This window comes from Pleurodeles waltl, chromosome 3_1 (genome assembly GCF_031143425.1).
Source record: "Pleurodeles waltl isolate 20211129_DDA chromosome 3_1, aPleWal1.hap1.20221129, whole genome shotgun sequence".
Lineage (NCBI taxonomy): Eukaryota > Metazoa > Chordata > Amphibia > Caudata > Salamandridae > Pleurodeles > Pleurodeles waltl.
The window spans coordinates 1,942,886,958-1,944,040,390 of record NC_090440.1 but is presented as its reverse complement, the minus strand read 5'-3'; the positions used below and the strand labels follow the sequence as shown (position 1 = coordinate 1,944,040,390).

General features: G+C 45.2%; 4 protein-coding genes across 15 annotated transcripts; 3 read left to right on the top strand and 1 right to left on the bottom strand.

Moving 5' to 3' along the window:
* Positions 1 to 13,761: 13,761 nt before the first annotated feature.
* CRYBA1 (crystallin beta A1) lies at positions 13,762 to 36,170 on the bottom strand. Of its 2 annotated transcripts, none has more exons than XM_069226234.1 (6): positions 36,018 to 36,170; positions 31,608 to 31,672; positions 27,181 to 27,299; positions 25,936 to 26,077; positions 18,969 to 19,111; positions 13,762 to 14,102 (listed from the first exon to the last, which is right to left on the bottom strand). In XM_069226234.1, the coding sequence occupies exons 1-6, from the start codon at positions 36,142 to 36,144 to the stop codon at positions 13,955 to 13,957; spliced, it is 744 nt and encodes a 247-aa protein (XP_069082335.1). In that variant the 5' UTR covers positions 36,145 to 36,170; the 3' UTR covers positions 13,762 to 13,954. The 2 variants fall into 2 exon arrangements, with proteins under 2 accessions (XP_069082335.1, XP_069082334.1); XM_069226233.1 differs by having other exon boundaries at positions 13,762 to 14,086.
* A 42,158-nt stretch (positions 36,171 to 78,328) lies between these two features.
* Positions 78,329 to 90,605, top strand: LOC138285823 (beta-crystallin B1-like). The gene is made up of 6 exons (XM_069226232.1): positions 78,329 to 78,390; positions 79,988 to 80,061; positions 81,233 to 81,351; positions 83,525 to 83,657; positions 85,221 to 85,363; positions 89,533 to 90,605. Exons 2-6 carry the CDS (start codon positions 79,996 to 79,998, stop codon positions 89,699 to 89,701), a joined length of 630 nt encoding a protein of 209 aa, XP_069082333.1. The 5' UTR covers positions 78,329 to 78,390; positions 79,988 to 79,995; the 3' UTR covers positions 89,702 to 90,605.
* Positions 90,606 to 150,277: 59,672 nt separating this feature from the next.
* Positions 150,278 to 185,205, top strand: LOC138285822 (gap junction delta-2 protein-like). Its single transcript, XM_069226230.1, has 2 exons — positions 150,278 to 150,425; positions 183,836 to 185,205. Exon 2 carries the CDS (start codon positions 183,844 to 183,846, stop codon positions 184,915 to 184,917), a length of 1,074 nt encoding a protein of 357 aa, XP_069082331.1. The 5' UTR covers positions 150,278 to 150,425; positions 183,836 to 183,843; the 3' UTR covers positions 184,918 to 185,205.
* A 33,122-nt stretch (positions 185,206 to 218,327) lies between these two features.
* Positions 218,328 to 1,023,827, top strand: MYO18A (myosin XVIIIA). Of its 11 annotated transcripts, XM_069226224.1 has the most exons (48): positions 455,271 to 455,350; positions 477,437 to 477,502; positions 488,536 to 489,426; positions 497,107 to 497,193; positions 501,768 to 501,836; positions 513,747 to 513,788; positions 518,650 to 518,706; positions 520,789 to 520,876; positions 539,148 to 539,245; positions 540,479 to 540,655; positions 542,116 to 542,181; positions 545,563 to 545,773; positions 546,237 to 546,379; positions 557,980 to 558,080; positions 563,740 to 563,803; positions 570,504 to 570,648; positions 587,632 to 587,802; positions 588,256 to 588,346; positions 627,382 to 627,574; positions 631,197 to 631,283; positions 660,182 to 660,323; positions 660,874 to 661,033; positions 662,818 to 663,004; positions 672,466 to 672,703; positions 701,057 to 701,166; positions 704,316 to 704,381; positions 726,813 to 726,941; positions 740,169 to 740,312; positions 743,962 to 744,051; positions 753,471 to 753,590; positions 754,605 to 754,716; positions 755,505 to 755,632; positions 757,194 to 757,348; positions 808,515 to 808,638; positions 813,579 to 813,779; positions 824,240 to 824,350; positions 825,728 to 825,832; positions 828,292 to 828,438; positions 829,634 to 829,747; positions 851,514 to 851,630; positions 867,502 to 867,585; positions 874,990 to 875,127; positions 926,647 to 926,832; positions 940,083 to 940,222; positions 949,075 to 949,119; positions 979,854 to 979,976; positions 981,359 to 982,782; positions 1,023,695 to 1,023,827. In XM_069226224.1, exons 3-47 carry the CDS (start codon positions 488,866 to 488,868, stop codon positions 982,776 to 982,778), a joined length of 7,287 nt encoding a protein of 2,428 aa, XP_069082325.1. In that variant the 5' UTR covers positions 455,271 to 455,350; positions 477,437 to 477,502; positions 488,536 to 488,865; the 3' UTR covers positions 982,779 to 982,782; positions 1,023,695 to 1,023,827. The 11 variants fall into 11 exon arrangements, with proteins under 11 accessions (XP_069082321.1, XP_069082322.1, XP_069082323.1 ...); XM_069226226.1 differs by lacking the exon at positions 501,768 to 501,836; XM_069226225.1 differs by lacking the exon at positions 518,650 to 518,706.
* The last annotated feature ends 129,606 nt before the right edge of the window (positions 1,023,828 to 1,153,433 follow it).

Below are 1,153,433 nucleotides of genomic sequence, written 5' to 3'. Positions count from 1 at the left end.
CTGAAAGAATGTGTCCCATAATCCGTGGGACTCAAACTCAACCCATCCAAAACTCGCTGCAATCTTGAAATTATGTCAAAAACAACCAGTCCTTATGCACAAAAACCCAACTTACCGATCTCCTGAAAAAAACAAAAAAATGTAACCAGATGTTCACTGAGCAACAATATTATATAGAATGTTCAGTAATAACTACTTCCTGTCCCCTTCCCAACTGGTCTGTCACACTGCGTAACAGCCACATTCTTACCTTATCTTCTGAAGTCGTCAATTTTTTTCTTAAAAGACCCCCATGACAGTTCAGACCTAACAACTCAGAAATGCCAAAAGCCCTGTGAAAAAGCCAAATCATGCATAACGAGATCCATGCCGTTTCCCACTGAAAAAAACAACCCAAATTTACATTTTTAACTATCTCAAAAAGTACCTTACCAGAATTCAGTCTGTGTCTGTCACTAAGGGCCCGTCCCTCCCTGCCCCACCCAACCAAAATCCTCTGACATACCTCTCCTTCCAAAGAATCATATTGCCAGAAACACTTTCTATAAAATCATCCATCTTACCCAAAATGGTGACCGCAGGCAGGGCAGATCAATCTGCTTCATTATAAACTGGAGGCATCTGCTTGTCTCAAGAAAAGGTCCATTGGATCCAACCCTCTTCTGTATGCCCCAGAACTCAGAAACTACATCCATGCCTACTTGTAAGCCTTTTTGGTGAACATCACTACTGACTTTTCAATTTGTTCAAGCACTGTTATTTTCCCAGCTCCCAGCGGTCCTGCGACATCCTTGTCTTCACAGATTCTGCTCCCCACGCCAGCCCACTGAACCTCTGCCACTATGAATGAGAGAATGAATCCACTATATCGTTGTACACACCACATACATATTGCCCTTTTAATAGAATATTGAACTTCAAACAACTCAGCAAGAAAACCCTCAATAAACTGAGAACTTTCTCATCTTTGGCTTCTTGTGAATCCACCAAGGTGTTTTATTGTTCATGTTAAAAAACACTTTTCTGTTAGCTAGAAGCTCTCCCTACAATAACATTGCAAACACCAGAGTAAAAACCCCAAGAAAGCAATAATTCTCCTCTGATCAAGCCAATTCTGACACCAAGACTGAACTCTGTGATACGGTATCACAGCACCTGCCACTGAAAAACCCAGCCACCTACAAAAACTTCTTCCTGCACTCACCACACTGCATGGAGAATTCGAATGATCTAGAAGTTGCTGCACCTTCCTTAATTCCAATTTGCAGTGCTCTACTGCTTTCTCCAACAACTGAATTAACTTCTGCACTTTATCCTGTGGCAGTCTGATCTCCATACGCACCAAATTGAATCCAGTACTCAAAAGGTAGTAGTGGGGAGAGGACCTTCTGTTTTTCTGGTGCTAAAGACACCCCCATGCCCACACCTGCCATAGCCACTTCAAATTGAATAAGCTTTCTTGCAAATTCCAGAGTATCTTTTTCTGACCAGCAAATCATCCAAATAATGTGTTCCATAACGTATGCCACTTTTGAACTGAAAAACCCACTGCAGACAGAGCTAAACCTTTTGAAGAGAGAGCAAGAAACCGAACATGCCATGGGCATTAATCTGTCAATGTAAATACTCCCATTAAATTGTAGCCATAACAAGGATAAATCCTCTGGGTGAACAGGAAGAAGCCTAGGAGCAAACCTGATGTCTGACTTTGCCATTTCAGTACCCTCACTGCACGCCTAATCTGTGGATGAATAGTGCACCATTGAATCCTCGCTCGCTATAAAATCATTCACTAGCTTGCCTTGCCACCATGAAAGGGGTGGATCAACCTGTATTCACCTAGTTGGCTTTTTGGGACAGCTCCTATTGGACAAATAGTCAAATTCTCCAGTGGCTGTGGGAAAAAGGACCCACTCTTCTGCCTTCTTGCACTTCCTTGTTCAGTTTCTCCCTCACAACCTCAGGGTTGACTACACCTGATCTCAGGTTATTGGCCCATCTCTTCTACCAAGGACCTTGATAACAGAAATGAAAGCCCTCTGAAAGACCCCAAAAGAAACATTTTTCTTCTTGTTGCCTTGGATTAAACTGTAACCAATAGCTTAAATACTCAAGTCAATTGGAGTAGGCTCTCTTTTCCTACCACTTGCTGCCATCCTCTACATCTATCACTCCCCCTGTCCACTTTGCCTCCCAAAGGGGACGTGGCCAAAACACTGCAACAGTGGATGCCACCCCCCACAACTGGCACAATCGTGCCTAAAATTGCATTACGATCTTGAGGAGATTCCTCTGTTGAACGACCAGCATGTCCCCAAATTGTGATGGGGTCTCCCTGAAAGTGCCTGTACTGTAGAGGCAAACCACTTGCTGTGTGTGCCACCGGATCCATCTAGCTGATCTCATCCATTGCATCCATAACTCACTGTCAAGCTCCTTGTGCCTTTGTAATCTACCCTCCTCATCCTCTGCCTGTTTACCTGTTCTTAAGACATGCTGAACATCATTCTTCCTTCCCTTCACCCATTGTCAAGCTGATCCTCCTCTACTGTCTGCTTTATTTTGCCCCCAATCTGTAAAACACCAATCCTCGTTGTTTCAGGAGAGTCCTTCTGGACACCTCCCTCTCTTCGTGCCGGTGCCCACAAGTAACCCTGGACTTGACCTACATCTAAAAACCACAGCCGACTCCTGAATTCGGCATCAACACAGCCTTTCTGAGCAAGCTACCCAACTTGTTCGGCGCAACACACCCAGAGGCCTCTTCAGCCGCACTACACTATCCTGTACTTCCTTGTTCCTCCACCAACATCTGGCACTACTGTCTATATAACTTGCAATGCTAACCCTTTGTGTCCATAACACCCAACCTGTCCCTTCCTAACCATCTAGACCCTCTCCAAACCTGCCAAATTGGTTGGATGTAAGCTACCTTTTTTCTACCTCCCATTTCTGAGCCTTATTAATCATAGGGCTAAACTGTTGCACCACCAAGGTTGGTCCTGCATAGTTGTTCCCTAAAGCCAGCTCCATTTTCTGCCAAATCAAGATTCGTTTGAATACGGCTTGGTCCAAAGTGAGATGCCATGGTGGGCAAAAGAACATTGGGTTGGAAAGCTGCCTCTAGTAAATACCAGTGGTTAGACTTACTATAAGCATTCCTCCCGTCACTTTTTGTGTTTGATGTACCACCCTTTGTGGCCAAGGGTAGGCCCAGACATGGGTCCCATGCTCACTATGGCACTGGAACCAAGCTACACCCAACCGAAGAGCCCCAATCAAGGCAAAACGGTGTTGGGTTGCTTGTGTTCTGGTTCAGGGAGCACCTGGCCTTGCAAGTCAGGCTGGACTGTTCTTATTGGTGCAGGCTCAAGATTGACTTGCATATGGCTGGATTCAGACTGAGGAGGCATGGTGGGCAAAGAACAATGGGACAGAATGTTACCCCGAGCAAATTAAATGGCAGTGGTTAGGTTTATTGCAAACGTTCCTCCCACTTCTTTTATATGTTTGATGTAAGGCCATAAGAGGCCAAGGGTAAGCCCAGATGTGGGAACCTTTCTCTTTGAGCTACATCCAACTGAAGAGCCCTGAACAGAACAAAACTGGTCTGGGGTTGCTTATGTTACAGTTCATGGAGGACCTGGCCTGGCAGTTCGGGCAGGACTGTTCTTTTTGGAGCAGGGTCACAGTGATTTGCATATGCCTGGTTCCAAACTGAGGTGGCATGGTTTCCAAAAGAATGATGGGTTGGAATGCTAACCCAAGCGATTGACAGAGATTAGATTTATTACAAGTATCGCTCTCATCAACTTATGTGTCAGAAGAAGAGGGGTGTGGAAGCTCGCTGCCAATAATGATGTGACACTGTTGTGTAGTTTCAGGGAGACGTTTATTGTATGTCAACACCTAAGCAATACCAAGCGCCATCTGCCTCATTCCAACAATCATGCATTCCAACTTAAAACATGGAATGTCCATGAACATTCCTACACTTCAGAGCCCCAAGTAGATCACCACAACATCTTCCCCCTTACACAGTATGAGTAACTCATAAACATTCACTATTAACAAACTATGATATATCGAAACTGGTAATCACAAATTTCAGATACATCAAATCTGAAGGACAATCATGTTCTATAAAGGCTGCTGGTCACCAATATAACTTTATAACTCTTTGAAGAGAACTTTACTAATTACCTTTTAGCATTGCACATAACATAACAGTGTATTTTCTACAGCACGTCTGTCATTACATAAAACACGATACCACAAAAGTACACTCTGACTTTACACTGTGCAGTACCTCATAGGTTTCTTTATCATCCTCTTTTCTCTAATGAAATATTGACACCATCTTTCCCACTTGTTTTCTGGTTTGGGGGCCTCAAATTGTCTTGGATTATTTGAAACCGGTTGGTAGTACTGTCTGGATCTAAACCATCCTGTACAACTTTCACCACTCTGCTTAAATTCTATCATTCGTGTCCTTTCAATCTGATAACATTTCCTTTGACGACCTCTACTTTAACTGGATCTCTAAACTTACATGGCCCTTTGTATACGAGTTGGCTCCTTAATATGGATCCAATCCCCCACCTGAATTCTGGACCTTGCTTTACTGGTACAATGTTTGCTATCAAAATTCTCCTTCATTTTCATTTGAGATATTTCTACTTTTTGACAAATTTCAAAATCTGTGCGACGCTCATGTTTCGACTTGGCCTTCCACCCTTTGAACCATGATGGAGCCTTAGGACAAGAAGGTAGATGGCCCCTCATGATCTAGAAAGGAGTTTTCTCCACTATCCCTTTGTGAGTGGTTCAATGGGAAGTCAATATGCTAACCGCAGACTATGCATATAAAACCCATTTTTAACAGCCCACTGCACACACTCCACCAATCTTCGTTTTTTTCTCTCCACAAAGCCATTAGCCTGTGAGTGATATAACGCCACACATTTGTGAGTCACACGACATGCAGTCGAAAATTCTCTAATTTCACTGGAAACAAATTGTACCCCATTATCTGACACTAATTCCCTCGGATACCCTTCTTGATTGAAAATTCTATGTAAAAACGATGTTATGGCCTTACTATTGGGCTCTGACACAAACTCTACCTTCCACAATTTGCTTTATTACACAGCAACTACCATGGCGTACCTTAAATATTGAGGAAGAACCCTGAAAGGACAAATGAGATCTATGGCCAACTTTGACCATGGTCCTTCCGGTAACTCAACAGGATGCAGTAGAAGAGTACATAGCTTTAAAGACTTGTCACTGGTGGCACATATTACACAATTGCTGACCACTTGAACAATTTCACTATCCATACTGGGCCATCAGTAAACCTATCTACTTTTCCTTTTAGTCATTGTTTGGCCTAAATGACCCTCATGCCCAGCACAAATGATTTTTCATAATCGCCTTGTCACCTCTCATGACCAATGTCAACTCACCAGCCACTTTAAAATATGGTTGTAGATTTGTAGACCTCCCCTTAGGCCAGTGGTTCCCAAACTTTTTCGACCCGCGGCTCCCTTGACCTATTGGCAGTTAGTCGTGGCCACGCCGTTACGTTACTTTTTTGGGCAAGTGGGAGGATGTAAGCCCGGCATCGGGGGTACTTCCATTTTCCTCCCTGAAATTAATTGCTGTGAAGGTATTATAATCGTAGTTGTGATCTACTTTGTCACTGAACTGATGCTGTAATAAAGCACTTTATCAGCAACAAATACTCACTTTACCACCTCTCATTTTTACTCCAGGCCTTGAAGCCTAAACCACACGTTCCTGCCATGAAAGCATCTTCTTGAGTGGCAGCAGCTTGCATCATATTCTGCATGTCACAGAACTAAATAGAATACATATCTCTGACAATCCTTAGCAACAAATATGACACAACCACTAAGCAGCCAATTTAAACATTTATTTTCGTGGGAATTCTGGCATTAACATCAGCAATCTGAAAAGGGCAGTGTTGGCTACATTCGCAGAAGGACCTTCAATAGAAAAGTCTGTTGCAGATGGCGTCCGAATGCCATATATACAGTAGCTGAGCTATAACTGAAATGCAATGGGAGGAACTTCCTATTCAAACTATCTCAGTGCCAGTACTCTAAGAAGGTGATATCCCCTCAGATATGAACCTGATGCTGAGGAAGCCAACCTTCCTCCAGCAGCAGGCAGGTCACTGTTTTCCTTAAAGGAAATGAAGGGCAGCGCGAACCTCTGAGCACCCTTTAAGATGGCTATCCAAACCCTGCGCTCATCATTGAATTTCTCACCCATGCAAAACTGTAGCAGTTGAGGCACCCATCTCTCTCTTTGCTGAAATGCAGGTTAGAGCAGGAACCGCTGCTGCAGGTGGGAGGGACTCAGTAGGAGTAAGAATAGGAGTATTCAGAGTAAGAAGGAGGAAGTAGAGTTAGGAGTAGGAATATTTAGCAGAGTAACAGACAGCGAATAGGTGCAAGAGTAAGAAGGAATATTATTTGGAGTAAGCAGAAGCTTTGTTGCTAGTAAAGTGATGAAAGTAAGAATGACAGAATGAGATAAAGATGATAAAAGAACAAATCCTTTCATTTACTTCTAACAAAGAATCTGTGCTAGTAAAGCTGGATGTGCTTTCCGTTTCATGCACAGATTACATGGACTTTAAATAAGCACTATTGCAGCTTGCTTCAGTTGGTTAAGTACCACATACACGCAGCTGAAATAGGTAATATTTACACGTTTTAAGGTGATCAGACACTGCTGATATGCACTACCTGGCATTTATAAGCATGTTATTGCTGTTTCACTGGCTCACTAAGGTACAATGTCTATCTGTACAATAGTTTACAGCTATACCTGTCTCTGTAACATACCTTGTATGAAAGAAGAGTGCAGTGGAAGGTGGGCTGTGGTGCATTAGCAGGCATCCAGCCAAGGTCTGACTGCAGTCGCTAGGCTGAGTATCCTATGATCTTTGTCTTATAGACAAATGTTAGCTGTGTAATAAACTGCCTATCTGTAGGGCCCTGCTGACAAGAAAAACAAAGTGCACAAGACAATAAAGGTACCTACATACAGACAATGCATCTGTACTGCACACATTTTTCAAAAGTGTTTGTCTTAGGGTAGCTTATTCCGAGTAAAGTGTCTGTGACCTTCCCTGAAGGGACAGAGTTAGTTGTCTATGACAGCAGGTCTTCCATGAAGGCCTGAGTATGCATTATTTGCTGAGCAGAAGAAATGCCCTTTAAAGTGCTTTACTGCATATTTATTTACCGTTTATTCTATTTTTGGAGCTTGTGTATTAAATTAATGTTATTCACATTCACCCTTAATGACCTTTATAAGCAGTCTTCCTTGTCTCCTTACCTAGCTCGAGGTTATAAGAATTTGCATGTATATTTTAATTATACTGCACAAAAGGTTTTGTTAAATTGCATGAAGGGATTTCTAAAATTCACTGGAGCAACACTTCTGAACTGTTTAGCTCAGGGTCAGGACCTGTTAAATAACTCTGAGTTGAGAGATGGTTTTATGTTTCAGTGTCATCCATTAACACTGCAGTTAGCAGGAGGCCAGGGCAAGTAGTGACAGCAGATATTTATAGCTATTCCTCGTTTTGTTCCCAAACCGTGTGCTTGGTGCATGGCGCCCCTGGCTAGTTTAGATGGCGCACCTGGGTGCCACGGCGCACAGATTGGGAACCACTGCCTTAGGCTAACCCTCTGTCACATATTTCTGTACCAGTTTGATATCCTCATCCTCCTTCAAACACTCAAACCATGCATCTTAAATCCTCCTTCCCAACGTGCATTATTGGCAGCGATGAGGCATTCCTCATCATCCTCCTCATTCTGTGTTAAATGTGACACATCAAACACCTGTGATGCTCTTGAAAGATAATCTTACATTCTACCCACATAGTAAGTGTTGAATGTCAAATTGATACTGTAGCAACTTAGAGCTTAACCTGGCTATTCTTGGTGTCTGATCCTTGAGTACACTGCCCCTGAAAATGTTCACTAATGGTTTGTGATTCGTCATCTCCATATATAACTCCGAAATTGTTCAGCTGCCCAGCACCATGCCAGTAATTGCTTTTTGATATCGGAAAACATACTTTCGTTGTCCCTCAATGCTCTTGCAGCAAAACCAATAGTCTTTTCGCCCTTAGTGTGCACCTGTGACAATGTTGCACCTAGCCCACTGTTACTGGCATCCAACGTGATCAAACATTGACATTTGTGAGCAAAAGGTGCTAACATCTTGGGTGAACTGACCTCCTATTTCAGTGATTCAAATTCCTCTTTATAACTTCTATTGAAATACTTTTTTTTCTTGAGAAGTAACAGTACATTTTCTGTTTTTTCAGAAGAGCAAGATAAATTTAGAGTAAAACTCATACACCCCTAGAAATAAATAAACGTGCTCCTTGGACTCAGAAACAGGAGCCTCTCTTCACCACGTACACCTTGTCGATTATTGTTCCCCTTTAAACATTAAAGTGCACTCAAAATACCCTACCAGGTATTTTTTTCCCCTTCAAAGAATACCAGAATCATGTTAAGTGGTAATAACTTCATGGACCCCCACTTGTTGGTAAACAACTCCTCAGTAATTATTGTCATCTTTGCACTTGAATCTACAAACAGATTTAACCTCAAACGATCCACTACCACCTTGATATATGGATCAACGCACTTTGATTCACCCTTCTCGTGTACCATTAATACAATTTCTTTGGCATTTTCACATAACTCGGGCCACTCCTCTACATTTTCATTTTACGTTACAAAGCCTTCCCTGTTTTTGTCCCTTTGGCATACTTTTGCAAAGTGTCCCATTTTGCCACAGAAGCAACAACTCACACTTTTTGCTGGACACTGCCGACCTGCAGGTGTGTGATTAGGATACCCACATCAAAAACAAAATTTTCGGGTGTCTCTCTGTTTTTTGCACTCTTCTAGTTTTTTTTTCATTGCACCTTGTTTCTATGTAGTACTTTTATCAGCTACAGTATCTATACCAGAATTTTCATTCTTAACTAATTCCTTCGATGCTTTATGTGAAATCTCAATACTTTTCACAATGTCAATAGTCTCTGCTAATGACGAATTCTTTAAAGTGAGTAACTTCTCTTGGACTGTTTTGTCCCAACACCTTACAACAATCTGATCTTTGAGTAATTGAGATGTAACCTTCTTAAACTCACAGCCTGCTGTTAGAATGCGTAGCGCTGCCACACATGTATCTATTGACTCTTCCTGGTGCTGCTCCCTGGTGAAGAACTTGTGCTTATTTACAGTCAAAATTGGTTGTGTCAAATTGTTTTTCCAGCTTGAGCACAGCTTTTTGGTACTCTTCCAACTTGTTTTCATCGTCTGAACCATCATGTTCTTCTACAGGCAAATGTTCATAAATTGCTTGTCTCTCAAATCCCAGATAATGTTTTAAAAGAAACCTTTTCCTTTTCGGACAATACCTAATTTCCCCAACAACTCCTAGATATTTTGTAAACCCTTGAACCTGGTTTTCCATCTGATAGGTGGTTCACCTGGTGTCTTCAAAAACGGCAGTGGTGCCCTCTTCCCCTGTGTAGTGGCCACACTGCTTTCCCTTTGGAAACTGTACGCATAAACAAATGTCCTTTAATATACTAACCATGGGCCCGATTCACTAAGGTAAATTTAGACGCTCAGGCCAGATTTATGGAAAAGTGGAGCAGTGCGGTGCTGTGCCAAAATTGGCAACGCCGCGCTGCATCAGGGAAACACAGGGATGCGCCATATTTAAGTGAATACGGCGCACCCATGTTGTCCCCTGTGTTGGTGTTAAATTTAGCTGCCAGCACCAACGCAGGCATCCTTGCACCATCGTGCAAGGATGTCTGCATTGAGGGGGGGGTGATTGTTTATGTGCGGGAAGGTGTCCCTTCCCGCACATAAATAATCACCAATGGTGTTTGGCACTTTGAACAATGCAGCACACACAGAAGTGCCAAAGCATCATTTACAAATAATTGTTTATGTGCAGGAAGGGACACCCTCCCACACATAAACAATCATTGCTGGCATTTTGCTCTTTCTATGCGAAAGCATAGAAAAAGCTAAAACCGAGGAGGAATACCTGGGGGTGGTGTTAGATTATGGCACTGCCTCAGGTTTACGAAATTGCATAAATCTGAGGCAGCATCAAAATGCAATGGGTGTTGCTGTGGCACGCCCACAGCAACGCCCACTGCATGCCCCTTCCATGCACAGTGCTGCATGGGAAGAGGCTGTATTTACAAGGTGACGTTAAGCCACAAAAAGTGGCTTAAAGCCACCTTGTAAATACGCCGCAGTGCTTAGCGCCACAGGAGCATCACGAAAAGTGATGCTCCTGTGGCGCTAGGGGCCTATTAATACGCTCCTTGGTCTAAACTTAGACCAAACATCTAGGTTTATGACTTTGGGAATTAACAGATGGCATTTATGAGTAGTATCTTTAGGTCCTCACTTAGGGCGAGTTGCCAAAGTTAACAAAAATGATGGAGTTAGACTGCTTTAATTCTCAAATTGTAGAAAAACACATATGAAAAGAAGTACAATGAAAAGAAAGAGGTGCAGCTTCATAAAAGAGGAACATAGAGAATTGGCTTGAAGCAGTCAGGTTAATTCAGGCAGCGTCATGGAGAAGTTCCCACAGAAAGCTGCTGCACTCTGGCTGTACAAATGATGCATACATAAGACGTACAGGCTGTTCCAATTGGAGGCATGGCTGCTATATGGCAGGGTTTCCGACAGAAGATGCAGACATTCTCCATCATGGAATGGGATGACGAAGACCTTGAGGTATAAACACATAAAATTGTGGCAGCCAGGAAAGGAATCAGCCAGAGAGAGTAGCCTTTTTGGCAACCTACCTCCAAGTAGGATAGGCAACATGGAGGGAGCAAGACAAAGGACCAACAGTTTTACAAAGGTCTAAAATGATCAGAAGCCACATGATGGAGGGTTACTGAGGGGTGAGGGGGGAGCATGCAAGTTCAGACATGTCTGTAGCATATGCGGGGCAGATCATCCCTGCAGTGAATGCTGGAAAGCAAAAAACTGCAGGTGAAAAGGGGACACAGGCAAAAAGCAATGATTGGGGGGGGGGAGGCCTGGGAGCCAGGGCAAGAAGATGACACAGGTCAGGCTGGTCGCAAATGGGGGGCTCCACCGTGGGAGAGGATGCCCCATGCAGTGGACATCAATCCTGATAGAGAAATTGAGTGAGTTTCACAGTAGTTATCACTAGACAATGGAAGCACAGGAGCAATTGGCAGATTTCAAAGAGGGCTTTGTGATTTCATAACCAGGGAGGAGAGAGGCCTGAACCTGAAGCGAGTCACAAAACATCCTGTGGTGATGAGAAACAGGATTGCCAAAGAGTTGAGATTGCGTGGGATAACTGGCCGATTTAAGGGTGCCCCAATGCCCGATCTTATGGTATCCCCACTGGGGGTGGTACTAAAAGGAGCCAGATCTGTTCAGGTTGATTCACCACCTACCATAACCAATGCTCAGTAAATGATGGGATTAACTAGGAGCACTGTACAGTGGCTTATGTCACCTTGAATGATGCCCCTGTTAAGGGTGGCAAAAAGGAAGGCATTGATGACGGAGGCAAACCTCGAGTCTGCTTTTTGCCTATTACTGGTACACCCAGACAGACAGTATCTATACCAGAATTTTCTTTCTTAACTAATTCCTTTGATGCTTTCTGTGGGCTTTCTATTGTAGGGCCAAATGTACTGTGGAAGGTTCCTTCCAATGGGATGTGCCATCTCATGTACGTACTTTAAGATGTTCAGGACATTCGTAAAGCAAGTGGTCCAGGTGAGGCACCGGGGGAGAATGGGGTGGGGGGTGCTTACTACATAGACAATTTTTACTTTTTTGAAAGACCAAGTACGGGTCCATGCGAATTATTATTGGACACATTCATCAGGTTGGCAAAGGACTTAGTGGTGCCACTAGCACAGGACAAGATGAGAGGGCTAGAAGCCAGGCTGGCATTCCTAAGTAGAGAGCTGTATCCAGAGAGGGCTACATGCAGACTCCTTCAACACAACGTAGGAGACACGTGAGGCAGTACAGAAGGTAGGCAGCACGGCGAAATTGATTTTACGAGAGCTGGTGGGCAAGATTAACTTTGCAGGGAGGGTTATTCCAGCTAGCAGGGCATTTGAGAAGCACCTCGCCAAGATAACAACCACTAAGGGCCACCACCAAATGGACTCTGGAGTGTAAGTCCAAAGGAAGAGGACATATTCTAAGAAGGACTCACCGATTTAATGGAAGTGGATTTTGGTTGTGGTCCTAGGTTAGCAGGGGAGTGTGTTATTCCCTTGGATCTGTGACTGGTATCTCCCAGCAAAATGTGTTGAAGTAGAAGAGCCTTAGAATTATCGAGCAAATATGTATTCAGCTCTTTGGCAAAGCGGGGGCTGGACTTTTTGTTCTGACATTGATCCAGAGAGGGAGGGAAGCCTGTCTCGCTCCTGAGGTGCAGAATGACTCTGGAGATTAAACTCTTTGGAGTGTGCCTGGCGCACAGCTACTCAGCCGATGTGGGGCACACGCAGTTTTCTGGTAGATCCATCTCGCATTTTGGAGCAGTAGCGGCTTCTGGTGGTTGTTTTCAGTAATGCACATACACAACATTGACCTTGTTTTGACACTTTCCCCAACAGTTGGTTGGTATGTCCTGTTTCCCTCATGCATGTTGTTTTGATCTTGTTTCAATCGCTGAAGCCCTATTCTATCTACTGCATCGGTGTCTGAATGTTACTGATTATTTTCCTGCATTTGGTTGCATAGACTTTACTAGCATTTCTCTGAAGCAACGCCTGCTGCTCTGTACCATTTTTACCAGGTGAAATCCCACGTTTCCTCGCTGAAACTATTTACCTAGTAATGTAGGACTACTACTTGGTTGGAAGCCTTTTGCCAAGACACTAATCTGTTCTCTTACATGTTACTTCATAATTGTGTACTATATTTTGCCGGCTCATTAAAGTGTTCTGTTGCCCATCAGGACGTGTGCGCACTACATATAATAACATTTAAAATACATGAAAGTTCATGATTTTAAAATCTGTGTCATTTTGTGTTTTTGTTTATATTTTTCCTATTATTTGACATTATTTTGCAGACTAATAAACAGATTACCAATTGGTCTGTACCAAGTGTTGCCCGTCTCTTAGAAGGAATGTCTCTCGTTCCTCTGCCCTCTCTGTTCCTACCCCGATCCAAATGAGAGGTCCATGTACCAAAAGCAAGCCACAAGACACATATCCAGGTACCCTAATTCCAAAAGTACTTACCTAACTCGAACATAAAGTGGATGAGTAGCGAGATTCAGAGTAAGTTATGCTAAATGTCATTGAAGCTTAAATGCTCTTCGCATTTTTAAGAGAAACACATTTAGAGAGGTTGTTTATCTTAAACATTAATTATCCTTGGTAAATAGTTTAGAAAATGTAATTTATGGTATGATATGTTTTCTATACGTTTTTGATAGGCAGTTGTATGTTGCTTACCACCTCTGGGTGAGGAAGGGTATTTATTATTGCCTGCACAATCTCTGGTTAGGAGGATAGTTTAATGTTAAACTATAAACATTGATTTGGCGTCATCTTATAGTGTACACACCACACCATTAAGTAGATTATGTGAGTTATAAATGCCCTTAATTGAAAAATGAATGAAATGACACATTTGCGAAAGGTTGGGTCTTACAATGCTGTTTATTATTACTTCACAGGTGTTACCCATTTGAAGCGTTCACAGTAAGAGGATTGGGATCCACTGTGCTTCAGTCTTGTATTTCAGAGCCTGCTGGCACCTGAGCAGTCCATCTGGGGCCTGTATCTTTGGCCGGCGAGGGTGGTGGTTGTGTACAAGCGATGGATGCAGCACTCCTACTGATGGACGCGCCGAATAGATTGGATCTGGAAAGTCTGGGCGTGAGAGCCCCACTCCCTCCAGTGCTTGTACTCTCCAGCATGGTGGTCACTCTCCATGATGTACTGGTACCCGCGGTATCCAGGGTACTGGTAGCAAACCCAGCTGAAACATTAAGATTTGAAAATCCATTGTACATCACTTTAGAGGCATGTATAGTACACTTGGAAAACATACAAGATGCATTGAATTCAAGTTTCTCCCCAGTGACAAACTCCACAGACACATCACTCTCTTATAAATCCTTTTGCATCTGGCCAAGAGACAGATTTAGTTGTCTCACCAGTGCCACGCAGTCCAAAAAAAATCAGAAATAAAAAATACATAAATGCATACATAAATCTAGGGGCTTTGGTCCAGTCCCTTGCATCCCTTGGACTGTTCAATCATCTTTTGCATTTAGATTTCACTCGCCACTGCGTAGGGCAGTTGATCAGCCCATTTCAGCCACTGGCTCTCTTACGCTGTGAGTGACAGCATTTTGCCAGGTCACTTGTGTACATTAGGCTGAAAAGAAATGCACTTCAGTGCCAGGGCTGGAGGACCAATACCGCACTTTACCAATGCTTTTTTTTTCTACTTTTTTATCCATTTTCATTTTTAATCTTCCGTACTGTTCTATTGTGGTTAAATGTCCTGAGTTTTTTTGGATTTTTTTTTATTTTAACATTTTTATTTCAGGCTAATGGCTGGAGGCTTAGGCTGCATCATATTTCATTTTTCCTTTATTATTTCTGTAGTAGTACAAAATAGTACTGTATCCACCCTCTTGGGAGTGATGGAGAATTTAGACCAATTTGTGGGTCTTGTGGGGTGGGGTTGCGACCCTCATCCTTTTGGATTTGAGTGTAGCTTTCGGTACTCTCTCTCAACCTGTACTTCTGATGAGATTAGCTTAAAGCTGTATTCAGGACACTGCCTCTTATGGTTTCAGTCCTTTCTGCAAGACCATTTATCTCAAAACGTTGTGAGCCAAGCCCACAGTGCAACAGTTGCCTTATGGGGTCCCGCAAGGTTCCTCTTTGAGCCCCATGTTGGTTAATGTTTGTGTCTACCCAACAGCTGATGTAGTGGAGGCTTACAGTCTCACTGTGTTCTCTTTTGCTGATGATACACAGATTACTTTATTCGTTCGAAAGGCCATCTAATCTAAGATCATGCCTTGTTGGGGTGGTGCGTTGGGTGTCGAAAATTGGTTAAAACTTAATAGCAGTAAGGCTGAGGTTCTAGTGGTGGGAAATGGGCCTCACTTCGGGTGCCAACAAAGATGTCCAGTTGATCTTGGGCCTCTTCCTTTTCCTAGTCAGGTGGTTAAAGCCCTTGGATTGGGTGGATAGAAAGCTCACTATGGAGTATCAAATAAACAAGGTGTCTGAAAGCTGTTTTGGCCTCCTGAGATTCCTCAGAAAAATCTAAAATCATCTGCCAATTTTTACTCGAAGGATGATTGTTCAGGCCTTAATCATCTCTCACCTGGACTATTGGAATGTGCTAAATCTCGGGGCTGCTAAATCCTCTCTGAAAAGGCTTTAGATTATCAGAAGGCTGCAGCATGCCTTCTGTAACGCATCCCGAAGCATATCTCTGTTTCCTTTCAGCCTCATCAGCCACATAATCTCTAATTGCTTACTGTAGACAAACATTACAAGTTTAAAACTTTGTGCTATATGACTTAGTCTGGACCTAAGTTCCTAAAGTTGCTTGTTCATCCTTACTCTCGCAGTCAGAACCCAGCAGTGATTTATCGAATCAGCTTGGCCAGGCAAGGGAGGCTTGCTGTTGCATTTGTGGGGCCTAAAATGTGGAACTCACTTCCTCCTTTGTTGATACTTTTGAAAACCTGGTTATTTTAAGCTCTGTCACCATGCTAGCACCTTGGGGAAGCCATGAGCTCTACAAGTCAGATTAACATAACATAAAGGGGCCTAAAAACCAGTGACCAAAGACCTCAATGAATAGACAGCGGAAGGCTCATAACCTAATGTAAAATTGAGACCAGAGTAAGCATTTTTTCAATATTGCAATTGAAGCATCCTCTGGTACCATAAACATCATCTAGCAAGCTTGGGCCACATTGAGTACAGCACTAGGGCACTTTGGGTCCCCTTTTTGTTGCATAGTGCATGCAGCTTATAAACAGAGGCATAGAGTCCCTCGGCAGATTTGTCCATCAACATCACAGTAAGAGTTTGGGAGTACACTGGCGATGAAAGTTCCTAAACTACAGGCCATTAGTACTGGGCTGGCCTTCCCACTGTGGTAAAGCCAGATTAAAACTTAAATAATTCTGCACAATTTGCATCTTGCTTTGCTGAACATTTTTGTCATTAGGTGCAGGGTCCAAGTGAGATAAATGAGGGTGAAGAAGAAGACGCTAACAGCATGTGTGCTTATAAGATAAATGGAGGGAGAGCTGCGCCAGAACTTCCCGTGAGCTGTGCCTGTCACCCTGTAATTGACTACATCAGGCTTTTAAGTGATTTCTTTGGGTACAGCGATTCCTTGACCCTGTGGACCCTGCTGATATCTGCTCCTCTTGACTGCTTTAGCTGCTTATCTGCGAGGGGAAGAATGCTCTTACAGTGCCTCTTCTCTGCATACTTTCTTTGACTGTTGTATTTTTTACAACAAAACTAATTAGTCGAAGCTGAAGAAAAAAAAAAAAACTACAACCAGAGTGGGACCCAACTAGGTGCCCAGAAAATGACTGGCTGCATAAAGCCATATTTGCCTGCATAAAAGGGCACTGGTCCCTTATCTGTTAAGGGACCAAGACCATTATGCACCTGGATCCCTCAACACAACTGTGTGCTTCCAAGCTGCAATGTTCACTTTTTTCAGTGTTAGCATCTCCGAAGATGCAATACCTGAACAGCACCACAAGGACATGTCTCATATGTGCATGCAAGCAGTCGCGAGGTCCCTAACCCTGCGAGCAGGGCTCTCCGGCCAGCCCAGGCCCCAGTGCTGTGGCCCTGTCTGAATAACATCTTCACTTAAAGCCATGGGGTCTTTCCTCCTCCTACTCCCCATCTGAACAATTTCCAATGCAACTGTAAAAAAAAAAAATAATGGAAATTCCAGTTACAACTGGGTTGAAACTTAGGGGACCCTCAGAGTTCTGAGCACAGAGTTGGTTCAGCCCAACTCCTTTGGTGCCAACCTAAGATTAAAAGTCCCATGAAATAACCCAGCAACATGGTCATGGCTCTGCCAGACCCATTTCCCTGTGTCCGTGAGACTGGCACAGTAATAAACAGGAGGAGTGGAGGCTGGTGGCTGTCCTTAAGGCGGTACCAGGGTGTCAGGCGAATTTACTCAAACTTTAGAAATGTTAGCTAAGGAGTAAGTGTCCTTAGAGGTGGATACTGTTTCTTAGTAATTAAAGAATGTGTGATGAGGGAAGTAACAAGCATATACTAATCTCATTTTACATGTTATGGCAATGGATTCCTGACTTCCCAAATTCCTATTTGGTATTAATTATTACGATCTGATGGAATAAAGTCACATTACAAAGCTTGGGCTTCGGACCAACAGGAAGCAAAGGAAACACGTTTCATACATTCTGCTTTGATATAAATGGTGAGGACAGCAGGGCGAGTTCAAAATCATAAATAGGCATCAAAAGTAAAGTGCATTCGACAAGATTATTTACTTATTATCTGATCACACATGCACTGTTCACCTTGTTTGAGCTTTCTGTGACGCAGTTGGGATGTTTATAAAGTTCACCCGTGTAAGCCTTATCATTTGAAACGATGGGTAACTCAAAGCAAATCTACCTTTTCTTCTTTTTTCCTTCTCCCTTCTCCCTATCGTCAACATGCATATGAGTGAATCATCTCTTTATAAATTAACAAGTAAATATTTGCCCTTTCATCTGTTATGATTGTCCTATTTGCACATCCTGATTCTTCCATTCTAGATTGTTTCTATTCTACATTTATTCTTTTAATGTGGTCTCCAGAACTGGACATAGACAATGCCTCCAGAACTAGACACTGTACTCTATATGCACTTTAACATATAGACACTATGCAAGAACTTCAATGTGCACCCCCTGATGAAATGGACCTCCAACGTCATATCTACAAGCAAAAACTCCCTTCTTCCAATTCCTGAACATAATTAGAATCCTGTGACCCCTTTTGTGAATCAACCATATCTCCAATCAGCTCCACTGAACTAAATTATTCCAAAGGTTTTGGTCTCTTCCAATATGTGTTAATTCCAATAGATATTACCTTTGCTACAAACACACTGTTCACCTTGCCTCGCACCCCACAATTCAAGTCATACTATCGCCACCTTCTAGGCCGTTTCTCAGAAGAAAATTCTCTTCAAGTTCTTCAACTTGGTTGTGAAAGCAATTTCCAACTTACCACCTCCAAAAAACAATAGGTGGCATCAATCTACCTCTAATGCTCCTAGCATTCTTCGCCTCGCCAACCTGCACCTCCTAGCTACTCTAAATCTTAATACGCAATGACTCAGTTTAAAGCCGTCTCGCTCCTAGCCCGACTGCAAATTTACATGGCGTTGGGGATTCCTCTGCAAGGAACTCCTACCATCCAAATGGCCCTGAGCCAACCAATAGCCTGATCTTATCAAATTCACCCTTCCACTGACAGCATTTCTGATCAAAATAATTCATCCTTACAGATACATACACATCAATGCTCCAGAATTGGACACAATATTGTAGATGGGTCTTAAGAGCTCAAAACTATAATCCAGAAGAAGCCTCCTAAAATGGACACAATTCTTCAAATGATTTGCTGCAAAGATAGAATCAGTCCCTGCAGAGTTGGACCCAAGTGTTCTGGTCAGTAACTTCTCAGTTCACCTGTCCAGTCGAGGACAGGGTCTTAGCTGAAGGGATGTTAATGGGGCTGCTGTTTTCAGGCACAAATCATTTCCACAGATTTCCAGATATGACTGGAAGAAAGTAAGGAGGAGGTCACTTACGCCCCACACTGGACCTTCATTGATCCAACTTCATTGTTGCACCAGCCCATGGCTTGAAGAGAAGGGTAGTCATCGCACATCTCCCACTGGCGCCCAATAAAATTCTCCTTCTCGAAGACAACCAGTTTGGATTCCTTGTGGCTCTGTATGTGGAAACAAGAAGATAAAGCTTGTAGTAAACATCTGAGGAGAAAGGTCAAGAAGCAGAGCGAGTGTAATGATATGTGAATTTTGACCACTGACTCCACGTTGCACTTAGCCTCGCACTACACTGTCACATTAGTGGCCACCAGCTTAATTTTGTCTATTGACCTCATCTTAGCATTAGACGCTGCTATAGTAAAAGCTGCAGGTAGTTTTCCACATTGTACAATATGCACATGTTTTTATTCTTTGTGTTTTTTCCCTCCAAGGGCGAAGGCTGATAAGAATGTACTCAGACGGCAGGGAACTGACTTGTTTTGAATTGGCACCTTGGGATTGTGGCCGCACCCCGATGTGTTATTTTCAAAGCAGGCCTAAAGCAATCAGCATTTTTTAAATAAATAAACTTCTGCAGGGAGAGGGAAGTTCTAGACTTTTCCTTTCTTATTTGTTCAGAGTATAAGAGGCCGAGACCAGGTGGACCGGGGACAGAGAGTGTTTGCAGATCTCAGGCCCATCAGGACGCTGGAGTGTGCCATCCTTCCTGTGAGGATAATTGATCTCTCTCGCCTCAATCGATTCTGGGATCTGGCGATCTGATGCTGAATAGGAGGGAGTTGAAGCAGTGATGCCCTTTTCTCATGGTGATGCATATTTTTTTATTCATTATTTGCTTTGCATTATAATATAGATACATATATTTGCTGTGTATATTGCAGTGAAGAATCATTTGTACATTATTTAATTTCATTGCTGTGACCATTTTTAAATGTGTGCTTTCAGCAACCTAATCTCCTTTTAGGAACCTTGCATAATGAAATAATAAATGTCTTCTTTAGACTAAGAAGCGCATTCCAGAGATTTTTGTCAGTGCATGAGTGTTTCAGCTCAGTCATTAGTGAAGCAAAACAGTGAGTGTGGTGGACATTTGAGTAGATAATGTTCGTGAGATTTGTCAGTCTGCCAATGCTTCTGAAATCATAGAATTACTGAGGTAGAGCTATGTGAGAGATATGTGACTGGCTTTTCCTGTCCCTACTAAATTTGCAGCTGGCCAGTGAGGGAATTTCCTAAATGGTCAGTCTGCATCCTTGTCCCATAAGATGCCATTGATGAATGAGCCTATTTTAATTATTTACATATTAAGGATAACAGGCGGATTGGACGCTCAACATGACTGATTGAGATGACATGCAAATGTGCTGTTGTGTACCCCGTAACAGCACATACAAAACAACAGACATAAATGTGCTGACATGTAGAAATGTACATATTTACAATTTTATTACATCGAGGGTCATATGTTACATTTTTCTTTCTGATCACAGTACATGGCAATTTAAAGTAGTTTTATACTCAATGAGTGAGCGGGAAGCCCAGGTATCCGATGGCACTCATTTCCAGCAGAAGGGACCTAGAAGATAAAAAGCTCAGAATCTGGGTGCAGAACAAGGTGGTTTGAGAGAAACCAGAATTTTCTGATTGGCAGATTATTTATTCCTGTAGAGGATATAGTGAGTCAGAGTATCAGCAAGATAAGCATATGTCTTGGACTGCAACCAATAATAAGCACAACTTATTATTATGTGTTATCTTATAAACAGTAGGGCATATTCTAGTTTACAACTCTTTTTAAGTCAGCTATCAGCAGAAACTTAACACACCAACAAGTCAGACAGAAATAAAGCTCACTTCTTTTGAAATGGATGAACCCTGGGACAAGGTGCAACTAGCAGAACAGTGAAAAGCTCCTCTATGAATTCATGATACATTTGGAGATTGCTGCCAAATTGCCCCTCGTCCAAATGTTAGCTAAGCGTTATTGATTCATTTTGCCACACTCAGTGTCAATTGTAACTCAGTCACACAAAATATCCTACTGACTCTAACTGGCATGATAATGCTCTGTAAACCTGTATACACTTTATTTTTCTCAGCAGCACGATTCAGTATTTAGATTTCACCTCCTCCGTACTTCAACAGCGCAAACCGCTCTAACTCACTGGAGCCAGTTTTCTCCAAATGGATATGTTTAAGGAGGTGGTCTGTTTGTTGTCCTAAATTCCCACTGTGCCCTGGGTATTTAACTTATTATCAGTGGTGGGAGCTGCAGATCATTGGGGTGGGGAATAAAATAATATTTAAAAAAATTATATTAAAAAAAAGTACCTGCTACTGCCGCCGCCGCCACCCACCTCAAGCCTCTTCTTGAGATTGTGTGGGTGTCCCAGCATTCCCTGGGACACCAGCAAAGGCTCCCCAGCAATCCTGGTGCTGCTCTCATGCTAAACTTAACATGAAAGTAGTATCAGGATTGGACTGAGTGGTGTGTTCTGCCATTCAGACAGTGCACTGGGGTCTGTGCAGTTTCTCCAAATCAGCTGTGAAACCTAAGTGCCTAAGATGGCCGGCCAAACTGACATGCGCACTTAGTGCACATCAACTCCACTCCAAGCCCTCCGCTCTCCCATGGACCAGCCCGCCCCTTCCCCCTTCCCTGCACCTGCTGAAAAATAAAACAATATTAAAATATCTTTTAATTTTTTAGCTGCTGGCTCATCCAGTGGGGCGATGTTCCTTCCCCATTGTGAAGGAGCCACCCTTGCTCACTATAGAGACACTGCCTAGACACAGCTTCCAAGGCAGCTGCAGGCTCAGAAGGCAAGTAGAAAAGTCTGGGCTACCTAGGTAGGGGGAAAAGATTTAAAAAAACAAAAACTGGGACATTAGACAAATGACAGAATGACAAAATAAAGCGCTCACCAACATAGAAAACACAATCAATAAAACTCTAAGGGTAATTAAATGCAATTTTTACACATAGTATTAACTGTCTTAATTAATTCCTTTCTGATAGCGGCTGCCAATTAATCCTGCAATGAAACATATGTGAACTTGTCTTCTTCTTTCAACCCTCTCTGAAAACCGACACGTGCTTAATTTACCAGGACACATGGTGAAACACTAGAGCTGAGCCAGCAAATCTGGGATCCCTGGTCACCCTATATCTAGGTCATTACCAATGCTTTACATGGAAATATAGAGTGCAGATACTCGTTATTTAGAGTACCTGTTTTCTCCTGAGAAGTGCCAGTACTCTTCCGTTAAATGTAATTCAGCAGTGCTGAGAAGTGTGTGTACTCTCCTTTTCAAATTAAAGAAGTGCAGGTACTCAGTACCGACAGAACCTGCCCACTTACAGCACTGGCCTGAGGGATGACCAATTGCCCCTGCCCCACAGACCTCCCCATTAGACATTCAACAAAACCCTAGAGCTGGCAGGTACGAAGGGTCAGGGCTACGTATTCAAAAGATGCACATGGCGACCCGTCCTCATTACACAGTGTTTATAGCCCTGTTCATTTAAACCCTTTACAGAACTAATGAAGGGAAGGAATTCTACAGGCAGGGCCCCATTACCCTCTCTTTGGCACATCCAAAGCCCAACTAAGCACTGCTTCTGATGTCCATACAGGTATGTGCCAGGACCATGAGTAGGTATAGTGATTCAACTCAAGCTGCTTTTGTCAAAGCCTGATTCCAGCTTAGCCGGCAAGTATTAGAACAGGTCTAGGGTAGGGGAACTGCTTCTTTCTATCAATGAAAATGACATCATACCCTATATAAAGTGTATTTTTGCAGTTTACTTATTCCTAAATGCTCCCATGGGTGAGAAGGCTGAGGTACAGAACACTCTTTTCTCGACCTTCTATCATGTCCCCTCCCCTGCGGTGTCTTTAAGTGGTGTGATGCTAGCACTACACAAGCGCGTACCTGGCAAAATAGGAACCCAAACCAACTGCAGCCGACAGGTTGAATCTATACTCTAACTCAGTGTTGGCAACTGACCACAACACACTAGAAGCACCAGAACCTTGAGACCTCTATGATTTGTTATGCCTAAGAAAATAAAATAAACAGAACAATCTCACATACCCAACGCAACTCCTGCAAAACACAACTCATTCATCACACTCACAGAGGTTGGACAAAAAGGGCCAAGTCCTCCCTTCCTTAGAGGAATCCCTACAACTTACATTGTTTAGGCAGGTGGTGTCAAAACCTATCCCCCTGTATTCCCTATGCAACCTCTGCCTTGGGAACACCACAAACCAGAGATCCAAGAGGCCGACAAACTGCATAAAGCAAAAACGCACAAAATAAAATAGCATAGAGGATTTTATGGCAGTTTGATTACTCTATATATTGATGTGAATGGGCCTATGTGCTTATCATCATAAGCATGCAATATACATTCATATATGTGTTATTTGTATGACTGAATCCCACAACAGAATAGTGTTGTCCTACTTGAAACAGGTCTGGTCAACCACAGAAATTTCACGAAAAGGTTTTGGTGGATATTTTGACATACAAATCTTGCTATAAGTACAAGGGTAGTCTTTAGGATCTATCCACTGAAAAAATGAAGGAAAGCAGAAGCTGCAAATTTTTGTGAAGTGTCTATAGCCAACACTGGTTGACCTCCAGTTTTAGACCTTATTAGGCAAGTTGCTGACTTTTAAAGTATTGTCCTTCCTAAGCCATGATGCCAACCTATCATGGTGGTGCGATGCGTTTAAGCATGTTGATTATTTAACATCATTTATGCTAACACATTTGTGGATTATGATTTTAATATTCATACAACCCTATATGTGTGTATACAATTCCATATATCAACAGGTTGGTATTGCAGTAGACAATCTAGACTTTAGCCACACTTTGTAACATAACAGTCTTTTGCAGTCAGATGCATTATACCAGAGATGCAGAGCATCACGTAGATCGTTTCATAATTCACAGGCAACATTTTTAAACCATGAAAGGTTAGTAATGGCTTGTAGTTAAATGACCATATATAATTTGGAAGTAGTAAAGGGCTAAGGCATGAAATAAACCATTACGTCTTATAACTACTTTTAGGTATTTACCTCTAGAAATATTGCAGCCAGATTTTGTTGATGTACGAGGGTTCACTACTACTCTAGCATTATGTGCATTTTATGGAATTCTGAAAGATGTTATTGCAAAAGTCCTCTGTAGATTGAGTTCCTTTTTAGTGGATAGCCACGTATGGCATTCCCAAGATCCTTTTAGAGAATGTTATCTGCATCTGCCACCCTGCCACATACAATTCTTTCTGAACCTCATGATCTGAGCACACTCAGATGTAACGCATTGTAATGTATTCTCCGTGTAGGTTGAATTGAAATGGCCCGATGATCTCTACTGTGCTCTGGTACCCAGGTGTGGGTGTGCTCTATCCTACACCAAAGCTCCAAATAAGAGAAGATGGACATGCAGATCTATTACTGAGTAACTCTTCCCTTCGCTCTCATCTGCTTTCCACTTCTCTGAGGATTTGAGGCACAAACCAGAGTAACTATTGGATGTGGAAAGCAGATCTACAAATGAGCTCCGAATGGCCTTCAGGATTTTTCTCTTTTACTGCATGTGCTATGTGATGATATTTGTACTGCACAAACCTAACTGTATAGCAGAACAGTGCTGCACATGGGGCATGAACCCCAGGATATGATTCTTGATAGTTAACAAGGAGACACTGTAATATAGTTTTCTTATAGTGTAGGGGGTACTGCTTATAGAAGAAATGCGTTGCCAGCTTCTTTCTGAAATGCAGGTGGTTTCGATCCATTATAATGTTGATAGGGATGTTGTACCAAGATCCTGATCACACAGATGGAAAAGGCCTGCTTTTTGTGTTTTTTCCTTCAGGCATTACTTCATCTTCAGTCTAGTGATGCTCTTGCTCTGGCTCCTGGTTTATCATTTACCACGTGCAGTGGTTGATTTCTCTAATAGGTATATTGGGGTGCCCTTTCTGAAGGCCTTGAAATGATGCAGCCAATATTGGAAAACATATGGGCTTGGATAAGGAGTCAATATAGTTCCTCACGAGGCTGAACTTCTTCATGCATTGGATCAGACATGCTGTAGCATGTTGGATTCCTCTCGGGGTGCCAGAATGGGAAGGTTGTTGAGCAAAGCACTGCTTCCAGCTAGTGAGAATGGACTAAGGCTTGCAACTATTTTCCTGAAGTTGTTTTGGGGTATGTAGTTTCATTTTTTTCAGGAGGAATGACTGATACAATGGTTTTCTTGGTGAAATCCTCTTTGAAAAAAAGGTGGTCAAATGTGAATGACTTTGTGTTGGCTGTGAAGCCATCAAGGGCATGGCAGATAACCACTGTCGTATCTCAGGTTGTTTGATGCTGTTGGCAAGCAGGAGGAATTTAAGCTTTTTGCAGGAGACTGACATCTAGATATGAATTAGATCGAGGCAGGTTTTGAATGACTGAATGTCATAGGCAAGGAAATTCAGAGGTAGGGTTGTGGTTGTTAATGTATTAGTGGGTCTTAACATTATTGTGGGTGAGTAAGTCTCCACGTCTGCTAGCAGGGGTTTGGAAAATAGCGAATGGCAAAAATTATATCAACAACTCCAGAGAAAGGCGGGATGTTACACCTCAGTTAGGACACCAGCATACTACATGCAATTGATTCTTGCTTGCCACCAATTCATGTAATTTCGTGGTTCGCAACCTATGGAGTTAACTTACCAGTCTTAATAACAGAGCAAAAGAGGCTCGTAGCACATTACTGGTACATCTATGTCCATTAACAGCCCCATGCACCAAATAAAGATCCTTTTGCCCATATTGACTTTATAGTTCTTGGGGCACAGACGTGTAGCAACCTCAAATAATGTGAAACTACCGACCTTCCAGAATGGTTGTAAGCTCTATTCTGTGCTACCCACACTGTGCTTGTTTTTTTAGCAAAACTGTCTTCTACTTACAGCTGAGCAGGCAGGGCGGAAGGACATCAGGCGCTCAATGTGGTAGGCATTGCTGCCGCTCCAGGCATCCCATCGTGGGTACTCCCCTCGCTCAAGGATAAACTGCTGCCCACAGAAGCTTGTGTGCTCATAGCCGACCCAACTGCAACAAAGAGTAAGACATTGCTAATGACTGTGCACCTTGTACAGAAAACCTGATCACTAATTAGGTCAGCATACAGGGGCAGACTGGATACCACCAGTAGCTCAGACAGGATGCTGAAACCTACACCAGGCCGTCCTCTATAACTACCACCATAACACCAGAACCACCACATTGCCCACATGACAGGTGCACATAAGTAGCCTTTTAGTGGCATTATTTAAAAGGATGACAGCCTATGTCAAAAGGAGCCTAGCCCAAATGTGTTCCATAATGTTTTTGTTGTACTAGTAAAGTATTTGTTTAGTATATTGTCTTTGTTGATGAAATCTAGCGTGAGATATATACGTGATGGGGTGATCACAAGCCATAAATCAGCAGCGGCCGAGCCATCGAAGCTTGGATGCAGCTTACCAATTGGACATTTGCTGTAATAGATTTATAAGCAGTGTGTTCCTGTCTGCAGAATGGAAAAAGCTATGTGTATTAAATCTCTGGGCCCCAGGAATCTAGTGACTCTGGAAATGACGAAAAGTGTGAAGCTGTCTAAACAAAAATACCCTTTCTGTGTTTTTTTATCAGTGTATCCTAGCTTGTTCTTGGCCAGTAACTTGCAGCTTTCTCCCATTTGGAAGCAGCTGATTTTACCATGACCTTTGTCTGCAGTCACTTGGCCAATACCAATATTGACTCACTGGTGTTTGCACCATTAAACTGCTTAGAGTTTTTAGTCTTATACAATAAAGGCTTTTATAGTATTCAAGAATACATAAAAAATATTTTCTAAAACACCTTTTAGGCTTGTTGTTATTTTGCAGTTTTTCATCGATGTAATTTATCAGATAATTTTGTTGTTTCATTAATATTATGAACTGGCTTGGCAGTACTGTTCCTAGTGGAATAAGGGCAAGGCTGATTTGCGTATGGATGCTCCCTGTCTGAGGAACAGTGGAGCGGAGAGGGTAAAACAACGAAGGACTGGAACATGGCTCAGAGTCATTGCCAGAGACTGAGATTAATTCAAGAATTCCACCCATCAGGTTTGTTCTTTAACGCTGCTTAGTATCATGTTGGTGCTGAATGCCTAGCCACTGCCTACTTACGCTCCACACTCCACCTTCAGGGAACGGATGTTGTCGAAGCTGCACTCCATGATATTTGGGCACGCCGCTGTGAACTCCATCCTCTTGCCCTGAAAGTTTTCTTGGTCGTATACAGTGATCTGCAAGACAGAAACCAAAAGCAATCTAAGCATACATAGGGCAAGATTTACAAAAGCTTTGAGCTGTTGCAAAGTGGTGCAAAATGATGAAAAGCAACGCAAATTCTTGCAAGGGTATTTACTAAGCAAAATAACTGTTTTGCTTTGGAAAGATTTAGCACAAAATCCCCTTTGCTCTGCTTTGCATCATAGGGGACTTGCTGTGGTGTCACTGGGACAGATCAGTGCAAATACTCATAGCTTTAGACGCAAAGATCAATCTACTAACATAGTTTCGTCGAAAACGAATGTCGCCTTAAAGCAGGCATTGACATGGGGAAATGTGTTTTTTCTCTTAAAAACCTGTGCTGCATGTGTGCTGTAGTGCACAGCACAGATGTATCCAATGCGTAGGATCCTTCTGAGTTTGTCTAGGCATAGGAATTTATACTGGAAGGATAAGCTCCCATTACCTATCCGAGAATAGGCAATGCAAACGCACCTCTACTCCATGGTGTCCGGCTGTGCGTCATGCAAGGCAGTTTGCTTGTGTACAGGCCAGGCTTTGTAAGTATGAATCAGAATTTTGTATTTCCCTTGCACAAAGCAGCACCACAAATTTGGTTGCAGCGCTCTGTTTCATGAAAAATTAGTAAATCTGGCCCACAAATTAATACATTAATGTTTGATTGAAGGAAACTTTTGTAAAACAGAACAGTTACCCAGAAATAGAGTACATCTGAACGAAAAGTGATATGCTTGAAGTAGCTTTCAAAACTTAGTAAGATTTAGTTCAGATCTGATGTGGAGCAGCAATACATTCCTGACTTTAGCGGTTACCTTTGCAAACTAGCAGCTGCCCAGGCGAGCCATTTTATGTTCTGGGATGTACACCAATGAATCAGAGGTTGAGTAGAGAAGCCTGAAAGGAAAATAAGTCTTGCAAAGATAGGTGAAATAATGTTTAGTAGAATGATTGTGCAAAGCTTCCGTCAGAAACCCAAGGGTTTAAAAGGCAGCACTGCCTTATAGGATGTCTATGGAGATATTGGAGACGTCTTGAGATTTCAGATAGCTTGCTTGTGCCCAAAACAAGGCAGGCTGTGACATTTTGGATCCAATAAAGCATTGCAGTAGTCTACTTTAGATGTAACCAGGGCCGGTGTCAAAGTGTAACTACAAGAATTGGGAAGAAGGGGTGTGATTTTGTTTATGAGTTCCATCATGAGAGGTCAATCTGCTGATGTGATCCTCCAAAGAAAGATGGTCGTCAGTCAAGGCACCCAGATATTAGGCCGTCAAGGCTGGTGAGGGTCTGAAGTCTCATTTCAATAGCCACCAAGTAGATGGCCATGATGTGGAGTTGAAGAAAACTATAATTTGTCTGTTATGTCTCTGTTAAGTCAAAGATAGTTACCCTGCATCAAGCTGGCTGATAGCACATAGCCCACTTTTAGAATGAAATATATACATGAACTATTTGTGTTGCCATCTAGCCTCAGGATGAGCTGAGTACTATCGTAAGCACAGAATCTCAGATCCAATGAGTGGATTAGATAAACTAGAGGAGCCACTTAGATATTAAAAAATGTGGGACTTAAGGCAGATCCCTGTGGGAGGCGACATATTGTCTTCGAACTGTAACAATAAGGGACAAGTGACACCAGTTGCTGGGAGTAGCACATTAGTGATGGCAGGTTAGCTGTTCTAAGCCAGCAATGTGCCTTTCACATACCCTCTGGTGTATGTAAGTGTCAGCACCCTCCTGTGTTGTGTATGTGAGTGATAGCACCGTTCTGTGTAGTGTGCCGGAGGGATCTATAGAATCAATTTTCTCCTCTTCCAAGAGGAGCCTTCGGCGGTGCACTGACTGTGTGCCACCCCTATGTGACGCATAGTCAGTGCACCTCATAACAACCTCTTTGCCTCTATGTCTGCATCTGTAATACTGTGCAGGTGTCGAGACATTGAGTTTCCTCATTGCATGAGATTCCATGCCCATGCAAACCAGAGAATGCCCGTTTGAGGTCACGCTGGCCCACGTGTAGCACTAGGATGATTTGTACTACAGAAGGGGCTGCACACACATCTGTAGACCCTTCTGTAACACCAAAATGCCTTTGGGTGCAAAAGGCAGGCACATATAGCTGTTAAAACCTTAGGGCACTTTTCATAAAATAGCCCCTACAGTTTTGTGGCCCATCTCCAACCTCTAGGGTCCTCCTGCACCTAGTGGCCCTAATCTTGCTGTCTACATGTGCTGACCCAGCCTGTCCCTGTAATCTGGAACTTGGATATGACGTCACCTTTGGTAACCAGATTTGGATCTCCATATCCTTGAACTCTACAGGGAGTGCAGAATTATTAGGCAAATGAGTATTTTGACCACATCATCCTCTTTATGCATGTTGTCTTACTCCAAGCTGTATAGGCTCGAAAGCCTACTACCAATTAAGCATATTAGGTGATGTGCATCTCTGTAATGAGAAGGGGTGTGGTCTAATGACATCAACACCCTATATCAGGTGTGCATAATTATTAGGCAACTTCCTTTCCTTTGGCAAAATGGGTCAAAAGAAGGACTTGACAGGCTCAGAAAAGTCAAAAATAGTGAGATATCTTGCAGAGGGATGCAGCACTCTTAAAATTGCAAAGCTTCTGAAGCGTGATCATCGAACAATCAAGCGTTTCATTCAAAATAGTCAACAGGGTCTCAAGAAGCGTGTGGAAAAACCAAGGCGCAAAATAACTGCCCATGAACTGAGAAAAGTCAAGCGTGCAGCTGCCACGATGCCACTTGCCACCAGTTTGGCCATATTTCAGAGCTGCAACATCACTGGAGTGCCCAAAAGCACAAGGTGTGCAATACTCAGAGACATGGCCAAGGTAAGAAAGGCTGAAAGACGACCACCACTGAACAAGACACACAAGCTGAAACGTCAAGACTGGGCCAAGAAATATCTCAAGACTGATTTTTCTAAGGTTTTATGGACTGATGAAATGAGAGTGAGTCTTGATGGGCCAGATGGATGGGCCCGTGGCTGGATTGGTAAAGGGCAGAGAGCTCCAGTCCGACTCAGACGCCAGCAAGGTGGAGGTGGAGTACTGGTTTGGGCTGGTATCATCAAAGATGAGCTTGTGGGGCCTTTTCGGGTTGAGGATGGAGTCAAGCTCAACTCCCAGTCCTACTGCCAGTTCCTGGAAGACACATTCTTCAAGCAGTGGTACAGGAAGAAGTCTGCATCCTTCAAGAAAAACATGATTTTCATGCAGGACAATGCTCCATCACACGTGTCCAAGTACTCCACAGCGTGGCTGGCAAGAAAGGGTATAAAAGAAGGAAATCTAATGACATGGCCTCCTTGTTCACCTGATCTGAACCCCATTGAGAACCTGTGGTCCATCATCAAATGTGAGATTTACAAGGAGGGAAAACAGTACACCTCTCTGAACAGTGTCTGGGAGGCTGTGGTTGCTGCTGCACGCAATGTTGATGGTGAACAGATCAAAACACTGACAGAATCCATGGATGGCAGGCTTTTGAGTGTCCTTGCAAAGAAAGGTGGCTATATTGGTCACTGATTTGTTTTTGTTTTGTTTTTGAATGTCAGAAATGTATATTTGTGAATGTTGAGATGTTATATTGGTTTCACTGGTAATGATAAATAATTGAAATGGGTATATATTTTTTTTTGTTAAGTTGCCTAATAATTATGCACAGTGATAGTCACCTGCACACACAGATATCCCCCTAACATAGCTAAAACTAAAAACAAACTAAAAACTACTTCCAAAAATATTCAGTTTTGATATTAATGAGTTTTTTGGGTTCATTGAGAACATGGTTGTTGTTCAATAATAAAATTAATCCTCAAAAATACAACTTGCCTAATAATTCTGCACTCCCTGTAGATGTTGTTATCTGCCAAGCTTCTGCTCCTCAAACTCAGATGTCCACAGCGTAACCTACAAGTTCCCTCTTGTCACTGTCCTTAAAATATCCAAAAGTTGTATTACCTTAGACTTGGTGAGAGACGTTTCTCATTATTTGTTCCCATCTTTTTTAAATTTCCCCTGCCACTCTTATTTCTGAGCTGAGCAGATTCCGCAAACATCTGAAAATGTGTCTATTTAAGTTTGAATTAGTCTAATTTGGTTTGGGCTCTGGGATTCCAGTTCTCTTATGTTCCTGCACCAGGAAACTCTAGAAGCTGTATTTCCACTGAAACAGGTCACCAGATAATGTAACATCACTAAGAACATATAAACTCATCATGACTCAAGGATCATAAATATATAAATTATTTTTCCAAGAAGATCTGTTCATACCTTCCAGGGCCCCATGGGGAGTGGCAGTGGGTTTGTCTGTGCCATTTTCTCAGAGGTGGTTTTGTCTGTAAGTGGAAGAATAAAAGCACAAATGAAAATGAACACTTAAACTTTACTTTATTTAGTCACCAACTCATTCTTGGTCCCCCCGCTCCCAATCTTTGACAGTCTTTTTTTATCTTACTAATGGACTCAGTCGTTGAACATGAAAGATTTGAACACAGAGCAATGTGTTGAATGTGTTGAATTAGAGAGTGTTTTAAGGGTGTAGCCAGCAATGGTGCAGTGGCACTGTGCCCCATATTTTTACATTTATAGAAATAGGGTGCCCATTTACATGCTGATGTTAGGGCCCAGGGCACACTTGCTACACCACTTTTGGGTATGCAGGTTTGTACCTAGGGAGGCTAACATTGTGAACTAGCCACACAAAGGCGTGTGACATGCTTGTCTGGGGCTTAAGCATCTTTGTATATTTCTAACTGCATTAGCCTGTGTCAAATGATATGGTTTTACATGCAGATACAAGCCAAATACCTGCCCCCTCCTATTATGCCGCACACACCCACCATTCTGAGACAATTCTACGCAGCCGAAGGGCCCAAAGGTTTATCCAGCTTCTTATTATAATTTATTTTAGCATTCATGTACTTTTTCTATTTCTGTTTAGGTCCAATCACTTTTGTACATCAGCTTCCTGAGTGAGCTGCCGTTGAACCACTTCTCCCTGCAGTTTCTCTCCTGCACCTGTAGGTGATGATAGGGGGAGAGGATGCAACCAATTGAAGATAATACAACAAGCACTAAATAAAAAGTGAATGAAGGTGTATAGCCCGTTTGGACCTTCTTCAGCCTTCAGCTGGTTATGCTGTTAAAACTGCCCTGATTGGACTTCTTTTAAAAAATGTTTGCTATATCTCGTGGTGCAGAGAGATCTCCATTTGCTCCCAACTGAAGCCCAAATTAGTTTTAAATTGGATTGCATTATCTTCAAGGTGCTCTATCACAAACAACCTTCTCACTTCTCAGGGACTCCCAGGAGGGAACAAAATCTTACAAGCAAAGATTATCGAAGACTAGGATCTCTTGGAAATCCGATCGCCACTAGGTGCATCACAATCATTCTCAGGAACAGCTCGTAAGCTGCAGAGCTATCTCCCCGATGTAAAAAATTACATCCTTCTTGTTCAATCACTTTTTTTCAACCAGTGCTACCATTTAGCCATCATGCTGACATCTCTAATTTTCACCTAACATTCACTTGAGGCAATGGGTTCTATTTGTACCAGTAAATTTACACAGGCAGATTTACTTACATGTAAATAAACTCTAGATGTAAATCTACACCTGTTTAATAATCACCATTTTGATAGTCCCTATTTACAAGTGTAGATTTACACCTAAGTGAGGAATTACCTCGCCACTATGGGAAGCAGGGGATGGAGACATTTAAGGCAAAGGAGATCACCACCGGGGAAATGCTGTATAATGCAACTGCAATTCAATGGAATACCCTTCTGGCACACACTAGTGTTAATACCACTCAGTGGTCAGGCAGACATTTGTAACTCACATAGGTTGCATAATAATTCCTTCTACTGCTTGACCATCTTACACTTACATATGGCAAAATTGCTATTCGTCCTGTCCTTCACCCAGTAGTATACCAGTTCACAGCATGGACCACCCATCACCAACTGAAAAGGCATGGAATAACTGAAGAGATCTGCTAAATGCCGCTGGTCAGTTGAAGACTTTCATTTAGCCCACCACTGTCAGTTCCGACAAGTTCTGAGAAGGCACAGTGGCAATCATATATGCGATGATATGACCAAAGTCCATCCCAATAGATCTCCCCACCATTTCTCTCTCTAACCTATGCTTGCTCAGGTCCATAAACTTTAAACAAAATATGTCAGGATAGGCAGCATAGTGAAATAGCCAGCTAAGTGGATTATGATCCTGAGACATACTGTAAAGGAACCCGTAGAACTTCTAAAATCTGTCCACTTAACTGGAAATCATAAAACTGCGTGCCTTTCTTGCAAACCTCTTTATTCATCACACTGCTAAGCGCTGCATCGTATAACACGATAACCACACCTCGTGGTTGCCATGCACAAAATAGAAACACTTCCTACACAGGATCAAAACAAAGACAATGCACTTCCAACCACACACCCTATATAGGTCAGTGTGCTACCAGTGTAGGCAAGCACTTCAGTGCCCCACATAGGAGTAATAGGTGCTAACTAAATGTTGCAACACAATACAATATAATACAGAGATCTCCAACATTGTGGGGAGATCTCCACCACTAGAGTAGAGATCTCCCTATGGTAAAGTACTGGTTAAAGTGATAAAGTTTGTTATTTAGAAAGATATATGTGAAACATTTTAATATAAAATACAACCTAGACCTATTGATGTAAACGTTTACAGTACATTAACTCATCAAATTAAATGTTTATTAAATATTTGAAACAACTTAAATATATTAATTTAATTTATAAAAAATATTTTTCACCCAACATTTAAAAAACTCTCACCCTAACTAGCATTACTACTAGTATTTATGTGAAAGTTATGTATTTAATTAATTACAATTAATTTATAATTTTTCTTACAATGTTTTTTTAATTTAACTATCAATTTTTGAAGTGAAGTATTTGATTTGTAATTTAATATACCCTTTAACACCATAATACTTATATATTAGACTTTTAAATCATTTAATCTATTTTACATTATTCCATGTGCTGTGCTATCTTAACTTCATGCAGTCCATTATTTCTGTGTGAGGGTTTTGCAGTACCTGTGAGAAGCCATGTTGTGGTGCAAGACACATTTATGACTGTTTGTGCCCATTTGGGTTTTAGTAACTCTAAAAGTGTAGTTTGTGAATAGTAATGGCCTTACTCTTTTGTGGGTGGGTGTTTATATCAGCCTGTCCTTCCCTAAGCCCCTCCTTACCTTTTGCTAAACCCCTTTTATATTTGTAGCATGTATTCCTAATTTTCCAGCCCCTGGTCCTACACACACCTACTACTAATTTGTAAACATACATTTATGGAGATTTACTCATAGAAAAAATAATAATAGGTGGAGGTGGAAATTTTCACCAATAAGTGAATTGTTTTTTGTTGTAGTCCTGCTGTAGTACTACTTACATACTACAAAATGCAGCTTGTGAATAAGGTGCCATATGTCTATGTGACTTCTACAAACATTTTTCCTCCGATGTTATTCATTTGTTACCCTTTCCTAGTTCCTTTCACTTCACCTTCGGGTGCATCCAACATTCAGTTACAATATTGTTTCTAATTTTTGTACAAAGAGAAATCATTTCTGTGTGTTTGTTTTTATGTAAAGCACACTAACACCCAGCCTGGGTAAAGCAGTGCTGTAAAATATATATTTTAAAAAATAATAGAAAATAGATAAAATAAATCTTGCTACATTTTACCAGATCAGCTCTATGCAGCCTTTGCAACGCTAACATAAAATATACTCGATGATGGTTGCCAGAAATATGTACTTGCTAGCTAGGGTGACCACCTCCCTCCAGGTCATTACGGTCAATGTTTGCCTTACTGGACTCTTGTAGTGTGGCTCAATGGTTAGAGCGGCAGACCCTGATGCAGAAATCTGGCCTGGGACCAGGGTTCAATTCCTGCCTCAGCGGGTCTTGGGCTCAATTTCCTCAGACCTGATAATTCTTGCATCGGTGCCTGATCTAATTCATGGGTCCCACTCTGTAACTCTGGGCAATAGCTTGCTTAATCTCCACAACGGCCCCAACAGCGCTGGGATGCCTGGCTTCACCTTGGAGGTTGCCCAGGAGTGGGCACCTCACAGGGAAAAGCCAGGAGGGGTTCCACAGCGGTATGCGTACAGCGCCTTGAGACCCTAACGGGTGAGTAGTGCGCTATACAAGTACGAAGTTTACAGTTGTATTCCTATTGCATTAATCAGACTAGCTCACCTGAAAACACTGGTGAGTAGGTGAAAAGTTCAGGCCAGCATAGTTTTAGGTGTTCCTTGGAGAACTGGCGTCTTTCTGAGCGCTCTTGAAGGTACATACCTCTTAACTCAGCCTCTTTTGGATGGTGTAACCCACCTGGGCACATCTTCAGTAACCTAACACACAAAATGTCTCTCTGTGGCTGGAATGGGCTCACCCAATCTGAAAACCTTCCTCACTCGCCATCATATTTTAATTTCCGTTTAAGTAGGATCACCCTCAAAACTACTCAATCTCACCCTCCTCGAAGACTAAAAACATTGTTCTTTCAACGACTTTCACCTTGGAATGCCGTCTAATAAATCTGCTCTCTAGGTCAACACACGCATAGAGTGTATAGTTGGCTGGTCATGTCGTTGTCCCATCGGGGCAGCGGTCGGACTCACCTCGCTGGCTCTTCAGTGCTGGTCGGTCCATGGAGCGCCTGCCGATGCCGTCCCAGCCCAGGACGGACTTTATATAGAAGAGGCCTGGCGGGGCGGTGAAGCCGCCGTCAGCACTCTGCAGTCCCATCTTTTGTTCTGGGCTTATCGGCTGCTCTGTGCCTCGGCGCGCAGAGTGAGGCCTGGTGGGCGCGCGCGGCACGGGGGCACGAGTGACGCAATCCCTAGGCCTCCCCATTCGCACCCCCTGATAAGGAAGGGTTGGTTCTCTGTGCGGAGCCACTGAGCAAGGCCCGCCTTCTCCAACCAGTCTTCCACTCTTTCTTTAAACTATATGAAGCACTGGACATGAACATTTGTGTTTTGTTAAATTGTCTTTTTATTGTTACTACTTACTAGCATTTATATGACACAAAAATGCCATTTGCATGACTATCCTGTTAAGTTGGAAGTTTGGCGCAATAACATGGCACCGAGGAGTTCACACACCATGTCTGGCATCAGCGAGGCTGGAAGGGTGACAAGGCCCTTAAAATACAGGAAATAAGGTAGAAGGGACTACAGGAATATTTATTATTTTATAGGACTGTTGCAAAAAATGTAAAACAAGTGAAACTGCAAGCCACGGGTTCTACTTTCCACTCTCAGACATGTCAACATTTTAGAAGAGGAAAGTGGGAGATTCTAAAAACATAATAGGGAGAATGTATTTCCCCGTTGACTTGCATTGAAGCAGAGACGATTTCAGCCCGCTTGAATCAGATGTATTGGCATGTAGGCACTCTGCGCATGTCGTACACTGAATCGCTAATGGGTGCTTTAATTAAGGTGTGTTGGATCGAAGGCGCTTGAGGTTATTGTTGTTATCATGATAACTCCTATTTAACCCGAGCTCTCCTTCTGTCCATCAGACAGGAAGCCTCAGGTTGAATATGTGATTCCTGACAATATTTCATTTATATCAATTCATTTATTTTTGAATATGTCTCATTTCCTACTTCATGAGTGCCTGTGTTTGTGTATACTGATTTCAGAGACTTCTGCCATCAAAATCAACTATATGAAACTGAATACCATTCTCCAGACCGAAGACACCCTTCATAAAAGGAAGACTGGCGTTAGCATCACCACCCCTGCATGCATGTTTGTACACCCTTCCTCCAAGCTGCAGGTTTTTAGTAGATTTTAAATCACATTGTATTGTGATGGAGCCATACCAAGCAATCCTAATGTCATAATTAAACAATCACCAAATAAACCAATTTCTTCTCTATCTTTCCCCTGACATACTGAACCACAGCACCTCTTAGCCCAGCCTAGCATCACCACGCCCCACGCCTCACCCTAGGCCTATTAATATGAACAATCTCCAGGTTTAGAATCACTGAGGGGACGAGATCCTCACATCTCGGTCGTTTAAATCTATAAGGGATTATCATTTTTAAGAACATTATTAATTGCCAGGCTCTCCTTTGTTATCTGTGACTGCAGGTACACTTCCTTAACCAGCACTTCTTCACAAGCACTAGCACTTAAAAGTGATCAGAATTACCACCAGTGTACCAGGATCAGGACAGGGAGCCATATCAGCACACTTCTGTGCATGTACACACTCTCAAATACACACTCACACCTGCACACAGCCACCCGTAAGTTCTCTCACTGTCTCTCACAAACACACAGACAGCCTCTCTCTTCCTCACTCTTCCTGATGGAACGCGAATGTCCTCGGTGATGAACTGAAGGGTATCCCTGCCGTAAATGACGGACTGCGTCTGAAGTATCTTGACATATATTCTTCTGACCCTTTGTCCAAGAAGAAGAAAGGGGTATACCTTATGCCCAACTAACACTGCAGCACCTGGGCAACAAATACTGAGCCTAGGAGTGTTATTCTGCAGGGATAAACTCAATGTATTCTTACCTAGTGCAGTCATAAGGAGATGGTAAGAGGGCAGTCACCCCAAGACACCATTGACATGCCGACCATCTCCTGGGGGATTTAAATAATGGACTAATTACGCAACCACCACGTGTTTTAAACAATAAGGAAGCAAGGAGAAAATATGGACAATGAGCTTCCCCGTTTCTTACGGGCACTTGTATTATACAGAATATATTTGTGCTTTTTTTGTATAATGCAACTTGTTTTTGACAGTTTTTTGTAAATACGGAAACATTATGCATTGTAGACAGATGTACAGACAGGCTTATGCAATTAATTGATAAAAGTATTTATGATTGATTAAGTCAATAATCCCAGTGTACATTTATTTTTTCATTGTGGCGTGAGAGGTTTCTGTTGAATTTTTCCCTACAATATACCACTTTGTATGTTCATTATTTATGCTGGCCCTGGCATCACAGTAACCTTCAATGGGCGCAGAGGCCTAGTCTTTCCCTGACAATACGAGGTCGAGGACCAGTCCTGTGACCTGAAGGGGTGCACCAAGCCCGCCACAAAATAGGAAATGTACCACTTTCTCTGAACATCACATAACATGATGGTGGCAAAATGCTGTGTGTTGTGAATTTATAGTGTGACCAGATCTTTTTCTCTATGCGAGTGAGAATGCAGCCTACTGCCCTATCTCGTGTAAAGATCTGCAGTCATGTGGAACCCAAAACCTTACACTGGCATTCTGTCTGTATTTCAAGTGTGGGTGTGTGTGTATGAGAAATTTGTAATACATGTATGGTAACAGGACCCCGTGTGTTGTGTGAGTACTGAGGCGAATGGGATCCATTTTTGATGTTTCTGGGTTAGCATGTCACAAGATGGAGTGTCATCATTGTGTATACAAACAGTGGAATTGTATTGCCTTCATTCCTGTAGATGAAGTTTGGATCCCATCCACCGAAGTGAGGAGAATAGCGACAGGGCTACATTTGGAAACTCCATGGGGGCAAGCAGCTGCTGTTTAATTATTCCTGAGTACTGCCATTTGGTAGATGGTAAGGGTGAGGAGTGGGGCTGTAGTTTCTGTTGTTCAAGAGGTAGTATTTGTATTAAATGAAAACCCTGCATGAAGAAAATGGTTGTGACAAATTTATTTTGCCGAATTTATATTCACAAATTATTCTTTAAGAATCATTTTCACCTGGTTGACAAAACGAACCGAGTGAAAGCCATTATTTAAGAAATGTTTGTTGTGTCATGCTATTTCTTAATTTTTCTCTTTTAAGTGCGGGAGTGGTTAAGAGTTTTTCCCCTTCCCCTCGCTTCATCTCCCAGGTTGCTTCTTTTACCTCCTCACTGTGTTTAATACCGCTAGTGCTGCTCCCCCTTCCAGTTTTTCCCTATTCCTTCTTCGTATTTGTCCCACCCCCCTATATCACTCCCCATCCTCTATTCCATTCCCCATTTTGCTTTTCACCTTTGTCTCAGTTTCTGTCTTCCTGTGTCATCCTTTGTCCGTGGCCTTCTGCTACAGTGTCAAAGCGCAAGCATGTGAAGATGCCCACAACAACAGTCTGAGCCTGGGACTCACCAACATAACTGGGCAGGTACCACAATACTGGTTCTGCATGAACTGAGAGACTGTGCCTGAACACAAACCGAGAAAATAGTTTCAGCTAGCGCTACATTTTGTGTGGCGCTGACTTGTTAAACCAAAAGACAGCTGAACTGACATACTGACCAATCTTTGTGTTAATCTATGCCTGTACTCACATCTACGAGAAAGAGAAGAGGAGCAAAGCGGGACCATAGGATTATCTGCATTACATTAGGTAATGTAGGGAATATACAACCCTGTAACTGAACCACCTTTGGAATGTCTAGTATTTAGTAGCACTGTGTGATTAAAAGATTTTCTTATTGCGTATTTTGGTTGACTGTTGACTTCTGAGCCCTTGTCCTACCACAATACCTGGGACTACTTGCCTTCACTACCCATAGTCAAGAGCGGAAAAGGTTGTACATGACCTGGTTTACAGCGCGACAGTAGGATGGACCCTAGGACACCAGTGGCAAATGACCTCAACCATCATGGCTGGAGTACAGTAGCCCCTGTCTGTCCGGTGCGCCCAGAGCCTGACAGAGAAACAGACATGCACACACATACCCACACACTGTACTCCCGCATCATACTTCCACACCAAGGGAGAGATTAGTTGAATTAGTTTTCTTACCTTAAACCTTTAGCTGATTACATGCACAGTTGTTCGCACATCAAGCTTCCTCCTCCTCAAGATCTCAACCTGTTGACATTTCCCACTTTCATGCGCTACACGTATAGTGTGATTGGCAGCCAGCAATAGCGCCCTCCATTGTCAGTCACACTGTAAGTATGAAGCTGCCCCCTGCCATTGGTTGGAGTGCCTAAAGGTAGTATGCATTAGAGAATTATGAGACACTTTTGAAGACCCACCACCACTCAGACAGAACACTGACAGCCTGCACTTCAAATAAAGAACTGTACATGCCAGCCTGGTAGAGTTCCACTCATCGGCCAAGACATGCATAGTTTGTGTATGTTTTTGTCCTGTCAGTCTGAAATTCAGATGCTGTGGTCCACTGCTATCTATCAGCTTCACTTTAACTAGCTATATAACATATCCTTGAACTCTGCTTCTTCTTGTGATATGTCTATCAACTACTGTTTTTTCCTTCAACCTCACTTCCTCATCCTAGTCTGGCTTGTGGTTCGCCAGTCATTTCCCCTTTTATTTGTAGTTGTATACTAGCCTTCCCCGTTTCTCTTTGATTTAGCCATCCACCTCCTTCTTAAGTTCTGCTTTATCTAATTTTCTGTGAGGGTTATCCGTCAAACCCCACCCACCATCAGCCTCAATCTCTTTTTCATGTGTCCATCAGCCTGTGATTTGTCCTTCACCCCATCTTTGTGCATGACATATGTTCCTTAGTCTCACTTTTAGATCTGTATACAGGCAGCTTTAGCTGTCCGGAAAACTCTCATCATCAAATTTTGGAAAGGTACAATCAGAAGTACAGTACTCGAATGTGCTTTGTGTCCCCCCACCTTAAGGTATTGGCTTTAATGTGTTTTTCATGGTTTACTATTGCTTGGATGGGCTATCCAAGGTCATGACATTTTTCTGAAGATTATATGGTCCCATTTGATTTTACGTTAGCTTTTGTTGATGGACACAAAGTAGTTATTTTGTTACACTGCATTTGTGGGATGCTCTGTAGCTTGTCAATGTGTGTTCTTTAAGTATTTACTTTGCTGACACAATTACACTTTAGTTGGTAATAAGTTATATTTTGTTTGTGTAGGAAGTTCATTCTGTTTGGATGTCTTACATTGTCATGAAGACACAGTGTTATTGAGCACTTGCCCTTGCATGTTCATTTGTTTTGCTTAGCTTTCAGGATAACATGTTGGATTTACATTTTTTTCTCTTTACAGTGTAAGCACATGCATTGATGCTAATGTAAACAATGAAGAATTAGATGCAAACAGCATTGGTCGGGAACAGGGCAATTCTTCAATGACACTACCACTTTAGTGACTGTTGTGGTGTACCCTTCACTTCGTAAATACAAGGGTCTGCCTCTTGGGGTAGGAACTCAGTACAAGTCCCACACAGACAGGTGTGTCAGTGTACTTACTGGATAGCCATGTTTATTGACAACAGTTGGTACTATTTGATCTTATCAGCAATAACCATAAATTATTTTACTTGATTGGGTTATTAATTGCATCAGTATCTGCGCACAGGTGACAATGTCTAACCACCTGAATCTATTGTGGAGGCTTGGGTACTGGTAAAGGTACCCAAATGCAGCAGTTCTTGATTCTTAGAGTGCACAACACGGCACGCTATGATAGATTATATTGCTGTGGGGAGCAGGGACGCATTATAGACACACGATACCTATACATAAAATGACACAAAACATGGACATGGTAAAACTGATGACATGGAATGTGAGGGGCCTCAATAATTATGTAGAGTGGGCAAGGGTAGGCTCTTACATACACATGGCAAGAGACACTCTTGCTGGCTGCTGAGGTCAACAATATACCATCAAAATAGAAAGAGTGATTTTACCATACAAGTTACAGTACACATGCAGGGGCAGTGGGTATATGGTTATCCCATGGGCTGCCTTTTGTGATGACCAAGTTGCACCCGGATGACGCAGGGCAATACCACTACAGGGACAACTAAACGGGAGGGACATCACACTAGTACAGGACAAGCATCCCTACATAGTGACTACCGGCCACAGCCCTGCATGACGCAGTTTCAGACAGCCATGCGCAAAACAATAGCAGAATATTTGTACAAAACAAATACATGGCTAGCTCCAGAGATGTACAGTCAGGTGTACTGAAAGCAGTAATACGAGGGTTTGTAAGCTCCAGAGCCACGTTCATGACCAGAAACTGGAAAAAGAGGTAATAGAAAAAGACCAAGAACTAATAGGTCATTAAAACGCTGCTGATGGAATGCTTAGGCCAAACTGGAGGCCCTCCAGGCAGAAATAGTTGATAAAATAATAATAAGAAAGGAATTGTTACAGAATCGCTCATTTAGGCAGGTGCTACACCATGAGGGAGACCAAGCAAGAGGACGTCTGTCATGGCTGCTTAGAAGGAACCACACTCCAGCATGTACTATGGCTATAAAATACCCAGATTGTTCAATTAAAGACACACAAGACAGACTAAATAATACATTCTATACATATTGCATACAATTACACGCAAATTGAAGGCATGCATATACAACAACAACATACCCGATATTATTGGTTCCTAGTTTGTATTGATTGACACAGGAACAGAAGGAGCAACTGGAGACCCCGATCGCACAAGATGAACAAATGCACTCAATACTAATAAAACACCAAGCCTGTATGGACTCCTGGCAGAGTGGTATAGGGTATTCAAGGGACAACTAGCAGAGAGTCTATTGCAGGTCTATTAGGAGGCTCTGTGGTCAGGGACCCTCCTGTGCTCCGCCAGGGAGGCTGTCATAATCATCATATCCAAGCGGGGAAAGGACCCGCTAGGTCAGAAAGCGTATGGCCCACTCTCATTCTTGAATACTGATAATAAGATAGTGGGTAAAGTGCTAGCCCAACGGCTGACGCATATTATAGGTGGCTTGGTACAACCAGATAAATGTGGCTTTATCCGGGGATGTCGAATGGCAAAAAATACTAGGGTGCTACAACATGTTATAGTGGAAACAGGACCAAGCACTGAGGATATGGCTTTAGTGTTGCTAGACACAGAAAATGCATTTGACACGTTATTGCGGGACTATATATTCACGATGATGGCAGCCATGGGCTTTAACCCACATTTTCACGCAATGACCAAACTACTCTACACTCACCAGAGTACAAACAAATAGTCAAATTTCAGATAAATGGATGCTTGAGTGTGGAACACGACAGGGGCGCCCACTATCTCCATTTCTCAATGCACTGGTGACTGAATCGTTGGCCTGCCGAGCTTCACTGTCTGGCTGGGCAATAATGTTGTGAGATAAGAAACATCTGGTCTCATTGTACAGGGAAGATTTGCTAGTGTATCTGCGATGCCCAAAGGATGCACTTCCACTCCTTCTGCTACACAGAACAGTTTTGGGCAGCAATCTGGACTACAGATCAATCCCAAAAAGTTCCAGATAGCGGGCTTTTAAGTGGTAGTGAGAGCAGCTCTCTCCTTCTTGGGGATACCCTGGGAGATGAACCATTTAGATATTTGGATGTGATGGTAACAACCTCGGAGTGGCAATTGCATACACCAGTGTTTCCCAAACTGTGGTCTGGGGACTTCTGGAGGTCACGAAACCTCCTCAGGGGGTCCGCTACTGCTTAGAAAATTAAACAATATTAACAGATTAGGTCTCCAGCTTTCAGTAATGACTCCAATAATAATTCTTTGGGGGTACCCAGTTTCCATTAATGATAGAGTAGGGGTCCACAGAAGTCAAAATGTTGGGAATCACTGGCATACACTAAACACAGTAAGGGTAATTCAGAGTATACAACATTCTATGTAGTTCTGAACCTCTTTCCCCTTAGGAAGAATCAAAGAAACTAAAATGTTAGTACTTTCCAGATGCCTACACCTATTCCATGTAGTTTATCCGAGATACCGCAGACATACATAAAACAGATACAATCCCTTATTAGGGGGGGGGACTGGGAGGAGCAGAATTAAGATGGACACTTGTTTGTAATTACGAAGAGGGCAAGCTCAGAGTCCCAGACATGGAGGTCTAATATTTAGCAGCTCAATTGTAATTCGTAGCTGGCTGGTTTGCCACTGAACCCAGCTCTATTAAAAAGTCCTACACTGTTACTAGCGAAATGTTGTGTAGCAATCCATTGGATGAGCACTAGGGCTCTTGAGGTGCAGCAATAGATACATGACATAATGGAATGAACAATAGTGGAAGAAGTTAAGATGAAACTGACAAGAGCTGATGAGAAAATACAAGAGGACTTAGGGGGTTATTCTAACTTTGGAGGAGTGTTAATCCGTCCCAAAAGTGACGGTAAAGTGACGGATATACCACCAGCCGTATTACGAGTTCCATAGGATATAATGGACTCGTAATACGGCTGGTGGTAAATCCGTCACTTTTCCGTCACTTTTGGGACGGATTAACACCTCCTCCAAAGTTAGAATAACCCCCTTAGAGTTTTGGCGAAATTTACCATATGTATTGGTCCACTCCCTGGTAACAGACCCTTTGAAGGCCCTCCCACAAATATGCCTAGAAAAGCCATGTTCATCACTGAAAAGTTGTTGACTATATATATGCTTTGTGCCTTGCGGACAATTTATCACTGTGTATTTATGTCCTGCATGATGTATGAATTGTGTCACCTAAGCGCAGTGTGCACTCATCAGGTATATTTATGTTGTGATGCAAAACAAAATTTAAAAAAAGAGGGAAAAAAAGGAAAACAGGTCATGCATTGACATAATCCTTCTTAAAGATGCAGCAAAAATATTAGCCCCTTAAAAACATATCTAATTACAATATTTTGCCATGTATGGCTTTTAAGTTCACCGCATATAATGCAAACATCATCTTCTGACTCTTTTTTATAACACTCTTCCATGAGGAGCAGCATAACTCTTCTTGCAGCCTTTTCAGCAAAGGGTCTTTGCTCTCACCTTTCAAATTATTGTAGCCCAAAAGGCTGTTTAATTATGGGAGTTTCTTTCTAGGATAGCTGTAGCAACACACACAAGGGTGCCCAACTATTGCCAAACAGTTCCACTAACAAAAATCCAGGCTTTTTTGCGTTTGCCAATGACTGTTCTCTGGGGTTTGTCCAGTAGTCCGCTTCTCTCAAAACAGCCCCCTCTTTTTGGGTTGTTTAACCCTTATGCTTGGAACTGAGTTGATTGTTGCTCAGCCCCCATCTGTCTTTACTGTGTCTCTCAATTACTCTCCTTTCTCTATGGTTTGTCCATCAGCACTCCCACATTCTTCTTTTGATTTCCCTTCATTCCCCCTTTCTTTGTATGGTTTGCCCTTCAGCTCCACTTTCGCTCTGTGCTTTATCTATCAGTCACCCCATTCCTCTGATTTGTTCCTCTGCTCCCTCTGTGGCTTGCCCTTCCGCCCCCTTCTTCCTGATTTATGCATCGGCTGTATTCTCGCTGTGGTCTGTGTCTCATCCACCCATTGGCTCCTTGGCTTGTCCAAAGACCTTCCTCCACGTTGAAAATGACCCTTTTTGCAGGGTTATCCCCAAACTTTTTGCCTTCTTCCTCCTATTTTTTTAGGTCTGTTTTTGCTGGTTTATTGTCTCTGCGCACTTTACCACTGGTAATCAGTGCTAAAGTGCAAGTGCTCCCTATAGAAATTGTACTGTTGATTGGTTTGTCCATGATTGGCATATTTGATTTACTAATAAGTCCCTGGTAACGTGCCCTAGAGGTGCCCAGGGCCTGTGAATCAAATGCTACTAGTGGGCCTGCAGCACTGGTTGTGCCACCCACATTAGTAGCCCTGTAAACATGACTCAGACCTGCCATTGCAGTGCCTGTGTGTGCAGTTTTAAACTGTCAATTCGACTTGGCAAATGTACCCACTTGCCAGGCCTCAACCTTCCCTTTTACTACATCTAAGGCACCCCTAAGTTAGGCCCTAGGTAGCCCCAGGGGCAGGGTGCAGTATATGTTTAAGGTAGGACATATACTAGTGTGTTTTATATGTCATAACAGTGAAATACTGCCAAATTCGGTTTTCACTGTGCAAGGCCTATCTCTCTCATAGGTTAACATGGGGGCTGCATTTAAATATCCTTAAAGCGCAGATTCTCTTTGAGAGCCGATACAAATGTGGAGTTTAGGGCCTCCTAGCTCACAATTTAAAAATACGTCTTTTAGTGAAGTTGGTTTTTTGATTGTTAGTTTGAAAGTGCCACTTTTAGAAAGTAGGCATTTTCTTGCTTAATCCATTCTGTGAATCTGCCTGTTTGTGGATTCCCCGTCTGGGTCAGTTTGACAGTTGGGCTGTTCACACCTCTCTTTCAGACAGTGACACAAAAGGGGTTGGGGTGTAGCCTGCATATCTTGATTAGCCATCTGTGCTGGAAGGGAGGGGAGGAGTGGTCACTCACACCTGAAAGGACTGTGCCTGCCCTCACACCATGCCGTCTTCGACCCCCTGGTGAGTGTCTGGGGTCTGGCCTGGACAAGGAAGGATCTTGCAAACACTTTCTGGAATCAAGAGGAACCTCTGTCCAGGAGAAGAGCTGAAGAGCTGAAGGAGGAGTATTGTCCCTTTGCTGTGTTGCATTGCTGGACTGGCCTGCAGTTGCTACTTCTGCCTGAAAAGAGTGCAAAGGGTGAACTCTGCTGTGTGTCCTGCTTGAGAAAGTTCTCCGAGGTCTTGGAGTAGAGCTTGCCTCCTGTTGGAAGTATCAGGGACACCAAAGACTTCAGTTTCCTCGACCTGCAGCACTGGGAACTGTGTGTTTTGTGCTTCTCAAGAGGAGAAACCATTGCGACGCCACCAATGACACCGCTGGCCTGCACTGTGAGCTGCTGCCGCCGCACGGAGTCACTTTGCCCTGCTAGCACCGCGACCCTGGTCTCACCGACGCCGTTATCAGACGACTTCACCGAGCCGCTGCTCGCACCGTGACCTGTGGGCCCTGCACTCCGGCGTCACCTGCTCACACCGCAGCCTGGGCATCCCCGACGACGTTGCTCCTGCTGATACCGGCGCAGCTGCCTGCCACGTGGCCTGTGGACAACGCTCGTGAGGAGCATGAAGCACCGTCCCGTCCCGCACCGCAGCCCCGGTCCACCGACGCCAGCACCATCGGCTCCAGTGTCGTCACCAGGTATCCTTGCCTGCACTGTGGCCTGTGGACACCGCTCGTGAGGGTCACAAAGCACCGTCCCGTCCCGCACCGCTGGCTTGGGCCTACCGACGACAGCGCTTCCGCAACAACGATGCCGCTGCCTGCACCGTGACCTGTGGACACCGCACAATGCACCGCCCCGCTTCACACCGCAGCCCTGGTCCCACCGATGCTGCTGGACACCGTCACCAAGCCGCTGCTTGCACCGTGACCTGTGGGCACCGCACGTCGCATTGTCCCGCTTCGCATCGCAGCCCCGACGCCATCCACGCCAGCGCACCTGATTTCATCAGCCTGAAGTTCGATCCCCGAGGTGCGTGACTTCAAGAGCCTGACGACTCCTGCACCGACTCCGGAACCGACGTCAGCGACGCCGCTCTCCAGAGCTCACCGCGAGGATCACGACACCCTGCAAATCCAAGGTACTGTTTGCAGGTCTTTCCTTACACCGTAGCTGGCCTGCAATGCCGCGGCCGGCCTGAACTGTTGGTTTTGAGGATCACAACGCCGTGATAGCCCCAGGTGGAGCTATTGACTTCAAGGAACTGTAGTTTTGAGTAAACCTTGTATATTTCATATTTTTCGTACTGTATGTTGGATTCTTATTGTATTTGGTCTTGTTTTATATAGATAAATATTGGCTATTTTTCTTAAACTGGTTTGGTGTCCTTTTGTAGTGTTTTCACTTATTACTGTGTGTTATGTGCAAATGCTTTACACATTGCTTCTGAGATAAGTCTGACTGCTCGTGCCAAGCTACCAAGGGGGTGAGCAGGGGTTACCTGAACGGGTATCTGCCTTATCCTGAAGAGAGTGAGGGTCCCTACTTGGACAGGGTGCAAACCCACTGCCAACTAAAGACCCCATTTCTAAAACTCCACCTTCTCCATTCACCAACCCGGAGCCCCAACACACTGACAGTGTACAGGGTCACTATGAAAATTTACAAAGTGGAAAGCTGTTTGCTCTTCAGAGGCAAGCACTTTATAAGAAATAATAACATATAATCCCCCCTCTCTTTGCACTTTGTCAGCCTTTTAACCATCCTTCCTTGGATAGAATAATTCCATACCTGGACAGAGAAATTACTGTTCTGTTCTTTGGTCCACTGGAATCTTTCCCAGAATGAAAAAGCCATCGCTTGATTTCAGTTTTTTTGGGTGATTGTAAGCTTATGCCTATTTTCCCATTATCCCCAAGGTCTTGAAAAGGTAGCTACATTTCGTTTCTGCTGCTAAATGGTCTTCAGCCAGGAGTACGATCTTAGCAGGGGCTTGAGACACTTTTGGCATTCTAGAGCTTCAATGCTGGAGAAATTGTTCTTGCCATTGTTGCCTTTTATGTTTTTAATACTGCTAATGCATAGTGCTGTAGGGTGAGCTCACTTTTGCATATCTAAGACAACCAGGAAATACTATGGATTAATGTGACCCCAGATAACCAAAGTCAGTGACACACTTTATCTCATCCACCCAACAATTAATGGGCTCTTTATGGCCTTTGATGGAATAAGGATCGTACAATTTGTTTCATTGGAGTTAAATTGCATTCCTCTTTTGTTGCAAAAGCTAGCAAAGCGATCAAATATTGGAAGAGGCTCAGAAGGAGTTTCAGATATTAGGAATGTGTCATCAGCAACTAGTAGAGACTACACTCTTTGCTCTCCTATTTTGGGAGAGTCACCACCATCTATGTCTAGGTGTCACTCTACTTTGTTTATATATTATATATACAGAGAAAAAGATAGGGGCTAAAACACAGCCCTGCCCTACCCCCTTCTCAATTGGTATGTGGCTTGTTAGTTGACCATTATTTTCCCACCTCACCTGGGCATAATTTTTAGCATGCAGTTAGATTAGTATCGACAGCAGATTATGCGGAACACCCATCTTTACTAACAAGAGCCATAACTCAGTGCGTGGGATCAAATGAAATGCTGAACGGAGATCAGCAAAAGTCACTTATAAGTGACCCTTGTTTGTTATTACTGTTGTCCAATAGATCGTGCAGATGCAGAAGACTTGATCTATTGTAGTAATCCTAGACCGAAAGCCTGCCTGATAGTCAGGATATTGTCTTCCATGTATTGTGGCAATTCATTTAGAATTTGTCAACAGAAGACCTTCTGCAAGCTATCCATCAGACTGGGTTCTAACTGGCTAGGAGTGTCACGGTGGCCCTTTTTAGGTTGAGCATGCAAGCGCTCTGGCCTGTTGTAATCTATCTGTGGGCTTTTAACCACTCCCACCGCATGCCCATCACTATCACTCGTTCATAGGCTTGCCTTTCAAAAATCCTTTGTTATCATTGGTAAGAGTGTCACGGTTGTCCCTCCTTGAGGCAGTTTTGTTACCGCCTTAGACATCAACCTTGTTACATAGATAATTGCATGTTTGCCGATGAGTTTGACTGCAAGCTAACTTTTATTTCCTTTTGTGTCTCTCCTTTGTGCTCATGCTCATGGCAGCTGTGGCGCTTTGAAGCGGCTTGCTTATGTCAACTGTTTTACATTTCATTTTCAATTTATGTGGCAAGAAAAGTCCAGTTAGGAATGTACAACGCTGGTAACTCTAACTCGAGCAAACATGTGACCCATTGCATTGCAAATGCTTGTTATAAATCGGTATTATCTCGGTCCTGCTCTTTGTGGCCAGCATTTCAGACCCCACCAGGATCGAGTCTGTTAGATTATTAACGTGGGGTGCGAAAGATACAGGTCACACGGAACTTTGTCGGGCCCGGGGCCTTGCAAGCAACAATTCCTATAATTGCTAAGTGGGTTTCTTGCAAATATATCTTTAATAATTGAAGGGCTCGCCCCAGCGTTAATTCTAGTTCCAACGTCCCAGGTCTGCCTGATTCTTGTTATCTTTGGGAGTATAAGCTGTTAATATTATCCACCGAAACCTGTGGATGGATATGATATAATATTATTCACCCAACTATTCAACTTTGCTTGGATTATATCCCAGAATGTTTTATTATCGTCTTTTCGCTGCTGAGACTAATTCCTGCCAGTTAGTGTTTTACCACTCAGTACTGGCTTTTTGTGAGTATACTTTAAAGTTTCCTAGCAGACCTCATTCTTTCCCTGCATCTACTCTTTTTGGTTTTCATTGAACTACACTTTGCTGCATTACAAAGTTTGTTGAACCATTTTGGACAATCTTTTAATCAAATTAAAGTTTTTTTCCCTTCATAAATGAGGTCGCTCAGGGAATAGTATAACTTCCCATGTAAAGTCATCATTGAGAAATGGTTGCTGATACCGTCAGTTGTTAACAAAGACTGTAGCGTCTCAGCGACCCTACTGTATATTTGTGCTAGTAGTTAGGAATTTCTCCCCACCCACATCTATTTGTCAATACGCTTATTATTCGTGATGGCCAGTTTGCTGTATGGGAGTGCACATGGCCACTAAAGGGATTAATGAGCCACAAACCTTAAGGTGAAGGGCATTATAATTACTCTCCAGTCGCTCTATAGCAGCCACATCCCTCTATAGTGGGCAGAGGAAAAGCTCCAGGGTTACATAATCTATTCTGCTAGTCTGATTTGGGCTATTGAACAAATGTCTAGCCCCCACATTTGATGCAGTGCAGTCATTACTGGCTGTAAGGATGAGGGAGATGATTAAATGCAGTGATCTGAATGCCCATGCCGTCTATTTTTAGGTTGAGCACAGCAGCGCGCAAGCGCTGCCTTTTCAACGTGTTGGTATGTATCTGGACTTTTAACCTCGCCCACCGCACGCCCATCACTATCACTCGTTCATGGGCCTGCCTTTCAAAAATCCTTTGTTTTGGTTGGTAACTGCTTTACGTTTGTCCCTCCTTAGGGCGTTTTTTTTTACCCCGATGGCCATCGACCCTGTTACATGAATAATTGCTCTTTCGCCGATAACTTTGACTGCGACAAACTGCTTTTTTCTTTGTCTTACTCCTTCGCGCTCACAGCGGTGCTTTGAATCATCTCACTTATGTCAACAGTTTTACTTTTTATTTTCAGTTTGTGTGGCAAGAAAAGTCTAGTTAGGAATTTACAACACTTATAGCTCTAACTCGAGCAAACGCGAGACCCATTGCATTTCAAATGCTTGTTTAATCAGTGGTATATGATGTATGGATTGCCCTTTTCTCATCCTGTTCCGTAGCAAGACTGTGGGCTGATCTATCTAAAAGCTCAAATGTAACATTAAGGTCTCCTGCTACCAGTAGAGGGCCCTTTTCTGTACCTCGTTCTATGCATGACTCCTGTTGGCCTCTAGTACCAGACTCTTTATTCCTTGGAATACCTCTGTAGCACCTAAATTCCCAGTAAATCACTCAAGCCACAATTGTCGGAGTGGAAATGCTGCCATCAGCGTACATCGCTCAAATCACAGGGGTTGTTAAAAATGCAAGCCTCCCACAAAGAACAAGTGTAGCAGATGAGCTGTGTAAATTCAGCAGGAGAATAGTAAGGGTGTAGTATGTGTCTGGTGATGCATTTCGGAACACATTGACCCAACTATTTTACTAAATGATGTTATGGTAGTGCACTGTCATTTACAAACAGCTCATTTTCCATTAGAATGGCCACTAAATGTGAACGGACATGCAGTTTTACTGATAAAACTATTAATACATGGGATTCTGTAATTCCTGTATAAACCGTAGTATCTAATTTCTTTATAATCGGCGACTTGTGACGCACCCAGTTGCCGATTATAAAGAAAAGACATCAGAAATCAACTATTTTAAGTTATTATAGTCGAGTTCTGATGTCACAATGCCTGCTGCCAGAGTTAGCAGCTGAGGTTAAAGGCAGGTCAGGCACAGCGTATAATTGAAGCAACTCTTTAAAGCAATGAAAACAGAAGTTGCCTTTCTTTCTTCCACTCTGTTTTTTAGGTTACAATGACAAGCAGACAGTACATGTTTATTTTTCACATTTTCTAGACAGTTACAGAAAAGCTGTAAAAAATGTTTCTACACATTTCGAGCTAGTGCAGCTTTTTTTTTAAAGAACAAACTGACTTCTATTGAACTGTTTCTAAAAATCTGTTTACAGCAAATAACTAACAGGTTCTGATGTGTTTAGTTTTGCACTAGAGGTTTTATTTTTATTCTTCGTGTTTGCATGTTTTAAGTGCTTTGTCGGAAGGTGATGTCATGACCATGTATTATATGTGATAAGGTACCCCCTGGGATACATGATAAGGACATTGCAAATCACCTCCGAGTTCCACAACCTTATAAAAGAACTCAGCCTTCGGTCTCGTTCCTCTATGGTACTCCTCTGTGACTTGCAATATCCTTATCATGTACAGCAGGGGGTACTTTATCCCATATATAGCGCACAAACGACAATGTGTGGAAATTGGATTTCAGTAAATAATTATCACTTACACATCACTAAGTAAAGTGTCTTGAGTTGTTTTGATCCTATTAAAATGGCTGTTTCCACCTCACTCCAGAATTGCACAAAAATGCATCATTTATGCTTTTGTATCTGCTGATATGTTTTTTAATATTTGCTCAGTCCATTCACATGTATTTAAATTTTGTTGTGAGAACATTTTAATACCCTACATCCTTTCATTTCACATTCCCTGTACTCATAGTTCAGTTTGAAAAATCCTCCACAATGAAAAGTAAACACAAATCTCTATGTTAAAGGAATAAAGAATTTGGCAGAAGACATAGCCTGACATTTGACCTATGTTTTTGAACACACAGCAAATGAGACAAGATAAAGACAATGATTAAAGGCATATTTTTTTCTCTTTCACCTTCTAAATCCCAGCATGGCTATTTCTGGGTGTGCTGAAGCATCCACTGCACCCCTACATCCAGGGCCTGTGGCTTGAACCTGTAGGTACAGGCTCAATTCTAAAATTAATAGTCATCCTGGCCCTGATCATGAAGTCCTCTGATGGCCTCCCATTGCCCCTGCTTATTGCTTTCTCAAAATAACTTGTGTATCCAATGCAATGTACCGGGTTAATACACCAGGTCCCCTGCTGCGTAATGCAAATATCGAATTGGTCAATGATGGTACCCTGCTCTGGATCGGTCAGTTTTGGCCCTCACGTCTGTAACATTCCAGGAAATTATATTTAAGTAGTCAAGGCACTAATTATTATTACAATTATCAACATATCAAATTGTTCCTGAATTCACATGGTGTGATCCCCTTCATCTCCAATACAGCCTTTAAGTGGTTGTAGTATCCCTATTGCTTTGGCTTCCGCAGAATATGCATTGGGCTCACTGCAGCTGCTGGCTCTTCTGTAATCAGGGGATTCTACTAGCTTGGGGCTTCCTACCACCTCCTGGTGTCTCAGTCAATCAACTCTTTCTAGGGTTGAGAAGTAAGTTTCCCAGAAAGATGCTCTATCCTTCGCTGTATCTTTGGGTTGCTCAACATCTAACAGTGATAGAATATATTTGAACTTGATTGGAACTATAGATGAATGAATTGTATGTGCGTGAAGGGCCAGAATTCTACTAGACCAAGAGATGTTATTACTAGTTTGTACGAAATTGGGCTATAAGTTCAGGGGGTCGATGCCCTACTCAGGCAGCAACCTCAATCCTTGTCAGAGGAACCACAAAAGTCATTAAATTACCCTGTGCTTAAACTGCTGGTAGCTTGGCACACAGCAGCCAGGCTTAACTTAGAATCAATGTGTAAAGTAGTTATCCAGAACACAAACAGTAATAAACTGAAAAAAAACCCACAAGGGAAATCCCAAACCAGTTTAGAAGAATAAAGTATGTTTTTATAAATACAATGATACCAGAACAACACAAATCCGATGAGTAGAACCAGAGATATTCAATTTTAGAATTTTTAGTAAATGTAGTGCCTGAAAGCACAAAGTGCCACTCTTGGTCACCTGGTCATGATAAATCAAGGGAAAGCCACAGGTTCAGGCCGATCACAATGGAGTGCGAGTCAGATACAAGTACGAGGTTAGTCCTGCTGAAAGAGTTACCTTCTCAAAGTCTGGCATGAAGAGTTCTGTTTGCGGTGGAGGAGGCCCCTAAGTGCGGGGAGAATGTTGTGGATGGTAATCGCTATAGTGTGAAGAGCACGCCAGGCAGCATCGGCTGTCATTGTTGTAATGAGAAGAGCCGGTTGGGAATCGTGGCTGGTCAGTGTTGGAGCTTTGTGTTGGGGGTCATCACAGATTTTCGATTCTGTAGCACAAAGGGACAATCTCGCATTGCTGGTCATTGCTGGCAGTTGCTGTAGCACAAAGAGCAGGTCATCACTGAAGGTTCGTGTTGGCAATCTTCACGGGCGGCAAAGTCCTGGCACAAAGGGGCCAATTCTCAGTTGCGATGAGCCCAAACTGCAGGATTTCACCTTTTCTTCTTGGGAGGAGCTCGGACTGATGCCAGACAAGGGTCCAGGACCAGGTGCAGGTCCAGTGCAGCAAGCCAGCTGGGCTGTTTCCTGGAGGCCTCTGGAGCTTGTTCTGTTCCTGCAGCTCACACAGGAGGTCAACCAGCTGGCCCTTGGAGTCAATCAGGTTAGCCTGGGATGAAGTTAAGCAGGTCCAGTCTTCCTTCTCAGACAGCAAGGCAGTCCTCAGCAGCAGGGCAGTCCTCTTGCAGCAGGGCAGTCCTCAGCAGCAGGGCAGTCCTCTTGCAGCAGGGCAGTCCTTCTTCTGAATGTTCACAAGACTAGGAGGGTTTTCATGAGTGGCTCTGGAGGTCCAGTATTTATACTTGATACCAACCTTAGTGCAGGGGGGTTTCCTATACTACCCCCATATCTGTTTCTGCAAAGTTCTTCACCTTCCCCTGTCAAGGATCCAAGCTATCTGGGGTGATAAAAAGGCTGGCGTCAGGTTCCTTTGTGCCCTTTGAAGTGCAAGTGGGGCAGAACACAGCGCCCCCCCAGCCATTCTGCCAGGATAGCCCATCCTGCCCACACCTCGTCCCCGTCGTATCACTGTCTGGGAGGAATACACCAACCCCAACAACAGAGCCATTCATAGTTATGTGACAGAGGACATTGACAGAAGGAATAAATGGTTAAGACAAGAAAATTCCAACTTTCTAAAAGTGGAATTTTTGGAATAATGACTTAAAATCTAACCTTAGTATTAATGAGGGGTTTGAAGTGCAAATAATTTGAGTGTAAACAGCATACCTCTATTTGCTCCCATTCCAAAGTTATTACTTTTTAAATGTTACAAGGTAACCCAGTCTTAGTCAATGGAAGAGACGGGCCTTACAACAGTGAAAAAGCAACTTTAGGAGTTTTTCACTGATAGGACATGTAAAACTTAAACACACATGTCTTACTTTTTAAATGCAATGCACCCTGCCCTATGAGCCCCTAGGGCCTATTTTAGGGGTGACATATGTGTATTAGATAGAGAGGTGTAGCCTGGCAAAAGCTTTATTTTGATAGGTTGAAATGGCAAGTTAAAACTGCACTACAGGCTGCAGTGGCAGACCTGAGATGTTTTAAAAGACTACTTGAATGGGTGGGATAATGACTGGTGTAGGCCCACTAGTAGCATTTAATTTACAGGCCCTGAATATATGTAGTACCATTTACCAAGGACTTACTAGTAAAGTAAATGTATTGATGAGGTAAATGCCAATTGTATCGTGTTTTAGGGAGACAGCACAAGCACTTTACCACTGGTTAGCAGGGAAAACGTGCACATATTCCTAATGCAAACCAAAACAGGTTCAGCAGCAGAAGGCAGAATAATCTGGATTAGACCCCGAAAGAAGGTCCAAGTTCAACATAGTTCAGAAGAATAAAATGTATCAAGGCGGGTGTCAAATTATCGCCTGACATTGAAAAGTATGCCTAAACCTGTTCATTACCTTATTAGTTTTGGAGTCCATATCTTTTCTAGCACTTGTTGCTAGTTTAGCCTCATTAACCTTGTAAATCAATTCGCCCTCACCTAGAGGGGGGTCCCTTAAAATACTATCTTCCGTCTGTGTAGTCCTTTGTCCTCTTTTTGGCCTCTCAGACTGCCTGTGGGTGCTTATTCTTCAGCCCATTCAGTAAGATATATCTGTAATATACAATTGTGATTTAAGTGAGAATAGATAGCAGTTCGGATCAATGGACTTGCCCCGTCCGATCTTTCCCGTTCCCAAATAAAATTATCTCGCCAGACACTTGGGGCCAGATGTAGGTATATTCCAATTTGCGACTTGCAAATTGCGAGTCAGAGCGACTCGCAATTTGCAGGTCGCAAATTGGAATGTAGGATGGTGTCCCTGACACCATCTGCGACTCGCAAGGGTGTCGCAAAGCCCCACCTCATTAATATTAATGAGGTGGGTCGCAATTTGCGACCCCCTTGAGACTCGCAGCACTCACAGTGATGGTGGCCTGCTGGAGACAGCAGACCACCATGTCTGTGACTGCTTTTAAATAAAGCAGTTTTTTGTTGTTGTAATGCAGCCCGTTTTCCTTAAAGGAAAACGAGATGCATTACAACACTAAAAAATGAAACGTTTTTGTTTCATTTTTTCAGAGCAGGAGTGGTCCATAGGACCACTGCCTGCTCTGAAAAAATGTTTGCAGTTCCATTCACAAAGGGGAAGGGGTCCCCTGGGGAACCCTTCCCTTTTGCAAATTGGTTACCACCCATTTCAAATGGGTGCAAACTGCGATTGGTTTGCGACCGCGTTCGCGGTCACAAAGCAATCTAGCATTGCACTGCAACTCGCAGTTAGGAAGGGGACTCCCCTTCCTAATTGCGACTCGCAAACCCGTTTTGCGATTCGGTAACCAGGTTACTGAATTGCAAAATGGGTTTTGTGCATTGCAAAGTGCAGTTTGCACGTTGCAAACAGCGAAAATCGATGTTTGCGACGTGCAAACTGTTTCCTACATCTGGCCCTAGATCTCATATCCCGCAACTCTTTACTTATGTTTTGCCTAATTCTTTTTACATATTGTTTTATTATGACATCCCTTGTTCCTGCTAATCGAATTTAATTGGCTTGAATGGGATAGAATGGATTCTAGATCATCCACATATATATATGAATTAAAATTTCGTAGGTTGCAAAGAATTAACTCTATTCCATTGGGAGGTGACAAGGAGCTTACTCTTTGCCAGATGGAGGCAAGATGGTTAAGCAGATTGAGGACCCTAGAAAAGGTTTTCAATATAGAAAGTGAGTTGCATTACTTTCTGTAATCAATGTAACAGTATATCCCGGCAGACAGCTCACTCTTGAACTTAATGACAGAAGTTTGTGAATATGATGTGTTATATTGTGAGGACTAGTTTCAAGAAGTATATCTATCAACCAATCAATCAGGATTTATAAAGCACAGCTAATCACCCGATAGGGTATCCAGGAGCTTACAGTTGGTTGTACAATGTGTTTTTTATTGCCAAGGATACCTGAGATGGAACAATCATAGCTTTAGGTTACCGCAAGCTTCAAGATGACAAACACAGTCGCATACGATGTACACGTTATGGAATCATTCACATGGAAGTGGATTCCATGTAACGTGGTTAGGAGATGCCCTTCTTTGTACTTCTGGATGGGCCAGTGCAACTTAAAATTTACATCTAATGATATTTAATCTCTGATTAAAGGAGTTTTATGTATACTGGAATACTCTAGGTTGGCAGACTCTTCCATGGTGACAGTTGGCATGAGAAGAATGCTTTGGTGTTCTGTTGTGAACATCGTGGAGACTACCGCAATGGGGCATCAATGCAATGGTTTTTGTTGATAGCTATTTGATTTGGATATGATGTATTTTGGTTCTCAGTGGGGAAGTTACTTGAGGCCAATTGATTATATATGTATTGACCAACACAAGATGGGCAACAAGGGTACCAACATCAGAGTTGCAGTCCAAGGGTATTTACCAATGGAATCTGTGGTGACTCATTTTAAATATGTTTGAGTTTATAATGTTTGCTTCATTGCTGGCCACATTTCTGGTGAGTGTGGTGACTTGGTTATATAGGAGGTAAGACTCAGGGTTGATATGTTTATTTTGGTGAGCGAACAGTGAAGGGTCTGGTACATGGCCTGGAATGCAATTTGCATTGATTATTCTTCCCATACTAACCAATACAAGATGGCAGTGAGTGATACAGAAAATAGTCTTGGAGGTGTGGTTCCAAGGCATTGACCTATGGGATGCAGTGTGACTCATTTTCAATTCAGTTGAGTTCACAATGACAGCTTTTGTTGCTGGCCACTTCCTCCATGGGCGAGGTGATCCACATTAGTGGAGGTAAGGCTTGGGGGTATTAGATTATTTTGCAGTAAATGAATGGCCGAGCTTGTGAATGAGGGCCCAACTGGAATTGGGTTCCCCAGTGAACATGTTTTTTTCTTTTAAAACATGCATAGATTAAACGTGCTAATTGAAAATTTATGCTCAGATTTTGGTCATGTATAAAGAATGGTGGCATATGTGAACAGAGTTGAATTATGTCATGTGTTTCCCATTGATTGCATGAATGGGAAGTGACTGAATTGAATGCATAAACAGTGGAGTGTATTCTCGCTTTCGGTCATGCACACTGGATGTGATAGCTCATTTCAGTGTAATAGGTCTCTAATCCTATTGATTAACACTTCTATAGATAGTTCTTTTAATGGAACTTGTTTGCGATGTCTTGGAGATTTTGTTCTGTGCTTGGTAGTTTATTTGACATTCATAGAATGTGTAGGCATTGTTTCTATGGTAGAATATTGTTTAGTTGGTATATGAATTGGAACCTTGAATTTTAAGAATTAATTATATTTTGCATGGGTATATAAGATATGATTAAAGGTATTGTACTTGTTTATTTTTAGGTATGGAATACTAATGAAATGTGGATTATTCAAAACTGATGAAGTGGAGATTTTTAAGAGAATCATGAAGCTATGGATGTAAGTAAAATTAGGAATGCAACTTCATATTACAGCTTATGTGCATTCACCCTTTTGGAGGGGTTTTGATGGATGAATTGAATACATTTCATTCAAAGGGGTTTTTCCCATACATGAGTACGCATATATGTAGTTATCTTTACTTGTACATATATTTGTGATTTCTTTGTATAAAGGAAATGGGTTGGGTACACTTATAGAAGTTATGGTGTCTTTAAGAAATATTAATTTTAAATCTCTATTTTTCTATTGATTTATATGAATGTTTAATGAATCAAAGACTAAATATTTGATAGTTCAATCATTTGGGGAATGTGTGTTATTTAGCCTCATGATTGTATTTATTAGGATAATGTAACATGTATTAATGTTTTATTGCAATGGGTCCAACCTTTTGACTTCTGTGGACCCCCACTTTATCAGTACTGGAACCCGGGGATCCCATCTGAATCATTGTTTTAATCCGGAGACCCCCCATGAGTCAATACTGAAAGCTTGAGAACTAAACTGTTAATATTATTAATTTTCTAAGCAGTCATAGACCCCCTGAGGAGGCTTTACCGACCCCCAGGGGTCCCCGGCCCACAGGTTGGGAACCACTGTTTTATTCTATATAATACTTGTTTAAAATGTAAACAATCTGTGTGTATGTCTTTTTACAGCCCTGATGAAGTCTTATTGTAAGGTTGAAACATATTGGCTGGGCTAAGGATTTATTTTGGAAAGGCAAGAACAAAGTTGAATATATCATATACCAGCTTCCTTGAATCAATTGACTGAATGTGGAAGGGCCATACACGTGGACTTTGCAGATAATAGTTTCTATATTGCAGTCATGAACTGAATGATTTCTCTGATTACTTTTAGAGTGCTTACCTCATTGCTGTACGTATTTGGGTTCTAGATCATGTGTATGTGTGAACTTATCTGCCATTCTTGTGCCTCTCTGCCCACAAGCAGTATTGGGAATAACTTTGGACAATTTGGCTACAAGCTTTTTAACGAGTGCCTTCAGTTGTAAAATTTCAGCTTTCAGCAAAAAAATATCCGAAGATAGATCACTGCATGTGTTCGTATTTTAGACATTGTCGTTTTTTTCCTTCCAGAGCCTCCCTTTCTGCCAGCGAAACTAAAGGTTCGGGATTGGCTAATGGTGAGCACCTATTTTGGCATATCACAGTAGATGAGGACTGATAGGAGAGCTTGGAATTCACCTGTAATTCTGGCTCAAATTGCATCTCCACTCCAAGAATAGCTTTTACACTAAGATTTGCAATACTGCCCAATTTAGTGGGTGCTGTATTTTGAATTTGTTAGCTAATTTGTGGGGTTTGGTCCTAGGTTGTGGGGTGGAGACTTTTGTCAGATTCAACATTGTCTCCACCTCCTCATTAAGTACATCGATTTCATTCATGAAGACAGTGAGACCCGGGTGTTTGGCTATCCTTTTCCATAGTACAGCACCCTGAGGGTTTTCTACAACCTTCCGCTCCGCCATTATTTGTCCGAGGGAATTAACTTGCCTCTTACCCCCAGTGACAGAAAGCCCCAGCCCGCTCTCACCCGGAAATGAAATCACCCATCAACATATAGAGTTGGGTATAAAATATCAACAAAACAAACAGTTTCTTATGAGGTATTTACTCAACCTCCTATAGGGAGCTTGATTGAGAAGACCCAACAATGCAAGGAGCAGTCCCCACATCTCGCAACAGTCCTCTAACAATTACCTTCAGATAACTGAAGAGGCATCACTAGACAATAGCATTTTCTAAGTTCCATACATGAGCCGAAAGGGCATAACAAAGAAATCACAACTTACTTTCCAAAACAGCTGCGCATCAGTCCGCTGATTAAGTCGAGTAGCAACAGCCAAGAGGGGTGCTCTACCCCAGCCTCTTCCAGGGGATAACGGGTGAAGACGGGCCCTGTCCTTGGCCCAGGCTCTGCCCGGGTGAGTCCCACACAGGAGAGGTTTATAGAGCAAGTCTGTTGCCTCCTTCCCCACTGCAGTGTAGCCAGGTCCAGCAGTGGTGATTCCTGGGACCCGGCATCCCCAAAGATGGCAACTGCATCATGTGCAGCACTGTTCAATCAAGCATCACTTTATAGCATGAGCCTATTGGCTCCTCCCCAAGTGGCAGTGTCCGGTTATTGCAGTGGTGATTCCTGGGACCTGGAATCCCCAAAAATGACAAGTGCCTCCCACACAGTGGGATCCAAACGGTGCTTTGTAGTGCAATTCCTTTGTTTGCCTACCCACTGGCAGTGTGACCCGGTTGCAGTGATGATTCCTGGGATCTGGATTTCCCAAAGATGCCAGGCGCGTCTCATGTTACTTGATTTTTGTACAAGAGTGGCTCACTCTGTGACTTAATTTATGACCTGTGTTGAGGCCTTTTATAATCTATACTGTTAAAACTTTCTGTGAATTCCCTTTTCCTGCATGAGGTCTGAGTATGTAAGATTGGTGCTACCGGATCTGCTTTTGGATCCTATAAAATCCTCTGATAGTTGAACAGAAGCCCTTTTGCATGACCTTGTAAAATGTGTCTAGTTCTGCTAGATACACCATGGTATTATGAGATTTGCATAACTTTTAATAGCCTGTCACTCTCAAGTAGATTACTACTTATGACATATGACTGAGAAACAGATTGAAAGGAGTAGCTGGAAAGATGAAAGGAAGAAGAAGAAGGGTGAAGTGAGAAAAATGAAGTGCTTCTAACACCTTTAGCCATTTTTTAGAGACATTAAAAATATCACAATTCTATTAAAATTTTCTTGTAGAGGGTAAAACCCTAAACATCGCTGGGAGGGTGAGGTTTGACTGGCATCCCATAAACCTATTGGTATATTTAATCACTGCCCATTCAAAACATCTGAACGCTTATCCAGCTTATGTGAAAGTTATGCCATTAAATGCACCAGTAGGCCCACCAAGGAAGAAAGGAAGGTTTTCTCTCTTTGCACACTTCATGTTAATCTATATAGCCATTTACATACAACTGCTTTTAAAGTTCACCTGTTCAATGGTTTTCCCGTATTCCTTTTCTGTCCCTTCTGTATATTATTCATCCACTCTCCAATTTGTTATTTAGTCTCTCATTCCATCTCCTTTTCTGGTTCCTCCTGAATGCTCACATCTTCCCCTCTCCAGCGCCATTCTGATGTCTCCTTTTGTGGTCTTGTATTCTGTATCGCTTTTCAGTACTGAACTTAACTTTGTAATTCATCACCTCCTTCTCTTCTCTAGGCTCTATCTATGCAGGTTTTCAAAGTCTATGTTCTGGTTCACATATTAGCTGTATCTTTCTGACCCTTCCATATCTAATCCCACTCTTGATCCTTTTCTCTATTTAATCTCAGGCACTGAAATGCCTTTTCCACTGGATGCGTGCTCTACAACCACCCAGAGCAAGATAGAGCAGAGGCCAAAAGATGTAGAACAAAATTAGGCAGACATGGCTAGTTTATGAACATAAATATGCATAGTCAAGTAAGAATGGTGCCGGATGGCAGTACAATTATTGCTTTGCATACTGTGATTTGCGCAATGGGGCTGGCCAGGAGGGCCCCTGCACTGCCCATGCCAAGAGCACAGGCAGTGCAGGGGCCCCACTGGACCCCTGTCTCCGACAGCATTTACATGGCAGTGAAACCGCCATGTAAACGCCGGCGGAGAGAGGGGTCGTAATCCCCAGGGCAGCGCTGCTTGCCCTGGCGGATTGGGAACGCCAGCACCTCCGGGCCATCAGGCGGCTGAAAAGTGGCAGTGCTGGTGGTCCGACCGTGGAGTCGTAATGTCATAGTCAGACTGCTGCTTTGGTGGCAGTCTGACTGAGACCATGACCCTGGCGGTCTGGTGACCTCCAGGGTCATAATGAGGCCCTTAGTCTCATCTTCCTGCAAATATGGCTATGTAACACATGTCCTCTCTTCTTTATGGTGGCTCCCAACTGAAGAAAGATGCATCTATAACATAGTATGTTTCATTTTAAAGAATCGAAGTCCAGATACTCCTAAGTACCTCTCAAATAAGCTGGCCATCTCTTGGTGAATCCAAATGGTGAGAAGCAAAGGAAATTCTCACCTCAAGATCCACTGCTGCAAGAGAAGATCCTCTGCTTCTTTGACGTTTTCAGACCACGCATATAAGTTATGGAACGTATTGTCATTACCCTTGCAACAAATTTAACACTCCCAGGCATTATGAGCACTCTCTAAAATGCTGCCTTCTTGAAAAATACCTCAACCACACGTTTAATTATTCATGTGCTTTTAATATTACTTGAAAACCTGTTTATCTGAATCTGGTCCCTCAAATTATATTTGATCTGTCAGCTTACAAATCTTGTTAAGTTGCCTCAAGGTTTTAGTTTGTGTGAATGCATTCCAGCTCTCATCATGCAGTCTACATAAGATATATATGATCTATCAGAGCAATCATCCTGTAACGTAGTCTTAAAGTTACTTCTAGGGAAACCACTACAGCTCTTGTAATTTAGGTATCAATAATTTTTGCAATATGTTCTTTGGCTGAACGTATGTTAAAGCTGTCCTCTAGTAAATATTTCCTAATTATTATAGGTAATTCCCAGACATTACAAGCCTTTGTATCCATTATGCATGCAAACCATGAAACAATCTTCTGAGTTATGTTGACGTATTTTGGGACCTTTCATGCACCAAACGTAAAACTTTGTAAATACAAATTGAATAAGTAAAGCTACTTGAATCAGAAATTACTCAGCATGTTTGGGTGGTGCCTCTGCGTAGAACTGGGTTACTGAAATCCTACAGTGACAGCGGGATAAGCTGCCCTGGAGCTGCATCACTTGGAATCCTGGCCAGTGTTTGCTGCTAGGGCCAGAGCTAGTAGAAACAAGCTGCACTGACTAGGCAAATCAGTCATACACATGAAGTGATGAGCCATGCTATACTGTTCAAATTTGAGTTGACTCCTGTCCCAGGTTCTGGCACTAAGAACCTTGGTGGCTGAGGAAGGACCATAATAGGATTTTCCAACATGAGTGTCTCCTTATCCCCTGTAATTACTTGATAGTCTCAAAATTGATGATGCTGGAAGAGCAATTGGTGAAGGTTTGTGAGAACTGCACCCAGACTGCAAAGTAATGTGAGCCTTAATATGAAGAATGAGTGAACATCTCACACCTGACCTGAGATAACACCTGACATGCAGTCTTTTTCTGGGTATAAATCTATGAGAACATTCCCATCCATGTGAGATGACAGTCAGTCAGTCTAGGTCCGGCAGTACATGTAGTATGTAATGTAATAATAAGCTTTATTGCATGATTACTTAAAATCATTGCACAGACAAAACATTTAAAAAAGATTTTGTAAGTAATATAAGCGACCAAAAGTACATCCCCACATCAAAAATCATACATGCCTATATATAAAGCACTATATTGCACAAGTAGATGAAAATAAAATCAAAGTACATAAAGAAAATATGTGAAGAGAGATACATTCTCTCATCATAAATTATCGTTTACCTATGTATAAGCAATTAAGGATGCCCACTCTAGGTATAGCTCACCTACCAACAATTGTTGGAAAAAGTCGGGATGCCCACTCTAGGTATAGCTCACCTACCAATAATCGTTGGAAAAAGTCGGGATGCCCACTCTAGGTATAGTTCACCTATCAACAATTGTTGGAAAAAGTCAAGAAATGTGCTACTATCAAGAGTGAACATACTACAACGTTAGCAAGTGCCATATTTCGTTATAGTGAAATCAACTGCCTCCTTTAAAATGTATACCTCTTAGCAAACCCACCACCATGAGATGAGTAATAATAATCAATAAATCAATCCATACTTGTAAAGGAATTTGGGAAATCAATAGAAATATTCACAAAGTTGGGAAATTTAAGAAAAGTGCACTTTGTGCAGCCCCACTTTTCTTGCGCCCCTTAGCGTCCCCCCTAATGCCACCATGTGTGCGCCATATCTAAGATACGGGGCACCATGGTGGTAATTAGGGGAACTAGCGTCAAAATCTTTGACGCTAGTTCGGAGCTTTTCAGGATTAGCATAAAAAATGTTGATACTAGTCCTGCAAAGCCCATTGAGGCCCATTGTAAACAATGGTGTGCCTCCTTTTAATGGCTGCTCTGAGCAGGAGGTAAAAGTTGCAAAAAAATGATGCAAAGAAATCGCTTAGATTTCTTTGTGACATTTTTTCAGCCCTCCCCCCTATTGGGGGAATGCCCCCTTTGCATACATTATGCCTGGTGCAGGCAAAATGTAGTGTAAAGTGTTACAAAGTGGCACTTTCACCACTTTGTGAATCTGGTACAGCGATTTTGGCCTCATCGGGCCACATTAGCGTCAATAAAAATGACACTAATGTGGCACAAGGAGGCTCTAGGGGCTCTTAAATCAGCCCCATAATCATGTATTTGAATTGTGTTATATTCAAAATTTCTATGCTTTAGAGTATTATTATTTTTTCATATATGACCAAGAATATATCGATATTATATATTTAAATATGCATGTCGTTTCACATTGGTCTGAAACATCTGGTAAATTTGAGTATGCCTGCTAATTTTAATGGTTCAAATAGTCCCAGAAGCCCCAAAAGAGTTGTACATTTGCACATTTTCAAGAAGCACTTTCACACCTTCAACTGGAAGTGGGATTTTAGGAGAATTGAGGGGCATATTTATACTTTTTGATGCAAAACTGCACTAACGCAGTTTTGCAGCAAAAAGTTTAGCACCGGCTTGCGCCATTCCTGAGCACCAGCCGAGTGCCATATTTATGGACTGGCGCAAGCCGGTGCAAAGGGTGGGCTAGAGTAAAAAAAATTACGTTAGCCGGGTGGGGCTGGCAGTATGGGAGAAGAGGGTTTTGCACCAAAAAATGACGTTAGGCTGGTTAGAGGCAAAAAAATGCCTCTAACCAGCCTAGCATCATTTTCTGACACAAAACCATCCATACCACATGACTCCTGTCTTAGAATAGACAGGAGTCATGCCCACCACCCCAATGGCCAGCACAGTGGACCAGTGTCCCCTGGGTATGGTCATTGCACCCTGTGCCAAATTATTTACCTATTCTTACCCTACTTACCTGGAATGGGGTCACTCATCCTCCCGTGTCCCTATGGTGTGGTTGGGGGTGTCCATGGGGCTTGAGGAGGACCCATACCCTGATGTTTAACCATGGAAATGGGTCCACAGGTCCCCTAACGCCTGGTGTGACCCAGGCGTTAAATAACAGTGCAAAGCAAGCTTTGCACCATTATTTAGCCCCTCCTTCTACCCGTGCGTCATTTTAGGACAGGGGATAAATATGGGGCTATGGGGTTAGCACCATTTTCTAAATTGGAATGCCTACCTTGCATCTCATTGAGGCAAGGTAGGTTCATGCATCTAAAAAATGGTGCAAACTCCAATATTTTGATGTTAGACGGGTCTAATGTCAAAATATAAATATGGAGTTAGTTTTGTGCCGAAGTTGCATCAAAAAAATGACGCAAATTCAGAGCAAATGGGGTATAAATATGCCCCAAAGTGTCCAGTATTGTATTTAATAATGATATAGGGCCTTATTTATATTTCAGAGGACAGGTTACTCCGACACAACGGTGATGGATATCCTGTCCACCGAAATATAAATCCCATTATTTCATATCGGATTTATATTTTGGGTGGGTGGACGCATTAACCCGTCTACCAAAATATAAATCAGGCCCATAGTCTCTTTAAAGCCGACTTGAGCTTCCTCAGGGAGTAGACGCTGCCCCCTGCTCATTAGATTCTCTTTTGAGTAAAGTAACAAGTTACTGAGAGAGAATATATATATATATATATATATATATATATATATATATATATATATATATAACAATCCGGACCTTTCCTCTTAAAATTCAAAAACAAAACAGTTGGAGAAATAGAGACAACTGTAAAACTGCACTCCAGGAGAATAGTTTACTCTCTTCTTTATTTGCAGTCAAGGGTCACCAACCACCACCACCAACGCGTTTAGACCCACTGGTCTTGATTACAGTAACTGTGAGTAAACTATTCTCCTGGAGTGCAGTTTTACAGTTGTCTCTATTGCTCCAACTGTTTTGTTTTTGAAAAAAATAAAAAAAAAAAAAAATATATATATATATATATATATATATATATATATATATATATATATATATATCTTGGTCTAAATTGGATGTTTTGAGCATTATGCTCCAACTGACCTTTTTGAATATTTTGCTGTGCTGTTTGCTACTTTGAAAACCATGTCATTTTATGCATTCCCACCATCCGGTTTACAAGATTTTCCGGAACAATCAGCCCAAATATTCTGGAATCCACAGGTGGGTATAAGCAATGTGCATTAAGTATACTCTAAATTACTGATGTAGCTCAAATCTAGCAACCTTTTCAAATAAGCACACGACAGGCCCTCAAACCAAAACTCGGAGGTTGGATCCAAAATATCCCAAAACAACATGCTGCATAAATAAATGTAGAGCCAGACGTATCCAACAAAAAAGGTCGAATTTTAAATGCATAAATTAAGGTTTTATCCAAAAAAATGAAACTTAATATATCGTGCACACCACCATTTCAAATGAGGTCTGGTGTCTTTTTTCAGACACTTTATGTTTGTAACAACACCACATGCTTCTAAAAAACCCAAACTATGTTTACATAAAACCGAGGTAATTCCCCTTATACACACAATTTATTATAAGAATGTTGTGCCATATATTTCTACTAACACTATAATTGCTTACCACTTTTCCATCTGTCAAAATGTTTGGCCCTTCAATTAAATACACTCATTTTTTTGTTTCAGCATTTTCACTACATAACGACAAAACTATCCACCTTCTCACCACAATGATGGCCCAACATAAGAATTTCTTGCTAAGTTGAGAAACACACTGCAAAGATCTATTTGGGTAGTAACCGAATATGAGATTATGTTAGCAGAGATTTGTATATCGTTTTACTGCCCTTAGTCAGACATAATACTATGAACCGCCTTCCACTATTCTTCTATCAGACATTCAGAACATGGATGTTGGCACTCAGCTATTGTAATCGACCCATGTGTCTGAGATGGTGAGATCATTTCTAGGAAGTTTTCTTAGTTTAAGGTAAGCCTGGGAAAGCAATCTAAAATGAAGGATAGTGTGCTAGTATTACTAGGATAAACTCTTGGTCAACTTGCAAACCACAGTCCTCGAAGTGTTAGGAAGGATAGAGCCTAATTAGTCCTCCACCTCATTCATACCTTGAAGGAGACACTGGGACTCTCAGGGCCATATTTATGACCCAAACTTTAAGTGAGATTTATGACGCCACGCAAGGCCACCTTGCGGGCCATGCATGGTTTAAAAAATCTTGAGTAATGTAACACAGCGCAAATCTCTCAATTACATTACTCTGCGCCAGGGAGGCGTACCAATGGGTGTTGCGGGGGTATTGCCATGCAACATTCATGGATTTTGACGCATTCCCAGATCAACAAGAACTTGTAAACCTGGGAATGTGTCAAAAAGATACTCCTCCCCAGGAAAGGTGTAACGAGGAGAAATATGTTTATTTCTACTCATGTTTTCCTCTTTTTATATATGCTGCATTCTGTTAGAAAGAGGAAAACGTCTCTCATGGCTGTGTTATGCAGAAAGGGGGACTTTACTGCACAAAACAATCTTGCATGCAACAAAGGCACCCTTGCACTGTGGTGCAAAAGTGGTTGCATTGGTGCTAGGCTGCCTAAAGGGATAGTAGCGCAGGGAAAAGTACTGGAATGTGGAGTATTCTTTTAAATACCACACATTCTTGCCTTTTACTGTGACGCAGGGCAGTGCAGCAAGGTGACTTGCTGTGCAGCCCTGTGTCGCAAAGCCCATTCATATGGGCCTCAGTGTGATTAATCCCAAACATATGAGATACAACGTGCTTAGTGTTATCTGGCTTTATAGAAAACTCAGCTATTCTGGACAGCATAGCAGCATTGGGGAAGCCAGGAAATATACCAAAATGTAACTATCTAGGCCATTGGTTCCCAACCTGTGGTCCGGAGACCCCTGGGGGTCCGTGAAGCTTCCTTAGGGATCTGCGACTGCCTGCAAAATTAAATAATATTAATAGATTAGGTCCCCAGCTTTCAGTAATGACTCAGTAGGGAGTCCCGGGAGTCCAATAATGATTCAGTGGGGGTCCCCGTGTTCCAATAATGATAAAGTGGGGGTCCACAGATGTCAAAAGGTTGGGAACCACTGATCTAGGCAAAGATCAAATTGGGACAGACAGAGGGATAGCTGAGGTTTCCCTCTAAGTTGCCCCTAGGTCATGAAGGCAACATCAAAAGAGATCGCCAAAACTATCGAATCGCAGGGCATAAAATAATCTAATCTAATCCTGCCAGTCTGGTGACTGAAAATGTCAAACATCAGGACATTAATGAGTTTAATTAACCCATTACATGATATCAGGGTGTGGAAAATCTGCATCTCATCACAATATAATTCAAGTTCCATGTTAATAAGGTGTAAAAGGGGAGAGGATTGGAAAGCCAACCTCTCAAAACCAATATGCCTGGATTCTGCTGAAGGAGAGCGTCAACATGTAGTATACTGTACTCGTGCCACAATAGCCTTTGTAATCAGGGGCTGAGAAACCACCCATTTTATGTGGTGCTTGAAGAGCAATGTAAGCTACCCTAGCCAGAAGACCTGCTCTAAGCAATCGGATAACTATGGATCACATACAATTGAAATCTGCATATTATGGTAGGATCATGCTGAAATACAACATTTTAGATAGCAGCACTACATTGAGGAGTGAGAAGTGGCCAATCATCAGAAGAGGCAAATTGATCCAGTATTCAGCACTCAGCTCCAGGCTTTCAAGAGCCTTCAAATAACTGTATAAATAGATTGAGTTGCAAGAAACAATGGCTCCCAAGTATTGTGTATAATGTGGTGACCACCTCAGACGTAATTCGTTAAAGAATCTGTGTGCTGAGTCAGTTCAACAAAATGTCTAAGAAGTCTTAGTTTATGCACAAATGAGTATAGTCTTTAAAAGCACGTATATTAGACATAATTGCAGATAGCTTGACCAAAGATGGTTTAAATGCGGTATCCAGTCACTCATATTTAAACTGATTGTTGTGGAAATTTAATTTGCTTTATTTTGTTTTAGTGAACAAAAAGAAGAGAAGAGGGATCACATCCCTGGCTAGCCCCTCAGATGTGGGCAAATGGGATAGAACTAGTGTCCGTATTATACATTATAGTAGCTGGGTCAAGGTAGGGAATATTGACTGGAAATAGTCTCCTCCAATTCACTCAACTGTGGGGAATCTACAATAAATTTGGCCATTTGAAGTGAGTCAAAGGACTTTTTAGGATCAATTGGAGAAGCCACATCCAGGATCTGTGGGCCGATGGTGGGTCACTATATTGCATTCAATACATCGCATGCCAATAATATTACGTCCACTACGTTGATTCACCACTACTCTTTAAGTTAAGCACTTAATAACTATTCCTAATTCTCTTATACTTGTCTTCCATGGTAAGTAAAAGAGGTGTTAAGAATAGTAATTATATACTCACCTTCCTATCTATTGGTGAATCGATGTAGTTGATACAGTATTGTTAAAACCTAACATCGTTGATCTCAGTATATGACCCTATTGATCTACATTTATGGTACAGAAATAGAGTCATCTCAAATCACTTTAATACATGTTCTGGGAAACAAAGCCAGTAGGGTATAGTAGACGTAGACCAGCCATATATGGCAAAACTCTGAGAGCAATTCATTATTTAAGGTCAGTGTTAATGAGAAATAAGTATTTACATGATATACACCCACATGATGCTAGTGAGACTAATGTCAATGAGCGAAAGGTCATCACAGGTCGATGAGTACTCTGAGTAGAGTCTTACATTGGGGTTACAGACTCACCTCCGAACCATCGAGCCACAGTTACCATCAACCTCATCCAACTTCAAAACTGCATGGGAGAGACAGCAGGAGATGCACCTCACTAAAATGCAAGAACCATGTTAAAGTAATACTCATGCCATGTCCTACTCAAAGAATGTATGAATGTCTTTGCCCACCCCTTCACAAGGTCAAGGCCCCCAGCACTGATAATCAATCATTTGTCTGTCTCCATGATTATTACTGAAAACTATTTCCAGCACTATAATATATCATGCACCATGGATGTTTGAGAAACCTGCAATGTCTAGAGAGGGGACTACGAAACACACAAAGCTTATTAGGCAAAGCAGGAAGCAAACCACTTTCCGTTTAGTGTGAGACCTTCGGACCTTTCGCATGAAGAAAAGTTATGATCTCATCAGGTGGAGCCGAGGTTGTCATTCCATCCTGGAAGACGCTCCGTTTGGTTTTAATAGCATGGGGGTGTTGAAAACCTTTTTCCCTTATGGCTTTCTTCACCTGAGGCAGTCATTTCTGGTTGCCAAGAAACTGGGACATATGAAAAATGTCAAATACTTTAACTACAATTCGGCCTTCCCCCGATAGCTTGAATGGTGAGATTTCTATTACTGTAAAGAGATTTCTAATACTGTAATTACTTGCTAATTACTCGCTAGTGAGACAAAAGGCAAAGGCAGGTGGCATTGGTCAGTTCCTAAGCACGTGCATCACCTTTGAAAACACGAGATAAAGATATAAAGCTTAAGGGGTCCACAAGATATATGTCTGGGCACCTTGGGCTCAATTGGCTGACACAATGTAATGAACCCGAACTTTGTGGCTGAACTGTAATCAGGAGGGTAAGGGAATTGTATATCGGTATGTATATTGTGAATTATTATGCTAGAATTCAGTAGAGAGACTTACAAACTGATGGCACATGTTTTTCACTGTTCTGATATTTGGAAAAAGCACTAATAAAAATGTTATAAAACAAAATACACAGAAAAAGGAGGGTTGTCCAAAAGATTCTTGACAACTTTCTGCATGAGTTCCTCTATGTGGCCAGTTTAAGTAAATTCAGAAATGCTTGCAATTGTAATATCATTCCACTTGGCAGGGCTCTCACAGCCTTCAGCTTTAAGAAACGAGATCAGATTAAGCACCATCTCCATGTGGCCAACAGTTACATAAAACTAGGATTCATCATCCTTCCAACACCCAACACGTTCAAACTCTGACTCAGAGAAATATTGCTGCTCAGTCTTGTGCTGAGAGTCTCGAGTTTCTGTGCAAGTCTACTTTGAGGGATACTACCTTGATTGTGCCGATAATCATTAACCGACATGCAGAGTACTACCCTTACCATCCATGCCCTCAGCAAGACCCTCGATGCAGCAAGTCTGCACACACTACTTGGGATCATCTGGCAAATGTGTCCCTCTTGGAATGCTTTGTATCCCACTGATCTCTGTTTAATCCCTAAGCTACCAAGTGTAGGAGAGCACGGTAATGTAGTTAGCGAGTAAAACGGAAAAGGATCTGAAAGGGTTTATCTCCGCATAGGGATGCGAGGTTACATCTTATGAGAGGTGAGCAATTCATATGCCAATACTGTGGGTATGTACATTAACTGCTGTACTATGTCTAGAAAGAAAGAATTTCCAAATTGGGCCCCTTTTGTTCGCCATTGTTTGATGAGCTGGTGCAGTCCCCGAATTGAAGATGGCTGCTGGAAACAATGCCATCCCCCTGTAGCATATCCGAATGTAAAGGAAGCATAGACGGCTGGGTGGTCTGCACTGAAATGCAGCTCTCCCCTTCGTTGCTTCTCACAGACTCAGTGGAGTTCATTACTCTGATGCCGTAAAGAACAAAAGCCAACCACGAGTCTTGAATGGGAGCAGGGGTCAGCTGATACAGCAGCAACCACACCATGGTGCATCATTCTGAGGAAGAAGGAGTAGGTGCTGGCCAAGCTAGAAGCACTAGGAAAGTAACCCCCCAAGGAAGGTTGGTACCACCTGCCCACCAGAGCCAGCCCTCCGCCTAGTCACCAGCTGAAAGGGTCAGTATATATAAAAAGGCATGGATTCTTCAGAGATGGAGTTCTTCTAGGCAGATTGTAGTTAGCGCAGGAAGCATGACACTGGACTTACCTCAGCAAGTGTCAACTCGTTCAAAAAGAGCTTCCCGCATGCAGACGGTAGTAGTGTGGTCTGCCTTAGGACGACCTGGGCACAGGTAAGATTGGTACAACTCTTCAGAGCCAGATCGAGCATTACACTACGATGCATGGATGCTGGGCACACATATTAAAAGTTTATGGGTATGTATAGAAACGAGTGACTCCCTTTATCTATAAGGATGTATGAAAAGGTAGCTGAAACTTGATCATGCAAGGTAGTACTATGCCAGTGCTCGATATGGTGGACCTCTGGCATATTAACCTGCCTTCCGGCAACATGTTTAAAATGCAGAGGTTTACTTAGCCCTGGTTACAAAAGGTATATTTCCTCTGTGTGTCTCTATTGACTGACCCCTGTGGATCCCGATTAGAAGCTGCTACCCTGTACCAGTCATGTTTCAGGGCCACAATAGGGATCTTCTTATTTTGTTAAAGAACAAGTGTAACGGAGAGAAGACTGAGCGTCGTCTGTTTAGATCTGAGTACTTTGGACTGTGGTGCCTTTGCATAGTAGAATAATTACTGAGCTGATGTAGTTTTGGAGAATCTCGAAACCCTTACTTTTTCTGTGTAACGTTCCTCGTCCATCTGCGTTTTCATATGCTGCAGTCCATGGTTATTTTACATAGAGTCAATTTAGTGTGTTGTGTGCAGCAAATAAGTCATAGAAATATAGACCTGTGATAAATGTTATCGCAAGTAATCTATGCAATTGTGCAGATTGTGGAGCAGACTGGTCCTTGCAGGGGGCAGGCCCTAGTGTGGAATGCCCTGACACCAGATTTTGCACACTAGTTGTCTCAGTATTTGAAATCAGTGACAAATGTCCCTCGTCTAATAGATCTTCAGCATTACATTCAGACATCACACCACACTCCAACACCCATCTTTTCCATAGCAGCTGAGAACGGTACCAGGTGTGGGCCCTTATCGCTGTCTCAAACATGAATGTTGTCAGTGTGCATTGTTTACGCTGCACTGAAAGCAATCGGAAGATGCTGAAAGCCATTATGTCAATGCTATAAAAGCACAACAGATCATATGAATCCTGTGTTGGATGCTACACAGCACATTCATTTACTTCTCATCCAAGACAACAATGCAGGGGAAGGCGTTGGGACCAAGTTGTGGAAGTTTGTTCTGCATGAAAATAGAAGATCCCTGGCACCTCCTTGAAATAATCAGCACATCCTCAAGATCAAAGCTTAGTGAATTCTGCTTGCATGTGAGCCTCTCTAAAAACATTGGTCCTCTCCAGATTTTCTTTTATGTAAATAAGATGAAATATTTTTGTGCATATTTGGGATGCTCTTGACATCTATTAATTTACTTTCAGGGAAATCCAATCATAGGGTCTATGCACCTTCCCATATTCAGCAGGGTCTAAAGATCTGCATTATTTCTACTCAGTCATCTGTTCTGGTGTTTGGGAGTAAATACACTGTAAGTGGAGATGTTGACCTTTGAAATGCCTTGATTCGTCACTTTCGATGTCCAATAAACAGCCACTTTTGAAATTTGTCAGCCTGGTTACCACACCACGCTTGTGGTGGAGGTAGAGACGCTGGCATGCCACAACCTGTGGGCCGGGCCAGTTCTTGCTGATTGTAGCCATTGTGGAACTTTTTGTCTGTTGAGCCACATGTATCAAGCTCACTGATGGAGGGCAACAGAGCTGTGGCCAGCCTGGATTTCTTTATGTTACTGTCTGTAGGAGACTGGGCGTGGCAGTGTGGGTGGACTGTTCCTATTGGAGGAGGAGCAGTTCTCATTTCCATAAGGCTAGTGTCTATCTGAAGTAGCACAGTAGGCAATAAAATGATGATCTAGACTGCAGCCTGAGTGATCAACAGTAGCTGAGAGCTTGCATACATTCCATCAATCTTCTTTGTGTTTTGAAAAAGGGGTCAGAATTTGGTGATCTCAACTTATAGATAATTTAATAGATAGTCTGAACAATATTGAGAACCAAACAGGCCAAGATTGGGTAAGTACCAGCACTCCTCAGCATGACTTTAATTGTGGTAATAGGCACAACTGTGATAAAAGTAGCATGGTGCTTCTTTTGATAGTCAAAAGAGAGAAACAAAATTACAGTTCTGGCTGTTCTCCCGTTTCTGAGCAGGTTTGAGGCACACTAGTGGACCATGTGAGAAACTGGCACGAGCGTCAGGAAATATCCCAGGTTCTCATAACCCAGGTATACATTTCAGCTGGCTAGTTATGAATGGTTTCTATTGAATCCAATTATTTGTTTTGGAATATTGACAGTCTTATAAACTGAGAAGGAAAAAATAATTCCATTTGCATCTTAAAATTGAGAACTGGAGACTAATGGTGCTGTTGTTTTCACTTGGCGTATTTTTATATTTGTCCTTTCCTGTTTGACATGTGTGGAGAACTTTCAAAAACTCAAATGCCACAATGGATCTAGTAGAAAACAATTGTAATTGGGTAACTGGAACTTAATTAAGGAGATAAACACCTATTACAAGCACCAACATCACACCCTAAATTAGCTCAGCAGACTGAGGAAAAGTATAGACTTACTTATTTTTATAGCCTGAGAAGAGATGGGACACCGCTTATTGTAAATCACTACATATAAATACATAATTACCAAAGGATGGGGTGCTGTCCTTTTCATTCTTGATGGGCAACCTTCCAATCACCTCCACTTTGCAAGTCTCACACTAGCACACACTATCTGCGTACACAAAGCAGAGCGGGGAGTTGTGCCTTCTTGTACCTGGCCCCTTAACCCTGGAACACATCAGAGCCTCCGCCTCTCTTCTTGACTTTCGCAAGAAGCTGAAGACCTGGCTTTTCAAGTAAGCCCCCAGGAATGGCCTCACACACATGCTACAAAGTGCCTGGATACCCTCATGGGTGATTAGCATGCTATAAAAATACTGATAACAACATATCTTTCTTTTAAAGACTCTTTATTGAAACAAAGCTCAACGTACAATGCATGTAGTGGATTCTGCAGAATTTGCTTATTACAGCCATAATACTTATTTCATAACACATAGCACAGTATGAAACTACAGAATTGCATAAGACAGTTTGGACAGAATCCTGGCAGCTTGCTGACCCCACCTCCCCCTCTCACACCTCTTGGGTCCCCTCCACTCCTTTCTTCTTAATCTTCAGTCTTTAAACCCTGACCATCGTGACCATACTTTCTCATACTTTCTGGGACGATAACAACATATCTTAACACATCGGCCCAAGAAGGCTCAACCTAATGCTGTCATGCATAGCAATGGGAAGGAAAGAAACAGCATGGCGAGGGCAGTCCTTCACTGACATGATGCACATACTAATACACTAAAGCTGGCACAATATCTGCGTGCCAGAGTCTAGAAGTCTTCTGCCCTAGATATGGTACTAAAGCGTTTCCATATAATGCAATTAAGATGTATACCACAAGGTAAGGTTAAATAACTTTGTAATTCCCCAAGAGATCACCTGTCTGTATCCATGCCAGTATGGTAGAATCCATGCTAATATGGCAAAAGCCTATAGAGCAAAGTCTGGTGTTGATGTCCCTGTCTTTTGGTTTGAGCGTCACCCACAGATGTCCCCACCATCAACCTCCGCTGCAAGTACCTCTACCTGTGATGAACTGCAGTATTTTATGGTAGTATATCTGCAGGGTCCACCAAAGATTTGTGCTCCTTAACAACCTAAGGTGAATGGGGGGTCAGAATTATGGGCACATCACTACTGGTTTGGAAAAAGTATGGTCTCTGGTGAAAGCTCCTTAAGAAGGGAGACCCACTTCCCACATTGATTTTCATCATTTGCATAGGATCCCCTTTGGGTGGACTGACATGAAGAATTAATAAAAACATTGCAGATGAACGAGGCTGACTTCCAATGTGATGCGGTGGTCAATAGTGACATAACAAGGCAGCCATCATGCTTGTATTTTAGGGTTAGGTTGAGGGTCCACGTGTGGTGCTTCATTGCAATTGCATTACTTCTCCTTCCCCTGCCCTCGAATGCATTGCAGGTGGGCGATATTGACTTCCCATCTGAAGACCCTGACAAGAGTAAGATCACAAGATAACTTGCATGTTAGTCTTTGAGGTTAGGCTCGAGATTTGAGGCTTAGAGGATCCATGGACACACTGAAGATGAAAAAGGTTTAAGTCCCATCTGAAACCTCTGCAAACAGGGAGATCTGGAGGAGGCCAATGCTAAGTTCGTCTTCAAATATTGTACCCAGGCTTGAAGTGGCCTTTAACACTGGGGAACCAGGTTCCAGTCCTGGCATCAGCTCAATATTTTGTGATTCTGGGCAAATCATTTAATCTCTCTGTGCCTAAAAAACATGAATCTGACTTTGTGTAATGTAATCTGGTGCTAACCTAAAGCATTCTGATGCCCTTGCGCCAGCAAGAGTGCTCTCGCAGCAGAAGCCAGGTTTGTCTTTTCAGATTAGACTGGTGATGGATCAGGTCTAAGCTCTCAGTGGAGTGGCATGAGGTCACCTATGTATGTCGTAGGTGCACAAGGTGATCACGAGACTGCTGCCATGTTTGTCTTCAGGGTTCAGGTTCGGGCTGCGGGTGAGGTGTACCTGGCTCCCTGAACACATTGTATGTGAACCAGGTTCACTTGCCATTCGAACTCCTCTGTCAGCAAGTGAGGTCACGAGACAGCGGCCTCCAAGACCCCGCAGTCAGCACTCTTTCGTCGCATAACAAAGAGGCGGACATGGCACGTGTGGCTGAGTCTTTTGTGTTCCGCTACCAGGCCGAGTGAATACAAAGCAATCCTCGTTGTCAGCTCCGGACGCGGGTCTGCAGAGCCCGGGGCCTCTCGAACTAGCCTTTGTCCCGGCTGGACCCCTGAATCGGACCCCCTGCCGCCTCCTCCCCGAGAGGAACAAGCAAAGGTACCGTGTAAGCAGCTTTGGGAACTATAAAAGCGCTTGGCCGAAATTCTTTGGGTATAAGTTCCTACGTTCCATCCCTCTGGTCGGTCGTGTCGAGAGCCACGTTCACTGTAAGTGACATTTACAGTTTTTTTAATAGTGGAAACCTGGGCGGGTGAATGGGGGTTGTGTCTGAACATAATCTCAGGGCCCCTTTGGGAGGAACTAGGTGCATGGCTATCAATAGTGCAACAGGTGCAGTGGCACTGGGGGCCTTGAGCACGACGGGCCCACTCCACACCGGTTAGTGGGGGGAGTACTTTTACAAAACCAGGGAGGGGAGAGTGGCCCAGTTTCTCTGCTGGCATTGGGTCCCACTGAATCCCGCCAACACCATGGGATAGAAACGTCCTTTTGCTGTGGCGGAAAAATAATCTTGAGAAGGCAAATAATGCTAGTGTTTCGACCTTTCTAATGTAAACCGGGGACTCTGTTATTATGTGGCATTGGAGGACCACTTTAAGTGACACAGTTGACAAAGTCATGCAGCAAGAAATAGCACATTAAGTAGTTTATATTGACAGTGTTGTATCATTATTTTGGTTTTGTAACAATTTTTAATACTGTTTGGGAAAGTTGTACCTCGGTAGTACTAGTTAACACCTGAACAGAGCCATCTGCCACTCAATGGTGAGTAGTTAACCTTGGGAAAGAGCCTTCCAGTGTGCAGAACAAACAGGGGAGTTTAGTTTTAGTAATTTATGAACCATGTGAGCTAAGAACACATTTTGGGTGAAATATGCAAATCATGCAGGAACTGGGTGAATATGTGGCGAATGTGGCAGTTCCTTAGTTATGCAGAAAAGGCCCTGGCTTCAGAATTGTATTAGCTCAGTGCCTGACCTTAGCCATGAGATGTGGTGAGTAAGAGATGGAGAGAGAGGGGAGGCGAGTGCTTGAGGACAAGTCCAGCAATACTGCGATATATATGGGGGGAAATACACCATAATTAAAGAAGGGGAGGTACAGTTAGTGCGATATAGAAACGGATGCATTGATTGACGTAAGGGAGATACCCACTGATTCTCATGAAGGAGAAGATGCATGATTGTGATTTTAAAAAACATGTCCAGTAATTGGGGTAAAGGAGAATTTGCAGTTGTTGCGATCAAGAGAAAGGCACAGTGAAATCCATTGAGGAAAGATACAGCGATTTTCGTAGATATGAACATGCAGTGATTGTGGGCGGGAAAACACCACTATGGCTGTGAACACGGGGACTTTACAGTGACACTAATAATGGCGAAGGGAGGCGCGCGGTGTCTTTAACAAAGAAGCAGTGATGCTGACAAAGGACCGGGCTTTAATTGTGACAAAGGGAAGGAAATGCCGCTCTGATTGTATTGAAGAGAAGGGAAGGGTGCAGTGGTTTGTAGCAAAGGACGAGAGATCGCATTATTCCACTGCAGAGACCGATGAAAGGTTTGTGATACCTGTGCACATAGGCACAGTACTTGTGGTTCAGAGTATTGGTGATAGAATAATGTACTGAAAGCGATACACATGATTTGTGGTTATTTTAATTAGTTTATTCAGTGAAGTCATCAGGTAGGACACGATACACGACGTAGTGCCGCTATCACAGTATAGATTTCAACGTCAACCACAGCTACACTGCGCCGAGAGATCTTACATTTTTCTATAAATGTGCATGTTTTTCTTTGGCAGTTGCCGAAATGTCTCACAGTGGAGCTCAGGGCAGCGTTGGCAGCCACTCTACCCTCGCCAAGCACAACTTCAAGGTAAGTCCATGCCTGGTGCGAACCCCTGGTGCAGTAATGATGATTGCGTTGTCCCTTTAAACTGAACACAGCATTAGAAATGATAGAGTTATACATATTCAACTTTATAGAACTTCTTTACAAACCTTGGAAGTTTGGAGAAGGTGTTTTTCCATGTCGGAGGCTAGGCCTTTGACCTGTAATTTCTACACTGTCAAACCTCACCTCATTAAATCAGCAATATTCCTATGCTGTCATGGTTGTGGCACTTTCACAGCACTTTCTTCGAGCGCATACATAATGTGTGCCTAGAGTACGAAAGCACCGTGGGGCCACACAAATGATGGAAATGTGGCATGAAAATACATATATCCAAACATGTTGCTTCCCTGTGGTGGTGGGTTCTGCTATCCCCTTTCAGAAATTGATGTCTCCACCTTCCGCCCAACTACTTTCATTTATGAAACTATTCAAAAGCCTCGAGCTAAAAGTAGCAAATCCAACGTGGCTTCTGAGTCAAATATTCGATTCCTGGAATGCTTCCCGGTGACAGTGGGTATTTTATGCAGTATAGTGTGGAAAGAGAACAGCATGTTTAGATGTATGATGTTAAATGGTAGACTGACACCTTAGAGAGCTCTGCTTGCTTATCACTTTACTGCATCCCTCTTTGAACTCATCCATCTCGCTGACAGGGTCTCTGTGTCACCACCTCACTTTTTTCTGTCTCTCCCTGGCACTGTTCCTCCTTGATGTTGCCTTTCTCTTACTCCATCTTTTTCTGTTTCCAGCCCCCCAAGGACCTGTCGGCTTGCTTCCTGACCAACCCTCCCTGATCCCTTCTCCCCCTTATTTCTATTCCTCATTCACCATTTCTACTCGACTTCCTTGCTTTCCAACAGGCCTCTTCAATACCCCATCTCCAAATGTCCAAGATTCTGTATCTCCATAACCTTTCACTCTCCTGAAGTCTGTCTCTCTCTTACTAAATTGTTACTCAAACCCTGACTCATGCTAACAGGTTTATCCTTAACCTTTTTGTCCCTGACCCCATTTCTCATGGACCCTACCCTGACTCATTCTCAGTCTCTTCCAGACCCCATCTGTCTACCATTGAAATACTTTGATGTGAAAGACTATTGGGGATGTTGGGAGTAGAAGGAGTCCAGAGTAATCCAGTTTTCACTTCCAGGTCTTCTGCTATGAGTACGAGAACTTCCAGGGAAGGAAGACTGAGTTCACCACTGAGTGCCGGAACATGGGTGACCGAGGTCTTGATCAAGTGAAATCCATCCGCGTGGAGTGTGGCCCGTAAGTGTTTGTTTTCTGTAGGTAACACGCATCCTCACATGTCAGGCTATTTTATATCAATAATGGGATGGTCTATAAGAGGTTGAGCCATCACCCATGAAAGGACTAACAGGTGCCCAAAAGTAGTCTTGTCAGATAGAGAAGTGGTTTCTTACTTTGTATAGCTGTAAACGATCATTATAATGACAATAAGACCTTATTTTGAATTGAGGGTTGCCAATTCTGCTATTGCTCAAGTCTATATTTAATTATTTATGTATTTGTTAGTGGGCTCTCACTCGGCACCTTGCAGCCATTTTGTAGCTCTTAAATTTAAGGTATATTGGCTCAAATGCTACGTTTCTTCTCTCAGGTTTTTCTAGGTCAGCAAATGATTGTGGGTCTTGGGTTCAAAACTATCTCAATGTATTCTCAAACTTTATATGGGTAAGAAGCAAGCAGAGACATTGAACTGGGCATGTAATCCGAGTGCCTAGCAGGCCACCTTTGTTTGGCAGAACTGATGCTGCAGGTTGAACAGTGTGACAAGTTAATGTGCTAGATAGCTAGTAATCATTCAGGCTTGTAACTCTTTTAGTCTTCAGAGTGTGCATAAGACCCTGGGATGCCAGGGTTAAATTATAGGCCCTGATTTAAGAGGGCCTAGCGCCACTTTAGTGCCGCCTTAGCAGAATTTATTTTATGCTAAGGCGGCGCTAAGGTGGTGCTAAGGTGACCTTTTCACCACGCCATATTGCATGCATTGCATCACTTTGTAACCTCTTGCGCAACGTTATGCCTGTACTAGGCATAATGTATGTAAGGGGGGCATTCTCCCATTAGGGGTGTGTGAAAAAATGGCGCAAAGAAATCTAAGAGATTTCTTTGCAGTATTTTTTCGGCACTTTTAACGCAGGCATTAAAAGGGGGCACACCATTGTTTACAATGGGCCCCTATGTACTGTTCAGGGTTAGCGGCAAATTTTGGACCCTAACTCTGAACAGTACATCAACAGCGTCAGAAATTCTGACGCTATTGCCCCTTACCCTGCGCCATGGTGTGCTGTGTTTAAAATATGGCCACACATGGTGGCGGTAGGGGGGCTCAAGGGGCCGCAAGAAAAGTGAAGTTACATGTAATGTAGCACCACTTTTCATAAATCTGGCCCATAGTCTCTGAAGGAATCAGTTACCGCTTGTTAATCAGTTTCAGTCTCTGTGCATCCCAAACCCTCACCCCATATTGAGTTGTTGGTCACTCATTATTAAAGAAAGGGCAAACAGCAGTGTGAGACGACAACCCTGATTGGGAGCTGTATTTCCCATGATTGCAGCTGTTGCTCTCTACTGAGGGAATTCTTCAGTGAGATGCATGCCTTCCTACAGATAAAGAAATGGACGAAAAGTCACACCCAGTGCTTAGCTTGAGCCAGTGGTTGCTGGTGGGTCCCACACGCACTGATTTTATTTTCCCACATCAGACATTTCCAGAGTGCTAGAGAGGGAAAAACATACAGAGGGAAAAGAATGAAAAAAATAAAAACCATCACAGAAGGAGAAAGAAAGGACCTCTGAGAGTGGGATAGAAGGCAAGGAGTGCCTGGTAGTCAATTAAAGAAGCATGAGGTGAATTACAGATGGTATGCAGCCTTGGTATTCATGTAGTAGCACCTGCCATAGGCCTCTGGGCCGTTGTGGGCAGCGGCGCTCATTCTTTTACAAATTCTGCACTGGTCACACCTTTGTACTCGTATAAGGTTAAACTTTGCATTCTCCTTCTAGACATGTAAGAAGCACTACTGCTACTTATAAATACTGGCCAAAGTTGTAATTTTGAAATCTGAAATGCATCTATCTATAAAAAAGAGGTAGTAAGCTTATCAATTAATGGGTTTCATAAATGGGAATGAAAGGGAGTTTCCAGTTCCTGAGGCGAGATGCCCTTTTGTTTTCACAAGAAATACAAGCACGAAAAAAACAAAATGGATTCAATTTTGAAAGTCTAAAGAAGAGAAGAATACGAATTTAAAGAAGAGAAGAATACACATTGATTTTAATTGTAAAAAAGCATGTGGGGGATCATTGCGAAATGTAGTCAGGGTGCAGGGTTTAAGTGGCAAATTTAATTGGTTTCTGGTTTTCTGCCCCAAACTCATGGCTTTTTACTCAGTGTAATATGTTTTTTCTGTTACAGCTGGGTGGCTTTTGAACAGAAGGATTTTGGGGGTGAAATGTTTATCTTGGAGAAAGGAGAATATCCCCGTTGGGATTCCTGGTCCAACAGCTTTCGGGCTGACAGGATCATGTCTATCCGACCCATACGCATGGTAAGCTGCGTCTGTTACTCTTTATTCAGATCCTTCCAGTTTTAGTCACAGGTAGTAATGACCACAGACTCTTAGTTTCACATCCATAGGCATTATCTAAACAAAGAAGTAAGCTCATGTGGCTCTCTGATGCAATGTCCTCTCTTGGCTCCTGCCAAGGTTTGTGTCATTTTGAAGCTCCTCGCCACCCCCACAAAAATACCTAGTCACATTTAACAATGTGTCAAGGACAGGACAGCTTTCCAGCATACCAAAGCTAAAGTGCAGTCCAACTCCCAAAATCTCCAGTGGTTCCCCTATTTTTCCACCTCCACCACAGATGACCGGTAATTCTGCTATGTTTCTCCAGATACCTGGAACATACTGTATATGGAACTGTAAGAAAAACCCAACCAAATCCACCCAACCTAATCAGTCCAACCAAGACTAATCCAATATAATATCATCCAAATGTAGTCAACCCTACAAATCAACCATAAACAAGAAAATCCAAACCATTGTAACCAAACCCAATCCAGCCTACGCCAATCTAACCTATTTCAAACCAACACAAATCAATCCCCACTGACTCAAATCCAAATCAACCCTATCAAAGATATCCCAGCCCACTGTGATCCAACCTATTTCGCTCCATTCCATTCTAGGCCTTCAAGAAATACCTCAGACCCCACCTGTACCACCCAAACCAGAATAGATCAACAGGGACCATATTATGACATTGTGCCCAGGGAGCGCAATAGTCATGTGCACCCGCTTTGTGCACTCCCGGGGCACAATGGTGTTACAGAAGGGGCTGCAGAAGCTTTTGTATCCACTTCTGTAATATTGATAGTGCTGGAGAACATGTAGTGCCAGAGCCATCATGAAAGGGGGTTCACTCATCTGTATAGGGAATGGCCTGTGCAAATGACGGAATCACTATGCCTCTGCACCTGATTTTATTAGGGACGCGGGCGCAGAGGCAAACATGCCCATAGGAGGCACACAAAGTGCACCACAAAGAGGTGGCACACTTTCAGAGCACTTCCTGTAGACAGACCTCTGGTGGAGAGAAAAGCTGTCCCATGACCTCCCCTTGCAGACGGGTGCAGTGACTCACTGTAACTGCCTGCAAGGTGGTCTCTTCCCTCTTCAAAGTTTAGGTGGCATACTGCCTGCACTGTGAAACACAGAGCAACTATGAAGCAGCTGGTCTGTATTTCACTTGAATGCGCCAAGTTCATGGCTGCCCTGGGGGTAGCGCATTCTTTGTAATAGGGTGCACAGCCCATGTTTGTGCCTGGCACACCTTTTGAAAGCTGTACTCTGGCACAAACAGAGAAAGTGTGCCGGCATCCATAATACAGCCCCAGGAGTGTAGAATGCATTCACACACAAAGATCCCTTTTGCCCCAGCAGGGTTAAAGGAATGCGTATAACATCATCTGACTTCACAGGGAAGAAAACTGGTAAAATAGGGAATATTTTTACAAGTACATGAACAATGAAATGCATGTATGGTGGTGGAGCAGGTATCAATGCTGTTATTAATGTTCACACCTTTCCTTTTGCTCAATGCCACAGGACAGCAAGGATTACAAGATCTGCATGTTTGAAAGCCCCAACTTTGAAGGCAGGAAAATGGAGGTTTGCGATGAGGATATTCCCAGCCTATGGTCGTATGGATTCCAAGACCGAGTTGCTAGCCTCCAAGTTCTAGGGGGAACGTAAGTTCTATAAATTTTTCTGGGGATGAAGAATAGGGGTAAACTTAAGAAAACTCACAATGGTGGTGCTGATAAGATCTGGGAGGACATCAATGTAGTAATGTGAGGCATTTCTAAAATGAGCCAGTTGTGAGTAAAGAAATAGGGAAGCTGAGCAAGTGGTTGCAAGCCTGGGAGTAGGACTGAGTCACTGTTTGAAAAGCCCCTACAGCAGTATCCATTTTCAAGAGGCAATATCCTCTTAGGGATTTAAGAGAAAGTATAGAAGATGAGGGTGTTTCATATGGAAGTGCTACAGTATACTTACCAGGGACAGGTATGTATCTATTGCACACAGAGAACATGCATGATAGTGTTAATGAATGCACTTTTTAGGGACAGATTAAGCACCTTTTGAAAATTATGCACTCCGAAGGAGCACAATAAAGCCACAGGGACCACACTTACATTTTTGACAGGGGTTAGGTAAATACCTACTGTACACTGTGTATACCCAAAAGGACTTGAGCAGTGAGTCATTTAGAAAAAATGTATAGGGTCCCTCTCTAAAGGGCAAATATAGGGTCAAGAGTACGTAATTTCAGAGGAAAAGAAGTTCTGATACACAAAGTTTAGGGGTAGTAATGCTATGGACTGAAGGCTGCTCTTTCAAGTAGAAATACAAGAAAGTATTTATTTTATGCATGTTTCTCCTGTATAACATTTTAGATTTTTCTATATCAGGGTCATAAAACATAGGCCAGATGTCCTACGATACTAGTGACAAAAGTGGTCAGAAATTGCAAATCTACATTTTACGACCTGTATCTTTTTATGCAAATGATCTACGTACTAATCGGTTGGTTCACAAAATACCAAACATTAGCGGGTTGCAGACCTTCCTGCCTAATGAATATTGATTTGGCAGGTCACATTTTGTGACTTACTATAATTTGATACAGTCACTGACATGATGACCTGCAAGGATCAGAAAGCCACAATCCCTCCATTTGCTTTTCAAAATTGGAAAGTTTTTTTTAACATAGCCCGGTTTCTTTAGAGGAAACGGTGGTGCCTCTAAAAAAAAACAATTTTGAAAATGAGATTTGGCAGTGGTCGTATGGCTCACTGTCTAGTACCCCCAGAAACTGCCACCCTGTTTCACAAAGACATTATGGGCCTCATTACAAGTGTGAAGGTCTTCAGACCGCCACAATCACGGTGGCGGTTAGAACCGCTGCTGCTGAGGCGATCCGACCGCCACATTAAAACCCTGGCAGTCAGACTGCCAGGGAACTGCCAGCACCGACAGGATCCATGATCCTGGCTGCCTGGCGGTAGCAGAAATCGCAATCCACCAGGGCAGTGCTGCATGCAGCGCTGCTCTGTGGATTACGACCTTGTTCTCTGCTAGTCTCTTCTTGCGGTAACACTGCTATGAAAAGGCTGGCAGAGAACAGGTTCAGGGGCCACAGGAGGGCCCCAGCACTGGCATGGGTGGTGCAGGGGCCCCCCTGCCCAGCACCCTTGCGGTGTTCACTGTATGCTTTGCAGATTGTGAACATTGCGAGGGTGCTGGTGCACTCTGGGGGCTACAGCATTGCCACCGGCTCAATTACAAACCAGAGACAATGCTGTAGCTTGTTTCCTGCTAGGCCGGTGGAAGGAAACCGAGGTTTTCCCCCGCCGCCCTAGCAGGAAACTCTTGATTACTCCAGTGGAGTGGTCATCACTAGGGCTGTAGCCACCTTGTCGGAGTATGGTGGATGGGCTTTCCTGTCCACCAAACTCTTAATTAGGCCCTAAGGGTGTAAAGGGGACCCCTTCCCTTTTGCAAATGAGGTTTCACCCCAAATTGGGAGTCAGTAGCTCAACAGTGTTTGCAACCAGAATTCTGGTTGCAAACCAGTTGTACATAGGGTACCGAATGACAATTTGAAAGGGATGCCCAAAACACACCACTTCCAAATTGCGATTCAGTATACATTTCTAAACCAATTTTAGGAGTAGCAACACTTTGCCAACAGTGCTTAATTTGAAAAATAATAAGTACAAGTGTCTAATGCTTGTGTTTGAAGTCTGCGACCACCGGTGTGGGAAGTTGGTGTTACCCGGCTGTCTAGCCCTTTATTCCATTCTAGAAGGTTATTTTTCATCTGCTTTCTCCTTTGCCAGTTTTCACAACAGTGTCTTCCTTTTTGCAACTTTTTCTGACTTTCTTTTTTCTTGCTATAGTTCAGACTTTGATGTTTAAAAATAAGTGCAGTTCCCCAAAATGAGTGCCTGCAACAACCATCTCCAATTAAGCACTGTTTACGATTAGTAAAATGGGTCGGGCACATTCCAAATAGCTTCTTAGCAATTGTGAACCTTTTGATTTTTTACAAATCAGTGGGTATCAGGCAGCTAAAAAGTTTAGTACATCTGGATCATACTCCAGTTTACAGAGTAATTTACAGAGCAGCCCTAAGGGAATGGGAGGAGTACCAGTCTGGCTACATAAACGTTTAGAAAACGGATTTGAAAAGATTAGGAAATGACGGATGTGGTGTGCTGCCTGTAGGGAGTGCGGGATAAGGGATACAGCAGGGACCATGGGTCTTCTACAGTATAGCAGGTGGAGGCAGAAACCTAGGCCCATTATTATACTTTTTGACACACAACTGCGCCAACGCAGTTGTGCGTCAAAAGTTTTAACGCCGTCTAACGCCATTCCAAAGCGCCATGCGGGCGCCTTATTTATTGAATGACGTTAGCCGGCGCTGCGGACTGGTGTGCGTAAAAAAAAATGACTCACACCAGGCAGCGCCGGCGTAGGGGAAAATGGAGCTTGGGCGTCAAAAAATGGGGCAAGTCAGGTCTGAGGCAAAATTTTGGCCTCAACCCAATTTGCGCAATTTTGTTTGACGCCCAACCCCCATTGAAATGACTCCTGTCTTAGCAAAGACAGGAGTCATGCCCCCTTGCCCAATGGCCATGCCCAGGAGACTTATGTCCCCTGGGCATGGTCATTGGGCATAGTGGCATGTAGGGGGGCACAAATCAGGCCCCCCTATGCCACAAAAAAAATACGAAAGAAATACTTACCTGAACTTACCTCAACTTCCCTGGGATGGGTCCCTCCATCCTTGGGTGTCCTCCTGGGGTAGGCAGGGGTGGCAGGGGGTGTCCCTGGGGGCACGGGAGGGCACCTCTGGGCTCCTTCTGAGCCCACAGGTCCCATAACGCCTGCCCTGACCCAGGTGTTAAAAAACGGCGCCCTCAGGCTGGGCGCCGTTTTTTAAGGCCTGCCCCCTCCTGTGCATCAAAATGACGTCACAGTATAAATAAGGCGCACAGGCCTTAAAGTCATTTTTTGGAAGGGAACGCCTACCTTGCATATAATTAACGCAAGGCTGGTTCCCCCTTCTAAAAAATGACGCACATGGTGGAACTTTGGCGCCCGCTGCATCGGACGTCAAAGTATAAATATGGGGCAGTGTTTGTGCCGATTGTGCGTCAAAAATTTTGACGCACATTCGGCGCAAAGAGAGTATAAATATGCCCCTTAGATCTCGTATTTCATGCGAAAAAGAAAGGCAGAGAGGGTGCTTATCAACTTCTGGGTGGCAGTAAAATGTGAGAAAACACAGTACTATGTAATATCAGTATCTCTGCATAGAGCGAGTAAGAAGGGTAGACCTTGGAGCATTTGTAATCTGTCAGTAAGTAGAAGATGCAGTATACTTCATTTCAGATGATGTGGGTTCCCTTTGTGACTATAAGTATTTCTGTAAAGTTGTATATGACAATAACAACTTCAGAAATTTCATGCAACAGAGTATCAGAGCAAAAACATAAACAACCCATATATCGTGGAGGTAAATGTATATTAGTAAATACAGATTTACAATTTTTAACTCCACATATACATACAATGAAGATGTATATAGACAAGGTACATATATGTGGAGTTTAGTACAGTACACCTAAACTTAACTATATATACTTACCTTGCGGATATGTTGGTCATAGTTATTTTTTATATATTTTTTTAGTATGATATTTAAAACTCGATACTCCTGTACCATGCCTTCCGTAACCCTGCTTTTATGTACGCATGAGCATGGCACTGAGATATAAAATGGTGCTATTTTATTCTTCTGATGACAAGTGTTGCTTGTTTTCTAAGTTTCTCTTCTTTTATTCAGGTGGGTTGGTTATCAGTATCCTGGCTACAGAGGTTACCAGTACCTCATGGAGTGTGGACCTTACAAGCACTGGAACAATTGGGGTGCCACTCAGCCCCAGATGCAGTCTATTCGGCGGGTGAAAGACAGCCAGTGGTATAAACGAGGCAACTTTGAGGCCTTCAACTAGACCTGGTGCCTATGACAAAGGCTAAGCAGCAACAAAAGGGACCTGTTTCTTTTCTTTTTTAAGCTTCCTCATTTTGTCATGGTTCAAAAGCTGGAAATGAACTTAAACTTGGAAATAAGGGAATCACCCGGTGTACCCAGAGGAGAAATGAGGACATTATATCAAAGGTTTTGACATCACTGAATGACAACACTGAGGGCTTGGGCATTTAGCTGGATCGATTGAAACTTTGTGGCACAAGTCTGGAGACAAACCTTGGAACCTTCAAGCTAGGTTTCTGAGAGAGAGATAGACAAAGACACGTTTATCTTTTTGGAGCATATACGTGCATACCATTCTAGAAATATCCAGCATGCTTTTAGAAGGTACAACCAATGCTAACACAAGCATCGGAGAACAGATATCTCCCTGGTGTCTTCCAACTTATGTACAACATCCATCACCATTCCTTTTAGATGCCATAAACAAGACAGGCTTGTCCTTGCCCTGGATGAAGTGTCAGGAATTACAATTCTGAGTTATGTTTGCTGTTGCTGTCATTTTAACCATTCACTCCCACATTGGATGTGACTCAGCGTATGCATCCTTGAAAAGCAGGACTCCCTAGAATTAATCCGTACATTTTACAATTCAGATTCATTTGCCAATGAAAGGGCAGAAGGACAACCCAGGAACAGCGTTTTTATCAATTCATTTCTCTTTCAGGGCAGAGGACACACTTTTTTCTGTGTTGTTTTTCTCAGGGAACGTTTACAATTGAGACCTCAGTGGAGAAGCCATCAGTATCTGTGCTCCTGTTCCCTGCTTCCAAACATTGGATTTCTTTACACATCTCACACGTTTTGTATCCACCAAACCCATTCACCTTTTTACAGAAATCAGCATAATAAAAACATGTCTCTTACTCTTGGTGTGGTGTCTACTTTTATTGGTAACTTCATTCACAAGAGTGCTCTCTTCGATATGATGATCTGTAGTAAGTAAAGTGCTTTGTTGATGGCAGATCTAATATATAACGAAATACACTCCTCAGGTCTGTCATTCAGGGTCAGCCGTCCTTGTCTCCCTGAAGGCAACTGCAAACAAAATGACCTCTGCATCTACAGCTTAAACACAGTCCATTCTTTCTTCATCTTTCCTTCTCTTCTGAAAGCAAAGGTTTTCTAACTTTTCCAGTCTGCATTGGTTCTTCATGGAAACTGCCTCTGTTGGTGGAGTAAAAAGACGAAATAATCTCTACATCTGTACATTTAAACCTCAAAAGTCTATTTTACTTATGCTGTCTCTGCTGGGCCTCAATCTACAATATCAGATCAGTGAGCACTTTTGTAGTTGTAGAATAGTTCACTCCCTTGACAATGTATCCTTTATTTCTTTACAAATCTCCGGCTAAGAAGGACCACTGAAGCGTCATCAGTCCATGATGCTTCTGTGTGTAATTGCTGAAAAGCACTGATCTAAGACTCCTGATCACGGGATTCTTTACTGGTCAAAAGCCCTGCAAGTGAAGTTTGTGTAGTTTGCTTCTTTCCAGAGACAGTGGTTAATTATTTCATGAATTTATAGATTCAGTTTCAGAAACATAGGGTTATCCCCTAACATGGTCTCCTTCATGAAATATGTAGGGGTGAGCGAAATTCTCATAATTTGCTTACTCGTACTTATGCAAAATTATGAGTATATATGAAACGCAAAATTGTCATTTTCGCTATATTTATTGCAACGTAATTTAACAAATTTTACATAGAAAGAATAATGTACACGTCCCGAAATTATGCAAATTACGGCAGTGTAATTTAAATTTTTCCCAGGACTAGAAATATGATAGCATGAAAGAAATGTCGGCGCTATCTTTACATTTATCAGGTGTAGGTAATTGAAGTCATTGAGGACAAAAGATAGCCAAGTGATTTGTTGAGGTTCCAGCAGCAAGACCTCCTCTTGCCATTGTAGGTGTTTTTGGAGAAACTGAGGGCCGTATTTATAGGCCCCTAGCGCCATATTTACAAGGTGGTGTTAAGCAACTTTTATGTGGCTTAACGCCACCTTGTAAATACGGCCCCTTCCCACACAGCACTGTGCGTGAGAGGGGCGTGCAATGGGTTTTGCTGTGGGCATTCCACAGCAACACCCATTGCATTTTGATGCTGCCTCAGATTTATGAAATCTCATAAGCCTGAGGCAGCGCCAAAATCTAATGCCACCCTCAGGGGCGGCGTTACCAGGGCGCAACAAGGAGGACTACTTTTATTCCTCCTCGTTTTTTGCTTTTTCTATGCGTGCTGCATTCTGCCGCATGCATACAAAATGCATAATGCCAGTAATGATTGTTTATGTGCGGGAAGGTGTCCCTTCCTGCACGTAAACAATCATTTGAAAATGACACTTTGGCGCTTCTGTGTGTGCTGCACTGTGCAGCACACACAGAAGTGCCAAAGCGCCATTAGTGATTGTTTATGTGCGGGAAGGGACACCTTCCCACACATAAAAAGTCACACCCCTCAACACAGACATCCTTGTACGATGGTGCAAGGATGCCTGTGTTGGCGGTGGAAGCTAAATGTAGTGCCAGCGCAAGGGGAAAAGCAGGGATGCACCGTATTTAGACACAGCATGGCGCTGCCAATTTTGGTGCAGGACCGCGCTGCGCCACTTTTCTTTAAATCTGACCCTGAGATTTCTGCTTCCCTTTGTGGTTCAGCCAGTAATTGGTTAAGTTTAGGCAATAAACATTTGTGCTCACAGTGTATGGTTTCTAACTCACTCTCAATCTTTGCTTTACCACTAAACATGATTTATAAAGGGTTTACACTGGAATCCATCTGCCATTAAACAGTCAAGACTAGTCAGATAGCGTGAGTGAATTAACAGGCAGATTTGATGCAAAACCCACCCTTTCAATAGAGGCTGCCCCTGAAGCACTGAATAACTCTCTAGTGCAAGCTCAAGGGGAATGAGGGAATTAAATAATAGGAGAGAAAGAAAGCACAATGGCTGGTATATTTTTCTTCAAATACTCAAATGGTTATGGGTGGATGTGTGCTATATGTCTAACCACTAGAGTCTCTCTGGGTTGCATTCTAACCCACTGTTATTTTGCCCAGCATGCCACATCAGAGTATGCCATGATTAGAGCTCTTCAGTCAGGTGTAGCTTGGTTCCAGTGCCACAGTGAGCAAGGGACCTACGTCTGGGTTTACCCTTGGTCGCTAAGGGCACTACATCAAACAAACAAAATGTGACCAGAGGGTGCTTTCAATAAGTCTAACCACTGGCAATTGGTCAGGTAGCATTCCAACCCATTGTTCTTTTGCCCACCATGCCACCTCATATTAGACACAACCATATGCAAATTAGTCTTGAGCTTGCTTTAATAGGAATAATCCAGCCCGAGCTGCCAAGCTAAGTCCTCTCTGAACCAGAACTGACGCAACCCAAGGCCGGTTTAACCCTGATTAGGGCTCTTTGGTCAATTGCAGCTTGGTTCCAGTGGCACAGTGAGAAAGGGACCCATATCCGGGCATACACTTGTCCATTTAGGGTTTTACATCAAACACACAAAAGGTAATGGGAGGGTACTTGCAATAAGTTTAACTGGTGGCAATTTGCTCAGGGTAGCATTCCAATCCATCATTCTTTTCCCCACTATGCCACCTCAGATTAGACCCAACCATGTGAAAATCAGTCTTGACCGTGCTCCAGTAGGAACAGTCCAGCCCGAACTACAAAACCAGGACTTCTCTGAACTAGAACACACACAACCCAAGATCAGCTTTTGCCCTGATTGGGGCTCCTTAGTTGGGTGTAGCTTGGTTCCAGTGGCACAGGAAGCAAGGGATCCACATCTGGGCACACCCATTGCCACTTAAGGTGGTATATCAAACCGATGACAGTTGCTCAGGCCAGCGTTCCAACCCATCGTTCTTTTGCCCATCATACCACTTCATATTAGACCCAACCATATGCAAATTGGTCTTGACCGTGCTCCAGTAGGAATACTCACCCCAGCCCAAATTGCCAAGCCAGGTCCTCTCTGAACTGAAACGTAAACAACATATGACTGGGTTTGCCCTGGTTGGTGCTCCTCATTCGGGTGTAGCTTGGTCACAGTGGCACAGTGAGCAAGGTACCCACATCGGGGCATACCCTTGGCCACTGAGGGTGGTATATCGAAAACAAAAAGGGTGATGGGGGATGCTTGCAATAAGTCTAACAACTGACAATTGGTCATGGTAGCATCGCCACCCATCAATCTTTTGACCACCATACCACCTCATATTAAACCAAACCATGTGCAAATTGGTCTTGACCCAGCTGCAATAGGAACACTGACTCCAGCCCTGACTGCCAAGCCAGATCTACTCTGAAATAGAACACAAACAACCCAAGTCTGGGTTTACCCTGATTGGGGTTTCTTAGTCAGGTATAGCTTGGTTCATGTGGCACAGTGAGCAAGGTACCCGCATCCGGGCATACCATTGGCCACTTATGGCAGCATATCAAACACAAAAAAGGTGATGGGGGATGCTTGCTGCAAGTCTAACCACTGACAATCACTTATGATAGCATTCCAACCCATCGTTCTTTTTGCTCACCATACCACCTCATATTAGACCCAACCATATGCTAATTGGTCTTTACTCTTCTCCAATAGGAACACTCAGTCTAGCCCAAATTACCAAGCCAGACCCTCTCTGAACCTAAACACAAGCAACCCAAGACTGGTTTTCTATGATTGGGAACCTTCATTCGGGTGTAGCTTGGCTCCAGTGACACAGTGAGCAAAGGACCCACATCTGGGCATACCCTTGGCCATGTAGAGCAGTATATCAAACAAACAAATGTTATCAGAGGATGCTTGCAATAAGTCTAACCACTGGCAATAGTTTGGAGTAGCATTCCAACCCATTTTTGTTTTACTTACCATGCCACCTAAGGTTTGTCCCAACCATATGAAATCAGTCTTGACCCTGCTCTAGTAGGAACCGTCTAGCCCAAACTACCAAGCCTGATCCTCTTTGAACTGGAACACAAGCAACCTAAGACCAGTTGGACCCTGATTGGGACTCTTCTGTCTGTGTAGCTTGGTTCCAGTGGCACAGTGAGGAAGGGACTCACATCTGGACATACCTCTGGCCACTTAGGGTGGCACATGAAACAAACAAAAGGTGATGGGAGAATGCTTGCAATAAATCTCGCCACTAGCAATCACACAGGTTAGCATTTCAATCCATCATTTTTTGCCATTCTTTTGCCACCATGGCACCTCATGGCAGCCAAATGCAAATGCAAATCAGTCTTAACCCTGCTCCAATAGGAACAGTTCAGCTCAAACTGCCACGCCAGGTCCTCTCTGAATCGGAACATAAGCAATCTATGATTGGTTTCAATAGATGCTGCTGAAAAGTTAGAAAATGACGAAGCATTGTGTTATTTTTAAAGCAAAGTCTTTAAACAAGGATTAGCAAGTACCATCCATGTGGAGCTGAAAATTGATGAAAGACTTTTACAACTTTCACAGTATTACAACTTTGGATTGATAAAAATACCACCCAAGTCAACCTGGAACATATGTTTTGCTGTTCTTAGAGTTCATTCAGCTGTACATGGACACACAACCCCCCGCTGTGCACGCCCCCCTGCAGACACCTAAACCCTTTTTGTTTTTTTTTATTTGTTGGCATCACAGATCCACCACGATTCTCTGGGGGAACCATGCTGGGGCTCGTGGTGGATATGCAGATCCACAGAATTCCCCCAAAACATTTTTTTTTAAATTTGGCCTTGGTTAGGTCTCTCTTGGACCTTAGTCTATGAGTACCCCTAACCTGCCCCTGTATGTCTTATTTTACTTTATTTTGTAGGATTCAGGGTCCGGGTTCCTGAGTATTAAGATGGTAGTTGCAATTTTTAATTCAAGTTGCAGCTAGCCAATCACAGTGCACCCTTGAGCCTGTGGATAGGATTATTGGACCAGCTTTGGAACAGTGGTGTGAAAAATACATACATTTTAAGCCTTAATTTATCAGAAACCTCTGAATGAATTTACAACAAATCACAAAAGGTACACTTTTTGAATCAAGATCAAGCTTTCTGTTAAATTTACCCTGTCTAGGCTGATGAGCCTTTCCAGATGCAGCAAATTCAATACCTGTAAAACAGCACAACTATCTCTGACTTCTCCATTCCCAACAGCTAGAGATATTTGAGGCAGAAGAACATTTTGTCTTGCAACCCAATCTATTGTATTTATAGTCTCTGTTGCCCTTGTGAAAAACTTTAAATTGGAAGCTCCATCTACCCTGTAGAGAAACATATCTTGAAACATGTGAGGGCAATCAAAAAAGTGGATAAAAAATACCCAGTAACACAACATTTTTGACACACATTTCCAGAATAGTGACAACCTCCAAATCTTTGCTTTTGGTATAGTTGCACTCAATATGTCGGGAGGGAATAGAACTCAGGAATTAAAAAGGTTAGAGTCTGATACATAATCAACTTTGACACTTTGGCACCAGGGGGTCTTAATTATGGTGAGGAAATATCTGTCCATCTGGGGTAATCAATCATATATTCTTCTGATTCATCTTGCCCATTTACCATGATTTGTAATTTTAACAAGTTTTTATCTGTTTTTACTACAGGTTCATTAAGTACTTCCATGGTTTACAGGATATTGAGCAGCACTGTGATAGATAAGATTTTCTTTATATGTTATTGTTATTGGCATGTTGGTCAACGAAATTGATCACTATATGTGTGCTATGCATGCTTTTTATTGACAAGGGTTAATATATTAGAACAAATCTGTTCCTTCCTTTCCTTTCTTTTTCGCTTGTTATTTTCTTTTGAAGTTTATTTAGGTTTTGTAGATAATATTCCTAGTTTGAGTTGTTTTGTCCACAGTACATCTTCTTAGCCCACTAGGGCTTAACTAGAAGTACTTTATATCAGGTGTCAAAGATTGGGTTTAAATACAATAGGATTGTACCTATTCAGGTGATATCACAATAATACAAATTGAATGCAATAACACTTGCTGAATTCATCACAGTATTATTCCCTTTGTGCATCATTTATTTGTACATGGAAATGACGGTCTCACATTGAGCATTATGGTATGTGGGATGAGAGTATGCAATCATATATGTATTATCGTGTGTGGGACACCTAAAACCTTTATGTTTTTGTATTATGTGGACATCAATATGGATAAATAACATGTTGAGTCACAGGATTCAGTTTATATTTTCTTTGGTTTGTCATTATGGAAACTGAAACATGGCCCTATCAAACCAAACAGAACACTTCAAGATGCCCGCTGTTCTCAATTTTGAATTATGTCCCTCATTCCTTATGATCTTATGATTTAGCCCACTTGGATGATATTCATGATATCTTCAGACATGCAAGCATGGGCTGTAAACCTTTATATTATTTTTACCTTAGGGCATGAGTTGTTGTAACTTGAGATAACTCTAACTTTAACTGGTGGAATTTCTATGGTTTATTATGTTTAAAATGTGAGCTTAACTATTACTTCCCTATAACCTTTGTTTTTTTTCAGTGAATTTCTATGTTTTTTTAAACATACAGTAATTTTCATTACTATATGTTAAACCCACTACCTCTGTGCACAGCCTCTGGCCGTACGTGACTGGGTTGGATGCAGGGCCTGGCATGTAGCCAGTCCCTCTGGCCAACCCCTATAACAACCCAACCCAATGGTGCGCATGGCCTGGTGTGAGGGTAGGTGTAAAAGGGTGTCTCTGGGTGTGACAGTGGGTGTGAGAGTCTCTGTGAGTGGGTGTGTAAGTGTCTCTGTGAGTTTGTTGGTGTATGTGTGAGAGTCTAAGTGGGTCTGTGAGTTGATCCATGAATGTTTGAGTGGGCCTGTGAATGGGTGCATTAGTGTCTAAGTGGGTCTGTGAGTGAGTGTGTGAGTCTGAGTGGGTCTGTGAGTGGGTGCATGAGTGTCTGAGTGGGTCTGTGAGTGGGTGTGTGAGTGTCCAAGTGGGCATGTGAGTGAGTGTGTGTCTCTGAGTGGGTCTGTGAGTGAGTCTGTGAGTAGCTGTGTGAGCGACTCTGCCACAAAGGAACCTCACCTGCCCTTTTATCCAACAAGAGTCCACTGCTTTGAATGAAATATCTACCTAAGTGGAGTTCTTGCGGCCTCCTTGGGTAAATGTCCAGTATGTATTCAACACTACAGCTGCATAATGGAGCACAAGGAAATGTCACCAGTGACATTGTGTGCGGTTTGGCAACATGAGTGTTCCTGTTGCCTGTTTCTCTAGAATTCTGAGATAACATGAATCCTGTTATAGATAGGTCAGCGAGACTACAAAGATGTAAATCTCCACCAAACCAGGGTCCTTCCTCTTATCTATATGGAGTACGTGGTTCTTTGTTCAGTGGAGATGTCCTCATATTTTTCGCCATCAAAATCATCAGGAAACACTGGGGGGCCCTCTGTGGTATCTATGTAGTCTCCTTGGCCTCTCTATAGGAGGATTCAGAATTCTTGAGAAAGGCACACGAGGAACAATCACATTGCCAAACGCGCACAAGGTCGCTGAAGACAGTTACTCCTGGTCCATTAGGCAGCTGTAGTGTAGAATACACACTGGACATTTACCCAATGAGGTAGCACCTACTAACTAACCATTAGAAAGTACTCCAGTTGGGTAGACATTTTGTGCAAAATTGTGGACTCTTGTTGGATAAACGAGCAGGTGAGCTTCCGTTCTGGCCAAAAGGCCGATTTCACAGAAATTGAACCTCAACAGGAAGCCCTTACAAATATAAACAAAGCAGGTGCCCCAGTTGAAGCTCCAGTTCTGGAAAGGACAAATGATCCTAACTCCCAGGCTTGGCGTGGACAAAACAGGTGTGTTTACTCTGTGATTCCATATTAAAAAACAATCTGAAATCCTTTCTGGAGGTGAATCCATCTTTGATCTATTGGAGCGCAATCTGTATGTGACTGTGATGATTGGGTTCTTTCTTGTCCACTCCTGGGGGGTCACGTGTCCCTTCTCTCCCGGCTGATTTTGTCCCCAGCGACCCATCCCCTGGGGACCTGCCTTGACATATAGCATAGCCCCCCCCTCCCCAGCCATTCTCAGCCTTGTGGACCCCATCCCACACAGCATGACCTTCAAATATATTATCTTTTATAGGGGGAGGGCGGTCGCACAACCCCCCTCCCTGGGCGGATTGTAGCGATGAGGACCGCATACCCGGGCCACAGCCTTAGAATATATTATGTTTTATTGTTTATTGTTTTAAGCAGCTCCCTGTTGTGGGAGCAATTGTTTCCTCTGTTTCCCTGTCCACATCTCTGTGAGAAGGGAAATAGAGGAAACCTCTGCTCCCAGCAAGCAAGAGCTGTCTGACAGCTCTCCTTTCCTGGGAGCTGAGTTGTGTTTGCTCTGACTTGGCAGAAGCTGTCAAAGCTCCTGCCAAGTCAGAGCAAACAACTATGGTCCGAAGGTGGGCACCCCGGGACACAGCAGGAGCCGGCCCTAGGGGGTTATTGTCTTCATTTAGCACTTGGGAGGTGGTGGTCCCTGAGGCCAATTGTCCGCAACTGACCCCCTTCATCATTTTATATCAGCCCCAGGAAGGTGGTGGTCCCCAGAGCTTCCTTTATTGTAACAAGTTTCTCCAGGGAGATGGCAGTCCCTGGGGCTACGGGGAGGCCACCAGGCCCCCATATAAATTTCAGATTTAGCCCCGGGGAGGTGGCTGTTCCCGGGGCTGTGGGGGAGGCCTTGTGGGCCTTCCCCATTTTAAATAAAGCTTTTGCCCCAGGGAGGGTTTGGCCCGTGGGGTGCGGGGAAACATGCACCACCTCCTTCCCACATTTTTAAATCATAGCACTGGGGAGGTGCTGGTCTCGAGGGCTAATAGAAGCCCTAGGAGGGGAGCCCGTGCGCCTTTTCCTCTTTCAGTCCACCAATGCCCCCAGGACCTGGCCCACCTGGGGGCAAAATACAAATAAAGGAGGGGAAGTAAAAAAGGTCACGAGTTAAAAAAAAAAAAAAAGGGGTCAGAGTAGGATCACCCTGGGCCCTTTTCTTTTTTTATTTAAGCTTTTTTGTGGTACTCAGCAGAAGCTGAGTCCCAAGATGGCTGTCAACACTTCTGTGTTGAAGTGTTGGCAGCCAATCAGACATTATCACGGGGACAGGAGGATCCGCATCCCTAGATATCTATATTTTTTAATCTCTAATTACCCAAAACTACTAAACAGATTTACCACAAATCACAAATAGCACACTTTCTGAACCAAGAGTTATCTTTCAGACAAATTTGGTGTAATTCCACTCAGCGGTTATGGTGGTAGTCGTGTTCAAAATCCCAATGGGAAAATGCATAGGGAAAATACGTTTTGGGACCCGACCCTTTTTCTCGCCCTGCTTGATGGATCACCCTGAAAGTTTCAAGACAGCAGATGAACACACTGAAGTATATGTTTTGAAAATTTTGTGAAGATTCGTTAAGCGGCGCCAAAGTTATTGGCAAAACAAAATACTCTCTTCCTATGGAAATTAGGTCCTAACTATAACTACCTACTAGTGACCATCTACCTCATGGGTCAGTGCTGGGCCAGTGGGTACAAGACCCACTAATTATATAAACACCACCCTTCGACAGCAAAAGTAGACATTGTCAAAGGAAAATGCTTGCATTCTAGGACATTGCTCTCACCGTCTTTTATTGTATGTATATATATTCTGCTAGCGGTTGCCAGTAGGTAGTTATAGTTAGGTAGAAAAAATGTTTTTTGACTTGCCTATATCTTTGGTACCGTTTGATGACTCTTCACAAAATCTTCCAAAAAAAGTGGCCCAGTGATTCTTGTTGCGCATGGTAAGTTTCAGAGTGATCCATCAAGCTGGACCCGAGAAAAAGGGGAGCAAAAAAAACATTGCGTTTCCTATGTTAATTCCCATAGGACCTGTCAACACGTCTACAGCCTGAACCACTGGACGGAATTACACCAAATTTAGAAGAAAGCTAGTTGCTGGCACGCTGATTGTGCTTTTTGTTATTTGCTGTAAATCCTTTCAGTAGTTTAGGAGATATTTAAGGGCAAATATATTTGTATATCTCTGACCGCAAATAATTATCAAAATCCGTGAATTTTCGTGAATACGTGCATGAAAAGCAGCATTGTAATTGGCTGACTGCAACTTGACTAGAAAGTTGCTACTACCATTTTATTTCACGTGACACGGTCCGAGAGGGTGACAATTCAAATTAAAAGTGACTTAAGGGGTCAAGTTGAAGGTACCCTGACTCCAGGGGTGTGATATATTAGTGTTTTAGGGGTTTAACATAATTTTGCATCATGGTGCACAATATTCATGAAAATCCGTGGATTTTCACAAATTGCAGCAAATTATTCAGAAAATATTCACGAGTATTGAAACATTTGAAAGAAAAACCACAGACTCATTCATACACTAATTCATTCACTCATACATGCACTCAGAGGCTCAGGCGCCCACTCACACACCCACTCAGACACTCATGCACCCACTCAGACCCACTCATAGACTCACACACCCACTTCCTGATCCACTCAGACACTCATGCACCCACCCACACATCCACTGACAGAGACATGCCTTGTAGCCAACCTGCGCTGCGCATTGCCAAAGGCCATGCATGGAGTGGTATGGTTGTTTATAAGGGCTTGACTGCAAGGCCAGGCCTTGCGAGCAACTCCTGCACCGCATGGCCAAAGGCTGTACGTGGTGGGGGCTGGAATAATGTATAGTAATTAAAATTACTTCTTGTTATAAAACCATATACATTCACTGAAAAACCAAAGGTTACAGGGTCGTTCTAGATATTTGCTCGTTCAAAATCATAGAAATTCAGAGTTATAATTGGAGTTCTTTCATGTAACAATAACTTGCACCTTCGCCATGCACAACTAATTACTCCACATATTATGTCATTGATGAGATCTTGTACGGCATCTTTGATATCACTGCAACATTTGCAATAACATTATTGATAAGAAAACTGTGCATGGCAAGGGCGCGAGTTATAGTTAACTTAGGGCGCGAATAGATGAACACTATAAATCGGAGGTGGCGGGTATAGTTTTTAAGTGGGTGGGTTCAGGTATTTGTTGAGAAGTAACTTGAGTTTTTTTCTGAAGTGTAGGAATGATTGATTGTCGCGTAGGTCCTGTGGCAGAGCGTTCCAAATTCTATCCGCATTCCCAGAGCTTTTGATAGTTTCTTTGTGAGGCAGATAGGTTTTTCAGTGTAGAGAGCTTTGTGGGTTAGGAAGGCCATTTTGAATATGCTTCTCACTTTGAATGGTAGCCAGCTGAGTTTCTTGCGTGTGGGACTGATGTGATCACAGACAGAAGTCTGGCCACTAAACCTTTGAGGACATCTTGTGTGACTGATACAGTTGGTGAGGTGGAATTGTTTAGTTTGATTAGGTGAAATCGTTCGCTCAGGTAAGAGGCAAACCATTCAAGGAGAGTACCATTGATTCCTGCACGCTATGGGAGGGTGTTTAGGAGAATGTTGTTGACTGTATCAAAGGCTGCAGAAAGGTCCAGGAAAATTAGGAGGCAGGACTGACAATTTATGTAAGTCATCAGTGACCGTACCGCAGCCTTTCCTGAACCCATACTAAAAGGTGTCATGTAGATTCAATTTTTCGATGTTGTTATTGAGTTGTGACAGCACACATTTTTAATAATCTTGGCAAGCAAAGGGAGGTTAATTATAGGTCTGAGATTGTTGAGGTCATTCGAGTCGGCGTCTGGCTTTTTGATAAGGGGGTGACTTGGCCAAGTTTAAGGGAGACCGGTATAGAGCCGCTGGATAAGGCGGAGTTAATGATTTTTGTCCATGTAGGAGAGATGAGATGTCTGAGATTTTTGATAGGAGGAAAGAGAATTTGAGCGATGTGAAGTCAGCTTCATGCTTGGAAGTATGTTAATGATTTCTTCTTTAGTGATATTTTCAAACTTCGTCTAGGATGCTTTGTTTTCCAGTTGTGTGAGATTGTGGTTGATGTTCTGGCTCACTGCAGAGGTATGTTTTGGGGGGATTACCATTAATTGGTGTTGTAGCAGTGTGGGGATCATCTTTGGGAGAAGGGCCATCTTTGGTAAGGGGTGAGGAAGTGGTGTGGTCCAGAGAGACTTCAATGTTTGCTATTTTTTCTGAGAAGAATTTGGCGAACTCTTCGCAGCATCATCAGTGGAATGTTGAGGGAAAGAGGAGTTCTGCTGTTTGATGATGTTGAAAAGATCTTTAGGTCTGTTTCTAGAGTGGTCAAGTTTGTCTCAGAAGAAGGGGGATGTCTCTCTGTAGATATGTTTTTTGTGTTTTAGGCATTCAGCTCAGAGGAGACCAAGATGGATTAGCAAGGGTTGTCTCCTGTTTCTTTCAGCCAGCCTACGTTGTCGACTCTTCTTATAAAGGTCATGGTTGAACCAGGATCTGGAGGGATACTTCTTGATTTCTTAAGTTTTAGAGGGGTTACAGTGTCTAGAAATGTTGCCATTTTTGTGTTGTATTGGGACGGGAGGTCATCAGTGGCGGTAGGATTAGGGGGAGGCAGAATTTAAGAACTGATTAAGGATTTTAACTTAGACTGAGGGATTTGGTGTATATTCCTTGTCCAGTGCTTGGGACGATTAGTTTAGGTGTGGAGCTTAGGTAGGATGGCATTGAGATAGAATAGAATTAGGTGGTGGTTAGTCCAGTCGGTGGGAAGGATGGATTGGAAGGATACTCTATTATGGTTGGAAATTATTGCATCAAGGGTAGATCCTTTGTTGAGGGTTTGCTTATTGCAGTATTGAAGGAGGCCTTTAGTTCCAAGAAGGGTGAATTGGGCTTGTACTGTTCCATTTTCTGCATCATTCCGGTGTAGGTTTAAATTTCCAAGTATGTTGTCTGTGGTGTCTTTCAGGGAATTCTTTTTAACTAGGTCAGTTTAGTCCTCGAAAAATTATGTTTTTCACCTTACGTGGAATTTGATAGGCTTAGAGCGTTTGGAGGAGAGATCAACTCTTAGATATTCAAAGGTAGAGTACTCAGCTGTGTGGAGGGTTTAAGGAAAAGTCTGTTTTTGTGTATGATAGCTAGTCCACCATCAGTGCGGTCTTTACGATCGCAGCGAAAGATTGAGAAGCGCAGTGGGGTGAGGAGATCGATAATGGGGGCTGAGTGTTCATTAAACCAGGTTTCAGAAAACAGATGTCAATTTAATGTACAGATATAGTTTCCGCTATTATGGTGGCATGCTTGACAGCTGTCTGACAGTTTAATAGCATGCAGTTTAATGAGGGTGGCATTCTCGGTTAAGATTGGTTAAGCTGGATGACAGTTAATTGGGCAGGCTGGCAGGGATCCTACTATTGCCAAGAACACTCAAAATCTTGTGGTGGCGGGGGTGATTGTGAGCATTGTTGTAATTGTTGCTCAGCATTTTTGCTTCCTGCTGCTAAATTCCAGTGGGGGTTCGTCTATGTTGAGGTGGTAATGAGTGAAGGGAATAGCTGATCGGGGGTAGAGTGTGAGGAGTCAGAGTGCATGTTTTTGGCAAGAACAGTGTTTACCATAGTTCTGGGGTTAGAAAGAGAGTTGGAGCAGGCCTTTGTGTCATTTCATATTGAGGTGATTTCTTCTAGTATGATGTTGATTTTGAGTTCTAGCTGGGCGATTAAGGGGATCACTTGAGAGGCAGTAGGATCTGTGGCAAATGGTGGGGTAGAAAGGTGATCATTGTAAGAAGGAGTGAGGGCTATGGTTGAATCTAGGCTGGTGTGGTTCGAGGGCTGTGTAGATTCAGGTGTGGTTGATTGGTCGAATTCTGTAGAAGTGGGTCTTGAAGGAGGAGGTGATATTTCTTGCAGTATGCAGTAGCTCCACGGGATATAGGGATGGGGACCCGCGGCGCCACCTGCTCGGGCTGCGGCGGGGCGCGGTCCATTTTACAGGCTACGTGTCCAGCCGCGCCCCTTTCTTCAGGCCTCGCGTCGTCCTCTCTGCTGCGGGTGTTATGCGCAGTACAGATATTAGTTCTGGACGCTGTGGGCACCCCTTCGGCCTTCGACTCACCTGGTGCCCACCTTTTCCTCTTTTTTCTGGTAGCACTCACCTGGTGCTTCTCCTTTTCCTCTTTCTTTTGGTAGCCATTTTTTCCTGTCTCTCCCAGCATACCTTTCTCTTTTCTGGTTCCCGGCATGCATCTGCTTCCCTTCTTACTATGGTGCTTTTCCTATCTAGTCCTATAACCCCTTCCCAATCCAAGATGGCAGTTTTTCATCTTCCTGTTTGTCACTTCCTGTCTAGGGGTATGTAAGGGGATTGAATTTTCTTCCCTTTGGTTTGCAACACTTCTCCTGTGGTGGTCACGCTCCAGCTGGTCTTCTATTCGGAATCCAGTTTTTGCACCTGTTTTTTTCCTCTGTTCTTCCTAAGTTTTTCCTGGCATCTAGGTTCTGATTTTTCCTTGTGTCCTCTTTTTCTTCCAGGGAGTTCCTGTCTGGATGTTTTTTCCCTATGGGGTTTTTCCTCTGGAGGGCACGGACTGTAGTAGCGTACACACACATTTACAGACACAGACACATTGGACAATTTGAAATACACACACCTGATACACATACACACAACATACCCACACGCTCACACCACTATAAAACACACACCCACTGTAAGGAAATAGCTCCCTGTTGCAGTTACCCCCCCCACTTTTTGCCTGATACTGATGCTGACTTGACTGTGAAGTGTGCTGGGACCCTGCTATACCAGGCCCCAGCACCAGTGTTCTTTCACCTAAAATGTACCATTGCTTCCACAATTGGCACACCCCTGGCACACAGATAAGTCCCTTGTAAAAGGTACCAGTGGTACCAAGGGCCCTGTGACCAGGGAAGGTCCCTAAGGGCTGCAGCATATGTTGTGCCACCCTAAGGGACCCTCACCTAACACATGCACACTGCCATTGCAGATTGTGTGTGTTGGTGGGGAGAAAAAGGCAAAGTCTCATGGCATCCCCCGCAGGGTGCCATGCACACAAAATACTGCCTGTGGCATAGGTAAGTCACCCCTCTAGCAGGCCTGACAGCCCTAAGGCAGGGTGCACTATACCACAGGTGAGGGCATAGCTGCATGAGCAATATGCCCCTACAGTGTCTAAGTCTATTCTTAGACATTGTAAGTACAGTGTGGCCATATTAAGTATATGGTCTGGGAGTTTGTCAAAAACGAACTCCACAGCTCCATAATGGCTACACTGAATACTGGGAAGTTTGGTATCAAACTTCTCAGAATAATAAACCCACACTGATGCCAGTGTTGGATTTATTAAAACATGCACACAGAGGGCATCTTAGAGATGCCCCCTGTATTTTACCCAATTGTTCAGTGCAGGACTGACTGGTCTGTGCCAGCTTGCTGCTGAGAGACAAGTTTCTGACCCTATGTGGTGAGGGCCTTTGTGCCCTCTGAGGCCAGAAACAAAGCCTGTTCTGGGTGGAGGTGCTTCACACCTCCCCCCTGCAGGAATTGTAACACCTAGCAGTGAGCCTCAAAGGTTCAGGCTCCGTGTTACAATGCTGTTACAATGCCCCAGGGCACTTCAGCTAGTGGAGATGCCCGCCCCCTGGACACAGCCCCCACTTGTGGCGGCAAGTCCAGGGGAGATAATGAGAAAAACAAGGAGGAGTCACCCACCAGTCAGGACAGCCCCTAAGGTGTCCTGAGCTGAGGCGACCCCTGCCTTTAGAAACCCTCCATCTTGGTTTTGGAGGATTCCCCCAATAGGGATAGGGATGTGCCCTCCTCCCCTCAGGGAGGAGGCACTAAGAGGGTGTAGCCACCCTCAAGGACAGTAGCCATTGGCTACTGCCCTCCCAGACCTAAACACACCCCTAAATTCAGTATTTAGGGGGACCCCAGAACCTAAGAAACAAGATTCCTGCAACCCAAAGAAAAAGAAGGACTGCTGACCTGAAGCCCTGCAGTGAAGACAGAGACGACAACTGATTTGGCCCCAGCCCCACCAGCCTGTCTCCCTACTTCGATGAAAACTGCAACAGTTACGCATCCAACAGGGACCAGCGACCTCTGAAGCCTCAGAGGACTGCCCTGCATCCAAAGGACCAAGAAGCTTCCGAGAACAGCGGCCCTGTTCAACAAACTGCAACTTTCTGCAACAAAGAAGCAACTTTAAAGACCCCACGTTTCCTGCCGGAAGCGTGAGACTTTCCACTCTGCACCCGACGCCCCCGGCTCGACTTGCAGAAAACAAACACCTCAGGGAGGACTCCCCAGCGACTGCGAGCCCGTGAGTAACCAGAGATGACCCACCTGAGCCCCCCACAGCGATGCCTGCAGAGGAAATCCAGAGGCTCCCTCTGACCGCGACTGCCTGTAACAAGGGACCAAACGCCTGGAACCAACACTGCACCCGCAGCCGCCAGGACCTGAAGGAACCGAACTCCAGTGCAGGAGCGACCCCCAGGCGACCCTCTGCCTAGCCCAGGTGGTGGCTACCCAGAGGAGCCCCCCCTCTGCCTGCCTGCATCGTTGAAGAGACCCCCGGGTCTCCTCATTGCTTTCAATACAAAACCCGACGCTTGTTTGCACTCTGCCCCCGGCCGCCCCTGTGCCGCTTAGGGTGTACTTTCTGTGCCTGCTTGTGTCCCCCCAGTGCCCTACAAAACCCCCCTGGTCTGCCCTCCGAGGACGGGGGTACTTACCTGCTGGCAGACTGGAACCGGAACACCCCTTTTTCCATTGAAGCCTATGTGTTTTGGGCACCTCTTTGACCTCTGCACCTGACCGACCCTGAGCTGCTGGTGTGGTAACGTTGGGGTTGCCTTGAACACCCAATGGTGGGCTACCTTGGACCCAACTTTGAACCATGTAAGTGTTTTACTTACCTGTGAACTTAACATTTGCTTACCTCCCCCAGGAACTGTTGATTTTTGCGCTGTGTCCACTTTTAAAATAGCTTATTGCCATTTTTGTCACAACTGTACATGCTATTGTGAATATTCAAAGTTCCTAGAAAACCTGAGTGAAATACACTTCATTTGAAGTATTACTTGTAAACCTTGAACCTGTGGTTCTTAAAATAAACTAAGAAAATATATTTTTCTATCTAAAAGCCTATTGGCCTGGAGTAAGTCTTTGAGTGTGTGTTCCTCATTTATTGCCTGTGTGTACAACAAATGCTTACAAGCGGGTTGTTTGCCTGTCTTTTTTACAAAAGCCATCACGTATTAGTTCTCCTGTGTTAAACTATAATTCACTGATACTTCACACAGAGGATCCTTCGTATCTACACACCCAGTCATCGGTTAGAATCTTAGCGAACCGTTCCTGTCTCCCGTTTTTGACCTTTTGAGCCCACCTTACAAATCATACCTGATTATTTTGTCTATGGCCCACTCTTTCTTCTCTATCGTTAGACTTATCATGGTCTCTGGACGTGTTAAACTTTGCTCTACCTGACTAATTGCAGCATCCATCGGAACTTGACATTATGGCGGTCATTTTGACCGCGGCGGGCGGCGGTTGCCGCCCGCCATGCGCTCACCGCCAAATGGCCGCTCCGCGGTCAGGAGACCGCGGATGCCATTCTGGCTTTCCCGCTGGGCCGGCGGGCGACCGCCAAAAGGCTGCCCGCCGGCCCAGCGGGAAAGCCCCTGCAACATAGAAGCCGGCTCCGAATGGAGCCGGCGGGGTTGCAGGGGTGCAACGGGTGCAGTAGCACCCGTCGCGATTTTCACTGTCTGCAAAGCAGACAGTGAAAATCTTCATGGGGCCCTGTTAGGGGGCCCCTGCACTGCCCATGCCAGTGGCATGGGCAGTGCAGGGGCCCCCAGGGGCCCCACGACACCCGTTCCCGCCATCCTGGTGTAAACCGCCAGAAACAGGCTGGCGGGAAGGGGGTCGGAATCCCCATGGTGGCGCTGCAACCAGCGCCGCCGTGGAGGATTCCCTGGGCCAATGGCATGGGCACTGCAGGGGCCCCCGTAAGAGGGCCCCGCTTGTATTTCACTGTCTGCATAGCAGACAGTGAAATACGCGACGGGTGCAGTAGCACCTGTCGCACCTTCCCACTCCGCCGGCTCGATTACGAGCCGGCTTCATGGTGGGAAGGTCGTTTTCCCCTGGGCTGGCGGGCGGCCTTTTGAAGGCCGCCCGCCAGCCCAGGGGAAAACTCAAAATACCCGCCGCGGTCTTCCGACCGCGGTACGGTATTTTGACGGCTCCCGCCGGGCGCGCGGTGACCGCGCCCGGCGGGAGTCAGAATGACCCCCTATATGTCAATACTTCCAAAATGTTTGGAGGTATGTGTGATTCTCTTTTTTCACATGCGTATGTGTCCCGTGTTGGATTCCACAACCTTCTATCTCTTCACTTGACTTGATACTGGATGCCTTTGAGGCATCTAACACGTGGTATGTATCACTATTCACTTACCACATATATATTCTTTTAGAGCACATATCTACCACGTTTCCGTGTTTTTTACCACATACTATGCATGCGGGCACTGGCACATTAGTGCCAAGAATGTGTTTGCATTAATCAACTGAATGTTTTTTACATTCACTAAAATCGTGGATTTGGTATCCTTTTGTATATGGTCTGAATAGGGCACATCACTTACTTGTGGCATCGGGCCTCTGTTTCTTACTTACAATTCTCACTCTAGTTAACAACAGGCATTGCATTATCTGACTATACATGCAATATATGCAATACATATGATTGCTGTTTTCCATCTGTATGCCATTATGTTCACAGCCTTGAAAAAGTCATTTGTGACGAAACACTTATTCAACATCCACACACCTCATACAACACACACCAACACAACACATCACACAGCACAACAAACAGCACCTCACACATCACCCACACCACATTATGGCACCTCAAAGACACCTCAGGTTTTCTGAGGAGGAGCTCAGGGTCATGGTGGAGGAAATCATCTGGGTAGAGCCACAGTTTTTCGGATCACAGGTGCAGCAGACATCCATTGCAAGGAAGATGGAGCTATGGCGGAGGATCTTGGACAGGGTCAACACCGTGGGACAGCATCCAAGAACACGGGATGACATCAGGGAAGAGGTGGAACGACCTATGGGGGATGGTGCATTCCGTGGTATCCAGACACCAGGTAGCAGTACAGAGGACTGGCAGTGGACCCCCACCTCCTCCCCCACAACTAACAACATGGGAGGACTAAGTCTTGGCAATACTGCATCCTGAGAGCCTCGCAGCAGTAGCAGGAGGACTGGACTCTGGTAAGTCAAATCTTTACCATTATATCCCCCCCTACCTGCATGCTATCACAAACACCTAGCCCAGCCCTCACACCCACCACCCCAACACCCCACTGATAACCCACTATCACAATCCACACATCCCAATACTAAGGCCTGCATGTTACACCAATGCATGGACACCCATCACCAAAGCATGTCCAGAACAGATAGAGGGTAACTCACCCATTGCACAGGATGGCACACACAGATACAATAACTATGCATTTATACCCCAACAGGACCCCGACACAACGTCACTGGACAGGAGGTGGCAGACATATCCAGTCCCCCAACAGAAGAGGCCCACAGTGACGACAGAAGCTCTGCACACCTGGATCAAGATGACCAGCCCGGCCCATCTGGGACCTCGGGACAGTCGGTTCCCTTGCCACAGTCACAAACCACCACTGAACCTTCCCCCTCGGGAAACACCACCACAGCACCCACCCAGCGGGCTCATGTCACTGTCCCCAGGACACGTCAATCAGCAGTGTGTCCACCAGTACAGGGACCCCAGGCAAACCCATTAACCCAAGACAATCAGGGACCTGGGGTCAGTGGCAGTGGGCACACGGTTCAGGGGACAGAGGCACAGGACAACAGGAAAGCTGGGAAGACTGCTGTGCGACAGGGGGAGGACGGGCTCAGGGAACCCACTCTCCACGAGGCACTCTCCAACATTATGGGAGCATACCACCATTCCCAGGAGACCATGGGCACAGTACTGGCCAAGTTTCAGGAGACCCAGCGGCTGCAGGAGGAACACTACCTGGGGATCAGGGAGGACTTGAAGTCCAATAACACCACCCTGGTCACCATTGCAGGGGTGCTGGCAGACATGGCCAACACCAAGAGGGACACAGTGGCACAACAACGGGCCCCTGACACTAGCCTGAACGATGAACAGCCCTCCACCTCCGCCGGCGCTAGTGGACAGGAGGTCCAGCCACAGGACCAATAGGCCACCAGCACCCCACGCCCTGCAGAATGAGAACCACCACGCAAAAGGTCCCTGAGATCCAGGAACAAGAGAGAGAACATTGCCAAGACCCCTGCCACGAAATAAGACTCTCCTGAATGTCACCCTTCTGTCCCACTATGTTATCCTGTCCACCTTGAACTGCCATTACTCCACTTCCTATGCCCCCTTGGACAATGCACCTGTAATACCAAGAGACAGGACTCCACCTTGGACATTCCTCCACCATCACCCGAGCCCATTGCACAGCCCCCTCCACTTATTAGCACAGAAATAAACACCCTTGAATCACAAATCAATCTGGAGTCAGTCTGTACTTTCACAAATGTGTAATAGCAACCTCTCAGAAAAATAGCATTGTCAATGTTCATTTCCACATACCCATGTTCGACAGTTGTAGGGCATCAGTAAACATAGCAGAAGGCTGTGGTACCCAGATCTGTGAAATGGAAAGCCAAAGTGAACTGTCAGGGTTCATACACAGAGCTAAAAAGGGAAAATCATGCAATGTCCTACAGTAGTATGATATGAGAGGAGCAGTGCTAGTCTCTTACCTGTGTCTCACTGGAAGTATTGCATGATGATGTTGTTTCTGTTGTCTATATATTCTTCTTCTGCCTCATCTTCTTCACTGTCCACAGGCTCTACAGCTGCTACGAGACCGACATCATGCCCATCCTCCTGCAGCAAAGGCACCTGGCGTCGCAAAGCCAGGTTGTGCAACATACAGCATGCCACGATGATCTGGCACACCTTCTTCGGTGAGTAGTATAGGGAGCCACCTGTCAGAGGGAGGCACCGGAACCTGACCTCCAGGAGGCCGAAAGTACGCTCAATTATCCTCCTAGTTCGCTCATGTGCCTCATTGTAGCGTTCCTCTGCCCTTGTCCTGGGATTCCTCACTGGGGTCAGTAGCCATGACAGGTTGGGGTAACCAGAAACACCTGCAAATGTCGAGGGACAACTGTTAGATAGACACTAACCATTAGGGACAACCCCATACCCAGACACCTATGTTAACTGTGTTGGGACCTTGGGCTCACCTATTAGCCACACACAGTGCCTCTGGAGTTGCCCCATCACATAAGGGATGCTGTTATTCCTCAAAATGTAAGCGTCATGCACTGAGCCAGGATACTTGGCATTCACATGGGAGATGTACTGGTGTGCCAAACACACCATCTGCACATTCATCGAATGGTAGCTTTTGCGGTTTCTGTACACCTGTTCATTCCTGCGGGGTGACAAATGCCACATGTGTACCATCAATTGCACCAATGATGTTGGGGATATGTCCCAGGGCATAGAAGTCACCTTTCACTGTGGGCAAATCCTCCACCTGGGGGAATACAATGTAGCTGCACATGTATTTCAGCAGGGCAGACAACACTCTAGACAACACGTTAGAGAGCATTGGCTGTGATATCCCTGATGCCATGTCCACTGTAGTTTGGAAGGAACCACTGGCCAGGAAATGGAGTACTGACCGGACCTGCACTAGAGGGGGGATTCCGGTGGGATGGCGGATAGCTGACATCAGGTCAGGCTCCAACTGGGCACACAGTTCATGGATTGTGGCACGATCAAGTCTGTAGGTGATAATGATGTGTCTGTCTTCCATTGTCGACAGGTCCACCAGGGGTCTGAATACCTGAGGATGTCGCCATCTCATCATCATCTGCCCCAGCGGACGTGCCCTATGGAGGAGAAGGGTGAGCAGAGGGTCATACACCACATAGGTTTCACAAGGGTGTTTAGAACAAATGTGATGTAATTGGTGTTTTGCGCTGTATGTCCGTATTCCTGCCCAAAAGTGCTATGATGCAGTTAGTTGGCCTGCCATGTGGCCCCCTGAAATGGCGGCTGCCTGACCTGTAAGGAGGGACAAGGGGAAATGAGGTAACTGCGCTAGCGTTGTGCAGCGTTGCGGTAGGCGAACGAAAACTGTGGCGCAATTCAGCATTGGATATCATTGGGCCCTATGGGTTCCAAGAACCAATGACGATGTACGCCGGCGCTGACGGTCTGCACTGCCGCGGACATGACCGCCATTTTCTAACTGTTCAAACACTTGATACCTGACCTTCAACAGGAGAGGACATACACTGAAAGTGTTGCTGTGACCTGAGTCTGCAAGCGACAATGGCTACAGTGTCTGGGGAAAGGGCCCCTGCCTTCACCGCAGAGGAGTTGGACAACCTGGAGGCTGGGGTCCTCCCCCAGTACACGCTACTCTACGGTCCACCAGACAAACTGGTGAATACACTGTGAGTATGATGGAAGGGACATGAATGTATGAAGTGGCATCGATGGAAGATACAGTTGGGGGGGTAGAGGCCAGCATGTGAGGAAGGTCAGTGTATGTGTTTTTGGGCCAGGGTGGGAGGTTGTGGCCAATGAGTAAGATGAACCGGACGGGGGAGTAAAATCCATTCTCTCGTTACTTTTCCTCTAGGTCAGCACCCACCAGAAGAAGGGTATTTGGCGTGCCATCGCCAAGGAAGTGTGGACCCTGGGGGTCTACCATAGATGGAGCACCCACTGCCACAAAAGATGGGAGGACCTGCGCCGCTGGAGCAAGAAGACGGCGGAGGTCCAGCTGGGGATGGCCTCCCAATGTGGAAGGGGTGCCCGTCGCACCATAACCCCCCTGATGTACCGGATCCTGGCGGTGGCATATCCGGAGTTGGATGGGCGCTTGAGGGCATCACAGCAGCCACAAGGGGGTGAGTACAGTCTCATTCAGCTGACTCTGCGCGCTTTATAAGGTTTCTGGGTGGGGGAAGTGGGCTGTGGGTTCCCTGTGGCAAGGTAGATCCATTGTTCGGCAGGCTCAGTGGCAGTCCAAGCCCAAAAGTGGTAGAGGCCCCCTACACCTAGTCAGGCTCCTGTGGGTTCCAGGTGTGTATCAAATGGGTCTAGCCACAGTCCCCTTTGGGCATGTGATTTTCCCCTGAACTGTTAGTGCATGGCCTAGTGGATAGGGCTGCTCCCTGTGTGTTGTGTCTGCCAACGGTGGTGTTGTTGCTGGCATTGACCATGTGTCCCCTCTGTCTCACCCCCCTTTTTGTTTTGTCACCCTGTCCTTGTGTGCATTAGCATCGTCTGGCGGAGGAGCATTGGCACCGTAGCAGGAGTGGGATGGAGGGCCAGGGGAGCTCCACAACGGGGACAGGAGGAGACACCAGTGACTGTGACTCCTCCTCTGATGGGAGCTCCCTTGCGGTGGCGGGCACCTCTGTGCCCACCGCATCAACAGGTACAGCCGCCACCCCCCCACCAGTACCGCCCTCCCAGCAGCCACTCAGCAGGTTTCCCGTGCCCACTCACCCAGGAGGGTGGGCATCTCCTTCGCCCCAGGCACCTCAGGCCCTGCCCCAGTCAGCCCTGCTGCCCTCAGTGAGGGGGCTATTGACCTCCTGAGATCCCTCACTGTTGGGCAATCAACCATTTTGAATGCCATCCAGGGTGTCGAGAGGCATTTGCAGCAAACAAATGCATACCTGGAGGGCATTCATTCTGGCGTGGCACCCCAACAGAGAGCATTTCAGGCTCTGGCCTCAGCACTGATTGCATCCATTGTCCCTGTGTCCAGCCTCCCCCTCCCACTTCCCCCACCCATACCCAATCCCCTGTACCTCAGCGTATTCCAAGCACACCCTCAGACCAGCATGCACACTCATCAACACACAAGAGTGGACATGACAAACATAAGCACCACAGGCACTCACAAAAGCACCATCCCTATGCAGACACAGCAACATCCACTGCCTCCACTGTGTCCCCCTCCCCCACGTCCTCCTCCTCCCTCCCAGTCTCGTCTCCACTCACACCTGCATGCACTACATCCTCAGCCACTACCTCCATCACCAGCACTCCCATCACCACACACCGCTCACTTGCAATCACCACCCCCACTACACGTCCCATGTATCCTCTCCCAGTGTGTCTGTGAGCCCTCCTCCCAAATTACACAAACGCCGGCACACACCCACTCAACAGCCATCCACCTCACAACAGCCTCCAGTCAATGCACCTTCACCCAAATTCAGCAGACGCACACCTCCTACAACCACTACCTCTTCCTCCACTTCCAAACCCCCTCCATCTTCCCGTCCCAGTGTGTCTAAAAAATGTTTCATCACTAACATTGACCTGTTCCCTACACCTCCCCCCTCCATCCTTCCCCTAGGGACAGGATGTCCAGATCCCAGCCCAGCAACTCAGCCAACAAATCCTCGAGCACTGTGGTCCCTGCAAGTCCAGTAACATCGCAGGCCGACCCATCAGGGCTGCCAGTGTGCCACCTAGTGAGGCCAAGGATCACCCTATTCCGCCACCTGCAAAGGTGAAGAAGGGGACAACATGCCGTAGGGAAAAGCCGCACCAACCACCCAGCAAGGCCTCCTCCAAAACCAAAGGGGACAGTGCCAAGGTCCCAGCAGCGACTTCCAAGGTGGGGAAGAGACACAAGGCTAAAGGGAAGTCAGCTCAGGGCACTGAGCCTCAGGGTGAGGGACTGGTGACACCCCTTCTGCAGGACAGAACAGCAACCTGTACGGTGGTGGCCACTGCCACAACCACCGCCATCTGCACCGCCACCTGCACACCCACCTGCATGTCTGCTGCCTCTGCTACAGTCCCCAGCATCATCCCCAGTGGGCAGCCCTCCGAGGCTGCAGGAGGCCCTTGGGAAACGTCAGCTCCTGTCCTTTGTGAGAAGGGAGAGGATGGGATATTTTAAAATACCTTCCATCTGTTTGTCCAAAGAAGAAATAACAGCTCTTTTTCTTTTACCTATCACTTTACAATTAGCAGATGGCCGAGAATAAAAAGCTTTAGCCTTGTTGGACTGTGGGCCAGCGGGATCTACTTAGATGAAACATGGGCTCTGGTAAGGAAGATTCCTCGGGTACCCAAGGACATACCAGAGCAAGTTCATACAGTGGATGGTTCTCTGTTAGCTTCTGGTCCTGTTACTAATACCACTCCTACCTTGTGTTTACAATTCGGGAAACATCACGAATATGTTTCCTTTGATCTGATATCTTCACCTAATCACGTCATGATTCTAGGTATTCCATGGCTCACCCGGCACAATCCCTATATTAATTGGGAAACTCAAACCATTTCTCTGTCCTCCCAAATTTGTCAACAACACTGTTATCTAGCAGGAACATATTGGTCCCCGAAGAAAATGTTGTCAACTAAAGTGAACTGTTCCATCAACCTCCTTCAAGGAGTACCCAGTCATTATCTGGAATATGCTGACGTCTTTCAAAAACCTGATAAACCAGTTCTTCCGCCTCATAGAGAATATGATTGTGCCATTTCTTTAGAATCCAATGCTGTAGTCCCCTTTGGGAGAATGTATTCTCTTACTAAGCCTGAGAAGAAGATCCTCAAAGAATACCTACAAGAGAATATACAGGGCGGTCTGATTGCTCCTTCCTCTTCTTCCGCAGGGGCTCCCCTCTTTTTTGTACCGAAGAAGACGAAAGACTTGCGCCCTTGCATAGACTTTCACGGATTAAATAAGATTACTACTAAAGATCGCTAGCCACTGCCCCTCATTAAGGATATTCTAGAAGCCGTCAAAGGGGCCAAGAGATTTACCAAATTAGATCTTAGGTGAGCCTACCATCTTTTAAGGATAAAAAAGGGTTGTGAATGGAAGCCTTCCTTCAGAACCCCTTTTGGCCATTTTGAGTATCGGGTAATGCCCTTCGGGCTTACTAACGCTCCCTCTATATTTCAGAGATTCATGGACGCCATCTTTTCTGACCTTTCACACCAAACAGTGGTTGTCTATTTAGATGATATTCTTACCTTCTCCACCCGCCCTGAGCAACACACTAAACATGTACTCCAAGTCCTAGAGAGGCTTAGGCAACATAATCTATCCTGCAAACCAGAAAAATGTGAATTTGATCAGACTGAAGTGAGGTACTTGGGGTACCATATCAATCAAGTAGGAATTGCTATGGACTCAGACAAGGTTCAAGCCATTCTGAATTGGCCATCTCCCTCCTCCATCAAAGAAATCCAGTGTTTTCTAGGGCTGGCCAATTTCTACTGTCAATTCATGGCTGATTCCGCCCAGCAGAACAGTCATATAACTCAAACTCTTAAGAAAGAAAATCTACGGAAAGGTTTTCATTGGACCAAAGATGCGGAAGTAGCCTTCCAAACGCTAAAACATGCCTTCACTCAAGCTCCCATTTTACGGCATCCAGATACCACCAAACAATTAATTGTTGTCACGGATGCCTCGGAAAAGGCAATAGGGGCCGCTTTGCTCCAGAAACAAAGTGATGATGGGTTAGAACATCCCGTATTTTACCTTTCCCACATACTGTCCAACTCTGAACCTAATTAGTCAATGTTAGAACAAGAACTGCTCGCCTTAAAGATGGCTTGTACGGAATGGAGACAAGTTCTTATGGGATCCAAAGAACCTTTTGAGACGAGAACCAATCACCAGAATTTGCAGTGTCTAAGAAACTTTTAATGCCAAAATAGTCATCAAGCCCGATGGGCTTTCTTTTTCAGCCAATACAACTTTTATATCACGTATATCCCTGGCTCCCAAAACATTATGGCTGATGCCCTATCACAACGCTATCCAGAATGTAGTGATTCTCCTGCACAAAACCTAATTGAACCTGATAAAATCATCAGGGTTGTGCAATCCTTTTTTGACAAAGTTCAATCTGAGTATTCCAATCTAGGGGAGACTGAAATGAATAAATTACGTCCACAATTATGCAAGCATAAGGAATACTATTACCACAAGAAAGCTTTGTTTCTGCCTACTAAAACAGTCTAAACAGATGCCCTACAAATGTGCCACGACTCCCCAATTGCAGGTCATCATGGAATCAAGACCACCCAAGATCTCCTTCTTCACTCCTTTTGGTGGCCCACTCTTAAGGCTGACACTGAAAGTTATGTGACTTCTTGTCCTATCTGTGCACAATTGAAGACATCTCGTAAAAGACCAGTAGGATTGCTCCGTCCCTTACCGGTTCCATCGGCTCCGTGGCACACAGTATCCACTGACTTCATTTGTCCTCTGCCTCCCTCAACTGGGAATCGAGTCATAATGGTGACAGTAGACTCATTCACTAAAACTGCTGTGCCCTTTTCTTCCAGCCTTGCGCCGTCCTCTCTGCTGCGGCGGGAGCCCAGGATTGGGCTTCAGTTCTTGCCACGCGTTATGCACATCACGAATATTAGTTCTGTATGCCGCGGGTCCCCCTCTCGGCCTTCCACTCACCTGGTGCCCACTACTTGGCCTTCTCCTTTTCCTCTTTCTTCTGGTAGCCATTTTTTCCTGTTTCTCCCAGCATACCTTTCTCTTTTCTGGTTCCCTGCATGCATCTGCTTCCCTTCTTGCTATGGTGCTTTTCCTATCTAGTCCTATAACCCCTTCCCAATCCAAGATGGCCGTTTTTTCACCTTCCTGTTTATCATTTCCTGTCTAGGGGTATTTAAGGAGATTTAATTCTCTTCTCTTTGCGTTGCAACACTTCTCCTGTAGTGGTCACGCTCCAGCTGGTCTTCTATTCAGAATCCAGTTTTTGCTCCTGTTTTTTTCTCTGTTCTTCCTGAGTTTTTCCTGGCATCTAGGTTCTGATTTTTCTTGTGTCCTCCTTTTCTTCCAGGGAGTTCCTGTCTGGAGGTTTTTTCCCTATGGGGTTTTTCCTCTGGGACTCCTTCTGGAGGGCACGGACTGTAGTGGCGTATTACTGTCAGCAGCACCGTGGCTACCAGAAGGGGTCGCCCCTACCTCGGCCAGAGCCGTGCAAGAACCGTGCAAGAACCGAGGCCGCACGCCATCTCCCTCTGGCCTGGACGGTAAGCCAAAAACAAAACCTGACAGGATGAGAAAAGATGTGGGGGGCTGTAGGTGATGTTGGTGCAAGGGAAATGGGGAGTGGTAGGTTCAACTGGGACAGGAGAGAGTGTGTGGATACGTTCTGTGGGGGAGGAGGTAGAGTGGTGTTGAGAGCAGATGGCTTGGAGGAGAGAGCAGGTCAAAAATAGAGAGGTTCTGCTCTGAGGCTGGATAAGGATATTTCAATTTTTGCATATGATATGGACAGTTCTCCGCCAAATTTCTGTGATGGGGATATGGTGAGTTTGGATTCATATAGGATATTTACTGCGTTGGTTACAGACAGGTGCTCTAGGAGGTTCTCTCTCCATTTGGCAGGTTTTGTGATGCACAAAATGAAGTCTTATTAGTATAAGGCCTCTCTATGTAGTAAATGTCAGTTATTAGTGTTTCTGGGTGTTCTTTGAGGAGTTTGTGCTTGTAGTTTTTTGCTGCATATTTGGAGAGGTTTGCAGAAATTTGATACAGTAGGAATTAGAAACATGGGCCAGATGTATCAAAGGATTTTGCATTTGCAAAGGGTGTGAATTGGCAAATTCCACCCTTTGCAAATGTCAAATAGCCTTTCAAGATGTATGAAAGGCATCGCAGTCCCATTTTAGTGAATCACGATTTTTTGTGATTTCCTAAAATTGTGACTCCAGATAGGGAGCCGCAATTTGCGATTCCCCAAATAGAAAATCGCAAATAGGGAATTCCTATTTGCTATTCCCTATGCACATATATCAAGCATTTCGTAAATGCGAACTGGGCATTTATTAAATGCAATTACCCCCAACTCCAAGTTGGTGGTAACCATGTGCATTTTTAAAGTGCCATGTAACACACACATGCCCCTAGGGCATGTGTGCCCTTTACATGTGAACAGTGTTTTGGGGGGGTGCATCAAAGGGGGCCTTAGGCCCTCAGCACCCTTGGTTTTGTATTTCCTAATTTGCGAATTCCTAAAAGTAATTTGCAAATTAGTAAATGCTAAACCATTCGAACCTATGGGCCTTTAGGCCCATAGGAACAAATGTAGTCTCATTCCCTAATAGCGATTCCCTAAAAGCGATTGCGCTTTTTAAGTAATCGCTATTGGGGAATCGCTATTTTGTTACATTCCAATTGCATTACCTAAATAGCAATTACCTAAAATTCACTGTTTAGGTAAAGAAAAATGGAACCTTGATACATCTGGGCCCATATCTTTCCAGGATGGTGTCATGTGAGGCCATAGTTTAGTGCAAGTGGTGTGTTTTCGGGAAAGGGAGGGGAGAGTTAGTTGACTACGGGCAACAGAGAAAGATGTTGGTATTTATGTAAGTTAGAGGTTTCTTATTCAAGTATTAATGGGTAAGGGGGGTGTCTTCGACATCAGACTTGTGGGAGAGGAAAGGAGTTACTCTTAAGGAGCCAAGTTCTGTTCCATCGTTGCTCTGATAGTCTGGAGATGAGACAGAGTTTCAGGGTGAGGGGTGACTAGAAATTTATCTTAGAGAATGGCCAAACATAAATTGGAGGCTGGTCTCTCCAAAACAGAGCAGGCGGCGAGGTGGTATGTAGGCTGCAGTAGATATACTGGGGAGACGCTGGGTGTGTGTAGCGCTGCATGGAGTTGGGGTCTGTACTGTGATCATCTGCTCACAAGAAGCCAACACTGACTGCTGGGTTCCAGTGACTGTGGTAGTTTTAACTAGTTACACGCAGATAACTGAAAAAAGCAACAGTAGACTGCAGGTAGGACGCAGTACATAGGGAATGAGAGCACAGTTGAATATAGGCCCACATTTTGACATCAGCAGTGGTCTGCTGGCGGGCGCTGCTGGCAGTAGCAGCGCCCTGTCTCGTCTCCTGCCGGAGGACCCCCAAGATCCAGGTAAGTTGGGTCTCCAAAAGGGGAGAGGGGTGGGGCGTGTTGTGTGTCGGTGGGTGTGAATGTATGTGTGTGCGTGAATGCGGGTGTGTGTTGAGTGTTGATTGCGTGTGTGCATGTCTGGAAGTATGTGTTTGTGCATGTTTTGAAATCGTAATGCGTGTCTGTGTATGTTTGGAAGTGTGTCCGGATGTGTGTGTGATTGGATGTATGCATGCGTGTATGTATGTGTGAATGCCTGTGTGTGTGAAGGGGGCAGGGGATATTTGGAGAGGTGGGGGGTATTTAGAGTGGTGGGGGGGTAGGGGACCCCTATCAGTAACAGGGAAGGAATTCCCTGTCACTGATAGGGCCTACAGCCATGGTTTTTGTGGTGTTACGAACGCCACGGAAACCATGGCGGTAGGTGGGGACAAAAATTCCGCAGGTGGCAAAATGGTGGCCGCTGGGCTGGAGATGGTTATCTCCAACTCGGCGGCTGCTACCGCCATGGCGGTCAGAGTGGTACATTGGCGGGTTGACTTCAGCCAACCCGCCAATGTCATAATGTGGTGGTAAGTACCGCCAGCCTGTTGGCGGTACTACCACCACATTATCGCCGACCACCGGGATCAGAATGACCCCCAGAGATCTCTAGTTAGAGAACATGTGAAGTCTAGGATTGCCTTGAGAGCAAGGGCCCACCTCATATACGTTCTATACCGGGCACTTTTGACTCGTAATCTCACAGTGAATTTATTGAGATTATGTATGTATGTATGTATTTAATATTTATAAAGCGCATTCCGGCCGAGGTATCAAAGCGCTAGGAACAGGAATAAGAGGACTGAAGAACAGGCAAAAAGAAAAGCAAGTCCATATCTACTGTGGAAAGAGCCAGGTTTTTAGCTTATTTCTGAAAGCCAAAAGATCATATTCTCGCCTCAACCTAGGAGGTAACGTGTTCCAATATCTAGCCGTGGCTACTGTAAATGCCATCTGGTCTTCCTAGTCCGAGATACGTAGGCCAAATTAGAATTTGCAGATCTAAGCTGGCGGCTAGGGGCATACCAGCGGACCGAAATGTTCGGTGCTGCTGGTGTACAAGGCCTTATGTGTTAAATACATTGTCTTAAAGGCAAAGCGTTTCTTCACCGGTAGCCAGTGTGGTTGCTTCAGCATAGCACTGGCCGAAGTGGAACAGGGAAGATTGAGTATCAAACGGGCAGCAGTGTTCTGGATAAGTTGAAGCTTGTTGAGTGACAGCTTGTCAATATTGAGTAATAACGCGTTGCAATAGTCAATTTTTGAGATCACAAGGCGAGCAACACCATTATTCTAAGCTTCTCCTGTAAATAGGGGAATATTTTCCTCAGAGTTTTTAATATCCAGAAACAGGATTTGGTGATAGAGTTGATATAAGGCTTAAAGGATAAGGCAGCATAAAAAATGACTCCCAAGTTCTTAGTAGCGCCAGTCGGCACAGGGAGTTCCCCGCACACAGATGGCCACCAGCGGGTGCTCCATAAATTTTTACTGGAGCCAAATAAAAGAATTCATCCTGAGCCAGTTCCTGCCCATCCATTTTTTTGATCTCCCACATACCTTGGTGGAAATGGTCCACAACTTCTTCCTAGTTCCCATCAATGGGAATAATTAATTGGGTATCATCAGCATAAGATGAAGTCAGGAAGCCAAAAGAACGAATAAATCTGGCTAATGGAGCCATATATAGATTGAACAGGGTAGGACTAAGGGAGGAACCCTGTGGAACACCGCATGGTAAGTGCTATGCAGGGGCTTTGAAATCTCCACAGGTTACTGTGGTAGATCTATCTTCAAGAAAGGACTTCAGAATGTCAAGAGCAGTACCCCTGATGCCTGCCTGATACAGGTGGTGTATTATAGTAATTTAATGGGTTAACAGTGAGGTATTTTTTTCCGTCCTACCAAAACATCAGCTACTAGTGACATTTTCTGCAGTTTTAGCGGTAGTCTACCATTAAGATCCTATTTGGAGGGATTCTTTCGCAAGGAATGGATTTTTTGTAGGTTTTTGGATCCCCAAAACAAACTACTTGAAAGAATTAATCCACGCTGTAAAATCTTGCTCACCTCAGTGCATACCGAAGTGAGTGTGTAGCCCAAGATCGCAGCGCCTGGTCAGCGGGGCACGGCTTAGCAAGTCGAGCTGTGGGGAATGACAAGCACCCAAGCAGAGTGGCAAAATTGCGGCTGGGTCTTTAAATAAGAGGCAGTCTGTGGAAATGTCCTGACCAGCCCTGATAGTGCAAGATCGCAGCACCCATCCAGTGGTGTATGGGGCATCACAAACAGAGGGCCTGGGACCACGTCGATCCATCACTGGATGGGATGGAATCATTACCATCATTGGATGCCCTGACCAGGAAAACAAGGATCGGCAAGAGCCGTGCTCAGCACCCAACCAAAACACCAAGCGCAGCATGGCAGTGCTGCAAATTTCTAATTTATATTGTCAACCTGCCGCAAGCAAAGCATGTCAGGCCACAAGATGCTCACGGCCTTCCTGTTTGAATGGTCATTGTTTCCAAGATGGTAGACTCAGGCAACAATCAGCAATCCCCAGGGCTTTGGCCACTTGTCTGGATTGTAGTGGGGGTGTGGTGGCTACTGAAGCGCAGGCAATCAATTCAGGAGGCTGCATCTGCAGGACGGACAACCCCAGGAGACCGGAGGACAGCAGTCAGGACCCAGAGTCTCTCTTACCCAGTTTTCCTAGGATCCGGCTCGGACACCTTGACAGATGCCACAGTGAAATTGCCAGAATCATCAAAGAGCAGGTATTATTCTGTTAGTGGTGAGGTTGGTTTGTGATGGTGACAGGGTACAATGCCCTGCAAACCTCAATCTTTACCTAAAATCACACATTTTCCTTGCACTTCTGTAATGGTAACTTCCCAAATCTGTATGGATCCAGAAAATTCCTACCACCCGGCGTTCCACAACTTATCCTTATTAAAACACCACCCCACTTGTACAGCTGGGCCTAGAGCCCACAGCAGGAACAGGTAAAACTAAGGTCAATGGGAGACCCGGACGATACTTCTTTAGCTGATCTCTCCATGTACCTTTTTAGGGCAATTTCTGTGGTGGCCTCTTGGCCTACCCAAGCAACTAGAGTACAGTTGTTATCGGTAGTCATGTGGCAACACTTGTTGGTAGGAAATTTGTGAATCCCAACAGATTCCAGAACTTTCCTACACAGAAATTTGAGGAAAATGTGTGTTCTTAGCCAAAGTTTGAGGCTTGCAAGAGCTTGCAAGGGCTTCTGGATAAGAAAACCTGGTATCAGCCACACAAGTCACCCTCCCCACCCCCGGACTTCCATGGGTGTCTAGTTTTCATAAATGTATGGGTTTGCTAGGTTTCCCTGGGTGGCGGCCAAACTAGCGCACAACATCCGCAGCTTCCCACAATGAAAAAGAGGGTGGATTGTACTGAGTGAAATATGATGTCTTCAGTTCAGGTTTTGGTCCGTTTTGTGCTTCAGGGGCTAGGCCTAGCCATACAAGTGAGGTGCCATTTTTATTGGGGCACATGTAGGAACCCATAATAGCAGAACATTAATTATTACCGATTGGATTTCTCTGTATTTGTGGTTACCAAATGTAACCCAGTGTCCAAGAAGGAAGACATTTTGCAAAATGTCCCAACTATATCTTGGCTGTTTTCTCAGTCCCCTCCAGGAAGATCCGCAAACTCTGGGTACTCTTAGAAGTCCCAGGATACTGGGAAAAAAGGATTCAACTTTGTTGGGGCTATGTTGTGTGGAAAATATTTATGGGGCCTAAGCACAAAGACATAGCCTGACATTTAACCTCTGGCTTTGAAGCACAGCAAATGTGACACCATAAATCCAGAATTTAAAAACACCTTTGTTTATTGCTTTGACGTTCATAGCCACCAAATACCAGCTTGTGACCCACCAATGGGTTGCAACCAACAATTTGGGAAACAACAGTGTAGATATAAATCTTGCACTATGATGTTTCTGGTATTTTTTAATTTCCTTTCATACAATCCAGTGTCTTACAAATCGACATAACATAACACTCATAATTTATGTTAATCTGTGTTATATCATCCACACATACTGTAGAATAATTTACATAATTGTCTGTGTTCAGAACTGGAAAAAATGAACTGTGCCCTTTCTCTGAAAATCCAACATGCCCACATTATACTTTCCCTGTGCACAGTCCTTATGCCAACCCAGGGGTATGTGCATGGAAATTAGCTGAGCCAAATCTGATCACTGGAAACCAGTTAAAATAAATTGGTAGTACCAGGTGTTAAGTACATGTGTCTGTGACAGTATACACTGTATACAAGTCATTCTGTCAAGGGAAGGACAATACCACACAAAAAAACAAGTGACTCTTAGGTCTGTTCTAAACATTTTGTGTAGTGTCTAACTGTGACAGGCAGCCTACACACTGAAGGTCTGCAGTTGGACTTCCACTAAAACTGCTATGTGTGGCAAAATGTTTGCTGCACCCCACTAATTTCAGATAGTTTAGCAGCCATGTGCAAACTCTTGAGCTGAAACTATGTATTTACCAGTAAATAGAATAGGTCATTCAAGGTAAACTAATTTAATTTCCATTTAAAGAGTGACTACATGCATTTTACCAATGTTTATCAAGTGTGAAGTGCACAAAAGTGCACATTAGGGGTAATCTCAACAAATTCCAGCGTTGACAAACAACATACACTAGATTTACATTTGCAGCAAGTGAGTTTTTTAGGATTTTCAGAAAGTTCTGGAACTGAAGAAAGATATAGCAAATCATTTTGACTTTCAATGTGTCACATAGGTACATAATGTCTGAACTGCTTTAGATATACTCATATTAACATTCCCTCTAATTTGGATGTATTTAAATCAGCTGATGTTTTTATTTTTTAACTTTTGATTACGCACAAAGTACGTTGTTTACTCTAAATAATAACTGTTGTTCTAAAAATAATCAAGGACAATATTAGTTTTTTTAAAAATATTAATTCATTTTCTTTATTAGGTGCACAACCAAGAAATTAAACATCAACTCCTCAGGTGTCTACTCTGCTGGAACAACAACCTCTCAAAGCCTTCAGTGGAAAGATATTTAACAACAGCCAGGCCGACAGGGATCATTGAGACATCACCATTTCACAACCCAGAGCAACTCTACAACCAGCATCCCAAGTCCAGCCCCTCTGGTAAACTAGTGTGACAACCATCCTGCTCTGTGTCCCAACACCAACTGTGGGTACCCCTGACCTCCCACCATTTGGACTATATTGTCATCAACTGCGGTTCATCTAGTACAGATACCATCTGTAGCCAAACACAGAAGGGGCCAAGGAGCGATCACTGGGGCTGGTTAAGCTGTGGAGAGAGTGACCGAGGGAGTTCCAACCCTGTCTCATACAATGGGACAGACTCTGATGGGTACAGCTAGCCAGAATGAGGAACAATTGGGCCAGATAGTAAACCTACTAAGGACCCAGAATTAACTGTTCCGGGCCCAAAATTAAATCAATTGGGTCTAAAATAACTTACTGGAGCAGCATATGAGTATACATACATTACACACAAAGGGGGCGTGGGATGGGATTAAGACTGTAGTGACAGTAGTGTCTACTTTAGCTGAGTCATTCTGTGAGGGGCAAAGAACTGCCACTTCATTTGCACCCACTTATTCAGCCACCTCCTCCATGGGAAGGTGGACACTGTTGCTGATAAAGTATTTTAAATATTTCTATAAAGCATTTTAAATATTCATATTTGTGTGTATCATTAACAATGTTTTGAATGCCTTTTTACAAATAATTTTACATCTATATACTAATATAGTGTAATTGCCTGTGAAACTAATTTCTTATGATGTATAAAAATGAAGTTATTCATGTGTTTTAATCATGCCACATATCTGTCTAAATCTCCATTTTGAAGAAGGTGAATGACATCTATGTCACTCACTCGTGCTTTCCCTCCTGCTGACATGCACATAAACAATCATTAATTACGTTTTCCTCTTTTGATGTGTGTTGCAGAATGCAGCAATAATGGAAAGAGGAAAAACTGGGTAAAATCCTGTTATTTCTCCCCTTTGCACCACCTCTGAAATGGCATAGGAATCTGGCTCATTCCCAGCCTTGTAAATCTGGGAATGCATCAGAACCCATCAGGCTCCATGGGTGTTGTGTGGGAAAACCCACAGCAACACCGATGGAACGCCCCTTTCATGCTGAGTTATGTGTGAAAGGGGGCCATAATTACAAGGCCATGAAAAGCCACTCAAGGTGGCTTTGGGTAGCCTTGTAAATATGGGCCGGCCCACTGTGCCACCAGAGCATCCATAAAAATGATGCTCCGGTGAGTGTGCCTCTAGGCCTTTGTAAATGAGGCCCAAAGGTTAACATTAATGAAGACTTCTGTTATCTAGAAAATGTCCATATTTTATAGTTAGGGTTGGAAACCTATTCCAAATATGTTAAAGAGGGCCCAGAGATCATTTAAAAAACTTGCTTGTGCCAGCCATTAATGTGTTATCCGCAGGCATGCAGTTTAGCATATTCCTGGACCTGTGGAACAATTTAAAGAAGATTGAACATGCAGTCTGTGACTTGTGAAGACAAAGTATAAGACCTGTTCTCCTTGTATCCTGGACCAAAAAGCGACTCCAATGGTCAGTTGACTGACCTCTTTTTCCAAACTACAGGGATATTACAAGCTACAAGAGGCCTTTCCTTCAACTGCACAGCCAATGTGCTATCATTGGATCTTCCTGTGAGAAGTCAGTCTGTCAGGGGATTAAGCTAAGTGTTTACTTAATCAACTTAAAGAATACTCCAATTTCTTGGAGTTGCATTAAATAATACACATATTGATGATGCCAAGGTTCAAGTACAACTAATACATTGTATGTCTAATTATTTCTTGTCAGAGTGCATTGTCATCCTCACTATCACTCTGCTGATGTATGTCCACAACATCACTCTGTGGTTCTCCATTACAGTCATCATCACGTGTATATATAGAATTTGCCTATGCAGGTCAATGTTGTGCAACATACAATACAATATCACAATTTTACAGATCTTCTCGGGAGAGTAGAGGAAGGCTCCACCAGACTTATCAAGACAATGGATCCGTGTCTTCAGAAGCCGAAACATTTGCTCGTCTGGTCCTGATGTGTGCCTCATTGAAGTGAACTTTCCTTAGCATTGCTGGGTTCTGAAGAGGTGTTAGAAGCCATGCATTATTTGGATATGCAGAATTACCTGTAAAAGATTTATCCAAGAATGTCAAAGTTCATTTAAAAAAACAAAAACAATAAAAGCTTTCAATTACAATGTATTATATTTTAAATATTATGTTGCGGAAAGTCACCAACAAGCCATCTGCTGTGGTACGTAGAAATAGTTAACAATGGGTAGATCTTGGCAATCTAGCGCACACTCAATGTAAAGATATGGGTAGGCAAACAATTGGAACATAGATGGAATGTAACTTTTTTTCAGTTCCAATAATTCTGCTTTCCCTCATGAACTGGAACCAATGCTACGTGGGTTCCATCAATGGCACCAACTACATGTTGAATGCCTCCCAAAACATAGAAGCCTACCTTGCTGTTGCTCAATGTTGCATTGTCTGTTGGAAATTAGATGTTTTCATTCATATGTTGGAGCATGACATCCCAAACATGGCTGCAAACACTTGACCAAGTTGCATTAAAATGTAAGTCAAGCATTATCTTGACAATAGGAGGGATAGCTATTGGATTCCTGAGTATAGTGAGCAAATCACATTCCAGTTGTTGGCTTAGTGCTGTAATAAGTACTCCTTTTTAGCAAAACCTTTTCATAACATGTCGTTCCTGCATGGTGTCCTTATCAGGAAGAGCTTTGTAGACTCTTTCTATCTTTTTTCTATGTCTCCCTTCCAGTCCTCTATAGGCATGTCTGAAATTAAAATTAGACAATAATTTAGTTAGAATTAGTAAATCTTATCATTTTAAATAAACATATAAACAGATATTCAAAATCAATACACATAGCATTTAAATGTATATGTAAACATTTTACTATATATACTAGACTGAAGATTGGTAGTAGTGGAATAAACCCGGCACCTACTCATGCAAAAACATCCAATATTTCAGTGGGAGATTGCAACAGAAATGAAAACACTTTTACTTGGTACTGGTCAGGTAAACAAGCCTTACTACCCAGAGCTAGTATCTTATTAGTCCAAAAGACCAATACAAAATATTGAACGTCAAATACCCTCTGCACACATAAATGTCAGTAATTCAATAAGTCCAAAAATAATCCTATAACAGTCTGACTTTTCAACAGCCGACATGTGTTTCGTCACAAATGTGACTTTTTCAAGGCTATGCGTAGTGTTAAGATGGTCCAAAGAGCATAACCAACTAATGTAAACCACGTCTCCAGATAGTGGTCAAATAAAGGTGCCTATCTTATTGAGCTGGAAAAAGTAGTCATAAACACTAAGTAAAATCAGGTCATATGACTTTATCCTGGACAACGATCTATTGGTTGCTCAATGAGTGTTGCAAAAAGAGCAAGGAAAGGGATATAATATTCAATCGTGAAGTGATTATGGTTCTGTTACTAAGCAGAGCCCCAATGCTGCACCATGATAAGTCCGTCTGAAGTCTGGTGTGTGGTGGCATGATCTCACAGTAAGTTGAAATGCTCAAACATTTCAACGTTTTGTGACACCGCTAGTGGGTGTGCAGCACTTATCGTGCCATCCACTTAAGTTGCCTTTTTAAACATGTCCTAGGGCTGCTATTGAAGCTTGTATGCAGTTTTAATCTGCCAGTTTGACTTAGCAAAATAAAACTTTTGCCAAGCCTAAAACTCCCTTTGTAGTACATATAATGCACCCATAAGGAAGGCCTTAAACATCTCAAGGAGGCAGTGTGCATTGTATTTAAACATTTGGACATGTACTTTTATGTTTTACATGTCCTGGTAGTAAAAAACTCACAAATGTGTTTTTTTACTACTTTGCGGCCATCCTCTCCCATGGCATAACACGAGGTTACCTTATTACATTTAATAAGTGATAACTTTTGTTTAGGAGCAAGTAGGAATGTAATGCTGTTGTCTGAGTAATTGAAATTTAAGGCCCTCTTTAATGGTAAAGTTGGGTTTTAAAAAACAATTCTGAAAATGCCACTTTGAGAAAGTTGCAAATTTTTTGCCGTCATCATTTGGTGTCAGCAGCTTGCTCCAGGGTCACATAACTAGGTTTAGTTGGTATATTCCTCCCAGACAGCCTTCATCAGAATGAAAAATGTCTTGCAGGCCATTGGTAGAAAACTTAGACAGCAGGGTCCACAAGCTCTGCAGCCTGCATGGCAGGAAGAGGTATGAGGACTTTTGCCACTGGACTAGATTACCAGTTCTCCAAAAATAGGAAGGCCCTCCCAATAATTAAGCGCATGTGTTGATCACTGACCCCTCTGATGTTTCATGTTCTGGCAGTGGCCAACCCTGATGTGACAAGGGACCTGAGGGCAGTGGAGCTGCAACAAGGGTATGAATAATAATTTGGCAACATAAAGTATGTATTATGGCCATACTGTTGAATGCTAATATTCCATTTTTACTCCAGGAGGTATCTAATAATTATTTTTCTATTTAACTTTATGATAAAAACATTTTTGGTGCATGCTACTTTTACAAAATCTAACATTGATGTCCTTTCCATTTGTCTATAAAATGACATAAGTATTTCAACATGTTTACTAAGAAAGTTCAATTTATCAGAAAAATATTTTGGATATCAATTATATATTAGGTTTATGCTGCAGTCAGAGACAAACCTGGTGGCTATCCCACATCCCACATTTAAAACAGTTTTTACATAATGAAAATATTAATTTGAGTGAGGAGACCTTTGTATGTTCTGTGCTGGAGTAGTCCCAAAACCCATCTCAGACCAAAGCATAGATTTGTAAACAAATGTTTCTGAATTATGTTAAGAAATGTAGACATCTATGTCTTAGAAAACTATGTACTCACAGACGACTATTCTACATTATGTTCACAATGTTTTTATTTCCCACAGTACAATTACTAAACTTTCACACCGAGAGGTATGTATGGCTTAATGGCATGGCATATGCACAAAGTTCTTTGTTAATGTTGTCTAACAGGTCTAGCCACATCTTTAAACACATTATTTTAAGGATCCAAGAGCAGTGGACCTTCTGCAATAGTAATATGGAGAATTAGAAACACAAGAGGCCATATACTGTCTCAGTGAGGTACTTAAATATAGCACGTAAACTAAAACAGTTCTCATGTAAACAAATCAACTCTTTGAAATGTGATTAATGTTTGTGTGAAAATGCTACAATTTCATACTGGTCTGGGAGTTTTATGTCTCTAATTTGTATTTACATATTTATTATATGCCTGTTACCTGTAATACTTCAGGTAGCAATGTGAAATGTGTTTAAAAACATGGCAATATGAATTGTGTGACATTTATATGATTGTCTTAGGTAACTTGGATCAATGACAGATAATTATTTGCTTTGGTTTTATAACTCATGATTAAATGAGTGCCATATGAGGGTTATATTCAAAACTTTTGGACAAAATTTAGACGTTGTAGAACAGGGTAGTCGATCACTAACATGAGGGAATATAGCAACATGCATATTAAAATGTTATTCTGAAATGGGTAGCTTATCATACATTTACCTTTATTTCCATTCATTTAGTGATAGAGTAACAATTTCTACGAAAAGAACATTGTGCTCATACTTAGCGTGCAACTTGATGTACAGAGATTAAGGGAGAATTAGTAATTGTTTTGAAAAATTGTGAAAAGAAATGTAATCACCTGCAACACGTTTGGTATATTTTAACGTATTCTCCGACAAACTGCAGGCTGACTAAAAGATCATATTTGTTTTTAAAAAGGAGGCTGAAATGAAAGAATCACACAATGATTTTTGATGTACATAACTTAGAATATTCTGACAAGCTCAAGTGCCAAAAACTCACTATAGGACTTAATCAGATGTCAAAGGAAAATCTCTGAAATGTTTGAAATGTAAAATATATTTACTAACATGGTGGATTGTCCTTTTAGAGTACCAAAAAGAACTAAATAGTATGTAGAGTGTTACTACTGCATTTACAAGCCTGGTTTAAGCAAAGCTGTCTTAGGTAATACAAGATCCTCAATTTGGTAATATTATGTATATTTTTCTCACAATGCTTTATCATTTTTGACTTAAAAAGTTATTTGTGATATAGAATTCTAACAACATAAATAAATAAATAAATAAATAAATAAATAAATATGTTGGCTTTCAGCACCTTCATGAGCATGCAAAGGAGATGGTGTTCAACCACAGAGTTAGGATCAATACAGTTGCTTGGAATCTGAACACAGCATCACGGATACAGAAGGACCCAGTGGCACAGAGTGTGAAGGAGCTGGCAAAGAGGCCATCACTACAACAGACTAGAAAGCATCCAACATTGACCTGCCCCTTGTGGTGGCAGAACAGGAAAACAATGAGCACTCTCTGCCACCACCACCAGTACCACTTTCACCCTCAGTCTGGTATCCCCTTTAAACGACCCCAGCTCTTATTTTGCCTAGGGTCTCTGTTGCCCCAGGTACCTCTCCCCCTGTACACATGGCGGCAGCACTGGTGTCAGAAGAGGCACTTCGAATTTAAGAATCATCTCAGTTGGGCAGACTACAGTTGTGAATGTCACACAAGGTGTTGGTAGACAACATACTCAAGTAATGACCATCTTGGATGTCATTCACTCTACTATGTGTGTCCTACAAAGGGGATTTTGTCAAGCAGGTGCCTATTGTGACACCAATGCAACTCCCAGACCCTCTACCATTCCTGATTCCATCCTTAACACTTCACCTGCACTCATATTCGTTCCTAAGCCTATTCAACAACCCATTCCTCATATCTCCAGACTTACAGACACAGAGCAAACCACAGACATGACACCAAGCACAACACACACGTATTCCAAGTTCAACACACACATTCAACACCCAAAAGAAAATACAAACTACATGCACACAAGCACACACACATCCACCCAGACAATAACATTGAAACTAACAAGAACACATGATTCCAAAGTCATAAAAGCATAATTGTTGTCCAATAAAATGAAGGTCTTTACAAGGTAAAAAATGACAAGGACAACCTACCTATGTTTTGGGGTTGATTATCTTTCTTCTCCTCCACCATAGTGATGGACACTCTGACGACTTGCAGAACCCTTAACACATCCTTCCTGAATTGTAAGTTTTAAAAAAAGAGATATCTGGCCTTGTTATATTTTGTTTCCTCCACCTCAAGTGAGGAGGTGTGCAAGAAGCTGACTCTTTATATAGTGCACTAAAATTAAGTACACTGTGCAGAGAGTCCAGTGGATCCCCAATTGGTTTTGCAGAGGCAAAAGTAGATAGGACTAATGCTCTATTTTGTGGTCATGTGGGCAAGCAGTTAGGCTTATCAGAGGGTAGTGCTAAGCATTTGTTATACTCACAGAGGCAATAAATGAAACAAACACTCAAAAATAAATCTGAGACCAAATAAGAAATATAACAAATCTTTTTATATATGTTTCAAACCCAAGAACGTGTAATCAGGTAAGTAGACTTTTAAGCATAAATACTTTGTAGTTTCAGAAATCAACACAGTTCAATTTTCAGAGTTCCCTCAATATTATCCTAGGAAGGAAAACAATGTTCAGCAAACACAGGGTTAACAATGACTTAGGAGGCATAGCTTAGAAAGCAAAGATCAAGACCACACCAGCAGGTCACACCAGGCAGCACTGGGGCAGCCGGGTGAAGGAGTGCACTAAGGTGTCGGGTGCCCAATAGTTCTCTATGGGAGTTGGGCCTCGTGGCTAACAGGCTTCAGGTTCTGGCTTGGAAGCCAGTCAGGGATAACAAGCAGGTAGGTTGTAGACTTGGGATGCTCGGGGACACAGGTGCACCTTTGGTCCTCTTCTCTAGTGCGCAGGGGCAACAGAGCAGGGGTGTCTTTAGCCGTCGGGTTTTCTCACCCCGGAGCACTCTCGGTCAAGGGGTGAAGCTGCAGGTGTCATCGGGAAGTCTGGCAGGGGTGGAACCATGGTGGAATCTAGCTCTTAGGAGCCAGAGGACGTCATTGGCACCAGTGGCCCACCTCAGATTGGGTCAGAGGCAACGGTTGAAGTGTTTGCTGGAGATGTCAGGTTTGTTCTCACCACCAGGCTGTGGGAGAGGGGACCTGCATGCAGAGGCTGCAGCAGCCTCGGTTGAGTCCAAGATAGGTGAGACCACATTGGACTTGGTCTCTGTACTGCTGGGGAACCGCACTAGCACCAAAGGTTGGCTTCACATCCGGGTGTGGATGTCAGGTGCAGTGGTCACTTAAGGTGCTGGGTTTCTGGAGTTCCAGCAGCTGCAGAGTTCTTTCCTTGAAGTTTTTGTTGCAGAGCAGGTCCACTGCTCGCAGGAGACTTGAGTCTTTATGGAAGGTTGGACAAGTTGACTTTTTAGGCAAAATCCTTTGAGGTCAGCAGGCAGGCCAGCATAATCAGCTGTTCTTCTTTTCCTCTTTTACAGGTGCAGCTCTTCTTTGTCTGTGTCTTCTTAGGTCATCAGGATCTGAGTTCTAGGGCTCAGGGGTGTTACCTAAATACTCATTTTAGGGGCATTAGAGGAAGTGCCAGGTGGTAGCCAATGAGCTGCCCACCTTCAGGGTGACTACACCTCTTCTATGACCACTTCTAACCCTAGTGTCCTAATTAATTCCAAGCAAGATGGAGGAATTTGACAAGTGGTGTCCACTTCATCTTGTCCACCTTAGGGGTGGCACCGGCATGAAGTGGGCACACCTCATAATCTGCCTAATTTTCCCGCCCGTGCTGCCACCAACAGTGAGGTCAGGACAGGGTGCTGGTCATTGCCACCATTTGGAGAGACCTGGGTTGCATTACAAAGGCCGCCAGACCTTTAAGCTTCCTGCCCTGGAATGTCCATCCTGCCTTGGTGGAGGCAGAAACACATCTGTAGTGGCTGAACCGGTTAGGACCAGTCAGTCAACACTAGCAGGTAGTAAGTTTTCAGGGGGGCACCTCTGTGTGCATTTATTAATAAATCCATCACTGGAAAGAGTGAAGGTTTATTATTCTGAGATGTTTGATACCAAAAATCCCAGGATTCAGATAAACCATCATGTAGCCGGGGAACTCATAACGACCAGTGTCTAACATGTGCAGTTAAAATGGCTTCCCTGTTCACTTATTATGCCTCTGTATCAACAGAGAAATAGCAGGGGCATATCTGCTTGTGCATATATGCCCTCAAATGTGCCTTGATGCACCCTGCCTTAGGGGTGACCTACACCTGGCACATGCAGTCATAGGGGACCTGGCACAGGGGTGGGTGACAAGTTGTGTTTTCAATTTAGCCAGCACCAACACATGCAGGGGCAGATTTATGGAAAGTGACGCTGCACTAAGTGAAGCGCCACTTTCCCTGCTCCCCTTAGCATCCCCCTACTGCCACCATGTGTGTGCCGTATTTAAAAGACGGCGCACCATGGCACAAGGTAGGGGGGAATAGAGTCATTTTTAATGACTCTATTGATGTACTCTGCAGGAGTAGCCCCAAACTGTTGGTGCTATTCCTGTAGAGTACATAGGGACCCATTCTAAAGAATGGAAGTCCCCTTTTAACGCCTGCTCTTTCGCAAGCGTTAAAAGGGCCGTAATAAATGGCGCAAGGAAATCCCATAGTTTTCCTTGCACTATTTTACCGGCTCCCCTAATGGGGGAATGCCCCCTTTGCATACATTATGCCTGGTGCAGGCATAATGTAGCGCAAAGAGTTACAGGTGGCGCAATGCATGCATTGTGCCACCCTGTAAATACGGTGCAGGGATTTTGGCCTCGTTCGGCCACATTAACATCAAAATAAATGACGTTAATGTGGCACAAGGTGGCGCTGGTGGCCTATAAATAGGCCCCTCAGTCTGCAATGTCAGCACAGTGTGGGTTTGGTGAGGGGTCCCTGAGGGTGGCACAACTGGTGCTGCAACCCTCAGAGACTTTCCTTAGTACCCCCAAGCTCCAGGGATACCATTTACTAGGGACTTACAGTGGTAGCTAAAGAGTTTGCCAATTGTGCAGTTTTGGGGAAGGGATCTGGTACTGGGGACCTGGTTAGCAGGGACCGAGGGTACTAAAAGTCAAAGCCGCATCAGAAGCCAGACAAAAAGTGGGGGCTACCCATGTCAAAAAGGGTGCTTTCGTACAAGGTGGTATCACCACAGTTAGCGGAGTTATGGCTCATGTTACTCCATCAGGCCCATTTGCTTGATTACTCCATAGACAGACGAATACAAAACCGTAGGAGTCGGCGGATGTTTGATGGAGTTTCGTCGATCACACTGCCAAACTGTAGCAAGGGCGAACATACCTCCATGACGGAGGACTTCTTTAGAGACAATTTATGATGAAGCTACAGCATCCCTCAAACTCTATTAACCCCTAAGTGTTTGAAGTTCTTAATATTTTGTAGGTGGAATAATGCTGATTATGCATTGTTTTGGGTGTAATTGAAGGTTTGAATGCATTCTGAAACTGAAAGCGTGTATTCAAGAGGAAAATGTGTATTTTCAAAACTCATAAGTTAATGTTTGGGGAATTTTTTTTGAATGTCCAATATGCATTTAAAGCTGATATTTGAGTGGCTAAAAATTAATCTTTGTCGGGCATTACTTATTTCTAATGTTATTAACTTGGTACCAGTTGCATTGCAGCCATGGCTGTTATGTTACCATGTAGAGGCATTCTACATTGATCAAGCCTTTTTTATTTACTTTACTCCTGGCAACAATGCCTCATGCCCTGAGGTGATCACTGCTGGTAATCTTGCATATGGTGCCACAAATGTAACCTTATCGTATGTGGTATTATATCCTAAGGACCACTGCCTAAAAACATGTTTACAAAAGTATTAATTTATTTTTATTTTTATGAATCAATTTTCCTGATTTGGAAAACAGGCTGCATAAAAAAACTGCTTTGTTTAAAAGCAATCACAGACATGGTGGTCTGCTGCCCTTAGCAGACCACCGTGCCTGTGACTCTAACCAATTGTAGAGGGTCTCAATTTGTGACCTACCTCTTGCATATTAATGAGGTAGGTTGAATTGCAACCCACTACAAATTGGTGTTGTGTGAACCAACGTATTAATACATAGGTCGGTTCACAAAATGTTAATGCATTTGGCAGAAGTAGGTGTGCAAATTGCACACACGTTTACAAAATTAATTTTAGGAGGTTCACAATAGGAAATTGCAAATTGTTATATGATGCAATTTACGATTTTTTTATCGGAATCTTAGTACATCGGGTGCTCAGTCTCTACTCGTGAGAATTTCATAGTTCAGTTCAACAGTTCGTACTCACAATGGGGTTGTTTAAGCTACAGTTAATGTTCTCCTGTTGCAGCGCAAAGGTCTGCACAACTAGTTCAGTCTTTTGTCTGTGAGGTCCTTTTACCTGTTCAAGTTGCTGTGGTCGTGCAGTGCTGGTGGGCGTTTTCATAATTGCTACTTTTACTAACATCTCCACTGACATGGGATCTCAGTGACTATTGCATTTGGAATTTGGGCTGAGGCAGATGAGCAGCAGACCAGACCTGATTGGAGCGTGTTCAACTGGCAGATGCAGCTTCCAGGACGGATCCGACAGAAGCTCCATGCAGGCAATTGCAGACTCTGGGCCAGGATTGGACAGAGAGTTAGTCTGGCAGACGGGTCTCTGGGCTGGGATCATGCTTCTGCTTTGGCTGTAATGACAGCTCATGCACTGGATTCGCTTGGAGTCAGGCAACAAAAGCACCAGGCCATCTGGTGTACAGAGGTGTAAGACAGCATGTGGTTACTTGATTGTACCCAGTCCACTGTGGGGGCCGTGATGGAAGACCAAGAGATGCCTCACAACATAGGTCAGCGCCAGGTTCACTTCCAAAGGCAATCAGCGACTATTGGGTGTACTGTATGCCAAGGTCACAACTGACGTCTCCTGCAGGGCTAGAAACTCTCCTTCCTTGGCTCAGCAGACAGGCTCATAGGTGCTAGGCAGACTATCAGCTTCTCCAGTAAACTGTGCAGATTTCACCTCTGGAAGACCAGTTGTCATAAAAACACCAACTCTGATCACCCAACAGTCCATTGAGTACTCAGTGGAGCACTCCCTTTCTTGATCATGAAGAACTTGGAACTGGAACAAAGTGCAGTGGTTCCGATACCTTTTTAATGCACGTTTTCCAAACAGGGGATGTGGATCCACGGTCTAAGGTTTCAGAACTGGTTTCATGTGGTCCTTTTCAAAAATAATTTCTGGTGAATCCTCTGGCACTGCCTTTGTGCAAGGTGATGGCTCTCACAGCAATGAGGCTGGTTCCATGAGTATCCAAAACAAGGGCAGAATTAAGTGTGACTTCTCCACAACCAGCAGTCATCAGCCTTCCAGAAGCAGTAATCAGGGACAAGACATAAATGGCAGGCCCTGCCAGAGACGTCCTCATCTTGAATAACAGAAACTACAGTCAGACCCACACCCAGCACCCATGCCAGGAACCTCAGAGTATTCATTGGTTATAAATATGGCACAGTGTCTACTGCCCACTGGGAGCAAGAGGCATGTTCGTTGAAAATGTGACATATTGAAATTGGAGAAAATGAAAATGAAGAGTTAACTTAATTATTAAGGTAACGTTTCTTTTTAATGTTCTTCCATTCTGAAACATTTTGAAACATCATTTTGTGGTCTCGCTCCAATATTGAATTAACAAGAACTTATATTTAAGAGTTAAATACTTCAAATGCTTCAGTTCTTCTCCTCTGTGCCCCAGTGAGGGTCATAAATCTGACAGAGCACTGCTCATTATCAGGCCCTGCTACCTGCAGCCTGGTGATAATAATGTGAAATAAACACAGCCTTCTCTTAACTTTAAAAAGAAAATGTGACCCTGTGCTTAATTAAAAATGAACTCTTAGCTGCACGTTATTCTGAAGCTGTACTGGTAGCTCTTGATTGACTGGTTGGAGGCTCCTCCTCTTGATACATGCACTTGACATACACAGAGAATGTCAGCTCACGTTTCTTGGGTTCACACAACAACACACTTTACATAACAGGGGTCATTAGACTCCCATCACCCTGACGATGAGAAAAAGGTCTTCACTGAATACACTGATACACTGAATCTCTGCCATCACCACTTACATGATTCACCAAGAGCATGGATGGTAGTCCTGGGTCTATTTTGAGGGCTGGATTTTGACACCGCTCCAGATCACAAAACTGGTTCTGGACCTCACATTACCAGGGGCAGGCATAAGACTCTGCACACATGCTGATTACAAGGCCAAAATAAAAAGTCAGGATACCTGTTTCAAATAGAGTAGGGCACTCAGGACAGATAAACACACCTGTTTACCATACATGGGACATTCTCATCCCAAGAAAGAAAAATAAGGATGTCATAGACTGCCATTATTTTGAGAGAATGTAGGTTGTATCATTTTTAAATGTGAAGATATATTTACAGTGTGAACAACTATGCTGTGGAATACTCTCTTTCTGTATATGGCCCTTACAAATGAAATCAGGGTTTACAAAAGGTAGAATAGAGTTTTTTCACAGTCCACGATCTTGTCAAGTACCACCTCTTTGGCACTAATATTGGCTATTGTATTACAATAGAATATTTTATGCTCCAAACACTACACCTACGGGACTCTAATTTGTCCTGGATATAGGGAATTGTCAGCATTCATGCAATTGGTTCTGTACACATACATTGGCCTTAATGTGTCATTGGAATATCTGTTGCTTTCATTGCATTTATTTTCTATTGGATGAATAAAATCATCATGACATACTACACACCCATGTCATGCTTTGAGTGACCCAGCACATTAAGGATTGGACCTTTTGAACTATTGTGGTGTGCCCTGGTACATATCTTTTGATTGACATGTGCTGTTGTTTTTCAACTGACACAATTGCACCTGAAGTGGTTGGGTGCTGTACCAGTTGGGCACCCCGGGCAGGAATATCTGTGAAAAGTGGACATTATCTTTTTATGTATACATAGGAGGTGTGAACCATTAGCATAGCCACTGTTTATTTGCAATATATATATATATATATATATATATATGTATATATATATATATATATATATATATATATATTCATTGAAAAAAACAAAGGTTACAGGGACATTATAGTTAGGTTCTGAATTTCCTCGCACAAAACCATAGAAATTCAGCAGTTATAGTTAACTCAAGTAACTATATCTCGTGCCCTAAGGTAAATATAACTTGCGTCCCCACCATGCACAGTTTTCTCATCAAAAGTTTTATTGCAAATGTTGCAATAATAATATCAATAATGCCATAGAAGGTGTCATCAATGTTGTGATATGTGGAGTAATTAGCTGTGCATGCTGAAGATGCAAGACCCCACCCCCAGTTGGAATGCTGTGAAAGCAGGCATTGTGAGCAGTGGCGAGTGTGACCAGAGTGTTGAAGGATGCCTCGGGAGCATAGAAAGCCAGCTCGCTGCCACATCTTGTGTATTGGGGAGAGAGGAGAGTGTCATTGTTCCGCGTAGTGGGGCATCAACATCGAAGGTTGATTATTTTCCAGTCATGGCTGCACTATGGTTTAAGAATAGAAAGAGTGCCACAGAGAGGATGTTTAAAGATGATATTGAGTCTGAGGATGATGCTGTGGGTGGAGCACAGGCACACGGAGTTTCCTTGAGCAACGTCAAGGACATAGTCAAGCAACTAGAGAGATTGCATAAGAGGGAAATTTCAAAATGGTGGGAGAGCAAATCCCTGAGGTTATATGGATGTAGGGGTTGCGCATATTAATTGCACTGACTTATGAGAATCCTAACCCTAACATCTTAAAGGAATGGACAGAGAACAATTTAGAATCCTTGAAGAGGATGATGGCAATTCTCATTAAGTACGCTGACATTGACTGTGACACTCTCTTGGAGGAAATAGAGAATTTAAATCTAAATTGGATAAAAGTCAGGACAATTAGCTTGCGAGCAAATTAGAGACTGAGATAAAGTGTTGATTAGAGAAATATGAACAATCAAATGAGAACAGAAAGGCTCTGAAATTTAAAAGAGACAAGTTGAATTATCAGAGAGGCCAGAATTTCACCTTTTCATTATGTTTTGACAATCTAGGCAGACAGAGAATGACTGATAATGTATTCACTGGAGCCAGATGGACACAGAAAGAAACTAGTTCTGAGTTCAGCTGTGTGGTGGAAATGGACATAGAGGAAGGGTGGGTAACACAGAATGCACCGTCCGTTGAAGATGAACTGTGTTTTTTATACTCAGATCGGACTCAAAATCTCAGAACGTTACCCGGCAGAGCTAGAAACCCCAGAGGGGGAGGGACAACAACAGAAAAATAAGAAATCGAAGAACCAACAACATCAAAAATAATTTTCAAATCCAAAAACAAATCAATGAGGAAGTAAGTGGAGTGAACTCCCAGAGTATATTACATCTGTCAGACATTTCACTGAGTGAGAAGGAACAAAAGATTCTGGCATTGGGGCTAACGTGCTGTGCACCAGCCTAGTTTAACTATTGTCAAACACGGACTGATTTGTTTAAGTTTGTAAGGAAAATCAAGTTAAAGAAATTCCATGCAATGACGCCTGTACATGTGCAGAGTGTGCTGTGTCAGCTGCAGGGTCGAGCAGTCAACGTATTGATATCAGACATTCCTTTGATAAAGGAATTGGCAGATCTAGAAAGGATTAGTGAGGGAGAGGAGCCTATCTCAGATGAACTTTTATTGCAACAACAGGGTCTGGATGTCTTTGAAAGTCCAACTATTCAGTTCAAGCCGAGATCTACTTTTACTGCCTAAAGACTCCATTGGTGTGTTCTCAAAGGTGGTGTCACGAAAACTCAAATGTCTGCAAAGTCAAGGGGACAAGCGGTGTAGTGGAAGGTGATCACAGGATGTGTTTAAGTATAAGCAATTGATGACTAAATTGAAAAATAGGCAGGGTGTGGTAATTCCGCAGGAGGACAAGGGGGGAATGTGGTCCTCTGACCGCTTCAAATGTATGTTGAAGAAGCATTTAGACAGCTGATTGATGAAATTTGTTAATGTACAATAGATCATGGTGTGGTGAGGAGAGTCTACTCAGCTTATGTGTTGGAATTTGGGAGTTGGAAGGGGTCGGGTTTGATCACCAAAGATGAGTATCAATTTTTGAGAACTGACCACGCTATTTTGCCAATCTTCTATCTTATCCTGAAAGTCCATAAAAACTGAACTAATACCCCAGGGCATTCCATTATCTCTGCACAGGGTGGGATACTTCTAGGTTTATTGATTATTTTTTACAACCATATGTGAAGAACTTGCCTTCTTATATCCAAGATACAGGGGACTTTCTGAGGAGAGTGTATGACATCGGATGGGAGTATAACTTTGTGCTGATGACTCTAGATGTGACTTCCCTTTACACCAGTATTAAACATGGTGATGGGTTGAGGGTGTTGCAGCATTTTTCGAGCACAAGACACATCTCTTTATATAAGCATAACCAGATGTTAGAGATGGCACGTTGGTGCCTGGAAAATAACTTCTTTCTATTTGGGAAGAAGATCTGTAAACAGTTGAGAGGCACTGTGATGGGAACCTGCTTTGCCCCCAAGCTATGCTAATTTGCATATGGGCTGGTGGGAGGAGCAGGTGCTTGCGGTGGAGTATGAAAAGGAGAGTGCGGACTATATGTACACAAAAGGAGAGCAATGGGAGTGTTGCTAGCCCACACCGCCTCCCTACAGAAATTATTTCATCACTAATGGTGTGGGGTAGTAGGAACTGAAGATAAGACTAGGTCAGTCTTTTTTACAGTGGTGTTAATAAGGTCACTATAGATCCTCAGGTCGGGAAGTCATAGTTGGAAGAATGTCCAAGCTAGGGGGTGCTGTGTTGTCCTACAGGGGGGAGGGGGATTTCCCTTACGGACTAGGTGGTCTCACACACATAATAGTGTCTTGCTTCATCATATGACCACCTAGCCCCACCCAAGTAAGATGATACTACTTGGGCGGACTCGACCTCGTGGTTAAAAGAACCCGAGGGAGTGCTGAAATTAAACTAGCTGGATAGTTACATTGATCCAGAAGGGGTGAATAATAAAATTACCAAGCATGTCGCCAGTGGCTTCTGCTAATTTTAATAAAGGTGCATGCTGGTAAGGCTAAAACTAAGGGGGAAAGGCTCGTTGGAGAGTAATGTCTCTTGGAGTCTAAAAGAAAAAGTGGATGACCAACATGTTTCTGCCCTCACTCAGTGCTGGTAGGTCAGGGGCATTCGTCAGGGTCTGAGCACACACAGTAAGTGGGGTACTCAAAAAGTGAAAAAATGTGTATGGCCTACCTGAACGGGTAGTTCACGGTGGGGTAGGCCTGTAGTAGATAAAAATAAATGCATCAATAGATAAGCCACTGATAGTTCAGAAATATATGGGATGAAACAACCGTGGCAAACCACTGCAAAGCACACAGCAAAAATGTGAACAAATTGTGCCAAGCACTCACAAACACATGCAAGGGTGACTTACCCCAGAGTAAGGGGCAATCTGCCTCTGGTCTGGCTAGTGCCGGGGGGGGGGTTTCCCTTGTAGTCACACTCTGGGGAGATTAAAGGGATTAGGAAGGATAGAGGTGAAGGGTCATGAGATGAAAAGAGGAAGCACAAGACTTAAGGGAAAAAGTAGACAGAAGAGAACCAAGCTTAAACCAGAGGAAAAGCACATGGGAAAAAAGAGAGACAAGGAAGCAGGAAATGGGGAAAAGAGAAGGGGGTGGAGGGAGAGCGAAGGGTTGCAGAAGGGAGGGGAAACAGGGAATAAACAGAAAAAAAGAGAAAGAAAACAGGCCCCAAAGGGGCCTCACTTACCACTCCAAAGGGAATACCAAGGGGGGGTACCTACATGCCGGAGCCAGGCCGCTCTGGTGCTGACTGCATGGTAGGTCTGGAATATATGTGGATCAAGAGCCAATCAGCGGGGGGTGCCGGGCGCAATCTAATTAAGGATTGTCAGGTGGATCGGGCATCGTTACGGGACCACGCCCTGAATCCGGCCGCACCCTCTCGGGGGCTGTGCCGGTATGCAATGCTTGAATTAGCCTCCCGCTCGATAAATATGGCCGTCGGTATTAGACCCGCGGGGTCGTTGTGTTATAGAGGCCCGCGGGTTGGAGTGTGCCAAATAAAGAAGTGACAGGCTCGAGTCGAGCGCGGACAACATTGTTTTCCGGACGCGGTGCATCAACAACATTATTGTAATATGGAAGGGGACTGAACAGTCAGCCCACTGCTTCACAGAACGGATTAATCATAATAACCTGAATCCCCACTTCACTGCCCATATAAGCAAGGAAGTGGTATTTATTTTAGACCTCACAATATTTGTGTGGCAGGGCAGGATTCATACCAAAACATACCGCAAAGCCACAGCAGGTAATACTATACTACACGCAAGCAGTTTTTATCCGAATAAGTTGAAACATAGCATTCCATATGCCGAGAACCTGCGAATGCGCAGGAATTGTAGTAACAGGGAGTTACTTAAGATTGCCCAGGATGAGTTGGCTAGTAGATGTGTTGAGAGAGGCTATAGTGAAGCTGTGATTAAAAGAGCAAAAGGGAGGAACTTCTTTTTGGAAGAAGGGATGCTGAGCAGACAGAGAGCCAACCACTTCGGATGATCACGGGTTACAGTTTGCAACATGTTCAGTTGACAGCCATCCTGAATTGGTATTTGATTAAGAATGACCCTGTGATTGGTGACATGATACCAGATAGGTCGTTAGTTACTTTTCGTAAAGCCAAGTCCACGATGCAGGACCTTGTAGTTAGTATTCAAGAGTGCATAAGAGAGGTAACTTGGTTTTCTCACAACCCTGGATTTAAGAAATGTCACAAGTATAAGGTTTGTACTTTAGAGGGGGAATACATGTTATGTTCCATCATCATTATCGAGTACCCGATACGTATCAGCAAAGGTTTGCACTCTAAGACTGAATTTGCATTTTATATCCTCATTTGCTCCTGTCCTAAGCTATATGTAGTGAGTACGATGCTGAAAGTCCATCTTAGCATCCCACTGCATATTAGAGCCATCAAAAATAGGGATCAAAATTACCCAGTAGCCTGGCATTTTGAGGAATTCCATGATGGATGGGAGAGTGAACTAAGGTACTTTGTGCTCGATGTGGTGTCCAAAAGAGTGCAAGGAGGCAACAGAGAACAGCAATTGAGGAGATTTGAATCTAGGTACATCCTCATGCTGCATACTAGGGCGCAGAGGGGCCCTAAAATAGATGAAGATCTACGTGTTCATTTGTAGGTAGTGAACATGGTTTGAACATTCTCTGATACTGACTTAGGGTCAGGCATTTTTGTTTGCGTGTGGTCTTGTTTGTGTTTCACATTAGAAATTTACATATGGTTCACGGACTGGGGTTTTTGTATGTTTAATCTCATTTCATTGTTTGTTTAATTTTGGTTTTATTTTGTTTGTATTGTTACCTACGCCCTTGTATAGGAGGAGTATATACATAGAACTTTATCATTCGAGTAGCCCATTGACTTTATAGTAAAGGGGACCCCATCAGGCCAACCTTTTTATGATCACCTGTATCTCAGACATGGAATAAGGATGTCATTTTGATTTGCTCAGTGGGGTTGCCGGACACAGGGGGGTGCCACGGGCAAGGATACTGTGTTGTTTTATTTTGGAAAATGTTTATTTAATTTTGCATCGGAGGGTGGAGTTAAATATTATGTTTATTTTAGTGTTATATAGTTGCAATTACTTGATTCTCTTTTTGTGTGTAAATTGGAATTACTGGGTTACACCTGGATTATGATCTTTTCTATGTCTATTGACCAGGGGTGGGCCAGACAAGTCGTCATCATGATGAGACACAGCTGCCCAATAAAATTAACTGAGTGTGTGATTATGGTGTTTTTGAGAAAGGCTGCTTAGTTGGCCGAAACTCTTCAAGCCTATGAACTGGAAATAAAGCCATGCTTTGATGATCCTGGGTGTGCCGGGGCTTGTTTGTTATTTAGAATAGTGAGCGCTTTGAAGAATATATATATATATATATTGTTGTTAGAAATGGGGTCTTTGGTTGGCAGACAGGTTACCCCCTGTACAAGCAACGACCCTCACTCTAGTCAGGGTAAGTCACACACAATCCAAACTATCCTGTGCCCACCCTCTACTAGCTTGACACTGAGCAGTCAGGCTTAACTTAGAAGGCAATGTGTAAAGTACTTGTGCAATAACTCATGCAATAACACAGTATAACACCACAAAAATACACTACAAAGTGTTTAGAAAAATATATAATATTTATCTGGTTAAATGCAGGTCAAAACGATTAAGATTCAATAAGTACACATTGAAATATCACTTAGAAAATGATATAAAGAATCTTTAGTTCTTAAAAGGCAACAAATGTCTCTTGCAAGCACAAAGTACCTGGTTTGTGTTCAAATGCTCCGCCATGGACCACAGAGGAGTTGCGTGGAAAATGGGGAGGTGTGCGTCGATTTTTCCAGCGCACACAGATGATGAGTTGGTGAGTTTCCACACAGGGCAGGCTTTGCATCGATTTCTGGGTCATAGACTGGGATCCTCTTTGGGTTGCGGGGTTTCCGGATGCCCCGAGGACGATGCGTTGAAATCCTGGGCATGCAGGAAGAAGTCACAGGGGCTGCATTGATCCGTTGGGCGATGCCTGGAAATTTCTGCCGCACGGCAGGCACTGCATCGACTCTTCTCGCAGGAAGTCGGGCTGCATCATTCTGGTTCAGCTTTGCTTCGATCCAGGGGGCTGTGCGTCGAATTTCAGGTTGCAGTGATGCCGCTGCATCGTTCTCCTCTTTGGGAAGTCGAGCTGCGTCGATCCAGTTCGGTGTGCTGTGGTTTTCTCACCACAATGCAGGCTGTGCATCGTTTCTTGCAGGCTGTGCATCGATCTTTGCCGAACAAGGAGTCCTTTTGCAGAAAATAAGTCTTTTTGGTCCTGAGACTTCAGGGAACAGGAGGCAAGCTCTATCCAGGCCCTTGGAGAGCACTTCTCAGCAGAGCCAGAGAACAGTGAGGCAGCAGGGCAACAACAGGGCTGCAGTCCTTTGCAGAAAAGCAGTCAGGTGAGTCCTTTGGGCAGCCAGGCAGTTCCTCTTGGCATATTCTGGATCAGGGTTTCTTCTCCAGTGGTATCTTGTCCAGAAGTGTCTGAGTTGGTAGGGTCAGAGATCCTGCTTAAATACCCAAATGTTCCTTTGAAGTGGGGGAGACTTCAAAGAGTGGCTTAGAAGTGCAAAAGGTCCCCTTCCAGTTCCATCCTGTCTGGCAGGTTTCCAGTAGGGGGTGTGGCAGTCCTTTGTGTGAGGGCAGGCTACTGTCTTTTGACATGTAAGTGGCAGGCCCTCCACCATCCCAGGAAAAACCATTCAATATGCAGATGTATGCAAGTGTGACTGAGCATCCCGTGTTTGGGGTTTGTCTGAGTGGAATGCACAAGGGAGCTGTCAACTAACCCAGCCAGACGTGGATTGTAAGGCACAGAATGATTTAAGTGCAGGGAAATGCTCACTTCCTAAAAGTGGAATTTCTAAAATAGTAATATTAAATCCAACTTCACCAGTCAGCAGGATTTTGTATTACCATTCTGGCCATACTAAATATGACTTTGTTACTCCTTTCAGATCAGAATCTACCACTCAAACAGTATATAAGGGTAGCCCTAATGTTAGCCTATGAAGGGAGCAGGCCTCACAGGACATATAAACTGCACAGGTACATGTCCTGACTTTTGTCTACATAGCACCCTGCCCTATAGGGTATCCAGGGCCTACCTTAGGGTGACTTATATGTAGAAAAATTGGAGTATAAGGCTTGGCAAGTACTTTAAATACCAAGTCGAAGTGGCAGTGAAACTGCACACATAGACCTTGCAATGGCAGGCCTGAGGCATGTTTAAGAGGCTACTTACGTGGGTGGCACAATCAGTGCTGCAGGCCCACTAGTAGCATTTAATCTACAGGCCCTGGGCACACGTAGTGCACTTTACTGGGGTCTTACAAGTAGATTAAATAAGCCAATTGGGTATAAACCAATGTCAGCATGTTTTAAGGGAGAGAGCATATGCACTTTAGAACTGGTTAGCAGTGGTAAAGTGCACCGAGTCCTAAAACCAGCAAAAACAGTATCCCAAAAAAGTGGAGGGAAGCAGGCAAAACTTTAGGGGTGAACACCCTAAGGCTGTCAGGTCTAACATATATATATATATATATATATATATATATATATATATATATATATATATATGTAAAAAGTCCTTCACCAGCAATGCGACAGACAGACACGAAGTTGTGACCTTCTGTATTCAATTCAAAAATGTTATCTGGCCGGGCAAGACATCTTATCTCGCTACAGTTGTAAATAACGAGTCTCGGTCACAGATCATTGTTGAAGTGAAGATTTAATGAGCAAATACAAACCCAACGCGTTTTGGAAACAAAGTTTCCTTGCTCACAGGAAATTAACCCTTAGACTTTTTCATTTTTAAATGCTAAGTGCACAGACAAATTAATTAACACTGAAAACGGACTCTGAATTCGTAACCCTTCGGGTTTTAACAGAATAGTGTCGGCCATGTTTGAGCGGCTACTATACTCAAACAATGTAAAGAATACAACTTAATCTCCCCATAGCTAAAGCCCAAAACAAATGTGATCTTGTGCAATGTAACTGATGCCCATGTGAAGCACACCAATACCTTTGAGTCAAGTCTGTGCTATATTAAACTGCAAAACAATATGTGTTCCGCATACTTCTGTCATTGAGCTATACTTGGACTACATTTGGGTGATATTTGTACTACATTTGGGCTCTTTTTTCTCTGCTTGCCATCTTGGGAGACTCCTTTGTTATGAAGTTCTCTAATCTTCTCATTTACTGCAGTATCCTCAGTAGAAAATGCTTTCAGCTTTCCACTTCGATTCCGTCAAGGTGGCAGTCAGATGTGCCACACTTTTGGCATAAATTTAAAATGTTCATGTTTCAGACCACATGTCAGAAGTTTTTGATGAAATAGAAGAGGAAGATATTTGAAAACTCACATAAAACATGTCCTAATTTTTCTTTCTTCAGCACTAACCATAATTTCTGTCAAAATGAAACACACCATTTTGTTCCTTTTAAAGTAAATGTTTTAAGTTTTACCAGTTTGATTCAATCAAGATAGTTTCAGGTGTGCCGCACCTTTGTCATAAACAAGACTGTTAGCACTCTTTGTTCTTTAGAACACTCTTGGAGGCTGCTTTATAACACATGGGAATCAACCGACAGGCTGCTCCTGTTGGAAATACTTTCTTTACTGAAAATGTCATCCGACTTCATTCTCATAAGCTGAGAAAGATAGTGTGAATTTACAGGAAATATGCTCTCATTTTAGCTTATGGAGCACCTTCCATAACCTCTATAGGAAAACCATGTGAAAACATTTTTCCGTAAAACATGATTCAGGAAATCCCAGCAGAAGGCATTTTCACAGGGTAAAATCACCTTACAACACATTATTTATATTGTAACTAAAATCTGTTATCAGCCTTCTAATGTTCTCCTTTTTGTGACCCTCAAAATCTACAATTCACTACAATGCATTTCAATGGAGTGCTATCATGTATATTGGTCTCAAGATGGCTGTCATCACTTTCTGGTTGAAATTTTTACACATGATAATACTGTCTTGGCAAATATTTTACATCAGTAGTAGCAGTATAACAACCAAATACAGAAAAAAGCGGCTGAAAGATGACCAGTTAAACTTTGCAAACTACCTTCTACTACTCTCAAACACGTCCCAATGTTTTAGTATCTTTTGATCTCCTTGAAGTCGACTTTTTTTTAAATTAAAGTCTGCATATTATGCAGCAGATCGGACATTATGTGGCAACTGCGGGAGATAATTATGCAGCAGAATTGCGCAGTTCCAGTGGCCTTGTGGGCTGAGTTTGGCCTCCAGTCCAGCCCTCCTGGAGACTGAAGATGCTAGATGGACACTGGTCATCTCCCCTCTCTATCCCGCCTCGGACCTTCCTCCTGAGCGCGCGCACGCACCCGGTGGCTCCTTTCTGGCACATTCCCCCGCTCAGTCGCTGCGTCCTGCTCGCTGCCTCTGAATAGACGGCCCCTCGCCGCTGTCACTCTTTGTTCCTCACTGTAAATCGGCCCTTTTTGTGCCCTCGGTACAGTTTACAATGAATGTTTGAGATAAACACACTGAATATGTGCTGTCAGCCCATTCTTTGCGGCTCGGGGGACCGGGCATGTACAACCGCGCACACTCGGGCCTCCCCTAGACCACAAACATGTAAACCTTTTTGCCTTTTCAGATGTTTTTTTCTGGAATACCCTTTTGGAAAGGAGACAAATACCTGAACGGTAAGTAACGCGTCATTTTTCTTTGATTGTTGGGGAAGGCATCCTGAGTAGGGGATTAAGAAATGAGTTCAGTGGCAGAAGTTTTCTTTTTCTCGCAACGGCTGGTTGCATTTATCTACATATGTTCCTGGTGTGCGAGTTTAGAAAACCGAAAAAAACGTGCCCAGTGACATTTTTGGGGGGTGAGACTCAGACATTCGGAATTTAAGGGAGATGTCAAGTGACTAACTTTAGAGTCAGGAGCTCTACATTCTAATGTGTGAGCCTAAACAAATCTCTTCATGTCTGTGCCACGCACCCCATTTCCGCTTAAAAAGGGAACGTGTACAGACGTGTCAAATACCTAATGTTAAGCGCTGTTAAAGCGAATATTCAAATTGTGATATTTTAAATTGAAAGAAATTGCAGTGTATTTCAAACATTTGTAATGCCCCTCTTTTTTTGAGTGTGATAACGTGTTTTGAAGCTCTTCCATCTTAATTTTTATACCGTTTAAACACTTACTGACACTTACTGACTTACCTTTCAGACAGACTGTGAGATGCCATGCCCCTGTGTTTGATGAAGCAAGTGACAAAATGCCAGAAAGCTTGCGAATTCCACAATTCTAGTGCAAAACAGTACTATAAAGACTATTGTGTCAGGAAATTATTTTTTCATCAGTTGTATATTTTTGTTGGTGTAGCACACATTCCAAAATGTATGGCCTCTAAACACTTTGGTAAATGAGTACACTTGCAAAGTTCTGGATTGAAAGTTATTAAGACTCAGGTCCTCTATGGTAGTGCAAGCTCCTCACTCTGCCCACCCCTTCAACCACTGCCAGCTAATCATACTGCCCACCAGTGCCAGAATCACACACTACTAACCAGTGCTAGCTCTTAACAGCGTTTCCTCACACTGCTTACTACTGCAGGCCTCTGACACTGTTCACCAGTGTCAGCTGCTTGCACTTGCTATGTGTTCCTACCAGTGTCACCTTCTGACAGTGCCCGCCAGTGCCAAGTTTCCCACACTGCCCACGATGCTCAGCGATGTGGTTTCACATACGACTTACACATCAGTGGTATGAAGGGCTATACAAAGCTGTTATAGCAAAGAACACAGCACATTGCCCTTGGCCATCACTGAAAACTTCAACATTTCTCACCAGTGCCAGTTTCCTGCATTGCATTCTCGTGCCCTCAGTGCCATGCACTGCCTCCCACTGCTAGCTTCCTCCACTTCCCAGCAGTGCCAGCTTTCCACACTGACCACCCGCGTGTTTTCAAACACTGACCACTTGTGCCACCTTCACCCAAATGATGTTCACACCTGCTGAGGGTGTGGTGTTGTCACTGAATTCCTGTTATCTGTGTAAACACTGCCCATAGCAGTGCCAATCATAATGGGCCTTTGTTTGGAAAACGAGGTGGGTTACAGTTAGCGGAGAGACTGCAACAGGGAGAATGAGCTTGTTTGAAGGAGGAAGTTGAAATGTCTTCTTCATCAGTGTCTGTAGGGCTCCCTCAGTCTGGTGGATGAGGCCACTGCAATTTGGTTGTTCATCATTTCAAAAGTCATCTTAAGGGACATGTTGGCTTTTTGGAAAAAATTTAAGATGACTTGACATTTTTTGAGATTACATGCAGACGTAGTCCAATTCTAGATGACCAGCTATAAATGGTTACTACTTTATCCAGTTGCTAGCATGTGGAGTTTTGACACCTAATGAAGTACTACAGATACAATTTCAGTTTCTTCCAGTTTTGAGACTGGTTATTGGTGCCTAATGGAGCATATTAGCGGTGGACATGTCTGTCAGCGTCCATCATAACTCATACTGCCTGTTATCCTTTGCGCTTGGGAGTCAGCTGTTTTTATGGTCTGGCTTGAAAGTGCAGCTGTCGCCAGATAATTTTGTGAGAAGCACCAGGAGAGGGACTTTGGCTCAACCCACTTGTCTGGAGCCAGGAGTCCATCTTTCTATTGGGTCGAAGTTGTGTGCATCCGCAAAAAGGTGTTCGCCCTCCAAACAGCTGTGATCGTTTTATTTATCCACCTGTCTGGGCATGAACTTTCAGGGGCACATACATGCAGTTGTAATGCTATTAAAGTGTCTTAGATAACTAGATCATTTATGGCATTTTAGTCTGGCAGCAGCACAGATGGGAAGAGGCAGTCATTAACGTACATGAGTTTTTATGCCTGACTTGACAGTGCATTCATAAGCCAGACCTATTGGGATTGTCAGTGCTTGTTTTCCATGTGCCTTTGGCAAAATTATGCATTGAGTATGCTGTGACTGACTGTGTGTGCTGCATGCCATAACTGATGACCAATAGGGGTTTTCCTGGTTTGCCTTTGCTGAACAATAACTAACATTTAACTGTTTTTTTCAGTGATGTTTTTGTTTTTTTACAATGCACTTCATACACCTGCCATGTACCCATTCAGCCTTGCACACAGCCTTTTGTTGTACACAGTAGAATTGACCACAGGTCTTGACCATCAGCCATGCATGCAGCACTTGCCTGTGCATTCTACCAGGGCCTTTTATAAAGCATAGCTTTTTTAAAGAAAAATTGTGAATTTTCTGACAAATAATGCCCTTTTTAAAGATACAAAAAGTTGGGTACATGATTGTGATTTTTTGGAAGATCATATTTTTCAGTGAATCCCTGTTTTCATGTCTCTGAGACCCTTGCAGCATTCCTCTGGGGTGAGGAACCTCTTTAGTGCCCTTTCCTTGCCACAGCATGAAAATTAAATTTTTGTACAAAATTGTAATTTCCAAGATAGCAGACAAATTGTGATCCCCTTCATCAGCCAACCACACTTGTCGCAAAATTCAAATGTGATTGACTGAAGTCATGTTTTTGCAAACTGCCATTTTAAACAGCCAAGGTGTACAAAAAGAACAACTTTTTCCAAACACTAATATCTCAAAACCTACTGAATAGGTTTACCCTAAATTCGGAAAAGAACGCTTTCTGAGTAAAATTCTGTTCACATGCCTGTGGAAGCTTAAATACGAAAATGCTTCTTTTTTGACCACCCTCTTAACATTTGTCCTTGCACAGAACTGCATGAACACTGGCATGCTAGGCAATGGCTGCGTATGCTAATAGAGTGTCAAAGTTGGTACAACTTTGTCCATGGGTATGAAAGTTGTAGGAAAAACAAACAATTGTTTTTCAGTAGAATGTGTGATTGAACCATAACTGCACAATGGGAAGCCACTGTGCAATATCTATCTATCTATCCATCTATCTATCTATCTATCTATCTATCTATCTATCTATCTATCTATCTATCTATCTATCTATCTATTATTTGTAATTGTATTTATAAAGCGCTTACTACCCCTGATGGGGCATTAGAGCACTTCTCAGTGAGTGGCACACTACTTCGAAACCCAAAAAGGATTAGTGGTGGATTAGTATAGGGAAATGTGAGCTGGAGCGGCCCCTCCGTGAGAGCAGAGGAGCGTCGCCCCGCTGAGAAAATTTCCCAGAGCAGCTGAAAAATAAAATAGTAATAAAGTTTGTTTATTGCCATTTTATTTTTCAGTAACCGGTCCTGAACCGAGTGTCAGGGTATGGCAGGGCAATTGCTACCGAGTGGCAGCAAAGAGGTGTGCACTATGGTTAAAGTGTGCACGGCCCTTTGGCCAGCTCTCTTGCAACAGCCAGCCTGACATGCACACTTTAAATTTCTCTAACCCAGCTGTCTTGAAACAGCTGGGTTAGAGAAAGCACATGCCTCCATTGCTCTTAAGAGTGCAGAGAGAGGTCACTCCCTCCAATTCTGATGCATCTCTTCTGCTGTTTAACAGCCTGAGAGTAGCACCAGGATTGGGTACTGCAGTTTCGTGGACTTCACAGCTACAAGAGAAGGTAAGTGACTTTTTTGTGATTATGTTAATGCTGCACCACTACTTTAAATATATAGCAGCCAGCACTGAATGTGAGTTAATTTGAGTGGTGGACATGGAAGTCTGTTAGTTGGATTGAAAAGGATAATGGAGGGATGGAGGAGGGAAGAATCTAGAAAGTGTTATGTGGGAGATAATGTTAATAAGAAGGGTAGTGGGGTGAGTCAAAGGAGGGATACACAAGGGAAGAACTTTGAAAGGATTATTTGGGAGATTATGGTAGTAAAACGAGGTATGGGTGAGCCAAGGAGGGATAGAGGAGGAAAAAATCTAGCAAGTGTTATTTTGGAGATCATAGTAGTAAAATGAGGTTTGAGAAGAGTCAGAAATTGGAGGTAGAGGACACAACAAGAGAGGTATAGGATGAGACATAGAGTAGTGCATTGAAGAGAGTCAAAGGTTTTTTTCTTCTACAGTAGGAGTAAAGTATTATATATAATATATATATATATATATATATATATATATATATATATATATATATATATATATATATATTACTACATATAAAGGGTATACATGTATAAGGAAACTAATATATTGAGATATAAAGTTGTATTGTATAAACTCTGACTTTCAAGTGTTGCTGTACTTGAAGTTCGTTTATTAGTATATTTGTATTTTTTTATACTTTATCTGTATTTTATACTTTCCTCAATATTTCGATAGTGAAGTACTTGTAGATAAAATAGTTATGGTAATATTTACATATTGTGATAGATAAATAAAGCAGACCCCTAAGCATCTAATCAAATAATTATATGAAAACTATGCAGTGACCTATATACACGTTAAGCATTCAATAATATATCTATATTTAACCATAAGTAATATATGCATCTGCTAAGCAGACCTAAAGACTGTACATTAGTATTTGAGTATGGTGGTTATGTAGGAAGGAGCCAATTCTTGAGTACTCTTCTGAAGAGAAGATAGTTATCCGTGTATCTTATGTTTGGGAGTATCGAATTACATAGTTTGGCTAATGTATACATCAAATGTAACATCACTGGTGGGCAAAGTGCAACTTCAGAAGTTGCCACTTTAGTTGCTCAAGATTTCCAGTGCCCGTTTACTGTTGTACGCAGGGTCTGTCCTGCAGACAGCTTTCTGCCCCCCTGGGAAGACATGCCAGTGACTCCCAGGAAAGATAACAATAGCAGCCTGCATGGGGGAGAGGAGTTACTTCTCTCTTGCAGTAAGCCACAAGGAGGTTAGCCCAAAAGGCAAGCTTCAAAGGAGAAGCCACCTTTGAAGCACAAATGGCCAACACTTGGGAGAGGGGCTGCTCTATTAATTAGGTAGACAGGCTGTCATTAGGGACAGGTAAAGGAGAAACCATTTGTCAAACAGGTTTTCCAGGTGGGTGTAGCCCCCTTAGTAGCCACACATCTGGGCTAAGCTAGGGAGCATTGGCAGTGAGAGAGAGGTTCTGCCATGTTGAGAGTGGGCAAAATGGTGCCTCTTGGTATTCCATAGTTTTTTGCCCTGTGCAAAGATATATATATATATATATATATATATATATATATATACAGTGCTTAGCTCAGACTTGACTTTCCACTGAAAAGGCATTCTTTTACCTTGCAAATAACGGTGGCACCATTTGACAAATCCATAATAAATTTGCCCCCAAAAAGTTAATCTACTTTGGATTCCATGCTACAAGTTTTGTGGAGCTCTGTTGAGTGGCCCCAAACTTATAAAGGATTATTAACTCCACACAACAGAAAAAATGGCTGAATGGGATTGCTCCAAATTTGGCATGTAAGTAGAATTTACTCATGGAAGTGCCATTAATTGGTTTGGCACTGGCACAAAAAATGTATCTTTAAAAAAGTTTTTTATCAGGATTCAAAAATCCTACACCATCCCCAGGTTGCAGTGACCGTCCTAGGATCTCAAGATTTGCAAATCTGGCACAGAATTTGTGAATCATGAAAGAGGAAAAATTAAGAAAGGATTGGAAGCCTTTGGCTGTATACAGTACGGTATGGCTGCCTGTGGTGTGTTGGCCACCTACAGGGATAGGCCACAGATAAATTTAGGATGTTTTATATTATTAAAAACTCCAAACAATTAACTGAAAAAACAATGCTGATGTGACATTACGGTTAACCTTGGCCATAACACCTCTACATGTGTTTAAAAAAATCTCAGAAATTAACATAAATACAATAGTTAAAATGAAGTTAGGTCACTTACTTAAACAAAAAACACTGAAATTTGTAAGTTTGATCTGCAATCAATAGTTCGCAAAACCGACATGTAAACCATAACCCACACACAAAATGTAATCCTTAGGAGTTACCAATATTTTCCAACTAAATAACAATCCATGGAAGCAAAATATCATTAACAACAACATGTATTAAAACCAATAAATACTACTGTTGTCTCTTTCAAAGTGGTAAGGATAATGTAATGTAATCTGATCTTTAAAATGATTTACAATATTTCTAATCGCATTTGTCACATTTAGGGTGAGGTCAGGAGCACTGTATGTTGGTGTGCAAGTTATGGTTTGCATGGCTGTTGCATGAGTTATGGATTGTGATCGTACCCATATTTTGCACATTTCTGTGCCTTTTCGCTTTTAATTCTTAATCATAACTGCACTTTGTGTGGCGTTTAGGTGAATTTCTTTTTTTGTTTTACATATTGAGGTGTTAAGAATGTAGGTACACAGATACAGTATCAGGCGATTTTAGGTTAATATTTGTATTTAATTAACAGAGTTAATTCATTTAGCTAAAAAGAGAATTGAGCACAAATAATTAACCTTTGGTCCTAAATAGGAGATTGAATGACATATTAATACAGAGGCTGAATTGCATAATGTGCAACCAGTAATTTTGTGCACCTAAGCAAATCATTATATTTCGCAGTGTCCTTGAGCGACTAATTTGAGAGCACATTAAGTAATTCAGTTTAGGATGTATGCTTTAGTTTAGAAAAATGTAACTCCTATATCGTTTAGAAGGTAATGACTTTAATTCACATATAACATTGGCGATGCATATAGTACATGACAAACTAGTAGCTTTCTTGGTTGACTAATGACAACATTATCAGGAGAGGTATTCATGAATGTTTCTAGGTTTATGTCTAGAAATAACTATTCTCACTAAATGTCACTCAGCCTGCCGATATACAATGAAAAGACTGATAACAGCAGTGGTAATTGTAATGGTGCATTTGTGTTTTAACTGGAAAAACGAACAATGAACAAATAAACGTTTTAAAATATTTTTACCATGCTCCTACATGACGTTTGTGGCGTGATTTATATGCCGAATCTCGTGATGGCTCGGCTCCTGCTTTAGTTCATTAATCTAGATCCCTGATTCGGTTCTCTCCACGACTATGCTGGTTTGCCTGCATGTAGACTCTGTTGGGTTTTGTCAGTGAATGTCTTAGACAATGGAATTTGCCTTTGTTTTTTCTACTAGATTCATTCGCCCAAAGTAAAAAAAAACATGCTGCAACTGAATTTATTAGAAACTATTTTTAAATGGTCATCTGGTATTTCCACCTGCCGAAATACATACTTTCAAAAGATAATAAAACTGAAAATAGAGGTGGGTTTGTACAAGGGCAGGTGCTGCCTGTGACAACAGTTGGTGCCACCTGCTGGAAAAGGATCTTGTATCAGGATTCTCAGGCGCCTTTGGGGATGCTGTTGGCATACCCTGAGCCCGAAGTAGGTGGTGTCTCAGGTGGATTGCTGGCAGCCAGGGTGAATGAGTGAGGCCAATAGGAGGTTAATTAAAGTAATCACGGGTAGGGTTAACAACTTAGTTTAAAAAAAATCAGAACTTTAAACCCCTCTCTTGTGAAAAATTGCCACATGCTTTTTCACACTTTATACATATATAGATTCACATTCTCAGGGCCGGCTTTAGCGCTGGTGGCGCCCTGTGCGACAGTATTTTTTGGGGCCCCCCCACTCCATGACCACCTCCTCGGATTCACTCACTACCACTCGGCAAATGTGTCCCTCACTTTACCATAGCCTGTCACATACATTAATTTGTTTTAAAGCGCTTGTAAAGGCTGGCTTTTCTAATGCACTCAGCTTTCCACCTAAAATATAGGGCCAGATTTAATAGAGAATGACGGTGCGTGGCGCTGCACCAAATTTGGCAGTGTTGCGCACTGTCATTTTCAAAATGCAGAGATGCGCCACATTTACTAGAATGCGCCAGCGCAAAATTTGCTGCTGTGCACCAATGCAGCAACCCTTGCACCATAACGGAAGGATGGCTGGGTTGGGGGGGGATTGTTTTTGTGCAGGAAAGAACACCTCCTTGCACAAAAACAATCTTACATTGCGATTTGCTCTTTCTATGTGTGCTGCATTTTGCAGCACACATAGAAAGAGCAAAAACGAGGAGAAATGAAAGCATTTCACTTCATTGTGCCATGCTAACACCACCCCTGTGGGGGGCATGCCCACAGAAACACACATTGCACGCCCCTTCCACGCAAAGTGCTGCATGTGAAGGGGCCATATTTACAAGGTGGCGTTAAGCCACAAAAAGTGGCTTAACACCACCTTGTAAATGCGGCGCAGGGGATAGCGCCACTGGAGCGTCACAAAAAGTGATACTCAGGTGGCACTAGGGCCTCTTAAATATGCCCCATAGTTCTGTTCTTTGCAGCAGGCATATTAACACTGCTACTTCATGGCGAGTCAAAGCTGCCACTAGGCAAAACTCCCATCTCTCTCCCTAGCAGGAACATTAATCATAAAAGGTATCTTGACATTTTAATTGTTTCCTGAAGTCTGGACGCACAAGGAACATTTCAGCAGGTGCTTTTAAATTGCAAGTTCCGAGAGTCAATGCTAAACACAGCGCCCCGTCAATATTATGACTACCACTTTCTTGGTAGAAAATAGTTCATTTTATTAAGCAGTGACAGCCAGTTTTGATTGTGTAGTGTTATATAAATGCACTTTATTAGTATAATTATACACCCGGAGCGACATACATTACATGCATTGTGCATTGAACAGACACATTGCTTAACCTCAAGAAAGGGCGCAGCAGAGTTTGCAGGTATTCAAACTGTATGTTTGAAATCTAACACAGTGTTATATAGAGGTAGGGATAGAGGGGAGAGGTACTGAGGAAAGGGGAGAGGAGGGAATGTAGACCTGACAAGTGCGAATGGTAGGTGAATCCTATCATCAAAATAATTAAACCTCAGCTTGTTAGAGGGAATCAGTCGAGGTCTTTCAGGATGGGTGCAGTGTAGTCAGATTTCTTGAGACTCCTGAGTGGCTGGTTAGTGGCTTGAAGGATGCTCTTCAGGAGGCATCAGTTGTGACTCTGGTGAAAGTCACAACTAATGAGGACGGACTCTGGCTTTTACAGATGTTCTGAAGTCTGCTTCAGGGAGAAGTGCTATCACTAAGAGGGCATGATCAGTTGGTGCCAGGTAATTTGCGTCGTTCTTGAGATTTGTCCTGAAGCTGAGATTTGATGCTTATGTTGAATCTTAGGATTATGGTGCATTGACCATTTGTAGGATGAAGCCATACAACATCTTGTTTGCATGAAGGGGATGACGTGAAAATACTTTTTCTGAAGGTAAATCCCCATTTCCATCTGAATTTTAATGACATCTTAGAAGTCAAGTGGGTTACTGAATTTGCGTCTTGTTTCTTAAACTTCGAGTTCAGATATATATCTTTCTGGCCCAGCCCCAAAAGTATATTCTTGGAAGAATAATTTTAGAGATAGATTGTGTTGCATGGTGGGAAAAGGACTTCTGGTGTGGAGTCATGAGTCATCGATCTAGGACCTGGAGCATCAAGAAATGCAACGCATAGGTTCGAAGTGAGTCACGTTATGGGGACCAAAAGAAACAGGGCAAAAAGGAATACAGTGGCCTGGGCTTCGAATAAGTAGACATAGCTTCTAGTCCACGTTCGCCTACGTTGCATGATGCAGTCTCTGTCAGATCCATGTAAACCTCTGAAAAACAGAAATCAGAAAAAAACAATAGTTTGGTATTATCCTTATCGTCTGCATAGGTCATAGTTCAATTGCTCTAGTTGAGTTGTTTTATGTGGCAGTAATATACCAACTTAAGCCGATTATAATCATCCTTAATGCATGCAGAAATGGAAATCTAAAAGCAGGATTCAGGGTGTCACAGTAAATAAACAAGCATTTGCAAAGCAAATTGGTCACCGTTGCTTGCTATTTTTTGGCATTGCCAAAAAATATTTTGTTTGTGGATGCTTTTTGTTTGAAGAATACAAAAACATTCTTGGGTGACTTACGTTCCAATTTGGAGAGTACCTGGCTTGACAGGACTGGACTGTTCCTACTAGAACAGGGCCAGTGCTGATTTGCATGTGGCTGAGTCCTGGCTGAAGTAGCATAATGGGAAAAATGATGGACTGGAATATAGCTTGAGTAATTACTAGCTCCTGATAATAATTCAAGCATTCCATTCATCACTTTTTTGTACTCTTTACTATGACACCCTAAATGCAATTAGTATGCCCAGAAGTGGGTTCTTGGCTTACTGTTCCCCCAGAACCAAGCTGCCATCCAACTGAAGTTAAATAGGACAAGTATTCCAAAACCGGTCTTGGATTGATTGAAGACGATATAGCTTACAGGGAGTGCAGAATTATTAGGCAAGTTGTATTTTTGAGGATTAATTTTATTATTGAACAACAACCATGTTCTCAATGAACCCAAAAAACTCATTAATATCAAAGCTGAATATTTTTGGAAGTAGTTTTTAGTTTGTTTTTAGTTTTAGCTATGTTAGGGGGATATCTGTGTGTGCAGGTGACTATTACTGTGCATAATTATTAGGCAACTTAACAAAAAAAAATATATACCCATTTCAATTATTTATTATTACCAGTGAAACCAATATAACATCTCAACATTCACAAATATACATTTCTGACATTCAAAAACAAAACAAAAACAAATCAGTGACCAATATAGCCACCTTTCTTTGCAAGGACACTCAAAAGCCTGCCATCCATGGATTCTGTCAGTGTTTTGATCTGTTCACCATCAACATTGCGTGCAGCAGCAACCACAGCCTCCCAGACACTGTTCAGAGAGGTGTACTGTTTTCCCTCCTTGTAAATCTCACATTTGATGATGGACCACAGGTTCTCAATGGGGTTCAGATCAGGTGAACAAGGAGGCCATGTCATTAGATTTCCTTGTTTTATACCCTTTCTTGCCAGCCACGCTGTGGAGTACTTGGACGCGTGTGATGGAGCATTGTCCTGCATGAAAATCATGTTTTTCTTGAAGGATGCAGACTTCTTCCTGTACCACTGCTTGAAGAAGGTGTCTTCCAGGAACTGGCAGTAGGACTGGGAGTTGAGCTTGACTCCATCCTCAACCCGAAAAGGCCCCACAAGCTCATCTTTGATGATACCAGCCCAAACCAGTACTCCACCTCCACCTTGCTGGCGTCTGAGTCGGACTGGAGCTCTCTGCCCTTTACCAATCCAGCCACGGGCCCATCCATCTGGCCCATCAAGACTCACTCTCATTTCATCAGTCCATAAAACCTTAGAAAAATCAGTCTTGAGATATTTCTTGGCCCAGTCTTGATGTTTCAGCTTGTGTGTCTTGTTCAGTGGTGGTCGTCTTTCAGCCTTTCTTACCTTGGCCATGTCTCTGAGTATTGCACACCTTGTGCTTTTGGGCACTCCAGTGATGTTGCAGCTCTGAAATATGGCCAAACTGGTGGCAAGTGGCATCGTGGCAGCTGCACGCTTGACTTTTCTCAGTTCATGGGCAGTTATTTTGCGCCTTGGTTTTTCCACACGCTTCTTGCGACCCTGTTGACTATTTTGAATGAAACGCTTGATTGTTCGATGATCACGCTTCAGAAGCTTTGCAATTTTAAGAGTGCTGCATCCCTCTGCAAGATATCTCACTATTTTTGACTTTTCTGAGCCTGTCAAGTCCTTCTTTTGACCCATTTTGCCAAAGGAAAGGAAGTTGCCTAATAATTATGCACACCTGATATAGGGTGTTGATGTCATTAGACCACACCCCTTCTCATTACAGAGATGCACATCACCTAATATGCTTAATTGGTAGTAGGCTTTCGAGCCTATACAGCTTGGAGTAAGACAACATGCATAAAGAGGATGATGTGGTCAAAATACTCATTTGCCTAATAATTCTGCACTCCCTGTAGTAGTTCTGGCTGGATAACTTCTACTGGAGGAGGATAACAACTGAATTGTGTATGGCTGGGTCTAATTTGAGGTGGTATGGTGGGCAAGAAAACAATAGACTTGATGCAGCCCAGGTAATAACCAGTGTTTTGAGATTAATTCAAACATTCCATCCATCACTTTTTTGTATTCTTCATTGCAACACCCTAACTACAACAGGTATGCCCATACATGGGTTCCATTCTCATTGTGTCAATGGAACCACGCCTTGGGTTGCTTGTGTTTCATTTTAGAGAGGACCTAGCTTGGCATTTTGGACTGGACACTTTTATTGGAGTAGGACCAATGTTGATTTGCACATGGCTAGGTCTAATCTGAGGTGACATTGTGGGCATAAAAGATGGACTGGGTTGCGGCCCATGTAATTATGTATGGCTGATATTAATTCACATATTAACCCAACCACTTTTTTGTATTCGTTATGACGCCCTAAGTGTGATGGTTATGCCCAGATGTGGAGCCAGTGCTCATCGTGCCACTAGAACCAAGCTGCACCTGACGGAAGAGGTCCAAATAAGCTAAAACCAGTTTTTGCTAAGTTTCACTTCCATTTCAGGGAGGACCTTGCTTGGTAGTGTGGCTGGGCTGTTCCTAATCTAGCAGAACCAAGACTGATTTTCATATGGCAGGGTTTAATCTGAGATGGCATGGTGTCAAAAAACAATGGACTGGAAAGTGGCCCTGAGTACTTAATGGTGGCTGAAATTATTTCCAGCATTCCATCCATAACTTTTATAGGCTTCATTGTAGAATCCTATTGTGGTGGAATATTCAGACATGAGTCTCAGGTTTACTGTGCCACTGGTACAAAGCTGCACCTGACTGAAGAGACCTGAATAGACTGAAACCAGTCTTAGTTTGTTTCTTCCCTTTCTACAGGGTCACTCCCAAACCTTTTACCCTCACTCTCCTGTTTCTGAACCCACTATTGTTGGCTTTTAGGACTCTGTGCATGTTACCACTGCTAGCCAGTTCAAAAGTGCTTGCACTCTCTCTTTTAAACATGGCAAAATTGTCTCACACCAAATTGGCACAATATTTTATCTGTAACTCCCTAGTAAAGTGGAAGTACATGTACCCAGGTCCTGTAAATTAATTGCTACCAGTAGGACTGCAACACTTATTGTGTTCAGCACTTAAGTAACTATTTAAGGATGTCTCCAGCCTGCCATTGTAGCCTACGTGGGCAGTTTTAAACTGCCAGTTTGAAAATAAACATATTGCCAGATGTAAACCTTCCTTTTTAATACATATAGGCCCAACACATAGGACAGGGTGCAGTGTATTTTAAAATGTTGGATATGTACTTTAAACTTTTACATGTCCTGGTATTGAAAACTCTTACATTTGTTTGTCACTACTGCAAGGCCTACCTCTCTCATAGAATAACACTGGATTACCTTATTACATTTAATAAGTGATAACCTTCAATAGGGAGGTAGTAGGAATTTCGAGTTTGGTGTTTGAAGAATTGTAATTTAAAACCCTCTTTAATGGTAAAGTTCGACTGTAAGTCACACTTCTGAAAAAAACACTTTTAGTTATTTGGCATTTTCTACTCCCAGCCACCTGGTACCTTCAGCCTGTATCCTGGGTCACATGCCTAGGTGTAGCTGGCAGTTGGTCTTTGTGTTTTGCTCCCAGTCAGTGAGACAAAGGAGCAATAGGTGTTGGCAGGATGGGCCATTTCTGACTTATTGAGGGGAGGAGCTGTCACCCACTACACTTGCACATCACAAAGCCTTCACCTGAGCACACTCACAAAGGGTTTGGCACTAGTCTTTTGTGCCATCAGACAACCTGGGGCCATGGCAGAGAGGCAGGAAATTCCAAACGTCTCTTGGGGTGGAAACATTCAGAATGTTTCCTTACTTCGAAGCTGCACCAAGCATACATATTGGATCCTCGGACCCAACTCTTCAGTACACCTCTGGCCCTGTGGATACTACAAAAGAAGGACTACTTTGCTGCTGTGCTGCATGAAGGACTACTACTCTGCTGTCCTGCTGCCTGCTACCCTGCTTGCTGAAAAGAAGACTCGACCTGCACGTTTTATCCCAGGCTGAAGTGATTCCAAGGGTCAGGTGACTGACCTGCTCTGCTCTGAGCTATAGGGACATAACAAACTCCAGAGGCATCCCTGCATCTGCCCAGGTAACCTGCTGTCTGGACCTGCAACAGGACCTGCCAGAGCTCTAGTGGAGAGAGTTTATCATCCCCAAGAGGTGCCGCTCAAGTCCTGGACCCTTGATGTGGCATCAGTTGAGCTCCCTCTCCAAGAAAAGGAGAAATCCTGAAGTTTTGGGCTCTTTGTGACTGCAAATGGGCCTTTTCCCACCAAGATCGTGCTACCTGCACCATCCACAAATGCGAGCCTCCAATGATCCAGACTCTTTGTGTAACAGCAACTTTCAGCGATGAACAGCAAAGCACATTCTGCACTTCAGGCTACAGCCAATTCAAATCGCCAGCAACTACATGATCTTCGTGCTACAGCAATGACCCTCCTTGACACCTAGCCTGCTCTTCATGCTACAGCAATGACCATCCACAACACTCTCCCTGTTCCTCATGGCTCCCTCTACCCTAAAAGGAATTCTTTGCACTGGACTTTAGAAGGTACCCTTTCAGCAGGACTAACCTGGTCCCTGTATCCGACCCATACTCCATTGTGGTTAGCCTGAACTTGCTACTTTCACCCGGTCTCGCATGACCAGATAACTGCAAGTGGTGCTTTGTGCTTTTAGGCGCTTACATACTTAAATCTTTAAAACTGCACATCTCCAGTTCTACATATTGGACTTTATGTCTTTCTGGTGTTAGATGTAAATTTATTACATTTTACTATTTTTCTAAATTGGTGTGGTATTTTTCTTGTGTTTTTACTTTGTTACTGTTTAGAGTGTTGCAGAAATACTTTACACATTGTCTCTAAGTTAAGACTGACTGCTTTTGTGCCAGGCTATCAAAAGGTTAAGCACATGTTCATTTAAGGTTTGATTGGAGCACACTTAGGACCTATGGTGGCAGCTGTGGTAAGTCAAATTGGTTTTAAATGTAAGGTGTATGCATGCTTGTGGACAACAGTGTGTTTAAGTGAGAGACAGCATGAGTCTGTGTGAGAAAATGTTTCTGTATGTGTAAGCATGTGTGTGTGCGTGAAAAAGAGTGAGAGTCAAGGGACAGACAGTGAGTGAAATTGTGTGAGGCTGAGGCCTAGATTTACTATTCTTTGACACAAGGCAACACTGCACCAAAGTTGCTCCGCTGCCTTGCATCAAAGGTTCATTTTTTCTCTTCCCGTGCACTGGAATACTTTTGGAAGCCATGCGCCAATACATGTACCCTTTTGCCAGAGTGCAAAGTGTGTGCATTATCTGAAGAACAGGTTTTGTACTGAAAGGTGTCCCTTTCAGTATGAAAACGATGCTTTACGTATTTCCCCACTTTGTATGTGCGTACAATACAGCACACATGCAAAGTGGAAAAACAAGAAGAAATTAAAACATTCTCCTATTTACACCAGCCTCAAGAAGGCATAAGATTTTAGCTCAAATTTCTGCCCACCAATGTATGTAGATAGGGATCTACTTCAAAACCCATGGGTGCTTGCATGGGAATGCCCATACATCATCCTTGGGATGGCCCCTTGACCCAAAATAATGTAAAGCAGCAAATAGTGCAACTTTGCATTGCTTTGTGATACTATCCCACAAAATACTCACTTGTTATGGGCTATGTGGCTTTCCTTCCTGAAAAACAATCATATTCAGGGGTCATTTGATGCCAGTTCCTGCGATGTCATTAAGGTCAAAGGGTACCCCTGGTATTTTTAACCCCTTCGGTGCCCAGGACGTAATGGTAACGTCCTCGGCACCTGAGCGGTGCAGCCGAGGACGTAACCCTTACATCCTGCACCCGGCCCACGGGGGCGCTAGCGATCCCTCCGTGGACCTCCTTCCCCACTCCCCTACCCCTGACCCCGCCCAGTGACGTCTGATGACAGCAGCGCACGATCGTGCGCTGACCTCATCAGAAGTCACCCCCATCCAGCGCAATCGGAAGAGAAATGTTTGCATTTCTCTTCCGATCAGGGGTGGGGGAAGTCAGAGAGACATGAAAGGAAAGGAAAAGCTTTTCCTTTCCTTTCATGTCTTTCTGAGCATTCCTGCAGCCTGATCGGTATGCCCACTAGGCAGCAGGGATTTTGTTTACATTATGTAAACGGAGAAGGGGAGCATTTTTTTATTAGGCCTTTTCTGCCCCCCCCCCCTCCTATTTTTGGAAGGCCCATCTGCCCCCAAGGCAGAAAGCCCACCAGACACCATGGAAGAAGTTTTTTTTTTTTTTTTTTAAAGAGGGTGGGGTATGGCCATACCCCCATCCCAATTAAATGGGGACAAAGTTATTCTGCCCTTTGGTGGGCAGATGGGTTAATTACCCCCGATCCACTCCCCAGGGGAGAAGAAGACCTACTAGAGGCCAGGGAATTAAAAAAAAAATAGTGGGGTGGTGGCTACCAACCAGTATGGGCATGCTTATGCTCCCACCCCAACTGAAGGGGTAACAGTCTTTCAGCTCTCCCCCCGCACACTAACAGATCTTATCCCAACGGCAAGCAAGAGGACATTTGATTATTTTGGGTTTTGGTTTTACATTTGGGCCATGAGAGCTTGTCTTAAAATCATCCCACTTGAAATGGTGAGGGCTGCACTTTTTGGACTTTGGGACGCTGCCATGTAGAAAAATCTACGAGACCTAGACACATCTGAAAACTAAACATCTGGGTGAGTCTAGGGTGGTGTGCTTCACATGCACCGTGCACCATTTTCTTACCCACAATGCCCTGCAAACCTCCCACTTTGCTTGAAATCACTCATTTTCCCCACATTTTTGTGATGGAACCTTACGGAATCTGCAGGAATCATCAAAATTCCTACCACCCAGCATTATTGCACCTATACCAATAAAAATCTGCCCCACTTGTGAGTCTAACATTTTTTTTTTTCAAACTGCCCTTTTGGACCCACTTTGGCTCCCCCTCAATTTCGACATGTTTCTGGCTCTTCCTTGTCACAGGCTCTTGGCCCACCTACACAAGTGAGGTATCATTTTTATCGGAAGATGTTGGGTGGTAGGAAATTTGTGCCGGTGCGGTGATCCCACACAGAAATGTGGGGAAAAGTGATTTTTTTGTAGCTAAATTTGAGGTTTGCTGAGGATTCTGGGTAAGAAAATACTGGGTGATCCACGCAAGTCACACCTCCCTGGCCTCCCTCGGGTGTCTAGTTTTCAGAAATGTCTGGGTTTGGTAGCTTTCACTAGATGGCTGCAGAACCCAGGACCAGGAGATGTGGGGGAATGCTAGGTAGAAGGAAGTTTGTGGCTCCCTTCTAATTCCAGAACTTTGCAGCACCGAAATGTGAGGAAAAAGTGTTTTTTGCCAGATTTTGAGGTTTGCTAAGGGTTCTGGGTAACAGAACCTGGTGAGGGCGCCACAAGTTACCCCATCCTGGGTTCCCCTAGGTATCTAGTTTTCAGAAATGTACAGGTTTGTTAGGTTTTCCTAGGTGCCAGATGAGCTACAGGCTAAAATCCACAGCTAGGCACTTTCCAAAAAACAAGTCAGATTTCAATGTAGAAATGTGATGTGTCCATGTTGTGTTACGGTATATTGCTTTAAAAAATCTGCCATAGCTGGAAAACGTTATAGAAGAAAACGTGGACAGAAATGGCTCTTTTTCACCTCAATTTCAATATTTTGTTTATTTTAGCTGTTCATTCATTCATTAGCTTTATTTTGGTAAAACGCAAATACCATAAAAGCACATCACAAGAAATCACAGTTTTACAAAAATGAACTATAGATAAAAGTCCTTAAGTATAAAACATTTTTCCTTTAAGATCATACCATATAAAGATCATACCATATAAAATCGTGATAGAAAGTATATTACATTTTCCATAATAAATATCGTGACACAAATATCTTCCTAGTTAAAAACGACAGATAGGTTCAAATAAAGTACAAAACTTTCCCATTATAAAGTCCTACTAGTGTGGTAATTTTAACATTTTTGTTCTGACACACCAAATTTCATCTAGATAGCTAGCTAAGGCAAATGCCACCATGTCCTCGGTATTAAACCTAAAAATTCTAAGGGCAGTAAAACGGTTCTGAAAGCCCATAATTCTACAGAGAGGTACAATCCATTTAGTTTGTTGTTTATCATAAGCAGGACAATGGAATAATACATGTGCACTACATTCGGGAAGGCAGCAGCCCATCGGACAAAGATTGGCATAAGGATCATCTTTAGACCAAGTACAGGTGAAAGAACGTAGCGGTAGCGAGCCTATCCTGAATCTGATGTAAAGGGCACGGGCTCGTGGGAATGTCCATATATGATTCAAACTCGTAGTGACATTTGACTGATGTAAACTTGTCCGACAAACTACCTAGAGGGACCTCTGCTAGATTTCTCACTTTTAGCCACCGCCAGTATCCATCCTTTACAACTTGTGCCGCATTTTTGGGTAAATCGTTAGGGGCCATCCAGAAATGGACGAGCCCCAGTTTAGTCAGGGTGGCCCTAACATGCTTGCACCAGGGAATTTTTTCCATATAGTTTTCACTAATCAGAGCTTTCAACCATGTCCTATACAGACTAAATATATCCAAGGACCATATTCTAATCCAATATAATATTGGTTTCAACGCTGCTATATGAGCAATAGAATCAAGGTTCATGTCCATGCGTACAAGTAACGTAGGAGAGCTAGTGGGTATTCTTAGGATAGACTTTATAAAATAATTTTCGGCAATCTCCAAATCCTTTAGGTTACCATGTCCCCATAGTTCTGCTCCATAAAGAACACTCCCTCTTGCTTGTAGCTTGTATATTTCCATTGCTGGAGTGATTGCGAACCTAGGGGACCTGTTTGCAAATCTCAGTACGCCACCCAGGTTCTGCTTCAGTGACATATGTGCCCTTGCTATCTGAGCCTGCCATCTATGCGTATCCTCAAGTCTGACCCCCAAATACACAAAATCTGCAACTCTCTCCAGCTCTACCCCTTCCATAGAGATACTCTTTCTTACTTTATGTTTGTTGTCACCAAAGATCATGTACTTTGTTTTTGTAGAGTTCACTTCAAGACTGTGATCTCTACAGAAGGATGTGAATTTTTGTAGTAAGTTTCCTAGACCGGACGCAGTTTGGGATAGCAGTAATGTATCGTCCGCAAAGAGCAGGCATGGTGTCTTCACCCCCCCCCTAGTTTGGGTGCATTGTTGTCACAAGCAAATAGATAAGGAATACAAGCATTTATAAATATAAGGAAGAGGGTTGGGGCCAAAACACACCCTTGTCTCACTCCCCTTTTAATTTGGATCTCTCTTGTTATTTCCCCATTTGCTCCCCATCTAACTTTGGCAAAGGTCTTATTGTACAAGCTTTTGATTGTGTTTAATAGCGTACATGGGAGTCCTGCTCTATCCAGTATCTCCCATAGCTTTTGTCGTGGGACCAAGTCAAAAGCAGATCTGAGATCCACGAAGGCTACGAATAATTTCCCTCCTTCCAGGTCGACAGACTTCCATTTAATCGTGAGGAATCTAAATATCTGGTCGATTGTGCTAATTTTTTCCCTGAAACCGGCTTGGAAGTCACTCAGGATTTTAGCTGTTACTTTCTGTAGGAAAACCTTGAAGGATCTACACAAATGACCCCTCGACGACTTCAGAACTTTGTCTACTTTTCAGAAATGTTTAGCTGTCTGGGATTCAACATTGGTTTCACACCCATTTTTGTCACTAACTGGAAGGGGGCTGAAAGCACAAAAAATTATAAAAATGGGTTATGTCCCAGTAAAATGCCAAAATTGTGTTGAAAAATGTGTTTTTCTGATTCAAGTCTGCCTGTTCCTGAAAGCTGGTAAGATGGTGTTTTTAGCACCGCAACCCATTTGTTGATGCCATTTTCAGGGGAAAAATGCATGCTTTTTTCTGCAGCCCTTTTTTCCAATTTTTTTTTTTTAAACAAACTTTTAGTTGTATTTTGACTAATTTCTTGGTCTCTTCCAGGGGAACCCACAAACTAGGGTACCTCTAGAATCCCTATGATGTTAGAAAAAAGGACACAAATTTGGCGTGAGTAGCTTATGCGGGCAAAATGTTATGTGGGCCAAAAAAAGGCTCGGCACCTGAGGGGATAAAGCCTGGCAGCGAAGGGGTTAAAGCCCATGCTCATAGTAAGTCTTTGGCTCTGGAACCCACAAAGAACTATAGACATCATTCATAGTTGGGTGGGACCCCCAAATTTAGAGAATGCGTCCAGTTGGCAGCCTTTTCTCTTTGAAGCATCTCCCGCCTCCCAACTACAAAAATTCAAAAACAGTGATGGCAGGCCTGCTATGCCATGGCAGAAAAACAAAACCATTGTCCCCAATGTGTTGGTAGGTGTCTCCCAGTGTGAGGAGTACACTTAAGGATTGTTTTCTGTCAAGGACCTCTATGGTTTGCATTGTGGTTCCATACAGGAAACACCAGTGGGTACAGCTTTAGAGGGGCTGCCATACGTAGCATGGCCCCTGCCATGTCATTCTCTCAGCTGCAATGGTTTTCCTGACTGTAGAATTAGCACTTGGAAAGCTGCCATCTTTTGCACTTTAAATGAGGCCGGGTATGCAACAGGTGAGCGAATCAACCTGCTTCTGATTGTTTGCGACTCTTCAATTATCACTCAGCTCTAAATCAGGTCCGAGGATCTATAGGTAGGTTTGCTGAGTGTAACTGAGGAATGTGGATCCAATACTGTGTGCAATGTCCTCAACCTGGCTGTCTCGCTCTTGTGTGAGTCCTACTAACAGTTTCTACTGTGTGCATGTTTCGTTGTACAGATCAGAATGTATTGAGGCCATTGCTAAACTCTTCTGAAACCATTCTCATAGCCAGCCCTGTTCAGGTTATATACATAGGTTGCAATTGCATTCTTCTGGTAAACTAGGACAGCAGTGAGACTGCAGATTACACAACGGAAAAGGACATCAGAATACACAGGGACCTTCTGCTTCTTTACAACTACTTTGGTCTACAAGGGTACACAGCTGCTTGAGGGGAGATGATTCGAGGTCGAATCACGAAATTACTAAAATGTCCATCCCTAGGACTGACAAGAACTGAGAGTGTGTGAATGGGGAGGGAGGGTGAATGAGCAAGCCAGTGAAAATAATCTGTGATGTCATCTGGGTTACATTTCCATAATAAACAGAATAGGTGACAAGGGCTCATATTCATCCTCTGATGCCCCCTCTCCAAGTTCTTCTTTGGAAATGGTCTTGCAGACCACAGACACAAGCCAAAAGCCAATCAGGAAGATGTTTTTATTAACCATGTGCACAAGTGAGTATCTAATATTGGTTCTACCTTATTCACCTTGTGGGAACGAATGAAGCTTTAACGATCTTATAGGAAACCCCTGTTTTAACTGGATATGCTCTGTGCTACTCATACTCTATCTTCTCTGGCATCTGTAGCACTATCTTGCATGGATATAGGAATAAGGGCAACAACTCACTGATGTGCCGCATTGGACAACATTATAGAAAGAATAAGGTCCCTCAATTGCCTATCAATTACTGTAGACCTTTTATCAGAAATTACCAAGGTATGAATGTGCATCTTGTGTCAGATGTATTCATCATTTGGGTTATTTGTATATTTTACATACTTCCAATTACCTATATAATATGTACATTAACTCGGTAAACATTCAAATTAGTTGCATTCCATGTGTGGGCTCCCATCACCCAAGTGCCACCCATGTGTGTTTGTGACAATTCTTGGCACCATTACAAAATTATAAAGAAATGAAACACTGTAAAACAATTTTTTTACAAGAAACATACAAATGATATAAAGAAATGAGGAGCATATATGATAGGATTTATAGTTCTATTATCAAAATGACCTAGTGCAAAACAAGTATTTTTATCCTCACTGAGTATGCCACTGACAACAATAGATTCAGTCAATCCATTAGTTAGTGGTTCTTTGGGGTTCAATCCATTATTGTCTCAAGTCACTCCTGAGTCTTCTTAACACTGCACGTTTCGACCTCTCAAAGGTGGAGTGACTAATTAGCAAGGTCTTCATCTGGGCTTGGATATTCAAAGACTCTATGCTGAAGTATCCATTAGGACCTTTTGAAATGGGGTCTTCTATTTTCAAATTGTCTTGTGGATGGATGGGTGCCATTGTATGGATACCTGTTCAGTGGATCGCAGAGATGTAGTTAATTTTGAGTGTATGGGTGATGTTGGCCTACTGGAGCCTCTGTTTAGTGAAGCTTGGCTTGGGTGAACGAGTGCTGTCGCAATAAATCAGAATAAATCTGGACTCCATTACCAAAATCCGCAGGATTTGTGGGAGGGGTCATATTCATCCTCTGCTGCATCTCTCTTCAAGTTCTCTATTGTACATGGTCCAGCAGACCAAAACGCCAAAGACCAATTAAGGAGCTGTTCTTGATTATTCACAATGAGCCAAGGAGCACCTCATGTTCACCCTCTTCATCTTGTGGAAACGTGTAGCTCTATGGATCATTTAGGAATGCCCTGTGTTAAATGCATAAGCCCTGTGCCAGGTATATCTTTCTTCACTCGGGATGTGCATGGCAATGCAAGAAACTGCCCATTAAGTACCATCGAGTAAGGAGTGCACTAAACCACTGGCTCCCCAATTGACCAACAGTTGCTGCAGACCTTTAGTAAGAAATTACCAATGTATGTACATGCTTCTTGCATCAGTTGTATTCATCATTCAGATTATTTGTGTTTTTTAAACACATCCAATTATGTTCACTATAAGTATACACATATGATAAACATCCAAAACTTATTTTCCAAATTTGGTTGCCACCAGCCAAGTGCCACTCGTGTAATTGTGACAATTATCGGCACTGTTGCAAACAAACTGATGAGGAAATCAAACATTGTAAAAAACACTTTGTAAAGAAGCATAAAAATTGAATGCTGAAATGAGGATCAGATGTGATAGGCTATGCATCCTATTAGTAAAACAGTCTACAACAAAATAGTCATTTTATCCTCACTGAACGTGCTACTTACCGCGGTAAGTACAGTCAATCCATTAGTTAGTAGTCACTTTGAGGTTAATCGTGGCCTTTGTGGATCTTAAATCTGCGTTTGATCTGGTCCCGCGCTGCAAACTGTGGGAGGTATTGGACAGAGCCAGCTTCCTGAGTCCCCTTAAATTGAATTAAAAGTTTATACACTGAGAGTTTTGCAACAATTCGATGGGGATTAAATGGGGAGGTAACAAGCGAGATCCCGATTAAAAGAGGGGTGAGGCAGGGATGTGTGTTGGCCCCCACACTTTTTTAATGTTTATTAATGCATGTATCCCTTATTTATTAGACTGCGATAATGATGCACCAAAACTAGATGGGACAAACATTCCGTGTCTGCTATTTGCGGATGATACTTTGTTACTATGCCAAACTGCCCCCGGCCTTGCTAATTTACTAGTGAAGTTTATGTGCTTTTGCAAGGACCACGGCCTTAAAGTTAATACCTTAAAAAACAAATATATGATTTTTGGCGACAAAAAACATAAAATAAGGACGATCTTACTGGATGAGGAAGCATTAGTGAGAGTCACTGACTTTGATTATTTGGGAGTTAGACTAGGGGATACGCACAAATGGCAGGCCCATTTATCAAAGGCATATATGAGACTGAAACAGAACTCGGGGGCGTCTTGAGATTTGCTAACAGATCTCCCAGATTTGCAATCTCCCCTGCAATAGAAATATACAAAGTACAAACTAGAGGGAGGGTTCTGTATGGAGCAGAGCTGTGGGGGCATGGCAATCTGAGGGACTTAGAGCTTGCTGAAAATTCATTCATAAAAGTCTTGCTAAAAATACCTACTAGTTTCCCCACTTTGCCTATTCGGATGGACCTAAATCTAGATTCCATCGCCCACATAGCCGCTTTAAGACCATATTATATTGGATTAGGATTTGGTCCATGGATATCTTCAGCCCATTCAGAACATGGTTGAATGCCCTGCTGAATACACACATAAGAAGAAAAATCCCATGGTGTAATCATGTCGAAAACAGTTTGACCAAACTAGGGTTGGGCCTGTTTTGGACAGACCCTCATTGTCTCCCAAAAAATGCGGCACAAGTTGTTAAGGATGCATATTGGTTAAACTTAAAAATAGGAAAGCTAGTTGAGGTGCCTTCGTTCAGCTTGACAGATAGGTTTATATCAGTCAAATGTCATTATGAATTTGAAAATTACATGGACTTGATTTTATCCCCCAGAGCACGTGCACTTTATATCAGGTTTAGGTTGGAATAGTTACCACTATGCAGTTTTACTTGCAGGTGGCCCAAACAGGATAACCAACAAGATCTATGCCCAATGGTCTGTGGGTCATCTGAATGCATTGCTCATGTGTTACTCCAATGTCCCACATATGCCAAACAGCGGACTCAATGGATTATACCTCTTTGCAGATCCATGGGCATTAACAACCGGCTCCTAGCTCTTAGGATCTGCAAAACGAATACCCATGGCATTGTGGTATGTGCTTTGGCTAGATTTTTAGATGCAATTTGGCACATAAGAGCAAAACGGTTAGGGTCAGCTTGTAATGCATTACACTAAAGTAAGTCCAAGTCTGTAGATAAAATTGGATACGTTGCACTTATAGGGAATATTTGATTTTAATCCTAAAAAGATGCCATATTGTGCTTTTTATTCTGTATTTTAAGCTTGTTGGGTGAAGGTTTTTATATTACTGTCTTCTTATACTGGTGATCTTTTATAATTCCTGATTATGTTTGAGAATTTTGCATTTCGCATTTTAATCATTCATTTTCTAGTATTTTCCAGTTAGAGAGTTTTATATTATTGCTCTTTTTATACTTCCTTTGTGTGTTTCGTATGATGAGCTTTTATGGTATTTTTAGTACCTAAATAAAGCTTAATGAATGAGTTTAATCCATTGTCTCATTGCACACTCCAGTCCTATCAAAACTGCATATTTTGACCTCTCAAAAGAGGGGTGAATAACAAGGGATGTAGCTACCATTGGTGTAGCACTTTCAGCGGCACCAGGGCCCAGAACTCTGAGGGAACCATTGCACCCCGGTAAGGGCTGTATTTTACTACCGCAACATCAATAAAAGGAGACATTTTTCTTGCTTACACAGGCCCATTGTATCTTTGCTACGCTACTGTGACTAACTGGCAAGGTCTTCTAAGGATATGGATGAAAAATTACCCTAAGCAACCAATTTTCATGCCTGGAAAGCTAATCACAAATGTTTGCCACATTTCCACCTACCATGTCAAGTATACTGCCTCACGAGTAGCGTCTCTCACCTCTCCTGCAAATTCTGGTTTCTCTTCTTGCTTGACAGTTTATCCCTATGTATCACACACTCATCCTCAATTAAAAATTCCTGTTGAGATGCTGTAACAATAATGACAAATACTAGTTCTGTTCCTACTAAGTGATCCATATTTTTGGGCAGTTTTTGGTGCTGGTTTACAGTGAGATGAAGGGTTTTGTCCAGTATTCCTGAATTTGATTGAGTGTGGAAGTCTATTTTAGAATGCTGTTCTCAGACAATTTAGCTACTAGACAACATTTCCTTCCTTAACCCCTTCCCCGCCACGGACGTAATGGTTACGTCCATGGCAGCGCCCGTGTGGCGCCATGGACGTAACCATTACGTCCTGAATGCTTCCCTCGGGAGAAGCGCTAGCGCTCCTCCCGAGGGACGCCCCCCCACCCCCCCAGGTCAGGGCTGACCGGGGAATCCCTTCCCCTTCCACCCCCGACCCCCCCCACCCCCCCCTGTGACGTCAGCGCACGAGCGCGCGCTGATTTGTCACAGGGGCCTCCCTAGTCGCGCTGGAAGCTCTGCTTCCAGCGCGATTGAAAAAGAAATGCAAAAGCATTTCTTTTTCAATCACTTGGGAGGCCCGGAGGGGCTTCAAAGGGAAGGAAAAGTATTTCCTTCCCTTTGAAGTCCCTCCGAGGGTTTCAAAAGCCGGATTGCTTGCAATCCGGCTTTTGAAACCCCACTAGACACCAGGGATTTTTTTTTTTCTTCATTGAAATTGACAAAAGGGAGCGACCCCTTGGGCAAGGGTCGCTCCCAGGGGGGGCATATTTTCAGGAAGGCCTTTTCTGCCCCCCCTGGGGGCAGATCGGCCTACTATTAGGCCGATCTGCCCCCAGGGGGGGCAGAAACCTCTAGGCACCAGGGACCTTTTTTTTTTTTTTTGTTTCATTTTTTTTTTTTTTGGTGGGGAGCGACCCCTTAGGCAAGGGTCGCTCCCCTTGGGGGAAAATTATATTTTGGCCATTTCTGCCTCCCTTGGGGGCAGATTGGCCTATTTTGATGAGGCCAATCTGCCCCCAAGGGGGGTAGAAACCACTAGACACCAGGGAGTTTTTTCTTTGCGTGAATTTCACGCAAAGGGAGCGACCCCTTAGGCAAGGGTCGCTCCCTGGGGGGGAGGGCAATTTATTTTAGGCCATTTCTGCCCCCCCTGGGGGCAGATCGGCCTATTATTAGGCCGATCTGCCCCCAGGGGGGGAAGAAACCTCTAGGCGCCAGGGCAATTTTTTTTTTTGTGTTTTTTTTTTTTGTTCTTTCTTTTTTTTAGAGATGGGGAGCGACCCATCAGGCAAGGGTCGCTCCCCTGGGGGGCAAATTGTATTTAGACCATTTCTGCCCCCCTGGGGGCAGATTGGCCGATTTTAGGTCAATCTGCCCCCAAGGGGGCAGAAACCACTAGGCACCGGGGATTTGTTTTTTGGCGCCAATGTCACGCAGGGGGAGCGACCCCGTAGGCAAGGGTCGCTCCCGGGGGGCGGGGGGTGGGGGTTGGGGGGGCAAATTTAATTTAGGCCATTTCTGCCCCCCCGGGGGACAGATCGGCCTATTATTAGGCCGAACTGCCCCCGGGGGGGGGGGGGGCAGAACACTCTAGGCGCCAGGGCAATTTTTTTTTTGTGTGTTTTTTTTTTGTTGTTTCTTTTTTTAGAGATGGGGAGCGACCCATCAGGCAAGGGTCGCTCCCCTGGGGGGGCAAATTGTATTTAGACCATTTCTGCCCCCCTGGGGGCAGATTGGCCAATTTTAGGTCAATCTGCCCCCAAGGGGGCAGAAACCACTAGGCACCGGGGATTTGTTTTTTGGCACCAATGTCACGCAGGGGGAGCGACCCCGTAGGCAAGGGTCGCTCCCGGGGGGGGGGGTGGGGGTTGGGGGGGCAAATTTATTTTAGGCCATTTCTGCCCCCCCGGGGGACAGATCGGCCTATTATTAGGCCGAACTGCCCCCGGGGGGGGGGGGCAGAACACTCTAGGCGCCAGGGCAATTTTTTTTTTGTGTGTTTTTTTTTTGTTGTTTCTTTTTTTAGAGATGGGGAGTGACCCATCAGGCAAGGGTCGCTCCCCTGGGGGGGCAAATTGTATTTAGACCATTTCTGCCCCCCTGGGGGCAGATTGGCCAATTTTAGGTCAATCTGCCCCCAAGGGGGCAGAAACCACTAGGCACCGGGGATTTGTTTTTTGGCGCCAATGTCACGCAGGGGGAGCGACCCCGTAGGCAAGGGTCGCTCCCGGGGGGGGGGTGGGGGTTGGGGGGGCAAATTTATTTTATGCCATTTCTGCCCCCCCGGGGGACAGATCGGCCTATTATTAGGCCGAACTGCCCCCCGGGGGGGGGGGCAGAACACTCTAGGCGCCAGGGCAATTTTTTTTTTTGTGTTTTTTTTTTTTGTTGTTTCTTTTTTTAGAGATGGGGAGCGACCCATCAGGCAAGGGTCGCTCCCCTGGGGGGGCAAATTGTATTTAGACCATTTCTGCCCCCCTGGGGGCAGATTGGCCAATTTTAGGTCAATCTGCCCCCAAGGGGGCAGAAACCACTAGGCACCGGGGATTTGTTTTTTGGCGCCAATGTGACGCAGGGGGAGCGACCCCGTAGGCAAGGGTCGCTCCCGGGGGGGGGTGGGTGTTGGGGGGGCAAATTTATTTTAGGCCATTTCTGCCCCCCTGGGGGGCAGATCGGCCTATTATTAGGCCGATCTGCCCCCGGGGGGGGGGGGCAGAAACCTCTAGGCGCCAGGGGAATTTTTCTTTTTTTTCTTTGTTTTTTTTTTTTTAGAGATGGGGAGCGACCCATCAGGCAAAAGTCGCTCCCCTGGGGGACAAATTGTATTTAGGCCATTTCTGCCCCCCTTGGGGGCAGATTGGCTGAGTTTAGGTCAACCTGCCCCCAAGGGGGCAGAAACCACTAGGCACCGGGGATTTGTTTTTTGGTGCCAATGTCACGCAGGGGGAGCGACCCCGTAGGCAAGGGTCGCTCCCGGCGGGGGAGGGTGGGGGTTGGGGGGGCAAATTTATTTTAGGCCATTTCTGCCCCCCCCCCTGGGGCCGGCTGAGCTACAGGCCAAACACCACAGGTAGGCACCTTGCAAAAAACACCTCTGTTTTCTGTGAAAAAATATGTTGTGTCCACGTTGTGTTTTGGGCCATTTCCTTTTGTGGGCGCTAGGCCTACCCACAGAAGTGATGTACCATTTTTATCGAGAGACTTAGGGGAACGCTGGGTGGAAGGAAATTTGTGGCTCCTCTCAGATTCCAGAACTTTCTGTCACCGAAATGAGAGGAAAAAGTGTTTTTTGGGCCAAATTTTGATGTTTGCAAAGGGTTCTGGGTAACATAACCTGGTCTGAGCCCCGCAAGTCACCCCATCTTGGATTCCCCTGGGTTTCTAGTTTTCAAAAATGCACTGGTTTGCTAGGTTTCCTCAGGTGTCGGCTGAGCTACAGGCCAAAATCCACAGGTAGGCACTGCTTTTTATAAAAAAATGTGATGTGTCCACGTTGTGTTTTGGGCCCTTTCCTTTCGTGGGCGCTAGTCCTACCCACACAAGTGATGTATCATTTTTATCGGGAGACTTGGGGGAACGCTGGGTAGAAGGAAATTTGTGGCTCCTCTCAGATTCCAGAACTTTCTGCCACAGAAATGTGAGTAACATGTGTATTTTTAGCCAAATTTTGAGGTTTGCAAAGGATTCTGGGTAACAGAACCTGGTCCGAGCCCCGCAAGTCACCCCTCCTTGGATTCCCCTAGGTCTCTAGTTTTCAGAAATGCACAGGTTTGGTAGGTTTCCCTAGGTGCCGGCTGAGCTAGAGGCCAAAATCTACAGGTAGGCACTTCGCAAAAAACACCTCTGTTTTTTTCCAAAATTTAGGATGTGTCCACGTTGCGCTTTGGGGTGTTTCCTGTCGCCGGCGATAGGCCTACCCACGCAAGTGAGGTATCATTTTTATCGGGAGACTTGGGGGAACGCTGGGTGGAAGGAAATTTGTAGCTCCTCTCAGATTCCAGAACTTTCTGCCACAGAAATGTGAGTAACATGTGTATTTTTAGCCAAATTTTGAGGTTTGCAAAGGATTCTGGGTAACAGAACCTGGTCCGAGCCACACAAGTCACCCCTCCTTGGATTCCCCTAGGTCTCTAGTTTTCAGAAATGCATAGGTTTGGTAGGTTTCCCTAGGTGGCGGCTGAGCTAGAGGCCAAAATCTACAGGTAGTCACTTTGCTAAAAACAGCTCTGTTTTCTGTGATATGTCCACGTTGTGTTTTGGGGCATATCCTGTCGCGGGCGCTAGGCCTACCCACACAAGTGAGGTATCATTTTTATCGGGAGACGTGGGGGAACGCTGGGTGGAAGGAAATTTGTGGCTCCTCTCAGATTCCAGAACTTTCTGCCACAGAAATTTGAGGAACATGTGTTTTTTTAGCCAAATTTTGAGGTTTGCAAAGGATTCTGGGTAACAGAACCTGGTCCGAGCCCCGCAAGTCACCCCTCCTTGGATCCCCCTAGGTCTCTAGTTTTCAGAAATGCATAGGTTTGGTAGGTTTCCCTAGGTGGCGGCTGAGCTAGAGGCCAAAATCTACAGGTAGTCACTTTGCTAAAAACAGCTCTGTTTTCTGTGATATGTCCACGTTGTGTTTTGGGGCATATCCTGTCGCGGGCGCTAGGCCTACCCACACAAGTGAGGTATCATTTTTATCGGGAGACGTGGGGGAACGCTAGGTGGAAGGAAATTTGTGGCTCCTCTCAGATTCCAGAACTTTCTGCCACAGAAATGTGAGTAACATGTGTATTTTTAGCCAAATTTTGAGGTTTGCAAAGGATTCTGGGTAACAGAACCTGGTCCGAGCCCCGCAAGTCACCCCTCCTTGGATTCCCCTCGGTCTCTAGTTTTCAGAAATGCACAGGTTTGGTAGCTTTCCCTAGGTGCCGGCTGAGCTAGAGGCCAAAATCTACAGGTAGGCACTTCGCAAAAAACACCTCTGTTTTTTTCCAAAATTTATGATGTGTCCACGTTGCGCTTTGGGGTGTTTCCTGTCGCCGGCGCTAGGCCTACCCACGCAAGTGAGGTATCATTTTTATCGGGAGACTTGGGGGAACGCTGGGTGGAAGGAAATTTGTAGCTTCTCTCAGATTCCAGAACTTTCTGCCACAGAAATGTGAGGGACATGTGTTTTTTTAGCCACATTTTGAGGTTTGCAAAGGATTCTGGGTAACAGAACCTGGTCCGAGCCCCGCAAGTCACCCCTCCTTGGATTCCCCTAGGTCTCTCGTTTTCAGAAATGCACAGGTTTGGTAGGTTTCCCTAGGTGCCGGCTGTGCTAGAGGCCAAAATCTACAGGTAGGCACTTCGCAAAAAACACCTCTGTTTTTTTCCAAAATTTAGGATGTGTCCACGTTGCGCTTTGGGGTGTTTCCTGTCGCCGGCGCTAGGCCTACCCACGCAAGTGAGGTATCATTTTTATCGGGAGACTTGGGGGAATGCTGGGTGGAAAGAAATTTGTAGCTCCTCTCAGATTCCAGAACTTTCTGCCACAGAAATGTGAGGAACATGTGTTTTTTTAGCCAAATTTTGAGGTTTGCAAAGGATTCTGGGTAACAGAACCTGGTCCGAGCCCCGCAAGTCACCCCTCCTTGGATTCCCCTAGGTCTCTAGTTTTCAGAAATGCACAGGTTTGGTAGGTTTCCCTAGGTGGTGGCTGAGCTAGAGGCCAAAATCTACAGGTAGTCACTTTGCTAAAAACAGCTCTGTTTTCTGTGATATGTCCACGTTGTGTTTTGGGGCATATCCTGTCGCGGGCGCTAGGCCTACCCACACAAGTGAGGTATCATTTTTATCGGGAGACGTGGGGGAACGCTAGGTGGAAGGAAATTTGTGGCTCCTCTCAGATTCCAGAACTTTCTGCCACAGAAATGTGAGGAACATGTGTTTTTTTAGCCAAATTTTGAGGTTTGCAAAGGATTCTGGGTAACCGAACCTGGTCCGAGCCACACAAGTCACCCCTCCTTGGATTCCCCTAGGTCTCTAGTTTTCAGAAATGCACAGGTTTGGTAGGTTTCCCTAGGTGGCGGCTGAGCTAGAGGCCAAAATCTACAGGTAGTCACTTTGCTAAAAACAGCTCTGTTTTCTGTGATGTGTCCAGGTTGTGTTTTGGGGCATATCCTGTCGCGGGCGCTAGGCCTACCCACACAAGTGAGGTATCATTTTTATCGGGAGACGTGGGGGAATGCTGGGTGGAAGGAAATTTGTCGCTCCTCTCAGATTCCAGAACTTTCTGCCACAGAAATGTGAGGAACATGTGTTTTTTTAGCCAAATTTTGAGGTTTGCAAAGGATTCTGGGTAACAGAACCTGGTCCGAGCCACACAAGTCACCCCTCCTTGGATTCCCCTAGGTCTCTAGTTTTCAGAAATGCACAGGTTTGGTAGGTTTCCCTAGGTGGCGGCTGAGCTAGAGGCCAAAATCTACAGGTAGTCACTTTGCTAAAAACAGCTCTGTTTTCTGTGATGTGTCCACGTTGTGTTTTGGGGCATATCCTGTCGCGGGCGCTAGGCCTACCCAAACAAGTGAGGTATCATTTTTATCGGGAGACTTGGGGGAACATAGAATAGCAAAACAAGTGTTATTGCCCCTTGTCTTTCTCTACATTTATTCCTTCCAAATATAGGGGTGTGTGTAAAAAAGACATCTATTTGAGAAATTCCATGTAATTCACGTGCTACTATGGTCGCCCCGGAATTCAGAGATGTGCAAATAACCACTGCTCCTCAACACCTTATCTTGTGCCCTTTTTGGAAATGCAAAGGTTTTCTTGATAGCTATTTTTTACTCCTTATATTTCAGCAAATGAATTACTGTATACCCGGTATAGAATGAAAACGCACTGCAGGGTGCAGCTCATTTATTGGCTCTGGGTTCCTCGGGTTCTTGATGAACCTACAAACCCTATATATCCCCGCAACCAGAGGAGTCCAGCAGACGTAACGGTATATTGCTTTCGATAATCTGACATTGCAGGGAAAAGTTACAGAGTAAAAAGTAGAGAAAAATTGATGTTTTTTTCACCTCAATTTCAATATTTTTCTTTTTCAGCTGTTATTTTCTGTAGGAAACCCTTGTAGGATCTACACAAATGACCCCTTGCTGAATTCAGAATTTTGTCTACTTTTCAGAAATGTTTAGGTTTCTGGGATCCAGCATTGGTTTCATGACCATTCCTGTCACTGACTGGAAGGAGGCTGAAAGCACAAAAAATTGCACAAATGGGGTATGCCCCAGTAAAATGCCAAAATTGTGTTGAAAAATTGGGTTTTCGGATTCAAGTCTGCCTGTTCCTGAAAGCTGGGAAGCTGCTGAGTTTAGCACCGCAAACCCTTTGTTGATGCCATTTTTAGGGGAAAAACCACAAGCCTTCTTCTACAGCCACTTTTTCCAATTTTTTTGAAAAAAACAAAATTTTCCCTGTATTTTGGCCAATTTCTTGGCCTCTTTCAGGGGAACCCACAAAGTCTGGGTACCTCCAGAATCCCTAGGATGTTGGAAAAAAAGGACGCAAATTTGGCTTGGTTAGCTTATGTGGACAAAAAGTTATGCGGGCCTAAGCGCGAACTGCCCCAAATAGGCAAAAAAAGGCCTGGCACAGGAGGGGGAAAAGGCCTGGCAGCGAAGTGGTTAAAATGAAACATGTTGGTTCGAGCTGGCAGAAGATACTCCTAAGACAGAGGCAAACAGTCTTAGGCAATTATCACTTACTTAGATGTTGTTTTCAAGACAACTTCTTCAACAATCTCTTTCTCTTTTTTTCTTCTTAGGTTCATAGATGGGGGACTGGTCGATCCTTGGCCGTCTGCTGACGGAAGTCCAGAATCACTCGACAGTCATTGGGAAAATTTGGTTGACCATGCTTCTTATCTTCCGGATCCTTCTGGTGACCTTGGTGGGTGATGCTGTGTACGGTGATGAACAGTCCAAATTTACCTGCAACACTCTCCAGCCTGGCTGCAACAATGTCTGCTATGACAGCTTTGCTCCTGTCTCCCACCTACGCTTCTGGATTTTTCAAATTGTCCTGGTCTCAACCCCTTCCATCTTCTACATCGTTTATGTACTGCACAAGATCGCAAAAGATGAGAGGATGGAACTGGAACAGGCCTGTGTACTTGAACTCCTGCAGACACTAGCCACAAGGGAGCAACTGCAGGAGACTGCTAGCCTTAGCCAGAAGCCAGAGGACCACCTGGATGGCAAGTTTTCATCAAGGAGTGGGGAGAGGTTGAAGCAGACGCTGATCGGTGAAACGGTGAAAGATCCAATCCACCTCTCTGACAAAGTGTTGATCATCTACATTGTGCATGTGGTCCTGCGTTCATTTATGGAAATTGGCTTCTTGATTGGGCAGTATTATCTTTTTGGATTTGAGGTTTCCCACTTATATCATTGCGAAACATATCCATGTCCAACAAAAACAGATTGCTTTATCTCCCGAGCCACTGAGAAGACTATCTTTCTCAACTTTATGTTCGGGGTGGGCCTGGGGTGCTTTGTCATGAACCTTGCTGAACTGCATTACCTCGGCTGGGTATATGTCTTCCGTATCCTGCTGGCAGCCTTGTCCAGCTGCTGCGACTTTAAGCGCAAGGAGAGGAGTGCTATGGTTTTGTACCCTGAGCAAAATACTCTGCTGGCGCAGCTAAAGGACTCTATTCAGGAGAAGATGGTGCTCAAGAACTCTTGCAGTCTGTCTCAGGAAAAGATTGGCTATGCCTCCTCTCACCCAGCCACCATCTCTTTCACCAATGACTCCAGTGACCCCCCTCCAAAGAAGAGCCCGGACGTCAAATCTAAACATGGCAACATGCCAAAACTTGCCAAGAGCAAGAAATCATGGCTGTAGTTAAGATTGACGTGGAAAGATAACACGTCAACATACCTGGTAAATATCAGTATGGGTCTCCTTTCCATGCCAGAAACCTGGATGGTGCTTCCATACCTGCCTTGTACCAGGATGTTGTTTATTGATATCTACCAATAGATCGATGGTGACCTCAGACTTCGCTCTTTTGGGGTTATTTATAACCTGATTTGAAGGCATTCTTGGACTTGTAATCTTATTAATTTAAAGTTTGTCAAGCTACAAATGGCAGAATGCCTTTTCAAATACATTTTTAAACCAGTGTGGGTCTTTAGGTGTATCCTAAGAGGTTGGTGTGTATAAATGCCAAGGGAAAGGTGAACTGTCACAAGAGAGCATGCTACCATTCACGAAACAGCTTCTTGTTATCCCTACGAACTGTAATTTCAGAAAAACGGGTTGCCCTGCTTCATCATCTAAAAAAAAAAAAGTCAGCACGGTATCTCAAAATCTTTCTGTCTGGTATTATAATGGGAATGGAAATTGGATGACTGCACAGGAACTTGAAAGAAGACCCACTATCATGCAATAACTTAGCTTACATGTAACACTAGTCTTTTTTTTTTTTTACAACAGTAAAATTCACTTTGCAATTCACAAAAGGTGGTTTTGCACTCATAGAACGGGTTACTCATGCAAATATTTCATGTCAGTAAGTTTCTCCCGAAGTGGAAATTGGCCGGTCCAGTGCTGCAGTGCTTTGTGAGTTTTGACACACCTACAAACTTATACTTTTGTGTGTGTTCATCAACTCTTCTCAACCCCATTCCCATCCTGAAAACGGTTAGAAAATTACTTCTGACAAGAGCAGGAGTAAGGTTCTTTCCAGGATCTCAGGGGGAAGGGAAATTATTGACTTTTAGTGTACGGGGTTTCGCAACAGAAAGAAATATTATGTGAAGAAATTTGCACTTGCCCAGCAGATTTTCGTATGAGCAAATTTACACATCTTACTTATTCAACCCAAAAACTGTAACTTGTAAAAGGTTTACGGAAGAAACTCCTAGAACAAGCAACTGTTGCATGTTTCTAGGTGTACTTCTGGAAACGTTTGTGAATTCTTGAAAGTCACAAATCTTCAAGTCCTAGACGTGTGTCTGCAGATTTGTGACTTTCTTTGAGAATTGAGTTCACAGCTATTAGGGGGGCACAGTGACACATTGTATGCCATATTTCTCTAATATTTTTACAGAGAAGTGATTGTTTTAAGTAATTTCCCGTTAGGCATCCATGTTACAGGCTTGTTAGTGTGAAGGGATGTCAGGAGCTTTCTTGCTGGAAAACTCGTTTCACTGTTGGAGGTGTTTATAATAAATGAAGACCCCTATCTCACTTCCAACAACAGGTATTTTGCCAAATTGTATCTGGTGCCTGTGTGTAACGATTTTTGGAATAGTAGTGATGCAACTTGTAATTTCAGGCCATTCCTATGTTGAACACTTATCCACAGGTGTTCATTATTAGACTTGGGCTTCTTTGGGAGGTAACACAACTGATAAGTAGGGATGCCGCAGGTTGCGGTATATTACATTACTGCCCTATTCCAAGTTTTCCTGCTCATAATAAGGCATAACATGCATAATTGGGGGTTAGCCCACCAATGACTACATGCTTTGCTGCTTTCCAATAACTTTTCCCCTGTTCACATTTTACAGGTCTTCTGTAGCGAAATGTGAACCACTCCAATAATTTCATATTTTTTTTCCTCTGCAAAAGTTACAATCCTGATTCGGGTGCAGAATGACCCGCGGTCATTCTTAACTCGCTTATGGAATTCAGAGTGTGTCTGTTCTCCCAGTGGCGCTTCCATAGTTCAATGATTAAGGGGTAAGTGCATTCAAGGCACTACTAAAGCATCCAGTGTCCCTTCAGTTTCATAAGGGCTGTAGAAATCAGGTCAAAATCTGCTCTGTGCTGAATAGGTTCATCGAGTCACATTTCAATATTTTGGAAAGAATGGCTTCAATATTATGATTTTTTTTTTTCTTAAACATAGCACTAACATAATTTTGCTATCGCTACGAAGTGCTGTAAACATATGTTAGGTTTTTTTTCATCTCGAAGGTGCTCACTTTACTGACCTCAGAAGTATGAAAGGCGGAGCTAGCCTTTGCAGAAATGTAGATCTGCAAACCTCAGGGTACACAAATCCATCCTGTAGACCTCGCCACCTCTAGGCAGATGCATGCAGCAGGCACAATGACCCACATTCATGTATGTATCATGCGTGCTGCAAAGGTAGCCTGCTATAAAAGACTCTTATCTACTATGTGGCATTTTGCTTAGCATGTCTAGCTCTGTGGTTGCTATTTTTCCAGTTAGGATTCTGTGTCTTGCCTGTCAGCAGCTAATCTTCAATTTGCCTTTTGCACTGTTTTGCACATTTCCTTTGAAAGGTGCTCTGTTAAAAACGGCAACATCGGGTCAATATCTAGAGATAATTAATACATTTGGAAATCTATTAGGCCCATGGACATCGATTCACCAAAATCTCAGGGTGAGCGGACATTGATTCACCAAGATCACAGGGTTTGCAGATGTGACAATATGTACCTTTTGACTCCAGATAACAACTTGTGTCACATCATTAGTTCCTAAGGATCCTCCTGTTTGCTGCTGAGTTGCTATGGAAAGGTTAAGGAGGAGGAACTGCAGATACTAAACATGCCTCTTACATCACTGTTTGTAATGTGTCTCTGCCTGTTTTTTCTGATCCCCGAGATTAGGGTAAGCAAGGACATTGCCAGAGGGTACATCTACATAATTAGGCCAAACTACAAAAAAATCCAATTTCTTTGCAGTTAGGAGATTTTTCATAATGTAAAAGGAGGACTCTACCCACCTAATCTGCATTCCATTAACAATTTCTTTGGATAAATTATTCTTTGGTAAATTTTATACTCTACCTCCAAAAAGCAATCAATAAAACAGCAGTTGTAGGTGAGATGAATCTCTGCAATTGATTATTTTAAAAAGTTTGTGAAAAAGTACAAAAAACACTTTGTGTGTGCTAGTCACAAGAAACAAGCTGTATATAGTGCACTACATGCCCAAACACACATTGTCGACAGAAAGGAACAAGCAGACCTCCCCTACGTTGCCTATTTGTTAGCTACCCCTCTGCCCCGGGCTCTTCTTAGCCTCCAGACCATCTTTGCTTTTATACTACAAATGCAGTGGCTATCTTTGAAAACTGTTGTCATCTTTAGAACTGAAAACAGCCTACTGGCTCAGCTTTTTAGACACATGTTCCTCCGTTTCCCCTGTGTTGCACACACGGGGCCGGATTCACAAAGGCAAACTTAGACGTTTGGTTTAAACTTAGACCAAACCTCTAAGTTTAGGACTTTGGGAATTCACAAAGGGCATTTACGAGTAGTTTCTTCCCGACTGCGGATGTAAAGATACTACTCAGTAATGTCCTTTGTGAATTCCCAAAGTCGTAAACTTAGATGTTTGGTCTAAGTTTAGACCAAACGTCTAAGTTTACCCTGGTGAATTGTGGCCCATAAACCTATTACCAACACTGCGCACTGTAAGTAAACATACCCAAACATATAGAAACAATGTGCAAAACACCCAAAAGTGTTTCATAAATTTAAAAGGCAGATCTATCAGCTTTGTCAGTGCTTTTTTAACGTTCCACATGTGTATAAGTCAAGGCACTGCATGAATGGTTGCACAATGTCCAACATGCTTGCTAGACCCATATACCCCTGGCGTCATTTGTGCTAGTTGCCTGTTCATGTCATTGGAAATGCCAAGGAGCCGCCTAAAGCCCCAATGAAGGGCATTCAATATATCTTTTTAGAAGAATTAGCTCAGGGCCACGCAGAGTACAAACTATATCTGACTGAAAAATGTGTCATTATGTCAAGTTGCAGCTAATAAACCTATATTGAAAATAAAACTGAGTGTGTGTTTGTGAATGGAAAGGGATCTGGCTGTATTGTAGTACCTACCAATAGGCACTAAGTTTTTTGTGTTACGTGTAGGGAGTATACGTGGGTATCTGCATTTCTGCTGGGTCTACACCTGTCATTTCACCTGTGTGGCTTGTGCATTAGTGGTATGTCTGTAAGAATGCAGAGATGACTACCCAAAAGCAGACCACAGGCAATGAGTTTAACATCAGGGACTGATGAGTTATTAATTTGGGTGGGGGGTTAGGGCTGTTGTTTGTGAGTAAGGATGTGGGGCATGGAGGCTTAAGGGCAGCTCAGTGTCTGTCATCATGTATATCACTTTTGCTTTATCTTATCTAAACTAAGAGCCTATCAGTCATTTTCTGCACGTCACAACTCCAACAAAAAATACCACCAGGGTGGCCCCAAAACTACCAATAAGGTCCTGAAAGAAAGTTACACCTAGCACTCTATGCGATGGAAAGTGAGGCGTCTGCCTGGCCACCTCCCACATGTTAACTCTGTTTCCAGTATTTGAATCCAACACAGAATCCAGGTGATACCAAATAGCTTAGTGAAAATGCTAGACCTTAGCTTGGATTAAAAAAACAAGCCACAACCAACTTTGAATTCAGAAACTTGTAAGCTAAAGTGGTTGGAAACAGGGCCCTAATACTGAAATCAAATATTTGCACTCCCTACTAAAGACAGTAATATGAGGGTAACAGTGGTAGGATTGGTTCAAAGTAAACAAAGGCCCTCGCAGTGCACACGGTGCGGAAGGCCTCCAATCTCCAGCACAGTGCCCTGGCCTAAGAGTTCCTGAGTGAGTTTGAGTTCCGAGGGGGGCCCTCCATTTACTTTGCAGGGGGCCCCACCTCAAGTTTCGTTATACCACCGGATTGGTGGGACCTATGCTCCCACTAAGCTGATGCACCACCAAATCCCCTCTCTAGGTTGACCCACGGACCAAGATTTCCCACTGGAACTTGTTGTACTTTTATTAGAGATAGTATAATGTGCCCATGTGAATCGCTTTGCTGCTATCAGTTCATCCACTAAGGACCACTCCTATCGAACCTAGTTCCAACAAAGACCAGCTATTACCGAGCCATAGCTCATATGGAGGGCAATTCTTCGATCAAACAATAGGCCAGGTGGTCACATGAGAGGTGTGGTTGCCCGCCACTGGGGCTTGCATGATACAATGTCCATCACCGCCTTAAGAGAGTAGTTTGTTATGGACCGGGAGCATAGTGAAGGTAGAGGAGCAGCCTGGAACACACCTGTCCATTCCCTTCCTTTTGCCCATTTTACATAAAAACATGTAGACTCAAGGGGGCATATTTAAGAGCCCCTAGTGCCACTGAAGCGTCACTTTTAGTGAAGCTCCGGTGGCGCTATGAACTGCACCGTATTTACAAGGTGGCGTTAAGCTTAGCGCCATCTGGTAAATACAGCCCTTCACACGCAGCACTTTGCACGGAAGGGGCGTGCAATAGGTGTTGCTGTGGGCTTGCCACAGCAACACCCATTGAATTTTGACGCTGCTTCAGATTTACAAGTTTTCGTAAACCTGAGGCATCGCCAAAATCTAACACCACCCCAGGTGACTTTGGAGTGGCACAATGAGGAGAAATGCCTTCATTTTTCCTCATTTTTAGCTCTTTCGATGTGTGCTGCATTTTGCAGCACACATAGAAGGAGCAAATTGCCATTGAAGATTGTTTTTGTAGAGGAAGGTGTACCTTCCTGCACAAAAGCAACCCCCCCCCTCAACGCAGCCATCCTTGCAGTATGGTGCAACAGTGGTTGTGTTGGCGCGCGGCAGCAAAGTTTGCCCCGGTGCAGGGAGAAACACAGGGGTGCGCCATATGATTGTGAATACGGTGCATCCCTGCGTTTTGAAAATGACAGTGCGTGATGCTGCCAAATTTGGCACAGCGACACGCACCGATAGTTTCACTTAAATGTGGCCCAAAATATATTATTTGCTGAGACAATAAGGACAGCACATCTTCGGACGAATCTAAAGTGAGCCACCACTGAAAGTATTGCAGACCCCAGCAACACTAGGACCAATACGATTTATTCACCCAAAAATATCACTGCCACTGATTTCCAGTGCTAATCTGACCAGAGATTATCAGTGGTAGGCGTCTGCTAGAGCTGTGTGACAGTGTGAGGTGCATTGTTGCATTCTGACAGAGGGTCTTGTGCTTTCCATTAGTACGGAGACAGTTTTTCGTTGTTTTCTTTGATTCTGGGAAAACGATGGTGAATTCGGAGGGAGAGGACGTGGACAGCTGGAGGGCCCAGGAGGGCACAGATTGGGGAGGAGAGCCAGACCTGGCAAAAACACAGGCTGCACCGGGTCACAGTGGGACTTTTTCACAAGATTGCCTCGTATATTGTCCTTGTAAATGAACTTAAAAGGACAAATGGCAACCGTTTATCGAGGTCCCAGGACATTCAATGCTATTAAAACATTGACTGTTCACATTAGGAAGCACATAGAATATAAAAAAAAAAAAAAGAATGAACTCACGAATCCGTAAATAATTCATTCCACAACGGAACATTTTATTTATCATTTGAAAAACAACTTTGCAATACGTTTCCGATGTTTTCAAAATTTCCCCACGGTTAAATGATATTTAACCTGAATGCTACACGTCAGTTCATTAATAAGTTTCTGGGTCGTGTTTTTCTGGAATGTACAAACATTAATGAAACATTGCTTTCCCTTCATACTTTGAAAGTGGCAGTCAAATCAGGACATCGGCAGCCGCTGGCACTACAGTGTGCACAAGATACCCTTACCAGATTTCTCAAGATTATTTTGGCAGACCCATCTATTCCCCCCCCCACCCGGCCCCCCGTCAAAGACTTTCACAAGCAAAACCCTGGTAGCCAATGGAAGGATGGTCGGTGGAAATGGAATGAAGTTGTTAAACAACTATTTTCAATGCGTGTAAAATATTTAGATGTACAGTATGACAGCATTAATTATGTTTTATGTTAAGATGATAAAGAGGCGGATTAAGGACCAAGGGGGAGGAGGGCAGGAGACTTAGGAGGAAGATAATGGTGAGGATGTTATTAAAAAGTAGGAGGCCTTCAATCCAGTTAAATCAATCTGCACCTGAAACCTTTTCCCATCTGCTTTTAAAAAAATCTGTTTATTTAACTTATTTGTCCCTTCTGGCAGATCATACTTGTGTATCATATATGAACTAAACATATACATTCAATATAATGTCATCCTATCATTGTTACTTATATTTAAGGAGAGGAATTCAATTACATACAAGTGAACTACAGTGTATGCAAGCACGGTATTAAAAAGTGGGAGAAAACAATGATGTCATGATTAAAGGGTAAATATATTAACATTTAAGAAAACATTTTGAATATTTCTCTTCCCAATAGATCTCTGCCAAACAGGGGCAGCAATTTTCCAGCCCTATCATTCATTCTCACTGGACAGTTCTTCCTCTCGTCGCATCCCAGGATTGGTCAAAGGCATTAAAAATGTCATCCTAGAGAGAAGCTTTAGGTCATCTACGATGATTTTTCCATAAGATTCTCACATTTGTCCATTGGCTCAGAGAGTGATATCATTTAACCTTTTCTTATCTACTTAATAATGGACAAGAATAATCTTTATGAAAAATATGTTAACTGTTTGTTGTGTTCAATGTAAATGCGGCCTTTGCTGATGGCCAAATCTGCAAAAGCTAAGGTATATGATGCATACCAATATCACACAATTTGGGGGGTATGCTGAGGGTGGCATTCTCGGGGGCCCTCCTCTACCATCTGTTGTGCGGAAAACACGCCATCTGATTTCTCAAAATTACTAGGTAAGTCACTATTCTGTACGAGAACACCAGTTGAAAAGTTTCCAGAAGCAGCACCAAGGAATGCAAGTGGAGCATATGATACATCAGCAAAGGAGCATGGGGTAAATGTATGTTTTATGAATTAAAATAATTTAAACCATTATGTGTGCATGAACTATTGTTTGGGAAATCATTTACATGTACAAAACCTACCAAGTGTTGCTATCCAGGTAGAATTCCTTGTGGATAGTCTTTGTGATACAATCAACAATCTCCCAAGGGGTTATGGAAAATATTTGAAATGTTTGAGCTGCACAGGTTGTGGTAGTGAATAAAAGTAGGCAGAGAGGCCATAAAGTCTAAAGGGCATATTTACAAGAAGGTGGCGCATCAGCTAATGTGCACTACTTTTCTTGCACCCCCTGTGCGCCCCCCTAATGTCACCAAGGTAGCGCCGAATTTGCAATACAGCCCACCATGGAGAACGTTAGCACAATAGCATCAACATTTTTGACACTTGTGGCGCATTGGTCAACTAGCGCCAAAAATGATGGAGCTAGTCCAACAATGCCTGGGAGGCCCATTGGAAACAATGGGAGCGACAATTTAACGCCTGCCTTGCGCAGCCTTTAAAAATGACAGGAAAAATGGTATAGTGAAATCTTGTAAATTTCACTGTGCAATTTTTCAGAGCCTCCTAACGGGGGGAACGCCCCCCTTGCATACATCATGCCTGGCGCAGGCATAATGTGGCACAAGTGGTTATGAAGTGGCGCAATGCTTGCATTGCGCTACTTTGTAAATCTGGCATGGGGGAAAGGCCTCCTTGATGCTGCCTTAGCATTAAAAAAAAATGATGCTAGTTTGGCGCTAGGGGCTTGTAAATAAGCCCCTTAGTTCTCTCACAACAATTACTAAATTTCAGAAGAACCAGTCAAAAGACAGGTAATGCACCTGATGGTCTCCACAGAAGTCCAACTATAAATGAATTTTGGACTACTGTGCATACCTTGGTTATCACAGTTTTGAGTTCAGGGAGTGTCAAGCTACCAGAGGGTGGGCACAGGATAATTTGGATTGTGTGTAACTTACCCTGACTAGAGTGAGGGTCCTTGCTTGTACAGGGGGAAACCTGACTGCCAACCAAATATCCCATTTCTAACAGTGGGTTATTTCACTACGCTTCTTTGTAGCAATAAATATCTGGTTACCTGTACCTGTGAGTGTCCGTGGTTGTCCAGTAACAGTAAGGCTCCACAGTGTCCCATCTGTCCTTAATGGTACTGTACCAGGTCAGTACAATGTGACTTACAGACAACACTGCTGATGAGTTCCCTGCATCTCCCCCTTAAGGCAGAATAGTGGACTGACGCAATGCTCCTTCTAGCTGTCACATCTTTGGGGCCCTTTACACTCCCTTCAGTATTGCCCTTCTCTTGTTCTTTTCTTATCTGTGGGAGCACCTACTGGGCATGTAGAAGGCACCTTAGATTTGACACCACAGTCTGTTGAGCTGCTTTAGTTCAGTCTGGGGAGTGTCTGTCGCCATCCAGTGGCTAAGACCGCAGACGGGAGTCCTAATGGAGCATCTGTCTGTCGGAGCGGAAAGATGCTTGCATCATCATTTCAATGATGTGACTGCAGCTATAGGAGATCACAAGCAGCCTGACCCAGTCCAAGAATTATGTTTCGAAGAAGCATCCATTTTTATGTCAGGTCGGATTTTGTTGGACTACACAAGGTTACATAAATTTACCTCACCATGCTTCCATTCTGTGGTTTCCTTGTTGCTTGCCTATATTTCGTTCCTTAATTTTTTCTCTTTCGATACAGCATTCTATTCTTGAGCGTGTGTTTCCTTGTTTGGCTGTTGGTACTTTTCCTTGACTGATTGAACACCAAATGCCTGTATCTACATCTTTTCCGTCGTGAATGTTACACTTGTGGGTTTCATATCCCGGGCTGTTTTCCTCAGAAAGTGGTAGATTTCTGAAGACATTTTCTTTGTAACTCTTGTACACCACTTGGGCCTCAATTCAGGTGACTGCAGGAGTGGGCCACTCTTACCTCTACGTTTATTTCAGAGAAGTAAGGGAATTGACATTTCATCCACTTTCAGACAGGCGGAAGCCGAATGCCTGTATCATGCCGCTGTTTCTCTGGTGGTATAGGAAATACAGAAGAATGAATTCTGCGAAAAGCACTTTGGTGAAGACAGTGACAGAAATTATAGTGCAGACCAATGTAGACTATCAAGTAGCTTATGAAGTAGAATGGTTACAATACAGACACACAATACCAGAAGCCACCGGACCAGTTAAGAGGAGCTACTTAGTATTACAACAGAACACACCCTTCCTCCTTTCTATTGAATGTTCGCCTGGACCTTATTACAAGGTGAAGAAGAAGGAACATTGTAGTAGGAGACAGCACAGAGCTATAGACAGGCAGAAGGCAGCAGAGCGGGTTGTCTTTATGTGCTTAGGATGCTGTATACCTATCCATCTAGAGTGCCCGAGTTACGGGGCATCCCCATGTACAATTAGAGACAGTGTGGCCAAAAACAACCATCATCTTCCCACTCTCAACGAGAACCGTTCCTTGTTGCAGCACTGCTATATACGTATACGACGGCATGGGTATGCATGAAGCCTTCTTCTTCTGGTCTCTATCTCCTCAGAGCAGGTGAGGTGCTGGAACAGAAAAGAAATAAAGAAGGCACTTTACAAAACAAGAACTACAGTACAGTAAAAGACATGGTTATTGCTAACCTCTGAGATGGGCTTGTGGCAATGAACACTTTGCTGAGCCCCACCGATCCTTGAGGGCAACTCCAGGGACTTGTTTAAGAGGAAGGGACACAAGACAGATAACTGCAACATGTTTTTTGCTTTAAGTACCAGGTATGAAAACCAAAGCAGAGCTCCTTTTGTGTTTGACACTGTGGATGTTGATGATACTTAAACATTTAAAATGTATGTTGTAGATATCCCCTTTTACACTCTACATCATGTCTTCCCATTCCTTTTTCTTTAATCTGTCAGTGTGGAGAAGCAAATAAAATGGGTGCAGAAGGTATCGTGATACACACAAATAGCATTGAGAGTACTAGGAGTCTGTAACCTTTGTTTAAAATAATAATGCCTTCATCCCACATTAGAAAACCTTTTGATATGTATGGCTGTCACTAAGCGCCACTAGTTTGAATACCAGATTCTAAACCTGGCTATTCGTTTTTATGATATAGCAACTGTGAAAGTCGAATCCCAATAATTATCTGAACCCCAAAGATGTATCACCCCGATGTAAATACCAAATTATTTCGGCTCCAGAAATTCTCAATTGATTTTGCTGTTAGAGACTGCACTCCACTTCAGCTAAATAATATTTCAACAGGGTTAAATGGGATGAAATGTCTGACACAAAGGACTGAGTTGCAGATCAAAACATAGACACAAGAGTGTTTTATTACAACAAAAAAGGACGATACAATGGAGAATAAGCAGATACCACCATTAAATGGTTGAGGAGAGGTATAGGGAAATAATACAAAATCATAAAAAAATATATTCAACAAAAATTCTAAGGGCTCAGTTCACAAAGGTAAACTTGGACCTGAAGTCTAACTTTAGACTTCAGGTCTAAAGTTAAACCTCAGGTCTAAAGTTAAACCTCAGGTCTCAGTTTACCTTTGAGAATCAGGCCCAGTATGTCTAATCCAACAGAAAATGGCAAAGTATACCTGTCTATGACAGAAAGAGAATGAATGTCACAGAATCTCAAAGCAAACACATGGGCCACAATAATGCACATCTCCCCCTCCTCCCCCCCCCCCCCCCAAAATACAAGATTGCAGGAGATTTTATAGCAAAACCACACGCTCTATTATGCCCAGGGTCACCTTTTGACAAATCAGAAATATCAATGCAAGTATTAAAACTACACAATTATTGAATATTAGCTAATTTTTTAAAGGTATGAGAAATGTTCCATTGCTACCCCAGCAACTGCACACGAGAGATGAACATCACAAATTAAAACATTTTTTAGCAATAGCTCATAGAATTTGCACGTCTTCTGTGGAACTTACAGCGAAAGTCCTTGAAAATGATACTTTGGGTACATCATGCAAGGCTCCTTCACAATACACATTTTTTAACATGATGCTGTACAATACCAATTTATTTACGTCATCTGCTTGACTCTCTGCAGAACAAGAACAGAGATGGCTTTGCAGCTGTACACTGAGTGGGAGGGGGAGTGAGCAGGAGCAAGTTGAATAGAACGCAAAAAGACAGCATCTAGTTTAAAATTAATCATAGCATAATCTAGACTTCTACATGACCTAAATACCTTGTTTCAGGAGCAATCTGATCAATTCTTTAGTTACCACTCTATACATGGGTGAATCAGAACTATATCCAAAACAATTTTCTCGTAATATTTGCTCATTTCACATATTTTGAAAAATGCTACAAAACAACTGTGGTTAACATGAGTTGTTACCCACTGCTGCTGCTCCATAAAGGAATTATAGGCTGCTCTGACAACCTGTCAGCCCAGTGCTGGCTTTCTGCTCTGATCGAGGGCATAGCTTTATGAGGTAAGAGGGCGGAAAGGCACATAGAGTGGTGGCTGGCTGGCAGGAGGCCAAGTTTTTTTAGGTATATATTTGGGACAGGGAGGAGAAGCCATGTTATGTATGGCTCCCCTATTACTCCTCCGCCCGAGCAGCAGTTGGAGGCGGGGGCAGGTGATTTTCAGGACCAAAACTAGCGACGCATTATAGATGGGCAAAAAGTGAATAACAGGGATGTTTTTCACCTCGGTGTTCTGAGGGGTATCATAGGCAACTCGATTCTGCTAGTGTACTGCTGCAAAGCAATTCTCCGCTTATGCAGCTTGAATCTAATCAGCACCAGAACTGTGATGACTGCCAGACTTTTCCTCTGCCGAAAGGCACTCAGGGTGAACAGCTTCAAAGTACTGCTTCCCTGCACACAGACCACACTAAGCAGTAAGCAGTGCCTTCAGCTATGCTTCCTGGTACGCACTCTCGTCCCCACCTACTCTGGGGCAGATACCTTAGAGCCAAGCATGTTTGGCCCTTATTTCAACTCTTTTCACCACCATCCCACGAAAAACGATGGGTATCTTGCAATTGTCCTTGTTCTGTGTAAATTGTTGGTTGTAAGAGCGCCAGCAGTCCCCTGTATGTCTAAAATATATCTTCCTAATCTCAAGATCCATCATTATGCTGATGACACCCAACTATGTCACAATCTCCTCAACAAACTACAGAGAGACTCAAAGCCAGCCTCAATTATATCCAAACATGAATTTTAAAACAACTACCGGATGCCAAACCCCATATTTCTCCTATTTGACAACAACCCCAAACATTATCCGATTTAGTCATGTCTCTCCAACTTAAACCTAAAGAAGAAGAATTCCACAACTCAGACATCTCACACATCTCCAAGAGGACTGGAACAGTCTCGTTCCAACTCTCTCTCATGAGAGAAGTGTAACCTTTTCTCCCAGGAGAAGATTTCAGAATTATACTTCAATGCCTTGTCCTCTACCACCCACATAAAAGAAGTTATTCCTTGATCAACTACAACCCAAAGACCCCCCCTAACTCAATCGAAAGGTATCTTTCAAGCAGCAGCACAACCCAAGAAATATGTCCACATTCTAAAGTGTCTAGACTGCCTCCAGTGGCTCCCCCTAAAAGTACAGATAATCTTAATGATCAGTTGTATCACTTACCGGGGCCGCTACACCAAGGTCTTGCTTTACCCTGCTAAGTCAATGCTGAGACCTCCAGAGCAGTGACTAAACTATGCAGGAAGGAGAAAACAAGCCTTCTCAGCCAATGTTTAAAGGATCTGGAACAGCATCTTCTCCATCAGAATAGCACCCACCCTCCTACAACACAGGAAAAACTTAAAACTCAGGCCTTCCAGTAACACTACTTCAGATAAGATGACTGCTTAATCCTTTCACTTGCTCTTCCTTCTCCTCCATCCTTTTTCATGTATGCCCACTGGAGCTTTCCCTTTGTACGGCGTGTGCTCCTCTGTCTTTCTTGTTCCCCTCCCTTTGTCGAAGTCCCTTGCCATTCTGCTTCTGTTTAACCCTTTCCCTGCTTCAGTCAACATCTACCTGCCAGTCCTTCTTCCTGGGTTCCTTACCTGTGATCTTCGCCTCAGGTCGCTGACAGGTCAGCTTCTATGCTTTTTCCACTCATTCCCACCTGATCAATTTTACTCTAACCTCTCATGCCTCTTAGTTATATCCATCATGTATACTCCCTCTTCTTGGATACAAGTTTTCTTATCCAATGTTTCCTCAACCCTGCCTGGCTCGTCTCCTGCTCTTGCCTGCTTCCGTTTTGATACCGCTTCCTCCATGTCAGCTATCAGGTCTTTTCTGTAGGTCCTCAGGCAGATGGGGAGAACTGGACAGGGCTCTTAGGAACTGTATTTTCTTGTCACTGGCCCTGGATACTGTACCTTGCAATGGATAGTCAATGCTTCCATAATATCTTGGTGGTTGTGCAAGCAATATTTACTAAAGGAAGAAATTAGAGGTTTTGACACAAACATAGCATAACATAATAGTTAACAAAAGCAATAAAGAAAAATGCCTAGCTAGGTGTGCGCAATACATGTTAGGAATAATAAAGTACATTTCACTCTGGCCCAGCGGAAAAGTCACATCAACATTGCTGCCAGCTTGTAATAGAGCCGGCAGCAATACTGATGTGCAGCGGGTGCAGTAGCACCCGTCGCGCATTTCACTGCCTTAAATTCGGGCAGAGAAATGCGCGACGGGGCTATGCCTGGGGGCCCCTGCACTGCCCATGCCAAGTGCATGGGTAGTGCAGGGGCCCCCATGGTACCCCTTACCGCCAGCCTTTCCATGGTGGTGCTTACTGCCGTGGCTAGGCTTGCGGTCGGGGACTCATAATCCCCAGGGCAGCGGTGATTGCACCACTTCCCTGGGGATTATGACCGGCAGGCGAAAGCCTGGCGGCATAGTGTAGCGGCCGGCGGTATGGCCGTGGCTATTGTGCCACGGTCATAATAGCTGGCGGAATACCGCCAGCCTGTTGGCGGTGTTACCGCCAGCCGCCAGGGTCATAATGAGGCCCTAAATGTGTTACTGTTTTGCTATCGGAGCCAGTGAAAACTAGTTATTGTAAATATGAAGTGGGGAAATCAGGACTTTTAGAAAAAAAACAGCATGCCAATTTTCAGATGTTAGTCAATGAAGGGACATAGTAGTAAGCACAACAGGCTATGAAGACAAATCAACTCACCATCTCTGGTGGCCCTCGGCACACCCACAGCCAGGACACCATCAGACTGCAGACTAAGAAGTGTAAAAAAAAGATAACAAAAAACAGCAGACCTTTGCTCCCAGAAACTGGAGTAACATCTCTGTATCCATCTGGATGACCACAACGCAGTTTCAATTCAGGAAAATGTTGAAGACTCACATCTTTAGAAAAAACACTGCTTCACAATGCATGAACCATCCACAGCTAAGCTTCCACTCCTATTACCTGTTGACTTTATGCTTGTCTTTGACCATGTAAAGTGCTCTGTCGCCTTTAGGCTTAGCTCCTGCTATAGAAATACCATAAACATACATACATCGACATAGTGGGCTTACGCACCTACTATTGTGATCTGTGGGGAAAAATTGACTATGTCCCAGACTCTAGCCCCTGTGAAATGTGACAAAAGGTCTTTGTAGACCTTGGAGCAAATATTCCTTTAACGGATTTCCCGTCTCTGAAGTGCTCTTTCTTAATGATGTGGGGCTGCAGGGAAATCTCTGTGGTCAGTATCTTGATTTTAGGATTTTTTTATTTTTTTTATAACCAAATTTTATTGATTTCAGAGAATTATGGCAACAACAGTTTAGCACAGGTACAACCGACCAATTCAATTGTGGTACATTTACTATGTACATGTTTTTCTTTTCCTTTCGGGGGAAGGCATTGATAGTTCCTTGATCAAGTTCGGTGAGGAGGAGGAGGAGGGTGGTGGTTCGATCTAGTCTATGACAGTGTTTCGAGCCAGGGGCCCCATATTTGTTCATATTTCCGGGGACATCCTCTCGATTCATATATTTGTTTCTCTTGGATTGCGCACCAGTCTACTCCCTTTCTCCATTTCTGCAGGGATGGGCCGGTAGGCGAAGTCCACGCCGCGGCTATGTCTCTTTTGGCTACCAGCAGAGCCGTTCCGATGAACGCTCGATTGGTTTGTGATCTTAATCTCTCTTCTTTTGGGGCTTCTAAAGCTTCTGCCCATTCCGAGTCCTCTAAAGCTCAGGTCCAGGTCTCCCACCCCGTCCTCATCGAGCTCGCGTCTCCTGGTGTATTGTTAATCAACATTCTATATAGTTGTGATATCCCTTTCCCTCCCATGTTTCCCATTAAAGTTTTGGCTTCAAGGGGGTTAAATTCCGGTAGTGGGTTTTTGGGGAGCTGCGTTCCTATGGCATGTCTGAGTTGAAGGTATTTAAAAAATTGTGTTCGGGATAGTTGGAACTCTGTCTGTAGTTCCTGAAAGGATTTAAGTGTTTCTCCCTTCCATATGTCTCCCTCTAGTGAAATCCCTAGTTTATCCCATTCTGTAAATCCCTCCAGTGTGGCGGTGGCGTTCATCCATTTCCCTCTCCATAGCGGGGTCTGTAGGGTGATTACTGCATTCCATTGGGTGTGTCTTAGTGCAGCCCGCCATGCCAGGAGGGCGGCTCTGGTTGTCTCGCCCATACATTGGGGAAGAGGTGTACCGTACAGCGCATCCAAGATGCGCGGGAAGCTTAGGGTGTTTAATTCCATTTGGTATGCCGGGTCCGACCACCCTCCGTTGAACCAGTCCTGTATTGTTAAGATTTGTGTCGCCAAATAGTATAGGTATGGGTCAGACATCCCCAGGCCTCCCTCGTGCGTTCCCTTCTTGCAGTGTTTTGTGGCTACCCGGTGTCTGTTCCCGCCCCAAAGGAATTGTAGTGTCGCTGTTTCTAGAGTTCGAAACCATGAACGTGGGATGGGGAGGGGGAAGTTCTGAAAGGCATATGTTAGTCTGGGTAGAATCATCATTTTATATAAGGCTGTCCGCCCCATTATGTTTAATGGTAGTGTCTGCCATTTTTGTAGGTCTGTCTTGACTCGTGTTAGCAGCGAGTCTACGTTCTTTGCCCAGGTTAGTTCCGGTAGAAGGGTTACCCAGACACCCATGTATTTAAAGCTCAGTCTGCGGAGGGGAATTGTGTCCTGCCAGTCAAAGCAGTCTCGAGTATGTGCCAGAGGGACCAAAGCCGATTTGGCTGGGTTCATCTTCAGGCCTGAGGCTGTTGCAAAGCTCTTAAGGAGTTGGAGACTGCGTGGGCCAGATGTGCTTGGGGTACCCATATAAAGTAATACATCGTCTGCGTATAGAGCTATTTTGTCTTCTGTGGCGTGTTTCCATTTCCGGCCACAATATTCCGGGTCTGTTCGGAACATCTGGGCCAGGGGTTCTATAGTTAGGGCAAAGAGAAGGGGGGATAGCGGACATCCTTGTCTTGTTACCCTTCTGACTTCAAAGAGTGATGATAGGGTTCCATTGATTTGTACTCGGGCCGAGGGGTCCGCATAGAACGCTCGGGTTAGTTGACAGAATCTTGGTCCCAATCCCACCCTCTGTAACACCATGAATAGGAAGTTCCAGTGTACGGAGTCAAAAGCCTTCTCAAAGTCAATAAAGAGCAGCGCTAAGTCTCGGGGTAGTTTATGTCTTTCATCGAGGGCCACATGGAGGCGGCGAATACAGTGACGGGTGCAGCAGGCTGTCATAAACCCACATTGGTCTGCGTGGATCAGTTGCGGTAGTACTCTTTTGAGACGTGTTGCGAGTATGTTGGCTAGGATCTTGACCTCGCAGTTGATCATTGAGATCGGTCTATAGTCTGCACAGTGAGGTGATGGAGGGTTAGATTTGGGAATCACTACTATGGTGGCCTCATCTAGCCCTCTCGGGAAACGCCCCTGTTGTTAAACTTCTGTGAAAAGGGCCATTAGATGTGGCAACAGCTCCTTCTTGTATTTCTTGTAGTATTCTGCTGGGAAGCCATCAGGGCCTGGGTTTTTTCCAGCTCTCAGTCCTGAGATGGCATTGCTTATATCTTCTTCTTGCAAAGGTTCATCTAAGATCTGCATTTCTGGAGGGGGCAGACTGGGCAGGGGGATTGTGTCTAGTAGTCTACGGCCATGGGCTGGGTCGATGGAGTCTGAGGCCTTATACAATGTTTTGTAATATCGGGCAAAGGCCTCTGCTATATCTTGGCGTTTCTCGACTTTGCCCTTTTCTCCATCCCATATTTCGGAAATAATGGCTGAGGCTCTGTGATGGGAGATCAGCCAGTGTAGTAATTTCCCTGTTTTGTCCCCGCATCCATATATTCTGGCTGTGCTTGCTCGCCAGAGAGCTTTTGCTGCTTCTAGGGACAGATCTCTGATTTCCTCTCGTATCAGGGACAGCTGTCTTGCGCCCCTTCCGTTGGGGTTCTCTTCTTGCGTTAGTTCTAGCTCTGCTGCTTGTTTCTCTAATGACTCAATATTTTGAGTTTTTTGACGTTCTATCTTTCTTATCAGGCCTCTGGCTGACCCTCTCAGGACAGCCTTGCCTGCCGCCCACAAAATGCCAGGTGAGGACACCGATCCCTCGTTCAGGCCAAAATATTCATTTTGTGCCTCTTGTAGCTGTTCTACGAATTCTTCGACTTGTAGGTACCAAGCATTTAATCTCCACATGGGTCGGTTTGCCCGTCGGGCCTGACCCAGAGCTATGTGTATTGGTGCGTGGTCAGATATGCCTCTTACCAGTATTTCAATATGTGATGTGGCACCGCAGTCTGCACTGGGTAGTAGTATCAAGTCTATTCGGGATTGCGAGCCGTGCGCTGCTGAGGTGTGAGTGTATTGTCTGTGTCGTGGGTGTCTCAATCGCCAGATGTCACTGAGTCCCATTGCTGTCATCCAGTTCGTAAAGCCCGTCGCCATTTCCCATCTGTGAGCGGTTATTGGGTCTTCCACGTCTAATTTAGGGTTTGGGACTGCGTTAAAGTCGCCTCCCAAAACAGTCAGTCCTGAGGGTAGGTCTAGGAGGATTTGTGTTAGTTCCTCGTTGTAAGGTTGGGGGAATATATGTACTAATTATGTTGATTGTCATTCCCTCTATTGTCCCAGTAATGGCCACGAATCGGCCTTCTTTGTCCTTCCAGGTCTGTATCACCTTCAGGGGGAAGGAACGGTGTAAAAGGATCGCTACTCCTCTCGAACCCCTCATGAACCCGGCGTGATATACTCTATCAAATCCCCGTCTCGATAGGAAGGGGCAGTGTTCTCCGGCTAGGTGTGTTTCTTGCAAGAGAAGTATCTCAGGTTTGTGTCTATGTGCGAAAGTGAACACTGCTGTGCATTTAATCTTATCTAGCGGCCCGTTTACATTCCACGAGATGGCCTGTGTTGGGTGCATCAGGGTTTGATTGTGAGATTGTCTTGGCTCTGCCTTGCGGGCGTGGTTGTTTTAGATACAGGGTGCCTCCCTCCCCGGTCTCCCCACGTGTCTTCGAAAGCTGTTTTACCTTTTCCCCATTTGTTTGTTGGTTGTCCTGTGTTACTGCCATTTTTAAAATCAACAAGTTTGTCAACGTGACAATGAACAGTGTCTTACCCTTTGCTACTACGTGTAGCGTTGGAATCCCCCCAACTCCCTCCCCACCCCATACTTCCCCCCCAGAAGCATCTGTCGCCCTGACCCCTGACCATCGCGCCTTGAACCCAACGAGATGGTTTTTCAAACTAAACTAAACTAACTAGCTGGTTGAGCAGTGGTGGACCCCTCCATAGTGTCGGATCAGTGCATTGAAGGCGTTTGCTGGTGTTATTTGTCGGCAGTATTAGTATTTTGATTTGCTCGCCTTTCTCCCTCTCCTCTCTCTCCCCTTCTAAAGACCCCTCTCAGGCCCCTTGTTATATAGTCGGGCTGCAGGATAGGTCCGTGGTTCCCGGCGAGTCGGCCCCGGCCCAGGGCGGGCTCGGTTGTTTCGAGTCTCTTCCATCTTCTTTTCCATTAGCTGTCTGTGGTGATCTGTGGCCTCTCGGGCTAGTAGGCGTGGGAGCCGCCGTCGTCGACGGGGAGTGCGAGCGGGAACTCCGTCCCCCTCTGCGTCTTCTCGACCTTGTGCGGTGTCCCTTAGTGATTGTACGTTTTGGCCGATGGTTGAGTTTGTTTCCGTTCAGTGCCCAATCAGTTTGCTCTCCAGTCTGTCTGAGTGGCAACTCTTCTGTTAGCCATGTCCATGCTGCGGTTGGCTGTTCGAAGAAGTGTGTTCTGTTGCCATAGACTACCCTCAGTTTCGCAGGGAATAGTAGTCGGTATTGGATGTTCATTGTTCTTAGTTTTTGCTTGACTTCTAGAAAGGAGCGTCTCTTTTGTTGTACATCTCGTGTGTAGTCAGGGAAGAGGAGGAATTTATCTCCATTGCAGAGGATATCTCTTCTGGTGCGTGCTTCCTGTAGGATCATGTCTCTGTCTTTAAAATTGAAGAGGCGGAGAATTACCAGTCTTGGCGGGGATCCTGGTGGAGGTCTCATCTGAAGGGCTCTGTGTGCCTGCTCAATAGCGAACCACGGGGTAAGACGGTCCTTCGGAATCCAGGAGCGAAACCATTCCTCCAGATACTAGGTAAGAGACGCTGTGGCTGTGTCTTCTGGGAGCCCAACCAGTCTGAGGTTGTTCCGCCTTGATCTGTTTTCAGCATCTTCTGCCCTTCGGTGCAGCTCTGCCGTTCGAGATATGAGTGCGGACACTTGTGTTTTAAGGGTCTTTACCTCGTCCTCCACCGTGGATATTCTGGTCTCTGCCTCTGTGATGCGGGCTGTGGCATTGCGTAGGTCTTGGCGCACTAGAGTCACTTCTTCCCTGACCTCCCCGACTCTTGCCTCCACTGTGGCCTGGGATGTGTGGATGGCCTGAAGGATTGTTTCTAGGTCTCTGGAGGTTGGTGCTTGATTGTCTCTTTCGCCCGGGGTATGGGCCTCTGTTCGGGGCCCCGTTGCGTTTGTGGCATATTGTTCTATCTTTGTCTGGGCTGTCGATTGTCTTGATGTTTTATCTTTGCCCATGGTTTTGTTACGTTTTTGGCCAGGATCAGAAGCCGCCCTTGTTTAAGTTCTTGTTGCCTCTGTATATCTAGTTATGGCTGTTTTTAACTTTGATCTCCCTGGTTTCACACGCAGTGGGAGGTTGATCGATCTTTTATGACTGGTGGTTGGCTCTGTGTCCCTTCTTCCTCGTGGCCTCAGATTGTAGTGCATGAGCTGTAGATACAAGAGCCCGAGGGGCAACCCCGGTGTTGTGCGTTTTCTTCCCCTCTTCTTTCCGGGGGGAGAGGAAGATGAGGGCCCGATGATGGCAGAAGCAGTGAGGGGGCGAAGGATTATTTATTCAGAAGAGAGGGGGCTTTTCCGTCAGAGTGTCAGTACTCCTCCCCGGGTTTCAGACACAATGGAGACCCCCCCGGTCCAATACCTCTGCTTGTGGTCGTCTCGGTGATGGAACTCTTCCCTCCGATCCACCGCCGCGATCTGGGCCGATCTCCACGTCCCGGCCCTGGGCCTCGGCTTTCCGGCCGGGGAGGGGGGGATGCAGGAGAGAAGACGGGGGATACGCCCACCCCCCCCGAGGAGCTGCTGCAGCGGGTTCCGCTTTTTTCCGGGGCTTTCGCGCCTCCGGCACTCTCGGCTTTTCTTCGTGGCCGGACGCGGGTCGCAAACCCTCAGGTCCGCTCGGGCCCTCTTGCGCTCGCGGCCCGGGCCGTTCTCTCCCCCGCCGCGTGCGCCGACTCTGGGCCTCGTCCTCTGCGTTGGGGAGATGGGGGGAGACGCAGGAGAGCAGGTGAGAGGCAGTGGGCCAGAGGCGGCCTCGGCCCCTCTCCCCGGGTCTGTCCCGGTGGGTCTCGCCCCCGTCCGAGGCCTCCGATGTTCCCGGCCGCGACTCCGTGAGTCTGCCTGAGCCTCTGGATCGGACTCGGGCCTCGCTTTTTTCCTCCCGTCTCGGGGCAGGAGGTCTTTGTGTCTCCTCGACGGGAGGGAGACGTCCAGGGGAGGAGGATTCCGGGCGGATTCAAGGCGGATGACGGAGGGGTCCGGATCACTATGAAAGTGCGTCTGCCATCTTGACGCCTTGGCCACGCCCCCCGATTTTAGGATTTTTTAATGCCTTGTCTGTTTGTCCAGATCCATGTTCAACAACAGGCAAATCAATAATGGACTTGTTGACAATGGCAATACTACTGGGGAGCCTCTAAGCCCACCTTGAGACTCACTGGTTGCGTAAAAAAAATATTAATAATAATCTTACTCTGGTGGATCCCTTAATGCTGGGGACTACTTTAGGGAGGCTAAGCAAAAACTCTAGCTGTAGAGAAACGTAGGATAAGCAAAAAGGGGCAGGAACTATGAAATCTGAGGCAGTCATGAAAGACCATTTTGTCTATTTAGACACCTTTACATGCCCACTCGCAGAGCCACCAGGCCCATATGTAAGGAGGCCTATGTAATTTGATGCGATGTCGAACAAGGACCCCATTCTGAAGCAGAACATCAGGTTGTCCCAGGTGCCTTTGCTCGCTGGTTGTGTTGGGATATAAACATTTATCCACAAATTTATTACAAAAATATTATTTGTTTTATTATATACATTAGACGATACAGACAGTTCATATGCAAGTCAGGAATTCATTTTAGCATTCATAATTATAAGGACCTTTTTACTCTGGCCGCAATCTTATATTTTTTGTCACCAAAATGTTGCTTTTTCTTTTGACTATGATGTGTTTGCCATTAAGTTTTAGGTTCCCAGTTCGTGTAGCTAAGCCCCGATTGCAATTTGTTTTAGACATCTGTTTAAATCAGATAATTCTCATCTACACCCTGATTTATATCATGCATTTTGCTGGAACTCATTAGCTATCACTTTAATGCCCTTCACATTAAATGGGGCACTGGCTTTCACCTGCATAAAAGTGAAACAGGAGAGACCGAAAGAGGAGGCAGTTAGTGGAGCAAATAAGCACTGAGAGGAAAGTTAAGAGTGCAAACTGCTGTGGATCTCTGACAGGGATAGAGGAAACCGTAGAAATGTATGTGGCAAGGAAACCCTTTAAATGCAGTTGGCAAGGAAAGAATCGATCTAGCTAAGTGGTGGGTCACCCGGTCTGCAATTCTGTGGTCAGTACAGAAGGAGGCTGTGTTCAACAGTGCCTTAGTTTGTTGTAAAAATATTACACGTATGGTGGGTATAACTCAGTCAAGTAACCCAATTAAGGCCTTAACCAAACATCAGAAATTCCACAAGGTTCTTCAGGATGTGTTCTCCGGCAACCCAAACTGAGGAACAACAATCGTACCCTCCCTAACAACCAGAGTGGCCACCTGTACAGACTGACAACATTTGTATAGTGGATCTCAGCACCTTGTTCCAGTTTTTAGTCTGCCCCTTTGGATTTCAGGCAAGCTTTCTGCTGCAAAACAGACCAGTTAAAGAAAATAAATAATGGATTGCAACCTAGTCAGTCATTGCATTACTTGAAGACGAACAGTAATGCCTTTGTCAAAGTTTTTATGTGTTCAAAGTCAGGACGCCTAAAAACTGCCACACCTTGCATGGGAACGCAGTACATCATCACTGGAAATAAAAATAAACTATGCAGAACTCAGCTATGAAATAAATCAAGCTCTCTGAAAACTGACAAAAGGTTTTAAAGGATCATAAAAGGGAAAACATATGTGGTAATGCCAGAACTTGGAGAGCCAGGAAAAACTGACTGCTATAAGCGATGTATCAGCCTTTATCACTATAGACATTCCCACTGGATATATGCAGCAGGGGAGTGCCAAATTATGTGACAGGGTTGACTAAATTATACAGCAAGAAAAGGCAAATTATGTGGTGTAATGCAGCACATTTTGCCATAGTATTACTGCATTAGTTTGTCATTTTACACATGGTAATACTGTCTGAGCAAATATTTACCCTTAATAGTACCAGTTTAAGACCCGAACACTGCAATAAGCATTAGAAAGTAGATCTGTCTACCTTTTCAGAAGGGCTTTCCACTACTATGTGTCACCATGCTTTTAGTAACTTTAGAACCATTTGCACTAGAAACAAAAACAAAAAGTTAAAATATGCAGATTATGTAGCAAAGGATGGATGCAGCACATTTACAATTATGCAAAAAACGCCACAGCTGCAAAAGCTAATAATTCCAGGAGTCCTGACTATATATAAAGGAAATAACATGCCCAATCAATGCATTTTTCAAGTTACATAAATAAAGCAGGGCTGGAGATCTTATTCTTGTCACATTTGCTCCCTGTTCAGAGACAGAGGTCAAAAGTCAGTTTGTCTGCTTGCAGTGCAAATACTTTTCCTTGTGACTGCAGAGTTCCAGGATTTAGTAAGGCCAACTGTTTTACCTGTGTGAAATCAAAGGCTGTCAGTATCAGGTTTTTCCTAACACACAACATTTATATAACTAAGTCAACTTTACAAACATTTCAAAATATATTTTAGTAGCTGTGAAAGACCATTTTTTGTACTTGTGTGATGCGAAAAAAATCTTAATAGGAGGAAAAAAAAGTCAGAACACTTTACTTGATAATGTGAAAATAATAATTATGTTTTCTGAAACCCAATTTTCACAGATTGTGGTTAATACATGATATAGTTTTATCAGTAAAGCTGCAAATTAGTGACATGGTTTTTGGACATTTCTTGGAAATTTACTGTCTGTAAATGACAGTGTGCTACCACATCAAGCTTTAGCAATATACTTATTAAAAGTGAGTGTTTAAACTTAAACTGAGAAACACTCCTGCCCAGATGACAAAGCTAATAGTAAACTAAGAGGCAAGTTATGCATGGATCATGTCTACCCTATATGGGGTCTAGATTTATTATACATGGAGCAAACGTTTAGTGTATTTAATCAAACAAAAGAGGATTTTTTTTTTTTTACAGCAGAAAAGCTGAACCCACACATTTGAAGGTGCACTCTTATGTGATAATGAAGACAAAGGTGACTGTAAAATACAATATTTGCCTAGGATCACACAATTTGAGACCTGGTCAAGTACATTATATTACATTTAGGTTGAGTAGCTTATTCAAGCTACTCGACCTGCAGGTCTAGAAACATTTTTATGATTTTTCGAGGCCTGTAATGCTATTATATGTATGGGTGCACTTTTGTAGAACTATACTAATAGATGGGCTTAATGTGTGCCGGTGATTACAGGGTGGGTACCTGCACTAATGTCTTGGGACTTTGACCAAGAGCAAGAAAGACCAAGTTAGAAAAGCGAGAAAGGAGGAGGAGACAGATACATAGGTAGAAAGCAAAGATGAAAAAGAACCTGCAAGAGTGAGATAAAGAGAGAAATTGTAGGGTTGTGGATTAAGATACATGAAGCAGAATCAAGATTAAGCAGTCCACTGGTGTCCCACAACAACTGCCCCTAAGAAAACCTTTGAATGCTTGGACTTTTTTAAATAAATTAAGCAATCACCAATTATTACACTTCATATTAGCATACACTAAAACCCAAGTTGCTTCTAGCACTTGGTAAAGGGAACAGATTCCTACCCAACACAGTGCTGGTTTTAAAGGGCTTCAGTCATGGGCTTCACCAAAGGGACACCCCTCTCACCTCCCCTGCGCACCTTTCATCATGTGTCCAAGTCCGAGCTGTTGCAGCTTCCAGGAAAAACACGTCTTCAGCCGATGTGTGTGCTCGAAATGGGGGCCTCATTGGAAGCCTTATATGTGTAAGCTGGAGATGTTGCCTCATTGAAAACCTCATACAAAGTACTTCACAGGTCATCAAGAAAGTGTAGTGCCTAAATAAATTATGGCAAATGCAACCGTGGGTAGAATAAGACATAGACCAGAGAGGTAACTGAAGAAAGACAACACAGTCAGCAAATTGGAGATGTGGCCTAAGGGACAGAGCTGTTAATTTTGGAACTGAGGAACCTGATCTAGTTCTCATGCTGCTCTAATACCTTTGGGCCAAACTTGAGCTGCCTGTATGTGTGTGTATATATATATATATATATATATATATATATATATATACATACATACATACATACACACACACACACACACACACACACACACACACACCAAACAAAGCGGTCCAAAGAAAACAACGCGCTCAGTAGCTGGTGCGAGGCAGGGGGCTGGCCGAACCCTCGATAATCCTTTTACAACAAATACTGATGGCCACACACTCCGTTCAGACTACAAAGAGCAATTTAAAGTTTATTCAGTGCACAGGTGAACAACGCGTTTCGACTAAGCAGTCTTCTTCCCAGTTACATAGTCCTTCCTCTATCATCCCTATTTATACTACTTTGATTCAAATACCAATACAATACATTCTGGTCAAGATAGATCTTTGTATGTGATGTATAATGTACACTAAATTTTAAATTCAACATTATTCCAAGAATTCAAATTATACTGATAGATATTTCAATAAATTGAAACACATCTCCAATGACAGAAATCTAAATTAGAGGAGGACATAAGTCAAATGATAAGTAAGTTAAAAATGATCAGTATTTTCATTTGGAGATAGAAATTATTCTACATATTAACCACGACTAAATCTGTATGCTCCATACTGTTCAAAACACATTAATTTTCAAATTTTTTATAATTGTCATAGTTAAATCAAGGACTTGAAAACAATATAAAATTCTAAGTTGATTTGTTCCTCAATTATAGATGAACAAAAAGCTCCTCATCATTATTTAATCCAAGAGGACTCTTTGTCCTCATTGAAATGATATATCTGGACTCAAGTTGTCTCAGCTTTTTCACTCTATCCCCACCTCTTTCATGTTCAGGAATGTGGTCTATTCCAAAATATCTCAACATTTTCCAACTACCCATTTCATGCTGCTGAAAATGTTTGGCTATGGCATATGTAAGATCCTTATTTAGAATTGCTCTAATATGCTCTAAAATTATTTTCTTCAACATACAGATTGTGCTGCCTATATTTCAGGCCACAATGGCATTCAATTACATAGACTGTCAATCTAGTATTACAAGTTATTCGATGTTTAATATTAAATTCCATTCCATTATGTCACTACTTTTGTTGATTTGCCAATTTTACAGGCTTTGTAGCTATTACACTTTACAAAGTCACGTTGTTGTTCCGTTAGCCAATTCTGTTGATTTTTTTAATGGAAAAATGGCTTCTTACAATATAATCCTTTATTGACGGTGCTTTTCCATACGTAATCAGTGGCCCTGAGCCTATTTTAGGACCCAAGTCCGGATCTTTCCGTATGACATGCCAATGTTTACATAAAATTTTCCTTATTAGACCACTTTCTTTAGTGTATTCCATTACCATTCAAACATTTTTGTCATCTGATTTTTGCTGCGTTGTCTTTAATTGTTTAGGAAATAATGTCTCATCACGGGGAATCATTTTGATTCTTTCCAAATTCTTGTGCAAAATTTTATGATTATAGCCTCTTTGCTTAAACCTTTGTATAGTCTCCTCGTACTTCAACTGTACTTCCTTATCATTAGAACAGTTCCTGTGCATCCTAATTAACTCCCCTTATGGTATACTCGTTAAGAGAGGTTTAGGATGGAAACTCTTACCATGCAAAATACTATTCGTTGAGGTTTTCTTGCGAAAGACTGTCGTTTCTAATTTGTTGTCCTCAACATAAATGTTAAAATCCAAAAAGTTAATAGACGATCTGCTTGTTTCACACGTAAATTGCAATCCTATATCATTCCTATTTAGTCTATTAAAATACACTAAGGAATCATCATGTGACCCATGCCAAATTATAAATAGATCATCAATGAAACGTACCCATAGTGCAATTTTTTTCCATGAATAAATCATTGTCTTTACTCCAAGCTATTTCCCTCTCCCACCAACCCATTGTTAGGTTGGCATAATTTAGAGAGAGAGAAATGCCCATTGCTGTCCCACACATTTGTTGATAGATTTCAAGATTAAAAATGAAAATATTATTTTTAAGACACAATTCTATCATTTATAGTAACATTTTTGAGTGTTCGAATTCCGCAATACTCCTGTGTCTCAAAAAATATTCACAAGCTCTAAGTCCAATTTGATGATTGATAGACGTATATAAAGACACTACATCAATTGTAACTAATAAGTATTCATCAGACCAATTCATGTTTGATAAAATCCGCAATAAATCCCCTGAGTCTTTCATATATGAGCTTAAAGTCATCACAATAGGTGCCAAATAATAGTCCACATAGTCGGAAATTCTCTCATACAGTGAGTCACATGCTGAGACTATTGGCCTTCCTGGTGGTGCTGTTAATGATTTGTATATTTTTGGTAAAAGATAGATTGTAGGTATGGTCGGATTCTCTTTTTTCAGGAATTGATATTCATCTCTATTCAGAAGTGATTGTTGATACCAATCATCCAACTTTGTATGTAGTTGATAAATCATTCGATTAATGGGATTATGATCAAGTTTTTTATAATTAGATTCATCATTCAACTGTCTATATGCCTCAGCCATGTAACTCTGTGTCTTAAGAATCACGATATTTCCACCTTTGTCAGCTGGTTTAATTATAACATTGTTGTTATCTGTTAGCTTTTTTTAATGCCAGTCGTTCATCTTTAGTTAAGTTCTCCCGTTGCCCGTGGTGCCTAGTATTTTGTAGTCTTTTCAAATCCTCCAATATTAATTCCAAAAAAATATCAATTTTATTTCCGGGTGACAAAACTGGGCAGAACTTCGATTTTTCTTTAAAGTTACTAAATTGATGTTTATTAGTGTCTACTTCCAACTCACGAAGGACTTCCAATTCTGTGTACTCCTCATCCGGTAAATCATAATACAAATCAAATAAGGTTTTTAAATCTGCAATTTGATCAATACACAAGTCTGATTTTTTTAGAATTATCAATTATTCCTTAATCTTGATCCAAGACTGCTTAGTCGAAACGCGTTGTTCACCTGTGCACTGAATAAACTTGAAATTGCTCTTTGTAGTCTGAACGGAGTGCGTGGCTATCAGTATTTGTTGTAAAATATATATATATGTTGTTGGCCTTTCAAGTTTAGATAAATAGAAAAGATATAACACATTTAAAATAATCGTAATCAGTGGGAAATGCATTATTTTAGGTTACAATATCTCAACTGGTTAAATCATAGTTATAGTGCTTTGACGTCCCAGCCTGTGACCGAAAACACTGTGAATATGCAAGTTAATATTTTAAAACTGTATTGCACACAGTATAAGAATAGGCTGCTGCAAAATGTGCAGATGGATTTAAGGGACGATTTTAGGTTTCCATTCAATGCAGCAACTTTTGTTGCTGCACTGCTTTGAAGGAAAGGGAGAGAGCAGGTCTGCACCATATCTATGGCACTCTTGCAGTCTTCCTGAGCACAGGTGCATAAACTGGTTACCTAGCACCATAAACATATCTTGGCACCACAGTGCAAGCATGTGTGAGTGTCATCTACCATTGGTTAATCTTTAGTACAAAATACTATGTTAAGGCATAGTTTTAAAAAATTATCTTATTGTATGTGTGCTGTATAGTGCAGTACACAAGTAATGTTGGCAAAGTTTGGAGAAATAAAAATATTTCTCTTTTTTATTTTTATGACTGCCTTGAGTTATTGTTATTTTTTTGGCACATACCATTGTTATTAGATAGGGCATTAAGTCAAAGCCCTTGGGTGGTTGCAGTGGAACGCCCATGTATCACCATGGGTCACCAACTTGACAAGAAGCAGCAAAAGCACTGCTCTACATGACTTTATGGCTAGTTGCAAGTGGAAATAAAGTCCTGTGCTGGAAAGTAAATTCTATTTTTTACGTTTGTGCCACTTTACGCGCCACAGATGTTTAGTAAATCTGCCCCATTTCATGTTTAAGATAAAACAAGTGTGTTAAATATATATTTTTATCAATCTGCAACTAGTCTGTACCTAGTACAAACCTTTAAGTTTATATGTGGATAGACTACAGAACTCAGCTGCTAACACCCTTGCATTACCTTTAAAAAAGAATGAATTGTTGTCACCATGAAGACTCAAATCACTCCATGAATTAAAGACATATACTGGCTCCCAAGCAGGCTTTAAATGTGCTTATAACCCAATCATTAGGCATTATGTGGTGCCAACAGAGCCTATTGTAAATTAGGCCTCATGGCGATTATGGGTTTATTTCAAATCTAAGCCATCCCTGTATTTTGGCTATTCCCTCCTCTCCCAGATCTAGAAAAACCCAGTTTGGATTAGGGGCTGTAGTCAGGGATATTTCTTCGCTAGTGTTGTTTGCTTTGTTTGGAATGCAGTCCATATTGGCCTGTGCAAAACAGAGGACAAGTTAACATTGAGGAAGGCTTTTAAAATGATGTGGTTAATTCAGGACCAAGATGCCTTAGGACTTTTGTTGAACTACATAAGTAATAATTCAATTTAACTTATATCCCGGATGTTACGTTTTTCTGTATGTTTAGTGTGTGTCCTCAGCAATAAATGTAAGACTGGGGCAATTTTAGAACAAATTGGACAGGTTGTGCCTTTTGCCCTTTTGGGATGACGCACTGTCACCTGAAGAATCGCTCAGGTATTTGGTGACTTAACTTATAGGTAGATAGAGCTATGTGAAGCCTGAACATATAATTTATGGCTAACCAGAGGCATAACTCTTCTGTCTAAAGTAAATGCCTCTATGATCAAGTTCTCAAAGTGAATTGTAAGACAAATATAGAATTTAGAAGCCTTGTGTAGTTTCCTCCTGGATGGGGTCTATAAAAAGGCAGTACCCCTGCACTTCCGTTTTGTAGGCATTGCATCGCTATGTCCCGTTACTTCAAAAGAGTGTAGTTTGGCAACAAAATGATGTGAAACCTTATTCTGTGGCCAAACTAAGCCTGGGTCTGTCACAAGCAGCAAACTTCTGATATTGTGTATAAATGGTAACCATGTGAAATCATTGCCCCAAGAAATCACTACTTTGTGCAAAAGCTGTTCTAATGTTACTGTGACAAACCAGTAACCATTGTGATGCCCCTTTTGTGCCCCATTCGGGGTTGCCCCTTTCTCTACCCAGGCCAGGATAATTGCTATAATTAGTACAAAAATATGGTCATTCATCTCAAAGGAAGTTTGAAGAAATTCATAAGAAATGTTGCATTTTATAATGTGCATCGCCAATGAAGGATTTAAAAACAACATTGACATTTTAGTGGATATGACACTTTTTGTGTTGTGGGCCTCAGAACACAATTAAAAACACAGTTATTATTATTTCACATGCTATTAAGAGGCTCTATTTCTGTGGAAGTGACCTCTTTGCAGGACATTGCCCATAAAGTGACACATTATATGCCCTTTGGATCTTGAGGGAACATTTGTTTCCTTAGTATAGTAGAACACCAGTAATACTACCTATTTTGCCAGTTCTTTGGGTCTGGTACCTTGCTGTACCTCTATGGATGTGGCTCAGTCATTTCATATGAGAAATGCTCAATGTGCAGTGTTAACAATAATTATGTTATTTTCATTTAGAATGCCACAGATTTCTGGCAGAGTAAATAATAGGCTGCAGTATTGCCAAGTGACTGGCACTTACTTATTTAATCTCAGAAGAAATGGAAAATGCATTAGGAATCAAACCCAAGACTTACCAGTCACGCATCTGGAAATCAGGTGCTTTAGTAAACTAAATTGCATATTCTGAGACATATAGATGTGTGGCCTCAAACAAGTATATGTTGCAACAACCCAACGAGCAGAATGAAAATGTACCTTTGGTTACCAGTCATACTGTCTTCCTGAAGATGGAATTACAAATATTTCAAAAGATAATTTTAACTTCACAGAATTAGTTTTGGGAGAATTGGCAATAAGTGTTGTAGTCTTGAAACTTTGGGGAAATTGGTAATTAAATAATTTGTACTGAAATTTGTAGAAACTGCTTTTTAGTTGTCAAATCATACATTCCCCTTTTTAAAGATTTCTGTCTATAGCCTAAAAACACTGTCAAGCCACTAAAATATGTTTCTTGTTAATCGTATTGAGTTTGACCAATATGTTTAAAATGCACAATGTATTTATCTATTTTCTTGCATTGGCTCTAAGGATAGCTCCGCTCTATTGGTTGAAGTGTTTGCACCGCCTCCACTGCTAGACCTGTTAACTCACCCCGACGTTCAAGTCTAATTGCACCTCTGAATTTTATACGCCTCATAAATATTAAAGCTACGTATGCCCTTCAGTTTTACTCTATTTAGTTGCACACATCAAAGCATTTTGGCAAAAGGTTTGTGGCTCGTCCCTTAAACGCAGAAGGATGATGTAGGTGCACAACCTAGTGAACTACTTACCACGACAGCAACTTGTAGCCTGCATGGAACACAGCAGTATGTACAAAAAAGCTAGAATTCACTATGCTACCTTATTAAGGTTTGAACATGAGACGCGAAGGTTAAGCGCAGTGCTCTGTAAAAGGCATAACTTTCAAACGTATTTCATTATGATTCATGCCAGTGACCTGCTGATTATACTCATATTTTAGCAGCACATGCACCGACCACCTGAGCTCCCTCACCAATATTATACTATGCTAGTTGCTAGGCGCACAGACCACTGCAGCAGCCGCCTTTTACCTTCAAACCAATTTTACCACCAGACACAGCTCGTATTTATGATTCTCCTGCGGTAAAAGAAAGACAGGTTAAAATCGCGTGGGCCATCCTAACCTTTCATTCTTTTCTAGGATGACTAAAGTAACACCACGACCCACTGACTAAGGTAATAATTCAAAAAAGCATTCCCTCAACTGCAGAAATGCGATTACAAATATAAAGCAATTAATAATAAAAAAAATATCTAAGTGCGTGGCCAGTACTTGGAAAAAATGAAGACTACAAAAGCAAGCAGCACTTTCAAACTGGTGAGAGTCAAACTCCCTAGCTTAAATGTGGCAAACGGCAACCCATTGTTAGTCACAGGCCGCAATGCACTCCTAGACACCTAGGGTACTCAGAAAATTCAGCCAAAGAACAACGCACAGGGAGAATAAGTATGTTATCTAATTCGTACGATGGTTCGTTTTCCCCGCCAGCTACACGCATTACCCTCTCTAACCTGACACGGTAACTGAGCTGCATACAAGCTCGGTTTGTACTATAGGCTGGGTAATCCCTGCGGTCGGTCCAGGCAAACGCTCCCTTCCCAACAGGCGGCAGCACAGACCAAAGCAAGCGTGCAAATCCTTCTCAAACACTGCCTGGAGTAGCGATCCACTTGCTACTGGGGCGACAACTTCCGGACAACGTGGGCGGTCACTTCCAGGAGAGCAGGGCGAACACTTCCAGAGCCGTGTCATCTTTTCCAGGCCGGTCTTTCTCCTTTCTATCCAATGGGAGGTTTTAAGGGGAGGGTCTGTCACCCGGCCCCTCCTAGTACAGCCTTCCAGCGCGTCAGTCAGTATAAACTAGCATTGCCATTGGCTGGCCTTGCCTTCAGTTTTGAAGTACTGTGTGGTCAATAGCAAAGCAGAGGCAATCGGATTTTTATGACCGGGAGAAGGGAGGTAAGTCTTGGGTTCGGTAATCTATGATTGAGGAGGGCTGGCGTGTGTGCTGCGCTTGGCTGCAGCTGTGATTGCATTTTTTACTGAAAGGTCGCATACGGTGGGGAATTGTATGTACACACTGTCCGGTGTGCTCGGTTACGTTTCTTCTCTCCACTGTTAGCTTTTGTTTGTTCTGTCATATCTGCATGTTCTCCTTGCCGTTCAGTTCTCTTCATAATGCCCTTATTTTCCGTCGGCTCCACTATCATATACCACCTTCTTTACTAGCGCTTCTCACTTATTTATTTTCCCTTTGTTGCTTCATTTCTTCGCCAATGTGTTCTTGCTCTCTTCTGCTTTTTTTATTCTTCTGTTCCTTTTCTCTTCAGTCATACACTCTTTCCTTTTATTTCCTACTCTTTCTCATATCTTGTACATTGCTTCCTTTTCAAGCCCGATACATTGCCATTGGCCCCAGCCTAATCATGAGTTCCATCTACCTAAGTCTCACATGTGCACATCATTTACATGTCAACACTTTGACCACAGAGCTATGATGGCGTATGTCACTATGCTGCAAGAAGCCAACCCACAACTCAGACTCTTGAGAAAAAACACATTTGCACCCCTCAGATCTGAGGCTTATTATATTCGCCTCGACACCTCAGGAGCCTCTTCTGCACTTCACAGTTCACAAGAAGGCCCTTCTGGTGCTACCCCTCATTAGCATGAAGGACTACATTACATCCCTGCAGCTTTTAGTTCCGTGAACCTCTCCATACCGGGAGCTCGATTAGACTTTCTGGTGTAGCGCCCAGCATTTTGTGGAGAAACTGACTCAGTCTGAGCAGTCTCCTTGTTTAACTTTGACACAGTGCTGCTGAATAAGAAAGAAACATCTCATGTTTGTGCACTTCAGTCACTAGCAACGAAACTATTCCCAGCACCCCACCATATGCTTTAACCCAGTGGTTCCCAACCTTTGGTCCGGGGTCCCTTGGGGGTCCGCAGCTGCTTTGAAAATGTAATAATTTTAACAGATTATGTCCCCAGCTTTCAGTAATGAGTCAGTGTGAGGTCCCTGGATTCCAGTAACGATTCAGTGGGGGTCCCCGGGTCCACAGAGGCCAAAAGGTGGGGAATCGCTGCTTCAGCTGGTCAGTTAGAGGGTCTCCAATGCACAACTGCTTCTATCACCCTGAATTCACTTCCTGTGCTACTTCAGTGTCCCTTCTTAGAGATTGATGGCATTTATATGCCACTTCATACACCGAAGTGCAGCACTGCAGCGCCTTCCCAGACTAGCAGCAAGCTTGAACGTGCGTGAATGAGTGGTTGGAAAAATGTTAGCTTAGTTATGAGCCTGGGTGGGAAGCGTTTTACTGTCATGTGTGAGCGACCAGAGAGGAGCTCTTATCTTGTTGTGGGATGCACCGCTTAGCAATAATGTGGGTGACTGGTGTGAAAGCTAGACTTGCCTATGAACCTGGTTTGGTCAGCAGATCCATGGGAGTTACCAATTTTCCATCAGTCCCTTAAAGCTCTAGCTGCAGCAGATATGTGATGGCTCAAAGCGGTGGGTCGGATCCACCTGGATGACTCATGTTATGATCATCCTACATATGATTTATAGTACAGACAGGGAACATTTAGCATGATTGGGATCTTCATGGAAGGACTCTGTTAGACTTTTTCATTTCACCAGTTGATAACAATAGACTTAAGCTGCTGTCAGTACCCAGCCAACTAGTGTTATGTGGTTGTACTTATGTTAGCAGAAGAGATAGGAAATATTTACTCTAGATCCAGTTCTGCAGGGAATTAACTATGTTATAATCCTCCATTTTCCTGGTGACAGAGGCGTCTCTCAACTCCTAAGTACCAGTTTACTTATTATTGAGTGTTTTAGTGAGTGGGTGCATGAAGTGTTAGGATGATTGAAGCAGGTGTTATAGTTTCAAGAAGGTTCAGTTGGTTAGTTGCTCTTATATGTGGCGAAGTTCGTTAAGTGGCCTTGGTATGGAGTTCTGGCTGCTCAGTGAGTCCTAGATGCATGCTTGCATTTATCTTCATGGTGTGTGCATCTGGGCTTGGAGGTGTCGGACTGCCACCGACCATAGGTAGAGCGACAATAAACATTTGTCCCAAGCTATATATTGGCATTAATAAACTAGGACTTATTTCAGAAACGGCCACTTTTTCACCTTTCTTCTGAATTTCAAATGTTCCTGACTACTTCCTATTTTGACTGTCAGGGAGTGCCCAGGTTTTGCCACTTGGATTGAAAACGTGGATCCTCATATGGTTTACTTTTTGTAAGTGAGAACAGCGATCCGTGGTGTTAACCTGAAGTGTAGTGTCCAATTTAAAATATTGTCTGGTTTGTTAGCTGTGGGTATACTAGTCAATTTCCTTGAGTGGCTCCTGCTGCCTGGTATACCTGCAGGTCATAGCTTCTCTCTCATTTCTCTGCATACCTCTCTCTCTGTAGCTGCCCATCTCTTTGTTGTCACTGCCCTTCTCTCCCTGTTATCACTGCCCTTCTCTCCCTGTTATCACTGCCCTTCTCTCCCGTTGAGGCCCCATCTGATGATACTGTCTCCTTTCTTCTGCCACTGGCATTTTCTTTCCTGTCACTGCCTTTTACATTCCGTGCTCAACGCTCTCCTTTTCCTCACCTGTACTGATGTTTGCCCCTCTGTTTGACATCACTTCTCTCACCTGTCAGTGCCATCTTGTGTGATGTTGGTCCATTGTCCTAAAATAAACAATCACTACTCCTTTAGTAAAAAAAAAAAAAAAAGAAAGTGGGAATAACACCATATGGTTCAAACAGTTATAGAAATGTAGCACAGGTCCCAGTGGTTAGCACGTTAATAAAAACAATTTGTAACCAAATAATCGCAGGCACTCTGTATGAGCTAGGAGCACTACATAACTAGTGCCCTGGTTATCATCTCCCTCACATCTCAGAGATGGCACTCCTCGATGTTCCAGATAATATTTCAAAGTTCACCCACAGAGCAACATAGCCATGCTGATGTTATCAACCCTCTCAGTCGTTTTAACTACCATAGGTTACTCTTTTACAGGAGTCGCATTAGGCAGTCCAGTGTACTAAAGGTAAACCAGTAACTTTGTCTCTTGTTTGAGGTCCTGACCATGACAGTTTGTCTGGGTCCATTCCGTGCCTTTAAATCAGGGCGTGGCACAAAAGAAGCCGCTTCCCTCCCCCCCTCACTTTATTAAATACCTTTGTCACTGATAGAGAAAAGGGGTCCCATTTTTCAATTGCACAGGGATTGCTACCACATTCTAGACAATCCATATGGATCTCCTCATCAATCCGCTAATCTTTGTATTGGCTCTTTGGGGATCGAATCCCATATGTGCCTAAGCGGGATGCAGCTGAAAGGAGCCAAAACCAAAGTCATCCTGTTTTAGCAGCAGAAGCTGTCGCAACCATTTGCAGATTTATGGTCGAATACCTCATTTTGATTGCTAAAATGTCACACTGACACAGAAGAATTTTGAAGATTTTCTAGTCATGCATGTATCTATTGAGACAGAAATTGTATGTATTATTAAAAATATTCACTTCCATCTGTATAGATTATATAACCATTTGCCTTATCCAGCTAATCTCAAACAGATAGTGGCAGGGTTATTTACCAGTGCAGATTGTACTATTCTAACAGTCTTTAATTTGGGATATATATATATAGTTCAAAATCGAGGAGTTTATTATAGTTGTGACCATGTCTCCACCTCCAGATGCAGGCTGCACAGGCAGATAGATGGGGGCCAGGATTCCATTCAACATGTGTATTTACTCCGTAAAGCCACTCACACGCTAGCTCCCCAGCACTTCCAGGAATTTATCCTCTTTAATGAAATAGAATTTTATAATTTTTAGAAAAGGACCTTCTACAGGCTGTCATGTCTCAATATGGGGAAACTTGGAGGTCGAGCTTCTTTAACCTTTGCCTCTATATTGTGAAATCAGCTTCTGTTGTCATTGAAGTTGGAGCTTTCACATCAAGTGTCCCAGGACCTGCTCTAGACTGTGTTGTTTTCTGTATAATCTTGGTTATAATGTTGAAGGCAATTGTCATCCATTAACTAAGGTTGTCAACCTGTAGAAGTCACCACGAGTGTTTTTAGTTTCTTTATTTTCCATCTCTCCTTTCATTGGCCCTTAGACTGTTCCATCATCCACGTGATGTCACCACCTCTCTTGCTTTCATTCTGTGGACACTCATTCTTCTGCTGGGCCCTCTCTAACTATTGCCATCCCTATCTAGCTAACACGTGAAATGTGATACTGATTTTCTGACTTTAGAACCATGGAGAACTAGGTTCTAATCTAGGATTCGGCAGTTGATCAAAATTGTATGATCTTGAGCAGATCTCTTTATTTTTATGCCTAGCTTGTAAATATATGTAATATAAATCCATGCAATTGTGGGTATGTATGAATAACGTCCCTTTAAAACCAACCGTACTGTGTGTTGTCCAAACACCCACGATATGCATTTCCTGGTTTCTGTAATCTGGTGTCAGCCGTGTTCAGCAACTCTGTTTGAGCTACTCCTGCTGTCTTAATGTTCTCTGTAAAGCATCTGCCCATTTTAGCAAGGTCTGCACTGTATCATGTATTTTAAAGAAAGAATATGCAGTGAAACATCTGCTTCAAGACCACCACTTTTTTAATACTCCCTAAAGTTCTCGAGACTGACACTGAAAAAGATTGTTGATCCATGATGAATAACTGTTAGATAGTTTACTTCTGAATCTTACTCTTGACATATCACACCAAATTATAATTCAGGGAACTGGGAAGTCACAATTCCGCAATCTTTTGTATGTAGACTATTTTGCACTTGTCACATCGTCCATCTCATGCATAATTTACAGATTTTAACAAAAACATTTCTAACTGAAACAGATAAAAAGTTAATGTTCCACATGATGCTTTGAAAAAGTTAACCGGTCACCTTTTGCGTTTGATGTGGTGTTTGAACTTTTAAGTAGCGGCCTAAAATTTGCAAAGATTGTGTCAACTTCGACTAATGATAGGCTCCGGAGGGTTCTCTGTAGCAAATCTTCCATTGCTTAAATGTAACTCACACAATTTGGATAGAACGATTCCTTCTTTCCTATTGTTATTTTTACATTATTCAAACACATTCTTGTTAACTGCACATGCTCTGTTTGGAAGCAGCAGTTATTTCAAAAGGGCACGTAGAGTTTAGAAGAATTTCAAACATGTTCCATCTCTTTTTCACTTTCCAATAGCTTGAATCAAAAAGATCCCCCATGTGAGTCACATATCTACTAAAACATGAAGTGTTTTTCTTTTGGGCTTGTTGCACTGGAAAGGTCCTTTCAGAGGCTTTTTAATATAAACACAATGTAAATCTGATATTGAGGACAGACTCCACAGCTTCTCTGGGATGCACAGTATAAACAAGGAACACCGTTTGTTTCAAAAAGTGTATACGTTTATCCTTGTTTTCGGCAACATTGCAGATGTTTTAAACAATTTATAGTACATCGAGGTTTTAAGGACTGTGTTAATGAAACTTTGTATATGAGAATTTCATCTGCAGGTATATCGTCTGACATAAATTTTGTACCCCAGCTATCTTTTACAAATATATCATCCCTTAAGGTGTACATTTTCTAGTGTTAACTCCAGTGTGGTAATTTTTTGCAAACTGTTTTGGACATGGTGCTTATGCTTATGTCAGAAGTTATATTGACAATGATATTCTGGCACCATATGTTATAAAATTGTGCTTTTGTACTTCCCAAAAAAGATACAATTAGAAATAGTTGGTAAATATAATTAATTGGGTATGCTGAACGTGTGTACTTTTCTTTCTTAAAAATCTGCGTGATTTTATAGAATTGAGATCATTTTGTTTCAATGTGTGTTAAAAATGTAAAAATGGCGGGATCATACAGCCATAGCATGTGTCACAAAATTTGCTGTTAACTATATAATATGCTGTCTAATTTCCCCAGTATCTTCCGAAAACTGGTCAAAATATCCTTAAAAACTTTGGGCTCTTTTTGGGGAGTGTCACGAAGTAGGAAACCTTTACTAAAAGGAAGACCAATAATTTTTGGGTTCAGGGTTTAGTGGAGGTCACCGGCCTTGGATTGTTTACACTGTAAGTCTGTTATGGCACCTCATAATTATCTGGAGCCATTCGTAGCCCACCAGCTAGGATTGTGGCTCCAAGGCTCCACATCCAGTGGGAAAGGGGCAGGTGCAGGACTGTGGTTCAGGGTATGGGGATTCCAATGGAGGATACCTAAGATTATTGTGGTGGTGGTGGGGGTAGCAGGCCTCCATAGTGCATGTCTTTATTCATATTGGAAGTTCTGTCCGCACTCCTGGATCCATTGCTTCTTCCTTTTTATGGGCGAGCGCAAAGCGATCCGTCCATTCAGTAATCTCTCTTTGGGCTTCAAACCACGCCATGTCACTTACATTGGTTCGTGGGCTTGCCTTTTAAAATCCTCTTGCTTTCATTTGTGAAAGGCATGCATACGTCATGCCTTTTCCGGCGTTTACCTCACCTACACAGCACCGGCAAACTACTAAAAACATGCGAGGCTCGATGTTTTCAGCCTAGGGTCCGGACTACTTTATCTGTTTATTTTCCACGCAGCGCGATTGCGCTGCGTTTTTTTTCTTTACAGCGCTAATAGCTCCAACTCGAGCAAATGCGAGACCCATTGCATTGAAAATGCTTGTTAATACTGTGTCCACAGTATGAAGACAGATGGTCCTGGACTACAGACCGGTGCAGTGTTCTCTGTGTGCTTCAGTCTATCCAGACAGTTTTTTTTAGCAGCTCAGTCAGATCTTTTTCCCTGCTTTGCAGAAGCGGATGGAAAATTGACCACAGAGTTATTTCACTTCATGAGGAGTACCAGCACCCATGTTCCACAGAGCAGGTGAAGGCCATATTTTCTGTTGCACTGGGCAAGGGAATCCAGTATATAAGGTGTTCTGGTGGCAACCTGAGCACCTGCCAAGCTTCAATCGCAGATTGAGCTTTGTTTTAAAAGTTCTAGTATTAGCTAACTATGAACTCATCTGAATTCACTGCGTTTTCCTGAGCTGGCAGATGTTGCAGGATGTTGACTTCAGCTCCAACCCAGATTACCCATCAACCTCTTTCTAATGCATGATGCAGAGAAGTGACACAGGGTACAAAAACACAAGAAGCCCGCTTTGGATGTGAGCAGGTTCATGCTGACTAATAACCTTGACTGGGAACTATGGCAACTGAGTCATACCACGGACACACAAAGAGGAAGAACGGCCCTGCCATTTAGGTAACATTATTGTATCTCCTCCTGATAACAGGGATTTCAGATATACAGGTTCCTCTATTTTAGCACACACTCTTGCTGATGTGGTGTAGGGAAACTATCCATATGGGGGACCACAGTGCATTTGAACAGAACAGTTTGTAGACCTCATCCCCAATGTTAGATAAAAATGGCTCCTTTATACAATTCTGAATTATTCTGTCAATAACTAGTTACTCACCCAAAGTCTGCTATGTAGGCTACTCCCGACTGGGTAAAATGAGGACCATTATCCATGCCGGGGATGACACTGTCATTTGCTTCCTCAAATCCACTACGACAGAACCTGATGAAAAACATTACAAACCGATGAAAGGTCAAAAGTCACACGTTGCCAAAGCTCTTTCTGAGTGCATTGGATTTTCATCTTTATGCTCTGGTTCACATTCTCTAATTAAGCGTTGAAATCTTTGTCTCCTCCGCGATTTAACTAACTCATCAGTGCTCATACTCCTTCTTCTTTTTTTTTATTTTATTTTTTTAAACACTTTATTCCTGGAATTGGGGTATCGCTATCTCTTCTCGAGTAGCCTTGGCCTTGAGAGCGAATGAGTAGGTGACTAGCTGAGGTGAGAGAGCACCTGTTGGCTGACCCCAGCTCTGTGAGTAAAGGGTTGATGGATGAATGGATGTATAATAAGTAGGTGATGGCAGGGGAACCCCTACACAAGTTGAGGGTCTGCTTAGTGCCACAAACGCAGATGTGATGCTTGCCATTGCTGAATGTAGCACTTTAAATGGCATCATGTTTCTTCCAAATTCGATTCCACAGGTTTTGTAAGATGCTGGTCTGTCTGTTTCCTAAGCCTCGATGCTTACTAACAGCCATGGCTTGGAAACCAGAGGACAGTTTCTTAATTGTATTACTTGTTCTTTTGAACCAGTGGCGTGCTATTGTCTCCTAATTGTAATGAATTGCACTGTGTAAAGAAACATGAATTTCTTAAATGTATATCTACCCCAAAGTAGACCACACATTTTTGTGCTGCACTTATAAGTTACCATCACATGCAGTTCATAATCTTTTTTTGCCATTAGCACGTAAACCACCGTCCATCATTCTGTTGTTTTTTGGAAAGGTTTGGGGTGTACAATAGGATTCATCTACCTTCTTGCACCACCTTAATTGTGGTAGCAGCAGCGAGCCAAAACGTCACAAATCGGTAACAGCCCGCTGTGCTGTGATTCAGATTAAACACTGTTGATGGTCCTGGGGCAGTAGTCCGAGGAAAGGGTCCTGTCTCCACAAATGCACAGGTTGTAGAAGAACTGAAAGGAACCGCTCTTCTGCTGTTTGCACTGCAGGAAATGAGGACTGGGGTTTGTTGTCTTCATCAAATGGTAAATCTCAGGAACGAGCTTCAATCTTGTCCTTGCAAAAACTGACTCCGGAATCAGGCCTGTTCTCCTCGTCACAAGGCCTAACTCAGGAATGAGGTTAATTCTTGTTCCTGCAGATTCTGATGTAGGACTCAAGTTTGTTCTAGTAATTACAGGGTCTAATTTAAGAGTGAGGTTCGTTCTCATCATCATGGGATCTAATTCTGGAACGAGGTTTGTTCTCGTCAACGTGGGATCTGATTCAGGAATTAGGTTGTTCTCATCATTACAACATCTAACTCAGGAAAGAGGTTCTTTCTTGTCATCGTAGCATCGTCGCTCAGTAAAGAGAATGTTCTTGTCATTACAAGGTCGAGCTCAGGATTGAGGTTTGTTCTTGTGGTTGCGGAGCCTGACTCTGCAAAGAAGTTAAATCTGGTCATTGCAGGCAGGGCCTTGTGAAGGAGATCAGTTCTCATCATCGCAGGGTCTAACTCTGGAGTAGTGCTCGCATCATTGCAGAGAGGTAAAAGAGTAGCCGACTTAAAGGTGTTTAACCGTGCCCAAGAGGATCATTGTGGTACAACAACCCCACCATGTTTGTGGAACAAACCTATGATGTTCTAGAACCTTATGGACACCTCACTGGACGCTGATGTGGGGGGTTTATCTGCTTTTGAAAACCTAAACAACGGGTGACAGTGTTACATTCTCGTTAATTGAATAGAAGCTGTGCCACTTTAGTGGGGCATCGTGTTATGGTCATGCTGTGAGTAAATTACGCATCTAAACATGAAGCTTGAAACTTATAGGAGAGCTTCAACAACAAACTCATGCCTTAACTTACCTTGGGCGGATGCTGCAAAATCCATAATATGAAGGTTAGAGCGAGTCCTGCTTTTAACTGTAATCGTGTTCGTTCTTAAAAGCAATTTGACAAAGGAGCTTGGTTTTGAATTACAGGCCCGTGAACAAGTTTACTGTTTTCTTTTTGTATTGTTTTAAGCAGCAGGCGTCACATTGTATCCTTGTGTCAATGTTTGGCGCACACTTTGGTTTATTTTCTTTCCCTGCCACTTTGATTTTATTACTGTTTCTCTTGTGTTCTCCTCTTGCAGCCAGCCTCCTTTGCTTAGGGGAGAGTTAGCCTTGGATGTCCTTTGCTGCAGGTATTGTCTTGTCATAGGCAGGGTACGTTTTAATAGTGCCAACTTTTGTTAATGGCGGTTCCACCTAGGTGAGAGCAGGGTCAGACAAGCTTGTTAAGTGCCTTGGCATACAAACAGGGTCGGCAGACGTCTGCTGAGCCACCCCAGAGGCCATCCCCTCCAGACTGGTTTCAAGGCGGGTTCTGCTGTGTTTACTGCCTTGGCCTTTGTTGTGTGTTGCTGTTAACTCCCCGGAGCAGAAGTTTGCACCTTTGAAAGTGGAATTCCAGCTCTTGAAATGGTGCAAGTACTTCAAAGGGGTGAAGGGACTCTGGAAATGAGTGCCAGTAATTACCAGAAAACCCTGTTTGGTGCGTATCCCAGAGCCAGTGGCGTGGAGCTGTTCCGGGAGGGCTGCCATTGGCAATCCCTCCTGATGAGAAGAGAGGGAGGGTTCTGACCCCCTTCCTACTCCACTCGCCCTGTCTAGGGCCTCATGCTAGGATCTGACCGTGACCTCGTGGCCACAGGCTCGAATTTCCGGTTTGTCCTTTTAGCCTTTCTTCTTCCTGAAGGGTATTAAATGAGTACCACGAGTTAGTTGCATAGAAACCGGTTGGGGTGATGGGTGCTCTACATTACACACGTCATGTGATGTGTTACCCCCACCTCTGCGGGTTCAAGATAGAAGTACTGGATGGATTCCCTATCGCACCCTCTCGCTCTGCATTCTCTCTTTTTTGCAAGCACAGAGGAATGCCAAAGTGGAGCTGGTACATATCTTGCATAGCGCCTCTTCTTCCCAGAGCACCAATTATTTGGGCAAATATATCCGTCTAGAAGCTCTCAGATTCTCTATTGACCTTTTATGCATCGAGGAGAAGGAAGTGGGGTCAACCTGTTGCCCCACAGAGAATAAGAGGGTAATTGGGCTGGTTAAGATAAAACAGGATAAAATTCGAAACAGCATTTTCTTTCAAACGAGCACAGTATGTTTTACTCTCTGGGAAATGATATAAAACACTGTGTGGTCACCTGCTCCTGGGTTTTTCTTCTTAATGTGTTGTGCCCTTCTGCCTGGCTCCTCGGCTCCGTGGAAAGATCTTTCCCGCCTTTGTCGCATCTGAGTTTGGTGTTTGCCAGCACGCACGCGCATCTGCTGCCATTTATCGAGCAGGTAACGACGGTGAGTGAGGAATAGCCTCAGACGACTCAAAGTGGCACAGACGGCCTCCATCAGCAGTCGGGGAGTGGCAGGAAAGAGCCTGCTTTGTTCTGGGCGTATCAGAATACTTGTTTCTTTGTATATTAGCAGGACAAATTGTATTCAGAACGCTGTTATTTCAAATCTTGCAGTGCCTCACAATTCTATGGTGCATTGTCACGTTGAATGTTTCCAGTGGTACCAATAAGTGTTAATATTAGTGTTTATACAACTCTGCACTGAGGGTCTTGTCTGTGCTGTCAATGGTTCCTTCTTAATTCGCCTTTACTGAGGTCCTGCCTCAGGTGTCCCTGTTCTCTTCTTCATGTGCACCACCTGTTTCGTGGCCTCTTTGTGCTTCTCATTCCTGCCGCCTCTAGGCAGATGATTCTCTCTACTGTCTCCCATCTCCCCTCTCTTCTCTTTCCTCTCTTTTCTCTCTCTCTCCTCTTTCCTTTTTTTCCAATCTCACTTTTCCGCCTCTCTCGTCACAATATTGACTCTGCGCTTTCACTTGCTAAACTCCTTTAAATAAACAACTCCCTAATTTTTTTATCTTTAGGTCCTAAAATCTCCTGGTACTTTTCAGTTATGGTATATGGTTAGGATGGCTGCCACTGCAGCCAGGTTTTAGGTTCCTTAAAATTCAGAAAATACACCCGATCGCCCCCTTCATGGAGTCAAAGTTGTCATCAACGTAGCTATAATGAGCAAGGTGGACTTTTATGAGGTTTTCTGGTCAGTCTACCCTAGTAAATATTCTCTCCTCTAAAAATAGGCGTAAGCCTTTCTACTTTAAACTTTATGCCCCCCAAAAGCTGTATCTCAGAGATCTTGTCCGACATAAGTATAGTGTCCTAAATATTATTTATAAAACTGGTCGTCCCATTGGATACAGATTGCTTGGCAGAATACCTATGGCAAGTAATATTCTGACAATTATATTCTGGTTCCAGCACCCAGCAAACCCCCCCTTCACCACCCCACTGCAGGATATACCAAACACCACCTAATCATGATAAGCAGATTGGCTGTCTGCCAGGCATATGTCCCGGTGCAAATTACTAATACTGTTTTTAAAAAGTATGTAACATGCAGAAAAGTTCCTTTTCCCTTCCGTTGAGTCTGTTGAATATGATTTTCCCCATATATCCTAAAGTCGTCCCCATGCGATTTCTCAATTAAGATAGGTCAAGAAACACCAGTACCATTCTTCGTAGCACATGCATTCACTTCACTCCAGCGTGCTAGCACTGCCTTCTAATTAAGAAGTGGGTGTTGATAAACTTTCTGAAATTGAACATCAACGATTGTGCAGTATTCATTACTAATGGTAACCTCCAGCAATGCAAGACTCCTTATTGCCACACAACTAAAAGGTGAAAGGAGCATAAGACGTCCAATTGCGAGCCTTCACACTTAAAAGTGGTGCCTTCTACTACCATGACTATCTGTATCACTCCAAAGGGTGCACACAAGAGCACACGTACATTAGTAATTGTCACCAAAAGGTCTGACCACACAAATCTTTTCTTATATATACACCCTGGCTGGTTTCTCAATTTGTGTATGTTTGTGTTTCAAACTAGTGTGCACAGTGCTCGTATACATCTGTTCCATTCCTACACGCTTACTGCTCTACATTTGAGGCTGTGCATTGGTTTTACCCAGTGTGTAAAGTAAAGGTGGATTTTGTTTTTTTAGCTATGCTGTTTGTTAGTAATCTAACACAGAACTCATTTTTGTTCCCCACCTCCCAGGGAAGTGCACTTTGAACAAGTTGCATCCACCGTATTTTCCACTGTCTTGTGGCACAGTCAGAGGAAAGAACGGCACATAAAATAATTTTGAGGCATATGTGGAGACTTGTGGTTAAAAGATATTAATTTAGAAGGAGCTTTGTCATTCATCTCGTCAGCTGGCTTTTAGAGAGTGTACCATAACTCTTCTTTGATAAACCAGATCTTAAGAAGTAGCAGAGAAACTTTCAGAGTGACATTATATTCACTAGCCTCCCCAGGATTAAAGCTTGCATTTTAGTCATTTCCTTAAGAACTCAAAACACAACAGTTGGAGAGGAGGGGAGTGTAAACGAGCAGTCACAACACCCATGTTCTAGACATATCACACAAGAATATGACTGCTTCTATAGGGAAGGTACCTTCTCAGTTCCTTCACACCGGAACACCTACTGAGGTTAATTCCTAAAATCACACAGCCTCACTAAGGTCATTTCCATTTACAGAAGTAGAAGCCTCACACACATAATAGTGTCATGCTTCTATTCCCCCACTTGGGTAGGATCAATGCCACCAGGGCAGACTCAACCGTCTGTCTCCTTTTAATCAGATTGGAGTTCTTGATAAATATTTTCTGGATAAAAAGACCGGGATCCAGACACATAACAATACCTTGTGTTTACCCCTGGTATTTCCCTTTAATAATGGGGAACATAGGTATTGTTAAAAGCATACAGTTAACCTATGATGATAATTTTTTGTGTCACCTGTTCAAGCCAACTTGTTTCTGCCCATTTTTAAAGCCCCTAAGGGTCTTGGGCATTCATCAGGGCCAAGGATTCCTATTCACCTAACTATGAATCTCTAGTTCACCCTACAATATTGTACAGGGAACCAATACCATAAATTCCTTCCTGTCCGGTATCTGCACAGTGTTATCAGTCCTCAAATTATAGATGCGATTATAAAGAAGCCATACGAAAACTGGCAGCTTCCTGTAGAGAATTCTGCAGAGCTCCCTGAAAACACTGATACCTATTTCCGCAGAGCATCTAGGGCACTAAGAGAACAAATCATCAATACACCATAACTCTTATACTTCTGCTTTCTTTTCAGCTGTAGAGCCACAGTTGATTGAATCAATTAGGAAAAAACTTGCATGAGAGATGTTACTGTGACATTGTAATGAAGCAATAAGGAGGGTTATAAGCCTGACCTTGGGATCCCTGGAACAGGGACCTATGATTTTTAACTCTGTCAGGCATGTTTTCCTCTCAGCATCCCACCTTATCCTGATTTCTGCCTACTTTCCTCTGCTGTTCCCTCTTAATCCTTTCTTGCACCTGCAAGAACTCTCTTTTCTTCTATTCTTTCCCTTCCTGCTAGTTGCACACCTACAATGGCCTACCTGTGACCCACTGCATTCTTGGCTGGTGAGATGGTAGTAATTCTCGATATTTTGTTTTTTTGGACACCTTGTAAAGGTGCTGGTATGTGATAATTAAATAGCTTTGTGAAATACCGATCCATGATTGTTAAATATTTTAAAGGTGCCAATCTCTGATTGTGAAATCTATGTTAAAGTGTCAAATACAATTTGGCTGATTGGTGCTTCCCAACTCTACAACCCACTCCTCAAACACCCAACATTCATATATTTTAGGCGAGTCTTGCTGCAGCATCAGACTCTCAACCTGGCACCAAAGGTATATTGTTGCTAACTTAATGTTCCTCACACTTACCAGTGCACACAGATATAACAGAAAACATTGGGTTGTCCCCATGTTCCAACTTGGACACAACACCTTAGAAGAGCCACAAATATGGTCAGAGGATGTGCATTTAAAACCAAAATCAACCCAAGAAAACAGTGTTCAAAATAGTGTCACACTACAACTAAAATGTGGAGAAAGTGGTGGAATGGCCAGTCTGTCCTTGAACTCAACCCAAGCCATTAGGTTTTGGACAGCCATTTACTTTGTGGAGCAAGACAAATAACATAGCCCTATGGCTCGCTCGGCTAAAAGCACACACCACATTGGTTGTTCAAACTCGGGCATCTAAACACTGATACTCTATAGAGGGTACAGCTTGTAAATGATGTCACATTAACTCTCTGAAGCTAAGCATGCATCATCAACAAAGGGAACATTCTAGAATGCCTACTGCTGATGATTGTTATTGATTCAGGACTGGGTAAGAATAAGTGTTTTTCTCTTCACTGGATGGCCCTTCTAAACCTAAAGTAACTATCAATGAGCAATATACAGACCGAACAAAATGACTACTGACACTCCCATCATTGAGAAAGCCATAAAGTGTGCAAAGATAGACTATTGAACTCAAACCAATAAAAATGTCCCAATGTCCCTTTACCCCTGCTAAATAGTAGTAAGAGCCTGTGCTCCCTTTTTAAACATGGGCCAATTGGCATATTCCTAATTGGTTAATTTTATTTTTGCAAACGTCCCTAGTATATGGTACAGAATGTACCTGGGCACTTAAGTTAAATATCACTAACTGGCTACATTACCTGTTGTCCCATCCACTTCAGTGACAGTTTAAACCATGGCTTCAGGTTTACCATTGTAGCCTGATTGTAGCAGTGTAAAAATTACAATGTGACCTGTCAAAATATCACTTTTTGGCAGGTCAGAATCTCCCTTTTAAATATTAATAAGTTACTCCTGTGTAGACATTGTCACACCACAAGACCAGATGCATGATATTTAAAAGTAGGACATGTAGAAATTTAATGCTGACTTCTCCTTACAGTGACTAGCTCCCAAAAGGTATTTTCAGTGTGGCAGACCTAGCTTTTTTATGTAGAGAACCAGAGTACTGATTAAAATCCTAATACTGTATCTGGGGAATGGGGCTAGCTGTCTTTAACATTTATTAAAAACCCATGTCATTGGTGAAGTTGGATTTTTAACGAATCTTAAGGAAAAGTAACATTTAGAAAGATAACTTTTCCTTACCTGAAGTTCCTGGCGGTTAAATTTGCATTTGATCTCCAACTGTTGCCAGCTAGCAATAAGCATTTGAGTTGGTGTGAAAAAAGTTGTCCTAGGCTCAAACAGGCTGACCAGAATGGACGAAGATGATTTCCCCTAAACCTGTCAGAATATACAGGGTGGGGCTTTGAGCATCCTTTTTAGACTTTGCCTGTAGAGTGCTTACACTGTGGTGAAATATTTTGTATTAGGAAAACAATGGGCTCACAGTCCGCCCACAGCCTTCCAATTACTTACCATTGGTAGGCTTCCCTGGTCACTCTCCCTTTCTTGCTTCTCATTGGTCAGCAGCAACCTCACACATTATCTGGCTGCACTTTCTCTCTTCGTTCCTTGGCTTCATTGGCTTCGTCTGTTCCTTGGCGTTTTGACCAAGTACTCTTTCCGGTTGGTGTTGAGTGGCTGGAAACCAGTGTCCTTCCACTTGTGTCGTGCTTCTGAGGTGCTTTTTTCATTCCATGCCCGCTCTCCATACAAGGGAAGCTTATCACTATAGCCAGCTCAGTCCTATCGAATTGAGCATGACCTTTCCAGCAAGACAAAGAGTTATACAACCACTCTTTTTCAGTGGACACATCTTTGCCTAACAAAATGCTCCAATCAGGCGAATTATCATATTGGGTGAGCCAACTCCTCTCTCTAGCTATCCTGGTCAAGTCTTTTTTTCTGTTCAATACATAAACACTCCTTACACCGCTGTGTCAATTGAGACCTAAAAATGCTTTACGCCGGCCCTTTTTATGATAAATTGATTCTTTCTGGCTATGATTCTCTAGGATAGATTACTTTGCATGGGTATGGATTGAATCCTCTCTGGGGTGGATCGTACTGTCTTTCATGCTGTGCACTGCTCTGTTGGGTGCTGATTACTAAAGGCTGGCTCCCCTCACTCATGGATAGATTGCTTCAGCCTGGCTTTGGATGTTCCCAGATGTGCTAGTTCCACAGCACGGGCGGCCCGGCTTAGTGCTTGGGATGCAGGCTGTTCTCCAGGACAATGGACTGATGATGTCATCTCAGGAGAGGAGGCGGCGGAGAAGGCCAGCCACTTTCGGAAGAGGCAGCAAAGTGTTGGGATCCATTTCAGTCCAGCCCATGAGGTGAGTTCTTAGGAAGGGGGCACCAAGCGACACCCCAGAGTTGGGAAGGCTTACTAATATAACCTTCATCACCAGCAAGGGGCCCACTTTGCCCCTCCCATAAATTGGTGCTTTCACTGCAGAGGAGTGTCATCCCCAGTGGCGCTCTAACCAGGAGAACATCCTCCAAGGACACCCAGGACGTGCCTCAATAGGAGATCCTTGGGAATGCCTAGCACCCCACCTAAGATCCTCAGAGACCCTGCAGCTGTCCTAGAGAGCCCATTTAATGGACAGCGTGCTCCAGATATCCCAAATAAGACACCCTTTATGTAAAGCTTCCTCGTGTCTTCCCAGGGTGACCCTTAACCAGGAGATCTAATTCCCCAGCCCAGTTCCAGGTAGTGCTGACTAGGAGAGACTTTTCCAGTCCCTCCTATAGGGTGAGCCTAATTCAGGAATCACAAGGGGCAACAGCCTTTAAGTGAGCTTCTTTGGGGGAACTGCTGCCCATGCCCCTTGAAGCTTCTCCCGAGGCTGGGAAAAAAATGTGGAACGAGGCTGGTGGCTTCACGCCCTGCTCTCTGTGGGTGGACTGTGTCTGTTAGGCACCACTACACTTTCCGTCAGAAAAACACTTCATCAGTTTAGCACAGCTGGGAAATGCAAGTGCGTTGTACATACATGAGGAACCACCCACCTCTATCCCGCTGTCAAGGAGTGCACTGGCACTGGGGTTAAAAAGCTCTAAGTACTCACTAAATACAGATGATTGCTACAGTTTACTACTAAACAGGCAGACACAAATGCAGTTATCTAGCAGGCACTAGGGTCATGACTTCAATAGTGCAGCAGGTCCAATGGTGCCGGGACCAAAAGCTTGTCATCCCACTAAACACTGATCAGCGCTATATTTTACAACTAAACAGTCAGTCATGAGTGTACTTATCTTGCAGGCACTGGGGTCATGATTTGAATGGTGCAACAGGTGCAGTGGCACCAGACCCTAAAGTTGTCAGAACTCTTCTAAACTCCAAATATAGCTATGTTTTACTACTAAGTAGTTTCAGAACCCCTCTAAACACGGATTATTGCCAAATTGTACTACTAAACAGGCAGCCATATGTGCAGTTCTTGCAGGCTCTAGGGTCATGATTTGAATGGTGCAGCAGGTGCAGTGGCACCAGGCCCAAACGTTGTCATTGCACCTCTAAAACATCAAATATTACTACATTTTACTATTAAATAGGCAGTCACATGTGCAGTTACCTTGCAGGCAATAGGGTCATGTTTTGAATGGTATAGCAGGTGCAGTGGCACTTGGCCCAGAAGTTGTCAGAACTCCTCTAAACACCTAATATTGCTATATTACTATATTTTACTTCTAAACAGGCAGTCACAATTACGGTTACCTTCTTGCAGATAAAAGGGGCATGATTTGAATGGTGCAGCAGGTGCAGTGGCACTCTACTAACTACACATTACTATACTCTAATGCAATGCTGTATTAAATAAGGTACAAATTACGAGTTTGGAACCCTGGAATATTAATTCAACATGCATCACAACATAAACAACTATTAACTGTTTATCAACAAACATTACTACAACCTTTTTTCTAATATGTAGAATCCAGTTCGATAGTAAGATAGAATGCAAAACAAAAATAAAAAAGCAAGTCCTATTGGCTGTGTCAGTGCTTGTTGGCATTCCAGTGTCAAATCCTGCTTGACAGGTCTGCTGGGTTTTACATGTAACACTAGGGGCACACTGGAAAGGAGGGAGACAGGATGCCAAAACAATTCTTGTGAATCAATTGTCTATTTAATGGAAAACCATACTTTTGTTCTACCAGACTTTTGTCTCTGTGTTTATTGTGGGTACCATGACTGTCCGAAATTGGATTTTAGTTAGATGTGGGAGGGCACTAGAATTCCCATAGTGAACTTCCCACACACACCCCAGCCCAAGTTTACTGTGGTTGAACATTTTCACCACCTTGAAAGTGCCAAAAGTGTGGGTAGCATTGGCCGCAGGAGCTTTGTCCCCATTGGTTATGGTGTGCCCAAGTGACACTCCCACCCACTAACTCATGCAAGATATTAATAGGGCACCTCCAGGCACCTACTCCAGACCACTTGTTGACCTGAGGAAGATCAGAGTAAAGCTGAACATGTTGTCTGCGACCTGCAAAGAGCCCTGAAGAACTAGACCTACTTTCTCTTGGAGTAAGGACAAATAAGTGGACCTTTTCCTGCAGCTACCCAGCTGACCATTGGCAACTGGACCCGGGATGGTCACTACTGTTTGACCTCTGTCTGACACCCTGTGAGTCTCCAAGTGCCTCCCCTAAGATGCCGGTGGACTTTAGAAATGTACTCCTTGATGGATTGGGCCTTAATGGATAAAGTCGGAAAATGAATTTTTTGACGAGGATGAACCTGGTTGGTGTATCTGACCCACGCTCCATCACAGTCAATGTCAAATTGCGTGTAGGTCCTTGTTTACAGCAGCTATTGCCTATCATTAGTACTTTTGCTTCTTGTTACTATTCCTACTTAAAGCCTTAAAAATTCATACCTCAGATTCCCCGCATTGGATTGTTCTCATTTTGTTTATTAACTTTTATTATATTTTCATGATTTGGTTTGGGATTTTATTGTGTTGCATTTCAACTTTATAACTGTTTTGTTGCTGCATAAATACTTTACACAGTGCTCTAATTTGAGCCTGTCTGTTCTGTGCCATGGCTACCAGTAGGTTGAGCTCAGTTTAGTTTAGTGACTTTGGTGGTTCACTCTGACAAGGATTGTGATTTCTTTTTTCCTTGAGGTGGACTGTTGTCCAACTCCCACCCCCCTCCCTCCCCTCCGCCAAATTAAAAATCCAGGTCCTTACAAAGACACATGTAACTACCTCCTGGGTTGCTTCCATAAGCTGTTTGCTTCTGATGGCCTGGGGAAGTGAGAGGCCACCTATGCCAGTAAAAGAATTAACAGCTAACTTCTCTCTTTCTTTCCTTTAAAAAAAAAATCCTTCTTTCCTCTTCTACTCTACTTTACTGAGGCTTGCAAAGAAATAAAGGTTTTCCTCTACCTGACTGTTGGTGATGGACATTGTGCTGAGGGGTTTTTAAGATTCGATATGCAGCACAACCTTGAACTAGCATTTGCAATGCAATGGATCTCGCGTTTGCTCAAGTAAGAGCTATTAATGTTGTAAATTCCTAACTGGACTTTTCTTGTCACATAAATTGAAAATGAAATGTAAAACAGCTGATATAATCAACACAATTCAAAGTTGCACGGCTGCTATGAGCGTGAATTAGAGACACACAAGGAAAAAGAAGTTCACTCACAATCAAAAGTATTGGCAAACGTGCAATTATCATGTAACTGGGTCGATGTCCACGGCAGTAACAAAGCTGTCCCAAGGAGGGACAAACTTAAAGCATTTACCAATGATAACGAAGTACTTTTGAAAGGCAAGCCCATGAATGAGTGATAGTGATGGGCGTGGTTGAAAGCCCACAGATAGATTACAGCATGTCAGAGCGCTTGCACCCTCAACCTAAAAATGGGCAGCAGCACCATCGCCACCTCTTGCAACTGAACGCCAAATGACTACAGAATAGTCGGAAGCAGACAGTAGTGATAAAGTGCAGCACCAAACCAGTGCTATTGGACTGTTCTATATGTGCATTCCACTTTTTGCAGTATTTAATAGTCCATTCTGTACATTTCGACTGAAGCCCCGTGATCTCGAAAAGCAAGTTTTTCTGGGCTACCCAGAATCGCGTGCAATCTGCTGCACTAGGAGACCAGCATCACACATCCATGTAAACGTACAGTACCAGCCCTTGGTTGTTTCTGCGCCAAACTTTACAATTGAATGGAAAAGGCCAGATGCGAATAAGGCGTAACGCCAAAAAAATGTGACGGCTGCCACCCGCCCATGGCATCCACACCCAGATCCACTTAGTCAGGAGTATGCATTTGCCATTAGATGTACTGACTTGCGTAAGCCAAGCAGTCTTACTTCTTACATGTTCATGAGTAACGCCTTTTCATGACAGGTGATAACTTTATCTAATATTGCCACACACTGTAGTCTTATTTTTTCTAGCTACGTGCATAGTGCCCTTCTGCTGTTGGTAAGGCCCTCTGGTGCTGCGGGTTGTAATCAGTATGTAAGCATATCATGGCATTGTACTTACACTTTAATCAAGTTCTGGTTTTGTGTCGGGCGATGTGGGTAGGTTCAATAGGTAATGGTGAGGTTGGGTTGTGTGAGAGTAGTGGAAAGTAAGTGTGATTGTTGGGTAGTAGTTTGATTTAGTTGAGGTGGGGGAAAATGAAGGAGGCCAAACTAAGACTGACATTTTTGTAGGAAGGTTAGAGGTGGAGATGTGGAATGGGTTGGTTTTGGGAAGTTGTATTATCCTCTAGATTGGTGGCGTAGAGGTGACAGTACGCGAAGCGTGAAGCACTTGATCCATGTGTATTTTTGGTATTTAATCTGTAGTGTTTGTGTCAGGGTAGTAATGGTTGGAGGCAGGGATAGAGAACGGTTTTGTAGTTTAGGTGTGTGGATTACCTGATGCATGATAATGAGTGAAGAATGAGGGCAGTTTGTACCCAGATCCCACTTCCTTTCTGCTGCCTAGAAAAGGGCATGAAAATGCTGAGACAGCTCAGCTCTGGTTGGATTTTTAAAATGTACCTAAAGGTCCAAAGAAATGTTCAAACTGTTTTTTGTCTGCATTGTCAGCTGGTCCAACACAACGCTGGGTAAATTAGTATCAAATGTGTTGTATTAGGGTATGCCTGTAACTGACTAGGCGAGTAGGAAGGTGACGCAATCTGTTAACGTGATAAATGGGACAATTATACTAATGAAAGTTGATAGAAAATACATTATAAAGTATTTTAATAATACTGTATCCATGTACTTCTTGCTGGCGATGTGATATCCTTGGGGGAGAAGGATATCTATATTGCAATAAGCGGTTGGAATAAACCCGGGTTCAGGAAGAAGTGAACCATCCACGTCAAAATCCTAAGTGTGTGGGTTCTTCCGCTGCAATCAGTCTGCATTAGCAGAACTAAAAGTAGTGTGCAGTAGGCATCACTGAGAACGACTGCACTTCTCTATGAAGGGCACTTGGTAATCAGTCCATGGGCCATATTAAACTGGGATTTATGTCTATAAGTTAATACAGTACTTCTGTATTGGCAAATGGGGAATAAAAATCTTGAAAAGGGGAAAAAAAAACGTACATTTTATTTATTAAGTAAATATTTATCTTTTTCTAAGCTGGAATGATAACCAAGCCAATAAAGAGGTATTTAGTGTCTACCAGAATATATTTCATTCCCTCAGATACCCTCAAGCATCTCCTTAAAGAGGTGGCTGAGTCAACTGTAGCAGACCTGTTATGCATACATGGTGGTAGCGTATGCTGCAGCAGTATTAACCGCATTCTACTTAAGGAAGAGATCAAGTACAACCCTGGCCATCATATTAAGTTAGAGATCCAGTTTTAAAAACGTTTATTCTTTCACAAAAGAGGAAATTGGGGTAAAGTAATATACTTGATGATGAGATGTTTTGTTTCTCACTTTTTAATTTTATGAAATTTTAAGTAGTGCATCTCACACACTTCTGAAATGCTCCTGGGGTAACTGAAAAGGATCCAATCCTGTTGTTAATGCTGATCGTGCAACGTCATAACTTTTGTTCTAGTCTGTCATATTTGACAGTGTAAACATTTGTATGTTTTGAAACCAAAATGTATCTCCTTCAATCTCTTTTATTGCTTTGTGGTATTTATGGAGGGTCACATACCCTAACAAGATCGCAAAACTGTGTAGTCAAGCAAGAGACTTCTCTTATTGTTGTATGGGTTCCATGTGCAGATGAGTAGCTCCTTGGGCTAATGCTGTTGCCTATGAAATGTTATGGTGTGCCGTGGGTGATTTATGTGGCTAGGACGAGCAACCAGTGGAGTGGCACTGCTGTACTGAAGGGTGGCATTTATAAGACTGGTGTCTCTGTTTTGTACTAATTGTATTCAATGAATGATAGATGTATTACTGTTCAAATAGTCGATGCTAGGATGAACCGGGCAAAGACCAATTGCTGCAGAAATTGCATTGTGCAATTCCTCAAAGGTGAGATTGGGAGAATCTTTGTAGAGTCTGCATCTAGAAAGCACAGGAGATATATGCTGCTAAGGCCATGAGAGAGACATCTGAAACTTGGAGTTTAACTTGACTCATAAGCTTTTACAGTGTGTAGATGCCCAGGCAAGTGGTCACTTAAAGAGGGGGCATAGTATGTCTTTCCAGCAGTCTGCACTCTTGCTGTCAGCTCTTTGGCCTGCTCAGCATTTAGCATGGGACAATGGCTCCCAAATTTTGCTGACCGAAGCCCACAACCACCTGATCAAAAAGTGGATGAAAGAATGCAGATCCCTGAGAGGATTAAAATCAATCTGGCAAAATTAGGTTACAGAAGCAGCCAAGTGGTGACCCTAATGTATATTGAATAATGGATTGCTAATTTAGAGTGAGAAGTGGGCATGGTTTTAGTCAATCCAACTCTGAGCAGGTCCGCATTCCACCCAAAGTGGTTCAAGTGGCCATCCATCACAAAGTCTTTCATCTGTTGGTAGGTAGGGACTTGAAAGAGCTTTTTGTGGGATTTTACTACACAGGGAAAGCCTCATCTAGGTTGTAGATGACCCAATGTTTCAACGTAACGTGGGCTTCTCCATGGCAAAGTAAATGTAAGTTTGCTTTCCTTTATTACCACTCCTTCTGCACTATAGCACGCTTTTGACAGTTGTCCATTGTGCTTCATGTATTGTTTTCTTTCTGGGTTTTTAACTCCTTTCCCCCACTTTCTTCCATTCCTACGTGTACTTTGGCACTTTGGAAAATAGCTTTGCAACTGTTATACTGTCTGTCCTTGTTGAGTTTTTGGGATGCTTTGAGATTCAGGCCTCTTGCGGTTGGGTTTGAATGCATCCTGCCCAGAACGGGGCAGTACATAAAAATGCACCATTCTTGGGGGGCACTAGAGGGCGGCCGAGCAAGATGGCCGCACTAACGTGAGGCTCCTGCTGTTCGGAAGAACAATTCACTAATATCCTGCCGAGACTTGGGTGCCGGGCCCTGGGATTGCCGGAGGGGTGTGCGGGGATGTCAGTCCTTCGCTGTGCAGATATTAGCAGGACACCGCTGCACGGCGATGAGAGAGCGGAGTGCGTCAAGTGGGCCTGCTGACTCTGGGCGGTCTGCCTGGGCGCTGCTGCGCGGGGCTGCCAACTAGATTGTGGCGGCGGACCGCCCCGGTGCACAACAGTGGCTGAGGGAGAAGCAGACGCCCTGGGTGCAATGTATGCGGCGCTGTGGAGGTGAGGACGTCCGAGAAGCACACCAGACAAGCGGTGAGGCGCGGCCTGGGCTGTGGCACAAAGTCGCGCGGCCCTGGGCCAGGAGGAGAACGCGCGAAATAGGGCCGAGGCCTGGCAGGCCTGACGAGCCGGACGGGGGAGAATCAGAAGCGATGCTGGGGGTGAGAGACTCTTGACTGCACACAGGAGTACAGGAAAGCTGGACCGAACACGGAGCGAGGTGGGGCCTAGACTATTGTGAAGGAGAGAGCGCGTCGGGAGGACGGTGAACTATGGGACGTCGGGGCTTTTTGGGCCTGAGAGGGTGACTGGCCAAAACCGGATGGGACTTTGAAGGTGAGAAGCACCCTGGCCCGGAAAGGTAAAGGCACCACAGAGACATTTGATTGCGGCGCTGGGGGTGGTACGTGGTCTGGTGCCCCCCTCCCCTCGGGCCTTCTATTGCTCTATTTTCGCTGGTGCGACGCATAGTTTGCCTTATTGACTGAAATACGAGGGGGGGGGAACCGCTGGAGGGAGGCCAGCTGAGTTCCCCTATCGTGTACATAATGGGCAGAACTGATGCAAAGCAGCAGAAGCTGCACTTTGGAGCCAAAAGACACACCGTGGCCCCCCCAGACCAAGTGGAGGAGGACGCTTTGCCGCCCCTGCAGGATGCACAGTCTGGCCATGGTGAGATGAAGGCGCTTCTGCTTACTATGCACTCTAGTCTATCCTCCATTGATGGCAAAATGGACACTATGACCACAAGACTAGACCTACTCACCGCTGGGCTAGAGAAACAGTCAGGATGGATAACTGAAGCTGAACAACGAATTTCTAATGTAGAGGATGTAATGCAGAAAAGACAAGAACAACTCTCGCAAATGGATAAACTACTCAAAGTTATAGCGCTAAAGAACGAAGACTTAGAAGCTAGGTCTAGGCGGAACAACATACGCATAGTGGGTATACCAGAATCGACGAATACTGATGGAACAATTCGTGGAGCGATCACTCTTTACGCTGTTTGGAGAAGACGCTTTTTTGCGGCTGATAGTGGAGAGAGCACACAAAACTCTGTTGGCTAGACCCCCGCCCGGCGCCCCGCCTAGGCCGATCGTCGCTTGCCTCTTAAATTACAGAGACAGAGATACTACCTTGCAACTGAGCAGAGAAAAGCAACCCTTACAATTTGAGGGTAGTGTACTATTGATATATCCTGATTTTACGACAACTGTTCAGGAAGGTCAGAAAAAATTTACCATTGTAAAGCAAAAACTACGACAACTCAACATACAGTATGCTATGCTAAATCCAGCGAGGCTGAGGATTACACATAATGACAGAAGTATGACATTCACAGCACCCCAACAGGTACGCGACTACATAAAGCGGATTCGGAGAAAAGATGATTCGAGAACCCCTGAGGAGGGCCCGACAGACTCTCCCTCCACTCTATCGGACCCAGAATGAACCTGCCCCTTGAGCTACTGTGATTTTCTCTTTGAAGTTGGGACCTAAATACGCTCTCGGTGACGTCCACACGTAATAGTCATTCAGTGACTGGTCCTGATGTGCGCCCCTTTGGGGGACTGGTGGCTTCCGGCGCATCTGGGCTAATTTAACCTTCCGGGCACCCCCCTTGACAACAGGGGGAGTTTCAAGGCAGCCCTCTGGAGGCCTTCCAATGGGACATCCCCATCTAACCGTGTTTTTCGTGTATTTTTTTGTAATGTCAACCTGTTTTTGGTTGGATGTGTGTTTGGGAGTTAAAGGGAGGGACATTCCGGGCGGGATTGGGCCGCTAAGGTGGGAGGGAGGGTGGGTGGGGAAGTTTTTTACTCGATCCGAGCTGCACTGTTGCATATTTGTAAGGCACTGGGCACGCCACTGGCCCCCTTCTCTTAGATTATACACTCCTTTGAACATGGCTGCCTATACTAGTGACTGTAAATGATGAAGTCGGGGAGTAGAGTATAGAGCCTACAAGGAGGACACACACTGTGCTGCATGACATGGAATGTTAGGGGACTGGGAGATCCCCGCAAACAACGGCACATAATGGCATATTTGGAGCGGCACAAGATAAATATTGTACTCCTACAGGAGACACATTCCACACCTGGGAGACGGGCCATGTTTGGAGACCGATGGTCTGCGTACAGTCAACATTCTGCCTACTCCTCCTACTCTAGAGGCACATCTATCCTGATCCGTAGGGGTACCACCTATACACCGCTAGGATTTAAAAATGATACACAGGGTAGGTACACCATAATCTGGGGCCGAATGGCACAATACTCTGTGACCATAGTTAATTGTTATGGACCTAATACCGATGACCCCTCTTTCTTTGATGCTCTCTGGGGCAGTATCGCGGAAATAGGCTCGAGATATATACTGTGGGGTGGAGACTTCAATCTTATTCTAGATGCTCATAGGGACAGAGGGACTGAGGCTTCGACTCATAGACGTAGAGCGGCGGAGAGACTGGGGGCTGACATGGAGGCACAGGACGTGGCGGACGGGTGGCGCTGGCTACATCCTAGTGTTGAGGAGGGTACTTTTTACTCTGCAGTGCATGCAAGCTGGTCCAGACTAGACTACTGGCTTATATCACGCTTCATGATACCCTGAATTGTAGATGTTACACATATGGCGCATACATTTTCTGACCATTCCCCAGGGGTACTGGAGCTGATGGTCCCCCTTGTGTCCCCTCCCCTCTTGTCCTGGCGTCTGTCCCCTCGCAATTTGATAGATGACGTCTTCCGTGGCGAGTTACGTACTGAAATAGCAGAATTCTTGACTGAAGTAAGAATACAGTAGACAGCGTGGTCACGATCTGGGAGGAATTTAAGGTTACTCTTAGAGAGTATAGTCTGGCAAAAGGTGTAGGTATTCTACGAGAACTCCGAGCTACCTTGGCGGGCTTAGAGCTAGAGATTAAACGGCTGGAGATGGAGCAGGTGAGGGAGCCATCGGCAGACGTTGTATTCCGCCTGCGGGAAGCCCTCACTGAATATCAGGAAGTCTCGGAGCGGGAGGTACTATTCTAAGGCAAATATGCGAGGGCCCGCTCATATGGGGAGGGAGAAAGACCGGGCAAATCTCTGACACATACTCTACGTACGGCCAGACCCGAAAATTCTGTACCTGAGATACTAGATGTAACTGGCCACCTGGTGAGGGACACCTCTGACAAACTTAACACCTTCACAGATTATTACCAGGGTTTGTACTCCTCTACTAGATCGGATCCCCCAGATCTTGATGGGTACTTGGAGGGGGTGGCACTGGCCTGGCTTAGCGATGCGCAGTGTGCCTTCTTGGCAGCTGAACTTGAGCTGGACGTGATCCAGGAGGCTGTGATGCAGCTGCAATCGGGTAAAGCCCTGGGCCCTGACGGCATTCCAGCTGAGCGCTATAAAACTTATGTGGACATACTTGCCCCATGGCTGGGACTGGTCTATCAGGAGGCGGGACCGGAGGGAGTCCTCCCGCCCACTATGAGAGAGGCTCTGTTAACTACTATATTGAAACCGGGTAAACCTGCGACGAGTTGTGATTCATATCGCCTGTTGTTCCTTATTAATTGTGATGCCAAGATACTAGCGAAGGTACTGGCAAATCGGTTGAGTCTTTTGATGTTTTTCTTGGTTAGGCCAGATCAGTCTGGATTTATACCGGGTAGATCTACCTCACATAACCTGCACACCTTCTTTACTATACAGCAGAGTATAGATCCTGAGATCTCGGCAGTAGCTGCATTTTTAGATGCGCTAAGGCCTTTGACACCCTAGAATGGGATTATCTGCAGGCAATATTGAGGCGCATGGGCTTCCCCTGCATGTTTATGGAGTGGATTGCCCTTCTGTATACGGATCCGGTGGCCACGGTGCAGATTAATGGTCGCCGGTCCGCCCCAGTCCGCATTGAGAGAGGCACGAGGCAGGGGTGTCCGCTGTCGCCGTTGCTCTTCGCCCTGGCGATGGAGCCGCTGCCGGCGTTGCTGCATCAAAACCATGCCACTTCTGCAATTCGTACCCCCTCCCGGCACATCCTAATTTCGCTATATGCGGATGACGTCACATTATATTTAAGAAACCCGGAGGACAGCTTAAATCCTGTCCTGCGGGAAATTGTTAGATTTGGCCTTACATCTGGGATATGGGTAAACTGGGAGAAGTCCTTACTCTACCCGTTAACAGATCGCACGGTGCGGTGCTCCCCTGATTTCCCCCTCTGATGGGCAGACGGCTCCCTTAGATACCTGGGGATTGAGATCACCCGGGACAAGCATGAATTGATGCGCTTGAATTATGGAATGTTACTTAATAGCATACAAGAGATGGTCACACGTTGGACTGCTCTGCCCTTGTCTCTGGCAGGGTGCATATCATTGATGAAGATGATTGTGCTCCCTAAGCCTCTATTTGTTTCTCAACATACCGCACCCCCCGGCCCGTCCCTTTTTCAAGGCACTAAGAACACAGATGATCAGACTGGCTTGGGCTGGTAAACAGCTGCGCCTTAAGTGGGAAATCATGACGCAACCCTTTGAGCGTTGAGGCTTTGAAGCCCCGGATAATGAACTATATTATAACCGTGCACGGGCGCATTTTGCGTATTATTGGTACCATTCTCCCCAGCACATGGCACATCTTGCAGTGGAGCGGGGATATATGGAGCCGGTGCCCAGCACCGCCTACCTTAGACCTGACCTGGCGGTGGATGGCCCTCGCGATTCATCCGTGAGGTGTACACAGCTAGCCTGCAACAAACTGGCCACTAGAGTGGGTAGTGAATTACTATACTCGCCGCTGATGCCGCTTGCAGGCCAAAAAATTATCTTGATGACTTGTGAAGTGGCTGGGGTGCGACTACTTGCTGTGATGAAGGCTCACACTTGGGAGGACTTGTATGTAAACTCCCGCTTTAAAGAACAGGATGAAGCCGGCCCGGGGGGTCGCCTTACCCTCTTGGAGGTCTTTTTGTATATCCGTCTCCGACGCTCTATAAGCGCCCTGTCACCCTCCTTTTCTGGGGAGCCGCCATATATGCAAGCATTTCATAATCTGCTGCAATCAAATGCCCCGCGACACTTGGTGTCGACCCTGTATCGCTCGGTACAGCGAGACCAGCCTGGCATTGAGGGAGCGGCACGGACTAGATGAGGGGAGGAGCTGCAACTCCAGATTATGGAGGCCCAGTAGGCATATTGGTGCCAGCAAAACGGAAAGATTACCGCTAGCAGCAGGTTACGGATCATACACTATAAATACCTACACCGTTTCTACTACACCCCGGCGAAGCTCCACAGGCATAACCTCCGAGCTACTGACAATTGTGATAGATGCAGGGCTGGGGGGGCAGACTTCCTACACCTGGCCTGGACCTGTCCGAGGGTGCTGGAGTACTGGAGGGAGGTGGAGGGAGTGATGTCTATTATGGCTTCTGCACCACTGACACTTATGTCGCTCTTAGGATACACTGAGAAGATTGCCCCAGATTGCCGTAGATATGTTGATTTTGCACTCTTAATAGCTTTCTGACTTGGTATACGGTAGGATGCAACTTGAGACATATGCTGCGCTGCTGCCGCCCTCATCTCGCCCTAGGGATGTTTGGGCCCCATTGGACATATTTCTGCACTGGCAATCAGAATTGTATGATGATATTGCACCAGTGAGCTGCCCTTGAGAGATGCTAGACCACTAGGATATGGGGGCTTGGGCCCGAGGATGGGCCATCAACGATAGTCATGCAGGCGAGGGGTGGTGGAGTGTGGGACAAAGGGGCGAAACACTCATGCGACCAGTTCCCCATACACTTATATCATGTGAGATGGGCTAACGATGAATGGACCTTATCGTATCTGGAAGTCCTGATGCTGTATGACTGTTTAATTTTGACGGGGTGGGGCTCGGACGAGTTGTTGGATGTTAATTGTTTTAATTGTGTTGATTATTCCTATGAGTTTATTGCTCAACTTGTTATGAGAATATGTTGTATACATTATAAAATCAATAAACAAATAGTAAAAAATAAAAAAAAGCACCATTCTTGGTTAGAACTTTAGATTGTCCTGGGATTGCTTCAGTCTTTCGGTCCTCATGACAGAAAAATGTAAAGGTTGATATCTTAGGAGTGCTTGGTTGTAGTACAGTGTGTTTTTCAGTGGTTGGTTGCTACTATCCAGAGATCATCTCTGTATTTTGGTTACAGAGCTTCAAGGACCATGAGACCTTGAAGTTCAGGTAAGGCCCAGTTAAAATTAAATTACTGGTACACAAGCTACACAGTGATGGGCTTTGATACCACACCTTGGCTAAAAGGGACCCCTTGTGAATCTGGACATTCATGCAGCATAAAGGTGCAGTTGAGTGGTCTCTGACTTTTTTCAGACTCACATCCAAAGGGCATGAGCCGCGGCACAAAGGAGTTTCAAGGTGTACAAATTCATATGACTGCAGAGTTAGTATGTCTGCCAAGCACGGCCACTACTCAGAGCTACTCAACTGGACTTGAAAATATCAAACTGGACTGGATTGTTTGCTTATCCACCATGGCTTGCCAGTTCCTTTCATAGGCAGGTCTACAGTAATCTCTATTAGGGCAAGCAGGCTGGTCTTGGACTGGGGTCTGATGTAGTTTTTTTGGTTGAAAATGCTTCCAGACTGTTGACTAGTAGGCTGAAATGTGGACTAGGATGCCTACCAGTAGCTGAGATTCATTCAAGTGTTCCATTCAACACTTTTTTGCTGTCTAAGGAAATCTCCCTAAGTAGGAGAGTGATGCCCAGGAGTGGCCCCTGCTATGCCGAGGACTTGTGTCACGCCTCACAAGTGAGGACCAACTAACAGTCAGGAGTTTCTTCCCTTTCATTAGGTCTTGCCTACACAGCGCATGCACTTTGCTGTGAGACGTATTGTTTACAATTCAATGGGCTTACAAGCCACCCACAGCATATCATTAGTTGTTTTCGTTGTCACTCTCATTTGCAATCTTTCGAATGTTTAGCTCCCATAAGCTTCCCTTCATTTCTTGTGTTAGATCCTCCTTGGAGCATATATCAAGTACATGTGCGCTTCTTCGTCTGTTTTGCAATATGCTATTTAAATTTTATATGTGTTTTGGTATTATTCCGCGCAGCATGCTTTCACACTTTCAACACAGGCATACTGCCGTCTCTATTGATGCTTTAGCTACTTATACCAAAAACTATACTACTCTACACCACTCTGTACCACTTCGCTCTGTGCCACTGTACTCTACATCACTCCACTCTAGGCCACTCCACTCATCTCAGTGCCACTACACTTTTCGGCACTCTACGCTACTCTAGTCTGTGCCACTCCTCTCTACTCTGTGCCACTCCATGCTACTCTACGCCACTCTACTCCAAGCCACCTTACTGCACTTCACCCCACTCTCTCTATGCCACTTTCCTCTATGCCATTTTACACTACTCCACACTAAACCATTCTACAACACTCTACTCTACTGTATGTCATTTTAAGCCACTCTACTATGTGTCACGACACTCTACTCCATTCCACACAATGCCACTCTATGGCACTCCACTTTATGCCACTGTACACCACCATATTCTACGCCCTTCTACTCGATGCACCTATATTCTACACCAATCCACTCTACTTCACACACCTCTACTTAATGCCACTATGCCACTCCACTCTACTCCATTCTACCCCACTCTATGCCACTCCACTTTACACTGCACCACTCCATTCTACCCCACCCAATGTCTCTCTACGCCACTCCACCCCACGCAGTGCCACTCTACGGTACTCTATCACTCCACAACACTTTACTCTGTGCCACTCCACTCTACGCCACTCTACGCTTCTCCACTCTACCCTGTGCCACTCTACCCTATGTCAGTCTACCCTAAACCTCTCTACCCTACGCCACTCCATGCCTCTTTACTCTTCGCCAGTCCACACTGTCGCGCCACTTTATACCACGCCAATCTACCCTATGTTACTCCACTATATACCATGCTACTCTATGCCACTCTACACTACTCCATTTTACTCTATGCCACTCCACACTATTCTGCATCACTTATCTCCACACCACCTTACTTCACCCCACCCTCCGCCACTCTGTTCTTCTGTAAGCCTCTGTAAGCCACTCTACTCTGCGTGACTCTACTCAGTGCCATTCCACACAATGCCACTGTACAGCACTCCCCCCTGGTACTCTACACCACTCTACTGTGTGCCACTGCACTTCATTCAGTGCCCTTCTACTTTACGCCACTCTACTCTACCCTACTATACTCTGCGCCACTCTACTCTACACCACGCTTCTATAAGCCACTCTATGCCACTTTAAGCCAATCCACTCTACTCCACACCACTCTACTCCTCCACTCCATGCCACTGCATTCTACGCCACTCCACTCTACGCTTCCCCACTCCACCCCATACCACTTTACCCTAAGACTCTCTACCGTACGCCCCTCCACAATATGCCACTCTGTGCCACTCTACGCCACCCTGATCTCCACCCTGCGCCACTCCACTCTACACCCCTCCACTCTGTCATTCCACCTCACGCCACTCTACCTCATGCCACTACACTCTGTCACTCTATTCTATGCCATTTACTCCAAGCCACTCCACTCTATGCCACTGTCCTCTGTGCTATGGTTGTTTTTAGAGAGTTACTGGCCTGGGCGTTCAGTCTGGATTCTACTTTGTGTGGCAAGCCTTGAAACTTTTACATATTACTGGTCCCTCTTTGTAAAGAGAGACAAGCCCAAAAACAATTAACTGAAATGTGGCACAGAGTAATTACTGTTAGTTCACATGTTCAACCCATCATGTTTTGTGTTGTCTAAGCAAGCTGAGACTTGCCTGCAATTAAGGTCACAGTCGAGTCGCAGGACTTCCTCCCACCTCGGCCCCATGTGGAGTTGAATTGGTAGCACAGAGCTCCAACTTCCAGGGAGAATTCTTAATGTTGATATAGGTCTTCAAAGAAAGCATCCCTTATTCAATCCAAAAGAGCTGGACGTAGGACCTGCTCCCCATTAGCAATTAATTTTGTTTTGAGTTTCTTTGTTCCAGTCACTCGAAAGAGCATTTCTGCACTCCCTTTCCACGGACCCATAGTCCAAATGGGAACCAAGGTTGATTAGAAGGAGTATGTTTTGTAGCCTAAACCTAAAGTTGGTCTTGACATTAACACTAAGGCTTCAAAGGAAAGGAGGATCATGACCAAAGCCTGCTCTGTTAGTGGGGAACTAGCATGTTCCATACATGCAGGAATCTCAGCCATTCATTTTGTTACAGGCCCATGAGCGGTGCAGGCCAGTTTGAGGCCTGCGATTAATGCCTTCCCAGGGTGGGGCCTGTAAAAATTGGGTGTAGTGATTGGATGGCATTGTTCAAAGCCGCCAATCAGAGAACTGTGCGGCTGAGGCCAAGGAGGTCAAAAGAGGGTGCAGGGTGGCATTCCCGGCAAGGACTGACCCATGATCATCAGAGGCATGTTTGAGAAACGGCCGTGAGGGATTTGGCGGACTCTCGCACGTCTGGGAGGGGTTATATTATTCTTACTATTCACTTGGGTTAAAAGCAAAGAACCAGATATAGGGGACTGTGTTGCTTTTATTCGAGAGGCCATATCCTTCTTCACTGGGGAATGTTAAAAAGACGGTATCCCAATTCTTAAAGACTGCAACTAGCCATGCAGTCTCCCATAGGCTAGTAGTTGAAGTTACTTGCTAGAAATTAGAGTAGATGTCGTTTTGCCACTCAGCGCTCTGCTAGCAAGCACCTAGAACTGGCACCTAGGAGATCCTCAAAACCAGACAGGTCGGGTGAATGACTAACAGTGGAACCATTCAGGAGAAAATTGAAAAATGCCGGGAGGGACCGGTCTTCCGAGCAGATCTGGACTTTAGTGATTACCTGTTCCTTACTATAAAAGTGCAGGTCTCTCCACAACGTGGACTCTGCACAGTACAACGTGGACCCTGAACAGGCTGCCTGTGAGAGCTCATATACAAAGAATGATTACCCATCCAGCCTCCGGCTTTGCGTTGGGCAGAGTCAGAAGTGGCTGCCTCTGTGGGCTGCTGTGTCATGCATCGTGCTTGAAAGGAGCTTTGTCTGCGTGTTCCTTTGTGCAGGGTGGCATTGCATGACACGCTCTTCTACGTTGCATGGTCCCCCCATGTCAATGAGTTCTGGAAATCCTGACGTGACAAGCCATAGAGAGGTCGGGCATTGTGCTAAACTGTGCTGCTAGTTTCCCTTCCTAAATAATTGATCGGATGGCAAGTTGAAAAGCCTCATGTGCACTGGGGGTGCAGTGCCTGTTAATTGCGGAGTTGCTTCATTACACATGCAGAGGGGTGGCTTATGGTCCCCCTTCCTTCGCTCTGGTCAACCGACGACTTAATATGTTGAAAGAGCCCTGACTGACATGAAGGCTACTGGTGGTGTTTTCCCACTTTTAGTGTATAATATGACCCAACACTGCAACATAATGTATTACACATTTGGGGAAAATGTACGTCTTCAAAAAAATGTCTGCATCTCTCTATTTTCGAAGGAGCCTCTGTGTTCACAATGTAATAACATATTTTATATCTTCTGCATTAGCCTCTGTATCTTTGGATAACGTCTCTGGAGATTCAGAAACGAAGCCTCTACAGGCTTCAGAAAAAAAAGAGACCACCTTCTCAGTAACCCTTTGTGCCGTCACAGTAAGCCCCTATGACTTCAAGATAGGCCTCTGTGTTTTGGGGGTAGGCCTCTAATTATTGGAATAACCACTACCTCTTTTGAATAAGTATTTGTATCAGAAATTCATTTGTTTCTCCATATCAAGCCTTTGAACTGAATGACCAGAGAGATGTCACGTGCTAGTGAGCAGGCCCCACAGATTTCGCACCCACGCGCCAATTAGACCCTGTCTTTCCTCAATATTTGCTTGCCGGAAGCTGGCTGATGAAGAGACCGCTTTACTATTCTTTCTTTGTTTGGGGAGGTGACATTTGTCAGGGTGCCACCATGTCCACTGATCCACTCTTTATATGGTGAGTAATAGCGGCAACCACGTGCCCACAAAAGTCCGGCGTGTGGTCAGAGTTGCTTGTAATGCATGTGACTGGCATTAGTTGGAGCCCGGTCCTTCTGTCCCAAATATTGCAGAATTCATCTCTCTCTCCCTATTTTAATTACATTTCTGTAGCGCCTAACATTCTGTGCCGCACTAGTTTAACGAAGCTACTGCTTCCTTTTAAAGGCAGTCCACCCCACCCAATCACATCATTCTTTGAAAGATAAATATAGGGAAACATCTAGACTTGCTGCCCTAAAGCAGTGAATCACGTACACAGATAAAATATTGACACTGCACGCGTCGTGGCCCTTTTCTTTGTTTTCATCTGGGTCACTGCTGTTCCATCGGTTTCACGACCTGCTCTGTAGGTTTCTACATTTGGAGAATGAATAAAATACACACACCTCTTGTGTTCCAGTTTTATTGGTATGTTAAAGCCTTTCCACAGGTAAGAGTGCACAGTTTGTTCTTTACCCGACTCCATGGTTTAAAATCTCCCAGCAATGCATGTGCACCGTTTATACTTGACGCTTGCCCTCAAACAGGCATAGCTTTCATCCCCCAGCCATGTTTTTACTTTACCACCTTTAAATGTAAAGCTGTGCACCCTACATACACTTCATGACAGATCATTCTTTCCCCAACTCGTCCAGGGAGAGCTGCGCTTTACTCCTTATGGACTAATGAAATTCAAATACCAAAAACTAGCTTATTGGATATTTAATTTTAATCAAAGTGTGGAAAAAATGATTAGCCCACTTTTGGTCGTTCTGAAAATCCGACTGCATTTTCCTATTGAGTGTGTCGACGATCCCAGCCTTACTTCGCCTTATTTGGAGGTTGTCGCTGTGATGCATTTACCAGACAATACACAACCTGTGTTAAAGCTTTGAGTAGTGAATGGCACGCACTATACAGTGCAGTGGGAAATCTATATTTGCCAATGATACGGCCTACCCTTGGCCCTCCGCGCCCCCTCCCTTCTTGCCCGCCAGACTGCAGTCCTACGTCTATGGGTTACAACCCGGAAGCAGGGCTTTCAGTGAAAGAGGCGCGTGTCTGTACCAACCACATTAGTCCAGAGATTGAAGCTGGATTTCCCTGTTTCGGTTTCCGTGTGTCCCGTTTCCTCCTCCAGTTCATACACGAGGAATGACCCCTGTGACTTTGAGTATTTTCTGCAGTACTTAATGTTTGCTGTAAACAAACTCGTGCGCAGGGTCCACTTGGCCAAGCCCCGCCTGTTGACACTAACTAAATAGTTACAAATATGTACCTTCTGACCCCGACCAGTTTACAGCATCTTTGAAAAGAAAGAGATTTAGTATATAAAACTGCCAGTTCCCCCCTGTTGGGCGCTCCATATTTGGTGTCATTCTGGGCCTCTTCCAGTTTGTTTTAAAGCGTTTAATTTATTTGGTACATTCCAGGAATTCTTGGAACAAAATACCAGTGCCCTTTATTGTAGCTGTTTCCTACCCCTGTCCTTCAAGACAGGGTTGCAGTTGATCTTGGGGTACTGGCGGTGTGTTCAGTCTCTGGAGGATTATTTCAGATGCTTGTTGGCCTAGTCTTGCTGTAAGGCCCCTGGGTGCAGCCCCAAGTTGCCTCCAAGCTGTAGAGTTGAGAGCAGCCGTGTCATGTGTTTCTTATTGCAACTAGGAATAGAAATCAAGAGGGGTAGGAAGGTTTAAACTGCCGCAACCGTCTCCTTCAAATGTGCTTTTGGCGCCTCACCAGTGGTATAAAGCGCTACGTAAATGCAACTACAATACAGTAAGGGTTTCATTAAATCAGATATTATATCTGAGATTGATTATGTAGTTCAATAAAAAGTAACTACACCACAAAATGTGCAAAAAATAGAGATACAAGCGTCTGTTTTCTCCTTATTTACACAGGCTGCACAATCATTGATGGCCATTGCTGTGTGGGAATGGCGCCCTGGCGCCTCTAGGATGTTAGCAGTTCTGTTAGTTTGCTTGGCCAAACGCCTAAGTTCTTGATTGCACCCCAGTTTTATGCTCAGACTCCCTAGTCTGATTATCCAAATGAATATTGCTATGTAATGTTGATATGATATTAGAGTTCTGTAAAGCGCATGTTTGCTCAGGGCTTCATGGAGCTGTAGAGGATAATAGTACAGCCTATAACATTATTGGTTAAAAAGAAAAGTTAGAATTTTTCCAAATGAAAAAGGAGGAGGATTGGAACGTAATTCGAAAGGGAGTTTCTGCCATTCAGATGCTGCTGCCACGATAAAGCTCGATCCCCAAATATATCTGTTTTTCTTTTGAAATCAGAAATTGGTTGGAAGATCATAGAGTGCTCTAGTGATCTGAATATTTAATTTTGTAGCAAGAAAATGAGGGCTGAGGGCATTTATTTATTGAGAGTTTTATAGAGCATGTGCATGACCCGGGGGGATCAGAGCGCTGTACAATAAACAAAGTATTAATATGTTACAGTTTTGAGTACATGTCATAAGGAGTACATTTACAGTGGTTAGATGCAGGAAAGGTTTTGATTACAGTTACAACTAAGGAGCAGATTTACAATGGCTAGATATATGAGGGATAGTTTTGCATCTAAGTGTAATGTTAAGATAGGGAAAGATAGTCAGTTCATCATCTCGCAGGGGTTCACTTGATGGCAAATAGCCAATTAAGAAGATATCTTTCAAATAGAAGGGGTTTAACACTTTCCTTAAAGGAAGCATGAGAGGGATTAGTGCAGTTTTTCGGAGGCAGTGAGTTCCATATCCTTGGAGCATTTCCAGTAAATGAGTGTGAGTAGGGAACTCTCTTCGTTAGTCTAGGAGACTCAAGGAGTAATGTGTCTAAGCTTCCTAAGATGCAGCTGCCTCCGGAGCGGGTGAGTTTTCTGGGCAGATACTTGGGAGTCTTTAGGTAAAACCTTCTCAAGGCACTTTAGGTATGCATAGGACTTCAGTCAGTGGCCACCACAGCCTGATCAGCAAGTCTGGCTCCCAAGCCTAGCCTCGCAACTGGATTGATTGTGGCCTTTAGTGCAAGGTGAAGTATTAGTGTGCTGACTAGAGTCATGTTACCATAGTCCAGCCTAAATGATACAAGTACCTCTACAATATTTTGGAGATCATTTGTCCAGGGTTTAGCTTGAGGTGATTGATTGAAAGCCACCATTGAATGTTTTAGAGTGTTACTTAAGTGAAGCACATCCTCTGCTGATGACATTTTTAGATAGAGCTATGTGTCATTCATATATAGATGATACACAATATTGGCTTGTTGGAGTATTGGGGTAAGGGGCTTCACTTAGAGTTTGAGGAGAGCGGAGAGGGTGCAAGAAAGGAGCCCAGAGGAATCCCTTGGTTGAATAGAGTAGGGTTTGACACAGAATATTTTAGTTTGATTTATTGGCAGTGGTTATTGAGATATGAGGCGAACCATCACATGACTGTGCCATTGATCCCCATGCATAAGTTTGGTGTGTTGAGAGGAATGTTGTGCTTGACCATGTCAAATTCCGAGGAGAGCAAAGCAAAACACAAACGCTGTGGGATAGCGTAACTGGATGGACGGAATGCGGAACCAATCAAACATTCACCCCCAGTCACAGATCTGGGTTTAATCCATCCATTATTTTGCTCACCATGCCACCCCAGTTTGAACCCAGCCATATGCAAATCAGTCTTGACCCTGTTCCACATGGGAACAGTCCAGCCCGAACTGCCAGGCCAGGTTCTCCCTGGACCGGAAACAAGCATCCTAGGACTGGTTTCGGGGTTTCACCCCTCCTCAGCCAGGCTAGCTTGAATCCAGTGGCACAGTGAGCCCTGGACCCACGTCTGGGCATACCCGGCGCACTTAGGGCGGCAAAAGCAAAGCAAAACACAAACGCTGTGGGATAGCGTAACTGGATGGATGGAATGCGGAACCAATCAAACATTCACCCCCAGTCACAGATCTGGGTTTAATCCATCCATTATTTTGCTCACCATGCCACCCCAGTTTGAACCCAGCCATATGCAAATCAGTCTTGACCCTGTTCCACATGGGAACAGTCCAGCCCGAACTGCCAGGCCAGGTTCTCCCTGGACCGGAAACAAGCATCCTAGGACCGGTTTCGGGGTTTCACCCCTCCTCAGCCAGGCTAGCTTGAATCCAGTGGCACAGTGAGCCCGGGACCCACGTCTGGGCATACCCCGAAACCGGTCCCAGGAGGCTTGTTTCCAGTCCAGGGAAGACCTAGCCTAGCAGTTCGGGCTGGACTGTTCCCATGGGGAACAGGGTCAAGACTGATTTGCATATGGCTGGGTCCAAACTGGAATGGCATGGGCAGCAAAAAAACGATGGATTTAGGCCCAGATCACTGTACTGGGGGTGAATGTTTGACAATGTTCAGCATTCCGTCCATCACTTGTTGTGTTTTGCTTTGTCGCCCTAAGTGGGAAGGGTATGCCCAGACGTGGGTCCCGTGCTTCCCATGCCACTGGATTCAAGCTAGCCTGGCTGATGAGGGGTGAAACCCCGAAACCGGTCCCAGGATGCTTGTTTCCAGTCCAGGGAAGACCTAGCCTAGCAGTTCGGGCTGGACTGTTCCCATGGGGAACAGGGTCAAGACTGATTTGCATATGGCTGGGTCCAAACTGGAATGGCATGGGCAGCAAAAAAACGATGGATTTAGGCCCAGATCACTGTACTGGGGATGAATGTTTGACAATGTTCAGCATTCCGTCCATCACTTGTTGTGTTTTGCTTTGTCGCCCTAAGTGGGAAGGGTATGCCCAGACGTGGGTCCCGTGCTTCCCATGCCACTGGATTCAAGCTAGCCTGGCTGATGAGGGGTGAAACCCCGAAACCGGTCCCAGGATGCTTGTTTCCAGTCCAGGGAAGACCTAGCCTAGCAGTTCGGGCTGGACTGTTCCCATGGGGAACAGGGTCAAGACTGATTTGCACATGGCTGGGTCCAAACTGGAATGGCATGGGCAGCAAAAAAACGATGGATTTAGGCCCAGATCACTGTACTGGGGGTGAATGTTTGACAATGTTCAGCATTCCGTCCATCACTTGTTGTGTTTTGCTTTGTCGCCCTAAGTGGGAAGGGTATGCCCAGACGTGGGTCCCGTGCTTCCCATGCCACTGGATTCAAGCTAGCCTGGCTGATGAGGGGTGAAACCCCGAAACCGGTCCCAGGATGCTTGTTTCCAGTCCAGGGAAGACCTAGCCTAGCAGTTCGGGCTGGACTGTTCCCATGGGGAACAGGGTCAAGACTGATTTGCATATGGCTGGGTCCAAACTGGAATGGCATGGGCAGCAAAAAAACGATGGATTTAGGCCCAGATCACTGTACTGGGGGTGAATGTTTGACAATGTTCAGCATTCCGTCCATCACTTGTTGTGTTTTGCTTTGTCGCCCTAAGTGGGAAGGGTATGCCCAGACGTGGGTCCCGTGCTTCCCATGCCACTGGATTCAAGCTAGCCTGGCTGATGAGGGGTGAAACCCCGAAACCGGTCCCAGGATGCTTGTTTCCAGTCCAGGGAAGACCTAGCCTAGCAGTTCGGGCTGGACTGTTCCCATGGGGAACAGGGTCAAGACTGATTTGCATATGGCTGGGTCCAAACTGGAATGGCATGGGCAGCAAAAAAAACGATGGATTTAGGCCCAGATCACTGTACTGGGGATGAATGTTTGACAATGTTCAGCATTCCGTCCATCACTTGTTGTGTTTTGCTTTGTCGCCCTAAGTGGGAAGGGTATGCCCAGACGTGGGTCCCGTGCTTCCCATGCCACTGGATTCAAGCTAGCCTGGCTGATGAGGGGTGAAACCCCGAAACCGGTCCCAGGATGCTTGTTTCCAGTCCAGGGAAGACCTAGCCTAGCAGTTTGGGCTGGACTGTTCCCATGGGGAACAGGGTCAAGACTGATTTGCACATGGCTGGGTCCAAACTGGAATGGCATGGGCAGCAAAAAAACGATGGATTTAGGCCCAGATCACTGTACTGGGGGTGAATGTTTGACAATGTTCAGCATTCCGTCCATCACTTGTTGTGTTTTGCTTTGTCGCCCTAAGTGGGAAGGGTATGCCCAGACGTGGGTCCCGTGCTTCCCATGCCACTGGATTCAAGCTAGCCTGGCTGATGAGGGGTGAAACCCCGAAACCGGTCCCAGGATGCTTGTTTCCAGTCCAGGGAAGACCTAGCCTAGCAGTTCGGACTGGACTGTTCCCATGGGGAACAGGGTCAAGACTGATTTGCACATGGCTGGGTCCAAACTGGAATGGCATGGGCAGCAAAAAAACGATGGATTTGGGCCCAGATCACTGTACTGGGGGTGAATGTTTGACAATGTTCAGCATTCCGTCCATCACTTGTTGTGTTTTGCTTTGTCGCCCTAAGTGGGAAGGGTATGCCCAGACGTGGGTCCCGTGCTTCCCATGCCACTGGATTCAAGCTAGCCTGGCTGATGAGGGGTGAAACCCCGAAACCGGTCCCAGGATGCTTGTTTCCAGTCCAGGGAAGACCTAGCCTAGCAGTTCGGGCTGGACTGTTCCCATGGGGAACAGGGTCAAGACTGATTTGCATATGGCTGGGTCCAAACTGGAATGGCATGGGCAGCAAAAAAACGATGGATTTAGGCCCAGATCACTGTACTGGGGGTGAATGTTTGACAATGTTCAGCATTCCGTCCATCACTTGTTGTGTTTTGCAAATTCCGAGGAGAGATCTGGAAGGACAAGTGTTGTCTATTATTTTAAGAATTGCAGTGTCTGTACATCATCCAACTCTGAAGCCCGACTGGAAGTTATCCAGTAAGTCAAAGTCCTCATTGTTTCGATTGAGCTGTGCTAGTATTCATTTTTCTTGTGCTTTCCCCAAAAAGGGTAGGTTGGTTACCGGACTAAAGTTGTCTACTTCTGAGTCAGCTCCATTTTTGTGGAGGAGCAGAGTAACCTGACCTGGTTTCAGGCAGTCTGGAACTGCACCTCGTGACATGGAGGAGTTGATTATTGAGGACCAGATACATGAGATAAATGATGGTGTGATCTCTTTGATTAGGGAGGAAGGGGCAGATCCAACATGTGGGCAGTAGGCTTCCTTCTAGAGATGATTTTGGTGATCTCGACTGCATTACCTCCTATTAATTCATTACAGGTGGCATTGTTTTTTGGTTTCTGTGGTGATGGAGGACAGGGGTCCACTGAGCTGTGGAAGTAGCTCTTGTGATAGCTAGGTAGAGATGTTGAAAATGAGAGTATGTCCGTAGATTCATTAGATCAGCGACTGTTCTGTCTTCTTGATCTTATCTCTGAAGAAGTTAGAGACCTCCTCACTCTTCTCACATGAGGGGTTTGAAACAGTCTCATTTGAGGGTTGGTTTGTTGTCTGATAATGTTGAAGTGTTTACTTGGACTTTTTTTGCTTTGTCTGGTTCAGATCTGAGGAAGCAGGATTTAGCTTTTAAGATGAGTTTGTAGTATTTGTTTCATTCTTGTCGCAGGAGAGTTAAATGGTAGTTGAGAGGTTCGAGTCTCTGTCTTGTTGCCATCATTCTTAGCTGTCTCCTTTTTTTTTTTAGATCACTTTTGGGGCAGGCGGTTTGTTTCTTTGCCTCTTTAGTTTCATTTGTGCTGACTCGTGGAATGTATTGGACATGGCAGTGTTGTAAAAGGTGGTTAAGGCATCCACTATGTGCAGATCGATGGAGGTTTCAGGAATCGGCCTATGCCCAATGGATAAGCTTTAAATTGTACATTTTCAGAATCGGTATCCAATGGAGGCATTTAGGAATGAGTTGCGTGGGGACCTACGTTTGGCCTTGCGTATGAGGTGGGCAATGGCATTCTTCATTTACTGGTTTCTTCTGTAACATTGCTTAATGTTAAGTACAGCATTTAAATGCTAGGCGATGGATAATTGCTGCAGTGAGAATTATCACTGATGTATTGTTTTTTTCCCTCCAAGGTGTGAATACTTTTTTGCCAATACTAACTTACTTGTGTTATGTCTGAAGAAGGCACATTGGAGGCACCCGGGTGATAAATCCTTTACTTCTTCCTCCAACTTATTCAACAACATCATTAAAGTCCTGAAATGCCGTCAAGCCACCAAAAAGCAGCAATTGTGGAACCAGTTGGGCCTGTGCAGGGTCCTCTCTCATTGAAGTAAGGAGGGGCCGTAGCAGTGCTTTTTCTGAGGGTGGCTGCTTTTTGATATGGGGCCACTGCACCCCTAGTGTCTCCCTGCGCGGCTGATGGTGCTACAAAAGCACAAAGCAAATGTGACCAACTGAAGTGCTCTGTCATAGGGAACTATCCCCTTCACTCCCCCGGCAGGTGTCCTGCTTCATCATTGGCTCTGCCACATTCACCAGATACATTTCTAGTGGTAAATTGACTTCCTGCGGTTACAGAGATTACTTTTTCTTTTGGGGGGGGGGGGGGGTAGGGGGTGTCAAGTGGGAGTTCAGAAGAACCAGGACCCAGAATCGAAAAGATTCCTATGCCCTAAACCCAGGAATTTCACTTTCATATGAGTGAGCCTAAGGGACTGGTAAAAACTAAGGTGATGCACGAGACTGACCATTAAACCTGCATCATAATGGGTCGACATGTTTCACCTGTAGAGTGGAGCACTCGAGGACCCAAGCTTTCTTCAGGACCTAAATCCCTTCTTTCCTAACTCCTGTTTATGACGATGTACATTCATCCATCCGCAAGTGACCATTCTGTACCTATGAGTTCAGCCTTGCTGGGCCATGTTTGCTGATTCTGCGCATTATGATGGCCCCTTTCTTAAAATACAGAGGGCGCCGTGTAGGAGTTTCCGGGGAGACCCTTGTAGTCACACCTTCAGCAAAGGTGTTTCCCCCAGAATGACCCGCATGTTGCTGTTTTAAACCAGAGAGTGAGTGGGGCCACGCCTAACAGTCTTTTGTGAATCTGGTTGGGCCTTCACATACTGTGAGACGCGACACAGGGAATGAAGTGGCAATTCCCTATGCGAGAGCCCTTCAGCTGGTCACGTTTGCTTTGCGCTTTTGTTGTCCTTAGGAGGGAAGACGCAAACATTGAGAACTGCTTTCCCCTCTCCACCCTGGACCAACGTCTGCTTCTGGGAAATTAGACTAATTTGAGTGTGCAGCGGATAGCGCCGCGCCTGGAAGGCAGAAGTGCTTCCGCCTCCCACCCTCAGTGATGTGCATGGGTGCCATAGTGTACAAGTGAAAACGGGACTGACCTCGCCAGTTTCATTAGCAGAAACGGTCATAATTGAGGTGCAGTGACCCTCCCACATACCTGGGCTCTGGTGCACTGCGCCTGCTGCACTGCTGAAAGCTTCACCCCATGACTGCCATCCTTTATCGCCGTCCCAGTAGTGTTGCTGAGTAATCAGGAAGTCGAAGGAAACACAAAGGTTCTCTGCAAACGATATGTTCAGGAACACCCCGACCCCCTTGACCCGGGAACGTCTTCCTGTTGCATCTTTTCATCCTCTCTCCCGTGGCCTCTCTGGTCTCCTCTGGCCCTCGCCCCCGCATTTTGTGCACCATGCATCGTGTTTGAATATGTGCGCCTTTGAACCTCTCAGACACTATGAAGGCATCAGGCATCGGAAAGGACATATTCGCATGTTACGGTTTGCGGACGGATTAGACGTGGCTGCCGCATTTTGCGGGTGGGTGGGGCGCACTGACAGCTGGCTCCAGGGCCGGCGGCAGGTGAGGGGCCGGGGTGTGCTGCGCCTGTCCCCTCGCCGGCCGCTGGGCGGCAGCACCGGCGCCCAGGAGCCCTGCAGGAGGCCGCCGGCTAGCCAGGCTGGGACACACAGCAGCTGCACACGGAGCCGTGCCGCTGGAGCGAGAGAGCCACGCCGGGACCCAGTGACGGCGCCCCCCGCGCAGACGTGAACAGGTACCCCTCGCTGTGCGTGGAGGTGCAGGGCAGCCTGCGCCGCCTGCACCCCGGATCCTCACAGGCAGCGGGCTGCTGCACGCCCCTTCCCTCCCCACCCCGTATAGTGGCGGGGCTGCTCGCTGTGTGGCGTGATCGGGCCAGTGGGCAGTGACAGCAGGTCGATGTGCGGGATGCAGGCAGGTTTCATGCTCCGACGGGTCAGGACACCGCATGCATCTCCCAGGCTCCTCTCCATCTCTGCCCCGAGCAGCTCCCTTTGTGCGCAGAGCGTGCTGCTGTCCGGGCATCCCCAGACCGTGGGCAGTGCCCCGTCCCCCTCATCCAGGCTCTCTTCTCTAGCTTGCACCTTCCTCTGCCAGTTTCACGCAGCGTTTACCCTTGCTGGCATCACTCTTACCAAAAACAAACTGCACTCCTTGTGTTTTATATGAGAAGGTGGGGCAGCACCCTCGTAAAATACCGTGTTCTTTGTGTCTTTAAAACGGGTGTTTCTGGGCAGTCTCGGAGGCACTTTCTCTTCTAGTCTCCGCAGCTGTTAGGCATTTGTTTCTCACCCTCTGTGAAATTAAACTACTCGTAATGCACTGGTGCCACATGGGCTAAGACTCTTTCATTTAGGCTTTTATAAGGGGTACAAAAAGCAAGGGGCGTAGCTTGGTCAGTAAAATTGGGGGGGGGGGGGGGGGTGAAGGGTGAGCCTCAGATTTCCCAACAATCACACTGGCATATAATGTTAAAACACATTATTCAAGAGCTTCACATGTGTGCTTGCACTACTGTTTCATGTGCGGTGATAGATGCTTGCCTTGCCCACCTGCCCTTGCTGTGCCTGTTCAGTGTGTGTGTGACTGACCCTTGCACTGCTGCTGCCTGTGCTGTAACTACTTTGAGTTAGCAAACCTTTGACCGCTGTTGCATGTGTTGTGCCTGTGAACGAGGCCTGCTTTGCTACTGCATGTGCTCTGCCTGTTTGTGAGGGAATCTTCTTTTGCTTGTGCTCAGGCTCCTCGTGTTCTGTGGCTAGGGATTCATGTACTTCTGGTCTCTGTGCTGTAACTAGTTTCTTCAGTGAAGCTTGCACCACTGCTACATATGACCTATCTAGTGTGTGCTTGTGAGGGACATGTGTCTTGTTGTTGCCTGTACTCTACGTGTTCTTTGAGTAAGGAAGCCTGCACTGCAGCTGCCTGTACTGTACTATTTTGTCAGTGCCCGTTCTCTCTGGTTGCACTGTTTCGGCTGTTGTATCCTGCAGGGTTGACTACCTTCTGACGGATATTTCAGAAGCATCCTTCCATTGGACCGATCTTGGTAGGTTAAGCACTGCAAGCATAAGAGGACCCTCAGACTATCAGCTTTGAAAGAGACACTGAAGCACTTGCATGTTTCCTGGTATCCTGATATCTGGATCAGCTATACTTAAAAGCACAAAAGTTGCTTCAATTGTGAGATATATATGTTTGGGGTACTTGCTGATCCCTGCATCCTTTTTGAGTCCTGTTAACCCACCTGTTTCCTCCCAGCAGAGAAGACCCCATGCTGACACTTGGGGTTCTTTCTTGACAGCAAGCTATCACCAGAACTCCATATTAAGCTTGCACAGATGGCAACTGGAGGAAAACAAAATGCACACTTAATTTCCTACTATCAACTGAGGACAGCTGTTACGAGCACTAGGTATTTCCAGATTAGACACGGGCAATGTGATCCTAACTGGCCTTCCAGCGAGCGCCTTGCTACCCTTTAAAGTGGTCCTTCATTCCTCAGCAAGGTAAATCACTGCCAAAAGTATATTTCAACATATCACCCCAATCCTGAAGGACCGACGCTTGCTTCCACTGAAGGCTCAAATTAAGTCCAAGCTCTATTGCTTAACCTTCAAAGTCTCACACACTGACACCCCAAGTGCATGAAAATCTTTGGACGTGCAAGAGAATCCTGAAGCAAAAACTTCCTCACGTAAGAGCCCCCAAAATTGAAAACACCCCAGGGGTGTGGAATTTATTAAAATATCTACTTGTCCAGGGTACAGGTTGCTTCTCAAATCTACTTGTCCTGTATAAAGATCTACTTGTCCCTTTGGTGCCATGTAGTGTGGTGCCAAATTATGGCAGCAATCTCATTATGTAAGAGCTCTGATAATAGCCTCTCTGATTATGCCAGGGCTACTACCACAGTAGGGCTTGAATACTTGCAGTTTCAATCCCTACTGTAGCAATTTCCTTATTTTGCCACCTTTCTGCAGATCTGCATACTGGGGTTGGGGGAAGCAGTAAGCAATATTTCCAGGGCTGGAATGCCTTTGAGTCTGCAAACCTACTAACCTGCATATTTTAAAGATTTTCACCAGCTTCTCTCTAATATTTTCCCATAATAAGAAAGGTTGGACATTTACTCTTGACAATGGCAGAATTAGAACTTCTTCCAGGGTTGGGAAGAAAGTGGCTGGAGGGAAAATGAACTTGTAAATGCTCAATAGATTTTCACATGAGCAAATCTACACATGCGTATTTACCCATGCTAAAATACAGTTCACAAATATTTTATAGGGGTACGACATATACCATGGGTGCACTTTTGTGACTTTCTTTAAGAATTTGGGGCCACATGTAGGTAGGTTCAGATTTGCGACTCGCAATTTGCGAGTCGCAAGTCCGAATGTAGGAGGGTGTCCCTGACACCATCTGTGATTCGCAAGGGCTTCGCAAATGCCCACCTCATGAATAATCATGAGGTGGGTCGCAATTTGCGACCCCCTTGCGAATGGCGGCCCTCACAGCGATGGTGGCCTGCTGGAGACAGCAGACCACCATGTCTGTGACTGCTTTTCAATAAAGCAGTTTTTTTTTGTAATGCAGCCCCTTTTTCCTTAAAGGAAAACGAGATGCATTACAAAAAACGAAAAATGAAACGTTTTCGTTTAATTTTTTCAGAGCAGGCAGTGGTCCGCAGGACCACTGCCTGCTCTGAATTTTTTTTTACAGTGACATTCACAATGGGGAAGGGGTGCCATGGGGACCCCTTCCCTTTTGCGAAAGTGTTAGCACCCATTTGAAATGGGTGCAAATTGCGATTGGTTTGCGCCCGCGTTCGCAAAACAATCCTACATTGCACTGCAAGTCGCAATTAGGAAGGGAACATCCCTTCCTAATTGCGAGTCGCAAACCCGTTTTGCGATTCGGTAACCAGGTTACCGAATCGCAAAACTGGGTTTGTGCATCGCAATGTGCTTTTTGCACGTCGCAAACAGCGAAAGTCGCTGTTTGCGACATGCAAAAAGCTACCTACATGTGGGTCTTGGTCCCTAATTAGGTCTGGTGTTAACAAAGACATTTTGTTTTTATTAAACTTCTATTTCTCTCTCTTTCGGCTGGCTTTACTGTGAGTGATCGCATTCTGCTTTTCCACAAGGAGCATATTGGCACACAAAGTAGTTTTGTTCAGTGTCAGGAACTACAGTGGCAATCAGTGACGTAACGAAACTGGAGGGTGCCCCTTTGCAAAGAACATGGAGGAGCCCCCTCTCCAGACTCACTCAGGGCAGGTGCTGTGCTGAAGGGGCCCCCTGGAGGGCGGCTGCGGGGCCTTTGTTATGCCACTGGTGGCAACGTGTGCTTTTAGAGTTCAAAAACATTTTGGGTTTTTTTTGCCAGTGTTTGTTACAATGTTGAGGGCCTGGTAGCTCCCACAACAATAAAGTGTTACAAAAGCCATGTCAAAACAAGACACGCATTGATGAAACTAAAAGACTTATAAAAATATGTCAGATCAGTTGGCTTTGTCAGTGTTTGTTTACTTTCATGCTTCCCATAATCGTGTTCAAAATGGTTACACTGATTTTCCATTAGAAATATTTTGGGGAAATACTAGCATGCATCAAAACATTTTACTAAATGACACTTCATTTGCATCTAATCAGAAAGCATTCTGGGAGCATTACACTTAGCCTCATAGCCTAAACGTTTCAAACATGTGTATACACGTTTTTTTTTTTTGTACTGGAACCAACGTCAGTAGTGAAGTGTGACCTTAAAACATTTATTTACAGCACTCACCCTAATAATGAAGGCTTTCAAATAATGAACCATAAATACAAGTTCGAACAGAATTATCTTTTGGAAACACATTACCTCAACTGCAGAGAGTTCCACTCTCTGTAAACAGGCAGCCAGAGGGTTTGTGCTGCAGAGGGTTGGGCCTACTTGTCCCAAGGACAAAGTAAACATAAAAACTTGTTGCCCTTGACCCCAAACAAGATGTCCCGGGCGTCGTTGGGCTATAGGAATTTCACATCCCTGCACCCAATCTAAAAAAATTATTCTTTTCTGGATCTGCACCTCCAATCTGGAACAACCTCCCAATCTTGTTAAGCATGGCTCCTGACATGTTCTCCTTTTGGAGGAGACTGTTGACTTTTCTTTTTACAAGGTGCTTTGATTGAAGTTGCACTAACTCCATTTGCGCTCCCAGCCCCTTTTTCGTGGTTCATGGAATTACTTATTCAAACTCTCAATTACTCACCTCGCCTAATTATAAGCGCTCCGTGTATTTGGCTTGAGTCTCATGTACACACTTGTTCTGTAAAGTATCTAACCTCTCCCACCCCTCGCCCTGCACACTTAATTTCCATTTACATTCTGATCCTGTTGCAATTGATTTATGATTTATGTCAATTGTAAGCATATTTATATCATACATAGCTGATGTTTGAAGTACAGCACCCTAATACCACCTGGTGAAGTGGCGCTAGAAAACCCCCCCATAAATGATGCCTGTGTACTACCATCATATAACAGGGGTATGCACATCTCCATCTTTCTTTTTTGTCTATCGCTTTCGCTCTTTCTTTCCCCGTCCTTTTTACACCCCACTTGCACCCAGGAGTTAAATTTCTATTTTTCCCCTAATAGTTCGTCCCAGTTGGTGTCCTATGGTCGGCTCCTGCTTCCTGCTTGACTCCTAGTTTGAGCTGCGTGAGAGGTACATTGATGCACTCCCCAGTGCCTGTGTCTCAACCAGTCACCTTGGAGCTCGAGCCCAAGAATGGCTGTGTTACTCTCTCTCTCTATTGTTAATAACACTCTTTAAGTGTGCCTTTAGCTTTGATGGATTGACATACACTGCTCTGCTTTCGAGCAGTGTGATGCCATTTCAACTCCTAGCTCAGTAACAGAGCTTTAGAACACCTGCAGAGCATGGATCACAACATCTGTTTATTTCAGGGACTAAGCATTGGCCATCGGTCCATTATTTAAGTAGTGCTTTATTTCCCTGTTACTTGGAGCGTCCACATCTGTGCGGCATGTCTTCATGCTCTTAGAGTGATAGGGACAGCTTCAGGTAGGGCACCGCCCAAATGCAGTAGGTTGAGGTTCCCTTGGTATTGAAGGGAGTGGAGGATGGGGAAAGGGAGGGGGCTGTAAGCCTGAGAGAGATTGGTAGATCAGAATGCACACCTGTTGCGTACAATGTAGTCTTCTAGAGTATGAAATAGTTTTCCCTGATCCAAGATTCCCTAACTAGCTATTGTTCTGAATGCGAACTACCATTCGTCCCTGCTGCAAGAGGATAAGAAAAAATATAGACTTCTACATTCTATAGAAATAAAAAACAAAAACACACACTTCAAAAACAGTAGAAACATCAAAACTTCACAAAAAGGTTCCGCTCCTTCGTGAAAAGTTCTGGGGTGGTCCGACGAGCAGGGGCCAAAACGTGTTTTCACCATGTAATTTCCCCATAGCAAAACTGAACATCGCTGCAGCCAACATGGCTGAACTGAGATACACCAGATTTGTTAGAAAGATACATCCTTACTCAAAGCGTGCTTTATGTGATTTGGTGTACATCCGTTTCGCAATTTTTGAGGACTTAAGGTTGAAAGTTTATGTATGTAGAGTGTGAAAAATCATGAACTGGTTGCTCCCTCGGTAGTACCGCGAGCTGAAAACACACAATTTGATTGGCTGCCCGCAAAACGAGAAGGCTGCAGCTGCCATTTTATGACTGAGACTTGCAGCTGCCATTAAATGACTCGATGACTCAGTCCTTGTGTCATAGAAAAGAAATAAAAATAAGGAATAAGAGGGCAGGGTAGGGATAACCCAACCCTCCTTATGGAGGGGGCCTCTCAGAGGACACCCTGGGGATCAAATAAAAAAGAACCTTTTTTTTTTGGTGACACTACCGTACTACTGTGGGGCTCAGTGTTGACCACATATAATTTCATGGTAGAACAGTAGTCCGGGCACCGCAAAAAAACCAAGCATTTACAAAGCAACGGGTCTCGCGTTTGCTCATGTTAGAGCTGATCGCGTTGTAAACTCCTAACCCGACTTTTCACCTATCGGGCAAAAGTGCATTTATGTACGTAACCCGAAAAGTGAAATTAACTATGTAAAGCGCTCGACTTCTGCCAAACGAGATCGCACTCGTAAATTAGAGAAAAAGAAGTCCACGACCCTGATGGAAAACAGCGAGCCTCGCATGTTTTCTGTACTTGGTCGCTGCGCTCGAGGAGGGCTAGCCACCGGAAAAGGCATGACGTATTCGTGCCTTTGACTAATGAAAGCAAGCAGATTTTATTAGGCAAGCCCACAAACCAATAAAAAACACTCATGTGAAGTTGACAGGGCTCTGAGCCCTTTTCTAAATACTAAAGCGTCTCGCTGCGATACGCATGCACGAGCGCATGCAACGCATGCTCGACCCTAAAAAAGGGCAAGGCCTTGCAGCACTGCAAGACCTTTGGGTGACCAGGAACGGGTTCTTGACTGCCTATGGGGGTTGGGCACAGGGCCTGTGTGGTGGGGGCTTGGAAAACAATGGGGGCTGGAAGCAGGCTCCCCATCCAACCCCACGCTGCTCCCCTGCAGAGGGATGAAGGGTTAGGGGCAAGACCTGGCCACAGGACCAGACCCTGCGGCCAACCCCACGCTGAAGATGGTTGAGAGTCATGCGCGGCAGGGGGTTGGCTGGAGAGCCTGGCCTGTAACCAAACCCCCCTGCAGCCAGCCCTATGCTGCGCAAGCCTTTGGCTGTGCACGCTGCTGGGTAGTCCTAGTAGGTTTAGTAATAAAACATTACATAATGTTAACAAAAAAAAACTAGAAATTCACTGACAAAAACAAAGTTTATGTTGATGGTATAGTAAGGCAAAATGTCAGTTAAAACGTTCACATTTTATACTAATAAACACTGAAATTTACCAGTTATGGTTAGCTCAAGTAACCATAACTCACACCTTCACTATGAACTGCTTATTACCTCAAAACTACATCACTCCTAACATGTCCTGTGACATTTGTAACATCAATACAACGTCTGAAATTACATAATGGATTAGAACTCTGTGCACGGCAGGGCACTAGTTACTTGAGTTTCTCCTGCATTTTTAAATGTAAAGTAATATATTATAACCATACCCAAGTATAACATCACTATAACCTTTGTTTTTTCAGTATATAATTATTTGTGGGTAGATAGATAGATATCCCTGTATGCTTCCTTTTCTCATTCGTGGTTGACTTTTGTTCTTTTGTAGTTAAATGGTTTTCATCACGCTTTAATCTCAGATTTTTTTTCTTCCTTTCTGATCTTTTGTTTTCTCACCTTTTTTAGGTCTCATTGTCTCTCAAACATTCTATTTATTTTCTTGTTATTGTCATCTACTCAAAAAATAGAATAAAAAAGTTATGGCTACATAAAAGAAAAAATATATTATCTCTCAGTGGCAGAGCTAAGTGTACTGGTACGAGGGGCAAGGCAGTGCCTGTCTGCTGAAGCAGAGAGGAGCATTTACAGTAAGGCGGGGAAGGGGGCAGTGGACTAAATTTGTTTTCAGGATTCAGGGAAGGGTAGCATTAATGGGTAGTAAGGTTTTTTAGGGCTAATGGAACAGTAACATCAATGGGTAGTAAGAGGTTTTAGGGTTCAGGAACGAGTAGCGGTATGGGTTAGTAAGGAGTTTTTAGGGTTCAGGGAAGAATAGAGTAAATGGGTAGTAAGGAGGTTTCGGTGACCAGGGATGGGTAGCATTAAGGGGTAGACAGGAGTTTTTAGGGTGCGTTTAGATAAATTAAAGAATGTATGTAATAAATGAAACATTTCATATTCAACATTTTGGGAATTGTCATAGGGCACAACATTATTACTTCAACAATTTCAACTCCGCTTTAACGTAATCGATACAACTTTATTATATATATATATATATATATATATATATATATATATATATATATATATATATATATATATATAGGCACTTGCTCCTACAACACTCGAGGTACAGTTTAATTTAAAGCATTTCCAATATACTATAAGTGACAATGGACATGCCAAGTAGGAAATGTTTTTATTATGCAGCGATTGTCCCATTCTTCATGAAGTAACCAGGCATTTACCTGGAGTAGTAGCTGGGAAAAGTTACAGGTCACCTGGAAAGCAAAGATATCTAGAGTTCGACTCATTGTGTGCATTAAAACACGTTACGCCATCAGTAAACATGGGTAGTTGGCTGCTTGTGAAAGTCATGGTGCAGGAACCCTTATGAACCAGGGGCAGGAACCTGAGGCGGTTATCATAATCTAGTTTCCAATCAGCAATGATGCATGGTTCTTACAGGGTAAATGCCAATGTTATTTCCCAAGGGTACCAACGTTTCTGTGCCAACCAATAGTTGCCCATAGTTGCATGTCTTATGCTTGGGATCTACCTAAGTCTGCTTGCCAAGACTCGATCCACTGCAGAATACAATTATCACATTATTGGCTGTGTGGCTTTATGGCTTTAGACGTTTCAAACTGCGGCTGTCTGGCTGGCCTCGGTATTACAAAGGTTGAGACCCGTTCACCTAGCTAGAGGTCTGTAGCTGGGTCTGCTCCACTTTCCCTTTGAATGGCTGCAGACAATAAAGAATGCATTTGGCTGATTAGTCTTGGGTTCACAGAAGATGAGCATACATCAGCACCTTGGCAGTAACCCCTGGGTGTCACCAACGTCCCATTAGCATGACTCTTGTGCAGATGTAGTGGCTAGGTTGATCTTGGGTTTTCATAAGTTGATCTCCCATCTGTTGGGCTGTAACTCCTCACTGATAGCTGCTTGGGGCTCAACATCCTGCACCCCCATGTAGGACTACAAACAGTTCAGAAGGTAATCACAAGGTTAGTATTGTGTTGGAAGTAGTTGAATTCCATGTACTGGGCTGTAGCCTCTTGCCTTTGGCCTCCAGTTACATCTCCATTTACAATTGGAAACTTCTTCTGTCTTCCTATCTGTCTGAGTAGTCCCTTAAGCCTCTGTGCCCCCAGCACTAGGTCCAGTTTCTGTTTAGCTCATGTCCTAGCTCCTCCCACTGGTGCGTAGGCAATTCCTACTTCTTAAGGAAGACAATTCTCCTTTACAACTGGAAAACTACTGGCGGTGTGCTTCTTGGACTTATTCTCCATGTCACAAGTTTTTTTTTATTACTTTGTTTTTTTATTCGATTTGCAAAGTGTATCAGCTAGTATCAACATGGTACATTCCACCCACTGCAGTGTGCCTTTTCTCACTGTTTATGTACAAAAATATGACAATCAAGAGCTGGCTTCAGAAATTACAGAAAAAGTAGCAAACAGAGTGATGGCATAGTAAGTGGTGAGGCACAAACTAAGGCTATGCATTTGCGTCTAGTGTGTTCTACGTTCCATAATGTTGTAGCACCTAAAGACCTTGCTTAGTCACAGTTCAGCTTTTAGAGGCCATAGTGCCCTATCTAGAAGAACCCCTCAAAATATTTATCAATTATATTCTTCGTGCTCTGGGCACTATTTTTTCCACAACTCTTATGTTCCTTAGTGAGTTGCAGGCTCTAATTTCATAGTGCTTGCCACAAGGTGGATGTTCAGATCTCTGCTGCATTAACTGGGAGGATTTTTTATTCACTGGGTGGGTACATGCTCACAAGTTCGAAGGAGAGCAACTAGCAGAGAGTCCCCAACTTTGTGGCACCTAGTCACTCAGATTAAATATCTTTTTAGCCTCACATATCTGCCCCCTTAATCATCTCCCTACTCTCAAGAACACATTTGCATAATGCTGGCACACGGGTCGGAAGGGTGGATGAAGTCAAATAACTAAATGAAATAGAGTTGTTTAATTCCAATGAATTCTAGACTTAGTGCAAAAGGATTTGGTTCTCAGGACCCATGATGTTGGTAACATTGGTGCACACCACCTGTGGAGGGAAAAACATTAGTACACCTATTCATTGGTAGAGGAAAGAATATTACACTGGTCACTTCGTGATGGGAATCGTAGTGCTCAGGCACTTGCTGTTAGAAAAGTGTTGTAGAAGTCCACAGTGGAGAAAATATTGTTGCATGGGCCTCATGGTGGAGAAACGATTGTTGCTCAGAACTATTATACTAGGCTGATATTGGAGAAAGGTTTGTTGCATATTGTCCGTGATAAAGAAAATATTGTTGCACAGAGACCCCAATTGAGTAACAGTTGTTGAACAGGGCCCATCTTGGGTAATTTAGTGTTGCACAGAGCTATTGGTGGAGAAAAGGTTATTACATGTTGCATGATATAATCCTGGCCCCCGATATACCTCTATAAAAAAAATGGTTGTCTTTTCATTTTTGATTTGTGTTTTTGGATCATTAGAGACGTAATTTAGATTGGGTAGACATTGCTGATCCAGGCCGATTTTTTTTTTTTTTCTGGGCTACATTTTTAAAAATGATGGACGTGTTGCAGTGATGATTGTAATATTTCACGAACCATGAGACCTATGTGCTTCATTTTGGTGTCAAAACACAGGTTTTGGGGGTCAAGTAGTCTTATAGAGACAGAAAATAACTTCTCAGAACAACCCTTCCACCATTTGACATGGCTGCTATAATAAAGGAAAGAGATATATATAAATGAAACAAATAATAATGATTTTTAATCCTTTTATATGTACGCCAAATAATGTTTATGATCTGAATATGAAAAAAAATGTTTATCACTCCTGTTTTAGACATTTTCATAGTTCACTTTATTTGTTTCGGCAATAGCTCATAGTACATTAGCAGAATGTTGAATATTTGAGAGGAGCATATCGACAGGGACATCTTTTTGTAGCACATGTTTTGCAAGTATATGTACGTGTAAGTTCTGTGGGCACAGGCTTGAGAACTTTTGTAAGTTGTAGCACCCCATCAATATCTTCTCAACCAAATTCACACGATCAAGTAGAACACACACACAGAATATGACTTTGGAGGAAGGTCACTCAGCAGGACTGATCTCTTGAACTCACTGTACTGAAGATCATCAAATGTGCGATAGTCAGAACTTGTTTTCCACACATGCACAAGGTATTTCTCTATATCTTTAAAGTCACATTCTTCTCCTGTATCAGCAAATCTTTTTAGAAACTTCACAGGTTCAGCAGTTAAAGCTCCAAACTTAGTTCCAGTTTTGCTCATAGTATCATCACCTGTAAGAATATGTCTCTTGATAAGAACACTGAGCATCTCTGGGTCACGCTTCTTGTTTGCAGAATATGCAGTGGGATTAAGTCTCTTTTCTGGCCTGTTCCATAACGTATCCATAACTCTGACAATCCTTGACTTATGAACATTGCAACAAATATAAGTAGCACAATAATATCTGTGTCATGTGACATGCACAATGAATCAATTGGATCCATTTCAAACAGACTACTCAGCATGTGGCACAACACAAAGGTCAACTTCCTCCAATTTGCTGTTAAGTTCTTGAACCAGTTGCGAGGATATATAGGGCTTATAGGTTCATCAAGATCCCTAGGTACCCAGAGCCAATAAATGAGGTGCACCTTGCAGTGGGTTTTCATTCTATACCGGGTATACAGCAATTAATTTGCTGAAATATAAAGACTGAAAAATAGGTATCAAGAAAACCTTTGTATTTCCAAAATGGGCATAAGATAAGGTGTTGAGAAGCAGTGGTTATTTGCACATCTCTGAATTCCGGGGTACCCATACTAGCTTGTGAATTACAGGCCATTTCTCGAATAGACGTCTTTTTTACACACTGTCTTACATTTGGAAGGAAAAAATGTAGAGAAAGACAAGGGACAATAACACTTGTTTTGCTATTCTGTGTTCCCCCAAGTCTCCCGATAAAAATGGTACCTCACTTGCGTGGGTAGGCCTATTGCTCGCGACAGGAAACGCAACATGGACACATCACATTTTTACATTGAAATCTGATGTGTTTTTAGCAAAGTGCCTAGCTGTAGATTTTGGCCTCTAGCTCAGCCCGCACCTAGGGAAACCTAGCAAACCTTGGCATTTTTGAAAACTAGAGACCTAGGGGAATCCAAGATGGGGTTATTAAGCCCCTCCCTGGTGTCGGCCACTGGTCGTGACCCGAACCAGGGAGGTAGTGCGGGCGTTGGCCAGTTGCCGACGCCCGCACCCAAAGGGTTAAAAGTACTCCCAAGTCTTAAACTACCTTACTTTTACATATGTCACCTCTAAGGTGTGCCCTATGTGCCTCTAGGGTTGGATGCCATATAACTAAAAGCTGTGACCTTATAAAAATGGTTTCATAGGCCCTGGTGAGATAGAACAGCCAAATGTGTTTTTCCCCTCGCTCTAGTGAAAGGCCGCCATAGACTAACATGGTGAGACTTTATTTTAATCAACAAAGTCCCCATAAAAGACAGATAGATTGCGTTTGGTATCAAATTAATTGTTATAATAAATCCCAGAACTTGCCAGTGTTGGATTTAATATAACTAGTGCAGGTAAAGAGTTAAAAAAAAACTCTACCTAAAAGTTGCCAACTTCAGCTCTGTAGTGCCCTTCTCTGATTGGCCATACTCTGGCAGCCTGGCCATGTTGCCTTGACAAGGAGTGAAATGGCATGGGCTGAACACAAAGGATGTGCCTGGGGGAGGAGATCTGCCTCAGCAGATGGTGAAACAAGATGGGGGGGAATGCAGCCAAACTGGTCTTCAAAGGCAGAGAAGGACATTTGGAGCAGCTCAGGACCTCCCACATTTCCTGCAACCCCAGACAAATTAGGTGCCCTCTTGATTAGATTAGGAGAGGGCAGGAGAAGGGTGTGTTTAGGATTTTTTGCCACACCAGTGTGTGAGCTCAGCCAGATCCAACCTCCCAAAATCACTTTCAGCCATGTTGGATTTTTGAAGACTGTTGCTCCCTGGGATTGATTTTTGCCATGCTTCCCAGGAAGTGGTCATCAACGGGGGAAGGAGCCTGCTTGTAATTGGAAAACTAGGACCCCCTTGATTTCTACCCCAGGAGCAAGGATAAATATGGCAGAGCTGCACCCACAACTCAGATCTCTACAAGGAACTAGACAAAGAAGAAGAAGGACTGCCCTGCTGGACCACTGACCTGCATCTGGACATTTCACTCTGAAGGACTGTACCAGCTGCGCACACGGGCTTCACCACTGAAAGGACTTTGCCTGTTAACTCAGATCTTTTGGAACCTTGGATCAAGTTGTGGACACTTCAAGGACTGAAAAAGGACCTCTGGAAGAAGATCCAGAAGTTTGGATATGTTTGGAGCAACTCCATAAGTTGAAGAGGTGTATTGTGGGAGTCGTAGTCCCAGACCCCAAGAGGTAAACCAAAGCCTCTGAACTTTTGGCTGGTGCTGTGGACCACTTTCCTAAATCAAGAAACACTTCGGAAAGTAAGTGGAACAGTGTTACCTGAACTCTGGACTTTGTCCCTGTCCAGTGTGGCCTGAACTCTGGACTTTGTCCCTGTCCAGTGTGACTTTTTTTTTTTTTTTGTTTTTTTTTAACCCTTTGAGCGCTAGTTGCTTCTATGTGCTAGAAAACATGAATTCTTCAAAAATTCATATCTCCCTTTGCCCTTATCAGATTTTAATCATTTTGGTGTCATTTTAAAGATAAAGTATAATCTATTTTTATAAATTGGTGTTGGATTTTTATTGTGTTTTGTGTTTTTCTTATTTACTGTTTTGTGATTGTTAAATGCTTTACACACGTGTTTCCTAAGTTAAGCCTTGTCGCTCGTTGCCAAGCTACCAAGGGTTGAGCTGGGTTTAATTTATTGAGACCTAACTGGACGTAAGTGGAGGTTAGTGGCCTGTTGCTAAATGTAGGTACTTGCCTGCCCTTACCAATAATCCACTTTCCAACATACATACATCTCTCTGTGCGCATGCAAAAGTTGTAGTGGCTGGTTGGACGCAGCTCTTACTATGGCAAATAAAGTGTGGAAGTTTAGCTTTCGTGATTATGTCAAATACAAATCTCTCCTGCTTAAGTTCTGCGTATAGTTTCAATCCATGTTCCAGGACATCTAGTAGACTTGTCTTTATATAGTTATCCACATATTGTTTGATCACGAAGTTGTGTAGTCGCACAGGCTCAATCATTTCAAAGGGGTTTTCTTGCTGATGCATGAAATGAAGAAGGCTTGTCAACATGTTTACTCTTTCCCACAAGTTTGTGATGAGGAACAGTTTCACGATGATCCATCAATTTTAAATTTGTCACCTCTCTGAAAACATTACAATTAGAAAGGACTTTATGGTAAACTGCCATTGAGCAACATATACACTTTTACGTGTCTGACCAACAATTCCCTTAGAGCTTTTCTGTGATCTCTGGATCATCTGTTCCAGTTTCATATCTGGACCACAGTATAGAAACTTCCCTCTTGTGTCTTCCACCACAAAATGTCTTTGGATGAATTATCTGTAGAGGTATGGTTTTTCCACCTCTAGCTTATCACTCTTTCCAAATACTAGCACCCATATCTCAGGTAGTTTATGCAAAGAAATTCACGAAACACATAAATCAGTGACTCCACAGTCTTTATGTGCAGCTCCCAATCACCTTCCTGATCAGCATGTACCAAGTTTTTCACTAGAGCTATCATGTGTAAAACATTTCCCCAGTACTTGCAAAGTTCTGTTTTTTTTTTTCACATTCTTTGACAAACTCTACGTACTTGGTTTTCAGATTTTGAACTGAGTGTATTGAACATTGCCTGGCTTTGCATTATGTCTTTTGAATTAAGTGCACCCTGTACCTTATTCACTTCTGAGATAAGATATGCAAAACCTAATTTGTCATTCTTATTCCAGAAAGCAGTCCAACACAATGTTTCTATAACCTCAGATATGATGTGTATACCTTGTAGCAAACGAACATAATGAGTTCCGCTCAATACTGACCCGGACAGTTTTGCTTTCCTAGATTTCAGACACAATAGGTGCACCGTCTGTGCCACATCTACTGAGATAACTGCACACCGCAACACAACTTTTGGCATGTAGAAAACACCTATCTTGGATAAAGATCATCAAATTCTACTAGATTGCTCATAGAAATGTCAGCTACATTATAGAAAACACCTTCATCGCAGAAAATTGGCAGGATAGGCTGGTCTTGAAGCTTAGCACGCACATTTTGGAAATGTTTTAGAGCTGTGTCTACTGTTTCGTAGTTTGTGACTGGAGAAGGTATTACTGGTTAAAACCCAACCTTCTTGAGTGAGACAGTATTCTGGGAGATCAGAGCATGAATTCTGGCCCACGGAGGAACTGGCTTTTCTTCAGCCTCCAGTCCCCACAGAATAAGCAATATGATAAATTCAGTGAAATGAGCTTTGCAGACCACAGCATCAGGTAGAAGAAGATCCATGTCCTCAGCCACTGTGAAACTTTCTGGTAGACTGGGACATGTTGATGGGTTGTAGTGATTTTACACACACTGGCAAGGCAGTTGGGTTATAAGTTTGTAGCTTTGTTTGTTTATGCCTACGGCTGACACAGCATGTTTTCCAGCAGCTACTTCGTTGCTACAGTCTTGAAAAAGCACCATGGCAGTATCTGGTGTGCTGGATGTTCTGAACAAAGAAGAGCTGTCATCAAAATCAGAATTATCAAGAGCAGCAATTGTAAATCCTTTCCTGGTAAAGTGACTTGGAAGTGGTGTGATGTCAGATTCACAAGATTTTACAGCATGAGCTGCTAACAAGTTCTTTGTCATTATAACATATACCAATCTATTTCATTGAAGTGATTAGCTCCCTACTTTTGCACTTGTCATAGATTGCACGGGCAGTCATCATGTGTAGCAGAGTTTTCTTTTTGCTGTGATGTAATTCATAAAACATGATTTTATAGCATGAGCTGCTAACAAGTTCCTTGTCATTATAACATATACCAATCCTATTCATTGAAGTGATTAGCTCTCTACTTTTGCACTTGTCATAGATTGCATGGACAGTCATCATGTGTAGCGGAGTTTTCTTTTTTGCAGTGATGTAATTCATAAAACATGATTGGGAAAAGACAGTACATTTGCACAGTATAAACCTGTTGGTTCAACGTATTGTCTTCCACTTCTTCCCTTAAATCTTCAAAGCCATCATCAATGTTGTCGGCTTCTGTTCCGAACTCAAGAACTTTAGTTTGTAACAGTTTTGCTTTGCTGATATTAAACAATGATGTAAAAAATGTTAAGACAATAGCAGGCATTCTTGTTGACTCCCATGATTTGCTGAGCGCAAGGGCATAATAAAATGTGTCATTACGTCCAAAATCTAAATCTTTCAAGACATTTCTTAAAATGGTTCCTGCTGATTTTACTGCATCCTGTGATTTTATTTTGGCAGCAAGGACTTTAGGAGTCAAATCAGCTGAGAACACCATAAGTGGCTCATTCTTTTTGTTAAACTGACTAAAACGAATTATGTCATTGTACATTCTCACCAGAAAAATCTTAATTTCAATAATATGAATCAATACAATTTCATCAATGTTGACCATTGTTTGTCTGATCTCACTGAGTGTGAACACATAGCCAGCACGCAAGAGTGGCTTTAAAACTTAATTTGCTTTTTGAAAGAGTGCAAACATAAATGAAGCCTGGCGGTTACGTTACTACTGGGAGCACATTGTACATTCATATTTTGAAATGTATGCAGGCATGTAGTTCGGGTGTGCATGCAAATCCACTGCAAATACATTCATCTCGCTGTTTAGAGCAGCTACTCGGCTGAAAACTTTATCTTGGAAGAGACTAGCTGCAGATAAAAACATGTTTACCCTTCGAGACCCACATACTCTGTACTTTGTTCTTTCACCAATCGCTTTGGTCCTTGGTCTGGCTAGACCTCTGATAACACATTGAAGATCCTCTACTTTCTGGTCAGTTGTTGAAGGTAGACGAGGGGTAGCTACAGCTCTTCTAAGTGGATGGGCATTGGGTTTGGTTGTCATCGCTTTCTCAGAAGACTTGGATTCTTGTTTTGATTCACTAATTTTTGCTATTTTTATGACAAATGTTTTCCAGTCTTTTTTCCATTGTATATGACTTGTAGCACTTGTTGTTACAATGATAAAATATTTGGTCCTCTTCACCCATCAGTTTCAATCTTTTATGGACTTCGTCTTGCTGTATATCTGCAGCACCTCCAACTCTCTTTTCTCCAGCTGCAGTGGATGTTAGCTTTTCTTTCTGATTAGTTTGGCATATGACACATTTTTCTTTGTTGGAATGAGTCCTCAGATTTTATAGTTAGCAACACACTGTCAGGAGGTAAAGATCCTCTGCTACCACCTGCTTTGCTCATGTTTACTGTTGGAAATGGCCCTTTTTGCAGGGTTATCCCCAAACATTTTGCCTCCTTCCTCCTATTTTTTGAGGACTGTTTTTGCTGGTTTATTGTCTCTGCACACTTTACCACTGTTAATCAGTGCTAAAGTGCAAGTGCTCCCCATATAAATTGTACTGTGGATTGGTTTATCCATAATTGGCATATTTGATTTACTAATAAGTCCCTAGTAACGTGCCCTAGAGCTGCCCAGGGCCTGTGAATCAAAGGCTACTAGTGGGCCTGCAGCACTGGTTGTGCCACCCACATTAGTAGCCCTGTAAACATGACTCAGACCTGCCATTGCAGTGTCTGTGTGTGCAGTTTTAAACTGTCAGTTCGACTTGGCAAGTGTACCCACTTGCCAGGCCTCAACCTTCCCTTTTACTACATGTAAGGCACCCCTAAGTTAGGCCCTAGGTAGCCCAAAGGGCAGGGTGCAGTGTATGTTTAAGGTAGGACGTATACTAGTGTGTTTTATATGTCCTAACAGTGAAGTACTGCCAAATTCGGTTTTCACTGTGCAAGGCCTATCTCTCTCATAGGTTAACATGGGGGCTGCCTTTAAATATCCTTAAAGCACAGATTCTCTTTGAGAGCAGATAAAAATGTGGAGTTTAGGGCCTCTGAGCGCACAATTTAAAAATACATCTTTTAGTGAAGTTGGTTTTTAGATTGTTAGTTTGAAAATGCCCCTTTTAGAAAGTAGGCATTTTCTTGCTTAATCCATTCTGTGACTCTGCCTGTTTGTGGATTCCCCATCTGGGTCAGTTTGACAGTTGGGCTCTTCACACCTCTCCTCTAGACAGTGACACAAAGGGGGCTGGGGTGTAGCCTGCATATCTTGATTAGCCATCTGTGCTGGAGGGGAGGGGATGAGTGGTCACTCACACCTGAAGGGACTGTGCCTGCCCTCACACAATGCCGCCTCCGACCCCCTGGTGAGTGTCTGGGGCCTAGTCTGGGCAAGGCAGGATTTCACATTCAAAAGAGACTTTACTTTAAAGTTTGCCAACTTCAAAGGCAGAACTGGGTATAAGAAGAGGACCCAAAACCCCAGACTTTTAGAATCTTTCTGGAATCAAGAGGAACCTCTGCCCAGGAGAAGAGCTGAAGAGCTGAAAGAGGAGTACTGTCCCTTTGCTGTGTTGCTTTGCTGGACTGGCCTGCAGTTGCTGCTTCTGCCTGAAAAGAGTGCAAAGGGTGAACGTTGCTGTGTGTCCTGCTTGAGAAAATTCTCCAAGGGCTTGGAGTGGAGCTTGCCTCCTGTTGGAAGTCTCAGGGACACCAAAGACTTAAGTTTCCTCGACCTGCAGCACTGGGAACTGTGTGCTTTGTGCTGTTCAAGAGGAGAAACCCACTGCGACGCCACCAACGACGCCGCTGGCCTGCACCGTGACCTGCCGACGCCACACGGAGTTGCATTGCCCCGCTTCGCACCGCTGCCCTGGTCTCCCCGACGCCGTCATCGGACGACTTCACTGAGCCGCTGCTCGCACCGCGACCTGTGGGCCCTGCACTCCGGCATCGCCTGCTCACACCACAGCCTGGCCATACCTGACGCCGCCACACCTGCTGCCACTGGCACCGCTGCCTCCACCACCGCTGCCTCCACCGTGGCCTCCGCTCGTGAGGTACATGCAGCACCGCCCTGTCCTGGGTTACAGCCCCGGTCCACCGACGCCAGCACCATCGACTCTTGTGTCGTCACCAGGCATCCTGCCTGCACCGTGGCCTGTGGACATCGCTCGTGAGGCTCACGAAGCACCGTCCCGTCCTGCACCGCTGGCTTGGGCCTACCAACGACAGCGCTTCAGCAATGACGACGCTGCCCGCACCATGACCTGTGGACACCGCATGTCACACCGCAGCCCTGGTCTCACCGACGCCGTTACCGAGCTGCTGCCTGCACGTGACCTGTGGGCACCGCACGTCGCATCGTCCCACTTTGCACCGCAGCCCCGACGCCATCTACGCCGGCGCACCTGACTTAATCAGCCTGAAGTTCGATCTGCAACGCGTGTGACCTCAAGGGCCCGACGACTCCTGCACCGACTCCGGACCCGACACCGCGACGTCAGTGGCGCCGTGCTCCAGAGCTCACCGCGACGATCACACCGCCCTGCAAATCCAAGGTACTGTTTGCGGGTCTTCCCGACACTGTAGCTGGCCCGGAACGCCGCGGCCGGCCTGGACTGTTTTTTTTTTTTTTTTATCACAACGCCGTGATAGCCCCAAGTGGAGCTATCGACTTCAAGGAACTGTAGTTTTGAGTAAATCTTGCATAATTCATATTTTTCTTACTGTATGTTGGATTCTTATCGTATTTGGTCTTGTTTTATATAGATAAATATTGGCTCTTTTTCTAAAACTGGTGTGGTGTCCTTTTGTAGTGTTTTCATTTATTACTGTGTGTTATGTGCAAATGGTTTACACATTGCTTCTGAGATAAGCCTGACAGCTTGTGCCAAGCTACCAAGGGGGTGAGCAGGGGTTATCTGAGCGGGTATCTCCCTTATCCTGACTAGAGTGAGGGTCCCTACTTGGACAGGATGCAAACCGACTGCCATCTAGAGACCCCATTTCTAACATTTACGAATTTGAATAAATGGGAAACCTGAAACAAAAACAATATTAAAATAAGTTACCAGTATGATGGCTAAAACATCATTATAGGTCCATCATTTTGAAAAATGGGGGAAGAGTGGTTCTGATGAGTTATTTTCTGTCTCTATAAGACTACTTGACCCCCCCAAACCTATGTTTTGACACCAAAACTAAGTATATAGGTCTCATGGTTCCTCAAATATTACATTATCGCTGCACCACATCTGCCATTTTTAAAAATGTCATCCAGAAAAAACTTACCCGGATTAGCAATGTCTACCCAAGCTAAATTACTTTTCTAATGATACAAAAACACACATCAAAAATGAAAATCTCTGGACAACAATTTTTTTACAGAGGCATATCAAGGGACCAGGACTAATATAGAAAAAGGATGGTTTCACTGGACCAAATGTGTAAAAAAATAATGTTGTAGAGGGCGCATTACTACCTCACTGCGCCCGTACTGGATAAACAATTATTTCACATTGCTAGTAATAGATAAATATTTGTTGCAAAAAAGCCCACGTTGTAGAAAATATTTTTTCACACGATCCACATTGAAGAAAACTTAACTTGCACTGTGCAGAGAGTGGAGAAGATAGGTTGTAGCACAGTGCCCTTAGTGTAGAAAGACTGAGCCCACATTTAGAAAAGATTGCTGTACAACGCCAACATTGGAGAAAAGATTATTGCGCAATGCCCCGATTGATTGTTCCGCAAGGACCATACTGGAGACCAGATTGTTGCACGGTGTTCACATTGGAAAAAAGACTGTACACAGTGCTCACAGTTGAGAAAACATTGATGGAAGACATCATGGTTGAAAAACGATGGTTACACAGCCACTGCGGTTGAGAAACGCGTGTTGCACGGAGGCTGCACTGGAGAAAGGATTGTTGACACCATGTTGAGAAAGGATAGTTGCGCAGAGCCCATGCTGGAGAAAATATTGTATCACAAGCACCACTGTGAAGAATATTTTGTTACACAGCGCTTAAGGTTGAGAAAATATTGTTGCCTATTGCATGTGTTGGAGAAAACATTCTTGCACAGACATCATGGTGGAGAAAAGATTGGCGCACATGCACCACAGATGAGAAAATATTGTTGTCAGGCACCATAGTGGAGAAATTATTGTTGCACTGGAAAGAAGAAAATATTGTGCCACAGACAATATGGTGGAGAAAATATTGTTGCACTTTGCTTGCAGTGGAGAAAACATTGCTGTACCAGAGCTCGTACTGCAGAAAATATTATTGCACGGGGCCCATTGTACAGAAAATGTATTAATGCCCAGCGCATGTAATATCGAGGTTTTTGGTGCATGATTGCAAAGGTTTGTGAGCAGAGCAAGCGGGTGTGTGGTCGACCAATTACCAGGCTATGGTCACAGGGCCAATTAGCTGGTGCAAAGGGTTGACCACTGACGGTGAATGCACAGGCGTAGTACTGAAAAGCTTTTATGGCACGGGTGCATTGTTCATATGCAGGGCCGAGCATGACAAGGCTATAAGCATATTTTATTGTACCACTGGGACGCATTTTGTAAAGGTTTTGCTGCATGGGGCTGGCCTAGGACTCCATAAATATTGAGCCGGCTATTGAAAGCGTTGTACTCCGTCCCAATCAATATGATTATTTGCAGAGGGCTGACCTTTGAGGATGTTTTGTTACACGGGGCCGATCACCGACAATGTACATTTTTGGGGGGTGCTGGCAGATATCTCAGAGTGTGTTGCAACGCAGGGCAGTGTTTCAGAATGTTTTGTTGCACAGTGCCAATTAATGGGGATGTTTTGGTGCAGAAAGTTTAACACTGATAGCGTGCTGCACAGCGCTGTTCCCTATGCGTGTGAATGGGCAGACCGGAACATTCCGAGCGCTTAGATGCACCGGTGCAGCCGTGGGAGCGTTCGTACTTTGTGCACAAGGCTGGTCTTAAAAGGTGCACCAGTCCAGCACTGGATCGATCTTGGACACGGTTATGGTGCTCATTCGTGAAGATTCTTTACTTTTTGTAAAACTGAGTATGTACTGAAATCCTGCAGATTACTCCCTTCTTGGTTACTGACTGCATTAGGAAAGTCCTAGTGTAGTGTACTAATGTGTTCGTGGGACACTAAACTGCTTTGCAGCCATCCTCCTGTCTCTTTCACCCGAATCTCACACCTGACACCCTACACCCCATGGGGAGATGGCCATGAACACATGGGATCCCTCAAGAGACTGCTCCCTGCCCCTCATCAGAAGCAGGAATGCACAAGGCAGGTCACAGGGTCGAGCCCACTTATGACAACAAACAAACCATTAGTGTGGGAAGCTAAAGGCCTTGTCCTGTTAGCTTTCGGATGTTAACCCTTTGCGGAGGTGAGGGCAGAGGGGTGCAGCTAGACTCCATCCTTTTCTATTCCCCATCCTATTACTCATCCTCACCTCCTATAAACAAGCAGTGGCTACAAATTACACTTATCTTGTACGGATTCTGCATACCTTTTGTTAACATTATGCTGGAGCTCTCTTTAAAGAACTCAGCTCACAGATGAAAATAACTTTCTTTAGATTGGACAATTGGAGCCTCAGTGTGAAAGATCAGCAGGAGTCTATTATTTTCTCACCGAAATAACTTTATTAAAGGAGAGTTGGTGCTAACTACTCCTAAGACAAAGTTGGGAAAACAATTTAAAAAAGAGGGACATTCTCCTAAAAAGCATAATTTCAATTGACGTCATTATTACAACACAAAACCTGAAAAACACTGGAATGCAATTATGGGGCAGCGCAGACATAAGGTCTCCTCTGAAAGCGTCAAGAAACAGGGTCGACGCTATAGGGAACGATCTGCGAAAGGCTCAGTTTAAAACATGTTGTATTTTGACTTTAGCTGGATCTGCATCCTGCGTTGCTCCACGGTTTGAGGTATAGTCTGAGCTGCAGTGCTGTGGTCGCTTGAGTCTGCCTACCAATATCAGGGTGCAGAAGGCTGAGGGACTGGGCAGCGGGAACCACAGCCAGGGTAGGACCGGCACAGAGAATACCCAGAAAGTGGCCGCCATTACATAGCTAAAAAGATCACCACATTTGCAAAGCAGGGCATTTTAAGATAGTACGTGTTTTGCAATGTATGGAAGAATGCATGCATTTGTGCTTCCTGCAGGCAATGTTTGTGGTAACCAACAGTAAACATTGGCCACCATACCATAAAACAGGCCTACAACAGCTATACAACCAGCCCTTACGCTGGCAGCGCCCGAAGAGCTGTTCTCACATATCAGATTGTCCAATAGGCCAGTCTGACCCAGGGCAGAGCAGGCCCAGAGACACCTATTAACCCATTTACCCAGCAGTGACACCTAGGGGCTGGTTACCGCATGGAGTGAGCTAAGAAGACCTAGTGGCGGCATGTCTTGGAAGAGGGAGTCTTTAAATCTTGAGAAGTGCATTGAGTGTTTCATTTTAGTATCTTCGGCCATCAGACTTTGCTCCAGCTGGATTCTCGTTGTGCAGGGCCTGCCACAGTGCACTACTTTCTTTCAACGCATCAGTGTAATTGTAACCAAGTACATCCCTGCTAACGAAGGTGAAATGAGAGGAGGACTGCGCGGGGGTAAATATAGGTCAATGGACAGTTGAGTAAGTGTCCTCTTTCACACTGATAGAGCTGGATTCTTCTTAGTCTTAGGAGGTAATCTTCATCGCTTTAGCCCACAGCTGTATTATATATATATATATATATATATATATACATATATATATATATATATATATATGTATGTGTGTGTGTGGTGTGGTGTTACATTGCTTTAAAAGAAGCATGTAAGCGTCTGCTCCTGATTCCAGAATGCTTTATAGTTCTGAGATCAGCAGTTGTCACAGGTGTGTGTATGTATAAAATCTGTATATGTGCATAAATTTAAGAATTCATTAAACAGGACGGTGTATTGACATTATAAATTGGCTACGCACAAGTCTATGAACGCCAGGAGGATCATGCGGTGCACCAGCATTATAAGGAAGATTATTTGCTATCATTGACGTATTATCAGCACAGACTGTGAAATAAACTCAGAAGCAACAGGAAATTATAGATGCACTTGCTGATCGGTAAGTAGGAAGCTAAATGGAGGCATACAGTGTAATTTTGTAGTTGTGTGACAGTTGGAATTTGGCTGTCGACTTTCAAAGTTGCCGCGCGACTGCAGTGGCGGACATTCCAGAAGAGTGTTAAGATTCTGCTCGCATCTGTGTAGGAGGGCATTCTGACGCTTTACTGACGTGGGCAGGCTTTGACTGACTGAAACGTGTCAGAGAAGCAGTGGTCACGTAAACGCTGTGCGTGCCGCCATCTTTGACCTGAATGTAGATGATCAAAGTTTAAAGAGGAAAACACTTTACACTGTACCTTTGAGGGGTGTTGAAATTTAAATTTATGCAGGCTCAAGAGCCTGCTACACTATTATAGATGAAATAGGGTGGATTAGTATGTTTGCATCGGAAATAAGAAATAAATTAGATAGGCCAGACATAAAGCCACAAGGGTATTCTGGTGAAAGACTAGATTAATTAGGATGTATAGCTCTGATTTTTTAGTTTAAGAATCAAGAAACCACATGAATGTTATATATGGCAAAGAAAGGACCCTCATTTCTAGCATGGTATGGTCCAGGAAATCTTCAAATGACACTTAAACCAAACACCAAGAACCTATAATATTTATTTATTAGGGAGAGCTTATTGGAAAAAGCATGATGGAGAAATGTCCTGATGTATTCAGTGGAAGGTTTGGAAATGTAACAGATTTCAAACCGAGGATAATGTTAAAAAAAGATGTTTGTCCTAAGGTACATAAAACAAGAAATATTCCAATTCTCATCAGAGAGAAAGTTGAAAGAGAATTGCAAAAGTTGGTGCAGGCTGAGGTTATACATACTGTGAAATCCTCAGAATGGGTCTCCTATTGTGGTAGCAGGGTGAAGCAATGGGAAAATATGGTTATGAGTTGACTTACGTCATCTCAACAATAATATCCTCATTGACAGATTTCCATTACCTAAAATATCAGAAAGTCTAGCTTTTGTAGATGGTGCTAAATGTTTTTCTACCATTGCCCCAATAAGCGGCTTACCATCAGGTGTCGTTGCATGAGGATAGTAAAGCACTTACACCTATGGGTTGCTACCAGTATAGGAGAATTCCGTGCGTGTTGGCCTCTTCAGCAGCAGTTTTCAGTGGCTGATGCACCAACTGTTTGGAAATATGTCAAATATAAAATGTTTCAAAGATGATATCTTGGCAGATTTGGAGTTGAATCAGTAACATACCTAGGTCATGTTTTGAGTGAAAAGGATTTAACTCCTAAACATGAGTTGGTTGAGGCCTTTTCAGGGAGCTCCTGCACCAACTAACAAGAAAGAGGTGAGATCCTTTTAGTATTAGTAGAATACTATGCAAAGTATGTGGAGCATTTTGCAAGAGAAGTGTTCAATACTCATCAACTTTTAATTTTAAAAAAGATGTAAATTTTAATTAAAAGAGAAGTGGCAAAGATCATTTTAACTATTAAGGGAAACATTGTGAATACTCCTGCCTTAAGTAACTTTAATCCAGAGTTATTGAGTGTGATCACCATGGATGCAAGTTGCAATGGGTTGGGTGCAGTTCCATCCCAAGGGCCGGTGGAGGGTAAAGAAGTAACTATTGCATATGCTTCTCGTGCATTAACTCCAACTGAGGAAATTTTTTCAGTGATAGAGAAAGAGATTCTTGCGTGCGTTTATGGGTATTGAAACAGTTTAGGTCCTTTGTCTGGGCCCTTTGTTTGGGGAAAGTTGTGTATACTCAGGAGTGATCATGAACCATTAGTAAAATTACCACAGAGGGAATGGACAAGGCATTCGCGTGTGTTGCCAGGATGTCAATGCATTTGCAAGATTTTATCTATAAGATAATGTATGTGCTGGGAAAGAAAAATGTGAAATCAGATTTTCTTTGGAGAATGCCTCTACAGCTCAAAGAAGATATGAATGATGAATTGGAAGATTACCACATTGCCCTTATTCATGATGAGGGTAGCCAAGTTATTGAAAAAAAGACATGCAAGGAAGAGTATGAGAAAGAGGATATTTTGCAGGAGGTTAAGCAGCTGGTAATTAATGGTTGGCTAAAGAAGAGTATTCTTAATTCAGGATTGAGGAACTTTCCGGAATTAAGAAATAAACTATCATTGTCTAAAGGAAGCATTATGAGGGGGTAGAGTTATTCCTCCAGCTTCTTTAAGACAACCTATTACCACGAGAGTCATGGAGGTGTAGTCAGAACAAAGCAAGCTGTAAAGAAATGGTACCGGTGGCCTGGGGTAGATGTATTTGAGAGTGTAGTGAGAAGTTGTTTGAATTGTGCCAATGCAGATACATTTTTGAAGACCTAATATGTGTGAACTAGTAGTTCTAAAAAAATACATCATGGGACCGATTGGGATAAATCCTAAATATGTGATTGCAATGACTGATATATTTTCAAGATGCAGTGACCCGCAGCTCCCATCGGCTGGCACGGAGAAGGCGTGTGAGGCGGCCTGTGCCGGCGAAAGCGCAAAATGGCAGCCGCACAGCTGTGAGGATGCCGAGCGGGCCTCAGAAGAAGAGGTGGGTGAGCCCGTGGTGCATTGACCTCCCTGCTGGCGGCGGCCGAGGAGGGGGAAGGCCTGACTCCAGAGGACCCCCAGAAGGCACAACAGAGGAGCCGAGGAGAGAGGGGACTGGCACGGCCCAGCGCTCTGCCCCCCTCTTACTGAGGAGCCAGGAGGCACGGTAGCTCTGCATGCCGGGTCGGGGTGTGGGTGGGGCCTGGGGACCACGACCCCAGAAGGGTCTGAGGCGGTGACAACTTGGGCAGTAGAGGCCGCTGGGAGCCGCAACACTATCCTGCTGCGGATTAGAGAAGCTCCTGGAGGTTCCGGTGCCCTGGGCCGGATGAAGTGAGGAGGCCTGCGAGAGCAGCATGGGCGGTCGCGGGAGCGGAGGTGACTGAGGTCCTGGAGAGTCTGGCCAATGGGAGAGGGACTATCGAGTGTCGGCCCAGCTGCACAACATCTATAGGAGTCAAGGGGACCCCTGGATCCCGCCCAGGCACAAGCGGAGGTGGTGTGGGTCTGCGAACCTGTTGAGGAGAGGCGAGCTAGGCAGCCAACAGAGATGTGCTGGATCCAGAGAGGAGGGGCCCCATCTAGGGCATTCTGGCTGCACATAGATACACACGGTGGGGAGTGGCAGAGGCCCACCGGCAGAGGACGCCTGTGGCGGAAATGGGCATTGGGACCAGCGGAATACTGGGGGAGCCTGCCAGCTGAGGGGGGTGGGACATACGTTGGTGGCAAGGTTTCTTCTCCCCGGTCGCCTCCCACTGTGGCCAGCCAGACGAGTACGGGAACAACCACAGAGCCCCACCAATGTGGAAACAACACCTTTTCTCCCAGGTGCAGAGACCACTCAACCCTGACAGCGAACAGGGTGTGGGGGAGTCGCTCCTAGGATTGAATTGTCACAGACCGCTTTTACAGTAGAGAACAGCAGAGTCAACATGTTTCCCGATTACACAGCAGCGATGCAGGCGAAGCGGGCTTCATATCTAGCCGTGAAGATGGCACTAGATGATGAAGGGGTCCGCTATGCACTGCTCTTTCCCTCGAAGCTGACGATAATGTGGGAAGGCAAAACACACTTTTGCCAGACCCCAGAAGAAGCATGGGCCTGGCTTGAATCTTACAAAGGTGGAAAAGATGACTGTGCGGGGAATGAACCCAGTGCAGCTGGTCATCATAGGAATAGGCGCCGCTCTAAGGATCGAACTGTCACAGACCGCCTGGTGCGACCAACACAACTACAAGTAACTCTGGAGCAACGCGCAGCGATCCAGACTACAGCATCACTGACTGAGTTGCCTGCCTCTGATAGGGACAGAAACTACTCCTATAGATGTACACGAAACAGAGGACACATCTGACCTTGAATCTATTGCCGGTGTGATTGAGGAGCTCCCTCAGGTGACAGCCCAAACAGCAGAAGACATGATCTGACATTTAATGGAGGGCCTACCTTCGCTAACGGCTCCTGGCGGGAGAGGCGGCTTGCAGCTGGGAAGTGCCGGTCCGGGCAAGCTCGATTGTCTATTATAGGTTTACAGACATTTTACCCCCCAATCACCCTTAGACTGCTCCAGACGGGTGAGAATGAGAGACTGTAGAAGTTCAGTTTTGCCGGTTTGGGTGGTTGGCTGTTGCTGGACTGATTTTGGGTCGGGGAGTTGGGTTTTGAATACTGTTGTTCTTGTTGAAGCCCAGATATGCAATTGGCGTGTGGGGTTGGTGGTTTAGGGAGGGAACGGGGGGTGTGGGGGTAGCCGGGAAAAGGAGATAAGTGGACACTGCAAAAATATGTTGAATAACGGCACTGCAATTAAATTGATGTCCTGGAACGTGCGAGGGATGTGGACCACATTAAAACTGCATAATATACTGACCTACATGAAGAGGAGAGGGGTCCATATAGCATTCCTACAAGAATCCCACCTCACTAAGACAGAGGCTGATAGTCTTCATAGGCAATGGTGGGGGCAGCTCTTTGCCACTACATATTCAGCCTTTGTAAGAGGCGCACAGATATGGGTGCAGGAGGGATTCCCTTTGTGGCTATCGCACAAGATGCTGACAAAGAAGGGCAATATGTCTTGGTGGAGGGACGCCTTGGTGGCAGACCGATAGTCTTGCGGAGCGTGTATATCTCTAACCAAGACCAGAACCTCTTTTGGCAGGTTCTTTCAGCCCACCTGGCGCGATTCCTAGACTGGCCCTATTTGCTGGGGGAGGATTACAGCAGTATTGTTGACCCAGACTGGGATCGCTCCTCTCCCCCCCTGCGGGGAGCCACAACACTTAGAGTGGCGAAATGCCTGGCACAATAGATAGATCAATGGGGTATTGAAGATACATGGCAGACTCAACAACTTCACATTAAGAAACACTCACACTACTCTTCCCTCCACCAAGTGCACACACGGATCGATCACATGTTCTGCTCCATGACACTCATGGGTGATGTTCTACATTGCAAATACCTGGGTAAAACAGTCTTTGACCACAGCCCACTGCTGCCGACACTGCAGACACCGGGGAGGCACCCACTTATACCGACATGGCGACTGTACCCTAGGGCCATAGAGGACGAGGTCTTCCAAACTGCACTAGCCTCTAAACTGATGGACTATCTCTCTCTGAACAAGGTGACTGCCTCCTCTAGGGGGTTGGAGTGGGACGCCCTGAAAGTGGTTATTAGGGGGCACTGCCTTGGACAAACAGTAGGGATTAAGGAGGAACTAGAATTGGAACTAATCCGCCTAGAGCCAGAGCTGTGCAGGTGGGAGTCAAGGCTGGGGACGGACTTTAGGGGGGGAGGGTTGGGGGGGTGCGACAGCTAGCAGACACGCGAGAAGCCAACACCGAAGCCTTAGATGCCACAACTACAAGGCATACTTGGGCAGGATGCATGAAGAAGAGGGAAGGGCAGGGAGATTATTAGCCTGGCCGATCGAGCTGGCGTAGGGGCACGCCAGTTACCCGCTTGACGTCCAGAACCGTGACTCCGCTCTATTCAATGATGAGTTTAGGGCCTACTACACATATTTGTATAGTGCACCAAGGGGGGCTGACTTGGACTCTCTCCAAACTTACCTGGTGGGTCTATGGCTGGCGACGTTAACAGAGCCGGACGGCGTGGAATTGGGCGGACATATGTCCGCCCACGAGGTGGGAACTGCCAACAAAGCCCGGGTGACCGGGAAAACCCCAGGAACAGATGGCCTCCCACCAGAATTTTATCAGAGATTTACTGGAACTCTGGCGCCCCGACTGGTAGAGATGTATACAGAGGCCTATGAGACAGGCGAACTACCGCCACCCACTAGGGAGGCCTTGGTAATACCTCTCCCCAAGGGTAAACGGACTGACATGACGGTGGCTGATTACCGCCCATTATCAATGCTGAATACTGACATTAAGGTGCTTAGCAAGGTCCTCGCGAGCCGGGTACTAACACACATGACTCTCATTCATAAAGATCAGAATGGGTTTATACCTTTGCGTAGTACATCACACAACCTATGGAGACTGTATTCCCTACTTCACGATGGCCCACGTCCCCCTGAGATGGTGGCTGTGATAGTGCTGGTGGACTTGGAAAAGGCCTTCAACACTGTGCAGTGGGACTCTCTAGTAGCGGTAATGATGGGGCTGGGGCAGCGATGGGCACGATGGGTTAATCTACTCTACACCCGGCGAGAGTGAAGACCGGACACACAATCTTGAGTAGTTATGATATTTGCAGGGGAACCAAGCAGGGCTGCCTCTCTCGCCTTTATTGTTTGCCACTGCAATAGAGTCACTAGCAGAGAGCTTCCAGTCTGTGGCCAGAGAGTGGGGAGTGATCAGGCAGGGAACCCTGCACATTATCTCCCTATATGCTGACAACCTCCTTGTTTTCTTGCGGGATGGGGACGCGGTGCTGCGACAAGTATTGCAGATGCTGGAGGACTTTGGCTATCTCTCAGGCCTGCACCTCAGTAGACGTAAGACGTGTGTCTTCCCGATGATAGCAGGGATGCCACGCCCCCTCTCCTGCCCAGAGGATGTCCAGTGGGTCCCCGCACCTTTAAGTACCTGGGAATTCAAATTTATCATGACTTGAAAGACCTTTGCGAGGGTATTCTGGGTGGGATGGGTGTGGGGGGACTATACCAAGTACTGAAGGAAGTCTGCAGTAGCCTTTTGGCGTTCGTTAAAACTTCCCATGATTGCACGGATCGCCCCCTGTCCAAAATGGTGATGCTCCTCAGACTTCTTTATTACTTTGCCAACCTAACGTTGCTCACCCCGGTGTCCTGGTTTTGCACCTTGAACGGGCTCTTATGAGAGTTAATGAGGGACATGGGGTGCCAACGAGTAGTCCCTGACAACACTCCGCCTGCCACCTTGGGAGGGGGCTTGGAGTACCCAACTTTGAACTGTACCACTTGGCAGCTCAGCTTCAGTGGCTGGTGAGATGGCTCAATGGCCTGGACGAAGGCCCTACCCAAGGGGCGGGACTCCTGGCTTGCCTACTTCGGGGGGAAACGGCCCCTTCCTGGATCGAATATACTGGTGGGCGTGGCATTGGCAGCCTGGTGCAGGGCCCTCAGGAGAACACATACGGCAAACCCTGACCCCCCGCCTTCCCGCTGGTCGGCTTCCCACATGGTGAACCCTGCTCCTCATTTCCCGCACAACAGCTTCAACAGTGGACGGTGGCGGGGATTGCAACGGTGCAATCTGACAATCTGTGCTGACTCTTGGGGGTGGATCCCACCTGGTAACGTGGTTCTACAGAGCCCTGAATGGGATGATGGACCGATCATTGGAAGTACTGAGACGTAAGTGGGACACGGATCTTGGGAGACAGATGACGGACACTAAATGGACTTGAACCCTGGCATACCCATACAAAACCTCACGAAACACAGGCTTGAAGTATACCCAGTAGAACTATGTCCATAGGACCTATCTTACCCCGCATAGAATTATTCCTATATACTGCGCAACGTCAGGGATCTGCCCACAATGCCGGCTGACTTTGGCAGACTTCTGCCATATGACTTGGGAATGCCCGGTATTGCAGCACTTCTGGGGGGAGGTTAATACTAAACTTAACAGCACCTTGGACAGGCAGATGGATAATGGCCCGGCTGTCTGCTTACTGGGACTTTTTGATAGGTCCCCCCCCCAAAAAGGTGGGGAACAGAATTATTAACCTGGCATTGGGACTGGCGGGTAGGAGGGTAGCGATGGCCTGGAAGAATAGCAATGGACCTAGGTTGAGCACATGAGTGGCAGGCCTTACCTGCTGGACCAGGGAGGAAGAACGGGTCCTTCAGAGGGAAGAAATGAGAGGGATGAGGAACAGACCGATAGTCCCCCTTTGGACAGAGGTGGCGGGAACATGGGACACTCTTGAGGCGACTATGGATGACGCTGCAGAAGGGCTGCTTAATCAGCGGAGTTAGGACTACAACAGCTACAGACCTCTGGGACCTCCCTGAACGATCACACGCGATCCTCGCTTCTTACCTCCCCCAATCCCTTCCCCTCCGGTGGGACCCCATACAGTCGCAGGCACACCTGAAAGCCAAGTAGTTTGTTTCCGATCACTGGGCAAGTTGTATGTTTTGCTTGTTAGTTGTTATATTCAGAGTGGATGGGTACCTGAGAGCTCAGAGTTTAAAGTGGTGGTGCTGCTTCACGGATACACCGCACTGAACCGGGGAACCACCAGCAACCCCCACTGCAACTCTTTCACTTGTAAACAGAGCTCTACGAGGAACAAACCTCAGAGTGGGGATAATATAAAACAATAGCAGTGCTGGTTAACTGTTTCAAAGTTGTCATGGAAAAGTGACTTGTACGGCCATGTAAGCTGTTTTGATCCTGTGAATAAGATGATGTACCACCTGAAATACTAATAAATAAACATGTTAAAAACATAAAAAGGTGGTGTTGGAATTTATGGATAACGTTTTGTGAGTGAAGGTTTTCAGGGATATGTAATCATTGATAATGGAATTTGTTTCCAACAAGGCTAAGGCTTATTTTGATAGTGGGTATCCAACATCACACCACAACATTGTATAATCCCAGTGGGAATGGAATAATTGAGACATTTAACAGCGTTCTCAAGGGGTCAATCCAGCTTGCATCGAAAAACAATGAAGATTGGGTGTTACAAATTAATAAGACTATATGGGCATATAGTATCTCAGCTAATGAAATTACTGGTTGCTCTCCTTTTGAAATCATGAGAGGTAGAGAGCCAAGGACAAAATGTAATCTATAATGGCTGATTCATTCCTATTGTAGCAAAGTTGCTATTGAGGAATTGCAAAAAAGAATTATAGATACCAATAGGAGGTATAAGGAGACATATGATATTAAGAGGGTACTCTGAAGTAAAGATTGGAATGCTTGTTCAAGTTAAGAAACCGTGGAGGGTAAGGAAAGGTGCAAGTCAAATTTCAGAGCTGTTATAAGACAAGAAGAACCATGACAAGACACATTTTGTGGTGTTAATGAGGAGAATACTAATGGGAAAGAAGCGAAAGAGTTAATTGGCAAGGAGGGTTCTGAAAGGAGGAACAAGTTGGTAGTGGAAAAGGATAAACTTACTGACAGTGGGTTGAGTAGCTGTGGAAGGAGTGATGATGATTCAAGCAGTAATAAATATTTTGAGGAATCCATTAACCCCTTAGCTGCTGGGCCTTTCCCCCCCCAGTGCTGAGCCCTTTTTTGGCTATTTGGGGTAGTTCGCGCTTAGGGCTTCATAACTTTTTGTCCACATAAGCTAACCACGCCAAATTTGCGTCCTTTTTTTCCAACATCCTAGGGATTCTAATGGTACCCAGAGTTGGTGGTTTCCCCTGGAGGAGACCAAGAAAATAGCCAAAATACAGTGAAAATTTTGTTTTTTCCAAAAAAATGGGAAAAAAGGGCTGCCGAAGAAGGCTTGTGGTTTTTTCCCTGAAAATGCCATCAACCAAGGGTTTCTGGTGCTGAAATCACTATCTTCCCACCTTTCAGGAACGGGCAGACTTGAATCAGAAAACCGAATTTTTCAACACAAATTTGGCATTTTACTGGGACATACCCCATTTCTACTATATTTGGTGCTTTCAGCCTCCTTCCAGTTAGTGACAGGAATGGGTGTGAAACCAATGCTGGATCCCGGAATGCTAAACATTTCTGAAAACTAGACAAAATTCTGAATTCAGCAAGGGGTCATTTGTGTAGATCCTACAAGGTTTTCCTACAGAAAATAACAGCTGAAATAAAAAAATATTGAAATTGAGCTGAAAACAACAGCCATTTTTCTTTATGTTTTACTCTGTAACTTTTTCCTGCGATGTCAGATTTCTGAAAGCAATATACCGTTTTGTCTGCTGGACTCTTCTGGTTGCGGGGATATAAAGGGCTTGTAGGTTCATCAAGAACCCTAGGTACCCAGAGCCAATAAATAAGCTGCACCCTGCAGTTGGTTTTCATTCTATACTGGGTATACAGCAATTCATTTGCTGAAATATGAAGAGTGAAAAAGAGGTATCAAGAAAACCTTTGCATTTCCAAAATGGGATCAAGATAAGGTTTTGAGGAGCAGTGGTTATTTGCACATCGCTGAATTCCGAGGTGCCCATACTAGCATGTGAATTGCAGGGCATTTCTCAAATAGACGTCTTTTTTACACACTCTCTTATATTTGGAAGGAAAAAATGTAGAGAAAGATAAGGGGCAATAACACTTGTTTTGCTATTCTGTGTTCCCCCAAGTCTCCCGATAAAAATGATACCTCACTTGTGTGGGTAGGCCTAGTGCCCGCGACAGGAAATGCCCCAAAACACAACATGGACACATCCTATTTTTTTTATAGAAAACACAGCTGTTTTTTCCAAAGTGCCTACCTGTAGATTTTGGCCTCTAGCTCAGCCGGCACATAGGGAAACCTACCAAACCTGTGCATTTCTGAAAACTAGAGACCTAGGGGAATCCAAGGAGGGGTGACTTGCGGGGCTCGGACCAGGTTCTGTTACCCAGAATCCTTTGCAAACCTCAAAAAGTGGCTAAAAAAACAAGTTTTCCTCACATTTCGGTGACAGAAAGTTCTGGAATCTGAGAGGAGCCACAAATTTCCTTCCACCCGGCGTTCCCCCAAGTCTCCCGATAAAAATGATACCTCACTTGTGTGGGTAGGCCTAGCGCCCGCGACAGGAAACGCCCCAAAGCGCAACGTGGACACATCAAAATTTTTGGAAGAAAACAGAGGTGTTTTTTGAGAAGTGCCTACCTGTAGATTTTGGCCTCTAGCTCAGCCGGCACCTAGGGAAACCTACCAAACCTGTGCATTTCTGAAAACTAGAGACCTAGGGCAATCCAAGGAGGGGTGACTCGCGGGGCTCGGACCAGGTTCTGTTACCCAGAATCCTTTGCAAACCTCAAAAAGTGGCTAAAAAAACAAGTTTTCCTCAGATTTCGGTGACAGAAAGTTCTGGAATCTGAGAGGAGCCACAAATTTCCTTCCACCCGGCTTTCCCCCAAGTCTCCCGATAAAAATGATACCTCACTTGTGTGGGTAGGCCTAGCGCCCGCGACAGGAAACGCCCCAAAGCGCAACGTGGACACATCAAAATTTTTGGAAGAAAACAGAGGTGTTTTTTGAGAAGTGCCTACCTGTAGATTTTGGCCTCTAGCTCAGCCGGCACCTAGGGAAACCTACCAAACCTGTGCATTTCTGAAAACTAGAGACCTAGGGCAATCCAAGGAGGGGTGACTCGCGGGGCTCGGACCAGGTTCTGTTACCCAGAATCCTTTGCAAACCTCAAAAAGTGGCTAAAAAAACAAGTTTTCCTCAGATTTCGGTGACAGAAAGTTCTGGAATCTGAGAGGAGCCACAAATTTCCTTCCACCCGGCGTTCCCCCAAGTCTCCCGATAAAAATGATACCTCACTTGTGTGGGTAGGCCTAGCGCCCGCGACAGGAAACGCCCCAAAGCGCAACGTGGACACATCAAAATTTTTGGAAGAAAACAGAGGTGTTTTTTGAGAAGTGCCTACCTGTAGATTTTGGCCTCTAGCTCAGCCGGCACCTAGGGAAACCTACCAAACCTGTGCATTTCTGAAAACTAGAGACCTAGGGCAATACAAGGAGGGGTGACTCGCGGGGCTCGGACCAGGTTCTGTTACCCAGAATCCTTTGCAAACCTCAAAAAGTGGCTAAAAAAACAAGTTTTCCTCAGATTTCGGTGACAGAAAGTTCTGGAATCTGAGAGGAGCCACAAATTTCCTTCCACCCGGCGTTCCCCCAAGTCTCCCGATAAAAATGATACCTCACTTGTGTGGGTAGGCCTAGCGCCCGCGACAGGAAACGCCCCAAAGCGCAACGTGGACACATCAACATTTTTGGAAGAAAACAGAGGTGTTTTTTGAGAAGTGCCTACCTGTAGATTTTGGCCTCTAGCTCAGCCGGCACCTAGGGAAACCTACCAAACCTGTGCATTTCTGAAAACTAGAGACCTAGGGCAATACAAGGAGGGGTGACTCGCGGGGCTCGGACCAGGTTCTGTTACCCACAATCCTTTGCAAACCTCAAAAAGTGGCTAAAAAAACAAGTTTTCCTCACATTTCGGTGACAGAAAGTTCTGGAATCTGAGAGGAGCCACAAATTTCCTTCCACCCGGCGTTCCCCTAAGTCTCCCGATAAAAATGATACCTCACTTGTGTGGGTAGGCCTAGCGCCCGCGACAGGAAATGCCCCAAAACAGAACGTGGACACATCACATTTTTTCATAGAAAACAGTGCCTACCTGTGGATTTTGGCCTCTAGCTCAGCCGGCACCTGGGGAAACCTAGCAAACCAGCACATTTTTGTAAACTAGAAACCCAGGGGAATCCAAGATGAGGTGACTTGTGGGGCTCGGACCAGGTTCTGTTACCCAGAATCCTTTGCAAACCTCAAAATGTGGCTAAAATACCACGTTTTCCACACATTTCGGTGACAGAAAGTTCTGGAATCTGAGGGGAGCCACAAATTTCCTTCCACCCAGCGTTCCCCCAAGTCTCCCGATAAATATGATACCTCACTTGTGTGGTTAGGCCTGGTGCCTGCGACAGGAATAGATCACACAACGGTCAATGTTGGTCCTTACGTGAGGCAGCTGTTGACCCTGGGGTGATCCATTCCTGACACAGGCACTAGGTGTAGGCACTCAAGTGGGGTAGTGTTTTTATCAGGACAGGTGAGGAGTCACTGGGTGGTAGGAATGTTGTGGATCCCAGCATATTCCTGTAGTTTGTGTGACAGAAATGCGAGAAAAATAGAGTTTTTTCTCAACATTTCAGCTTTGCAGGGTATTCTGGGTAAGAAAACTTTGGGGAATCCACACAAGTCACACCTCTGTGGACTCCCCCGAATGTCTAGTTTCCAGAAATGTTTGGGTTTAGTGTGTTTCTCTATATGGCCGCCGAATCCAGGACCAAAAACACAGGTGCCTGCCTTACAAAACCAGTTTGTTTTGCCATAGACAATTTTGATGTCTCCACAATATGATTTGGGTGGTGGAATTTGGGGCTGAACTAAATTGGTGAGCTCCCAAGAGAGCACTCTCTCTCTGCTTGCCGCCGCATTCACCTGCTCTCTGGGTTGGCCTAACCCACTATTACCCAGTTGCACGAACAGCTTGCGAAGGGACAGCAGGACTGTCCTCATCACCTCCCTCATAATGTACTGGAAGAGGAGTTTTCGAATGGGACTCCTCTGACTGAAAAATCACTCCCAGAGTCTGCGCCATTGTCCTATCCCTCAGATGCTGCCTCAGTATCTGATGTCTCAGTCTCTGATCCTATGTCAGAGCGGTCCTCTATAACCCGAGTGCAGGCAGCAGTCATCCATCAAGATGCCATCTCTGCTATTGGCTAAACTGTTGCTCTAAAACACTAGCCTACGTAGACAGTCACAAAATCGATGGTGTGTGTGAGATACGTGCAACAGTAGAGGCCACCTTACCTGCGCTTCTTCCCTCAATCAGCACGTACTTTCAAGACACTCAAAAAACACCTTGTCACATACCATTCGTCACAGTCTTTAGCACCTCCTGCGCCCAGTCCAACAATCATTATTGGTGCTCCCACTCCCTCCTCCTCGGATTCCCTCATTACCACCCAGCAAAAGTGCCCTTCATCTCTCCATAGACTTTACTAATGTACTCAGCTATTTACATAAAATACCGATGTGCTCTTTGCAGTAGGCATATAAACCTTCTGCGCTTCTTTATGGCACTAAAACTGCCACTAGACAAGTCGGACCCTTTTCCCCCCAGGGAAACCACACACATATTGACAAAAGTGATGTATATATGACAGCCAACCACCTGAAACTCAACTCAAGCAAAACCGAAATAATCCTCTTTGGCCCTCACCAAAAAAACCTGGGACCCCCCATGGTGGCCCACCACGCTAGGCCCTGCACCCACCCCCGCCAACTACGCACGCAACCTCAGCATCATCCTAGACTCCTCCCTCTCTATGACCCAACAAATCAACGCTCTTACCTCCTCATGCTTCAACAAACTCCGTATACTGAAAAACATTAAAATGGATCCCCACAGAGACCAGAAAAACTGTCACTCACGCACTCATCAGCAGCAGGCTTGATTACAGAAACGCCCTCTACGCCGGCACCACTCTAAAACTCAAGTGCAAACTACACGCATCCAGAACTCAGCAGCACGACTCATCCTCGACCTCCACCGACACGAACACATCTCTCCACACCTCAAATCCCTCCACTGGCTCCCCATTGACAAAAGGATCACCTTCAAGATCCTCATCCTCACACACAAATCACTCCACAACACAGGCCCTGCCTACCTCAACGAGAGTCACCTTCCACACCCCCACACGAAACGTCCGTTCAGCTGACCTCTCTCTCGCCTCTGACCCCCGCATCAAACACACCACCACCGGGGGCAGATCCTTCTCCTACATTGCACCCAAAACATGGAACGCACTCACAACCCACATTCGCAAGACCCAAAACCTACTTCTTTTCAGGAAGGGCCTCAAAACCTGGCTTTTTGAACAGTGAACCTCCTAGCCCCTTTCCCTCCCTCCCGTCCCCCCCCCCAGCGCCTTGAGACCCTCACAGGTGAGTAGCGCGCTTTATAAATCTCTTTGATACAGATCTACCTATATATATATATATATATAAATATATATCTACATAGATATATCTATAGATATATCCATGTACCTAGATATATCTATCTACATAGATATATATATATAGATATATACATATATTTTTTTTAGTTGTTGTATGGTTTCCTTGGGGGCCAAAATGGCCCCCAGGGAAACCCTACAACATCTAAAAAAAAAATTGCCCCCACAGGGGGTCACCCTGCCCACGGGCGACCCCCTGTCATTTCATTTTTTTTTTTTTGAAAAAAAAAAAAATCCCCTGGGGGGGGGCGCGATCGCACCCCCCCCCCCTCCCCAGGGGGCACCTACCTTTTTATTTTTTTAGGAATATTATCCGGGGGGGGGGGCGGCCCGTTTTCCGGGGGGGGCTGCCCCCCAAAAGTGAAATCCCTGGTGTCTAGTGGGGTTTCCTGGCCCCCGATCGCAGCTGTGCTGCGATCGGGGGCCAGGAAACCGTTTCAGAAGGCCTCATAAGAAAGGGGAGACTCTCCCCTTTCTTACGAGGCCTTCTGAAACTGTTTCTGGCCCCCGATCGCAGCACAGCTGCGATCGGGGGCCAGAAACAGTTTCAGAAGGCTTCGTAAGAAAGGGGAGAGTCTCCCCTTTCTTACGAGGCCTTTTCAAAATGTTTCCTGACCCCCCCGATCGCAGCTGTGCTGCGATCGGGGGAGCCAGGAAACCTGAAAGTGTTTCCTGGCCCCCGATCGCAGCACAGCTGCGACCGGGGGCCAGGAAACACTTTCAGGAAGGCCTCGTAAGAAAGGGGAGTGTCTCCCCTTTCCTACGAGGCCTTCCTGAAAGTGTTTCCTGGCCCCCGATCGCAGCTGTGCTGCGATCGGGGGCCAGGAAACACTTTCAGGAAGGCCTCGTAAGAAAGGGGAGACTCTCCCCTTTCTTACGAGGCCTTCCCGAACGTGAAAAAGGCCGTTTTCCCCATGAAAGCAGGAAGCGGCCGCAAGGCTGCTTCCTGCTTTCATGGGGAAAACACCTTTGCAACGTCAGCGCGCCTCGCGGCGCGCTGACGTCACAAAGGGGCGGGTGGGAGGCGGGGGGAGACACGGTAGCTTCCGTGTCTCCCGGGGGGGGGGGAAAAAATAAAAAATTAATCCTCGGGTGCGACGCACCCGAGGATTTATTAATGCCCTTCCTGGTGTCGGCCACTGGTCGTGACCCGCACCAGGGAGGGTGTGTGGGCGTCGGCCAGTGGCCGACGCCCGCATTTAAGAGGTTAAAGATAATAATCTGGATCTAGGAGCTAGAGATTTAGAACTGAATGGAAATAGAAGAAGGAGGAGAAAACCTAAATGGTTGTCAGATTGTGTGTGTGAATGAGAGGATAATGGTGTAGGAGACTTATCAATAATGTGTGTGAAGGTGAGAATGGCGAAGGAAGATTAGATTAGTTTTATTTTCAAGTATAGGTTATTAAAGTTTATCTTTAATTCTCTTTTTTATTTATGTACATTTTTTTTTGTTAACAGGAGAAGATGTGTTGAAATATATTGCTTTAATAGAGGCAGGGGATAAATACAGGTCAGTGGAGAGTTGAGGAAGTGTCCTCTTTTGGACTGATAGAGCCGAATTCTTGTTAGACCCAGGAGGTCATCTCCATCTCTGTAGCCCACATCTGTATCATTTATATGTGTGTGTTGTGTTATATTGTTTTAATAGAGGCCTGTAAATGGCTGTGTCTGATTCTAGTATGCTTTATAGTTCTGTGTTCGGGAGTTGCTGCAGGAAATCAAAAGAGTTGGATGAAGGTCTCTGTACTACAGTTAAAATGCGTATCATACCTGCAAGTTCAGCAGTAGACTAGTGTGAGATAACCCAAAAAGTAAAACATAATCTAAGCATCTGCCTCTTGGTGCTTTGTGTGTCTCTTATATGTGCGGGCTCAGTTTATCCATTAAATAAAGATCGTAATATATAAGTTTAGGAGTAAAGAGGTATAACTTTTACACACATATTTATGCAAATATTGTGTTGCACCAAACTGTTGATGGTAATTTGACATTCATATTCGGACATTAAGAATTACAAAACTGAAATCTGATGTATTTTTAATCCAGTAATGTGCAGTTGTATGTGTGCATATATATATATATATATATATATATATCACCCAGCTGATGCTGATCGCTTCCACCTCACGAGGTTGGTGCAATACTGCGGGAAGCCGTAAACCTGCTAACATGAAAATACAAGTGCCGCAGTTTTCACACGGACACCAAGATAGCACTCCAGGACGGTGATTCACAAGAAAAGTTTATTTGGCAACGTGTTTCGATCTGATGATCTTTTTCACAGCAAAAACTAGAAAACAAGTGCCCAATCACCTTTAAAAACAAATTTCCAACATCCTCATGGGAAATCATGGACATAGAAAAATCACCACCATTAGTGATCTGTATAAGAACAGACTCATGCTATACCTTTCATATGGGCATACAACCTTATTTGGAGATTGACTATTATAATGGATAATTTATATAAATAAATTACAGAAAAAAATGAATAAATAAAATTAACTAAACTAAATAAATAATTCTGGCCCAGTGGTCTAACATAGACAACATGTATTACTTTGTCCACAAATATCACAGCATAATTCAATTTCATTTATCATCATCATCTGTTCATGGACAAATAATACTGATTTTTCCATCTTTTAAACAAATCATAATTTTTTAATAAAATCAAAATCATATCTGCAAAATCCCTTCCAATCACATTAATTATTCATTCTCCCTGACACAAACCCACATAAGATGAAGAACAATTTACATTGATGAAAACAACCAAAATAGCTATTAGTTAACATAATCTGTACAATTTCAAACCAAAGGTGAAAAAGAAGAAAAGCTTTAGCCAATATGCACAAAAAGCTCCTCATCTTTGTTCATACCTCCAGGTATACGGCTGTTCAACTGAATTTTATACTCTGATTCCATAATCCTAAATATCTTCTCCCTGTCTCCTCCTAGTTTGTTGAGGACGACCCTGTCAATACCATAAAAGGATAAATCATCAGCATTTTTTTTTATGCAACAGAGACCAATGTCTTGCCATAGGATAATCCGGATCAACATTCCTAATGGCTCTCGTGTTCCAATATTATTTTTTTAAACAGAAACTTTGTACTACCTACATATAGAAGACCACACGGGCAAACCAGCACATAAACACAGAAATCACTATTGCCTGTTATTAACTTGTTAACATATCTGTTTTGCCCTGTAGGCAATAGGTAAGCCTTAACATTCTTACTTGCTCGACATGCTTTGCAGTGACCACACTTATAAAATCCTTGCTGTTCCGTAAACCACCCCCCTTGGACCATCTGTGACGTCGTATAACTGTGTACGAACATATCTTTCAGAGAAGAGGATTTGCTATATGTGATCAAGGGACTTAGTGGTACCTCAGATCCAATCACTGAATCAGAGCTCACAAGATGCCAATGTTTACAAATCATTTTCTTAATGCTCTGGGAATCAGCATTATAAGTAGATCTCTGCCTGCATGAATAGCGGGCGACAGGACGGTGATTTATAAAGCAAGGTATGTGCTGGTATGCACGTGTGGTCTCCTATATGTAGGTAAAGTAAGATATTCTTATAATTCTTAACTATAGTGTCACTTTAAGCTCTCTATTTTCACTGAATACCCACACGGCTGCCTTTGATGATATATGATTGCATTAGTTGGTTGTGACCCATAGCCGCCCCCTTTGTGGTAGAAAGAGTACATTTTGTCACTCCACCAGGTATCCACGTCACCCTTTCATTGCCTCAGAGAAAACTCACACCTAGGATGATGCAATGTGGCAAAGAAGGAATGGTATAAGGAGCTGCATGATAATAATGGCCCATCACTGGCAGTCTTAAAACCTTGTGCATCTTAGATCTTCAACTGCATCCCATACTTATATCTCCAGACCCATTCCACTCGTCTTTGCTGAATAAGACTTGACTTGATTCATGTACTGTGTTACCTACTTAGACTTAATCTGCAGCCCTCAGTTGTAGCATTGAGAGGCAAACCACACATATTCACCGCATGTAGGACTCACTGACATTGGCTCACCCTCTTTCTTTGTCTTCTGGTGGTGTGAGAAGATAGAATCCGCCACCAGTTGCTTAGTGTGCACTGTAAAAGTGTTTCTGAAGTAGGGCATAGGAATGACAAGTGCCTAATGTGCTAGGCTTCTTGTGGTATAGCATGCCACAAGGTCATGGTTGTGTGCCAAACTGTAGCATTTTAGAGCGGGAGATTATTACACTGTATTGTGATTCATTTTATATGGTGCTTCCTACGACTGCTGAGGTGCCAAAGTACAATAGTGGGCGAGTAGCATACTACTCTATGGGGGAGTTCTTGATTTTAAGATGAGGAAGTTGGAGTTTTATATTCCCCAGAAGCGTATGTAGCAACCCATGAACTTTGGGAATGACAGGAAAGTCTTGGCCACCTGCAGGTCACTGGGCAAGGGGTACACTAGTTGTAACAATGGCAAATGATTCCATGTGAAAAGACAAGATATTCAGGTTCCAGCTGGGTGAGCGAGGAGGAAAAAAGGAAAAATGTAAAATGTGTTGTGTGTTGTTAAAATCGCTGGTAAAGGCTAATGGCCTTATCAGATCACTGAGAAACGTTATGTCAGACGTCATAGGTCATAGGTTGATCTGTTTGCTATGAAATGGTAAGAGAAATCCAGTAGGCCTCACTTTACATTTTTAAAGGTGAATGATTACGCTGTGCTAAGGCCTGTAGGCAAATATTTTGTTACCACTGAATTGTAGGGAAGGATCTTGGTGTTGGTTATCTTCTTTGTTCAACCCTCGGGGTAGAAGATGTGCATTGTAATAATTATTTCTAGAATCTCTTTGGAAGGCCTGACAGGCCTAGCTGTTTGCCAGGATCTTGTATTATGAACGTCGCTAAATAATAGATTCATCCATTTATATATAATTTATACATACATGTAGATACTCGGGGTCTTTGGACCAGCTCTGTCTGCCATTGGTCTTCGAGTCATTTACACTCTACTTCCATTCATCATAGCATTCTGGGTGGGTAATGGTTCAGCCCACTTCAGTCATTGGGCTCTGTTACTGTGAGAATGACGATAAACAAATGGAGTCAACTCCTGCGGAGTGTCTGGCTTCACTGACTTACTACACCCTGAAACATACTTCAAAATGTAATTAATGCCCTTTCAGAGCCTTGGGGTTTTGAGCAGATTTATGTAAAACGTGTGCAGATGTGCTCGGCCCCTCCTGTGGCTAAATATTTAGCTGATTGTTTCTTGACGTTTTTTGTTTATGGTATGTTTCAAGACACTGAATATTTTAGAAAACGAAAAACAGTCGCAGCCTAGGTCGCAGCAATTCTTAGACATCTGGCAGCAATGCCCTGTCCTAATTGGACTGCTCTGACCAAGAAAGTGATTTATTGAGATGTTTGTTAAGGAATTGCACCCCGGGACAGCTGCTTGCCTTTACATTAGTGTTTCCTTCACACACCACTGACAAGTGTTCGAGTCCAATAGCAGAAACTTGGGATGAGTACATATTTCTGGCTCATTGCAGCAAAAAAACATACCACCACCCTCTCAGTTCTGTATTAAATAATTTTCTTCAGAGCTAAATCACAGACGGGAGCTGTTTAACACACGTTTTGACTGTGGAAAGGGAACGTTTTAACTTCAGATATTTGGAGCAGAAGCGTACATCAATTTTAAGTTCCAAGGACAGTGTCACTTTAAGCAGGGCCTAGTTTAAGCATCTCCCGTTTGTGCTTAGGAATCTGCGGTCCAGTTAAAGACATGCGAGCTAATGTAATGCCATATTTCTTTACTGCTATCCTACTCAGTAACACAAGAAATCCTACAGCATGAGGTCACAAAGACAAGTGATGTAATAAAGCAAGCAGGAGATGAAATGAAAATTCATCCCATATTTTTTCAGGCTCCGGGACAACAGCAAGCACATCCACCAGCAAATAGGAAAACGCCAGCAAGGTAGACCACTGAACAGTGCCAATCGCAAAGGACCCTGTTCCCCTAAAATTGCGTAAATCTACTTATTATATACTTGATCTGCTTTTTTTGTATGTTCTGAAATGTAAGAAGGTCTTAGATTTCCAAGACGTTTCCTGTTTCCGGTGGTCACATTCTTGTTACCGTCGGTCTCTCTCTTGGGAATTGTCCACAGATGGACAGTCTGCAGGTTTAGGTTCGGGTAAAATGTGCACTTGCACCTGTTCTCTCCCTTTTCCTGTTGAAATTCTGTTCTCTTGACTCCATGGGTATGTGGTGTGCGTCACGTTACCACCCTAAGCCCATTCTTGCTGCAACCAATATTTACTACTAAAGCTTGATTTGCAGTTGGGGTGGTGGGTGTCATTGGGGTTGTTAGTGCATGTCTTCTCAGTACTGACTTTATAGGTGTTCCAACATTCCTACTGATCACTTCATGGCCCCTGCCTCCTTTGCAGCATGCATATTCTCACCCCTCACCTGAATTATCCATCCCCCCTGGTGTAATTTCCATAATCATAGGTTTTATTTGCACCCATAAACATCAGCCTGAACCAGAATTTGTGAATCAAGCAGGTGCACAATGATGTTGAACTGGAAGGTCTCCAGATGTCGCAAACTGTGTCACTTGGTCTGGACTGGGTTGGCTCTGCTGGCCGGGTGTCCAGTTCTAACAACATCGTACTTGCGTCCATATAGTCACTGTTCGCAGAACAAGCCACCTTCACAGTTTTTATTTTTATTTTTTTGTATCTGCTTCACCTGCCATCCACCTATTGGAAACAAGGAAGGGCCCTCAGCAAGTGTAACCACAAAAAGTAGGGATTTGAGTACAGCCTGTGGATGTTCTTAGTTTAATGGTTAGTCCTTCTTCCTGCTGATGCCAGACACTTGTTTTGGAACATAAACGCTCCAGGTGGGTATTCTAGGTTTAAAATGACTGCCCATAATGTCATGGAGCTGGACCAGTAGTTCCCAACATGTGTTCCAGGGACCCCTGGGGGTCCGCAACTGCTTAGAATATTAAATAATATTAGAAAATTGGGTCCCCAGCTTTCAGTAATGACTCAGTGGGGGGGTCTCCGGCTTCCAATAACGATCCAATGGGGGTCCCCGAGTTCCAGTAATGATAAAGTGGGGGTCCACAGAAGTCAAAAGGTTGACCACTGGGCTAGACAATTCTGCCTTTTGGCAAGGCTCATGCTAATACAAGTGCCATATTCATACAGAGACATACACACAAATAAACTTTGTCTCATGTTATAAAACGAATTAATTGCAAGTGAGTTTATTGCAGGTTGAGAGTTTAGCCATTGTATAATATTTTAGACTTTTGTTCTTGCTGTACCCCTCATTGTATTGTTTTGTTTCCACAGCCCGAAAACCTGAAAGAAGGCTGCTCCCCAAAGGGCTGCGGGTGATCTGAAACATTCCATCTCCTCCTAGATTTGAAAGAGACCCCTCATGTTGTAAGCAGCCCAAAATGTTCAACTTGATAAAAAAAGACAAGGATGGGTCGAGGAGAGAGAAAAAGAAAGAGAAAGAGAAAAAAGAGAGAATGTCAGCAGACGAGCTGAAAAGCTTGGAGGAGATAAGCATGCGGCGGGGGTTCTTTCACATCAATCGGTCCTCTAAGCGGGATTCCAAGACCAGACTGGAAATTTCTAACCCGATCCCCATCAAAGTGGCAAGCAGCTCTGAGCTTCACCTGACGGACATCGACTCAGATAGCATTAGCAACAGAGGGAGCATAATTTTGGACTCTGGTCATCTGAGTACGGCTAGCTCCAGTGACGACTTGAAGACAACCGAGGAGGTGACTTTCAGAGGTTCTGTGCTCCAGAGGGCAGCCAAGTTTGGCTCACTGGCCAAGCAGAACTCCCAGTCACAGATGGCTCAGATAGTGAAGAGGTTTTCCTTCTCCCAGAAGAGCAGAGATGAGAGCCTGTCTGAGACCTCCACCCCCTCTGAGCATTCGGCTGCGCCGTCCCCCCAGGTGGAAATCCGTGTCTTTGACAGCCAGGCCCGTGAACTCAATGCAACCAAAGCTCAGTCTCAACCACAACCGAGAGTCAAGGTGCCTGAGGTTGTGGGCAAAACGTTTCCTGCTGACTTGAAACTACCCCCTGTGTTGCCACCACAGCCCCCTGAGCCTAGGGAACTGGAGCTTCAAAGGAGAAAAACTGGTGACTTTGGCTTCTCTTTGCGCAGGACCACCATGTTAGACCGAGGAGCCGATGGGCAGGTCTACAGGAGGGTGGTCCACTTTGCCGAGCCTGGAGCCGGCACTAAGGACCTGGCCTTGGGACTAGTGCCGGGGGACCGGTTGGTGGAAATCAATGGCCGAAATGTTGAGAGCAAAGCCCGGGATGAGATTGTGGAAATGATCCGTCAATCTGGGGACACCGTGAGGCTGAAAGTGCAGCCAATTCTGGAGCTGGGCGAGTTGAGCCGTTGCTGGTTGAGGAGCAGAGAGGGGCTGCGGAAAGAGGCTTTTGATGTGAGTATTAATGCTGTGACAGATCTTGTTTTGACACAAAGGCATGTAACTATAAATAGACGTTTTTCATTCTTGCTTAAGTTGACTGTCTAGCCCCCTTTTAAAGGCATTATAGCAAAACTATATAGTTACAAACGTAGAGAATGTGGTTTGAGGGCAGTCATAATGATCTAACGAAGGGAAAGTTGTACACTCAAATACTTTGGAAGCACCAGTGTTTGACAAAGATAGATTATATTGCAGAAGACAGTCTGAAACTACTTAACCTTGAATTAGATAATTCATTAGTCTTTTCAAGCAGAAAGGCGTGTATATCTCCAGAAGTAGGTTTCATGTGTTTCATATACCACACATAGACTGCCTTTTTCTCATTGAATTAACAGACTGGGCAGAGTGATGTGGAACGTGGTGTGGGCCACCCTGCTTGTTGGATGAGGCACTAACACCTGCAAATTTGTATTGAACTGCTTAGAGTAAACATTTGGGGGTGGGGAGGGGCAAGCGGACGAATATGCTTGTGGCCTCTACCCAGATGGGGCATCTCAGGTTACAAAATCAGACTCTTTTTTTACCCAGAACTGCATTCCTAAAACGACTGCATAATGTTTTATTAAAAGATGACTAGTTTGTAAGAGCCTCGGGACATCATTCTCTAGAATATCTCTTCAATCAACATGTATTTGTGATAAACCTCAAAATCCAAAATCTAAAAGCATCTCTGTGTGTTAACCTTCTCGGTATAGTAGTAGCACAGTATTTCCCGGGATCAGCTGCTGTCCCTGGTGGTGCCAGGATTCTGTAGTCGGGCAACAGTGCTAGTACTGTTATGGTGCCATACATCACATGTGGGTGTTGGAACAACCCTCTTGCCGCACTCATTGTCCCTGCAACATCATGAGCAGATATCTGTTTCAGAGGAATCTATCTTGTTGGCATCTGTGTTTGCCGTTTCTCTTGGTGCTGTTGTGCGAGATATGATTGGCACATTTTTATCCAGATCTTAAGCTAGTGTATGCTTTCGGTCTTAAATTAAGATCAAGAGAAGGAGGGTGGTGCATCTCTGTTAGAGGAACTATCCTGAAGAGAGGGAGTTCCCTTCAGGGTCTACAGTAATATAGCTGGTGGGGGGGAAGCTCCTTGCGGGCCTCGCAGTGACATAAGGCATACAGCCACAGGAGGTGATAGGAAATTCACAGAAACACAAGTCATGCAGGAACAAGGGTGAATGAGACCCCCCACAGTGGAAAGTTGGCAAGCGGGGGGGTCCCTGCAGGGTCTACAGGAACTAAAGTGGCAGAGGAAGTCCTCTACAGGCCTCACAAAACATACATCTACAGGAGATGAGAGGGAGGTCTACATTGGAGAGCTCACAGTAACCATTCATGCAGGGCACAGGGGGTGAATGGGATCTCTACGATGAAAAGCTCATAGTAGCACGAGCCAATCAGCCACAGAGCGTGACAACAACACAACTCCTACATGCAGTAACTTTGGTGAGAGGGGGTTCTCTCCAGAGCTTACTGTGACATAAAGCATACCCTGTTGGGGAACAGTATCTCCCCGCAGTGCTTGCAGTATTGCATGTCCTGACAGTCTATGGCTGGGGTCTTCAACCTTCTCATTAATAACAGCTACTAATAGGCAATGAAATTCACCTGAAACTACTAATAGTATTAGTGTTGCAATAGTGACGCATTAATCATGAATATGTTGGTGGCCGCGATATGCAAGATTACCAGCAGTGATCGCATAAGTGCATCAGGCATGGTTGTAAGAAGTAATTTTAAAATAAACAAGCATTTGCAATGCAGCGGGTCTCGCATTACGTTGAGTTAGAGCTATTAGCGTTGTAAACTCCTAACCGGACTTTTCTTGCCATGTTAAATGAAAAAAAAAAAAAAAACGAGCACGATCGCGCTGCGAAATAAAGAGAAAAAGTAGTCCAGAAACCCTACGGAAAACATAGATCCTCGTATGTTTCCAGTAGTTTACCGGTGCTCTCGAGGAGGACTAAACACCGGAAAAGGCATGACGTTTGCATGCCTTTCACGAAAGAAAACAATCAGATTTATTTTAAAAGGCAATCCCACGAACCAATGAAATTGACTGACGTAGTATATACGTGGTTAAAATCCCTCTAAAGAGAGATTAGAAGAAGGACTAAGCACTTTGCACTCGCCCTAAAAAACCTTTATCACAGTTAAATGCCTCTCCATTGCAATGTCCCTCCTACCAAGTTACTAATATTAGTAATACGTCTCCCAAACGCTTATCACTCAAATATCAACTTTAGATATATCTTGGAAATGCAAGAACTTATCTCCAAACATCAGCTTATGACAGTTCCGTCTTGAGTAAACACTTTTTAAATTTTGGTATTCATATATTAATTAAAACAAGCGTGCATTTTTAATTTAGTTTTTACAAGAGAATGGAGAGCTCGTGGTAACTCACAAGTACTCCTTGGAGAAGCCTGCAGCAGCGACGGGGACTCCTAAAGATCTTACTTTAGTGCGTGTTCTAGAAGTACAGGGACGAGCAGAAACTTCTGTGTGCCACATAAAACTCCAATCTGACGTCAGGGTTGCCCTGAGGTGTTATGCAGGAACTATCGATGCTAAAAAAACGAAACTAGGTCATTGGAGCATTAGCGCGGCAGAAATCTGAAATAGGAATAGTTCTGCAATCAAATGACTGAGGATGCAATCCTAATTTGCACGTGTTCAGGTACATTTGTGAAAAACGACGCACAAGTCCTGTGCTAACTTCATTGCTCTCCAAGTCCAGGCGAGGGGATCTAGGGTGCATCAAGAGATGGGTACGAGTGGCAGGTTCTGAAAAACAGGCGCACAGGACAGGTCACTTGTCCACAAAGCTGCTGTTCTTTGGCGCCTCCGGCCTCACGGGCTGCATCACACGATGACGCAACGTGTGACGCAGGAGTGGTTTAACAAGATGCATTGCGTAGGCCCACATGCTGCACCGTTTAACACATGACGCACGTCTGTGGAGCATCCCGGTATATAGAGACTGGTTTCACCCACCTACCCTAGAGGTGGACACCTGGTGTCAATACTAGACCTTCAGGTCCACCCACGGGGCACAACAGGTGATGTGTATGTACTGGGACATAGAGCGCATCCTCCCATTCCATTAACAATGCCCCCAATCTGATTTTATTCCTATGACTGGATGAACCAAGAGACATTCTGTAACTCTTTGCAAGGTCCACCTTTTATGAGATATTGTGCCAGGCTATATGTCCTAATAAAGACTTCGAAACTTTGTTTTCTCTATAATAAAGTTCCCTTTTTTCTCTTATATTATCCTCTTTATATATTTAGACATAAATTTAGACATAAATGGTTTAAATGTTGGTGCTTATTGTGTTAATCCTCTTTTCATATGCCCTCTTTTACAAATGGCCTCCCCGTCCCTTTGACCCCATTCCAGTTTTAAGTGACACATTTTGGAATTGGATTAGCTGCACTTTGCCTCTCCAACCCTGAGCTGGAGTCCTTTTATTTCCTCCAATCCAACCTGTTAAAATGTTTCTGTGCATGGGCTGCTCTTGGTGATCTGTCATACTGTTGGTTTCTGTCCTGCTTGTGTCCTCCACTTCTGCCCCTGAAGGACTTCTGATGGTGGTGGAAGAAGTGTCTTTCTCTGAGGCACCAGAGATGGAAGGATTTCCCCTCCTTGCTCCCTAGCACCCCGATGTGTATCGCTGTATTAAGACAATATTGGAAGTACTGACTTCTGTTTGTGTCTGCAGATAAGTAGCTGTGTGTCGATGACCCGCAGCAGTAAGGTGTTACTACAGTACTCAGTTTCTCCATATTCTATATTGTGATCCATCTGTGCTTCTATCTGTTCAGTTGCACTTATTGTAAATGTGTTGCATGGAATTTAAATGGAAATATACACACAACTAAGAAAATGCCCATAATATATGCAAAATGTGCAGCATGAAATATATTTTACACCTAAACTTTAACAGTACTATGATTGTGCTAAATTGTCCTGAGAAATGTTCCTAAACGTTGCACCGTTGTCAGTAGTGAGCAATAGCAGGACGAGTCTGCACTGCAGCATGTATACTCGTGTCTGTAGGTGGTTTTCCAGTTTTAATGAATGTTTGTACCTGGATTTTGTGTTAAATATTACTCTTAGCCACTTAAGGGTGTACCAATAATCTTCGTCATGGCAAAGCAGGTCAGCATTACCAGGTGAATGACGCACACACTGGCTGGGAGATATAGGGAAGTCAGAGTGTAGAATCACTATCTAAAAAGAAAGACGGCTTCTTCCTGAAGCTAATAGCCTACACAGCCCCATAATGTCTTAACAACGCAAAGTCAGCTCACAGTTATAGTAAAAGAAATGGTGGAATTTAGTCCGGATATGTAATGTGTGAGTTCTACAAAGAATTATAGCAACCTTCTTAAGCGGAAGCAAGAGTGCATACTTAGGGAAATGCCCAAAATAAATTGTCCAATTCAGGTGCAAGCCTGCTTCTGCTTTAATAGCATTCTACTGTAGTCCAACATTCCTATTACAAGAGGAATACTGTAACTACGAAGAGCAGGAAAACACCAGCCCCTTGTTTTTAATTTGCTTTCAAGGGCAGAGATATTGCACTCGTTCACAAACCGCCTAATATTCTATGTGATTAGATTAGTTAGGTGAATAAATACACAATAAATTCGAGACAATTTGTGAAAAAACATTTTTAAGAAGCATTGTGAAATAAATTATCACATACTAGTATTACATTTGTCTAGGTTTTCTTTTTTTCTTCAAAGCAATAATTTATGGTGATTTTTCAAATAATTTTTGTTATCCACTGTTTAGGTTTTGAAGTGTTTATGGATCGCAGTTGGCGTCTCCTTTTTGAAGAAATGGAGTAGGATGAGCGGGTCAGGGTGGTGTTTCATGCAGTTTCTTACTGTTTTGGTGCAAATTTAAAAGTAAATATTTAGAGCAGCAATGATAGGTTTGTAGTGGACAAGGGGGAGTGGTATCCTTTTTTAAACAAAACACTCTACTCTTGTGAAACACAGGAGGCAGGTGTCAGATTGGGTTATGGTATTCGATCATTGAGGTTCCCCCTGTGTTAAATTGCTCTGGCAGACATTTACTTTTGTGTCTAGTGGGAATGTTACGTTTTAGGGTACTTATGGGGATCCTGTCCTATATTTCAAAATTGAGTTATGATTTGCAGTTAACAGGGTAGTGTGAGGTACATAGTGTTCTAGGAGGTTGAGTGGTCGGATGCCTTAAAAATTAGGTGTCAATTTCTGGATATTATGGCATGTTAGTAAACGTGGACGTCAATATTTACAGCTGCTGAGCTTGGGCACCACTGTGTCCTCTCCAAGGTAGCATGAAGGGCCATGGAGAGGTTGCGCACAGGAATCAAAGGCGTTGGATGTGAAGGTGCATTTTGGGTAGACCTGTGTTTGTCATGGTGGCAGCAGAAGTGTCCTGCTCTGAGGCACCAGAGATGGACACCCCCTTGCTCTCTAGCACTCTGACGTGCATTGCTGTGGTAAGGCAACATCGTAAGTACTGACTTTCATTTGTGTCTGCGGATAAGTAACCGTGTGTTGATGACCCACAGCAGTAGGGCTAACTGTGAAACTACATTACCCAGCTGTTCCATCTTCTATATTGTGGTCCACTTATGCTTCAATCTATTCAGTTGCACTTGTTGTAAATATGTGGTTGGAGCTTAAATGGAACGATACACAGAACTAAGGAAATGCTAATGTTATAGGCAAGATGTGAGCCAGCCGTGCCATTTTACTCCTAAACTTTAGCAATAATGCGAGGGTCATGAGAAATAATCCAAAAGACTGCACATTTGTTAGTAGTGAGCAACAGCAGGGGGAGTCTGCCCTGCAGCATAGATTCTCGTGGCTGAAGATGGTTTTACAGTTTTAATGATTGTAATTATCTGGGTGTTAACGTTAAATATTACTCGTAGCCGCTTAATGGTGTACCAATAATCTTCGCCATGACCAAGCAGGTCAGCATTAGCAGCTGAATGACACACAAACTGGCTGGGAGACATGGGGAAGTCAAGACAGTAGGATCCCCGTCTAAAAAGAAAGAAGGCCAGTTCCTGAAGCTGGTAGACTCGTTCAGCCCACACAGCCCCATACTGTTTTAACAAAGCCAAGCCAACTCAGAGTTTCTGATATCCATAGGATCAGTGCTTAATTTGTAAATAAAAACGTGCCGGTGCCCAAAGCCCTCTTAAACACGCGACTGCTGCAATTAAATGTGCGAACACGGAGTTCTGGGGCAGCGTAATCCTAAAGCCATCTCGGACCTCTTTAATTCCCTTACATGCACCACCCTGCTCCTTCAGCTCACTCTTGCAGCTTTGATTTCTCCCTTTGTGACGATGTTTCGTTTTTCTTTTCCTCCATCTTTCCCATATGGGTCTTTTGCTCGCAGTAAATGCTTGAGGCAGAAAAATAAGTGCCAGCCCTAAAAAATAAGTGCCTGTGCCCCGCACTGAAAACAAGCACAAATTAAGCACTGCATAGGACATCTCACAACTTTACCATAAGCTGTCCATTGCAGATGTCCAACACCGCTCTGCATAGCGATGTACGAACTTCTGTGCTAGTTTCTACAAGCATTGATCATCGCTAAGCAGGAAGGTTCAAATATGTGTTATGTTTGATCATAGACTATTGATTTAAATAATTTACATTTTGGTATTCAGTCGAGAATTTTATATAATTGACAGATAGAAACAACATTTCTAAGTCTTCACATAAAGAAAGGCTTTTACCCCCAAGCACATGTTATAAGATATATTGATAATTTTCTCTATTAACGTGCTCGGTGCCATCAATTTTTATGTTTTCTCTAAATCTAAAAGCTTCAACAATAAAGCGATTCTCACCTTCTCTCCTCCAAGAGTAGTGTTCTAAAATTGACTTAAATACTGGAGAACACCTATATAATGTATTCTTTATGTACAACTTGAGTTTTGAGATGAAACAAGATTTTTTTTTCCTCAATCTTTTTTTTCAGTTCTTAATTTGAGCTGGTGGGGCCCAAGGCACTTATTTTTTGGGGACTGGAACTTATTTTTTCTCATCAGACACATTCCGAGAGCAAGAGGGGGAAAAACACACAAACTGGATAGGAGGAGGAAGAGAAAAACTGAAAAACAGTCACCAAGGGAGACTGCTGGACCTGCAAGACTGAGCTAAAGGGGCAGGGAGTGTCTGGCAGTGGATTAAAGAGGCCTGAGGTGGATTGAAGATTATGCAGCATTAGTATTCGGACCTCTGAAATTTAATAGCACTGGCCGGGCTTCTGAGCAGTGCTTTGGGCACCGGCACTCATTATTTCACAAATTAAGCACTGTCTGTGACCCTACAAACTTTATCCAAGTGTAAGTATACATGTTTATGCTAAAAGAAATATAGATTCAGTGAATGTTGAATAAGAGGGTGTTTTCTGCTCATTAAGTTACATTTAAAATGTAGGAAATACCTTACTTTTGCATCTCTGTTCTCGATTTGGATGTAAGTCACACTCTGCTGCATGGCTTCCTGTTGGATAGCTTTCACCAGCAGACATGGCTCGGGAAGGTTTCCTCTTTGCTTCCTACTTTTGTCTAGCTGTAAATATGTGACATCTTCCCAGGAGGGCTCTTGCGTGCAGAAACAACTTCAGAACTTTAGGCTTTGGCAATAGTTCACATGCCTGCTGGGTCTGTTGTATGCTTCTGTGACTGAGGGAATGTATCCACCCCCTTTCTGAACATATCCAGGCCTACATGCAGATGAGCTGAGGATGGTGCCTGCAAAGAAGATTCACAGTAGGGAAACGGAGTCCGCGTGGAAGGACTTCCCCAGAATAATCTATGTATTCATTTTAGTTAAACCATCAAGTAACGTTATTACAGATTATGGGTGCAACAAAAGCAAGGGACTTGCAGATGAACCAAAATATAGTAGACATTGTCCGTGAAGTTGGTAGAACAAGCCTGAGGGCTTATGTCCCTGCTGCAGTGGCCTATGCAGACAAGGTATCAGAAATCCGATTCTGCAGGAAAAACTAAACTCATTTGTGGTTTGGTGGGCTGGTCGTGGTGTTGCTGTTGCGACCGACGCAGCACCTCGATCATCCTAGCTGTTATTGGCCAGCCTATTTAAAGGTTGTCCCTCAAAAGAGCAGCCTTGTACCTGGTGGGAGTTGCTTCAGGAGAAAAATTATCCATGGCAGCAGATCCAGCACAGTATATCTATTCAGGTTATTTCTGAAGGTAGACCCCTCCAAAGTGGGGGCCATTATTCAGAAATAACATACCTAATGCCCCTTACATGCTGGGATTTTCTTCCAGTGCAAGAGGGACCTTTCAGTTTTTTTTGTCGAGGATAACCATGGTTTAAATGACAGTCATAGACAGAAAAGATAGTGGTGAATAAAATATGGTTTAATAAGAATGTATAGCAATTTTTAAAAAGAAAATGTATTGGTTTTAGTGGTACAGCAGGTACACACATGCGTTTTCTAAGTACATCATACCTTAGTAGATTAGGATCTGTGGGTTCACTTACAGTGGTGATTGGAAATATTTGTGCTTCGGGCCTATGTAGTAGTGTGGCACTAGCGTGCAGCGCTCCCCTGGTTTCCGCACACAGGACAGGTCAGAGTTCAACGCCCTGGTCTGGCTGTTTCCATATCTCCTTTCAGATTTCTGCACCCATTGCTTTGGTCTGTAAGCAGCCAGTTCATCATCCTCATACCTCCTTGCAGATTGCACTGCGAAGTAGAGTTACAGAGGAGCCCATATATCTTGCCCCCTGCTGGTGGCCAGCATGACCAGTACTCCGTCAATTGCTTCTGGCAGTATGCAACATCTGCTATCAAGTCATTGACGTTGGGCACATCCTCCTGCCCAGTTCCAGATTACCCAGCGTTTCGCCTGCAGGAGCATCACTGCAACAAGGCATCGTGCCCCGGACGGGTATGTCCGTCACGTAGCCCAGGCAGAGCCACAAAAGGGGTGTCGGGCACTGCTTTGCCTGTGTTTTCTTCAATTTTCTTGTAGACGTTTTTCCAGTAATCCCCAAGTTGTGGACATCTCCATGCCAGTGTATGACAAATATAACTGACTTTTGATTGTTCAGCACAGTTATAATTGCAATTAAAACCATCTTTTTTTCATTTGGATACTCTCAATCTCTAGAAAAATCTTTACAGACTTTAATCTCAAGAAAGGGGAAATTCTTATATGGGGATTAATAGCCCCTAAAGCCAGCTGACTACAAAGTGGGTGTTTATGGGAGAAAATACAAATACAAAATAAAAATGTGTTTTTCAGGCATACAATTCCCCAAACCCTATGATATGAAATTTACATGAAAGGAATGGAAAAGTTGCACAGCTGTGTGACGCAAGATTTTTACAAAGGCCGTCAATTTGGGGAAAAGTTATTTACCTAGATAAGATTTATGAAATTTCTCTTTGGTGTTACCTTAGGGTTCACAGGTTTAAAATGCCATCCGGGACACTGGATCCCGACAGGGACCATTGGTGTGAACAACCTTTAAAGCCTGCACCATGGCACTTAATTTTATGTAGTAGCCTTTTTAAAGGGCTCTGGTACCTGATAGGGCTGCCTGTGGATTGTATGGGGTAGTGAGAGTGGATAACGATTTAACCTTCTAAAGAATCCAGCCTTCTAGCTGGATAAGACAACAAATCCTCCTGGATTGGGGTGGTACATACCTGCTGACTTCTCCTTCAGGCTCTGAATGACCAAGGGGAAGGTGCAGCCACGACAGCACTTCAAGTCCTTGAATAGCAAAAGATCACTGCACTTCATACTGGGACTGGCGCAGCTTCTGGGCACCACTTTAAAGGTGAATACCAACCGGTTCTTTAAGTAGTAGAGGAAGGGGCTGTTGGCTCATTTCACATAAGGCTCTTAGCAAGATGGCACTGGTGACTTTTTAAGCAAGGTACCCAAAACTTTAGGATTCCTGCAGTGGTACAATATCGGATCAAGTTTCAAGTCACCTCGAGGTCCCTCAAACCTTTCAGACACTGTCAGTTTTTGTCCTAAAATACAAGGACTCATTGAAGACTGCCACACAGTCGCTGGTGAAGACAGACATCCCAGTGCCCTTACTGGAGCCAGTGCTCTGTTCTTTTCACAAAAGCAAGTCTGCATAAGTTTGGGCGACTTTGGTATACCACACATGGGTCATTGTGAATGACCTAGGTTTCTGGGGTGCCAGCTTCTTTTACAGAGAGGAATCCTCCTGACATGTGGTCATTTATTATGCAACTGTAATTTGCATAGTGCGCCATCTCTTATTGCTGTGGCCTTGCGGTGGTGACAGCACCAGTGGTCTGTGTGTCATTCATGCCCCAGCAGTATATTTACCTCTCAGACAATGTGTAGAAAAGTGCCACTGTTGGCATGCCCCCCCAAACACTTTTTGCCTAGGGTTGGTGCCAACTTGGATTGAAAGTGTGCTGGGATCCTGCCAACCAGGCCCCACCCAGCACCAGTGCTCTTTCGCAAAATCTGTATCTTTGTTTCTACAATTGGCAGACCCCTGCACACAGTTAAGTCCCTTGTAAAAGGTACCCATGGTACCAAGGGCCCTGTGGCTAGGGAAGGTCCCCAAGGGCTGCAGCGTGTATTATGACACCCTAAAAGACCCTCACCAAGCACATGTACACTGCCCTTGCAGCTGATGTGTGCTAGTAGGGAGAAAAAGACAAAGTCGACATGGCACCCTTGTCAGAGTGCCATCCCCTCAAACCACTGCCTGTTGTATAGGTAAGAGACCCCTCTAGCATGCCTTACAGCCCTAAAGCAGGGTGCACTGGTGATTCCGAGCAAGTGCCCACCCTAGGTTGACCTCTCCACCCCTCCACGATGACGCCTGCAGAGGGAATCCCAAGGACCACCCAGACTGTAAAGCTCCAGATGAAGATATCCGACACCTGAACACACGGCACCCGCAGCCCCCAGGCCTTGGGGAACCTGACCTCCGGTGCAGCAACGTTCAGCAGGCGGCCCTCCTCTCTGTCCATCCTATGGTTTGCCTGAGACGACCCCCTGGACCTTGCCTGCAGCCTCTAAGTGACCCCTGGGGTCCCCTCAGAGAGAATCATTGGACACCCAACATCTTGTTTGCACCCTGCTGCCCCAGCGCCGCTAAGGGTGTATGTTTGATGCCTAGTTGCGTCCCCCCTCCCCTCAGTGCTCTTCTAAATCCCCCAGGTCTTCCCTCCAAAGTCGTGGGTACTTAACCTGCCTGCAGATATGAAACCGAGTGCCCCCAGTCTCCATTGGAGCCCACGTTAATTTTGCCTACACTTTGACCTCTGCACCCTGCCGGCCCTGTGTTGCTGGTGGTGGGTGTTTGGGGTTAACTTGAACCCCGACCTGTGGACTTCCTCACCCTTGGAGAAGGGAACTGTAAGTGTTGTACTTACCTGTAAAACGATTTACCTTTTCTTCCCCCCAGAATCTGTTTCCAAAAATTGCAGTGTGTCAAGTTTTAAAACGATTATTGCCAATATTTCAAGAACTGTATAACTTATCGATTTCAAACAAAGTACTGTTGATACTTGTGTGAAATACAAATCTATTGAAGTAGTTACCTGCAACTTGAATCTTGTAGTTAAAAAATAAATTAAGAAAAGAGATATTTGCTATATAAAAAACATTGGTCTGGAGTTAAGTCACTGCATTGGTTCTTCTTCTATTGTCTGCGTGTGTACAACAAATGCTTTGCACTACTCTCTGATAAGCCTAACTGCTCAACCACACTACCACAAAAGAGAGCATTAGTATTATCTACTTTAGTCTGTGTTAATTTTCTGGGGAACCCCTGGACTCTGTGCACACTATATCTCACTTTTATATAGTATATATAGAGCCAGCTTCATACACGATCGATATCTGGTCCCAAAATTCGTGCCGTGTCAGCCATGAAGTGTAGAAAGAGAATGGACTTCAGTTGCCATCCTCCACGTACCACCTCCAACTGCTATTTGGAGACAATGACGAGGGATTTCTTAGTTTTGCCTTTGTTCCGCCTTTGTTCCACCATCTTGCTTCAATTTGCAGAGTTGGGTACGGACCATGTGTTTCAAATGAATAATGTGTTTTAAAAAAAAAAGGGGGGGAAAAACGTGCTGCCAAAGTAAACCCCATAATAACGTCACAGGGACACAATGATTGGACGCCAGCTGCCTCAGGGCACACATGAAGGGCACATATGAATTTGTCTCTTCCTTACTTTCACACCTAAGGTTTGTATGCCACCCCTTGTAGTCATCTCAGTGCTAAAGCGGGCTCTTGCATCCTCAGACATCTTGTATATACTAACAAGTAGCAGTAAACAAATAAACATAAGCAGCTTCAATTGGACCAGTGTGATGGTTTTCCTTCATAATTCGGTTCAGAAGTAGAAGTGAGTTTAAGTGACTTGGATGTAGTCAAGGCTTCTGGGGTAGTAGCTCACCGGTGCAGGACTATCAACATATAGCAACAATGTAAGGCAAACAACCATAAGGAACATACTTCAATTCAAGTCTTCTTTTGTTTTAAAAACTGACTTGTGAAGGTCCTGAGAGAGGTCTCTCTATGCTATTTCACTGCCGGATTGTGTGTTATGTGTGTTGCATTATGTACCTTACGGAAGCCAGATAGCAAAAGAATGTCAGTGGAGAGCAGAGCGGCTGAGCCCCAGCATTTCATAGTTTTCGCTGCAGAATAAAATGAAGAACTCATTGGGTTATTACGTAGAACTGTTATGTTGTATGAGATGGACTAACTGAGGTGATGTATGGTTTAGCATTCCGCACATGGCTACTTCGGGGCAATTCAACGATAATAGAAAATACTTGTGAACCTTCTATGTGTTGTCAAGGCAAGCTGAACTCATTTGAACACTTTATAGGAATATAATGCTTCAAAAATCATTATAAAATGTAAACCTCCAAATCATTTTACAGATCCAGATGTTACATGACTACATTGGTGAATCTCTCCCTTGCACAGGGGGTGCTCCCAGGCAGCCTCAAAGTCACTCCTACACTTAAAACAACTCTGCAGTGCTTAGGTTATTGAAAGGTATGTTGCAGTGTAGTTTATACAGCACATCACTGATAATGATAATTTGCGTGGTTACCAGATGGGTTTCAGGCTAGGCTGTAATAGTGAAACACCCTTGCTATAGGGTGTTAATAAAGAACTTCATATTTTTGACTCTGAGAATTCTTCAATTTTTGTTCTTCTTGAGTTATCAATTGCTTATGATACAGGGAAACACTCTGTTTATTAGGATTCTACACAATCAAATAGCATTGACTGGGTAGTCCTAAGGGGGTTCACTCCTAGCTAACCATTCACAGAAAATCAAAATCATTCCCACTGAATACGTTCATCAAATCCTCGCTGTTGGCCTTCTAGAAAGAGTTAAAACGAGTTCCCTTCTTAAGATATTAGTAATCTTGCTGTAACTAAATTCTCATTCTCAGGTAGTATCCCTTTCTTTTGTCTATTTTGTATTCCCACTCAACTTTTAACTCTGGGCCGAGAGACCCCGTTGTCATACACTTGAAACAAGGCTACAACTCCACGATACCTTTATGACCATAACTCACTGCCACACTTTAATTCATGTCCAGTGTTGTTAAAACATTTAAATGACCCCCTCAATACTTATCTTACCTGATATATTTCATAAGTGACATCTATTCACTTTTTTAAATGCAGAGGAGAGGTCCTTAATGTGCAGATTAAGGCATTACTCGACAGCAGTGGTTCTTAACCTGTGGTCCAAGGACCTTTGGGGGTCCACAAGGCCTTCTCAGGGGGGTCACAACTGTTTTACAAAATTAAATAATATTAAAATGAATTAATTAAAATGAATAAGTATATAGAAATAAATAGGCAACATTCAAAATTTGTAAACTTTTTCTATATGTGATTGTGAATTAAACAAAATATTTGAAATTTGTTTGCTATATATTTGTGTCCATATTGTTGTGTTTTGTTTTGAGGTTCCAGCGTGCAAGGCTTACAATTATGACTCAGTGGGGGTCCTCTAGTCCCAGTAAAGATTCATTGGGGGTCCACAAAAGTCAAAAGGTTAAGAACCGCTATTCTACATCCTTCTCTTAGCATAATACACATTGGCAATCAACAATTACATTTTTAGACTCTACTCCTAGGCCCCAAGTCGGCTGCCTTCTGCTCTAGTTTGTCCTCCTGATCCATTTTCTTCCTTGTTCTCCCGGTCTCCCACTGCACAGTTCTCCTTCCATCCTCAATTTACCTTGTTATATGTTATCATACTATCTTCTTTCCCGATACCTTCCCCTGGATTTTTTTCTCTTGCTTTTGCTTCCTGGATTTCTCCCATTTACCATCCTTCCTCGTTCTCCTGTTTGGTGCCACCTTTCCTAGCTATCAGAATTTGACTTCCTCTCAAGTTCTCAGTGTTCCATAGATGTACAGATTTTTTCTGAAATGTGTATGTATCAATAAATTTCCTTTTTGATTGTTAACCTATTTTGTGCATATATATGTTCGTCCCAAAAATTGTATGTGGTAATTGTATTTCATCTTGTAACTTTCACACCATGCCACCATAGAATGATCTTAATGGCGAGTGCTATATGACACTGTACACACTAATCAATAGAATGTCCATAAGTTTCGACTTAGTTGCAGAGATGGGATTAAACGTCATTCTTAGGACCAGATATTGTTCTGTGGAGTAGCCAGCAGGAAATTAGAATGTTGTTACTTTTAAATGAAAACTATTTATTTTCTATACATATAGCACAACCCTTGTTTTGACATCTCTACACAACGGAAGAAACCAGATTTAAGGGACTGTCTTTAATGTGAGTTTTTCTGCATTCCACTGCAAGCATCTGGAGTTCTACCACTTTACAAAGGAATTATCTAAACCACTTGAAGCAGAATGCTGTGCATCACAGCAAATAGTGTTGTTTGATGTGAAGTCGTTGTAGGAGGTGTCATCGGATTGTTGGCTTTGGATTTGAAGCACAGTGCTAGCGAGTACAGATCCAGCTAGTCTGGGTTCAGGAGAAAACTGACAGACTCCATCTATGAAAATGAGCATCATTTGGTTCCTTACTCTTTTGGTTTGACTGATACGTTGCAGTAGAAAAGACCTCACCCATATGTGTGTTGAGTCACCCCAAGATAAGGTGACTGGGATCCTCCACAGGCCTGTGGGATTGTTAACGGAAGCACTCTTGCCATTAATATAAAAAATTATAACAATTCGGAATTACTTTGTCTTGACTACGTCGTTTTGGACATACAGGTAATCCTTCAATGATTTCCACCATCAGTTGTTAAAAAATAAATTAATGTACATTTTATATCAATAGAAGTAAACTAACATCAGTATTCCTTTACCTGAAAGTGTATGGACATCTGCGCCTCAGAGATGCATGATAACTGTCCCGACCCCAGGTAGCCCCCTAAAAATGGAGAATAACTGCAGGATTCAATATTTTTCACGTATTTTTGACATTATTCGGTCACCGTCGCAACCCCCTTCCACAACCACAACTTTTAGTAGGGGAAATGTCTGGAATTACACATTTAGTAGGTGGAACATCGAAATGCGCTTTTCCCAAATAACTTGAAATGTCTCTGTAAGGAGATTTATTGATCTGCATTTTTGTTTTACTCTACAGTTTACTGACACCTAGATGGGTCATTTCTGAATCAAGAATTGGGCCCTTAATCTTTTAACTTAATAGTTATTGTGCTTCTTGACTTCTGCCTGTACTAGCACCCTAGATGGAGCTAAGCCTTTGAGTTCGACCTGCTATCCCATTGGTGAGACCGAGAGTTTTTTAGGGTGTGCCCTGCTTAACCAGTGGTGAGACAGTGTTTCCTAGAGTGTGCCCTGCTCTACCAGTGGCGAGACAAGCGGTTCTTCGAGGAGGGCTCTTGAATGTCTCCATCTGGAAACCCCTAGGGGCGTTACTGGAGGGGGAGGGCAAAGAGTGCTCGAATTCAGGCCATTCGGTAAGTCCTTCCCTGCTGGTCAGTTTCTCATAAGGGTTTCTTAGCACAGACTGGGAGTGTGGAAGCAGCACCAGGGAGAGGTTCCAAATAAGGACGCAGAGCGTGAGGTGTTGTAAAGCCGACACCCAGTACAGTGTTTCACCCATAGTATCCATTTATGTTTGCTTAGTGTGTGGCATTGTCATCATGCCCTTAGCTGATTCGGGGCGTTTCCAGGTTCCTGTAACTGCAAATGCTGTCTCATAGGACGCTGTGTTTACTGTGGCCTTTTTGGATGGAAAAAAATACTTATACAAAGAGAACGTGATTTATTACCATGACAATCCAGATGGGTAATGCCAAAGCAAATGCAAAGAAAACAAGCTGAATAAATCACGTAATCTAATCATTACTGCAGTGCTCATGGACTCTGCCCCCTCTGGTATCACGCACAAGCTCCAGCACCTCCGAGATGCACGTCACGGTGGAAACCACATCTGACCGCAGTAGTTGTGACTTTAAGAGCGTGCCCCTACATCTGGAGCCAGTTTAACCGTGTAACGTGACCCCATTCCTCGCTCCTTCCCAAATCGTGCGTCACTTTGGAGGAAGCTGGACGTGGCCCATTTAAATTACCCGCATGCATCGAAAGCCCCGCATACCTGCCACTGGTGACCTTTCCAGAGAAGCTGGTTTGGCAGGTTGGATAGACGTTGTCGCTGTCACTGGGTGTTGGTTGGCAGTTTGTGACTGGCTAAATGCCCCACCCTTTCCCAGGTATTGTCATTTCTTCCCTTTGTCACCGATTGAGTTTTTGGTATAATGTCCACTCCTGCCTGAACAGGCACTCTTGTTTTTTTTTAGTGGACATTTAGTAGGGATACTCGTTGCTTGTCTCTATGGTGCTAGTTGCCACCGCTGTGTGGCTTTGGCGTGCTATAAAAAACGACTTACGAACGTTTTTGAGTCGGTCACCGGATACCTTTGACACGCAGGCCTAAAGCAATCCATCCAGACAGAGCCCGTGGGCGCATCTCTCGTTTGGCCCTGTGCGTGCACCTCTCCTCCGTTGTCTGTGAGTGCACCTCACCGGCTACGTCTCTGATAGCACCTCGCCTGCAGTTCATGTGAGTGCGGCTCACTAAATGTGCACACTTTAGTGTGGTCAACACGTAGGGGGCCCTGGACGCACTAGGGCAGCTTCCGCTCGGTGCGTGTGCATGGTCTTGCATAGCCTGTCTCAGCGCGCGCGGCCTGCGGTGATGAGTGCTCTTGTGCTGTGTTCTTGAGTTACTTGCACGCCCTGTCAGTGCCCTCCCAGTGCAGCGTGCGTGAGCTCCTTCCGTTTGCTGGTCGCGAGTGCCTCTCTCCACCTTATGCTTGCACTTCCTCGTGTGCTGTCTGCGCATGCTCCGCTCGCGCACACACGGCTGCACGTTCTCACGGCTGTTCTTCACCCTGCTGTTTTTCTGCGCTAGGCCAAGCGCTAGGGGGTGTCTGCCTGCTAAGTTTAGAGTCGCGTGTGATTGTTCCCCTATTCTTCTGAGGTAAGTTGGGAGAGTGCATACGAACGACACTAAATACAACACATTAACGTTGCTGTTTTTTGTGTGAAGTCTCAGCTCCAGCCTCTCCACCCTGCAGAGAATCTGCGATTTCTAAATTCTGGAGTTTGCTTGATATTGTATGTGGGTCGGAAGAGGGGCTTTCAGTAATAATTGTAAGTTTTATATTTGTATAGCATCGCAGGCCTCAGAGTGGCAAACAGCCATCGAATATGATGAAGTAATTAAGGACTGGAATGGTAACAGACTATATCAGCTCACTGTTTGAGGTTGTGAAGACAAGGTACACCCACAGTCCCCCTTCCTTTAAACAGGTGACTGCCTATATTAGAAGGTGAGGGGATGACCGCACTACTTGCAAACTTTAGAAGTGGAAGCAGTGTTGAAGCCCTAGTGATTGTATCTTTGAGGCCGCTCAGCCCCCAGGGAGTCGACCCTAAATGTGCTCACTGCTTAACTCAAGTACCAGAGGAGATCAGATGCGTATGGAGACAGCTCATCACTGAAAGTACCACTCATATTTGTGCTTTTTTTGCAGACACCTTAATGCCCTTTTGTGGTTGTAGTTTTTTCCAGCCCCTGGATATGTTTATACCACAGGTCTGTAGTTTCAAAGAATGCCTGTGCTGCAGTTTGTAGCACCTGACCCCCGGTGACTGTGCTTGCTGTCTAACACTCTGAGCTTTTCTTTCAGATGGAGCTCTCAGAACTCGATCTATCCGGTGGTTGGATATGTTTGTTGTTCATCCTGCCCATTAGGTCTGGCACAGCCTCGCATGGAAGCAGAACGTGCATAGACGTCATCTTACTCAGATCATTGATACTGGTGACATCCTCTACTAGCACAGCCAATGAGTACAAAGGAGTCTTGGTGTAAAATTGGGAGTCATGTGACCTGCAAACTCCCAAGTGCCTACCAATTGTCGGAAGGCATGGCATGACAGGAAAGAGGGGGCAGATGGCTTTCCGATCGGCCACACCATATGTGGACTGTGTTGTGGCAGCAGTACATAAAGACTGAAACATGTCTAGCACGGAAGGGTGCATGTGATATTTGGAATATAGGAAGTAAGCCTGGCACACGCGTTTTGTTTGATACAAAAAGTGTGTTTTGCGGAAAGGAATTGATTATCTGTATTTGAGGTCAAACTAGTCTCACTGTGCCCAAAAAAAATCTGTCCTCATTGAAATTAAGCATAGAACGGCATGAGTCATTAACAATAGAAAAACATCCTTTGACAAAGCCCTTGTTTGTTTTATTTGCACCCTTTTTAGTTTCATACACAGGAATGCTGGGACTCCTGGCTCAGTGGATCAGTGCCTCCACTCCAGGGATCTGTATTTGACCCCATGGTCACAGGTTTTAATTCCGACTGGTCCATGCTGCCTTTCATCCTTCTGAGCATGACAAAATGAGTACCTTTGAGTTTGTGTTATCTGTTAATAGCAGCAAGAGACCTCCAATGGGGGAATGTGAACTTTACCTATACCTGTTATATTATACACCACTGCCTTGATAACAAATAAGAATAACTAATAGCTTAGCAAGGATGTTATGGGCCCCGGGGCAAGCAAAGAAAATGTCCCTTTCGGTGCTGTTTGGGTAGTAAAATACAGCATTGTCAAGGGTTCATTGGGCCCCACAGGACTCTGAGCCCCGGTCCAACATCATCTGCTGCACCGATGGTAGCTATGCCCCTAAAAATAACTCAAACTAATTAAACCATCCCTGCCAATGAAGAATCTTTAAGCTGATTCCTGAGTCAGTAGGTGCTGTGTTGTCACTGCTTGGTAGGAAGTCTCCACGTTCAGATAAGACCTTCACGAGGTGATATTTAATCTGCACAGTAAAAGCCAATTCTGATTCTCAATAAAGGGACCAGCCTTTGCCCTACATTGAACGTGCCATATTTGATCATATTATCAAAAGGTACGGTCTACAGCTGCAGCAGATTTCGTAGAAAACCATTGGTTAGAGCTTTTCTAGGCTGTGTTCAGGCAAATACCTAGGTCTTAATTAGCGCTTCATGCACTGACTGATGCCCTCTGACAGAGAGCAGACAGCAAATATGCCAGTGCCGTCACCCTTTTGAATTTATTGCAGCTGTTTGGCACTGTTGATAAGATTCGGACTAAGCATCTCGGACTAAGCATCTCGTGGAGACAGGAATGGAGGAGTTGGTTTTGCATTAGATTTTTTTCATTTGTGACCCATGCACCAAATAAGTAAATATTTCCGTGTTTGACTCTGCAGAGAAGCTGTTGACCTGGTTAATCCTCTAGAACTTTACCTAATATTTTCTCCGTTTCATTTCTAAAAATGTTTTATTGATTATTTTTTTTTTTCTACAAAAACAGTGTTGCAAACACACAACCTTTGAACCCACAGATCATGAGCTAAAAACAGAGCTGTACAACATGCGGCATCAGATAGCTGACCTCTGGTCTCTAGCAAGCCTCTCCTGCCCAAACACCCTGCCTTCTTTCTTTCTCTCCTTTCCCTCTTGTCCAGACTGACTTTGGAAAATTCAAATGTAAACACTTGTCACTGTCCTTTTTAAACCTAAGAAACTGTGTGCCAGCGGGACAAGCCATTTTAAGTGAATGAAACCACTGTGGCATCACCAGTGGTCTAAAAGGCTTGCTCTAGTAGCTGTTGAAGCATCCATCAAGAGTGAGGAAAGAGGTCTAAAAGGGATAGGCATGGCCTACGGTCTTTTCAGTTATCGGGGAGGTGGAGGGGGGGGGGGGAGGGGAGGGAGGGTTAGAGTTTTAAGTTCAGTGCCCAAAGATGGGTGTTCTGGATACTTAGGCTTGGTCAGATGTTGCCAACTGAGAGAGCGGTTTGTACCATAGGCTGAGGATCATCAAGTGAAGTTGTTGCAAGTAAAAGAGGAAGGTAAACGTTCTTTTAATGTTATAACTTGCTCTAACACAATGGCTTCTTGGTGCTCCTATGACCAATACTATATGGCCAACTATTAAAGGCACGATTCACAATAAGATAACTGCTTCTACACGCATTTCTTCAATAGCCTTTGCTAGGCTACGTGGCCGTGCTGTTTATGGGAGCAAAAAGAAGGGGCCTTTTTCCACTGCAAAAGCCTCCTATATGTGTCTTTCCTCAATTAGCTTAGGTGCTTATTCGTCTAAAGACCACATAGCATAGGTAGTTATATGTCACTCAAATCTCTTGGAGAGAGGATAATGGATCCTATACCACGCAAAGATTTACATACCATACAAATAGTTTTAATCTTTTTGCAGAGATAACATATTTTTAATTTAATTTATTTATAAAGCGCAAATAAAATGAGACTGGGTGATATGCTGGTGCCCACTGTTTCTGTGGCCACCTGTGCATCGGCTGTAGAGTCCGGAGTATATGTCATCAAGTAGCCAGGTAAAGGTCACTGCCACAGTCAAGTCTAGAGGGGATAAGGCAACATGCGACCAAATAGCTGTCAAGTTATGATGGAACACAACACAAAGGTCCTAGTTGGTAAATGCAGTATTTTGCAAAGGCTTCCACCGGGGACTAAACAAAGGGTCTTTATCAGTTTGAAGTCTGGAGGTGCATACCTGCTTGACTACAACTGGACACGGACCAAAACATAGTAGGTGAAAAGTCAGACGTTTACTGAGTGATCTTGTTTCCTGTCTGACTGCCACTAAGTTTACATCTACAGATAAACTGTCTTGATGTCTGGGTGGTTAGAGGTATCAGTTTTTCTGAATATCATCGGGTCGTCAGTGTATGTAAGAAAACAGAGCCCATGCTTAGGTAGGAGACCTGGTAATTGGTTCATGTGTAGATTAAACAGTTCAGGGTTTTTGCTAACCATATTGTTAACAGGCTGAATATAGAGCCTCTGACTCTTTTTTTTTTTGGTCCTGTCAAAGCCAATTTATAGAACAATTAAAGCAATATAGTCATGTTCTTTAGAACAGAGGCATCCTTTCTGCACCTATTGATGGTGAGCCCAAGCTCAGATTTTGGTGGGATTATGAATCCATGCTCCTGAAATTGGTGCTTCACTGATTTCTGTATGGGGAAAGAGAGGGGTAAACTACATGGTGCAGAAACTTGCTTGCAGCGGCCCCGTGCCACCACCAGAATGGCTAGATGGCAGAGGAAACATCTGTCAAATCTAGGCCCCCTAGAATGCTTTTGAAAGGTGGGGAGGTCAGTGGGCTAGAGTGGATGCAGTGAATGAACGGAGAGCTCCCATGGTTTGTAATTCTTCGGTGTCCTTGAGTCACAAGAGATAGACAACAGAAGCCAGGTAAATCTATGGGCTTCCCCAAAGGTTTAAACTTTAGTCCCAGGCACCTGCAGAGTCAGAATGGCCAAGTGGACAGGATCAAAGGAGCGTGGTAAGGAGGTGCCTTTGAAAAGGAAACAAACTAACAGGGTCCATGATCCCATGGTGTGCGACTGAAGTAAGCAGAATGTAGAATCCCACCACCCACTGGCATCCTGCCCCCGGAGTTGACTCACCAGGAGATAGCAGGGTCGAATGCATGTGAGAAAGTAGCAGTGAGGACACAGTAGTTTAGTAGAGTAATGGTCAGTGCTGATCAAACAAGAGGCATCTGAGTAATCAGGAGCCGGGGGTACGTCATATGTAAGATCTGATGGGGAAGCACTGAAGCAAAAGACTTGTGGCCCTTGCTCTATTCTTAGGCAGAACTTCCTTAGACACTGCACTAGTGTGAGTAGCTGAAAATACCATAGGGTATCTGAAATGGCCACACTGAGAACAACAGGCCCACTTGTGGGATTTGATTCCCCGGGTTGCTGGTCACCAACCACTTAGGCATGCTACAGTGTCAGTGAGAGCACTTCTCAATGCAGTGGCAATGAACGCACTGATTCTTCAGTACTTGAATTGCACCTCTTTTACAATACCCTTGGGAGCATGAGCTTACCCTCTCCCCACCCCTAAAGCAGTTTCTGGCCACAATCTTTGCTTTTGCCTTTTCCCTGCATGAGTTAAGTTCTGGGCTACGAGTGCTAATGTTTTATTCAGTCTGTTAAAGTTTGAAACTGCTTTGTTTTCTTTCTTGAAAGTGTGTGCATAAAGTATGTTGCAGGAGCTTGCAGGAAAAAGAGGCATACTCTCTATTTTTGAGCAACAGTGTGCACATAATAAGCTCTATGAAGTGTTTTGAACCTGATATGGGATATCAAGAACCATTCAGAAGCAGTATTAATAAAGGTTCACAGAGTGGCAAGGAGGCCAATCACGTTGATCCTGAATGTAGGAATAGAAATGGAACAGATCCTGTCTGCCCTACGCGTGTGGTTAGGGTGAAGAGCAAAAGCATGCCAAGCAAGCCCAGTTCCCGCTCTTTTATACTGATTGGGTGCGTATACTTGGATGATAATGGTAGGAGATATGGGACACTTTTTGTTTAAGGGCTGTGCCTATTGTCACTGATTACATGGAATGTTGGTGCAGTGTTTTTTTTAATTATACGAAAGTTGACGTCCCACTCTCTGCTTGAAGTGCATGATGACTGACCATCATTTCCACACCTACACTCAGTGAGGTGTTTTTCAGCTAGAGTATTTATATGGGTAAACAGATTTCCTCCGTTCTCGTATAGAGCTCCAAGACTCAATCAATCGTAAGCAAAAGGTGGGAAAACCTAATTTACCTTTGCTCCAGGATTACGGGGACATCAGTGTCGTGGCTCATGAACCCGGACAGCCCGTAATCGATGAGTTAAGCAGAAAGAGTTTTGCACCTGGTCTTTTTCACCTACCAGGAGTTGAATTAATCGGTATCTCTGAGATCTCTCGAAGTGCACCATTTGGCTATTTTTTAAGTCTTTTTTTATTTTTTTTATTCTATGTTTGATGTGCCCAATGCTCATTCTGCAAGTTCCCTTTTTAGCATCCACACCTCTTAAACTGAGGAGAGACCTTAATGAAGGGACAGTGAGAAGGAATATTGGGTAAGGATGACTGCCTTCATCCTGCAGCCCTATATTCAATGGAAAGAGACAATACTATCTCCATCCCAGGCTGTGCAGGTAGTGCCTCAGATGAGGCCTACCAGATGCCCTCCTGATGTTTGTTTGTAGCACAGGATACCTTTATTGATAAATTCCACCTCAGCAGCTGTGTAAAATGTTCTGACAGGCCTGCTTGAAGTGGATTCCTTATCAGTGGCACCTTGTGCTCTGATGAGTCCATTGTGAAAGATCCTTTGAGCCTACATCTGCCATTGTTTCTTAATCTAAAGATCTGCACATGTATGAAATCCAATATTGTTGTGACTAATGTCTGCTGCTGTCAATTGAAGTTGCCCTGTGATTGATTTTCCTAATCCCCACCCTGCCCTGATTTTTCCACTGTTTAATTTTACCCCTCAACCTCAGATCCTAGAGACTCACTGAATACCTACCTTTAATGTTCAGGCTGGTGGAGGACAAACCAAAGGTCTCCTCCCTCTACACCAGTGAGTAATACTGTCTCTCGCCTGGCCATGGGGTGGATACCTGGTTGGTGGCTGTTTATGCAGCTTTGTTATTCTGCTCCATGCAATTCCGAGAAAAAAGCCTCTTATTTTTGTCTGGGTGCATGTAGTGCGGGTGAGTAGCGTATGCTTGTGTTCCGTCACTGAGGGGCAATCCCTCCTTTCTTTCTAAACCCCCAGCACAATAGATGTCCGGCTTTGGAACTGTTATCCACATCTTGCTCCAGCCTAACCGTTTCCTCTGTCAGTTTAAGTTTAGATCGTAATTCTGCCCCAAGTAAAGTTGTATCCCTGTCCAGCTACTTTCTAAACTGAATCCACAATGGACTTGTGTAGCGATACTCCTGAACTGTTGTTCATGCTGGGGCTTTCTGGAACTTGAGATGTGTCCTGGCCCATAACTAAAGGTGGAACCAAACCCGGAGAGCTCTTCTGAAGACCTTGCTGCTTTGTGTACCTGTCTGTGTCACTAGTCCCCTGTGTAAACACAACCACCAGTGGAAGACGGCCTTCAGTGGACACCCACAGATCACCACATGGTGTTCTGTGGCTTCTTAAACATGGAAAGTAGAGAACTGCCTGCCCTTGTCAACGAGGAAAAGTTCAGTGAGCCCTCCGTGGAGTAGAAAAGTTGACTGGGTCCACTGCCTGCCTCAACATTTCTATGTTGGACATCAGTTAGTCTGGCACTCTATATCTGCTGCCTGGCATGATATTAAGTTCATACTGGCACTTCTCGTGTTCTGTGTGCCGGGAGAGAGTTCAGAGCCACAATTAGGAGTGCCCGTATTGACATCTAAGACCGCTTAGTGTCCAGCTACATGTCAGCTGTGTGGCACTGAACCAAAGGTCATCAAAGTCAACTTAGATGTAAGTGTTTCGGGGTCTATACTTGCAGCCTGGAATCTTGATTGCAAATATCTGGAACTAGGAACAGTTTAAAACCCCATCCTGCGATGGCATCCTAGTATCCCAGGTGAAGACATAAATGTCGCTTGTGTTCATTCATTTTGAACATATGCTTTTGTTTTGGTTCCCCTGTAGCTCCATCTCCTAACTCCAACTTAGACAAGAGTTGAGAACCGTGGACGAGTGAAAAATTCCAACTATGACTTGTGTAAGTAGCTGGAAAACTGATCTCCCGTGGCTGCCCATAAACACCTGGAATGTTTTCAGTCCCTAGGTCAGCTCATGAGTAGTAAAAAGTATTGAATCCTTGGATAATATTCACCTATTTGGTTTTTGGAAAGCTGACTTTGCTGAACGAACCACGGGCTGGGTCATGAACAGAAATAACAAGAGAGGACACTAGGGATCGCCTATGATCGGAAGGTTCTGTCCACTCTGATCTCCTTGAATCCAGGATCTGTGACGGAGGAGAGCGAGCAGGAACCGCATGCGCTCCTAAGGGTGGTGATGCCTGGGCAATGAAAACTGACTTTTTCTCCACTCACTTTGCAGCTCAATCAAACATTTCTCAGCTACGGGTTTCACATTGGTTTCTAGGATTGTGCTCATAAGTAACATTATTACTAGTTTTTAAAAAACGGTTGAGGAGATAAGCATTTAAAAACAAGTTGAAGTGCAGCTGGTGAGGTACAAAATCGCATTGCTTACCGCTAGCAAGCAGTGGCCCAAAGATGGAGGCTGCTGTCAGTCGGGTACCAAAGAACTCCCTGCGTTCTTTCAGAGAGAGGCTGAGCCTGCCAGGGTTTGGTACACACCTCACATCAGGGGTATCCACCATGGGTCCGGGAGGGATGGGTCCATGCCAGATTCACCAAATAAACGCTTTCCATTTAGATTCATTGTCTCTCTTGGGCCTACGTTGGACACTTTCTGTCCCACATCAAAGACCCTCTTAACCACTGCAGAAATCTGTGTGAAGTGTTTGGGCGTTTGTGGACTACAGAGCTGCAGCATAGCAAGTTACGCCTCACCTTGTAATGATACACTGCAGGTTTTATGTTATAGCTATCGTGAGCTGAGCGCTATTTGTCAAAATATGTATTCACTTAGGTCATCTCAGCCTTTCACCCTTTTGCTGATGATAAAAGGGCTGCCATTTAATTTGAGTAACAATAACTCCTGTTATTTAAACACTGAGGGGCACGTTCTGAGTTCCATAAAGTTGAACTGCTGTAAGGTATTCCTCATTTCATGTGCCCTACAGAGGCATAACTGCCGGTGTTACAGCAGGTGCAGTGGTACCTGGCCCTAGAGGCCCGGTGATGGGGTAAATAACTTGTGATTATTGGTGTAATTTACTGCCTAACCCGTAAGCAGGGGGACACTTTTCCTTGCTTGCAGGAGGGTCTGTGACACCCTTGCTGTAAAGGATGAGGTTGGTAAGGGGGGCATTGGGCCGGTGCCCGAGGCCAGGTGTGGGTCGGCTGTTTTTTAAAGTCCTGAACTGCAGCAGCCTCTCCCCATCATGCAGAGACTGTGGCTCGGCGCATTGTCCGTCTGTCTGCCGGCCCATTGCAGTATGCAGACTGACCGCTAACACGCCAGCCCCACCAGGCACAGAAGAGCTCATGCTCACCTCCCAAGGGGAACACTGAGGGCATTCAGCTGTTGTGCAGGGGCGCAGCTAGCATTGCTGCAGCCGGTGCAGTGCACCGGGCCCGGGGGAATAGCCCTCCCATCCCTCCTGCTACGGCTGTTCTCACTTCTTTAGCTGCTGTGTAAACCCCTTCAAACCCGACCTTTTAAACAGATGGTTACATGAAGAATGCACGTGGCAGAACCGCAGAAGCTGACCGTGTGACAAATTGGCTGGAAGGCAATCCTATCGGGGGTGTTCATTTTACTGTAATACGAGGTTGAGCAAGGACGGAGAGAGGTCCATGGACCTAAAAATGAGCTCAGTAGACCAGTGGATGAGATGCGGTGGAATACTAGAGTTGTCACTCCTATCCAGCCTTACCGGTCCTACAGGTTATAAAAGACTTTATGTACTACTGTGTTCTCACAAACGTAGCCCCCTGGTGCTAACCAGGTAATGCTTCACGAAAGGTTGAGATCCGCAAGCGTGGGCCACTTTGTGTTTTGGGTGTCCGGGCCTATATTTGTTCCCAGTCTGACTCTTGCTGTGCCACTGTTGCGGTTTTACCAAGCTGTGACATGGCCTCTTCTGTACACTAACTACTCCATGGTGTAGCACGGGACTCTCCATAACTGGCAAGGAGGCATCTTGGAACTAACCCCATCTTGCAGGGATGTAACCCCTTTCTTTGCCCAGAATGATTTGCATTTACCACTGCACCTGAACTGTTCCTAAAAGTGTCATGCGTGATATGCGGGGGTGTTTACATGATCGGTTGCATTGCATATAGTAATGTGAGAAAAATCTGAGAGCTAACAATCTGTAAAAGCTCTGCGAGTTGAGACGGCCCAGATGTGGGCCTGTTGGTTTGCGGGTATCAAGGCGCATGACCGCTGCGCCGCCCTCGTCGGAGTTTAATGCCCCGCTTGTGTTTCCTGTGCGGAAGTGCTCAGAGAATTGTAGAAAGTGACCCTTCTGAAATGTGTTAAAAAAAGAGGACCGCGGCCTAAAACTCAGAGTTTCTGAGAAAAGCGGTGCCCTTCGCTCCATCGGGCGCGCAGTGGTGCTGAACGGCAGATTCCAGCGGCATGAGCCGCGCATTCCGATCTGTTATCTGCCTGCATCGCAGGGCCCTGCCGGCGGGAGCGGGACCCCCATCTCGCTGGGCCTTCTTGACTTCCTCCCACAGCCCCCATGTCTCGTTCTGCATGGGCCTGTTTCTGCCACCGACACATTCCACACTCGGGTCGTTTTTCCTTCGGAATGTTGTATTCTTTCAATTTCCCGAAGTGTTTTTTTTTTTTTTTTTTTGCTTTTTGTACTCGTTCCAGTGTCTCCCTTTCGCCTCATTTCTGCCTTCTCTAGTTGGCAGTTTCTCTATTTTGTTATCTCTCCACTCAAGGCACACGTCCAAAAAACAAAGAAGTGGCGGACTAACCAAGTTATATAGTATACAAGTGACATCATGGTGCATGATTTCACAGCGTATGTCATCGCAAGTGCCATCACAGGAAGTTGCATTACGACCCATAACCTCACAGGAAGTGACATCATAAGAAGTGACATCTGATCTTAAGACCTCACACACAAATTTAGCAGATCTATAAGGAGTACATTTGAGCTATTAATCGGATTTAACAAATGAGATCTTGCTTTGAGGTTGTGCCAAAAACGTGACACAACCATGACGCAATATCTGAGCCTCAATTTCAACATTTATTTTTTTAAATCTCTGACACAAAGAAATTGTCACATGGAGAAACTTGGCAATCTGTTCTGTTTAATTGGTTGCACAGACTGCATTTTAAAAAATCTTATGGGGTTTGGCACCTGCTGCAGAGAGCTTTGTATGTCCCATAAATATCAGGGAATAACAATAATGGTAAGGTAACTCTGGTGGTCAACACATTTGCTGGAGAGATGTCTGGTGTGTCTAGTCAGTTTTTAATAAAGGTAGCAGAGAGGTTAACATATTTCCTGCAAAGCACATCATGACAGATTTTTATTTTATGTAGATAGGTAAGTGGGCTACTGCTTTTAACATGGAGATCATTTTGTTACTTGCAGTTCATAAATTGTAATACTTCTAATTTAGCATAGTGAGCTATGAAGGACATGTGGCTCCTACACCTTGTAACCCTCACTATCCTATGTAACACATCCTGTTCATAGATTTATATTTTATGATTTATGGTCAGTGTATAGTGTGTACATATGATGTAAAGCACTCTGACACCCTGCATTGGGATAAGAGGCACTATAAAAGAAATAAAACAAAATAGTGGTATTTAAGTTGCTATTTGTGTAACTACAGGAACAGACTAACATTTCTGACATTCTTACTGTGCATGCATACCTCTTAATTATCAGGACAGACCAAAGTCAAAATCATGCCCCTCTTAAGTACCTGTGAAGTGACCACAAACTATGTGCGTTTCTTTCCCCTCCATTGCAGCTAGGTGTGAAGCTCCAGATAGCTCCAGCGAGAACAAAAGGAGGCCTGATGGCCACTTAACTTCTTCCTTTGTTTTGGCCCAAACTTAAATGTAAAGTAAAAAAAAAAGCCTCCTTGGCGCCTGCACCTTGCTACTCAGAAGGAAAGCAGACAACCTGCAGGCACTGCTGAATGTGTTGCGGTGTTTAAACATTACACCGGGACGAGTTCAGCATATTACAGTATAGCACAGCTTCTTGGCAGGGTGGACAGCATCCACCTTGTGAAAATAGTGGGTGGATGCGGTGTAGACGTGTATGCCCCCGACTTATGCCCTGTCTCCATAGTTCTCCCAAGCTGACTTGTTTTTCCATCACTCAGTGTGTTCCACTTGGTTTAGGAGTGTGCTCGCTACTTATTCAGCTGTGTTTGTGTAGCCCTCCACCAGTGTTGTGCCCCTGCTCTTCACAGACTGATTGTAGTGGTGGGTCAGTGTGTGGTGCATGCAGCGACCGAAGTGCCCGGGGGGCACTCTTCACAGAGTGAACATAAGGTTAGGTCATTGTGTGCCATATGACGGTATGGCAGTGCTATGGTGACACTCCTGACAGACTGAACATTGGGTCAGTTCAATGCCTCGGGGGTAGGGAGCACTTTTCATTGGCTGATTATAGATCCAGGTCATTGTGTGGTGCATGCAGGTACCGCAGTGCCTAGGTGGCACTCCTCACAGGCAGATTGTAGAGGCAGGTCAATGTGTGGCCTGTGCAGGTACCACAGTGCTTAGGGGGCACACAGACTGGTTGAAGACTCAGTACAATGTTTCGCGCATGTAAGTACTAGAGTATATACATGCACTCTTCACAGACTGGTTTTTGAACCTGGCAGTGTGGGGCGAATGCAGGCAACTCAGTACATAGGCACCGCCCTTCATAGACTGATTGTAGAGGCAGGTCAGTGTGTGGCAGGTGCTGGCACCTCAGTACTTACGTGGCACTTATAACAGGTGGATTGTACAGCCAGGTCAGTGCCTAGGTGGTAATCATCACAGGCTGATTGTAGAGCCAGGTCAGCTCTAACACATGCAAGTACCATAGTGTATAGGCTGTACAAATTCACACTGGTACTGTAGAGCAGTCGGGTTTTGGGTACAAGTGGTACTGGATTGGCTATTGGCTACACTTTGGGATTTAATGTTCTAGGGACACACGTAGATGCTGGGGAGTCTGTGATTAGAGGCAATTGAAGTTTGTAGCGGAGTACATTATTTTTGTATTCGGACAGGTAACATCGTATTGTTTACAGTAAAGGGCTTGGAGGTCCTTAACATTAATTGGCTTCATTGTCACTCTTCTTTGCTGCTTCCTAATTGGCCAGCACTTGTTGGAAGTCACGTCTTTTTCTTTCTGTGGACCCTGGACTAAGCACAGATTGATTCTGCTTGTTTAGTGTCCTCCCACTGCTTATGCTGTGATTGTAGTACTGTTTCTTTTTACCCTCGCACCTATCCCTTATCCATGTTGTTTCTTACCCTCCAACCCACCACTTCCCCATGCCACCCACCCTTTCTCTGTGTTGCCTCTTCCCCTCCCACCCACCCTTTCTCTGTGTTGCTTCTTTCCCCACCCATACCTTCTGTGTTGCTTCTTTCCCCACACATACCTTCTGTGTTGCTTCTTTCCCCATCCACCCACCTTTCTGTGTTGCTTCTTTCACCTCCCACCCCTTCTCTGTGTTGCTTCTTACCCCCGCCCACCCCTTCTCCCTGCTCTGTCCTGCTTCCCCATCCCATCCATCCCTGTCTTGCTTCCCCCCCATCCACCTCTGTCCTGCTTCTCCCCCGCTCCCACCAACCACTGCCTTGCTTCTGCCCCATCCCACCCACCCGTCTTGCTTCTTCCCCCTATGCACCCCTTCTCTGTGTTGCTTCCTCCTCTCCTCCCTTTCTCTGCGTTGCTGCCCCATTCCCGTCATTGTTGCTTGTCCTTACCCCCACTCCCTTCCCCCGTACTTGCTTAAAGTTCCGTCTGGAAAAAATATCAAACTCGGTTGGCTTTCCCTATCTTTGATGCCATAATTTATTGCTTAGATTCTCCCATACAAGTGTGGACATTTTTAAAGCGCGTGCTAGTTGTTGGGGAGCAATCATTTGGCAGACTGTCAGCCCTATTTAATAACAGCTGGCATCTGTCCCATCTAAATGTAAGTTGAATGTGTCTTCTATATACTGCACGTTGCACTAGTTTTTATTCTTGCCTAGTTGTACTGTTTGTTTTACATAGATTTTCTTGTGCCATCGTTTTCTGTGCAGCACTCTGGTCCGCACTGCAGGGAGAGCATTTCTCAGACAGTCGCGTTTTTCTATTTTTACTTCTTAGTTTGTTCTCATGATATAGCTGTGATTTCAAAAGTGTGCGCTCTGGTTGTTGGGAAGCCGTCCTTTGGCAGACAATCAGCCCTATTTACCAAGCTTTGTCAAAACCAATAGGTCTTACCTGTGTGAGAGCTATTGCCTATGATAATGCCTTTTAGACCTATTGTACGACAGAGTGGCTAAAAGTATCGTTATGAAAAAACGTTATGTCGCGGCCAGTGCTAGCAAGACCCATTGGCTTTGCCAATGCTCGTTTTGCTGTTTGTGCTCTCTCTCTTTTTTTCGCACTCGTTTACCTTCCTCTCGAGTCTCCTGGCAAACAGAGCTGTTTCTGTAGTAGGGTTGTGTCTGTGGTCTGTCGGGCTGTGAGCCAACAGCGTTTATCCTTGTAGATTTTTTGACAGCCGTTGAAAGGCTTTTTTGGATGCCTACCATGTGGAGACCAGTAATTGTTTCCCTCCAGCTGATAACGCGAAATAAGTGAAACATGACTGTAGCGGCGAACGCGTCTCTCCCTGCAGCGACGAGTCCCGCGGTGTTTATGCAGATAAAACCACTGCCCCGCCCGGGTGAGCGCCCCCACAGGCTGCTTTGTTTGGTTGCCCCCAGCCACCAGCGCCTGTTTTTCAACCATGCCTCCCCGCTCTAGGACATCCTTTGCCAGCTTTAGAGGTAACCCGGTCTCCGGATTACCCTGGAGCCGGCCTGTGGTGACCTCACATTGGTGGGCCTCACCAGATCCAGTTCTTTCGGCGCGCGAGCGATGATAGGTTTTTACATTTGAACATGCTACTGGGACGAAGAAAGATAGGGTCAGTGTTGCTCAAATGGAGAGAATGAAATAGTAAAAACACGAATTGATGGTTATTAAGAGGAAACTTTCCCAATCACCCCCTAAATGTCACGTATCACCGAGGCTCGAGTATTAAGGCACCACGCGAAGCTGATAGTGTGAAAGTTCTCATTTGTGGAATCTTAGCTTCAAAGCCTATCTTGAGGTGCAAGCCTTCGTCTTGCTCTAAAGGTAGCGCTGCTTTAAATATGACCCGGACAGACATCCAAATACGTCCGTGACCCAGAAGTGCGGCTCGTCTGCTGCTGGCCAGCATGGTTCCGTTTGACGCGGTCGAGGAATGATGACACCTTCTTGAGGCGACGGGTGCTCAAAACCAGGGTGCACGGCCTCAGCAATGTGCATAAGAAGAACGCACACCCCCCGTGTGTCATATGTTACCGCCATTTGTGGGTGGCTTCGCTCGGCACCATGATCATCAACGCGTCACACGGCCCCCTGTCTTCACGTTTTTCTGAGAGATTTGCCCTCTCCAGCTCTCGCGGGGACACAGCAACGTTCATCTATAAAACGCCCAGTGAAAAGGAAGGGCGTGCACCTGAAAGATCCAGGAGACCTGCACAGTTTACCCCTCCACCGAGGATGCCGGCACCTAGGACCGCGCTCCCCCAAACATGGACCGACAGAAGCCACCGGCCAGTGGGGGTCAGGGCAGTGATGTCCAAGAGCCCATCTGTCTGCCGCAGGCCCAGGCCACGTCATGGACTCGTACCCTATGTGCACACCTCAGTACGCCTACCGAGTGCGGACGGGTCTTTTGTGCTTAGAGGCAGCCTGGCCTACTGGGTCCGCTGGAGATTATCGACAGGCCGGTGGAAGGCTGGTAGGGCTGGGGGATAGTCCACGTCATGTTGTACAGAACCATTCCAAGGCACTTGCCTTTCCCAACTCTCTAGATGTCACTTTAGTGTAGCTCACTGCTGCAGCAAGTTTCAGACCTTGGCTTGCAACATTTTAGGCAAAGGCTCCAAACACAGGAACCCTTGCCTACATATTTCAGTGCAATATTAATCGTGGTACCACAATTCGGAATATTAGTCAAGATTTTAGAAGCGTGAGAGAGGGAGAAACTGCTGGTGTCCAGTTACCATTCAGCACATAAATCACACTTGTTGTGTTTGGCCGCCGTTATGTTGTGTTATTAAAATTAAGGTTAGAGGACATATTCAGGAAATGGGCCTGCTTATTTTGGCTTAAGTATCTGAATAAAAACATTCCCCTAATTTAATCTTTTTGTTTTCTTTGTTGCAGAGGTTTTTTTTTTAATTTCACTGGTTGTGCTCTTATCCTGGGAGGATTCAGGAGCTAAATGTGTTCTTATTTTGTTATAGTAATGTATTTATTTAAAGGGAAACATTGTTTTGATCGAAAAACAGAGGGTTTTGTCGTTTTACAATGTATGCTGTACCCAGCTAAATTATTTTGTTATATTCATTGCTATATTTACCTCCTTCTTATTTGTACATTGTAGTACCTAGTATTTTTATTTTTTACTGATATATCTAGTTTCCTTACATTTGCATGTTGAGGGCTCGTTCATGAAAGTAGGACCCTTTCCTTGCTGATGTAACAGTGTAGGACCTTTTTACGCTCTTCTTCTGACCTTCGTGTTACACGACTTTGGGAACCCGGACTTGGCCCACAAATCCCTCCTTTCCCACGGTTGTTCCTCCTCCCTCGCTCGAGAAGCTTCAGCCACCTCACACACGTCTTTGGAGACTACAAAGTCAAACTCTGTACCCAAAAACCTGCACAAAAGCAGCACGCAGATAATGTAACCTTAAATTTCAGCAGCTGACTTTCTTCAAGTCTCCAAAATTCACCACCCTGGCTGTGTTCCTTACTGCTGGCTTAGAAAAGACCCGTGGCTAGCTAGGAGAGTTGGTGTAGCAGTTCTGGAAGAGAAGTCCAGGTAGTTAGTTGGTTGTAATAGAGAGAACGTGCCCAGCCTTTAGAAGTGGGTTAGAAAGGTGGCCCCAGTAATACATTTTTATCTTTGCTGAGCTGCTTCCTCGTGGTCTGCACTCTTGAACCTTGTTGTATTCACTTATACATGAAACATGCTTGCTGAAACAGGAGCCTGTCACGCACGAGTTGTAAGTTTAGGCATCTTCCAGAAATCAGCCTACATTCTGAGTTCTTTGTAGTCTTGCGACCTTTGATGCAGACATAAAGTGCATTACAATAAACAAGGTAGGAAGTATGAGCCAGCATGTGGTAATGAGAACAGTGGTATAACTTTTATTTCAACTTGCTAAGCGGGGGAAAAAAGAAAGCTCGCTAATCGACTGATCGACTGATATGAGGAGTGAAGGGGAAGTCAGTCAAAATAGATCCCCAAATTCTAAACATTCTTGGGCTTGGGTACATTTTAATCAAATGGATGAAGAGGATCGGGTAATGTAATATCTCCCCGGCACAGAGACTCGCAATGGTGTTTGTATGCTTATATTTCAGAACCCCAGGCCTGTTGTATAATAAGTCACCAAAAGCCAATGTTTCCAAGCCAGGCATATCTTGAGCACCTTTGCATGATGGAATTTCCATAACTCACAGTGCTGGCCCAAGTCCTCGAGTGTCTCCCTGGTATAAAGAAAAAAAATGAGGTATGTCACAGTGTTCATGGGTCTTGTGACAGCAGATGCTCTAACTTGCATTCAGTGTTGGGACAGTCTAACTAGGAAGCACATGACTAAGGGAGGTTACAGAGATGAGGATTACCATTACTTTGTCAAGGTTGAGGAGTGGGTATACGTTATATTGTCTGCCACTGTTACCTGTGGTGTGTGCGTCTCACATGCATATATGTTATGTACTAGGTGAAATTATGCACTCTAAAGATATCTGCCTGAGGGCATCGATCAAGTTAACGTAAACTTAATTGATGATGCTGAGTGCTGCACTAACGTGCCAGGAAACTTTTTTTTTTGTAACAGCTGTATTTTATTAACATCATGATCAAATTAAAAGTAATAGAAGAGGAGGCTGAAATAAGGGTAGATCACATTGCTTGTGGTCTGTTGGTCAGGGTCGAGGTTAACCAGTTTTTGGCAGTAACTTTGACAGCTGCTGGTTCTTAAGATGCCTCAGTAATATCTGACTTTGATGAGGTGCCTGTTTTATGGTAATATTTAGGAGAACTATGCGTAATCTTTCTACCCCGAACTGTTAGAAAGCGGCCTTTTTCTCTCACTGACCCTGCATCTGCTCCCATCCCAGTATCCAAGTCCCAAGAGCAATTCCATCTCCCTGTTTCTTTCGCTCTGTGAGTGACTCCCATTTTTGTAGTGTTAATGGCAATATGCCATCCCTTTGAGGCGATACAATTATGAAAAATGCCCCCTTGGCTCGTTAAAAAACACAAACAAACTGGAATGAACCCTGCATTCCAGCTACTTTTTGATGTTTCAGTTCTGAACATTCAGCCAATTAAACTCTTAGTTTGAATCCCTGTGAGTCAGGTTAAAGAGGGTATCTGTTATTAAAAATGTTCACTGTGAATCCTAACCCAAAATGGCTCGTGAAATATTTTTAAACGTCAAGGGTTGATTTAATCAGACCAGTCGACCAGCAGAAGCTATGGTGCCCATTTTAAGTGACATTGATGCCTTGTTTGATAGACTTGGAAATCCAGTTTTGCGATATTATATCGAGTTTAAGACTGAGTCCTAAAACGATCATCTCCTTTCCTTGACACAGTTGTCTGCTATTGGGAGTACAATTGCATTTACATCTAGGCATCTTTCTGACTAGCACGCCTGGTCTGTGACATCGACTAGCGTTTTTATGAAGTCATGGTCGACTCAAGGGTATCCAGTTTCACCAAAAAACGTATTTAATCTGAACATGACTGCTTATTTTGACTTCTCTGCAAGTAGAAACGTGAGTTTTTTTCTTCTATGTCCCTATTTGAGCTGAAATACTGTACTCCAGGGAAGGCCAATTACAACAGAATGGCACTCTAGAGACAAAAGCCTTCAAACAGGGTTGTACCATCTTTCTGTTTTGTTTGACTTTCTGGTAGGCCCTGTGTTTTCTGCCTAGTGGTCCCTAAACCCGTGAGACCAATGCACACCCCATCCTTAGTTATGGATGGCATTTGTCTACTCACCAGCCACGAGAAGAACAACATTGGGAGGAAGCTGAGATTCTAGTGAAGGGCACATTTTTTTCTTGAACCTATACCATTGGAAAGAGGAGTCTACCAACCCAAATCCATCCAGGTGGCATCTTTGTCACCCAGAGAGCTCAATGCAGTCTCCAGCCCTACAGACTCCAGGTACACTAGGTACTGGCACTGTTGAAGTTAATTCCACACATGGCATTCCTCACGGTATCGAGTTTTAGATATCGTCCTGCCATGATAAAAATGTCAGCTACCATACAATTGTGACATACAACCAGACAAACACTGTTTTTTCTGGTTAGTGTTCTCAGGCTACTGTACCTAGGTCCTTGTCATATAAACTCCTAGGCAGGCCTGACTAGCAGTGCTGCATGTTAATTGCTGCCTTTAGCCTGCACTGCCTTTTGTGGAGTGGCACTCGACGAGTTACCCGACTATGGCAATTGCAGATAGCTTGGCCCTTCTACCGGTTTTCCATCTGTACCCTTAACTTGTATGTCCTGGAGTAGATGTGTGGCTCCCTTCTTCTCTCCTTCTTCCCTCCTTTCTCTCTCTGCCTCCCTCCCTCCTTCTCTCCCTTTCCCTCCTAATTTTCCCTCTTCTCCTTTCACCTACTTCTCTCTCTCCTGCCCTCTCCAGGAAATGTCATACCGTCACAGAGTTCTGAGTTAATCGACCCGTCCTTTCCGAGTTTGTACTGCAAAGCGCGTTTGATCCATTGTAGGGTTTCCATTACTCAGAGTGGACGATAACGACTCCCATGCTAGTGCTTCACTATTGGTCAGTGTGCTGCTGAGTGTGCCATCATGTGCTAAAACCACTCAAGAGCCTGCGTGCGTGCACAAGAGACGGGATACTGCGGAAGTAGACCCAACGCATAGTTAAGATTCAGGTAGAAGCAGAAAGGAGGCGGGAGACCACAGGAGGTGGAGGAGTGGGGGCTGAGTGGGACAGGGAGTGGGAAGAGAAGATGTGGAGGTGAGCGCAGGAAGGAGGCTGTTCTTGAACGAACTGGAAATGCAGAAAGAGAAGTGAAGACTATGAGAGCTATCCTGGACGTCGAACATAGCCATAGCTGTTTTTTAGGGACTTTTCCTCCACCACTATCTAAGAAATGTGGCTTGACCTCAATCAAATTTCAATCCAGATTAGAAAAAAAATGAAGCAAAAAAATACATTTTAATTAATTTATATTTGCATTATAGAACTCCTGTGCCTTTTATCTGGCATGGAAATTGTTGGGAATGTGTCTTTGGTTCCAAGAGTAGGGTCAGTGTATCACTCACTCCATACCATGACCTACAAGTGCCTACTTTCTCCTTGCCTCCTTGCCTACTGACTCTTCCGGTAGTAGGATGACAACATTGCGAATATGTGCCTTACAGCTATAGAGGGGGTATGCTACACCAAAATATTCCATAAATGAACAGGAAGTGTATTATGAGTTGGACATCTTCTCTGTTCAAGCATCCAAACTTGGGAGTTCCCTACTCGCAAACATAAGAGTCACAGACAACCACCTCCACTTAGGAAGATTGGCCAAAAGCTGGCTCTCCCTCACAAAAATGTACCACAACAGTATACTCAAACATGACAAACTGTACTTCTCATAATATGAAAAAGAACTGTTCTCATTCAAATACAAGGCACTGTAATCTGAACCGTACTTCCTGTTATAAACAGATACATCTATATTAGGAAAAATTATAGGTACATGTAAGATGGTTACGCCTGCCATTAACAACTACTGTAAGTGTCATGTGTATGTTTATGTATATATAAGTTAATTCGTTATTTGAAACCATAAAACTGATCCACATGATAAATTGATGGTACATGTGGACAGCAGACCACGTACACATGGGTATTTATGTGCACGTTTATTCAAGCAAACAAGTGTGTGTGTGTGTGTGTGCATGTATATGTGTATATATATATATATATATATATATATATATATATAACCGACTGGCAGTCACCTGTAGGTTGTTATAGTTAAGTCCTAGTTTCCATAGGAAAAGTGGGTTACTTTTGCCAGTAACTTTGGAGCTGTTTGACAAATCTTCACAAAATTTTCAAAATAAGTACAACAGTCAGTTTGGCTGCTTTCTTGAAAGTTTTGAGGTAATCTGTCAAGCGGGGACAAGAAAAAGGGGGAGGGTGTCCCGTAAATCCGTTCAGCAGTTGTTGAGATAGTAAAAGAAAACCACATTTGTATAGCTAGACGCACAAACCCTTCGCGAATCCTCGCGATCTTGTTCAGAGATCTGATCGACTACCAAAACTTCAACCAAGAAGTGTTAACACCCATTTTGGAACTCTAAATCAGCCGAGTCCCAAACAAAAAGAAAAAAGAGGGCAGGACAGGAATACCCTGACCTCCTACCCTTCGTGCTGGGGCCGCCCAGGAACCCTACCAGGGCAAAAATCATTCTTTTTAAATTATTGGCAAAAATCGTGGTAAACTTGGTAACATTAAAAAAAAAAAAAAAAGCAGTCTCCCACACTCATTTATAATATAATGTAGCCCCGGGTGGGCCAGGTCCTGGGGGCATGTAGGCATATAAAAAAAAGGTGGAGTGAACAGGGCCCTCTCCTAGGGCTCTTTTGGGCACTGAAGACCACCACCTTCTTGTGGCTTTTTAAAAATCTTGGAGGGGGGCTACGTGGAGCCCCATCCTTTGGGCTGTTATGAGCTGCGGGGACCCACCAGCACCCTGGGTCTTTAATAAGAAAATGGAGCGGGGCGCGAGGACCCCCCTCCTGGGGCTTGGAAGTACCCCAGGGACCACCACACCCCTGAAGTTAATTTGACACTTATTGATGGGGGCCTGGTGGACCTCCCCCGTCCCCCCCCCCCACCCGGGCCTCCGGGACCACCACCTCCCCTGGGCCTGTAACATTTTTAAAACAGAGAGAGGGGCTACGCAGCCCCCTCTATTTGGTCATATACTGCCCTGGGTTCCACAACCTCTCTAGGGCCGACCCATGCCAATTGGAACAGGGGGCCGCACAGCCCCCCTTCTAGGGCCATTAATGGCCATGGGGAATGCCACCCCTAAAGGCCACCTCCTGCTATCTCCCGAGGTTCCCACCATCTGGAGATAGCTGTTTGCTTTCACCTGGCAGGAGCTATGTCGCGCTTACTGGGAGCACAGCTTTCATCTGTTTCCCTGCCTTTCTTGCAGCTCTCTACATGTGGGAGCAATGCTGGACAACACCATAGAAATCCAGCAGTTATAGTTATGGTTAGCTCAAGTAACTATAAATTGAGCCCTAAGGTAACTATAACTTGCGCGCTCGTCAGAGTGACTAACTTTAGTCAACAGGACACTAGCCTAAGACGTGAAATGAAAGATGAAAACTCTTGTCTACCTCTAGTGCTTGAAAGAGATTACATGGGTTTACGCAGAGCCAGGATTCGGTATGGGGTGAATCAGGACAATGCATGGCCAGCAGTTTTGTGTTCCTTGGAGTCTCCTACAGGCAGTGCTTAATTTGTGAACCAAAGAGTGCCGGTGCCCGAAGCGATGGCAGAAGCCTGCGGGCGGCGCAATTAAATGTTAGCGGGCCGAATACTAAGGCTGATAGTCTTCAGTCCATCTCATGCCACTTTAATCGATTGCTAGACACTCCCTGCCCCTTCATCTCACTCTTGGCGGTTCCTGCGTTTGTCCCTTTGTGATTGCGGTGCTGCCTTTCACAGCTGTATGTTTTTTCCTACTTTTGTACTCCGTAAATATCTGATGCAGAAAAATAAGTGCTGATCCCCAAAAATAAATGCTGTGGTCCCCACATGGGTCGTCCTTTGTAGTGATTCAAATGATTGTTACTACGCCAAGTGCTACATTTTGAAGGCTCTTGTTTTACCTATTGCCATATTAGTATGTCTCTGTACCCCTGCATTGCAAAATTGGTAGTGCCACAGCTGTCTGTGTGTGTGTGTGTGTGTGTGTGTGTGAGACTCAGAAGTAGAGGAATGACGTAGCAACGATCCCATATTGTTCTGAGCTTCATGAAACCTGTCCGTTTGTCTGTACTCCCCAATCACCTAATGAGTGGTAGAGGACGTCTTCTCTATATTACGCCAGTTTATGAATTTCATTTTGTAAACTGTGTGAGTTAGAGATCCTAGGTAGCTTTTCAACAGAGATCAACATTTTACCTTCTCTTTTATTCCAACTACTTTATACAGTGCATTGTGTCTAAGTGGTAAAATGGACATACTCAATTTAAACTAATACATGTAACTGGAAGTTGACCTTTATTAATTGTGTTACCATTGTGTTGCATTGCTCTTGGTCCCAACTTTGATACCATCTCCTGTGAGTGAGCTTTGACTGACTGAGCAGAACTATCACTGAGCAGTCCAGTAATCTAAAGGAATCGTGACAAACCTTTGCAATCCTAGTATCCATTATCCTGAATCCTAGATCGTTTTGACACTGTAAGGTGTTCTCTGCAACCATCTTAAAAAGTAGCCTGAGACCGGGCCATGTGCTTCTGATGCAGCTCCTCACCCACTGACTTGGCTAAAGTAATTCCAAAGGGAGCCCTGCCGCTGATAATCACACTCATCATAGCTCAGAATGAGCAGCAGTTATTCTAGTGAACTGTAAGCAGACATGTGCATATTTAAAACAGAAAAAAGGTGAATGGTCAATCTATCACATATTTGGAGTATTTGAACACTACCCCTACCACCTGTTACACACTTGGACATATTTTTGCAAAAGTATGACCTTGTTAAGTTGCATCTAACCAGAAACTGGTTTAAATCTGTTAAAGTTTATTTAGACCACAATATAATGCTGCTTATCACCCTGTATGTGCCTTGCCATCTCGGTTACGTTTCTGTTCTAACATTCTGAAAATCGTATGGGTTCCACCAACAGTAAGTTTATTTGCCTACTTGTTTCTTGAGTTAAACAAAACCTGTCTCACAGGTGCCTTTAGAAGTTAGTTGGGAGCTCATTTTATACTGATAACAAGAAAAGGCCAAACTGATGCTGTCGCTGTAAGAGGGAAGCAGGAGTCCTTGGCTTTTTCTAGGTGATGAAGAATGAATTCTGATGCTTGGTAAGCAGTGGTGAAATGGAAGGCAATATCCGTTTTATGTTTCAATCTTTTCGATTGGTTATGTTGGCAAGTAAACCTCAACAACAAGAATCACTTAATGTCCATTTTATGCTGAAACCGGGTAGAAATCCTGCTGAGGAATGGAGGGCTAGACTATGGAACCTTTCGTTTTTTTACTGCTAACTGAAATAAACAAACATTGGTACTGAGAAAAAGTGTAAATCCTTACAGCACATAGAGTTTGTGCTGTTTAATGAAGCAAGGATGTGATAACACTCATTTGGACAGTCTGTCCTTTCCGATTATTACGTTTTTTTTATTTTTTTTACTGTGAACAGTTAATATCTGGCAACTAAACTTGCAACGCAAAGGATCAAAGATGTTTCCAACCCTGCTGACTGTAAAGATACTTGTATGGCCTATAGGTGATTGGTTTCAATCCCTAATGTGGCTGGCTCAGTCTTTCATGCTTCGGGTTAATGGTAAAGTTGTGCCCTTGGTAGTTGTGGATCAATAATACCTATTAATGAAGCACAAAATGACTATTACGTTTGCGTTGTGGGTAGTTAAATTTAGTTCAAGGGGTGGCTGGAGGGGTGGCTTGGGATCTTCCATTAGATGGGGGTTATGTTCTGTTCTGGAACAGTGATTTGTAAAGTGTGCATTCTGCCATTGATTGTACAGAAAAATGTGTGATTCCTAGAGTCTGATACATGTGCAAGAGTAAGGAAAGGTGTGTTGTCGAGAATCTTCTGGACGGGGGGATGTCTGGTTTGGGGTACTGACTTTAAGAAGATGATGGGTTCTTACTAACCCGTTGACTCTCCAAAAAGTGTGAAGTATGAGAAGTAATCTTTTTAAAGCCTTTGTAAACATTTAGCTTTTATTCGATTGAGTGGAGTTTCAAAGAGGTTGATATTCTCCAAATGAGAGTTGCACTCCTGCATATCACATAAGAGAAGGTCCACGTTCAGCTAATGGTTTCAAGAGTTTTTAATGTGATGTTTGGCTCAGGTTCAGAAGCTGTAGCTAATTTTTAGATTTACCCTGATACAATGCCTAGTGCCTCAATTTTTTTTCATAAATAAGACGCTAATCACACTGACTATCCGACTTAGAGTGGCTAAAGTACCAGAATGTTTTCTCAGAACTGATATCTTACTCCAAACATGGTAGTTCACAGGTGAGTGCCCTCAGTGAATTACTCTGCTGCATACCTACTGTGGGGAACCTGGGAGCATAAACTGGCTGATAACATTGCTTCACTCATCTTAACATGTGAGTTATACACACAGGGCTCACACATGCATGCTCAGCCCTTATAGTTTGCACTAAGGACCCATACATATTTCTAGGGCGTTCTCCCACAGCTTGAGTGAAAGACCAACATACTCACCATCTCAATGATGGACCCACCTCCTCACTTACCTAGGTGCAGCTTTGAGAAAGTTAGTGGTGTGAGGGACCCTTTGACAGAACCCACCCGCATCTTCATTCCAGTCTTGGACAGCTGGAGAATAAGATGCCATGGTCCTCTGCCAGTGAGCCTAGGCAGAACGATGGTTACTTTTTATGGCCAGTTGAGAGCAGACTCCTTCCTAAGACACCTGAACCATGGGCCACTCCCAATGCACTGTAAGCCCATAGGTTCACCTACACCGCTTGTTGACCTTAAGGGGCACATTTCCTGCTTTGTATTTCGATTCTCATCTTGACCTCTCTACTCTTGGAGAAATGGTGGGTCTAGGCCTCCATTGACTTGGAAACGTCTTGATGTGTGTTCAAGCCCTGGTGGTGCCTTGCAGAGCTCCTTTGGATCCTAATCACCAAGTGACCAAACTCTCACAGACACATCAAGTGTTCGTCACATCCACGCTGCTTATGATAACCGCTCAAAATTGATGGCCACTGATAGACACCCTGACTGCCTATGCGTGCATTCTGTCCCTTCACCCAAGTAACTAGGAGTGGAGGGGCATGCTTACCTTAGGGGTGTCTCAATACCACTGCCCTTGCAGGACTACCAGTGGTCTGGGAAGTTCTCCTGTATCCCCGTGGCTTGGCAAAATGTGTCAAAGGCACTCAAATACCACCCAACTCCACAACAACCATTTTCATTCTCACATAAGGCCTGTGGATGAATTAAGCGGTCTGGACCAGGCCTGTGGATGAATTAAGCGGTCTGGACCAGGCCTTATGTAAGACCGTCTGGTGGACTCCAAGCCAGACGTCCTGCAGCCTGGGCAGGTCTGACTCTGCCCCAGCCCTCCCCGGAACAGGCGGCATGCATGGCAGGAATGTGCCGACTAGGCCCGAGAAAGTTAGGGAGGGCGCGCTCGCGGCCGCCGGCTGTGAGCCTGGTATGTTAGGGGGCACCCAGAGGTGCTGCCCAGGACCTCAACACACACAGGCCTTGCCGTCAGCAGACGAGAGCTCGGGCGTCACGAGCCCCTCACGCGCAGAAAATAGTTAAAACGCATGAGGGTGCGGCAGGAAGGAACTTGTCAGTGCTTCGTGGAGCGAAATTGCCTCTAAGGTCTTTAGCTGTCTTTTTCTAGTAAAGCGCCACACCCTCCTGTCTCTGTAAACGAGTTTTCTAAAATGGAGTATTTTTAAATGCTGATTCCGCTTCGTATGGTAGTGTTTTATAGTATTTTTTCTGACATTAGGGAGAGCACGAGCAGATTGTTTAATCACTGTCTTAATGTGAAAAAAGTCAGTCAGTAAAAAACAGGCCTTTATGATCAGCCACTAGTGTACGATAGAATATCACAGCCCCACCGACCTGGGCAGATATTCGGAGTTCTCGCGGGAAGTTTGGATTGCACCCGGAAGTGGCTCCAGTCAAACTTGTCTCACACCTCTCAACATCTCTCAAACTACTGAGCCTCCAAGAAGGATTATGTCAAGTGTTTGCATACATGCCAACATTTTAGAGAAGGCAAGTGGGAGATTAAAAAAAAAAAAATAGGGAGAATGTCTTTTCCCACTGACTTAGATTGAAGTGGAGGCAATCTGCCAGGATCAGGTCTATTGGCATGTAGGCATGTTTGGTGACAATCAGCATTTCATTTTTGGCAGTTTAATAACATAGCGCAAACAAAAACAGAGTTTTAAACTCTGTTTTGTATCCACCATGTAAAACTGCCAAAAATAAAATGTCGAGGCTTGTCACACACCCTAATATCCCCCTCGATAACATTAATTAGAAAGCGTTAACCTTTGATGTCAGATGTAGTTCTTGGAGAGGGAGATGGGAGTGTGCGTGACAGGTATCCACATTTTACATTTGCCTTGTTTACAACAGATCATTATTATGCAATCCGAATCAGGTTTCTGCATGCAGGAGACCAGCCTTAAAATTAGTAGTGTCCCGTCTGAATATGGCCGGTTGGCTTGTATGAATTTGTGCTGTTTGCATACTTGCCAGCAACCTGATGCAAGCAAGAGACTCCCGATTTTTGAAGCCTGAAATTGCTTTATTTACCTGTCTCCTGCCAGAAATTGCACCAGTGTTAATACTAATCAAAGGGGAAAAGCCATTCTACAGATTTGTTTTTCAAAATCTCACACTTACCTGTTCTAAAATGTTGGTATGTGTGTGTTTGTTTCAATTAATTTCCGAAGAGGTGATTTTTTTTTTTTGATGGGTGCAAAAGGCTGGTCCTGTGACCTATTCTTGGAAACCAAACCTTTCTTGAAAACTACAGGCTTAGAAACAAAAAGCAAAAGTTACAAGCCCTGGGTACTTTCTCCAATTGTTTTCCCCCAAATATTTTGCTGAAAATACTTTCCTTCCTTGGAGATGGCATATGAAGCAGGGATACCACCAAGACTTATTCTTGGATCAAAACATTACTTGACAGAATGTTCCCCATAGCCGATAAAGATGAGGGATATTTTTGTAAAGTTATATGGCTGTGAAATTAGATGTGGGAATGAAAAGGTGTGCTGCACATTGGATATGAGCACATTTTCAGATACTGGTACGCCTTACAAACAGCTTTTCAAGATTCACTACATTTTATATCTCTGCGGATCTCCTTAAACCAAATTAGAGCCTTAAAATGCAGAGTGTTCCACTGAATAATGTATAGCGACAGGGAACATGCAATGGTTGGTATATAGAGCTTTTGATCCAGGATTCTGTGCTTTTTTTCTTTTTCACCTGGTTACTAGAGGATATTTCACTTCTTTTCAGTGAAATGTTCTAATAATTTTATTGCCCTTCTGCCTCAGAGTATCCAGGTAATAATACATGGCTCGGGCCTGTAACTTGGTTATAAGGCCTTTGACGACCAGCCAGGTCCTAGGCAGCATGTTATACCTCTTTCAAAGAACATCAGTTCATTCAAATTAGGGTTCGAACTGAATGCACTACATTTCCTAGCAACAAAAAGACTTAAAGGTAGGAAGACTTATTGCAAAGGGAAACCATTAAATGTCTTCAGCATTTTGTGATTCGAGATCATGGAACCAGTACGACCTACATATGGTGCACCTAATTTCAGTTTACCATCAGAAGAAAGGCTGTTTATGATAAACATTGAGACTGAGGAATACAAATTAAGTGGAGGCTGAAAACTGATCCCCAAGCACAAACAGACTTATGATTCATGTAATCTTGCCCCACTAGCCATGATACATGCATGGTTTATCGCTTTTGGTTGAAGAGGGAAATCTCAGTAGCTGTAGGGTTTTTTACACAACCATAATTCGGCTAATACATGTTTTAGGATATACACGTTTTTTAAATCTTTTGTAAATGTTTAAGTATTGAAATGTGTTGTAAATTGGTAGCTGTCTTCTGTGGAAGCTGCGTTTACAATAGATAGAATAAATGAAATGTAACTCTGTGGGACACATTTGGTATTTTGGAAGAGTTAAATAATGATTCCAAAGTGGGTTAACCCTCTAAATGAGGGCGAGTTGAGAAGTGTGTAACTGCAGTAGGCAGTTACGGATGGGTGCTAGCCCAGTGTCTCTTAATGCTGGTTCAGTGTGTGAGAAAGTAGCCTCTTTCTAGCCTTGTTACCCCCACTTTTGGCCTGTTTGTGAGTGTATGTCAGGGTGTTTTCACTGTCTCACTGGGATCCTGCTAGCCAGGGCCCAGTGCTCATAGTGAAAACCCTATGTTTTCAGCATGTTTGTTATGTGTCACTGGGACCCTGCTAGTCAGGACCCCAGTGCTCATAAGTTTGTGGCCTATATGTATGTGTTCCCTGTGTGGTTCCTAACTGTCTCACTGAGGCTCTGCTAACCAGAACCTCAGTGGTTATGCTCTCTCATTTCTTTCAAATTGTCACTAACAGGCTAGTGACCAATTTTACCAATTTACATTGGCTTACTGGAACACCCTTATAATTCCCTAGTATAGGGTACTGAGGTACCCAGGGTATTGGGGTTCCAGGAGATCCCTATGGGCTGCAGCATTTCTTTTGCCACCCATAGGGAGCTCTGACAATTCTTACACAGGCCTGCCACTGCAGCCTGAGTGAAATAACGTCCACGTTATTTCACAGCCATTTTACACTGCACTTAAGTAACTTATAAGTCACCTATATGTCTAACCTTTACCTGGTAAAGGTTGGGTGCTAAGTTACTTAGTGTGAGGGCACCCTGGCACTAGCCAAGGTGCCCCCACATTGTTCAGGGCCAATTCCCCAGACTTTGTGAGTGCGGGGACACCATTACACGCGTGCACTACATATAGGTCGCTACCTATATGTAGCTTCACAATGGTAACTCCGAATATGGCCATGTAACATGTCTATGATCATGGAATTGCCCCCTCTATACCATCCTGGCATAGTTGGCACAATCCCATGATCCCAGTGGTCTGTAGCACAGACCCTGGTACTGCCAAACCGCCTTTCCTTGGGTTTCACTGCAGCTGCTGCTGCTGCCAACCCCTCAGACAGGTTTCTGCCCTCCTGGGGTCCAGCCAGGCTTGTCCCAGGATGGCAGAACAAAGGACTTTTTCTGAGAGAGGGTGTTACACCCTCTCCCTTTGGAAAATGGTGTGAAGGCAGGGGAGGAGTAGCCTCCCCCAGCCTCTGGAAATGCTTTCATGGGCACATTTGGTGCCCATTTCTGCATAAGCCAGTCTACACCGGTTCAGGGACCCCTTAGCCCTGCTCTGGCGCGAAACTGGACAAAGGAAAGGGGAGTGACCACTCCCCTGACCTGTACCTCCCCTGGGAGGTGCCCAGAGCTCCTCCAGTGTGCTCCAGACCTCTGCCATCTTGGAAACAGAGGTGCTGCTGGCACACTGGACTGCTCTGAGTGGCCAGTGCCATCAGGTGACGTCAGAGACTCCTTCTGATAGGCTCCTTCAGGTGTTGCTAGCCTATCCTCTCTCCTAGGTAGCCAAACCCTCTTTTCTGGCTATTTAGGGTCTCTGTCTCTTGGGATTCCTTAGATAACGAATGCAAGAGCTCATCCGAGTTCCTCTGCATCTCTCTCTTCACCTTCTGCCAAGGAATCGACTGCTGACCGCGCTGGAAGCCTGCAAAACTGCAACATAGTAGCAAAGACGACTACTGCAAGCAACTCTGTAACGCTGATCCTGCCGCCTTCTCGACTGTTTTCCCGGTGGTGCATGCTGTGGGGGTAATCTGCCTCCTCTCTGCACTAGAAGCTCCGAAGAAATCTCCCGTGGGTCGACGGAATCTTCCCCCTGCAACCGCAGGCACCAAAAAGCTGCATTACCGGTCCCTTGGGTCTCCTCTCAGCACGACGAGCGAGGTCCCTCGAATCCAGCAACTCTGTCCAAGTGACTCCCACAATCCAGTGACTCTTCAGTCCAAGTTTGGTGGAGGTAAGTCCTTGCCTCACCTCGCTAGACTGCATTGCTGGAAACCGCGACTTTTGCAGCTACTCCGGCCTCCGTGCACTTCCGGCGGAAATCCTTTGTGCACAGTCCAGCCTGGGTCCACGGCACTCTAACCTGCATTGCACGACCTCCTAAGTTTTTCTCCGGCGACGTGGGACTTCTTTGTGCGACTTCGGGTGAGCACCGTTTCACGCATCCTCGTAGTGCCTGTTTCTGGCACTTCTCCGGGTGCTACCTGCTGCTGAGAGGGCTCCTTGTCTTGCTCGACGTCCCCTCTCTCTCCTGACGCAATTTGCGACATCCTGGTCCTTCCTTGGCCACAGCAGCATCCAAAAACGCTTACCGTACGATTTGCAGCTAGCAAGGCTTGTTGGCGGTCTTTCGGCGGGAAAACACTTCTGCACGACTCTCCAAGGCGAGAGGGATCCGTCCACCAAAGGGGAAGTCTCTAGCCCTTTTCGTTCCTGCAGAAACCTCAGCTTCTTCTGTCCAGTAGAAGCTTCTTTGCAGCCGCAGCTGGCATTTCCTGGGCATCTGCCCATCTCCGACTTGCTTGTGACTTTTGGACTTGGTCCCCTTGTTCCACAGGTACCCTCGACTGGAAATCCATTGTTGTTGCATTGTTGGTTTGTGTCTTTCCTGCCTTATTCCCCTATCACGACTTCTTTGTCCTTTGGGGAACTTTAGTGCACTTTGCACTCACTTTTCAGGGTCTTGGGGTGGGTTATTTTTCTAACTCTCACTATTTTCTAATAGTCCCAGCGACCCTCTACAAGGTCACATAGGTTTGGGGTCCATTCGTGGTTCGCATTCCACTTTTGGAGTATATGGTTTGTGTTGCCCCTATCCCTATGTGTCACCATTGCATCCTATTGTAACTATACATTGTTTGCACTGTTTTCTAAGACTATACTGCATATTTTTGGTATTGTGTATATTTGCTATCCTCATACTGAGGGTACACTCTGAGATACTTTGGCATATTGTCATAAAAATAAAGTACCTTTATTTTTAGTATAACTGTGTATTGTGTTTTCTTATGATATTGTGCATATGACACTAAGTGGTACTGTAGTAGCTTCACACGTCTCCTAGTTCAGCCTAAGCTGCTCTGCTAAGCTACCATTATCTATCAGCCTAAGCTGCTAGACACCCTATACACTAATAAGGGATAACTGGGCCTGGTGCAAGGTGCAAGTACCCCTTGGTACTCACTACAACCCAGTCCAGCCTCCTACACAGTGCACACCCGCTCGACTACATTCCTTATTCTCGGCCTCCCGGAAGCTGCTACCCTCAGACTGTGTTGCAGGGGAACTCCAGGCACTAGGACAAATCGGGTCCTCTCTCAGGTGCTGCCTCGATACAGCCTAGGAAATTACTCTACGAGCTCTTATGACCAGACAGTTGACAGGTAATTCACATGGGTAGGTTGGTCTGTGCCAGTGAATCCCTGATTACTACTCTGGGTGTAGTATCTGTATATTACTGTTCATTCTCGGGGGGAGGGGGGTTCCTGGGCTTTGAAGAGTCTAACCGTGCCACTACCAGGAGAGCTGTATTCAGACATACCAAGTCACTCTTATCCCAGCTTACTGCCCTAGGAGCTTGGTTGTAGAGGCAAGTTCTTTCAACTGCGGTCGAGTTTGTACCGATCTGGTGCTTGTGTAGGAGTTTTTTTTTTTTTAGGTACAGGAGAGGTAGTGCCTTAGAGTACTGAGTAGCTACAACTCATGTTACTCCATTATGGGTTCTGCTGGCACAGACACGTTCTTGATTTTAAGGTTTTGCTGTAAAAAGCCAGATCCTCCCAGGGAAGCACTTTTATTAGAGAGTGGTCCTGTATGGGAAACTAATGGCACAGGATAGGTCTTTGTCGAAATAAGTTGGATGCTTCGTGCCAGCTCATTTGGTGCCTTCCAGCTGTACTGGCCGGGCTACTTCCATTGTGGCCAGGTCAATTACTAGGAGGAAGAGCAATAGTGTATTTATTGATTTTGAATATATATAAACCTATTCCGTTCTGTAACAGGCACTGGTAATGTCATTAGTTCTAGCTTATGAATGCACAGTCAAGACAGTCCTAAAAATCTATGTAAGATAATGACTACCCTCCTCCCATACCTGCAGTTGCCAAGGAAAAACACCATAAATTAGTTATGTAAGGCACTTTAATAGCATTAAAATGTCAGTATGTGCTCCTGAACGTTCAATCCCAGGCAGCTGGATAAATAAACAAAATGATCACAGCTGGGCAGAGGGCAAGTAACTTCTGTGGAAGCACACAGCTTTTGCCCAATCAAAACACATACTTCTGGCTCCCAACATGCGGGCCTGAGCCCAAACCCCTCTCGTGATATTCACATAATTTTCTGTCAACAGCCGCACTGTCAGTCCGGACCATAAAAATGACTTATTCGAATGGTGCTCTCTAACTGAGTTATAAAAATCTGTAATTGACCTACAGTACCAATACAACTACTAACACAACATCAATATTAAGATATCTAAAATGCATAAATATAAGATTTTCCAGTCAGCCTTTGGCAATTATTTTTCCAAGGCAGACCTCAAGTATAAAATAAGCTTGCTCTTTCATCATCAAGCTATACAGTTTTATATCCAAAATATTTTGATCGTATATACCTATTTAAAAATTTGATATTTTCTTCCTTCCATAAGCAATTTGCCATACAAAAATATTACGTGTTATTGTTACCAAAGAGGGTATGAGAAGACATTTAGTAAAAGCTCTTCCATATATATGTGAGACCTCACAAGGAGAGGTGACCAAGTCTCACCAATAAAGGTAGCAGCTTATCCTCATCAGACATTTCTTTAATATATGTCACTCCTCAACTCGTTTAAAAAATGCACATATTCTTCTTAAGTAAAAAGGCAACTTCAAATATGTCAAATTGGTCACTTTGCTAATACACCAAGATACTGCTTTACTCTGTCTTTAAAACAGTGCTTTAGGATATTATTCAGACCGAAAAAGGGCTTAAAAACCTGCGTTATCTAATCCAAACCCCAGTCATGAAATGTTTCTGAAACTCATACACAATAAAATGTAGCAGGTTGCCAGGGGCAGCAGTCTTTAAATAATTCCAGCCTAACAGTATAGATTGCATTGCCATTCCATTCACAGCTCTATTTTTGAGCTCAAGCCAAAAACAGTGTGTGGGGATGGATCGCCTTAAGACCATTGCTTTCTTCCATATAGCCTTTTAAGTTGATCAAAATTAAATATCCTTTGTCCGCAAGTGAATCCGCTTCATAGCATTTGCAAATTTAAATGGGTGAATAGAACTCTCGCACCCCATTTATTTTGTTCACACTGATCACTCCCTTGTGACACACTTCACCTTATCACTTTTGTCAGTGAAGTGATAGTGCCACTGCAAACTTTTATCAATCTTTAGGCTCAAATATTTGTTTTTATCTGTCACTTATATAAAGTCACTATTTAAATATGGACACTTGATGCATCCTAATTAAGTCAGTATTTAAATATGGACCCTTAATACAGTTAGAAAAACTAATGATCATTTATTGTTGAAGACAATATTCAGCTAGCAGATTAACACTTGTTGTAAACCTGGCAATGCCATATCTCCTAAACATGGAGAATGGCTACTGATGCCTCTCAGTTTATAATCTAAATCTGCCTAGATAAGTATTAGAAGGCAAAAGAGCAGGTATGCGCTTTTGTATCACTCCATTATAATGGGATTTAATCCATTGATCTCCTACTATCAGGTTATCAGAACTCCACCTTGTGAGCCATATATCAGCATCTAGCAGTTGGATTGCTTTTAATTATAATGGGGGATACCGATGTTACACAGTTTAGTCCTAAGCAACTGTCTAGCAATGAAATCAAATGGAGAATTAAAACCCATAACGCTGCAATAAAGTGGGGTCTTTATTATTGCAATCTTTTTTTGTTAATATAGTAAATTGTGTTCATTAGAATTTTTTTTGTCTAGCAGACTGAACTCTAACACTCAAGATTGTAATTCAGTATAAATCCTGTGCTAATAATGTGCTTTGTGTGCTCAGCATAAATATCAATCTGTAGTTGAGGAAAGTTCATCTATCCCCTTTTTAAGGTCTGGTGTTAGCTAAGACCTTTGGATTTTTAATAAATTATATGTGTAATATACTTATTTATCTGGCCTGACGTTAGCCAAGACTTGAAAACATATTTAAGAATCTACTTATATTGAGTGGCTTTCAGGCAGCTGTTTACATCCATTGGTCTGTTGGTTCGTCATTCACATTTTGCTTCCACTCACTACAGCCTATATCATACAGCATGGGGCAGTCCACCTTAGCCACTGGATAACTTTACTTTGCGTGACTGAATTTTGCTGTTTCACAAGGTGCACATCTGCACACAAGGTAGTTCTCTTCAATGCCACTATTTTTTTTTTACTTTATTGCTCTGGTGTTGCCTTTGTGTTTAGAGTCTGATATGATTGTATTGCGCTTTCTACCAGCTCATCTATGTGGAGCACAGGGAACATTCCAGCTTTATAATTTCCTATCTCCTCCTAATGATGCTGTAAATTCATGTTGGAGTGGCCTTTGTGTTTTTTTCTTTTTTCACTGCATCTATTTTTCAGCACACCAAATTCCATTTGAAATGGTTTTCATGACGTCATTTATTTAGTATGCATGCAATGATGTGCATAACTGCACTCCTGTATATTATTCTGTATGTACTGTAATAGAGGGCGACAGTTATATTTGTAAACCAATTTAGTACTTATGTCCTGTTTGTATGACTTTCCAGTTTGCCTGCAGTGCTCTTTTGTGGTGTTACATTAGTAAACCAATTTAGTCTGTATGTCCTGCATATATGGCTTTCTTGCGTGCTTTTAGTGCCCTTGTATGTCCTGTTTATATACACTACTATGTTACTAATTTTAACTCTCCCACTTATTTCAGTGACCTATCTATCTATGCAACTCTGTCCAACTACTTTTGCAGCCCTATTTGTCTGCCTTTCAATCTATATTTACAATCCTATCCATATGCCTGTCTGTGCATCTACATTTGCAACCCTACCCGTCTGTCTCTGAAACTCTTTCTTTGCAATTCTGTCTGTGCAAGCCTCTGACTGTCTAAGCCTCTTTCTGTCACTCTGTCTCTGTCTGTCTAAGCGTCTTTTTGTCTGTGCAAGCCTCTGTTTGTCTATGCATGCCGCTGTCTGTCTGTGCAAACCTCTGTGCAAGCTTGTCTGTGCTAGCCTATGTCTGTCTGCCTGTCAGTCTCTGTGCAAGCTTCTCAGTCTGTCTGTCTGTCTTTGCAAGCCTCTCTGTCTGTGCAAGCCTCTCGCTCTGCCTGTCTGAGCCTCCCTGTCTTTTGTAAGAATGATTTACAAATATATTACAAAAAAATCATTAGCAAAGGCACGAGTTTGGAAGCAAATGGCATACCAGTTGGCTTTTTTGGTCTGGTGTTAGCCAAGATCTGTTGATTTTTGTATAGTTATGTGTATAACATATTTGCTTACTTTCGGGATTTTTGGACAGACTTCAACCATTAGTCTGTTGTTGTGTCATTCACATATTTCCAGCCACTGCAGCATGCAGAATGGGGCAGTGAGTTAGCACACTTCAGCCACTGGATTATTTCACTTTGAGCTACAGCATGCATTTCATCCATACTTTTTTTGTATTTCAATTTTTTAAAATATTTTTTGTAGACTTTAATATGTCACCCTTTCAAAAGGAAGCATACAAAAAAAGTGATGGATGGAATGCTTGCACTAATCCCAGCCACTGGTAATTACCAGTTCATTGTTACCCCTCAGAACATGACTTAACGAAACAATATATCTTTCTGCTCAATCTTTGAAGCAATTTATTTTTCATTTTTTCTTTAAAGTGCGTTCAAGGGTGTATCAATCGAGTACAAATTATAAAAATATTTTCACATTTTAATAATCTTTCATATTGAAGAAGTGCATACATTGGCACTAAAAAGAAGCGATTTGCTGATTCCCCTGGTACCTCTCGATGGAATATAGACTCTTTGACAACAATTATAATCACCAAATATTATTGTTTCAAAAGGTGTGGTTGGGATAGGCCAAGAATGAATGTCCACAGGGTATGTTTGTTTTTTGTGCGAGTTTGATTGTATGTATCCGGTATGTTTTTGAATGTATTTTTATAATTTGTATTCAGTTGATACTCACTCGAAGAATGCACTATAAAGAAAAAAGAAAAATAGGTTGCTTCAAAATTGAGCACAAATATATATGGTTTCATTAAGTCACTGTAACTCAGTTTTCCACAACTGGTTAGTGGGCTGTCCAAACAAATATTATTTGTTTGTGATAGATTGACTTATGGTTTATTTTTGGTTCCTGTGCTCCCCATTTTCTTTGGGTATCCTGCTCCAATGGGAACAGTCCAGCTGAACTGCCAGGCCAGGTCCTCCCTGAAACAGAACACAAGCAACCTAAGACTGGTTTAGCCTGGATAAGGGCTCGTCAGCTAGGTATAGCTTTCACAAGGAGAACATCCACACACAAAGTAATCCTCTTCGGAAATAGGAATAACTGTGGTAATGTGTGTTTTCTTTTTAATCCAAAATAATTTTTTAGCTTTAGCCAATTATGTTTTTTAGATTTATGGCCTGGATGCTTCCACAACAATAAGATTTTGCACAAACTGACAGAACAAAGCAAGAATTGCCAAAGCCAAAAAGGCTGGTGGCCAATGCCAGACCTATTGGCTTTGCCAAAACTTGTTTTAAAGATGTTGACCAGCATCAACCCTCTCCTGCACGCCGTGATATCACAGAAGGTAAGCAAATAAATATTGTTCTTTCAACTAGCGCACAATTTGCTGTACCTGCAACGCACGGCTAGCCATCGACCCCAGAAGATAGCAAGGGCTTTGGTCACACATCATGACCTCAAGTGCCACCTGTGTCAGCAAATGATCTTCTTCAGGGGCATTCAGAAGTGTCTTCTGTTGTGGTGTTACCTCTCCCATTATGTTAGTGAGGTAAGGTTGCCGTTGATTCTAGGTGACATTGGCACTGTTAGCACCATTAGAGGGTGGTGCATGGGGAGTGGGGTTGTAGCAGCAAAATGGTGGGGGGCAGGGGTGTTGAAACCTGCCAGCAGTAAAGGAATGCACCAAACTTTGTATCAGGACAGGCAGAAAGGTGTGGTCTCAGATAAACCATAGCTTGACGATAAGTAACGAAGAGGAAGGTTTCTTTTGTGAGCAATCTATTCAGAGAAGACATGTCCTCTCTTTTTAGGTCTTGACCCCAGCCCTGACCCTAACATCATGCATACGGTTGGATTCCCTATCGCAGAGAAAACATTCTACCTATGGAATTATTAATGTTCTGTATCTGATAAAGACTTCTAGCTGCAGGTTTCTTTCCTTAGAATTTCCGCAGGTGTCAGTCTGGATCAGGAGATTTCTCTCGAGCAGTACCCCCGCATGCCGTTAGGTAGTGACAGTCGGCTCTGTGTCCGTTGTCGGCATTGTGTGTGCCAAATATGATGTCACGGAACCATTATAGGCGCCACCCTGGTGCGCTAACGTCGAGCCTTTTCTTTCCATGTCAGCCAAGTGCAGATCCGAAGAAGAGCTACCCCCAGTCACTTTTTGACTGATCTTTTTGATGTTTTGTTGAAGATTTTTAAGTGTTTTAACTTCTCGTGCATTGAGATGTCGTCACACAAGACCGTGTTCAAGCCTCGCAGATCTGTCATTGGAAGATGTCCGCTGTGATGAATCTGCACCTTGTGTGCTTGTGGTGTGTGGAGCATGACCACGACCTGAAGTCGTGCTCTTGAGTGCCGAGCCATGAATCTGAAAGCTTTTAGGGAGCGGTCCCTAAAGCTACTTGCGGCCTGGCGCTCCACTCCGCATCGCTCCTGATCCTGGTCAAGCTGAATGTCCAGAGAATGGTTGCGGGATAGGTTAAGTCGAGGTATAACAGGAAGTCAACAAATAATTCACCCTGCCCGTAGTTGATGCTATGAGGAAAAAGGAGCATCGTCGTTCCAGGCCTCGGTCCTAAGAGCCTGCATCTGGGTCAGCTCTGCACCTCCCTACGTTTCCGGGAGCTGGAGTGACCCCTGCCCAACTCCGTGAGCTCTGAGGCAATGCGCCTCATTTGGGCAGTCAGGGTCTGCTGGAGCGCCTTTGGGTCCTGTGGAGTCACCATGGGACCCATCGGGTCCCGTGCCGGCAGCTTCGGCCTCAGCTCTGGATGGCACCCATGGATCCGTTCCGGAATCCAAACCGGCATTGGTCGTACCACCTCGACTTTCCCCGATAACAGTTCCAACGTTGATGCTCCCGACGCCTCCCGTGCCCACAGTTGCCGTCGACCCCATACTCGTTTCCGACTTCGACAGGGGCCTTGCTCCCTACGTCGGATCCTGACCCTTATTCCCTTGGGTTGGGCTTTAGTGAGGATTGGGAGCAGTTTGCTGGACCTTTTTGCAGTACCAGTTTGAAGATCCCGGTTGAAGCTAGTGGTCTGTATACTTCTCCTGACGCTGGCATGCATTCTCCCCCTACTGTGGCTACAGAGGAGGGAGCGTCCTACTCCATGGTGGTAAGGAGAGTGGCCGAGGTCCTGGGCCTCGAGCTGCCTTCAGTGACAGTCAGGACTAATCTCCTGACAGAGGTGCTTCAGCCGGGGGCTTCTTCTTCTTAGCCTTTTTGCTTTTTAATGAAGCCCTCGCTGATGTCCTACTGGGGACTTGGTCCAAACCCACCACCAAAGACCAGCTCCAAAAGACCCAGTGTTCCTGATGCAACCCCGATCGTTGAGAGGTTTGTTATGCAAACCTCCACGTCCCCAGATGCATTCCCTTCCACACAGTCAGAGAGGGAATCCAAGAAGCTGAATCACCTTGAGAAGAAGAAGTTTTCTTCCTCCAGCCTGGTCAGTGAGCGCCTTTTTGGCTATTACATCCATACCTTATGGGACACATTTTTGCAAGTGCTACCGCAGGTCCTGGAGGAAGCCCGCGCCATTCTCCCCCAAGCTGTTTCTTGACAAGAGAGAGACGCAACTAGGTTCATAATATGATGTGACTAGATTCGACCGACTCACTAGGCAGATCAGTTGCATCGATGGGCGCCTTAAGGCGCCAAGCTTGCATGAGGACGTCTGGCTTTTTAAGGGATGTCCAATCCACTCTTATGGACATGCCCTTTGATAGCACCTGTTTCTTTGGAAACAAAGCAGACTCAGCACTCAAGCGCTGTTGCGGGCTATGGCCAGGTCCTTGCAGCTGCCCCTTGACTCCCTCAGTCTGCTTTTCGCCCCTTTCGTGGCAACAGGAGGGGTCTCCCGCCACGTCTGTTTCGGTTTAGCCTTCGTGCTGCGCGTGCTGATCAGCCTCTGGGTGTGCAGGGATGTGAGATCCAACATCTTTGTGGATCAGGGAGCCAGCGGTCTAGGCAGTCCACTGCATGCCCCATCTGCAGCCTCCAAACCTTCCTAGTCTGACACTTCCCCTCCAGGGACCAGTCTGAGGCAGGATTTGCCATCACATGTTCCTCTGGCAGTCCATCACGTCAGACAGATGAGTTTTGCAAAAAGTCAGAAGGGGCTACTCCCTCCCTTTCAAGACTTCTACTCCATCCATACCACATCCTACGATTGGATGACAGAGGATCACCTGACACTTCTCAGCGAGGAGGGTACGGCTCTCTTGGCCAAGGGAGCTAAAGAGAGAGTCTGTGTGCCAGAAGTAGGTTGTGATTGTTAATCCTGCTAATTTCGGGTGCCCAAAAAGGACAAGAGCCTCTGCCCTATCCTAGACCTCCGGTCCCACAATCTCTTCTCCAGGAAGGAGGAGTTCAAACTGCTCACTCTGGCTCAAGCTCTATTTGCCCCGGACCCGGGAGACTGGATGATAGTGTTGGACTTGCAGGATGCCTTTTTCCATATTCCCATCCTGCCTTCTCACAGATGTCTGTTGCAGTTTATGGTAGGCCACAAGCATTTTAATTTTCACAAACTCTGGGTTTATTCACAGGTAGTAATAATAAACCCATCTTACATGTGGCGTGTATTTCCAAGCCATGCACCTAAAAGGGAAGAAACACCCACTCCCCTTCATCCAATCATAAGATTGAAATAACCAGCACATTTGTAGGGCACACGCCACACCAAAAAGTTCAGAAGCAATGAATATCTTCATAAGGAATTTCTATTCCCAATTTTTTGTTTTACAGAAAGTCTTTAACCAGTAATAGCTTGTTATACTTGTTATGGGCAGTACCTGCACTTCTCTGCAGCACTGTTATGTTAGTTATGGACAGTACCTGCACCTCTCTATAGGCCTCTTATAGTTGTTATGGACAGTGCCTGCACTTCTAGGCAGGGCTGGTATACGTGTTATGGAGAATACCTGCACTTTTCTACAGACCTGTTATACTTGGTATGGCCAGTACATGCACTTCTCTGCAGGTCTGGTATATTTGTTATGCACAGTAGTTGCACCTCTACAGGCTTGTTATACTTGTTGTGTACAGTACCTGCACTTCTCTGCAGGGCTGGTATATTTGTTGTGGACAGTAGCTGCACCTCTCTACAGGCCTGTTATACTTGTTATGGAGAGTATCTGCTCTTCTCTGCAAGGCAGGTATTTTTGTTATGGTCAGTAACTGCACCTCTCTACAGGTCTGTTATACTTGTTATGGAGATTACCTGCTCATCTCTGCAAGGCAGGTCTATTTGTTATAGTCAGTAGCTGCACCTCTCTGTAGGTCTGTTATACTTGTAATGGACAGTACCTGAACTTCTCTTCAGGGTTTGCATATTTGTAATGCACAGTACCTGCACCTCTTTAAAGGCCTGTTATTCTTGTTATGGACAGTACCTGATTTTCTCTGCAGGGCTGGCACATTTGTAATGCGCAGTACCTGCATCTCTATAAAGGCCTGTTATACCTGTTATGGACAGTACCTACTGTTCTCTGCAGGGCTGGTATATTTTTTATGGGCAGTACCTACAGCTTTCTACAGGCCTGTTACAGTTGTTATGGAGAGTTCCTGATCTTCTCTGCAGGACTACTATATATGTTATGGACAGTACCTGAACTTCTATGCAACTTTATTATACTTTTTATGGACAGTTCCTGCACTTCGCAGCAGGACTGATATAGTTGGTATGGATAGTACATGAAGCTTTCTGAAAGCCTATTATACTTGTTATAGACAGTCCCTGATCTTCATAGCAGGATATTATATATATATATATATATATATATATATATATATATATATATAGGATATTTGATATTAACAGTACCTTCACTTTCTGGAGAACTGGTATATTTGTTATGAGCAGTACCTGTACTTCTCAACAGGACTATTATACTTGTTATGGACAGTGCCTGCACTTCACAGCAAGGCTGTTATACTACTATGTCACAATGCTTGCATCTCGCAGAAGGACTGTCATGTTACTAATGAACCATGCCAGCACTTCTCTGCAGGGCTGGTGTATTTTTCATGGACAGTATGTGCACTTCTCAACAGACTGTTATACTTTATATGGACAGTACCTGCACTTCTTAACAGGACTGTTATATGTGTTAAGGACAGTACCTGCACTTCTCAGTAGAGCTGTTATACTAGTAAGTCACAGTGCCTGCATCTCGTAGTATAACTTTGGTATTACTCATCATTATCATCATCAGGTGTTATTTGTATAGTGCGGCTTATCAACCGAGTGGGTACACAGGCTCTTGCTGCAGGTGTTTATTAGAAAAGCCAGATTTTTAGTCCCTTTCTGAAGTGGGACAGCGAGGGTGCAGTGTAGAGGGGGAGGGCGTTCCAGGGTTTGGTGGCGAGGCAGGAGAAGGAGTGTCCTCCAGCGTGGCAGCGTCCTATGCATGGTATCTTTGCGAGGGCGATGTGTGCCGATTGGAGGTTCCTGGTCGGCTGGTGAAGGTGATGGCGGTGGTTCAAGGAGGTGGGTCCTTGATTATGGAGGGCTTTGTAGGCAAAGGTCAGGAGCTTGAAGTGGCATCTTTTCTGGATTGGGAGCCAATGGAGGTCCTTCAGGAGCTGGGTGATGTGGGTTCTTTTGGGCAGGCTGAGGATCAGTATGTTAGCTGCGTTTTGGATCGTCTGGAGTCTTTGCATGACTTTCGTGGTAGCGCCTGCATAGAGTGCATTGCCGTAGTTCAGTCTGCTGGTAATGATTGCCTGCATCTCTGTCTTCCTCGTGCCAGTGGGGAGCTACTTAAATATCTTGGGGAGCGAGCAGAGAGCGTGGAAGTAGGCTGAGGGTTCAACAGGTTGTTTCTCTCCAAATATTCGGAAAGTTGGAGGTTGATGGCTCTCGCCAGGACTTTGGCAGGGAACAGAAGCAGAGATTGGGTGGTAATTCTGGAGCTCGTTGGGGTCTGCGGAGGGTTTCTTTAGAAGTGGCTTACTTTAATAGGACAGTTTCAGCACTCCTTTGCAAAACTGACATAGTGTAATGGGACAGTTTCAGCACTTTTCAGAAGTGGCACACTTTTCTTGGGACAACGGTACTTGTGCTGTAAATGGCTGTTACGTATTTAAGCAATTACATACAACTTCCAACCTGCATATAGTACAAATCATTAAATATCACATATCACTTGTCAAGTAAGAGAAGAGATGACATTTTTAGACGCTCTTTTTTTAAATGAAAGAGTGTTTGTTTGTAAAGGATATTTCTTCTGTATAAATCAGAATCCAGAAATAGACAGAAGCAAGAGTATCCTTCCCTTTTTTCACACTCACTACAACACCTGTAATAGAAAGTGACGAAGCCTCAGCCACTGCACTTGGCAGGGTTTCCTACAATACGGTCTCTGAGAGTGCCCAATGTTATGTGTCCGTGGCCATGATCAGGTGCGAATTTGGACCGTTACTGTTTCTCTCTGAGTTTGACCCTGCCTTCGCCCTCCCTCAGCTAAGCTGTAGTGCTAGGCAGCCTTGTAATAGGTAGGGTAGTTAGGGCCAGACAGCATTAATAAAGATACAGCTTCAGAGCTTGACGGTCTTATAAAAGTGTATTTTACACTTTTTCTCAGCCTTAGAGTGCCAAATGTATTGCAGGTCAGTATTCATTGAATTTGCATTTTCATACAATACTGCTCTGGCAAAAAAAGAAGAAGAATCCAACTGCTGTGCATTGTTGCTGCAAGTTGAGATGGAGAAAATTCCTCTCAAAGAACCTGCACATAAAATCAAAAAAGCACTTAAACAGATAACAGACACTATCACTTCAATGCTTTATTTAGGGTTGGGAGAAGTGTCAGGTTTGTGACTGCGGAGCATCTCATGGCTCTGCCTGTGGAAACCTTTAACCAACAGCCTGTCTGCCATTGGGCTGTTCATCACTGTATGTCAGTCAGTTTATGTCAAACTGTCCGCCCTGTTTAGGGCATATTCTCTGGTGTACATTTTTAGGCCTTTAATAGACATCGCTTGTGCTGTCTCTGAGACCTGTCATATATACTTTCTGGGCTTCAGCCTGCCTTTAGGTGTCCCTATTTCCTGGCTCCATTGCCACTTTCCTATTCTTTCTCCCCATTTGTCCATGGCATGCATTTGGAAAGCCCTTCCTGTGTTTAGCCCTCCCCAAAAGCAGGGACCATGTACTATATCAATCCACTGGTCACCATTTTAGCACATGTTTTAGGAACTACTTTTTTCTTTGTGGAAAAGCAGTTTACGCAGTTGGTCCTGTTTTCACTTGGTCCGAGCTCTGCTCTGTTTCTATAAACAGCTGTGTAAATCTTGTTCTTACCTTGTCACACTTGCTGAGCATTCAAAGACCGAGATCAAATGTTAGATGCTGTTTTCAGAGGGTGCCTGTCCCACCCCCTCCCTCATCCCTGCTTGTTTATTTGACCAGAAATATGATTAACCAAACCCTTTCCTTGTACTCGAAGTAAAAGGGTACTTATGACATTTTACAGGTTAGATAGCTTCTGATCACATGTTTTACTTTACCCATGGTATAGGGTGTAGTTACTGCTTGGAAGCCAGCTGCCGTCGGGTTTGCGTGAGGGTGGCATTAAGAGAATGGCTGGCTTTGTGCTGGTCTCACTGTGGAACAGAGGGGGGTTTGTAGCACAAATGGCATCTTGCACATGCGCTATTGTGAACAGCCCCTCGGCTAATCTCCTTCTGTGTATCCCACTTCAGCGAAATGTGACTTTGTTTACATCATGGCTGGGGTCGTTTCACAAAAGAGATTCCTTTTAAAGACAAACCTGCCTCCTGATAAAGAGTTGTGATCCAGACGGTGCCCTGTTTGGCTCTCAGCTGTGTTCTGCTTTTTTCAACAAAAATCCAAGCGATGCAGCTATAGCTATAGTACGGTGTAGTATAGCTCTAAAGAAACCACAGCAATGTCATAATGCTAGGAAAACATTATTAATTCGCCGGTCAAGGAGGTAAATTATTGTTTTGCTATGAGAATAAAGTAGCTTCTAAATAGCAACAGTTTGAGGCAAGGGTCTATTTCAGGAGCGCTTAGAGCAGTTAGAAATGAAAAGTTTAAGTACTAACTTATGTGAAGACGGGTAATGATTGTATTGTGTGGTATGGCGTACATATATCCTTCATGTGTAGCCACAGAATAAGAGGCCAACCCCATTAAGTCTGCCATATTAAAATATTATTAAAAAGTCAACAAGTTTATCCAGCCAAATTAACTAATAAAAGTACACTTTCTCGCGAGAAGAGATCCCTAAGTAACCGATTTTCAACACCTTTCCTTTTCTGCAGCCTAGTTATGGTACAATAAAAATTGCCTTACAATTACAAATGAACAACGACTAGATCTTGATGTACATTCTAAATAAAACACGTTTTATTGACGAAGGCTGGACAACTTTTATAATTTTTCTTAAGTTACAAAGGCCTAGGCTCTACTCGCGACAGTTGATATCGACCCCACAAGGGTTAAAATATAATTTGGTCCACAAACACGCTATAAATTCTACGCTATAGAGTAAAAAAAATACAGATGCATTTCACAGTTTACTATTTTTGTCTCTGTTCTTGATACCATAACTGCACATCAAAATTTAAAGAATGCATGAAATGTTAAATTGTATTTGTTAACTATACGTAATTTGGTCATGTAATGGTTTAGGTGTGTGTCTGGAGTGGAGTTGCACTGCTAATTCTCTCTTTTTTTTTTTTTTTTTTTTTTAGTCCAGACAGGTTTTTGTACTTTCCAAGCTAAAAACTGACACATTAAAAAGTTATTGAAGACACATATGCCTTTTATATACTGCATACAAAAATGACTCTCTCATGGACACACCAGAGCGCTTCCACCTTATATGTACTTACACGTAGGTAGGCATCCATTTATTTTATGACTTATGAAGTCGGTTTCCAATAGACAAAATATATAATTTTGTAATCTCATGAGAAGACAGTGCATAAAGAGACCGTTGCTTGTTAAATTAACAATGTGAGCCTAACCCACCAAACCTGTCGGAAATGTTACGGCGCAATCTCTTTTTATGACTTGAGCCCTGAACAAGAGCTTAGGTTGTTTGTTCAAATTTCTAAAATTGTTTTTAAAAGCTGCTATTTCCTGTTCTGCATAATAACTCTGCCATCTTGAGTATTTTGCTTTTCACCTGCATTGCTGTCACATGCAAGCCATGCCTGAGGAATGGAATGTAATCAAACCAACCCAGTAGTAAAGTAAAAAATAAAACTCTTTAAATGCTACGTGTGTGTATTATGTAGATTTTACTCACAAGTGTTCAGCAGAGACCTTGTCACATATCCACGCCACATATTTCCACTACTCATAACTCCACTCAACACCACACGGTTCCACGCCACACAATGCCACAACAAACAGTTACAATCTAACCCACATAATTCCACTCCGCACCACATACATCCACTCCACACCACATACATTCACTCCACTTTATAACACATAGCTTAAAAAACATTAACAACGCCTATAGCTCTCGGATTGCTGAGATAGATTGGCTTTGCCATTGCTTGTTCCTGTCTGGGATTGCCAAGCAAAGTCTAGTGATCCTGAACAGGAAATCAACGAAACGGCCCCTACTCACTGGGAGAAATTTTCTAGCATGTTAGGGCCATTATTGTTTTCCATTACCAAGCTCCTGCTTTGAAGGTTTGTTTAAAAAAAAAAAAAAAAAAAAAAAAACGTTGTTGACCATGTGCATCAAATATATTGCCCACTCGAGAAAGCGTCAGTGCCTTTACCATGGCCGCGGTGGTGACTGCTTTGCTGAAGGCACAGAGGTCGCCGCTGCCTGGCCAGATGGCCAGCGGTCTTCTACCGGGGGGCGCAGAGGACATCCCGCTGGTTACCCAGCAAACTGGTGGGCTCTCTGCCTAACTCTAAATGAGTCCTTAAGTCCAACTCATTCTCATGTCATTTCTAAGGCATGATGGCTGTCATCTTTTCTTGGAACTTGTGTAACTTACTACTAAACTATGTAGAATTTTTGTTTTTTAAATTATTTTGTGAATATATTTTTTACATATGTGATCTGATTTCAGTTTATCTGTACATGAAGTTTGTAATGTATCTGTGTGATAGATTTATGGATTGATTGTTTACCAGGAATACACTGAACCTGAACGTGAGTAGTAGTGAATGTGTGCGGAATGTTATTTGGCCCACCTGCTCCGACTCACAGGTCTCTACGGCTCTTACAACATTAATGTGCATTACGTCCAAGACCCGATTCTCTATTGATAGTATGGTTTTGTTTGATTGTGTAGCTGTTCTGGGCACCCAAGGTAATCCTTGTCGGCTTTGACCGACCTAAAGGGAAGGGGTCTTCGGTCCAAGCATCAGCTCACAGCTTGAAGCATATGGTGCCTACATCAGCCTCGTCTCGCTGGGCTAAAAGTTTACATATAGGACGGTGCACCTTTCATTCGATGTGTACAGTCAATGTGCAGAGTAAAAGTGGGGTGCCATGCAAGGGGAACGTGAATCTGGCTTCATGGTAAGGCCATAGGAGATCTCAATATTGTATATGTTTTTTGGACGATCACTGGGTTTTCAGACCTGTCAGCTTAAATGGTGCTGTGGTGTGGCACATTGTTTCATGCTTCATTCCAGTGGCCCTCATAACCGTTATTAGGAGGGCCACTGGAATACTGCGATTGTGCGGCCGTGGTTATTTTCGCATAACTACAGATTTGCCACATTTGTCACATAATCCGTTATGTCCCGCATAACAAAAAACAAAAATTCTAGCTCAAACAATTCAAAAGTTTAAAAAAATGCAGCAACACTTGTTGCTGCACAGTAAAAGGCCCTTTGCAAAGCTGGAGTGGTCACCTTTTTGTTGCTTTTTGCTATATTTAGGTATTAAAATGGTACTAATGACGTGCAACCAATGCCCAGGCAGTCTTACCAAGTTTAACAAGCATTTGCAATGGAATGGGTCGTGCATATTTCAAACAAGTTAAGTCATCTTTTGACAACAGTGCCCACTAGCAAAAACTAAAACAAAAAAACACGAGTGGAAACTGAGAAAAGATGACGTAACAAAATAAAATAAAGTTAGCTTTAAAAAAATCAAACTTTACAATTTTGTTTGTCCTGCTTTGGCATATGTTTGCTGGTCACAAACCTTCTGTTTGCAGGGCACTGGAAATTAGATCAAAATAGTATCTCAATCATGTCTGGAGTAGTGGACGGGCACTAATTAAGTTGAAATCAATTAGTGCTTGATCCCTGCTCCAAGCAGAGGAACGTAAATTATACCAGACATGCCTTGATGAATTATGAGGCGGTAAACAAGAGTGCCACGCAAACCAACCAATGGTGAGCGACAGGCAGGCTCCAGGCGCTTTACTGAACACAACAGCGTCTTGCATACAAGATCCATGCACAAGCGAATGCTCTCACAGACTCAACCCTAAAAATGACAAATAATAAAGTAATTCTATTACAAAACATGCCACATTATGCTGCATAATTTGCCGTTTCTTGACCCATAGTTTACTAAACCCTGCCTCGTAAGTTGGCCCTCTCCTCCCACATAATTCCAGGGGCCCTTGTTCTGAGGCACAATTGTGTGGTGAGCTGTAAACCCCTGCACAGAAGGGTTTCCGCCTCGAGTGTGAACGCTCTACACCACTCAGCTCCAATTAAAACCTCCCCAGGACATGGGAGTTGGTGCCTATTGAGTTTTATCTTGCTGTGGGGGAGGGTAGTTGTGGCTGTTTAGTCAGAGAAGGGGGTTAAAGCCTGATTCATTATTGCCCGCCCCCTTGCAAATGCTACGCCTCTTACTCTCTTTACACCTGCTTGGTTAAAAATATTCTTATGATGGTAGGTCTAGGTTATATATTTTTAGGTCTTGGGTTAGCCAGAACCATTTAATTTGACTAAAATTATAGATGTACTTGCAAGGGTTGTCGGCCAGCCTGCTTCATCCGATTGGTCCATTGATGTGTCATTCACATTTTGATTCTGCCTACTACAGCAAACAGCATGGGGCAGTGAGCCAGCCCTGTTTAGCTATTGGATGACTTTACAGTGAGTGGTTGCATTCTCTTCTTTTACAAGAAAGCCCTTTCAGTGCCAGAAATTACTATGACAATGTGTCCTTTTTGAAACAAAAAAAACATTTTTTTTGCTTTTAGCCAATTTTTGTTTTTTATCATATTGGCACGGGACTGGCAGTAACCACAGCAACGAAGTTTTACAAAAAAAAACATGCCAGAGCCAAAAGACTGAAAGCCAAGGTCAGACCTGTCGGCTTTGCCAGTGCTTGTTTTGCATTGGCTGTGACTTGTGAGCAAGAGACAAATGCTACGAAAATCCTGCACGGTAAAGATCATGGACATCATTTAGGGGTTGCAGTTTCTTCCACTGGCTTGTCCTTTGCTACCCCTGGCACTGCCTTTGCGACCCCTGGCCTCAGAGGTGGAAAATCAGAGCCAGTAACACAGAGGCAGCTCATCCTTATGGACGTCAGTTGGGGCTCTGCAGTCTTTGTTTTCTGTCAATTTTTTATTACACTAATAGTGAATAATATACTAATCACTATTAGTGTAATAAAATGGAGTATAATTAGCTGGAATATGCCCTACCATGGCAGCTGAGGTAAGTAAAACGTGTTTTTAAGTGTATGTTGTTTGCATGCGTGCGGGTGAGAGTGTGTTTATGTGAGAGAGTCTGTGTACATGTGACTTTGTGTGTTTGTGTAAGTATGTGTGTATGAGGGAAAGTACAAGTCAAAGGGCGTGTAATGTCACTTCCGCTACCCCGGCATTTCGGTGAATGAACGTCTGTGGTAAAGATGTGCGTGTCTGCAGTAAGATTGGACTATGTAGACCCCTCTACAGACCCCTTCCAGAGCAGTGGTGACCAACATAGGTCCTGGGGGGCTGGATTCTTGCCAGGTGTTCAGTATAACCATCGAGTATGTAAATAGGTTCCAGTTAGATTCTCTGTATGTAATTTTATTTTGTGTGGATATCCTTAAATTCTGTAAGAGATCTGGCCTTTATGGGTCTATTCTGGACATACCCTGTTATAGAGCCTGTCTCGAGAGTGCTATCTTCCCAAGTGTGCAATAGATATTCGCATTACAAATCGGCGTTGTGTTTCTTAGTGTGCGCCCCCTGCGGCAGGCCAGGCGGGGCACCGAGTTCTCAGGCTCCCTTTATTCTGTGGAGAGGAGCAGGTCTCATCGTCCGATTTAAGGATAGCTCGCTCTCCTTCCACAAACAGATCAAAGAGCCCTCGAGTGCCCTTGGCCGGGAGCCCAGGAGGGCCCGTCTGCTGCCAGCTACACTCCATCCCTCCGCCGGAGCCCCTGGTGATGGCGAGCGGTGGGAGAAGCGGAAGTCGATGACAGCCTCCCACTTCTTCCCTTTCCTGCTGCCCTGCGCTGCATTTAGATGCAAATCTGCTCTGCTGAAATCCCTCGTGCACACAAGGGAAAGGAGCGCATCCTTCCCGGCCCCCAGGCCTCGCTGGGTCTGGCCAAGAAACCCCCTTTTAAGTCCGTCGGCCCCCACCACCCTTCGGCTTGGCCTTCAGCATTGGGGCCCTAAATAACATCTGTACAGATTTAAGACGTATTTATCACCTACATTTAAAACTATAATACACACTATCATAAATATTAACATTTTTGAAAACCAGTTTGAATTAAGCAGTGGCTATTATAGTCTGAGTCACCACTCTTTCCAGGAATGGTCATCTGTTGATAGTTGAGGACAGATGTCACAGGAAATTAGGGCTGCGTCCACATGTCCTTCTGGAGGAGTTCAACAGGGTGACCCCGGACCCAAGTTAATGTATTGATTAAACGGATCAAGTCTGGATCACCAGAGGATCCTGCTCAGCTTCACATTATGGGAACTCTGGCCCCAGTACCTGGCCCTTCTATCACTGAGTTATGCAATCTTTCCCTGAGCTTGGAAACTTTCCCTTCAAAGTGGAAAACAGGTAGGGTTAAACCCTTTCTTAAAAAGTACACTGTAGATCCCAAAGATTTGGCAAATTCTAGACCTTTCTCATTGCTCCCTTTCCTCTATAAAGTTACGGAGACTTTGGTGAACACCCAGTTTACAGCTTTTCTGGAAAGCCATTCCTTGCTCGATCACTCCGTCAGGTTTTCGAGCATCATTCAGCATTAAACAGCACTGGTAGAAGTCTTAGATAATATAAGACTCTCTTTGGATGATGGGCACTCAGCAATGCTAGTATTATTAGATCTATCTGCAGCATATATCTACTCAGTCCTAATCACACTCAGTCCTAATCCGAAGACTGGGGGAGATAGGTGTTGGTGGAAAAGCCTTGGGTTGGTTGAAGAACTTTCTGAGTAAGTGAACCCATATGGTGCAGTTACAGTCCTTTTGATCTCAAACCATAGCCTTGGACAGGAGGATGCAACAGGGATCCTCGTTGAACCCCACCCTTTTTAATATTATGTGGCCCTGCTGGCACAAGTGATAAAATCCTTTGGCTTCAACGTCATCTCACATGCAGCTGACACTCAACTTGCCATCTCAATGGGACCTAACCCAGACTCTACCAATGCAAGATTCCTTGATTGTATGGAAAAGGTTGCCTCTTGGTTGCAGCTCAACAGACTTCAACTAAATACGGATAAAACAGAGATTGTGCTGTTTGGGAAAGCCCATTCTGTGTGTTTTGAGGATTGATGGCCCCAGGGTTTGGGGACAGCTCCTACCCCAAAAGCAGCAGTGAGAAACCTTAGAATCATGGTAGATGAAAGCCTCTCCATGAGAGAACATGTGAATGCCATCTTGGGCACCTGCTTTGGTATTACGCACCTCCTTTGGAAAGCATTCCAGTGTCTACCTCTTCAGTCAAGAAAATCCCTTATCCAGGCTCTCATAGTCAGCCACCTGGACTATGGTAATGCATTAATGGTAGCTATGAATAAAGGCCTGTCTTCCAAACTCCAAGTGGTTCAAAATACTGTAGTACCTTTAATTTGTAACTTCCCACTTAGATCGCCATCAGAACCCATTGTTATAACACTTCACTGGCTGCCTACAAAAAAACGCTCTGTGTTTAAACTTCTCTGTCTGGTACATAAACCTGCCTCTATCTGCAGGGCAAACTGCAGCTGTATGTCCATAGTCGGAGTCTTACATCCAGTGGGAGACTTCTGTTACATCATTGGTGCATATGCACTTCCAGGCATTGGACTGTTCAGTTTCATTCTTGGCCCCCCAGGACTGGAATCAGCTTCTGCTACATCTACATGCATGCACTGACTCTTAACGTTTTAAAAGATCTCTCAAAACACAGGTTTTTAACCTTAACTAAATTCATTTATTTAGTTTATTATTCCTGCCCCAGGACACGTAGAGCTGTAGCAGCGCTGAGAGACCTTTCCCGTGTGATTTGATGTGCTTAATAAGCAACCTTAACATAACATAACACTGTGCCACATTGACATTGTCATCAACCTACTGGGATGAGCTCCACTGGTGACTCCGTTGATATCCTTAGACTAGTCCAGCTGTGTCTGCTCATGAGTGGGAGCTTCAAGAATCTAATTACTTCTCAGCCCTGTGTCAGCAACCATACTGCACTTAATTTTGAACATTGTTTTCTCTACCCTCTGGGGCTCTGGGTCCTGAACCAGAGCCATGCAGATGATGAACGATTATCACGTGTCAAAAGCTGCAACCTCACATGCATTCTTCACATTGTGCAGCCCACATTTGTTCCTTAACCACGGTGTCCTGCTAGCACTAGGAACTGTTGTCTTCATATCTGACCGACTGTTCGGTACACTGAAGAGTTTGAAGAACCTAGCAGCTAGATTTGGTCTCTTCAAGCTGTGGTTCTAGACTCTGGTCTTTGGAATGTATGACAATGTTGGGTCATGCATCCCACTGCAGTGTTGCAGTATATAGACTTTTCCCAATTTAACCTGTACAGCTATATGTAGTACAGGGCCAGTGTTAAATACGCAGTTCGAGGAATTTTAAACTAAAAAATGGCAAGGCTTACCTTGTCAGGCACTGTGCTGAAGATGATGGTCTAATGCTCTCCCTCTGGAGATCTGGAGCAAGCAAGATAACATTTGGCACTTGGTTAAGGGGCACAAGAGAAAATAAAAAGCTAATAATTAAAAGAGAGACAAAGTAGTGCATCTGTGTTGTATGTGTGGAGTTTAAACCCAAATGTTACAAAGTGGCTTATGTTATTTGTAATGGTATTTTAATTTATGTAGTTTTACATAAAATGCAAGTGTCCAAAATTTGTTGATCTCTTAATAACCACTAGTTAAATACAAAGGAATTTAAAATAGGTCAGCACTTTAATATCAAACACTGCAATGCTACAGCAGAAGATCATGAAATATTGAAGGGAAGAAAAGCCTGCAGTGTGCCTAAAGACCACAAATTAAACAAGCATTTGCAATACAGTGGGTCTCGCATTTGCTCGAGTTAGAGCAACTGGTGTTGTAAATTCCTAACTGGACTTTTCTTGTCACATAAATTGAAAATGAAGAGTAATAGAGAGGACACAAGTGAGCCGATTCAAAGGACCAAGACCATGAGCGTGAAGGAGAGACACAAATGGAAAAAGAAGTTTGCTCAGTCAAACATATCGGCAATCGTGCAATTATCCATGTAACAGGACCGGTGTCCAAGGCAGTAACAAAACCGCCCCAAGGATGGGACAAGCATAAAGCATTTACCAATGATGACAAAGGATTTTTGAAAGGCAAGCCCATGTACGAGTGATAGTGATGGGCATGCGGTGGGCGTGGTCAAAAGCCCACAAGACTTACAACAGGTCAAAAGCGTTTGCGCGCTCAACCTAAAAACTGCCCTCCTCACCATGACCAATTTAAAAAATCTCCCTATTGTTTGGTTCTATTTTTACCACTGTACGAACATTGAGGATTCCATTGATCAGGAAGCTTCCATAGGTGTGCTTTGTTACAAAAGATAATGTACTACTTACTGTAGCTTTGTTGTACATCTTTTTCTAAGGACCCTTGGGGCAACCCATGTCTTGGCCTACCTTCAGCACCCGGTCATGCGTTCACTCCAGTTTTACTGCTTTTTAGGTCTAGCCTGCATAGCTCATGTACTGTGTTCGTAAGGGTGTTTACGATAAAGGGCTTGGAGCCAGCCCATAGCTTACCATTTTGTGGCATCATGGAGCACAACCTAATTTGGAACCTTCTTTTTCTACTCCACAAAGTCCATTTTAACCTAAAACAAAACTGCTTCAATGATGATGACCTTTACTCTGCAGCTAAACTGTGGTCTGGATGCTTATCTTCAACTACTCCACCTTTTAGTCAGAAAGCATATGCTCCACCTCACTTCCGTTTCATCTTGTAGCGCATGGACCAAGCACAAATTGATTTGATTTAATTAGTGTGCGTCCGCTGCTTGCGATGTGACGGAGGTAATATTTCTTTCACTGCCGCCATCTTGCTCCATTAACTTTATTACCAACCCCATGATGTATGTTGCCCTGTTGCCTGCTTGTTTTTTAGGCACAGTGAGTTAAGTGATTTGCTGAGAATAACAGGATGTTGAGCTGTTGCCAAGTCTGGAACCCAGCTCCCCAGTTCCACAGTCTGCAGCTTTGGGCATTATAGTGAAAAATCCTCTGTGCAACAGTGTATCTCTATATTTCCGCAGACCGTATACAGAGATAGGTCTTTTCCTACCTGCGAATTGTGACATTTTTATGCACATGCATTTATTTTATAGCATTGTGTTTCCACATGAGAACCACGCTATCAGGCATCTGCATCACAGGAAAATGACTAGACCTGTCGCCCAGCCCTTAAATGAAGACATCTTGGTCAGCAGAAAAATTACCTGGTTGACACAGATATTAGGGACTCGTTCTTTTTTGCAGCACAGCCATACTTAAGGTTAAAAAGAACCTTGGAAGTTCGAGTTTTACACGTTTTTAAACTACAGTACAGATCATACAAAACATACTCAGTCATTCATTAAAAAGCAACAATAACCTTAAACTTGACAGATCTAGCAGACAGAGATTAGATGGTGGCACTGTCTTTAACTAGAAATGTACAAACGTAGCCCATCATTACGAGTTCGGCAGCCCCACCACGGGACCGCCAAATTTGCGGGGAGGACACCACTGCCATGACGGTGGCATCCCCACGTGTGTATTGCAGTGTTCCTGCCGGGCTGACAAGCAGGAACATTGCAATATGGTTCCCGCCTGTCAGTCCGGCGGGAACCATGCTGCGATATAGCACTCTACTCTCTTAAGGGCTATATCGTAGCACAAAGGGGGCCGCCCAGCACTCTCGGAATGCACACTGTCTACAAAGCAAACCGTGCACATTCTGATGATGCTTGACAGGGGTGCCCCTGCACTGCCCTCGCCCCTGTGGCCCCCTGCACTTGTTCTCTGCCAGCCTGTTTCATGGTGGGGAAACCACCATGAAAAGGCTGGCGAAAAACAAGGTTATAATTAGCCAGGCGGAACGGAGTTCAGCGCCGCTCTGGCTGACTACAAACAAGACCACCGTCAGTCAGCCTGTCGGGAACGGTGGTCACCTGGTGGGTCTGCCCACCAGGGTCATAATTGGTCAGTCAGACCGCCCAGAGTGCGGCAGTCGGACCGTCAACGCAAGTGTGGTGGTCTTTGGACCGCCACACTCGTAATGTATGAGGCCCTTAGTCATATGAAATGTTCTGTAGCCATATCTGGAGCAACCCACTCAGTCATGCGTAAGAGCTTGGTACAGCTCCATCAGAGCTGCTCTGTGCCACACTGACGCCCACTTGACTGGTCCTCACTGAAATTAAACAAGCCATTGGCAAAGCCAACATGTCATGCCTATGTGAGTACTTTTAGCTTTGTCGGTGTGTTTTAGTCATATTGTACAGCAGTGTAGAAGCCGTGCAGCATGGTTGAAAGTAAATTAAAACAAAAGATCTAGAACGTGGTCAGTGCTGGCCACATGGTAGCGCTTTTTTTTTTGGGTTTAACTTTCCACCATGCTGCACAGATAAAAACATTGACAGTGCCAACAGATGTACCATAAGCGAAACCTGTTGTCTTTGCCAATGCTTGTTATTAACACTCTCCAGGACGAGTTCATTCACTTTTTCCCTACATTGTCTATGTTTTCAGTTCCCTTTCCGTGGAAAAACATTCCATATTATGTATATAGGGTGTGTCATATGTAAGCAGCCTACACTATAGACAGAAGAGAAATTGTCTAATGCTACTGTTAACAACCCCCTCCCCCCGCGCCGTCTTCCATGACCTGTAATTTTAGGCGCTCTGAAGTGCAGATCTCTTACCGCAGTGACAGTCTCTGCACCTTACACCCTCTCTTTGAGGGGGTTCCTGGAGGAGTCAGATTGATGTGAGAACAAAGGGTGCGTTGGGCCTAGTGGGGAGATCCCGCTTGGCTCTTCACTGGAGATTAGGCCAAGGCAGATCCCGGTCTCCCTCGGGCATTTTGCCGGCGCGGCGCACTGAAGCGCGCTGACTGGCCCATGTTAGGTGGGGGCAGGGCGAGGACGAGACTGAGGGGGATCCTGCAGGAAGAGCATCTTTGTGCAGCACCCTTTGCCGGGACCCGTGCCTAACCACAAGCAGCGCCTTCTGGAGCCTGCGGGTGCCGGTGGCTGCCATCCTGCCAGGGCAATTACCGAAAAGAGCCGAGAGACCGCGGCCGGGTGCCAGTTTTTACAACAAAGACCGGCATGCGGGGCTCGCGGGTTGATTTAATCAACACTGGGCCTGTGGGCAATGTCTGCTCCGGGTCAGCGTCTGCGTTATTTCTTTTGAGTTTTAGTCCTGGGCAGGAAATACGCACAATCTGTCGATCTGATTACATATGCACGGGCTACGAATTTCTATGAAACATACTATTATTGAAGAAGACCGCAGTATTTGTTAAATAATATTAATATATATATATATTTTTAAATCCCAGATTTTTAAGAGCGTCCAATTCAACTAAAGTAGGACGTGGATGCTTTCGCCGCCACACACGCGCGCGCACACCACACACACACTGAGCACCATCACACCCAAAGCTGGCTGTAGAAAAAAATATTCAGAGATTACTTAATTGTTCACAATCGGACTTTAAGATATGGACTTTAATCGGATTTTAAGATATGGGGTGAAAGCAGTAGAGATCGTTGTGTAGCCTGCAGGTTACAGGGTGTAATGCCAGTAAAGAGAACTCTGGTTCTTGATGCACTTGCTGGAGTGATGCGCTACAGGTCAGGGGGTTTGTGTGCGTGCTCCAGAGCACAGTGTGCAACAAGCATGCCACAGAGGAGATTTGTGTTTTATGTAGATAGTTCAGTGGGTGACTGCTTTTGTTGCTGTTCTTTAGAATATAATTTAGTGTGTCGGCATTAAGCAGCTGCATGCAAACTGCAAAGCAAAAAGTGTACAACTTTAATGTCTTTTTTCTCAATCTTTTGTTATTCCAATGTTGTTAAAATGATTCCTTGGAGTATTAATACACACGTATTGTAAGTGCTATATGATGGTTGTTAGTGTAACTCGTCCTTAACCCAAAGCAGGCCTCTCACTTTCATCAAAAGTATGGAAAAGTTAAAGAAAAAAAAAATCACAAGATGGGTGTCTTGTTTTCTGCATTGAGACAAGGAATTAGTCTCCAGCTGAGTCCGCCCCAGGATGAGATTCACACAAAAGGCTTTCTGATGGCTCTTTATAAGTGCGGCATTTGAGTTGGACCCAGCTGTAACTGAGAACAAAAAACCTTCCCAATGTCTTTCAGGTTGCTTGTCTGAATACACAGTGCACACGTGCGGACGCTGCTGAATGTGCCCCAGTATCAGCAAATTGCACCTGTACAGAATGTCTAACGGGAGCCTGCCTGGCTCATGGATCAGGCTCAGTAACTGCCGGATCCAGGATCCTGCTGGATCCCCCTTTTTCAGCACTGATCACAACAGGTGTTTTTCTTTTTTCTCTTGTTTTTCAGGGTCAAACCTGCATTGCATGCGCTTGCGGATGCGTATCGCTTGCAAGACGCTTTAGTAGTTAGAAAAGGGCTCGGAGCCCCGTCCATGTCTAGTCAGTGTCTTTCATTGGTTCGTGGGCTTGCTTTTTAAAATCCGCTTGCTATCATTAATGGAAGGCATGCATATGTAATGCATTTTCCAGTGGTTAGCCCTCCTCGAGTGCAGCGACGAAGTACTGAAAACATACGAGGCTCGCTGTTTTCCGTCCGGTTTGTGGACTACTTTTTTTATCTTCTTTCGCAGCGCGATCTCTCTTGGCATAAGTCAAGCGCTTTGCATGACATCGACCCTTTTACATAGTTAATTGCACTTTTGCCGGTTACATAAATAATTGCACTTTTGCCGATAGATTTCACTACGAGTGAAGTGTAGCAGCGCGTTTGCACTTTTTTCCCCATGTAATGTGGAAAGAAAAATCTGGTTGGGAGTTTAAACTGCTAATAGGTCTAAGTCGGAGAAATGCGAAACCGGTTGCATTGCAAATGCTTGTTTCCTTCTTATTTCTGTCGTAGGCACTGGCTTCCGTTGCCAGCTTCCTTTTCAGCTGCAGGGTCTGGCATTGTAGCTTATTTTCAGCCCAGCTGCAGCTCGCTTAGTCTTTCTTTGGTTATCACAACATAGACAATTCTGTATGCCCCTGGCCGTGTAAATAATATTTACAAACCTTCTGCGGCCATGCAAGAGATGATTAATGCACCGCTGCTCATGGTTGCTGCTGCACTTTTCCCAATTTTTTTGGTTCATAATGTTTTCATGAATGTTCTAGTTTTTCTGTTACTGGCTTTCCATGAGTGAGAGAGAAAGGGGGGAGGGGCGGCAGGGGAGACGATAGGACAGTGAGGCATTGTTTGAGCTGGTCTAGGTACACGCAGTTGTCATTGGCTTATGACTGCGTCAACCAAGGATTTGTTGCCCCATCCTGGGCAGCAATACTTATGGAATTCGGTGTGAAACAGGACCAAAGATCTTCTGGTACCTATAAGGGCTCACATCTCCCTGGCGTTGTATTGGCTCACATGGATACAAAGGGTGGGTCATGTGTTGACATCCATCTTGCTTTGTCTTCATACCTTATTGTTTCATCATTTGGTCAACCTTAAGGGTTAAACACTAGATATAAACAGTTACTCCCTTACAAAGTTGAATAGAGTATTGTTGGTTTCGTTGTTCTAGCATTTTGTGGCCATGTTTAAGTTGAGAAGTAGTTCAGTTTTGCACTACATTTGTAAACCTCAACTTTTAACCTGGGCTGGTAAGGAAGGGCTGGACCTGCCATTGCCTGCATCATTGGTGGATCTTTTTAGCTCTGGAGCTATTGACGATCCCCAGTATGGCACTGGGGATCGGACTGGGACAGAAAATAGGCACGGCACCAAAATAAAATTGGCCCTCTTTAGTGAATTCGATAGCTAAAAAGTGGCAGATATTTGGAGATCGGGCAGTTTTGAACTTATAAAGACATGCTGTGTAAAAGTTTGCAAAGTATGGAAGACTGCATGGATTTGAGCTTGCTCGAGGCATTTTTTTATTTTATTTGAGGGACATCCGCTGTAAAACCCACCAAGAAGACCATAAAACAGGCCCAACAACCGTCACAGAACTGGCTCACACACTGACCAGTCAGACCAGCCCTTCGGTCACTGGCTGATCGTCCTATAGGCCAGTCCGATTCTGGTAATACTTTGTGTGGATCCCGAGAGCAGTGTGCGTCTGAGATGCTATATTCTGAGCTGTCCGCCTATCATATAGTCGTGGCCTGATCACGAGTGAAACATGCAACGTGAGGCGCTCAAGAGACTCCGTAGTCTGCAACAATGTACATAAAGTAGGAAACCATTTGCATTTCCTTAGTTTGGGATTGCATATGTACTTCTACTGCTTTGCCAGTACTTGTTACTATCGGGTCTCAAAATTATTTCTGTCTCTTGCAAAGTCATTTCAGGTAACTTCATAAGGTATTTATGAAGCTCTGTAATCTGCCCTGTGGTACAAGAGTGCTACATAAGACTTAAATAAGTAACAGACAGTTTTCGCCCATCCTTGGCTGAACTTGCATGAGACAGCCAACCACAGACTGATGGCTTTCAGGACCCTCTGCTACTTGGATGCTGATCCTGGTATCACCAGTGTAGGAATGGAAGTATGGTGACACCAGCAGGAGGTCTGGTGTGCCCATCAAGGGACCTGTGGAGCCCCATGGCTGATACCCAAGATATTTTGCAGGGTCCAAGAGCCAGCATCCTACAGAACACTGGCACCCATCTCATGCTCAGGACAGAGAAAGACTGCTATGTCAGCGGTGTAACGCCTGCTTTGAAGAGGTCTAGTGAAGGAAGGGCAGGTGGGCCTGGCACGTGATATGGGCCTATTGCCCTCAGCTGTAGCTAGAACCCTTTTGGAAAGAGGCCTTGAGAGCCTCAATACATGGCGCCATGCACTTCTCGTGGGATGTTTGCACCAGTGGATGGATGCAGTTTAATCCATCGGGTACATGGATCATTTGTTTCCAGATGTTTTACAGATGGCGCCCGTTGCTGGCTCCAGACGGGGCACTGGAAGCTCCACTAAATGTTATGTTAGGATAAGATGTGGAAGGCTTTACGGGCATGTAAAGAAACCCTCATATGCATCTTCTGAGTAAATAACCATTAGCATTTTAGGAACCTGACGCACGACCATGTATTAGTTTACCCGAGATCAGAGGGGTGTCCGTGCAGAGCTAGGATATGAGTGGAAACCATTTGACTTCACTCTGGTAGACCCCCCGCCCGAGCCACGTGTCTGCAGCCTCTGGTGGCAGGGTGGGGGCTCAGTTTATCCTCTGTGTGGCTTTGTTTAACCTCCAGTCTGAGATGCCTTGTTCCATTTTTTTTTTTTTTTTTGCATGGCCGCCTGGGGGGCCGGGCACCTAACAATGCACAGTCTGTCTTTAAAGCGTTGTGACAGTAAGTATGCGAGGGGGCGACAAACCGCAGCGTGTAGAGGGAATTCAACTCCCTCGTGCACACGAGTGATGACTGGGAAGCGAGATCACGTGACCGAACACTTAAAAATGAAGAACGCATTGCCCGGTAGGTAGTGACCTATGACGGGTCCATTTATACAACTGATGGCATGATTAAGTGGTAATCTGGGCAGAGATTGCCACTTCAGCAGTTGAGGAAAGTGACATTTGTCCGTTTAACATGTATTGCTTGAAACCTGAAGTTTTCTTTCATTTACCAGTCTTTAAATATAACAATTCGCCCCAGGGAGCAATGCAATCTGTGACTTCCCGGATGCTTGACTCATTCTTTTCAACAACAACGTATTACAAGGGGTACGATTTTGATCCAGTGCTGTGCAGTGTGCTACTTCAGTCACTGTGAGCGAACTCTGGGCTGGCAGTGAAGACCTTTTCAGAGCAGCTGTTCTGCTAGCCCGTTCAAGGGCAGATCTACTAAAGAGGCCATCCTTGAAAGCTCTACAGTGTTATTGTTAAAAACGGAGGCTTGTTGGTGTACCTGACGGATCATATGTTGTGTTGCATAGTTGGGAACTTTGACAGATTGTCCATTGAGATTCAGCTGCAGATTTTGGAGATCTGGGGGCAGCATGGTCACTGAGATCCAGGGGCAGGTTCTGGTGTCCAGATTGGTTCAGTGATTTTTACCGGATGCTGACATCCTTCCGCAAACTCCTGGCATGCAGATGTCTAGTACCTAGTTGCAGATGTCGGATCCCTGCTCCACATGCTGTCTTCCACCAACAGGGCTCTAGATTCACTCACAGTACCAGGATCTCAGGGCAGGTTTCAGTCTGTGGTCACGGGGTTTGGACAGATTATGAAGCATTCGTACAAAATTCAGATACAAACTCAATCTCCGTGCAGTGTTTCATTTATGGCCCACCTTCCCAGAAACCCTACAATACACATTCGTTTCCTTTTAATCTAAAGTCTCTGCAGCAGCTCTCATTTTCTCCAGTCACTGGAACACCACAGGAGAGAGGAGTATTTTCATTTTAATCACGGTCTTTCCTTGGTTAGTGAGGCCTTCCACACTCTTCATTTACAAAAGAATGTGGATTACCATCACAAAGGAGGATTATTTCATAACTTTCACATTAGATAAATGAAACTAAAACTTTGCCACTTGGAGTTCAAATTTAATGGGTATCTGTAGCATTCCTGGAAGAAAACTGTATGCTCTTAAAGAGTTCATACGGCTGCACCCAACCATGGCAGTGCAAGACTTACCTTAGTGCTGTTAAAGTTGTCAGAATCAGCAAACCATGCGTATTACAGGCTGTTACATTTAGAATTGATTGCCCGCTTTAAGAGTTTTTTATTGATTTAATTATTAGATTGATATGTAAAGCACTGGCTTGTGGTTATAGGTTTCTTCATAGCACTTTAAGTAAAAATCAAAACTGCCAGGTATCAAAACTGAAAGGTATGTTCCTTGGCACCAGATCCCTTACGGATTTCTTATGTTCCTCAGCACTAGAATCGTCACTGATTGCATATGTTCCTTGGCACCAGATCCTTCCCTGATTGCATATGTTCCTCAGCACCAGAATCTTCACTGATTGCAAATGGTCCTTGGCACCAGATTCTTCGCTGATTTGCAATTATTTCAAATGTATATTGGTTCCAGCTTGCCTGCTGAATGTTTCATTTAACATATTTAATTTGACACCAAGTTTGCCAATAGTTGCATTTGTGACTTGCCACAAGATTCCTCACTGACATATGCAACGCAATGTGGCACCACATTGTTTATTGATAATGCATGTAGATTGGCACCGGATTCTTTGCTTACTGTGCATGCAATGTAACAATAGATTCTTCATATCCGCTGCCCATTTTACTTTGCATGAGTTTTCTTATTGCTTACATATGGAACTTGTTAATTGGCTACTGGACACCAAATGTGTCTATTTGTGTAATTTGGCTCCACATGCCTCACCATTTGCACTTGTATGGTGGCACCACATTTATTGCAAAGTAACTTGATACATTATACATAGTGTTTTTTTCAGGAATAAGTAACATTTATTTCATAGGTATGGTAGGTCTGTGAGCTGAAAACAGAATCTGTATTTATTAATTGTATTTGTACAGCAAAGATCATTAGGGCAGAGATCCATTTAATATTTTATGCAAGATTTAGACACTGGCATAGGAGGCAAGATATAGTTCTTGCATAACATTACATGGGGAGGCGGTATAGAAAGGGGAGGTAAGTTGTGGTGCGAGGGCTAAGTTGCCAGTTTGTGTAAGATTTTGTTTCAGGAAATATGATTTAGTACATCTATTTAATGCAGTTTACAGAATGATCTTTTTGTTTAGAATGTTATTGATTTTTAGTATTTTGGGGTCGTTTTTATGCTTTACCTTAATGATCACTTGAAGTATAACTTTCAAAAATTGGACTGCACGGCAGAAATAACTGGACCCGTCCCATATCCTTACGTTGCCAAATGAGTGATCTCATTGCAGTGCATTCATGCAAATGGCTGCTTTGTCTTCTTGCAAAAGAAGCTGGACCAATGCCTAACACAAGAGATGGGCAATCCTGTTCATGGAAGTGATACACTGAGCAGCACAGTACAGGCATGGATGAGTGGTGCTTGCTAGCTGCTTGCTTGACCTGTTGGTACAGCACCACTTGCGTTGTACAAGTCGGAGTCTGCACGGGACAAAAGCTCTTTCTTATGTTTTAATTCTGTCTTTGCCTCTTATCCTCCAGTCTACTGACTTAGCGGACCAATTCGTTTTGATCCATCCCTTGTTCCATGCACCTTCTGTCTCCTCCTCATCCCTATTACTTACGTCCTGTTCGTCCCCTCTGTCTGCTTGCTGCTCAGCCCCAATTATTGTCAATTTACTCTTTACCTGCCCCATTGCCTGAGTCCCATCTGTAGCTCAGTGATCGTGGTCTCTTCTTTTCCCGCCTCATTGCCAGCATCCCGTTTTGTCCTCTGTCGCCCTATGGCTCTTGACCGTAGTCCCCTGTCCCACATCCCTTACCTGTATCCCGTCCAGTTGGTATCCTCTATCCTGCTTGTCCAACTATAGCGTGTATTTTCCAATCTTTTAAGGAAGTACGCTTACTTCGGTGACTAATTGGATGGGGTTTGACACTGGGAAATCTGACTTAGTACCTTCCACACGGCTTGTGATCTTGTATTGTAACTGTTCTGTGTATGAGAAGGAAGCTTGCACTGCGGCTGCGCGTGCTGGCATATTGCATGTGTGATGGAAACTTGTACTGCTGCTGTCGCCACCCATCTTGAACCTCATTCTTTGGCCCTCATTACAAGTTAGGGCATTTCACACACATTGATAACTCTGGGTGAAATATCCCAAGTGACAATTACAAGTGTATCCGGGCAGGGAATTAGCGGGCTGGGACGCCAGACTCTATCATTTATACCCCGGAGCCACCGAGAATATCACAAATACTTCAGGGTAGGGACTGCAGTTAGCAGTGTTGCGTGGCCTCTGAATGTAGACCCCCTGCAGCAGTCCATGGGGCACTGCCAGTGCTCCCCCGGACAGACACAAGACTGCCCCCTCTAGCCCTCATGACGAGTGCACTTCTGGGAAAAGCTTGTAGTGGTCGGACTTTAGTGTGGGTATACCTGATGGTAATTTAAATTCCTGCCCCCTATTATCTATGCGCCAAAGTCTGGCCAACCTTTAACGAGGGTCTCGGTGTTTGGGAAGCTTGCAGTCCTAATGCTGGTACCTCGTGTTTACCTCTAACTTGTGTTAGGAGAACTTTCGCTGCTGCCGCCTCTGTCCTTATAAAAGAAAAAAATCAAAACGATTGTCATTGCCAGTTAAATATGAGGAAAGTTTTGTTTATTCTGAGTTTGTCATAAGTGGGGATTTTGACAAAGTGTTTGATTTGTGTTTTTAAGATCACAGAAAAGCTTTGTATGGCTTGGTATTTTTCAGTTTCAATGAAACTGTGAGATAACTGAATAAATGTTATGAATCATGTTTGGCAGCTGGGTGGAGAAATCTAAGTGTGCATGTCAGTTTGGCTGTTCTTGGACACTACTCCTCCCCCTACTGCCAATATGGCACCACCCTGCCCTAGACTGACCTGGCTCTAGCGCCGTACCAAAAATTAAATGATAATAACATTGTTTTATTATAATTTTATTTTTCACTTTTCCCTCTGCTGGCTCTCAGCGGGGGCAATGCTCCTCCACCATAACAGAGGAGCCGCCTCTGATAAAATGCACGTTAGTGCAGTAGTTTTAGTAGGAACGTGGCTTTCCTGTGTCTCGTACTTCTCCCTGTCTTTGTTAATATAAACGGATGTTATGAAAGAGTGGAACTACGGCATGCCTCTCTAGCCCCTTTGATAGTGACCTGCTCACGATATAATCTCCTATCAGGCCCCTGGCTCTGCATCTATCCATCCCTCGGAGCCCCAGGTACATCAATGTGCATCACTCTGCTTCCACCTGCTAGACCCCTAACCTGGGATGTTCCCCTCCCAAGAAGTGTAAACTACCTCCGCTCTGACCTCAAATCCAGCCTTTACCTGCTGGACTGCACCAATGGCAACAAACCCCGCATCCCCATTACAATATGTAACATGCAAGCATACCAACTTTTCTCAAATCCTGTATCTGGGTGTTTGTCCATCTTTGGCCCCAGTACCCACCAACCAATGCCCATATATGTAATCTTACCAAGCTGTTATGCCCTACTGCACATAATTATTTTATATGTACAGTATTTATCCAAGATAGGATATTTTGTGATTTCACAATTACATATTTGAGCTTGGATGGCAACAAAACGGTTCCACTGCAAGCTTAGACACATCAAAGAAGTAGCGTGTAGATACAGGAATGTGCCTCGGAAACCCAGCTGAGGAGAGTGAGAAAACATTTTTGAAGCGTTAATGCATCGGAAGGGATGTGGTGGATCAAGTACACTTTTTATCATGTGGCCACAAAAGTCATACCATCAGGGCCGTACCTTCACCAACCACAGACACCAGAAACGATCTGAGAGCTGAAATCTCAACCATAACCACAGCCCACAGCGTCATTGCTGTGCTCTTCACTGGAGCAATTGATTTTATTTGGGATATCCCTTATAGTCTGGGCTGCTGGAATTATGCGGAAGTGGAGGGGCAAATTATGCGGAGTTTGATTAAATTACGCAGCAAGAAGAGACAAATTATGCACCGTAATGCAGAATATTATGTGATAGTATTGCTTCATTTTTTTCTGATTTTTATAGGTGTTAAAACTGTCTGGGCATTGTAGGAAAGTACCATCTTGCCTGGCATGTTACCCCCATTTTTCACTGTATATATGTTGTTTTAGTTGTATGTGTCACTGGGACCCTGGTAACCCAGGGCCCCAGTGCTCATAAGTGTGCCTGAATGTGTTACCTGTGTAGTGACTAACTGTCTCACTGAGGCTCTGCTAATCAGAACCTCAGTGGTTATGCTCTCTCATTTCTTTCCAAATTGTCACTAACAGGCTAGTGACCATTTTTACCAATTTACATTGGCTTACTGGAACACCCTTATAATTCCCTAGTATATGGTACTGAGGTACCCAGGGTATTGGGGTTCCAGGAGATCCCTATGGGCTGCAGCATTTCTTTTGCCACCCATAGGGAGCTCTGACAATTCTTACACAGGCCTGCCACTGCAGCCTGAGTGAAATAACGTCCACGTTATTTCACAGCCATTTTACACTGCACTTAAGTAACTTATAAGTCACCTATATGTCTAACCTTTACCTGGTAAAGGTTAGGTGCAAAGTTACTTAGTGTGAGGGCACCCTGGCACTAGCCAAGGTGCCCCCATATTGTTCAGAGCCAATTCCCTGAACTTTGTGAGTGCGGGGACACCATTACACGCGTGCACTACATATAGGTCACTACCTATATGTAGCTTCACAATGGTAACTCCGAATATGGCCATGTAACATGTCTATGATAATGGAATTGCCCCCTCTATGCCATCCTGGCATAGTTGGCACAATCCCATGATCCCAGTGGTCTGTAGCACAGACCCTGGTACTGCCAAACTGCCCTTCCTGGGGTTTCACTGCAGCTGCTGCTGCTGCCAACCCCTCAGACAGGCATCTGCCCTCCTGGGGTCCAGCCAGGCCTGGCCCAGGATGGCAGAACAAAGAACTTCCTCTGAGAGAGGGTGTGACACCCTCTCCCTTTGGAAAATGGTGTGAAGGCAGGGGAGGAGTAGCCTCCCCCAGCCTCTGGAAATGCTTTGTTGGGCACAGATGTGCCCAATTCTGCATAAGCCAGTCTACACCGGTTCAGGGGACCCCTTAGCCCTGCTCTGGCGCGAAACTGGACAAAGGAAAGGGGAGTGACCACTCCCCTGACCTGCACCTCCCCTGGGAGGTGTCCAGAGCTCCTCCAGTGTGCTCCAGACCTCTGCCATCTTGGAAACGGAGGTGCTGCTGGCACACTGGACTGCTCTGAGTGGCCAGTGCCACCAGGTGACGTCAGAGACTCCTTCTGATAGGCTCCTTCAGGTGTTGCTAGCCTATCCTCTCTCCTAGGTAGCCAAACCCTCTTTTCTGGCTATTTAGGGTCTCTGTCTCTGGGGAAACTTTAGATAACGAATGCAAAAGCTCAGCCGAGTTCCTCTGCATCTCTCTCTTCACCTTCTGATAAGGAATCGACTGCTGACCGCGCTGGAAGCCTGCAAAACTGCAACAAAGTAGCTAAGACGACTACTGCAACTCTGTAACGCTGATCCTGCCGCCTTCTCGACTGTTTTCCTGTTTGTGCATGCTGTGGGGGTAGTCTGCCTCCTCTCTGCACCAGAAGCTCCGAAGAAATCTCCCGTGGGTCGACGGAATCTTCCCCCTGCAACCGCAGGCACCAAAAAGCTGCATTACCGGTCCCTTGGGTCTCCTCTCAGCACGACGAGCGAGGTCCCTCGAATCCAGCAACTCTGTCCAAGTGGCCCCCACAGTCCAGTGACTCTTCAGTCCAAGTTTGGTGGAGGTAAGTCCTTGCCTCACCTCGCTAGACTGCATTGCTGCGAACCACGACTTTTGCAGCTACTCCGGCCTCCGTGCACTTCCGGCGGAAATCCTTTGTGCACAGTCCAGCCTGGGTCCACGGCACTCTAACCTGCATTGCACGACCTCCTAAGTTGTTCTCCGGTGACGTGGGACTTCTTTGTGCGACTTCGGGTGAGCACCGTTTCACGCATCCTCGTAGTGCCTGTTTCTGGCACTTCTCCGGGTGCTACCTGCTGCTGAGAGGGCTCCTTGTTTTGCTCGATGTCCCCTCTCTCTCCTGGTCCAATTTGCGACCTCCTGGTCCCTCCAGGGCCACAGCAGCGTCCAAAAACGCTAACCGCACGATTTGCAGCTAGCAAGGCTTGTTGGCGTTCTTTTGGCGGGAAAACACTTCTGCACGACTCTCCACGGCGAGAGGGATCCGTCCACCAAAGGGGAAGTCTCTAGCCCTTTTCGTTCCTGCAGAAAACCTCAGCTTCTTCTGTCCAGTAGAAGCTTCTTTGCACCCGCAGCTGGCATTTCCTGGGCATCTGCCCATCTCCGACTTGCTTGTGACTTTTGGACTTGGTCCCCTTGTTCCACAGGTACCCTAGATTGGAAATCCACAGTTGTTGCATTGTTGGTTTGTGTCTTTCCTGCATTATTCCTCTAACACGACTTCTTTGTCCTTAGGGGAACTTTAGTGCACTTTGCACTCACTTTTCAGGGTCTTGGGGAGGGTTATTTTTCTAACTCTCATTATTTTCTAATAGTCCCAGCGACCCTCTACAAGGTCACATAGGTTTGGGGTCCATTTGTGGTTCGCATTCCACTTTTGGAGTATATGGTTTGTGTTGCCCCTATCCCTATGTTTCCCCATTGCATCCTATTGTAACCATACATTGTTTGCACTGTTTTCTAAGACTATACTGCATATTTTTGCTATTGTGTATATATATCTTGTGTATATTTCCTATCCTCTCACTGAGGGTACACTCTAAGATACTTTGGCATATTGTCATAAAAATAAAGTACCCTTATTTTTAGTATAACTGTGTATTGTGTTTTCTTATGATATTGTGCATATGACACTAAGTGGTACTGTAGTAGCTTCACACGTCTCCTAGTTCAGCCTAAGCTGCTCTGCTAAGCTACCATTATCTATCAGCCTAAGCTGCTAGACACCCTATACACTAATAAGGGATAACTGGGCCTGGTGCAAGGTGCAAGTACCCCTTGGCACTCACTACAAGCCAGTCCAGCCTCCTACATTGGTTGTGCAGCGGTGGGATAAGTGCTTTGAGACTACTTACCACTCTTGTCATTGTACTTTTCATAAGAGAAAAATATACAAAACAAGGTCAGTGTATATACACATAGCCAAAAAGTTTTGCATTTCCTCTTTGCACTCTTTTCTAAGTGCTGAAAAGTACTTCTAAACTTTTAAAAAGTTCTTAAAAGTTTAAAAAGTTTTTTTTCTGTCTTTCTAAAAAGTTCTGAAAACTTTTTTCTCTTTTTCTATCACTTTAACTCTCTCTAAAAATGTCTGGCACAGGCCAAAATGTTGATCTGTCCAAACTTGCATATGATCACCTTAGCTGGAAAGGAGCAAGGAGTCTCTGCATAGAGAGAGGTTTGAGTGTAGGGAAGAATCCTTCCTTGGAACTGTTACTTAACATGCTTAGAGAACAAGATAAGGCTATAGGTGCCCCATCTGTTGAAAAAGTACCTAATAGTTCCCAATCTGATTCAGGGACTCCCCCAGGAAAAGATTCAGGAAAGAAACTTCCTAGCCTTCCCATTACTAGACAGTCTAGCATAGTTGGTAATGATGATGAGCCACACCATACAAATAGTGTTGTCTCACATCATAGCAAAAGCATTTATTCTCACCATACTGGTAGTAATGTTTCTGTTAGCCAAGCTGTTAGGGTGGCTTCTGTAAGGGACAGGTCTCCTTCTGTTCATTCCCATCATACCTCTGTATCTAGGAATGTCCCTCCCACCAACCCTGATGACAGAATGTTAGAGAGGGAACTCAATAAGTTGAGGGTGGAACAAACCAGACTGAAGCTTAAAAAGCAACAGCTGGATTTGGATAGACAGTCTTTTGAACTAGAGAAGGAAAGACAGAAGTTGGGTTTAGAAACCCATGGTGGCAGCAGCAGTATTCCCCATAGTCATCCTGCAAAAGAGCATGATTCCAGGAATCTGCACAAGATAGTTCCCCCTTATAAGGAGGGGGATGACATTAACAAGTGGTTTGCTGCACTTGAGAGGGCCTGTGTTGTACAGGATGTCCCTCAAAGGCAGTGGGCTGCTATCCTATGGCTATCATTTAGTGGAAAAGGTAGGGATAGGCTCCTTACTGTGAAAGAAAATGATGCTAATAATTTCCAAGTTCTTAAGAATGCACTCCTGGATGGTTATGGCTTAACCACTGAACAATACAGGATAAAGTTCAGAGAGACCAAAAAGGAGTCTTCACAAGACTGGGTTGATTTCATTGACCATTCAGTGAAGGCCTTGGAGGGGTGGTTACATGGCAGTAAAGTTACTGATTATGACAGCCTGTATAACTTGATCCTGAGAGAGCATATTCTTAATAATTGTGTGTCTGATTTGTTGCACCAGTACTTGGTGGACTCTGATCTGACCTCTCCCCAAGAATTGGGAAAGAAGGCAGACAAATGGGTCAGAACAAGGGTGAACAGAAAAGTTCATACAGGGGGTGACAAAGATGGCAACAAAAAGAAGGATGGTAAGTCTTCTGACAAGGGTGGGGACAAATCTAAAAATGAGTCTTCATCAGGCCCACAAAAACACTCTGGTGGGGGTGGTGGGCCCAAATCCTCTTTTAATCCGAACAAGGAAAAGAAACCATGGTGCTATTTATGTAAAATAAAAGGCCATTGGACAACAGATCCCAGTTGTCCAAAGAAAAGCACCAATGCTCCTACCACTACAACCCCTACTGCTACCCCTAGTGTCCCTACTAATAACAGTGGTGGTGGGAGCAAACGTACTAATAGCCAATCCAAGGGAGTAGCTGGGCTCACTATTGGTAACTTAGTTGGGGTTGGCCTTGTTAGGGAGGCCACAGAGGCTGTGTTAGTCTCTGAGAGGGGGCTATTGATTTAGCCACCTTAGTTGCTTGTCCCCTTAATATGGATAAGGACAAGCAGCTACCCCTAATAAATGGTGTTGAGGTTCAGGCCTACAGGGACACTGGAGCCAGTGTGACTATGGTCATAGAGAAACTGGTCCACCCTGAACAACACCTACGTGGTCACCAGTACCAAGTAACCGATGCTCACAACAACACACTTAGCCACCCCATGGCTGTTGTTAATCTCAACTGGGGGGGGGGGTTAGTGGTCCAAAGAAAGTTGTGGTAGCTTCAGATTTACCTGTAGACTGTCTATTAGGGAATGATTTGGAGACATCAGCTTGGTCAGATGTGGAGTTGGAGGCCCATGCAGCAATGCTGGGCATCCCAGGGCATATTTTTGCTTTGACAAGGGCTCAGGCCAAAAAGCAAAAAGGACAGGGAAGCTTGGATCCTGGAACAATGGACCAAGTGCTCCCTAAAGCTAGGGCTAGTAGAAGCAAACCACTTCCTACTATCCCTCCCTCTACAGTGGATTCTACTTCTGAGGAAGAAGAATTCCCTCCCTGTGCAGAACCTACACCAGAGGAGCTTCAAGCAGACACTGCTGAGCTTTTGGGTGAAGGGGGGCCTGCCAGGGAGGAGCTGAGTGTGGCACAGCAAACCTGTCCCACATTAGAGGGTCTCAGACAGCAAGCTGTCAAACAGGCTAATGGGGATGTCAGTGACTCTCACAGAGTTTACTGGGAGGACAACCTCTTGTACACTGTGCATAGGGATCCTAAACCTGGAGCTGCCAGGAGATTAGTGATTCCTCAGGAGTACAGAAAGTTTCTCCTAACTCTTGCCCACGACATTCCCCTAGCTGGGCACCTGGGTCAAATGAAAACTTGGGACAGACTTGTTCCCTTGTTTCATTGGCCTAGGATGTCTGAGGACACAAAAGATTTTTGTAAGTCCTGTGAAACCTGTCAAGCCAGTGGCAAAACAGTTTGCACTCCAAAGGCACCCCTTATTCCACTGCCTGTGGTTGGGGTTCCCTTTGAAAGGGTAGGGGTTGACATAGTTGGCCCCCTTGACCCTCCTACTGCTTCAGGCAATAGGTTTATCTTGGTGGTAGTGGACCATGCCACAAGATATCCTGAAGCAATTCCTTTAAGGACCACTACAGCACCTGCAGTGGCAAAGGCCCTCCTGGGAATATTTTCGAGAGTGGGCTTCCCAAAGGAAGTAGTATCAGACAGGGGAAGCAATTTCATGTCTGCATACTTAAAGGCCATGTGGAAGGAGTGTGGTGTAACTTACAAGTTCACAACACCCTATCATCCACAAACAAATGGACTGGTGGAGAGATTTAATAAAACTCTCAAAGGCATGATTATGGGTCTCCCTGAAAAACTCCGCAGGAGATGGGATATCCTTCTACCATGCCTCCTTTTTGCCTACAGGGAGGTACCCCAGAAAGGAGTGGGCTTCAGCCCCTTTGAACTTCTTTTTGGACACCCTGTTAGGGGTCCACTCACACTTGTAAAGGAGGGTTGGGAACAACCTTTAAAAGCTCCTAAGCAGGATATTGTGGATTATGTACTTGGCCTCAGATCAAGGATGGCTGAGTACATGAAAAAGGCCAGCAAAAACCTTCAGGCCAGCCAAGAGCTCCAGAAGCAATGGCATGACCAGAAGGCTGTTTTGGTTCAGTACCAACCAGGGCAGAAAGTGTGGGTCTTGGAGCCTGTGGCCCCAAGAGCACTCCAAGATAAATGGAGTGGACCCCACACAATTGTTGAAAAAAAGGGAGAAGTCACCTATTTAGTTGACTTAGGCACTGCCAGGAGTCCCCTTAGGGTGCTCCATGTCAACCGCCTGAAACCCTACTATGACAGGGCTGATCTCACCCTGCCCATGGCAACTGATGAGGGACAGGAAGAAGACAGTGATCCTCTACCTGATCTCTTCTCTTCCACAGAACAAGATGCTCTTGTGGAAGGTGTAGTTTTGGCTGATTGTCTTACTGCTGAGCACAAAGACAATTGCATAAATCTCCTAGATCAATTCTCTGAACTCTTCTCTACTGTGCCAGGTACCACTTCTTGGTGTGAGCACACTATAGATACTGGAGACAGTTTACCTGTCACAAGTAAGATCTATAGGCAGCCTGACCATGTCAGGGACTGCATAAAGCAAGAGGTCCAGAAAATGTTAGAACTAGGAGTGGTTGAGCACTCTGAAAGTCCATGGGCTTCTCCTGTGGTACTTGTACCAAAACCCCATTCCAAAGATGGAAAGAAGGAAATGCGGTTTTGTGTAGACTATAGAGGTCTCAACTTGGTAACCAAAACTGATGCTCACCCTATACCCAGGGCAGATGAGCTCATAGATACACTGGCATCTGCCAAGTATCTAAGCACTTTTGATTTGACTGCAGGGTATTGGCAGATCAAATTGTCAGAAGATGCTAAACCTAAGACTGCATTTTCGACCATTGGAGGCCATTACCAGTTTACTGTAATGCCTTTTGGTTTGAAAAATGCACCTGCCACTTTTCAGAGGTTGGTGAACACAGTCCTGCAAGGGCTGGAAGCTTTCAGTGCAGCATATTTGGACAATATAGCTGTCTTTAGCTCCAGCTGGGATGATCACCTGGTCCACCTATGGAAAGTTTTGGAGGCCCTGCAGAAGGCAGGCCTCACTATCAAGGCTTCAAAGTGCCAGATAGGGCAGGGGAAGGTGGTTTATCTGGGACACCTTGTTGATGGGGAACAGATTGCACCACTTCAGGGGAAAATCCAAACAATTATTGATTGGGTTCCCCCTACCACTCAGACTCAGGTGAGAGCCTTCCTAGGCCTCACTGGGTATTACAGGAGGTTCATTAAGAACTATGGCTCCATTGCAGCCCCTCTTAATGACCTCACATCCAAGAAAATGCCTAAAAAGGTATTATGGACAGCAAACTGTCAGAAAGCTTTTGAGGAGCTGAAGCAGGCCATGTGCTCTGCACCTGTCCTGAAAAGCCCTTGTTACTCTAAAAAATTATATGTCCAAACTGATGCATCTGAATTAGGAGTAGGGGCAGTCCTATCACAACTTAATTCTGAGGGCCAGGATCAACCTGTTGCTTTTATTAGTAGGAGGTTGACCCCTAGAGAAAAGCGTTGGTCTGCCATAGAGAGGGAGGCCTTTGCTGTGGTCTGGGCTCTGAAGAAGTTGAGGCCATACCTGTTTGGCACCCTACTTCATTGTTCAGACAGACCACAAACCTCTACTTTGGCTAAAACAAATGAAAGGGGAAAATCCTAAATTGTTGAGGTGGTCCATATCCCTACAGGGAATGGACTATACAGTGGAACATAGACCTGGGAGTAGCCACTCCAATGCAGATGGACTCTCCAGATATTTCCACTTAGACAATGAAGACTCATCAGGTCATGGCTAGTCTTATTGTCCTTCGTTTGGGGGGGGTGTGTGTAGGAAAGTACCATCTTGCCTGGCATGTTACCCCCATTTTTCACTGTATATATGTTGTTTTAGTTGTATGTGTCACTGGGACCCTGGTAACCCAGGGCCCCAGTGCTCATAAGTGTGCCTGAATGTGTTACCTGTGTAGTGACTAACTGTCTCACTGAGGCTCTGCTAATCAGAACCTCAGTGGTTATGCTCACTCATTTCTTTCCAAATTGTCACTAACAGGCTAGTGACCATTTTTACCAATTTACATTGGCTTACTGGAACACCCTTATAATTCCCTAGTATATGGTACTGAGGTACCCAGGGTATTGGGGTTCCAGGAGATCCCTATGGGCTGCAGCATTTCTTTTGCCACCCATAGGGAGCTCTGACAATTCTTACACAGGCCTGCCACTGCAGCCTGAGTGAAATAACGTCCACGTTATTTCACAGCCATTTTACACTGCACTTAAGTAACTTATAAGTCACCTATATGTCTAACCTTTACCTGGTAAAGGTTAGGTGCAAAGTTACTTAGTGTGAGGGCACCCTGGCACTAGCCAAGGTGCCCCCACATTGTTCAGAGCCAATTCCCTGAACTTTGTGAGTGCGGGGACACCATTACACGCGTGCACTACATATAGGTCTCTACCTATATGTAGCTTCACAATGGTAACTCCGAATATGGCCATGTAACATGTCTATGATCATGGAATTGCCCCCTCTATGCCATCCTGGCATAGTTGGCACAATCCCATGATCCCAGTGGTCTGTAGCACAGACCCTGGTACTGCCAAACTGCCCTTCCTGGGGTTTCACTGCAGCTGCTGCTGCTGCCAACCCCTCAGACAGGCATCTGCCCTCCTGGGGTCCAGCCAGGCCTGGCCCAGGATGGCAGAACAAAGAACTTCCTCTGAGAGAGGGTGTGACACCCTCTCCCTTTGGAAAATGGTGTGAAGGCAGGGGAGGAGTAGCCTCCCCCAGCCTCTGGAAATGCTTTGTTGGGCACAGATGTGCCCAATTCTGCATAAGCCAGTCTACACCGGTTCAGGGGACCCCTTAGCCCTGCTCTGGCACGAAACTGGACAAAGGAAAGGGAAGTGACCACTCCCCTGACCTGCACCTCCCCTGGGAGGTGTCCAGAGCTCCTCCAGTGTGCTCCAGACCTCTGCCATCTTGGAAACAGAGGTGCTGCTGGCACACTGGACTGCTCTGAGTGGCCAGTGCCACCAGGTGACATCAGAGACTCCTTCTGATAGGCTCCTTCAGGTGTTGCTAGCCTATCCTCTCTCCTAGGTAGCCAAACCCTCTTTTCTGGCTATTTAGGGTCTCTGTCTCTGGGGAAACTTTAGATAACGAATGCAAGAGCTCAGCCGAGTTCCTCTGCATCTCTCTCTTCACCTTCTGATAAGGAATCGACTGCTGACCGCGCTGGAAGCCTGCAAAACTGCAACAAAGTAGCTAAGATGACTACTGCAACTCTGTAACGCTGATCCTGCCGCCTTCTCGACTGTTTTCCTGTTTGTGCATGCTGTGGGGGTAGTCTGCCTCCTCTCTGCACCAGAAGCTCAGAAGAAATCTCCTGTGGGTCGACGGAATCTTCCCCCTGCAACCGCAGGCACCAAAAAGCTGCATTACCGGTCCCTTGGGTCTCCTCTCAGCACGACGAGCGAGGTCCCTCGAATCCAGCAACTCTGTCCAAGTGGCCCCCACAGTCCAGTGACTCTTCAGTCCAAGTTTGGTGGAGGTAAGTCCTTGCCTCACCTCGCTAGACTGCATTGCTGGGAACCACGACTTTTGCAGCTACTCCGGCCTCCGTGCACTTCCGGCGGAAATCCTTTGTGCACAGTCCAGCCTGGGTCCACGGCACTCTAACCTGCATTGCACGACCTCCTAAGTTGTTCTCCGGCGACGTGGGACTTCTTTGTGCGACTTCGGGTGAGCACAGTTTCACGCATCCTCGTAGTGCCTGTTTCTGGCACTTCTCCGGGTGCTACCTGCTGCTGAGAGGGCTCCTTGTCTTGCTCGACGTCCCCTCTCTCTCCTGGTCCAATTTGCGACCTCCTGGTCCCTCCAGGGCCACAGCAGCGTCCAAAAACGCTAATCGCACGATTTGCAGCTAGCAAGGCTTGTTGGCGTTCTTTCGGCGGGAAAACACTTCTGCACGACTCTCCACGGCGAGAGGGATCCGTCCACCAAAGAGGAAGTCTCTAGCCCTTTTCGTTCCTGCAGAAAACCTCAGCTTCTTCTGTCCAGTAGAAGCTTCTTTGCACCCGCAGCTGGCATTTCCTGGGCATCTGCCCATCTCCGACTTGCTTGTGACTTTTGGACTTGGTCCCCTTGTTCCACAGGTACCCTAGATTGGAAATCCACAGTTGTTGCATTGTTGGTTTCTGTCTTTCCTGCATTATTCCTCTAACACGACTTCTTTGTCCTTAGGGGAACTTTAGTGCACTTTGCACTCACTTTTCAGAGTCTTGGGGAGGGTTATTTTTCTAACTCTCATTATTTTCTAATAGTCCCAGCGACCCTCTAGAAGGTCACATAGGTTTGGGGTCCATTCGTGGTTCGCATTCCACTTTTGGAGTATATGGTTTGTGTTGCCCCTATCCCTATGTTTCCCCATTGCATCCTATTGTAACCATACATTGTTTGCACTGTTTTCTAAGACTATACTGCATATTTTTGCTATTGTGTATATATATCTTGTGTATATTTCCTATCCTCTCACTGAGGGTAAACTCTAAGATACTTTGGCATATTGTCATAAAAATAAAGTACCCTTATTTTTAGTATAACTGTGTATTGTGTTTTCTTATGATATTGTGCATATGACACTAAGTGGTACTGTAGTAGCTTCACACGTCTCCTAGTTCAGCCTAAGCTGCTCTGCTAAGCTACCATTATCTATCAGCCTAAGCTGCTAGACACCCCATACACTAATAAGGGATAACTGGGCCTGGTGCAAGGTGCAAGTACCCCTTGGTACTCACTACAAGCCAGTCCAGCCTCCTAGAGGCATAAATTGCACCTCAATAGTACTGGTCTGACACCCAAATATAGTAATTAGCAAGAGAAAAGTAACCAGTCAACTTTTATAAAGTTTTGCAGCACGGCAACAGCTTTTGAACCGTTTGAGATGGAAACAAAATATTTTTTGGGGGGTTAAAATCTGCAGGCTTTGCATCGGATGATGGACTGTGTGGCGAACACGGCAAATCCATAATTATGCGAAAATTGCTGCGGGCGCACAATCCCATAATTCCAGTGACACTAGCTCTAGGTAGAAGATGGTGGATTAGAGGGAGCATTTGTATTGGAGCAAGAACACCTCAAATGTGAGATGGGATCCGCATATTTTTACTGTGTGTCCTCCATTTGAAACTGCGTTAGTTACCGAATCCAGGATTTGATGGGGAGGTGAGACTGAATTTGAGGCAGCACTCCATTCAGTGTCTTTAATACATATTTACATGACACATTTGGAATGTTTACGTTTGCATGTTTGCAAATTGAGATAATAATTTGCCAAGAATCACACGATTGTTTGGTGAAGTGACAAAACAGAGATTATTACCAGGTCTCTGTGTTTGAGGCCACCAGAGCTCTATGAATACAGCACAGACTGCTCCTGACTCATAGGGGCAGGAACCTGATAATATTCGGTACTGATATGAAAATGGGAGATCCATTTAGTACTAAAAACCATTAGGGCACATTTGTTCCTCAAATATTTGTTTATAAAGTTTGCTATAACGTGAACCGCACCACCCACTGAGTACCAGACCCTGACTACGTTCACTCAGATTTTTAAACAGTGCACTTGTCTTGAATTGTCACTTGTATAGGTCACACCTAGAGCCCTGAAAATTGAGCATTTGATGTTTCATGTGATTACCCAAGGTATTGTCTGACCATGTCAAGACGAACCTGGTTCAGTGCCTGAATAGGGATGATGTCTGAAGAGGTAGGATGCTAGAGTAGAGGTATGTCTTGTATGTGTGGAGTAGTGTATGATTGCAACTATCCTGTATGGTTAGAGTTAGGTGTCAAGCAAGTGGCTTAATAGGTTTGTAAGAGCCAGTCGACCTATATTCTAAGGACGCTTTGGGAAGAAGCGTGCGCCGATTTCTGCTCCCATAGCCTACTGGTTAGATTTCAGAGTTGGTACTGGATGTCTGTCCGGCTACAGATAAATCAGTATAATGAGAGAACAGCCTGAATGCTGTGTCAGGATTTGGGAGAGAATAACAGTGTCTAAGTAGCTCTATTGAACAAGGTGGTCCTTAGTATTTCTAATCTGTGCCAGTAATGAACCCCATTTTGTGCACCATTGTACAGCAAGAAAATATCTTCCCAGGCAAGCCATGACAACGAGGACACTTCAGTCCAAGCTGACTCTTGAAACTGATAGTCCATCTGGGAGGGCGTCGCTGCGCTTTCATTGCACAACTATTGGTTGTCGTTGATGGGGAGCTCAGCGTGCAGTGTACAGTGCCTTGGAGGAAATTCAGAGGATCACTTGAAGCCTGTGCAGTGCTTGTAGAGCAGGGTTTATGTAACCCCAGTGGAATAGAGGAAGGCAGGCATCTAGTGGGGGTATTTTTTTTTAAAGTTACATAGGTGTAGCGTGCTTCCTATTTAGAGTCTGTCAGCATAGGCAAACCCTGGCACACATGAGTGACAGCGGCTCAAACCTGGCGAAGGGATCTCAGAAAACGGAATAGAGGGTTTAACAACTGAATTCAACTGTGATGTCAGTCTGCCCTCCAGGATGTCTCCGAGGCTCAGGCTCTTGACAGATTCCTGTGTGGCAGTTGGGGGATGCAGTTTCACGGACTAGTGAGATGTCAGGATTTTCATTTTACAGGATGGTTTTAGGTGAGTTCCTGGTCCTCCAGAGAAGTTGTGATCCTTGACTGCATGGTCATTGTCAGCAGATTGTTCAACTCTGGGGATGCTCTTGGTTTCCTGTACATGGTTGTAGCAGGAAAGGCCTAAGAACTGGATTAAGGAGGGTTTGGTGCCCTGGTGAAGATTAAAATGAAGCTGCAGTAGACCATAGAGTCGCACTGTGATGACTTCATCCTATTCTGCCCCCTGGCTATCAGCTTAACTAAGAACTGAGATGTCATCAGTGCATAAAAATACATTAAAAAAACAGAAGAAAGCAATTTAGTTTTATGCTGTCAGTGTGTGTTTAAGATTTAATGGCACTATTGACAAAAAACATACGTGAGTGATGGCATCGGCTGCAAAGGATGAATACTGTGGCTGTTAGTGTGTACCTTCATGGTCTGTATCCAGTCAGGTCACTGTTGATCAGAAATGTGCCTTCGTGAATTCTGCGGAGCTTAAGAAGAGAAATAGTCAGATAGTTGCCAGTTTGATTGGCGGACAGTCCTATTACCTGTCTCCAGCCACACAAGGGGTTTGGCCGTTACCTATCAGTCATTGTCGGCAGCACAACCCTCCCTCCACTGATCTTGAGCAACATTTTTCATGTGCCACCTGCGCCAGACCACCTGGCGTGCCCCCAGCAGCCAGGGTCATTGGAATTGATGTCGCCCGGCTAGAGGGACATTTCGGTGCGCGCTGGAAGGGCCGATCAGTCAGAGACCGCGGTCTATGAAGGGACAAAGCACGGGCAACGGGGGCATTGTGCCAACTGACGCCTGCCGTGGCTTCAGGTACGCGTTAGCCCGAGGTGAACCGAGCATCGATTGGCCGCGAGGCACTGAAAGACAATACTCGTCCGCACGGCTTGTGTGGCTGGGCCAGGCCCAGGGTGGACGAGGAGACGTAAACAATATCGATTCTTCCATTGTCTGTGAAACTCGGCAGCTCTTGCAGACATTGCTTCGTTTGGGTTCTGAGTTTGGCCATAGTTGTACGTTCCTGTAATTGGGTCGCCACTTCCAACTCGTGTCTTTTCTTCCAGAGCCTGGGAGTAGTAAGTCGGTGTGCTCCCACACTGCACTGTAGTGTACAGACGTACATCGCTGATGCATTTGAAGGGCGCGTAGCTTGTAGCTCTCTCTCTAGGGCCTATACTGCTGGTAACAACTGAGGCGCGTGCCAGGGACACGATTAATTACACTAATACAAGCCCCTTGTGATTTCTCTGCAGACTAACCATTGTCTATCTGTTTTTTAATTTGCACTTCTTTAGCGTTTGTACAACTGATGGTTTCTTGGCACTAGCGAACGCAGATGCACACCAAACAGAAAAGCACAATCGCACAACCCCAAATATTGAATATTTTATATATTTCAGTCTTTCGAGGCTAAAGGACAGAAATAAATATATTATTCAATGCCTGACGAAAATTAAGGCAGTTTGTGAGTCACTTAACGTGATCCTCAACTGAGGGGTGATAGCACAGTTGCAAGATCTATTGTCATTTTAAGGGGTGCTTAGAGCCTCCCCAATGCCCAATCTTCACTATCGGTTGGCTTCAGTGTCACTCTTATTTGCTTGATTCATATTCGTTACCAGTACGTCCGTTCCTTCCTGTTCTTGGGATGTCCCGCCTGTGCAGGATGCGTTACTATGTCCTTCCACTGTTGGCTTTTTCAGGTGCTACTTTTGCATTTTTGCTTAGGCACTCTACAGGAGTGCATGCGTTTTCCCATGTGCGCTTCTCTCCCCCGCTGCATTCCCTGTGCCTCTTACTCCCGTGTGCGTTGCTGTCTTTAGCCCAATTGATCGGCACTGATCGCCTCACCCGTGCCCCATGGTACTTTCCCCACCTGCTTTACAAGCCAGCCGCCATGTTGCGTCTTTCCCCGACACACCCGCTTAAAAAAAAAAAAAAAGCACGTCCACATGTTTTTTCTTTTCTTTTAATGCTCCACTCAGATTGATTACTAAAAAATACAAAAGCAGCATTGCAATTTGAAAGACGCACAAATGCTTGATGCATTCATCCACAAAATGATGCGGGTGGCCCTGTCTAAAGGTGGTTTTTTTGGTAAATGTTTAGCCTTGCAACACAGCATCGAGGATGCTTTGGCGCATGGTTAAAACCATTTTCAAAGCCAATAGGTCCCAAGGAGAGACCTATTGGGTCTGCCAGTGCTGGTTTCCTTCAAATGTTTACTGTTTTTCACCATCTGTTTTCTTTTTTCTTCAACTTCGATTTTTTTATACCCTGCAGTTCTGAATCTTCCCATCGTGTCACTTGTTACTAGCAGAAGCTGACCCTAATGTTATGTTATGTTATGTTATTTTTATTTGTACCGCGCACAGCTGCCCCAGCAAAGGGGCGTCCCGGCGCTTTGAGAAGGTAAAAACAACACAGCACTAAAAGCGGGCAAAAGAAGTCAAAACACAACAGATAAGCTTAGACAAATAAAAAGGTCTTAATAGCCCGCCTAAACTGAAGGAGCTCATCAATGGCCCGGATTTGTGGAGGAAGAGAATTCCACCAACTCGCTGCCAGGACTCGAAAAGAGCGGCCCCCAATTCTGCTCAGCTTAAAGCGCGGAACCACTGCTAAGTTCTGGCCTAACGATCTAAGAGTGCGAGAGGGAACATAAGGAATCAGCAATTTCTCCATGATTTGCGGGGAAGTACCCTTTAAGATTTTAAATGCAAAACAGAGAACCTTAAATCTAATCCTCTGCTGCACAGGGAGCCAGTGGAGAGAGCGCAGAGTATTGGACACCGAACATCGCCTGGGGAGACCAGTCACCAGTCGGGCCGCAGCGTTTTGAACCCGCTGGAGCCGCCGAAATTCTGACTGGTTTATCCCCGCCAGTAGGGAGTTGGCATAGTCCAACCTAGACAGCACTGATGCTTGAACCACCAGCTGTCTTGTAGGTGCATCAAAGAATTTGAGGATAGGTCGAAGTCCTCTGATGATGCCATAGCAAGAAGCCGCCACCTTCTTGGTATGACAGATGAAACTCAGAGAAGAATCAAACCATACCCCCAAGTTTTTTATCTCTGCCGCTGGGAGGGGAGTCACACCCAACTCCGAAGGCCACCATTTATCATCCCACAAAACCACCTGTTTACCAACCACCATAATCTCCGTCTTTTTGGTGTTTAACTGGAGACAGTTGGATTTCATCCAGTTAGCCACTTCCCGCAGACCATCACAAAACCTGGGAGCCTCCAGGTCTGAGTCCCCACTCAGTGTGACCGCCAGCTGCGTATCATCTGCGTAGGATACCATGGTTAGGCCCCACCGCTTGACGACCGCAGCCAACGGTCTCACATACAGATTGAAAAGGGTGGGACTCAGTGAAGACCCCTGTGGGACTCCCTGGTCTAACGGGTAGAGTGACGACTTACCGGGCGGGATCGCCACCTGGAATGACCTATCCATAAGGAAGGAACGAAACCAGTGCAAGGCGGAGCCAGAAACGCCCACCTCCTCAAGACGCCGAATCAGAATTCCATGCGCGACCGTGTCGAAGGCGGCACTAAGATCTAATAACAACAGTGCCGCCGTCCGACCGGAATCCATCACGGAGCGCAGATGCTCGACCATCGAGAGGAGGGCCGTCTCCGTACTATGACCCGCGCGGAACCCGTTCTGAGTAGGATCAAGAATGTTAAACCTACCAAGGTGGTCTGTAAGAGTGGCATTCACATGGGCCTCTGCTATTTTCGTGGCCCAAGGAAGAAGGGAGATAGGGCGGTAGCTTTCAGGTTTAAGGGGGTCAAGGGTCGCCTTCTTCAGAATTGGCGTAACTACTGCCTGCTTCCATCTAACGGGAACCACTCCAGAAGAAAGAGACAGGTTGATCAAGGACAGTACCGGGGAGCGGCAAACCGGTGCCAGAGTCTTAAGTTGGGCGGGTTTCAACGGGTCAGCCGGAGAGCCTGACTTAATTTTGGCGCTGAGATAGTCAAACATCTCCAGAGATAAGGGGGGTAAGATGGAAAGACATTCCCCCTCACCTAAGGTGCGACCAACCTGCTCTAGCATCAGGGAACCCGTTGGGAAAGTGCGATAGATGGCTTGCACTTTTTCATGAAAGAAAGAGGCCAAACCCTCACAATGTGAATCCGAGCATATTTCCCCTGCAATTACTCTCTTCGCCATCAGGTCCTTTAATACTTTAAAAATAAGTTTCGATGGATTGGTAGACTTCTGAAACTGTTGAGCATAAAAGGAGGCACGAGTTTGACACACTGCCCTGTGATAAATCTTGATTTTAGCAAGATAACATATTTTCAGATCAGAGTCATATGACTTCCTCCATAATCTTTCGGCCTGTCTACAGACCCTCTTAAGAGATGCCAAGGAAGTGTCATACCAAGGGCTCGGCTCCTTCCGGTGACACTTAGACCAACACATAGGAATCAGAGAATCGAGGGCACCAGAAATCCACTCACAGAAGGAGTCGTATCCACAATCGACCTCAGTGAGCGGACCTAAAGGAGCCTTCTCGAGCTGATGATAAAAATCCTCCAGACTTAATTTGTTCCAGTGTCGTTTAAGAACAAATCTATCCTGAGATACAAAAGGAGAGTCAGACAGAGAGCATGCCATTTTCACCAGCATGTGGTCTGTCCAGACCAACTGAGAGGAACCAAGAACTCTGAGACCTTCTAAATTTGTGAAGAACGGGTCAAGAATATGACCACCTTTATGTGTGGGGAAGGTAATCATCTGCGAGAGCTGTAAAGCCTCAAGATCCGCCAAAAAGCTCCTAATAGTAGGTAAGGAAGGACAGTCCAAATGGAGATTAAGATCTCCCACAACATTAAAATTTGCGCATCCTAGTGCCTCTATGCTAATATACTCAGGAAGAGTAGCCCTAAAAACAGAATCACAGCCCGGAGGCCGGTAAATTAATAACCCAGAGAAGGTAAACTGATGACTAAACGCTATTTTAAATAGGGCACCCTCACACCCCAAAAGTTCAGCAGCTTTCCACTGACAGGGATAACACCGTTTGGTGACCATCGCAATACCTCCACCTCTAGTCGTACGATTTAAAGTAAAAATAGCATATTCTGGGGGAAAAGCTAAGTTAGTTATCGAGGAGTCAGAGTCCTGGAGCCACGTTTCCGTCAGAAAAAGCACATCCGGCGAACCATCAGCAAGAAGGTCGTAAATCTCCTGATAGTGCTTTACCACAGATCTGACGTTTAAGCTCCAGATACTCAAGTCCCGTTGTCCTATCCTCTTTACAGCAGGCCCTAAGGAGCGTATAAGGGAGGGGGCCCCTGAGAAGGTACTTGCGCTTTGCATCGCGTTATGCGCCTCTATACTGCGATATTATTTTAAAAGCTACCTTTATAACTATTTGTGTTCTTTTTTAGTTGTTTATTGCCCTGATTTTATAGGACTTATTGTAACCCCCTTACCTGCACTCTAATCGGTTCTCCCACCGCTGTTTGGCGGGTCCGGTCTCTGGGGTATTGATTTTGGGTGCCATCTTGGAGTGGTGGTCACTTTGGGCGCCATCTTGGAGTGGTGGTCACTTTGGGCGCCATCTTGGAGTGGTGATCACTCTGGGTGGGGTTGCTGACGAGCGGTCTAGCGCTCCGGCTGAGTGGAGGGACGCCTATTTAAGGCGACCTGCCCTGGGGGCTGCCCTGAGAAGGTACTCACGCTTTGCATCGCGTTATGCGCCTCTATACTGCGATATTATTTTAAAAGCTACCTTTATAACTATTTGTGTTCTTTTTTAGTTGTTTATTGCCCTGATTTTATAGGACTTATTGTAACCCCCTTACCTGCACTCTAATCGGTTCTCCCACCGCTGTTTGGCGGGTCCGGTCTCTGGGGTATTGATTTTGGGTGCCATCTTGGAGTGGTGGTCACTTTGGGCGCCATCTTGGAGTGGTGGTCACTTTGGGCGCCATCTTGGAGTGGTGATCACTCTGGGTGGGGTTGCTGACGAGCGGTCTAGCGCTCCGGCTGAGTGGAGGGACGCCTATTTAAAGCTCCCCCCAACGCGCAGCGGATACGCGCAGCGGGCGTGCCTTCGCTGTGCCAGAGTCGTGCCCGTCTGCGCTAAGGAAGCGCGGCTCGTGGCAGAACTCTGGACCTGGTAATCATGACTGTTCGTTTGAGAACCTATAGTAGGACCTCAGCATCTTCTGTATAACAGTCTTCTGGTGCATACCTGTGCTGTCATTTGTTTGATATCCCTTTGGAACCATATGGCATGTGTAGAGTGAAAGTGGGGCGGGGAGGTCTGCTTTATATTTGAATATCATCAACCAATCAAATTTTTTTTTAGAGCGCGCTACTCACCCGTGAGGGTCTCAAGGCACTTGGGAGGGGAGGTGAAGGGGAGGGGCCAGGAGGGTCACTGTTCGAACAACCATGTCTTGAAGTTCTTTCTGAAGAGCAGGAGGTCTTTGGTTTTGCGGAGGTTGGTGGGGAGGGAGTTCCAGGTTTTGTGGGCGAGGTAGGAGAAGGACCTGCCTCCTATGGTGGTGCGTTGGATGCGGGACACTGTGGCTAGGGCGAGATCGGCTGATCGGAGGTTGCGGGTGGGAGTGTGGTAGTTCACTCTGTCGTTGAGGTAAGTTGGGCCGGTGTTGTGGAGGGATTTGTGTGCGTGGATGAGGATCTTGAATGTGATTCTCTTGTCTATGGGGAGCCAGTGAAGGGATTTGAGGTGTGGTGAGATTCATTTGTGGCTGGGGAGGCCAAGGACGATATCCTCGTTAGGGAGCTTGGCCCACAGGTGGGCACATGGTCATGGAAACCACGTGTGATACTAAACATCCTTCGCAGCTAAGCACCTCATCCCAGGGCCCTTCTCTCATGTGAGTTTCTGACGCATCTTATCCAATAGGTGTGTGTTACCGGGAGGAGGAAAAAGATTTATCCACCAGTACTGGACAACATTTGTTAGCCAGATCAGGCAAGGAGGGTCAAATACGTAGTATCAAAGGGCCCTGTGGGGACCAAACCTTCACCTGCCACAGGGACTTAATTGTCCAGACGCACTATAGTGTGGATGACCCGAGCTGCTTCTGCATTATAGGCGTGATGCTTCAGACTTGTTGCATTAAGAGGCTGTAAGTTGGGTGGCCCATTGGTGAGCCCTGTCACCGTTCACTCCTGAGATTTCAGTTGTCGCACGGGAGACAAGAGCCTGCTTCCTCCCGTGGGCACCCCCTGTCTCTGCATGACAAAGATATTTCCCTGCTTTTGAGCCAACGCCCTGGTTAGTGCAAGAGGCAAGTGAGAAGGCGTGTCTGCCAAGTGGCAAAGCTAAAATCCTTGTTGCAAGTGAAAGGGAAGGAGGTATGCATTCCCCAGTTATACTGTCATCTCATTCTCTTCTGAAGCAAAGGCACTGGGAAAGCCTATATATTTCACCTATGTGAGATTTATTTACGTTGTCAGTGTTTTTTAGACATGTTGCACAACAACTCGGGGTGCTGTGCAACATGGCTTTAAGTAAAGGAAAAAAAGTGGTCAATGCTGGCCGTGTCAGAGCAGTGCTACATATCTCAAAAGCACATTGGCAAAGCCAAATAGCGCTCTTGTGTACGAGAGCTATTTGGCATCCTTAATGTTTTTCTGTGGCAGACAGGAGAGTTAGAGGAGCCAGGGGGAGTCATGGTGGGAGGGAGCAGCAAGACAACGGATAGAAAAGAAGGGGGTGCAAGGACAACAGACTGGACAGGAAAGGGGTGGAAGGGAGAACCAAGTCAATGGACAGTGGTAGGAGTGTGTGAGGGGGCACCAGGAAACAGGAAGGAAGGTGTGGCACGCAAACAACACAAGGGAGGAGCAGATGAGGGAGGTTCAGGCATGACCACAGACAGCAGGAGGAGGAAAGGGGCAAGCAACAGCAGGAGGTATGTTGGAGGAAGCAAGCAAAACCATGGACAGCGGATAGATTGTGGTGGAATGCAAACACATGCACTGTGATAGAGAGCAACTACAAAAGTAAAAAAAAAAAAAGTACCTGCAGAATTGCGTGGCCTGTGGAAGGGCAATAGCCACAGGCAGCTGTAGTTGGTCTATGCTCCACAGCAGGGACAAACACTTGAAGCCCAAGAGAAAGCGGTTTTAGTAACTTTTAAACCATTAGAGCTAGAAACATTTTTTTGCTAAAACTTGCAGATAATGCAGGAGTTGGATTATGAGTAAATGCAGCAAATATACAACTATGCAGAAAATGCTGCAAAATTGCATAATTCCCGTGATCCTGGTCATATGTCATTGCAATTTGTACGTCCTCTGGTAGCGTTATAATGTGAATAAACATGTATTACCAGGAAAGGTGGGCCGGGCGATGTTCTGATTTGTTGCTGCCTGAGAATGGTGTAGTCAGTAAATTGTCCTCAAAGCCTGACCTGCAGCTCGCTTTGTCCCAGCCCTCTTGGCCTTGCAGAGGCACCAGTGTATCATAAGTTCTCCACACTCGGAAAGCCCACCTCTGGGATGCTGTAGATGAAGGCACCATAATGTCATGTTTCCCCTTTTCGTAGCAGTGGAAAGATCCTTCCATCTACGTCTAGAGTCCGATGAACCTTTAAAGACCTCAAGGGCCTTCTCAAAGCATAATCTCTTTCAAGAAACAGACTAGACGTTCCCAGTAGAGTGATCGTGTTTACTAGTGTTTGCCATATGGACCCCTCACATGCCACATCTGTATTTCCAAGCGTCCTTGGCCCAGCACTCTTTGACTCTTTGGATGTGACCTGCGAAACAGTCAAATTATCTTCATTGTTCCTTATATTTGTCTATGAATAGATTGCTTTTGCTTTCCTTATTCTCTACGTATCTTTTCAGTTCACTTGTTTTGTTGGTAGTGCCTTTCTTTTGTTTGAATTAATATTTTAAGCGTTGCAGTCGCCTGTCCTGAGGCTCTGAAGCAATGTGATGAGGGGTGAAGGCCTAAACTAAGGATCTTGTGTTGTTCTGACAGCTCCCAAGTGAGTGTGCGCCACATGATGAGTAAGTCACTAGTAACCAGTTGTACTGCTCAGGTGGGTTATTATAATTACCTCCTTTAAAATGGCTCCTCTCTTTGTCTTTTACCCCCATACCCTTCGTGCACAGCGTGTAAAAAGCCTCCTCGGTAACAATAACACTACCCTACTTTGCAAACTCACTATACCTGTTTGAAGACTTTCCACTTCAACACCTATCTTGGTGCTCTTTTCAACAACACTTCTAGCGTCCAGTCTTGTCAGTAACACTACCTCTCTCTTCTCTTCCTACCACCATTCCCATCGTTACCACTCCCCCGCCCTGCACTACATCTAACACTACACATCCCTCCACCTACCACAGCTCCCAGACTCAATGCTGACGCTTTCCCCTCCTGCTCTGAACACAGCACCTACTTTTAATTCTCGACAGCTCCCACATCCTCCCCATTCAGGAGCTCAAGCACAGCGCCAACTTACACCTATCACTTTACCTTTTCTTACTGTGCACATTTCGAGGGCACACAGTTCACCTGTCGCCATGCTAGAGCTGATGTCTCTCCACCACCTACCACCATTTCCGATTGCACACAACCTCTCAAGGCACCTCTACCAGCCACCACCTCCTTGCACCAGGCCCCTGCTGAATCCTACAGCTGGGCCCCCTCGGTCAGGTTGGGATGCTTCCATGGATGATACTCAAACTTGCTTTAAATGGCAGGGTGCTGCGCAGTCTGCTTCTAAGCACTGAGGACATATATAGAGCAACAGGCATGCACAGGATATGACCAGTTGTGTATTCAAAAGTTAATTCGTAGGTTAGAAAGAACCATGTTTTTTTTTTCCTCTTGGTACACATTGTTTTATTTATTTATTATATAAACCGGACTGGCACAATAATTTAATAATTTGGCGTGTATTTAACTTATGCTAAAAAAAAAAGTGTTGAGTGTGTAGTAAGAGTTGCAAAGGTTTGTGGATAAAGTATACACATTTTAGAAAGGCAGTTATCGCTCAGCATCGTTATGGGTCCTTTGCTTTCTCCTCTTGATGCCTGTGGTGCAGGACATCTTGCCATGGTAGCATTTACTTGCAGCACGTGAATTGGAGAGACTGGATATTTCGTCAAGGTATCTCAATTTAAACACATTATGCAATCTTTCAGCTTTTCTGTTCTGTCATATAGCTAAAGTAGGAAATGTTCAATCTGCTAAAACGTTTACTTTGAGCTCAGGATATTTTTTCAGATGTGTCAAGAAGTTACACTCCAAAAATGGTAACTAAACCTTTTACAGAGAATCCTATTGTAGACGTTTGCCCCTTGGCCTCCTTAATTCTTCCTGCGTAATTGCTGGGGATCGTTGGTTGGTGGGAAAAGTTATGAGGTGAGAGAGGTCAGGTTTCCATTCCCATCCTATGGCTGACACACCGCCCTCGGGGGCCCAGGCCGGATTACAGAGGTCGCTAAGGCCAGGCAAAGTGTGGAAAAGGAGCCGCCCTGTCAGGTGTACACGCGAGCCCTGCTCCTTAGGCCTGCCCAGGGCTGAGAGCAGGCAGGGCGTGGTGCTTCATGTGGGACGCGAGCCAGTGATGCCTGCAACCACCCACCTGGGGCTGGGCCGCATTCCTGCCTAGCCGGGCCGTTTCTTGAGAGAAAGCTCAGGTGTGCGGCTGTCGAGACCAGGCCAAAGGTGCCAGGGCTCCGCCTCAGGTGCGGCTGACGTTATCACAGACCTCTGGCCTTTCAGAGGCAGGCCTGGCAGGTGAAGTGCCCAACGTACTGTGGATCAATCCATTAGTCTTGGAGAGGGTTATTGTGTGGTTTTGGCCATAGCTTGGCCTTGTTCTCTGGACAAGCCAGTCGTAGAACGAGCGTAACGGGATTGCCCTCTGGGCTTCTCAGAACAAGCTGGGCGGAGGTGAATGCGGCCTGTGGCATTTTCCACGACTCCCTTGTTCCGGCCCTCTCGCGTGCCAGCATGCTGCATAAACTATACACCTTGGTAAGGAGTAAGCGCTCCTGTGCAGCTAACGTCTCTGTACTCTGTATGTGGCTCCAAAAAACGGTGACCGCTCGCCCTGAAAGGAGCCGGAATAGAGCTGGGTTGGGGAAACCGTGGTCTGGACTCTAGGACAAGCTATTAAAGTACAGAGGCCTCAGTGGGAGTCTCCCCGCTACCTGAGCAAGGCTTCTGCTAAGCTAAGGGCTAGGTTGTCTGTTCCTTGAAAGTCAGATTTCTGGTACAGCCGCCCCTCCTGCACCGCACCTCACTGCCCTTCAGGGACACTCTGGGTCCTTTCTACCTCACGCCCCACCTGTAGTAAGGCAGATCTGCGTAAAAACGAAACAGTTTGTGAGATGTGCTCCACAAGCAAGTAGGATAAATGATAGAGAACTTCTTCCTTTCATTACCAGCCCGGATGACGTGCTGCTCAGCGCAAACACCCATTGAGCAGAAGTAGTTTTTGCAGTTCCCACTGGTCTATTTTCAGCTACAGGTGGAACGCCATTGAACCAACATTTGATCTATGCGGATTGGCTACTTTGATCCCGCTGATTTCCTACATGAGCAGGGACTGAGTTACAGAAACGCAGTGAGGTGCACGTACTTACAGGGTAGAATGTTTGCAGAGGAAGTTAAGTATCCGCTGTCTCACCATCCAATACAGAGATAGTACTCCCTGTCTCACACACAAGAGATAAGTGCAGTTCATACTGCCTCGCAGGCAGCCCTATATAGTAGAAGTGCAGGAACACAGTGCCTCACTTTTCCAACGTGCAGGTAGGTGTTCATTGTTGGTTCTCACCTACAGATGTATTGTCGAAGACAAACAGTATATTACATTAAAATATGTACATCTAGCAGGCTTTTGGTCGGCCTCTCGCTCCTGACTGGATGGCTTTCTTGTCTAGCTCACCTCTCTTCTTTTATTCAGCACCTGTTCTTTTGTTTGTCCCATTTCTGGAACATTTTTTCTTTACTGTGTTTTGATTAAATTACCTTTGTCCTTCCAACGCTTGTGTCCAGAGAACTATGTTTTTTTCGTTTAGCCCTCGATGGGAGTGCTTTTTTGTTTTCTTGCCCTTTCCCACCACTCCTTTGTGCTGCTACTCCTTCCTCTTACACATTGCTACACTTTTTCTTTTGCTGATTGATAAAGAACATTGACAAAACACATTTCTTTTTTCCTTTTTGCTGATGCAGACCAGCATCATCAAAACGCATTGGCAAGGGCAATAGATCTGCATTGCCTAAGCCAAAAGGAGAGACCAATTGCCTTTGCCAGTTCTTGTCTTTCACTTCCACAGATGCAAGTACTCACTCTCTCACAATACTGGAAAGTAGTGCTCTACATACAACTACAGATTCACACACTCCTGTTTACAACCACAGGTAGTATATAGAAGTGTCTGTCCTTGCAGTTTCACATAGAAATGGAGGTTCTTGAATTTCTACATAAACGTGTTGGTCCTTGAAGCTCTACATAGAATACATGGAAGTGTAGGTCCTTGAAGTTCTACATAGAAGTGCAGGTTCTGCAAGTTCTACACAAAAGTGCAGCTACGTGCAGCACAAGCAGGCTTCCATACGTCCCAGGAACATTGGTCTGTGTCTGAAAGAAAGGGTCACTACTGTCAGGAGATCAGCTGAAACTACTTCCGAGTCAAATGAATCAATTGTATGTCAGCAGTGTATATGAGTTGCAGGTTACAAGACCAGGCCTAGTAGTCTGGTCTCTGTCTTTGCTAAAGCAAAAGTCGCCGCACTTGAGAACTATTTTACATTAGTAGCACTCTATTAACTTTCTATTTACATTGGGAAAGAAGCATTGGCATAGCCAATAGGTCTGGATTTTTTTTAAGGGATGAGTTTGGTAATAGTTTTTGTCATTGTGAATGTACCCCAGCTGTTCTAGAAAGAAAATGGACAAGGGGCTGCACCATACATTAAAGGGCCCTGAAGACAGGTACGGGACAGATTGGACTGGTCCGGGGCAGCGGCCGAGCAGTGGCTGCGTCTTTCAACATTTTCGCGGGCTTCCCCATGTGTGGCAACGATTGGTTGTCTGGGGTGACAGAAGGGTCACCTGGGCAGTCATCGGGAGCGGCATTATCGGTAAAAAAGTGGAAAATGTGCTCTAATGGTCACCTTGCTGCCAGCCTGCCCCCGAGGACTCCTGATGCGCGCTGCCCCTAAGCATCCTGAGGAGTTGCCTTTACCCGCCCACCCTTCCTTTTATCTTCCATGGGGGGGGGGGGTGTTAAGGAGTCATGTTTGACCCCACAGTAGGTTGATATCGTTGGACATCACAGATCTAAGAGCAGGCGAACTCAATATGCTGTTGTTCTATAAGGTTTTGGAATAACCTGGGGCGGGGATGCTACAGTCACTAGAGAAGGGCTGGTGACATCTGCTACTGCAATTGTCCATAGCCTTTAGGGTACTCCATTATGTGCCCCTCGGGGATGTGGGGGATGGTGGCTGAGTCAGGGGTCAAAGGTATGGCCCGGTTGCCCAGGTTCATCCCCTGATTGGGTGCTAGGGGTTTTCCCTTTGTTGGGTTGCTCTAGCATGTTTTTGTTGGGGAGGAGGGAAGGCAGCTGCTTTGCTGGCCCTAACTCCCTCTATTCTGAAGGAGCAGAGAGTTCACCTTGTAGTCAATTTTGTTGAGGGGCCCAACAATTACCCTTGTCCAAAACCCTTGAACTATGCGATGCCACAAGGATCTGAGGGGTGGTCAACCATGACTCTTAATGAAATGTGAGAATATGTTGGTAGAAGGTCTTTGTATTAGTCAAAATTAATATCAAATAGATTTTTGTATACTCTGTAAAATAACCTGCAGTGAAGATACCAGTCACATTTTTATGTTGTGTTTATGAAGCGTAATAAATACGGCTGGAGAATTTGAACATTCTCTATCGCAAGTATGGTGACTGTTGTATAATTTGGTGGGTTATCACTGTATTTTGTTGCACTATGTCGCACCTTTGTTCCAGATGACCTGTCTCAATATGGTCCCTCCCTTGTCACATAAGGAAGGAAACTTATGGGATATAGCCATGTTCAAGCGGGGAGTATGGCACCATTTGCTGAACAGACTACATAAGTGGAGTTAAGTTACACCCCCAAAACAGAGTGTTAGGAAAAGTAGTAAAGACATGCAAATTGTATTGTACATAATGCACGTACAATACATGCATAGCACAATATTGCTCAGCACATACTTTTGACAAAGGGTCAGCATTTTTGTTGCATCTTTAACAAAGATGCACTTTTTAAACGTCATGAACAAAAAAGCTGTAAAACCAACAAGTTACCATCACAGGAAAGTGACACACAACACCCATAGCTGCTAATCTCGTGGCACCAATGTAATAATATTCATAATAATACTCTTCATCACTACGTGTTTTCTCATTTGTTTGGGAAATTCAAGTGTTTTTCTCCAAACATCAGTTCACGAGTTCTGAAAAATAAAGGCTTTTCAATTTTTGTGCGCATTTATTAATTTAGCCAATTAAAAGCTTCTAATTTGAGAGCTTCTCATAGGTAGCTGACCTACCAGTAACTCACAAGCTATTCGGAAACACCTGCGCTTGTCTAACTAAAGGACTACTTGATACCTCATTACCAAAACCTATTGGGAACACAAACAACTATTCACCTTGTTGCATGGCCTTGATGGACCCCCTTCCTTCCAATCAATGACAAACCATGAAAAACACTTGAAAGTCAGTGGCTGAAGGGGCTGACCATAAGACCACTCTGGCTGTTCTCATTAGTGTAGTCTTATGAAAAATTTGTGATATGAGGTCCTGTTCCAGACAGCTAAAGCTTTCTGTAGCCAGTCAACAAGGGGTGGTCTCCCTTTTGCGCTTCAAGCCTGATTAGGGCATTTGGGACCTAGGCATCATGCTCACATGAATTTAAAATGATTCTGAATTTATAGTTATGAAGCACACAGTTACCCGGACAATTGTGTCCCGGGTCTGTTCTGAAGACAAATTGATAGAAAACCCACTCTCTTCTGTTTGGAAAATAGGTACACTTTCAGATTTGTTTTACTCATAGTGGCAGTGCAGCCTCATATGTGCATTTTTCTGAATTTGGGGATTTGTACGATGTTGTGTGGTCACAAAACAGAAGGATTGTTTTTTTTTTATTATCTGAAAGGCGTCAGCAAAAAATGATAGTTTTGATTCCAGAAATGTAAAAGATTTAGCAGTGGCTTCTTGAGTTTACTTTAACAATCTTCTGTGTTTTGTTTCCCAGTTTTGCATGTCCTGTGAAGCAGGCTTGTATGGCGCGGTGCTGCACGCGCTCATGCCATTAGGCCAAGCGGTGAACAGCGATTAGAGCACAAGTCGACTGGTTCCAAAATGGACACCATAAGCCACCAGAATTTATGTTCTCCTCATTTGTATTGTTTGTTGTATGTATTTCTAGAACCAGGAGTGTCCAAGCGCGTCTGTCTCCTGGTGTCACCCTGTGGCGCATGACTACCATCCCCTACCGAGAACCGGGCCACATAGCCACATTTGGGTCTGGTGTTAAGATTTTTTGCATGTTGTGTCGTTTTGCCGGGTAGGTGTAATACCGCATGTGCAACACATTGAGGTAGTCCGGGGGTTTGCACCAGTGCTTAATTTGTAAATAAAGAGGGGCCGGTGCTCAAAGCCCTTCTCTTAAACACGAGACTGCTGTAATTAAATCTGCCAGCACTGAATACTGAGGCAGCGTAATCCTGAAGCCATCTCGGGCCTCTTCAATCCATTTACGGCCACCCCCGCCCCTTCAGCTCATCCTACAACTTTCTACTTTCTCCCTTTATGCCACTTTTTAGTTTTTTCTTCTTCCTTTTTTCCCATATGTATCTTTTGCTCGGAGCAAATGCTTGAGGCATAAGAATAAGCCCCGGCCCTCACAAATAAGTGAGGCATAAGAATAAGCCCCGGCCCTCACAAATAAGTGCCGGTGCTCAGCACCGGAAACAATAAGCAAGCACAAATTAAGCACTGGTTTGCACCCTCAGCACTATTCGTGATAGGACTTGCCAGACCTTTGCTTTTAGTTGGGAAATGAAACTACAGGTCCCATAATGCTGCCCCTGAAATGCCTGTCCTACCTCTAGGTGTCAAACGTGTTAATGGGCCGTGGTCGTGATGTATGGCCCCTCCCCCGCCAGTCTTGGCTGCTCCGAAGGATTTGAGATGAACACGTGGATTTTCAAACTTTAATCCACCAGGCGCTCAATCCTTTTAGCCAGTTAGCACACTGCGGCGAAGCCCTGCGCGCCGGGGAATCTGTTTTCAGACTCCGCGCCTTCGCATAAGAGGATTGCTCGACATTGTGCAGTAAATGGAAGGTCTGCTGGGCTGCAAGGGTTCTGCGTATATCAGATAGGCTATCACTACCAGTAGGGCCCTTTGTAGAGGTCACCCGGCATTATTTAGTCTGGCTACCAACTGATGCCAGCCTCAGTCCTTTGCATAACCTGCGCCCCCTTTGTCTGCCCAAGAACTCCCTAATCCCTGCCGCCATACTGCTAAAGGCATATTAAGACACACGCAGATCTAATCTTTCCGCCAACCTTTGAAAGAGAACGATCTTTTTGGACTGGTGCTTTTGTGTGTAGAGAGCACAGAGCACAGATGTAATAGGAGGTGTTAATGGGTAGAAGCAGTGGTCGAAGTGCGTTAAAATATGGGAACTGTAATGCTGCATGCAGTGGGGTGTGGCAAAAAAATAAATAATCTTTACATTTTTTTGGGCCTTTCACTGTCAGGTAGCTACATATAAAAAAAACATGCAGCTTAAATTAAAAATAAATAAAAAAATGTGATACTCATTGGGAAATACACTATTGTACATTATGAAACCTCTATTAGTTCATGCAGAGGTCTGTGTGTAATCAAAGTTATTGTAATCGTGCATTACACATAGTATAAGGTAAGCTGCTACAAAATGCACACATTTTTAAAGATAACATAATGCTTCCAAACATGTACATTGTATTGATACCCCGAGTGTACGTAATGCAGTTTTTTTGCATTAGTTTCCCTTCAACACTTCCATGTTAGTAAGTGCAAAATAAATACAGTTACAATTAAAAGCACACACTTCACAGCCCAGAGCTATGAGTGCCATGACCTCACACAACCGATAAAGCCCAGACTCCCTCATAACAATAGATAATGCCCACATTTAATGCCCAGAGCATTGATAAAACCGCTGCTCACCTGGCATAATACTCAGATCAACTCTATTCATGGTCATGATCTGTCCACTCCCACCTTTAATTAACACTTTAGACTTGATGAACGCAGTGCTGATAATGACATTGATTAGTGGCGCATTGTTTTAGGTTGCACATAATGCCCCCACAATGTCAGAGCTCTTTCAGAGTCATCAAGATGGCCCTTCATAGCCCAGTTGTTAACTCTTTGCACTACCATTCCAAAAGAATAAATCTTTGTGATCACAAAGCTTCGAATGATTAGGTCAATTCAAGCCAGTACCGGCTCCAAAGCATCTTTGTTATTTGCAGATTAACACGTAGCATACATGTGCATTTCTTTCAGGCAAGCAGCCCCTCTTCCCCGGAAGGAAGGCTTGTTTATTGTTTAGCTGACAGTCTGCCAGGCTTTGGTTTCACAGCACAGGGAACTAACTCAATGATACTTCAGCTAAGGCCTTCAAACTGTGGGAATTAACCATCCTGGGACGATAGTTGGTTTACAAAAAGTAGGTGAACAGTGATTAACAAATCATAAAAATTTGGTCACCTCATGCCCCTCCGATCTTGCCCCTATCGACGACTGGATAGAGGTCCCAGGAGTTGTGGGGTAGGGGGTGCCTGGGCATATGGCTACTTGGCTATGGTAAAACCAAGGTGTCTTCTGGTTGCTGCACCGAGTCCGGTAGGCCGAGGAAGGGCCCAGCTTTATTTTCAAAGGTGAGGAGCTCCCCTTTTTAGTTGTTGGGGGCGGTACACTAGAAGTGAGTCTGACGAGATTCCCAATCCGTTCAAAGCAGCAAGGTGGAGCCACCGAGGGCTAAAACTCCCCAGGCAAGAAGGCTTCTGATGGATACCAGGTTGGGGTTCCCAGTGTGCTCTAGTAAGGGGGCTTTTCTCTGTTATGATAATGTGTCCATATTTCAATATATGTTGCAGCCAATTTAATCCACACCAAAGCTTGTTGTGTCTTTATTGCTTCTTAAGAGCAGTTATTCCATGTCTAAGTGCCATTATGTGTGCATGATGTTGCGGTAACAAGGTTTTGCGGCATCTGAGAAAGAGGGAGGGGGCCCAGATTGTTGTTTACCCTCCCCCGACACAATTACATCAATAGTTCTGGTCTGTGAAGAGGTCCAGAGCCCTAGCACTCCAGAAACCAGAACTCGTCAACAGGAACACAAAGTCCATTTTTTGACTCTTTGATCCACCTGCCTCTCCATCATAGAGGATTCGTTGGTGGATAGAAATTCTTCAGAACACTTTAATATGCTAAATGGACTCGGTTCGTGGCTGCTACAATGCAACATTCTTTAAGTTGAGGTAGCACCCAACTCAAACAGAGGGACATCAGGTCCAAATTCTGAAAGGTTTTTTCTTGAATATCTCTTAAAGGGTTAGTGCTAGAGCCTTGAAACCTTTACCATTCTTTCTATGTTTTTTTTTTAGCTTGACTTTAATTCTAAGTTGTATATTATGGATTTATTTCTTTTTGAAGTTATAACTATAACCTGGCTATGATTTTTACTGTGTGATTGATAATCCAGTGTGGGAAACAGTTTGTGGGTTATGTTTCATACCGCCTTCTGTGAGTTTAGACCATTAGTCCATTTACCCTGAAGTGTCGAAGAAGCTTTGGAAATATATTTCCTCTCAGACCAAGTGCCCAGCATTCTGGTCTGTAAGGGATCTCAGCATTGATAGTGGTAGGTGGGCCCTACAACTTCAGAATCTGGCAAAATTATGACAGCAGACCCTTGCAGTGGTGCGGGGGTTTTCAGTGGGCATCATGACCAACAATCTTCTAAAAAAAAAAAAAAAAACCTTCCTGGACATTTTCTCTTAAACTTAACCTGGCCTGTTTTTTAAGTTATCAAGCCTTTTTCCATTTTCCTTACCAGCAGCCTTTTATCGATAAATCAAACGTGGTGTTAACCTTTCTATTGACGTTAAACCACTCTTTTGTGAGCTCTCTCCCAGTATGGACTGTTTTTGTACAATATTATTAAACGAAAGTTGCTTTTGATCTTGTGTGCAGTTTGCTCACTTTTAAATCTTTTGGTTGCTGATTGTTCTTAATATATCATATTAGACTTATTAGATTAAGTCTATTTGTATCATACCACTTTCTGGTTCCCAGGCATTATACACAGCAAGATAGCTTACAAATACGATAGGGGCATTTACACTTGAGGCACTTGGCAAAACCTACACAAACTTTAATAAAGATTGTTGTTTTCTTTTTTCTTGAAGTAGTACTGCATACACTAGAGGGGAAGAGGGGAACTACCAGCAGTGATTTTGTGTTGATCGCTGAGGGAGGTGGACAGATTGGCTGGAATGCACAGAAAAATGTTATGTGAAGATTAAATGAATGTATTTAACAAGATTATTGTTTTTGTAGAATGAATAGTGGTTGGTGTTCATATGTTGGCTGCATTTGCATAAATGTCAACATCCCTCTCTATTGATCTGTCCTTGTTTGGTCTCGCCAGCTAAACAGTGCATGAGCTGTCTGTTGCAAGACGTATTGTTAGTGTATAGTCGACTTAGAGCCTGCGCGTTACTTACCATTGGTTGGCTTTATTGCTCCTCACATTTGCTTGCTTCATATTTTTTAGTGTGTGTGATCTTTTCTTACTTTTCTTGTGATTGTCCCTCCCAAACAGACACTGAAGCATTACTGTGTCATTACACTGCTTGCTTTTTCAGGCACAAATGTTTTCTCTTTTTTTTAAGGCATGCCAGAAGGAGTGCATGTGTTTTACAGCTTTCTCCCTAGTATGCTTCTCCTCACCTCACTGCTCTCTCTCACCTGTGTGATTGTCCCCGTATACCCTTCATGATGCTCTCGTCCTCACATGCTCCCTCTGCCTGCATTGCTTTCTCACCTGTGTGCTTCTCCCTCTCTCAGCTCCACTTTTCTCTCTCTCACCAGTTTCTGTTCTCCCCCACCCACTCCACGTTGCTCACCCTTACACTTGTTTACTCCCCTATATACTCAGTATTGCTTTCACGCCCCATGCTTGTGTTGCTTTCCTCACCGGCTTTGCCCCATGTCGCTTCTGTGCCCTTATCAGTGTTGCTTCCCCCACCCACTTTCCAAATAGAGCGCTTTTGCACTTTTTTTTTATTTACCAGTCAGAGTTTGATCAGCAAATAAAAAGACAAAAAAAGTGTCTGGCTAATTTTGTAGGTGCCAGCATACAAACTGCTGAGGTGGGCTTTTTTTTTGTTTTACTTAATCATACTGCATGCTGTACAGCATGACTAAAAAGTATTGGCAAAGCCAAGAGGTCCCAAGGGTGTGACGTATTAGCTTTGCGAATGCTTGTTGGATTAGGAGACGTGTTCTTAGACACTCTTGTTAAGGTCTGTTATAAAGTATTTTGATGTACCTTTGTGGAGACATCGGGGCATGACAATGATGAGCTGACAGCTGGGCTTACTAAGAAGCCAGTGAAGGTTTATGAAGATTGGGTGGTTTCTTTCTTTCTGTCATTCATCCTTTCACCAAGTTGTACTTATCTACTTTCTATTACTGTTTTTCCTATTACACAGCCTTTGAAGATTCCGGCCCTTGTTTTCTTCCACCATTGGTACCGTTGTTTGATGACTGATGGCATGTTCAGAATACACCAAGTTTCCTGTTTTCACAAGAAAGAGGGTGGGATTTAGGGGCTCCACTGTCAGCAGCAGTAGGCCACCTAGTTTCTATCCTTGCTTTTCCTCTTTTCCACTATGTATGATCTTGTCAAATCACTTTGCCTCCCTTTCCCTCTTGGCCTACACAAGGAGCACTTAAAAGCGGCTGCCATATAAAGACTTTGACCAGGAATCTCTTTTAGAAGGCAAATTGTTACTTCTAAAGAGCCTGAGTGCGAGTCCAAGCAAACGAGTAATGAGATGCACACTAAAAGAGATCTTTATAGTAATATCTGTTTCTGCAAACAAAACATATACAATACAACAGGATGTTCCCGCAGGTGAGTGTTATTGGCCTGATGCATGTGAAGGTAAAGTGATACAATACAATGTACAGAAAGATAAAAATGATTGTTATTGATGCTTCACATTCAATATTCATATAACAAACAGTCCATTCAAAGTATTTCCCCTTTGTGCAGTGGTACTAATCAAGTAGTTAAGGTATGATGTTGTTGATGTTTCGACCTGTTGAGGGCTAATTTATGCAATGAGTCTTCATCAGGTCAAAAACAGTTGTTGGACACAACCTATGTAAGAATAGAGAAACGATAAGTGAAGGTGTGTATGTGAATGCTATACTCAGATGAGGATTTACATCTTACCTCCAACAAGACATAACTGTGTGTGGATATGTCAGGCTACAGATAATGGCAGGGCCAGAAGTTACCCAAAGTAATAAAGGATATCATGGATGATACCCTGTGGGGATGTACAAACAATATTCAGGGGTAGTTTTCAGTGTATCGTTGAGGTCCTTTGACCTAGATACTTAGACTACAGTGGGTAAGTAATTATCTGTTTTTTACCACCCATTACCTAAGCTTACCCCTTTGTCTTACCTGATTATTGTTTGTGCCTAAATTAGCCCTAAACGTGTTGAAACATTGACAATATCACACCTTAGGTGCTTGATTGGTACCACTGACGAATGGGTAATAATAGGCAATGACTTGAGTGGACTGTTTGCTATATGAACATTCAGCGTGATGGGTTAATAACAAGCATTTTTATCTTTATATGCATTTGTATTGTGTCTCTTCACCTTTATGTGCATGGAACCGATAACACTCACCTGTAGGAACACCCTGTTGTGTTGTATTATGTATTGTTTGCAGAAATAAATATTACTTTAAATATCTCTTGTTGTGTATCTAATCACTCATTTGCTGTGTCTAAGAGGTCTCGTACTCAGCCTCTTTAGAAGTAACAATCTGCCTTCTAAAATAGATTGCCGACAGCATCATCAGGATATACGCTAACTGCAGGCCCAGATTCTGAGGGTTACCGGTTATTATAACACATAAGGATCTTGAGAAATTTACATTTTACCTTCACTTGTAGCCTTGTTGTATTTATGTTCATATTTCAAATTAGCACATTGGAATGTTGGCAGAGGGTTTTAAAATGACTGGTATGCACCCTCTGTCCCAACGTTTCAGTGTTCCTTCCTGTATTAGCGATAATTCTGCCTTCAATGGGTGTAATGTTGCAAAAACATTCTGACCCTTTCTCGGAAAGATTTGCTTTTTCATCATGGTACGCACATCTGTGGCTTCGGCCTATAACTGAGGAATGTGTATATATGCCAGCTGACATTGACTTGGACTTCGGATTGTAATGGTGTTATTATAAATGGGAGAATGTAATAAATGCATTAAAAAATATGCATACTTTTCTTAGTTTACTTGTAACAGCACTACACAGCAGTAATATGAAGATGAAATAGCTAAAGCATCGTAGTAAGTTATTACAGCTGAGTTGCTACACCACAGTGCCTCTCCCAGAGCCAAGAAAAGGTGTGAAATGCATGTAAGCGAACAGATTTTAAACTACATTTAAACAACAAAAGGGAGAACATGCTTTCACTTAACTATTTCCACTGAAAATTCATATTAAATGACTGATTAAGGAAGCATTTATGGCAGTACAGTTATTGCACTGCTTATCTTTATTATTGCACTGTCTATCTGTATTGAAAGGAAGCAGGAGCCTATTTGCTTGTTATCACACGTTTTGCATTTTACCCCATTCTAAAATTGACAAATTAAACGGTTATAAAAAATTCCCATCCAAATACAAGTTGTATATTGGTGTATCACTTCACAGTTCAAGTTCTATATTGAGTCTAAATATATGCAAGCATAATATGTCTTTTATAAGGAACAAAACACTGAAGGATTTAAAAGAGGATTTTGAGTAGTTTGGTTGTATGTCTGTATTATGAGGGATCATATGCTCTCTCCACTATAAGGAGATTACAGGCCACCTCTGAGTTCTTTGACCCCATGAAGATTCACTGTCTCATGCCTTGTTGCCATCCCTGGCCACGGATATCGTCTGTGACTTGCAGTATCCTTAAGTATGATGAGGGTTATGCTACAGCTGATGTTTGCTCCCTGTCTCAACATTTCAATGTACCTTCTCTACCCCTTTCAATTTAGAGCATTCTGTTTTTAGGTTTAGCTCGCAGTTGCGCTTGCGCGCATGCTCACAAATTTTTTTGTTATTGAAAAACTTAAAGGGGGCTTACAACCAGCTCCTTACTTACTTGAACTTACCATTGGCATACCCCAATGTCGCTCTGATATACAGGCTTCGGATTGGCCAGCATGTCGTCTTCACATCACTTCCTGTAGTCATCTTTGTCTTCTTTGCTGATCTTGCTGTCGAGTTGCCTGTGGGCCAAGTACTCCTTCCGGTCACTTTCCACTGGACACTGGTCGTTGTCCTTCCTCTGGCTATGACGCTGAAGAGTACTTCATTTTTCTTTCTGCATACGTCTTCATTCTTCTTTACCGTATGCAGAGTTGTCTTCTTTGTTTGCTGTCTTCTTTCTTCTTTACCGCATGCCGTCTTCTTTCTTCACTGTCTTCTTCTTTCTTCTTTACCGCATGCCGTCTTCTGTCTTCGCTCCAGTCTTCTTTCTTTTAAGCCGCATGCCCAGTAGGTTTCGCATTTGTTGTTTTTCCTATCTAACTGGCTTACAAGTATTAGAAAAATGTTATAATAATGTTTGTTTTACAAAATATAAAACAAACATTATAAAATGTTTTAAATATTTTTAAGCCAGTTAGATTGGAAAAAGACAAAGGCGAAACCTATTGGATTTGCCAACGCGTGTTATTTTTATGTATCATCACACTTCTGAATACCTATTATTCATGAACTGTGACCACGTGTAACCATGTATAAAACAGCTGCGCCGTAAAGCACTCCGATACCTTGGAGTTCTCGCCATATACGGAACTGCAAAAAGAAAACTGAGATAACAAACCGGAATATGTACATATGCTTAAAGATAATGACGTTTCTATGCGTTTTACGGCCGTGAATAACGTATATTAAAGTTTCGGGCCTCCTGCCCCGAAGGGGTGACCCAGCAGTGATGTCATTCCGCGGGGCTCGGGGCGTGGCCTCTGTGTTGCCCCGGCCTACACTCAAACCGCCCGCACGTGCGCCGCGCTGTATACAAACCGTCGTGCGGCGGGTCACCGAGGGGTCACCGAGCAGCGCGCGCGCCGGGCCGTCCGCTCCCAGCGGGCCTCCGCCGTAAGCTGCGGGGTAAAGCCGGGCCCTGGCTGCGCTCCGGCCCCGCCGCGGGTAGAGCTGGAATGTCTGAGCGCTGCATTCCTCGCTCATTAACCTGTCTGCCGTGTGCGCAGCGCGCCTGCGGGTTGCCACCCTCCCCGGGCCGTGCCTGCAAGCCGAGGGAGTGCCAGGCCGCAGCCCGGAGGAGGGCTCGGCCTGTGCTGCACAGTCACCGTGCTGAGGACAACACACAGGTCAAGGGATGTGACCCGGTCAATCCAGGTGCCTGAATTGTAATCCATTATCAGGGGCGTTAACCCTCAGCCGGAGGAGGACTCGGCCTTCACTGCACAGTCACCGTGGCGTACACCACACAGGTCAAGGGAGGTGACCCTGTCAGCCCAAGGCCTGAATTCTAATCCCTCCTCTCCGGGGAAGGGTAGCCCAGGTACAAGCCCTTCGTTGCCTGTGATTCATTGCCCTTATCTGCTATGGGCGAGGGGGTGCCTAGAAACTAACTAAACTTTAGCAGTAGCCACTATTATTTGCGTCATACCTTTCCTCTGGAGCACTCTGTACCACACAGTGTTGTAGGAACCTGTTTAAGCCGAAAACAACACGGGTCCCGTGGAATAAAAAATAATGTCCAAGCGCTTTGGTTTGTTTTTCTCAAATAGTATGTGATTGCTTGCATTTCCTTAAAGCACAATGCACACCGCGATTTCTGCAATTAAGTGTGTTTTCTTAACTTTGACCTCGGGTATGTCAGCGTTCGGATCAGTGTACAGGGAAGCACCTGAGCAGTATGGACAAGACATCTTGCAAGTCGTGTCTCATCTGTAAACACATCAACATTAAACTTCTGTTTTTTACAAAGCTTATTTTCCTCATAATACTTTTCTTAACTAGTGCTAGGTTTCTTTCTTATCCCCGAAAACGTGTTTTTTTTCTACCTGGAATCTTAACCCTGAAGAGAAAATGTCAGAATACTTTCAGAACTCAGGAGGGGTTTAAAACCATAAACTGCCATGTAGCAAATGTTAATATTCAAGTTACTTTATGTGTGAATGTTAATAAAGGTTGTCAGGAGGGATAGAAATCGCTTTTGGAACAGTCAACAAGGCCCACCTCCTCCTTCTTTGTAGCTCCATAGATTGAACTGTAGTGCACGGTATCGTGTGTGATTAATTAAAAGTATTACAAAAGTAAAAAGTTACAAATGCACGTACGTAAAAGGCATTGGTGTAAGAGAAAACGAATAAAACCAATGCCTAAGTAATGTCATAAAACATCCACTGTGCCTTCTTTGATGCACTTGGCGAATTCTGTACAACCAAAAAATGTAAAACCATTTGACAGAGATTCTTAAAGCAGGTCTATTTAAAAACCGAGCATTCAATTACCTGGCGCAACAAAGTTATATCTAAGGCGATGTTTAGACCTACTGAAGTAAGTATGAGTTTCTTAAAGCAGCAGGTAGGAATTTTTAGCTGCTAGACAAAATTCTGTAATGTTTGCCATATTCATATAATGTTTCAGAACAACACAACTTCTTGTAATTCCATTGAATATTTTTTTTTATTTTGCGGCCTTCATCTCTGGTCAACACCATAGAGTGTACAAGATTGATTCCCTCCTGTAATTACTCAATCAACAATTTTCTATATCAGTGATTCTCAACCTATGGTCTGAGGACCCCTGGGGACCCAAAAGGCATATTTGGGTGGTCCGCAACTTTTTTATAAAATTAAAATATATTGAAATTAATACATTAAAATTACTAAAGTATGCACAGATAAAGTAGCAAAACTGATAATTTGAAAACGTTTTCTAAATTTGATAGTGAATTAAATAACGGATTTCAGTATTTGACCAAATTGGGTTCAGAAAATGCAACTCCTGCAAAGCATGCGAAATTGGAATGAATAAACAAAGTGTTTTAGATCGACAAAATCAACCGATTCGAATAAAGCACAGAATTACTTGCAACTCTCAATAAGTTGCCAATGCAATTGAATGCTCATGTGGGCTGATGTTTATAGGCAGAATTACATATGCTCAAGAAAAGAACAACTGAACTAATTTGTGCAGTGAAGAACAAGGACATGCTGTCCGTAGGTATCTGCTCCAGTTACACTATAACAACTGGAAGAGTGAATGGTACTACTGCATCTATATGATACCAGTTTATGAGCAAGGTGGCAACCGCATATTAACTTTGTGACGATTGAACTCTAAATGCATTATCCGGCTGAGAACCAAATCTATTTGGACTCATTAATAAGGGGGAAGTTTTTGTGCATTTGCAAACTACATTTGGACTGACATGCCTTGGATATGGACAATTCAAGTACTAGACTTCAGATAATGCCATATCGTGTGTTTTTTTGGGGGAAAATTCATAATTGTATACACTGTGGCTACCATAACATTGTACTATAATTAATATACCATCCCTGAGCTTTGTATCCTGCTGTGTGCGAATGATATGAGATATGAGAAAAAAATGCATGAACATCTGTTTTAAATTGTATTGTATATTTTTTTATTATGTATGACTAAAACTAAGTAGTCAATAATGCCTCATGAAGGGCAACTTGGGCGTGTACTATAGAAGTTGAAACTGATGAGAGACTCGCCAACCGTGACAAAGCCAAGGTGGCTCTAAACACTTTGGTGGAATTGTCTTGGACAATAACGACTGTCAAAACTGAAGTTCCTGGAGTACAGTGTATCCTTGTGTTATATTCAGATTGTTTGGTTTATTTTTGTGTATTGTGTCGAAGTTCAAATCATAGACACTCCTTAGGCTGGGTCCCTGGCATCCAATAATGGCTCATTGGGGAGTCCCAGATTCCAGTTTTCGGTGGGAGTCCATAGAAGTCAAAAGGTCAAGAACCACTGTTATATATTATTCGGTTAATTGTGCCAGGGCAGTTTAAAGTCTTTGTAACGAGTAGCATAAGGCTCATTCACATGAATCTGTCTGCAGGCCTTGTTTAAAGATTCTCTTTACAGAATGTTGTGATGTACATGAATTATAAGACTCCGCTATTGTACCAACATGTCTGAAATGGAGGTATACATCAATATCTGCAGCTCGAGAGAGAGGAGTGCCAGCGGAGTGCCCTTTAAAATGTTTTTTGGTGGTTTGTTTGCCCTACTAGATTCCTTCTCTAAGTCTCTTCTTACGGAGTTTGTGTATTTGAACCAAGAATTGGCGTTTTGACTACTTTTTCTGATAATTGTTTTTTTAGATGGATTTTAGCAAACCTCGGTGTCATGGCATTCCTTTAAAAAGCTGATACGCTAGCTAATTCTTGTTTATGCGGCTCAAATTCCAAACATATCTGTGATCTGTGGGTGCTCTGAGGTAGGTAGAATACTTTCCTAAAACGTTGCACTGTAGGAGATTCAAGATGATAGTCTCAAATCTTGCTACAAAAGCTTGATGGTCATAGATGAATGTCAGCAGAAATTTAAGCCCCTATGACTTTCAAAATAATTTCAACGGAAATATTACACTAATTTGCCCGTAGTCTACATAATGCTAAGGTTAAAGCAGCACCCTTGTTCTCTAAAGTTCTGCTTAGCATGCATTTTTGGAAAGCACACAGCTGAACTTGTAACAGACAAACCTGCTCTTGCGCACACACAACAATTGGCATATTCCCAGTTGCCCAGGTGCAGCAGACTTCTTGGTCTTGAACTCCCCAGGCATGGTGTAAGACTGTTCGACCAACCAAGGCAAAATATCATTTTCCTGTTGGTGTGTTCCCCCGTACACGAATCCTTAGGAATGTTTGCCCCTTTTCTTGTAATTTGAACCCATGTTGAAATAACCGCCTAAGGTTAGTACTACCTTACTTGATGGAGGTGCTGGCTGTGTCTTCCCATCACTCATTTCTTTGTAACACCCACCATTGGGACTTCCTTCCACTTCAGATCACACAGCAACGCGCTTCCAAATTATGCCACTTACCTAATAAAGCATTATGGGCGTGGTCCTATACAGAAGACACCAACTGCATAAGACAAATTCAACCATTGCCACTAGAGTGCTAAGAGGCCTAGTAATTGGGAAACATTGCACTATACAAAAACACATAAAATAGTATACTACCTTATTGGTCAAGGAGCAAAATATTCTCTTTGCATGGGTACATCAAGAGATGCTCTTCTATAGAGCTATGTTCTGTTTTTACCTGCTCCCCATTTTTCTCACCACCCAACCACACCCCTTCTCCAGTGGGAGAGATCACTCCACCCGATTGAGAGCAGTCCGACTCTGGGCTCTCTCTTTGTGGTATCAGTCGATGTTTGCTCCCTGCTGTAACAGATGAGGGGCATTGCTACCAGGAAAGAGGGCAGCACTAACCCTTTGCGCTCTTTAACTTGCCCTACGATATGAAGATTTCTCAATTGGAATTTCCATGTTTGTCTACTTGTCTGTGCATGTAAACTGCATTATTTTTCACTTCTCTTACGACTGTTTTCTCATGCTATGTTCCCTCTACACCCAACCGTTTGATGACCTCCGATATGAACCACACATGATGTAAAGGTTATGAACTTATATAAATATTCATTTTGTCCTATTCTGTTCCTGGGCGGCCTCATTTGCAGGCTCTTTTTGGCATGTTACCTACGGTTTCTAGCCAAAATAATACAGGTGGTTAATTGTTGCTCCTTTTAAAGAGTGGCTAGTAACCTAGGTCATTGCCATAAGCAAATATCGGTGTGCCACGTATCTAACCATTTGAGCTTTCATATGTTTATGCCCCCCAAAGTAGACACATTTCGATGCTTCCCCTCAGAAGCAAATGGGAGGCATTAAAATACACCCAAATATTGGAGGAAAGGCTGGTTTACTATGTCAACACCAACCTTCGAATCTTCGGGGGAAATTAACTTTCCGGCGTTCGTGCGTTAGCTGGTGCTTCAAATAAAAATATAGAAGCGTCTGTACAGTTCAGGAAGCAAACCAGGCTAGTGAACAAAGTGGATGGGATCTGAGGGGCACGACGTGTTCATACTTTTTCAATGTGGAAAAAACAGTGCCCCTACAATTTGTGATAAGTCAACCGACCTGGGACAGTAGATTCAGAGAGTTGAAATTCTTCAGTTGAAATGTAAGGCAGGCTTACTGTGCTGTGAAATCGAGCAAGGGGCAGACAGCTAAACAAGCCTTCTTGCCCCCCTTCTCAGGGTGCGTGCTTGCCTGGAAGAAATCTAAATGTGTGGAAATGGTTAATATGAGGATGTAAAGGGTCCTTGGAAGCCGGTATTGGCTTAAATAGATGAAATGACTAAAAGCTTCCTGATTACTCTTTTCAGTGTTATTGCAAGGGAGTTACCAGCTGAGCTGTGAAGCATGTGCTTTTAAAGGACAGTTTGTTTTAAAATGTAGTATGTACACACTGGATATTACTAAAAATCTATAGTTTGAAAGCACTTTTTTATCTTAAACATTTTTGTGCACTTTGTAGCAGCCTATGTTATAATGTGTGTAATGCAAATTTAAAACAATTTACATATTCACAGTGCCTCCTGTCACAGACTGGGACCCATCGCACTAAACATAAACAAGCCACTATTTTCCATTGTACCAACTGGGATTCAATTATGTGGCTCTCTGGTTACAATCACAGACCTCTGCAGTGCATTATCTAACAGAGGTTTCATAATGTACGATAGTGCATTTCCCCTGATTATTTCATTTATTTTTCTTTTCAGCTTTGCCTTATTTTATTTGTAGTTACCTAAAGGTGAAAGACTGAAAATGTTACAGAATATTTTATTTTTAGCCACGACTTGACATCGCCCCTACACTCACTCACGCCTTTGCCCACAGCATCACAGTTCCCATACTTTCTTAAGTGCACTTTGACAGTTGAACCAGACAGACCAAAACTACGGGAATGCTAATGAGCGGGTGTACACTTCATGCGCGCAGGATCTGTGAATGGAAAGGCAGGTAGCCTCTACACTACATATGGAATATATACAGTGCTAAAACACTTCTCTGCGCTATAATCAGTTACCAGAAATCCAAGGAGGCTGAGACAGGGACAGCAAATAATGTTTTGCGTAAGAGGCCGGGAAAGGTGAGGGTGCTCTCACTACCAGGTCATATCAATAGCACTTATATTGGATCAAGTCAGAGGAGTCTGTAAGCTGTATCTACACAATGGTTCAACTAAGTTGCAGCATTGCAGTTTACTTATTCCAACAAATAGTGTAAGAATTTACTTGGTTGAGAGTGGATAGAAAAAAAACTAACTCAGAGAGAATACTCTTGTCTTATAGTGCATGCATGGAGCAAGGCTGTCCTCTGCTGGTTGGGAAATAAAAAGCAAGAATACAACTAATCTCCAACCCACCATCCATTTCCCGGGTCTCGCTGGATGTCTCCAGACCTTCCAGCTTATAAAAGTTTTTCCTATGGAGGGACACCTGGTGGCCAGTGGGAAAAAGGTAGTTAGTTTGGAATTTGTATCATGTAGAATCTATCTACAGTTTCAGAAGTTATTGGAAAGAAAGGGAGGACACTTGGTTTTGAGTTCCGTATATTTGAATGTGCCTCTTCTAATGTGCCTGTTCTGTCTGCTTATTTCCTTAACTTTTACATTTGCAAGCTTCCATCTTTAGTCTGGTTATATACCTAACGTACAGTTCTGGCACACAGGTTGCTTCTGTCTATGCCCCATTTTCACAGTTAACATCCAGATATTGCCTCCTGCTTTTGTAGGTTAAGCATACCAGTGCGTAAGCGCTGCTTTTCCAATGTGTTGGTATCTACGTGGGCTTTTAACCACTTCCACCTCATGCCCATCACTTTCACTCGTTCATGGGCTTGCCTGTCAAAAATCCTTTGATGACATTGGTAAATGCTTTAATTTTGTCCCTCCTTGGGGCGGTTGTGTTACCGCCCTGGGGACCGACCCCGTTACATGGATAATTGCATGTTTGCCAATATGTGTGACTGCGAGCAAACTTCTTTTTCCTATTGTGTTGCTCCTTCGCTTTCACGCTCGTTGCAGCCATGGCGATTTGAACTGACTTGCTTATGTCAACTGTTTTACTTTTCATTTTCAATTAATGTGGCAAGAAAAGTCCAGTTAGGAATTTACAACGCTAATAGCTGTAATTCAAGCAAACACTAGAACCATTGCATTTCAAATGCTTGTCTAGTTAGTGGTCTGTTCTTGATTCCCATTTACAAGCAAAGTTAGAGCTTTAAGGGGGCTGGGTCCCTCTAAGTCTGTGACCTGATAGTAATTCAAAAACAGACTTCGACATGGGTCCCTATCGGGCCCTATATTCATGCCTTTAATCTTACTGGCTAACAACACTGAGGTACTTCTGAAAAATTATAATAAAAAGGTTAAGGTAATCCATGTCAGTGATTTAGTTCTTTTTTATATTTAATGTGTTTTCTTAATCTTGCATTCCCTAAGAGTATTTGCTTTCTCCCGGATGCTGTGTTACACTATTATTTTTTTGGGGGCAGCATATTTCACTTGTGTAGTGCATACTTTTATTTGAGCCACTTCCAGGTGTTTATAGCTGGCTATGAGACAGTGTGAGTTTCTCTGAGTGCCTAACAGTGGATCAAAAAGGTGCTGGATGGTCCTCCAATCCTTGGCCTCTTTGTGGATGGCACAGAGCAATGGTCATGTTTTCCTGTTGCAATTGTGATTCTGTGGAAATATGTGTGAAGGAAGTACACAATTGGCAGAATGCTGACAAGGCAAAAGTAAAAGAAAATCACTGCTTATACGAGTGGATGTGTTGCGTGTTTGGGGGTGGTGAAGGGAAGGAGATGCATAGAAGTGTATTAAGGAAAGAATGAAAACAGGGTGCTGAAAGGGGAAGTGATGAGATGTAAGATATGCAGATGGAGGCCATATGGAGAGAAAAGGGGCATACATGTAACATAGCGTGAACATAATGGGAGTGATTGAGACAGTCTGGAGATCACTACACCTTCCACAGGCCTCTGTAATGTTTAATTCTCAGTTTTTCTGTTTCAGAATTGAAACGTTTTCAGTATTGTTTACAACCAAATCACATTGTTGTTATTGACTTATCTTAAACCACTATCAACCAGTGACAAAGACAATAGTTCTGGCTGCTTTTAGGTGTATTTGGGTTGTTGTGTTTTTTTACCTGGATGCAATAACTGCAAACTCAGAGAGGAACCAAAATACTGGTAGGGTGACACACTATAGGAATCACAGAAATTGAGTTTGCGTATTTAAACCACACTCCTGGTTACATAGGCCAGTCCTTTTTGGAGATCTCCCACCTTCTGCATCCCACGTAAAGCCCTGCCGGAAACCCAAATGCAGCAGCATTGTGTGACGCCACGAGCAGCTGAACAGCACTGACCCAGAGTCCTTTCTTCTTAGAGACCCAATTCCATGTCTTATGACGTGGATCTCGAGCTTCTGTGAGCCTGGATGTAGAAAGCGTCATAAGAGATGGGTCTATTGGTTTTAGAATTCTGATTGAACGCTTAAACCGGAAGGCAAATTTGATGGCAAGAACGGAGGCTCTTATTATGCCTTTGTTTTCTTGTTTATTAAAATAGCAGCGCAGTCAAGAAACTATAAATCCCAAAAGGCGAACAACGGTAGCCAAAACAAAACGTAGTCCAATGAGATCCACCAATCACCAACCAGACAACCCCCCTAGTACTTATCTTGTCCGTGAACAGCCCTATTTTGTTGCTGCTCGCGGTCAAGATAAGTAGTTTCATAACGTTTCAGCATAATTTGTATTCACTTTGGCATATTATTATTGGCACTTTGTTTCCAGCTATGTAAGCTCCGTACAGCATGTCTGTTCGAATGGCTACCCAGATAATGCTTTGGAGGGACTATCCCTCGCCATTATTCCTAGCTCTGTCCATGTCAGGATATTTTTGTGTGACATTATGCAGAAGTGGTTTATTTGAACTACTTTCATTTGGATTCAATTGTGTTTCTATTCATTAAACTTTGGCATTTTGAAAACAAAAACATTTTATATCTCATATACTTGCACCTTTTCAGTATTTTTCAGGCTTGCGAGTTGACTTAACTGATGCCCTAAACCACAAGTGATGCCACGAGGAACGAACAACATTGATAAATATGACATAAGAAAATGTCACCTTGCTGAGAAATCAAACAATAGTTATTTTTTCTGTTTTGTTTTGGTCTTGTCTGTTTGGCAGCATAGAGCAATTAGTTGAAACGTCGAGAAGGAACAGATGAATGGGTGCAAATTTTGCCTCTAGGTGAAATAGAGGCTATTACAGATCAAAGACACGAATAGCAGGTGTTAAGTTTGCCATGAGGAAGAAAGCCCCCGTGTGGAGCTTTTGCTAGCTCTTCATGCTGCCGCCCCTGGTATAACACCACTTTGACCTCAGTGGATCTTGAAGGCTGGATTGACCGATAGACATTATTTTGGATCTTCAGTAGACTATTCTAGAATCAGCTGGTCTCATCGAGTGTAGGCTCTAGCCGTCGATTTCACAAAGTTGTTTTATTGGCGCACCCACATTTTCCGTTGGTAAGTCAGTTTTGACAGCATTGTGACGCTAGTGCCTCCAATTACATATGACTGAGTTGGTTCTGATTTAATATTAATTATTCTGTCCCTGCCAGGCGACCCCCACCCCTCCAAGCCTTTTTCCGACCTCTCTGGGCTGTCTAAACCCAGAGGCTTGAGAAACCCTCTCATGAATAGCCGGGGAGGTATAGACGGGTCACACAGCACAAATCTACCAGAAATGTAGCTGAATGAGGCATTTGGCATATTCTACTGTGCCGTCCAGGGAGATCTTTCACAGTGGGTTATCACTAACGATATATCGTGAGGTGGTCCAAGCTACGAGGCTTGATTGTTGGCAACACTGCAGTATACGAATGACAATGACATAACTTAATATCTGCTGGCTTACTGTCAACCGCTACTATACAAGTGCGGTGTTATTGTTATCAGGGATGGAAAATAGAGTTAATCAACAAATCAGAAGTGAGCTGATGGGAGAAACAGTTTGACCCTCTCGAAGATTTGTACCTTAACACCACTTGCTTTAAAAACTAGTTGGACGTGACAAAGAATGTTAGACCTGGACACTTTGTACAGCCAAAAGAAACAACATCAAGACAAAGTCGGAAATAAGTTTCTTACAGGAGCCATTGGTTTTTTCATGCACTTGCTGCACGAGAGTGCACATGGGCAGTGCTGTGGAGTACCCCAAGCAGCTGAAGCAAAAACTGGCCAGCCAAATGACCATTGGTTTCAAAGACTTCAAGCACGTCATACCAGAGCAGCAATCCTGGCGGTGGCTCACCCTGGAACAGAGAGTTCCTAAGGGATGCTGAACCCAAACTTCTCAGTGAGCTGGATTGCCATAGAAACCCGCGTGCAACCAGAGATCAGACACTAAAGGCAAATTTATACTTATGGCTTCCCGAAGTAGGGAGCTGCCTTGATGCTGAGAGAGCACCACAACCCCTACCGTTTTCACAACCAACTAAACATGCATCCTCGACAAAGCATTTTAACGGAAGATGTTGAACTTGGTAAAGAACATTACACGTGAACCGGTGTACCCTCTTAATGCACTGCCGCTCTGTTTCGTGGTCTTCTCTCACCCTCCTCTTCCCTGCATGCTCCTCTCTCCCATGCATGCTCCCCTCTCCCATCGGTAAACCTCTTGAAACTTCGAAGCTGCCTGTGTACATAATGCAGCAACTAGGGAGCACAGATAAATAGACGTAGATGCTTCTTGCTGTACCCTTATTACCAGTAGCCAATGAAATACGGTAGTATTTCCCCACCCCTAGTTACTAATAATTCTCTGATACCAGCGATACTAGTTATTCCAGGTTTGGGAAGCATCCACTCAGCCCTCAGTAGACCTCAGGGCCTCCTAGGAAATAAGGAGTTAACCTGGAATCTGTAAAGATGCGAGTTCTTCTGGTGGTCACTCATTTTGCTGCAGATTTTCACCGGGGATTAGACTTTACTGCTGGGTCTATGAGGTGTGCTGATTATCAGATGCAATCTGTCGCTTTAACTGCACATTTTCACTGGATGCTTTTACTTCCCTTTTCAGATGTTTTACGATTTCAAACTTTACAACCTTTACTTCGGATTGTTCTTATTTTTCCCATGGCTTCAAATTTACAATCTTTATCTCAGAATTGTTTTTCTTATTTTTCCCACGGGTTTTCCTCATGTCACACTGATTAGATGGACAATTCTTGCTGTGGCTGCAGTGTCATCACCACATCGCTGTGACATACTGTGGGACAATGTTAATAAGTGGTTCTGAATATGAAGTGGGAAAGGCGAGCGTTCCCTCTGAGTGGGCCCTGATATCTTGAGTATAGGGGTGTTTAAGCAGCAAAATGCAAGAGAGAAAAAATGCATTGTTAAAGGTAACTTTTTTTATTCTTGTGCTGTAATGCTGTATTTTCCTACTTTGTGGCGAATTTTCATTCTCTGGACTTCATCTCCCAAACTTTACGAGGCTCCAATCACCGCATTAAAAGTACTACTTGCTCTGTGCTTTAAGGTGAAATTATAGAATGCTTCTTCACCCATCTGAAACAAACCACCTCACTCCAACTCCGGCCAGTATACTGGGTGCAAATTCTGTCTGCGCATTTTAACGTTTGCAGTAAACACTGGTGACTAAGGTGCACACATGTTTTTGCGACCATCTTTTAACATGGTTTTACCAATACCAGGAAATTGCACATGCAGGGCTTGAAGTGACTGGTATTCCTGCTTATCCTTTAAAGGGCGAAAATTGCAAAACGTGGTGAATAAATCATTTCAGCAGGTTTTACACTGTGCACCGCCCACATTAAGGCCTGGTGTTCAGAGCAAACTATAGACGCCTTCGCAGAGGCCTAAACTTTCTTCCAGGCGCCTCATCGAGCATAACCAGAGTAGCAGTCATTCGCTGTTCTAGTTCATGGCAGTGCTGATGGATGCTGCAAGAGTTTGCAACACTTGCCAGGGTTTAAGAGTTCTAAGATGACGCACCCGAGCCCCAAAGTAAGGCACGTGCCCCCATAGCTGCCAAGGTTTCAGATTGCTTATGTGTGACATTTTCAACATTTCTGTGTAGAGTGACATTCCATGAATATGAGTGACACTTTCTCATGAGCAAAGTCAAGCATTAAAGACAAGGGAAACATTAATATCAGGAATTACTCCCTTTTTAGCAACGAGAACCTCGAAGAAAATCTTAAAACTGCTGCAAAGCACCAGAAATGGAAGGGCACTAACCTAGTGCCCAGTTTACTTAGAACCCAAGATCATGACAAGCTAAAAGAAAATTAGGGAAGGATTGGAGAAGGTACCAGTGGCACTTACTAGTGTGTAGCGAGCAGCACATTGAGAAGGTATTGGGTTAATTTTGCCGCTCATGCACTACAGCACTAGTCAGCAAGTGTTAAGCCCCCACCTACTTGGCCCCAATACTCTTACCGCAGCTGCAACATAGTTCTGGAACACTCTCAAGCCTGGATGGTTAGGAGCGCCTCTTCTCAGGTGCTTATGTAAGCGTGCCCATGTGTCAGGAACATTCTTATGGCTGTTTTTACTAATAGAGCTGGCTGCCACTAGGTGTCACTGTCTGGCAGCTAATTGAAAAGAGTAGAGCCCTTCACAACAAGGCAGGGAATCCGAGAAATCTCTAGTAGCTTTCTCTTCATCTTGTTTGCATGACAAGATACGGATCATGCAGTAACTTAACTTAAATGGCGTTAGCCTAACGTGACATGCTGGCTCTTGGCAGGACTGTACAGCGGAATGGCTGCCCGGATTTCCGCCTTACATGTGTGTCGACATAGAGTTTTTTGAACATGCAATGATGTCCTCAATTGGTCCTTGTTATCAGGCAGGAGATGTTTACCAACAAAATGGATGTATTCATGTTCTGAAAACGCATCCCTCGTTTCAAGAACTGTTTATGAGGAAGCAGACTTTGAGGAAAACAGTTGTACCAATGTCTCCCTGCTCCCCCAGGGACCATTAGCAGGTTACTTACTCCCCTCTAAGAGAACAAAGCACGGCACGACCCCTATAATCACACGTCCTCCGGACAGAATTCAGCCATTGACGGTGTTCAACAGGAAATGACACGTTTTGTCAATCGATAGAGGATGTGTATGAAATCGGCATTCCTAGCAGTTTACTCGGTTGCTGTCATCAAACGGAAATAAAAGCAATATTTCACTAATATTACTGTATCAGTCATTTCAGGTTTTCAAACCCTACTGTAATATTTGCCGCCTCTCATTGTGATTTAGTGCCATCTAGTGGCTGTTTTGAGAACGTTTTTGTATTTGTGCGACTTGTGTATTGGGGGGCTTTCTGGGCTGCACCTGATTATAACATGGTCGACCTCTGCGTAAGCCCCTGTTTTCTCGCGGATCTGAATTATGAGTTGGTAGGTATTTCCCGCATCCCATAATTATCAGAAGGATTAAATGGCTCATTTGTCTTTAAATTTCAACAGGGCAAACCTACGGAAATTTAACGGGGGACATCATACCATATTTACGGTGCCTTGGAGCGTTAAACATCAAAATCTGCATGTTATTCATCACAAACTCGTAATTAGTGTTAGTTGATGCACCCCGATCAGTAACGTACCCCGTAGTATTGTTAATTGATGCACCCCGATCAGTAACGTACCTCGTAGTATTAACTACCAGATGCCGTAAATAACACCTAAACTCGTAATTAGGCCCTAAGTAGGCAAGAGTAAATTTTTACATCTGGCTTGACAGTGCAGCTCTCTGAATGCCCGTTTGTTACCAAATCTTTGAATTAAACTTGGAGAGGCCTTTGGATACACCCAAAAGACTATTTTTCTCTTATCTCAAACTACTGGCTATTTGGTACATCAATTAGTTTCCTACGCATGCCTGTATTGAAATGCATGAACAACTTGTTTGCATGTCAAAAGTATACTAAATATTGAAACATTAAGTTTTTGCCTCATGCATGAATTTTATACCTAAATATTGATTGATTTTTTTTTTTTTTGTGTGTTTCTTTACGCAGAAAACTTTAAAAAAAATGTTTTGTTGGAGAATCTAAATGCAAACGATCTATTTGCTTTGCCAGTGCTTTCTGCAGCTGCAAAATCATGGGAAGCATATTTGGCACAGTTTTTGCCTGTGGGAGAGTGATTTTAGCAGAAAATGGTTTGCGGGAGACATTTTGTTTAACCAGTCTCATATGGTATTTTGAGGTATGGCCTCAAATTCAGTTTTTACCGAAGACCCTGTTATTTGGGTTTTCTGTAATTTTCACAACATTTTGTGAAAAATACCTTGCTTTTTTACATACCTCACTCTAATGTGCTATTTTTTTTAACTCTCCAACATATGTGAGTTAATCTGGTCTATTGTAAACGCCAAGGGATGGAAAGAAATCTGTATGTTCTAAAAACAATATGCAACCCAGTAAGGCTGTAAGCTGAGGAGCACTCCCCCTGGTTGTACCAGAGTTCTGCCAAGTAGAGTGTTTAAACACCATTCAGTGAATATTGTTATGTTATTGTTATTATGTTAATTTGTATTCTGGTCCTTTGTTGTGTAGGGCTTTGTATGTGTGCGTGAGAAGTTTGAATTGACTGTGCTTGTGAATTGGGAGCTAGTGAAGCTTCCTGAGGTGTGGTGCGATGCGTGAGGTCAAGTATGGTTCTTGAGGTAGTGTTCTGGGTGATTTGTCGTCTGTGTATGTGTTGTTTGGAGATATTGCTCATTAGTTCTCTGTGACGAAACATCGTCGTCTCCATCACTCCATCAGACCTCACCCACCGCCCTCTGTGCATACCCTTCCTGCGCCTCCTCTAAAGCATTGGCTTCAGCACTTTACCCGTCCCTCTACTTGCACCACAGTGCAGACAGACAGGTGTGGTCAGGCCTGTTCTCTATCATCTGACCACCATCACCTTCTTCTCCGATACCTTGCATTTGTTGTTTATGTGGTGACTATTTGTGTAAGTACTTGCATACTGTCCTCACTGTATTCTGCGTGCTAAGATTTAGTTGAAATGATCAAGGATGCAACTAATAAATAAAGACCAGTGTGAAATAAAAACAAAATAAATCAGAATACGGACCATGCAGTGCGACGGGGCAGAAACGGAGTGCCTTGGAATGTGACAGATGCCCTGTGATTGGAGCCTAATATGCTTCTGAGATTTAGGATTGAAAAAAAAGCAGGTACCAAGAAAGTGACCTGACCACCTAGCTGGAAAGTGAGACATGAAATGGAGCACATTCTAGCCCCTGCAGTAGGTGTAGATCTTGAAAGTAGACTGCGATACAGTGCAGTGAGCATGATATACAGCCAGAGCACCAATGAAGCAGCTCTTATTGGAGAAGTGGCAGCAGAAGGAGACGAACTTCAGGCTGAAAGGACTGTTTCTAGAGGTGCAGCCTGGACCCAGGGGAGTGAGGCCAGTGTCATCTTCAGGCTTATGGTGCCATTTTTAGAACACCTAGATACAGCCTCATACACACGTTTGAGAAGGTACAAAGAGCAAGCTGCCACTAAGGAAAAGTGCCACTTGGGCTCACATTTGACAGGTTATTCCTACAAAGAGCGGATCTTTCTAAACCTTTACGCAGCAAGGATGCTTTAGTGCATTGACTTCACATGCTCTAAAACAACAACCTGTGTATGCACAAGTTCTCATCACTCACCTGTTCCCTTCCTTTTGGTAAAGTACAAGGAAATGCAGGGTTTCTTTAAGTCCTCTGCCCTGGCAGTGGACAGCTTGAGATCTCTGCAGGCTGAACTTGTACTCACCTAAACTAGGAAGTCTTGAGACGGTGTCATGCTTGCAGGGCTTTTCAGCCACGCTCTGACTTTCATTATCAGACAGCAATGTTAAGGTCACTTCCCTCACGTCAGTACTGATATATTAATTTCTTCTTTTAGCGGAATAGAAGGAGTTGCAGCTGTAGATTTGTTGTAACCTGTTCATCTGTACATAAGACACAAATAATTTTTGCTTGTGAGTTCAACGTTTGTTCTTGTTTGACATGCTCAGATTTGGGATTGAAGTCTTTCATTATAGGAAGTTCTGCACATTTTCCTCTTCAACATACAGTTTGATTCTGGCATTTCCATGTTAATTTCTGTGTGACATGGATACAGTTCTATGAGCGTTATGTTGTGTTGTCTTGTTATGTCATAGCAGGTTCTTATTGTTAATAAACACTTGCAGTTGAAAAAGCACTATCCCTTCCACGGGTTTGTTGAGATAAGGTTAGATCGAGATAGACTGAAAATGTACTGGATCTGATGGGTTCAGTGAGTCTCTTTACATATTGAAGGACTGATGCCTTTTTGGGGCGTAGGGCAGCCTTCTAGTGTCCAGACAGAAGTTCTCTTTGTCCAGACCAAATCCTGATAAATTTTAGTGGTTGACAAGGAAAAGGATTCAACACTTGACTCTGAATCGCTAGGCAGGGCCTGAACCTCATTATTTTCACTAAGAATGCCAGGGACACTTAGCTTTACTTTCAGTACAGGGGACAAACCGTTCACAACAGGAACCTCTGTCAAGGTGTTTGAAGCAGAGCCAAAGTAAATGATCTGCAGTGATGGAAGGCTGCTGTGTAATGACCAGCCTTCAAACTGGCCAGAATACAGACCAGTTATGCTGGGGACTGCGTAACTGATTGCTGGGGAAGTTACAGTGATACATTAGAAATTATAACTTTTTTCATTATGGACTCTGTACGTATCATTGTGTACTTGTAGAGCGGAAACCTAGCCAAAGAGGCAGTGGAGCGCAGTATTACGGGGTCAAAGATCAGCATAAAGGCAAGGAGAGGTAGATAGTCATTGGATTCTTGCAATATTGTGATGTGGTGTTTGTTCAAGAACTGTGTCTTCAACTTTTCTAAATTGTGGCAACGTTGGTATAAAATGGGTTGGTAAATTTGTTGTGTAGCATATATATATGGCAAAAAGCCAGATGAGGTGGGGCGGAGCAATAGCAGCAACTATGCTGCGTTTATGTTGTGGGAAATGACTTAATCGGGTTGTAAAGTGGGTTTGATTCAATGTAGGTTAAAATGCTTGGCACATCTAAAATGTGGATTTGTTCATGGATAATGTATGAACAGTCATCGTTTATAAACGTTAAGGGGTGGATGCTTGTACATAATGTAGAGAGCAGAGCTTTGGTTGCATGGGTTACTCAGGTCTAGGACTGCACAGCCATTCGCTCTGGTGTAATGGAGCCTGCGGCCTCAGGCTGCTCGCTACAAAGCAATCCCTAACATTATAATTGTTCAAATCTCCTCAAGTCGATGAAACATGTACACATCAGCTTCCAAAGGGCTTGTGCACCCGAGTGAGCCTTGGGTGTGCGGGAAGTGTCATCGGAGAGATATGGTGGGTTGCAGAATTGGGATCTGCAGACATTAATGCCTGCATGAAAATGTAAACTACGTGGCTTTTCACCTGCTGCGTATTTGGGGTTAGTGTGGGACTGTGTGATCCAGGGGAAGTGTGGATGGCTGTATCCACTATCGAGGTCGTAAATACCAAGGGAATCCGGATATCCAAGAATCTTCCTAAAGGTTTTTCACTCCCATATTGTGCACTTTACTCTGGTGTAAAAAATACAGCAGAAGTATGAAAAATCGCCAGACGCCTGCATATCTTTGTGGGCCTGGGGAGTGGATTGGTCCACCTGTGCACGAGTCGAGTAAACATTTAAAAAAGTCTGAATGAGGTCCGTGGTTTTGCAGGTTCGGCTGCGGGCAGTTGAACGGTCTCCCGTGTGTTCCCACCGCAGAGCAGGCCTAGTCTTACATTTATCTGTGATTTGCAATCATTCTGGGCCCGTGCTGTGGACAGACCAGCTGGCGGACACCCGTCTCCGGGTCTCAGGTCCCTGCCACAGAGCGGTCTCATGTCTCGGGGACTCTGTTTATTCTGCTGGAGAGTGGTCGGGGTTTGGTGAGCAGCTGTCCGGGCCTTAAAAAGGAAACCTTGCTTAACAGTGGGACAGGAGCCGCTATTTAACTGAACGTGGCACAGCTTACATTGTAAAAAACGTGTGCATGACTTCGAAAAGAAGATCTTCTGTGATGTCATCCTGGCCTCAGCACCCACATTGTTGGGTCTGAGGTGTGAAGAATGTGCAGAAATCAGACTTCCCTGCAGTGCTGGAAGGCGTGCTTATGCAAAGTCATTGTCAGTACATTTGTGTGTTAAAAGCAATAAGTGGAAACTAACAGTACCTAATCATTCATGTAATTGCAAAGAATTCAAGTTTCAAATCTTTCATAACTGGTGTCCAGCCAGGGCCACACAATTGATGTGAATCTGAGCCTTCCACGCTTGCTCTGTAACTATGGATCCTCCCCACTTGCAGATAATCCACCATCCTAGTCACATCTGCAGATGTCAGCAAAAGAGGCGTGCATGGAGTGCAGCACAAGTACCAAAGCTTTTCAGAAGTTAACGGATGACCCTTCTTCTGTTAATCACTACAGTAAATGTAAAAAAATGTAAATTAGCACTTGTATAGCGCACTACTCACCGTTAGGGTCTCAAGGCGCTGTACTCATACCGCTATGGAACCCCTCCTGGCTTTTCCCTGTGAGGCGCCCACTCCTGAGCACCCCCAGGGTGAAGCCAGGCATCCAAGCGCTGTTGGGGCCATTGTGGAGATTAAGCAAGCTATTGCCCAGAGTTGCAGAGTGGGACCCATGAATTAGATCAGGCACCGAGGCGAGAATTATCTGGTCAAGGGGAATTGAGCCCAAGACCTGCCGAAGCGGGACTTGAACCCTTGTCTTGAGCCAGAGCTCTGCCTCAGGGTCTGCCGCTCTAACCATTGAGCCACACTTCTCCACGGTCGTGCCTAAAAGGATGGAGAATGTTGCCCAGGTGACGTTACTGTGCCCAGTTATGGACTTGTAAAAAGCTGTGCTGTGGCAACTAGATAAAAAACTTTACACATGTAAATAGAATTCAGAGAGGGCGGACACATTATTCCTTTTTTTTATCATAAAAATATTTTGCTTTACTGTTTTGTAAATTGATATTTACATCACAGTGCTTTGAAAGCCCCGATAGTTGGCACCTCTTGTTAACGGGTAGGAGACAGTGCCCATGCCCAGGGAGTCTGTGACCACCCCCAGCCCCGCTTCTGGGCCCACCCCCAATAATGGAAGGCACAGAATTGATAGAATTGACCTGAGACAATCAGATTTGCATTCTGAGAAACAGTTCTCAGGCTGAATTAATTACCACAACAAACATTAGCATTCAAAATATTTGGTTCAGTCAAACAATGTGAATATTACATAATCCAAAATTGTTGGAAAAATCTCTACATAAAATCACCTAACCACATACTTTAAGTCACGTTTGGCCACCCCGCTGGTCTTTAGAGCAGTGGTTAATTCACTTGTGGGACCGAGTGCTACCCACCGGACCCCACATATATACACTGTACAAGGGGAACTCTCCTGCTCCCTCACAGAGAGAGGAGCAAAAAGCCAGCACGTCACCTGAGCCCCTAATCACCCATGCCAGAGCAACCCAAAAGAGGGATCCCCCTGGCCCCCTTTGGGAGATGGGCATGGGCAACCGGGGTAGATCTTGGTCTCCTCGCATAAGGTTCAACTCCCCACAGTACTAGAGTAGTGCCATAAAGTACCCGTAGAGCCAAGGACAATCGCTATAACGGATGTCCCTGGCCCTGCCTTAGAGACCGTAGTACTTCTGCCCCTGCTTGATCGAAAGTTTAAAACCGAATGTATCAGGAATTTTCCTGCCTTCTTGTCCCAGCTGCGAAGGTGTCTACCAGCTTTGTGGCCAAACCTGCCTCCATCACTGCAGTAAATACGACAAAACAGCATTGTAGACAGAAGACAAATGAGGTGTACCAAATGAAGAACCATGAAAACACCCCAAATACCCGTTCACACCCCATAGATTGCACTTGGGACGGGTGGGTGGGTTAAAGATGCTCCTCTCTGGTGCAGCGGGTCTCGTCTAAGGTCGGCAGGGGCACCTATCTCGAGGAAGCTATGTGGGTGTTCCTTACAACCCGCGCTTAAAAGTCCCTACCTGTGCCCCTGCTGGCCACCCCGGTGACCCTGCTGACCTCTGGCAGCCAACAGCTGCTGGGCGCCCCTCGTGGGCAATCCACGCAAGTGCGCACATTTCAAAGCAAAATACCAAGGACAAGGTGCGCACCTCCCCCAGGCCAGGCGGCGGCCCCATCTGTGTCCGAGGCCGCCATTATGGCTTGCCCTCTCCTTCAGATCCAATGTCTCGCTTTGTAAAGCACCTCCTATTGAGACACATAATAAATATGATAGGTAGAATTCTGTTCTTGTGGAGGTTTTCTTCGCCACTCCCCCAACTGCTTCACTCAGCAACCCCCGAGCAAGTTCAAAAGTGATTTATAGTTCTGGCTGAAATGCGGCAGTCCACTGAAATTCGCTTGTTATTGTTACCAATACACACAACTCATGCCATAACTCCTGGCAGGTTTTCTTGCGCTGAGTTGATGCTTTAACCATTTTGGAAGGTGAAGTGAAGGGAGGCATGGGTGGCTGGTGAGGTAGACAGGATGACTTTGGTGGAGGAAGGCTTAAAGGGAATGAATGGGCAGAATGAGGGCTTCATGAAATCCCCATACTGGGTGTGGTATTCTTACCCTCATGAATGGGATTTAGCAAGAGGATAAGTCTTTTATTTCAATTTCTTCTGCTTTGAAATTCTGGGAGTGACTTTTGAAGCCTCCTGGCCTCGTGGCAACTCTTAGGCTCTGTGGGGGTTATGCAGTAAGAATTACAGAATCCCAAGGGGGCCAAGAGGTCTGAGGGGGCATAGGGTGGGTGTAAACCTGGAAGTGAGTTTTAATCCATCTACCAGCCTTAGCTGTTCTTTCTTGAGGATCACTGCCCTAATTAAGTCATCTAAAATGATTTGGTGCAGGAGAGAACGATTTTAAAGTACAAAAAGTGCAAATATTTGTCTTAAAGTGTTCGTTGACAAATGTATGTCATGCAAATTTACAAATAAAATTCTCATATAATATGTCTTCCTCATTAAAATCACATTCGATTACATTCCTTTACGTCCCAAAAAACCGCAAACATCCATTTCTCCATAGAAGCACTTAATCTATAGTAATACATTTCAATAAACTGTCCCATAAATGCACAGCTGCTAAGTCTTTTAATTGATCTTAATAAAAGGGATAATTATTTATGATCATGATAAATGTACTCGGTCATAAAGTTGTTTCTGATTGAAAAATGCAAAAGATGCACAGGCACACAGCAGTGCGTAATGGGGTGTCGTAAGTAGCCGCTTTACATCATCAAGCACAACCATTTTAAAAAACACGTCTCAATTATAGTGCCTTGTCTTACTGAGCAGTACGATGGACACTGTACACGAAGCTTGTTTCCCAATACACAAAAGGTCCATCCTTCACATGATAAACTCTACCATGTTCTTAAAACATTCTTAAACGTGTCTTCTCTCAAACGTACATGTAAATGCTCTAGGACATTTCATACGTCTTACAACCCCAATACACAGAAGCACAGTTTTATACACTAAATTGTTATCATAGGTTTTACAATATCTGATAGAGCCTGTTTTCATGCCTTTTGTATAATATTTTGAGCTTGCGAAAGTCTTAAAGTATCAACAGTGCACTGATTACGTGCTATGTATTTCTGCCCTTCTAAGCGCTATGATAGGAGGGGTTGCTTTAAGTATTTTTCTCGGGAAGATGAAACGCACACTTGACCTGTAAGGATCCCAAATTGTGACCCCAGGTCGGCTGACTTCTCTCATTCCTCTTGCCTCAGACACACACGCACCTGCAGCAGGCACACTCGCCCACCGAGATAACTCACAGTCAGCAGCCACGGTTCACCGTCCCAGCAGTCCTCCTCTCTGCAGCTCGGTCGGCGGGCGCTTTCCTGGAGGTGTGGGGGGCAGGGAGCCGGGCGCAGAAGTTGCCATCCCTCGCTGGCATTCGGGGTTATTTTTAGTTGAGCTGTATCAATGCAGCTGTCCCTGCAGGCTCACTGGGGGAAGTGACACTCGGGCCTGGCGGTCACTCCGCTCCGACGAGGCCGGCCTCCGGTGCAGCCCGCTCTCCCCTCAGGCCCCCTGGTAAGGCGGACGGCTGGTGAGTACCGCTCCTGCGGCCCCCGGGCCTACGGAAGTCACTATAGCGCTGCGAAGAGTGAGGTGTGCGGCCGAGTGCGTCGATTGTATGGGCTATTAATAGTGTCCAGGCGCTGGCTGCTGACACGTCCCAGCCTCTTTGCCCAAAAAGCCACCTTCCTTTTCACCCCGAAGCCTGCACGTTTCAAATCTAAAAAGTCCGGGTTACCAGGGTGGCTTCCAGTTACAAGCGCCCAGAAGCCCCTTGGCTGAAGGTGGTGTGCCCCATGGGCCTCCACCCTACTTTCTGGAATATTATACAAAACAACAGAGTATCCGCTGCGCGAACTGTCGCTATTTGTGACCTGCGAACCGCAAGGAGCCTCTCTCTGACTTCCGCAAACATCGGTGAAAAAGGAAGTCCTTTGTGGAACTTGGCGTTTGGGTCCACGGCTCTCGGCAGATGCTGCATCTGGGCCCCTGCTTCCCCGTGAGGCCTTGTTCGCAAGGTGGTGATCGGTGGCGGCGCTTCGGACACGGGGCTGCCCTTAGATGGTACTGTTCTGGATTTTTTAATCGCTTCTTTAAAATGCGGTGCCAGGAAGTCCTTGTGATAAGGCCGTGAGAGCGTCCCTGAACTGCCTTCTCTGAATGACAAGTCACACTTTAGACAGCAGTTGTAACTTTCTGCGTTGTTAGCCTGTGATGTGGGCGCTGGGGCCGCACGGGGCAGGATCGGGGGGCTAGGTCCAGAGGCCTGCCAAGGAGAGGTCTTGGCTTGGAATGTCAGGGCCCAGCTAGCCACATCATCTGTGCATCTCGAGTATGTTTTTTTCTAGCAGCTCGCTGTCTCGTGCTGTACTGTGTTATATTGATTTATTCTGAATATGTTACTCACGAGTGTGGCACCGTGTCGGGTTCAGTGTATGGTGCGGTCCACTTGGGAGAGTTGTCTACCTTTTATCAATCTACCTGCCCGCTCATTGAAGGGATCTGTTTTCAGTGAAGTATTTCCCATCTGGGCACCTTATACACATTATGTTAAACGTGGCACCTACAGGTGGTTGTAGGGGATCATTCGAGGCTTTGACACCCCACGCAACATCCTTTTACAGGCAGTGAAACACCTCCTTGAGGTGGTGCATTGTGCAGAGCGGCGCTACCCGAGTGTCGCCATCATGCACACTTAAAGAGGCTTTTGTTTATTAGTAAATACAAGTGTTTCTGCTCGGGTGGAGCTAGGTCTGTCCGGTGATGCTGAACGTGTTTACGCAGATGAGATATCGGCCTGTTGGCAGCCATAATGAAAAAGCCACAAGGGAAAGTTGTCTGTTTTAGATATTACATTTATCAATTTAAAACACGGTCTCGTTTTTCTTTAGTTCATTGATACACCTCCCCTGTCTGTGTCTTCAGAGTGGCTGTAGAATATAGTGCTCGCACGCGGTGCTTTTGCATGAAGTTGTCTTGTTTTAGAATTGATGTCAATACTGGCTGTATTTCACGTTTTATACATTCTCAGCAAAAGTAACAGAGAAGCTGTGAGGATACAGCGATTTTCCCTAGATCACACAGAGATGAAGTAGGAAATTTGGGATTAGATGGTGCTTGTCCTTGCACTGTAAAACAAGCGCATTTTTCCCAAGTCTGAATAAAATGAATGTTTCTGTACAAACAAAGGGACTGGATGACGTACATTTTGGGGTGAACGCCAGATAGATGCTGAAGATCACAAACCGCGCCATCGATCAGGTGGCACGTTCAAATTCCAGTCCCTAAACCAGCGATCACCCTCGGGGTCGTTGGTGTAGCTAGGTGTAGTTTGCAGAAATTGCAGTTCCTTACCTGTGCATCCCACCGACGCTGGCTGTCCTGGATTCTCTTTGGAAACTTTGGGGGCTGTTTCTTGACAAGAGTTCAGCACAGCCTGCTACCGCCTCCTCCATGCTTCCCATTTACGCAACCCCCGTGGTTGGCCTTCGACGTCTTAAAGGGATGATGTGCTCGGTCCACACTAGATGTTTTTATTTTCAGTTTTGCAGACTGAAACATAAAAGCCCCTGTGGCCCATCTCAGGCCTCATACAGTGCAGGGTTGGCGAGAGCAAGATTTCCAAGGCTGCTTTTGAGTACCAGGCCCGGCCTGGTAACCTACATTCCGTGGAATCACCTGAGAACAGACCTCTAGTGCAGAGTCTAAAGGGGGGCCTCTCTCCTCGTCCGGCAGCCTTAAACTTCTGCCTCCTTCCAGAATTGCTTTCTTATCCTTCAACCTAGCCTTAAAAGAGTGCACAGCCTAGGAAACCAAACAACACCCTAGGCTACCAGGGTACCCCTGGGCAGACATGGGGGGCCCTCCTGCTTCCAAGTCCTTTCGAGGCACCAGGCCAAGTGCCATTCTCTATCAGGCTCACGCCTTCCTGGACAGGCCTGCTGTACATCGAGTCACACTGAAGATAACAGCAACACTGAGTGTGCTCAAAGAGAACTGCATTTACAGGATTCTGCAGATCTTCCAAAGTTTGGATATTCATGCCATTAAATGAAAAATAATGAAACAAATAATTATTAAGTACAACTGATATCTCTGAAAGAAGTGCGCTGTCACTGTCAAGCCATCTTAAACAGAGCTGCAGAAGAATGGCATAAGGTTCATTTTGACCTATTGAACAATTTTATGAAATTGACTTAGTAGACAGATATATCAAGTTAAAGAGGAAGGAACCATTTAGGTCCCCCAGTGCCCTACTGTTCCATGAAATAAGTATATCTGCATTTGTTACGCTTTGCTTACAGCACCTCTGAGGGGTTTAGTTGTTGACACATTTTCTAGAGGTAGTGCTCATTTATTTAACCTCAGAACAATCAAATTCTGAGAGTCCCTGGTAGGACTTTCAAAGCACAGTTCCCTTCAGCAGGTACTCTCATCTTCCCATCCTACTATTGGCCTTGTTGAAAAGTGTTTGTTTCATCTGTTTCAGTGCACATCATGTGCAATTTGTTATCATTAAAAAGAAACCACAATTGTTTACTACACAGGTGCTTTTCATAAAAATATGCAAACAGCTTTGACAGGATTTCTTCAAAACCAAATGTGCAAATATTGTCAGGTTGTTAATTCACACAGGAGTTTGGAATTTTGATTTGTTTTGGTGCAATAATGACGTAATCTGCATTTTTTTCTGCGTGAGAGACACATTCTTTGTGCAGACTTTGGTTTGTACATCTTGCCAGCTGTTAGTGTGAGTGCGTATGGGTGTAAGTTCATACTCCGGGGGGGTATATGCCTCAACAAGAGGTCTCCGTGATGCCAAGCTTACCATCTGCAGTTAATACCAGACATCCCCCTTCCACAAGCACCCCGCAAGGCCAAGACCCAGAGCATGAGAGTTGTGTGGTTAGACCGACCAGAAAGTCTTTTGCTCTGTCCTTGACACATGCAGGGGTGATTAGTATTCAGTCACAAGAGCAGAAGCCAGCAACAAGGTAACCTCATGCTGCCATGCTACCATAACAAGTGTAGGCCGGCAATATAGTCCTAGGTTGGTAGGTACAGGAGTCAAACTGCCTATTTCCTGCCTCTTGTTATCCCGATCTGAGATTAATTCTCCTTTTCAAGCTTTTTAATTCCTGTTATAATACGTGAAATCTTACATGTTCTTTAATTTTAACTACTGCGTGAAATAAATCTGTGCACATTTTCACACAGCGCTCCTAGAGTCTTGCTTGAGTAATGGGCAATGAGACCCCATCAAAGTGATGGTGTAAGCCACACAATAACAGTAATAGTGAAAGTGATGGTGTAAGGCACACTAGCAGTACTAGTGAAAGTGATGGTGTAAGGCACACTAGCAGCACACTAGCAGTACTAGTGAAAGTGATGGTGTAAGGCACACTAGCAGTACTAGTGAAAGTGATGGTGTAAGCCACTCAGTAACAGTGCTAGTGAAAGTGATGGGTGAAGCCCACACAATAGCACTACTAGTGAGGAGGGTTAGCATAAAGCTGGATTTAGGGACTGGAAATGGCTGATTCTACTGGGAAGCATCAAGTCTTTCTTGTTCTCTTGTGTTGCCCTTACTTAATCACTTTGCATCAAGATTTTGGTAACTTCTGTAGCACGTTCCAAGTTCATAGACCTAAATCAGTGGAACACAAAGCTAACTTTTCTTTAACCGGTCAACTGTAGCTATATCGTCTTAGAAAATATAGTAAAACATATATTTCACCCGGACTGGCCTTATATAGCTTAATTCTACCATGGAATTAGTCACGTGGGTGCCACGCCTATGGCAATTTGTAAGTGGCAGCAGAGGTACAATTCTGCCATAATGTGCGCCGGCCATTCACATTTTTTAGAAACATATCTTGTTGTGGCCTTTGAGGACAACCAAGTGTTCATGGCCAGCAAAGGTGCTGCAAATTTAGGCTTAGAAATCAAAGAAAGACCTCTCTTTTGTGTGAAACTATAAGTTGTAACTCTGTAGAAAGCTTGAATGTTGTCAGACAGGTCATGGTTCTGTGTAAGCTTCTGGAAGTGGTTACTTGACTTAAGAGATCGTCGCACTCTTTGGGTTCCCATTCAAGACCCTGCATCGATATGTGCATAGTGATCCGTTCTGAAACCTACCAGACCATCTTCATGACTGTGGCTGCAATGTTTGCCAGTGGCAGCAGTGCTAAAACTCCAGGAACAATGTCATTTCTTTGCTTCCGCTTAGTCGTAATCCATTGTGTGTTTTGTCCTTTTGCTTTTCCAAATTTTGCCATTTTTTTCGAATAACGACTCAAAATATAGTTTGGCAACGTGCTCTATAAGCCAGTATTAAAGCTCCACGTGCCATCAAGAAGTTCAGCATACGTGCAACAGAGCTGAATATAAAGTAAAATGTCTGGACAGTGGCAAGAGAGCTCACTATCCCTGGACGAGAGCTCAGCACACAACGAGAGCTCCCCTCCTACCAGGAGGGCTCAACATGTAACAAGGAGCTCAGGATACAGGTAGAGCTCAGTATGCCAGTCATTGAGCCAAATATACTTTGATAGAGCATAACATACCATTAAGAAAACTCACACAGAAACAGGAATGCTAAGTTTACGAGTAGCAGTCAGTATACCAGTGTAGAGCTCAATGTACAGTGACAGAGCACAAATTACACAGAAAGAGAGCACAACATACAACAGGAGTGCTAATTGCACCAGCAGAGGCCAACATACCAGTGATACAGTTCAGTGTGCTGTGATAGAGCGCAAGATGCCATTACTGGAGCGCAGGCAGAAAGAGGGCTCAGCATGCAACAAGAGGGCTCGGTACACAGAGCTCAATATGCAGTGAGATGTCAAGATAACAGTAAGTGTAAAATAGCTCGCCATGCTAGGGAGAGAGCTCAGTGCAGAGTGAGAGTGCATCTTCTACCCGAGACTTTAACAAGGAGCTCAGTAAACAAGCAGAGCTCGGTATACCACTGACACAGCTCTGTATAATGTGATAAAGCCTAACATACCATTAATAGAGCTCCTAGAAGGAGTGGGCGGTGTGCAACAGGAGCAATGAATGTGCAAGTAAATCTGAATATACCGAGGTTAGTTGTGCGCAAGAGAGGCCATAATCAGTACATTAGCTCTGTGTGCAAGAATTGGAGCTAAGTATATCAGAAGGGGAGCCTGAAATGCCGACTGATATGCAGATAAGGGGAGCAAATATGCCAGCAGGAAAATCCAATGTTCCTCTAGGCCAGAGGTCTTCAAACTGGGGGGCGGGCTCCCCGAGGAGCCCCAAGTGATCCCAGGCGGGGCGTCAGACACTGGCCAAAAGAAGCATTATACAGATAACAGGCCTTTGTTTTATTCAGAAGCATGTTATTACATTTGAAAAAAGGTAACTGTACTTAACTGCAATGTTTAAATAGGTCTAGACCTATTTAAACATTGCCATCTTTATAAAATAATTGTGAAAAATTCTGAGGGGGGCCCCAAAGATTTTTAAATTTAAACTGGGGGGGCGCGGCACTAAAAAGTTTGAGGACCACTGCTCTAGGCGATAGTTGTTGACAGACGTCGTGTGTTTCCAGTGCCGTGTAACATAACAGTTAGTCCAGTAAGGCAGCTCCACAGTCCCCAGCAGGAGGCACTAACTGGTGTTGGCGCTTTCAGCTAAGGGCAAACAAATGCAGTTACACTAAGGAATCCCATTTCTCCTTCACAGAGGTAAGTGTTCAGGTGAAAGAAGTCGGTGCTCCAGGAGCAGGGTGAAAGCGCCTATAATCCGAATCAGTGTGTCAACGAGCGCACTGAAAATCCCAGAAAAAGCAGGCACTTTGGATCCAGGAAGAGAAGTTAGTATTGCAGAAAATGAGGGCAGGAACCAAGCAGGTGAGCGCAAGCAAGGTGCAGCACTAGAACACAGTGCCCCATGTGAGGGCCGTACTACGGTAGGAGGGGGTCGCACTCTACTGATTGGGAGCCAGGGGCCCAGGCTGCCTGTGACTCTGAGCCCTGGGGACCGGGGGCCCAGGCTGCTGTGACTCTGAGCCATGGGGGCCAAGGGCCCAGGCTGCTTGTGACTCTGAGCCATGGGGACCAAGGGCCCATGCTGCTGTGACTCTGAGCCCTGGGAACTGGGGGCCCAGGCTGCCTCTGAGCCATGGGGGCCAAGGGCCCACGCTGCTGTGACTCTGAGACCTGGGAACCAGGGGCCCAGACTGCCTCTGAGCCATGGGGGCCAAGGGCCCACGCTGCTGTGACTCTGAGACCTTTGAACCAGGGGCCCAGACTGCCTCTGACTCTGAGTCGGGGGGCGAAGGGCCCAGGCTGCTTGTGACTGAGCCCTGGGAACCGGAGGACCAGGTTGCCTGTGACTCTAAGCCCTGGGAACCGGAGGCCCAGGCTGCTGTGACTCTGAGTCATGGGGGCCAAGGGCCCAGGCTGCTGTGACTCTGAGTCATGGGGGCCAAGGGCCCAGGCTGCTGTGACTCTGAGCCCTAGGAACCAGGGGCCCAGGCTGCTTGTGACTCTGAGCCATGGGGACCAAGGGCCCAGGCTGCTGTGACTCTGAGCCCTGGCAACTGGGGGCCCAGGCTGCCTCTGAGCCATGGGGACCAAGGGCCCAGGCTGCTGTGACTCTGAGCCCTGGCAACTGGGGGCCCAGGCTGCCTCTGAGCCATGGGGGCCAAGGGCCCACGCTGCTGTGACTCTGAGACCTGGGAACCAGGGGCCCAGACTGCCTCTGACTCTGAGTCGTGGGGGCGAAGGGCCCAGGCTGCTTGTGACTGAGCCCTGGGAACCGGAGGACCAGGTTGCCTGTGACTCTAAGCCCTGGGAACCGGAGGCCCAGGCTGCCTGTGACTCTTAAGCCCTGGGAACCAGGCACCCAGGCTGGCTGTGACTCTGAGCCCTAAGAACCAGGCGCCCAGGCTGCCTCTGACTCTGAGCTCTGGGAGCCAGGGGCCCAGGCTGCCTGTGACTCAGCCCTGGGAACCAGGGGCCCAGGCTGCCTGTGACTCAGCCCTGGGAACCAGGGGCCCAGGCTGCCTGTGACTGAGCCCTGGGAACTAGGGGCCCAGGCTGCCTGTGACTGAGCCCTGGGAACCAGGGGCCCAGGCTGCCTGTGACTGAGCCCTGGGAACCAGGGGCCCAGGCTGCTTGTGACTCTGAGCCCTGGGAACCAGGGGCCCAGGCTGCCTGTGACTCTGAGCCTTGGGAACCAGGGGCCCAGGCTGCCTGTGACTCTGAGCCCTGGGAACCAGGGGCCCAGGCTGCCTCTGAGCCCTGGAAACCAGGCGCCCAGGCTGCCTGTGACTCTGAGCCCTGGGAACTAGAGGGCCCGGGCTGCCTGTGACTCTGAGCCAGCGCTTAATTCGTAAACAAAAACGTGCCGGTACCCAAAACCCTCCTCTTAAACACACAGCTTCTGCAATTAAATGTGCTAACACGGAATACTGAGGCAACGTTATCCTGAAGCCATCTCGGGCATCTTCAATCAATTTAAAGCTGCTCCCTACCCCTTCAGCTCACTCTTGAAGCTTTCGGCTTTCTCCCATTGTGACGCTTTTTCGTTTTTCTCTTCCTTTGTCTTTCCGATATGTGTATTTTGCTCGAAGTATATGCTTGCAGCAGAAAAATAAGTGCCGGCCTTCAAAAATAAGTGCCGGTGCTCCACACCGGAAACAACAAGCACAAATTAAGCACTGCTCTGATCCCTGATCCCTGGGAATCAGGGGCCCAGGCTGCTTGTGACTCCGAGCCTTGGGAACCAGGGGCCCGGTCTGCCTGTGACTCTGAGCCCTGGGGGCCAGGGGCCCAGGCCGCCTGTGACTGAGCCGTAGGGGCCAGGGGCCCAGGCTGCCTGTGACCCTGGGGCCTGGAAACCAGGGGCCCAGGCTGCCTGTGACTCGGAGCCCTGGGAACCAGTGGCCCAGGCTGGCTGTGACTCTGAACCCTGGGAGCCAGGGGCCCAGGCTGCCTGTGACTCTGTAGCCTGGTAACCAGGTAACCAGGGGCCCAGGTTGCCTGTGACTCGGAGTCCTGGAAACTAGGGGCCCAGGCTGGCTGTGACACTGTACCCTGGGAGTCAGGGGCCCAGGCTGCCTGTGACTCTGAGGCCTGGTAACCAGGGGCCCAGGTTGCCTGTAACTCGGAGTCCTGGGAACCATGGGCCCAGGCTGCCTGTGACTCTGTAGCCTGGAAACCAGGTAACCAGGGGCCCAGGTTGCCTGTGACTCGGAGTCCTGGAAACTAGGGGCCCAGGCTGGCTGTGACTCTGTACCCTAGGAGTCAGGGGCCCAGGCTGCCTGTGACTCTGTACCCTGGAAGTCAGGGGCCCAGGCTGCCTTTGACTCTGAGGCCTGGTAACCAGGGGCCAGGCTGGCTGTGACTCTGAGCCCCGTGCTTCCCTGCGCAGAGGACAGAGTAAAGGGAGGCTTCTATGGAAAGCGATCACTGCGGGTTAGCAGGCAGCCTGAGAGGAGCTAAAGTCTGCCCAGATGATGGATGCATCACTCTGGAGCATCCCTCAAATTCAAAAGGAAGCTTGGAGAAATGGCAGAAGTAGAATGTAGCTTCCTTGCCATCGAAAGGTAACTAAAGGTGATATGTATTCAGGGAATTAAGAAAGCCAAGATTAGCGTTATTTCAATATTTTCTATATTTTAGTATTTCTGTCTCTTTTAAGGACAACGATCATGCCCATTAAAACGCCTGTGTCTGCTCCAAGGGAGTATTTGGTGAGCAGATTGCCTTGTTTTCTTGTGAAATAGCCCTTGCTGACGGCTCTTTTTGTGTTTATAAACTCAAACACAGCAGGTGGCAAGAGAGTGTTTTGTGGCCTCTTCCGGTGCATTGTGGGTAATTGGTTACTGCAGAATTTCTTGCCAGTAAGCGGCACCTGCTAAACCCGGTGGTACTTTGTGCTATGTTCAGACATCTGCTGCAGATTCGAGATCTATTGCTCCTTTTCACTCTCCAGTTAACCGCAACAAACTCAAATTGATGCTCAAATTGGCCTTATTTCTGAGAGTTATCAAAATCCAGACGCTTAACTTAAGCCCATGTAGCCCCTGTAGCTCAAGGGGGGTACAGAGGGCTACCTCTCAGGGAGCCCCCATTCATCCCAACCCAAATGAATGTCTTTGAGACATGGGATACTCGGGACCTAGCATCACATTCCACAGTCATTGTCAATGTCCTTTGCACTGTATGCAGCGGTTCATCCAAGTAGATTGGATCAATCAATCAGTAGATTTGTAGAGTGCTTTTGTTACCCGTGAGGGTATCCAGCCACTGGCAAGGTCCAGTTGATTAGCTGAATAGCCAGGTATCCAGGGACTTCCTGACCTCTGGAAGAGATGGGGAGGCCCTGAGATAAAAGGGTAGCTTGTTACATGTCTTTGCTATTAGTAGGAGAAGGCGCATCCTCTGCTCCGCTACGTCCGATTGGAAGGTGTGAGGGTTAGAGAAAGCAAGGGAGAGAGAAAGTGTCTGGTGGGCTGCTGAAAGTTCAGGCAGTGGTTCTAGTAGGTGGTCTGCAGTTTTGTAGGGCCTTGTATGCGTAGGTCGGTAGCTTGAACTGACATCTTTATTTTACAGGGAGCCAGTTTAGTTCCCTGAGGTGGGGGTGATGTGGCTTCGTCTAGGGAGATCCGGGATATGTCTGGCTGCGGCGTTCTGTATGGTCTGTAGTCAGAGGAGGTGAGCTGCGATCCCTGCTTAGAGAGTGTTTTCATAGTCAAGTTGGCAGGAGATTAGGGTCTGGGTTATGGTGTGTCTTGAGCTCCGGGGTTGCCATTTGAATATCTTACGAAGCATGTGGATGATAAAGAAGCAGGAGGAGGAGACAGAGTTGACCTGAGCCATCATGGTTAGCTTGTTGTCCAGAGTGTTGCAAAGGTTCCTTGCATGGTTAGTGGGGGTAGAATTAGGTCTGAGTTTTGAGGGCCATACAGCCTGATTTATTCAACCCTAAAATCTTACTTGAATCTCATACCTCTCCCCGTTTCCTTTGGGTATTAACTGGGAGTGCAGGTTGAATGTGGGCACTCTGTTGCCTTCAGCAGTGGAGTGGGTCTCTGACTGTGTGCCCAGACTCGATGCATGAGTCAGCTGCTGGAGATAGGCAGTGAGGTTATTGCTATACTGGAGCCTGGCACGGAAAGGGCAGCTTAGGCTGGGTACACTGTAGGGAGTCTGATTCAGATGTGTGTGATGTCAGCTTTCTCAGCTGTCAGGCAAACAAATGTAGAAAGCAATTCGGGGCTTGAAGGAGTCACAGAATGAAAATGTAGCTGTCTCTCAGTTAACTAGTTTTTATATGGCGACTTACCTTGCACTTTATACAGACCTTGTAAGCGCTATAAATAACAGGCATTGCTAATACTCTTTATAATGGTACTAAGTTGAGCAGTCTAGGATGGATGGAAACGGAGTCTGCTTGCTGGAATTTGAACTTATGACCTGCAAGTCATAGCATATTTCAGCTCTGAGCGATTGACTCATGCTATACAGCTAGGAGGACATCCTGCTACCTGTAGCTGGATGTGAAGAGCACATTGGTGGATGCTGACCTGCAGCTCTGCCAGAATGACTCCCAGAGTTAGAAATTACTGGTGAGACTATAGTGCCTTAGAGGACACTGCTGGTCACAGAGATAGACTCAGAAGCGAACACACTCATCAGGCTGTCAGAGATACTGTAAAGAAACCCATTTATTGTGCAAGGATATTGACCAGCATTTGGTGGTCAATGATGTTGAAAGCTGCAGAGCATTTGAGTATCTCTGATGAGAAGACCAGAGCCTTTCTCACCTGCAACATGGAGTGTCATCACCCTCGGTTGGATGGAGTCTCCATGCCTCCTTGTGGTCTGAAGCTGGACAGGCAGGTCTGTGAGGGGGTGAATCTTTTTCTAGGCTGATTGGCGATGGCTTTCTCTGTGAGTTTCCTGTGTGTGATCAGTCAGTGGATGGCGATGTCAGGGAGAAAGTTGGACATTATGAGGAGTGGCTGGATCTGACCCATGTTGAGGGCATCTTTAAGGGTGCCTTATAGGAGGCATACATGGAAGATGTTCTATATTGGTTTGAGTGTTAGTCCTGTAGTTTTTTTCACTATTGATTATGGTAGGATATTTTCTTTATAGCATATGACCTTTAGCAAAATAAGCATGCTTTACAGCCGAGCATGTTAAGCAAGGACTGGAAAATCCAATTTAATCCAGATTGATTGGGACTCTACTCTGATCAAGGAATTTGGCCTTGTTGGCAGAGGGTATCTGTCTTCTTGCCTTTTAACTCATTGACAATTCTCAATGCACACAGGCCATCATGGACTGTTCCCTTTGAGTTCCTGGAAGCCTTAGAGCTGAGTCTGCTTGTCTTTCCCAGGCTGGGACTAAACGTGATGATCTGCATGAATGGGGTAACTGTCTTGCATTTATTGATGCCTACCTGTGTGGAGTAGCCAGTGAACTGAGAGACAACTACACCCCTAACCCAAAGAAACCCGGATGCCATCCAGTCCCTCATGGGAGAGCTAGGAGGACACCAAAACAGCATGCCTACAAGTGCAGGAGCGGTGATTGTCAGTCAAGCCCAATTCCCTGTATCACTGTCTGTGTTACTATTTATGAGTGGACCCCATTAGCACCATTCCAGGCTCTCACTGGTGTCGACCTGATGTGGCTTGAGCAAAGGCCCGTTACCAGCCTCTTATACCCGAGTGCTGCAAAATGTAACATCCTAGGCCTTTCTTGAAGATCCCTTGGACCTCAGTACCCAGTCGACCTCAGTGTTAGCAGACAGAAAGATGCCATGTTTGTACAGTGATGGCCCAGTGTATGCTCCAGTTCTCAGTGGGTCCTCTTAGCTATGTGATCTCAGAGTCAGATCTAATTTTGACCTCTAACATCTGCAAGAGTAACCCCTTAAAAGTGGCCAAAATATTTTTGTGATATACAGAACCTGGCTGATTGGCTACACCCCATAAGACATTTTAGGGGGGATTTTCCAGCTCAACAGGTACATCCTGAGCTATCCCTACCAAATGTGTGTTTCCTGGGCGCAGTTTTGAAAGATAAATGTAACAAAATGACATGGATATATGGAATGCAATTGATTTGATTTTGTTTCTGCTGCTTCTAAATTTAGTAAGAAGTCAATTGTATGATTGGATGATTAGTAGTGGGTCGCTTATTATTATTATATAAAGAAGATACCCCTATGGCCACCACCACTGGCTCCCAAGATAACTTATGTTAGTTCTTTGGGTGACTCTGGAGTTATCCATGGTGCTGAAACATCATAGGATTGCATTGGCCATTGTTTCCCATAAGAAGTTCACAAATTGGATTAAAAGAATCTAAATTTATTGAAGATCCCGACAGCAAGTCCCTATCCAGTTCTTGAACCCAGACAAAATAATTTGAGATCATAACTTTTTAACGGTTAATGCAAGATTCAGTAGACATCAGGTATTTGTAATAGTTTTTATGTTTAATCAGTTTGAAGGTGTGCATTTAAGTGTGGCTTATTTTTCAAAGTAGTAACTGTGAGTTAACGTTCTAACCTTCTTGTGATGATTATGATTGTGGTACTCTGTGTCACGGACTCCACACCACCTGCCACGAGCCATGTTAAAGTGTCACTATGACTCCAAATCAAAGCCTGTCAGTGAAGCTGTGGAGGCCCCGCTTCCTGCTGCAGGTTCAGTAAGCTGGTCAGTGGGGAACACAAGAACCCTCACTAGTAATACTGATGGGTAGCCCCTAGCTTCAGGACCTGGGAAAAATCTGCAGAGGTGGTGTGCCCAACCTTCTCAGTGAGTGACAGGGAGCGCGGGTCAGGCGGGTAGCTCTTTCCCAAAGCCCTCCGCAATGCAGACATTGTAAGGAACCACTGCGGGGATGGCGTCTAAATATGCATTTTCCTTTCCTTGGAAAGCATTGCCTGACTGACAAAGAGCCTGCGGGGCGGAAGCAGTGGCTCGTGTACGCCATGCCGCGCCATTTTCCGTGGCTGAGCTGTTTCATGCAGAGCGCAACACTCACATGCTATGTTCATGCTGCGTAACAACAAGTCCACAGCCATGAAATCCAATTTGCAGAGAACTCGGTGTATACTCTTTATCAGAGAATGACAGAAAAGCAGCAACTGCTGATCAAGGCACCGGAGAGAGAAACAGACGGAGATCTAATGGCTTACAGGGCCTGCTGATGTGTAGAATGTGTCATGTGCCCTGACCATGGCCCTCCTGAGCTCCGCTCCTTGTCCATACTCATCAATGTACTCTCACCTGCAGCACACACCCTTCATTGTGATCGCATTGTTCTATAAGACATTACGTTTTTTTCCTGTGAGACATCATTTTATCCAGTGCACTGACATGGAAAATTAGGGTCTCTCCTGTAGTTGAATTTATGAGAACTTACCCTTAACGGAGCTGTGAATGGTTGGTGTCTACACCTTCAGTGAGTCAGAAGTAATAACGAAAGTCAGTTACTCACTTTCTCACACTATCTAATACCTTCTGAGAAATGTTGGTACTGTCTCTTTAAAAGCCTTCTAGCCCAGCTGAAAAGGACAGAGTATAAATACACACATTACATTTACCATTGTTGGCGTGCACTTAAGGTATTTTACCTCAGAAGACAAAATAGCATTTCTTTTAGAAATGGCCTTGCACATGAGGTCCCAGTTCACATCAAGAATTACATCATCATTGTCATAACACATAGCATCACAAGTCTCATCCTTGATGGCCTCATTCAAGGTGCTGTGCAGCTATACATCCCAGAATCCACTCTGCTCAATCTTTGAATGTGCCCCGCTTAGTGGTTTATATGGACATATAGAAAAAGTGCAGGTACTCACTATTTAGAGTACCTGCTTGCTCCTGAGAAGTGCCGTACTCTCCCTTTCAAATTAAAGAAGCATGGGTACTCAGTACCGGGCAGTACTGGCCCATTTAAAGCACTGGCCCTGGACTGGAGACTAGCCTTGCAGAAGCGCTTAGTTGCGGAAAAGGTTGCTTAGGCCAGAGCCTTCTTCGGCAGTGGTCATGAAGCCTCTGGGAGCAGGGTTTAGACTTTGGCCAGGCCCTGCACTCAGCACCCTTATTCCGAGAACTCACTAGGAACTGCCCTCAGCCGCCTACAAGCAATGTCTAATGGACTTCACTCTCAACCATGTCCACTGACCTCTGGGTGCCGACCAGCCCTTGCATGTAAAATCCCTCTCTCCCAGTAGCCACCGGGGCACATCCTGGGGCTTTGCCCAGTGATCTCTGGTTCATGCTGCATAGCCAAGGCCACTGCACAAAACCCTTTCCACCACACCCATTCGTCTGTGTGTAGCAGGTTCTCTGCCAGGGCCGTGCACCGAGTCTTCCTACCTTAAGTGCCAATTTCAGCACAATCCATTTACATTCTTGTTTGACTTTTATTTTTTAGTAAATTTATTTATTTCTATTTAGATCTTTTTATATTGTGCTACTTATCTCTGGGGGGTTGAGTAGCGCTTGAGCGGTGTTTTACACTGCACATTAAAACGAAGAACGCACAATATCCTGGTTGTGCATTTAGCTGTTAGGAAATTGTAACAGCTGTAACTTTTAACTTGGAGCTGAAACGATCAAGTCCACATGAGAGGCTGAAAGCTATGGGATAAAGAATGGGGACAGAGGAGTCACTAGTTGACAGGAGGAAAGAAAAGCGAAAAAAACAAGCATGCGTGTCTTTCCTTCTGTATGTGGAGATCAATAATTTTTTGCAAATTTTAATTGAAATCTTGCCTAGTAACTGGTGTTTCCCGTCATATCGGTGTTATGTTGTCATATTTGTTTGGAACCTGTAGTCAGTCTTGCTGCCGAATTCATAGTCACCGAGGAGTTTTCAGGCACTACTATCAGTAGGGCATTTTTTTAAATCAGTATTAGAAATTCCAATAGCGGTGTTTAAGTCCAATTGATTTAGTAGAAATTTAAGTTGTTTCAAAGTTAACATTACTGCTCTAGCCGATTTTGCCATTCGATCTGTGTTTTCATGGTAAGATTGTAATCTATCCAAAATCAAGAGATTTAACTTCTTAGGATAGCTTACATTTTTTTATTTTTCAATCCGGTTAGGGAGATGCACAGTTAACAGAGCTTTTACAGTGCTTCAGTTATCCTAGATTAGGCCTGACATAATTTCTTATATGTCCAAGACTAAGGTGAATCCACAAAATATTTATGTTATTTTTTTTATTACTGAGGTCAGGGTGTGACCTCTGTAATATCACCCACTTCGCCCTGGAAAATGAAGCCCCATCCCCACTATTTTGATCCAGACTTTCGCAATGGTTGCATTCCATTGCTTTGTAATGGTGGTTGTGACAGTTTGTGGTTCCGCTTTGGAACTGTGTTTAACTCTAAACAAAGCAGTTTTTAATCTGATTAATTTTGAGTGCAGGTTCTGCGTTTTCCGGAGACCCCTCCAATGTTTTCTTGCGATGAAGGACCATAGAATAGCCCCGGCTCCCTCACTTCACTCAGTGGTGACTGCAACTAAGTCTTCCAGTCGCAAGCCAACTAGAACACTCAGATATGCGGATCCAAAACTGAAACTACTTTAATCTGGTATAAAACCCGCTGCATTTTTTTTTTAGATCTTACCATTGAAAAAGTTGTCAGGTAGGCTTGAAATTGTTAATTCTATTGCATATCTTGGCTGTTAAATATACAAGAAGTAAACCCGAGTGTTCTGTCAGTCACATGAGTTTTTCAAGAAATTTGCTGATGAAGTGCCTGAATTTTGTCTTCCGTCATCTTGAAATTCATGAATTTGCCCCAGGTTGCAAGTTTTATTCCATGTATAAAAAAATGTACAAAGGAAAAGGCGGATCTGATGACCATTTCTAGGCCACAAATGAAATTTGACAGGTACCAAGGCATGGAAAAATCATCAAAAAATTTATAAAAAACATACTTGCGTATACCAAAAGATCAATAGAATGGGACTGCCATTTTGTATTCGCAATTAGGTGTTAATTTCCAGATCTCGCACGTTTTAGACAACTCACAAGTTTCACAAAGATCATTGTAAGCAAGATTGAAGAACAGAATAAGTGATGGAAGATGATGAAAGACATAGGTTTGTCAGTGGTGTACAATAAAAACACTTGCATACAGTACAAGCTTGTGTGTATATATAGAAAAAAAGATGTGTGAGCCTGAAAGCGAGAGTTCCAAGACATGTGTGATTTTCGTTTTAAAAGGTTGTCATCAGGCCCTCCTGCATGTCTGCAGGTCTCACGAAATGAACAGGTAGTTGGGTGTGTGCGTGCTAACTGCAGGGCACACCCTGTGTCCAACCCCATCATGCATGACCAAAGGCTGTATGCTGTGGGAGTTGGAGGCTTGGCTGGGTGGGTGCAGGGTTTCGCCTGGCAGTAGGGGCTGCCCACACAGGTGGTGGCCTTACATCAAACTGCTAATGTTTCACATTTTGGTGGAGCAAACAATGTAACACTCACATGTCAAACTAATAAATTCACCCCATAAACCGTGTTAAAGTGATATTATAGTTCCACTTCAAAACCTAAACCCCTGAAATTTGCCAGCTATGATCTGCATGAAAACAGAGATTCGCACCCTTGCCCTGAAAACCGTAGTTTGCTCCTGAATAGGCTGATCATAAAATAATATCTATACTGATAAACAACTGAACTTGCCACATGACTAAATTATAAAATGTACCCTGGTTAAGGTGTTATGCAATGGCATAAGTGGTGTTACTAATGTAATTTCTAATAGCTTTTGTCACATCATGAGCAATCCATTTTGGGGGCGAGTGATGGTGATAACAAATGGTGAGTGACAGGCGGGCTCCAAGCCCTTTACTGAACACAACAGTGTCTTGCATGCGAGACGCATGTGCAAGCGCATGCACTTGCAGGCTTGACCCTAAAAATCACTAACAACTCAATGCTGTGCTAATGGGTGAAAGAAAGACCGGGTCACTGGGCCACCATTTGATCTAATGTCTCTCCGGCCTCGCAAAGCTGAGCGCAGGTGTCGGGCGGGTATAGGCAGGGAAGTCAGAAGTTAACACTGGAATTCGCAGCTAGTATAAATTGTTCTATAGGGTTTGTAGTAATTCTCTTTGTGACACGTTGTTCCTATGTCTATGCCTTCCATTGGGTACACTCAGTCTCTTTCACTCAGCTGCAGCGCTCTGTCAGCACATCTTACTCCCCACCCCCCCACAGGTGCTCTTTAATTTTGACACCCGCATTTTGGGCAAAATGGCTGTTTGATGTGTCAGATGCGCGTTAGAGTTAGTTTCATCCATGGCGAGTGGTCAGTTATATATAATGTAAACAAAATGTCACCCTGCAAAAACTGTTGAAGCCTTGACTGAAGTTGTTTCAGATACATGTGTTTTGTACCCCTGATTTTAAATTGGACTAAGATTTGTTTTAAAAGTGTCAGATGTTTGGGGTATGTGATTCGGTGTACAGTTGGTGTGGAGAGAGCGAGAGGAGAGAGAGAGAGAGAGAGAGAGAGAGAGAGAGAAACAGAAAGAGAAAAAATGAATATGTACTCTATGTGGTTCTGGCTCCTTGGCCCAGGGCACCTTCGCTGCTTCTAGACGTTTATGTCCATTGTCTGTAGGTGCTTCCCGCTAGGTGTAATTTTATGAACAAAGAAGACAGGCTTCAGCAAAGCATTGGTTGTAGGTGATCAAAGTTCCTCAATTTATTTAGTCACCGTCTTGCTCGTTACTGCTGGAGGAGGGACGGGCACTGTATATTTATATCAGAATAATGTTTATTCTAATCCTTCAAGTTGTAGATAATACACTAAAATGAATTAACAAAAAAATAGAAAAGGACTGAGTGAGTTGCAGCAACAATAAAATATGTAACAATCACTTAAATTGTCGTGATTTCATTTTTTAATTTATACTGGACCTGTACAAAAGTACAGAAGCCTTTATGTAGGCCCCAGATGAAGACTTGGTGCTGCTGTTGAAGTCAGCTCAAGGTCCCACTTATTCAGGAGGGGTTGATTACCAGAGGTACAGAGGAGATAAGACTGTTTCATAGTTGGCTCTAGCATTGAACTCATGGAAATCCCATCTCATCAACTCCAGTGCCTCTCTTCAACTCTGTATTGTACACTTATCTTCTTATTTAAGGTCAGGAGCCGTCTTACATTAGGCTTATATTGTAACCTTATAGCCCGCCTGCCTCTGACTATTGGCTATACCGGTTGTTAAAGGCTTTTAACCAGAGTTAAAGCCCTGAGCCGCAGGTGAGGTAATATAAAGAGGGAGAGGGACTTTAACAACTAGTATAGCCCAAGGCAGAAAGTCTATAAGGCTTTTAGAACATTCCACCCTCTGAGTGTACAATGTTTTAAATTAATAAGGGAGAAACAGAAAGACAAGTATTGAAATGTTTGAGCAGAAGGTTTATACCAACCATTATTGGCCTTGGCGAACTCCATTGTCTTCAATGGAACTCTAAGCCTCCAGTGTCCTAATAAAGCCTTATAGCCTGCTATTGAGGGCTTTACCAGTTGCTAAAGGCCCTGAACACAAGTTATAGGCCCGAACCACAGGTGAGGGCCAATAACAAGTGAGAGAGGACCTTTAAGTAACAATATATTCCATAGCAGATTGGCTGGAAGGCTATTAGAGCATTCCACCCACTGAGGGTAGAATGTTCTAAATTAAGAAGGTAAAAAACAGAACGACATACATTGGAATGGTGGAGCAGAAGGCTTTTACCGCCCAGAGCACCTACGTTGTCTTTAATGGAGCGCCCAACATTCCAGTGTTCTAAAAACTCGTAATGAAGGTGGGGTTGACAGAACACCCAGACCTCTTAGTTAGCAGGCAGATTCCTTTAGTGATAGTACATGAATAGTTCTCTTCCAAAATGGAAAACAAGGTCCCACTATTTAGATCAGCAATCACAATTGGTAGAGCGTCTACTTATAACAGACCATGATCTCACTAAGAGCAAGTTACTTAGACTAGTTACCCACAAATCTTCCACCCAGATAAAGACTCCTAGGTGAATGCTAGTTCCACGTTGCCTGAGTGTGGCCCTTTTGTCCAGGGTTCTTGGAATGTGTGTGTGTTTGTCAGCAAGGGCAGTTGGCCTCGCTAATCCAGAACTAATGTCTAATCCTGCATCTGAAAGTGACTTGTATTTAAATGCGTATCTCTCCCTTGGTGACCTGCTTTGACCCTCTTTTCTCTCTGTACCTTGCAGTGCCCATCCTTTCCCTCCGCTGCATGACTGTAGACAAGGGCTGCCCTGGGGCACCAGTCGCGGTCTCTAGAAGGAAACACGGTTCCTAGCTTTAAAGCATCTCCAAACCTTGCTGGCCCTGCCTGTTTCACGCCTCCTCCCACCCACCGTAAGGGTCGCCAACTCATGAGAGCACAGCCATGGCGTTTTCCTCCCGCTTTGCATTCTGGGAACAAAAGGGAAGTTGTGTTTCGTTATTCCTTAACGCAGGCTCCGCCTCTTTGGGGACTTTACATATTTTTGTTACGTTTTGAGATGGTGTGATGGATTTGGGGCGGCTTGGAGAAAGTTTCTACTGACAATAAAATCAGTAGTTATAAATTTAATGATGCCAGCTTTGTGTGTGTATAGAGCTTCCGTCTTCCAGCGTGATTTCTGAAAAATCCAGCTTCTTCTACAGTTTCTGGTCTTTCAAAATAGAGATCCTTTACCTTGGCCCTTGGCTGTACCAATTTTGTATAGATGGTTGGTTCAGGTTTTGGTCTGTGCTTGGGAAAGTGGGACTAAGCAGTCATGTTACCCTCTGCATTGCTTAATGATGTAGACGACGGTGATTATGGCTGCGGAGCAATAATCACATGCCAGAACAGTTCAGATGGTGCTTGTGTGTGCTGGGTCTCAGCTTGCTTAAATATTCCAGAAACTACCCTTAAAATGTTTAATATGCGTCAGGGCTCTGTGAAGAGTTTTATGAATACACTTTAGAAAAGAGCAGATTTTCTGGGTTTTAATGTAGGACTTGACAAATTAAAAAAAAAAAAATGCCCGCATATACTTTTTGTATGGGTATTATTCCATATAAGAAGCATGTATACTGTTGATTTGTAGACAAGTATTGGAATTTGCTGCTTCTCTTTAGGTTTGTCCTCCAAAGCATTGGCTGTTTCCGTCGAATGCAGTGTTGTCTCACTTTGAAGCACCCTTGTGCCTTCGCTGGGCCGTACAGAAGTGCATCCATTCACCATCTGACATGGCATTGGTCATTGCTTTCAATTAGCTAGCTGGAAATCCACTGTATGGCACCGATGGGAAGCAGGAGGCGTGCCCATGCTTCTTTGCAACTCGGCATGAAGCGCCTCTTTGGGATTGGCACTTCATGCCAGGCATGCTATTAACCGCCTTGAAATTCATTGCCTCATTGCATCCCAGCTTTTGAGTAGCCTTGAGATACCTCAACATTCCTGGGAGCATGCTCCCTGCTGCTGGTGTCCTGTGTGATACACTACTGTGTTGTGCATGGCGGGGGACAGCACTTTCTAGTCACAGTGCTACATTTTTTACCTGAATGGCAAGAAGTGTTTTGCGTTTGCTTATAACCCTCTCGCTTGGTTGCAGTTATTAATGTGTTCCTTTGGTTCCCACATACAAACTGTCAATTCATTACCTTTCTTGATCAGTAATGGGCCAGGAATCTGAGACCCATGTAACTGAATTGTGAACATTAAATTCTAGATGTGTCTAGCTTCATAAACGCACGTAAACAAAACCTGGAAGCCCTTTGGATGCATACTGCACATACCTTTTCTGCTTCAGAATCCCATGATAGGATACTTAATACTGCTGCTTGGTTTAGTTGTCTAAACATGCTTTTCTGAATCACTTGGCATATTATTATTTTTAAAGAGCTCTTCCATGAAATGCTGGTGGGCTAGCATATAGGTGCACGGGCCTTCTAAACTGCCCTTAATGTCCCTGACTAGTGTTTCACCCTAACCTTATTACCAAAAACGCATAAAGACCGTGTCTGTTGGGTCTTTGATTATGCTCTTTAAAGGAATACCACTTTGTATCATGACTTTTTCACACTGAAATCATGACAAGTAGAGGGGATTTTTTTTTTACTTATCTCACTAGAAAGTGATGCAGAAAAAGCGGGTTTTGACCACATGCATCATTGCTTCATGAGCTTGAATTTTGCTTCAAAGCATGTATTTTGTTTCACCATAAGATAGTGGCTCTGCAGATAACCGAACACTGCCAAGCTTTGAAAGTTAGAGTATGCATTTCATATGCCACCCAAACCCCGCTCTACTTAATCTAATAATGGTAACGTTATGCTGTACACTGGTGCCTGTGTATTGGTATGTATGCAAGCGGGCATCTTTAAAGGCCTCCTTAGGCAATGGCGGGACGGCGGGGAGCGAAAGAGATCCTGGGTTGACTGTCAGGTCCTGTCTGAACTTGTAGACCTGCCTCACAGGGGCGAGGTTGTCACATGCTCGGCAGGTCTACATTTTCACACCACTTTGCTTTGTTTTGAACTATTAATGTGAATCTTTTCTTTAACCCCATCTCCCAATTCCTTTACTTGAACCTTTAGGTTAAGGAAGAAGACAAGCCCTCCTCTAAGAAACGAAACGGGTCTGCGGGTAGTGAAAATGAGTCTGTAAGTGTTGCTGGAGGTTCTCATGTGGTGGGGCAGGGGCATCGTGCCCTTCAAACCATCGCCAAAGCAAGTTTGTTTAGAGTGTAATGACATTCCACTGGAGGAGGAGCCGATTCAACCCCAGAACAGAGATCACAAGAGCAAAGTGGGAGACGAATTAAAATCTCTGTGGTTAGAAGAACTTTAGGAAGCAGGCAGATTAGATGGACCAGGCAGTCCGTGTTGGTCTTCCAGTCCTCTTTCTCTTTGTGATTTCTAAGGCACAGTCTGCACCATATGGGAACGAGGTGCTGCGGCATGGACAAACCCTCAAATCATGACAGCTGTTGGGCCTGCCTATAAAAACCAAAGCAGAGGATAGGTATAATTCCAGCTACTCCTCTTCTGATTGGTTTGCGAAGGCTACAGGATATCAGCATACACTGAGCTGAGGATGAGGGTAGGAGGCTGTCCAGGTATCGTTTCACAATCCACATTGACTGGGGCATTAAAGGTCCACACTGTGGCTTTACAGTCCCACATCTTACCTGGCATGTTTTTAAGTTGGGTCTCCAGATAGGCCTCAGCCTGTGTGCGGAAAGTGTTGTAGTTTAGTTTGGCCCATAGTTGAAATAGATCTAAGGTGGTGAAATGGAGCAAATATGCATTTAAGCCACATTTTACTTACAGAATCATGTGCCACTCTTGTGGTCATACCGTCCATAGCATATTATTACAGACATTGTTTTCAGAGCATTTTTTAGGTCTAGGGTTAGAGAATTTTACTAAAATGATATGTGCATGTATACGTACGTAGTGGGGCTTTCAGCCAGCTCTCTTCATCCATTGGTCTTCCACCCATTATGGCATATATCATGAGGCAGTGGTCAGCCCACTTCAGCCAGTGGATAACTTTACTGTGTGTAATGACATTCTGATCTTTCTCAAGGCACACCCTTGTACACAAAGTTGTTCCTTCACTGCGAGGGACTACTATGACAATGTGAGTTTTTTAGAGCAAAATGTATTTCTGATTTTAGCTATTTTTTAATATATTGCTGTTGTCCCATCCTCCAATAATCAATTTTACAACAATCACAACAAAACAAGTGATGACAGTTAACACCAGACCTTTTGGCTTTGCCTTTGCTTGTTTTTACAGTGTATTTAGATGTACATAGAGTGGGCTCTGGCTACACCCAGAGAAGTATTACTTCCTAATTTATTCTGTTGGTTATTTGGTGTATCATTCTCTGTTCCAGGAAGTGTATGGAGATGCTATTTACATCTGAAAAGTACACTGAATAATCACTCTGTCACAATTAGTTCTTCATCTCCTGTATATATTCTGTGTAGAAAGTAATCCGTTTTCCCTCTTTTGCCTCAGCATTGGCAAAGCTATTTGGGCAGGCTTTCATTTGATAAATTGAATTTATACGTGCAGCTCATGTAAACAACATTTTTAAATTTCTGTATGCGTTGGCACGTTAAAGCCAGACATTTTGGCTTTGCCAATGCATATTTAACAAAGCGTTGCTGCGGGCACTTTAGTCATGGGAAACTTACAAGATTCCATAGGATAGAGTGGGAGATTTTCTAAGAGAACTTATGCAAACTTGCTTCTGGTTTGTTTGATAATATATATATATATATATATATATATATATATATATATATCTTACGCTGAGATAATTCGTCCCTTGTATACCGCTGAGAAATTCTGCTCCCTTGTCCAGGTCCATTAGGAAAAAGAAACCTTGTGTGAGGTGGAGGAGACACTACCTGGCAGTTATCATTAACTGTGGCTGTCATGCTGGGCGGTCTCCAGGGTGCTTTCGTACTTTTCTAAGCTCGGATGACTCAAAGGACTTGCTAACGTTTATATCGAGTCGGCGCGTTGGATTTACGAATCTGGGACAAATTGAGATGGAAACTCGGCAACGAGGAGGTCCATTCTCTCTGCACTGAATGTGTTGATTGTTCGGACGGGTGGGTGAGTGTGCTTCGGGGTCCTGGCCTCCCCTCGGGTGTCTTGAGCTGTCCTCAGTCCGGACGGGGGAAGCAGCTGGGCAGCAGACATTCAGCGCTCGCAGAAGTCACTGCCTTTGAGCTGCAGAAAGGCCGAAGCAGAGCGGTGCTGGTGGTGCCTGATGGAGTGTCCTGCTGGACACGTTCTAGTATTTATGCCAGCCTCTCGGCTGAGGGCTGGTCTTCCATGCACACCCCACACCCGCCCAACACAGGCGTCAACAGTCAGGTGACTCTGCCAATAAAAGGGGCCGGGCGCACGTGCCCGGGCCAGTTCCTACTACCAAGCTACTGTGTCTGCGTCTGTTATTTCGGTAGCATGAAGGCCTGGGGCCCCCAACACTACACCTGCAGCCACCTCAGAGGTCAGCTCTTCAGGGAGCGTTATTCCCCGTCTGGCCATCGCCCAATCGTCTTTGGTGTACTCTGCTCTTTGGTGTCCGGGGGACCAGCGCTGCGCCCACCGCAGAGAGCTGCCTTTCAGTGTACGGCGGACCCTGCGCTCTGCTCCCCGTCCCTGCACGCACCTCTGAAGTGAGTCCATCCATTTTCTGCTTCATGCATTTACTGCAAGAAAAAGACACACATGGGAAAGACGGAGGAAGAGAAAAACGAAAATGCGTCACAATGGGAGAAAGCAGAAAGCTGCAAGAGTGAGCTGAAAGGGCATGGAATGGTTTTAAATGGATTGAAGATGCTCGAGATGGCTTCAGGATTGCGCTGCCTCATTTGTCCGTGTTCGCACATTTAATTGCAGCAGCCACGTGTTCAGGAGGAGGGATTTGGGCACAGGCACTTTTTTATTTACAAATTTAGCACTGCCTCGGAGGTCTGCGCTTCGGGGCCCGGCCTGTCCCCTCGGACCAGCGCTCTGCTGCCCACCTGTGCCCCCCGCGCTGCCCTCATCCGTGCACCCGCACGCTCTTCAGTGCATGGCCCTCCCCACTCCCACCCCTGAGGTGGGCCCTTCCTTGCGTGGCCTGCGCCTTCGCTGTGTTATCGGGTCTCCTTCGGGGCATCTGCATTCTGCACACGTTTGGAAGGCGCACTCCCTTTACCACTGGCTCTGCCGATCTGGGTTACCATAGGACGCTGGTTTGCTTAAAATAACTGCTGAGTAACCGCCCGTACATTCCCAGGCCTTACACTGAACAGAGGGCGGTGGGCATCGACACCAGCCCTTGTCTAAGCGATAGAGGGGAGGTTAGGGTGCTACAGATAATTCTGAGCCCCACCTCTCACCATTTCCGGTTCGCCAAGACATTGTTAGTAGCTGGCCGTGGGCTCTCCTGCCAGGGCTGGGCTTCCGCCTCATTGCCCCCCACCCTCTCAGATACTCCACTCAACTGGTCGTCGTGCCATATGACAGGAGCCTCACACAGCTGTGTCGTAATTTTCTGCCACTGGCCCAGTCCCTTTGGCCCAGCCTTTCAATATTTTCATCCTCGGGCGCGGTCCTTTCACGCGTTTCAGACCGTGGCTCAAAGCCAACCTGGAGGATGCCCGAGGCCTATCTGACTGCACAGCATTGTCATTGCATGGGGCTTCTGCAGTGGTCAGGGGAACCCTAGAGGTTGGGACTCCGAGCCCAGGGGTAGATTTCAAGTCTAGGGAATGTCTGTGGGTTTGGCACTGGGTTCCTGATTATTTTGACGCTAGATTGTCAGTTGTTAAACATTCATTATCGACCATTTGGTTCAGGGGCTTTTGTGAAAACAGTGGCTGTGGCATTTGCACCATCATCACAAGTACCAGGAATGTACCTCTTGGATCATTACAATTACCACTAACTGGTGGTCCCCTTGTTTGACGCTCTGGGCAGAGAGGCCAGACAGTGAATGAGTAGGACTCAAAACTTCGCAGCAAACCCGGACCACAGAGGCAGGTGGGCACCTTAGTGTGAAATTGCTTGTGTTGAAAAAGAGGACTTCAGTCTCCCTTGCTCTCAATCCAGCAGCTGTTGTGCGCACTAAATGTGTAATAACATCCAAATAAGTGCCTGGAAATATCTTCACTGTGCACCGTAGAACAATGACTATGTCACCAACATTTTATCATCTACTGTCTATGAGGCTTTTAACTTTTAACTTCCTTTTTTACCGGGCTCTTTTTCTCATCACTACCACTCCAGATCTCTTAAATATGTCTGAAACGTTGAGACATTTCGAATTGTAATGAGTTATTCAGTCGACCTTCCTGTCCAGAGGAAAGCTTCTTAAACATTGCTTCTGCACTTCAGTTCTTGAGCAGCGCAGTAATTCTTCATCCAGAGAGTGCCTTCAAACCTTTCCAAGTAGTGTGAACACGTGCATTTTAAGGTCATTCTTTGTTATTTCCCGAAAAACGTCCTTTAAAAGGAATCCTGCTAGGCTCTAACTGTGAAAACTGTAAAGGGTATTCGAACCAAACAGGTAAACTTTTACGATTGTCTCCCATTTGCCACCTCACTATCTCTTTGCCAATGGAAATTTGGCTTTATAGGTATCTGCTCTATATTGATTTACATTTGTTTCACAGATCATATGTTAGCATATGCATCCCAGGAGTCTTTCACCTCCAACCAGTTGTCTTAAAGTCTCATTCCTCTATAATTTGGATCTAGGCACCGAATTAAAAAAATCATACCTCTATCAACTAATATTGTGTGGGGTGTCGCCAGCCAAGTTCGAGTTGGTACATTTTCAAATTTCCAGTTGCTGATCTAGTACTGAATAGTGAAACACTTTTCCCAGGTGTTCCTAACTTAGGTAGATGTTGGCTTTGAATCACACGAAGATGAAGTTGTTTTTCCAAGATCCTAATTTGGCCAAATGGACATGTCAGAATAAGTATTCTGGCCCTCTGGCCCACAGACCACAGCATAGCCAATAAACCACACTATCACCACATGCTCATCCAGTCTGAAACTGATCACAGCATGTGCCCTTTTTGATATTCTTCCCACCTTGCATGTGTTGTGACATTTTGGATTAATGTCATGCAAAGCTTCCTCGTATGATGGTGTGATTGCTTTATAGCTAAAACAGTGTGTCAGTCCCTTTCTGAATTATTGTCAAAGTATTAGATCCTTGTAACAGTGTTGAGCAGGTGGTTCCGGCCTTTCATGGTTCTCTGGACATTTGTCTGATCTAGTTTCAGTCCTTAATACCAAGCCACTATCATGTCTGATCCTTATCTGCATTGTGGCAGGAAGAGCCTTGCTGCCTGTCTTAACCCCTCAAGGATCGTTGTCGTTTTTTAGAATTTGGCGGATGTGGGGCAGCCACCAAAAATTAGCAGAGGTCCTGTTCACCTTATTTGCAGTGTATGAACATGTCCATAGGCTCAAAGGAGTGTGGACAGAACAGGCAACAATTTTGGCAGATATCCCACATCCACCAAACTCTACACAAGTCCCACTGGCTTCTCAGCATCTATGATGGGCCTGTTGATTGGTGATACATAACACCATCTCACCCCTAGAAGCTTGAGAGCTTCATTTGGAATTGTACGCTGTTGGCTCCAATTGATTCTCTTGGTCTCTTTCCTTATTAATGTATGCATTTTACCTGTCTGGGCTGAATAACTTACCATTCTCTTCAAATAATTACATTGTAGAGAGGGAAATTCTTGATGTTTTATGAAGTATCTTGTGCAGTGTCATCTATCACATCTACTATTGGATTGTTATTCCCCGTGCTTTATAGAAACCTTTGTTCTTAGAGCTTGTTCATTTTCTTGATGGGACCCTTTGCCATCATTTGTCAGTCTTGCTTTGCGAGCTAGTGTTTTTTTTGCACCCAGAGTTTTCTCACATTCACTCTTTGGTTGTGAACATAAAACTCATAGAAAGATACTTCTTATAAACCCTTCATTCATGGTCTTAAATTTGTTCTCACTCTATCAGGATGATTTAAGTTTAGAGTCTGTTAAAAAGCTACACCTGTGCCATACAAGTGTGTACGCTGATTTCAGTCCATTATGCTTGGTGTACTGCCAGCCTAGTCTACATCAAAACAGTCTGTAATCATTTGGCATCTAAAACACTTATAAAAGACACACTTTCAATGAAGTTTAATAGGAGGGAGAATTAAATTGGAGACTGAGCACTTTGTGACTGGTCATCTCTGTGTAGCATATCTGACTGTTAGGCTATGATAGAGAGGAAGATCACAGTCTTGATGGGTGCTCGGACTGAGCCGCTTGCATTGATTAAAAATAAGTAGCTGCCATGACAAAATCAGTTTTGACTAATGGTTTCCCTTGTTTGGCCAGTGGTAGCCTAGCCTGAGTAGCAAGGCTAGCTCAGAATTATTTTTTTGACACACTTATGTGTAACCTAAACAACCAAACACCAATAAAGTTAAAGAAACAAAGAGCATTGAAGTACAAGCAACTTTGGTTAAAACAACAATTCTATAAGTCAGATGCCACAAAATTGAGGCCATTTCATTATGGAATTCAAATACTGAAGAAAATCATACAGAAAACAGCATCAACATGTGTTTAAACACAGGTGTGTAAAAGCAGACTTCTTTTACATCTGCTGATGGATAAGAGAGAGTAGGGTCGATGGTCTATACCCCAAGAGGGATAGTAGACGTAAGTATAAAAGTGGTTGATGTCTTAAAAAAATGTTAGTCTTCTCGTACAATGGCAGAAACTAGAGGTCAAGCAAGCTCAGGTCGAAGGAGGGAGATGCTGTCAGCTGGAGGTTGGGGGCTAAGCCGGATAACATTTTTATCATTGGACTTTGAAGATTCTATGGAAATCCCAGTTTAGTCTGGTGGGTGAGTTCAGGATGAGCTTGAGGTCAGATATCTTTAATCAGTGATTTTAGGCATACATTTTTTAGGTGAGACATTCTGTTTTTGTATCAGACGAGTTCTCACTGATTTTGCAGAGATGCTGTTGGGTCTTGTTAGTTCTTTGAAACCATCCAGATTCTGCTCTCACCCTCTTTATTTGCCAGGTGAAATGTAAATAACTCATGTCCTTTTGTCTGTGCGAGGCTTTAAGCCTGAATCTAATTAAGGGTTGACTCCCAGAAATATGACCAAAATTCAAAGTGCTAAAAATGCCCAAGTTATGATTCTGTTGCACTTTGGACCTTAGTGACCCTAGAGAAGAACACATTAAACTTTTCACTAGACTGAACCAGTGCGACATTGTTATTTTGGTGCAGCTTTCACCTACAGTTTGAATACAGTAAAGTGCTATAAACTTACACCACAGTATAAATGAAATGGGGGTATTCATTTTGGATACCTAAATAAAATATAATGCCTGCACAGGCCAGAATCAATTTATTAAAGGCCCCAACTGAAACACGCTACCTTTATGCAGATACCGGATTGAATTAAGTAGTTCCCCCACTTACTCAGCCTGCAAACAAACAAACTCAGAGCATCTTACCCTGGATGCGTCGTAACAGACCCCATGTTACAAGGAACACACTAATAATTGGCAGTCAAATCCATTTTTCTCAGAGCTTACAGTGTGAGATACTCTGTGATACTGAAATCTGGGGAGAACCCAATTCATCACACTAACCATTTCCTGCATGCTTGTATATCCTGTTTCAGATTGTGATGCAGTTACCTTACAAATCATAGACGATGCCCCTCAGGCCACAGATAAAGATGGTCCTTCTCCTTGTACTACTGAGCCTCTCAGCAACCTTTTGCACTATAGACCACCCCACTTTCATCAACACTCAGAAGCTCTGAAAGGGATTCAGGGAAAGTTTCCTTTTCTAGTTCTCCTCTTTCCTAGTTAATCAACATCAGTTTGTTCTCATCGGTACCTCCAGATCACAGAAGACTTTGATCATCTGCAGAGCTCCCCAGGGTTCAATTTTGCCAACTCTCATCTTCAAGCTGTACATGGAACTCCTCGGGGCTCTACTCGCAGGTAAAAACAGAAACATTCACCATTACACCGATGGCACACAGGTTTATTTGAAGGTATCCTCTGCTCCACATATCCAGTGCCTCATACTCCTATTTGCAACTAATCCAGACATGGATGTTCATCTCCTACCCGAAACTTAACTTGAACCAAAAATAATTCATGATGTTCACTAAGAACAAAAAGCAACAAATAGTCCAATCCTGGCTCGATGAAATGAACCTGGATGGATTTGAACCCCCCAACTTTCACCTAGATGTATTTCTGATTCACCCTAGACACTGATATCACATTCATGGAACACATTGCCAAAAAAACTAAGCTAGCCTGCTACCAGCCCCTCTCTACTAAAGAAAGTGAAACCATTCGTCCCAGCTTATTCAGTAGTGCTGTTCAAGCCATCATGCTCTTGCATCTGTATGTTGGTGTTGCCCTGCTCCACAGCCTCCCATACTCCACCGTGTCCCCCATTACTGGCATCATGCATGCAGCAGAATACCTCACCAAGGGCCTGAAGAAATATGACCATATCACCCCACCCTGATGCAACTCAGCTGGCTGCCACTGCCAGCCTGTACCATCTCCCAAACCCACTTCATCATCTACAAAGTCATCAGGAATGGCAGCCCTCCCTATCTTGCTGACAATCTAACCGTCTCTGTGGGCTCTCGGCACAAGCACCGCCTGGGAACCATTACATTGGTGATGAAGAAGTGTAAAAAAGAAAAAAAAAGGTAACTGGTCTTTTGCAACTATGCACCAATGATCTGAATTGATATCCCCATATCCATCATCAATGCAACAACCCTTCTCGGATCCAGGAAAGTGCAAAAGGCACACCTTAAAAAACACTACAGTGTGATGTAGTAAAAGTCCAGTTTCACGCTTAAAAAACACCTATCCCTTGTACAGCACCCCCAAGTTTTTCAGCTAGGTTTACTCTATATAAATACTACATAGAAGCAAAAGCTAGGTTTTCCCCTCAAGCATCAACAATGTTCTGCAAAACAAGAGAAGAATGCATTGTTATTTTTTAAGTGACCCCTTCTCTTGTTGCCGTAGTGATTGGTTCTAGTGAACCAAGTCCACTACAGGATTCACGGTTCCACAGAATTGTTTGCCAACCAACAGGGTAATTCCAGTTTGCTATCATTAAACAGGGAATTATAAAAATGAGCAGCAGAATGTGTCTATTCAGAGGCCTTTCAGCTCCCGACACCTCAGGCTGAAAGACAGACTCCAAGGCAGGTTAAAGTCTGCAATCTGCGACCCAGTCTTCAGCGTTTCTGTCCGAGAGTCTGACTTCCATAATCCCGAGGCAGCTCCTCTTCAGGCGGATCTTTGTAATGGACGTTTCAATAACCTTGCTGGTAATTCCCCGAGCCTCAAATCATGCATTTTCCGACCTCGACAAGGAGGGGTTGCCCTTTTCCAGCCGTGGCTTGAGGAGCAGTGGGCATTTAAGGGGTTTCTGAAGGATTCGGGCTCACATGTCATTAGTATGCACCCTTAAAGCAATTACTAGCTTTCCCCTAAACTAACCAGTTGCGTCCAACTCTTGATTCTCATTAGTGGGATGTAATTTCAACTATGGAATTTGTTTATGGTTACATACGCCTCCCGCAGCATTCCTTTCAAAATCCGAGATGGCAAAGACCTTTCATGGTGTGTCAGCACTCAGTTATAATCAGTAAACCTCCTCTGGTTACCACCATAGAATGAAAACAACACTCGTTCCTTCCTGAGTTAAGAGAGCAGCGAAAGCCTCCTTGGGCCACAAGGAGATAGGGATGGAGAGACCAGGGCGAAATAGAGCCGAGGCCGGGGACTTGTTCAGACTTCTTTCTCAGATCTACCTGCACCCTCGCCTCCCCCTTTTGCCCACGAGGTTTTTGTAGCTGAAAACACAGCAGATGAGGCCCAACTGTATAAATTAGTCTTTTTGTCTCTGTAGGCTAGGGGCGAAGAGACGGGGCGGGGGGAACAAAACACAGACAACACCATTACACATAAAAAAAACCCCAAAAAAGTACCTAAATCGTGCTGCATCACTGCACGCCAGTCTTCAGGCTCCACTGAAGGCACACTCCCAGCCTGCCCTGTGGCCCGTCATAATGCTGCTCTCATGCTGCTGGCAGCATGAGAGCAGCGCTAGAATTGGCCTGACCACCCTGGCTTTGCTCTCTCAGGCAGACTGGGAGCCTGTGCCTGCTGTCTGCAACCCGCCAGCGCAGTGCCGGGTTTGAGAGAGCTCAGTGCGCACGTGTGTTTGGGGTCCGTAGACAGCTGGCCAAACACACATGTGCACTGAGGGGAGTACACACCACTCCCCCTCCGTGCTCGTCATCCCTCAGGCCCCACCCCTTGAAAAATAAAAACATTGTTTATTATCTGTTTTTTTCCAATTTGAAGCTACTGCTGCTGACGGGGGTGGGGGTTGGGACGCTACGCATCTCCACCATAGCGGCGGAGCTGCCGCTGGGCCAGGGGCATAACTCGCTTTTAATTTGCTCCTGGATGGACGAGCTACAAAATGTTAAACCTCTTATAACTTAAACTAAGAGATACCTGAAAAAATAATTCTAATTTGTGGGTTTTGATCTGAAGTACACAGACCTTGAAAATATCCTGTTTATGGCTGCCATTTGACCTGAGATCTAGGGGGCAGAGTTAAAGATCTATGGTCTATGACTTATGAAACGCAATTAGAACCTGTACACAAATAGAACGTGCAAGTTAGCTTGTGGCACACCTGAAGTTACCGTAATTTGTGACTAAATAAACTCTCGTAACGGGGTTGGATGTTGTTGGTGTTTAAGCTCTTGGAGTCTCCTAAATGCACTTTTCCTCCCTGATCTATTTCACTTGGCGCTGCCTGTAAACAAACTTGCTCTGGCGAGGTAGATGGCATGCATGGGTATTCATTTATTTATTTATGTTTGCCAGTGTATTTCCTTGTATATTATCAGCGAGATGTTGAGGTTTTACATTTTGAAATTCGACTAGTGAATTTACATTAGTCAAGAATTTCAGAGCCCGAAGTTTCTATTTAATTTTGGTGGGTAAGGGAGACTGATATTTTGTATTGATTGTTCTAGTTCTCCTTACCTAAATGTCTTGTGTATTTATAAATGTAGTCCGAAAATGCAGGTGGCGTGAATGATAGATCAGATGGTTTCAAAAGTCCTGAGCCTACAAGGAGTCCAGAACCTACAGAAAGAACATCTCGAACTGATGATTCTGAATGTTTTCAGTCTCCGCGCAGAGTGTGGAGCCCAGAACCTTCGCAAAAGCCTGGGAGAGTGAAAAGTCCAGATCCTTCTCAAAACTTACGGCGAGTGGCAAGTCCAGAGCATTCTCAAAGTCAACAGGAACCTAGAAGTCCTGTACCTTCCTATACTCAAACTACCTCCGAGGTTGTGTTGAATGGGGACAACCAGCCTGCACCGCAGAACAACTCTACAATAATGAATGGGACACAGAGTGAGCCTGGACGGTTGGAGACCCCTGGTGTCTCCAAGAGGAAGGTAGCCTCTGTGGTTCGTAAGATGGTGAGGAAAGTCTTGCCACAGGAAGAATCAAGCGCTGCAAACATGCCAGGAAAAGATGCCAAAAATGTAAGACCCGGCTCAGAACCCAAAACAGAAGAGAGAACTCAGGCAAAGGTTGCTCCACCTCCTCCTCCCAAGCCAGCCTCAAAGATGGACTCTAAGAAGGACGGCCCAAAAGATGACATATCTGTAGGGTTGACCAGTCTTATGACCAGAGGGAAAATGAAGGAACACCGCCCGCGGTTCAGACCAACTGAGAAGACAGAAGTTAAATCTCCTGAACAGAAGTCTGAAACACCCACACCACCATCTGCGCAGGATCCAGAGAAGCCAGGAACCTCAGCTGTCTTGGAGGATACAACAAAGATGCCAGGAGACAAGGCCAAGCTAGGACAAAAGGTTCCACCTATGGTGCCAGCAAAGGTGGAAGCTAGCCAAAGATCGCCTTGGAAATCGTCCTCATCAGATAGAGTGGAGGTACATTTACTGTGTGCAAACCTAACCTCACAGAGCATGCCAACTTGAGTGACGAGTTATGACATCCTTTGCCCCCTGCTTGGTGACACAAGTAGGTCTAACCATGCATGCAACACTTGGGACTTGATGTGGTCAAGCTCCAACCCGCTGCCTGCCAAAATAAGCATGTAAATGTGTGTGCTTTTTGTAAATAAGATGTTTATCCAGGTGCCACCCGGGTCTTTTGGGAGCCAAACAATCTTGAAGTGAGCGCTTAGGGAGTGGCTGGGCAGCAGCAAGTGCAACAGACATACTTAGGTTTCTTCTGTCTGTCATCGTGAGGCCTTGGTCTACGTGTCTCGTCCTTCTCTCGCCAGAGTCTCTCCTGTAATTATGGACCATCCGAGTCACGCAGCTCTTATCTCTGTCATTATGTATAGATCTCATTGCCGACACTTGATGTTTTTGTTTAGGACTGCTCTATTATTCATGGTCAGGGTATGAGTGCCCATCATGCAATATTCCAGGCTAGACTCGGCATCTTAATACCTATATAGGCGCAGATCCTAAAATCATGCAACCATTCCAGAAACTAGAGTAACTACACAAGGCATTCTGGGAGTAATTCTATAGACAAAGGCAGTAGTTCTGCTGTTTGTGAAAGAAATACCATGAATTCTGAATTGTATTCACGGTGGGATTGAGAGCATGTAGAGCATGCCATAAATCCAGTGGTGGAAACCCTGAAGATAGAACATTAAAAATCTGTAATTGATTTAATTGTAACACATTTCTAAAATATATAACACAAGTTAATTTTAAAGCTTAATTTTCAAATTGAAAAGCTACATTTTATCCTAAAACGCTAAACTAGAGAGTTGGACACTGTATGGCATATAATGGTTTATGGTTGAAACCTTCAGCCAGTCCAGGTTCAATATCCAGGTTGCTTATCGCATATTTTATACTCACTCCCAGTGCAAATTGCTGAGATTGAGAAATATTCTTATTTCCTTGCACTGTTAACAAGGGCACCTTTTTGTTTTTTCAAAGGCATTACCTTAACGGTACTGATGGGTTGTATGTCGGATTATCATTAGCAAAATGCCGTCTGACAGAAACATTGTGCCCTATATATCTTTTGCAAAAACATTCCATTGGATGTAAATTTTAACTACAGTGGGGGCAGTATGTGTATGAGCGATATTCAGGACACAGTATTTCTGTATGTTATTTGCTAATAAAATTTTGACACGACCACCTGTCAGTTTTATTGACCTGGTGCTTTTAAAAAAAAATTAATCTTAAAATTAACTTGTGTTGAATATTTTAGATTATATTTTGGTTATAATATTCTGTTACCATACCTCTCTAATGATCTTCTTGTAACTAACTAATTTAATTTGTGGCTATAATCCATTTCATAAAAATTTTGTAACTCGGTTCAATGTCGCAGCTACCCTTTATTTATAATCTTGCAATTTACTCAAATTATTTTTATGGTTACACTATATTTTAGTAGTGTGCTTCAGCTAATGCTAGTTACATTTGATTGACCCTTTTGTAATTTACTTAGTTTCATATCACAGTTTCTTTACATATTCGATTTTATTCTTTATGCACACCTAGCGTCTGGCATAGAAACCCTTGAACTTTATATAGGCTATTACGGAGAGGAGCTTTATGATTTTCTAAAGAAATATTCAATTTTGGTTAGCCATGTAACCAGTCATATACCAAACTCTGAGCTCAGTGGGGTATACTTTCTGCACAAGATCGGTCCCCTGAAAAGGTATAGGCAATAATATAAACTGATTGCATCTATATCTGATTGTGCGTTTAATTTGTTTGTAGTCTGAAACTACCAAGGAGTTAACTCAGACTGAACTGCAATTCCCGTGAGTGTTGATCTCTGCCTACATTGATTGCTATCACGACATGAGCCACAGTGAATTTAGAACTTTATCATATGCTTTTTGTATTCTGTACAGTTCTGTAAACTAAGAAATTAAGACATTTCTTGGAAATTTCTATTATAGGAAAAAGTGTGGCCTCTGTTTGGTACAATCACAAAAAGATTGCTATAGCTTTGTGGGTAATATGCCTTGTAGGGTTGATGACCAGCCATGAGCTTGTAGTACTGTGAATATCAGCTAATCTATCCTGGATATAGAGCTAAGCGACCACAAAATAAAAAGGAGTCTTCAGTTGGGATATAACCAATCCAGATCCCTCCCATCCAAGGAGCCAGGGTAGCTCATCAGAGGACCCTACATCTGGGCTGAGTCAGTGTCCATACACTCCTTGATACCTGTGAGGGAATGTTTATGCTGAAGTGGAGGATTGCTTCTTATATGAGTGGAGCCCGGAATTATCAGTTTTCCCACAGCAATTTCCCCATAGGTGATTCTTAGAAATAGGGTCCCTAGTTGGCAGTGGTTTGCACACTGTTCAAGTAGGGACCCTCACTCTAGTCAGAATATGGGAGTCACACAGCTAAGATAACCACATGCTCACCCCCTTGGTAGCTTGGCATGAGCATTCAGGCTTATCTCAGAGGCATTGTGTAAAGTATTTGCACACACAGAGTAGCACAATGAAAATACTACAAAAGGACTCCACACATTTAGAAAAATAGCCAATATTTATCTGAATAAAACAAGACCAAAACGACGCACTGCAAGGCAGGCGCTGCGTCGATTCCTCAGCCCCAAGGCAGGCGCCACGTCGATTCTTCTGCCGCAAGCCAGGCAATGTGTTGATTTTCAGCTGCGGTGATCTGATGCATGGATTTTCTTCCTCAGGACACCAGTTTCCACTTCCAAGGGCCCAGTGACTGGATTGGGCACCACTTGGCAAGCCAGGACTCTCAACAGTCAAGACACTGGCAGATGAAGTATTTGATGTCCCCGAGACTTCTTAACAGGAGGCAAGCTCAGTTCAAGCCCTTGGAGAACCTTAGAAAGCTGGATGTAGAAAGCAAAAGCAGTCCTTTCACATCCAGGACAGAAGCAGCAGGTTAGCACAACAAAGCAACAGGCAGAGTGTCAGCTCCTTCTACAGCATCCAGCTATTCTTCCTGGCAGAATGTCCTCAGCCTAGAAGTGTTCTGAAGTGGTGGTCTTAGAGGCCCAATACATATACTCATCTCTGCCTTCGAAGTAGGCAAACTTCAAATGAAAGTCTTTGTAGTGCACAAGACCTTGCCTTTACTTCCCTGGCCCCAGACACACTACAGGGGGTTGGAGGCTGCTTTATGTAAGGGCAGGCCCTGCCCTATTCAGGTGCAAGTGTCAGCTCCTCCCTCTACTCTAGCCCAGGACGACCCATCAGGATATACAAGGCACACCTCAGCTGACTGTCTAGAATGAATTCACAAACAGCTTAACTGTCATCCTGACCCAGACATGTATTCCACAGAGAGGCAGAGGCAAAGAATGGTTAAGCAAGAAAATGCCCACTTTCTAAAAGTGGCATTTTCAAGCTTGCAATTTAAAAACCAACCATCCAAATGTATTTTTAAATTGTGAGTTCAGAGATCCCAAAGTCCATATCTCCATCTGCTCCCAATGGGAAATTACACTTAAAAAGATGTTTCATGTCAATCCTCTTGTTAACCTATGGGAAAGATAGGCTTTGCAATAGTGAAATAATAATTTAGCAGTAGTCCACTACAGGACATGTAAAACACACCAGTACTTGTCCCACCTTTTTAAATACACTGCACCCTCTGCACCCTGCCCATGGGGCTGCCTTGGGCCTACCTTAGGGGTGACATACGTAGTAAAAGGGAAGGTTTGAGCCTGGCAAGTGAGTTCACTTACCACACACTTACGAGGTCAAAGTGGCAGGTAAAACTGTACCTACAGACACTGCAGTGACAGGTTGGAGACATGGTTACAGGGCTACTCATGTGGTTGGCACAATCAGTGCTGCAAGCCCACTAGTAGTATTTGATTTAAAGGCTCTGGGCACACCTGGTACACTATACTAGGGACTTACTAGTAAATCAGATAGGTCAATCATGGATAAACCTATCACCAATACATTTTAATCAGAAAGCATATGCACTTTAGTCCTGGTTAGCAGTGGTAAAGTGCCCAGAGCCCTAAAGCCAACAAAAACAGGTCAGAAAAATGTGGAGGAAGAAGGCAAAATGTTTGGGGATAACCCTGCAAAAAGGGCCAGGTCCAACAGTCACTAACATCAAACTGCTGTAAATGAATGTGTATTAGGGCAAGATTTCTTAACATCCTAGTCTACAAGCAGGATTTTGCGTCACTAAACCCACCCCCAGTCCACGTTAATGGTAGATGCCACAGAGAAGCCAAGACTGAATGAACACATGGCCTGGACTGTACTGTACTGTGGTTCTCAACGTGCGTCTGTAGAGAACAAGACTCGGGCACATCTTTGGGATCACAGTGGAAAAAGCTGAAGCATCCTGCTTCTGGGCTCAAGCCATCGGCTTAAATCACTCTCAACTCAACTTATTTTGCTAGCATCAAACACAATCACACACACTTCACTTTAATAAAAATAAGGCATCACTAAACATAACACCCTTTCATTCAAGGTTTACTTCAGGGCAGCATCATTAAACAGTAGTTACTTCGTTCCTGCACTACATAGCTCATAGATGAGAATGCGCTCAGATGACAGCAATGGCTTGGTGGAGGGTTTACATTCACTGGGATGTCTGTTGCATCTCAGGGTTCAAGGCCTGTCAAAGCTGAGCCTGTTGCAGTTTTACCAATGAAGGCATAATAGCAGAATTGAAAGAGGAGGATACTAACCCCTGACTCAGAGCTGCTTCTGGGAAGCGGGTGAGAGGGAGAATGCTTGGGGAGCAACATGGAAAGATCATTGAAAGAACACATTGTGGAACATGCATTATATTGCAGCATTCGTATACTACTTACTGCCACTGTGTGGGGCACTGAAGTGCTTGCCTGCATGGGAAGCAAGCTACGCATTCTATGGTGTGTGTGTGTGGTTGGAAGGATGTTGTCTTTGTTTTTGATCCTGTGTTGGAGGTTGAAAATGTTTCTATGGCATGCATGATAACCACCAATGTGTAGTTTTTGTGTTATGGGATGCAGCGTATAGCAGAATGGTGGCTGAAGAGGTTTGAGGGATACATGCACATTTTATGTTTTTCAGTAAAATGGCAGCTTTGAGCATCTGTGCAGGTCCCTTTATGGTATTTCTTATGATCAGCCATAGCTTGTTTCTGCACTGGGTTGTTCAACCTGATATTTTGTTTAAAGTTTTAGGTCTTGAGCAGATTTAGTTGGAGAAAGAAATGTTGAAGAGGTCTGCTGGGATGGGCTTTGTTATTGTCATCCTATATGTGAAGATCATTGTGAGATGTAAAGAAGCGATCACTGTGTTAAGCTATTTGTGACTTGCAGTGATAGTCTAGATTAGTCTTTAAATTGCCTAGCCGTATCGTATGTGCCAGATCTCTGCAGTTAATCTGTGCCTGTTCTGTCAGTGATGGCTGGTTGGCTGATACAGTACATGGCAATGGGCAAGACCCACAATAGATAAGTCTTATGTGACTGTAAAAGGATTAGGCTTAGCTGGTTGCAGACCACTGGATGTTATGGTATTAGTGTGGATTAAAACGGTTATATGTGAATTGACATTACTATATAATATACAGGCTAACCACAGGTCTGCCCTTCATAGCTTGCCTGGATATAAAAAGTAGTGTGCTGGGCCAGGTTGTTCCACATCTATGGGCTGTAAACTGTACATTGAACTTGGTTGCAATTATCTTTCTGGGCTTTATCCCAGACTTGTAGGATAATGTAGTTGTCTTAGAATCAGCCATGTTTTCAACTGTCTTCTGAAGTGTACGTGCTCTTGAATGCTTCATATTTTGGCTGTTAGTGAATTTCAGAGCTTTATGACTTGTACTGAGAAAGCAGTGCCTCCGAGGGATATTTTATGGTATGGTTGTGTGATGATTTGTGATACAAGCCTGGAGCGCAGTGCCAGTTTTGTTTGCATTGCTTGAATTTAACTTGTGCGTATTAGTGCACCCTTTCCTTGGGAAGCTCTTTAGAAAATGCAGAGTGCCTTGAACATTACAGTATAGCTATAGATAACCAGTAAATTGATTGACGTTTGGATGGATGGGTTGGGGGTTTCTTTTTGAGTAGTGGTCTAATATAGGAGGTTTTCAGATCAGTGAGAACGCACCTAGTTCCAGAGGCTTGTTGGGTATTAACCCAGCGCAGATTGTGTGAAGGGTAGCTTTGTAGATTTTGGAGGTGCTGGGTCTGAAGGTGATCCTGATGGTCTGCTTGCAATAATAACATGGACATAACTTACCTCTGACAGGGTAATTAAAGTATGAAGTGGAGGAAGATTGCTTTCGCACCTTTCTCTGTTGGTTGGGTAATGTGCTGGGGTGGAGTTGTTTGTCTTTTCCTATATGCAATTTTCTATCTTTCTATTTTTTTACAACAATTCCATAGATATTTTGTTACAGAAGTCTTGCAATTATGGTATTTCTGTGTTTTGGCACTATGAATTGCAGAAGTCTACTATAATCTTGCAGAGTTCCTTAGAAGGGAATGCAGCTTCAGTTATTTATATGGAGTAGTGTTTTTGTGTGTGATTCTGATGGCTCTTTCTAGGCTCTCTTATTGTGGTGTTGTGTGATTTTTGTCTTCTTGATTTTCTCCACTTTTAGTATGTTGACATGCTGTCCAATGAGAATGGAACCAGAGTTGGTCCGCAGACCCGTGAGTGGAAGTGTGTGCAAAGGATAGGGGGCTGTGATTTAAAGACCCTGGGAGTAAATATGTCCGCTTTAGAAGTCTGACAGCATGTTAGAAAATCAAAGGTAATTAAAAATAATTAAGAATTATAGCCTGGTGCTGATGGCAGTAACAACTGCTGAAGGCCCTGAACCCGAGTGATATGGCTCAGGCCTTTAGCATCCGTTTTAGCCCGAGGCAGAAATGACAACATTCCGCGCACCAGGTCTAGACTGCTGTAAAATAATCGGAAGGTGGAGGAGAAGGCCTGGACCAGCCATCAGGGACATTGACTCTGTTGTTTTCAGTGGAGCTCTAACAGGGCTTATGATTACTGAACGTGATCATCATCATCATCATGTCTTAACTTGGAAGAATGAAAGACTGTCATGGCTCGGTCATGGGTTCTATTTCTGACCTCCAGATTTGTTGACAGCTGTTTGGCCTCTTAAGATACATATTTCAAAAAATGTTTCTAAAATGATTACCCCATTCAGACTCCTACTCTTATGATGGGTATGTATGACTAGGTGTTTGCCCCATGTTTTTTGAGTTGTGACGTTTTGCTCTCACAACTGATACTTTCTAGTTCCACGCAGATTTCTCCAAATATGGCATAAGCACTTTTAAAGAAGCCAGACTAACTGTGTTTATTTTTGTGATTCCTCCAACTAAAACCTAACCATAAACTGTTGTGTTTTGGGGAGGGATGTGCTAAAGAGTGTTAATGGCTAGAATGCACACTCTTGCAGCAATAACGACGTAATCTGCATGGTTGGTTTATATGAGTGATCTCAAGTCTGCCTGCTATTTACGGGCTCCTGAAACAGTTTCTCTGCATGGATTTTTAAATTCTGAGTCCTGGAAACGTAAGTGGTAAGACATTGTTCTCATCTCCACACTTTTTACCACTCTGGTCCCTGTGAAGGAGAGCGGTGCTCCTGACAAGACTGCCATGAAGAACCCAGAGGCACTGCTTGTGATTGAAGAGACTGATGCTGAACCCCCAAAACAGGTGTGTTTCCAACTAACAGCGTGTGTGTGGAAGGGGGGGGCAGTCTCATACTATCCAAGGCGCAGTCCTCAGAGTCGCACTCCGTGTAGGAGTCCATGGCTTAACTTTGGAATATGGGGAGTGAGGCCTTGCTGCCCCTAAGGAAGGTGGGATTAAGATTTAACAGAGAGTTGGTCCCCAGACATATACATGGCGTATTTCTTCAGACATGCTGCGCTGCCACTACCAACATTGTCTGATGCTTGCTGGAGACTCGGTGACTGCTACAGGACTAGAGATTGGGAAATGTAGCGTTTTAATGTAAAACTCAAGTATGGATGCAATTGACCAAGGCCATTCTTTCCGAGCTGAATGAGAGAAAACCTTTTGAAATCAATATGAACCATTATTGACTCGTTGGAGAACGACCTTCAATTCAATTATGTACATATCATTTCTTGTAAGATTATTTTGTTGAGTGTTTTATAAATCAGCCTTTGTATTGAGCAGGTTGATGGCTTCTGATTTATGAGATTGTGGATTTCTGTGGCTAATACTTGGTGCTGTTGGTGGCAGTATTAGAAATATCTTAATTCTTACTAAATGCATGTTAAGTTTCTTTGAGAGACAGGTGGCATGCCCTCCAAAACGTAAGGTTAACTTTCCAGAAACCCTCTGTAGAGCAGCTCCTCTGCTGTGTTACTTGCTGCTTTCATGTAGACCCCGCTCCTCCCCGGTTCCAAGGAGCACTCTTGGAGACGAGTGTCTGAGGGGTATTCCAGAATCTTCCCCACAGACTAGTTTCTAATACATCTATGATGCTCCGAGAAACATCCTTGCAGTGCTGTGCATTGACAGGTATTACTTTCTCACAGAGCGGTGCCATCACGTTCCCCATCGAAGCGTCTGTGAAGAACGATGCGCTTGCTTGCGGCACTTGTAGTGCTTCCTAGCAGATAGTGGCCCTGCTGCTGCGACACGCCGAGAAGTATCCTCTCAGGAGGGTGCAGCTGCCCTCCCGGAGCTTTCACACAGGCCAGTTCCCTCGTGTCACACGAGTAAGCGCCTCTGCAGTTGTGGTGTGTGTAGGTTCTCCCCTGCAGACCACCAACGGTTACTAGAGGCGCCGCTCCATTCCGGTGGTGCTGTGGTGCAGTAGTCGACAGAACATTGCCCTCCTGCCATGCATGGCAGACTCCACATAGACCAGTTCGCTCCTGGCCCTCATTGACTGGGAGTGAATGTTTGCATTGTTCAGCGTTCTGTCCATGATCTGTTCTTGTTGATTTTGTCGCCCTGAGTGGGAAGGGTATGCCCAGACGTGGGTTCTGTGCTCACTGTGCCACTGTATTCCAGCTAGCCTGGCTGATGGGTGGTGATACCCCTGAATCTGGCCCTAGGATGCTTGTTTCTGGTCCAGGGCTGGACTGTACCCATGGGGAGCAGGGTCCGGACTGATCTGCATGTGGCTGGGTCCAAACTGGGGTGGTGTGGTGGGCAAAAATAGATGGATTAAGCCCAGATCTGGGACTGGGGATAAATGCTTGCATTGTCAGCATTCTGTCCATCATCTGTTCTTCTTGTCATTGAAGCTTCACCACACACCATGACACTCCTGGCGTTCATAGAAGTTTCTCCAAAAAAAAACAGAGCCCCCTGGCGCTCATAGAAGACGTTTTGCCACAAACTAGTGCGCTCATGGCACACACAGGTTCCCAGTGCCCCACTGGCATTTATGCCTTATAAACATGTGCCCTGGGCATTGTCGCACTACCAGTACCTTTTCTGCGGACCAGTTGCTCCGTGTCTTTTGGTTGTCATGTTTCCGTTTTTTTTTCAAATCTTTACAAAAATATTTCCCCTCAGGGACACAGCTCTGGAGGCCCCGGGCCAACAGAAGGAGTGTCTTCAAGGCTGTTGTTTTTCCTATCTAGCTGATTCAGTCAGTGCAAATAAAACAAACTGGAAAACTGCGGCAGTCGGCACCCTGGAGTAAAAGTTCCGGAAAAGGAACCAGATGCGTTGCTGGTGGTTTTGAAAGGCCTCTAGGTGGCGATATTGGCTTTGAGATGTGAGCTTCTTCACGTTTGACCGTCGGGTGCCGCGCCAATGAGTATTAGAAATAAAAAATGCAATCTTTAAAGCTCTTTCTGTGTTTACAGCTTAAGCACTGAAGGGGTCAAACAGCCAAGGATTAGCGAGGCAGGAGAATGAAAGGCAGGCAGAAGCCGGCTCTTCTTGTGTTTTTAACAGGATCAGTGCGAACCTCCCTAATCCATCTCGCTGGGGATGTGGCGGAGACGCTCTCATAGAACGTCCATGCTGCCGAGGCTGCCTCGCGCGTTGGGGAGCAGAGCTTCCAAGGACACGTGCCCATTGTTTGCCTCGTGAGTGACTGACCGGGAACTGCGACCTCTGTGATGTCACTCCACGGTCTTCGCGTTCTTGTGAACTTCGTGGCAGCCACCTTCAGAACTGTTCATGCAATTTCAAAGTAATGAGAAGGGAGTGCTTAATTTGTGTGTGTGTGTGTGTGTGTGTATGTATATATATATATATATATATATATATATATATATACACATACACATACACATATATAGATAGATATAAATCTATCTCCAGGGCCCTCGCCAGGGGGCCACTTCTGTTTCCGCCCATTGTTGCAGTCAGCACTGCCAGTCACAGTAACAACCCAGCTGCTAACCACGCCTGTGTATGTGATAGTTTTGAATATTCAAAGCCCCCAAAGCTACAAGAATGGCTTTGGCAGCAAGTATTAGTCATTTTTAATGTATATTGAATTAATAACTGTTGTACTCGTCTCTAAATTAGAGAAACAGCGACACAATGTGGCACGCTGTCATAAGCACCAGTGCTGACAGTTACGTGCTGGTTTCAGCATCGGAAACCACCAGCTCAAATTAAGCACTGTGAGAAGCCAAATGTAATATTGGATTGAGTATCATTTATAAGGAATCATGACTTAAGGAAATATTGGAAGAACCATTTGGAACGTAGTTCAGCTCTTTGTGAACACACACTCTTCCTTGGAATAGTGGCCTCACAAACTGGGATGGTACCCGCGTTTATTGGCATTTTCAGTGTGGGAAGCTGGTCTCCTCACTGGGAAGGACTTGCTCTATGCTTGGGGTCTTAGCCAATGGGCAGCTGGTTTCATTAGTGAAGATGGTGTCTTGATTAGAGTTGCACCTCTTTTTGTATGAGTCTCGTTTATGAAGTAGTTTCTTTGTTATGAATGAGTTTCAGTAGAATATAATGTAACTTATTGAGATGAGTTTTCACTGTTTTTGAAGGTGGGGTGTTCCTTCTCAGGTTACATGTTAGTTTTACTCATCCCGAGGGACCATGTTTTTATATTAGGAAGTTGTGCTACACATTGAAAATAGACTTTACTGTAAACATGTTTACATCCTCTGTGATTGTGGCATGTGTACTCTAATCTGTAATGCGGAGCACCGACTGGCGTCACCAGTTTTATATACCATCCCCAGGTACAGTGCCCACAGCGTCTGTCCTGGTGGCAGTCTCGCTTAAAATGGTGTACTCAAATGGGCATATCCCAGAGCCCTTACATCATCCATGGACTCTCCCATGACATGATATGACTTATATTACTCATACACATTGTTCTCATATAGCCTCCTGGGATTCTCACCCGATGTAACGTCTATGACCTCTCCTGGTAGGACAACCCTCGACCTACTTCTACAAGGAATCTTTTTATAGACTTTGTTATTACTGCTGTAAAACATTTCTTGTCCATATGCTTTCTTGCGGTACACTGTTCCTGGGCTGTCTCTTGATATAACCTCCACGGACTCTCTCTGCTGCTGGTTGCAAGACAGACAATGGACGCTCCCTTAATAGGACTACTCTGTTATTGTTGGCTTACTGGATCACATTAAAACTTATGATATCGTCTCCATAGAATTTTCTCCGGGACACAGTGTCCTAGATTCTCCTTTGGGACAACCTCCAAGGAATCTTTCCTGGTCTGAAGTCCATTGTCCCTCTACTGTTTTAATGCACATGTTTACTACCCATTAACACCTCTGCATGTGTGCTGCCCAAGAATTGTTCTGGTAGAACGTCCAGGTTTTTCTACTGAGGTGAACCTGTCCTCATGAGTACACGTAGCCTCTCCTAATGTAACCATGGCAAGAGCATTAAAAACCGCAATATTAACAATAGGCTGTTTTCAAACAATGCTTCATACTGCACTTGTGTCGTTTCTAAGCACTGTAGAAAACTGAAATTACTATATATTATTCTGTTTTTGCATGTAATGTTCATCAGTGCTGTCCCGGTATAATGCCCATGGATTCTCTGCTGATATCATAGACATATACTCTCTCCGCAATGTCGATAGCCTCTCTCCTTATGTAATGTCCATATACCTTTTCTTCCTGCAATGTCCATGGACTCTTCTGATCTAATATCCATGGATCCCTCTCTATTGATGGTTAAGGAATACAGACCCTTTTTTATTGCTCCTTGGCCTTCTTTGTTAATGCCATTAGCCCTATACTTTAATGTGCATTTACTGACACTAATGATGCTTTGACCTGCAGACCACCTGCTCTGGTTCCCCGCTGGCGCCAGGGGATGAAGCGCACAGAAGACTGGAGCGGATCTTCATGGTCTCAGTAATTTACTACATCGTTTTATTTTTAGCTTTTCGTGTAGTGAAGCTGCTTATGCAGTGTGGCCCAGCCCTTGCTTAAAATCTCTTTTGTGGTCCATAAAACCTTCGCCAGTGCTGGGTCCTGCAGATATCTGTGTTGCTCCCCTCACGCTCTGCTCTGTGACGAAGCTCCCCTGCAATACTATTCGTTTGTTCTTGCTATACCCTCCTTCATGAGCCCTTGCTAAGCTGTGTCCACCAGTCATTGCTCTGCAGCTCTCCTTGAGGCCTTCCTGTGCCCGTCTCCAGGAGTCCTTCCTGTGCCCGTCTCCAGGAGTCCTTCCTGTGCCCGTCTCCAGGAGTCCTTGCTGTGCCCTTCTCCAGGAGTCCTTGCTGTGCCCTTCTCCAGGAGTCCTTGCTGTGCCCTTCTCCAGGAGTCCTTGCTGTGCCCTTCTCCAGGAGTCCTTCCTGTGCCCGTCTCCAGGAGTCCTTGCTATGCCCATTTCCATGAGTCATTGCTGTGCCCTTCTCCATGAGTCCTTGCTGTGCCTTTCTCCAGGAGTCCTTCCTGTGCCCGTCTCCAGGAGTCCTTCCTGTGCCCGTCTCCAGGAGTCCTTGCTATGCCCATTTCCATGAGTCATTGCTGTGCCCTTCTCCATGAGTCCTTGCTGTGCCTTTCTCCAGGAGTCCTTCCTGTGCCCTTCTCCAGAAGTCCTTCCTGTGCCCGTCTCCAGGAGTCCTTGCTATGCCCAATTCCAAGAGTCCTTGCTGTGCCCTTCTCCAGGAGTCCTTCCTGTGCCCGTCCCCATTAGTACTTGGCATGCCACTGCCCCAGATTCTTTTCTGTTAAAATCTCCACGAGTGCTTGCCTTAGCCTCTCTCCAAGCCTTGTTTGCGCCTCACTCCACAAGATCTTATTGTGTCCAAGTTGTTCTCCATTCAGGAGTTTAGACTTCCATTGCTTCTTTACGCGATTTCTCAATATGCCCATCAAGCCAGTCATTGTTATGCCTCACTTCATGAGCTCCTTCTTTCCCACTCTTCATAAGTTCCTGCTGTGCCCCTCTCCATGATATCCTGCTGTGCCCCTCTCCATGAGACTCTGCTGTGCCCCTCTTCAAGAGTCCTAGCCATGCCCCTGTCCACGAGTCCTAACTGTGCCCCTCTCCATGAAATCTAGCTGCGGCCCTGGTCGCGTGACCCTCCGCGCACGCTAGCCCCTGCTGTGGCCCTCCGCGCACGCTAGCCCCTGCTGTGGCCCTCCGCGCACGCTAGCCCCTGCTGTGGCCCTCCGCGCACGATTGCCCCTGCTGTGGCCCTCCGCGCACGCTAGCCCCTGCTGTGGCCCTCCGCGCACGCTAGCCGCTGCTGTGGCCCTCCGCGCACGCTAGCCGCTGCTGTGGCCCTCCGCGCACGCTAGCCGCTGCTGTGGCCCTCCGCGCACGCTAGCCGCTGCTGTGGCCCTCCGCGCACGCTAGCCGCTGCTGTGGCCCTCCGCGCACGCTAGCCCCTGCTGTCGCCCTCCACATGCGCGAGCCCCTGCTGTGGCCCTCCATCTCCCCCATGAGCTCCTGCTGAGCCTATTGCCATGAGTCATTAATACATTGTATTAAATGTGTCCTTTTTATAAATCTCGTAATAGGTTCTTGCTGCGCCCCTCTTCATAAATCCTTGCTGTCCGAGTCTCCAGGGGTCCTTGATGTGTCCCTCGGTGTGCTGTATGACCCTTCAATCCTTTTTATGCCTCTCTTAGTCCCGATTATGCCCCCCTCAGTCCTTAACATGCCTCCCATAGTCCTTAAATAGACCTCCATCAGTCCCTCATGTGCCCCTCAGTGTGCTCTTTGTTCCAATTAGTCCTTTTATTCCCCCATTCCTTGTTCTGCCCTCAGTCCTTGTTGTGCCTCTCGATGTGTCCTATGCCCCTTCGGTCCTTTTTATCCTGCCTAACTCTTTGTTCTTCCACTCAGTCCTTGTGCTCTTCAGTCCCTGCTGTGCCCCCTCAGTCTTTGATGTGTCCCCTCAGCCCTTGATGTGTCCCCTCAGTCCCTGCTGTGGCTCCTCAGCCCTTGATGTGTCCCCCCCAGTCCTTGATGTGTCCCCCCCCAGTCCCTGCTGTGGCCCCTCAGCCCTTGATGTCCCCCCCCCCCCCCAGTCCTTGATGTGTCCCCTCAGTCCCTGCTGTGCCCCCCCAGTCGTTGATGTGTCCCCCCCCCCCCAGTCCTTGATGTGTCCCCTCAGTCAGTGCTGTGCCCTCATTTCTTGTTCGGCCCTTGCTCCTGCCTTGGAATGGGCTTTTCATTCCTTAACAAGTTCAGCGAAGTCTCTTCCTGCCATCCATGCACACCCTTACCCTCATACTCCTTGCTTTGCCCCTCAGTCTTTGCTGAAGTCCCTTGGTTTTGCTATACTAGTGCTTGCTATGCCCCTCAGTCTTTGCTGTACCTCCCTCAGTACGAAGTCTCTCCTTGTTATGCCCTCCAAGGGCCTTGGCATACTTTTCCCTCTGCGGTTTCCTTTGCCAATTTGCTATACTGCCAGTGCTCGCCCGCATAGACGTGTACTGCTTTGTTTCACATTATATTGCTTTTAAAGTAATAATGAGGAGCCCGACGGAAAATGCGGACTATAATCCGTTTCTAAACTGTGTTGGTCGCGTGTGTGTGGTAGTAACAGCCCTGAATATGATATGGAATTCTCCTGCAGAGAGCTGATGGAAGAAACATTCTGTTGGCAACATTAACCAATAGAAGTGGTTTTAAAACGACGATTACCTGGACTGCAGTTTTGCATTGCCTTACTTCACTTGCTGCTTTTGTTCTTTAGGCCTAAAAGGTGCTTCAGCTTATTACTTGTTTTGTGAGCTTTTGATTGCCTGGTTTGGACTCTATTGAATGGTTACTGTTTTCACTTTAAAGAAGGGTAGTTTCAATTAGAGACCAAGGATCTGCTTTTAATGTTTATTTGTTTAGCTTTGCTCAGTTTCATTTGAATGAACCACTTGAACCATGTCGGTAATCTCTGATGCTGCCTGGAGGTGCAGGAGCTGTTACCGTGAAGTGCCCTCCACGTGCGCGTCAGTAGGTGGCAGTAGTGGACCATGATGAACATGATGGATCCTTGCAGAGCCACAACCATACTCTGCTGGCGTCCCATTCGTTGAATCGTTCAATCTGTATGACGGGCGCATGCGCAGTGACGAGCATTATTTTATTCTTCCCCCCTTCTCTAACGTACCACAGGATCACAAACATAAACTTTCTCCAGTTATTCGAAGGCTGCTAATTTGATGGAAAACTTAGACCTCGGGAGGCCCGGACAGACACCGCCCAGTGAGTTCTTTGTTTAAGTATCTTGCAGGAGTTAACTCTTTGCCACATTGTGTCAGGTTACCCAAAATACACCGTCCTCTGTATCATCTTCAGTGCCAAATAGTGACTTTTAATACTTCTGAGTTGAAGAATTGTGAAGCAAAATGCAATGCAACCAAGGGTCAGATAGTGGTAATTGTGAGTGACATTCTATGTCAAGATTCTCCTCTGGAGATTCCAGGATGTCACAGTATAGCTTCACATATTCTCATGGAAAGCGAAAAACAGTTCAGCGAGGCCGCGATTATTTTATTAGCAGGGTCCACGATTTCAACCCCTCTGAAAGCAGCCCCATAGACTGCAACCTGCACCTGCTAGGGATGGAAATGTAGACGTGTGGGTGCTCTCTGTTCCCGGGTATCCGTCTGCTGCTGAGAAGGGCCTTGCTCTCCGATTATAAGTGAAGCAGGATGTCCGGTCCGACCCTGCGTGCTATTTGCTATTTGGTCACAAACAGTTGCCTTTTCACTTGTGGCCCCAGGCCCGAATCCCAGATTCAACTCAGTATCCTGTGATTTTGGGCAAATCACTCAATCCACCTGCGTCTAAAAATGTGTAACATATCCTGGTGCTCATGTAAAGGACTCTAATGCCCACAGGCCAGGTTCACACTACACAAAACTGCAAACATAAAAATAAAAAAAACACAAGTTCGCAAAAACAGACTATGGCCCTCATTCTGACCCTGGCGGTCAAAGACCGCCAGGGCGGAGGACCGCGGGAGCACCGCCGACAGGCCGGCGGTGCTCCAATGGGGATTCCGACCGCGGCGGTAAAGCCGCGGTCGGACCGGCACCACTGGCGGGCTCCCGCCAGTGTACCGCCGCCCCATTGAATCCTCCACGGCGGCGCAGCTTGCTGCACCGCCGCGGGGATTCCGACCCCCCCTACCGCCATCCAGATCCCGGCGGTCCGACCGCCGGGATCCGGATGGCGGTAGGGGGGGGTACCGGGGCCCCTGGGGGCCCCTGCAGTGCCCATGCCACTGGCATGGGCATTGCAGGGGCCCCCGTAAGAGGGCCCCTACATGTATTTCACTGTCTGCTGCGCAGACAGTGAAATACGCGACGGGTGCAACTGCACCCGTCGCACAGCTTCCACTCCGCCGGCTCGATTCCGAGCCGGCTTCATCGTGGAAGCCTCTTTCCCGCTGGGCTGGCGGGCGGTCTGAAGGCGACCGCCCGCCAGCCCAGCGGGAAAGTCAGAATTACCGCCGCGGTCTTTCGACCGCGGAACGGTAACCTGACGGCGGGACTTTGGCGGGCACCCTCCGCCGCCCGCCAAGGTCAGAATGAGGGCCTATGTGAATACAGACTAAATTCATTCATCTCAGTGTCAGCTCCAAAAGCAGAGACAGACTCGAGCAGGTGTGTACATTTATAAGTAGAGCTAAAATCGGTTTGCTAATCTAAAATGTGAAGAAAAGAGAAGACACTCGTTTGAATGGACGTTATCACGGGGTTTCGTTTTTTCATTAAAAAAAGCTTTATTGAATAACATTTCAACAAAGGTTTCCTGGAAAAAAGACACACACACTCCCACGATTACTTCCTCAATCTACTCGTTTATTTGGTGCGGATTACGATGCTTTATAGACATTAACCAGTTAGAAATACATGCCAGCTAGAGGGTACCGAATGGGGAATCATATGGATGGAAATCTTACAGTGCATGGTAATGAACGTTTGCTTGATCCGGTATTACAGCTAGTTCTCCAAACCAAAAGGAGTTGCTCTTCTATTTACTAAATCTCATGTTTCTGTGACGAGGGCCTTCATTTGACATTAACGGACCGGGTTATTTCAAAGCAGCGACCTCTGTTGGAAGCAGTGGGCGCAGGAAGTCTGCTGAACCGACATGGTGTATTTACGGAATGTGGGACACAGCCTAGGCCTCTTGGTATAGCAGGGCTCATCTGCCCCTCTATTGATACTTTTAGGAGCATCCTCCTAGCATCGACAGGAAACTGCTGTTGTCAGTATTTTCCAGATGCACCGATCTGTGCAATCAGATTTTAGCTTTTGGTTCCTCTCCAGTCGGAACCACGCTGTTCGGCACAGTTGGCATGTTGCTCTGGCGTGTACTGTTTATATCCGTGCTGTTTTTGTGCACATTTTCGTCGCTGATGAGCCCTTCCATGCCAGCTCGCGCTGGGCACCTGTCTTTAAACCGAGGTGGCATGGAGTATGTGGATCCGATCCGCCAAGCGCCGTGAAGCCCCCGGATCAGAGTAATAAGCTGTATGGACAGACAATTCCTGTAGCATTTATATGATGCTGCCCTTACAGGCTTCCTGCTTCTTGGGGCTGTAAATATGGTATTTTAACTCACTCTTGCCTACTTTGACATGTTTCACAGTTTTTTGCTTATGTTCCCTCTTAGCCTCACCCCATTTCTATCCATCACTCTTACACATATGATTCTGAGCACTCCCTTAGTCTGGTCACATAGCGCCTGCCCTATGTCGGGCTAAGGTGAGAGGCGCTACACTGTTGGCTGACCTTGACTCTGAACAGTCTTGCACATCTCACGTATGCTTTAAGGACATTTTTAATTTTCTCAAGATAATCTGATATATTTGGAAAGAATTGAGAATGTTACTCATATGAACCCAGGCAGTACTTTAAAAGTACTCCACCTATATATTTTATCCTGTGTTTGACAATTTGTAGTTCTGTTTTAAGAGGTCAACATGAATATTTCTGAAGGAAGCTTAAAAAAACTTGCTTATTTTATGTAGTAAAATGAATGGGGTTTCCTCAGATCAGAGGTGCATGTCTAAAAAGTATAGCTTAAATTTCCCATTAGTTGACTCTCTCTCTCTCTAGTTCTCTCTCTCTCTCTCTGTATATATATATATATATATATATATATCGGATATATAGCTGGCTGAGGAAAAAAAGGGGGGGCAAAAAGTGTTTTTCCATTGTTAATTCTCATAGGGATTTTAGACATGACTTCAGCCCAATTGGCTGGGTGGAACTACACCATATTTGGCAGAAAGATAACTCAGGGGCCAGAAAGCTCCCTTTCTTTTTTGGGAGTAAATCCATTCTGTAGTTTTTGAGATGTTGAAGGAAAACCAGACTTGTATATCTAGAAGCGCGAACCCTTCGCAAATCCTTCCAGTCTCGTGCAGATATCTGATTGGCTGCCAACATTTCAACCAGGAAATGTTGGCAGCCATTTTGGGATTCTGCATCAGACGAGTTCCAAAGACAAACGCCAAAAAAAGAACAGGGGGCAAGATACGGTTACCCTAACCCCCTAGCCTTGGCGCAAGAGTTCCACTGGGACCCCACCAGGGCAAAAAGCATATTTTATTTAAAATTCACGGCGGAATTCGCAGTGGGAAATCTCTCTCTCTGTCGCTCGCTCTCTCATATATATATATATATATATATATATATATATATATATATATATATATATATTTATTTAAGACAAGCGCGGTCTTCTGCACTTGCTTTTAATTTTGCCCCCCGGTTGGGCCAGTTCCCGGGGGCATGATGAGTAATACACAAAATAAGGAAGAGGTGCACGCCCCCTCTCATTCCTCCCCCCAGTGCCCCCCAAAAAAACAGGGACCACCACCACCTACCCGTGGCTACATTTCACAAATATGCAGAGGGGCTGCGTGGACCGCTCCAGGAGCCACCCTCTCCCTGGCGATATATAATAAAAATTAATAAGGAGGGCTCTGCTGACCCTCCTGGGCCCCGGGGACCACCACTTCCCTGGGGCTATGTACTGAAAATTATTAAGGGGGGCTGCAGATCCTCCTCAGGCCCTGGGGAACACCACCTCCCTGGAGCAACATAGTAAAAATCAATAAGAGGGCCGTGTGGACCCACCCCAGGGACCACCACCTCACTGAGGTTACATATTGAAAACAAATATGGGGATCCTGCGGATCCTTGGCCGGGGACCACAACCTCTCCGGGGCCAATAACATATTTGAAATTAAGGAGGGGGTCCACGCGGCCCGATCCAGGACTATAGAGAGCCCCGGGGACCACCACCTCCCCGGGGCCAGCATGTACTAAACAAAGGAGAGGGCACCGGAACCCCCTTCTGTGAGCCATTTATGCCCAAGGGGACCGCCTCCCCCCAGAACTGGCTTCTGCTATCCCCCAAGGTGCCCACCCTCAGGTTATAACTGTTTGCTTTTGCTTCGCCAAGCAAAAACAAACATCCTGCGTCCAGCAAGCGGGAGCTGTCAAAATGCTCGCACCTGTTGGAAGCAGAGACTTACCTCTGCGGGCAGAGAAAGAGATGAAAGTATTGCTCCGGCACGCAGGCTCCTGCATTTTCAGGAACTCTCTGCGTGCGGGAGCAATGCCGACTCCCACAGGAGGCGGAAAGCCGGCTAGGACCACGGGAGCCCTGAGATTAAAGGAAATTTTAATTTGTATATATAGGGACGCACAGGTTTCGCAACCCCTTGGGCTGAGATGTGATTGACTAAGAATACTTCAGCAAGGAAGTGTTGGGACTCTACTTCAGTTGAGTCCCACAAAAAAGGCTAAAAATAAAGAAAAGGAGCCTGGGTAGACTCACCCTGACCCCTTACCACTGGTGCAGAGGGACTCCCCCCCCCCAAGGGCTAAAAAACATTTATTTTTGTAATTTTTGCCACAGAATCATGACAGTCACAAATTTGCAGCAAAAAAAAAATAATCAAAGCACGGGCTCCTGTACTTCATTATAGAGAAGCCCCAGGGTGGGTTAGGTCCCTGGGACATTAGATTTGAATGCGGGGAGGGGCACACAGCCCCCTCCTGCTGCACTGGGGACCACCACCTCCTTGGGCTTATAACTAATATGCATGTGCCCCGTCCCGTGGACCACCACCTCCCCTGGGCTGTATAGAAATATTATGTGGAGGGGGAGGGGTGCGAGGCCAGGCCCTGTGGGCATCAGTGGACGCTCACAGCCAAAGGCTGTGCCTGGCAGTGGTTGGATTAACGTATAGTAATGAAAATTACTATGTTTAAAAGAAAAACATAGACATTCACTGGAAAAAACAAAGGTTACAGGGACATTATAGTTATGAAATAGAATTTTTTTAAAACATGGAAATTCACTTTAAAAAACCAAAGGTTACAGGGACGTTATAGTTAGACTCATATTTTAAATGGACCAAACCATGGAAATTCAACAGTTATAGTTAGATTTATCTCAAGTAACTATAACTCGCGCCCTCGACATGCACTGCTAATTACCCCACAAACTATGACACTTGTGACATCTTTGACAACATAATTGATAATATCAATGTAATATTTGTAGTAACATTTTTGATGAAAAAAACTGTGCATGGCGGGAGCACGAGTTATAGTTACTTGAGATAACTATAACTGGTGACTTTCTGTGGTTTGGTACGTTTAAAATATGAGCCTAACTATAACGTCCCTGTAACCTTTGTTTTTTAGGTGAAAAAAAATAAATAAATATATATATATATATGTATATATATATATATAATAAAGAGAGAGAGAAATAGAGAAAGAGATATTTGTGTGTTTCTAAGCTTTATATATGCAGATGTGAGAGGGTAATATAGTATGTTTTACCTTTATTGAGTACAAGAAGGGGCCGTGACTCGGAAGAGGTTAATCCTTGAGTGATTCATGATGTCCCACCCATCCCTCATCAGTGCTATCAATAACAAACACTGTTTCATGTTTGTTTCAGCAGAAGTTATTTAACTGAAACTGTAATGCAAGGGGTTACATTTCTGGAGCAAGGTAAATCACACTGAAGAAATACCCTTCTTATCAGGAGAGGTGTTTCCATATGTAAAGTAATGGTTACATGCAATCTGTGAGGTAGTAAACAGTGCTTTTCTCATGTCACTTTTTCTGTACTTTGGTATCTGACCTTTACACTGCAGTAATAAATGCACGTGCAAGCATTTATTTGTACAGTTGCTGCGAGTAACATGTTATTGGCCCATTTTTATTTGTCCTGCCTTAGCATATAAAAGAAACAGAGTATTGAACAATGGAGGGGGTACAATTTGATGCCAGTGAGGCATGCCCACAGCTCACAGATGACATTTTCTTTGTTGATGTCCATGCTGGGTAGGCACTTAGAAGTGTTACTCTGTGGATGACATTTTGCTTGTGAGGGAAACTCCAGTTGCTTCTTGAAGGGGCTAAGTAGCAGTATTCGTGCACACGTTTGGCTCGGAGTTCCAGATTCTTGGTGCATGACGAGAGACTGCCAGTCTTTTGTTTTTTACATGCTTGCATTGCCTTGTTTCAAACCTGACGTGCAGTGGCTGCCTTTACTGATTTCAAGACATTTGTCTTGCTGCTTAGTACGGCGTGGAGGTAGACGTGACAGCCTCAAAGACGATGCAACAGACCTTAAATACGATTCGGGCTTGGAGGGGAGCCATATGCATTTCCTGGCATTCGGGTCTAATCCGATCAGAACCTTCTCTGTCCCTTTGTGAGTCTCTGGTGGGCTCTGGTACCTCTGCGGAGAAAGATGGTGGCTAGAAGAGGTGTAATGCCGCCAGTGACCCTTAACGCTTGTTCATCACTAGTCCATATCGACCCAGGCTGCCTGACGCTGCTGAGCTTCAGGGATTGAAGGCCTATAGATCAAATGTGGTGGGAGATGGTGTGCAGCGGGGTCCATACAGCACAGTAAGTCATCCATAAGCACACCGACTGAATGAATGGATTATAACACACAACATTACACACAGTGGCTTTGTAGGTGAGCAGCTGCGGCAGAGCGGAATGAAGAACCCCCAGTGCTGCACGCCCGAGTGCTTTAGATGTGGTTATCCTGCATAGAGATTAATCTTATGTGGCCACCACAGAGATTCATTATCCTGAAGCGACGGAGGAAGTATGAATGTGGACCTATGTAGCTTTTTGTTCTTATGCCAAAAATAACACACATCATCTCAGGGTACTAGCTAGTGACTGATTAGTCAATCAAATATACCTTTAAGTGAAATAAATGAAGCATGAAGCCAGCAGTTCTAACAGTCTGGAGGTATCATACGTGTTAATCCAAATCTACCCCTGTGTTGCTGCTGCATTCTCGATCTCTTTCATGCTAGTTCTTCTTTTCTCAATAGTTTTTGTTTTCCTGCACCTCTCCCTCTCTTTCCTGACCTTGTTTTTCCTTTAGTGTCTCTCTGCGCTCCCTTCTATTTTTAGGTAGATGCCCGCTCTAGACCGAAAGGCCACTTTAGGATAAAGTATTTTTTCATAATACATGTGCCCTAACCTAGTGCAAGCCAAGGACCTTGAACATGAGCTATGCATAGATGGTGCTGGTGAAGCAGGTCTGCTTCTGCACCTTTGGGGTTAGAGCGCACAGGCCTTAGTAACTCCTGTGTGTAACTCGAGTGAGTGTGATGTTGAGGTCGCATCAGGGCCGCATTAAGGGTTAGAGCTGGGATGGGACCCTGTCTCACGGGTGAGACGCTCTGAATCGGATGTCGACAAATCAGAGTTCTACTGGAGAATCTGTCTCGTCCACAGTCTCTCTCAAGACCAGGAAGGAAACAACCATATGAAGGTCACCTTGGCAGGTTCTTGGAGGCTGCTGAGTGCTATCCACACAAAGTTCCCAACCTGGATGTGACTCACGGCTGCAGCAGACACAATATATAGTCTGCCTGGTGCTATTCCCCCGAGTTCCACCCTAGAGACTGAAATGCTGCAGCACCCCTAGGCATCACTAGTTGCTGCCTTGGCCCCACTCTGGGATCTTGGGAAGTGTTGTTTGGAATTGCCTGGATTACACCACCAAGACGTCAGGAACCTTCCTAGAGAGTCGTGGACTAGATTCATGCATAGTCTTTAATATGTCGTGAAATCGTCAACAGGCTAAACGGCAAGTGTGGGATCTGGTAGTTTCGGAATTGTTTCCACTGATTTCCCAGACTTCTGTGTCCCATTGCTGACTGCAGTTACTTACATTGACACACGTCTGCCAGCCCTCCTTTTTCTGCCTCTTTCTGGGCTGCTTTTTCTTTCCTCCATAGTTAAATTGTATGTGGTATTGTATCGCGCAGACCGGGCCAGAAAGGCGTTGCCATCTTTGACAGTGGTGATCCTGGCTCCTCTGCCTATGTGCAGTCATTGCTCCAGCGTGAAGACCATGGTTCCACTCTTCATTCAAGGCCTGTCCCATTCTTGCTTTGGCAAGCCTTAGAATAGAACTATGTCTCCATGCTCGCAAGTGGCGTGTGCTGTGGTAGTATTCCTGCCTGTCGCTCAGGAAGTACTGCTACCCTTTGTTCTTGTGCTGGGGGCCTAGCTCTGTGTCGGTGTTAGGGGAACAATACCCCTGTGTACCTGTGAGTACAGGGTACTCCAGGTGTCTACTTTCATTGAGTACCACTGTACGCTATGCACTCTTCTTTACAAGTCTATCCGACTGAGTGAGTCTAGGGTGCTTGGCTCTGACATTGCTTTGCCCTGTGGTCTGCTGCTTGTCTTTCTCATGGTGAAGTGTTTCCTTTCTGCTTTCTGACTGTCTGACTTGCTTTTCTCTTTTTCTCTCTCGCATCGCTGCCATAGCTGGATCCAGTGGCCTCAACCTCCTCCCCGGCCCAGAGTCAGGTACTGTACCCCTGCTCACCAGCGTCCTCGGGGGACCCGCTACCGCCTTCTGTCTGGGCTGGTGTGTGTGCGCGCGTGTCATGCTGGAGTGTAAGGCTCTCTTCACCTCTCTCCCCCTCTGTATAGTACCGCCCTCCCTCAATCCCATCACCCCCTTTACGTTATTCCTCAAACTTCCCATTTCCACCTGTTATTTGATCATTTTTGCAAAACAGAGCATTAAGTTCATGGTATAGATGTTAAATAAATGCAATGTAGACAACTGTGTCCTCAGATCTGCAAGAATAGAGTGCGGACCCAGAAATGTCCCACCCTATGTTAGCTGATGCATGGACACACTGATCTTGAATATTAAATTTCTAGACCAAGAAAAATGTTCTACTTGAAGTAACTTATTTTTGGTTTGGTGACAAAAAGTATTAACAGCTTCCATTTCTTTCTCAGCACATTATAGTTTCCATGTTTTTCCTAACATTTCAACTTTGTTTTTCATCCATTAGATCGCAGAGTGACCCTTTTGCTTTGATTTGAGTCAGTTTTGAGTCCATATTAAGTCTCAGGGTTGTTTCGCATGCAGAGGTAAAGATAGGGATATATACATAGGGAGGATTCAATGGTCCAGCATGTCAGTCTCCCTATGACTAACTGTAACTCACTAGAGGCGTGCAGTTCCATGGAGATACTCTGTACTGCCAACTGTGACAGGAGTCTGTGTGGTCCCCTAATGCATTAGTGTTGCAGGAACAAAAGCCCTCACTCACCCAAGGGTGACATGCTTCGTCATTGGCCCATGCTCCTTGTCAGACTGGCACTGCAATGCCTGACCAGCCCTACTAGATGGCTCTTTGCCGGAGGTCTTCAATAGAATAATTGCTGGTAATGAGTGGATGAGAGAGGGGCTAGAAAAATGATTAAAATTGACTATGGGTACCAAAGACAACTATCTTTAATGAGAACTGGTACATATGTCAAGGTTAAAAACAGATACTAGTGAAATTCAGAATCTAATAGTCTGATTTCTTGACAAAACTAGACAATGTAACTACTCCTCAATTTGGGGGTTGTAGCTAGAAAAATGTGTGTGTGGAGAATCCTTACACTTCAGATATGCAGTTCTTGATTTACATGTTTCTCGCCTAAAATTAGTCTCATGGATCTAGTGGCGATTCATCAGGACCTATTTCAAAGCCTAACCCTCACTAGGAGAGTGAAAGTACTCTATAGTAATGTGATGTGTAAGAAATCACTCAAATCTCACACTAACGTTGTGTCCTAAGTCAGGAGATCCTCCTAGATCAGGTATTGCTGCCCCTTGGAGATCACTTAGATGCTGGCTGCTTCTCTGTTGGGATAATTTGGTCCTAGGGTGCAGTAGTTCTTTAGACCTACCCCGTGTCTAAGTTCCCTGTAGCAAGAGCCCAGACAGTTGGCCTTCACTGAGCTGGGAATGTTTATCAACAGAGATGAGGGAAGACCCGCCAAGGCAAAACATCTGCCTGGGGCATTGAACAACATTGGTGTCAAAACTCACTTTAAAGAGCAACCTAAAGTCTCCATTATTATTGTCATCGCCGTTGACCGGGATACAACAAAATGGAGGATTCCTTTTGTGAATTGACACTTTACTTGACACCAGCATTGCAGGTGATGGTCACATGTACACACAAAGAGGATTACAGCAAATGGGACCTATCCACAGCATCCCAGCCTTGATATCATTAACATTCGTCTCACAGCACCAGTTCATATACTAGCAAAGAGGACACGAGCCTCAAAGAGGTGGAGGTGCAACCCCTCGACGCATACGCCGGCAGGAGCATTTGTTTCCGACGAGTCTGCCAATGCTCACAGCAATAATACTATACTCTGATCTGTCATTGTTGCTATCCTATTTAGTAAAAGTGTGCAAAATCTGTTTGTCTCTTAAGCACAGAGAGATGTATTTTACAAACAGAAATGTAGAAACAGTGAAAGCAAGACATGAATAAAACGTTTACCGATATTTCACCATATATGAACTGTATTTAAGATTGTTGACATATTAGTTGGGCTTCACCTGTGGCAAATTCTGTGATGCTGGACTGATCAATTTAAATTTGTATTGCCTTTGCGCACCCTTCTGTAAAAATTATGATCGCTTAGTAACCCATTAGTACTACTTGCTCTATAAAAATAGTGAGCTATTCAGTTTATATCTGAAACTGGCATCCTTGATGAGTAAGGTAAGGAGAGATCCCAGAATTGTGTGTGTTCTGTTCAGGTTTTTGGATTTTTATCGGGATCGTGCATATTTCCACGCTCTGCTAATGTGGGTCTGTTGTGAAGTTAGTGGATCCTTTAAAGGCCTCCACTGCCTTCTAGAGAGATTCTCTGCAGAGACACAGAGAGCCGTCGGCCAGGCAAAGTTTCATACAAATAGAACCACTGGAAATAATTAGGCCATAGGTCTCCTGCTATCAGGCGTGGACATTGGGGATATATTTTACATGCATAACTGACACGTACTGTACAAAGAGGAAGCACGTTTTCACACAGGAAATCAAAAGAGAACTAGGTATTCATAGATGAAAATAAGAAAGTGGAAAGAGAGGTGTGAACTGTGGGAAATAGCTAAATGAAAACAGTCATTTTTTTCTTACAGTTCTAGATCCACATATCACCGAGCCAAGGGGGTGAAGTGGGCTGCAGACATTGCATCATGAGAATGGAATTCTCTTCATTTTATGTATGTTGTTCAGTGCTCTAGATGGGCCAAGATCACCATCTTGAGATGATGCCCATTCATACTAGGCAACACACCAGAGTGTTTGCTGTGTGCCTCCATACATCACAGGGAGCCCTTCTCAGGAAGCTGCTATGTACAAGCACCGATGTGGTCACTTCGCATGTGAAAGCAATATTTACGAGCCATTTTCCTTGGTGGGAATATGGCAGGGGCATTTCCCACTTACTCCCATTCATGTACACTAAGCCTTCAGATTCCTCTCGTCATCACCTTGTGATTCTCACCCAGCCATTCAAGACTGCCTAAGCCCCCCCATGAGCTGCATGTGGTCCTTCAAGACCTTCTGTGCCATCCCATGCCCTGCCTGTGGCCCTGGCATGTCCTGCAGCTCCTTGTGTTTTGACTGTGGCCCCCTTCTTGTGAACTACCTTTATCCTGTTCGCAGCGCCTCGTGATCTTACTGTGCCCCCTAATGTCCAGTTTGTACACCCAGCCCCTGCAGTCCCTTCTGTAGAATCCTTTCTGTGACTGCTTATGCCTAGTCTGTGAACCATCGTACCAGGTGTGTAACCACTTTAAGACCGTCTGTCACACTTCTTGTTCCATTTGTAGCTTCCCAGTGTGCTTTCTGTAACCCCATCATGGACCATTTCTAATCTTCCTGTGCCCTATCCACTACCCCGCGTAACCCCCAACATGCAGACTATTACTCCTCCAATCTCTTTGGTAGCCTCTCCTAGTTCATCTATATCCCCTCATATCCGTCACTGATTTTTAATCTCATATTCCCTTGGTCCGGTATGTGGCTCCTTGGGTCTGAACCATAGCCTTTGGCGTCAGGACTGTAGCTACTCTTATCTTGTGAGTAGCCTCTTGGGTCTGTATCCCCTTCATTCTAGTCTTTAGCCCTCTCTTATCTGGCCTGTAGTCCCTTCATTCTGATCTGTAGGCCTCTTGTGTCTGCTCTGTAGTCCCTTCAGCCTAGTCTGTAGCCATCTCGTGTCTGGGCTGTAGTCCCTTCACTGTGGTTTGCAGCTATCTCGAGTCTGGCCTGTAGCACGAAGGTGTCCTGTCTTAAGGCAGCTTCTATCCTTTCTGTGACCATTTATTTCATGCCTGTAGCACCTGTTAGCTTAACCATACCTTTTTGCATACAACATTTGTCCCTTCTGCCCTCTCTGTAGCCACGTTGCGTTCCCTTGAGGGCAGTCTCCTTCACCTGTCACCCCTCTGAAAACAGCTGTACCAAGCCACACAGGTGGGGTAGCCCAGACTGTACCCTAATCTGCTCGGGGTGACACTATTACATGCTGGCAGCCCTTGGAGATGATGCTCACTCCATCCCTGGCTTCTCAGACACTGTATCCTTCAGGAGAGATGCTTGCTCCAGTCCCAGCTTGTGGCTGGGTGTGGTTCATTTATTGATTTGTTTGATGTTCAGTATGAGCTGGGCCAGTTCAGGCATAAGACCCTGAAATGTAGTGGTATTTTTAACTATGGTCATTAGTGATCCCATATGTGCACACATCGTAATCTAGAGTTGATGTGTGTGGGCGTAGTCTGAGATTCCAGACTCCTTACTCAAGACTTTAGAGTTGCAAATTTAGGATTTGTATCTATACACAAGTTAGGAGTTCATGAGTAGCATGCCTGCCACAATATCAAGATGGCGGCTGCCACCATAAATATAATGGTAAACACAATTTGAAAAATGTATGAGAAACAAACTGTAGTATGAAATAAAGGTATACTAGATTGTACTTCTACAGGCTTGTAAACTGTACCGCTGAGGGGAAAAAGCTACTAGAGTGGTAGCCGTTAGGAGGACGGTATCCTCAAGCCGGACCATTCCCAGTGCCCAACAGTGGAGGGGACCATGAGGCTCAGGAAGGATATGAAAGCCTGGGCTCCCTCACATAGTGCTTGAGGCAGCCTGTTCCTCATTGCTCGGGGCAGATGGATGAATCGGAGGGTGGATGTGTAAGGTGTAGATGCCTTGAATATGGATTATTGTATTCCACACTGTGGATGAAGTGACTGCTTCACTCTAATGTGCCTTGTGGACCTGCAGTGATGAAAGAAGTTGTTTAACCCAAACTTTGCTTCCGTCTTTTCTTCTTCGCTGCCATCACTCAGGGCCAACTGGAGGACTCGTTGGTCGCCGCCGTCAACACAACTACATCTCCACCTCAGGTTGGCTGCAGTGGTCCTCACTGTGTTGATGTGTGTGGTGCCCTTGCAGGGGCCGGCTTGCTGTGCCCCTTCATCCTTTGTGGTGTCGTGCATGACTCACTCTGTGTCTTCCTGTGTGATGTGACCTCAATGGTGTGGAGTGTTGTGTTTGGAGGGCATTGTCTGCAACACCTTTATCAGGGCAGTAGCATTTTAAAAGAGGCCTTCCTGGCGACGTGTTTAGAATGTCAGACTCCTAAGCACTAGAAAACATGATTAAATCGATGTATTCACAAACATAAGTTACTGATGCGGTGGCCCTCAAATTGCATACTGGGTATGTTGAAATATTGTAAACGTTTTCTTCTCGTTTAACTTAAATACACGTCATTTGCAGCTCACTCAGAGCTCTGGAGGCTCCTTCACAAAGTTGACCCTTATTTTATGGTCTGCTGCCACTTTTACCCCGGGGTTTAGGTCCTGGTGGACTCGGGCTGGCCCCGAAGAGTGACGGAGCCTCCTTACCACCCCCTCGAAGTTCCTGGCGTGGAATGTCCCCGGATCGGTTCCTGCTCTGCCGAGTCTCGTGAGCCTCGAAGCCCTCCGCCCACCCGCGCGCGCCGCGCCGCTCTCGCGATAATTGGACCGGATGGAGCGTTACTTCATAAGAACCAAAGTCCGCAGCCCGTTAACGCTTCGTTATGATAGATTTATTTCAAAGCATCATGAAATAAACCGCATAATAGAAAATCCATACACTGCCCATGTACCTTGCAAAGGGCAATCTGATTCCTTTTAAGGCTGGCGTGACAGGGTTGCTTGGGACAGACAGTTGAAATCGAGCCCTCGTAGAAGCTGGCGCCGTAGGCTCCACAGGTTTGTGTCTTTCACGAGCCCCTGCAGAGCATTCCATGTATACACTGAAGGAGCTGCAACTGCTCAACAGGTACAGTGGCCTGGGAAGCCTGTGGATGACAGAATGCGCCACACGGCATCAAGCACGTTGTTCTCCAGTTCCCACCCCCTCCTCACCCTCGGGGTGTGATGCTGGACTAAGTACAGAGGTATAGAGCCTTTTAAAGTTTTGAGTGTTCAGTATTTGTGCTGCAGCCCTCTTGGCCCTTCCACCCCACACCGCTAGTGCTGGTGAAGGACAAAGGGAAAGGCATGAAGGCGCCCCGGATATAAGAACCTTGAATACTAGGGTGTCCAGCAGAGCAGGGGCAGTAAGTGGGGCTGGAATATCTAGGTGTCAGATGTAGGTGGGTTGTTGCCATTTCCACGGCACACCCTGCGGATTTCCCCTCGCTCGCACACCTCCTGCTCAGACTGCATTCCAGAAAGTGGATGGTTCAAGAAGGACAAACTCAAAAGGACTAAAGGACAAAAGTCATAATTAGCAATGGAAGAAAACAGTAGATATAAACACTAACTTAACCATTATTCATTAATAAAAGAAATGTAGCGCTTCTCAGAAAGGGCCTGAGGCAGCCTCGGACCCTGAGATGGAAACTACTTGTATGTATATTCCACCGCCTCCTGACGTCACTAGCACCCTCCAGGCATGTACCAAGCAAACCCTTCAGCTGATTCCAGACAAGGCACCGTCAGTCCCGTGCCTGGCTGTGGCACAGAGCAGGGTGCACGAGGGCTCTGGTCTGCCTCAGGTAACGTGCTGTGCCATGTGCATGCTGGGATGAGAACACTTTTCGCGTGTAGGTGCCCTTTTCCTACTAGTATATCTAACGTTCCTCTTAAAGGGGCCTTAGCACCGGATATGCCTTGCTTAGTTATGAAGAAAGAAAAGATCCTCTGAATCTGGAAAGCAAAAGCTATCTCATTTGTATTACTGTGCTCTAGAACATGTAGGGAACCAACAATGTTCCGAAGTCCCATTTAACCTCAAGATTAAAATTGATTTTCCTGCGATTGGACAGTGTGTCAGTAAGCAACAGACACAAGGGCTCTCTACATGGTGTATCGAGTATGCCATCGCTTTGCCCTAAAGTAGAGGAGCCTCTGAAGTGAAGTCACTTGTTGGACTTGTGTCCTTCCCATTCATATTACCCTGTTTAACCACCCCCCTCTCTGACTCCTTCGCAGGCCAAGACGGAGGAGCACATTGCACAGGAGCAGGCGTGGTACGAGACGGAAAAGGTGTGGCTGATCCACAAAGATGGCTTCTCTCTGGGTAAGCACTGACTTTATCTCGCCCTTGTTGGAATAATTTCTGTTATTGTTATCCTGTTTCATCTATTCTTGTCAAAAGGCAGAGCATAGGGGGACCCTTCATGGCAGCACATATCACAACGGCAACCACAGAATAAGATGCCAGACACAACCAGGGCCGGACTGGCCATAGCGGGCATCGGGCATTTTCCCAGGAGGGTGGCAGGTTGGGGGCTGATTTTGCAGCAGTGGTGGCCGCTTTTGTTACTGGGGGGTGTGGTTTTCAAAAAGAGGTGGTGCAATATCCGCCTCCAGTAAGAAAAGCAACAGTGCTTCACACTTGCATAGCCCCCCTCACGGGGTGTGGGGTGGGGGTGGGAGGAGAAGATGGTCAGACAAAATTACCAGGGCAGCTTTGGGATCCCATTCCGGCCGTGGACACAATAGTTGTAGGGACTGAAACGTTGCTCTGAGGAATTGCCTCCTACATGGAAAGCGGAGGTCACTTTAGCCAGGCCAGAGGCTTACGTTGCAGACACCTACTGCTGTTACCTGCTTGCATTCAGAATTCAGTGGAAGTGTGGAGTAGGGACAGGAAGCAGATACATGTGTACCCGTGACTGGGTGTTACATTATAAGATGGGTGCTTATAGACTTATTCCGACCCTCAATATACTCCTGTGACTCAAGTCCATAAAAGCAGATGGTCAATTAATAATTCTTAACACCCTCAGTGGAGGGGAGTACAATTGTATTCATATTGTGAATGCACAACACTGTAACTTTTTGCCTGACAAATATTTTTACTTTCTGTTATAGCTTGAAAGAAAGAAGCTATAACAAAGCCAGTAGGTCTGGCTTATCTGCAAGTGAAGAATGAATGTCTTTTATTTCATGGGTGCATGAATAGTATTTGAGCTAAGCAATACAGAGAGAAAGGAATGAAATGTATTTTATGATATTTTCCATCTGTTGGCTCTTGCCACAATGCAGGGAAGCATGGCAGATGTAATACGGTCTTCTAATTTAGTATAATATGAATTATTCTTGTGGTAGCTGTTTGCCTTAAATCCTTTTGGTGCTTTTTTTCTTATGGTATCTGGATCCTCTATTAAATGCAGAGCCCTACGACAAAGAGCTTGACTCAAATGTGTTCGCAGGAAGTAGATGTGCTCATTCATTGCGAAACTGTCACTCAGCTTCGTAGATATCCAAATGCCAACACATGAGACATCTTGGAGTAGGTGTGGAAATATTATTAATCCGACTGGGACAAAACCTTCACATTTTTAATATTGTTCCCCATTATGTTGGCATTTTCTAAAGGCAAGAGCCACAGAATGCCCCCCTTCACGGTTTAATTCCACATCCCTGGCTACTGTTCACCTTCATTGAGGTGCTGTGTAGAAAAGGGACAGACTTACAAAAGACCACGAGGTAGAAACAAAAATGTAGCAAAGCAAAAGCTGTGTAGCACAGTGCAGGGCCCGTTTGTGGTTACAAGTTCTTTATCTGCCCCAGATTGTTTTATTTTCAACTCTGCGGATATGAGGCAATTTTTTAAAGGTTGTTTTTTTTAGATTTATTCATTACTTCTTGATTATCTGATATGGGCATTACGTCCACTGCAGTTATCCCTGCTGTGTATTTCTCTGTGTGTCTAAGATTTAGTTCACTGTGGCCGGCTGGTGGGTTAGTGTTCCTTAGATACAGTGCAGTAGAATGGATTAATGTCTCTAGGGAGCAATGCAATGTGATGCCTTAGTGGCCTTATGATTCAAAGCAACACATTCCCCACAGTGAAGTGAAGTGAGAAAATATCCCTAGGATGCGGTGTGATGCTTTAGTAATCCTGATGTGCTGTTTTAGGGGAGGAGTCCTTAAGAAGTGTTAAAGTGTAGTGGGTCAGTGTCCTTAGAGTTTAGTGCTGTGTGGTAAATGACTGTTTCTAGGATGCATTACACTGTGGTGTGTTAGTGTACATATAATGTGGTGGGCTGCTATCCTTAGGATGCACTGCAATGTGGTGGGATAGTGCTCTTTGGAGGTAGTGCAGTGTGGTTGAGAGGGCCCCAAGGATACAATGTTCAGTAATGCATTTATACCTTTATGATGCTGTGGTGTAGGTTTGTTAGTGCGACTAACGTGTAGTGCAGAGTGGTAAAGTAGTGCTTCTTTGGTGCATTGTTGTTAGATTGGCAGTAGCCTCAGGGTGCAATGTATCTTGGAGGGATGGTATTTCCAAGGTGAAGTGTGGTGGGCTGATGTGCTTAGAATGAAACATGGCGTTATAACTTCCATTTTGTGCAGTGCTCTGGGCTGATCCCCTAACATACAATACATTGTGGTAGGTCAGTGTCCCTAGAGTGCAATGCAGTGTGGTCAGTTAGTTTCCCTAGGAAGCACATCAGTGTGGCAGCTTGGTAATCTTAGACTGTTATGTGGTAGGCTGGTGTCCCTACCATATAGTATGCTGTAATGGGTTAGTTTTCTTACAATGCAGTGCAGGTTGGTGAGAAAGTGTCACTCAGATGTAGTATGGTATGGTAGGATGGTGTCCATAAGATGCAGTGCATTATGATGGTTTGATGCCAATAGGGTTCAATGTGGTAGGATTAGTTCCTAGGATGCAGTTCACTGTGGCTGGTGAAAGTCCCTACAATGTTTTGCAGTGAGATAGATTAATGTCTGTTGGATGTAGAGGTGTGTGGCATTTTAGTTTCCTTAGGGGCAGTGCAGTGTGCAGGGTTGGTGGTCCAACGATGCCGTGCAGTATAGCATGACTGCACCCCTGGGGTGAAGTGTGGTGGCTGGTATCTCTATGATTCAGTGAAGTATGGTACATTTTCATCATTTGGGTGTTATGTAAGATGTTTCGATGGGTTAGTATAATTGGGATGCGGTGGAGTGATTATCTCATGGAGACTTCTAGTTGCAGATTCCTTACCTTAGAATTTCCCCAGGCGTCAGACTGGATCCAGAGATTTTTCATTCAGCAGTACCCTTGCGCGCCATCAGATGGCGTTGCTTGACTTCGCATATGTCGTTGGCGTCGTGGTCACCCTGATGGCATCGGGGTCGTATATAGGTGCCACCTCGGCGTAGGAACGTTAGTTATTTTCTTTCTGTGCCACATGCTGATCCGGAGAAGAACTACCCTGGTAATTTTTTGACCGAATTTGACCCTTTTGTCGAGTTTTTGTGGTGACCCTTGATGCATGTAGGATGTCCCCAAAGACTGGGTTCAAGCCTTGAGAGGCCTGTTTCCGTATGATGTTGGTGACAGATCCGCATCGGGTCTCTTTGTGGTGTCTGGAGCACAACCACTACCCGAAGTCGTGCTCTGAGTGCCGGGCCATGCACTGGAAAGCTTTGAGGGAGCAGTTCCTAAAGCTCATGACGGTCCGGCTCTCAACTCCGCATTGTTCATAGTCTCGCTCGAGAGGAAGGTCTTGAGACCATTCGCGGAGTCACCACCACTCGTCATCATCAAATTCTTTAGGTCATTTGGGTAAGAAAAAGAAGAAGTCGAAGAAGGCCAGGCATTCTTTGACTTCACTGCATCGCTCGGCCGATGCAATGCAGGAGGAGCATCAATGCCCCTAAAATGTAGTGTATTATGGTAGGATGGTGTCTGTAGTGGTCAGTCTGTTGTGTTAGTGTCTTAATATGCAATGCAACAGTGAGTTAGGATCGCAAGGGGTACAGTGTTGCATGGTTGGGGGTGTCATTAGAATGCAGGACAGTGTTGACTGGTCAGTATTCCTAGAATGCAGTACTGTAATGTGGGTTAGTGTGCCTTGGAAGGTAACAGTGCAGTGTGATGGGCTTCTGCCCCTGTAGTGTATTGTAATGTTAGGTTAATGCTCCTAAACTTTAGTGTTGTGGGTTAGTGTCATTTGGATTCAGTGTGATCTGTTCGTGCCCCTTATATGCAAGGCAAACTGGTGAATTAGTATCCACAGGATGTAGTCCAGTGTGCTGGATTGGTGGACACTGTGCACTGTTACTGGTTAGTGTTCCTAGATTGTAGTAGTGTGTGTGGCAGCTTACGGTCCCTAGAGTGCATTGCACTTATTACGTAGTGCTCCTGCGAGATAGTATTGTTGGTTACTGTCCTTAGAAGGGAGTGGGGCTCAGTGTTTGGGGGGGGGGGGTGGAGGGTGTCTCTTCGATGCAACTTAGTGAGTCCCTAGGATGTGGTGCTACTGTGCCTATGGTGCATGTTGTACATCGTTGTCTGACAATGAAAGTGACAACTCTCTTCAGGCTAACACCCAATTTAAGCTCCACAACAGCTACCTGGCAGGCACCTGTATATATTTGCATACAGCCCGTTTTATTCAACATGCATCATGCTAACCCAGAACATAAGTTTGCTTTAGTCAGGCCTAAAAAACATCCATCTTGGAGAGTGGAAGCACTACAGAGAAAAGTCGTGTAAAAGACCAGCTCGGTTTTTGTGAAAATGGTTACTTAGCTGACCTACATGAGAGGACCAACCCGAGCTTTCAACCACTTGAGACCGATTGAACATGTCTTGGTGTTGAGACCTGATACTACAAATGAGATTTTGAGGAGAAATTGTAGTGGGGTCTTGTAATGTTGGGTATCACTTGAGCATAAGTCAGTGCTCCAGGTCTACAGGCTGTAAACTACAGAGCTGACTTTACGATTGATATGTTATTTCCAATTATGGGGCCAGAGGATTTTATTATAGGTGTAAGCTGTCTTCGAAATGGCTGGTTAAACTGGTAATTAAACATGGAACTCTTCTATTGCACACATTAAAATACTGCCCTCAGTTCTAAATTTAAAGTTATATACATGTTTGCTCTTGTGGAGAAAACTACTTTTTCAACATTTTTTAAGTTTGTTTTTACAAGAAAATTTGTTGCTTTTTCATTCGTTTTTGTGAAAAAGTTGCAAACGTATTGAACATTTAACAAGCAAGTATTGTATTACCAATCAATTCCTGACAGAACATTCTGATCATATTTTAGCAGAGATAATACACAGAAATTTTGTTGACACGTGTTCTGAATTATTTTTTGAAAGCATGCATAAATCTATTGAAAATGAACAGAATTATTTAAAAATTACACTGTTTTTAAAAACACATAAAAAAACACGAGTCTCTAAAGAGTTGCTATTTGCTATTCTTTGGATTGGCCTACTCTGGTTCAGCTGGATGAATGATGAACGAAGACACTTGTATAGCATTGCTCCTTGAAATTAACCATTTGAAGGTGCTAAATATAAGCTACTGGGACCAGTCAAAGCCAGGCTGCTTCCCATTTCTAAGCTGCCTTGACAAGAGAAAACTGTTAAAAAGAACCCAGTCGGCAGCCTGCTGTGACCTAGACACAGTAGTTTGCCTTTCTGTTGATTCATATGTATTGTTTTTTCTACACCGTGGCCCTGAAGAAACCATGGTACCAGAAGTATCTAGATTGGTTCTTTCAGCAGGCCAGTTTCTCTGAGGGTAGTAAGTACCAACAATCCATTTCTGTCACTGACACATAATGTTATTGAGGACTGGGAGCCACGGATGGAACGCCTGAATACGAGTACACTTTAATAGGTCATTACAGCATTTCTGGGTAAATTGTCGTGGGTATTTCATCCCTCTTAGATGATAACTTCCCATACTACTAAATTTAAATGTGCCCACTGGCTAAAGTTGTAGCAGTTTTCAAAAGCAGGTTATTTGTTTTATATGTGTATTACATTAGAAAAATCCAGTATTATAGGTTCTCATTGCTGTCGGCAAAACCACGAAAAATATCTTGTATTTTATTGCTGTTCTGGAAATAAAAATCGAATGCGCATTAAATGGAGGAAGTTGTGATGATGAAGTGACACACTCCAAAAGTGAAACACGGAGGAGTCTCACAGGATTTTAGTGAATTCCATAGGAGCTTGGACGCTGGGGTCACACTTTGTGACAATGGACCGGACTGGAGAGCTTTAATATCTGAGGTTGAGAAAAATGACAAGGAGCGCCTCCAGTGTGCTTTCATGATTGTCAGTTAACTGGAGTCAAACACGGGGATGTCCAGAAAAACGCACATGGATAGGGCAGCAGCACATCTTCCCACTTAAAGCCGTGAAGCAGGGCCTGACTCAGCAAGGGAGCCAGACCATGCTGGATGCTCCAAGGAGATTTGTCCTTCTTTCTGAACGAGTCCTGGTTTTCTACGTGCAGTTAGGGCAGAACACCAGCAGATGGCACTATAGGTCCAGGGTTCATGTACTCATGGCCGGTGTTGAAACCCTAGCTAAACTGCTATTTTGCAAAATTAATAATACCGCCACAAGAAATTTATGAAAGGAATTTGGTAATCTGCCTGCACTGATAAATTTCAGTAGATACGAACAAAACGTTACATTTTTTAAAATTGTTTTTAAAACCACTCGGAAGATCTGGGAGGGGGTACAGTTTGGGCGACTCCTGAAATCTTATTTGGACAACAAAAATAACAAAAAAATAACATGGAAGGCTTCAAGTGCTCACGTGTAATTGTTATCTTACTGGAGTCAAAACACAGCATGGGCAGGGCACCACAGCTTTCCAAAGCCATGCAGTGGACTTTCATCTCTTATCAGTTCATCCATCGAAAGGATACTCCCAGTGCTACTGTGGTCGGGTACATCGCCCGCATGCACATTCTCTTCTTAACAGGTCTCAAGAAGTGAGGCTGTTGACCCACTTTTGGTCTTAGATCGCTATAGTTAGCTCTATTGTTCAGTTTCTCAGTTTTAATCTCAATGACTAAATATATTATTCTTTGTTTTAATGGGAAGCAAGATTATATTCATTCATAGTATTACAGCGTCATGAAAATCCTGCTATAATTTTATGATATCAGGGATTTGCGAAATGCCTAATCGCCAGAGCCTTTCCTGTTGGTGGCAGCCTGTAGCTTTGGCATCTCACAACTGCTGTCTGCTTTGAGGGCAACATATCGGAGTTCAGAATTTGTGCTGAGCTGCAAAGAAAGAAGATCATTCAACAGTTTAGGCCAGATAAGGAAATGATATGCCACCAACACATATTTTCTCATCTTGGAGGATCGTGAGCAGATACTCATGAGATGACTGATCCAGTTCCTTTTGAAAGAATAGTGGAACTTCCCCCATGAATAGGCATTACACTGGGGATCTGAGGTTATCTCCTCTGATGTGCAGTCAGCCAACAAAGGATGCTCAGAGGTAAAGGTACATAGTCCACATAATTCGAACCCTTTATTAGTTGAGTTCTGCACTCATGCTGAATATTCTGTTGAGGTAGTCGCTGGTATACCGTTTACACCAGGAATGATCAGCAGTCAAAGATGGGAGATTCCTTATTTAGATGTAGTGAACGTAACTGGTAACAAATGGCCAGTAAAGGGATCGAAGTCCATTAAAATAGTATGGGAACTATGATGCTGCATGCAGTGTGGGGGCGAGGTCAAAGGCGTGGCTAGAAAAAAAAATATTCTGTAAGTTTTTTTTGTCTTTCACCGCCAGGGAGCTACATATAAAATAAAATGCAGCTTAAATGTAAAAATAAATTTACAAAAGTTGTTACTCAGAAGGTAATTCACTTATAGTACATTATGAAACCTCTGTTAGTTAATGCACTGCAGAGGTCTGTGTTTAACCAGAGAGCCACGTAACTAAATCTTGGTTGATGCAGTGAAGAATAGTGATTTGGGTATTTTTAGTGGTACGAGGTCACAGCCTATGACAGAAAGCACTGTGAATATGTAAGTCATTCTGTGAAACTTGCATTACACACAGTATAAGATAGACTGCTACAAAATGCATAAAACGGTTTAAGATAAAATATAGATTTTAGTTATACCCAGACTATACATAATGCAATTTTTGTACATTACTGTCCCTTCAACACCGCCAGGGGTAGTAAGCGCTACACAAATACAATTACAAAAGCAAAAGCACTAACTTCACAGCTCATTTGTGAACTCTTTGCACTACCCAGTGGCCTAGCTTCGTCAGTAAGACTGGGGGGAGGGGTGAGCTTCCGACTTTCCATCAATCACACTGGTATATTATGATCAAATATATTATACAACAAGCATGGCGCATGAGAGGCGCTTCAACGACAGTGGAATGTGAGAGGAGTGTGAATTGTTAGGGGTACTAAGTTGGAAATAATCTTTTGTAAAATCACCAACATTTTTGAAAGCCATCAAAACAGAGGGAAAGATAAAAAAAAAAAAGAGAGAGAGATCGAGTGTGTGTGTGTGTGTGTAAAATCTCTGTGATATCCAACAGAAACCTTAGCATACCCCACTGCAAGCACATAAACCCAACAACTTATTAAAGTAAACATTTATTAGGGGGCTGTGACACCCCAAACTCCCCATAAAGCTATGCAGCTGGCACTGCCACTCAAAAAGAATACATCTTTGTGATCACAAAGCTTCAAGTGATTTTATAAATTAAAGCCACTACGGGCTCTCAAGCATTTTTTACTTTGCAGGTTACCCTTTTCATTTGCAACTTAAATCGGAGGGCACATTTGCATTTCAGGCAAGGAGGCACCATGAACCTCAATTAAGGGTTAACAGGGGTCGCTGCAGAGACAGAGTTTGTGGGTCCCCCTGGAGGAGACCAAGAAATAATCCAAAATACAGCTCAAATATTTTTTTTTCTTCAGGAAAATGGGGGAAAAAAGGCTGCAGATAAAAGCATCAGATTTTTTTGCCTGAATATGGCATCAACAAAGGGTTTGCAGTGCTAAACTCACCATCTTCCCAGGAACAGGCTGACTTGAATCAATCTTGGCATTTTACTGGACATACCACATTTTTACTATTTTTTGTGCTTTCAGCCTCCTTCCAGTTAGTGACCGAAATGGGTGTGAAACCAATGCTGGATCCCAGACAGCTAAACATTTCTTAAAAGTAGACAAAATTCTGAATGCAGCAAGGGGTCATTTGTGTAGATCCTTCAAGGTTTTCCTACAGAAAGTAACAGCTAAAAGAAAAAAAATATTTAAATTGAGGTGAAAAAAAGAGCTATTTCTGTCCACATTTTCTTCTATAACTTTTTGCAGCTATGGCAAATTTTTGACAGCAACATACCGTTACGTCTGCTGGACTTTTCTAGTTGCGGGGACATATAAGACCGATAGGTTCATCAAGAACCCTAGTGTCCCAGTGCCAATAAATGAGCTGCACCTTGCAATGGGTTTTCATTGTATACTGCTGTATACAGCAATTCATTTGGTGAAATACGAAGAGTGAATAATAGGTATGAAGGAAACCTTTGTTTTTCCAAAATGGGCAGTAGATAAGGTGTTGAGAAGCAGTGGTTATTTGCACATCTCTGAATTCTGGGGTGCCCATACTAGCATTTAAATTACAGGGCACTTCTCAAATAGACTTCTTTTTTACACACTGTCTTACATTTGGAAGGACAAAAAGTAGCGAAAGACAAGGGGCAATAACACCTGTTCTTCTATTCTGTGTTCCCCCAAGTCTCTAGATAAAAATGGTACCTCACTTGCGTGGGTAGGCCTAATGCCCGCGACAGGAAACGCAACATGGACACATCACATTTTTACATTGAAATCTGACGTGTTTTTTGGAAAGTGCCTAGCTGTGGATTTTGGCCTCTGGCTCAGCTGACACCCAGAGAACCTACCAAACCTGAAAAGTTTTCAAAACTAGACACCTAGGGCAATCCAGGGTGGGGTTACTTGTGGGGCTCTCACCAGGTTCTGTTACCCAGAATCATTTGCAAACCTCAAAATGTGTAAAAAAAAAAAAAAAAAAAAGAAAACACTTTCCCCTCAGATTTTGGTGCTGCAAAGTTCTGGAATCTGAGAAGAGCCAAACTTCCGTCCACCCAGCATTCCCCCAAGTCTCCCGATACAAGTGGTACCTCAATTGTGGGGGTAGGCCTGGTGTCCAGGACAGGAAATGCCCCAAAACACAACGTGGACACATCACATTTTCCCAAAGAAAACGGACCTGTTTTTTGCAAGGTGCCTAGCTGTGGATTTTGGCCTCGGGCTCAGCCAGCACCGTAGGAAACCTAGCAAACCTATATATTTTTGGAAACTAGAGACCTTGGGAATTCAGAATGGGGTAACGTGTGGGGCTCGCACCAGGTTCTGTTACCCAGAATCCTTTGCAAACCTCAAAATTTGTAAAAAAATAAAATAAAAAACACTTTCCCCTCAGATTTCAGTGCTGCAAAGTTCTGGAATCTGAGAGGAGCCACACATTTCCTTCGACCCAACATTCCCCCAAGTTTCCTGATAAAAATGGTACCTCACTTGTGTTGGTAGGCCTAGTGCCAGTGACAGGAAACACCACAAAACGCAACATGGACACATCAGATTTTTACATTGACAACTGACGTGTTTTTTGGAAAGTGCCTATCTGTGGATTTTGGTCTCTAGCTCAGCGGGCACCTAGGAAAACCTACCAAACCTGTGCATTTTTTAAAACTAGACACCTAGGGGAACCCTGGATGGGGTAACTTGTGGCACTCTCACCAGGTTCTGCTACCCCGAAACCTTTGCAAACCTCAACATTTGTAAAAAAAAAAAAAAAAAAAACTTTTTCCTCACATTTCTGGTGGTAGAAAGCTCTGGAACCTGAGATGAGCTACAGATTTCCTTCCACCCAGCATTCCTCCAAGTCTCCCGATAAAAATGGAACCTCACTTGTGTGAGTAGGCCTTGTGTCCGTGCCAGGAATGGATCACACAATGGTCAATGTTAGTCCTTACATGAGGGCAACTGTTGACCCTGGGGTGATCCATTTCTGACTCCGGCAATAGGTACAGGCACTCAAGTGGGGTAGCGTTTTTATCAGGACAGGTGGGGATACACTGGGTGGTAGGAATTTTGTGGATTCCAGCATATTCCTGTAGTTTGTGTGACAGAAATGCATGGAAAAATTGAGTTTTTATTCAACATATAATCTTTGCAGGGTATTCTGAGTAAGAAAACTTTGGGAAATCTACATAAGTCACACCTCTGTGTCTAGTTTCCAGAAATGTATGGGTTTGGCAGGTTTCCCTATATGGCCGCCGAGCCAGGGGCCAATAATGCAAGTGCCTGCCTTACCAAACCAGGTTGTTTTGTATTAGATAATTTTTATGTCTCCTCAGTACGATTTGGGCGGTGGAGTTTGGGGCTGAACTAAAATGGGGAGCTCCCAAGAGAGCATTCTCTCTGTGCTTACCGCCACATGCACCTGCTGTCTGGATTGGGCTAACCCACTCTTGTCCCGCTGCACAGACTGTGGTTGCGAAGGGACAGCAGGACTGTCCTCATCACCTCCCTCAGAATCAGTGGTAGAGGAGTTGTCGGGAAAAATCACTCGCAGATGCTGTCTCAGTCTCTGATCTTATGTCAGAGCTGTCCTCTGTAACCTGAGTTAGGGCTTGAGCAGCAGTCATCCAACGAGACGCCATCTCTGCTACTGGCTAGACTCTCACTCTAAAACACTAGCCTATGTAGACAGTCACACAATTGCTTGTGTGTGTGTTGCGTGCAACAGTAAAGGTCAGTCACCTTACCTTCGCTTCTTCCCTCAATCAGCACGTTCTCTCAAGACACTCAAAAAAACAGAAAAGACACATTATTACTTCATCTTGCCACATACTAATTGTCACAGTCCAACATGGCCTTTGCATTTCTCTTCCGATCACGTGGGGGAGGCCGAGAGAGGCTTCAAAGGGAAGGAAATGTATTTCCTTCCCTTTGAAGTCTCTCTCTGCGTTTTGGCAGCCGGATTGAAAGCAATTCGGCTGTCAAAACGCACACTAGACACCAGGGATGTCCCAGGGGAGGCTTTTTTTTTTTTTAAGGCCTTTTCTGCCCCCCTGGGCACCAGGGATAATTTTTTTTTTTGTTTAGTTTTTTGTTTTAGGTGTGGGGAGCGACCCCTTAGGGGAGGGTGTCTCCCATAGGGGGGAAATTATATTTAGGCCATTTATTTTTATGAGGCCAATCTGCCCCCAAGGGGGGCAGAAACCACTAGGCACCAGGGATCTTTTTTTTTGCGCCGTCAGTCCAGGGTCGCGACCCCGTAAGCAAGGATCACTCCCTGGGGGGGTGTGGGTGGGCACATATATTTCAGGCCATTTCTGCCCCCCCTATTGTTATTAGGCCGATCTGCCCCCGGGGGGGCAGAAACCTATAGGCGCCAGGGCAAATTATTTTTTTGTTTTTTTGTTTTTGTAGAGATGGGGAGCGACCCCTTAGCCAAGGGTCGCTCCCCTGGAGGGGGAAATTGTATTTAGACCATTTCTGCCCCCCTTGGGGGCAAATTGGCCGATTTTAGGTGAATCTGCCCCAAAGGGGGGCAGAAACCACTAGGCACTGGGGATCTTTTTTTTTTTGCGCCGTCACGCAAGGGGAGCGACCCCGTAGGCAAGGGTCGCTCCCCGGTAGGGGGTGGGGGGACAAATTTATTTTAGGCCAAATCCAAAGGTAGGCACTTTGCAAAAATCACCTCTGTTTTCTGTGAAAAAATGAGATGTGTCCACGTTGCGTTTTGGGCCATTTCCTTTCGTGGGCGCTAGGTCCACCCACACAAGTGAGGTACCATTTTTATCGGGAAACTTGGGGGAACGCTGGGTGGAAGGACATTTGTGGCTCCTCTCAGATTCCATAACTTTCTGTCACCGAAATGAGAGGAAAAAGTGTTTTTTGGGCCACATTTTGAGGTTTGCAAAGGATTCTGGGTAACAGAACCTGGTCAGAGCTCCACAAGTCACCCCATCTTGGATTCCCCTAGGTCTCTAGTTTTCAAAAATGCACAGGTTTGGTATGTTTCCCTAGGTGCCGGCTGAGCTAGGGGCCAAAATCTACAGGTAGGCACTTTGCAAAAAACACCTCTGTTTTCTGTAAAAAAAAAAAATTTCATGTGTCCACGTTGTGTTTTTTGCCATTTCCTTTCGTGGGCGCTAGGCCTACCCACACAAGTGAGGTACCATTTTTATCGGGAGACTAGGGGGAACGCTGGGTGGAAGGAAATTTGTGGCTCCTCTCAGATTTCAGAACTTTCTGTCACCGAAACTTGAGGAAAATTTGTTTTTTTAGCCAAATTTTGAGGTTTGAAAAGGATTCTGGGTAACAGAACCTGGTCAGAGCCCCACAAGTCACCCCATCTTGGATTCCCCTAGGTTTCTAGTTTTCAAAAATGCACAGGTTTGGTAGGTTTCCCTAGGTGCCGGCTGAGCTAGAGTCCAAAATCTACAGGTAGGCACTTTGCAAAAAACACCTCTGTTTTCTGTCAAAAAATGGGATGTGTCCACGTTGTGTTTTGGGGCATTTCCTGTCGCAGGCGCTAGGCCTACCCACACAAGTGGGGTATAATTTTTATCGGGAGACTTGGGGGAACATAGAATAGCAAAACAAGTGTTATTGCCCCTTGTCTTTCTCTACATTTTTTCCTTCCAAATATAAGAGAGTGTGTAAAAAAGACGTATATTTGAGAAATGCCCTGTAATTCACATGCTAGTAGGGGCACCCCGGAATTCAGAGATGTGCAAATAACCACTGCTCCTCAACACCGTATCTTGTGCCCATTTTGGAAATACAAAGGTTTTCTTGATAGCTATTTTTTACTTTTTATATTTCAGCAAATGAATTGCTGTATACCCGGTATAGAATGAAAACCCAAGGCAGGGTGCAGGTCATTTATTGGCTCTGGGTACCTAGAGTTCTTGATGAACCTACAAGCCCTATATATCCCCGCAACCAGAAGAGTCCAGCAGACGTAACGGTATATTGCTTTAAAAAATCTGACATTGCAGGAAAAAGTTACAGAGTAAAACGTAGAGAAAAATTGCAGATTTTTTCTCCTCAATTTCAATATATTTTTGTTTTCAGTTGTTATTTTCTGTAGGAAACCCTTGTAGGATCTACACAAATGACCCCTTGCTGAATTCAGAATTTTGTCTACCTATCAGAAATGTTTCGGTTTCAGGGATCCAGCATTGGTTTCATGCCCATTTCTGTCACTGACTGGAAGGAGGCTGAAAGCACAAAAAATCGTAAAAATGGGGTATGTCCCAGTAAAATGGCAGAATTGTGTTGAAAAATTGGGTTTTCTGATTCAAGTCTGCCTGTTCCTGAAAGCTGGGAAGCTGGTGATTTTAGCACCGCAAACCCTTTGTTGATGCCATTTTCAGGGAAAAAACCACAAGCCTTCTGCAGGCCCTTTTTCCCATTTTTAAAAAAAAACGAAATGTTCACTGTATTTTGGCTAATTTCTTGTCCTCCTTCTGGGTAACCCACAAAGTCTGGGTACCTCTAGAATCCCTAGGATGTTGGAAAAAAAGGACGCAAATTTGGCATGGGTAGCTTATGTGAGCAAAAAGTTATGAGGGCCTAAGCGCGAACTGCCCCAAATAGCCAAAAAAAGGCTTGCCACCTGAGGGGGAAAAGGCCTGGTAGCGAAGGGGTTAAGCAAGGAGATTTTGCAAGATTGTTTGTCCCTTGACCATGCACTTTGTATCCCTTAGGTCAAGTCCATCAGGGCCTCCTTTCAGAAACTAGGTAGAAGTGACCTTTTGAGTTTTCTGTACGGTATCCGTAAGGCCGATTATACTTTGGTCAAAGAACATTTTTTCAGACAAAGGCTTAGGGATAGAGGTGGGTCAGCTTTTGCAAAGCCTTGTGCCCAGCAACATATTATGCTGAAGATGGTGCCAACTACAGAACTCTATCTCCTCTTTGGTAAGAATAGGCATGATCGATTCCTGTTAGCCAGGTTTCAATTGGGTTTACTGCCTTATCTGTTAGTTTATCCTCGGGTTAGAACAGGGGGTTGTGGTTGTGACAATAGGTCTCTGCAGGATGCTTTGCATTTTACTATGTTTGTAATTTTTATGTGATGCCCCGGAAGGCTTACCTTGTCCCTATTTTGAAAAGGGCAAACTTTACTCAAGTTAGGCCAGCTCTTTTGTACCAGCAGATGCTCTTGGGTGACATTATTTTTAGCATCCTTAGTTTCCTGAAAGTTGCTGTAAAGTTGAATAATAGCTGTGACTAAGGCCCTGAAGAGATCCCTGGTGTTTTTTTATACACTGTATATTTGTTTTTGCAGATTTAGATTGTTTTTAGGCTTGCTGAGGTTTTATGTAACATTTTATATGTATTTATTGTCGATTTTATTGGATGCTTTGTTATATTGTTTTACTTTTATGGTTTGTATTTTCAAAACCGAATAAAGCTAATTTGAATTGAAGTCTAGATATAAGGATTGTTTCTGGTTTTTTTTGTATCAGCTGTGGAAATATATAGTACATTCTACTACTTTGCATAAACATAATACAGAAATGAATACAAAATGTCCCTGAATTGGCGGATAAATCTCCCAATCTCACATGAGAATATTTCCCGTTTTTGTGGATGTGGTCTTCATGAATTTGAAGACCCTTCTCACCCTGTCTTAGAATTCACACCTTATACTAGATCTTGACATCATTACAGGGAACTCTACAGAAGTAAGAATTTTGGGGGTCATTCTGACCCCGGCGGTCTCAGACCGCCGGGGTCCAGGGTCGGCGGGAGCACCGCCGACAGACCGGCGGTGCCCCGCAGGGCATTCTGACCGCGGCGGTTCGGCCGCGGTCAGACTAGGAAAACCGGCGGTCTCCCGCCAGTTTTCCGCTGCCCTACAGAATCCTCCATGGCGGCGGAGCGCGCTCCGCCGCCATGGGGATTCTGACACCCCCTACCGCCATCCTGTTCCTGGCGGGTCTCCCGCCAGGAACAGGATGGCGGTAGGGGGTGCCGCGGGGCCCCTGGGGGCCCCTGCAGTGCCCATGCCAATGGCATGGGCACTGCAGGGGCCCCCGTAAGAGGGCCCCAAAAAGAATTTCAGTGTCTGCCTAGCAGACACTGAAATTCGCGACGGGTGCTACTGCACCCGTCGCACTCCAGCAACTCCGCCGGCTCCATTCGGAGCCGGCTTCATCGTTGCTGGGTCTTTCCCGCTGTGCTGGCGGGTGGCCTTTTGGCGGTCGCCCGCCAGCACATCGGGAAAGCCAGAATGGCCGCCGCGGTCTTGTGACCGCGGTGCGGTCATTTGGCGGTAACCGCATGGCGGGCGGCGACCGCCGCCCGCCGCGGTTAGAATCACCGCCTTTGTCTTCTTTTACACTATACCAGATTCACCAGGAAGAACATGGCCTTCGTATATAGTAGAATTATCACCTATAAATGTTTATAATACATGAAAGACTACAATACCTGTATAAAAGGCTGTCTCTAATTTCCTTACTACATTTGACTTGTGACATCTGTAGTCGCCTATAAAAATGTCATAGCTTGTGAACTGCTGTAAATTATTACAGTATTTCGGACGTCATAATGCCTCCTGCCATCAACCAAGGTATAGTTTAAACAAGGCAACAAAAACTGGCTTTTCATTCTTCTGATCTCTCTTTTTTTTTTTTTTTTTTTAAAGCAAATAGGGTTGAGCAGAACAAAAATATTTATGCCAAAATATTTAATTTTTGCATACTAAAGGTCATCATGGGAAAGATAGAATCGTTCTATCTTTTTCTGCACATTCTGAGCCTCGACACCTTTTTTCATTCTATTTACATTAGTCTACCTTAAATATCTTTTTGCATCAAACAAACTGCTTTTTGGTGTGTTAAATTTCACACTAGAATCTACTTTTATTCTTCAAATTTGCAACCATGCTAACTCGTTCATATAAAAAAGTCAGAGACGAAGAATTTAAGCAGTGTGAGGGAAAGGTAATTGTGAGAACATGTATTACAAGAGGTAAAGTACTCCTGATGTACATTGGAAGCCATCTTGGAGTTTCATGGCTTTATTAAGGAACTCTGCCTTTGACCCTGTTCCTTTGTATGGGTCACAAAACTCCTCAGTGACTCGCAGAATTCTTATAATGTATGGCGGGGGTACTTTATGACATATATTATGAACTCTTCACCAATGGTATTGCCTTCTTTCATATTGTAGTATCTCCATCATTGAGGAGATTGTGTTCGCCTACTGTAAAATCTTCATTAGTGATGCTATTACCTTTACTTTTGCTATAAACTTCACATCCATGACCATGTGTTCTTACCTCCTAATACAAACTCTAGCCCATGAAGTATATTGTCTTTTTTTACGCTTTATGAAATTTACTAGTAAGAATACGTTTTTTTTTAATACTAAACAATTTCACTAGTAATGATGTGGTCTTCTTTTATTCTATGCAATCTCCATCTGTATGTGTATGGTATTCTTCCTTGTTCTTAACTCTTCACCAGTGAGGATATTCATTCGAGCAAGCAGTGTTGTGACTCTTAGCTTACAAATATCTCTAATTTGAAATATATCTCCTTTTTCATATATATTTTTCTTCAGTAAGAATATTGTCTTTTCTTATTTTGAAATCTTCCCTAAATGGTGTACCTGACTTATTGTGGTGTGTATATTCTCTAAGAGAGGGAAGCATCTCCTTATTATAACATCTACACCGATTATTATAGTTTTTGATATCAATGATAAACAGATTAGTGTCATATTTCTGTATTCTGTACAGTATGCATGGTCTTAATGTATACTATATAGTATACAGTATACTTGGATGGATTTTGACCTTGCGGCTAGTGCTGCTGACTTTAGAATGGGTGAAACAGGTTTATGTCCCGGCCTCTGCTCAACATCTTGTGATTCTGGGAAAATAATTTAACTTACCTCCTCCTTAAACTGTGATGTGGACTGGTGCTCTTTGATTAAATCTGGTGTTCATGTAACGTGCTGTAATGTCCTGGGGCCAAGTTTGCACTTTATAAAACCGCATAATAAGTAAATAAACGATCTTCACTAGATATGAAGTGATCTCTTTATATAGAGCTTTCACCAGAAAGGAAGTATTATCCATTTGTGATGTTTTTGCCTATCTCAGAGTCTTCTTCCAGTGTAATGTTCCCTCTCATGGAGTAGAGTATCAATTATCGGGGACCTCGAGGTCTTCTCTTAGAGTTACCTTCCAACGGCGATGACTTACTTACTCCTGTTTAACATATAACTCCCACAGTGGGTGGCGTCCGCCTTCTTTAATGACGTCGGAGAACATTTTAATAAATATTACCATGAAATAACACACTGTCCACCCCTTTCCAGTAAATATTGCCAGGCCTGTAATACCCTTACGAGTTCAGCTTAGAAACGGAAGGCTGCAATAATTGATACAAATTTGATATTAGCTATCTTGCGCAATTTTCTAATAAATGAATAATGAAGGAGGGTGGGTCTTACTATTTTTTTTTTTACTTTGCAGCAAACCAGCTAAAGGCAGATGCGGGTGAGGGGAAAGTCCGCGTACGACTGGAACACAATGGGACAATCCTGGATGTGGACGAGGATGACGTGGAGAAGGTTAGCATTCTTGTTCAGATGCTGCAGATTGACAGTTGGCTTTCCCAATACCTTTCCTTTACTAAAGAGAACAGGCCTTGTAATTGGCAATGCTGTCTTGAGACATAAGCCTAATGGCCTCCATCCCAACTGAAGTGTATGGTATTTGTATGCCTCTGCAATTTCTCTGCATGACATCAGACCACATACCTAGTACACTTAAGTTCATTGGTGTTCAGCTGCAGACCTCACCTATTGCTGCTTGAAGTTGAATGGATACTTTTTTATTTCCTTTGCTCTTCTGCTTCATTTCTAACTCACCCGTTCCCCCTCTCTGCTTCTCCCTCCCCTTCTCATTCATTCTTTCCTCCTCTCATTTCTTCTCCGCCATTTCTGTCTCTTTTCCACCATCTCGGTGATCTTTCTTTCCTTTCTACTTCTCCATCAGTCTCCCACATTCACTTCCCTTTACTTTTCACTCTTGTTTCCTCCTTTTTCTGTTTTTCCCCCACCAGTTCCTTTTGCTTAGCCCCTTCTATTCCCTGTCCCTGTATTCTTCCACCTCCCTCTTCAACCCTCTTCCTCTCACCCTCCTCCCCTTTTCTCTTAACGTCAATGCTTCTGTCTCTGCTGTATCTCACTGGACGTTCTTCCCCTTTTCTCTCATTCCACATTTTCTTCTTTTCTCATCTGCCTGTTTCTCTTTCTCCCAGTCTCCCAACCCCTCTCCTCCTTCTCTATTTGACTCCATATCAACCACTCTTTTCTCTTCTGTTTCTGTTAGTTCGCCTCTCTCGGTGCACTCCTCTCATTCCTTCTTTCTTTTTAGTGACCCTGTCTTCTTAATGTCTCTTTTTTCTTTTCTTTTTGATTGTTTCATCATCTGTTACTATTATTTTCTTCCCTTTTCCACTCTTGCTTCTATCCCATTCGATTGACATCTTTCTTTTTGCCTTTCACAGATTTTCTACCCGAATTTCTCACGCTCTTTTGCATGACCAGGGTCTTTGGAACTGATCAGCCCCTAAACAAAATGTCTAATTGTAGTTTATTGATTTTTTTTCGTATTTAACTTCTTTACATATGTTTGGATTCTTCACTTAGTCTTTAATTTCATACCTCACAGCTCCTCTGTTGCCCTTTGCTTTTAAAACCTCTCTGGTGCCAGAGTGTGCTGCCGCTGCAGTCGGCTCACCAGCAATGTTTCTTGGTCCACAGTCAAATGGGTAACTACTCCATGTGTTTTTTTTACAGGCAAATCCCCCCATGTACGACCGGGTGGAAGACCTGGCATCCCTTCTTTACCTCAATGAGGCCAGCGTGCTGCACAGCTTACGTCAGCGGTATGGCGGGAACCTGATCCACACATACGCTGGACCCACCATGGTCATCTTGAATCCACTCAGCTCGCCGTCCATGTACTCCGAGAAGGTGAGTATGCTAGGAGTGAATTGGACTATTAGCATCCCTTCCGTTAGCGCGTAGATATCTGCCCCATGTTTCTCAGTTCTGCTACTGACAGAAACCACATTTCAACATTGAGTTTTTCCACTTTTCACTTTCTTTTCCTAGTTCATGAGGGCCTAAATGTGTTTTGTTGTGTAAGTTCTATTTTCGGAACATTTAAGGAAATAGATGAAGTAAATGGGAAAAATTATGGTATTACCACTTTTCCTGGTGAGCATGGTCTGTAGAGGACCGTGTGTGCTGAAAAATTATTGCTGCGTTGTACCATGCCCGTAGGATGGGAGTGGAGCTCCCACTAAAAGTCTCTAGCAGATACTAAAGCCCAATATAGGTATTTAAATGATTAGGTTGATGTGTTCTGATGAATTTTCTCCATTTATTTAAGTTACTGATCTTTGGAATGGATCTAGACATATATGTCCTACTAGTCCTACTGGAATCTGTGTTAAAATGGTTAGCTACGTGTGTAAGGTGCTGATCTCTAAAATGCACAAGCAAGCACAAATGATGCTGGACTACTGCAGACTTAAACGAACATGAGCTGGTTTTTCTGCGGTTTATAATGTTTAGTCAGATAAAAAATTGTTATTGGTGTTTTAAATGGCCATATACTTGTCCTGTGGACTTGTAAAGCGGTTTTGCTGTTTTTTAATCTAGCTGGTGTGTATAGAGCTTGGGCAGGGACATTTGTACCTGGCGTGGAACTGGTTGGGTAGGTGAGTGCGCTCCATAGTTATAATGTAATTGGATGTGCTGTTGATATTAAATAGCTGCACAGGTAGGTGTGTGCACTTGTGAGTTATAAAGGGTTTTTGCACATATGTGGGCAGGTTGTTTTCAAAGAGACAGGTTTGCTGCTGTTTTAACAAGGTTTGCGAAGTATGCGCTGCTTAGTTTTGAAATTGTCCTCCATGAAAGCGTGCAGGTAGTTTTAAAAGGGACAGGTGTGCGCTACTGGTTTATGACACAGCAAGGTCTGTATTAGTGCTGGTTGGGTAGGACTAATTGAGAGCATGAGCGTGTACCTATATAAAATGGTTCATCACAAATGTGTGAGGTTTGTTTTTAACAGGCTAGGTTATGACCTAGTTTGCAAGGTGTGTGTGCTGCTGTGGGAATAAAATATTGGGTAGACTAGGATACAAAGCCGCTGGGATGGAAAAGTTTTTTTTTAGCCACTTGAGCTACTGACCACCTGTTCACCAGAGCCACAGGTGATCTTCCTGTCCTGCCCATGGCCGGTAAGCAGACTTGTGACTGGTGACTCCCTCAATATGCTTGCACCCGAAGGTCCAGAACCAGCCCTTGTCTATGTGACCCACATGTCTGTTTAGCAACACGAGAGGGGTACTGGTGATGCAAACGCATGGATGATGGCTTCTGTGGGACGGGTTTTAAGGCAGTTTCCTTGTTTTTCTAACTAGGCGCCTTCTCCTTCCTGCTCCAAAAAGGCTCTCACCCATAGGCATTACCACGCCAAAGAAACCCAGGTACATTCTTGCGTGTTGGGCACACTCGGCTAAGGTGTTCACGGTCACAGATGGGTGTCTCGGTGGCACTGTTGGTGAAGGGGCGGCCTCGAATATTGATAAACGAAGGGCGGTGGCTCAAGCGATAATCACATGGACACTTGTTCTAACATGTAACCGTGATTCAGTAATTGGCAAAAAAATATGCAGTGCATTTTGAGAAGAATCTGAGTTTTTAGAAACAAAGAAACAGAAGTATAAAGTTGTACCACCTGATTGTGTCTACACTTGGGTTTTACTTGCCCACGCCTGACCCACCACACACACATCCCAGGCACGAGTTTCACCTTCATCTGAAGTTACCATAGTAGCATTCTTGGACAGGCACCCTCCTCTATTTGAGATGGTAATTTCTCCCTGTGACCCTGGTCCCCACTGAAGACTATTGTACTTCAAGCTATTGCTTGTCTTTCACTTGTGTTGATGTGCGATCACCTCACAAAGGGGTACGTTGTGTAAATGTAAGTGACGGGCCACACTTTCCTAATCATAGTAATTCTAGCTTCCTATTTCAAACACTTGCCTTGTGAATCGGTTTTCTAAAGGACTTTAGAAATGTATTACTTGTTGACTGCTTCATGGAGGTGGTGGCAGTGCTTAATTTTTGTTGGTGGGTGCAAGTGGTGGGCACCGGCACTGATGTTTAGGGACTAGAACTTATGTCTCATCATCAGAGTTTGTACCAGAGCAAGAGAGGGGGAAAGGTACAAAAGGAGGAGGAAAAGAAAACAGTGACATAGGGGGAAAGAGAGGATGAAAAAGAACCCACGTTAGTGAGGTAAAGAGGTAGAAGTGTAGAGCGGTGGAAGCAAGACTTGACAGCCTCAGTATTTGGCAAACCTGGAATAAAGCAGCACCAGCACCTAGCTTTTAAGAAAAATGTCATGCTGTTGCACTGTTTTTTAAAACTAGTTTAACACTGCAGTTATAAATATTGTTGTGACAGAAAACTCCCTTACATGGTGATGGAAGTGTACCCCTGCACTGAGTGCCCAATCTGCAACGGTGTCTGGATCCCTGGGGCTGGTTTTTGTTGTAATGGGCGAACACAGTTCATGTGTGTATGCCATTACATAAGCCTGTCTCACAGATTGCAGTCTTGTTGGACTGGGAGGACGCCCAAAGTGGTACTCTCATAGTGATGAAAGGCTACTGCCTTTTCCAGGACTTAAGTATCACAAGTGCAGGGTGGCACCATATGGTATAGTGATAAGTAGAAGTGAACAGGCCTTCTTGCATGTGTCACTGGAGTGTGGCCTACAGGCACACTCATGTAAAGTTCCCCTGCTGTGTTCTTAACTCATCCTTGGCCTTCTTTAAGTTAATATGTAGTGCTGTGCAGTGTGTGTATTGTATGCATGTGCTTGAGTGTATGTGTGCCTGTGAATGGTACAATGCATGGCAGATTCTGGGTTCCATTTTGGGAGACCCAGGGCTGACTGGAGGAGCATGATCAAGTATTAGAATCCCCCCAGACAGTCATGTGGATTGCTGCATTCCTGTGACCTGAGTGGGGCTCATTGGAAGAACAGAGAGCCAGGCTGTGTAGTACATTTCAAAGGGTGCTCTTTGATTCAGAGAGGGATCACTGAAAAGGGGCGTTGACACATTGCAAGGAGGAGATGGGGCTGATGAGAGAATCATAAAGAATGAGCTGAGACCCTAAGATAACTATTTCAAGCACTTGTTACTGTGGCTGACATCCAGGGTGAACCTCTAGTCACTTCCATGGCTGGAGTTGTGGGGCGATCATATTTGAAGTTGTTCCTGCTGTAACAGACTACTTTATAGAGGAAGGGAGATGAGTAGGTACTTCAAAAGGAAGTAGACCCAACACAAACTTCATACTCAGACTCTAAATCAAATTTGGTGTATGAAAATAGTCTACATGAAGGGGAGCTTGAGGCCCTAAAATTGTCAACTGTCGAGCAAATAGTCAAACTGTGTGAGGAGTAGAGGCTTTGCAAGACTTCTGCTTATGCCCAGGGATGGAGGCTAAGGCCTCCCAGTCTTCCAGCTGGATAAGGAGACATCACCCAGGGAATCCAAGAAAACCTGCCCCTGGTACCTGGAGCAATAGACCAGTGTGCTCTGTCACTGGAGCCTGCTTGTCAAGATAAGGGTGTCCTGTAAGGTAGAGGAGAGTGCTGGAAGGAGGGAGGTCTAGTGGATCACTGTGCCGAGGTGTGAGGATACAGCTGGTTCACCGTTCAGGTAGTCGCCTGTGTACAGGTTCAAGTCGGCGACCTCATATCCCAGAAGGAGCCGCCGTGAAGTTAGCCATGGTCTTCATCTCTGCCATGCTGATCAAGCTGTAGCCGATGTGCGGAGGACAGTCTGCGACCCTGCATGCCAGCAAGGACCGCAGTGAAGATTACTGCCATGCTCATCGGGCTGTAGCTCGTGTGTGGAGGAAGGACCTACTCCTCTACTTGTGGGACGTATTAGAGGAATCTACTGTCTCTTCTCAGGAAGCGCCATGGACACCCAGCTGCTGCCCTGGCCAAGCCGCGAGTTCTACCCACCAACAGCAGCCACTCCCCATGGAGACTCAGGTTGCACCATCCTCGCAGGTGCAGGTAAGAGTGTCCACAAGGCTGAAAGGCCCCAGGGGGACTTGTTCTGTTACATAGTGCTTCAAGCACTGGAATACCTTTGACTTTTAGCAGAGTCGGAGTGGGGTCTGCAATCTCAGTCGACTAGTAGGGTGTAACCTGAATGCCACCTGTAGAGAATGGGGAATAACCACTACCGCAAGTGAGAGGGAAGTGGGACGCAGGGACCTGCCAGTTGAACATACTAACTTTGACCTCACAGGGCTGTGTGTATTGTTCATATTTACCTTAATTCACTTTGTGCTTTTATATAAAGTACTACTTTTGTCATAAAAGAATGTATTGATAATGATTTATTCCTGCCACTGAACTGACTGAGTGGTGAGTCTGTGTTCACCAGTCCCGTATCTAACCCCTCTCCCCCCACTGAGAAGCCTTGGACTACTCGACATGTGGTACCACTGAGAGTCGAGCCCCAGGACATCAGGAGTAAAAGGCTCAACCTCCAGGGTTGAGCCTAGTAGTTCCTGCTTGACCCAAGGCCCTCGGAAAGGGGTTCTGACAAATATTTCAAAAAAGGGAATGGAAGTTGGCTGTTTTGGGAAATTGAGTTTGCAAGCAGTATGTGTCTTATTTGCACTTCTTGTTTTGCAAGGTTATATCCTAATGTTCTCATATTGTAATGGAATAGTAGGCCACAAAGCAGCACTGCCTTCAGAAGGTATGATGGTCCTTTGCTCAGCTCCCTCTCTTCTCCCCTTAAGTCTCTATCCTGTCTCATCTGCAGGTGATGCATATGTTTAAAGGGGGCCGCAGAGAGGACACCTCACCTCACATCTATGCTGTGGCGCAGGCTGCTTACCGCAACATGCTGATGACCCGCCAAGACCAGTCCATTGTCTTGCTGGGGAGTAGTGGCAGCGGCAAGACCACCAGCTGCCAGCACTTGATCCAGTACCTGGCCACGGTGGCTGGTAGCACCGGCAAGATCTTCTCAGGTAAGTCTTAGAAGGCCTTGGTGTCTTCCCCTGGTTCGTATCTCAGTGTTGCGTGACTCTTCTTCGATCTCCTCCACATTTCCAAATAAATTAGCTATGACACCGTGCACAGTTGGTGTTAGACTTACAATTCCTGACTGCTTCAGATTAAGGCTCAAACACTATAATCTTATTGGCCTCATCAGTATAGACGAGGCCCTTTGTGCCTTCTAAATTTCAGCATCGGACCACTGATGTTGTAGTTAACATTTTGCTTTAATGATAATTAACTATGTTGCTGTGTAGTTTTTTGTACTTTTGCGAGTTTGTGGTTGAAGTGTCACTAGAGTAGATTTTTAAGTATTCTATCATAAAAAAATCAATGCTGTAGACCCTTGCAGAGTTAATCAATCTCTTTTGGTCTGTTCTATGGTCCTGCTTGCTGGCCGGTGGTGATTTGTTGTTGTTTTTACATTTCTTGCAGCTGAGAAGTGGCAGGCGGTGTACACCATCTTGGAGGCCTTCGGTAACAGTAGCACAACCATGAACGGCAATGCTACCCGCTTCTCACAGATCATCTCACTGGACTTCGATCAGGCGGGGCAGGTAGCCTCAGCCTCAATCCAGGTGAGGAGCCAGCTCTTCCCTACTTTGGATCCAGGCCCTCAACATTTGTAGATTGCTGAAATGGAGTGGATATGTCATACTTCTGCAAACGCATTTTTATCAAATTCTGTATAAATTGAATATTTGCAAATTACATTCAGTGCGGTTGTTACGCTGCTTTACCGCTGATACAGCTCTGCACTTACACACTGTGACACAGTATCACGTGTATTAGTGTGTCCTGAACAGTTATACTATTTAAAACATATGTGTTGTTGATCAGTTATGCAAATGACTTTACAACATAATGAAGGGAAGGCTTCAAAGGTCTGTAATTAATGGCACAGCTCGTGGACATTAATTTGAGAATTTGGAAGTCTAAACGAGCTCTGATGGTGAAGGACTTCTTCATGAGTGTCCATCATAGTTCCCGTATTTGCGTTACATTTTCAGGCCCACCACTACGGGCCTCTTAACAAAGGGCCTCTTAATTCTGATGGGGGCAGTAGAATGACAGCGCTTATTTTAATTCAGGTTCCTTAACACATGTGTAACTGGACAGGGCCAGTGCCAGAGCTTATAGAACTGTAATGCATACGTCAGGTAAACACAGTGGGGTAGTGCTTGCCACGTTCATATCAGTCAAGCAAAACATGAATGCACAAAGAGCCAGTGATTTCAACTAGCACTATACTAGGGCACGCAGAGGTGTGTTATTGCACTCTGATATCACTGTGGTGTTAAATTAATATGAAGTAACTGTTTTTTGTGCTGCGATTTTGCACGTTTGTACTCGTTTTTTTTTTTTTTGTTATGTGAGAGCTGTCGTTTCCTAACAAGAGCAGCCAGCAAGAGGTAAAATGAGAATTAGCACAATTTGAATATTGAAAGGGCCTGTTATGTTCTGTTCTTAATACCTGTAGACAGGAAGTAGTGTTTTTCTACTTGCCAAGATACAAAGCTGGTAAACCTTGCAGTTAAAGACTTTTCACCTTCCTATTCATCACCACTAGAGAGCAGCTCAGATTCTGGAAACGGGAAGAAAATACAGCTCTGTAGACTGGTGAGATTGCTCGGCGTGCTATATGGTTACTCGGTGGATGTGTGACAAACACGGAGAGACAGGTTCTGCAGAAGCCTTCTTCCTGATCTTAAGTCTACAGGGTCAGAGCATCTTTCAGCTGGGAGCCGATATAACACCAAATAATATTGATTTCTACTTTTTTCTCCTACATGTTGTTTATTTATATTCCGCATCTATAACCAATTCAAAACAGCATTTCGTTGCATAGCACTTTTAAAGAATTTTGAGCAGTCTGTGACTGAGCACACCCCAATCTGGGGTACGTTCATTCATGCTGTGTGATCTTTAGCAGTTATCTTCACCTCCAAGTGCTTCAGTCACGTAAATTGCAAACACGATGGCCTGTGCAATAAAGCGCTAAACTGACAGTGACTGATCTGCACCAGGCTAAAGTACTCCCACATTTCCACTTGTATTGGGCTCCAAGGCAGATTAGATGCCTAGAGCTATAATATGATGGCGAGGATGATGTAGTGTCCAGATCAGGGCCTCGCACATCTGGCACCTCTCTCTACCAGCAGGGCCCAGCCACTTGCACCAGTGCTCCTTGCTTCGCTAGCTGCTGCAGAGCACCAAGGGTCAAAGGCCAGGAAGACTTGGAATCAGTGCAGAGTCCTCTCTTCAGTTTCAGGGCTGACCATATGGTAGACGTAGCTTTTCCTCGTGGCAGATCCTTCGATCAGGTGGTAGCAGAGGCAGAAAACCTTGAAAGCACAGGGTGTACCAGAGAGGGGTGAGTCTACCACCTCCCTTATTGTTTAAAACGTCATGTACGTCTGTTGCCTTGCTGCTCACTGGGCTTGTCGGCACTTTGTGGCTGTCTCACAGCACCAGCAAACTTTCTGCAAATTTGAATTTTCCATTTGTGAATATGCTGGTGACACCAAGGTCTGCTTCCCTTACTCGGCATATCCTCTATCTTCACATGACCTTCAAGCCCCTCTGGCAAGAGGTTGCTGCTTGTGACGAGAGTTACTTGGCTGTGTCTACCCTGACAAGACTGAGATGGATGCAGCACACTCAGACATGAAGCCTGGCACGGAGTGATCGAGCCTTCGTCTGCGTTGAGATAAGACCACCGTGCCGCCTCACTACTAATCCGAAGCAGGCTCGCTGTTTGAGTTCCTCCTTCGCTATCCCACGTGGTGATATCTATGGAAATGATGATATTGTCATGAACAGGTCACAAGGAGAGAAGATTGTGATGTCCTGGGCAATCAGCCACGGATCCCTTGCTGCATTTAATTTATTGCATAGGTATAGGTTTTAAAGTTATAGTGTTTTTAATGGGCTTCTTGCTTGGTTGACATCAACAAGTTGGGTATGTTTTTGCGTACATGAGGTGACAACGAGTCTCGTGCTGAGCCAGGCTGCAGCAGGAGAGCATTGAGTGATACAGCTAGCAGAACACCAGTCCATGTTCACTTTCATGTGCTTAGTTTCTAGTGTAGCACTGTGGCTCTTGTGACTTTATTGATGCGCCTCCGACAGAAGCTGGAGAACTAAGTGTCCAGTGTCCACAAAGGTACAGTCTTTTCTCTTCGTAAATTCCCAGCAGCAGACGATTCACCCAAGCTACAATGGACATTAAAGCTGACTTTAATGACTGAAAGGTACCAGTAAACCATTGGTGCTGATTGCAGTGGTAGAACAACACTGCCTCTGGAAGAACCACGCCCAACCCTGTTCTATCAGCACTTTTGACTCTGTGCCACAATAGCTAGCCTGGAACAGTTCCTCATTCATCTGATTTGCTCACTTGTGGTTTAATGCTGGCAGGCAGGCTGTATTAGTTTGCATGATTGCTGATTCCTTCTGAGTATGCACTGTGCTTCTGGAATATAGGACAGCCAGCTTTGCAAACATTTAACCATTTAGAGATCGATATGTTTTCCCCTCACATGACAATTCCACTTTTTCCTGGTGTTTTGCTTTAGGGATTATAGACTTTGCGTCTTCTTTTGATTGAAAACTAGGTATTAGAGGAGCAAAGTTATTTTCGCCTCTTCCCACAAGCTTCCCTTCCAGTGAAGCAGCATTTTTACTGGTGAGGATAATGTTCTCTAACCTCGAGTAAAGTGGATTCACCCTTTTCCTGAAGATGGATAACCCTCCCAGTCAAGGAGGGGAATTGCTTTAATTGGAAACAAAGATTGGCGTGTCTGATAATCAGGTTATAGCCCCCTATAGATAGTAGACTGACTACCGTGGCCATAATAATGTTATATCGTAATTGAATGAATGATTCTTGTGGCCTAAGGTCGCACCAGAGTAGAAATTCCTAAATCCAGATTATCTGTCTTTGTACTAGTGCTTAGTTTAGAACAAAACATATATGACCCCTCTCCTGTCATGAAGCTGTCACACTTTAATTCCCTGATTTGGTCATCCTAGATCTGCCATGCATAATATTTAATGATGTATGTTTTTCCAGTGTTGGATCCCTTTAATTGGGGTGTGTACATGCTCGGCCAGAACTCTTCAACCATCTCTTAAGTGCTTTTGATTTTGGTTAAACACACAGCTGTGCCCTTGCCCTCTTGAGGCAATATGTGTGCAACATCTTGTCCCTGTTGGTTTACCACCAGAGCCGCAAGGCACAAATGAAGCAACCGCACATAATCCACAAGCATGGTTATTTTCTTTAGCTCCTTTTGTTACTGCGCCACTCTTTTTCCAATTCTGGGTTGACTTGTAGAGGTCTGTGAATTACCAGTAACTCTCCAAACCCAACATGGTCACCCAAGATGCAGAGCCATGTTTTCAAGATGTCTATGTCCCTGCTATATAAATAAGATGTCTCAGAATTTTAATTGATAATGGTTTTCAACTTGTCCTGGAGTTGCACTGAGAGTCCATGAGGTTTGTCTGTATCAGAGTGATCTCTTGGCCCCAGAGATCAATTTGAGGAGTATTCAAGTGTAGGTTGACTTTTAGTTGAGTTGTGTAAGTTTGGTGGACATATTAAAAATTAAATAAAACATAAAGGATCAGTCATATGAATTCCTAGGATACTTCAATAGTTATAGGTGTCAAGCATCACCCATTTCTTTGGAGCCTGGACCTTACACCTGCTACCGGCAGCCACCGTGAAACCACCTTTCCCAATCAAGGTCTGTAGTCCCATCTGACTCCCCGTTTGTTTCTGGTCCTATCTGACTCTCCTATGTGTCTCTGGCCCCTTCTGACTCTCATGTGTTTGTGGTTACACCTGATTCTCCCATGTGGTATCATCTGACTCTCCTATGTGTCTGTGGTCCCTTCTGACTCACACCTGTGTCTGTGGTTCCTTCTGACACACCTATGTGTCCATGGTCCCCTCTGGGGCTTCCATGGTCCCCTCTGGCGCTTCCATGTGTCTGTGGTCCCATCTAACCCTGTGCCCATGGTCCTATCTGATCTAGGTGTCTTTGATACCTTCTGACTCACCCATGTGTCGGTGGTCCCATCTGACTCTTCCATGAGTCCTGGTCCCATCCATGTGCCTCTGGTCCTATCTGGTCCATGTGCCTGTGGTCCCATCTCATCCATGTGTCTGTGCTACCATCTGATCCATAAATATGTCCCTTCTGACTCTTCCATGTTTGTTTGGCTCCACCTGATCCAGTGTCTCTGGTACTTTCTGACTCACCCATGTGTCTGTGGTCCCATCTGACAATGCCATGTGTCTGTGGCCCTTTCTGACTCACCCATGTGTCCGTGGTCCCCTCTGGTGCTTCCATGTGACTGTGGTACCAACTGATCCCTGTGTCCATGGTCCTATCTGAACTATGTGTCTTTGATACCATCTGACTCACCCATGTTTCTGTGGTCCCATCTGACTCACCCATGTTTCTGTGGTCCCATCTGACTCACCCATGTTTCTGTGGTCCCATCTGACTCACCCATGTTTCTGTCGTCCCATCTGATTCACCCATGTGTCTGTGGTCCCTTACGACTCACCCATATTTCTGTGGTCCCTTACGACTCACCCATATTTCTGTGGTCCCTTCGGAGTCACCCATATGTCCGTGATCCCTTCCTCCTCACCCATGCATTTGTGGTCCTTTCCTCCTCACCCATGTGTTTGTCTTCCCATCCGACTCATCCATGTGTCTGTGGTCCCATCTGACTCATCCATGTGTCTGTGGTCCCATCTGACTCTCCCATGTGTCGGAGGTCCCTTCTGACTCACCTATGTGTCCACGGTCCTTTCTGGCGCTCCTGTGTGTCCATGGTCTCTTCCAACTCACTCATGTGTCTGCGTGTCTCATGACTCTCCCTGGTTGGAAGCTCGCCGACCCTGTGAAGAGATGGAATAAAACTTGCATCACTGGTGAACAGCTTGTCATTGCCTGCAGCCTACCCTGGGCTCCAGACAGTGATGGCCGCTGGGACGGGATGCGAGCCGCTCGGAAAGTTATAATTGCTTTTGGCGTCGCCTGCTCTTCCCTTGATAGCACAGCAGATACGATGACAGATCTCACGTTAGGTTCCCGGGGAAGGGCTGGTATCTCTTCCTAGCCTGTGTAGCTTCGAATTTCTGCACATGCCGGCAGTGTTCGGCGCTGTCGTTGCAGCGACACCGACTACGTGACAGGCTCTCTGGTGCACCCACCAGGCCTTCCGTTGCCTCTGGTGACGAGCGCCTGCCTCGGCTGCGCGACTGTCATAGTCAACACCCCTCTGAGCGGCCACCCTCTGGCCTCGGTGACTCTCCTGCTGGTTTTGTGAATGTGCCCTGAGGTAACCAGGACTCCGATTGGCCAAGGTCTTCCCGGGAGATGCGCACGTCACTCCACAGTGGCGATCAGTGTGACCATGAGGGGGCATTGAGGGGCGGAATGTCAGTTCATCACTCTTCACACACGTGCTGCGGGCTGAGCTGTTGGAGGGGCACAGACGAGCTCATTGAAGAGCCCACCCCCCTTCTTTTTGAAAATTCCCTTAGTCTAGCTCTTACCTCCCTCGACCTCGTTGTTATCTTTAGAGTTCCACTTATCGTTTGGTGCATTTGATGCATAAAAAGGTGTTATTAATGGTTAACTATTCCCGTCTCCCGAGACCTGCAGCATCTTCGTTCATGCACTTAAATAACAGCGCTCCCAGAAAGGCCCTGGCATCCCTCAGATGCAGATTCGGGTCCTAGGCGTGAGGTCGAAGGCCCCGCAGAGCCTGACGTTACGTAAGGAACGTGACAGCAGTCAGCTGAGGGCTCTGTTCTGGCACGAGCTGTGTAAACTCTGTTCAATGTTTTAAACAGAATCCAGGTCTTTACAGACGCCGTCGCAAAAACAAAAGACAAATAGTAACACGCACCACTGCAGTGGAACCCTGGTCCCGCAAATCAACTGCAGGACTGCTTGTTACTTTGTAGTTTATTTATAGTACCCACATTATGGCATGGGATAGCCAAGACTGGGAAAGGCTCGCTTATTTTAACTTTAAGGTTTGGAGTGAAGGATATCTGTAGACCGGCTGCAGACCTTTTAGTAACGATGACAGAGCAGCTGTATCGATCTACTGCGTGATGCAGGAAGAATCCTCCCCTACGGATTGTTTACAACTCGGTTTTGTCTGTGCTGTCGATTTTACCAGAGTTGCCTTTACTTAAGTTATGGCTGCTTTGAAATTACCCCACAGTAGTGTACGGCTGCCCTCTTCTGTGCGCGGCTCGGAGATGTGGCAGGACTCCGTGGGCAGGAACTGATGGATAGGTGCTGAAGTGGCGCTCGTCCTCCGGCAGAGTGGACTCTTGGTGCAAGAGTCGCACCTCCTCTCGTGTACCCAGAACGCGAGTCTCCTGGAGCTGCCCACACATAAGGCAGGCTGACTTATGGGGCTCCTTTCTGCAGGTCCGTGGTCCATTTCTCTGTAGGACCTCTGTCTTCCTGGTGACGTGTCCCTGGCGTGCCTCCTAGTATGCGGCACCCGACACTGTTGCTGTGCAAATGGCAAGTCCTAAAATAAGTGTGCCGGGGCTAATTAACATATGCAGTTCATAATTTGTGTCACTAGAGAAATGATGCGACACCCCATGATATCTCTCACTTTAAGGGGAACGGCCTATTTTCCAGTCAAAGCCGAAGTTCAGTTGTGCTGTTTACAATATGGGTATATAGAAGTATGTATGCAACATATGTGTTTATTTCTAAACTAAACAGCCATTTACATCTTCTTGGTAATCTGCACTTATATCCATGCATTAATAAAAATTTAGAGCCTGATGTATGAAGTTTGGTGTTTGTTCTAACCAAATTGCAAATTTGTGTGATTTGCCATTTGGTAATTACAACTACTAATGTACGAAAGTGTGTTTTACATTTGATGTGCTTTCCTGTGGACTGCAAATAGGCCTACCTTGTAAATATTAATGAGGAAGAGCTCAGTTTGCGGCCCTTTGGGAGTCACAAACATCACAAGGATGGTGACCTACTGGCCTCAGCAGGCCACCATGTCTGTAATTGCTTTTAAATAAAGTAATTTTTTGAATGCAGACCATTTTCCTTAAAGGAAAACAGGATGTAGTTAAAAAAAATTAAAAAAAGATGAAAAGTTTTCTGTTTCATATTTTAACCACTGCCAGATCTTAAAAAAATATATTTTTTCATTCTGAAATGGGAAGGATTCCCATGACGACCCCATTCCTTTTGCGAATGGCTTACCACCAAATTCGAGTTGGTGGTAACATGCACATGATTTGCAACCGTATTCCGGTTGCAGATCATTTGTACATACCAATGAAAATTGGTATTAGGAAGGGATGTGCTATTCACACCCCTTCCAATTACTGATTTGCAGTCCCAAACTGCGATTCTTTAACAGGTTGCTGAAATGCAGTTTGGGCTTCGTACATTTAAAAATGCCTTTCTGTGTTCACAAATGGCCAGATTCTGCGAATCAGGCCATTTACTAATGCAAAAAAGCTTCGTCCATCTTACCCGAAATCTTTTGCATTAGATTAAATAATAGATAACTGTACGTACCCGATGAGCAAATTAATATCCATTGATGATGCAGATAATGATTAAAAAGCTACCTAATTTTAAAGTTGTCTTTTCAGGACTGGGTTTGACAGCTCAACTGTCTAAACAAACCTGTTGTTTTCTATATATGTGCAGTGCGCTTTGAGCCTGCACCATTCACTCATTTGTTTTTAGTTTTTGAAGCCAGCTTATTTCAGCCTTTCTCTCGAGGTTATGTCAGTCACATTTTGGCTCAACCCATAGAAGTATATCTATCTCATCTATTGTTATTAGCTGCTCGGATGTATCCTTCTGCCTTGAATGGTGTGGAAGGATTGCAATACATGAGGACTATTCACAGATGCCCACTTGTGCATGTCTGTCTGCACTTGCTTTAGTACATTAAATCCAGACTGATTGGCTTTGCCAATGCTTGTGTATATTTGGAACTAATCAAGTTGATGTCAGGGATAACAGGACATTCAATCAATTATTTGTGGTACATTAAAACTGTGACATGCTGCTTGCGTGCATCTGAAGTGGACGTTAGCTGCAGTTGCATTTTACAAAAACAACAAAGAAATGTGGATAAACAGTTGATTTCAGTTTTACTTTTTATACATCACAATGTTTTCCACTTATGCATAATTGAACTTAGAAATGACAAAGTGTTGTGTCAGACACTTGCAAATGACATGTTTAAATGCTTTTATAAAATACATAAAATGTTCTATTTATAGGTCATGTTTACTAAACAGCACCGCTGTCTCGTAGACAGCCCCATCAGACAGTTGTCTGGTTGCGTTTCAAAAGACATACTGTTGTTTTAGTTGGACTCTCGCTCCTTAGACTGCTGGTTTAGGAGTGATAGCACTTCTGTTTGTAGGTGGCTGAGTCACTCCCAAAACAAGTCGCAACTGTGGGCTCAACCCTCCTGGCTCACAAGCAGTACCTCACCAAAACACAGACAGCAAAGGTGATTTCTGGCAGCTGTACGCATGGACTCTAAATGAGACCTCTCAGGGAAGTCGTGGTGGAAGGGAAGTTACCCTTTTCCCTCGTTCACAAGTCTCATCCACAAATAGGCAATGAAGGAGATGCAGGAGAGTTTTCAATGTATTGAAAAGACTGTAATGATTAGGATAATGAACAGTAATAAAAGCAGAATTATGAAGATGAGAGTTGTGAATATGAAACCCGACCATCTTACAATGAACATGAGATATAAAATTCTTAACCAAGAAAACCTAATCTCTACCCTAACAAGAGCTAGGTGTGATAAACCTAATCTGCCAGTATCATGTCCATGAGAAGCACCCCCTAACCCTCATTACTTTGGAATGAGGTCTCTAGGTCAGACTCTGTGGTGACACAAAGGCTTAGTTCTGCAGGGAGGTGATGTGCAGCCTAAATGGCATGTGAAAGGAACCCCTCTAATGACCTTGTCCGTGTGAGGTGTATTTATACAGACCATGTAGGATCCCTTACGCAGGTATGTTCCTAAACAACTGATAATGTGGCAGACCCGTGTCGGCATTTGCGTAACCAATCCCTAACAAGTGCTCATGATGTTCCTGTCACACTTAAGTGGGAAAGGGATATGATGACAATACCTACATGTATCACTGATAGTGACTCCGATAGTGACACCTTCTCAGAATGGCACTAATAATAAAAATCAAAACATTTCGTATAAAATGTAAGCAATGGCAAATGCTAAAATAAAAAATAAAAAAAATGTAATAAAACAGAGCATGCTAAATAGGTAAGAGGTTACCAGGTGACGGGGCAACAGGCCTGCAAGCCAAAGGCAAAGCTAACTCTTGTTCCCAGTGGGAAACTAAAAACACTGTGCGTTTATCAAGGAGCCTTTCCATTGCTTACCATTTGTTGACTTTACTGTCAATATTGTTTGTTAGCTTTCTATTGGATGGCTAAAACAGTTTTCCATCATATTTTTTATTTTTTTAACTACAGGTTGTTTAATAGTTGGTTTTGCTTGACCAATCACAACAGGGTGTGTGGCAATCCAAAATAGATTATTTTCACTGGTAAATTTTGTATCACTCACCTACCTCCTTTCTCCTCTCTTATGCCATAATAGATTACTGTTTCATTATAATGTACTTTTTCTTTAGTTTTTATCTCATCTACTTTTTGTCACACCGTTCAGACTGATCCTTGAACAACCTATGAAGCAGACATGCTCTTCCTTCTCAGTTGTTAAGAGTATGATATCAATTGAAGACACTTTAAAACAAAAGAAATCATTAAAATGCATGGATTTGGCACAGTCCAATGTCCATGCAGTTCTTCAACACTGTGGCAGTTCTTTAATACCCCTGTAGGGGTATCTATGTTTCAGGTTTTCTGCTTTAGGCCCTTATTAAGAATTTGATGGATTTCAGTGCGGGATATGAGGGCGCAGGAATCTCTGATTTTGGTTAATAAGCACACCAAAATATAGCAATTTCAAATGCTTGTTGTTAGGTCTGAATTCTCAGAGTAACGGTCCACAAATGTCAAGTACCTTGTTCCCAGCCTGACAGTTTTCAAGAAAGCTCTAAAGAATGGACAGCAGCCCAGCTAGCTCAACAAAGGGAAAGCCCTTGGGCACCTCCCATGTACACACGCAACATACAATCAGTGCTTAATTTGAGCAGGTGGTTTCCAGTGCTGGGCACCAGCAGTTAATTGGCAACACTGGCACTTGTTGTAGTCCGCCACATGGTGGAGCTGTTTGTCCAGTTTTGAGATGAGTACAACAGTTGTTTAATAATTCAATATACATTAAACATGGCTAATACCTGCCACCCAGATATTCTTACAGCTTTGGGTGGCCTGGAATAGTTTGACTTGTCACATTTGTAGGAGTGGAATGGTTAGTAGTTGTGTTGGTACTATCATTGGCATCACTAGCAGGGTTAATGGCTGATGCAGTGGCCTCCTGATGAGGATCCTGGCACTTTTGTTTTTATTTTTACAAAGTAAGCTCTACATACTATACTGACCACATTTGGATCAAGCTCAATTTACTTCCCTATTAGCCATAGCGGACCATTAGTAAACCGGGCTTTTAACAAACACATCTCTGCTGAAGACACAAAACAATATAGAACAGATTGATTGGAACCCCAGAACCATTTGAAAAAGGCACCGAAATCATGAAAACGCTACTGTGCCATCCTAATGGTAGAAAAGCACTTTCAAAATGCTGATATAATAGAACGTATGTAGTGAATGTACGTCTGTGTTGAGAATCTTATAGTAGGCACTATGGTTTGTCGGTCATCTATGGGGAAATACAGGAAGGTGAATGAGGATGTCGCACTCGTAGATGGATCCATGTCCTCCCTAGAGTGCACTAAAGAAAAGCGTCTCTTAGCCTGTGATGGCTGGCCTTCCCTACTCCATATCTTAATAAATCCCAGTGCTCGGGTGAATGGATTCACCAGTTTATGCGATGGGTGTGTAAGAGAAAGTGACAGGCCACATTCATATTCCCTTCTCAGCCAGGCATGATAAACTCCTCGCTGTTATGTTTTCCCCAGTACAACCTTATCCTAAGCCGCTGGTTTCTTTTCTGTCCACAGACTATGCTGCTGGAGAAATTGCGGGTTGTGAAGCGGCCGGAAAATGAGGCGACTTTCAAAGTTTTTTACTTCCTGGTGTCCGGTGCCGATGCCAACCTCAGGTATTGTTCTGTGGGCAGGAAATCTGGGTGTGAGGTCACCAGTGGTTAAACAGTATGTCAGGGCAGCTTTGAAACTAATGGAGGAAAATCTACAGGGAGTGCAGAATTATTAGGCAAGTTGTATTTTTGAGGATTAATTTTATTATTGAACAACAACCATGTTCTCAATGAACCCACAAAACTCATTAATATCAAAGCTGAATATTTTTGGAAGTAGTTTTTAGTTTGTTTTTAGTTTTAGCTATGTTAGGGGGATATCTGTGTGTGCAGGTGACTATTACTGTGCATAATTATTAGGCAACTTAACAAAAAAAATATATATACCCATTTCAATTATTTATTATTACCAGTGAAACCAATATAACATCTCAACATTCACAAATATACATTTCTGACATTCAAAAACAAAACAAAAACAAATCAGTGACCAATATAGCCACCTTTCTTTGCAAGGACACTCAAAAGCCTGCCATCCATGGATTCTGTCAGTGTTTTGATCTGTTCACCATCAACATTGCGTGCAGCAGCAACCACAGCCTCCCAGACACTGTTCAGAGAGGTGTACTGTTTTCCCTCCTTGTAAATCTCACATTTGATGATGGACCACAGGTTCTCAATGGGGTTCAGATCAGGTGAACAAGGAGGCCATGTCATTAGATTTCCTTCTTTTATACCCTTTCTTGCCAGCCACGCTGTGGAGTACTTGGACGCGTGTGATGGAGCATTGTCCTGCATGAAAATCATGTTTTTCTTGAAGGATGCAGACTTCTTCCTGTACCACTGCTTGAAGAAGGTGTCTTCCAGGAACTGGCAGTAGGACTGGGAGTTGAGCTTGACTCCATCCTCAACCCGTAAAGGCCCCACAAGCTCATCTTTGATGATACCAGCCCAAACCAGTACTCCACCTCCACCTTGCTGGCGTCTGAGTCGGACTGGAGCTCTCTGCCCTTTACCAATCCAGCCACAGGCCCATCCATCTGGCCCATCAAGACTCACTCTCATTTCATCAGTCCATAAAACCTTAGAAAAATCAGTCTTGAGATATTTATTGGCCCAGTCTTGACGTTTCAGCTTGTGTGTCTTGTTCAGTGGTGGTCGTCTTTCAGCCTTTCTTACCTTGGCCATGTCTCTGAGTATTGCACACCTTGTGCTTTTGGGCACTCCAGTGATGTTGCAGCTCTGAAATATGGCCAAATTGGTGGCAAGTGGCATCGTGGCAGCTGCACGCTTGACTTTTCTCAGTTCATGGGCAGTTATTTTGCACCTTGGTTTTTCCACACGCTTCTTGCGACCCTGTTGACTATTTTGAATGAAACGCTTGATTGTTCGATGATCACGCTTCAGAAGCTTTGCAATTTTAAGAGTGCTGCATCCCTCTGCAAGATATCTCACTATTTTTGACTTTTCTGAGCCTGTCAAGTCCTTCTTTTGACCCATTTTGCCAAAGGAAAGGAAGTTGCCTAATAATTATGCACACCTGATATAGGGTGTTGATGTCATTAGACCACACCCCTTCTCATTACAGAGATGCACATCACCTAATATGCTTAATTGGTAGTAGGCTTTCGAGCCTATACAGCTTGGAGTAAGACAACATGCATAAAGAGGATGATGTGGTCAAAATACTAATTTGCCTAATAATTCTGCACTCCCTGTATTGATAAAGTAAGACAAAACAGTTTTATACAATAATATAGTTTTTGATCAATTGGAAAATAAGCCAGTCTCAAAAAGAGACCAAAGGCTGAAGTTCAAAGTTCTGAATTACAAACAGTGGTAATATATATACTGCAAATCCCACAAAAAAATGTAAGTTACAAATTCCTATATGACGTAAATAGCAAGCTGGGCAGATAAGATAATGTATTTTGAAGAATTGTTTACTTGTCTATGTTTAGCAGAAGCCCCCCTCTTGTGGGATTTTTGTAGTTCTTAGAATAAGGGTGAGATAACTTAAAAAACATTTGTGTTTTTCTGCATACAAGTGCTTATCTCTTGTTGGACGGCATTGGCCCAGCCCGGACTATCTGACTTTGCCATATTTTCAACAAGCTTGCGCTAAGGCAGAATCCACCCTTGTTTACACCCAGTGCTCAATGACAATGCAAAACCATTTTCTTCTGTCAACCTCTTGGTGTATTTTTCTTAGAACCAATGTTCACTATGACCTATATTTCTACAGAACCCACAGTTATCTTGTTCAGCACACTCATTGATTAGGCTGGTTCACTACTTACATAAGTTTCAAAACTATGCCTCTCCTAAAATGTTTGTATTGAGGTTTGTAATTGTATATTTGTGTAAATGCCTATAAAATATATTCCTAGTATTTCCCTATATCAAAACCCTTTCAGAGGCTTCAATAACTGGGCTTGTCCCCGCTGGCTATTCTTGAAATCGTTTTTAAAGACTACCATTCCATTTCGTCGGTAAGCTGTGGTCTAGCAGGACCTTTTATCAGCTTGACAGGTAACCCATTGTTCATGGACTGGCACAGAAGAAACTCAGAGAAGAACTGGGCCTGATATGTCACCTTGTTTAACACTGTGCGGCACTGGTAGGCTGCAATTTAAGGTGGATTTGAAAAAGGTGATGTTTTGAATGGATATCAAAGGGGACAAAAATTCTGCAGGTTCTTAACAAATGGCCATGCAGCCTGTCAGTTTGAGAAGCCTCACCTTTCTCTCCCTGTCCTCCTTCCTCTTCTGATTCTTAAATCCCAACCCCTTCTCGCTCTTCGCCCTTCTCTCTGTCTCGCTCACTCTCTTTCAGCTGTCACTGAGACAGGAGTTTCGTAGCACCAGCTGCTCCCATCATGATGTTTCACTCCTCTCACAAGAAATTCTCACTCGTGGTGGTGGTAAAGTGCCATCAGGGGGGTTCGGGAGTCCAGGTGTTGTTGGGATCAGAGGGGGACATGTTTAAAGACCGGCATTCACCATGAGTGTGCCTCGGTAGAGGTTTATCGAGCAGTGGGTCCTTTAAGCTACGCAGGAGCACAGGGTTGTATCAGAAGATGATCAGGAGGTAGCGGAGCAGCAGTACGCGGAAGTGTTTGCACAGGGGTACATTCAGCCTGCAGTTCCGAGCAGGCCTGTCAGCTAGACCCAAAATGCTACAAGTCAGTAGGAGCTAGCAAGTCTGGTCAGACATTACTTATCCATTCACAGTAGTCAGTGCTCTGTCACCCACCAGGGCCTGCCCAGTTATGGAACTAGTTAGTCTTTTTATAATGCTTGGCTGTGTGTTAACTCTGGTTGTTAAACTTGCCTGCACCTTGACCCAAGTTTATTGTTCAGTGGTCTGATGTCTACTTTGGCCTGGTCAGCGCTATACACAAAGTCAGTCTAAATACAGCTGTCACGTTTTTTCCCCTTTTGGCCCCATTCCGAGATGTTCGGTAACTGAAGGTACAGGGTCCGAGTTTACCGTTTCTGGTTGGTCCCCTCTCCTGTTACTGTCCATAACGTATTTCTGGGTCTTGAATGGGGGATAACACACAGGACCTGGAATTACAGTGCCCATTACTACATGCAGCTCTAATTCTGGGCCCTTTTTCAGCACAAATTTACCACCTGCTTTCAGCAGGTGGGCGCTGCACAGTATTTGGTTTATATTGTTGCATACCCTCACCTGGCAGCGCAATAGGACAGCTGCATGCCCCTTTGATGAAGAATGTACTGATTGCCATGTTAGATCCCTTCAATGCTGGGCCGGTACAGTGGCTTCACTTAAACACTTTTCACCACCCAGGCCTAGGGCTGCCAGCCTAGTGCCCTGTAATGATAAATGTGTATACCTGCTGTGCTTAATCCTTGTAGTATTGAATATATAGTCTTGCTCGCTTAAAGCTGTGTCATGGCCAAAGGGTACCAATGCCAGAGTAAATCCCTGTAATGGCGAATGTGTACCACTGCCGGAGTAAATCTCTGTAATGGCGAATGTGTACCAGTGCCAGCCTAAATCTCTCTAATGGTGAATGTGTACCACTGCCGGAGTAAATCTCTGTAATGGTGAGTGTGTACCAGTGCCAGAGTAAATCTCTCTAATGGTGAATGTGTACCACTGCCGGAGTAAATCTCTGTAATGGTGAGTGTGTACCAGTGCCAGCCTAAATCTCTCTAAAGGCAAATGTGCACCACTGCCAGAATAAATCCCTGTAATGGTGAGTGTATACCACTAACAGAGTGAATCTCCTTAATGGCGAATGTGTACCATTGTCAGAGTGAATCTCCGTAATGGTGAGTGTGTACCACTGCCAGAGTAAATCTCTCTAATGGTGAATGTGTACCACTGCCAGAGTAAATTTCAATAATAGTGAATATGTACCACTGCCAGAGTAAATCTCTCTAATGGCGAATGTGTACCACGGCCAGAGTAAATCCCTCTAATGGTGAATGTACACCACTGCCAGCGTAACTCTCGGTAATAGTGAATGTGTACCACTGCCAGAGTAAATCTCTCTAATGACAATGTGCACCACTGCCAGAGTAAATCTCTCTAATGACAATGTGCACCACTGCCAGAGTAAATCTCTGTAATGGTGAATGTACAGCACTATCCGAGTGAATCTCCGTAATGGTGAGTGTGTACCACTGCCAGAGTAAATCTCTCTAATGGTGAATGTGTACCACTGCCAGAGTAAATTTCAATAATAGTGAATATGTACCACTGCCAGAGTAAATCTCTCTAATGGCGAATGTGTACCACGGCCAGAGTAAATCCCTCTAATGGTGAATGTACACCACTGCCAGCGTAACTCTCGGTAATAGTGAATGTGTACCACTGCCAGAGTAAATCTCTCTAATGACAATGTGCACCACTGCCAGAGTAAATCTCTCTAATGACAATGTGCACCACTGCCAGAGTAAATCTCTCTAATGACAATGTGCACCACTGCCAGAGTAAATCTCTCTAATGACAATGTGCACCACTGCCAGAGTAAATCTCTGTAATGGTGAATGTACAGCACTATCCGAGTAAATCTCTCTAATGGTGAATGTGTACCACTGCCAGAGTAAATCTCTCTAATGGTGAATGTGTACCACTGCCAGCGTAAATCTCTCTAATGGCAAATATACAGTGCTACACCACAGGTAGTTCTGACACACAAGAGTCTTTATAACCAGGAGTATAGAGCCCCTCCACCGCAGAAACGCTCTAATGGTGAATGTATGGCACCATCACACTCATATCTATCAAGAAGCAACTGTATAGAGCGGTTATACATAAATCTCCTTAAATTGTCAATGTATTGATGTGCACACTTAAATCTCTTCAAGGGCAACAATTTAGAGGTGTGCTCTTAAATCTGTTTAATGGTAGACCTATAGAGCAGCCCCATGTGATTTATTGTAATGGCGGATGTGCACCACTGTTGCACTTAATTCTCTGTATTGTCAGAGTATAGATTTGCCAAAACTTAGAGCATTGTTATGTTGATTCTGTACCACTCTTACCTTAGCCCGCCAAGGGCCTTACAGCTTGTGATAGCAGAGAACAAAAGCCTGTCTTACCGAGCCTTTCTTTTCATTCCTTTCCTTTCTAATACTGTCTCTATGTTTGAAAAATGAATCTGAGACTTAAATTCAGAAAAAATATGCTCAAATACAGTTATATTCGCCTGAGCTTTTATAACATGGGTATTTATTTTTCTCAGAACGGAACTGCACTTTAACCACTTGGCAGAGAACAATGTCTTCGGAATCACACCACTGTCCAAGGTAAGCCGCGCGAAGAAGACCTCAGTAATGCTCAGGTCTGCCTGCTCCAGAGCAGTTTCTGAAATGCAGGTGTGTGACTGTTCCACAGCTGTTGGTAATGCCGGTGGGTGCCTTTTCCAGAGATGTGTCAGTAAAGCCGTGGTCTGCCTGACCATAACAGTGTCAGTTGTGCAGGTGTTTCTCTTCAAGAGCTGTTAAATAATGCCCATTTATGCCTGTTCCATAGCAGTCTCTCCAAAGTTGGTGCTGGCCTTTTCCAGAGCAGTGTCAGTAATTCTGGTGTGCGCCTGCTTCAAAGCAGTGTCAGTAGTGCTGGTGTGTTCCCACTCCGGAGCAGTGTCAGTTATGCTGGTGTGTGTCTACTCCAGATAAGTGTCCATAATGCTGGTGTGTGCCTGCCCCAGAACAGTGATTGTAACACTGGTGTGTTGTTACGCCAGAGCAGTATCAGTAATGCTGTTATGTGCCTGTTTCACAGCAGTGTCCACAGTGCTAGGGTGGTGTGGTGTGTGTGTATCTGTGTGTGCCTGCTCCAGAACAGTGTTAGTAATGCTGGTGTGTTGTTGCTCCAGATCAATGTCAATAATGCTGGTGTGTGCCTGTTCCAGAGCAGTGTCGACAGTGTCGACAGTGGAGAAGTGTGTTTGTTCTAGAGCAGTGTCAGTAATGCTGGTGTGTGTCTGCTCCAGAGCAGTGTCAGTAATGATGGGGTGTGCCTGCTCCCAAGCAGTGTCAGTAATGCTGGTGTGTGCCTTCTCCAGAGCAGTGTCAGTAATGCTGGTGTGTGCCTGCTCCGGGGCAGTGTTAGTAATGTTTGTTGTGTGCCCGCTCCAGAACAGTGTTAGTATTCTGGTGTGTTGTTGCTCCAGAGCAGTGTCAGTAATGCTGAGATGTGCCTGTTTCACAGCAGTGTCCAGAGTGCTAGTGTGTGTGTATGTGTGTGTGTGCCTGCTCCAGAGCAGTGTCAATAATGCTGGGATGTGCCAGTTTCACAACAGTGACCACAGTGCTAGTGTGTGTGCTTGTGTGTGCCTGCTCCAGAGCAGTGTCAGTAATGCTGGTGTGTGCCTGCTCCAGAGCAGTTTCAGTAAAGCTGCTGTGTGGCTTTTCCAGAGCAGTGTCAGTAATGCTTGTGTGTGCCTTTTCGCAGAGCAGTGTCAGTAATGCTGGTGTGTGCCTGCTCCAGAGCAGCGTCAGTAATGTTGGTGTGTGCCTCCTCCCAAGCAGTATCAGTAATGCTGGTGTGGTCCTGCTCAAGCGCTGTGTCAGTAAGCTGGTGTGTGCCTGCTCCAGAGCAGTGTCACTAATGCTGATGTGTTCCTGCTCCAGAGCAGTGTCAGTAATGCTGGTGTGTTCCTGCTTCAGAACAGTGTTAATAATGCTGGTGTATTCCTGTTCCTGAGCAGTGTCCACAGTGCAGACTTGTGGTTATTCCAGAGTAGTGTCAGAAATGCTGGTGTGTGCCTGCTCCAGAACAGCCGGTAATGCTGGTGTGTGCCTGCACCAGAGCAGTGTCAGTAATGCTGGTGTGTTCCTGCTCCAGAGCAGCGCCAGTAATGTTGTTGTGTGCCTGCTCCCGAGCAGTGTCAGTAATGCTGGTGTGGTTCTGCTCAAGCGCAGTATCAGTAATGCTGGTGTGTGCCTGCTCCAAACCAGTGTCACTAATGCTGGTGTGTTCCTGCTCCAGAGCAGTGTCAGTAATGCTTGTGTGTGTCTGTTCCAGAGCAGTGTCCAAAGTGCAGACTTGTGGTTGTTTCAGAGTAGTGTCAGAAATGCTGGTGTGTGCCTGCTCCAGAACAGTCACTAATGCTGCTGTATGCCTGTTCCATAGCATTGTCACTAATGCTGCTGTGTGCCTGTTCCAGAGCAGTGTCAGTAATGCTAGTGTGTGCCTGCTCCAGAGCAGTGTCAGTAATGCCAGTGTGTGCTTGTTCCAGTGTTTGTGTGCCTGTTCCAGAGCACACAATGCTGGTATGTGCCTGTATCACGGCAGTGTCCACAGTGTGTGTGTTTGTGTGTGTGTGATAGAGGGGGAGGGAAAGTGGGTTATTGGTAGTGGTAAGTATGAACCTACCACTGCCAACAAGGCCACTAACCAAAAATAGGTTCAGTAAAGGTCCCAGTAAATTAGCCCCTTTCTTAACCCTTGGTAGCTGTAACCAAGCAGGCAGGCCTAACATAGGAGACAAGAGTGTAAAGCATTCAAAAACACCAATACAGTAAATAAGTGAGACACAACACACAATAAAAACCCCACATCAATTTATAAAAATGGGTTATATTTGTATGAGTAAATAGACACCAAAACAACAAAAATCCAATGTAGGGAACTGGAGATATGCATTTTTAAAGAATTAACATTTTCTAGTACTTAGAAACACAAAGCGTCAACTTAACCAAAATACTCCAAACTTCAGGAGGTTTTTCCTGAAGTCCTCCTTGCAGGTACAGCAGGTCCAAAACACAAATCCAAGGGTCTGGAATCTCCTGGATGGTCCTTGGAAGTAGATATATGAATTTTTAAAGAATAAACACTTTCTAGTTCTTAAAAACACAAAGCGCCAACTTTACCAAAATTCTCTAAACTGCTTCAAACTTGAGGAGGTGTTTCCTTAAGTCCTCCTTGCAGCAACAAAGGGTCCAAAACACAAATCCAAAGTTCTGGAACCTGCTGGATAGTCCTTGGAAAGTTGGAACACAGTTCCCACAATGCACCTGACTAAATCCTTAAAAGTCAACTAGATGTACTCCAGGTTGGGGACTCTTGCTGGAGATGATGCATGTGAAACTGTTAGCCTGCACCTACAGGGAGTCCACTCCTGAGTCCTTCTTGAAGTAAGGCACCGCCCCAAGGGCTGTAGTACCAGATTGTGCAGCAGGTGCAATTCACTCAGAAGTGCAGGCCAAGAGTGCAGATCTAGATTCCAGAAGAGCAGTTCTTCTTCCTCTTGTACTTTCAGGCAGCAGATCTGAGAGGCTATGCACCTCATGCATATTTATTCCCACCTCCTGGGCATCAGGAAGGGGGGCACCCTTGACCAATAGAATTGGTGACACCCAGATGTATGACCAATTCCTCCAAAGTGTGGCATATTCCTGTCCCAGAAAATACCATTCTTCCAAAATCCATTAAGGATGAAATTTCAGCTGAGCAGTTAGAGCTGACTAAACCAACCCCCAGTGTGGCTCATTTCCATAGCTCTCCTCCTGCTAACATCTGCAAATTCCTTCCTTAAGCCTGATGTCTGGCTGAGGGGTCCAGAAGGTGAACTGACATTCTCTGCCTGTCCTGGTCTCCTTTGAGGCTTGATGTTTTATTTCTCCTTCCCCTGCTCTCGCATTCCGGTGTAGCCCCAGAGCTGCCCTTCAGCAGATAGACTGCACACCACTTATCACCTAATCAAAGCAGTTCTGCTAATCCTGTTAGCACTGACCAATCAGAGGGGACCTTCAGAAGTCTGGATTTTGACTTACAGAAAGAAAAGCCTTATAACTTATTTTCTGTACAAGTTGTGATAAATTCATCAATGTCAATTTGCTGGATTTATCAAAACAAATCTTGTAAGTCCTTGAATTACTTTTCTACACTTTTCCTTACCATATTTACAATAAAATACAATATTGCAATGACAGCCTATTGAGCCCAGTATATACAATGGGGGGAAAAAGAAATGTCAATTTTTCCCTCACCATGGTTTATAAAACATATTTACATGACCCCCAGACACTGGGACACCTAGGGGAGACCCTGGGTGTACTTAATATATAAAAATAAGGTAGATCATTACATTTAAAGTGCCCTTAGTACCAAAGTCGAATTGGGTCACCATTTCCATTTAAGTGCCGTCCGAAGCGTCAAGCTGCATTTAAAAATGTCAGAAAACTGCCAGCAGTTCCCACATGCAAAGGGCAGAAATTCTGCTGGGCCTCTACTTCCATGCCCTATTATGTACTAGGTCTTATAGGTATTTGGCATCCGCTTGCCATATTATTTACTAAGGACTTATAGGGGCTATCATGCAAATGGTATGAATTTAACTTTTAAAAAGACAGGCTGCAAGACAGGCCTGCATTTAAAAGGACAGAACACACACAGCAGTGCACACATGCAAGTGCAGAAATTCTGCTGAGCATCTAATCTCCATGCCCTATTATATACTATGGACTTATAGGCAGATTGTACCCCCTTACCCTACTGTATACTAGGGACTTAAAGGGTCTGTCAGGCCAATTGGAAGGGTACCCTAACACCTAGTGTTCTCTACTACATGTGTGTGTCTTAACCTAGCACTGGACTGGATCTGGCTAACAAAGCCCAGGGCACAATCAGAGACAGTTATCATCAGCACCAGTCAGCAACAAAACATGGGGGTGAATATGGCAAAAAAATGACTTTGCAACAGTGTGTGTGTGCGCGCCTGCTTCAGAGCTGTGTCAGTGATGCAGGTGTGTCCCTGTTTCACACCAGTGTCCACAATTTTGTGGTGTGCTTATTCCAGGGCAGTCTCAGTGATGCTGATGCCTGGTCGTCTCGGAACAGCTTATTAATGTGATGTGCATGTGTCAATCGACCCACCCCCCCAGAACAGGTGCATACACCCACAGCGAAGGATAATCTTCAGCAGCCTCCATGGTTCTACGTGTAGCCTTCCTGTGCTAGTCATGGTTGTACCTGTAGCACTCCTGTGCAAGTTTCAGCCTTGCCACAAAGAAGTCATGTAACCACCCTACACAAACGAAGTCAGAAGTGAAAATGAGCAACTCTGGACTGAAGACTGTTCCTGGCATGCTGCCCATTCACACCGCTGAAGATCCTTCTCCTTGCACTGAAAGCGGGGAGGGGGACCTTCGCACAACCTCAGCCTGTTTTCTATTTGATCGAAGACTGGTACAGTGGGATTGTTTGAACCACACTTCGGGGTTCCTCCATGGATTCTGTGTTGCGTCTAGCAATTGTCAGCATTGTAACCTGGATCCAGAGCAAGAATCTTGTTGTCTCTGTTTGTTGCAGTTTCTGCTGCACACTACCTTGCAACTACTGACTTATCCCTGTGGCTCCTCCTAAGGAAGAGTAGGTTCCCCGGCCTCCATGTACACAATTGGACCCAAGAAATCACGCTATTAAAAGTCAAATGGAAGATGCCGCTCCCTTCACAGTCAGTGAGGCCCCCTGACTGTGAGATACTTCATGCAGAGCGACACAGGGATTTCTTTATAATCATGTTAAATCTAGAGATGCTTGACTTTTAATGGTCAGAGAGGTATCAAATGGTGAGAATAACGTGGTTCAAGAATTTTCTTGATTGCAACAACCCATTCCAGAGGTACTGGACCTTTACCCTAACCACAAGATACTAGGGGATCCTGCTGTCCTGGGGCATCCAAGAATTTTGATTGCGACCACTACGTAGTCTGATCCAAGCAAGTTTTATTCTCTTATCACAAGCCAAGGTTGGCATTTGGACCCAGCACCAGATAAAAAAAATCTAACCCGCAACCAGTAGAAACCACCTTTTATATCTTTTTGGTGAAATTAGTATTACAAATATCTCAAAATCATGACTGAAAAGAGGGGGAGAGTCACAACAACCAGCGTAAACTGGCCCTGAGAACTTGCCTTCTTTTGGAGCATGCTGTGGTTCCCCCTTTCACTTTAGGCCCCAGGGGCAGCTCTTGAGAGAGCAATGGTGGCGAAACTCCGTTGGAAAACATTGACTCTTATATTGCATGGCAGTGTATTAGAGGATAGGCTCAGTCTATCACCCTGCTTTTCATGCACCAGAAACCCTGAGCCCAAACCCCACAAAATCATTAAATTGTCCATTTAGGGCTAGCAACTTCAAAGTATGCTATTCCCTGTTTATAGTAGATACCTTTAACTGAAAACGGCTGTTAATGCCTATGATTATCATCTGCAATACACCGAATCTTCTCTCAACCTTTAAAACACCACGGTTGACCTTGGGGATGGCTACGCAACCAAGTCACCCCGCAGAGACATGGAGGATTTGTTGCTAAGCTTTCCATTTTTGGACTAAATACCCACCATCCAGGTCAGTAGGGTACACATGCAGAGGAAGGCCCAGTGCTGCTCAGACGTCCCTGCAACCATTGGGATTTGGGGAAAGTCCTGGCTGTCAATACTCAGACCGCTGGTCAGTGAAGCGAGCATGGCTTTGCGAGCAGTACTGTACTAGCATGGCAGAATAACCTGGTCAGACAAGTGTGTGGTGTGGCAATGATTCTGGCAGAACAGAGTGAAATGTGCAGCAGTGTTGCATAGTGGAGAGTGATGCAATATGCACAGATTTTCAGTTAATCCAACATGGCAGCGTGGCAGTGTGCACATGGTGACATGGCAGTACGACCCGCAACAGCGTGGCAAGTGTGAAAATGGTGCTGATTTGATTGCGATTCCTCCGGACCGGCACAGCAGTGCATTGTGGGCGTTGTGGCCGCGTGGGCCGCCGAACCTGACACAGCGGTGTATCCAGAGTGGTGGTTTGCCCGCAGCGCAGTGTGACTGAGCCCTGCTGATGCTGACACAGCGGGGTGAGGGTTGCATCCCACGGTGTGACCCGGGGCAGGAGCTGGTTTCTGGCAGGCTGACCCCTGCGGCGGTGTCCTGCAGTCTCGAGTGGTGATGTGATCCTCTCCAGCGGGAGCTAACCTTCTCATTCTACCTTCCATCTCCTTGCAGCCCGACGAGAAGCAGAAGGCGGCCCAGCAGTTCAGCAGGCTCCAGGCAGCCATGAAAGTTATGGGGGTGTCCCCCGAGGAACAGAAGGCTTTCTGGCTCATTCTGGGTGCCATCGTTCACCTGGGGGCGGCTGGCGCCACCAAAGGTAATGTGACTGGGGAGGCAGACGTGTGTGTGAGAGCAGATAACGGGCAGATGCCTCCTCCCCCGGCCCCACGATCGTCGCAAATTACCGCATTAATCACCGCCAGGAAAGCAGGCTCCGCCTGGGGCAGTTGTTACTTTGGTATGAACGTAATTTCTAATATGTCATAGAAGTAATTAAGGAAAATTACGGTTCCCAAAGAAATGCTACTGCCTGTGACTATGCCGTATGTGATTGAATGTCACCATCTGGCTGAAACGAAGGAGTTACGATCTGTGCCTGAACAAAGGTGATGTCGTGGCATCTGTGGGACCGACACTGGTTTAGAGTCTAGAGCCGGTCTATAGGTGAAGAATGTCTGTGTCCAGAGGTAAACAGTTTGAAATATGTCTCAATTTGTGAAGGGACACAACATGAAAGAGTATCTGCATTTGCTGATGATGCCCGTCGAGCATTGAGCTGCGAGGCTGCTTAGGACAAGTGCTGAAAGAATGTCTGCAGCTTCTGCACATGGTTGAAGTGACGAATGTCTGCATCCTGTCGCTAAATGAACTAGAGTGAAAGACTGTGGCCATTATTGCCTGTAGTGAAAATCTGCATCGAGCAGATGGTTCTCCATGGGGTGGTGACAGCAGGCTTTCTATACTATTTTACAGTAGGTGGACGACTCTTTGCATTATCTACACAGTACCATGGACTACTGAAGTCGGTCTCTTGCTAGGTGATGTACTGAAGGCATGCCTGGAGGTTGTCTCTGTAGGAGCTTGAGTGAAGGTATGTTTGTGACTGTGGTGACATGAAGAACGGATGTCCAGAGATAGAGTCTCTCGATGATGTGTTGACCGGATGTCAGCATGTGTGTTCATAGACGTAGCAGTCACAACGTCCAGTCAATATCTACCTGGCCTGATTTATGTAGACATTGCTCTGGAGTCATGTTTGCTGTGGGTCATTTTAGCTTCTGTGACATGGTGTGTGTAAGCTTCGTTTCTGTAGGAACCGTGAGCGAGTAATGCTTCCACTGTACGCATCACAGATGTAGTGAAAGCATATTTGAAGTTTGTAACTGCCGTGGTGAAAGGGTGTTGCATTCCCCACGCAGGCATTGCAGTGAAGGCCGGGGTTTCAGACTCTGTCCGTAGGTGTTCTGCTGCAGGAACACTTTCAGTTGGCCTGTAGGTGCCTGGTGAAGGGTTGTGATGCAACATGTACATATGCACGCATTAGTAGGTCTATAGTGCAAAGAAGGCTGGAAAACAATAGTGTCATACATTGTATTTAGAAGAATTTCATGGAAGCAAAGGGAATTATTCAAGGTTATAATAAGATGTTTCCTATTGTCGGACAAATGGCCGCCAGAGCTGGCAGGAGGATCGTTAATGTTGAGGTGTATTATTAGCGGTGTGAAAGTGCAACATGATTTGTGGATGAATGTTATTCCATAACCTTAATTCATAGAGTCAACGCTTGACTCTAGGCTTTCTCTTTTGTCCACTTCTTGGATTTCATGATTTCTTGGCTGTTAGTGTTATGTTGGCCTCAAGAGATTTGGTGTTTATGGTGAGGTAAAGGCGGGGTGAAGTGTGCATCTTCCAGCTTCAAATTGGATAGCCGTTCTTGGATCTTGGCTTTTTACTGTTACTTCCGATGAGAACGAGTTTAATTTTGTTTTTGTTCAATTCTAGATAGTGCTGAACGCACCGTCCTGTATGGCAATGGGGAATATCTTGAGTCATTAGTGATGTCAGTGTGGGAGATTGTGGTACAGTAGATCGCAGCAGTTTGACTCCTTGTAAGTTACATGTGTCTTGACACTATGAGATAGTAATGCTTGCCTTCTGCATATCTTCTAAACAATGGTTGGCGAGTAGGAGTTTTGTGGGATTGCTCAGGTTTGGAGACTTGCGAGAAGTTTGATCAAACATTGAATGCCTTGTTTACAGGGAGGACCATGTGTACTGGTGTGCTGTAGCAAATTACAAAGCAAAGTCTTCTGTGGATGAGCCGTTATAAAGCATAGAGGTGGCAGGGCCTCTCACTGGTTGCAAGTTCTCGTTGCCATCAGATGCCCTGCCGGTTCTTGTTCTAGTAGCGATCAACAGCATTTTCTCAAACTGATGGATCTGGACTTTGGAGGAATAGGTAATGAATGACAAGAGAAGAGCTAGTTAAACCAGTCGATTATAAATCACAATCAACATAGTAATTTCAGAAATAAATATTTGGTATCTCAGTGCCTGTAAAATTGTGATACTAAAGGAAAGTATGTTCATATTAATCCTTGGGAGAACCACGGATTAGAGAATCTTTGTTCAGCCAAACAAAACCGGGGTAATCTTTGGCATAATCTAATGGCTTTTGCTTGAGTGTGATTTCTCACTACACACATGGACCTATGTAACAGAACAGCTGTAATAACTGACCATTGTATCTCATCCCTCACTGCAGCATGTTGCAGTTCACTGTAGTGTCTCATAACTAAATATGGTGCTCCTTAGACCCCTGTGGAAGGAGTTATCAATGAATGTCAGTGGACCATTTTTCTGCGTGCAAGAGAAACCAAAGAAAGCTGTAATACATCACAGCAGGGCAGTATATCACAGCAGAGTGTAAATATCCAGTGTACAGAAAAAACTTACAGTGGTATTTTATGTCATGCAGCGTGCAGTAATTCACAACTGGGTGTAGATTTGTAGTTCTACGTTTGGTTAGGGCAGAAGGCTTCCCTTCTAGAATACAATAACTCAAGGCAGGCTGTGAGATCACATGCCATAGGTTACCCTAATCCATTGCTTTACAAAGTGTGCTGTTGGCAGTGCGTAATATTGCATAACTCAACAGGGTTTAATAGCTTTTTATAGAGTTTCATATCATGCTGCACCAATCTTAAGGTGGTGGAAGTGTGTTAATACCTCAAAACAATTTTAGTAACTGACATAACTGTCTAATTACGAACTGTGGGTTGCAGTAGTTTGATCCAGGGTGTAGTATGTTTTCTACGACGTAATAACACAGAGAATCGTAAGATGTTATGAAAGAAAGCAATAGGTTGCGGTGGGGTATAATAGCTAATAAGTCACTGCACAGTAGTAAATGATGCATCGTTTAATAGACTTCTGCACGTTCTAATAAGTGTAGCTGCAGCGAGGGCCACGTGCTCCGCCGATACTACTGTAGGTTCTGCGGTTTCCTCTGACGAGTAATAAGCAATCTCTAATCGGGCCTTGTCTGCCGTGCGGAGCGTTTTGATGACTTCATTGCGGAGTCTCCCGTTTCATGCCTTTCCTCACGCTCGTATGTTTGTGGAAGACAGGGCTCCGCGGCCGCGAGACGCCTCTCAGGTGCCTGTAATCACAGATCTCCTCCGAGGAGCGGCGGGCGCGTGCCTCCGCCTCGCGCGCTTCCATAATTGTTTCTGTCAGGTGTGCTCGTCGCGAGGCCGTCTGTTAATGCATCAGTGAAGGATTTCGACTCAAGTCTGAACAGATGTCACCGCGAAGAGTTACTAATGAGGGCGCCCCTCGGCCCCGTTTCTTATCTCTCAGCTTCTCCTTTCTCGGCGGCGGGCCGCTAATTCGGGCCCGGCCGTGCCCAGGGGTGTGTTGTGCATGTGCGGTGGTCGAAGTGCATTTATGTAGGGGGTACTGGGATGCTGCATGCAGGGGGGTCAAAGATGTGGCTAAAAAAAACAAAATATTTTGTAAGTATTTTTGGTCTTTCACCATCAGGTACCAATATATAAAATAGCACGCGGCTTAAATGAAAAATTAATAAACACATTTGTTACTCGTTGAACAATGCGCTATAGTATAATATGAACCCTCCATTAGTTAATGCGCTGCAGAGGTCTGTATGTAACCCCAGGGTGGTTGATGCAGCCGATAATAGTGACCTGTATATTTTTAGTGCTAAGAGGTCAGAGCCTGTGTGAATATGTAAGTTATTATTTTAAACTTGAATTACACAGCATAATGTAGACTGCTACAAAATGCACAAAAAGGTTTAAGATGAAATTTTGATTTTAGTAATACCCAAACTGACCGTAATGCAGTTTTTAAAAAATATCAATGTCCCTTCAAAACCTGGTCAGGGGTAGAAAACTCTTTGCAAATTCAATTTAAATTAAAAGCATGCACTTCACAGCTCAGTTAATTCTTTGCACTACCACTCAAAAAGAAATCTGTCATCACAAAACTTTGAGTGATTCGATCAATTAAAAGCAAAACCGGCTCCCTAGCGTTCTTTACATTTGCAGCTTACCCTATACATTTGCATATTAATTCATTGCGCACATTTGCGTTTCTTTCAGGGAAGCAGGCACCCTGGCAGAAAGGTTTGTTTTGCTGTCTGTGGCTTTGGTTTCACAGCACAGGTGACTCATTGCATGACGCTTCAACAGAAGCATTTAAAATATAGGATTTTACCGTCCCGGAACGGTTGTCTATTTACAAGAAGTAGAGGAATGGTTACTCCAGTATTGGAACTTTCATAGATTCACATGCTTGAATCATTCCCCGTCGTCGAGATGGGAGTCCCGGTACAATTTTCACAAGTAATGTTAAAACCTATTGAAGAGAAAAAGGCCCTAGGCCTCTTCAATTTCATAGTCTATCAGAGTCATTTTGTGAAAAGGACCAAACCTGATCCTCCACCAATCAGGCGACAGCACCCTTCAGAACCTCCTGAGAGAAGCTCTAGCACCTCAGATTTTCTACCGCACGTCGTGCTAGGGAGTCTCCTCAGAGCTCTGCTCTGTCTTCACACCTTTATTCCGCTCTTTTTCTCTCAGAGAAACTCATTTATTTGGATTTTCAGCTATTTTTCAACTATGTCTGACAAGGAAAAGAAGAGTCTCTTTAGAGACTGCAAGACTTGTGGGAAGAAAAGACTTCATTCTGAAGACCCTCATCAAGACTGCATTTACTGCCTGTACCCAGATCATTCAGCCAAGGACTGTAAGATTTGCCGTACTTTTTCTTTTAAGACCTTAAAAGATAGAGAAGGCAGATTATTAATATGGCTGCAGAAACTAAAACATAGGAAGGATCCAGTTTCTGGTTCTGAGAGTGAGGAATCATCAACATCTAAGAGATCAGCTAAAAGGGCAAGATCACGCTCTAGATCTCCCTCACAAATCTCAAGAAAAGCCCTCAAAAAGACTGCTTCAGGGTCTTATAAGGGTCGCAGCCTATCTTCTTCCCCATCTAAACTCTCAAGTAAAGAGGGGAAAAGACATTCTTCCAGTTCTGAGAGGCACAGGAAATCTTCATCTGTTCCACCATCTGTGCCTTTCAAAAAGCCGGATCCTCTGTGACTGGAAAAAAGGCCTCGTCGACGGATTCCCCGTCGACGGCACCATCGGTGGGCGCATTGCCGACGATAGCAGCTACTTCAGGATTTCCATCGTCAACGGCTCCGTCGGCGACATCGTCGGCGAGAACAAGTACACCACCGTCGACGAGAACTGCAACGACGACATCAGCGTCGACGACCGTCTACACCTCGTCATCGTCGACGGCGCTGATGTCAGTGTCAGCCCTACCGTCATCGACGACTTCGTCGACGGTAGACTCGTCGGCGAAGCTTTCTGCTATTAAAATAACTGTGCGTCCAGCGTCGACGGCACCGTCCATGACAAAGTTGATTTACACGTCGTCGACTACACCGTCGACGAGGGAAAAACATCAACAAAGAGGAGAAAAGTTAACTCCAACCCACACATCACCTAGTAAGGTATCCTCCCTGGTGCCAGTACATCTTTTGGAGGGAGATGAAGATTCAGATGAAGACGGGCCTTTTGGAACAGCCCACAGCCCTTCTGAATTGAATGTAAAATACCAGGAAGAGGAGGAATATGAGGAAGCTTATGATCCCCAGGCTTACTCTGAGCATCAGCAGTATCAGCAGGGAGCGTATATTCCTTCCGACCTGCTTACTGGCCTTAGAGCGATGTTAGTGGATTACAACAGAAGGTTTCCTCCACAAGGAGAACAGCCTCCTCCATCGCCTATTTCAGGTGTTTCTACTCCACATCAAAGACCAACGTCTTTGCATCTCACAGATGTGGCCACTCCGGACATGACAACTCCCCAAGACACTGACATCTCAGAAGGAGATCAGGAAGAAGGAGAGCTCATAGACACTCACTCAGAGTGGGACAAGTACATTATTCCTGCTCCATCTTCTCCTTCTCATTCGAAGGTGGAATCCCCACCTGAAGACATTGGAGGTTTTCACAATCTCCTAGAGAGGGCAGCCAAGCGTTTTGCTTTACCGCTACCTACGAAGCAAACAGATTGTTTCCTATATGATTTTAAAGAGCCCTTTCAAAAGTCTGTGCGCTCTATCCCGATGGTAAACTACCTGTGGGAAGAGGGCCTTAAAGTCATGAATAATCCGGCAACAGTCACAGCAGTTTTGCCACGTCTGGATAAGAAATACAAAGTTCCTGATGATGCACCAACATGCTTGACAGGACATCCTCCTCCGGATTCAGTAGTAGCTCAGGCAGCTCAAAGAAGATCAAAAAATCCTTCTGCTCCGATTTCCGCACCCCCAGACAAGGAGGGTAGGCGGCTAGATAACATAGGGAAAAGATTTTCGTCTATGGCCAGCCTAGTGCTTAGAGCTGCCAACTCCTTGGCTATTTTGTCTCAATACGACAGACAGCTTTGGGCGGATATTGCACCTTTTATTAATCAACTGCCAGAAGACGTAAAATCGGAGGCAAATAAGACTGGACAAGAAGGTCAACGCACGTCTGCAGAGCTTATAGACTGTGCAATGGATATAGCGACCACTGCTTTCAGACAGCTTGCAGGTGCTGCTGTGTTAAGAAGACAGGGCTGGCTTAAAGCCACCTCATTTCGCCCAGAAGTCCAGAATAAAATCCTAGACTTACCCTTTGATGGCCAAGCGCTATTTGGGAAACATGTGGACGAAGCCCTACAGTCAATCAAAACGGACACGGACACGGCAAGGTCATTAGGGACCCTCCAATATCGAAGATCGTCCTTTCGTCCTAGGGGGGCGTGGCCAACCCTCTTACAGAGGGGGATATCAACAACAGAGATATTCTTCCTATCCATCATCGTCACAACAATATCGTCCATACTACTCCCAAAGGCAACCGACTCAACCAGCCTATAGTAGACTGGCAGGCCGTGGACGTTCAACCCGCCCGGCCAAAGATTCAGCTCGTAGAACCTGATGTTTTCGAGGCGCCGGCTACGCTCAGTCCTCCTCCTGTCACCCTGGGCGGGAGAATTTCCTTATTCCTCAGTCAATGGCAAACCATTACGTCAGACAAGTGGGTCCTACAATTAGTGGAACAGGGCCATACTTTAGAATTTATCCAGATACCTCCCTCCAACCCTCCCCGCAGGACTCCTTCAAGATATCCTCAGCAACTCAAAGAAGAAGTCGACAAGCTGCTTCTCAAGGGAGCTATAGAGAAGGTGCCTCGGGCTCAACGAGGAACAGGATTTTATTCCAGGTTCTTCATCATTCGAAAAAAGTGGAAGGATTGGAGGCCGATCCTCGATTTAAGGCAACTAAATGTATACCTAAAAAAGCAATCGTTTCGAATGATCAGCCTGCAAGACGTCCTTCTGCGTCTCAATCAAAGAGATTTTATGTCATCACTAGACCTCAAAGACGCATACTTCCACATACCCATCCACCCTGCCCACAGAAAGTATTTGAGATTCACCGTAGCCGGGAGCCATTATCAATATCGCGTCCTTCCCTTCGGACTCAAATCAGCCCCAAGAATATTTACCAAATGCCTAGCACCAGTCGCAGCCTTTCTCAGGAGAAGAAAGCACCAGGTTTTTCCATACTTAGACGACTGGTTAATAAAGGCAAAGACTTACACAGGAGCACACAAGTCAACAAGAAAGTGCATTTCCTTACTGACCAATCTCGGATTCACAATCAACTGGGAGAAGTCCAACCCTCTACCAGTACGCAGTATTACTTTTCTGGGAGCAAAACTGAACACGGAATCCGGCATGGCATGTCCCACGTTAGAGAGACAACAAAGATTACTAACCCTAGGGAGTTCCATACACAGAAGACGAAGGGTTACAGTCCGTCTCTTCAAATCACTGTTGGGCATGATGTCTTCATGCATACCTCTGATCCCTCTGTGTCGGCTAAAGATGCGCCCCTTGCAGGAGCAGCTAAACCGTCAATGGCTCCAAGTATCAGGCACTTTCGAAGACCAGATACAAATAACTCCGATAATGATCAAAACTCTCAAATGGTGGTCTCAAAAGCATCATCTGTCAATCGGCCTCTCGTTTCTTCAACAGCCAGCCCCGTGGACCATAACAACAGATGCCTCACTGGAAGGCTGGGTCGCAGTATTACAGGACCTGAAAATAAGTGGCAAATGGCCAATCCATCTGGCATCAATGCATATCAATTGGCTAGAACTCAGGGCAGTGCACCTCGCCTTACAAGCGTTTCTCCCAAGAATCTCTGGATCGCGAGTGGTGATAAGAACGGACAACACCACTACGATGCACTATCTCAACAAACAAGGAGGTACAAGTTCTCTCACCCTCTCCAGGGAAGCCCAAGCGATCTGGAACTGGGCCTCGCAGCAAGGTATCACACTATCGGCGGTACACTTGCCGGGAATAAACAACAAGGCAGCAGATGCACTCAGCAGGCAGAAATCGGACTGCCACGAGTGGGAGCTAGACCAGACAGTACTGACCCAGATTTTTTCCCAGTGGGGAACACCAACAGTGGATCTATTTGCGAAGAAGGACAACGCCAAATGCCAGTTCTTCGCAAGTTGGCATCACCAAAAGGGATCTTGGGGGAATGCGTTTTCGATAGTCCGGTCAGACATCTTTGCTTACGCCTTTCCTCCCATTTCGTTGATCCCAAGGGTCCTCACGAAGATGAAAACAGAACTGTGCACTCTCATACTGATAGCCCCGTACTGGCCGCGCCAAGATTGGTTCACGGAGCTCCTCATTCTCTCAGTCAAACCTCATATTCCACTGGAGCCGTTACCTCATTTACTAACAATGAACAACGGCCAAGTTCAGCACCCCGATCCGCAGTCAATGCGGTTATCAGCATGGCTCCTCACCACAGAGAGTTTGTGCATTTGAACATCCCGCAGGACTGCAGGGATATTTTGTCAAAGGCCAGAGCGGATAGCACTAACAAGACGTATCAGTGTAAATGGAAAAGATTCTGTGCCTGGTGTCATCAGCGTCAAATCGACCCTCTACTCTCACCACCAGATGAAATATTGCCGTATCTCTTACAGTTAGCTCAATCTGGCCTAGCACACTCGTCCATTAAAGTTCATGTAGCAGCCATAGCTGCATACAGACGTTCAGATGACACACCCTCGCTCTTCTCTTCTCGGCTGATTAAGAGATTTCTAAAGGGGCTTTTCAGGGTTTACCCTCCTTTCAGACCGCCACCTCCTTCGTGGAATTTGAATATTGTTTTGGCACAAGTGATGAAGCATCCATTTGAACCGATCCACCGTGCTTCCCTCAAATACTTGTCGTGGAAGGTTGCCTTATTGATAGCTCTTACATCAGCTAGGCGGGTCAGTGAGGTGCAAGCGCTGTCCATCCAAGAGCCATTCCTGCAGCTTAAACAAGATAGACTACTAATGCGCACTAACCCGCATTTTATTCCAAAGGTTCCGTCAGACTTTCACAAGAACGAACCTTTGGTCTTCAAGTCTTTTTTCCCTCATCCATCTACTCCGGCGGAGAGGGCATTACACTTTGCAGTCATCTGTGCATGCTCACTCGACGAGAAAAGTCTCATCGTCAGCGGCACTGTTTGCCGGAGTGCCACTACAAGACATATGTAGGGCAGCAACATGGAAGAGCTGTCATACCTTCACTAAGCACTACTGCTTGGAGTCCCTCTTGCACGGAGAGGTAGCAGTGGGCCAGGCGGTTCTCAGGAATCTCTTCAGGTGAAGGTGAGCCATTTCTCCTACATCCCTCCATCTTAGAACAGGTATGCACATTGTGTTAAAAAAAAAAAAAAATACAGAGATGCATGTAAGGATAAGAGAACGCTATCATAATCCCATAAGTAAGCGGGTTTTCACACATTGATCATGTTACAGTAGTGTCTTATGATGATTTCTATTACTGTTTTGTTCTTCAAATTTCATCATGTATCTTCACAGGTATATCTCTATATATATTAGAGATAAGTAGATAGTTATATTTATATATATATATATATATATATATATATATATATATATATATATAAATATACAGACATATGTCAGTACACTCATATACTTCATCAATTTATGCATGATGATAAGAAGGTTTTGTGGTTTAAGATATTTTGTTTATTAAAGATGTTGTCATTTTACAATGTGCATAGTTATTGCTTTCTACTCTGATTAAAGCATGTGAATCTATGAAAGTTCCAATACTGGAGTAAGAAAATAACTTACTTACCTGTAACTGTAGTTCTCCAGTATTGGAATCTTTCATAGATTCACATGCGACCCACCCGCCTCCCCGGAGAAGCTCACTTCACCTCTTTCTTTCTATTTATACATATATTCAACATAATATAAGCACTTGTGCTTGGAAAATCTGAGGTGCTAGAGCTTCTCTCAGGAGGTTCTGAAGGGTGCTGTCGCCTGATTGGTGGAGGATCAGGTTTGGTCCTTTTCACAAAATGACTCTGATAGACTATGAAATTGAAGAGGCCTAGGGCCTTTTTCTCTTCAATAGGTTTTAACATTACTTGTGAAAATTGTACCGGGACTCCCATCTCGACGACGGGGAATGATTCAAGCATGTGAATCTATGAAAGATTCCAATACTGGAGAACTACAGTTACAGGTAAGTAACTTATTTTCTTTCTCATAATTCAGAAAAGTAGGAGCACATTGTGCCCCTCCGATCCCGCCCACTTCAACTGCTAATAATGTGGGAGTTTTATGTATGCATGTTGCATATGTGCTGTGTGTGGGACCAGTGTGTGCGCAGGTATTCCATGAGTTAATGGAACTGAAGGCGAGAGGATGGTGTGCACGAGAGCTTTGGTCGTACGATGTATGTCAACATGAGCATTGGCAGAGCATTACATGAGTTATGTCTGTGGAATGGTTGTCTGTGTATATGTATTTCAGTTGGATGAAAGATATTCATAAGAATTGATTTTGTACCTGGGAGGGATTTAATTATGAAGGGCAATTGTGTTTTTAATTGTTTTGCATGTGCCTAGATTAGAGGGGTTTTGTTGATTTTTGGAGGTGCATTGCGTGCACGTTTGTATTGAGCCTATAGATGCATTGCACATGGTATGAATGCGGTTGATTGTGTGTGTGTTGTATTTCTATGTGTTGCAGGGTTTCAGTGTGTTTTGTTTGTCTGTGTGAAAGTGGTTAGTTGTCAATGATGCGCAAAGCACTAAAACCCAAGAGTGAACAAGGGATTCAAAGCTGGCTGTAAAGCCAGAGAGTCATAAACTAGGACAAACGTCACAAAATATTGACTTTCAGCAGTTGATACAACTAAAAACGACGGTTCATTTTAATTAAGTATGTTCGGGTCATAGTGAAACTTTAGTGATGAGCTATTTCATGTGGTCACATCAATGTTTTTTCCAAATCCAATGGTAAATTAGTCGTTGGAATTGCCACTTTACATACGGATGTTAAGCGAGGTCTCTGTGTGGGGTGATTGTTGGAATCTTTGTTTCAGATAGCGTGGAGTACAGTTGTCATGGTCATTTGAATAGTGTCTCATCTTAAATTAGCCATCTTGGCAGACTTCTGGAAATAGGGGTACCCTGGGAATATGAGTGGTGTTTCGCTGTACAGGGAGTTGAGCTGGCAATTTTGTAGCATCTCCATGGAGTGTCAGAGTATGCCAATCTCCCTCCATTGATTGCACTGGCTGTAGTGGCTCAACTGACACATTTAAGAAATTGTTGATTTTTTTTTTTGGTTTGTTTGGTCATTGTCATCTGTGAGGGAGAGGATCAATTCTGCCATTTTAAACTTTGCAGGTACGGCTGCCTATGACAAAAATAGTGAGATTGATGTATGGATCAGGTACTCTTAAGCATCTCTTGCCTGATGCATTGCATCGTAGGCCTGCTAAGCCTGATCCCTTTGGGATACATCAAGTCTTTAACCGTGGCTAAATCTGAGTGTGCTTCTTCACGAGCAGATTCAAAATCTGTCTCAAACTTCATGCAAAGTTGGATTTAATTTACATAGAACAAAACCCAAGGTCAAGACCTTTCAATTATTAATCAAAGTGATTTGTAAGTAAATTACATTACACTGAAGAGAGAGCTGGCCCTTGGGGACTTGACTGTTACTGTATTTACCAGACCCTCTTGAATTGGTCTGTATTCTAAAAAGGAGGCACATCAGTCTTGGCCCTTTTCCTCTGTGTGAGCGCGATGAAGACTGCTTGTTTAGATGTTCTTATGTATGTTTGACGAAGGGCAGCGAAATAACAGACTTGTCTCTTGTTTCTGTGTGCACTACGGAGAATTGTGTATATTTTTGTGCATGTAAGTAGGATTGTAACTTGTGTTTTTAGTCTAGGTATACAATTTATGTAGCTTAAATGATTGGAGGGCACTGTTTATGTATATCTTCTATTGTTTGCTGGGTATCTGCTTTTGTTGTTGTTGTGGCACTGTGTGTGGATTGTAAGGTTTCTTTCTAGCCAAGTTGTGGGATATGTTTACATTGGAAGTGCTGTTGAGTGTTAACTTGAGAAGTTGGATGAAGAAGAACTGACATCGGGGTGGTCAGGACAATGTAGAACAGATCTCAAGCGATTGCAATCAACATTTGCTGAACCCACACTTGGAATGGTGTTCCCGACCGTCTTTGGTCATGCATCCAGATGCTGCAAGTCCCCGGATAAGTCCAAGGTGCCCTGTGTGAGTCATCCATCTGCCGTAGGTTACATACTTACTGCTTTACTCTCGTTTTGTTTAGCTAACTCCACAACAACTTTGACTTATTGCTTGTCTGTCCCCAAGCCGATGGCTTTTCCTTTCCCCACCAGTCACAGCAAGCTGCGGCTTAGAAGGCATGAATGTGTTACTGATGATGGTCCACATATAACCACTGAAACACCGTTATAAACGAGAATTCACGAGGATGCTATGTGGCTGTGCACAGTATGCTTTGTGTGCTAATAGTGTTGTACACTTATACACAACTTTGATTTGCTTCATTTAAGGTATTTCAATAAAATAATAACCAAAACATGTGGCATAGTCTTGGAAAAAAAACAGGACTTGCATAGTAAATGGAAAGTGCTATACTCAAATGCAAACGCAGAGTTTATTATTAAGGTGCATGCCCCAGCCAGCCTCGCAAGTTAGATAATAGTGCATGCTAATAATGCTCCTTAGTCATTAATTGTGTATATAAGGCCCTCTGCATGTGCAAGGCTTCACCCTCTCTAGGTTACTGGACACTGAAATGTTCTGTACCCACCACCACCAAAAACTACAGAGCACATGTAGTCCTGCATATCCCCAAGATGGCCGAACACTGCCACTGAGGCTCCAGGGGATTGTAGTACTAACAGTTAATGTACTGAATGACTGCTTAGCTCTGTGGATCGTAATAGCAAATGATGGGCTGTAACATACAGCCTGTACAAGTAACGGAGTAGTGTTGTGTTTCTAACAGCCTGTTTTTATTTGCATGTTGCATGCTGCCCTGTTGCAATACAGAAGCAGATGAAGGTAAAATATTATTTTTTCTTCCCTGTTAATTTCTAAGACTTTCGTTACTTGATTTTTTATTTTATTTCTGCTCTTGTTCTTTTTTTAAAATTATCTTGAATTGCCATCTGACTGTGGCAAGGGCTTCCTGGGGTTTCTTATTGGGCACATCTTCAAATTAGCCATTCATTCGCTCATTTCCACTACTTTAAGTACTCTTCTTGATATGTGCAAATGTTATTCAATTTCTGCATGCAAATGATAAGGCATACTGTATATATTCCAAATACCTGTGCTCTCTTCTCCCATCTCATGTTGTAGTAGGAGTTAATATGGAGCAAGGGGCTTGAGCAAGGCACTCAGGTTTGGAGGGTGCCATCTGGGCAGTGGCTGAGAGTGGGAGTTCAGTGAGGGTTTTCTTATGTTTGACAGTGCCTGGGAAGAGCAAATAGATCAGAAGGAGATGAATCTCACTTACAAAATACAAAAATGTTCACAGTTTCGTAAATGATCTTCCTCAGTTCTTAGAGAGGACAAAACGGTCACCCTAAGCAATTGCTTTTAGGAGAAAGTGCCCTCAACCACCATTAAGTGGCATGCTTCACCATCGGGCATTGCTCCTTGTTGGGCTGGCGCGGCAATGCTGGAGGGGCCCCACAAAAGTGCTCAAATAGCAAGCATGTGAATTCTGCTTTAGTGTGAGAAAAGTGTGAAGGATTGGGAAGAAGTGAGTTAAAATTGACTAAGTGCTGATGCTGTCACTTTCCTACGGGCAGTAGAACCTATGTCAAGCTTAAAACAAAAGAGATAAGAAAATTGGAGACTATGATCCAACGATTCCCAATGAAAAGTCTGTGTATAAATCCTACACTACCAGAATCAAGGTGGACATGTTTCACGCCCTGGTTTCTCCCTGTGGATCTGGTGGCATTTATTCAGGACCTAAACATTTGGATCAGGAGGTGCTGCAGGCATTCTGGCCCACCCCATCAGGTGCTTATTTTTGACAGTATGAGTAGGTGAGAATATAAATTTGTAGGAGCTGGGTAGCCCATGTAATCCCCAAGGGGCTTCATCCAGACTGTTGGAGGGTCACCTTTAGAGGAATTACACGCATACATCAATGTAAGGTACATTGAGATGTAGGTACACTTGGCTTGAGAGTCATCTTACTCTCTCTCAATACTGATTTAGTTTTTTTTTATGGGCCTGAAGAAACGCTACCAGATCCCTAGGAACAAACCAGGCTGTGAAGCATGTCGACCTTGGTTCTGGTAGTGTAGGATTCATATACACAGTCTTCTCTTTGGGAATCGTGGGATCATAGTCTCAGATTTTCTTCCCCCTTTTGTTTTAACACTGGAATATGTTCTATTACTCATAGTAAACTAACAGCATCAGCACCTATATAGTTAATTTTAACTCATCTCTTCCCAACCTTTCACACAGAATTCACATACTTGGTATTTGTCGGCACCTACTGAAAAGATATCCGGCAAAGAGCCCTTTTGTGGGGCTCGCCAGGCATTGCAGCATCGGCACGACAAAAAGCGCAGCCCGATGATGAAGCATGCCACCTAATGATGGGTGAGGATACTTACTCCTAAAAGCAATTGGTTTGAGTGACCGCTTTGTCCTCTCTGAATAAATATTGAGGAAGATCAAATGCGGAACAGTGTACCTTTTCTATTACAATTTAGGAGACTGTACACTGGACCATGGAAATACCTCCTAGTCCCTATTTCTCTTGACGAATCTCACTTAGACACTCAAATGGTAGTAATAGCACTGGTAAATGTGGAAACTGAGGTGGTACTCACACTACAATAAGTAAGGGAGCGACTTGTTGGGTCTTGTTACCTGGAGGGCAGTATGTCAACTTCCTTTGGGGTACAATCAAACTGTGTTTGAAAGTAGGGATGCACATTTGCTTGAAAACAAAGGCTTTTCGGGATTTTCCTAATACAGTGGCATCAAGGGGATCCTTAAGTTGCAGGAGAGTCAGAAAGCTTAGTAAAGCTCCTGTGAACATTTGGTCACATTTAGATCGTACTTTTGTTGTTGTTAATGTTTGCATGTTATCCCTGCTTATTGAAATTTACTCAAGTCCCCATTAATTATTAAAGTCTGGTTTTAGAACTATCTATGGATCATGTATTTGGATATTGATGGTATTCACTTTTAGCCTGCCCACTTGTAAGGTAGTGGTTTTGAATGTCATGACAGCAAGATGAAGGGTTAATAGGGCTAAGGGTTGTATATTTTCCTGCTGATCATATCAGCACCGTTAAGTCTGGATAATGATGTTACATGGGCTTGTCATATTTTCTTTCTCCTCTAGTGCACCTTAAGCAATCGGTACCCTTAGAGTGTTCTTGTTCAAGCCTTATAATACTCATTTGAGAAGCACGTGTCACAGCTTGATGTCAGAAGAGAGCGAGGACCATTTCATGAAGAAATCTCAACAACTGTGTGTGGATTTTGGCAAAATATATCTGGAAATGGTGTCTCTTCTTGCATGAGTGCTCCTCTCTAAATTCTGAGTTGACTTAAATTCCTTTTTGAATGTCTCAAGACACTTTTCACCAAGTCCCAGGCCGCTTCTGCTGCTTTTATTTTGCTTGTTCCTCAGGTAGATATTTGCAAAGCTGCCACTTGTGCTTCTGTGCACACATTCACCAAAATCGCTGCATGGTTTCCACCGGCAGGGCTGATGCCAGCTGAGTCCGTCTGTTTTATTGAGTGATTTTCTCTGTGAAGCTTTTATTAATTTCCAACTTTCAGAGGAAGCACTGTAAAGTTTATTCCTAAGCTTCTTATGCAGCAGCTTTTCCTTCTGACCTTTGACCAGAAGTCATTTAGATCCTCATGGATGGCTAGACACTTTTCACCAGGTGGTTTCTTCTCTCACTTCCCACCCCAGTAAGCCAGGGTTTCTCAGATGCAGTCCCAGTACCTAGAATTGGATCCACCCAAGATGAAATAAAATTCCCAGCCTCTACATGTACTCATTAATCTTAAGTCTCCGTTTTCCTGTTCACGCTTACCTTAAATGTTTTGCCACTCTTCCGTTATCTGAGCTACATATAGAGATCCCAGAGGAGGCCTAGCATAATATATTCCGGGTCAGGCGGAGGAATGCAGATGTCACAATGTACCACTAAGCTCAAGATGTGTTTTACACTTCACTGACAGGAGCGGGTATTCTACATAGACTCAGCCTATTATCAATTGCATGATTATTCTTATTCTTTTCAGCGGGGAGGAAACAGTTTGCTCGTCACGAGTGGGCTCAGAAAGCAGCCTACCTCTTGGGATGCTCACTGGAAGAGCTATCCTCATCCATCTTCAAGCATCAACCCAAAGCTTCCCTTCACAGATCGACGTCCTTCCGCCAGGGACCAGAGGATGGCCAAGGTGATGGTTCAGGTATGGTCACGAATCCTCATGTCACAAGATAGGCGGTAGAGCTGGCGAGTGCACTGTTACTGCCCTGTTAGCTGTAGCAGGGTTATATGAGTATTACTATTTCCCCATACTACTTCAGTGTTACTTTTTCCCCTCGTAGTGCTGAATTAATGTTATTCCTCCTCATTATGAGAGTTCCTCCTTCGCTTGACATAGTATCAGTATCACTTCTGCGCCTCATAAAGCTGCATCAGTATTAGTATTGCTTGTTGCAGGTCTGTATTAATTTTACCTGTGCCTTTTTTCTGCCTTCAGAAGTTGAGTGCCATTGTTTTTCTACGTTTTACTAAAGATCGTGAATACCTTTAGATTTTCCTGTGACCTGTATTTGTAATAACTGGCTATCACTAGGTATGCCACTGAAATGCATCTGCCAATCTGTGTCTTTAATAACCCTATTTTGCTTTCCCACAGCATCAAAGATCTCTGCGCTGGATTGCCTCGAAGGAATGGCCTCTGGATTGTACGCAGAGCTCTTCACTTTACTCATCTCACTGATAAACCGGTAAGGAGACATCGGCCCCAGAAAGGCACTAAAGATTGGAGTGTCAGCTCTGTTCATTCTGCGGTTGGTTGTCCAGCCAGATATGCCTCTGTGTTCTTGTAAAGTGTTATCGAAGTCCCTCTAGCTGCTAAAGGCCCGTATAATGAAATTTCTAGCATCTACCATTGATTGTGCGGCTCTGGGGAGCCTTCAGTATTAATAAGGTACGCAAACCAAACTCCTTGCACCTCCTTGTTATTACGCCATTTTTATTTGGTATTCCACATAAAAACACTCCTTTCATTCGTTCCATGCATGGTCGGCTTTGGGAGAAGCTTTAGTTGATACCAGAGAACCATGCTCACATCACAGTCACAGGTTTGGGTTTTACAGGGATGATGGTGGCTAAGAAGGGTAGGGGAGGGTAGAACTCGGCTGCATATTCACCATTGGTCATGATTAATGAGGATCTAAGGGTTCATAGTTGTTGCTGGGAATCTGGGTTTTTGTTTGTTGCAGGCCATTTTTTCTGAACGGGCACACAGGAAAGGCTTGCTTACATTCTTTCGTAACAGTTTTGTGCCAACTGTTCCACAAGTGATAATATGGTGACAAATAAATTAGGGCCAGATGTAGCAAAGGGTTTTACCCATTCTGCGTCTATGGGAAAATGTGTTCGTACATATGGTCCTTGGTTACTCGTGCCAGCTCACAATCCAGTAATGAATATTTAGTCTGCTTTGTCGAATATTAGTCTGCCTTTGACAAAGTAGGTAGGAACTGCTTAAGGTGCAAACTCCAGTTGTGGGGAATCAACATCACATTACTGCATTTTTTATAGAATTGTACACAGATACTTGGGTGCAAATAAAGATATTTAGCGTGAGGGACTGTCCCCTAGGATCATTACTACAAATGGTGTGAGCAGTTGCATATTGGCATTACTTTATTTTTATTATATATAGCAGACTTCCCAGGATTCTTAGATCATCCAGATATCCTAACACCAAAATTGGGTGCATAGGGTCACAGAAACCATGTTCTGTAGTGGAGTCCTTGGCTTGCTAAGTTACAGCTTAGGTTTGAGCTTCAGATTATTGGCAAGTTGTGAAGTAGGTTTTCGTTTGATGAGCACATGTAAGATCATGGGATTTAATGCTTAATTTATTTCCTCAGTTGTTCTGCGGATTTCCCGGAGGTGCAGTTGTGAGTGAGGTCGACTGCTTCGAAGCGGACTTGAGAGTTGACTGGAAGGCAGCAGTGTTGAAACAGTGGTGTCTGGGGGATTCTTTATGGTTCCCATTCTGGCTATGTTGTTCAGGGCATCTATGGGATTTGATGTGTTGCCACTTCCAGGCAACATTCTGCAAATGATGTGCAATATTATGTTGGCATTGAACTCCAATATGATGTGCACTAACCAATAATATTATGTTCCATTGTCTGGTGGACAATAATCTGACACCGATTTGTTGTAATAATTAGTACTAGTAGACAATATTCTGTTGCAGTAATAAGTAAGTAGTTTTAGATCTGTTTAATTGTGGGCCATCCTGGAAACCGTATACCTAAGCCAGTTTTCTTGTGTCCTTTGCAGGAAAGCTCATGGTAGTAAGGAGATGGTTTGAATGTCTAGGGCATTATGTTCCCCACCTTTGTGATACTTTAAGGATTGGAAGTACATGTTAATCTTTGTTGATTTTTTATTTATTTTTTTGCCTGGGAGAAAAAAAAAGGGTATAACCAGAAAAGTGTTGATCCTAAGTTGCATGCAGTTGCTTTTGCCTAAGGTCCATTGGACAAGAGTATGCAGTGGATTTCACAATCAACACTACTTCCCTCAATGGTCTGTCTTATAAATTGGAATGTACAGAGCCTAAATTCAGTGGTTACCGCCTATGCGGCAGCCCTTCTGCAACCCCTATTAAGACTTTTCCACTGGGCCAGCGGGCAGAAAGACAGGTTCCGCCCACTGGCTTAGCGGGTAACGCACAGCAACATTGATGCCGCTCTTAATTGAGCCAGCGGCAATGTTGCGGTGCGTAGGGTGCACCAGCACCCATTGCGCTTTTCACTGTCTGCAGAGCAGACAGTGAAAAGCGTGATGGGACTGGCCATGGGGGGCCCTGCACGCCCAGGTTAAGTCTGCACCCCGTCTCTACCGGCGTTTACATGGCGGTGCAACAGCCATGTAAACGCTGGTGAAGGAAGGGGTCATAATCCCCATGACAGCGCTGCATGCTGCGCTGCCCTGGCGGATTGAGACCTATGGCACCGCCAGGCCGTCGGCCGGCTGAAAGGTGGCGGTGCCGGCGGTCCGACCTTGGCATGTTCACCACGGTCGTAATGTGGAGGCCGGACTGCCACATTGGCGGCGGTCCGACTGCCACCGTGCCTCTGGTAGACTCAAGACCGCCAGGGTCGTTATCAGGGCCATTATGTGTAATAGAAACCCCTCTTCTATCTAAATATGCCAGAATAATGATCCACAAATGTAACCTCACCCAGTATCACAATTCAGCCATGCAGAAGGTATGTGAAGTGGAGTGATGGTTGGGAACCATAAAAATATGTGATGTAAAGGAAGGAAGACTTGTGATGATTGTGGGAACAATAGAGAGGGAAACTATAACACAAGTGGTTTCCTACGCTCCAAAATCAAATCCTGAGATATTCATAAAATGTGTGAGTGACATAATAAAGGAAAAATTATGGGTAAAAACTCATTTTGATTAGTGACTTTAACTTAGTACAACTTCCTTCTATTGGTAGACACCCATTGGATAGGTACGTACGCTGTGGAATGTGTCATACAGTGCTGAGAACCTCCTCAGAACTGGAGGCCTACCATGTATGAAGTAATACACAAGTGTTGTATAAAGAATATACCTATTTCTCATATAGTCAAAAGACATACTCTTGGGTTAATATAATATGGTCTAACTGTGCCCTTGCAGTTTAAGTCTGGAGCACTGGAGATACACCTAGAGAAAGAGGTTCTCTCGTAGGGGATTTCCATGTATAGTCATAAGCACTGAATAGTTCCGCGCGCCTGCGGGGACCCCGGAGCACTGATGTGAAGTATATTCTTAAGTGCAAATACCAGCCCTTTGAAAAAAGGTCTGTCAAAAAACACTTAAGAATAACAATGTGCAGCCTATGTGAACAGCTACACAGGCCAAATTGTTAAAAAGAAAAACAGTTGTAGTGTAAATTCACGTTTAAACATCTATTTATTCTAGAAATGTAATAACAAATACATTCTCATATTCTATTTACACCTCTCATGAGAATAAAACAATGCAGGGCAGTGTAGCTCATAGGCTGCCATTATACAGAATGTAAATAGAGCTGTGCCTTTAAGAAAGTAAAGTCTTCCTGTTTCCCATCATGCACAGCAAAAGGCAGCTGCCTCAGTTCTTTTTTCCGGCTCCTTTCTGACAGGACCCTGAAGTATTGAGCTCTACCTCACAAAACCTTTTTGTGACAGAAATTCATTAAAAATCTTTTGAATTTCAATTTCACTCGACGTTTTTAACATTGAGTGATCATTTCCTACTATTTTCTGTTAAATTCTGACAGAATTTTGAGGTTTTTCTAGTTTAGAAATGCCTTCACTTTTTGACAAATGTCCTTCTTGTGGCAGAAAAAAGGCTAAAACAGATCCACATCGGGTCTGTATAATTTGTCTTCCATCCAGCCACAAACCGGAGTCGTGTGACATCTGTAAAACTTTCTCCAGAAGAACTCTTCGTAATAGGGAGAAAATCCGACTTCAGGTGAGAGAGGACAGGAGAAAAAGTGGTCATTCTACCACAGAGCGAGGAGAAGGTCAGTCTTCTACCAGGGCTCACCCTGTTTCCTCCATAACTCCTACCAGACCTGCTCAAAAACGGCACAGGTCTCCGTCGAGGGCGTCGACGTCGAGACAGGGAACGGCACCAACATGCTCGCCGTCGAGGAGTGGTTCACCGGCGAGGAAGAGACATTGTTCGCCGTCGACAACCATTTCGCCGTCGAGACGGCGTGGACACTCGCCGTCGAGAGGATCTGGGTCGCCGTCGACACGGCGAGGACGTTCCACGTCGAGGAGATCTGAGTCCGGCTCGCCGGCGAGGACGATCGACGTCGAGGGAGAGTGCTCGCCGTCGGAGACGTTTGCCGTCACCACAGCGACGTCGAGGGTCGTCGTCGAGAGGTTCTCAACGGCGAGAGGAATCGACGTCAAGAGGCACTCGCCGTCACCGCACTTCGACGTCGAGGAGTGTGTCGACGTCGAGGCGACAATCAAAGAGACCTAGAAGGGTTTATACAACGTCAGAATCCTCGGCCTCACTCATCCTGCTTCCAGCGTCTCCACAACTCTCTCCTCGACAGTCACCGTTGCCGCAGACACCGGTAACACCTACGGCTCCTCTTCCGGCTCCTCCTTCAGAGTCTGTTCTGAGGACTCCAACGCGATCCGTAAGGCGTTCTGGACATTCCTCTAGACGTTCATCTTCCTCTCGGCACCATCGTCATGAATCACGACAGAGATCTCAGCATTCACATCATAGACATTCTTCTTTGTCTACACGGGACTACTCTCCAACCCTATCGGACTCACCGTCCCCGAGAGTGTCCCCCATAGATGATGTGAATACATTCCAGGAGGTCTTCGTGTGAGGGGCAACCAAACTGGATATCCCGCTGGCGGTACCGGCCCCATCGACGTCAGTAATCTTCGAGACCTTACATCACAGGACATCTTCGAGACCTTTGCTTCCACTGGTTCCGGGTCTTATTGAACCGGTAATGGATATTTTTCTTACACCGGCCGCAACAAAGTCTGCTCCTTCCAGACTTATTAAGAAATATCGTCCACCATAACAAGATCCTCTATTCTTGAGGTCGGACCCAGTACCGGACTCGGTGGTTATAGTAGCGGCAAAGAAATTGCATTCTACATCACCGTCTTCCTCTTCACTTCCAGATAAAGAGAACAGAAAGATTGATGCTGCAGGACGAAAAGTATGCTCTACTGCAGCCATCACGATGAAAGCAGCCAGCGCCACTGCTTTATTAGGGAGATACGATCAGGCCCTCTGGGACTCTATACTTCAGTTTGCGGAACATCTTCCTAAGGACAAAAGGGAAGATTTCCTGGAGGTCGTGGAAATACCCCTACGAGAGAACTGGAGTTACAGGTAAGAAACCATTCCTTATTAGTGATTTGTCTCCCTTGTGATAATAAAAGGCAGGACTTATGAAACAGATTTATGGGAAGTATATAAAAGATTGCTCACAGCTAAATGACATTGGGAAGAATCACACTACGTGGGATGTTTTTAAGGCTTTTGTAAAGGGGAGAGTGCATAACTGCAAGAACTTATCAGGGACATAAGAGGATGCTAGCCAAATAAAGACTTGAAAATAATGTTCAGAATGCTGAACAGTGCCAGAGAAAGATAGGATGCCTTAAGTTACTAAGAGAAGTGACTTCACCGAGAGGTCAGATTAATTTGTTACTAACATAAAAAACAGATGAGCTTTACTCTGAATTAAACAAAAAGGGATTATAGCAGATAAACCGTTAGCCCATATTTTGAACATTTCAGAAGAGAAAACCCAAATGTCTGGTGTTTTTAATGGGTTTATAACGCACTCAGAAATTAATGTATATTTTAATCTGGCTCTAAAGGAAAACTCCATTCTGTTACTTTAATTCAAGAAATAGTTTCACACTTAAACCATTTGTATGTTGATGCCTTGGGTGAACAACTTGTCACTTCAGCCTCAGTCTGACAGTTGATCCTATGGAAGATTACTTATTCCACTGGTTGAATGCTTATTGGGGGTCCCCGACTAAACACATCTTTCAGAAAGGAGATAATCTTTGAGAGAATCAGTGTTTGCTATTTTACTTACCTTTGCAGTTCGAATGGGAGATCAGCAAGTGATACCCAAATGCAAGAGACGCATTTGTTGAGGACAGTTTAGCGTTCATACTCCAATGCTTGGTTGATGATAATGTTGGGCGCCCGGTCCTTTTTATCTCCCAAAATCCCAACTTCAAATGAACTTTAACAAAGCTGCGTTTTGCTCCAGTTTTATTTAATCTAGCTATAGAAGCCTTAGACAGACTCCTGGTAGGTTTAATATGCCATCCTCCAGAGCTCGCCAATCACAGATTTACTTTGCTACAATTGACTGATATTGTACTTTTACGAAAATCTGGAATGGGCCAGCAGAAGCTTCTCATGGTTATAGCCCAATATTGGGATCAAACTTATGAAAGTTAATTTAAGCTAAACTAAAGAAGGACTTTTTGGTAGGAAGCTAATTAGGCAGGACAATTGATAGTTTATAGTGGAGAAGATGGAAAGAGTTAAACTTATAAAATATTTGCAAATCACTTTAGAGGAAAGAGTAGAGTTTTAACATCTTTTTGAAGCTCTAAAATCAAGGGCTTACTCACTCACAAATGTTGAAACTAATAATTGCAGCACTAAAGGCAAAACTGATTCCATCTGTGGGGCTGAAATTTCCAAAGGCAGTTTATCTAACTTTTTAAAGATGGCCCAGTGTAATGCCTTTCGGGGCTATCTTTAAGCTCCAAAAAATGCCTTCACCAGGACAGACTTGATTGGTTTTTAATTTGGTACATCACCTTTGCCACTCCCTCCTCATGTATCAGAAAAGATTAAGATGAAAAATACCTGCTACAACTTGTCATGCAGTATATCTCTGGTTTGGCGTAATATTACATAATGTAAACCTATTGAAAATGTCAAGGTTTAGGAAGAGTCCTCACCCTGCAATTCTGAAGCATCTTATTATGGGTCCTATTAAATGGTCAGTCTAAGGACACATCAAGTTAAGGATTAAGGGTCAGATGTACAAAAGCACAGCAAAAAAACGTTATCAAATGTACAAATACCAATTTGCAATTCGGTAACTAGTTACCGAATCACAATTTGTATTTGCGACCCAATTTGGTGTTTGGAAGGGGAGTGTTTAGGGTGTTCCTTCCAAATACTGAATCGTAGTGGTATGGTTTCATGTTTTGCTATCGAATTCGGGTCACAAAACAGTAATACTTTACCACAAATTACCAAATGAGAAGGGATGCCTATGGGACGACTCTTTCTCCTTTAAGAGTGTTAACTAAAATATATATTTTTAAATGTCTCATTTTATTTTCCAAAATGCATCTCGTTTTCTTTTGAGGATTGCATTAAAAAAAAATCTCCCGATAAAAATGATACCTCACTTGTGTGGGTAGGCCTAGCGCACGCGACAGGAAACGCCCCAAAGCGCAACGTGGACACATCCAAATTTTTGGAAGAAAACAGAGGTGTTTTTTGAGAAGTGCCTACCTGTAGATTTTGGCCTCTAGCTCAGCCTGCACCTAGGGAAACCTACCAAACCTGTGCATTTCTGAAAACTAGAGACCTAGGGGAATCCAAGGAGGGGTGACTTGCGGGGCTCGGACCAGGTTCTGTTACCCAGAATCCTTTGCAAACCTCAAAAAGTGGCTAAAAAAACAAGTTTTCCTCACATTTCGGTGACAGAAAGTTCTGGAATCTGAGAGGAGCCACAAATTTCCTTCCACCCGGCGTTCCCCCAAGTCTCCCGATAAAAATGATACCTCACTTGTGTGGTTAGGCCTAGCGCCTGCGACAGGAAACGCCCCAAAGCGCAACGTGGTCACATCCAAATTGTTGGAAGAAAACAGAGGTGTTTTTTGAGAAGTGCCTACCTGTAGATTTTGGCCTCTAACTCAGCCGGCACCTAGGGAAACCTACCAAACCTGTGCATTTCTGAAAACTAGAGACCTAGGGGAATCCAAGGAGGGGTGACTTGCGGGGCTCGGACCAGGTTCTGTTACCCAGAATCCTTTGCAAACCTCAAAAAGTGGCTAAAAAAACAAGTTTTCCTCACATTTCGGTGACAGAAAGTTCTGGAATCTGAGAGGAGCCACAAATTTCCTTCCACCCGGCGTTCCCCCAAGTCTCCCGATAAAAATGATACCTCACTTGTGTGGGTAGGCCTAGCGCCCGCGACAGGAAATGCCCCAAAACAGAACGTGGACACATCACATTTTTTCATAGAAAACAGTGCCTACCTGTGGATTTTGGCCTCTAGCTCAGCCGGCACCTGGGGAAACCTAGCAAACCAGCACATTTTTGAAAACTAGAAACCCAGGGGAATCCAAGATGAGGTGACTTGTGGGGCTCGGACCAGGTTCTGTTACCCAGAATCCTTTGCAAACCTCAAAATGTGGCTAAAATAACACGTTTTCCTCACATTTCGGTACAGAAAGTTCTGGAATCTGAGAGGAGCCACAAATTTCCTTCCACCCAGCGTTCCCCCAAGTCTCCCGATAAATATGATACCTCACTTGTGTGGTTAGGCCTGGTGCCTGCGACAGGAATAGATCACACAACGGTCAATGTTGGTCCTTACGTGAGGCAGCTGTTGACCCTGGGGTGATCCATTCCTGACACAGGCACTAGGTGTAGGCACTCAAGTGGGGTAGTGTTTTTATCAGGACAGGTGAGGAGTCACTGGGTGGTAGGAATGTTGTGGATCCCAGCATATTCCTGTAGTTTGTGTGACAGAAATGCGAGAAAAATAGAGTTTTTTTTTCAACATTTCAGCTTTGCAGGGTATTCTGGGTAAGAAAACTTTGGGGAATCCACACAAGTCACACCTCTGTGGACTCCCCCGAATGTCTAGTTTCCAGAAATGTTTGGGTTTAGTGTGTTTCTCTATATGGCCGCCGAATTCAGGACCAAAAACACAGGTGCCTGCCTTACAAAACCAGTTTGTTTTGCCATAGACAATTTTGATGTCTCCACAATATGATTTGGGTGGTGGAATTTGGGGCTGAACTAAATTGGGGAGCTCCCAAGAGAGCACTCTCTCTCTGCTTGCCGCCGCATTCACCTGCTCTCTGGGTTGGCCTAACCCACTATTACCCAGTTGCACGAACAGCTTGCAAAGGGACAGCAGGACTGTCCTCATCACCTCCCTCATAATGTACTGGAAGAGGAGTTTTCGAATGGGACTCCTCTGACTGAAAAATCACTCCCAGAGTCTGCGCCATTGTCCTATCCCTCAGATGCTGTCTCAGTATCTGATGTCTCAGTCTCTGATCCTATGTCAGAGCGGTCCTCTATAACCCGAGTGCAGGCAGCAGTCATCCATCAAGATGCCATCTCTGCTATTGGCTAAACTGTTGCTCTAAAACACTAGACTACGTAGACAGTCACAAAATCGATGGTGTGTGTGAGATACGTGCAACAGTAGAGGCCACCTTACCTGCGCTTCTTCCCTCAATCAGCACGTACTTTCAAGACACTCAAAAAACACCTTGTCACATACCATTCGTCACAGTCTTTAGCACCTCCTGCGCCCAGTCCAACAATCATTATTGGTGCTCCCACTCCCTCCTCCTCGGATTCCCTCATTCCCACCCAGCAAAAGTGCCCTTCATCTCTCCATAGACTTTACTAATGTACTCAGCTATTTACATAAAATACAGATGTGCTCTTTGCAGTAGGCATGTAAACCTTCTGCGCTTCTTTATGGCACTAAAACTGCCACTAGACAAGTCGGACCCTTTTCCCCCCAGGGAAACCACAACATATTGACAAAAGTGATATATATATGACAGCCAACCACCTGAAACTCAACTCAAGCAAAACCGAAATAATCCTCTTTGGCCCACACAAAAACACCTGGGACCCCCCCATGGTGGCCCACCACGCTAGGCCCTGCACCCACCCCCGCCAACCACGCACGCAACCTCAGCATCATCCTAGACTCCTCCCTCTCGATGACCCAACAAATCAACGCTCTTACCTCCTCATGCTTCAACAAACTCCGTATACTGAAAAACATTCAAATGGATCCCCACAGAGACCAGAAAAACTGTCACTCACGCACTCATCAGCAGCAGGCTTGATTACGGAAACGCCCTCTACGCCGGCACCACTCTAAAACTCAAGCGCAAACTACACGCATCCAGAACTCAGCAGCACGACTCATCCTCGACCTCCGCCGACACGAACACATCTCTCCACACCTCAAATCCCTCCACTGGCTCCCCATTGACAAAAGGATCACCTTCAAGATTCTCATCCTCGCACACAAATCACTCCACAACACAGGCCCTGCCTACCTCAACGAGAGTCACCTTCCACACCCCCACACGAAACGTCCGCTCAGCTGACCTCTCTCTCGCCTCTGTCCCCCGCATCAAACACACCACCACCGGAGGCAGATCCTTCTCCTACCTTGCACCCAAAACCTGGAACGCACTCACAACCCACCTTCGCAAGACCCAAAACCTACTTCTTTTCAGGAAGGGCCTCAAAACCTGGCTTTTTGAACAGTGAACCTCCCAGCCCCTTTCCCTCCCCCCGTCCCCCGTCCCTCCCAGCGCCTTGAGACCCTCACAGGTGAGTAGCGCGCTTTATAAATCTCTTTGATACAGATCTACCTCTATATATATATATAGGCCGCCCCCCAAAAGTGAAATCCCTGGTGTCTAGTGGGGTTTCCTGGCCCCCGATCGCAGCTGTGCTGCGATCGGGGGCCAGGAAACCGTTTGAAAAGGCCTCGTAAGAAAGGGGAGAGTCTCCCCTTTCTTACGAGGCCTTTTCAAAGTGTTTCCTGGCCCCCCGATCACAGCTGTGCTGCGATTGGGGGGGGCCAGGAATCCTGAAAGTGTTTCCTGGCCCCCGATCACAGCACAGCTGCGACCGGGGGCCAGGAAACACTTTCAGGAAGGCCTCGTAAGAAAGGGGAGACTCTCCCCTTTCTTACGAGGCCTTCCCGAACGTGGAAAAGGCCGTTTTCCCCATCAAAGCAGGAAGCGGCCGCAAGGCTGCTTCCTGCTTTGATGGGGAAAACACCTTTGAAACGTCAGCACGCCTCGCGGCGCGCTGACGTCACAAAGGGGCGGGTGGGGGGCGGGGGGAGACACGGTAGCTTCCGTGTCTCCCGGGGGGAGTAAAAAAAAAAAAAAAACAATCCTCGGGTGCGACGCACCCGAGGATTTATTAATGCCCTTCCTGGTGTCGGCCACTGGTCGTGACCCGCACCAGGGAGGGTGTGTGGGCTTCGGGCAGCACCAAAGCGGTTAACTTAGGGCAATGTGTGAAGTATTTATGTAGTACCAAAGCAGTATTAAATTTAAAATGCAAAGCAATAAAAATACCAAATCGAATAAGAAACCTAGGGTAAACTTTAATAAGCAAAATCACAAAAAATCAATAAGAGGAACCTGAAGTTGTGAAGTTTAAAAGTTTTAAGTGGAAATAGCACCAAAAAGCACAAATTGCAAATGATAGTCAATGGTCGCAGTAGACTGGGACCAAGGTGCAACTTTAGGTCTCCTGTGATGAACTGTGGATCAGATACACCCACCAGGTTTATCCTGGTCAAAGATGTTACCTTCTGACTTCGTCTTTTAACTCCTGATCAATCACAGGAGTGCACTTCTAAAGCCCCCAGGACCTCAGGGGAGGCACTTACAGACTCACAGCTTGCCAGTCAGAAGCCAACAGCAGGGTGCAGTCCAGGTCCAGTTGCCAGTGGTCTGCTGGGTACTTTCAGCAAAAGGTCTCTTGTGATTTGTTGTCTCCTCATAGCCCCACAGGAGGTCAGACAACTGACCTTTGGAGGCCTTTTCTTTCTTGTGGTTACAAAAGGGTGCAGGTCCAATCCTTCAAGGCTCTGCTCACGTCACAGCCAGAAGGTCCAGTCCTCTGCTGATCGTCTGCAGGTCCAGAAATTGTTCTGAAGCGGGTGCCTGGGGATGCCCCATTTATGCTTGGCAAGAGTTAGTGGATGGGAATAACTCCTGGGTATCCCTAACCAATGGTGTAAAAGTTCCCAGAGGTGACCCTACCCACATTTTCAGCAGTTCCTGTTTGCCTTACTGCACACAGGCCCCATATACCATGTTTCACCGCATTTTCAAGATAGAGAAGGTCTTCGGCCTGGACTGCGAAGGCTGGAGATGGGTGTGTGTTTTGGGAGGGGGTATTATGTTAATCCTAGTGTCCTCTCATATCTAACAGTAAAATCTAGTTTGAAGCAGGCAGTGTAAACACAACAAGCCTAGAGAAGTCTGTTAGGACAAACGCAGCATCCTCTAGCAGCCACACAGTGGATAAACAAGAATTGTCTTGGCATCCAGTTCTTCGTTTTGAAGTGAGCCCCAAGTGTTACATGTGATTCAACAGACCTGTCAAGCAGAGTTCGACACTGTAATATCAAAAAGGAATTCCACTGCTCCCACTCTGAATATTCTGTGGAGTTAAGGAGAGTAATCTCTGCCCATTCAGGTCAGCCTATTGTTTGCTCCTGGGAGGCATTTCACATCTTCTTCACACCAACTCAAGGATGAGCGTAGCTGAGAGCTGGCAGGGGTTAATGCTAATTAGCAATTGGACAGTTCAGGCAGATAAAGTGTAACTTTCTAAAAGTTACTTTACCTTAATATTTAATCAGTATCTGACTTCACCATTAAATTGGATTTTTAATAGCTAATAAAACTAGTGGTTTAAATATTTTTCTAGTTGGTCCCATACCTGAGATACAGTATTACTATTTTAATTTGTACTCTGGTTTCCTACATAGGACAGCTAGGCCTGCCACAGTGAAAATAGCATTTAGAACCTAGTCACTCTATGGACATGGTAACCTTAATTATCTACATGACCAACTTTTAAATACCAGGCATCCTACCTTGTGGGCTACAAGGTTCACATAGAGATCATTTACTAATATTTAAAAGGGAGGACTTTACCTTCCAAAAATGGTTATTTTAACAGTTGCACTGCAGCAATCAGGCTGCACGGGGTAGGCCTGAAGCCATGTTTGCTTTGCCTCTGCAATGTATGGCACAATAGGTGCTGTATTCCACTGCTGTATTCCACTAGTGGAACTTTACTTCCAGGCCCTCGTTACATGTTGTACACCATATAGCAAGGACTTATTGGCAAGTTAAAGATACCAATTAGGAATAGGCCAATTTCAACCATTTTTAAGGGGGAGCATAGACACTTTACTGCTGGTTAGCAAGGGTAACGTACACAGAGTCCTAAAGCCAGCAAGCAAAAATAGGGCTGAGCAAAGATGAAAAATCTGGGGTGTGTTGGACCTGGCTTTTTGACAGGGACATCCCCAAACTTTTTGCCTCCTTCCTCCTATTTTTTCTGACCTGCTGTTGTTGGCTTTTGACCTCTGAGCACTTTACCACTGCTAACCAGTGCTAAAGTGCATATGCTCTCTGTGTAAATTGTACTATTGATTGGTTTATCCATGATTGACTATTTAATCTACCTGTAAGTCCCTATTAGAGTGCACTACATGTGCCTAGGGCCTGTAGATTAAATGCTACTAGTGGGCCTGCAGCACTGGTTGTGCCACCCACCTCAGTAGCCCCTTAACCTTGTCTCAGGCCTGCCATTGCAAGGCCTGTGTGTGCAGTTTCACTGCCACTTCGACTTGGCATTTAAAAGTACTTGCCAAGCCTAGAAATCCCCTTTTTCTACATATAAGTCATCCCTAATGAGCGCCCTAGGTAACCCCTAGAGCAGGGTGCGGTGTAGGTAAAAGGCAGGACATGTACCTGTGTAGTTATATGTCCTGGTAGTGTAAAACTCCTAAATTCGTTTTTACACTACTGTGAGGCCTGCTCCCTTCATAGGCTAACATTGGGGCTGCCCTCATACACTGTTGAAGTGGCAGCTGCTGATCTGAAAGGAGCAGGAAGGTCATATTTGGTATGGCCAGAATGGTAATATAAAATCCTGCTGACTGGTGAAGTCGGATTTAATATTACTATTCTAGAAATGCCACTTTTAGAAAGTGAGCATTTCTTTGCACTAAAAACTTGTTGTGCCCTTCAATCCACGTCTGGCTAGGTTTAGTTGACAGCTCCTTGTGCATTCACTCAGACACACCCCAAACACAGGGTACTCAGCCTCACTTGCATACATCTGCATTTTGAATGGGTCTTCCTGGGCTGGGAGGGTGGAGGGCCTGCCCTCACACAAAGGACTGCCACACCCCCTACTGGGACTCTGGCAGACAGGATTGAACTGAAAGGGAACTTGGTGCATTTCTTAGAGACTCTTTGAAGTCACCCCCACTTCAAAGGCACAACTTAGTATAAAACAGGGCCTCTGCCCTACCTCATCAGACACTTGCTGGAGAAGAAACCTGAACCAGAAACTACATCCTGCCAAGAAGAACTGCCTGGCTGCTCAAAGGACTCACCTGTCTGCTTTCTCCAAAGGACTGCTGTCTTGCTGTTGCCCTGCTGCCTTGCTGAACTCTTGTCTGGCTGTGAAAGTGCTCTCCAAGGGCTTGGATAGAGCTTGCCTCCTGTTCCTTGAAGTCTCAGGACCAAAAAGACTTCTTCCTTTCACGTGGACGCTCCGTGCGCCGAAAATTTCGACGCACAGCTTGTTTCGCGGTGAGAAAAACGCCGCACACCGACGCTGATCAACGCGACGCCCTCGGGACGATCGAGACTTCGACGCACAACCTCGCAAGGACAAAGCCGCCCGACTTCCAAGGAGAAATCGACGCGACGCCTACCGTGAGTGCGAAACTTTGACGCACGGCCTCGCAAGGACAACGCCGCCCGACTTCCAAGGAGAAATCGACGCGACGCCTGCCGTGAGACCAAAATTTCGACGCACGGCCTCGCAAGGTCAACGCCACCCGACTTCCAAGGAGAAATCGACGCGACGCCTACCGTGAGATCGAAACTTCGACGCGCAGCCCCGCAGAACGACGCGCAGCCGGAAAATAAGCAGGAGAATCCACACACAGACCCGGGACATCTGGTAATCCTCGCGATCCACAAAAAGAGACTGTCTGCGCGCCGGAAAACGACGCCCGACTTCCCCGCGTGGAAAAGAACGACGCAAATCTGTGTGTGCTGAGCGGAAAACGACGCACACACCCCTTTTTCCACGCATCTCTTCTCCTGTGGCCCTCTGAGGAGATTTCCCACCAGAAACCAGGTACTCTGTGCTTGAAAGACACTTTATTGCTATTTAAAGACTTAAAGACTCTTAATATCACTTTTCAGTGATATCTTTACAAATTCGTATTGCAACTTTGATCGTTTTGACCTACAATTATCCAGATAAATATTCTATATTTTTCTAAACACTGTGTGGTGTATTTTTGTGGTGTTATACTATGGTGTTGTATGATTTATTGCACAAATGCTTTACACATTGCCTTCTAAGTTAAGCCTGACTGCTCGTGCCAAGCTACCGGAGGGTGAGCACAGGCTGATTTTGGATTGTGTGTGACTTACCCTGACTAGAGTGAGGGTTCTTGCTTGGACAGAGGGCAACCTATCTGCCAACCAAAAACCCCATTTCTAACATTGGTGATCAGCGGTGAGGATAGGACTTGTGTTTGTGCAGTGACATACAGTAGCTAAGTATTTCACTACCTACCCACAGTTGAAGGTCAACTTGATTTTTTATCTCTTTTTTGACTTTTGGTCTCTGATGTCCTCCTGGATATACTATTGATATTTTGGACTTTGGATTTTGGTTTTTGCTGGTAAGATCCTATCAGAATGGGATCGCTTACCTACTTATTCTTTTTGCCTACTGACCACCTCACTAAGGCTGACCTAAGGAAGCTTTGCAGAGAATGTGGCCTTCCTGTAGCAAAGAGATCTACTAAAGCAGAGATGCTACATGCCTACATAGTCTGGGAGGAAGACAGATGGGCAGAGAGAGAGGCAGCAAGAAACCAAATGACTAAGTACCCCTCAGAGGAGGAGGAGGACGACTCAGATGAGGAAAGAGACCCAGTGAAAAAAGAATGGCTCATGGCTCAAGCACGGTGGATGGAAGAGCTAGATGAGTTTATTGAAAGGGCTGAGGCAGCAAGTCTCTTAGCCCTGGAAGAAGAAAAGATTGCAGCTCAAGAGCTGAGCTGTAAAGAGCTGAAACTGGAGGCCGGAAGGGCTGAGTCCAGTTCAGATGGTGGCAGCAAAAATCTTGCATCTAGTACTGCTGAAGAAGGGCACAAGCCCAGAGATGTGGTACCCAACTTGAAGAAGAGAGTTGACACACCCCAGGCGGTTCAAGGGTATGAGGTAGTTCCCGTTATGCACAGGGTCCCTGAGAAGGATTGGGGAACTGGCACAGGGAGTCATATTCCTACTGGGGGGAGGGACACTTTACTGACTCTAGCAGAGAGTGACAGAGAAAAGGGTTCCCCCCTGGTGGACGTCCTGGATATAGAGTGTAGAGACATCCCAGAAGAGTTTGGGTTGAGTGTCAGGGACAGACAGAAACTGTCTCACCAGTCTCAAGAGGGTGATGTAGAGTGCTTTTCCAAGGCTGAGTTACTAGGTGGTTGGGTGAAGGGTACTGTGGTTAATACATGTGAAGGGCAGAGTGATGTAATTGCTGGAGAGCATATGTCTGGTCCTTATTTTCCAGAGCTACGCCAACACCAGGTGGAGTGTGAGTTCTCTGACCCCAGGGAACTTACAGTGGAGGCAGACTTTTGGGTGAGTACCAGAGAGTCTGAAGAGGCATTTGGGGGTGCTCCTGAAGGGAGTGGTCTAGGTGGTTCCCGACCAAGTGAGGTGGGAGAGGATTGTAGTGTCCCAGGTAGGTCTCAGAGCCTAACCTGTACCGTAGGGCCACCTTTTGAGGGAAGCCCCGCAGTGTCAGAAGAACTTGGGGGGATGACTGTAGACAGCATCCCAACAGTTCTGGTGTCTGGCAGTACCACTCCTAGTGAGGGGGTGCAGAAGTCCAGACATAGGGTTGAGAGGGGGTGGCAGACCCCAGTGGAGGATCTTGAAAGTCAGGGGTCAGCTCTGAGAGCAGAGCCCCCCAGGAATGACCCAGGTGAGACCGTTTCTGGTTTGGGGGAAACCCAGACTCTGCCGGATGGGCAGAGGTCGGGAGACCTGCGCCAACCAGACTCTTGTGTGGCCCTTGGGGACGGCGTGTCCCTTGTGGGGGGTGAGAGTGCCCCCCAGGAAGTCCTGGCATGCCAGGCAAAGATTCAACCTCAGGGTGGTGACTCTGGGTTGGATAACCGGGTTCAGAGGTTAAACTTTGACCTGGTGGGGGGTAGGTGTGCCCCCCAGAAAGTCCTGGCGTGCCAGGCAGTTGTCCAACCTCAGGGTGTCGACTCTGGGTTGGATGGCCAGGTTCAGAGGTTAAACTCTGACCTGGTGGGAGGTAGGTGTGCCTCCCAGAAAGTCCTGGGGTGCCAGGCAATTGCCCAACCTCAGGGTGGTGACCCTGGGTTGGGGAACCAGGCTCAGAGGTTAAACTCTGACCTGGTGGGAGGTAGGTGTGCCTCCCAGAAAGTCCTGGTGCGCCAGGCAACTGTTCAACTTCAGGGTGGTGACTCTGAGTTGAATGGTCAGGTGCAGAGGTTAAACTCTGACCTGGTGGAGGGTCAGTGTGCCCTCCAGGAAGTCCTGGTGTGCCAGGCAATTGTTCAACTTCAGGGTGGTGACTCTGAGTTGAATGGTCAGGTGCAGAGGTTAAACTCTGACCTGGTGGAGGGTCAGTGTGCCCTCCAGGAAGTCCTGGCGTGCCAGGCAATTGTTCAACTTCAGGGTGGTAACTCTGAGTTGAATGGGCAGGTGCAGAGGTTAAACTCTGACCTGGTGGGGGGTAGGTGTGCCTCCCAGGAAGTCCTGGTTTGCCAGGCGGTGATCCAGTCTGAGGGTACAGACCCTGGGCTGGAAGACCAGGTTCAGGGTGTCCCCCCGGACCTGGAGGGAGGGGCTACTGATAACAGTGCCCCTACCATGTTGTCTTCTGAGGAGGCCACTCCTAGTTGGAGGGTGCTGGACCCCAGAAGGGAGGGCAGGGGGAGGGAAGCCTCACCCCGGGCCCTAGTCCAACCTGAAGGTACAGACCCCAGGTTGGAGGGCCAGTGGCAGGTTAACAGCCCTGCACTGGTGGAGGAATGGTACAGGGCGACTTCTGTAAGCCCCCTGGCCATGTTGGACTCTGGGGGTACCACTCCGGGAGGGAGGGTACAAAGCCCCAGAGGGGAGGACCAGGTTCAGGCTGTCATCCCTGACCTGGTGGAAGGGAGAGTGGTTAAAGGGTGCCCAGCACCTGGGGCTACCGCCCCCCACTCTCCACAGCCACAGTGGTTGGAGAGCTTTGAGAGGCCTGGGGCCCGGCTCTCATCCCTGGCAGCTGTCAGTAATCACTGTGGCTTGCTGTCCGGGTGGACAGAGTTATCCCTGGGGAGGGGACAAGTGTCACACCCCAGGGGTAGAGTGGGCAACACCACTATGTTGGTCATGGGGGTACTATCCTGCTCCTGGGATACATCTGTGAGCAAAGTAAGGTTAGGTGCTGCACAGATGGGATCCGCAGGAAAGGAGAAAGGTTCCCCATGGATGGGCTTAATGGGCCCTGAGAGTATGGACAGAGGGACCCAATGGGAGTCAAGAAGGCGAAGAACTGGAGCATGCCCCTGCTGTTGTGGGCCTGGGTCCTTGTTCTGTCGCCTCAAACAGGGAAGTACATCAGGATAGTGATTGTTCTCCCCTGGCTTTAGGCTGGTGGGGGGTCATGTTGGACCTGGCTTTTTGACAGGGACATCCCCAAACTTTTTGCCTCCTTCCTCCTATTTTTTCTGACCTGCTGTTGTTGGCTTTTGACCTCTGAGCACTTTACCACTGCTAACCAGTGCTAAAGTGCATATGCTCTCTGTGTAAATTGTACTATTGATTGGTTTATCCATGATTGACTATTTAATCTACCTGTAAGTCCCTATTAGAGTGCACTACATGTGCCTAGGGCCTGTAGATTAAATGCTACTAGTGGGCCTGCAGCACTGGTTGTGCCACCCACCTCAGTAGCCCCTTAACCTTGTCTCAGGCCTGCCATTGCAAGGCCTGTGTGTGCAGTTTCACTGCCACTTCGACTTGGCATTTAAAAGTACTTGCCAAGCCTAGAAATCCCCTTTTTCTACATATAAGTCATCCCTAATGAGCGCCCTAGGTAACCCCTAGAGCAGGGTGCGGTGTAGGTAAAAGGCAGGACATGTACCTGTGTAGTTATATGTCCTGGTAGTGTAAAACTCCTAAATTCGTTTTTACACTACTGTGAGGCCTGCTCCCTTCATAGGCTAACATTGGGGCTGCCCTCATACACTGTTGAAGTGGCAGCTGCTGATCTGAAAGGAGCAGGAAGGTCATATTTGGTATGGCCAGAATGGTAATATAAAATCCTGCTGACTGGTGAAGTCGGATTTAATATTACTATTCTAGAAATGCCACTTTTAGAAAGTGAGCATTTCTTTGCACTAAAAACTTGTTGTGCCCTTCAATCCACGTCTGGCTAGGTTTAGTTGACAGCTCCTTGTGCATTCACTCAGACACACCCCAAACACAGGGTACTCAGCCTCACTTGCATACATCTGCATTTTGAATGGGTCTTCCTGGGCTGGGAGGGTGGAGGGCCTGCCCTCACACAAAGGACTGCCACACCCCCTACTGGGACTCTGGCAGACAGGATTGAACTGAAAGGGAACTTGGTGCATTTCTTAGAGACTCTTTGAAGTCACCCCCACTTCAAAGGCACAACTTAGTATAAAACAGGGCCTCTGCCCTACCTCATCAGACACTTGCTGGAGAAGAAACCTGAACCAGAAACTACATCCTGCCAAGAAGAACTGCCTGGCTGCTCAAAGGACTCACCTGTCTGCTTTCTCCAAAGGACTGCTGTCTTGCTGTTGCCCTGCTGCCTTGCTGAACTCTTGTCTGGCTGTGAAAGTGCTCTCCAAGGGCTTGGATAGAGCTTGCCTCCTGTTCCTTGAAGTCTCAGGACCAAAAAGACTTCTTCCTTTCACGTGGACGCTCCGTGCGCGGAAAATTTCGACGCACAGCTTGTTTCGCGGTGAGAAAAACGCCGCACACCGACGCTGATCAACGCGACGCCCTCGGGACGATCGAGACTTCGACGCACAACCTCGCAAGGACAAAGCCGCCCGACTTCCAAGGAGAAATCGACGCGACGCCTACCGTGAGTGCGAAACTTTGACGCACGGCCTCGCAAGGACAACGCCGCCCGACTTCCAAGGAGAAATCGACGCGACGCCTGCCGTGAGACCAAAATTTCGACGCACGGCCTCGCAAGGTCAACGCCACCCGACTTCCAAGGAGAAATCGACGCGACGCCTACCGTGAGATCGAAACTTCGACGCGCAGCCCCGCAGAACGACGCGCAGCCGGAAAATAAGCAGGAGAATCCACGCACAGACCCGGGACATCTGGTAATCCTCGCGATCCACAAAAAGAGACTGTCTGCGCGCCGGAAAACGACGCCCGACTTCCCCGCGTGGAAAAGAACGACGCAAATCTGTGTGTGCTGAGCGGAAAACGACGCACACACCCCTTTTTCCACGCATCTCTTCTCCTGTGGCCCTCTGAGGAGATTTCCCACCAGAAACCAGGTACTCTGTGCTTGAAAGACACTTTATTGCTATTTAAAGACTTAAAGACTCTTAATATCACTTTTCAGTGATATCTTTACAAATTCGTATTGCAACTTTGATCGTTTTGACCTACAATTATCCAGATAAATATTCTATATTTTTCTAAACACTGTGTGGTGTATTTTTGTGGTGTTATACTATGGTGTTGTATGATTTATTGCACAAATGCTTTACACATTGCCTTCTAAGTTAAGCCTGACTGCTCGTGCCAAGCTACCGGAGGGTGAGCACAGGCTGATTTTGGATTGTGTGTGACTTACCCTGACTAGAGTGAGGGTTCTTGCTTGGACAGAGGGCAACCTATCTGCCAACCAAAAACCCCATTTCTAACAGGGTGACTATGTAGAAAAGACAGAGTTCCTACAGTAAAGGAGTGCTCTATAACCGTCTTTTAAAAAAATGGTTATATGTTCCCATTGATCTCCACACACCCTCCTGCCTTACTGGCACTGCCCTTGGTCATACTATAGAGACGTGGTCATACTATAGGAATGCCCCAAATGAAAGAAGTACTTATTTAGCATTTCTCATTACAGAGTGGTCACCACTGAGGAGCTATGCCGTGACCACTGTAGATAAAGAGTAAATAAATAGATAAATACTTATGTAAAGATGTGGAGGGTTTCTATCTGGCACTATAGAGAACTTTAAAGAACTTCAACAGTTTCCTATGTTAGCCCACCACTGTGGCTCTGCACGTCTGGGAGGATGTTGACATCTGATATGGATCCAGCCTGGTAATCAGACCCAGCCATGTGTCCTCTGCTTAAAGGAAAGACAGTTATATTTCACAATTGCCATAACTGTCACTGTGGTAAAGCAAATTTGTCCATGCCCTTTGCAGAGGGACAAAGAGTACAGCTATCAGAAGCAGGACTGCATAATGTATTTACGTCATCTGTAGGGAGCTGGGTTCTGGTTGCAGCACACCCACCCCATCCCATTTTTGCCTGGTTTTTAGATGCAACTTTGCCTGAAGTGCACAGAGTGCCTGCTAACGAGGTTCCCAGTGCCAGTGGTCCTTCCTTAAAACAAGACACCTGGTCACTTGATCCCCAAGTGACCAAGCCCTTCAGCCTCCCTGAAAGTCTGTAGTAAATGGCTCCCCTGGTCAACGTACTGAAGAGGGCCCCTCAGAGCTGCAGCATAACGTGTGCCATGCTGAGGGACTCAGCATCAACCTTATGGAGACTGCTACTGCAGGCTGCATGCCAAGGTGCTCCCAACATTGAAAATACAACATGGAACACACTTGTGTGCCATGTCCCCTATAACACTGCTTGCAAAATCTGTAAGTTGCACCTACAGCAGGCCTTCAGCCCTAAGGCAGCATTGTGTTCAGGGAAGCCGTTTTAAACATGTGCTGGACATTGGTCACTACGAGTTCCCCAGCTACATGATGGCTTCTCTGACCCTAGGGATGATTTGTATCAAACATCTTGTGTTATTAAACCCTCACTGATTCCAGTGATGGATTTATTACTACACACACCCATGCTCTTCGAAAAACCTACCAACTGCTGGTGAGCTCACTGATCGTTTTTGGCCAGCCTGCCACCAACAGATGAGAATCTGACCTCCCAGGGGGAGAGTCTCCGCTCTCGAGAGGTCAAAAATAAAAGTATGTTCGGGCTGGGGTGTTACCCACCCATCCCCACGGGATGACCTACATTCCAAGGCAGGCGCTTCAAAAAAGCCTACGCCTTTGATATGCAGAACTGGCCTCCTCAGAGAAAGATGCCAACCCCCCTGCCCCAGGGCCCATCCGGCACCTGGACAGGCTGTAAAATTAGCTATGCAGGAGGTGTGTTACTCTTCCAGACTGGGAACACCCCTAGGGTGGCCAGCCTGAAGTGGACACAACTTAGGAAATTCTGCCATCTTGCATGTGGTCGAATTTACGAATTCTGGACAGGATGATGTCCACTCCCCCCAAGAAGGGGTCAGCTAGGGGGAGTAATGACCCCAAGAGTAAGTAGCCCTTTGGGTACTACCCTTTACTCTCCTTAATGCCCTCTAAATTGAGCATTTTGGGGACCCCTTGATACCAGATACACAGATCTTTGCTGGTCCCAAAAGAAGGAGTGGACAAGAAGACTGCTGCACCCGCAAACCGAGGAGCATGACTGACTTAACGCCAACCCTGCCGGCGTGCCTGCTGCACCTGACCTTCAAGGAGCAACTGACCTACCCTACCGCTGCAGTCTCCAAAAAACTGGGCGAGCTGCCAGTGCTTCACCAATCGCCAGGGGGAACTCCCTTGGAGTAGAGGAGCTGCTCCCATGCATCTGCAGGCACCCAAGAAAGCCCTGAGAGGACCGGGCCACCAGAAACCCGACTCCAGACAACACCCTTACACCTGAGCAGCTCAGCTTGTGTTGAACTGGGCCAACTGTCTTAGCATGGTCCCCAGGCCCTCCATTGTGCTCACCCACTGTGGTCTTCAGAAGGGCATCTGCAGACTTTTTCTGCAGAACCACCTGCATCCGCGAGTGACCAGGAGGCAAAAACCCGACGCTCTAGGACACCTCTGCACCCATCCGCCCTGGACCAAGGAGAAGAGAACCAAGGGTTTTGCCACATCTCCTCACCTCGCGAGACCTGAGCCCACCTGTTGGCTTGGTCGTACTGGACCCCCAGTCCACGCTTGCAGAGTGTTTCTGCGGAGCCCCCTGAAACTGCGAGGAACTCCAGTGCTAGACCTGATGCCAGAAGACACCCCTGCGACCTACAGCCTGAGGAGGAGTGGACTGATAGTGTCCCCATGTGCTCGAGAACTTCAAGGAGTAAGCTCCCAGTGGGTTCCCCTGGACTGTTCTTCCAGTCCATCCCTGCAGCGACTTTGTAACCGGACCAATCCCCATAGACTTCAGTGTGACACCCGGCACTGTAACACACCTCTGCACCCAGACGTACCAGAGCTCCACGAGGTGACCTGTTGTTGAGGCCCTGGACCTTTCCCCAAAATCCCTTTAAGTCCAGGAGATTTGTTCTGTAAGCATTCCACTCTACCTGGATTGCTGTCTTTGTTTTCCTCCTCAGGATTGTATTGCAACTTCCTGCAAAATGCATTGTCTACTTTTAAAACTATCATAATTAAAAAAGTACTCACCTGACTCCAGTGATCTTGATATCAAAGTTTATATCAAAGTGCGTGTTATTTTTATAAATTGGTGTCTGATTTCTTTATTGAGTGTGTGTCTCACTTACTGCATGAGTGTGTGCCTTACATGTTTCGCACTACCCGCTGACATGCCTAGCTGCTCAACCACACTACCCTAGAAGAGAGCATTTGGGATGAAATTTGTGCCTCTGTGATACCTCTGGGGATTGCTTGCACTCTTTGCACAGTGTACCTCATTTTGCTCCATGTATAAAGATCCAGTTTCCTACATCATCTATTGCTAGAACATAACATGTAATTTGCAGATTGGAAATGTTCCTGGAAGTCTTGGAAACAGAACATATCTTTTGGTATATAAAATTAAATACAACGTTCAGTTTGTAACTTTTTACTGAACATTTCTTTCAGAACCAAATCTGCAGTGTTTAGATAACCTTCCACAAGGAAAAGTAGAGGTGAAGTTAAATTCTGGCTGCCTATTGTACTCCTAGCAGTTATGAGACATGAAACATTCTCTGACTGAGCTCAACTGGAGTGCATATCAATTGCATGTACATTCCTGTCTGGAATTTGTCTTCCATTCATATCATTTGATTGGAAAAACGCAAAGATAATGGGTGGCAATTATGCAAAAAGTCCCAGTTACTGGCAGTCACTCTGGCTACATTCCAGTCCTTTGCTTTGACTCGCTGCACCAATTCAGACAGAGGCTAGCCACATTCAAATCAGTTTTGTTCCTACTCCAATAGGAACAGTCCAGCCAAGCTGCCAGACAAGTTTCTTTCTGAACAGAAGCCCAAGCAACTCTCGACAACTTTCTGTGGCTTAGACTTTTTGCAGGCATTCCACCCATCACGTTGCGCGTGTTTTTTCTCAGTGCAATAACATTTGCTAATCCTGCAGTTGAGCAGCCATGGTTAATCCACTGGGTACATAATGACATCCGTGTCTGAATATATTCTGAATGAGCTTTTCCATTCAAAAAGGAGTCCAAGAAGGCTCTGTGAGTCCATGCCTTTCATGAGGTTTTTATTAGGTGCTGGCCCAGAGAAGTAGATTTCATTTGAAGCTTAGGTGGCTGCCGTGGATTCGCAAAGGGTGGAATTTTGGAGGGAGAGGAACTGTCTGACAACTGCAACGGGGATTTGTTATTTTGAATTGTTGGTACGTTTAGGTATGGTAATGCCTACATCATACATTCAAAAAAAGAAGTGTCTCACTTTGCTGCAAAACTAGGAATGGGGGGCTGTCACTTTATTAGGACTGGCTAGAACACATAGCTGAGTCATTTACTCTTTAAAATACCAGGATCTCAAACGAGAAACTGTCTGGTTCTATAGAGAAGACAAGACCGACTTGCATGTGCTGGAATTGTACTCCTTGCCGTTCGGAGACAGGTGTCTCCTGTCTGTCTGCCTGTCTAGTAGTTTTGCTCCAGGACTGGTGGCACCAGTTAGATTCCTGTGAAGACTCTTTGCCCATGTTGGACCTTTCATCCCGAGGCTGAAGGATGCATAAACCCTAAGACCTAAGTTGATGTTGAATGTTTTTGAGAACTTGGATACTAAGTTATGGAAACCACTATGTAGCTGCATCATGTAAGGGCTAGTCCTGGAAATTTGAGGACTTACCGTCAAATTCACTGTACAGCAGAAATTGTGGGAAAACTTTGGAGTTTGTGTAAATAAACATCCACCTCTGTACTCCTGCATTGTACCTGACTGGTATTTCTGCGTTTAATTTTTGGCAAGAGGTTCGAGGCTATTACAGGGCTGCCAAGTCATCATATCTGGTGTGTGGAGCCCTTCGCAACAACAGCCTTCAGGTTTGCCCTGCTAAAAATATGTTTCCTACAGAAAAGTTTCTAAGGCTGAAGGTTCAGAGGAACCAGCTACCCACTTACTCCAGTATTGGAACTTTCATAGATTCACATGCTTGAATCATTCCCCGTCGTTGAGATGGGAGTCCCGGTACAATTTTCACAAGTAATGTTAAAACATATTGAAGAGAAAAAGGCCCTAGGCCTCTTCAATTTCATAGTCTATCAGAGTCATTTTGTGAAAAGGACCAAACCTTATCCTCCACCAATCAGGCGACAGCACCCTTCAGAACCTCCTGAGAGAAGCTCTAGCACCTCAGATTTTCTACCGCACGTCGTGCTAGGGAGTCTCCTCAGAGCTCTGCTCTGTCTTCACACCTTTATTCAGCTCTTTTTCTCTCAGAGAAACTCATTTATTTGGATTTGTCAGCTATTTTTCAACTATGTCTGACAAAGAAAAGAAGAGTCTCTTTAGAGACTGCAAGACTTGTGGGAAGAAAAGACTTCATTCTGAAGACCCTCATCAAGACTGCATTTACTGCCTGTACCCAGATCATTCAGCCAAGGACTGTAAGATTTGCTGTACTTTTTCTTCTAAGACCTTAAAAGATAGAGAAGGCAGATTATTAATATGGCTGCAGAAACTAAAACATAGGAAGGATCCAGTTTCTGGTTCTGAGAGTGAGGAATCATCAACATCTAAGAGATCAACAAAAAGGGCAAGATCACGCTCTAGATCTCCCTCACAAATCTCAGGAAAAGCCCTCAAAAAGACTGCTTCAGGGTCTTATAAGGGTCGCAGCCCATCTTCTTCCCCAACTAAACTCTCAAGTAAAGAGGGGAAAAGACATTCTTCCAGTTCTGAGAGGCACAGGAAATCTTCATCTGTTCCACCATCTATGCCTTTCAAAAAGCCATCCTCTGTGACTGGAAAAAAGGCCTCTTCGACGGATTCCCCGTCGACGGCACCGTCGGTGGGCGCATTGCCGACGACAACAGCTACTTCAGGATTTCCATCGTCAACGGCTCCGTCGGCGACATCGTCGACGAGAACAAGTACACTACCGTTGACGAGAACTGCAACGACGACATCAACGTCGACGACCGTCTACACCTCGTCATCGTCGACGGCGCTGATGTCAGTGTCAGCCCTACCGTCGTCGACGACTTCGTCGACGGTAGACTCGTCGGCAAAGCTTTCTGCTATTAAAATAACTGTACGTCCAGCGTCGACGGCACCGTCCATGACAAAGTCGATTTACACGTCGTCGACGACACCGTTGACGAGGGAAAAACATCAAAAAAGAGGAGAAAAGTTAACTCCAACCCACACATCACCTAGTAAGGTATCCTCCCTGGTACCAGTACATCTTCTGGAGGGAGATGAAGATTCAGATGAAGACGGGCCTTTTGGAACAGCCCACAGCTCTTCTGAATTGAATGTAAAATACCAGGAAGAGGAGGGATATGAGGAAGCTTATGATCCCCAGGCATACTCTGAGCATCAGCAGTATCAGCAGGGAGCGTATATTCCTTCCGACCTGCTTACTGGCCTTAGAGCGATGTTAGTGGATTACAACAGAAGGTTTCCTCCACAAGGAGAACAGCCTCCTCCATCGCCTATTTCTGGTGTTTCTACTCCACATCAAAGACCAACGTCTTTGCATCTCACAGATGTGGCCACTCCGGACATGACAATTCCCCAAGACACCGACATCTCAGAAGGAGATCAGGAAGAAGGAGAGCTCATAGACACTCACTCAGAGTGGGACGAGTACATTATTCCTGCTCCATCTTCTCCTTCTCATTCGAAGGTGGAATCCCCACCTGAAGACATTGGAGGTTTTCACAATCTCCTAGAGAGGGCAGCCAAGCGTTTTGCTTTACCGCTACCTACGAAGCAAACAGATTGTTTCCTATATGATTTTAAAGAGCCCTTTCAAAAGTCTATGCGCTCTATCCCGATGGTGAACCACCTGTGGGAAGAGGGCCTTAAAGTCATGAATAATCCGGCAACAGTCACAGCAGTTTTGCCACGTCTGGATAAGAAATACAAAGCTCCTGATGATGCACCAACATGCTTGACAGGACATCCTCCTCCGGATTCGGTAGTAGCTCAGGCAGCTCAAAGAAGATAAAAAAATCCTTCTGCCCCGATTTCCGCACCCCCAGACAAGGAGGGTAGGCGGCTAGATAACATAGGGAAAAGATTTTCGTCTATGGCCAGCCTAGTGCTTAGAGCTGCCCACTCCTTGGCTATTTTGTCTCGATACGACAGACAGCTTTGGGCAGATATTGCACCTTTTATTAATCAACTGCCAGAAGACGTAAAATCGGAGGCAAATAAGACTGTACAAGAAGGTCAACGCACGTCTGCAGAGCTTATAGACTGTGCAATGGATATAGCGACCACTGCTTTCAGACAGCTTGCAGGTGCTGCTGTATTAAGAAGACACGGCTGGCTTAAAGCCACCTCATTTCGCCCAGAAGTCCAGAATAAAATCCTAGACTTACCCTTTGATGGCCAAGCGCTATTTGGGAAACATGTGGACGAAGCCCTACAGTCAATCAAAACGGACACGGACACGGACACGGCAAGGTCATTAGGGACCCTGCCATCTCAACCCTCTTACAGAGGGGGATTTCAACAACAGAGATATTCTTCCTATCCATCATCACATACTACTCCCAAAGGCAACCGACTCAACCAGCCTATAGTAGACCGGCAGGCCGGGGACGTTCAACCCGCCCGGCCAAAGATTCAGCTCGTAGAACCTGATGTTTTCGAGGCGCCGGCTACGCTTAGTCCCCCTCCTGTCACCCTGGGCAGGAGAATTTCCTTATTCCTCAGTCAATGGCAAACCATTACGTCAGACAAGTGGGTCCTACAATTAGTGGAACGGGGCCATACTTTAGAATTTATCCAGATACCTCCCTCCAACCCTCCCCGCAGGACTCCTTCAAGATATCCTCAGCAACTCAAAGAAGAAGTCGACAAGCTGCTTCTCAAGGGAGCTATAGAGAAGGTGCCTCGGGCTCAACGAGGAACAGGATTTTATTCCAGGTTCTTCATCATTCGAAAAAAGTGGAAGGATTGGAGGCCGATCCTCGATTTAAGGCAACTAAATGTATACCTAAAAAAGCAATCGTTTCGAATGATCAGCCTGCAAGACGTCCTTCTGCGTCTCAATCAAAGAGATTTTATGTCATCACTAGACCTCAAAGACGCATACTTCCACATACCCATCCACCCTGCCCACAGAAAGTATTTGAGATTCACCGTAGCCGGGAGCCATTATCAATATTGCGTCCTTCCCTTCGGACTCAAATCAGCCCCAAGAATATTTACCAAATGCCTAGCACCAGTCGCAGCCTTTCTCAGGAGAAGAAAGCACCAGGTTTTTCCATACTTAGACGACTGGTTAATAAAGGCAAAGACTTACACAGGAGAACACAAGTCAAGAAGAAAGTGCATTTCCTTACTGACCAATCTCGGATTCACAATCAACTGGGAGAAGTCCAACCATCTACCAGTACGCAGTATTACTTTTCTGGGAGCAAACCTGAACACGGAATCCGGCATGGCATGTCCCACGTTAGAGAGACAACAAAGATTACTAACCCTAGGGAGTTCCATACACAGAAGATGAAAGGTTACAGTCCGTCTCTTCAAATCACTGTTGGGCATGATGTCTTCATGCATACCTCTGATCCCTCTGTGTCGGCTAAAGATGCGCCCCTTGCAGGAGCCCCGCAACCGTCAATGGCTCCAAGTATCGGGCACTTTCGAAGACCAGATACAAATTACTCTGATAATGATTGATCAAAACTCTCAAATGGTGGTCTCAAAAGCATCATCTGTCAATCGGTCTCTCGTTTCTTCAACAGCCAGCCCCGTGGACCATAACAACAGATGCCTCACTGGAAGGCTGGGGCGCAGTATTACAGGACCTGAAAATAAGTGGCAAATGGCCAATCCATCTGGCATCAATGCATATCAATTGGCTAGAACTCTTGCACCTCGCCTTACAAGCGTTTCTCCCAAGAATCTCAGGATCGCGAATGGTGATAAGAACGGACAACACCACTACAATGCACTATCTCAACAAACAAGGAGGTACAAGATCTCTCACCCTCTCCAGGGAAGCCTAAGCGATCTGGAACTGGGCCTCGCAGCAAGGCATCACACTATCGGCGGTACACTTGCCGGGAATAAACAACAAGGCAGCAGATGCACTCAGCAGGCAGAAATTGGACTGCCACGCGTGGGAGCTAGACCAGACAGTACTGACCCAGATTTTTTCCCAGTGGGGAACACCAACAGTGGATCTGTTTGCGAAGAAGGACAACGCCAAATGCCAGTTCTTCGCAAGTTGGCATCACCAAAAGGGATCGTGGGGGAATGCGTTTTCGATAGTCTGGTCAGACATCTTTGCTTACGCCTTTCCTCCCATTCGTTGATCCCAAGGGTCCTCACGAAGATGAAAACAGAACCGTGCACTCTCATACTGATAGCCCCGTACTGGCCGCGCCAACATTGGTTCACAGAGCTCCTCATTCTGTCAGTCAAACCTCATATTCCACTGGAGCCGTTACCTCATTTACTAACAATGAACAACGGCCAAGTTCGGCACCCCGATCCGCAGTCAATGCGGTTATCAGCATGGCTCCTCACCGCAGAGAGTTTGCGCATTTGAACATCCCGCAGGACTGCAGGGATATTTTGTCAAAGGCCAGAGCGGATAGCACTAACAAGACGTATCAGTGTAAATGGAAAAGATTCTGTGCCTGGTGTCATCAGCGTCAAATCGACCCTCTACTCTCACCACCAGATCAAATATTGCTGTATCTCTTACAGTTAGCTCAATCTGGCCTAGCACACTCGTCCATTAAAGTTCATATAGCAGCTATAGCTGCATACAGACGTTCAGATGAAACAAAATGCACAGGAAAAAAAGTACAACCAGGGCACTCCAATCCAACCGATCCACCGTGCTTCCCTCAAAAACTTGTCCTGGAAGGTTGCCTTATTGATAGCTCTTACATCAGCTAGGCGGGTCAGTGAGGTGCAAGCGCTGTCCATCCAAGAGCCTTTCCTGCAGCTTAAACAAGATAGACTATTAATGCGCACTAACCCGCATTTTATTCCAAAGGTTCCGTCAGACTTTCACATGAACGAACCTTTAGTCTTCAAGTCTTTTTTCCCTCATCCATCTACTCCGGCGGAGAGGGCATTACACTCTTTAGATGTGAAAAGATGCGTTCAATTTTATTTGGACAGGACTAAGGGGTCATTCCCGGGGACCACGGAAGCACCGCCAACAGGCTGGCAGTGCTTCCAGGGTCATACCGCCGCGGTCAGAAAAGGGGAACCCGACGGTTTTCCCCTGGCCCAGGGAATCCTCCATGGCGGCGCTGCTTGCAGCGCCGCCATGGGGATTCCGACCCCCCTTCCCGCCAGCCTGTTTCTGGCGGTTTACACCGCCAGAACTAGGATGGCGGGAACGGGTGTCGTGGGGCCCCTGCACTGCCCATGCCCCTGGCATGGGCAGTGCAGGGGTCCCCTAACAGGGCCCCATGAAGATTTTCACTGTCTGCTTTGCAGACAGTGAAAATCGCGACGGGTGCTACTGCACCCGTCGCACCCCTGCAACACCGCCGGCTCCATTCGGAGCCGGCTTCTATGTTGCAGGGGCTTTCCCGCTGGGCCGGCGGGCGGCCTTTTGGCGGTCGCCCAGCGGGAAAGCCAGAATGGCATCCGCGGTCTCCTGACCGCGGAGCAGCCATTTGGCGGTGACCGCATGGCGGGCGGCGCGGTCAGAATGACCGCCTAAATCTTTTCCGCGCTCTAATCAGCTATTTGTGGCGTACAGTGCTCCTAGGAAGGGGTGCCCGCTATCCAAGCAGAGTATTTCTAGATGGATCGCCTCTGCTATTCGCTTTTGCCATCAGGCAGCGAGCAAACCTTTGCAGTCATCTGTGCATGCTCACTCGATGAGAAAAGTCTAATCGTCAGCGGCACTGTTTGCCGGAGTGCCACTACAAGACATATGTAGGGCAGCAACATGGAAGAGCTGTCATACCTTCACTAAGCACTACTGCTTGGAGTCCCTCTCGCACGGAGAGGTAGCAGTGGGCCAGGCGGTTCTCAGGAATCTCTTCAGGTGAAGGTGAGCCATTTCTCCTACATCCCTCCATCCTAGAACAGGTATGCACATTGTTTAAAAAAAACAAAAAAAAAAACAGAAATGCATGTAAGGATAAGAGAACGCTATCATAATCCATAAGTAAGCGGGTTTTCAGATATTGATCCTGTTACAGTAGTGTCTTATGATGATTTCTATTTCTGTTTTGTTCTTCAAATTTCATCATGTATCTTCACAGGTATATCTCTATATATATTAGAGATAAGTAGATAGTTATATTTATGTGTATATATATATATATATATATATATATATATATATATATATACACATATAGAGAGAGAGAGACATATGTCAGTACACTTATACACTGCATCAATTTATGCATGATGATAAGAAGGTTTTGTGGTTTAAGATATTTTGTTTATTAAAGATGTTGTCATTTTACAATGTGCATAGTTATTGCTTTCTACTCTGATTCAAGCATGTGAATCTATGAAAGTTCCAATACTGGAGTAAGAAAATAAGTTACTTACCTGTAACTGTAGTTCTCCAGTATTGGAATCTTTCATAGATTCACATGCGACCCACCCGCCTCCCCGGAGAAGCTCACTTCACCTCTTTCTTTCTATTTATACATATATTCAACATAATATAAGCACTTGTGCTTGGAAAATCTGAGGTGCTAGAGCTTCTCTCAGGAGGTTCTGAAGGGTGCAGTCTCCTGATTGGTGGAGGATCAGGTTTGGTCCTTTTCACAAAATGACTCTGATAGACTATGAAATTGAAGAGGCCTAGGGCCTCTTTCTCTTCAATATGTTTTCACACTACTTGTGAAAATTGTACCGGGACTCCCATCTCGACGACGGGGAATGATTCAAGCATGTGAATCTATGAAAGATTCCAATACTGGAGAACTACAGTTACAGGTAAGTAACTTATTTTCTTATACTTGACTACTTTCACTAGCGGCAATGGTCTCCCGATTTCGGGTGAATTAGAGGGAGGACACAGCACCATTTTGTTCAACACGTTTTTATTTTTCCAGTAGGGTAAAATTAAACCCATTATCTCAGAGCTTTACCATTTTCTTTATAACATTTTAGCGCTACTTTAGGTTTCATACCTTTTTATGATTTTGTTATCATTATTTGTTCTCTTTTTAACTAACTTGGTTTGGATCTTTAAAGATCTTACTTTTTTTTTTTTTTTACTGTTTTCGCTTTTCTCGTTCTTGTGCACATACAACATAATTTTGATTTGAGCAAGCTCTTCTTGCTTCAACACAGGCAAGAAGGAGATCAGCTTGGAATTTCTCACTGGTACTAGGTTACTTTTGTGGGTCAGACTGTTGGGCTCTTGTGAGCTCACTCACGGCTCACATATAGAATGTGCAACCTGTCTTCTCCTGTAGGCTAACCCTCAGATAACCACAAAACCACCTGTTCAATGGCATGTGTGGCTGTAGATTCACATGTTCTACATTTTCCTGCCAGCTAGTGTTGGGTCCAGAGTGGTGCAAGATGTTTTTCTTCGAAGAAGGGTTACGAGTTACAGATGACTGACTCCTCCTCTTGATGATATTGCACATGTGCATCGACTCCTTTCTTAGATTGTTTTCTCTCCACCATTATGTTCAGAAGTGTGTGTCTGTACTCCATCTTTTGACTTGCTCCGGTTCGAATTCTCTCTCCCATCTTACCCTCTCGATGGCATTGTTCTTTGTTATGTGTCTTTCACCTTAGCTCTTGCCTTGATTCGTCAGGTTGGGCACTGACCACCCACCCTTCAGGGTGCCTATGCCCAACTCTGGCCTACCTTCCGTGCAGCACTGACACACATGCTAACCTGATGGAATTGACTCCATTCTGCTCCTCTCCTCAGTGCCATGCAAAATTCCTGCACACTGCCCAGCATCTTATGTGCGATCTCTGCCTCTCCCCATATCATCTAAAGGCAGACTGTGAATGCTTGCAAATCCTTCCGATCGAAGAAGTCCCTTCAGGGCTAAAGAGTACATCGATTGGAAATGGCACACAAGACTCCAGATGACACACCAGACATCTTTAGGGAGGAGTACGCTCAAGAGGGGCCCGCGCATGAGGAAGATGCCCTCTCCATTCAAGACTCTTCAGACTCCGATGTCCATTCAAACATCGAAAGCCACAAGATCACGTTGGCGCAGCCTGTGAGTACAGTAGCCCCTCTTGCCCACCATCAGACTGCCAAAAAGACCCTTCTCGAGATTGACGGTCCGCCACTGCCACCAGGCTGTGGTCGGTACCGAAAGGCTACTTCAGCTCCCCCACCTTCCAGCTTGGCACCGACCTCGGCTTCAACCTCTCTTTCCTCGGACCAAGAGATCATCTCCTTCTTGATTCTAGCTTTGGCACCGAGTCGAATACCTCCAGCCTCCACTCCGGTGCCGGCCAGATTGCACTGACCTAAATCTTCGGTCCTGAGTCAAACTGAGCCCAAATTGTCGGAACCAAGATTTCGAGGCCAGTCTTCTGCTACCCCTTCTCCTGTGGAGCCCAACCTAGAAACTATGGATGCTCGTCAGCGCTGCTTCCAAGTTCAGAAGGGTAGAGGGCATCTTATTGCTACACCTTGTTCCCCTGTACTTTTGAAAAGGAAGCTTTCATTCAAGGATGCTTTTGACTTTACTCCACTTCAGAAAGAGAACAAAGGACAAGGCCACTAGTCCACAACATAGGCCTTCTCCCTCACCTCTTCCTACACCTCCACCTTCTCCTCTTCCTCTTCCACCTCATCCGTCTCCTTCTTTGCCTCCACCTCCCTCCCATCCTCATTCCCCCCTTCACCTACACTGGGAGATTACACTCCTCAGGGTTCTCCTCTGTTTGCTGCTGGGTATCTAGCTGGGCCACAAGACGATCCAGTCCCCTGCGACGCTTATGATCCTGACCTTAACCCCTCTAATGACCCTGACCTCCACACCACACGCCCCTCACCACCGGAGGACACTACATCATATCAGCAAGTAGTAGCTCGAGTAGCCGCATTCCACAATATGGAGCTACACAGAGATCCTGTCATGCAGGACTTCCTCTTTGATACCCTTACTTCCACCCACAGGGATATTCAGTATCTCCCAATGCTCCCTGACATGCTTCATCACGAAGATGAGATCTTTAAAGAGCCTGTTCTCTCTAGGATTATTACACCTAGCATTGATAAAAAGTATAAATCTGCTCTGTCTGACCCTCTATACATTAGGTCTCAGGTCACGCCCGACTCCATTGTAGCCACCACAGCTAGGAAATGAGCTAATAGCCAGGCCACTGGGGGCTCTCCTCCCTCCAGAAAAGGAAAGTAAGAAAATCAATGCTGCTAGCAACCGAGTGGCTGCACAGGCCGCAAATCATTGGTGTATCCCCAACTCACAGGCATTGCTGGCCTGTTACGACTTGGCTCTCTGGGACAAAATGGAGGGGCTCCTCCAGTTCCTACCAGATGAGCACCAAAATAGAGGGCAGCAAACAGTCGCTGAGGGGCAGGTGATTTTTAATAATTCTGTTCACTGTGCCCTATACGCCTCTGACACAGCTGCACACGGCATCAACACCAGTGTTTTTCTCCAAAGGCATGCTTGGCTGCGTTGCTCTGGTTTTAAACCAGAAGTCCAGCAGGCGGTCCTTAATATGCCCTATGACAAGGAGCATCTTTTTGGGCCTCAAGTGGACACCACCTTTGAAAAGCTAAAAAAGAACACCGATACAACAAAAGCTATGGGTGCCCTTCAGTCCTCCACACAGAGAGGCACTTTTCGTCACCCTGAGTTCAGAGGCTTTTACAAACCCTCCACATCTGAAGCGTCCAGATCTCACCCTAGACAGCCTCAATCTGCCTATTCTAAGGGGCTTCTACAGGGGCTTCTATAGAGCTATCACTAACAAAGAACGAGTAAAGAGCTCTAAATCACGCAGTTTCCCCTCCACTGCCAAGCAGTGACTTCCTCCTGCTTCCCCCAACTCATCCGACACCTGTCGGGGTAAGAATGTAACTCTTTTATCCACACTGGGGCAACATTACCACGGACCAATGGGTCCTCTCCATTATCCAACATGGTTATTGTCTGTAGCTTACCACCACTCCTCCCAATATTCCCCCTCGCAATCACAGGCTATCTCAGGAACACCTAATCCTTCTCAAGCAAGAGGTCCAATCCCTTCTTCTCAAAGGGGTGATAGAGTCAGTTCCAATACAACACCAAGGGACAGAAGTATACTCCTTAAGCTTCCTCATTCCTAAAAAGTACGGTTCTCTCAGGCCTATTCTCGACCTCAGACGGGTAATCAAATTTATCCTGTCAGAACATTTTCACATGGTTACCCTTCAGGACGTTTTTCCACTTCTACAGCAAGGCTGCTTTATGACATCCCTAGATCTAAAGGATGCCTAATTTCACCCTGCACATCCAAAATACCTAAGGTTCATTATTGCAGGCAAACAGTACCATTTCAAGGTCCTTCCTTTTGGGGTCACTATCGCTCCCAGAGTCTTCACAAAGAGTTTAGCAGTAGTTGCTGCATACCTCAGAAGGCAAAACATTCATGTGTTTCTCTATCTCGATGACTGGGTCATCAAAGCCAGCACATTACAACAGTGGAAACAACACACTCAGTTGACAGGGAACCTCCTTCACACGGGGTTTCTGTCTGAACTTCTACAAGTCCCATCTTCAACCTCTTCAGGTACAGCCTTATCTAGGGGCCATCCTGAATGTCGAGCTAGGGTTAGCATACCCCAACCTGACTCGTGTCTAGGTTTTTCAGTCTCTACTACCTCAGTTTCAAGAGAATCATACTTACACAGTCAGGAACATTGTGCGACTTTTGGGGATGATGGCGTCTTGCATCGCCATCATTCCCCATGCCAGGCTTCACACATCCCTAACAGCAGTGTGTGTCTCATCTGTGGTCTCAGTCACAGGGTCACCAGGACGATCTAGTGTTGTTAGACTGCCACACTCACCGTTCCCTGTTCAAAGGGCGGCCTTTTCTAGACCCTCTGCCTCAGGTCATACTGACCATATATGCATCACTGACAGGCTGGGGTGCTCACCTTCAAGACCTCACAGTACAGGGCTTCTGGGATCCCAGTCACCTGTCCCTACCCATCAGTTACCTTGAGCTTCAAGCAGTGTTTCTAGCCCTGAAAGCATTTCTTCATCTCCTATCTCACAAATGTTATCTTAGTTGGCACGGACAACATGACCGCTACGTACTATTTGCAGACACAGGTGTGGACATGGTTGTCCCAATTGTCACAGCTCTCTCAAACAATATGGAAGTAGTCTCTCCACTACCACATTCATCTGGAGGCAAAGTATCTCCCAGGTACGGACAACTTTGCAGGCAACATATTTCTTTGTTCAAAATCCCAGTCATTAAGGCTTTCATGGAAGGTCTCAAACGGGTCATTCTACCTAGGGTTTCCCTTGCACCATTGTGGAACCTCAACATTGTGCACACCATGTTAATGGGTCCTCCTTTTGAGCCACTCCATTCATGCCCTCTTCAATATCTTTCTTAGCAGGCAGCTTTCTTAATTTGCATTACATCACTTAGGCGTGTTAGCGAGGTCCAGGCACTAACCTTGGAAGAACCCTTCTCCAAATTCATAGGGCTTAGGTAGTCCTTTGCACTAACCCTAAGTTCCTCCCTAAAGTGTTTTCACAGCTTCATATAAATTAGTCCATTGAACTATCTGTCTTCTTTATGCCACCTAACTGTTGCTGAATGGGCTCTCCACACAATAGATGTTAAAAGAACACTCATGTTTTACACTGATATAACCAAAGTCATTAGAAAACTAAGCAGCTCTTTGTAGCTTTTTTGCCACCTCACAAAGACAGTCCAATCTCCAAATCTGGAATAGCAAGGTGGATAGTTAAATGCATTCAAACATTTTATGCTAAAGCTAAAAGACCATTATCTAGTATTGGATCTTTCATAAATTCACATGCTTGAATCATCCCCGTCACATGGTCAACACCGCATACATTCATGAAACACTGCTGTGTGGATGTGCCAGCATGCCAACAAGCTAGCGTACGTCAGGCAGTGCTACAAATACTTTTTCAGTCCACTGCAACTCCTACGGGCTAGCCACTACTTTTATGGAGGGACTGCTTTACAGTCTGTGCAGAGCATGTGTATCTACAAACACATGCCATCAAAGAGATTATGTTACTTACCCTGTAAGCATCTGTTCATGGCATGTAGTGCTGCAGATTCAAATGTATCCCCTCACCCCCTCCTCCCCGGGCACCTGTGGCCGTTGCAGTTACTATATCCGTGAATATATTTGTACATATTTTTATACATTGCATAGACCTCTTTTCCCTACACTTTCCTTCCTTCCACTCCTTTCTCACCCGCCTGCTGGAAAACAATCTAACAAATGGGTTGATGCCCATGTGCCATATCACCAAGAGGAGTCACTCGATCCCGTGACTGGAACACTTCTTCATAGAAAAACAACTTGCACCGCTCCTGACCCAACACTAGATGGCAGTAGTATGCAGAGCATGTGAATCTACAGTGCTACATGCCACAAACAGATGTGTACAGGGTAAGTAACATAATCCTTTAGACCCAAGCCCTGGCTTTAATGGGGAATGTTGAGTGGCATTGGTTTGAGCTATTATGTGGCAAAGATAGGCAGTATTATGTGGTATTGGTGTAGAATATATTATGGCACTAATATGAACCTTTATTCAAGATTGATAATATGTGGAAATTATGAGCAACAACATGTAGCACTAATATTTCATATTATTTGTGCAGAGAAAGAGGAATAAGTAGATCCATGGAGTGGCGTTTAAATGGTGTCACATTTAATTGTTCCTAAAGACTTGAGGGAACTCGCCTTTCACACTTAAAATATTATAATAAGGAAACACTTTGCATGTTCTCTCCTTACCAGAGAAAGTTATTTCCTCCTTATCCCCACGGCCGTACTAGCCTACTTCCTCTGAAATACCACTCCTGCTACAATTTGTGGTCCTTTGTACGTTATTTGGGACCCTACAGAGGTTCCTGTTCTTCCTGTGAAATGTGGGCCCCTTGTATGGGGACAGTGCACTCAGCGTTCCTGCGTGCAGCAACTCGCTGCCACTTTAAATCTGTCAGTCCTGGCAGCAGGGACTATAAATTCTGATTCTCCTGTATGATTGCAAAGCGATTTTTCAAACTACAAGGTTGGTTGACTATTACCCTAATGGATTCTATACTAAGCCATACATGCTGCATGCTCTGTCCTGACCCCACTATTTCTTCCTTTGTCATCCATGTGAAGTGGTGTTTTAATTTTCTGTAATTCACAGAATTGAAGCCATTTTGATGCTCTTTAAGCTTAGCATTGCCAAAGAATACAAAGATGTTTATCTCCTCCACCTTACTCTCCACAGGGCCCTTAAATCTAGCCAGCACTCCCACTGCTCCATGATGGTCGTGGACACCCCCGGTTTCCAAAATCCAGAGATGACAAAGCAGAATCGTGGAGCCACCTTTGAGGAGTTGTGCCACAATTATGCCCAGGAGCGGCTGCAGAAGCTTTTCCATGAGAAGACCTTCACCCAGGAAATGGAGCGATACAAAGAGGTACCCCTGTTGTTGGGCATGAGTATGCACAGAGGGCACGCATTTCACTTGGTTCTGTTTTATCTTTTCTTGTCCTTCCAGTCCACGAAGGAAGCTGCAGACATGGTGCTTTCTGGCCCTGCTGTTTAATCTTAAGGCACACTCCTCAAGTCTCTCTCCTTTCCTGCAAGCCTCTACCTTCCCAGCTCTGTCTATTTCTTCCTACTTCCTTCCCACTAATCCCTCCCTTTCACCTACAGTTAAAATTCCTGCTCACACATGCAGGATGATTACTCCACAGCCTCAGGCATTGATCTGGTTACTTCCTTCTACCAGGTGTAGTTGCATCAGACAGGTAGATCAGACAATGTAGATAATGTTAAAATATGTGGATCCCTTTCGAAGGTTTTATGGAGGTTTTGGTCAACGTAAGTCTTCTCAGTATGGAAGTCTAGTGCACTGAGCAGTACGATTAAATGCATTCTGTGAGTTGACCACTCCCATGCTGAGGTGGCATCTCTTTTCTAGCTTGGGTGAATCATAAACATGGGGAGCGCCAAAAAGCTCTCTGTTTTCTGAAACAGGTGACAGCTTGGATAGGACAGAGGACAAAGCCTCGACTTTCCAAGTGGCATTGACACATTGATTGAGAGCCTCTTACCTCTAAAATGTGCTTGGGAATACATAGCATGGTACCATTAGGACAAGCATAGCTAGAGGTGCTTACAGATAGTGTTACCCAAACTTGTCGGACTGGTTAGACTTAAAGGGATTCTTAGGGCATTAGCCTCGTAGTCCCTAGCCTCCAACATTTGAGGCTGGGTGGGTTAGTGTATTGGCTTCTGACTTGCAGGGTTAGATAAGGGTGTGATTTTTCACAGGGAGAAAGATCCTCTCACCTCTAATAATGTTAAGGGTGCAGGGGTGCAAATCTTCTCCCCTGTATGACCGGATAGTAATTGGGTTTAGCACAGGGACACACGCCATTAACAAAGTATGGGCTCAGAACTGGAGAAGGGTCACTGTGGCTGGCAGGGTGTTGAACCTTCCAGCTCTAGAGCTAGGCAGGAAGGGACTCAAAGATAAACATCATTTCACCACCAGTTTACTGTAGTGCTGGAACGACTTAAGGGATTGGCACAGACGTGCACAGCATCCCATCTGAAGCCTCTGCAGTGCCAGGGGATTACACCAGGAACACACAGCTTTTCATCTCTAATAATCATACTTGGAGTTCTGGGTTGATGGCACAGATATGGGGGTATGGAGCCCGTCACCGACAACTTTGAATAGCTCATTGGTTTTACGCTGGGATACCAAGCCTGTCAACAGTAGCACCGGATTGGCTCTTGGCTTGGCAAAGACATACATTGTTACTCGTAGAACCAGTTGCCTCGTTGGTTTGGCACGGACATACAGGATTTATAATGCTAGTTCTCCTTGGACTCAGGGAATTAGCCGGAATGATTCAGTCTGACTGTTCTGCGGAAGCAACACATAGAGACTTGCATGAGAAATGCACACACACATTAGCTAATATTGCGGTCAACAAACTAGAGCTAATTTGCAGAATGAGTCCCTTTCTGCTCATTTCATAATTATCTGTTCACCAGACCTCAGGAATTGAACTTTCTTCCTCTACTCCCAGCTGTTTTCCTTTTCCCCATTCTGCCCCTCTTCCCATGTAATTTTCTCCTCTAAAGCTGCCCTGCTTCCCCTATTTCTCGCTACCCTGCGGCTGCCTGTGTTTTAATCTTTTCCTGCTAACCTGTAGCCTAGAGTCTCTATGCCAGTAGTTCATTGTTGATGTACTTCATATAGATCATGTATTTAACCTAATATGGGGCTGCACTTGTGATTTGATGACATTTTAGTGCATGGGGTGTTACACAAGAGTCCCATTAAAGCCTGCAAGGATGTTTCTCCCTCTCAGTCCTGTAACACTACTGATATTTAGATGATTTTTATTTTGGCATCCAGTGGAACGGAGGGACAGGTGAACAAGCTAATGTTTCCCAGATTTCCCCATTAAGAAACTAGAGATCTGGCCACAGTCCTAGATTTCCCTACCGGACAACTCGACATGTTAGCTATTATGCCATAACTAACCTGTGGCCACCACTTCCACAGAACCTCCACATGCCTATGTTGAGTAGGGCCGCAGCTTGTTTTTTGAATTAGAAGCTCTTAATTAAAGCAGGTCACTGAGGAGTCTGAACAGATTCACGTTGATGATTGTTAGATCCTCCTCCTCTGGTACACATGGAATTGCAAGCATATAAGCAGATATTGACCAGAGATGACACTGTGACTGTGAAGCAAGCACAGTCATCCCAAAGATACTTGCCAAGAGCATAGCTTAAAAATCTCTAATTTCCAGTGCCGATGTCATCACTCGTGAAGCCTACCCACGTGTACACAATTTTTAATGTTAGACAGCTGCCTGATGAACACAAGACCCCGCTTCAGTGGCCTCTGTCACCTGCATGGCTGGTTTATCAACTGCTTTATTCTAGTCCTTGCTGGTGTCTGGGAGACCCCATACATCATAATATAGAATGAGCGCAAAGGTTATTTATGTCCTGACCAGCGCTGCTCCTCGCCATCCTCTTCTTATTCGGAGAAGCACAAGTAACCCACTCACGTCTGTGTACCATGCTGATGCATGCAGGATTGTCACCACACCTTCCTCTCTCGAGCAGCTGCATGCTGCTGGTGATCTAAAGGGAAGAGGTCAGTCTAGCTACATCCTCCTCTCTCGAAATGTTGCCTTTCTTTACCATTACATTTTAATTGCATGGTTTACTGAGGCATAATATTCAATACATATTCCCTATAGCCTCCAGTAAGGAGGCGAGTGGTTCTTTGGGCTGACCTCAGATTGAGGAATGATTTATGAAAGCTGAGATCTCATTCTATCCAGGATCTGAGGGAGCAGGAAATACATTCATATTCAAGATGGCGGGTGACTGAAGTCCCATAGAAAGAGGAACAGATGATTCCTCTACTAGTGTCTCTGCAGTGTTCTGGATGGGTAGTCACAAAGTGGGTTTTGCCTTACGCTAGCTGACAGCGGCCCATCTGTGCCCACCTTTTAGATGTGAGCCTGGCATATGAAAGACCCTTTCCGAACAGTGCCTGTCAGTGCCAGCAAGCTTATCATGTACCTGACTTTGACCCAGCCCTACCGACTATTCAGATTCTAGCCTAACATGCAGATTTCCTCTCCTCAGATTTAGACTTGCATAGACAGTGAAAAGCTGGTGAGCAACCTCTCTGCTCACCATAAAGTACAGTCCACTTCTGATTGAGACACACCTCGCTGCGCCAGAGACAAAAATACAAATTAAGCAGTAAATGACACAAAACAAATACCGAATGGAACTATGTCGAAAAATGTCACTTTCGAAATAGAGATTAGTCTATCCTGACCCTATGTTAACTTCAGGGTGGTCTACAGGGGGCCACTCTGAAGCTTTGTAGTATGTCTGCAGACCATTTTCTATCCTTTCAGGCCTTGGAACTCTTGGGATACCCACTGCACTTCTGTTTGTGTTTATGTTTTAGACTAATGCACTGACTGTTTCTCTCCATAACGATGATCTTAGTTCCACAGACACTAATCGCCCATCTGTCTCTCTAGGAAAACATAGAGCTTGCATTAGATGACATAGAGAGCAGTACAGCTGGCTCTGTAGACGCGGTAGACCAGGCCTCACCCCAAGCGTTGGTAAGCATGGCTGATCTTGGGAAGGGAGGCGGGAACAGTGGGCCATGCCCAGTTTGGGCTGCTTCTTTTTGTGTGTCGACAGATAATTTTTATATTTATTCAATACCTTCAAGCTGAACTGGCAGATTTTCTGTCGAATTAAGTCCATCTCTTTCCATGTCAAGCCAAGATCCTCCAAATTAATTCTTAATGATGAGACCAGAGAGAGCACACCTCTTCTAGCATCCTCCTCTGTCTTTATATGCCCCATCGATGTGCACAGTCAGAGATGCAGTCACTCATTCAGCTATTACTAAAACTCACTCACAAACCACTCTACCCAGTGTAGTGTCGGCTTCTCCATGCCACATACTTGTGTGAAAGGAAAAATGACTTGTCTGTGCTCTGCAACGTTTTGTTTAAATCCTGGTTTACTGTTGGTAATCTTTTTCGGACTCGACCAAGGCCTTTCACCAGATGAAAAATGTTGTGAAACTTCAAGTGTCAGAAGCTCTTCCTAGCATCTTGACTCATTTTAGGTGGTAAAACGAAATTATTGCAATGGGTAAGTGATAAAAATAAGGATTGTTAAGTTGCAAAACAAGGATAACATGTATATCTTAAGTAGAGGAGTGATGTCAAACAGTATGACTTCTGTCGATAGACTGACACTTTGTTAAGCCGCAAGTTGTGGAATTAGGTTCATCTGTTCGGAATAGGTTGCGTATTGAGTTTACCAGGCGGGGCTGTTGTGTGTCCTAATGAACAATGAATGGATTGAAGGTACTTTTAACCATTGAATGAAGGAATCATGTTACATTTTGGAGTTTAGATAGATGAGCGGCCTTGAATGTCAGAGGTAAGAATTAACAGGCCTGAACCTTTACTTCGCAAATCAGACCACTAGTCCCACCACAAAACAGAAGTAATGATGCGTTCATCATACAAAAAGTGCTGAAAGTGCAAAGAAGTCTTCTCCCTCTTTCCACCCTCTCTGCTTTATCGATAGGATCCCATCAATTGATTCGCCAGTTTTTCTGAGATACTCTCTCCAAAGGTGAGATCAGTTCTTAACACTTAGGTCAACGCTCCTTACTACGTCAGTCATACGGTAGTGAGATTACTTAGTTCTCAGATGGTAGGTGGAGAAATGAGGTTATTTTCTACTGTTTTAGTGGTGTGCAGTTACCTTATAGATTAGTTAAACGTGTGCTTTCTTATGGAAGGCGAGCTACAGCAGTGTGTTAACATGTGTCCATCAGAGGAGAGAAGGCCAGGGGTTACATTGAGTGGTTAGTTCCCTTTCGGAGATTGGGAAAATGGACACACTGCCAGCTTCCTTGTGCACGTGATCTTTAATCATTTAAGTAAAACACATTTTTGGATAATGTGGGCTTGTCAGTATATACGTCTGGATATAATGAGATGTGCATATAAACCAATTAATGTGCTTTCTATGTAAGTGCTATACAAACACATTTTTAAACAATAAGGCCAAATTGGCTTTCAGTCCCTGCTTAATACCCTTTTCCAGTCTAGGTGAATGCTGAATAGGAAAAAAGAGGTACATAAGATTTGTGAAATGTAATGTGTGAAATATTCCCTACTTGATGTGCATGCAAGTAATGTACAGAGCGACATTGCTTTCTCGCTAGGTTTGTACTAAATAAATACCATAAATGAAATAAGAAATGGTATGGAAGGTTTCGTTTTTTAAAACATACCCAGTGATCTTTATTGAACTCACAAAGATCACAGCAGGAGGCTGTGATACAATCCATTCTACTATTTATTATCTACACCCACAATATCATGGCATAATAATATTGAGGACAGACTATCGAGGGTCAAAATATCGAACGATAAGTGCATATGGGGAAGTATAGGTTTTCTATTCCCATCTTCACACCTACGTACTTTGAAGATATATGTACCAGATAGGTACATATATGCGAAGTTAAATATAGAAAATCTACACGTACCTACCTATCGACATTTTCTGTGTCTTAAATAGTGTTGATTCGCTATTCAGGGCGTACACACTTAGTCACCACCCACAAGTATTTTCGAATGTTGCCTTGCGGGATGTCTGCTTGGATTTAGAGGCTTATTCTGACATTTTTTTCTCCCGATGGCTCCATTGAAGCTGTTCTCTGCAATGACAGTGCTGTAAAACTGAGAAAAGTGTAAACGAGCTTCTGTCTGTGGAGTAGTTGTAGCATCATTTGGGGGGATAATACTGCTCCTTATTCAGTTCACAGTAGAAGTTACAATATTTATCAGTTAAGCCGCTTAAAGAGAAACAGGAGCTCCGGGTTCAAACACCTTGGCCGAACAAATCAAGTTACCTTGTCTCTTCACTAACCTGTGTTTTCAAGTTTGAAGACAAATTAAGCAATTGTTCTGTCCTTAAAGCTTTAGCACATCCAGACTTCTCTCATGAGCATCCGATGAATTCATTTTCTCACAACATAAAATGTGAAAGAATTGCTCTATTTCCCCACATAGACATGGAGAAAGGGCGCCTTGAATTGCTTATAATTTGGCTTTCCTCCTGCTGTCTGCCTCTGACAATGGGCAAGGGTTAGAATAAGGATGCTTGAGCTTTTCACAAGTAAACATCTCGAGTTCATACACAATGCTCTCATCAATCGAGACGAAAATAAGCTGTGTTCTTAGAAGTAAAGGAAGCTGGTATCCACACAAGGCATATTTGCATAACTATAACAGACCATTGACGCTTGCATATACCATCCAGAGACTTCAAGGGCCTGAATCTCGCTGTCTGCTTTCACACACTGAACATCCCCAATACATAATCAACTTCAGCCTTTGCCTTTTGGGGCACATCATTAGAATTCAATTAAGATGCTTGCATGGCTTTTGCAGAGGAGTGCTATGTTCTACAGAAGGCTTATTTACTGGGGTGGGTAGATTTCAGCCCAGTATTTACCCCCTCGAGTTCTAGCTATCGGGCATTTGTAACTCTGGAGGGCAGAAATACTGCCAGTCACAGGATTTTAGTTAATAAACATTTGAAAACGTATGCTTTCTTATTGACTTATGCATGTTCGTGCCTGGTATGCCTAGAGATCTTGCCAAAGTCTCCAGGTAAGATGTAACCTCTCCGATACGGCTAGTATCTTTACTGGCCTCCTCAAGATTACCCGGCCACTTGGATTGAGCCCATTCGAATTCATGGGAGGATTTTGTGTTGCTCCACTTAGCTTCTGCCATCTAATCTAGCTTTCCACTCAATATAAAAGAAATTATAACAATCTGCTAGAGCAAGCTGAGCAATTAAAAAAACATACGTTTACACCCTCATGTGTGCAGTCCTGTTGCTGGAAAATGTATGTCAATTGCCAATTATGTGCATGCAGAGGCAGCTCTGGAGGATGCCCATAGCATTGAAGTGAACGTTTGGAAATGCCTTTGCATTTGTGTTGTGCGCTTCTTATTTTTGCCCACCGAGGAACCTCATTCCCTTACAATAGCCACCAATTGTAGAGGGTAATCCTGTTCCATTGCCACCTGGTAACAGATTTACTCGTATCCTTGATGGGAGTACATTTTTAACTACTTTCAGGGAGGGATTGATTCTTGGAGAAGTTATGAATACCTGCACAGTGATAAGTTTGTGAGTTTGTGAGTGACCCTAGAGTTTCAAGGGCTTCCCTACGCTTGCAGAGCATTTCTAAATGATAGTTGGGACATTTAAGTAAACTTGCAATTCGTGTCTTGGGTGTCTGAGCTATAAAACAGTAGAATTCACACACAAAAATATGCAGGTACAGCAGTGCTTAATTTGTAAATAAAAATGTGCCGGTGCCCAAAGCCCTCCTCCTAAACACACAGTTACTGCAATTAAATGTGCCAATGCGGAATACTGAGGCAGTGTAACCCAGAAGCCATCTCAGGCCTCTTCAATCCATTTACAGCCACTCCCTGCCCCTTCAGCTCACTCTTGCAGCTTTCTCCCATTGTGACGCTTTTTTAGTTGTTCTCTTTCTCCATCTTTCCCATAGGTGTCTTTTGCTCTCAGTAAATGCTTGAGGCAGAAAAATAAGCGCCAACCCTAAAAAATAAGTGCCTGTGCTACGCACTGAAAACAACAAGCACAAATTCAGTACTGAGGTACAGAGGAATACATAAGAACGCATGCACAAAGAAACGCACAGCGCTACAGACTAATAAAGACAAACATGTTCAGGTACAACAACAAAAATTACGTACTGACAGAAAGAAGGAGAGGTGTGCAGCCACGCAAGAAAACATAGGTGTTCAGGCATAAAGAAACAGCTTTTAGAGCACACAGACAACTCGGCCATACTAGCATATAATTACTAGTGCACTGATCCACATTGAAATAAAGACGTACAAGTACACGGGGGATATCACAGATTTGTGGGCAAAATGAGACACAAATATACAATCAAAAACACTCTATTAATAAAAATAGCACATAGTTAACCCATGTGCAAACCTAAATAAAGGCTTGAAAATAGACTCACGTGAAACACAAAAGTGCACAGATACATAAATCAGCACGTGTGCAGACACAAAGGAGCACAAGTTCACTGACGCAATAGAGAATTCAGGCATACAGGGTCAAAGACGTAAGCGCACGGACATACAAGGAAACGTCCACCAACACAAGACACATCTACAGGCAACAAACATAGATTATTATGGTTTATATTCTTGTAAAGCACGCAGCTACCCAAAAATGGTTTCCAGTGCTAAGCATGACAAAGAAACAAAAATGTTACTTGAGAATAGGCATGTCTTCAAGCCTTCGTGGAACTCAAGCAAAGAGATAGTCCCTGAGGGAGTTCCACAGTCTCGGACCCAACACTGCAATGGAACGTCTTCCCACCCGGGCCCGATGGAACCTGGGACCAGTCAAAAGGCCAGGTTGGAAGACCTCCGGGAATGAGAAGGGGTGGAAAGTGTCACTAGGTTCTGAATGTAGTGTGGGCCTATTCTAGCTTTGGCCTTGAACATGTAGCAAAGAGTCTTAAACTGAATTAGTTTGGGGACTGTGAGCTAATGTAGCTCAGAGAAGAGATTTGAGACTGAGGGATGCTTAGGAAGCTGAACCAGCAATCTGGCTGCCCAATTCTGGACCATCTGCACATGCCTTATTGATGCCTAATCTATTCCCAAGTATAGGGTGTCACCATAATCCAATCTAGATAGAATGAGGGCTTGAATTGTAGCCCTTTGGGCAGATTGGGGGATCATCCAGATGATCTTCCTCACCTATTTTAGCACAGTGAAACAAATGGAGGTAACCTTAGACACCTGAGATTTCATCTATAGTTTTTAGTCAAGAGCAAAACCTATATTCTTAACCTAGACCTTAACCTTGGAGGCCAGTGTTGAGGGCCTCAGAGCTGAGCGTACTTACTCAGGACCTTGACCTTCATCTCATTCGACTCAAGCCCAGGTTAAGATCAGAAGGTCCTTGATCCTGTGCAGATGACAAAAAATAATCTGGGTGTCATCTGTGTAAGAAAAAGAGTCAAACAGCACCTGTCCTCTACGTCTGCCAAAGGGTGGATGTAGATGTTAAATGGCAAAGGCCTTAGCACAGAACCCTGGGGGACTCCAGAGGTTAAGGCCAGCATTTTGGATCTGACATTGACGGAGAAGACTTGAAACGTGCGGTCCTTGAGAAAGCATGTTAAGCAGGTCAAGGCTTTTTTCCTCCAGACCCAGAAATGACAGACGTTCGAACAAGATGGAGTGAGACCAGTGCTTAATTTGTGCTTGTTGTTTCCGGTGCTGATCACCGGCCCTTATTTTTGAGGGCCGGGGCTTATTCTTCTGCCTCAAGCATTTGCTGCGAGCAAAAGACACTATGGGAAAGACGGAAGAAGGGAAAAACGAAAAACCTTTACAATGGGAGGGAGCAGAAAGCTGCAATAGGGAGCTGAATGGGCAGGGAAAGGCTTTAAATGGATTGAAGAGTCCCGAGATGGCTTCAGGATTACGCCGCCTTAGTATTCTGTGTTCCCACATTTAATTGCAGCAGCCGTGTGTTTAAGAGGAGGGCTTTGGGCACCGGAACGTTTTTATTTACAAATTAAGCACTGAGTGAGATACAGTATCAAAGGCTGCACTAAGGTCTAATAGAATAAGTGCAGTCATACCCCCCCATTCAGGAGTGAAAACCGAAGGGTGAAAAAACTCTTGGGTCTGTATGTAAGATGTAAGCAATACATTCACATGTTTCTCCAAAATTTTGGAGAGCCTGGGTAGCAAAGAAATTGGTCGAAAACTCGACCAAATCAATGAGGCAAGGGTTTTTTTTTTTTTTTTTGAGAGAAGAAGAACCATGGCATGCTTCCAGCTCTGTGGAACATAGCCCTTACGTAAAGAGGTTTTAAAAAAATTCAACACCACCGGTGGTAGTGTTATATCCAACAAGTTAAGCATAGAGGGAGTTAAAGGGTCCAATGCGCATCCTGATACGATGGATTGTAAAATAATGGAAAAAGTGGAAAAGTCAAGGTGGGACAGGAAGACAGGACAGGAACAGCATTAGAGCCCCTCACTCTGTCACTAAGATTTTGTTGTGTGGAATTTGAAGAGTGTGTAAGAGCAACGGTGTCCCTAAATGAAGAATTGCCCACATAGCATCTTTAGACAGACGACGGTGGATATCTGCTACGTTTGTAGTGAAGAACTGGGCAAGCTCCTAACTCTGAGTCTGAGAAAACGAGGGAACTGGTGACATCAAGACCCTGATTAATTTATTTTAAAAAAACTGTAAAGTGCAGAGCACCAAAGATTTTCTTAGCAGGTTGCTTTAAGTGCTGCTGAATGCCTTGATTGCCAATTCCATGGCTGCCTAGTTTGGAATGCACCTCATGCCTCTTTCTTCCACAATTCATGCCTCTTTAGCTCACTCGTGGATATTCCTTTCATACTAGCCTTTTCCTACTGTCAGTGTTTACAGCCATTATATTTTCTGTTTCTTTCCTGCCTTACTCTTCCTTGCTAAGGGTCAAAACCTGGAGAGGAAAAATAATTTCTTATCCCGAAAACTGAGTGCCAATTCCCACCACCTGCTCAAATAAAGCACTCTATAAAGAGACTAGCAAACGTGGACATGCCTGAACAGGCACACCATGTGAGAGTGAAGATGAACGCACGCCTCCAGAGATGGGCACAATGCAGGTGAAACCGATTTTAACACCCTCATAACATTTATTTCTTATCGAGGAAGTCCACTTGCGACCCAAGTACATCCCAGCTGCATTTGTGAGTTCACCGAGTGCGTGTTTGTTCCTTTCTTCTCTGGTTGCTCTTACGATTGTGCTTGGTTCTACATTGATCAGTAAAGAAGAGTGAGGGAACTGCTGTCTGGTAACGCAGATTTGTGTGGGCTGTAGCCCCACTGAATGGGCTGACAAGGTTAAAGCGATGTATACCATCTATTCTAATGAAGAAACACTACCCTCCACCTTACAGTCTGTGAAATGAGACTAGAAAGGGTGCAGAGCTGGTTTTTTTTCCTGCCCTCGCTTTAGGTTGGCCTTTTGTTTGCGGTACAGTAAGTGCACATTTCCTCTCAGCCAGCATTTACCTTCCATCAAGACCATGGCCAATGGAGAAGAAGCAATGCGCCGCTCATTAGGTTTGTAAAAGGCCCGCTTGGAAGTCAAGGTCCTGGATGCCGCCCCAGCCTATTATTGCAGATTACTGCGCATTAGGCCTTGGAATAACAGTGCTGTGGCAGTCTTTCGACAGCAATTATTCCACATGCTGCAAGCCAGGCCTGCTGTGTATGGAGGCACGTGCTGGGTGCCAGCGTGGGGCCAGCTGTGCCACTTGGCTTTGCTGCCTGCACAGCCCAATCCCATAGAAGAACAGCTTCCTGAGAAACCCAACGACATGGGGGCAGGAGGGAGAGACCCTGGTGCCCCGAATCCTGGCCAAGGCTTTGCTGTCACCCCAACCCCACCCTTTCCACTTAATGATGCTCAGTTGTTCCAAATGGGCACTAGCTCTATTTTCGCGTCGTGCCATCTGTACCTTTTTAAACCACCAGGCCAGACAAAGCATGTCTGGTACTGCTCAGGACTGGTTAGTTCAATCTTTTCAGAACGTCTTGTAAATCCCACCCTTCCTGAGGCTCTTCTGTTGGGTGATCATCCCTTGTTTATGTGTTCTATCTGTCAATGCACATTAGACATGTCAGAAGTTTTTATGGGGCCCACGTCTTTAATGTCATGTGGGGCCCTTCCAGGGACGTAGCTTCGTGGGGGGGAGGGTGTTTGGGGGTGTTACACCCCCTAATAAATGTATTTTATGATGAATAGTTGGATACAGGTGAAACAAATGTTGGTTATTTTACAAAACAACATGTTTTCTCTCACTTAGTACCCCTAATAATTCGCATTACTCTCTTTCCACTGCCCTTTAAGCCCCTCTCATGCCCCCTCCTTGTCATATAATGTATTTTAACATTGTTGGTATATTTACCAAGATTTTGTGTCACAAACGTGACGTAGATTGTGGCAAAATATTGTTTCCCAATTTACATCCATGAGCTAGAAATTCACTTGAAAGTAACGCAAAAAAGTGCATAGCGCTGCTTTGTACTATTTACCGCCCAAGGGGTGTTCCATGGGTAGAGCATGGGCATTCCCATGCAAACACCCATGGTTTTGATGCAAAACCCTATTTACTAAAGAAATAAATGGAGTATTGCACTAAAAAAAATACCCATTTCAAATAGGCACTATCAAGAAGAAATGCTTTTATTTCTTCTTTCTTTTCTGACTTTGCATGTGTGCTGCACTGTGTAGCATACATATAAAGCGGGAGAAGTTTTAAAGTTAGTCAAAGGATTGAATTTTGTACTGGAAGACTACCCTTCTAGCACAAACATATGGTAGACTCACGCAGCACCCTTGCACTAAGGTGCAAAGGTGTGTGCATGGCGAAGGGCTACCTGATTGTGCGCTGGCGCTAGGGAGGGGGGAGAAGACTGCCATATCTCTGTAAATATGGTGCTCTCCTGCTCTGTCATTTTTGGCTGCTGCACTGCGTGAGAATTTTGTAAATAGATTACTGTGAAACCACCCCCCCTCCAATCAATCTTACTGACCAAGCTACGCCCCAGAGCCCCTCTGCGGTTAATGAGCACTTCATTTAAATAAAAAATAGACAAAGTTGTGGTACATATCGAGGCAGCTCCAGTACGCGGCGCTATCTAGTGGCAACTGACATTACCGCCCTCTTCATGGATACATCACAAAATCTGCTTTTGTGATTTATTAAAGTATTTAGCAGTGGCAGTGCGGGACCCTGAAAAGAATGGGGGCTATGGCAAGCAGCACAGTGGCTTCCTGCCTTGTGACAACCATGTTGCAAGTCTGTATACTTCTAGGAAGCTCTTTTTGAATGTGCGTTTCTCACTGTGAGCTAGTTTATGAGTGGATATTTTCCGTCTCGGCTCGCGGGGATTACAGAGGGCGAGGTGGTACGCAGGGAGGAAGGGGGGAATTAATTACATTTTTCACCCAAAAAAAAAAGTACCTGCACGCTGCGCTCCCGATCCTCTGTCTCTTCAGCACCAGGCAGGCACAGGCTCCCAGCCTGCCCCGCGGCCAATTCTGATGCTGCTCAAAGCAGCGTTTGGACTGGGCGCTCCCAGGCAGACTAGGGGCTTGTGCCTTTGCTCTCTCCAGTCCGGCAACACAGTGCCGGGCTAGAGAGAGCATAGAGCGCATGTGTGTTTGGCCGGCTAAACATACATGCGCACTGAGGGGAGTACACAGTGCACACCCCTTAGTGCTCGTCATCACCAGTGCCCCGCCCCGTTAACAATGAAAGGATAATAAACTTGGAGAGGAGCCGCCGCTGGATATTTGTCTGTCTCTTTTTGAGTTATGACGTTTTCTTGCTCTCTCCGTCCCCCTGCCCGAGTTCTGTCTTTAATTTCCCATGAGCTCTCAGTTTGTTTCACTGAGTCGACATACCTGTCTCTGAGTCCCTGCCTCTGCTTGAGACGGTTGCGCCCTAAGTTTCTGTCTTTGTGCGTGCCCCTCCCTTTTTCTCTCTGTCTGACTGTCACGCCGCAGTCTTTCTCTTTGCGTGTCTGTCTCTGTGAGAGTGCGTCTCTAGTCTCTCGTGCTTTCCGCCACTTCGCCATGTGTCCGTGAGTCATTTTGATTGGGAGACCAGGAAAGGCCATTATATCTTGTTACACTTGAAGTCGTAATTTCACTTTTTAGTCTCCGAGATTGAATTTTTAAAAGCGCGAGCATCCAGACTAAAGCGTTTTACTAGACAATAATGTGTTTTTACTATCTGAAGTATTAAGTATTGATTCTGCTCCTTAAGTGCCCTTTAAGGCAGGCCCGAGTATTTCTCTAGCAGCGCTGCCTTGTTATTTTTTCACCGCGGTTTCATCAGAAAAATCAGTTTGGCAATCAGTGAGAAAAGCAGCCTGTTTCCTGTGCAAGCGGCAAAGCGAGGTTCCTGGTAATTGGGGTGACGTTGGGCGTAACGGAATGGAGGCGTGAATGAATGGATAGTAGGCGGCTTCTACGTATTGACGCTGCTTCCCGCCATCCCATGCATAGACACTGGCACGGCTAGCGGGCACCAGCGATCGCTCGCGTAGACATGGGCACGGCCGGCTCTAGCCTGGAATCCTTTGCATAGAAGTGGGTGGGCAAGGCTGGCAGTGATCTGGGGTTTCTGGCATGACATGGGCACACCTGACAGTGACCATGGATCCATTGCCTTGGACAAGGTAGGAAGGAGGGAGGGGTGTGTTTAGGCAAACAGTTGGGTACAGGTGCTTTCAGTCTAGCATGGTAATGTGTCTGTCGTATTTCACCAGGAATGTTTACATAAACACAGGCAAACAAACACACTTTCTCCCTCTTTGGAAGTCTTTATAAATGTTGGTTATTTTACAAAATAGTTTGTTTTCTCTCACTTCCTACTCCTGTCAGTCTAGATTCGTCTCCCTTTCCACTGCTCCTGTAGCCGCTCTCAGGTATCCAGCTTGTCGAATTTGTTGGAAAAATCTGAAGTTCATCCTCCCCCCCCCCCCCCCGACCAAGCTGCGTCCCTATCCATGCCATGGAACAGTTACGACTGACCATGTCACGAGCTCCATGCCATGGAACAGTTGTGACTGACCAGGCCCTGAGTTCCTTGCTATGGAACAGTTACGACAGACCGTTACCTGAGTTCCATGCCATGGAACAGTTACGACTGACTGTGTCCTGAACTCCATGCCATAGAAGAGCTATGACTGACTGTCCTGAGTTCCATGCTATGAAACAGTTATGACCATGTCCTGAGCTCCAAGTCATGGAACAGTTATGACTGACCGTGTCCTGAACTCCATGCAATGGAACAGTTATGACTGACCATGTCCTGAGTTCCATGCCGTGGAACAGGTACAACTGACTGTGTCCTGAGTTCCATGCTATGGGACAGTTACGACTGATCGTTTCCTGAGTACCATGCCATGGATCAGTTACGACTGACTGTGTCCTGAACTCCATGCCATGGACCAGTTATGACTGACTGTGTCCTGAGTTCCATACTATAAAACAGTTATGACTAACTGTGTCCTGAGTTCCATGCAATGGAACAGTTACGACTGACTGTGTCCTGAGCTCCAAGCCATGGAACAGTTACGACTGACCATGTCCTGAACTCCATGTCATGGAACAGTTATGACTGACTGTGTCCTGTGCTCCATGCCATGGCACAGGTACGACTGACCGTGTCCTGAGTTCCATGCCATAGAACAGGTAAGGCTGACCATGTCCTGAGTTCCATGCTTTGGAACAGTTACGACTGATTGTGTCCTGAGTTTCATGCCATGGATCAGTTATGACTGACTGTGTCCTGAACTACATGCAATGGAACAGTTATGACTGACTGTGTCCTGAGTTTCATGCCATGGATCAGTTATGACTGACTGTGTCCTGAACTCCATGCCATGGAACAGTTATGACTGACTGTGTCCTGAGTTCCATGCTGTGAAACAGTTATGACTGACTGTGTCCTGAGATCCATGCCATGGAACAGTTATGACTGACTGTGTCCTGAGCTCCAAACCGTGGAACAGTTACAACTGACCGTGTCCTGAACTCTGTGCCATGAAACAGTTACGACTGACCGTGTCCTGAGTTCCATGCTATGGAACAGTTACGACTGACCGTGTCCTGAGTTCCATGACATGAAACAGGTACGACTGAACGTGTCCTAAATTCCATGCTATGAGACAGTTACAACTGACCGTGTCCTGAGTTACTTGCCATGGAACAGGTACGACTGACCGTGTGCTGAACTCCATGCCTATCAACAGTTGCGACTGACTGTGTCCTGAACTCCATGCCATGGAACGGGTACGACTGACCATGTCCTGAGCTCCATGCCATGGGAGGGATACGACTGACCATGTCCTGAGCTCCATGCCATGGAACAGGTACGACTGACCATGTCCGGAGCTTCATGCCATATAACAGGTACGACTTGCCGTGTCCTGAGTTCCATGCTATGAAATGGGTACGACTGACGGTGTTCTGAGCTCCAAGCCATGGAACAGTTACGACTGACCGTGTCCTGAACTTAATATCATGGAACTGGTACGACTGACCATGTCCTGAGCTCCATGCCATGAAACAGGCACAACTTAGTTTCCTGATTTCCATGCCATGGAACAGTTGTGACTGACCGTGTCACAAGCTCCATACCATGGAACAGTTACGGCTGACTGTGTCCTGAGTTCCATGCTTTGAAATAGTTACGACTGACCGTGTCCTGAGTTCCATGCCATGTAATAGTTACGACTGACCGTGTCCTGAACTCCATGCCATGGAGCGGGTATGACTAACTGTTTCCTGAGCTCCATGCCATGGAATGAGTACAACTGACTGTGTCCTGAGTTCTGTGCCATGGAACACTTACGACTGACCGTGTCCTGGGCTCCGTGCCCTTGAACGGGTACGACTGACCGTGTCCTGAGCTCCATGCTATGGAACGGGTACGACTGACCGTGTCCTGAGCTCCATGCCATGAAACAGTTATGACTGACCGTGTCCTGAGCTCCATGCCATGGAACGGGTACGCCTGGCCTTGGGTGTAGGTATGACTGGCCACAGATCCTTTATCTTGCTCGTTTTAACCGTACTCTTGACGGGCACGCAAGACAATTGTTTCGTGTTGTATAAACTTTTATATAGTGCTAAAATAATTCTGAGTATTTAAGTGCTAAAAAGGCACGAGTGGGGCAATTGTGTAAGATATGAAGGGTTAGACGCAAGGTTGTATAGCCTTCACTATCGCTTTTGAGGCGTGCCTCCAGGACAGCTCGCCACCCAGACAGAACCGCAGCCTTTGATGTAAGAGAGTCCATTGTTGTGTCGTTAAAGTTGCGCCAGAGCAGAAGAGTCCTATGTTTCTTGAGAAACCTTAGCAGTGTTTACTCTTTTTTTTTTTTATATGTGAGTTAGGAGGGGTTGCCAGGTTACAGTGATTCGTGCTGTAAACATCCAACCTTGAGTACCCTATTAATAACCGATTTATTAAAACAATTTGTTAATGAACACAAACACAATGCTCGATATTGGAGATATGTTTAAGCAAAAAAACATTTTTCTGATGGATATTTCTAACCACAGATTTCACACCTGTATAATAGCCCCATGTTCCACACTGGATCCGGAGATTTTCCTTGGCAGTGATGGAGTGGATCCGGAATATAAGCATCACACCTGCATGGTGACCTCAATTTCTTTCTTCCTGCACTTTTTAACACAAATCTGGAGCTTTGCCAATTTCTGAATCCTCGATAAACAGTCTGCATTGGTACTATGTCCTTTCCGAAAACTACAGACATCAAGCTGTGTCAAAACTTCAGGAAGCACATGTCTGTCACAGACCCGTATGCGGTGTCTCTGAAGCGTGGGCATAGGGTGTGACTCAGAAATGTGTGATAAGTGAGCCCTCAGGTACCTGAAAGACATCCAAGTCTGGGAGCTGAAACTCTGTGTCACTGAACACAAGAAGGGGTCATGTTCGAGGCATAGGTTTTGGTCTAGATCCTCAGTCAGTTCTCGCGAGAGGTGTCCTTCACACTTGAAGTCTTCTGGTACGTCAAGATCGAAGCATAAGAAGACGGCATAAGAAGACAAAGCAGGACTCGCCCCCATGCTGCCACTCAAGAACTCTCAAGAATGCGCAAGGGCATCAAGAAAAACATCACACTCCTTTGAAGTATCCAGTATCCGAACTGATTCTGCAATTGGGTCCAGTAGTGCCTGAGTTCCTTTGGCTGTTGTTTATTCCGCAGCAGAAAGGAGCCTTCAAAGAGGCCAAGCTGCAGAATCTTGGCGCTCTTCTAGCTAACTCTAGTGTTCCTTCAGGCCCCATCGAGCCACAGGCTTTTCTAATCAAAATACTGCCAGTGGGTCCAGTCTTGATGCCATCCGCCCTCTCAGGACCTGTCATCAGGCGCATACCAACTCTGGTACAAACTTCTGGTGCTCAATTTGTACCAGTGTATTTCCGGTGCTCGGCACCAGCACTTATTTGTAAACACCAGCACGTATAAATGAGAAAGCACCACATAGTGGGTCTGCATTTTTAAGCAACGTTCAATAGTGGAGCGTTAAACTATTTAATATAACTTTAAAAAAGTAGAACACTAGAACGTAAACCTGCTGTTTAAAGTGATGTGGGTGGTGCCAGCTACAGTGGACAAGTGAGTAATCCAAATGGCTCTGGACCCTGGTGACTGGAGGGTAGTCTTGCACTTGCAGATTATGCATTTCCATATATATCTATCCTTCAGTCCCACAGTTTTTACCTGAAGTTCAAGGTGGGCCAAGACCTTTGTCAGTATGATGTGCTCCCCTTTGACCTAACCTCAGTTCCTCAGGTGTTCACAAAAGCGATTGCAGCGGTTAGTGCCCATCGCCAGTTGTCCGGACTACTGGTGTTCCTGTACCTTGATTTTCTGATTGCTGAAGATTGACTTGCCAAGTCAATTGTAGACTACCACTGGACTACGGCCAAACTCCTCACATTTTTGCGTTTAACCATAAATGAGCTGAAGTCACACCTGAGTCCCACACAAAGGCTACCATTCATTGGGGGCAGTTCTGGACATGGGGGTGTTCAGGGCCTTCCCTCTGCTGGAAAACGTCCGTCCAGGTCATTCAGGATAAGATCTGTGGTTTCAGCACCATGCCTGAGCTTCTGCAAGGATGACTCTGAGGATTCTTGGTCTCCTGGACCCGTAAATCATTCTCGTCCCGAATGCTAGGTGGCTCATGCAGGCCCTCAAGTGGATACCTCCCAGATCCCAGTTGGCCCTGCATTAGGGTTTATCCAGGTTCAGAAGGAGACATCGTATGTTGTGGCTGGTAGACGCCAGCCTGTCACGCACAATGCCATTCTCGCTTCTCCATGCAGAACTCATGGTGGTGACTGATGGGTCACTTCTGATTGGGGTCCATCTGGAAGAGGGGGAGATGAGATGACTCTTGTCCTAGCAGAAACCAATCTCCCTATCAATTTGCTGGAATGTTGGGCATTTGACCCTGAAAACCTTTTGCATTCCTTCAAAGGGATGTTGGTGCAGGTTCTCATGGACAACCATAGTGCCATTGGTAGTGCACTAAAATAGATAGGAGTGGGTTCTGGATCTTGTGTCGGGATGCCCTTTGTCTCCGGAGGTGGCTGGCAGCAGAAAATCTTTCTAGCAGTGTCTCTGAATGCTATAGCAGACATCTTCTGGAACAGCATGAATAGTGACTCCACCCCAGTGTGATTCATGGAGTCCTAGAGTAGTGGGTAATGCCCTGGCTATATCTAGGTTATTCTAGCCACAGCTGAGAACTTGCAGTGTCACCAGTTTTGAGCATTAACATTTTTCCAAGGCATTCTTTAGCGGATGCATCCTGGCTCGAATGGAACGAGGTGCTGCTCAGTGCAATTCGACTGCTGCTGCTCATGTCTCTGGTTCTGAAGAAGATTAGGACAGACTGGGCCCAAGTCATTCTACTTGCTGCAGAACGAGCCAGTAAATGTAGTACCCAGACCACTTGAGCCTGATCATTTGTCATAACATCAGACCAGGGAGTGCCTTCTGTCTCAATAATAACACAGGGTCCTGCATCTGAGACTCCACAAGATACATCTCCATGCATGGAGATTGTATGGCTGCATTAAAATGCATTTGATTTGCCAGTCGAAGTGAATGATATCATCCTTGCACCAGACACCTTTCCACGGAGTCCACCTGTGTGAAGCCCTGGAACAAATGTGTTTCCTGGTGTAGACTTCAAAATACCGACCCCTTACTTACTAAACTTTCAGATGTTCTTTTTTTTTTCTTTTGTTGATCCACCAGGATTGTACAGTAGCTTCTGTGGTGGGTTTATTTGTCAGCCCTTTAGGCCTTTCTATGTCTACCAGACCACCTGCCCTTGTTTAAATAATCTGTTGTGATCCATTTTATTAAAGGTTTGACCCACATGTTTCCCCCAACCTAAACGTGGTCTTAGTATTTCTTATGTGCACACCTTTTGAGCCTCTGCACAATACCACTAGATGTGCTTAACAATGAAAACCGTCGTTCTTATTGCCATCATTTCATCATGCTATATGAGTCAACTGCAGACGTTATTGGTACAGCCTCCCTGCACCTTCTTTCCAGGCAAATTTGTGCTCAGGACACAGCTGCCAATCATTCACTCTGCCAGAATTCTTTGTCCTGCCTCCTGCTTCAAAGGTGGAGAGATTACACCACCTTGGCCCATCCAGAGCCTTGAGTTTTTAGATCGACCGCACAAAAAACCATCAGATAGATGACCAGCTCTTCGTTGGGTTTTCAAGCATGAAGAAAGATAAGCTGGCATAGAAGAGGGTGCTATCAACTTAAATAGTCCTCTGTACCAAGATCTGCTATGCAGAACACAAGAAGCAGCACTCAGAATGTCTGAGGGCCCATCCCACCTGCTCAAAGGCTACTTCAATGATGTTGGCATGAGGGTTGTGTCCGGACATTTGCCAGGCTGTAACATGGGCATCAGTGCATTCCTTCACAAAACACTGCTGCCTTGATAGTCAGGTCTGGCAGAAAGATCCCTCTGACTGCTTATTTCTATGAGGCATTTTGGTTTTACTCCATTCCAACCACCTTCCACCTTTGAGAAGTACTGCTATATTATCAATTCCAAAGGTGAGGAATTTGTGGTTAAAAGTGTCAATCAGAAGTTACTTGCCATTGGTAATACTCTGTCTGATGGATACTTCTGTCTGCAGATTCCTTACCTCACCTTTTAAATATCCCAGGCGTCGGAGTGAATTTGGAAACTTTTCAGTAGCTGTCCACTCCAGTAGAAGGCACTGGCTTCCCTTTGGCCCCAGAAGCGTCACTGGAGCTTAAAGTGCTCCCCACCCCTGTGGCACACTGATGCAAGTACATTTTCTTTTCACATCAACGCTAATCTGAAGCTTTGCTTCCTTCAGGGAGTCTCTATAGAGCGCCTTTCACTCTCTTCGAAATTCTAAGATACAATATAGGGATGTCGCTTCCCAAGTATTCAGGCTTCAAACCTTGTAGGGACTGTTATGGAAATATGTCCATCATGGACCTGCAAAATATCTGCTTCCAGTGCCTGGGGTTAGATCACGACGTCAAGTCTTGCGAGTCCTGCAGAAGCATGCACCCTAGGCCATAAAGAAACAAGAAGCCAAACTATTATGGCCTGGGGTTCAGATAATCATTGAGCCAAGTGAAAGTCTAGGCCCATGATGAGGTTGCCAGAGTTGCAGCAGTTGTCAAAGTCACCCCAAAGACAACATAAGAAGTGACGCATAACTGCAAGTGACGTCCCTCTTTGAAAGTTGCCAAGACAGTCCTCGACTCCTCAGGAGACTTTGTTGGAACTTGTTGGTCTTCCGCCAGAGGATCTGGCACCTGCAGCCCTTGCAGACCCAGCACTGATCCCTGATCCACTGATGCCTGCTGCACAGTCACCCAGGCCCTAAACAGTCCAGCCATGCCCCGAATTCCTGGTCCATAAAACATACCCTGCCTGATTTTTAAATGCCATGTTCAATTTATTTCTCAGGCCCATGTTCCCGTTTAGAGTGCCTTCAAGCCTATGGGTCTTATGGTTTATCCCTTTGGTGCGATGCCAGTGACCTATACACTGTTCCTTTTTCTTCGTTCCTCCCCTTGCCTCCCATAACACTGGTTCAGATCCTGACTCTGATGCTAGTCTCCACTTTCGCCCAGACCCATGACAGATGCTGGCCCCTCTCAATATTCTGGCTGGCTCTTCACTCTCTGCACCACGTAAGCCCTTGCCTCTTCTGCCCACAACCAGCAGTGACACCAGCACCAGCAGTGCCACAGCTGACACCCCCAGAACAGGGTTCTGCTCCAGACCCATTGCCTCTGATGGAAATTCCTGCTTGGAGGTCCACAAGAGAGGCACATTGTCTCATAGAAGAGGGGCACTGTTGGACCTGGCTTTTTGACAGGGACATCCCCAAGCTTTTTGCCTCCTTCCTCCTATTTTTTCTGACCTGTTGTTGTTGGCTTTTGACCTCTGGGCACTTTACCACTGCTAACCAGTGCTAAAGTGCATATGCTCTCTGTGTAAATTGTACTATTGATTGGTTTATCCATGATTGGCTATTTAATTTACGTATAAGTCCCTAGTAGAGTGCACTATATGTGCCTAGGGCCTGTAGATTAAATGCTGCTAGTGGGCCTGCAGCACTGGTTGTGCCACCCACTTCAGTAGCCCCTTAACCTTGTCTCAGGCCTGCCATTGCAAGGCCTGTGTGTGCAGTTTCACTGCCACTTCGACTTGGCATTTAAAAGTACTTGCCAAGCCTAGAACTCCCCTTTTTCTACATATGTCACCCCTAATGTGCGCCCTAGGTAACCCCTAGAGCAGGGTGCTGTGTGGGTAAAAGGCAGGACATGTACCTGTGTAGTTATATGTCCTGGTAGTGTAAAACTCCTAAATTCGTTTTTACACTACTGTGAGGCCTGCTCCCTTCATAGGCCAACATTGGGGCTGCCCTCATACATTGTTGAAGTGGCAGCTGCTGATCTGAAAGGAGCAGGAAGGTCATATTTAGTATGGCCAGAATGGTAATACAAAATCCTGCTGACTGGTGAAGTCGGATTTAATATTACTATTCTAGAAATGCCACTATTAAAAAGTGAGCATTTCTTTGCACTTAAATCTTTCTGTGCCCTTCAATCCACGTCTGGCTAGGTTTAGTTGACAGCTCCTTGTGCATTCACTCAGACACACCCCAAACACAGGGTACTCAGCCTCACTTGCATACATCTGCATTTAGAATGGGTCTTCCTGGGCTGGGAGGGTGGAGGGCCTGCCCCCCACAAAGGACTGCCACACCCCCTACTGGGACTCTGGCAGACAGGATTGAACTGAAAGGGGTCATGGTGCATTTCTTAGACACTCTTTGAAGTCACCCCCACTTCAAAGGCAGAATTTAGTATAAAACAGGGCCTCTGCCCTACTTCATCAGACACTTGCTGGAGAAGAAACCTGAACCAGAAACTACATCCTGCCAAGAAGAACTGCCTGGCTACTTAAAGGACTCACCTGTCTGCTTTTCTACAAAGGACTGCTGCCTTGCTGTTGGCCTGCTGCCTTGCTGAACTGCCTGGCTGCTTAAAGGACTCACCTGTCTGCTTTTCTACGAAGGACTGCTGCCTTGCTGTTGGCCTGCTGCCTTGCTGAACTCTTGCCTGGCTGTAAAAGTGCTCTCCAAGGGCTTGGATAGAGCTTGCCTCCTGTTCCCTGAAGTCTCAGGACCAAAAAGACTTCTCTTTTTCACTTGGACGCTTCGTGCGCCGAAATTTTCGACGCACAGCTTGTTCCGCGGCGAGAAAAACGCTGCACACCGACGCTGATCGACGCAATGCCTTCGGGACGACCGGAACTTCGACGCACGGCCTCGCAAGGACAACGCCGCCCGACTTCCAAAGGAGAAATCGACGCAACGCCTGCCGTGAGAGCGAAACTTCGACGCACAGCCCCGCAGAACGACGCGCAGCCGGAAAACAAGCAGGAGAATCCACGCACAGACCCGGGACATCTGGTAATCCCCGCGACCCATAGAAAGAGACTGTCCGCGCGCCGGAAAACGACGCACGACTTCCCCGCATGAAAAATAACGACGCAAGTCCGTGTGTGCTGGGGAGAAATTGACGCACACACTATTTTTCCACGTATCTCTTCTTCTGCGGCCCTTTGCGGAGATTTTCCACCAGAAACTAGGTACTTTGTGCTTGAAAGAGACTTTGTTTGCTTTTTAAAGACTTAAGACACTATGGGGGTCATTCCGACCCTGGCGGTAAATACCGCCAGGGCCGGGGACCGCGGGAGCACCGCCAACAGGCTGGCGGTGCTCCCTTGGGCATTCTGACCGCGGCGGTTCGGCCGCGGTCAGAACAGGAAAACCGGCGGTCTCCTGCCGGTTTTCCGCTGCCCTGGGAATCCCCCATGGCGGCGCAGCTTGCTGCGCCGCCATGGGGGATTCCGACCCCCTCACCGCCATCCTGTTCCTGGTGGTTCCGCCCGCCAGGAACAGGATGGCGGAGAGGGGTGTCGTGGGGCCCCTGGGGGCCCCTGCAGTGCCCATGCCAATGGCATGGGCACTGCAGGGGCCCCCGTAAGAGGGCCCCACTTTGTATTTCAGTGTCTGCATTGCAGACACTGAAATACGCGACGGGTGCCACTGCACCCGTCGCACATCCTCCAATCCGCCGGCTCCATTCGGAGCCGGCATCCTCATGGAGGGCTGTTTCCCACTGGGCTGGCGGGCGGCCTTTTGGCGGTCGCCCGCCAGCCCAGTGGGAAACCCAGAATGACCGCCGCGGTCTTTTGACCGCGGTACGGTCTTCTGGCGGTTCCGTCCAGGCCCCCTATATATCACTTTTCAGTGATATCTTTACAAATTCATATTGCATCTTTGATCGTTTTGACCTGCAAATACCCAGATAAATATTATATATTTTTCTAAACACTGTGTGGTGTATTTTTGTGGTGTTATATTATGGTATTGTATGATTTATTGCACAAATGCTTTACACATTGCCTTCTAAGTTAAGCCTGACTGCTCGTGCCAAGCTACCAGAGGGTGGGCACAGGCTGATTTTGGATTGTGTGTGACTTACCCTGACTAGAGTGAGGGTTCTTGCTTGGACAGAGGGCAACCTGACTGCCAACCAAAAACCCCATTTCAACAGGCACTACTTCTTTGGGGACTGTAACCCACTTGAGGATCCCATGCCAGACATGAATGACTGTAATGTACAGTTCGTCACCATGGATATTGACTTTACAGCACTTAGGGACGCAAGTGGACTTGACACATCACCCTAGTAGGAGCAATACTCCCCAACTGGCCTTCTACCTCCACGGGTGTTCTCATACCACTCTGTTATTAAATAATCAGTGGAGGCCCTTGAGCTGCAATTATTCATCCTCCACAGAGGCCATAACTAATCTCTTAATGAAAGTGTTGCATCCAACCTCTGATACAGCAGAACACTTATTACCCTTTAATGAAGCTCTAACTGAGCCTATTCCCTGTTGTGTGGGAGAAGCTCATCTCTTCTCGTGCGATCAATAGGGTAAAGACCAGACGTTATAGGCCGAAGCCTGGTGACCCCTACTTCTTATCACACCTGTCACCAAAAAAACCTTGTGGTTCAAGTTTCCTGCTTCTCCAAACTATCTCCAGGGGCTTTTGCTTCTACACCGTCAAAATAGAGCAGTTTGCAAGAAATTGTTTCATGGTTCTCAAATCCCTCGATGCCACATGCCTAAAGTGGCGTTACACCCACGCTTTGTGTTATGGCACAATAAATGATCCCAACCTTGCCAAAACACCTCCAATCTCACTTCACTGAGTTAGTGAAGGTTGGCCAGACTGTAGCGAAAAAAGTGATTCAGCCTGGTCTTGATACTGTGGACACCGTAGCACATGCCGTGGGCACATTCGTCGCCCTTTGTCACCATCCTTGGCTAAGGAACTCTGTGTTTTCTTCTGACATGCAGTGCACTTTGACTCGTTCGGGAGCGCGACCCGGGGTAGGAAGAATGTCCGACGGCCGGCCTTAACTGATGTGTTATATGGACCAGGCCTACGGTCTGCGTGATCCCATGAAGCCCTGTCTCTAGTTGGGAGGGGCGACGGATAGGACTGACATACTGGGTCCAAATGGACTTTTTGTAAGTGACTGACTACACTAATTTCCTTGCTTTCGCTTGTCAGCATATGTAGACTAAAGTATTTTGAGTTTATAGGTGGAGAAGCATTATTATATGAGGTCCTGAGGAAGCGTCATAGGATCCTTTTTGGACCAAACAGACGCGAAACATGTCGACCCGATTTTTGAGGTGGGTCTAGTAGTCCCTGACCCCCCCATTTCCATGTGAGAAGGGTCAAACATTACATTGGCCTAACTCTCCTGGTAATTGTTTTAACCTTAGCCAGCTCCCTGCACCAATAAAGATAAACCTTTCAGAGAGTTTTTGAGCCAATTTTACTTCTAGTTTTTCCCACTCTCCTTTTTCTTTTCTCTCCTCCCGACTCATCTGTGGGACAGTGTGGCATCATCAAAAAAGATCTCCGGCAAAGAGCCCCCCGAAAGGGTGGTGCCCGTCAGACATTGCAGCGCCAGTCTGACGAGGAGCTGGTCCGATGATGAAGCATGACACCCATTTGGGTGTGTGAGGACTCTTGCTCCTATTGAATAGGACCCCCTATTGAGTAGGATCCCCTAACACTCTCCCTGTTTTTTGTTTTTGTTTTTCATGTCTCTTAGGAACAGTGTATTTCATTATTAGTAACAGTTAACGGAGGGTATGCACTGGACCTTTAATTCCTCCTAATCCCTATTGATTTTTTGACCTCCTGTTTGATGGGCCATGCCTCTTTGAAGCAAATGTTGGCTTCACTTTTAAGATTCAAAGAGAGCAAGGCCACTACTAGGTCACTTGGCCTGCAGACACAACAGCGGGACTGTCAGCAGTACAGGAAACTTTAAGGCTTTTCAAGAGAGTTATCCTTTTGAGACAAACAGCAAGCTCAGAGCTCCCAGTAACAACAGCAAGCCAATCCACTGCACAGATTGTAGCGAGGACATGACAAAGTTAGAAGCTCTATCCCCCCCTTGCCTCTCCCTTGCCTCTCTTCTTCATCATCCTCCCCGACAACATCCAGGAAGCAGCCCTAGTTCCCTTTTGTTGGAACACAGGACGCTGGTTGGAGGATGAGCATTTACCTTTCCACTGGCCTACAAAGCCATAACTTTAGACCAATGGGTCTTGCTCTTTATGGAAAGGGGGTGTGTCTACTCTTCCAGCAGGCCCCTCCACCCACCCTGCCTCTACCTCCGCCCCTCCAGCAGATTACCTTTTTATCCTTCAGCAGGAGATAGAGATCTCACTATAAAAAGGGGCGGTGGAAATTGGTGCCAGAGCAGGAAAGAAGCTTAGGGTGCTATTCCTGATACTTCCAGGTTCCAAAGAAGGATGGTAGTTTTTGTCTGATCCTAGACATCAGAGTTTTGAACTGGTTGCTGTGAAAAGAGAAGTTCAGTATGCTGTCACTGGCACAGGTGTAGCTTGCACTGAATGTGGAAGACTGGATGGTGTCCGTTGACCTGCAGGATGCCTATTTTCATTACCAATTCTGAGGTTGCAAACAAAGTATCTGTGCTTCACTGTAGGAACAGCATGTTATCAGTTTGCGATCCTTCCATTTTCTTTGACTTCAGTTCCTCTGAGCTTCACAAACGTGGTGGCATTGGTAGCCCCACATATTAGAATCACCGTAATCCCAGTATTTCCATACCTTGATGACTAGCTCCTCAAAGCCTGGTCCCCAGAAATAGTGCTAGATCCCTGCAAGTCACAGCGTCTCAGCTGTTAGACCTTGGTTTTTCCATCAGCAAGCTCAGATCTGACCTGTGACCTCTGAGTAAATACTGCTAATAGGAGCAGAGCTGGACAATACGTCAAATTAAGACCTTTTCCCTCCTCAGAGACTGCAGGGTATTGAAGCTATGGTTCTGATATTTCAGAATTAATCACAAGTTCCAGTCCTGATGGTTTTACACCTCTTAGGTGTGCTAACTTCCTTCATTCTACTAGTCATGTACGCTGGCACATGAGGGTGCTCCAGTGGTGCCTCTGCTGGCAGTGGTCCCAACATGGCAAATATATATGCTACTCTATGTTGATCACAGAGCATACAGGAATGAACTTGATGTGGTGGAGTGGTTTGGAAGGCAACCTAGTACAGTTGAGGCCATTCCTACTGCCACCAGCAGTGAATGCTGTGATAATTGATGCTTCTTTTTCTAGAGTGGGTAGCTGATCTTGAGGATCTGGAGATCACAGGCCTTTATTCTCTGCAAGGGCAGATTTTGTATATCACAGTGATGGACCTTCAGGCATTTTGACTGGGGCTCAAGGCCTTCCTGCCGTCTCTTTGAGGCCAGTTCATCCAATTCTTGATGGACGACTCAACTGCAATGTGGCATATTAACACGCAGGGACGTAGGGTTGAGTCTTCTGGTTCAAGAAGCAATACGGCTCTGGTCTAGGGTGCAAGAGTGCAAAATATGGCTAATCGCCAGTCATCTGGTGGGAATTCTGAATGTTCAAGCAGACAGCCTCATTTGGCGTCACCTTTTCCATCGTGAGGAGAGACTTCATGTAGACGTGGTCCAATACTTCTTCAATCTTTGGGGTGTTCCTAAGGTGGACCTTTTCGTCACTCGCGACAATGCTCATTACTCAGTGTTCTGTGCCCTCCAGCATCCATTGCAGGGAGCTTTGAAGGATGCATTTCCGTTGAAGTGGAACTTTCTGCTTCTCTACGGGTTTCTCCCTTCCCCATTCCCTTGATTTCTCAGCAGCTGAGGAAGATTTACTTCAACCGGGACCATGTCCTCTTAAGAGCTTGGACTGGCCAAAAATGGTATAGTATGCAGAACTGATGCACTGTTTCTTGTACCCTCTTTTTCTCTCCCTTACAGGGTAGTCCACCTCTTGCCATTATAGGGGCAGGTATTGCATCCCAACCTCTAGAGCCTCCACCTTCATGACTGGAGATTGAGCTGGGTAACTGAATACTTTCTCTCTACCTCCTTAAGTAGTGGATGTTATCCTTTGTGCCCACAGGCATTCCGCCATAACAGTGTATTCTGGGAGATTGGGTAGGTTTGTAAAATGGTGTACAGACAACTCAGTAGACCCTCTTAAGCCCACTTGGAGATGTTATTAGTTCAGCAGGGGTGCACAGTCATTAAGGTAAAGGCCTGCTTACCCATCTTGTCCATCAGTCTCTGTCTTCCAGCCCAAACATCCCTTTTCAAATCACCAATAGTCTTTAGGTTTCCAGATGGGCTCCCCAACATGTTTTTTTGTCTGCTTATAATAATGCTGCAATGGGATCTTAATCTTCTTCTTACTTTTTTAATGTGCACCCCGTTTGAACCCTTGCACAGTGGCCAGTTATGACTGCTTACTTTTTAAGGCTGTTTTTCTTATACCCATTTTACATTGGTGAGGCGGGTCAGTGAGTTGCAGGTGATAAGGGCCACGTCCCTCTTCACTACCTTCTTCTCCGACAAGCTTGTCTTTAGAACCAAGGCTGCTTTTGTGTCTAGTGAGCTTTCACATGGGGTGGTCCATCACCTTACCTGTATTCTTTCCTTCTCCACATCCTCCTAGTAAAGAGGCAGAGAGGATTCATAGGCTAAACCCCAGAACAGCAGTCAGTTTTTACATAGACAATACCAAGGACTTTCAGATTGACTGTCAGCTTTTCATGGGCTACACTGGCAAGATGAAGGGCAAAGCTATCCAGAAGAGGACACCATCAAGGTGGATCATCTTATACCTTTAGTTATGATACACCTTGGCTTACGAGGAATCCCAGGAGGGCATCAGACCTCACTCCACCTGAGCAAAATCCTCTACTTCAGCTCTGGCAAGTTGAGTTACCATTGAAGACATCTGCAAAGTAACAACGTGGACTTTCCTTCATACCTTTGCATAGCAATACTGTTACATTTGGAGTTGTGGAGGTAAAGTCACATCGTACATTCTGTCTTTCAGGACTTCTTAGTTTAACCAGCCTTTCAAACCCACCTCCTGGTTGGATACGCCTTGGGGAATCTTTTCAAAACTTGAGGAATCTGCAGGTAGAAGTATACATCAGAAGAAAAAGTTACTTATTTTTGGTAATGGCCTTTTTGGTGGAAAGTCTTTCTAACTGCAGATTCCTCACAGTCCTCCCCATTTGAAAGCTGGTTTAAAAAGTAAGTTACCATAATAAGGTTCTTCTCTAGTTATTGTACTGCACCTTGTCAACCTGATGTCGTTCACATCATATTCGCCTCAAAAGCATGTGAAAATGGATTGGAAACTGTTGTCAGGGCCCACATGGATGCCCTTCATGGCTTCAGTGATGTCAGGATGATGTTGCTTCCAGTGCCAAAGTGGAGCTAGCACCCCCTGCCGGCATGGAGCGCTATTGAAAAGTTTCCAGATTCATTCTGATGCCTGGGGTTTTCAGAAGGCGAGGTATCTGTTACGGAAGGTAAATAACTTTTTCTTCTGGTGGATACTCCATCTATCTGCAGATTTCTCGGTTCCCTGCCACCTCCCTATTCTGTCTACCTCCGTGCGGGTGTGCTCTAATGAGAGAATTGGGCGCTCGGGCAGTGAGGTGAATATCAGATATAGAAAATATCCTCGAACGGTGCACCCTCGAAGGACCCCACCCCTAAGTCCAAACTGTGTGCGAAGCGCACAACTTTATACCATGAGCAACAAGAGGCACTCGTACAATAACACAAGTTAACAGAACTTAATCAAAAAGTATTACAGAGTCAGTGTTCTATAACCACAACCTCATTACGTATATTTAAAAAATATATAATCAAAATTAAATGCAAATAAACTTCAACAGAAAATCCAATGTTCTGTAATGAAACATTAGTCCAGGTCCAGATCGATGAAGATTAGAAAAGATCGTCATGTATATTGTTCCGATCTATTTCATGACCAAATCTCCAAGTTCCAAATTATTAAGTTTGTGCTCGACAATGTTCTCCATGTGTGTCATCCAAATTGATCCTCATGTATTTGCCACGTGTCATCCAATTTAGTCCTCACCGTCTATTTAAACCTCACATCCAACCTCGCAGCCAACACGTGTTTCGTCGGGGGTTACCTCCCTATACTGTAGAGCAGCCTCTTTAACGTCTTCAGGTCTGGAGATGCAGGAAAAAGCTAAATGAATTAAATGTATGTCAGCACTCAGGGTGGCTGTTTTCTGTCACTTCCACTCGGCGCCACAGAGCCACACGAAACCACCTGCCAGTGCACGAGAGCACTGACAAAGAAAATCTCTTGCTCCAGTCTGGCATTTGAGGGATATTCTAAAGGTGAGGAATCTGTAGTTAAATAGACTATCCACCAAAAAGGGTGTTACAGAAGGTTAGTAACTTGTTCTTTTATTGAAAACTGGAATTTATGCAGCAGATGATGTATTATGGGGTAGGTGTGCTAAATCCATAATTATACGAAAAGGCTTCGGCTGCAGAATTCATGTTTGTTGTTGATTAAGACTTGCTCAGTTTCAAGGCTGTTTGTGCTTTGCCAGTTGGCGTCTATCAAGGATTTAATTAACCCAAAGTGGTTCATTAAGGTGAAGACATCAGAGGCAATGGTTCTTGGAGATTTTTAGAACAATAGTTGTCTGATTAGGTGTGGAAGTAGACTTGTTTCTAGCAGTGATTAAGACCTTGAGAGCAGAAAATAAGTTGTTGATTGTGATTCGAAATAACTGATTGAGAAGGAAGCATATGAACGAGATGTAATTCAGCGGCATGTGACATTATAGTCTAGGTAGAAGGGAGTGGGATGATGGATGGTGAAATAGGATTAGAATGCTACTATGCTCATCAGTAACAAATAACATCTACTGAAGAACCAAAAGTGCTCCTTCTTGCCTTTCTCTGGTCAAAAACCAGGCTGAGAGTCAACGATTCAAGGTGAGCTGAGAATGGGCAGGTGTAACCTTTTTCGATGATTTTCCTGGGAAGTTGAACTTCTGGAAATGGGTGCTATCTGGATAGGTGATCAAGAGTTGGTTCATTTTAGTTGATGATCCATAGTGTAGAAACATGGATAGTAAGAAAGAGGAGTTATTGATGCGATAACTATAGGTGCTTTTGGATGGGGATTAGCTTCCTCGGCACTGCATAGGTTTCGTAACTCCTCTGACTGAAGACTGTTGCAGTGGCCAGACTATGCTAAAGGCCTGACACTACCTGTTCCTTTGCAGTGGAGTGAAATGGATGTCATGTACTGCTCTGTGAGGCAAAGGCCGCCAGAACCTGCCTGGGGAATTGGTATGACTACATTATGGATGGACACTGTGGTAACCAGCCTGTACAAGGAGGGAGAGATGACACACTGGTGTCTAACTCCTGGTCACTTGAGTGACAGCAGGGGGGCATTGATTAATGGAGATCAAACATTGTCATCATAATATTTAGCAGAGGTGACAAGGCATCTGAAGAATAGGCCTCAGGCTTCTGGATGATGCAGTGGTGCAAAGAGAAGCCTACAGGACTTCTGTAGATGTACCTAGCAGGGACATCTCTTGATTTCTGGTAGTATGGTTGTACATAACCTGAATATAAAAGGATAATACAAAAAGGGTTTCTCAGAATGTAGAGAATGGTCAGTTCAGTCAAAATTATTCTCTCTATCTGGCAGCAGGAACCTCTAATCACTTTTAAGAGCTGAGGTTGTGTCCTGTGCTTGTTTAAACTCTAGGTACGGACGTTGGCCCGGACGGATGAAGCCCGTGGTCTGCTTTGGCTCCTGGAAGAAGAGGCGCTGCAGCCAGGTGGCACAGAAGACACCCTCTTGGAACGGCTTTTCACCTACTATGGACCCCTGGAAGGAGAGGATAAAGGTGAGAGGGAACTTGGGGTGGCAGCAGGTGCATATGTATACAGCAGGGGCTGCTTTTAGTGCCTTGAACCATTGTGTGCAGGCCTATCTAATCACAGAATATTTGATTCATGCAACAACCTTCAACTCCAAGACATACAGTACTGTCCAATCCAGAGCTTCCTGTACCATATAAACATGATCATCCAATGCCAGGGTCTACAATACAAGTGAGTAAAAGGCCTTTCCCTTGCCACCGTTTTAGATATCAGTCCTGGCCAAGATCACAACCACCAAAACCTCTGTACACAATCCTATTTATTCCCACCTCCCACCAAAACTCCTCTATCACTTCATGAAGCCTATCCTGCACCTTAACCTTCTGTACCAGCATGTACAATATCATTGCACATCACTCTTTAACAGAATTTACTCTGGCAGTAAATAAGTCTGTCCCACATTTTGTATTTTTTCCTAATTTTGAATCCCTCTTTTTGTAACTACCTGTCTGCATGATCCTCTTTTTGTTTTCTTTTCTTCTGCTTGAACTCTCTTTTCGCATCTTTTCTCAGGTCATAAGCCGTTGCTTCGAAGTGATAAAGCGCGCCATTTTTTCCTGGGTCACAGCTACGGGACCAACTGGGTGGAGTATGATGCCACAGGATGGCTGAATCACGTCAAGCAGAATCCCGCCTCCCAGCAAGCTGCTACGCTCCTGCAAGACTCTCAGAAGTAAGCAGCCTTGGGTTACAGCATGCATAATAGTCCTCATTAAATGCCGGATCCAGCTGGTGTGCTATGTGCATACTGCCCTGGGTAACTGTCCACAGTGCACAAGGCTAGCCTCACACTTCAGTCACTAGAAGTCATTCCTATAACCTGCTATACATACTCATCTAACAAACCTTCTTCAATTTCCCGTTAACATTTCGATCAAACTCTGGTATTTATGGACTGAGATCCTGTGGGGTTGTAGCACATGGAAAGAAAGACTGCATAGACTTCTTTTGTGTGGACCCCCCCAGGCACATGGGCAGGAAAAAGATACAAATCTTCCACAAAGTGTCTAGCCTGCTTCTGCAGTGAGCACCTCCCCGCATGCACAGGAGAAAACTACATATCCTACGAAGAGTGTCTAGACTACTACTACTACCACCACCAAGGACATGCAGCCACATAGTCAAGAGAAGGCTACATGTCCTATAGAGAACGTCTAGATCTTTTCTGCTGTATGCACATGGGCAGGAAAAGGTTAAGTATGGTACAAGGGTGCCATGCCTGCTTCTGCCATAGACACCTGTCACATGGACAGGTGAATATTACACAAGGTGTGTCTAGCTTGCTTCTTCCAAGAACATGGAGTCACATGGTTAGGAGAAGGTTACAAATTATGATAACAGTGTCTGACATTTTTGTGCCACAGATCCTTAATGAGTATAAGGCTGCATATTGAACAATGCACGTCTTGTGTGCTTCTACCATGAACACCTGCGGACACACTCAGGAGTATGCGCATATCCTATTAAGGGCGTCTACCCTTCTTCTTAGAAGCAATACAGGTATCACAGGAAATATGTATGATCTTTATTGTACTCACCTCTTTCCCGAACGTCAAATCACCCAGTCCTGGATGTCCAGTACTTATCTGAAGATCAACCCAAGACAGAATTCCTGTTATTTGCAGAGGACAACAAACAAGAAACAATTCAAACCTGTCTCAGTGACATGAACCTTAGTAGCTTTGAAACCAACTTTTACCAAATGTCAAGTCACTTGGATTCATCTTGGACACCAGCCTCATTCTCAAGTAATGCATTGCCAAAAAAGAATGCCTGTTATCAACTCAGTCTTCTGATGAAAGTGAAACTATTTCTTCCAGAAGGCGACTTCAGAACTGATGTTTAAGCCCTCATACTCTGGCATCTGGATGGTGATAACCTCCTGCTCCATGGCCTTCCAGACTCCAACTTGGCACTCTTTAAGGGCATCCTAGACACCACAGCACATCTCATCCAGGGCATTAAGAAATATAACATATCACACCCCCACCTAAGTGTGTTCCCTTCTGGGTTGCACCACCTTCAACACCAGCTGCATCATATACATAGCCATCATGACCAGCACCCCCTGCTTTTGCAGGCAAGCTCACTTTCCCTGGAAGTTCTCAGCACACCCGAAATCAGACCATCATCAGACTGCAGACTTAATAAGTGTGAAAAAATGCCTTTTTCATCTTTTAACCCAAAATCTGGAACAGCATTCCCATATACTTAAGAACCACCCTAATGCTCTCATTTAGGAAGATGTTGAGGACTTCTCGTTAAAGAACACTACATCACAGTGTATTACTCATCCATAACCTAACTATGTCTCCTATCACTCACTGACTTTATCCTTGTATTTGGACCCGTACGAGACTCCACTGCCTTTTGTCTAAGTTTGGGCTAATTAAATACCTTATACATATGTGTACTCACATAAAGTCTCTAAAAACTGTCCTCTTTGTTGCTCTGTAGGAAGATCATCAGCAGTCTTTTTGCCGGAAGAACTGGGTCTGCTATGGTGCTCTCGGGTTCCATTGCTGGGCTGGAGGGTGGGTCCCAGCTTGCTCTGCGAAGGGCAACCAGCATGCGGAAGACGTTTACAACAGGTGTGGCAGCGGTGAAGAAGAAATCACTCTGCATCCAGATTAAGCTGCAGGTGGTAAGTGAATCCTTATGCACTCATGTTAACAGGGAGTGGCTAAGTTAGTGTTCAGAGAGAAGTGGGCAGCAATAGAGAAGGTCGAATCCTCAGTCAACTATTCACCTGCCATGAACCTTCTACTACTTCTATAAGTCTTGTGCATGAGGTTGTACCTGGTTGACTATGGCGATTTTCTTTTCTTAAATCCAATTGCTGAGAATGGCCTGTGGTAGAGAACAAGCTGGGTCTTCTTTCTGAGTTGGCTTACTTAATACTTGTCTGCCTAACAGATGTTATAAGAGACATTATTCATGGAACACGCTGATGTAGTCTTCATGGGAAACTGCAGAATATGTTGTCTAGCTGATATAGCCGTACGTGGCCTGGGGTTAAATACTATGCAGCCGTCATTTCACTTACTTCTCCTCGTGACCAGATGAAGCTGCTACTGCACCGCCACAAAGTAAGTTTCTTCCTTGTTAAACAGTAGCAGATGTTGAAGTTGAGTGGGTTATAGATTTGCTCTTCCCCAAATGTGACGTTGGATAACTCACAGGAGCAAGTAGGTATTTCGGGATGTCCTGTTTATTTGATATACACCCCCACCATGACCGCCTTGCTTCACTCGTTCCGCCTTTCTCAACTGTCTCTCACGGTTTCCCACATTCCAGAATACCCCAGCTCCATCTATCTTGTGACATACGAGACGCATGTACACGAGAACACCACAGATTTCGTTGTAGGAAACAAGGATGTTTGCTCAACTCTACTGAGGCACAGTTACCTCCTTTTCTTGTCTGAGGTACTACTACCTTTGAGGTGAACATTAAGATGCTAATCTCTAATAGAAGTGAGATCTGCAGTAGTGCATTAGGTGTACTTCATACAGTCTCCTTCTAACAATGGTGTGATATTCAAAACAGCCTTGCTTCAGAAGTCTGTCAGTCCTTGACACTAAATATTATAAACATGTGACCTAGATCTGTGCTGGGGGGTTAAGGTTTTTCCTAAAACCTATACTGCATTTACAGTGCTGTGCGAAACCTGTTTGCCTCTGTACCAGAAAAGATTGAGATTTCTTTTCACCAGTTTAGGATTTTGGCCCAAGCAGTGATCGCAGGGGACAGAAATGACCAACTTTCCCAGTTGTCAGTAGCATTCAGCTGCACTTCTATCATACATTATCCAAGGTTGATATGGAGTATAGAAGAACTAATGAGCTGCATGTATATTGTGCTGGCAGTTTGTGTATCTTATTGTACACAGTTTTGGTGTGTAGAGTAGTAGTGTTTTTATATTTAGCCTGTGATAGTATTGGACTGGTTTCTCTCTTTGATAAAATATGTTGCTGTTGGAAGGGATATTCAGCTGCTCTGTATAGCACTTGCCAACACAGAGCCTTGGAGAAGTTCTTCTCTCTGCTTGTTCCAGCTGCTTCCAAATAATTGTTGAGATGCCCATCCATTACGGCGCAGACTGCTACTGCTGAACTAAAGCCAGTGTGCATGGAGATGCAGAGATGTAAGGACAGGAAATTATGCCTGAGCACTTAAGTCTACTGTAGGTTGCATTATACTGATATCTAAACACAGTAGTTACTCTCTTTGTAATTTAAAGGGCATGATTTTGTAGTTCTTTTCATGAAATGTCAACTGACATCATTCCTTTAGCCTCTAGTCTTGCCATTCTGTAGTCGTAAAACCTGGAACCAAGGCGTAACCGATTAATCAGTATTGCCTAGTAAGCCCATGCATTAGTGTTTCCTTGGGGAATTTATATGAATATCTTGTAACGTTCAGTTTTTGTGTTCTTGGTGTAGAATCTTTCTTACTCAAGGTTTGACAGTGCGGCATTAACTTGACGCCTATTGTGTTCTCTGATAAACCGCAAAAAAGATGCTTCAGAAATGAGACCGCAAGCACTGTGTACCTACAGTGGTCAGAAATTATTTTGATGCAATTTGTACAACACCCCTGTACTGACTGATGCAAGTCATCCATTTGACCCCCAGATATTGCATGGTAGCACTCTGCAGTTTGGGGACTCCAGCTTACCCCGCCAACATCACTTTGCAGTGCCAACAGCTTCTGGAAAGGACAAGCCACCCTAACTCTTGGGCTTGGCAAAGATAAAGCAAGGCTGTGCGCTCAGAGATCCCATAGCAGAAAAGATCTAGAATCCATCCTGGAGGTGAACTGATGATGTACTGGAGCGTAATCTGTATCTGACTGTGACGCGCGGGTTCTATCTTCCTCTGCTGGAGACACAGAGTAGAAGGTTTTCCCTTTATAAAGCACCTGTAAGCTCCGCCCGCTGAGCCACGCCCCGTCCACCCTCGAAGTAGGTAAATGAATTCCCGCCTTTTACCAGGATGATGGACAGCTTTCCAAAACGACCCCAATGCGTTTACCGCCGATTCCGGTGGTGCGTTGTTGATGCTCAGAAGCACGAGGACATCTCCACAAAGACGCACTAGTAACAATAACATTGCCAAAGGCACACAAGGTTGCTGGAGACGTTTACCCCGTGGCCCATCACGTACCCCTAGTGTACAATATAAACAGGGCGTATAAAACATGATAGGTAACGATTACTGACATACTCGTAGAAAATACTCCGGTTGGGTAGACCACGATGCTCATTTTACAGAAACTAAACCGCAACAGGAAGCACTTAGAAATATAAACATAGCAGGTGCCGCAGTTGAAGATCAGCCTCTGGAAAGGACAAGCCACCCTAACTCTTGGGCTTGGCAAAGATAAAGCAAGGCTGTACGCTCAGAGATCCCATAGCAGAAAAGATCTAGAATCCTTCCTGGAGGTGAACTGATGATGTACTGGAGCGTAATCTGTATCTGACTGTGACGCTCGGGTTCTATCTTCCTCTGCTGGAGACACAGAGTAGAAGGTTCTCCCTTTATAAAGCACCTGTAAGCTCCGCCCGCTGAGCCACGCCCCGTCCACCCTCGAAGTAGGTAAAGGAATTCCCGCCTTTTACCAGGATGATGGACAGCTTTCCAAAACGACCCCAATGCGTTTACCGCCGATTCCGGTGGTGCGTTGTTGATGCTCAGAAGCACAAGGACATCTCCACAAAGACGCACTAGTAACAATCACATTGCCAAAGGCACACAAGGTTGCTGGAGACGCTTACCCCGTGGCCCATCACGTACCCTTAGTGTACAATATAAACGGGGCATATAAAACATGCTAGGTAACGCTTACTGACATACTCGTAGAAAATACTCCGGTTGGGTAGGCCACGATGCTCATTTTACAGAAACTAAACCAATAACAATAAAATACACACACACTCTTTTAAACCTGTCTGACTAAGTATTTTTTACCCATGATTCTAATTATGTATTGTATGTGCATATGTGTGTGTATTCATGTGTGTGTGTGTGTATAAATATATATATATATATATATATGTGTATGTATGTGTATATGTTGTTTCTGTGTCTGGCATGTTTGTGGATCATTGCATGGGTTGTTATACTAGATATCTATGAATTTCTGCTCTCTTTTTATCACACTTATCTACTCATCACTCTTATGTCATGTCTCTATCAAACTATCCTCCATTCTCACTCGGACTCATCCCAAATCCCTTCGACCACTTTCATCTCCTAAATATCTCTGCCTAAGCTCTTCCCTCCACCTCCACATCTAACTCACCAAACCTCACTCTACCTCTGTGACCTCCCACACAACCCTACTAAATTCTCCTGCATTCATCTCACCCTGCTACTATGCTCTCCCTAACCCTTCCACATCCTCTTTCTCCTCCGCTCCCCTTTTATTCATCTCAAGCCTTTGGATTGAGTAAATGAAGGATAAACTCCCAACTAACACTTCTGGATTTCTTTCCTCCTCCACCCCTCCATTACTCCAGTCAATCTAACTAACAAACTCTCATATCCGCAACTCAAATTAACTCATAATAATACTAAAACTGTACTCCTTATTTAAATTATACTAATCCATCACTAATTCTTGTTGGGTACCGGAGTAGCGTGCTACTCATCGAAAAGCGCTTCGACGCCTCGTCAGGGGTAGTAAGCGCTATATAAATACGATTACAATTACAATTACAATTACAATATACTTTTCCTTTAAGGTTTATTCCAAACTTACATACATGTGGACATTGTGTGGTTCTGGTCATTTTTTTGTATATTTGTGTACCTCATTTCCCTTAAAGGCACGCAGTGCACAAAAGTATAACACCTCACTTGGATGCACTTATAGAAAACTGGGCATTTAGGTTGCAACATTGAGCGCCATATGCAGTCCACTATCCAACCCAGAGACCTAGAAAAGCCATATTGTTGCCATTTACTACTCAGTATACTTTCCATGAGACCTTTGATGCATTGGGTATCTTTGTAGAAACAGTGCAGTATGCTTTCTTGTTTGACTGGATAGTCATCTCTGCAGTTGGATCAAACCCTTCTGTTGTCACATAGGATGTTCCCAGATTATAAATAGGTTTCATTGTCTGCTTTCTTCCACCTCCTCGAATTCACCTTGTTACTGGGATTTATTATTTGGAATAAAAAAGTTAATCTACAGACATTTTCCTGAATTCCTCTGCGGCCTAATCACCTGACCTAGTGTTTCATGCTATACCTAACCACTGCCTTCACTGATCAAATCTTCATGGTGTCTTAATACAAAGATGGAACCCTTTGTTTCGAAAGAAGCATAGAGGCAGATTGAACAAGCAAAGATAACTTGGAGACCAGATAGTTTGTGCACCAAGAGTAAGAAATCATTGCACGTACTAGATAGACCTGATGGGTCTTTCCTGTCCACAAGACCTTTTTTCCTCCCTGCTCACTCTTACACCTTTGTCTACGTTAATTAGTTGCCTAATATTGAATATCTGGGTACAACCACCTGTTCTTTTCAGAAGAAGTTAGTTAACAGGCAGTGCTGATGACTAGGATTTAACTTATACATTTTATTTACTGTGACATTGTAGGAAGTTGGCTCTGTATGCACTATTTCAAAGTAAGAAATAGCATGCACAGAGTCCAAGTGTTCCCCTTAGAGGTAAGATAGTGGCAAAAAGAGATAATTCTAATGCTCTATTTTGTCGTAGTGTGGTCGAGCAGTAGGCTTATCAGAGGGTAGTGTTAAGCATTTGTTGTACACACACAGGCAATAAATGAGGAACACACACTCAAAGACAATTCCAGGCCAATAGGTTTTTGTATAGAAAAATATATTTTCTTAGTTTATTTTAAGAACCAGAGGTTCAAGATTTACAATCAATACTTTAAATGAAAGGTACTTCACTCGGGTATCATAGGAACTTTGAATCAGCAAAATAGCATGTACAGTTTTGGCAAAAATGGCAATAAGCTATTTTAAAACTAGACAGTGCACATTTCAACAGTTCCTGGGGGAGGTAAGTATTTGTTAGTTTTGTAGGTAAGTAAACCACCTACAGGGTTCAAAGTTGGGTCCAAGGTAGCCCACCGTTGGGGGTTCAGGGCAACCCCAAAGTTACCACACCAGCAGCTCAGGGCCGGTCGGGTGCAGAGGTCAAAGTGGTGTCCAAAACACATAGGCTTCAATGGAGAAGGGGGTGCCCCGGTTCCAGTCTGCCAGCAGGTAGGTACCCGCGACTTCGGAGGGCAGACCAGGGGGGTTTTGTAGGGCACCGGGGGGGGACACAAGTCAGCACAAAAAGTACACCCTCAGCGGCACGGGGGCGGCCGGCTGCAGAGTGCAAACAGGCGTCGGGTTTGCAATGGAGTTCAATGGGAGACCCAGGGGTCTCTTCATCGAAGCAGGCAGGCAAGGGGGGGCTCCTCGGGGTAGCCACCACCTGGGCAAGGGAGAGGGCCACCTGGGGGTCGCTTCTGCACTGGAGGTCAGATCCTTCAGGTCCTGGGGGCTGTGGGTGCAGTGTCTTTACCAGGCGTCGGGTTCTTAGAAGCAGGCCGTCGCGGTCAGGGGGAGCCTCTGGATTCCCTCTGCAGGCGTCGCTGGGGGTGCTGAGGGGGGTCAGCTCTGGCTACTCACAGGGTCACAGTCGCCGGGGAGTCCTCCCTGTAGTGTTGGTTCTCCGCAGGTCAAGCCGAGGGCGTCGGGTGCAGAGTGGAAAGTCTCCCGCTTTCGGCGGGAAACGTGCAGTCCTTTAAAGTTTGTTTCTTTGTTGCAAAGTTGTTTCTTCTTTGGAGCAGAGCTGTCCTCGGGAGTTCTTGGTTCTTTTAGATGCAGGGTAGTCCTCTGAGGCTTCAGAGGTCGCTGGACCCTGGGGAACGCGTCGCTGTTGCAGTTTTTCTTGAAGTGGGGAGACAGGCCGGTAGGGCTGGGGCCAAAGCAGTTGGTGTCTCCGTCTTCTCTGCAGGGCTTTCAGGTCAGCAGTCCTTCTTCGTCTTCAGGTTGCAGGAATCTAGTTTCCTAGGTTCTGGGGAGCCCCTAAATACTCAATTTAGGGGTTTGTTTAGGTCTGGGGGGTTAGTAGCCAATGGCTACTAGCCCTGAGGGTGGCTACACCCTCTTTGTGCCTCCTCCCTGAGGGGAGGGGGGCACATCCCTAATCCTATTGGGGGAATCCTCCATCTGCAAGATGGAGGATTTCTAAAAGTCAGAGTCACCTCAGCTCAGGACACCTTAGGGGTTGTCCTGACTGGCCGGTGACTCCTCCTTGTTTTTCTCATTATCTCCTCCAGCCTTGCCGCCAAAGTGGGGCCGTGGCCGGAGGGGGCAGGCATCTTAACTAGCTGGAATGCCCTGTGGCGCTGTAACAAAGGGGGTGAGCTTTTGAGGCTCACCGCCAGGTGTTACAGTTCCTGCAGGGGGAGGTGAGAAGCACCTCCACCCAATACAGGCTTTGTTACTAGCCACAGAGTGACAAAGGCACTCTCCCCATTTGGCCAGCAACATGTCTGGTGTGTGGCAGGCTGGCAAAACTTGTCAGCCCACACTGGAAGTCGGGTATGTTTTCAGGGGGCATCTCTAAGATGCCCTCTGGGGTGTATTTCACAATAAAATGTACACTGGCATCAGTGTGCGTTTATTGTGCTGAGAAGTTTGATACCAAACTTCCCAGTTTTCAGTGTAGCCATTATGGTGCTGTGGAGTTCGTGTGTGACAGACTTCCAGACCACATACTCTTATGGCTACCCTGCACTTACAATGTCTAAGGTTTTGCTTAGACACTGTAGGGGCATAGGGCTTATGCACCTATGCCCTCACCTATGGTTTAGTGCACCCTGCCTTAGGGCTGTAAGGCCTGCTAGAGGGGTGACTTATCTATGCCATAGGTAGTGTGAGGTTGGCATGGCACCCTGAGGGGAGTGCCATGTCGACTTAGTCATTTTCTCCCCACCAGCACACACAAGCTGGCAAGCAATGTGTCTGTGCTGAGTGAGGGGTCCCCAGGGTGGCATAAGACATGCTGCAGCCCTTAGAGACCTTCCCTAGCATCATTGCCCTTGGTACCAGGGGTACCATTTACAAGGGACTTACCTGGATGCCAGGGTGTGCCAATTGTGGAAACAAAGGTACAGTTTTAGGGAAAGAACACTGGTGCTGGGGCCTGGTTAGCAGGCCTCAGCACACTTTCAAATCATAACTTGGCATCAGCAAAGGCAAAAAGTCAAGGGGCAACCATGCCAAGGAGGCATTTCCTTACAGACATGTTGCAAAATAATTACATTTTTAGTAAAGGATTTATATGCTGCGAACCTCGTCCAACGCCCAGATGCAGTAGGATATTGTGCATCTACACTAAACATACCAATTTAAGTAAATGTTTTGAGTCATTTAGTTTGTATCCTGGTCCATCGACTATCTAAGGAAACTGTTTTTTTGTTTCAGCATGGCCCTTGAAGAGCCCTTAGCTGCCCCTCTGGATGGTAGAAGGCCTTCCTATGGTGGTAGCCTCTTGTGGTTATGTTAAAAGTTTTAGTTATTGCTTTTTGACAGTTACAGAATATAGTGCCTTTGTACATGATTAGAGTGTGATGCTGCTGTTGAAGCTGAGGCACAAAAGAGCAATGTGAACAACAACTAAACAGTTGAATGCTTCCCAAAAGACTCTAGTATGCGAGTATTTGTTTATTTCCCCAAAGAAGAATGGTTTCAGCTTGCTGGGAGGGCAGAAAATAAAAATAATAAAAGATCAAATATTGCTCGCTGGTCTGCAGGTGGTAAGTGAAATCCAGTAACTATCTTTTTGTTCACCAAGAGATGGGACCTAAGCATCTTCATGAACGTGACACGATTGACTAGAAGTCGCTGTTCCAATCAATCAATCAAAGCATTTGTAAAGCGCACTACTCGCCCGTGAGGGTCTCATGGTGCTGAGGAGCGGGGAGGGGGCGTGCTTCTACTGCTCGAACAGCCATTTACGTGTCTCCTAAAGGTATTGTTTGACAGTGGCCATGGACTAGCAAAGTCCATGAACATATTCTGGAAAAGACTTAGTAGTTTCCTAGGTAGGTAAAGTTCCCTCCCCTACAAGAGCAGGCTTTCCTCAGAGTAAACTGGAATACTGCAAGGCAGTAGGAGGCTATCTAAAGGGTTTCAGGCAGGATGAGTAGCAGACATGCAGGTAAAATAGATTCTCATTGACTGCGGAGCTTCCCTGTGGCAGAGGACCACCTCTCATAGCCCATCAGCTGCGAGCAGATTCACCATAGATCAGCAGTCCTGCCCCGGGAGGCAGAGCATGCACATCGTAGCTCCGTGTATCAGACGTGTCTCCAGTAGATATGATCACTTTGTTGTAAACACTGCATGGCCTGTGTATGTTTGGGAGCCTTCTGCATCTCTGCCAATGAAAAGAGGGCATGTGATTGCAAACAGAGTAGTCAACACATATCAGTCTCTGAAGGTTACGGCTGTGGCTAGGGGTTACCAATCCACTTATCTTGCAGAGACTCCACCACCTTCCATCCACTGATGCCCTTCTGGCCTGCTTTTCTATTTAAAACTTGTGGCAGTGCCCTATATAGTATTTGTGACACAGCACTATCACTGTCCCTCTCTGGTAGTGTCCTGATTTGCATACTTTAACAATTACTTTGTCCGCTAGCATATTGAATATTCTACTTGGTTTTAGAGAGAAAGTGATATATTTTGATTAAAATGACTCTTTTGTGCTGAATAAAACGTAATACATATATATAGTAAAAGCATGATTTAAGCTATGAGTGGTGCCCGTTTTCATTTTTTGCTACCAGATACAAGGACTTTGTCACATTCTCTGGAAATGTTATCCCAAAGTAAATAACAATTTGTAATGTACATTCCTAAATCATCAATCAGCAATTAGTGAGTGATTAGGTTTCAGTTGGTTAGTATATTAGCTGCTCTCTGTTTACACGTCAGATGTTATATTAGCATGCAAGTGGCAGAATGGTTTCACCTCTGCTGCTACTGTGTCTGTTCCCCTTAAACATGTCATGACTGACTCTAAGCGCTGCTGCTTCCCTCCCTCCGTTCCCTGCACAGGATGCACTCATTGACACCATCAAGAGATCCAAGATCCACTTCGTTCACTGCCTCCTCCCCAAGGCCGAGGTGAGCAACAGCGAAAACCAAGTGGTGCCGGCGACCCGGATCAGTAGCGGCGAGCTGGAGCCCCCGGGGGAGAGCTGTGTGGCAGAGCTCATGCAGTTAGATGTGCCCCTTCTGCGGGCACAGGTGCGCGGCTCTAGACTTCTCGATGCCCTGCGCATGCACAGACAAGGTGAGTGCACGGGCTTCGCTGCACCGCATGTGTAAAGGACTGGCAGGGAAACTGGCACGACTTAGACCTAATACACTCTAAAATTAATTAGGGGATGGTAAAATCAACTAAAAGTATGATTTGCTTAGAGTGTTATTACTGATCTGAATGGTGGTTGGCAAGGGGGTGGAGTTTGTTATTAGCAAGGGGTAGGAGCAATGTCTTCTAGGGACCAGAACAAAGCGAAAAAGAAAAGAATTACAAATGCTTGTTTCCTGAAATATGAGGAACAAGTTTTCATATAGGTTGGTGGCATCGTGACACTGGTGTGGATTATTTTATCAGGACATTATAAATAGCCTAGGAAATATGAGCCAGAGAAAACATACTGATTAGTTTCTGTAAATTGGCTTTTGCAGAGTCAGGAAACAGTGAAAACAGTGTAAATGCACCCTTCTTTCGTAAAGACCCACAGATGGTGAAAGCCCTAAGATAATGTCCATGTTCAACAGACTTTGTGGGAAGTGGAGCTTACTTCAGGGGCTCTCTGAGAACCTGGCCCTGTATCTTCAGCAGGGCCAGAGGTTCAGCCCCAGGGGGCTCCAAGGAGAATGCAGGGTCGGGACAGAGACAGTTTCTGTTCCCAGAATCTACTGCCCGTAACCTAAGGTGAAACCCAGTGGGTTGTGGGAGTCAGTGGGCTAAGAATAAGGTCTGGACACTCATCGAATAATGTGCTTTTTGTTACACGTATTGGGGGAGGGGTTCGTTGGCCCAGTCAAAGCTCTACGGCTTGTGACTCATGGCCCCTAACCACACGCAACACTTAGACATGTCCATGGTATTCCAAAACATGCTGGTGGGGATGTTATGGAAAGATGTACGGAGCATTACTTGTGGAACTCGTAAAGCCTTCGGGGATGATATGCTGAAAGGGGATCAGTAGTACAGAATTTGCTCATGTTATGCCCCGCTGTTCACCTCTATAACTGTGGTTTGACCACCATTTTGGACATAAGTGGACAGTAATTGGAGCAATTAAATAAAAGACTGAGTTTATCATTTATTGTTGCAAAGAAAAGGAGAGTCCAGGGATGCAGGAAACGCCGAGGAGATTGCAGATTGTAAAGTGTTTTTCTCATATTTAACAATGCACGTGCAAATCTATAGGATTACGGTCGATGTCACACAAGGTCCGCCTATATCGGCTCCCACTCCCACTCACAAGCTCAGAAATTGTTTAGGAAAGCATAAACACTTCCGGACCCAACCACTAGAAGGCGGAATTGTGTAAAACATTTGAATCTAGAAGAGATGGCCTGCTGCAGAAGGACAAGTACTCTAAATCCCTGGCAGATAAGTCCGCGTACTCGAAAGCTGTGTTTAATATATAGGGTAACAGTTTCTTGGCGAGAGATCAGAGTTTGGTTTCTACATTTGGATCCAGAATTTTTCTGTACGCTTGAATGGGCGTTTTTCACTTTACATATCTCACTAGTTTAATTATATCAACTAGATTGAAATATGGAATGTACATGAGGGGTGGCTTAAAAAGAAGTGTAGCGCTAACAAAGGGGTTGTTTCTGTCCCTGTTACCTCTCTGTGTGGGATCGGTTCTAGCGCTGGTGTAATATGTCTCCAGCTTCATGTTTTGTATAATGTAACTGGTTTTGTACATCTTTCTTTCGCACCTCTTGGCAGTGAATCTTCGCCTAGTGGAGTTATTTCCACGGCCTAGTTGGATCGAGTGGTGGGCACTGAACCAACATTTACATTTAATGTGTCTGTCCATTGCCCCCCATATACCTTTCTCAAGGCACATGCCCATCTTTTCTACATGGGCAAGAGTTACGGCTCTCTGAGGGGTACAATGCAGGCACCTTTCAGAAATAGTAGTTTGCAAAAAAAGGGGCTATATGAGGAACGTGGACAGTGGCAGCTGTGGTTTTGGTTTTCATCAGTCCTTTCCGTAATGTGCAGTTGCGTAAACTCATCAGTATTCTGTGTTCTGCGGCAACTTCTGCCAGGGGGCATCCCATGTTTTCTTCAGCCGATAACTTGATTTTAAGAGATCCCCTTCACTGTTGCAGTTGGATGTGATGGGATGATGCAGTTTTTGTGATCCAGCACTTTCAAAGCGTCTCGATATGGCACATGTGCCAAGTAGAGGTGGGCGAGCCATTGAAAGCTAGAGCCAGGCTCGAGGCTGAAACCTGGTTTAGCTCAAAGTCCTGTTCGAACCTCGGGCCCATTAGAGCTGAGATTTCTTGTGGCTTCTGCCTGCCTCCCTCCATCTACCCAGGTTTGGCGTTCCTGTCAGAGCTGCTGACTCTAAAACTCGGAAACGAGTTCCGAATCTCGGCATCTGCTCAACGTCCTGTGATTCTCGGCAAGTCACTTAATCTATCAGTGCCTATAAACAATGAATGCCACCATGGACGTCATTCCAGCTTGACCCCTGGCACTGCCTCTGCGACCCCTGGCCTGCAGAGGTCACAAAATCAGTGCAAGGAACGCAGGGCACTTATGGACCTTGCTTGGGGCCCCACCTTCTTGCTTTTAATCATTTTTTTTTTTTTTAATCACAGCATTAGTTTAAAAAAATGGACTACAATTAGCTGGAATATGAACCTCCTTGGTAGCTGAGATAAGTATAAGACACTTTTAAATGTTTGTTTGCGTGCTTGTGGGTGAGAGTTTGTATGTGAGAGTGCGTGTATGCGGGTTGGTGGCGCCCTGTGCGACAGTCTTTTTTTGGCGCACTCCCCAATCTTTTGCTGTTCTTGCTTAAATTGTGTGATTTTAGGCCAATTATCGCGTATGAAAGCACTTTCAATTATGCGAGTTCAGAATAACATTTCTACAAAAACCTATTGTGCTGGAATTAGTAATAATCCGTTACAAATCGGGATTTATAAACCATTGTCTTGGCTCTTCCTTCATTAACGATTCATGTTTAAAAACCTGTCATAAGTACTCTGTGCAGTGCTATAATGAGACGTATGAATGTCAGAACTTCACATATTAAAGAAAAGCGCTATTTTGAGCTTTGAAGACACTATCATATTCTACGCGGTGTTTGTCATATAGTTTACATTGCAAACATTTTCAAGGTTAAGCTCGTGCACGAGCTCTAAGATCCGAGCTACAGCCTTGGCTCCGCTCTCCATGTTCATGTGTTGACTCGCCCACCTCTAGTGCTAAGCAAGGCCTTGGCCGCCGTAAGAATCCATAACAGGCCTCGGCGGGGAGTGGCTGGTTTCTTCTAGCACAGGTTCATGCAATCGGGGCTCCTCTCGCTACAGTATTGGAAGGAGCTCTTTCTCCAAGGCCAGTCATACTTTCTCTTGCTATCTCCCTCTCCAGATAATTTCACAGGAAATCTGTCGCCTTGGCCATCGAATCTCTGGCCTAGGTATTGCAGCATTTCCTCCCTCTGACAGAGACCCCTATACTGTTGGCGAACGAGCTGACTTTAAGGTGGGCCTGTAACGAGCGGTCTCTAAAATGGGTCTATCTATTCCGGGCCAAAGCCTGGCGGATCGCGTTGGAAGGAGACGTCTGTACCCTGGTTGCTGATCAGAGATGCAGCCGGTGCCGCGCGGCCTGCGTGCGTGCACAAGTGTGTGTGTGTGAGGCATTAGTTGGTGGAAGCCTCTTTCCTCCGTGCTCGGACGGCCACGTCACGGCGTGAGGTTAGAATAGTGTAACGCACCGCTGGCCTTTGTCCTTCGTCCAAATAATGCACAGTGGGATTTCGTCCGCACCAGTCGTTGCTAGCGGTTTCATTCGCATGGGATCGGCACTTTACTTGTGTTTAAATAAAACATTTATCAATACAAACATCTTGATTTAAAGGCGGTTGTTTATTATTACATTCAGAAGCGGCCGTCGCCGTTGCTGAGTTAAAATCAATGCGTGGCTGCAACAAACTGATCAATGCGGGGAGGACGCACGGCCTGGTATTAGCTTCGGCGGCAGTCAATAGCACTGATGACAAATTAAGAGGCAGAGAATCCGCTGCAATCCCTTCTGCATCAATTTAATTCTAATTCCAATGCGATCCATACAGAGACTGTCCCCTGAAGAAAAGACCTAGCCTTCGTGATGCAATTACATGCAAAGCACACACTTGCGCTGTGAAGTCCAACATTTAATCTTGCTCGCGGTAATTGTCCACCTTGTTTGGCAGTGACCTGCAGCGCCCCCTGCTGTTACTACACTGAGGCCCAGACACAGCTCTGTCAATGCATCTCAGCTGTGACCAGCAGCAGACATCTGTTGCACTTGGCCCCATCCATAGCCCTTCCAGAAGACCTCACTCAGGCCCTGCAGCGCCCTCTGCTGTTACTGCACAGGGGCCCAGACACAGCTCTGTCAGTGCTCCTCAGCTGTGACCTGCAGCAGACCCCTGCTACACACTGGGACCCGTACATAGCCCCTCTAGAGCACTTCAGTCCGGCCCTGCAGCAACTCCTCAGTCAATCAGTACTTGTAGAGCACCTGTAGGGTCCCAAGGCACTGTTGTGGGCTTGCTGATCACTCGAAGAGCCAGGTCTTGAGATCCTTCCTGAATTGCTTAAGTGATGCAGCCTGTCTGAAGTTGAGATGGAGAGGACTCCAAGCTGGGCTGCGAGGTAAGAGAAGGATCTGCCTCCATCTGTTCTTTTCCTGATTCTGGGGATGGCGACAAGAGCAAGATGGGAGGATCAGAGTTGCCTGGAGGGAGTGTAGAAGATCAGGCAGTGGTTTAGGTAGTCTTGTCCGATGTTGTGAAGTGCCTTATAGGTGTGAGTCAATAGCTTGAAGCCTCTTTCGACCGGAAGCCAGTGGAGGTCTCTGAGGTGGGTGGAGATGTGGCTGTGGTGGGGGATGGCCAGGATGCGTCTAGCTGCTGCGTTCTGGATTCTCTGTAGCCTTGCTTGTAGCTTCTTTGTGATGCAGATGTAGAATGCTTTGCATTTGTCCAATTTGCTGCTGACCAGAGCATGGGTGACCATCCTTCTAGTCTTGGTGGGGATCCACTTGAAGATCTTCCAAAGGAGACAAGGAGGCTGCTGAGATGGCATTGACTTGACGGGTCATGGAAAGCGTGGAGTCCAGGATGATGACAATGTTGCATGCGTGGTCGGTGGGGGTATTTCCTAGAGCAGCTGGCCACCAGGAGTCATCCGAGGGTGAAAGGGTGGAACAGAGTCCGAGGATTTTTGTCTTTTCCGAGTTGAGCCTGAGGCAGCTGGCTTCCATCCAGGCGGCGACTACACTCATACCCTCGTTGAAGTTTCTCTAGGCTTTTGATGGGTCCTCGGTCAGGAAGAGGATCAGTTGGGTATCGTTGGCATAGGAGACAATGTTTAGTCTGTGCTGTCTGATGATTTTGGCGAGCAGGGCCATATAGATGTTGAAGAGGGTCGGGCTTAGTGAGGATCCCTGAGATACTCCGCTGCAGGTTTCTTCGGGCACCGAAGTGTACAGTGGGAGTCTGACACTCTGGGTTCTTCTGGTAAGGAAGGAACTAATCCATCTAGTGCTTTGCCGCAGATGCTGGCATCGTGGAGTCTAGTACAAAGGATGGGGTGGGAGACTGTGTCGAACACGGCGGAGAGGTCGAGGAGGATGAGGGCGTCCATGTCTTTGTGGTTCAGTATAGTGCGGATGTTGTCGGTTGCTGCGAGGAGGGCTGACTCAGTGCTGTGGTTGCTCCTGAAACCGCACTGTGAGGGGTCTAGGATGTGGTTTGACTAGAGGAACTCCGTCAGTTGCATGTTGATGGCCTTTTCTGTTACCTTGGCTGGGAAGGGAAGCAGAGAAATGGGTCCGTAGTTTTTCATCTCCCTTGGGTTGACGGAATGTTTCTTTAGGAGTGGGTTGATCTCTACGTGTTTCTAGTCAGATGGGAAGGTGTCGGTTTCGACAGAACGGTTGATAGTCCGGCAGAGCTCTGGTGTGATGGTGGCACTGGCCAGGTTGAAGATGTGATGTGGAAACAGGTCAGAGGGTCCCCCTGAATGGATGTAGTTCATGAGTTTCTGGTGTCTGGGGTCCAGTGTTCAGGGTCTGTGGTGTGGGGTCCGTGGTGATGCTGGTGGGGGCTGGTTTTGGTTCTTGAATCCTTCGTATATGTCCTGGATTTTCCGGGGGAAAAAGGTGGTGAAGTTGTCACAGAGGTCTTGACGGGGGGATGTCCGAGGTGTCAGTTCTGGGGTTTGTAAATTCTTTGACTATGGTGAATAGCTCCTTGCTGTTGTGTGCGTTGGTGCTGATGCGTTCTTGAATGGCAGCTGTAGGAAGTTGGCTCTGTATGCACTATTTCAAAGTAAGGAATAGTATGCACAGAGTCCAAGGGTTCCCCTTAGAGGTAAGATAGTGGCAAAAAGAGATAATTCTAATGCTCTATTTTGTGGTAGTGTGGTCGAGCAGTAAGCTTATCAGAGGGTGGTGTTAAGCATTTGTTGTACACACACAGGCAATAAATGAGGAACACACACTCAGAGACAATTCCAGGCCAATAGGTTTTTGTATAGAAAAATATATTTTCTTAGTTTATTTTAAGAACCACAGGTTCAAGATTTACAAGTAATGCTTTAAATGAAAGGTACTTCACTTAGGAACTTTAGGAACTTTGAATTAGAAAAATAGCATATACAGTTTTCACATAAATGACATATAGCTATTTTAAAACTAGACAGTGCAATTTTCTACAGTTCTTGGGGGAGGTAAGTGTTTGTTAGTTTTTGCATGTAAGTAAACCACCTACGGGGTTCAAAGTTGGGTCCTAGGTAGCCCACCGTTGGGGGTTCAGGGCAACCCCAAAGTTACCACACCAGCAGCTCAGGGCCGGTCAGGTGCAGAGGTCAAAGTGGTGCCCAAAACGCATAGGCTTCAATGGAGAAGGGGGTGCCCCGGTTCCAGTCTGCCAGCAGGTAAGTACCCGCGTCTTCGGAGGGCAGACCAGGGGGGTTTTGTAAGGCACCGGGGGGGACACAAGTCAGCGCAGAAAGTACACCCTCAGCGGCACGGGGGCGGCCGGGTGCAGTGTGCAAACAAGCGTCGGGTTCGCAATAGGTTTCAATGGGAGGCCAAGGGGTCTCTTCAGCGATGCAGGCAGGCAAGGGGGGGGGGGCTCCTCGGGGTAGCCACTACCTGGGCAAGGGAGAGGGCCACCTGGGGGTCGCTCCTGCACTGGAGGTCGGATCCTTCAGGTCCTGGGGGCTGCGGATGCAGAGTCTTTACCAGGCGTCGGGTCTTTAAAGCAGGCAGTCGCGGTCAGGGGGGAGCCTAGGGATTCCCTCTGCAGGTGTCGCTGTGGGGGCTCAGGGGGGTCAACTCTGGCTACTCACGGTCTTGTAGTCGCCGGGGAGTCCTCCCTGTGGGGTTTGTTCTCCACAAGTCGAGCCGGGGGCGTCGGGTGCAGAGTGCAAAGTCTCACGCTTCCGGCGGGAAACGTGTGATGTTTCAAAGTTGCTTCTTTGTTGCAAAGTTGCAGTCTTTGTGGAACAGAGCCGCTGTCCTCTGGAGTTCTTGGTCCTTCTAAATGCAGGGTAGTCCTCTGAGGCTTCAGAGGTTGCTGGACCCTGGGAACGCGTCGCTGGAGCAGTGTCTTTAGAAGTGGGGAGACAGGCCGGTAGAGCTGGGGCCAAAGCAGTTGGTGTCTCCGTCTTCTCTGCAGGTTTTTCAGTTCAGCAGTCCTCTTCTTCTTAGGTTGCAGGAATCTAGTTTCCTAGGTTCTGGGGAGCCCCTAAATACTGAATTTAGGGGTGTGTTTAGGTCGGGGGGGTTAGTAGCCAATGGCTACTATCCCTGAGGGTGGCTACACCCTCTTTGTGCCTCCTCCCTGAGGGGAGGGGGGCACATCCCTAATCCTATTGGGGGAATCCTCCATCTGCAAGATGGAGGATTTCTAAAAGTCAGAGTCACCTCAGCTCAGGACACCTTAGGGGCTGTCCTGACTGGCCAGTGACGACTCCTTGTTTTTCTCATTATCTCCTCCAGCCTTGCCGCCAAAAGTGGGGCCGTGGCCGGAGGGGCGGGCAACTCCACTAGCTGGAGTGCCCTGGGGTGCTGTAACAAAGGGGGTGAGACTTTGAGGCTCACCACCAGGTGTTACAGTTCCTGCAGGGGAGGTGAGAAGCACCTCCACCTAGTACAGGCTTTGTTACTAGCCACAGAGTGACAAAGGCACTCTCCCCATGTGGCCAGCAACATGTCTGGTGTGTGGCAGGCTGCTAAAACTAGTCAGTCCACACGGGTAGTCGGTTAAGGTTTCAGGGGGGCACCTCTAAGGTGCCCTCTGGGGTGTATGTTACAATAAAATGTACACTGGCATCAGTGTGCATTTATTGTGCTGAGAAGTTTGATACGAAACTTCACAGTTTTCAGTGTAGCCATTATGGTGCTGTGGAGTTCGTGCATGACAGACTCCCAGACCATATACTCTTATGGCTACCCTGCACTTACAATGTCTAAGGTTTTGCTTAGACACTGTAGGGGCATAGTGTTCATGCACTTATGCCCTCACCTGTGGTATAGTGCACCCTGCCTTAGGGCTGTAAGGCCTGCTAGAGGGGTGACTTATCTATACCTATAGGCAGTGTGAGGTTGGCATGGCACCCTGAGGGGAGTGCCATGTCGACTTAGTCTTTTTATCCCCACTAGCACACACAAGCTGGCAAGCAGTGTGTCTGTGCTGAGTGAGGGGTCACCAGGGTGGCATAAGACATGCTGCAGCCCTTAGAGACCTTCCCTGGCATCAGGGCCCTTGGTACCAGGGGTACCAGTTACAAGGGACTTACCTGGATGCCAGGGTGTGCCAATTGTGGAAACAAAAGTACAGGTTAGGGAAAGAACACTGGTGCTGGGGCCTGGTTAGCAGGCCTCAGCACACTTTCAAATCATAACTTGGCATCAGCAAAGGCAAAAAGTCAGGGGGTAACCATGCCAAGGAGGCATTTCCTTACAGCAGCTTTCTTGGAGGCTCCGATTCGCTGGTGGTGCGTGGTGACAGCATCTTTGTAGGCTGTGGGGTATGTGGTTGTTTTGCTGTTCCTTCATTTTCTTTCCCATTGTCTGCAGTTGCGTTTGGATTCTTGGAGTTCTGTCATGAACCAGTTAGGTTTCCTCCAGTGCTGGTTTCCAGTGGGTTTTCTGAAGAGTACCATGGGATTGTCACATTCTGTAATCCAGAGGTGCAGGTTGCACTCTGAGTCGTTCTCGTTTGTGGCATCCAGTTGGGGGGGGAGTGGTGAGCTAGGATTCTGTGACTTTGCACCAGTTTCTGCCTGGGGGCGTGGTGGTGTGCGGTGGTCTTCGTAAAGGTGAAGTAGACATATCAGTGGTCGATCCAATGGTGTTCGGAGGTGTGCAAGATGGTGATGTTGTTTCCAGCCGAGAAGACAGGGTCAAGGGTGTGACCTGTTGAGTGGGTGGGGATGTTGACTAGTTGCTTGAGACCGAGGGTGGTGAGGTTGTCGAGGAGGGATGTGGTGTTGGGGTCATTGCGGTTTCAAGATGAAAGTTGAGATCGCAGAGTAGGATGTAGTCAGTGGAGGGGAGTGCATGGGAGGCTATGAGGTCAACGATGGCTTCGCTGAACTGGGTCCAGGGTCCGGGTGGTCTGAAGACGAGCATGCAACAAAGGGAGGTGTTAGGGTTGGTCTGAATTTGGAAGTGTAGGTGTTTAGTGGTGGTTGGCTGGTTCTGTGTTTCAGTGGTGGTTGAGAGGCAGACGGTGTTCCTCTAGACTATGGGGATGCCTCCTCCTGGTCGATTCACTGTCTTTGTGGACGATATTGTAGCTGTCGGAAATGGTGGTGGCGATGTCCAGGGCTGAGGTGGGGGTGATCCAGCACTCTGTGAGGAAGGCGACGTCAGGGGCGATCGAGTTGAGGAGGTCCCAGACTTCTACTGCGTGTTTGGCAAGGGAGTGGGTGTTGAAGAGTAAGCACTTGTGCTGTCCGCCTTGGCTGTGGGCGGGGTGGTTTGGCATGCGGCGGCAGGTAAAGGAGCAGAAGCGACAGGAGAATGGTCCATGAGTGTTCTTTGGATTGACTTGATGGCAGGCTGAGGATCTTCCAGGAATGAGGGCGTGCAAAGCGCTGGCATCATACCAGTGGGTGGTGTGGGAACCAGGGTCCATGGCGATGAGACAGGTGCAAACGGGCGCAGATAGGCTTGCCTTTGGTGTGCCTGCTGCACGTGGCCACCCTTTGGCTGCCATTAAGAAGGGGAAGGGACCGGTCAGCTGGGAGGCAGGAGAGCGGGAAAGCGCTTTGCAGGGAGTGGGGTGGGGTTGCAGGGGCAGCAGCAGGGACAGAGCGCAGGTGGTAAAAAGTGCAAAAGAATGGAAAGAGACAAGAAGAGAAAGAAGATAAATAGGCAAAGAGACACACACAGACAGGTACAGATGGCTACTAGGCCACCAGGGATGAGGTGCAGGTGGGTGCTTGCAGGTAGAGGTGGGCCTCGAACTGAGAGTCAGGCAGGCTCTCACTCGGACCAGCAGCAGCAACAGGTGGAGCTGCACAGGAGGGAGGCAAGCGGACGCTGACCAGAAGGTCAGAGGAGTCGCCCTCTCACTGCGCAACAGCTGCCATTAAGAAGGGGATGGAGGTGGAAGGGTCTGGTTAGCTGGGAGGCGGGAGGACAGGAGAGTGCATCGCAGGGAGAGGTTGGGGCAGCAGTGGCAGAGACAGAGCGGGGAAAAAAGTGCAAAAGAGTGGAAAAAAAGGAGAATAAAAGAGACAAGAAGAGAAAAAAAAGATGGCAAAGAGACACACACAGATAGGTACAGATGGCCACTAAGCGACCAGCGATGAGGCGCAGGCCGGTGCCTGCCGGTGGACGTGGGCCTCGAACTGAGAGTCAGGCGGGCTTTCACTCGGACCAGCAGCAGCAACAGTTGGAGCTGCACAGAGGGGGCGAGCAGACGCTGACCAGAAAGTAAGAGTTGTGGTCCTCTCACTGCACAGTGGCTGTCATTAAGAAAGGGAGGGAGGTGGGAGGCTCTGCTCAGCTGGGAGGCATGAGGGCGAGAAAGCGCTTCACATGGAAAGGGGCAGGGCCACATGGGCAACAGCAGCAGGGACGGAGAGCGGTGGGAAAAAAGAACAAAAGAGTGGAAAAAAAGGAGAAAAAAGAGACACACACACAGACAGGTACAGATGGCCACTAGGCCACCAGGGATGAGACGCAGGTGGGGGCCTGTGGGTAGAGGTGAGCCTCAAACTGAGAGTCAGGCAGGCTCTCACGTGGACCAGCAACACGTGGAGCTGCGCAGAGGGGAGTGAGCAGACGCTGACCAGAAGGAGCTGCTTTTACTACAGTGCCTTGGGGCCACAGTAGCAGCTGTGATTGTGAGGAGTGACGTCTCCATATCATAGCATCGTTTTCTTACAAAGAATGTCACAGGAAGCACATTTTGCCTTTCCTCTTCAGCCTTATTTTATTTATGTTGTTATTAGCATAGGTTGGGTTTCAAACAGAACACTCACAAAATAAACTTTTGGCACATAACACATGAGCCTCTTGAGCTGGTTGACAAAAACCAAAAGACGAGAGATTTATTTGTGGACATATGTACATATTTAAGCTTCAGTTGCCATGAGCTAAAATTGAGCTGGGGAGTTGGGAGGTGTGCCCTGAGAGACAGGCTGAGGGATTCTTGTCTTATGGTTTTATAGGCGTAATATAAACTCAGAGCACAAGAGGAGGATTTTGCAATGAAAAGGAAAAATAATTGAAAACTAAGTTGGGTCACTTCGAAATTTGGATACAGTGTGAAGATGACTGTTGGAGAATAACAGAGAACTGCTTGTGGTGTGATAGGCAAAAGCTGCAACTAAATGGGGGCCAGAGAAGGGCCTCAAACTGGGCAGTGCTGCAGACTGAGAGACAGCCATTTTTTAGGTGTTGAGGTACAAGGGAGACGGGGGCTTGTGGTCTCAAGGTGCGGGAAAGTGAAAAGTAGGTGCAGTGCAAACTTGATGATATTTTCAGAGCTCGAGATAGCTTAATTTTGGTAAACACAGGAGTAAGCTTTTGCAGTGGTCTAGCTTACTCATGAAGAGTCTGTTAAAAAGGTTTTTAGCAGACTGGATGGGAAAGGGGAGGCAGAATGTATTCTGTTTTGAGCAGCTGATGCTGTGCAGCAATGGCAGTGACATAGGAGTCTAGTGACATCTAAAGGTACTTCAAGGTTTCTGGCTTTGAGGGAATGAGAGGGAGGCTGATGAACGCTAGGCTGGAGAAGATTTCACTTTTTGAGGAGTTGAGCATGAGCCGGTGTAGGCTCATCTGGCTGCAGACAGTGGCATATGAAGGGTGCCATTCACTTATTACAATAAAGGAAGCAGGTTCCACTCACCCTGCTGGACAGTAGCAGACAGACATAGATTAGTTGCACTGAACCTCTAGGACATATGGGCCCAACTGCACTATGGTTAGCTCTCCCGGGTGGCAGATGCCTGTAAGACAGAAATTAGAGTTTGTAATTGAGGAGTAAGAGATCAGAGAATGCAAAGAGAAAATGCAGAAGATAAAAAAACAGAAAGCAGCCATTCTCCAACGATGTGGATCAGCATCTTCATTAACATCATAACTGACCAACCATCCTGCAAGCTGAAGACTAATTTCTTCAAGAAACACTGTGACCTCCGCCCCCCATCTGCCCGAGACCACGCTTGTTACCTGCATCTACGTAAATGACCACAAATCGCACTCCTGGGCTTCACCCATTGTTGAGCGCTCTTGTGCTTCATAGCTAGGTTTGTGCTGTACATATACCTTAACATACACAAGGAAGAAGATTTAGAAGTCCTCTCCATTTAATTGAAGAAGAGAAGTTAAACGAGATGGCCACAACCAGGGAGGATGTTTTGAGTGAGAGAAGGAAAAGAACACACACTGAGCCTGTGGGCACACCCTCCGGCGCCCCTTCGGACCCCTGCCCGCACTTCATCTTTAACAAAGCCGACGACATCATCGCCCCGCACCTCCAGACCGTCATCAACTCTTCTTTTTCTTCTGCTACCTTCCCCGAATGCTGGAAGCACGCTGAAGTCAACGCCCTACTAAAGAAACCTACGGCTGACCCAAGCGACCTGAAAAACTTCCGCCCCATCTCTCTTCTACCTTTCCCAGCCAAGGTAATAGAAAAGACCGTCAACAAACAGCTGACCACCTTCCTGGAAGACAACAACCTGCTCGACCCTTCACAAACCGGATTCCGAACCAACCACAGCACGGAAACCGCCCTCATCTCAGTCACAGACGACATCAGAACCCTGATGGACAACGGTGAAACAGTCGCCCTCATTCTCCTCGACCTCTCGGCTGCCTTTGACACCGTCTGTCACCGCACCCTAATCACCCGCCTACGCTCCACCGGGATCCAAGGCCAGGCCCTGGACTGGATCGCCTCCTTCCTCGCCAACCGCTCCCAAAGAGTTTACCTCCCTCCGTTTCGCTCAGAACCCACCAAGATCATCTGCGGCGTACCTCAAGGCTCATCGCTCAGCCCGACACTCTTCAATGTCTACATGAGCCCCCTCGCCGACATCGTACGCAAGCACGACATCATCATCACCTCCTACGCCGACGACACCCAACTTGTACTCTCCCTCACCAAGGACCCCGCCAGCGCCAAGACCAACCTACAAGAGGGTATGAAGGACGTCGCAGATTGGATGAGGCTCAGCCGCCTAAAGCTGAACTCTGAAAAAACGGAAGTCCTCATCCTCGGCAACACCCCGTCCGCCTGGGACGACTCCTGGTGGCCCACGGCCCTCGGCACCGCACCGACCCCCGCAGACCACGCCCGCAACCTCGGCTTCATCTTGGACCCTCTTCTCACCATGACCAAGCAAGTCAACGCCGTGTCCTCCGCCTGCTTCCTCACTCTCCGCATGCTCCGTAAGATCTTCCGCTGGATCCCCGCCGACACCAGAAAAACCGTGACCCACGCCCTCGTCACGAGCCGCCTGGACTACGGCAACACCCTCTACGCCGGGACCACAGCCAAACTCCAAAACCGCCTGCAACGCATCCAAAACGCCTCGGCCCGCCTCATCCTCGACGTACCCCGCAACAGCCACATCTCCGCACACCTGAGACACCTGCATTGGCTCCCAGTCAGCAAAAGGATCACCTTCCGTCTTCTCACCCACGCACACAAAGCCCTCCACAACAAGGGACCGGAATACCTCAACAGACGCCTCAGCTTCTACGTCCCCACCCGCCCCCTCCGCTCCGCTGGCCTCGCACTTGCTGCCGTCCCTCGCACCCGCCGCTCCACGGCGGGTGGGAGATCTTTCTCCTTCCTGGCGGCCAAGACCTGGAACTCCCTCCCCACCAGCCTCAGGACCACCCAGGACCACTCCGCTTTCCGGAGACTCCTAAAGACTTGGCTGTTCGAGCAGCGATAACCCCCCCTTTCCCCCCTAGCGCCTTGAGACCCGCACGGGTGAGTAGCGCGCTTTATAAATGTTAATGATTTGATTTGATTTGATCGAGAGGGAGTGGAAGGGAGATTGGTCAAAATACTGAGATTAGCCAATTGGAAATACCAAGGGAAGCGAAATAACAAGGGACACGAACATGTTGAGCAGGTTCATGTGCTCACCAGTGTTGAATGTTACTGATAAGTTGAGGGTGAAAATGAAAGCGAGTCGTGTTGGTAGGACATGAGAACTGTTTTCACTGAGTGTTACTAGAGGCTATGCAGAGGGTGAGCTTGCTGATGCAAGGCAAGGTATGTAAGGATTTTGAAAAGGAATGCCAGCTAGATGATGGGTGGTACCAATAGCTGAAGGGAGACGAGAAGTCAGCCACAGCCTTTTCAGAAAAGATAGTGCTCCTGCAGATTTAAAACAATGGTGATATCCCAGTGAGGAGTGAATGTTAAATAGGTTGGAGGTTGAGAGTGCTGAAGAAGGGAGCTAGAGATTACCAGTTTGGGGCATATGGCGAGAAAGTGGGCATTTGCTGAACTGGCAGATGTAGCTATGGAAGGGCTTAATTTGTGATGTATGGAAGAGGGCAGTGAACAACAACTCTCTAGGAGCCAGCGTTGGGATGTAAGCGTGAGGTGGGGTGTAGCTAGGAGAGTAGTTTGTCAGACAGTTAATGGTTAGAAAACTTTTTGGCTGCCATGGGTGAGCGTGGAGAGAACAGATGAGGGTCTGGTAGTGACCAGCTTTAGCTTTATCAAGCTATACATGTTAAGGGTAAAGAGTAAGTCAACTCCTCTGAAGTTCAGGACTTCTCCCACCTGCCTGGTTTGGACTGCATGCCTGTTTTTATGGACTCAATGTCAGGCCAAGGCTATACATAGAGTGCCAAAGGTGTAAAGGTTCCAAATGTGAAGCGTGTCGAAGGCCGAGTGTCTCGCTTTGTTGAATTCATAGAGAATTTTGAGATGGGTGGAGTGACAAGATCATTGTGTCCTGCATTCAATTCAACTGTGGCGGAATCTGTGAATGTTTTTTGTCTGGATCTAGGTAGGTTATTGCTGGTTGAAGGAAAAGGGGGTTTGTGTAAGGGTTACGTGGATGAAAGCTTGATTAGAGGGTAATAGGTTGAGAGTGGCTGAATCTGTTGGAGGTCTGTATGAGATCACGTGGGTCACCATGTGCGTGAGGGGGAGATGTGTGGGTGTTGGTAAGTGCATGGCCAGCCAGGGAGCTGTGAGAAAAGTGTTAGTTGTGATTAGTTTGTTCTCTTGACTATCCCTTTAGTGAGCTCGAATCAAAAAATGCATCTCTCTCAAAATGCCTTTTTTTTGGAACAGCTGTGGGGTATAGGGCTCAGCACCGGAGAACATTGCTTTCTTCAAGGGTCTCAGAAAGGGACTCCTCTTGACACTAGTGATATGAAAAAGCTGCAGCCAGTAAAGGTAGAATCTTCTAAAGGCTGGTAAGCGGAGTAGGAGGTCGCAGGCCAAGTCGAAATGCATGACTCAGTAGAGACAATCTGTGCTTTACTGTCCTCCCTCAACAGACCCCAGTACACCACACCACAGTTTTACGCAGGAAACGTTGAGGGTTCCAGATCATCCTTAGCTAGGAAGTTTCATTAAGTAACACAGCGACTTTACATGAGTCTGCATTGAGCCATGTGTTATTTCCATCCGTTCTTTCATAGCGAACCATGGAAGCTACCATTTCTTTTGGACTCATCTAAGCATCCATCTTACACGTTCAGTGACTTCACAAAGCAAGATGATGTCACAAAACAAGTCTGCAGATGTACTCAACTGGAGTCCAAGCAGCTTCCATCTTTATTTCTGCCTAGCTCACGGATAAGTACACTTGCTGACCCTTCTTTCTGCACTTTGTAGATTTTATTTTTTCTCCTGGTTTTACCCTGCTTTCTTTAGGTACAATTATTCTAGACTTTTATTCTATTTTTTAATGTAATGATCACTAAAGAACATCTTCTTTAGGCCACGGGGCTTCAAATAAGTAATTTCTGTATCCCCTCTGCTGATGTCGCCCCCTCGTCTCCATGCTCCCCACCCTGGATGTGCTTAAGAGAAAGTAGGAGATGAAGCTCCTTTGTTAAACAAGGCTGGAAGAAGTCCATTGGATGGGAGCATCACTGGGATGCTATCCCTGGAGAGATATTTTACGAAGGACGAGATGTCCCATAATTCTCCATGGTGAGTACAGAGGAAGGGTGCTTCATAATTTTCAACATTTGTCATGAAGTTAGCAGCCAACTAAGCCAGTCAGCCATGTATAACACCACGAAACATGCCTGCTTTTGCACCCATATCACATTGTCGGCAGGAATTTATAGCCGCATATCTGGAATGGAAAAAATGAACTACAATCCCAGAATGCTAGATTCTAAGCCGTTCCTAGCTCGAGGTATAGCACATGGCAGCAGTGTGCATTAGTTCATAGTCCCTATTTGGTTTTCGTTTATGAGCCGTGAACTCTAATTTGAGGGTCAGTGGTGTTGCTATACTTTATCTCAAATGAAGGGTCTGGAGGCAGTCGTTCGCTTACCCCTTCTAGACCCTGCAAGAAAGCACAACACCTTTTCAGAGGCCCTATCCCGTTAGGAAGATGTGCACAGACGATTCTTGTAAATCCAGGCACCCCCATCACTCACTCCTGGTTTTGTTGTACGTTGTGGCCGTAATGTAGTTTTGACCTTCATTGAGTGACCACAGATGTTTTGCCTCATAATACCATAAAACTGAATGTGTAGGAATAGTCTTTTGTAAGTCTGTTGTTAGCCAAGACCTTTTGATTTTACTAAAATTATATGTGCAATATACTTCCTTAAAGGGGCTTTCTGACACCTCTCTTCATCCATTAGTCTGTTCTCCTTTCATTCACATTTTGCTTCCACCCACTACAGCATACATCATGGGGCAGTGAGGCAGTCTACTTCAGTCATTGGTTAACTTCACCTGAAGTGACTCCATGTGGTCGGGTATCGCCGAGGCCTCTTACCACCAAACACCACTCGCCCCCCCCTCCCCCATAAAACCTTAGATGCACTTCGCTTTGGGATTAGGGGTCGTAAACCCCGGCCTTATTTTTATTGACAAAATATTGTTAGTCATAATCAAAATGATATGCAGTAACCACAATCATATTCACAAAGTATTCACAGAGCTCAAGGGATGCCTAACCTTAACAGAGTACGCTAATACATCCACATTCCTGTCACTGACTAAAACCGTTCGTTCCTGCGCACCTAATGTTGGTGGCTGTGAATGAGATCCTGACTATTTTCCTATTACCTCAAACCATGCCCCTCCTTACGCCACAAATCCCAGGGGTAGGATCTCCATCAGGGTGTTCTGATACCTACCAAACTGGATTGCTGTGGTGGGGGCCCGGCTGCCGGCTAGGATACCTTCCTCGGGCGCCCCCGCCACCCTCAGAATCCACCCTTCTCCCCCCCCCAAAAGGCCAGCGCTCGCTTCAGACCTGCACATGCGCAGGTGGTTGGCCCTAGGGGCCAGATGCTAGCGACTGCTCGCAACCCGTCCACACTTCCCAGCCAGCACCCCTTGGACGGTCGAATTAGCCTGTCTCCCAATTTTGTAATAAAAAAGGTACCCGTTTATATTCCCAGTCATGATCTCACCCCGCCACAGGCCCACGTCGAGATAGCCAGGCAAGTATATTCTCTAAAAACATTTCATAGCCAACTCGCGAAAGAGGAACTCCGTCCTGCAGAAAAAAAAGTCTCCTTTAATGCAGCCATGCGAGACCACAGCCAACCTTGGAGTCCAAAACAACTTGGCCAATTTGCTATTGATTCTTTTCACTGAGTCATAGAGGGCTTTCATTGAGAGCCCGCCCCTCCAGAGAGAACGAGGAGTCATGTTTGACCAAGCAAGGACAGCCTGAGGGAAGTTTTTGGCCAACCAACCAATTTCTGATATTACCAGTTCAAACAGCCGCCGGCGCCCTAGAGCAACCAGATCATTATCCCCAAGGTGCAGCACAATGATGTCCGGTGACGAGTAGTTTAAGGGGGGCATTGAATCCAGGAATGTCCTTAATTGAGTGAGCAGCAGCCCTCCTCGGCCAAAGAAAGAGATACAGAAACCAGCCTCCGATGCGCATGACGCAAAGGCACTCCTTGTAAATAGTTCACCTGCACGTCAGACATGGGAATGTCCGATTACCCACACCTTGATGATACCAGCAACTCCTGCGTGCACCGGAGTCTTTGGAACCTCCATAGACTTGCGGCGGGTGTCTACAAAGAAAGCGAGGTATGAAGGACATGAACTCATAACATATGCAGTCTCACATATCATTTGTAGCAATCCGATGACCTCCTCCCAATTCTCTTAACCGCTGCTTCTGGGAATCCCATTGCCACACCCGCTGTGGCTGCCCCTATCCTAAAGGAGTGAGTGGCAAAATCTGAGGCATCCAAACCTGCTGCCAGAAGGGAGCACTTCAGAACATGTGAGGATTGGTACCTAGTATGTAGCGCGCCAGCCGCATGCACCAAAACCACACCTGTTTCCCTTGGAGCGTACTGCGCTAGGAAGACCTCTAAGTTCCGTATAGGACAACATGCGTTACCTGGGGCTCAATGCAATAGTATATGGTCCCCCTTTCCATCATGATCCGCCTTAGAGTGGGGAACGGTAATCACCAGACACCCAGTCTCCTCCGGCCAATGAATATTCGCCAAATGCAGACCCCCCCGAGGTGTGGCTTTTATTGCGTGCGACCAGTTCACCCAATCTAAAAGCACCATAAAAGGCAAGGGTAAAGGCTGACTTAAATAAGGCGACCTCCCAAGAAGAAGTACAAACATGATCCAACGCGACTAGCAAGGCCCCCAACTTTGTCACATCAATGGGGCACCTAGCGTCCGGCTTAGAGCCATGAATGCGCTGCCATCCCCTAAAGGCCTTTCTTACCAAAAATGTTTTTGTACCATCGGGCAGCCCCCACAGTTGCGCAAACCAAGAAATAACAGCAGAGTAACGCTTGGCGCACGCAGTTGACTTCCCCTTAGCAATCAAAACTTCTAAAAAAGTCAAGATTGAAGCAGGATCAAAACAAGTTGACAATACCTCCCCACCCCTGAAATCAACATATGCTGCAAATGCTCCCTGGTAAGACTTCAGTGTTCTGGGTGCTAAGCTGGCTGCCACGAGGTCCGGTATTCCTTGGCACCAATTTGCCACAGATGTTCTGGAAAGGGTGCTGGGAATTCCTCCGCTCCAGGGAGGTGAGACCTGAAAACCTGCATCTTAAAACGGGAGAGTGAGTCAGCAGCGTTACTCAACACTCCAGGTACGTGCTTAGCTCTGAAGGTCACATTCAACCTTAAACACAGTAATACTATCTCTTTCAGCAGCCTTAGGATCATCTTGTACTTAGCTGCTTGCTGGTTAATGCACTCAACCACTGACACATTATCTGATCAGAAAATCAGACTGATTCGAAATCCCTCTGGCCAAATAGACAAAGCCACTAAAATTGGGAATAGCTCCAAGAAACCAATATTAGCCACTAGGCCCTCCTGGACCCAGAATAAGGGCCATCGCCGAGCGCATCATGCTGTATCAGTAAAAAGTCCCAATTCCTCATTGGACCTCGGCGGACTGGGCCACACTACCGTCCTATTAAAGTCACGTAGAAAGGTTTCCCAAATACTCGTATCTTGTTTGACTTTGTTGGAAAGTCTGGTGTGATGATGCTTGACTTTTAACCCTGACATGGCTTGGGCAATTTACAGAGAAAAGGGGCGCCCCATGGGTATGATTCGCAGCGCAAAGTTGAGCTGCCTGACCAAGCACTGCAACTGATGAAGTGTCACCTTCTGCGCCCTCAGGCAAGACCGCAACGCTTGTGAGAAAATTACCACCTTCTCCCAAGACAATCTAGACAAACCTGCCACTGAATCCAACTCTATCCCTAGGAATTCAGTTGTGGAACAGGGGGCCACCGTCTTTCCTTCCGCAAGTGGAACCCCAAATTCCCTCATGAGTTTTTTAAATACGTCCAACACACCAGCACATTGATTAGATCCAGCAGGCCCCAGGAAAAGGAAATCATCAAAGTGGTGTAAAACCCACCTATGCCACTCCCAGTCCCTAAATGCCCAAAAAGGTACTGAACTTCTCAAAATATGAACATGACACAGAGCAGCCCATAGGCATACACCTATCAAAGTAAAATTTTCCTTCCCACTGGAAACCCAACAGACGGAAGTAATCGGGATGCACTGGCAACAACCCAAATGCAGATTCTATGTCTGATTTCACCATCAAAGCCCCAGGCCCCAGTTCCTGCATTTGAATTGCCTGATTCAAAGAAGCATACCTAACCAAACACAGTGCCCCATCAATGGCCTCATTTACCGACTGCCCTTTTGGAGCAGACAGATTGTGAATCAGTCTGAACTCCCCTGGTTCTTTCTTGGGGACTACCCCTAAAAGAGAACAAACAAAACCCTGCATGGGACTTTCATCGAAGGGCCCCGCCACCTGGCCCAAATCCAGTTCCTTCTTGATTTTCTTACTTGCAACACCGTGGTTGGAAAGCGGAGACAGCTGATTCTTACAATGGGGGAGCCAACATAGTCCTGAGCCGGTATTCTGAACCATCCTTAAAGCCCAAATATAACACCTGCGCAGCTGCTTAGATGGGGTAAACGTTAAGCGAAGGGACCATAGCCAATAGATTAACGGGGGCGAAACCTTAACAAAAAAGGATACCATGCGACCCACGCACCCCAAATCATCAGTCTGGTTTCTTAGCACCTTTATCTCGTGATTTTTTAAAACACTTGAATACTGGGTGGGAGGTCTGGCCACAAAAGGAACAGCAGTTGCTTAAAACGGCATGTTCCAGGGGACCACGAGCTAGTGCGCCGGTTGAAATCCCAGCAGGCCCCCCTCTTGACCCTGTGAAATAAATTTACGAGTCTCTTCTTGTAAGAGGCTGAATTTGTACAAGATAGAATAAAAGGATTCAGATTATGCTTTCAGATAGCATTTTATTGGCTGCAGCGGTCACCTCCAAAGAGTATCAAAATGGAACTCTTTGGCCAAAGAAACTGACCTTTCCCTTAACCTTTGATGTATTTTATTGCAAACCCCCACACCCCCCACTTTACCACTTTACTACACTATACATGGTTCCATGTTTGTGCAACCCACATAGTTTTACTCTGTAGCCCAAAGAGACAGATCTATATGTGACAACTCCTAGGGTATATTAGATGCAGAAAGAACAGGGTAACTTTTTGAAAGGGAAGGATTAGCAATTAGTAATTGAGCTATCAGGGGAACAATAAATCTGAGCATGCACGTTCTTTAACAAACCCTACCCTAACAAATTTTTGGTCGGAGGCTTCAGTGAAAATCAATGAATGGGGAAAACTGTAAGGTCCAATAGTAACATCCAAAGGCTTTGATATAAGGCTTCGTACAGGCATTCCAGCAAATCCAAGTGAAGTATTAATAGACCCAGAGAGGGGAGACCCTGGAAAATGGTTGTGGATGGTGGAGGTGCGGGTAGCTCCAGTGTCTAACAAAAAGGCTGCTCTTCACCACACACCTGCATGTCTACATACGGTCCCCGCTGATCTACTGGAATTGGCAATCTCCCTTCGCCCTCTTGGGCATCCCTAGTCCATATTGTCAAAGTAATTAGAGTGTATCTGTTGTTGAGAATGTGCAGAAAAATCTTGTCTAGATCATTCACCTCTTCCTCCCTGTTTTCTCCTATTTCCCATTACTCTCTGCATTCCTTGGCTAGACTTTTGTAATTGTAGACAAGTGTCTTTCCAATGATCTTCTTGTTTACAATATGCACAGGTATTATATCCTATGACTCTCATTCCCTGTCGCGCAGGAGGATTTGTTTGTCCTCTGCCAACCCACTGTCCACGTCCTCTTGCCCTCTCCATCTGTCCTGTACCTTGGGCCTGATTAGGGAGGCCTGTGGCATTAACGCTTTTGTCTTCAAATCCTTTTTTCGTGTCACAAATCACAGAGGTCCTTTTGCATGTTATTAATGAATTTACCTGCAAACATTTGTTGGCCCGTCTGCTCCTCAACTTCCTTTATTCTGTCAATAGGGGCCATGTTAAACATTCCCCCTTGATCCATTCAGACATCAAGTCCAAAAGACAATGTTGCTGAAAATAATTATACTTTTGAAATTCAAGTAAAATGATGGCTGAATTTGTATATGGAGCATCCGTCATTCACCTGTTTACAGTGACCAGCAAGGCCATTCCATTTGTTCGGGGTCTACTTATTCTTTCTCCTTCAGAGAGGAAACCATCTTGCAAACTAATGAGAGAAAACGGCACCGCGGGGTCATTCCGAGCACTACATGGAGTGGTGTCTAAAGTGTGTCCCACAGAAGAGGGCCTGTGTCCCTTCTTGTATTTTGTATATTTAACATTGTTACTAATGTATGGTGACTGTTGAGAAGTATAAGAAATAGTTCCTTGTTGCATGTTAGAATGAATCTATGGAGTCACCATTATACTTTGAGTACTATTCAATTGAGTTATCCCTCCCATTGTAGTGTTTAGTATAGCAGCATTTTGTGTAGCTTGTATGGGGAGTGGGCAGGAGGAATATTTATAGTCTGGGCCGGATTAAATATTTGAGGGCCAAGAATCTGATGGCCAACATTGGGGACATTAGGGGCAGATCCAGGGGGAGGTGGAATAGTAACATGAGGAACGGGATTAGGAATATTAACGTTAACATTTTGCACGGAGCATTGGGCTGGATGGGAACATAAGGCAGAATACTGTCCAAAATATTCTCCAACATTTCATCCTATTTAGTCCCTTGTCGTATGTCATTTTCTGACCAATACATTTTATTTGTAATCATTCTATATTCCCTGTCTCCCTCTTTTGACGTCGCTATATTCTTTCAGTTTCAAGGCTGATTGTTTAAAAAAAAAAAAAAAAAAATTCCCTGGCCTCTCTCATGACCCTTTTTCTAGCTTATTTTTCCCAGGTTTAATAGCTGTCCCACATTGTCCAACATTTTCCTTAAATAATGTCTGTTGTAAAAAATGTAATTTGTCATCGTCAAAGGATCCATTTAATGGCCACTGTCTGTCTCCCCCTTTCTTTGTATACTTGTGCCAAATTGGGCCCCAGAGGGTCAGGCCCACACCATATTTTTTCATTACTATCCAGGCTGGACTATCCTCGACTGGCACAGGTATCGACTCGTCCAGACGAGGGGTCCAGAAACAATAACAGCATTCAGAAATGCATTTCTTGAACTTACTCATAGTGGTCCTAATTGCGGAGTTCACTTATGAAAAGGTCACAAACAAGTACTAAGATCAGATACCAAGATTAATATGACGTCAATACCAAGTACAAGTTTACAAGTTACAAGTGACATAGAACAGTCTCACCAAATATGTCAGGTCCGGATCCTCCTATTCTTGAGGTCAAATGTCTCCTTGGCCTCCTACTGGGTCTCAGTGGGAGAAATTCTTTACAGGGGAAGGAAGTTGGCAACGTTAGATGGCAGCTGCAAGAACCTTGACTTTTAGCAGGGGCCCCCACGATCCGCGGTCTCTGGTCTCCTTCCTCTGTCACAGCCTTTTAGTCTGTTGAATTTCTCTCCATGAGTCCCCGTATGGGCCACCAAGTTTGTGAAATAAATTTACGAGGCTCTTCTTGTAAGAGGCTGAATTTGTACAAGATAGAATACAAGGATTCAGATTATGCTTCAAGATCGCAATTTATTGGCTGCAGCGGTCACCTCCAAAGAGTATCAAAATGGAACTCTTTGGCCAAAGCAACTGACCTTTCCCTTAGCCTTTGATGTCTTTTATTGCGGAACTCCCCCCTTTATTGCAGAAACACCCCCCCACTTTACCACACTATACATGCGTCACAATTTCCAGACGCCTTCAAGCAAACATTTCCCTGTAGCACCTTTAAACCACAAGAACAGGATGTTCAAACATAGAGATAACATTTCTAGAACATAGGATGGTTTAACACATCTACAAAGTTTCACATCTGCAGCAAAATAAATTAAACAGGTGATGAAAACATACACTTTTTGTTCGTAGCACAGAACAAATGGACAAAATGGAGCCCTCACGCCATGTTAAGAAATCCATTTTTCACAGCCCCAGTGCCCCCTGAGGCTCCTGAGCCCATCCCTGTAGGCCCAAGAAAGGGCTGTTGACCTGGCCCCTGAGCGCGATTGGTATAACGCAACCAAGTGATTATGTGTATCTGATCCCATGCCAATGAAGGCTTATATGCCTTAATTCTCCTGAATTCCTTATCGAATTCCTTCAATGGCGTGCCACCATATTTATTGTGCGCCCCCACGATCCTGTTCTGATAGCAAGCTAACTGCGCACCTAAGTCACTGAAACGTTCCGCTAGAATGGCCTGATAAATGGAGAACGCTTTAACCAGTTGGTCTCAGACTTCTCCCCTCTCCTTCTTTGTGGCCCATGCCCACACTCTCTTGAATGTGCACACTCTCTGCAACGCCGCACCTCCTCCTTCTCAGCTTTGTCAACCAGTAAATCAAAGATATCAATGGAAGCCCCCTTCCAAATCTTCTCCCTTACCTCAACTGGTACATGTAGCCCTAACTGTTCATGCTCTGAGCAAATATCCCCCAAGTCTGTAAGGGGTGAAGGGTGACCAGTACCGGCACATGCGGTTCCCCGGGCCACCGAAGTCGTTGCTGTAGAGGTCACCACCACTGGGGGATTAACTGCCTGGGTTGCGCGCATGCCTGACACAGAAGTAACCGGTTGTGCCGCGGATGCTGCAGCAGTAGTCAACTGGTCCCCCCCGTAGGGGTTGAGGACAAGGAGCTGGCCCCCTGCACCTGCCGCTAGTGTTTGACTCTGGCCCTTTTCCCTGAGACCCCTGGTCACTGTTTGCAGTACCCAACCTTGAAACCAATCATCGAGCCTGCTCCCTAACGTCTCCCTCATTAGCCCCTGAGAATGCCCCCCCCCCCACTAAATTGGTGGACAGCAACCCCACCTCAGACAGACATGGCAACACGGATGCCAAGCAGGCTACAAGATCCCGCTGACTGGACTCCCCCTCACTAAACGCACCAGTGTCCTTACCCGCAACTGTGTTTTGTGGAGGGACCACAACGCCCGCAGTTTGCGCTGCTGCCTGATTCTGGCCTCCACTCCCAGCATGCCCTGCACCCACTACCGGGGATGTACTAACCTCAGGCTGCGTCGAAGCTAGATTGATACTGTCCTCAACCTGCGCAAGGGGTGGCCTCCGTCCACCTCCCCACCCTTTCTCTGCCCCTGCACCCTCTTTGGAGCTGGGAGAACGCCTCACTAGATGGTATCCCCACCCGTCAGGGCCCATCCTCGTTAGAGGATGCGCCCTCCCCTGAAGAAGTCTGCGCCTTCAAGGATGCGATGGCCTGGTCCATAGTGTCCATCCTAAGCATCAGGGCCTCAAGGAGCTCTTCTGTTCGCAATTGTTTCTCAGCCATGACCCATGCACAGACACTAGATCAGGCAAGCCAATAAATGGGCCCCTACAAGGAAACACCCCAAAATAGGAAATCGCTCTCTGGCCCCTATGGGACTCCCCTTGCCAAGAAAGTACCTAATGTAAGGGCCCCCTTATCATAGTACATGAAATAAAACTCCTACAGGTATGTCAAAGGGCACCTCCCCTACACTCCACCACACTTTTAGCCCCCCCCCACCCTATCTACCAGGAAAACAGGGCCACTAGCGCTCCCCACACAAAATTGGTCAGATGGCCGCTCACCCAGTAGCCCAGGAACCACACAGGAGCTGTCACCGAGAGTAACTCAGGTCAGGTGAGCTGAGCTGAAACCCGTACGGCCCCCGGTGAGGCTTGCTGGGCCACTCGCGTCGTCCTCTTCTTCCCTTAAATGCTGCAGAAAGCAACCTGCAAAATGGAACACAGAACAAAATTAAATAATGTTAACACCTGCAAAAAGAAAGAAAAAGGTAGCCCAAATGAGGAAAAAAAGTAGCCCAAATGAAGCAATTCCTTGTTGCGGCCATTGGGGCCCACTAGTCCGGTCGGTGAGCGCGAGAAAGACGTGCTTGCCTACTGCGGCCACCTTTTAAAGCCGGCCGCGTGACGTCATCTCGGTGCACGACCCCGGAAGCACAAACAGTGCTTCCGGGGCTGCAGGGCCCTTCTCAGCCAATCGGCTGTGTTTTTGTTGCGGGGCGAGGGCAGGGGAGCCTGCCGCTCCCCGACCTCCACCCCCACGTTCCAGCCTGGCGCCGCTGCCATAAGCAGGGCCCCCCTGATTGGGGTGGCCACGTGCATTTTGTTCTTTCACAATGAGCACATCCGCACACGAGGCAGTTCCCTTCAGTGCCCGTATTTTTGTTGTTTTTACTGTATAATTACTTTATTATTGCTTTTGTGTTTAGAGACTGATGTGAAAGCAGTATGCTTTCTGCCAGATGTAAGCACATGCCACGTTCCACCCTTCATCAGTTCCTGTCTCATGCCAATGCTGTTAATAATGCCTTTCATACTCTCCTTTGTTTATCTGGCTGTTGGTATTTCACAGCATAGCAGATCACGTCCATTTAAAATAGTTCTGCATTAAGTTATCATCTTTGTACTGTGTACAAAACTGACAGCTTCAATATTGTACTTGTGAATTCATTAACTGACAATTCTTCAGAACTTGTTTATTTGGACTCAGTTTCACCAATTGCTCTTTAATAGACGTTGCCCTGGAAGAAAATCAGTCTTTGTCATGTTTCATTTGCACTACTTGTAACACTTTTTATTTATTTCCTTCTTTCTTTCTTTCTTTTGTTACTTCTTTCTTGCTTTATTTCTCTTGCTTTCTTTTCTTTCCTGCTTTTTTCTTCTTTTCTTCTTTATTTTCCACCTTCCTTTCTTTCTTGCCTTTTTCCTTCCTTTTGCCCTTCCTTCCCTCCTTTCTTCCTTGTTTTTCCCTTGTGTTTTTCTTCCCTACTTTCTTTCTGCCTTTCTATCCTTCTAACGTTCCTCTTTCTTTCCATCCTTTACTCTGACTTTATATCCTTCTTTATTTCATTTTTTCTTCCTTTCCTTCCTTTTTCTGTCTTTCCTTTTCTTTTTTGCGTCCTTTCCGTCATTTTTCTTTTTTCTTCCTTTCCTCTCTTTTTTCTTTCCTTCACTCTTTTCTTCGATCCTTCTTTCCTTCCTTCTTTCTGTCTTTCTTTATAGCTGTGCCTGGTCAGGGCTGCCTGGAATCTGTAAGAAAACCACGTCAAGTGAGAGCACAATGATCGACCGTGGCCCTGGGCAGCGGCAGGGGAGAGTCTAATATAAGCTTTTTTGAAACAGGGAAAGAGAGAAAGGGGTCGGTGCTTGGAGACTGAGGAGTCCCAGTTTTCACTAGAGTGCTTGCTGTTATGACAGTGCTCAAAGGTACAAGACGACCATGGGGTAGGCTTCTCTGTTGTTACATAGTATAATGTCAGCCGCAGTCTGAAGTGCCCTTGGGGCAAGGGCCAGCCGCCTGTGCTGCGATTCAAGTGGGTGATCTGCAGGGTTAATGCTGAACTCAGCTACAGGCTCCTAAACTTGAGTTAGGTTTTTGACCTTGTCTGGTGTCAGGAGTCTAGAAATTGTCAGAGGGGTTAGGATGCATATGCATCCACTTTCAATGCTGTTTACTGCACCGCGTTCTATATGTGAAAATGTAACCATTAAACGATTGAATTCTAATTGCCACTGAAATTCTGCCTACGAAGCTTTTTTCAAGGAAAACTGAGACATTAAAATCGTGTTAAATAAAAGATTCAGAGTTATGGGTCCGTGTCAGAGATGGTGGTGTGGCCTGCCGGCCATTTTCATCTGATACACTGCTTTACTGTTGCTTCCTGCACCTTCCAGGTTACCCGGATCACATGGTCTTCTCGGAGTTCCGGCACCGCTTCGACGTCCTGGCCCCACACCTGACGAAGAAGCTTGGGCGCAATTACATTGTCACGGATGAGAAGCGGGTAAGTCCTGGCCACGACAAAGGGGTTCCCATGTGTGCACCAGGCAGTGATGTAGAAAGTATTCCTGAAGTATGCCTCGGTACATGGACCTAGTGCTTCCTTCACTGCTGTGGCGCTTTGAAAAACTTGCCTTGGTTGCAGATCACTGAAGCAACCCCATTATTGCCCCGTAACAGGACTCGTACAAACTTTATGCACTGAGGGGGGCCTTTTGCTCACACTGCCGTGGATAGTATGCAGTTTTCATGAGTGGTGCAATGTTTGGCCTCAAAGAGGGGCTATTTCCCAAATGAAACTATGACTTGAGCAATATGTGAGACAAATGTCGCAATCGACACATCTAAACCCGAGTTTCAGGGTGTGCCCTTTTGTTGTTCATTAATTGTCTGGTCTCCCCGTTTGCCTTTCCCTGGCTCTGGCATGCGATTGACGCAGCATTTTGGGATGTAATCATTAGTATTGCTAATATCCCGATGGAGGTGTCGAGGCAGGGGCCGATACAAAGGCACTATTTACCGAATTGACGTTCTGCTCCCACTTGTATTGGCATTGCGTTTAATCCACGCCCAGGCTGGCTGGAAGGAAGGATAAACAACGTGTAATTGCTTTATCTAAGCAGTGAGGTAGTGTGTTGACTTGGGTATTAAGTGGAGCAGCAGCACCACCCAAGGTTAGAAACCGATCCCTGTACAGACTGGTCCTCGAGTGATGAAAGCAGAGCAGGCTCCCTGTTCACAAGAGTTCTTCCCACCAGCCATCAGTCTGCCAGTGCAGCTCCCGGAGGCAGGACGGGGTCATTCTCATCACCAGTCCTGCAGTGACTTCAGGTAAGGAGCATCCGTCCACAAATATACATTAAGATTGCATATAGGAGGCTATCATGCGTCCCTTTTACAAACTCACATTGAAATTTCAGATGCAGAGTATATTTTTTAATTTAGCAAAAAAAAACTATTGGATAGGGACAATTTAGTAGGGTTATCTTCTCCCAAAAACACTTTTTTTTTATTTGGCAATAAAAAATGCATTCTGGAATTAAAACGTAGTGTTCCATTTCCCAAAATGTGAGGTACATCCCACGTCTGGATGCTCATTTGAATCTGTTTGAATTCTAGGTGGAGTCTGTGAATCAAACATTATTCTGTGTTTTCACACAATCAGTGCTCGGAATTTGGTGTTGCTGACAGTCACGTTCAGATACCACAAGCATTTTCAGGGACTCCTTAATTTCGCCTTTGTTTTCTAAGTAGGCATAATGAAAATTTTACAATTTAGATTTTTAGGGTAGTTATTTACTATCAAGAAGCACCACAAAAATATACCACAGAAAGTCTCCCGAAAAAAAGAAAACTATTTTCCGTGTTCATCAAGTTATCAGTGTATTTGGCCCTGTTCCATAAGGATCAGAGATAACTCTATGTCCCTATGTTTTTTTTATGTGTAGTGGTGGCTGAACTTGAGTCTTAACTTGACCCACATAGTGCCTAGAAGATTTAGACATTTTTCAGGTTCTACATAAGACCCACTGAGGTTTGGTAGTCGGGAAATAGCTCAATTGATTGCGCCTCTCAAACGCTGGTGGCACGGGAGAGAGTTGTCGCATGCCTGGCTCTGGACAACATGTGGGTGACTCTCAACCAAACTTGCTTGTTACTCAACAATGCGCAAACTATCAGGAAGTCTCTCCATTTCCATATTCCCCAGGCTGCCTGTAGAAGTTCACGGCCTTTTACTGCTTCCAGTTCTGTCCCTTGCACCCCTTAGAGTGGCACGTTCTTTCACTGACCGTTATTTTTTTTACCCGTAATGAAGGTTTTGCTCTCTGCACGTTAACTTGCACTTACATTTTAATTGGCGCCGTGTTTAGAGGATCTGCTCATAGCACACAGCAGAAGTGTCTCATCTGTTGGAATGGAGGGCGAAATTAAGGAGATAAGAAATATAACCGTGTTTGTGTTGTGTTCGCCTAGCTGACATAACTTACATTGTGCAAGGGTTAGCATTTTGCTGCATCAAGGAAACGGACACTTCCAAACAGCCAGCTAGCGTGTGGGACTGTACATTGTTCGCTGGTCCTTCACAGATACACACGAAGTGTGTGTTTGGAAACAAATGTAAATGTATTTAATCCTCCCCCGCTCATTTTTTTTTTTTTTTTTTTACAAATTAACGCATGCATAAGTGGAATGGGTACTTATAAAAATTGGTGACATTATAATGAGCTCATTTTGTGATAGCCCTTGGCAAAAAATGAACAGGGGAATTTCGATTCACCCCAACTTTGAGGGCCTCCTATTAGCGTCTGTGTTATTTATGACGCACCTGCTCGGCAGTCAGCACTTTACAAGAGTCAGCAAACGTATATTTAGGCGAGTTTTCTGCAGATTCTTCAAATGTCATAAGGTGCTTCACGCGTCATTAGCAAAACAAGCAATGTTTGTTTCAGTGGGCACGGGATTTAACGATGGTCTGCAAAGTAGTTTCCGTTTCTAGGCACTGTGCACGTGAGTACGAACGAACAGGTCGGCCCAGGCAAGCGGTTGTAGCTTTAACCCGCGCCCCCGAGCCCCTCTTGGCCTCGCAAAGCGCCGAGAAGGCGCAGCGCTGCACTGAACACGCTCGGCGCCTAGTAAGAGCCTCTCCGAGCCGAGTCTCGGATGCCGAGACTCAAAGAGCTGCTTGAGTAGTTAGCAGTTGCCATGTAATGGAGAACGCAGATATCCCGTCTCTGCTCGAGTGCTTCTCATCGTCCGTAGCGGTCTCCTAAGAGATGGTGACACGGCAGGGTTTTTGTTTTGTTGTTTCCCCTCACCAGTGTAGAGGGAGGGAGACGACTGGGCAGTGCCCAGTCGCTGCCCGTACCTAGTTATCGCCTGTACAGTGTTGTGCAGACTTTATTGTGACTGTAAGTTTGGCACTTAAAGCATGGGGCGCCGGCTGGAGCATGGAAGCAGCTGGACGTAACATGTTGTGAGTGCCTCGTTTGTTGTCGTCTCGCGCCGCGCGGGTACTGCGCCTTTCTGCACGGGGGTCACAGACCTGTTGCCTCGGTGTCTGGCTGTGCCCGACCCCTTGTGAGTCCATGTCCAGGCCCCCCTTCTCCCTGCAGCCCTACTAACGCCCCTCTTGCTCTCTCTCTCTCTCTACAGGCGGTGGAGGAGCTCCTGGAGTCCCTGGATCTGGAGAAGAGCAGCTTCCACATGGGCCTGAGCAGGGTAAGTCCTTTCTTGCTGCTCCCCTTGTGGGGGTTCATTTCGGCGGGATTCCTCAGCTCAGACTGCCGCAGAAATGTCAGGAAAACGGGGGGAACTCTGGGCGGGAGTACGACAGAGCCGCAGTTTCCACTCTGCTGTGCGCGACACGTTCGTGTTTCAGTGCGAAAATGTGACACATTCCCGAGCCTCGTGTGGTACTTTGAGTGACACGTTTTCTCTAAACGTAGTCATTGACCAAAGATGAGAAATGACACGTACTAGTAACAGGAATTTTCCCAGAGGTATCTTTGTGACCCTTGTAGAACAATTGCCCTAGAGCGGCAGGAATCCACACCAGGGCATGTGAACCGGTTTGTGAGCCCCAGCAATACCAGTGCGCGCCTGCCAGCAATATCCCCTAAAGGTCACCTGCTCCCTCACCTTTCTAGTAGAAACAAGTGCACGGCCCCCCTTCGCACAGCCCCCTGGACCCTGCATGCTTTGGTGTGGTTGACGAGGAGAAGCCACAGTTGAAAAGCAACATGTAAAAATAACCAATGCTCTGTACATTCATGCACTGCGAGAGCTTCCAGTGAAAAAACACAAAAGCTGTTCACAGGGACACAAAATTGCCAAATATTTTTAGTCCAGAAGTGTTTTCATAATATTTTCAATTAGCTGCTGACAATTTTTCATGCTAGTGGTCATGCCCCCTCCCTGGTTACTGTTATCTTCTAAACTGGCTTTGTAACGTAGAATGAAGTGCATCACGCCCAGGACCAGTCAATCAATATGCAGTTGCTGTATTTTATTGCCCAGTCCCCACCATCGATGCTCATGAATGCTTTGCTGCCAAGCGTGCTCTTATTGTGCAAACACATCCTGCTACTGGGGCTTAAACCAACAACACGTTGCATTCTGGGACTTGGAGTTTCACTTTTTCAATTAGAATTGTGAGTTTCAATGTCCCAACATGCACAATAACATAGGCTTAAAAGTTGTCCCCGGGAATGGCTGAAGGTGTCAGACAGGACAGGTGCACTTGCAAACCCCTGATTCTCCAGACAGCAGCTAAATGTTAGCGGACCTAAAACAGGAAAGTTGTTAACATATGATGGGCCATGTAGCAACCTGCTCGAGACACTGCAGTCACCAGTCTGAGCTCCTCCACAGTAGATTACTTTGTGTGACAATTGATTTACTTCCTGTGATGCAGGGACATTGTGCAATTTGTGTTACTCTGACCCCTGATGAGTGACACGAAGGCTTGCTTTTAGAGAGATGAGGAGAGGGAGACAGGATATATGCTCTAAACCTACACATATCTCGAGCAGAAGACTTCAGCAAACCCCAGCTGGGGTACAGTTCTAGAACCAGGGGTCAGATTGTGCAAAAGTTTGGAGAACCCTCAAAAGTAACTAGAGGGATTTCTGCTTAACAGAACTGATGGTAAATTGGATTTGCAGGGCCAAATCCCTACCATAAATCAGAAATGCCTACTACAAACAAAGGAAAGGACCATAATGTGAGAGGAAAGACAAAGTTGGAGACACATTTGGGTCTACGCTGTTAGAGCAGGGAGGGGAAGGTAAAGACTGGCTGGCCACTGGGGCACTTGTCTGTCTTAAGCAGCGCTACGAATATACTAGGCACTTGCAACATTTTTTTACCCACTAGGGAAACTTCTGGTCCTCCTTTACCGTGTACTTGGTTAAATACTTTCAGTTTGTGGGGCAGTTGTGACTTTGTTACAAAACTTTTTCGGGGTAGTTTCACTTGGCAGGTGAAGGCGGTGGTGTGCGACATGAGCAGCCGACCACAGGCACTTCAGGGGTTGGTATTGTTTTTCAGGACTGACAAGGTTTTTGTTTACGTTGTAAATATTTCATTGCAAGCACCACACACCTCGCAGCAGCTAAAGCTCATCCTGGTGTCAGTTTGAGTGACCTCAGATTGCCCAGAGCTGAAGTCATTTCCCCTGGGTCCCTTCCGTAGAAGGCAATGTGAATATTCCATTGACTTGTGGGTAAATCGTGTGTTCAGTCCAAGGAGAGACCCTACAGTGCCTAGAGGCACATGCAACCCTTTCATGTTACAAACACCGCCTAAGATGGTACATTTTATTTGTTTAGGTAGAGCATGCATGACACACCTAATTGCTGCAGGTGACATCAAAGCAAACACCGCCTAAAACACAACAAGAGGTGTAAAATATAACAGTGCAGAGCATTTCATCACAGACGGCATCAGTACAACAAAAACATTCAACAAAATATTTCTAAAATCAATTGCATCAAACTAGCAGCAGTAGTGCAGCCCTGGGGGTCACTGAGGTGCATTCAGTAGTAAAGCAACACTGTAAATGTATTTACTTGCAGGACTGAAGAGTGCTTACCAACATCCCAGCCAGGGTGTGTCTAGACACGAGACAGAATGAACTCAGACCTTTGCATGCTTAGTTTTTCCACAGTGCATCTGGTGCTGCAGTGAGAACTGGCTCAGGAGATTACCGGACACACCAAACAAGAGAGCTGTATCTCTGAACGCACCATTGATGGTCAGTGAAAATAAACCACATTGGATGTGGGAAAAGACAGAACCTTGGTTTTAGTGAGGAGCAGGTTCGGATAAAGAGGAGACATCCACTCCTCAGTGCTACAAGGGACTGTCATTCAGTCTGGGGGTATCCTTTACTTGTCACTCATTGATGTGTCCGGATGCCATTGCCATATCCCCAAGTGGCCCCATGTATATACTGAACAGCACAGGGCAGATTGTAACAGTGGTATACTTATCACTACTGGCAAGAAAGGGAACATTTTGATGTCCTCACACACCACTTCCCATACAAATATTTGTGAAGAGAAGCCTTTGAGAGCCATACTCGTGCATGTGCAGAAGATGCATAGTAGTGCTTTAAGACAGAATCTGAAGCCGTGACCAGCACGTGCAGCCCCACATCCGTTATAGAAGGGAGAGCCTTCTTTCCATTGCTGCCAGTCTGCCAACTTCGACCAACGCTGACTTTCACATCTAAATATTTTTCCAGAGGAACAAAAGTGTCTTTTCAGTTGCCATTCACAAAATTGAAGGGCGGACCCCAGAACAAGCAACTTTCTTCAGGAGCCACAAGTCCATGGAAGAATTCTTCCCTGGGCACACAAAACATTCATTCAGCAGTTGGGCTGCACAACAGGCATTATTTTTTTTACACAGGTCGCAGGGCATGATTTGAGCTGGCAGACACAAAAGAGTTCTGTTCTAGCCTTCCTACACTCAGCATTCCTTTGTGGACATGAGCATAGCATTAAAGAATGGCATTAATTTCTGGCTGGACTGTAAGCCTTCATCAGATGATCTTCACTTCGAAGCTTACTTAAAGGCTGTAACAAACAATAGGTCATCAGGCACTGGACTTTGTGAGGTCTGAAGCTTCATCTAAGAATCCGTAATGTGAACCGGCCAACCACAGGATGTCAAAAACTTCAAAGCTTCATTGAAGGATCTCTGCTGTGACCGTTCACCAAAGGCACTGACCAACCACGGTACACAGTGAGGTCTGAAGCTTCATTGAAGGAGCCTACTGTGGCCTTCACCCTAGGGACATTAGGCACTTTAAATCCCTGGCATGAGCTTTAATCAAAAGAACAAGCCAATCTCATGATATCAGGTGCTCTGATGCTTCATGTAAGAAGCCCTCTTGTGAAGCTTCATCAAAAGGACTGACCAATCATTGGAAACTGAGAAGCTTCTTTGAAATTGACATACTGTCCATCACGAAGGGGATTGACCAACAGTGGACTTTCTTTAAGAAGCCCACTACGAAACCTAATCAAAGGGACTGACCAACCACCAGGCATTAGTAGGTCCGAAGCCTTATTTAATCAACCCTGCAAAGCAGCTGTGTTACTGATACTCCTGGAGCTGTCTGAAGAGCTGTATTCTGTTGCAACACATAGAGCAATCAACATTTTGTTCAGGAACTGTCCCACATGATGTTTCTAAGGCCGTGCATTCTCTTTGAGAACAAGATCCTCTAGAGGTATCTAGAGTGCTCAAGGTTTATTTCAGTAACTGACCGCACAGGATGTAAATGAAGTAGTGCAGTGCTGCTTGGGAAATGGATCCTCCCCAGGTATCAGCCACTGTTGAGCTCTGCTGACAGAGCCACCACCAAGTGTTGTATCTCAAGATGTGAAGTGCTGTCTGAGGAGCAACAGCATTTCACTGTCCAGATGTGTAGGAAGGTTGAAACAGATCCCCTTTGCATCTGCCAGCTCTGCCCATGCCCTGCATTCCTTGAATAATGTGGAACGGATACTCCTGTGTTTCCTGTGTGGTAATATGGATACAGGGCAATAAGTGCATGTGGTATATCCATCTGAACAATGAGCAATCATGAATTTAGCCTCAAATACAACTGCAAAGCGCAGATTTCACTAACCATAGGGAAGGTTTGGGGTGAGCATTATGGCCACCTCTCTTCTGATCAATGGAGTTTCTGGTTGATTCATGTTCACTCCTAAGCCATGTGAAAATGGATGTTCTGACTATTCTTCTGGCCCTCAAGTCTCTAGTGCAATAACATTTCTATGCAACAACATCTTCTGGCATTGGTGCTGGATTCCACGGTCTCTGCTCAGACTGTTTGGTGGTTTGCTCACCTCTGTGGCTAGTCTAATCCTTTTTGCATGAGCTGCTCCTTTGAGTTTTCCGGGCCGGTCCAGTGCTCTCCACTAATTAAACTGTTGCAAAGGGTTGCACCTCTGCACCTGATTCAAAGATTTTCTTGTGCTGGGTCAGATGCTTTGTGCATAAACTACCAGTGGTTTGCTCACCTTTGTGCAGGGAATGTTGCTTAAGTGTAGGCAGATGAGATACTTATCCTTAAGCACAGAGAGGGAAATAATCACACATGTTGCACTACAGAATAGAGTTGCACCCAAGTGCACCTTCGCCAGAGTACAATGGTATGATGAAGTGGCTCATGTGATGGCAAATGTTCCCTAGTGTCTTTTGGACAGTCACAGTTAAATGTGGAGAGACATTCGCAAGTGCGTCTCTCCAGCCTTTGACAGGATAGGACATTGTCACATATCCCTAAGTCAGTTCCTTGCAGTGGACGTGCTCTCCTGCCTTTTACACATGGGGGTGGGGGATCATTCCTTGAAGTTCACATGTCAGCCTCCTACCAATAAGAAAACATTCCCAGAAGTGATCGATGGAGCTTCCTACAAACCGTGGGACATTCTCAGTGCTCTTCTGCTTACAGTACTTTAGTAGGGGTTTACTAGACGGTGGTTTTTCTTGTTTGGGTTGCAATAAGGCATTTTTGCATGTAGGCTTGAGGCATGTTGTCCCCACTCTAACTTTGCCCTGCAGGAAACCTTGGCGGCTCCTTGCCATGGTCCAAATAACTCCCCATTCCTCTGTCCCTAAAGTACATACTGGTTGTTTGAATTTTATAACACTACTGCGGTATGCCCTTCCGAATGTTATTCCCCCTCCACCTACAGGACGTGTGTTTATGTTGACCCTCTGCTCCGAGGTGGATGCTGTCGAATGAGGAGAGACCAGGCAGGTAGTGGACAGGGAGAAGAGGAGGACAGGGATGGGTACCTTCAGAGAGGAGATGGCAAGAAGAGCGACCAGTGTGTAAATGGAGGAGGAGTGGAGGGTGGCTTCTGCTGCTCTTGGGAATGTCAGTCACTGTGACACAAGAGCTGTGGAACAGCAAGGGCACCCCTCCACCACCGCTCACAGCCCCAGCATTTAAAACAATAGCACTGTTAAGTGGACCCTGGGAGGTCGGGTTGTAGTTCAAGGAGCATTTCTATCACCTCTCCACAACAGAAATGAGTAAACCGAAAAATTCACAGGGAGAGAGCCGCGCCAGACTTCTACTTTGGCCCAAGAGCTAAAGTACAGATACAGCCATTGAAAAAGTCAAGCAACAGACGGTATGTAGAAGTATGATGTGCCCCCGTACATATAAAATAGGTAATTATTTGCTGTCACTTCTGAGTGCTTCCGTTTAATACACAAGTTAACTTTACTGCATGTGGTGGCAATTATAATTTGGAATTTCCAAGATGGATCTAGAAAGATGTAATGAAGAATACCTTGGTAACTTTACCGTGAGTTATCCTAGAGAAAGTTAAATATTTGATGTGCACCAAATGTATTGTCAAAACAATTGTACATGAAGCAATGCATAATACGTTAAACCACATATATATTCCAAAGCGTGAAATTACTGCTAGGTGTCTACAACCTTTGGGGTGAAGTACAAGGAGTCACTGTGAGGTAAAATGCCTTGCCAGTGATCACACTATTGGCCAGGTGGGGAAGTTCAGCCAGATTTCCCAGTCCAAGAGTTACAATTCAGGCATAAAAATGATCTCCTTTCACTATCACTGTGCATTGTTGTCTTTCAATAACTAAATCTGTACATTGGGCAGTAATGCTAACATGAAAATGTTCAAATCACATGACAGATCAGCCTGACACTTTAGAAAACAAATTTGGTGAACCAAGTTTAATTTGTCTACTGAAATGGGCCAAAGCACAAACAGATTAACTATTAAATTATTATAAAGTAAACTCATCGGAGTAGAATAAATCAAGCTCTTCTCTACTGTTCAAAATTAAATGTAAGGCAGAGGCCCATTCCCTGTGTATATATAAACAGCACTTGCCTCCCTTGACTACTTCAGAAAAAGACTCACATTTAATTTGAGGCAATGAAAGAAATTAACAAGCCAACGAGGTTCTCCTACAGAGGCTGGTCCCGCTCCTGTTAGAATTTCGTCACATATCTGTGAAGTTCAACCACCTAAAATACATATTTCTGTCTCATGTTCTGTGTTCAGTGGAAGGATTAATTGTAGACATGTTGGGTTCTCTTTATAATGATGCTGGCTTAAAGCAGCTCTTCATTTAGCAGAACGCTGATTGCTTTCTGTTTTGACCAAGCTAGTGAGAGAGAGTTTTGTATTTATGCACTTTTCTGTGGTTTGATTTTGTCCCAAAGAATAACAGAGCCCATTGTTGCATAAGAGTTGAATACAGGGAATAAACCACACAAAGTATCAATAGAAATTCTGGTGAAAATTCATGATTAGAACAGAATAAGCAGAGGCTCAAACCAACTCCTTAGCAGCCTCTCTGAGATAGTCGAACTGCCTATGCAACAAGAGGGCTGTATGAAGGAGCCCAACATCAAAAACATAAGAGTGTGTACGGAATTACAGAGACAAAGTATGAGTAAATATGCAGGTTAAATCCAGGGCTGCAACAGAATAAGCAGAGGCTAAACGCAGCTCCTTAGCAGCCTCTCAGGTTGGAATGTCTATGGAAAATAGTAAAGTCTTGCTTCTAAGTCCATGCGCCAAGGCATGCAGCTCGTTTGTGAGACTCTGTTGTGTACAGTAAAGGGCTTGGAGCCCGCCTGTCTCACCATTTGTTGGCTGGCGTGGCACGCTTCTTTACAGCCTCGTAATTTGTCACTTCAGGCCTGGCATCATTTCCGTTTCTCTCTGTGGCGCAGGGACCAAGCACTGATTGATTAAACTTAATCAGTGCCTGTCCGCTGCTCCAGACGTGATCGAGGTACTATTTTTCTCTTTTTGACTTGTAGTGCCCTGCGGACAGAAGCCTTGTGACTGGCAAAAACCTGACCAGCAGGACAAACAAAATTGCAAAGTTCTATTTTTTTTATAGCTTTCTTTTGTTTTGCCAAGTCGTTTTTACTCATTTTCCACCCATGTTTTCTTTTGGTTTTGCTTGTGGGCGCTCTTCTCAAAAGATGACGATTATCTTGTTCGAAATATTGCAATGCAATAGTGTTTCTTTATTATGTGTAATTTATGAAGTGATGCTTTAACACATAATCGTGCAGTGCACCCCAATCAACCTCACTCCACCCCACTACAATCCAGCCCACTTTACCCTTCAGCACTCCTGTCCCAACCACTCACCCCAATCCAACCCACCCCAATCCTCCCAACCCACTCCAGTCTAATCTGCCCCACTCTAATCCAAAACAATCTGCACCACTCCAAAACAATCTGCCACACTCCAATTCAAAATAATATGCCCCAATTCCATCTGCCCTACTCCAATCCAAAATAGTGTGCCCCACTCCAATCCAAGAACCTGCCCCACTCTAAAACAATCTGCCTCACTGCAATCCGATGCCCTCCAGTCCAACACAGTCTGCCCAACTGCAAACCAAAACAGTCTGCCCAACTGCAAACCAAAACAGTCTGCCCCACTGCAATCCAAAACAGTCTGCCCCACTTTAATCTAAAACAACCTGTCCCATTCAAATCAGCCCCACTCCAATCTAATTGAAAACAATCTGTCCCACTTAAATCCGCCCATCCAATCTGCCCCACTCCAATCCAAAACAATCTGTCCCACTCCAATCTGCACCACCCCACCCCATCCCAGTACAGTCAACCCCACTCCAATCCAATGCATCCACCCTAACGCACCCAAGTCCACCCCACCTCAATGCAATTCACCCCAATCCAATCCATCCCAATGCAACACACCCCACCCCAGTCTACCCCACTCCAGTCCATCCCACTCCAGTCCATCCCATTGCAGCTCACCACACCCTAGCCAGTGCACCCGCCCCATTTCAGTTTGCCCACTCCAATCCAATCAACCCCATTCCAATCAAACCCTCTTACTCCAGTCCACCACACTTTGCTCTGATCCACCCACTCTATCCCAGTCCAATCCACCCAACTCCAATCTATCCAGCCCGCCACACTCCAATTCATCCAGCACACCCCCATACACTCCACTCCAGTCCTATCCACCCCACTCCAGTCCCTTGAATCCAATCCACCCCATCCCACTCTAAGCCACCTCACTCTAGCCCACTCTAATCCACCCTACTCCAGTCCAGTCCACCCCAATCCAGTTCACCCCACCCCTATCACTCCAATTTAGACCACCCACCTAAATCCAGTCCATTCCACCCCACTGAAATCCACCCAAATTCCATCAACCCCACTCCTAACCAATCCACCCCACACCAATCCACCTTACTCCACTCAATACCAATCCACCCCACTCTTTTCCAATCCAATCCACCCCCTACCTAATCTACTCCAACCCACTCCACCCTATTCCACCCCCCACTCCACGACACTGTCTGCCACTGAACCACTGAACTCTACTTCCCTCTACTCAACTCTACAACACTCCTATTCCTCCTACTCCACTTTACGACATTCCAACAAATCCACTCTGCAACACTGTACTCCCCCCCCCACACTCCACTCTGACACTCCACGCCGCTAACTTTTAGCCATGCTGAACAGCAGCCACATTGGTGTACAACATGGCAAAATACATTTCCAAGGCCAATGGCTCTTGTATAGGCAACACCTAATGGCTTTGCCAATGCTTGTTGATGGTTGAAATGCATTAGGTGGTGTAGGGATCTGGAGGAAGCAAGTTTGAGAATCTTGTGGCTTTGCTTGAGAGTGATTGCGTCATAAAGCATTCTTTTTTGTAATGTATGAGGCTTGAGCAGTTGTAATTTAGTGTTTCTTTGTCTTCATTGGCCACTTGAGATTTTCAGTTTCTCATTAAATAAGGGTAGTAGACGTTTAGAACTTTGTGTATGATATAGTCCTGTTTTTATTGTGTTCTAGCTTCTGTGGGGAGGCACTGAAGTGAGGTTTGGATGGGATAATGTGTTCACATTCTGTACAACCTAAAATAAATTGAGCTGGAGCATTAAGCACTGCTGTAACAGGAGTAGATTAATATTAGGAGTGAATTCCCGTTGTTTGGGACAGGAAATACCAGTGCCTAAACTGCTTACTTTAGACCCTCTCAGGAATGAATTGTCTGATGCTGCAGCATAGTTTGAGTTGATAGCATGCACTGTTAGCCATTGCAGAAATAGTTTTTTGTAGGTTAAGGTTTTTGTCAGTGCATTTAGCATTGTCCCCAATGGTTGGTTGACAGTCAAGAAGAGGATGGGAATTAATCCAAGCATGGGTGTATGGGTTGGGCTTTTTGGGTGATATTAACAGAAACTCAATTTTTGAAGGGTTGAGTTTTAGGTGATAGCTCACAATCCATCTTTGGACATTTTTAAGAGCAGTAAAATGATGTTATGGGACGTGATTTTCATATAGAATGGGGTTTTGTTCATGTATTGATAGTTCAGGAGCCCAAAGTCTCAGAGGATGGTCCCAAGAGATTCAAAGAAGGGAGTTAAATGTCCGTGACAGGATGGAGCCTTATGCAACTCCTTGTTGAAGGTTGGATTTTTGTTGCTGACTTTAACCACTTGGGTTTGATTGAAAAGGTATGAGAATAACCACTTTAATACCACACCATCAATGCCCATTTAGTTTTTAAGGATGTTGATCAAGGAGATCTGACTTTCTGTACCAAAGGCAGCCAAAAGGTCAGGTACCAAGTCAAGTAAGCAAGAGTGACCGGAGTCCAAGAAGCAGTAGTGACTGTATTCTCCATCCAAGATCTTCCACTGTGGTATACTTTACTACAAATCTTTTATAGACTTCTCACCATAGAATTCCCCCAGAGACCAGACTTGATCTGGAAAACGTTTCTACATAGCAGTGCCCCTGTGGGCTCTGCACTAAATCTACATCATCCCAGAAGTGATGGAGCGGAGTTGCAAATAAGCACCCTTTAATAAGTGCCACCTTTTCTGTGAGAAGGCAGACGCCGTGTTATAGCGTTTTAAGGACAACATAACTGCGGTGCACTCTTTGGGGGTGTTCACAAAAGTATTGTTGCAGCCCTTCTTCAAAAGTTCGACAAATCGGTATTCTGTACCTCATCAACTGGTTGTTAAAGACAAGCTCGCTGTAGTCAGTCAAGGGCCAACTCTTGACAAATGCGAACTGCTTGACATGGTTGGGGTTCACGATAAATGAGCCAAAGTCCCTCTTGGACCAGTGGAGTTCAGGGCTTTCCCTTGCTGCAACAAATGTAGGATATTTGTGCTATAATCCAAATGTTTCATGCTCGGTCCTGGATTACAAGAAGAGTAGCTCTGAGGCTTCTTGGCCTCTTAGCCCCCTGCATTCTCCTAGTCAGTTAAGCCATGTGGCACAAACCAGCTCTGCAATGCTGTTTGAAGTTCCAGTGGACCCAGCATCAAAGCAATCTGATTGATGTCATCCAGGCCTCAGTGAAGACAGATGTAGATCGGCAGTAGTGGCAGCTCAAACACAGGTGGTCCAACAGCAAGCACCTCTCCTTTCCACTTCCAGAGCCGACAGTGGTGATAGCCATGTCCCTGCTCTGCTGGGGTGGTCACCTAAGGGAGGTGGTGTTCAAATGACTCTTGTGTCTGCCAGAGGGCTGGCTCCTCTTCAGTCTGCTAGAGTTAGGAGCCATTTATCTGGCTCTGAAGGCCTTTCTGCCATCCATCAAGTGGAGGCTGGTGCAGGTTCTCATGAACAACACTTCCCCCATGTGGTATTTCAACAGACAGTGTGGAGTGGGTTCCTGCTCCTTTGTTGGGAGACTCTGTGCCTCTGAAGGTGGCTGGAATGTTGGGGCATTTTCCATATCACAAACTACTTGGCAGGGTTCCTGCTCCTTTGTCGGGGGCTCTGTGCCTCTTAAGGTGGCTGGAATGTTGAGGCATTTTCCATATCACTAACTACTTGAAGGGTAACTGAATGCCAGAGCAGGATGAACATAGCAGGCAGTGTATGGCAGATCAGGAGTGACATCTACATCCCTAGGTGGCATAGGGCTTCTTCCAACAGTATGGAGAACCTTACCTGGATCTTTTCATCACCATCAAGAAAGTGTGGTGCCAAACGTTTTGTGTTGGAGTTTCCGCAAGAATACTGGTTAGGAGAAGCATTCCAGCTGGAATGGGACACAACTCCTGTATGCCTTCCCGCCCCTGCCTCGCCTGCCCAGAGTTCTGAAAATATCAGGACGACAGGGCCCAGTGCATATTAGTGGCTCTAGACTGGAACTAGAGGGTGTGGTACTAGACCTTCTGAGCATGAACATCTGTCCTGTGATCAGCTTACCACTTCTTGAGGGCATCCTGTCTCAGTAACTGAGCATGGTCTTCCATCTGAATTGGTGCAATCTACACCTACGTGCAGGGAGATTAAGTGGCAGCACCTGACTACTCCCTGAAATGGTGGATGTCATCTTTGCTGCCACCCACCGAAATCCATTTATGCCAGACGCTAGAACAAATTTGTGGTCTGGTGTGGCGTAAGCAAGGCTGACCCTTTACAACCAAGTCTGTTTGATATCCTTTTGTTTGTTTACATCTTTGGCCCCATTAGATCTTGCAGTGTGTACTAATAACTGTTATTTGTTAGGTCTTTCTGCATTTACCGGACCAAACATCCTTGTATAAATCACCTGTTATGATGAGATTTATTAAAGGTTTCACACATTTCCTCTCAAACATTTTGTGATGCTGCAGTGGAATCTTAACTTGGTATTGATGTTTTCATGTGTACCCTTTTTAAGCTGATGCACAGCTCCTCACTACAACTCCTGACTTTAAAGGCAGTCTTCCTCAAATAAAGGGAAGGCTGTGCAGAAAAGGACTGTCGAGTTGGATCATGCTCTGCATTAAGATTTGCTGTGCACTGGCCAGGAGGCAGTATCTAGAAGGTTAAGGGCCCATTCCATTAAGGCTAGGTCTGCTTTCACTTCATTGTCATGTGGAATGCCTGTCCTTGACGTTTGCCAGACTGCGACATGGGTGTCTGTGCTCATATTTATGACTAACTACTGCCTACTTCTTGATAGCCAGACATGGCAGGGAAGGCTTTTTGCCTGCTTACTACTGCAGAACTTTTTGGTCTGAGTCCACTCCATAGACCTTCCACCTGGTGGAAGTACCTCTTTGTTATCTACTTTAAGATGAGGAGTTGACAGTTAAAAGAATCCATCCGGAGAATAAGTTACTTATGTTCAGTAATGCTCTTTCTGGTGGATACTCTAACTGCAGTTTAATCACTGCCATCCCACCTCCCCTTTCTGTAGAGTGCGTCATTTTTAACATCTAAAAAGGTCCCAAGTTAGTATTCACCACACTTGTACAATAAGTCTTCATGCTCAGGTCTGAGGATGCAGAAACGTTTTTAAAAAAAACTAGAAACTGACATCAGTGCTCAAGGGTGCCACTTTGTGTGGCCCAGCTCCATCATCTCCAGGAGGTTATGGAGTCAGCCCCAAGCTCAAACCGCCAGCTATCGGCATGATGCAGCACGGCTATTGAGAAAAGTTTTCTAGACCAATCTGGTGCCTGGGTAGTATACTACGGGGAGGAGTCTGAAATTAGATAAAAGATATACCGGAAAGAGAGCTACCAAAGGTAAGTAATGTGTTTTTTCTTCTCCCGCCATTATTTCTATTAGAGCCATGGTCTGCCTGCCCTAAGGGGCCGCTACTGCCTCAGCATACAGTTTCTCCTTCCAGGGCCTCAGACATTGTAATGTATCTACCACTTGGTGGCACAGCTAAACTATTGTGTGTGAGCCCCTCCCAGACCCCACCAGTCTCATCCCATGACTGGTTGCCCCTAGTGCTGCTGATCGGCGTCAGTCATATGCATCGGCAAGCTCCAGTGTACTCACTCAGCGCCTCCTTCCTCAAAAGCCTAAGCATGTTCCACCTAAGGCTCCTGCTTAGGGGATGCATGTTGTAAGGGCGAGTGGTGCTTTGTACACCAGACCATGTGGGCCCAGCTTTGCCTGCAGGTGACAGCCATGTACCCTCTCTGGATCTGTTGAAAATACAGGAATACCTTGTAGATATGAAATGGAGAACTGCAGCATCATGGGTGTTAGAAATGGGGTCTTTGGTTGGCAGTCAAGTTACCCCCTGTCCAAGTAAGGACCCTCACTCTAGTCAGGGTAAAAGAGACTCACCCTCAGCTAACTCCTGTTTACCCCCTTGGTAGCTTGGCACGAGCAGTAGGCTTAACTTCAGAGTGCTAGGAGTAAAGTATTTGTACCAACACACACAGTAACTTAATGAAAACACTACAAAATGACACAACACAGGTTTAGAAAAATAGGAAATATTTATCTAAATAAAGCAAGACCAAAACGACAAAAATCCACAATACACAAGTCAAGTTATCACAAAAAATGCAAAAAGAGTCATCATGTAATTCTAAACACACACTAACGATGTTAGCGTGAAAATGTACCTTGGGTGCGTCAAAAATAACCCCGCATGGGCGAGTGTGTGTCAAAAAGGACTTGTGATGTGTCGATTTCACTCACGAGCGAGACCTTGTGTTGTTTCTCCTTTAGTCAGGTTGGCGTGCGTAGTTTTATCTCTCCGCAGGAGAGCTTTGCGTCACTCCGATCAGCACTCTTGGGTCCGGGCAGGCCTTGCGTCGTTTTTACACGCCCAGCAGTGTTTGCATCAGAAATTCAGCCACACAATGGTCTGAAAACCACACAGCACGGGTTGCGATCTCACCAACCTCTGTCAGCGATGCTGCGTGTCGTTTCTCCAGCTGCGGGGGTCGATCTTCCGGTCGTGTTGCAGGCGAGCATCGATTTTCAGCTGCAAAGCCGGCGGTGCGTAAATTTTTCAGCCGCAGATCAGAGTCGCATTGATCTTTTCCCTGCACAGTGATCTGTGCATGGATTTCTCACTCTTGGACTGCCAGCTTCTCTTCTCAGGGTCCCAGGAACTGGATGGGCACCACTTGGCAGACTAGGAGTCTCTCCAGATGCTCCAGGTGCTGGCAGAGAGAAGCCTTTGCTGTCCCTGAGACTTCAAACAACAGGAGTCAGCTCTAAATCAAGTCCTTGGAGAGTTCTTCCAAAGAAGGAAGGCAACACAAAGTCCAGTCTTTGTCCTCTAGCACAGGCAGAAGCAGCACTGCAGGATAGCTCCACAAAGCACAGTCACAGGCAGGGCAGCTCTTCTTCCTTAGCTCTTCAGCTCTTTTCCGGACAGAGGTTCCTCTTGGTTTCCAGAAGTGTTCTGAAGTCTGTGGTTTTGGGTGCCCTTCTTATACCCATTTTGCCCTTTGAAGTAGGCTTACTTCAAAGGAAAGTCTCTCTTGATTGTGAAATCCTGCCTTGCCCAGGCCAGGCCCCAGACACACACCGGGGGTTGGAGACTGCATTGTGTGAGGGCAGGCACAGCGCTTTCAGGTATGAGTGATCACTCTTCCCCTCCCGCCCAGCACAGATGGCTCATAAGGAAATACCGACTACACCCCAGCTCCCTTTGTTTCACTGTCTAGTGAGAGGTGCAACCAGCCCAACTGTCAAAGTGACCCAGACAGGGAATCCACAAACAGGCAGAGTCACAGAAATGGCATAAGCAAGAAAATGCCCACTTTCTAAAAGTGGCATTTTCATAAAACACAATCTTAAAATCAACTTTTCTAAAAGATGTATTTTCAAATTGTGAGCTCAGAGACCCCAAACTCCAAGTCTATCCGCTCCCAAAGGGAGTCTACACTTTAATCAGATTTAAAAGTAGCCCCCATGTTAACCTATGAGAGGGACAGGCCTTGCAACAGTGAAAAACAAATTTAGCAATATTTTTCTGCCAGGACATATAAAACACATTACTATATGTCCTACCTTAACCATACACTGCACCCTGCCCTTGGGGCTACCTAGGGCCTACCTTAGGGGTGTCTTACATGTAGGAAAAGGGAAGGTTTTGGCTTGGCAAGTGAGAACACTTGCCAAGTCGAATTTACAGTTAAAACTGCACACACAGACACTGCGGTGGCAGGTCTGAGACATGATTACAGAGCTACTTATGTGGGTGGCACAACCAGTGCTGCAGGCCCACTAGTAGCATTTGATTTACAGGCTCTAGGCACCTCTAGTGCACTTTACTAGAGACTTACTAGTAAATCAAATATGCTTATCATGGATAAGCCAATTACATACACATTTTGTATAGGAGCACTTGCACTTAAGCACTGGTTAGCAGTTGTAAAGTGCCCAGAGTAACAAAAACAGCAAAAACAGAGTCCAGCACACATCAACAACCTGGAAACCAGAGGCAAAAAGTTAAGGGAGACCACGCCAAGGATGAAAAGTCTAACAGTGGGCCTGTGTGTGTTACTTGAGCATCTAGAAGTGAGCGAGCTGAGCCAAGGGCGTGGCTTGGCTCTTAGAGCCCGTGCACAAGCCAAACTCTGAAAAGAGTTGATTATGTAAATCATGCAATAGACATCATGTAAAATGACAGTCTCTCCATAATTCTATACAAGTGTATTTCTTTACCACATGGAAGGGTTTACCTTAGCGCAACAGATGATATCACTGCACTGATTAGTAATTATTAAAAGTAAACATGAAATCAAAAACATTACTACTGCCTCCCCCCGACCACAATGTGAATTAAGAGGCAAATCGACTGTCATCTATACCCTATATGGGTGCCAATATTTGCGTTATAGCTGTAGCAACATTAACATGAATATTACATCAAATGCAGGAGGTTTCTCTACAGCGCAGATCACGAGCGTGGATATTTGGCAGTGCTCTCATATGTGATTATGAAATAAGTAGGTTTAGGGAAATAAAATGCTTGCTCAGGATCACAAAATTTGGTCTAGCGAAGAAGCCAAGATTAATCCCAGATTTGCTATTTCCACATATCCAGTTTAGCCACCAAATGGGTGTTTCTTTCTCTAGTTTTTAACATCAATCGTTTTATGCTTGTTTTGTTTTTCTTTCTTGGGGCATGAGGGTAGATCGTGGGTGGCAGGCGGAAGCCAAGTGGAAGCTTGTCTCGTTTTTGGCTCGAGAGTCCAAGAGGATCTCGAGCAGAGCCAGGCAGCTGGCTCGAGCTTTCAGTGGCTCGCCCACCTCTCTGAGCATGTGTGCGCTCAGGTGGATTGTATGTAACTACTCCCTCGGTTTTACTGAGATGCTGCTACCTCAGGTGCACCTGGACTCTTCAACCACAAATCCCTGGCTGTGCTTTATTGAAGGCCGCTGGCACAGGGCGGATGGGCAAGTCACTCCCAGTGAAGGTGAACTGTCGGAATGTTGATGCAGAACACAAGGTGTCCGTGTGCCAGGAACGCTGTGAAAACTATGGGCAGACAAGGCAGCTCGGAGTAGCCTATATTTTCGACTTCATGGGAACCTGGCACAGAGTTAGACAAGCAGTTGTCCTGCCCACCCAGACACACTAGGGTAGAGGCAGGACTCCAAGGGTGTCTGGTGGTTCCAGTCACCTGCTCGTGTACTGGCCCAGTGCCCCTTCGGTGGTCGGTTCCTTTCATATACAGTGGGATTACATTCTCAGATGTGTAAACTGCAGTGTTGTGGAGAGAGACCGGCGCCACGCAGTGCTGTGGAGAGAGACCCGCGTGGAGAGAAGCCCACGCCACGCAGTGTTGTGGAGAGAAACCCACGCCACGTTGTGGAGAGAGACCGGCGCCACGCAGTGCTGTGGAGAGAAGCCCACGCCACGCAGTGTTGTGGACAGAAACCCACGCCACGCAGTGTTGTGGAGAGAAACCCACGCCACGCAGTGTTGTGGAGAGAGACCGGCGCCACGCAGTGCTGTGGAGAGAGACCCGCGTGGAGAGAAGCCCACGCCACGCAGTGTTGTGGAGAGAAACCCACGCCACGCAGTGTTGTGGAGAGAGACCCACGCAGTGTTGTGGAGAGAGGCCGTGCGTGTTGCCACCGGAGCAGGGAATGTTTTTGGGGACTGCCTGAAAGATCTCTGTAATTGTGATGGACAGAATCCCTTGTGCGAGCTTATGGCCTAGACCTTTCCTTATCCGTCCAGTAAGGTGCCTCCTGCAATGGGAATTGTTGTAGCAGCGTTACGTATGGCAATAAACCCGAAAATGCGGCGAGTTCTTGAGGCCTTCCGTGCTGTGCCTAGTGAGTCCCTCTTTGGACTCTGGGAGCAGCTGCATCTCTTGGTCCCAGTCTGAGCTGTTCAAGCCGCTGTGAAATGTAAAACTGCGATGTCCTGCAGTCCTAGCGCGCCCCCGAACCGGTGCGTTGGCTTTGGAGCCGCGCGCACTAGGCTTCCTTGGTCTCCAGGCCTCCTGCACTCACTCGCTAGCCCCCTACTTTAGAATGGGAGTCCTGGCTCAGCACGGAAAGCCCACGGGTCAGGCCCTGCGGCTGGCCCTCTTTCAGCTGAGCCAGGAGCTGCGGGGAATGAGTGCCGTGTCTGGGGGCGAAGTGGTGCGCGCTGCAAGCTACGATGGATAACTTCATTTAGCAGCAGTAATGAAAAAAAGGTTTTTCAATCCCCTGCTTCAATTTCTGCTGTCCGCAGCTCTGACTCGGAGCCGAGACAAGCTGGACCATTTAATAAGGAATCTGGGGGCGGCGGCAGGGCAGGGGAGCCCCGTCTCTCGGGGGCTTGGCGGAGAGCGATCTGATGGGGTGGGTGCACGGGTGGAGGGGTAGTGCTTCAGAACTGTAATGGACACTCACTGATAGTACGGTAGGCCCGAGTGAGGGATACCAGCCTCGTGGTGTCTGTGCTGATGGTGCAGTAGGCGCGAGGAGGGATACCAGCCTCGTACGGTCTGTGCTTCTCTTGGTGGCGTTTTGTAGCGCTATCGAAATCGTGTCTTTTTTTCTGATGATACAGCGGCGCGAGTTAATCAGTAAAAGAACGCTTACACCGCAGTCCGCACGAAACATTAAGGCACTCTTTTGGCTTGCTCAAATGTCACCCTAACCTGAATTCCTTAAAATCCAATTGTGCATTTCCTCGTCCTTTTCTTAACAAAACTTTTCTTGTACATCTTAAGGAAACGGTGGCACCGTAGACTCGTCGCCTTTGCAAACCTTTTTGTAGAATCTTTGAGCAGCAGGTGACCCTGCACTCATGATGTGCTGTTGTTGGGCATTTTTATTGATAGGCCTGGCGTTAGCTAGTAGCTTTTTAATTTTACTATTTTATGTATGTGTCTCACATACATTTCATTTTTTTAAAGCGCTGGTAAAGGCTGGCTTTACTAATCCACTCAGATATCCACAGAAAATACAGATCTGTTCTTTGCAGCAGGCATATTACCCCTCTGCACTACTTTATGGAGAGTCAAAATTGCCACTAGGCCAAACTCCGATCTCTCTCTAGCAAGAACATTAATCACAAGGGTTATCTTGACATTTTTATTGCTGCCTGAAAGCTAGATACACAAGGAACTCTGCAGCAGGTGCTTTTAAATAGTACCACATTGCTAAACACAGCGCCCCTCCTGAGGTCAGTGCTCCCCGGTCAGCAGCCGTTCTGGTGGCACTGCCGTAAAGAAGGCCCTGACAATGTGTTATTTGAGACAAAAAATATTTTTGCTTTTAGGTGCGCTCTTTTTAAATTGATAAGGGCCCAGCAGCTTCCCCAGTAATAAAGTTGTGCACCAACCATAACAAAACAACCACGGACAAAGCCAAAACACTGGTGGCCAACTCCGTACCTGTTGGCTTTACCAGTGCTTGTTTAGATGTGGCCTATTGTCACCTCCCCCCCCCCCCAAAAAAAAAAATAATAATAATAATAATACATAACATACATACAGAGAAGGGTTTTTGGTTTGCTTTGAGTGACTGCACAATGCCTGTGCACATTGATAACTTCTGCCTAAAAATAGTTTCTTTCTCTTCAGCCGCAAAGCTGGTTGAAAATGTACCTTTTATTTTATTCACTTATATTATCTTTAAATACCAGCTATTTATTTTGCCTGCATTACTTTATAAAGTTTATGACACTGGCATTGTGGCTGCCCGTGATTTGAGTACTTGTTTAGGTGGTGAATTATTCTTGTCTCGTTCATAAATAGAATAATAAAGCATGGCACAACTGAAAGGTTTATTCCCAGAAAATATTACTAGCAACACAGCTGCATCAGTGAATGTTGTTTTACATTTAACATTTTTATTGGAACCAAAAAGTGGCGACGTTTAGGTGATAGCATATTTTATTTTTTCCTTTTTATTTATATGAGATATGCTTGCTATAAAAAATGTAAGAAAAAAAAACCGAACCGTTGCAGCAGCCAGTGAATTCAAGCCATGTAGGCTTTGCCAATGCTTCTTTTCTCATATCTGCTATGGATCGATATCAGGAAAAGAATGATAGTCCTCATATCACTGCTGAAGGGTGCGAGTGGTTGTCAGAAGTGATATTTAGCATCGTAGATCAGCCCCTGGTGGCAGGTGTGTGTTAAACGCTGTGCTCACTCCACAAAGAAGCCTCCGGGTGGCTGTGTCCAGAGTGATATTAGGCTCTCAATTCCGTCCTGCAAAGCGGTGCATGTCTAAAAAGCGTTATCAGCAGCACAGCGCACCCCCTGGTGGCAGGTGCGTGTCAGAAGCCTTATTTAGTCCCTAGAAGACGCCCAGGGAGGCGGATGGTTGTTAGGCTCCACGAGGACGTCCTGGGGTAGCAGGTGTTCCCCAGAAGGTGTGGGGGGATTTGTTTCAAGACACTGTGCTTCATGCATATAACCTAGTGTAGCAAAGGCCCCGAATACTTGCAAAAACTGGCCCCGCATTACATAGTGGCCAGGCGCCTCCTCCTACCTGATGCACTAACAAACCTTTTTTAAGTTCCAAAAATACAGAAGTAGATGACCAGGAATCCAGACTACGGATTGGCGTGCCTCTGGGTTTAGTAAGGCTACCGAATCTCAGCTAGTTACACTACCACAGACCGAGGGGCAACTGTCTAAAAGTCAGCTGAGGCACTGCAGTGCACGTGCCACCTTAAACAGTTAATACTTCGAGAGGGGCGCGCCTTCCCCGTGGTAGCGGCTGAGTGTCGAGGCTGTTTGAACCAGTGGTCCCCATCCAGATGCAGGGTGCCTGCTGAGAGTGACATTAATCCACGCTGTCAGGGGGCTTCTCAGTGAGGTCCTCATGCGGTGACCCGACACTCTTACCGTGTTCCCAGACAGCCTCAGTAATCACCAGCAGTCCTTCACCCATGACACACTCACCGGTTTATCTCCGGGTGCACTCCCTCGTGGAAGTGCTGATTGGCAAGTTAAAGATGGTTTCTGGTGGATTCAATTGGTAGCTTGGTTTATATTGACATCAAGTCAACTGTTGCAAAATAAATTCAAGTTAAATTCAGTTATAGAGAGAAAATGTGTATTGGTGCCTGATGGTGTCTGTTGATTTCATTTGGCATTTATCTAGCGTGTTATCGTTTGCTGCACTTATATAGTCCAGTGTCCAAAAGCCCACAGGGGACAGCTGGCTCCATTTGAATCCAGCGCTTCATTTGTGCCGGAGGTTGCATGTGGTGGACACAGGCGCTCATTTTTGGGTACCAGGACTTATTTTCCATCATCAGACCTTGACCCAGAGAGAGGCAGAAAGGGAGAAAAAGAAGGAAGGGAAAGAAAGGAAAGCAGTGAGAAAGCAGAGATAAAAAAAAAGAACTTGCAGGAATAAGATTAAGAGACAGAAGGTGGAGGGCGGCGGAAGAAAGAGGCATGTGATGAAATCAAGAGATGTGACGTAAGTGACAGAACTGCCGGCTTTGGAAGTAAGGAACTGAGTTCGAGTCCCGGCCCTAGCTCAGCATCCTGTGATGCTGGGTAAATCACTTAATTTGACCTTGTGCAATGTAATCTGGTGCTCAAGGGCCAGATATGTGCTATACAGAAAAATGAAAAAAACTAAATTATGCAGGCTTGATATTCAGCAACTTTGAGCCTTATATATAGTAGAGTGACGGGGTGAAGGGAGCCAGAGAGAGCAGGGGGTGGAGTAAAGGGAGCAAGAGGGAGAGGAACACAGAGTAAAGGAAGCAGGAGCACAGAGTGAAGGGAGTCAGAGCAGGTCCAGAGAGATAAGGGAGCCAGAAGGATCAGGGGCACGGAGTGAATGGAGTCAGTGGGAGCAGCGGCACTGAGTGAAGGCAGCAAAGGGATCTGGAGCACAGAATGTCGGTATGCCAGGGGGAGCAGGGGCACAGAGTGAAGGGTGCCAGGGGGAGCAGGGACACGGGGAGAAGGGAGCAAGAGCGGGCAGGAGCACAGAGTGAAGGGAGCCAGAGGAAACAGGAGCACAGAGTGAAGGGAGCCAAAGGGAGCAGGGGCAGAGAGAAAAGGAAGCAAGACCCCAGAGTAAAGGAATCCAGAGAATGCAGGGGCTCTGAGAGAAGGGAGCCAGAGGGGGTAGGAGCACAGAGTGAAGGGAGTCAGGGGGAGCAGGGGGGACAGAGTGGAGGGAGCCAGGGGGAGCAGGGGCACAGAGTGAAGGGAGCCTGGGAGAGCAGGGGCACAGAGAGAAGGAAGCCGGGGGGGGGGGGGAGGCAGGAGAACAGAGTGAAGGGAGCCATAGGAAGCAGTGGAACATAGTACAAGGTTGAGCAAAGTGGGGCCAGGTTGCAGCAGAGCCGGGTGGCAATACTCGATCACAAGGACTTTAGGACTTCCCCTAACAGCACTTTTTTCTTCTTTTATTTTTTTCACAGGTGTTTTTCAGGGCAGGGACTCTTGCAAAACTTGAGGAGCAAAGGGATGTGCAGACGAGAAGGAACATCACCCTCTTCCAGGCAGCATGTAGGGGATATCTGGCCCGACAGCACTTCAAAAAGAGAAAGGTAATAAATAAACAGTGGCACATTACGAGTACAAATGTAAGGGATGGGCCATTGCACCAACATACACAAAAGAATCACATAGCGAGCTGCTTGTCAAGACTCTTAAAAGGCTTTGCAGAGCAAAGCCTAGTGCCTGTGCAACATAATGGCCTGGTAGAGGATGACTTTGTAACACCTCCTGCTAAGAGGTCCCAGAGTGTGCTGTTTTGCCAGCTTCCACTACTGGGCTGCTGGTGTGTAGAATGGCACCACTTTATGCTTACTCCAACTCATTGCCTAGCATTGCACCACCATAAGAGACAGTGTGTCAGAGCATGGCCTTGTGAAATCAAACTGATGCTGATTGTGGCATTGTGCCAGCATACATTCATATAATCACAGTGCTTGGTATTGTTTCATCAAGCACAGTCAGTGCACAGTCCTAGCCCACACAGATACTGCTGGAGTGTGAACTATTGTGACGGCATCCGCTAACACCCACTTTTCGACGCATTTTTGCTCGGTATGACTACAGACAGGCACCATCACAAAATCTTAGATTGTGCCGTTACACAGTTGCAGAACACTATATCATCATACAGTAAAACACATATACCCTACTCGAACATTATATTTTGCCATCACATAGAGATACTTTTACATTTGGCATTACATCAGGGCACACCTACACTTTTGCATGGTTTGGTATTGTGCCCCCATGGCTGGCTCTATCTTAGTGCCTAGCCCAGTGCTTTCAGACAGTGACACCAACATCGATTGTGCCGGCACACTCTGAAACGACATTGCTTGCACTCTTTCTGTCTGTTTCTCTTGCTCATGGGTGTACAAGAACAAAGGCCAGCAGTCCTTCTTGTTTCTTCAGATTGCAGGAATCTGATTTCCTGGGATCTAGGGGTGCCCCTAAATACTAAATTTAGAGGTGTGTTTAGGTCTGGGAGGGCAGTAGCCAATGGCTACTGTCCTGGAGGGTGGCTACTCCCTCTTTGTGCCTCCTCCTCCTATTGGGGAAATCCTCCAAAACTAAGATGGAGGATTTCTGAAGGCAGGGGTCACCTCCGCTCAGGACACCTCAGGGGCTGTCCTGACTGGTGAGTGACTCCTCCTTGTTTTTCTCATTATCTCCTCCAGCCTTGCCGCCAAAAGTGGGGGCAGTGGCCGGAGGGGGGGGGGGGGGGGGGGTTGTGCATCTCCACTAGCTGGGATGCCGTGGGGCGCTGTAACAAATGGGGTGAGCATTTGAGGCTCACCGCCAGGTGTTACAGTTCCTGCAGGAGGAGGTGTGAAGCACCTCCACCCAGTACAGGCTTTTTTCTGGCCACAGAGTGACAAAGACACTCTCCCCATGTGGCCAGCAACATGTCTGGTGTGTGGCAGGCTGGCAGAAACTGGTCAGCCTACACTAGAAGTCGGATTGGTATTCAGGGGCCATCTCACCAAAATCCGCATGGTATTCCCGTTGAACTCGTAATAGATGTTATCACACCTGATAAATAACATACTTGGTGGTATCATTATTTATCTGGGGTGATAAATAACGCTTTAACCCATAATCAGGCTCATTGTATTTATTATTTATGAATGTAAATATTGGACAGAAAGCCAGACGGTTCAACCCAGCAAAATAACTATAAAACAATCATGCACAACTATTTTCCAGAATCGTATGAAACCTGAGCCTAGATTAATAAAGCACTATCGTGCCATACTATTATTAGAAGACATTACACAAGTGCTGATAGGCTAACGTATCATTTCCCATGTGTTTGGCGTGTGCACAGAGAGACGTCTTAGAATACAAATATTTTGTCACATATTAGCCTCTTACTTCCTCCTCTCAGCTGCCTAAACAAAGCTACACTCACCCCTACGGATATTTCTGTGCACACAAGGATTTTTATTGCACATACAAGCACTCCCTGTCCATGGCAGCTGCACACATTGTCCTGAAAACATATCCTAACATGGTCTGTTGCTATCACATAAAACTCCTGCTAAGGGCAGAGTTCTTCTGTCTATCCACAGTGTACTTTCAGAATGATAAAGATGGATATTTACGCTCCTGCCTGGCGCACGCTGGTTCCTCTCCCTTGGACAGTCACTGGCTCTCAGAGATGGTTTCTGCAGTCTGGGGCCTTGTTTCCCTAATCTGCTTTGCTTTGTAGGAGAGAAAAGGACAGTGTTTACTTTCATCTCTTACCCCGCGGTCCTCACTAGATGTGGCAGATAGGCTAGATGATGCCCCAGCCCTGGGGAACAGGCTGCTTCTGGCGCCCTCCCTAAGGAAGAGGTCTGTTCTCTTGGATACATTGTTGGTGAGTAACCAAGAGATCCCAGACCTAGTCACTTCCGCACTTACCCAAACTAATGCAGTGTATGGTCAATTACTTCATGCCCTTGCCTCGCCTTGGCTCTTCCAGCTATCTAGGAGGACTTAGGACTGCTGCTGTTAATACTGTACCTCTTCTGTGTGTGAGGGATGCAGAGATAGCAGTCTGTGTATAAGAGAAGGGTGCCCTACTTCCACCTGTGTGGTGCCTGATCTGTGCGAGGGAAATGCACCTTACTTCTGTCCGTGCTGTACCTGTTTTGTGTATGAGGGAAGTTCACATTGCTTTTGCAGCACAGTCTTTACCTGTCCTGTGGAGGGGGCAGTGTACCCTACTTCTGCCTGATCAGTGCTTAAGGGAAGAGTACCCTACCAATTCTGCGTATGTTGAAAGCTTACACTGCCGCTGCTGCCCATACTGTACCTATTCTGTGTATGAGGGAAGAATACCCTACTTTTGCCCTTGCGGTGCCTGCTCTATTCTTCCAGTACCCATTCTATGTACATGGATAGCTTTCCTTCCTCTGGCCCATGCTGTACCCATTCTGGCCCTCGTTGCGTGTTGCCTGGTGCAGCATCATAGAGTGGGATTCTTTTCAAGTTATGTAGCCATGCTGTACAGCAGCGTGAATGCTTTGCAGTGTGGCTAAAATTAATTAAAAAAATTGCTATGATGCAGCCAGGGGTAATGCACTTTTTAAAAATTAATTAGTCCTTGATGCATCATAGTTCTTTTTTTATTATGGTTTTTAGCCATGCTACACAGAAGCCACGCTGCTATACAGCATAGCTACAAATCATGCCCAAAGGTGGCAATGCCCGTCCTGTACAGCATGAACAAAGGCAATGTCAGAGCCAAGACAGAATCAGTTGGCTTTGCCAATGCTTGTTAGGTCTTGGCACAACACCCCTGAGATTCTGAGCAAATCAGTTATTCTCCCCATGTGTGAAAAGTTTAAAAAATAAGGTATTTGTCAAACAATTCTATCACATAATGAAAACAATTGCACCATATCTTAATGAAAATACATTTGGAAGCAGATAACATCTGTTGTCACAATAAAAGCAGATAACGTGTTGTCACTATAAACGTTCATTTCAAAGAGGAAAGGGATTCTTTGAAGTGTGTGGCATAGTAAAACATATCTACAAATGGCAAGAATTTCAACAAGGGTGATAGGGAAGAATAACAAATAAAAGTAGTACCTCAGTCACAGTGTGATCTGCAGAAGGACAGCAATCAAGCTGAAGCAATCAGTTCTTGGTCCATGCTCCAGCCAAAAGAAGGGGAAGTGAAGCTAGGATGTGCTGGCCAATTAGAAAGCAGCAAATAAGAGTGACAATGAAGTCAACAAATTTAAATGTTAAGCAGTGGGCGGGCTGCAAGCCCTTTGTTGTACACAACATTGATCGCAAGTGGGAGCACATGCAGTGCATGTATTGTATCAGGAGTGACCTAAAAAGAAGTCATCGATCCCACTGCCCTCGCCTTAATCTTCCTCTCCCCCACCACACTCTCTCACAACCAGGCAAAAGAAAAAGCCCCCATAACAGAGTTGGGCATGGTATTTCTCCCAGAAAGGGGGAAAACTTGCAAAATTGGACCCAGTATTGCTGGTTCATGTATTCCGATTCTAAAGAATCAACTTATAGTGCTTGTTAGGTCACAGTGTGATACCAGACGGAATTATTAATTTTGACCCCATGGAGTTTACAGAGCTCAGAATTAGGGTCTGTATGTATGAGGAAAGTATACTCTACTTCTCCCCAAGCTATGCATGTGCTGTGCATGAGGGAAGTGTATGAGAGAAGATTATACTGCTTCCACTACTGTTACACTTTTTCTGTGTATGAGTGAATACTGCTCTTGTGCCCATGCCTATGCTATTCCTGTTCTGTGTACGACAACATGTGCCCTACTTGTACCTGTACTGTGTATGAGAGAAGCTTGCACTGCTGCCGCACGTTGACTCAGTCCGGTGTTTATGAATGTGTCTTCGAGTTGGGTGTGAAAAATCTTCATTGTTGACCCTGTCCATCCCACCGATGCCCTTTTCTTCTATGTGATGGAAGCTTGCTCTGCTACTGATGTGTCCTACTAAGTCATGAAGCTTTCTGATGGATACAACTACCTGTGGATTCCTCACCTAATGAATTCTCCCATGGCGCCAGCATTCGACGGAAATCTTCTTCCTAGTCTCTGTACGTCGACGAGGACGTCACTCTAGCCCACGCGACGCCGTCTGACGTCATACAGGCAATAAGAGGTCCTCGACGACGTGCCGACGTCAGTTCCCTTTTTTCCGTGCATTCGAAACGGTTATCTTCGAGGGAGCAACTGTTACTTTTGTGGTTACAGTGTATTTTTGCTGCGTAGTCTTTCGCTGTGGTAATAATGTCGCAGAGAAAGTCTGGATTCAAGCCTTGTCGTGAGTGTGGAGGCAAGATATCAGTGACGGATCCTCATTCCGACTGCCTTTGGTGTTTGAGCTCCGACCACGACGTCTCGACTTGTGATTCATGCCAGCACATGAATCCAAAGGCCCTCAAGGAACGTGAGGCGAAGCTGTTTATGGCGAAATCGAAAAAAGAGAAGCATCACAAGAAGTCTTCTTCGCCAAGACATCGGCGTCATCGAGACTCCCGGCGCCGTAGAGAATCTCGGCGTCATTCAAGCAAGGAGACTCGTTCCAGGTCTTCGGATCGGCGCCGAAGGACATGGGAGATCAGTCCCACGGTTACGCCTCATCCTTCGACGCCGTTGCCCTCTCCGGCGTCTCCGACTTCGCCTGGACAGGCGTCGGTGATTGAGGTATTGGAGCCTCAGGTGTTATCTCCGGCGTCGCAGACGTCGAGGCCGGCGTAGGGGTCGCCTCCGAGACAGGCACCCCAGTATCCGGCTTTTCCCACCCCTGGAGCCGATAGTTCCGCATTCTTGAATGCGATGTATGTCATCTTCCAACAGATGGCTCCAGGGGGTGCTCCGGCTGGGCCTTTGGCCTTTTCATTGGGTGATCCTGCGCCTCTTCGGCCGGCACCCTTTATGCCCTTTCTCAGCTTTTGGGAACGTGGGCTCGGCGCCGGTGTCGGCGCCGGTGGCCGCTCCGGTGGCTTCAGAGGGATTGGCCCCGGGGATTTCCATCCCGTCGACGTCGGGATTTCGGCCTGTGACTCCGGTGGGTCCATCTGCTTCGACTGCTCTTTCGTCGGCGCCGAAGTTACCTGTGGCGCCGGACGCGGCGTCGGTGGCTTCTGAAGATCGGCGCCGATCTTCGACTTCGGCGGAGGCATTGTCGACTCCGCGTATTGAGCAACGGCTTCATTCGAGGAGACGTGCTCTCCGTGTATTAGAAGAGCAGGAGTACCAACGAGCCCTGGAAGAAGGAGAGCTAGAGGACTCGGGTGATGGGGTGCGTGGTCTGGAGTCGGCCAGTGGGCTGGACACTTCCCCTGAGTGGGATCTTTCGTCCCCGGGAGAATATACTGAGGAGGCTGCTTCCTTTCACGCAGTGGTACGGAAGGCAGCTAGTTTTTTGGACCTGCCTTTGCCGGTGATGGAGGCAAAACAAAACCTTCTAACAGAGGTGCTACATCCGGCCTCAGCTGCGGCAGAGCCTCTTTTGCCATTTAATGACGCTCTGCTGGATCCGGTGTTAGAGGTGTGGAAGAGGCCGGCATCTTCCCCAGCAGTTCACAGGGCCGTGGCCAGGAGGTATCGGGCGGCTCCAACTGACCCTGGTTTTCTGTCTAGGCACCCTATGCCGGAGAGCTTGGTGGTGCAGGCCTCCTGTTCATCCAAGTCAGCGCCTGGTTCTTTCCCGACGGTGCCTGGGGACAGAGATTCAAAGAAACTGGAGGCGCAGTCCAAGAAGATTTTTTCGTCCTGCAGTCTGGCGTTGAAGGCCACCAACGCAACCTGTATCCTGGGCAGGTATATTCATGCTCTGATGGATGACATTTCCTCATCATTTACAGAGCTTCCCCAGGGTCTTTTGGACGTTGTTTCAAATGCCCAGGCTGCTGCGACCCAGATTATCCAGACTGGACTGGATACGACCGACTCGGTGGCCAGAGCAATGGGCACAACTGTGGTGGCAAGGAGGCAGGCCTGGCTCCGTAACTCGGGCTTTTCTGCGGATGTACAGTCCACATTGTTGGATCTCCCGTTTGATGGGGACAAACTGTTTGGAGCCAAGGCTGATTCGGCCTTGGAACGTTTTAAGGAGAGCAGGGCCACGGCTAAGTCGTTAGGGCTCCAAGCTCCTTCTTCCACGGCCTCTTCCAGATTTTTCAGGAGGTTTCGTGGATTTGGGCGTGGCTCTTCCTCCTCTTCCTTTCGGGGAAGATATCAGCAACCTGCCTCTTCCCATCCCTATAGATCTTTTAGAGGGAGAGGTAGGGTCCGCACCAGAGGAGCCTCTCAGCAGCACTCTGCCTCTTCCTCATCCTCTGGCGGGGTGCAGCAGGGGAAGCAGCCTTAGGCTTCCACCATTCCCCACTCACTCCTCTCCTGTAGGGGGAAGATTACAGCATTTTCTCGCCAAATGGAAGACTGTTACAACGGACACTTGGGTTCTCAGTATTGTGGGAAAAGGCTACACCCTTCCCTTTCGGGAGTTACCGCCCCTCATCCCGCCCGCCCTTCTTATTGTTCAGAAGAACACCTCCTGTTGCTAGAACAGGAGGTACAAGCCCTCCTTTCAAAGGGCGCGGTGGAGTTGGTCCCAGAGCAGGAAAGGGGTCGAGGATGTTACTCAAGGTATTTCCTGATTCCCAAGAAGGATGGTCGTTTGAGACCAATCCTGGACCTGAGGATCTTGAATTGGTTCCTCAAGCAGGAAAAGTTCAAGATGCTGACCCTAGCACAGGTGCTTTTGGCGTTGAACAAGGAAGACTGGATGGTGTCTGTCGACTACAGGATGCTTACTTTCATATCCCGATACTCAAGTCACACAGGAAGTATCTCCGGTTTGTGGTGGGATCGCAGCACTATCAGTTTGCGGTCCTTCCGTTTGGTCTTACTTCAGCACCTCGAGTCTTCACGAAGGTGATGTCGGTGGTTGCGGCAGAACTCAGAAGGAAGGGGATAGCAGTATTCCCTTACTTGGACGACTGGTTGATCAAAGCCAAGTCCCCGGAGCTTGTGTCGCATCATCTGCAGTCAACAACCCAGTTGTTGTTCGACCTGGGTTTTTCGGTGAACAAGCCCAAATCTCACCTAGAGCCCTCTCAGCGCCTCCTGTTCATAGGGGCAGTACTGGATACAACATTGGGTCGGGCCTTTCCTCCGCCTCAGCGGATTCAAGATATTCAGGATTTGGTTCCAATGTTTCGAAATGGAGCGGTAGTTCCAGTCCTCAAGGTCCTTCGTCTGCTCGGTCTGTTTGCCTCCTGCATTCTGTTGGTCACGCATGCTCGCTGGCACATGAGGGCTCTTCAGTGGTGCCTCCGAAGGCAGTGGTCTCAACACAAAGGGGATCTAGAGAGTACTGTCAAGATCTCCAGAGATGCTGCTGTGGATTTGAAGTGGTGGATTGCAAGCAACCATCTTTCACAAGGAAAGCCGTTCGAGCAGTCGCCACCAGTGGCCACAGTCATAACGGATGCTTCCACTCTAGGGTGGGGAGCTCATCTGGGGGATCTGGAGATCAAAGGCCTTTGGTCTCCAGAGGAACAGATGTTTCACATCAATCTGTTAGAGTTACGGGCTGTACGTCTGGCTCTCAAGGCCTTCCTACCTTCCCTTCGTGGTCAGTCGGTACAGGTTCTAACGGACAATACTACCACAATGTGGTACATAAACAAGCAGGGAGGAGTAGGGTCGTACCTTCTCTGCAGAGAAGCTCTTCGACTATGGTCCTGGACAAAGGACCATCAGATTTGCTTGATAGCAAACCATCTGGCCGGAGTCTTAAACGTGCGTGCGGACAGTCTCAGTCGCCAATTCTCGGCAGACCACGAGTGGCGTCTCCATCCAGATCAAGTCCGTTTAATCTTCCAGAGGTGGGGGTTTCCTCGGGTAGATCTGTTTGCCACTCGAGAGAACGCGCATTGTCCGTTATTCTGCAGTCTCCAGTATCCGATGCAGGGAGCGTTGGGGGACGCGTTTCAAATAACCTGGTGCGGCCAGTTGCTTTACGCGTTTCCTCCCATACCCTTGATTCCTCGAGTATTGAGGAAGATTCGCGAGGACCGGGCTCTAGTCATCCTAATAGCTCCGGATTGGCCAAGGAGGGTATGGTACTCCGACCTTCTCCAACTCTCAATGTGCCCTCCGCTCCGTCTCCCTCTCAGGGCAGACCTCCTCTCGCAGTCTCAGGGGCAGGTTTTACACCCCAACCTCCAGAGTTTGCACCTACATGCCTGGAGATTGAACGGGGCAACCTGAGTTCCTTCTCTCTCCCGCCTGAGGTAGTGGATGTTATATTAGCGGCCAGGCGACACTCCACTAAATCTATCTACGCTAATAGATTGTCTAAATTTGTTGCGTGGTGTGGAGAGAGGCAGATTGATCCCTTACATGCTCATCTATCGGACGTTTTGTCTTTTGCTCTGTCTCTAGCGCAGAAAGGTTGTACAGTGGCTACCATTAAGGGTTATTTATCGGCCTTGTCAGCCTTCATATGTCTTCCAGACCAACCATCTTTATTTAAATCCCCTATTGTTATCAGATTCTTGAAAGGTCTTCTAAATAAATATCCTCCAAAACCATTCGTTATGCCGCAATGGGATTTGTCCTTGGTCCTGACTTTCCTTATGGGGTCCCCTTTTGAACCTATGCATTCTTGCCCCTTAAGGTATTTGTTTTTAAAAACAGTCTTCCTGATAGCTATAACATCAGCAAGGAGAGTGAGTGAGTTGCAGGCCTTATCAGTAAAACCTCCTTATACAACTTTTTATGGGGATAAGGTGGTGTTGAGGACCAAGGCTGCTTTCCTCCCGAAGGTTGTTTCACCTTTCCATTTGGCTCAGGCAATTACTTTGTCCACGTTCTATCCTCCGCCTCATCCTTCCAAAGAGGAAGAAAGACTGCACCGTCTGGACCCAAAGAGGGCGTTGAGCTTCTTTATTGATAGAACAAAGGATTTCAGGCTGGAGGATCAGCTGTTTATTGGATACGTGGGCAAGAGGAGAGGAAAGGCAGTCCACAAGAGAACACTATCCAGGTGGGTTGTTCTTTGCATTAAAATCTGTTACTCTTTGGCAAAGAAGGATCCTCCTGAGGGCATTAGAGCTCATTCCACCAGAGCTAAGTCGGCCACTTCGGCCTTGGCCAGAGGTGTTCCTGTGGTCGACATCTGCAAGGCCGCAACTTGGTCGTCCCTTCACACTTTTGCAAAACATTACTGTTTGGATTCTGAGGTTAGAAGGGACGGCCATTTTGCACGGTCAGTGCTGCAGGATTTCTTGGTTTGACCATTTAGGCACCCACCGCCAGGCGTGGTACTGCTTTGGGACTCTATTCATTAGGTGAGGAATCCACAGGTAGTTGTATCCATCAGAAGAACGAGTTACTTACCTTCGGTAACGACTTTTCTGGTGGATACATTAGCTACCTGTGGATTCCTCACGGTCCCACCCGCCTCCCCGTTGCCTTTCTGGTCTTACCAAGTAATCCTTGAGTGCGCTCCTCTTGGTCTTCGAGGGTGCAATAGATGTTGTATATAATATATTTATATATATGTATATATCTTTGTGTATATACTTGATGTGTATATATATTTAAAAAAAAAAAAAAAAGAGAGAGTTATATATATATATATAAAAGATTTACAGCTATTCATGCAAATGTTGTGTATTTTACAATGTTATGGGATGTTGCCTTGCTCTTTCATTGCATTGCCTGCCTGGTTGTTCTCATGCACGTAAAAAATGATTGGTACTGACGTCGGCACGTCGTCGAGGACCTCTTATTGCCTGTATGACGTCAGACGGCGTCGCGTGGGCTAGAGTGACGTCCTCGTCGACGTGCAGAGACTAGGAAGAAGATTTCCGTCGAATGCTGGCGCCATGGGAGAATTCATTAGGTGAGGAATCCACAGGTAGCTAATGTATCCACCAGAAAAGTCGTTACCGAAGGTAAGTAACTCGTTCTTTACTCACGTTGATTGTGCTGTTCTTGTGTTTGTCTGAGTAAAGGGTGGAGTGTCCACTGCTTGTGCTATCTCTCATCTTTGAGAGTGAGGCAAGTTTGCGCCAGTTGGGCTCCTGCCCATGTTGTACTTGTTAGTTATCTCTGTGTATACAGGAGGCCTGCACTGCCGCTGTTGGTGTGGTACCAGAGCTGCTGAATATGTTGTGTGCTTGAGTGAAGCTTGCACTGCTGCTGCGGTTGTAACTGTTCCTTGCTGTGCCTGAGGGAAGATTGCACTGATGCTGCCTGTGCTGCGCCTGTTTACTGCCCAAAGAAAGATTCATCAGGGCTTTAAGTGGGATGAAAAAACTGGGGGTGGGGGAGGTTCCTCAAAAGGGCATAGCCAATGTAATTAAGGGCGTGGCTTAAAAACATGTAAGCTAAAAATCTGTGCTGAGCATCATGTGCCGCACGACTGGTATTTTGCTGCTTCTTTCTGTCGTTGCATCCAGATATATAATAAAAGTAATGTTACACCTACAACAAGCCAGGACTAGTGGCTTTGTCAAAGGTTGTTAATTCCATAAAATAAATAAGCAACAAAGATTCCTTTGTTTAAGATATTGAAAATGCTTCAGTTCTAAAAGGTTCAGACTGTGAAAGATCTATAAGGAGTCTCTTTAAGTTACATTAAAGGTAGAGCATGGTGGAACTGCTGCAGTTAAGATTTTGTTTTCACCCCGAGTGTGAGGACGAAAATGGAGAGCCAGATGGGGACCCATCTCAGCACCTGCTACTTAGAACTGCCGGTGATGACCACCGGCAGGACCTGGCCCACTTAAAGCCCTGGCTATCATTATCATTATATGCATGTGTATTATCTTGCTTGTCTATGAAGGATGCTTGTTCTGTTCCTCATGCCAAACAGTTTGTAAGTGAGGGGAGTGGGTGTTCGCCAGCTGCTGTCCGTGCTGCGACTTTTGTGTAGGTGAAAGGAAACTTGCACTGACTTCCTGCGCTCTACGTGTTCTGTGTGCAAGGGAAACTTGCACAAATGCTGTTTGTCTTGAGGTAGGACACCTGTATCTGTTCTCTGTGTGCGAGGGACGCTTACACTGACTTTATGCGCTACTTGTGTCGTCTTTGTTTCAGGGAACCTTGCACTCGTGCTCTAACTTCGGTAGCCGGTGGGGTGGGAGCAGGGAGGGTGTTTGCATCGTTGGTGCAGTGCTGAACTTATTTAAACGGTGTGTGCGAGAAGCTCGCACTGATGATATGTCTTCAGTAAACACTGGGGGTTGTGTCTGTGTTTGCAGCTGGAGATTTTGAATTGTCGATGCAGTGCTCTACCTATTGTATGTGTGATTTAAAGGGTGTGTGCTGCTCTGGTGAGCGAGTGTGATGCTCTTGTTGGCCCTTACAGAGAGTGCTTGAAATTGAAAAAATTAAAGTGCAGGTACTCTGCGCCAGAGTACCTGCTTATTTCTGAAAAGTGCCGGTACTCTCCAATTAAAAGTATCACGTTTTTCTTGAGAAATGGAGGTACTCTCCCTCTTAAAATAAAAAAGTTACCTGAATATCTGCCAGCACTCGCCCTCACCTGCAGGATAATATGATGATGGTTACAGCGCTCTAGTCAAGACAACCTTATACATTACCCAGAATGCACCAGACATGGTTCAATATGGCTCAAACCAGACGGACTTTGTCGGGGCTTCAACTGCCATAAAAAAAACGAGTAAAGTGGGCGGGATCTCTCGAAGGTGCGTGGTCGATGTAATTAAGGGAGTGGCTTAAAAACACTTAAGCTAAAAATCTGGGTTTAGCATAGTGTGGTATTTTGCTGCTTTTTTTCTGTCGTTCCTTCCAGATACATAATACAATAAGTAACATTACACCTATAACATGCCAGGACTTTTGGCTTTGTCGATGGTTGTTTGTTGCATAAGATAATTATGCAACAAAACAACAATGGCTTCTTAGTATAAAATATTCGAAATGCTTTAGTTCTGAAATGATGAGACTGTGAAAGAACTGTAACGAGTCTCTTTGAAGTTACTTCAAAGGCGGTGAAGGGTGGTACTGCTGCCGAGTTAAGGTTTTGTTTTTTTCACCCTAAGGGTGAGGGCAGAATTAGAGAGCTCGACAGGAACCCGTTTCAGCACCTGCTTTTTAGAACTGCCAGTGCTGGGCACCGGCAAGACCCGGCCCACTTAAAGGCCTAGCCTTTGCACTTGTCCTTTGAAGAATAATAGTCATTCGTATCATGCAATGTAGAAATAGCAACGGCCTGCAGACAGGCATTTCTGAGCAGCACAACAATCCTTCATTGGCAGGTTAGGGCCTTTCAGATACTTGGGAGCGACCTCCGCTTAAGCCCATAATGACCCGTAAGTGGAGGGAGCAGGTCTCATTTTACGCACCCTATAAGTCCCCCGTAACGGCATGATAAGGTCTGTGTGTGGCGAAGCAGAGGCCTTTTTATGGGGGTGATTGGCACCTGTTTTATGAGCAGTTCAGGGCCCTTTAACTCTAGGACAGGATGTCTCTTATGGGCGCGATAGCGTCCTTTGCCAGCAGCCCATGACCCCTTTAACGGGCACGGTGAGGCCTCCTTTAATGCACTAAGAGGGCACGGCTGCGGGTGGTTTCTCGTGCGCCTGCCTCTTCGCAGAGCCTGCGATACCAGCCTGTGTAGGAGTGAGTGTGCCTGCCAGGCCTGCTCTCTCCCCTCCTCCTCTCGCTCCCTCTCTCTCTCCATGTATGGAGAGCTGGCTTCGCCTTCATCTCGCAGGAAGACTCATCCCTCTGTCTGTTGCCTCCTCAGATCCAGGACCTGGCGATCCGCTGCGTGCAGAAGAACATCAAGAAGAACAAGGGGGTGAAGGACTGGCCCTGGTGGAAGCTCTTCACCACCGTGCGGCCCCTCATCGAGGTGCAGCTGACCGAGGACCAAATCCGGGGCAAAGACGTACGTACTCCATCCGCTGGTGGTGGGCGATGGGAGGCACGCAGCACTACCTATTGTTAATACACATTGATCCTGCACGGTTATCCCCAGTTGTGGGGGATGATCACGCTTTGTAGAGTATCTGAGCTGCTGCAGGGCTTTTGTTACAGGTATGTAACTTTCCCTTCTGTTGTGAGATCATCCTTAAATTACAGTGCTTAAATTGTTACCTGACTTAGGACCCTGATCCTCCCACAGCAGTGACATATTACAGATGCCTCTTTCCTGTCTCCAGTCCCTCGAGGACACTTGGAATCACCCATTCTCTCCTGGGCGATCCAAGGAAGCCCTCCATGGCAGGAAATGAGTAACACGTTGTAACACTGAGAGGTATCTTATGCAGGAGTATCATTGTTACACACAGGAATCGCATACTTCTCAAGGGTAGAGTCAGTTTTATAACCACAGATTTCCATGACCCCTGCCATTGGAGAATACTTTATGTCCTCTCCAGTGGCAGGGAATAGTTTAAGAATTGGCTAGATGCCAAGGTTAACATACAGGATTGTATTGTTATTGGTACAGGTCAGATACCTTGCTAACTTTGGATCCTTGTCAAATTCACTTCGATTGAACCATTCTCCTCGATGGCAGGTAAAGAAAGAGTTGTCAGTCTGAGATGGGTTCCTTGCTGGAATTCTACGAAGTGACTGTTTGAGCTCGTGGCACTTTTTGTCATAATGTCAAAATGAACTAGGCACTCTCCAAACATGTGGAATTATTTGAGAGTTGTAAATGTGGGTGTTCTATTGTTACAGGTAAATAACTTTCCAACTTGAGATACTTCTCAGGCTAACAACTCTTGAATCATTTTCCTCTTAAGTCTTTTCTGATTGGTAGGGTATGGCTGAAGAGGTTTGAATTCAAAAAAAAAATACCTATCCTTTTTAGCTGTTGCTACACGTATGTAACTGTCCCTTCTGATGCAATGCATAATGTGGCTGTTGGCCTATTCAAACAGGTTTCTGATGTTTCTGATGGGATTGAGCTGGAGACAGTGCTTCAGACTTCACATCCTTCATTGTTGTAAAGTCAAACTTGGTAGATCTCCTTCACGTTTCAAGTGCTCAGGAGTAAGTCAGAGGTGGCACACGCCAACACACCAAGCGTACGCTGTTTTAGCTAAACTATGAAGCATGAATTTGGTTTAAAACCCAGTTACTGCCCCCTGTTATGACTGAGGCAAGGCCAAGGAGGACTCAGTGTGGAGAGTGTTTATGTGGAGCATGGAGAGAGAACAAGGGAGATTTCATATGTTGCAAGACATACTGACATACTGAGATTCCCCAGTCCCCTCCAGGGCCCTTTAGGGAGGGATCAAACATTCCCTGAATTTAGAAAGAGGTTTGTGAGCAAAACGCCTGCCTCCCTTTGAGCTGTACGAGCTCCATCCTTTTGTGTGAGGCTTGTCAAGTTGGAAATCTCTCTCAACCACGTTTCGGACTTCAAGAGCAGCGGTCACAGGGTTAATTCGTTTTTTCGAGGGCTGTTTGTGGTAGGATTTATTGGCAGGAATTTATTATGTATATATCCACAGCCCCAGAAGCTGTGCAGGTGCCAAGGAGTGACTCGAGTTGGCCAAAGCCAACAATTCTCGGTTTATGCAGAAAGAAAATGCTTGGAAATCATTGTGCTCCAGATATTTGTGCACTTCCGTCTAGATGGGCAAGATCCAGGCCAGCACTGAGGTGCATCAGTAGAGCTGAGCTTCAGTTACTGTTCCGATTAAGAATGAGATGATTTGACTGAGCTGTGTGTGGGACCCATTTCTGGCATAACACTGGGTGCTACATGGACGGAAGTTGCACGTTGAGTTTGCTTTGGAGAAGGGGAGATGCAGTGGTTCTGTTGTGCACCAGAGGTGTCGCGATTGTTTGAGTTGCAGCATGGCAGCCTGACATGGCACTTGGTCCTCAGTATGGCAGCTTCCTTGTTTAATATGATTAAATGGTTCCTTTTCACTAGGCCACCATTTTTCAGCAGTGAGCTTTCCTTTCACAACTCTTTCTTATCAGATGTATCAGTCCTTTTGGCTAAACTGACATTAATCAGAACTATAACTCCCAGCATGCACTTTTTTTAATTAAATGACCACCTAGAATTAGAAGCAAAGTGTCCTGTGACATCATCTGCTCACTGTAGACTTTTTAACAGTAGTTTTCTGAACACTAGCCAGCTTGCAGTATTACCAACAAATTGACAGTCAGTGCCACCACTTTTTTCAGATTGTTCCCCATTATGTTTTACAACTCATACATTGTAGGTGTGCCTCACTAGTCGTTTTCCTTTCATTGAGACTGCACTGTCAGTTTTGGTAGAGGTTATTTCGCCATTGACCATGAGTCACGAAGGTCTGTCAGGAAAATGTTCCACTCCAAACACTGGCCAACCTGTGCTTCTGGAGGCCATTAACAGTTGCCTTAAGACTTGAGATATGGCATTTGTTTTGGTAAAAATATTGAAAATTTGCCTTTCTGTTGCTAAAGTTGTTCTGTGTTAACATGATCACTAACCTCACTTCTTAATCGAACGTAATTATTATTGATCATGTCAACTATTTGGTCACCTTACTAGCAACCATAGGATACTATGTTGATTTTTTTCCCTGCACGTAATTTTTTTTTTTATTGGTAGCACATTTTAGATGTGGACAGTGGCATATATTGTTCTGTGTTTTCTTTCTTCATGATACTCCATATCTGCAAAAACAAAGCTTCTATCAATTTGTAACCCACTCACTGCAGGAAGAGCCATTAGTTCAGTTTAAGAAATATTGTAGATTATATATGCAATACAGCCGAAGGCCGTCTCTAATAATGTCCCCCAGGACCCCTGTTGCGTCCACTCCTCGGACCTTGGCATTGTCGGAGTGCAGCAAGAGGCTTCCAGACAGTCCGGGGATGTGTCAGTCATTGCAGTTGGCAATGAATGTATAGCAGCAGAGACTAATGAAGTGCAGGAGTGCCACAGACCCCGTGGGAGCTTGCAGAAGAGCATGGGTTTGGAGGCATGGGCTGTGGAACAATGCCGAGCGGCTGCAGAAAGAGTGGTGGTAGCAGATTCATTGGCACTGGTTGTGACAGAAGTGTAATAGAACAGATGCTGTAGGAGGATGTGGGTGACAGATCCCCAGGGATACTTTGGGAAAACAGGTCTTAAGGGAATCCCTCCAACTGCCCGGGGTCTTGAAGAGTGGCCTACCTGATCCCCGCTGGATTGAGCCTTGGTAGAACTAACTATAGGGTAGTCTGTGCTATCATCCAGGGCATCAGGACAGTGTTTTGGGGCGCTTTATGTCTTTTTGATGCTGAATTGCAATGGCTTCTCTATTATCCTAACATCGCATGTACAGGAGATGGAATATTATGTGCTGTGAGAGGCAATGGGACCTTTCATACTCTTCCACTGAATGACAACTGGCCTGTCATGGTGGGTCAGTGTGACCTAGAAAGCCTATCCACGAGGTGTCTCATGTGTGCAAGGATCAGAACTGTGCTTTTTAAAGCTGCCCATCTCCTGCTCTCGGATTGAGTGAGGGCAGGCAGGGGTGAGAAGCAGATGTTTGTGAAGCACAAGAGCCTACAGGTAACCTCTTTAACCCTCTCCACAGGAAGAGATTCAGCAACTCAAGAGCAAGCTGGAGAAGGTGGAGAAGGAGCGCAACGAGCTGCGACTAGGCACCGACAGGCTGGAGAGCAGGGTAGGTCACCGGTGTTGAACATGACCATGCATAGTGCTTTGACCCAAGGATTAGTTAATGCCACCATTTGGGATCCAAATATCAGTTCATACATATCTCTTAACCCAAGGAGGATCAGTGTAGGTTCATACAGACAGGATACATTCTAGATTTTCTGGTTAACCACTGACTATATGAAAAAGTTCCATTTAGAGTCACTGTATGTAAAGGTGCCTTGTGGTGCTATTCCGAAAATCTGCCCTCAATCTGGCCCCTTTGGACCTATTTTGGACACCCCTGGTTTAAACTACTATAGAATGTTTGTTCCACGATTCGTCTATTTATTTTCCGAATGTTTTTCAGAAAAACAAACGTAAAGCATAGTAAGCTCATATTGCCTCGAGCAGCGCTTCATTAAATTTATTCTCACAGTGCAGTTGCTAGACATTTAATAATGGGATTATTTCAATGTCACTAACCTGTTTTGCAAGTTCTTTTTAATATTTTACTGCAATATAGCAACTGTATTGCTGAAGTTATCAGATAATTTCATATTTTATATTTCTGTTGGCTATAAATATATACGTGATGTGTTATTCAGAGTAAGGTGGACAGACCATATAGTGGTACGTTATACAAGGCACTTAAAGGGGACTCTTACGCTTTGAGACACATTCATTCAACCCTCTCAGCATATCATCAAATAAGCTGTATTTGCAGTGCCAGATTTCCAGTCCTGTGAGATGTTCTCAAGATAGGCAGCTTGTCATAATGGATGTTTTGAGAGGACCTAGCGTACCTTGATTGAACTTCGGAAATGATGTATTTTAAAACCTTCCAGACAACCTTTCAGTTCTGTTCTTCCAGACAGCTCCCTTCTGCGTGTCACAGCTCCACTCCTTCAATCCATACGTGTTGCAGCCCCCCTCTCAGATTATCTGTCAGAGCTCCCCCTCAAGCCATATTTGCAACTGCATTCGTTTTGCAGACGATCTCAGATCTGTATGTTACACCTCCCCCTTCCAGGCCACATGTGCCACAGCTCCACACATAAGGCTGCACAAATGGAAGCACGCCACCAAAACACACGAGTCATGTCTCCCTTCTTCCCAGCTACGTATGTCTCCACGTGATGCCTCTAGATCACGTGTCACACACCAGCCTCCTCCCAGTGAAATCATGTGTGTTGCACCTCCTCCCTCAAGCCACATGTCACAGTTCTAATCTTTCAGACCACATGTTCCAGTCTCCGTCCCCTCATTCAGGCTAACGGCCTGATTTAGAGTTTGGCGGACGGGTTACTCCATCACAACGGTGACCGATATCCCTTCCGCCAAAATCTAAATCCCATTATGTTCTTGGGGATTCAGATTTCGGCGGACAGGATATTGGTCACCGTTGTGACAGAGAAACCCGTCTGCCGAGTTCTAAATGAGGCCTATAATGTACGACATCTTGCAGATAGGATCTTCTGTTGGCTCAGTGACCTTTACCCCTAAAGCAGCCAATCCCGATGAAAAAGGTTTCCATGACGTGTGTATCGATCCACTGTCAAAAGAAAGTGAGATCCGGCATGCTTTTCCAGAGCTTGCCCTACGTCCTGCCCACAGCCTCTCATCCTTCTCCTGTTTACTACTAATGGATTGGGGTAAGGGCATGGTGGAAACAGTGCTCCTAAAGCCTCCTGTAACTTCGCTGTCTTCATGACCTCTCGTACCAGGGATAGCAAGCACCATGCTAGCAATACCAAAGGGCTAGCCAGGGCCACCAGTTGCTATCCCCAGTTGGGGTCCAGGGTTTAACGTACTCATTTGAAGAAAGAAAAAATGTTCTCCAGTATTGGATCTTTCATAGATTCACATGCTTGAATCATCCCCGTCGTCAAGGTGGGAGCCTCACGGTAAGTTTAAATACATAAAGCAGTAAGTCAGTAAAAGTAAAACAAGTAGGCCCCAGTAGGCCTCCTAGAGTATTTTCAAGTCTATCCACTTTGTTTTGTGAAAAGACCCAAACCTCAGTATTAACCAATCAGGATTCAGCCCCTCCCAAACACTCCCAACAGAGGCTGAATTCCCTCAGATTTTCTACCGCACGTCGTGTGAAGGGAGTCTCCCTGAGCTCTGCTCAGTTTTTTCCTTATTTCTGACTGAAGATTGTTTCTCTCAGGAAACTAGCTCTACAGCTTTACCGTGTCTGAAAAGACAAAGAAGAGTCTGTTCAGAGACTGTGACAATTGTGGGAAGAAGAGACTGCATGTTGATGACCCCCACAAGAAGTGTATCTACTGCCTCCATCCAGACCACAAGGTGAGAGACTGCAAAATCTGTCGCACCTTTAGTCAAAAAACCCTCAAAGACCGTGAGGGTAGACTTCTCTTATGGCTGCAAAAACAGAAAGCCATAGAACATCCTTCCTCAGACGACAGTGAAGCGTCATCACAGGCTTCTCGCCCTCACAAAAGAACAGGTGAGAGAAGTAGAGGGTCTGATGAGCCACCAAGGAAGGTGCCCAAAAAGGCAAAACAAGTCTCTACTGAGACAAAAAAGGATGTTTCCCACTCAGAGACACTAAAACATTTGACAAAAAAGGTTCATTCAGAGCCTACTACACCTTTGCTTCGAAAAAGCAACTCACAAAAGGCATCCCTGTCTCTGTCACCCCAAAAAGAGCCAGAAAAAGTCTCTTCAGGGAAAAAACAACTGTCGACGACCACCCCGTCGACGACGGTGTCGACGGTAACATCTACAACTGTATCGTCGACGTTCACAACAGCGGTCTCACCGATGATTATGACGTCGTCGCCGCTATTGTCGACGACGATAATTACGGCAACATTTTTTAAGAAAGCTTCGTCGGCAACCACATCGTCGACGACGGAGGCCTCCTGGGTTCACCAATCGACCAGGGCACTCCCATCTATGAAGCACCTCTCAATGACGTTTAAAAAGGCACTGCCGACGACGGCACCTACAGACGATAAGTCGACGAAACAACGGTCGACGAAGGGCCCATCGACTAAGGACCCGTCGACGAAGGACCCGTCACCAAAGACGCCGTCAGTGACGGAACCGTCGACGAGAGCGTCGACGAGGGACCCGTCGACGAGGGAACCGTAGACGATCATATCGTCCACAGCACTAACAGTGTATAAACCATCGACCTACCTCGATACTTCGCCGCACCATTCTTCATATCATCAGGACGACTCCACCAGGTTCTTACCCCTTTCACTTATTACCATGGGGGACAAGGCGTCTAATATTCTGCCAATGCATACCTCACCAAGTAAAGTGTTGCCATACCCACCACAACATCTTTTAGATGGTGATGACGATGATGCATACTCTCAAAACAACAGAATGTTTGGGGCAGCTAGTAGCCCGTCCCAACTCAATGTCAAATGCCAAGAGTTTGATGATGAGGAGGAACAGCATTACCAGCCTAGTTATGCCTCAACATCCTATCCACAGGCAGAACAACAATCGCCCCTCGCCATGCCTAGCACACCAATAGAAGACCTACAATATATGTTGAATGACTACTATAAAAGGTTTCCACCATCAACTCGGACCACGCCACCTAGACCTGAAAGCTACCAGACACCTCGGCAAACCCAGACTACTAATCTTTCGGAAACACCACAGGCTAGCATACCAGTAACTAGCCAAACTCAGGAAGCTCATCTCTCGTCAGACGACGAAAGGGAAGAGGGGGAGCTAAGAGATTCGGCGGCTAGTGAATGGGATGATTATCTCGTCCCCACACCATCTCCGCCAGCAGGTCCGGTAGATTCTCCTCCAGAGGACATAGGAGGCTTTCATAATTTAATAGAGAGAGCGGCAAAACGTTTTGGCCTTTCAATTGTTTCTCATGAAACCGAATGTTTTCTGTATGACTTCAAAGAGCCATCAAAGAGATCGGTAAGAGCTATACCCATTGTAGATTTCTTATGGCAGGAGGGTTTGAAGTCAATGAAGAATCCGGCGACAGTGCCTTCACTAATGCCAAGACTGGAGAAAAAGTTCAAGGCCCCAGATGATTCTCCGGCCTGTCTAGTCTCACAGACAAAACCTGATTCTGTCATATCTCAGACGGCTCAGCGACGTTCCAAAAACCCCTCCGCACCTATAGCGTCTCCCCCAGACAAGGAAGGAAGGAGATTAGACAGCATCGGCAAAAAAATTTCCTCTGTTGCAGCAGTCACAGTTAAGGCGGCTAACTCCCTCGCCATCCTGGGAAGGTACGATCGCCAAATGTGGGCAGACATGTCTCCCTTTTTAGATCTACTGCCAGAAGACGTCAAGGTGGAAGCAAAAAAGGTGTTGCAGGAGGGAGAAAGGGTTTCCGCAGAGATTATAGACAGCGCAATAGACATTTCTCTCACTGGCTTCAGACAATTAGCTGACGCAGCAGTCCTGCGCAGGCAAGGATGGCTTAAGGCTACTTCATTTAGACCGGAAGTCCAGAGTCGTGTTCTCGACATGCCTTTTGATGGAGAAAGTTTGTTTGGGAAACATGTCGACGACATGTTGCAGGCTATCAAAACGGATACCGATACGGCAAAATCCCTAGGTACCCTGCAATATAAAAAACAACCTTTTCGTGGAGCAAGGGGAAGAGGAAATTACTCCTTTCGAGGTGGATACCAACAATTCAGATCCCAATATCAGTCTTCCTCCACAGGATCACGACACCAGTACCACCAGCAACAGCAGCATTATAGGTTACCACCGGCCGCAGCTTACAAACATCCAGCTAGAGAAAGAGGAGCTGCCCGAGGAAGAGATACGGGAAGAAAACAATGACCCGCCGGTCATCTCAGCACTTCCCCACCCACCAATATCGAGGGTCGGAGGTCGCATCACTTCCTATTTCCCCCAATGGGAGACTATAACATTGGACAGATGGGTACTCGATGTAGTGACCAGAGGTCATACTCTGGAATTCACACAAACACCACCAATTGTTCCTCCATCGGGCCCACCGCCTCCGAGGATGAACCAACTCCTCAAGTAAGTAAGAGTGATGCTGAGAAAAGGAGCGGTAGAACCAGTCCCTTTATCTCAAAAGAACAGAGGATTCTACTCCCGCTTTTTCCTCGTAAAGAAACCCTCAGGAGACTGGCGCCCCATCCTGGACTTGAGAGCACTGAACAAGTTTCTAAAGAAACAGTCGTTCAGGATGGTAACACTTCAAGATGTCCTGCGTCTTTTAAATGCTGGAGATCTGATGGCATCCCTAGACCTCCAGGATGCTTACTTTCATATCCCCATATATCGCAACCACCGCAAATTCCTAAGGTTCAGAGTAGGGAGTATGCACCTCCAATTCCGAGTTCTCCCATTCGGTCTCAAATCGGCCCCCAGAATCTTCACAAAAATGTTGGCTCCGGTAGCAGCACATCTCCGCCAGTCAGGTATCCAGGTCTTTCCTTACCTGGACGACTGGCTTATAAAGGCACCCTCAAAGTCGCAAGTAATAAGTCATATTTCCTATTGCCTTCGATTGTTACACAGTCTGGGGTTTGTAGTCAACTACCAGAAATCTCAGCTCCACCCCAAACACGTATTAAACTTCTTGGGAGCAATACTAGACACAGTCCGCAACAAAGCGTACCCATCTCACGAGGGGAAACAAAAGTTAACCTCCTTGGCAGACAGGCTCTTCCGAAAAAAGTTTGTTTCAGTCCGTATCTACAAATCATTGCTAGGGATGATCTCATCATGCATTCTGCTAGTCCCAGATTGCAGGCTCCATATGCGACCCCTGCAAGAGCAATTGGACATACAATGGACCCAGATCAACGGTTCCTTCAAAGACAAGATTCGCATAACGCCTCTAATGAAAAGCACCATGAGGTGGTTGGCGACTCTAACCAATTTGTCAAACGGACTGTCATTCCTTCTTCAAACACCCAGTTACATAGTAACAACGGATGCCTCTCTCGAAGGATGGGGTGCACATTGCCAGGACCTGCAAATCAGCGGAACCTGGAATGCGTAAGAGGTTCAGCTCCACATCAATTACCTAGAACTCAAGGCAATACACTTAGCTCTAAAAGCTTTCTTGCCAAAGATACAAAATTCAAGCGTCTTAATCAGGACAGACAACACAACCAGCATGTTTTATCTAAACAAGCAAGGAGGCACGAGATCCCTACAACTCTCGCAGCTAGCACAGCAAATCTGGACATGGGCCATCAAGCACAATATTTCACTCAAGGCGGAGCATGTGCCAGGGCAAACCAACGTTCTAGCAGACACCCTGAGCAGGACAGTGATTCCTTATCACGAGTGGGAGCTAGACCAAAAAACTCTCAACAGCCTTTTTCTATTATGGGGCAAACCGAACCTAGACCTATTTGCCACTCTAAAGAACAAGAAATGCCAGTTCTACGCAAGTTGGCTTCCCCAAAAAGGTTTGTGGGGGAATGCATTTTCGATGAGATGGTCCGGAGTTTATGCCTACGCTTTTCCTCCGATCCCGCTCATTCCGAGAGTCATCAACAAACTGAAGACAGAGGAGTGTCGCCTTCTGTTCATAGCTCCCAGATGGCCCAGACAAGTCTGGTACACGGAGCTCCTCATGCTCTCCGAACGGCCACATCTACGACTCAGACAGAGTCCGACTCTTTTAACGATGCACCAGGGACAAGCCGTCATCTCTTAATTTGTTGGCTTGGCTCCTGAATACAATGAATACTTGAATCTCAACATTTCCCCGGAGTGTAGAGACATCTTGGCAAAAGCTAGAGCTGACACTACCAACAAAACCTATAGACTTAAATGGAAACGTTTTTGTATATGGTGTGCAGCAGAAGATATACATCCTTTGTCCGCTCCTCCAGAACAGGTACTTCCATATCTCCTGCTCCTGGCAAAGTCAGGACTTTCATATTCCTCCATTCGGGTACATCTGGCAGCAATCTCCAGATACCGCAGATCACCACACAGAGTCTCATTATGTTCCACAAGAATTGTCAAGCAATTCATGAAGGGCCTTTTTCGGGTCTTCCCACCAGTTAGAAAACCTCTGCCATTATGGTCCCTGAATGTTGTGTTGATGCAGCTCATGAAAGCTCCTTTTGAGCCGATCCACAAAGCTGAGCTAAAATGCATCTCATGGAAAACAGCGTTACTGCTAGCTCTTGCTTCAGCCAAAAGAGTCAGCGACATTCAGGCTTTCACTGTCAAGCAGCCTTTCCTCCAATTCACAAACTCAGGTGTGATCCTGCAAACAAATCCTAAATTCATCCCGAAAGTTCCTTCAACGTTTCACTTGAATGAACCAGTCATCTTAAAAACCTTTTTTCCAAATCCGCAAACAGTAGCCGAAAAGACATTACATTCCCTTGATATTAAAAGATGGTTAAAGTTTTATCTACAGAAAACGCAAGCCATCCGCCAGTCTGATCAATTATTTGTAGCATTTGGCGGAACAAGAAAGGGGCACGCGGTGTCCAAACAGACTATAGCAGGATGGATTGGCCTGGCAATTCAATTCTGCCATTCAAAAGCAGGTAAACCGCTCCACACCAAGGTGAGAGCCCACTCTACAAGATCGGTAGCCACTTCAGCTGCACTCTTTGCAGGGGTGCAACTACATAGCATCTGTAGAGCAGCAACATGGTCCAGCCAGCATACATTTACAAGGCATTACTGTCTCGAGGAAACTAATAACGTCGATACAGCAGTGGGACAGGCAGTGCTGAGGCATCTATTTCGTTAAGGTGAGCCTCTTACACATCCTACCACCACACTCAAGGTATGTTCGATATTGGTTCTTAGTCTGGTTAATATCTAATTTTATATCACAGTGTGGTTTACTTTAATAATGTGCTTCAAATTATTTGCTTTGTTATATTGTGTTAACATGTTGTAGACCTCAAAACAATAACAAAACAGATTGTGTCAAAACTTTCTGCCACACAGCTTTTCTATTGCTCTTCTGTTGATTTGTGTATATATATGTGTATGTGTGTGTGTATATATATATATATATATATATATATATATATGTGTGTATATAGATGTATAGTTGGAGGTATAAAACTGAACTAATGTGATTCACATCACTTAAAGAAGTACTACAAAATTACAATCAAGGTAATTCACTAATTAAGAAAACATTACTGCTCGTTACTCTGATTCAAGCATGTGAATCTATGAAAGATCCAATACTGGAGAAGAAAATTAGTTACTTACCTGTAACTGCAGTTCTCCAGTATTGGTATCTTTCATAGATTCACATGCGACCCGCCCTCCTCCCCTCAGAGGCTCCCTTATTATACAGATATTAAACTTCACACTCCTACTAGAAAATCTGAGGGAATTCAGCCTCTGTTGGGAGTGTTTGGGAGGGGCTGAATCCTGATTGGTTGATACTGAAGTTTGGGTCTTTTCACAAAACAAAGTGGATAAGACTGTAAAATACTCTAGGAGGCCTACTGGGGCCTACTTGTTTTACTTTTACTGACTTACTGCTTTATGTATTTAAACTTACCGTGAGGCTCCCACCTCGACGGCGGGGATGATTCAAGCATGTGAATCTATGAAAGATACCAATACTGGAGAACTGGAGTTACAGGTAAGTAACTAATTTTCTTCCATCCTATGTCTCCTGCTGTATATTTGACACACCTTCGTGTTTTTGCACACAACCTAGATAGCCATCACACAGTATAATCTCTTTCCATCATTTGATGCATTATAGTGGCCTACAGTGTACAGAGAAATGTGGGTGCCCCAGTGCACTCTGGTTTCACAGAAGGAGCCACAGATGCTTGTTCAGCCCCTTCTGTACTACTGATAGAGCTGGTGCCACATGTGCGCCAGTACTATCTTCAGTGGGAGTTCCCTCATTTACATGGGGTTGTGGCCCCATGCAAATGTGGAAAACACTTTACCTTTGTGTTTATGCCGTTTTACAGACACGGGTGCTGAGGCATACGTGCCCTTGGGAGATGCATTAACAGTGCACCACAAAAATGTGGCATACTGTCAGTATGCCCACCTGGCGACAGCCCTCTCAAAGGGTTAAAGAGGGTCCCAGGGATCTCCTCAGACACCCCACTGTTGATGGATGCAGTCACTCAGTGCCCCGGCCTGAAGGGGGCTCTCTATTCCCTTTTTAAAGTGCAGGTGTGCTCCTGCCTGCACAGAATAACACAGAGTGGCTTTGAAGCAGCTGCTCTGTGTTATACGGAAGCATGTTCCTTGGGGCAGAGCATTCATTGTAATAAGACGCATTGTCCCTGTTTGCGTCTGGCGACCTTATATAAAGGCGTGCTGTGGCCAAACGGGGATAATGCCCCCGATTTGTAAAACTGGTCCAGGTATGCTGTCAGGACCAGAATGCAACGCCTAGATTGTTTCTTCTTCCTGTTATTTCTTGTACTGAAAATGAAGATGTGCATCTGACAGACTTGCCTTATGTCTCAGATTACGGAACTGAATTCAGAACTCACAGACGAGAGGAACACTGGGGAGTCGGCCTCTCAGCTCCTTGAGACAGAGACATCAGAGAGGCTTCGGGCTGAGAAGGACATGAAGGATCTGCAGGTGAGACAGTGCTTCGAATCTCTCACACTCCGTCATGCCTGTTGGATGCTCATCTTCTAAGGCCAATGTTCGTTGAGTTGTGGTGTCTGAGTTGACATCAATGCGAGGCTGGCACAATGCTGCCCGCTAACTAAATGCCAGCCACCACCATTGGCCCATCCAGGACTGCTTCTTTGAAAGCTCCATTGGCCACTCATGGTCAGACCAATTTAATGAAGAAAATTTGCATCATTCCTAGTTGTTTACTTCAGTTTTATTTCTAATGGTGTGCTTTACCAATTCCATTTTGTTGTTTTGTTAGATGTTTTAGTTTTAGCACTAAAAGGGCTTTTTGTTTCATAAGTTTGTGCAGACTGTGACATTGCTTCATGATTATGTCTTACAAGAGAAGATAAGCCTGTTAGTTAATGTAAAACCCTTGAATATAAGAAACAAGGCTGTTTTACAGAAACTACACTGACAGGAATAGTGAGCCACACTACAAAAAGCAGAAGTAAAGACTTGTTGAAGAAACAAGTCAAATATAATGTTTTTTATAGACTATGCATTACAATCTCTCTGTTGACCTGTTTAACGCTTTCAAGATAGTATCAGGTATGCGGTCTGTGCATATCTGCCCATCTTCTTAGTGTCTGGGTGACTATTAATATGTGGGAAAGGCTACTTTCCTTTATGGCCCACACACCTCCTCGCCTTCCAGCAGCCTGGACTTTCAATCTTGCCTCCAATTAGCCTTTAAATCTAGGAAGTCTCAACAGATTTCAGTCTACAGCCACTAGTGTGAAGAACAGTCGAACTATGTTTGCACTGAAAGGGGCCATATTATTACAAAGTGGGCCGGCAGAAAGTCTAAGAAACTTTCCAAACATGAATTACAGCATTTGACCATGAATATGAGAACATGTGATGACGTGGAATAGCATTTCTGAGTTACAGCTTGTGAGGATGCCCAAGCACCCAGATATTTAGGGGGTTAATGCACCCTGCAAATAAACAAACATGCCTTTTGTTTAGGCCAAGTATGATGCGCTGGTGAAGAAGATGGACTCTATGGAGATGGAAGTGATGGAGGCCCGTCTAATCCGTGCATCAGAGCTCAATGGCGAGATGGACGACGACGACACAGGTGCGCCTTGGGCTTCCCTTTTTTGCCTCTATGATGTCTTGTTGCTTAGGAGGCTGCCAGGACTGGCTGCAGCCGTGGAGTGGGGTAGATGCGCTCAGTGTCATGGCCGGGGCTTTCACGAGCATCATACTAGAAGGACTGACATTCATATAAAATATTTAAGCATCTTAAAGAAACAAGGTCCTTTGTATTAACTTCTATTGACATTTTGTACAACTTAGGTTTAAATTTAAACTGTGCTCTTTTAAACGAACTAACCCTGACACACTAATGTTGAATAAAATCATGATTGTGATAGAATTTTGTGCTCTGGTTTTGAAGAATTCTGCACGTACCTTTCTGAAATACACTGAAAACTCAATAAGTATCCTGTTTCTAATATAATTCCGACACTGTTGTCTAAAGAACCGTGTTGATTAGTTTTTAAATATTGTTGCAGAATTATTGTAAGAAAGTTGTCAAAACAGTTTATAAATAATTCTTTATACTTTTGTCTAGAGAATTGAGAACTTTTTTTTCCTGTTAACTAGCATTGGCAGTTTCTCAGACCCACGCTTGAAAGGATAGCTATTCGTTGATGGCCCAAAAAGTATTCCCCATCCTGGTTTTTGCTCAAAACGATAGTTATTTGCTGATGTTCTTTGCCGGTAGGGCTGTGCTGCAATCATGTAACTTGGGTTTCAGGTAATAACCGGCAATTATTTGCAACTGGAGTTGTGTTGGTAGCTGGTTGTGGTAGCAGCTGGCAATATATGTACAAGGACTGACTGAAATGTGTGTTTTCTTAGGAGGTGAGTGGCGTCTGAAGTACGAGCGCTCCCTGCGTGAGATTGACTTCACGAAGAAGCGCCTGCAGCAAGACTTTGAGGACAAGTTGGAGGTGGAGCAGCAGAGCAAGCGGCAGCTAGAGCGAAGGGTGAGTCTGCATCTGCCAGCTGCAAAGCCTCGTTCCATTCCAGCGATACACATTAGTAAGACTCTGGTTACAGCTGTGGAAAATATTTCTCCCCTTTAACCCCTCCTAAACATCGGGGTCCCCATGTGAAGTAATCATTTATTGTGCCAGCCTGCCAGTGCCAGTGAATATAATCACAGTGGAAACCAGTGGAACCCTGGCTTTTTGGTCAGAGGTTGTTAGATTGTCTCCTTAGCTGTATTCTATGGACTAAATATGGAGCATATCAAGTGGGAACTATCAGACTAAAAGATTATCTTCAATTAGTATAATGTAGAAACAATAGATATGGCTTTCTCAAATCTGACGACTGCATGGTTACTTGTAATTTTTTTTTATTCTATCATTAGTAGACCATTCTTAAAAATGGAATATCAAAATCAGTTCTTAGACTATACATGCCTTCTGTGCACCTGCTTGCTATGCAGTCTCAAAATTGCAATTTTAAATGAGGCCAGATACGTAGAATTACTTCTCTTCTGCAAGTGAATGTAGCTTTCTATAGTCTTTAATGCTGAACTCTCTAAGTGCCTGACAAAAGTTGCATTTACCTGGTGCCTGCTCCTCTGAGAGTGTTTCCTGTAGAAGTCGTAAGTTTGCTTCTGAGTTTATTAATTTTGTCACATTCTTCTGTGAACACAGACGATTGTAGTGCATTCCAGAGCACTGGACCACTCCCTGAAAAGACATGTTGTTTTACATCAGGGTTCTCTAACATGTAGCTCGTGACCTACTGGTAGCTTTTCAGTTACCTGTAAGTAGCACTCATGTGTGAATCCCAGCCTATTCAATTAGAAGCTTTTACCTGGTTGAATTAATATAAGTATACCACTATGGTTATTAAGTATTACCCATGTAGATGCATTCCAAATTGACACCACTTTCTACATTACTGCTGGCGATGCTGCACATTGTTGGTAATCTTGCATAGTGTGGGCACTAATGTAATCTTGACTGATGTGGTCATTATTGCAGTAGTAATATTAGTAAGTCGGGGTGATTTCCATTGAACCAAAGTAGATCTTGTTACTGAAGAGATTGGAGACCCCTGTCTTAATATTTTGCCATAATTTCAATGAATCTTCTTTGGGAGTGGAATGGTCTCAGTGGAATATTCCAGCGGAATCCTTTCCTATAACATTTAGGCTGACATATCTGTCTTTGCTCATAGAAGAGATGCCAGTGTATATTTTTGTCAGTTTGAATCAACATAGTGCCATTCTCCAGGCACTCAGTCCGCATTACACAGTGATGAGCAGATCAGAGATTTGGGACTCCAAGGGTAAATTATGAATGGCGCAGTAGAATGTTGAAGTAATTCTAACCGCATCACAGAGAATGCGAAGCGAGCTCAGTGCAGGGAATGAGATCGTTTTAAGAACCTCATTAAAATAACTCAAGGAGCACTAGAAGGATGACTTTTACATTACCTCAGTACAAGTCATTAGGCCCTGGAATATGTGTGCTGGTGCTCCGCGCTTGCTACTCACCCATTTTCTTCTGTGTTTGCTGCACACCTCAGCTGGCCGACCTGCAAGCTGATAATGAGGAAACTCAGCGAGCTCTGCAGCAGCTGAAGAAGAAGTGCCAGAGACTGACGTCGGAGCTGCAGGACACCAAACTGCACCTAGAGGGCCAACAAGGGCGGAACCATGACCTGGAGAAAAAGCAGCGCAGGTGGGTGATGTGGACTGGTTGTGGCAGGAGCAGTGGAAGAAGAGGTCAGGGGCTACATGTAATATAGACAAATTAAATATGGACCTAGTTGCATTGTAAGTTTGTAATATACTGTCAAGGGTACTATGAACCCCTTCAACATAATATGTTTGTAACCTGTATATTGTGCAATTGCTGTTCGAGGTGTAACCTGTGCAATTTGGAATGCTTGTTAAGGATAAAATACTGTTCAGCTTATGGGCTGGGTGTGGTGGGAAACACATTAGATAAATTGACTGGCTATACTGTGACACTTTAAATTATTGTTTAAGCCTAGTGTGAAATTCAAGATAGTATGTTTCTAAAATAGATTCTATGCCAACGTAGCCCCTGCAGAAGTAGCATAGGGTCTGCATAACAGGATCTTCATTGATAGTCAAACATTAAGAAAATACCCCTCCCCTCCCCCCGCTTGTGGGGACTGTGGATCAATCACACCATTTAATCTGCACAGGATGCAGGTGCACGGTCAACAGTAGAGCCAGAGAGCACCTTCTAAAAACTATCAGTGTTTGAATCGCTTCCTGGAATTATAAGTATTCTAAAATAAACTTTCTGTCCAAACTACCCTCCAGCACTTTAACTAAAATTGTTTCGTAAACCTCTATACGGAGAAGGAAAAAGTAGACCCAATAGGCTTAGCATTAGAAGACTTAAAAACCTCTGTGCCGTGTAGAGAATTAGAGGTTTCAGACCCCACGGTGCTTTGTACTGACAGTTGCCGGTCGGATCCAGTTCATTGTCTCTCACTTGTGAGAGTGGGACCTTCGGAACATCATGGGTGTTTTTCAGTCTATTTTTGGTTGTTTTCTGTCAGAAATAACCCCTGGCTTCTACTTCACCCAACATTTCTTGTTGATGTACAGCACATTCAAACTAGCTGTTTCAAATATCTTTTTCAGTCATAATGCCTTCCTTGTTCGTCGAGTGTCCTTCCTGGGGTATGAAGAATGGCACCTTTAATCCTCGTCAGGGCAGCGTGATGTGCCTTCCATTTCACCAACTACTGTCATTTCTGCACTAAAATGTAACAGAACCCTCAAGGAAAAAGAGGGGATTAGATTGAGAGAAAAGCTGGACCACATGATTGGAAGGATAAGGAAAAAAGCATAATGCCTCCAGGGAAGCATTTGCTTCTAGTATGACGCAGCCTGTGACGAGAAAAGAATGTACAATGAATCCCACCACTCCTAACATTCCCCTTCTTGCTCGATGTTGAAAGCTTTCAAAGTTGGGGAAAAGTACAGGCCTTGTTTGATTGCCATAAGCGGGAGGATCAGTGCCAGTGGTGAAACATCATCATCATCATCAGTAGGCGTCAGGGATACCATCAACTCCAAAACCCTCAGCGCCTGACACCATCATTACATTCGGCTTCACACTACATCAGTCGACGTCGAGGCATTTACTGTTGATACATTCTGCATTGAGATTCCACATCACAGGATTAGTCGACACCTTGGAGACTGATATATAAGCATTGTTCGGTGGGCAAAATACCCCTGAAGAAAAAGTGGAGGCTTTCATTGTCTTCTATGAGCTCTCCGGCTCCTTTCTCCTTTGAGAGAGCACAGGCAAGAAGAGACACCTCAGTCTCCTTTTCGCCTCATTTTCCAGAGGATGCTTGTCCACCAAGGAGATGCTTCACAGGCCAGGCAGCAATTTGGAGCTGGGGTGCGTGGTGGCGGGAACAGCCTTCTCAGCTTGGAAAGTATCTGAGGAAAGAAACGCGAGAAGCACGTTACAAGGTGGCCAAGCCGTGGGTTGAATGTCTTCACCGAGAGCCCGGCATTTAAAAAGCCTGCTGCTTACAATTTCCCAAAGCTTCTTCCAGACCAGCTGGTCCTTCTTCTGGAGTGTCTGCTGGAAGAGAGGACGTTATGTGCCAGAAGCCTTCAGCGCTTGGAGAGAGTGTACGGCCTCCGTGAGCAGGATGCAGAGGTACCTCATCACAACCGCTCTGAGATGTTGAGCAGCAGTCACTGAGCCCCCATCTTGGAATGCTTACATTCAGTTAATAGTGCCAGGGCTGCTCAAGGCCGGACCATTTCCTCCAGAGTTTGGATGGGACTGAAGGAAGTGCAAGTGAATGCCTGCCTCAGCCTAAGAGTGTGCCTCCTGTAAATGTTTGCATTTAGCGAGCCTCGGAAGATGTGGGTAGGAGACCGTGACAGTCATAGGGCACGACAGAGAGCAGAAGTGGTTTAAAAACTCGCAGTTCATGGCACTGATGTCATACCCATTCATTATTTTTCATATTTCATGGGCATTGCGGTAGTACTGGTATCAGTTTGTGACCTACATTGTTTATTATAGCTGATAGTTATGAGCAGCTCAATTATAGCTGTGGCGCATTGCCGGAGTGTCGGAGTGTGGCGACGGGACCCAAGCTGCAGTCGCGGGCAATCCGCATACCTCTCCGGTAGCTCAGTGGAGGGAGCGTCTCACAGGACCACCAAGTGGGGGACCCTCTCCTAGGACCGGAGAGCGAGAGGGACCTCTCGCAGCAGTACCGGACTGGGGCAGTCTACCCCTATTCCCTGCTTGGGAAGCCAGGTTGCTAGGGGCCGAGCGGGTAAATAACGAGTGCGGAGCGAGTGAGATATTGTCCGCAGCCTCCGCGAACCTGGAGGGACACAGACGAAGGACGAACGCGACGCGCCTAGACACAATGGCTGTCTCCTGTCTGAAACCGTGAGGACACCATTTCCGACAGAAGGATTTGCTTTTCGCTCACGGGGGTAGACTTCTACAACGAGGTGCTATTTAGCTAACCTAAAATATTGTTTTATGAACCGCGCTCGTAGGAACTGCATCGGCAGCCAAACCATCTTGACTCCGCTTTTCCATCGCGGCTCCCGGCCCCGACATGGCTGTGTTCCCCGGAGAGGAAGAAATTAAGGTTACCGGCCTCGCGCCGACGGTGTGGTAAACGCCACGGTGCTGGACGCCGGATTATTTTTACAACTCGGGTACCTGTCCGCCCGACGGTACTCCGATTTTCGTTATTGAGCATGTTGTTGTGAGGGGAACGGTAGCCACTGTACTGAAAGAAGAAAGAATAAAAAAATTAAAAAAAAGCACCAGGGCCAACTGGCGGCCATTTTAAACGGGTTTCTGTCACTCTCCCTACCGGTTTCTTAAATGCGCAGCTCAGTCAGCAAAGGTATATTCAGAGAAAATGCTTTCGGTTGATAGTAAACCTAGTGTTTTATGTCTCGCAGAGAACTCACGTATCTCAGTTTTTCGCCGACAGATCGTATTTAATGCTTAATTCCAGACGTTTCGCGTAATGAGGAAGGATTGTTAAAAGACTGAATACGTTCTTTTTGTTCTCGTCCGCTGCTCTATATATAAAGTAAGCTGGAGACAATGGTGGGAACAGCTGCACAATAAGAGCAGATAAATCCTCTCCCAACGGGTGAACTGACGAAAGTTATCCTCCTCTAGACTCTTAGGGCATTTGGAGGTAGTTCTGTCTGAGTTAGGAGTGAGATGCACTCCTTGCACCATTTCTTCACAGCTGTGCAGCACTTAGTGCCAGTTGCAACGTTTAGGTTTGCGCAAGTACGCACGCTGTTCTTTCGCTGCATTGGCAGCAGCCCCGACATTCTGGACACAGGGCATTTGAGCCCCTTTGAGTTGGCCAGTTGACCAGGGGGTCCTGGTGGTTTGTAGGGCGCCAGGCCCCATTGTGTATTTGTGGTGCTAGGAAATGTATTTCTTGTAGTTTGATTTTCAGACCCTGTTCTGGCTACCTCTAAATTGTGTTTTATGATTTTGAGGTCGTCTTGCATACTTTGGGTTACGCTAGTGAAATTATGTTCCACCCTGTGCTTTTTGCCCATAATGCTGGTGATACTTAGGAGGTAAGTGTCTAATATTAGACTGTTGAGATTTTGGGCGTACAATGCGTTTGATACCTATTGTGATGCTGTGCTATATGTGGTTTATATCTCAGGATGATAAGTACAGTGATTTTCCTCTTACACCACTCCATCTTCAGTCCTATCTTGTTGAATCAGCCCTGTTCTGAAGTAACAACCTATCCCTTATCGCCTCACTTTCCTGTCTCCACAATAACTCAGGTTCCTTCACCCGACGTCTGGATTATGTGCCCCCCTCTTGCCCTCATACTTCTCCTCACCACCACCGTCCAGTAACACCCTTCCCTTATCCCCACCACCACCCTCCTCCACAATCTCCCAACATGGCCACCGCTCGAATTAAGTCTGGAATTAATTGCTACAAAATCATCTACCCTTCTAACCTGACTAAAGCTGCAGCAAAACGTTTCAAGCATAACACCATTGAATGTTTCCCCGATTCCCTTTTTGTCGATCAGTTTTACAATGCTCAAAAACGATCAAATTTTTTTCACGCACGACATACCCTCTTGGTCTACCAGCTTTTACAATTCCTTTAACGTCACCTCCTCCTCCTCTATCGCTCATGGGAAACAGCTAAAAATTTCCCCCTCTGCGGGTTTTAACGGCTCCCTCACTATCTCACTCTATAACAACGGTACTGTTATGATCCAAGCCAAAGACACCTGTCTCTCTCTCTTTGACCGCCTCTTCCCTTCCCTACTCCCCTCCCCTGCGACCGGGCTATCCCTTGACTCTCCATCTAGCTCCACCAATTACTCCCTTTCTCCTCCTTTGACCCCCCCACTCTCCAATAGGCTGCACCCTGGGGAGGCACAGGTCGACCCTCTTCTCTCCCCTCGGACCTCCCCTCCCATTCTTCCTCCCTCACAGTATGCCCCTCCCCTCCTCACTTTAGCCTTACCTCTAGCTAACACGCTCCTCGTCCATTCTGCACCGTCCCGGCACTCCATTCTCATCTCCTCCCCCCTATCCCTTCCGGCCACCCCCCTCCTTAGACCACCTCTCCTCCAGCCCTCTCCCCTTGTCTATGTTCCCTACGTTCCCCTTGTTCCCTCCTCCTCTCTGCTTTTCCGCCCACTCCTCCCCTCACTATGTACCCCGATTTCCCCACAAATACATTCCATCTCTCTCCCTCCCCACTCTCCTCCAGCAATGCTGTGCTACTCCCTTTCCTCCCCTGGTAACCCCTTCCCTCCCTCGGACCGAGCAGAATCACTTCCTTTCTTCAACTTCCCTTTCTCCAAATCCCCCCCACTCTGCCTGATACCCGCTCCCTCACAGCCACCTCACTTAGCTACCAGGACCTATCCAACCCCCTCCCCTCCCTTCCTTCCAAACCTCCCTAATCCCTATGATTCCTCACACTCCTCCCCTCTCCTACCGCCTCACTCCTCTCCTATCGCCCCCTAATTCTGCCCTTAATTCCTATCCTTCTTGCAACGCCAACAACGACAACTCTCCTCTCACCCCTGGCGCACCAACTCCTGCTCTCATCTAAAACCTTTCCCCACCTCTGAACCCTATACCCCTACTCCCTTCCCGTTCCCCCACCTCTCCCTGCCGTACACTGCCTAGTGCACCCCCTCCTGTTTCCATCGAGCCACCCAACATGCCGTGCTCTTCCTTACTCTCTCTGGAAAATAAGCTAGGCTCTCTAATCACCGCCATCTCCCAACTTGAAGCTACCATTTTAGTTTTAAGCTCCAAGATCTCGACTTTTCCACACACCTCAATTCCTTTGGCAAACACTCACCCTTCCACGAGATGCACCTCACCCCCACACCCCATTATAGCTAAGCATAGCCTGTCGTCTGCAAATCCACACAAGCACTCGAACGCCACCCTTCCTTCACTTCCACTTCCCAGTAACCCTGTTATCTACACTATTCCGACCATCTCCTCTGTCAGAACCACTCGCCCACCTAAACCCTCCCGAGCGCCCTCATATAAGTACAATATCCCTATCACCCCTCATAGCCCAAGTGCCCCCGTCACCAAAACAGTTGCGTCAGAGCTGCGCTGTTTGCTCCACAACTGCAGATCTGCAATAAAACACAAACTTGAAATCTCCGATACTATCAACTTGCACAATATTGACATGCTCTTCCTCACAGAGACCTGGTTCAACGATACCTCTCACTCTATGTTTGATCTCCTTGTACCCACAGGCTATTCTATACTTAGAAATGACAGAATTGACAAAGTTGGGGGAGGTGTTGCAGTCATCTTTAGAAACTCCCTTCAACTTAAGGCTCTTCCTAACAGCTCCTTCCACACTTTTGAACGCCTATCTCTTGAGCTTCAATTGCACCACCGCCCACCTCTCAGATTCCATGCTATTTACCACCCGCCTGGTAGCAGCCCTTCGTTTATGGAGAAACTCACGGACTGCATCAGCGACCAATACACACAAAGTGACAATCAGATCTTCGTGGGTGACTTCAATGTCCACTGGGGTTCGCCTCAAGACACCTATGCGAATTTGCTGGCCACCTTCCTCTCTGCAAACGATCTTATCCAACACTGCACAGAAACAACACACTCTAAAGGCTCAATCCTGGACCTTGTTATTTCTAAAGCAGGCTTGCTGACTATCGCTACCCCTATTCATGTAGACTGGTCGGAGCACCTCCTCAACCCATTCTCTCTTCACCTATCACACTCTATAACTCTTGGCCAGCCTAAGAGAGCTACTTCCTGGTTCCGTGACACTAAAAATATTGACTCAGTACCCTCTGTGATTCTGCTTTGCTATCACTTCCAAGGCTAGACCCGGACCTAGATGTTAACAAACTCACCTCCCAATGCCTCACAGTCCTTGCAGTCGAAATCAATAATGTCGCTCCTCTCCAAAGCAAAAAGAAAAGGCCCACTCCCTCAGCACCTTGGTTCAACAAATCCCTCTATGAAGAAAGGAAGTTCCTAAGAGCCCTTGAGAAACAATGGAGACAAGCTCCCTCCACTGAAAATTTGGCCACGCTTCGTTCAGCAAGATCCAAGTACCACAAGCTCATCTTCCTTGGAAAAGCATCGCACTACAAATCCCTCCTTGACTCAGCCAAAAATAGACCCAAAAAACTATTCGACCTCATCAAGAACCCAAACAGCTCTCCCCCAACCTCCAAATTAGAAGATTCAACAAAGAAAGCAGCGGAATTCGCTGTATTCTTTGACGAAAAGGTAAAATCACTTGTAGATCAGCTCATTCATCCTACCCCTACAGAGGAGCGCAAATCCTTAACCATTTGGCAAAACTTTGACCCCATCTCTGACGAGGCTCTCCTTAAATGCATCCTCGATACAAAGCCCTCTAACCATTCTCTTGACCCCATCCCTAGTGCCATTGCCATTTACTTCTATACTAATTCTCTTTCCTATTGGACCACTCTGGTCAACCTCTCCCTCAGTCAAGGCTCCCTTCCTGTTTCCTTCAAAACTGGGCAGGTCACCCCTCTGCTTAAAAAACCCACCGCTGATGCGAACGACCTCAACAACTACCGTCCCATCACTAACCTAACCTTTCTTGCGAAAATCACAGAAAAATGTGTAGCAAAACAACTCTCTCGCCATATCAAGGAAAATGATCTTCTTGACAATTTCCAGTCCGGCTTCATTCAAAACTGCAGCACTGAAACAGCCCTGCTACTAGTGATTGATGACGCACTGCGGATTCTCGATTCAGGGGAGTCTTGTCTTCTAATTCTTATTGACCTTTCTGCAGCCTTTGACACTGTCAATCACAACACTCTCCTTAACACTCTTCAACAGAGAATGGGCATGGAGGGCACTGTGCTCAAATGGTTTACCTCCTTCCTCTCTGATAGATCCCAAATGATCAAAATAGCGAACAGTCTTTCAGCTCCTCTAGCGGTCAGTCAAGGTGTTCCTCAAGGCTCCATACTTGCACCCACACTGTTCAATCTCTATTTAGAACCGTTGGGAAATCTCCTGAGTAAATCCGGGATCCACTAATATGCGGATGACACTCGGATCTACCTTAAGGTGGCTTCCACTCACAATCTCTCCTTCCTTAGCTCTACTCTCGACTCCATTCAAAACTGGATGTCAACTCATCAACTGATCCTGAATCCCTCCAAAACAGAATTCCTCCTCCTCTCCTCCTCACTTTCTCATCCCCCAGTGCAATCATGGATGGATCAGATCAATCTAATGAACAATAAGCCCATCATTGTCGAGAGCGCAAAATCCCTTGGTGTCATACTCGACAAAAAACTCAATCTACTCTCCCACATCGACTCCATTGCAAAGTCTGCTCAACACCAACTGCGCCTTCTTTGGGGGATTCGTCGCTTCTTCCCGGAACACGACCTTAAAACCCTGGTCCAATCGCTGGTTCTCTCCAGATTGGACTACTGCAACTCTCTTCTTACTGGCCTTCCCAAATCCCACCTTTCCCCCCTGAAGTCTATTCTCCATTCAGCAGCTCGTTTCATATATGGGGCCAAAAGAAGCAACCACATCACACCCATTTTATCCACCCTCCGTTGGCTTCCCATAGAGGCAAGATCTATCTACAAAACTGCATGTATCACCCACAAAGCCTTGCACTCCTCCTCCCCTCGCTACCTGGTGAATAAACTGAAACTCTCTGGGGGCTCCAGACCATCACGTAATGCAGAAAAGTTATTGCTTGAATCTCCCATTTTCAAGAAGGAAAGATCGATGGCCCAATCCTTTTCAGGCAACGCGGTGAGAATCTGGAACTCACTTCCGCCTCAGCTTCGGACCACCACCTCTTCCCAGGCTTTCAAAACTGACCTCAAAGCTCTCCTCCTTCAAAGACCCTTCCAAATTTATTTCAAGCCCTCTGTTTTCTGAAGAAAGTCCTTCCATTATAGGAAATTCTGTTCTCCATGCCTATAGAAGTGCCTTCCCAGGGTGTTTTTGTGTTTTGAGTATCTGCCATTTAATGCAGTACTATACCTCTACCTGTATTTTGTATTCTTTTGTAACATGCACACGGCACCTTTCGCTTTACAACGTATCACTTGCTACCTCTTATATCTTGTTTGCTTTTGATACATGCACAACGGCCACCACTGCCTCATGTAACGTAACTATTGTTTTAGTGTTTTGAGTGTCTACCATTTATTGCAGTTTTTTTTACCTCTACTCGTACTTTATCTGCTCTTGTAACCTGCACACGTCACTTTTTCCTTTCGTAACGTATCGTTTGCTACCTCGTGTATTTTTTTTGCTCTTGATACTTGCACAATTATCACTATTGCCTCATGTAATGTAACATTTGTTTTTGTAACAGGCTCACTTGTAATTCTTCTCCTCTTGTATCTTTACTTTGCCTATTGTGAAGCGCTCTGACACCTTCGGGTAAAGTCCGCGCTATATAAAAACGCATTAAATAAATAAATAAATAAATAAATGTAGTCATGAGAGGACTTCTTCCTCGTAGCCTGAAAGGTGTGAGTCTAGAAGAATGTAAAAATGTTTCAACTCATCCTTCCTTTTTTTAAATTTCTCTATTGGTATTCAACACATTCACCAGAGAATTGAACAAGATACAATGAGCCATAATTGGAAAAGGTGAATAGGTTGGCATTGCACATCATTCATGGCTTTGATTAGAACGTGATAACATATCCAAAAACCACATGAAGTTGTGGACATAGAAAAGCAGGAATAAACAACCATGATAAAAGCACCATTAGCATTAATAAAGGAGCTGTGTATCTTGTGTTGTTGACAATAAGAATAATCAGCAGCTGTTCCTAAGTACAATCAGATCAAAAACAATAACTGTGGCTGGTGGGCGGTGGGAGACCGTATGTGCACTTGGATTCATGTAGCTAGAAACAGCTGGGGGGAGGGTTGGGCAGGGGGGTGGGTTGGGAAAAAGAATAAAAGTGTGGAAGGGAAGGTAGAGCGGCGAGGCATGGTGTTGTTTCTCTATTATGGAGTGCACTGCATGCCCAGGGGGGCAGGCTGTTTAATTCTCCATCACGCTAGGGATGATGTCGTCATCTGGTGTCGGTGGGTGTGAATAGTTTGAGCACAAATGTGTCCCACAGTGTGATTGAGGCAGGCATGTTCCCCTCGCATCCTGCTGTCGAGCGACATAGCATCTGCTTCCGCTAGGTCCCACTTATGGGTCACTTTAAGCCAGCACTCCAGCGTGGGAGTCTGAGCGGCTTTCCATGTCATAACAATGAGTCTCCTATAAAGGACCAGAGTGAAATCGGTCAGTTTCAAGTGCCATTTGGATGTTTAGTTCGTTTCGTGATCCCCAACAGACAAAGGAGAGGATCCAGGGGGAGCCTGATGTCAGTAATCTCGGAAACATATTCTATCCCCCTGGTCCAAGTGCACATCAACAGGGGACATTCCCAGACCATATGGAGGAATGTGGCGTCATTGCGACTGCACCTGGGGCACTCCGGGGACACCGTCGGGAACATCTTGTGCAGGCAATGTGGTGTGAGGTATGTCTGGTGCACATAACTCAAGTGTGTAATCTTTAGTTGGGCGTTTCTAGACACCTGCCTCAATCTTTTTAATGCCATGGGCCATTGCCTGGGAGTGAGTGCTGTAGTCAAGGAGGTGTTCCCATCTGCATTTGCTGCAGACCATTAGGTCATTGTCCCAACCCTGCAGTGCCGTGTAGAGGACTGAGACTGCATGTCGACCCATCCCGTGTGACAATAGGCACTGCAGGCCAAGGTGCACTGGTGGTTCGTGTTGTCCCTAACCCCATTCTTTTCCAGTCACCACCCTAATTGCCGTGTGTGACAAAAAAAGGCCAGCTCTGATCCCATAAAGCTCCTGAATGCTACTGTCCTTTCAAGGGTTACAGGAGCCCTTGAAAGGAGAGTAGAATTCAGTCACTGTATAAATGACCTAATTGGGCAGCACAAGCATCCGCCCGTAGGAAGGGTCGTGTGCAGCCAGCAGCCGTCTTATGGTCGGTGTGCACTGCAGAGGCAACTGCGGGGCATAGGGAAGTAGTGCCTGCCTGGTTGGATGTAGTGGCTCTGGACTAATTTAGCAACCCGGGTAGGCCAACCCAGTCACTCGGCCCAGCTCCTTTGTGTAAACAGTCATTCCAATATGTCCATGCCTTCCAAATCCACCCGAGCCGGATCGCTCTCCGCCGTCTTGTCTCTGGCCAGCCATCGCATGGGCCACTGCAGCTGAGCTACAGCAAAGTAAAATTCCATGTTCAGGACTGCAAGACCTACCCTCTAGCAAGGGTCGCTGAAGTACATCAATTGCAACCCGCTTCCTTGCAGGTCCCCAAACCAGCTCAGATTCCAGACTCTGCAGAGTCTCGAAGTATGACCCAGTTGGTATTACTGGTAGAACTATAAAGAAGTACAGGAGTCATGGAAGGATTACCATTTTGGCAATCGCAGCTCTCCCCATAGGTGAGAGAGGTAGTCGGGTCCAAAAACTCATGGATCGGCGAACCTAGGACAGGGTCTTGCCATGGTTGACGTCCAATATAGCCTCATCAGTGTGGTAAATATTGACCCCAAGCTACCATAAAGTGTCGAAGGACCAAGGAAGTCGCCCCCAACCCCTGCTTTTCAGTGGTCTGCGTCAAGCTGGAGTAAGGGGAAATTACAAAATTTACCTCAGATGACCTTAAGACCGGCCAGCTCTCCGAAATGGTTAAGTATGTCAGAGGGCTAGTAATGTGCCTGCATGATTGCGAAGATACATAAGCACATCATTGGCATAGAGAGACACAGTGTGCCACACTGGTCCCACTCTAATGCCCCAAGCTGGTCCCCTTGCACGCAGCAGGGCCTCCAATGGTTTCATGGCTAGTGCAAACATAATTAGGGACAAGGAGCATCCCTGGCAGGGTCCCTCTGCCAATGTGGAATGAGCAGGAGACCTGATGACAATTGCGGACCAGTGGCTGTGGAGCGGTGTAGAGCATTTTAATCCAACCCAGAAAGTTAAGGCTCATCCCAAACTCCTCGAGAATTTGCAATACATAGGGCCAGCTCAGCATGGCAAATTATTTCTCAAAATCTAAGGAGACTGCTACCGGTGGGTCAGTCTCCTCAGTTATCGCGTCCAAGATGTGACAGAGACGCCTGATATTTTAGCGGGTCACCCTTTGGGGTACAAATCCACGTGGGAAGCAGCCTGTTGGCAGGAATCTTACTCAGTAGTTTATAGTCAATTGTTAACATTGAGAGCAGCAGATAGGGGCCAACCTCAAGGGGATCTCTTCCCTGTTTCGGAAGCACTACTATGAGTGCCTCACGCAAGGAGCTCAGCAGGATACGCTGTTGATGTGCCTCCTGATATACTGCAAGTAGCTTGCGGGCCAGAGTGGCCTGAAAGGTGGCGTGAAGCTCTACAGTGAGCCCATCGGTACCTTGGGTCTTAGCGCACACCATCTGGCAGATGGCCAGGTTGATCTCCTATATTTGGATTGGCTGTGCTAAATCCAGTACTTGTGGTGGGGTCAGCCGAGGGAGTGCCACTGCCCTCAAGTACTCAAGTATGTGCGTTGGGAGTGGCTCTGGAGGGGGTGTAAGGAAATGCCTCCTTGGCATGGTTACCCCCTGACTTTTTGCCTCTGCTGATGCTAAGTTATGATTTGAAAGTGTGCTGAGGCCTGCTAACCAGGCCCCAGCACCAGTGTTCTTTCCCTAAACTGTACCTTTGTCTCCACAATTGGCACAACCCTGGCATCCAGGTAAGTCCCTTGTAACTGGTACCCCTGGTACCAAGGGCCCTGATGCCAGGGAAGGTCTCTAAGGGCTGCAGCATGTCTTATGCCACCCTAGGGACCCCTCACTCTGCACATGCACACTGTTTGCCACCTTGTGTGTGCTGGTGGGGAGAACATGACTAAGTCGACATGGCACTCCCCTCAGAGTGCCATGCCAACCTCACACTGCCTGTGGTATAGGTAAGTCACCCCTCTAGCAGGCCTTACAGCCCCAAGGCAGGGTGCACTATACCACAGGTGAGGGCATAGGTGCATGAGCACGATGCCCCTACAGTGCCTAAGTAAAACCTTGGACATTGTAAGTGCAGGGTAGCCATTAGAGTATATGGTCTGGGAGTCTGTCAAACACGAACTCCACAGCACCATAATGGCTACACTGAAAACTGTGAAGTTTGGTATCAAACTTCTCAGCACAATAAATGCACACTGATGCCAGTGTACATTTTATTGTGAAATACACCCAGAGGGCATCTTAGAGATGCCCCCTGAAAACATACCTGACTTCCAGTGTGGGCTGACTAGTTTTGCCAGCCTGCCACACACCAGACGTGTTGCTGGCCACATGGGGGGGAGAGTGCCTTTGTCACTCTGTGGCCAGTAACAAAGCCTGCACTGGGTGGAGGTGCTTCACACCTCCCCCTGCAGGAACTGTAACACCTGGCGGTGAGCCTCAAAGGCTCACCCCCTTTGTTACAGCACCACAGGGCATCCCAGCTAGTGGAGATGCCTGCCCCTCCGGCCACTGCCCCCACTTTTGGCGGCAAGGCTGGAGGAGATAATGAGAAAAACAAGGAGGAGTCACTGGCCAGTCAGGACAACCCCTAAGGTGTCCTGAGCTGAAGTGACTCTGACTTTTAGAAATCCTCCATCTTGCAGATGGAGGATTCCCCCAATAGGATTAGGGATGTGCCCCCCCTCCCCACAGGGAGGAGGCACAAAGAGGATGTAGCCACCCTCAGGGCTAGTAGCCACTGGCTACTTACCTCCCAGACCTAAACACACCCCTAAATTGAGTATTTAGGGGCCCCCAGAACCGAGGAAGATAGATTCCTGTAACCTGAAGACGAAGAAGGACTGCTGACCTGAAGCTCTGCAGAGAAGACGGAGACACCAACTGCTTTGGCCCCAGCCCTACCGGCCTGTCCCCCCATTTTGAGAAAACTGCAACAGCGACGCGTCCCCCAGGGTCCAGCGACCTCTGAAGCCTCAGAGGACTACCCTGCATCTAAAAGGACCAAGAAACTCCCGAGGACAGCGGCCCTGTTCACAAGAACTGCAACTTTGCAACAAAGAAGCAACTTTTAAAGACCACACGTTTCCCGCTGGAAGCGTGAGACTTTCCACTCTGCACCCGACGCCCCCGGCTCGACCTGCGGAAAACTAACTCTACAGGGAGGACTTCCCGGCGACTGCGAGCCCTGTGAGTAGCCAGAGTTGACCCCCCTGAGCCCCCACAGCGACGCCTGCAGAGGGAATCCAGAGGCTCCCCCTGACCGCGACTGCCTGCTTCAAGGAACCCAACACCTGGAAGACACACTGCACCCGCAGCCCCCAGGACCTGAAGGAACCGAACTCCAGTGCAGGAGCGACCCCCAGGCGGCCCTCTTCCTAGCCCAGGTGGTGGCTACCCCGAGGAGCCCCCCCCTTGCCTGCCTGCATCGCTGAAGAGACCCCCGGGTCTCCCCATTGAATCCTATTGCAAACGCGACGCCTGTTTGCACTCTGTACCCGGTCGCCCCTGTGCCGCTGAGGGTGTACTTTCTGAGCCTAATTGTGTCCCCCCACCACCCCTTCCGGTGCCCTACAAAACCCCATCTGGTCTGCCCTCCAAAGTCACAGGTACTTACCTGCTGGCAGACTGGAACCGGGGCACCCCTATTTCCATTGAAGCCTATGTGTTTTGGGCAACACTTTGACCTCTGCACCTGACCGGCCCTGAGCTGCTGGTGTGGTAACTTTGGGGTTGCCTTGAACCCCCAACGGTGGGCTATCTTGGACCCAACTTTGAACCCTGTAAGTGCTTTACTTACCTGTGAACCTAACAAATACTTACCTCCCCCAGGAACTGTTGATTTTTGCACTGTGTCCATTTTTAAAATAGCTTATTGCCATTTTTGCCAAAACTGTACATGCTATTGTGATATTTCAAAGTTCCTAAGATACCTGAGTAAAATACCTTTCATTTAAAGTATTATTTGTAAATCTTGAACCTGTGGTTCTTAAAATAAACTAAGAAAATATATTTTTCTATATAAAAACCTATGGCCTGGAATTGTCTGAGTGTGTGTTCCTCATTTATTGCCTGTGTGTGTACAACAAATGCTTAACACTACCCTCTGATAAGCCTACTGCTCGACCACACTACCACAAAATGGAGCATTAGAATTATCTCTTTTTGCCACTATCTTACCTCTAAGGGGAACCCTTGGACTCTGTGCATGCTATTTCTTACTTTGAAATAGTACATACAGAGCCAACTTCCTACAGGGGGTGAATGCAAATGCTCATAATATTGGGTGAATACCTCGTTAATGTTTGCTTGAGTATTTCGATTATGCCCTACCCCATGACGTATAGCTCCTTTTAGGGTTCTGGGGGTCTCTGTCGGTAGCAACCATGCAAACGTGTGCCCCAGCTTGTCCCCATTGGCATGTTGGCGCACCAGGAGTGACTTGTAGTCCAACGCACATAGCCGTTGTGCCTCCTCCTGATGGCTGCGGTTCAATTCCACCAGGCAGGGACGCGCATCAGGCACCTGGATCGCCTCGATCTCTACGGTCCGTATACGTGTCTCCATTTCAAGCACAGTTCGGAGAAGAGTCGTTTTAGCTCCCCAGGTCATGGAGATGCAGTGGCCCCTCATGACCACCTTCATAGCATCCCATTTGAGTCCTCAGGATCCCGCCGACCCCGTGTTCTCCCCGAAGTACCTGTATAGCTGTTGAGCTATGGTTTCTTTGTAAGCTGTATCCTGTAGGGTTTCTCTGCAGAGCCGCCACGTTGAAATGGAGGGCCTCACCCTTCCCCATTGGATTGCAACTCATAGTGTGCAGTGGTCTGAAAGGGTCCTGCCTAGGTATTCGGAATACCGTACAGGGGACAGCAGTCTGAATTACAAAAAAGGTAGTCCAGTCGAGTGTGGACCTGATGGCCTGTTGCACAGTAGGAGTATTCAGCATCTTCTGGGTGCCCTATGCACTAGATGTCATGTAAATTAGATTGCCTGGACCATTGTTTAAAATGTTGTATTGCCTGTATACTCTGCGTGCCATGGAGTGGGGGTATTGAGCGGTCCATATTAGTGTCATGTATGCAATTAAAGTCGCCCCCCATAACCCATGAGCCTTAGGGTCCAACAGCAGGGTCGGAGCAAGGGAGTCTAAGAATGTGTCCTGGCCAGTGTTGGGTGCATAAAGGGACATCATGTAAAAGGGATGGCCATCTAGGCTTCCCTCCAAAATTACATATCGACCCTCCTTATCAACTAGGACTCTAGAGTGAACAAAGAGAACTTCTGGGGTGATCCAAATGAGTACCCCCCCAGGCATATGCCGAATAACCTGTACCATAAATCTGCCCACTCTTCAGTTTGTCGAGTTCTCCTATCGTAAGGTGAGTATCTTGGAGACAGGCTAGGTGGATATGTCTACAGCATAGTCTCCTGGCGGGGGTAGCCATGCTCGTATATTCCAGGTTAAGGTATTAAGGACAGTAGCCATGAGTATCGAATGATAACTGCAAAATTCACACAGTCTCCCCATACCATCAGCCCCTCCCAGCAGCACTTACCCTCCCGCCGATCTCTCCAGCCTAGTAGATAAAAAAGAACAGTCAAACAACTCCCCTATCCCTGGCCTGATCACTTTCCAGATTTATGCCACAACTCAATAAACAGTGTAACTGGCATGCCATTAATGCCCATGACATTATTGTGTCCCTGCAGAACTGCCTGTTGGGAGAGCGGGCCAAGTGAAAAAGTGGTACATATGAGTAATGCCTATAAGTTGTGGAGCTGTGCGTCCAGCCCATGTCGGATAATAGGGTATCCGAGCTCCCTCGCTGATACAGTGTGTCAAATAGTTGAAGGATTGGCTTTAGAGGGGATCACAAGCTCGTAGGAACAGCAGATTTGCCATACAGGAGTCCGCTTTATGCCCATGACACATCCATCCATAGGTAGCTCCGCCGAGTGGAAACCCAGCACAGCCGCAGTCTAGCACCCCTCATCAAAGTATTACTGTATCCCAGCCACACTCTAGGCAAGCAAGGTATGAGCAGTAGAGCATATACCACATGAGGTTTGGCAGCTGGGCGCCCCACAAAGAGGCTCAGAAGCCCAGCGGCCCGCCAATCTGTCCGAAGATCCCCACCGGTCCAATGAGAAAACCAGGGTCGTCAATGCACGGGCCCAGCCGGGTCACTCCCGGGCAGGCCGCCATTAGTGACTTAACAGGTCATCTGCAGCTCTTGGCGTAATTTGTGGGCCCTGGGAAAGATCCATCAATGATGCCATCAAGTTATCAGTGTCTGTTTCAGAGGCTGGCGGCAGGTTCGTGCGTGAGTGCGTGAAGGAGCCTGCTCTGTGTTGCAAAGCTTCAGTGACAGCACAGATCTTCTTCCACAGCCACTAGTTCTGGGGATGGCTTAGAAGAGATAAGTCAATGTTGCGTCATCGGGGCTTGGGTACCAACCAGGCCTCTGCATTTGCTACCTCCACGCAAACTGCCACAGAGCCTTTACCGTGCAGCCAGGTCCATGTATCTTCAGGTGATGTGAACACGTGGGTTCTGTTGCCATCAATGACTCTGAGTTTAGCTGGGAAGAGCAGCGCATATTTGTAATTAAGTTCGCACAGACATTGCTTGACCTTCTGATATGAACTCCGGCGGCAGTGCACTTCCAATGTGAAATCTGGGTTTGCTGTGATGAGGGCATTTTCGAAGTGCCAAGGACCTTCTGTGCGAAATCATTGCTGAATCCTCACAATGCCAATAATTCAGCAGATACGCTATGATGTGGTGTGGTTCTGCTCCCGGGGGCGGTGCTCTGCCAGGAGTGCAGTGTGCCCTTTCGATAGAGAAACATTTCTGTACCTTTCTGCCAGCACCATCTCCATCAGCCATTTCTTCAGGAATAGTTCAACACTGGCCCCTCCAAATGTTTGGGAAACTCCAGCAGCTGAATGTTGTTGCACCGGGAGCGCCCCTCTGTATCCTCTGCTCTATGGTTAAGGTTGGATACTTCAGCCTCTATTTTCTGTAGATATTCTTGTAGTTCCTTTACCGTTGGTTTCATGCCAGCCACCAGGGATTCTTTGTCATCCACTTTTTTGGATGATTTACTATGATCTGCCCCTAGTAGATTTACATAATGAGAGATCGCATCAATTCGGGTTTCCAGGGATATCTTGGTGTCTGAGATGGCTTGTAGTACTTTGTCAAATTATGTGGAATATGTGCACAGAGTGGCTTCCAAATGGCGCCTCGTGTCTAAAGTATGGTCCATGGGTGTGGACGGGGGTGGGGAGGTTGAGTCAGGTCCCCTTCTTTCTGCAGGAGCAATTTAGTTGTTTTTAGGCTTCCCCATGGCTGTTACTGCACTATTATTTGTCTCCAGGGTGCAGCTGAGCTGATACGAACTGTGTGTCAACCCCTGCCCTTCTCCAGCCCCCCTCAAGATCAGGCAGGACTGGGGGGGCAATGTCACAGCCAGGTGTCAGCTAGGCAAGGAAGCAGCAAGACACCAGCGTCAGCAGCTGCCATTTCTCACATACGAGATGGCAAGGTCCTCGTCAGCGCCCTGGATTTGTGATGATTGCAGGCAATGTACAGTGCGCAGACGAGGTGTTGTGTCCAATCACATGGACTTCTGAGCAGCAGCATGCACCATGGAGTAGCGGGAGGTGCTGGTAGCTGTTGTAGGCACTGGATTCTCAGGACTCTACAGGGCCCCGCCTGGATCTGTCAGGGTGCCCTATAGGGAAGGTATAGCCCCCCTGGGGGTCACAGAGTGCATCACATTTAGGAGCCAGTAATGACTGTTCTGCACTGTTGCAATCGGGACAGGAAAGAGTTGTGCAGTGGAATGCCTCTCTGCAGTGTTCCAGGGGGTAACAGAATGCAATGGAACAGAGACTTCAGTACCCAAAGGTGCCAGCGTGCAATGGTTGGTGCAGGCCGGGGAGAGGTGTGTCCAACAGCCTTAGGAGAGTGGCAGAAGCTGGGGATGGGGCCCTCAGAGCAGTGTGCCGCTGCCGCCACTTGCAAAGTAGAGCCAATGTCCTTCTGTCAAGCACCTTCGGGGAACTGGATGGTCCCTGGAGCTTGCACAGTCAGGCGGGTAAACTGTATTCAGGTGTTCCCCGCAGAGGTTTGTGCCTAGGAGGCCCCCAGTACTTGAGTTTAGTCCACCCTTAGGAAATCAACAAGGGGGGTGGTCGACGTTTTGGGGGGCAGATTACTGTATTGCCCACGTGTAGTATGCCTCACTATCAGACCTCCAGTCCCCTTCACCGCGGTCCCAGGGCCACGCTCCAGACCTGCCAGGCCCGTAATTCTGCTCGTCCTCTCCCAGTGCAGGCAGCAGCTCGGAAACCTGACTGATCATAGCTGGGCTGCACAAAAGGGGTTCCAACACACATCGTAGCAGGTGCAGCCCTGGATAGTCCATAAAAGAGTAGGATGAATTACGGGCCGGCCACAGACCTCTTAATAAGGTGTCTTAGCCGGTCGCCGTCTTGGCCACTTCCCCCCAGCTCATCCTTCCTTCACTAAGACTGCTGCTGTTACCACAGACACAGGATCAGCACCTTATGGATCATGCCAATCTCCGCAGCAGATATGTATATACCAGCCAAGACAAGATTCTAAATCATAATCTCCCAGCAAACATCAGGCAACAAATCAATCAATCAATCAATCAAGGATTTATAGAGCGCACTAATCACCCGTTAGGGTCTCAAGGCGCGCTAGGGGGTGGGGGAGAGCTATTGGTCGTAGAGCCATGTCTTGAGGCGTTTCCTGAATGTCAAGAGGTCTTGGGTCTGGCGAAGGTGGAGCGGTAGGGAGTTCCAGGTCTTGGCGGCTAGGTGAGAGAAGGATCTTCCTCCGGTGGTGGTGCGGCGGATGCTGGGGATGGAGGCGAGGGCGAGGCTGGCAGAGCGAAGATTGCGGGTGGGGGTGTGGAAGGTGAGTCTGTCGTTGAGGTAGGCTGGGCCTGTGTCGTGGAGGGCCTTGTGTGCGTGGATGAGGAGGTTGAAGGTGATCCTCTTTGATACTGGTAGCCAGTGAAGGTCTCTGAGGTGGGGGGAAATGTGGTCGCGGCGTGGGATGTCCAGAATGAGGCGGGCGGATGCGTTCTGGATTCTTTGCAGCTTTGTTAGGAGTTTGGTTGTTATTCTTGCATATAGTCCAATCGGCTGCTGACCAGGGCGTGGGTGACCGTTTTCCTGGTTTCGACGGGAATCCACTTGAAGATTTTGCAGAGCATGCGGAGAGTGTTGTAGCAGGAAGAGGAGATGGCATTGACCTGCTGAGTCATGCTGAGTGTGGAGTCCAAGATGAAGCCTAGGTTGCGTGCGTGGGTGGTGGGTGAGGGCGCGGTTCCTAGGGAGGTGGGCCACTAGGAGTCATTCCAAGCTGAGGGGTTGGTGCCAAAGATGAGGATTTCTGTCTTGTCTGTGTTTAACTTGAGGTGGCTTGATTCCATCCAGCTGGCGATGGCGTGAAGTCCGTTGTGGAGGTTGTTCTTTGCAGTTGTAGGGTCTTTCGTGAGGGAGAGGATGAGCTGAGTGTCGTCTGCGTAGGAAACTATGTTGATGTGGTGGGTTCGTGCGATGTTGGCGAGGGGGGCCATGTAAACGTTGAAGAGCGTGGGGCTGAGCGAAGATCCTTGGGGGATGCCACAGATGATTCTGGAGGCTTCTGACAGGAACGGTGGGAGGCGGACTCTCTGGGTTCTGCCTGTGAGAAATGACGAGATCGAGTGCCTTGTCGCGGATTCCAGCGTTGTGGAGGCGTGTGCGGAGAGTGTGATGACATACCGCGTCGAAAGCTGCAGAGAGGTCCAGGAGGATGAGTGCTGCTGTTTCTCCTTCGTCGAATATGGTCCTAATGTCGTCTGTGGCAGCAATGAGTGCAGTCTCGGTGCTGTGGTTTCTGTGGAATCCGGATTGGGAGGTGTCGAGTACCTTGCTGTCTTCCAGGAACTGGGATAGTTGGCTGTTTACGATTTTTTCGATGACCTTGGCTGGGAAGGGGAGGAGGGAGATCGGCCGGTAGTTCTTGGGGTCGTCTGGGTCTGCCTTTGGTTTCTTCAGCAGGGCGTTGATTTCTGCGTGCTTCCATCTTTCTGGGAAGGTGGCTGACTGGAAGGAGCTGTTGATGGTCAGATGACCACTGTCCAAATAAAAACAATGACTCGCTTATCCCCTTGCCATACTCCACCCCCTAGAGGTAGCTGGTGTTACTCAGTTTCTGGAAGAGGGGCAAAATATTGCAAGTGACGGATGACTATTTGCTGTTTTTCACAATGGATACATGCTTTGTTTCAAAACCCAAGCATCATTACTTCCACAATTGGTTGCAGCAAAACACTGCAAAGCCATCCTGCTAAATGGGACATCTGTGCTTCTAAAGAAGGCAACAGTAGAACCAGTTCTCCAGCGTCAAAGGAGGAAGGACATTTATTTAAGTTATGTCTTCATAAGAAAAAACAGAGGGCAGACTTCAGATCCATCTTAGAATGTCATCTCCCCAACGAATGGATAAAAAGGGAAAGGTTCAACATGTTTGTATTTTAATAAATCTTTTCTCAAGTCAGAAAAGGACACTCGATGTACTTGAGATATAAAATTCCTATGTTTCCTCGCAACCTGTGCAACCCATGTTTCCTTGCAATTGCTATGGTTTTCTCCAGACAGAAGTGTAAAACTCTCCTAACATCGCATGAGTGCTCTAGAGAAATGTCTACCTTGATAAAAACATAGGAAACATAGGTTGCAAGGAAACATAGGAAGTTTCTTTGCTTGTTAATCGAGAAGACACATTACCATTGTGCGGCCCTATCTTTCAGCTTGAAGTCTGCAGCTTAGACCTTTTCATAATGCATGGCAGCTTTAACATCTCACATCATCATCAAAAGATATTTGTTTACCAACACCTGATCGAAATTAAAGCAAGCAACCCAGTAAAATTGCAAAAGTATCTATATTACACTGTGATCTTACTTCATTAGCTTAGTATGCAAATACATTTTCATAAGTCAATCATGCCATCAGTCCAAGCACTAACATACCTAGAAGCAATTCAAAACATTGTGCTAGGAAAAATGTTTACTTCTGAGTCCCTCATTTAAATAAAATGCCACTTATTATCCAAACAACAAATTCAAACAACACAACAAATTTCATCGCTACTGGGATCGATGACCATCTGCAAAGAGATTGTCTGTAGTGTAACACTGCATATGAGTCATCCACAACAATACCTGAAAGATTAGTAGTGTCAGTAGTTGACAGCTGGGACAACAAACTGCTTTTGACATGAATAGCAAATCAGCCACTTTCTTCTCCAAGATGTTCCATTTCAACAGAGCCTTCCTTCTCAGGCTTTAGTAACTGATACCTCTCTGATAGGCTGCAGTCCACAAGCAGGCAGGCAATCTATCTGTCCAAAATTTATGATTAGTGAAGGAGAGTTCTTATCACATCAGCCTTATAGAGCTTAGGGCAGTTGATCTGACATTATAAATGTTTCTAAAATCCATAGCTTCAAATCCCATTCTGGTGGAGTCAGACACCACTGCAGGGCACTACAAACAGGTGGGGGTAGGGATGGAGGGGCCATACCATGTTCAGGTCACTGTTATTGGAAGCCCAGAGCACTTTCTCATGGCTGCTGTCCAGAAACCTGTTGATAAAGGCAATTCATTTTCTGGAATAAGAGTCAGCAAGCAGATGTTCTAATCAGGTTCTACAAGGAAAAACACAGATTGGTATTAGACGACTAAGTACTTCACAGTGTCTTTCCCAGATGTAGACCGATTTCTAACTGGTCAAAACGCCAAATCCAAGACTCTAGGAAATGGAACCCGGGGTCAGCTGGTCAAGGAAATTACTTCAGACTTTTCATCCCTTTCCTCTGATTCCATCAGTACTCCTGAAGTTACAAGAAACACAGATTCTGAATGGCCAATAACATGGTGGCTTCCAGATCTTCTATAGACGCCCTTAAAAGTCACACAGGAGACTACTGTGAAAACCAAACATGCTGACCAGATTAAAAAGTAAATTGTTACACCGAACCTGACATCACTAAGTTTGGCAGCATGAAATCAAATATTTCGGACACTTGAATTTGCTTCAGTCTTGCGTAGAGATTTTAAAAGAAGCTAAGAAACTTGCAGCTAGTTCCTCTTAATGCCTTAAAATGAAAGATATTTTGGTTATGGTGCTAACAAAATAATTTGATCATATCTTTTGACAAGAAGAAATGAATACTTAACTATATTTGGCAAATTCTAAGCTTCAATTTTCATAATAAAATTCATCCAGTGGCAGTAGTGACATGCAGAAAAGGCCTCATTAGCCTTCATTCTTCAAGCTACTAGTAGTTAAAGACTTTCCTGAAGGTTTAAGGAAAATGTATCCTCCAGACAGGATGCCTTAACTACAATAGGCGCTCAGTTTAGTCTTATCCAATTGAATGGGTCATACCCTTTCACCCATCCACAATGCTTCATTGCAGCATCTTAACTGGATGAAACATAGCTAACACTTCTAAGTGTTAGTGAGTTACATGTGGATCCTGCTGTTAAACCCTATGAAGGTTTTCACTTGAGTTGGATAGTAATGCAAATTTACCCCTTCTATTACCCAAGGTGGTGCAATAATTCCACATTAATCAGACCAGTATTCTTGTAGTGTTTTCAGAAATCCTTATACTCTAGCGGAATGCTTTCTGCATTCATTTGATGTTAGGAGAGTTTTACACCTTTATCTGGAGAAAACAAAGTCAATTAGGAAGTCTAACCAGCATTTCATTAACTTTGGTTCTGTTTGTACAGGTTTAGCAACCTTGAAACAGACCCTCACTTGGTTGATTGTTTTGTGTAGCTCTTTAATCACATTTTGCTACCAGATGACAAATAAGCCTTTGCTTCAAAATGTAGCTTCACTCAACCAGGTCAAAAACAGTTGTTGTAATTGTTATTGTATTTATATAGCTCTTACTACCCTTGACGAGGCGTAAAAGTGCTTTTTGGCAAGGAGCACTCTACTCCAGAAACCATAAAGGATTAATTGTGGATTAGTATAGTGAAATGTGAGATAATGTGGACATGTAGGTCTGCTAGTTGGATTGAATAGGATAATGGAGGGAAATTTTGGCCTGGTTGTGAAATATTCCATTGTGGAAATTTGTAAAGCAACAATTTGAAAAGTTAGGTGTATGTTTACAAGACGCTGTTGTCTTGACAGTGACACAAGAGCTAACTCGAGTGTGGGTCAAGCTACAATTAGGTCCTGATTTAGAACTCAGCAGATGGATTACTCCGTCACAACGGTGACGGATATCCCATCTGCCGAAATCTAAATCCCATAGGATAGAATCTCAAGTTTCCTAGGGGTGTCTTCTGTTTTTTATGGCTCTTGTCCCTTATAGCCATGTGCCACAATGTTGGGGTAGCTTGCTGCTCTATGATAGAGCGTATGACTATCAATTAAGAACCTACAAAGCAAAATAAATTGTTACTTAATATGAATTAATGGTTCTGCATAGAAGTAGTGTTTTATGAGGTCATAACAACCCTCTTGCCATCCCAGTTTTTGTCTACGTTATGGAAGAAACGGGTTAAGAACTTTAATTAGGATTCAATTGTACTTTCCTGTCAAAAGGAACTGGCTCTCAGAGTCAACTGCAATACATGGAATCATTGGATTGAAAGCCTGTAGCTCTCCAGAAGACAGTGTTAACCACTTTAAAAAAAAAAAAATAATAATTCTAATGCTAAACCCATCAGTTTTTTTCTTCTTTGTAGGCAGTGTTGAGCAGCAAATTTCGTATGGTGTTGCAATGAAGATTTGTAAAAGGGTTTATTTTGTAATACTTATAATTCCAGGAACAAATTCAGCCATTGATAGACTTTGGACGGTACTCTTTAGCAGTAAATATATTCATTTTGCTCCTGCTTATTTGCAAAGAAATGCATGGTTTAAGATGTCTGGGGAACCTGAACGCAGCAGAGAATTTGTTCTAATGTTTATGACTTCTAGAGGGGCCACTACAGTGCAGAACCAGGAAGAAATGTCAATAACTAGTTCTTCTTTGCAACATGGATTGAGATAGCGGCTATTGCTGTCACTCCTTTGGTGGCACATTAGATATGGGTAAAGTGAAAAAGTTGGAAATGGTCTGAGGTTTAGATGGGCACAGATCTGGGATGGCGGTAATGTGGCAGCATTACACTTCGGGTGAGTGTAATGGGGAAACATTAGAAGTGGGCTGGAGGTATATTTATATTCTGGAAGTAAGATTGCCCCATTTGGATTAAAAAACGATTCAAAAAATGTACAAAATCTTCTTGGTGAACCTGAAAATGAACATGCGGATAGTTTATCTTGGAACCCGCGCTATGGTATTCCGTTAAAAGTATCTAATGAGGAATAAACATTAATTTGTGTGTTGACATGAAAATTACTCTCTAACTGTAAACTAGTAGACAGACCCTATACATAGCAACGGACCACAGTGGGATGCTGTCAACAAATGCTTGAAATGAGCTTATCTGCCGTAAGTCAGATACTGAATATGTCCTCATGCCGGCAGGCAGACTCTATATAACCTCAAAGCCCATGAACGTGTCTAATAGAGGGGCAGTTGTTTTTTCTTCCCTCTCTTTATTTCTTCTTTAACTTCTTCTCCTGTGCTTTTGCAAACGGTGGCAGAGTGGGGTAAACAAGCTTGTCACAGTAACAAATTACTTACAACTGAGTGTCGTATATATTTCTTTTTTTTTGTATATGTTTATTGAGAAGTACATGTCAATATACAAACTGTGTTAAATAGAGAAACAATACATCAAATTATGGCCATATATGAATAATATTATGAAATATTAACTTCTCAGATTTCTAAACACAAAAAACATTATACATATATCAATAAATGCAATATATGAGATTATTTATAAGGCATCCATCTGTGCATTAACTCTTAGAAGTAGACCTATAAAAGTAAATCTGGAAAGAAAGAATTATGCAATATGTATTAAACCATATATTAGAGGTTTTTAGAAGATAGTCGAGATAGTAATATCATACAAATCCACATATATAACATTTCAAATGGAGATATTCCTGCCAATTCAGCAGTGTTGAATTGGTGAGCAGTAAGTCCTACTTAAAATAACAGTATTAATGGGTGAAGTATCAATTGTCTTGATAATAACAGCATGACTCAAAAAAATAATAAAAATGTCTTAATAAGGATAAGAGACAAAGAAGGAGAAAACATTTAAGTGTGAATATTAATAGAATATGTATTAGCTAGAATGTGTTTCAAAATTTGGATGAAAATCCCAACATTGTGTTGCAATCTGTAAATCAGCTTTTCATATGATGCCATGTTATACATTTCAATAAGCCATTCATCATGTGTGGGACGTTGTGGTGTTCTCCAATGTCGTAATATACAAACTTTTGCTACAGTGAGTGCGATAGCAATCAATCGTCTTGTATGGTTTGTTAGATTTGGGAGATCAGTAACATCATGTAATAGAACTAATTTTCTGTTAAAGGAGTGGGCACATGTATAGCTCTGTGTAGAGAGGACGTTATAGAAGACCAGTATTCCGTCAAAAATGGACATCAAAATAAAATGTGTACGATATCACAATCCTCACGAGGACACCTCCAGCAGGTAGAATGGTGTAGTATACCTGCTGCCTTGAGTTTTTGTGGTGACCAGTACCAATTATGAAGAAATTTTGAAAAGAGTAAATTTCATTCTTGCCTCTCTAATTCCTTTATCCATGTTCATAACAACATCCGTCCAGTCCTCATTGGAATACGCTACATTAAGTAACCCTTGCCATTTGACGTGGAGTTGTGCTAGTAATGGTGATGAGTGTAGTTTATGCACAATGAGATTTTAAAATCCAGAGACCGCTCCTTTTAATTTCCCCCAAGTTTTTAAGTATTGTACGACTGGGGAATCCTCAGGTATCACCGGAAATGGTCCTACTCTACTAAGTAGAGCTTGTTTCAGTTGTAAGTATTTCCCCTTTTGAGAGCTAGGGAGTTGAAATTCTATCTGAAGCATCGTAAAGGTTTTAAACTCGCCTACTAAAGTGAATAAATGATCCAGCATTAGAATACCTGCTCTCTCCCATGCATCCCAGGAAATTGTCTGTTTCCCTATTCTAATATCAGCGTTATGCCATATGGGAGCCTTATTATGTAGCCTCGGATTACTCTTAAAGAGTTTGTGGGCGTGTATCCAAATCTTAAGCATAGACTGAATAATAGGGTTAGAAGTTTGTAAAGCAGGCGATTTATGAGTATAAAACATTTGCAAACCTGAAGATGCCTGTAAAGATTGCTTTTCAATAAGAACCCATAGTGGGGGGTCATCCTGTCTTGGCCAAAGATAAACCAATTGAGATAAATGGAGGGCTGTATAGTAATGTTAAATGCATGGTCAACTAAGGCCCCCAGATCACCTGTGAGCAATCAGTTTGGAGATTTTGAGTCTAGGTCTCAGAGATCCCCAAATAAAGGTTTTAATACCTTTGTCAATGTCTCGCAATATTGATATTTTAACTGTCAAAGGTAACATACCTAAAACATAAGTGAAACGAGGCACTATAATAATTTTCACTGCCTGGACTCTACCCAAAAAGGACAGGTTAAGATGGGACCATTTTTCATATTCTGACTTCGTTTTAGCAATGAGTGGATCTAAGTTATCATGAATCATACATTCTAAACCTGTGTTGATATAAATACCTAGATACTTCAGGCGATCGGCTTTCCATTGAAAATTGTAGCCTAAGATAGATGCTTTTGTTGTGCCCCGGGACAATGGGAGAACTTCACTTTTTTCCAATTGACTTTGTATCCAGAAATGTTTGAGAAGTGAGAAATAGACATGAGTGCCGAGAGTGAAGTAGGTAGATCCGTAAGTGTGAGTAAAATGTCATCCGTGTATAGAAGTAGTTTTGATGCCTGCTGGTTTAAGAATGCCTGCTATTTGTGAACACTGTCTTATTGCTGCAGCCAGTGGTTCAAGTGCATGAAGAAATAAGAAGGGTGATAAAGGGCAACCCTGACGGGTACCTCTTTGCACTAAAAAGGTTTTTGAAAGGAAACCCCCACAATTCACTTGTGCAGATGGTGTCTTGTATAACCATTTAACCTTGGAGATAAAATCATTACTTAATCCCAACCTATGCAATGTACGAAACATACAGCTTCATTCAACGTGGTCAAAGGCCTTCTCGGCATCTAAGGATAATGCTACTCTGTCTTCTCCAGCATCCGTGAAAAACCAAAGTATGTGAGCTAAAGTGCGGGGATGGCTACGAGAGTTTCTGCCTGGCATGAATCTAACTTGAGAATTATGTATGAGTTTAGAGATAACTTGTTTGAGTCTTTTGGCAAGAATGGTGGCTAATAGCTTTGAATCTGTATTCAGAAGAGAAATCGGACGATAGTTACTGCTGTATAATGGATCTTTCTCAGGTTTGGGAAGGACAATTATGATAGCTTTATTTGAGAGTGAGAAGAGACTACCAGTTTCCTCTGCTTCTTTATAAACCTCATAAAGGGCATCTATTGCTTCTGGTTTTACCCAACGGTAAAATTCCCAAGGAAAACCATCTTCTCCGGTACTTTATTGTATGGGAGACTGGAGATTGCTTGCGCAATTTCATCCTTTGTTATTTCGCTCGTCAGTATGAGCCGGTCCTGTTCATTGAGACAGGGGAGTGTTATTGTATCTAAGGATTCCTGTTCTTTGAGGAGGTCATCATCAACTTTTGAACTATATAACTTGGTATAATAATCTGCAAATGTACTAACTACTGCTTGAGTCTCAGTTATTAGCTTACCCTCAGGGGTATATATAGCTGTAATAGCTTCTCGCTGTTTTAATCGTGCCGCTAGTAAACTGCCTGCTTTTTCTCCTTGTTCATAATTGCGAGCCTTAAGTCTATATGGCATATATTCAGCTTTGCAAGTATATAGGGGGTCATTCTGACCCTGGCGGTAAAAACCGCTAGGGCCAACGACTGCGGGAGCACCGCCAACAGGCTGGCGGTGCTCCCTTGGGCATTCTGACCGCGGCGGTACAGCCGCGGTCAGAAACGGAAAACCGGCGGTGTACCGCCGGTTCTCCGCTGCGCTGCCATGGGGATTCCGACCGCCATCCTGTTCCTGGTGGTTTTGGCCGCCAGGAAGAGGATGGCGGTATGGGGTGTCGTGGGGCCCCTGGGGGCCCCTGCAGTGCCCATGCCAATGGCATGGGCACTGCAGGGGCCCCCGTAACAGGGCCCCACAAAGATTTTCAGTGTCTGCCATGCAGACACTGAAAATCGCGACGGGTGCAACTGCACCCGTCGCACCCCTTCCACTCCGCCGGCTCCATTCGGAGCCGGCATCCTCATGGAAGGGTGTTTCCCGCTGGGCTGGCGGGCGGCCTTCTGGCGGTCGCCCGCCAGCCCAGCGGGAAACTCAGAATAACCGCAGCGGTCTTTTGACAAGGTCAGAATGAGGGCCATAGTGTATTAAGTTCCATCTTTGCTTTTTCTGTCATATACATTTCGAATTTGTGCTTATACCATAAGTTTCTTTCATTCACTATTCTTGCTTAATTCTGAACTACCTCTGAATAAGAAGATTTGAACAACAAATATAAAGGGTTTGGAGTGATAACGCTGAGCTCCGTTATAGTGTGCCATGCTGAAATCCTTTTTTGAAGAACAAAACATTCTTTGTAAATGTTTATTTTGCCTTTGTTTGAGGAAGTTTTTTAGCTTTCCAGAATGGATTTTAGATTTGCATTGGTAGCAAGGTTCTTGCTTCCTTAAATTGATAATTAGCGTTTGCCATTGCAGAATCTTGTCATGCCAGTGATACTTAGCTTAATGGATCCACTCGGCAAAAATACCTACGCAATCACAGCATGCACATTCTGCTTACGCATGCAGCTAATGAGTTGCATGTGTGAGAGGTGTTTGGCATATCAACTTAAAAGGGGCATCGTTGTTCCACACTGTTCCTAACTGTATAGTTGAACCACCCAAATGATGAGAGTGCTACCACTGTTACATGTGTACTTTCTCTATCTCCTACTACTTACCTATGACTATTTTATCTCCAATAAATCTACCTGTTTTCAACCAATGTAAGTTAATTGGTGAGGACATTTATATAGAGCATGATCAAAGCCCTGGCCATCTGAAATGGTTGTCTACCTCTGTCTGCACCTGTCAGTATTCCCTTGCTTCTGTCCTCAACCTTTGATGCTGTGATTGTTCTTTTCATGTATTTTGTTTCCGAGTACATTATAATATTGCCGTGGTACCTTGGTCTGCAGCAGCTGACTAGATATTGCTTACAATCACTAGTAAAGTGAAATTATATAACATCATGTTCGATGGCATCTGTCGCTGTAGATACGCATGTTTTGCATAGCTCGCCATCTGGTGTTGGGCCGGAGTGTTACAAGTTGTTTTTCTTCGAAGAAGTCTTTCGAGTCACGGGACCGAGTGACTCCTCCTTTTGTCTCCATTGCGCATGGGCGTCGACTCCATCTTCGATTGTTTTTTTTCCGCCATCGGGTTCGGACGGGTTCCTGTCGCTCCGAGTTTCGGAACGGAAAGATAGCTAATTTCGGAAGATTTTCGTCGGTATTGTTGCGTTCGGGATCGGCGTAGTTAGATTCAACACCGCATCGAAGATCGAAGAACTCCGGTGCCCTTCGGGGTAGTTTTTCGATCCCCAGTCGGGGCCTGGTCGGCCCGACCGCGTGCTGAAGAACGCCGATGGAACGTACCCCGTTCCGTTTCTGTCCCAAATGCCACAATAAATACCCCTATACAGACCAACACTTGGTCTGTAACCTGTGCCTGTCACCTGAGCACAGTGAAGACACTTGCGAGGCCTGTCGTGCGTTCCGGTCCCGAAAAACACTCCGAGACCGTCGAGCCAGAAGACTTCAGATGGCGTCCACGCCGACAGCCCACCGGGAGTTCGAGGAACAAGAAGAGGAGGGAACCTTTTCGATCCAAGAATCGGACTCCGAAGGATTCGACGATACACAAACCGTGAGTAAGACGTCAAAAGCCACTCAGAAGAAGATTTACAAGGCCCAGGGGACGCCACTGCCACCAGGCAATGGCTCGACCCATAAATTCGGTGACCGACCGTCGGCACCGAAAAAGGCCCAAACAGTGCCGAGATTGTCCGACTCCGGTCGAGACACCGGCACGCAGCCTTCTCGGGACCGAGAAAGTGCTGGAGACAAGCATCGACACCGAGATACCGGTGTAGACACGGCTCGACGCCGAGACAGCGGCACCGAAGAAGATCGACGCTGAGAGGTTTTGGCCCCGAAAAGGAAAAAAGTCATCTCGGAGCCAAAAAAAGATGCAGACAGGGTTTCGGTGCCAAAACAAACTGCAACCAACCCAGTTTCAGGCTCTTATACAGAAGAGCACTCGCTAACCTCCCAAATGCAAAAGCATAGGTTTGAGGAAGAGCTACACTCAACTGATGTAGACCATACGCAAAAGCGTATTTTCATTCAGCAGGGGACAGGAAAAATAAGCACCCTTCCCCCTATTAGAAGAAAGAGAAGATTGGAGTTCCAAACTGAACAGACACCACAAACAAAAGTGGTGAAAAAAGTTACCCCACCACCCTCTCCTCCACCTGTGATTAACGTCTCACCAGCACAAACTCCATCACATTCCCCAGCTCACACCACCATGAGCCAGGGTGACCAAGATCAAGACGCATGGGACTTATACGACGCCCCAGTGTCAGATAACAGTCCGGAGGCATACCCTACGAAGCCATCTCCACCAGAGGACAGCACTGCGTATTCTCAAGTGGTGGCTAGAGCAGCACAATTTCACAATGTAAGCCTCCACTCAGAACAGGTCGAGGATGACTTTTTATTCAACACACTCTCCTCCACCCACAGCTCCTACCAAAGCCTGCCTATGCTCCCTGGTATGCTCCGGCACGCAAAAGAAATCTTTAAGGAGCCGGTCAAAAGCAGGGCAATCACACCAAGAGTGGAAAAGAAGTAAAAGGCGCCTCCTACAGACCCGGCTTTCATCACTACACAGCTGCCACCAGACTCTGTCGTTGTAGGAGCAGCTAGGAAAAGGGCCAACTCCCACACATCTGGAGATGCACCACCCCCAGATAAAGAAAGCCGCAAGTTCGATGCAGCTGGTAAGAGAGTCGCAGCACAAGCTGCAAACCAGTGGCGCATCGCTAACTCCCAGGCACTACTTGCGCGCTATGACAGAGCCCATTGGGATGAGATGCAACATCTCATTGACCATCTGCCCAAGGACCTACAAAATAGGGCAAAACAAGTGGTTGAGGAGGGACAGACCATTTCCAACAACCAAATCCGCTCCTCCATGGACGCTGCAGATACAGCTGCACGGACAATTAATACATCTGTAACTATCAGAAGGCATGCGTGGCTCCGAACGTCTGGATTTAAACCAGAGATTCAGCAAGCAGTTCTCAATATGCCTTTTCATGAAAAAGAACTGTTCGGTCCAGAAGTGGACACAGCGATTGAGAAGCTCAAAAAAGACACGGACACTGCTAAAGCCATGGGCGCACTCTACTCCCCGCAGAGCAGAGGGAATTACAGCACATTCCGTAAAACACCCTTTAGAGGGGGGTTTCGGGGTCAGAGCACACAAGCCAGCACCTCACAGGCAACACCGTCCAGTTACCAGGGACAGTACAGAGGAGGTTTTCGGGGACAATATAGAGGAGGGCAATTCCCTAGGAATAGAGGAAAATTTCAAAGCCCCAAAACCCCTACTACTAAGCAGTGACTCACATGTCACTCATCCCCTCCACACAACACCAGTGGGGGGAAGAATAAGTCATTATTTCAAAGCATGGGAGGAAATCACTACAGACACTTGGGTTCTAGCAATTATCCAACATGGTTATTGTATAGAATTTCTACAATTCCCTCCAAACATACCACCAAAAGCACAAAATTTGACAAAACATCATTCCAATCTCCTGGAGATAGAAGTGCAGGCACTATTGCAAAAGAATGCAATCGAATTAGTGCCAAACACACAAATAAACACAGGGGTTTACTCACTGTACTTTCTGATACCAAAGAAGGACAAAACGCTGAGACCAATCCTAGACCTCAGAATAGTGAACACATTCATCAAATCAGACCATTTTCACATGGTCACACTACAAGAAGTATTACCATTGCTAAAACTACACGACTACATGTCAACTTTAGACCTCAAGGACGCGTATTTCCATATACCAATACACCCATCGCACAGGAAATACCTAAGGTTTGTATTCAAAGGAATACATTACCAATTCAAGGTACTGCCTTTCGGATTAACAACCGCACCAAGAGTCTTTAACAAATGTCTAGCGGTAGTCGCTGCACACATCAGAAGGCAGCAAATACATGTGTTCCCATATCTAGACGACTGGCTAATCAAGGCCCATTCGTTAATAGAGTGCTCAAATCACACAAATCAGATCATACAAACCCTCTTCAAACTAGGGTTCACCGTCAACTTCACAAAATCCAACATTCTGCCGTGCAAGGTACAACAATACCTAGGAGCCATAATAGACACAACAAAAGGAGTAGCCACTCCAAGTCCCCAAAGAATTCAAAATTTCAACACCATCATACAACGCATGTATCCAACACAAAAGATACAAGCAAAGATGGTATTACAACTCCTAGGCATGATGTCTTCATGCATAGCCATTGTCCCAAACGCAAGACTGCACATGAGGCCCTTACAACAGTGCTTAGCATCACAGTGGTCTCAAGCACAGGGTCATCTTCTAGATCTGGTGTTAATAGACCGCCAAACTTACCTCTCGCTTCTGTGGTGGAACAACATAAATTTAAACAAAGGGCGGCCTTTCCAAGACCCAGTGCCACAATACGTAATAACAACAGATGCTTCCATGACAGGGTGGGGCGCACACCTCGATCACCACAGCATACAAGGACAATGGAACGTACATCAAACAAGACTGCATATAAATCACCTAGAACTTCTAGCAGTTTTTCAGGCACTAAAAGCTTTCCAACCAATAATAGTCCACAAATACATTCTCGTCAAGACAGACAACATGACAACAATGTATTATCTAAACAAGCAAGGGGGGACACACTCCACGCAGTTAAGCCTGCTAGCACAAAAAAATTGGCGTTGGGCAATTCACAACCAAATTCGCCTAATAGCACAATTTATACCAGGGATCCAAAATCAACTCGCAGACAATCTCTCTCGAGATCACCAACAGGTCCACGAATGGGAAATTCACCCCCAAATTCTGACACCTATTTCAAACTCTGGGGAACACCTCAAATAGACTTGTTTGCGACGAAGGAGAACGCAAAATGCCAAAACTTCGCATCCAGATACCCACACAAACAGTCCCAAGGCAATGCCCTATGGATGAACTGGTCAGGGATATTTGCTTACGCTTTTCCTCCTCTCCCTCTCCTTCCTTACCTGGTAAACAAACTCAGTCAAAACAAACTCAAACTCATATTAATAGCACCAACTTGGGCAAGGCAACCCTGGTACACAACGCTGCTAGACCTATCAGTAGTACCCCACATCAAATTGCCCAACAGGCCAGATCTGTTGACACAACACCACCAAAAGATCAGACACCCAGATCCAGCATCGCTGAATCTAGCAATCTGGCTCCTGAAATCCTAGAATTCGGGCACTTACAACTTACCCAAGAATGTATGGAAGTCATAAAGCAAGCCAGAAGGCCATCCACCAGGCACTGCTATGCAAGTAAATGGAAGAGGTTTGTTTGCTACTGTCATATTAATCAAATACAACCATTACACACAACTCCAGAACATGTAGTGGGTTACTTGCTTCACTTACAAAAATCTAACCTGGCTTTCTCTTCCATTAAAATACACCTTGCAGCAATATCTGCATACCTGGAGACTACCTATTCAACTTCCCTATATAAGATACCAGTCATTAAAGCATTCATGGAGGGCCTTAGGAGAATTATACCACCAAGAACACCACCTGTTCCTTCATGGAACCTAAATGTTGTCCTAACTAGACTTATGGGTCCACCTTTTGAACCCATGCACTCCTGCGAAATACAATTCCTAACCTGGAAGGTTGCATTTCTCATCGCCATTACTTCCCTAAGAAGAGTAAGCGAGATTCAGGCGTTTACAATACAAGAACCTTTTATACAAATACACAAGAATAAGGTCGTCCTAAGGACTAATCCCAAATTTTTGCCAAAGGTTATTTCACCGTTCCATCTAAATCAAACAGTGGAACTTCCAGTGTTCTTTCCACAGCCAGATACCGTAGCTGAAAGGGCACTACATACATTAGATGTCAAAAGAGCATTGATGTATTACATTGACAGAACAAAGAACATCAGAAAGACAAAACAACTATTTATTGCATTTCAAAAACCTCATGCAGGAAACCAAATATCAAAACAAGGTATAGCCAGATGGATAGTTAAATGCATCCAAATCTGCTACCTTAAAGCTAAACAACAGCTGCCCATTACACCAAGGGCACACTCAACCAGAAAGAAAGGTGCTACCATGGCCTTTCTAGGAAACATCCCAATGCAAGAAATATGTAAGGCAGCCACATGGTCTACGCCTCACACATTCACAAAGCACTACTGTGTAGACGTGTTATCCGCACAACAAGCCACAGTAGGTCAAGCCGTATTAAGAACATTATTTCAAACTACTTCCACTCCTACAGGCTGAGCCACCGCTTTTGGGGAGATAACTGCTTACTAGTCTATGCAAAACATGCGTATCTACAGCGACAGATGCCATCGAACTGAAAATGTCACTTACCCAGTGTACATCTGTTCGTGGCATCAGTCGCAGTAGATTCGCATGTGCCCACCCGCCTCCCCGGGAGCCTGTAGCAGTTCGGAAGTTACCTTCAACTATTTGTATATATATCATCTCAACCTTAAATAGGTACATACTTAGTCAATCCATTGCATGGGCACTATTACTACAATTCAACTCCTACCTCACCCTCTGCAGGGGAAAAACAATCGAAGATGGAGTCGACGCCCATGCGCAATGGAGACAAAAGGAGGAGTCACTCGGTCCCGTGACTCGAAAGACTTCTTCGAAGAAAAACAACTTGTAACACTCCGGCCCAACACCAGATGGCGAGCTATGCAAAACATGCGAATCTACTGCGACTGACGCCACGAACAGATGTACACTGGGTAAGTGACATTTTCAATTTGTACTGGTTATTGAAAGCTGTTTCCTTGAAGGCAGCTCTGCTCTACAGCAACCTAGCTAGTATGCAACAACCAGTAAAGAAAGAGGCAGGAGGGCTATAATGATATTAACACATTCCAGCCATTTGGGTAGAATGTTAATAGAAGAAACAAAACATTTGAAGTTTGGAGCAAAAGAGCAATACCAGCCTCTATCAGTACACTGGAATGATGAAAGCTCCTCTGGGAGACATTATTGTGGCGTACAATACAATTTTGTCACAATATTTTCTTCAATGAAGCTTCCAACATTCCAGTGTTTTTATTAAACGGTATTTCCAACTGTTCAAAGTGTTAACTTTAGTTAATACACCCTCTGTACTGGGCATTAACCTACGTAAATTGCGCACCATGCGATTATAAACCTGAGGCGAAGACAAGAGTAAATTATAAGGAGAGATGAGCCAAGCCACATCTAACTATAGTTGAACCATCCAAATGATGAAAGTGCTAGCACTGTTACATGCATACTTTATCTATCTCCTACGACTTACCTATGACTATTTTATCTCCAATAAACTACCTTTTTTCAACCAATGTAAGTTACTTGTTGAGGACATTTATATAGAGCCTGATCAAGGCCCTGGCTATCGGAAATGGTTGTCTACCTCGGTCTGCCCAGCCTACGAGTAATCACTTCACCAGTGCCAATCAATCTAAGTACTTCCAAGTAATCAATAGACCTGCAGCAAATTACCTGTCACTATTCCCTTGCCATTTAAGCGATACAGCAAACTAGCAAATTCGAACCTGCAATTACATTAGTGCCTAATAAACTAATTTTTGAATCCAGTTAAAAAAGTAGTTGGATGCTGGAGCTTTTTCTCCCGTCATCAATTACACATTCATAAGTTTGCTTCGGATTTACAAATATGTCTTACTCTGATTGACCGCCCATCACATGAAAATTTCTGTTGCACTCAGCATTACTCCACATGATGCACCGAGCACCATGTTGAGAGAAATACAAAGAATATGGGCATAAGGGGGCAGGGTGAGCTTACCCTGACACCCAAGCCCATTAAAATAAATATTAATAACATTATTTTTGTTGGACTTGACAAGTCTGTGCCAGATTCGCTAATCCTGCCCCCGGAGTCCTGTCACAATAAGCATAGGATTTTCGAATCATAAAAAAATGAAAAAGAATTTAACTCACTATAGCTGCAGTTGGACATCAGCCACAAGCGAGCTTCTGGCAGGGATTTGGCACAGGACCTGGCCAAAGGCTAGACTTTACGGGCAACCCCTCTGCCCACTGCAAAAGGGCAGGCCCTGCAGTCACCCCCACTGCATGAGTCCACATGGCTGGATGTATTACATGATTTTTTAAAAATGAAATTCACTGAAAAAAATGTAAAAGTGAAATATATTTAGCTTTGGTTACTATATTTTTTAACTGAATTTCTGAGATCGTTTTTTTAACATGCATTAAGGTATTAGAATGAAAAATGTATTTTTATGTGAGTAAAGCTTTCATGGCCTCCTCACGTGCAGAACCTGTTCTGTGTATGTGAGGCAAGTTTGCACTACCTCTGCCTATGCAGTATCAGTTCCGTGCGTTCAGAAGCGAGCACTGCTGTTTTATTAACCATCACTCTCCTGTGGAAATGAGCAGAGTATGTGCGTCTGTGCGTGTAGGTGTGCACTTCAGGCCTGGTTGCATGATTCTGGATCTGGGAGGGTTAGGAGGAAAGCTGAGTGGGCCATGTAGATTCATGGGGGTGTGGGCAAAAATCTGGATTTTTGGAGATCTTGTTAGACTCTGACATCTTTTGAATATGGGCATGTCTGTGGATTAAAAGTAACATATCTTTTGTAATGGTAGATCTAGTGGGTACAACCTGTGGACATTCTATCTTTGACTTTAAACTATCGTCTTATGGGAGCCTGCATCCCTTGTCTTTAATTGTAGTGGAGTGTTCAGTCATACCTGGTTCATTTGTTGATGGATGATGTGAGAAAATCACCTTTCCTCCTCATGAGCTCACGTTTATCCACACAACCAGCTTTTCGGAAGGTTTGTGGGGCTCTGGTGAAAGACTACTTGTGGGTTCCCATTCTTAGTACTCTTCCAAAGTATTTTTGAGCATTCATATCAAAAGTATCTCTTTAATAGATATTGCATTGTCACTCGTCAAAAGTTGTGAGTATTTAAATAGTCTTTTAAACAGGGTTAGGAGTTATCTTTGGGTACTGTTAGAAGCATGAAAGGCAAATAGAACTTTATGAAAACAGTGTGGGCACGTAACAGTGATCAAAATAAATATGGTTATAGGGAAACCGGCTTCTGTTCGTGGGTGTTGAAGAAAACTGGTAAAAGCTGCATTTTAATGCATAATGGATCAGTAACATTGCTTAAAACACAAAAAGATTTCAATAGAATTTTATATGTAACTTGTAGTTCTCTATAACAATTATTGAAAAGGCATAATGCTTTTGAGCTCTTGTGGCAGTGATCACCATAAGGAAGGGTATGAGGAAAAGGCGCAAAAGAGAATGATTTTAAAAGCATTTAGAAACGGGATCATTTTCCAACAGGTTGGTATTTATGAAAGTGGGAATAAGCTCGGACTGATTCAGTCACATGCTGTGCGACGGTATAATTGAAGTATTCCCTGATATGTGATTGACTACGACCCAGAAATATCAGCTTTTCAGAGACATCACCTCTAATAGTTCCTTACCACTAATCATTAATTAGAACTTTAAGATTATTATAACGTTCTCTGCACCGCTTGTTGAGACTTTAAACATAAGTACGCTAAAAGGTAGGAGGACCCCATTTTACAGACAGGTCCACTTGAATTATGCGATGGTGCAGCAGATTTTGCATAATTATAGATTGCATATTTTAACAAAAAAAATTGCTTTTAGTTCCAAAAGTTCAAAAGTTACAAAAAATACAACAACACTTGTTGACGCACAGTGGAAGGTCCTTTGCACAGCTGGACTGGTCACCGTTCTGTTGCTAAATGCTATATTTCGGTGTTAAACTGGTACTAATGAGATGCAACCAATGTCCAAACAGGGTTACCATGTTGACAAATTTTAAAATAATGAAATAATTTTACAAAATGTGCTGCATTATGCCTCATAATTTGACTTTTCTTGTAGCATAATTTACTAAAGATGTGGTGTCATCTTAACCTAAGTGCACAGTTTTCATATTGTGCCTGCGTGCCCTGAGAGCGCACTTCAAATTTGCCACTGCAGCATGTAAACATTCTTGACACATAAGGCAGTATACAAAAGCGAGTGTGAGTGTCATTCAAGGTATCTGTGTATCTTTTAGGAGAGCCTAAGTCTTTGTTGGTGATCTGCATACCATTGACTTTGACATTTATTATTCTTTATGGGAAAGGTAGCCAAGTTCTGCCTAACAGGACAAGAGAAGATGCCCCCTGAAGGGAAATGTTTAGAGTCAGGCCCATCACAAAATTAGCACACCCACTGAAAGCACTGTTAGACCACCAATAAATCCATTAATGGAGTATACTAAGTTCTGATAGAAGCATGACCACTGGGGGCCCTCTTGCGCCCCCAGTAGACCTCTTTCTACCTAGGAATGGTAGAAGTATCAAACCCATGGAGGCACATCTATGCTAAGGTAACATAATTACTATGGTCGCAAAATACACCTTAGTGGAGTGAACTTCACTATTGCATTCAGACAGTGCTGGAAATAGAAAAATGTAATCTGGGATCCCATAAATTAGGGGTGAAGGTTGGCTGCAAGAAGGGTCAAAGTTGTGAGTGGTATAGTCATATCAGCAATGACAAATGTGGCAGTAAATGTATTCTGGCTTACTTCATTGGTCATAAACAGGTTTCATTTTAAAACATTTATGGGGCTAAGGCACACGCTGCGAGATGTCTGTATGTTCAGCAATAATGAGGGGCTAAAAATGGTAAGATAACTCTAGTGGGTAGTCCACTGCTTAAATAAAGATATCTGTGTTTTGTCCTGTCACAGCTGTACCATAGAGGGTTAATGTGCCTCCTGTACAGCACAATGAAACATAGAGATCAAAGATTTGTATTTTATGTAGATTGGTCATTGGGTTGCTGCGTTTGAAACAGGGATCTTTTTGTGACTTGCACTTCATCAGTTACAATTTTAATATAACACAGTGACCTACGAACTGACATCAAGGAGCTACATGCAAAACTGCATGGTATAGATTTAGAACCTTATTGTTTTGTTCAATCTTCCAAATTTGTAAGACTGCTAAAACGGTTGCTTTAGGTAGTCATTAATTACGTCTTATTACTATAGGAACCCCAACCACTGCACTACATTTTAAATCCTTTCTTTGTGTTTTTCTGCACCAAGCACTTATAGACTATAATGCCTATCGGTATGAGTATGTGATCCCTACATCATGGAACCCTCATTGTCCTGAACTTTGATTTAGGCACGAGAGAGGGAGAGAGAGAGATGTAAAGTTTAATTACACCCTACACTGGGATGTGAATGTATATATTTTATTTAAATCTTTATTAGTGTAATTACTCATGCATATACATCTGACATTCTTACAGTATGTTTTTATGTTACATGTAGGGGTTGAACAAAGTTAAAAATCTGCCTCCAAATCATCGTCTTTCTTAAGCACTTGTGAAGTGCTAAGAAGATGAGTTCCTTTGTTTACCTGCATTGCATTAGCATCTTGGAGCTCCTAGCTGGGATCAGGCAAAAGGATGGCTGTTGGCACTTTAAGTGAGCCCTTTCTATTGAGCCCAGCTTAAAGTGAAAATGATGAATACATCTTACCTCTTGCAGGTTGTGGCTCCGACAGAAAGCAGACAAGGGTGCTGCTGAATGAGTCCCAGTGTTGGCAAATTGCAACATATCAGAATATTTCACTGGGACCAGTTCAGATATTCAATATTAGCTGCCAGATATGGGATCCGAATGGACCCCCAGAAACTGCAGATTCGTTTGATAAATGGATCTCATCCTCTCTGGACGTTGTTCTACCCATTAGAACCAGAGTAATCCCTTCATCCCACAAATCTAAACCCTGGTTCTCCCCTTACCTGCTTGAACTTAAAAAGAACTGTAAAAAACTTGAGAGACTGTGGCGTAAAAACTACAGTCTCTCCAACAGAGAGATTTACAAACAATCGATCAGAACATATCACCATAATATTAAAATTGCCCAGTCCACCTATTATGGTGAGAAAATAGAACGTTCCTCGTGTCCTCAGAAAGAAATCTTTCAAATTTTTAAAGAACTGACTTCCCCTCTTATATCTACCCCCATGACAGACGCCTCCGTTTCCCACAGTGATCGACTGGCATCTTTTTTTCAGGACAAAATCATCAGTATATACTCTGGGTTCCCCACCTATACGAATCCTCTCCCTATTTGTAAGGATACAGATTCCCGTCCTGTAGGAGTCTCTCTAACCACCTTCCCCCCTCTCACCGACGAGGTGACTAATAACTTCTTGTCCAAAATTAAATCCGGCTCTCCTCTGGACCCTGCCTCTCCCTCTGCTCTCTTGCAGGTAGCAGACACCATTGTTCCTCCTCTCACTAAAATTTTTAACAATTCCTTATCCTCGGGCTCCCTTCCCCAGTCATTTAAACACGCTGTTGTTAAGCCCCTTCTGAAGAAACCCAAACTTGACCCCACTCTATTGGAAAACTTCAGACCTATTGCCCTCCTCCCTATCTCCGCTAAAATCCTTGAGAAACATGTCAACACTGAACTAACCAGCTATCTCGAAAGCAAGGAACTCCTACATCCCACCCAAATGGGCTTTAGAGCCTTGCACAGCACTGAGTCAGCTCTTCTTACCGTAACCGAGTCGGCCCGCCAGCTCTTAGACCTAGGGACTCACGTAGCCATCATCCTGCTTGATCTAAGTGCAGCTTTCGACACTGTCGATCACGATCTTCTCTGTTGGAGACTATCAGATATAGGGGTAGGAGGTTCCGCCCTTTCTTGTCTTTCCTCCTTCCTTAAAGATAGATCCTTTCAAGTTTTGGACCGCACCTTCTTCTCTGGCCTCTTCCCTTTGGCATGTGGAGTCCCCCAGGGCTCGTCCCTTAGCCCCAATCTTTTTAATGTTTACTTGTCACCTTTAGCTAAAGTAATCGCCCTTCATAATCTGTCACTGGTCACATATGCAGATGACACTCAGCTAGTGGTGTCCCTCTCCAGTTTTGGAGACTCGCCGGTGGCTAACCTCTCCCGCTGTATGAGTGACATTGCCAAATGGATGACTGAGTCCAAACTCAAATTTAACGATGGAAAATCGGAAGTCCTGGTCTTGGGCAATGGTCCCCCCGCTCTTCCTCTCCCCTCGCTTTCAGATGCCTTTAGTACTCTTCCTCTCCCCAAACCTCAAGTTAAAACTCTAGGTGTGATGCTTGACCGCCAGCTTACTATGGATTCCCAAGCCAGTAAAGTCTCCTCTACCTGTTTTGGTCTCATGCGTATGTTCAGAAAGATTCTCACCCTTCTCCCTCCTACAGCCAGAAGAATCCTCATTCAAGCCTTAATCCTTTCCCGGCTGGACTACGGAAACTCCCTGTTCCTCAGCTCCCCCCTTTATGTTATTATTACGAAGCTGCAAAGAGTGCAAAATGCAGCTGCCAGGCTTCTTACTCACTCTTCAAAATATTCTTCCGCCAAATTGGCTATCTCTACTCTCCACTGGCTCCCCATCAAGGAACGGATCCATTTTAAATCTCTCTGTATTGTCCATAGGGCCCTACATGGTAAAGGTCCCATCTCTTTGAGGAAACGTATTTTCCTGCATATTCCTTCTAGAAATTTACGTTCCTCCTCTCTCAGGTATGCACAAATCTCTCGGTCTAAGAGAGCCTGGGGCAACAACTCCTTCTCCAGCAAGGCCTCCCACCTTTGGAATACCCTTCCTATGGAGCTCCGTTATGAATCCTCTGAACACCTCTTCAGGAAAATGCTTTAAACTTTTTTATTCTGTAATTATTATCGATTCTTCCACCTATTCGTGCCTTGTTGCTTTAGCGCTGGGATGCCTTTGGGTCACCATGCCCTCTATAAATTCTAAAAACTAAACTAAACTAAACCCCCCCTACCCCCTCCCATTTCCAGCACTGAATCTAGATATTACACAAACATATGCCTAAAACGAACCAAACATATTGGCTTTGCCAATGCTTGGTAGCAGTATCAAACAATGGTAACAATGATACTGTTGCAAATAATTAGAATTGGAAAACAAATCTATTCTGAAAATAAGAGACTGTGAAATAAACATTATTAAGGTTTGTGGAAGAGGTAGTGATCTTTGTAGTGTCTTAGTCACTTTCATTCTCCTTAACACCAGTTTTCTGTGCAATCCCTCATCTAAGTAAACTTTTACACCCTTTTCCTCCCCACATCTTTCTGAAATCCTCTGTCTGCATGTGTGACACACATCCTTCCCCTTCATTGCTGCTTTTTGCTCTGTTCTTCTGCGTGTAATTTCTTGTGCCCGATTGTCTATGCCGTCTTTCCTGCTCTTCACCTGTAAAAACAGCATTTTCTTTTCCTTTGGTGCTCTCGAAATTTCACAGCTGTGGATACCTCCTAACCACATTTGTACATAAAATGGCCATTACAATTGGCAGTATGTGACCATCGCTCTATATACTCTGCATAAAGGCCAAGGATTTCATGGCTATAAAATCTGAACTTCATTCTGACCCTGTAATAGTCACTGTGAGCAACTTGCTCGGCTTTTTTGCCTCAACTCCAGAGCCCAGACATGAACAGTCATACTCACCCTAAACTCATCAATACATTTATAGGTGACTTAATTTACAGTATTTGCTGCACAAGCCTCATATATTGCATTAGAAAACCTACTGAAACACAACTTGAAAATCAAATGCGATTAGACAGAGCTAGGAGAAGTAAAACATGTGGAATGTAAAAAGGGACTTGATCACTAGTGTGCAAAAGGTTTTTACAGTCATTGCTGAGAAATGAATTGTTGTTTTTGCTCGTAAAGTTAAGGACCCATCACAGAGAAAGTTTATCATTCCTGCTGGGTTTGAGCACTAGAATGTCCTACCAACCGTAATGTCCTGGCTGTAGCCGAACATATTACAGCAAAAGCTATTCACTGTCTCCACAGCATACAGAAAAGGCCTGATGCTTAGGTCTCATCGGGGACAAGGTATGTGCTATTGCTTGTGAGCCATTTTCTTAGCTTCAATGGGCTTGGAGCCTGCCCATTGCTCACCATTTGTTCACTTAATTGCCAGTCTTATTTGGGGCGTACTTCAAAGAGGCCTCCTCTGTCAGAGGTAAATGTTATCTGATACTTAGGCAGGGCCCTGCTTTTTTGTTGCCACAGCCAGAAAGGTCCTGCTCAAGAGTCAAGACCTGTTTGACAGGTCTGCAAGGGCTTTGCAAATAACAATGTGAAGCACACTTCAAAGGATGGAAGCAGAATATCAGAATACTTGTATCGGCTTTCTAGTTGCTTAGAACTCAGCTTTTGTTCTACCAGACTTCTGTCTCTGAGTTTGTTGCGGGTAGAGGGACTGCCTGAAACTGAAATTTAGTGTTTTATGTGGGAGTACACTAGGATTGCCGTAGTACACTCCCCACACACAACTTAGCCCTCAGATCCCAAGTTTAATGTAGCTGAAGATTTACAAACTAGGTAGGGTTAACCCGGCAACCTTTACCTCAATGGATAGAGCATCCAAAGGGGCTTTTACCACTCACTAGCCTGTGGCGGGTATAAATGTGGCATCTCTAGGCACCTGTTCCAGAAAACCTTCTGGACATGAGGAAGATCAGAAGAATACTGCACCTGTTGTCTGCAACCTGAGACGTGTCCTGGAGGATAGACCTGCTGTCACTCTTATACTCTGGACAAAGATGTAGACTTCAGGGATCATAAGGCTTGACCCCCTGTTAAAGCCACAGGGACAATTGGGACTTCAACGACTAAAGTCAGAAGCTAAAATATTTGACAAGGACAAACCTGGTTAGTGTATCCGACCCATGCTTCATTGCGGACGGTGTCAACTTGTGCCTAGGTCCTGCCCCGCCGCAACCATTGACTATCACTGACACTTCATGCTTCTTGGAGCTATTTCTACTTAAAACTTTAAAAATTCATGTCTCTGGTTCTCCTTATTGGATTTTTGTCATTTTGGTGTAAGTTTGTTTATTAAATTGCACTATATTTTTCTAATTCGTTTTTTGGATATGTTTGGTTTTGCATTTCAACTTTTTTACTGTTCTATTATTTTTTAATATTTTACATATTGCCTCTAAGTTAAGCCTTTCTACTACCAGGGGGTTGAGCTCTGGTTAATTTAGTACTTTAAGGGTTCACCTTGGCTAGGGTTGTGATTATTACTTGAGATGGGTACTTACCTCTCTCAACTGACAATTTACAACACAAGCATATTTTTCTTTTACTTTCAGCCATGCTTCACAGCAGCCGCGCTGTTGTACAAGATAGCTAAAAATTGACAGAGCCAAAAGATCTTGCATATGCGCAACCTATTGGCTTTACCAGTGCTTGTTCCTTAGAATGAAATTCCCTGCTGGTGAGGGGCCGTGAAGCACAGACCTTGGAATGATGGCCTGGCTGCACACCCACTGTGACTGCCCCCTTCACACAGACAGAAAGCATCCTGATTTATTGCTAGTTATCCTGCAAGCATGTAGAGGAGATAGAGAGCACTGACTGCAACTAGGGTTGCCTTTTGGCTGGTTTTCTACCACACCACTGGTATTTTGATGTCCCGGCTGGGTAGAAAAAGAAGTAGAATCACCTAAAGTTGGCAATTTTAGTTCTTCATTTGTACATACTTCAAACAGCAAATATAAATAGAGTTCTCTTTTTTGTGCGTTCTGTAAAGTAACCAAAGGCAGAAAAGTAATACTAGGAATGAACGCTGACGATTCTGTTTGCAGTCCTATTTATTATCACAGCCACATCTAGGCCTTTGCAGACTCTTAAAACAACAACAAATGGCCGGTATTTTTCTCTTGGAAAGATCGCAACCCTACCTGCAGCCACATGTGCAACTTGAGAAATAACACTAACACCACCCTTATGGATGCACCTTGGCTGCGCCAGAGGGCTCCTTGGGAGGACCTGGCCCTCCCGCTAGAACAGGGTCTGATGCACTCCCTGCATCTGTGTTCTACCCGTTCTGTTTATGCGGAACGTTGCGCTGCTGCAGCCATTTCCTGATGTCCTGTATCGATTCCATAGTGTTAGGGGGAGGTTCACTTGCCATAACATACCTCTTCACTATACCAAAGCCCAAACAATTGATATTGTCATTTTTTTCATTGGTTAGTGGCTGCTGCCCTGTGCTTAATTTGAACCGGCGATTGCTGTTGGGGCCCACTGCGTCATTCTTGGGGTCATGGGCGGGGTTAGACAGGGACAAAAAATAGCCCCAGCACCAAAATAAAAGTGGCCCTTATTAGCAAGGCATACTGTTAAAGTGGTAATATATTATTATTTTATTATAAGCATTAATAGAGCGCACATTTCACCCAAAAGGTATCATGGCGCTAGGGGCCTTGGGTACCCAAGCACAGTCCAACCAGGTATATACACAGGTTACGAAGAAAGGGCCAGGTCTTCAGAGCTTTCCTGAAAGATAGCCAGTCTTCCATTAGTCTAAGGGTGGCCGGGAGCTGATTCCATAGTTGTGCAGCTCTAACTGAGAAGGCCTGCCCTCCCATTTTTTATTTCTTAGCATTATCATTAGGGATGCAGGCTAGCAAAGCTGATGAGGAGCGAAGATTCCTCCTCGGGACATCTGGAAAAACAATTCTGCAGAGGGACTGATCTAAGTCCATGTACAGCTTTAAAAACAATACATAAAGATTTGAAAGCTATTCTCTGCTTAATCGGTAGCCAGTGAAGCTCCTTTAAGGCATCTGAGGCTGAGGACCTTCTGGCACGATTCAGGGCCAACTTTGCCACAGCAGCCTGTAGTCTGTATAGTTGCATCAGCTGGCAGCATGGGGAGCAGTTTCTGCAGGCCCCGCAGCAGCAAGAAACAAGACCCAGCTATGTTTGTGGTATGAACTTCAAGCAACAGTTTATTGTCAAAGACCCCCAAATTATGGACTGAGTCCGAGGGAATTGGTACATCCTTTGCAGGAAGAGGCCAGAAATTTACGGAAAGAGTCATGGGGACTTTGTTTGCCGAGCAATATAAGAACTCAGTCTCATCCCCATTGAATTTAAGAGAGTTGGTGTTCAGCCATATCGCGATGTTCCTCATGCAGTTATGAAATACCTTTATTACAGTCTGATGATCACTGTCGAAAGACAAAATCAACTGAGTATTGTCTGCTTAGTTAACTACTCTGAGATCATGAGATTTAATAAGACTGATAAGAGGTCTCATATAGAGATCAAACAGGATGGGTCCAAGGGCAGACCCTTGAGGAACACAATTTTCCACCTTCCTGAAGACAGAGCTAAAAGGCGGAAGGGCGACTGCTTGGCTGTGTTCAGATAAATAGGAATGCAGCCATTTTAAGGCTGTTCCTCCGACTCCAGATAAGGCAAGTCTATTTAGCAGGATGCAGTGATTAACTATGTTGAATGCAACAGACAGGTCAAGAAGAATCAAGATTGCAGACTGGCCGTGATCGACTAGCATCCGTGATGTGTCCAAGGCTAGAAGTGTGGCTGTCTCAGTCCCATGTCCCAGTCTGAAGCCAAACTGTTCCTATATATGGGAAATAAACAGTAAAAACCAGCCGTAAAGTGATGAAAAACGTAGGGTACTGCCTGATTGCTGTGTAGGCAAGTCCCATACATGCCAACACTCCCAATTCAGTCGGGAGACTACTAATTTTAAAGCTAGTCTCCCGCTTCCTGAACCATGCATGCAAAAACCCAACACCTCTGCTAGCTTCTGCTGATGACCCAAATTATGCAGTGCCAGTAACCTGCAGGCCAGAGCAGCACATTTTTGTCTCGTTCTCACTGCCTGCCATGACGCTTTCTCCGGGCTCTTGACAGGCAAGGGAAAAAAACGATTGCATTTCTAATATCCTATCCTGCAGTAACGCACTTGCAAGTCCCATACACGCCAGTAGACCGAATGGAGGCTGCAACAAAAGTCAATGGGAGAGATACATTCTCCCGATTCTTTTTTTTTAAGATCTCCCACGTTCCTCTTCTAAAATGTTGGCATGTATGCAATCCGACCCCGCCGGTGGGGCCCACTGGCATCCTCGGGGATCAAGAGAGGGGAAAACACACAAATGGGAAGAAGGAAGAGAAGGCGGAAAAAACGTCAACAGGGGAGAAAGCAGGGACCCTGCCAGAGTGAGAGGAAGGGCCAGGGAGTGTCATAGGACGGTGAGGTGGATTCAGGACTACGCAGCCTTGTTATTCAGCACGGGACATTTAATAACATTGGCCGCTGTCTTTTGAGGAGTGCATTATGTTTCGTATTAGGCGCTGCTGCCGCCTCTTTGCTATTGGAGTCCCAGTGTTAGCCACCTTCTCAGGGTCCATGATTTAACTGCAGGACACATTTAGACATCAAGACTCCGTATTAAAGTGTTCATTGGAGGTGATCGTGCGCTTACGTAAACCAGCCACCTTCTTCATCCTCACCCCTCCCCAAACCCTTCTCTCTGATAAGCAAATTGAATGAAATCTCCTGCCGTCCCTGGACGGTTAAACTCATTACAGCCCATGCGTTCCCCGCCAACAGGAAAGGGACGTTTTCTGCCTTTATATATTGAGAGAAAACACAAATGTGTGCGCAGTGGCGTGTACTGAAGTGATGAGGATGGGACGAGAGAGGAATGCTGTTCTTGCCTCAGAGCCGTCAGCCCTACCCTCCGCAGATGTAGCAGTAATAACAGACCCCAAACTCTGTGTGTCTGAAATAACTGGCAACCGTTTTGTTGATCGAGGCCGGTCGGGCCCGATACGTCTGTTGGTTGCTGGCATTGTGCATCAAAGTTTGTTTGTGGAAGACAATTCTGTAGGTAGGAGAGAGGCACGCTAAAATGTTTTCCAATGTTGTGAATACTTTGGAATTAGCTGGAAGCCTTCACGGTGGCTTCGAGCTGCCCTCGGAGGCCCTTCTGGGCTAATCAACTCTTCCGGAAGTGTGAGGTTAACAAGTTCCTGCAGGCTGAAGAAGTGTTGGAAATGGACGTTAAATCTGGTAAACAAGCACTGGTAAAGTCAATAGGTCTCCCCTCCCCCGGAGCTGTTGGCTTTGCCAGTGTGTTTTTGCCACCTGCGTGGCTGCTGTTCGGCATAGGTAAGAGGTAGTGGCGTAGAGGATAGGTGTGGAGTGTTTTACAGTGGAATGGGGAAGAGTGGAGAGACGTGTCGGAGAGTGGAGTGGGATAGAGAGAGTATCATGTATTGTAGTGTCATAGAGTGTGGTCGTGTAGCCTGGCATGCAGGGGAGCGGTGTAGAGTGAGCTGTTGTAGAGTGCATGGACGTAGCGTGTGGCAGAGGAACGTGGGTAAAGTGCAACACATAGAATCCAGAGGTGTACAATGCAGCTTGTAGCTAGCACAAGCCAATGACTCTGTATTTCTGGTCCTGGAAGTCACGTTTAAGATTTCACATACTACCTGATGGGGTAGGGTGCGGTCTGGCAACTCAATGTTAGTAGTAGAGATCATTGGACACCAAAACAACCCCCACCAAGTTCTGTGTGCTAACTTCTTTATGGGTGTGGGTTACATCATGTACATTTTGACTTGACCGTTACGACTAGGTTTTTCTTCTACTCTGGGGGCTTTAGTTAGAGGGGATGGAAAGTACCTCAGTTGTTGGAAGTTTGCACAACTTCAATGTTTCTGAACAAAGTTTCTGATGCTTAGGACATTAGTGCTGGACCTTATCACCACTTAGCAAAGACAAAAGGATGTTTTTGGTGCACCTCGGTGCATAATGCTGTGTGGGTGGTGGGGAAAGGGTGTGGGGGAGAAATCACATGCTCATGCTTGACATCCACTCATATAGCGGACTTGTGATGTGAAGGTGTTCAATTGAGGAGAGGTCTCACCATCATGGGGAGATATGTTGTACATATAATATTCTGTGGTCTTAGTGGTGCTTTGCAGGGTTACTCCACCCCAGACTGTTACCAATACTGGGCGAGGAGTTCTGGTTCAATGGTGTGGAAGAGAGGGAGTCCACAGTACTAGGTCCCCTTCCTTTGCTCACCTTCACCTCCCTCTGTTTGGCTTGGTTGTCCTCTTTTTGGGAATGAGCGCTTTGAATCTCGGGATGCTGGTCGAGCTCCTCCAAGACGTGCTCTTGTCTCCTTTCACCAGGTGTTTGCAGGTCAACGGACAAGCAGGAAGACAAACAGCCAGGCCAATTACAACCCAAATGAGAACGACTATGAGCTTGGGTCTAGTTGTAAAAAGCATGAGCACCACTCTGGACCCACACTCTGTGGGTCTGGCCACTTTCGCTTTGGTTCCTCAAGTTTTTTAGAGCTCTTTCTTGTGATTATAAAAACAGGGCTTTCGTAGCAAGGTCGAGAATTGCTTAATTTCTTTTGGAACTGGAGCACAGATTTTGGAGCAGAGCGGAATCATCTGTAATACATTTTTCCTAGAACGGCTTGTTTCTTTCTCATTTCCTGCATCGCGGGTGAGTGTTCCTTAGGTGACAGCTGTGTAAGCTTAGAAGCATACATCATTGAGCGTACTTTTGTTAATATTTATGTAAATTGGTGACATACGAGCAATTAGCAGGTTCTTCTGATGTAAATGGTAATTTTCCTATTAGCACTTTTCATGCAGCCAGGAGAGCCCTAGAGTGTTGTCAAATGCAGACAGACCTTGTGCATCAACAAGGAAAGGAGTACAGGGATGAGGCGGGGTGTCCAGTGTGAGCTGGAACAGGTTTGAATCTTCTTTAAATGTTGCCTGTCTTTCTGTTTCTTGGCACAGGTTTGACACTGAGCTTGCCCAGGCAAATGAAGAGGTGCAGCGGGAGAAGATCCAGAGAGAGAAACTGAGCAGGGAGAAGGATATGCTCACATCCGAGGTCTTCAACCTCAGACAGCAGCTGGAGGTGGGTAGGGTCAGTCTGACTAGATGCAATGCATTGCAGCTTTTAGACTCTGATCAAGGATGCCAGGTCAGTTGCTCCTGTCTCAAAGATGGACCATTATGTGTGCAATGTCTGCTTCAGAATCCTCTGAACGTTTTAGGCCAGTTTGAGGGAGGGAAGCTGCTGGATGAGCCGATGTATTTATATCAAAACTTTCTTCTGTGAACTGTAGAGAGATAATATTGGTAAGCAGGCATTGGCAAATCCTATAGGTCTTGCCAATGCCAAAGCTGTTTGCTTTGCCAATGTGTTTTACCCATGTTGTACACCAGCATGGCTGAAGGTTAGTGGCATGAGTGTTGTACAGTGGAGTGGCAGAGTGGAGTGGAGTGGCAGAGAGTAGCTTGTATTGGAGTGGCATAAAGTAGAGTCGGGTAGAGTGGCATACAGTGGAGTGGCAGAGAGTCTAGCAGCATAGAATTCAGCAGTGTACAATGCAGCATCATCGAATGGAATGGTGAAGATTACATTGTTGTCTAATAGAGTGTAAAGTGCAATGGTGCAGAGTACAATGTAATAGAGTGTAGTTGCACAGAGTAGAGTATCACAGAATGCAGTGGCATAGAGTGGTGCAAAGTGGAATGGTGTGGAGTGGTGTAGAGTGGCGCAAAGTAGAATATAGTGCAGTAGAGTGCAGTGGCATGGAGTGCTGCAGAGTGCAGTGGATAGAGAGTAGTGATGCTGAGTAGAGTGCATTGCATAGTATGCAGTAGTGCAGAGTAGATTGGCATAGAGTTTTGTGGAGTACAGTGCAGTGTTACAGAGTAGAGTGTAGTAGAATTCAGCAGCACAGAGTAGACTGGCGTAAAGTACAGTGGTGGTGAGTATCGTGTAGTGACATAGAGTGGAGTGGCGTGGTTTGGCATAGATTAGAGTCGACTGGTATAAAGTGCACTGGCATGGAGTGTTGCAGAGTATAATGATGTACAGTTCAGAGGCATAGGATTCAGCGTGTAATGCAGCACTGTAGAATGCTGTGGCGTAGATTAGAGTGATGCATAGTAGAGTGCATTGGTGCAGAGTGCAGTGGTGTAGAGTAAAGTGGCAGAGAGTGCAGTGGCATAGAGTGGTGTGGATTGGCATAAAGTGGAGTGATACAGAGTTCAGTAGCATAGAGTGCAGTGATGCAGAGTAGAGGGGCGTAGAGTGCATTGGCACAGATTGCAGAAGTGTAGAGTGGCATAGTTCAGCGGCAGGGAGTACAGTGTCAGAGTGCAGTGGTGTAGAGTGATGTAGAGTACATTGGTGCAGAGTAGAGTGCTGTGGCATAGAGTGCAGTGATGTAGAGTGCAGCGCATTGGCTAGAGTGCAGTGGTTTAGAGAAGAGTGGCATAGAATGCAGAGGCTTATAGTGCAGTAGCATAGATTGTTTCAGAGTAGAGTAGAGTGAAGTGGCGTGGAGTGGGGCAGGGAAGAGTACAGTACAGTAGAGTAGAATGACAGAGGGTAATGGTGTGAAGTGCATTGGCATAGAGTGCAGTGGTGCAGAGTAGACTAGAATGGCATACAGTGGATTAGCGCAGAGTGCAGAGGCATAGTGTTGTGTTACAGAGTAAAGTGCACTGGGTTAGAGTGTAGTGGTGTGGAGTGCAGTGTTGCAGAGTGGAGTGGCATAGAGTGGAGTTGTGCAGAGTACATTGGAGTGGCCTAGACTGGAGTGGTCTAGAGCGCAGTGGCGAAAAGGGCAGTGGTGTAGAGTAGAGGGGTGTAGAGTGCATTGGCATAGAGTTGAATAGTGCAGAGTGAAGTAGAGTGTAGTGGTCTAGAGTGCAGTGGCATGGCGTGGGGATGTGCAGAATGCTGCAGAGCAGAGTGAAGTGGTGCAGAGTGGATTATCCAGCATGAGATCTTTCATAGATTCACATGCTTGAATCCTTCTCCGTCATCAGACTTGGAACCCCCGGTAACATTACCAACAGCAGTACGGACATGCCCCTTTACATTAATATACATTGCAACTTTCTCCAACTTATCCTCTTCATTGTAATGATCCAAACTTTAGCTAATCAGAACCCACCACACCCAGCTGTTCCCCTGCCGATGCTTCCAACTGTCAGATTTTCCTCTGCACAATCAGGTGTGAGGAACTCTATCTGACAGCTCTGTAAAGAAAGAACTGTTTTTTAAGAGATGGCAGCATTGAAAAGTCTTCATTTAAGATGTGAATTTTGTGGGAAAAAGAATTTACGTGGAGGATCCACGTACAAAATGTTTGTACTGCCTGCACCCAGAGCACAAGCCAGTGGAGTGCAGTATTTGTCTGACATTTTCAGCTAAACGGAAGGATCGTGAGTGGCACCTGGCACTGCGTTGTATGACAGAACAATGCATGGCAGAACAAGGCGGTCGGAACCGTGTCTTTACCACACATGCCTTTACAACAAATTTCGTTGTGAAGCGTACTTAGTTAAGGTATATGTGGTAATGCCATGCATGGCTGTGTGATACAACCCCCAGACCCTCTCGCCCCGCCCCAAACCCTAAAAGCTACCCTGTCATAAAAACGACCCCACCCTGTCGTAAAAACTACCCAAACCCTCTGCCCTAAACCCTACCCTGTCCTAAAAACTATCCCGATCCCCCGCCCTGCCATAAACCCCAAAACCTACCCTGTCCTAAAAACTACCCCGACAGCCACCTTAAAACCTACCCTGTCCTAAAAACTACCCCAACATGCCCCAAAACCTACCCTGTCCTAAAAACTACCCTGACCCCTGCCCTATCTCCTAAAACCTACCCTGCCCTTTCCTAAAAACTACCCCGACCCCCATCCTAAACCCTAAAAGCTACACTGCCCTGTCCTAAAGCCTACCCCACCATGTCCCAAAACCTACCCCACAACCTACACTGTCCTAAAAACTACTCTGACCACTGCCCTAACTCCTAAAACCTACCCTGCCCTTTCCTAAAAACTACCATGACCCCCATCCTAAACCCTAAAAGCTACACTGCCCTGTCCTAAAACCTACCCCACCCTGTCCTAAAAACTACACCAACCCCGGCCCTTAACCCTAAAACCTACCCTGTCCTAAAAACTACCCCACCCTGACCTACAAACTACCCCAACCCTGCCCTAAAGACTACCCCGACCCTGCCCTAAACCTTAAAACCTATCCTATCCTATCCTAAAAACGACCCCACCCTGTCCTAAAAACTACCCTGACACCCTGCCCTAAACCCTAAAACCTAGCCTGTCCTAAAAACTACCCCACCCTGTCCTGAAAACTACCTGACCCACCCCACCCCTGCCCTGTACCCCAAAACCTACCCTACCCTGTTCTAAAAACTACCCTGAACCCCGCTCTAAATCCTATCCACCCTGTCCTAAAAACTAGCTCCAACCCCCCCCACCCCGCCCTGAACCCTAAAACCTACCATGCCCTGTCGTAAAAACTAACCTGACCCCATCCTAAACCATAAAAGCTACCCTCCCCTGTCCTAAAACCTACCCTACCCTGTTCTAAAACTTCCCCTGACCCCCCCGCCCTGAACTCTAAAACCTACTCTGTCCTAACAAGTACCCCGCCCTGTCCTAAAAATTACCCGACCCCACTCTGAACCTTAAAACCTAAAACTTCCCTGTCCTAAACCCTGAAAGCTACACTGCCCTGTCCTAAAAATTACCCCGACCCCCTCACCCTGAACCATAAAACATTCCCATCCTGTCCTGAAAACCTCCCCGACCCCACTCCTGCCCTACACCCTAAAACCTACCCTGTCCTAAAAATTACCCCACCCTGTCCTAAAAGCTATTGAATCCTAAAACCCTACCCCACCCTGTCAGAACAATTACTCCAACTCGCCGCCCTAAACCCTAAAACCTACCCCACCCTGTCCTAAAAAACTACCCCGACTCCCCACCCCTGCACTAAACCCCAAAACCTACCCTGTCCTAAAAACTACCCCACCCTGTCGTAAAACTACCCTGACCCCCCCACCCTAAAACCTACCCCTTCCTGTCCTGAAAACTACTCTGCCCTGTCCCAAAAACTGCCCTGCTCCCGTCCTGAACCCTAAAACCTACCCCACCCTGTCCTAAAAATGACCCGCCCCTCCGCCCCTGCCCTGAACTCTAGAACCTACCTTGCCCTGTCCTTAAAAAACCCTCCAGCCCCCCTCCCCCCCCCCCCTCCAGCCCCACTTACCCGCCCACTTCGTTTCTCTCCCGACTGTTCCTGCTGTGTGCCTGAACCACTCTTACGCATGGTGCCTTAACCACGCATTTGATTGGTTCAGGCAAGTGTGGTAACGTTTGCGTGGCTACACTACGCGTTGCTCCGGCCGTGTAGAAAAGGCTGTTTCCTCTGGCACTGACCATTTTACTAAAGGAAATGGAAAAGGGTAAAAATAAAGTTAAACAAGAGAAAGGACCCTCTGCTGTTAAGAGTCAGACATCTGGTCAGATACACAAAGATGACAAACGAAAGACAAAGACACAAGTTAAAGGATGATGAGCCCACAATACATATAAAAAGTCAAGTTGTATAAGAAACACTAATTACAACTTATTACACGCTTTTTTGTATCTCATAAATATAAATAGTTTCATTAAAAAAATAAAGTGAACAAATACACAAAGACAATTGCAAAACACAATATCTTTCATTACAGCTAAATTCCACACCTTCCTTTTTACCAGAAAAGGGGATTAGTATTCTGACATGGGCTTCTGGTAAAAACAGAAATATAATTAATAGGTGAAACAAAGGCTGGTCTAATTGTATTACTACCTGGGGGAAATATTTTAGAATAGCATAGGTTACTTTTCAGCATGTGTTATTAAAGGGACCTTTTAAAGTGAGGTATACGGCATGTAGTGAGAATGAAGGTAAGTGATAGACTCAGCACTTGCTGACTATTCAGCACATTCTGGTGACTCTGCTCCATCATGTGTCTCACAGGAAAAAGACTCCGAGATCCAGGCACTTACTCAGAAGGTGGAGCAGGTGGAGGTCGAGCTACAGGACGCCTCGTCGCAGGAGTCCAAAGATGAGGCTTCTCATGCCAAGGTGAAGAAGCAGCTGCGCGACCTCGAGGCAAAGGTCAAGGACCAGGAAGAGGAGCTGGATGAGCAGGCGGGCAGCATCCAAATGCTGGAGCAGGTATGGATTATGGGACCGGAACTGGTGGCCCTGGGGCGACAGGCAGTACTCTGATAGATGAAAACTACATGGCACCAGCGGTGAGGGCCAAGAAGGTGAAAGCGCAGGGTTAGTGAAAATTATATAGGGAAGTCTGTTCCTGGAGAAATAGATGGAGAATAATAGTGTTTAGACTAAAAGGTTTATGAGGGGGACAGCTGGGGTAAGGGGCAGGGGAGCTGATGGTTGTAAAGTTAGAGCACGGGTATTAGAGCGGCGGAATGAGGCTGGTGTAAGGCGAGCCCTGGACACTGATGACTGGGAAAGAAAGTGGTATAGGTAGACCATTGAGGCGCTGTGTCCAGTGAAGCTAATGCCTGAGGGGGTGGAGGTGAAGGGGAGTGATAGAGGTGGATGCTTGATGTAGAGAGTGTGGTAGAGTACAACATCTGGACCGGGCAGTTGTGAATGCTGATGATTAGGTAGCTGGAATGGTTGAGACGGAGGTAAGGCGAGAAGGGTGAGGCTGGGGGATGGGGTAAGAGGTGGTAAATCTGATGGCTAAAGATTACTTGCATCAGTGAAGACTTGATGAACGGATCCAAGTCTGGCGCATTGAGGTAATGGAAGTAATGCAGGCCGAGGGCTTGGGCATTGGGGAGGCGTTAAAATTTATGGCTGATATATTTAGGATTTAGTGACTTTGGGCAGGTTGAAACCCTAGCATCGATAGGTAGAGAAAGTGGACGTGGACAAGAGTTACATAGGGAATCTGAGGTGGCTTTTCCGGAGCTCTCCAGTCGCACGACTGGGAAAAGACAACTGGAGCATTTGTGGACAGGAGGAGTTGAGGAGGGATGTGGTTGATGTTTTTGCCTGGAATGCATTTTAGGACTGTAAATAGAGAAATGCAAGGTGGAGGCTGATGAATGGAGTAATTGCCACTTATTGTTTTAATGCCTTTGTCCCTGAAGCTAATGCCTACCTGCGCAGAGATACGATCGATGATAACACAGCCAGTGAATTTAGTGATATACAGTCTTGCTGTCTAATGTAATGTCAATATGTGCTTCCAATAAGGGGTCCATTTGAGGTGTGGGAAGGTGTAGATAAAAGCATTGCTGGAAGCCATAAGAGAGCAGGGTTGAAAAAAGGCAAAGGGTGTGGGTCGTGGTGGTGGTGTGGCGGGGCAGCGGGGAGGGTACGTTGAACTGGACAAGAAACCACATGTAAATAAGAACGAAAGCTTGTGATGATCATTGTTTCTAATAGCCAATTTACTTACCAGTAATATTCAGTCCTCAGTCTACCTATTCCTCATCGATGCCTACTAAATACAGTCAGTTCTCCTCCAGGATCCAGGCAATCCTTTGCCACTCCTTCCCCAAGGTATTTCTTTTCCTGTGGGATTTCTGTTAATTTAAAAAATCATTCTTATCCTGTCTGTTATAAAGAAACATTCCCTGTTCCTCCTTACAAAGTACCGAGGCGCACGCTGTTGTTGAAGCTTCAAGTGTGCCAAGAAAAATGAATGAACTGCAGTGACTGTGACAATAAAGAAGTAGACAATGAATAATGGTTATTACTGATAAGTAAGCAAGCCACCTCTTCCTACTTTTTCATGACAATCCTCACTGCATGAAGTTATGGTCAAACAGTCAAAGGACTTCAACTACTGCACCAGTCAGAAATACCACTGATGCAAACATGCTATGGTACCCTCTAAAAGTATTTATTGCTTAGAGGTATATCCTCTCAATACCTAACTGCAGGTAAGATGCCAGGACCAACAGTGTTTGACAAGGTACCCCCTTCACAGCTTATTTTACTTTTTAAATATTATACTATAGTATATTATAGAAATGAACCAGCAGTAGAACCACACACATTGACAAAGCCAATAGGTTGCGCTGTAATGTACCAACAAATGTTGGCATTCACAAATGCTGTTTGAATGCATTCTATGCAAGTGTAATTTATCACATTAAAGCCTGCCCTACTGACTTTGCCATTGAAGCAAACAAATGTAGTAAAGAATTTGTAGTGATCAGGAATGGGTGATTGTAAGGGGTTTTTAGGGTTCAAGGAAGGCTATCAGTAATAAGGGACCTTTAGGGTTCAGGGATGGTTAACATTAAGAAATAATAAAGGGTTTGTAGGTTTCAGGGGATGGTAGCCTCAAGTGGTTTTTGGAGTTGCACTTTACTCCACTCTACTACACTTCATCCCACTGTTCTCCTCTCTGTCATACTCTGCTCTACTCCACTGCACTGTCTGACACTCTAGTCCACTGTATTACACTCCAGCCTACAGGACTATACTACACTCTATGCAACTCCATAACACTGTACTCCATTATATGCCCATCCACTGTACGCCACTGTATAACAGCCAACGAGACTCCACTCCTCTCTGACACGCCACTCCACTGTAGGACACTCTCGTCCATGGACTTTACAACACTCCTTTTGATGATACTCTACTGAAAGACACTCTGCTTCACTCTGCCACTCCTCTCTACAACACTGAACTCCTCTTTGACCGTCTAAAACACCCTGCTCTACTATATGAAAAGCCACTCCACTGTACTACACGCTGCACCACTCTGATACTCCACTATACAACACACCACGCCATTCCACTGTATAACTCTATTTCATGCTACAGTATTCCACTCAGCCACACTACACTGTACGACACTCTCGTCCATTCTACTGTGCGGCACACCAATTAATGACACACTAATGAATGACACTTGAAACCACGATTTGAAACACGTTTATTACAAAACAGAAACCATAGAAATTCAATGAAAAACAGTGGTTAAGGATAAGTTATAGTTAGGAAAACTTTATTTATTCTTTCTATATAAATATACAAAAATATCTTAAACTAGACACACTTTGCAAATTAAATACTTATAGTTATAACTCAAATTTATAATTTACACACCACATTCAAATTACTGTACCTCAAACATTTCCGTACCCATTGTTGTCACCTCACTCGCCACACTACACTATGGTATTTATATAGTGCAAACCTAGCCAAAAGCTGTTACAAGTTCAAAGGCAAAAGCACAGTCAGTGTATGATGTCAGGAGTCATTAACACAACATCCCACTCGACATGTATTTCTTCTATTATAGCTTTCATGCACTGTGGTCTCACCAAAAACAGATACTAACAATTTTAAACTTATTATTACACAGATTTTACTTACTACTTATTCATCATTGATTTGTATATTTTTCATTGTTTTTTTCCTTCATGTATTAAAACATTTTTACAATACTGAAAACCATCATTATATGAACTAACAATACATTAAACATCTTCCATAGAAACATTGACAATTCACCATATCACAACATTGCTACATGCATTATGAATGTCTCCCCTCTCCGTCAATACTCTCCCTCACCCCCAAAACACATCCTCAAACATGCACACTAACAGTCCCAGCCACAACCTACATACACCCAAAAATACAACGGGAAAAATAGAACTTCTTTTTCAGCCCTTGTAGTGTTGCGGGCTGGGATCACCCCTTAAAATAGTCTACGCACGTTTCGATGGGAAAAAGTTATTCTGAATCCACCTTTTTCAGGACCAAGCTTTAGTTGCTATCTACTTTGGTCGACCACTGGGGGATTATCATTCTTCGAGGTCTACTTAGTCTTGTACTGAGTCTCCATATAATTACTGTCATCACACAGGAATCTGTGCACTACCACAGTGACTATGGCAGGAACACTCCTCTACATTTCTTGTCATTCCTCAAAGTACATTCCAACATTAATGTTATTTTTTTTTGTTCAAACAAAGGCCTCAATAAATGTTTAGTTATATTATGTCTCTCAAGGTCGGCAGGAGTATGTGACCGATCATGGCACTTTCAATGAGACGAAAACAAGGTTATCCCTTGTCATAACTAAACATATATTGAGGCCTTGTTTGAACAAAAAGAGAAAATGAATGATGGATTGTACCTAGAGGAATGACAAGAAATGCAGAGGACTGTTCCTACGATAGTCACTGTGATAGTGCACAGATGCCCGTGTGATGACAGTAATTGTATGGAGACTAAGCATAAGAATAAGCAGGCCGAGGAGATTGATAATCCCCCAGTGGTCATCCAGAGTAGATTTTAAATAAAGCTTGGTCTTGAAGAATGTGGATTTAAAAACATTTTTACCCACCAAATTGTGCGTCGGCTATTTTAATGGGTAATCCCAGCCTGCAACACTGCAACGGCTGAAAAAGACGATCTATTCCCGTTGTATTTTTTGGTGTAAGAAGGTTGGGGCTGGGACTGGTGTGAGTGGTGTTAGTGTGCATGTTTGTGGATGTGTTTTAGGAGGGAGTGAGTGAGTGGATTGACAAATAGGGGATATTAGTAACGCTTGTAGCAGTGTTGTGGTACATTGTATTGTGATGTTTCTATGGAAGATGTTTAATGTATTCTTAGCTCACATAATGATGATTTTGAGTGTTGTAAACGTGTTTGATACATGAAGGAAAAAAAGCAATGAAATATATACAAATCAATGATGAATAAGTAGTAAATAAAAATATTTTTAATATTAACAGTTTAAAATTGTCAGAATCTGATTTTGGTCAGATGACAGTGTATGAAAGCTATAATAGAAGAAACACAGGTCGATTGAGATGTTGTGTTTTGTTGATGGTTTCAGTTTACCCCTATCCTAGATCTAAAACTAATAGATAGGGGAAACCCCGTTTCTATGGTATTACGTCAGGAGTAGCAGGTTTGTAGACTTTTACTTTAAAGAGTGTTCTTTGACGAGCTGAGTCTTCTTCTAGTTCCTATATTGTAGCAGGATTGGGACAATCTTGATGGATATGGGGACTACCGTTCCTGATCCCAGGGGATAGAGAAGGCATGTTTCTTTTTTTTTCTTCCTTTTTTTGCTTGTCTTCAGCTCAAGCTCAATGGTGTCCTGGCTGCAGGTGTGACTATAGCCACGGGGGATGGTGAGCTTATCATCACAGTAGACAAGGGTGCTGGTCATGCTGGCTTTGTAGACTATTCAGCTGGTTTTGACGATACTGGCAAGAGCATCATAAAGGCCTTTAAGTAAAGCAAGGATCCAACAGGGATGTTTTCAGATCTCAGCACGGCAGTGGCAGTAGTAGAGAACCTCTCCCCTGCCCTGGTGAGGGTGGACTGAGCACTGCTTGATGCTTCGCTCCAGGTAAGAGAGCCCGCCCAGGAGAGTCTTCCGGTCCAAGCAGACCACACGGTACAGGAAGAGGGCCAACGCCCCATTTCTCTTCTGCCACATATTTGGGATAGCTGTCTGACATATGTCTTTTCTCTGTTTATTTATGATCTCATTCTGTAATCTGTCCCGTCTTTTTTTTTGATATTCAGGATTGCTTTTTGTTGTTTGTATCCAATGTTTTAATCTGTATATGTAGTCTGCCTTTTATTTTTCCTCTGTATTTTTAAAATATGTCTCTGTAGTCTAACGTCTGTCATTCCCCCATATATTTAGTATATATGACTATGAGCCTGATTTAAAACTCGACGGACAGGTTACTCAGTTACAACAGTGCCAGCTATCCCGTCCGCCAAAATCTAAATCCCATAGAAGATAATGGGATTTAGATTTCGGCTGATGGGGTATTCGTCACTGTTGTGACAGAGTAACCCGTTCGTCGAGTTCTAAATCAGGCCCTTTCACCAGTCGGTTTCTACTTTCTTTTGTATAATTAAAATATATTCTTGAAATCTGTATCATATTTTTTTTCTGCTTTTGGGATAGCTCTTTGTAATCTGTCCCATCTTTTCTTCGAATCTCTTTGCAATATGTCTCCAATAGTTTCTCTTTTTTACGCGCTTCTTCTCTCTACGCAGGATTGTGCGTCTGTTGGAGGTGCCTTTTTTAGTTTCCTCCGGGCATGTAAAGCCTTCGTCCTTTTCTCTCGCCTTCTTTGCCCTTTTTTCACGCGAGGGAGCTTGGGCCGATAGATGTCAGCCCGCGGGTTAAACTAGACAACGCCGTGGACATCATGGTGAATTAACGCTGCCCTGGGATTGGCTTTGCCATGTGTCGGGCTTAAACTTCCCCTCAGTTTGAAGGTGTGAGCGGTGTGGAGACCACAGTGGTGCCTCGGGAGCATTTAGGAGTGAGTGATTGGCGCGAAGGGGTAGAATTGATTTCGAGGGAAGCAGAAGAAAGATTTATCCCGCCTTCCCACCGCCAGACAGAGCTCGTCCTGCAGCTCCGTGTTGGCTCTTATTTGTAGTCCAAAACCGTGGTAATGGCAGACATATTTCTTGCTGTTATGTGTTCCGAAAATTGCTTTAGCTGCAGCTGGGTGCAACAGGGAGCGGTTATGCTGGCAGTCGGCAGTGTGCACTGCCAGAGAAATGGCTGTCATGGCGGCGCAGAGAACAAACAACCCGCCGGATTCTTTCTGCGGAACTTTATGCTTCCGCAGCGGACTAATAAAGAGGGCGGCCTTCACAAGGGCAAGGAGTGCCCTTTCACAGATCCGGAGCACTACCCTCGCTCCGGGTCTAGTTGCGTGGTTCGCGTACTGAAGGTGCCCTGTCGAATTATTATTTTATGTATCTGAGGTAAATACTGCGCTGTTCCCTGGCCTTAGTTTTGCACTTGAGAGCAAGCTTGCAAGAGTGGCCTTGCACACCACTTGCCTCCCAGTGACATCGCAAGGTTGACCTCTTGACCCACCTGTAGCCCCTCAACAACCTACTAGCAGGAATAGCTGAATAAAAGGTAAAAGTTAGACAAGCAGGATACAGTTAATTTTCATGATGAAAGACCCAATTGTGGGCAACCTCAGGGCAATGATTTGGAAAGCACTACTCGTGGTGAAAATACTTTTTTGCCAGTGGGACCCTAAAGGTTGGGAATCCAAGCTGCATGGAATTCTGAAGTCACAATAAATGGTCACCAGAATTTCATTGGTGATAGACAATACATATCTATCTAGACTGTTCATGTGGAGACTCACATGTGTCTGATCAGCTACCAAGGGGAATTGTTATTCACATTCGCAACGTCTGCCTGCAACATGGGAAGGAGGTGAGCAGTTGCTAAATATATGGGGTCTGCTGGAGGAAGTGTGAATGTTCTTGTTGGCGTAGGGAATAAACCACTCAGACAAGGTCTCGTGCTTGTACTTAGTAGCCTACCTTTATTTGTTTCTGCTGCACAACTGAATATGTTCTTTCATGGTTACTTGCCCCTCACTCAGCGAACGATTATGATCTCTGGTCAGAATGGCCTGACTGTCCTTGACTCTATAATAGCTCTCCATGCAGAGATGTTTTGCCACTCCTGGCAGCTCTATAGAGGGTATACAATAATTCTTTGGACAAAGGATTACATTTGAGGATCACAGAATAATAGTCTTGTTCCAAAAGACCTGTGCTTTATTTAAAAATTATATTACCAGCCAATCATGCACAAGACTCGATACGCAGGCTTTTTTCCCTGAGCCTAGAACACCAACCCAGCTCTGATGTATTCTCTGAACATAAATGTATTTGCCTCGGAATTTTACTAGTAAAACAAAAATGTAAAATTTGACCCACCTCTGGGTATTGATTCAAGCTCGAATGTAACGAGTTGTATGTTAGCCACTTCCTTAAGACGTTCGTCTTGGGGGGGAGGGGGAAGAGAAGGTTGGGGGCACGGGAATCAATGCAAAGAGAGCACTTCCTCGGGCATCAGGAGGATAATCTGCAACAGTCATCCTCCCGTAGGACCCAAGAGAACTTTTCCACAATACAGAGATGGATACGAAATAGAAAGAGTTGTGACACAATGGGGCTCCATGGTCATGGGTATATAACCTTTCAAATTAGGAAATACAGGTCTGCATTAACCATGCTAACTGCAGAATCCCATGGTTACAGGAGAGCGGTCAAAGTAGATGTGACCAAAATTAATTTTCATGGGGTGGGGAAGGCAACTTTACGCTTGGGTGTACATTTAAAGGCTGTACCCTAACTATTGAGGCAGTATGCTTAGACACTAGGGAGGTTACTCCCTATGCGGTGAAGGAGTACTTTGGGTATTCCTCAGCCAGACTGATTCTATTTCGCCTGGTAACACACCAAAGGAATTCAAGATAATACAAAAGTATTCAAAGAGGACTTTCAGAGTCAAACACAGAAACATCTAAATCAGAAACTCACAGGATGGTGCACTAGGTATGTGGACCTCTGGACTTACACATTCTTTCCTGTGCCTAAGCATGCATAGCCTGCTGACTGTCTTGTGCATCAGCGCAGGTGCCTGATAGACTGTTTGTCCCAGAGTTCTTCTGCCAGGTGCTTTCCTAACCTTTCATCTGTCTTACCAGTGAATCCGTATTTTAAACTTGAATCCATACAGGATTGTATTACCTCCGCACACTTGCAGCAGGCATGGCTTCTAGGGTAGGACTGCCAACTGAATATGTCCCTCTAGCCACACCGTGTTTCCAGCACTGAGGTTTTGCTTGACTTCTTAATCCATTCTAGGATTTGGGAGTTGTCATTGTTACACAAGTGGAACTAAAATTAAGGACAGTATGAGAGTAATGTACCCTCTAAAAGGACTATGAAATGTTAGAAGCCAGGCATTCCTACTGACCTGGAGTCATCTGATAACTATTACTATTAGAGAAATCTAAAGATGTGGGTTGCTACAGAAAATCCACCTTACTAGAGTAATCTATGGGTTTAAAATCACACCTTCAGCACCCCTGCTCTGAAAGTGGTTGCAGTACCAGTTCACTAATTTGACTTGCATTCGGAAATGCAGACCTGAGTGTTCACAAACCACTGGGGCTGCTTTACCTGATGGTTACCATTCACCCACCCTTTCTTTGTTTTACCATAAATAAAATCATTTTTCTGGGTCCCACCTTAGAAGTACTGTGTTTGAAATTCCCATCCTTCCCCATGCCATAGATAGATGCCCTGCCACATTTTCCTCCAAACTAAGATCTGTCACGTTCATCGCCCTTGTACAGATGCCCAGGTGCGTAAATAAGTAAATGTGCTTTTTCTGTATTACGATCTTGGAAACGCATACAGTGTTTTCATGGCAATAGATGGAACCTGGCGCTTTCGGTGACTAGTGCTGCAGGATGTTTATTGTAAGGGTGCTATGGCCTGTGGGAGCTCTATGCCACAGGGACCTGTCCATGGACGTACCAGGCCTACAGGACAGTGATGTATATGCATTGATATCAGGAGAGCAACATGGAGAAAGAGAAAGGGTCTTTGCAAGTGAGCTGGGTGGGATGAACAGGATCTTTAGAAGGGACTGATGGGGCGAGAGAAGATACATGTGGTGCTCATTGAGGACCGACTGAGTGGGTAAAAGATAAAGAGAAGATAGAGTGGACTGGAGATATTTTGGAATTGTTAAAGAACGTGTAGTTTTTAGTGTAATGGGGAGATGAATGGAGTGGTTAGAAGAGACCAGTGGAGTGATTAGTGGCCAGACTAATGGACTGGAGGACGGAACAGTAGGATATAGACCTAATGAATTTGGGTGCAAGAGGAGGGACCTTTGGGAGGTTTATAATATAGTTTATGTACATGGATAGAGGATGAACGAGTGGAGAGTTTGGAGGCATAACATTTGGGTGCGTATGGTAGAGGTCATGGGTGTTAAATTGTGCAGACTAATCAGGTGATTAGAGTAGAGGTCGTTGAAGTGGTTAATGGAGAGACCTTTTGATGGTTAGAGAAGCGATCTTTGGTCAGATGTGGAAAAGTAGTTTTGGTTGGTTAAAGGAGAGCCCTTTGGATGAATTAGGGTATAGATCTTTGGGTGGTTAATAGGGAAATCTTCCATTTATCATAAAGCAGCAGTTACCTGGATACGCTGGGTGGTTAGATGAGAGATCTTTGTCTGGACAGAAGAGAGCTCTTTTGTGATGAGAGGGGTGACTTTTGGCTGGATTCAGGAAGAGATCTTAAAATGGTTAAAAGAGAAACCTTTGGGTGAATAGAGAAGAGACCTTTGCCCGGTGGGAGAAGAGACTTAGTTATAAGAGAGATCTTTGGCAAAATTTGAGAAGAGAACTTTGGACGGCTGGATGAGAGACATTTGGACTTGTTCAGGAAGAGACCTTTGGTTGTTAAAAGAGAGACCCCCCGGCAGGGTTTTGGTAGAAGGCCTTTGGGCCTTTAAGAAAAGAGATGTTTGGATAAATCAGAGGCGAAACCTGGGGTGGTTAGAGAGAAATCTGGGGGTGAATAGAGGAGAAATCTTTTGGGGTTGAGAGGAGAGGCCTTTGAATGACCAGAGAAGAAGAGAAACATTTGGGTAAATAGAGGGGAAACCTTTGTGTGTCTAGGGGAGAGGTCTTTGGGTGGTTAGAGGAGAAGCCTTCGGCTGGGTCCCATAGAGACTTTTTGATTTTTGGAGGGCGTCTTGAAAATTGTGCGTGTGCCCAGAGCGCTAATGGTGTCTGTGGTTTCAGGCAAAACTGCGCCTGGAGATGGAGATGGAGCGGCTGCGGCAGACTCATTCCAAGGAGTTGGAAAGCAAAGACGAGGAGGTGGAGGACGTGCGGCAGTCGTGCCAGAAAAAGGTACATGGAAACTCGGGCTCACAGTGAGCAGCTCCCCCAAGCGGCGGAAACATAGCTGTCATTTGCCACATTGTACTCACCTGCACCGCCTTGCACACACAGCAACCACCTCACCCACAACTTGGGAACATTTGGACATTGTTTCATACAGTACAGGAGCAGCAGGTCTACACAGTAATTTACTAGTGTGTACCTTTCTCTTGCACTGAAACATAAACCTACACTCCTGGCACCTTTAGCATCGTATTTGCATCATCTCATCCCCTTAGGAATGTGCACGCATGCTATTTATGACTCTTTTACATTCTTGTCCCATAGCAGTATATAACACGTCATGGACGTGTAGCTTCTTGTGTACTGCGATGCTTTCCACAGCAGTGTAAACATGCATTCTTTTCTCACCTATTGCGTCTTCTCTGCAGTATGTTATTCCACTGAAAGTGTACACAGACTACTTTCTGCTATAAGACCTGGTGTGCAGCATTCCTGTTCATTGCAGTGTAAACTTGCACTCATTGTACCTGTAGAGGCTTGTTGGATGAGTTCTGTCCCCTTACCGGGAGCACATATACATTAATTTCACAAGTGGCATCTGGTGTGCTCATTTCCTTTCAGAGCAGTGTACATGCGCATCCATTCTTTTCACATTTTGAAGCTTGTGTGTGTTCCTCCTCCCGTACCAGTGTGCACCTCCACTGCTCTCGCGTCATACATTTTGTGTTGAGCCCTTTCCCTCCACAGCAGTCAGTGCACACCTTTCACCTGTTGCAGCTTGCGTACAACATACTGTCCCATAGCAGCAAGCACATACCTTCCGCTCGCGTGTAAAAAACCAATGAGAACACACCTAGCACCTGTAGCACGTGTACAGCACTCCCTCCTTCCTTAGGCGGCGCGCGCGCACACTCGTCTCATGTGACGAAACTGTCAATACTCACGTGCACCTCTCTCCACACGTGTGCAGCATTCTCTCCTTCATAGGAGTGTACGCGCACACTTCTCTCACATGCGAGAAAGCCGTGAACACAGGTTTACCCCTCTCCTCACGTGTGCAGCATTCCCTCCTTCACAGCAGTGTACACGCACACTTATCTCACGTGTGAGAAAGGAGTGAGCACACCCGTTTACCTTCTCTCCACACGTGTGGATCATTCTCTCCTTCATACCAGGGTTCACACGCACGTGGGGAAGCAGTGAACACACGCGCCTTCGCCTCTGGCCGCACGCAGCATTCCCGCCTCCGCAATAGTGCGCGCCGCCTCCCTAGCGCCCAGCGACCCCCGTGCCCTCCTCTCGCCGCCATGCCGCGCACGTGCCCCGGCTCACGGTGACTGCTGCAACTAACCCCGAGTGCCCGTCTTTCTCCCCCGGCCCCAGCTCAAGCAGATGGAGCTCCAGCTCGAGGAGGAGTACGAGGATAAGCAGAAGGTCCTGAGGGAGAAGAGAGATTTGGAGAGCAAGCTGTCAGCTGTCAGCGACCAGGTACAGGCAGCGCCGCCACGCGCCCCCCCCTCTGCTGCCCGCTGTGTAGGGGTGCCATTGAAAGCACCAGCAGAGTTATATCGTTATATCTCTCTGTGTTCCTAGTGTGTGCATGGGAGGAGAATCGGAGCATTTCGTAAAGCATGTGCCAACGAGTGCAGCGCTACATGTTGGCCCGTGTACGGATCTCAGTTTATAAGAGCCTCAAAACCCCCATGACAGCTCCGCTCCTCAAAGTCCAAGCGAGAGAAGCCGCATATTGCCGGAGTGCTTATGACTAGATGCAGAGCGCCTCGTAATAGCAGGAGGCACGTGACAGCAGCACCGGCAGAGCCCCCACATTAACTGACAGACGCCACATGGCAGCAGGAGCAGCGTGGAGGAAGCACAGGACGAGCGCACCCTCCATGTTATCAGGGTGCCCGTGACAGGACGAGCAGAGCCCCGTTTTATTAGAGTTCACGTGACAGCAGAAGCTGTGTGCCATGTAATAGCAGGACGTAGGTGACAGGGCGAACGAAGCTCCGGTGCTATCAGGCTGCAGGACAGCAGAGTGCCTTCTAGTAGCAGTACGCACATTATACAACTGCAAAGCCCGCCACGTCCTCAAGGTGCACACGACAGTAGAAACAGAATAATAACAGGACAGCAGAAACATACCTACCTGTAATTTCAGGGACCCCACAGAAAGAGGAGTATAGCATCAAGGGGCAGCTCCTCTATTAGAGCGGAGGAGCGTCACCCTCACCCCTTCCTCCCACCAACCCCCACCAGAGCAGCCACTGTAAACCTTTAACAACTAAACAATAATATACTATGTATGGGGTATGACGAGGGGAGTGCACAGTGCACTCCCCTCAGTGCGCATGTGTGTTTGGCCGGACGTCTCGGGCCAGCCAAACACACATGCAGACAGGGCCCTCTGCAGCGCATCAACACAGTTGCTGGGCTGGAAAGAGCCAGCACAGGCTCCAGTCTGCCTGGGAGCGCCCTGGCTGGGTGCTCCCAACCACGCCTGACGCTGCTTTTTTTCTCCAACAATAGTCATAAATGTCAATTTTATGGAGACTTACTTGTAGGAGCTAGTTGTATCACTAGAATATCTGGACAAACACTTTGTTGTGTGGGACTCACTGAAGAGCCTTGTGTTGCAGTGGTAAACTTCAACTAGACTGGCTGATAACTACTAAGAGGCAGATGCTTGCATTGGTAAGGTGTCAGCGCTACATTTTTTAACTCGCAAGGGTGTCTGATTACAGAGACTGCAGGTTGGTTCTGTTTTAATGTGTTAATTGGCAAAGAGGTGATATTTGGTACCTCATTACATGTGGTAAGGGCAAGTAATTTAGGTCAGTTTTATTTTTCTGTGATCTGTTTTGCAGTAGCAAAAATCAGCTGTCTGCAACAGGCAATATGTGAATATTGATTTTTGCTCCTGCAAAATAGCATTTGTGTCACAACGCGAAACGGTGCAAAACAGCACAAACTTGCATCTATTTTTCTACTAAAGAGCACATAGGTGGAGGAACTGTTGTTTAGGCCTTAGTGTAAGTTGTGTTTCATTCTTTCTTGGCGAGCAAAGCTACCCATCCAGCAGCGGGGCTGGTCCTGACGCATGCAGAGCTTCTGGTTTACAGGTGTTGAACAGCACAGCCATCATTTAATTACCAGAGCTACCCCATAAAGGCCGAGCTAACTGCCAGACTTATGTTCTGCATGGCAGAAGGCAGCAGAGCAATCCCTCCGGCAGCAGAGCTGTCTCTCTGTAGGTTTGGACAGCATTGTCTTCACTAATATCGATTAACTATTTTTCAAGTCTGTAGAGCTGACCAGACCGCAGATCTGTCTTCCAGACCCACAGAATTGTAAGTTTGTTCTGTATCCTTCAGATATTAGAGGATTATTCCACGGCCTTTGGAATGAAAGGGTTTATTTAAAAGATAAAGGGGCCTAACCCTTGCATAGAAGAGCTGCTCCTCAGAAAAGATGCATGTTTTGTTCTAAAGATGTTTGATGCCTCCAAAAACTCTAGACTAGTCTTCATGCCTGTAGAACTGTAACTTCTGCAGAGCTATCTCCCACACAGCAGAGCTGTCCATCAGCCCCCTGTGCTGTTTTTTTTCGCAGGCACAGAACATCAGAGCTATTCCTCAAACCCTTCGAGTTATGTTTTGTCTTAAGCAGGTCTTGTAAAACTCAGCAGTTGCTCAGACAGCTGAGTTATCTATCAGACCTTTAAACTTGTATCTTTGGTTCTGCAAAGACATTCTTTAGACAGTATACAGTCAGTGCTGAGTACTGCGGTATAGTGTAGTTCAGCATCTCTCTTCCAGCCGGCTGATACCTTAGGCCCCTAGAGGAGAACAGGGCTACATCTCTTTCCAGCAGGTGTTCCCTCGGGCCTTTATAGGTTAAAGATTTGCTTAGTAGGTACTTAATGTGAGTTTTCTTCTTTTCAGGTGAGCCAGCGAGATTTTGAGACAGAAAAACGTCTGCGGAAGGACTTGAAGAGGACAAAAGCCCTCTTGGCTGATGCTCAGATGATGCTGGACCACCTTAAGAATAATGCACCCAGCAAACGTGAGATTGCACAGCTTAAAAATCAGGTGAGGTAGCTATTCAAGATGGTACTACCCAGAGACAAGGACCTTAAGAGTATGAAAGTTCAACTACTGAGCTGCCCCCTAAAGGAAGACTCCGAGTCAAAACTATATGTATATTGATAAAGGAGAGTTTTCCCGGTTTCATTTTATAAATGCGACTCCCCCCCCCTTCTTATTTTCAGGTAATTCTGATCTTACATCTATTTATTCATAATAATATATTTATTTAGTTTCTTAATTCAAATGAATTAAATCCAGGCTCAGCAAACACTATTACAAATTTAGTTGCATATAAGAAAGTACGTAAATTGTTTCCACACAAACACCTGATACATCAAAATTTACAATGCATTTTTTGTGCAGCAATCCTTTACCTTTAAATACATGTGCCCGTTGTTCAATCAAATTCCCTTTTCCCTGTTATCATTTGATCTTGTGTTTTTCACGCACAACATGAAAACACATCCCACATAGGCTTAAAACAGAGACAACACTCTTTCAACCACACACCTGTCACTGTGTAGCGTGCTACCCAGGTGGAAAATTGCTTCAGTGCCCCACACATGATTAGTAAGTGCTATATAAATGTTACAATACAATACAAATGCTCACTTTCTTTTTAGAAACATTTTGCATGTTTTGTCACAATATCACAAGTGGTCATTGAGAAAATATCAAACAACATTCGCTTTAAAGAAGCCCCTCCCCCCCCCCCCCCCCCCCCATGAGAAATGAGGGACACTTTGGGGTTTCATATTCACATGGAGTATGCAAATCCATTTTGATATTGTACTTTAGGGCTTTGTTTTCTGAGTCATTTATAAAAGTGATGTATTCTCCAAGGAGATTCCTTGCTAGTCCACTAAGCATCACTGTATTGAAAGTCGTAAAGAAGAGGAAGGGTCAGCGCCTGCTGTATTATAGCTAGCTTACTATTCTCCAAACAAACAGATCTTATAGTTTAGCACAATGGAGTAAATGCCGTCAAGCAGCAGAGCTGGCACTGAGGTATGTAGAGCTTCTGCTCCACAAGTGTTGAAGGCATTCATAGAGCTACAAGTAAATGCAACGTTTATTTGTGTGTGCATGCTTGACTGCTTTGAAGGTTGCTGCCTTGAAGGCCACATTGGTCTGAGAGGTGTATTGTAGTGACCGCCTTCTGTGTGCTTATTTGCTTCTTTTTTTACCTTTTGTGAAGTTGGAGGAGTCTGAATTCACCAGCGCTGCTTCCGTCAAGGCCAGGAAGTCCATGGAGGTGGAAATGGAGGACCTGCACCTCCAAATAGATGACATTTCTAAATCCAAAGCAGCGGTAAGAAAGCATGCCTTGGTGATTCTCTGTAACGTATCCTCACTGCTGTATTGCACTCGTAAAGAGTTGACTGACCATCAAAACTCATTAAGTAAGTGAAAGCAAAGGGGGTGTGCTCAGTAAATGCTCAACTCAGCAGTGCCTCCGGTAAACACCCACTAGCAACTCCACTACCACGGTCCCTTTTTATGACTATCGACAAAGAACTGAATTCTGCTTCATTCGTTTATGATCGATGCCACTCATGTTTTTTCATGTTGTTTGTTTGTTTTTTAGATGTCTTATGTTTCTGTCTTGTTCGTTGAATGTCTCATAGGTGCTATATCATGCACTGTATGAGTTGTATGTACCAAGCCATCCATTGGTCAGCAGAATGTATGTGCCCCAGATGTGAGTTTATTTGTCTAAAGATAATGTGGGAATTTACATTTGTGGACTGTGCCCCACTGCTTGTATATTGATGGAGCGCCGCATAATAACGTTGGGCCATTCTGCCAATCTACTGACACTCTTGAACTTTCCTTCTATTGTAGTACCCAATATCCACCTACAGATCCCATAGTGTACATTGTTGCTAAACTTTCTCTGACAGTCCTTGGATTCCCACCCACACAGTTTTACAGGTGCCTGTCGCTCCTATCTGAAATTCAGTGCTGCAAAGGCCAGTGAGCCTTGTTCTTGAATTATTTACCCGTAGATTATTAGTTCTGATTAGATAAGGGAAATTCTTTAATTCTGTATGAAGTCGGAGTGAAAAGTCAGCTGCTGCATGGCACCATCCAGCAATCTGGCATGGCATAAGAAGTATATTTCAGTTTGGTACCCATGAGAAGTTATTAGTTCCCCAGCAAAGCGCACATCTTTCAGTGTTCCTCACTCCTGCCCCCAAGTGACCCTCCCTGTTTACTGTCGAAGATCTTCCCTCAGACTGTTGCGCTGCGACTTGTTGGTCGGTGGCTGCATTAATTTTAATTTGCTGTACAACTTTTTTTGGTACCCTACAGGTGAGGTCAGCTTACACACCCGTAGTGAAAATTCTTATTTATTGGCACCCCTCTCTGCTTCTTGGGCGCACAAAGAAAATAGAATAATAAATTTGATTTGCAGGAAACAGCGAGACGAATATGCAAGTGGAATGGAGACCCTGTCATTCTGGTTTACTTCCTGCTTCACCAAGAACATTGCAGCCCACTTCTACCTGGACTTGTGTGTAGGTCATCCCTGTCAGTCCGGTGGCTTTGAGGGTGTTCCAAATCACATTTTGGATATTTCAACCACCTCTGGCTTTGTGATGGAAAACTCCAGAAACGATTGGCTACTGTACCCTCAGTGGCTGACACTTGTCCCTTTCCTTCAATTGCACCTCGGGCCCCTGTACCATGTCTCTCTACCACACCACTGGTGCCAGAGAAATGTACTGGATTACCCGCGAATTCCGAAGGACAGAAGAAGAACTTGACAGGGACAATGCAATGATGAGATGCAGCCATGTTTCACTGACAGGCAGTCCCTCCAGCTAGCTGCAAGCATGGATATAGATGCAGGGATCCTGGGTGTGGTGAAAACCTGAACCGTGATCACCAGAAGTATCATACACAGTCACCTTAATATTATCTTTGGGACCTTGACTTTATTTTTTATAATGAACCAGTAAGCTTTATACGATACTTTGGGGTATGTAATACATCTAACTGGGCGTTGCTCTCAATTGTATGTGCCAATTGTATAATAGCATTTCATGCTAAGAAGTTAACACCCAGGCCAATACGAATCACATACAGCACCACCCTTGATACTGATAGATGTTTTCCATGAACACTAGGGCCTTGGGAAAAGCTCAGCACATGGAACTACAACACTCCTAATCCAGAGCAATCTATTTAGTATGTGATGTTACCAAGTACTTTTTTTTGTGGCTTTCATTTGATTCTGCACCATAAAACCTCACCCTAGTTAGGTTTTGCCTATACATACCCTACCCTAGAGGGATGCTGTGAGCTTCACCTACAATGAGAAGGCTTCACTGGTCACTCACTAATTCATGAAAGGGCCCGCTCTACTGATCAAGTGTTTTACCTCATGGTTTCCTGTAAAAGGTATTCCGTTCTCTACAGACATTTGCCTCAACCCTTGTTTCCCTCTGCTTTGTGCACGCCCACATCCAGGCATTCTTATGTGGGGGAAATGAAGTGGCAGGACACAAAAAGGTGGCCCATTTGTGCTAAGGTGCCTCAAATAATGTAAAGATTTTTATAAAAGAGTCAGGACAGTGATTTAAAAACAGACCATACAGGAAGTACAGTGTGCAAGCTAAAGAATGTAATTACTCGTCAGTTCCTGTCTTGACATCTTCTGTAGGAATAGATAGACTTTCTTGAAATAGGCACCAGGAGATCCTGCAATGCATCTAGAATGGAAACACAACATACTTCAGAAGTCTGAGGGTATCTCAAAGCCTCAAGGTGACCATTTGAAATACGGTAATGCATCAGACTCAACATTGGGGTTCCTTTGAATTCAGGCAGATATATCTATTTGCCACCTTCACCACCTTGATGGACTTAATTGGCAGACCCTCAAGGCCCACATTAACCTCGAGTCCTAATACATCACTATGAAAAGGGTAATTACCAGTTCACCAACAACCCTGGCCAAAAAATACCTACCTTAGGACAGAGGCAGGGGAGCACAGGGAGCCATGAAATCACCTGAGTAGAAATCAGTGTATGCAAGACAGAATATACCTGCGATTAGCTGTATTATGATATGTGTTAAGCATCTAGAAAGACTCACTAAATCATTCCTGTAGTTGTGAAATGAATAAGCGATGTCTCTCTTTAAGTAGCACCTCATCGGTCACCGGTAAAGACTGCCCAGTTCCTCAAGTCAAAAATCTCTGCAAGAAAGAATTTCTCCTTTACCACCCTTCCTTTACATAGATGCTATCACATAGTTCTCAATTTGCCTATGCATTTTCTATAACATGCACCACTCAGTTGCCCCATAGGCAGACTTTTGCTATATACAATCATAAGAAGAATGTAAAATTCTGATGGATACAACTACCTGTGGATTCCTCACCTGATGAATACTCCCATGGCGCCAGCATTCGACGGAAATCTTCTTACTAGTCTCTGCACGTCGACGAGGACGTCACTCTAGCCCACGCGACGCCGTCTGACGTCATACAGGCAATAAGAGGTCCTCGCCGACGTGCCGATGACAGTTCCCTTTTTTCCGTGCATTCGAAACGGTTATCTTCGAGGGAGCTACTGTTACCTTCGTGGTTACAGTGTATTGTCTGCTGCGTAGTCTTCTCTGCGGTAACAATGTCTCAGAGGAAGTCGGGTTTCAAGCCCTGTCGAGAGTGTGGGGGCAAGATGTCAGTTACAGATCCTCACTCCGACTGTCTATGGTGTTTGAGCTCCGACCACGACGTCTCGACTTGCGATTCATGTCAACACATGAATCCGAAGGCCCTCAAAGAGCGTGAGGCCAAGTTATTCATGGCAAAGTCAAAGAAGAAGGAGAAACATCATAAGAAGTCTTCTTCGCCAAGGTCTCACCGGCGTCATCGAGACTCCCGGCGCCGTAGAGACTCACGACGTCACTCCAGCAAGGAGTCTCGTTCGAGGTCACCTTCGGCTCGGCGTCGGAGGACTTGGGAGGTCAGCCCCACGGTCACGCCGCATCCATCGACGCCGTTGCCCTCTCCGGCGTCACCGACTTCGCCTGGTCAGGCGTCAGTGATTGAGGTGGTGCAGCCTCTTGTGTTTTCTCCGGCGTCGCAGACGTCGAGGTCGGGGTCGCCCTCGATCCAGGCACCCCAGTATCCGGCTTTTCCCACTCCTGGAGCCGATAGTACCGCGTTTCTTAATGCGATGTATACCATCTTTCAGCAGATGGCTCCAGGAGCTGCTCCGGCTGGTCCTTCGGGGCCCTTGGCCTTTTCGTTGGGTGATCCTGCGCCTCTTCGGCCGGCACCCTTTATGCCCTTTCTCCCTTTTGGGAATGTGGGCTCGGCGCCGGTGCCGACGTCGGTGGCCGCTCTGGTGGCTTCGGATGTTTCGGCCCCGGAGGTTGCCCCTCCGTCGAAGTCAGGATTTTGCCCTGTGACTCCGGTTGGTCCATCGGCTCCAAGACCTCGTCCTCCGGCTCCTGCCTCGGCGCCGAAGCTGCCTGTGGCGCCGGACGCGGCGTCAGATGCTTCTGGAGATCGGCGCCGTTCTTCGACGTCAGCGGAGGCCATGTCGACTCCGCGTATCGAGGAGAGACTTCATTCGAGGAGGCGTGCTCTCCGTCTTTTAGAAGAGCAAGAGTACCAGCGAGTCCTAGAGGAGGGAGAGATTGAGGACTCTGGAGACGGACTGCATGGTCTGGATACAGCCAGTGGGCTGGACACTTCCCCTGAGTGGGACCTTTCATCTCCAGGGGAATATACGGAGGAGGCTGCTTCCTTTCATGCTGTGGTGAGGAAGGCAGCAAGCTTTTTGGACCTGCCTTTGCCGGTGGCAGAGGCAAAGCAGAATTTGCTGACAGAGGTATTGCATCCGGCCTCTGCTGCAGCTGAGCCTCTCTTGCCATTTAATGAGGCTTTGCTGGATCCGGTGTTGGAGGTGTGGAAGAAGCCGGTGTCTTCCTCGGCCGTTCATAGGGCTGTGGCCAGGAGGTATCGAGCTGCACCATCTGACCCTGGCTTTCTCTCTAGACACCCTACGCCGGAGAGCTTGGTGGTGCAAGCCTCCTGTTCCTCAAAGTCAGCGCCTGGTTCCTTCCCGACGGTGCCTGGAGACAGAGACTCCAAGAAACTGGATGCGCAGTCCAAGAAAATATTTTCGTCATGCAGTTTGGCGTTGAAGGCCACCAACGCAACGTGCATTCTGGGGAGGTACATCCATGCGCTGATGGATGATATTTCGTCTTCATTTACGGAGCTTCCCCAGGGTCTCTTGGATGTGGTCTCGGACGCCCAGGCTGCCGCGACCCAGATTATCCAGTCTGGGCTGGACACGACCGACTCGGTGGCCAGGGCGATGGGCACGGCTGTGGTGGCAAGAAGACAGGCCTGGCTCCGAAACTCAGGGTTCTCTGCGGATGTGCAGTCGACCCTGCTGGACCTCCCGTTTGATGGGGACAGACTGTTTGGAGCCAAGGCAGATTCAGCCTTGGAACGATTTAAGGAGAGCAGAGCCACAGCCAAATCGTTAGGACTGCAAGCTCCTTCTTCCTCTGCCTCTTCTAGAATTTTCAGGAGGTTTCGGGGATTTGGGCGTGGCTCTTATTCCTCTTCCTTTCGGGGGAGGTTCCAGCAACCCGCCTCTTCCCTCCCCTATAGGTCATTTAGAGGGAGGGGGAGGGGTGGGGTCCGTACCAGAGGAGCCTCTCAACAGCACTCTGCCTCTTCCTCGTCCTCTGGAGGGGTGCAGCAGGGGAAGCAGCCTTAGGCTTCCACCGTTTCCCACTCACTCCTCTCCTGTAGGGGGAAGATTACAGCATTTTCTCCACAAGTGGAAGTCTATCACAACGGACACTTGGGTTCTCGGCATTGTGGGAAAAGGCTACGCCCTTCCCTTTCGGGAGTTCCCGCCCCTCATCCCGCCCCGCCCATCTTATTGTTCAGAAGAACACCTCCTGTTGCTAGAACAGGAGGTTCAAGTCCTCCTTTCAAAGGGCGCGGTAGAGTTGGTCCCAGAGCAGGAAAAGGGTCGAGGTTGTTACTCAAGATACTTCCTGATTCCCAAAAAGGATGGTCAGTTGAGACCAATCCTGGATCTGAGGATCTTGAATTGGTTCCTCAAACAGGAAAAGTTCAAGATGCTGACCCTAGCACAGGTGCTTTTGGCGTTGAACAAGGAAGATTGGATGGTGTCTGTCGACTTGCAGGATGCTTACTTTCATATCCCGATACTCAAGTCGCACAGGAAGTATCTCCGGTTTGTGGTAGGGTCGCAGCACTATCAGTTTGCGGTCCTCCCGTTTGGTCTTACTTCAGCACCTCGAGTCTTCACAAAGGTGATGTCAGTAGTTGCGGCGGAGCTCAGAAGGAAGGGGATAGCAGTATTCCCTTACTTGGACGACTGGTTGATCAAAGCCAAGTCCCCGGAGCTTGTGTCGCATCATCTGCAGTCAACAACCCAGTTGTTGTTCGACCTGGGCTTTTCGGTGAACGTGCCCAAATCTCACCTGGAGCCCTCTCAGCGCCTCCTGTTCATAGGGGCAGTACTGGATACAACATTGAGTCGAGCCTTTCCTCCGCCTCAGCGGATTCAAGATATTCAGGAATTGGTTCCAATGTTTCGAAATGGAGCAGTAGTTCCAGTCCTCAAGGTCCTTCGTCTGCTCGGTCTGTTCGCCTCCTGCATTCTGTTGGTCACGCATGCTCGCTGGCACATGAGGGCTCTTCAGTGGTGCCTCCGAAGGCAGTGGTCTCAACACAAGGGAGATTTAGAAGGTACTGTCAAGATCTCCAGAGATGCTGCTGTGGAATTGAAGTGGTGGATTGCGGGCAACAATCTTTCACAGGGAAAGCCGTTCGCGCAGTCGCCACCAGTGGCCACGGTAATAACGGATGCCTCCACCCTAGGATGGGGAGCTCATCTGGGGGATCTGGAGATCAAAGGGCTTTGGTCTCCAGAGGAACAGGTGTTTCATATCAATCTGTTGGAGTTACGGGCTGTACGTTTGGCTCTCAAGGCCTTCCTCCCATCCCTTCGTGGTCAGTCGGTACAGGTCCTGACGGACAATACTACCACGATGTGGTACATAAACAAACAGGGAGGAGTAGGGTCGTACCTTCTCTGCAGAGAAGCTCTTCGGCTATGGTCCTGGGCAAAGGACCATCAGATTTGCTTGGTGGCAAATCATCTGGCCGGGGTCTTGAATGTACGTGCGGACAGTCTCAGTCGCCAATTCTCGGCAGACCACGAGTGGCGTCTCCATCCAGATCAAGTCTGTTTAATCTTCCAGATGTGGGGGTTTCCTTGGATAGATCTGTTTGCCACTCAGGAGAACGCGCATTGCCCGTTATTCTGCAGCCTCCAGTATCCGATGCAGGGAGCGTTGGGGGACGCGTTTCAGATAACCTGGTGCGACCAGTTGCTTTACGCGTTTCCCCCCATACCCTTGATTCCTCGAGTGTTGAGGAAAATTCGCCAAGACCGGGCCCAAGTCATCTTAATAGCTCCGGATTGGCCAAGGAGGGTATGGTACTCCGACCTTCTCCAACTCTCACTGTGCCCTCCGCTCCGTCTCCCTCTCAGGGCAGACCTCCTCTCGCAGTCGCAGGGGCAGGTTTTACACCCCAACCTCCAGAGTCTGCACCTACATGCTTGGAGATTGAACGGGGCAACCTGAGTTCCTTCTCTCTCCCGCCTGATGTAGTGGATGTTATCTTAGCGGCCAGGCGACACTCCACTAAATCTATCTACGCTAATAGGTGGTCTAAATTTGTTATGTGGTGTGGAGAGAGACAGATTGATCCCTTACATGCTCATCTGTCACATGTTTTGTCTTTTGCACTGTCTCTAGCGCAGAAAGGTTGTGCAGTAGCTACCATTAAGGGTTATTTGTCGGCCTTGTCAGCCTTCATTTGTCTTCCAGACCAACCATCGTTATTTAAATCCCCTATTGTTCTCAGATTCTTGAAAGGTCTTCTGAATCAATATCCTCCAAAACCATTCGTTATGCCTCAATGGGATTTGTCCTTGGTCCTGACTTTCCTTATGGGGTCCCCTTTTGAGCCTATGCATTCTTGCCCCTTAAGGTATTTGGTTATTAAAACAGTATTCCTGGTAGCTATAACATCTGCAAGGAGAGTGAGTGAGTTGCAGGCCTTATCGGTTAAACCCCCTTATATAACGTTTTATGGGGATAAGGTGGTGTTGAGGACCAAGGCTGCTTTCCTTCCGAAGGTTGTTTCACCCTTCCATTTGGCTCAGACAATCACTTTGTCCACGTTTTATCCTCCGCCTCATCCTTCAAAGGAGGAAGAAAGACTACATCGCCTGGACCCAAAAAGGGCGTTGAGCTTCTATATCGACAGAATGAAGGATATCAGGCTGGAGGATCAGCTGTTTGTCGGATACGTGGGCAAGAGGAGAGGAAAGGCAGTCCACAAGAGAACACTCTCCAGGTGGGTTGTTCTTTGCATTAAAATCTGTTACTCTTTGGCAAAGAAGGATCCGCCTGAGGGCATTAGAGCTCACTCCACCAGAGCTAAGTCGGCCTCTTCGGCCTTGGCCAGGGGTGTTCCTGTGGTCGACATCTGCAAGGCCGCAACTTGGTCGTCCCTTCACACTTTTGTGAAACATTACTGTTTGGACTCTGAGGTCAGAAGGGACGGTCATTTTGCACGGTCAGTGCTGCAGGATTTCTTGGTTTGACCATTTAGGCACCCACCGCCGGGCGTGGTACTGCTTTGGGACTCTATTCATCAGGTGAGGAATCCACAGGTAGTTGTATCCATCAGAAGAACGAGTTACTTACCTTCGGTAACGACTTTTCTGGTGGATACATTAGCTACCTGTGGATTCCTCACGGTCCCACCCGCCTCCCCGTTGCCTTTTTAGTCTCTCCAAGCAATCCTTGAGTGTGCTCCTTTTGGTCTTCAAAGTTGCAATGCATTTTGCATGTATGATATTTGTATATATGTGTATATTTATATATAAATCTATATATATATTGGGTATATACATGATTCGTATGTATAAATATATTTATTTGTTTAAAAAAAAAAAAAAAAAAAAAGAAGGTTATATTAAATCTACAGCTATTTTATTGCAATGTTGTGTGATTTACAATATTAAGAGATGTTGCTTTGCTCTTTCATTGCATTGGGTTATTATTATTCTCATGCACGTAAAAAATGTTGGTACTGTCATCGGCACGTCGGCGAGGACCTCTTATTGCCTGTATGACGTCAGACGGCGTCGCGTGGGCTAGAGTGACGTCCTCGTCGACGTGCAGAGACTAGTAAGAAGATTTCCGTCTAATGCTGGCGCCATGGGAGTATTCATCAGGTGAGGAATCCACAGGTAGCTAATGTATCCACCAGAAAAGTCGTTACCGAAGGTAAGTAACTCGTTCTTCACTACCGTCCGTGCTGTGGCATTAACTTACCACCCTCGGGAACTAATTTGTAGTTATGTAATGCCCTGTGGGAAGTTAGGAAATGCTGATTGGAATCTTATTTGGTGACCAGCAGCAACACATAAAGAAAAAGAACCGTGTTAGCTAACTATATTGCAGTGAATTTAAGACATTTAGCACTGTGAGGAAAGACTATAGCATCTGAAGGAGACACCTTCTTCGGTCTTCCTTTGTGAAAGAAAGTGCATCACACAACCTAGAAGAGAAGCTCAACTCAAGTGATAGAACGCTAGCGGTGGACACACTTATCCATAAAAAATAGAGGATTCTACCCTTTTCAGTCAATATTTTGAAGTGGGGTTTGTTTGTTGAAACTTGAATGTCTAATTGGAAGGCAAACTAAATGGGCTAGATTCCAGTGCCAGAACACAGAAGACACTAATTTTCAGGCTGCCTGTACCTCATTGCTAAACGACCCAGGAGGTGCAGCCTGCTCACAGTTATTCTCACTGGCTTCCAAGCCCAAGAGAAACACAGGGCCTGTTCTCATTGGTTGAAGGGCAAATCAGAATTGGTGAAACAGCAGGTTGTTTAAACAGTTCTGGGTGGTTGCATTTCAGTCAGTCATATGATATCTGGGTTGTTTATTGAAATCAATCAGAAGGGCTCTGGGGATGTGCTGTTCGTTACAAGGTGGCAGGCTGGCAGTCTAGCATCGGTCTCTTGCCTGCTGCAGGATAGTGCCAGCAGTGTTCAATTTCTTTTTGTCAACGGGATTAAAGCTGGCCCCGGAGACAGTGGATTCTCTATGTGAACTGTCTGCATATAATCGACAGGACACAAACTGATCTGCCCACCCTTATAAAACACCTATTCTTTCCTTAGAATAATACCACATCTGTCGTCCTCCTCGGAAGAAAATCCATTTTGGAAATGACACCCATTTCAGTCATCCTCCATAAATGAATAATACATCTTGAAATGAGAAAAACAACTTCGATACTCTCCTGTAGACAAATTCCACATCCAGTGAGAGTGAACATCCACCTAATAATTCCCCAACAGGAATACACTACTCGACCCCCAGAGGAGATAACCACTTCAGTTCTCCCCTCAAAAGAATGGCACCCCCACGCCTGGAAAACTAACCACTTCACCCGTCCCTTTGAACCATCACTTCATATGTTCCTGCACAAGGACAACATATTGTCCTATACAGATATCCCTGCCTCAGTCCTGGACTAAAGGTCGATTGCACAGTAGCTCTAGTTGTCAAAAGTTATTGGAGCGAAAATCACTTGCAATAATCAAGAAATCCATTTCTCACCTCTCGGATGCCACAGTGGTTTTATGAGACAAACATTACATTCCTGACATCCAGAAATATATAGCCTGGCTTCCTAGCATGAAAATGCAACCTTGTCAGTAAAATGCAACATTACAACAGGTGACGAAGGAAGCAGCGCCCTATTGTCACTAGTTAAACATAGTCCTGCTGATCGGAGACCTAACTTGCCCTCAGCCATCTCTCCACACACTGATGGAAATTGTTTTCTTATGAGCAACTGTAATGGAAAAATGCTCCCGTTTCAAACATTATCCAGCATTCATCTCTGCTGAAGTTTCTGATAGAAATGATAGTTCCTCCACCAGTTAATCAATTCATGCCTTCCTTTGACCTGTTTTCTATGGATTTTACGGTTGTCAGGGTATCTTAGTGTATAGTGAATTCTGTGTAGTTTCTAGTTGTTCTATCTCCAAGGGTAGTTCAGTTTTGTGACAGTGATTTCCCTAGCATTGATCAATTTGACAATGTTTTCAACACAGAACCAATTATGAGAGAATTGACATGTTTTTGTGGTACAAATGGGGGAAGGATGACAACCTAGCCCTGACCTGCCAGTCAGAAATGCATTCCCCCCCTCTGACTCTCAACATTAAACGTGCCACTTGGAGGTCTCTATTTGAGGTAGCCCAAAGTGCCCAGAGGAAGATGGTAGCTCCCACACAGTTTCCTTAATGCTTTTTTTTAGACCCCATTCTCGACACCACCGTGTCTGTGTTGGCTCTGGCCAAATGTTCCAAAAACTCTCAGAATTTTTATGTTGTGTTAATCCTTTTTATAATGTGCACATTTGCTGCCAGTTTCTTGGCGCTTACGCATAGTTCGACAATAGAGTGGCTCAATGACACACTGTGTGAAAGAGACAATTCTTCAGATTTTCCCTAAAAAGTATAAAATCAGGTTCCAAATGAAGGTTAAAAATCAGAGAGAGCGCCGTAAGACCGGAACAAGGATTGAAATACCGTGTCCTCCAGTTCAGCTGTGTGTCTGATTTTTCTGTATCCAAAGAGACTATTTCTAGGCTATATTTGGTCAGTCCTTGTGTCTGATTTTTTTGAATGCTCAAGGTGTCATTTGTAGATTAAAATTCAGATTGTACTTTTAAGGTTCAATGGGGTGGTTTGACTTGTCATAACGTTATACACTTGCGATTTTATTCCATAGTATTTTATGGATACTTTGTGAATTATATGATTTGTCTTGACTTTGTATTTGCTCGATGCAGATAGATGCCTTGCAGTATTTCCTCTTGTATTGGCACAGCTGTGGTTGGTACATTAGCACCGTCAAACCTGATTGCTTTTGAGAATATCTATTGCTGTTGGATCGTTATCCTTTCTGTGTTTGGAGTTATGCAATTACCAATTGTGTCAGTGTTTTTGTCTTTATAATCTTTTGCAGCATTTTGTTTTCATGCACTTTATTTAGTCCTGGTTCATTGTATAAGCTGCGCCTTTGTTCTTCAGCTGTGAGTGAATTGTCTTTTTAATTTCAAATGGCACAACTGTAACTCGCGTTACCTTTGCTTACATAGATTTTCTCAGGCTGATGGTTCATAAAGATAAATATGGTGTGTCAGGGTAGTGGGTCTCCTTGCCCATTATTGGTGTTCCAAGTCAGTGCAGTGGCACTCACCGAAACACAGATGCCTTCTCTTCTTCTGATTGTCATTCCAGCTGCATGTTTCTAGCTTTGCTTCTGCCTTTCTGTGATTACACCTTTCCTCTTGCTTAGTGGTACCCAGGCGATTGGCACCCTCTTCTAGTACTTGCAACATCACCTCCTCCCTGAAACACATTGACACATGCATGAAGGCGAGCCGCCTCTGCCAGAATGCATCAAAGGCTGAAGTACTCTGAGTTGGTGACACATCATGCGGAAGTCTTCCTTCTCTATGGCAAGTGGAACTAGAAACCGCTTCACCTCCTTCTATTGTAGGAAAACAAAAACCCGGAGTACGGTTTGTGACGACCAATTGTTTGACCATCCAATTGCAGGAATCTTCAGAAATATAAACTTCTGTGTCGTGCTGCTCCAAGGGATCCTTTTGCGGCTCCTGTTACCACACCACGTAGAGCTAACTAGGCCTTTGGCAGTGTCAAGACTGGATTATTGCAGGACTTTCAATGCCAGAGCTCCTGAAACAGTGAATTTGAATCTCCAGACACAGAAGAACCAATATGTGTTAGCTTAAAGAAATCCTCTGATATCACACCAGCCCTCAGAGACCTGCACTGACTCCAGGTGATTCATAGAATTAAGTTCAAACTTTTCTCTCAATTTTTAGTGCCCAGGAAGGTTACGGCCAAAGTATCTTTAGTCTCTTTCACTAAATTTCACACTTATTCATAATTTGTGGTCAGGCAGATAATGCTACTAAGGTAGGAACTACCTGTTTTCTGTGGAACGCTTTGTGCCCAGGTATGTGAAATAAACCGACCCAGGGAAGTTCTATAAAAAGAGTAAAGCAAACTGTTAGAAATGGGGTTTTTGGTTGGCAGTCAGGTTACCCTCTGTCCAAGCAAGAACCCTCACTCTAGTCAGGGTAAGTCTCACACAATCCAAAATTAGCCTGTGCCCACCCTCTGGTAGCTTGGCACGAGCAGTCAGGCTTAACTTAGAAGGCAATGTGTAAAGTATTTGTGCAATAAATCATACAATACCACCATAGATCACCACAAAAATACACCACACAGTGTTTAGAAAAATATATAATATTTATCAGGGTAATTGTAGGTCAAAACGAATAAAGTTGCAATGTGAATTTGTAGATATATCACTGAAAAGTGATATAAAGTGTCTTAAGTCTTTAAAAAGCAAACAAAGGGCCTGATTCTAACTTTGGAGGACGGTGTTAAACCGTCCCAAAAGTGGCGGATATACCACCTACCGTATTACGAGTTCCATAGGATATAATGGACTCGTAATACGGTAGGTGGTATATCCGCCACTTTTGGGACGGTTTAACACCGTCCTCCAAAGTTAGAATCAGGCCCAAAGTCTCTTTCAAGCACAAAGTACCTGGTTTGGAGTGGAAAATCTCCTCAGAGGGCCACAGAAGAAGAGATACGTGGAAAAATGGTGTGTGCGTCGATTTCTCCCCAGCACACACGGACTTGCGTCGTTATTTCCCACGCGGGGAAGTTGTGCGTCGTTTTCCGGCGCGCAGACAGTCTCTTTCTGTGGATCGCGGGGATTACCAGATGTCCCGGGTCTGTGCGTGGATTCTCCTGCTTGTTTCCCGGCTGCGCGTCATTCTGCGTGTCGTTCTGCGGGGCTGCGCGTCGAAGTTTCGCTCTCACGGCAGGCGTCGCGTCGATTTCTCCTCTGGAGGTCGGGCGGCGTTGTCCTTGCGAGGCCGTGCGTCGAAGTTCCGGTCGTCCCGAAGGCGTCGCGTCGATCAGCGTTGGTGTGCGGTGTTTTTCTCGCCGCGGAACAAGCTGCGCGTCGAAAATTTCGGCACACGGAGCGTCCAAGTGAAAAATAAGTCTTTTTGGTCCTGAGACTTCAGGGAACAGGAGGCAAGCTCTATCCAAGCCCTTGGAGAGCACTTTCACAGCCAGACAAGAGTTCAGCAAGCCAGCAGGCCAACAGCAAGGCAGCAGTCCTTTGTAGAAAGCAGACCTGTGAGTCCTTTGAGCAGCCAGGCAGTTCTTCTTGGCAGGATGTAGTTTCTGGTTCAGGTTTCTTCTCCAGCAAGTGTCTGATGAGGTAGGGCAGAGGCCCTGTTTTATACCGAAATGTGCCTTTGAAGTGGGGGAGACTTCAAAGAGTGGCTAAGAAGTGCACCAGGTCCCCTTTCAGTTCAATCCTGTCTGCCATGGTCCCAGTAGGGGGTGTGGCAGTCCTTTGTGTGAGAGCAGGCCCTCCACCCTCCCAGCCCAGGAAGACCCATTCAAAATACAGATGTATGCAAGTGAGGCTGAGTACCCTGTGTTTGGGGTGTGTCTGAGTGAATGCACAAGGAGCTGTCAACCAAGCCCAGCCAGACGTGGATTGTAAGGCACAGAAAGATTTAAGTGCAAAGAAATGCTCACTTTCTAAAAGTGGCATTTCTAGAATAGTAATATTAAATCTGACTTCACCAGTCAGCAGGATTTTGTATTACCATTCTGGCCATACTAAATATGACCTTCCTGCTCCTTTCAGATCAGCAGCTGCCACTTCAACAATGTATGAGGGCAGCCCCAATGTTAGCCTATGAAGGGAGCAGGCCTCACAGTAGTGTAAAAACGAATTTAGGAGTTTTACACTACCAGGACATATAACTACACAGGTACATGTCCTGCCTTTTACCTACACAGCACCCTGCTCTAGGGGTTACCTAGAGCACACATTAGGGGGGACTTATATGTAGAAAAAGGGGAGTTGTAGGTTTGGCAAGTACTTTTAAATGCCAAGTCGAAGTGGCAGTGAAACTGCACACACAGGCCTTGCAATGGCAAGCCTGAGACACGGTTAAGGGGGCTACTTAAGTGGGTGGCACAACCAGTCCTGCAGGCCCACTAGTAGCATTTAATCTACAGGCACTAGGCACATATAGTGCACATTACTAGGGACTTATAAGTAAATTAAATAGTCCAATCAGGTATGATCCAAAGTTACCATGTTTAAAAAGGGAGAGAGCATATGCACTACAGCACTGGTTAGCAATGGTAAAGTGCGCAGAGTCTAAAAGCCAACAAAACAGGGTCCAAAAAGTGGAGGGAGGCAGGCAAAAAGTTAGGGGTGACCACCCTAAGGCATGTCAGGTCTAACACAAACCTTTTCAGAGAGGTCTTTTCAAACTGCATCAAACCCATCTGGACTTCTTCTTTGCACAAGGCCTCCCTTTTCTAAGCGGCAGAGGACACCACCGAGTGAAGTTCAACTCTGTTGAAAATTGGATCTGAAAAAGCATGCTGAATATCCAGTAGCTTCGGATTGAGCATCATCCAGAAAATGGTTTGATTAGTCCAACAACTGCTGTCAGCGTGGCTTTCAGCCAAGAAATACAACAGGACCCAACGCGGGTCTCTGTCGGACGGCATGCGGCCCCGAGAACATAGAGATCTGGGCACCCCTGACTTGTAGCAGACTATAATTCCGAACCGCGATCAGTTTATATGTAGATGAACGTGTCGGGCTTGCTTGACTTGCCCAGTGAGTAACTAAATGCTGTGCATCCCTGCGGCGTTTAAACCTTACGCTTTGAAAAAGCCCCAGGCTTTCAAGCCAGTAAGGGGCGAAACGCCTGTTGGCCGATCATCACTACGAGTTTTTCACTGATCTGATTTGAGAATGTAACTGTATCGTAATAAATTCACCTCAATCTTGTGCATCATTTCGTAAACTTGTCATGGTTTTCACTACGACTGGGATTACCCTCTGAACTGTCAACCATAGGATGCAGTCGTGTCCTAATAATTTTCAAATATAAGTGTGTGAATGGGTTATGGGTTTCCCATTCTAAAGGACAGACTGACTGATTGACTTTACCCCATTACCCTGGTGTGACCACGCCAGGGATCGCAGCCCCTGCTTTCTGGATACAATTGGAACTGGTGTCTGGGAATGGAAGACGGCTGGCAGTATTAGGAGATTACTTACTGGCAATGTAATAAAGTTACGAGAGTGTCTAAAGAAGAGTTTCCCTAGGTGTGCGAAGATGCTACGTACATATTGAGACTGTACACTGTGATTTGAGAGACTTCTGGGAATAGCTACAGACACCAAAGCAATTCACCAAAGTATGCACAATTGCTGAGCTCACTTAGACCCCGCAGTCAAAAAAGCAAATAAGTTGTTGGAAAAATAATAGACGACTGGCAATGCCTGTCCTGATCTTACTTACGATGAGAGGCTGCTGGAAACACCTGGTTATACTTGCTGGGGGATGAGAGAAAATGAAGAAACAGTGGACCAAGGATATGGAATTATGCCAGAAATACACAGAAACAGCTTGCAATAGATCTAAAATGTACAGCATCTGTCTGCCATTTCCCTCCCTCACTCTCTTGCCTTCTGTATGTTTCACTCTCTCCGTTTTTCTGCTTGCATGTGTCTCCCGTTGTCACTTAATCCTCCTCTTGTTCTCGCTTTTGTCTCCCAGTCTTTTCTTCTACAACATATTATTTTTCACCTCTCTTCTTCTGTCTGTGCTTCCAGCTCCCTCTCGACTCTTCTCTTCCTGGTTCACGCCATCTTCTCTTTGTGTGTCTGCTCCCCTTTCCTCGGTTTCATCTCACCCTTCCCTACACCTCCCTCTCCGTCTCTCGCTCGCTCCATTTCAGAGGCCACAGGAGCTGCTTTCTGTGCAAACACAATCAATGGTTTCTCTTTTTTTATTGAGAGGCTGCAAAGCTATTGATTAATGAGCCGTTCATTCAGTTGCATCAACAGTTAACAGCAGACTGACAAAACCCCCTCCGTACCTCAATCTAAAATCAATTCTGCGTTAAAAGGGATTGTGTGTGGGCTGCGCTGGCGTGCTGCGGGGGTCATCCTCAGTTAGCTGTGGCCTTTCCAGACCCTGCTACCCTTCGCGCAGGGATGTCAGCATCTTAGAGTGCCAGGGGTCTAGCCATTCTTCCTCCCACACAGCCAAACTCTTTTACCTCCACGGTGATTCCTCTTAGACCTATAAATGGCACTTACTTCTCTGATATGTCCCACTCCTCTTGGACTGGATAAAGACCCTTTTGCTTAAGGTTTGGACATGGCCCTGCCCTCTGGCGCCTGGATATAGGCTATCTATCTTTAACTTGAATGTGTCCAATCTCTCTTGCACTACAAAATGGGGAATTCTGCGCATGATTTCAAACTTACAGCTGTGTTTAATTTTGTGGGCCCTTCAGAAGCCAGTTTGTCCCCCAGACACCGATATGGAAAATGTATTGTGGGAAGTTTTTATTGGGATCAAACTTACCACACGCCTTCATCCTTGCACTGACCGACACGCACTAATGGAGAGTGGTGGGTTATTGGAAAGCGGGCAAATACAGTAGCAGTAAAATACATACGATGTAACAAGGTCGTTTTCACAGCTCCAATTTGCTCTGCTCATTTGAAAGAAAAATACCACTGACTCACTCAGATGTTATAAAAGAGGAGGTAACACTTAGCCATACTTAAGTTTCCACACACATGCTTCACAAGCACATACTCAATTACCTCATTTTAAAAGAAAAGCTAACAAGTAAGTTGATAGAAAATCAAGCACATGTACATACTTATCCACATAATATAATCAGAAAACTGCAAACACTTCACAAACGAACAAGGCACCAGACAAATATAGAAGTCGCGTAATGCTTGCTGTCCTGGCTGTAGCGAGGCTGCTTGTTTAGTGGCTCTGTGTGAGATTTAAGGAGAGAAGCTTTCTATTGTAACTTTCAGGCATGCTTACCCAAGGAAACATCCCCGTGAGCTGCCATAAAATGGCACTCACATTCACCAGTGTGTGTAGTTAGAATATGGTAACAACTGTATAATATTCCACTTCGATGGATTTCTAAGTGCAGAGTGAAAGTCTTCTGCTAGAAAGTCAGTCGTGGACATAACCTACTTTACTTTGGAACCACTGCTACCTTCCTGTATGACAATGCTGTTAGATGTTGGAAATGTCTGAAATGGCACTACAATGCAAACCTACCAACCCAAACTAGTTTCCCAAGTTTGCCAAGGCGAGAGTTCACAAAAACGTTAAATTATTCTCGCTCTCTGTCTTAGGAAGCTAGCCACTTACATTCCAAAACCAATCTCCTTCTTATTCTGAGCTGGACTGAGCCCTGCTGCCCTGGACTGTGTAAAGCACCAAGGCCCTGCAGTGAATGCTTGGGAGAGCAACACCCTAAAGAACCTGGGCAGATCTGAAGAATGCTTCCTGGGGATTGGTGCGATGTGCTTCCTGTTTCATGGCAGCCGGAACCAAGCTAGAAAAGAAGGGGTGCTTGGGCCATTGCTTTATTTTCCTCATTCCTTCCTGAAGAACCTTTATGAGGGCCAGAGCCGTTTGTTGCACTCCCCTGTGGTACACAGCATCTCTCCCACCCGAGCTCTTGTGCTATACAAACTATTTTACCTGCTTCTGGGTGTGAACAGTCTGTGTTGCGGCTTCTCGTGTGTTGTAAGGTCACTCATTCAATCTCTTGCACAGGCCTCATCCGAGTGCTGTATTATAGTCACTCCCTCGACGCTAGTTGTGAACAGAGCACTTGGCCATCTTGTATCTTGTACAAGATCGTTCATCTTGTCACGCGCACCCCTCACCTGAGCACGTGTTCTACGTAAGGTCTCTCACTCGATGCTTGGAGCCAGCAGACACACCATCAGCTCATATGTTATAGGAGTGCAGTCGTCACGCGCAGGCCCTCACCTGAGCACGTGGCTACATACATACATAAGATCATTCATCCTCCTAAGCCCTCCCCCCCCAAAAAGCAATTTCGCTTCCTGATTTGACGCTGCTCATATTCGTCGTATAGTGATGTGAGCTGACGAGAGCTCCCCACGTCCTCCTCCTCTCGCGTGCCCCCTCTCTCAGAACCGACGCCAGTAATCCCGGCCCTCCCAGGTGACGTGGCAATAAAACACCAGACATTCGATAATGGCAGTAGCGCACCGGCGATGCTTCATAAAAGTGACAAACACACTCATCAGCAGTTTTCAGGCGACTAGCCCGAACGCCTTAATTATACCGAGAAAAAATTCCCTTAACAGAATTACATTTTCATTTAAATGGGACTTAATAAATTTAGCCCATTAGAATTTTCCAACCTTTTCGGCGGCAGTGTAATAAGATGGATGTTCCCTGCGCCCGAGCCAAGGAAGTCATTTTGCTTTGGAATTATTTGCTAATAGATTCATTAGCTTTCTGAAGCCAGCATTACTCACTCTATATTAACACACCCTGCTCCTGTCTGGGGATCAGGCGCGTGATCCGGGGAGACGGCCGTGCTGCTACACGCGTGGCGGGCGGAGGGCCTGTGGGGCCCGCGGGTCAGGAACCGGGCGCAGTGAGGGGCAGCTTTCCTTTGAGCACCCTTGACGCACTCCTGCTTCCGTCACGTCCCTCCCGTATGAGGTTGCACGTGTAGAGAGCTGCTCAGCCTTTCATAAAAGTCACAGTGTGGGTACCACTCACTGAAACCTGAATCCCCTCTAGAGTGCTCGGACCTGAAGTCCTCTACAGCAGAACGAGCGCCTCACTGCCCTCCGGCGCCTCTCCATGCCCACCTTGGTCCTCTTCATATAGTGTCCATCAATTACGTCTTTCCACACTGCCCACCAGTGTCAGTTTCTCTCAATGCCCACAGGTGTCGCCACCCTGTCAGCTTTTCACAGTGACTGCAGGTCTCACCTTTTCATACTGTCCACCAGTGCTGGCTTCTCACACTACCCATCAGTGCGAGCTTCGTATAAAGCCCACTGATACCAGCTTCTCATATACCCACTGATACCAGCCTCTCACTCTCCCCACCAGTGCCAACCTCTCAACACTACCCACTGGTGCTGGCTACTTTCACTCCTCACTATGGCCAGGTTCTCACACTACTCACTAGTACCAGAGTAACACTGCCAACTAGTACTAGATTCCTACTTATAGATCTTCCCATCTCCGCACACTACCCACAGGGTCGACGATCCACCATAAAGCAGTGCCATCTTCTTGCAGTGCTACCTCTTTGCAGTGCTTCCCTTCCGCGGTCATGTTTATGCTACTCGCATAGCCCCCATTGGAATACTGAGAAGCGACTGGAAGGGCCGCCAAAAGCTAACAAAAGGACCTCCCCCTTTGGAGCTTGAGGCCTAAGTCCAGACACCCAGGCACCAGTCATGGGATAAATGGCCATGACACTCATGGAACAACAATGGAGGTTCACATGGGTGTGGTGGAGGGTTCGGGCATCTAGGGAGTGACTAGCCAGGACCGTACATTGCAGTATAGAGTGGATGGGGGTGGACTGGACACTGAAGCAAAAAATAATATATTTTTAGCAATACAAACCTAATGAGTGGTTGGATAGTTACAACTGGAAGAGATTATTATATGATACCCAGTAATGGGGCAATGCTGTTTATGTGCTGGTTTTTGGAAATGTGATAATGAAATATTGCATACAGTAACGGAGGCTAGTTGGTGATCCGTTATAAATAAAACACTCGGATCTTAGGATTGTATGTTGTGATTTCTGATGGGCTGGGGCACAAAGCGCTACATGTGTAAAGTTGAAATGTGGCTGTAGTTGAGCAGTCAAAGTTGAACTCATAGGATATATTCGTTAGTATAATGTGAGTTTGCCAAGGAGAGAGTTAATAAAAACGTTACATTACCCTTATGCTTTGTCTTGGCAGGCTAGCCACTTAAGTTCCAGAAACCATCTCCCTCCTTCTGATTGGGAGCTGGATATAACATTCAGAGTGGCAAATTTGAAGGAAAACTGGAATTGCCTTGGGCCAAACGGTCCAAAGTTCTACCCTTAAAGGAATTAATACAACAGTGTATACCCCAGCTAGTCTATTGGGATAGGCTTCACACAGTCTTGGAAGGACTCTGATCCCAACTCAGTCTTTGGAAAACCTCGTTCTCTGCACTTTGACACAGGTCAATGTGAAGGGGTTGCTTCCAGCGGTGCAATGCCGACACCGTGAATATAGCACAGGTTGCAACTGAGATTTTCTTGTGCCACAGAGGCAACTAGGTAACTGCCAGAAAGGCCCACAGCTCCAGGAAACCAAAACATAACTGTATCTCGATTTCTACTGTTCATGCTAGATTCATATTTTTTTCTGGTGCTCTTGCTCTCGTGTGGCGCCTTGGCCTGCTTCTCATAAAACAATGGGGTTTTTTTCAACTCCCCTTGGGCCAGGCACCTTTTTTTCTTCATGATGAGGTAAGGTGGGCCTGTGGAGGCTCTATCTCGGCTCTGGTCACTTGTGGCCAGGTTGTTCCTGAGCCTAGAGGTCTGTCTTTTGCATCTGGTGCTGCATAGTTTATTCAAGGACCTGCAGGGACGCCTGTGATTACAGCGTCAGGTTGTCTTGTGCCTAAGGCTCTGTCTTTTGCCTCTGGGGCTGTACAGTTTGCTCGAGGGCTGCAGGGACATATATGATTACAGCAGTGTCTGCGGTTTATAAATGTTATGTATCGCGTACAAGGTCTGCCAGCTTCTGGACTCCAGCGGTACCTAGTGGAGGTCATGGAAGTACTGTGTCTCACACAATATCATGACATTAAAGCTGCTTTCCTTCACCGACATTCCCTGTTTTCTCTCGTGTTCAAATGCTTCACTTTTTGCTTTACCTGTGAGGTGTCCCTGAGACTCACTCTTTCTGGTTTTGTTTCCCTCGTAGCTGGAGGAGCAGCTCAGCCGCCTGCAGAGGGAGAAGAATGAGCTACAGGGGCGCCTGGAGGAAGATCAAGAGGATATGAACGAATTAATGAAGAAGCACAAAGCTGCTGTGTGCCAGGTAAGCGATGGGTCGAGCTTTTGTACACTCTCATTCGCACAGCCACGTGCAGACATACGAAGAAGCACATTGTCACTATCCACAGTAAATTGAACACAGGTGCGCTTGTGCACACATGCCCACGTATTAAAGATGCAAAAAAGTGAGCTGGACAGGATGGTGAACACACTTGTGTACATAGGCATGCTAAGAAATCGGCATAAAACCTCTCTGTATCATATGAACCCCAAACCTGCACTGATAAAGCAGAAAACTGTTTTGTGCCAAATAAACCAAACGCACACTCACTCGTTCTCCCTTTTTGGGCTGACTGACTGATGCACTTTTATAATTCTACACCATAAATGGACTGTAAATCCTCTGTACTAAAGACCCATCTCTCTTCATTTCATTTTATCTTCCAACTTTCATCACCCCTGCCTCTGACTTTTTTTTTTAGCCGACCACTTATGATCTGCCAAGCTTTTTCTAGATCCTGTGAGTTGTAGGGCGCACCTGTGAGATTCAAAACTGATGCTACAGGTTCTTCCATTTGGCGTTATGGTTTACATTTCAGGGCTGTAGTGTTTAGGCAGGGCTCCATAGCGTCTTTGGCTCTCCATTGGTAGATCTGGATAAGCAGTCAAGGACTGCCTCATGGGAGGTTATGTGAAATTTGATACAAGTTCAAATTTAGCACCGACATCACTAAAATCAATTAGTATAATTGGCCAAAATTATACAAAAAAATGAAATCCAGAAGTTTCTACTCCTGTCCTTTACATAGATTTTACAAACAGGTTGTGACTCCTCCTGTAGAAATGAGTGCAGACAGTTTTATCCAGAAGAGTAAAGTTTGCTTATTTTATGACCAGTTCCCCAAAACGCAAAACAACAATGAACTCCTTAACCGACCATGGGACAAGACCACCCACTGAATTATAGGATGTGGACATTTAGTAGACAAAACTCCCTCACACTTTCTACAGTGTGCAAATCCGACATGAAAAAATATATATTTTGCAGTTCCATTGAACGATACATAAATTGCATTTTGGGGTACACAGTGTGGTTGTATGGACCCCGCTCCCCCCCCCCTCCCCCCCCCCCCCACTGTACTCGTATAGATCTCAGACTGTAGCGTCAGGCTTTATAAACATAATGACCTCGCCGGAGATTCATAGCAGATACATTAAGCACCTCAAAATCAGATTATATATCTCATCTGCCTCCCAAACTCTCTGTTTTGTCACAAATAAAAAACGATTTTCTGACGGGCGAGGCCAAGATGGTGGTAGAGTGAGAACTCCTCTGTACAGCACCGCTCACGGCCCAGCCACTTGTCATCTGGCTACCATCTAGACAAAAAGCTGAGACCCACCAATGAGAAAATTCAGGAAGGCCCCAGTATGCAGGTTAGGCTTGCACAGGGTCCCCATGAGACTCAGAGAGGGTGTGCTACTGTGGCCAGGCATGGCCAAGTAGGATAATCAAGTTGAATGGATGTGCAGCCGATCCTCACAAAGCTAATCTCTGGCACCAAAACGAGATCATCCCCTGCACAACAACGAGCAATGCTGGCGTTAAGATGAGGATCATCCCAAAGCATTAACGAGCACCTTGGCTGCAGACCGCCGGATATAGATCCTACTACAGCAAGTGGCCTCGGCCTGGACCATTTGCCTGGATGGTGCACCTCGCTCCCAGCAGACATGAAGCAAGAGTCTTCCCTCACAGGTAATGAACACAGGGATAAGCACCTTCGGCTGTTGTTACACATCCTACATAGACACTCCCCACCTGCAGGGGATTTTGTTGACTGATAGTCCATGGCTCCCCAGAGGCGCAGAGCAAGCACATTCTCCGGGATGGTGGCCATAGGAGGGTGTGTTTAGCTGGTCTGCCTCACAACCAGAAACAACCATATCTTCTTATGAGGGAATCACCCCTACAGAGAAAATGAACATCCAACCAGCAACTGACACAGTTTGCTGCCTACATTCATGAGGACCTTGTCCAGGCCTACCCCATAATGGACACTGCATCTCATGTGCACCCCCAGATCTGGGCCACGTAGTGGGCACAAACCGAGATCTGGACATCGCCGCACACTTGATTGGACTATCGGGCTAGTATGGCCAAAATACAGTGCCTTGAAATCCCAGACAAACTTAATGACACAGACCCATCCCCAGGTCTCTTTTTGAACAAACCGCAAATGGAGGGCTCATGCTCTGGAACTCGTAGAATTACCAACTATCCACAAACAAGAGGAATGCACTCGCCATGTTTGATAACCCCCAGGGTGCCCAATAAATCCCCGTATTAGCCATGGCAGGGCATAAGAACAAAATGGACACAAACTTAAAAGATTTACTCTCTAAATCCGTGGAAAAGAGACGGGTCCCAGCTAAGGATCAGTAGACAACTGAGAGCAGCAATGCTTCCCCACAGAGAACACTACATGGAGCCACATAGCCATCACTTACCCATTCCTTCATGGAAGATTTATTTAACAAACTTAGAAATTACTTTTCAGCCCTGTGTGAAGATATTTCAAAAGATGTGAAGAAGCTGGAACAGGAAGTGGTAGAATTAGGCCAGCGAGTAGCCCTGTAGAAGACTCCGAAGGATGCTAGAGGAGGAACTAGAGTCCCTCCGACAAGAGGTGCTAGATCTGAGACAACAAAATATTGGACTGCAGTGCATCCTATAAGACCTCAGAATAGATCAAGGTAATCAGTATCATAATTAGAGATGCTTGTTGTGACTCTGAAAAGGGTGCCATTGAAAGCTATTCCAAAGGGCTATCTAGGCACTTCTGGTCACAGATAACGGACACCGAGCTCCACCTCAACAGAACATGTTGAAAGGGCTGTTCGTCCAGCTCTCCATACAACCACCAAGACATTGTGGAATGTATCTGCAGTTTCAAGCAGAAGGAAGACTCTCCACAGACCCAGTTTCATCTGGGGAGGTGGATAGGCAAAGATGTCACATTACAAAATTGACGAGATAGCAGACCTCACTCACTCACTCAAGACCTCAGAGAACCCACAAACCATCAGCTAGGAAGCTGGACCAAGATATTCTCCAAAAAGAAGTCTCTCAAACCCTCCAAAGAAGAAACCAGTTGTTAAAGAAGAACTGTAATTTACATACTGCGGGGGATGAGGTGAATGAGATCTTCAGGAGGCAAAGACATTTGCGAAAAACTGAATCCACAAGTAATTGAAGGTAAGATACCGTCTCCTTGAAGGTGGCTGGAGGTACACAATTTGGGGGGGATGGGTGGAGAACTGACTGACAAACTGCAGTTCAGCATCTTAGGGCTGGGATGGTAGAAGGCACCATACAACACACCTAAATTTGAAAGTTACTTGCCCGGTCTTACTAGAATACTTTGTTATACGACCACTTGATAGCTTCACCTCTAGTTGTGTTGGGGTAGTTTCACAAGCTGTTTTGACTTTGGATTTTAATTTTGGGAACACCATAAAGCACAACCCTGTTCCCTCTCCCACTACATACACCTAGGGCCGGATGTATCAAAGGGTTTTACCCATTCTGTGTCTATGGGAAAATGCTTTAGTACATATGGCCCCTAGTCTCTTATAGACTTTCCCTGGAAAAAATGTCTGGGCGCAATAAGGAAGTGAGTCCTCAGATAGATGACAAAAATGACAAAAATACTGAGTTGCAATGTAAGGGGCCTCGGTGCCTCTGCCAAGTGCCTACACTTTCTATAATACTTAAAGACTCCACATTTGATGTCTCGCTACTACAGGGGACCCACCTCCTCAATAGCGATTGGAGTTTCCTAAGGTCTAGAAGACTCTCTAGTCAAGTCAATACATCTCTTCTGGTACCAACAAGAGGGTGAGGGCAGTACCCTTAGTGTAAGCCAATACGTTTAAAGGAAAAGTCCTGAACATGGTTGGCAAAATGACAGGAAGGCCACTAGCCATACAGGTATCCTTAAACAGTTAAACACTCACCATAGCAACAATTGATACCCCCAAAGAGAATCAGGAAGCATTCATCCAAGAGGCCCTATCAAAGGTCATAACTTCCTCAGCTATGGAGGCCTATCGGGGGTGACTTCTTTATTATCTTTGATACATCACTGGATGCCGAGCAGTGCCAGACAGGTGCACTGTCTAACAGTGGTATGACGTGGCCAAATGATCAATCCCTTATACATATATGGCACACCCTGATCCTGCCACTATAGACTACTCTTTGTAATTAGCATCCCCACAGACGTGTACCAGACTAGATTAATTCCTAGGCACATCTCACATTCTGGCCAGGCCAGAGCAGACGGAAATAAGCCTATCTACTGTGTTGGCCCACTCCCCAAAAAATGTAATTCAGAGAGATCCTCCACCATACAGTTCAGGCCCTAGCTGGAGATTAAACGATAATTTCTTCAAGCGTGAATACTCCAATTGAAATGCGGGGGTTGATCCATAGCTTCTTAAAAACCAATGATCATGGGGCAAGCATGTTGCCATAGCAGTGAGACCCGATAAAGACAGGAAGGGCAAGAGGACAGAACTTGAAGGGAAGGTGAGAGACTTAGAAGTCATTCATAAACCATAAACCATCGGGAGGCACACGAGGTCTGGCAACAATTGTCACTTGCTAGACAACAACTCGAAGCTCTATACATGGATTAGGCAGAGTATTCTCAGTTCCACATACGCCAGCAGCATTATAAAGAGAGAAACAAGGCAGGCAGACTGAACGCCTGCAAATTCCGAGCCAGGTAACATAAAGGTAGTTCTAGAAATCACTAACTCAAAGGGCGCGTAAAGAATAGCTGGCAAGGATATCGTCCTGACCTTCAGACACTTCTACGAGGCCCTATTCACATCAGATGACACCCCAGACACAGACATGCAGTCCTGCCTATCCACAACACTGGTAGTGATCTATCAGCAGGTAGAAGCACTAGAAACTAATATCCCACTGAAAGAACTGACCTCACGGATTGCCACACTACAAATGAATAAAGCCCACAGCCCAGATTAATACACACCAGCATTTTACAGGAACTGTTGCTTACTCATAGTCCCGATGCTTAGTCACCTTTACAGCTCATTGCGACTTCAGTGAGAGTGAAAGAAGCGTTAGTAACTGTAATCCCCAGCCCGGAAAAGACCCCTCAGTCTGTGCATTATCTATACCAAATCTCTCCTAAATGCTAAGTTCTTTACAGGAATTCTGTAAGGCAATACAACTGAACCTGTTCATGCAGGGGCTGATGGGCCCCGATCATGTGGTCTTTATACCAGAGAAAGGGGGGCAGCGACAATACCAAATAAACCCTACACATATTCGACAATGTCACATTCTGTAAGATAACAACACTTCTGTTACAGATAAATGCAGAGAAAGTATTTGAACACACCCACTGGCACTTCCTGATGAGAATTTTTAGTAAGCTAGGGTTAGGCCCAAAATTAGAAATGTGGGTTCTGAGTGGTTACTCTCTCTGCGAAGCCAAAGTGCGAGTGAACAGCACAATATCAGACATTTAAGGTGTATCATTCAAGGTGTATAGTGGTACGAGGCACGGCTGCCTCCTTATGCTGCGCCTCTTTGCACTCTATATGGAACTCTTAGCTGAGAAAAATAGATCCAGTCACTTGATTACAGGCCTAAAATTTAGCAGCCATGAATATAAACTGGCCCTTTTCACGGACAACTTACTAGTGATATTATCAAACCCACAGAGCTCAATCCCAGCACTGCTAACCAATGTTGATGTATTCGGTCAAACATCAAGTTTTAAAACAAATTTCCAGAGATGTTAGGTTCTGAATCTCAATACCCCACAATTAACTCAGGACCTACAACCATGTCTCTGCCCACTATCATTGACAAAACAACATTTATATTACTTAGGGATCAAGATCTATCCCTCAACTGACAAAATCGCAATCCAGAACTGCTCACTTATTAATATCCATCAGAAAAGATCTCCAGTCTTGACAACTATGCAGTCTGTCATGGTTATGCAGGTTTGCAGCAATTAAAATAACCAGTCTTCTCGAAATCCTGTATGTGATGTAGTGTTCCTACCTTAACCTCTGCCCACCCTGCCCTATACCCAGATAGACCAACTGCAGACATTACTGGAAAATTTAATTGGGTAGGGTAAAAAGTCCTGAACGACAAAAGGAGACTTTTACCTGCCACAGGAGCTTGGTGGCCCTACTGTCCCCAACTTCACTAATTACTACTTAACAGCCCAAATTATATACACAGGGTCTCCAAAAAGCACTGGTGCTTCACAGACCAACACATTGTGGGTATAGACATCTGTAAGGTGCTGTTGTTGCCTTGAGGGTACTTATTTCATGCCAATCACTATGGGTATCCTGAGTGCCTGGGACTAGGTGGCCATTCTGGGAGGTCTCATCTCTGTACCCTCTCCACTGACCCCCATTACCAGCAATCTTAGCTTCTCTGCCGCCGTGATGAGAGGTGCCTCCTCGGATGACAAAAAAGCAAAGTGTAAACGGGTGGGAGACATCTGGAACTCTGAAGGGGTACAGTGCTTTAAACATGTTAAGAATTGTTTTGGCATCCCTGAAAAGGAGTGGATGAGATATCTACATAAAAGACACTGGGTGACGCACGCTACTGTTAAGCCACATGCCGGCATACTTCTCACCCCCTCGAGAAATAGGTGATCACAGAAATAGAGGATAAGCTCGTGCTGTCTCATATGTCCAAACTATTTAGGCTTGCGACTCCCTCAGTCGAAATGGTGTTGCATACTCTACAGAACATGCACATCCGCGTCCAGCGCCGTAGGCAAGGAAGGATGTTGAAAACCACACTAAATTGGTATTACACCCCGGCACCCATAAATACATGAAACCCCACGCAAATCAGGTGATTGCTGGCGGAGCTGCAATGGCACAGGCACGCTAGCCAATCCACGGCGGTGCTGCATCTCCAAATATAAACAATACTGGCAGGAAGTGCTCTCTTGAAAAAAACATAATCTTCAATACAGACATACCTCACTCCCCAGCACACGTTATCCCTGGCCTCCCAAACATGCTCCATGCGGTCATGTGGGGGTAAGCCATAATGCTGGCACTGTATGCTGCCAAACGAGGCGTCACTGCTCTATTTGGGTTTGCGGTCTGGCACTGTCTCGGAATATGCTACATGGCTGCGCAAATTATGGGAACACCTGAGATGGAAACATCTCAGCAGCCATAAATTACAAAGTAGACAATTTCGAAAAGGCATGGGGGTCATACATTACTTTCCTGTCTCGGGAATTCAAGAAGCTCACATACCCCTATGTATTTCAGGGTCCTTCGATTAATATGTAGTCTGACTACTAGACAGCAAAAACAACATCTGCCCCATTAATCTGAGTCTAGAGTAAAGAAGACTATAATAATAAAACAAAGCAGTGATATGGCTAACCTGGGTATGTCTTAACTAACACGGCACTCGATGTTCTGGTGAGCTACTTGTTCATACATATAACTTTCTTCACTTTTCCCTCTTCTTTTTGCATATTTGATTCCCACCGCCCAATGGTTGTAGATAGCTTTAGATAGGATTTCCCAAAGCAATTTTTTTCTCCCTCTGTATCTGCGAGACCACTGAATGGGTGATTACAAGTTTTGATGTTTATGGAATTACGGGACGATTCTGTAATGCTGGGGATCGGGGTAATTAATCAAATGTACAACACAACAATACCCTATGAGAGAGGAAATAGCCTATCTTCCCTAGGCCAGTAATTGTTATAATCAGATATTGGTACAATATGTAAATACAGTTTATTGACCAAGTAATGTATCAATGTGGCAGAGCAATGGTTTGTAGTTCAAATTTGTAGGTGCTCCAAAAAACGGTGCATTGAAAAGGGGCATAGGTGAATAAAGTGTGCAGTTGCCTATTAACAGTATGTCATCTAGGGGTTGATATTCAGCAAGACTCAAAATTAGAGTTTGTGTGTAAAATATATCACATCAATATTAGTCCACTATTTAAGTTAAAACCTATTACTAGCCTTTTTTTAAAGTTCCAAAAGTTTATGACCTATAGTCAAAGTCCACAAACATAAGGGAAACGTGAACCTTTGAGGACATTTTAGACTTTTACACTGTTTGAAAACATCATATAGCCTAAACTTAAGTCAGATAGGCAACATACTTCATATATATGAATGTTACACATATTACATGAGACATACATCCAACACACTTATCTGATACACACACTTAACAACACAGATACAGACACACAATAAGTGATGCACATGTCTAACAAATATGGCGAATAGACACATTAGACAGCCCCTAGTACACCACCGCAAACATAAACACCCTGAACACACTCCACCCGAAAAAGACACTTGTACAGACGTCTGCAGGACATACATTCCTGATTTGTGACACACACACACACTTGTAAATCTAGATACACATACTGATATAGACACCGGACACACATGATTAACTTCTAATACATATACACTCAGCATGATACATACACCCGCCTAATACACTCAACTCCTTACTCCTGATTCTACACACTCTTGACCCAGGCGCTCTTATAAAAAAGTGATTCATGACTCTAAGACAACACACACACTTATCACCATATATACAATAAAACTGATAATTCGCACTCCTGAATCCACTCGTGAAATAAACATCATCACTCCTAACACGTTTTTAACAGACATTGCAGTCTCCATATAGATACTTAACATACGTGTTTAAATCTCTACTATATACACTCAATCGTATATACACACAGGACACCGATGTCGGATGCAAACACCATGAAGCCCAACATACACACACACACACACACACACAATCTTCAGTCCATACCCGATTGTACAGACTCTTCAGAGGTGCACAGTTTTGACTCTCCACACTGAGACAGACTCATCAAGCACACCCACATGTGACTCCACATACGCTGTAACTAATACATTTGTCTGATCTATACAATCCATCCCACAAACTTATTGTTACATGTTCAATCAACGTGATACATAAACCTGCTAATACACAGATAACACACATTCCTGCCTCCAGTTTCCTGGCTCTACACACTTCTCAAAGGCAGTCTTCTGACATACTCATTTGTAAAACACACGCAATCATGACTGTATACACTCAGAATTATATTACACACTCCTCACTTAACTCGTAATACACAGACTCTTAACTCCTTACATATTTTTGACGCACATTCCAGTCTCCACGACACACACTTCTGAATTATTTTCTATTTCAGATAGTGCACAAACGGTATGTCTTACAGTCATACACACATTATTTATTAACAGGTGTTTGTAAGTACGTTTTTAAACTGTTCACAAACTTTTCAACTTTTTAAAATAAATAACACTATTATTAATAAATATTTTTAATGTAAGCATAGCTCTTCAAAGAGCCTTTATTCGTAATCTATTTTTTCAACACTAAACACACTAAATGCATACCGACATTCCACGATACAAAATACATAAACTCATGATTCTATATGCACTCAGAATGATAATGCACGCTCCTGGCTCCAGTCCAGTCCAGGGAGGACCTGGCTTGGCAGTTCGGGCTGGCTGTTCCCATGGGGAACAGGGCGAAGACTGATTTGCATATGGCTGGGTCCAAACTGGAAAGGCATGGGTGGCAAAAAAATGACGGATTTAGGCCCAGATGTCTGTACTGGGGGTGAATGTTTGACATTGTTCAGCATTCCGTCCATCACTTGTTCTTTTTGCATCCAGTCCTGAAACACGCACCTACCTCTAAATTCTTGCACTTTTTGAGCAGATACTTCTTGTTAGAAATGCGGTCTCTAATTGGCATTGGATGGCACCCTGTCCAAGTAGAGACCCTCTCTCTAGTCAGGATAAGGGAGTTACACAGCTAAGATAACCCCTGCTTACCCCCTTGTTAGCTTGGAACAATCAGTCTGGCTTATCTCAAAGGCAATGTGTAAAGTTTTTATATACACACACAGAGTAACACAGTGAAAACACTAAAAACTGACTCCACACCAGGTTAGAAAAACAGACAATATTTATCTGAGTAAAACAAGATCAAAGCAACATAAATCAAACATACACAAGTAAAGATACAAATTTTCAAAGATTAAATCTCAGTAAAGCACTTAGAAATACAATAGCTCCAACTGGTGCTATCACAGCATCTTGACGGAGTCGTTCCTAGCAGTTTGATGCCACTCAGGAGGAAGTGCAGGCCGGTCACCCCAGGTACAGTACCTTGGGAAACAATGTGGAACAAAAGACGTTGCACGTAGTTGGGGAAGTGAGGTGACGCTGGAGGTGGTGCAGCGTTGGTTCCTTACTGCTACCAGGGAGGAGAGGCGTTGGTTCCTTACTGCTAGGCAGGGAAGGTGATACGGTGTCGTTGGCGAGCCGTTAGTTCCTTACGATCCAGTGGGGTCGATGAATCCGCCAGTCAAGATGTGAAGCGTCAACTTTTCGATGTTGCAATCATGCCACGGAGGGTATAAATTCTGCGCTGGAGTCAGGTGTCACATATATCTGTGACCCAGCACTCTGGACTCACACTGTGATGGGACTTCGGAGGTGCTGCGGCGGAGTCAGGCCTGCACTCAGCAGGAGGGTTGGGACTGCTGCCTTCCTTTACTGGATAACCTAAGGTCGACACAAAGTGGGACGGGGTCAGTGGGATGAGGTGTCACTGATTGATACTCAGCCCTGGGCACTTCAGGGCTTAAAACTGAAGCGCCCTGGTCTGAAGCAATCGTCCCCCCTTGTCATGAGGGAGACGGCCTCGAGGCACCTTTGCTTGGCTGAAGAGGTCACGCCCAGAGGGCTATGACTTCTTCAGCCCAGCAAAGTTCAACTCAGGCAGCCAGGAGTTTGTGCATTTAGGGCATGTCCAGCTCCTGGGTGCCTGACCTGAACCAAAAGAGTATTTGTCAGGCTGACTTTTGTTCAGCCTGACAGATACTCTGCATGTCAGGAAAAAGGTAGGGGGGACGGGCTGCTGGTGGTCTAGAGTGAATTCACAAACAGCCCAACTGTCATCCTGACCCATACGTGTATTCCACAGACAGGCAGGGGCACAGAATGGTTAAGCAAGAAAATGCCCACTTTCTAAAAGTTGCATTTCCAAACTCACAGTTCAAAAACCAACTTCACCAGAAGATGTATTTTTAAACTGTGAGTTCAGAGACCCCAAACTCTACATATCAATCTGCTCCCCCTAGAAAATTACGCTCAAAAGATATTTCAAGGCAATCCCCATGTTAATCCATGGGAGAGAAAGGCCTTGCAATAGTGAAAACCGAATTCATCAGTATTTCATTATCAGGACATGTAAAGCACACCAGTACATGTCCTACCTTTTCAATACACTGCACCCTGCCCCTTGGGCCTACCTTAGGAGTGACTTACATGTAGTAAAAGGGAAGGCATGGGCCTGGCAAGTAAGTGCACTTGCCAGGTCGAATTGGCAGTTTGAAACTGCACACGCAGACACTGCCGTGGCAGGTCTGAAACATGTTTGCAGGGCTACTCATGTGGTGGCACAATCAGTGCTGCAGACCTACTGGTAGCATTTGATTTACAGGTCCGGGGCACACCTGCTGCACTATACTAGGGACTTACTAGTAAATCAAATATGCCAGTCATAGAGAAACCAATCACCAATACATTTTAGACAGAAAGCATATGCACCTTAGCACTGGTCAGCAGTGGTAAAGTGCCCACAGTCCTAAAGCTAACAAAAAAAACAAAAAACTCTCTCTCTCTGTCTGTATTGTCTTTTGTTGCGGATCAAGTGTCTCCGCCATTGTCTGTAAAATAGGCTCTGGTGCCAAAACAGTCAATTTCGCTGCTGAAGTCGAATGTTTTGATACCAAAGAAGCTTTGTGTTTTGGTGCCGAAAAGGTCGGTGCTGATGTCATCGGGACTCAACATGTTGATGGTTGGCTCGGTGTTAAAACCTTACGAGTCTGAAGAGTGGCTGGAGCTTTTGGCTTTGCATCATTGGTGTTTGTTCGGCGCCTACCATGGCCTGTTGCCAGGGGTGGCCCAGCACCCTTATGTTCGGTCGGTGCTGAATGTTTTTTGGTCAATAGGATAGGGGCCTTTGTACTCACTTGATGCTGCTCTGATGTAATCTCCTGTGTATGCACTCTGATCTCTGCCTCAGAGTCCGATTTGGAGTCTGGAATAAAAAAGGCCTCTTCCTCCGTCGCAGAAGCATCATACAACTCTTCACGCGGTTCGATGTCTTGGAGACCGAAGATGTCAGGTATCTCTTCCAACTCCTTGCGCTGCATTTCTTTTCTATGCACCCGACAATCCCACAGTGTCTTCTTTGATCGAAACGATTGACAGGCCTGCCAGCTTTCCTCGTCGTGGTCAGGACAGAGGTAGCAAACCGAATGGAGGTCTGGGTGCGGGTACTTAACGTGGCAGCTAGGACAAAATCGAAACGGTGTCCGTTCCATCAGCATCGCAATCTTTACATGTACCGATCCTGTGAAAATTAGAGAAGGCCGATCGGGCAAGGCCCAAAGGCCGGGAGCAAAACTTGTTTAACCGACAGAGAGGGATTTTCTTCCTGTTCTTGATGCATGTGGATGGAATGCCAACGAAAACAATACATATGAGTATGGAGATGTATAATGATCCAAAGGAAGCCGGAAACGGTCTCGAACCGGAAAACCAAAAAACACACATCCGAACCCAATGACAGAAAGAAAACAATCTAACAATGAAGTTGATGCGCATGCGCAGTATCAATGAGAGGAGGGGTCACTTTACCGTGTGAATACAACATGTGAATACAACATCTTCTTCGAAGGAAAACAACTTGCACACATTCCGACCCAACACTAGATGGCAAAAGTATGCAGAGCATGTGAATCTGCAGCACTACATGCCACGTAAAGATGCTTACAGGGTAAGTAACATAATCCTTTTAGTTTTATAATGAACATTCAAAGTAAAACAAATTCCAAGAAAAAAAATAATTTGAAATGGCATTAAGGCCGACTAAGTTGTTAACAGTGGCTTGGCCATGAAAACTAAAATGTAAGAAATCCACTCGAAGACACTCCTTCTCGCTGCCATCGTCCCACTTGGGGGGGGGGGGGGTTTGCAAGAGGTGCGTCTGATCATGTTTGGGTTTTTGATAGTGTTACATGATCCAGTATAGGAACTTAGATGTGACTTGAGGTCTGAATTAGAGTTTGGTGATGGTTTCTGGTTGAAGCACTAAATGCAGATGAGAATCTACTGGTGGAATTTCCTCCTCCGCAGTGGATAATATGGTTAAGGAAATTCACTGTTGGATTATTCTCAGGACTTTAACACTCCATCCAGAAGTCGGAGGATTTTCCAATTACTACTCACCTGTAAGTTAGGCCTGTTGTCTCCTTTACTTACTTACCAAAGCTGGTTTTAATGTTAAATATCTTTCTCAGTCCTGTTGTTTCTTTTAGGAACGGCAACAGCTGGCTGCATTGAGGTTTTTCTGTCTTACTGACAGTGTTTTATTACCCCGTTAAATTTCTTTGACCAAAGTATTTTATAGACACAGCCAAGTATGGCCGTGATTAACCCATCAAGCAAGTTACAAATGATACACTGAGATTTTTTGATACTTGCTAGTGTCATAAGTCAAATTCAGGTAATTTTCTGTACCTTAATATAGCAGTAGGACAAGACTCGTGGGGGTTGCTTAGAAGTTCCTTCATTTCCTGTCCTCCCAGGGCCACAGGCATATCTTCATCTGGGGCTGGCAGGTCACTCTAAACGTTGCACGCCCATGTATGGCTACCAGATGATTATATGTTGTGAACAAAAGTATGTTCCACTCTTGGACATTTCTTTTTACAAACTATTGTATTGTAGGTCTTTATTCCAGTCGGTTTAATTGGTGTGAAACAAAACTCCAGAATGCGGATCTCTGAATCTGTGGCATTGCCCATATACACACATCTGCCTGTGGTCTCATATCGACTTTGAGCTTTTAGCGCTCGTTGCTTGATATCCCTGTGCGTAGACTCTCTACCCAGTAAATGTTTAGTTAGGGATCAGCACACCCGTTGGTTCTAGTATTACTGGACTAATAGTCCGACTGATGCGCTGATAGTCATAAAGAGAACTTCTGTCTTATTATGTGCAGGAATGAAACAAAGCAGCCGCACTTGCAGTCAGGCTGCCCAGTACACCCATGAAAAGAATGCTGCTGCAAGACTCTTTGATTCGTAATTGTGAGAAAATTGGCATATTTTCTACGTTTGTCTCAGAGTACACACAAGATGTACTCTATAATACGGTTGTGTCTTATCACAACAGTTGTAGGAGCACCTGGAGTCTTCTGAAAGCAAAGGCTCAATTATGTGTTGGACTTTTCTAACGTGGATGCAAAAGTAAAGGAGGGAGCAATTCTATGAGCAGGACCCAAGGCTCGTCAGGACCGGCTCTCGAGCAGATAGCACTGGCAGGTGGCCACCAATGGCGCCATGGGAAGGGGAACACCAGATTTCCCTTACGTGGGCCTCTGTTGTTGCCAGGGGTGACAAATATCCATGAAGCAGGCCCGAGCTTGATTGTAGAACGATCACAAGGAACACTGAATCCTCCATGGTAGTGTCCAGTAGAAGATAAATCTCAGCATCCTTGCCCAGTGTCAAAGTGACAACCAGGGACATCCCACTGCCTGCTTAGGAAGCATTTCAGGTTTGCCTTTCATCACCGAGGATGCCTTCTTCTCTGTCAGATTCTCGTGTCTTTGCTACTGACTTACTTTCTCTAGCACTCAAAGTTGGTCCCTCTCTTGCTTGGCAGCTAGCCCCTCCAGCCACAAGTATCTCCCTCCCCACCTTTCCTTCCTATGTAAAGAGGCTGAAGTCTTGAATCTGGCCCAGCGATGAAGGCCTTGCTGCCGCAGATGTGTCAGCTGGCAGCAGCAGTACATCCTGCCGACCTTGGCATGCCTTCTGCTGGCAGGAAGTGGTTGTTGTGCTGGCAGGGGTTGATGTGCGGCAGCAGGGGAGAGTGTAGTGTTGGCAGGCATGATTGTTCTGCTGAATCGGTGGTTACGAGGCTGTCCGTGTTGTGCTGTCAGGTGGGTATGGGGCTTATGGGGTTGTGTCTGCTGCGTGAGTTGGTGTCTGATTGGCAATTGGGCATGTACTGCTAGCAGGGGAAGGTTGTGTTGTCAGGGCTGGGTGTGAAGGTGGTAGAGAGCGCACAGTGCTGGTAATAATCCTCTCTCTGTACTGAAGGAAGGAGTGACCAGCTGGCACGGGTGACTGGTGCTGGGTGAGAGGTGACTGTAGTTCTGCACGAGTGTTTGGTGGTGGAACATGTGAGTAACTGCTAACACATCACTGCTGTGCTGTGCAGTTGAAAATAGTCCTGTCAAGCTGGCAAGATGGTTCAGTAGGTTAAACGCCCATTGCTGAGATCTCCCGTTGATCTGATCATCATGAGTTTCACTCCCGGTAAGTACAACTCGGAGATCCATCCTTCCAAGATGGGAAAAGTGAGTGCCGATGAATTGGAGAACAGCTGGTATATACAGCGTTTAAAACTGTTGATGATAGGGCTTAGAAGCAGCTCAAAGTCGGCACAAAGCACCACATTAAAGCAAGCTATAATGCACAGCTGCTGATGTACGCCGTGCTGGCGGTGTCCGTGACACGGCATTACGCGCGGGATGCTTGTATACAATGCTCTCATTGTCCAAGACAATTCTCCACGCTCACCAGTCGCCACTACCGCCTGCGTGTATCCCCGGGTATGCATAGATAGTCCAGGAAAGCTTGCATGGCCTCTGTTGTACCTATGTAAACCAACCATTATATTCTGTTTTCACAGGCTTCTCGCGACCTTGCTCAGATCAATGACCTGCAATCTCAGCTGGAGGAGGCCAACAAGGAGAAGCAGGAGCTGCTGGAGAAGGTGATTATCAGACACCCCTCTCGGACACGGTATACCTTACCCCAGGTACACAGCTCTGGGTTCGGGCCCGGAGGCGTGTGCGCAGGGCAGCCTAAGGCAGAGACAAGAACAGAACAGGCATGCAGGGGACGTACTGAGTAAGAGGCAGAGAGGGATTTAATACAGGTAAATGTGGGATCGGGTATTCACAAGCACACTGCCAGGCTTTTTCTCTGGATCCTTCTGATGGTTTGACAACGTAACAGGCTCCAAGGTGCACCCCATGTTCTCCCTGCAGGTCTAACCCCGTGGGCACTAGGTCTGCGAAGATTTGGCCACCGAGAAATCGCTTCATACAAATTGTGCTCAAGCAGACGAGGCCCAGCCTTTGGGAGGTAGTGGGAAGGTCTGTCATACATACAGTGTAACACAGAGCTCGCTCAGTCAATTAATGCCACACGTCCGAAGCACTAGTTGATTTTAAAACAAATGTGTCTTTATTATAAAAGCAGGCCGCGATTAAGAGTGGGGTGTTAAAATCCGCACATATCAGATTTTCGAGTATAGTTGTCATTACCACATCTCACACAATTTTCTACAAATACATTTCGGCAGGTCAAACATTCTGATATTTACTTAAAATTCCCAGGAAATAGTGAGTGCAGTCAGCCCCGAATTCCACAAGTAATGCCTAATTTTCCGAGTGAAAACTTTAAATTGGAGGTATTTATCGAACTTACTGGATGCGGTAAATACCTCATGCCCATCCACCTCACTCCTGAACCAGGCTTAAGTTATTAGAAGAACTGAAATGGTGATCTCAGGTGAACCCCAGAAGTCTCTAGCTCGCTTAACTCGGAAGTTATAAAATCCAAACTACTGTAGAAGGCAGCTTCCACCTGCTCAAGTATGGACAATGCTAAACCGTGGGCTGGCATCACAAAGGTATTCAGAGATTACTCAGCTCTGCGCTTCGAAACATGAGTGGCTCAATGGTACAAATACCTTTCACTCGATTACTTTAAAAAGTACCAGGAAGTGAGAGTTACTACAAATACAACAGTCGGTAAAACAAAGTATCTTAAATGAAGCATTAGAGGATATGCAAGTCCTTCAAGACTCTTTGCTCCTCAATTAACAGAGGTCCCTGTCATTTCACAATGAAGCCGCCCCACTTCTAAGCCCCTGGCCATCACAGGGCTGTTTTTTTTGTGCCTAAGGTTGATGACAGCTGGTGGTTATGGTATTGGCCACTTGACGGATGGTGCTGTATATTAGCATTCATTGGGCACGAAAGAGATTTAAAGCAGCCTGGGGCTCCCTCTTGCCTCTGTGTTTTGTCTGTACTGGGTAGGTGTTGAAGGTGGAGTACGACAGACATTTAATAGACAAGCTGCAATATCATGATTATTAGATCTGGCTCAAGGGCTGCTAAGCTAGACCCCCACCACCTAGTGGTGGTAAAGGGTTTGATTGGTATTCCGCAGGCAAATACTCGGAGTTCATACAATAAGTGGAGGGTGAGGGGGTTGATGCTTGCCTAAGCAGAGCAGGTATATTGTTTTCAGAATGCAGGACCAAGAGATGCATCCTTTGATGAAGGGATATCATGTGGCACGTCACCTTTTGCGCAGCTGGAGCGAAAGAAGGTGATAAAGCATGGTGGGTATACCCTTGGTAGGCAGTCACTAGTCGTGCTGCTGACCGGACTTGTTTCCTGCACGTAGTCATCTGGGCAGACCTCTACTGTGTCTTGCTGTTACTGTTCCTTGGCAGTACCAGTCTCGAAGTCAGGCTGAATGGCTGCAGGATAAAGGTACTGTTATGGTCAAAAGGCTGGAGTTTACAAGGAAAGTCATGAGACCTCGCCCCAGTGCACAAAGACCTACCCCCAATCCATTAAAGACAGCCTTATCCAGGCAATAGTCCGTTCAATGCAGCTTACTGCCTCGGGGGTAAATCTTGGCTCCACTTTTGGTGTCCCCTGTCCAGCAGCAGTCAGTAGAGTTGGACCCCTGGCGATCTGGTTTATGGGGGTGGGAGGTGGCAATGAATCAGACATCACACATTGAAGAGATCAAAACATAGGATAGGGCACTTGTATTCTACTGCTGCGCAATATAAACCTAACAAGTATGCACAGAAAATCATAGGCAGGCAGTGGAATTATTAGCAGGAAATGCGTGTGGTCAGGTAAACACACACACACACACCTCGAGGAAGTTAGCACTCGTATAATAACCTTGCGCATATTCCCAATTCAAATCATTATCCTTCCTGGTACCCGCCACCTAACTCCCCTTAGACATATAGCTGTCTTCCTTACTGGCGCCTGGAAAACCACCTCGTCCAGCTCGAAAGATCCAGCCCGTCGCTTCCTGTCTCCCACCATGTCGCATATGCCCACCTTTGCCAGGGTCACCTGGGCACAGTACTGGTACTGCATTGTGAATCTGGGCCTGCCGTGTACCGCTGTTCTCGTCTTCTTCGCCTTGCATTTATCAAGAAGTGAAACGGGCATATCGCATCTGATGTGACCTCTCTTTAGCATTTCTGTTCTGTTACGTTCGAACTACTAACGTGATATAGAGTAGACCCGTTTTCTCAGGAAAAGGCAATCCCAAACACAGAGGGTAAGTTAAACTGCCAAATGCACGTTCTATGGCAATGAAATACGCGCACATTAACGCCCACGCTTATGGCATGACAATATTAATGCTAAAACACGTACCCGGTGCTCTGCATCGACATATATACTTGATTCAGAAGACTGCAAACACCTGGCGAGCATTAGGGGAGACGCTCCATCCATACTCTGAAGTCCTAATGAGTACACGCTCACTTGTCACAGACATGCAGGCACTGGCGCGCATGTACAGAGAGGCCCGAAGCTAACACGCAGGTGACTTACAAGGACAGAAGAGCACGCGCGTCCAGGCACAGCGCCGGGGCCCTGCTTGCACTCCTCCGCGCAGTGGCAGGCGCGCCGCTACGCGCAGACAAAGCACACTCGCTGAGGCGCCGCCTCACGTGAGTCCCCCGCGCTAGCCTCCGCGCGCCTGAGTAGCCTTGTCATGGAGCGCTGTCACGCGCACACCTGCGCCTAGCGTTGCCTTGACGACCGCTCGCCAGACTCTGGGCGATTCTGAGGGTCTGCAGAGAGCGAAGCCTGCGGACATCAGGCTATCGCTCCCTTGGAAGTAAGGCGGTGCATTCTGGAAACAACTTAGTGGAATGTGGAAAAAAAATCAACGTTTTCTACATGTCTTTTAGATTATTGTAAAATGTACACCACACTGAGATTCCGTGATTTTCTGCGGAAAATATGCGATATCAGGCCCCCTTATTATGTCCCACGCTCTTTGTTGTGACGCGCCTGCCTGCAGGATTGGCTTAACCCGCTTTTGGCATCAACCCCCAGAGCACCCCTTCAAGTTATTACTTTGTAAACCAGTAAGTGCCTGGCCAAGTGTGTGTTTGGCGCAGAAGCCAGTGGCTTCCGCTGTCGAGTATCTGGAGAGCCAAATACCAAGGCCACTTAGTCTTGATTCCACCTCATGCCTCTTTAATCTTTCTCTTGCTTTCATGCCTGCAGTTCATATCTTTGTCACTATTTCCGTCTTTCTCTTCTTCGACTTTCTGTTTTCTAGTCTCTCGCTATTTCCAAGCTTGTTGAGAAAAAATGAGTTCCGCTCCCCACAATTGAGAGTCGTGCGCTCTTTCAGTAGGACCCTGGCATCTGCTCAACCTGGCGTGTTCTGTCCATTAGCTTGCTTTCCTGTTCGGTGCCATACCCCATAGCTCACAGCAGATTGAATGAACTATTCCTGGTATTCACGGCTCCCTTTGAACACGTACGTGTTCCTCTGTCCCTACGCATGCTACCTTGTAGATTGGCCCAGTGTGTGACGGTGTGTCGTCCCCACGGCTTCTTGAATCCCGGCCTGTCCCCTCCTTCCGCCCCTCTCCATTACTAGTAGCCTTCGCGCTGAGTGAACGGGCTTCAAAAAATTCCCGTGCAAGGCGCAGCTTCACTCCCGCATCTTTTCCAATTAAGCCCCGCGCGGGAACTGATTTAGAAAAACAATGGCGCGAGCACGGCCAGTAATCCTCGATCGATGAGGGGAATAAAGCACCGGAGAGGTTGGTTTTAGTCTGAGATCATTACACCCTGTAGAGGAGGCCGCCATCAACGGGGCATGGATTCCCCCTCCCGTTGCTGCACACAGGATACGTGCACTGCTCTCAAAAGCTTTGTTACGCGCTCTAATATGTCGGCCTCGGAGTCGGCTATGATACATATCAGGAACTTCCCGCGATGCTGCCGCCCCCTGATGCTGTGGCTGGAGAGGGTCTTGATTCCGCGTTTACGGATGTACAGGAACAGTGTGGTTTAAAGTACACCAACATGCCGTGCACCACGAGCCACCCAAACGTTCATTCCCAGGGGTCATCAAGTCACAGTCCCTGCGGAAACATCGGAGATGTTTGCACTGGCAGGCACCTGGGTGATGTTTCCCGGGAAGCACTGTCCCCTAAATGGGGGCATTAATTCATGAGTATGACGTCCCGACATGCCGTGGCCAAAGAGGCAGGCACCAGGGCCGGCTGCCTCTCCAGGAGGCAACGGATGCTGTCCCCTGACAGGCATTGAGGCGTGTGCCTTGTAAAGTATTGGGAGGTTGTAGCACTCAAGGCACTGAGGTGACGTGCCCTGGAAGGCACTTGAATGTTGTATTTCATTAGGCACAGTGCTTGAAATGGAAAAATTAAAGTAAAGTACCTGCTTGTTTCTGAGACGTGCCGGTACTCTCCAATTAATAGTATTACGGTTTTCTTGAGATGTGCCGGTACTCTCCCCCTCAAAATAAGAGTGCCGGTACTCAGTACGGACAGTATCGGCCCATTTAAAGCACTGATTATGCACCAGCACAGTGTGCCAAATGGACGGTAAGGTGTTAGTTAACCAGGATCAGTGACATTCAATACCGGATGGCCAAGCCGCCTCTTTACCCTCAGTAGACACGACCGTATGTTACGCGAGTTATACAAGAGAGCTGAAGTACACCCATATTATCTAGTCGGGATTGTTGCAACCTTTCTGTCCTATTTGAGAGGAATTTTGTTCTCCCCGTTGAAGATAAAGGTTCTGAACACCCATCCTTTGGGTACAGAAGACTCCATCTCCGCTCACTATTTTTGTTCAAGTGAGTTTTTGTTCCCGGCAGTAAAACAAGCTTCACTGCAAGGCAAAAGATGCAACATAGTTATGTTGTTGGCATTGCCATAAAACCACGGAGACCATGAAAACATTGTTTCCACGTTTGATTGAAGTGTGTGCTCTTTGGCAAATTGCTTTATCTGCCCATAAATGCACCTAAGACCTATATATAAAAATGCTATATAAAAAAATCAACATTTACAATTTCACAGGACAGAACTTTGCCGAGTGCTTTACCCTTGTCAGGTTTGCTAAAGGGCCTCTTTTTCTAAAGTGATGCTTTGGTTTCTGCTGTAGGGGAGCAGAGTCCTTACTGAGAAACCCCTTCAGAGCACTGTGCCTTTGCCAAACCGCTCACTGAGGGAACTTTGCTTTAAAAAGTGGCTCCTACGCACCACCGATATTTAGAAAAAAGATTACAGGTTTGTGCTGCTTAACCTCCAGTACACACTATTCAACAATGCAGGAGTAGCCAATTTCTTTTGCTTATTTAAAGAACAAAGGTAATGAGATTGTCCAGTGGGCAATGCATCTCGCTCATGAGAAGTGCTGTGGCTCTCCCATGAATAGCCTGGACTGAGACTTTCTAATTTAACTCCTATGAACACATTTTTACACTTCTCAAGAGATCTTCTGCTTGCACGCCTTACTGTGGGAAGGAGGTTTCGCTCTGAAGCGATCTGCTTGCCTGCTCTCATTACTGTATAGGAGAGGTTACAGTTCTCAGAAGATCTTCTGCCTGTTCTGATTCTTGTAGGGAAGAAGTTTTGCTCCTTTAAAGAATGTCTGCCTGCTCTCATTACCGTATAAGAGGGGTCACACTCCTCCAGAGGCCTTCTACTTGAATTCATTACTGTATAAGGGAGGTTACGCTCCTCCAGAGACATTCTAACTGCACTCATAACTGTATAAAAGGGGGTACGCTCCTCCAGTGCTACTGGCACTTAATTCCTGAAATGTGCTGAAATCATCAAGGTGTGACCATGGCACTGTGCGATCATTAGGCTATGAAAACCTGTCAACCTTGAATCAACTGGGTGCACCAAAATCATTAAAAAGGCAGGCTTGCTAGTCTACTTAGCTAGCTGGAAGGCCTTACCTAGTATTGTTACCTTTAGTAACACAAAGTTAAGAGAGGTGCAATACACTGGACCTCTGCCCAGATGAAAGGCAATGTTCACTTAGTACCCTTTTTGCGAAAAGCTATATACGAGGATAAACTGGCTTGGTTCCCTCTTAGGCACAGCTCCCAGTGAGTAACACATAATAACATAGAACCATGGATGTACAAAAGAACATTGTGTCCTCTTTTTGAACAACCTCACAGGAACCCAAAGGCTGCCATTAAAACCTCCTCTCAAATCTTGTCTTCTATCTCAAAAGCACAAGCCTACACAGTTTCAAAAGTATCCAGTGACACCAATTTAGTTCCTGTATCCATGCTAGTGCTACTTGGCTTGCCACACACCTGATTATTATACTTGGCCTCTGTGTGGCCAGCCATTTTTTAAGTTTGAACCTACCAGATAGCACAAGCTTACCGGGTGCAAAAGACCTGCTGTGAGCTTACAAAGAACTTATAGGGGTTTACCGTCCACCCACTGCTTACCATTGGTTGGCTTCATTGTCACCCTCATTTGTTTGCTTCTTATTCAATGGCTTTCCTTATCCCAGCTTGTCAATCTTGTGCTTGTCCTTCCTGTGGAGCATAGCCTCTTCACGCATGCATGTGCTTACAAAATATGTCACTCCTTTGTTCACTCATTACTTCTGGCCATGCTGAACTGCTTCCAGGGCTGTACATCATTGCCTAAAGGCACGGACAGAGCCAGTAGGTCCCAAAGGCAAGACCTGGTGGCTATGCTAATGCTTATTTTAAATACTACCTTATCCCAAGACATAACATGCTTGGTCTCCCTGGCCTTACCCTGTTCTGGCTTACTATATGTTCCTCACTTATATTCACTAGACGTACACCAGCAAGCATACATGCCTACAGACCCGGAAATACATTTCTCTGTTACTTTTTTTAAATCTCCCTCTTTCTAATTCCAAAATATTGTCATGTACAGTGAAGGATCCTGGCCACATTTCATCTGGGCTTCTGGACAGACACAGTCAGGTATTCTGGCCTTAGCCAGTCATGAACGTAAGATGTACTTAGGCTATCACTTATCGCTATACGTCTCTCTTCTCCTATGTAGATGCAAGGCCTTCAAAGCCAGCTGGAATTTTTGGAGCAGTCCATGGTGGACAAGTCCTTGGTCAGCCGGCAAGAAGCCAAGATACGGGAGCTGGACACAAAACTGGAGTTTGAGAGGACTCAAGTCAAACGCCTGGAGGTAGGTGCTAGTCACTGGCGTTCTGGGACTGTGATAGAGGGTTAACTAGCTGAACTGGAAAAATGGGAGAAATCCTGACAGGCTGCTTAGGTGGGTCAGCTTATCTGGTTTGGTTTACTGCTGAAGCACTTCTAATCTCTGTTATTGGTTGTAGAATAATACAAGTGAGCAGGGAAAAAGTTGTCCTGTGCTAGCCTCTGTATAGTGCAATATGTGAAATGTGAGGTGTTCTGGTCTCAGCTCTCAGTAGCCTTGCATTTGTAGCCTCATAGACAAAAAACACAGTTTAGCTGTAATTGGCATATTTTATTGACAGTCTCACCTGATTTGTCAATTTCGGCTTGAATTTTCTCTTCTGCTCATCCCATTGACATCGGACGTGCGAGGCACAATGGCAGAACACTGTTTGGGAGGTCATATTGCTACTGCCCTTGTCCACAAATTCTATAGGACAGTGTCACAGTGACTTGTAGGATGTCATCAATGACGTTATTTAACATGTCTTGAGTGATGCACTATATGAGGTCGTAAGTAGTGCATGGCGGGGAACTCAAGTAATAGTTAAGTCAGTAAACTACAGGTGGTGAATTCCATAAATATTTTGGGTTTTAAACTTTAGTTTTTATCTTATTTCAACACCTAACAATAGCATCGCTTAAACCATTGTTTGTTCAGTGAATTTCTAGTTTTTTTCAAACATAAGATAAGATCTCATTAGCAAATTTTAATGTCACTTTAAACATTGTTTTTTTTAGTGAAAAAAATATATATGTGTGAGTGTATGTGTATATATATATATATATATATATATATATATATATATATATATATATATTTCTTTCTTGAAAAATGTTACAGGTTTAAAATTAGGGAGAAGTTAAGCAACTTAGACGATGGTTAGGCTGAGTATACAGATGTGGAGTGGGAATGCTGTCCTTAAGCAGACACTTCTCTCTAACTTATTTTAGGCAATTGTTAAAATGTATTGTGCCTCAAAATACTATAAACCCACACACCCCACATTTTTAACCCTCTGGTTTCATGCATGCATTAACATGTCAGTGCTCATTTACTTCAGCCTGCTCTTTGTGAAAGGGTTTAAATTCAACAGTTCATATTCCAACAAAATAGTGTTCAGGAGTGCCTCAGGTTTGTCTTGATACAACATATTGGCAGTCTAGTTTTTCATTAGAATTAGACTGTGACACTGTAGTTGATTACTAAGGATTTAATTGACAGACTGCTGCTTAGTCCTAGAACTCATACAACATGTGACCTCATTTAATTTTTCTAGGGCCCTTACGATAATTTCTATGATAAAAATAATGTCCTCATTTCTTCATTACTGCAGTATCCTCTGTACGAAATGCTTTCCGTTTTATAGCTTTGATTCCATTAAGATGGTGTTTAGGTGTGCCACACTTTTGTCGTACATTCAGAACATTTGCGCTCTAGTTGCTTATTAGAACTTTATGATAACACTGCAGTTGATCAATAGGAAGTGAACTGGGAGGCTGCAGCTCGTGTTTAAAAGTACAAGTTTTAGTCTGTATGTCAGTATGTCTTATTGAACTAGGTGAGGGAAGGAATTTGAGAAGTCATAGAAAATATGTCCTCATTTTAGCTTTCTACAGCACTACTCACAAATTCTATGTAAAAAAAACCCCTCATTTTGTTCATTGCTCAAGAATATGATATGCTTTAAGTTTTACAGCTTTGATTCCATAAGGATGGCTTCAGATACTTTTTGTCACTTTTGTCATAAATACACAAGGTTAGTGTTCTTGCTGTTCATTAGAACATCGTGGGAAACTGAAGTTAATTTGACAGACTGCTGCTAGAAGTACATGTTTTACTCTACATCTCAGAATGTTTCTCTGAAATGGCAGAGGAAGATACCTCAGAACTCGAAGAAAATGTGTCTTCATTTGTGCATTCTACACCCACCAACCATAATTTTTATGACATAAAGAACTCCCTTTATTTTGTGCATCTCTAAAGGAAGTGACGTAGCTTTTACACCTTTGATTCCATGAAGAAGGTTCCAGGTGTGCCACATTTCTGTCATAAATACTGAATGTTAGCACTCAAGTTGTTCATTAGAATACTGTGGGAAGCAGTGGTAAAACACTGGGGATTTAAATGACATACTGCTGCTGGTGTTGAAAGTACATCTTTTTGGATAAGAAATATATTTGAGAACTCTTAGAAAATGTGTCCTCATTTTAGCTTTCTAGAGCTCATAATTTGTATAAAAAACAGAACCCCTCATTTTGTTAATTTTTCTAAAGGAAATGCTTCAAGATGGTTTCCGATGTGCCACAGTGTTGTCATAAATGCAGAATGTTAGAGAGCCCTACTTGTTCATTATGTCACTGTGGGAAGCTGCAGTTGATCACTAGCGAGCGAATTGACAGAGCACTACTGTTGTTGAAAATGCATGTTTCAGTCTCCATGTCAAAATGTTTTACTGACACAGATAAAAAAATATGTTTGGGAAATTAGAAAAAATATGTCCTCATTTTATGTCTAGAGCACTAATCAGAATTTCTTTGACAATCCCCCTCATTTTCTTTATTTCTAAATTAAATGATTCAAGGTTGTTTCATGTACCCCCAGATGTGTCATAAATAGACAATTTCTGATGGATACAACTACCTGTGGATTCCTCACTCATTGAATTTTCCCCCTTCGCCAGCTTCCGACGGAAATTTTCTTCCTAGCTTCTGCACGTCGACGAGGACGTCACAATTGCCCACGCGACGCCGTCTGACGTCATACAGGCAATAAGAGGTCCTCGCCGACGTCAGTTCCCTTTTCTCCGTGCCTTCAAACGACGGTTATTCTTCGAGGGAGCTACTGTTTCTACTCTGCGTAGTTACAGTTACTGTTTCTTTCTTCGAAAAGAAAAAAGATGTCTCAGCGAAAGTCAGGATTTAAGCCCTGCAGGGAGTGCGGAGGCAAGATGTCGGTGACGGACCCACATGTAGACTGCTTGTGGTGTCTGAGCTCCGACCACCACGTGGAGAAATGTGACTCCTGTCAACGTATGAACCCAAAGGCGTTGAAGGAGCGCGAGGCGAAACTCTTTTTGGCGAAATCCAAAAAGAAGGAGAAGCGGCATCAGCGCAAATCATCATCACCTAAGTCCCACCGGCGTCACTGTGATTCCCGGCGCCATCGTGAATCTCGGTGCCGGTCGAGTAGGGAGCGGTCACGCTCGAAGTCGCCTTCGGTTCGACGCCGAAAGACATGGGAGGTTAGTCCCACCATCACTCCTCAGCCGCAGACGCCTGCTGCATCACCGGCCTCGCCGACTTCGCCTATGACTCCACCATCTGTTTTCGAGGTTCCTCAACGTCAGGAGTTCTCACCTGCTTCTCAGACGCTGGGGCCGGCGCCGTTGTCACCTCGAGCTCAGGCTCTGCAGTATCCGGCTTTCCCGGCTCCGGGTGCTGACAGTTCCGCATTTTTAAATGCGATGTTTCCCATTTTCCAACAAATGGCTCCAGGTGGTGGACCGGCTGGTCCTTCGGGGCCATTGGCCTTTAAAATGGGTGCTCCGGCTCCTTTACGTCCGGCACCTTTCATGCCCTTCCTTCCTTTGGGAGGTGCTGGTTCGGCACCGGTACCTTTGGCGTCGACTTCACAGCCTGCGACGCCGAGTAGATCTGCTGTTCCGGCGCCGGAGAGTTCTTCTCCTGTTCATCCTTTGCCTCGGTCGGCGCCGAAGAAGTCCACGGCGGCGATAGATCCGGCATCAGATGGATCGGAGGATCGCGTCAGGCATCGACGTCGGCTGACGCCCTGTCGACGCCGAGGATTGAAGCCAGACTTCATTCAAGGAGGCTTGCTCTTCGCCTCCTTGAGGAGCAAGAGTATCGGAAGCAGGCCCTGGAGGAAGGGGAGATTGAAGAACCTCTGGGAGATCTCCAGGGTTTGGATACGGCAAGTGGTTTAGACACCTCTCCAGAGTGGGACTTAACATCTCCTGGAGAATATACAGAGGAGGCTGCTTCTTTCCACTCTGTAATAAGAAAAGCAGCTGACTTTTTGGACCTTCCCTTGCCGGTGTCTGAATCTAAACCCAAAATATTGACGGAGGTGTTACATCCTGCTTCGACAGTTGCAGAGCCACTTCTGCCATTTAATGAGGCTCTGTTGGACCCAATTTTAGAGATCTGGAAGAAGCCGGTGTCATCTTCGGCCGTTAACAGAACAGTGGCACGCAGATATCGTGTGGCTCCTGCAGATCCAGGCTTTTTGTCTAGGCACCCGACTCCAGAGAGCCTGGTTGTACAGGCTTCATGTTCATCTTGAACCGCCCCAGGCTCTGTTCCGGGGGTGCCTTCTGACAGGGACTCAAAAAAGATGGACCAGTCTTCCAAGAAAGCGTTTTCATCTTGCAGTATGGCTCTCAATGTCGCGGTTCTCAACGGTCTTACCCTCGCAGCGGAGAGGCGTAGGGGAACGGTCCTTGTTCCAACGGGTTCTGCTCTGGCCGAGGTAGGGGCGACCCCTTCCGGTAGCCACGGTGCTGTTTGGTATGAGCGAACCACTACAGTCCGTGCCCTCCAGAAGGAGTCCCAGAGGAAAAACCCCAGTAGGGTAAAAAACCTCCACAGGAACTCCCTGAAACGAAAGGAGGACACCAGGGTATTAGGACCGCAGTTCAGGAAGGCAGGAAAACAAAGCAAATCAGGAACAGACAGGATTCGCAGAAGGATATCAAATAGGAGCGTGACTATCACCAAGGAGTGTTGCAACGCAATGAACAGGCAGTTGGAATCCCCTTAAATACCCCTGGACAGGAAACAGGAAACAGGAAGTAGAACACCGCCATCTTGGATTGGGGAAAAGAAAACAGTAATGAATTAGGTATGTGTGTTAGACAATGCATGCTGGGTAGAGAGGAAGTGGTAAGCATGCTGGGAAGAGAAAAAAGGCAAGTATAAAGAACCCCCAGTGTAAGGGTTCGGTTTGTCCTAGGAACATCGGTAAGTGGTGGTGGGCAGGTGAATACATGCAAGAGAAATAAATGTTAAGCGCATAAATGCGCTGTGTGCGGCCATGCCTGAAACCCCCTCGGGGTTTCAGGCTCTGCCGCGTCTGCCTTTAAGGCAGAACTTAAAAAAGGGGGAGCGGCGAGCGCCGTGACCCCCAGACCGGCTCCCTGGAGCCTTTATGGCCCTCGCCGGAGCCGCGGCGACCCCCGCGACCTGGGTGTCTGTCTCGGCGTCTACCGCGGCCCGGGCGTCGGCCGCGGCAAAATTAACGTGCCGCACCGCGGCAACCTGAGCCCGCGGCCGCAGCGAGCGCTGCGGTGTAACAGTATGCCCCCTCCCCGAGGCCCCGGGTTTGTGAGGGAAGAGCCGAAAAAAGCGGCGGATTAAAAGAGGAGCATGGACTGAAGAGGCATCCTCCCAGGAACACTCACTCAAAGGGTACCCCTTCCAATGAATAAGGTATTGGAGGCGCCCATGGAAAAATCGAGAGTCACAGACCTCCTGCACTTCGTATTCAGGCACATTGTCAACCAACAAAGGAGGGGGACAGGGCAACTGCCTATGAAAGAGATCAGGACGGTAAGGTTTCAGTTGCGAGACATGGAATACTGGGTGGATCTTCCATGTCCGAGGTAGGCGAAGACGCATGGACACTGGGTTGATCTTCTTGAGAATGAGAAAGGGACCATAAAAGCGGGGCTTGAATTTGTTTTGGGTGAGTCGGAGAGGTAGGAATCTAGAGGAGAGCCAGACCTTATCATGGACTTGATATAGAGGAGCCGCACAGCGTCTCCTATCTGCTATTGTCTTCATGCGGGACTTGGTGGACACAAGGTTAGAATGGATAATTCGCTGTATACCCCGTAGCTGTCGAACGAAAGAGGAGATGGCGGGAAGGTTGGAGTTGTCTCTCAGGGGAGTTGGGAAGGCCCTGGGATGGAAACCATAGGAGCCATAGAAAGGAGAGACTTTAGAGGCACTGTGTAGAGAGTTATTATAGGAGAATTCGGCAAGCGGTAAGTAGGGAGCCCAATTACTTTGTGTAGCGTTACAGAAGCTACGTAAGTACTGCTCGAGACCCTGATTGAGTCGTTCTGTTTGTCCATTGGTTTGAGGGTGGAACCCGGATGACAAGGCCACCTGGATCCCCAAGATCTTGCAGAATTGGTTCCAGAAACGGGAGATATATTGGGGACCTCTGTCTGATATAATAACTTGGGGTAGCCCATGTAGCCTGAAAATTTCTTGAGTAAAGACCTGACTTAACTCCTTTGCCGTGGGTAACTTTCTCAAGGCCGTGAAGTGGGCCATCTTGGTGAAGGAGTCCACAGTTACCATTATGACGTGGTTTCCCATTGAGGAAGGTAAGGCGCACATAAAATCGGTGGATATGGTAAGCCATGGGCCTGGGGGAACAGGTAATGGGCAGAGTAAGCCCACAGGTCTGGTTCGGGGTGTCTTGGCTTGAGCACATGTAGGACAGGATAACACATATGCCTCAGTGTCAGCCTTGAGAGTTGGCCACCAGAAAGAGCGAAGCAAAAGATCTTGAGTCGCTTTCACTCCTCGATGACCCGCAATAGGAGAATCATGGCACATGTGTAAGGCTTCGATTTGCACTGTTTTAGTGGGTAAAAACAGGGCCTTATCATGATAATAGTAGTCATGATCTATGTGCAGCTGTGGATGTAACCTCTTTAGTTCTGTTTCGTGTAGCCGGGCATATTCAGACTTAACTTGATCTAAAAAGGTCTGTGCTACCCCTATGATTTTATTGTTGTCGAATAAGTTTTGAACCGCGGAATCACCGCACCCAGGATAACGTCGGGACAGGGCATCCGCCAGGATGTTCTGAGAACCAGGGATGTAGGTGATATAGAAATCATACTGGCTGAAGAAGAAGGCCCATCGAGCTTGCCGGCTATTTTGGCACTGGAAATTTCTTAAACACTGTAGATTTCTATGATCGGTCCGGGCTTCGAAGGGCTCCTTTGATCCCATCAAAAAGTGTCTCCATTCAGTGCACGCGACCTTTAAGGCGAGTAATTCGCGTTCTAGCACGGAATAGTTTCGCTCAGAATCAGATAGAATGTGGGATAGATAGAATACAGGGTGTTCTAGGTCATCATCGTCTTGTCTTTGTAACAAGGCAGCCCCAATGGCTCTTTCTGAGGCGTCTGTGACAACAATGAATTGTTTGCTAGTGTCTGGGTGTCGAAGAATAGGGGCTTGACTAAAGGCTTTCTTTAAGTCCTGAAAAGCTGACTCAGCGCCTGGTGTCCAACAAAAACCTTTCTTTAGGTGTTCCTTTTTGAGGGTTTGAGTAATGAAGCTGGTTCTCTGGGCAAAGTCTGCTATGAACTGCCGGTAGAAGTTGGCTAGTCCCAGAAAACATTGAGTCTCCTTGATGGAAGAAGGAGATGGCCAGTTCAATATAGCCTGTACTTTGTCTGAGTCCATGGCAATTCCGGTTTGGTCTATACAGTATCCCAAATATTTCACTTCTATCTGATCAAACTCGCATTTTTCAGGCTTACAGAACAAATGATGTTGTCGGAGTCTTTCTAAGACTTGGCGGACGTGTTTGGAATGTTCCTCTGGATGAACCGAATAAATTAGGATATCGTCAAGATACACTACCACTGTTTGTTGCAAAAGATCAGAAAAGATAGAATCCATGAATCTTTGAAAGATGGACGGGGCATTAGTGAGTCCGAAGGGCATTACTCTATATTCGTAGTGACCAAAAGGTGTTCTAAAGGCGGTCTTCCACTCATCACCTTCTCTGACTCTTAGCAGATGATAGGCTCCTCGGAGATCCAGCTTAGTGAACCTCTTGGCTCCTCTGACTGCTTCTAAGATGTCTTTGATGAGGGGTAGCGGATACCGGTCTTTGATAGTGATCCTGTTTAACCCTCTGAAGTCGATACAGGGACGCAGGTCTTTGGTTTTCTTTGGTACAAAGAAAAGAGGAGCCCCGGCGGGTGAAGAGGAGGGAGTTATTAACCCACTTTGTAGATTCTCATCTAGGTACTCCTTCAGAATTTGTTTCTCTGGTTCGGTGAGGGAGTACATCCGCCCAAAAGGAACTACAGTGTCTGGCTCTAAAGAAATGGCACAGTCGTATTCTCTGTGGGGTGGCAATTCAGGTCTTTCTGGCTTCTGGAATACATCGATATAGTCCTGATACTGTCTGGGAACTCCCTGTAGAACATTAATGGATCCTCCCACCTGGGCAGGTGCTGTTGAGAGACTTTTTGGGGACCAATAATCCCCGGCCGGATAGCAATGGTGTTGACAAAAATGGGAGGATAACGAAATGGTTTTTGTTTCCCAGTTGATGTAAGGATTGTGCCGTGTAAGCCATGGAATTCCCAGGATCATGACATGGTGTGGTGATGAGATTAAGTCAAACGAGAGAATTTCCTGATGTTTACCGAACTGTAAACAGAAAGTAGGGGTGGTGTATTGTACCGGTCCAGAGGCCAAGAGTGACCCATCAACAGTATGTACCTGTTCTGGTATTTCTTTGGGTATTTGTGTTATTTGTTGTTCTTTGGCCCAGGTTTCATCTAAATATAGGCCACTGGCTCCGCAATCCAATAAAGCCAAAGTTCTTGCTTCGCGGCCATCAGTTAAATGGAGGATAACTGGTAAGAGAAAAAGAGCAGTTCCTTCCTCCCTGGAAGAGCAAATAGAAGGTATATCACGATATCCCGTCCTCACCCTTCTTACTGGGGACGGGAGTTGGCGTTTCCCAAGGGCTTGGTTGGACGAATGGGGCAGGCGCAAATTAGGTGACCAGCTGCACCACAATATAGGCAAAGCCCCTTCCTTCGTCTATGTTCCCTTTCGCTGGCGGATAGAGGTCCGCGAGCTGTGTCAATCTGCATGGGCTCTTCCTCGGTATTCCCTTTGGATTCAGGGCGGGCTTCCTCGGAACGATGGGCGAAGGGACGAGATGGTACTGAGTGAAAAGGCAAACGACTCTTCTTTTTCTCCATTCGTCGTTCATTTAACCGATACTCTATAGTTAGTGCTTGGTCCATCAACCCTTTGAGGTTTTCTATCCTGGCAGAATGTACTAGTTCATCTTTGATGTCCTCTCTTAGACCTCTACGGAAGAGTGTCACCAAGGTACGTTCCACCCAGGTTGTTTCTGCAGCTAATTGTCTGAAACGGGTGATGTATTGTAATACATCCTGACTCCCTTGTTGGACTTCGCAAAGAGCCTCTTCTGCTGACGCCTCGAGTCCAGGGCGTTCAAACATCTGTTTAAAAGTAGTGATAAAGGTGGAATAATTAGATAGACAGGGATCGTTTCTGGTTACTAGAGGTGTGGCCCAGGCCAAGGCTGGTCCTGATAAGGCACTAATCAAATACCCCACCTTGGTCTTATCTTGTACAAATTGCGAGGGGCGAAAGGCAAAGTACACCGTTAAGGCATCCAGGAATTCTTTTAATGTGGTGGGATCCCCGGAAAATCGAGGTGTAGAGGCGGCTACTGCAGGGACATCTGTGGTCCTGGAGGCAAAGGTTTGTCGATAAACAGTATTCTCAGTACGTAATTGCTGGAGTTCTTGAGCCTGTTGTTGTATCGTCGCCAGCAGGTCCTGGTTAGTAGGTTCCGTGTTTACCACTGGGTTATCCATAGTTCCGGACTGCAACAGGAATTGTGGGCGTTGCAATCTGTCGCGGTTCTCAACGGTCTTACCCTCGCAGCGGAGAGGCGTAGGGGAACGGTCCTTGTTCCAACGGGTTCTGCTCTGGCCGAGGTAGGGGCGACCCCTTCCGGTAGCCACGGTGCTGTTTGGTATGAGCGAACCACTACAGTCCGTGCCCTCCAGAAGGAGTCCCAGAGGAAAAACCCCAGTAGGGTAAAAAACCTCCACAGGAACTCCCTGAAACGAAAGGAGGACACCAGGGTATTAGGACCGCAGTTCAGGAAGGCAGGAAAACAAAGCAAATCAGGAACAGACAGGATTCGCAGAAGGATATCAAATAGGAGCGTGACTATCACCAAGGAGTGTTGCAACGCAATGAACAGGCAGTTGGAATCCCCTTAAATACCCCTGGACAGGAAACAGGAAGTAGAACACCGCCATCTTGGATTGGGGAAAAGAAAACAGTAATGAATTAGGTATGTGTGTTAGACAATGCATGCTGGGTAGAGAGGAAGTGGTAAGCATGCTGGGAAGAGAAAAAAGGCAAGTATAAAGAACCCCCAGTGTAAGGGTTCGGTTTGTCCTAGGAACATCGGTAAGTGGTGGTGGGCAGGTGAATACATGCAAGAGAAATAAATGTTAAGCGCATAAATGCGCTGTGTGCGGCCATGCCTGAAACCCCCTCGGGGTTTCAGGCTCTGCCGCGTCTGCCTTTAAGGCAGAACTTAAAAAAGGGGGAGCGGCGAGCGCCGTGACCCCCAGACCGGCTCCCTGGAGCCTTTATGGCCCTCGCCGGAGCCGCGGCGACCCCCGCGACCTGGGTGTCTGCCTCCGCGTCTACCGCGGCCCGGGCGTCGGCCGCGGCAAAATTAACGTGCCGCGCCGCGGCAACCTGAGCCCGCGGCCGCAGCGAGCGCTGCGGTGTAACACTCAAGTCTACTAATGCCACATGCATTTTGGGCAGGTACATCTACGCCCTTATGGAAGAGATAAAGTCGTCCCATTCAGAGGAGTCTCAGGAGGTGTTGAGCCTGGTTTGGGATGCTCAGGCTGCGGCAACCCAAGTAATCCAGTCAGGGCTGGACACGACTGATTCTGTGGCCAAAGCTATGGGCACTGCTGTTGCTACAAGGAGACAGGCCTGGCTTCGTTCTTCTGGATTTTCATCTGATGCTCAGTCAGCCCTGCTGGATCTTCCCTTTGATGGGGATAAACTTTTTGGATCCAAGGCGGACTCAGCCCTTGAAAGATTTAAGGAGAGTAGAACCACAGCAAAATTGTTAGGCTTGCAAGCCTCCTCTTCTGCTTCTTCTAGACTGTTCAGAAGATTTAGGGGGTTTGGTCGTGGCTCATCCTCCTCCTTACGGGGCAGATTTCAGCAGCAGGCCGCCACTGCCCTCCCCTATAGGTCATACAGGGGGAGGGGTAGGGTCCGAACCAGAGGAGCCGCCCAGCAGCACTCTGCCTCTTCCTCTTCCTCTGGAGGGGTGCAGCATGGGAAGCAGCCTTAGTCATCCACCAATTCCTTTACATACCACTCCTGTAGGGGGGATGTTAATGAACTTTCTCCACATGTGGGAGGCAATAACATTGGACTCCTGGGTCACCAGTATTGTGGGGAAAGGCTATGCCCTTCCCTTTCGGGAGTTTCCACCCCCCCCCATCCCGCCCCGCCCATCCTACTGTTCAGAAGAGCACCTCCTGTTACTAGAACAGGAGGTTCTAGTCCTCCTTTCAAAGGGTGCAGTGGAGTTGGTTCCAGAGCAGGAGAGGGGTCAGGTTTTTTTTTTTTTTTGTCCTCATTCACCCTAGGCAGTGTATTAAACCTCCTTTGCTTATCAGCCAGTACATGGGAAGTTATCTTCGGCCAGGGGTTACCCTCTCTTCTCGACCAATCCTTAGACTGTCTTAACTCCCTAAGGATTTCAGAGCAGGGTGTGTAATCATCGGACCAATGACACAAAACCATATCAATTTCAACAAACAATAAAATAAAATTACATCCATCAATGATCTATTTTCCAATCCAACAAAGGTGTCCAGAAATCCCCTCGCGCCTTATCCCCTCCCCCTATGGCTTGATCCAAATCTGCTGTACTTAATACATCTCTAAGCCATTCTGCATAACCTGGCGGGGCCTTCGACATCCATTTCCTGCAGATTTCTCGCCTCCCCAGCACTATTGCATAAAATACTAACTTTTTGTCTCTCGCTGTAACAAACCGCCCCAGCCAGTCCTGGGCTTGACCAAAAATTATCAACTTTAAGGAGGCCTCTATTTTCTGCTTCAAAATACTCGAAATTGTTCCACATACTTCTTCCCAAAAATGTCGAACATCCAAGCATTCCCAAAACATATGAATATCCGTAGCTTGAGCCAAACCACATTTTGAACAATTCACCCCCTGGCCTCCTTTCATTTTGAATAATTTCTCTGGGGAAATGTAAGCTCTATGTAGCGTATAATAGTGGTTTTTCTTTAGCGCAGCAGGTTTCACAGTACCATGAAGCAGTGCTAATGACTCCTTCCAACACCTCTTAACCAACTCTTCCGGAAAGCAATCTCCCCACAATTTTGCGGGAAGATCAAACTCGCCGTCTACACCTTCTAGGATCCCCCAATACCAAGCTGACACTTTGTGGGGACCTACCAAAGGGCTCGGGATAATTACATCCAAAAGGTTATACTTCCCCACACCTTCCTTAATCCCTTTAGCCCATTCTCTTACTTGCAAAAATTTCCACCTAGACAAAGCACCCCCCGTTATTAACACCAATTCTTCCCAAGGAAGAAGGTCCCCTCCAGGAAACAACTCTCCCCAAAGCTCTACTCCAGCCTGTTTTATCGGTAACGCTAGTATGTCTTGGAAACATTCTGGAGTACCCGGAGAATCCCATATAGGAGCATTGACGTTATAATAGGTAAGTTTTGCTAATCGTCTAATCTGATACCAACATTCTGCTAATCCCCGCATGATTTTCAGCCTTATCTTTTTGTAGAATTTAGGGTCCCCGAATTTAAAAATAAAATTAGTTGACGCACCCTTAATATTAGAAACTATTGTTTTAAACATTAGACCAGCGGTTGTAGAGTCCGATGTGGAAAAAACTCTGAAATTTTTCAAAAGGAAGGCCCAAGCATAGTATTGCAATTCAGGTAATGCCAAACCACCCTTTTGCTTACGCCGCCTCAACTTTCTCCTAGAAATTCTAACCCCCTTAGAGTTCCAAATAAAATCACTTATTAGGCACTGCATTTTTTCTATATATTTTTTCTGCATAGGGAGTGGAGAAGTCGAAAACTAAAAATTCCATTTTGGAAGGATAGACATTTTTACCAAATTAACCCTGCCAATAATTGATAGAGGGAGATGGGTCCAGCCTTTTAATAGGCCCTTACATTCCAACAGTAATTTTACCTGATTCCTCTCTGCTAATTGGTCAATGTTTTGAGGTATCAAAATTCCCAAATATCTAATTTCCTTCTTGCAGTAACCCGAACTATAATCCATGTTCCAAGCCATTATCTCTGTTTTTTCCACATTCACCTGATACCCAGAAACCTTGCCAAACTCTTCAGCTAGCCTGAGAGTCTCAGGAAATGCCGTTGATAGATTGTCTGTAAAAAGCAGAAGATCGTCTGCGTACAAAGATAGTTTTTTCACCCAACCCAGGCAACGGAAGGGGGAAATCACCCTATTCCGCCGAATCTTCCTTGCAAAGGGCTCAATATATAAATTAAATAATACAGGAGATAGCGGGCAGCCCTGTCTAGTACCCCTCGCAATAGCAATTGGGCCGGTAAGATTCCCGTTCACCAATATTCTAGCAGTTGGGGCCTTATAGATTTGATTTACTACCCCACACACATTAGTTCCCAGGTTAGCCTTTCTTAACAGACACTTTAAATAATCCCAATTTACTTGATCAAAGGCTTTAGCTGCATCGATTGTAATAACCCCCAAAGGGGAATCAAGTGATACCGCCAGATCTATTGCCCCAATCAATTCATATGTCAACTCGTGGAGGTATCTGCCCTTTGAAAAGCCCTTCTGATCTGGATGTATTAAGTTATTTACAACTCTATTTAATCTGTCCGCTATGATTTTAGAAAATCACTATTCAAAAGTGAGATAGGTCTGTCAGATGCACGATTAGTCGGGTTTTTACCCGGTTTCAAGATCAACGTAATAACTGCCTCATTCCATGAGGAAGGCATATCTATCTCATTAAAAAAGATTTTGCCAAATAATTCCAACAAAATCGGGCTTATTAAGTCCCCTAAAGCTTTATACACCTCCATCGGAATTCCATCGGGGCCCGGAGCTTTCCCTTCTTTGCCCCCCACTAGGGCCGCCCTTACCTCCTCCGCCGTGATAGGGCCATTCAACAATTCCCGAGCTTGTTGCGAAACCTCTGGCAAGATATCTTGGGCTAGCCAGTCTTCCACCCACTTTTCTTGCCCATCCACATGTTCCGTATACAAAGATAAAAAAAAATCTTGAAACCCGCGTTCAATGTCCTCCCTATGTATCAGTCTTTCACCTGTATCCTCGATCCTTATTTCCTTAATCTGGTTCCTGACCTGATCTGATTTGGCTTTCCAGGCTAGCATCTTCCCTGAATTTTCCCCATATTCAAAATGTTTTAATTTGCTAACCTCCCATCTTTTCGCAATGCGTGCCTGTAAAATATCAGCCAGTTGTGTTCTTAATCCGGCCAATTCCACTCTTCCTGCCTCCTCCTGAGACCCAACCCCTTTACCAACCAACATTTCGGTTTTTAACAGCATCTCCTGTTCTAAAACCCTTATTTTGTCTCTGAACACTTTACGTTTGTAACATGCTATACTTTTGAGCACCCCTCGTATTACTGCCTAAAAAGAGTCCCAAACCACTGATAATGATGCCGACCCTATATTAATATTGAAAAAGGCCTCAGATTCCCTACGTAATTGCAGCAAGACATCTTCATCTAATAATAGTGCACGCTCCAGTGTCCACCTCTTAACCAACCTTCTCAGTGGGGCAGTCAAATGTAATATTACTGCTGCATGGTCAGATAAGTGTGAAGGCAAATATTCGACTCCTTCAACATTTTCCAACAACCTTTCATCCACTAGGAAGTAATCAGTACGTGACGCATGACTATATTTCTTATTAAAAAAGGAGAAGGCTCTGGCCTCCCCTTTCTTCTTTCGCCAAATATCACACAAGCCATGATCCTTCATCATTCTCTTTAAAAAACATTGCGATTTGGGTGTACCCAAAGATCTGCAAGAATCAGATCTATCCAATCTATTGTCCAAAACCACATTAAAGTCGCCCGCCATAATGACCGAATCTGAGAATTCAATAAGCTGGGAAAATACCTTCTTCAAAGGTTCACTATCGTCACAGTTAGGGCCGTAATAACCAGCCAAAACTAAAGATACTTCATTAACCTGTAATTTTACTATAATCCACCGACCAGCTTGGTCTGCCTTTATTTCGAAAATTTCTGGTCTGGCTTGAAATCCTTGTTTAATTAAAATGACTACCCCCCTTGTATGAAAATTGTGGGAGGTGCAAAAACACATTTGCACCCACTTTTGAGTCTTAAATAACTCTTTACATTCGTCTGCAGCCAAATGAGTCTCCTGCAAAATTAAAATTTGCGCCGGGGAATCCTTTAAATATTGTAGAATTTTGTTTCGTCTCGACTTAGTCCTCAACCCATTAATATTCCAAGAGAGAAATTTTATCATAGACCTGCCCTCCCCCTGGCCCGTACCAATTTTAGTCATTTAAAACTAACCCACCACCCCACCGTCTAGGTGAATGAGGAACCATTTCTGTCCTTATCCCAAGGAACAAACCCCCTTGTAACCCCCCTCCCTAGCCCCTCCCATGGAGAACCCCCCCACTATTTCAGCCACCATGGGCCTAATTTTAGAGTACCCTGCCTACCTGGGGGGCTCAAAATTCCAAAACTTATTACAAATATTACACATGATCAGCCTGTTCTTTCCTTATAGCATCTAACAATTCATCTGCCTTATCTATCTCCCTTATATTATGCATTTTGTTATTATACATTATTCGTAAGAATGCTGGGAATTTCAATTGAGCCGTAGCTCCGAGTTTTTTAAATTCATCTAGCCTTTTTCCCAGCTCCCACTGTCTATCCATTGTAATTTTAGATAGGTCAGATCTGATCTCAGATGTGAAGTGACATTATCCGTCTTTAATGCTTTCTGTTTTAGCGCCTTGGTCAAAATTTTCTCCTTTAAATGATAAGTTAAGAAATTTACCCAAATTTTTCTTGGTCTTGTACTATTAGGCCGCCTCGAAAAGGGATCCCGGTGGACTCACTGAATGTCTCTTCCAATCTCTTCATTACTTTCCTCCAACTCACAGACAGATTTGATTAATGAGACAACATATGATTTAAGATTTGCTCCTTCTGCTCCTTCCGGAACTTTTAACAGTTTTATATTATTCCTACGTGAGTAGTTCTCCAGATGCTCAATCCTGATTTGCAAACCTTGCTCTTTTTCATTCAAGCCTCGGATTTCATCTTTGTGGAGTTTCAACTCCTCCTTCATCCCCCCCACCGTCTCCTCTAATGTCTGAATTCTCTCCATCAAGTTATCGAATTTCTTTTCCAGTACCTCGCAGGCTTCTCAAATTTCCCCTTGGTTACATTCCGAACTTGCAAACCCTTTCTTTATATCCACCGAGATGGCAGAGGATCCCTTCCTCCACAGAGGAGTTATACCTCAAATCAGAGGCCCCTATTTGAACTGGGGGGGACTAACGACTTGTACTGCTAGGCCTAATTCCTCCTGTCGTGGAGTGGACAAGATGCCACCTTGACACATCATGTCAGCATCAGTTCCAACTTGTATCTTCTCGTGCAGGGGTAAATTCTCGACTGAGGAGGGGAAACCTTCTTCAGCCCCCTTGCCAGAGTCTGTGCCACTTCCAATATCCTTGACCACAAAGGTATCCATTTTCCCTTGCCCCGGCACTAGCACAATATCCTCTGGCCTAGTCCTGAAATAGGATCTTAAAGAGGGTGCCAATCTATGCTTTATTTTTGTTCTCCCTTCAATTCCTTCTTTTTTTTTTTTTTTCTGTGAATAGTTCAACTGGTCCGAGGTTTTTCCCTTCAACCTCCCTAGGTTATTGCTAACCACCAGATCCCTTCTATCCCTCCCTTATCCCCAACCCCTGCCCCCCTACCTGCCATAAGCCAATGGAGGACTGGGGTGGGGCGGGGCTCTTCTCCTTCTCTCGAGTCCTAATTGTAGCCCCAGCACCAGCTGCTGCCTCGCTGGCTTTTTTTGAATTTTCTGAAAATTCTGTAACTGCGCTACCAGGCTCCCGGGATACCTTCCCGGGAGCCTTGCTAGTGCTGGCGTTACCCAGATTCCCCCGAAGGGGAATCCTTGCCGAACCTCTTCGCGCCCGGCGGAGCTCCAGTGCGGCACGTCCCCAGTGCCGGAGTCTCCCGCCGGGCGGCTCGTCCAATTTCCGACGCGGGCGGCTCTCCGAGAATGGCGTATCCGTCAAACACATTCAGCCGATCTCTCCACGCAAGTGCCACGCCCCCCTGGTACGGCAGGCGTCACGTCTAACGAGCTGCGGCCGTAACGCAGCCCGCCATGTCCTCCGAGAGAGGGGTCAGGGTTGTTACTCAAGATACTTCCTGATCCCCAAGAAGGATGGTCGGTTGAGACCAATCCTGGACCTGAGGATTTTGAATTGGTACCTCAAACAGGAAAAGTTCAAGATGCTGACCGTAGCTCAGGTGCTTTTGGCGTTGAACGAAGGAGATTGGACGGTGTCTGTCGACTTGCAGGATGCTTACTTTCATATCCCGATACTCAAGTCGCACAGGAAGTATCTCCGGTTTGTGGTGGGATCGCAGCACTATCAGTTTGCGGTCCTTCCGTTTGGTCTTACTTCAGCACCTCGAGTCTTCACAAAGGTGATGGCGGTGGTTGCAGCAGAGCTCAGAAGGAAGGGGATAGCGGTATTTCCTTACCTAGACGATTGGTTGATCAAAGCCAAGTCTCCGGAGCTTGTGCTGCGTCACCTGCAGTCGACAACCCAGTTGTTGTTCGATCTGGGTTTTTCGGTGAACGTGCCCAAATCTCACGTGGAGCCCTCTCAGCGCCTCCTGTTCATAGGGGCAGTACTGGACACAACATTGAATCGTGCCTTTCCTCCGTCTCAGCGGATTCAGGACATTCAGGCGTTGGTTGCAATGATTCAAAGTGGAGCGGTCATTCCAGTCCTCAAGGTCCTTCGTCTGCTCGGTCTGTTCGCTTCTTGCATTCTGTTGGTCACGCATGCTCGCTGGCACATGAGGGCTCTTCAGTGGTGCCTCCAAAAGCAGTGGTCTCAGCACAAAGGAGATCTCGAGGGATCGGTAAAGATCTCCAGGGACGATGCAGTGGATCTAAGATGGTGGGTTGCGGACGGCAATCTTTCCCAAGGAAGGCCGTTCTCGCTGCCTCCCCCAGTGACCACAGTGATAACGGATGCTTCCACTCTAGGGTGGGGAGCTCATCTGGGTGACCTGGAGGTCAAAGGTCATTGGTCTCCAGTAGAACAGATGTTTCACATAAATCTGTTGGAATTGCGGGCAATACGTCTGGTTCTCAAGGCCTTCCTCCCTTCCCTTCGCGGTCAGTCGGTTCAGGTCCTGACGGACAACACTACTGCGATGTGGTATATAAACAAGCAGGGAGGAGTAGGGTCGTACCTTCTCTGCAGAGAAGCTCTGCGGCTATGGTCCTGGGCAAGGGACCATCGGATTTGCTTGGTAGCAAACCATCTGGCCGGAGTCTTGAACGTGCGTGTGGACAGTCTCAGTCGGCACTTCTCTAACGATCACGAGTGGCGTCTTCATCCAGATCTAGTCCGGCAAATCTTCCAGATGGGGGGAATCCCGCGGGACGATCTTTTTGCCACTCGGGAGAATACGCACTGCCCGTTGTTCTGCAGCCTCCAGTATCCGGTGCAAGGAGCGTTGGGGGACGCGTTTCAGATATCCTGGTGCTTCCAGTTGCTTTACGCGTTTCCCCCCATACCTTTGATTCCTCGGGTTCTGAGGAAAATTCGCCAAGACCGGGCTCAAGTCATCTTAATAGCTCGGGATTGGCCAAGGAGGGTATGGTATTCGGATCTTCTCCAGCTCTCTCTGTGCCCCCCGCTCCTTCTCCCTCACAGTGCGGGCCTCCTCTCGCAGTCGCCGGGGCAGGTTTTACACCCCCACCTCCAGAGCCTGCACCTTCATGCCTGGAGATTGAACGGGGCAACCTGAGTTCCTTTTCTCTCCCACCCGAGGTAGTGGATGTTATTTTATCGGCCAGGCAACACTCCACTAAATCTATCTACGCTAGCAGGTGGGCTAAATTTGTGAATTGGTGTGGAGAGAAGCAAATTGATCCCTTACGTGCCCACTTATCAGATATCTTGTCTTTTGCGTTGTCCCTGGCACAGAGGGGTTGTGCGGTTGCTACAGTTAAGGGCTATTTGTCTGCTCTGTCGGCCTTTCGGTGTCTTCCAGACCAGCCTTTTTTATTTAAATCTCCTTTAGTATTGAGGTTTATAAAAGGCCTCACTAATACATTTCCTCCCACTCCTTTCATTATGCCTCAGTAGGAGTTGAACCTAGTCTTAACGTTTCTTATGGGCTCACCGTTTGAGCCGATGCATTCTTGCCCCATAAGGTTATTGGTGTTAAAGACTGTTTTCCTTGTTGCGATTACTTCTGCTAGAAGAGCGAGTGAGCTGCAGGCTCTTTCTGTTAAGCCCCGTATACATCCTTCTATGTGGATAAGGTGGTGTTGAGGACCAAGGCTGCTTTCTTGCCGAAGGTTGTTTCACCCTTCCATATGGGTCAGAATATTACTCTCTCCTCGTTTTATCCTCCACCTCATCCTTCGAAAGAGGAAGAAAGACTACATCATTTGGACCCAAGAAGAGCGCTGAGCTTCTTCGTAGACAGAACGAAGGGGTTTAGATTGGAGGATCAACTCTTCATCGGGTAAGTGGGAAAGAGGAGAGGAAGGGCAGTCCACAAGAGAACACTCTCCAGGTGGGTTATTCTTTGCATTAAGCTGTGTTATTCTCTGGCAAAGAAAGAACCCCCTAATGGAATAAGAGCTCATTCCACCAGAGCTAAGTCGGCCTCTTCGGCCTTGGCTAGGGGTGTTCCTGTGGTTGACATCTGCAAGGCCGCAACTTGGTCATCCCTCCACACTTTTGCAAAACATTATTGCTTGGATTCGGAGGTTAGGAGGGATGGCCATTTTGCACGGTCAGTGCTGCAGGATTTCTTGGTTTGACCATTCAGGCACCCTCCAGTGCGGTACTGCTTTGGGACTATTCAATGAGTGAGGAATCCACAGGTAGTTGTATCCATCAGAAGAACGAGTTACTTACCTTCGGTAACGCCTTTTCTGGTGGATACACTAGCTACCTGTGGATTCCTCACGGTCCCACCTGCCTCCCCGTTGTCTGTCTGGTCTTACCAAGTTATCCTTGGGTGAGCTCCTGTTGGTATTTTATTCTTTTCATATGTATGAAAATAAAAAATAAAATATAAATAAAAGAAGAATTTGTGAAGATACTGTACATAGTCTATAAGTATATATATTTTTGCATATTTCCATATTTGAGCTGGTGTTTTATCTATTTGATTTAATTAAATATTGTTGAATAAGTATTTGTTTCAATTGTATATATATATTTCGCTGGTATTTGCCTGTTCGTCTCAGAGGCACGTAAAAAATGTTGGTACTGACGTCGGCACGTCGGCGAGGACCTCTTATTGCCTGTATGACGTCAGACGGCGTTGTGTGGCAATTGTGAGGTCCTCGTCGACGTGCAGAAGCTAGGAAGAAAATTTGCGTCGGAAGCTGGCGCAGGGGGGAAATTCAGTGAGTAAGGAATCCACAGGTAGCTAGTGTATCCACCAGAAAAGGCGTTACCGAAGGTAATTAACTCGTTCATCAGAACTTCAGTTCATCAGAACACTGTGGGAGACTCCAGTAGAACCCCAGGGAATCAACTGACAGACGTATGCTGCTATTGAAAGTACATGTTTTACTCAGAATGTCAAACTTTATTTTCACGTGGCTGAGGAAGATAGTGTTCATTTACAGAAATATGCTGTTATTTTAGCTTCTGGACACATATATGAACAACCTGAGAAAAAACAGTTTTCTTTCAAATATGGTTCATCAAATCCCAAGAAAGGATCAGAATGTTTCCTTGTAACACACCACAATTCCTAAAATTAGTATGGTACCACCAACAAATGATTTATATTGTGACTAAAATCTTTTACCATCATTTATATGTGCTCCTTTTTGTGACCCTCAAAAATGGGGTTTTTCTACAATGCATTTCAACAGGGACTATATCCCCAAGTCCACCATGCCAGCCACAACATGCTGACCATGCTGTGGCCTGCCAGTCCGGGGGCGGGGTCCTTTGGAGCTTCCACATACCCCTTGGAGTCAGGATGTGCCTATTCCACACCCTTACGTATTTTCTAATTCATTTTCAGGAAGCAGGGACCATGCCCCTGAGTCCTGTAATGGCTGCCAAAACATATTGTTCAGGTTAAGGATGTCAATCAGGATTGACTAGTCTCCTTTAAAGTGGGCAATCTTAGCATATCTGGACACCAGGAGTCCAGGTATACCTATTTTTTAGCCTCTTAATTACAACCCCAAGTACGTCTTTAAAAAGTAGATTATTTGAATACAGATGAACAGATTTACACCAAATCACAAAAAGCACCCTTTCTGACTTTAGTCTAACCTTTTGCTAAATTTGGTGTCATTCTGTTTCACTGTATTTTTCCGTATCGCTTTACAACATTTCTTATGAGAATTAACATGGCAAATTAAGGTTTTAGGGCTCCCCCTACTACTCCCTCCTTTTTCTTGGCCCACACTTTACAGATCGGTTCAAGACTTTACTAGAAGCAGCTGAGATGGATCAGCTTTTTTTTATTTTTTTTTATAAAGGTTTGTGGCACTTCATTAAATAGCAACATGTTATTAGCAAAACAAAAAATGCTATTTCTGTGGAATCTTTGCAATGAAAGTGGGGGTTTGTCTTATCAAAAATTATCCAAGGTCCGCCAAGTGCTGGGAGATGTCTCACATGGGGGGGCACGTTTGAGTAGTTCCATTTTGGTAATGCCATGGTTTTACATGATGGCCCTGGACAGAACAGACACTGGTGCAAATTGTATTGAAGGTTAGCCTTAAATATAATGAACTAGCCACCACCTTTCGCATACTTATTGGTTCTTCTGAGAGAATGTTTCCAACAGCAGAGCTAGTAATGTGTAAGTCGTTGTAAGAACCACAATCCCCACACTCTAAGCAAGATGGGGGATATGTAGGTGTGCGGATGGAACAGTCCCCAGTTTTAGGCTGCTGTTCCTTTACACCCTTCTTAAATCGCATAGCTTATATAGTAGCTCGTATGGAACTCATCCTCATTTTATATCAACTGGCACAGCAAAATAGCTGAGTTTCAGATATAACTAAATATATCTGTAGAATTTCAGTCATGTGAGTATTTCACCTTCTAAGTCACAATTTAAAAGAATGGTAAATCAGTGATAGTGCGTAGTGACCTCCAAATGAGTAACAACCATAAAAAAATAAAAAAATAGGTGAAGCAGTGGGTGAAAATACATGGCATATTAGTATGCAAATAGCTATATTATCTTGCATATAGGTCGCCAACCTTTTCTGTAATAAGAGCTACTTATGTTCAATGAAACTCATCGAGAGCTGCTAATATTATCTGATAGAGACTTCTAGTTGCAGGTCCCTTACCTTAGAATTTCCCCCAGGCATCAGACTGGATCCGGAGATTTTTGTACAAGCAGTACCCCGTCGCACTGTCAGGTGGCATCGGTTGACTCCGTGCCCATCATTGGCGTCGTGGTCACCGTGTTGATGTCATGGTCGTAAATAAGCGCCACTCTGGAACTCTGACATGAGTTCTTTTCTTTCGGCACCTTTTCTTTCCACGCTACGCGCAGATCCGGAGAGAGCTACCCTGGTCAGTTTTTTGACTGAATTCAACCTTTTTGTCTTTTTTTATTTTATTTTTTTACTTCTTTGGTGCATCGAGGGATGTCTCGGAAGACCGGCTTCAAACCATGTGATGCCTGTTACCTTATTATGTCGGTGACAGACCCGCACCTGGTGTGTTTGTGGTGTCTGTAGTGCGACCATGACTGGAAGTCGTGCTCTGAGCTCTGTGAGAGAGCGGTCCCTAAAGCTCATGGCAGCCCAGCGCTAGGCTCCACATCGCTCCTGGTCTCGCTCAAGAGGAAGGTCTTGAGACCGCTTGCGGAGTTATCACCACTCCTTCTCGTCCCATTCCAAATCTTCGGGACTTTGGGTCACAAGAAGAAGTCGTCGCAGGATAGTCAAATGTTTTTCGACCTCACTCCGTCACTCGGCTGATGTGACGAAGGAAGAGCGTCGACGCTCGAGGTCTGTCTGCGGAGCCTACTTCTGGGTCCGCTCTACACCTCCCTGAGTTTCCGGGAGCCAGAGCCACCCTTGCCCAGCTAAAAGAATTTTATAAGGCCATGCTCCTCATCTTTGGGCAGACCGATCCCACTGAGGCACTTTTGGGGCCTGGGGGCTCAGATAGGGGCCCTTTGGGTTCCATGCCGGTGACTCCGAGGGCCCCTCCAGATCCGTTCTCGGATCTGAGCCGACGCCAGTCATGCCAATGCGACCTTCCCTGGCACCAACTAAGATGTTGATGCTCCTGATGTCGGTTGGGTCCACAGTCGACTTCGACCCAATCCTCATCCCGATGATCTGGAGCTAGAACGGCGTTGATCAACACCGCTTCCGACTTCGATGAGGCCTACTCCCCCCAGGTTGGATTCTGACCCTTTTTATTATGGGTATGAATATGGGGAAGGATTGGAGAGGTCGCTGTACCCTTTAGAATACAAGCTGGACAACCCTGACTTGGACAGGGCACAGGAATTGGGCGAGACTAGGATACTTCTCCAGATGCTGACATGCTTTCTTTTCCGACAATGGCTACTGTGGAGGGAGCGACCTACTCCATCGTGGTCAGTAGGGCGGCTGAGGTCCTTGGCCTTGGGCTTCCCTCTGTAGCAGTCAGGACTAACATCCTGACAGAGGTGTTTCAGCCTGGAGCTTCCACTTCGGAGCCTCTCCTTATGCCATTGGCCCGCACTGAACGACCCTAAATGCCTGTCCCAGTACTCTATACCTAAGAGCCTTGACATGTAGGCTTCTTCATTTGGTGCATTCCCATCCTCTGCCCTGGATAGGGAATCAAAAAGCCTGGATTAACTTCGGAAGATGATGTTTTCTTCCTCTAGTCTGGCATTGCGGTTCTTGAACACTGCATGCCTTGTGAGCCGCTACACCCATTCATTGTGCCATACAGTCACGCAAGTGGTGCTGCAGGTCCTGGAGGAGGCCCGGGCCATCATCTCCCAAGCCGCTGCTAATGGGAGGGATGCGGCTAAGTTCACGATTAGTTGTGGGCTGGACACAACCTACTCACTGGGCAGATCGGTTGCGTCGACAGTGGCCTTGAGGCCCCATGCCTGGTTGAGGATGCCTAGTTTTTGGGGGGGATGTCCAACAGTCTCTCATGGACATGCCCTTCGATGGCACCCTTCTCTTCGGAGACAAAGTGGGCTCGGCACTCAAGACGTTCAAGGAGTCCTGGGCTACAGCTCAGTCCCTTGGCCTCATGGCTGCCCCTCACCCAACACAGTCTGCTTTTCGACCCTTTCGTGGTAACGGAAGGGGCTCCCTGTCACATCCTTTTTCTGCCAGTCACCGAGCTACATATGCTACTCAGCCATTGCACGGCCGGGAACGCGGAATCCCACGGGCTCGTGGACAGGGAACTAGAGGTCTGCCTAGTCCACCCACGCTCTGCCTCCAAACCCCCCTAGTCCGTTCCACCATCTCTGACCAGTTGGGTGCAGGATCCACCATCACCTGCCCCACTGGGAATCTATCACGACAGACAGGTGGGTTTTGCATGTAGTCCGAAGGGGTTACTCCCTCCCCTTTGATACTGCCCCTCCGGCCATGCCTGCCTTACGGCTGCTTACCGGAGGATCATCCGGCACTTATACTGTATGTGAGGAAGTCACGGCTCTCTTGACCAAGGGAGCCATAGAGAGGGTACCTGCCCGAAGAAGGTTGTGGTTGTTATTCCCGCTACTTTCTGGGGCCCAAACAGGTCAAGGGCCTACGTCCTATCCTAGACCTTCAGGCCCTCAATATCTTCCTCAAGAAGGAGAAGTTCAAAATGCTCACTCTGGCTCCGGTCCTGTCTACCTTGGACCCAGGAGACTAGATGGTAGCGTTGGAATTGCACGATGCTTACTTCCAGTTGCACCTCTTGCCTGCACACAGGCACTACTTGTGATTCGTGATAGGTCACAAGCACTTTCGATTTACTGTGCTCCTCTTCGGCCTTACCACCGCCCCTCAGCTTTTTATGAAAGTGATGGCAGTGGTTGCAGATCATCTGCACAGGTTAGAGGTTTCAGTCTTCCTCTACCTTGAGGACTAGCTGTTGAAGGCGAACACGCCAGAGAAAGTCACACCTGACTCTTTCTCAGACACTCCCTTTTATCAGAGCTGCTCTGTACACAGTGCAGTTTCGGGGCTATCCTCCCAAAAAGCGAGTCCAGGATATTCAGGATGATTCCGATGTTTTTCAGCCTCTATCCGTGATTTCGATGAGAATGGCTCTGCTGGGCCTCTTGGCCTCCTGCATCCTTCTGGTGACACATAACAGATGGCATATGCAGGCCCTACAGTGGGACCTGAAGTTCCAGTGGGCGCAGCATCATATTTAATCAAACAAAAGAGCATTTTTTTTACAACAGAAATGCTGAACACACATATTTGAAGGTGCACTCATATGTGAAAATGAAGAAACAGGCGACTGTAAAATACAATATTTGCCTAGGATCACACAATTTGAGACCTGTTTCTGGGTCAAGTACATTACAGTTAGGTTGAGTAGATTATTCAAGCTAATTGACCTGCAGGTCTAGTAACATTTCAATGATTTTTCAAGGCCTTTAAACCATTCCATACCAGACCGTACTATATAATGACAGGCCATACCATTTCATGCTAAATAGTGACAGACCATACCATGTTATATGACAGGCCATATTATACCATACTATACAATGGCATATCATGCCATGCCAAACCAAGTGAGGTCATACATACCATACTAAGCTATACAATAGTAGGCTGTACTATAACATACAATGACAGGCTAGATCATGTCATACTATATGGTGACATGTCATTACATACCATACTGTATTATGCAATGACAGACTTTACTTTACAATGACAAGCCATACCATATAATAAGGCACAATGACAGGCCATACCATACTATACAATGGCAGGTATAACTATACAATACCATGCCATACCTTGTCGTACCATACTCTACAATAACAGGCCATGCCATATCATACAATGTAATCCCATACCATGACAGACCATACTATACTATACAATTACAGGCCATACTATACAATGACAAGCCATACCATACTACACAATGACAGGCTGTACCATATCATAATATATAGTGGCAGACCATACCATATTATACGACCGCCTTGACAAACTATACTTAACCATACTATAAAATATCAGATCATGCCATACCATACCATACTATACAATGACAGGCCGAACCATACCATGCTAAAATGACAAGCCATAACATGTTACCCAATGACAGGCCATACCATATCATACTAGACAGTGACAACCAATACCATACTGTACAATGGCAGGCCATACCATACCATACCATAGGTAGGCCCTATTATGTTATGGCCTGTCATTGCAGAGTATGGTATGGTATAATTGTCATTTTATAACATAATATACAATGCAGACCATACCATATTGTACTATACAGTGATAGGCCATACTATACCATACTGTATTATACAATGATTGACTATACCGTACTATATGATGGCAGTACATACCATACTGTACAATGATAAGCAATTCCATACCAGACCATATTATACAATGACAGGCCATTCCACACTTTACTATACAATGACAAGATACCATACTATACGACAGACAATACCACATTATACAAAGATAGGCCATGCTATGCCATACTATACTATACAATGACAGGCCATACCATATCATAGCATTCTGCACTATAAAATGATGAGTCATATTTTACCATACTGTGCTATACAGTGACAGGCCATAGCATGCCATACTGTACAACGACAGGCCTAACTATACCTTATGATACCATACTATACAGTAAGGGACAGTACCATACGATACCACTCTATATAGTGACAGGCTATACCAAACTATACAATACCATACTGTACTATACAATGAGATGCCATATCATACAATGCTATTCAATGACAGCCCATACTATACCATACAATAGAATGACAGGCCACACCATACAATCACAAACCTTACTATATCATACTACACAGTGACAGGCCATACTATACAATGACATTCCACACAAATGATGACAGGCCACCCCATACCATGGCATAACATACCATACAATAAAATGATAGACTATATCATATTGTACGACAGACCATACCATGACAGACAATACAATACCATACCATACTATACTATATCATACTATACAATGACAGACTAGACCATACTATACAATGAGAGGCCATACTGTATGATATGTTATGGCAGCCCATAACATACGACAGGTCATACCATACTGTACTATAAAATGACAGAGTAAACCATACCATAGTCTACTGTACTATGCAGTGCCATATTATACTATACTATACACTGATAGGCCTTACCGTACCATATTGCACAATGACAGGCCATGCCATAGCATACATACCATACATTACCAGGCCATATACTATATAATGAAAGGTCATACTATTCTATACAATGACTACAAAACTATATTATACTGTACTATGCAATGACAGACCTTAATATACCATAACATTCACAGTGACAGGCCACATTATGCAACACCAGGTCATATCATACTATAAAAGTACATGCCATACCATATCATACTATATAATGACAGAGCATACCATACAATACAGTGACAGGCCATACCAAACTATACAGTGGCAAAGTACACAATACCAAACCATACTATACCATACCATATAATAGTACACAATACCATACTGTACATAGAAAGACCATACTACACTATACAGCAACATGCCATGCTAAACATTATACACGATATTCCATACCAACCTATACAAAGACATCCCATTATATGCAATGACAGGCTATACCATACTAAACAATGCTACTCCATTTCATACCATACCGTACAATGACTGGCCATACCTTACCATTCATGACCATTCTATACTTTACAATGACAGACAATACCATACCAACTATATCATACGATGACAGGCTATGCCATACCATAAAGTTACAGGGCATACCATAACGTACACTATACAATGACCTGCCATATCATACTACAGCTATACCACACCATAGTATAATGTGACAGGCTATGCCATACTATGAAATGACAGGCCATAACATTTTACACCATACTATACAATGAAAGGCCATACCATATTATACAATGACCACCCATGCCATGCCATACTTTACACTGACAGACCATACCGTGCTGTATTATACAATGACAAGACATGCCATCGCATACCAATCCATATTATACAATGGCAAACCATGTTGCACCATACCATATAGTAAAATGGCAGGCCATACCACACTATAAAGTGGCAGGTCATTACATATCATACCATACAATTACAGGCTACACCATACTGTACTATACAATGAAGGACCATCCCATATCATACAATACAATGACAGGCCATACTATATGAAACAATGAAAAACAATACCATACTGTACAATGGCATGCCATACTAAACAATGACAGGCCGTACCATACATGATCATACTATACTTTACAATGACAAAACCACAACATACCATGCCAAGACAAGCCATGCCATACCATAATATTACTGGGCATACCAAATTATATACCATAAAATACATACTGTACAAAGATAGGCCAAACCACACCATACTATACTGTGACCAGCCATGACATACCATACCACAGTATACAATGATAGGCCATACCATAATATACAATGACATACCATGCTATACTATATACTGACAGGCTGTATCATACTATACAATGACTGGCCATACCATACTATACAGTGACAGGCCGTACCCTATCATAATATACGACAGGCTATACCATACCATGTAAAGACAGGCCACACTGTACAATACTATACGATGACAGACCATGCCCTACTATACTATACCTTGCAAAGACAGGCCATACAATACCATGCTAAATAATGACAGATCATAACATCCCACACTATGCAATGACTATCATACTATATTATATTATACATTGACATGCCATAACATCCTACACCCTTCTACACATTGACAGCCTATATCATACTATACAATGACAAGCCATTCAATACCACAACTCTACAATGACAGACTATATCCTACCATACTATACTAATCAATAACAGACCAGGCTACACTATACAATGGCAGGCCTTACAAAATATACAGTGACAGGCCATACCATACCATGACACATCTTAATATGAAATGACAAACCATACCATACCATACTATCCAATGACAGGCCAGGCCATGCCATACCATACAAAACGTAACCATGATATGCCATAACGTATGTTCAGTGACACACCATACTATACCATACTATACAATGATGTGCCATGCTGTACAGTGACAGGCTGTACCATACCATGCCATAAAATACGACAGGCCATGCCATACCACTCTAATCAATGATGGTCCATGCCATACCATACAGTTTTCTACCATACCATTCTATACAATGACAGACCATACTACACTACACTATACAATGACAAACCATACAATACAATGACATGCCATATTATATAGTGGAAGGCCATACCATACTATACAATAACAGGATGCCACACCATACCATTGCGTTCCATGCCGTACTATATAATGACAACTCATAGCATACCTTTCAAAAGGATGACAGGCCATACCGCACCATCCCATACCATACCACACTTTACAATGATATGTCACTCCATACAATACAATGACAGACCATACCCCAGCATATGATATACTATTCAATGACAGGATACCACACCTTACCATTGCAGGTCATGCCATACTATATAATGTCAGCTCATAGCATACCTTTCTAAACGATGACAGGCCATACCATATCATACTATAGAGAGAAAGGCCACACCATACCATACTATAATGACAGGCCATAACATACCATTGTATGCAGTGTCAGGCCATACCATACTATACAAGGATGGGCCATACCGTACCATACAGTCCGACAGGCCATATCACACCAGCTCAGCCCACGCTATACAATGACATGTAATACCACATCATACCATACCATGACAACCCATAGCATACTATAAAATCACAGGTCATAGCTTATCATATTATACAATGGCAGGCCATATCGTAGCATACTTTACAGAGACAGGCAACACTTTACCATACTATACAATGACAGGCCATAACATACCATACCATACCATACCATTCTTAACATTGCCATGCCATTCCATATCATACTATACAATAACAGGCCATACTATACCATACTAATCCATTACAGGCCAACCCATACCATGCCACACTACACAGTGACAGACCATGCCATAAAATAAAACGATAGACCATGCAATGGGAAAATATACGACAGGTCATATTATATCATACTATACCATGATGCTTCTTGCTATAAAATGGCAAACATAGTATACTATAGTCTATAATCTACAATGACAGCCATACCATACCATACCATACCTTAACTTACAAGGACAGGCCATACTGTACTATACTATAGTATGACGGGCCATGCCACACTATACCATACATAGTTGATAATGACAGGTCATACCATACTATACATTGACAGGCCATAACATACAATACCATTCTATAAGTGACAGCACATTATACTACAGGTTATTCCATACTATACTCTACAATGATAGACAATATTGTACCATACTAATCAATGACCGGATACACCATACTGCACAATTACAGACCATGTCATACTATACAAAGACAGGTCATACACAATATACGGTGACAGGCCATACCATACCATGGTATGCCTTACTATAAAATTACAAACCATATTTAACCTTACTATACAATGACAGACCATGCAATATTACCATAGCAGGTCATGCCATACCTTACTGTTCAATAGGCCATAAAATATTGTTCAATGACTGGCCATTCTGTACTTTACTATACAATGACAGACTATACGATAACATAATGTATAATAGGTCACACCACATCATACAATGACAGGCCATAACATACCATATCATGCCATATAATGACAGATCATGTCATATCATAGCCTACCATGGAATACAGTGGCAAGCCAAGCTATGGCTTACTATATAAGACAGGCCGCATGATACCGTACTATACATACTATACCTTTCTTTACAGTGACAGGCCATTCCATGGCATAGTATACAATAACTGGCTATACCATACCATACTAATCAATGACAGGCCAAACCGTACCATGCTATATTATACAATGACAGATCAAGCCATAATATACAACTGTAAACCATGCCATACCAAAATATACAATGACAAGCCATACTACGTCATACCATCCCATGACACGCCTGTAGGAGGCTGGCCTGGCTTGTAGTGGGTACCAGAGGTACTTACACCTTGTGCCAGGTCCAGTTATCCCTTATTAGTGTAGAAGAGGTGTTTCTAGCAGCTTAGGCTGATAGAAGGTAGCTATGGCAAAGCAGCTTAGGCTGAACTAGGAAACATGTAAAGCTCCTACTATACCACTGGTGTCATATGCACAATATCATAAGAAAACACAATACACAGATATACTAAAAATAAAGGTACTTTATTTTTATGACAATATGCCAAAAGTATCTCAGTGAGTACCCTCAGTATGAGGATGCCAAATATACACAAGATATATGTACACAATACCAAAATTATGCAGTAATAGGAAAAGGAAGTAATGCAAGCAGTGTAAAGTTACAATAGATTGCAATAGGAGCACATAGGTATAGGGGCAACACAAACCATATACTCCAAAAGTGGAATGCGAACCACGAATGGACCCCAAACCTATGTGAGCTTGTAGAGGGTCACTGGGACTGTAAGAAAACAGTGAGGGTTAGAAAAATAGACCACCCCAAGACCCTGTACGGTAGGTGTAAAGTGCACCTACAACCCCCAGAGAGCACAGAAGTCGTGATAGGGGGATTCTGCAAGGAAAACCAACACCAGCAATGCAACAGTGGATTTCCGGACCTGAGTACCTGTAAGACAAGGGGACCAAGTCCAAGAGTCGTGACAGTGTCGAGAGTGGGCAGGAGCCCAGGAAATGCCAGCTGAGGGTGCAAGGAAGCTGCCACCGGATGGAAGAAGCTTAGTGTTTTGCAAGAACGAAGAGGACTAGGAACTTCCCCTTTGGAGGATGGATGTCCCACGTCGTGAAGAAGCTTGCAGAGGTGTTCCCACGCAGAAAGACCGCAAACAAGCCTTGCTAGCTGCAAGGGTCGCGGTTAGGGTTTTTAGATGCTGCTGTGGCCCAGGAGGGACCAAGATGTCGCCACTTGGATGAGGAGACAGAGGGGGTGCCCAGCAAGTCAGGGAGCCCTCACAGAAGCAGGCAGCACCCGCAGAAGTACCGGAACAGGCACTTAGAAGAGGAGTGAACCGGAGTCCACCAGAAGTCACAAAAGGGAGTCCCACGACGCCAGAGGACAACTCAGAAGGTTGTGCACTGTAGGTTAGAGTGTCTGGGACCCAGGTTTGGCTGTGCACGAAGGAAATCCTGGAAGAGTGCACAGGAGCCGGAGCAGCTGCAAATCACGCGGTACCCAGCAATGCAGTCTAGCGTGGGGAGGCAAGGACTTACCTCCACCAAACTTGGACTGAAGAGTCACTGGACTGTGGGAGTCGCTTGGACAGAGTTGCTGAGTTCCAGGGACCACGCTCGTCGTGCTGAGACGGGACCCAGAGGACCGGTGATGCAGTCTTTTGTTGCCTGCGGTTGCAGGGGGAAGATTCCGTCGACCCACAGGAGATTTCTTCAGAGCTCCTGGTGCAGAAAGGAGGCAGGCTACCCCCAGAGCATGCACCACCTGGAAACAGTCGAGAAAGCCGGCAGGATGAAGCGATACAAGGTTGCTAGTAGTCGTCTGGCTACTTTGTTGCGGTTTTGCAGGCGTCCTGAGCAGTCAGCGATCGATTCTTTGGCAGAAGGTGAAGAGGGAGATGCAGAGGAACTCTGGTGAGCTCTTGCATTCGTTATCTGAAGAATTACCCAAAGCAGAGACCCTAAATAGCCAGAAAAGGAGGTTTGGCTACCTAGGAAGGAGGATTGGCTACTAAGAGAGGTAAGAGCCTATAAGAAGGAGTCTCTGACGTCACCTGCTGGCACTGGCCACTCAGAGCAGTCCAGTGTGCCAGCAACACCTCTGTTTCCAAGATGGCAGAGGTCTGGGGCACACTGGAGGAGCTCTGGGCACCTCCCCTGGGAGGTGCAGATCAGGGGAGTGGTCACTCCCCTTTCCTTTGTCCAGTTGCGCGCCAGAGCAGGGCTGGGGGATCCCTGAACCGGTGTAGACTGGCTTATGCAGAGATGGGCAGCATCTGTGCCCATCAAAGCATTTCCAGAGGCCGGGGAAGGCTATTCCTCCCCAGCCATCACACCTATTTCCAAAGGGAGAGGGTGTTACACCCTCTCTCAGAGGAAATCCTTTGTTATGCCTTCCTGGGCCAGGGCTGCCTGGACCCCAGGAGGACAGAAACCTGTCTGAGGGGTTGGCAGCAGCAGCGGCAGTGGAGACCCCGGAAAGGCAGTTTGGCAGTACCCGGGTTCTGTGCTAGAGACCCGGGGGATCATGGAATTGTCTCAATTCCATGATCTTAGACATGTTGCATGGCCATGTTCGGAGTTACCATTGTGACGCTATACATAGGTAGTGACCTATGTATAGTGCACATGTGTAATGGTGTCCCCGCACTCACAAAGTCCGGGGAATTTGCCCTGAACGATGTGGGGGCACCTTGGCTAGTGCCAGGGTGCCCACACACTAAGTAACTTTGCACCCAACCTTCACCAGGTGAAGGTTAGACATATAGGTGACTTATAAGTTACTTAAGTGCAGTGGTAAATGGCTGTGAAATAACGTGGACGTTATTTCACTCAGGCTGCACTGGCAGGCCTGTGTAAGAATTGTCAGATCTCCATATGGGTGGCAAAATAAATGCTGCAGCCCATAGGGATCTCCTGGAACCCCAATACCCTGGGTACCTCAGTACCATATACTAGGGAATTATATGGGTGTACCAGTATGCCAATGTAAATTGGTGAAATTGGTCACTAGCCCGTTAGTGACAAACTTGGAAAGCAGAGAGAGCAAAACCACTGAGGTTCTGGTTAGCATCAGTGAGACAGTTAGGCATCACACAGGGAACACATATATATAGGCCACAAACTTATGAGCACTAGGGTCCTGGCTAGCAGGGTCCCAGTGACACATAACAAACATACTGACAACATAGGGTTTTCACTATGAGCACTGGGCCCTGGCTAGCAGGATCCCAGTGAGACAGTGAAAACACCCTGACATATACTCACAAACAGGCCAAAAGTGGGGGTAACAAGGCTAGAAAGAGGCTACTTTCTCACAACGCCGTACTATAAAATGACAGGCCATAGTATACTATAATCTACATTGACAGACCATACTGCTCATTACTATACAATGAAAGGCCATACCATACAACAAACTATAACGTGCCATTACAGGCCATACTTAACCATACAATGACAGCCTATTCCATACCAAACAATATATGGCCTATCATTGTACAGTATGGCTTGTCGTATATTATGGTAATATATGATATGGCCTGTCAGTGTATGGTATTGTATGGACAGCCATTGTAGTGTATAGTATGGCATCATTGTTAAGTAAGGCATAGTATAGGCTGTCCTTGTATACTATAGTATGATATGGTCTGTCTTTGTAAAGTGTTGTATGGGATGGTATGTATGGTGTGTTCTGTTAATTCATGCTATAGCACAGTATGGTATGGCCTGTTATTGTATGGTTTTGCATGACTGGACAGGGTATAGTATAGGCTGTCATGTATGCTATAGTACGACATGCCATGTTATTGTATAGTGTTGTATGGGATGGGATGGTGTGACCTGTTATTGTATAGTATGGTACAGTATTGTATGGCCTGTAATTGTATGGTTTGGCTTGACTTGACATTGTACCACATGATATGACCATACCATATTGTACACTGACAAGCCATACCACACCATACTATACAATGACATACTAGACCATACCATACAGTAACAAGGTGGTATGGCCTGTCGTAGGATGGTATGGCATGTCATTATACAGTATGGGATCGTATTGTATGGTGTGGCCCATCATTGTATACTATAGTATGGTCTGAAATGGTATGGCCTGTCATTGCATTGTATGGCATTTTGTTGAATTGTATAGTATGGCCTGTAATTGTATAATGATATGGCCTGCCCTATAGTATTGTATGGTCTGTCATTGTATAGTGTGGTAATGTGTGATAATGGTATGTGGTGTGACAATAGTTTGGTATGTATGTCCTTTTATTGCATAGTATGGTATGGACCATGACACATACAATACCATGATATACAATGACAGGCCATACCATACCATGACACACCTTACTGTAAAATGATAGCCTAAACCATTTCCCAAACTTTCGACTCGTGATGACCGAAAATTAATCACTATTGGAAGCCGAGGACCCCCAAGCAGGTTGTACAATTTAAATTTCAAACATTAAAACAGTAGCTCCACAAAAAATACACAAACAAGTAAACACCAAACAAATACTTGAATTACCAAAGATGTTATTATTTTATATTGGAAAAATATGCAAAAATCAATGTATTTTAATGGGAAGGTTGGTGCTGCATCTTGGCGACTAATTTTTCAATGTCTGATTTTATTTCGGAATGTTGAATCCTCAGGTCGGAGTCTACATTGCCCAAGCGATTACTGTATTTATTTGTTAGGAACATAAGATCTAAGAAAGCTTTTTACATAAATATTTGTTGGGGAAATGAAGTTAAACCTTAAGTGCCTCTCATCTCTCCAAAGCCTCTCTGTCACATGGATTTCATTTGTTTTGTAACATCTTTCATACCAGAGTAGTGTGTCGGAGCACCCACATTACACATATACAGAGACAGTCATTTGTGTCTAAATCAGTGTATAGAAAATGTTACATCAGGCAAAAGGGACTATAAGGTGTATGATTCACATATCATCTATACTGGTAGGCATTTTCTAAGAGTGCTTTGTCTGGAGAAGCACAAATTCAGTATTTAGAACATAACACAGTGTTGACTTTAGTAATAAGAATTTATTTCTACACAAACAAACCTTTTTAGCAGCATCAGGATAATGAAAGACTGAGTTAAAAAACATAACTTTCTAACTTGTACCATGCAGTTTGCATGCAGCTCCTTGATGGCAGTTCGTAGCTCACTGTGCTAGATTACAATTATAACTTATGAACTACACAGTAACAAAAGAATCTCTGGGCCACATGTACAAAAGGTTTTAGCTGTCACAAACGGAGAAGCAGGCCGTTTGCGATTGCAAATAACCATTTGACATGTACTAACCCTATTTTGTGATTCAGTAACCTATTACTGAATGGCAATATTAGGTTAGCAAGTCAGTAGTAGGAAGGGACGTGTTAAGGACATCCCTTCCTAATAGCGAATCGCAGGGAAATGTATGAATGTTTTGTGACCGGAATGCAGTAACAAAATATTCGCAGTTTACCACCAACTTAAAGTGGTAATACAATACAAAGACAAGCAATACCATATTATACAATGACAGGCAATACCATACCATAGAGTGACCCATTATACCATACTATACAGTGACAGGCCATATCATTCCATACCATACAATTACAGGGTATACCATGCTAGACTATACAATGACAAGACATACCATACTACAGTATACAATGATAGGTCATTCTATATAATGAGAGGCCCTTCCATACTGTACTATACAGTGCCAGACAGACCATACCATACTGTAATGACAGGCAATACCATACCATAGTACACAGTAACAGCCATATCTTGGTATCGAAATGTTATAATACAGTGGTAATATAATATTATTGTATTAAGTATGATATCAAATAAAACCATATTTATAAATAAATATAAAAGTTTTGTAAAAAAAAAAAAAAGTTGCACAACATGGCTAGAACATTGCAAAGCCAACAGATCTAGCATAGTCAAGACTTTGCTAATTGTTTTTACTTTTAGCTAGTACTGGGTTGATCAAGAGAGTTTAGACATGTATTAATTGATGACCAACAGCAGCTCTGTTTTAACTCTCTTTATTTTGAGGCACTATGAGAGTGTCCAGAGCTTTGAGACTCTTGGACACATGTGATTTTTATCCCCTACCTGACACTCACAGATAAAGGGGTGTTTTGTGGTCAATTAGCATTTAGTGCACAGCCTGCACTCCCACACTAGTGAGTGTTCAAGTTTGGGTAGTCTGATGTCATTACTTGATGCAACTGTTTTCAGAAATACATCCAGTCCTGATACACTTCTGTATTAAACACTAACTTTTCCCTGGTAAAAGTTGTTAGCTGCTGTGCCACGAGTGTCGTAATGGTGGTTGTGGCAGTGAGTATTTTGTTATTTAGTAGCATAGGGGATGGGAGCTTGGCTAAGATGTGGACCTGCTGTAACCCCCATTTTAAAACGCGTCTGGCTATCTTCTTCAAAACAACATCACAAAACAAAATAAAATGATGGACGGAGTGTTGAAACTTTTCAAACACTCACCCCCAGTCACAGATCTGGGTTTAATCCATCGTTATTTTGCTTCCCACGTCACCCCAGTTTGGACCCAGCCACATGCAAATCAGTCTTGACTCTGTTCCCCATGGGAACAGTCCAGCCCGACCTGCTAGGCCAGGTCCTCCCTGGACAGGAAACAAGCATCCTGAGACCGGTTTCAGGGTATCACCCTTCATCAGCCAGGCTAGCTTGAATCCAGTGGTGCAGCGAGCAAGGGACTCACGTCTGGGCATACCCCCCCCACTTAGGGCGCACAAAGCAACATCGCAAAACAAAATAAAATGATGGACGGAGTGTTGAAACTTTTCAAACAATCACCCCCAGTCACAGATCTGGATTTAATCCATCGCTATTTTGCTCGCCACTTCACCCCAGTTTGGACCCAGCCATGTGCGAATCAGTCTTGACCCTGTTCCCCATGGGAACAGTCCAGCCTGAACTGCTAGGCCAGGTCCTTCCTGGACAGGAAACAAGCATCCTGGGACCAGTTCCAGGGTATCACTCTTCATCAGCCAGGCAAGATTGAATCCAGTGGCGCAGCAGGCAAGGGACCCACATCTGGGCATACCCCTGCCACTTAGGGCACACAAAGCAACATCACAAAACGAAATAAAATAATGGACGTTGAAACTTTTCAAACAGGGTCAAGACTGATTTGCATATGGCTGGGTCCAAGCTGGGGTGGCATATTGAGCAAAAGAAGGATGGCTTAAACCCAGATCTGTGACTGGTGGTGAGTGTTTGCATTGTTCAGCACTCTGTCCACCATCCTTTTGTGTTGCTAAAGTTGCCCTAAGTGGGAAGGGTATGCCCAGACATGGGTCCTGTGCGCACTGTGCCATTGGATTCAAGCTAGCCTGATACCCTGAAACCGGTCCTTGGATGCTTGTTTCCGGTCCTGGGAGGACCTGGCCTGGCAGTTCGGGCTGGACTGTTCCCATGAGGACTGATTTGCATATGGCTGGGTCCAAACTGGGGTGGCATGGTGAGCAAAAGAATGATGGATTAAACCCAGATCTGTGACTGGGGGTGAGTGTTTGCATTGTTCAGCACTCCGTCCATCATCCTTTTGTGTTGCTATCTTTTTCAAAAGCCACGTATTCTGTGTATGTCAGTGTTGATTGGACTCCCAAGAGATGCCCCTGCCTCCTCTGAATAAAGGAAGACATGTTAAGATTATTATTCATGAAAAGCATGGAACAGCTGTGATCAGTGAGGCAATATATGTGGAAAAACGTTTAGTTGCTAAAGATGTGAATGGGATGTGTGCACAAGGGGAGAGAGAGAACCCCTTCCTCAGACATCCCATACAATCTACCTTCAGCAAAGGATGTAAAGCAGAGGCATTAGTTTGTAGTAAATTGGTATGTGTAAAATGGACAGAGTAGTTTTCATTCAAAAATGTTAGTTTTTTGACCCACAATCTGTGCTGAGTGTATTCATGGAATCTATACTGGACTTAAAGCAAGGTTTCCATGCTGCGTTCAGTGTCAGGAGAGATCTGAGATGTGTGTGTTGATCTAGCTGGCACTGCATCCAGTTCCTAAAGTTCTCCTTTATGCCAACAAGTGAAAGAAAGTAATGTTTTACCTCTCTAAACTGACACAAAGCTAGGCTTCTTGGCATCTGCGGAGAGTTAAAATGCCTGAAGAGACATCCTAGACTAAAGACAGACTTAAGCATGTGTGACTGCACAGAGAAGCTCAGTTGAAGCTCCCCAGATGCTAGCAGTGGCGGACATCAGCACCTGCCCTGTTATCAGTGGTATGTAGCAGATTCCTGAAAGCCACCTGGATCACAGTGGGTATACCTCCTGATAACTGTAAAGCCTTCTAGACAGCAGCGGATGGGAACATAAAATTCTTCTTGCTCTGTATTTTCCCTGAGGGGCTTGCTTTCTTTCTAAGCAATACACACTCCTTGAATCAGTGTATTTATCCTTTTATCTTACCTGAGAGCACCTGTGGATTCTGTGAGGGGGAATCAATGCCTGTATCATAGCTGAAATCGAATGGTGCCAGTCTCCTCCGGAGAAAGGACCTGCCAGTGGAAGAAAGACTGGAGGTTCTGATGGATCCGCAGGGCCTAACAGTATGCCAGATGGATCTGGAACCACCCTTAAGAGTTGCAGCATGACCTAACTGAAGACTGAAATCTGTTGTAGAACAAGAATCATATCCAACTCAGACACTGAAGCCAGAGTTGGTCCATTTGAGCATCAACTGAGACACTCTTCCTTGAGCAGAGGCATTGGAAGGGCAAAGAGCTTTGCTTTGACTTATTTTAGTTGAGGCTTCTCTTTCAGGCTTGTCTTGGACGTGAGATTGGTGAATGAGAATGACCCAGCGACCTACAGTGTGAATGACCTTGCTTATGTTTGTCCACTTTGTGTTTGGCTTTTCACTTCTAGATGGGCTTGAGCTGCCCCAGGGAGCATTTGTCACAGGACATGGATTTGTGTTTGGTACTGACATTCTGTGGTCCCTGGCTGACATCTGCTTGCAGCAAGCGTAGCATGGTTTAAAGCATGTTGTTGGGTATTTTTGTTGGGGAGGGATGTCTGCACAGTGTCAAAGGTTTTTAAAAAACCTGCAGTAAGGAAACTGAAAACGGTAGTTGGTTGCAGAACTTCAGTTCTGCATAAAATGGGATGGTGAAAGAGAATCACTTGTTAGTGTGCAGCGGCCTATATCCTGCTCTGTCTCTACATGTACTGAGAAGGGACAAAGTCACAAAGGAGGCTAAAGGCACCACCTTACGGTGCTCAGGAACTGTTACAAAGAGTTGCCAAATCCAGTCTGGTAACTAGGTAGATTAGAAAGATGAGGAATCAGCATGTAGAAGTATGCATCAGAAAGGCAGTAGTCAGAGGTATGAAATGCCAAATGTTCACATAGAACTGCAGTGCCATTAGACTAGGAAAAAGCAAGCAATTTGAATTGAGTACAACCCACTAAATTCCACTTCTTTCAACTACACGCCAACATACTTAATGAAAGACGCAGAAATGTAAAGTCATGGCTACTCTTAAGGCATCATTTTAGGGGGAGTGTGAAGTTAGTTTACTGTTTTAATGCCTTTTGCCACCTCACACTGGTAATAATAATTCCTCACTTCTTCCAGCTGGTTGGCTAATATGCACACAGCTCTGCTTTCTATTTGTGCATGTACGCTCAAACATGCAGTTTGATTGTATACTTTTGTATGTTTTAGAAGAATGGTAGACTTATGCAATTAACACTTTAAATAAAAAAAATTATGGGGAAGCAAGATGGCTACCACTTAGGGGTACCTAGTGGCCGCTCCGCTCGGCTGCAACAGTACGGTCTAGCATTAGACCAGGGGCAAGAGAGTCCACTTCGGTAATTGACGCGGCATGCAGGCTGACGGCCAGAGGGTGAAACAGCTGACTGGGGAAGCTTGGTATTTTTTGTTTGTTGTGGTTTGGGCACCCTATGAGGCATTCCGAGTAGTATGAATGGTTCACAGGGCGTTTTTGGCTCAGTTGTTTTGGAATGCGTGAAGAGGCTCAGACCCCCTATTGGCTGTCGCACTGGCAATTTTTTTGTTTTAACTATGCCATCGAAAGGAGTGAGGATAGCCTGGATTGGGCGGAGGAGACCAATCCTGACTGGTGCAGAGGAGGTCAGACCCGTTTGAAAAGGGACCGCGGTTGTTCGGGACTAAAAACGCATTGGGTCAGGCTTAGTCTCTTGGCCTGATTCAGAGAAAGGCTCCCTCGCAGGAAACACAACGGCTTCTAACTGTGTAAACCCCCAAGCAATGATCACTGGCTATTTCACAGCAGCCACCACGCCGGACACAGGCTTTACTCTTGTGGCAGAAGCTTTACCTGAGGTAGAAGGGGGAAGCACTGGAAAGACCGGAATCCCAGTGGAAGGGGTTTTGGAGGCAGCAAACACTTTGGAAGCCATGGCTGTGGTCGGGGTTGATGGAATCGGGAATAATGGCAGCACTACTACATCTCAGATGGTATCTCAGGCTGCAGGCCAGTCATGCAAGGATAGTCTACATGGCATTTACCAGCCCTCTCAAACCAATCACAGCCCCGGTGCAGAGGATAACTTACAAGATAATCTACATTATCGCATGTCGCGCTGTGGGCAAGGATGGATGTATTCAGTAACAAGAGGGGAGGGCTGGCGGAACCAAGCATGACATCTGGAGAAAGGGCAGGATCTCCTGCATGCTGCCGAGGTATCTTCTGGTTGAGGGGGGTGAAAGGAATGGCCATACAGGAATTGTCCCCCAGACTTCTCTGGGCATGCAGGGTGGCATAAAAGGGAACAAGGTAGCTGTGGTGGGACTAGAGCCTTTGGACCAAGGCAATACATTTTTCACCCTCACAGATGAGACTGATGCACCCAACACTACGGTAAGCGATTTGGATGATTTGCAGTCATTAGTCACTGGGGCCAGTACTTCAAGCTTATTAGACAATCCATGTGCGGGACACGTCGAGGGGGCATATAACACAGTCAGAAGGGTCAGACGAAGGAAGAAATCTAAACCCCAATCCAAGGGATGAGGCAAAAGTCCGCGCCCTTCATATTCTCTTAAGTGGGACTATTAGGTGATGCAGCATGTTTACAGGGAGGTTCATGGGGTGCAGGAGCAGCAGGTATTGGCTCCTTCCGTAGAACCCAAGTGTAGTACCCAGGTTATGGATTCAAATGGACCGGCATTGAGCCTTATATACAATTCGATAAAATAGCTACAATAAAAATCCTGCAATAACAACCGTAGAGCTCGGGTATCAACAAAACAATTGCCGGGAGTAGTTAGAAAAATAATTAAGATGTGCACAGAAATCAGTGAAGGGATTTCTACTATGGAAGACAGGGCTGTGGTGCACAAAATAAATGTTGTGGCCCCTAAAGTTTGGACAGAGGTTCATGATTCTTAGTTGGTGGATGTTATGTGGAAGTTAGAAGACTTTGAAAATAGACAACGACGGAACAACCTTAGATTCCTGGGGATCACTGAGGTAGCTGAAGGCAATGGTATTCGGGCTTTCTTGCTATATCTCCTCAAGGGTGCATTCCCCAAGATGACCTCCTGGAACTGGGTGTTGGAAGAACAAAGAGTGCATTGATTTCTCCCAGTGCTCAGGAAGCAAGAATCAACATCACAGACCAAGGGCAATCTAGGTCTATTTTGGTAACTACTTGCTCACACAGGCCATCTACGAATAAACCCGTCCGGATGCAAGGCGGAGCCTCAACAGATTATTCTTTTTCATAAGACCTGACTTCTGCCATGCAAGATAAGCTCCTTCACTTCTGAAATCAAAGCCAAGGAATATCTGAAAGAGCTGTCAGCAGGAAGCTAGCAGCTAGTATGGTTAAACGCTTGAATATACTCCCTGATCAAAAATTTTATCAGAATTTAATGGAGGGCTGACATTGGTTTTGGGGGTCTCAGGACGAGTGGTTTAGTGTTTTATCTGAATATTTCTTGGGGATGCACATGATTTATACAATGTATGCTGTACATTGGAATTAAAAAATGGTCTGACAGAGGCAGGTTTAGGATTTGAGGCCAACATCGGGCATTATTGTTATGCTCTTTAGACAGACTTCCGCTGGTCAGTCATTGTATTGAACCATATTGCATGGTATTGACTACTCAAGTTGAGGTGAGTGGTGGCGGGACCAATCCTGGGAGTCATTGCTCAGTCCTTGGGGGGTGGGGAGGTCTGACTGCGTCAGAAGTTTGGCGGGGTGGGGTAGACTCACTGGGTGGATGGTAGGCGGGGTGGGGGTAGAGGATGGGGTGTAGGGAAGTAGGGTTCTTGCACAAGAGGAGTTGAGTATGAGTATGTGTGACAAAAGGGTGTCAGGTTTTTCAGAACCCAGGAGCATTGGGTGGCAGGGCAGTCTGTGTACGGGTGCTTACTGGTGTGGCTCTGTCTTGGCTCACACAAACACTAATGACACAGTTACGTATAGCAACTATTAATATATGTGGATTGAATGATAGCACCAAAAGACAGAAGGTAGCCCTCAATTTAAAAGATTTATGGGCAGATATTTTGTGCCTTCAAAAAATGCACACCGAGGGAACCAGGAGGCATTTACTTGAGACTCTGGGTTTTTCACTGGTAGTGGGAACTATGCAAGGAGTCTGGACACGGAGAGTGTCAATTTTGGCCCGACGGCAAATGTCCTGTTTTAGACATAGCTCAGCCGATAGATTTGGGTGATGGGCAATTGCTGAATATCATAGTACAAATGGTTCCTTCACTTTATGTTCAATCTATGGGTAGACTCTGGACGAGCCTGCAGTTTTCGAATGGTTAACAAGTGATCTGAAGCTCTGGCCGACCCAGATTATATTCTCAGGGGATTTTAATATCAATATGGTGGGAGGGCATTTAGAGGCAGGGGTTAATGCCTATTCGGCTAGGATGCCTAAAATATTCAGATCGTTGGTGCAACTGGGGAAGGATTACAGATTGACTGGTGCATGGTATAACATTTAATTTCCTGATCCTAGTTTTATGGGTTTTTTTCCGGGCCACACCAAAAACACTTCCGACTTCATGATTTTTTTTTATATCCCGCACTCTGCTGCAAGAGTGTAAGAAATTCCCAGGGGTTATATCTGGTCATAACCCCTGGTTCTGGAGATCCGCCTGAGGGACTCAGACAGGATGCAATATAATTAGACATTTAAAAGGGCACTGCTCTTGGATGCGGAGTATGTTCCGCATATGAACAGTTGGATTTTGAAGTTCTTTATTGTTAACAGAGGGAGTGCTGCCCCCAGCGTGGTCTGGGATGCATTTAAGGCCGGTGTAGGAGGGAAGATGCTCAGTTTTAGCCAGAGTAGACAGAAAATGTTATATATAGGGTATTAGAAGAGGCAGAAACTCAATTAATTTATGGATTCCATCGAGGGGAGTGACTTGGAGGAAGTCCAGCTTGCTGTAGCGGTTACTAAGACATCAATTACTGACATTTCTTTAAGGTAAGCCGCAGAGGCGTTTGTAGTCCGAAAGTGTGAGTGCCATGAACTTAGCAAATGGGTGAGGCATCTACTGGGCATTAGATCTAGGCAGAGGAGAATTTGCTGAAATTAGGGACAACCAGGGACAACTGGTAAAAGATAGAGGTGGAATTAGGCAAGTTTTCCAGGAGTTTACGAAAGGCTGTATCAAGATGAACAGTGATTAAATCAGAGTAGATGTCACTATTTAGATTCTCCTTCTCCTAGTATAAATGGGTGGACGATCGGGATATGTTGGTCTCTCCTATTTCAGTGGACGAAATTGATGCTGCTTTAAAAGCTTCAGCCACAAAGAAGCAGCAGGTACTAAAATAATTCCAATATAGTTTTATAAGGTTTTTTTCCCCTCACTTAGGTTAGTTTTGGCTGAACTGTTTTTGCAGGTTCAGAAAGAGCCGTTGGCTCCAGAATCATGGTCAATGGCAAATATTGTGGTCTTCTTGAAGAAGGGGAACCACAGCAGGAGCCCGGGTCCTATAGGCCAATCATGCTAATCAATAGCGACAATAAACTATATTAGAAAGTTTTGGCCTTGAGGTTAAGTCGAGTTATTGGAGGGGTGGTGTCACCATGGCAAGATGGGTGTATTTCAGGACTGTCGATCATATCTGGAGGGCTATTACGGTCTTCGATGCAGCAGCCTATGCGGGATACCCTATGGCGTTAATTTTATTAGACGCAGAGAATGTGTTTGATAGGGTCTCCTAGGATTTCTTATGGGCGGCCACGTGGTGGTCTTGGATCGGAAAGAGCTTTATAAGCACGGTAAGGGCAGTTTATTATAAACCCACTGCTAGAGTACAGATAACGGAGGGGCGTGCAGTCTTGATGAAGGGCAGCCTGGATAAATGCAGGTCCAGAAAGGTACTAGGCAAGGGTGCCCATGTTCTCCTCTTTGTCTTATATATTGATCCCCTTTTGAGGAGACGGAAATCTAACTATCTGATAGCACCAGTGCGATTCCAGGGATGAGTTACCAAGGTTTTGGCATACACAGACAACGTGGTAATTATTACATCTGACCCTGAAAAGGCCTTGAAAGAGATTGAGGCTGCTATATTTGGGAAGTTCTCAGGGTAGTCTTTGAATCAAGAAAAAACCCAAGTTGTGGTTAATAAAAATGCATGATTTAATGACGCACGGGTGGTTGAGAAGGATATATATTTGGGGGTTATAATTACGGCAGATTTAGATCAGCTGGTAGAGACCAGTATAGCCCCTGTCATTCAGAAGGCCAAAACTGAGTTTTGCAGGATGGATAATTTGCACTTGTCTGTTGTCGACTGCTCCAACATTATTAAAATGCTGTTTCTCCCGAACGTACTGTATTATTTCAGGGTCAATTTGAATATTGCTGGTTCAAGGCCCTGTAGGAATTGGCCAGTAGATTTATTTGGTCACTCGCTGAATCTAGAAGATCCCTGAAATATCTAATGCTTCGAGAGAAAGAGAGGGATGGGCTGTCCCGTATTTTAAACTTTATTTTCGGTCATCAGCACTTCAATATATGTGTATATTAGTGTAGGGGGGTGATGGGATGGGCCGGAAGGAGAGATAGGTAGTGTATTAACATCTATTTATGAGCTTTTGATTGGAGAATACGCTTGGGCTGTCTTTTAAAGCAAATGGAGCCAAGCTATTATTTAAAAAAAAAGTACGATTCAGGACTCAATGCTGCTTCTTACAAGATTTGAACTGCATTGCGCAGGAAGGTAGGGTTGGGACGCTAAACTATTATACCTCTTTACAAAGGAACTTCACACTCTCAGAAATATTTAGGGAAGGTTGTGTGTACCTGGGAAAGACTGGGATTAAAGCGACTGGGAGATTTCTATTCAGGTGATGGTATAATCTCTTTTGAGGAGCTGCGGGGAAAGTTTGAGGTTAAACAGCGAGAATTCTTTAAATATTTACTAACCTGCGATTTTCTCTATTGGAAGGGAGGATCTAGGGGTTTCTCTAAAGTAGAACTGACGGACTGTCCAGAGCGGGGAGGAATGTTTGATTAGTCAAATCTATAGTCTTTTGAATTCTCTATCTTCTGAGAAGCAGCAAGAGAAAAGGCAGTGGAAGCTAGGCTCATCTGAACCCTCGTTCCTTAAGTCTTTGGAACTTTCTCAAACAGTACTATGCTCCGCCGGCCTGCAAACGCATTGTGATAAAACTAGGTTTGATCTATAGTATACCCCAGCCAAAATTACCAAATGGGGGCACGGCTGGCACGAGGTGCTCGCGGTATTGGCATTTTGAGGTACATCTGAGTCATATCTTTTGTACCTGTTCTCTGCTTGAGCCATTTAAAAGGAAGATAACGAAGTTCTTAGATATATACCTTAAAAGCTAGATAACACTAACTCCCCAGTTAGTTCTTTTAGGTTTACATACTGATATTGTTTCAAGGCCTTACCAGTTTTTTGCGTTTATTTCGATGGCAGTGATGCGTTTGTGTGGCTCCAGCGTGGTTAGATCAAAATCCTCAGTCTGTTTAGCAATGGTTGGCGAGACTACTTGCAATATCTAGCTGAAAGGGGCGATATACGCATGTATGGGCAGGAAAGCTAGGGAAAATGGGACACAGATCTGGTCACCACTGTGGGAATGGATTGACTCTTACTAGGGGGGTTTGAGAGTATATGATCAGTTATGTTACTAGATTCAAGCATTCTTGAGAGCAGAATGAACGAGTGTTTTATGGTAGTCTCATAGGGGATTATTGGGCTAAGCATAGTAGGTACTGTTCTTTCTCGATTTTGACCTATATCTGTTTGAATTGCAAGTTATGTTCTTGACACGATAATGGAATATGTTCTTTTTTTAATTACTCCTTCTAAAAATATTTAATAAAAAAACTTTAATAAAAAATGTTTTTTCTGTTAAAATGCTGGAACACAGCTTTTCAGTTTTTGTTGATATCAGTTTGTATACTTCATTGTCACTATGCCTTGATGTAATGCCCATTGTGCACTGCGACACATGCAGACCAGCGAACATGCTATTAAACAGAGCCAGTTTCTGATGGATACTTCTTACCACAGATTCCCCACCTTTTGAAGTCCTCCAGGTCCCAACTGGATCTGGAACATTTTCCAACATTTGCTCCCATGTGCTGGTAGTTTGCAACATTGAACTCTGCAGTGATATTGCTGTGCCTCCGGAACTGATGAAATCGAGCCATATATAGGCAATACACCTGCACTCTGATGTCAGTTCTTTTTTTACATCCTGATCGAAGAGGATCTGGACCACTGCTCCTGAACATTTCTCAATGTTTTACTGTTCTCCTGACTAATTATGCTGACAGTGTGCGAAGGATGTCTCTCCCGAAAAGCCATGCCACATTTTCCAGAAGAAAGTGTCAGGCATTGACCCAGCATTGATGTCTGTGCTTGGTTTCTTTGATCCAAACATGATCCAAAGTCCCGGGACAGATGTTCTCTGATGCATTTGAAGACCACCCGGGAGTGGGAAGGAGAAGCTTTATGTCACCTTTGGTCCAGTCGTGCTCCAAATTGTGAGGGAGCTGCAAGTCCCAATCTAGACTTCTGACCACTGGTAAGTCTGAGGTGAAGTCTAAGGACAAGTCTTGGCACAACACAAGAAGTCTGACAGCAGTCTTTCCCCTGTCGCTCCCACTGCAGTGAGAGTTTGTGTTCGTGCAGTAGGCGCTTAGAGGCCCTCAATCTGCACCAGTCAACCAATCCCAACCCCATTCCGCAGTGAGAGCTGATATGCCCCAACTTCCCCAGCCATCCCTGTCTCCACTGCAAGTGCAGACCTTCAAAGAGGCAATGCCTGTGCCCTTTCTGGCGATTCTGTCTCCCTATGGATCCACCAAGCCCCACCCACCAAAGCCGCTGGTCTGACTGCTGCTGGCAGGGCCCTCCATAGTGATGACTGTCCCCATGTATCCACTCCATTGCCAGAGGCCATGTCAGTCGCAGTCAGGCCGGCACCAGCTGCACCTTCAGAGATGCAGCCTGGGATCCAACCCCGATGCTTGTCTCAGATCTGATCTGAAGCCAAGTTTGGGTATATCTAAGCCAGTATCTTGCTGTGTCATCACTAAGGCACAACAAGTAGCTTTGGAAGGTGTTCTGTCAGTGCCTCTGCATCAGCACTAATACTTTCAGTGCCTATCTGGGGGCTCTGTCGGCTCAGACTCCATTAAGAATGAGAAGGGGTGACGATTTGCCCCCTCACGATATTGATGATGGATTTTATATAGACCTCCAGAAAACAAGTTATCTTGATACTTTGTCAGAAATGGTGTTGGGCTCCCCTTTCGCACCTTCCCTCTCCACCTAGTATGGTGCATCTTTTGCTGTGGGGGTATGTAGGACTGCAGAGGTTTGGAGCAACTGCCTACTGTAGAAAAGAACGGAAACCTAACTAAAATCGTGCAACATTGCCCTTCATCTTCAGAACCTTTAATGCCCTTCAGTAAAGACCTGACAGACACTCTTGCTGTGGCCTGGATGAAGCCCTGCTCAGCGCAGCCAGTAAGTCACCTCCAACCTTGACCCAATTGACCTGGTGGCTGACCCAGCTCTTTAGACCAGAATACATTTTTACCTGCCCGGGAGGCATGCAATTACCTCGGACTCGCGAGTCCTGCAGCTGCTTCATCATGGTCACACCCTTTCCTTTTTGTCAACTGCACCCTTCATTTCCACTTGTTTTGGTTCAGACTTCGTCAGAAGAAGCTCCGGTCATTACTGGACATTTTTTGTGCACAAAAAGACTGGTGGTCTCTGGACAAATTTCAGTCTTAGTTCGTTTAAGCTTTCCTTACGAAGGACAAATTCATAATGCTAACCTTGACCAAGGTCCTCTCTGCTCCTGACCCAATTCTCTGTTGTCCTCTTTAATGCCTGTAGTTTTGCTTGCTTTATTTCCTTCTCATTTCATTCTATTTTCGTTTCTTCTTTTTCCTACTCCCTTCTCTTTTTGCTTTCATTCATATTATCTTTACTATCTCAGTTCTTTCCCGTATTCTTGTTACTCTTGTCTTTCCTTACTACTCACTTGTTGTACCTTTTCTGCTGTTTTCCCTTCTTATGCTCCTTATTCTTGCAATTCTTTTGCCATATGCTCTTAATTCTCCTAATTTCTTCCCCTCTGGGCCTTTTTACCTTTATCTTTCTTTTCTTTTTTCACTTTTCTTCACCTAATTTTCTTTTCTTCAGATTGGTTGTCTTTCATTGTCCTCTTTTCCTGCCTGTTTCGTAAATCTGTGTTTATTATCTTCTTTCCTCTCCCCTTTCAATCCGCTCTTGTTTTCTTTCCTCTGGTTTTATTTTTCTTCATTGTTTTCTGATTCTTTCTAGTTTTCCGTTTCTCCTAAAAACATAGAAATGCACACATACAAATATGTAACACATGCACACAGATGAGTATAAAATAAACTACGGGCACACAAACTCAGAGGTAGAAACAGTGTCCTCCTATTTACAAGCTTTGCTTTTCTTCTTTTTACTGTCATTGGTAGCAGGTAAGTAGATTAATGCTAGTCTCTTACAGTTTGGATCAAGCCTCTCTCTCCTCCTCCCTGTTCTTGCTGCAGCAGTGAGAACCCCAACAGTAACCAATTGTAAAAGGACCTACAGCTGCCTTCTTCCCATCCTTTGTCAGTGAAAGCAAGCTGCCCTCCCCACTCTTCTTTGAGTGGCCAAGGCCACCTTTTTTCCCGAGTAGACAAGATGTATCCCTGATTTTCTTGAGAGGCAACCCACCTTCGTAATTCTAAGCATTGACAAGCTATCATCCTCTACGTTTGTCCAAGTAGACATGCTGCTGTCATCTACAGTACTCTGGATAAGATGCATTCCTCACCTTCCATTTGCTTTTCAACTTGCTCGTCCCCATTTTCTCCCTTTGTAAAATATGCATTAATTACCTTTCTCTGAGTGGGCAAACTGCCTTCATCCCCGTGTCCTGGGATACCCAGCTCCCTCCCAGTGCTCAGGCCTCATTACTCCCATTACCGCTCAGTGGGGAATGGATTTGGCTCTCTGCAGCGCGATGATGTGTGTGAGTAATTGCTGCGTGCAGCTGTGATTATTCTCTGTGTATGAATATTGATATGCCTGTCCGGCACTGTCAGGATCTGTCCTCCCCTTAGCACCAAAGCACCTGTGTACGATATCAAGCAGGAATCAAGAGAATTATGAAAAACAATAGCCTGCTTTGGACTGAAGGAGAAGAGTGGAGATAGCAGCAGCTTTGCATTGTCACTCTGGTGTCTGCTGCATCCCCCCTCAAAGAACAGGAAGAAGTGTTTAGATTAGCAGGACCTGGTTTCTTTGGTGTTCTTGTACTGTCATCATTCACACTTTTTGCTCAACTGTGGTTGAAGGAGAAATACCAGAGCCACCCCTCTGATCTTGTGTCCGTGACTGATTGGTCTGTCCATATGCCATAACACTTCACCGTGGTGGTGGACTCCCTAGAATGGGCTGCACTGGTTATCACTCCAGATGATGTGACCTCGTATCTCAGTCCATGGTTTGTATGTGCCTTGTGCCAAGAGATGTCTGCTGCAAGCTTAGATCATTACTCCAACCTTGACCCTAGGGCCCACTGGTGCTGCTTCACTGATATTAGACCTCCGCTCCTCTCTTAAAGCATTGCCCTCTTTTTCAGCTCCTTGAGTGAACCTCTGACATCATATGTCCATTCTCTGTTCTGTCTGCTCCTCAGAGCCTAGCCACGCGCCTCAAGGAGAACATGGAGAAATTGACAGAGGACAGGGATCAGAGGCTAGCAGCTGAGAACCGCGAGAAGGAGCAGAATAAACGCCTACAGCGGCAGATCCGTGACATGAAGGAGGAGACAGCGGAGCTGGGAAAGAAGGAGTTGGAGGCGAGCCGCAAGAAACATGAATTGGTGAGTGCATGGTGCTGATATGAGTTAGATGGAGGAACGACTGGCGGGTCACTTGGAAGCAATCCTATTTCTAATGTATCCTTCTCAATAACTAAGCGCTGGTGAGCGTTCATACTATCTAGGTGTGGGATGACCTCACAAGAGCGTTAGAGGGAAGCTGAGAGATGTATAAACTGGTCAGTGCAAACTGAAAGACAGAGAGGATCTATGGAGAAAGCATGTGACCAAATGCAAGCCTGCAGACTGAGGCCACTCCCAAGCAAGTCCAGTATCTTTGTTTGGAACTTATTGACAGAGAAAATGAATGAAGGATAAATAGTGGCAGAGTGTTTTTTAGGTGAGCTTACACAACATCCTAAAAGTGTCTCTTCATAGAGGTGGGGTGGTGTGTTTTTGAATTACTCTTTGCTCTTCCTTTAGGCGGGTTGGGTTCAGTTAAGAATCTGTTCCTGTCGCAAGTGCTAGGGAGAGAGGAACCAGAAAGCATATTTTCTGTATATACGTATTGCTAGCTACATACATACATACATAAAGTCCTGTATGCTGTATAAGTAGTGTGGATGATTTGTTATTATGTAAATACTTGGGACGTGTTGGATGGCTTCTTGCATATAATCCATGAGAGTAGAGGATCTGAGAGAATTCTTGAGGGTGACTGAAAATATGCTCTTTAAAAAGACGCAAGGTCATCTCTTTTCTAAAGTGAAAAACAAAATAAGGGAATCTGGCATCCAAGATTCTATGTGCATAACTTTAGACGGTTAGTCTTCTGGTCTTTTTTTGCATTGTTCTATTTCCAGTCAAGTCTTTGTTCATTGCTTTTGTTCCCTGTGATTTATTTTTGTAGATGGTAAAGCAGATCTTAAGGATGATCAAGGTCTGAAGGATGAGTTAGTCAATCAGTTAATCAATCAGGCTTTGTAAAGTGCTGCTAATCACCCAACAGGGTATCCAGGCGCTTGCAGGTCCCGGTGGCTCATTCGAACAGCCAGGTCCTGAAGGTCCTTCGGAATTCCGGAAGTGAGGTGATGGTCTGGAATTGCATGGAGAGGCTGCACAAAAAACGTGAGGGAGCAAGGAGAAAGCAGCGAAAACGAGGAAAAAGCAAGAAGAAGGCACATAAACAATGGGGGGAAAGCGAGGAGAAAAGCAGTGAAAATGATGGAAAAGCAAGGAGGAGGCACACAAAATACAGGGGAAAAATCAAGGAGAAAGCACTGAGAACAAAGGGAAAGCAAAGAGAAGGCACACAAATGGGGGGGAAGAAAGGAGAAAGTAGTGAAAACGATAGCAAAGCAAGGAGAAGGCACACAAAAAACAGGGGGAAAGCAAGGAGAAAGCAGTGAGAATGAGGGAAAAGGAAGGAGAAGGCATGCAGAAATGGGGGGGAAATGCAAGGAGAAAGCAGTGAAAATGAGGGATAAACAAGGAGAGGGTACACAAAAAACAGGGGGAAAGGCAAGGAGAAGGCACTCAAAAACACAAGGGAAAAAGCAGGGAGAAGACTGTAGCAAAAGCGATGAGGCAGCACGAAGAGAGCTGGGCCTGTCAGTCAATGTTGTTTTTTCAGGGTTAATTGGTCTTTCCTTCAAGTCTTAGGCAGCATGTAGAATGCCTTTCAGCCAGGCATGTGGAAGAGTAGAGAGTGTGTTGCCATTGTGCCATTATCTTTATTGGAGAGGACCAGGGTCGCTATGATTTTTCGGAAACCCACTTCAGGCAGGAATGGCTTTATTATGCAGTTAAGTATCTGCCACCATGCTGTCTGGGACCTTTTGAAAGCATGAGTTCTGAATAAGACGATGCTGTCAAGGATGAATCCAAGTGACTGCATTTTCTGCAAGTTATCTGCTCAGTCCACCCAGGTTCATGTCACTGAGCTTGTTCAGAAATATCAGTGATAAGGATAAAATTGGTCTTGAGCAAGTGTTATAGAGCTTTAGGTAAAGTAAATGTCTGTATGAAAAAAGATAAGGTGTTTTATCACACTTGAATAAACATGTAATGCATCAGAAATAGTCCAATTGGCAATAAAGATCCTTTAACAATTTTAGTTTACAGTACAGCATGTAAAAGAAGTGCACCAGGAAGCCTCAGCTAGTCAGGATGGCCAGATAGCCTGTCTTGGCTGGGCCACACTTACTATTTATGTTAAAGCAATCTCTTCTGCAAGAAGCTTTAGGTCCCTGTAATAGGAGAGACTGGCAGGGCTATGTCGACACCAGCCTTCAGTAGAAGGTAAAATTGTCAAAGACATGTTTTTACACTTATGTTTCTGCCTTAATTAACTTTAGTCTTAGTGACTGTGCCCGCCCCTTGGTCCCAATGCAGCGTGGTAGGATTTGAGACACAGAAATTCTGGGCACTTCCAAGCAGGAAGTGCCAAGGCAAGGGCTGCTGCAAAGCCACTGGCACATTCCACTGGCATTAGGCAAGATCCACTGCACTGTGTAATTTGCAGTGCTTTTACCTAGATCCTGAAGTTGTAGGGTCTACCGATCAGTATAAATATTAAGAATGCGTGCGTTCCCTCCTGATCAAGATATTGGGTACTTGAGGCCGGATTTAGAGTTGGCGAATGCAGTTACACTGTCACAAACGTGACGGATATCTCATCCGCCCTATTACGATTCCATTATATCCTATGGAATTTGTAATACGGCGGACAGGATATCCGTCACATTTGGGATGAAGTAAGCCATCTGCCAAACTCTAAATCAGCCTTTAAGTCTGAGAAGCAAAATTGGGCTGCCAAACTACCATAACCCTTGAATTGTTGGGTTGTGGTATGTCCTTAAAATAGAGGATGTTGATGCTACTCTTAAGTCTCTGGTTTAATTCAAGAGATACTTCAAAATATAACATTTACGTTCCTGCCTACTTGTGCGGTATGTAGGCTAGTTCAGAGTATTGTTCCCCAGTTCGTTTTGGCTGAACACCTTTCCTTGTAAACAATGAGCCAGTGTTATTCTGTGATAGTTCAGCAGCAGAGTTAGCGCTTGTTTTCTGGCGAGTGCTGAAAGTCTTTTAAGATTGACATCCATTAAGGTGTCTTTGGGTTACGGAAGAGAGAAGATACACATGTCACATTATTGAACAACTTAGTGCTCCATGGAGTATCGCTACAGAAATACTTATTGCATTATTTTCAGACACAAGCCAAAGCTTGAACAACTTAAATCAAGTTATTGGAGTCATGCCAAACCGAGACAAGTGTGTGCCTAAGATGGGGTGCACAGGAACATGTTAGAAAAGCAGACCTAAACTTCAAGGGGCAGGTCACATACACCTCATTTTCAGATAGTTGACTGTGAAGGGTCTCTGGGGTGCTGAATTAAGCTTCTTATTCTGCTTGGCCTGGCTGAACTCTCTTCTCTGGCAAAACTTAAGCCAGCAAATGAAGAGACCGTGGCAAGATCACAGGCAGAATTTCAGGCTTAACCCCATATTTGCAGTGACATCAAGTATTTCTGACCCAGAGAGTGCCAATACTCCAAGCAGGACCAGTTCCGTCTAGTCTTTGAATTGCTTGAGTTGAGCTCCAGGAAATATTCTCATTGCATGACGTTTGAACTACCACTTTCAGTCCTATGTAATGCAGGGTTGGATCTCACCAATCTGGCTGTCTGCATCTTGGTGGGTGTTCTCTCGCTCGGGGAAGATCAGACGTCCATTTCAGAGTCACAATTTTGAATTACTTAGCTGGGATGTTCCGTGGCTGGGCAGACAGAAGCTTGCTTGGCTTCCCAGCGTTTTACAGTGCAGACCGTGCAGCTGCTTAGGTGACAAGATTTGTGAAGTTCCCCAGACAGCAAGGGGAAACAAGCATTTGCAATGCAATAGGGCTTGCATTTGCTTGAGTTACAGCTATTGGCGTAAATGCATAACTGGACTTTTCTTGCCACATAAATTTGTGAACCCTGCCGCATAATTTGGTCCTCTCTGCCACATAATTCCAGTGTCGTTACATATAACTAAAGCACTTCCATTTACTGTCCTCCTCCATCTGCAACAAAAAAATGAAAATGTTGCCATTATTTATTATATTTATTTATATTATTATTTTCCCCTCCCCCCCACTCCAAGGAAAGAAGGCTATTAACATTTGCAAAGACAAGACAATTCTGATGCTTTCACACAAATTTGCTTTACGGTGGTAGAAGGGGCAGGGATATACCATTATATAATCCTCTTGGCTTGATTTGGTATATAAATTCACATTTTGTTTTATGTAGTGTGTTGGTTGTCAGCAGAGCAATTTGTCCAACTTCTGTGATTGCGGTAAAATCCATGATTCGATGTGAACAAATGTTAAACTAGCCACATTTAAACTTGATGTCAAAACATTAACGTGATGTTCGCACAATGTTAAGGGAGATGGGGGCAGCTCAGCTCTCGCTTATGGTGGTGCCAGGGCAAAAGGAACCTTATAACACATGTCCCTGAGTGCAATCGAGTTTGCTTTATGTAAAACTTGAAAGCGCCTTGGCTGAGGTGGCGCGAAGGAGAGACTGAACAATGTGAAGTAACCGGTAGTCATGCAAATCGCTTGAATACTGCTGATTGAGTTCACGCTGTGTAAGACTTGAAAGCGCCATGGAGCGCGAAGGAGAAACAAATAAACAATGAGAAGTAACTGGTAGTCATACAAAGCGCTCCAATACTGCTGATTGAGTTCACGCTGTGTAAGACTTGAAAGCGCCATGGAGCGCAAAGAGGAAAAAAAATCTATGAGAAGTAACTGTTAATCAAGCAAAGCGCTCCAATACTGCCGAGCGCAAAGGGGAGGGACAAAATAAAAAAGTAGTCCGCTCATAGTAAACCGTATCGCAATTGTGTAATTATCCATGTAACAGTCTCAGTCTCCAAGGCGGTAACAAAGCAACCTCAAGGCGGGACAAACGTAAAACATTTACCAGTGGTATCATATGATTTTTGAAAGGCAAGCCCATGAATGAGTGAAAGTGATGGGCGTGACATGGGCGTGGTAAAAAGCCCACAATACTAACAACAGGTGAAAAGCGCTTGCTCATTCAACCTAAAAAGGAAGGGAGAAGACTGATCAAGTTGGGGTGCTGACAAGCACACATTCACTGTTTCACAAACATCAGTTGATCAAGCACTGACAGTCTTTAAACAACTGGGGATCTGGTCCTCTTTTCAGGAGTCTGCTGAACGTTTATTTTGGGGAGGTGAAAAGAATTGACCCTGTAGCCCAGCCACACTTCATTCCCAATAATGTCATTTATTAAGGAAATTGTCATCAATAGTACTTAGGAGGCTGTTGTAAGGTTTAGAGTGGGACGATGTCATCCTTGTAATGTCAATAACAGACACCGCTGCACTGAGAAAGTCCATAGATAAATCAGTCCTTCAGTTGAAAATAGTTGCGAAATGTTCCTTTATTAGAAGGCATCAGCATAGGTCCATTGAGTGATCAACGTTCCTTAACCACAGCCACCGTACTCAGTTGGATGAACATCTTTGCATAAGCAAGCCAACACGTGTTACGTCACAAGTGACATTTTCACCAGTAGCCCTCACTTCATTTGTCGATTGTTTACTAGGTTCACTATTACTTTTTGCACTCCTAGATACTCGTGCTAATCATTTTTACTACATTTTCCATCCACATGTAACCCTACTTTTTGCACTTTAAGATACTTGTGCTTACTAGTTTTATAACATTTGCCATCTATATATATTAATCAGTTCACATTTAGTCCCTGCCACTTCCGCATATCTTTTATAATCTTTGTATATTTTATAGATATTCTACGTTATCCAGTATTGGATCTTTCATAAATTCACATGCTTGAATCATCCCCGTCGTCGAAGTGGGAGTCCCACGGTACATAAAATAGCAATAAATAATAAATAAAAATGTTTTGCCATAGGCTATAATGGAGTCAGAGCTTGCTCATATAGCCTATCCATGTCCTTTTGTGAAAGGACCCAAACCTGCTTGCTGTCCAATCAGGCACCAGCACCCTCTAGAACCTTCTCCAGAGAAGCTCCCTTCCTCAGATTTTCTACCGCACGTCGTGTGAAGGGAGTCTCCCTGAGCTCTGCTCAGTTTTTTCTTCTACTTCAGAGATTTTCTCTCAAGAAAGCTTCAAATATGTCAGATTCTTCTAGAAAAGGCCTTTTCCGCCCTTGCAAGACCTGTGGGAAGAAAAGGCTCCATGTGGATGACCCACATAAAGAATGTTTGTACTGTCTCTACCCACAACATCAGGTTAAGGACTGCAAAATATGTCGCACCTTCTCCACAAAGACCCTCAGAGACCGGGAGGGCAGACTCCTGACATGGTTACAGGCCAAATCCTGTACTTCAGGTGAGGAGAGTGGGTCAGAGAGGCCACATAAAAGGTCCAGATCTGAGGACCTAGGCCACATAGAGAAATCCAGAAAGAGGCAGAAATCTCATCATGGGAAGGGCTTACAGACTTCAGTCTCCTCTGAGCCTTCCTCTCCTCTTCAAAAGAAGGAGTCTTACCATCTATCTCCTTCTTCAGAGCCTTCTACTTCTGGAAAGATGACTCTGAAAATTAGAACAACGACGACAACACCGTCGACGACCGTGACGACGACGACGGTACCTACATCTACCGTCTCCACTTCATCGTTGACGAGACCGTCGTCAGCGTCGACGCCCTTAACATCGACGGTAAGGGGTCCGATCCCTTCTCTCCAGACTCCATCGGCACCGTCGACGACTGCCCCGTCGACTATAACCTCACCCACGTCATTCTCATCGGCGCTATCGCCATCGACTGGGTCAAAGAAACTACCGTTGACGACACTACCGTCGACTAAACCATCGTCGGCGAGACCATCGTCAGCGAGACCATCGTCGGCGAAATCATCGTCGGCGAAACCATCGTCGGTGACTCCACCGTCGACGAGACCACCGTCGACGGAAAAATCTGCACCATCCACGGCTGCATTAACTTTCACGCCATCGACAGCAGTGATGCCTAGTGGACACGTTGAGGCCATTCCTACCTCTTCCAGGTCTCCAGCTCTCCGAGCCATGGTCAGCATCAGAAGTCTACCTGCACAGGACGTTTATCCTACCGACACATCTCCAAACAAGGTGTCGGCTTTACTACCCAGTCATCTTCTTGACTGGGAGGAATCGGACGAAGGTCCTTTTGGAGATGCACATAGCCCTTCGCAGCTCCATGTCAAATATCAAGATGACGATGAAGAGAATGAGTATGAACAGTATCAACCATACTACTCTCATCAGGACCAATACTATGAAACACGGGAGCCTCAACACAGAGACACCGTAGAAATGCCTTCCTCCTTAATCCAGGATTTACAATCCATGCTTCAGGATTATAGGAGAAGGTTTCCAGCGGAAGGTCAACCACCGGCGCCGGTCTCTACGGTGACGCCAGGTAATGCTCCTCCTCCTCCAGCTACTCCAAGATCAACATCACACTCGGTGTTAGCTGCACCCCCCAGAGATGAAGGTTCCACTTCAGGGGAAGAAGAACAAGAAGAAGGAGAAATTTCTACTCCACAACATCCTACAGAGGAATGGGATGATTACTTGGCCCCCACTCCTTCTCCACCACCTCCTCGCCCCTCTGATTCTCCGCCCGAGGACATAGGTGGTTTCCATAATCTTATGGACAGAGCCGCAGTACGTTTCCACCTACCAACATCTGTCTCCCAATCGGAATGTTTCCTGCATGATTTCAAAGAACAATCACGGAAGTCGGTACGGTCCATTCCGATTATTGATTACATTTGGAGCGAGGGCACAAAGATTATGCGGAATCCGGCTACTGTTCCTCCAGTTCCACAAAAACTGGATAAAAAATATAAGGCGACCCAAGATTCTCCGGCATGCCTTACTGGCCATCCAAAGCCTGATTCGGTCATCTCACAGGCTGCTCAAAGGCGCTCCAAAAATCCATCAACGCCTATCTCCACTCCTCCAGACAAGGAAGGTCGCAGACTGGATAATATAGGCAAGAGATTCTCCTCAATGTCTGCAATCACTGTCAGGGCAGCGAATTCATTAGCAATTTTAGGCCGATATGATCGTCAGATGTGGTCCGACATGCAACCTTTCCTGGACCTCATCCCAGAAAATAAGCAAGAAGAGGCACGAAAGATCCTACAGGAAGGTGAGCGTGCGTCGGAAGAGATTATTGACTGCGCTCTGGACATAGCCTCTACTGGTTTCCGCCAACTAGCGGGCGCCGCTGTCTTACGACGACAAGGTTGGCTCAAGGCCACATCTTTTAGACCAGAAGTGCAGTCCCAAATTCTAGACATGCCTTACGATGGGGAATCTTTGTTTGGCAAACATGTGGATGACGCACTTCAAACCATTAAGACGGACACAGACACGGCCAAGTCCCTGGGTATCCTGCAGTACAGGAAGCAGCCCTTTCGAGGGGCTAGAGGGAGAGGTTTCACCTCATTTCGAGGTTCCTTTCATAGACAGTACCAGCAATCGCAGTACAGGCCTTCATACCATCAGCAGTACAGGCAATCATCGACTGCCTCCTATACCAGACAGGGAGGGAAACGAAGACGGTTCACAATCCAGAGATCAACCCAGAAAGCAATGATCTTCCACAGGCACCGGCTATGCTCCCTCAATGCCCGCAACATCAACAAATAGGAGCAAACATTTCCAACTTCATCCAAGAGTGGAAGAAGATAACATCGGACAAGTGGGTGCTAGATATAGTGACAAGAGGTCATACCCTGGAGTTCACAGAAAAGCCACCGCTTCACCCACCAACATCAGGCAGCTGTCTCCACCTTCGTCTGCTTCAAGCGGAAGTCCTCAGCCTTCTGGCCAAAGGGGCTATAGAGGCAGTTCCTCTGCAGCAACGAGGTCTCGGATTCTACTCCTGTTTTTTCCTCATAAGGAAGAAGTCGGGAGAGTGGCGTCCTATATTAGACCTCAGGAAGCTCAACAAGTTCCTTCGGAAACAATCCTTCAGGATGATCACATTGTCAGATATCTTGCACCTCTTGAATCCTGGAGATTTTATGACAACCTTAGATCTCCAGGACGCCTACTTCCACGTTCCAATACACCAAAAACATCGCAAATATCTCCGTTTTACAGTAGCCGGTGCCCATTATCAATTCAGAGTCCTGCCATTTGGCCTCAGATCAGCTCCGAGAATCTTCATGAAATGCCTTGCCCCAGTCGCAGCCTCCCTCAGAAGCAAGGGTTTCCAAGTGTTCCCTTACCTGGACGACTGGCTCATAAAAGCTCTGTCATCTCTACTAGCCACTAAAGCCACAGATGCCTGCCTAAGACTATTCAACAGTTTGGGTCTAACAGTGAACCTACAAAAGTCAGTTGTGTTCCCCGCACGCAGGAGAGTTTTCCTGGGAGCAGAATTGGACACTATCCAAAACAAGGCATATCTTACCCTAGCAAGGCAGCAGAAGCTGACCCAATTGGCTGTCACAATCTCCGCAAGAAAGTCCGTTTCAGTACGACTATTCAAATCGCTTCTGGGCATGATTTCCTCAGCCATAGTCCTAGTACCGCTGGCAAGACTCAAGATGAGACCTCTACAAGAAGAACTACAACTCCAATGGACCCAGTCACAAGGATCCTTCGACGATTTAATAAACATCACACCAAGGATTCGGCAGACGTTAGAATGGTGGTCCCACATCAACCACCTCTCCCACGGTCTAACCTTTCTGGCACCAGTAGCAGATTTCGTTATCACCACGGACGCCTCCCTGGAAGGATGGGGAGGCCACTTACAGGACATGCGCATTCAAGGCAGATGGTCCAAGCTCCAAAAAGAGATGCACATAAATCTGTTAGAACTGAAGGCGATTCATCTTACGCTCAAAGCTTTTCTGCCACGCATCGCAGGATCATCCGTGTTAGTCAGAACAGACAACACAACAAGCATGTTCTACATCAACAAGCAGGGAGGAACAAGATCCCTCTCCCTCTCAAGGGAAGCTCAGTCTCTCTGGAACTGGCTCACACGGAACAACGTCCGCCTCAGGGCAGAGCACCTGGCGGGGGTCAACAGTGCTCTAGCGGACTCTCTCAGCAGGACAGACGACAACTGTCACGAGTGGGAACTCAACCAGACCATACTCGAGAGCATTTTTCAACGATGGGGTCGGCCGATCCTAGACCTGTTCGCCACCAACCTGAATGCCAAATGCCAGTTTTACGCCAGTCGATACCCACTCCCGGGGTTGTGGGGAAATGCTCTTTTGATAAGATGGTCCGGGATCTTTGCATACGCTTTTCCCCCCATTCCACTGATTCCCAGACTCCTCAGGAAAATGAAGACCGAAGGCTGCAAGATCATTCTCATAGCCCCCAAGTGGCCGAGGCAGTACTGGTACACGGAGCTCCTCCTCCGGTCAATAGCCAATCCAGTCCGTCTCCCTTGCAACCACAATCTTCTATCGAAGAATCAGGGTCTCATCTTACATCCCGACCCAACTTCACTGCACTTGCATGCTTGGCTCCTGAGTTCAGAGAGTTCCAAGATATGTACATCGACCAAGAATGTAGGCTCATATTATCTAAAGCGCGAGCGGAGAGCACGAATAAGACATACAAATTAAAATGGAAGAGGTTCTGTGTTTGGTGTTCTCAGAACAATTTTCACCCATTTCAAATCAATCCTGAGCAAATTCTTCCTTATCTGCTCTCCCTTTCCAAGGCTGGTCTTTCCTATGCATCAGTCAAGATTCACCTAGCAGCTATAGCCTCTTACAGACGATCGGCTAACATGCCGTCTATTGGTTCAACCAGAGTCATCAAACAGTTTATGAAAGGGCTGTTCCGCACCTTTCCTCCAGTTCGCTTACCTCCGCCAGAGTGGCACCTTAATATTGTTCTCTCCCAGCTCATGAAAGCCCCTTTTGAACCCATCCATAGAGCTGAACTCAAGTACATCACCTGGAAAGTGTCAACCTTGCTCGCTCTCACCTCTACCAGAAGAGTCAGTGATATACAAGCGTTCACTACTAAAGAACCCTTTTTAGTTTTTTCTGAGGATTTCGTTATGCTCCGAACCAATCCCAGATATATTCACAAAGTTCCATCTTCATTCCACTTCAATGAACCAGTTATTCTACGAACCTTTTTTCCAAACCCTACTACGATAGCAGAGAGAACTCTCCATTCTTTGGACATTAAACGATGCCTAAACTTTTACCTGCAAAGTACCAAGAACATCAGGAAATCAGACCAACTCCTAGTATCTTATTCTCTGGGACGTCAGGGAACAGGAGTAACCAAGGCCACTATAGCCCGATGGATTTCTTCCACAATCCAATTTTGCCACACCAAGGCAGGAAAACCCTTGACTAGGCGCCCGAGAGCCCACTCTACAAGAGCAGTTCTCAAATCTTATCTGGAATTTTGATCCTTCACAGATTTGAGAGTTATCATGGTCTCACATAACTTCCACTTTTCTTTCTTGTAACTACCATGAACAAGTTACTCAAAACCATATTTCTGAAGCATATTCTATCTCCTTTCTGCATTCATTTGGTGCTTTTCGGACCGCGCCTTTGCTTTGAGGTATGCTTTTCTTTATTTCTCAGTTATGATACACTATCACCATTTCTAGGTAGCTCTCTGATGTTGGTGATGGGGTTTTAATACAATATTTTATCTGTAACACTTTTCCTACGCCATCACTACTATGTTATGTCACTCAGGATATGCTGACACTTGGTACTTTGACTTTCCTAATTATATAATAGGTGTGGTTTTAAGGACCATCATTCTCACTACTTCCTTTTCTTATTGGTATACGGGCAACTTACCACCTTTTCTCCTCAGTTGACGCATGATTCACCATTTGTACACTCACACTCCATTTTAACATGCTGTCATCCTTTAATGTTCTTTGATAGGGTATTTATTACCATAACTGTTGTATATATCTTGCAGCCTTGAAAAAGTAACTTGTTGTGACGAAACACATGTTGGCTTGCCTATGCAAAGATGTTCATCCAACTCAGTATGATGGCTGTGGTTAAGGAACGTTGATCACTCGACGGACCTATGCTGATGCCTTCTAATAAAGGAACATTTTGCAACTAGTTTCAACTGAAGGACTGATTTATCTATGGACTTTCTGAGTACGGCGGTGTCTGTTATTAACTTAGTGATGTGTTTGAACACCAAAATGCGCTCTAGGGTAGTGGAGTGCACTCAACCGTATTGCACCTACAGTTTTCTATCTAAAACACCACATTCATACTGACACCACATTTGGGAAGTGCATCTTACTTGTCACCACTACCTGGCTTGCTTGGTGTATCCTTGTAATGTCATGGGGGGGTCTCAAAGGGTGTGTGACATCACTTCCAGTGTGCACCTCGCATTTTAGTAAACAACACCTATGGACAGGGGGGTCCTTTTTGGGTTTCCTTTGTCCCAGCATTAGTCTAGGTCTCTTGAGGGAGGGCAGTAAAGTTAGTGCTTCAATGGACCCTTGAATAGGGATGACCTGGATTTGCAAAACAGTCTTGATTACATTTGAGAAGACGATAAGACGACAAGTCGATAAGCTTCCCTTGTGCTCTGTCAGGCCATTAATTCTGTCATTTCCCAACTCGGGCCATTAGCCTGTTGATCCTCCCTGGGCAACAGTTGATAAGATCTTCATGCTACCATACTTGTTGTGATAGGGAGAAGACTGACATAGACAGCAGACTGGGACAGGTGGTACAAACAGCTCTTGACTTGCATCCCCTCAGCACTTAGAATCGGTTGACAGCACTTCTCAGTCCCTTGGCTTGGGGGACGCTGAATCCTACGTTAGGCTTCTGTGAGTGATTACTAAATATATGTTTGTGTATTTGAGTATGAAGTAGTGGTCAGTCTCGTGCAAGAAGGCACCTATTACAGGGATGTGGAATTTAATTTAATAAGGATATGCCCAGACGTGGGTCCCGTGCTCACTATGCCACCAGATTCAAGCTAGCTGGCTGAAGAGGGGTGATACCCAGAAACCGGTCCCAGGATGCTTGTTTGTGGTCCAGGGAGGACCTGGCCTGGCAGTTTGGGTGGACTGTTCCCATGGGGAACAGGGTCAAGTCTGATTTGCATATGGCTGGGTCCAAACTGGAATGGCATGGTGAGCAAAAAAACTGATGGATTTAACCCATATCTGTGATTAGGGGTGAATGTTTGATTTGGTCTACATTCCGTCCATCAACTGTTCTTTTTATAATTGAATACCGACATTCTTTTGTTTCAGGAAATGGACTTGGAGAGCTTAGAGGCAGCCAATCAGAGCCTGCAGGCAGACCTGAAGCTGGCGTTTAAGAGGATTGGTGACCTACAAGCTGCCATTGAGGATGAAATGGAGAGCGAGGACAATGAAGATCTCATCAACAGGTAAGAATTGTCAGCACTCCCACAAATGTATGTGGGTTAGTTGGTAGGTATAGAACTGCCAGTCCAATCTCACAGCTATCTCTACATGAAGGTCCATACAGAGCTGCCTGCTCTCTTACTGGTGTTTCTCTCTTTTCTGTGAGGGTCTTACAGGGCTTCTAACTCACTCTCAGATCTCTTTCTTTACTCTGTAAGGGGCTTTACCAATCTTCCAGCTAACTCAAATGTCTGAGTAAGGGTTTTTGCAAAGCAAACTTACAGATCCCTTTCTCCCTAGTATATGCTTCGGCACATAGGTGTCATTGCTGTCAAAAATGTCAGTTCCCCACACATGACTGTAGCCCCTGTGCAATAGTCAGTACACAGCTGGCCATGTGAATATCCCAGTTTGTTCAGAGTTTCCTGTTCACTTGCATTCTGTTTGTGTCTGCAGAGAATGACCTTTTCATGCGAGTGCCAAGAGGCTCATATAAATCTCTCTGTAGGAGGCCTGTACAGAAAAGATAGCTCACTCCGTGTCTCACTTTCTCTCTGTACCAGTCTGTAAATGGCTATTCGTGTAATTCTCTTCCTGCCATGGTATATAAAGCTCTGTCTCCCTAAATCTCTCTGTACCAGAAGTCTGTAAATGTCTGCCATTTGAGTGCCTGTATGAGGGTATGGAAGGGACTGTTAGTGTGAATCTCTCAGTGACAGGGTGTCTTTTTTGTTAATCCCTACACGAGAGGGTGTGTGACAGGTTGTCTTTGTGAATTTCTCTTCGTGGGTGTACAGGGCCGCCTTCTCCTCCAGACATACTTGTACAAATGACATACATAGCAGTTTTAAAGAAGATGCTGCATGTTTTTCCTACTGGTGTATTGGGTGATGATGGAAAGTCCTCTGATTTTCTAAAAAAGGTGCCAAAACCAATCCAATGAATATATTCGTTCACAGCTATTGAGCTATGTACTGCCGCTGAAGTGATGTAAGACGTTAATTGGATAAATGTATTGTTGTTTGTTGGTAAATGAATGGGGTTGGATGCCAGTGTAAAGACAACATTGTGTAGAAAAACATGAAAACGCGGCTTACTCAAACACTCAGGAAAGGTCCAATGACTGTTTGATCCAGCTTTTTACAACGTCAGCCTTGATGCACGCCAGGACTTGGTTATGAGGAGGCTTGTTATTATAACCTGTGGGAGGAGCTTCCCGACCCTCCTGTGGAACATCCATGCCATCCCGTGACAATGAGTTTATCCCTGCATCCAAGAGGGCAGCAAGGGGGCAGTATTTTTAAAATGCACGAGAGACTAGCCTTACCGGACACTTTCAGCCTTTCCATGGCTTGAATGCTGAAGTAGAAAGAGTTGTACTCCCACCAAGACCTGTTTTTTCCTGTTCCTTGTCTGACTTCTTGTGTTACCTCCACGGAGCCGTCTTTTCCTGTTTCTTGAAGGAGCAGAGCCCTACACACTCACTCGTAGGATATCTTAAGTCCCTTCACACTGGGCACTCAGTGGCGGTTCCACTAGTTCTCCTGTGGCAATCAAATATTGAACCATGCAGATCTACTTTAAGACACTTTACAGTCCTACCCATTTGCAGTCCAAAGCTCCATATTAACACCTCATGGTGATGTTAGCACGTGTTCAGGGTTGTAATCTTACCTCTGTTTGATCACCACCTGTCTGGCATGGAGTTTGAATCTTGCTTTCATTGTGAGCTAGGTCGGCTTTGTCAGCGAGCCAGGCGCATATTTCATCACAACGAGTGGGGGTGCTCCTGTTCCTTCCTACTTCTTTATTAAGATTAGGGCTTCACAACCAGCGTGGCCAAACGAGTCAAAAGTACTGAAGCACAATTCTTTTCGGAGGCTCTTTCCTTTTGGGAAAGAGCAGGTGTGGGAGAAGGACATCCCAGTTCCACCTCAGTGGCTGCTCAAAGAGGGCTGCCCGACCACCATTGTATGTATGCATATACGTCTGTATTTTCATTAGGACTTTTTGGGAAAACATGAGGCTGGCAAGATAGTTCAAGCTGTCTCCAAGGCAGACCTAAAAATACCAATATGGGCTAAGCTACTGGAATAGCCTTAATGTTTCTGGGGCAAGCGCTTATGGTATCTTGTGGTGCGGTCATTCCACAATGGTACATGCTTTTTCCCGAGGTTGTTAGTGTCCAAGGGTCTGCACACGTACATCCATACAAACAAAAATGGTACCACTGTCACTGCGGGTGGCATTTCTGGGGTCCTTATTAGTTCTTGAGGCTTAAAGGACAGTTCACCTGTTGGTCAGGTCTGGAAACACCTCTCGATATTTATGCCATTTATGCCCTTGCTGTTCAGTGAATAGGAGAAGACCAGCTCTTCTGAGCATTCTTTCTACCAAGATATCTTTCTATTATAACCATGTGTGCTGAGTGCATGAAGAATTACTTGTGGCAGAGGAATAGACCACCTTCTTCCTGGCTCCAAGCTTAGAGTCTGAGACTCCTTATAAAGGGCTTCATCAAAGAATTTGGAGAAAGTAACCGCTTCTCATTTGGGCAGTGCCTTTACCAGGTGCACTGACCTTGCAGAAGTGACCCTCTGCTGCGGCCTTCCAGAAACCTGCCTTGGTCTGATACCTGTCTACAGCAGTTATTTCAGCTTGAAGAGATCTTTAGGATCATATTCTGCAGTCTCCTGGGTCAGCGCAGGTTCCTTCCTTCCTTTGCAACAGCAACAATCCAATGGTTCCCCCAGACAGTTTGGCAATGCAAGCCCTCCTGAGCTCTACCTTGTCCCCTTTGTTGAGCCTTGGCCGGAGGATGTTTTCTGTTAAGTGCTTCAGGTGGGCCACCTCTGATCTGTTCATAAAGTTATCCACCACATCACTAGCAATGAGGCAGTTTCCCGCAAAGCTGTCAAGTGAAAGGTTCTTCTGCACTACCACCTTCACAAACTTGTTTGGCTCACCTACTCAGATAGATATCGGGGCCCACAGTGCTCTGTTTCTTATCCTTGTGCCACTTTAAGGTATCTGCTGAATTTTATGTGCTTTATGCCATCATGGTGTTACTTGCTCCTATATCTCTCATCCCACTGAGTCAGCATTGATGTAGATGGTAAGAGGTGCTGGCCATTTTTACAGACTTTGGTCAGAATATAGGGATTGTCTGACACACCCTTAGGGATAATAAGCAAAAATAGTGTGCGGTTGAGGCTACTCAACCAAGAGGTTAATTAGACTTATAGTTCAATTTTGTCCACAGATGAAGGAGAAATACTTATTTTAAGGATGCAAGAGTCCTCACTCACCTAGGTGGTATGCTTCTTCATCGGGCTAGATCCTCACTGAGTGGATGCTGCAATACTGGGTGGGCGCTGCAATACCAGGCGGGCTCCCAAGAAGTGGGGCTCTTTGACTGAGATGTTTTTCTCCACCTGGCTCCTTGATCTGTGGACATCATTGAGCCAGAAGTCTAGTTGACCTCTTGATGGAAGACCGGAATGGCACACCATTTTTGCTTATTGTCTGTTAGTCCAGGGGGGTTCTGTGCTGGACTGTGTTAAATATTTCCTCGAGCCCCTCCCCCCCCACTGCCGCCCCCCTTTTGTGGTTTAAACACACTTAGGAGCAGGGCACCATGACCACATTTGAGCACTTCCCCAGTTCTCACTGGCTCTTCTAACTGTCCAGTCAGAAGCATTGCTTTGAAAAAGAATAAGAGTCAAGCCTCCGTCCAAGAAGCAGTACAAAAACCAGCACTTTGCAGGTACAGAACAAGGCACTTAATATTATGGAAGCTGGATATATTTCCCTTCTAGTTTTGTTAGAACTCTCAGCATTTTTGTTATGGTGGATTGCAGCACATACCTTCAGTCTGCATAAGTGTAACAAGAAACCTATCATATTGGTTTACATCCTTTCTTAAAGTCTGATCAATTTATTGATCAGTTCATGTAGGTCTTCATGATGTACAACTGAATTGTGATGTACCTCAAGATTCTTCGCTCTTGCCAACCATCTTTATTCTCTAAATGGAACTACAGAAACTCTTATTGGCTGGTCATTGCAATATACCCGTGCACGATTATGAAGACAACAGCCAGTTCTACCTTTAGAGGTCCTCTTGCGATATGAAGAAGTCTTGCTTCTTTCTCAGTGGCCTAGAAGTCTGAATGTCAGCGTTTTCTTTAAAACTAAACTCAGAAAACACATTCGTTGTACTACATTTCAGCAAGGAAATCCCTGGAGTTTAGTGCTGGCTTGAACAGAAAAAACAACTGGGCATCATCTCTTAACTTTGCTTTCTAACAAATCCTTAAGATTTACTGATGCTAGAAATGTAATATACAGTTTCATGGTGCAAAATGTCCATCACTGATCTAATTATATTTAATAAGCAAAATAAGAAACAAACATTCCACCTGATGATTTTCTCTATGCTGCTCAGCACTGGCCTTATCACATCTTGAAAGGGGCGGGGGTCCTGACAGGAATACCCAGCGCCTTAACTAGACTTAAAGGTGACCTTCATGCAGCAGTGCTTGTGGCTAAGCCGAGGCGGATCTGTCCAGAAACTCTTTCTTTGCATTTGCCAAGTATAGGTTTCCTGTAGCAATAAGGCTGAGGCTTCGAGTGGTCTCGGCTGTTGTAGTGCACTCTTCCCCCGTTTTATGGCTTAACAAAAACTATTACTTCATTTTAAATTATGAGCGCTCTGGATCTGGAACTCATTTTACATCTCTGGTGCCTTACTTTATGCTACGTCCTCCTTTCCATTCTGTTTTTGAACCTTCTCCTGGCCCATCCCCCATCTGTAGCACCCCGCTTACCCTCAGTCTGCAGTCCCCCTCTCATGGAAGCCATGCAAGGTTGGGACACAGGTGGACGCTCCTCAGCGCTCTGCCCTCAGACCGTGGTACACCCCCCCCCCTCTTGTGGTGTGTATTCCTAGAAGGGTCCACCTCAGAAAGAGACACCCGGATTCAGAATCGCCCTGTCATTAATCTGCCCATCCCAAGCCTCTCTTTAAACGCGAAGAGGCCTCCACAAAACAACTGCACAACATGCTGTGGAAGCCCCTCTCTGGGAGCCCGTGCGCAAAAGTAAATATGACGTTGTTATGAGGCATCAGACTAGATCTGTTATTCTGTTTTGCGGCGTGAAATCGTTGGATGCGTTTCTTGCCATACTGGCCTAACCCGACACCTCTTGTGGAAACTTTGTTTTACACCGTGTCAATCTTCACGCCGCCCCCTGTGTGGAAGAAGTTGCAGAGGCCTCCCGAATTGTTGCACGCTTCGTACCCCATCTTGGACTGGTATGGAGATCATCTGACACCTTTGGAACACACAGGTGCCCCTACAATCGATAGGATCCGGAGGTGCTTGATGCCTCCGGCCTCTCTATCCCTGGGCAGGGTCTGCCCTCCTCTCCCCGGGTAAGTGTGCTCAGTGCTCCCTCACCTCTCAGGGCTGGTTCCACTGTCCCCTCGCCCCGGACCGGTGGTTTTCCTCACATCAGCCTGGACCGGCTCTTTCACTCTCACCCCTCCTTCACACTGGACGACTCCGCCTCCCCTCACCCTAGTTCGTTGAGGCCCCTCCTCTCCTGTCACTGACACGTTTTGTTATCCCGTCCACACTCATCTGGAGTCTGGACAACACACCTGAGAGCACACTACCGCCATCATCTGGGAATCCCCCCTCTCTTCTCCCCCCACACACACAATCTCTCGTCAAACACTTACCCTCCTTATGGTACTAAGGCGGTGCCCTCCCTCTTTTCTCTCCATACCCCTCCCCCCAACCCACCCACCAACAGCTCCGTAGCGCCATGTACTTCTACTCCTGCTTTGGGTGTGGTTTCTCTCCTTGCTCACATCAAGAGTGCCCCCTCCTCACGCTCCGGTCGCGTGTTTCCAGTCTTATCTTACTCTGGCTTGTTTCTCAGCCTGCACAGGCCTCCCTCCCCTGTGTCTATGCGTGTGCTCCCACATTCCCAATGGCTTGGTGCTTTTTCGCTTCCGCCGTGCTCCCCATTGCCTCTTCTGCCTGCCTCGGACTGGGTCTCACCTCCCATCTCCTCCTCTCCCCAGCAGGGGGAGCGTTAGCCCAGCTCTCACCCTCCCGCGAGCAGCGCGGCCTCCCCCGGGAGCCGGGACGGGCTGGATGGATGGCATGGCGCTGCGAGTTTACTCCGAGCCGGCGCGGCATTTGTCAGCCTGCTACTCCCCTGGAAGAGGCAGATGCCAGCACCGTCTGCCAGGCCCCGAGCCTAACGAGCAGCGCGGCCTGTGAGACGCCGCGGCGGCGGTTGTTTGTGGCGTATTAATTCACTTTTCTTTGGGGGGGGAGGGGGGGCAGTGGTAGAGGAGCTGTTTGCAGGCATTTGGCGGATGTGCCCCCTCACGCTCCCCATTGTACCTGTAACGTGACCTGCTTTGCGAGAACCCGTTCCCAAGCATTCACGGTGAGGCAGAAGTACATCAGAGGGTTGCGGTGCAGAACTTTAGTGCATAGAGAGGCCGAGTCCTTTGGGCCCTTCGTGAGGTCAGGGGGGTATGCCAGTCAAGGTAGAGAGACTGCTAATGCTTTGCTCGAATCCTTTGAAGTGTCTTGCTGTATGTTTGCATATGCACCTGGGTAAGAGGTGTACACTAACTTCACCGTTCAGAGGACGACATTGTTATGCACGTGGCATACTCTTAAAATTACTAAAAAAAAAATACTTTGCAATGCAATTTTTTTTAGATTTTCTTTTTCACAGTTCAAAATATACACGTGAGGACTGATGCATTTTTCTGTTCAGTAGACTTAAATCCAGAGGCAAAACCGTTCACTCACAGCGTTACTGCTCGTGAAACGCCCTTATGGAATACGTAATGCGGGGCTGATTTTCACAGCTCCTGGTTACAAACCTGTCTCTTGCAGATTTTAAGTTTTATCTCGCTCATTGGCATAGCAGGGCCCGCCTGCACCTCCTTTTGGTAATATAGCCAAAGGCTCTCATGAAGGGAATGCAGCAGATTCCGGTGGCGCTGCAACTTCTGCACTGTTGGCAGCTACCTCCATACTGCACTAGGCACGCAGCTTGCCGGGTTGTCTTTGACACCTTCCGACTTTTTAATGTCCTGTTCCCTTAGTGGTTTGTCATCGAGTGCTGGGCCAGCATGATGTATTTACCGAGTGCTGTCTCATTTATCAGCGCTGCTTCACTCTGGTCCACAACACAGAGTTCTGGTAGTTATAATCCCGCCACGCAGACTGGTGAAAACGATTTATAAGGATTTGACTAGCAGGTTGTGACCAGGCCACACACTGCCTCCTGAGCCGCCCCTGTACCAGGACAATGTCGCCCTGCACACAATAACTGCACTAACAACCTGGTCTGGTCGGTCGGTGCGCGGGGCCGGAGGGATGTGGGTATGTATAATGTGGCTTCGCATGTTCACCAGACAGGTGTCTGGTCTCTCAGGTCTGCCTGCCATGCAAGCCGCTCGGCTACACCCACAGATACAGATTGATAGTGCTGTCTGACGGTGCTGCCTGTCCTCGCCACAGGTAGCAATTTTAGGAGCATTTTAAAGGCAAGTGAGGGTTCAGAGCTTTCACCATCCTATAAAGGATTACGTCGAAAGAGTGTTAGGTACAGTGAAAAGATGCCGCACCGTTGTCATAATTAGAGACATCCTCAGCCGTGCACAAGTGAGATGCTTTTGAATTACACGGGAGACACCCCTTGTACCAGATCCAGAGTTAATTAGGCATTTCACTGAAGAGATGCCGTCCCGTTGCCCTGGCGGAGAGATCCTCTTGCAGTGCATGACCGAGATGCTCTTGGATAACGCGAGAGACATAGATGGAGAGAGAGTCATTTATTTCACTGAAGAGATACCGTCCCGTTGCCCTGGCGGAGAGATCCTCTTGCAACGCATGAACGAGATGCTCTTGGATAACGTGGGAGACATAGATGGAGAGAGAGTCATTTATTTCACTGAAGAGATGCTCTGGTGTTGCACTGGAAAGATGCTCTGACAGAGTAGCAGCCGCATGCTCTTATATTTATTGCACTGGAGACATGTATCTGAGAGATGTTCTTTCCTTGTGCTGGAGAGATGCTGTGCTACAAGATTGAAATACTCGCATAGACAGTTGCTTTTTAAAACGAATCAGAGATTAACCTGAAAGAAACAGAGGTACTATAGGGGCCTAGGTACTGCCTTTCGGACATGGGATACCTCTGGTTCTAACACCGGTCTCTGGACTTGCCCAAACTTTGGTTGATCTAAGCAGGTTGCTTCATCTCCCTGTGTCAAATTCTTGAAATGTATGTGCAGTGTCAGCGTTGCGTTTGCAGCCTTTTAACTTCCTGAATGAAAGTCCCCACCATCTTCTTTCACCAAATATTGGTGTTTGAGATGTTTTTGCTATAGTAATATTCTTTGGTAAACACTCCTCTTTTTCTTGGATGTAGGTCTATGCCATAGTCCCAAAACAAAAAATCCAGTCTTGCACAGGAAGGATGTGTGACACTGCACCAGGGGGATGTTTTAAATATGCACTGGCGAGCTGCCCTGTTGGTGCAATGGGGGGATGCTATGGCATTGGTCTGGGGTTATGCTGGAGAGTGCCACACACACTGGAGAAGCGTTCTGGCATTGCACTGACGACTGACATAGCAATGCAATAAAACAAATATTGTGTCCATCGTGTACGGGATGCTTAGTTTCAGTTACACCCTTCCATGTAAAATTACATTTTCTCTTTTTTTTTCATGCAACATCTAAATGCTGTCATTGTATTTTCAGTTATATCACTTTTCTTTAGATTTTCTGTCTTTAATTTTCCTGCCTCTCACCTCTTCATTTCATTTTCAGTTTACAGGACATGGTGACAAAGTATCAGAAACGAAAGAATAAAACGTGAGGAGGCAGAAGCTCTGCCGTTTTTTTCCGATATTCTGGTGCTCCTAACCACAGCATGATATTCCCCACAAAAGAGACATCTTTTAGCCAGAATCTAATTCCGCATGGTTTACTGCATGTGCCATCAGTGTGACAGTAATGTGCATGAGCATTACCACGAGATGACAGTACCAGGCATTGACATTGCCATCACAATGAAAGAATGTGTATTGACATTGCCATGAGGAAGAGAGTACTGCGCACCAGCATAGCCATCATTATGAAAGTAAGGTTCATTGACATTGCCACAAGAACGAGAGTATTGTGTATTAGCATAGCCAACAGAATGAAAGTAATGTGCATGGACATTGCCTTGAGGATGAGAGAACTGTGCATTGACATTGGTATCATTATGAAAGTTATGTGCATGGTCATTGCCATGAGGTTGAGAGTACTGTGCATTGGCAAAGCCATCATTATGAAAGCAATGTGCATGAATATTACCATGAGGATGAGAGTAGTGTGTATTGACACTGCCATCAGAATGAAAATAATGTTCATGGACATTGCCATGAACATGAGAGTATTGTGCATTGGCATAGCCATCACTATGAAAGTAATGTGCAGGAATAGTGCCATGAGGCTGAAGTTATCTTACACTGACATAGCCAACATTCTCCAGTATTGGTTCTTTCATAGATTCACATGCTTGAATCATCCCAGTCGTCGAGGTGAAAGTCCCATGATACATTCGAAAGAGGTGAAAGTAATATACATAGCTTACAGTGGCAAAAGACATTGACTTTAATAGCTATCTACATAATTTATAAGGAACCAAACTCCAGGCAATCAGGCGATAGCATCCTTTAGAACACTCCCAACGGAGGCATCTTCCCTCAGATTTTGTACCGGACGTCGTGTGAGAGAGAGTGTCCCTGAGCTCTGCACAGTTCCTTAGCTTTTTACTCTGGTTTGGTTTACCCAAATTACTTCTGCTGTGTCAGCATGTTAGAACCTTCGAAGAAGGGACTCTTTAGACCTTGTGGGACCTTTGGAAAGAATAGGCTGCTTTCGGAAGATCCTCATAAAAACTGCATATGTGGCCTTCATCCTGCCCACAAGGTAAAGACTGCAAAATTTGCAGAACGTTTTCTTCTAAAACCCTCAAGGGTGGAGAGGGAAGATCATTATGGCTACAAAAGCTTAAGTCAACAACTGCTATAGTCTCTGAGGAGGAAGAGAGTGATGGTTTTATCACCTCACAGGGAAAATCTGAGAAGAGGGAAAGGTCACAAGGGTCACCAGAGGGGCATAAGAAAGCCTTTAAAAAGATACACCATGAATCTTCAAGAGGTTCCCCACATAAAGAAAGGTGATCAGCTGCTCCCTCTGAGGCAAAGTCTGACCCCTCTACTCCATCCTTACCCATAGCCTTGTCGCCTTCAGAATCCTCCTCAGAGCCTGCCTAGGTAAAAATAAAACTTTCTTGGAAATACTTGTCAACAAAACCGTCCAAATTATCGTCAATGCTGATGAAAACCAAAACGCTGATGACTACAACCACCTCGTCAACGACCACCACCTCATTGAAGATGACCACTCCGCCGACAACCACCATGTCGTTGATGACCACCACCTCTCTGTTGACGACCACACCGTCGACAAAGACCTTGTCGACTAGACCATCAATGACAAAGAAGCCTCCAATGCTAATCCTCACACTAATTTGGCCTGACACCGTCAACAAGACATCTTGCACAGGACAAACTACATCCAGAGCACACCTCCCCTAGTAAAGTGTCCCATTTACCACCTAGCCACTTGTTAGATTTGAAGGACTCCCAAAACAAAACTCAATTTTTACACAAGATGCTCAGCAATGGTCAAAATACCCTTCTACACCCATTTCAACTCCGCCTGAGAAGGAGGGCAGATGCCTTGACAACATAGAGAAGCTGTTCTCCACCATATCAGGTACTATTGTATGTACTGCAAACTCAATAACAATCCAAGGCAGGTATGACCACCAAATGTTGTCAGACATTGCTACATATCTGGTGTTTCTGCCAGAGCACAAGAAAAAAAAATTGTTGGAGAAGAAAAGATCAGCGTCCGAAATCATCAATTGTGCTATGGACATAGCTTCCCTCAATTTCCCTCAGCTGGTAGGAGCAGCGGCCCTTAGGCGCCAAGGTTAGCATAAGGTGACAGCATTTCGTCCTGAAGTGCAGACGAAAATCCTACACACACTATTTGATGGGGCTGCTTTATTTGTCAAGCACATTGATGACGCCTTGCAGACAAAGTGGACACAGAGACCTTAAGGTCATTGGGTACTATTCTGTTCTGGAAGACACCTTTCGGTGGGGCCCGTGGAAGAGGCATCTATGTCTTTCGTGGGTGATATCAGCAATATCAATTGTACCAACCCTATCAGCTGTTTTGGCCTGCCTACCTGCGGCATCAGCCATACCGTGCACCACCACTAGCTGCCTACACCAAGTAGCAGCCACGGAGAAAGCAAACAACACCATCAAGAGACAGTGACAGGAAGCAGTGACATCTTAGTGCCAACTACATCCCCCTCAGCACCACAATGTCTTGGAGCACAAATTTCTCAACATTGCCATCAATGGTACTAATAATGTAGTATCTAAGCCTTTAAGGAAGGGTGGATCTATTTGGACCTGTGAAACCTGTAATTGGGCTATTCAAGTCCCTATCGAGGCTACAAGGGTAAGAAACCAAGACATTAGGCTGGCAGGGTTGGGAGAGAAAAAAATGAAACAGAAGGCATTTCATAATTACAGCTTTCAGTATGCCTTAATAAATGCTAGGTCCCTTCCCAAACATAAACAGGAAATCTGCGAAATGATTGACAATTGGCTGATTGATTGTCTATTTATTACTGAAACCTGGGGTAAAGTTGAATCGGACCCAGACTTTATTGTCGCCTCTCCACCAGGTGTTACCTTCCACAGACTTGATAGACCTCAGAACAGAGGGGGGGGGGGTTGGCCATTATCTATAGGTCTACGTTGGCATGCACATGCATTAGTTCTTCGACAGATTCATGTGAGGCAATGACATTTACAATTTCTCAAAACAGTGGGGTACTACTAGAGGGGCTGTTGATATATCGTCCACCGGGACCGACAAAAAATTCTTTACAGTCTTGGCCTAAGTTGATAGAACCTATGGTTCTGTCTGCAAAAGCTGTGATATTGGGCGATTTTAACATGCACTTTGATGAGACGTCAACTCCTAAGATCTGTGAATTCATTGACTTTATGGAGGCCCTGGATTGGACCTCCAGAGTCTCGTCGGCCACCCATATTGCAGGGCATATTCTGGATGGGGTGTTTGCACGAGCTACTCAACAGGTGGAGGTAACCATGATACAGTTGAGTTGGACGGATCATCATCTGCTGAAATGTAAACTCGCCTCAAAGAATGTTGGGGCTGCTAACGTGGAAACAAACAAGGTAGCCAGGTCATGGAAACAGGTTAAATTAGAGGAATTAGGCCCAGCTTTAGAAGCTGGTTGGGATAAGGCTAAAGCTATGACCTTGCCCCTGAGTGACAGCTTTCTGAAAGGAGTGGAAATGACCATGGAAGAAATGGTACCCCCGTAATTAGAAGGCCCAATAGTCAGAAGAAACCAGGTCACCCTTGGTTTACAAAAGACCTCAAACTCCTTCAAAGAAAGTATCGACAGCAGGAAAGACGCTGGAAACTTAATCCAGTACCTGAGGAAAGGGTGGCCCTTAAGTCCACTCTAAAGGCTTATAAAGCAGCACAATTTATGGCCAAATCTAAATTTTATACTACCCAAGTAAAGGAGGCTATTAATGCCCCCAGGGAACTTTTTAAGACTATTAAGGCCCTAACTGTGCCCATGAAGCCGTCTGGTCTAGAAAACTCTCAGGGTTTCTGTGACAAAGTTGCTTTTCATTTTGAAAATAAGATATTGCAAATACATTGCAACTTTGATACCCAGATTATTCCCGAAGTATTACCCTCCATGGTAACAGAGAGTGCTACACCAGATGACCAGTCACTAATGTCAGATATCTAACCCCCTTCCATGGATACTATTAAAAAGAAGATTCTTGAAATTAAATCGGGCTCCCCTCTGGATCCGTGTCCTCCTTCCATTTTTCACTTGGTTCCGGATTTAATGGCAGGGATGTTGGTCCCCATTTACCAAGAGGTAACTATATCTGGGGAGTACCCATCTATCTGGAAAGAAACAATAGTAGTACCCCTCAAAAAAAAACCAGAGGGGGATAATCAGGACATGAGTAATTTGCGGCCAATAGCACGTCTCCCGTTTTTGGCAAAGATTCTAGAAAAAATTTTGAACTCTGAATTGAGTTTTTAACAAAAGCGGATGCTCTTGATATCTCCCAACACGGGTTCAGAAAAGGGCATAGTACAGAAACTGCCCTAATCTCATCCTCTGATACTATTCGAAGGATGGTTGATGAAGGCAAGGGGGCCGTTTTGGTTCTTTTAGATTTATCCGCTACCTTCAACACTATCTCTCCCACACTATTAATGTCCCGTTTGCATTATGTGGGTTTGAGGGACAAGGCGCTTAAACTTTTGAAGTCTTTTCTTATAAATAGATGGACCACAGTTAGCTGTGGTGATTTCAAATCTAGACCTTATCTTCTGCCATGTGGGATTCCGCAGGGATCTTCCCTCAGCCCCACATTGTTTAATGTGTATGTAGCGCCTTTGGCTAGTCTAATTCGTACTTTTGGTTTCATTCCATCTTCCTATGCTGATGACTCCCAGCTTATTATTCCTATTAATCAGCCATGGGAGAAGGTTGCAGATCGGTTTAGTAATTGTATGGTGGAAGTGAGTAAATGGATGAAGACCAATTGGCTAAAAATGAATGCCACCAAAACTGAAGTTTTATGTTTTGGACCTGGAAAGAATTTATGGAACTCACGGTGGTGGCCCTCTGAATGTGGTAACTGCCCTGTGCCCACTACTGTTACTAGAAACCTAGGCATCTTGTTTGACGAACATCTGTCTTTTAAAAAACAGATTAATCATGTGGTAAACATCAGTTTATGGTCAATTAAAATGCTCAGAAAAATCTTCCCCTATCTGTTACATGAATGGAGAGTATCTGCTATCCTGGCATTGGTTATGTCCAAGATAGACTACTGTAATGCACTGTTCCTTAATCTGGATAAGGGGCTGATAAAAAGACTCCAATTAGTTCAGAATTCCGCTGTCAGAGCGGTTCTTAATCTCCCACGATGTATATCAGTTAGAGAGAGTCTTAGGAAATTACATTGGTTACCAGTGGCGCAGCGTATCCAGTTTAAGTCGCTCTGCCTTACTTTTAAGGCAGTTCATGGAATAGGGCCACGGTACCTGACTTCCAGACTCCTCCTGCATGTACCTAAAAGAAGCTTGAGGTCTTCCCAAGCTCACTTGATTCAGGTCCCTTGCACACATAAAGCCAAATGGGGAGACAAAGCTTTTACAGTAGCTGCAGCCAGAGGATGGAACTCTCTCCCATAGAATATTAGGCAAGAATCAGGTTATATGAAATTTAGGAAAATGGTGAAAACTTGGCTCTTTCCTCGTTAATTTTTTGGTACATCAAGATCAGGGTCTTTGATTTAGTTTGTTTCAGTTTCTTCTATTGGATGTTTTTCTATCTTCATCATTTCAGAGTTTTTTCTTATCCTCTGCCTATTTTTTACTACGTGCTTTCTTCCCAGCGCCTCGATGCTCTCTGAGTAGGAACGCGCTTTATAAATCTCGAATTACATTACATTACATTACAATGGCGAAATATTACTATGGACAGATCAGTCACCGATCTCATCACATATGGCCATACCGTGAAGTTCACACATATTCCACCTAACACTCCACCAAATTGAGCACCTTGACTTCATCTCCATCTTCTCAAGAAAGAGGCGCTAGCCATGTTGATCAAGGGTGCCATAGAAAACGTTCCACACTCATAAGGGAATTGGTTTCTATTGTTGTTTTTTCCTGGCCAAGCAAAAAACGTGAGAATGGCGTCCCATTTGGGATCTCAGGAAACTCAACAAGTACCTGAAGAAGAAATCCTTTCGTATGGTCACTCTCCAAGAAATTCTGCAACTCCTCGATCACGGCGATTATATGGCCAGCCTGGATTTGCAGGATGCACATTTTCATATCCCTATCCATCCCAAGCATATTGTGTTTCTCTGTTTCACAGTAGCCAGCACTCACTATCAGTTCAAGGTACTTCTCTTTGGTCTTAGGCCAGCTCCCCGGATTTTTACAAAATGTCTCACCCCATTGGCAGTCCATCTGATACAGAAAGGCCTGCAGGTATTTCCGTATCTCGCTGAATGGCTCATAAATGCACCACCTGCTCAGCAAGCTTTGGAGGCTACAACAACCTTCCTACAATTGTTTCTATCCCTGTGTCTCACAGTAAATTATCAAAAGTCTCTACTTTCTCCCTCACCGAGGATAACCTTTCTAGGAGCAAACCTGCATACATTAAAAGACAAAGCATTCTTGTCCACAGAAAAACAAACTATTTTTTAAAGAGTCTGAGCCAGTGTCATGAGTTTAGTCAGTTTCCATCCGTCTTCTCAAATCACTTCTCGGCATGATGTCATCGGCCATTCTTCAGGTGCCTTATGCTCGTCTCAGGACCAGACCTCCACAAGAAGAACTGGACAAACAATGGGTCGAGGTGACAGGCTCATTCGATGATGTCATTCACATCACACCAGCTATGAGAAAGGCGCTTCCTTCGTGGCAAAACTCCAAAAATCTCTCATTAGGGCTAATGTTCCTTTCTATGCTACCCAAATACATAATCACAACAGACACTTCTCTAGAGGGCCGAGGAGCTCACCTACAAGATCTCCAAATAAGTGGTAAATGGAATTCCTCACAATCCAAAATGCACATAAACTTCCTGGAACCCAGGGCGATTTCTCTAGCCCTTCATGCCTTCTTACTGAGAAAACGAGACTCATCCATATTGATACGGACAGACAAAGCCACCAGCATGCATTACCTCAATAAGCAGGGAGGTATCCTGTCTCTGGAGGCGCAAGAAATATATAAATGAACTTTAACACACCAGGAACCCATAAGAGCAGAGCATCTGCTGGGGTTGAGCAACAATTTAGTGGACAACTTAAGCAGAACAAGTCAGACCTGTCACAAATGGGAGCTACATCAATCCATTCCCAACACCATATTCCAACGATGGAGCAAACCAAACCTGGATCTCTTTGCTTCTTAAGAGAACCGAAAAAGCTGGTTCTACCCAAGCTGGGAACCTCAAAAAGGATTGTGGGGGAATGCATTTTCGATAAGGTCAGGGATCTATGCATACGCTTTTTCTCCATTCCCTCTCATTCCCAGGCTTCTCAGGAAAACGAAAATGGAACTATGCCAGCTGATCCTCATTGGTCCACTGTGGCCAAGACAGCACTCGTTTACAGCGCTTCTGCTGCTATTGGAAGACAATCACATTCAACTGGAGCAGCAGAAGGATTTGCTCTTGTTTAACCACAAGCAGGTCCTTCATCCGAGCCAGACTTCACTGCATTTATTGGCCTGGCTCCTGAATTTCATGAGCTGCAACTCCTAGATATCCCAGAGGATTGTTGGGAGATCTTAGCAAGAGCCAGCGCTGAAACTAAAAACAAAAATAATCACCTGACATGAAAGCGCTCTTGCCTATGGTGTCATCAGTCCAACATCCATCTGATTTTCATCACCTCCTGAACAGGTTTTGTCATACCTTCTCTCTCTGGCCAAATGTGGCCTGATGCATTCTTCCATTAGAGTGCATCTTGCAGCCATTTCAAGATACAGAAGAACATCAGGTTCACTCTCTCTGTGGTCTAACAGATTGATCACACAATTCTTCAAAGGCTTATTCAAAGGTTTCCCTCCGATAAAAGCACCTCCACCAACCTGGCAAATGAACACAGTATTGTCGCAATTCATGAAGAGCCCTTTCAAGCCTAATCCCAAGGCAGAACTCAAATACCTTACATGGAATGTGGCTTTGCTTTTGACCCTTGCTTCCACAAGGAAGGTAAGCAAACTTCAGGCTTTCAGAATAAACAAACCTTTCTTGTAATTCAAAAATAATACTGTGGTTCTCCGAACATACCAAAGTTCATCCATAAAGTGCCAACAACTTTTCATCTCAATAAGCTCTTGTGGTCAAAACTTTTTTCCCAGATTCGCACACACCTGCAGAATGAACTTTGTATATCCTTGACGTTAAAAAGTACTTGAAATTCTATTTGCAGCTCACAAAGCATCTACACACTATAGACCTGAAATTCGTTGCATATGGAAACCACAACAAGGGAGGTCTGATCTCTAAAGCCACCATAGCACAGTGGATCTCAGCAGCCATTCAATTCTGCCATACTAAGGCCAGTCATTCTTGAACAGGAAATGCTGAGGCACACGACCAGGGCAGTTTCCACATGTGCAGCTTTGCTTGCTGGAGTGCCTTTCGAGAGTATATGTAGTGCTGCAACATGGAAAAATAGGCATATGTTCACCCAACATTATTGCCTCGATTTGGCGCAGCACAATGATTCAGCTGTAGGGCAAGTGGTACTTCAGCATCTTTTCCAATAATGTGAGCCTTGTATCATTTTGTTAATATATATATATATATATACGTCTCTCAACACTGATTCCATCTTCGACGGGGACTTTGCTCCCTAGGTTGGATCCTGACCCTTATGCCTATGGGTAAGCTGAGAGTATGAAGAGATCGCTGGACCCTTTAGAATTCCAGCTAGAAGATCAGGAAATGGGCAAAGCCAGTGGTCTTGACACCTCCCCTGATGCTGGTATGCTTTCTTCCCCCTACCGTGGCTACAGAGGAGGGAGCCTCATATTCGATGGTGGTGAGAAGAGTGGCTGAGGTCCTGAGCATCGAGCTGCCTTCAGTGGCTGTCAGGACTAACCTCCTGACTGAGGTGCTTCAGCCAGGGGCTTCCACATCTGAGCCCCTTTTGCCTTTTAATAAAGCCTTCACTGTTGTCCTGCTGGGGGCGTGGTCTAAACCCAGCACAGGGGCTCCTGTGAACAGGACAGTTGCCCGCTGGCATAGGCCTGCGCCTAACGATCCTAAATTCCTGACCTAACATCCCACACCTGAGTTTGGTCGTCCAGGCTTCTTCCCCTTCTGGCGCATTCCCATCCGCATCCCTGGACAAGGAATTAAAACAACTGGACCAACTTTGGAAGAAGTTGTTTTCTTCCTCCAGTCTGCCATTGCGGGACACTGCATGCCTTTTGGGCCGCTATTCCCATACTTTATAGGATATGGTTGCGCATGTGCTGCCACAGGACCCGGAAGAGGCCTGAGCCATTCTGTGCCAAGCTGTTGCTGATGGGAGAGATGCAGCCAAGTTCATGATTCACTGTGGCCAGGACATGGCCAACTCACTAGGTAGATCGGTTGCGTCAGTGGTGGCCTTGAGGCGCCATGCTTGGTTGAGGACATCTGGCTTTTTGGGGGATGTCCATCAAACGCTTATGGACATGCCCTTTGATAGCACCCGTCTCTTTGGAGGCAAAGCGGACTCAGCGCTAGAGTGCTTTAAGGAGTCCCGAGCTACGGCTTGGTCCCTTGGTCTCACAGCTGCTCCTCACCCCCCTCAGTCCGCTTTTCACTCCTTTCGTAGTTACAGAAGAGGTACCGAACCGTGTCCATTTCCTTCCAGCCACCATGCCGTACATGCTGCCCAGCCCCTTTGTGGCTGCAAACTCGGGATCCAACGTGCCTGTGGATCAGGGAGCCAGCGGTCGGCCCAGTCCACCAGCACCCCTTCTGCCTCCAAACCTTACTAGTCCGTTGCTCCATCACGGAGCAGTTGGAGACAGGATTCGTCATCACCTGCCCCACTGTGAATCCATCACGAAGGACAGGTTGGTTATGCAAATCGTCCAAAGGGGCTACTCCCTCCCCTTCAAAATTACCCCTCCAGCCATGCCCAAGAGGATCACTTGTCACTTCTCTGCAAGGAAGTTATGACTCCCTTGGCCAAGGGAGCCATAGAGAGGGTCCCTGTGCCAGAAGTAGGTTGTCGTCATTATTCTCGCTATTTTCTGATGCCCAAGAAGACAAGGGTCTCTGACCTATCCTAGACCCTCCGGTCCCTCCATCGCTTCCTCTAAAAGCTGAAGTTCAAAATGCCCACTGTGGCTCAGGTCCTATCTGCTTTGCACCCTGGAGACTGGATGGTAGTATTGGACTTGCAGGATGCCTGCTTTCACATTCCTGCCCTGCCTACCTACAGACGTTACTTGAGTTTCGTGGTACGTCACAAGCACTTTCAGTTTACCGTGCTCCCTTTTGACTTTACCAGCGCCCCTCAATCTTCTGAAGCTCAGGGCGAGTAGGCTTGCATTGAAAGCATTCCTTCCATCTCTCAAAGGGAAGGTAGTGCAGGTGTTCACAGACAACACCACCACCATGTGGTACTGCAACAAGCAGGGCAGAGTGGGTTCGCGGACATTTTGTCAGGAGGCTCTATGTCTCTGGACATGGTTGGAACGTCAGGGCATATCCGTGGTGGTTTGACATCTGGCGGCCTCTCTTAACGTCAGAGCGGATGAACTCAGCCGTCAATGCATGGTCGATCACAAATGGCATCTCCATCCGGAGGTGGCGCAAGGTCTTTTTCAGCAATGGAGAGAGCCTTGGTTAGATCTGTTCGCTTTTGCAGAGAACGCGTAATGTCAGCTGCTTCGCGCGCTGAAGTTTCCAAGGCAGCACTCGTTTGGCGATGCTTTTCGTCTTGAGTGGAACTAAGGCCTCCTATACGCCTTTCTGCCAATTCCACTTCTGCCCACAGTTCTCAAGAAGATCAAGAACGACTGTGTCTCCCGCCTGGGCAAGAAGAGTAAGCTTCTAAGCATGGCCATTCAGACTGCCTCTTCAGGAGGATCTTCTGTCGCAGCAGCCGGGGACGGTTCTCCACCTGAATCTGTCCAGTCTCCGCCTTCTTACATAGAGATTGAGCAATGGCAGTTGACAGCTTTCGACCTTCCGCCCAAAATCAGTAATTTTATCTTGAAAGTCAGGCGTCCCTCCACCAAAACTATATACACCTGTCATATGCACAAGTGGCATGGTGCACAGACGTCTGTTGCCCCCCCCGCACCTCTGCTCATGGTTTTATAAATATATATATATATATATATATATATATATATATATATATATATATATATAAAACGATGAGTATAAAAGAAAAGCGCGTGGCCATTGCCAGCATTGGAGAAGAAAGTACCTTAGTCTCCCTGCAAGCATCTGTGTTCATTTTGTTTCTGACAATATCGATAATTGAAAGAAAAGCACCAGGAAGTTGCCCAAGTATGGAAGAAGTACTTGGGAACATTGCAGACAATATGGAAGGCGTTGGTAATTGCCGTCAGTGTGAAAGAAGTATGCATTTCCATCGGTACACGATACATATAAAAAGGCATTACCATCAGTGTAAAAACAACTAATTTCAATGGTGTTTTCAGTATGAAAATAATATTATGGGCACTATTGTCTATAGGAATACATGGTCTATTTGAAACATGATCAGTATAAAATAAGTATGCTTTGAATTTTCCTAAGTATGAATGTAGATATGAAAAATACCCCTTGCCACCGGTATGAATGATGCGGGTACGACAGTTGCCTCCCTTAAGAGGAACTGTGCTTGGACTTAGCTGTCCGTGAAAAAGAAACGTGAATCATCGTTGCTGCCTCTATGGAATAAATATACTGCCCTCGTTTGCGTTGCATGTTCATTGCTTTCAGCAAGAAAGAAGTGTATACAGATGTTGCTGTGAGTATGACGTAAGGGTGCATATGCGTGGCATATATGTGGAAGAAATGTGAAACAATGATATATTAGACGGCGTGTGAAATCAGGTTTTAGTGGAAAGTGTGATAGAAATGGTTGCGAAACGCCAGAAAACGTGTTCACAAGCAGCATGCAAAACGTGAAAGAAATGCGCAAATGTGCTTGTCAGGCTCCAGCGCTATGGGAAAATGCTTAGTAATGGCCATTAGTGTGAACAAAATGTACAAATGCGTTGCCATGGGTCTGAAAGAAACCTGCTTAGGTACTGCAATCTCTATGTTTTTTTAAAGTGTACAAGCACCAGCGTCTATTGAGTATAAATGTAGCGCGTGCATCGATGTTGCTGGTCTGAAAGAAATATGTGCTAGTATTGCCACGTGTGTGAAGGGAATGTGTTTTGCCTTCGCCATAATTACAAATGTGCACGCTTATTGCCCCGAGATGCCAGTAACTGCATGGCTGCTGCAGTCTGAATGAAAGAATCGCGCTCTGACATCACCATCGCCGCTTGGGCATTGCCAAACCCATTAGAGCGAAACCTGCACGGGCGATGCTAACGCCCCATGGCACACCATATAATTTAAGCCTTGTTTTGTGTATTCCTCCTTCTTTGTGATGTGATAAGACTCCGGCTGGTCATCAACACTCAGGGCAGGTTGCTTTCAACGATAAAACGTTCAATTGGCGCCAGTACCCGGGTGTGAGCGTTGACTATGGACTATGTTAATAAGATACATCTTCCAATTATGGGATGGCTAACGGGATGGATTCCACCGGATCTGGGGCCGAGAGGAGGGCACATGGCAAAATGAGCAGCCTAGGAGCCCGACTGCTTAATGATAAGTACATGGCTACTTTTGACGAGATACTTTTAGGAGGGTTGGCAATTTATAATTATTATTATTCGAGAGTGACTTAAAAAAACAAAAGAAGGAGGCACTGCAGAAACCATAAGGGATGAGTTGTAATATTTGTGTTGAGACTGGGGTAGCAGACAGTCCCATGAAGAGCGGCACTCTTCATTTATCCATTGATTTAACTTAACCTTCTGATAGTCTTGTTAGCACTGGTTGTCACCATCCAACCATTGCTTTGGTACCCAATTCCTACCTACATCAGTAGTGCATACACCAGAATGGTACCCCACTTCTCTTTTGGAATACAAGCATTGAAATCCTTTGAGTGCTGCAACACCCATGTCTTGCGTCCCATCAGCGTCATAAATTCCATTAGTCCTGTGTCCAGTGCCTTACACACAATGAGGATTTCTGAGTGGCATATTTGGTTCCTGCCGTGGTTTGTGGTCTGTCACTTCTGTTCCACTCTGCTTCCAGTTAGTACTCTGACACGCAGGACCTCTCTCCCAGCAGTGCCATTGCCCCTGAGTTCGTCTTCTCATTGATGCCCTGACACTGAGTCCTGCTTTCCACCAATGCCCTGGCACAGGGTCCTGTCTTCCATTAATCCGGTGACACCCAGGGCCTACCTCCCATGAGTCTGATGACACCCAAATCATGTCTCCCTCAGTGCCATGACAACAAGGACATGCCTTCCATTAGTCCCATAACACCCAAGTTCTAACTACGATCAGTCTCATGACTCCCAAGTATTGCTCCCATTAGTCCGATGACAACAAGGACAGGGCTTCACCAGACACAACACCCGAAGCTTGCCTCCATCAGTTCAATGACACCCAAGAACTGCCGTCCTTGAGTCTCCTGACACCCAGCACCTCGCTGCATCAGTCCCATGACACCGGAGTCTTGCCTCCCATCATTTCCCAGATGTGCCTGCTAATTGCAAGTTTCTCTGTTCCAGGTCACACAAAGGTAGTTTTGGGAAAAGGCTTGTGACACAGTAGCAGGCAATGCAAAAATTGAAAGGGACTTTTGGGAAACTTAAAACTAAAACTTCCCTTGCCTAGAGCAGCGGTACAAGCCAAGAAAATGTAAATACGCATTGGTTTTGTTTGTGTTAAGATCCCCATTAGTTATTTTTGAATATTCAGTGCAATATCTGTGCTGCTTTCATTTTCAAGTACAAGTAAGTGGACGGTGCTCCTGCCTGGTCTTCTGTTTATAAATTGAGCTTTTCCGGTTGCTTTAAATCTCCGAAGTACGAATACAGAATTGACCCAGAAGCTTAGTTTACAGGATCTCCGATTCACTAATGGGTTGTTGTTTATTTTTCTTCCAGAAATAGATACATTAAAAGATACCCATATTAGCAGCATAAGAGGAATCATATAAATGTTCATCCTTTTTCTAAATAGGGTAATAGAAGTTTAGAATAAAGGGGTTTTTCTGACTGGCGGCCTCACTTGTGTTTTCACTTGCTACTGTGCTGAATTCCACAGTATGGGATAATGCTGCTATAAAAAGTGGAGCTTCGATAATAGTGAAATGGAGATGGCATTATGAAATACACCACAGGTGTGCAAATTTGCTCTGCAAGGATGGGATCAATGCCAGATTTGCAGGTTGGCCACTGACTAACTGAAATATTCCCCTTACGTTTATTGTATGTAAATTCATCTCAACTGAACATCCTTAAACAACCCTATCATGGGAGCACTCAGACTTTTGGAACCCAACTCAATAACTGTAAACTACATAGAAATATATTTCCTCCGACAGGAATAAAGGCCCAGCCTTTTGATCTTTTCGATGGGAAATTCTAGTTTATTTCATTTTCTTAACATGAACTTTGCCAAGTTTCCACTGCAGCATCTTATTGAGTCATTATTACTGTAGCACAGAACCTGTCAGCAGCACAGACAAAGGCTAGTGCGATCACTGACATTCTAAATGGCATTCCATCCATGTTTGCCCTCTTCTTGAAAGTTCTGATTTTTGAGACCCTCGACTGTGTACTATTATTTGCTTACACGCAACGTTTTAGCAGTCCAGCATTTCTTTTATCAACTTTTTGGAATCTCCATCAGGTGCAATCCCAACCTACATGGGCCTCCATGCTGTCTACACTTTATAACCATTGCTTCTGGGTAAACACCACTAGAGACAGAGAGGATCCCTGCTGGCACTTATCTATTACAAGCAAGCATTTGCAATTCAATGGCTGTTGCGTTTGCTCGAGTTAGAGCTGTTAGTGTTGTAAATTCCTAACTGGACTTTTCTTACCACATAAATTGAAAATGAAAAGCAAAACAGTTGACGTAAGCAAACCGATTTAAAGCACCATGGCCGCCATGAGTGTGAGCCCAAAGAAGGGACACAAAAGGATAAAGAAGTTCGCTTACAGTCAAACATATTGGCAAACGTGCAATTATCCATGTAACAGGGTCGGTCCCCAAGGCGGTAACAAAACCGCCCGAGTAGGGACAAAACGTAAAGTATTTACCAATGTCATCAAAGGATTTTTGAAAGTCAAGCCCACAAACAAGTGAAAGTGATGGGTGTGAGGTGGGTGTGGTTAAAAGCCCACATAGATACCAACACTTGGGAAAAGCAGCGCTTGCGCAAGGTTTGTTTGACCTAAAAAGGACCTCAAAAAGCTCCTGAGAACTACCAGCTAATTGCCCTTCTAGATGTGGAAGGAAAGTGCTATGCAAAGCTGCTACTAAAAGACCTGGCGCAATGGGCAACCGAGAACCAAATTATCCGATATTTTCAAACAGGGTTCCAGAAAGCATTAGCATTGGCCTCAATGGTAGATCAAAATTTGTCTGAAAAGGACTGACTGCTACTGACTGACTGAACAGATCCGACTCCTCACCCACGCACACAAAGCCCTCCACAACAAGGGACCCGAACTCCTCAACCGCCGCCTCAGCTTCTACACTCCCACCCGTCCTCTTCGCTCCGCCAACCTCGCTCTCGCCGCCGTCCCTCGCATCCGCCACACCACGGCGGGTGGGAGGTCCTTCGCCTACCTGGCGTCCAAGACATGGAACTCCCTCCCCACCATCCTCAGGACCACCCAGGACCACTCCGCTTTCCGGAGACTACTCAAGACCTGGCTCTTCGAGCAGCAGTAACCCCTTCCCCCTAGTGCCTTGAGACCCGCACGGGTGTGTAGCGCGCTTTATAAATATTTATGATTTGATTTGATTTGACTGCTACACGCAGCATTCATCGAGTTCGCAACAGCATTTCACCACAATAATAGAGGTGATTTATAGCACATATTAACAAAATTGAACATACCATAGTTCCTGTTAACAGCACTCATCGGCCTGTATACCAATACCTTGGTCAAGGTAAAATTAACATGGAAATGGGTAGAATCAACAAAAGTTTGTCATTACAAGGGCCAGAAATGGCTGTATTTTCGCCTACTGCTTTTTAATCTTTACTTGGTCGATATGGAGAGTGTCTTTGTGTCCGCGGAGTCCTCCAAAATTGGCAGGATGCCACATGAAGATATTACAATATGAGGACAATACCATACTTTTAGGCCAGATGGCAGTGGAACTGCAGAGGTCCCTAAAAGAATTAGCAGTGTACTACAAGGCAAATGGGATTAAAATAATTACAACTAAAACTAAAATAATCTCCTTCGGCTGACTAGTGAAGAAAAATGGTGCTCGGCGCATTGACTCGGTTCAAATAGAAAGAATGACCTCTTACAAGTATGTAGGAGTGTTGTTGGTGGAATGAGGCCAGTTTGATGCCGACAAGCAAGCTCCTAAAAGTGCTGAGCATTTACAAAGCGTGTCATCGGACTGTTAAAGAACCTTTCCGGACCTAATGTCAACAGGATAAGCAAAGTCATAGAATGCAGATTAACCTCCACGTTACTATATGATGGGATAGTTTTCAGAACAAGGCCATTGGTTTGCTGGACAAACTGAAGTGCAGTACCTTTCGCCAGGCATTTTGATTGTCAGTTGCCACTTCCCCAAGCTCAGATGTGATTGGATTTTAACCTAACGAGTTATCAGCTATTGCCTCACTCTCGATTTTTGGCATATTGTGCAAACCCAATACAGCCCACCTCTAATTCAATAAAACATTCCTCACAGTTAATTCTAGCAACTGTCAATTCCCCCTGGAAATCTTACCTTGAGGTCGCTAGCTGCTGAAGCGATTTGGACGACGGTTCTACGGTGTAAAATAAAATCTAAATTGTTAAATAAAGAGGCAAAATTGAGTTCTGCCAGGCGGGATCTTGAGGAACTAAATACAAAATCCCATGCCAGTTTTTCCACATCCCTCTGCACTTTGCCTCTCATACAACAATACCTAACACAGCCTATAGCACTTTAGAAGAAGAGGCAGCTGATGAGATTTAGGTTGGCCCGAATTCCCCTCAGAGCTTATTGGTATGGAAGAATTGGGAGCAGCGCTGATTGGTCCTGCAGGCTATGCCCGCCACTGCGGAGTCCCTCCTTCACATGGTTTGCATTTGCCCCAAACTGTTGCTGCTGAGAAAATTTTGGTTGAAACCCCTTTTTAGGACTTTGAATATTGGCTACTGCAAAGTGGCAGTGGAAGTGTGTCTGAGAGGCGATTGAAGTCAGTTGACGGCTCGTTCTTTAAAATACATGAAGCAGGGAACCAAAGAGTTCAGTAGGGCTGCCCTGATAGTCTCTTAATTGAGCTCCAGCTGTCTGTACCTGCGGAGGCTAATACCAGACAATGGCAGGGGTTATGATGGAAGGGTAGATTTTTCCCAATAATGGTTTGAATTACGAATTGCCCTATACACCACCCAACCAGACCATAGTTAAAGATATATCTACACCTCATTTTGTTCGCAATGCTGAGACATCACCTCGGTTTATAGGTGGGGACCAAGCAGGTTTGACCAACAGACACATGGCACCCCAGAAAGACAATATCTAGTGGTGTGAAGATTATGTGATTTGTAAGTGCTAAGTTAATGTTTTAACATTAGATCTTTTAGCTTAATATATACATTCATATTGGTCTATATTTTGTAGGAAGTAATCTCTGACTTTTAAACATCTTTTACCAGCTGGTCATCTTAGCTCACCGTTTAACCTTTCTGAGTTTGCAAGAATTAGGATTGTAATGATTTTAATTAATAACGCAATAAAATTATCTTATCTTATCGCCATCAGGTGTTGTTGCGGCAGATGTGCTATTTTAGCACATGCTTTTATCTTGAACTCTTGGTACCAGAGGCCAGAATTTAGAGCTATCATTTATGAAATCTTCTAAGAAGTGATTTTGAGAGAGTGCAGGCTTGTAGTGTGTGACTTGTTGACTGACCACCCTTGTATGCTAGTGCAGAATACCAATAAGCCTGTGGTTAAATTGCTTTTTGGTTCTTGTTGATGCCTGTCTACTCATAAATCAATTGAATGCGTAAAGGTTTCATTAATTTACTGAAACTGAACAGATCCAATCCATAGCTTCTATCTGTTGTTAAGGTATTTCAAAGTATTTCATAGAACTTGTTCCCCAACAGATTTAATCACAATAATCCCAAGCCTGGTGGCAGCCTGCAATATTTGGTGCCCAAAGACATTAAAACTATCTGCCAGCACATTATCATACTGTGCCTATAGATGAGAAGAGTTTGAGATGACCGACAGCTGAGTGGGAAAGGTCTGTTAATTACAGTTTTCCTCACAGTCTGCTTTATATGTCAGATTTTGAAGTCCATAGCAATCCACATTCTGCCCATGCATCGGGTGCAGTAGTAGAGGCTGTTAACTCTGGCAACTACCCAGATTCCTAATCGTCAATTGTTATTCGTGACGTTGCTGTATCAAAGTGTGCTGATGATTGGTCAATTTTCAGTTAATTTTGCGAGTAAGGATGATTCTGAGTCATCCCATACTGTTTCCCCTCTGTGATGAGCTACAGATGTTTGACATTCCATCCAGAAATTACAAGCTTTCTGGGGTTTTCTTTATAGATTCAATCACAGCAGTCACAGGTAGACTTGTATCTTGACTTAAGGTAGTCCTAGAAACTGTTATTCCCCTCTTGGATAAGGCAGTTAGGGAAAAAACGGAATTGCTTAATACGAGAGAATGAAAACCGTGCTAAAAAATTTATGCTGAGCGCTTTACATCTGGGCCTCCCTTCAGTTACAGCCTTAGAAGAATCCACCTCTTTTTCTGATTATTTGGTCTATGAATTGGTGGAGGACGTGGAGTGATCTAAGTAGTCACTTCTGTACACTCATGGAAATGCTAGAATAAGAATTATATCTGAATTTGTGGCCTTCAGAAGACAATCTGTCTATGACATTCTAGCCTCATGTCTGAGATTTAACAGATGATGTGTGGTCTACAGTTTGTTGTGGTTAGCTTGTTCCCAACAACTGCAGATTCCTTCTTGACTCTCAGGGATGCTGCACCACCAAAGCAGTCTTGTCTATTTCTGTAACACCATTTGTCTCTGGATTACTGTATCAACAATATGTTGTGACCTTCGTTGGATGCCTACTTATCAAACGTAGGCCTTTAGGCCCCCCACCAATTATGTTGTTTATCAGCACCTTTACTTTATGTAATGATACTGTTGTAGATGGTGTGCAAACTTCCCACCTGTGTCTACGTGCTTTCCAGGAAAAAAATAATCTCACTCCTCTTTTTTAGTGGATGCATATTTTCACACTTTTTTTATTCAAGGGGTGGCATTAAATGCATGTTAATGACAAGAAAAGTGATTGATAATAGATGTTAAAGGGGGTACCACTTGCATTTTTGTTCTTTTGTTTTATCTGTTGATATGACAAGAAAATAAATCAGAGAGGGAGCAAGCTGGATGTGAGAAGGCAGACCAAGATTATGCAGAAACACTAGTCCCAGAGAACAAGGGGATTTTCAGACATTTATGCACAAAAAAAGTTTTTTCCTTAGTACTTTAGCTTTATTACTGGGAACACTTGTTATTATATAAAGGTGAAGACTTCTTTTTGCTAAAGCTCATTAGTGAGAGTGTTCACAGAAGCAATTTTTATAGTAGCTGCCAAGCTTGCAGGTTTTTGAGTCAGCTCCGTTCTTACATCAGTAGTTGGCTCAGAAAGCTACCCCATGGGAGCGGAGTGTAGAAGACATTCCTCCTACTCTGGACTTGGGCCGTTCACTGTGCCTATAAGAGTATAAAACCAGCTTTTAGAGGATACCACTGAGAGGGCTGCACTACAAGAGAACTGCTTCAGACAGTACACAGGGAAGAGTTTATTTAGGACATGCGGAAGAACCTTGCCAGGAAAGAAGCTTTCTGGAAAGGACAATGGTTTATTTAGTTGCCCTTTAAAGTTTCATCATTGAGGTGGTCCCGCAGGCAAGCCGTGATAAGGTATTTGGTGGTGTTTGAGAAGAAGTGAATGTCTAAAGTTGTTTCCTGGCAAAGTGCCCCATTTACTTTTAATGGTTGGGGAGGACCCAATGCTCTAAGAGAATGGTTTTCGCCATCATTCGAAACGGCCGGACGAAACCTTCCCAGCACTACTTGAAGAAAAGTGACACTGTAAACAGCGTGAACATAGATGGCGCCTATCCTATAGTACAGACGATCTCTTTTGTTTTAGAGAGGCCAAGAAAACAGACCATAAACTGATTTTTTTTTAAAAGTGTATTTCACCACAAAACTCGAAGAGGCCAACCAGGTCCCCAAAACCATTTTCATCATATCAAAAATTTTCCTGCAGCCCAAAACTCTTTCAAGAGCGATCCCCCTCTTCCAGGCCCTCTGTGACCAGATTTCAGCCTTCTTTGTGGAAAAGATCCAGGGTATACAGCAGGGATTCACTTCTACCACCATGGCTGATCCCTTAAGGGGCTGAGTGTCAAGCGACCCTTACAATGGGACTAAGGCCAGTCTAACCACATTTTAAGCTATCTCCCTGTCACTATCATGGCGAACTATCCTTTCCTGCAAATCAGGCTCACCCCACAGTTTCTGTCCACCAGCCGTCCTTCATAAGGCCATTGACACAGTAAATCCATTCATCAACCAAATTCTCAATACCTCTTTAGCTACAGCTGAAGTTTCGTCAGTGTGAAAATTCCAGTTGTTGTGCCGTTACAAAAAAGGCTTCTAGCAGATCCCACCAATTGTCCAATCTCAAGCCTATCTCCCTGCTGCCCGCACTAACTAAAATATTGGATGAAACCGTGAGCCAGCTACTCACCACCTTCCTGGAAAGTTCCAACTCTCTCCATCCACACTAATCTGGTATTAGACCTAAACACTCCACCGAGTCGGCCATACTTGAGGTCTCAAAGACCATTAAAATGACCCTAGATGCTGGGAATGATGCGGTATTTATACTGTTGAACCTTTCTGAAGCAATCAGTATCATCACACATGTTATTCTTCTCCAGCATACCCAGGATGTAAAGGTCTCCGATAAAGCCCTATCTTGGCTTAAATCCTTTCTAACCAATAGGATACAAACTGTTGTATTAGGAGAATTTTCTTCCAAATAAAAACTGATCACTAGGGCGTTTCACAGGGATCATCCCTTAGCCCTGCTCTCTTTAATATCTATATTGCCCCTCTTATTTCTCTAATTGACCCATATGGAACCGGAACCACCTCTTACGTGGATGACTCCCAGTTGATTCTCTCTTTAGGCAAAGGATTAACTAGTCCAGAACTGAATTTCCAAAAGTGCCTCTCCAGTGTCATTTTATGGATGCAAAACAATCATCTCAAGTGCAATTCTGAGAAAACAGAAATTCTCTTCTTTGGAAAATCTAATCTTTTTTCTCCCACATGCTGGTGACCAAACATTCCCCTCTCCATCAGGCATGGTTAAAGTAGCAAAGAATTTGGGGTTCAAATTTGATACCAAACTATCATTTCAACCTCAAGCGGCAGCAGCAGCCAGAATGGGTTTTAACCTGATTAAACCCTTCAAGAAATGATTTCACTTCCTTCTCCTCACTGCCAGGAAAACTGTGGCACTGGCCCTCATTACGTCTAGACTCAACTATCGCAACAGCTTATATGTGGGCTGCACAAAATAGCTAATTTATAACCTTCAGATGGTTCAACATGCAGCAGCCAGAGTGCTGCTACAGCTTCCTAAACAGACCTCTGCATCAGCGGCATTAAAAAGACTCAATTGGCTACTTGTACCAAAAGGAATCTTGTTTAAGACACTGTTAAGGCCACGGGCCCGAAATATCTCACGGCTAGATTCAGCCACCAGAAGACACTGAGAACACTGAGATCCTCTTGTGCAAATCTGGTGAAGCCCTCCTCCTTCAGATTAAAAGCCTGATGTGGAAAATAGTTCGTGGTGATATGCCCCAAGGCCTGGAACCAACTGCCAATGCATCTCCGATTTATAAATATGGCAGATGCCTTTAAAAAAAACTCTGAAGATGTGGATTTTCAAAGCCTCTGATGCTCTCTGTCTTGCCCTCCTTTAGATTTCTCCATTCAAGCCTTGGATAAGGCTTATACTGCTGCTTAGTACAATGCCAGAGTGCTCATTTCCGAGTGACAGTGCACTTTAGAAACATCGCATTCATTCATCATTTTGTCCTGCCTTTAAGACCTTCCCTTTTGTTCCAGTGGCATCAGGTGTCTTAGAAAGGTCTTGGAGAGCAAATCCACCACTCTGACCCCACCTGGTCCTGGGAATTCCTGAGATTTTCCTGTTGCCTATAAAGAAAATTCGATTTTTTTTATGGACTTTCATATAATTAATATATTACATTAGCAGAATTGTTGCTTTTCTAGTAGTGCTGTTTATTTTGGCTTTTGTTGGGCTTTGCGTTTACACAGTAAATGTAAATGTATGTGTATTGTCGCCCTACAAGAAATAGATTAGCTGAGGTTTCATGGTTTTGCTTCTACAGGTTTACATTTTATGAGGCATCAAGTATTTGTTTCATTCAAATTATGTGCTTGCTCCTGCTTAGTCTTTACCTATGATCTGGTGTTTTAATGAAGCCTCGCTCTGAGGTGATTGGGCAATACTCACTGAATCTCTTAACTTTCGAAGTGGAATTTACTGTTGCCTAGAGCATTCGTGAAATGCAGGATGTCTTGTCTAAGCCTGCATACCATGTTTACAGTTCAGATCCTAACTTTATAAGATGGGATCTGTGTACTAAAATTATTACTTTGTAGTTGCTTGAAAATAATGTTCTCAGTTTTCTGTGTTTCCTCTTGTGAAGTGCCAAGAAAGGCCAAGATCATTTCTTTCTGGCGTTTAGGGTAAATGATGTGCTTTATTTCAATGTGAATAATTAAAAGTAATGTCCCATTTTTGCCACACTTTCTTTGCCTGTAGGCCTCTGAACCCTTTGTGAAAGATTTTGGCTTCCACTTATTTTCTGTAGAAAATTCATTCTGAAATGCACCCTAGTATTTGCCAGCGGGGCTTAAAAGCTCAAGCACACAACGTCACATCTAAGTGTGCTTTCCTTTGTTAGTTCATCCCTGAATTATTCGAGATTTATTTTCATGTTTTATATCTCCCCTTTGGGTTTAAGTTTGTCTGTCTTTGAAAATCTTATCATTGTATCCCAACCAAAGCAGAGGCATGGTTTCTTTCTAATTTACAGCGAGGTTTTTCATCCTCTGGGGAAGAAGAGAGGGTGAACTTTTCTGTTAGTAATATTGTTAGTTGGAATAGTCTCTCTTGATCACACCGTGTGTACCTGGAGCAGAAGGCCAAGGGACGCCGCATTATCAGAAGATGTGTCCTCCCTTCGCTCCGCACCCCGAAGCCGCGAAACTCTGATTTTTTTCCCCCACCGAGGATTCACCGGTGGTGACTGAAGAGTTGCTGCAGGAGAATCCATAACCGCTAATGATAAATGTAATAGTGTGTAGCAGTGACGGAGGGGCACTGGAGCCTGCCTGTCACCCTCAATTAATGCCCCGCGCCGCTCCGACTCCGTTTGTTTGTTCCCAGGTGGTTCAGGGCACAGTAAACTAATAGCACACCAGTGTCGACATAAATTGTGTTTGACGACATTTAATTCCAGGTGATATTTTTAAATCTTAGTTTACCATGACCTTCTCGGGCATGCTGCACACTCCACCCAAACTCTACAGTTGGCTTGTGGTCGTGTTAGTTCTTATTTTGGTTTAAAAGAAGCGCTGTCACAAAGTACTAACCTGTTGAGGGGCGGTGACAATTCGGAGCGGATCTGGTTTTGGGACACCTTGAGCCATAAGAAACATGAAGGTTTATCTTCCAGAGAGGTGTTTTAAAATGCCTATGTGGAGGCTGACACTTGTATTTTTCCCATTTGTGTTATATATAATACTACGGTTTTGTGCTTTAATAGCACGTCTATCTGACTTCTTCTCACAGACACACAGGAGCAGCTGTTGATTGGCTGTTCCATCCCCAGGGCCATCCTGATAGGACAGTGTTTGGGTTCATAATTGTCTGCTGATGTTAAGTCTCCATTGCCTGTGTTTAGCCTGTTCTTCGCCACAAGCTAATTTTTACAAGTCTTTCTGGCCTCCTTATGTGGCCAGTAGGTGCCCCATTCTTAACTTTTAATGTAGGAGGTAGGTGGTCAGGACATGTGTCTTCTGTATTGACTGAAGTAGAGAAGCAACGCAGGCATATTCAGCATTTTTTAGTCTCCACTCCTCTGGAAGCACCTCTTGCACCTTTGGTTCAGACAACCAGTGTTCCTTCAGTGCTGCACCTCGTCAACCTACTAAACCCACTACAAACTGAACAGATTCCACTTCACTGAAACAGCTCTTTCTTCAGCGCAAACTTCCTTGCATCTGGCTACCACTATGGCTTTTCTTCTGTTCTCATTTTCCTACCGCTTTGATAAGCACTTCACCATGCTTCTGGCCTTCACCTCCCTAAGTGTTAACAGGTAAGGCACTTGACTCGTCTTCTTACCTTTCCCACCACCTTTTGCCCTCCTGACGCTCCTTTCTCTCACCATCAACACCCCCCTCCCACCCCCACCCTTTTAGACAGATTGTACCACAAGGCTAAGTCATTGGACTGCTCCTGTTTGCCCACTGCACCAACTGCCTTGGTGACATATTCCCCTTCTTCAGCTTCTTGCAACACCTAGAATCTGACGAGATGCAAACCTGTTCTCTTTCCCTCCCTTGTGCCCCTCCTAAACTAAAATGTCATTTGTCTATAGTATGTGAGGGACAGTGTGGCTTTTTGGCTTTTGGTTTGCTAATATTAGAATGGTCCAGGAAGAAATCTTTTAATTCACTACCTCAGCAGCTTCCACCTGTCTCTCCATCCTCGCCACCACCTTACTTTCTTCTTCTACCCTTCAGGCATGCTAACACCTGCCTCTACCCCAGGGGTGTAGGCACACAAGTTAACTTTACTTGGTTGACTTATTAAGTTACATCCACCCTCTGCTCCTAAAGTTCTCCTGCTCATTATTACTAACTGTCTTTCCAAAAGGTGAATACAATATATTGTTAAGAAGCAAGCTGCACTACGGTATCAGTTTGCTTGCCTGCCTGCCTATGACAGGATTAACAGTTTCACCATCTGGACACGATTTAGCCTTCCCAGAACATCAAAATTGCTACTTATCTGATACCAAGTAGTTTGGTTGCCTTCCAGAGGGCAAAATTCAAGATGCTTCCCCTTTTGTATGAAGTCACAAAAAAACACTGCCCCTCCGAACCTCTTATAACTGGTCACACACCACACCCATCAGGTTTCCTATGTCCCATAACTCTTCATCTCCTTGTGCAGCCAAATATTAGTAGGCCCTTCAAGGTTCACATTGTCTTAACTACTTGGTCCTCTTCTCCGGGACACCCTTCCTCAAAACTACTACCTCCTCACTCACTGGGTTTAAACACAACTTCAAATCACAGGAACTTAACCTGGAAAGACCACTGGGGTAAAACCTGATCCTTCTTTTTCCCTGTACCAGTGTCATTGCCATGCCGGCGTCTCACTGTTCAACTCAATCTGTTAATATACTGTATACTGAACTTAGTGCTAGATATGAGATGTCTTGTTAGAAGAGCTGGTAGTTCCTCCATAAAGCAGAGTACCGCAGTGGTCTCTGTGGGCAAAAGCAAATGTGAATCTGAGAATTTGTATGTGGAATTCCTCTGTGTCAACGCAGTTGTTGGAGCTTTCTAAAGGGTTCAGGTCAGAGCTGTCTGTGTACTCAACCCCGGGGCAGTTCTCTCTGTAGCCCTCAACAAACAGGAATAGGGGGCCTTGGCGCCTTACCCACGTTGACATTTTGAATAGCTCTGTGTACAGAAAGCATGTCCAGTGTTGGGTGCTGGGAGGCAGCGAGCAGCTGCAAAGTGTAGCATCTGAGTAGCTTTTTGCCCATTAGATTCCCGGATGCCCGAAGCCTCCATTTTGAGAGGCCATGTTCTTGTTGTCGCTGTATGGGACTTGGAACCATTTGTGTTTTTTCCTCCTCATTCGGGGTAGCATTGGCTTAGGCAACTGCAGTATGCTGCAATTCAAGATATTAGCTTGTGCTAGCAGAAGCAGGGCTCCAGGGCTTCGACAACATTCTCCTTGCCTTAGAAAGGAGTGACTTATGCCCTGAAATACAGTAAGCCAGATCCTTGTCCACTTGAACTCTCACTCCATGTTAAATTAAAGGAAAGGACAAGAATACCACCCCTGTGGTGCAAATATCTATCACGCTAGAAGTCATATCCCTCTTTAATATCCCACCCTGGAGTGTGAGGTGAGGTGTAGCTGTGTGCCCCTGACTCCGCAAAACACACCAATCCACCCCTTTCAATTCCCAAAATTGGGTCTGTCTGTTCCTGGTACAGGAGTTATAACTGCCTCTTAACTTTGTGTATGGCTGTTACCTTGGCTGACAGCTCACTTAACTTTTACATGTGTATAGACCCAGCTCTGCCAAATACTACACATCAGGGGTGTGACTAACACATTTTAGTGTGGTGGTCCGCATCACCACACTGAAAAACTTTAGTCACGCGTTTATAGCATCTCCTGACACTCTGCGCTGTGAGGCACAAGCCCTGATGTTGGAGAAGCTGCATGAGCAGCGCGAGTAGCGCACTTCTTTCAGAGTACACACTGTGGTGCCACAATGCTGAGCCTGCAGACAGCGCCTTACTTACAAGAAACTTGGCAACAGTGAGTACTGAATGCAATTGGCACCACACATCGCGCTGCCACTGCTTTAGTCAGGCTGGTTACACAGGTGACAAGCTAAGAATCACTCAGCCTAGAAGGCATATCATGTGAGGTGTGCTCACCACCACACACTTCAGAATTTCAACTTGACAGCTCTGTTCAGCTCAAAGTGAGCTTTTATATATTTGAGAACGGCACTGGCAGTCTATGTTTCTTATAAAGGCGGGCTTGGGCTTCGGAGCAGTCAACCTGAGCCCTGCCTGGCCTGTCCCAGTCTCTCGAGCAGGCCATCCGTCCAATGGCTGCACGAGTCTGCTACATTACAGCGCATGAATGAATAATCTCTGGCAGCGCCTTCCAGCAAAGGGGCACTACTACCCACGGGTGGCCGGTGAAGACACAGTTGTGCAGCAGCTTTGTTTGGGTCTTGCCTAGGCAGCTCATGCGCGGTCTCTTCGAGACGTGCTGTGTCCAGTCTGTGGGCTTTCAGCCGCCTACTGCTGATGATTTGTTAATGAAAGCTTTGTTTTCCAGAGCTTGCTTCTATGTGGTTTCTTTGTGTTATATGTTCTTGCTTCTCGTGTCTTGCTCTGTCCCCGGTGCAGTGACCTATTAATTGTATCCTTCCCCTTTAGTGTATGTCCCTTTGTGTTTACGTACTCCTTTTCTCTTTGCAGAGTGCCCATTTCTTCAGAAGGTGCTGTTTTCATGTGCTTTGCTAATGCTTGTGCGCAGCGCTTTCTAAGCTTTCGTTTTTACAGTGTGCTACATTTGTTTAGCAAGGCTTTCTGGTGTGTATGGAGATATTTGTAATTTGTTCTTTTACTTAACACCCACCAGCAAAGACCAGGGAGAGGAGATTCTACTCAGCAGGAGACCTCTTGTGCTCAATTCTGTCTAGCACTCGGTAAAAGACAAACAGCTTCAGGGCACTGTATTTCCACAATTTGGGAATATAGAAAATACTTAAAACTTGACATTTTAGTCCAATGAGTCAATTGAACTACAACTCCCATAATGCAATGATCCAATTAAAGAGAGCACTCCAAAGTGTAATGAAATGACAAAAAGTCCAAGTTACTAATTAAAATGTATCTTTATTCATCATCACGTATCAAAAAGCACGCCAGTCAACCACTCCCAGAATGCATTAGGTTGTTATGTTAAAAGCCTGACTCTTGAAACGTGACTCGATTCACAAGTGTACGATATGAGAGATGCACTATGCATATTTTTATCTGTTGCAGTGAAAAAGCATTTCACCACTAATCCACAAATATTTTGGTGCATAGCATTCTCAGTTTGTGCAGCTCCTCCAGTGGCTGTCACACAAACTTTGTCCCGAGCGAGGCCTCTTATGCAGTTCTCTATGACAGCTGTGTCAACCCATGTCTGCCACACAGCTCTGACCACCACAAGCACCAGCAAGTAAACCGCTGGGCTTAGACTGCAAATTGTACTAGCTGCAAAAGAAACAATAACAGCCTTGAACTGTTTTGTTCACTGAGCCAGAGAGAACTTTGTGAGCTGCCTCCACCTGGGCCTACTCCCGCCAGAGACCATAGAGGGTTGGTTATTGTAATAGGATCTCACCCACCACCAGAGAGAGCAAGTAACAGGAAGAGGGTGGGTGCAGCACCCCAGTATTAAAATGCAGGTTAGTGCCACCCTCCTTGCCATAGCCATCGGAGGCTGCAGTATTATGTACTGCTGTGCAGCAGTCGAAGTGCATTAAGGATGTATGGGAACTGTGATGCTGCATGCAGTGGGGGACGGGTCAGTGAGTAGGGCGGGGTCAAAGTTATGGCTAAAATAAAATATTCTCTCGGGTTTTTATTTTTTGGTCTTTTATCGACATGTAGGTACACATAAAATAACATGCAGCTTAAATGAAAAATTAATTTCGAAAGTTGTTACTCATTGGGCAATGCAATATCGTACATTATGAAACCTCTGTTAGTTAATGCTCTGCATGGGACCTGTGTGTAACCAGAGAGCCACAGAATTAAGTATTTGTGCAGTGGAGAAAAGTGAAGTGTATTTTTACTGCTACAAGGTCACAACCTGTGACTGAAAGCTCTGTGAATATGTAATTCATTATTTTAAACTTAAATTACACACAGTATAAAATAGACTGCTACAAGACGCCCAAAATGTTTCCGATCCACACCATAAAATACCACATCATACCACAAAATTAAAAAAACAAACTACATAATTAAACTCCACAGCATACCACTACACAACACAAAATACCATTACACATCATTACACTCCATGACACACATCCCACACCACATATTTCCAGTATGCTCAAAACCACATAATTACTATCCACATAATTCCAATGCACATGACGTGCAACTCCACTACGCACATCCACTCCACACCACACAATTCCACAACTAACAATTCCAATTCAACCCACTCCAAACCACATACATCCACTCCAAAATACATAATGAAGGACATTGTCATTTACAATGCCAACAGCTTTGACTCTCGCGAAATCGTGCCCGATTGCATTGAAAATGCTTGCTTTTTCATTGCCATCTCTCAGGACTGCAGACAAGTCTCTCTGGTACCTGTTACACCTCACAGTGCTCTGCACTGTGAAGAGGGTTGGGCCTACAGGGCTGCAGTGCCAGGCCAACGCCAGTCTCCCAGATTAGCCAGAAAGGAGGGAAGAATGGAACTATATTCTACTCACAAATATGGCTGCATCCGACCCGCGGGCTCAGAGCCAGGGAGCGAGTACAACAGGGAGACATCCAGAGTCGAGGGCAGTATTGCAGCAGTGCAACCTCGCCCAGTCCACGGCCATTCACTGGTGCGTGACGCACAATGAAGACAAAACTTTCAGCCCCTGGCTTTTAAAGAAGAGCTGAGCCAAAGATAGCCGCACATTGAGACTGTCTCAGCTGGACAAAAATTTAGCACATCAGTCCATCTCTGAGTGAGTGGGGGAGGTAATTTATTTGGCTCACCCCACGTCAGCAACTTTTTTTCTGGAAACAACATATGCTGAATGTAAACGTGACTGTAGCCTTTGCTTTGTATGAGGCGGATTGGTATCTGAGTGATAAAAAAAAATAACATTCATGTTTTTAACTTTGCTAACCTGCTTTGAAAGAAATATGTTTTTGTATTGGATTGTGCTTCAACGTGAGTTTTCTGAACAGCCACCCCTTTATTTCCCTCTTTATGTGTCCTTGCATGTTAGTGGTTTTGCAGCAGTTTCGAGACCCGTTTGGAGTTGTTCATTGCTCCAAGGGGGCGGGGGAGTCAGATGTTTGAAGTGACTTCAGTGATTGATTTTACTCATAAGAAAGAGACACTCAAAGCGTCACACATTTGGCAGTGGAATGTCACTCCTAAATACACTGAAACCATCGAAATGCCACACATAAGCAATTGGAAACTTGGCAGGTATGATACACCTGTTATAAAGACTGCAAACACCCAGTATTATTACTACTCAATTCAGTGGTGCTGCATTGCCAAATTTCGAACGAATGAGGGCTGAATCGGTCTTGCGTGGATTCTAAGTCGTGAGCTTCAGATGTCAGCAGCGAGCGTTAACCATCCTGCAAACCCATGGCTGGTGTTCCCTGCTGTACTGTTCCAGTGTAAAGATCCAGCCCCAGAGCTCCCGTGTATATCGTATGACCATGTTCACCACACTGCACTCCGAGGACTCGGGGTTTGTCAGGATCCCCTGTTGTGTGGTTTTGTTGTCCAGGGTGGGCATTACCTCCTCCCACAGCCCCCGCTGCGCGTCTGCCGGTGTCCTCGCGCCCCTCTCCCCGCCAGTAAATAACCTCCCGCCTTTCTTTCTTTTTTCGCCTACAGCGATGGGGACTCGGACGGCGACTCGGAGCTGGAGGAACGCGTGGACGGCGTCAAGTCGTGGCTCTCCAAGAACAAAGGCTCCGCCAAGACCTTCTCCGACGACGGCAGCTTGAAAAGTTCGAGGTCAGTGTGCGGGCGTCCGCCCATCTGCGCCGCCGTGTGCCCAGGGGCGACAATTAGAAACCGTTCCCTTTCCATAGCAACAGGTAGAGATGCGGAGCGGGCGGGGAGGGGGTTCAGCGAGGAGCAGGCGTGGGAGTGCCACCGGCTGTAGCAATCTTGGATTGATACGTGCACTTCATGTGCGTGACTGGAGCGCGCTGACCTTCTCCGCAGGCCATCTCCGCGCAGAATTATTAAATGCGAATGATTGTCCGCTTAACTCAGTGTTATCCGCCTTCAGAGTTTTCCACTCCTCGTGGCGTGAGCGTTGTGCTTGCATCGTTCTCTGCGCCGAAAAGATTGTCATGCCACTTTTTGTTTTATTCCCTAAATTGTTGTCTCAATCGGTCCGAGGTTGTGTGTACCATTTCAGCAGCATTTCTGCTTCCGGAAGCCAGTATGCCTAAGAGGGGCTGAATCATGAACTACGTACTTTCCTGAAAAGCTTTGTTTTAAATTAGTAGGATACACGATTTCTGGGATATTGTCACTTACACACCAACTTCACTCAACTTGCACTAAGAAGTGTTCGTTCATCACAAACGATGCCCACAAACTGATGACCAGGCATGTAGATCACAGACAGGCGGATACAGATGCGTAAACCTAGGTGTACACATGTGCGTAAATCAGTTTCTGCACCTGCGCATATGGTTCATGATGACAACGCCTACTGAGCAGCGGCACGTTTTTCCAACCTGCGTCCCTAGTTTACCTCGGCCGCTAACATTGAAACATGCGTGTGCCCTCCTTGAAACGGATGAGACGACTTGTGCACTGAAGCATTTTCCTGATATTTGTTCACAGGGCCGTACAATGAGAGAATCAGAACTTACCTCCTTACCACATTGAGTACTGTGGATTGTACTGGTATGACGCAGACTGCCATCTGGAAGTGCATCCCCAGTACCCCCTTTGTCAGCTGTAGGTCGCCCTGTTGACACACTGTGGCCACAGAGCCTTATCACTGCCTACAGGTTGATGTGGCTGTCACTTGCGGCTTGATAATCTTATGTCAGATGTCATAATACATAAGTTAACTCTGCATTCAAAGGCCTGTTCTCTATAGTTACCCCTTGTCCTCAGACGATTCATGTTTCACTCATATGCCCTTGGCTGTGCAGCCTTCAAGATTGTTTGCGGTCTTCAACGCCAACTGGTTGGCCAACACAGTGATCGTTTAAACTAGTCTACACAATACCAGAGCCTGTCTTTCACATGCCTAATAGTTTCTATGACATTTCTATTTCCATAAGCTAATATCTGTCTTTCTTTTTCTCTCTCTGTTTCCATCTCTGCGTCTGCGTGTTCTTTGTATCAATGTCTTTATCCCCTTTCTCCAGATTTGCAGCAAACTCTGACATAAAGGAGGGCAAGGAAGGCAAGGAAGGCAAAGAGGGAAAAGACTATAAGGAGCCAGAGGAGAGGCCCATCTCTGTGATGAGCTCTCTTAGCTACAGGAAGCGGGCTAACTTGAAGGATTCCATTGGCGGCAAAGGGGACGAGGACTCTCTATTCTCCACCCTGAAGGAGAGGGCCACCTCTCCGGATCGATCTTTCCGGAAGTCCCAGAGGAACTCTGTGGGGAATGCTCTGGACGAGACCTACTCTGTGAGCTCATGGAAGAAATCTCAAGGCAGTGAAGATTTGGATGACCGAGGATCAATGATCTCCCAGGCCTTCTCGGAGGCCTCTAGCAGAGCCAGGAAGGGCTTAGAGAAAAGGTGGTCGATTGCAAGCCCCGACTTTGACAAGGTTTCAGCTGTGTCTGCTTCCACGAGCCGGGCCTCCCTGCGGCGGGGGCTGGATCCCGATGATGACTTAAGGTCATCATTGAGCTTTGCTATGTCCAGTCCACCTAGCCTAAGACGTAGTACATCAAGACACGATGATCCTTTGGGGGTACTTTCCACTGCCATCAGCCCTTCTCTCACCCGTAGATCTGACTATGGACAGGGTAGTCCCACCACAAGCAATCGCTCTGATTCCAGACTGTCCTTGTCAAGAAGCCAATTCACTGACTTTGATGATGCCTCCAGCATCGCCCCTAGTGACAGTCGATCAATGTATAGTCAGCATTCAACTGGCCGTAGCTTTTCAGTCCCTCCAAGACCTCGGACTGAGGCTTCTGATGAAAACCAGCCAGAAGGCTCCGATATCAGACCTGTCGGTCATCGCAACTACTTAGACCCTGATCTGGAGGCTGCTATCAATGAAGTCTTGAACTATAAGCCAATCAAGTTTAAGAGGACAAGCCTAGAGCATGATTCAGAGGAGGAGGAGGATGACAAGAGAAGCGTTAGAAGCTTAAAGAGCTCAAGGGTGGAGACAGTAGAGCATTCCTCGGGTCTTCGGCGGTCTGCTTCAGCTATGGAAGTCTCCAGGCCACATAGTCGACGAAGCCGAAGCAGAAGAAAGAGGTCAGAGTCATCGGAGTCTTCACAGGAAGACCGCAAAAAGAAAAGCTCTAAGAAGCATGCAAAAAAGTCTAAGAAGAAATCCAAAAAGAAGGAAACCGATTCAGAGTCCTCTGAATCTTCCTCTGATTCAGAATCCTCCTCAAGCTCCACTGTCTCCTACCGAAGTAGTGGAAGTGTGAAGAAAGGCCCCAAGAAAAAGGATCCCTCATCTGATGGGGAGGGTACCCAGGACAGGAAGAGCCCTGAGCAGGAGAGCAAGCATGGCAAGAAGGAAGAAAAGAAAAGGAAAAAGCAGATGGATAGCCTAATGATGAAGTACCTGTACAGGCCTGAGAGTGATTAAGTCAGTAGGTGTTTACGTTTGTGTTTTGGAGCATGAGACTACACAGTGTGCCTTTTACTAACACATTTACTACTCTTCTGCGGTGAATAGTCCTACTTATTCAGTTTGACTCATCCAGCATGCCCTCTAAAACCAACTGATGTTTGAGAAACATGCTGCCCAATCTGTGCTACTAAGCAGGCTGTGCTCTTCAGAGTGATCATTGTTTGCAACTTGTGAATATTATCTGAGGCATGTACACATTTTTGAAAAGCATGTAAACTCTTCCTTTGTGTGCTCCACTTTTAGAACATATTGTAGTTGTAAGATGGGCCAGGGAACAGCCGCTATTTTTTTATACCTGCCATCCTGGCGGCATTTCACTGGACATCATTCAACATGGGTTTCACATGCTGGGTTCCTGGTTACCCCCAGAGGTCTCTAACACCCCCTGTACTTGCTCAGCACCTACAGTGCAGAGTGAGTGCTTCTGCACATTTTGGACAGCTTGATTTTACCAGGATCTGTTTGTTTATTGGAGAGTTCTTGACGATCCCTGAATCACTTTGAAAGGCCTGGCAGCTTGAATCACTGGTAATGTTTGTGAGACCGCATATGAACTGGCAGGCCAGTTGAGATCGAACAGTCAGAAAACAGAAAGGATGCAGGTCAGGATGTTGGGTTATGTCTTAGGGAAGAAGTTCCTAAGATGCTGTTTATGGACACACTGCATTTGGGACACCTGTTGAGAAAGGAAGCTAGAAAGTTGGATACTACAGTTTGTGGATCTGAAGGTCTCTCTGCACATCCGTGTGAAAGAAGGATTTGAAAACGTAGGGGAGATTGCTGATTAGCTCAGAAATTGGATTTTCTTGTATCTTACTTCTAAACAATGCACGGTTTGTCAGTGATCCCCGTGTCAGGCAAAGGTTCTAGAGCGCTTTCAAGCAGAGTACTCCTGCATTGAAATGTATTAATATTTTATTTTCTTACAACTTTTTTTATTTTAAGTATAGCCGTAAAGTAGGACCAGTGCTCATCTTTCACAGAATACTACATTTGCTGTTGTATGTTGATGATACTTTAGCTAATGGCCCTCATAGAAACACATGTAGAACTAGCAAGAATATGGCATCCATTACTTACCGATAATGGCATTACTCCTAGTCCTACTCCCTCACCTTCCTTCTTAACCAGTGAGGCCTCTTGCCTCCAATAGACCCCTCCCTTCTCTAAATAAAAACTCCCTCTGCCCCCCCTCCTCTGTTATAAGTAAATAAGCAAACCCATACACTCAGTTGGTCCGTACTAGCAGGGTGGGAGCGAACTAGAAGGAAGGCACGGGAGTAGGACTAGGGGAAATGCCATTATCAGTAAGTAATGTATGCATTACCTCTCGTCCCTCCCTCACTTTCCTTCTTAACCAGTCAGACATAGCAAGCGAAAAAGAAACGGACAACTGAGCCAGAAAGAACCAAAGGAAAGATAAAGAGCCCAAACAGCGTACCAAACAGAAAGTCGCACTCAGTAATACGAAAAGAGAATCCAAATATAGATGGGGGAGCCCAAGGCATAGCCCAGGAAACCCCAACCCAGAGGCCCCCTGCAATGCAATCACCATAGAGGCCAATCAAAACCAAGGATGAAGAGCCCAAAGCTTCCAGAACAAAAGGCCACCAACACTAACCGGTAAGCCCAACCAGAGAATGGGCTCACCAAACCAGGAACAAAGGCAAGCACCCGAACCATATAGAGGAAGAGCCGTAAAGAAGAGGAGAGACTGGAGAAGGGAAGATCCCATACAAGACCAACAACTCCCCTTCCCCCGCCCCCCTCCAGCATGCCAGAATTGAAAAAAAGTCGCTCTCGATCCACCAAGGGGCAAAACAAAAACCCCAAACCCCACATAAAGCTCTGCACCAGAAAAAGCCAGGCCAACAGAGAAGGAGGAAAGGTCAAAACAGACCCCAAGGTCAGGGGCAAGGCCAGCAGTCGGCACTCAAGCTGGAGAGAAACAGCCCCTGGAACAAACGTAAGCCTCGTGTCAAACAAAACAGAAACAAGCAGGCCCAACACCAGAACACCCCGCCACCGACCAACATAACAAACAGGCCAGGGTGTAGGGAGACATAAGCAAGAGAGCGGAAAGGTGCCGCCAACAAAACCGTCTGGACAAGTCCACCCTCTGAAGGTAAACAGCAATCCGAGACAGAACCAAGCTCAGAGGACAGGTGCAAAAAGCCCAGAGCAAGCACGCCCAGGGAGGCGGAACGGGCCCGCAGTGCCAAAGAATGAAAGAGTGCAGCACCAGACCATCTGCCACACAGCCACCCAGAGGGCCGAAGACCTCAGAGTGGCGCAAGGAACACAGAACACCAGGCCAGACACTGACCCAAAACAAGGCACCAAACGACACCACCACCAGAGGCGGAGGAGAAAGAACAACCACAACACCAGCCCCAACAGCGACACAATAGAAGCCCGCATATTGAGAGGCCAGAGACTCGCAGGTGTAAACAACACCCGAACATAAATTAAATGTATGTTGCATGGGTATAACACATACTATCCCAGACAAGGTGGGGAATAGCACTGAACACCCCAGGGACTGACCCAAGCGCCAACCTCGACTGACAGAAACATGAAGGAAGAAGCCTTGACCTCGAGATCAGAAACAGGCATCACACGTAAGGCCCCAACCTCCCACAAACCCCCGAATGCCAACCAAACAGCCAACCAGACCCCCCACGGCCGCCAACAGGAGAGTTCCAACAGAAGGCAGGAGAGTGCCAACAGAAGGGGGAACAGGACTGAAGCCCACAGCATAGCCACAGGCCACAATGACCAAGACCCAATGACCAGACACATGTGCAAAGGGCAAGACAAGCAAACATGCAGGAAAGGCCCCGGAGAACAGGGCAGGGAATCGCCCACCAAGAGAGCCCAACACACAACGGAAGGAGCAGCAAGGCAGCAACTCACAAGACCGCCGACCATCAAGCCAAAAAAGCATTCCCTGGCCTCAGCCAGAGCTCCAGGGAAGAAGGAAGCTGGACAACTAAACGTCTGCAACAACTCTGCACACTGTACCATAGCAGCCAACAGACCATAGCACACAGCAGCCACCCCAAAGGCCACAAGCAGCGAAATGAAGACCAGTGCTAAGTAGAGCGTAAAAGCAGCTGAGAAAACGAGGAAACAAAACCATTGTTCCAGTAGTACCAGCCCCGAAACCAGAGGCGAACAGTACAAAAGTGGCAGCAGAGAGAGCACTGCATACCTGACCAAAGACAGCCAAGCCGAGCAGGGGAGACAAAAATAGAGTCCAGTGGCGGAAACCCTACCCCCCACCCCCCAAAGAAGGGCACAACAACCGCAGAAAGCGATGGAAAAGAAGCAGAGAAACAACCTGCCCCACCAACAGAACCAGGACCCAACGGGAACCAGGAGGGCATGGTAACCCAGCAAGCGAGAATAGCGGGAAAACAGAGCCCCACAAACCTCGCCATCAGAAAGGACGCAACACCCACAAGAAAACCCCCACAGGTGCCAGAAGAGCCCCCCCACCATACAGGAAACAAACTTCTGCACCCAGGAAGTAGAGTGTGCCCCTAAACGGCGGCCAAAGAAGCAGGGACAGGCACACCGTCCAAGTCACGGCCTCCGCAACAGGCCCAACAGGCTGCGCCCAAAAGCACCAGGTATCATGACCAAGCTCCGTAACACCTCTCTCACAGAAGAGGTGATCCCATCCAAACCACAGAAAGGGACGACCTGTGGATGTGGGAAATAGGAACATCTAACGAGCCAGAAGCGGCAACAGTACGCGCCACTGAAAAGCAAAGAAGGGAAAGGACCACAAAGACCCCCGCAAGAAGACCTGAAACACGCAATGTGAGAGGAGACAGAAACATGCAGGCTGCAGCACGAGGGTTGGGGACCTGAACCCCTAGGCCAAAAATGACCCCCAGAACCTCATCTGAAGGCCACAAAACCAACCCAGCCACCAGAAAGGCAATTGCCAACCACCAAATGCAAAGCCAGGAATCAGGCAGCCCAGTAGCCTCAAAGCCGAAGCTGCGGTAAGGACTGCAGAGAAGTGAAAGAAAGGAATCCGAACACAGTCTCCCACAAAAGAAAGAAAGAAACTGCCATGGTTCCTAAGACAGGACAGCAGGGAAAGGACATCAGACTGCCCTGGACCAAAATCCACAACTGGCAGTTTGAGGTACGGAGACCTGACCATGGGTAGCTCAGCCAAAAGTCACACATCTCGCGGTATAATGACCCATATCCGGTCATTGGCCCTCATCACTGCAATGCCAGGGAGAGACACGCAAAAAAACAGTGTCCCAAAGTGAGGAAAAACAGTGTCCCAGGTCCACACTCAGCAAAGTAAGCCTCAAGTAGTGATGGCAACAAAGGCCACAGGGCGGCGCAGTTGAACAATGTGAGGTAGAGGATTCTTGATAAATGACAAGAATACCATAGTACCCCTGTCTGTATCGCTAGACGTCGCCTGCGAGAAAGTGACACTCAGACGTAGAAATGACACCCAGAAGTATAACGAAATAATGAAAAAGTCACCCATAGCACTCTGAAACCATGACAGCCATGCATGAGGCAATAGGGGACCTCCGCAAGACAAGGAGCCGCACCTGCAGGCGACCTAGTGACAGCCCAAACCAGGAGTCCAGCCCACATCACAACAAATAAAGAAAAACAGCCACAACCCCGTCCTACCACCCATTTACCATGCTTCAAATATGCGCCGAGATCCTACAAGGCGCCGACCCGGACGCACAGCCTCAGCTACAGCAGGACCGCCAGACTCCGTCACGGCTCCTGCAGGCAGCGTTCCAACCTCAGCCACGCAGAAGAAAGGAAAAACTGCCCAGCCAGGAACTCACCACCCAGAGCTCTGCTCACGGTGGGGAAGCCAAATTCGAAATCCCCCAGGCCACGCCTTGAAGGGAGTAGACGGGAGAAGGAAAGTCCACATGGAGACAAAAAAGAACAGGACAAGAAGGGCAGAGGGAGTTTTTATTTAGAGGAGGGAGGGGTGTGTTAGAGGCTAGGGGCCTCATTGGTTAAGAAGGAAGGCGAGGGAGGGACGGGAGGTTATATCAAATGTGGTCATATGCTCTCCTTGCTTGAAGCAGAGGACTTAGGTTCTGACCATGCACATGTATTACATTATTTTCAAGAGGAAAACTGATTTTAGAAGAAGCCAAGTCACCTGCCATAGATGTTTAAATACTGGATGCACCCGTACTCCAGGGTTTAGCGATGCCAGCTGGACTCCGGGTCCATTATCTGTTGAATGATTGCTACAAGAGTGGAGATCCTTGGTTCCTTGGCCATACTAACTCTCCAGGTATCCTACTAATCACAAAGAGAATGGATTACCTTGTTTAGAATGTGAAGTAATTAGTTCTCCAGTATTAGGGTATCTTTCATAGATTCACATGCTTGAATCATTCCCCGTCGTCGAAGTGGGAGTCCCACGGTACATAGAAAGCAATAAATAGTTAAAGAAAAAACTTTTTTTTTTTCACTGTAGTCAGTAGGAAAAAACACATTCAGTTTTGTAACTATCAGCCTCATTAGAAAAGGCCCAAACTTCAGCCAATCAGGCGAGACCACCACTTTAGAATCCACAGCACAGAGGCTCAGTCTCTCAGATTTTCTACCGCACGTCGTGTGTAAGGGAGTCTCCCTGAGCTCTGCTCAGTTTACTTTCTCTTCAAGAGATATTCTTCAACTTTCACTTTTGTTCTTACTGTAGTACTTTTTCCATCATGTCTACAGCAAGAAAAGGTTTGTTTAGACCTTGTGAGACCTGTGGAAAGTTAAGGCTTCATTGTGAGGACCCTCACAAGGAATGCATATACTATCTCCATCCAGAGCATAAGGTCAAGGACTGTAAAATCGGCAGGACTTTCCCCAACAAGACTCTGAGAGACAGGGAAGCCAGGCTCTTACTTTGGCTTCAGAAAAGAAAAGCCAGAGAAGCTCTTTCTGAGGAGGAGGACAGCGACACATCAGTGGCCTCAAAGAAGAGGAAGAGGTCTGTGGAGAGCTTCTCCCCCAAGAGCAGTAAGTCAGCCAAGAAGCTGCATGCATTTAAGGACAAACCTGAGGAACACGCTTCAACATCCAGGGAACTTGGTGGTAAGGTTCGTTCAGAGCCATCTACACCTGCTTCCTCCTCAAAGAAGCTCAAAAGATCTTCGAGTTCCCTGCCCCCGTCGACGTCCAGGAAATCCACACCGTCGACGAGCGCATCGTCGACGGCAGGTCTTCCTTCATCGACGACAACAGCGACGGCCACGTTTACGGCTCCGTCGTCGCCAATGATTGTTACCTCGTCTCTACTGTCATCTACGACTATAACGTCGGTGAGCTTAAAATACGGTCCATCACCTGCTCACACCTTGAAGATTACAAAGAAACCGTCAACGGGTAAGAAGATAAAGTCTCTATCGTCGACGCACTCATCGATGGGTAAATTCCGGGGCTCTTCATCGACGATCCCACCGACGGAGGCAGCGACGGCGCGGCAATCCATTTTGCCCTCAGAGACGACTACTCCATCGACGACACACCCGTCGACGGTACCTCCGTCGACGGCAGCCTCGTCGATGCTCGCATCACCGATAACGACTCCACTGACGAAGACTCCGTCAACGCCTCAATTTCCTGATCCTATACCCAAGCATTTTGGAGCATCTCCTTACCTACCTCAGAGAATTCTACCAATAAAAAGCAAGTCTTCTCTCCTACTTCCATCCCATACATCACCTAGTAAAGTCACACCAGTACCTCCGCAACATCTCTTTGCTGATGAGGAGGAGGAGGAGGAGGAGGAGGATGATGTATATTCGGATGATGGGTTTTTCCCAGTGGCACGTAGCCCCTCAGAACTACGGATTAAATGTCAGGAGGAGGATGAAGAAGAAAGTGACCAGCTTTATTTAGTTCAGCAGAGGCAGAGTCACCTGCAACCTCAAGAGCAGCAGGAGCAGACGGTCCACATGCCTGTCTCTTTGATAGCTAACCTACAGCAAATGATGCAGGACTATTATTCTAGATTTCCTCCACCTGGCTCCTCTACCCCGGTACAACCTTCGCATACACCAATATCCACCCCTGTTCGACCATCTGAATCTACGGAACCTATCCCAGGTCCTTCATCTGGACAGGAGGTTGATCCACCTTCGTCTGAGGATGAGCAGGAAGAAGGTGAAATTCAGGACACTGACTCAATCATTCCAGAATGGGATGAATATCAAATTCAAACACCATCTCCTTCTACGCCTCCACCAGTAGACTCTCCACCGCAGGATATTGGTGGTTTTCATAGTGTAATGGAAAGAGCTGCAAAAAGATTTCAACTGCCAATAACATCAAAGCAGTCAGACTGTTTTCTATATGACTTCAAGGAGGATACTAGGAAGTCAGTAAGAGCTATACCCATTGTTGACTTCATTTGGGAAGAGGGTCTTAAGGTCATGCAGACTCCATCCTCCATACCAGCAGTATTACCGAGACTTGAGAAAAAATATAAAGCACCGGACAATTCTCCAGCATGTTTGGTTAGTCACCCTAAACCAGACTCGGTCATATTACAGGCAGCTCAGAGAAGGTCCAGAAATCCATCTTCATCTTTGACTGCCCCCCCAGATAAAGAGGGACGTCGGTTGGATTCGATTGGGAAAAAGTTCTCAACGATGGCTGCCACTACAGTTAGAGCAGCAAATTCCCTAGCAATCCTAGGAAGGTACGACCGCCAGATGTGGTCCGATATGTCGCAGTTTATAGATCTGTTACCTGAAGATAGTAGAGCAGAAGCGCGCAAAATTTTACAGGAGGGTGAGAAGATCTCGGCTGAGGTAATAGACTGCGCCATAGACGTCTTGTCTACAGGTTTTCGCCAGCTAGCCGGAGCAGCCGTACTCGGGCGTCAAGGGTGGCTGAAAGCTACATCGTTCAGACCAGAGGTACAATTAAAGATACTAGACATGCCATATGATGGTGAACTCTTGTTCGGCAAGCATGTAGATGATGCTTTGCAATCTATCAAAACAGACACTGAGACAGCCAGATCTCTGGCAGCATTACAATACAAAAGACAGCCCTTTCGGGGAGCGAGAGGGAGAGGAACCTTTTCTTATAGAGGCGGAGCACATCAGTATCGTCAATACTCCTCTTACCAGGGACAGTTTCGTTCCACCTTTGGCCAGCAACAACCACATTCCTTTCGACAACAGTCATCCACACATTTCAGACAGCAAGCGAGAGGAAAGTCGACTTACAAAGCCAAAGAGGCAGCAAGAAAGCACTGACCTTCATCAGATGCCTGCATCCAACCCCTATATCAACACTCTAATAGGGGGCAGAATTTCCAAGTTCCTCCACCAGTGGTCCCAAATTACTTCAGACAAATGGGTGCTCAATATTGTCAACCGAAGACATACACTAGAATTCAATCAGCCTCCCCCTCATGTACCACCAAGAGGTCCCCCGCCGGCCCATCTCAACGAACTTCTGGCGCAGATTGCTATCTTAATGGAGAAGGGAGGAATAGAGATCGTACCAAAGTACCAGAGGGGAACAGGTTTTTACTCCCACTTCTTTCCTATACTGAAAAAAACAGGAGACTGGAGACCTATTTTAGATCTTCGTTCTCTCAACAAATACCTCAAAAAGCAATCTTTTCGCATGATCTCCCTTCAAGACGTCCTGCGCCTACTCAACCGGGGGGATTTTATGACATCCTTAGATTTCCAGGACACATATTTCCACATCCCCATTCACCCCAGTCATCGGAAATTCTTACGATTCAGGGTTGCAGACACTCATTACCAGTTCAGAGTGTTGCCCTTTGGCCTCAGATCGGCACCAAGAGTATTCACCAAGGTTTTGGCACCAGTTGCAGCCCACCTCAGGCAACTAGGGATACAGGTGTTCCCGTATTTAGACGACTGGCTAATAAAGGCACGAACAATGTCAAAAGCTGCCAGGGACACGAAGACATGTCTATCTCTCTTCGGGACACTAGGCTTAACAGTCAATTACCCCAAGTCTCATCTAGATCCTTCCCAGTACATCACCTTTCTAGGAGCCGTCTTGGACACAGTCCAAGCAAGAGCCTTTGCTTCGCACGACAGACGAAAGAGACTTGAAGATCTAGCAACACGTCTCAGCAAAAGAAGGTCCGCTTCTGTTCGGACTTACAAGTCTTTTCTGGGGATGCTTTCGTCTTGCATTCCATTGATAGAAAACTGTCGTCTGCACATGAGAACACTTCAACAGCAATTAGACAATCAATGGAAACAAATAGAAGGATCTTTCGACAATGTAGTTCGGATAACCCCATCAGCAAAACAAGCTCTCAAATGGTGGGAGGATACCCCCCTCATCTCGGAAGGTCTCTCATTCCTGAAGGACAAGCCAATGCATATTATAACAGATGCATCCTTAGAGGGATGGGGTGCACATTTGCAAGATCTATCAGTGAGAGGGAAATGGTCCACTCAGGAGTCGACTCATCACATAAACGTATTGGAATTAAGAGCAGTTGCCTTGGCACTCAAGGCCTTCCTCACCAACATCAGGGGTTCCTCAGTCTTGATAAGAACAGACAACACCACAGTCATGCATTACCTCAACAAACAGGGGGGCACAAGATTGCAGGCATTGTCGTTAGAAACACAGAAACTGTGTCATTGGGTGATTCAACATCAGATATCCATCAGAGCAGAACATCTTCCGGGGATCTCCAACACCTGGGCAGATGCCTTAAGCAGGACTCGAACCAGCTGCCACGAGTGGGAACTCAATCAGTCAGTTCTCGACCGCCTCTTTCATCGTTGGGGCAAGCCCAGTCTGGATCTGTTCGCGACCAGAGACAACAAGAAATGCCAACACTTCGCAAGCTGGCGACCACAGAAGGGATCAAAGGGGAATGCGTTTTTGATCAGATGGTCAGGGATTTATGCATACGCTTTTCCCCCGCTTCCACTAATCCCGAGACTTCTGCAGAAAATGAAGAGGGAGCCAAGCCGGCTTCTATTAATTGCTCCCAAATGGCCACGCCAGTTTTGCTTCATAGAACTTCTATTACTCTCGGAGCATCCTCACATACGGCTCAGAACACTGCCGGACTTGTTAACAACGAATCAGGGGCAGGTCCGTCATCCCAACCCGACATCTCTTCGATTATCAGCCTGGCTCCTGAATTCTATGAATTTGACGGCCTAGATATCCCTTCAGATTGCAGTGAGGTACTTGTCTGTGCCAGGGCTCAATCTACAAACAGGACGTATAAGTTCAAGTGGAAAAGGTTTTGCATATGGTGTTCAACCTCTGAAGTCCTCTCCTGAACAGATTCTACCATATCTGTTGCATTTAGCTAAATCAGGCCTTTCCCATTCGTCTATCAAGGTTCCCCTCGCTGTTATATCCCGTTTCCGACTAACATCTCATTCACCATCTTTATGGTCATCCAGGATAATAAAGCAATTTCTAAAGGGCTTGTTCAGGATGTTTCCACCGATTCACCGTCCTCCACCTCCGTGGCATTTAAATATTGTGCTCTCCCAATTAATGAAACATCCGTTTGAGCCCATTCATAAGGCAGACCTCAAATATATTTCTTTGAAAACAGCCCTCCTTCTGGCCCTCACCTCAGCGAAGAGGGTTAGTGATATCCAGGCTTTCACAGTCTCACCACCTTTTCTACAATTCAAATCAGAGGTGGTCATTTTAAGAACTAATCCAAAATTTATCCCCAAGGTTCCATCGACTTTTCATCTAAATGAACCAGTGGTTTTGAGAATTTTTTTTCCAAATCCGCAAACTCCAGCGGAGCGCGCATTACATTCTCTAGACATTAAACAATGTTTAAAATTCTATATACAAAGGACTAGCAGTTTCCGTAAATCTGAGCAACTGTTTATTAGTTATGGGCGGATCAATAAAGGCAAGGCCGTTACTAAGCAGACCATAGCGCGCTGGATCTCTTCTGCCATACAACTCTGCCACCAGTTAGCAGGGAAACCGTTATCATCCAATGTCAGAGCGCACTCCACTAGAGCGGTATCCACTTCGGCAGATCTATTCGCAGGAGTCCCTCTGAGCCAGATCTGCAGAGCGGCAACGTGGACACGTGCCCACACCTTCACCCAGCACTACTGCCTGGAAGCTACTGACAGAATGGATGCCGTGGTAGGACAAGCAGTATTACGTAATTTATTTGCATAAGGTGAGCCAATAATCTCTTTACCCTCCATCCTCTATGTATTACCAGACTAATATTTTTTCATGTAGGTATACGTATCTGTATATGTATATATTCATGTATATAATCTCTTGCAAGGTTGATTAGCATAATTTAACTACCTATGTGAGTCCACATAGGAAGAATTGTGAACAGACATGTTTCTGGTGTTCAGAACTCAACCATCTTTCTTACTGCTGATTACTCTGATTCAAACATGTGAATCTATGAAAGATACCCTAATACTGGAGAAGAAAATAAGTTACTTACCTGTAACTGTGGTTCTCCAGTATTGGTATCTTTCATAGATTCACATGCGACCCACCCTCCTCCCCATAGGGGCTCACCTCTTTTATTTTTCGTGTACCACTAGTGCGGAGAAATCTGAGAGACTGAGCCTCTGTGCTGAGGATTCTAAAGGGGTGGTCTCGCCTGATTGGCTGAAGTTTGGGCCTTTTCTAATGAGGCTGATAGTTACAAAACTGAATGTGTTTTTTCCTATTGACTACAGTGGAAAAAAAAAAAAACGTTTTTTCTTTAACTATTTATTGCTTTCTATGTACCGTGGGACTCCCACTTCGACGACGGGGAATGATTCAAGCATGTGAATCTATGAAAGATACCAATACTGGAGAATCACAGTTACAGGTAAGTAACTTATTTTCTTCTGGAAGACTGAGATGTGATCTGTGGTGGAGTTGGGCTGTATGGTCCCAGTCACACTTCTTCAGTTCAGGAGTGTGGATAATTGTGGCACTGGGGTGCAGGTGATTGCAGGGCCCAATGCACCCCAGTTGTCACTGACATTTATTACCTAGTACAGGATAGGAAACCCTTTTTCTTGCTTCCAGTAGAGCTGACAACAGCATCTCTGCTACACCACTGCTTCACATGAGTCTTTTTAAGTAGCCCACTGTAAGGGGGTGGTAAAAAGGAGAAAACGGTGTGAAGAATTCTAGTCTATGGAGTTTCTGAAGAAGGATATCCTAAGAGTGATAATTGAAAAAAATACAAGTAGGCACATTCCTCTGGTTTTGTTGAATCCCAACATAAAATCATTTTCTAGCTACTTAGAAAGCGAGAGAGAATTGTAGGATAATTATGAAGGGGTGAAACATACCTATTTTGGTTTGAGGTGCTGTTAGGAAGAGGTTCAATGGTTTTCGATTCTTGTGATTGATTTTTTTATATCGCCTTCAAAAGCGCTGCATGCGTTGTAAAACAAAGAACATCAATGATAAATGACGAGAAGTGAATCAAAGAATGTGTTTATTTGGGCGTAAGTAAAAGTAAAAGGAAGAAACGTGTCCCCCGTCTTTGTGGGCCAGAAATGAGAAAGGATAGAAATGTGGTTGGGCTTTTGGAGATTAGGACATGAGAGCAAAGCGTGAGAGGCAGTAGTGGAGACAAATCTAGGAGCTAAAGGTAGCTAGGTGGCCCAGGTAATAGAGAATAACATTATTCCAGACAACAGTGACTAAGAGCTGATCTAAGTATTTTTTTGCCTTTTAAAGTAAGACCAGTCCGGATCTCATGTAAAGCCAAAACCATGAGCCTTAGAGGCAGTGTGAGTGATGACAGTGAAGAGGGGTCAACCATCAGGGTGGGAATGTGGATAGCATTCGACTGAGTAAGGTGAATGTGGAAAGGAATGAACTAAGTGGGGGCACAAGAACACAGTGAAGAGGAGTTCCATCTGAGAGGTACTCAACAGTAGTGATGGATGTGGGACAATTTACAAAGTAACTTTTGAATACTCTTCTAGTGCTACTTCACATGCTCATAAATGCCTTTGTGATTCAGCCCCTGAGTCATCATGCAGTATGAACAGTAGGAAGTCATTCCGAGGTAACATTTAGGGAAAGGTCATGGCAGAGTTATCGAATGAAAATGTAAGAATCATCTCAGTAGAAATAAGAGGATAACTGTAGTAGGAGATGAGGGAAGAAAGGGGACTGAGTTTATGTAACATAGACGAGTGCTTAGTATAGAACGCGGGTGAACTGACAGAAGAGGGGAAATGAGGCAGACTTCCGGAGTGGGAGTGGCAGAGAGCTAGAATGAGAACCATGGTAGTGCAGAACTAGTCTAGAAACTCCAATTGAAGATAGAACAGATAGAAGTTCAAGGAGATCCAGTTTGTTTAAGGCTGTAGAGAGTGGAAGAGAAAAAGAAATTTGGGCGGCTTTGAATAGCAGGGAGAGATTCAAGCTTTTGCAATAAAGAGAAGGGCTGTTTCCGTAACGTCTGCAAGATGGGATCCTGATTGGAGTAGATAGAGAAGGTAGTTCTGTTCAACAGTATGGATCAATTGGTTAAAGGTGGCCCATATTATAAATCTGAAAAGGAACTCTCTTGCATCGTTTTATGAATGTAGCTGGTTTCATCTAGCAGAGCCCTTTCCACTAGCCCTTCTGTCAGAAGCTACATATATTGCACAAGTCGCACTGTACATTTAAAAAAAATAAAAAAATCTGTGAATGTTTTCCCTATTTTTCACCTCTTGTTTTATGACCCCAGAATCCAGCCAGGTATTAGTCGGCTAGTACCCCAAGTGCCCTCACCTCAAGCACATAATCTCCATCACTTGCAAGGAAACTGACTGCCAGGTTGGTTGAAGCCTGTTGTAGTTTCAGGAACAGCCTTATTAGCAAACCACAGCCAGTGAGTTCTAATGTCCTCGGTAAATAAAATCCACTCATTTCCCCACATCCTGCTCACTTGTCACATTTCGCCTGAGAGTCAAAAAAATGCCTTTTTGACAGTGGCCAGGTGCCTAAAATTTCAAACAGACATCCTTGCTAATTGTTTGCTGGTCTGGACATATATGGGGGCCTCTGCAACCGATACTTTGAAGTGCTACATCCTCAGGACTTTATGGACCTGAAGAGTATTTCCTGGACCTTGATGCAGCAAGGCATTGGTTCCTCTGCTACATCAAACACATTGTAGAACCTTAACAAAGCCTGCCCCTTATATTAACTAATGTACAGTGCTTACAAAAAAGTTCATGCTACCTGTAACTTTTAGTTTCCTAATAGTTTGCATAATTTATTAAACACTTTATTAATTTTTTCCACAACCCATCCCACAACTTCCAAGTTAGAAAATATTCTAGATTTTTTTTTTTAGAAAAATAAATCAATAAATACTTCCTTAACATACCTAAATTCGCCTTGATGTAACTAATCTCTTTTGAAATCATACAGCAAACTAATTGTCCATTCTTGTCCACTGCGGGAACAGTGCTAGTGCTACGATATTGGCCTCAGCTCCTTTAACCTGTTGGATGCGGGCGTCGGCCACTGGCCGACGCCCACACACCCTCCCTGGTGCGGGTCACGACCAGTGGCCGACACCAGGAAGGGTTGCGTCGCACCCGAGGATTTTTTTTTAAATTTTTTTTTAAACCTTCCCCCGGGAGACACGGAAGCTTCCGTGTCTCCACCCGCCCCTTTGTGACGTCAGCGCGCCGCGAGGCGCCCTGACGTTTCAAAGGTGTTTTCCCCATCAAAGCAGGAAGCAGCCTTGTGGCCGCTTCCTGCTTTGATGGGGAAAACGGCCTTTCCCACGTTCGGGAAGGCCTCGTAAGAAAGGGGAGAGTCTCCCCTTTCTTACGAGGCCTTCCTGAAAGTGTTTCCTGGCCCCCGGTCGCACCACTAGACGCCAGGGATTTCACTTTGGGGGGGGCGGCCACCTTGGAAAACGGCCCCCCCCCCCCCCCGGGCATATTTTTTTATAAAAAAAAAAAGGTAGGGGCCACAGTTTCAGAAGGCCTCGTAAGGAAGGGGAGAGTCTCCCCTTTCTTACGAGGCCTTCTGAAAGTGTTTCCTGGCCCCCGACTGCAGCACTGCGATCGGGGGCCAGGAAACACCACTAGACGCCAGGGATTTCACTTTGGGGGGGCGGCCCCCTCGGAAAACGGGCCGCCTCCCCATGCCACTCCAACCCCCCCCCCTCCCACCCCCCCCCCCCGCTCGGGCATATTGTTTTATAAATAAAAAAAAGTTAGGTGACCCCTGGGGGGGGGGCGCGATTGCGCCCCCACCCCCAGGGGAATTTTTTATTCTTTCCCCCCCATAAAAAGAAAAAAAAAATTACAGGGGGTCGCCCGTGGACAGGGTGACCCCCTGTGGGGCCAATTTTTTTTTTTAGATGTTGTAGGGTTTCCCTGGGGGCCATTTTGGCCCCCAAGGAAACCATACAACAACTAAAAAAAATATATATATATATATAGATCTATATATATATATATCTATGTAGATAGATATATCTATGTACATTGGTATATATCTATAGATATATCTATGTAGGTAGATATATATATATATATATATATAGAGGTAGATCTATATATATATCAAAGATTTATAAAGCGCGCTACTCACCCGTGAGGGTCTCAAGGCACTGGAGGGGGGGACGGGGGGAGGGAAAGGGGCTGGGAGGTTCACTGTTCGAAAAGCCAGGTTTTGAGGCCCTTCCTGAAAAGAAGTAGGTTTTGGGTCTTGTGAAGGTGGGTTGTGAGGGCGTTCCAGGTTTTGGGTGCAAGGTAGGAGAAGGATCTGCCCCCGGTGGTGGTGTGTTTGATGCGGGGGACAGAGGCGAGAGAGAGGTCAGCTGAGCGGACGTTTCGTGTGGGGATGTGGAAGGTGACTCTCGTTGAGGTAGGCAGGGCCTGTGTTGTGGAGTGATTTGTGTGCGAGGATGAGGATCTTGAAGGTGATCCTTTTGTCAGTGGGGAGCCAGTGGAGGGATTTGAGGTGTGGAGAGATGTGTTCGTGTCGGGGGAGGTCGAGGATAAGTCGTGCTGCTGAGTTCTGCATGCGCGTAGTTTGCGCTTGAGTTTTAGAGTGGTGCCGGCGTAGGGGGCGTTTCCGTAATCAAGCCTGCTGCTGATGAGTGCGTGAGTGACAGTTTTTCTGGTCTCTGTGGGGATCCATTTGAATGTTTTTCAGTATACGGAGTGTGTTGAAGCATGAGGAGGTGAGAGTGTTGATTTGTTGGGTCATCGAGAGGGAGGAGTCTAGGATGATGCAGAGGTTGCGTGCGTGGTTGACGGGGGTGGGTGCAGGGCCTAGCGTGGTGGGCCACCATGAGGGGTCCCAGGTGTTTTTGTGTGGGCCAAAGAGGATTATTTTGGTTTTGCTTGAGTTGAGTTTCAGGTGGTTGGCTGCCATATATATATCACTTTTGTCAATATGTGTGTGGTTTCCCTGGGGGGAAAAGGGTCCGACTTGTCTAGTGGCAGTTTTAGTGCCATAAAGATGCGCAGAAGGTTTATATGCCTACTGCAAAGAGCAAATCTGTATTTTATGTAAATAGCTGAGTACATTAGTAAAGTCAGCCATTACCTGCGCTATAATACCAATGAAATGTATGTGCGGGGTGGAGGGCGGCTATGGAGAGATGAAGGGCACTTTTGCTGGGTGGTAATGAGGGAATCCGAGGAGGAGGGAGTGGGAGCACCAATAATGATTGTTGGACTGGGCGCAGGAGGTGCTAAAGACTGTGACGAATGGTATGTGACAAGGTGTTTTTTGAGTGTCTTGAAAGTACGTGCTGATTGAGGGAAGAAGCGCAGGTAAGGTGGCCTCTACTGTTGCACGTATCTCACACACACCATCGATTTTGTGACTGTCTACGTAGGCTAGTGTTTTAGAGCAACAGTTTAGCCAATAGCAGAGATGGCATCTTGATGGATGACTGCTGCCTGCACTCGGGTTATAGAGGACCGCTCTGACATAGGATCAGAGACTGAGACATCAGATACTGAGACAGCATCTGAGGGATAGGACAATGGCGCAGACTCTGGGAGTGATTTTTCAGTCAGAGGAGTCCCATTCGATAACTCCTCTTCCAGTACATTATGAGGGAGGTGATGAGGACAGTCCTGCTGTCCCTTCGCAAGCTGTTCGTGCAACTGGGTAATAGTGGGTTAGGCCAACCCAGAGAGCAGGTGAATGCGGCGGCAAGCAGAGAGAGAGAGAGAGAGAGAGAGAGAGAGAGCGCTCTCTTGGGAGCTCCCCAATTTAGTTCAGCCCCAAATTCCACCACCCAAATCATATTGTGGAGACATCAAAATTATCTATGGCAAAACAAACTGGTTTCGTTAGGCAGGCACCTGTGTTTTTGGTCCTGGATTCGGCGGCCATATAGAGAAACACACTAAACCCAAACATTTCTGGAAACTAGACATTCGGGGGAGTCCACAGAGGTGTGACTTGTGTGGATTCCCCAAAGTTTTCTTACCCAGAATACCCTGCAAAGCTGAAATGTTGGGAAAAAAAACTCAATTTTTCTTGCATTTCTGTCACACAAACTACAGGAATATGCTGGGATCCACAACATTCCTACCACCCAGTGACTCCTCACCTGTCCTGATAAAAACACTACCCCACTTGAGTGCCTACACCTAGTGCCTGTGTCAGGAATGGATCACCCCAGGGTCAACAGCTGCCTCACGTAAGGACCATCATTGACCGTTGTGTGATCTATTCCTGTCGCGGGCACCAGGCCTAACCACACAAATGAGGTATCATATTTATCGGGAGACTTGGGGGAACGCTGGGTGGAAGGAAATTTGTGGCTCCTCTAAGATTCCAGAACTTTCTGTCACCGAAATGTGAGGAAAACTTGTTTTTTTAGCCACTTTTTGAGGTTTGCAAAGTATTCTGGGTAACAGAACCTGGTCAGAGCCCCACGAGTCACCCCATCTTGGATTCCCCTAGGTCTCTAGTTTTAAAAAATGCACAGGTTTGGTAGGTTTCCCTATGTGCCGGCTGAGCTAGAGGCCAAAATCTACAGGTAGGCACTTTGCAAAAAACAGCTCTGTATTTTGTCAAAAAATGGGATGTGTCCACGTTGTGTTTTGGGGCATTTCCTGTGGCGGGCGCTAGGCCTACCCACACAAGTGAGGTATCATTTGTATCGGGAGACTTGGGGGAACGCTGGATAGAAGGAAATTTGTGGCTACTTTCAGATTCCAGAACTTTCTGTCACCGAAATGTGAGGAAAACTTGTTTTTTTAGCCACTTTTTGAGGTTTGCAAAGGATTCTGGGTAACAGAACCTGGTCAGAGCCCCACGAGTCACCCCATCTTGGATTCCCCTAGGTCTCTAGTTATCAAAAATGCACAGGTTTGGTAGGTTTCCCTATGTGCCGGCTGAGCTAGAGGCCAAAATCTACAGGTAGGCACTTTGCAAAAAACAGCTCTGTATTTTGTCAAAAAATGGGATGTGTCCACGTTGTGTTTTGGGGCATTTCCTGTCGCGGGCGCTAGGCCTACCCACACAAGTAAGGTATCATTTTTATCGGGAGACTTAGGGGAACGTAGAATAGCAAAACAAGTGTTATTGCCCCTTATCTTTCTCTACATTTTTTCCTTCCAAATATAAGAGAGTGTGTAAAAAAGACGTCTATTTGAGAAATGCCCTGCAATTCACATGCTAGTATGGGCACCTCGGAATTCAGAGATGTGCAAATAACCACTGCTTCTCAAAACCTTATCTTGATCCCATTTTGGAAATGCAAAGGTTTTCTTGATACCTCTTTTTCACTCTTCATATTTCAGCAAATGAATTGCTGTATACCCAGTATAGAATGAAAACCAACTGCAGGGTGCAGCTCATTTATTGGCTCTGGGTACCTAGGGTTCTTGATGAACCTACAAGCCCTTTATATCCCCGCAACCAGAAGAGTCCAGCAGACAAAACGGTATATTGCTTTCAGAAATCTGACATCGCAGGAAAAAGTTACAGAGTAAAACATAAAGAAAAATGGCTGTTGTTTTCAGCTCAATTTCAATATTGTTTTATTTCAGCTGTTATTTTCTGTAGGAAAACCTTGTAGGATCTACACAAATGACCCCTTGCTGAATTCAGAATTTTGTCTAGGTTTCAGAAATGTTTAGCTTTCCGGGATCCAGCATTGGTTTCACACCCATTCCCGTCAATAACTGGAAGGAGGTTGAAAGCACCAAAAATAGTAAAAATGGGGTATGTCCCAGTAAAATGCCAAATTTGTGCTGGAAAATGTGGTTTTCTGATTCAAGTCTGCCCGTTCCTGAAAGGTGGGAAGATAGTGATTTCAGCACCAGAAACCCTTTGTTGATGGCATTTTCAGGGGAAAAACCACAAGCCTTCTTCGGCAGCCCTTTTTCCCCATTTTTTTGGAAAAAACTAAATTTTCACTGTATTTTGGCTATTTTCTTGGTCTCCTCCAGGGGAAACCACAAACTCTGGGTACCATTAGAATCCCTAGGATGTTGGAAAAAAAGGACGCAAATTTGGCGTGGTTAGCTTATGTGGACAAAAAGTTATGAAGCCCTAAGCGCGAACTACCCCAAATAGCCAAAAAAAGGGCTCAGCACTGGGGGGGAAAAGGCCCAGCAGCTAAGGGGTTAAGGGAGCAAGGCCAATATCGTAACTCACCAGGACCATCGGCCCCCCTGTGGCCTCCAGCACTGGCTTTCCACCAGCCTTGTCATGGTGGAGACCCCACCATGGAAAGGCTGTCTGAAAGCTGAGTTGTAATCAGCAAAGAGGCACTGACTTCAGTGGCGCTGTGGCTGAGTACAACTCAGGCCGTCATTGGACTGTTGGGAACGATTTTCGTGGAGGGACGGCGGATTCCTGTAGTGTCCACCTGCCAGAGTTGTGATGATGTGGTCAGACTGCCTGGAGTGCAGCAGTCTAACTGTCACGGTGAGTGTGGCATCCTCAGACCGCCACACTCGTAATGAGGCCCATAGTCTGTAAGCTATGGGACAGTAGGTATAAAACACCTGTTGAACACTTACAGAGGGCAAATAGACATGCCGTAGCGAGTGTCGGGATGGCTGGCCTTATGATTGATTTATAGTATTGACCGTTGTGGACTCCAGATTAAATACCAAATATCATGGCACCATGCATGTGGTAGTCAGAAGCCACTGGCTTAGGGTTACAAAAGGGCTTAGTTAACCTCTGAAATCATCACCCAGCAACCATAAGGGGTAAAGATGCCTAATTGCTACCATTGTTACGAGTTCAAGCAACAGATTTTTTTCATGTGTAGGTGAGACTTAGACCTGGCTTGTTCCTGGAATTCCAAGAGTATGCCATATTTACTTATGGAAAGAAACTTTGAAAATCTGATGAATTGTTTTCAAAAGCAGTGCCTCTAGCTGGACGTGGCTTCTTATTGATTACGACAATAAGAGTTATTTTGTATTCACCAATAACCTTTTTTAGCAAAACAAAATTGAAACATTACACACACAGCAGTAATAATTCAAGATTAACTATCACAATTATCTTCTCATATACGTTCCCCTTTCCTTAAAAATTCAAACTAATCATAAACTGTGCATTCAGCAGTACTAAAATTATCAATTACTTAAGAACCAGCTCAGCTGCAAAGACTTAAGTGGTACCCAGTACCGTCTAAAATGAGTCATAATTGCTCCTATGTTTTTTGCTTGCCAAAGCTAATTTAAATCCATAATGATAACATAACATATTCCACCTTTGATTTACGTGAGGAGGCTGATGATTGATCATTTCTTTTGCAACACACAAACAGGCTACAGATATTATAACATCAGTGTCTACTCCAGGAAATTAGGCACACATTTATCTATAACAAGCATAATAGTATGTACTATCATTATGATGTCCAATTTAAGAATATTTTTAATCCTTTCAATTACATACCCAAAAGTTATTGAGTTCATGACAGTTTGGAAACATGGAAAGCATCACCATTAGGCCAACCACATTGTGGCCAATTTGAGTCCAACCTTTTCCGCACTTAAATAATTTAGATGGAGTATAATATAAATGATTAATAACCTTAAACTGCTGCATTTTTAGGCAGTTATTTATAAAGGTCACATGAGATGGTGTATATGCAAACAAAATTTAGTCTGAGGTTATTTTAATCTCACGTTTCCCAGACCATTTATCAACAGTAATCACAATTCCGTCCTGATTTTAGATAAGAATGTCATATATTTGCCTGGTATGAATTTCAGCTTGGTAATAAGAAAGTATTTCCAATAAATTAATTTGCCTTAGATTTGCACTTTACAATGTAATTTTCACAAAAGAATCACAGATATGTAAGTATTTAAACAAATATTGCAAGGAGCATCATAATTATTAAGTCCTCTAATGACTGAAATATTCCATTACATTATAGCTGTTCCATATAGTGGATACCACATTTATCCCATACTTTGCTCATTGCATCATGGAAGCTTTCTAATGAAGTTTGCTGTCCCCATACTAACCTGTTGATTTGCACGATCTCAAATTCCTTACAAATCTGTGACCATCTGATTTAACAATCTTAAAGTAAACTCTCTTAAAATAATTGGGATTCTTGATTTTAAACACAAATCCTCTAGTTTTGTTTCTTAACCCAGTTGATAGCACAGTTGAGTATTAGCATCACGTTTAGCAGTTTACAAGCATCAAATGCACTGACATTTAACTGCAAGATAGTAAAATTTGAAGTCTGGAAGATCCCACCCACCTCTATCCAAGGGAGGTGTGATATATTTAGTTACCAAATAAAAGTATTAATGGCTTCGTCGATACAAGAAAAAAAAGTATTAGGGAGGCTAAGAGGAATTGATCGAAATTAACATAACAACTTTAAAAGAATATTAATTTTAACCAGGTTACATTGTGCCACCTAACTTGTAAGGCGTGAATGCTAACGCCTCATATTCATGATACTTTGCTCCAGCACGACTTCATAATTGATATAATAATCTGCTCAATATCTACGCATAAGGTTACTCCAAAGTAGGTTGCCACATTATCTATCCATTAGCCACAATATGTATTTTCACACATGATTCCAAAAATCTTCAGCTGTGAGTAAAGAATGATCAAAAATCTATCTTTTGTAAATGCTACATCCTTATTAAATGCAACTTGATACATCAGAGTGTTATGATTGGCTGTGATCACTGGACCAATCTCCATTTAGGATCCATCCATCCAGTTTTTTTAATATAAACATCATGTTTATCTGTGAATATTGGCTAAGCACGGAGGAATAATAAGTGTACCTAAGCTCTGGTTCATTTGAAGGTCTTCATTGATAATAGTCCACGCACCTGAATCAATTTAGGAAAAGCAGCACAGACCTGCAACATTAACGATAGTCTTTTTATTTGATGAATCAGTTTTATAAGCTAACACACAATTAGAATCCCCTGGGACTATGAAAGATCCCTCTCAGTTGGTTAACTTTGAAAACATAACAACATAACTATCCATGTCATCTAAATTAGGGCCATATGTAGCACAAATTACCACTTGCAGCCTATCTCCTCAATTAGAACCTGAGCAAATGCCCATCATCCGTTTCTATCTGCAGCACTTTTAATGATTTTAACTCTGCTGAAAATATTTCTGTAGATCATCATTGCGACATTGTTTACATCTGCTGTATAGTGTATACAATTAACTCACACTCGAACTGCTTCAGAAGTGTGCGTTGGTTATAGATTATATGGATTTCAAGTAAACAAACAATGTTCATCATAGCCAGGCGTAGCTCTCCTTTAATCATTTGTCTTTATTTAGGGTTATTCACGCCACACAGGTTCCAGCTAATAATACTTAATGTTGTCATTTTTAGCTCACTAGAATATAGACACAAGATTTTGGTGTCAGGGCATACCTCATGTAATATGTTAAACGACTTCACCATAAGCAGTTTTTAAGTAGTACATTAGCAAATTACTCTTGTCGTTGATTATTAACTTGACCCTGACATTCAGCACAGGACTCTTACCTCTCTGTATCCCAACCACCCCTTGCTTGTGCCAATTCAACCCTTAACTGATCCCCCACTCTTTGCTCCCTGTCCCTGCCTGCTCCCTGCTAGTGGCAGCATAGCAAGATAGTCACTGAGTCACTTGCACCCCATCTGTTCCTGAAGAGAAAAATAAAGAAAAGAAAATAGGTTACTGTAGTGAGGCGAATGTAGGAAATGCATAGCAAATAATCTGATCACTTCAGTCACAAATGCTTCAAAGGACATTCTTCTGAATATCGTCAAACATTCACATCAAGGTTTGACAGTTAAGTTTGGCCTAGATGCCATGGAGTTAACCTATCCAATCGCTGATTACTCCACATCACTAAGCCCAGAAACCAGATTGCTGCCTTCCTTCACTTTAGTCTTTTTAGGACCATGACAAAGTCACACATATAGGTCATCTGACCATGTGAGATTATCTTCAATCTGATAGAGACATTTTAGCTGTAGATTCCTTGCCTTTGAATTCCATGGCATTGGCTTTGAATCCGGAATTCTTTGCTGAGCAATACCCTGCGTGTACTGTCGGGTGGCGTAGTTCAGATCCACATGTGTCATTTGGCTCCACGTGGCGTCATTGGAGCGGTCTGTGACGTCACAGCCGCCTATAAAAGCACCACCCCGGCATGCATACGTCCATTCTTTTCCTTCTGCACCAGTTAAGCGCAAGTCTGAGATCGAGCTACCCTCTGCCTTTTTTGGCAGGCTTTTTTCAACCTTTTTGTAGAAGATTTTTTCATCTGTGCAAGATGTACTTGAGGAAAACTGGGTTCAAGCCGTGTGGCACCTGCCATCGCACCATGTCAGTGACGGACCCCCATCAGGTATGTCTCTGTTGCCTCGACAGAGACCACAACTTGAAGTCGTCTGTCCGACTGCTGGGCCATGGCCCCGAAAGCTTTGAGAGAGCGGTCTCTGAAGCTCATGGCGGCCCTGCAGTCGACATTGGTAGGCGCGACTACTAGGACTCGAGGAGGAGGTCGCGGGACTGCTCTAGGAGCCCTAAGTTCTCTTCTTTTCATTCGAGGTCCTCTGAGCACTCTGGAAGAGGCACAAAAAGAAGAAGTCAAGCAGACTTCGATTTTGCCACGCCCGTTGACCGACTAGGTGACTCGGGAACATTGACGTTCTGAGCACAGGTCTGCGGAGCCGATGCCAGGGCCGACTTTGCATCTCACCCCTATCCTGGAGCTGGAGCGACCCCTGCTCAATTTAAAGAATTTTACAAAGTCATGCGTCCCATATTTGAGCAGGCTGCCTCCGCTGGTGGGTCTTTGGGCTCCGCGGGGTTGGCAGGGGCCCCATCGGGTTCAACGCCGGCGGCTTCGGCCTCTGCGCCGTTGGGGACCCTGGAATCTGATATATGATCCTGATTGATGCCGGTTCCAAACAATCGGCCTCCTCCGGCGTCTGTCCCGATGTCGACGCTCCCCCTACCACCGGCACCCACCGGTGTTGCAAGCCCCATCCTCATTCTGGATGATCCGGAGCTGGAACTACGTAATACAACGCCGATTCCAACCTTGACGGCGCCGCCAGGGCCAAGTTCGGTGCCTGAGGCTTAGTTCGAACAGCCAGGTACAGGTGAGGAATGGGAGGGGTCTAAGGACCCTTTAGAATATGGATTGGAGCAAGACTGGTATGAGGATCTAGGGAAGCCAGTGAACTGGATACTTCTCCAGATACTGGCATGCTCTCACCCCCTTCTGTGGCTATGAAGGAGGGAGCTTCATATGCCATGGTTGTGCATAGAGCAGCTGAGGTATTGGACCTAGAGTTGCCCACGGTGCCGGTCAGGACTAACATCCTTCAGCCGGGGGTTTCCACATCGGAGCCGATGTTACCCTTCAACAAAGCCCTTACTGATGTCCTGCTGGGGACGTGGTCCAAACCCAGCACAGGGGCTCCTGTAAATAGGATAATCGGCTGTGCCATCGACTAGCTCCTACTGACCGTAATTTCTTCACCCAACACCCCACCCCAGAGAGCTTGGTGATCCAAGCCTGCACTTCCCTTGGTGCCTTCCCTTCTGCTCCCCCGGATAGAAAATCCAAGAGGCTGGACCAACTTGGGAAGAAGGGGTTTTCTTCCTCCAGCCTGGCATTGAAGTCTGTAAACACCTCATGCCTATTGGGCCGTTTTTCCCCATAGTTTATGGGATTTGGTGGCACAGATGCTGCCCCAGGTCCCAGAGGGTGTGAGGGACACTCTCACTCAAGCCATCAAAGATGGGAGACACGTAGCCAAGTTTACGATTAGGTGTGGTTTGGACACGACCGACTCGCTAGGTATGGCGATTTCATCGACAGTGGCCCTTTGTCGCCACGCCTGGCTTCATACGTCTGGCTTTTTGTGGGATAGCCAGGCAAACCTGATGGACATGCCCTCCGATGGACTCATGCCTTTTTGGAGAAAAGGTAGACTTGGCGCTTGAGCGGTTCAAGGACTCTCGAGCTACGGCCAGATCCTTGGGCTTCTCGGCGCCTGCTTGCCAGCAGTCTGCCTTTCGCCCCTTTCAAGGCTTCGCAAGGGGTGTGGTACCACGCCACCCACAGGTCAGCCACCGTCCTCAAACATCTCAGTATCCAGTGCGAGGATGAGGTTGTGGTACCTTCAGACCCAGAGGGTCTAGCCAGAGTTTGGCTACTACCCAGCCCCCCTCTTGCACAGCACCCAAGCCTTCCTAGCATGATTCTGCAAGACCATGCTTGTCCAGTTGAAGGGAGGATTCAACTTCATCTCCCTAACTGGCAGTCCATAACATCGGACAAATGGGTCTTGCAGGTCATACAGATTTGGGTGTGGTACCACACCACCCAAAAGTAAGCCACTGTCCTCCATCATCTCAGCATCCAGTGCGAGGACGAGGTTGTGGTACCTTCAGACTCAGAGGGTCTAGCCAAATGTCAGCTACCACCAGTCCCCTCTTCCACAGCACCCAAGTCGTCCAAGTATGATTCTGCAAGACAATGCTCGTCCAATTGGAGGGAGGATTCAATTTCATCTCACTCACTGGCGGTCCATAACATTCGACAAATGGGTCTTGCTGATCATACAGAAGGGCTATTCCCTCCCCTTCCAATCTTTCCCTCCCTCTATGCCTTCATTAAAAATACGGCTGATGGAGGATCATTTAATTCTGCTCCGCAAAGAAGTTACAGCTCTTTTGGCCAAGGGAGCCATAGAAAGGGTCCCGATGTCAGAAGTAGGCAGCAGTTGTTATTCCGGCTACTTTCCGATTCCAAAAAAGAACAAGGGTCTTCGTCCTATCTAGGATTTAAGGGACATCAATCTCTTCCTCAAAAAATGAGAAATTCAAGATGTTTACTCTTGCTCAGGTCTTGTCTGCCCTAGACTAAGGAGACTGGATGGTAGTGTTGGACTTGCAGGATGTGTGCGGTTCACATCCCCATTCTGCCTGCCCACAGGCACTACATGCGATTCAAGGTGGGCCACGAGCACTTTCAGTTTATCGTGCTCCCTTTCGGTCTCACCAGCACCCTTTGGGTGCTCACCAAAGTGATGGCAGTGGTAGCAGCTCATCTCCACAGGTTAAGGATTTCAGTTTTCCCCTACCTCAATGACTGGCTGTTGAAAGCTTCTATGCCCCAGGCTCTCGTCAACCACCTTCAGACGACAGCGAACCTCCTGCATTCGCTGAGGTTTTATAAACATGCGAAAGTCATACCTGAGTCCCTCTCAGAATCTCCCTTTCATTGGAGCTGTTCTGAACACAGTGCGGTTTCGGGCTTATCCTCCCGAGTCCCTGATATTCCGGTTATGATACCGATGTTTCTGCCTCCACCCGGAATTTCGGTGAGACAGTTTCTGAGGCTGTTGGGATTCATGGCCTCCTGCATCCTAGTCAAGCACGCAGATGGCATATGAGGGCTTTGCAGCAGGTCCTGAAGTTCCAGTGGGCACAGCATCAGGGAAATCTTACCAACACAGTTCAGATCTCAGAGGGAACTGCAAAAGACCTGCAGTGGTGGTTAGTGAATGCGATTGGGTCAGAGGCACACTCCTCTCCCTTCCAAAACCAGATTTCACAGTAATGACAGATGCGTCACTTCTGGGCTGGGGTGGCCATCTGGAAAAGGTGGAGATCGGAGGTCTCTAGGCTCTGGTGTAATCCAGACTCCATATTAACTTACTGGAGCTCTGGGCAATCCGACTAGCATTGAAAGCATTTCTTCCTGTTGTGAAAGGGAAGATAATGCAGGTGTTCACGGACAACAACACCGCAATGTGGTACTGCAACAAGCAGGGCGGTGTGGGGTCATGGACACTTTGTCAAGAGGCTCTGCGTCTCTGGACATGGCTGGAACAGCAGGGTATAACCTGGGTGGTTCAATACCTGGCAGGCTCTCTGAACGCCAGGGTGGACGAACTCTGCCATCGGTGCCTAGCAGATCACGAATGGTATCTCCACCCAAGGTGGCGCTAGGACTCTTTCAGCAGTGGGGAGAGCCTTGGTTAGATCTGTTCGCCTCTGCAGAGAACATGCAATGTCAGCAGTATCGCGCGTTGGATTTTCCAAGGCGGCAATCGGTCGGCGACGCTTTCGGTCACGAGTGGAGTTCAGGCCTCCTATATGCCTTTCCGCTCATACCACTTCTGCCCAGAGTTATCAAGAAGATCAAGAACGACCTGGCCCAAGTAATCCTAGTGACTCCGGATTGGCCACGGGGAGAGTCTGGTATCCTTAGCTTCTGAAAATGAGCATCAATTCTCCAATCAGGTTGCCCCTTCGGGAGGATCTTCTGTCACAGCAGCAGCGGAACGTTCTCCACTCAAACCTGCACCTGTCAACTCTGCATCTGCATGCATGGAGATTGAGCGGAAACAGTTGATGGCTTTTGACCTTCCTACCGAAGTCTGTAAAGTTATTTTGGCAGCCAGGCGTTCCTCCACTAAAACGGTACATGTCTGCCGTTGGAAACGCTTAAGGTCTATTGATCCTTTTTCTTCTTCTCTTTCTGATATCCTTCACTTTATACTTTCCCTTGCCCAGCAGGGTTCTGCCTTGGGTACTCTCAAGGGCTATCTTTCTCCCTTATTGGCATTCCTTTGGCTGCTTGATCAGCCTACACTTTTCAAATCTCCCGTTATACATAGATTCCTCAAAGGGTTTGTACAAATGTTTCCACCTACACCCTTTGTTATGCCCCAATGGGGCTTAAATCTGGTCCTCACATTTCTTATGTGTGCTCCCTTCGAGCCCTTACACAACTGTCCGCTCTGCCTGCTCACCATCAAGACAGCCTTCTTAGTGGCAATAAAATCTGCCAGGAGGGTGAGTGAGATGCAGGCCCTTTCATCCAAGCCACCGTATCTCACCATATTTTCAGACAAGGTGGTTCTCAGAACTCGTGCCTCTTTCCTCCCCAAGGTGGTGACCCCGTTTTATCTGGGTCAGAACATCACCCTGCCCACCACCTTCTTTCTTTCTGTAAAGAAGAGGAGCGACTCCACCAGCTGGACCCATAAAGAACGTTGTTGTTTTACCTTGAGAGCACAAAAGAGTTCCGGGTGGATGACCAACTCTTTGTGGGGTACGTGGGAGCAAAGAAGGGTCGAGCAGTGCAGAAGCTAACCATTTCGCGCTGGGTCATTATCTGCATCAAGATCTGCTATGCATTGTCCAGGAAGCAGCCTGCTGAGTGCTTGAGTGCTGATTCTGCCAGGGGCAAAGCTGTTACCACTGTGGTAGCTCGGACGTTCCAGTCAGGGATATTTGTCAGGTGGCAACGTGGGCATCTTTGCACACTTTTGCAAAACATTATTGCCTGGACAATCAGGTACGGAGAGATGAACACTTTGCCCGTTCGGTCCTACATGACTTTTTAGTGTGGTAGATGTATCCGCAGCCCACCGCCAAGAGGTTATGGCTTGGGTATCTATTCAAAGATAAGGAGTCTGCAGCTAGAAGTCTCTTTCAGATGAACAAGTTACTTACCTTTGATAACGCATTATCTGGTAGAGACTATCTAACTGTAGATTCCTTATAGCCATCCATGCCCCTGCTAAGCGGATATGTCTAGTAGGGTTTGGTTTTATCCCTTTCAGGGCCCTAGTTTGCACAGACAAACTGTTGGTTCATCCATAACTCTGCGCTTCTGGCATGGAAGTTCGTGGGTAAAAGAATTGACGTACGGGCACCGGGGTGGTGCCTTTAGAGGCGACCATGATGTCACAGAGGGCTCCAACGACGCCTACGATGCCACGCGTAACCGAACCACACATGCGGATCCGAACGACACTACCCGACGACGCACGCAGGGTATTGCTCAGCAAAAACTTCCAGATTCAAAGCTGATGGCAGGGAATTAGAAGGTAAGGAACCTGCAGCTAGATAGAGTCTCTACCAGATAATGCATTACCGAAGGTAAGTAACTTCTTCAACGTGCTGGTTCCTGTAAGGAGGCCTCTGCTCTAACCTCCTGAAAGGTTGGAATAAGTAGTCTCATTGGTGTATGTCTTCCACTGTCAGATAGCTTATATCAGAGCATACAAAGAAAAGTGACACTCCCAACTCACACTAGCAAAGATGAGCAGGCCTGTTTGCCATAGTAGAAAATTACCTTTGTATCCCCTCTTGGATGTGACCCGTTAATCTCATTTTGGCAAAACGAGTGGCTGTGTGCACCCTGTATTTTGAATCCATGACTCACTCTACCAAATACAGAAAGGCTTTCTGAAATAAATCCCATAAACGTCCCTCATCAACCCCTTCAGATCTTTCATTGTCACCAAGTACGCAGAGATTGTGTCAGCATCTGCGTTTCTCGCTATCTTCCATCTTAATCTGCAGTTCCATAATGACATCTGCATGTTTGTCAACCAAATGACGAGCACAAATCGTGAATTACACAGTCTCCACGGTACGTTGTTCCAGACCTGTTATCTTAGTAAATATAGCCTAATAGAACTCATTATGCCCTGAATTGTGTGCTGAGTTTAGACATGTACCATTTGGGGATCTGTGTAATGAGCATTAGATTATTTTCTAAAAGTCTGAATCAACTGCATAATGTTCTTAAGCCAATTATGATCCCCTTCTTGCACACCCTCTCTGTGGGGTACCTTCGTCCTCTGTTGTCTGATGTGTTGTCACATAGGCATAAACCGTAGCACAGTGCGTATCATGACTGGACTTTCAAACCAATATTGCTTCACTTCTCTGACTGGGTTGCAGTTTTACCAGTGCACTATGTGTGCGTCCATTGGCATAGCCACCAATATGTAAGGTAATTTCTTTAGGGCACTTGTTTTGTCTATTGTGACACTGCGATCAGACTTTCCTTTATTCTCCTTTGTTCTTGGAGTTTGACTTGACTTAGCCCCATCCTTTTGCTCTTTGTTCTCCCCCTCCAGTTCACCCTCCGTACTTACTGCTTTGTAGACGCTGTCCGACCCAACCCTTTTGTCTACAAACTTGTGCCTAAACCAAAACATACTGACTCCTTATTGGCCCAAGACAGCTACCATCCTTTCTCACCCGTATTTAACTGTTGCTGGGGCAGTGTATGGCCTTCTTTCTCCCTTCCTTTTGCTTCTTTTCTGCTCTCTGTACTAATTCTGTCTCTTTTATGCAAAAACTCTCTTAGGTGTAGATACCTTAATGAACCCCTGTTTACTCTGCTGCCCTTCCGTTGGCACATCTTGCCATCTAGGAATCTCCCCTTCCTCCAACTCTTCCTCATCATAATCTAACTCCAGCTCTGCCGCACATCTTCACTCCATCTTGCTCATTCCAGGTCGCTCTCCGCTCTCCATCCCCCCACAGCATCATTAAACAATCGCCACTTGATCTTCTTCGCCATAGAAAGTTGTGTGTTCACTTCTTCCTCCCCCGATGTCAGGAGGGACAATGCAAGCCCCTCCCTTCCCTTAAGCCTTTGTAAACAGGTCTCATTAAACCTGGCCGGATGCAGCTCTTGCTGCCTGGGCAGTGATACCAGGCTCCTCCCATCACTGTCTCTCTGGTCGCCACAGCCTGAGAGGGCTATGGTCCTCTTCTCTGGCACTACCTTTTTAATGTCTGATTTGTAAATCTCTTCATCAGGAACACAAATCATTTGTCGACCTTTGGCTGTATTAAGCCTTTGCCCGTCTTCTATTTCTTAACACTGTATTTCAACCTCATCTCTGCCACCAGGCATCCTCCTCTTGCACCAGTGCTCCATTAATTATAGCCGCTACGCGCCCCTCGCTCGCAGGCCCGGACCTTTGCAGTACAGGTTTGGAAGTAATACCTTTTGCTGGTGTTTGAAAAGGCCCCTACCTCCACGGTCAGCCGACAACTGTCACTCGCCTTCCTGATCGTCAGATCCTCCTCCCACCCTTTGAGGTACCTCCAGCATTCCCTTCAATTGTTTAATGTTTGCCTTTGGCTGTGGGGGCGAGGTTGCTAAAAAGGCCATAGCTGCTCTGCTCACTGCTTCCCGCTTTGGTCATGCCACGCCTACTTGCGTTTGTGTCAAAACCTCCAGCTTCATTAAATCTTTGCGCCCCCAACTCTCCCAATACCTTAAGTGACTCTATCAGAGCATCACTTTGTTCAGCCACAACAGTGAAGTTTCCATGCTGATAATTGTATATCCGAAAAAATCACAGATAGTGTTGCCAGCCAAACTGTAAAAAATTAAAACAAATAAAAAACCTGACAAATACCTATCCATGACCACAGTAGTCAGGAAATCTTGTCACCCAGGCTAGAACTGTCTGTCACCTGAAACCCCACCCATCTTACAAGCTAATCAATTAGGACTCCCAAAGACTTGGACTGCACCACCCCTCAGAAGGAGGATCCTGGGGTGGACCCCCTAAAGGGGAAGCCATCCTCAAAAGCCCACATTGGAATTAGTTTTTCAGGGATTGTCCTATCATCTCTCTCATTGACTTTTGTGGCTGGTGCTCTCCCTCCAGTTTGAGGAGTGCTTCTGAGTGACTGAGCCGAGTGATGGATCCCATGGCTTCTCAGCAGCTGTGCTCCATCTTCTCAGGTGCACCACCTTCAAGGCAGCCCTAATGCTCCCGCCTATATCACATATACAGTGGGCCAAAAGCTTGATCTGCAGCAACAAAAGTACCATCTGAGAGCCCATAATGTGATAGCTCCAAACGCATGATCTTGGGTGAGGGTAAGGTCCGGCATCCCTTGTGAACCAGACGCCATTGTGCCTTCTCTTACATTCTGCACAAGAAGTCACACCATCTAGCTAACACAGCTGTCAGTAACATGACCTCTGTGTAGTGTCGGGGGCCCTAGGCCCTCATGGTACAATAATTAATGACACTGACACAGATGCGGTTGCAAGAACTGGCCCAGGCATGTGTGCCTGGCCTATTTTATTTGCAGGATCACCTGACTCGTGACGCCTGTGATGGATGGGTGTGGGGTGAGTGTGAAAGCCAGCCCTCAGCAGAGAGGCTGGTGGAAGCACTAGAATGAGTCAAGCTGGATTCCACATCTCTCCCAAACGTTATTTCAAAGAAACAAACAAGTCCAAACTGTAGGAGAGAAACAAAAACACTAAAATAAACACCACTGAGTTTCTTCACGCGGTCCACCGGACATGCTGCATGGACATGTGCAGCTGGGGGCACTCAGCATCACAACCTTCTCTCTTCGGCAGGTGTCCGGTTCACCAGGTTTCTGGTTGATAAGCCTCACACAGTGCCTGGGATGCCTTGTCAACCTCTGGTCTTTTCGGTGACATCAGCTCCACTCTGGTGGTGCAGTGCTCCTTAGGTGGTTCAGGTGATGCACTTGGTAATGTCGACAATCTTACTATCTATTTTACGTCGATCAACAGGTGGCGGTGTCTTTCTTGGAGAAGGATGACTTGAAGGACTTTGTAGCTACGTGTGGTTCTTGCATGGCGTGTGCAGTTACCAGCAGGGATGCCATCTGTGTCAATCAGCTGGTGACAGGTGGCTGGACGGTCGCACTGAGAAGCGCAGGGTATGGACGCAGTTCGCATGTGCTGGCAGCTTACAGTTGGTCCACCCGTGGAGCTATCTCCAGTTACATCTGTTTACCCTGGTGGCTGGCTTGTGGTGATGGATACTGGTACGGGTTCTCAGTCCTTTCGCTCTTCTACTGTTCTCTTGCTCACATGTAGTGTTCCACGTCTTCTGTGTGACAGATCTGTCACACCCTTTCTTCTTCGATCCTTAACGTTGTGGCATCGTGCCATGTTCCTCTCTCCTCTCTCCTCTCCGTTTCCCTTCTTAATGTGGCACTGCGCCAAGGGTCGCATGTTGTGTCACATGGACCTCTTGCTTGTCATGTGCTGCACCTCAGACGCTGCATCTTCCTCTATTGCTTCCTCTCGCAGGATTAATCCTGTCAGTAGGACTTGATTCCTTCACCTCGCAGATCTCTCGCAGGTCTGGTCCCTTCCGAGATCTTCTTGGTGGTCCGCTCCCTGACTGGAAGATCACCATTCCCTTCTTTCTGTCTTCACTCGAGGGCGCAGCGTTTGTGCCTCGAGACTGCGCAGTTGCAGCTCTTGCTCCTGCCTCCGTCCAGTTTGCTTGGTAGGGTCGGTCACTCCTCCTGATCTGCTCAACAATGGGCCAACAGTGGCCATCTGATGCTGCGGTGTGGCTGGCTAGTGAGCCTCTTCTCAATGGTGTTGCATCTCGTCTTGTAGGACTCTCTCAGGCTCCTGCCTGTCCTGTCAGGTTTACAGTTGCAGCCCTCTGCGCGCCTCTGACATTGTCTCTTCCTCCATGGGCGCGGTTTGTTGGCGCCTGGCGTGACCATTCTCCGGGCCTAAGGCGGTGACCATTTACTGCTGAGTGCATGCGTCGCTATCTTCTCACTTGCGCTGACGTCCGACTGTCACTGGATTGCGCACTCAGCTCTTCTCATGACTTTCAAGCTGTCTGCACTGTCATCTTCTCAGGTGCTGACTTTTCTTAGGCTTTGTTGCTTTGGCTGCCTTTGGCTATAGCAGCTTGGGGTCCCTCTCTGAGCACAGGAACAACAATCTTCCTTCCCAGCGCTCTCACAATCCTTTGGGGCTGTCCGTGCACACAGGACTCTCGGCTGCACTGTCACCTCTAGCAGACCGGCTTGGCGGGGGTGGTCAGAGGGGTCATTCTCATGTGAGTTCTGTGTTGTTGTTTTTTTCTCTTGCTTCTGAGGCAAACTTTGCCCTCATCTGGGCTTGCCTCGCACCAATATCCTTGGCCTCGTCAAGCTGCTTGCTTCGTGCACGGCACCTTTTCATGCTGCTCACGGCAGTATTTACTGGCCTCAGTGCTGCCCTCAGTCTTTAGCGCTGGGGTGCCGGTGTGTGTGGATGGCCACCAGATGGTGCTGTGATTCTGTTCCTCGAGGTAACAGCAGTGCTTCCGCGGGCCTCTTGGAATACCAGTGCGGGTGTGGTGTGGGCCACATGCTGCTGGTTCAGCCCATCCTTCTCCCCGCGCCCGCTCCCCAGGTTATTGCAGTTTTCTTTCTCTTTTTCTTTTCATTTACCGCTCCGCAGTCGGGAGGTGGGTGATGTGCGCTCTGTGCGGTGGGGGAGGAGTGGTGTCCACTTAATTGCTTGTGCTGGGTGGGTTAGTGAATGCCGGTGAAGGTCGAGGGTCATTAAGCGGTGCCTGCAGTTTCTCAGGCCGCAGCAGCTCCACAAGAACTTTCATGTGTGAGCACGCAGCACTCGCGGTGTTTGACTGTCCATTTCTTTCCTCCCTGTTCGCAGGCTAGAATGTGGGCTCCTCTGTACTGTTGTGATACTCTTAAGGCATGGTACCGTGTTCGTGGGCTGGCAGCCTACACATCCCTTGCGGGCCCTTCCCCCGCTGGCACGGTCCTTCTTTGCAGCTACGTGTCTACTGCCAGTCGGGGGAGGCCGCTCGCTTCCTGCAGCATGGTCGCAAACGTGGCGCTAGCTGCAATGCTTCCCCCTCATTTAGTGTTCACTGACCTCATTGCCACTGGGCCGGTGGGCATTACGACTGCAGTAGGCATCAGTGTGCGTGCGGCTACGGGGGCCTCACTGGGGACGCCGGTGTCTGCGCTGGGTGCCCGTCGTGCTAGCAGTGGGTTCAGTGGTGTCTTAGGCACAGGCTACTCTCCCCCACAAGGAACCACAAAGTGGTGGCCAGTATGCACGTGGGGCAGACCCACTCGTCACCATTGTAGTGTTGGGGGCCCTCATGCTACTATAATTAATGACACTGACACATAGAGGTGGTTGCAAGAACTGTCCTAAGGCACGTGCGCCCAGCCTCTTTTATTAGCAGGGTCACCTGACTGGTGACGTCTGTGACGGATGGGTGTGGGGTGAGTGTGAAAGCCAGCCCTCAGCAGAGTGGCCGGTGGAAACACTAGAATGAGTCCAGACGAATTCTACACCCTGTAGTCCTACACGTCGAGGGGTTTCACCTGAAGGCTTGGAAGGGGTCACATAATCTGGAGAAAAGGCCTACATCACCGCCTTTCACTGTAGAAATAAAAAGCGCATGCATCAAGCAGGATATCCACGTTTCACAGTTGGTAAATGCAACTCCTTAGGCTGCAATGCATGTAAGAGATGTTCTACTGTGAGGTGAGAAAGCACTACCAGGCCCCAAGCAAAGAAGCAAGACACACAGAGCTCAGTCGTATAAACAGAAGTGACAGCTTGTGAAAACAAGAAGCCAGGCCAGCGGAGGAGGCTTGCGTTGCGGCGCGAGCTGCAGACAGACCTTCTGAATGTTAATGAACGAAATTAGCCAGACAAACCTATTGATCTTTTTCCCTTTCTTGGCTGCTCGGATGTAGCCGCCCAGGTGTCCGTGTACAAGCTTTTTGTATATGAGCAATTCATTATGACCTACTGCTCAGCCTGCTTCAGTGCGCTGGAAGTAGGGGTGCGAAGGTGCTGCAGCACCCCCATAAAATAACATGAAAGAGTTTAGATGAGTATGAATCATGAAGGCCTAATCAAATGTTTTCTTCAGGCAGCAATGTTGGTGTCTTCAAAGGCCCAGATGCTCCGTTCCATTAGTGAGGAGGCTTTACTGGCCAGCGCCTGCACTCTAAAAGTATACCAGCACTGCTGACACCCCACCGATGCCACTCTCCCTCCTCCCCCCAAATCGACCCGCTCCTAGATTTAAGAGCCATATAAAACCTGGATAGTTGAGTTGTCATTGAAACTTCTAAGAGAGAAGCACGTGAGCCATTTCTCCTTTCCCCTCTATAGAACCTTCTTGGAGGACTCACATCTTGCAGCGAAGACAGGCTTCTTGCATTTCAACAGACTGCTGAATTGTAGTTGCAACTTAAGCAGGGCCGGCTTTAGGCAGTGTGGCCGCACGGGGCGCTGACCTAGGGGAGAGGGGTCACTGACCTTTGGGGCGGGGGTGGGAGGGGCGCTGTGTTTAGTAATAGTTTACGATTTAAAAACAGCTGCTGCTGAGTTCCATGCCTCCAGCTTTCAGGCAGCAGTACAAATGTTAAGATAACTCTTGTGATTAATGTTCCTGCTAGAGAGAGATCAGAGTTTTGCCTAGTGGCAGTTTAGACTCAGAAGTAGCCAAAGGGTTAATATGTCTGCTGCAAAGAACAGATCTGTGTTTTATGAGGATAAATGAGTGGATTAGTAAAGCCAGCCTTTACCAGCACATAAAAACAAATAAAATGTATGAGGGAGGGGCTATGGAGAGATGAGGGGCACCTCTTCTGGATGGTAGTGAGGGAACTTGAAGAGAAAGTTATGGAGGGGGCTCCAAAAAAGATTGTCACCCCAGTCACCACCAGTGCTAGAGCTGGTCTTGAACCTGAAAAACGTAGAGATGAGTTTTCTTTTGTCAGTATTAACTAGCAGCATTAAGACATGCAGGACGCGGCTCTGCCCTGCAACTCATACCATGAGCGAAGTCTAAGCCCTTCCACCCCACCTGTCTCTGTGAAGGTCTTGCTTCACCTCGAGTTATGTGGAGGGGTGGGTAAAGCAAGGAGTTGGAATAAAGCACAAATAGGAATTCTGGTTTTCTTGGTTGAGTTGTTGGTTGAGAGCCTGAACGATTGTGGTGAGAGTTGCACCAGTACACAGTACAGATAGTAAGAAAGCTGACTGGGTTAATGCATGGGCTACACATATCGAGGCTGTTTCCAGATTTAGTTTCGGGGGGAATGTCTGGGGTGTTACACCCCCCCAATAAATGTATTTTCTGGCAAATAGTTTGGTACAGATGCTTTCATTCAGGTATGGTGAGATGTCTGATTGATTCTACCAGGAATGTTTACATAAACACAAACAAAAATGCACACGCTCTCTCACTCTCTGTTTTGAAAGTCTTCTAAAATGTTGTTGTTTCCTCCCCCCCTAAATATTGTGTTTTCGGTCACCTAGTACCCCTACCAATCCACATTCGTCTTCCTTTCTACAGCCCCTTTAGCCCCTCTCATGCACCCTGCTGATCTTATAATGTATTTTAACATTATATGTATGTGTGATTCAGGGACGGCTCCTTTACAGTGACGAAGGAGCGTCGCCCTCTGGCTAAGCCAGGAGCTGAAAGATAACACGATATTTAATAATCGTTTTATCTTTCAGCTGCTGGTTCAGCCAGCAACATATTCTGGGAGGAGCGGGCTGGGCCACAGGAGGTGGGAGGGGGGATGAAGAGAGTGTACACCTAAGTGTGCATGTGTGTTTGGCTGACCGTTTCAGGCCGGCCAAACACACATGCGCACTTAGGTTTCTCCACCCCGGCTGTGCCGGGATCCGGAAACTGCACAGACCCCAGGATTGGGTCTGAGTGGAAGTCCAAGCCCTTCAGACCAATCCTGGTGCTGCTTTCATGCTATGTTTAGCATGAAAGCAGCACCAGGATTGTTGGGGAGCCTGTGCTGGTGTCCCATTGAATGCTGGGACACCACATCAAGGGAAGGAAGAGGAGCAACGCAGCAGGAGGCGATGGCGGCAAAAGGTAATTTTTTTTTGTTATTTTTATTTTTAATCCCTCCCCCACTTCTTCTGTCCCAGTCCCTCTCCCTGCCCCTCCCCTCCACCCCTCTCCCCCCCCCTTGAGATTTGCGGCCGCCGCCGCTGGTGTGATTGTTGCAAAATCTGAAACTCACACCCCCCAGTCTTACTGACCAAGCTGGCCGTTTTCGCCCATCATCCGTTAAAGTCAATAAAAAATATGTTACAGTAACATCTGTTAAATTTTCAGTTCTAATTACGTTTGCTATAAGACTTCGGATTTTCTCGCCATGGTGGGCACTCAGGTTTTTAAATATGTCCCTATGGGTCTAGTCATTTTCTAGATAACACTGGTTGACTTTAACACTGGTGGAGATTGAAACATCCCTACATTAATACATTACGTTTTCAGGGGTCTAGCATTTGCAATGCCACCAGGACCCTTGTGTCTGAGGGCCCCCTGCACCGTAATTATGATAATCTTCAAAAATCCATCTAGAGGGTGGTGGCATTTTCTTTGCTTTCATTAAAGATAATACCACCATTGCTACTTCACTGATTTTCACTGCTGTTTCTTGACGTTTATTGGACTTGTTTCAGCACATAGAAACACGTTATTAACAAATATATCCACAATATTTGCTTTGGAAACTAAGAGGTAAAAGTTGTTGGTGAGTTACCTGACTGTTGCTGAAAAGGGGCTTCTTGATTGGGTCAGACCTTTGGTTTATGGCAAATGAGTGAGAGGAGCTTCTCTGGAAGCTCAGGTAGATTGTTTGGGCCCCAGGGTCACTGTCAGTCAAGAGATGTCCCTCTTACTCAGAAGGTTGTACACAGGGGCCTATGGCAGGCCCCTACGGTGCACGGTGTCCCTGACCCTTCTTGAGGGCTCCCTTGAGCCCAAGGCCAGTGAATATCTGTGTGATAAAGGAGATAAAGGCGGCCCCTTATCACATTTTACGGGGGGCATAATTTTGCTTGAAGCAACTAGTTGTACCCTTCCATTTGGGAAGTGTATTAAAAGGGAGCTTCTTTACATCAGTTAGAGGTCAGGTCCCTGAGGGGTGTCAAGGCACAGCTCTGTTCTGAATTAGATCAGTAAGTGACCTGCTTTGTGGTTGGTGTGGCCATCTGAAAATCATGAGGCCCACACGTTCAGCCCCACATGAATGATGAGTTTTCGTACTTGGACCAGATTTGACTTACACAACAGCTTTTAGTTTCAGTCAAGGATATGATGATATGTTCTTGATACGTAACCAATGCTGGCATGTGCTGACTGCTCTGTGGGTGAAAAGAAAGCCATGCCAAGCAAGGAGAGCAGATCCTCTTTACAGACTGAGGTGGTCATATTTAAGGCCTTGGATTTCCAGCCTTTTCCCACCTTGGTGATATTATCTGTGCAGTTTCATCATTACATACCCACCTCAGTTGAATTTCTGCATAATACTTCAAAGCACAGATGTGCTTCTGGTGTATAGGCCTAAACACAGTACAGTGCACTATGACATTTCTGTACTCTTTTTAAAAACTTAATTCTTCCTCGAGCCAGACTCCAATCATTGTGGAAAGAGGAGGGTGGTATTGCTACTCCCTTGATCTATTCCTCAGAAGAAGCGTACTGGCCTTGGGCACGCCGGTATGGTCCAGATGCGCGCTTCAGCAGGGAGCACGCAGTAGCCTCCCAGCCTTCTTATTCCGTGGTGAGCTTGAAAAGCAGCAACAAAGACCACAGAGATGAAGCACTGAAAGGCAGATCCCCCGCTCGCTGGCAACTGATGGGTTCCAGCAGAGTTTATTTGTACTTAGGCTTTTCTGGTCATGCTGAGCATTTTGGATCGCGAGGACGTGCCTGCGAGAGGGAACAGGCGGGAGCCTGGGAGTGGAGATAGGGGGATGCGCTACCACTGCGAGAAAGTTAGCAGAAACTGATGAAACTCAGCAGCTGAAATAGAGCAGCAGGAGTCGGAGGAAAACAGTATCAGGTGGTTGTAACATGGGTATTGACATCCGTGTAGGATATAAAATCCATCTTAGCTTGGTGACGGTAGGTATTTGGGGAGAGAAATGACAAGACCACTGCAAGCTCTTCCCACATTAAACCTAAAAGTATCATACACTGAAATAGCAAGGAATTCTTGAGACAAGGACCAAAACACATTGACAAATACCTTTGTGAATAGCCTATACTGAATTGGGGGGGCACACTTGAGGTTACAGTTGAATTATATTGCTACCTCAGTGTGTGGGTCCCAAAAGTGCAATAGCAATGAGAGCTCCTCATCAGCACTGAGGTTCACAGACAGAGCTCGGTGGGCATCCCTATTCTATAATGGATAGGGTGGGATGTCGATGACACTCTACAAACGGGTTTTTTGTCATCATAGCAGACAATTGTGCTGTGATGGCTGTACTTCCATGGTAAGTTGAGATGATGATACAATGAAATGTTTTCTGGCTTCCACTGATCCAGGCTCAGATCCTGCTTTACCTTGGTCGACATCACTCCCCTACAAGTGGTTCTGGAGCCTCCCTGAATAAAAGCAACTCTGCATTTCCAGTTTGTGTATTTTTAAGGTTGCAATTCCACTGGTGATGGCTGCATGTGTTGTCTAATAATGAACTAATTTCTTTCCGGAGCAGCATGATGTTAAGAAAAGTGCCTTAATAACAGTGAAATAAATTACTGGTGTGATAAAATAGTTTGTTGCACGATGAGGAAATTGAAACTGAATATCCTCTGGGATCGTGTTGCCCTCAAATCACAAAGGCTTTTCTGACCCAGGTGAGAGCAGCTCCTTCAAGATTTTAGTGAGTCTTCAATTCTCAACCAAGGTAACTGGACTCTTTTGTTTCATAACGTAGACTAACCTTCTTGTCTGTCATTTTCTCTGCAGCCCTCCATCCTCCAGGAAGCTGTATACTTACGACAAATCAGACGAGGAGCGGGACATGTTTGACAGCACCTACAGATCCAAATACTCTACACGAAGTTATAACTTAAGCGACAGCGACTCTGAGACCAAAGCCTCTGATGCCACTGCATAGCATGGCCATGTAGCATCTGTCTTCCCCACTCCCCCGCCAAAGGTGCCCGGTGGAATGAAGGCACATGGTTCTCATGGCCAGTGAGTGGTGCATGTCATCTATGGAACCACCCTAGAAACGGTGTCAATCAGTCCAGAAAGGAGAAACAGTGGTATTGGTATAAGGAGACAGGGACACGGCTGGACTCTTGCTGCATCGCCTACCACTCTGTAAGAGGACATAGCAGATTCTGAGCACAGCTTCCCCCCTTCTTCCATGTGGACATTGTCCCCTGCTGCTCTGAAGAGTTTGAAATGCCTTGGCTGTCTACACATACTGTCTGCATGGCGGAAGAAATGATTGAACTCACCCCTCCTTGATTCCATCATCTCCAAAATTCCCTAATCCCTTCCTCATCAAAAAGACTACCCAGAAAGAATTACAGGGAATGAGTTTTTGTAGCCAAAGGGGCTGACTTGATAATCCATAATAAACCAGGATTCGTACTCGAGCTTTGCCACTCTGGCTGCTTTCGTATGGGTGACATAACCCATCCGGGGATAAGGGATGTTCAATGTGATGTGTCTTATTCTGCACCTTTGACGTAACTAATGACCTAAATATTTATTTGATTCATAAATTATGGGCAACTTGGGTGACAGATCTGTAAGGTATAGGGGTAATTGCTTTCAATATCAGTACGGAATGTTGTCAGTGAATGGGTGTATGAGGCGATGCTGATGTGGGAGCTGGCATACTTATCAGATCTGTGACTGTCCATTGGTTTGGATGGGTAGTAAGGACCAAGGACTCTGCACGTTGCTAAGCGATCAGGATGCAATGGGTTAATACTATTGCCTTTCCTTGTATTACAACACTTCAGGCCTGTCAGTTGGTGGGCATGTAATTTAATGACACATTCCTCACAATATGCTATAATAATAGAGTGTTGTGCGTTTGACTGCCAAACCAAACTGCATTCTTTCTTCTAGATTAATCGGAGCTACTACGATCGTTCTTTGTATGTGCTTGATGTTTCGAGCTGATTTAAAAAAAAAAAAATATCTCAGTACCGTATTAATTTTGAGCTTTATGATCACCATTTCTTTTTCTTACTTGCACTCTCTCCACCACCAGAAAGAAGAGTGAAAGAAAAAGTTGAATGTACTTGGTACTCGCAGTTCTGGGAACCTGGGATTTTGTTTCGCTTTGGACAGCTGTTCCCTTGGCCTGCCTTGTAGAGAAGGTTTCAGAGGGCTGTGAATATGACCAGTTAATTCTGGTTTCCACCAAAAGGCGCCTCTGGTTTAACCTGTCTATGCCATCACTTATAAGTGGCACTTCCTATGGGTGAACTTTGAAAGTAACCCTGCCTATAAGTGCTCTGCTATTAGCACTCTGAGCATATATTACAAAGTTCAACAATTTTTTGTTGCAGGCTCAGAAACTAATTTGCAGTGCGACACCAGATAATGGGGCTCATTATGAACCCGGCAGTTCAGACCACCATGCCGGCGGTGGAAAAGACCGCCACCAGCATGGCGGTCTGAGCCATATAATAAACCGCCGACAGGCAGCCTGGCGATGGCGGTATACATTATCCGAGAGGATAATGAACCCTGTTTCCCCCAACCTTTCCCTGGCAGGTTCACTCGCCAGGGAAAGGCTGGCGGAAGGGGTGCTCTGGGGCCCCTGCACTTCCCATGCACTTGGCATGGGCAGTGCAGGGGCCACCGTACTGTGCCCCGTCGCGCAGGTCACTGCCTGGTTTACGGGCAGTAATCTACACCAGGGGTGCTGCTGCACCCGCCCCACAGAGGCATTGACGACGGCTCCATGTGGAGCCGTCGGCAATGTCCCGGCCCAGCAGAATGTTCGTAAAGCGGCCGGCAGGGTCTCAAGGGGGCTGTCGGTCTATGGAAAGACCTCCAGCATGAACACGGTGGGGTTTCCTGCCGTGTTCATAATGAGCCCCAATATGTGGGACATTGTTCCTCAGTGGTATCTATTGTGACATGCAAAGGCATCCAAACAAGTTTTTTTCTGAATGCAGTTTTTCAGAATCTGATCAGTATAAAAAAGCACATAGAGATTTGCTTATTATGACGTCGTACATTCATGAATAATTTTATCCCTTGCGGAAACGCACACAAATGTCTTTTAAGATGAGTAATATTCATTTTTTCCCCTAAATTAATAACTTTGGGGGTTATTACAACTTTGGAGGAGGTGTTAATCCGTCCCAAAAGTGACGGTAAAGTGGCGGATATACCACCAGCCGTATTACGAGTTCCATAGGATATAATGGACTCGTAATACGGCTGGTGGTATATCCGTCACTTTACCGTCACTTTTGGGACGGATTAACACCTCCTCCAAAGTTGTAATGACCCCCTTTGTGGTTTTTTTCAAACCATTCAATATTAATAACATGGTTTATCCAATACAGCTAAAAACAGAGGTCAGAAAAAAGGTGCTAAACGTTAGCTATGTCTCCGGCATTTTACCACACTGTGCTACGATAAAACTTACTTAATGTTGACATATTTTGCCCTGGAGATTTCTTCAAAGACTCGGCCCTTGTCAGGACACCACGTCCTGTGGTCGGTAAACTCATTTATCTGATAGAGACTTCTAGCTGCAGCTTCCTTACCTTAGAATTCCCTGGCGTCAGCTTCGAATCCGGAGTTTTTTCTGAGCAGTACCCTGCACGTGCCGTCGGGCGGCGTCGTTCGGATCCGTGTGCGTCGACCAGCTCCGCGTGCGTCGTCAGCGTCGTTGGAGCCGTCTATGACGTCATGGTTGTCTATATAGACGCCGACTCGGCGCGCGTGCGTCAGTTATTTTCCTTCCGCGCCGGTTAAGCGCAGTTTTGGAAAGAGCTGCCCTACTTCGATGGTTTGTCGACGCTTTTTTGGCTGTTTGGAGTTATGTCTTCGAGAAAGACAGGATACCAGCCGTGTGGTGTGTGTCATCGCACCATGTCGGTGACGGATCCACACCGAGTTTGTCTTTGGTGCCTGGACAAGGACCACGATTCCACCTCGTGCTCCGACTGTCGGGCCATGGCGCCGAAGGCCTTGAGGGAGAGATCCCTTAAGCTTCTTGCGGCCCGACATTCGTCTTCAGTCGGCGCGACTCCGCGGAGGTCACGGTCTCGCAGTAGGAGGAGGTCGAGTCACCGCTCCTGGAGCCCCAAGTCCTCTTCCTCGCATTCGAGGTCATCTGAAGGTAAGAGGCACAAGAAGAAGAAGAAGTCCAAGCGGACTTCGTCTTCGCTGCGCCCGTCGGCCGACGAGGCGTCTAGGGAACGTCGACGTTCCGAGCGCGGTTCTGCAGAGCCGTCGCCAGGGTCGACTCCGCGTCTTCCCCCCTTTCTGGGGACCGGATCGACCCCCGCTCAAATAAAAGAATTCTACGAGGCCATGCGTCTCGTTTTTGAGCGGGCTGTATCCTCCGGTGGGTCTTTGGGCCCGCGGGGTCAGTAGGGGCCCCTTCGGATTCAACGCTGGCAGCTTTGGTCTCTCACAGTCGGCCTCCTTCGGCGCGGGGTCCGACGTCGACGATTCCGCCACCGGCACCCACCGGTGGCAGCTCCATCCTTATTCCGGATGATTCGGAGCCGGAGCGACATCGTACGACGTCAACTCTGACTTCGCCGGAGCCGATTCGGCCCAGATCATTGTCTGAGCATTATTTAGAACAGCCAAACGCAGGAGAGGAATGGGAGGGGTCTGAGGACCCTTTAGAATCAGGATTGCAACAGGACTGGTATGAGGATCTAGGGGAGGCCAGTGGACTGGACACGTCTCCAGATACTGGTATGCTCTCTCCTCCTAATGTGGCTAAGGAGGAGGGGGCTTCTTTCGCTATGGTGGTGCGTAGGGCAGCTGAGGTCTTGGACCTAGATTTGCCTACGGTGCCAGTCAGGACGAATATCCTGACAGAAGTGCTTCAGCCAGGGGTGTCAACATCGGAGCCGTTGTTGCCCTTCATTGAGGCTCTTACAGACGTCCTTCTGGGTACGTGGTCCAAACCCAGCACAGGGGCTCCTGTGAATAGGACGGTCGGCCGCCACCATAGACCCACTCCCAGCGACCCTAGTTTCCTGACACAACGCCCCACAACTGAGAGCTTGGTTGTCCAAGCCTCTACTTCCCGTGGTGCCTTCCCTTCCGCTCCTCCGGATAGGGAATCCAAGAGGCTGGATCAGCTTGGGAAGAAGATGTTTTCTTCCACCAGCCTGGCATTGAGGTCTGTAAACACCTCTTGCCTATTGGGCCGTTATTCCCATACTTTATTGGATACGGTGGCGCAAGTGCTGCCCCAGGTCCCGGAGGGCGTACAGGACACTCTCACCCAGGCTGTAAAGGATGGGAGAGATGCAGCCAAGTTTACAATCCGGTGTGGCTTGAACACGACCGACTCGCTGGGCAGAGCGATTTCATCTTCAGTTGCCCTACGTCGTGACGCCTGGCTACGTTCTACTGGTTTTTCAGGGGATGTCCAGTCCAGCTTGAGGGACATGCCCTTTGATGGCTCCTGCCTTTTTGGCGAGAAGGCATGCTCCGCGCTTGAGAGGTTCAAGGATTCTCGAGCCACGGCCAGATCCTTGGGCCTTTCAGCGCCGGCACGACAGCAGTCTGTCTTTCGCCCCTTCCAAGGCTTCGGTAGGGGCGTGGTACCACGCCAGCCACAGTTTAGCCACCGTCCTCAGGCTTCACAGCATCCCGGAAGAGGACGTGGTCGTGGTACCATGAGACCCAGAGGGTCTGGCCCGAGGTCAGCCGCCACACAGCCCCCCAACACTGCGCCTAAGCCCTCCTAGTGTGGTTCTGCGGGATCATGTCCGTCCAGTTGGAGGGAGGATTCGTTTTCATCTCCCTCACTGTCTTTCCATCACCACGGACAAGGGAGCCATAGAAAGAGTCCCGATATCAGAAGTAGGCTGTGGTTGTTATTCCCGCTACTTTCTGATTCCCAAAAAGAACAAAGGCCTTCGCCCTATCTTGGATTTAAGGGACATCAATCTCTTCCTCAAGAAGGAGAAATTAAAGATGCTGACTCTTGCTCAGGTTTTGTCTGCCCTAGACCAAGAAGACTGGATGGTAGCGTTGGATTTGCAGGATGCATATTTCCATATTCCTATCCTGCCAAGCCGCAGGCGTTACCTGCGGTTCAAGGTGGGCCACGAGCACTTTCAGTTTACCGTGCTTCCTTTTGGTCTCACCAGTGCCCCTCGGGTGTTCACAAAGGTGATGGTGGTGGTGGCAGCTCATTTGCGGCAGGTCAGGGATTTCAGTCTTCCCCTACCTGGACGATTGGCTGTTGAAGGCTCCTACGCCCCAGGCTCTCGTCACCTACCTCCAGACGACGGCGGACCTCTTGCATTCGCTGGGGTTCACTATAAATGTGCCGAAGGCACACCTGACTCCCTCTCAGAAGCTCCCTTTCATCTGAGCTGTTCTGGACAGAGTGCAGTATCGGGCTTATCCTCCCGATCAGCGGGTTCAGGATATTCAGGTTATGATTCCGATGTTTCGGCCTCTATCCTGGATCTTGGTGAGACAGACTCTGAGGCTGCTGGGACTCATGGCTTCCTGCATCCTGTTGGTCAAGCATGCCAGATGGTGCATGAGGGCTCTGCAGTGGGACCTGAAGTTCCAATGGGCACAGCATCAGGGAAATCTTACTGACGTGGTTCAGATCTCGGAGAGGACTGCAGAAGATCTGCAGTGGTGGTTAGTGAACTGCGAAGGGATCTAACTGTAGTGACAGATGCGTCACTTCTGGGATGGGGTGGCCATCTGGGGGAGATGGAGATCAGAGGTCACTGGTCTCCTGCGGAATCCGGGCTCCACATCAACTTGTTGGAGCTTCGGGTGATCCGGCTAGCATTAAAAGCATTTCTTCCTGTTGTGAAAGGGAAGGTGGTGCAGGTGTTCACGGACAACACTACCGCAATGTGGTACTGCAACAAGCAGGGCGGTGTGGGGTCGTGGACCCTTTGTCAAGAGGCGTTACGTCTCTGGACATGGCTGGAACAGCAGGACATGACCCTGGTGGTTTAACACCTGGCAGGTTCTCTGAACGCCAGAGCAGACAAACTCAGCCGAAAATACTTAGAGGATCACAAATGGTGTCTCCATCCGGAGGTGGCGCAAGGACTCTTTCAGCAGTGGGGAGAGCCTTGGTTAGATTTGTTCGCCTCTGCAGAGAACGCGCAATGTCAGCAGTTTTGCGCGTTGGAGTTTCCAAGGGGGCTATCGCTAGGCGGCGCTTTTCGTCGCGAGTGGAGTTCAGGCCTCCTGTACGCTTTTCCGCCTATACCACTTCTGCCCAGAGTTCTCAAGAAAATCAAGAACGACCGGGCCCAAGTAATCCTAGTGGCTCCGGATTGGGCACGGAGAGTTTGGTATCCAGAGCTTCTCAAAATGAGCATCGGTCCTCCAATCAGGCTGCCTCTTCGGGAGGATCTTCTGTCGCAGCATCAGGGGAAGGTTCTCCACCCGAACCTGTCAACTCTGCGCCTTCATGCGTGGAGATTGAGTGGCGACAGTTGATGGTTTATGACCTCCCTCCCGAGGTCTGTGATGTCATTCTGGCAGCCAGGCGTCCCTCTACTAAGTCGATCTACGCCTGCCGTTGGAAGAAGTACCACAGAAGTTCAGACCCACTGCCATGGGTTATGGCTTGGGTATCTATTCTAAGGTAAGGAAGCTGCAGCTAGAAGTCTCTATCAGATGAACAAGTTACTTACCTTCGGTAACGAGGTATCTGGTAGAGACTCTTATCTAGCTGCAGATTCCTTACACCCGCCCAAGCCTCCCCGCTCTGGGGACATTTTTTCTCATGTGGATATGTATATATATGTATATATATATTTATGTGTACATACGTATATTTTTGATTTTGGCAACTTTTGCTTTTCTTATAGTCATGAAAGTGTTTTTACTCCAAACAGTCAAAGAGGTAAAATGCATATGGGTTGGTTCTTCCATGACTCTGCGCTTCTGGCGTGGGAAGTTGTGGAAAAGAACTGACGTACGCGTGCCGAGTCGGCGTCTATATAGACAACCGTGACGTCATAGACAGCTACAACTACGCTGACGACGCAGCAGAGCTGGTCGACGCACGCGGATCCGAACGACGCTGCCCGACGGCGCGCGCGCAGGGTACTGCTCAGAAAAAACTCCGGATTCAAAGCTGACGCCAGGGAATTCTAAGGTAAGGAATCTGCAGCTAGATAGTCTCTACCAGATACCTCGTTACCGAAGGTAAGTAACTTGTTAATCTCAGACCAGATGACTTTGTGTAGGAACTTTATCAGGAGTGCCAGGGCAGCCAGAGGTTACTGGGCTCAGACTGTCACAATCAGAGCCTCTTATTATTTGTGTCTTGGAACTTAACCCAACTGTTGAACCCAAAACTGAGAAGCAAGTGCACCTCTTTCAACTGCGCCAACCCTAATCCAGCCACCGTCCTGCTCAAGCTTTCCAGTCTATGCGTGGGTGCGGTTCATACCGACCTCGCAGGTCAGGTAGCCAGAGGTCTGCTACAATCACCAACCTCCCAGCTGCCTCTAAGCCCTCCTAATCTTGCCCTACAAGATCATGGGCGTCCAGTTGGTGGCAGAATCAGCCTTCTTCTCCACCACTGGCAGTCCATGACATCGGACAAGTGGGTCTTACAAATCATTCAAAGGAGCTACTCCCTCCCCTTCGTATACTTCTCCCATTCTATGCCTGTATCTCACAACCGGCTGACGGAGGATCATTTGTCCTTGCTTCACAAGTAAGTCACAGCTCTCTTGGCCAAGGGACCCATAGAAAGGGTTCCGGTGTCAGAAGTTGGCAGTGGTTGCTATTCTTGCAACCTTCTGATTCCCAAAAAGAACCAAGGTCTTCGCCCTATCCTAGATCTGCAAACCCTCAACCTCTTCCTCAAAAAGGAGAAGTGCAAGGTGCTCACATTGGCTCATGTCTTGTCTGCCCTGGACCCAGAACATTGAATGGCAGCGCTGGACTTGCAAGATGCCTACTTTCACATCCCCGTCCTGCCTGCCCATTGGTGCTACCAGAGGTTTACGGTAGGCCACAAGCACTTTCAGTTTGCCATGTTCCTCTTTGGCCTTACTAGCACCCCTCAGGTGTTCACCAAGATGATAGCGGATGTCGCAGCACATCTGCGGAGATCAGGGGTGTCAGTCTTCCCCTAGCTCAGTGACTGGCTGATAAAGGTGGGTTTGCCCTAGGCTGTCTTCTCCCACTTCCAGACTACGGTGAACCTCCTGCATTCACTGGGGTGCCAAAATCACACTTGACTCCCTTTCAGGCACTCCCTTTTGTTGGAGCTGTTCTGGACACAGTGCAGTTTCTGGCCTATCCTCCAGTGCAGCGAATCCAGGATATTCATGCTATACTACTGACATTTCAGCCTCTATCCTGGATTCCGATGAGAATGACTCTGAGGCTGCTAGGTCTCATGGCCTCCTGCATCCTGCCAGTGACACATGCCAGATGGCGTGTGCAGGCTCTGCAGTTAGACCTGACGTTTCAGTGGGCCTAGCATCAGGGTAATCTCTCGGACATGGTCAAGATCTCAGAGGGAACTGCAAAGGATCTGCAGTGGTGGTTAACAAACCGCGATTGGGTCAGTCATACCCCTCTCTCTTCCCCAACCAGATCTCTCAGTAGTGACATATGTATCACTCCTAGGATGGGGCAGCCACCTGGGAAAGGTGGAGATCAGAGGACTCTGGTCTCAGGCAGAATCCAGACTCCACATCAGTTTGTTGGAGCTCCGAGTGATCTGACTGCCATTGAAAGCCTTTCTACCCTCTATCAAGGTAAGGATGGTGCAGATGTTCATGGACAATACCACCACCATGTGGTCCTGCAACAAACAGGGTGGGTCTTGTTTGTCAAGAGGCCCTGAGTCTCTGGATATGGCTAGAACAGCAGGGCATTTCCGTTGTGGTTCAACACCTGGCAGGTTCTCTGAACATCAAAGCGGACTTACTCAGCCGTCAGTGCCTAGTGAATCACAAATGGTGTCTCCATCCGGAGGTTGCGCAAGGTCTCTTTCAGCAGTGGCTAGAGCCTTGGTTAGATCTGTTCGCTTCTGCCGAGATCACGCAATAGTAGCAGTTTTGTGTACTGGAGTTTCCAAGGTGACTCTCGCTCAGCTTTTCATCTTGAGTGAAGCTCAGGCCTCCTGTACACATTTCTGCCATACCATTCCTCCCCAGAGTTCTCAAGAAGATCGGGAATGACCGGGCCCAAGTCATCCTTTTGGCTCTGACTGGGCATGGAGAATCTGGTATCCCGAGCTTCTCAACACGAACATCTATCCTCCGATCAGTCTGCCACTTCAGGAGGATCTTCTGTCGCAGCAGCAGGGGAGGGTCCTCCACCCAAACCTTTCAACTCTCTGCCTTTTTGCATGGAGATTGAGCGGCAACAGTTGACAGCTTTTGACCTTCCTCCTGAAGTCTGCAATGTTATTTTGGCAGCCAGGCATCCTTCCACCAAGAGAGTATATGCCTGCTAATGGAAGACATTTGTATACTATTGTAAAGAAAAGTCCATTGACCATCTCTCTGCTTCCCTTTCTAATGTTCTTCTTTTTATTCTTACCCCTGCTCAGCAGGGCACTGCTCTGGGCACTTTGATGGGTTACCTTTCGGCTCTGCCTGGTTTCTTGTGGCTGCTTGACCCAACCCTGTTCATTTAATTCCCCATTGTAAATAGGTTTCCCAAGCATCTTGTACATATATTTCACCTTCTCCTTTTACTATGCCTCAGAGGGGTCATAATTTGGTTCTCACATGTTTGGTGTGCCTCTCCGTAATTGTCCCCGCTGGCTGCTCACCATCAAAGCAGCCTTTCTTGTGGCAATAACATCTGCCCGGAAGGTGAGTAAGCTGTAGGCTTTATTATCCAAGCCTTTATTGCTGTCTGTTTTCTCAGATGAACTGCTGCTTGACACTAGGGCCTCTTTCCTGCCGAAAGTGGTAACACCATTGCATGTGGGCCAATTGGTCACCTTGCCCACTTTAATCACACCACCACATCTCTCACAAGAAGAGGAGCAACACCACTGTATGGACCCAAAAAGAGCATTGTCGTTCTACCTTGACCACACACAAGAGTTCTGGGTGGACGACTAACTCTCCGTGGGGTATGTTGGTGCAAAGAAAGGTCGGACGGTGCAGAAACTAACCATCTCTCAATGGGTTGTTCTCTGCTTCAAAATCTGCTATGCACTGGCCAAAAAGCATCCCCCTGAGGGCTTACGGTCTCATTCTACCAGAGCTAAAGCTTCGACCACTGCGTTAGCATGTGGAGTCCCAGTCCTGGACATCTTCCAGGCAGAACTGTGGGCTTTCCTGCCCATGTTTACCAAACATTCTTTCCTGGACAGTTAGGTCTGCAGGGATGAGTGCTTCACCCATTTGGTCCTCCAGGACTTCCTAGTTTAGAATTTGTGTGCAGCCCTCCACTGGGAATGATATTGCTTGGATATCTATTCAAGGTTAGAACTCTGTGACTAGAAGATGAACAAGTTGCTTACCTTCAGTAACGCCTTATCTGATGGAGACAATATCTAGCCACAGATTCCTTACAGACCGACCCATTCTCCCTGCTCTGCAAGCAGAATTCTAGGGTTAGGGCTGATCCTTTTCAGGGCCCTAGTATGGACACACCAGAGTTGGTGCAATTCATGGCTCCGCGTTCCTGCTGTGGAAAGTCGTGAAAAGTAACTGACATCAGCGTGCCAAGGTGGCACCTATATAGGTGACGCAGATGTCAATTCTGGCACTCCGCGTGGCGTGCGCGTAGCTGATCAATGCCACCACTGGCGCACAGAGGGTACTGCTCACAAAAAAATCTTTCAGATACAGTCTGACACCTGGGAAATTCAAGGGTTAAGGAATCTGTGGCAAGGTATTGCCTCTGCCAGATAAGGCATTACCAAAGGTAGATAACCTGTTCTTTAGAACCTGGCCTTCAGGTTAGCAAAGTCAAGCAGCTCAAGGCTAACTTAGGAATTTGGAGCGAAATTAGAGACTCAAAACTCATCAAGCCATCCATTAGTAATTAACAGGTCAATGTCGAACTAGTACTTTCTTATAAAAGAGAACGTCCTTTACTATTGGCATACAAGGCTGTACTGTACCTAGATGATGTATACATTAATAAACTTCATTTAGGTAATACTTCTGTGGCTTCTGCAAGACAGCCAGTGCTGTTACTGTTGGACAAGTATGAGGTGTGAAATAGTAAAGAAATAGTCTCTCTGCCCTCTTTGGGAAGATGGATTGAGTAATGTTTTTTGGAAGGTTGAACTAGTCTTTGCTAGTGATTGCAAATGTTCACCCATTTAATCTTCGGTGGTATGTGTTTCCCTTTTCTCCTTTCAGTTCTGGTGGACTAGGTAGCACCTCCAGTTGTTTGGTACTCATTGAGGGCAGTGCCACAGATGTGGTGTGATCGGCACAGCCCACAAAGTGGGATTTTTAGTGTTTCTGCCCCGACCCAGCCAATGTGGTCACAGTCCTGGCATATGTGCCTGGGCACACTGATTCAGATGACCACATGCAGCAACAGTGCTAAGTGAAAGGAGGTTGCATTTGGGCACAGTTCTCACAGTTCAGTGGATCTCACCTTCTGAGTTCTTCCACCGGCCCAGCCACAAATCCACCAGCCAAACAAGTTAAGCTCCAACTCTTCTTCGACAGTGAGGCATCTATTTCTTTTCCACACAGCACTTCATGGTACTATGGTTCTTCATTGGAGACCACAGTATGGTATGTGGTAAGGATTCTTTAGTCATCTTATACATCTGGATGCGTGGTCGCCTGAGTGTCACTAACCTGGAGTCAGGTTCCACAATGCCCTATGGATACAGGTACACAAGCTTCTGCTAGCGCTACAGGATTACCTCAGGGCTTCCAAGCCTTACATTCTCTCAGAACGAAGACAGTACTGCCCAGTGGAGAGTTTCAGTTCCTCTCTCCTTAGCACTTTGAAGTCCCTTGTTATGGGCACCATTGTTTTTCTTCAAAGGCACGTCTAACTCTAGAGCAATTGTTCAGCTCCGTTCTCCTTTCCAGAGTCAAAGCAGCACCTCCTGGTAGGCTTGTAGAACTCTCCAGGTTTTTGGTCCAAACCTGTCAATAAGAGTTGGCAGTAAGTATCCCAACTCTAGGCACACTGAGTTTCTGGCTCACCACAGTGTGACACCCCAGATTCTGGCAGAGAAACCTTAGTGACTTGTCTGAAAATATATGTTCCATTTTTATACTAAAATTGCAGACTGCAGTTATGTATTCCAACAGTCAGTTTTCAGGTGAGTTTTGGGTAGGTATTGCCTTTTTCTTCTTCCTCTCAGACTGATCCAGACATGGTCTCTGTCTTCAAGTGTCCTAAAACAAGGACACTAAAGAGGGTGAGGCTGGCCCACTAACTACTCAGTAGACTGTGGAGGATAGCCCTTTCAGTAAACAATGGACTACAAAAGGGCAAGGCATTCTGCTTAAGCTTCAAAGGGACTATCTGTCTCTACTCCTCTACACCCAAAAGTTTGATCTACTAAAATGCATCTCTGGAATGTTCTGTAGGAACCCTGTAGTTCACATTGCTGTCTAGGACTCTCTCCACCCTCCTTCTTAAGTGGTACTTGGATTTAGGGAAACAAAATGGATTCTAGTCTGGCCACATGTGACGTACATCCTCCACACACTGCGTCTACATGCAGAAGTAGCATATGCATATACTTCGTCCATGTCCACTTGGATAGGGTGAAGGACCCAGTGGCAGGGGAATTGTGGGCCAGTGAGCTACAGATAAAAAGGTCTGTTTTGACTATGCAATCTGATCTACGTCACCACTTTCAGACCTCTACAGCATGGTGAGTTAACAGTAATCACAATAAGCAGGGTGCACATGGTATGCCCCCACTTACCACAGAGTCCCTGGGTTGCAGTCCGTGCTCCAGAAAATGCCTTCAGTGCACACAGATGATTTTCATGTGTGCTAAGGCGGGGGTCAAAAGTCTACTTAGTTTGTTGTGATGAGCTCTAGGTAAGGCAATGCTCTTCAGTGCGTGTGCCTTACTTTTTTCATCCCAACACATAGTGTATGAGTATGATGAGTATTTGTGTGGTAGTTATAGTTAGGACCATGTTTCCATAGGCAAAGCATTTTTTACTTGCTTTGGCACCGCTAGACAAATCTTCATGAAATTTTCCATAACAAGTGTGCCATTCATTCTTGTTGCACATGCAAAGATTGTGGGTGATCTGTCAGGCGGGAGCCGAGAAAAAGTGTGTTGGGTAAAAAAAAGTGTGTTTCCCATGTCAGTTCACGTTTTGAACACCAGGTAGATGCCATATCTGGCAGAAAAAGCAAAGGTTATTAACTGGTTCTTTTGGTCTGCAGATCACGCTGTTTCTTATTTGGTATAAATCCATTCAGTAGTTTTTGAGCTATTAAAGGAAAACCAAATTTGTATGTCAGGGTGGAGCCTAAGCACAGATCTCATGGTGAGATCTGATGGACTGTCAGCACTTCAACCAGAAAGTAATAGCAGTCATCTTGGGACCAATTTACATGATAGCACCCATTGAAATGCATTGTAGTGAATGGCAGGTTTTGAGGGTCACAAAAAGGAGATTGTATCAAGGGTGATGACAGATTTTAGTTACAATGTAAATCATTTGTTGCTAAGGTGACTTTACCCTGTGAAAAATCCTTCTGCTGGAATTTCATGAATCACGTTTGAGAGAAAGCAGTTTTCTCATGATTTTCCCATAGCAGTTATGGAAGGTGCTTAAGAAGCTAAAATGTGAGCATATTTTCTGTAAATTCACACTATCTTTCTCAGACTTATGAGAATGAAGTCTGACATTCTTAGTAAAACATGTGCTTCTAAAAAGAGAAGCCTGTCAGTTGATTCCCTTGTGTTCTACTGCATCCTCCCAGAGTGTTCTAAAGAACAACTAGAGCGCTAATTGTCTTACATATGACAAAAGTGTGGCACACCTGAAGCCATCTTGATTGGATCAAACTGGTAAAACTTTAAAGCATTCAATTTACAAAGGAACATTTTGTGATAGTAATTATGGTTAGTTCTGTAGAAAGAAAAATTAGGACACTTTCAAGTGAGTTCTCAAATATCTTCCTATTGTACTTCAATAGGTGCAGCTTGTTAGTTGATTCCCTGTTCTACTGCAGCCTCCCAGAGTGTTCTAAAGAACAACTAGAGTGCTAACAGTCTTATGGCAAAATTGTGGCACACCTGAAGCCATCTTGATTGAATCAATCTGGTAAAACCTTAAAACATTTAATTTAGAAAGGAACAAAATGAGGGGGGTCATTTTGTCATATAAATTATGGTTAGTGCTGGAGAAAGAAATATTAGGACACATTTTAAGTGAGTTCTTAAATATCTTCCTGTTGTACCCCAATAGGAGCAGCCTGTCAGTTGACTCCCTTGTGTTCTACTGCAGCCTCCCAGAGTGTTCTTAAGAACAACTAGAGTACAAGCAGTCTTACTTATGACAACGGTGTGGCACACCGGCCGCCATTTTGATTGACTCAGACTTGTACAACTTAAAACATTCATTCAGAAAGGAACAAAATGAGAGGTTTCATTTTGTCATAGACGTTAGGGTTAGTGCCGTAGAAAGAAAAATGAGGACACATTTTAAATTAGTTGTTAAATATCTTCCTTCTCTATTTCATAAAAACATTTTGCCATGTAGACTGAAACATTCACTTTCAGCACCAGCAGCAGACTGCCAGTTAACTCCCTTGTGATCAGCAGTTTACTACAGTGTTCTAATGAGCAACTAGAGTACTAACCTTCTGAATTTATGCCAGAAGTGTGGCATATCTGACGGAATCAAAGTGGAAAACTGAAAAACAAAATTCTACTGCGGATACTGCAGTAAAAGAGACGAGTGAGCTCCATAACAAACAAGTCTTCCATGATAGCCACCAGAGAAAAAAGAGCCAAAATGTAACAGAAATATCACCCAAATGTAGCCCAAGTATAGCCCAATTACAGAAGTGTGCAAAACACTACATTTTTTGTCTTTTTCTGAAGATTTATATAGCGCAGACTTGACCCACGGGTATTCGCGTGCTTTACATGAGCATCATATCCATCACACAAGGACACACTCCTTTTGGGCTATAGGCATGGGGAGAATATGTGATTTGCCCAGAATTATACAATGTGGAGCTGACATGAAAACTCAAATCTGGTTCCCCAGTTGGAAAGTGTGCAGCTCTGGCTGTGACACCACATTCTCTCCCCTAGGTGCAACATATAATCAGGCGATCATCTAGACAAAAAAACATCTTGACAGCAAATAATTTAAAAGTGCTTTGTCTCTATTTGAGAACTCAGAAAATATGTCCTCAAATTGTTCATTAGAATACTATGAGGAGGCAGATGTCAGGGGCACGGACTTGGATAATTGAGGGCAGGGAAGAGGGTACAAAGGCAACGAACTGGCCACGCTGGTCAGTCAGAAGCGGCAGTGGCAGCACAGTATACCATGGAGGACAGGAGAAAGGGTGGCAGAGGCAACAAACCAACCATGAAGGAGAGGCAAGAGGGGCTGTAGCAACCTAACAGACCATTGAGGTCAGAAGGAAGAGGCAGTGACTGTACAACCATACATGCCAACAGACCTGATTCAGGCAGAGGCTCTTGATGTTTTTAAGTTCAAAAGGGCTCTATTTTATCTGTCTCATGCCAAAAATATTTTCTTTTTCAATGTAAGTCAATGGGGAAAATCAATTCCCCAGGTTCCTTTTCTAAATCTCCATCTTATCAAGTTCAAAATGTTGGCAAGTATGGTACATTGGATCACTAAGGGCAGGAGGAATGGGGTACGGACAATGACTAGGATAACATAGGGCAGGAGGGAGTTGGGCAGGGGCACCAAACTGACCTTGAGTATAGGCGTTGGGAGTTGCAGCAGCACAATACACAACACAGGGCAAGCTAGACGGCAGTGCAGCACAATGGACCATTGAAAACAATAGGGATGGGACAGGGCCATGCACTTGGAGAACAAAGAGCAGAGGGGAAAGAGGCAAGGGCAGCAAGCGGACCATACTGGAGAGACTGGAGTGGCAGTTTCAGCATAACGGACCATGAAGGGCAAGAGGGAGGGGGCAGGGGCACAATGACAGATCAGAGAAGGCAGGAGAGAGGAGATAGAGGCCTGCATATGGAAAATGGAGGGAAGAGTGGGCAGGGCTGGAGCAGCAAGCTGACCATGGAGGGCAGACAGGAGGGGACCTGGAAGCACAACATACCATGGGGAGCAACAGTGAGACTATAATAGTATACACGCTGCCAATGGAGGGTATGTGGTAGGGGGTCAGGGACAGCTAGCTGGCCACACAGGGCAGGTGGAAGGAACTGTGGCAGCACAGAAGGCCATGCATGGCAAGCGGGAGGGTTAGTGGCAGCACACCACCCATGGTGGGCAAGAGGGAGAGGGCAAGGGCATGCACAAAGGACCATGGAGGACAGACGGGAGGGGGAGGGGCTGGAGAGAGATGGGAGGGCACGGGAAGAGGCTTCACAGCAGACCACATGGGTAGGCAAGAGGAGCAATTGCAGCTCAACAGAGCATGGAGGGCAGAAGGGAGTGGCAGCTAAATGGACCATGGACGACAGGGGTGAGGGGATAAAGGTATGGAACTCAGACAGGCAGGGTGGATGTGGCAGGGACAGGCAGCAGTCATCTGACCACGCTAGGCAGGTGGGAGCGGGAGTTGCAGCTCAACAGAACACTCAGAGTAGATAAGAGGGGCAGTGGCAGGTCCGTGGAACATGGTGAGCAAAAGGAAGAGAGCAGGGGCAAGCGCAAGCGCATAGATATCAGAGGGTAGGTGAAGGAGAGTGAGGGTAGCAAGCTAAGCACAGAGGCTAAGTGGGGGGGCAATGATAGGGCATAGAATGGACAACGGAGGGCAGGAAGTGTGGGCAGGGACAAGCTAAATGGCGGGCAGTGGCAGCACATCAGACCATGCAGGGTAGGAGGGTGGGGGCTGGTACATGGACTCAGACAAACGCGGGTAGGGAGGAGGTAGAAGGGGCAGTAAGGTAACTGTTCAGGGCAGGCGGGAAGAGCAGTAGCAGAACAATGGTCACACAGGGCTTGTAACGAGGGAGCAGGGACATGGACTTGGACAATGGATGGCAAGGAGGAGTGGGGGAAAGAGCAGCAAGCTTGGGTGGGGGCAGCACAATGCCAGGCCCTGCGTTCTCCATTCCCACGCAGCCCCCAGAATTGCAAGGGGCATTTTACTCACCCTAAAAAAAAATAACTATACATTCATGGGGAAAAAACAAAGGGTCCAGGAACGTTATCGTTATGAAACAGAATTTTAAAAAGACTTAAAAATTCACTAAAAAACAAAGGTTACAGGGACATTATAGTTAGTTTCAGATTTTACATGCACAAAACCATAGAAATTCAGCTGTTAGAGGTATTTCAAGTAACTATAACTTGCACCCTCGCTATGCACTGCTAATTACTCCAGATATTACACCACTCATGACATCTTCTGTGACATAATTGATAATATCACTGTAATGTTTGCAACAAAAATTGAGGAGAAAATTGTGCATGGTGTAATTATTACTTGAAATAACTCTGAACAGCTGAATTTCTGTGGTTTTGTGCTTGTAAAATCTGAACATAAATATAACGTCCCTGTAACCTTTGTTTTTTTAGCGGATTTCTAAGGTTTTTTTTAATTCTATTTCTTAACTATAATAATGTCCCTGTAAACTTTTTTTTTTCTTTCAGTGACTATATAGATAGAGGAATAAAAGATGAGTGGTTTCCAAACTATATGTGCCATTTGGGGGGCACAGGGCAAGTAGGGGTTATTGCTCCTCAAAACACGGTGGTTTCAGGCCATTTTTGCTTTTGGCGCCCTACGGTCAGTCCTGTTCTGGATCTGTAAACTGGGCCAATTATACCCTTTCTGCACTTGAATCACAGGGTTGCAATGGTGAGTAGTCAATGGCGTCTTGGGGAGGCAGTCTGGGGTGTAGAGGCTCAGAGCTGAAACGACAAACTAGCTCAATAATTTGTTGTCCAGACACTTCCAGACACTGATTTTCTTTTGTTAATAAACAAATTAAATTATTCACACCAAAGAGTGGTAGATACACACAATGTTTTTTTACTACCACAACATTGCTTACTACAGGAGATATCGACTCAGAAATCAGTAGACTAAAGCACAGCTGTGAGTTCTCTATGGGTGCAGATGAGCAGCTTCCCTGTTTTTGTGAAGCATAGTTCAAATTGTATTTCTTTACTCGAAAATCATTTTTAAGCGTGGTTATTGTTGAGAGAAGGATCACACAGAAATCTGTAATGAAGTTCACAGTCAATGGTAATTTCCTTCGATACTATTACCCGACATATTGTACGCTGGTTAGGCTTAAGCACAAGCATGTGGCCCACATGCACACAGGTGAGCAGATTCACTTGCAGGTGCAGCAACTTGGCCAAGCGACCCTTGCTCCTCTTTGTGCATGGTCCGTAGCAGGGAACTGTGGCTCTAAGGCTTTCGGCTCCAATCAAGCAGGTCCATCACTCCCAGAAGTTGACTTTAGTTCTTTAGTCAGTGCTGCAGGTCCCCAGTCTTGGTGTACAGAAGGTAGTCAGCCCAAGTCTGTTCTTCTCTGGTAGCAATCACTGAAAGGGGCTGAGGGTCATGAGCTGGTTTGGCTTATGTTTCTTCAACAAGGTAACTCAGGGATTGAGAGACCAGGCCTTCAGGCATAGTCAGATCAGCTTCAATTACTTTCCTGCAAACAGTCCGCTCTTCTAGGATATACATCTTCCGGGCTTGGCAGCAGGGCTTCTCCTTCCTTAGGCAGTCATTTCCTAGTGGGCCAGGCAAGATCACAGGCAGACCCACACTTCTCCCAGCAAGCTATGAAAATCTTAGGCGATATCCCTTACCATCTTGGAGACTGGCTTTCTATCAGAGACCAGCTCTGGATTTTAGGAATTCTTCATATATTCTGCAGAGCATGCCCTTCTTTGGTCTTGAAGCAGTTGGAACTGCGACTAAGTGGGGTAGTTTGGATCCCACTTTTATACATGCTTCCCAGGTAGGGGATATTGATCCCATTGTTAGTGTCCATGATCTGGTTAAGGTTTGTTCCTTTTCATATTTTATGTGGTTTCTGTAGCTTAGACAGTCTTTGTAAAAGGTGATGCTCTCACAGTGGGCAGTAACACTGCTCACTTCAGACAGGAGAACCCAAAAAAACATGAGTACATGGGGGCCATGTGAACCCTTCTGTACCTGGCTTTCATCAGCCTTTCTGAAGTACGACATCTGTCTAGGGGTCCACTCTTCAGCTCAGGAACACAAGCTTCCACTGTATCACAACCTCCCTCTTGTGCCATGTTAAACTAGGGGTAAACCAAAATGGAACCTGCCGGTCTCCACACTCTTACATTCATATAGGCACATAGTTCTGCTACAATACATGCCTGTCCCCACTCATGTAAGGTTACACATTTAAGTTTACACGTTGATTCTTTATACTGACATCTCTTGTTGAGTGTGTGTGTAATAAAAGCATGTACTGTAGCAGAATTGTGTGCTTATATGAATGACGCCACACTCCTTCCAAATAAGAACATTCTGTTCAATGCTAGAATCATAAAAGTGCATGATCCCACTACCTCTTAATGTTGAAACCCAGAACATGTAGCGTAGCCCCATGTCAGATAAAGTGCCCTCCTTTTGGTGCCTCAGAAGCAAGCTCAGAGCCAAAGCATAGGCTCAGGTATAACTGGATTAGTGTGTGAATAGGACCACAAACATTTGGAAGCCTAGATATCACATGCAGTTAGGTCACTCAGGGCAGCTGTACACACCCATTTACCATGCAGGGGACATTTCTGACTCAGCATTCAGGACTTCGTTTTAGGTATGTGGAGGTCAGTTGGAGATTCATCAAGTGATTAATGTGCTCTAGGTAATTTTCTACCGCACACTTAATCCGCATACTCGCACACTGCTCCTCCCTTTGTGCAGCTGGACAAGCTCAGGTTATAGGACTGTTTAACAAACCTAATATAATACAAGTAGATGATAAATAAGGTTTAGACAACAGTGAATGAATAAATATTAAAACATATGAAATAAATTAATCAAAAAGCTCAATAATAAAATTAGAATGAATCTTGCTAAAGAGGAGTTTAGCCCATTTTAGATTTTTTTAAAACAGACCCTCAGCAAGTTAAGATCCTCACGCTGACTCTGATGGCTTAGAAACAGCCAGTATTAGAGGTCTGAGCTACTTACAAAAGTTACTTTGGAATAAACTTACGATCTGTTGTAGGAAGTAATTGCCCTTTCAGGCAGTCAAGATTGTAATGCTCAGTTTGTAACAGTACTTCTGATGGATACAACTACCTGTGGATTCCTCACCTAATGAATACTCCCATGGCGCCAGCATTCGACGGAAATCTTCTTACTAGTCTCTGCACGTCGACGAGGACGTCACTCTAGCCCACGCGACGCCGTCTGATGTCATACAGGCAATAAGAGGTCCTCGACGACGTGCGGACGTCAGTTCCCTTTTTTCCGTGCATTCGAAACGGTTATCTTCGAGGGAGCAACTGTTACTTTTGTGGTTACAGTGTATTTTTGCTGCGTAGCCTTTCGCTGTGGTAATAATGTCGCAGAGAAAGTCTGGATTCAAGCCTTGTCGTGAGTGTGGAGGCAAGATGTCGGTGACGGATCCTCATTCCGATTGCCTTTGGTGTTTGAGCTCCGACCACGACGTCTCGACTTGTGATTCATGCCAGCACATGAATCCGAAGGCCCTCAAAGAACGTGAGGCGAAGCTGTTTATGGCAAAATCGAAGGAGAAGCATCACAAGAAGTCTTCTTCTCCAAGACATCGGCGTCATCGAGACTCCCGGCGCCGTAGAGAATCTCGGCGTCATTCGAAGGAGACTCGTTCCAGGTCTTCGGATCGGCGCCGAAGGACATGGGAGATTAGTCCCACGGTTACGCCGCATCCTTCGACGCCGTTGCCCTCTCCGGCGTCTCCAACTTCACCTGGACAGGCGTCAGTGATTGAGGTATTGGAGCCTCAGGTGTTTTCTCCGGCGCAGACGTCGAGGCCGGCGTCGGGGTCGCCTCCGAGACAGGCACCTCAGTATCCGGCTTTTCCCACCCCTGGAGCCGATAGTTCCGCATTCTTGAATGCGATGTATGCCATCTTCCAACAGATGGCTCCAGGGGGTGCTCCGGCTGGGCCTTTGGCCTTTTCTTTGGGTGATCCTGCGCCTCTTCGGCCGGCACCCTTTATGCCCTTTCTCCCTTTTGGGAACGTGGGCTCGGCGCCAGTGTCGGCGCCGGTGGCCGCTCCGGTGGCTTCAGAAGGATTGGCCCCGGGGATTTCCATCCCGTCGACGTCGGGATTTCGGCCTGTGACTCCGGTGGGTCCATCTGCTTCAGCTGCTCTTTCGTCGGCGCCGAAGTTACCTGTGGCGCCGGACGCGGCGTCGGTGGCTTCTGAAGATCGGCGCCGATCTTCGACTTCGGCGGAGGCATTGTCGACTCCGCGTATTGAACAACGACTTCATTCGAGGAGACGTGCTCTCCGTGTATTAGAGGAGCAGGAGTACCAACGAGCCCTGGAGGAAGGAGAGCTAGAGGACTCGGGTGATGGGCTGCGTGGTCTGGAGTCGGCCAGTGGGCTGGACACTTCCCCTGAGTGGGATCTTTCGTCCCCGGGAGAATATACTGAGGAGGCTGCTTCCTTTCATGCAGTGGTACGGAAGGCAGCTAGTTTTTTGGACCTGCCTTTGCCGGTGGTGGAGGCTAAACAAAACCTTTTAACAGAGGTGTTACATCCGGCCTCAGCTGCGGCGGAACCTCTTTTGCCATTTAATGACGCTCTGCTGGATCCGGTGTTAGAGGTGTGGAAGAGGCCGGCATCTTCCCCAGCAGTTCACAGAGCCGTGGCCAGGAGGTATCGGGCGGCTCCGACTGACCCTGGTTTTCTATCTAGGCACCCTACGCCGGAGAGCTTGGTGGTGCAGGCCTCCTGTTCATCCAAGTCAGCGCCTGGTTCTTTCCCGACGGTGCCTGGGGACAGAGATTCTAAGAAACTAGAGGCGCAGTCCAAGAAGATTTTTTCGTCCTGCAGTCTGGCGTTAAAAGCCACTAATGCAACCTGTATCCTGGGGAGGTATATTCATGCTCTGATGGATGACATTTCCTCATCGTTTACAGAACTTCCCCAGGGTCTTTTGGATCTTGCTTCAAATGCCCAGGCTGCTGCGACCCAGATTATCCAGACGGGACTGGATACCACCGACTCGGTAGCCAGAGCAATGGGCACAACTGTGGTGGCAAGGAGACAGGCCTGGCTCCGTAACTCGGGCTTTTCTGCGGATGTACAGTCCACATTGTTGGATCTCCCGTTTGATGGGGACAAACTGTTTGGGGCCAAGGCTGATTCGGCCTTGGAACGTTTTAAGGAAAGCAGGGCCACGTCTAAGTCGTTAGGGCTCCAAGCTCCTTCTGCCACGGCCTCTTCCAGATTTTTCAGGAGGTTTCGTGGATTTGGGCGTGGCTCTTCCTCCTCTTCTTTTCGGGGAAGATATCAGCAACCTGCCTCTTCCCATCCCTATAGATCTTTTAGGGGGAGAGGTAGGGTCCGCACCAGAGGAGCCTCTCAGCAGCACTCTGCCTCTTCCTCATCCTCTGGCGGGGTGCAGCAGGGGAAGCAGCCTTAGGCTTCCGCCATTTCCCACTCACTCTTCTCCTGTAGGGGGAAGATTACAGCATTTTCTCACAAAATGGAAGACTGTTACAACGGACACGTGGGTTCTCAGTATTGTGGGAAAAGGCTACACCCTTCCCTTTCGGGAGTTCCCGCCCCTCATCCCGCCCCGCCCTTCTTATTGTTCAGAAGAACACCTCCTGTTGCTAGAACAGGAGGTACAAGTCCTCCTTTCAAAGGGCGCGGTGGAGTTGGTCCCAGAGCAGGAAAGGGGTCGAGGATGTTACTCAAGGTATTTCCTGATACCCAAGAAGGATGGTCGTTTGAGACCAATTCTGGACCTGAGGATCTTGAATTGGTTCCTCAAGCAGGAAAAGTTCAAGATGCTGACCCTAGCACAGGTGCTTTTGGCGTTGAACAAGGAAGACTGGATGGTGTCTGTCGACTTGCAGGATGCTTTCTTTCATATCCCGATACTCAAGTCACACAGGAAGTATCTCCGGTTTGTGGTGGGATCGCAGCACTATCAGTTTGCGGTCCTTCCGTTTGGTCTTACTTCAGCACCTCGAGTCTTCACGAAGGTGATGTCGGTGGTTGCGGCAGAACTCAGAAGGAAGGGGATAGCAGTATTCCCTTACTTGGACGACTGGTTGATCAAAGCCAAGTCCCCGGAGCTTGTGTCGCATCATCTGCAGTCAACAACCCAGTTGTTGTTCGACCTGGGTTTTTCGGTGAACGAGCCCAAATCTCACCTAGAGCCCTCTCAGCGCCTCCTGTTCATAGGGGCAGTACTGGATACAACATTGGGTCGGGCCTTTCCTCCGCCTCAGCGGATTCAAGATATTCAGGATTTGGTTCCAATGTTTCGAAATGGAGCGGTAGTTCCAGTCCTCAAGGTCCTTCGTCTGCTCGGTCTGTTTGCCTCCTGCATTCTGTTGGTCACGCATGCTCGCTGGCACATGAGGGCTCTTCAGTGGTGCCTCCGAAGGCAGTGGTCTCAACACAAAGGGGATCTAGAGGGTACTGTCAAGATCTCCAGAGATGCTGCTGTGGATTTGAAGTGGTGGATTGCAAGCAACAATCTTTCACAAGGAAAGCCGTTCCAGCAGTCGCCACCAGTGGCCACAGTCATAACGGATGCTTCCACTCTAGGGGGGGGAGCTCATCTGGGGGATCTGGAGATCAAAGGTCTTTGGTCTCCAGAGGAACAGATGTTTCACATCAATCTGTTAGAGTTACAGGCTGTACGTCTGGCTCTCAAGGCCTTCCTCCCTTCCCTTCGTGGTCAGTCGGTACAGGTCCTAACGGACAATACTGCCACGATGTGGTACATAAACAAGCAGGGAGGAGTGGGGTCGTACCTTCTCTGCAGAGAAGCTCTTCGACTATGGTCCTGGGCAAAGGACCATCAGATTTGCTTGATAGCAAACCATCTGGCCGGAGTCTTGAACGTGCGTGCGGACAGTCTCAGTCGCCATTTCTCGGCAGACCACGAGTGGCGTCTCCATCCAGATCAAGTCCGTTTAATCTTCCAGAGGTGGGGGTTTCCTCGGATAGATCTGTTTGCCACTCGAGAGAACGCGCATTGTCCGTTATTCTGCAGCCTCCAGTATCCGATGCAGGGAGCGTTGGGGGACGTGTTTCAAATAACCTGGTGCGGCCAGTTGCTTTACGCGTTTCCTCCCATACCCTTGATTCCTCGAGTATTGAGGAAGATTCGCCAGGACCGGGCTCTAGTCATCCTAATAGCTCCGGATTGGCCAAGGAGGGTATGGTACTCCGACCTTCTCCAACTCTCAATGTGCCCTCCGCTCCGTCTCCCTTTCAGGGCAGACCTCCTCTCGCGGTCGCAGGGGCAGGTTCTACACCCCAACCTCCAGAGTCTGCACCTACATGCCTGGAGATTGAACGGGGCAACCTGAGTTCCTTCTCTCTCCCGCCTGAGGTAGTGGATGTTATATTAGCGGCCAGGCGACACTCCACTAAATCTATCTACGCTAATAGATGGTCTAAATTTGTTGCGTGGTGTGGAGAGAGGCAGATTGATCCTTTGCATGCTCATCTATCGGACGTTTTGTCTTTTGCTCTGTCTCTAGCGCAGAAAGGTTGTGCAGTGGCTACCATTAAGGGTTATTTATCGGCCTTGTCAGCCTTCATATGTCTTCCAGACCAACCATCTTTATTTAAATCCCCTATTGTTATTAGATTCTTGAAAGGTCTTCTAAATAAATATCCTCCAAAGCCATTCGTTATGCTGCAATGGGATTTGTCCTTGGTCCTGACTTTCCTTATGGGGTCCCCTTTTGAACCTATGCATTCTTGCCCCTTAAGGTATTTGGTTTTAAAAACAGTCTTCCTGATAGCTATAACATCAGCAAGGAGAGTGAGTGAGTTGCAGGCCTTATCAGTAAAGCCCCCTTATACTACTTTTTATGGGGATAAGGTGGTGTTGAGGACCAAGGCTGCTTTCCTCCCGAAGGTTGTTTCACCCTTCCATTTGGCTCAGGCAATTACTTTGTCCACGTTCTATCCTCCGCCTCATCCTTCCAAAGAGGAAGAAAGACTGCACCGTCTGGACCCAAAGAGAGCGTTGAGCTTCTTTATTGATAGAACAAAGGATTTCAGGCTGGAGGATCAGCTGTTTATTGGATACGTGGGCAAGAGGAGAGGAAAGGCAGTCCACAAGAGAACACTATCCAGGTGGGTTGTTCTTTGCATTAAAATCTGTTACTCTTTGGCAAAGAAGGATCCTCCTGAGGGCATTAGAGCTCATTCCACCAGAGCTAAGTCGGCCACTTCGGCCTTGGCCAGAGGTGTTCCTGTGGTCGACATCTGCAAGGCCGCAACTTGGTCGTCCCTTCACACTTTTGCAAAACATTACTGTTTGGATTCTGAGGTTAGAAGGGACGGCCATTTTGCACGGTCAGTGCTGCAGGATTTCTTGGTTTGACCATTTAGGCACCCACCGCCGGGCGTGGTACTGCTTTGGGACTCTATTCATTAGGTGAGGAATCCACAGGTAGTTGTATCCATCAGAAGAACGAGTAACTTACCTTCGGTAACTACTTTTCTGGTGGATACATTAGCTACCTGTGGATTCCTCACGGTCCCACCCGCCTCCCCGTTGCCTTTCTGGTCTTACCAAGTAATCCTTGAGTACGCTCCTCTTGGTCTTTGAGGGTGCAATAGATGTTGTATATATTATATTTATATATGTATATATGTATATATCTTTGTGTATATACTTGATGTGTATATATATTTTAAAAAGAGAGAGTTATATATATATATATAAAAGATTTACAGTTATTCATGCAATGTTGTGTATTTTTACAATGTAATGGGATGTTGCCTTGCTCTTTCATTGCATTGCCTGGTTGTTCTCATGCACTTAAAAAATGATTGGTACTGACGTCCGCACGTCGTCGAGGACCTCTTATTGCCTGTATGACGTCAGACGGCGTCGCGTGGGCTAGAGTGACGTCCTCGTCGACGTGCAGAGACTAGTAAGAAGATTTCCGTTGAATGCTGGCGCCATGGGAGTATTCATTAGGTGAGGAATCCACAGGTAGCTAATGTATCCACCAGAAAAGTCGTTACCGAAGGTAAGTAACTCGTTCATCTCGTTTATCGTTCAATTTTGGTTTAGGTCTGGGTTTGTACCGAAGGATCACGTTCTCTTCAGCTCACAGTGACCAAAGTCTCAGACCCCATCTTGGGTAATTTTTCCACCTTCATGTTTGGAGCTGTTTATCATGCTGTGTGTATTATCTAAGCATAAAGACAAAATATTTGTCACTGAAGCAAAAGCGTTGGACAGGAGAAGCATTGTGTTGGAGGCACCAATTCCCTGCAGTGTATGTCGGCTGAAGCTGAAGGCTGTCTTAAGCTTGTTGGTGCAGCCCTCATTCAATTCTCGTCCATGGCGTTGTGTTGGAGCACTCAAAATATACCCTCTCCCTCTCCTCCTTCAAGAAAGGACTTGGATGGCGAGAGTGCTATGTGGAGGTAAGAAATGATTCGCAGGCCACTTTTTAAGTTGTGAGTAGTGAGTGGCAACGTTGTCATGTGTGCAAGTTCTCGCGTCACTCGGCAGGAGGCTAGACGGTTGCATGCTCCATCCCGTTTGTAGACGTTGCTTATGTCTGGCTTCGACCTGGCTCCTCTTTCTACGTCCTAGACTTGAGCTGCCACTTGTCATTAAAGAGGGATGTTTGTTATTAATTGCTCCTGTGTCCCAATGTTTAGTTTGCAGTGTCCAAAACACTGCAACTTGATTGGTTGGCTGCCTGATGCTGTAGACTCGTTGCGTGAATTTATCATTTGCCGTTAGGACTTCCTATTTTTGTCACGTTTTAGATGCTCCTCAGACTCGGCGCGATGCAAATAAGGGTCCGCCTCCTGACTCCACCAAGTCACCTATATAAACCACGGTGCATTGGAGTAATCGGGTGAGGGAAGGAAGGGGAAGGAACAGCAGGGACGGGATATCTGTAAAGAGAGGAATACACAGAGTTAATCTCACATTGCCTGTCTACTCTCGCAATGTCTCGCTAAAGTACCAACGACCGTACCTGCCCATAACTCATGAGGGCAGAACTAATCCAACACCTATCTGTGCTCCATCTGAATCATAGATGGACGCCCCAAGCCAACAATTAATACCGATGATCTCCAAGGGGTTGCTCAACACCCACATTTATACAAGATAGTCACGAAATAATGAGGAGACAGAACAAAGAGAAAGGGAATAAAATTAACGATGATAAGAACATATCTCGTAGTCCTTTCTATGACTCAGTTAATCCACTAAGCCCCAGGTCATAGTCACGCAATTTGTAGGAATAACCCGGTGTTAATTCATTACGTATCGAAAAGAAAAATCGTCCTGGCAGTTCAATTCCCGCAAAAATAAACATTAACCCCTTGTCGAAGCCAAAACTATAATGTTCTCTGGCCCCAAGGATAATCGTGCTTTATTGGTAACTCAAACAAAAGACCGCCGTGCTTCAGAAGTTACCAGTGTCCTTATCGAACTGAAAAAGAAAGGTGAGGGATTCCGGCACCAAATCGTCTCACCGCTACCACTTCTCCTTCGTGGCAGGTTCCTCTGGGAAAATAAACTCGACACTCCCCCTGATAGGGAAGGTCCCAGGCTCCACGGAAAACCGAAGGAGGAATTAAACCTCCTTGCAAACAACTCAACCTCGGAAACGCCGTCAGCAAGAGCCCTCGTTGCCCCTCCGACTGGTTTCTAGGAAACGAATAACGCACATTACTTCCTGTATGTGCTTGCTTTTTAAGCGACCTCTTCCCCTCTAGGCGTCATGGGATATGTAGTCCAAAAGGACTATGTTATCCCGATCGGCAATGTAGGCGCCGTGGCTAACACCTGACAGTACGCCCGCCTCCAAAGCGCCTCCTAGGACCAGGTTTAGAGGGATGACGGGCATGAAACAGCCGTACTGCCCTAGGGGCATGGACATTGCTTTCCGGCTCCCATGAATCGTCCTCAGCATTGTACCCCTTCCATGAAACCAAGTACCACAGCTGACCCCCCCGTCGTTTGGAATCCAACACTCTGCGCACCTCGTACTCCAGCTGCCCATCTCTGACCACCGGAGGCACCGCCTGCCGGGTCGCTGAAAGAGCCGGTTTCAAAAGGCTGCAATGAAATACCGGATGGATCCTTAAGGAAGCAGGTAAGTTGAGACGGTAAGCCACAGGGTTTATCTGGCGTAACACCTCATAGGGACCAATGTAACGAGGATGAAAGACGCTACGCATCTTGAAGCGTATATACTTGGTGGAAAGCCACACTCTATCGCCTGGCTGATATGCCGGCCCCTCACGCCGATGTTCATCACCCCACCTTTTATACTGTTCTTTGGCCTTCTCTAGATTGAGTCTTATCTTCTTTTGCACGGATTGCAGATTCTTAATCATGGCATGAACCGTAGGTTGATCCGTGACTTCCCTAGGTATGTTTATGGGCAACATTTCCGCGTGGAACCCCGTGTTAGCACGAAAAGGAGATTCTCGTATCGAACTATGCCAAGCATTGTTGTATGATAGTTCTGCCAGCCATAGCAACGAAACCCAGGATTCATGAGCGTCCTTTGCATAGCACCTCAGATATTTTTTCAGGGTTTGATTGAGGCGCTCCGTCTGGCCATCGGTTTGTGGGTGAAAACTGGTGGACAGTGCGGATTCAATGTGCAGCACCTTGCACCACATACGCCAAAACCTAGCAACAAACTGGGGGCCTCTGTCCGAAATAATGGTTCTCGGTAGACCATGTAACCGCACCACTTGAGACAAAATTAGATGGGCGGTTTGACTGGCTGTAGGCAGATTTCTACAAGGGAGAAAATGACCCATCTTGGTAAGGCTATCGATTACCACCATGATAGCGTTGTACCCCTGATCCATTGGTAATCCTACCACAAAATCCACGCTAATGGTTTGCCATGGTTTATCCGGAGTGGGCAAAGGTATCAGTTTGCCCTGGCTCTTCGCGTTTTCTCCCTTGGCCCGTGCACATATCTCACACCGAGCCACCCAGGCCGCAACGTCTTTAGCCCAACCTTCCCACCTGAAATGTCGTCGAACTATTTGCGCCGTTTTGGTGTAACCAGGATGACCAGCCGTTACCGCATCATGACACCAATTAAAGGCTTGCACTCGGAGTTCACGTGTTGGCAAATACAAACGATTACCTTGCAACGGTATTCCATGCTTAAGGGTACGGTCCTGACTTAACTCCGCCCATTTCTTCCACTGAGCAGCAGACTTATGCTTAGAAACCTTTTCTAAGAAATGGGAGATATGAAGGGCACAAAGCACTCGTTCAGGTTTGATGATTGCTTCCTCAGGTCTTGAAGCGATGGTTCTCACGTCCTCTTGTCGAGACAGTGAATCTGCCTTGCGATTGTCAACCCCAGGACGGAAGGTCACCACAAACTCGTATTCTGAAAAAAACAGCATCCACCTCATTTGCCGCTGGGTAAGTTGTCTTGCCTCCTTCATATACTGCAGATTTCGGTGATCCGTATATACCGTGACCGGGTGTTGAGCTCCCCATAGGTAGTGTCGCCATTCTTGGAATGCCTTTTTGATGGCTAACAATTCCTTTTCTGCCACCGTATAGTTAAGTTCCGCAGCCGATAGTTTCCTAGATAAAAACGCAACAGGATGAAGCTGTCCGGAGGTTTTGTTTCTTTGTGATAACACGGCCCCTATCGCTATATCCGAGGCATCCGCTTCGACGATAAAAGGGGCATCCGGCTGGGGATGTTGAAGTATAGGTGCGGAGCAGAAGGCCTGTTTCAAAAAGCAAAAGGCCTCCTCTGCTTCCTCTGACCAAACAAAAGACACCCCCTTTCTTAGTAACCTTGTTATAGGTGACACAATGTGAGAAAAATGAAAGATGAATCTTCTATAGTAATTGGAAAACCCAAGGAAGCATTGCACGTCTCTCACACTAGTGGGTACTGGCCACTCCTGAACAGCCTGTATTTTTCTTGTCGACATGCAAAACCCTTCAGGGCTTAAATCCACCCCCAAGAACTCAACCTTCCGGACATGGAACTCGCATTTGCTCAGTTTGCAAAAAAGACTATGCTGTCGCAATGCTAGGAGTACTAAGGAAACATGGTCAGAGTGGCGCTCCAGGGATGTGGAATACACCAGAATGTCATCTATATAAACGATCACGAAACGGTCTACGTATTCCTTGAGAACATCGTTCAGAAAATACTGGAATGCCGCCGGGGCGTTACACAACCCGAACGGCATTACCAAGTACTCAAACAGACCATAACGGGTTTTAAACGCCGTTTTCCACTCGTCCCCTTCGCGGACTCTGACCAAATGGTAAGCTCCCTTCAGGTCCAACCTTGTATAGATTACCGCCTCTTTCACCTGTTCCAATAACACAGGAATGAGAGGAAGAGGGTATCTATTCCTCACTGTATTCTTGTTCAGCATTCGATAATCGATGCAGGTTCTCAACTCTTTATTAGCTTTAGCTATGAAAAAGAGTGGAGAGGCTGCCGGAGAACAAGATGGTCTAATGAACCCGATCTCCAGGAAGTGATCCAAGTATTTTCTCAAATGCTTGGTTTCTGGGTCTGATAGAGCATATACCCTACAGGAAGGAAGGAGAGCTCCAGGAATCAGATCTATCTTGCAATCATATACACGATGGGGTGGCAATGTCTCAGCCTGACCTTCGTCGAACACATCCTTGAACTCGGCATAAACAGAGGGCAATATCACTGTTTTCTCCATCACTGTGGCCAACTGTAACCCTTGAGCCAATGCTAACATGGGGGATTCGTCATACAAGAAGCAGTTATCCTCACACCTCGAGGACTGAAAACTAACCGTCTTGGTTTGCCAATCTATAACAGGATTGTGTTTTCTTAACCAGGGCATTCCTAAAATAATTTCATACTGAGGAGCCTCTATTATATCCAGTCTAATTCTTTCTTTATGTTCCGGAGATACCCCCTTGAAGATCAACCCAACGTCCTCAGTATGTTCTGTAAGGGGCCCAGATTTCAGCGGTGTACCATCAACCGCCAACACTATTTCGGGGTCCTTTCTCGGAATGCTAGGAAGTCCCAATCTCCTAACCACCCCTGCATCTATGAAATTTCCTGTGGCTCCGGAGTCTATCATCGCCCATACTGGAAAATTTTGTTCTTTGGACACCAGCTCCACTGCTAACAAAAGGTGGGACGCCTTTTGCTCCTGTGGAAAAAGGGCTAAGGAAGTTAACCGTAACACCGGTTGGGGTTCTATAACGGGCAATTCCTCTTTCTCCGATGTTTTTCCTGCCGTAACCGCTGCCTTTTGGGTGGGGGAGTAGGAGAATCTCTTACGTGGTTTCTGGGGACACTCTCTTACATAATGACCCTTCCTGCCGCAATACATGCACAACCCCTGTACCCTCCTACTCTCCTTCTCGGACTTCGACAAGGGTGCCCTAATGGCTCCCACGTCCATAGGCTCCCCACCTATATCATTGGGAGTAGAAACAGATCGCACTTCCCTTTCTGGAATGCCTGGTCGCCTATCCCCCGCTCTACGCTCTCCCCTTCTTTCTGCTAATCTGTGATTCAGTCTCAGGGTAAGATTCATAAGATCTGTACAAGTGGAAGGCTGCGGGTCTATTTGAGCGAGTATATCTTTCATGTCGTCTCGTAAACCTTGATAGTAGAGAGACATTCTCTTCTCTTCTGGCCACCCTGATTCTGCCACCAATCTATTAAAGGTCGTGAGATAAGAGACCAGATCAGACCTCCCCTGTCTCAACTCCAGTAATTCCCTGTCAGCACTAAAAGTGGTTGTTCTATGATCAAACACCCTCTCGAACGCCGTCCGAAAGGCATTCCAGTCTGATAACAAGGGGTCATCGTTCCTGACTAATGGTACGGCCCAATTGGCTGCGTCTCCCGAGAGATAAGAAATAGCGAACATTACCCTGGAAAGGTTAGAGGGAAAAGACGCGGGTCTACAAGAGAATTGTAGAGACAACTGAGTTAGAAAGGCCTGAACTTTCCTGGGGTCCCCTGAATACCGTTCCGGGCTGGCCAAAGGGATAGGAGGGGAGACATTCACGGTTACCTGTGGTGTGGATGCTGAAGCATCAAAGGGATTCCTAGTAAGCCTTTCTACCTTTTCCTTTAACGCTGCTGCCTCCACCCTAGAATTAGCCAACTCTTGTTGCACTACTACTAACGCCTGTAATACATCATCCATAGACGCCATCTTTGCATTACACCGAGCGGGAGGAGCGTTATTCGTGGGTGCGTTATTCTGTCACTTTTTAGATGCTCCTCAGACTCGGCGCGATGCAAATAAGGGTCCGCCTCCTGACTCCACCAAGTCACCTATATAAACCACGGTGCATTGGAGTAATCGGGTGAGGGAAGGAAGGGGAAGGAACAGCAGGGACGGGATATCTGTAAAGAGAGGAATACACAGAGTTAATATCACATTGCCTGTCTACTCTCGCAATGTCTCGCTAAAGTACCAACGACCGTACCTGCCCATAACTCATGAGGGCAGAACTAATCCAACACCTATCTGTGCTCCATCTGAATCATAGATGGACGCCCCAAGCCAACAATTAATACCGATGATCTCCAAGGGGTTGCTCAACACCCACATTTATACAAGATAGTCACGAAATAATGAGGAGACAGAACAAAGAGAAAGGGAATAAAATTAACGATGATAAGAACATATCTCGTAGTCCTTTCTATGACTCAGTTAATCCACTAAGCCCCAGGTCATAGTCACGCAATTTGTAGGAATAACCCGGTGTTAATTCATTACGTATCGAAAAGAAAAATCGTCCTGGCAGTTCAATTCCCGCAAAAATAAACATTAACCCCTTGTCGAAGCCAAAACTATAATGTTCTCTGGCCCCAAGGATAATCGTGCTTTATTGGTAACTCAAACAAAAGACCGCCGTGCTTCAGAAGTTACCAGTGTCCTTATCGAACTGAAAAAGAAAGGTGAGGGATTCCGGCACCAAATCGTCTCACTGCTACCACTTCTCCTTCGTGGCAGGTTCCTCTGGGAAAATAAACTCGACACTCCCCCTGATATTGGGAAGGTCCCAGGCTCCACGGAAAACCGAAGGAGGAATTAAACCTCCTTGCAAACAACTCCACCTCGGAAACGCCGTCAGCAAGAGCCCTCGTTGCCCCTCCGACTGGTTTCTAGGAAACGAATAACGCACATTACTTCCTGTATGTGCTTGCTTTTTAAGCGACCTCTTCCCCTCTAGGCGTCATGGGATATGTAGTCCAAAAGGACTATGTTATCCCGATCGGCAATGTAGGCGCCGTGGCTAACACCTGACAATTTTGGTTGAAGTCAACAATAAGCAGAAGGGTGGGGGTTGCAAGAGGAACGTAATGAGTGTATATTGATACATTGAAGGTAGTACGTCTAGACTAAAGACAAAAAAAACAAATACTAACACTACCGCAGGGACTTTAAATAACAATTGCTTCATGTAGTGCCATGATTCGTGCTCTACCATGTTCATCCACTCATACATAGTGTTGCATCTGTTTGAAAGGACTCAAGCAGAGGTTAATTCAACAGATAGAGTGGGTTGGGGATATATTCCTGCCCCTTCACAGCAAACAATATGTTATCTTCGAAGCTAAGGCCAATCCACATTTGCCAGTTAAAGGCTATTAGGTTTGAACAGGAGAAAATCATAACACATGCCAGTCCCCCCCTTCCACCGCTTCACCCCAGAGCACTGGTCACAGATTCTCAGGAGAACTAAGGAGAAACCTGGAGGATGAAAGATGCAAGCAGGAAAAGAGAACTAACGCTTAAAATATTGGAAAACAAAGTCAGTCGCCACACAACTACACCGTTGAAAACCAGGTTTTGTTAAGAGATGCCGTTATATGAGATGTATCAAGCAAAGTAAGAATGAAAACTATTAAACATTAAGGAACCAAATGAGCCCAAATGAAACTGCAGAGACCTTAAAATCTACTCTGAGAGTGGCAGAAGTTATTGCGCTCACTATACCTGAACGAAGCACAAACTGCCCAATAACCTCTGCTACCCTTTAAAGATGTGCTGTGGAGCGTCTGGGTAAAGTCAGGATCTTGCTCCCGTAGTCAATAGGCAAGTGTCAAGGTGGCACAGACCAGCTCTAAGGATCCGGATTTCCTTTTACAATACCCCACTCCAGAAAGCATGGTGGTGCAACCGCCTAAACCCAAACACATTTCCTATCACACCGCCAGACAGTCCAAACGCACTGAGGTATTCACCAAGCATGTTTTTTCCTCTGTCAGCCTTCCATTCAGGTCTGTCAACACCAGCTGCCTCCTGGGTAGTTACCCGCTTGCATTGTGGGGCAGAGTGTGGAGATCTTGCCACCTTTCTCCGAGAGGACACCCAGCCAACACTGCAACATCTGATTCAAGACAGCCAGGATGCAGCGAGTTACTGCATTCACTTGGTCTTGGACACTACTGTCTGGGTAGGGACGAGTGTGGTGCAATATCTGTATTTGCTCCATAGGCTTCCCCAATAACATCCAGCAATGTTTAATGGATATGCCTTTTGTTGGCTCTTGCCCCTTTGAAGCTAGGGCAAACTCGGCCTTGAAGAGGTTTAAAGAGAGCAAGGCATAACATGCTTTCTCAGTCGTGCTCTGCTTGTTTGGCAGTTCCCCCAGCAATTTCACCCTTTTCTAGACTTTGGTTAGTGATATCAGCAGAGGCAATGTCAGAACGTACCTCAACAACAACAGGCCTGTCAGTCCCTTCAGGGTAGACACAAGAGATCAGGCTAACAGGGCCCTGGCGCCCAGGGGCGACGTGCTACCCAAACCCCTGCCAAACCTCCGGTAGTTGCCACAAAACAGCTTTAATTTACCCTTGGCAGCTCTTGGTCGATTGGTGGGAGACATGTCACCTTCCACCTCCCTGGGGGAAAGGAGTATTACATCTGAGCAATGGGTGGTCCACATCATGGAACTCGGTCCCCTAGGTATACCACCCACACCGCAACACCTAGAGGATCATTTGTCCATACTCTTTGGAAAACGGCAGTCTCTCTTGGCTAAGGGAGCAATAGAGAGGGTATGAACTTCAGAGATAGGAAATGGCAGTTACTCTCATTATTTTCTTTTGCCAGAGGACAGAGGCCTTTGTCCCATAAGAGATCTTCTCACTCTGAACTTCTTCCTCCAGAAAGGACAAGGTCAAAATGCTTACCCTTGCCCAAGTTCTGTCTGCCTTAGACCCAGGAGACTGGATGGTGGTGTTGAGTCTGCAGGAGGCTTACTTTAACACACCTCTCTTGCAATCCCACAGGCACATCCTATGGTTTCAGCTAGGCCAAGAGTACTCGTTGTCCCCTTTGGACTTACCACTGCACCTTGGGTATTCACAAAGGTGATGGTGGTGGTCAAAGCCCATTCACAGAGGTTAGGAATACCAGTCTTCCCATGCCTTGGCAACTGAAGACTGGTTCGCCTCAAACATCTCCAGACATCGGTCAACCTTTTGGTGGTGTTGGGCTTTTCCATTCACGTGCTGAAGTCACACCTGACTCCTTTCCAATGGCTCCCATTTATTGGAGCGGTGCTGGAAACCATGCTCTTCCCAGCGTTCCCTCCACCTCAACGAGTTCAGGGCATTTGTTCTATGATCCTGATGTTACAACCCTTGACCTTGGTTTGAGTGAGAGCAGCTCTGAGCCTTCTGGGCCTCTTGGCTCTCTTCATCCTGCTTGTGGATCATGCCAGGTGGCAATGAACAACTAATAGCAGTTATGTTAAAAGGTGACACATGGTATCTTCCAGCAGTAAGGAGAACACCAACTTGTTCTTTTTGCCACCATGGAGAACGCACAGTATCAAAGCTTTTGAGCATTGACGTTTGCAAGGTAGTACTCCAAGGGAGAAGACTTCCTCCTGAATTGGGGGGTCGAGAATCCTGTACTCCTTTCTGACCCTGCGCCTCCTGCAAAGAGTATTGAAAAATATCAGGAGAGACTGAGCCCAAGTCATCCTAGTGGCACCAAACTGGATGAGGAGAGTATGGTACACAGAACTTATGGTCATGAGTTCGTCCTGCAATTGACTGCCCCTTCGGGAGGGCCTCTAGCCTCAGTAGCAGTGCCAAGCCTGCAGAACCTACATCTCCATGTGTGGACATCGAACAGTGACAGTTGAGGTCTTTAGATTTCCTCCCAAAGTGGTTGGTGTCATATTGGCAGCCAAGTGTCCATCCACTAAAAATATATATACACAATGCTGAAAGAAGTTTGTTGTCTTGTCTTCCTCTTGTGACAGCCAACATTTGAATGTAACATTGTCTGACATTCTATTGTTTTGTCTTTCTCTGTCCCAGCAAGGCCTGACTATAGCCACAGCTAAAGGTTACCATCTGATAGAGACTTCTAGTTGCAGATTCCTTACCTTAGAATTTTCCCCCAGGTGTCAGACTGGATCCGGAGATTTTTTCTTTGAGCAATACCCTTGCGCGTCAGTAGGTGGTGTCGGTCTACTCCGTAGGCGTCGTGGTCGCCGTGATGACGTCGGGAGTAGTACATAGACGCCGCCCTCACGCAGTGACGTCAGTTCTTTTCTTTCCGTGCCACGCGCTGATCCCAGAGAGACCTACCCTCGGCTATTTTTTGGGCGAATTCGACTGTTTTGTCGAATATTTTTTGGTGCGACCTTTGGTGCATCGAGGATGTCCCCGAAGACCGGGTTCAAGCCGTGCGAGGACTGCCACCACATGATGTCAGTGACGGACCCTCATTGTGTCTGTCTGTGGTGCCTCGCGCGTGACCACGACCCAAAGTCGTGCTCCGAGTGCCGGGCGATGCATCCGAAGGCTTTGAGGGAGCAGTCCCTAAAGCTGATGGCGGCCCGGCACTCGCGTAGGTCCCGATCTCACTCGAGAGGAAGGTCTCAAGATCAGTCGCGGAGCCACCACCACTTGTCTTCTTCTAAATCTTTGGGTCAAGGTAAGAAAAAGAAGTCGAAGAAGTCCCATCGCTCTCCGACTTCACCCCGTCGCTCGGTCGACATGACGCGGGACGAGCGTCCACAAAGTAGGCCTCCGTCCTTGGAGCCTACGCCTGGGTCGGCTCTGCGGTTCCCTGAGTTTCCCGGAGCCGGAGCGACCCCCACCCAACTCAAAGAGTTCTACGAGGTCATGCGCCTCATCTTTGGGTGTGCCGACCCCGATACGGCGCCTTTGGGCCCAAGGGGCTTGGCTGAGGGGCCTTCGGGTTCCGCGCTGGCGGCTTCAGCCCCAGCCATTGAGGTCGCCTCCGGATCCGTGCGTGGATCCGCACCGACGCCGGTTGCACAGTCGAGACCTTCGCTGGCGCCGGGTCGTTTAGCGACGCTCACTAAGTAAGTAGTGCCCACTATCGACGTCGACCCGATTCTCATTCCTGACGACTCGGAGTCAGAGCGGCGACGACCGACGCACCATCGGCTTCGGTGGGCCCTATTCGACCGAGGTCTGATTCTGACCCATTTTCCTATGGGTACGAATACGGGGAGGAATTGGAGGGGTCCCTGGACCCTTATGAATACCAGGAAGACACTACTATGGACTGGGCACAGGACTTGGGCAAAGCCAGTGGTCTTGATACTTCTCCTGACTCTGGCATGCTGTCTCCTCCTACCGTGGCTACGGCGGAGGGAGTTACCTATGGTATGGTGGTTAGTAGGGCGGCTGAGGTCCTTGGCCTTGAGCTACCTACTGTCGAAGTCAGGTCTAACCTCCTGACGGAGGTGCTTCAGCCTGGGGCTTCTACAACTGAACCCCTTCCCCCATTTAATGAAGCACTCACTGACGTCCTTTTGGGTACGTGGTCCAAATCCAACACAGGGGCTCCTGTGAACAGGATGATCGCTCGCAGCCATTGTCCTGCGCCGAATGACCCGAAGTTCCTGTCCCAACATCCTACGCCTGAGAGTCTTGTTATCCAGGCGTCCTTTTCTTCTGGCGCGTTCCCTTCCACACCCCCGGATAGGGAACCCAAAAGGCTGGAACAATTTGGTAAGAAGTTATTTTCTTCCTCCAGCCTCGCGCTACGGTCCGTGAACACCGCATGCCTTTTGGGCCGTTATTCCCACTCCCTGTGGGATAGGGTTGCGCAAGTCCTGCCGCAGATACCGGAGGAGGCCCGTGCTATCATCTCCCAAGCAGTCAAAGATGGGAGAGACGCGGCGAAGTTCACCATCCGTTGTGGGCTGGATACGACCGACTCTCTGGGCAGATCGGTTGCTATGACAGTGGCCTTACGGCGCCATGCCTGGTTACGTACTTCTGGTTTCTCGGGGGATGTCCAACAGTAACTCATGGACATGCCCTTTGATGGCACCCGTCTCTTTGGAGACAAAGCGGACTCAGCCTTGGAGAGGTTCAAGGTGTCCAGGGCTACGGCTCGGTCCCTTGGCCTTTCTGCCGCCACACGCACCCCCCAGTCTGCTTTTCGTCCCTTTCGTGGCCACGGAAGGGGCGTCCTGTCGCGTCCTCAACCCAGCCACCGGGCCATGCACGCTGGACAGCCTATGCGTGGCCGGGGGCGTGGAATCCCACATGGTCGTGGGTCAGGGAACCAGAGGTCTGACCAGTCCACCCCGCCCCGCAGCAGCCTCCAAACCTTCCTAGTCCGTTCTCTCACTCCCGCCCAGTAGGTGGCAGAATCCGCTATCACCTGCCCCACTGGGAACATATCACTACGGACGGGTGGGTTTTGCAAATCATTCGGAAGGGCTACTCCCTCCCTTTCAAATCTGCACCACCAAATATGCCACCATCCTTCCATCCCCTTTTGGAGGATCATTTGGTGCTTCTCCGCCAGGACGTCGCGGCTCTCTTGGCTAAGGGGGCTATAGAAAGGGTCCCTGTGCCAGAAGTAGGTCGTGGTTGTTATTCCCACTACTTTCTGATACCAAAGAAGGACAAAGGCTTGCACCCTATCCTAGATCTTCGGGACCTGAACTACTTCCTCAAGAAGGAGAAGTTCAAAATGCTCGGCCTGGCTCAGGTTCTGTTTGCCTTAGACCCAGAAGACTGGATGGTAGCGTTGGACTTGCAGGACGCTTATTTCCACATCACCATCCTGCCTGCCCACAGACGTTACCTACGATTTGTGGTAGGTCACGAGCACTTTCAGTTTACCATGCTCCCTTTTGGCCTTACCAGTGCCCCTCGGGTGTTCACGAAAGTGATGGCGGTGGTTGCAGCTCATCTGCGCAGGTTAGGGGTCTCAGTCTTCCCCTACGTAGACGACTGGCTGTTGAAGGCACCTTCGCCCCAGACAGTGGTCTCACACCTCCCGACTACGGCGAACCTCCTACACCAGCTGGGGTTCACTATCAAAGTGCCGAAGTTACACCTGACTCCCTCTCAGATGCTCCCTTTCATCGGGGCAGTTCTGGACACAGTGTGGTTTCGGGCTTATCCTCCCCAAAAGGGAGTCCAAGACATTCAGGCTATGATTCTGATCTTTCAGCATTGGTCTTGGGTTTCGGTGAGACAGACTCTGTGGCTGCTGGGCCTCTTACCCTCCTGCATCCTGCTAGTAGCACATGCCAGGTGGCACATGTGGGCTCTGCAGTGGGACTTGAAGTTCCAGTAGGCGCAGCATCAGGGGAATCTCTCCGACATGGTCCAGATCTCGGAGTTGACTGCAAAAGACCTGCAGTGGTGGCTTTCGAATCCCAATTGGGTCAATGGCAGATCCCTCTCCCTTCCCCAACCAGATCTCTCAATAGTGACAGATGCGTCGCTTCTGGGTTGAGGCGGCCACATGGGAGAGGCGGAGATCAGAGGCCTCTGGTGTCCGGCGGAGTCGGGACTCCACATCAACATGCTGGAGCTCTGAGTGATCAGACTTGCGTTGAAAGCATTCCTTCCCTCTGTTAAAGGGAAAGTGGTGCAGGTGTTCACGGACAACTCTACCGCCATGTGGTACTTCAACAAACAAGGCGGGGTAGGGTCCTGGACCCTATGTCAGTAGGCACTACGCCTCTGGACATGGCTGGAGCATCAGGGCATTACCCTGATGGTTCACCATCTGGCGGGCTTTCTCAACGCCAGAGCAGACAAACTCAGCCACCGACACACTGTCGATCACGAATGGCGTCTCCATCCAGAGGTGGCGAAAGGTCTCTTTCTCAAGTGGGGAGAGCCTTGGTTAGATCTGTTCACCTCCTCAGAGAACACGCAATGTCAGCTATTTTGCGCGTTGGAGTTTCCAAGGCGGCACTCGCTCTGAGACGCTTTTCGTCTCAAGTGGAACTCCGGCCTCCTTTACGCCTGTCCCTCTTCTGCCCAGAGTTCTCAAGAAGATCAAGAGTGACCGGGCCCAAGTTATCTTGGTGGCTCCGGACTGGGCTCAAAGAGTGTGGTATCCCGAGCTACTGAGCATGTCCATCGATCCTCCACTCATACTGCCTCTTCGGGAGGATCTTCTGTCGCAGCAGCAGGGGAAGGTCCTCCACCCGAACCTGTCCAACCTCCGCCTTCATGCGTGGAGATTGAGCGGCAACATTTGACGGCATTTGCCCTTCCACCCGAAGTCTGCAATGTTATCTTGGCAGCCAGGCGTCCCTCGACTAAAACTGGATACGCCTGTCATTGGAATAAATTTGTGGCATGGTGCACCAACAAATCTGTTGTCCCCCTATCTGCCCCTCTTTCAGAGGTTCTTCTATTCATTCTTTCCTTAGCCCAGCAGGGCTCTGCATTGGGCACCCTTAGCGGGTATCTGTCTGCCATTTCCGCCTTTCTTAGGCTCCCTGATCAGCCCTCACTCTTTAAATCTCCTCTTGTGAGTAGGTTCTTCAAGGGGCTCACCCACTTATTTACTCCCACTCCCTTCATCATGCCTCAGTGGGATCTTAATCTTGTGCTTACTTTCTTGATGTGTACTCCCTTTGAGCCTATGCATAATTGTCCCTTACAGCTCCTCACATTCAAAACTGTCTCTCTTATCGCCATCACCTCTGCTCGCAGGGTGAGTGAGCTTCAGGCCCTTTCTTCAAAGCCTCCGTACTTGTCTGTACACCCAGGCAAAGTGGTGTTACGAACTAGAGCTTCCTTCCTAAGGTGGTTACACCGTTTCATGTAGGCCAGTCCGTCACTTTGCCTACCTTCTACGCATCCCCACATCCTTCCCATGAGGAGGAGAGACTCCACCATCTGGACCCAAAGAGCGTTGGCGTTCTATCTCAATCGTACTAAAGACTTCCGGGTGGACGATCAACTCTTTGTTGGCTATGTGGGTGCGAAGAAAGGGAATGCAGTGCAGAAGCGTACCATCTCTCGATGGGTGCTTCTTTGCATCAAAATGTGCTACGCTTTGGTGAAAAAGCAACCTCCTGACGGCTTGCGGGCTCATTCTACCAGGGCCACTGCTGCATCCACTGCGTTAGCACGTGGAGTTCCTGTCCTGGATATCTGTCAGGCAGCTACGTGGGCGTCTCTGCACATGTTTGCTAAGCATTACTGCCTGGACAGTCAGGTACGTCGGGACAGCTACTTTGGTTGTTCGGTTCTGCAGGACTTTCTAGTATGATTTTAGTTCGCAGCCCACCACAGAGGATGGCATTTCTTTGGTATCTATACTAAGGTAAGGAATCTGCAACTAGAAGTCTCTATCAGATGTACAAGTTACTTACCTTCGGTTACAAAATATCTGGTAGAGACATATTCTAGTTGCAGATTCCTTACCGCCCACCCATCCTCCCCGCTTGCAAACTGATTTCTAGGGACAAGGATTCCCCCCTTTCAGGTCCTTAGCTCTGGTGCAACAATATCAGTGTTCTTAGCGTCTCTGCGCTCTGGCGTGGAAAGTCGTTACAAGAAACTGGCATCACTGAGCGAGGGCGGCGTCTATGTACTACTCCCGACGTCATCACGGTGACCACGATGCCTGCAGAGTCGACCGACGCCACCTACCGATGCGCAAGGGTATTGCTCGAAGAAAAAAATCTCCGGATCCAGTCTCACGCCTTGGGGAAAATTCTAAGGTAAGGAATCTGCAACTAGAATATGTCTCTACCAGATATTTTGTTACTGAAGGTAAGTAACTCGTACTTTTGGCCTTTCTGTGATTACCTGTTCAGCCATCCCTTTTAAAATTACCTGTTGTGATGCCTCTCTTAAGGTTTGAGCCACATGTTCAAACCAACGTTTGAATTCGTGCAGTGGGACCTTAATTTGGTTCTCATCTACCTGATGTACAGTTCTCTCAGCCTTCTATCAAAACAGTGCTTCTTATTTTCATAACATCTACGCAGAGTGAGTGAACTTCCAGCTTTGTCTGTGCAATACCCATACACATCCTTCTTCTCCGAACATTAGCAGCATTCCTGCCAAAGGTAGTCAAGCCCTTTCATATATGGCACCCATCACCTTCCTGGCTGTCTATGCTCAATCCCACCCCTCTAAGGAGAAGGAGCGGCTCCACTGCCTCAGCCGTAATAGAGCTCTCATTTTGGATGCTTGGAGGATCAGCGTTTTATGGGCTTTTCACATGAATTGTTTGTGCATCCAAATCTGCTGTGGGCTAGGCCAGAAGCAGTCCTCAGAAGGATTAAATGCTCTTTTCACCAGGGCAAAGGCTGCTACCACTGCGCTGGCGTACAATGTTCCAATACTAGACATCTGCCAAGCTCCTATGTCTGTGTCCCCCCACCCTCTCACAGAGCAGTACTGCCTGGATAACCAGGTCCAGCTGGATGGTCACTTTACCTGGTTTGTCCACGCAGGGTTTCCTGATTTGAGCCATTTCACAGACCCACTACTTGGGTAGCTACTGCTTTGGTATCTGTTCACAAGCTGAGGAATCTATAGTTAAGAAGTCTCTGTCAGAAGATCAAGCTACTTACGTACGGTAACACCTTTTCAGATGGAGAGTATATAACCACTGGTTCATCACAGATGCCCTCAAACCCCCCCCATTCAGTGGAATGAACTCACATAGGCCCTTAATGAGATTCCAGCCTAGAAAACTGCACATTGGTATATTCTGATTTCGATGGGCTCTTCCATCCGATGGTGTGAACAAGGATCAGAACGAAACTGATGCCTGTACGGAAGTTGCGTGGATATAGTGGCCCTGACATCACATCTGGGGCAGAGCGGATCCCTCGTGGAGCTGCACGGCGCCATCTACCGACTCATGACAGAAATGCTATTAATATTTCCTGATCCAGTCTAACATCAGGGGAAAATCACAAGGTTATGAATCTGCGGTTTGATATTCTCCACCAGAAAAGGTGTTATCATAATTAAATAACTTGTTCATCATAGTCTTAAGTGCTTCACTTAAAGTAAACTAATATACTGCCATCTGTGTAGTCTCAAAGGTTGGTGATTGCACATCTTGTGATGGCGCTTAAGGATTTGAAGGAGATGACCAAAATGACGAAGCCCCAGAAGTCTGTGACGTGACACAAATCTCTATAGTGAGTGCTCAGACAAATCTCAAGCAACGTTGGTAGCCAAAGACAAAGTAGACAATCTGCTCTCTCCAAGAGGGCTAACAGTAAAGCAGTATTAGCCCCAAAACATCAGAAGACAAAGCTCACATCCTGCACACTCTCAGGGGGCTTTCTGGGAAACACAGTATTAGAAAGCTCAAATTGCTTTCCACTGTTCCTTCTGCAGACCATTGTATACCCTATGTCAACACAAAAAGACACATCCACCCTGTGCAACGTGAAACCACTGACCCAGCTACTAGACATTGTTAGAGAGAAATTTACGAAGATGAAAACAGAATCATATGACCCCCCAGGACTATGCAATAAATTCAAATAGCTGTGTGATGAGACTAAAGTCATCAGTACCTCTGATTATGGATAAGAAGAAATGGACATTGGTCAATAGTGGTAAAAACATTTTGATTCCATATGTACCCAAAACACACAGAGCCCTTTAAATCCCTTAGTACAGTGGTTCCCAACCTTTTCACTTCTGTGGACCCCCACTTTATCTTTACTGGAACCCGGGGACCCCCATTGAATCCTTATTGGAATCCAAGGACCCCCTAATGAGTCATTACTGAAAACTGTGGACCTAATCAGTTAATATTATTTAATTTTCTAAGTAGTCGTGGACCCCCTTAGGAGGCTTCGCGGACCCCCAGGGGTCCCCGGACCACAGGTTGGGAACCACTGCCTTAGTAGCAAAATAGATTCATGGCTTACAGAAAAGGTGGGACAAACTTAACTTGGGTCACAGAATGTAAAGTTTGTCCGTAAGATAACTTTTAAAGAGAGGCTATCTTGTAGTCTGATGCGGGTAAAGTAACCTATCAGTGTTATTGGACCAAACCAACGTTTGCAGATCATCTCTTCAAAAATGAGACTACTAAGCCATAAAAGGTATTTCATTTATAGTTAGCAAACTCTGTGTAACTCTGGTACCCCTTATTCCCTGCCAGAACCCAGTACTTGCTTCAAGAGCTAGCTGACAACTGTGAGGCTATACTGATTTGAAAACTGGCTATTGCCATTTTTTTTCCTATACCTTATATTATTTGCACTTCTGATAACATACCTAAACCCACAGATTCCTCACATTTAAATATTCCCTGGGTTCCAGCCTGGATTAAGAAAATATTTCACCTCTAGGTGGTGGTGTGCATCCACGGTTTACTCGACACAGCCCTGGAAGTGATTGAGCAGAGCTGCATGTAAGCTCCACCTTTGCACACTGATGTCAGTTCCTTTCTTTCGGCACCTTTTGACACAAACCCAGAGCTCCGCTTTCAGCTTTGTCAGTTTTCTGACAACTGTGCATTTGAAGCCATGCTGTGACTGCAGGACGCAGATGTCAGTCACAAACCCGCACAAGGTGTGCCCCTTGTGTGTGGGCGTGGGTCTTGACTTGACGTTGTGCTATAAGTGGTCCTTCATGCACTCGGATGCAGTCCGAGACCGAGCGCCAAAGCCATGTGTCACCAAACACAAGAAGTCACAGCCTTCGTTTAAGTCCTTCTCCCATTCCAAGTCACAGACTTGATCCAAGCCTGTTTAAACAGCCACTCAACTTGGCATTTGTGGTCCTCTGGTAAAGTCCATGTCAAAGTGGAAGCATAAAAAACTGAAGCAGAACTGTACTCCATCCTGCCACTCTGACTCCAAAGAAATGATTTGCACCCCTTCGAAGTCTCTGGACATGGAGCCCTTCCCCACCTGCTCCCGATGTGCACTGTCTCTCCCGGGCCATGTTGACCCGGAGCATATCAAGGTCATGCTGAAAATATTTAGTGCACTACCGGCTCCCTCTGGCACACCTTTAGCCCCCTCGATCCACTGGGACTTCCAAATGGGTTATCACTGGAAGGCCCATCTCTGGCGTCATCTGTCTCCCTGGAAACTACTAGCAGAGTCATACCTACTCCAGTAGGGACTTCTGCTCCTGGCCCAAAATCCATACCTGGTCTGGCTACAATGGTGCACTAGAGGATTGTGTGTCGATGCCATTGTCAAACCCCGAACTGACTTCAGCTTTAGTCCCACTCATGTTGTGCTACAAAATCACAAAAGAGCAACCTGTCGTCATGCAGACTGACTCAAACCCAGTATGCCTACCATGTCACACCTACCAACAGAGGCACATTTATATTTTTGGTTTTGACTCTGACCCTATGCCAGAGCAGGATGCTGATGAAGATGATGGTAATGGTGATGAGGATGCCTTACCCACGTATTTACATAATACTAGTGGGCTTGACATGTTGCCTAAGACAGAGCTTGACTCACCACTTAGGCTGCCAATTAAGGAGGGTGATTAATTTGCGGTGGTGATTTGCAGGGTAGTTGAGGTACTAGAGTTACAGCCACCCTTTATTGAGACCAAAACAAATATTCTAACCGAGACTTTACAACCTCTCCCAGCTACTACTAAGCCTTGCTTCCCTTTAATGAAACCCTTACGGATACTTTGATGGTTGTAGCCTTATTCTTACCTGCCTGTGACTAGGCAGGTGTCCAGACGTCATGCCTGGTGACTTGGGGCCAGATGTATCAAGCCTTTTTGCATTTGCAAACGGTGCGAATGCCCGTTTGTAAATGCAAAAATGCCTTTCAGTATTTATGATAGGCATTCGCAACGCAAATTTAAGGAATCACTAAACTAGCGATTCCTTAAATTTGCGACCCCATTTAGAGAATCGCAAATTGCGATTCTCTAAATAAGAAATCGCAAATAAGGAATCCTTATTTGTGATTTCTAAACCACATGTATCAAGCAATTCCTTAATGCGAATTTGGCATTAAGGAATCGCAATTACCACCAAGTAAAACTTGGTGGTAACCATGTGCAAATTTAAAAAATGCATTAAAAATGAATTTTTAAAATTGACACGTAACGCACACATGCCCCTTTGGCATGTGTGCACCTTACATGTCCAAAAAAACCTTTTTGGGTTGCAACAGAGAGGGCCTTAGGCCCCCAGCACCCTGGGGTTTTGCATTTCCCAAATTGAGAATTCCAGTTAGGAATTCGCTATTTGGGAAATGCAAAAAAATCGCAAATATGGGTGAATGGGGGCTGTATCGCAATTTGCGATTCGGTAATAGCATTTCGAATTTTATGAAATCGCTATTACCGAATCGCAAATATGATACATAGCATTTTGCGAATCAGAAATAGCGATTTCTTAAAATTCGCTATTACCGATTCGCAAAAGGCTTTTTTGATACATCTGGCCCTAAGAGTTTCTCACTGAGCACCCTACTTCAGAGAGTCTTATTGTGCATGACTCGACCAGTAAGGTGAATCCTAATTCACCTCTGACCACTCCTCAGGAGAGAGATTCCAAAAGGATTGAGGCATTTGGCAAACACTTATTTTCTTCAGCCAGTCTGGCATTACAATCAGTTATTTGTTTGCTAGGTCATTAAACAGACTGTGTGAGACATGGCCAATGTGATCTTGCCAGCAGTCCAGAAGACCTTAGGGCCTTTTTAGCCCAAACAGTTCAGGATGCAGCAAAATATGTTATCAGCGGAAGTCTGGATACAACAGATTGCCTGCGGAGGGCAGTCAGTACTAGTGTTGTATTTAGTCAACATGCATCGATGTGTACCACAGGTTTCTTCTGTGATATACAGGCTTTCCCACAGATATGCCCTTTGATGGGTCCCGCCTTTTAGGTGAAAAGGCGGACTGACCTGAAGCACTGTAAGTAAAGTAGAGCTATGCCACACACGTTGGGGCTTTTGACTTGTGTCAGACAGTTTCCTCATCAGTTCCTTGGGACCTAACTTGACCTTGACATTTCTAATGTCAACACCCTTTGACCGATGCATAGCTGCTTGCTGTGTCTCCTATCTTTAAAGAACATCCTACTAACTACGATCACGTCAGCTTGTCACATGAGTGAACGTCTGGTGTTTTAAGTACAACCACCTTACACCACCTTTTTCCCAGGCAAAGTTGGTGGTGTGGAATCGAGCCACATTCTTGCTAAAAGTAATTTTTCCCTTGCATGTTTGGCAGTCCATCCCTCTGCCTTCATTCTATGCTTCCTCCAAAAGAGGAGGGGAAGTTCCATTGGCTGGACCCCAAAATGGGGTTAAGCTTTAAATGGATCATGTCAAGAACCATTAAGTAGACAATCAACCTTTTGTGAGCTTTTCCACAGGAAAGAAAGGGAAGGCTGGGTAAGAGGACCTTGCTGGTTTGGATAATCCTCTGCATTAGGCTCTGCTATTCACTGGCCAAGAAACTGTCTACTGGAAGGTCTGAGAGCTCATTCCATCAGGGCTAAGTCTGCTACCACTGCTTTGGCACACAGAAAGCTTCTTCAGGACATCTGCCAGGCTGTGACACAGGCATCAGTACAATCGTTCCTAAAGCACTACTGCCTTGAGAGTCAGGACCGGTAGAAAGGTCATTTCACCCGCTTGGTCTTACAAGATATTCTGGTCTGAGACTTCTCCACAGACTCTCCACATTTGGGGAGATACTGCTTTGGTTTCTTTTCTAAGCTGAGTAATCTGCAGTTAGAAGTATCCATCCGAACAACAAGTTACATGCCATGTGTAACGCTTTCTGGTGGCTACTTTATATTGTATTATGGATGAAAGGCAGACTACTGTGTATATTGTGTTCTATGTGCCGAGCACTTGTTTTTTGGCACAATGTCACCATATACATTCTCTATCAGAATTCCTGTTGGCTGTGACTGGCAATGAGAGATCAAAACACATGTTCTCCACAAGTACTTTGAAAGGTGGTGAGCCCACATGTAGATTTGTTACTATAAGCACAAACAAAAAATGTCTGTGTTGCATTTCTACTTACCTACAGTAATCGGGATCTTGTAGTTTGGATAGACTGGTCAAGGATATTTGCTTTTCTCCTTCTTCTGTTTCTTTCATACATCATTCACAAGATGCTTCAAGCACTGATAACCGCTGCCAGTATTGTTCCTCCAGGGTATGGTACTCCCGCCTGTTGGAATTCTCAGTATATTCATTCAACAGGATGACATTTCATCACATGGCCACTTTTGACCTTTTCAGTTTCCTTGATACAGGGCCTTTGTACTGTGCAATGGAAGATGACTGTCTGGCGGGGTTCCTAGATCTGTGCAGTGATGACTGCACCTGGGCTGGCCCATCATACAGGTGCACAGGATGGCTCCTTTAAAGAAAGCCTTCATCCGGCAGCTGGTCCCATTGCAATAGGTTATTCTGTACGTTGCCATAACCTTAATCCTGAATCTTTATTCCTCCCACCTGTGGGCTTCTTGATCACCAACCCAATGGCTTTGTGACCTCTCACCCAGTAGTTCTTTGACTTTCACCTGACGCAGTAACTCCTGGTGGCACTCCTGATATTTCTGCTTGGCAATTTCTGTCGCCATGCCTGGTGGGTCCTGACATTTCTGCCTGGCAATTTGTAATATCCCACTCAGCAGCGCCTGGCAATTCTACCTTTACTCACTTGATTAACTGGCAAGTGACACTGTGTGCCTAGGCTCGAGACTTTTGAACTTTCTTTCCTGATATTTTCTCGTGACAAGGGCTATCATTTTGGAGTCATTTTTTCTTTATCCTGTTGGCACAACCTTTGGCTTGGATTGCATGTGCGCACCTCCGTGCATGGATTAGAAACAGACATTAATCAGTGTGTGGATTACTAGCTCTATGACTTACTCTAGGGAAAGCACCTCTATTCATGTATTACAGATACTTACTAATCAATGCTGGAAACACACCATATTGTTTTCTGCATAAGACCAATGTTAGTACCTAATAGTTCAGGCTGACCTAGTTAGCCATTACGGAGTTACTATAACGCCCTATCCCACGAGCACTCAGTTTGGCAATTTGACACCTTCGATCTTAGAGTTTAGATGCTAGATATCTACCCTTCCTAAGGAATTTATGACCAGCTAGACAACTTACTACTCGAGTGTGATATGCTGAAAACGGGAAAAGGTTTGTAAATGTTTGTGTTGCTGTTCATCTGGATAATCTTAAAGCAGTGTGTTAGCTTTACTGTGCAGTCTCTACCCCGCATTGGTTTACCCTGCAGTCTGTACTCCAGAGGTAAGTACAACACAGGTTTAAAAGGTCTTTGCCCTTATCATGCATCCTTCATCCCAGGTACTTTACCAGGCAGGTAAGTGTAAACACTTTATTAAATAACAACCAGGCCCTGTGCCCATCTCCATGCCATGCAAAGTTGAAGTCCATAGGAAGTGCGTGGTGGGGCGGTTGAGCACCCAACCACACACCAGTCATGGCAATGGACATTTTACTTAACATTTAAACAAACGACAGAAATTGACTGAATAAAACAAAGGTTAAAGTTATAGTTAGGAATTGTAATGATATATTTTCTTTAGAATGAATTTACTGTAAAAAAAACAATAGTTAAAGAGATATCATATTTAGGTGAAAATATTAGTTAAAACACACTGTTTTAAACTAACAAAGCCACTTAAATTCACCAGTTGTAGTTATCTCAAGTAACTATAACATGCGCTAAAGTAACTATAACGTGCCCTCATCATGCACTGCTTATTACTTCACATATTACATCACTCATGACATGTTCTACGACATCTTTATTAACATCACTGCAACATCGGAAATGATATAATTGATAACAGGACTGTGCATGGAGGGGCAGGAGTTATAGTTACTAAAGGGCTCAAGTTATTAATACTTAAGATAACTATAACTGGTGAATTTCAGTGTTTTCTTTCGTTGAAAATTGTATGGTTTAACTAACATTTTCACCTAACTATAGCGTCCCTTTAACTTTTGGTTTTTCAGTAAATGTGTGTGTATGTATATATATATATATATATCTATATCAGACTTTACAAGATGCAGGTGTGAGGTAAAGCAAGGCATGCGTTGTAAAGCCCTGTGTGGTATTAACACGTAGTAAAGGTCAGCTTGTTATAATGCCTGCGGGTTAAAGTCCTACGAGGTAACAACTTGCATCGTAATGTCTGATTTTCTCTTCCCAAGATGTCATTACATCCCTTCTTACAGTAGAAAAGTCATACTCGGCTTACACATTTGCAGATGTATATTTTGAAGCAATTGCTGCTTACTTACAAAAAGACAGCATGCATCCATTTACAAAATGCCTATCATAAAGGCTTTTCAAAAAGGTTTAAGGAGAATAATCCCACACATTAGGCCTGATTACAAGTCAAGCATAGCAGTATCTCCAGGTGGAATACAGCACTGCCTAATCATCACCGGCCTCGGGTTTCTGAGTGCAGAAACTCAACTATTCTGCAATTTCGGTTGGTAACTTGCATAAGGCTTTGACTGCAACAGCAGCCAGGTCTTCTCTGACTGAGCTTCTTTTATTGGCAAAGAAACCTCCGGAGATCCAGTTTGGTACCCTGAACCAAGGGATACAATCTCTGAGTAATTGCTTAGCTCCTGTGACAGCATTGGCACAGGGGTATGCTTCCACCCATCCTGAAAACATACACACAATTACAAAAACACACAAGTAGGTAGCATAACTTGGCATCTGGATAAAATCAATCTCTGAAGGTTCACGAAGGGTCCCTAAGGGGGAGGTTGAACAGCAAGGGTGGTCTTAATAACGTTTCTGCATTGACAGGTAGATGGTCAGTACTGGCAATAATTCCGACCTATGGAAGAAAAGAAGGGTACATACCAATGAGTTGCTGTGGCAGTATCGTGCCGTCCCATCCGACATGAGCTGCTCCATGATACAAACTAGTGAGGCTGGGGAGTAGAAATGTTCGTGCAACCGCATGCCCAATGCTGTCTCTTAATACCAGATTTGGCAAGCAACAACTTTTCACAATTTGACATACGGTATAGCATAACCAACAAGTAGGACAGTATCATTATTTCTGAGAGATGATTAGTCAATAAAATAGCTTGATTTGCTGATGGGAATAGGCACATCTGTTTAATCAACACAGGGTGCAGTCATGGGGCCGCCCCTTCTTACAGGTGGGCATTATAGGTTCACGGCTAGACACAGGGCCAAGGTGATATGTGAAGCAGACAATAGTAAAATTTAATACCGGGATCATCGGGCTGTAGAGAGATGATGAGTTTTCTTAGTGAGGAGAAGCGCAACCGTAGAAGCACAGCAACAGTTAAAGGAAAACTCATCACAATATTTTAAGATGTTTCAACAAGATTTGCAGTAGCTGCCACAGACCATAAACATGGTGAGACTGGGTTCAGGGTAGAAGATTAATACGTTATGGGCTTTTTCTAATCCCCATGACTCTGAATTAACAATACAATAGGAAATCTCTTGTGCTTATGGCAATACAAAGTAAAGGGGTTTGGCAAACCAGGAAGCCCTACAGCAAGAGCAGAAATCAATGCTTGTTTAATTCTCACAAAAGCAGTTTCAGCTTTACTAGACCCAGTGCAAGGGTTCAGGGGTATCTTTTCTTACCTAGTCTTGCAAAGGCTTCTCGTTTTGCCATAGCCCAGGATCCACTGTCTGCAATACCCTGGCATGTACAGAAAAGTATGTAACTGGCATGCAGTTATGGAGCGGTGCAACTTATGAATGTCTTCAACTGGATCAGAAGACAGGTGACTTTAACCAGCGGAGCTTTCATGGTCAAACTATCACACTCTAGGAAGGCAGACCTGTAATTTCTCCTTTGAAGCTGTATGCCCTTTAATAGCCAAGTCGGTCAGGAGATTGATGGAATCCACCTTGCAGTGATATACAATAACAGAAGCCAGAAGTATGCAAATATACAAATGTAATGGCTAGGAATGTCAACTGCAGGTGCACCCCCCCATTCGAAATTCAACAAACTGTTATATAATCCTCATAAAGTAATCAGGTGCTCCCATAGGGATGAGGTGGTCATCATACATCCCATAACTGGAAATCTTCCAAAATTGAAAACAGAAACCCTCAAGTGCCACAAAACAATAGTCCACGTCTTTGTTGGTACTGATGATTGTTTGTTTCGTAATTTCTCCGCTTTCTAGCCAACACATGTTTTATCTTATAACAGACTTCCTCATGGCTAGAAAAGCATACAATACATAAATGTCTCCTCTAGAATCAATCATATAAATGTATATATATCTATATATCAGCAAGTGGCGGTTGCCACTAGGTACTTATAGTTAGGACCTAGTTTCCATAGATGGAGCATTTTTTGTTTTGCCTATAATTTTGGCACCGCTTGACGAATCTTCACAAAATGTTCCAGATGTATCCTTTGGTCAGTTGAGATGCTGCCTTGAAAGTTTTGGGGTGATCCGTCAAGCGGAGGCAGAGAAAAAGGGGGGGGGGCAAAATATATGTTCCCCATTAATTTTTCCATAGGACCTTTAGACACGCCTACAGCCCAAACCTCTGAACAGAATTACAACAAATTTCGCAGGAAGCTAGATCCTGTTGTGCAGATCATGCTTTTAGTGTTTTGGTGCAAATCCGTTCAGTAGTTTGTGAGATACTGGAGTTTAAAAAATAAAGTTACATAGGGACGTGGATCTGGAGCTGCGGGTCCGGATCCTGGGAAAAAGCAGGGTCCTGATTGGCTGGTCACAACCTGACAGAAAAGTTGCTCCCACCATTTTGTTTAGACAGCGGTTCCAGAGAAAATTTGAAACAAAACAAAAAAAAAACACCCACTGCATCCAACCCCATGCTGCACACAGCCGAAGACATTGTGTAGCTTGGTTTTCGGTGCATGCAGGAGGGTTGGCCGATGGGCCTGGCAATAGGCAGGGCCCTGTGGCCAAAACCTGCCTCCAGCCTTGTGCGGCGCTACTTATATTTATGTCTTTGCGTGCTAAAAAAAAAGAAATACAAATTCTCTGAAAAAAACAACGTTTACAGGGACGTTATAGTTAGGTTCTGAATTTCCCCGCACAAAACCATTGAAATTCTATAAAAAAGTTTTTTTATTTGCCTATATCTTTGGTGCCGGCTGACTAATCTTCCTGAAATTTTCCTCAAAAGTTTGATGCTCATGTGAGCTGTTGTGTGGAAAGTTTCAGGGTGGATCCCAAAACGCTTTTTCCCCCAAGTTTGGCAGAAAGCTAGCTCTTGGTCCATAAAGCGACCTTTTTGTTATTTGGTATAAATCCATTCAGGAGTTTTTTAGTAATTAAAAAAACAAAACACATTTGCATATATAGAAGCGTGAAGACTTCGCGAACCCTCCCGATCTCATGCTGAAATCTGAGTGGCTGCCAACACTGCAACAAGGAAGTGTTGGCAGCCATGTTGGGACTCTGCTTCACACATCCGCAATCACATTTGTCAGTGCATCATTTGTTGCACTCATGATCGTTCTTTGCCAGGGTCAATCCTTGGCCAGGCTGATTTCTCCTATCTATCACTTTGTGTGGCACCACCAGTAACAGTAGCTAATCCACATCTACCCAATTAGGCCTGCATACAGGGAGTGCAGAATTATTAGGCAAGTTGTATTTTTGAGGATTAATTTTATTATTGAACAACAACCATGTTCTCAATGAACCCAAAAAACTCATCAATATCAAAGCTGAATATTTTTGGAAGTAGTTTTTAGTTTGTTTTTAGTTTTAGCTATGTTAGGGGGATATCTGTGTGTGCAGGTGACTATTACTGTGCATAATTATTAGGCAACTTAACAAAAAAAAATATATACCCATTTCAATTATTTATTATTACCAGTGAAACCAATATAACATCTCAACATTCACAAATATACATTTCTGACATTCAAAAACAAAACAAAAACAAATCAGTGACCAATATAGCCACCTTTCTTTGCAAGGACACTCAAAAGCCTGCCATCCATGGATTCTGTCAGTGTTTTGATCTGTTCACCATCAACATTGCGTGCAGCAGCAACCACAGCCTCCCAGACACTGTTCAGAGAGGTGTACTGTTTTCCCTCCTTGTAAATCTCACATTTGATGATGGACCACAGGTTCTCAATGGGGTTCAGATCAGGTGAACAAGGAGGCCATGTCATTAAATTTCCTTCTTTTATACCCTTTCTTGCCAGCCACGCTGTGGAGTACTTGGACGCGTGTGATGGAGCATTGTCCTGCATGAAAATCATGTTTTTCTTGAAGGATGCAGACTTCTTCCTGTACCACTGCTTGAAGAAGGTGTCTTCCAGGAACTGGCAGTAGGACTGGGAGTTGAGCTTGACTCCATCCTCAACCCGAAAAGGCCCCACAAGCTCATCTTTGATGATACCAGCCCAAACCAGTACTCCACCTCCACCTTGCTGGCGTCTGAGTCAGACTGGAGCTCTCTGCCCTTTACCAATCCAGCCACGGGCCCATCCATCTGGCCCATCAAGACTCACTCTCATTTCATCAGTCCATAAAACCTTAGAAAAATCAGTCTTGAGATATTTCTTGGCCCAGTCTTGACGTTTCAGCTTGTGTGTCTTGTTCAGTGGTGGTCGTCTTTCAGCCTTTCTTACCTTGGCCATGTCTCTGAGTATTGCACACCTTGTGCTTTTGGGCACTCCAGTGATGTTGCAGCTCTGAAATATGGCCAAACTGGTGGCAAGTGGCATCGTGGCAGCTGCACGCTTGACTTTTCTCAGTTCATGGGCAGTTATTTTGCGCCTTGGTTTTTCCACACGCTTCTTGCGACCCTGTTGACTATTTTGAATGAAACGCTTGATTGTTCGATGATCACGCTTCAGAAGCTTTGCAATTTTAAGAGTACTGCATCCCTCTGCAAGATATCTCACTACTTTTTACTTTTCTGAGCCTGTCAAGTCCTTCTTTTGACCCATTTTGCCAAAGGAAAGGAAGTTGCCTAATAATTATGCACACCTGATATAGGGTGTTGATGTCATTAGACCACACCCCTTCTCATTACAGAGATGCACATCACCTAATATGCTTAATTGGTAGTAGGCTTTCGAGCCTATACAGCTTGGAGTAAGACAACATGCATAAAGAGGATGATGTGGTCAAAATACTAATTTGCCTAATAATTCTGCACTCCCTGTACTTAAAACAGACTCTGCAACTCCGTTTGAAATGGAGAAGGGTTTTCTCTAATGTTGGGGGAATTGTTTAGATGCTCATCAAATCAGAGAGAGTCCAAGAAATATGAACTATAATTCTACAGTTGGCTGCTGGGTTGTCCCTCAAAGGAAGAAAAGCAGAAGGGGAAGGGCTCTCGTCACTTGAGTGGGGAGCTTAGAAGTGCCTTCTGGACAATCGTTCTCTGGTTTGTCTTAAACATTTTTGGATAATGGTGGGGCTACATTCCTGGGGGCCTATATACTCTGGAACAAATTGCACATGCATCATTGGACCTATCAGCCTCATGTCTAGTAACTAACACCCCTTTACCGGGTGCTTTTCTGTCATTTAGTCGTATCACAGCACTTACTTACACATTACCTCCTCCTGTTCCAGTCACCAGCGGTCCTGCAGATGCTGGTCAGTTTCTGGTGCATCAGTGCATTTGGCCAGCATGGGGAATATGCCCAGCAGATCCCCCTCCCTTGGGTCATTGTTCTCTTTCTCTTTTTCCTGTGTTTCAGTGATCTTGGGGAAAGGGCTTTGTGCCTTAAGTGACTAATTTGGTGCTCTAGCTTCTGCTGGGTACTTTTCATACTTCACATGTGGGATTCATGCTAAAGCTTGAGTGCCGCCTCATGCCGTTCTAGGAAGAGTGAAAAGAACAGATAATTGATGGAATGCGGAACAAATCAACCATTCACCCCCACTCACAGATCTGGGTTTAATCCATTGTTTTTTTGCTTACCACGCTACCCCAGTTTGAACCCAGCCATTAGCAAATCAGTCTTGGCCCTGCTCCCCATTGGAATAGTCCAGCCTGAACTGCCAGGCCAGGTTCTCCTTGGACCAGAAACAAGCATCCTGGGACCGGTTTTGTGGTATCACCCCTCATCAGCCAGGCACTCTTGAATTCAGTGGCACAGTGATCACGGGACCCACCTGGGCATACCCTTCTCACTTTGGGTGACAAAAGCGAAAAGATGATGGACAGAATGCGGAACAAACCAAGCATTCACCCCCTTTCACAGATCTGGGTTAATCCACTGTTTTCTCCATGAGAAATGCCTTCTGAACAATCGTTCTGTGGTTTGTCTTAAACATTCTTGGGTAATGGTGGGGCTGCATTCCTGGGGATCTCTATACCCTGGAACAGATTGCGCATGCATCAGTGGACCTATTCACTGTAGTGAAATCAGTCTCCTGTCTACTAACTCACACCCCCGGGCAGTTTTCAGTCAGTGTTGTATCACAGCACTCAATTACACTTTACCTCCTTCTGTTCCCGTCACCAGCGGTCCCGCAGATACTGCTCTGTTTCTGGGTGCATCAGTGGCTACATCCACACCTTATTTGGCCAACATGGGGAACATACCCAGCAGATCCCCCTCCCTTAGGGCCTTGTTCTTTTTTTCCCTGTGTTTTAGTGATCTGGGCAAAAGGGTGTGTATATTTGCAGTTGGAGTACAAGCCCTAACGTTGTACCTAAAGTAACTAATTTGTTACTATAGTTTCTGCTGGGTATTTGTCATAATTCAAACTTGGGATTCGTGCTTAAGCTTGTGTGTCACCTCATGTCATTCTTGGAAGTGGGCCATTGCTTAGCATCTGTTTTATTCTTTGGGCCCTTCGGTTTCTTCTGCAAGTTTGCTTATTTTTCAACATCAAAGCTACCATGTTCATTGAAAGACTTCTTCTCAATCTCGTTAGTGAATCCCACCCACTCTTGCAAATATTTACACATGCCTTTATTGTATTGGATATAGATAATATGGACAGGAGTCCCTTTTGTTGTGGCTTGCTACATTTATATTTCCTGCCCCCATCACTTGTGTTTGCATTTCACGAATACAAGACTAACAAGGACAAGGGTCTGCTAGCCTTGTGCCTACAGCACATTCTGTGGAGAGCGATAGGGAAGGAAATGGAAAATGGGATAGAGTTCTCTCATTTATATTTCTTCTAACTTATCTTGTGGAGAGGGAAAGGAGGGTATCATGCATTCACATCTAAAGATCTGCGTGCTTACACAGTTTGTTTTTTCTTCAGAAAAAACCTGATGGAGCTTGTGAAGACACCAGGGTGGGCAAAGCAGATGGCTGTTTCTCACACACGTCCATCCTTCAACGGTCTGTGCTTTAGATCGTGGTGCCTCTGTGTCTCTTCCCTGTTAATGCAATATTTCTACGCCTACCTTGATATAAACCATGGATTCACACACATACATTCTTCTATTCACTGGACTCCTCCCAGTTCTACCTACCCAACCAACTTAATTTCCCCATCCTCTCCCACATAACATTAGTGAGCACCCTTTTTAACAACATATTGACAGTCATTGAATAATACAGACCATGTAAAGTAAACCAGCAAATATACAGTATGCACAGTTAGAACTCAGCTAGAATTTTGGTTCAACGTGTGATGCTGAGCCAGATCAAAAGGTTCAGTTCTGGGCTTGCTTTATTCTAGTCCACCTGGAGAAACTTCTTCAGTACCTCTGGCACCTCGCCTGGGGTTGTCGTGTGGAGTCCAGTCCACCACTCTCCTGTCTTCTCTTTGCAGAGTTCTTTTCCTGCTGATAATGCATCATCTGTTAAAATAAAACAGAACATATAGGAAGGCTTAAAAGTCTAACAAGCATTTCATGCAAAACTAGCAAGTAGCACAGCAAATAATTAGGTGTCAGGTTTTCCTTTTATTAAAAAGAAAATACAGCCTCGTAAATTTGTTGTTTGTTTTTTCCTTCCTCAATGCAATAAATTAATTGAACCGCCAATTATTCAATATATAAAAGTATAAATAGTGCTAAATATGAAAGTGCCAAGAGCATCTAAACAAGAAAAATAAAGCATCACAATCGGCCTAAAAAATGAAACTAAACAAAGTCACACTTAGGAAGAAAGAGTGAAGTGCCAATGCTTTGTGCACATTTCAAATACTATATGACCTTAAAATGACCGTGCAAAATGCAATATTAACGTTCTTGAAGAAAAAAGGTCCCAGTTCGACTGCTTAAAAAATTCATAGAATGGCGCATCAAAATTACAGACAACCCAAAACAAGAATTCAACACTTTCCCCGAACATCTTTTCCCCCTTTTTTACATTCCCTTTTTTCTCCATGGGTAGCAGTAATGTAAACACGTACTTGGCTAAAGCTGCTCTTTAAAGGCCCAGGTACCGCAGACCTAGGGTATATAGACAGTTTTTCTGTGCCAGCATTGCACCATAATCCAAACTTACTTATCTTCTCCATTTTGGCCTTCAATTGTAACAAAGAAGGCTAAGAAATTACTTCCAGAACTGAGTAATCAACGAGTGGTCTATGGCCCTAGAAATCAAGAAACAAAAACCAGAAAATTCTTAGCTACCGATGAAACGAGCTGAAAATATTAAACCTCACAGTGCAGTCATGAGTGTAGGAGTCATTACTATTTGAACTGTAAAACTAATCTCACAAAAACCCTCTTCCGAAAAGGCTGGCAGCTCTGCACGTGACCAAGATATTTGTACCCAGTCAACATCTTGATCTCACCAGGCACATTTTGGCAGGAATCAGAGCAAGAGATCTATTCAATTTCCAAAATGTTTCAGTAATCCTCAAAATATGGCAGAGAGATCATTATGCCCACTTAATGTGAGGAGAGCCCTTGCGTATTATATTCATTTTACTAAAGTGATCTGAAATGCAAAGTAGTTATTTGTTGCTGTGGCATAACCGCATCAAGGCAAATCTTTTTCAAAATCTGACATTGCTAGATGGATTGATCGATGTACTTAAGTTTTATTTATACAAAGCAGTGCTTAATTTGTAAATAAAAACGTACCTGTGCCCAAAGCCCTCCTCTTAAAAACTCAGCTGCTGCAATCTCGGGCCTCTTTAATCCATTTACAGCCACTCCCTGCCCCTTCAGCTCACTCTTGCAGCTTTCTGCTTTCTCCCATTGTGACACTTTGTTTTTTCTCTTCCTCTGTCTTTTCCATATGTGTCTTTTGCTCGCAGTAAAAGTTTGAGGCAGAAAAATAAGTGCTGGTCCTCAAAAATAAGTGCTGGTGCCCCGCACCGGAAACAACAAGCACCAATTAAGCACTGATACAAGGGCTAGATCTGCACGTTTCTCTTGTAAGAATGGGGTCACTATGCTGTTCTTGGGGGGACATTTCTTCGCTGACACAGATCGAGCAGCTATGCAGACTTCTTTCACACATTCACCAAGCATTCCTCTCTGAATAAACAGGCCACAAAAGATGCATAAGTTCACCAGACTGTTTTCAACTTCTACAACTTTCTACTAGCCAGCACTTTAAACACGGATACTGCTGTACAGTCAATGTGCAGCGTATGATCTAAAGCAATATATTAATCACTTACCAGTAATAAATTGTCGCCAGCTTTTAGGGTCAAACATTCACATGTAGCCTTTCCTTCTACCTTCCCTGACTCAAAACAAGTATTATGGAAAATATTTATTACATACTAGCACACAGACTCATATTGTAATGGGGGAAAAATACATAATCTAAGGTGGAGTCAGTGCCCCGATGCATTGTGGGTATCTAGGGACGTTTTATGGGTCATACGATGCTGAAACTGAAAGAAAGACTTTGAGGAAAAAAAGTAATATTCTGAAACTAAATGAAAGGAGGATGTGTAGCATTTGTGTTTACAAAACCACGTTGCAATCAGGTTGGTACAAGTAACCTTTTCATTGTCCTACGCTTCTGATTGTGGAGAGTGCCCTTCCACAGCAGTGCAGGACAGTTGCGCTCATTACCTCAAATGCAATGGGCACTTCTTGGATAAGCATTGCAGTTTAACACCTGGCAGATCCTCTAGTACTTCTTTATTGCGACAAACAACTTAGAACCACGGCTAGGTTAACAGACTTCCACATCCCACACTGACCTCAGATCGTAAGCTTGGTGCACACATTAATAGTATCAGCTGCTAATTAATTATTCTGCATAGCAGACGGTCATACAATTATAAACATAGAGGTGCACCCAACATGAAATAACTCCAATGAGATTGTCTGAAGTATTTGCATCTTCTTTATTTTCTTTCCAAGACTTTATTCTTTATCATTTAGGACAATTATGGTCTCAGCCAATGTTTAGTTCAAAAACAAACTTCTTCAGGGCATAATAGTTCAAACGCAATGCGTTTACTTTACATCTTTGACAGAAATAGGTATATTCGGTGTAGTCACATTTTATTATCACATTTCAACATATCCAAATTGTCCTATCCGAGCCCACAGTTTTTGGTTATTTAAGTATCTAGCCTAATCCACATATTCAGGATTGGGTATACCACACAGTGACAGTACGATCCATGTACCACATTATGACAGGCACACTGCGTTTCAACTTCCAATGGACAGAGTCCATAGTAGGGATCCACGTTTGGTACACCCAAACCATCCTACTCCCTTCATTAGTGGAAATAAACCGACATAATTTCTTTCACTTTGTAGATTGCACAAGCATAATGAGTCATAGTTGCTGCTGAATATTTTTCTTAGTACCCTATATGTAGAGGTTTAGCCCAAGGCTTGTGCTGCTAACTTTTTAAAAACAGTGCTCCTTCGCAGGCATTTAAGAATCCTGAGGTCCTTCCTGGAGGGAATATTAACTCTCCATTTCTGGAGATAGGTGATGTCCTTAGAAGGGCTCTTGGCTGGCTTGAGTTCAAGGAAGTCTTCAAACCTTGATGTGTATTTAAGTGGTCCTACTCATCTTGCCAAATTAAAGAGAGCACCTGACCTTGGGTGTTAATAGGAGGCCACCTCAGATTTTCCTGAGGATCTTGAGGGTTTGAAAGCAGGAAGAGGTAATCAAGTTGATTTGGCTGAACATTGAAAGTTGGTTGTTTACCATTATCCCCGGTTCCTGGCTTGGATTGGGTGAGAGTGGATGCCAGTTTGGATGGCCACCAGGCTGAGAACAGGGTCTCCTGTCCTTCCCAAACAGTACGACATCCGTCTTATCAGAGATGAGCTTTAGGAAGTTGGATTTCATCCATAGGGCCAGTTCTGACATTCACTCAATAAACCGTGTTTTTGTGTTGGTGTTGCCCTTTGGAAGGGAGAGGATGATTTTGGTGTGGTCTGTGTATAAGATGATGTTGAACCCATTAGATTACGATGATGTTGGCGAGCAGGGCTGTGTAGACATTAAAGAGCATGAGGCTGAGTGATAATCCCGGGGGAACTCCGCACATTAGCTTGATTAGTTTCGACATGTTTGTAAAATCCGTTTACATAAATTTCAGAATTATGAATTTAATTTTATTTAAAGCATCCGATAATTATTCAGCATGTTAAATAACTCAACCTTCATTAAATTTTGGCAGGTCAAACCCACCAAAATTTACCTGGGTAAAAGCATACACTATTTTCTGTAGCAGTGGCTTTTAGTGCGTTAAACACCAAAACCTGCATGTTATTTTCCACAAACTTGTACTAGGTGCTATTTATCACAGCCGCTATATGTCATACTCCAAGGTATCATTATTAATAAGGTGCGATAAATAGCTACTCACAATCAGTCGCTTTGAAGTGATCTCTGGCCGCAAACTGATACTGAGTTCACCGTTTAGTGTGTACAGCTCTGCTGTCCAAGAAAATCCTCACCCCTTTGTAGAGACATTTAAATGAAAAAAGTGCTGTCCTGGTAGCCACAGGGGCTGTGGAGCAGGTCGTACTTTGGGAACGGGGGTCGGAGCTTCTACTCATGATATTCCTCTATGGATAAGGAATGTGGCTACTTCACCCAGGGCTGAGCCGGCGCTTCTTGAACAACCATCTTAGGAAGTTCACACCAGTTCAGCTCCTGCAAGTCTCGGAGCTGCAAAGCGATCTGGTGTCTTTAGCTCTGAGAACTGCCCCAGCACCTTTTTAAACGCGTTTTTTTGTAACCTTATATACATCCATACTGGGCATGCAGGAGGACGCCTAACTTGCCCTTGGAGAAATCAAGGGTAGAGGGAGCAGCAAACACCTCCTGCGACGCCCTCTGGTGGGACAGAGAGCTACCAAAAGATCCCTTTCCTCCATTCAGCAAGGTGGTTAGGGGCAACTAAACACCGCCAATTAGGAGACTTGCAGGATAATAAATAAAAAAAACGCTACTTTTTACATAGGTTCCAGTGACATAATTTGCTTATCGATCAACTCTATTGCTGTTGGTAATATTTTTTCATAACTCGTATTTTAAGGTATTTATAGGGGAATAAGAAAGTACCACCACTCCTAAAACTTGGGAAGATGGGGGGGGGGGGAAATGCACCACCACGGATGGGCAAGGTGGGGATTTACACCTAATTTATTATTGTGACTGTTCGTCCTGTCTTTGAGGTTTAATGGTGTAAGCACTATTTACCACCCTTTACCTTAACTTCTTTTCCAGTGATACGTGTCTGTGTGTTCCAGATATTGATAATGAATCCTAAGCTGGGCCTGCTTGAGGGCAGTGTGACTGGTGCGGCCACGCTGGGCACTGAACTGAAGGGGGGGGGGGGGCACTGGCCTCAGAGTGGGCGCTGTGTTTAGCAATAACGTGTGATTTGAAAGCACCTGCTGCAGAGTTCCTTGTGTGTCCAGCTTTCAGGCAGCAATAAAAATGTCAAGATAACTCTTGTGGTTAATGTTTCCACTAGAAAGAGATGAGTTTTACCTAGTGGTTGCTCTGGCTTACCATATGCAGAGGGGTAATATGTCTGCTGCAAAGAACAGATCTGCATTTTATGAGGATAGCTGAGTGGACTAGTAAAGCCAACCTTTACCAGCCCTTTAAAACAAATGAAATGCACGTGAGAGAGGGGCTATGGAGAGATAAGGGACACTTTTGCTGGTTGGTAGTGAAGAAATCCGAGGAGGAGGGCGCCAAAAAAGATTGTCACGCCAGGAGCCACAACAGCTAAAGCCAGCCCTGCTCCTGAGTGCCAGAGGGAATTTTCATAAATCCATTGTCATCTTACTGAAATAAGTTGAGCTTCGCCTGTTTCTGGCTGCAGACATCAGCTGTCCTCTCCCACGCCTCCAGGGGATGTGCTGGCAGCTCTGAGTGCAGGAGCCTGGTGGGGGTTGGAATTCCAGCAATGACGGGATCTGACAGGATCGCCTCGGTACCGTGGCCACAGCTGTTCTTTTGATGGGCTCGCCAGCCCCTCTCCCCGCCTGTAGCCCAAAGGCTGGCGAGCCTTCCCTCCCATGCCTGCCTGCCTGTCACTCTCGCGCTGCCTGCTGCGTCTTCAGTGCCACAACGCGACGATTGTCAGTCGTTTAGTAAATCAATGTTGTTGCTTTCAGCGATTTCCTTTCACAAACAGCTTATCATACGGAATAGGCGCGTGTCTGAACAGGAGGGCAGTAGTTGGTCGGTTTTAGTGGCAAAAGAATGCCATAACACCACCAGAAGTTGGAATAATGATGGATACTACACGAGAAAGTGGGCCCAGGAGATAGCAGAGGTCCGATGATGAACTACAAAACTTTCTGGATTCTTTCACATTTTCTAGATGATGGCTTGGATCTTCATTGCTGCAGCTCTCCAGGTTGGTCAGCTCCAGGGAAGATGGGAATATTCATATGGGACTCTCTTTTAAGCAATATACACCGGGAGTTGGCCATAGGGCTGCAGTTCTAAGAGCATGCTGGGCTGGTCCAGGTGTATGATCAGAAAATATCCAGTCAGCTTAAATGTATGAACAGGAGAACAACACTAATGGGCCAAAACACGTATAGAACTGGTCATAGACAAAACTTGCCTCAAACCATTCCGTCTAAGGTGTATATCGCAGTATTTCACTGAAGAGGTTGGCGCAAACTGCTTGGTTCAATAGCGGCCTGTCAAACTGTGCCAGACAGGAAACAATGCAAATGTATTGGGTTCTATTCTTATTTGACCTTCATGGTAGAGGACACCCCTGCCACCCCACATGGGAAATGCCAAACAACGGTGATGCGGGTATCCAGATTTCGTCTCACTGCCCTCATGGAAGTGCCACCTCGAGCATCAGTGCTAAACCTGAATCTCTTTCTTTCCAAGTATTGGAACAATTGCCTTTTTGGATTTGGGCTCTCTTGCTTGTGCCACGAAAGGAAGTTTTCAGAGTAGGTGGATCAGGTCGTCTGTATCTGCAAATATTTAAGGGATTTGAGGGTTCAAATGAGAAGCTAAAAAAAAAAAACACAGACATTGACTCATCCCAGCCACCTAGAGGAAGTGTGCTCATCGGGAAACCTTCTTAACAACGTGTTGCGAACAAAGCGGACGTTTAGCACACAAGCATAACCCTGCTTGCCGGAACAACGCATGGCTTTTTCTGTGCCCTATCCACGCATGTGCTGAACTACACATATGCATGGTTAACGCACAGAAAGAGCCAGAGTGGATAGGGAGAGGGCGCGGTGAGGTAAGTGGGGGCTGGGGTGATGGGTGGATTAAGGTCTTGGGGTGCGTGGGGCCAGACGGGATATTTTCATTTAAGGGGTGGTGGTTGGGGGGGTTTGGGAATTTTTTTAGAGCTTAGGGTGGGGAAGTAAAGCTATTCTTTTTATTTTCATGTATTTATTTTTTTGGGGGGAACAACGTTTTTTTTTTTTTGTTTTTTTTAGCGCTTGGCGTGGGGGCAGGGTAGTATATTTTTAAAGGGGTGGGGAAGAGCGGGAGGAGAGAAGAGGAAGGATCAGGAGAGGATGCAGTGAGGTAAGTGGGGTTGGGGCAGGGTTGGTGGGTAGTATTTAGTGGTGGGGTATATTTAGGGCTTAGGGTGGGTGGGGGTATTGGGATACTTTAGTTTTTAGGGTCAGGGTGGGGGATGGGGTAATTTTTTTAGGGCTCAGGGCGCGTGGGGGATCGTGGTAATTTAGTTTTTAGGGGTGGGTGTCAGAATTGGGGTTTTTTTGGGCGTAGAGTGGGGGGTTAGGATAGTTTACTTATTAGGGGTGAAGATTTTAGGACTCAGGGCAGGTGGGGGTATCGGGGTAGTTTAGTTTTTAGGGGCAGGGGTGGGGGATCAGGGTAGTTTTTTTTAAGGCTCTGGGTGGGTTGGGGGTCAGGGTAGTTTAGTTTTTATGGGCGGGGTGGGGGGTCAGGATAGTTTTTTTTGTTTTAGGGCTCAGGGTGGGTGGGGAGTGTTGGGGTAGTTTAGTTTTATGAAGCGGGTGAGGGGGTTGGGGTATTTTTTTTTTTTTTTTAGGGTTCAGGGCAGATGGGGGACTTTACTTTTTACAGGCAGAGGTGGGGGGGATAGTTTTTTTTTTAGGGCTCAGTGCAGGTGGGAGGGTCGGGGAGTTTAGCTATTTGGGTTGGGGGTAGTTTTGGGCCTCAGGGCAGGGGGTTGTAAGACAGAACCACACATGCTGTTTCGCATGCCATTTCTACATATGCCTTCACTAGGCATGCCTTTCCAATGAAATTTGTTGTAAAAGCATGCGTGGTAAAGGTATGTGTGGAAAAGACACAGTCGTGGTTACTGCATGCGTTGTTCCAGCATGAATGGTTCTGTTATACACCCGTGCCCATCTTGTATGAATTTGTGTATTTCCGATTCCCTGGCAGCGGTTATCTCAAGCACTAAGGGTGCAATGGAACTGGACATTTTGCCACTGTAGCTCAAAGATATCCCTTTCGTAATCTAGCCAGTGGAGTGGGCCATGGTTTGCGGAAAATAGATGGGAGTGCAGTGGCAGCTGGCATCTAAGGAGAGTGGTGGGTGTGGGCAAATGGGTGGTGGGTAGTTCTAGTGACATGCACTATCTTGAAACGTGCCACAAGCTAAATAACGAAAATACACTTACCTGACACACACAACAAATCATCATCCTTGTTGCACATCCTCTTCCTCTGCAGTCCTGTGTTCAGCACGGGCTGCAGCCAACTCCCTTCACCAATCCTGCAGCTTCTGTCGTGCTGGTAACCAGCATGAGAGAAGTACCAGGATTGAAAGGAGTGGCCCCTCTCGGCACTCCTGAGGGCACTGAGGGCCTGTGCTTGCTTTAAACCAGCTGTCTTAGCGTGTGGCTACAGCCGCGTACCACACGTCTATGTGAGTGAAGCTCACCACGCACTGCCTGGATCACCCCGCGGGGCTAGTGTCAGTACCCGAGTGCTCCAGATTTGACACGGACCAGCCCCACACACCTACCTGACCTGCTCCAGTCTCAGCAGCTTCGATCAAAGATGCACTACCGCAGTGTAGGAGACGACTGAGTGACGCATGGCCCTGCAGCCGGCGAGGTGAGAGCTGCCAAGCGGGGGTCGTTGGGAGCGCCTGCTGGCAGAGGCACCAGGAAACAGGTAGCGGCATCGTCACTATACGCTGGGGTGTGACGGCGCCCTGGTGAGCGGGGATGGGATCTTGTGGCGCCAGCAGGAACAGCGGATGGCGACAAGGGGACACTGCACAAAGGTGAGGCAGAAGTAAGGGATGCTGTGATCAGCGGGCGGGCAGGCGACTGCGCCAGAAGTAAGACCCAGCACTCAATAACCTGTGGGTCTGGTCCCAGTGCCCCCAATGAAGTGGGGCAGACACCCTGCACAACTGCGCAGTTTTCCCTGACAACGTGAGTTCCACGTCCACGGCAGGGCCCAGTATTAGCGCCCGAGCATTTGGAAACTACCATTGGATAGCTCCACGTTCCAAGGGCCGCGCGGGGCGCAAATGACCACCTATTCTTAAGACCAGCTAGCCCTGATATAGCGTTCTCTGATAAGACAAGCCCTCCGTAACACAGCCCAACTGCAGTTTTTGAACACCTCTCAGCAGCGCAGGAAGTGAGACACTCGAGACGGTACGGACTGGACTAAGGCCGAGGCTGAACACCGAATTGTCCGCATTTACTATAGCTGGAAAGTGAGCTGCTGAACAATCACTGTATCTCCACCTACGACATCGGCACAGGGGGTTCAAAGGATATTCTAGCTCTCACTTCTATGCTGCACCGGGTGGTAGATCCGGCCCCCATGGTCACTTCTATCCCGCAACTGGATAGGACACTTGCTTGACCGCTCAGGAGGCACAGGTTGATCGCATCTGACTCTCCAAGCGCATTCAGCACAATTCAACAAGATCCTACAGGCAGTGTTAGACACAAAAACTACCCTGGAAGGGAAGATAGACTCGAAGTGAATCTGCTCAGAGCGGACCACCGCAAATTAGCGGACAGGGTTACTGATAATGAACAGGCGCTTAATGTAACTCTGCCAGAAATCAAAGATCTACGAGACCAGGTGCAACGCATGGAAATAGAGGTCAATCATTTACAGAGAAGAGCAGAGGATGCGGAGGGACGCTCGTGGAGAAACAACATCAAGTTTATGGGGTTCCCGGAACGAGTGGAGTCACCACACGCCGAAATATTTCTGGAGAAATGGCTTCTGGACAAGGTAATGGCGACCACTGTGTCACCCACGTTCGCGGTGGAGCACGCTCACCGAATCCTAAGTGGACCACGACGCCTGGGAGCCCCCCCTCAACCCCTGATCGCGTGCCTACTAAATTTTCGTGACAGAGATCAGATCCTCCAAAGTTTCAGAACACAAGGCCCAATACAGATGGATTACAACGTAATAACAGCTTATCCAGACTACACCATTGAAGTACAATGGAGGCATGCGTCCTTCACGAGAGTGAAGGAACTAATGCATGATAATAATCTCTCCTACTCCCTGCTGTTCCCGGTATGACTCCGGGTGATAAACGGGGAGAAGACTCATATTTTTCCATCTCCTGAAGATGCCTGGACCTGGCTCCATGCCAAGGGGCTGGCTCAACTAAAAAATGATGACTCCAAACAGGGGACGTGGCTCACTCCTCAACCTCGACGAAGAAAGAAATCAAAGCCTGAGACACGTCCATCCAAAGCACAAGCTGCCAAAAGCCAGAAGCAGGCCCTGAGGGAAGGCAACTTGTTTATATCACCACAGTGCCAGACTCACTGAGACGCCGAGATCGCGAACTCGGACCTTTCGACAGGTCAATCTAGCGGCTCCACCTCCCCATCAGTGTTCGACCCAGAGCTCACTCCGCGCATGGCGGACGACATTTAAATTCTGAATCGGAGTGTTTGTCAATAAACTACCGAGCTGGGGCCATGCGGATGAAACCAGTGAAACTCCACGGGAAGATTGGAGTTTTCTGCTTACCGGCCTATTTAAGAGTCTCCTCCCTGAGAGGAATGTCGATGTCATGGATGACGGAGGTGGTGGAGCGCATGGTACGAGGCGGGGGTGATGAACATCCGGAACGGGCTGCCATGAATGGACTTCCCGTCACTAACACCCATGCCCCCCACACCCTAACGGGACACCTAAGGGACCATACCATGACGGTTATCACACATGACACCTGTTCTGCCATAGTGATACAAGAAGTATTTTCTTTGTTCATCTTTATTTCCTTTCTCTATCTTGTTTCACACATATCAGACGGTGGGGGCCTGGGACGGGGGGTGGTAGGGAGAGGGTGACAGGGGTGACAGGAATGCATTGCACAACACTCTCTTCTTGGGCGGGCAACCCGATGATATCCACACCACTGTGTAACCTTCCACTCACATGGGACTGGCCACATATAACATAATAACTTGGAATGTGAGAGGCATGGCCAGCGCTGTAGGATCTATGCGTACCTTAAAAGACACAAAACACATAATGCTATACTGCAGGAAATCCATTTAACACAAGACGAATTACGTAATCTTAAAAACAAATGGCGCAGTTTGGCTTACGGCACCACAACATCTGCATATGCCAAGGGAGTGTTAGTATGGATTGCCCCAGAAGTACCCTACACAGTAGAACATCATAAAATTGATGTAGGCGGTCGGTGTGTGCAGCTGGAGGGCTCTCTAGATGGTAGACCGCTCATCATAACCGGTTTATACACTCCCAATTCAAAACAAGGATAATTGCTCCTATCACTCACTCCCCAGTTGTTCAAAGATCCTACTTTGAACTATATATGGGGCGGCGACTAGAACTGCATGCCAGACATAGATAAGGATAGGTCTCATCCCGCACTGGATGGTGCTCCTAGCAGGAAAACTTCCCAGATGTTCCAGACCTGGATTTCAGAGCACAGACTTGTAGATGTATGGCGTACGCTATATCCCCTCGACAGGGAATATTCCTTTTTTTCCCCGGTTCATCACCTTCACACCCACATAGATCTACTGCTTTGCTCTGCCGCGCTGATTAGCAACTTCACAGAGGCTTCCTATATAGCTAAAACTATATCGGACCACTGCGCACTGCTGGGTACTGCTCATTGGGATAGAGCAAGGACTTGCATTCCTGCCTGGCGACTGCAACCGAGTTTGCTGTTGGACTCTCCGTTGCGCCACGAGGTGACAGAACACATTCCCGCTTATTTTAAACTCAATAATGGGACGGCGTTGTCGCGTGCTATGGAGTGGGATGCCCACAAGGTGTCACGGTTTTCAATGGGCTTACCGTCGAAGTTGAGAAGAGTTGGGGAACGACCCCGGTTCCGGCAGGTTCTGCTCTGGCCGAGGTAGGGGCGACCCCTTCCGGTAGCCACAGTGCTGTTTGACAATAGCAAGCCACTACAGTCCGTGCCCTCCAGAAGGAGTCCCAGAGGAAAAACCCCAGTAGGGTAAAAAACTCCAACAGGAACTCCCTGAAACAGAAGGAGGACACCAAGGCGTTAGAGCTGAAGATCCGGAGTACAGGAAGACTGGAAACGAAGACAGGTCAGGAAATACTGGATTCACAGGAAGAAACCAGTCAGAGCGTGACTACCACCAAGGATTGTTGCAACGCAATGAACAAGCAGCTGAATTCCTCTTATATACCTCTAGACAGGAAGCCGGAAACAGGAAGTAGAAACACCACCATCTTGGATTGGGGAAAAGAGTATAATAGTGAATCAGGTACATGCGTCTAAACAAAGAAAAACAATGCATGCTGGGAAGAGAGGAAGTGGGCAGCATGCTGGGAAAGGAAAAGGCAGGCATAAAACACCACCATGTGCAAGGGTTCGGCTTTTGCCTGGAGACATTGGTAAGTGGTGAGCAGATGTTTAATTCATTAGTACAGGAAGACTTGATGTAAAGCGCACTAAATGCGCTATGCGCGGTCAGGCCTGAAACCCACTCGGGGTCTCAAGCCCTGCCTCGTCTGCCTTTGCGGCAGAACTTAAAGAAAGGGGCGCAGCGAGTGCCGCGACCCCTGACCAGGCCTCTTGATCTTCCCGCAGCTTGCGCGCAAGCCGCGGCTTCTCCCGCAGCCTGTGCGCCAGCCGCGGCCTCTCCAGAGGCTCGCACACAGGCCGCGGCATGAAGGGAATGCCGCGCTGCGGCGACCCGAGCCCGCGGCCGCCGTAGGAGCAGAAGCGGCCGCGGCGTGACAGTATGTCCGTCCCCGAGGCCCCAGGTTTGTGAGGGAAGAGTCTAAAAAAGCGACGGACCAAAAGAGGGGCATGAACTGAAGGGGCATCCTCCCAGGAATACTCACTCATAGGGTAACCTTTCCAATGAATAAGATATTGGAGGCGCCCATGGAAAAGCCGAGAGTCACAGATTTCCTGGACCTCGTACTCGGGCACATCATCAACCAACAGAGGAGGGGGACAGGAAAATTGTCTGTGAAAAGGATCAGGAAGGGAAGGTTTAAGTTGAGAGACATGGAATACAGGGTGAATCTTCCACGTCCGAGGCAGGCGAAGACGCACAGACACTGGGTTAATCTTTTTGAGAATTAGGAAGGGACCATAAAAGCGGGGTTTGAATTTGTTCTGAGTGAGTCGGAGAGGTAGGAATCTAGAGGAGAGCCAGACTTTATCATGGACCTGATATTGAGGAGCCGCACAGCGTCTCCTATCTGCTATCCTTTTCATGCGGGACTTAGTGGCCACAAGGTTGGAATGGATAACACTTTGGATACCCCGTAGCTGTCGAACATAGGAGGAGATGGCAGGAAGATTGGAATTATCTCTCAGGGGAGTTGGAAAGGCCTTGGGATGGAAACCGTAGGAGCCATAGAAGGGAGAGACCTTCGAGGCGCTGTGTATGGAGTTGTTATAGGAGAATTCTGCAAGCGGTAAATAGGTAGCCCAATTACTCTGCGTAGCATTGCAGAAGCTACGTAAATATTGTTCGAGACCTTGATTGAGTCGTTCCGTCTGTCCATTGGTTTGAGGGTGGAACCCAGATGATAAGGCCACTTTGATTCCCAATGTCTTACAGAATTGATTCCAGAATCGGGAGATATATTGAGGACCCCTATCCAATATAATCACCTGAGGTAATCCATGAAGCCGAAAGATTTCTTGTGTAAAGATTTGACCCAATTCTTTCGCCGTTGGTAACTTTCTTAAGGCCGTGAAGTGAGCCATCTTGGTGAAGGAGTCCACGGTTACCATTATTACGTGATTTCCCATTGAAGAGGGTAATGCGCACATGAAATCTGTGGAGATAGTGTGCCATGGGCCTGGGGGAACTGGTAGTGGGCGGAGTAATCCTACTGGTTTGGTACGGGGTGTCTTGGCTTGAGCACATATAGGACAAGATGATACATATTCCTCAGTATCTGTCTTGAGTGTTGGCCACCAGAAGGAGCGAAGCAGAAGTTCTTGGGTAGCTTTCATTCCTCGATGACCCGCGATAGGGGAATCATGGCACATACGGAAGGCTTCAGTCTGTACTATTTTAGTGGGCAAGAACAGGGCCTTATCATGATAATAATAGCCTTGATCTATATGCAGTTGCGGACGCAACTTACTCAGCTCTGTCTCTTCTAGACGGGCATATTCGGACTTGACTTGGTCTAAAAAAGTCTATACTACCCCGATGATCTTGTTATTGTCAAATAGGTTCTGTACAGTAGAATCGCTGCACTCAGGGTAACGTCGGGACAAGGCATCCACCAGGATGTTCTGAGAACCAGGGATGTAAGTGATATAGAAGTCATATTGGCTAAAAAAGAAAGCCCATCGAGCCTGCCGGCTATTTTGACACTGAAAGTTTATTAAGCACTGTAGATTTCTGTGGTCTGTCCGGGCTTCAAAAGGTTCCTTTGAGCCCATCAAAAAGTGTCTCCATTCTGTGCAAGCGGTTTTTAAGGCGAGTAATTCACGTTCTAACACGGAATAGTTCTGCTCGGAATCGGATAAAATGTGTGACAGGTAGAATACAGGGTGTTCTAAATCATCATCGTCTTGTCTTTGCAATAAGGCAGCCCCAATGGCTCTTTCTGAGGCGTCTGCGACAACAATGAATTGTTTGCTGGTGTCTTGGTGTCGTAGAATAGGGGCTTGAATAAAGGCTTTCTTTAAATCCTGAAAGGCTAACTCTGCGTCTTGTGTCCAACAAAAGCCCTTCTTTAGATGTTCTTTTTTAAGGGTTTGTGTAATGTAGCTGGTTCTCTTTTGCAAAGTCTGCAATGAATTGTCGATAGAAGTTGGCTAATCCCAAAAAACACTGAGTCTCCTTGATGGAAGAAGGAGATGGCCAATTCAATATAGCTTGCACCTTGTCTGAATCCATGGCGACTCCAGTTTGGTTAATGCAATATCCCAAGTATTTTACTTCCGTCTGATCAAACTCGCACTTTTCAGGTTTGCAGAATAAATGGTGTTGTCGGAGTCTCTCTAAAACTTGGCGAACATGCTTAGAGTGTTCTTCTGGATGAACAGAAAAGATTAAAATGTCGTCAAGATACACCACCACTGTTTGTTGCAGAAGATCAGAAAAGATAGAATCCATGAACCTTTGAAAAATGGAAGGGGCATTGGTGAGTCCGAATGGCATTACTCTATATTCGAAGTGACCAAAGGGTGTTCTAAAAGCGGTCTTCCACTCATCACCCTTTTTAATTCTTAGAAGATGGTAGGCTCCTCGGAGATCCAGTTTGGTGAATCTCTTTGCCCCTCTGACTGCTTCTAGGATGTCCTTTATGAGGGGTAACGGGTACCGATCTTTAATAGTGATCTTGTTTAATCCTCTGAAATCAATACAGGGACGCAAATCTTTAGTTTTCTTCGGCACAAAGAAAAGAGGAGCCCCTGCAGGTGAAGAAGAGGGAGCAATCAACCCGCTTTGTAGGTTCTCATCAAGGTATTCTTTAAGAATCTGCTTTTCCGGTTCTGTGAGAGTACATTCGCCCGAAAGGAACCACTGTATCTGGTTCTAAAGGGATGGCGCAATCGTATTCTCTATGGGGTGGCAGTTCAGGTTTTTCTAGCTTCTGAAATACATCGGCATATTCCTGATAATGCCTGGGAACTCCCTGTAGGACGTTAATAGAGCATCCTACCTTAGGGGGTGCTGCTAAGAGACCTTTTGGGGACCAATAATCCCCTGCGAGATAGCAGTGGTGTTGGCAAAAGTGAGAGGATAAGGAAATAGTTCTTGTTTCCCAGTTGATGTAAGGGTTGTGCCGTGTGAGCCATGGAATTCCCAGGATCATGACGTGGTGTGGTGATGAAATTAAATCAAACGAAAGATTTTCTTGGTGTTTCCCAAACTGTAGACAGAAGGTAGGGGTGGTATATTGTGCGGGTCCTGAGGCCAAGAGTGATCCATCCACTGTGTGTACCTGTTCTGGTACTTCCTTAGGTATTTGTGCTATCTGTCGTTCTTTGGCCCAGGCTTCATCTAAATAGATGCCACTGGCTCCGCAGTCCAATAAGGCCAAGGTTCTTTCTTCCCGGCCATCAGTTAAATGAAGGATAACTGGTAAAAGAAAAAGAGCAGTTCCTTCCTCCCTGGAAGAACAAATGGAAGGTATTTCACGATATCCCGTCCTCACCCTTCTCACTGAGGACGGGAGTTGGCGTTTCCCAAGGGTTTGGTTGGACGAATGGGGCAGGTGCGAATTAGGTGACCAGCTGCACCACAATATAGACAAAGCCCCTTCCTTCGTCTATGTTCTCTTTCACTAGCTGATAAAGGTCCTCGAGCCGTGTCAATTTGCATTGGCTCTTCCTCGGTATTCCCCTTAGGTTTAGGACGGACTTCCTCGGTACGATGAGAGAAAGTGCGAGACGTCACTGAGTGAGATGGCAAACGACTCTTCTTTTTCTCCATTTTTCGTTCGTTCAACCGATATTCTATCGTCAGAGTCTGATCCATCAATCCTTTAAGGTTCTCTATTCTAGCAGAGTGCACCAGTTCGTCCTTAATGTCCTCTCTGAGACCTCTACGGAACAGTGTCACCAAGGTACGTTCCACCCAGGATGTTTCTGCTGCTAATTGTCTGAAACGGGTGATGTATTGTAATACATCTTGATTCCCTTGTTGGATTTCGCAAAGAGCTTCTTCTGCCGACGCCTCGAGTCCAGGGCGTTCAAACATCTGTTTAAAAGTAGTGATAAAGGTGGAATAATTAGATAGGCAAGGATCATTTCTTGTCACTAAAGGAGTGGCCCAAGCCAATGCTGGCCCCGATAAGGCGCTAATCAAATACCCCACCTTGGTCTTGTCTTGTACAAATTGCGAGGGGCGAAAGGCAAAATACACCGTCAAGGCATCCAGGAATTCTTTTAATTTGTTAGGATCCCCGGAGAAACGAGGTGTAGTGGCAGCTACTGAGGGTACATCTGTGGTCCTGGATGCAAAGGCTTGTCGATAGACGGTATTTTCAGTACGTAGCTGTTGGAGTTCTTGAGCCTGTTGTTGTATTGTCATAAGCAGGGTCTGGCTCGTAGGTTCCGTATTTGCCACTGGATTATCCATGGTTCCGGACTGCAACTGGATTTTTGGGCGTTGCAATCTGTCACGGTTTTCAATGGGCTTACCGTCGAAGTTGAGAAGAGTTGGGGAACGACCCCGGTTCCGGCAGGTTCTGCTCTGGCCGAGGTAGGGGCGACCCCTTCCGGTAGCCACGGTGCTGTTTGACAATAGCAAGCCACTACAGTCCGTGCCCTCCAGAAGGAGTCCCAGAGGAAAAACCCCAGTAGGGCAAAAAACCTCCAACAGGAACTCCCTGAAACAGAAGGAGGACACCAAGGCGTTAGAGCTGAAGATCCGGAGTACAGGAAGACTGGAAACGAAGACAGGTCAGGAAATACTGGATTCACAGGAAGAAACCAGTCGGAGCGTGACTATCACCAAGGAGTGTTGGAACGCAATGAACAAGCAGCTGAATTCCCCTTATATACCTCTAGACAGGAAGTAGGAAACAGGAAGTAGAAACACCACCATCTTGGATTGGGGAAAAGAGTATAATAGTGAATCAGGTACATGCGTCTAAACAAAGAAAAACAATGCATGCTGGGAAGAGAGGAAGTGGGCAGCATGCTGGGAAAGGAAAAGGCAGGCATAAAACACCACCATGTGCAAGGGTTCGGCTTTTGCCTGGAGACATTGGTAAGTGGAGAGCAGATGTTTAATTCATTAGTACAGGAAGACTTGATGTAAAGCGCACTAAATGCGCTATGCGCGGTCAGGCCTGAAACCCACTCGGGGTCTCAAGCCCTGCCGCGTCTGCCTTTGCGGCAGAACTTAAAGAAAGGGGCGCGGCGAGTGCCGCGACCCCTGACCAGGCCTCTTGATCTTCCCGCAGTTTGCGCGCAAGCCGCGGCTTCTCCCGTGGCCTGTGCGCCATCCGCGGCCTCTCCCGAGGCTCGCACACAGGCCGCGGCATGAAGGGAATGCCGCGCTGCGGCGACCCGAGGCCGTGGCCGCCGTAGGAGCCGCGGTGTGACACAAGGTGGGAACGCGACGAGTGCTAGCAAGTGAGTTGAGGAAGGCGGAAACTGAGATCCGCGATGCGGAGCGAGAGACAGTGACAGGCGCTGAGACCCCAGAGGCATTGCATGCGCTTCACTTGCAGACGAGCGAGGTCGACACACACTTGCGTAGATTCGATTACCGCCATTATGTAGCCAGGGCACATTCTGAGGGGGACAGCTTGGGTAGACTGCTGGCCTGGCTGATGTGCGGGGAACAGCAACGCGGACCAATAGGGGCCATAAAATTAGACTCAGCACAGTGGTCAACACCCAAGAAGAAATAAACAATGCATTCAGGCAATACTATAGCACCTTATATGCAGCACAGCCCCCCCCCCATCAGCAGAGCAACTGACAGAATTCTTTCACACACTCCCCTTGACTCGTCTCTCTGCAGCACAGCAAAGTGAATTAGACAAAATTATAGATGTAGAAGAGGTTCAGTTAGCATTGCCACAACTAGGGGGCAACAAAGCGACAGGTAGTGATGGTCTCCCAGCAGAGTACTGCTGCACATGCTCGGGCAGCTAAATAAGCCGTACATAGAAATGTTACATGAAGCGCTCGAGAAGGGTAGGCTCTCGGGATCGCAGTGGGAGGCGGTGATGGTGGATCTTCTGAAACCGGGGTGAGACCCGCTAGATGTACGCTCACACCGACCCCTCTCTCTGCTGAACCTAGATTGCAAGCTTATAGGCAAGATTTTTGCGAATCGCCTACTCCCGCTGATGCCACTGTTGGTCCATGATGACCAGTCGGGCTTTATCCCGTGTCGTAACACCTTTATAAACATCAGGCAACTACTGCAGCTCATAACAGACGCACCCGAGCTTGAATATGACCGAGTAGCTGTTTCCCTAGACATTGAGAAGGCGTTTGATACGTTGGGCTGGCCCTTCTTGATGGAGACGCTGAACCAACTGGCGTTCGGGGACGCATTCATAAAGTGGATTAACATCTTGTACACTGACCCTGTCGCTCGGGTTAAAATGGGTGGGATAATATCGGATGGGTTTCCTGTTGGCAGGGGCACGAGGCAGGGATGTCCACTGTCTCCGCTTCTGTTTGCCGTGGCGATTGAGCCACTGGCTGCGCAGCTCAGAAGGAGAGCTCAGGAATGGGGTATACTGAACGGGGATAGTCATCAGATTATCTCTTTATATGCGGATGATGCGCTGATATATTTATGTAACTGCGCAGCCGCGCTTCCGGGTATGCCGCAGCTACTGGGCCAATTTGGAGATTTATCAGGCTTGCGAGTAAATTGGTCCAAGTCCTGTTTGTTCCCACTAGTGACGACACCGGAGGAACTCCGCTCCACTGCCCCGACACACGCACTTCCGTGGTCACATACTACCTTTAAATACATAGGCATACAAATATACCATGGTGCCGCTGACCTGAGGGAGGGCAATTTAGGGCGCACACTTCAATCAATTAGAGGATCCTTGCCTTTCTGGAGATTGCTTCCGCTTTTGCCCATGGGAAGGGTAGTGATCGCCAAAATGATTATACTCCCGCGCCTGCTGTATCACTTCACTGCACTACCGCTCTTAATCCCCCGTGATTTCTTTACATTACTGAATAGCCTCACGACGGACTTAATAAGGGGTGGAGGCCACCGGCGTGTGGCATTGATAGCCACGCAGTTGCCGCTTGAACTAGGTGGACTGGGCACCCCGCATTACGAACTATATTATGCCGCTGCACAGAGACAGTGGGCTTGGTGCAGGATACAGCATCCCCCGCGCTCAGAGGCGAAATTAGTACATGCCAACCTAGGATGCACAGATGTATTAAAATGGTTGATGGACTGCAATAGTCCGACTGGTCAGCCTAATATCTTGATGTACGTAGCTCACTGCTGCTGGTGCCGTTACATAATCGGCAGAAACCAGACCCCCCCCCCCATACTCACCCGAGATTGACCTGCTATCCATCCCAGGGATCTCAAAATTGACCAGACAACATAAGTTGGACCGATGGCCCGCGAGAGGCATACAAATGATTGGCAACATATTCATAGAAGGCCGCATGATGACATATGCTGAACTTACATCAACATATGAAGTGGACCGGGGATGGTTCCTGACCTATTGTGCGCTACAACAACTCACACGCCAGACTTGGGGATGCGGGGATAAGGAACCTCCGACATCTCTTATATTGCACAAACTATTATCCGGCCCGGGAGGTCATTGCAGCATATCTCAGATATACAAAGCCTTACTTGGCAGCCCGGAGGTAGCCTAGCCCAAAGCGAAGGCCAAGTGGGAAGGGGTTCTACCCGCTCCGTTAACTCAACAAGAATGGGGCACTGCACTTAGTTTGACACAAACAGGAGCTCACAATCCCAGATTCCACTTTACACAATTCAATTACTTACATCAGACCTATCTGTCCCGCACTTGCTGCAACGCATGTTTCCTCAGTCCGCTCAGGAGTGCCCAAGATGTGGTGACCCAGACGCCACCTTTTTTCATATAACGTGGGAATGTCCACTGATGTTCCGGGCCTGGCAGGACATAACTGCGCTGACTGCCGAGCTGCTTATGCGTCCGCTCTACCCTACGCCTGCATCATGTTTATTGGATATCCGCCCAAAATCGAAAGGGAAGAAACAAGTACAAAGATGCATTGAGTTGGCATTTATACTATTCAAGCGCCTAATAGCGATGCAATGGAAAGCACCAAATGTGCCGGGTACCCGTCATTGGATGAGAGACATGCTGAAGTGGGCGAGAGCGGAGGCACAAGTGCTACACTCACTCCGGGATAGAGGGATGCAAATTAAAGAGCTAGATACTTGGGACACACTAGTTACTTCACTTTAAACTAAAGACAACACTCGCCCACCATGACTACATAGGCAGCGCCAACCCACACACACCACATCTGAAATAGACGAGGGATCAGCTCGACATACCGACTCAGGCCCCAGACACCACAGCGACAATTGGCTGGACGAGGAACCTTGAGACACATATCACGATCCCAACTCAAACGTCACTTGTAAACATATCGCATGGCACATATAGCACACACAGACGCACAATGGGCATCACACAATGGCCACAGAGGCCAAGTCCCGGAGGGTTTCAACCATGACACGCCACTAGGAATGGAGCTTAGGTGGATCCCATAATGACTGGCAGACCTAGATGGTCTAAGTTGGAGTTTCCTTCAACTGCTCCCAGCTAACCACCAAATTAGAGTGTTGTGGCACACCAAGACACATTATTGCCAGGGGGGTATCCTCCCCCCTCCCCAGAATCATTCTCCCCTTGGGCCCCCCCATCCTTTCTCTTCCCTCCCCTAACCCCCTCACAAAGTTCACTTCATAGGCTAAATTCCGCTACTGATCAGCTGGTTTGCGTTTCATTATCTTATTCCGGAATGCCTCTCAGATCATCCCACACCGACAACCTTTACTATTCTGTCTTTTTCTTGTTCCTCTTCTATTTTCCTTTCCTTTCTCGTTACAATCTTGAATCATACATTGTAATGTGGCTAAGGCAGCGCCAAGGCGCTCGACTGTATATGACGCTGTGTTCTCTATATTAATAAAGAGATAAAAAAAAAAAAACAGCTGTCTTAGAAGAGCTGGGTTAGAGAGGTTTCAAAGTGTACATGTGTGGCGGCCGTCACAAGAAGGCCGGCCAGTGGGACATGCGCACTTTGAACTGAAGCATCCAGACAGCCCACCCTCCTCCCTGCTGCTGGCACTAAGCAGGCCCAGCCCCGTCCTGACACTTGGTTCAGAACAGGTGGATGAAAAATAAAATGGTAATAAATTAAAATTTACATTTTCATCTCTCTGGGGCTTTTGGAGGCATTTTAATTGGTGGGACGATGCTCCCCTGCTCTAATGATTGAGACACCTCTGTGGGAGTGGCAGAGTTTGAATGGTGTAGACCAATATGGGACATCTCAACTGAGGAACTAACTGCCCAATACCGTCCTTTCTTTATAGCCCAGTTCCATCTTTTGTTCCCAGTTGTCTCCCTCACTGATCAGCATCGATCTTGCCTCTTTCTATTTTACTGGGAGTCTACAGAAGTCAAAAGGCTGTGACCAGGCCTCCTCACACTTCCACCACCTTTAATGCTCACTGGCACTGCCATCTTCTGCTTCAGTGTTTTTCAGCTTTTTGACAGCTCTGCATTGGCTCCATGGCAGCCCCCTGTTCTCCTATGTTCTCTCTTGGGTCTGGACATTGAACTACCCACTCATAGAGTCTGGTAGCAGGATTTCTAATGAGCATCCCATGCTCCGCCTGCATGAAGTGTGCCAGCAAAAGAGGCAAGCACAACTGCACTGATAAAGGCATAAGGTGTGCTATGGTGTAGAATCACCACTTTGCTTTCCTTGCACTGAAAAAGTGGATATATGTCCTAAGAAGAATGTCTTCCTTTAAAAAGAACAGACATAGAGCCCTGAAAAGCCTGGTGTTTCTCTAATTTTGTGAGCTATCTTGCAGCTACTAATTATGGAATATATAGTGCGCTGATCAACTGTTGTTGAAATAATATTTTTGCAAAAGGATACAATTTATATTTCTTGTACTGAAGCGTGCATTTTTTCCCCAAAGAATTGTAAGTAAAAGGGGAGTGAAAAAGACACTTCAGTTTTCCATCACATGCATTGACTCTGTTGGCTAAGTCGCAGTTTAACTTATTGTGGGGACATGCCCAACTAGAACACACGGAAAACACTCTTTCTAGTAGATGCTGGGGATTTTGTATCACAATATCACAGTCCAAATCTTAGCATATATATCATGATCATTATACCGTGTGAGGACAATGTGGGAGTCGAAGGTATGGTCCGGATAACACTGTGTGTCAATATTATGACCTACAATCGCTATGGGGAAAGTAAGAGAAATTTCAAACACAATTGAACATCATTTTGGTTTTGGAGGCTCTTTGGAAATTGAAGTCATGCCCTTTGTAGGAATCTGAACTGGAGACCTTCTAGAGCAGGGAAAAAATCAGGCAATTTCAAATAATTCTTTATTTTTTGGAGGATTGTTGAATGCTTCATGTGATGTTAGTATCTAAGGGGAAAGTGTTTTTAAATGCCTCTTTTCATGGATTTTTTTAAAAAATAAAGTAATTTGTAAAACCACATTTAAAGTACATTAGACCTTGAAAACATATCCAAACATTAATATTGAATACACCGAAAGTAGTTTTCTAAATTAAACAGTAACATTATTAGTTAAACAAATATATGTTGCTGATTGCAATTGAGCAGGCAAACAATACTGAAATAAATAGGATGTTCAATAAACACAACGTTCAGAAATATTTGTTGTGGTTAAACAATACTAATCAAACCATTTGCAGAAAATAAAGTTTGACGATTTTATCCTTCACCCAAGGTGACAAGCTATTCAGAAGGTAAATCTAATTGTAGCTACTGAGGAGCAGTGCAAATTTGTTTTACGTGTGTACCTGGCAAAACAACCTTTAGTCACCTCACTGCCCTCCGGGTATTCTGTTATTGCAGATTATTTGTCCATAAAAAGTCTTCTACTATAAAATTGTTTCAGTTGAAAGTCATGATATTTCAATTAACCTTGTGAAAGATTATTACTTAGCAAATGGGATTCTTAATATGCCCTATTGCGCCACTTAGCATACCATAAACAAAACAAAACCCCAAAAGGCAGCTGTGACCCACTTTAGCTTTGGATAACCAAAACATGCCTCATGTTCCTGACATTGCAAATATTCTTTGTTATAACCTTCTTTCGGTCGATTACTTAAAAGTCCTCATTAGATGTCAAAAATAATATTTTACTTGATATCGCCTTTAAATCTACCCGCCTAATCCTAAACTTCTCTATATTTAAAGGGATGGAGATGGGTCAGTCTAAGTGTGATCAAAGTAAAAGACCTCCGACCGGTCATAAATGCTCAAACCTTTCAGCGAGGTATTCATGTGTCCGTGACAGTCAGATCTTCTGTTACACTCGGATTCTTCAATGTGGTAACGTCATGGCATTGCTCTAACAAAGTAAGCCACAAACACACTACAATGCATTTATTTACATGTTTATCACAATTGTGTGCCTTCACTGTATCTTGTGTTAAAATCGGTGTCATCACTGCCACCACCACTTATTGAAAAACCAGAACACATGAATTTGTGTCCTCACAAAATGAAGAGGAAACAATTTTATATACTTCAAAACATTTGTGCAATGCTCTTTGAATGTCCTGTGGCCTTAGTTGTTCTTAGGTTCCTATAGTTCATCTCCCGCCATTGCCTTTGTTATGTTGTTTTTTATAGTTCATGTGTATGGTTTATTATTCACATCACTGCTCCCAGTTTGTTTATTGGTGCTGCTGATCCAGCCTGGACTGTATATTTGTTACTTGTTTCAATCAATCCTAAACTTCTTTCATTTTTTATTGATCCTTTTTTATTGGGCCTTAATGGGATTAGCTGATGTTTCTATGTTATTTCTAGTGTTGACATTTTGTAAAGGACATGGCTCCCCAAGTTCCAGCACTGGCTTTTCAGATTTCTAATACTGATTTAATTAATTTGAAATTAGACAGGCACTTCCATGACCAAGATGTGACCTTTTACCGAGATAAAATCATGACCCTACAAATTAGCTGTGGGAAGCTAAGCTTCAAACACGTTCCTTACTGTTTCACTGATGACTTAACTAATGCTCCCCCTTTCAATAACATATCATGATATAATTGAAGCTTTCATATTTCTGAGTATTTTTAATATGATTTTTATCATTGCATCCAGCACACAATTCCTGATAGAGTGCTACCAACAGAAATTCCTTTTCAAATTGTAGGAAAAATCTACATTAATGTGATCTTTATCAAGGACCCTTCACTTTGCTGGCACAGACATTGATATTTTAGGCAGTGAAGTGCCTCCTCTATTATGAGCAGGTGCATATGTTAACCTGGATGGTAGTGCAGGGGTTTTGGTTGACCAGGGTGGGAGAGGTAAGGAGAGACTGTGACTCATGCCATGCACTACTAAGGGTCAGGTAGAGGCTGGAAAATGGGTAAACGGGTAAGGCTGTTCTTCCGCAACTATACCAGCTAAAATTGCCAGCCTGTAAAATTGTGCCATGTGTTCAGACACCACTAAATCGGGGTGCGGGAAATCAGGCCATTTTTGATCAGGCCTTTACTGGGAAAGGAAATTGGTTGCCATCCTGCCCTGTTTTGTTCAGAAATAGACATTATCCTGTCATTAGATCTCTGGGTACCAACCCCATCACCAGGGACTCTAAATTTTGGACCATACACCAAGGCCAAACAAAACACTTTAGTCAATCTCTAAAACACACCAGACTTGCAGGAAATCACACCTCACAGGAGATCTCAGAGGGAATAACCAAAATGTGTTATCTTTCTAATGTAGACTACTCATTTTCATTAACAGGGGAGTTCTAATGAAATATAAACAATCTTAACAACAAGTTACAAAAAAATTATTGTGTAAAAAAGTGTGCACAAAAAAGTGAACATTGTATGGGAGCAGCACCAAGCTGGTTTAGTCTTAAATTTTGACCACCCAGTGTCTCATCATTGATGTTCAAGTTTTTCAAATGCGACACAGAAGCTGCAACAGGGAGAGTAGGTGAGGTCGACAAAGGACAGACATAGGGCCTCATTACGAGTTCGGCAGATGGTTTAGACTGTCTGCCGAACTTCCGATTGGTAGTTTGCTGTCGTAGTGGCTACCTCCACGCCAGGGCCAATAACAGTTTCCCGCTAAGTAAGCGGGCAGAAACCTGAGTTTCCGCCAGCTGGCTTAGCTGGAAACACACTACAGCATTGTCTCTGGCTCATAATTGAGCCCGCGGCAAAGCTGTAGGATGCAGGGTGCACCAGCACCTTCGCAATGTTCACAGCCTGCAAAGCAATGGTGCTTGCCAAGAGTACCCCTGCACTTCCCGTACCAAGCTTTTTCATGGCGGTGCTACTGCCATGAAATCGCTGGTGGAGAACGAGGTTGTAATCCCCAGGGCAAATTAGGACCACAGCAACTGCCAGACCGTCAGGATCTCCGATCCTGGCGGTGCTGGCGGTCCCACTGCAGCAAGACCGCCGTTGTCTTAACATGGCGCTCTGACCGCTGTATTGGCGGTGACCCAGAGTCTGGCAGTCTAGTGACTGCCAGACTATTAATGAGGCCCATAGTCTATCCTGCTATATAGTGTTACTATCTTGGCCCTCAACCATTACTCCTGTGTCTGTCACATCCTAACCAGTGCTGAGTGTGTTGCTGCCTTGTACTAGAACGACCTGGGCTGCTCGCCTCACTAGTTTATGTTTGGTGCACACTATGGGGGTCATTCTGACCCCGGCGGTCAGAGACCGCCGGGGCCAGGGTCGGCAGGAGCACCGCCGACAGGCCGGCGGTGCCCCGCAGGGCATTCTGACCGCGGCGGTTCGGCCGCGGTCAGATGCGGAAAACCGGCGGTCTCCCGCCGGTTTTCCGCTGCCCTTGTGAATCCTCCATGGCGGCGGAGCGCGCTCCGCCGCCATGGGGATTCTGACACCCCCTACCACCATCCTGTTCCTGGCGGGTCTCCCGCCAGGAACAGGATGGCGGTAGGGGGTGCCGCGGGGCCCCTGGGGGCCCCTGCAGTGCCCATGCCAATGGCATGGGCACTGCAGGGGCCCCCGTAAGAGGGCCCCGCTTTGTATTTCAGTGTCTGCTATGCAGACACTGAAATACGCGACGGGTGCCACTGCACCCGTCGCACATACCCACTCCGCCGGCTCCATTCGGAGCCGGCTTCCTTGTGGGGAGGGGTTTCCCGCTTGGCTGGCGGGCGGCCTTCTGTCGGTCGCCCGCCAGCCCAGCGGGAAAGCCTGAATGGCCTCCGCGGTCTTTCGACCGCGGAGCGGCCATATGGCGGTTCCCGCGAGGCGGGCGGCTACCGCCGCCCACCTCAATCAGAATGACCCCCTATGTCCTGTAATTAAGAGCTAAAATCACCATACTGTTAAAAATGTATGTTACGTGATCACACCATATAGAACTTTATCAATGAAATGCCTAAACACTTTTGTACACCTCAGTGACTGTGTTGAGATTTTGGCTCTGTAGTGCTACATTTAAATGTATTTATAAGTCGACAACACCATTTGTACAAAACAAAGTTAAGAAATGCACGCTGCCCGTCCCTTCAACTCAAATAGTGCCAACCTTCTCCCAGTCCCTAAAACAAGCAGCAGGGCCCCAGGAGAGATACGGGTTTCAGTAGTTCACAGCAGTGCCAGCCATCGTAATACAAACAGTCCCAACCTCATACAGACAACAGACTCCGGTCTATGTTGCAACCTCAGCACCTGCTCAAGTAATTTGAAGGTACCAAAAACTGACAGTGCTACAAAGCCATACTAATGGCAATTCAGTGCTACACAAATTACTGTTAACATTACACAACATACAGGACTCCAACAACTTCCTTTCATTCAGACAGCAACTGAACCCCTCCCCCCCATTCCAAACCTTACTGGTTACTGGTTGTTCATGTCTCTTCCTGCCTGCCAGTGCATTTAGCAGTGTGCGCTGCACAGAACGCATACATTAATTGAAATAGCTTGTTAGGGTTCAATTGTAATTTTACCAGCCTGAATATTTTGGAATGTGATTCCGCCTTCACACTCACCACTGAATTCCTGCTTGAGTGGTAAAAAACAAACATATTTTGATTTTGTGTGCCATAGATTCATTGTAAGTTGGTCACACTCCGCTTGTTTGCTGACAGTATGGTTCCTGGATCGCAGGAGGTGAAACTGTCTACCTTATTTTGCGTTTTTCGGTGATAATTTAATTCCTACTACTCTGCTCTAAAGCCTAAAGCATCTGATAAATAGGAACACATTTCTGTCTCTGTTTGAAATTCCTAAAACCTTTTCTATGAGGAGAAACAGATTATGTTGTAGTTCAAAACACAGCTTTAACTGAAATGCTTATAGATACGTCAGACATATAGATATATGTTTTACAAACATTGTTTGCATCCATTTTCATTTCTTCTAGAACCAGATAAAATTACACAGTCAATCTTACAACAGGAGAGGTTTACGTCTATATCGTTTGAGTCTAGATATGGCTATTGGATATATTCAAACCTTTTTTCATGGCCAAAACATTTCCCAGCCTTACTCTCATTTGACGATAAAAAATGTAGTTTTGCGCATTTGCTTGGCCGTCCTGCCCCACCTTCTTTGCAGTTCACAGACTTCCTCGTAGAGCCCCTTGGGAGCGCCAGGCACACTTTTCCTTTCATAGTACTGGAAGTGTCACGTGACATACTCCCAGGGCTACCTTTCCCCTTTATGTTTTTGCCATAGCATACCATTATACACTGGAGAAATGCAACTGGATGTGTAAGTGTACTTTTTTCCATTTTTTGTTTGTTTTTCACCACAGAGAAGATCTTTTTTACCTTCTGGAAAAACCCTGCCCTACATCCCATCCAAGTTTAGAGGTCATTCTTTCCCACTGTGGAAGCATGGTTAGTGCAGGCCCTTACTGAAGTGAAGGTTCAACCATTTCCAGAGTGAGAAAGGCTTGGATCGGAGTTTGTGACTGGCTACAGGCTGAAAAGTGTGTATGCGTTCAGAAATGTTCAAGCTTCTTGTTCTGTCTCTTCATGAATCTTTATTGTCCCAGCCAAACCAGCCATAACAATTAAAACAATTCACATCTGAAACGTCACGTCAAAATACATAAAAATAAGCTCAAGTTAATAGTAGAACAATGTTATCAGGAGCCAATAAAATATATAATTTCTTTATTGGCCAGTTCATTCAGTTAAATCTTCATGAGACAATCAGATCAAACCATCACTGGTTTAGTGGTACTAGAATCATTGGTAGAAATTTCCAAAATAATTGTGTGCAAATCATGCAAAAAATATACATATAAAGTGACCTGCAATCTAGAAAGTGCAGAGCTTAAAGTGCATGACATAATAACACTGAAACTGTTCTGGGAAGACACGTCTGAAAAATCTCCCAGGGTACAACCAGCCTAATGCACCTACTGCAACCAGTACTAGGTCAACCATACTATCAATATGTTACTTCTTAACCCCTTGGGTGCCCAGGAGGTAACGGTTTCGTCCTCATTTGCACTGCTCGGGTACCGCGGATGTAACGGTTATGTCCTGCTATGGCCCTCGGGGGAGCGCGAATGGCCAAGCACCCCCCTCCAATGGGCAGGGATGGAAGGGGAATTGTTTCCCTTCCCCGATGCCCTCAGTGACGTCTGATGATGTCAGCGGGCACTTCGCGGATCGGAAGAGAAATGCAAAAGCATTTCTCTTCCGATCACGTGGTGTGGGCAGGAGAGGCATCAAAGGAAAGGAAATGCGTTTCCTTTCCTTTGATGTCTCTCTGAGCATTTCTGCTGCCCGATCGTGAAGTAATCGAGTAGCAGAAATGTCCACTAGACACCAGGGAGTTTATTTTTTGTTATTGTCATGAGGGGAGCGACCCCTTGGGCAAGGGTCGCTCCCCAGGGGGGAAATTATTTTAAGGCCATTTCTGCCCCCCTTGGGTGCAGATCAGCCAATTTTAATTAGGCCAATCTGCCCCCAAGGGGGAGGGGGGTGCAGAAACCACTAGGCACCAGGGATTTTTTGTTTGTTTTTTTACTGATGGAGAGCGACTCTTTAGGCAAGGGTTGCTCCCCTGGAGGGCAGTTTAATTTTAGGCCATTTCTGCCCCTCTTGGGGGCAGATTGGATTATTTGTATTAGGCGAATGTGCCCCAAGGGGGGAAGAAACCACTACACACCAGGGATGTTTATTTTTTTGTGTCAATTTCACACAAGGGGAGCGACCCCTTAGCCAAGGGTCGCTCCTCTGGGGAACAGATTTGTTTTAGGCCATTTCTGCCCCCCTTGGGGGCCGATCAGCTTATTTCTATTAGGCCGATCTGCCCCCAGGGTGGGCAGAAACCCCTTAGGCACCAGGGATTGGTGCATGTGTTTTGTTTGGGGGGGCAGCCCCTTGGGCAAGGATCGCCCTATAGGGGCACATTACTGTTGGCAATATCTGCCCCCCCTTAGGGGCAGATCAGACTATTTTTGTAAGGCCCATCTACCCCCCAAGTGGGGCAGAAAGCCCACCAGAGACCAGGGAAGATTCTTTTTTCAAAAAGAGTGTAGGGGTATACTCCCACCCCAAATAAATGGGACCAAAGTTGTTCTGCCCACCAGTGGTTATGCCCCACCCCAATTGAAGGCGTAACAGTCTTTCACCTTTCCCCCTGCACACTAAAACATCTTATCCCACGGCGAGCAAGAGGAAATTTGATTTTTTTGGTTTTAAATTTGGGCCATTAGAGCTTGTCTAACTCTCAAAATCGTCCCACTTGGAATGGTGAGGGCTGCACTTTTTGGACTTTGGGACCCTGCCATGTAGAAAAATCTACAAGACCTAAACACATCTGACAACTAAACATCTGGGTGAGTCCAGGGTGGTGTGCTTCACATGCACCTTGCACCATTTTCTTACCCACAATGCCCTGCAAACCTCCAACTTTGCTGGGAAAATCACACATTTTTCCCACATTTTTGTGATGAACCTTCCGGACTCTGCAGGAATCCACAAAATTCCTACCACCCAGCATTGTCGCATCCATACCGATAATAATTCTGCCCCACTTGTCAGTCTAGAAACGTTTTTTCCCAAACTGTCCTTTTGGACCCGATTTGGTTCCCCCTCAATTTCGACATGTTTGTGGCTCTTCCCTGTCACAGGCACTGGGCCCACCTACACAAGTGAGGTATCATTTATACCAGGAGACTGAGGGGAACTTTGGGTGGTAGGAAATTTGTCCTGGTGCGGTGATCCCATACAAAAGTGTGGGGAAAAATTTATATTTTTAGCTAATTTGAGGTTTGCTGAGGATTCTGGATAAGAAAACACTGGGGGATCCACGCAAGTCACACCTCCCTAGACTCCCTCGGGTGTCTAGTTTTCAGAATTGTTTGGGTTTAGTAGGTTTCCATATATGGCTGCTGAGCCCAGGACCAAAAACGTAGGTGCCTTCCCCCCCCCCCCCCCCCCCCCCCTTCCCGGCCAAAACAGGTAGTTTTGTATTTGAAAATATTGATGTGTCCACATAGTGTTTTGGGACATTTCGTTTTGCGGGAACTAGGCCTACCCAAACAAGTGAGGTACCATTTTTATCGTGAGACTAGGGGGAATGCTGGGTGGAAAGAATTGTGTGGTTCCTCTTAGATTCCAGAACTTTCTACCACTGAAATGCGAGGAAAAAGTGTTTTTTTTGCCAAATTTTGAGGTTTACAAAGGATTCTGGGTAACAACCTGGTGAGAGCCCCACAAGTCAACCCATCTTGGATACCCCATACGTGTCTAGTTTTCACAAATGCAAAGGTTTGGTAGGTTCCCTAGGTGCCGGCTGAGCTGGAGCCCAAAATCCACAGCTAGGCACTTTGCAAAAAACAGGTCTGTTTTCTTTGGGAAAATGTGATGTGTCCATGTTGTGTTTTGGGGCATTTCCTGTCGCAGACACTAGGCCTACCCACACAAGTGAGGTACCATTTTTATCGGGAGACTTGGGGGAACGCTGGGTGGAAGGAACTTTGTGGCTCATCTCAGATTCCAGAACTTTCTGCCACCGAAATGTGAGGAAAAAGTGTTTTTTGCCAAATTTTGAGATTTGCAAAGGATTCTGGGTAACAGAACCTGGTGAGAGCCCCACAAGTCACCCCATTTTGGAGTCCCCTATGTGTCTAGTTTTAAAAAATGCACAGGTTTGGTCAATTTCCCTCGGGTGCCGGCAGAGCTAAGGGCCAAAATCCACAGCTAGACACTGCAAAAAACAGGTCTGTTTTCTTTGGGAAAATGTGATGTGTCCATGTTGTGTTTTGGGGCATTTCCTGTCACAGGCACTAGGCCTACACAAGTGAGATACCATTTTTATCGGGAGACTTGGGGGAATGCTCGGTGGAAGGGAATGTGTGGCTCCTCTCAGATTCCAGAACTTTCTGACACCGAAATGTGAGGAAAAAGTGTTTTTTTTGTCACATTTTGAGGTTTGCAAAGGATTGTGAGGTACCAGTACCTGGTGAGAGCTCCACAAGTCACCCCATCTTGGATTCCTCTTCCCCTAGGTGTCTAGTTTATAGAATATACAGGTTTGGTAGGTTTCCCTATGTGCCGGCTGAGCTAGAGGCCAAAATCCACAGCTAGGCACTTTGCAAAAAACACGTCAAATTTCAATGTAAAAATGTGAAGTGTCCATGTTGCATTTTCTGTTGCGGGCACTAGGCCTAGCCACACGAGTGAGGTACCATTTTTATCAAGAGACTTGGGGGTACAAAGAATAGAAGAACAAGTGTTACTGTCCCTTGTCTTTCTCTACACTTTTTCCTTCCAAATGTAAGACAGTGCGTAAAAAAGAAGTCTATTTGAAAAATGCCCTGTAATTCACATGCTAATATGGAGACCCCGGAATTCAGAGATGTGCAAATAACCACTGCTTCTCAACACCTTATCTTGTGCCCATTTTGGAACTACAAAGGTTGCCTTGATACCTATTTTTCACTCTTTATATTTCACCAAATGAATTGCTGTATTGCTGGTATACAATGAAAACCCATTACAAGGTGCAGCTCATTTATTGGCTCTGGTTACCTAGGGTTCTTGATGAACCTACAAGCCCTATATATCCCCACAACCAGAAGAGTCCAGCAGATGTAACAGTAGATTGCTTTCGAAAATCTGACATCGCGAGAAAAAGTTAGAGAGTAAAACGTGGCAAAAAATGATTGTTTTTTTCACCTCAATTTCAGTATTTCTTTTTATTTCATCTGTCATTTTCTGAAGGAAAACCTTGTAGGATCTACACAAATGACCCCTGGCTGAATTAAGAATTTTGCCTATGTTTCAGAAATGTTTAGCTCTCTGGGATCCAGCATTGCTTTCATACCCATATCTGTCTCTAACTAGAAGGAGGCTAAAAGCACAAAAATTGTAAAAATGGGGTATGTCCCAGTAAAATACCAAAATTGTGTTGAAAAATGTGGTTTTCTGATTCAAGTCTGCATGTTCCTGAAAGCTGGTAAAATAGTGATTTTAGCACTGCAAACCCTTTGTTGGTGCCAATTTCAGGGAAAAAAACATAAGCCTTTTTCTGGATCCCTTTTTCCCATTTTTTTTAAAACTTCTTGGTGTCCTCCAGGAGAACCCACAAACTCTGGGTACCACTAGAATCTCCAGGATGTTGGAAAATAAGCACACAAATTTGGTGTGGGTAGCTTATGTGAACAAAAATTATGAGGGTCTAAGCACGAACTGCCCCAATTACCCCAAAAAAGGCCTAGCACCTGAGGGGAAAAAGGCCTGCCAGTGAAAGGGGTTAACTTGAAACTCAGGTAATGCCTTTATGGCCGAAGTCATTAATAGTATTTTCTAGGGTAGTTCTTGTTCATTCACTCTTCACTTTTTGCACTTAGTCCACTGCTGTGTAAATTCATTCGCCCATGATGGAGGATTACGTAAGAGTAAAACCATTTACATCTGTCAGGAATCCTTATATTTTTAGCACAAACCTTATTGCATTTAAATATAGACATGTGAATACAACTGGCAGAAAATAGCGGACCAAAGTTTTGTTTTTTTCATAGACATCGTGGAAAGGAAAGCACATAATGTTCGAATGCTGTCAGGAATCCTCCTATATATTCCTGACAGGCGTAAAGGAAGTCATTTCCGTTCAGAAACATACGTTTGTTGCTGTAAATGCCTTTGTGATTCAAGCGCTCTGACGTTTCACTACATCATTGAGTGACTCCTTACAACTTGTGTGCTTACCATTTATGTAAGTAATTGTCAAACTTTGCAGTCATTTGAATTATGATATATCCCTTTAATCTTATCTACTCATGAGTCTATTTTCACAATAAGTGCACACCTGCTATTCTGGTAATTGCATACGCATTTTGACCTGTCCAATCGATACTTGATGCATACATTCATCTCCCTCTATGCCCCGACAGCATGGTAAGAAAGTTATCATATTGTACATGGAAATCCAGTTATCTTTGTCATTGAAAGTGCTATAAATGGAGCCCCTGGACTTTCTAAAAGGAATAGGCAGATGTTGGGAAAAAATACTTTTTCTAGCTTGAGGAATGATCGTTCTAACCATCAAGGAGTCACAGCAGGGTTCAGACAAATGGAAAGTCATGAAAGGCCTGGGTGATTTTTGCCACTGTGCCTGGGTTTGGTGAACTAGGCCACCTCACACAGAAACATTTAGAATACTCATGCTATTGTGAGTTGCTAAGCTATTTTAACGTTTTAAAAGTTTAGGTCATAGAGCATGATGATTTGGCAGGTATATAAGGCCTGTGGTTCTCCAAGAGATATTTTATTGGACAGGAGAATTTTACATTTGGCATAGAAGATCAACTGTATTTCTTTTCCTTTACTGAGAAAAGATACACACAATGTAATGGTTTCTTTTATCTAGATTTTCTCAGAAAGGCTGGACGGGGCAAGGTGCGTTCTTTTTCTGAACACTATTTGAGTCACATTTAATGTTTCTGGCAGGATCCTGCACCAGCTGCGTTGAGGATTGGCACCTGGTCATGCAAAGAGTTATGTGCATTTTGCTCTAATTAGATTTGATCATGCTTTGGGGGGAGCTCATTATTTTTTTGAAGATGTTAGCCAGCAGGCAGATTTGTTGTGATGAGTTACAGCTTGCTTGAGGATTTGGAGCCTGGTACTTGATGATACGGAAAGCTTTCTACGTTTTTCTAGCACTAAATTTACCACTGCAACCCATCAACGTATGCCATCGCTGTAATCCTTGCAAAGTAGACCGATGCGCCAGTGTGCATGTTCAATGCCAGGCTGACACTTCTGATACCCAACAGCCAAAGTCCCTCCTGCGCCCCCACTGCACTTATCCACCACATGAGGCTTCTTTATCTCAGACAATGTTTGGCAGCATCCCACCACCTGTAGTCTGTGCAGTCGAAGTGTAGCCGTGGGCAAGCCTGCAACCAGTGAGGCGGTCTCCTCTCTGATGGGCAACATGAAACTCAGGATCAGGCACAAAATCAAAGCCACGTGCCAAAACAACAATCCCTCGACATCATGCTAGCACCTTGGACAGCATCATGGGCTGATGAAACATACTTGTGGTTAATGGTTTTGATAGCTTTCTAAGAAGACTAGCACTAGGGAACTCCGCAATGGCATGCCCATATATAGCAGGGGTCGTTTGAGCACAGTCAGAACAAGCATTTGCAGTGCAACGGGTCTCACGTTTGCTCGTGTTAGAGCTGATAGCGTTGTAAACTCCTAACCCGACTTTTCACCTATCGGCAAAAGTGCATTTATGTACGTAACCCGAAAAAGTGCAATTAACTGTGTAAAGCGCTCGACTTCTGCCAAGCGAGATCGCGCTGGGAAAATAGAGAAAAAGAAGTCCACGAGCCGGACAGAAAACACCGAGCCTCACATGTTTTCTGTACTTGGTCGATGCGCTCGAGGAGGGCTATCCACCGGAAAAGGCATGACATGTGCATGCCTTCCACTAATGAAATCAAGCAGATTCTAACAGGCAAGCCCACAAGCCAATGACAGACACTGACGTGACGTGGACAGGGCTCCGAGCCCTTTTTAATTACTAAAGCGTCTCGCTTAGTGAAACGCATCCGCAAGCGCATGCGATGCAGGCTCGACCCTAAAAATGACATGAGGTGTTATACAGAAAGTCTGCTCAAAGCCAGACTCGTAGTAGATCTCCATTCATATTTATTGAATTAAAAGTATTAGCGTTCATGCGGTAATGACTGATTCTAGCTGGCAAATTCCTGGTACAAAATAATTTGTATGCAGGCCTTCCACAGTTGTAGGGCAAGTATTTACTGCAGTGGGGAAAGCACTGGATGGATCAGAGGTTAAAAAAACATACCTGTGACACGTGGCGCTGCTGTTTAAGCACTGGCTAGTGTGCCACATATCTCTTTCATACTAGGCAAAAGGAGAAACTGTTGTAGGTGTGTGCTGGTGTCAATAATCCGTTTTCTGCATGTAATGTTTTGATGGCAATATAGTGGAGCCGGTAATACCCTACAGGAGAAACTAGATGAGGTGGTTGGACAATTGCTAACCGCCTTTTCTCTACAACTAGACCTTAGTGTTCTCAGCCTAAATTTTGACTGCAAAATATCTTCTGGCCAGAATACCAGGACTACAAAAATAACATGGGCAACATATTAAATGTAAGCATATATGAATATATATCAATATTTGTATATAATATCAAAGTTTGAAATACCACTTAATACAATATAATTTTTATTATGTTGTTTTACTGTTTTGTATGATGTTTTCGTTTCATTTATGTTATTGTGAAATTTGTTTTTAATTATTTTTAAAAACATTATAGCAATGTATGCTTTTTTGGGTTGTTGGATTTATTTGGTGATTGAGTCGGTGGTATTTTTATAATTATATGTTAATTAATTTTAATTGATTACTATGTTAATTTTGTATGTATTTGTTCGCTTGTCTAATGCATTTAAAACAAAATTCTTACATTTTAATTTCGGTTTATGGGGTTTATTGAGAGATTAAGTGAGTAGTGTTTTAAATAATATAGATATAACATTTGATTTAAATTATTGTAAAACTATTACTATTACTTAAACTGATAAACTATTTTTAATGGTGATAATGGGTTATTTTGGTGGGGTGTAATGGGGTATGTGTAGGCAGTGCTTTTTGAAAAAAGTGTATATTAATTATTGTTATGTTATATGGCCAAAAAACCAGGACTACACAAATAACATGGCCAACATATTGAATGTAAGTATATATGAATATATATCAATATTTGTATAATATATCAAAGTTTGAAATACCACTTAATACAATATAATTTTTATTATGTTGTTTTACTGTTTTGTATGATGTTTTCGTTTCATTTATGTTATTGTGAAATTTGTTTTTAATTATTTTTAAAAACATAGCAATGTATGCTTTTTTGGGTTGTTGGATTTATTTGGTGATTGAGTCGGTGGTATTTTTATAATTATATGTTAATTAATTTTAATTGATTACTATGTTTATTTTGTATGTATTTGTTCGCTTGTCTAATGCATTTAAAAAAAATTATTACATTTTAATTTCGGCTTATGGGGTTTATTGAGAGATTAAATGAGTAGTGTTTTAATTATTGTTATGTTATATGATGCAGATTTGTAGAGTGCACTATCACCCGGGAGGCTATCCTGGCCTTGAGCAGGTGTGAGTCTAGACACACCTAGGGCCACGTGGGACTACATGAAAAGAAAGGTCTTCAGCTTCTGGTGAAATTCAAGAAGTGAGGAGGAGGCTATTATGTATAGCAGCCGGTCATTCCACACTTTAGGAACAATATAGGAGAAGGCTTGCCTGCAGGAACTTGTGGGATTTGTGCAAGTAGGAGTCTGGATGAGCGGAGGTATCTGGAAGGTTTGTGAAAGCAGATGCAATTGTTGACGTATGGTGGGTCAATGTTCAATTAAATTAAATGTTTAATTTGTAATGTTTTTATTGTTTTTTAGTATACTTTATTGCTTTTGCAAAGTTCTCATTACCATTGTACATCATTTCAATGCTCTCACTTCTATTTCCCATTGTATTTATGCCGTTACCACTTACTGAGTCACACTCATAATCATTTTTGGCATGTACCTCTTTCAGTAGTAGAAAATATTAATCAACAATGAAATGGTCACAACACAGCTTTCAATGCTTAAAATAAAAATGTCTGAATCTGGGATTATACCTCTTACGTTCACATAAGACAGATCTGCTATGAGGGTTGTCCATCACTAGTAATGTACAACCAAAATACAGACATCACCAAACGAACAGGCATGGAATAATTTAAGAGATCTGTTACACACTGCTGGACAATTCAGAAAACTTTAATCTACACACTAGAGATCGTAAATATCTATACAATCTGACCACTTCTTAAAGTTTCATAATGACACTATATACTACGGATATGAGATGATAGTGAAAATGCCCATAACAGCTGATCTCTCAGTTTTTCTCTCCCTCCAAAAATGGCAGCTCAGGACCACAGCTATACACAAAATATCAGATAGTACAAACTAGTGCAGTAAACAGCGAAGCAGACTATACTCCAAAGACATACCATAGAAACCAGCAGAGCTATTCAAAGCTACCAGCACACTGAAAATCATAAAACTGAGTGCCTGACTCTCACACCTCATCAACCACCATACTGCGAAGCGCTGCATTCCATCACACAATAACTGCACTCAGTGGTCCTCACTTATGACATGGAAACATTTCCCATGTAGAATCACAAAACACAAACCTCATCCTTCCTGCCACACACCCTACATAGTGTGGCTTGCTACACATGTAGGTAAGTGCTTCAGTGCCCTACACTGGGTTGGTAAATGTTATTTATGTACTGCAATACAAATGTATTTCTTGTTTTTGTTTTTCTTCACATTTTTCTCATAGAGAAGTTCGAAGTGTGATCCTGAGATATATCATCACTCACTAAGATTTCACTCATCAAGACACATTTATTATGTTTGCAGTTTGTTTTCATATACAGCAATTTTAGCATCAAGTGTATTTGGTTCAGAGTTATTCACTTGCATGTACTTTCATATGGGATCTTTAGATGTTATTAGGCAATCATCTCTTTTCTTTGTGACTGCAAAGGTGTGGTATATTACCAGTTTTTATGGTAGTCTGTTCGCCAACCCTTGTTTCCGATGATTTGGCTACTTCCCTATTAACATTCTCTTTTCTGGATTCTCTTATTAGTACTCGATTTCCAAGTTTGGTCAATATGCCATATATTTCTTCCAAACTTCCATATTGGTACTTTGGCTGACATCCAATTTCTAGCTATGTTTTTTTGCAGGCAGTAGTCCTAAATCAATAAACTTACTGGTTACATTGTTCTTTGGTTCTGTTGGCATAGTTCAACAAATATCTCAGTAGATTAAATTCCACTTAATTTTCAGTTTTGTTGTTTAGTATATTTGTTATTGATTTGCAGTAGCCATGTAGAGACAGCATTGCCATATTGTGTGGAAATAGTTAGGATATGGTTCTGGTGTGCTGTACCTTAGGCAACATCTATCAGCTCTTGGGTACATAATATTAATCCTTTGACTGAAGGGGGGAGGAGGTCTGGTATGTTCTATACAGTGTGTTATATTGTAAAAATGTGACTCACATGTTTCGTGATACTTTAAGTGGATGGGATAAGATAAATTCCCATTCTTTGTCTACAAAATTCACTCTTATCCTACTAGGCCAATTCTCTATGATATCGAAAGATGTATTTTCATGCCCTCTTGTATTTCTCTATTTAATCTATTTAGTTCCTATTCCTAGTAATTTTTGTAGTACATTATTCATGAGTTGCTTAGTAGTTCTGGTTCCCCATTTCTTGTGCAATATAATACTTAGTTATTGTACGTCGGACATTGCCCATGTGATAACTGAAATGTATCAACCAGGTCCATAAATGACTATATTTATCCTGCTTTATACCTATTATTTAGGTTTCACATCCCTACCTCTTTCCAATTAAATAAACTGTACCTTGTTATCATTGTTTGGAGTACTCCCTGCAAATCATTTATTATAATGTCTGGTGCATATTTGTTTTTTATGTTCACTTTTTATTGTAGTTATCCCAAAATTATGTTGCCACATCCAGTAAGAGGTTTATTTTCTTAGTTTAAAATTTGTCATCAATTAAGTTAGTCATCAGGTTCCTCTCAACCATCTGGTGTAGGGCGTACGGTGATTCTGCTCTAAGAGGACCAGACAGCTATCTGCCCAGAGGCTGTAATTGTGCTGCTAAGTAACAATTTTCTAGGTCTGGAAGTCCTGTTTCCTCCTCACCTGATGGCAATTGGAGAGTATTCAGTACCACTCTGTATCCTTGATCCTTACATTAGTGTTGTAATCATACTGCCCACTTGTATTTGTTTTGGGAGAGTGGTGTAAAAGTATGCATAACGTGGCCGGACCTCCATTTTTACCCCAAGCTAATTCCTTGTGAGCATTTCTTATTTCTTGTGTTCGTAAACAGGATTCTAATATCTCTCTTTGTTCTTCTGTAAGAGGAGTTATATCAGCCTTTTCAAAAATTGTAAAACTTCAGATTCTTTATGCTTTTTCTTGTCTGTTTATAACTTCTAGTAATGTGTGTAAAGGGCTTGTTTTATCTCTTGTAATGTGTATATTTATTTTACCTGTGCTACCTCGTAATTTAGTGACTGGTGCATGTCTCATTTCACATTTTAATAACAATGTCAATGATCTACCAGGTTTAATGTGAGTATTCCTGAGTGTGTGGATATTCCATTCTCCATGAGTCCACTGATTCCCAGCTCAGAGCCCATTTAGTATGGACCTTTACCATTCACATAAATGTGAAGTTTCATAGGGGATATATATTTTTAACACACTTAAAGTCTCCCCCTATTATTTTAAGTAAATAGGCAAATTAGGCTAGAACATTGTTCCAGGTCATCAAGGAACTATTCCTGGTTCATACTTGGTGCATGTGTATATGGAGAGCACTTTCTCCCCATCAGCTTTGTCCACCACTATGAATTACCTCCCTTCGGTATCTATATAACTATAGAGGTGGTCAAACTAGACCCCAGCCTTATCCATACGAGTGTCTCTCTAACAAATGCTGAGTAATCAGTTTTCATAAAGTGTGTCTCTTGCAAAAAAATATGATCTGCTGTCCTGTATGCTTGATGGAAGTGAATTTTCAGTTTACCTTCATACATGCTACTTATTTTGCATAGTTGTCTCGTAGTTTCCACCCTATAGGCATCTACTAATATATACAACCAACCTTTTGATCATCTCAATCTGTGCGGGTGTTATATTTAAGGTTATTCCAATGTTGCATCTAATTCTTCCTGAAAACTACCCCAACTATTCCCCCCATAATGATCGGAAATGTGTCCTCTGTCCAGTTAACATAATCATGCAAGTTGCCCATCTCCATTATTCCAATTATTTTGGACAGAGATGATGAGGAGGTGGCTCAATATTGTGGGTGATCTATGACCCAATTACATGTTTACCACAATAGTAACTCATTGTGAATTCAATACTGTTAGAATAGAATTCAGTCCTTAGAGTAGCTGTTCGTTTACATTTTTTTGTATTTCCCCATCACTCACTGACAATTTCGTCTTAGGTAGATCCCTCTTCAAGTGATTGGAAAGAAGACACTGTGCCCAGTTTGGAAGAGGTCGATCCATCATCACACTTTAGTTTTTACAAATTGTCAGCTGTTCTAGGGGTCACCTGTGGCAGTTCAAACTTTGATATGTCAATGAGTTAGGTGAACTTGATAGAGTCCCTCTTTAAAGTAGAGTTTGCCGGATCTTCTGTTTCTTCCTTTTCCAGGGTGTTGGGTCCTGGACTTTGTCTTTATTGCTTCCTGCTCAGTTGCTTTTTCCCTGTTGATTGTTTCTTTTTTTATAGGTATTTTCCTTATTGATCTATTTTTGAGTGCTGTTCCTCCTAGTCTGCCATGTGTGAATTTGCCCAACTTGTTATACACAGTCCCATGCATCTTTTGGGCCTTTGAAGTTTCAGGAATAGTCCCATCTCTCTCAATGTTACCTCTACAGTTAGGAATTTTGCTCTTTGACCCTGCACTGCAGCTGTAAAATCCAGCAAAAACATTATTTTACAATTCTTATATAAGAATTGTCCAGACTTTCTTTCTTTCTGAAGTAAAGTGTCTCTGTCTTCGAAGTGTAGAACCCGAGACACAACAGTTCTAGGGTTGGCTTCAGATGGTAGGATGCACTTTATGTGCTCTTTCTAGTGGACAATATTCAATTTAACATGTTACTTGTTTAAACTTATTGTGGTAATTGATTATTTTTTTCAATTAAAAAAAATATTTATTACAGGTTGTAGAGTATACCGGAGGAATTGGTGGGTGGTATATTTTTAAATATCATAAATTATAATTAAAAAGTGAAATACATACAATGTAAAGGTTAGATATACTTTTTGGTTGTAAACATAATTTTTCATTCATCATAACAGATTTGATTACATTTTTTTGATTTGTGGTTTTAATGGGGGTTTTGAGGGAGACAGTTTATAAAAAAAAAAAAGACTTGTTTAACAATTTGAAATGCATTTTTTTAAATTCTGATTCATTTATACAACATTTTTCAAAAACATGCTTTCATGTTAATTTTTCGAATTGTAACATATTTAGTTTTTTAAAATTTTTATTTACATTTCTGATATCGTTTTTTTTATAGGTATTTATAATATTTGGTAGTAGTGTATGCACTTTTCCCAGTGTTCGTTGGATGGAAGATAGAATCGTAAATGTGACCTCCCCAACTCCATATATGCGCTTTCCCCAACCCAATGTTTGTTAGACTGGAGTTAGAATAGTAATTAACCCCACACTGATGCGTGCACTTTCTTTAATGTTTGATAGGCTCTTAGAATAGTAAACTTCCCCCCTCAGTGATACACTTACCCAAAGTTCACTGGACTGGAGTTAGAAAAATAAATGTAACCTCCCTCATATAAGCGTTTTCTCCAATGTTAGTTGGACTAGAGACAGAATAGTAAGTATACCTCCTCCAATGCCTGTTAGTCTGGAATTAGAATAGTAATTCTGAACCCCAAATGTTTGCACTTTCTTCAATATTTGTCAGACTGGATTTTGAATAGGAACTCTGAACTCCTTGAATGTATGTATTTTGGCCAATGTTTGGTAGATTGGATTTAGAATAGTAAGTCTGCCCACCCACCCAATGTATGAACTTTCACCAATGTTTGTTAGGCTGAAGTTAGAATTGTAAATCTGATTCCCCTGCAATTTATGTATTTCCCCCAATAGCTTTAGGACATCAGATAGTAGTTAGAATGGTGTCTTTCAATTGTTTTTAGATTGTTTAGTTATATAATGATTTTCAATTTGATTAGGTTACTATAGATTACTTGAGCCTGGAATTTTTCGTAAGACATAATGAACATATCTAATTTAATCATATGTTTGTTGAATTATTTTGCTTTTTTTAATTATCATTCCATTATGTTTTTGTAATTGTTTTTGTTATGTGCTTAGTTTTTTTTTATAATGAAAATGTTATTGATTTTATGCGATGAACAAAACAGGGATGGTAAATAGTACACAGAACAGAGCATTCAGAAGATACAATAATAAGCATTAGACAAAGTTTGTTGTTTCAGTTGTCATCAAGTTATAGAACAATAACCACCTCCCCTAGATCATGCCGTGTTTACGGGAACAACCCTTGCCAATGTAGGTGGGCTCCTTCAAATTGGCATACATATCCATCGCAGAGCGCCGTTCAGCCAGGGTTGGGATCCCAGAGAACTTCCAACATCTGTCAATGTCTTGTTTGAACACAGTTGTACCTTTGCTGACCAGGGTGCACTCATCCAGAGGGTCTCCCACATCCAACAAGTTAACCAAACTTTGCGACACAGGGGGAGCAATCTACCAGCCTTCCTATGATTCTGGATAAAGTGGCGAAAATCACAGACTAGTGTTGCTCAATAACCGGGCAGGTCCACATCACATTGACAAACTTGCATTTATTTCTCCTACAACTGGAGCGTGTAAGAGTAGGAAATCACACCCATTTTCCACTGCCACGGGGGGTGAAATAGTAGATATGCAGGTATTTTAGTTCCACCAGGTAAGAAGCAATAACCAGCTCTTGGGGTCAGGGGCATGGACCCCCAGTCACTACCATCTAGGGGGCAGTCCTGTTCTCCCACTTCACTGGAAGGGCGGCAAAGGAGTCTGAAGCATTGAGAACCAAAAATTCTTTAGAGGCATGAGATGCCACCACGATCTAGTGTACACAGTAGAACCTTAAATTCAAGTTGGTTGTATTTTAGTGGGTCGCTCAACTGTGAGTGGTACATCATCAGAGCTTCACATAATTGCAGATATTTATGGGATTGGGTCCTGTGTACGTCGAATTCTCAGTGAAGGGCCTGAAAGGTTTTCATGTGCATCCCAGAGCAGACATCACCAAGCCGCAAATGCCTATAAGGTATAACCGTTCAAAATCTTCCAGGCTGGTGAACTTAGTCCGCATATTGCTCTGCCATAGGGGAGTTTCCTGTGTGGGTTACAGTCCTAGTGGATCCAGGGGGGGACCCACCACCAGCATGAAAGAGTAGCCCTTCGTGGCCTCGGGGATAAAATATGGAAAAGGACTTTCATACAGCAAGCCTAGAATATGTTGGCAGACCAAGAGAGATATTTCAAGGTGAAATGCGGGATTGTCAGAGCCCCCAAACAGCCAGCCATTAATGACTTGGACCTGTGAGGTCAAGGTGAGCGTCGGCCATTCCCATTCCACCCACTTAGGTTGTTTGAACGCATTTGTGAAATGCTACCCTGAGGGCCTTATTTGCGCATAGGAAGGAGGACAACCACGTTGATAGGGTTGTCTACCTGGATTGAGGGATAAATAAGGGAAAGCCGTGCATGACGTATATAGGTCTCAGCAAAATAATAATTTTGAAAAGTGATACCCAGCCCAGAATGTTAAGACATAGGTTTTATCATCTAGCCTAATGCAGTAGTGGTGGGAAGTTAAGGCTCCAAATGAGCCAAGGTTCAAGTGCAATGAACATCTCCAGGTACTGAAAGCTGAGTCTGTGACTAGTGAGGAAAGTCTGACATTTGACCACCTCCTGGCCTCCCTGCTAGGGATCCAGGAGCTATTTGGACCAGTTAACTGTGAGTTCTGATGCCTTGCCATACAAATCAAACATATGAAGGAGGTGGGGCCCAGTGAGATGTGGCCAACAGAGGAATAGCAGTATATCATCAGTGTAAAAGGCAATACGTCTTCCAGGCCCTCCTTTTAAAGGAATCCCCAGATCTGATCATCCATCTTACCCAAACTGCCAGAGGTTCAATCACCAATTGCCAATGCAAAGAGCAACAGCAAGAGGGGGCTCCCTTGTCTGGTACCTCTGCCAACCTGTAAAGGAGGAGAGATGTTGTCATTCACTCTAACCTAGCTTTGGGGTGGGCATAATGCACCTTGACATAGAAGAGGTTGCAGAACTCTATTCTCATTCTGGAGAAGACCTGAAACAAGAACCCCAGCTGAGGGAGTTAAACACCTTTTTCAAAGTCCGAAAGCATGAATGAGGGAGGATCGTTGGATTGACGATATTGTGCTAGGTCAATGTGTACACTGCAGATACAATAGTGGGTGCAGCAGCAGGTCATGAAGCCGCATTGGCCTGGGTGGTCAAGAGAGGACAGCACCGGCAGGAGGCGGTTAGCAAGGATTTTAGGGAAAATCTTGAATTCCACATTAATTACTAAAATTGGGCGATAAGATGAACAGTGCTCAGGCAGTCACCCTGTTTTATGGGGGACTACAATCCTAGCCAGATTGAGGTCAGATCAAAAGTGTCCAGTCTCCACAACCTCCCAGTAGAAGTTCAAAAGTTGAAGTGAAAAGGTCAACTTAAATTTAATGTATTATTCAATGGGGAAACCATCTGGCCCTGGTATTTTGTCTGGCTTAACGCTACTGATAGCAACACTAATTTCCTGCATTGGCAAAGCTCAATCAAGGATGGCTCTATTTGTTTCAGTTAGGGTACCCAGGGGAGGATCAGCGATCAGGGGGTGAGTGTAATTTCCTGCATTGGCAAAGCTCAATCAAGGATGGCTCTATTTGTTTCAGTTAGGGTACCCAGGGGAGGATCAGCGATCAGGGGGTGAGTGTCCACACATATTGGGCCGTACTACTGGGCGTAAAGATTGCTCTAGTAGGAAGCAAAAAAGCTGCAGTGGTCTCCGGGGAAATACAGAGTCGCTATCCAGACGTGTCACAAGTCACTGGAATCAGTCTGGTGACTGTGTCTCTAGATGGCAACTAATAAAGCAGTTTCCCAGATTTATCACCACACTCATAGACATGCCTAGTGGAGGCTATCTAGTACTGCCTGGATAGCTCCTGGCACAGTTGGCAGATGGAGGACCTTCATGATTCCAGCTGACGTAGGAGTGTTTGTCTTCCGACCGCCAATATCTGTGTTCAAGAGTCAGGGACTGAGCCTTGAGGTCGGAGATGTGCTGGAGTCTGATGCACTTTTGTCCTCTGAAGAAAGCCCTGGCCCTACCTCGCAGGACCACCTTCCCAGGCAGCTATAGGGTACCTTTAGGATTTCCTGAACTATTATTGTGTTCAAAGTAGGCTTTTAATTCTTGGAGTAAGTTCAGAGCATTGTGCATCAGCCAGGCACTCAAGGCCACATCGTTCTGTAGGCACCAGTGTATTGCTCCATGTGCAGCATGACGGGGAATGGTCAGAGATGCCCTTAGGCATGACATTCACAGCCCTCACACCAGAAATGTCTGTGGTTGGCATTAAGTAGTCATTGTTTTTTTCCATGCACCGAGGAGAAGTGAGTGTATTCAATAGTTTGTTGATGCCACATCCTCCAGACATCAGAGGCCCAAGGAGGAGGCCCATTCCGTCACTGTGGAGAGCCGCTGCGGTGCTGTTGCTCTGGCACCAGTGGCATCCAGTCTGGGATTCATCACTGTGTTGAAATTTCCTCCAATAATAGCAAGCCTCAGTTGAAGATGTTGGATAATGTCCTGAGGGTGCCCGATGGCTATCTTAGGTAGGTGTAGGGGTACATACACACTGAGGATGTTTTAGTGAGTGCCTTCCAAGGGGCCTTCCACCAGCACACACTCCTGCATCTTCCGTAGAGGGGATAACAGATAAAGGGAAACTTTTATGGAAGAGGAAAGCTGTGCCCCGAAAGCTCCTAGTGTGGCGCACATGAAAGACTCTATCACAACCAAATTGGGCCAGAACTGCGCACTAGGTCCCAGGGAGCTGTGTGTCCAGGAGTAGTATGGCTGGGGCATGGCACTTGAATGTGTTTAGCACTTTAAACGTTGTACTTTTGTAATGGTTTAGTGAATTTAAAATGCTTTTATTTTGCTTGTAATTATTAATAATTAATATTTGATATACATTAATAGTAAATTTACAAATAATGCGTATCATACTTTTTTGTAATCTATAATTTCATATTTTTCATTAGTTGATAAAAACATTTTAAAGTTAGATGTACTTTAACATTTTTTAATTGTTAAATGAATGTTAATATATTATCCTTTTTTAATGTTACATTTTGTAAAGATTAAGTTAACTTGCATCACGTCGCAATACTGTTTATTACAATTAAATATATATACTTACCAATTTAATGTCAATATTTTAGACAATATTTTTGCCCTTTACATTATTTGTATTTAAAGTTGATATTTTTTTTGCCCACATTTTGACACTACATTTCGATATCATGATATTTTTGTAGCAGATGTTTTGTCATACAACCAACCTGGGCTTAGTGGCCCCAGACAATTACTTGAATGCCATAAGCGTCCTGCGGCCTAGGAATTAAGTGCATGTCCAAATGTTCTCCAACTTATGAAGACATGTTCTGTTAGCAATTTTTAAATCTGCTCACAGTTGAGCTGGTAATAGAGCACTGAAAATACTTTGCGAGGATTGCTATTGCACCACAAACTGCAACTTCCTTTGTGGTAAATGGCATCCAACTGGAATTTTAAATTGCATACACTTGCTTTTCTTCCTATGATACCAATGCAATGCGGGGTTAGTGACTACAGCAACAGTCAGGGTCAAGCACTGGATGGGCCTTTCTGTGTGTACTATGACCCTCTGAGAAGGCCACCAATCATGTGAGGGCCAGAGAGCTACGCCATTTATCTCAGTAGTGATATTCACCCACACATACTGGATTCAAATCTGTCTGGAACAGCGAGGAAACATGCAAAGGTTCTGATATTTTGTGACATTTCATGCAAAATATGCATTATTTCAGAAGCTGGGCATTTGCAAGATGGTCAAATAATTGCTGTCAGAGTAATGCATTTTGACAAGCTTTGGGAGCAGGACGTTTCACAAGAGAGCCAACAATGGCTGTTTAGATTTTTGCTAAGCCCAGACAAAATTTTTAATATGCTAGCAAAACCCCTGAAATGTTTTCCTCCAATCAGTATCCCGCTAGCATCTCAGGTGACTTTTTAAGCCAGCAAACCATAATTCACATAATTTTCTGAAATTTCACCAAAAATAGAGCTTTTTGGCACATCCCTTACAAATTGTTGCTGTCAGAGTCATGCGGTTTACACTTTATTTGGACAGCGGGTGGCTGAGCCATTACCCTTATTCTTCCTACAGAGTATGTGTAAAAAACAGCCTGCCTCTTTGGCAGTGGAAGCATTGGTCTTCGTTCAGGAAGAGCCCTCTCCTGACCCCCTCCTCCATCTTTCATTTGGCGTGGGCAATCCTGACAGCTTCCACCTGTCCCTGCGTCTGGGCTGTCCTGCTTCCGGGGGCATTGGGGTGCCAGTGTAGGCCAGACAGCCTGCAGCACCACCAGGCCTGGGATGGTAAACTGGGAGTCTGCTTCTGAGCGGTTGTCGATAAACAGGCTATTTTACTAGACCTAGAGAAAAGAACAAAACCGTGTATCTACAAAGGTATCCAATTATTACTTATATTTTGTATCATAATGCCTCAGGGGTTTATATGCTTTTAGGCTGACAACGAACCCAACAGCCCCCAATCCTGAAAAAGAGCGCCGAGAACGAATGCAGAATAGAAGAGATAACATGTTTTATTGAGCTCTGGAAGCTGTCCCCAAAAACTGACCTATCGACACAAAAAGAAATCCTTAATACAATAAGGGACCACCCAACTCTCAACTCCCAATTACATATTGGGCATAGTCAAACAACGATGCCCCAAAGGCACACCACGAGGAATCAACACTAAAATACAAGCGTGACCCTCCCACTAAATATTCTGCAACTTTTTTTTCAGATTTCACATGTATCACAGAGTCCCACAGGATAGTGAACTCAATAAATTGTATATTCCCTTAGTACCTTGTTTTAATGTAGAAAATAAATGTTGCAACCAATTTTCAAACTTTAAAATTCACCGACTCTTCTCATTGTTACAAAACTACAAATGATTCTAGTATGCAGGTTGCTCCCTAAGTGAACACGAACAGCTGTTGGGTATTGATTACAAAGAACATGCTTAACTAATGGCAAGTAGTGGGTAGATCAATAGGTTCCTCTTGGAATTAAGCTAATCTATAACCTAGTGGAGTGTACTACATTTCATATTGGACTCGGGCAGAAAACTCCTCTGTACATCCCATCAGCCGTGTTTTGTTGTGTCTGGCGCCTGTTTCCCAATTCGTGCAGCTTTTATGCACAGTTCTATTTACTAACATGAAAGTATGGACCAATCATTTGTCAGAGAGAGCAAGTGATAGTCGGTTCTACATTGATTGGATATCCATTGTTGCTTAAGGCTCACAATTGTAATAGTAAAATGCATTTATAAAGCACTTGCTACCTCTGACGAGGCATTGAAGCACTTTAGGCTGGCCAGCACTCTGCCCTGGGACCCAAGGTTAGTGTTAAGTACAATATTATTATTTATATTGGGATTCGTTTTATGTGTTTAAGATACCCATTGGATACAATAATTCCAGTTTCCTTTTGGTGGATTAAAATGAACAAGAGCTAGTTGCGATCATTAGTCGGGGGAGGGGTGCGGTATGTGATCTCATGCGGGTGGTGCGCTGGATGAGATCACCTATTGTTAGGTTGCAGTGGTACAGTGTCTGGAACTCCACCCTCCAGCCACAGAAAAGCATGCAATATACACCCGCTATCTGGGGAAGTTCTCCTCACCCTCCATCTTGTGCCATGCCGATTAAAAACACACCCATACATATCCCTCTTTGTTTTTGTAATTAATACTGTGCTCCAGACTGGAGGTTGAACATCAGGACACATCCACTCCAGCATTTTCAATTTTCTCATGTTACCCATATGCTTTTCTTACATTGTTCATCTCTCCTTTTTTCCTTTCCTTTCCTACCAATAGATATAGAGTACTGTATACATATATGTACAAAGCATAGACGTAGCTACAAAATACTGTGCAATAAAGGTGGGAGTGCAGTGCATCAGGACATGATCAGAAGGGTTAGAACAGGGGAGGTGAATGGGGATGCATGGGTGAATGGGGATGCATGGGTGAATGGGGATGCATAAGTGAATGGGGATGCATGGGAATGCCTGTGATTCCAGAAAGACTTGCATTGTGCTATTAATTGTTGTGGGATAAAGCAGCCATCAACAACATGTCTGCTATGCATCCGAATCCCGATTAAAATCATAGAGATGTGGAAAATTGGAGAGGGGTGACAAAAGGACAGATCTTGTTGCTCTCCCCTAGCGACACCCCTTTATCCAGTAACAAACTGCTAGCGTCCCCATGTCTTGAACACAAGCCTCCTCCTTTGATTGCCTTCTGGCCACTCTGCAAGGTGACTGCAGACAAACAGACCTCCCTCCTGCCTGGCAGGCAGCACTGCTGATGCCCTTGGATGGCAGCCTGGCAGGTTCTACTCACCACTCTCTGCTCAGCCCAAAGCCTCTGTTTGGCACCAAGCGTCCTCCCGCATACTAACGAGGCTGCAGGCAGGAACGTACTGCTTTGGAGGCATTCCCAGAGCACAGGAATGGGGGACTCACAAATCAGCCTTATGGGCCCAGGTAGTGCATCTGTCAAGGACCAGAATTTTGGAGCCAAAAAACTAATCTCTCTTGTGGTTCTCCCTTCGACAAAGATTTCATACGGCTAGCGTGGGCCCTGCGCTCCTTGAATTAAATTGTATATGGTTGCAAGAGAGTTTTTGGCATGCGTTTTGTATTTATTGTCTATGTGCAGATTTTTTTCTGCACTGTGTTTTGTCCCACCGCCCCCACAATTTGCTCCCTCCTACTCTAGCTGATGACCCACCCAGGTCGTCTTGCTCATTTTCTGTCTGTCCCTTTCGCCTTTTACACTTTATCTGTTCCTGCTGATGAGTACCACTTCTTCTGCTAATATTGTCCTTCCTTCTTTTCCTCATTCTATTTGTTTCTCCTTCTGGCTTTCTCTTTCACCCCCATACTTAATTTCATCTGTCCATTGTTTCCTGTTGAATGTTCCTTACCCATTTCATCCCCCTCATTACCTCCTTTTCTCTCTTTGCCCTTTTGTTTTCCTCTCAGTTTATTCAGTCCTTTTAATCCACTCTTCTATTTTCTCTTACTGTTAGTAGAGTCAAATGTCAGGTGTTACACAAGCCAGTTGTCCCCTGCTGAATTTTTTAGGGTCGAGCGAGCAAGCGCTGAGGCCTGTTGTAATCTCTCTGTGAGCTTTTAACCACGCCCACTCTTGCTAGTCATTCTTTGTTGTGCTTGTCTTAAATGCTTCATTTTTATTATTGCATTTTGTGAAATGCCCTTCCTTTGTGTGCTGAGTCCCCTCCCAGGCGATTTCACTAAGTGAACATTTTTGTTGGCCATCACACTACGTCACACTTCCTCCTGTTACAGCATGTGATGGCCCCTCCTCCAGTTTCAGTTTGCCTTTCATCCCAGCCACAATCCTCTCCTGACATTCAGGCCGAAGCCAATAACTTTCACGCTCACGCTCATGGCGGCCGTGATGCTTTGAATTGACTTGCTTATGTCAACTGTTTTACTTTTTATTTTCAATTTATTAGGCAATAAAACTCCTGTTAGGAATTTACAAGGCTAATAGCTCTAAGTCGAGCAAACGCGAGACCCATTTCACTGCAAATGCTTGTTTCACTTTTTACCCGATACACTGTGTTCAACCTTTTTCCGACCATGGTCTCTGAGCTACAGAGACCACACCAGAAAACTTTAGCACCCACAAGCAGTGCCGGATGCCATTTGTGGATGAGGACACCAAGAGTGTCAACCTTCTACCTCTGTGCGAGGGAAGCATGCCAACTCATTTGTCTTTACCAGCTAGAAGACCAGCTTACATGCATTATCCTGTTTCCTACTTTTTTGCTACTGGAAATGCTGAGCTCTTGTAAAAAGCTGTTTCTTAAATGTCTGTGTTAGCACCGGAGTACACATTCCTTCCAACCAAGCCAAGGTCTCTTAGTTGGTCTGGGAAAGAACCATTGGCAGTGTTCCCTTCCCTAAGTCCTTGGCCACCTAAAGAAATGTCACACAAAGCTGATCTCTGGTTGGGACTTCGAATGAATGCAACAGAAAATGGGCTCCCATAGACAGTATGTTGAAGCGCAACAATCGGCAGACCCATGTGATTCTTTTTTAATCCAACCTCTGACCTGAAGCCCCTGACTCTTGGAAGTGCTTGGTTCAGACCAGAACAACCCCACCCCCCACATCAAAAGACCAATTTTGGGATGCATTCAAGGACCAACCTACCATCTCTCCCAGTGCCGTTGACCTGCCCAATACATTAAGGTGAGAAGCATGACTATGGTGAACTTACTAAGAGAGCTATAAGTGAATGTGAGGAGCCAGGAGTGATGAACCTGCCTGGCAATCATGCTCACTCTGCACCAATTACTTTCAGCCCTCCCTCCCCACCTTCTTTCCCCAAACCACATGAGTGGTGTGAACTCCACCTTGTGGTGCTGAGGCCAGTGAACCATTTGTACCGCACACCTGCTCCAGTACTTAAGAACAGCAAGTGTCAGTTTGTGAAAATCCTAATGCCTTGGTCTCCTGCTACCCTTTGACCACGTTGTGAGGGTGCAGAGATAGAAGTGAAATTTAAGTTTAAAAAAAATGGACTGCAAGCGATTAAATCTGAATTAAAATTCTCACCCCATCCAATGGGAGCATAGGTATCAGTGACAACACATTTGGATTGTACGCAGTATTTATCTGGACCCAGTAGTGTAAGGTATTTCCATCATCAAGTACATTCAGTGTGATGAGCTCTAGTTCAACATTTCTCTTGTGCCATCCTTGTGGCTAAACCATCTCTTCCTTTCGGTCCACATTAGCTAGGATGGTGGCATAAAGCAGTGCTTCTTCTCCCACAAAGGGACTCCTTACAATGTATGTGTGCCAGTGCTATTGCAAAGTTTCTGTTCTTCCTCTTGAGAGTGTCACTGGTGTTTGTGAAGCTCCGCACATGGAAGGAAAAGCTCCCTCAGTTCCCTGTGTCTCTTTCTCCCCCTCTTCTAAAACTGCCTGACTTGGAATTGGAAATGGAAACGGGTGGAAATGTGCCAACTTTGGAGAAAGTCTGCTACACCAGCTTTGACCCTAAAAGGCAAATGCAAGATGTCTTCAAAGCAAGAGCTGCCTCAACACTGAAAACATACCGAAAAACTGTGGCGAGTGCAGCAGCAAGTTTTTTACCTCTGCCTGAGACGGTATGGCCCATTCTATTATTCCACTCCTAGCCGGACCCAACTGGATAAATATCTGTCTGAACTTAAGTCCAGCCGAACCATTTCAGTCCTAATATATGGAATCCTGTACTAGAAGGGAGAATGCCCACTTTCATTAACTCACTGCCAGATGATCCTCACAGTCAGGATCGTAGCTCCAGGGGGAGTGTTTGGGGGTGCTAGACACCCCCATATAAATGTATTTTGTGATACATAGTTTGGTACATGCGCTTTAAGTCAGGTATGGTGCGGTGTCTGTCGGGTCGGATTTCACTAGGAATTTTTACTTACACACAGACAAAAACACACACACACTCTCTACCACTCTCTGATTGGAAAGACTTAAAATTTTTGGGTTATTTCACAATGTAATGAGCTTCTCTCACTTAGTACCCCTACCAATCTGCAGCCTCTCCTTTTCCGCTGCCCCTTAAGACCCTCTTGTGCTCCCAGCTTATCATATAATGTATTTTAACAGTATGTGCCAGTGTGATTGTTGGGTAATCTAAAGCTCATCCCTCCCCCTAATCTTACTGACCAAACTACACCCCTGCTCACAGCCAGCAATTCTTAAAACTAAACCTGATGTTTTGGTTACCATTTTCTGCTTTGCTGTTCTGTCATAATGCCACTGCTATGCCCCCATTATCTCCTCCTTCTCCTCCATACTAGTTATCATTTTTCACATGCTATCCTCTCTTCCTTTCATCAAAGGCCTGAAAGAGTTCCACCATATTACTTGAACCCTGAAAGAGCTACATAAGATCCTGCTCCCAAATCAGATCGTCTTCAAGAGCAGTTGCATTACAAGAAAATGCCCCCATAATTGTACCACCACCACAAAGGAGAACTTCCATTGCTCTGCACAGAAAGTGAGACATCCATTTGTTGTAATGATGACACATTGATCTTCCTGCAAATGGCGGCTTCACCATCCTGGCAAAGTTTTTGCTACTTTGGCTAAAACTGGAGATGCAATTTCTGTTCACATTGTAGTCCTTCTTCTGTTCCTAGTAGAGTGGTGTAGTGAAATATGTGTTTTTGACCACTGACTTTGTGTTGCACCACTTTGCACTTGGATTAGCTGTCTAGTGTTCACCAATTGCAGACTAAATTTTGTATTCAGTTTAACTGCCTATTGACTTTATCGTATAGTTAGACACTGCCATGTTAAATGTGTTCATATTTTTCCACATTGTAAACTGTGCTTGTTTTCGTGATTTTTCTCACCAAGGGCTTTGGTTGATAAGGATGTACTCAGACGGCAGGGAACGGCCTTGTTTTGATTTAGCATCTTGGGACTGTGGCCAAATCTCAACGTGTTGTTTTCAAAGCAGACCTAAACTAGCCAGCATGTTTTGAATTGCTAAATGAGGGTTTTTTTTTCCAGAAAGCTCCTTCTGGTTCTTTAAGATATAAAAGACCCAGTGCGACAGAGAGAGTAAGAGTGGCCTCAATCGCGATTCTTGACGTCGGATGCCTGATATTTGTCCTGTGAGGGTGGTAATCTCTTTCTCGCAGTCGAATGGGGTCATTGTCTTGCTGGCATGAGAAAGATGAAGAGCTTGGCAGGCCCTACGGTGATGAATTTTTACTCTATTATTTGCTTTGCAATTATAATACAATATAACTACATATATTTGCTGTGTACATTGCAGTTGAGAATCATTTTGGTATGTTTTCCTTTTATTGCTGTGACTATTTCTAAACGTGTGCTTTTAACATGCTAAACTCCTTTTTAGGAACCTCCTGGTGAAATAATAATAAATGTCTTCTTTGAACTAAGAGGTGCATTCTAGAGATTTTTGTCAGCTTGGTCATTAGTGGAAAGCAAAACAAGTGGACAGAGGTCAGGCTCCAAGCATCCCCCATGTTAGAGGGGCAAACTGAGCGTGTTCAGTCTGTTCACTGCCCTATCCCACTAAACCCAGTCTTTTTCTTTCCTGGACTAATGCTATGCCCTATTTCCCAATTGCCGTCCATGTCCTACTTTGGTTATTTGCCAACCTGGTTCATAACAGCTGCCCAGTGGTGTCTTTAGATATGTTTTCTGGCAGAAGGGGGCACACTTGGGGCTGCAGATAAAACTGGTGGTGCTCCTTAAAATAGGCAATTGTGAAGAGTGCTTGTGCGCATACTTGTTTATTACAAATTGTCAATTTGACGCACTACTGTTTTTCTTCACTTGCGCAAATGTGCCATGGATGTCATTTAGGAATCGCCAGGGGTCACAGCTGCGACCACCTGACTTGCTCTTTGCAACCCCTGACACTGCTGTTTTGACCCCTGACCTGAGAGGTGGCAAAATCAGTGCCAGAAATGCAGGGATTAGGTCCCAACCTCCTTCCGCAATACAGTGATTCATTGATATTAGGACACCAACCTTTTCTTTTTTAGAGTTGCACAGTGGCCTGAGCTGTTGGCGCTGCAAATTGTCGACCCACAATCACTGTTTACTGCTTTTTTAGATCGAGCGCTCAAGCGTCCTGACGTGTTGTAATCTATCTGTGGGCTTTTAACTACACTCTTGGCTTTCAAAAATCCTTTCTTATAATTGGTAAATGCTTTATGCGTGTCCCTCCTTGGGGCAGTTTTGTTACCACCTTGGCCATCGACCCTGTACATGGATAATTGCACGTTTGCCAATGCGTTTGACTGCAAGTGAACTCCTTTTTCCTCTTGTGTCTCTCCTTCACGCTCATACCCATGGCGGCCATGGCGTTTTGAATCGGCTTGCTTATGTCAACTGTTTTACTTTTCATTTTCAATTTATGTGGCAAGAAAAGTCCAGTTAGAATTTATAATGCTAATAGCTCTTACTCAAGGAAACGCCAGACCCACTGCATTGCAAATGCTTCTTTCTTTTGGTGCAAATGGGCTGTCCTGATTGCAACAATGTGTATACATTTTGGGCGCTGGGCGCTTTCTCAGCTGTACCACCTTGGCACTGCTACTTTCATATATATGGCTGTCACGCCAATGCACACATGCACAACAGGCAGTTTGCTTAAAGATTTGCTGTTTTTGCGCCTCACTGTCAGACATTCTAGTGCTGCATGTTTGTCTTTAAACAGTGCTACCCCCCCACTAGACGGAGCTTTGTAGCTCCACCACCAATTAAGCAGGTGAATTTGTGAGCATGAACAGTAGAGATTGCTGTACTGTTGCGCGATTGCATTACTCTGTGCCGCCTATTGTGGCCTTCTGATAAAGCATTGCCTTTGCAGAGTGAAAAAGTGTTGACACACAAGCTTTTGATTTAACACGCTCAGCCTAGGTACAGTTTCTGATTCAGCAAATGGCTTTCCTGTTTTTTCTGCATTCTTTTTAAGGTTCTGAGTTATTTTTAGGAGTTTCCACTGAACCGTTCGATCCCAGCCACATATCACAGCAATATTGACAATTGCTTCTATGAAATTATAAAAAAAAACGTTTGTGTGACTGGTTGTCAATAGAACATTGCACTTTAACCCAAGAGCCCAGGCTTTGTGTTCCTGTCGGGTGTTGTCATTTTTTGTAGATATTATGCTCTTGGGTTTAGTGTGATCATCCACCTTTTTAAATATATGTTGCTGCTTTCAACTAAATGGCATTTATTAGCTCATTTAATAATTATTTTATATTTTGCCTGCTTTCTAAATAGGTATTTTTTTCCTACAGTGCAAGTCATCCTACCCTCACTATAGTTTGTTAGCTTCTCCCATTGTTAGTAGCTCTTGGGGAAAGAGGGCGGTGGGCCAGTATTTATCTTGGCATATATGCCCGACGTGGTATTTTATGTCACTTAGTCTACACCAACAAAATGATGCACCTCTTGAGATAATTAATAATATTTACAAACACCAATCATTCTTCTAAAGTGGAAATCATGTATGCATTTTATTTTGTGATTGCCATGCCATGCACACAGACACAATGAACATTGGCCAGTTATGCAGAAGTATCACTCAATACACGATCTAGGACAGAAAAAAAAAACTAAAATGTTAGTTTCTTTACATTAATAACATTCCTCTCAACCTACTAAATCTCCAGAGAGGGTGAATCCAGATGTTGTTGGTGCATGATCCCAATGAGAATGATCAAGGAAAGGAAACATTTACAGGGTAAGTGAACACAATTAACTCTGTGGGAACTACACGGCAAGGCACCCACCAACTTAGGGTAAGTTGTGCCATGTAGTAAGTAAAATGTCCCTTCCTTGTTGGTACAAACTTTTGACATTCCTTTATTTGTTTTGAATTAGCATTGAAAATGTGTGTTTACTGTGTTCTCAACTAAACTGTAGGGCCGAATTACTGCCACATTCTGCCAGCCATGATGGGTGTCATTTGTCTACTCATGGGCACTCTCCCAATATACTGGTCTCTCAGTGTGTTTTAAACCATTTGGGTCATTTAATTACATAAAATATGTTCAATACTCTCAAGCTCAAAATAAAGCATGACGCAGCTTTTGACAAGCCCCAGCCCTTGTCTAACCTCATAATCAAAGTATCAAATAGTTTGAGTGCCCTTTTAAACCCAATGACTTTTTAGCAAATGTAAGTGAAAACTGCACCCTAGAATGCTCCATTTGGCAGATTTTTCTCAAGTGAAGAATATTCTGTCTCGCAAATCCCCTTTGAAGAAACTGGGGTTTCCTATTTCAGTTGCTAGCTTAAATTTAGTTTTGCTTATTTTCCAATCAGACAGTGGGGTCACTAGTGATGGAAGCGGCTCGCAACAGTGGCATAACTGGGAGCTACCATTCATGGAACAATTCTGAGCACCTGCTTTTAGTTTTCACAAATTAAACACTGCGTTTTTTTATTACAGCAATGTTGTATAATACTATGTTTTTCACTGGTACTTTCATTTAAAAAAATGGAGCACCAGGAGTTGGAACGATACATTTACTGGCAACTGAAGCAAGTAAATGCGAGTGAGTGTGTTTCTGTGAGAGCATTTCTATATGGGAACATTTAGAGAGCAAGTCAGTGGGTAAGAATGAGTGAGACTGGCTGTAAATGTATGTGAGTGAATCACAGCGAATGGAAATGAGTGTGTTTGAGTAAGAGTAGCTGCAAATGAGAGATGGGGTGACTGAGAATGAATAAAAATGAGTGTGAGGAGTGTCCGAGAGTGTGAGTCAAAATGAGCATGAGCAACAGTGAGTGAGAATGAGTGAGCTGGAGGGAGTACAAGTAAGAGTACGAGTGAGTGCAAGCGATTGAGAGTGAGAAAGTATGAAGGAGTCAGACTGGGTGATTGTGCTTAAAAGTGAGTGTAAATGAATGAGTTAAAATGAATGAGTCAAAGTGAGGGAAAATAAGGGATTGGAAATGAGTGAGTGCAAGTAGGTGTTAGTGCGAAAATATGAGTAAATCAGAATGGTAATTAGTAAGATTGAATAAGTGCAAAGTGAGAGTGAGAATGAACAAAGTGACTGCAAGTGAGTGAAAACTAGTAGGTGAAACTGGGTGAATGAGTATGAGTGAGCAAATGTAAGTGATCATGAGTGAGATGCGTTTTTTTGATGGTGAGTCTGTCCTTGGCCCTAACATACGGAAGTTAATTCTCACTTATAGACGCACCTATGGCAAAATACTGACATACTGGAGGTATGGCAGGCACCTGTGGGAAAATACTGGCACTGGCACACTGGAGGTAATTCCTGGCATACTGAGCATTCATCTTAAAATACTGGTATTTGCATACAGGATGTAGTTGCCGGCATTTGGCCATCCTTAGAAAATGCTGGCACTAGCACATTGGCGGTAATTCTTGGCATAAAGGAGGACAACCATGCCATGTGGGCAGAGCCAGCAATGACAAAATGCTGGCCCTAAAACATTTAGAGTTTTTTTCACAAATGGGTCACCCATGATATATGAATGGTCTTACTGGCAGAATTCTAGCACTGGCATGTTGTGTGTAATATCTAGTATGGGGACACCTATGACAAAATGCTGAGCCTGGCAGAGTGAATGCAATTTATGACATATGATGGCCACCATAGCACATTTTGAAAAAATGGGGGGCAACTAAAAGGGAGTCCATAAAGGACTTGAATATTTAATGAGTGCCCCTTCAGAGCCTAAGTGTTTTGGCAAAGGTTATGTAAAAATTGTGCTTTAAAAACATGATTTGATTCATATTTTTTCAAAGTTTAATCCAGGGGAAAGCCCCAAACCCTTGTAGAAAAGGTCAGGCTCCCATGCTCCACTTGGTCACTATAGTTCAGGGCAAGAATTTCGCCTGCGACTTTCAGAGATCATGTGAGCACCATAATATTGGTGGTATTGAAAAGAGACATTTGTGTTTTTATATTAATCATACCATTCTTATGCTGCTTCAGCAATGTAAATTATTGTCATGCCATTCAGTTTAAGCTCACATCTTGTGAATATTCAGGGAAAAAGGTAATTATGTCACTTCCTATGATGTTGTTATGGTAAAAAAGTATGTGATGTCAGTTCTTCTACCCCTGGTATGTTGGTGAATTGACATCCATGAAATATGCTTGGCAAACACAGACAGAAGGGAAGAAAAGCTTGTGAAATATGTGGGGAAACCCTGATTCATAATATTATTCATAAATGTAATCCCCATTGTGAGAGTAAAACATCACAATCCTGCAGGAATTGGTTCCATGGCCTTATGGATTTCCATGGTACTGGTATCTCCCTGGGGGAAAACTCCAAGCTAATTTTCTCAGAAGACTTAAAATTTGAGTCTGTATTTTTTTTAATTACTATTGGGTGTCAGTGTAATAAAATGTTTACACAGTTACAAAGTTTTGTATTTATCTAGTACAGCTATACCCCTCTGCCATTTAATTGTAAATCATAAAGCACACCATGCGGACCTTTGGAGAGATGAAGGGACTGGCATGTCTTCATTAGGGGTGGTGAAAAATTCCACATGGCTGGCGGAGTTCGTAGAGTTTTGCCCACTCTGCTCTCCGCTTGGAGCACTGAGTTCAGGAAAAACTCCACCAACTGCTGCAGCAGGTCTCTACTGCTCGTTTGCGTTAAGAAAGCTGTAGCTCGAGTACAAAATCTACTCGAGTAACATAAAGAACTAGCACCCTCTGGCACCCCGCATGGTGACATTTGTGCTGATTTAACAGTGCGGGGCAAGCTCCCGGCGCTAAAAATCAGCATGAGTAGCGCAACATACTGGATTCTGCTGCTCGCCTTACTCCACTGAACCTCATGAGTTTTAGTTAACTCCGCGGAATTCTGCGGCATGAAACTCCGCAAGTTCTGACCCATCCCTAGCCTTCATACAGTACTTATATAAGATTCTTGTCTCACCTCTGTAATTGCATCCATAAAGTTGTTGGTGACGGATTCTCTCGGTCGCTCTTATTTCTTGCTTCCATCTTGTTAACAGTTCTTTTCATCTCAAACTCTCACTATTTCTATCTCTCACATTGCTATTTCTGTCTCAGATCCCCTTGCCTCTCCTCTCTTCTTATGTGATTACTTTCCAATCTTACTGTCCCCACTACTTCTTCCTCTTATAATTGATACTAGCTTTCCTTCTTGCACCATGGCCAGATAGGCCTTTTACTCCACCAATCTATTTCCCCAGTGGGCTGGAGCACTTGGCGCCTGGTTCTGAAAGCCCAGGGCCCCTCCTGGTGCCACTGTCACTTTCCCCAGTTTGTGGAGGTTAATTGCAGCAGGCACAGGGGAAAGAGGCAGAGAGGGGGAAGGTCGAAAGAACCTGATCAGAGGGGGAGAAAAGAGAGAGAAGAGGAGAGAGGATGGATGGAAAGAGCGAGGAAGGAGAGAAAGTGAGTGGGGCTGATTTGAGCCTTTTTTTCCAAGGCTGCTTTTGGTTCCCCAGTGCAGCTCTGCTTGACACTGTCTCGCTGTCCTCTATCTTAACCATTCCACTCCTAATTTTACCCCTCCCCTCCTATTTCATCCATTTCTTCCAGCTTCTGGTTCGCCTTCTACCGCTCACACCTTTATTCAATGTTCCTCTAACATTTCCACCTTTATTTCACGTACATTTCATCCCACATCTACCACGTTTTCTTTCGCTTTTGTTTCTGCCAGTCTTACCCACTTATTTAATTCTCTTGGTGTTCTACTTGTATCTTCAAACCTTCACTTCTTTAATTTGTGCACTATGTAATGTCTATTTGGTGCTATGCTTCTCTCACAGTTATCTCTACATTTCCCAAGCTCACCTTTACTTTTTCCTGTTTCCTACCGACTTCCACCCATCCAAGCCCTTCTCCAGTCTCCTGTGTTCCTCACTTCCACATCTTTAATTCTCTCGGTCTTCCCTTTAATCTTCGTCCCTATCTTTGCCCACTAGTTATCACTTTCTTTCGTTTCCGTCCTTGCTTTAGCCCTCCAATGATGTCACCATCATACACCTTTAGCCATTCCTGGCTTTTTATCCAAAAGTAGTTTGCTGAATTCCAGTGGCAGCCAGCTCGTATTTACAATGGGGGCAGGAGGGGGGAATACAATAAAAATAAAATTTTAAAAAGTACCTACCTTTAGACGTTCTTCTCTCCTCAAGTCGCATCATCTCTTCAAGCTCTGACGGTCATGGGACCCAGGAACCTGCACAAGCCAGTCCTGATGCTGGTTTCATGCTGACAACCACCATGAAACCAGCACCAGGATTGGTGGGAGCGGGCTTTCTCAGCACACATCAGAGCGCTGGAGGCCTGTGCCTTCTCTAACCCAGGTGACTTAAGACAGCCAGGTTAGAGATGTTTAAAGTGCGCATGTGTGGCTGGCTATCGCAAGACAGCCGGCCAAAGGGACATGCGCACTTTAAACAAGTGCACAGCCCCCTGCTGCCACTCAGCAGCAATTGCCACGCCCCGTCCTTGCACTCGATTCAGGACTGGGTGCTGGAAATCAAAATGGTAATAAACTGAGTTTATTACCATTTTATTTTTCCGTTAGGGGGGTAATTTTTGTTGGTGGGGCGACACTCCTCTGCCCACGTGAAGGGGCCGCCCCTGCTGAATACAGAGTGGTGTTGCTTTAAAAGCTAGGACTAGTCACATAGGATGTGCATGTTTGTATACATGGATGTACGCATGCGTGAAAGCAAGCCAGCAGTAACTTCCTGAAATGTGTCAGGCACCAACCCTTGTATTGTGATAACTAAACTGCAACAGTAAGTACAGCTAATGTCAGTGAGTGGCATCAAAAGCAACTTGATTCTAAACTTTAAAAGGTATATTTTGAGTTCATCTGCTGAGCTTTGATATCTTTAACGCTACTTTTCAATGATCTCCGGCACTCAAGTATGTGCACTGATAGCTTTTACAGTTAGCATCAAGCAGTGTGGGGAAAAAGGACATCCAAGAACCTCAGGGACAGCATGCTGCCACGTCTAGATGTACCCACCCCAAAGGTCCGAGGCACACAGATTCCACTTCTTCCCACCTTCTGCTGTTGGTGCAACTCTAAAATACACTCTCCTTGCAAGTGGCATACTGGGTTCCACTCCCACCACAACCTTCCCTTAACAACAAAGCCTATGAGCCTTGAAGTGGAAGCATCAAGCCCTGCTTTCTTCTACAGTTTTTTGGTGTTGTATCCTGCTTTTTCTTATCGTGTTCTTTGCTGCTCAGTAAACAAGCTTTGGCAATGCCAGTAGGTCGGCTTATAAATGCACTGTCACGCCAGACTTAAAATTTGATTCCGTTTAATGATTGCGCTCCTCCCACATGTGCTGCTGCCAGAGATAAACACCATAAATTATTTACTTATCTAAGACACTTTAATAGCATTACAAGGTAATGTGTGCGCCCCTGAACGTTCAACCTCAGGCAGCTGGATAAATAAACAAAATGATTACAACTATTTGAAGGCCAAGCACTTTCTAGGGAAGCACAACAACATCTGTCAACAATGTCTGCCTAATAAAAACATGCACTCCTGGCACCCAACATGTGGGTGGAGAAAAAGTCCCTCTCATGGTGGTTCTCACATAATTGTCTGGTTACAGCTGCACTCTCATTACTCCCATAAAAAAGATCCCATTTGTTATCGGCCACTGTGATGAGACACAAGGGGAAGCCTGAAGTAACGTTGCTGGGGCACCGTCCACATCTACTAATATTAAAAAATCATTAACTCAAGATGTTGTCCTGATAGCTTTTAAAGGTGCAGTGGTTTTGCAACTCCTAAACAATAATTAGATGATGCCATATCCTTTCAAGACACATATAGCCCAGGTACTCTGCAGCCATTTCCAGTCTTCACATTTTCCTTGTCCGGTTACAAGTAGGGTTTCATCCGGGTCATAGCACAGAATCACTAATGCTTTTGGCTCTTCATGACCTGAGATTGGACAGGGTTAGGGGCTAAGTGACTGCATTGGCCCTCTTGGCCTTATCCGCAGTCTTTGACACTGTTCATCATAAGATTCTGGAGGATCACATCAGAGCGACTGGATTGAGGTAAACGGCCTTGAGCTGGTTGACAGCCTTTCTATGTGACAATATCCAAGCTGTCCAACGAGGGTCTTCCATCTCGACTGCATCACAGCCTATGTGTGGAGTCCCTCGTATCTTCTCTGTCACTGCATTTGTTCAGTGTGTACATCAGGCCCTTTGTAAAGGAGTTGTCTACAAAAGGCTGTAGACTCTATAGTTATGTGGATGGCTCTCAGCTTCTTTCCTGCATTAATGGCTCAACAGCCTCCCAGCAGGAGTTCTAAAACACAATGAAGTTCACCTGGAACTGAATGAGCAGTAATCAATTGAAGCTCAACATCGATAATATAGAGATCATAATCTTAAACTGTATTGATACTTGTCCAACCATCCTATTGGCCATCAGATCCGGCCAACTCTCCTACCAAAAACATCAGCAAGCATCTTTGGTGTTGTGGTAGATAGTCACTAAACATTGGCAGCTCAGGAGGAGCCAGTTACAGCAAAATGTGCTTTTTTTAAAAAATCTGTCAGTAAATTAGAAACCGTTATCATGGCAACACCTATTTAAAGATTAGATTCTGCCAATTCAGTACATTTGGGGCTCCCTGCCAGTACCAAAAAGGTTACAAACTATTCAAAATGAGTCTACACGTCTCATTTTTAAACCACCAAGAAGGTCCAATGTAACAACAGTTCTGAAACAACTCCACTGCCTGCCCATAATAGTTCAAGTTGTGCTGTATCACTTTCAAAATACTCAATAACTTGGCTCCAAACGTCTTGGAAAAAAAGAATTAAGAAATACATGCCAGGCCATTGGTTTCAACAACATAATCTTCCCTAAGTACTGGAAGGAAGAATGAAGACCCAAAGCTTTCCAGTGCTGCCCCCACTTTATGGAAACTCCTCCCTCTGCAAATGGAAACAGATTTCCTTACCTAAAAAGTACTTACAACATAGCTTTTTAGATGCACAACTAATATAGGCAGCATTCCCAAGCATCAATAACCCAGCACCCTAGTTTTAATCTATTTAGCGCCATGAAACAGTTAGGTCTTCTGATCTTTGCTCAGGTAGTAGATCAGGCTATTGTTCAGATTTTGTCTAGAAAGACTCCATGCCCCAAAGGACTCCCTGCGGTATTGTTCAAAGACATCTCTTGTAAACTAACCTCCTACTTGCTTGATATGTTCCTTACATCTGCTTCAGATGGTAAATGTTAGAGAGCCGATCACCACGGTTATACTGAAGCGTGCAAACCATTCAAAATGTGCCCCCCATTTCACCTATTCCACTTAATACCAAAGCCGAGATCCTGGCTAAGGTTTTAGCTAATCACCTAATGGCCTGTATCCTGTCTCTTGGGAAGGAAGACTAGTTCAGTTTTATGCTAGTTATGTCCACACGCCACAACATTTGAAGATTCCAAAGTGCCTTTTCACTCTTGTCTCGTCTGGAGATTCAGATTTGTCCGTGGATGATTGATTGTGAAGAACCCTTTGGCTCGGTCTGCTGAGAATAACTCTTTGCAGTTTTGAGAAGAGGGGCTTCAGTACCCACTTCTTAGCTTACTTACAACTATTACATATTATAGTGACTGACAGAGTATGGTGGAATGGAATTGTATCTGCTCCATTTCCTATCAAGAGAGGAGTGAGACAAGGGTGACCTCTATTGCCCCTTCTGCTAACACTAGCTTTTAAAAATTGATACACAATTTTAAGGTTTTGAGAAATCGAAGTCTGCATTTCTCTATATGTGGATGACCTTCTCATGTATCTTTCAAAACCCATGACCACTGGTCCCAGGGTTACTAAACTCCTCAATCGGTTTGGTCTGTCCTTGGGGTTACAAGTCAACTGGTATGTATCAGCAATGGTCCCAGTATTGGGTCCCCCAAAGGACATATGTTGGGATCTGGAGCTCAAGTAAGAAGTCAAATCTTTTAAATACTTACGTAAACATATCACTGTCTCTGCTTCCAGAATCTTGACTAGTAACATCGCACCTCTTCTTGAACATCTGAAGTGAGATCTAAGTGGCTGGTCTCCTCTCTCCTCATTATCACTCCTGGGTGGAGTCTCCATTGTCAATATGGTGTTCCTCCTGAAGCTACTTTTTATACTTCAAAATTATTTCCACCCTTTGCTTCCTCATTTTTTTAGGCAACTTTGCAGGTCTTGCTTTTTTCTTTCTCATGGGGGGTAGTGCTGCACAGATCTCTCTGGTGAAGTGTTACCAAACTGTCTGTAATGAAATGCTCTGCATGTTGGATATTGTTTCTGTCAGAACACGGCTCATGCGCGATCTAGGGCCAGCCCCAGCTAAGTTACCTGTGCGCTCATTGTTACCATTGTGTGCCAAACCATCTTGTGGGAAAGCTCACGAAGCCGCCTGCAAAGCTAACTGTTGGTCTCGTTGTTTGTTTTCTTATTAAACTGTGCTATTACCCCATGAGATATTTTATGGTATTATATGGCATGTCTTGAATGTTAAACAAATGTTAGTTCCTCCATATAGCTGTTTGCTAGCGTTGTGCTGATTCATTGTAGTAGTCTGAAATAGACTACAATTCCCAGCAGGCTGTACAGTCACCATCTTGGGCGTGGCACCTAGTATAGAACTGGCCCCGCCCAGCAAACCATGGTCACTATTGCTCTGGGGCTTCCTGGTGGCAGTCCAGTTTGCTTTCCTCTCAGTGAAGACATTCCTAAAGGTATTTTTCTCAATCCAGTCAGGCAGCTGTCATCATAGCTTTGGTGCAATCTCTCCTGTTATCAGCTGCTGTCATCTCGCTCATTAATCTTTGTGAGAGCCTCTAGCAGAGTGTATTTCCAGAGCAGGCCCTGCTCTGAAGGTAAGATTTTTCTTTCTAAGAAAGTGCATCTGGGTTTGATGTAGCTTTGGAGTTGTTGAGTTTTGTGTTGATTTATTACAGGGTCACTCTGAGTTCAGCATCTCCCAGGCAGAATGTTTTCATACAATTAAAAGTGCACTGAATTATTTTAAAAATATTGTTTAGCCTGCAACTAACTATGAAGTCAAGAGTTTTATAAGCATGATAAATAGGATTACAAGTTGAAGGGTTTTATTGCTGACTTACCATCTTCATGATGCAAGCATAGCGCAAGTGGGTGAATGTTGTGGCATACATATATTACATTAAAGAAGGTATCATTAGACAACCAATTGCGTGTTTATTAGGGAAAGGCTCGACAAAACCCACTGCTGAAAGTCCTGGTGCCTTTTCATTTTCTCAATCATCTTTCCATACTGTACCTCAAAATTCAAAGCAATCTGAAACCCTTACGCCAGACTGCAGTTCAAGTCTGTGCAGAATTGTTAACGTGCTTTGTATTGTTTTCCTGTGACCTTTTTGTTTTCTCAGATCTCCTTCCCTGCTGATCCCATCCCACAACCTTCCCCTCATCGGATCACTCCAAAATTCTGCGCTATAAGAGCATTTCAAATTTGGAGGTATCTGGAGGTGGGCCCTGTTGAGCTTCATACAGACCCTGTGGAAATGTAGCCCTGACAGTTTCTTACTAATGGGCGTCTCATCTATTAGTTATTGCTGAATGTCTATTCATGTCGCAATATGATGCTGCCTAATGGACTGGGAGCTGGGCAGTGGGTGTGGGATCACCACTGCGCTTTTGGTAAGGAAGATCTCTTCCCCTTGGTTTCTTCCCAACCACCAAGCACGTTCTTGGGATTTATAGAAACTCACTTAGGATAATTCAGTGTGATGAGAGGCTGACTGGGGAAACCCCACTCCGGGTGGAAACTTGACTGAGCTAAGCTTCTTCCCTGTGTGATTTTGTGGAATGGGATCTCATGGTGTTTCCCAGTTAAAATGAGTTATTGAAGAATGAATTTTAATTACATAGCTCACAATTCTTCTGCTATCTTATGCTACATCATGACAGTTGCCTATATTTGAACCTTTTGGAATCGAAGCTGTTGACGGGGGCATTGAGGATAAGATGATATCTCAGTTGTACAAATGCCTGGTTATTAAGGCGCCTGACTCGTTATATTCCTCACAGGTAGGTTGGCAGGGTGATGTGGGAAGTCTCTCTGATGAAAAGTGGCAGGACACCTTTATGCCCCACTGAGAGGTTGCTGTCTCTGCCAGATGCTGTCTATTTCTCTTTAAATATCACAGTCTAATGTACCTGAGCAAGCTGCAAGGAGTTGACAGAGTCCCTTCCCTGGCATGCCTGAGATGTCACTCAGTCGTGGGTACCTTCCTCCACACTAAATGGGACTGCCCCATGATCCAGGCCTTCTAGGAAGAGGTCTTTAACACATTGGGGGTCATTCCAACCCTGGCGGTCGGTGTTAAAGCGGCGGCAAAACCGCCAACAGGCTGGCGGTAAAAAAAATGCAATTCCGACCCTGGCGGAAACCGCCAACAGAGACCGCCACTTTAACACACCGCCCGCCACGGCTGGACAAACAAACAGTGCGGCGGTCACCGCCAACAGACAGGCGGGAGACAATGTACCGCCCACCCTATCACAACCCACCAATCCGCCACCTTTTCCGGGGCTGTAGCCCCGCCGATAAAAACACGGCGGAAACAGACATTTCAAACGGAAAACGCTCACCTCCATACACCCCACGAGGAATCTGGACAACATGGAACCCGAACTCCACATCCTACCAGCCATTGTCTTCCTGCTCCTCTACCAGGAGCACGAACGCCGACGCAGAAGACAACGGTGAGTATTGCACCTACGACACAGGGGAGGGGGAAGGAGAAAATATTACGGGGACACACATACGCGACACACCCACCCCCACCCTCACCCACTACAACACACACATCAATGCATAGCAACACATCACAGTTACCCCCCCCCAAACCCCCCGGAAGAATGCAAAGGCAAAAGGAAATGATTATAAATTTAGAATTATATTGTAAGACTGAGTATAAAATATATCACACATCTATAACTTTATATACATAAATTGTCCAGTCCGATATGTCTATCAGCCATTGTTCGTGGGCCACTGGGCCAAAACACATGGGCAAAGCCCACACAGGATACCTGCCTCCAACGGAGAGAACACTGCAGGGGCATCAGATTGGAAAACTACAGGCACCTCAGGGGGAAGGGAAGGGGGGGCACCTCAGCCAGATGAGTCCACGACGCCAGATCCACGAGGGGCCTCCATGGCCACTGTGCCATCCTGGGGAGTGCAAAGCCACAGTCTCTCAAGTCTCTACAGTGGGTGGGTTGCCCACTGTGCCATCCTGGGGAGTGCAAAGCCACAGTCTCTCAAGTCTCTACAGTGGGTGGCTTGCCCACTGTGCCATCCTGGGGAGTGCAAAGCCACAGTCTCTCAAGTCGTGCTTGAGACGGCAGTGCCCTGTTCAGCGGTGCTTGAGACGGCGGTGCCCAGTTCAGCGGTGCTTGAGACGGCGGTGCCCAGTTCAGCGGTGCTTGAGATGAAGGGCCCAGCGGAGCAGTGCTTGAGACGGCGGTGCCCTGTTCAGCGGTGCTTGAGATGAAGGGCCCAGTTCAGCGGTGCTTGAGACGGCGGTGCCCTGTTCAGCGGTGCTTGAGACGGCGGTGCCCAGTTCAGCGGTGCTTGAGACGGCGGTGCCCTGTTCAGCGGTGCTTGAGACGGCGGTGCCCTGTTCAGCGGTGCTTGAGATGAAGGGCCCAGATCAGCGGTGCTTGAGACGGCGGTGCCCTGTTCAGCGGTGCTTGAGACGGCGGTGCCCAGCGGAGCGGTGCTTGAGATGAAGGGCCCAGCGGAGCGGTGCTTGAGATGAAGGGCCCAGCGGAGCGGTGCTTGAGATGAAGGGCCCAGCGGAGCGGTGCTTGAGATGAAGGGCCCAGCGGAGCGGTGCTTGAGATGAAGGGCCCAGCGGAGCAGTGCTTGAGATGAGTGTCCTGGTCAGCGGATCCGGCCCAGGCATGGATGTCACCCGCCACCTGACATGTGGCTGGCGGGGCCTTCCTGCCCATCTGTCTGGTGGCTTGCGGGCCCCTCCTGGGCTGCAGTACTGGGCCTGTGGGTGTCCTCCTGCACACCTGGGATGGGGCTGGTGGGGCCCTGCTGGCCAGCTGGCCTGCTGCCCGACTTGTCGGGCATGCTGCCCTTCCCACCCTTCCCTGTACGCTTGTGGCCCTTTCCCACCTTTGGCGGTGTGCCAGGTGGCACCCGACTTCCTGCCGGAGCCAATGTAGGGATTTTGGTCCCTGGGGTCTTTGGTCGCTCACGCCGGGCACTGGCAATCTTCGGATGCTTTTCCGGGGGTGGGCTGGCCATGCCTAGGCTCCTAGCTGAACTGGATGCCCTTGAGGGTGGGGGACTCCACAGTCCATGGCAAACAGTCTTTACAGGTCCCGGTTTTGTGGTGGCTGAGGTGCTGATTGGAGTCTTATGAGATGGACGGGGTGGGGGAGTTGTAGGAAAGAGGTCAAGTTTGGAAAAGAAAAGCAATTTGGAAAGAGAGGGACGGGTAGGTGTAGTGGGTATGGAAGTGGAGGAAGAGGATGTGGTTGTAGGAGTGTGAAGTCTGGTGTCTTTGGGTGCAGGTGCTTGGGCTGGAGGCTGTCGTGAGGTTGATGGCTGTTGGGTGGGTGGCTGCCTGCGTTTGTGTAGTTTGGAAGAGGGGGTGACAGACACACTGGGAGAGGACACAGGGGACGTGTAAATGGTAGTGGGGGTGGTGACTGCACGTGTGCGGAGTGTTCTGGTGGGTGTGCTGGTGATGGACGTAGTGGCTGAAGATGTTGTGCATGCAAGTGTGAGTGGAGACGTCACAGGGAGGGAGGAGGGAGACGAGGAGGAGGGGGACACAGTGGAGGCAGTGGCTGTTTGTTAGTCTGCATGTGGATGTTACTTGTGTGAATGCTTGTGTGATGTGTGGTGCTTATGTCTAGATGAGCTTCCCTTGGGTGTTGAGGTGTGTGCAGGCTGGTCTGATGGTGTGTCTGGGATAGGCAGAGGTACAGGGGATTGGGTCTGGGTGGAGGAAGTTGGAGGGGGGAGGCTAGAGACAGGGACAATTGCTGCCGTCAGTGCTGAGGCCAGAGCGTTGAATGATCGCTGATGGGCAGCCTGACCCGAATGAATGCCCTCCAAGTATGCATTACTCTGGTGCCCCTCCTTTTGTACACCCTGGATGGCATTCAAAAGGGTAGACTGCCCAACAATGATGGTCCTCCGGAGGTCAATGACC

Coding starts and splice junctions, on each gene's coding strand:
- MYO18A (XM_069226219.1), top strand. CDS start 310,288: ATGTTCAACTTGATAAAAAAAGACAAGGATGGGTCGAGGAGAGAGAAA. Junction 542,182..545,562: donor ACCACGCCAAAGAAACCCAG/GTACATTCTTGC, acceptor TCTCATCTGCAG/GTGATGCATATGTTTAAAGG. Junction 631,284..660,181: donor AGGCCTCACCCCAAGCGTTG/GTAAGCATGGCT, acceptor TTTAAACTCTAG/GTACGGACGTTGGCCCGGAC.
- CRYBA1 (XM_069226233.1), bottom strand. CDS start 36,144: ATGGGACTGCAGAGTGCTGACGGCGGCTTCACCGCCCCGCCAGGCCTC. Junction 31,673..36,017: donor AGCACTGAAGAGCCAGCGAG/GTGAGTCCGACC, acceptor TTCCACTTACAG/ACAAAACCACCTCTGAGAAA. Junction 27,300..31,607: donor TCCCCATGGGGCCCTGGAAG/GTATGAACAGAT, acceptor TCTGTCTTGCAG/ATCACTGTATACGACCAAGA.
- LOC138285823 (XM_069226232.1), top strand. CDS start 79,996: ATGTCTCACAGTGGAGCTCAGGGCAGCGTTGGCAGCCACTCTACCCTC. Junction 80,062..81,232: donor TCGCCAAGCACAACTTCAAG/GTAAGTCCATGC, acceptor TTTCACTTCCAG/GTCTTCTGCTATGAGTACGA. Junction 83,658..85,220: donor CTATCCGACCCATACGCATG/GTAAGCTGCGTC, acceptor TCAATGCCACAG/GACAGCAAGGATTACAAGAT.
- LOC138285822 (XM_069226230.1), top strand. CDS start 183,844: ATGGGGGACTGGTCGATCCTTGGCCGTCTGCTGACGGAAGTCCAGAAT.